Source organism: Nycticebus coucang, chromosome 10, assembly GCF_027406575.1.
Source record: "Nycticebus coucang isolate mNycCou1 chromosome 10, mNycCou1.pri, whole genome shotgun sequence".
Lineage (NCBI taxonomy): Eukaryota > Metazoa > Chordata > Mammalia > Primates > Lorisidae > Nycticebus > Nycticebus coucang.
In genome coordinates, this window is record NC_069789.1 from 34,147,677 (window position 1) to 35,080,514 (window position 932,838).

At 40.4% G+C, this 932,838-nt stretch overlaps 3 protein-coding genes, 1 non-coding gene and 10 pseudogenes across 5 annotated transcripts; 11 read left to right on the plus strand and 3 right to left on the minus strand.

Annotated features, from left to right (window-relative positions):
* The first annotated feature begins 2,550 nt into the window (after window positions 1–2,550).
* Window positions 2,551–28,046, plus strand: LOC128596380 (HAUS augmin-like complex subunit 8; annotated as a pseudogene).
* A 25,822-nt stretch (window positions 28,047–53,868) lies between these two features.
* On the minus strand, window positions 53,869–152,206 carry LOC128596381 (set1/Ash2 histone methyltransferase complex subunit ASH2-like; annotated as a pseudogene).
* Window positions 152,207–179,512: 27,306 nt separating this feature from the next.
* On the minus strand, window positions 179,513–179,979 carry LOC128596382 (AP-1 complex subunit sigma-2-like; annotated as a pseudogene).
* A 15,521-nt stretch (window positions 179,980–195,500) lies between these two features.
* On the plus strand, window positions 195,501–195,591 carry LOC128598049 (uncharacterized; annotated as a pseudogene).
* Window positions 195,592–200,313: 4,722 nt separating this feature from the next.
* Window positions 200,314–201,480, plus strand: LOC128596910 (cyclin-dependent kinase 9-like). The gene has a single exon (XM_053606753.1). It carries the CDS (start codon window positions 200,362–200,364, stop codon window positions 201,478–201,480), a length of 1,119 nt encoding a protein of 372 aa, XP_053462728.1. The 5' UTR covers window positions 200,314–200,361.
* Window positions 201,481–208,007: 6,527 nt separating this feature from the next.
* On the plus strand, window positions 208,008–209,174 carry LOC128596912 (cyclin-dependent kinase 9-like). Its single transcript, XM_053606756.1, has one exon. The coding sequence runs from the start codon at window positions 208,056–208,058 to the stop codon at window positions 209,172–209,174; it is 1,119 nt and encodes a 372-aa protein (XP_053462731.1). The 5' UTR covers window positions 208,008–208,055.
* A 6,316-nt stretch (window positions 209,175–215,490) lies between these two features.
* On the plus strand, window positions 215,491–215,715 carry LOC128595564 (small integral membrane protein 15-like; annotated as a pseudogene).
* A 172,028-nt stretch (window positions 215,716–387,743) lies between these two features.
* LOC128597201 (60S ribosomal protein L32-like) lies at window positions 387,744–928,287 on the plus strand (annotated as a pseudogene).
* On the plus strand, window positions 443,973–444,079 carry LOC128597845 (U6 spliceosomal RNA). The gene has a single exon (XR_008383401.1). It is a non-coding gene; the product is annotated as a U6 spliceosomal RNA (small nuclear RNA).
* Window positions 451,299–452,260, plus strand: LOC128596387 (alpha-1,6-mannosyl-glycoprotein 2-beta-N-acetylglucosaminyltransferase-like). The gene has a single exon (XM_053606037.1). It carries the CDS (start codon window positions 451,299–451,301, stop codon window positions 452,097–452,099), a length of 801 nt encoding a protein of 266 aa, XP_053462012.1. The 3' UTR covers window positions 452,100–452,260.
* Window positions 493,996–494,712, minus strand: LOC128597200 (chromobox protein homolog 1-like; annotated as a pseudogene). Its single transcript, XR_008383222.1, has one exon. The product of XR_008383222.1 is annotated as a chromobox protein homolog 1-like (transcript).
* Window positions 553,577–582,365, plus strand: LOC128596388 (transcriptional enhancer factor TEF-4-like; annotated as a pseudogene).
* LOC128597198 (olfactory receptor 7D4-like) lies at window positions 621,082–622,020 on the plus strand (annotated as a pseudogene).
* LOC128597199 (olfactory receptor 7D4-like) lies at window positions 657,075–658,005 on the plus strand (annotated as a pseudogene).
* Window positions 928,288–932,838: the final 4,551 nt, after the last annotated feature.

Here is a 932,838-nt window from a genome sequence, read left to right on the forward strand (position 1 = left end):
AGAAGAAAAGGCTGAGTGAGTTGGGGATCACACAGGCTGATGACAACCTCATATCACAGGAGATACTTGTCCGAATTATGGGGAATCAGTTCAAGTGGAATGGGAAAGGAAGTTTGGGGACATTTCTTTTCTTAGCAAAATGATGTAAATAGCAAGATATTGGATTTTGCACATGCTGCCCTGGGAATCATTGCTGCCATTGTAGTCTGTGTCATGTACTTGATTGGGCTTGAATGAAATGTAGACTTATTGCTATTTTCAGGTGTTACACACAAAGCCCTCCTTCTTCATAAGAAACATCATAAAAATACAAAAGATAGAAAATATTTGGATATTACTTACTCGAAAGCCTTGCTTTCTTAAACACAGTTCTCTCATATTATACCTGCTAGTAACTTTCTAGTGTAATTACACTTCAGAGAGGAGGAGGAGAGGCAGAGAATGCAGGCCAGTGGGTACAAATGCAGCAGGCATTACACGCGCAGTGTTCTTTTTAGAATTGTCTGTTTGTTCTGATTATAGCAGGTCTGGTTTCCGTGCTTATTTGCACAATACTTATCTTAAGTTTTTGTAATTGGGAAGTTAAATTTTGTGATTGGGAAGTTATTATTGAGGATCCGAGTGGGATGCATTTGTATGGTGAACTGTGAAATCATCTAAATAGCAATAGATGGCGTAGCAAGTTTGAAACAGACATGAAGGGAGTTGTTCAGAGCTGATGTGTATAGAGAGCATTGTCACTATTGCTGAATGTGAATGATTAGAAAGAAGATATTTTTCTATCACTGTGACAGTATTCTGATAGTTCTTACACAATTAAAATGATCACCTATATAACCTATATGAGCTATGTTTTCTTGGTATATTGTAAAACATAGCTTTAAAAAATGTTTATAACAGTATATGTGACATTAATATGCCTAATGATTAAAATTTTAATGATCAAATAATAATAAAAAGAAAGTCTCACTCTATCACCCTGGACAGAGTAACATAATGTCACAGCTCATAGCAACCCTGAACTCTTGGGCTTATGCAACCCTCTTGCCTCAGCCTCCTAATTAACTGAGACTACATGCATGCACCACTATGCCTGGCTATTTTTAGTGGAGATGGGGTCTCACTTTTGCTCATGTTGGTCTTGAACTCCTGAGCTCAAGCAGTTCACCTGCCTCAGCTTCCCAGAGTGCTAGGATTACAAAGTGTGAGCCACCAGGCCTGGCCTAATATTTTTTATTTTTCTGAGATAGTATCTTTCTGTGACACTGGGGTAAAGTGGTGTCATATCTCACAGAAACCTCAGTCTCTTGGACTCAAAAGATCCTTTTGCCTCAGCTTCTCTAGTATCTGGGACTACAGGCACTCAACCCAATGCCCAGTTAGTTTTTCTGTTTTTAGTAGCAATAGGGTCTTGCTCTTGCTCAGGGTGGTTTTGAACTCCTGAGCTCAAGCAAACTATAAACCTCAGCCTCCCAGAGTGCTAGGATTACAGTCTTGAGCCACTGTGCCTGGCCAAGTTGAATAATAGACTGAATCATTGTCAGTACAGATACTCCTCAACTTATGATGAGATTACATCCCAATAAACCCATTGCAAAGCCAAAACATCATAAATGAGAGACCATTTGTATGTACTTCTCACTGTTAAAATGTTCTTCTTTATCTTAGATGAAAGAATGGTGGGACAATTAGAAAGGAAAACCAAGTCAAGAAAACCTGCTCATATGGAAAAATGTCCAGTAAATATGAGATGGAAGAGTTTATATTAACAGGCTGCATATCTGACTCAAGGCCTCAGGGCTCCTGGAGCAAACAAGACACTTGTGCCCTTTAGGATAAAAATTAAGACCACAAATATTCTTATATCATTTATAGCAGGGGTCCTCAAACTGTAGCCCGCGGGCTACATGAGGCGGTGTGATTGTATTTGTTCCTATTTTGTTTTTTACTTCAAAATAAAATATATGCAGTGTGTATAGGAATTTGTTCATAGTTTTTTTTTTTTTTTTAAACTATAGTCCGGCCTGCCAAAGTTCTGAGGGATAGTGAACTGGCCCCCTGTTTAAAAAGTTTGAGGACCCCTGATTTATAGAGTTTGCTTCTCCAGGTACACATATACTAGTAGATACTAACAAGGGGTCGTCTAAAGTAGGATTGGGGCCCCTGCTACTGGTGCTGTGCTAGGGAAGATGTGGGGCCAGGCCCTTCCCCTGCTAGAACAACTAGGCTGTGGTCTCAGGACACATGGACAGGGGGACTGAGTTTTGGTCCCAGCACAGCACCGAGTCAGTGGCTGCCCTCAGCTAGCCTTTGCTGGCTGCTACAGACTTCCTATTCCTTCTCACAGAGGTCTAGAAAAGATTAAAGTGAGAAAATAGGCTCCAGGTCCACTTACAGTAGAGAATTCCCAAATTATCAAATTGGACAAAGAAAATACATACACATCATGGTTCTCCTCTGCTGGGAATTCTGGGGAACTGGGTTTATACTAGTTCATTGGAAAGTCAGAGTCTTTTTCTTTTTCTTAAGGATTTATACACACAAATGGAAATGATGGAGTCACAAACGCTAGTATTTGCACTGCTGTCAAAAAAGGTGAAAGCAGTTCCTTGATCATGTCTAATGTGGATGAAAGGGTAGCCTTGATTAACCCCAGGGAGGGAGTTCTCTCCAGCCTGAACCTTCATTTCTCATTAAACAGATGGAGAAGGGTCTTGCTCAGTTTGAACAAGAGGCAGAAAAGAAATTATTAATGTTGGACAAAGAAAAGGAGAAGTGGCAGAAGAAGGCCCATGAGCTGAAGCGCCGACTTCTCCTCTGTCAGAAAAAGTGAGAACTGGAAGATGTCCTTGATGCTCAGGTCAGTTCTGAACAATGTCTTATGACCAGGGGCTCTGAGCTGAGCATTCCAGTGAGGCTGTCTTCCCACCATTTCAGGGAGACTTTGTAATAGGATTTCCCTGCTCATTCACTCTTAACCTTTGCTGGGCTTTTGGAACCATGCACACTCTGGTCCAGGTGTTGGTATATGGTAGTTTCTCAGAGAATGAGGTTATAGTGTAAAGTGCCAACCAGTAAGTGGGACCTTCCTGATAGACTTATGCAATGATGTGCTCTGGGTGGACTGTCCTGGGAAGTCAGTGTGCTGGTGGGAGACACATTAGTCTTAGAGCCATGTGGACAGTGCTGGGACAATGGTGTCCACTTGGGGGTAGGACACAGAACAAACCCTAGGAACCCTGAAAGAACTGTCCAGGGGGATGGGCCCCCTTGCTCAGAGTTTGCTGTAACAATGTGCCACAATTCATTCTGTATGATTCAGGAGGCTGAAAGTCCAAGGTCGAGGCATCACTAGGGTTGGCTCTGATAGCTGTGAGGGGTGATCTGTCCCAGGTCCCTCTCCCTCTCCTTAGCTTGTGGGTGGTGGTTTTCTCCCTGCATCTCTTCACGTGTCTTCCCTGTGTACCTGTGTTCAAATTCCACCTCAAGACATCAGTACTATTAGATTTGGGTTTACCTTAATGACCTCATTTTAACTTGATGACCCTATAAAGACCCTGTCTCAAAATAAGGGTACAACCCAAAGTACTTGGAGTTGGACATCAGAAATTTTGAGGGGCGGTGCCTGTGGCTCAAAGGAGTAGGGCACCAGCCCCCTATGCCAGAGGTGGCAGGTTCAAACCAAGCCCTGGCCAAAAACTGCAAAAAAAAAAAAAATTGTTTTTGAGCCAGTTGTGGTAGCTCAAGCCTGTAACCCTAGCACTCTGGGAGACTCAGGCAGGTGGATTGCTTGATCTCAGGAGTTCGAGACCAGCCTGAGCAAGAGTGAGACCAAATTTCTACCAAAAATAGAAAAAAATAACTGGGTATTGGGGTGGGCATGTATAGTTCCAGGTACCAGAGAGACTGAGGCAAGAGAATTGTCTAAGCCCAAGAGTTTGAGGTTGCTGTGAGCTATGGCACCACAGCACAAAGAGAAGAAGAAGAAAAAAAGAAGAAATGAATTTGGAGGGACACCGCTCAAATTGTAAGACTCAGCAGATTCATGTGGGTATCCCTGCAGCCAGGCCTGGATTGGAGCTGAGTATAAGATCCTTGACCTTATGGTTCACAGTGGAAGGAAAAGAAAAAACAGTGAAGCAAATACAGTTGACCCCTAGACAGCATGAGTTTGAACTACATGAGTGCACTTATTTATAGATTGTATTCAATAAATACATTGTAAAATTTGTTAGCGATTTATGGCAATTAAAAAAAAAACAGATGTGTGCTTGCTTTGGCAGCACGTATACAAAAAAACAGATAAACCTTATACTCTTGAAATACCAAAAAAATTAAGAGAAATTTATTTATTTTATTTTTTTATTAATATTAAATCATATCTGTGTACATTAATGCCATCATGGGGCACCATACGCTGGTTTTATAAACAGTTTGACACATTTTCATCACACTGGTTAACATAGCCTTCCTGGCATTTTCGTAGTTATTGTGTTAAGACATTTATATTCTACATTTACTAAGTTTCACATGTACCCTTGTAAGATGCACCGCAGGTGTAATCCCACCAATCATCTTCCCTCCACTCATCCTCCTCCCTCCCTCCTCTCCCTCTCCTCCTTCCCCATATTCTTAGGTTATAACTGGGTTATAGCTTTCATATGAAAGCCATAAATTAGTTTCATAGTAGGGCTGAGTACATTGGATACTTTTTCTTCCATTCTTGAGATACTTTACTAAGAAGAACATGTTCCAGCTCCATCCATGTAAACATGAAAGAGGTAAAGTCTCCATCTTTAAGGCTGCATAATATTCCAAATTTTATATATGTCATGAATACATAAAATATATGTAGATGATAGTCTATTACTGTGCTAATCAACTGTTATAAGATTTCTGATCAACTATAGGTTATTAGTGGCTAAATTTGGGGGGAGTTAAAAGTTATATGCTGCCAGGCATGATAGTTCACCCCTGTAATCCTATCACTTTGGGAGGCTGAGGCAGGAGAATTGCTTGAGGCCAAGATTTCAAAACCAGCTTGAATAAGAACATCCATCTGTACGAAAATTAGAAAAAATTAGCTGGGTATGGTAGTGCATGCTATAGTCCCAGCTATTCACATGGCCAAGATAGGAAGATCGTGAAGGAAGTGAGCTATAATTGTGCCATTGCCCTCTGGCCCAGGTGCCAGAGTAAGTTTCTGTCTCCAAAGCAAAGTTATATGCCCATTTTTTTTTACTGCTGGGAATGGGGCCTTGGCAGCCCTAATCCTTTATTTGTTTGGGGGTCAACTATATATTTTCACAAACCCCCATGAAGACCCAGATGATATGTGTAGGGAGAAGGTGGGACATGCTGATGTGGCCTTGTGGAAGGCAGGCATTTAAATGGAGTTCTCCAAGGCAGGAGAGCCCAACCTTCCTGGGTCCATTCTGATGCCAGTGGAGGCCCCACACCTAGAACACACTGGAAGGCAGATACATGTCCATGGTGAGGGTCTGGGCCACCCTACTGTCTGCTGGGCTATTTCCAGGAAGAGAGAATGCACAGTCTCCCTGTACCCTCAGAAGCTTCCTGAGCTCTGACCCCCTTTGGGCTCAGGAAAGGGCCAGTGCCGTATCCTAAGCTTGTACAAGCTGTTAAACTTTGGTCTGGTAACTGCAGGGTCTTCAGATCCCTTTTGTTCTGCTTGCAGATTGCGATGCTCAGTCCCTTTGAGGAAGTGGCCACACGCTTTAAGGAACAATACAAGACATTTGCCATGGCCCTAGATTCCACCTGGCATGAGCTCCCTGTGAGATCAGTCCACATGGGAAGAGACAAGCAGCAATATTTAGGTAGGGCATTGGGCATCCAGCAGCACCGTGCATCCTGCAGGATGAGGAGCACATGTCAGTGCTTCCTGCAGGCCTGATGTCATTATGAAAAGTGTCTGGTCCCCCAGAGCTGGCAGAGGACAGTGGGCACTGGTAAGGCTGTGTTAGACTTTAAAGTTCTAGTCTTGAGTAAGTAACTTCTGGGATTTGATCCCAGGGCTGTGGGATTGACAGTAATTTCCTGTCCTGCCAAAAGGTAGGGTTGGCCTGCGGTCCCCTGGGCCCTACAGATGTGCCTCAGAGGCTGGCAGGAGCCACAAGACCACCAGCCCTACCCTGTTTGTCTTCTCAGCAGAGCAGGGAGGTACCCCTTGTGCATGGGGTTTCCCACCTTATTCTCCACTGGAAGACTCTGGTGAGAGTAAAAACTGCTATGTCTCTTCTTTAAGCTCTTTATATCAAGTGTCTTCCCAAAGTCAGAGTTTGGTTTCTAAGAAGAGCTCTCATGGGCCAGCTAAAGATGTTTCTTCTACAGGCTGCTGTAGAAGAGCATTACTGTCTAAAATTCAGAGGTGGACTCTGCTGCAGAACTTTCCACCCACAACTCTTACGAGGCAGAATAAAAATACAGTCCAAGATTGCAAAGGGTTTTGCTTTATTGGCAGCCTCAGAAGAAATAACTCTTAGTAAAATGAGCTTTTCTACAATATGACATTGAACTTTGAAAATGAGCCACCCTAATGACCTCATCTTACCTCAGTCGCTCATATAGGAAAAAGTCACCCTTGGGGGTAGTGTCATGGTTCCAGGATAAGCACATTGCCTGTCGGCACATCTTTTAGTTTTTAGTGCAGCATAACCTGTTTAAACAGACTTCTGTCAAGCCATATGTATCCTAGTTTACCACATGTTTCATGTGCATTTGTCTTTGTTGGAAGTTGTTATTGGAAGGTATAATGGCACAGAATCTCTCATATTGGTGAATAAAATTTACCACTTCTCTTACTGGATGCTTGTCAGTGTCTGGGTTCTGATTTTACAGTAACAGCAGTAACTTCCACATCTGAAACTCCTGTGCTCCATCTCTAAGTTCTATAGGTGGTGGCCAGGAACTGGGCTCAGGACTATGAATTTTCTGTGACTGCCTAAATAATGACCACAGACTGGGTGAGTTCAAACAAATTTATTCCCTCACAGTCTGGGAGGCCAGGAGTCTGACATCAAGGTATTGACAGGATTAGTTTCTTATAGAACAACCGTTCTCAACCTGTGGGTTGCAAGCCGTTTGGACTGTATTAAAGGTTCATGGCATTAGGAACGTTGAGAACCACCTAGAACCTCAAGGAGAGAATTTATCCTAGGCCTTGCTTCTGATGTTGCCAGCACCCCTTGGCCTGTGGCTGCATCAGTGCAGCCTCTGCCTCTGTCTTCATATGGCCTTCTCCATTCACATCTCTTTATCTAAGATTCCCTTGTGTTGTAAGGGCCCTAGGTATTGGGTAAGAGCCCACCCTAATGACCTCTTCTTACCTCAGTCACTCATATACACAGAGACCCTGTTTCCAGTTGATAGCACATTTACAGGTACTTGAGAGGAAGCTGGGACAGACATTTTTTTGTGGACACAATTCAGTCTGAAACATGAGGGAAAAGACACTATAAGCCTCCTGCAAGGTTGCCAAAGCGTGATTCTAATGTACAGTTGGCCTAGAGATGATGTGTGTTGGAGAGAGATGTATTATCTTCATGTATGTGGCAGATGTACTCTAGTTGCAGCTGTCTCTCTGTGCAGGGGTGCTAGGAATGGGAATTCAAATGTTTAAGTTGCTAATGGTCTGGCTGGGGGACCCCAGGAGACACAGACACAGCATAGCCTTTGCTGTGTATTGTGTTGCCTTCACTACGTCTTACATTGGTTTCTGTTGCGGATGCCAGGGTGGGATTTTAGATCTGTTCAAATGACCACCTAGTGGACATGCCTGTCCCATTATCTCATGCCACCATGATTTCAGGCCAAGGGACAAGTGTCTGCCTGCCCTTACCTGTGAGCTCTACCATAGCATCTTGGTTAAGTTAGAACAATCTAGTGAGTCGCTTAACTCATGCCTCTGTTGCCTTGCACATCTTGTAATCTATCACTGATGACCCTTTTTCCCAAAGATACCCTTCAGGCTGAATTGATGACCACTCAACAACAACTGGGGGACCTTGCCATTGGAAAATCAGAAGAAAATGTGCAGGCACTGGACCTACTGAGTGAACTCAAGGACCTCACTGTGGAAAAGGACCTTGAGAAGATGGCAGCCGAGTACCAGCTTCCTTGCATCTGGGCACCGTGAGTCTGGGGATATAGGACTTCAGGCATCTCTGGCTGGTGGGATCTGCCTATCATCACCCCTAAGAGGATACAGGGAGTCAGCGAGAGACTTCTGGACCCCAAGAGGAGGACTAAAACAGTGGAAAACTGGCAAGTGGTCACGTGTGTTCAATCCGTCTAAACCCGCCCGCAACTGTAAGTTCAGTAGCAGCAACACTGCAAACCAGAAAGGCCTTACCTGTGAACTGTTTTGGTGTCTTTGGACTTGGCACTGAGCTGAACTGCCTTGGGGAGAGCCTGAGCGGGAGTGCGGAGAACTTTGGCCTTTGTCTGGGGCCCCAGTCTGAGCCGCTGAGCCAGACGGAGCTAATGGTGTTTGGCTCTGGGTCACAGGCAGACATTGTGAGCGATCTGCCCTGGCAAGCTCTGCCCTCAGGTTCGCAGAGCTGGAATTGGGTGGGAGCTGGTAACCCAGCGACCAAGTAGCCTAAGGGCGGGGTCTGAGCCGCCTTGCAGCCCTAACCCTGGGGGCAGAGGGAGACCAGTGTTGACACACAGGGTAAGTGGATAGCTACTTCAGCAGTGATTCCAGCGACAAGCACTTCCCTGAGAAAGCTTCTGCTCAGTAAGTGAACAAGTTCAAAGTGCCGTTTAAGTGGGCTGAAGAGAGATTTAGGGTGTCTACCTGCTGGGGTTTGAGAAACTAGCAGCCTCCAGTCGTATCAGAACTGTGATTAACATCTCATACCCCAGAAGACCACGTGTTGCCCAGACAATATTCAATAACATATAATACTGCTTTGTTTTTGGTTGTGGGTTTTTTTTTTTTTTTTGGTTTGGTTGTTTTTTTTGTTTATTTTGATGTTGTGGATTGTTGTTTTGTTTTTTAAGTTCAACCTTTTCCATACAGATCCTTTTTCTTTCTCAATTTTTCTAGTTTAATTACAACTTCCCATTGCTGCCTATTTCAATAATTAGAACTTCATTTTTGTTAGTGTTTCTACCGCTATTATTTGGTTTTTCCAGCCAATTTTATCCTGTAAAGTTTTCTGTTTGCTTGTTTTGGTTTGATTTATAGCATTTTTGTCTTTCCTCTCTACTTGGTGGAGGTGGGGTACTGTGTCTGATCAGGTTAGCAAAGAGCTGCTGACCTCAAGGGAACCAACCCACTGGGCACCCCCAGAAGGTGTTTTATTTTTTTTTTAGGTTGTATCAAAGTACCCTACTGTACACCTATATTGCTCTGTCTCCCTCTTTCTGTACATCTCTTCTTTTTGTCAATATTCCTTTTACCCACCCCCCTCTCCTTTCTCTATTTTTCTTATCACTTGGTCCTCCTTTCTTTCATCCCTTTTTTGCTCTTCAACCTTCTCACCATTCTGGTCCTGTAACACTTAGTCCACAGGCACAAGAACTTAAAGAGCAAGAGGAAGTGAAAGGAAAATTAGGGCAAGGAAACATATAAAACAAATCACTCATGAGGAAGAATCAGCAGAAAACTCCAGGCAACATGAAGAACCAGTCCAGAACAACCCCACCAAGGGACCATGAGGTAGCTACTGCAGAGGATTCCACCTATACAGAAATGTTAGGAATGACAGAAAGGGAATTTAGAATACACATGTTGAAAACAATGAAAGAAATGATGGAAACAATGAAGGAAACTGCTAATAAAGTGGAAAATAACCAAAAGGAAATCCAAAAACAGAATCAAATAAGAGATGAACGATATGAAGAATATAAAAAGGATATAGCAGAGCTGAAGGAAATGAAACAGTCAATCAGGGAACTTAAAGATGCAATGGAAAGTATCAGCAACAGGTTAGACCATGCAGAAGAAAGAATTTCAGAGGTAGAAGACAAAGTTTTTGAGATAACTCAGATAGTAAAACAGGCAGAAAAGAAGAGAGAGAAAGCAGAACGTTCACTGTCAGAATTATGGGACTTTATGAAGCGTTCCAACATACGAGTTATAGGAATTCCAGAAGGGGAAGAAGAATGCCCCAGAGGAATGGAAGCCATACTAGAGAATATTATAGAAGAAAATTTCCCAAATATCACCAAAGATTCTGACACACTGCTTTCAGAGGGCTATCGGACCCCAGGTTGCCTGAACTCTAACCGAGCTTCTCCAAGACACATTGTGATGAACCTGTCCAAAGTCAAGACAAAAGAAAAGATTCTGCAAGCTGCCAGGAGTAAGCGCCAGTTGACCTACAGGGGCAAATCCATCAGAGTGACCGCAGACTTCTCTAATGAAACTTTCCAAGCAAGAAGACAATGGTCATCTACCTTTAATCTACTTAAACAGAACAATTTCCAGCCCAGAATTCTGTACCCTGCTAAGCTAAGCTTCAAAATTGACGGAGAAATCAAATCATTTACGGATATACAAACATTGAGGAAATTCGCCACAACAAGACCAGCTCTACAGGAAATACTTCAACCTGTTCTGCACACTGGCCACCACAATGGATCAGCAGCAAAGTAAGAACTCAGAAATTAAAGGACAGAACCATACCTCCACACTGATGCAAAAGATAAAACTAAGCAATGGACTCTCACCAAATAAGACGAATAGAATACTACCACACTTATCAATTATCTCAATAAATGTTAATGGCTTGAATTCCCCACTGAAGAGACATAGATTGGTTGACTGGATTACAACACAAGCCATCCATTTGCTGTCTGAAAGAAACACACCTGGCTTCAAAAGACAAATTAAAGCTCCGAGTCAAGGGTTGGAAGACAATTTTTCAGGCAAATGGAATTCAGGAGAAAAGAGGAGTTGCAATCTTATTTTCAGATACATGTGGATTTAAAGCAACTAAAGTAAAAAAAGACAAAGATGGTCACTTTATATTGGTCAAGGGAAAAATACAACAAGAAGACATTTCAATTCTAAATATCTATGCACCCAATTTAAATGCTCCCAGATTCTTAAAACAGACCTTACTCAGTCTGAGCAATATGATATCTGATAATACCATAATAACAGGGGACCTTGACACTCCTCTTACAGATCTGGACAGATCCTCTAAACAGAAATTAAACAAGGATATAAGAGACTTAAATGAGACCCTAGAACAACTGTGCTTGATAGACGCATATAGAACACTCCATCCCAAAGATAAAGAATATACATTCTTCTCATCACCCCATGGAACATTCTCCAAAATTGATCATATCCTAGGACACAAAACAAATATCAACAGAATCAAAAGAATTGAAATTTTACCTTGTATCTTCTCAGACCATAAGGCACTAAAGGTGGAACTCAACTCTATCAAAAATGCTCGACCCCACCCAAAGGCATGGAAACTAAACAATCTTCTGTTGAATAACAGATGGGTGAAGGAAGAAATAAAACAGGAAATCATTAACTTCCTTGAGCATAACAAAAATGAAGACACAAGGTACCAAAACCTGTGGGATACTGCAAAAGCAGTTTTGAGAGGAAAATTCATCCCTTTAGATGCCTACTTTCGAAAAACAGAAAGAGAGCACATCAACAATCTCACAAGAGATCTTATGGAATTGGAAAAAGAAGAACAATCTAAGCCTAAACTCAGTAGAAGAAAAGAAATATCCAAAATCAAATCAGAGATCAATGAAATTGAAAACAAAAGAATCATTCCGAAAATTAATGAAACAAGGAGTTGGTTTTTTGAAAAAATAAATAAAATAGATAAACCATTGGCCAGACTAACGAGGAATAGAAAAGTAAAATCTCTAGTAACCTCAATCAGAAATGATAAAGGGGAAATAACAACTGATCCCACAGAGATACAAGAGATCATCTCTGAATACTACCAGAAACTCTATGCCCAGAAATTTGACAATGTGAAAGAAATGGATCAATATTTGGAATCACACCCTCTCCCTAGATTCAGCCAGGAAGAAATAGACCTCCTGAACAGACCAATTTCAAGCACTGAGATCAAAGAAACAATAAAAAAGCTTCCAACCAAAAAATGCCCTGGTCCAGATGGCTTCACTCCAGAATTCTATCAAACCTTCAAGGAAGAGCTTATTCCTGTACTGCAGAAATTATTCCAAAAAACTGAGGAAGAAGGAATCTTCCCCAACACATTCTATGAAGCAAACATCACCCTGATACCAAAACCAGGAAAAGACCCAAACAAAAAGGAGAATTTCAGACCAATCTCACTCATGAACATAGACGCAAAAATTCTCAACAAAATCCTAGCCAATAGATTACAGCTTATCATCAAAAAAGTCATTCATCATGATCAAGTAGGCTTCATCCCAGGGATGCAAGGCTGGTTTAACATACGCAAGTCTATAAATGTTATCCACCATATTAACAGAGGCAAAAATAAAGATCACATGATCCTCTCAATAGATGCAGAAAAAGCATTTGATAAAATCCAGCATCCTTTTCTAATTAGAACTCTGAAGAGTATAGGCATAGGTGGCACATTTCTAAAACTGATTGAAGCTATCTATGACAAACCCACAGCCAATATTTTACTGAATGGAGTAAAACTGAAAGCTTTTCCTCTTAGAACTGGAACCAGACAAGGTTGACCTCTGTCACCTTTACTATTCAACATAGTGCTGGAAGTTCTAGCCAATACAATTAGGCAAGACAAGGAAATAAAGGGAATCCAAATGGGAGCAGAGGAGGTCAAACTCTCCCTCTTTGCTGATGACATGATCTTATACTTAGAGAACCCCAAAGACTCAACCACAAGACTCCTAGAAGTCATCAAAAAATACAGTAATGTTTCAGGATATAAAATCAATGTCCACAAGTCAGTAGCCTTTGTGTACACCAATAACAGTCAAGATGAGAAGCTAATTAAGGACACAACTCCCTTCACCATAGTTTCAAAGAAAATGAAATACCTAGGAATATACCTAACGAAGGAGGTGAAGGACCTCTATAAAGAAAACTATGAACTCCTCAGAAAGGAAATAGCAGAGGACATTAACAAATGGAAGAACATACCATGCTCATGGATGGGAAGAATCAACATTGTTAAAATGTCTATACTTCCCAAAGCAATCTACCTATTCAATGCCATTCCTATCAAAATATCAACATTGTACTTTCAAGATTTGGAAAAAATGATTGTGCGTTTTGTATGGAACCGGAAAAAACCCCGTACAGCTAAGGCAGTTCTTAGTAACAAAAATAAAGCTGGGGCCATCAGCATACCAGATTTTAGTCTCTACTACAAAGCCATAGTGCTCAAGACAGCATGGTACTGGCACAAAAACAGAGACATAGACACTTGGAATCGAATTGAAAACCAAGAAATGAAACTAACATTTTACAACCACCTAATCTTTGATAAACCAAACAAGAACATACCTTGGGGGAAAGACTCCCTATTCAATTAATGGTGTTGGGAGAACTGGATATCTACATGTAAAAGACTGAAACTGGACCCACACCTTTCCCCACTCACAAAAATTGATTCAAGATGGATAAAGGACTTAAACTTAAGGCATGAAACAATAAAAATCCTCCAATAAAGCATAGGAAAAACACTGGAAGATATTGGCCTGGGGAAAGACTTCATGAAGAAGACTGCCATGGTAATTGCAACAACAAAAATAAACAAATGGGACTTCATTAAACTGAAAAGCTTCTGTACAGCTAAGGACACCATAACCAAAGCAAAGAGACAACCTACACAATGGGAAAGGATATTTGCATATTTTCAATCAGACAAAAACTTGATAACTAGGATCTATAGAGAACTCAAATTAATCCACATGAAAAAAACCAACAATCCCTTATATCAATGGGCAAGAGACATGACTAGAACTTTCTCTAAAGACGACAGACGAATGGCTAACAAACATATGAAAAAATGTTCATCATCTCTCTATATTAGAGAAATGCAAATCAAAAGAACCCTGAGATATCATCTAACCCCAGTGAGAATGGCCCACATCACAAAATCTCAAAACTGCAGATGCTGGCGTGGATGTGGAGAGAAGGGAACACTTTTACACTGCTGGTGGGACTGCAAACTAGTACAACCTTTCTGGAAGGAGGTATGGAGAAACCTCAAGGCACTCAAGCTAGAACTCCCATTTGATCCTGCAGTCCCATTGCTGGGCATCTACCCAGAAGGAAAGAAATCCTTTTATCATAAGGACACTTGTACTAGACTGTTTATTGCAGCTCAATTTACAATCGCCAAAATGTGGAAACAGCCTAAATGCCCACCAACCCAGGAATGGATTAACAAGCTGTGGTATATGTATACCATGGAATACTATTCAGCCATAAAAAAATGGAGACTTTACATCCTTTGTATTAACCTGGATGGACGTGGAAGACATTATTCTTAGTAAAGCATCACAAGAATGGAGAAGCATGAATCCTATGTACTCAATTTTGATATGAGGACAATTAATGACAAGTATGGTTATGGGGGGGAACAGAGAGAGGGAAGGAGGGAAGTGGGTGGGGCCTTGGTGTGTGTCACACTTTATGGGGGCAAGACATGATTGCAAGAGGGACTTTATCTAACAATTGCAATCAGTGTAACCTGGCTTATTGTACCCTCAATGAATCCCCAACAATAAAAAAAAAAAAGAAAAGGACCTTGAGCTCAGAAGGTATCTCAGAAAATATTTTAAGAAAAAGGGGCCACCCCATCCAGGCAGGATGTGGCTGTTGGCGGCTGAATTATTGGAGCGGCTCCAAGTTCTCCTTAGGACTTACAAGGAGTTCAGTTCCCTAAGTGATCTATTCTCCCCCCAGATATTGCACAAAATGGGCAAAGCCAGTAGATGTCATTGTTATCCAAGTTGGGAGTTCAGAATTGGGGGGGGGGTATTTATTCCACTGTATGGCACAAGTGTCTTTTACTTGCTCTTATCTTTGAGCTCTATCATAGCATCTCAGTTAAGTTAGAACAATCTAGTGAGTTGCTCAGTGACAAGAGGTGTGGGACCAGTTTTAGCCTTTTAGATGTGGCTAATCTATTCTATTGTCATTTGTTAAATTTGGATTCTATTCTCGAATGTTTTTATTCTCTTTGTCAAATATCAGATGGTGATATGAGACCAGTTACATTCCTAAGTTCTCTGTTCCAAAGATTTATATCGCTATTTCTGCCTGTATGCCAGGTAGGATGATGCCTAGGCTCACGAGTGGGACCTCCATGAAAAAGGAGGCCCAGTGTTTAGTGGGTCTCTCCTGTGGGGTGAAATGAGAGATCTTTCCTTCCCTGCTTGCTTGCAAAGAGCCCCCATCAAGCTTCTCACTTGGGGGAAGGATTTCTTGTCCTCTTGGCAATGGCCTGCGTACCTGAAATTTGTTTTCTTGGAGTCACAGCTTGCCTCAGCAGCGATGATATGTACTTGTCTATCTTCTTTCTTAGCTCATCTCCTCACCTTCAGCTTCACTGAGTCCATTCGGTTCAGTATCTCTCCCTCTGGACAGAAGCCTGTGGTGAAAGTTGCCTATACTCAGCCATCGTATGGTGCCACTAGCTATGGGCAGGAACAGTGGCACAGAGCAGCTGCATGCCGACCTGACAAGGGGTCTGTGCATGCATTACCTTCTCTTTTTATGAAACTGCTTGTGGGAACCTCAGGGGAGGGGTGGCTGTTGGGAAGTTGGTTGTTTCACTCACACCCCTGCGTCTTCCAGAGCTGATGGCCCACCTCTTATTTTCTTGAGTTCTTTATAGATTATTAGCCCTTTGTTGAATTGGTAGCATGCAAGTATCTTCTTTCACTTTGAAGGCTTGGCTCTTTGCTTTGTTGATTGTGTTCATAGCTGTGCAAAAACTTTTTAACTTGATCAGTTCCCATTTATTTTTGTTATTGCTGCAATTGCCTTTGGGGTTGTCTTCATAAATTCTTTCCCCAGACTGGTATTAAGAGTTTTTCCCGGGTGGCGCCTGTGGCTCAAGGAGTAGGGTGCCAGTCCCATATGCCGGAGGTGGCGTGTTCAAACCCAGCCCCAGCCAAAAACCACCAAAAAAAAAAGAAAAGAGTTTTTCCCGTGCTTTCTTCTAGAGTATTTAGAGTTTCATGTCTTAAGTCACCAAGGATAAAATATTTAAACTTAACAATTGACAGTGACAAGAGGTGTGGGTCCAGTTTCAGCTTTTTCGATGTGGCTAACCAGTTCTTCCATCTCAATTTATTAAATATGGATTCTATTCTCCAATGTTTTTGTTCTCTTTATCAAAGATCAGATGGTGATATAAGACCAGTAGCATTCCTAAGTTCTCTGTTCTGTTCCATAGATTTCTAGTGCCAATGATGTGCTAAATGTGTGTAGTGTACCCTGAAGTCTGGTAATGTGATGCCTCCTGATGGGTTCTTATTTTGTAGAATTGCATTGGCTATTTTGGTTTTGTTTCCAGTTCCACACAAAACATAGAACTATTTCTTTAAGATTTCAGTGTTTGGGCTCGGCATCTGTAGCTCAAGCAGCTAAGGTGCCAGCCACATACACTAGAGCTGACAGGGTTGAATCCAGCCTGGGCCTGCCAAACAACGACAGCTACAACCAAAAAATGGTTGGGCGTTGTGGTGGGCGCCTGTAGTCCCAGCTACTTGGGAGGCTGAGGCAAGAGAATTGCTTAAGCTCAAGAGTTGGAGGTTGCTGTAAGCTGTGATGCCACAGCACTCTACCCAGGGGCAACAGCTTGAGGCTCTGTCTCAAAAAAAGAAAAAGATTTCAATGTATGATGTTGGTATTATTTTTGTTTGTTTTTTGAATTTTGCTTTCAACTGACTTTCACTTGTCTTAGTTTGAAATTTTTTTTAATTTCCTTTTTTTTTTTTTCTTCCTTTAGTGATTCTCTTGCCCTTAGACTCCCAAGTAGCTGGAACTACAGGTACCCACAACACCCACCTTTTTTTTTTTTTGGTAGAGATGGGGTCTGTGTCTGGCTCATTCTGGCTCAGGATGGTCTTGAACCTCTGAGCTCAGGCAATCCATCCGCCTCAGCCTCTTAGAGCACTAGGATTATAGGTGTGAGCCACCATGCCTGGCCTGATGTTGGTATTTTGATGGAGATTGCATTAAATCTATGGATTGTTTTGAGTAGTATAGACATTTTGACAATGTCTTCCCAGCCATAAGTGTGGCATGTTCTTCCATCTATTAATATCCTCTGCTATTTCTTTTCTTGGTGTTCTGTAGTTCTTTGTAGAGATGCTTCACATCCTTTCTTAAGTAAATTTTAGGTATTTACTTTCTTTGTGTGCTTTGATTCTCAGCTTGATTGTTTTTGCTGTATATGAAGGCTACTGATTTGTGGACACTGATTTTTATATCCCAAGATACTGCTGTAGTTCTTGATCACTTCCAGGAGTCTTGTGGTTGAGCCCTTAGGATTTTCTGCATATAATATCATATGGTCAACGAAGAATGATAGTTTGACCACCTCTTTGTCCATGTGGATACCCTTGATATCCTTCTCTTGCCTAATTGCACTGGCTACAACTTTCAGCACTATGTTGAATAGTAGTGGCAAAAATGGACATGTCTGGTTCCAGTTTTAAGTGGAAATGCTTTCAAGTTTGTCATAGCTTCTCTCAGTGTGCGAAGTGTCTCATCTTTGCCTGCCTTAAGTGTTCTTATTTAAAAAAGATGCTGAATCTTGTGAAATGCTTTTTCTTTGTCTATTAAGAGGATCATGTGGTCTTTGTTTTTACTTTGGTTTATGTGGTGAATTACATTTATGAATTAGTGTATGTTGAACCAGTGTGACATCCCTGGCATAAAGCCCACCTGGTCATAATTTTTTATTTTTTGATGTGTAGATAATTTTTTTATGAGTAAATTTATTTCAGGTTAATGTGTGAGTACAAGCAATTGGGTCAAGATATTTGATTTAGTTAGGTAGAGTTCATCTTGTGGTTATGTCTCACATATAAAAGGTGTGCCAACCCCTCCACCCTATGCCCATTTGGTGAGAGCATCCCAACCCCTACCCCCCTTTTGCTAGAATTTTATTTACTGAGTGCTTTTGCATTGATAGTCATTAATATTTATAGTTTTCCTTTTTGTTGAGTCTTTTCCTGGTTTTGGTATTGGGGTGATATTTACTTCATAGAGGGAGTTGGGGAGGGTCCCGTCCTTCTCAATGTTTTAGGATAGATTCTGCAACATAGAATTCTGGTGTAAAACTGGTCCAAGACTGTTTTTTTGTTTTTTTCCTTTTTCGAATCTTTTATTGTTGTAATTTTGGTGCTTGATGTTGGTCTGTTCAAGAGTTATTTTTCTTCCTGGCTGAGTCTAAGGAGGTAGTATGGTTTCTGAAATTGGTCAATTTCCTTCATGTTTTCAAATTTCTGGGCATAGAGTCTTTTGGTAGTAATCAGTGATGATCTTTTGGATCCATGTGGTATCTGTTTATCCTTTTTCATTTTTGAGTTTGTTAGAGATCTTTTATTTCTAGTTAATCTGGCCAATTTCATTTACTTTTCAAAGAACCAGCTTTTTGTTTCATTGATTTTTCTGAGTGGTTTTTCTTTTCTTTTTATTTTTTTTTAAGTTTTTGGCTGGGGCTGGGTTTGAACCCACCACCTCCAGCATATGGGGCTGGGACCCTACTCCTTTGGCCACAAGCACTGCCCAGTTTTTCTTTTATTCTCAATTTCATTTACTTATGATCTAAATTTTGGTTCTTTTCTAGTAGGTTTGAGATTGGATTACTCTTTTTTCAGTTCTTTGAGATGACTCTTAGATTGGTGATTTGCACTCTTTCAAACTTCTGGATGGGGGCACTTAATGCAATAAATTTCTTTCTTAGGACTGCTTTTGTAGTAGCTCAGGTTTTGATGGCTTATGTCTTCATTTTCATTTTATTCAAAGAATCTAATGATTTTCTTCATTTCCTCCTTGACCCATCATAAGGTTGTTTAGTTTCTGTGACTCTGTGTGGGGATGAAGGTTTTTGTTGGAGTTGAGGTCTACTTTTATTCATTATGGCCCCAAAAGATATAAGGTATAATTTCTATTCTTTTTAATGTGTTGAGGTTTGTTTTGTGTGGTAGAATATGATCAATCTTGGAGAATGATACAAGCTGAGAAGAACATGTATACAGAGCATTTCACCACAACACTACTGAATATATCTGTTAGGCCCATTTGTTCTGAGGTTGTGTTTAACTCCATTGTTTGGTTTCTGCTTGGATGACCTGTCCAGTTCTGTCAGTGGGGGGTCAATATCCCTGACTATATTATGGTGGTGTAGGTTATCATATTGTTCAAAACAAGTAGGATTCATTTTATAAATCTGGGGGCATATGGTTTCCATGATCAATATCTAGAGTCCATCTTTGTTTTTCTTTACTTGTGTTGCTTTAAAGTCAATTGTATCTGTTAAAACAATGTTGACTCCTGCTTTATTTTGTTTTTTGTTTGCCTGAAATAGTGTTTTACAGCCCTTCACCCTGAGTCTTAATTTGTCTTGGGGAGTTAGATGTGTGTCCTGAACACAGCATATACTTGGCTTTTACCTTTTTATCTAGTCAGCCAGTGTATGTCTTCAGTGGGGAATTGAAGCCATTTACATTTATTGAGAGAATTGACAAGTATGGTGAAGTTGTGTTTATCCTGTTTTGTGGATGTCTGTCGCCTTGCTTTGTTCTTCAGTGTCCAGGAAGACACTTTACTTTGCTGGTGGTCCATTGTGTTGATCTGTGTATAGTACAAGTCTGAGTACTTCCTGCAGAGCTGGTCTTGTAGTGGCAAATTTGCTCATTGTTTGCTTGTTGGTAGAAGAATGTTTCTCCACTGAATATAAAACTTAGTTTTGCAAGATACAGAATTCTAGGTTGGCAGTTGTTTTTGTTCAAAAAGATTGATGGTGGGAACCTATTCTCTTCTTCCTTGTAAAGTTACCACTGAAAAGTCTGCTGGCACCATAATGGGCTTGCCTTTGTAGGTCAACTGTTTATGCCTGGCTGCTTGCAGAACATTGTCTTTCCTTTTGACATGGGCCATTTTAATTATAATGTGTCCAGGAGATGGTTTGTTTGAATTTAGTCATCCAGTCATCCTGAAGTTCAATAGCATGTAGTATCTGTATGTCTTCCTCAGCAATATCTTTGATTCATATATTTGTATACTTTGCATAGTTCCATATCTAAAAGATTGCTCTGCTTTTGTTCTCTTTTCTGCCTTGTTAAACGTTTGGGTTAACTCAAAAGTGTTAGCATTCTGAGAGTATTTCTTCATAATTTAATTTGTTGCTGAAACTGTCTGATGTGTTTTGAATCTCTCTGAATGCCTCTTTCATTTCCTTAAGCTCCATTATACCTTCCTAATTATGTCTAGATCCTTGGTGACTTTATGTTTAGTGTCATTGCCTTCCTGAGACAATTTTTAGACTTCATTCATTCAGCATATTTTCTATGCATATTCTGAATTCCATTTCAGCCATTTCAACAAATTCTTTGTAGGTGGCATTTTTTTTTTTTTTTTTTTTTTGCTGTAGCTTCATTGTATTTCCGTGTAGGAGTTGATCTGCTCTGAGCTTTTATTTTGCTGGGGTTCTTTTGATAATTCCTTTTCATGTGTGTTATCTATTTTTTTTTTTTTAAAACTTAAGCTAAAACGTTAGGGTGTCACTGACATAGTTGAGAGATACTCTCATTGGGCTTGATTAGCTGGCTCAGAGGAGGTAGTCAAGGTCTAGAGAGCAGATTCTGGGCCAACCAAGTGGCAAATACCAGCTTTAGTGGGTTCAGCATGTTCTAGGGCCATTTTGATGCCCAGTCAGGTGAACTGATATCCTGGAACATATAGCACTCCACATGTTTTTCTGGGTCTTGGGAATGCAGAGTGGAAGCTCTTTGTCCCACCAGTTGCCCAGCAGATTTAAGGGCTGCTCGGCTACCAGATCCTGTGGCTAGTATTAGTTTCATAGGCCTCAGGGGGCAGAGCTCTTCAATTCTCTTCCAGGACCTGCTGAAGTAAATCAGTAGCTTGCTGTTCTGCCATCCACTTAGCAGATTTTAGGACCATTAGTTAGATACCAACTCTGAGGGGATGATGTCAATTTCAGAGGCCCTGGGAGATGGAGCTCATCACGCCCCTTTGAGGAGCTGCCAAAGCAAAGCACCAGATTGCTATTCCAATAGCCTGCTCAGCAGGGTTTGAAGGTGGCTTCAATACTAAATCTGGCAGGCTGATGTCAGTTTCAAATGTGGAGTTCACATTTCTTCTAGGACCTGTCAAGGCAAAGCAGCAGCTTGCTGTTCCACTGTCCCACTCAGCAGGGTTTGGCAGCTGCTTGGATACTACAACTGGTAGGTTGATGTCAGTTTCAAAGGCCCCAGGATGTGGAACTCACCACATCCTTTTGCCCAGTTAAATGAGCTACTGCTTTCTCTGGAGACCTTCCTGCCCACAGCCTGTCAAAGCTGCCATGTTAAGGGCTTCATGGAATGTGGACTCCTGAGGTCCAGCCTGCTTTTCTCTAAGTTGGATGTAGTTGTGGCAGGACTTCCAGTTGACTCCTAACCTAGGGGCAGTGTGCAGATGGCAGGCTAAACTGTCCATGAGGATGAGGTGAGGTCAGAACCAGCCAGATAGGAGGTAGGTACAGCCTAAGCACCATCTTGCCAGTGTCGGTGCAAATGAACCAGTGTTTCCTTTTGCAGTGTGTAGGGGAGGCACTCCCAGATCCCAGCCTACTAACGTTGTCATCAGGTCGCACAATGTGGGGCCTCCTGAGTTTTAGCCTGATATAGTAGGGAGGCAAGCCCTATCTTTTTTCACTATACCCCGTCTAATCCATGGGTAGTTCCCACTGGATGCCAGTGAGAGAGTAGCTGGCCTCCACAGTGCACAGTTATATGGTTGCCATGAGGTAGGAGCAGGGCCTAGACTTTTTGCTGCTCTAGTACCTGTGAGTTGGGGCACCAGCTCAACTAGGCTGTCTAAGCCAGGTGGGTCTTCCCAAAATGCCAGCACAGAGTGAAGCAGGCCTCAGCAAGGGGCACATTATCTGTTTGCTAATGGGGTGAATGGGCTGTGGCTACAAGCAGGCTAGAGCCAAAATTGGCCTCTATTCTTTCAGTTGCAGGGAGGTTCAGAGGAGAAACCAACTAGGTACAGGAAAGCTGGGTCTCTGGTCCCTCACGGCACTTTCCTGTGGGATTCCTATCTTTCCTGTGGGAGATTCCTATGTGTTACTCTTCATGGAGAACCCCTGGGTGGGGCAAGGGGATCCTTCTTGCCCTTCTATTTGGTTCTCACCTCCTTCAGATCTGATCCATGCCGTGTCTGTCCTCTCCTCTCTTTACCTCTTTCTCATCTTTGTCCTTGGAGCTCTTCTCGATGGGGTTACTGAACATCTCTGTTGCCTCTCCCTCTGCTCACTTCAGTCTAACATTCCTACCTCCAGTCAGGATAATCTGATGAGAGCTGCCTCTAGTCAGCCATTTGTCTCCTCCATTCATGTTTTAAATGTATTGTGGTATTAGGGGTTGGAAATATTTTTCCTATACTCTTTACTGAAGTATAAATGCACACAGAAAAGGCACAGATCCTAAGGGACTAGTTAATGATTGTGATGAAGCCCATGTCCTTGTGGGGCCAATACGCCCTGAGCTCCTCAGGATACCTTTTTCTCTCCCCCAGGAGATTTCTAATTATAGGCTTTTCTCCATCTCTTCAAAAAAAGAATCTTTATTTCTCTTCCTTACAGTGCTAACTCCATTCCCTGAGGTACCTAAAATATTTGAAAAGGATTCAGGAGAAATAGCTGCCACCCACTGTGGTATTTCTTCTATCCTGTGCTGCAGAATAAAATCACGACACACCAAATGTGTACAGATGGCAAAGGTCACAGGTTTGAGTGGTTAAATATGCAGAATGCAATGGAGAAGTATGCATGACATTTAAGCGGCATGAGGGCAGAGGCTTTATCCTTTTCATGGCTGTCCTACCTGCTCCTGAGATAGTGCCCAGTTATCTGAGTCAGTTTTCTGTTGCTTCTAACAATAATTGAAACTGGGTAACTTACTAAAAAGAAAAACATTTTTTTTTCTTCTGAGACAGTCTCAAGCTGTCACCCTGGGTTAGAGTGCTGTGGAGTCACAGTTCACAACCTCAAATTCTTCTGTTGAAGCGATTCTCCTGCCTCAGCCTCCCAAGTAGTTGGGACTACAGGTGCATGCTACAACACCTTGCTATTTTGTTGTTGTCACAGTTGTCATTGTTTTAGTTGGCCCAGGCCTGGTTTGAACCCTCCAGCCTTTGGTATATGTGGCTGGTACCATATCCACTGAGCTACTGGCACTGTCCATTTATTTTTTATATTTCTGAGACTGAAGTTCAAGATCAAAGGGTCACATCTGGTGAGAGCCTTATTGCTGGTGGGGACTCTGCCATGTTTGTGGTGATGCAGGATGTCACATGGTGACAGTGCTGAGCATGCTAGCTTGAGCGTCTTTCATAATGCCACCAGTCCCACTTCTGTGATAACCCATTACCCCATTCATTCATGAATTGCCTAGCATTCATGACCCAATCTCCTCTTAAAGTCCCCACCTCTCAATGCTGCCACATTAGGGGTTACATTTCAGCATGAGTTTGGTGTGGACATTCAGACCATAGCACCAATAGAGTGCTGATGTGCCCTAAGTATTCTTAAACTAAGCAGTCCTCTTTTATGCCTGCTGGTACTATCTTGGGGGTTGCCCTGCTTGAGTCTTCTCAGAAAAAATTTTGCTTACTCTTGCTTTCCCACCAGACACATACTTGATATGGAAATTCCCATCCCCAATGTTACAGCCCCTGGGGCACCATGAAGGGGCTCTGCTTTTATCTGGCACTCAGCTTTAGAGAGTGAAATTCCTTCATTCCTTCTCTTATCACATAAGTTTTGTGCAGGTACTGGATCTCTCTGCTGAGGCGAATAAAGAGGCTGCCTTATCAGACCAGGAAGTATGAGAAGAGGCCCAGGGCATGGCACCTCACACCCGGTGGTATTTCAGCCAAGAAGGTGCCTGTGAGGAGACCCAGGGAACACTTGAAAGCTCTCCCCTCTCTGGGGACGAGCCGCATGTCCTGTGCATACCCACTCAGCCCATGTGCACCAACCATAATGAACACCTTCCTTCATGCACCCAAGAGAAGTCATCTGGTGCTGCTTGTTCCAGAAGGTATTTACAATGACTGAGATAAATTGAGGAGATGTGAGCACTTCATACACTGCCCTAGAGGTACAACCATTTTTGTCTAATTATCTTGTTTGATTTATTAAAAAAAAAAAAAGCTGCCCCTGTGGCTCGGTGAGTAGGGGCCGGCCCCATATACCGAGGGTGGTGGGTTCAAACCCAGCCCGGCCAAACTACAACAAAAAATAGGCAGGCATTGTGGTGGGGACCTGTAGTCCCAGCTACTTGGGAGGCTGAGGCAGGAGAATCACCTAAGCCCAGCAATTGGAGGTTGCTCTGAGCTGTGATGCTATGGCACTCTACCAAGGGCAACATAGTGACACTCTATCTCTAAAAAAAACAAAACTGTTTTGGAATCAAAGCCTTGTTTTCTACACAGATGGATGGTGTAAAGGGCTACATTGTTTCAGATTTTTCTTTTCTTTTTTTTTTTTTTTTTGACTTTACTGCCCTCGGTAGAGTGCCATGATGTCACAGGACTCACAGCAACCTCTAGCTCTTGGGCTTCAGCGATTCTCCTGCCTCAGCCTCCCGAGCAGCTGCGACTACAGGCGCCCACCACAACGCCCGGCTATTTTTTGGTTGCAGTTCAGCCGGGGCTGGGTTTGAACCCGCCACCCTCAGTATATGGGGCCGGCGCCCTACTCACTGAGCCACTGGCACCACCCTGTTTCAGATTTTTCTTAGGCAAAACTTGGGCCTTGGGAAATCCAAGACACAAGGGTGGTTTTGAAGAATGTTTGACAGCAAGATAGGAATTGGTCATACATTGGTTGTGGTCCCATGTGCCAGTGGGTATTGCTATAGGATGCTCGCCATTTAGCCTGTGGCCCATAGAATTCTTCGCTGGGAGAGGGGACAGCACTGATGATGCCTGGGAGTGGGAACATCAATGATGATGCCTAGGAGTTGGGACAGCAATGATGATATCTGGGAGTGGGTATAGTAATAGGGGAGAACAACAGTGATGGTGCCTGGGAGTTGTGGACAGTGCCAATGATGTCTGGGACTGGGGACATCCTGATGATTCCTGAGAGGGGGGACAGCACTGATGATGCCTGGGAGTGAGAAGAGCACTGACGATGATGTGTGAGAGTGGGGACAGCAATGATGATGCCTGGGAGCAGGGACAGCAGTGATTATGCCTGGGTTTGAGAACAAAACTGGTGATGCCTGGGATTGAGGTCAGCACGATGATGATGCCTGGGAGTGGGGACAGCACTGATGATGCCTTGGAGTGATGACAGAATGTGGACAGAACTGATGACACCAGGGAGTGGGGATAGCACTGCTGATGCCTGGGAGTGGTGACAGCTTCCATTATGCCTGGAAGGGAGGGCAACACCGATGATGTCTTGGAGTGGGGACAACATTGATGGTGCCTGGGAGTGGGAACAGCACCAATGATGCCTGCGAGTGGGGCTAACGATGATATTGCCTGGAAGTGGGAACAGTTTCAATGATGCCTTGTAGGGAGGACAACACTGATGATGACTGGTAGTGGGGACAGCAGTGATGATGCCGGGGAGTGAGGAGAGCACTGATGATGATGCGTGAGTGTGGGGACTGCACCGATAATGCCTTGGAGTGGGGATTGCACTGATGATGTCTGGGACTGGGGACACCATTGATAGTGCCTGGAATTGAGGACAACATTGGTGATGCCTGAGAGTGAGGACAGCACTGATGATGATGCCTGGGATTTGGGACAACAGTTTTAATGCCTGGGAGTGATGCCTAATGATGCCGGGGAGTGGCGACAGCACTGATGATGCCTGGGTGTGGGTACCGCATTGATGATACCTGCGAGTATGGACAACACTGATGATGCCTGGGAGTAGGGACAGCACCAATGATGATGCCTGGGAGCGAGGAAAACACTGACGATGCCTAGAAGTGAGGACAGCACTATTGATGCCTGGGAATGGGGATAGCATTGATGATGTCTGGGATTGGGGAACATATCGATGATGCCTGGGAGGTGGGACAACAGTGATGATGCCTGTGAGTTGGGACAGCACTGATGAAGCTTGATAGTGGGGACTGCACTGATGATGCTTGGGAGTGAGGACAGCACTACTGATGCCTGGGATGGGGTCCATATTGATGATGCTGGGTAGTAGGACAACACTGATAATGCCTGGCAGTGGGGTCAGCACTGAGGATATCTTGGGTTGGGGATGACACTGATGATGCCTGTCAATGGGGACAGCACTGATGATGCCTGGGAGTGAGGATAGTAGTGATATGCCTGAGAGTGGGGATAGCATCAATGATGCTTGGGAGTGGGGACATTATTGATGATGTCTGGGAGGGAGGACAGCGCTGATGGTGCATGTGAGTGGGGACAGCACTGATGGTGCATGTGAGTGGGGACAGCACTGATGATGCCTGGGAGTGGGGACAGCACTGATGATGCCTGGGAGTGGGGACAGCATTGATGATGTCTGGGAGTGAGGATATCACCAATGATGCCTGGGAGTGAGGACAACATTGATGATGCCTGGATGTGGGACAGCACTGTTGCTACCTGGGAGTGAGTATGTCACCATTGATGCTTGGAGTGAGGACAGCAGTGATGATGCTTATGAGTGGGGACCGAATCCATGACGCTTGGGCAGTAGGACAACACTGATGATGTCTGGGAGTTGGGGAAACACTTTTGGTGCCTGGGAGGGGGGTCAGCACTGAAGAAGTCTGCGACTGGGGAGGACACTGATGATGCCTAGGAGTGGGGACAGCACTGATGATCCCTGAGGTTGGGGACAACACTGATGATGCCTAGGAGTGTAGACAGCACTGATGATGCTTGGGAGAGGACAATACCGATGATGTCTGTGAGAGAGGAGTGAGAAGAACACCGATGATGCCTGAGAGTGGGGACATCACTGATGTTGCCTTGGAGTGGGGACCATCATGCCTGGGAGTGGGGACAGCACTGATGATGCCTGGGAGGGAGGAGAGCACTGATGATGATGCCTGGGAGTGGGGATCATATCAATCATGCCTGGGAGGGAGGACTACACTGATGATGCCTGGGAGTGATGAGAGCATTAAGGATGATGTGTGAGAGTGGGGACTGCACCAATGTTGCCTGGGATTGAGGTCAGCACTGATGATGATGCCTGAGATTGATGACAACACAGATGATGCCTGGGAATGGGGCAGAACTGATGATGCCAAGGAGTGGCAATAGCACTGATTATGCCTGGGTGTGAGGACAACACTAGTGGTGCCTGGGATTGGGGACAGCACCAATGAACCTTGGGAGTGGGGACAGCACCGATGAACCCTGGGAGTGGGGACAGCAGAGATGAAGCCTGGGAGTCGGGACAGCACTGATTATGCCTGGGAGTCGGGACAGCACTGATTATGCCTCGGAGTGGGGACATCACTGATGATGCCTGGGAGTGATGACAACTCTGATGATGCCTGGAAGGGAAGACAACACTGATGATGTCTTGGAGCGGGGACAGCACCGATGATGCCTGGGAGTTTGGACAGTACCGATGATATCTGGGAGTGGGGAGAGCAATGATGATGCTGGGAGTGGGGAAGTGTTGATGATGCCTGTGGGGGAGGACAACACTGATTATTCCTGGGTGTGGTGACAGCACTTATTATTACTGGGAGTGGAGACAGCACCAATGTTGCCTTGAATTGGGACACCACTAATGCTTCCTTGCAGTGGGGACAGTGCCATGATGCCTGGGAGTGTGGACATCACTGATGATTCCTGTGAGTGGGGACAGCACCAGTGATGCCTGGGATTGGAGACAATCCCCACCCCAAGCTTCTCTGAAGGGCAACTCTTTATTTTTTTTGAGGCAGAGTCTCACCATGTCACCCTGGATAGAGTGCCATGGTGTCACAGCTCAAAGCATCCTCAAACTCTTGGGCTTATTTGATTCTCTTGCCTCAGCCTCCCAAGTAGCTGGGACTACAGGTGCCTGCCACAATGCCCAACCATTTTTTGTTACAGTTTTTTAGCTGACCTGGGCCTGGTTCAAACCCGCCACCCTCAGTATATGTGGATGGCGCTGTAACCACTGTGGTACGGTGCCAAGCCTGAAGGAAAACTCTTGAGAGTAAGTCTCACCAATCTATGTTTTATGGAGTGTCCATATATTGCTGATATCCATTAAATTCGTGAGTCAGTGCTCTTGGGTATATACCTATGGTTAATATTTTTGAGTTATAGGATAGCAGCAGGGTTTCTAATTTTTTAGGTACGTTATTGTTCACCACAAGACTACTTTCCCTCTCTCTCCAGTTATAAAAATTATTTCCATGTTAATGATTGAAATACCTCACTGTTTCAGTTTTCATGAGTATGATTATTAATGAAGTTGTGCTGCTTTCATAAATTTATAACTATTTAGGCTTGGTGCCCATATCTCAGTGGTTAGGGTGCCAGCCACATACACCGGGGCTGGTGGGTTTCTACCCGTTCAGGGCCTGCTAAACAATAGTCAGGCGTTATGGCAAGCACCTGTAGTCCCAGCTACTTGGGAGGCTTAGTCAAGAGAATCACTTAAGCCTGAGAGTTTGAGGTTGCTGTGAACTGTGATGCCATGACACTCTACCCAGGGAGACAGCTTGAGACTCTGTCTCAAAAAAACAAAACAAACAAAACCCCAATGATTTAAACTTCTAAGTATAATACTTGGTGTGCTTATACATGATCTTGTTTCATGCTTGGTATAATGTATTCTAGATCTTGGCGTTAATTTAACATTTGTCCAATTTCTGTCCAACATCTATCCTTGTTTTTTTTTTCACTTATTCAGGGATGCAAATCCTGTCTTTTGATACATACTTTCGCTTTTTATTTTTCTTCATGTACCTTAAAACCTATTGTTCTTTAAGCCTGGCTATTTTTTGGTTATAGTTGTCATTGCTATTTGGCAGGCCCAGGCTGGATTCGAACCCACCAGCTCCCATGTATGTGGTTGGCTCCTTAGCCTCTGAGCTACAGTCGCCAAGCCAATAATGGTCTTAAATGCTCTTAACTCTAAAAGATAAATGCTGAAGTGAATGGAAATGAAATGATATGGGATTTGCTTCCAAATAATTCTGGGTCTGAGGAGGAACTGGCCAATCTTGTTTGATTTGTTCCCTATGTGTTGGTAAATGGGTTAAACAAAGGCTGATTATACTGTTCTCTTTACTTTTGTATGTGTTTTTAAAACTTTTTTTTTTTTTTGAGACAAAGTCAAACTATGTTGCCCTCAGTAGAGTGCTGTACAATCACAGCTCATGGCAACCTCAACCTCTTGGGGTTAAGAAATTCTCTTGCCTCAGCCTCCCAAGTATCTGTTACTACAGGCGCCTGCCACAATGCCCATCTATTTTTTTGGTTGTAGTTGTCATTGCTGTTTGGCAGGCCCGGCCTGGGCTCAAACCCGCCACCTTCAGTATATGTGGGGGCTGGTGCCCAAGCCACTGAGCTACAGGTGTCAAGCCATGTTTTTAAAACTTTTATTAGGGAAAATTCCAAAGTAAGGAAAAATGACATTTACAAATTTTTTTTGTTCAGTTTCACTCTTTGCCCATCCTCAGGTACCATGATTTCAGCCTACCTCACAGCAACCTTAACCTTCTGGGTTCAAGCAATCTTCCAAGGAGCTGGGACTATAGGTGTCCACCACAATGCCCAGCTAATTTTTCTTTCTCTTTTTCTTATATATTTTTTTTTTGAGATAGGGTCTGACTCTATCTCCCTGGGTAGAATGCTGTGGCATTATCATAGTTCATAGCATCCTCAAGCTCTTGAGCTTAAGCGATCTTCTAGCCTCAACCTCCAAGTAGCTACAACTACAGGTGCCTACCATGATGCCCAGCTAGCTTTTCTATTTTTTTTTTTTTTGAGACAGTCTCACTATGTCACCCTCAGTAGAGTGCCATGGCATCACACCTCACAGCAAAGTCAAACTCTTGGTTTCAAGCGATTCTCTTGCCTCAGCCTCCCAAGTAGCTGTGACTATAGGCACCTGCCACAGCACCCGGCTATTTTTGTTGTTGTTGTTGTTGTCATGATTGTTTAACTGGCCCAGGCTGGGCTCAAACCCACCAGCCTCAGTGTATGTGGTTGGTGCTGTAACCACTGTGCTACAGGCCTAGTTTTTCTATTTTTAGTAGAGACAGGGTCTTACTGTTGCTCATGCTGGTCTTGAACTCCTGAGCTAAAGCATCTGCCTGCCTTGGATTTCCATAGTGCTTGGATTACAAGTATGAGCTACTACACCTGGCCAAAAATGACATATTGAAATCCTTGACATCTTTAATTTTAGTAATGAGAAAACTTAATTTCTTTTTATCATTTGTAAATGATACAGGTTGTAAACCAACATTGTGAGACTTCATATTTGAAGATTACTGAAAAATTAAGTGAACGTAAAGCAACTAATGAGAACCAGCATAACATTTTTTCTTGATCAAATAACTATTGATGAACAAAGATTGGTAGCACAAAAATCTAGAACTTAATGGAACTATAAAAGTTGGTTTGACTAAGCTTAGTTGCTTTCTGCAACAGGTTCTAAAACTGGATATTTCAACAGGTACTTTAAAAGGGAAATAAAATTGTTAAATTTTTTGAAGTTGAATTTAACCCTATACAGTATTGATTTTCAGCTGGTGTGCTATGGCACACCCTTGGACGTGAGATCTTAGGTGTGCTGCAAAAAATTTTAAAGGTCATTAATTAAATTATTATCAAAAGAAATTCAAAACAGTATAGTCATCTTATTCTTTTTTTTTTATCAACATATTTTAAGTGTGCCTTGGAAATTTAACTATAGGTTCAAGTATGCTGTGAGATAAAAAATGGTTTGAAGAACACTGTGTACAGTGTCAGATGTTCAGACAAAGTAGGTCCTGATGTTGCCTGGTGGGAATTTACCATGTCATATAATCATCTCAAATATGAAAAAATTGGAACCCCACAATAGTTTTAAGCATTAGGTGTCATGATAGAAGTGATAATGTATTCCTAGAACTGTGGATATTACAATTCAGTAAAATTTCATAAACATTCATGGCATTGACTTTGTTAAAAAAGAACATTTTCAAAACAAAAACTGACCATCTGCCTAGCATAGTCTGTAACAGGGCTTTTTATTTTTTATTTTATTTCATTTTTGTTTGAGACAGAGTGTTTGTCGCCCTTGGTAGAGTGCAATGGCGTCATAGCTCACTGCAACCTCAAACTCTTGGGCTCCAGTGATCCTTTTTCCTTAGTCTCCCGAGTAGCTGGAACTACAGGCACCTGCCATGATGCCTGGGACAATTTTTAGAGATGGATTCTCACTCTTGCTCAGGCTGGTCTCAAACTCCTGAGCTCAAGCAATCCACCCGCCTCAGCCTCCCAGAGAGCTAGGATTACAGGCATGAGTCACCTCACCCAGTCTCTGTACTAGGGCTTTTTAGTGCCAAAAATGTTGGAAGGATATAATTAACTAAATCTAGTTTAATGAAAAGTTTACCACATCGTGTCCCTCTCATTTTGTTGTGGCGTTTATGAATCACCATTTTGAGCAATCAAACATGGTACAGATGAGGATAGGCCATGATGATTGAGGAAAGCCTTCATGATAGAGATGTAATAAGCTGTTTTACACAGAATGAATAATGGGGTTTGTCATTGGATTATGGTGATAGTTGGATACCATGTAAATTCACTAAAAATCATTGATTTATACTCATAAAATGAGTGAATTTTATGGCATGTAAATTCTAACTCAAATCTGTTTTCTTTCAAAAGCAATTATAAAAGGAGATGGTACTACAGAATGTTTTGTTTTTTTTCCAAGAGACCTATAAGAGTTATTGTCCACTTTTAAATGAAATTAGGAATGTAAATGTTGAGTGAAAAGGAAAATCCTTGTAAATTATTAAAGCTTGAGTTCATGTTTAACTACCAAACCACGTTTATAATGAAATGATTTCTCCTATCAACATAAGCATGTTAGGAAATCTCTATTCTTATCCCAGTTATGCTGCCATTTCTCAGACATCCTATAACTCCTTTTAGAGGTTATGCTACATCTTTTGTACATTTTTCAGAGATGGAAAACTTCATGTTTGGGGAATAGGCTGGATCTTGAAACTAGCCAAGTCTATTTAAGGTCAGATTAGAGAATATGGGATATTCCAAAGGTCGCCAATAAAGTCACCATATATAGGGAAAATGGGAAACATAACAGGTAACAAGACTAATTCTTGTGTATGGCAATTGTTATATTTTTAGAAGACAAGACTCATTTGGAAATACAAATTTTAACATTAAAAAAATCTTAATTATATCCCATATTAATTTTTCCCACTTAACTAATGTCTATTAAAGGTACAACACCACAGAGGAAAAATTACTTCTACCCATCAACACTGGTGAGAAGAGAACCACATGAACATCTTCTTGGTCACTTGAAAAGGAAACAGCCCGAACTGTTAATGATGCTAAACTGTTCAGGAAACTACAAAGAAGAGACTAGCCAGGTAAAATTTAAAGCAGCATAATTTTAGAACTCTCCTATAATTTCTTCTTATTATTTATTCTTTTTATTTTCAAGACAGACTTTTACTCCATTGCCCCAGGTAGAGTGCTGTACTTTCATAGCTCACAGCAACCTCAAACTCCTAGCCTTGAGCAATCTTATCTCAAGTAGCTGGGACTACACGTGCCTACCACAATGCCTGGCTAGTGTTTCTATTTTTAGTAGAAATGAGCTCTCTGTCTTGCTCAGACTGTTCTCAAACTCCTGAGTTCTGGCAATTCACCTGCCTCAGCCTCCCAGAGGGCTAGAATTACAGGTGTGAGCCACTGCTTGTGCATCACCTATAAATTTTTGATGTGGTCAATTTTATGTGATGAATATTTAACTGTTTGACCTTCAGTCTTACTTTCCCTCTCATTAATGATAGTTGCCTGATACTTAGGTTCATTTATTCTAATCTTATCAGTTTTTCAACTTTTAGACTAATAGATAATTACTCATATTTATATTGTGCTCATTACTATTCTAGGATAACTAAAACGTTATTAACATTTTACAGAGTAGAAGAATTGTTATTTGCAGACTTTCTGCTACTTTTGTTGAAGCTTAACTTTTATATGTTATATTTAAAGAAGAAAACTGCATTTACTTTCATGATGCTTTTTAAGCCCTTGGACTTTGTCACTCAGTCAGCTTCTTACTTTAGGACACAGATATAGAAATGGTGGTTCTAGGACCGTGTCCTGAAGAACCTCTAAGTCAAGAGTCATCCGTAGCAGCTGGTGTGGGTTGTTCAACAGGTGGTGGAGTTCCATTTTTCCAGGTACCTAATTAAATCCTATCAATTAACCCTTCCACATCTGATGTAAATCATTCACATACTATTCAATAGAACAGCAGTATTCTTGGTGTGTATAATAAAACTTTAGTCATTCCTTTGGGATGGCTTGTTGACTTGTCCAATTTAAATTATACAAATCCAATATTGATAAGGGGTTTTCTACAGAATAAATAGAAGCAAAATTTGAATTAATCTGTATCCTCAGCTGGCTGTCTTTGCTATTATAATTATCCCCATTCTGCTGCCCATCTACTCCATTCCAGAAGTCCTGGAATCTATTTCTGCTCTGAAGGCTAAGAGGTTTAAAAGATTGAGAGACCAGAGGCTTCTTATATTAGTTATTCCTCCTCATTCAGGCTCTTCTCTTGTTAACTATTCCCCCACACTTCTTGGGCTTCTTGCTTGCTCTGATCCTATGCATTTAAATCCTGTGACTTCTCTTACCCACTTTTGAACACTGTTGGGAGCACAGTACTATAAACTGCATAGCATCTCTCCCTCTAGTTAGAAGTTATAAGCCTAGAGAACATGTGAAGAATGTCTTTCTTATGAAGGACACCAATACCTATATCTTACAGTTCAAGTGCCACTTTTGACATATGTGAATGCTTGTAAATTTTTTTTTTTGTTTTTTGAGACAGAGTCTCGCTGTGTCGCCCTCAGTAGCAACCTCTAACTCTTTGGGCTGACCTGATTCTCTTGCCTCAGCCTCCCAAGTACCTGGGACTACAGGTGCCCGCCACAAAGCCAGCTATTTTTTTTGTTGTAGTTGTCATTGTTGTTTGGCACGCTCTGGCCAGGTTTGAAGCCCCCAGCCTGGTCCATGTGGCCGGCACCCTAGCCGCTGAACTGCAGGTGCTCAGCCCTTATATATGTTTTTAATAGACTAACAGGTCTTTCCCTCAAGGTCTGAAGATTCTCTATTTCTTATTTCAGCTATTAAAAGTTCACTTCAGATTTTCTTTTTTTTTTTCTTTAAGAATACAGTAATTTTACTTATACTATAAACCCTCATATTCATTGACTATCACAGAATAATACTGTAATGTTTTAAAAAAAAACCATTAAGACACATGAAACTCCTATTTGTCTATCTCTGGCCCTTTTATCCCCAAATTCTTCCTATCTTTTGCTTTATTTTTACTGTTCTAGAATGGTAAGTATAATTGAGTTTTCTCTGAGACTCTGTCTCACTTTATTGTCCTCAGTACAGTGCTATGGCATCACAGCTCATAGCAACCTCCAACTCCTGGGCTTAGGTGATTCTCTTGACTCAGCCTCCCGAGTAGCTGGGACTACAGGCACCCACCACAATGCCCAGCTATTTTTTGTTCAGTTTGGTGGGGTCAGGTTCAAACCTGCCACCTTCAGTATATGGGGCTGGTGCCCTACCCACTGAGCCACAGGCACTGCCCCATAATTGAGTTTTCATCTTTCTCTTCAATCTTACAAAGTTAGGAAAAGAGGAAAACATAAGAGAACCTCAGTGACTACTTAATACCTGGTCAGAAATCCTTCATTGTTATTAGCCATGCCATTTTGAGGGTTAGCCTTAGTGATTCAGCTATGACAAGGAAGTCCTTAAAATTCCAGAAAAGGTCTGGGATTGAGTTTTAGACCTTCATCCAAAGTCCGGAAATGACCCTCTCTCTGATAGCAGTCTGATAAGGGAGTTTCTGTGAAAAAATTTTTTTTTTTTTTTTTTTTTTCAGTTTTTGGCCAGGGCTGGGCTTGAACCCACCACATCCGGCATATGGGGCCAGCATCCTACTCCTTTGAGCTACAGGCACCCTCCCAGTTTCTGTAAATTTTTTTTTATTAAGTCATAGATCATAAATATTTGTACATAGATCATAAGTACATTTATGCCAATTTCAGTGTGTTGATTATTTGTACAAATTGGAGTGTTTACATTATACTAATCAGTATAGCTTTCACCTCATTTACCCAATTATAGCATTGGACATTTGTGTTCTACATATGATAGAACCAACTTGTACTTGCAGTGTGCTCTATAGTTGTGGTCCCCCTACTATACCCTAAAGTTGGTTATGATTTGCCTCCACATTGATGATGACTAATGTCACCAGTCTCAATGTTTTCTATAGACAAGGTGAGGGGGGGATTCCAGCAAACTATAACTACCAAATGAGGAATATGAAATAAAGTTTTTAAAAGATAAAATAGGACTAAAAAAAGAAACAAAAAGGTATGCAAGAGTGCCCATTGCCTCTCTGCTTAAAGTAGAACTGGCTTTTTTTGATGGTAGAAAATCTTTGTGTCCCTAGAGCAGGGTTTCTGAAGGACTGCACTATTGACATTTTAAACTGGATAATTCTTTGTTGTGGTGGGACATGGTGTGGTTCATTCCATGTAGAGCAGCATCCTTGGCTGCTGCTTCTTTATTTTATTTTATTTATTTATTTTTTTGAGAGAGAGTCTCATTATGTCACCCTCGGTAGAGTGCGGTAGCATCACAGCTCACAGCAACCTCAAACTCCTGGGCTTAAGTGATTCTCTTGCCTCAGCCTCCCAAGTGGCTGGGACTACAGGATCCTGCCACAACGCCAGGCTATTTTTTTTGATTTTTTGGTTGTAGTTGTCATTGTTTGGCAGGCCTGGGCTGGGTTTGAACTCGCCAGCTCCAGTGTATGTGGTTGGTGCCCTAGCTGCTGAGCTATAGGCACCGAGCCAGCATCCTTGGCTTCTATACTCCCTAGATGTAACAACCAAAAATATCTCTAGACATTGCCAAATGTTCCTTGGGAGGCAAAATCACTCCCTGATAAGAACCACTACCCTATTATAAAGTCTGTAATTATGTCTTAGGAAAAAATGCAAAAAATTCATATTTCTTTCACCCTACTTCTCCCATGAGTGGTATAGTAAAGAATGCATCTGGCTGAGTATGGTGGCTCATACATGTAAGCACAGTACTTTGGAAGACTTAGGTGGGAGGATCACTTGCAGCCAAGAGTTTGAGACCAGGCCAGGCAACATACTGAGACCTCGTCTCTATTAAAAAAAAAAAAAAAAAAAAGCTTGTATGGTGGCATGTGTCTGATGTCCCAGAAACTTAGGAAGCTAGGTATGGGGATTACTTGAGCCCAGGGGTTTGAGGTTGCAGTGAGCTGTGATCAAATGATTGCCCTCCAGCCTGGGTGACAGAGTGAGACCCAGTCTCTAACAAAAGAGAAAAGGTCATCCACCTCTACTTGCTAAACAAATTGTTGGCTCACATTTGTGATCTTTTTCTGAAGTTAAGGTACAAGTAGTATTTATCAGATGTTTACTTTGTATTGACTTAATTTCTCTCTCTGTATCCACAGCATACAAAAATCACATGGAAAAGTCAAAGAAAACAGAGGCATTAACCCAGTGGAGAGGTCTAAAGTGGAAGAAACTACAGAACCCTCTGTCACAAACAGCAAATTACCTACCTATGAGCCCAGATGAATCTTGAGGGCCAGAAATTTATTTATTTATTTATTTTAGTTTTTTTGTTGTTATTGTAGAGACAGAGTTTACTTTATCGCCCTCAGTAGAGTGCCATGGTGTCACAGCTCACGGCAACCTCCAACACCTGAGCTTAGGTGATTCTCTTGCCTCAGCCTCCTGAGTTGGTGGGACTACAGGCACTTGCCACAATACTCAGCTATATTTTTGGTGCAGTTTGGCTGGGGCCGGGTTTGAACCCACCACCCTTGGTATATGGGGCCGGCGCCCTACCCACTGAGCCACAGATGCCTCCCTATTTATTTTATTATTTTAAGTTTCCAATTTTAATAGTAAATATGGATCTGATTTTTTTGATGTCACTATTGTAGAAAGGCATTTATTGTGATTGATTATAAATAGTTTACATAATAGTACTGAGTACATTGGATATATATTTTTTTCTTTTTGCATTCCTGAGATACTTTCACAACTATAGCCCAGGATGAAGGATGGAAGGGGAGGGGGATAGGATGGGAGGGGGTGGCTAGATAGAGGGAGGGTAAATTATGCCACCACACCCACAGAGAATACTGCAAGGGTACAAATCAAATCCATCAAGTATAGAACACAAATGTCTTAACACATTAAGTAAATGAGGTGAAAGCTATGTTAGTCAGTTGGATGTAAGCACTCCAATTTGTACAAAACATCAACACATGGAATTCCACAAAGGCATAAATATATTCCTGATATATGTATGTATGACTTAATTTTTTAAAAAGCATTTATTTCTCACCTAATTCTAAGAAACACTGTGCAAACAGCCCTTAACATATTTTTTTTGGCCCAGAGATAAGCCAGGTCTCTGAAGAGTATAGCTGTTCCAGGTCAGAAGTACTCCATGTGATCTGTTTCTTTCTTCCTGAAATGCTAAAACTAGATATTTTAAAAAAGAAAAGCCAGGCATGGTAGCTGAGGATTATGATCCTAGTAATCCCAGTGACTCTGGAGGCTGAGATGTAGAGGATCACTTGTGACTCTAGAGGCTGAGATGAGAGGATCCCAGGGACTCTGGAGGCAGAAATGAGACAATCCCAAGTGACTCTGGAGGCTGAGATGAGAGGATCACAGGGACTCTGGAGGCTGAGATGAGAGGATCCCAGTGACACTGGAGGCTGAGATGAGAGGATCACAGTGACACTGGAGGCTGAGATGAGAGGATCACTTGAGCCCAGGAGTTCAACACTAGCCTGAGCTGGGACTACAGTGAGATCCGTCTCTGTAGTCCCAGGTCCAGGGGAGGCTGAGGCAGGAGGATTGCTTGAGTCCACAAGTTGAGGCTGCAGTGAGCAATGATCACACCACTGCAGTACAGCCTCTAGTGACAGAGTGAAACTCCTTTTTAATTAAAGGATGCTAAAACGTACTAGTGTTTTGCTCTCTTACAAATGCCGTCCTATCCATCCTCCATTTTCTTCTCTCAGTAAAGTTAATTTCCTTTTGAAGAGGAATTTTGTTTCTACTGAAGGTTAACAAGTATTCAGCTCCAGACTGGGCCCCTGCAACCCACATTCTTCATCAGTTGTCACACCCTCCGTAGGAGTCACTGGATAACTGGCAGAACTGAAAAATTTCCTTGAGAAATCTCACCTACAGAGAGACCCCAAGCCTGGATTCTGAGGTGGTCACTGGGCCTCCTGGTGAAGCTCTACCCACTCAACTGACAGCAGCTGTGCCTGGGTGCTACAGTGGGTAATGCCAAGTTCTTCCCTTAGTGGAATCTATGACTAACTCGAATCCAAATCTTCCCTCTTTTTTCCTCTCCCCTGAAAAACTTTTGTACTTCTGTTAGTAATGATGAAGTAATTGTCCCTTAATTATACACAACTATAATACTGGACTACTTGTGAAATAAATGTTTTCAGACGTTTCACAGGATGGAATGCAGAATAATAATCCACTGGTCAGGCAGCGCGAGTTCGTGGGGAACATCGTGCTAAACCATTCACAGACCACATGCTTCTGGATCGGGTTTCCTAAGTAGCTGAGCAGCTCCCTAGCTGCCATCTATTTAAAGTCAGCCCTGGACAGAAGGGTTTGTCCCGGTTCCGTGCCACCAGTGCCCTCTATTGGATCCATCTGTCTGACCTACAGACCGACCATCAACCTTTCTCCCCTCTCCTGCCTTGGGTGACTGCGGTGTCTTCCCAGTCGCCCCTCATCCCCGGGGTGCTGCGGGCAAAGGGGGCCATTCAGGTCGTCGGGCAGGTGCAACCCAGCTCTCCCGCCACCCGTGTGCCAGAAATTTATTTTTAAGGCAATTGCAAATAAAGTTGGAAACCTCAGAACTTGAGCCTGTGTACAGACTTTAAAAGGACAGATTATATCAAGACAACATACTGCAAATTTAACTAAATTTAATATCTACCCATTTTTCTGTCAACCCAAAGTTCATTTGTATTGTGCGTTAAATTGGGTTTTAGAATTTGGACTTGGCACTTAATAAATATATATTTCTAGTTTTGCATATAAAGTAGCTCTTTTGTTTTTTTCTCTTTTTTTACCCTACCGCCCTAGGTAGAGCGCTGTGGTGTCACAGCTCACAGCAATCTCCATCTCCTGGGCTTAGGCGATTCTTTTGCCTCAGCCTCCCAAGTTGCTGGGACTATAGGCACCCACCATAATGCCCAGCTATTGGTTGTTGCACTTTGGCTGGGGCTGGGTTCGAAACTGCCACCCTCGGTATATGGGTCTGAGGCCCCCACCTAGGGAGCCACAGGTGCCATCCTAAAGGAGCTCTTTTATAACAAATGAAAACTGTTTTGTGTACTAGTAAATAGGGAAGCCAGGCATGGTGGCTCACGTCTGTAATCTTAGCAGTCTGGGAGGCTGAGATGGGTGAATCCCTTGAGCTCAGGAGTTTGAGACCTAAGTGAGACCAGTGTCTCTACTAAAAATAGAAAAATTAGCTGGGTATTCTGGCAGATGTCTGCAGTCTCAGCTGTTCAAGAGGCTGAGGAAAGATTACTTGAACCCCAGGAGTTTGAAGTTGCTGTGAGCTAGGCTGAAGCCCTGGAACTCTAGCCTGAGCAACAGAGCAAGACTCTGTCTCAAAACAAATCTGTATTTGCAAGTGAGTAATAACATAAAACATATAAAGCAAAAATTGACAGGACTAAAGAGAGAAAAAGCTAGAACAGACTAAGGAAAGTTTGGTGCCTCTTTATTTTTACTAATTATGTATTTCCCAAAGGTCCTTGATTCTCTCAACTCAAGCATTAAAATTGAATATGGTTTTGTAGATGCCAGTTATCTGTTTACATAAAAGTTTAATGGGTGGGAGCTCAGCTTTCTCATAACATAAAATTCTGGCTAACAATACATAGAGAACAAGAGACATCCTCTTTGAGTAGTAATGATGAAAGTGAGGTATACAGTTATATTCCCTAAGTGATGAAGTCATATAACTTTCAGATTGGGCACAGTTTTCCATGACATAAATGGAAATAAAAGTCTAGTTATAAAGCCACCTAAAGCTGCATTGTTTGCAAAAACTTTATCTTGACATTTGAATGTTTCATCACTGGTGAGTTTACCTTCAGTATTTCTAATTTTATTTGTGATTCCTCTTTGATCCATTGGTTATTCAGAGGTGTACTGTTTAATTTTCAACTATTTGGGGATTTTTCCAAGCATCTGTTATTGATTTGTAGTTTAACTATATTGTGGCCAGATAACATACTTGTATAATTTCAATTCTTTAAAATTCATGGAGCTTTCTTTTTTAACGATCCAGAATGTAGATCATATTGGTTGAATGTTTCATATACTTGAGAAAGAATGTGTCTCCCATTTACATTGTTCTATAAACGTCCATTCAGTCAAGTTTGTTGATAGGTTGTCAAGTATTCTGTATCCTTATTAATTTTCTATCTAGTTCTATTACTTAAAATGTTGGAAACAAATGTGAATTTATTTATCCTTTCGGTCTCTTTTTAAACAGGGGATCAATTCACTGTCCCTCAGACCGTTGGAGGGCCAGACTATAGTTAAAAAACAAACAAACAAAAAAAAACCATGAACAAATTCCACTGCACATATCTTATTTTGAAGTAAAAAAAAACAAAATGGGAACAAATACAAGCACACTGCCTCATGTGGCCCGCAGGCCATAGTTTGAGGACCCCTGCTCTTGAGTTTCTAGCCCCTCTGCTGTTAGATGCATCTATATTCATAATTGTCGTATTTAGTGAATCAATATCTTTATCCTTATGGAATTTTCTTCCTTTTTATCCTTGGTGATATTCCTGATCCTAAAAGTCAGCTTTGATATCAACATAGAGACACTAGCTTTCTTTTCTTTTTTTGAGAGCTGGATCTGTCTTTGTTGCCTAGGCTAGAGTGCAGCGGCTGTTCACAGGAGCAGTCATAGTGCACTGCAGTCTCCAACTCCTGGGCTTAAGTGATATCCCTGCCTCCACCTCCCGAGTAACCAAGGCAACAGGAGCGTCTCTGCACCCAGCTCCTGCTTTCTTTGGATCAGTGTTGAAGGGCTTTCTCAGTGATCTTTGTCTCTTCTTCTAGTAGCCAAATTCTGCTTGTTTCTTTGCAGGGTAGAGTTTCTAGACTCTCCCCTAGGAGTAGAAGTTTTTAATTTTGATCTTTGTCACAGTCATGATGGTCCTGTTTGCTGGGAGGCCCACGTTTTGTTGCCCTTCCCCCTGGGGCTTTTCTGTGTAAGAAAAAAAGGGCCTGGGCAGAGCTTCAAACCTTTCCTATAGTGGTGGCAGCTTTCCTTCTCCTGGCCTACACCACTGATAGAAGTTTCTCCATTCTCCACCCTGCCTCTACTCTTCCTTGGGCACCTGGTAAAGTCTATGCAGCAAAGCCTGCTAGTGGGTGCAATCTCCAAATGCATCTGCAGCTCCCAGGAAATCTACACTTTCATGCTGTAAAGTTCACATGGATCCTTTGGCGACTGGTTTAAAAATCTCAGTGGAAGTCTTACCTGCTTGCATGGTAAGCTTTCTCCTCCTCCCAAGCTCTGAGATGTCAGCCACTGATCAGTCTGTTCCTCTGTGGAAGGGCTTATCTTTCCATAGCATACATGGATGTTCTGAGGCTTTTCCATTTTTTCATGTCTGAAAAATATTTCCTGGTATACATATACCACAGCTTACCAATCCATTCCTGGGTTGAAGGACAATTAGGTTGTTTCCACATTTTGGCAATTGTAAATTGGGCTGCAATAAACAGCCTAGTACAAGTGTCTTTATAAAAAAGGTTGTTGTTTTTTTCCTTCTGGATAGATGCCTAGTAATGGGTTTGCAGGATCAAACGGTAGGTCTAGGTTAAGTTCTTTGAGGTTTCTCCATACTTCCATGCCCAGAAATTTGACAATGTGAAGGAAATGGATCCATATTTGGGATCACACTCTCTCCCTAGACTTAGCGCAGATGAAATAGATCTCCTGAACAGACCAATTTCAAGGTCTGAGATCAAAGAAACAATAAAAAATCTTCAAAAAAAAAAAAAAAAGAAAAGAAAAAAAAAATGCCCTGGTCCAGATGGCTTCACACCAGAATTTTATCAAACATTCAAAGAAGACCTTATTCCTATACTACAGAAATTATTCCAAAAAATTGAGGAGGGAGGAATCTTCCCCAACACATTCTATGAAGCAAACATCACCCTGACACCAAAACCAACTAAAAAGGAGAATTTCAGACCAATTTCACTAATGAATATAGATGCAAAAATTCTCAACAAAATCTTGCCAATAGATTACAGCTTATCATCAAAAAAGTCATACATCATGATCAAGTAGGTTTTATCCCAGGGATGCAAAGCTGGTTTAATATACGCAAGTCTATAAATGTTATTCACCATATCAATACTAGCAAAACCAAAAACTATAGGATCCTCTCAATAGATGCAGAAAAAGCATTCAATAAAATCCAGCATCCTTTTCTAATTAGAACACTGAGGAGTATAGGCATAGGTGGCACATTTCTGAAACTGATCAAAGCTATCTATGACAAACCCACAGCTAGTATTTTACTGAATAGAGTAAAACTGAAAGCTTTCCCTCTTAGAACTGGAACCAGACAAGGTTGTCCTCTGTCACCATTACCATTCAACATAGTGCTGGAAGTTCTAGCCAATACAATTAGACAAGACAAGAAAATAAAGCGCATCCAAATCGGAGCAGAGGAGGTCAAACTCTCCTTTTTGACTGATGATATGATCTTATACTTAGAGAACCCTAAAGACTCAACCACAACACTCTTGGAAGTCATCAAAAAATACAGTAATGTCTCAGGATATAAAATCAATGTCCACAAGTCAGTTGCCTTGGTATATGCCAACAACAGCCAAGATGAGAGTTTAATTAAGGACTCAACTCCCTTCACCATAGCCCCAAAGAAAATGAAATACTTAGGAATACACCTAACAAAAAAGGTGAAGGACCTCTATCAAGAAAATTATGAAACCCTAAGAAAGGAAATAGCAGAGGACATTAACAAATGGAAGAACACACCATGCTCATGGCTGGGAAGAATCAACATTATTAAAATGTCTATACTTCCCAGAGCAATTTACAGATTCAACACCATCCCTATTAAAATACCAACATCCTACTTTCAAGTCTTGGAAAAAATGATTCTGCATTTTTGTATGGAGCCATAAAAAAAAAAAACCCATATAGCTAAGGCAGTTCTTAGTAATAAAAACAAAGCCAGGGGTATCACCATACCAGATTTGAGGTTGTATTACAAGGCCATAATGGTCAAGACAGCATGGTACTGGGACAAAAATAGAGACATAGACATTTGGAATTGAATAGAAAACCAGGAAATGAAATCAACAACTTACAGCCACCTAATCTTAGATAAACCAAATAAAAGTGTCCACTGGGGGAAAGATTCCCTATTCAATAAATGGTGCTGGGAGAACTGGATATCCACATGTAAAAGACTGAAACTGGACCCATACCTTTCTCCACTCACAAAAGTTGATTCAGGATGGATAAAGAACTTAAATTTAAGGCATGAAACAAAAATCAGAGGTGGAGCATGATGGTGGACAGGACGGACGTGTAGCCCACCTCTCCCAAGCCACCAGGTGAGAGGAAAGGCCGTCTGGACCTTCCCTGTGTGTGGATTATTGGAGTGGACAGACAGCTGGAGACGCCCAGTAAACTGGCGGTTTGCTGTATATGAGGGGTAATTTAAAATCACAGACTCTGTTGTAGAGATTCTTCCCTGCTCGGCCTTGCCGGCCAGCGGGCCCCTCCCCTACAGAGGTCAGCAGCTTGTAAATGCTGACAAAATCCAATTAACAAATAATTAATCCTGAACTGAGGGAGGCATCTGAAAGGAGAGCCACTCAAAACCACGGGGAGCTGGGCAAACTGTTGGACAATTGAAGGGAAGGGATCCTGCCCGGGAAACAGACATTTTGAACTACCCAAAAGGGAGGGCACCTTTCCCCCAGGTGTTGGAGGGGGCTGGCGGTTCAGGCTGCGCGGTGAACTGGCGGGCGCCCATCCAAAAGGGAAACTCTGAACCATAAAACTCAGAATAAGTCCCCCGAGCGCTCCAACCACGGGAACCGGCTTGAAGCCTAGGACCCGGCTTTGGCTTCTGGAGCCACAAGCTACTGAAGCCACAGACCGGCTTTGGCTGCTGAAGCCACGGGAACCAGCTACAGGAGATAGAGCCGCGAGCCTGCCAACAACCGCTCAAATTCAGCACAGCTCCCCTTATGGCCGATTGCAGTCACCAGTATGCGGGGGAACCTGGGAGCAGAGTGGAGGGACTTAGGAAGTGTGGATACCTGCACTGAGTGGTAAGGTCAGTTGCAAGTGCTATGTGGAAAAGATCAGCCGAGGTTGCACAATTCTTAGGCGACAAACTTTTACGGAAACTCCAAAATGGCTATCGGCCATGGAAGGTGGTTACCATGGTAATGGTATAAACTGTAAATCAGGTATAAGTCTCGGAACCACTCACAGCGCCACCTGGTGTCCAGAAAGTATATTGCAGTATGAATATATTCCTACGAAAGTTGATCCCTACAGAAGACATATAGATATTTATATGTCTATATGTATATTTCTACACACAAGAATATTTTTGTAGTTGGTGCCTTTTTGTTTTGGTTTGGTTTTCGTATTTTTTTTGTTGTTGTTGTTTTGTTTTTGTCTGTTTTTTCCTCACCATTTTCTTAGAGGAGATTTCGATAATTTTTTATTACTTTTTATATAGATACATTTTTTATTTCTATGTCTTCTAATTTTAATTTCATCTTTCTTCTCATTTTAACATTCCTTCTAACACCACTTTTTTCTCTCTTTTTTTCTTTCAATTATTTTAAGATTATCACTATTTTTATTGCAGTTGTTCTTATATTGCTGTTGTCGTGGCTGTTGCCTGTATGTCAATGTGTTTCCATCGGTCTCTGTATCTATGGGCCCATGTGCCTGGTAACCCTTGTATCTGTTTATTTGTTCATTTGGTCTCAATGAGCTTGGTGTTACGACCTGCAACTCTGAGCTCCTAACACTCCCCTCCACTCTCACTACGTGATCTGGAGACCTGCCACCCCAGGAGTCCAGATTTTGGGTGAACTCTCGAGAGGTGTCAATAAAACCTGGACTGCAGCTGGCAAGTGCTGACTCTGTAGCAAAGGAGTGAGAAGACGACGGTTGGCTGAGAGGAAATTACACTGGAGCGGTGGTGCCCTGAGGTGCAGAGCAACAGCCATCTTCAGCAATAACAAGGCCCACCCCCAGATATCCCATAGCCTCTCCTCCTGTCTTCCTGGGCAACCAGATGAGGCTGAGCATCTTCTCAGATGGCAACCACCATGGAACAGACCTGGGACTGAGAAACAGGCCGTGAGTAAAGGGTTTTCCTGAGATGGTACTGACCTGGGTGGAACATGGGGATTAGAAAACACACCTGCAGAGCTCGGAAACTCCCAGGGTGGGGCTGATCCAGAGGACCGCTCTACTGAGCCTAAAACACACCTGGCCCTTAGGGGATCACCAGCCTATAGACAAAGGAGGCCAAGAGGCTACAACCAACAACTGATTGTGCTGCAAATACAAACCTGCAGGACTAAAGACAGGGCCTGAGGCACAGATTCTGGGAACTCAAATCAACCTCTCCTCTGCAGAGGAATCTGGCAAGGTCAGAAACAAACTCCCACAGTGTTGTTCCCTTCACCCAGTAACATAAACTAAGGGTGGGGCTGGAACTGAGTGAACACCTCTAGCCTCCATCAAATGCCCAAGGTTGACAGGCCACACCACCCCCGCTGGATAAAGACAGAGAATAGTGGCCTAGTTGAGCAGACACAGACTACCCTGTGACTTAGGCAGGTGCAAACCCCTAGAGTATCTGCTTACTGCAGACAACTGACTGGGTCACAGCCCTGAGGGGCTAGCAGTGACTGGATGTGACAGAGCTGCAAGGTGGGGAAGGAGGCATCAATCTTCCCAGACTGATCTATTTATTGGTGGCTCTTCCTGACTCCACACAGCACTGGACCAAGCCATTTTAGAGCAGTCACCAGACCCCTGTGATCTAGTTCTCAGGGACCACTTGAACTCTCCCACCCGAGGCAGCTGCTGACTGAGACAATTGACTTGTACCTTTTGAACTGAGTCACTCACCTGGGTGGTGGTGCCCTGGGTGTGTGGTTATAGAAAGGTTTGATTTTCCTTTTCCATTTGTTGCCTGTGGTGGGTAGGGTGACTTAATAGCTGGTATTTCTCCACAGCTGAAACTTCAACCCAGAGTAACTATTTCACTAGGGTCACATAGAAACCAGCTGAAAACAAGTCAGAACCACTTAGCCCCTCTACACCAAACAGGACCCCAGTTTCTCAGGACACAGCACTGTACGGGTCCTCGGCAAAACACCAGAGGAAAATCAAAGGGAGTAAAACAATCATGGGGCAGAATCAGTGGAAAAACTCTGGTAACATGAATAACCAGAATATATCAACCCCCCAAGGAAAGATACGGCAGATGTAATTGAAGATCCCATTCACAAACAACTGGATGAGAATGTCAGAAATCAAATTCAGAATTTGGATGGCAAACAATATTAACAAAATGGAATTAGGAATTCATGGTGAAATTCAAAAGCTGTCTCAAGAATTTAACGAATTTAAAGACAAAACCACCAAAGACTTAGACACACTGAAACAAGAATTTGTAGCCCTCAAAGATATGAAAAATACAGTAGAATCCCTTAGCAACAGAATGGACCAAGCAGAAGAAAGGATCTCCGACATCGAAGATAAAGCCTTTGAATGCTCCCAAACTGTCAAAGAGGAAGAGAAACAGAGAGCTAAAAATGGATCACTCACTCAGAGAGCTCTGGGATATCTCAAAGAAGGCAAATATCCAACTCATAGGAATTCCTGAAACAGATGAAGTGGCCTCACTGGGTGCAGAGGCCCTTCTGCATGAAATTATGAAAGACAATTTTCCAGACATGCCTAGAGAACCTGAAATTCAGACAGCAGATAGCTTCAGAACCCCAGCACGACTCAACCCCAATAAGACATCCCCAGGCATATCATAATTAACTTCACTAAAGTTAATATGAAGGAGAAAATTCTCAAAGCGGCCAGGCGAAAGAAATCTATTACCTTCAAAGGGAAGAACATTAGAATGACTGCAGATCTCTCTGCTGAAATTTTCAAGCCAGAAGAGGGTGGTCATCAACGTTTAATCTCCTCAAGCAAAATAACTTTCAACCCCGGATCTTGTACCCAGCTAACCTGAGTTTCATTTATGACGGAGAAATTAAATACTTTAATGACATACATATGCTAAAGAAATTTGCCATAACCAAACCAGCTCTTCAGGGTATTCTCAGACCTATCCTCCATAATAACCAACCCAATCCCCTACTACAAAAGTAAACTCACTCAGAAACTTCTGATCAAACTCCAACTTCCACAATGGCAAAAGGATTAAAAATGCCCACTGGACTTTCGAAAAACTCAATACCCCAAGTTTCACCAAACTTATCAATACTCTCCATTAATGTGAATGGCTTAAACTGCCCTCTAAAGAGACATAGGTTAGCTGACTGGATACAAAAACTCAGGCCAGATATCTGTTGCATACAAGAGTCACATCTTAACTTAAAAGACAAATACAGACTCAGGGTGAAAGGATGGTCATCCATATTTCAGGCAAATGGTAACCAGAAAAAAGCAGGAGTTGCAATTTTATTTGCAGATACAATAGGCTTTAAACCAACAAAAGTAAGGAAGGACAAAAATGGTCACTTCATATTTGTTAAGGGTAAGAATCAATGTGATGAGATTTCAATTATTAATATCTATGCACCCAACCAGAAAGCACCTCAATTTATAAAAGAAACTCTAACAGACATGAGCAACTTGATTTCCTACAACTCTATAATAGTCAGAGATTTTAACACTCCTTTGGCAGTGATGGATTGATCCTCCAACAAAAAGCTGAGTAAAGAAATTCTAGATTTAAATCTAACCATCCAGTATTAAGATTTAGCAGACATCTACAGAACATTTCATCCTAACAAAACTGAATACACATACTTCTCATCAGCCCACGGAACTTACTCCAGAATGGATCACATCTTAGGTCACAAGTCTAACCTCAGTAAATTTAAAGGAATAGAAATTATTCCATGCATCTTCTCGGACCATCATGGAATAAAACTTGAGATGAGTAACAACAGGAATCTGCATACACATACGAAAACATGGAAGTTAAATAACCCTATGCTCAATGATAGCTGGGTCAGAGATGAGATCAAGAAGGAAATTGCCAAATTTCTGGAACAAAACGACAATGAAGACACGAACTATCAGAACCTCTGAGACACCACAAAGGCAGTTCTAAGAGGGAAATTTATAGCACTACAAGCCTTCCTCAGGAGAACGGAAAGAGAGGAAGTAAGCAACTTAATGGGACATCTCAAGCAACTGGAAAAGGAAGAACACTCCAACCCCAAATCCAGTAGAAGAAAAGAAATAACCAAAATCAGAGCAGAACTAAATGAAATTGAAAACAAAAGAACAATACAACAGATCAATAAATCAAAAAGCTGGTTTTTTGAAAAGGTCAACAAAATAGATAAAACTTTGGCCAACCTAATCAGGAAAAAAAGAGTAAAATCTCTAATCTCATCAATCAGAAATAACAAAGACGAAATAATAACAGACACCTCAAAAATCCAAAAAATCCTTAATGAATATTACAAGAAACTTTACTCTCAGAAATACGAAAATCTGAAGGAAATTGACCAATACTTGGAAGCACGTCACCTTCCAAGACTTAACCAAAATCAAGTGGAAATGTTGAACAGGCCCATATCAAGTTTGGAAATAACATCAACCATACAAAAGCTCCCTAAAAAGAAAAGCCCGGGACCAGATGGTTTTACGTCAGAATTCTACCAAACCTTTAAAGAGGAATTAGGAGCTATATTACTCAACCTGTTCCAAAAGGTAGAAAAAGAAGGAAGACTACCCAACACGTTCTATGAAGCAAACATCACCCTGATCCCCAAACAAGGAAAAGACCCAACAAGAAAAGAAAATTATAGACCAATATCACTAATGAATATAGATGCAAAAATATTCAACAAGATTCTAACAAACAGAATCCAGCAACATATCAAACAAATCATACATCATGATCAAGTCGGTTTTATCCCAGGTTCTCATGGCTGGTTCAATATACGTAAATCTATAAATGTAATTCAGCACATAAACAAATTAAAAAACAAAGACCATATGATCCTCTCAATTGATGCAGAAAAAGCTTTTGATAACATCCAACATCCCTTCATGATCAGAACACTTAAGAAAATTGGTATAGAAGGGACATTTCTTAAACTGATAGAGACCATCTACAGCAAACCCACAGCCAATATCATATTGAATGGAGTTAAATTGGAATCATTTCCACACAGATCAGGAACCAGACAAGGCTGCCCATTGTCTCCATTGCTCTTTAACATTGTAATGGAAGTCTTAGCCACGGCAATTAGGGAAGAAAAGGAGATCAAGGGTATCCACATAGGGTCAGAAGAGATGAAACTTTCACTCTTTGCAGATGATATGATTGTATATCTGGAAAATACTAGGGACTCTACTACAAAACTCTTAGAAGTGATCAAGGAATACAGCAGTGTCTCTGGTTACAAAATCAACATTCATAAATTGGTAGCCTTTATATATACCAAAAATAGTCCAGTTGAAAAACCAATTAAGGACTCTATCCCATTCACAGTAGTGCCAAAGAAAATGAAATATTTGGGAGTTTATCTAACACAGGACGTGAAAGACCTATATAAAGAGAACTATGAAACTCTGATAAAAGAGATAGCTGAGAATGTTAACAAATGGAAAAATATACCATGCTCATGGTTGGAAAGAATCAACATAGTTAAAATGTCCATACAACCCAAAGCAATATATAATTTCAACGCAATCCTCATTAAGGCTCCACTGTCATACCTTAAAGATCTTGAAAAAACAATACTTCATTTTATATGGAATCAGAAAAAAACCTCGAACAGCCAAGACATTACTCAAAAATAAAAACAAAGCAGGAGGAATCATGCTACCAGACCTCAGACTATACTACAAATCGATAGTGATCAAAACAGCATGGTACTGGCACAGAAACAGAGAAGTAGATGTCTGGAACAGAATAGAGAACCAAGAGATGAATCCAGCTAATTACCGTTATTTAATCTTTGACAAGCCAATTAAAAACATTCAGTGGGGAAAAGATTCCCTATTTAACAAATGGTGCTGGGTGAACTGGCTGGCAACCTGTAGAAGACTGAAACTGGACCCACACCTCTCACCATTAACCAAGATAGACTCTCACTGGATTAAAGATTTAAACCTAAGACATGAAACTATAAAAATACTAGAAGAGAGTGCAGGGAAAACCCTTGAAGAAATTGGGTTGGGCGAGTTTTTTTATGAGAAGGACCCCCCAGGCAATTGAAGCTGCTTCAAAAATACACTATTGGGACTTGATCAAACTAAAAAGCTTCTGCACAGCCAAGAACACAGTAAGTAAAGCAAGCAAACAGCCCTCAAATGGGAGAAGATATTTGCAGGTTATGTCTCCGACAAAGGTTTAATAACAAGAATCCACAGAGAACTCAAACGCATTAGCAAGAAAAGAACAAGGGATCCATCGCAGGCTGGGCAAGGGACTTGAAGAGATACTTCTCTAAAGAAGACAGGTGCGCAGCCTTCAGACATGAAAAAATGCTCATCATCTTTAATCATCAGAGAAATACAAATCAAAACTACTTTGAGATATCATCTAACTCCACTGAGACTAGCCTATATCACAAAATCCCAAGACCAGAGATGGTGGCGTGATTGTGGAGAAAAGGGAACACTTTTGCACTGCTGGTGGGAATGCAAATTAATACATTCCTTTTGGAAAGATATATGGAGAACACTTAAAGATCTAAAAATAGATCTGCCATTCAATCCTGTAATCCTTCTACTGGGCATATACCCAGAAGACCAAAAATCACACCATAACAAAGATATTTGTATCAGAATATTTATTGCAGCCCTATTCATAATTGCTAAGTCATGGAAAAAGCCCAAGTGCCCATCGATCCAAGAATGGATTAATAAATGGTGGTATATGTACACCATGGAATATTATGCAGCCTTAAAGAAAGATGGAGACTTTACATCTTTCATGTTTACATGGATGGAGCTGGAACATATTCTTCTTAGTAAAGTGTCTCAAGAATGGAAGAAAAAGTACCCAATGTACTCAGCCATACTATGAGACTAATTTAGGGTTTTCACATGAAAGCTATAACCCAGTTACAACCTAAGAATAGGGAGAAGGGGGAAAGGGAGGAGACGGAGGGGGGTGGTAGTTGGAGGGAGGGGGATTAATGGGATTACACCTGCAGTGCATCTTACAGGGGTATATGTGAATCCTAGTAAATATGGAATGTAAAGGTCTTAGCAAAATAACTAAGAAAATGCTACGAAAGCTATGTTAACTAGTGTGATGAAAATGTGTCAAACGATCTATGAACCAAGTGTATGGTGCCCCATTATCATACTAATGTACACAGCTATGATTTAATAAAAATAAATAAATTAAATAAATAAATAAATAAAAGAAACAATAAAAATCCTCAAAGAAAGAATAGGAAAAACACTGGAAGATATCAGCCTGGGGAAAGACTTCATGAGGAAGACTGCTATGGCAACAGCAACAACAGCAATAATAAACAAATGGGATTTAATTAAACTGAAAAGCTTCTGTACAGCCAAGGAGACAACAACCAAATCAAACAGACTACCCAATGGGAAAAGATATTTGCATATTTTGAATCAAACACTTAATAACCAGGATCTATATAGAACTTCAACTAATCCAGAAGAAAAACAAAACAAAACACAACATCAATGGGGAAGAGAGATGAATAGAATCTTCTCTAAAGATGAATACAAATGGCTAGCAAACACTTGAAAGAATGCTCATCATCCCTAATTATTAGAGAAATGCAAATTAAAACCACCCTGAGATATCACCTAACCCCATCGAGAATGGCCTATATCACAAAATCTCAAAACTGCAGGTGCCTGGTGCAGATGTGGAGAGAAAGGAACTTTTATACTGCTGGTGGGACTGCAAATTAGTACAACTTTTTTGGAGGGAAGCCCTCCTTCATAAAGGAAGTCTTCAGTCAATTCATCCCCATTGTCTATCTCAGTCTTTCTGATTACATCCATTTGTAGTTGTCTTTCGACCATTTCTAGTGGAGGGCTCTTGCAGCTAGAATATAGCATCCATTCTCTTATATTGCATGTGTATCCTGGCATTGAATAAATAAAATCTATGGACTCTATCTAAATAGTATCCTTCATGGAAATGTTTATACATAAATAAATGGTAACATGATGAATCCTTGGGAATCCTCTTTGGCAAATCTTTTAGTTCTGCTGGCCAAAATTATAACTTCATTTTTTTATATCTATTTCCAATTGCACATAGTTGAGCTGTTATTCAATTTTTCCAAACTCTGAAAAGCTTCTTCAGAAATAGGGAATGCTGCTCCTTGTAGTGTCTGATGCTCAGTGTCCACACCCCCATCAGTTTGCACCCCATTAATTTTAATCTGTTGTAATTCTTTGTCAGCTGTAGTCAAGGGGCAGGGAAAGACTGAGGCAGCAAATATGCTTTTTATCTATGTAATGATACATCTTCCTTTACTGTTCCAAATACTTTTTTTTTTTTTTGAGACAGAGTCTCAAGCTGTCATCCTGGGTAGAGTGCCCTGGCATCATAGCCCACAACAACCTCCAACAGGGACTCAAGCAATCCTCTTGGCTCAGGTTATATATATATTTGTTGTTTGTTTTGAGACAGACTCTGTATGTCACCCTGGAGAGAGTGCCATGACATCACAGGTCACAGCAACCTCAACATCTTGGGCTTATGTGATTCCCTTGCCTCAGTCTCCCAAGTAGCTGAGACTACAGGCACCTGCCACAACGCCTGGCTATTTTTTCGTTGCAGTTGTCATTGTTGCTTAGCTGGCCCCGGGTTGTGTTTGAACCTGCCAACCTCGCTGCATATAGATGGCTCTGTAACCACTGTACTACAGGTGCCAAGCCTCAATTTTTCTATTTTTAGTACAGACAGGGTCTTGTTTTTGCTCAGGCTGGTCTCCAACTCTTGAGCTCAAACAATCCACCTGCCTCAGCCTACCAGAGAGATAGGATTACTGGAATGAGTCTCCAAATACTTCATCTTTAATGTAGCCACCTCCAAACTCCTTTTTCAGAGTTGTTCTTGTGCCTGCAGACAACATTTTTTGACGAACATGAGAATGTTCTGGAGACAACGCAATGAACATCCATTCATAATCCTGGGCATTCTGAGAATCTAACCTGAATAATATACAGCATGGCTGTTAGTCCCTCAACAGAGGTAAAACAAAGAAATCATTATCCTTATTCCAGGAACCTGAAGGCTGACAACATGATGCAGTCATAAGTTGCTCATTTTCTTTCCTTTCTTTCCTTCTTCTTTTATTTATTTATTTTTAAACAATAATCATCTCTGCTCTGTAGATAAGTTGCTCATTTTCAATAGATATTTTCAGAAGCCTGTACTTTCAGTTTCTGGCTCTGGCAAAGATATCTTTAACATCTTCACTTGCTTGGATGCTGGTCTGGTGGGATATGGCGGTGGCCGCCTGCTCCTTGCTCTGCCACTGAGTGCAGCCCAAGTATTCTTGTGTTATTTCCTTTCTAGTTAGAGAACTTCCTCTAGCCATTTTTTGTTTGCAATTTTTGGCCGGGGCCGGGTTTGAACCCACCACCTCCAGTATATGGGACCTGCGCCCTACTCCTTTGAGCCACAGGCACCGCCTGCCATTTTTTATTTTACTCCAGACACAGACTTTCACTATATCGCCCTTGGTAGAGTGCTGTGGCATCACAGCTCACAGAAACCTCAAACTCTTGGGTTTTAAGTGGTTCTCTTAACTTGGCCTCAGAAGCTGGATCTATAGGCATCTGCCACAATGCCCAGATATTTTTTGTTTGCAGTTGTCATTGTTGTTTAATAGGCCCAGGCCAGCTTGAATCCTCCAGTCTCTGTGTATGTGGCTGGTGCCCTACCCACTGAGCTATGGGCCTCACCTCTCTAGCCATTTTTTTTAAAGGTAGCTTTGTCAACATTTTCTTAGTTTTCATGTCTAATGATGGCTTTAGTTTTCCTTCTTTTATAAATATATTTTTGCTACATATAGAATTTTTACTTCATGCTCCTTTTCTTTCAGTACCTGAAAACATGAACTACTTCCTTTTGGGCCACAGCCTCAGGTGAGATTCCACTGTCACTCCTTGTAGGTGATATGTACTTTCCCTCTGGCTGCTATGAAGATTTTTTTTCTTATCTATAATTTCCCAAAATTTAATTATGCTGTGCCTTCAGTATGAAGGTCTCTGGATTTCTCTTATGATGATGATTTTTTTGGAGACAGTCTCAAGCTGTTGCCTTGGGTAGAATGCAGTGGTGTCACAGCTCACAGCAGTCTCAAACTCTTGGGCTTAAGCAATTATCTTCCCTCAGCCTCCCAAGTAGCTGAGACTACAGGCCCCTGCCACAACGCTGGGTTATTTTTTGTTGTTGTTGTAGTTGGCATCATTGTTTGGAAGGCCTGGACTGAATTTGAACCCTCCAGCTCTGCTGTATGTGGCTGGTGCCCTAGCTGCTGAGCTACAGGCACTAACCCTGGATTTCTCTTATTTGATGTTAACTCAGATACCTGAATGTGTAGTATTGTCTTCTGCTAAGTATGAGAGATTTTCAGCCACTATTTCTTTAAACACTTTAAATAAACACTGTGCGCTAATTGCACAAGTGGGGACCCCCTTTACATACTATCAATACCTAAAAAAAAAATGTAAAAACACAGTACTTGATGAAATAAACTATAGTATTGAAATAAATACAATTTTTTTCTTTTATTAAATCATAGCTGTGTACATTGATATGATCATGGGGCATCATTCACTAGCTTCACAGACCGTTTACCAAGTTTCACATATACCCTTGTAAGATGCACCGCTGGTGTAATCCCACCAATCCCCTTCCCTCTACCCACCTCCCCCCTCCCTCCCCTCCCTTTCCCCCTTCTCCCTATTCTTAGGTTGTAACTGGGTTATAGCTTTCATGTGAAAACCCTAAATTAGTCTCATAGTACGGCTGAGTACATTGGGTACTTTCTCTTCCATTCTTGAGATACTTTACTAAGAAGAATATGTTCCAGCTCCATCCATGTAAACATGAAAGAGGTAAAGTCTCCATCTTTCTTTAAGGCTGCATAATATTCCATGGTGTACATATACCACCATTTATTAATCCATTCTTGGATCGATGGACACCTGGGCTTCTTCCATGACTTAGCAATTATGAATTGGGCTGCAATAAACATTCTGGTACAAATATCTTTGTTATGATGTGATTTTTGGTCTTCTGGGTATATGCCCAGCAGAGGAATTACAGGATTGAATGGCAGATCTATTTTTAGATCTCTGAGTGTTCTCCATATCTCTTTCCAAAAGGAATGTATTAATTTGCATTCCCACCAGCAGTGCAAAAGTGTTCCCTTTTCTCCACATCCGCGCCAACATCTCTGGTCTTAGGATTTTGTGATATAGGCTAGTCTCACTGGAGTTAGATGGTATCTCAAAGTAGTTTTGATTTGTATTTCTCTGATGATTAAAGATGATGAGCATTTTTTCATATGTCTGAAGGCCGCACACCTGTCTTCTTCAGAGAAGTTTCTCTTCAAATCCCTTCCCCAGATGGCGATGGGATCCCTTGTTCTATTCTTGCTAATGCGTTTGAGTTCTCTGTGGATTCTGGTTATTAAACCTTTGTTGCAGACATAACCTGCAAATATCTTCTCCCATTCTGAGGGCTGTTTGGTTGCTTTACTTACTGTGTTCTTGGCTGTGCAGAAGCTTTTTAGTTTGATCAAATCCCAATAGTGTATTTTTGAAGCAGCTTCAATTGCCCGGGGGGGTCCTCCTCATAAAATACTCGCCCATCCCGATTTCTTCAAGGGTTTTCCCTGCACTCTCCTCTAGTAGTTTTATAGTTTCATGTCTTAAGTTTAAATCTTTGATCCAGTGAGAGTCTATCTTAGTTAACGGTGAAAGGTGTGGGTCCACTTTCAGTCTTTTACAGGTTGCCAGCCTGTTCACCCAGCACCATTTGTTAGATAGGGAATCTTTTCCCCACTGAATGTTTTTAATTGGCTTGTCAAAGATTAAATAATGGTAAGTAGCTGCATTCATCTCTTGATTCTCTATTCTATTCCAGACATCTACCTCTCTGTTTTTGTGCCAATACCATGCTGTTTTGATCACTATCGATTTGTAGTATAGTCTGAGGTCTGGTAGTGTAATTCCTCCTGCTTTGTTTTTATTTCTGAGTAATGTCTTGGCTATTCGAGGTTTTTTCTGATTCCATATAAAACGACGTATTGTTTTTTCCACATCTTTGAGTGTGACACTGGAGCTTTAATAGGGATTGCATTGAAATTATATATTGCTTTGGGTAGTATAGACATTTTAACTATGTTGATTCTTCCCAGCCATGAGCATGGTATGTTTTTCCATTTGTTAATATTTTCAGCTATTTCTTTTCTTAGAGTTTCATAGTTCTCTTTATAGAGATTTTCACGTCCTTTGTTAGATAAATTCCCAAATATTTCATCTCCTTTGGCACTACTGTGAATGGAATAGAGTCTTTAACTGTTTTTTCAACTTGAATGTTGTTGGTATATATAAAGGCTACTGATTTATGAATATTGATTTTGTAACCTGAGACTCTACTGTATTCCTTGATCACTTCTAAGAGTTTTGTAGTAGAGTCCCTAGTGTTTTCCAGATATACTATCATATCATCCACGAAGTGTGAAAGTTTGATCTCTTCTGACACTATATGGATACCCTTGATCGCCTCCTCTTCCCTAATTGCAGTGGCTAAGACTTCCATTACAATGTTAAAAACCAATGGAGACAATGGGCAGCCTTGTCTGGTTCCTGATCTGAGTGAAAATGATTCCAATTTAACTCCATTCAATATAATATTGGCTGTGGGTTTGCTGTAGATGGCCTCTATCAGTTTAAGAAATGTCCCTTCTATACCGATTTTCTTAAGTGTTCTGATCATGAAGGGATGCTGGATATTATCAAAAGCTTTTTCTGCATCGATTGAGAGAATCATATGGTCTTTGTTTTTTAATTTGTTTATGTGCTGGATTACATTTATAGATTTACGTATATTGAACCGGCCTTGAGATCCTGGGATAAAATCGACTTGGTAATGATGTATAATTTGTTTGCTGTGTTGCTGGATTCTGTTTGTTAGGATCTTGTTGAATATTTTTGCATCTATATTCATTAGTGATATCGGTCTATAATTTTCTTTTCTTGTTGGGTCTTTCCCTGGTTTGGGGATCAGGGTGATGTTTGCTTCATAGAACGTGTTGGGTAGTCTTCCTTCTTTTTCTACCTTTTGGAACAGGTTAAGTAATATAGGTACTAATTCCTCTTTAAAGGTTTGGTAGAATTCACATGTGAAACCATCTGGTCCCGGGCTTTTCTTTTCAGGGAGGTTTTGTATAGTTGATACTATTTCCGAACTTGATTTGGGCCTGTTCAACATTTCCACTTGATTCTGGCTAAGTCCTTGAAGGTGATGTGCTTCCAAGTATTGGTCAATTTCCTTCAGATTTTTGTATTTCTGAGAATAAAGTTTCTTGTAATATTCATTAAGGATTTTTTGGATTTCTGAGGAGTCTGTTGTTATTTCGTCTTTGTTGTTTCTGATTGATGAGATTAGAGATTTTCCTTTTTTTTTCCTTATTAGGTTGGCCAAAGGTTTATCTAGTTTATTGACCTTTTCGAAAAACCAGCTTTTTGATTTATTGATCTGTTGTATTATTCTTTTGTCTTCAATTTCATTTAATTCTGCTCTAATTTTCGTTATTTATTTTCTTCTACTGGGTTTGGGGTTGGAATATTCTTCCTTTTCCAGTTGCTTGAGACGTCCCATTAAGTTGTTAACTTCCTCTCTTTCCGTTCTCTTGAGGAAGGCTTGCAGTGCTATAAATTTCCCTCTCAGAACTGCCTTTGCGTTGTCCCAGAGGTTCTGATAGTTCTTGTCCTCATTGTTGTTTTGTTACAAAACATTGGCGATTTCTTTCTTAATCTCGTCTCTGACCTAGCTATAATTCAGCATAAGGTTATTTAACTTCCATGTTTTTGTATGAGTATGCAGATTCCTGTTGTTACTAAGCTCAAGTTTTATTCCATGGTGGTCCGAGAAGATGCATGGAATAATTTCTATTCCTTTAAATTTACTGAGGTTAAACTTGTGATCTAAAATGTGGTCGATTTTGGAGTAAGTTCCATGGGCTGATGAGAAGTATGTTTATTCAGTTTTGTTGGGATGAAATGTTCTGTAGATGTCTGCTAAATCCAAATTTTGGATGGTTAGGTTTAAATCTAAGATTTCTTTTCTCAGCTTCTTGTTGGAGGATTGATCCAACACTGCCAAAGGAGTGTTGAAATCTCCGACGATTATGGAACTGGAGGAAATCAAGTTGCTCATGTCTGTTAGAGTTTCTCTTATAAATTGAGGTGCATTCTGGTTGGGTGCATAGATATTAATAATTGAGATCTCATCATAGTATTACCCTTAACAAATATGAAGTGACCATTGTTGTCCTTCCTTACTTTTGTTGGTTCAAAGTCTATTGTATCTGCAAATAAAATTGCAACACCTGCTTTTTCTGATTATCATTTGCCTGAAATATGGATGACCATCCTTTCACCCTGAGTCTGTATTTGTCTTTTAGGTTAAGATGTGACTCTTGTATGCAACAGATATCTGGCCTGAGTTTTTGTATCCAGTCAACTAACCTATGCCTCTTTAGAGGACAGTTTAAGCCGTTCACATTAATGGAAAATATTGATAAGTCTGGTGAAGTTTTGGGTATCGAGTTTTTCAAAAGTCCAGTGGCTATTTTTAATCCTTTCACCAGTGTGTAAATTGGAGTTCGATCCGAAGTTTCTGAGTGAGTTTACTTTTGTGGTATAGGATTGGGTTGGTCATTATGGAGGATAGGTCTGAGAATATCCTTAAGAGCTGGTTTGGTTATGGCAAATTTCTTCAACATATGAATGTCATTAAAGTATTTAATTTCTCCATCATAAATAAAACTCAGTTTAGGTGGATACAAGATTCGGGGTTGAAAGTCATTTTGCTTTAGGAGATTAAAAGTCGGTGACCATCCTCTTCTGGCTTGAAAAATTTCAGCAGAGAGATCTGCAGTCATTCTAATATTCTTCCTTTTGAAGGTAATGGTTTTCTTTCTCCTGGCATCTTTGAGGATTTTCTCCTTCATATTAACTTTAGTGAAGTTAATTATGATATGCCTTGGGGATGTCTTATTGGGGTTGAGTTGTGCTGGGGTTCTGAAGCTGTCCGCTATCTGAATTTCAGAATCTCTAGGCATGTCTGGAAAATTGTCTTTCATAATTTCATGCAGAAGGGCCTCTGTGCCCAGCGAGGCCACTTCATCTGTTTCTGGAACTCCTATGATTTGGATATTCGCCTTCTTCGAATTATCCCAGAGCTCTCTGAGAGAGTGATCCATTTTTGCTCTCCATTTCTCTTCCTCTTTGAGAGTTTGGGAGCATTCAAAGGCTTTATCTTCGATGTCATAAATCCTTTCTTCTGCTTGCTCCATTCTGTTACTGAGGGATTCTACTGTATTTTTCATATCTTTGAGGGCTGCAAATTCTTGCTTCAGTGTGTCTAAGTCTTTGGTGGTTTTGTCTTTAAATTCGTTAAATTCTTGAGACAACTTTTGAATTTCTCCTCGAATTCCTAATTCCACTTTGTTAATCTTGTCTGCAATCCAATTCTGAATTTGATTTCTGACATCTCAGCCAGTTGTTTATGAATGGGATCTTCAATTGCATCTGCCATATCTTTCCTTGGGGGGGTTGATCTATTCTGGTTATTCATGTTACCAGAGTTTTTCCGCTGATTCCGCCCCATGGTTGTTTTACTCCCTCTGATTTTTTCCCCTGGGGCTTTATCGAGGGCCCGTACAGTGTTGTGGACTGAGAAACTGGGGCCCTGTCTGGTGTGGTGGGGCTAAATGGTTCTGCCTTGTTTTCAGCTGGTTTCTGTTCCACCCTAGTGAAACAGATACTTTGGATTGAAGTCTCAGCTGTGGAGAAATATCAGCAATTGAGTCACCCCGCCCCCCACTAGCAAACAGTTGGAAAAGAAAAATCAAACCTTCCTACCACCGTGCACCTAGGGCACCATCTGATTTGTCTGCAGGTGATTGGTTCAGTTCAAAAATGTCGAAATCAACTGTCTCAGTCTGCACCTTTCTCGGGTGAGAAAGTTTATGAGGTCTCTGGGAACTGGATCACAGGGGCCTGGTGAGTACTCTGGTGTGGCTTGCTCCAGTGCTGTATGGAGTCAGGAGAAGCCACCCAGCCTTTAAATCAGTCTGGAAAGGTTGCTGCCTCTTTCCTCACCTTGAGTCACTTCACACCCAGTCACTGATAGCCCTGCAGTTGGCTGACCCATTTGCCTGTAGTGAATCGGTACTCCAGGAGTTTGTACCTGCCTGAATCACAAGGAAGTCTGCCAGGCCGCTGCGCTCTGCCTCTCTCCAGCAGGAGGAGGTGAGGCCTGACAACCTCGGGCGCTAGATGAAGGTTGAGGGGTTTTCTCTCAGGTCCAGTCTCACCCCTGAATAATGTTACTGATACGGGAACAGAACAGAACAGAAGAACTCTGCATTTCCTGCAGAAGAGAAGCTGAATTGAGTTCCAAATCAGCTTGTCTTTGCTCTTGTATTGTCTATAGGCTGACGATCCCCTGAGGGCCAGGTGCGTCTTAGGTTTAGTAAAGCGGACCTCTGGGTCAGCCCCGCCCTGGGAGTTTTCCTGGTTTGCAAGTTGGAGTTGCCTCAGGCAAACTCAGAGTCTCTGGTTGCCCAGGGAGACAGGGGGTGTGGCTTCAGAATATTCTGTAGTGAGCCGTATTGCTAGCAAAAGAGGGCTGCTGCCTTATGGCTCAGGCAACCATTGCTCCGGTGTAGCTCCCCTCCGGCCAACCGTCCTCTCTCTGCTCCCGTATCCCAGAGTCTGCACCAACCGGCTGCAGTCCAGCACTGTCTACATCCCTCGAGCAATTGCCCAAGAGTCTGGACCCCTGGGGGACAGGCCTCCAGACCTTGGAGTGAGAGCAGAGGGGAGCGCAGGGAGTGCTGGAAGCTTGGGGTTGTGGGCAGAGAACACACACAGCTTTACACAGTTTTATGCCTGGCCGTATTGTCACCAAAAGACCGCTGTCGCACTGTGCCTCAGGGAACTGCCACTCTGGTGCAGTCCCCTCTCCACTGACCTACTGGAACTGGCCTCCAGACCGCAGTGTGAGTGAAGGGGAGTGCTGGGAGCTCAGAATTCCACGTAGAGACTATATACAGTTTATACAGTTTTATGCCTGGCAGGAGGACGCCGTGGCACCTTAGTAGGGGAGGTAGGTCCAGTTTTTAGAGGGTATCTCCCGTGGAGTGTAGTGGGAGGACCTTTGAACTCTGCCCAGTTGTTTGTGGGGCACTCTGAGCCGTTCTCATGGGGGAGGGGACTCCCATACGCTTGGTGATGGATTTTGTACCTTTTGTTTGTATCCTTGTGGTTGCAGCTCGCCTCAGCGGTGTTGACGTGCGTTCTACAACCTTCTCTCTTAGTGCAGCTCAAATCCACCAGGTTACTTGCTGAATTTTTGTCCTTTAACTCTACTTCTGAACGGGAGCCTCTGTGGAAAGCTGGCTTCAGTCAGCCATCTTGTCTCCTCCCCAATAAATACAAATTAAATTAAAATTATTTTAATTCATCAGAGAAGCATTTTTTAAATTTTCAATTGACATGGCTCTGTGCCCATAGTTCAGTGGTTAGGGCACCAGCCACATACCCTGGATCTGGTGGGTTCAAGCCCAGCAGAGTCTGCTAACTAACAACTACAAAAAAAAAAATAGCCAGCTGTTGTGGTGGGTGCCTGTATTCCCAGCTACTTGCGAGGCTGAGGCAAGAGAATCACTTAAACCCAAGAGTTTGTAGTTGCTGTGAGCTGTGATGCCACAGCACTCTACCAAGGGCGACATAGTAAGACTCTGTTTAAAAACAATGTTTTTTTTTTTTACATTGACAATATTTGGTATTACACAGAGTAGCCAAATGTAACTCCCATGCACTGTTGTTAGGGGTATAACCAATGCTGCTTTTATTTTTTTGGGGGGGCAGAGTTTCACTTTGTCACCCTTGGTAGAGTGCTGTGGCATCACAGCTCACACATCCTCAGACTCTTGGGATCAATCGATTCCCTTGCCTCAGTCTCCCAAGTAGCTGAAACTAAAGGCTCCTGCCACAATGCCCAACTATTGTTAGAGACAGCGGTCTCACTCTGGCTTAGGCTGGACTCAAACCTATGAGTTCAAGCAATCAACCTGCCTTGTCCTCCCAGAGTGGTGGGATTACAAGTGTGTGCTACCACATCCAGCCTTACCAATGCTGCTTTTTTAAAAAGACTACATGGCAATAACTGTAAAAAGTTTAAACCCACACCCTCACCCCAAAAGTTTCAACAGAAAATCCTAAGAAAGGGGGGATGGCACTTGTGGCTCTGTGGGTAGGACGCCAGCCCCATATACTGAAGGTGGAGGTTCGAAACTAGTCCTGGGCAAACTGCAACAACAACAACAACAGCAACAATAGCAACAACAGCAACAAAAATAAAATAGCTGGGCATTGTGGCAAGCCCCTGTAGTCCCAGCTACTCGGGAGGCTGAGGCAAGAGAATCACTTAAGCCCAGGAGTTTGAAGTTGCTGTGAGCTGTGATGCCAGAGAACTCTACTTAGTGTGACATAGTGAGACTCTATCTCAAAAAGAAAAAAAAAAAATATATATATATATAAATAATATATAGATATTGAAGAAATGTCAGCAATATGGCCATTATTACACACTTTAATAACTTATATTCTGAAGATTTACCAAAGAAATTGCCTAGTTTTTCCACTTCCCTTTATAGTAAATCCCTTTATTTTTATTTTTATTTATTTTCTTTCTTACTTTCTTTCTTTCTTTTTTTTTTTTGTTTGAGACAGAGTCTCGTTTTATCACCCTTGGTAGAGTGCTGTGTAGACACAGCTCACAGCAACCTCCAACTCCTGGGCTTAGGCAATTCTCTTGCCTCAGCCTTCTGAATACCTGGGACTATAGGTGCCCACCACAATGCCTGGCTATTTTTTTGTTTTGCAGGTTGGCCAGGGCCGGGTTCAAACCCAACATTCTGTGCACTACCTAGTGAGCCACAGGTGCCACCCATCTGTGTTTTATTTTTGAGACAGAGTCTCACCATGTTACCCTTGGTAGAGTGTGGTGGTGTCATAGCTCACAGCAACCTCAAACTCTTGGGCTCAAGCAGTTCTCTTGCCTCAGTCTCCCAGGTAGTAGCTGGAACTACAGGTGCCCAAAACAATGCCCGACTATTTTTTTTTTACACATACATGTGTTTATTAGGGTTCCATTTTTTTCCTTCACAAAATTAAAGAGGCTTAAAATTTAATAACAACAATGTTTAAGATGAGGAATAGAAACAAAAACCTCATAAAGAATGAATGAACATAAATACATCAGAAAAGAAATCAGAGAATTGCTGCATCAAAATATTAAGCAATAATAATAATAATGCAAAGAAAGTAACATTCATATTGTCAAATAAGAGTATGTCTATTATAGAATGCTTTGACTTTGAGATTCAGTATGGAGTCATCAGTTAACTTATTATTATTTTTTTTAAGTCTCAAAAAATAGACGACTAATATTTATAAATTAAAGTAAAAGATAATTTCAAAAACAGATCATGCCAAATCTTATAGACAATAGAAAAAGAAGAAATACTTCGAAATCATTCTACTTTATCTGAGTAAACCTGATATTAAAATTGGAGAGAATATATTATTATAAAGGGGAAATTACAAACATATTTCACTTATAAATGAGAATGCAATATCCCAAACAACATATTAACAAGTTGAATTAAAAATTAATATTTAAGTAATGTACTTTGGTCAAAAGTAAATACAATTTATGTGAGAATTAGTCACTGTTTTATTTTCTTGTCTTTTTTTTTTCTTCTTCTTCTTTTCCTTTCCCTCACCCGCTCCCTCCTTCTCTGTCTAGTCTCCCTTTCCCCCAGGCCCCACTGTGTCATTAATTGTCCTCATATCAAAATTGAATACATAGGATTCATACTTCTTCATTCCTGTGATGCTTCACTAAGAATAATGTGTTCCACCTCCATCCAGATTAGTACAAATGTTGCAAAATCTCCATTTTATGGCTGAATAATATTCCATGGTATATATATATATATATATATATACCACAGCTTACCAAACCTTCCTGAGTTAAAGGACATTTATGTTGTTTCCACATTTTAGCAATTGTAAATTGGGCTGTGATAAACAGCCTAGTACAAGTGTCTTTATAATAAAAGTTTTTTTTTTTTTCCTGGATAGATGCCCAGTAATGGGATTGCAGGATCAAATGGGAGGTGTAGGTTGAGTTCTTTGAGGTTTCTTCATACTTTCTTCCAAAAAGGTTGTATTAGTTTGCAGTACCAGCGGCAGTGTAAAAGCGTTCCTTTCTCTCCACATCTGTGCCAGCATCTGCAGTTTTGATATTTTGTGATATAGGCCATTCTCGCTGGAGTTAGATGATATCTCAGGGTGGTTTTAGTTTGCATTTCTCTAATAATTAGGGATGATGAGCATTTTTTCATGTGTTTGCTGGCCATTCATCTGTCGTCTTTAGAGAAGATTCTGTTCATCTCTCTTCCCCATTGATGTACGGGATTGTTTTTGTTTTTGTTTTTCCTTGTGGATTAATTGTAGTTCTGTATAGATCCTGGTTGTTAAGCATTTGTCTGATTCCAAATATACAAATATCCTTTCCCATTGGGTAAGTTGTCTATTTGCTTTGGTTGTTGTCTCCTTGGCTATACAGAAGCTTTTCAGTTTAATTAAATCCCATTTGTTTATTATTGCTGTTGTTGCTATTGCCATGGCAGTCTTCCTCATGAAGTCTTTCCCCAGTCTGATATCTTCCAGTGTTTTTCCTATTCTTTCCTTGAGGATTTTTATTGTTCATGACTTAAATTTAAGTCCTTTATCCATCTTAAATCAATTTTTGTGAGTGGAGAAAGGCATGGGTCCAGTTTCGATCTTTACATGTGGATATCCAGTTCTCCCAGCACCATTTATTAAATAGGGAATCTTTCCCCCAGTGGACACTCTTGTTTGGTTTATCAAAGATTAGGTGGCTATAAGTTGTTGGTTTCATTTCCTGGTTTTCTATTCAATTCCAAATGTTTATATCTCTATTTTTGTGCCAGTATCATGCTGTCTTGATCATTATGGCCTTGTAATACAGCCTCAAATCTGGTATGGTGATACCCCTGGCTTTGTTTTTATTACTAAGAACTGCCTTAGCTATATGGGTCTTTTTTATGGCTCCATACAAAATGCAGAATCATTTTTTCCAAGACTTGAAAGTAGGATGTTGGTATTTTAATAGGGATGGTGTTGAATCTGTAAATTGCTCTGGGAAGTATAGACATTTTAACAATGTTTATTCTTCCCAGCCATGAGCATGGTGTGTTCTTCCATTTGTTAATGTCCTCTGCTATTTCCTTTCTTAGGGTTTTATAATTTTCTTTATAGAGTTCCTTCACCTCTTTTGTTAGGTATATTCCTAAGTATTTCATTTTCTTTTGGGCTATGGTGAAGGGAGTTGAGTCCTTAGTTAACCTCTCATCTTGGCCGTTGTTGGCATATACCAAGGCAACTGACTTGTGGACATTGATTTTATATCCTGAGACATTACTGTATTTTTTGATGACTTCCAAGAGTGTTGTGGTTGAGTCTTTAGGATTCTCTAAGTATAAGATCATATCATCAGTCAAAAAGGAGAGTTTGACCTCCTCTGCTCCGATTTGGATGCGCTTTATTTTCTTGTCTTGTCTAGTTGTATTGGCTAGAACTTCCAGCACTATGTTGAATGGTAATGGTGACAGAGGACAACCTTGTCTGGTTCCAGTTCTAAGAGGGAAAGCTTTCAGTTTTACTCTATTCCGTAAAATATTAGCTGTGGGTTTGTCATAGATAGCTTTGATCAGTTTCAGAAATGTGCCACCTATGCCTATACTCCTCAGTGTTCTAATTAGAAAAGGATGCTGGATTTTATTGAATGCTTTTTCTGCATCTTTTGAGAGGATCCTATAGTTTTTGGTTTTGCTAGTGTTGATATGGTGAATAACGTTTATAGACTTGCGTATATTAAACCAGCCTTGCATCCCTGGGATAAAACCTACTTGATCATGATGTATGACTTTTTTGATGATAAGCTGTAATCTATTGGCTAAGATTTTGTTGAATTTTTGCATCTATATTCATTAGTGAAATTGGTCTGAAATTCTCCTTTTTAGTTGGGTCTTTTTCTGATTTTGGTATCAGGGTAATGTTCGCTTCATAGAATGTGTTGGGGAAGATTCCTTCCTCCTCAATTTTTTGGAATAATTTCTGCAGTACAGAAGTAAGCTCTTCTTTGAAAGTTTGATAAATTTCTGGTGTGAAGCCATCTGAACTAGGGCATTTTTTTTGTTTGGAAAATTTTTTTATTGTTTCTTTGATCTCAGTCCTTGAATTTGGTCTGTTCAGGAGATCGATTTCATCTGCACTAAGTCTAGGGAGAGGGTGTGATTCCAAATATTGATGCATTTCCTTCACATTGTCAAATTTCTGGGCATAAAGTTTCTGGTAGTATTCAGAGATAATCTCTTGTGTCTCTGTGGCATTAGTTGTTATTTCCCCTTTGTCATTTCTGATTGAGGTTACTAGAGATTTTACTTTTTTTTTTTCTTGTTAGTCTGGCCAAAGGTTTATCTATTTTATTTTTTCAAAAAACCGACTCCTTGTTTCATTAATTTTCTGAATGAGTCTTTTGTTTTCAATTTCATTAATTTCTGATTTAATTTTGGATATTTCTTTTTTTCTACTGGGTTTAGGCTTAGATTGTTCTTCTTTTTTCAATTCCATCAGATGGCTTGTGAGTTTGTTGATATGCTCTCTTTCTGTTCTTCGAATGTAGGCTTCTAAAGCAATAAATTTTCCTCTCAGGACTGCTTTTGCTGTATCCCATAGGTTTTGGTAACTTGTGTCTTCATTGTTGTTATACTCAAGGAGGTTAATGATTTTTTTTTATTTCTTCCCACATCCAACCCATCATCATTTTTGCCTGAAAAATTGACTTCCAACCCTTAACTCTGAGTTTTAATTTGTCTTTTGATGTGAGGTGTGTTTCCTGCAGACAGCAAATAGATGGCTTGTGTTTTTTAATCCAATCAGCCAATCTATGCCTCTTCAATGGGGAATTCAAGCCATTGACATTTATTGAGATAATGGATAAGTATGGTAGCATTCTATCCATGTTATTTTGTGAAAGTCCATTGCTTAGTTTTGTCTTTTGCATCATTGTGGAAACTAGGTTCTGTCCTTTAATTTCCTGCTGTTTACTTTGCTGAAGGTCCATTGTAATTGTCATTGTATAGAACAGGTTGAAATATTTCCTGTAAAGCTGGTCTTGCTGTGGCAAATTTCCTCAATGTTTGCATATCAATAAAAGATTTGAATTTTCCATCAATTTTAAAGCTTAGCTTAGCAGGATATAGAATTCTGGGCTGGAAATTTGGAGTTTAAGTAGATAAAAGACAAATGACCATTGTCTTCTGGCTTGAAAAGTTTCATTAGAGAAGTCCACGGTCACCCTGATAGATTTGCCCCTGTAGGTCAATTGGCGCTTACTCCTGGCAGCTTGAAAAATCTTTACTTTTGTCTTGACTTTAGATAGATTCATCACTATGTGCCTTGGAGAGGTTCTATTTGAATTGAGGTGACCGGGGGACCAATATCCCTCTGAAATGAGTATGTCAGAATCTTTGGTGATATTTGGAAAATTTTCATCTATAATATTCTCTAGAATGGCTTCCATTCCTCTGGGGCATTCTTCTTCCCCTTCTGGGGTACCTATAACTTGTATGTTTGAACACTTCATAGAGTCCCATAATTCTGTCAGTGAACGTTCTGCTTTCTCTCTCTTCTTTTCTGCCTCTTTAACTGAGTTATCTCCAGAGCTTTATCCTCTACCTCTGAGATTCTTTCTTTTGCATGATCTAATCTGTTGTTGATACTTTCTATTGCATCCTTAAGTTCCCTAATTGACTGCTTCAGTTCCTTCAGCTCTGCTATATCCTTTCTATATTCTTCATATCCTTCATCCCTTATTTTATTCTGTTTTTGAATTTCCTTTTGATTATTTTCCACTTTCTCAGCAATTTCCTTCATTGTTTTTTGATTGTTTTCCACTTTCTCAGAAATATCCTTCATTGTTTTCATCATCTATATTTTAAATTCCCCTTCTGTCATTTCTAACAATTCTTTATAGGAGGAATCCTCTGCTGTAGCTACCTCATGATCCCTAGAAGGGGTTACTCTGGACTGGTATTTCATGTTATCAGGATTTTTCTGATGATTCTTCTTCATGAGTGGTTTCTTGTATCTATTTCCTTACCCTAATTGTCCTTTCACTTCTTCTTGCTCTTTAAGTTACTGTGCCACTGGCCTAAAGTTTTAATGAGTTATTTTGGTACGGGAGTAGAAAGATGAGAAAATTGAAGAGCAAGAAGGGAAAAAAGATTTTAAAAAGAAATAAAAAAGAGAAAGAAGAGAGGGTGAGTAAATGGAAATATTGACAAAAAGAAGAAAGGCACCAAAGGAAAGAAACAGGAGTAATATAGGTGTATAGTAGGGTACTATGACCCAACCTTGAAGAGCCCCAACCTCTGGGGGTGCTGGATTGGGTGATTCCCTTGAGGTCAACAGCTCTTTGCCAGCTGCATCAGACACAGTACCCCACCTCCACCAGGTAGGGAAGAAAGCCAAAAATACTATAAATTAAACAGAAACAAACAAGAAAAAACCTTTATGGGATAATATTAGGGGGTGGGAAACAAATAATAGGCTCTAGCAAAAATGAAATTCTAAGTGTTAAAGAAGGCAAAAATGAAAAATTGTATTTAAACTAGAATAGTGAAAAAAATAAAAAGGAAAAAAATGCCAAGGAAAAATATTGAAATTAAAAAAAAAGAAAACAAACAAACAAACAAACAAACAAAAAACAAAACCCCCCAAACCAAAGAACCAAACACTATATATATCTTGCTGAATATTGTCAGGTCAACAGGTGATCTTCTGAGGTATAAGATGTTAATCACAATGTTGATACAGCTGTATGAGATGGAGACTGGAGGCCTCTGCTGATCTCTCTGACCCTGCAGGCTTGGGAGCCCAAAAGTCTCCTCAGCCCACTTAAAAGACACTCCAAACTATGAACCTTGGCCAAGCAGAAGCTTTCCAAAGAAATCACTTATCCCTGGGATCTCTCCTGGTGTCACTGTCTGCTTATCCAGTGCACCAAGTCCACTCTCCCACTATGCCCCTGAGGGCCAAGGCTGTTAATCTGCCACACTTGGATCTCTACACTTCCCTAGCATCTCAGTACTCACCTTTGGGCAGCTCAGTCACTAGATTGATAGCCCAAGGTCTCCAGGCTGATCTCTGCACTGCAACACACAGGGGCAGCTCTCCCACAACAACTGTGCGGCCAGCCCACAACTGAACAATATTAGCTCCTTTTGGGCTCAGTGGCTCAGACCAGGGCCCCAGACAATGCCCAGTCATCTGCACACACTGGCCGAAGATCTCCCAAGGCAGTTCAATCTAGTGCCCAAGTCCAAGAAAACCAAAACAGCCCACAGGTAAGGCTTTTCCTGCCTGCAGTCTCGCTGTTGCTATGCGTACAGCTGTGGGAAGCCTCCAATTGAACAAATGCACCTACCACTTGCCAATTTTCCACCACTTCTGTCCTCCTTGTGGGGTTCAGAAGTCTCTTATCAGCTTCCTTTGTCACCAAAGGGAAGTCTCTGGGCAAAACCCACTGGCCAGAGATGCCTAGAGTTTTCTCTCACCATTCTCACTGTGCCCGGCTGCCCAGAAGCTGTTACTCAGCCACCATCTTTCCCCAGGTCTCCAGCTATTTCTGTTGTTGCAGGTGTCCTTGTTGTTTAGCTGGCCCGGGCTGGGTTCCAACCCTGTTCCCTCTGTGTGTGTGGCTGGCACCATAACCACTGTGTAACAGGCACTGAGTCTATGTTAAATCTCTTTTTAAAGAAATTTCTATACTTGATTCACTAAAACTAAATAATGTATTAACATTCCAGTGATTACTCCCAAGAAACACTGAGTATCACCTTCCATAATTGACATTTTCTTACACTTTATACCTACACATCTGAGAAACAATAATAAATAGTGAAACATTTTTAGATTACTTACGAAGTTCACAGAATTCCATCTGCTTGTTAATAGGATGCATTAATTTTTTTTTTCCTAAATAAGGAAACCCTCTTAGAAATAGAGGACTACAGAAGGAAAAGCCAATTTTCTGTTTTTTGGCATTTATCTCACCTTAATCATCTGGTCTTAAATAACTTACTTCCCCATTCAACATCCAAACTTTTTTTTTTTGAGACAGAGTCTCACTATGTCACCCTCAGTAAAGTGCTGTGGTGTCACAGCTCACACCAACCTCAAACTCCTTGGCCCAAGCAATTCTCCTACCTGTACTTGGACAATAGGTGTACTTGGGACAATAGGTACCCACCACAATTCCCAGCTATTTGTTGTTGTTGTTGTTGTTGTTGCAGTTGTCACTGTTGTTTAGCCTGGCCAGGCCAGGTTCGAACCTGCTACCTCTGGTGTATGTGACCGGCACCCTAACCATGAGGGATGGGTGCCAAGCCCAAACACTACTTAAAGTCTCTCCAATTGCCATTGTTGCCCTCATTCCCTGACATATGCCTTTCAGAGAGAAACCTTTGTTTCTCTATTATAGCCCCATTCTTTGTCTTTTGATTTTTTTTTCCTCGTTAAAAGGTAGGCCTTAAATATATTCTTCTTTAGTGGAGAGCTTTCTAGTCACCTCCTTTCAAAATAAAAATAATACAAATAATTTAGTGATGTGCCAAGCAGTATAAACTACTAAGCACCTATATGAACAAACTGAGTCTTCACAAAACTCTGTCAAATAGGCATTATTATTATACTCATTGGACAGCCAAGGAAAGTGAAAGCTTATCCGGGTTTAAGGCCTTGTCCAATAAATCTGACTCAAGAGCCCACCTTTTTATGAAATCGTTATTCAATGTTGCTCCTTTCCAAGTGTTCATCAAGGATTATAACTTGGTAAAAATGTATTTGCATGGTAGAAGTTAGCTATCTTTTTCAGGTGCCCAAAACCTACAAAGGCATTTTTTTTCTTTTTTTGAGACAGAGTATCACTTTGTTGTACTTGGTAAAGTGCCATGACATTACAGCTCACACTCTTGGGCTTAAGTGATTCTCTTACCTCAGCTTCCCATGTAGCTGGGACTACAGGTGCACACCATAATGCCCAGCTATTTTTTTTTTTATTAAATCATAGCTGTGTACATAGATATGATCATGGGACATCATACACTAGCTTCATAGACTGTTTGACATATTTTCATCACAATGGTTAACATAGCCTTCCTGGCATTTTCTTAGTTATTGTGCTAAGACATTTACATTCCACATTTACTAAGTTTCACATATACCCTTGTAAGATGCACCATGGGTGATTGGTGGGATTATGCCCAGATAGTTTTTGGTTGTAGTTGTCTTTGTGGTTTGGCAGGCCTGGGCCAGGTTGGAACCTGCCAATCTTGGTGTATGTGGCCGGCACCATAATCACTGAGCTGGGGGAGCTGCTGAGCGTATGAAGGCATTTTTTGGTTCAAACCCTCCAGCCCAGGTTTATCTGGCCAGTGCCCTAACCACTGACCTATGAGCTCGGAGCCTGTCTTAACTTTTCTTCTAAGAAAATGTGTAGTCAACCATCACCACTCACTTTATACCTACTTCCCTTATGAAACTTTCTGAGATATTATCTCTTTCCCTTACCCCAGAATACTTCCTCCACATGGCATCTGGGACACAACCTTATCCTATATAATCAATATAGTTGATTAAAATGCATTTGTTTATGTTTGGTACCATAAAATAAAGCAGCTTGAGGGCAATGCTTTACTGATGTGTCTTTAGCACTTAGAATGGTGCTTAACACACAGTACTCAGAAAGCGGCTCTTGAGTGTTATTATTTTACATAGTTTTTACAGCATTTGTGTTCTGAAAACTTACTATAAAATAAGTAACATTCCCAGTCAGAATATAATGGAGAAATCTTCTAAAAAATAATATAAGCAATATCTAAAAGGGATGATTTACAACAGGATTTAATACCTTGGTAAGAGTCCCCTAGTTTCCTGTTTCCTGAATTATCATCAACCCATTCATTACCTAAAGTTTAATTCTTATACCACCCTGGGCATAAAAAAAAAAGAAGAAGAATTTACTTACTATTTTATGAGAAACAAAAAAAGAAAATTAAAATACAGGGTAGCCATAAAGTTCATGTGCAGCTATTTAAATTGCCCACGAAATTTATGGCCACCTTGTACAAAATGAAAAATGGATATCAACAAGTTTAAAGTGTACAGGATTCTGGCTCAGCACCTGTAGCTCAGTGAGTAGGGCGCCAGCCACATACACTGAGGCTGGTTGGTTCGAGCCCGGGCCCGGGCCTGTTAAATAACAATGACAACTGCAATCCAAAGGTGGCTGAGTGTAGGGGCAGGTGCCTGTACTCTGAGCTACTTGGGAGGCTGAGGCAAGAGAATTGCTTGGGCCCAGAAGTTTGAGGTTGCTGCGAGCTGTGATGCCACAACACTCTACAAGGGTGACATAGTGAGACTCTGTCTCAAAAATAAATAAATAAATAAATAAAATGTACAGGATTCTTACCTAAAGCATTACCCCATCAAAGACCTGAACCCTCTCTTTTCTTGAATTGTATTAATAGAACACTGATATTAAATACTCGTTTTTTTCAACTCTGGGTAATTATTTCCTATAGTTCCAATATAACTTCCTTTTCCCCAGGCATGGTTGACACAGGAATTTTAATTACTTAGAATTCCAACAGAGTTAAATGAGATGACAGACTGTGGAAAGCCCCTGACCTCCACATAAATAAGAGGTAGTCTAGATACAGGGACACCTTGATTTTCCTCTCCATACTGTATTCTACATCATGTAATAGTCAAATAAGCCAATATGCCAATGATACACATGCAAGTTGAGATGAAAGTATCACTGTAAATTATGAATATTACTCAAATTATAAATTTGATAATACTAAAAAATAATGTAAATTATCAAAGGAAAAGTACAGTTTCTTTTTTAATTAGTAGAAAGTCACTTCTCACTATCATATGAGTTTTAATAAAAAGAAAAAAGAAGAGTTAAAAGGAAGAAGAAAGTCACCAACATACACAACACAGGTCCATCCTGCAGGGCTTCCACTGCCTGAGTTAATACTGGAGATATATGGCATGATTCTTGTCTCAATGTTCCGCATTCACCTGAGAAATAATTAACATTATAATTTCATTAAATTAACACTTTATCATGTCCATTGTATACCTAGAGTCTAAATTCTATAGCAAACATGCCAGGAAAAAAAGATTACAAAAACCTAGAGAATATGACAATCAAATCTAATTCATGCCCTCAACCAAACTAAAATTTAAGTTTTAGTGGTTATGTAACTTTAAGTGACCACATGTTCTATTGGTACACCCCATGTGTGTATTTTATTTTCATGAAAAATTACAGTTTGAAGAATCCAATCAAGGAACAAATATTTCCTGAATAACCACCATACACACGACAGTATAAGACAGGAAGGGAGGAGTACTAAAATATATATTGCCAGTTCTTTCCCTCAGGAGGAATCATTAGCAACGTGTTAAAAATCTTAATATGCAGCTAGGCGCCTGTGGCTCAAGCAGCTAAGGTGCCAGCCACATATACCTGAGCTGGCGGGTTCGAATCCAGCCCGGCCCGCCAAACAACAATGATGGCTGCAACCAAAAAATAGCCAGGCGTTGTGGCAGGCGCCTGTAGTCTCAGCTACTTGGGAGGTGGAGGCAGAAGAATCACTTGAGCCCAGGAGTTGGAGGTTGCTATGAGCTGTGATGGCACAGCACTCTACCAGGGCAACAGCTTGAGGCTCTATCTCAAAAAAAAAAAAAATCTTAATATGCATAACTGATATACAGTAATAAAGTTATAATCTCAAATTAGTTCAGATTTTAAATTCCCAAAAATCTTTATACCCAACATTTTCTTTATTTTACTGTTCTAAGTTTATCCATAAAATGCTTATTAAGTGCCTGCTATATTCAACAAAGTTGGAAATTGTTCAGAAACAACCACCCTTTTGGTACACAAGGGTGTAACACCAGCAGTATATCAGGGCATGCACTGACTGAAGAAAAACAGGCATGTATAGACTTGAAGGTGTCTTAAAATGACTTTACAGTCCCTAGGAGATGTTAGATGTCATGAAAGCAATAAAGTCCAGGGCAGTGCCCTTGCACTTGAGAAAGCAGACATTCAACTGGAGAGAAAAGGTACGGTGTGAAAAGTAGTAAGAGTAGTGTGCTACTGAGTGCTGAATAAATATATCCAGTGATTTCTGTTCAGAGAGAGGAGGTCAGCATGATTTCTGAAGTCACAGGCAGCTCCAAAAGATGTAGAACCTAAGAGCACAACCATGATGGATTTGGATATGAAGAGAGAAAGCCAAACGGCACTTTAAATGGGAGTAAACACCGTAAACAACAAGAGAGGTAGGAAAACAAACAAGTCTCAGGGATGAAAAGCAAATCACTCAAATCAGAGAATTGAGTTTTTATACTCTGGAAGAGGTGTAAGTGGTAACTGCATTTAACTCCAACTCCTTCCAATAGCCATTTGGTACCAGCTATCACAATATCACATGCTCCTGTTCCTCTGTTGCTTGTTTTATCTATCTTCTCTGGTTTTAAGAGGCTGTTTTGAAATCAGTGTATTGAAATGTTTTAAGACAAAACTAAAGCAAATAAAGCATATGTGGTAGGCAAATAATGGCCCTCCAATCCTGGGAATCTGTGACCATGTTACCTAACTTGGCAAAAGGGACTTTGTACGTGAAATTAAGGTGATAGATCTTAAAATAGGAGATTTTCTCAGATTACTCCAGTGGGTTCAAGGTAATCACATATGCCTTAAAAATGGAAGAGGTTGGCAGAAGAGTTAGTCAGAGATAGGAGACAGAAGAAGAGGCGGGAACAATTCAAAGTTAGAGACTGACTTCATGACTTAACTCCTCCTCCCCCATTGCTGGCTTTGAAGATAAAGAAAGGAGCCACATGCCAAAGAACACAGGCAGCCTCTAGAGACTAGAAAAACCCGGAGAGACAGTCATCAAGGAAACACAGACCTCAGTCCTACACAAGTGTAAGGAACTGAATTCTGCCAACAAACTGAATGAGCAAAGGATGAGACTATCCTTTAGAGAAGCGGTTCTCAACCTGTGGGTCAGGACCCCTTTTTAACAATGAAAATACATTGCAGCACAAGGAAGGTTGAGAACCACTGCCTCAGAGCCTAGAGAAATGAACATGGCCCTGCCAACACTTTGATTTTAGTATAGTGAGAACCTTGTCTTACTTCTGTCCCCTAGAATGTAAGATAATGACTTTGTATTGGTTTGAGCCATAAGTTTGTGGTGATTTATTACAACAATGGGAGAACATTAACTTACCATTTATAATTTTACAGTTATGTAAATAACAAGAGAGATCTGGCTCAGCACCCATAGCTCACTTGTTACAGCGCCAGCCGAGGCTGGCGGGTTTGAACCCAGCCCAACCCAGCTAAATGACAATGAAACCTGCCACAAAAAATAATAGCCGGGGGCAGGGCCTATGGCTCAGTGAGTAGAGTGCTGGCCCCATATACCAAGGATGGCAGGTCTGAACCCAGCCCAGGAAGACTTCAACAATAGCCAAGTGTTGTGAGCGCTGGTACTCCCAGCTACCTGGGAGGCTGACGCAAGAGAATTGCCTAAGCCCAAGAGCTGGAGATTAAAGGGAGTTGTGATGCCATGACACTCTACTGAGGTTGATAAAGAGAAACTCTGTCTCAAAAAAACAAAACAAAACAAAAACAAATACCAGTCGTTGTGGTGGGCACCTGCAGTCCCAGCTTCTTGGGAGGCTGAGGCAAGAGAATCACTTAAGCCCAAGAGTTGGAGGTTGCTGTGAGCTGTGATGCCATAGCACTCTAACCAGGGCAACAGCTTGAGGCTCTGTCTCAAAAAAACAAAAACAAAAACAAAAAAGAATGAAAAAATAAATAAAATAAAAATATATCAAATAAAGACCAAGTGAAATTTAAAAAATAAAATGTGAATATTCATGAATCCAGAGAACATAAAAGAAATCACTGACTTTGAGCCTATCAGTAAAGTCTTCATAAGCTGCTGCTTTTTTTTTTTTTTTTTGAGGCAGAGTCTCATTATGTCATCCTCAGTAGAGTGATGTGGCATCACAGCTCACAGCATTCTCAAACTCTTGGGCTTAAGTGATTCTCTTGCCTCAGCTTCCTGAGTAGCTGGGACTGCAGTGCCTGCCACAATGCCTGGCTACTTTCGGTTGTAGTTGTCATTGTTGTTTGGCAGGCTTGGGGTGGGTTCTAATCCACCAGCTCCAGTGTATCTGGCTGGTGCCCTAGCCGCTGAGCTATAGGCGCTGAGCACCTAAGTTGCTTCTTAAGGCCAGGCCATCTGTTCTATAATTTCTAAACTGAAAAAAAAAAAAAATCAGCACTTTTTATAATTTAAACTTTTAGTCAACAGCTACACCTAAGTACCTAATTATTTTGTTTAATTATAGAATGATTTGGGTACAGTATACTAAATTTTGATCATTTATGGTATAATTTTTTAGAGTTAAATAAAAGTAAAATTTTAATGCTACCAATTACTTATCAACAGCTGTTTTAATCTAAACATGCCAGGATGTAACTTTCCCCTTTTCCAAAGATAAAGATTAAACTCCTATTTCATAAAATGTCACACAGTTTCAGAAAGAATCTCTTAATAAAACAGCTTTAAAATTTTAGAAATGTAAGTAGCAATTTAATTAGTTCGATAAACTATTACTCACCCAGCTCTTTGCCAATTTGTACACAAGAGAACTTTGACATCATTATGAATCTGTTTTACTGTTTCTAGTGCCTTGAAAAAATCCTTTAAAATTAAGAACGTGACATTGTGCCCATGCTTTCTGGTAAAATTACATTATTTAAAATTGAAAGATCACTACGAAGGGAAAACAATTCTTTTTTTTTTTTTTTTGTAGAGACAGAGTCTCACTGTCCCACCCTCTGGTAGAGTGTCGTGATGTCACACGGCTCACAGCAACCTCTAACTCTTGGGCTTCCGCGATTCTCTTGCCTCAGCCTCCCGAGTAGCTGGGACTATAGGCGCCTGCCACAACGCCCGGCTATTTTTTTGTTGCAGTTTGGCCGGGGCTGGGTTTGAACCCGCCACCCTCGGCATATGGGGCTGGCGCCCTACTCACTGAGCCACAGGCGCCGCCCGGGAAAACAATTCTTTCACCTATTCTAATTAGCCTTCCCATATAGATCTCAAATTTCTCTAAGTTTTAATGGAAGGTCTAAAAGGTATTTGTTCACATTTTATTTTTTTTTATTTAATATAAACTTTATGTGACATCAAGAGCCTTTATAAGGAAATGAAGACCCAAGAAAACTGGTAAACTTGCTATTTTTGTGCTTAGGTTTGATGAACAAGTGTGTTCACATTTTAAAACATGGATTAATTCGATTCCTTCTATGTGTCAAATACAAATAGTGTGCTAGTTGCTAGTAATACAACATTTATAACAACAAAAATCCCTGTTCTCAAGAAGTACGTAGTCTAGTGAAAGGGAAATGAAAACCTAAACCTAAAGATTATGACATAAAGAAATGCATATTCCACATCACATGTCCCTGACATAAGCACAACATTCTTAGGCTGAAGACGATGTTTTATATATCTGTTAAACACTTGTTCTTACCACCTCATTCTGGAGCAGAATGCCAAGTTGGACAAATAAAGCTGCTTATTAAATATATGGTTGACTGATGTCAACACTGATTTTTTTGTTTTGCAATACATGCTTAATCCTAGCACTCTGGGAGGCCAAGGCGGGTGGATTGTCTCAGCTCACAGGTTCAAGACCAGCCTGAGCCAGAGTGAGATCTCATCTCTAAAGAAAGTAGCCAGGTGCAGGCGGGATCAGCTCCCATAGCTCAGTGACTAGGACTCAGGACACATGCATCATGGCTGGTGGGTTTGAACCCTGTGCGAGCCTGCTAAACAAACAAACAAAAAATTGTCTCAAAAAAAAGAAACCACTGCAAGACATGATTGTAAGAGGGACTTTACCTAACAAATGCAATCAGTGTAACCTGGCTTATTGTACCCTCAATGAATCCCCAACAATAAAAAAAAAAGAAACCATATATAACATTTCCATAACTCACATAAAAATGTTTTTACAACATATTAACATAATTAATATCACATAATAAATAAAATGTAATAATGTAAATAAAATTTATTTTCATTTTATAGTGAGTGGATTATATTCTCAAGTATGATAAATCATTATTTATGCATTGAAATAATTGACCTTAATTTGGCTCAGTGCTTGTACTCAGTGGTTAGGACACCGGCCACATACACCCGGACTGATGTGTTAGAACCTGGCTCGGGTCTCCTGAACAACAATGACAGGTACACCAAAAAAATAGCTGGGCATTATGGTGGGTGCCTGTAGTCTCAGCTACTTGGGAGGTTGAGGCAAGAGAATCCCTTAAGACCAAGAGTTTGCATAGCCTATGTTAACCACTGTGATAAAAATGTGTCAAATGGTCTATGAAGCGAGTGTATGATGCCCCATGATCATATCAATGTATACAGTTATGATTTAATAAAAAAAAAAATAAAGAATACACACACACACAAAAAAAAAAGACCAAGAGTTTAAGGTTGCTGTGAGCTGTGATGCCACAGCACTCTACTGAGGGTAACATCGTGAGACTGTCTCAAAAAAGAAAAATAAATAATTGACCTTAATCTAAAAAGTTTATATTTTAACAGTCAGTAAAAAGTAACTCAGTTCCAACTAATCTCCAATGGAGAAAAGGTTATGAAGGAAGGGGACAGTCCTATTGGAATGCCATAGGACTAAGTTTTAATGGAAGGTCTAACAGGTATTTGTTCACATTTTATTTTTTTTATTTAATATAAACTTTATGTGACATCGAGAGCCTTTATAAGGAAATGAAGACCCAAGAAAACTGGTAAACTTGCTATTTTTGTGCTTAGGTTTGATGAACAAGTGTGTTCACATTTTATTTTTTGTTTAAAAAAAGATAAAATTCTGAAGATAATCTCCTAGAACAATAATACAACATTCTAAGAACCAACATGAGTGGAGCTCTGATTCTGAACCACAATAAATATGTGGTCCAAATAGAGACCAAGATACAGCAGGAGTAGTTAAGCCTTTTATCTGGACATAGTATATGAAAAGCAAAAATATCAACCTGATTAAAAAATATTTAGCACAGAGCCAGGCATACAGTACCTTCTCAATAAATGCTAAGAGTTTATATACCCCCTTTACTTCCTTAAAAATGCCTACCAATTTTTCATTGATGGCTAAACATCTATGTACAGTATCTCCACATAAATTTCTTCAAGTCCGCAAACTATTTTTAATTAAAAAGATTGAAAGTGCCTTGAGAGCTTCCAACATTTCCTACATGATTGGTAAGAGAAGAAAGTCATTGGGAATGACTTTTATTTTATTTATTTATTTGAGACAGACTCTCAAACTGTCACCCTGGATAGGGTGCTGTGGCATCACAGCTCACAGCAACCTCAAACACTTGGTTTTAAGCTATTCTCTTGCCTCAGCCTCCCAAGTAATTGGGACTACAGGTGCCCACTACAACACCTGGCTATTTTCTGGTTCAAGTTGTCATTGTTGCTTAGCTGGCCCAGGCCAGGTTCAAACCTGCCACCCTAGGTGTATGTGGCTGGCACCCTGCCAACTGAGCTACAGGTGCCGCTAGGACTGACTTTTAAATGTTTCCTAATCTCAAGCTAAAATATAATGAGGTCATTTTGAAATAATTTATTTCTATTCATAATCCAAAAAATGTTGGCTAACTTTCAAATTACTGAACGTTAAACTTATCTCCAGAAAACAGTAAAGGTATACTTACTTGTGCATAACAGCAGATATACATACATATATATATATATACATTTATATATGTATATGTATATATACATATATGTATGGATATATGCAATAGTCATTCATTGCAGAACTACTTGGAGTTGCAAAGATTGCAAGTAGTATAAATGCCTATTGAATAATATACACTCTGGTATACGGGGCCAGTGCCTTACTCCTTTGAGCTACAGGTGCCGCCCAATATATCCATTTTTTTAACAAGAGAAAATTTTTATGTAGTTACATACTATGAGCTTTGAGATACAGTAAGTGAAACAGCAAGGTAAATTTATAATAGCAACTGTTACAAAATAAAAAAGAATATAGACATGTATATTTACTTGTATATACATAAAGTATCTACACAAGAATAAGCACCACTGGCAGTCTCTAGGCAAGGAACTGAGTAACTGGAGACAACTCACAGAAGGAGGCCTCTCTGAGGGGACTTTTGAACTGACAACAGCCAGTCATGGGGGCCAAGCCTTCCCCAAACAGAGGAAACATTGAGTGCAATTGACCCTAAAGCAGTAGAAAGGCCAGTGTGACTGGAGGTATGGGAAACTATTAAGGTGTTAAGCAGCAATATGCACTATATGTTTAAAAGTTTATTCCAGCTTTTTAAAGAGAACAAATGGTTGAGGGGTACAAGAAAGAAATCAGGTAGGATAAAATCAAAATCCAAGCAAGATGTGATAGTGACTTAGAACAAGATGGCAGTAATGCAGATGAAAAAGGTATTCCAGGCTTGGTGCCCACAGCACAGTGGTTAATGGCACTGGCCACATGCACCAAGCCTGGTGGGTTCCAACCCAGTCCCAGCCAATTAAACAACAATTATGACTGCAAAAAAAAAAAAAAAAAAAAAAGGAAGGCATTGTGGTAGGCACCTGTGATCCCAGCTACTTGGGAGGCAGAGGCAAGAGAATCCCATAAGCCCAAGAGTTTGAGGTTGCTGTGAGCTGTGACAACATAGCACTGTATCCAGGGTGACAGCTTGAGAATCTGTCTGTCTGCCATAATCAAGACATTGATACTGGCACAAGAAATAACCAGATACTGGAATAACCAAGAGCTCAGGCATATATCTCTACTTATATAGTCATTTGATTATCACTAAAAGTATTCAACGAATTCCAGTGGAAAAAGTAGAGAATTTAATAAATGGTGCTAGAATAATTGGATAACCATACTGAAAATAATTAACCTTCACCTCCATACCATAAACAAAAATTCAAAATAGAATGGAGACCTAAACATAAAAACTAAAATCATGGTTTCAAAGGAAATCATAGGAGAGTATCTTCATGACTTTAAGCATAGCTAAAGGGTTTTAATTTGCAGAAAAAAATAACTACAAAAGAAAAATATAAACAAATTAGACTTCCCAAGAATTAATACTTCGGTTCATTGGAAGACAACATTAAGAAGTGAACAGCCCATTTGCCGTGTTTTCAGGGTAGGTCTGGCTTGGTCTTCCCTAGAAGGAAATAGCCATGAAGCCCAGGCTGGTGTGGCAGGGCAGGAGGTAAACGGAGAAATTCTGTGTGAGGTAGGAAGTCACAGCCCAAACTTGCTGTCTGGGGTGAAAGTTGTGCTGGTCATAGCCTACTGCAAACTGTTGTTTGAAAATCATGTGCTTTGTGATGAAATCTTGAAAGGGATCTCATGTGCCCGTGGGATACAATGTCCCCAAGGACTCAAAAGAGATTGATATTTGACTATCCAGGGTTCAGGGCATCAAAGACAAGCCCCAACTTCTTGCAGATGATGATGCCAGAATGCTACAGCTGGAAACTCAGGGAAATCAAAATTGCTACAACTATCTATAAAGGATGAAAGATCTGGACACCCATCACACCATTTTCTGTTGAAGGCAGCATCCCCATACCTTAATGGACAAGATTTTCCATCTGGTTGTGTGATTCACACCTGTAATCCTAGCATTCTGAAAGGCTGAGGCAGGTCGATCGCTTGATCTTAGGAGTTCAGCCTGAGCAAGTGACCCCATCTCTACTAAAAATAGGACAGTTAGGTGAATGTTGTGGCTGGTGCCTATACTACCAAGTACTTGTGAGGCTGAGGCCAGAGAATCTCTTGAACCCAAGAGTTTGAGGTTGCTGGGGGCTATGATGAGGCCACAACACTCTACCCAGGGCAGCAGAATGAGACTATTTCACTCACTCACACACACACACACACACACATACACACAAAAGGAATTTCCACTTCTACCTTCTAGGTCTGTGAAACATTAGTAGTTCTTTCAAGGGTGTGCTCAAGGCCCTCATAATACTGTGCTGAATGGATGTGAGACAGCCCACCATGGGACAGGCAGGAGTCTTTGGTTAGAATGAGCACCTGCACTGTTCAGGAGGCTTGGAGGGAGCTGGCCACTGTGGTCAAAGCATGATTATGGAGTTCTCGGTGACACCTGTCAGTAGCCAAAGACCTAAGTCCATTCCCTGAAGCATGCCTTCCATTCCAGCCAGAAGAGTAAGTGTGCTGAGCAATTCCTCAATTTGCAGATCTGTAAGGACAACTCCTACACGTTGGAGAGTACTCAGAGAAGGAGGTGAAGGATGCTCCCTAAGACGGAGCCAGGTGGTTGCAACACGCAAAACAGGCTGCTTATGGGTAGCACCAGGACTTTTGGTTCAGCAGACCAAGACAGTACCAGCCAAAGCTCCTGCTGGTTAGTTTGTTCCCCAATCTTTTCTTTCTTTCTTTCTAACCTCCAGCTCTTGGGCTTAGGCGGTTCTCTTGCCTTAGCCTCCCCAGGAGCTGGAACTATAGGCACCCACCAAAATGCCCAGCTATTTTTTGATGTAGTATGGCTGGATTGGGTTCAAACCTGCCACCCTCGGAATATGGGGCTGGTGTCATACTCACTGAGCCACAGGCGCCATACTCCCAATCATTTCTTATGGGAATTTTTATTTGTTTTAGAGACAGAGTCTCACTCTGTCACCCTAGGTAGAGTGGGGTGGTATTATAGTTATGGCAACCTCAAACTCTTGGGTTTGAGCAATCATCTTGCCTCAGCTGAGTAGCTGGAACCACAAGGTTCATTAGGGTATTTTTTGTTTGTTTGTTTTCTATTTTTTTTTTGGTAGAGATGGGGTCTTGCTCTTGCTCAGGCTGGTCTCCAACTCCTGAGTTCAAGCAATAATCCACCTCAGCTTCTCAGAATGCAAGTGATACAGGATTCCCCCATTCATGGCTGGTCAGGTGACCCCAGGTTTCCTAGGCCTAGGCAACTTCATGATGGGAACGCCCTGAGATTTTGCCCCTAGCTGGAGGGACTGCATTCAGTCATTTGTCAATAACACTCATTAAAAAGTGTTTCTGTCTACCAAGTCCTAGATAAATGCTATCCTCAAGACCTTACACCTCTAGACAATGGACCCAAGTGGAGATTCCCCACTTGGGTCTTTCCTTCTGCCAGAAGCTCTGGTTCTTTTCAGTCCTCCTTTCCAAAAGCTCTGATGATTTTTCACTCTTTTCTATCTAATAAAATCCTATCTTACCACTGATCTGTTGTCTGCAGGTTCATTCTTTGAATCCCCAACACCAAGGACCTACTGAAGAAAGAAATTCCAGTAACACTAGGATTACAGATGTGAGTCAAGGTGCCTAGCTTCTTATGGGCATTTTTAAACACAGTTGAGACTTTATTTCTCCCAGCATCACTTTTTTCTGGATTTGAATTAAGATGCATATATTTATATATATATTTTAAATAGAGTCTCATTTTGTTGCCCTTGGTAGAGTGCTACAGCATCACAGCTCACAGCAACCTCCAACTCTTGGACTTAAGCAATTCTCTTGCCTCAGCCTCCCAAGTAGCTGGGACTACAGGTGCCCACCACAATGTCCAACTATTTTTTGGTTGTACTTGTCATTGTCGTTTGGCAGGCCCAGGATGGAATGAACCCAACAGCTCTGGTGTATGTGGCTGGTGCCTTAGCAGGTGAGCTACAAGCACCAAGCCATCTTTTTTTATTTATTTATTTTTTTTGAAACAGAGTCTTGTTTTGTTGCCCTCTGTAGAGTGCTGTGACATCACAGCTCACAGCAACCTCAAACTCTTGGGCTCGAGTGATTCTCTTGCCTCAGCCTCCCAAGTAGCTGGGACTACAGGCGTCTGCTACAATGTCCACCTATTTTTAGAGGCAGGATCTCCCTCTGACTTAAGCTGGTCCAGAACCTATGAGCTCAGGCAATCTAACCCCCTTGGTCTCTCAGATTCTGAGGATTACAGATGTAAGCAACCATGCCCAGCTAAGATGCTAATCTTAATGTTTCTGTCAAAGGCTCCTTTAAAAATCTTGGTTTTCACCATAGCTCATTATCCATATTCCAGGCTATTTAATCCCACAGGGAAGAGCTGGAGTATGGTATCTTTTTACTTACTCATATGTACATATATCTAAATGGGAACTTTTTGGGTTTAGGACATCTCAGAGTTGATAGGTGGAAAAAGCAGGCAGGAACCAGTGGGGATGTTGGGTGAGGAAGCAGATAGTATAGGGAACAACTTTCCCTAGGGCTCCACTTAAACTAGGGTGTGTTGAAACATTAACACAACTTTTCTGGCAAGCAATTATCTACTGGACTATTTTCATTCCATACTCTGTCATGAATAAACTGAATAAAAGGGAATGTTCTGATAGTTCCAGTCCAGCTGCTAAAAGGAAAGGCAGTGAGGTGTGAGGTGGGGAAGGAGACTGAGGTGCCTGCTCGGCGCCATATTGGTCCCCGCTAGCCTCATGCCCTGCCCCATCTCCATGAGCTCTTGCCACTTGAGATGTGGGAGTGAAGTGTGTGTGCCTGCGACCAGCTCCCAGTGCAGCTGATTGGTGGAGGAGACAGTTTGACCAGGAAGGGGTGGGACTACATGGGGCTGTGTACAGGAAGGAAAGGAAATTGTAGAAGATTGCTGACTGAAGCCAGCTTACCACAGAGGCTCCCATCCAGAAGGAAAGTTAAAGGACAGAAATTTAGCTAGTAACCCAGTGGATTAGAGCTGCACCAAGAGAGAAGGTTGAAGAACGCACATCAATCCTGCTGAGGTGAACTGCGATCCCAAGGATACAAACAAAAGGTACAAAATCCATCACCAAGCAGACAGGAGTCCCCTCCCCCATGAGAACAGCTCATAGTACCCCATAAACAAACGAGAAGAGTTCAAAAGTCCTCCCATTATATCTCATGGGAGAGACCCTCTAAAAACTGGATCTACTTCCCCAACTAGGGTGCCATGGTGCTCTCCTGCCAGGCCTAAAACTGTAAAAAACTGTATATATTCTCTACCTGCAATTCTGAACTCCCAGCACTCCCCTCCACTCTCACTCTTAGGTATGGAAGCATGTCCCCTGGAGTCCAGATTCTTGGGTATTATCTCAAGTGGTGTGGACAGGACACGGACTGCTGCTGGCCAGTGCTGATTCTGCAGCAGGAGGCTAGAACTGATAGCTAACTGTGCTGCGAATACAAACTACTGGGCAGCAGCAAAGACAGGGCCTGAGACGCAGGTTCTGTGAACACAAAACAGCTTCTCTTCTGTAGGAGAATTTAGCCAGGACAGAAACAAATTCTGTAAAGTTGTTCTGTTCTGTCAGTAACATCAATCAGGGGCAGGGCTGGAACTGAGTGAACAGCCCCAGCCTCCATCTAGCACCTGAGATTGTCAGGCCTCACCTCCCACTGCCAGATAGTGGCAGAGAGCAGCGGCCTGCCTGAGGAGACATAGATCTCCCTGTGATTAAGGCAGGTGCAAACCCCTGGACTATCTGCTCATTGGAGGCAACTGGATCACATCCGTGTGGAGTTATCAGTGAGTGGATGTGACAGAAGTGCAAGGAAGGGAAGGAGGCATAAACCTCAGACTAATGTATTTGCTGGGTGGGTCCTCCTGACCTCATGGAGCACCAGAGCAAGTCATATTTGAGTTGAGTTGTCAGAAGACCCCTGCAATCCAGTTGCAGAGACCTGAGATAGGTGCTGACTGAGACAATTGATTTGGACCTCTTGAACTGGGTCAATTGCCTGAGGACTATCCAAGTGGTACCCTGGGTGCGTGGTTGTAGGAAAGTTTGATTTTCCTTTTCCAATTATTGCCTGTGGGGGGTGGGGTGACTTAATTGCTGGTATTTCTCCACAGCTGAGACTTCAACCCAGAGTAACTGATTCACTAGGGTCAGACAGAAACCAGCTAAAAACATGACAGAGCCACTTAGCCCCACCACACCAAGCAGGTCCCCAGCTTCTCAGGCTGTAGCACTGTATGGGTCCTTGGCAAAGCTCCAGGGGAAAAGGTACAGACACCAGTCCCAGCTTTTGGGAAAAGGGCTCGTTAATCACTACTCCTGGAGCCCCAAACCCAACTTTTCTTTATCCACTCATCTAGTCAAACGGTGTAAAATAATCATGAGGCGGGATCAGTGGAAAAATCTCTGGTAACATGAATAACTAGAGTAGATAAACTCCCCAAATAAAGATATGACAGACATAACTGAAGATCCCATTCATAAACTGATAACCAAGATGTCAGAAATCAAATTCAGAATTTGGATTGCAAACAAGATTAATACAATGGAGGAAAAGTTAGAATTAGAAATTCGAGGAGCAATTCAAAAATTGTTTGAAGAACTCAACGAATTTAAAGACATAACCACCACAGATTTTGACACATTGAAGCAAGAACTTGCAGCCCTCAATGAACTGAAAAATACTGTAGAATCCCTCAGTAACAGAGTGGAACAGGTAGAAGAAAGGATTTCTGACATTGAATACAAAGCTTTTGAATGCTCCCAAACGCTCAAAGAGGAAGAGAAATGGAGAGCAAAAATGGATCATTCTCTCAGAGAGCTCTGGGATAATTTGAAGAAGGCTAACATCTGCCTCATTGGAATACCTGAAAACGATGAAGTGGCTTTGCAAGGCACAGAGTCTCTTCTCCATGAAATTATGAAAGAGAATTTTCCAGACATGCCAAGAGATTCTGAAATTCAGATAGCAGACAATTTCAGAACACCACCACAACTCAACCCAAATAAGGCATCCCCAGGCACATCATAATTAACTTCACTAAAGTTAATATGAAGGAGAAAAGTCTGAAAGCACCCAGACATAAGAAAACCATAACCTATAAAGGGAAGAATATTAGAATGACTGCAGATCTCTCTGCTGAAACCTTTCAAGCCAGAAGAGGGTGGTCATCGACTTTTAATCTCCTAAAACAAAATAACTTTCAACCCTGGATCCTGTATCCAGTGAAACTGAGTTTCGTTTATGATGGAGAAACTAAATACTTTAAAGACATTCACATGTTGAAGAAATTTGCCACAACTAAACTAGCTCTTCAGGATATTCTCAGACCTATCCTCCATAATGACCAGCACAATCCTCTACCACAAAAGTAAACTCACTCAGAAATTTTGGATCAAACTCCAACTTCCACAGTGACAAAGATGTCCACTGGACTTTCGAAAAACTTGATACCCAAAATTTTACCAGGCTTATCAATATTCTCCATTAATGTGAATGGTTTAAACTGTCCTCTAAAGAGGCACAGGTTGGCTGACTGGATACAAAAACTCAGGCCAGATATTTGCTGCATACAAGAATCTCATCTTACCTTAAAAGATAAATATAGACTCAGGATGAAAGGATGGTCATCAATCTTTCAGGCAAATGGAAATCAGAAAAAAGCAGGTGTTGCAATTCTATTTGCAGACACAATAGGTTTTAAACCAACAAACATAAGGAAGGTTAAGAATGGTTATCTCATATTTGTTAAGGGTAATACTCAATATGATGAGATTTCAATTATTAATATCTATGCACCCAACCAAAATGCGACTCAATTTATAAGAGAAGCTCCAACAGACATGAGCAACTTGATTTCCTCCACCTCCATAATAGAGATATTAACACTCCCTTGGCAGAGTTGGATAGATCCTGCAATAAGAAGATGAGCAAAGAAATTTTAGATTCAAACCTAACCTTCCAACATTTGTATTTAACAGACATCTACAGAACATTTCATTCCATCAAAATTGAATACACATTCTTCTCATTAGCCCATGTAACATACTCCAAAATTGATCACATCTTAGGTCACAAGTCTAACTTCAGTAAATATAAAAGAATAGAAATTATTCCAGGCATCCTCTTGGACCACCATGGAATAAAAGTTGAACTCAGTAACAACAGAAATTTACATACTCATACAAAAACATGGAAGTTAAATAACCTTATGCTAAATAACAGCTGGGTCATAGATGAGATTAAGAAGAAAATTGCCAAATTTTTGGAAAAAAACAACAATGAAGACACAAATTATCAGAACCTCTGGGATACTGCAAAGGCAGGCCCAAGAGAGAAATTTATAGCACTGCAAGCCTTCCTCAAGAGAACATAAAGAGAGGAAGTTAACAACCTAATGGGAAATGTCAAGCAACTGGAAAAGGAAGAACATTCTAACCCCAAACCCAGTAGAAGAAAAGAAATAAACAAAATTAGAGCAGAATTAAATGAAATTGAAAACAAAAGGATTATACAACAGAACAATAAATCAAAAGTTGGGTTTTTTAAAAGGTCAATAAAATATATAAACCTTTGGCTAACCTAACCAGGAAAAAAAGAATAAAATGTCTAATCTCATCAATCGGAAATGACAAAGACGAAATAACAACAGACTCCTCAGGAATTCAAAAAATCCTTAATGAATATTATAAGAAACTTTATTCTTAGAAATATGAAAATCTGAAGGAAATTGACCAATACTTGGAAGCACGTCACCTTCCAAGACTTAGCAAGAATCAAGTGGAAATGTTGAACAGGCCTATATCAAGTTCTGAAAAAGCATCAACCATATAAAATGTCCCTAAAAATAAAAGCCTGAAACCAGATGGCTTCATGTCAGAATTCAACCAAACCTTTAAAGAGGAACTAGTACCTATATTACTCAACCTATTCCAAAATGTAGAAAAAGAAGGAAGACTACCCAACACGTTCTATGAAGCAAACATCACCCTGATCACCAAACCAGGAAAACACATAACGAGAAAAGAAAATTATAGACCAATATCACTAATGCATATAAATGCAAAAATATTTAACAAGATCCTAACAAACAGAATCCAGCAACACATCAAACAAATTATACACCATGACAAAGTGGGCTTTATCCCAGGCTCTCAAGGGTGGTTCAATATATGTAAATCTATAGATATAATTCAGCACATAAACAAATTAAAAAAGAATGACCATATGATTCTCTCAATTGATGCAGAAAAAGCTTTTGATAATATCCAGCATCCCTTCGTGATCAGAACACTTAAGAAAATTGGTATAGAAGGGACATTTCTTAAACCAATAGAGGCCATCTACATTTCTACTAGCCTATATCACAAAATCTCAAGACCAGAGATGTTGGCGTGGATGCGGAGAAAAGGGAACACTTCTGCACTGCTGGTGGGAATGCAAATTAATACATTCCTTTTGGAAAGAGATATGGAGAACACTCAGAGATCTAAAAATAGATCTGCCATTCAATCCTGTAATTCCTCTGCTGGGCATATACCCAGAAGACCAAAAATCACAACATAACAAAGATATTTGTACCAGAATGTTTATTGCAGCCCAATTCATAATAGCTAAGTCATGGAAAAAGCCCAAGTGCCCATCGATCCACGAATGGATTAATAAATTGTGGTATATGTATACCATGGAATATTATGCAGCCTTAAAGAAAGATGGAGACTTTACCTCTTTCATGTTTACATGGATGGAGCTGGAACATATTCTTCTTAGTAAAGTATCCCAAGAATGGAAGAAAAAGTACCCAATGTACACAGCCCTACTATGAAACTAATTTGGGACTCTCACATGAAAGCTATAACCCAGCTACAACTTAACAATAGGGGGAAGTGGGAAGGGGAGGGTGGGTGGAGGGAGGGGGATCGGTGGGATCACACCTGTGGTGCATCTTACAGGGGTATTTGCGAAACTTGGTAAATGTAGAATGTAAATGTTTTGGCACAGTAACTGAGATAACGCCAGAAAGGCTATGTTAACCACTGTGATAAAAATGTGTCAAATGGTCTATGAAGCGAGTGTATGATGCCCCATGATCATATCAATGTATACAGTTATGATTTAATAAAAAAAAAAACCTCCACTGTCATACTTTAAAGCCAATATCATATTGAATAGAGTTAAATTGAAATCATTTTTTCTCAGATAAAATACCAGGCAAGGTTGCCCATTGTCTCCACTGCTTTTTAACATTGTAATGGAAGTTTTAGCCATCGCATTAGGGAAGAAAAGGTGATCAAGTGTGTCCATATAGGGTCAGAAGAGATCAAACTTTCACTCTTCACAGATGATAGGATTGTATATCTGGAAAACACCAGGGATTCTACTACAAACTTTTAGAAATGATCAAAGAATACAGCAGCAGCTCAGGTTAAAAAATCAACATTTATAAATCTATAGTCTTTATATATACCAACAATAGTCAAGCTGAAAAAACAGTCAAGGACTCTATTCTGTTCACAGTAGTGCCAAAGGAGATGAAATATTTGGGAGTTTATCTAACAAAGGACGTGAAAGATCTCTATAAAGAGAATTATGAAACTCTAAGAAGAGAAATAGCTGAAAATGTTAACAAATGGAACAAAATACCAGGTTCATGGCTAGGAAGAATCAACATGTTAAAATGCCCATACGACCCAAAGCAATATACAATTTTAATGCAATCCCTATTAAAGCTCCACTGTCATACTTTAAAGATCTTGAAAAAATAATACTTCATTTTATATGGAATCAGAAAAAACCTTGAATAGCCAAGACATTATTCAGAAATAAAAACGAAGCAGGAGAAATCATGCTACCAGACCTCAGACTATACTATAAATTGATAGTGATTGAAACAGCATGGTACTGGCACCAAAACAGAGAGGTAGATGTAGGGAACAGAATAGATTACCAAGAGATGAACCCAGCTACTTACCGTTATTTGATCTTTGACAAGCCAATTAAAATCATTCAGTGGGGAAAAGATTCCCTATTTAACAAATGGTGCTGGGTGAACTGGCTGGCAACCTGTAGAAGACTGAAACTGGACCCACACATTTCACCATTAACTAAGATAGAATCTCAATGGATAAAAGATTTAAACTTAAGACATAAAACTATACAAATACTAGAAGAGAGTGCAGGGGGAACTCTTGAAGAAATCCGTCTGGGTGAATATTTTATGAGAAGGATCCCCCAGGCAACTGAAGCAGCTTCAATAATACACTACTTGGATCTGATCAAACTAAAAAGCTACTGCACAGCCAAGAGCACAGTAAGTAAAGCAAGCAGAGATCCCTCAGAATGGGAGAAGATATTTGCAGGTTATGTCTCCTACAAAGATTTAATAACTAGAATCCACAGAGAATTCAAACATATTAGCAAGAAAAGAACAAGTGATCCCATCTCAGGGTGGGCAAGAGACTTGAAGAAAATCTTCTCTGAGGAAGACAGGCACACGTCCTACAGACACATGAAAAAATGCTCATCATCCTTAATCATCAGAGACATGCAAATCCTACTTTGAGATATCATCTAACTCTAGTAAGATTAGCCCATATCACAAAATCCGAAGACCAGAGATGTTGGCACAGATGTGGAGAAAAGGGAACACTTCTACACTTCTGGTGGAAATGCAAATTAATGCATTCGTTTTGGAAAGATGTTTGAAGAACACTTAGAGATCTAAAAATAGACCTTCTGTTCATTCCTATAAATCCTCTACTAGGTATATATCCAGAAGACCAAAAATCAAATTATAGCAAAGATATTTGTACCAGAATGTTTATTGCAGCCCAATTCATAATGCTAAGTCATGGAAAAAGCCCAAGTGCCCATTGATCCACGAATGGATTAATAAATTGTGGTATATGTACACCATGGAATATTATGCAGCCTTAAAGAAATATGGAGACTTTACCTCTTTTATGTTTATATGTTTAGCTGGAACATATTCTTCTTAGTAAAGGATCTCAAGAATGGAAGAAAAAGTATCCAATGTACTCAGCCCTACTATGAAACTAATTTATAGCTTTCATATGAAAGCTATAACCCAGTTATAACCTAAGAATATGGGGAAGGGGGAGAGGAGGGGAAGGGGAAGGGAGAGGATGGGCAGAGAGAGGGTGATTGGTGGGATTACACCCACGATGCATCTTACAAGGGTACATGTGAAACTTACTAAGTGTAGGATATAAATGTCTTAACACAATAACTAAGAAAATTCTAGGAAGGCTATATTAACCAGTGTGATGAAAATATGTCAAATGGTATGTAAAACCAATGTATGGTGCCCTATGATTGCATTAATGTACACAGCTATGATTTACTACTACTTATAATAATAAAAGGGAATGTTCTGATATTTTGCGTGGTCTATGTTAGGCTATGACACATTAGGAAGGAATGATGTCCCCTAACAAGCCAATACACTGATCTGACATTACAAATTAGTTATTTAATAAAGTGAACTATTAAAACATTTTTGAAAAACTAGATAAATCTCAGTGGATATATCCTCAGATTAGGAATATGTTCAAAACACCATATATGACAAAAGATTGTCATCTAGAATACATACAGAACTCTCATACCTCAGCAGCAAATAACCCAATTAAAAGAGAGATAAGGCAGTGCCCGTAGCTCAGTAGGCAGAGCGCTGGCAACATATACTAAGGCTGGTGAGTTTGAATCCAGCCTGGGCCAGTTAAAACAATGACAACTGCAACAAAGAAAAAGATAGCCGGGTGTTGCGGCGGGTGCCTGTAGTCCCAGCTACTCGGGAGGCTGAGGAAAGAAAATTGTTTGAGCCCAAGAGTTTGAGGTGGCTATGAGCTATGATGCCACAGCACTCTACCCAGTGCAACAGCTTGAGACTCTGTCTCAGAAAAAAAAAAAAAAAAGGCAAAACAGGCTCGTCACCATAGCACAGTGGTTATGACATCAGCCACATGTGGTATCAAACCTGCCCAGAGCCAGCTAAACAACAATGATAACTGCAATAAGAAAATAGCCACTGGGCGGTGCCTGTGGCTCAAGGAGTAGGGCGCCAGTCCCATATGCCGGAGGTGGTGGGTTCAAACCTAGCCCTGGCCAAAAAAAAAAAGAGAAAATAGCCACGTGTTGTTGTGGGTACCTGTAGTCACAGCTACTTGGGAGGCTGAGGCAAGAGAATCACTTAAGCCCAAGAGTTGGAAGTTGCTGTGAGCTGTGACAGTGCAGCAATCTACTGAGGGTGACATTGTAAGATCCTGTCTCAAAAAAAAAAAAAAAAATATATATATATATATAAAGAAAAGATAGGCAAAATATTTGAAGATAAATTTCCCAAAAGATGGATAAATGGCCAATAACCCATGAAAAAAATGCTCAATATCATTAGTCAAAGAAATGCTTATTTAACCTACAATGAGAAACTACATATGCGTCCATCAAAAAGGCTAAAACTCTTACACATTTTTGGTGAAATGCAGTCTGATAATTTCTTATAAAACTAAATTTTTAACTACCTTATGACCCAATAATTCCATGTCTATATTCTGACCCCAAGTAAATAAAAACATATGTTGACAAAAGGACTTATATAGGTTTTTCATAATAGCATCTTATTCACAATAGCCCCACACCTGAAACAGCTCATGAAGCCAGTAAGAGGAAAATGGGTAAGCACACTGTGGTACATTCATATAAAGGATAGCACTGTGTGGCAAAAAAGATGCTATAGACATATGGCAGCAACACAGACGAATCTCAAAAGCATTATGCCTAACAAAAAAAAGCCAGAGACAAAAGTCTACACACTTCATGATTCCATTTTTATAAATTCAAAAGTAGGTAAAAGCAGGCCAGGCACAGTGGATCATGCCTTTAATCTCAGCACTGAGGTGGGTGGATTGCCTGACCTCAAGGTTCAAGACCAGCCTGAGCCAGAAAGAGACCCCTGTCTCTAATAATAGGCAGGAGTTGTAGCGGGTGCTTGTTGTCCTAGCTACTCAGGAGGCTGAGGCAAGATAAGCTCTTAAGCCTAGGAGTTTGAGGTTGCTATGAGCTGTGATGACATGGCACTCTACCAAGGGTGACAAAGTGAGATTCTGTCTCAAAAAGAAAAGCAAATAAACAAACAAAGAAACTAGGAAAAAAATAATATATGGTGGGAGGAAAAGTTAAAAGAGTGATTTACCTCTATGGGATTGGGGGTGGGGACTGGGCGGGGGCATCTTGAGGTAATGGTATGATGGTAGGAGTCTACAACAGTGCAAGTCAAACACAAAATCCAGTAAATACATACTATATAAATTTTATAGCAAAGAAAAAAATTAGTCAAGTTTGAAATTAAGCTAATTTTCTCTGCACATTAAAACAAAAGTGAAGAATGAATGGAAGAAACGTTCAAATAGTAGAATCTGGTGATGAGTATTCAGCTCTTAAATTCTTTCAACCTTGGTGTTCCATCTGGAAATTGTTGTAATAAAATATCAGGAAGACAGACAAGTGACCTGGGGTCAGCATCACAAGAGAACACACAGACCACAGCTCCAGGCACTGGATGCCCTGTGTTGTGGCAGGGAGAACAACCTACCTTATAAGTATCAGACAATGTGACTTGGCTGTCACTGTGTCTTCAGGAAGGTTAATATAAAATTCCAGGATGTCTCCCTGATAATAGCCAGAAGAGTACTGTTTCCCAGTGGACTGGTGGAACTTGGTTCCCTTTTTGCTCCACCTGGAATAGCTAAATTTATCATAACCTAAGGAAGCTTGAAGATTACCTGTCCCAATAAAAAGATATATAGGAAGTCAGGAATACAAGGCAATTCTGGTTTGCTGATGGAAAAAAGATTCTACTTCTTTTTTATTTATTGTCCATTTTGTAAAGTTGCAAAGAATTGCAAGCAAAAATTGCAAAAATATTTCAAGAACTGCAAACAAATTAAACCCGTGGGAACTGAACTTTATGCCTGCAGTCTAATAAACCAAATAATTTTCAAGACTTAGCTAGATGGCTGATACCACTACACCTGATATGATGCTAATAGCTCAGCTTACCTAAGGGATGGGACTAACCAGTCTGGCACCAATGTCTAGAGGCATCTCATCCATGGTGATTTCCAAGTACCAGGCATCTTTCCATACCCCATGATAGGCCTGCAACATAGAGTAACCATTCTCCCCAACTATAGTCAGCCCATGGTCAGAGATCTTTAATTGGGGAGCTGCAGTGACGGAAATTAAAACAGGCTTGCAATTATTGAGATTATTAGAGACAACTGCCTAAAAACATGGGGACTTATACTCCAGTAAAACAAAACAAACAACTACTGAGCTTGTAGTCCTAGCTATTCAGGAGGCTGACACAGAAGATTGAGCACTCCAGACTGGGTGACAGAAGCTCTGTCTCTGAAATAAATAAACAACAAATATTGACATATTAGTTTATTAGTTTAAAAATCTCAACACAGGTTGAGTGCCTATAGCTCAGTGCTTAGAGAGCCAGCCACATGCTCCAGGGCTGGTGGGTTTGAACCCAGCCCAGGCCTGCTAAACAACAACAAAAAATAACCAGGAGTTGTGGTGGGTGCCTGTAGTCCCAGATACTCAGGTGGCTGGGAAAAGAGAATCACTTGAGGTTGCTGTGAGCTATGGCACCACTCTCAAAAAAAAAAAAAAAAAATCTCAACACAAGGCCTGGTGTGGTGGCATATGCCTATAATCCTAACACTCTGGGAGGCCAAAGCGGGAGGATTGCTTGAGCTTCAGAGTTTGAGACCAGCCTGAATAAGAGTGAGACCCCATCTCTGCTAAAAATAGAAAAATTGGGGCAGCACCTGTGGCTAAAGGAGTAGGGCGCTGGTCCCATATGCCGGAGGTGGTGGGTTCAAACCCAGCCCCGGCCAAAAACCACACACACACACAAAAAAAATCACCAGGCATAAAAATAGAAAAATTTACCTGATGTTATGGCAGGCACCTGTGGTCTCAGCTACTCAAGAGGCTGAGGCAAGAGGATTATTGCTTAAACCCAGGAGTTTTGAGGTTTCTGTGAGCTATGATGATGTCACAGCACTGTAGCCTGGGGTAAAAGAACAACACTCTGTCTAAAAAAAAGAAAAAAAAGTTTTTAAAACTTTCTTTTGTGTGTATACACACACACACACACACATAATGGCTAGAACGTACAGGAAGAGACAAAGAAGGAAAATATTTCTTCCATATTCTGTCTGTATATAAACATGGGAGCCAGTGTAGTGGTAAGAGACTGAGATGTCTGTCTAATTCTAGACTGACAATGACAGCAGTTCAAAGCAAGCCTTAACTGACATGACCTTGAATACCTTACATACCTCTATCATGTACGGTCAACAAAACCCATTCATACAAGCAGACTCTTCAGAGATCTCCAGGATAGGTTTTCCTGCCCAGCAGCCAAGTTCAAGCTTCTCAGGGTCAGGGGCATGGCAATCAGGCTCAGCTAGAAAATACTGATAGTCATCTTTGTTAAATGGGTGTTCCAAAGGATAGCCATGAGAGGGAAGGCACTGAGCAGAAAACAAAGGATCACTGCAGAAAGGAATAAATAAAATCAAGAAACCCCCCCTCTAGTTCAACTGCATTGAATTGTGTAAGGAAGAACTATTAGATTTCAGTTGGAACACACAGAACTTCACAACACTTTTCCTTACTCAAATAAATCATTCTGCCCTCTGCAGGCAAAATGAGGAAGTGAGAAGGATTAACTTTATTTGGCAAAGCAATTTTGATTAAATTATTTTATTTGGCAGGGTTCTTCCTGGTGGTTTCCTACAATGTACATTGTAGGAAAGAAGTGGAGAAGAGGAATGAAAGTGATTTCCTTTAGTACATTTATTATTATAGACTAATGAACAGAAACTCAGAGAGAGGAACACTTAATATCTGTAACTACCCTAAAAAGTGAGCTGGATGTCAACATTTCAGTATTTATTAGACAAAGGGAAGGAAAGATGCGTGAAAGGGAGAATCAGAGAATTGAATAAAAGAGCTAACTTTCAATATTGATTTCACTCCCTCTCCCCCATCTATCCTTTCTCAAGATGCTTTAACCAAACTTTTACTCCTCAGACTTATCACCAGAGGATGCTATCAGCCCGAGGTACATTTTTTTTCTTTTTGCAGTTTTTGGCAAGGGCTGAGTTTGAACCCGCTACCTCCGGCCTATGGGGCCAGCACCCCACTCCTCTGAGCCACAGGAACTGCCCCTGAGGTACATTTCTGTAGAAACAAGTTCATAAAATGAATACCTAGCCTGGGGGTATTTTGGGCCTCAAAATGCTCAAAATTTGGCAAAAAATAGACAGGCTTTTATCCTCAGACACTTAAGCTGAGGATAAACAGCTCTTTTCCCTCTTGAGCTGAGGGAAGTGGACTTTACCAGTACTTATTAACCCTCAAATGGGGCCAGAGGGCCAACTGTGCCCACCTCTAAACCTTCTTGATGGTCCCTTGGTTCCTCCATCCTGATGTTTGCACTTAGCTCCTCTTTCTTTTCCACTGCTGCCCATTTCAATTCCCCCTTTTAAGAGAAGGCAGATTACTCTTAGTAAGCCTTGATGTGTGAATTCTGAAATTCTAACACACCCAAAGGGCATTTGTGGATCACCACAGGAGAATTTCCTTCCTAAAAACATATTGGATTTCACCTTGGTTCAGAAATCTGGGTTCTGGCAGTGACCTCAAATGAACCTAGCAATAGGTTAACCTGGGTTAACATTCCAATTTTCCTTTATTAATGAGCTGTAACTACAAGTATACATTGTGAGGATGTGACACAAATGCATTTTCACTCATAAAGATTCCAAACAGTCACAGGTAAGAAGAATTAAAACAACTTCATGGATACTTTTTTTTCCACCCAAATTAATGTGAACACCCATAAAGAGAGACTATCTTCACTGTAAATTGATGTTCACTTGCTTGAACTTGCACAATGTATTCCATAAAGGCACAATATCTGCTAAAGCACTTAACTTGAATATCCAACAAGACAAAATATATCAAACGGGGAAAACACAAACAGAAGTACTAAAAAAGTGTTTCTCTCCAGTGGTGCTAGATATCTGTAGTGGTTGTACAGAAAACAAGAAAGAAGGATTTAGCAGGCAAATTTAGTTCCGTATCCATTTGTCAATCCAACATTTATTAAGATCATTCTAATGCATAAATTTCAGGTTAAACTAACCTGTCTTGTAAGGAATTAATATCAATAGACAATTTACATATTTCATACAAAAAATATAGCTGCATACTAAGGACACAAGGAAAATTACCTTGCTTTCATTATTGGAAACAGAGTGTCACTTTTTGCCTTTGGTAGAGTGCTGTGGCATCATAGGTCACAGCAACCTCAAACTTTTGGGCTCAAGTGATTCTCTTGCCTCAGTCTCTCAAGTAACTAGGACTACAGGCACCAGTCACAATGCTTGGCTATTTCCTAGAGATGGGTCTCAACCTTGCTCAGGCTATTCTCCAACTCCTAAGTTCAACCAATCTACCTGCCTTGGCCTCCCAGAGCACTAGGATGACAGGCATGAGCCAATCACACCCGGCACTACCTTGTGTATTTCTGAAATAGTAACGTTTGAAACTTGTCCAGTTCTATTATTCCTCTCAATTAGTTTTTTCCCCACTTCCAAAAAATGTCCCTGAAACTACAGTAAAACACCTTTATGTAAACAATTGTATAGAAAACTATATCTTAATTTGAGGCAAGCTTATAAATTATCAGCCATTCTGCTGTAATAAAAAGGATCCAGACATGAAGGTAAGTCACATTTCATATATACATGACCAGATTTATGCTGAATTTCCCATTAGGAACACATCACATGTTACTGCTGTTTCTCATAAAGGTTTTAATGCTGAACTGCTTCAATGTCATTCTATTTTTAGAATTACTGTAATCAAAAACTGGCTACTTTTTTGTTTTCTTTTTTCCACTTCCCTGTAAGTATGAAGAAATTATTACATTTTTAATTGTTATTTGCATTTTAATTATTACTGGCTGTGTTAGGCCAAATATGACAACATACAAGCTTTTAATTACTAACATTAAACTAAACTACTGTTTCAGATTAAGTGCTATTGGCACTATTTCACAATGCTTTAAAATGATTAAGTTTTAGCTTCTAGCACAACTCAGCAAAAAGCATTTTCCAAACCACAACATACGTAAGTCTGAGAGGTTAAAAGAAGACAGAGGAGGAATTCACCTCCAAAAGTGGCTCCACCTGTAAGAGCAAAAGTAGCACCAGGCATTTATCAAAACAATTAAAAGGGGACAATATGGTGCAAAAAGATAAAACAACACACTTAGCTATTTCCAACCCACCTTGGAACATTAGTAACAGTGGAAATGATTAGATATTTAAGATACTACCATTCCAAAAGACAAGCTAATGATGCCATGTGTCAGATGAATAGCTAACTAGCTCTCAGGTACCCCAACCCTCTGGAGATTGCCATTAGCAATGAAGGACATTTCCCTAGTAGATGGGTTAAAAACAGAAGAACATGCTGTAGCAGGTGCTCAATACAGAAATGCTGTCACATGGATAAGCTGAAGTTTCAGGGCAAGGAACATTAGGTGATGTACATGGAAAGTTTGTTAAGTAATAGCTGAATTATGGAAAAGAGGGGTGAGCAACTGATTCCTTCTAAATTAAATGTTAGTTATGAGGATAAAGATGGAGACTGTAATATAGACACAGTAAATCTGACCTTAAAATTGCACATTGTTTTAGCCTAAACATGTCTCACTCAAAACCAAAATGTATTGTAAAATGATAAAAGTTCTTCATTACCATCTGGCAAATCTTTGGTTAGCTCCTAAAAATTGAGTTTGGGCTTTAAAACATTTTGGAAATATCCAGGTTAAGGGTTTATGTAAAGAACGTCCAACTCTAGGCAAATTTGGATTCAATAGTTTAAAAAATATTTAAACTACTTAAATGAGATATTTAAAAACTTACCATTTGGATTTTCACTGGCAGACACTGTACTGGATTGTTTTTTGGTTGTCAGAAGCAGGACCAATTTTACTAAGATCCTGGAAAAAAAAAATACGCTATTAAAAAAGGAGGCTACATAAGTCAATCTAGCAATGCTCATAAACAGGAGAAATTCTAATAGAATGGGAACTGAAACTGACAAACTTTTTCTTTTCTTTTTTTTTTTTTGAGACGGAGTCTCACTATTTTGTCCTCAGTAGAGTGCCACGGCATTATAGTTCACAGCAACCTCAAACTCCTGGGCTTAAGAGATTCTCTTGCCTCAGCCTCCCAAGTAGCTGGATGACAGGTTCCTGCCACAAAGCCTGGCTCTTCTTTTGTTTTTGTTGTCGTATTGTCATTGTTGTTTAGCAGGCCCAGGCTGGGCTTGAACCCGCCATCGCCAGTGTATGTGGCTGGCACCCTAACCACTGAGCAACAGATGCCAAGCCCCTGAAACTGATGATATTAAAGGAGTCTCAAACTTGGACACTTCAGGGATGGGCAAGCATTGTTACTGGAACGTGTGAGGCAGGTCAAGTGTAATGATCAGAACGGTTTAAGAAGGGCAATAAATGGCAACCAAATCACCTGGGTAAAGGAAGTAGAGGGTGCAGGGCAAATTGGAGTTTAGGAGCAGTGTAGTCAGACATCAACACAATACAAGAGACAGAGTCTAAATTTCTTCATGAAATCCTGAATTTTCAAAGCTAATAAATCAAACATTTTAAGACACAGCAGAGGGGCAGGCCTGATGGCTAACACCTATAACCCTAGCACTCTGGGAGACCAAGGAGGGAGAATCCCTTGAGCTCAGGAGTTTGAGACCAGCCTGAGCAAGAGCAAGAGCAAGACCCCATCTCAACCAAAAATAGAAAACCTAGCTGGGTGCTGTGGTGGGCAACTGTAATCCAGCCACTTGGGAGGCTGCGTCAAGAAGACTGCTTGAGTCCTGGAGTTTGAGGCTGTTTTCTGTGAGCTATGATGCCAGAGCATTCTACCCAGGGTGACAGAGTGGGACTCAGTCTCAAAAAAAAAAAAAAAGACACTGCTCAAAGATTTGACTTTCTGAATTGCTAATATGACCTGTGTTGACTAGAGTAGAAATTTTCTACAGGATGTTAGATGTGCAACACCAATACTTCACAGTAAATTTTTCTTTGCCACAAAGAATGATTTCAAGAGCAAAATTTGAGATAACAGGATGATTAGAAAGAATTTGGTATGGCATTTTTACATGTCACTAAGTGAGGAAATTAAAGGCAAAGATATCAAAGTGATTTGATTTGTACAAAGTTGTAACATTTAGGGGAATACCCAGAATGAAACCCTGGTCTCCTGGTTCAAGGTGAGTGCTCTTTCCACAAGGCATCAATAACCATTTATTTGGAGTCCATCATGAGCTGGACACATAATGTCAGTATGTTATGTGTCAGGTATACAAATGGAAATAAAACCTGATTCCCTATCCCCTTGAGGCTTAAAATCACAAGGGAATATAAAGTCCATTAACGTACTTGATCCAAAAGTCCAAATTAGGGGTAACCTTCTTCTGGGCTTTTGCTCTCAGGATCTGGTTGTTCCTTTACCAAGAATACATCTCTTTCTTTAAAAGGAAGGAGTGTTTAAGTGTTAATAAAAGTTTATATTTAAGTTTGACTGCATGTGGTGGCTTTTGCTTTAATCCTATTAGCCCTGTAGCTGGGTTTTGTCGCAGGTGCCAGTAGTCCCAGCTGCTTGGGTAGCTGAGGCAAGAGAATCACTTAAGCCTTAGAGTTTGAGGTTGCTGTGAACTGTGACGCCATAGCACTGTACTGAGGGGACATAGTAAGACTCTGTTTCAAAAAAAGAAAAAAATCCGACTCAGTCCCTGTAGCTCAAGTGGCCTAGGGCTCCGGCCACATACACCGGAGCTAGTAGGTTCGCATCCAGGCTGGGCCCCCAAACAACAATGATGATAACTACAAGCAAATAATAATAATAATAATAGCTGGGCATTGTGGCCGGCGTCTGTAGTCCCAGCTACTTGGGAGGCTGAGGCAAGAGAATCACTTAAGCCCAAGAGTCAGAGGTTGCTGTGAGCTGTGACACCACGGCACTCTACCCAGGATGACAGCTTGAGACTGTCTAAAAAAAAAAAGAAAAAGAAAAAAATCCTACTAACAGTTTCAGAGGCCATGGGAGAAGGATCACTTGAGGCCAAGAGTTCAAAACTAGCCTAGGCAACATAGGGAGACCTGATCTCTACAAAAAAAAAAAGCAAAGAATGAATGATCAACCACCAATTCCAAAAGTCAATTACTCTTGCTAGACACTTGGGGAGTTAATTATAACAAAAAACAAAACAAAACAAAACAAAAAAGTCAATTTCTACATATAAGTCTCCAATAAAGACAGTATAGTTTTTCCTTCTGATTAGAAGATTGACACATGACCACCAAAAACTTCAAACCACAGAGAAACATAGAGAACCAAAGTTGTTCATAATCCTCACCTACCCATCCATGCACATCACAGAAATAAGCATGTGAATAACTTGCTGTTGACTTCTTCCCAGGTATTCTAATTCTAAAGACAATAATGTTTAAAACAAGGATTTTAAAAAAATAAAAAGTTGCCAATTTCAGTGTAAATTTTTACTTGTAAAAATACAGTGGAAAAAATTTTCAGTCAATAAAACTACCATAAGCGTAGGAGATGCTCAACAGGCCAGGTATGATGGCTCATGCCTGTAATCCCAGCACTCTGGAAGGCTGAGGCGGGTAGATTGCTTGAGCTCATGAATTTGAAACCTGCCTGAGCAAAAGCAAAATCCCCATCTCTGCTAGAAGCAGAAAACCTGAAGCAAGAGGATCACTTGAACCCCAAAGTTGGAGGTTGCTGTGAGCCATGGAACTCTACCCTGTGTGACAGCTTGAGACAGTCTCAACAAACAAACAAATGCTCAAAGACAATATGCAACTCCCTGATTTACTTTGTGAAAACTATAAAAATTTACAATTAGCTATATCTCATACTCAATGATTTAATACTTTCCAGACACCCTGGCTCAAGTTTATAATCTCAGCACTTTGGAAGACTGAAGAGGGGTTATTTCTTAATTCCTGGAGGTTGGGATCGACCTGAGCAACATAGCAAGAACCAGAATTTAAAAAAAAATGAAAAAAATTAGCCAAGCATGATGGCACACACCTGTAGTTCCAACTACTTGGGAAGCTGATGCAGGTGGATTGCTTGAACTCAGGAGTTTGAGGTTGCAGTGAGCTAGGATGATGCCACTGCACTCAGGCCCAGGCAAGAGAGAGACCATCTTCCATTACCACACAAAAGGAAAAAAAAGATTTAGCATTAAGCTGTCCTCATTTTTTCTTTTCTTTCTTTCTTTCTTTCTTTCTTTCTTTCTTTCTTTCTTTCTTTCTTTCTTTCTTTCTTTCTTTCTTTCTTTCTTTCTTTCTTTTTTTTTCTTTCTTTCTTTCTTTCTTTCTTTTAATTGAGACAGAGTCTCACTTTGTCACTCTTGGTAGAGTGCTCTGGCATCATAGCTCACAGAAACCTCAAACTCTTGGGCTTAAGCGATTAACTTGCCTCAGCCTCCCTAGTAGCTGGGTTGACAGGCACTCATCACAACACCTGGCTATTTTTTGTTTGTTTGTTTGTTTTGTTTAGCAGGCCCAGGCAGGGTTCAAACTTACCAGCCCTAGAGCATGTGGCCAGCTCCATAAACACTGAGCTAAGGGTGCCCAGTCTGTCCTCATTTTCTTTTCTTTTTTGACAAACTTAGCTTTGGAAACATTGTTGGAGTAAGCTTTCACCATTGTTTTACCTGTGGGTAGGAGTTTTTGGGAACTCAGGGAACTTCCTTATTCTATTCTGAAATGTGTTCCTGAATTTTGCCGGAGTGGAGGGTGGTTTAAGACGTGCAAGGACTTAATCTGAGACAGTTAGAGGCCTTTAGGGGTCCTTTTGCTGGGTATTACATTCTCCGCTGGTAATCAGATCCTTGATTCAGCTCAAAATAGCTAGCTAGGGGACAAAATTGGAGCAGGGACACTCATACATTTGTTTCACCCTGTGAATGGGGGGGGGGGCACAAAGACCCACCTTTTGTTACCTGTTTTATTCATTTCCCAAGCTCTCACATGTATACAATTCCAACCCATTTTTTAACCAGGACAGCTTCAATTTTTACTCCAGCTGCTACTTAGCCATAGGAGGCAAACTAACACTCTTTTAGACCCTGGGAAGGGAGGTCTAACTCCACTCTCTGAGTTTTCTCAATCATACTACACCTACACACTCTCACACACTTTTTAACAGACTTGCCAGTGACCAAATGTTCAAGGAGTTGATTTAGGGTCTCATTATCAGCTTGTTTCTACAGGTGCTGATATTTTACCACTGAGGTCTTAGGGACTGTGACTATTCTTGGGTTCCCTACTCAGGCCTTATAGTACTGTGGTGGTGGGCTAATATACTTTTCCCTGTGAAATTTCCCCCCTTTCCCCAAAAGTTCAATTAAGACATGTCCCTTGAGGAGTTTCCTCAGGCTTCAGCCATGCATTGACCAGCTAGCTCTCAGTATGTGGCTGGAGCAGGGCATGTTGACTGTCTCTAGATCTTTTAAGTCTAGGCAAGTGGGCCACTTGGATTCTGCCAGCAGCAGACTCAGTAGAGTATACGGATTAAGCACAGTAGTATGCAGTGTTACAGTTACACCATTTACTGGGAAATTCTCATTTTAGTTATCTATATAGACCCAGTAGATAACATTTAATACTGCACAAATTTTCCAGCATAGCCAACAGGTGATCTTTGTTGATTCTTAAGGCTTCAGAGTAAATACAAGTACTGTATATAATTCTATACTCTTTGATCAGTCTCTTAGTCCTATTTAACAGATTAGTTTAGTAAAACAGTTATGTCTCATTTTATGAGTTGACATTACAGACAAGGCTGGGATTTAATACAGGTGGGTTACAGCTTTTTTTCTTTGAACCATTTTTTCTCTCTTTAATTTTTCTTTTTACTGAAAACAAGATATAGTAAAGCTAACTTAGTCATTGAAATAAGCTATATTTTTAGTATACTTGGTCTGGTTATTTGCATAGAGTACAGTAAGAATAATTATTAATTATTTAGGCTCTATTTTTATTTTTTAAAGTTGGCTTTGCTGGAATCCTTTATAAGGAATCTCAGTTGGATTTTCTTGAAAGCCCTTCATGAGCCCAGGTTTCATACCTATATGCATTGGGTAAATTCCTCTTCTCTTGAGGTCCCCAAGCATATTTTGATTCCTGGACTCATCAGCAAGTGACCTTTGTTACTTACCACAGATTGGGAAATGTTACTGACAGGTATCTGGCCAGTTTTCCAAAGGGATTTTTTATTGGCTTTATAAAGTCAACCTTAATTCCTTAGTGCAGTCTGGACACTTCTGGAAATGCTATTCCAGACAAAGCCTTGGTAAATTAACTAGTGTCTTCATTATTTTATAGACCAAAACAGGTTCTTATTGAACTTATGCAAATAATTATATTGTCAAGAATTAAGAATACTTAAAAATGGCTTTTAAATTTTAGAGAAATTAAGGAGAGAGAAAAATACATGTTTTAGATTCTGTTCATAAATACATACTTGAAAAGCTATAAATAGCTTAAAAGACAGAAAATTATTTTTTTTTGACTTCTGGAAAACATAGCACAGAAAGAATTAATAATATTTTAAACAAATAGCCATTACAAACTAGCTTAGTTCCATGTAACTGATTTCTGTTCTGTTTGGAGTTAGGGTAGCAATACTCACAGACATGTTATCTTTCCAATGAAAGTTCTAGGAAATACATAGTTACTGGATTACATGTAAACTTTAATCTGCACAGACATTTTACAAATATTTTAGACTTTTTTAACCTTTGTCTTGCTTTTCACTTTTCTATACAACTATTTTGTTTCAGGACAAATTTATGACGTAAGATCTTGTCTACAAAATTATTCTTTTTTCTTTTATCCTTCCTTACTAAAACTATATCTTTATACTCATGTCTTTTTACACATCTCTCTCTCCCCTATTTACTGGTTCTTTTTATTTTTAATTTCAAACTTAGAAAAGGAAAGTTGTATACAAAGTTTCAGTAAAGTTTCTCTAAAAGTCTGTGATGTTAAAGGAGTTAACTTAACCCTAATATTCTATATTACTAGTGGGGGAGGGTAGTTAAACTTTGTTTTCCAGAGGTGAGGAAGTTGTGGAATACACAGGGGATTGTATTTTACCTTTTATTTCAGAGATGGAGTTAACAAAAGTAGGTTCATTGTCAGAGCTTTCTTTTCCCCTGCATGTTTATTTTTCTATTGGTGGGATGTTGTTACAGAGGACCACCATGGTATCTTCCTGTCACCCTGCTGGGGCCCTCTTCTCCACATAATTAGTATGGGAGGGCTCTTAGGGATTGGTGTCAGTCAGGGTGCTGGGGAGCACTCCTATCAGGGAACCAGAAAGTTGCAGGAAAACAGTGAATTAAAACAGACATTTATACTAACAATATAGAGGAAGAAACCTCTAATTGCTGGCAAAAACTAGAACTCAGGTGTAAAATGCTGAGTTCTAGGGAACCTTTTTTAAAACTCTTTTATACTTGTTTTCTTTTTCTCTTCAGTTCACATTTACTCTCACACTTTCATATTAAAACTAGAACCAGAACACTTCCTCATATAGTTTTTAACAGGCCTATGGATGATCTATTACTCCATGGGTTGATTGGACGTCTGTTTTCATTTTAATGGTGTTTCTGGTAATGAGTGCAAACACACATTTCTGGGAACCCCTGACTGGCCAGTAAGGCTGAGGCTTCTCATGCCTCTAAAAGCTTCTGACAGGTCAATAGCCTGTCAAACTGAAGTCCCTGTCCAAAGTTCATGTTTCTTTGGTCTTCACTCGGAGGCTCTACACAAATTACAACAATTGAATTTAACAAACATTTACATATTTTTCTAACAATTCACAACAAATAAGCACAACAAAAATACCATGAATAATTATATTAACGTCTGCAGACACTAGTCAAAATTAGATGTTAAAGTGGCTTACCTCCGGAGGTGGATTTATAGTTGCATTTAGGAGTAATAGTCAGCCAGGCTCCAGAGGGCTCCAAGTTCTCTGGGGACCCTGGGATGTTTTCTGGGGGGGGCTCCCCTCAGAGGGACCACAACCTATCCCCTTCCTGAAGGCCACCTGAGGATTGGTAGAATGCATGCCAACCAGAGTAATGCTAACTTGCTGCTGTAAAGAGGATTTTTTTTCTCTTTAGTTCTAAATGGGTAATTGACCTTGAGTGTTCTGCGGAGTACCAGGACCTTATATCAAGATTTATTTGTAACATAGCAACCACAGTTTTCAGCAGTCAAAAGGAGGAACAGTTTTAAGTAACTTTGTAGTAACTCTTTGCTGGAAAGAGAGGGTTTTAATTGCAAGTGGGTTATAGAGCAGTGGGAGACATAGGGGATAAAACAAATTATACATTGATGTGTTGACAGACAACAAGAAAACAGAGATGTTGGCACTTAAACTTGGAACTGACTAATCTTTGAAAGGAATTCTGACAAACCATCAGAAACAGTAAACACAAATTTGACAAACAACTCACATATAGCAGACAAACAAACCAAAGACCCACCCCCTGTGAGACTTAAAAGGAAAAAACTTGAGACAGTCCTGTGAGTCTAAAGAAGAAAAACTGACAGACCAACAGACCCACACTTTGTGAGTCTAAAAAGAAACTAACAAACTGGGCATGAAAAGACTGACAAATTTCACACAATTTGACAGGAGAGGGAACTACTGAGAGACAGAAAGACAGACAAATACACAGTGAAGACTCAACCCTGTGAGTCTACCCTGAGACCTAGGACTCACCTCTTGAGTCCAACCTGATACCCAGGACTCACCCCTTGAGTCCAACCTGATACCCAGGACTCACCCCTTGAGTCTTACTTGACACCTAGGACTCATCACTTGAATCCAACCTGACACCTAGGACACACCACTTGAGTCTGACCTGATACCTAGTACTCACCCTCGAATTCAACCTGAACCTAGGACTCGCCCCTTGAGTCCACAACCTAGACAGACCAAGACAGACCAAGACAGACCAGGGACCCGCCACAGCATCCTGTGGGGACCCGGAAGGGGAAGTTAATGTCACGTCTGACCTTCCCTCATCCCCCAGATACCAGATGACTGCAATCCCCAGACAGAAGCATACAGCTGGTGTCTTCTTAACTCCAGAGGTCAAAAGACTCAATGGGGCTGATAGTCTCTCCCCCAAATCTCTAGAGACCAGACAGATTTTATAAAACTCACCTGGGTGTCACTGAATAATCACCAATTTAGAAGTTTTGGAAACATATGCCCTGGCTCCACATGTCCGAGGACTCCAGGGCAGAGGAACATCTCTCCAAGGCCTTCCCCTGGAGCTGTCGGGTGGTGGCGGGCCTAGGTGGGGATCTGGGGCTGATAATCTTGCTGGGGCCTCCATAAATGTTGTACTCAGCATTGTACCCACAGCCATCTGTACGAAAAACTCAGACCCCACTTCAGGTATAAATCAGAAGCTGATTTATTACACCTGCGCAGGGGACCGCTGCCCAAAAGGCAAACGGCCCCAAAATGAGGGGCAGGCTCATTTTTATACCATTTTTGTTCTGTTTTGGCAAGCAGGCAAGTGAGCACAGAAGCAGAATGTGGCAGTTAGTTGGCTCAGGAGGTAGCTTGTGGTTACAGTGAGTTGGCTCAAGGGGTTACATCATAGTGGTTGGCACCAGGACAAACTTAGTTTGGGAAACTTTGCTGAAGTAAGCTTTCAGCATTATTTTGCCTGTGGCTAGGAGTCTTTGGGAACTCAGGGAACTTCCTTACTATATTCTGAAAACTGTTCCTGGGTTTTGCCGGGGAGGGAGGTGGTGGTTGAGATGTGCAAGGACTTAGGCTGAGACAGTTAGGGTCCTTTTGCTGGGTATTACAGTTTTTATTTTGAGACAGAGTCTCAAGCTGTTGCCCAGGGTAGAGTGCTATGGCATCGTAGCTCACAGCAACCTCTAACTCTAAGACTCAAGTGATCCTCTTGGCTCAGTTTTTCTATATTTAGTAGAGATGGGATCTCCCTTTTTGCTCAGGCTGGTATCAAACTCATGAGCTCAAGCAATCCACCTGCCTTGGCCTCCCAGAGTGATAGGATTAGAGGCATGAGTCACAGCACATGACCTCAATATGAGGATTTTTTTTTTTTTTTGTAGAGACAGAGTCTCAATTTTTTTTTCCCCTCAGTAGAGTGCCATGGCATCACACAGCTCGCAGCAAACTCCCACTCCTGGGGTCAAGCGATTCTCCTGTGTTGGAGTAGCTGGGACTACAGGTGCCTGCCACAGCACCCGGCTATTTTTTGTTGTTGTTGTTGTTGCAGTTCAGCCAGGGTCAGGTTTGAACCTGCCACCCTAGGTATATGGGGCCGGCGCCTTACCGACTTAGCCACAGGCACTGCCTCATTATGAGGATTTTTAAATGTATATAAAAATCTAGCCAGATGTGGTGGCTCACAGCCACAGTGCATGGCCTCATTATGAGGATTTTAAAAAGTATATATAAATCTGGCCAGACGTGGTGGCTCACATTTGTAATCCTAGCACTTTGGGAGGCTGAGGCAGGTGAATTGTCTAAGCTCAGGAGTTCAAGACCAGTCTGGGCAAGAGCGAGATCCTGTCTCTACTAAAAATAGAAAAATCGCCAGTTATGGCACTTGTGAGGCTGAGGCAAGAGGACTGCTTGATCCCAGGAGTTTGAGGTTGCTATGAGCTATGACACCCCAGCACTCTCCCCAGGGAATCAGAGTGAGAAACTCTCTCAGAACAAAACAAAACAAAACAAAACAAAAGGCTATATACATCTCAGCCACGTAAGATGTACATACAACCCAGTTGGAGGGAAAGCTCGGCCATAGTCCCTCAGTTATGTGCTGGAAGGTGTCTCCCAAATTCTCTCCTGAGCTCCTGTTTCTACCTACTTGAGATATTTCCATGTGGACATCATAAAGGCACCCCTATGACTAAAACAGAACTCTGGGACTGACATGACATGTTACAATCCTAACACCAGGGAGGAAGGATCACTTGAGTCCAGGAGTTCAAGACAAGCCTGACTAAGAGGAGGACTCCAATTTCCCCTTTGCCCCCCTCTATGAAAAAATAGAAAAAGCTGGATGTGGTAGTGCATGCCTGTATTTCCAGCTTCTTGAGAGGCTGAGACAGGAGGTTGCCATCAGCTATGACGGTTCCACTGCACTCTACTTGAGGGAAAAGAGCAAGGCTATTTTTTACATTTTTTAGTAGAGAAGGTGTCTCACTCTTGCTTAGGCTGGCCTCAAATGCCTGAGCTCAAGAGATCCTCTGGCCTTGGCCTCCCAGAGTCCTAGAATCCAATTACAGGTATAAGACACCATGCTGTGCTTTTTTTTTTTTTTTTTTTTCGTTTTGGAGACAGAGTCTCACTCTTCTTTTTTTTTTAAAACTATAATTCTTTCTAAAGAAGACCTTGTTGCCAGAATTTTTCTCTATGCCAAGTCTTTGGTCTCAGGGTTCAAAGAGTGAAACCACAGACCACACCAAGTGACAAGATATAGTTTATTGACATGAAAAAGTTTATAGAAAACAAAATTTCTTTTTTGCAGTTTTTGGCCAGGGCTGGGTTTGAACCTGCCACCTCCAGTAAATGGGGCCGGCACCCTACTCTTTGAGCCACAGAAAAATTTCTTTTTTGACAGAGTCTCACTTTGTTGCTCTAGGTAGTGTGTCATGGCATCACAGCTCACAGCAACCTCAAACTCTTGGGCTCAAGTCATCCTCTTGCCTGAGTCTCCCAAGAAGCTGGGAGGCACTTAACTACAGGCACTGACCACAATTGCCTGGCTATTTTTAGAGATGGGGTCCCACACTTGCTCAGGCTGGTCTCGAACTAGTGAGCTCAAGCAATCCACCCACTTCATCCCCCCAGAGTGCTAAGATTACAGGCCTGAGCCACTGTGCCTGGACCAATAGAAAAATTGATAACAACAGAAGGGGAACATAACCTCCAGCAGTGCAGGGTGGGGACCCAATTAGGAAGCCCTCCAACTTTTCTCTAAAATAATCTCATATGGTTTACAGGAAAAATATGGACATGGAAAGATAAAACAAAGTATCAAAGTATTAATAACTAGCAGAACTAAGCACAGAATAAACATTTTCACTGTGCTAATTAAATTTTTCTGTGTTTGAAAATTTCAAAATAATCTGGGAAATAAGGAAAAAAATGTAATCAACAACACACCCCATTTAATCACTTTTAGTACAAAAAAAGGGGAGGGAGAACCTCTACTGACTGCTCCAGCTTACAAGATTAAGTGTAAACTCCTAGAGACAGCACTGGTCTCCCAATACACCCGGCACCAGTGTTTTTCAAACTGTAGGTCACAATAAATTTGTAGTTCAAAGTAGCATTGAGTAAAATAGAAAATATTAAAGTGCAGAGGGAAAACATTAAAGGTTTAACATTGTTATGTGGAACTTCTGTTTCAGTTTTAAATGAAAGCAGGCTAGTATGACTGCATACAAATTCCCAATGTAAATTCCATTTAAAAAGTTACGTACTTTTCCCATTTCTTTTCTTTTTTAAAAAATTTTTTTTATTAAATCATATCTGTGTACATTGATATGATCATGGGGCATCATACACTAGGTTCATAGACCGTTTGACACATTTTCATCACACTGGTCAACACAGCCTTCCTGGCATTCTCCCAGTTATTGTGCCAAGACATCTACATTCCACATCTACTAAATTTCACATATACCCTTGTAAGATGCACTGCAGGTGTATTCCCACCAATCCCCCTCACTCCACCTCCCTTCCCCTTCCCTCCCCTCCCTTTCTCCCTTCCCCTTATTCTTAGGTTGTAACTGGGTCATAGCTTTCATGTGAAAGCCCTAAATTAGTTTCATACTAGGGATGAGTACATTGGGTACTTTTTCTTCCATTCTTGAGATACTTTACTAAGAAGAATATGTTCCAGCTCCATCCATGTAAACATGAAAGAGGTAAAGTCTCCTTCTTTCTTTAAGGCTGCATCATATTCCATGGTGTACATATACCACAATTTATTAATCCATCCGTGGATCAATGGGCACTTGGGCTTTTCCATGACTTAGCAATTGTGAATAGTGCTGCAATGAACATTCTGGTACAAATATCTTTGTTATGATGTGATTTTCGGTCTTCTGGGTATATACCCAGTTGAGGAATTACAGGATTGAATGGCAGGTCTATTTTTAGAACTCTAAGTGTTCTCCATATATCTCTCCAAAAGGAATGTATTCTTGAGACACTTTACTGAGAAGAATATGTTCCAGCTCCATCCATGTAAACATGAAGGAGGTAAAGTCTCCATCTTTCTTCAAGGCTGCATAGTATTCCATGGTGTACCTATACCACAATTTGTTAATCCATTTGTGGATCGATGGGCACTTGGGTTTCTTCCATGACTTAGCAATTATGAACAGGGCTGCAATAAAGATTCTGGTACAAATATCTTTGTTATGATGTGGTTTTTGGTCTTCTGGGTATATGCCCAGCAGAGGAATTATAGGATTGAATGGCAGATCTATTTTTAGATCTCTAAGTGTTCTCCAAACATCTTTCCAAAAGGAATGTATTAATTTGCATTCCCACCAGCAGTGTAGAAGTATTCCCTTTTCTCCACATCCATGCCAACATCTCTGGTCTTGGGATTTTGTGATATGGGCTAATCTTACTGGAGTTAGATGGTATCTCAAAGTAGTTTTGATTTGCATTTCTCTGATGATTAAAGATGATGAGCACTTTTTCATATGTCTGAAGGCCGCTCGCCTATCTTCTTCGGAGAAGTTTCTTTTCAATTATCTTGCCCAGCCTGTGATGTTATCCCTTGTTCTGTTCTTGCTAGTGCGTCTCAAGAATGGAAGAAAAGGGCGGCGCCTGTGGCTCAGTCGGTAAGGCGCTGGCCCCATATACCAAGGGTGGTGGGTACAAACCCGGCCCCGGCTGAACTGCAACCAAAAAATAGCTGGGCGTTGTGGCAGGCGCCTGTAGTCCGAGCTACTCAGGAGGCTGAGGCAAGAGAATCGCTTAAGCCCAGGAGCTGGAGGTTGCTGTGAGCTGTGTGATGCTATAGCATTCTACAGAGGGCCATAAAGTGAGACTCTGTCTCTACAAAAAAAAAAAAGAATGGAAGAAAAAATATCCAATGTATTCACTCCTACTATGAAACTAACTTAGGACCTTCACATGAAAGCTATAACCAAGTTACAACCTAAGAACAGGGGGAAGGGGGAAAGCGTGGGGAGGGAGGGGGGAGTTGGATAGAGGTAGGGGGATTGAAAGGATCACACCTGTGGTACATCTTACAAGGGTACATGTGAGCCTTGGCAAATGTGGAATGTAAATGGCTTGGCAAAGTAACTAGGAAAACGCCAGGAGGGCTATGTCAACTAATGAGATGAAAATGTGTCAAATATTCCATGAAACAAGTGTATGGTGCCCCATGATCATATTGATGTACACAGCTATGATTTAATTTAAAAAAAAAAAAGAAATGTATTAATTTGCATCCCAACAGCAGTGCAAAAGTGTTTCCTTTTCTCCACATCCTCACCAACATCTCTGGTCTTGCAATTTTGTGATATAGGCCAGTCTCACCGGAGTTAGGTGATATCTCAAAGTAGTTTTGATTTGCATTTCTCTGATGATTAAAGATGATGAGCATTTTTTCATATGTCTGAAGGCCATGCGCCTGTCTTCTTCAGAGAAGTTTCTCTTCAAATCCCTTGCCCAGCCTGCGATGGGATCCCTTGTTCTATTCTTGCTAATGCGTTTGAGTTTTCTGTGGATTCTGGTTATTAAACCTTTGTGGGAGACATAACCTGAAAATCAAAAGCTTTTTCTGCATCGATTGAGAGAATCATATGGTCTTTGTTTTTTAATTTGTTTATGTGCTGAATTAAATTTATAGATTTACGTATATTGAACCAGCCTTGAGACCCTGGGATAAAACCGACTTGGTCATGATGTATAATTTGTTTGATGTGTTGCTGGATCTGTTTGTTAGGATCTTGTTGAATATTTTTGCATCTATATTCATTAGTGATATTGGTCTATAATTTTCTTTTCTTGTTGGGTCTTTTCCTGGTTTGGGGATCAGGGTGATGTTTGCTTCATAGAACGTGTTGGGTAGTCTTCCTTCTTTTTCTACCTTTTGGAACAGGTTCAGTAATATAGGTACTAATTCCTCTTTAAAGATTTGGTAGAATTCTGAAGTGAAACCATCTGGTCCTGGGCTTTTCTTTTTAGGGAGGTTTTGTGTGGTTGATACTATTTCCGAACTTGATATGGGCCTGTTCAACATTTCCACTTTATTCTGGCTAAGTCTTGGAAGGTGACGTGCTTCCAAGTATCAGTCAATTTCCTTCAGATTTTCATATTTCTGAGAATAAAGTTTCTTGTAATATTCATTAAGGATTTTTTTGATTTCTGAGGAGTCTGTTGTTGTTTTGTATTTGTCATTTCTGATTGATGAGATTAGAGATTTTACTCTTTTTTTCCTGATTAGGTTGGCCAAAGGTTTATCTATTTTATTGACCTTTTCGAAAAACCAGCTTTTTGATTTATTGATCTGTTGTATTATTCTTTTGTTTTCAATTTCATTTAATTCTGCTCTAATTTTGGTTATTTCTTTTATTCTCCAGGGTTTGGGGTTGGAATATTCTTCCTTTTCCAGTTGCTTGAGATGTCCCATTAAGTTGTTAACTTCCTCTCTTTCTGTTCTCTTGAGGAAGGCTTGCAGTGTTATAAATTTCCCTCTTAGAACTGCCTTTGCGGTGTCCCAGAGGTTCTGATAGTTCATGCCTTCTTTGTTGTTTTGTTCCAAAAAATTGGCAATTTCTTTCTTAATCTCCTCTCTGACCCAGCTATCATTCAGCATAAGGTTATTTAACTTCCATGTTTTTGTATGAGTATGCAGATTCCTGTTGTTACTCAGCTCAAGTTTTATTCCATGGTAGTCCGAGAAGATGCAAGGAATAATTTCTATTCCTTTAAATTTACTGAGGTTAGACTTGTGTCCTAAGATGTGATCGATTATGGAGTAAGTTTTGTGGGCTGATGAAAAGTATGTGTATTCAGTTTTGTTGGGATGAAATGTTCTGTAGATGTCAGCTAAATCCAAATGCTGGATAATTAGGGTTAAATGTAAAATTTCTTTGCTCAGCTTCTTGTTGGAGTATCGATCCAACACTACCAAAGGAGTGTTGAAATCTCTGACTATTGTGGAGCTGGGGGAAATCAAGTTGCTCATGTCAGTTAGAGTTTCTCTGATAAATTGAGGTGCATTCTGGTTGGGTGCATAGATATTAATAATTGAAATCTCATCATATTGAGTATTACCCTTAACAAATATGAAGTGACCATTCTTGTCCTTCCTTACTTTTGTTGGTTTAAAGCCTATTGAATCTGCAAATAAAATTGCAACGCCTGCTTTTTTCTGTTTCCCATTTGCCTGAAATATGGATGACCATCCTTTGACCCTGAGTCTGTATTTGTCTTTTAAGTTAAGATGTGACTCTTGTATGCAACAAATATCTGGCTTGAGTTTTTGTATCCAGTCAGCTAACCTATGCCTCTTTTGGGTGTTGTGTTTTTCAAAAGTCCAGTGGACATTTTTACTTCTTTCACCAGTGTGAAAGTTGGAGTTTGATCCGAAGTTTCAGAGTGAGTTTACTTTTGTGGTAGAGGATTGGGTTGGTCGTTATGGAGGATAGGTCTGAGAATGTCCTGAAGAGCTAGTTTAGTTGTGGCAAATTTCTTCAACATATGAATCTCATAAAATTATTTAATTTCTCGGGTGGCGCCTGTGGCTCAGTCGGTAAGGCGCTGGCCCCATATGCCGAGGGTGGCGGGTTCAAACCCGGCCCTGGCCAAACTGCAACCAAAAAATAGCCGGGTGTTGTGGCGTGTGCCTGTAGTCCCAGCTGCTCGGGAGGCTGAGGCAAGAGAATCGCTTAAGCCCAGGAGTTGGAGGTTGCTGTGAGCTGCGGCACTCTACCGAGGGCCATAAAGTGAGACTCTGTCTCTACAAAAAAAAAAAAAAATTATTTAATTTCTCCATTATAAATGAAACTCAGTTTAGCTGGATACAAGATCCTGGGTTGAAAGTTATTTTGCTTTAGGAGGTTAAAAGTTGATGTCCACCCTCTTCTGGCTTGAAAAGTTTCAGCAGAAAGATCTGAAGTCATGCTAATATTCTTCCCTTTGTACGTAATGGCTTTCTTTTGCCTGCCAGCTTTGAGAATCTTCTCCTTCATATTAATTTTAGTGAAGTTAATTATGATATGCCTTGGGGATGTCTTATTGGGGTTAAGTCGTGCTGGGGTTCTGAAGCTGTCTGCTATCTGAATTTCAGAATCTCTAGGCATGGCTGGAAAATTATCTTTCATATTTTCATGCAGAAAGGCCTCTGTGCCCAGCGAGGCAACCTCACCATTTTCAGGAATTCCAATTATTCAGATATTGACCTTCTTTGAATTATCCCAGAGCTCTCTGAGAGAATGATCCATTTTTGCTCTCCATTTCTCTTCCTCTTTGAGAGTTTGGGATCGTTCAAAGGCTTTGTCTTCAATGTCAGAAATCCTTTCTTCTGCTTGCTCCACTCTGTTACTGAGGGATTCTACTGTACTTTTCAGATCTTTGAGGGCTGCAAATTCTTGCTTCAGTCCTTGGTGGTTTTGTCTTTGAATTTGTTAAATTCTTGAGACAACTTTTGAATTTCTCCTAGAATTCCTAATTCCATTTTGTTAATCTTTTTTGCCATCCAAATTCTGAATTCGATTTCTGACATCTCAGCCAGTTGTTTGTGAATGGGATCTTCAGTTGCATCTGCCATATCTTTCCTTGGTGGGGGGAGGGGTTTATCTATTCTGGTTATTCATGTTACCAGATCTTTTCCGCTGATTCCACCCCATGATTGTTTAACTCTCTTTGATTTTTCCCCTTTAGCTTTGTCGAGGACCTGTACAGTGCTGTGGCCTGAGAAACTGGGGCCCTGTTTGGTGAGGTGGGGCTAAGTGGTTCTGTACTGTTTTCAGTTCAATCTTAATGAAACAGTTACTCTGGGTTGAAGTCTCAGCTGTGGAGAAATACCAGCAATTAAGTCACCCCACCCACCAGGCAACAATTGGAAAAGGAAAATCAAACCTTCCTACAACCACACACCCAGGGCACCACCTGAGTAGTCCTCAGGCTACTGGCTCAGTTCAAAAGGTCTAAATAAATTGTCTCAGTCAGCACTTGTCTCGAGTGGGAGAGTTTAAGAGATTCACAGGGGTCTGGTCACTACTCTAATATGGCTTGCTCCAGTGCTGTGTGGAGTCAGGAGTAGCCACCCAGCAAATAGATCAGTCTGGGAAGGTTGATGCCTCCTTCCCCACCTTGCAGCTCAGTCACACCCAGTTGCTGCTAGCCCCGCAGGGCTGTGACCCAGTCAGTTGTCTGCAGTGAGTAGATACTCCAGAGGTTTGCACCTGCCTAAATCACAGGGAAGTCTGTATCTGCTCATCCAGGTCACTGCTCTCTGCCTCTATCCAGCAGAGGGTGGTAAGGCCTGTCAACCTTGGACACTTGATGGAAGCTGGGGATGTTCACTCAGTTTCAGCCCCACCCTTAGTTTATGTTACTGGTTGAATGGAACAACCCTATGGGAGTTTGTTTTTGACCCTGATAAATTCCTCTGCAGGGGAGAGGCTGATTTGAGTTCCCAGAACCTGTGCCTCAGGCCCTGTCTTTACTCCTGCAGGTTTGTATTTGCAGCATGATTATTTGTCAGGTGTAGCCTCTTGGCCTCCTTCGTCTATTGGCTGATGATCCCCTGAGGGCTGGGTGCGTCTTAGGCTCAGTAAAATGGTCCTCTGAATCAGGCCCACCCTGGGAGTTTCCCAGCTCTGCTGGTGCATTTTCTAGCCCCCACGTTCCACTCAGGCCAGTACTGCCTCAGGCAAACCCTTTACTCACGGGGTCTTTGTGTCAGTCCCAGGTCTGTTCCATGGTGGTTGCCCTCTGAGAAGATGCCCGGCCTCATCTGGTTGCCCAGGGAGACAGGAGGAGTGGCTACTGGATATCTGGGGGTGGGCTTTGTTATTGCTAAAGATGGCTGCTGCTCTGCACCTGGGGCACTGCCACTCCAGTGTTATTCCCTCTTAGCTGACCATAATCTCCTCACTCCTGTGCTGCAGAATCAGCACTGTCCAGCTGCAGTTCAAGTCCTGTCTGCACCTCTCGAGAAATCACCCAAGAATTGGACTCCTGGAGGGCAGGCCTGCAGACCTCACAGTGAGAGTGGAGAGGAGTGCTGGGAGCTCAGAGTTGCAGGTCGTAACACCAAGCTCATTGAGAGCAAATGAGCAAATAGAAAGATACAAAGGCTACCAGACACATGAGCCCATGGATACAGAAACAGACGGAGACACATAGACATTCAGACAGCACCCATGACCACAGCAACATAAAAACAACTGCAATAAAAATAGGGCAGCACCTGTGGCTCAGTGAGTAGGGTGCTGGCCCCATATGCCGAGGGTGGCGGGTTCAACCCCAGCCCCGGCCAAACTGCAACAACAACAACAAAAAAAAATAGTGATAATTGTAAAATAATTGACAAAAATAAAAAAAACAGAAAAAAGTGGTGTTTGTAGAAAAGTTAAAAGAAAGGAGAAATTAAAATTAGAAAAATAGAAATAAAAAATGTATCTATATAAAAAGTAATAAAAAATTAACAAACCTCCTCCAAGAAAATGGCAAGGAAAAAGCAGAACAAAACAAAACAAAACAAAACAAAAAAAGCACCAACTACAAAGATATTATTCTTGTATGTAGAAATATACATATATACATCTATTTTGTAGGAATATATTCATACTGCAATATACTTTCTGGACACCAGGTGGCGCTGTGAGTGGTTCCCAGGCTCATACCTGATTCACAGTTTATACTGTTACCATGGTAACCACCTTCCATGGCTGATCACCATTTAGGAGTTTCTGTAAAAGTTTGTCACCTAAGTATTTTGTAACCTCGGTTGTTCTACTCCAGACAGCACTTGTGACTGACCTTCCCACTCATTGCAGGAGTCCACGCTTCTTAAATCTTTCCACTCTGCTCCCAGGTTCTCCTGCAAACTGGCAATTGCATTTGGCTGTGGGGGAGGGTACTGCTGTGTTCCCGCTGTTGCTGGCAGGTCCGGGTTGCTGGCGGGTCTGTGGCCGAAACCACTGTAGCCGGTTCCTGTGGCTGGAGCGCTCAGGGACCTTATTCTGAGTTTTATGGTTCAGAGTTTCCCTTTTGGATTGGAACCCACCTGTTCGCTGTGCAGCCTGACCCGCCAACCCCCTCCAACATTCTCCCCCAGGAATGCTCTGGCTCCCAAAAGGGGGCCGCCCTTTTGGGTAGTTCAAAATGTCTGTTTCCCAGGTGGGATCCCTTCCCTTCAGTTGTCCAACAGGTTACCCAGCTCCCCATGGTTTTGAGTGGCTCTCCTTTTGGATGCCTCCCTCAGTTCAGGAATAAATATTTGTCAATTGGGTTTTGTCAGCATTTGCAAGCTGCTATCCTCTGTAAGGGAGGGGCCTGCTGGTCAGCACAGCCAAGCAGGGAAGAATCTCTACAACAGAGTCCATGATTTTAAATTCCCCTCATATATAGCAATCCTCCGACACCAAGGCACTCTACCCAGGGTGACATAGTGAGACTCTGTCTAAAAAAAATCAATATGTTAACATACTCTTAAAATGTAAAAAGGTCTTCAAAACCACAACAGGCTTACATTTTACTAATACCAGCATTTTTCTTTCTTTTTTTAATTTTTTTTTGACAAAGTCTCAAGCTGTCACCCTGGGTAGAGGGCCGTGACATCATAGATCACAGCAACCTCCAACTCTTGAGCTCAAGTGATCCTCTTCTGTCAGTTTTTTATTTTTAGTAGAGAAGGGCTCTTGCTTTTGCTCAGGCTGGTCTCAACCTCATGAGTTGAAGCAATTCACCCACCTCAGCCTCCCAGAGTGCTGGGATTACAGGCATGAGCCACTGCACCAGGCCTTTTTCAACATTTTTTTATAAAAAAAATTAATAAAACATTAACTACCACAGTGGACAATTTAGCATCTGGAAAGTTCTCACTGGCACCCTGACCCACATCCATTTCTTTTTTGACTACCTAAAGAGTACAACTGATGAGACAAAGTAATCTAAGACATTTCTGCCAATAATGTTGGAAAGAGCAGACAAAATGTTTGAGAAATGAATTAAAAATGTAAGTAGTATCAAAGACAAAGCAGAGTCACAAAACAATACTTGCCTCATGACCAGATGAATCCTCTAGATGATCATTAGTCCCCAAGAGTTCAAAGGACTCAAGTAGAAACTTCAGATTTAGTAGTTAGAAAAGATTTTTCAAGAACACTAATTATGAACTGAATTTACAAAGGTTAGTGGCTTTTTTTGTTCGTTGGTTTGTTTGTTTTGAGACAGAGTCTCACTATGTCACCCTCGGTAGAGTGCTATGGTATCAAAGCTCACAGCAACCTCAAACTCTTAGGCTTAAGCGATTCTCTTGTCTAAGCCTTCCAAGTAGCTGGGACTACAGTCACCCACATGGGTAAAGTGACAAATAAAGTTGACAGAATTGGTTTGAAGAGGAAGAGACTAGAAAACCTGAATATACAAAAGAGGCTTTGTAGCAGATCCCACAGAAGGTAGAAAGAGGATTGACCTAGAGTGACACTAACACAAATGAAAAAAATGAGGCACACAAGAATTAGTATGTTAATTATAAAGCTTTGGAGACACTTAATGGAGGGAGAGAATTAACAAAAAGTTTTTTTTAAGACATTCTCACTATGTCACCCTAGGTAGAGTGCTGTGGCATCACAGCTCACAGAAACCTCAAATGCTTGGGATTAAGCAATTCTCTTGCCTCAGCCTCCCAAGTAGCTGGGACTACAAGTAGCTTAGCCTCCTTTGGGAGGCAAAGACAAGAGGATCAAGTGATTCAGGAGTTTCAGACCAGCATGAACAATAGCAAGATCTCACTTCTACTAAAAATAGAAAAAAAGATTAGCAGGGCATGGTCATGCACACCTATAGTTCCAGATGCTCAGGAGGCTGAGGCAGGAGTGTAATTTGAGCCCAGTAGTTTGAGGTTGCTGTGAGCTATGATGATGACACTGCACTCTAGCTGACACAAAAAAGCGAGACCCCGTCTCAAAAAAAAAAAAAAAAAGATATTGTAAGTCCTCGTAGGAAAGCTAATAAAGTATGGCTTTGTGCCCATAGTTCAGTAGTTAGGCACAAGCCACATACACCAAGGCTGGCAAGTTCTAAACCAGGCCAGGCCTGCTAAGCAAAAATGACAACCACAACAAACAAATAGCCAGGGGTTGTGGCAGGTGCCTGTAGTCCCAGCTACTAGGGAGGCTGAGACAAGAGAATCACTTAAGCCCAAGAGTTTGAAGTTGCTGTGAGCTGTTGCACCACAGCACTTTACTGAGGTCAACATAGTGAAACTCTGTCTCAAACAAAACAAAACAAAAACTAAACAAAACAAAACAAAAAACGGTAATAAAGTACACACAAGTTAATGAAAGAGATAAAAATGTTCGATTTAAATTAGGAAAGAAAGACTTGGCACCTGTAGCTAGGGTGCCAGCCAAATAAACCAGGCTGGTGGGCTGGAACCTGCCTGGTCCTGTCAAATAACTACAACTACAAAAAAATAGCCAGGCAAGGCTCAGCGACTGTAGCACAGTGGTTACAGCACCAGCCACATGCACAGAGGCTGGTGGGTTCAAGTCCAGCCTGGGTCAGCTAAACAGCATTGACAACTACAACAAGAAAATAGACGGATGCTGTGGTAAGTGCCTGTAGTCTCAGCTACTTGAGAGGTTGAGGCAAGAGAGTCACTTGAGCTCAAGACTTTAAGGTTGCTGTGAGCTGTGATGCCACAGCATTCTACTGAGGGTGACATAGTGAAACTCTGTCTAAAAAATAATAATAAAATAAATAAATAAATAAATAAATAAGAAAAAAGAGCAAAAAATAAATAAGCAAATGATGCAGCAAATAGAAAATAGCAAAATGGCAGCTTTTAATACAATTATATCAGTACTCATTTTAAATATGATCTAAACAAATCAATTGAAAGTTATAGATTGTTAAATCTGATGAAAAAGGAAAATGCAACTATATGCTGTCTACCAAAAGTATCCACTTGAAATAGAAAAAGTTAGGCTGAAAGTGGAGATGGAAGATATATCACATAAATACCAATCAAAGGAAAGCTGGAATACCTGTCTTATTTAATTTCAGACAAAGAAGACTTCAGAATATGAACAATATCAGGAATAAAAATGATTTTTTTTTCTTGCCCTTGGTAGAGTGCTGTGGCGTCATAGCTTATAGCCACCTCAAACTCTTGGGCTCAAGCCATCCTCTTGCCTCAGCCTTCCGAGTAGCTGGGACTATAGGCACCCACAATAACGTATGGCTACTTTTAGAGATGGGCTCTCACTTTTGCTCAGGCTGGTCTCTAACCAGTGAGCTCAGGCAATGCACCGACCTTGGCCTTCCAGTGGGCTGGGATTACAGGTGTGAGCCACCATGCATGGCTCAATAAAAAGGAATTTTATATAATGATAAACGGGTTAATTCTCCAAAGAGACATAACTATCCAAAATGTATATACACAGAGTATCAAAGTACATGAGGCAAAAACTGACGGAACTGACAAGAAAAATTAAAATATCTACAATTATAGTTCAAGATTACTACACCGGACAAACTCCAAACAAGATAAACTAAAAAATATATAAGTAGACACAATATACTCATATTTCTAAACACTAAAGACAAAAAAGTCTTAAAGGCAGCTGCAGAGAAATTGCCTATAGGATGAAAAATTGCTTGGATGACAATGGATTTCTCATCTTGTAGAGGTATTGTGGCAGGGTGCCTGTGCTCCCAGATGCTTGGGAGGCTAAGGCAAGAGAATCACTTGAGCCCGAGTTTGGGGTTGCTGTGAGCTGTGATGCCATTGCACTCTACCAAGTGTGACATGGTGACTCTCTCTTTCTCTCTCTCTCTCTCTCTCTCTATATATATATATATATGAAGAAAATGTAATGATAAACATTATTACATGTTTAATAATGTAATATATATATGAACTATTATTTTTATTCATTTTTGATGTTGATCATTTCTCTGAAAAGTTTCATGTTTATCAACTAGAAAAAAGTAGCAATATTATTTTAAAGTTGCTTTAAATACAGGCATTACCTAAAACAAAAGACTTGGAAGTCTTTCCTTCTCTCATTTCAAGTGATAATGATATGAATTCTTTCCCCTTCATTTTCCAAAGAAAAAGAACACTTTACTGTTCACTATGTCATGTCAACAGTTTTACTGACCAAAGAGTTATGCCATCTCATAATAGGCTCATTTAATAAAACTTTAGATGTTCATTACTAAAATTTTTATAATACCAGAAGTTGTATTTCATATACCTAACATTTAGGGATTACGGTTTCAAGATTTAGTTTTGGTTTAAAGCTTCATATACTGAGGAAGATAAATCACAAATTACATTTATAACCAATCAATAAGAATTAAAAGCACATTAATTGACAGTTTAAATGTCATCAATGAGACAGAAACAAGAAATCATTATACTTTGTAATAATCTACATGAACAATAAGAAAATACATTTTCTTCCTTGGTTGAATCACAGAAATAATGTGGAATCTTAACTGAAGATCTAAAGAAAATAAAGCAAACCCATTCACAGGTATCTTTTATAAGAAATCGGGTCTTAGTTAATTAAAGGTAGTAACTATCCATGTCATCCTATCAAATTATAAAGTAGCTACATGTTAAATGTTATAACCATTTTCCTACAAGGGTATGTTTCTCCATATTCATATTTCACCTTGATGTGAGAAAATATCAAGCTTTGTTTATCATACTGTACTTCAGCATAGGGTTCTAGATGTAGTAAGTCCTTAAATATTAGCTGATAAAAAGAAGTATTCTCAATTGTTTTATATTTATTACCATTATAGCCAACAGTGGCTATAGTATTTTCATGGTTCTAAATTAGTTTTACAACATTCAGATTGTGTAACATAGATTAAAATTTTCTTTTATATTCTCCAAGTCAGTTAAATAAGATAGCTGTGAATATAGCCAGGCATTGTGGTGGGTGCCTATAGTCCCAGCTACTTGGGAGGCTAAGGTAAGAGAATTGCATAAGCCCGAGAGATTGAGGTTGCTGTGAGCTATGACACCATAGCACTCAACCGAGGGTGACCTAGACCTAGTAAGTCTCTGTCTCAAAAACAAACAAACAAACAAAAAAGATACCTGTGAATGGGTTTGCTTTATTGCCTTTAGGTCTTCAGTTAAGATTCCACATAGTTTCTGTGATTCAACCAAGGAAGAATAGTATTTTCTTGTAAATCATGTAGATTATTACAAAGTATCTGAGGAAGCCATCCAGTTCCTTTATATGATTTTATAGCTTGGAAGAAAAAACGAAAATTAGTTTCCTTCTTAAATAACATGTCAATTTTTGGATATTAAGAACATAACATTTGTTACCTTATCAGCCACAGTCAATGAGGTCTTAAATCTATGCTTTAGCTGACTATTTATTTTCAATATAGACACCACAGTGAAGAATAAAATCATTTCCAGTGAACTCAGAAGGTCAGTCTTAAGCACATTCTGGTTTTAAAATTAAACAAATTGTTAAAGAACAATATTTTTACTTCCATAAACCTAACTGGTTAAATGATAATATCTTAAAATAGTTTAGTAACTACACATGCACATTAAAATTCTAAGTTTCCATTCTCCATCCTTTATAGCCCCCAGAGATATATCTGTATGTCTAGAGTTTATATTGAGAATAAGTCACTTAGTCCTGCCTCCAGTATTAATTAAGAAAAGGGTCACTTAGAGGCTTGGTGAAGGGGTTCACCCCTGTTGTCCTAGCATGAGACAGGAGGATGCCCTAAGCTCAGGAGTTACTATCACATATTACTGTAGACCAGCCTGAGCAAGAGTGAGACCCTGCCTCTACATAAAATGGAAAAATTCATCAGGCATTGTGGTGGGCGCCTATAGTCCCAACTACTTGGGAGCCTGAAGCAGAAGGATCCCTTGCACTCAGGATTTTGAGGATGCTGTGAGCTAGGCTGATCCATGGCACTCTAGCCTGGATCAAGCATGAGATTCTGTTGAGAGAAAAGAAAACTGCCCCTTAGGTCAGATGCAGTGGCTCACACTGGTAATCCTAGCACTCTGGAAGGCCAAGGCAGGTGGGTCGCCTGAGCTCCAGAGTTGGAGACCAGTCTGAGCAAGAGCAAGACCCCATCTCTAAAAGCTAGCCAGATGATGTAGCCAGTGCCTGTAGTCCCAGGTGCTTGGGAGGCTGAGGCAAGAGGATTGCTTGAGCCCAAGAGTTTGAGGTTGCTGCGAGCTATGACTCCACAGCACTCTACCAAGAGAGACAGTGAGACTTTGTCTCAAAAAAAGAAAAGGATATTGTCACTTAACGTACAATAGTTTCTTAACTGTCTCATGAAAAGGAAGTCAAAAGAATTTAGAAGAATGAAAAATGACAGCTAATTGATAACATTTCAATATTCCAAGCTGGGTAAAATACTATTAAAGAGCATGATATACTACTTTCATAAAAGAAACAGCAATCAAGGCAGCAAACTTCATTATAGTCTCCTATTAAGAAATTGTTCACAGCCACCCTGTTCAATTGAGGCAAGACCCACCAGCAGCAAAAACATTGTGACTTGCTAATGACTTAGATGATCATCAGCATTTTCTAGTAATAAAGTATTTTTTAATTAAGGCATGTATAATGCTTTTTAAGACATAATGTTATTGCATATTTAAATAAACTACAGTTTAGTATAAACTTTTATATGCAGTGGGAAACCAAAAAATTCGTAGTTCACTTTATTGCAATTTTCACTTTAGTGTGGTTGTCTGAAACCAAACATGCAACATGTCCAAGGTATACATGTATATATAGACCACCATTTAGTGAATGAATCAATTTTTGAAGTTGGTATTAACAGAGTATCTTTTAAGTTTGTCAAATTTGGGTGCCGAAAAATACTATCAAATAGTGTCATATAAGCACTGAATCAAGTCAAAGGGTCAGCTAACAGTTGTGGTACTTACTTGAAAAATGTTTAATAAGTATTGTTAAACTCAAAAAGGAGGCAGAGAGCCTATAAATAGGCTCTATATCTTAATAGCCTATATAAAAATAGGTGATGCAGACAAGAACTTCTTAGACAAACCATGCCATTATAGAATAATATTCTATATGTATGAGCAGATGAGTGACTTCCATAGAACTATGGGGGAAAAGCTTTACAGTTAAGCCCCAGAATGGCATGGCCACACAGATCTAACCCCAAGAATTTTTTCTAGAATTCTAAAAGTTATTTTTCCTGGATCACTATTACATATTACTATCACATATTACTGAAGTTTTAAAATTAAGTACCCAATATCCCTTTTTGTTTGGGTCCAAAACCCTTGGGGAAAAAATGACTTATCAATTTCTACGCCAACTAACAAACAAGTCATGGGTCCCCCGAAATCACGTAGGACTAAGCCTACCCTTTATTCATTAGAAAGCTCACCAGTAATGTTCACTTCTAATGTTACAAGATATGAGTGAAAAATGTTTCAAATCTTAGTTATATACATTTGGACATCAATATGGGAAGAAAAAAATAGTAGAGAAATTTGTCTTTAAAAATATTAACATAGTGATACGTCTGAAAACGATATGTCTATTAGTGTCTAGCGAAGCTTAAGATGACAGAACAGTCAACATTGTTTTTCCAAGACTTATCAAACATAATTCTCCAGTAATTTTTTTTATTAAATCATAGGTGTGTATATTAATGCAATCATGGAGTACAATGTGCTGGTTTCATATACAATTTGAAATATTTTCATCAAACTTGTTAACATATCCTTCATGGCATTTTCTCAGTTATTGTGCCAAGACATTTATATTCTACACTTAGCAAATTTCACATGTACCCTTGTAAGATGCACTGTAAGTGCGGTCCAATCAATTACCCTTCCTCCACCCATCCTTCCCCCTTCCCTCCCTCTCCCCATTCCCCTTCTTCTTGGGCTATAATTGGGTTATAGTTTTCATATCAAAGCTATAAATTGTTTTCATAGTAGGGCTGAGTACATTGGATACTTTTTCTTCCATTCTTGAGATACTTTGCTAAGAAGAATATGTTCCAGTTCCATCCATGTAAACATGAAAGAGGAAAAGTCTCCATCTTTCTTTAAGGTGTACATATACCACAATTTATTAATCCATTCATGGGTTGATGGGCACTTGGGTATCTTCTATGACTTAGCAATTATGAATTAGGCTGCAATAAACATTCTGGTACAAATATCTTTGTTATAATGTGATGTTTGGTCTTCTGGATATATACCTAGAGAGGAGTTGTAGGATCAAATGACAGTTCTATTTTTAGATCCCTAAATGTTCTTCAAACATCTTCCCAAAAGTAACGTATTAGTTTGCATTCCCACCAGCAGTGTAGAAGTGTTCTCTTTTCTCCATATCCACACAAACATCTCTGGTTTTGGGATTTTGTTAGGTGGGATAATCTTACTGGAGTTAGATGATATCTCAAAATAGTTTTGATTTGCATTTCTCTGATGATTAAGGATCATGAGCATTTTTTCACATGTCTGTAGGCCATGCACCTGTCTTCTTCAGAGAATTTTCTCTTCAAGTCCCTTGCCCAGCCTGAGATGGGATCCCTTGTTCTTTTCTTGCTAATACGCTTGAGTTGTCTGTGGATTCTGGCTATTAAACCTTTGTCAGAGGCATAAACTGCAAATATGTTCTCCCATTTTTGAGGGCTGTCTGCTTGCTTTACTATGTTCTCAGCTGTGCAGAAGCTTTTTAGTTTAATCAGGTCCCAATAGTGTATTTTTGCTGTTGCTTCAATTGCTGGGGGGTCCTCCTCATAAAATATTCTCCCAGGCCAATTTCTTGAAGAGTTGTCCCTGTACTTTCTTCTAGTATTTTTATAGTTTCATGTCTTAAGTTTAAATCTTTAATTCAGTGAGAGTCTATCTTAGTTAATGGTGAAAGGTGTGGGTCCAGTTTCAGTCTTCTACAGGTCACCAGCCAGTTCACCCAGCACCATTTGTTAAACAGGAAATCTTTTCCCCACTGAACGTTTTTAATTGGCTTGTCAAAGATCAAATAATGTAAGTATCTGGGTTCATCTCTTGGTTCTCTATTCTGTTCCATACATCTACCTCTCTGTTTTTGTGCCAGTACCATGCAGTTTTAATCACTATCAAATTATAGTATTGTCTGAGGTCTGGTAGTGTGATTCCTCCTGCTTTGTTTTTATTTCTGAGTAATGTATTGGCTATTTGAGGTTTTTTTCTGATTCCATATAAAATGAAGTATTATTTTCTTGAGATCTTCAAAGTATGACAGTGGAGCTTTAATAGAGATTGCATTAAAATTGTATATTGCTTTGGGTAGTATGGACATTTTAACAATTTTGATTCTTCCCAGCCATGAGCATGGTATATTTTTCCATTTGTTAACATCTTTAGCTTTTTCCTAGAGTTTCATAGTTCTCTTTATAGAGATCTTTCACATCCTTCATTAGGTAAACTCCCAAATATTTCATCTTCTTTGGCACTACTGTGAATGGGATAGAGTCCTTAACTGTTTTTTCAACTTGACTATTGTTGGTATATATAAAGGCTACTGATCTATGAGTGCTAATTTTGTAACCTGAGACACTGCTGTGTTCCTTGATCACTTTTAAGAGTTTTATAGTACGAACCCTGGTGTTTTCCAGGTATACAATCATATTGTCTGGAAAGAGTGAATGTTTGATCTCTTCTGACCCTATGTGTATACACTTGATTGCCTTTTCTTGCCTAATTGCAATGGCTAAGACTACCATTACAATGTTAAAAAGCAGTGGAGACAATGGGCAACTTTGCCTGGTTTCTGATTTGAGTGGAAATGATTTCAATTTAACATCTATTCAAAATGATATTGGCTGTGGGTTTGCTATAGATGGCCTCTATCAGTTTAAGAAATGTCCCTTCTATACCTATTTTCTCAAGTGTTCTGATCATAAAAGGATGCTGAGACAAAAGCAGGTGAAGAGAGGCAGAAACCTAAAGCTGAGTGTGAGCTCTAACTGCACCCGACTCTACACATCCTGCAGCCGAGACAGAGATGCCAGCTCTGGGCAGTGGCACAGACTGGGGCTGAGTCACAGTTTCTGTGAACTCAAACAGCACCTGGTTCACAGGGGAATATAGCCAGGACAGAATTGCTAATTCTGCCAGAATGTAAGTGTCAGCAAACATCAATCAGGGGTGGGGCTGGAACTGAGTGAACCACCCCAGATTCCATTAAACACCCAAGGTGGTCAGGCCTCAGCTACCCCTGCCTTATAGTGGCAAAGTGTAGAGGCCTGGCTTCAGAGACATAGATCGCCCTGTGACTCAGGCAGGTTCATACCCCTGGAGCATATGCTTATTGGAGGGAACTGGGTCACAGTCCTGTGGGGTTACAGTGACTGGCTGTGACAGAGGTGCAAGGCAGGGGAGGAGAAATCAACCTTCCCAGACTACTTCTTTTGCTGGGTGGGTCCTTCTGACTTCACGAAGCACCAGAGTGAGTCATACTTAGCTGCCAGCAGACCCCTGCTATCTAGTTGCCCAAGACCTTTTGAACTCTCCCACCTGACACTGGTGCTGACTGGGACAATTGATTTGGACCTCTTTAACTTAGCTGATCACCCAAAGACTATCCAAAGTGGTAGCCTGGGTGTGTGGTTGTGGGAAGGTTTGATTTTCCTTTTCCAGTTGTTGACTATGGGGGGTGGGGTGACTTAATTGCTGGTATTTCTCCACAGCTGAGACTTCAAACCAGAGTAACTAATTCACTAGGGTAGGACAGAGACCAGCAGAAAATAAGACAGAGTCACTAGTTCCCACCACACCAAGGAAGTCCCCAGTGTCTTAGGCCATAGTACTGTACAGGTCCTTTGCAAAACTCTAGGGGAAAAGATATAGACACCAGTCCCAGCTCTTGGACAAAGGGCTGGTTAATCACTACTCCAGGAGCCCCTAACCCAACTTCACCTTATCTGCTCATCTATCCAAATGGTGTAAAATAATCATCAAATGGTGTAAAATAATCATGGGGAAAAATCAGCAGAAAAACTCTGGTAACATGAATAACCAGAGTATACCAACTGCCCCAAGGAATGACATGGCAGACACAACAAAATATTCCATTGATAAGCAAATGGCTGAAAAGTCAGAAATCAAATTCAGAATTTGGATTGTAAATAAGATTAATAGAATGGAGGAAAAGTTGGAATTAGGAATTCAAGGAGCATTTCAAAAGTTGTCTCAAGAATTCAATGAATTCAAAGGCAAAATCACCAAATGTTTTGACACATTGAGATAAGAAGTTGCACCCCTCAAAGATCTAAGAAATGAAGTAGAATCCCTCAGTAACAGAATGGAGCAGGCAGAAGAAAGGATTTCTGACATTGAAGACAAAGCTTTTCAATGCTCACAAACACTCAAAGAGGAACAGAAGTGGAGGGCAAAAACAGATCATTCTCTCAGAGAGCTCTGAGATAATTCAAAGAAAACTAATATTCACCTTATAGGAATTCCTGAAGGTGACGAGGTTGCTTCAAAAGGCACAGAGGCTCTGTTTCATGAGATGATGAAGAAGAACTTTCCAGACTTGCCCAAAGATTCTGAAATTCAGATAGCAGTTTCAGAACCTCAGCACAACTCAACATGAACAATACATCTCCTAGGCACGTTATAATTAACTTCGCCAAAGTTAATATGAAGGAGCAAATACTGCAAGCAGCCAGATGTAAGAAAACCATAACCCACAAGGGGAAGAATATTAGAATGACTGCATATCTCTCTGCTGAAACCTTTCAAGCTAGAAGAGGGTGGTCATCAACTTTTAATCTCCTAAAACAAAATAACTTTCAACCCAGGATCCTGTATCTAGCTAAACTAAGTTTCATTTATGATGGAGAAATTAAATAGTTTAATGACATTCATATGTTGAAGAAGTTTGCCATAACTAAAACAGCTCTCCAGGATATTCTCAGAATTATCCTCCATAATGACAAGCACAGTCCTCCACCACAAAAGTAAACTCATTCAGAAACTTTTGATCAAATTCCAATTTTCACAGTGGTGAAAGGATTACTAAACAGACTAAGTTTTTGCCAAAAATATCCTGAGCTTCTGCATTGTCTTTATCAACTGCCTTCTTCCTATCCAATTTGGAATGGAGACCAGACAGATCTTTCATAGTTTCTTCAACTGTGCTAAGCAGCTATATAATATATTTTTTTTAAATAAATGTTGATAAGATAGACATGACAAAAGCAATCTAATGAAAATATCTGTGCTACATAAGGATTTCTCTTGAGAAAAACTAGTAAATTTTAGACATTGTATCAGAAGAAGTACTTAATATCATGCTTTAATTTATTTAGATGCCCAGGAATGTTTATTTCCCCTCTGCTAGCCATTTATGCAAGCAAGAAAAAGTGATTTTGCCAATTTATTGCAATAATTATGCTTTCTGAAAATTTTTTTCCTATTACCTTCTATGAGTTCCTCAAAAGTGCACCTAATAAGAAAAGACTTCAAAATCTTCCATTATTAGAAAGTACTAAATTTTTCATGACTCATTAGGTTCAATCATCACCACAAAGAAAAAGCAACATAGCATCATTATTCTACAAGTCCCACAAAATATATTACAAAGTCATGTTCCATTTTCAAGACTCCAGGACTAGTTTTTTCTGAAGTCAGCATTTCAAGGGAGAAAAATACACATGAAAAAGTAAAATAATGATTTTTAAATTGACAGAAATATCATTTGGAATGAATAAAAAAAATCTCACAATTAACACTGAAGCACAAAAAGTTACTTCTACTCATTCTCTAATTTGTTTAATTTAATTGTTAAGAAGTTAAATTTCTTTAATACTTAATGCAAGTACACATGGAAACAAAGGACAAACCTTGTAGCAGCATCATGAAGTTTCTCTTCAGTATTTTCAAAAACTGATGTGATGTATTATTCTTTAACAAGTTGTAATTTAGTTTCTTGCAACTGTTTTTGAGGTCTTTTAAGTTCCTGTGTCTTATTTTGCAGGTCATATTTCCACTGGTCAAGTTCATTTTTATTAGTCGTAAACAACTCTGTAACCTAAATAAGTTAAGAATTAAAAAAGGCTGATATGGTTGTTAAGACATCTGGCTAACCTATAATATGATATTAGAAGAATGAAACAAATTACTTCATACAAAAGTTGTAACAAGTGACCAGATATTTTTTATGGCACCTGTCTTCTTCCTGTAAGCTTATTCTAAACCGTGAGAGTAGATAACAGGTCTGGTATATGGATACCAATTCTTCAGTTTCCTTCTTGTCTATAGATTTTAATACAAATGTATTAATGTAAAAGAAATATCAAAGGATCTGGTCTGTTGCCTAACTTAGTTATCACTTTGACTTAATATCCTTTCTCTCCCAACATATGTATCACTTACTCTGATAATCATGTCAACAAAAATGTCTTGGCACTCACTATTTTGTAGCTATACAACAAAACTGCATTATTCAGTTATTGTATGAAAATATTGCAATCATTAAGCTTTTTCATTGTCATTGATGATAGTAAAATCATGATCCCAACTTAACTTCAGTATGAGGGTCAGCCAGAAAAAATCTTAAAGAAGGAAACTGTATCAGGTCCTTCACATTCTTAAAGTTTCTTATAGTGTTTGCTTTCCACATAACATTGAATGCTGTTTTAAATGCTTATCCTACTTAGTTCCTCCTCAACGGCACCATTTTTTTTCAATCCATTCCACAATCTGTTTTTCTTGAACAGTTAATTTTCCATTCATGGCTCTAAACTAAAGTTCAATGTAAGTTTAATAGTTAATTTTTTTTCCTAACCCATGTAAAATTTATTCTAATACAATTATGGTCGCTACATGAACTCATCTCCACCATTTATCACCATAATAATAATGACGCTTAAGTATCATAAACAATAAATATAAATCGGAAAGAACAAATGTCTTTATGTTACATTTTTCTTTTGACTTTCATTCTGAAACCAAGATTTCCTATATATAATGGGTAAATCATATATATATATAAATCAAATTTGCAAAGCTAGAAAGCCAGCAGAGGACTATAACTCAAAGTAGAGAGAGAGGGACTACAACTTAAATGTTTGTAATCAGGGATATGGAATATAAATACTCCCCACAGAAGGCTGGGAATACCTGAGACTGGAAGGTATCAGGTATCACAGGGGAAGGGGTGAGATAAAGGGCTAAAAACTGGAGGCCTAAATTAAACTATGTGTACAGACTAATCATACCCCTGACCCTTGCACACAGACCCCTCTCACACCACCACATAAACCCTCATGTGTTTTTCTGCCTTAAAATTACTGGTAACTTTAAATCAGATATTTCTTTGCTTTGGGGATGTCCTGTGCATTTCAGTATGTTTAGTAACATCCCAGTCATGACAATCAAAAAATGTCTCTGGCATTGCCAAATGGGCTCTGGGGGTGGGCAAGATTTACCACCACCACCATCACTCGTCCCAAACCCTCAACTTCTTTGAGAACCACCAGTATATAGGAACTGAACTAGAACTTCCAGCTTTACTTTCACTAGACACAATGGAGGGCAGGATAAGGTTTAGGGGTGCAAATAGGCCTTTTGAGTATAAATCTACATACTGGTAGGATCCTCAGTCCCCCTAGGCCTGCTCTAAACTAATAACATCAGCAGCCAGAATAACCTCTAAGTGGAAAACTGGGCAAGTCTTCTCAGGAAAGACTAGAAGGTCTATACAAAAGAAAAAAACTCCAACAAAGAATGACATTTGATTGAAGTCCATTCTTAACACTGAGGTCCACACTTTTTCACCCTACAGTGAAGTCACAGGTGCACAAGACTCATCCATGTACAAAGTTTTTCACTGCCAGACAAAAATCACCAGATATTTGAAGAAAATAAACACAAATGATATATACCACAATAAAAAGGGGGTGGGGGAAATCCAAAGGAAAGACGGGGAGGAAAACCTTTAATACCATTAATAATTTCTGAGATAAGGGATATATTGCATCTATAAGAAAAACAGGATACTAGATTGTTTTTAAGATGTAAGGGTAAGTAGGACAAAGGGCAAGAGTTTTTAGAAACTAGCAAGGAGAGTAGGAATAAAATACAACAGAAATATTAGAAGATAAAGACCAGCGGTTCTCAACCTGTGGGTCACCACCCCTTTGGGAGTTGAATGACCCTTTCACAGGGGTCGCCTAAGACATCCTGCATATCAGATATTTACATTATAATTCATAACAGTAGCAAAATTACAGTTATGAAGTAGTAACTAAAACAATTTTATTGTTCGGGGTCATCACAACCTGAGGAACTGTATTAAAGGTTTGCAGCATTAGGAATGTTGAGAACCACTGATAAAGACAAAGAAGTTAGAAAAAAAATCAAGTCAGGGTACTGCTGGCCAATCACAAAGCTCATAGGCTTTCTAGAACCACTTTCATGGATCTGATTAAAGTGAATGCCTACCTTTTGCTTGTCCAGTTCCTTCATCACTACCAACAATGTTCTATTCCACATTATGCTTACATGATAAAGAATTTTCTGCAAATGCAAATCCCCTCAATATATTAACTAGAGATATTATTTATTAAAGGAAAAACTAAAACAGAGGTGTAAAAAGAGAGTTGATTCTAACAGTCTTTTGATTAAATATATTAGCTCTTTATTAGAAATAGGCTTGTTACATAATGAGATATTTGAAAGGCTTTGTTTATATTGAATGCTGTTGTATGGATTTTTTTTTTCTTTTTGGAGACAGAGTCTATGTTATTCTCAGTAGAGTACTGTGGCATCACAGCTCACAGTAACCTCAAACTCTTGGGCTTAAGCGATTCTCTTGCCTCAGCCTCCCAAGCAGCTGGGAATACAGGGACCCACCACAATGCCCAGCTATTTTTTTTTTTTTCCTGTATTTGTCATTGATGTTTTGGCAGGTCCATGCTGTGTTTGAACCTGCCAACCAGGTGTATGTGGCCAGCGCCATAGCCACTTAGCTACAGGCACTGAGCTGTTATGATGGTTTTGATATGGTTTTAAAATACCTATTAAGCTTGGAGTAAATAAAGCATTACCCTGTTTTAAATGTTGGCCATAGCTTTTGCGAGACTTCCCTAACTATAATGAGTGTAATAATTCCAAGAGCTTTTCCAGAGGAAACTTTGTTTCAGATTATGCCTCAGGTTTACTAGAAAGCAAATACTGTCTTTTCAATCATGAGATTAACAACTCAAAACTAATGTTTCTTAAGCTAAAACACATTAAAGATGAAGGCCAATAAATAATATCATTTCTAAAGATTATAGCAAGGACTATGCACCTTCTTAGCTATTTTTCACTGCTAAAGAACTAACAAAACCTCCCTTAGTCATGGTGAACTGTTACCTAACCTATGATTTTATATTGTCTCTTACTCTACTGCATAGTAAGCATTCATGGATGAACTTTGAGTATTCTGTAAAGCCCATAAAATCATTTCCAAAAAACAAAACAAAACCTCAAAGAGATAAATAGCAGAAAATAAATCAGACGGTTCATAAGGTGACAATATTTGACTACTAACAGGAAATTGAGGAGCAAAGCTATTTGTAGAAGACATTCATTTATTGCTTACAAAGCACCCATTTCCAGCACCCAGATTTCCTTTGATAAATGACCTTTCCCTAACTGTGCCCATCATGCTGTTCTGGCAGGCCTGACCCCATTCCCAGATCCGGAGACAAAACCTGGCTGGCTAAAAACAATAAGGTAAATTTCAACTTCCTTGACAGCAATTGGTTCATAGATGGACAACTCAGGACTAAACTTCTAAGTGACATGCGCCTGACCAGTTTTTATAGGTAAAGGATAGGCAGCTTCTCATCTACACTAGACATGGATAAGAGAGTATTATGGGCGGCTCCAGAAGCTCAGTGAGTAGGGCACTGGCCACATACACTGAGGCTGGTGTATAGGTGGAAAGCCTATATGTGCCTTTAGCCAGAGCCATTCTTCGAGAAGCAAGTAAAAAGTCTTTTTGAGGTGCGGCCCAGGCGAGACTGGGATAGAACTCCATAACGGCCTATAGCCTAGTCACTAAGAAGTTAAAAGTCCCATGAATAAAGGCTGGCTGAGGGGGCAAGGGCTTGCAAGCAAGTCACTGTATATCTTAGGAATTTCCAGGCTGTTCTCTTTAAGGTAGATTACTGCCTCCAGATGGTCAGGTTAAGAGGTCAAGGCATTCAAACAGCCTTCTCCCCCAGAGCATAATCTTGAGGAGTTTTAAAAAATGGCTGATGGCATGGTTTTAATTTAGTAGTAAAAAGTAACTTTTGAATGATAGAATAAGATAAAGGAATTTGTATCTGATAATCAGTAGTCTGCTAGGCTCTGGGCTGATGTGGACCTGGCCTTGAAAAATTAAGTCATATGATTATTGATTAATACTGTGTACATGCAGCATCGGCTATATAAGCTGGAAAGAAATAAAGTAGTTTGCCACACGCTGAGAGAGCTGTGGTCCCCCTTATTTCTATACAATGTCAAAAGCAGGACCACCCAACTGCTAAACCCTCACACAACATTCTGGCACATTGAGCAGGGTCAGCTTCTGAAAGACAGCAACAGCCAGATTCCTCAGGACAGCGCTCTGGTTCTTGTGGTGGACGCTTAAGGTAAGGCCTGGACTTTGAAACCAAGAGGTTCTGGTCATGCTGTAGGTATGCAAGACTCTTGGCAATAAATAAGGGGCAAAATGGGTAATAATCAATCCTTGAAGGAACAGTATGTTGCCTTGGTAAAGACTTTGTTACAATCGACAGGCATCTCTGTTAAGTCTAAAATTCTGCAAGGATTGTTTCAGGTTGTGGCCGAACATTGCTATTGGTTCACGCCAGAAAAGAAAAATCAATTAAATTTAAAAGTTTGCAGAAATATGGGAAAAGCACTCAGAAGGGTGCATTAGAGAAGGGAATGCAGGGATATTTGGGCTGCTTATCACTTGGTAACTGGGACTTTGAAACCTTTACAATCTAGCTCTAATGCAGAGCACAATGTTATTCCATTGCCTACAGGGTAGCCAAATATAGAGGGACCTGTAATGAAGTTCCTCTCAAAAGCCACTCAGAAAAAAGTAAAACAGAAACAGAAGATTCTAAAACAGAGGAGAGTGACTCTAACAAAACTCTTATTAATGTATCAGAAGATAAAATATCAAAACTTAAAAAACTTTTAACTCATTACTGTAAAGTTATTGATAATCGTTTTCCAACACCTTTGTCTTTTTTACCGCCTGGCTATTGCTGCCTCTTGGCAGCTCCCTCCCTTCCCTTCTGCTCTGCTGCCTCCTCAGACTGTTTCAATTTCACAGCAGCTTCCTCCTCTTTTTCCAGATACCGCAGTAGGAACAGCTTTTAGTAAAAAAAGGCCTTTGCCAGTGTCTGGATTCAAAATAATGTTACATTAGATCATTATATTAGGGTGTGTAAAGAAGTAAAATCGGCATTTTTTTTTTTAAACTGAATTCTCCAGTTTATTTGTATGAATTAAGCCCGGGTAATCTTGAAAACTTCTGAGGATATCCAGGGACTGCTTTTATTTATTGAATTTCATCTTCCACTTCTCAGAGCAATGTGAATTCCAGATTTCTCCTTGGTTACTATTATCCACAGCATTACTATGTTTCCATGCTAATTCAGTCTCTTTTTTTTTTTATTCTTCTTTTTTTTAATTAAATCATAACTGTATACATTGATATGATCATGGGGCATCATACACTCGCTTCATAAACCATTTGACACATTTTTATTTTCAAGCTAATCTATTAACAGTTGCTCTTAAAGTCACAGCCACTTTTATTAAAACAAGGTGTAATTAATAACAAATCCAGTAGATGGCATATGTTAACTGTTTTTTCCACATGGAACAACCTTTATCCAATGCTTATATAAAAGCTCATTCTAATTTGCTTAAATTTTTCTTTAAAAGCAATACTGCGGGTGCCTGTAGCGCAATGGTTTGGGCGCCAGCCATGGGTCTCTTTTGTTGAGAGAGGCTGGTGAGTTCGAACCTGGCCCAGGCCTGCTAAAAAAGAAAAAAGAAAAAAAGAAATTTCTTAGGGCAGCACCTGTGGCTCAGTGAGTAGGGTGTCCGCCCCATATGCAGAGGGTGGCAGGTTCTAACCCAGCCCTGGCCAAACTGTAACAAAAAAAATCCGGGCACTATGGCAGGTGCCTGTAGTCTCAGCTACTCGGGAGGCTGAGGCAAGAAAATCACCTAACCCGAGGGGAGACAAGATGGCGGACTGAAGCCAGCTTTCAACAAAGGCTCCCGTCCAGAAGGAGAGTTAAGGGACAGGAATTTAGTAAGTATCCTGGTGGACTTGAGCCTCACCAAGAGAGAAGGCTGAAGAACGCACATCAACACCGCTGAGGCAAGTTGTGATCACAAGGACGCAAACAAAAGGTACAAAATCCACCACTAAGCGGACGGGAGTCCCCCTCCCCCATGAGACCGGCTCTGTAGCCCCACAATTGAACAAGCGGGCAGAAATTAAAGCCCCTCCCACTACACTCCACGGGAGAGACCTTCTAAAAACTGGACCTACCTCCCCTACTGGGGTGCCGTGGCGTTCTCCTGCCTGACATAGGGCTGAATAAAACTTTGGGAATCCTTTGCCGGCAACCCTGAATCCCCGGCGCTCCCCTCCCGCCCACTGAGGTCTGGAGGCCTGTCCTCCAGGACTTCGGATCTTTGGGTGATTTCTCAAGGGGAGTGGACAGTCCCCGAGTTGCGACTGGTCAGCATTGACTCTGAGGCGCACCGAGTGAGGAGAGGGCACTGGGCTGAGGGGGAGTCACGCCTCGCGGCACTTCCCTGCGGTGCAGTGCACCAACCCTCCCCGGGCATAGGGGACCCAAGACTGAATCAGACTCTGGCCTCCCCGCTGAGAGCTGAGAACCCCAACTCTCACTCGGGGTCTGAGGGCCTATCCCTCCGGAGTTCGGCTCCTTGGGTGATTTCTCGAGGGGAGTGCACAGTGCCTGAGCTGCGTCAGGTCAGCGCTGACTCTGGGATACGTGAGCGAGGAGAGGGCACTCTGCTGAGGGGAAATCAAGCCTTGGCGGCACTTTCCTGCGGTGCAGTGCAGGAGCCCTCCCCTGACCGTAGTATTGCGTGAAACTGAATGAAACTCTAGCTTCCCCCCGCCCCACTCCCAATCCGGGTCTGGGGGCCCATCCCCCAAGAGTTCTGATTCTTGGGGGATCTCTTAAGGGGTGTGGACCCAGCACAAACTGTGGCCGCTCAGTGCTGACTCTGGGGCGCGGGACAGAGGAGAAAAGGGTCGCCTGAGTGCCCACACCAGAGCAGCAGTTCCCTGGAGGTAGATCAACAGCCGTTTTTTCTTTAACGGCATAACGCTCACTTCTGGATATACTGAGGCCACACCCCCGTCTCCCTGGGCAACCAGAGGAGGCCACCGGTGACACGGCTCACAAACCCGGAAGCCTCCAGGGCGGGGCCGACCCAGAGAGGTGTTCAGACGCAATTCTCCAGCAGCAAAGACGTTTGAACTCAAAACAGCCCGTCTCCTGTAGGCGACGACAGGAACAGAGACAGAACCTCACAAAGTTGTCTGTTCTGTTCTGTTCTGTTAGCAGCATCCATCAGGGACGGGGCTAAGCCTGAGTGAACACCTCCTTCCCATCACCTGCATCAAACACTCAAAGATGTCAGGCCCCATCTCCTCCTGCTAGATAGCGGCAGTCTGCGGGGGCCTGGCAGACTTCCTCGCGATTCAGGCAGGTGCAAACCCCTGGAGTGTCTGTTCACTGCAGGCAACTGGGTTAGCCATCTGCAGAGATACCAGTGACTGGGTCCGACGGAGGGGCAAAGTGGGGAAGGAGACGTCAACCTTCCCAGACTGCTCTGTTTGCGGGGTGGCTCCTCCTGACTCCACGCTGCACTGGGGTGAGCTGTCTCAGAGGAGTCACCAGGCCCCTGTGATCCAGTTCCCAGAGACCTCTTGAACCCTTCCACCTGAGACAAGTGCCGATTGAGACAGTTGATTCGGACCTTTTGAACTGGGCTAATAGACAGGACTTTTCAGGTGGTGCCCTGGGTGTGCGATTGTAGGAAGGTTTGATTCTCCTTTTCCAACTGGGGCCAGAGGTGGGCAGGCGGGGTGACTTAATTGCTGATTTTTCCACACAGCTGAGACTTCAAGCCAGAGTAGAAGTTGCAATAGGATTGAACAGAAACCAGCTGAAAACAAGACAGAACCACTTTGCTCCACCACACCAGACAGGGCCCCAGTTTCTCAGGCCACAACACTGTACGGGCCCTCGATAAAACCCCAGGGGAAAAACCAAAGGGAGTAAACCATGGGGCGGAATCAGCGGAAAAACTCTGGTAACATGAATAACCAGAATAGATCAACCCCCCCAAGAAAAGATACGGCAGATGTGATTGAAGATCCCATTCATAAACAACTGGCTGAGATGTCAGAAGTCGAATTCAGAATTTGGTTTGCAGACAAGATTAATAAAATGGAATTAGGAATTCGAGGAGAAATTCAAAAACTGTCTCAAGAATTTAACGAATTTAAAGACAAAACCACCAAAGACTTAGACACACTGAAACAAGAACTTACAGCCCTCAAAGATATGAAAAATACAGTAGAATCCCTCAGTAACAGAATGGAGCAAGCAGAAGAAAGGATTTCTGACATTGAAGATAAAGTCTTCGAACGCTCCCAATCTCTCAAAGAGGAAGAGAAATGGAGAGCAAAAACGGATCACTCACTCAGAGAGCTCTCAGATAATTCGAAAAAAAATAACATAAGGGTTATAGGAATTTCGGAGACTGATGACGTGGCAGCCAAGGGCACAGAGGCCCTTCTACATGAAATTATGAAAGAAAATTTTCCAGACATGCCTAGAGAATCTGAAATTCAGATAGCAGACAGCTTCAGAACCCCAGCACGATTCAACCCCAAAAAGCCATCTCCCAGATATATCATAATTAGCTTCACTAAAGTTAACATGAAAGAGAAGATTCTCAAAGCAGCCCGGCGAAAGAAAACTATAACGTACAAAGGTAAGAATATTAGAATAACTGCAGATCTCTCTGCTGAAACTTTTCAAGCAAGAAGAGGCTGGTCATCAACTTTTAATCTCCTAAAGCAAAAAAACTTTCAACCCAGGATCTTGTATCCAGCTAAACTGAGTTTCATCTATGATGGAGAAATTAAATACTTCAATGACATTCATATGTTGAAAAAATTTGCCATAAGTAAACCAGCTCTTCAGGATGTTCTCAGACCTATCCTCCACAATGACCAACCCAATCCTATACCACAAAAGTAAACTCACTCAGAAACTTCGGATCAAACTCCAACTTCCACACTGGCGAAAGGATTAAAAATGTCCACTGGACCTTTGAAAAACTCGATACCCAAAATTCCACCAGACTTATCCTTACTCTCCATCAATGTGAATGGCTTAAACTGTCCTCTAAAGAGGCATAGGTTAGCTGACTGGATACAAAAACTTAAGCCAGATATTTGTTGCATACAAGAGTCACATCTCAACTTAAAAGACAAATACAGACTCAGGGTGAAAGGATGGTCATCCATATTTCAGGCAAATGGTAATCAGAAAAAAGCAGGTGTTGCAATTTTATTTGCAGATACAGTAGGCTTTAAACCATCAAAAGTAAGGAAGGACAAGAATGGTCACTTCATATTTGTTAAGGGTAATACTCAATATGACGAGATCTCAATTATTAATATCTATGCACCCAACCAGAATGCACCTCAATTTATAAGAGAAACTCTAACAGACATGAGTAACTTGATTTCCTCCAGCTCCATAATCGTTGGAGATTTCAACACTCCCTTGGCAGTGTTGGATCGATCCTCCAGAAAGAAGCTGAGCAAAGAAATCTTAGATTTAAACCTAACCATCCAATATTTAGATTTAGCAGACATCTACAGAACATTTCATCCCAACAAAACTGAATACACATACTTCTCATCAGCCCACGGAACTTACTCCAAAATTGATCACATTTTAGGTCACAAGTCTAACCTCAGTAAATTTAAAGGAATAGAAATTATTCCAAGCATCTTCTCGGACCATCATGGAATAAAACTTGAATTGAGTAACAACAGGAATCTGCATACCCATACAAAAACATGGAAGTTAAATAACCTTATGCTGAATGATAGCTGGGTCAGAGATGAGATTAAGAAAGAAATCACCAATTTTTTGGAACAAAATGACAATGAAGACACAAGCTATCAGAACCTCTGGGACACTCCAAGGCAGTTCTAAGAGGGAAATTTATAGCACTGCAAGCCTTCCTCAAGAGAACGGAAAGAGAGGAAGTTAATAACTTAATGGGACATCTCACGCAACTGGAAAAGGAAGAACATTCCAACCCCAAACCCAGTAGAAGAAAAGAAATAACCAAAATTAGAGCAGAATTAAATGAAATTGAAAACAAAAGAATAATACAACAGATCAATAAATCAAAAAGCTGGTTTTTTGAAAAGGTCAATAAAATAGATAAACCTCTGGCCAACCTAATCAGGAAAAAAAGAGTAAAATCTCTAATATCATCAATCAGAAATAACAAAGACAAAATAACCACAGACTCATCAGAAATCCAAAAAATCCTTAATGAATATTACAAGAAACTTTATTCTCAGAAATATGAAAATCTGAAGGAAATAGACCGATACTTGGAAGCACGCCACCTTCCAAGACTTAACCAGAATCAAGTGGAAATGTTGAACAGACCCATATCAAGTTCAGAAATAGCATCAACTATACAAAACCTCCCTAAAAAGAAAAGCCCGGGACCAGATGGTTTCACGTCAGAATTCTACCAAACCTTTAAAGAGGAATTAGTACCTATATTACTCAACCTGTTCCAAAATGTAGAAAAAGAAGGAAGACTACCCAACACGTTCTATGAAGCAAATATCACCCTGATCCCCAAACCAGGAAAAGACCCAACAAGAAAAGAAAATTATAGACCAATATCACTAATGAATATAGATGCAAAAATATTCAACAAGATCCTAACAAACAGAATCCAGCAACACATCAAACAAATTATACATCATGACCAAGTTGGTTTTATCCCAGGGTCTCAAGGCTGGTTCAATATACGTAAATCTATAAATGTAATTCAGCACATAAACAAATTAAAAAACAAAGACCATATGATTCTCTCAATTGATGCAGAAAAAGCTTTTGATAATATCCAGCATCCCTTCATGATCAGAACACTCAAGAAAATTGGTCTAGAAGGGACTTTTCTTAAACTGATAGAGGCTATCTACAGCAAACCCACAGCCAATATCATATTGAATGGAGTTAAATTGGAATCATTTCCACTCAGATCAGGAACCAGACAAGGCTGCCCATTGTCTCCATTGCTTTTTAACATTGTAATGGAAGTTTTAGCCACCGCAATTAGGGAAGAAAAGGCGATCAAGGGTATCCATATAGGGTCAGAAGAGATCAAACTCTCGCTCTTCGCAGATGATATGATTGTGTATCTGGAAAACACTAGGGACTCTACTACAAAACTCCTAGAAGTGATCAAGGAATACAGCAGCGTCTCAGGTTACAAAATCAACATTCATAAATCGGTAGCCTTTATATACACCAACAACAGTCAAATTGAAAAAGCAGTTAAGGACTCTATCCCATTCACAGTAGTGCCAAAGAAGATGAAATATTTGGGAATTTACCTAACAAAAGACGTGAAAGATCTCTATAAAGAGAACTATGAAACTCTAAGAAAAGAAATAGCCGAAAATGTTAACAAATGGAAAAACATACCATGCTCATGGCTAGGAAGAATCAACATTATCAAAATGTCCATACTACCCAAAGCAATATATAATTTCAACGCACTCCCTATTAAAGCTCCACTGTCATATTTTAAAGATCTTGAAAAAACATTACTTCGTTTTATATGGAATCAGAAAAAACCTCGAATAGCCTAGACATTACTCAGAAATAAAAACAAAACAGGAGGAATCACACGACCAGACCTCAGACTTTACTACAAATCGATAGTGATCAAAACAGCATGGTATTGGCACAAAAACAGAGAAGTAGATATCTGGAATAGAATAGAGAACCAAGAGATGAATCCAGCTACTTACCGCTATTTGATTTTTGACAAGCCAATTAAAAACATTCAGTGGGGAAAAGATTCCCTATTTAACAAATGGTGCTGGGTGAACTGGCTGGCAACCTGCAGAAGACTGAAATTGGACCCACACCTTTCACCATTAACTAAGATAGACTCTCATTGGATTAAAGATTTAAACTTAAGACATGAAACTATAAAAATACTAGAGGAGAATGCAGGGAAAACCCTTGAAGAAATTGGTCTGGGTGAGTATTTCATGAGGAGAACCCCCCGGGCAATTGAAGCAGCTTCAAAAATACACTACTGGGACTTGATCAAACTAAAAAGCTTCTGCACAGCTAAGAACACAGTAAGCAGAGCAAGCAGACAGCCCTCAGAATGGGAGAAGATATTCGCAGGGTATAACTCTGACAAAGGTTTAATAACCAGAATCCACAGAGAACTCAAACGCATCAGCAAGAAAAAAGCAAGGGATCCCATCGCAGGCTGGGCAAGGGATTTGAAGAGAAACTTCTCTGAAGAAGACAGGCGCACGGCCTTCAGACATATGAAAAAATGCTCATCATCTTTAATCATCAGAGAAATGCAAATCAAAACTACTTTGAGATATCATCTAACTCCAATGAGACTAGCCTATATCACAAAATCTCAAGACCAGAGATGTTGGCGTGGATGCGGAGAAAAGGGAACACTTCTGCACTGCTGGTGGGAATGCAAATTAATACATTCCTTTTGGAGGGATATATGGAGAACACTCAGAGATCTAAAAATAGATCTGCCATTCAATCCTGTAATTCCTCTGCTGGGCATATACCCAGAAGACCAAAAATCACAACATAACAAAGATATTTGTACCAGAATGTTTATTGCAGCCCAATTCATAATTGCTAAGTCATGGAAAAAGCCGAAGTGCCCATCGATCCACGAATGGATTGATAAATTGTGGTATATGTACACCATGGAATATTATGCAGCCTTAAAGACAGATGGAGACTTTACCTCTTTCATGTTTACATGGATGGAGCTGGAACATATTCTTCTTAGTAAAGTATCCCAAGAATGGAAGAAAAAATACCCAATGTACACAGCCCTACTATGAAACTAATTTGGGACTCTCACATGAAAGCTATAACCCAGCTACAACTTAACAATAGGGGGAAGTGGGAAAGGGGGGGGTCGGTAGAGGGAGGGGAATCGGTGGGATCACACCTGTGGTGCATATTACAGGGGTATTTGCGAAACTTGGTAAATGTAGAATATAAATGTTTTGGCACAGTAACTGAGATAACGCCGGAAAGGCTATGTTAACCACTGGAATAAAAATGTGTCAAATGGTTTATGAAGTGAGTGTATGATGCCCCATAATCATATCATTGTATACACTTATGATTTAATAAAAAATTAAAAAAAAAAAAAAAAAAAGAAAATCACCTAACCCCAACAGCTGGAGGTTACTGTGAGCTGTGATACCATATCACTCTACCAAGGGTGACAAAGTGCAACTCTGTCTCTAAAAATAAAATGTATATATATTTATAGATAGAGAGAGAGAGCAGTGCCTGTGGTTCAAGGAGTAGAGCACCGGCCCCATATACTGAGGGTGACGGGTTCAAACTTGGCCCTGGCAAAAAAAAAAAAAGCAATACTGCTATTAATCATTTAATTGAATCAATACAAGCTACTAATTTAAAATATACCTTCTAACCAGAACCAGGAAAACTCTAATACAGGGCTAGCTCTGAGCCCCCAGACAAAAAACTGGATCTCTCCTCTCCAGCAGTTTCCAGTGAGTGATGATCAAGCTCACCCTCAGATGAATCAAAATTAAATCCTGATAGTAAAATTCATGTTCAGGATTTGTTTCATACCACTCAAGGAAGTGTAACTTTGACCTCCCTATATGAACAGATATTAATTTTAATAGCAAAGAGTCTCCTAAAAAATTACCTACCGGAGTTTATGGTTCAATACCTCCCAGTATGGTAAGATTAATTTTAGGAAGAAGCAGTTTTACTATGAAAGAACTTTGCATACACCCAGGAATAATTGATAAAGATTATAAAAGTAAAATATTAATAATGACTTCAGCCACCAAAAATATCCAATTGCCCACAGGACATCGTGTGGCTTAAATATTAATTATACCTTATTATAAGGGCAAAACAGCTCCCATTACGAGGGAAGGTGGTTTTGGAAGCACAGGGAAACATGTTTTTTAGCATACTTTCCTAAATGATGCTTGTCCTCAATGTAAGGTAACTTTTGAACATAATATCCAAATTGAAGGGCCAGTGGACACAGGAGCAGTTATTTCCATCATTGCTTCTCACATGTGGCCTGAACATTGGTTAAAAGCCTGAGTAAAAGCTACTTTTGTTGGACTTGGAACAATGACTAATACTGAACAGAGTACTTCTGATTTACCTTGTCAAGGACCTGATGGACAAGCAGCTTGTATTCGCCCTTATGTGGCTCCCATAGCTATTACCTTATGGGGCAGAGATTTATTACGGCAATGGGTAGAAATGCTTTCGATTTCTACAATTTCAAAATCTGCTAAAAATATTATGTTTAACATGGACTACAATCCAACTTAGCCTAGCCAGTCCAGAGAGCCTGAAGTAACTCAAATTGGCCAGGTGTGTGGGATGGGGCCTAACCCCTGGCCACCACCACCAGCACCACCTGGAGGGGGAGATGGGGCCTGCCCCCTGGCCACCACCACCACCACCACCACGATCACCACCCCAACCCCTGACCAGGTGTGTGCCATGGGGCCTACTACCACCGCACTACGACCACTACCACCGCACCCACCCAGGGTGGTTCTATTTCCTGGCCACAAAGATCACCAATACCACTATCACCCACTATCACCTGCCTTCCCATTTGTGGGTAGTGGGGACTACCCTCTGGCCACCACCACAACCACCACCAACACCACCACACCAACCCTCCTCACCAAGGGTGGAGAGTGGGGCTTGCCCCCCGGCCACCACCACCACTACCTCATCCGGGTTTGGGGATTGGGCTTACCCTCTGGCTACCACCAGCTCACCCAGATTTGAGGGTTGGGCCTACCCCCTGTGCCCCCCCGTCACTACAGCCACCCTCTGCTCCTGCTTGGGGTTTGGGGCCAAGCACTCGGTCATTACCACCACCACAACCACCACCCCACCCATCCCACCAGGTGTGTGCGTTGGGGCCTACCCACTGGCCACCACCACAACCACCACCATCCCCACTTGAGTAGGTGGTTGGCCCTGTCCCCTGGCCAATACCCCCACTACTACCACCTCAACCTAAGGTAGGGAGTGGGGCCTAACCCCCAGTCACCATGACCACCACCACCACACCCCCAGGCCCTCAGCTGGCATTTGTAGTTGGGCCTAACCTCTGGCCAACACCACCAGCACACTCAGGGTAGGTGGTGAGGCCTGCCCCTTGCCCACCACCACCTGCACCAACACCATCACCCACACACTGGGTGAGAGGTTGGACTTACCCCAAGGCCACCACCACCACCACCACCAGCACCACAACCACCCCCATCACTCCACCCATGTTGGGGACTGGGTCCTAGAAACTGTTTACCACCGCCACAACCACTATCCCCACCCCTTGCCACCACATGCCCACCCCTACCCCCTGGCCACCACTGCCACCACCACCACCACACCCACCCTCCCCACCCAGGTGGCTGGGGGACAGGCCCCACCCCCCACAGTCAACACCACCACCACCACAAACCCCAAACCCTCACCAGGGTTTCAGGGTGGGGCCTAAACTCTGGACAGCACCACGGCCACCACCACGGCCACCACCACTACTCCACCCAGGGCCTGGGCTGGGGCCCAACTGCCACCACCACCACAAACCTCACTCTCTCACCAGGGTTTGGGGATGGGGCCTACCCCCTTGACACCACCACCACCACCACACCAACCCTCCCCATCCTATGTGGTGGTTGTGTCTGCCCCCCCTGCCACCACCACCACCACCACACCCTCCACCCAGGTGGGCCCTATCCCATGGACAACAGGACAACCACCACCACCACAACCACCACTCCCTCACTCCCACTCCTACAGTGGGGGTGGGCCTAACCCCCAGTCATTACCACCACTACCACCACCACAAACCCCACCCCCTCACCCACCTTTGGTGTGGGGCCTACCCCCAGGAATAACTACCACCACCACCACCACCACCCCACCAGAGTTGAAGGGTGGGCTTAGCACCTGGTCACAACAACACAACCATCACCACCACCACCACCATCACCCCTTCCACCAGGTGTGTGCAGTGGGGTCTACCCCCTGACCACCACCATGGCACCCACCCAGGGTGGGGCCAAACCCCCAGCCACCATGACCACCATTAACACCACAACCTCCAACCCCTCACTGGGTTTGGGGGAAGGGTCTATTCCCTGGCCTCAAAGATCACCAACACCACTATCACCCATACCTGCCTTCCCATTATGGGTAGTGGGACCTACCCCCTGGACACCACCACCACCACCACACCAACCCTCCTCGCAAGGGGTAGGGGATGGGGCTTGCCCCCACCAGCCACCACCACCACTACCACCACTATCACCACCTCAGCTGGGTTTGGGGGTTGGGCTTACCCCCTGGCCACCACCACCACCACTACCACCACGACCTCACCCAGGTTTGGGGTCTGAGACTACCCTCTGGCGTCCCCCCACCACCACCACCACCAGAGCCACCCTCTGCTCGTGGCTTGAGGGGTAGGTCCAGCACTCTGGCCACCATGACCACTACCACCACTCCCCCCCACCTGTATTGGAGGTTGGGGCCTAGCACCCAGTCACCACCACTACCACCACAACCACCACCCCACACCTCCCATCAGGTGTGTGCAGTTGGGCCTACACACTGGCCACCACCACCACCACCACCCTCCCCACGTGGGGTGAGGGGTGGGTCTCACCCCACAACCACCAACACCATCACTCCCCCCCTCACCACACCTCAGTTGGTGGTGGGGCCTAGCAGCCAGTCACCACCACCACCACCACGAACACCCCCATCCATTGAGGTGTGTGGATTGGGGCCTACCCACTGGCCACCACCATCACCACCACCACAACCACCACACCCACCCTCTACACTTGAGTAGGCAGTTGGCTCTACCCACTGGCCAACACCCCCCACCAACACCCCCAGGCCCTCAGTCGGCATTTGTGGTCGGGCCTAACCTTCCACACCTGGGGTAGGAGGTAAGGACTGCCCGGTGGCCACCACCACCTGCACCAACACCACCCCCTCTCCCCTGCATAGTGAGAGATGAGAGGTTGGGCTTACCCCAAGGCTACCACCACCACCAGCACCTCAACTGCCCCCACTACTCTACCCATGTTGGGGGTTGGGTCCTAGAAGCTGGTCTCCACCACCACGACCACTATCTCCACCCCTCCCACCATGTGGACCCCCAGCCACCACTGCTACCATCACCACCACACCCACCCTCCCCACCTGGGGTGAAGGGTGGGGCTGCCCCCACAGTCAACACCACCGCCACCACAAACCCCAAATGCTCACTAGGGTTTCAGGGTGGGGCCTACACCCTGGACACCACCACCACCAGCACCACCACACTCACCCTCCCCACCTGAGGTGGGGTTGGGGCCTGCCCCCTGGCCATTAGCACCACCACCATGCCTCTAACTGGGGTGGGAAGTGGGGCCTATTCCACGGCCACCAGTACCACTACCACTCCCACAACCCCCACACCCTCACCTGCCTTTGGGTGTGGGGCCTACCCCCAGCCACCACCATCAACAACACCACTATCACCCCCACATGGGGTAATGGGTGGGGCTTACCCCCAGCGGAAACCACCACCGCCCCCACCTCCACTTCTCCCACCCAGGGCTTGGGGTGGGGCCTACCTGTGGGCCACCAACACCAGAAAAATCACTCCCTCACCAGGGTTTGGGGATGGGGCCTACCTCCTTGACACCACCACCACCATGCCCCCACCCAGGTGCGCCCTATTCCACGGCCAACAGGACAACCACCACTCCCCCCACCCTCCATCCCACGGTAGGGGTAAGGCCTAACCCCTGGCCACCACCACTACTGCCACCAACACAATCCCCACCCCCTCACCTGCCTTTGGTTGTGGGAGCCTACCCCCAGGAACCACCACCACCACCATCACCACCGCCCCCACCACCCCACCAGAGTTGGGGGGGGAGCCTAGCACCTGGTCACCACCCCCACCACCACAACAACCACCCCCAACCCTCCCACAAGCTGTGTGGGGTGGGACCTACCTCCTAGTGCCCACAACCACCACCACCACCACACCCACTACTGCCATCCCGGGTGAGAGGTGGGGCCTGTCACACCACCACCACCACCACTCCCTCTAGGTGATATAGATGATATCTCAGGGTGGTTTTAATTTGTATTTCTGTAATAGGGAGAGTGAGCATTTTTTCATATGTTTGGTAGCTATCTGTCTGTCTTCTTTTTTTTATTAAATCATAGCTGTGTACATTGATATGATCATGGGGCATCATATACTAGCTTCATGGAATATAAATGTCTTAGCACAATAACTAAGAAAACGTCCGTCTTCATTAGAGAAAGTCTGTTCATCTCTCTTCCCCACTGATGTATAGGATTATTGGCTTTTTTCATGTGGATTAATTTAAGTTCTCTGTAGATCCTAGTTATTAAGCTTTTGTCTGATTCGAAATACGCAAATATCCTTTCCCAATGGTTAGGTTGTCTATTTGCTTTGGTTGTCTCCTTAGCTGTACAGAAGCATTTCCGTTTAATTAAATCCCATTTCTATATTTTTGTTGTTGCAATTGCCATGGCAGTCTTCTTCATAAAGTCTTTTCCTGCACCAATATCTTCCAGTGTTTTTCCTATGCTTTCATTGAGGATTTTTATCATTTCATGCCTTAAATTTAAGTCCTTTATTCATCTTGAATCTATTTTTTATGAGTGGAGAAAGGTGCAGTCCAGTTTAAGTCTTTTACATGAGGATTTCCAATTCTCCTAGCTCCATTTATTGATTGCTTTTTTTCTGGTTCCATACAAAACACACAATCATTTTTTCCAAGTCTTGAAAATAGGATATTAGATTGCAATCAGTGTAACCTGGCTTATTGTACCCTCAATGAATCCCCAACAATAAAAAAAAAAAAAAAAGGGAAAAAAAATAAAATAAATTCAACACGCTACCCAGCAGTGGTGTGAACATGTTGGTATAATTCAGCTGAAGGAAGGAAGCCCCAGGAGAGTCGTGGAATGCCTTTCTTTGCTTCAATATACCTCTGTGCTGGGAGGAACAAACAGTAACATTTTGTCCAGGTCTATCCGCTTGACAGTATGCCTTTTGTTCCCTTTCCAAAGGTGGTGTCAAATATTTGGTGGAAAAAAATAACAAACTTCCACATTTCTTTTTTCTTTTTGGCCTGCTCAGCTGATACTAGGGAACGTTGTAAGCATTGAAAAGTTCAGCTCTGTTCTTTGTAATGAATGTATACTGAGAATAAAGGAGTACTCAGCACGGTCAATTTTGCTCAGAGAAGCTTGACATCCTAGAGGTTGCATGGAGTCAGATGGGATCTGGTTGTGAAGAAGGGTGTTGGGCGGCGTGTGTGTAGTGGGTACAGAGGAAGAGGGGTGTATGCATGCTTTGTTCAGCAAACCTGTCACATTAAAACAAAAATAATCAAAGCCCAGGATCTGAAAACATTTTCTTTTGTAGATCACATAAATTTGTGTTGGCTGAGCATTGAAATGTGGGGGTGTCATTTTTCTCATTAAAGACACCAAGCATTGGGCTCAAAAAAATAAAAAGAAAGAAAATAGGATATTAGTATTTTAATAATAATGGCATTGAATCAGTAGATTGCTCTGGGAAGTATAGACTTTTTTTTTTTTAGTTTTTGGCTGGGTTGGGTTTGAACTCACCACTTCCAGCATATGGGGCCAGTGTCCTACTCCTTTACTAAGTAGGATGTGTTCCAGCTCCCTCCTTGTAAACATAAAAGAGGTAAAGTCTCCATCTTTTTTTAAGCCTGCATAATATTCCATGGTATATATATACCACAATTTATTAATTAATTCATGGGTCGATGGGCACTTGGGCTTCTTCCATGACTTGGCTATTATGAATTGAGCTGCAATGAACATTCTGGTGCAAATATCTTAGTTGTAACATGATTTTTGCTCTTTCGGATATACACCTAGTAGAGGAATTGAAGGATTGAATGGCAGGTCTACTTTTAGATCCCTGAGTATTCTCCAAACTTCTTTCCAAAATGAACATATTAGCTTACATTTCCACCAGCAGTGCAGAAGTGTTCCCTTTTCTCTACATCCACGCCAACATTTGTAGTTTGGGGATTAGTTATGTGGGCCCCTCTTACTGGAGTTAGATGATATCTCAAAGTGGTTTTGATTTGCATTTCTCTGATGATTAAAGATGAGCATTTTTTCATGTGTCTGTAGGCTGTGTACCTGTCTTCTTTACTTTTTAAAGAAAATCAAGAGAGAATGTATATCTATGAGGAGGTGAGGCTGGAGCTGGATTACTGTCTGCACTGATGGCCCCATGGGAGGAGCTGGTTAGAGTTTGGAGTCCATGCTTTCTAGTTACGTGTGGCTGTGTGTGAATGAAACCCCAGAATGAGTTGGCACAGAGGAAGGAAATAAACTGGGTCCATTTATTGAGTGGTGTTTATTTCAGTTTATCAGGTATTTATTGCATGCCTGCTAGGCTCTCAGGCCACAGTTTTCGAACTCATTTCTGCGGTATGAAACAAGAAATGTCACAATTACATAAAAGCAATCACTGAAGTAAGACACCTCAGCCAAATGTCTGGGCCAGATGGAAAGCTTAGGAAGGGAACCCCTTTGGCTGGAAAATTTGGGAAGGCTCTTAAAGGGTTGAGGCTTAAGAAGAGAGGGCAGGTTCAGAGGCCCCAAAGGTCCCTGTGACTCAGTCTGTTCACGTGTGTGGGAGTATCACCTTTGAGCCAAATGCTTACAAATGGGCTCCTCAGTCCAGGGTCCCAGAAGTGTCTTTTGCAAGGCCTTGATTTTGGAATCCACTGGCCATAGAGGAGTCAGCTCTGGGAGGCAGAACAGAGTGGGATAAGGTAGTGATGATGGGATGGGCTTCTGTGATGAACACACTTGAACACTTGAACACCACTTCCCCATGTCTGCAGGGCTCTCTGAAGGCCTCCATTGTGTTGTTTTAACATTTAATTTTTTTTTTTTTTTTGAGATTTAAGGACTTGATATTATGCTGTTTAAAGGATCATTTGGGTGGCGCCTGTGGCTCAGTGGGTGGGGTGCCGGCTCCATGTACCGAGGGTGACAGGTTCGAACCTCGCCTCAGCCAAACTGCAACAACAACAACAAACATGGATCATTTTATGGGACTTGCTTCTGCCTCAGACTTTGTTCACAAAGCGCCCAATCTGGCCATTTGGATTTGTAGAATCTTCCTACCAATTCCCCTTGAAATTTTACCCCCCATCAAGTAGACTCACAAGAGTCTCAGCAACAAAAATGCAGAGGAGGCCTAGGCATCCTAAGCACAGCACACCTGATCTTCACACAAGGACTGGGCCATCCCCCCTCTTGTGGAATCACCATGAAGTCCCCTGTTCCCTTGCACACTGGACCTTGAGCTCTAAGGCTCAAGTATGACTCAGGAAGACAAGGCTTGATCAACCCAGATACAGGAATGACAGGAGCCAGCAGCAGCTCTTACTGGTCTCTGTTCAGTTTGGGGTTTGCTTCAAGTCTTTCCATCCATCTGCTCCTGAGAATCATGGAGGCAGTCACTGGGGGCTGAGAGACTGGGCAAGGGCTCATGTACCACAAATGCTGGGGTGGATGTGCCTTTGTTGGTAACCAGCTGTGGGATGATCCTGGCCCCTCTCTGCCCTTGTTCCATCATCTGTGAAGTAGAGACAAACCATTGCTAGCTGGCCCATGTCACCATGATATCAGGAGGGGTCAAGAAAATAAACTTTCAAATGGCTTGAGAAGTAGCAAACATGTTGCATTCATGGGCTGGTGAAGGTAAAGACTCAGTTTTTCCCATGATGAAGGGACACCAGAGATGGCTTTGTACTCAGAGGAGGAGACCAACATGGAAAGTTTCCACGTGTGATGCCCATCTGGCCAGTTCCCTGTATCCTTACAAAGCTTTGAGGGGGATTGTCACACTGGGGTTTTGTAACAGGGGTGAGAGATTGGGCTCAGCTCTGAGGACAACAAGGACAAGGGAGCAATGTGGGGGTCAGCAGGTAGAAATTACTGAGAGAAAGCATCTGGTAAGGAATTCTGGCTAGACTGACCATAGGATTTTTGCTGAAGGCAGGCCAAGGTTATAAGATTTGATCTGATCTCAAGAGTGGGAATTGTCACTAGACTGGCCTAGGATTCTTGCTGTAACTAAACTAATCTGTCCAAGGACAGAGCTGAGGTCAGAGACTTGGTTCAGTCAGAAAGAGAAGACAGAGGAGCCTGACTCAAGTTTGGTCAAAGGAGGTCTTTATCATCCCCAGAGTGGACATCTCCAGTGTCTTCAGTTACTCCTATAAGGGCAGGGGTTAGGCCCGCTGTCCAGCTTCATACCTTGTGTGCTCCATCTGGAAGGTTCTGCCAAGCTCTCTGCACTGTTCCTTTGAGAAATGTGCATATTCCAAAGGAGGGTGTCTAGAAGAGGTAGTTTCCAGAGAGGAAAGGTAATCTAAATGATAGATAACTGTAAGGTGGATGTTCAAGCACCTTGGGGAAGACAAGAGTCTTCTTGGTGTCCCTAAAATCAAACCAGGAAGGCAACATTCTGTCTACCCTCAGGTAAGCAGGGAGAGAGGTCATCAGGCACATAGCACAAAACTTCTCAGAATCCTGCAACTGAACCCTCCATGAGTCCAAGAATTTGAGTTAGGATTGACGTCTTTTATTCTGACCCTGGGCCAGAGCTACTTGAATCCTTTTTGTTCCCTGGCATTCCTGGGAAGGTCCTTTCCTTGTGACTGGGGCACGTATTTGATAAATAACAGTGAACTGGCATCCGGGAGTGGGTCAGGAAGGGGAGCTCCAAGAGGGGAACACCACATGCTCCCCGCTGTGTGTGGTGGGATATTTATAGACTCTCTGTTCATTGTCTTTGGGAAAAGTTCTCTTTTCTGACAGCAGTGCCAGCAGCCTCATCTTTAAAGCTTGTACCTTTGACTGACAAGGAGTGACCTTCTCTATGAGTCTCATTTAAAAGTGAGGAAGCCAGACAAGGTGAACTCTGTGGTACTTTCATCCTCCAAAATTCTATTATTAATTTACTTAACTTTTAGTCTAGAGAATCCTATAAAATTGCTACTCTCCAGTTTAAGACTCTTAGTTTTTGCTCCTTTCTATACAGAATATTTTTATTGTTTTTTTATTAAATCAAAACTTTGTACATTGATGCATTTATGGGGTTCAGGGTACTGCTTCAATATACAATGTGAAATGCTTACATTGAACTAAGTAACACATCCATCACAATTATATTCATCGCTTAATAGTTTTGAAATGTACCATTGCATCATGCACATTAGGTGAGGTCCCTCTGAATAGACTCCCTCCTCTCATATCCCCCCCTCCCCTCCCCTCTCTCTCCTCTTCCCTTTTACTTTCTGGACTATATTTATGTTTTGCCATTCATATGAGTGTGTAGGTGATTATAAATTGATTTCATAACTGTATTGAGTACATTGGATACTTTATTTTCCATTCTTGAGATACTTTACTAAGAAGAATATGTTCCAGCTCCATTCAGGTAAACATAAAAGATGTGAAGTCTCCTTCTTTTTCTATGGCTGCATAGTACTCCATGGTGTACATATACCATGATTGGTTAATCCATTCATGGGTCGATGGACACTTGGGCTGTTTCCATGTTTTGGCTATTATGAATTGGGCTAAAATAAACATTCTGGTGCAAATATCTTTGTTGTAAAATAATTTTTGATCATCTGGGTATATACCTAGTAGAGGAATTGCAAGTTTGAACAGTAGGTCTACTTTTAGTTCCTTGAGTGCTCTCCAAACTTCTTTCCAAAAAGTTCCTATTAGCTTGCATTCCCACCAGCAGTGTAGAAGCATTCCCTTCTCTCCCCATCCTCGCCAACATCTGTAGTTTTGGGATTTTGTGATGTGGGCTAATCTCAAAGTAGTTTTGATTTGCATTTCTCTGATGGTTAAGGATGACGAGCATTTTTTCATGTGTTTGTAGGCCATGTGTGTATCTTCATCAGAGAATTTTCTGTTTAAGTCTATTGCCCACATAGAAATAGGGTTATTTTGGCTCTGCACCTGTGGCTCAAGTGGCTAAGGCACCAGCTACATAAACCTGAGCTGCCAGGTTTGAATCCATCCCAGGCCTGCCAAACACCAATGACAGCTGCAACCAAAAAGTACCCGCGGGCAGCACCTGTGGCTCAGTGGTCAGGGCGCCGGCCCCATATACTGAGGGTGGCGGGTTCAACCTGGCCCCTGCCAAACTAGCAGGGCGCTGTGGTGGGAGCCTGTAGTCCCAGCTACTGGGGAGACTGAGGGAAGAGAATCGCCTAAGCCCAGGAGTTGGAGGTTGCTGTGAGCTGTGTGATGTCACAGCACTCTACTGAGGGTGATAAAGAGAGACTCTGTCTCTACCAAAAAAAAAAAAAAAAAAAGAAAGAAATAGGGTTATTTTAAATTATTTTCTCTGTTAGTATTTGTGTGTGTGTATGTGGTATGTGTGTTTATGAGTGTTTATGTTTTGGCTTTAAACAAGTTATTCTCTCACAGTTCTAGTGACTAGACTCCTGAAACGAGGGTGTCCACAGGGCTGGGCTCCTTCTGGGGATTCGAGGGAGAATATGTCCTTGCCTCTTCCAGCTCCTGGTGGTTTTTGACCTTCCTTGGCTGGTGGCTACATCACTCCAGTCTGAGCCTTGGTTTCCACGTGGCCTCTGCTCTATGCCTCTGTCTTCCTTACCTTCCCCACCTTTCTTATAGGGACACTTGCCATGGGCTGTAGGGTAGTCCTACCCTCAGTCCAGGATAGCTCCTCTCCAGATCCTTAGTGGCATCTGAAAAGACTCCATTTTCAATTAAGGTCACACTCACAGGTTCCAGGGGTTAAGCTTATCTTTTTGTGGCTATAATTAGCCCACTACAGGCATAATGCATTTATTAATTTTTTTTTTAGATCTTTAAAAAAATTATTTTTTTCCAATTTTCTTTCTTTTCAAATTTCAGATTTACCTAAAGGTAAAGTGTAAAAATAGGCTACATTGTTAGCATTTGTTCAGTAAAGTCCAAGTTGTAGTTGAGCTCTTCACCCAGGAGGTGTGCTGGACACGTTACATGGTGCTTATTAGGTGAGAGCTATGCGTGAGTATTCCAGTGTGTACATGTGTGTATTTGTATGTGTGTTTATTCTTCATGAGCTGACTTTCTTTTCACCCCAGCCCTACATTAAGCCCAGTTGCTTCCTGCTTGCAGAGGAGCTAGATGCAGGATGTGGAGGGGGCTGCAAGGGAGCCTGAACAAGCACTAGAATGCACCTTGTCATGTGTGGAGGAACAGCCATTATCCTCACCCTCCAGATGTGGGCACAGCAGTCTATTCCATGCCCAGCTATGTGAATTGCCCGCTTCCCACCGATGGACTGTGCTGTATTATGACAGATGACCTCACGGGCTCCCTCCTCCATAAAAATATTACAAATCATATATTATGACTGAGTTGGTATAAACATTGCAAGTACAATCCAGGCAGGATTCATCATTATCATTATTTTTATGTTCATTTTTCTTTCTGATTTTAAAGAAAATTAAAATATTCTTGTAGGCCTCAGAGAATTCTGTGGGCTGTGTGCAGTGTGCCTGCTGTACCTTCCAGAAAGTCAGCTCTGCCTGAAAAGGGCCTCATTCAGCCTGGGGCACTTCCCACTCTGACATCTAAGGTTCATTTTATCTCTCTGCCCTCAGTCCTCAGCTAAGCCTCAGAGTTCTGTCCATTCATCCCTCTCTTACCCCCTAACTCCAATGGACTTCATGTCTGACCCTCATTCTTGCAACATCCCCTTGCCAGCTCACCTTTACCAACACTCCAGGAGATGCTGTTGGGGGGCCTAATGCAGCCACAGACAAACCTTTACCCTACCTTCTCTGTTCCTAAGCCAAAGACACAAAGGATTTGACTAACTCATCCATTGAGAAGTTCTCCCCAGAAGATCCTAACCTGACAGGCAACCTGTAGAATGTGCCACCTCCCCAAACTCTTATATAAAAGTGGTCTCTAATTGCCTCCCCGGGGCTCAGATGCCATCTTTGCACTGCCCAGGTGGGTCACAGTCTTCCAAGTATAGGGCCTGAAGAAGGATTTGTTAAATCAAAAACCTAAGAACCAAGAGAGATGGCTCTAGCATTTTATCCAGTTTTTAAATTTCCTACTCATTTGTTTATTGTGCTGGGCTTAAGCACCTTCCCGTGGGAGGCAGGCTGGGCTCCTGGTTCTGCCCCCCGGGCTGTGTGGTTATGAAGCTTACCTCATTACTTTCTTCCGTGTGGTCCTGGCAAAGTTTTTCACTTAATGCTCAGTTTTCTCATTGATTGATAAAATGAAAATACAGTAGATCCTCCATGATTTGACCACCCAAGGGACTGTAACAAACCGGTCAACACACCAAGTGGTCAACATAAGCAAGTAGGCCTTCTATTCTGATATGTACAAGGGGTACATGTCCAGTCTGTGAAAATAAGGTCAACTTGAGGTGGTCAACTAGGAGGATCTCCTATAGTTGCAGCGATCACATGGAGTTGATGAAAATATTACATGAGATGAGCACAATGCCCAGGATGCAGAAATTGCTCAATTTACACGAGCTATGTTGTGATGTATGAGGAAAATTGTGTTGATAAAAATAGGTTAAGACACTAAGCAAATTAAGAGGCTGAGCTCTGGAGTAGCAGGGTTACCAGACTTAGCAAATAAAATAATAGGATACCCAGTTAAATTTGAAAAATAGTTCTCTAGACTGAATTTTGGTAATTTTTTTTTTTTTGAGATAAGATTTGTTGGTCAGACTAGACTGCAGTGGCATCATCCTAGCTCACAGTACCCTCAAACTCCTGGGCTCATATGTCCTCCTTCATCAACCACCTGAGTAGCAGAGACTACAGGTGGAGACATCCTGCCCTGCTAATTCTCAAATTTTTTGTAGAGATGGTGTTTCACCATTGCCGAAGCTGGTCTTGAACTCCTAGCCTCAAGAAATCTCCTGGATCAGACCTGCCAAAGTGTGGGACTTACAGGGGTGAGCCACTGCACCAGGCCTAGTAATTTGTTTTTTAAAAATATCTGAATGCGGAACACTTAGGGCATCTTGAGGAAGTCAGTACAGCATGCATGCAGGCCAAAATCATTGGTTACAGATACATCTCGTATATATAGGATGTTGGAAACCCTGTGGATTCTATAAATTTATCCCAAGGCTGGGGGAAGAGGCAGGCTCAGGGGCCCAACCATGGAAGATGGTAATGCTGAGGACAGCTGCCTCCATCAGCCAGTGACATTTTCTGTTAGGATCCAATCCATGCAGCAGAAAGAGCATCAGATGAGTAGTCAAGAGAATTGGAGTTTACTTGGGTTATAGCATAATTTCATCACATTTTTTCCCTGTTTTTTAGCCACTCTGCACTGTTTGTTTTTATTCTATTATTTTATTTTATTTATTTTGAGAAAGGGTCTCACTCTGGTACTCTGGTTAGAATTCCAGGACATCATCATAACTCACAGCAACCTCAAACTCTTGGACCTGAGCAATCCTCTTGCCTCAGCCTCCCAAATAGGTGGGACTGCAGACACCCACCAGTATACCTGGCTAGTTTTTCAATTTCTCTCTCTTTTTTTTAATTTTTGTTTTCCTATTTTTAGTAGAGACAGGATATTGCTCTTGCTCAGGCTGGTCTCAAGCTCCTGAGCTCAAGAAATCTGCCTGACTTAACCTCCCAGAGTGCTAGGGTTACAGGCATGAGCTAAAGCGTCCGTCTTTAATTAACTGTTTCCCTGTTATTGACTGTATATTTTCCCTTATAAAATATGAATGTCAAATGAGAAAGGCCATTGGAATTATAATCCATTCCCCTTGCTTTGTGAAAAACCCGAAGTTAAGCAGGGTTAAAGAGCAGTGTAAGGCCAGGCACCTTCAGTGGCCGAGCCTTGGGAACGGGACTGTTTATGGCCTTAGTCTCTTTCTCACAAGAGAAGCCTGGGGGATTTCATCAGAAAAAGCCTCCTCTTTGCTCAAAAATAGCTAAATGATAGTAAAATAAATTGTGTTGGTTTTGATAGACTAAATTGGTTGGCAATAGGGGAAGCAAGATAATTGACTTCTATTTCCATTCATCATTTCTGTTGCAAAATTGAGGGAACTCAAATTCTTCCCATGGATGCCTATCTCTTCAATATATCTTGCCTTGCTACCGAAACCCATGGTAGAAAAGGATACTTAAGGGTCTTTTGGGGGGGTGGAGACAAGATGGCTGACTGAAGCCAGCTTTCCACAGAGGCTCCCATCCAGAAGGAGAGTTGAAGGACAGAAATTTAGTAAGTAACCTGGTGGATTTGGGCTGCACCAAGAGAGAAGGTTGAAGAACACACATCAACCCCGCTGACCCAAGCTGCGACCACAAGGATACAAACAAAAGGTACAAAATCCATCACCAAGTGAACGGGAGTCCCCTCCCCCATGAGAATGGCTCGGAGTGCCCCACAAACAAATGGGCAGAGTTCAAAGGTCCACCCACTACACTTCACGGGTGAGACCCTCTAAAAACTGGACCTACCTCCCCTACTAGGGTGCCATGGCATTCTCCTACCAGGCATAAAACTGTATAAAACTGTATATATTCTCTACCTGCAACTCTGAGCTCCCAGCACTCCCCTCTGCTCTCACTCTGAGGTCTGGAGGCCTGTCCCTCAGGAGTCCAGATTCTTGGGTGATTTTTCAAGGAGTGTGGACAGTGCCTAGACTGCAGCTGCTCAGTACTGACTCTGGGGCACTGGAGCAAGGAGAGGACAGTTGGCTGAGAGGTCACTACACGGGAGTGGCAGTTCCCTGAGGCACAGAGCACCAGCCGTCTTTTGGCAACAATATGGCCAGCCATAAAACTGTATAAAATTGTATATATTCTCTACCTGCAACTCTGAGCTCCCAGCACTCTCCTCCACTCTCACTCTGGGGTCTGGAGGCCTGTCCCCTAGGAGTCCAGACTCTTGGGTGATTTCTCAAGGGGTGTGGATAGTGCCTGAACTGAAGCTGGTCACTGTGGACTCTGGGGCACGGGAGCAAGGAGAGGACGGTCAGCTAAGAGGGAACTACACCAGAGCAGCGGTTTCCTGAGGCACAGAGCAGCAGCCGTGTTTTAGCAACAATACGGCTCACTCCTGGATATTCTGAAGCCACACCGCCTGTCTCCCTGGGCAACCAGAGAAGGCCAGCAACCACTACAAACAGATATGGGATGGAAACGCAGGCCACACGAGTAAAGGATTTGCCTGAGGTGGAGCACAGGAACTAGAAATGTACTTGCAGAACCCAGAAGTTCCCAGGGCAGGGCTGACCCAGAGGACTGCTTTACTGAGCCTAAGACGCAACTGGCCCTCAGGGGATCATCAGCCTATAGACAAAGGAAGGAAGCAGAATAGAACTGACAGGGGAATTTACCAGGAACAGAAGCAAAATCCCAAAGTTGTTCTCTTCTGTTCTGTCAGTAACATCAATAAGGGGTGGGGCTAGAACTGAGTGAACACCCCCCATCCTTCATCAAGTGCCCGAGGTTGTCAGGCCTCACTTCCTCCTGCTAGATAGAGGCAAAGCGCAGTGGCCTGGCTGAACAGAAATAGATTTCCTTGTGATTCAGACAGGTGCAAAGCCCTGGAATATCTGTTCACTACAGGCAACTGGGTTAGCCAACTGCAGGGCTATCAGTGACTGGGTGTGACAGAGGTGCAAGGTGGGGAAGGAGGCATCAACCTTCCCAGACTGATCTATTTGCTGGGTGGCTCCTTCTGACTCCACACAGCACTGGAGTAAGCCATATCGGAGTAGTCACCAGAACCCTGTGATCCAGTTGCCAGAGACCTCTTAAACTCTCCCACCCAAGAGAGGTGCTGACTGAGACAATTGATTTGGACCTTTTGAACTGAGCCAATCGCCTGAGGACTATTCAGGTGGTGCCCTGGGTGTGTGGTTGTAGGAAGGTTTAATTTTCCTCTTCCAATTGTTGCCTGTGGTGGGTGGGGTGACTTAATTGCTGTTATTTCTCCACAGCTGAGACTTCAATCCAGAGTAACTGTTTCACTAGGTCGAACAGAAACCAGCTGAAAACAAGACAGAACCACTTATCCCCACCACATCAAACAGGGCCCCAGTTTCTCAGGCCATAGCACTGTATGAGTCCTCAACAAATCTCCTGGGGAAAAATCAAATGGTGTAAAGCAATCATGGGGTGGAATCAGTGGAAAAACTGTGGTAACATGAGTAACCAGAATAGAGCAACATCCACATGGAAAGATATGGCAGATGTAACTGAAGATTCCATTCATGAACAACGGGCCAAAATGTCAGAAATTGGATTCAGAATTTAGAATGCAAACAAGATTAATAAAATGCAGGAAAATTTGGAATTAGAAATTTGAGCAGCAGTTCAAAAGTTGGAATTAGGGAGGCGGAGCAAGATGGCAGCCGAGTAACAGCTTCCTTGCATCTGGGCACCGTGAGTCTGGGGAGATAGGACTCCAGGCATCTCTGGCTGGTGGGAACTGCCTATCATCACTCCTATGAAGATACAGGGAGTCAGCGACAGACTTCTGGACCCCAAGAGGAGGACTAAAACAGTGGAAAACCGGCAAGTGGTCGCGTGTGTTCAATCCGTCTAAACCCGCCCACAACTGTAAGTTCAGTAGCAGCGAGACTGCAAACCAGAAAGGCCTTACCTGTGAACTGTTTTGATGTCCTTGGACTTGGCACTGAGTTGAACTGCCTTGGGGAAGGCCTGAGCGGGAGTGCGGAGAACTTTGGCCGTTGTCTAGGGCCCCAGTCTGAGCCGCTGAGCCAGACGGAGCTAATAGTGTTTGGCGGTGGGTCACACGGATCCATTGTCAGTGATCTGCCCCGGCAAGCTCCGCCCTCAGGGTCGCAGAGCTAGAAACGGGTGGGAGCTGGTAACCCAGCAATCAAGTAGCCTAAGGGTGGGGTCTGAGCCGCCTTGCAGCCCTAACCCTCAGGGGCAGAGTGAGACCGGTTTTGGCACACTGAGTAAGTGGATAGGCACTTCAGCAGCGATTCCAGCGAGAAAGCTGGGAAAGCTTCTGCTCAGCAAGTTTACAAGTTCAAAGTGCCTTTTAAGTAGGCTGAAGAGAGATTTAGGGTGTCTACCTGCTGGGGTTTGAGCAATCAGCAGCCTCCAGTCGTATCAGAACCGTGACTAACATCTCATACCCCAGAAGACCACGTGTTGCCCAGACAATATTCAATAACATATACAAACTGCTTTGTTTTTGGTTGTGTATTTTTTTCTTCTTTTTTTTTTTTTGGTTTGGTTGTTTTTTTTGTTTGTTTATTTTGACGTTGCTGATGTTCTTTTGTTTTTTTTAATTTCAATCTTTTCCACACAGATCCCTTTTTCTTTCTCAATTTTCCTAGTTTAATTATAATTTCCCATTGCTGCCTTTTTTAATAACTTCAACTTCATTTTTGCTAGTGTTTCTACTGATATAATTTGGTTTTTCACCCAATTTTATCCCCGTAAAGTTTTCTGTTTGCTTCTTTTGGTTTGATTTATATCATTTTTGTCTTTCCTCTCTACTTGGTGGAGGTGGGGTACTGTGTCTGATCAGGTTAGCAAACAGCTGCTGACCTCAAGGGAACCACGCAACTGGGCACCCCCAGAAGGTGGGGTTTTTTAAGGTTGTGTCAAAGTACCCTACTGTACACCTATATTGCCCTGTCTCCCTCTTTCTGTGCCTCTCTTCTTTTTGTCAATATTCCTTATACCCACCCCCTCTCCTTTCTCTATCTTTCTTTTTTTCTTATCACTCGGTCCTCCTTTCTTTCATCCCCTTTTTTTGCTCTTCAACCTTCTCACCCTTTGGTCCTGTAACCCTTAGTCCACAGGCACAAGAACTTGAAGAGCAAGAGGAAGTGAAAGGAAAATTAGGGCAAGGAAACAGATAAAAGAAATCACTCATGGGGAAGAATCAGCAGAAAACTCCAGGCAACATGAAGAACCAGTCCAGAACAACCCCGCCAAGGGACCCTGAGGTAGCTACTGCAGATGATTCCACAAGTATAGAAATGTTAGGAATGACAGAAAGGGAATTTAGAATACACATGTTGAAAACAATGAAAGAAATGATGGAAACAATGAAGGAAATTGCTAATAAAGTGGAAAATAACCCAAAGGAAATCCAAAAACAGAATCAAATAAGAGATGAACGATATGAAGAATATAAAAAGGATATAGCAGACCTGAAGGAACTGAAACAGTCAATTAGGGAACTTAAAGATACAATGGAAAGTATCAGCAACAGGTTAGACCATGCAGAAGAAAGAATTTCAGAGGTAGAAGACAAAGTTCTTGAGATAACTCAGACAGTAAAAGAGGCAGAAAAGAAGAGAGAGAAAGCAGAATGTTCACTGTCAGAATTATGGGACTTTATGAAGCGTTCCAACATACGAGTTATAGGAATTCCAGAAGGGGAAGAAGAATGCCCCAGAGGAATGGAAGCCATACTAGAGAATATTATAAAAGAAAATTTCCCAAACATCACCAAAGAGTCTGACACACTGCTTTCAGAGGGATATCAGAACCCAGGTCGCCTCAACTCTAACCGAGCTTCTCCAAGACACATTGTGATGAACCTGTCCAAAGTCAAGACCAAAGAAAAGATTCTGCAAGCTGCCAGGAGTAAGCGCCAGTTGACCTACAGGGGCAAATCCATCAGAGTGACCGCAGACTTCTCTAATGAAACTTTCCAAGCAAGAAGACAATGGTCATCTACCTTTCATCTACTTAAACAGAACAATTTTCAGCCCAGAATTCTGTACCCTGCTAAGCTAAGCTTCAAAATTGACGGAGAAATCAAATCATTTACGGATATACAAACATTGAGGAAATTCGCCACAACAAGACCAGCTCTACAGGAAATACTTCAACCTGTTCTGCACACTGACCACCACAATGGATCAGCAGCAAAGTAAGAACTCAGAAATCAAAGGACAAAACCTAACCTCCACACTGATGCAAAAGATAAAACTAAGCAATGGACTCTCACCCAATAAGACGAATAGAATACTACCACACTTATCAATTATCTCAATAAATGTTAATGGCTTGAATTCCCCACTGAAGAGACATAGATTGGCTGACTGGATTAAAAAACACAAGCCATCCATTTGCTGTCTGCAAGAAACACACCTGGCTTCAAAAGACAAATTAAAGCTCCGAGTCAAGGGTTGGAAGACAATTTTTCAGGCAAACGGAATTCAGAAGAAAAGAGGAGTTGCAATCTTATTTTCAGATACATGTGGATTTAAAGCAACTAAAGTAAAAAAAGACAAAGATGGTCACTTTATATTGGTCAAGGGAAAACTACAACAAGAAGACATTTCCATTCTAAATATTTATGCACCCAATTTAAATGCTCCCAGATTTTTGAAGCACACCTTACTCAGTCTGAGCAATATGATATCTGATAATACCATCATAACAGGGGACTTTAACACACCTCTTACAGAGCTGGACAGACCCTCTAAACAGAAATTAAACAAAGATGTAAGAGATTTAAATGAGACCCTAGAACAACTATGCTTGATAGATGCATATAGAACACTCCACCCCAAAGATAAAGAATATACATTCTTCTCATCACCCCATGGAACATTCTCCAAAATTGATCATATCCTGGGACACAAAACAAATATCAACAGAATCAAAAGAATTGAAATTTTACCTTGTATCTTTTCAGACCATAAGGCACTGAAGGTGGAACTCAACTCTAACAAAAATGCTCAAGCCCACCCAAAGGCATGGAAATTAAACAATCTTCTGTTGAATAACAGATGGGTGAAGGAAGAAATAAAACAGGAAATCATTAACTTCCTTGAGCATAACAACAATGAAGACACAAGCTACCAAAACCTGTGGGATACTGCAAAAGCAGTTTTGAGAGGAAAATTCATCGCTTTAGATGCCTACATTCGAAAAACAGAAAGAGAGCACATCAACAATCTCACAAGAGATCTTATGGAATTGGAAAAAGAAGAACAATCTAAGCCTAAACTCAGTAGAAGAAAAGAAATATCCAAAATCAAATCAGAGATCAATGAAATTGAAAACAAAAGAATCATTCAGAAAATTAATGAAACAAGGAGTTGGTTTTTTGAAAAAATAAATAAAATAGATAAACCATTAGCCAGACTAACTAGAAATAGAAAAGTAAAATCTCTAATAACCTCAATCAGAAACGATAAAGGGGAAATAAGAACTGATCCCACAGAGATACAAGAGATCATCTCTGAATACTACCAGAAACTCTATGCCCAGAAATTTGACAATGTGAAGGAAATGGATCAATATTTGGAATCACACCCTCTCCCTAGACTCAGCCAGGAAGAAATAGACCTCCTGAACAGACCAATTTCAAGCACTGAGATCAAAGAAACAATAAAAAAGCTTCCAACCAAAAAATGCCCTGGTCCAGATGGCTTCACTCCAGAATTCTATCAAACCTTCAAGGAAGAGCTTATTCCTGTACTGCAGAAATTATTCCAAAAAACTGAGGAAGAAGGAATCTTCCCCAACACATTCTATGAAGCAAACATCACCCTGATACCAAAACCAGGAAAAGACCCAAACAAAAAGGAGAATTTCAGACCAATCTCACTCATGAACATAGACGCAAAAATTCTCAACAAAATCCTAGCCAATAGATTACAGCTTATCATCAAAAAAGTCATTCATCATGATCAAGTAGGCTTCATCCCAGGGATGCAAGGCTGGTTTAACATATGCAAGTCTATAAACGTTATCCACCATATTAACAGAGGCAAAAATAAAGATCACATGATCCTCTCAATAGATGCAGAAAAAGCATTTGATAAAATCCAGCATCCTTTTCTAATTAGAACACTGAAGAGTATAGGCATAGGTGGCACATTTCTAAAACTGATTGAAGCTATCTATGACAAACCCACAGCCAATATTTTACTGAATGGAGTAAAACTGAAAGCTTTTCCTCTTAGAACTGGAACCAGACAAGGTTGTCCTCTGTCACCTTTACTATTCAACGTAGTGCTGGAAGTTCTAGCCAATACAATTAGGCAAGACAAGGAAATAAAGGGAATCCAAATGGGAGCAGAGGAGGTCAAACTCTCCCTCTTTGCTGATGACATGATCTTATACTTAGAGAACCCCAAAGACTCAACCACAAGACTCCTAGAAGTCATCAAAAAATACAGTAATGTTTCAGGATATAAAATCAATGTCCACAAGTCAGTAGCCTTTGTATACACCAATAACAGTCAAGATGAGAAGCTAATTAAGGACACAACTCCCTTCACCATAGTTTCAAAGAAAATGAAATACCTAGGAATATACCTAACTAAGGAGGTGAAGGACCTCTATAAAGAAAACTATGAACTCCTCAGAAAGGAAATAGCAGAGGATATTAACAAATGGAAGAACATACCATGCTCATGGATGGGAAGAATCAACATTGTTAAAATGTCTATACTTCCCAAAGCTATCTACCTATTCAATGCCATTCCTATCAAAGTACCTACATCGTACTTTCAAGATTTGGAAAAAATGATTCTGCGTTTTGTATGGAACCGGAAAAAACTCTGTATAGCTAAGGCAGTTCTTAGTAACAAAAATAAAGCTGGGGGCATCAGCATACCAGATTTTAGTCTGTACTACAAAGCCATAGTGGTCAAGACAGCATGGTACTGGCACAAAAACAGAGACATAGACACTTGGAATCAAATAGAACTCCAAGAAATGAAACTAACATCTTACAACCACCTAATCTTTGATAAACCAAACAAGAACTTACCTTGGGGGAAAGACTCACTATTCAATAAATGGTGTTGGGAGAACTGGATGTCTACATGTAAAAGACTGAAACTGGACCCACACCTTTCCCCACTCACAAAAATTGATTCAAGATGGATAAAGGACTTAAATTTAAGGCATGAAACAATAAAAATCCTCCAAGAAAGCATAGGAAAAACACTGGAATATATTGGCCTGGGGGAAGACTTCATGAAGAAGACTGCCATGGCAATTGCAACAACAACAAAAATAAACAAATGGGACTTCATTAAACTGAAAAGCTTCTGTACAGTTAAGGACACAATAACCAAAGCAAAGAGACAACCTACACAATGGGAAAGGATATTTGCATATTTTCAATCAGACAAAAGCTTGATAACCAGGATCTATAGAGAACTCAAATTAATCCACATGAAAAAAGCCAACAATCCCTTATATCAATGGGCAAGAGACATGAATAGAACTTTCTGTAAAGATGACAGACGAATGGCTAACAAACACATGAGAAAATGTTCATCATCTCTATATATTAGAGAAATGCAAATCAAAACCACCCTGAGATATCATCTAACCCCAGTGAGAATGGCCCACATCACAAAATCTCAAAACTGCAGATGCTGGCATGGATGTGGAGAGAAGGGAAAACTTTTACACTGCTGGTGGGACTGCAAACTAGTACAACCTTTCTGGAAGGAAGTATGGAGAAACCTCAAAGCACTCAACCTAGACCTCCCATTCGATCCTGCAATCCCATTACTGGGCATCTACCCAGAAGGAAAAAAATCCTTTTATCATAAGGACACTTGTACTAGACTGTTTATGGCAGCTCAATTTACCATTGCCAAAATGTGGAAACAGCCTAAATGCCCACCAACCCAGGAATGGATTAACAAGCTGTGGTATATGTATACCATGGAATACTATTCAGCTATTAAAAAAAATGGAGACTTTACATCCTTCGTATTAACCTGGATGGAAGTGGAAGACATTATTCTTAGTAAAACTTCACAAAAATGGAGAAGCATGAATCCTATGTACTCAATCTTGATATGAGGACAATTAATGACAATTAAGTTTATGGGGGGGGAAGCAGAAAGAGGGATGGAGGGAGGAGGGTGGGGCCTTAGTGTGTGTCACACTTCATGGGGGCAAGACATGATTGCAAGAGGGTCTTTACCTAACAATTGCAATCAGTGTAACTGGCTTATTGTACCCTCAATGAATCCCCAACAATAAAAAAAAAAAAAAAAAAGAATCCAATAGGCAAGATTCATTGAGCAAGGATCATGTGAAGTGTATGTATAGGGTGATGTGTTCATGTAAGGACATTGTGGAAATCTTTTTGTTAGTTGCTTGTTTATTGTTTCAGGATAATTTGAAGGTACAGAGAACTAGGTTACAATGTTTAGTTGCAGAAATATTGTTGTACTCTTGCTATCATTTAAAGGTTATTCGAGAATTACTCTTTTCATATATAAAGTAGATGGATAAGTGCTTAAGAGATTCTGTCATTTTTCTTTTTCATTTGCATTTTCCTTTAAGCTACCAAGCGGTTTCAGAAAAATAAGCAAACAAAACTTTCAATAGCCTGGTTTGCTAGTTCTCCCACTAAACAGACATTCATTTCTGTGAGACTATAAAATTGAAATCATGATACCTACCTATGCATATGTAATATGTATGTGTGTGTATTATATATATAAAATGGTATTTTATATATTAAAAAAAAAGTTGGAATTAGGAATTTGAGGAGAAATTCAAAAGTTCTCTCAAGGATTGAATGAATTTAAGGACAAAACCACCAAAGATTTAGACACACAGACGCAAGAATTTGCAGCCCTCAAAGATCTGAAAAATACAATAGAATCCCTCAGTAGCAGAGTGGAGCAAGCAGAAGAAAGGATGTCTGACATTGAAGACAAAGCTTTGAACGCTCCCAAACTCTCAAAGAGGAAGAGAAATGGAGAGCAAAAATGGATCCTTCTTGCAGAGAACTCCTGGATAATTTGAAGAAGGCTAATATACACCTCATTGGAATCCCTGAATCCAATGAAGTGACCTCGCTAGGCACAGAGGCCCTTCTCCATGAAATAATGAAAGAGAATTTTCCAGACATGCCTAGAGATTCTGAAATTCAGATAGCAGACAGTTTCAGAACCCCAGCACAACTCAATCCCAATAAGACATCCCCCAGGCATATCATAATTAACTTCAGTAAAGTCAATATGAAGGAGAAAATTCTCAAAGCAGCCAGATGTAAGAAAGCCATTACCTACAAAGGGAAGAATAGTAGACTGACTGCAGATCTCTCTGCTAAAAATTTTCAAGCCAGAAAAGAGTGGTCATCGACTTTTAATCTCCTAAACCAAAGTAACTTTCAACCCTGGATCCTGTATACAGCTAAATAAACTGAGTTAAATTTATGATGGAGAAATTAAACACTTTAATAACATTCATATCTTGGAGAAATTTGCCATAACCAAACCAGCTCTTCAGGATATCCTCAGAAATATCTTACATAATGACCAACCCAATCCTCTATCACAAAAGTAAACTCACTCAGAAACTTTTGATCAAACTCCAACTTCCACACTGTCAAAAGGATTAAAAATGTCCACTGGACTTTCGAAAAACTCAATACCCAAAATTTTACCAGACTTATCAATATTCTCCATTAATGTGAACGGCTTAAACTGTCCTCTAAAGAGGCATAGGTTAGCTTACTGGATACAAAAACTCAGGCCAGACATTTGTTGCATACAAGAGTCACATCTTACTTTAAAAGACAAATATAGACTCAGTTTGAAAGGATGGTCATGCATATTTCAGGCAAATGGTAATCAGAAAAAAGCAGGTGTTGCAATTCTATTTGCAGATACAATAGGCTTTAAACCAACAAAAGTTAGGAAGGATAAGAATGGTCACTTCATATTTGTTAAGGGTAATACTCAATATGATGAGATTTCAATTATTAATATCTATGCACCCAACCAGAATGCACCTCAATTTATAAGAGAAACTAACAGACATGAGCAACTTGATTTCCTCCAGCTCCATAATAGTCAGATATTTCAACACTCCTTTGGTAGTGTTGGATTGATCCTCCAATAAGAAGCCGAGCAAAGAAATTTTAGATTTAAACCTAACCATCCAACATTTGGATTTAGCAGACATCTCCAGAACATTTCATCCCAACAAAACTGAATACACATACTTCTCATCAGCTCATGGAACATACTCCAAAATCAATCACATCTTAGGTCACAAGTCTAACCTCAGTAAATGTAAAGGAATAGAAATTATTCCTTACATCTTCTTGGACCACCATGGAATACAAGTTGAGCTGAGAAACAACAGGAATCTGCATACTCATACAAAAACATGGAAGTTAAATAATTTGATGCTGAATGATAGCTGGGTCTGAAACGAGATTAAGAAGGAAATTGCCAAATTTTTGGAACAAAATGACAATGAAGACATGAATTATCAGAACCTCTTGGATACCGCAAAAGTAGTCGTAAGAGGGAAATTTATACCACTGCAAGCCTTCCTCAAGAGAATGGAAAGAGAGGAAGTTAACAACTTAATGGGACACCTCAAGCAACTGGAAAAGGAAGATCATTCCAACTGCAAACCCAGTACAAGAAGAGAAATGAACAAAATTAGAGCAGAATTAAATGAAATTGAAAACAAAAGAATAATACAACAGATCAATAAATCAAAAAGCTGGTTTTTCGAAAAGGTCAATAAAATAGATAAACCTTTGGCCAACCTAATCAGGAAGAAAAGAATAAAATCTCTAATCTCATCAATCAGAAACGACAAAGACAAAATAACAACAGACTCCTCAGAAATTAAAAAAAAATCTTTAATGAATATTACAAGAAACTTTATTCTCAGAAATATGAAAATCTGAAGGAAATTGACTGATACTTGGAAGTACGTCACCTTCCAAGACTTAGCCAGAATAAAGTGGAAATGTTGAACAGGCCCATATCAAGTTCGGAAATAGCATCAACCATACAAAACCTCCCTAAAAAGAAAAGCCTGGGACCAGATGGTTTCACATCAGAATTCTACCAAGCCTTTAAAGAGGAATTAGTACCTATATTACTTAACCTGTTCCAAAAGGTAGAAAAAGAAGGAAGACTACCCAAAACATTCTATGATGCAAACATCACCCAGGAAAAGACTCAATAAGAAAAGAAAATTATAGACCAATATCACTAATGAATATAGATGCAAAAATATTCAACAAGATCCTAATAAACAGAATCCAGCAACACATCAAACAAATTATACATCATGACCAAGTCGGTTTTATCCCAGGGTCTCAAGGCTGGTTCAATATTTGTAAATCTATAAGTATAATTCAGCATATAAACAAATTAAAAAACAAAGACCATATGATTCTCTCAATCGATGATAGTATATGTGGAAAACACTAGGAACTCTACCACAAAACTCTTAGAATTGATCAAGGAATACAGCAGCATCTCAGTTTACAAAATCAACATTCATAAATCGGTAGCCTTTATATATACCAAAAATAGCCAAGTTGAAAAAACAGTTAAAGACTCTATCCCCTTCATAGTAGTGCCAAAGAAGATGAAATACTTGGGAGTTTATCTAACAAAGGAGGTGAAAGATCTCTATAAAGAGAACTATGAAACTCTAAGAAAAGAAATAACTGAAAATGTTAACAAATGGAAAAACATACCATGCTCATGGCTGGGAAGAATCAACATTGTTAAAATGTCCATACTACCCAAAGCAATATATTTAACGCAATCCCTATTAAAGTTCCACTGTCATACTTTAAAGATCTTGAAAAAACAATACTTCATTTTATATGGAATGAGAAAAAACCTCGAATAGCCAAGACATTACTCAGAAATAAAAACAAAGCAGGAGGAATCACGCTACCAGACCTCAGACTATACTACAAATCGGTAGTGATCAAAACAGCATGGTACTGGCACAAAAACAGTGAAGTAGAAGTCTGCAACAGAATAGAGAACCAAGAGATGAATCCACCTACTTACCATTATTTAATCTTTGATAAGCCAATTAAAAATATTCAATGGGGAAAAGATAACCTATTTAACAATTGGTGCTGGGTGAACTGGCTGGCAACCTGCAGAAGACTGAAACTGGACCCACACCTCTCACCATTAACTAAGATAGACTCTCACTGGATTAAAGATTTAAACTTAACACATGAAACTATAAAAATACTAGAAGAGAGTGCAAGGAAAACCCTTGAAGAAATCGTTCTGGGTGAGTATTTTATGAGAAAGACCCCACGGGCAATTGAAGCAGCTTCAAAAATACACTACTGGGACCTGATCAAAGTAAAAAACTTCGGCACAGCCAAGAACATAGTAAGTAAAGCAAGAAAACAGCTCTCAGAATGGGAGAAGATATGTGCAGGTTATGTCTCCGACAAAGGTTTAATAACCAGAATCTATCAAGAACTCAAATGTATGAGCAAGAAAAGAACAAGTGATCCCATCGCAGGCTGGGCAAGGGACCTGAAGAGAAACTTCTCTGAAGAAGACAGGCATGCGGCCTACAGGCATATGAAAAATGCTCATCATCTTTAATCATCAGAGAAATGCAAATCAAAACTACTTTGAGATATCATCTATCTCCAGTAAGATTAGCCTATGTCACAAAATCCCAAGACCAGCGAGGTTGGCGTGTATGTGGAGTAAAGGGAACACTTCTACACTGCTGGTGGGAATGCAAATTAATACATTCCTTTTGGAAAGATGTTTGGAGAACACTTAGAGATCTAAAAATAGATCTGCCATTCAATCCTATAATTCCTCTACTAGGCATATACCCAGAAGACTAAAAATCACATCATAACAAATATATTTGTACCAGAATGTTTATTGCAGCCCTATTCATAATTGCTAAGTCATGGAAAAAACCCAAGTGCCCATCGATCCACGAATGGATTAATAAATTGTGGTATATGTATACCATGGAATATTATGCAGCCTTAAAGAAAGATGGAGACTTTACCTCTTTCATGTTTACATAAATGGAGCTGGAACATATTCTTCTTAGTCAAGTATCTCAAGAATGGAAGAAAAAGTATCCAATGTACTCGGCCCTACTATAAAACTAATTTATGGCTTTCACATGAAAGCTATAACCCAGTTACAACCTAAGAATAGGGGGAAGGGGAAAGGGAGGGTATGGAGGGGGGAAATGGGCAGAGGGAGGGAGATTGGTGGGATTACACCTGCAGTGCATCTTACAAGGGTATATGTGAAACTTAGTAGATGTGGAATGTAAATGTCTTAGCACAATAACTAAGAAAATGCCAGGAAGGCTATGTTAACCAGTGTGATGAAAATGTGTCAAACGGTCTATGAAACCAGGATATGGTGCCCCATGATCACATTAATCTACACAGCTATGATTTAATTAAAAAAAGGGGGTCTTTTTCATTTTATGTATAAAGTATTTGTTAGACACATTGTGAAGAATGTGTAATTTGTTTGGAAACTTGAACTACTCAAGGACTGTTTACTGGCCATTCAAGTTTCTTTTTCTTTTCTGCTTTTCTATGACTTTTCTCTCTATTTTAGTTTATTCTTTTGTTTTTCTTCCACTTTTTTGTTTTTAAGAAATGTCTTGCAGTTCACTCTAGCCACATATCTTTGCCCAGGATGATTACTCCCTGAGCTTGTCCAGCCATGGAGCTTGGGACACTGAGGGGGCATTTGCTGCCTCAGGAGCCAGCCCCAAGCTGGTCTTCACCTTGGCTCAGTTTAAGACACACAGTTATAGGTCTGAAAAGCTTGGAATGAGGCAGCGGAAACACTTGGAACAGAAGCATTAAAGGATGAGGTACTAATGAGATCCCAACCCTCTGCAAAAAAGCTGGTTAGTTGCATCTTGGTCAACTCAGTCATCCTGGGGATAGGAAGCTTCAAGTTCCTCTGCCATTCCTGGGAGAAAGGGGGACAGAACATTAATTTATCTGGGTCCTTGTAAATGGGGAATAAAGACAGCTGGGCTGTGGACCTGAAAGAGCCTCTTATTCCTTCATGAGACTTTTTTCTCAGCTTGTCTGTCATGAGCCTCCTGGAGGACTGGTGCAGAGGCCTAGGGTTCTCACCTCATCTCTCAGAAGCCAGTAAAACACACAGATCCTAGTCATTAGGATCACCTGCCCCCACAAACCCAGGTTCGCACTATGGGATAATGTCAGGAGAAGGGGCGGTGGCCAGTCCCTGCTGGAAGGCAGTTTGAATCAGAGCTACACCTGAATTAAGTCCTACCCCAGAGCAGGACCCTGGTGACATCAGCAACAATAACAATGTGTTGGAAGAAAACAATTAAAACATTTAAAAGTTATCATAAAGGGAGCAGAGTCATAATTATCAGCTAGTTAATTGGACTCATTCCTCTCCTTGGGTGGGAATTTCTGAGCAACATTCAGTTATTGCTAACACAGGAAGAAAAGGTCTGAGGAAGAAAGCTGGTGTATGTGTGCATGTAGGTTCATATGTGTGTGTTCCTGTGCCTGCAAGTGTGTGTGTGTGTGTGTGTGTGTGTGTGTGTGTAGGCACATGGTCTGGGACACTATGAGAGACTTCACTAGCAGGGAGGACCTGCTAGATGATTTTTGTGGTGTCAAAAACTACCTCCAAACATTTTGAAAAACAACAGGAGTCTGCTTGATTTACAGAAACAAAAGAAAACAAAATTGGATGTGTTTCCTTAGCATTCATCAAAAGTGTTTTTGAGCATATGTTATGTGTGGGACTCCCAGCTCGGCACTGGTGAAGAGGGATGAACTCTCTGTAAGGCTCTATGGCTGAGGTGACAGTGAACAATAGGGCTCCAAACTTTCACCATGAATCTGCTTTTGCTCACCTTATCTCTGCTTTCCTCTGTACTGGGGTCATTCCAGCCAAATTTCCCCATCAAACATAGTCACCACCACCTCTAGTCTGCTTTTCAGGCCAAAGAGGACTTTTCTATTCCAACAATTCCAGCAAAAGTCCCAAACTTTCACTGGCTCTGATCAAGTCAAATGCTCATACCTGAACCCACTATAGTAGAATCTCGGTTAGTTGACCATGAAGGAACTGTAGCAAACTCAACATAGGAAGGTGTTCAACATAAGAAACTAGGACTGCTGAGTGGCACCTGTGGCTCAGTGGGTAGGGTGCCAGCCCCATATACCGAGGGTGGCGAGTTCAAACATGGCCCCAGCTAAACTGCAACAAAAAAGTAGCCAGGCCTTGTAGTGGGCATCTGTGGTCCCAGCTACTCAGGAGGCTGAGGCAAGAGAATCACCTAACCCCAGGAGCTGGAGGTTGCTGTGAGTGTGATGCCATGGCACTCTACTGAGGGCAATAAAGTGAGACTGTAACTCTAAAAGAAAGAAAGAAAGAACAAACGAAAGAAGGACTGCTGTATACTGATACATACATGTAGTGTGTGTCCAGTCTATGAAATGGTCTATGAAAATTAGGTCAACTTGAGGAGCAGGTCAGTGTAGGGAGGAAATTAACTATGCAGGTTCTACTGTATTGGCCAAGGAGGTAGAATTTCCTCCCAGAGTGGCCAACCTTGGGTCATGGCTTATTCTTAGAACTGAGATGGTGGACTAAGCCTCAATCATATCACAAGGATGGAGAGGTGGGTGGCCAAGGAAATAGCATACTAAACAGAAGGAGGGGAAGAGTGCTGGGTAGACATAAACAAGTGTTGCACAATTCAGAGGGAAGCTTCCTCACAAAAGGGGTGAGACTTTGAGTAGTGCTTTGGAGCATGTCTAAGATTCATCTAGAATGGGAACGTGAGTAATGTCAGTGGTATTTGGATTACAGGAAGGAGATTAGTTTGATTGGAGTGTTTGTGAGAGACCTCTGGCAATTGGATTGACTGGATGTAGGCCACATAGATCCTAGGGTTAGGAGACTGGAATTTTAAGGAATCTTGAGCAGGAATGTGGCACAGTCAGGGTGGGGTATAAAGAAGATCAACTTAGCAGCAAATGTGCTAGGTGTTAGAATATGGGGCAGAGGTGGAAGAGGTGGTACCAACAGCCACAATAATACTGTGTAACAGCCACCTCAAAACTCAATGACTTAAAACAATAATCATTTATGCTCACTCATCTGCAGGTGGGCTGGGAATTGGCTGATCAAGCCTAGGGTCTGGTTGAGCCAGTGAGCTAGCTGGGGAAACTTCTTCTTTACTAAAAACACTCACAGACCGTACTTGGCCAAGATGAGATAAAATCAGTTTTGATAGGAATAGCTATATCAAGATCACACAGAGAATGAAAATAAAACAGAGAAGAATTAGGAGTGTGAGCAGGAAAAAAATTACAATCATAAAGGCACGGTTCTGAAGTGTTCTATTATTGTACGAGATAACCATTCACCAGGCTGAGGATATTTCTTTCATATGTCTATAGGCACTCTCTTCCCTCTAGGAAATTCTGCAAATGCAATGAGTAGTCATTTAATGCAGAATAACATTAAAACATTCATGCTGTGAATATTTATGTATACATCCACCCACTCAATTGCTTTAAGGACGGTTTTCTTGGATGTTTCCTGACCTTCCCATCTCAAAAGAACCTCATCTAAAATATAATAAACTTTCTCAAAATTAAAGATGATATCAAGTTCGCACGCATTGCCAAAATACTTGTCCAGAAATTCCACATAACCATGAATTTTTTCCAGGGTAATTAGTTCATAGTCCTGATCTCTAGTAGCACAGCAGAAATACAGACTAGCACATCTTTTGTAAACAACCTTCAGATCTCGCCACTCAAGTAAACTGCACATTTAGGTTTCCATGCTAAAAGAGGCTGAAGAAATTCTCTTGTAATCCTTTTTCTTCTCTTTGTCTGATACTGGGCACACTATTTCTGCAGTTAAAGCTTTCCCTGATGACGAAAAAGCAACATGAGCTACATGGCAGCAGCAACAACAGCTGAGGTGAAACTCCTGTCGCCATGCTGGGGAAGAGATGCTGTGTTGCTGTGTTGCTGTACAGTATTACTTTTCCTTTAATTAAAAATTTTCATACAATTTTTTTACATGTGGCTCTCTGCCATGCCTGTATTGTAAAAAGCACCCTAAAGAAAACAGGCCTAATGGCTCAATTAGCATATAAAAGGCAATTTCTTTATGCTTTTCAGATTCCAGGGTAGTTTAATGGTTATACAACCATTATCATTTCAAAGAATGGAAATTCCATGTACTGACAATTAACTTATTTCCTAGCCAATAGGAGAATATGCAGCCACCAGCATCTGCAATAAACAAAGATGCCTTGGCAATCATTTCTTTTCTTTTTTTTTTTTATAATAATTTTTTTTATTTTTTTATTAAGTCATTTGCACATAGATCACAAATACATTTATGCTATTATGGGATTCAATGTGTTGATTATTTGTACAAATTGGAGTGCTTACATCTTACTAATCAACATAGCTTTCACCTCATTTACCCAATTACAGCATTAAGACATTTGTGATCTACCCCTGATAAATCCAACTTGTACTTGCAATGTGCTCCACAGGTGTGGTCCCCCTACTAATCCTCCCTTCCCCTCTCTCTCTCCTTCCCTCCTTCATGCTAGGCTATAGTTGTGTTTAATTTTTCATATGCAAGTGTAAGTGATTGTAAATTGGTTTCACAGTAGTACTGAGTACATTGGATTTATATTTTTTCCATTCCTGAGATACTTTACTAAGAAGAATATTTTCCAGCTCCATCCATGTAAATACAAAAGAGGTAAAGTCTCCATTTTTAAATGCTGCATAGTATTTCATGGTATACATATACCACAATTTATTGATCCATTCATGGGTCGATGGGCACTTGGGCTTCTTCCATGACTTGTCAATTATGAATAGAGCTGCAATGAACAATCTGGTGCAAATATCTTTATTGTCAAATGATTTTTGGTCCTTTGGATATACACCAAGAAGAGGAATTGCAGGATCAAATGGCAGGTTTACATTTAGATCCCTGTGTGTTCTCCAAACCTCCTTGCAAAAGGAACATACCAGCTTGCATTCCCACCAGCAGGGCATAAGTGTTCCCTTTTCTCCACATCCACGCCAACATTTGTAGTTTTGGGATTTTGTGATGTGGGCTACTCTTACTGGAGTTAGATAGTATCTCAGAGTAGTTTTGGTTTACATTTTTCTGATGATTAAAGATGAGCATTTTTCATGTGTCTGTAGACCATGTGCCTATCTTCTTCAGAGAAACTTATGTTCATGTTTCTTGCCCACGATGATATGGGATCACTTGTTTGTTTCTTAGTAATAAGTTTAAGTTCTCCATGGATTCTAGTTAGTAGACCTTTGTTGGAAATGTAACTTGCAAAAATCCTCTCCCTGGGTGGCGCCTGTGGCTCAAGGAGTAGGGCGCCGGTCCCATATGCCGGAGGTGGTGGGTTCAAACCTAGCCCCGGCCAAAAGAAAAAAAAAAATCCTCTCCCATTCTGAGGGCTGTCTATTTGCTTTACTTAGTGTGTTCCTGGCAGTGCAGAAGCTTTCTAATTTGATCAGATCCCAGTAATGTATTTTTGATGTTGCTTCAATTGCCTGGGGTGTCCTCCTCATAAAGTATTCTCCCAGGACAATTTTTTCAAGCATTTCCCCTGCACACTCTCTTAAGAATTTTTATAGTTTCATGTCTTAAGTCTAAGTCCTTTAACCAGTGAGAGTCAATTTTTTTAGAGGAGAAAGGTGTGGGTCCACTTTCAGTCTTTTACAGTTCACCAGCCAATTCAGCCAGCACCATTTATTGAATAGAGAATCTTTCCCCCAATTTACATTTTTAATTGGCTTATCAAAAATCAAGTGACAATAAGTGTCTTGGTTTACCTCCTGGTCTCCAATTCTGTTTCATACATCTACCTCTCTATTTTTGTGCCAGTACCATGATGTTTTGATCACTATTGATTTATAATATAGTCTGAAGTCTGGAAGCATGATTCCTCCTGATTTGTTTTTATTTCTGAGTAATGTCTTGGCTATTGTAGGATAATATTTAGAAATAAACATATCCTACATCAAGCACACAAAGTAAATTCAGTGTGAATTAAAATGACTTGCTTTTCTTCCAGAGGCTTAAGGGACCTGGACCCCCCCTGGGCTACACACAGAGTTGGCTTCCCTGGAGTTATTCCATAAGCCATTTCTCTGAAGCTGTACACCCCATGAAGCCTGAGATCAAAGGGCATGAGATATGGGCCTTTCCTCAGAGATAAGGGCCAGAGGGTTGACTTATGTTAACAACATATTGTCAGAGGTCTATAGGTGCTCTGCCCACTGAGGATAAGACACAGTCATTACTTCATACTAAGTAAACTGAGTGAATGCTTGAAGATATTTTTCCATTAACTCTGTTCCTCTGTGGCTACTTTCTTCTTTATGATTTTGTTTACGCACCTGGCTGGAGATTAGTCAGTGTTTAGAAGAAGATGTTTACTGCAAAAGTGATGTGGTAACAGGGTATTTCCTTTTTAGTTGATTTCAGATAGGTAAATTAAGGTAATGGTAAAACTAACAGATAATAGATTGTGTACGTGACTAGAAAGGAATAAAATCAAACCCCTAAATAAAGATCTTCACTACACACCATCTCATTTTGTGTAGTCTGTTTCTTGACTTAATAATTAACAGGAGCAAGTTTACACCCATGGCAAAGCTGCTGTTCATTCACGTCTCCAGTCATGTAACAGCTATTCAAGATTTTTTTCTGTTTCCATATAAAATGAAGTACTGATTTTTCCAGGTCTTTAAAGTATGACAGGGGTACTTTAATAGGGATCACATTAAATCTGTAGATCGATTTAGGTAGTATAGACATTGTAACAATGTTGATTCTTCAAAGCCATGAGCATGGTATATTTTCCCATTTGTTAACATCTTCAGCTATTCTTTTCTCAGAGTTTCATAGTTCTCTTTATAGAGATTTTTCACATCCTTAGTTAGATACACTCCCAGGTATTTCATCTTCTTTGGCACTATTGTAAAGGGAATAGAGTCCTTGATTTTTTTTTCCCTTTGACTATTATTGGTATATATAAAGGCTACAGCTTTATGAGTATTAATTTTGTATCCTGACATGTTACTATATTCCTTGATCACTTTTAGGAGTATTGTAGTTGATTCCCTGGGATTTTCCAGATATATAATCATATCATCTGAGAAGAGTGACAGTTTGATCTCCTCTGGTTCTATATGGACCCCCTTGATTGCTTTCTCTTGTCTGATTGCCATGGCTAAGACTTCCATTACAATGTTACAAAGCAGTGGAGACAGTGGGCATCCTTGCCTGGTTCCTGATCTGAGTGGAAATGATTTCAATTTTACTCCATTCACTATGATATTGGCTGTGGGTTTGCTGTAGATGGGCTCTATCAGTTTAAGAAAAGTTCCTTCTATACCTATTTTCTTAAGTGTTCTGATCAAGAAAGGATGCTGGATATTGTCAAAAGTTTTTTCTGAATCAATTGAGAGAATCATATCATCTTTGTTTTTTAATTTGTTTATGTGATGTATTATATTTATAGATTTACATATGTTGAACCATCCTTGGGACCCTGGGATGAAACCCACCTGGTCATGATGTATAATTTGTTTGATGTGTTTTTGGATTCTGTTTGCTAAGATCTTATTGAATATTTTTGCATCAATATTCATTAGAGATTATGGTCTATAATTTTCTTTTCTTATTGGGTCTTTTCCTGGTTTGGGTATCAGGGTTATGTCATCTATAATTCAGGCAAATGGAAATCAGAAAAAAGCAGGTCTTGCAATTTTATTCACAGATACAATAGGTTTTAAACCAATAAATGTAAGGAAAGACAATGATGGTCACTTCTTATTTGTTAAGGGCAACACTCAACATGATGAGATTTCAATTATCAACATTTATGCACCCACCCAGAATGCGCCTCAATTTATAAGAGAAACTCTAACTGACATGAGCAACTTGATTTCCTCCAGCACCATAATTGTTGGAGACTTCAACCCTCCTTGAGAGTGTTGAATAGATCCTCAAAAAAGAAGCTAAGCAAAGAAATTTTAGACTTAAACTTAATCATTCAACATTTGCATCTAACAGACATCTACAGAAAATAACATCCTAACAAAACTGAATACACATTCTTCTCATCAGCCCATGTATCATCCTCCAAAACTGATCACATCTTAGGTCACAAGACTAACCTCAGCAAATTTAAAAGAATAGAAATTATTCCTTGTATTTTCTCGGACCATCATGTAATAAAAGTTGAACTCAGTAAAAACAGGAATCTGCATATGCATACAAAAACATGGGAACTAAATAACCTCTTGCAGAATGACAGCTGGGTCATAGATGAGATCAATAAGGAAATTAACAAATTTTTGGAACAAAACATTAATGAAGACATGAACTACAGAACCTCTGAGATACCGCAAAGGCAGTCCCAAGAGGAAAATTTATAGTGTTGCAAGCCTTCCTTAAGAGAATGGAAAAAGAAGAAGTGAACAACTTAATGGGACATCTCAAGCAACTGGAAAAGGAAGAAATTTCCAACCCTAAACCCAGCAGAAGAAAAAAAATAACTAAAATTAGAGCAGAACTAAATGAAATTGAAAACAAAAGAATCATATAACAGATCAACCAAAGAGTTGGTTTTTTGAAAAGGTCAATAAAATAACCTCTGGCTAACATAACCAGAAGTAGAAGAGTAAAATCCATAATTTCATCAATCAGAAATGATAAAGGCCAAATAACAACAGAGTCCTCAGAAATTCAACAAATCCTTAATGAATACTACATAAAACTCTATTCTCAGAAGTATGAAAATCTGAAGAAAATAGTTCAATACTTGGAAACATGCCACCCTCCTAGACTTATCCAGGAAGAAGTGGAAATGTTGAATAAGCCTGTAACAAGTTATGAAATAGCATCAACTATAAAAAATCTTCCCAAAAAGAAAAGCCCGGGACCAGATAGCTTCACAACAGAATTCTACCAAACCTTTAAAGAGGAACTAGTACCTATATTACTTAACCTTTTCCAAAACATAGAAAAAGAAGGAATGCTTCCCAACACATTCTATGAGACAATAATCATTTCTTTTTCCCTGAAAAACACTCCATGAAGCCAAATAAACACAGTGGTTGGAAGCCAACTGGTCATATAAGTTAATTCCTAACCTGTCATACGATCATAGAATGGTAGGCAGGGCTTATATTGCATGAATGGTAAGCTCATGCTTACACTCTGGGAGGCTGAGGAAAGTGGATTGCTGCTTGAGGATAGGAGTTGGAGAATAGCCTGAGCAAGAGTGAGACTAAAAAGAGAAAAATTAGCTGGAGCATGTGTTGGTGGGGTGTCTGTAGTCCCAGCTACTTGGGAAGCTGAGGCAAGAGGATACTTTGAGCCCAAGATAATGAGATTGTTGTGAGCTATGATGTCATGGCACTCTACCCATGGCAACAGAGTAAGACTGTCACAAGTGGGGGGAAAGGAATGATAATCATTTTTTCTTTGCTGTTGCATTTATGGGAAGTCACTTTTTGCCAATATGGTGTGGTGAGGGGGAAGGTTCTTAGGCATTGCTGATTGCTATATATGGTTGTGTCAATATTTTAGTTAAGGGATCATATAAATTGTGCCATTGCTTTAATTATGTGTAAGAACCTGGGTATAATTAAGAAAAGAATGAACCACATGTCTCAACTTTAGGAGAGTGGGAACCAGTAGGCAGGAATAACACTATCTTTCCTTAATAAGACTCTGAGGACATCATCCAATTTTTGCAGATACAATTATTATTTAGATTTACCAAGACTTAGTACATCATAAATATTCTGTCACAGTCCAGTAAAATCACACATTTTTTTAAAACATTTATTGTTGGTCCTATTATGGAGAGCCCCTGTGCTGCGAACGAATCATTTATTGTTTGCCTGTTCTCTGTCTTCATGACATTTACAGCCTAACACCACAATCTAATTGTTGAGAGAAACACCTTCAGGCAAAAATCTTTGTGTCTAAAATGGCCTGATAATAGCAAAAATCCCCACATTTTTCTGAGAATATTGAAATCAATGAATAGTCTTTAGAAGCTACTTGGTGGTTTTTTTTTTTTTTTTCTCAGATATCCAGTCTTTCCTCTATTATCTCGATTCAAGGATGTTTAGCTCTTTTTGCCAATATATATTTCTGCTTATAAATGTCACTAATTTTTTTTGTGGGGGAGAGACAGAGTCTCACTCTGTTGCTCTCTGTATAGTGCTGTAACATCACAGCTCACAGAAACTTCCAACTCTTGAGCTCAAGCGATTCTCTTGCCTCAGCCTCCTTAGTAGCTGGGACTACACCCACCACAATGCCCGGCTATTTTTTTGTTGCAGTTGTCGTTGTTTAGCAGGCTCAGGCCGGGCTCAAGTCTGCCAGCTTTGATTCATGTTGCCAGCGCCCTACTCACTGAGCTATTGGCGCTGAGCCAAACGTCACTAAATTCTATTTCATTAATTTCATGGACCTCGGATAGCCAGCTAATATGGTCTTTTTCTTTCTTTCTTTCTTTCTTTCTTTCTTTCTTTCTTTCTTTCTTTCTTTCTTTCTTTCTTTCTTTCTTTCTTTCTTTCTTTCTTCTTTTTTTTTTTTTTTTGAGACAGTCTCACTTTGTCACCCTTAGTAGAATGCCATGGCATCATAGGTCACAGTAACCTCAAACTCTTAGACTCAAGAAATCCTCTTATCTCAACCTCCCAAGTAGCTTGGACTACAGGTGCCCACTAAAATATCTGGCTATTTTTAGAGATAGGGTCTCGCTTTTGCTCAGGCTAGTCTCAAACTCCTGAGCTCAAGCAATCTACCTGCCTTGGCCTCCCAGAGTGCTGGGATTACAGGCTTGAGCCTCTCGGTACCCAGGCCTGAAATGGTCGTTTTTCTTTCTTTCTTTCTTTTTATTTACTTATTTTTTCTTTTTTTGGAGACAGAGTCTTACTATGTTGCCCTGGGAAGAGTGCTGTGGCGCCATAGCTCGCAGCAACCTTTAACTCTTGGACTTAAGTGATTATCTGTCCTCAGCCTCCTGAGTAACTGGGACTACAGGCACCCACCACAACACCTGGCTATTTTTTTGTTGCAGTGTTGTTGCTGTTTAGCAGGTCCAGGCAAGGTTTGAACCCACAATCCAGCTGGAGAAGGCATGTATGGGCTTTTTTAGAAGTGCAAGTATTAAAGTTTCAAGGTCCCAGAAAGTTACATTTCTACAAATTGCTAAGAGCTCAATCACCATGGGGAGGATTTTGTTCTTTCAGACCTTACTCTTTCTGGGTATCCTGTCTTATATAATGAAAAGTCATATCATGAAATCTGACTTTAGAATGACACAAAAGGCACAAAGAAAACTCCATAAAGTCTCCAATTTGATTGCTGATAGAAGTTGATACATTATCAGAAGAGGTAATTGTAGAGAAAATAGAGTTATTATCAGTACAGATTTCAGAATATATACTTGCAATTCCATCCACCCTGCCATTTAGCTCCCTTGATTTACATTTGTTATCCCTTTTCCTCGGAAACAGAGAGCCTATAGAAATTCTTCTTTTGGGGGTGTCTTTTTGACTGAAGGCAAGCTTACAGATCAAGCAGTAGACTGAAGATCTAGATCCAAACCTATTGATCTGATGTAAACTCACGTCTGAAATGCTCATTAGAACTAGGTCAGGGTCAGTGGTTATACACAGCCCTTCATTATATTTAGAGATAAAATTTATGTCTTGTTATTGCATTCAGATTAAATTATCATGTAAGAAAATTCTATATTGTTCTTTCAACGAATTCTCGAAAAATCCCTTTTGAGGAAAGCTATTATCATAGATGTTCTTTAACATAGCAGGCCCATCTCTCAGAAGTGGCCACTCAAGCTGGAGGAAGTGCGGTGAGGGTCCGTCAGACCTGCCCCGGCACCCCGAAACTGGGGCCGAGAGAGCCGAGGGGAGGGGTCCCCAGGGCAGCTTTCTTGAACTCCCCCTCCGCAGTCGTCCTGCAGCTGCTCCCAGGAACAAGCACCGCAATTGCTATTCTCCCTCTCCCTCAGCCCCCACTTTTCCCACCATCTGCTCCCAACTCTTCCTCCCGCCCCTGATTGTTTCTACATTAGCAAGATTACAGCATGACTATTAAAAGTAAGCATGGGCTTGTGTAGCTCAGCAGCTAGGGTGCCAACCACATACACTGGAGCTGGCAGGTCCGAATCCAGCCCAGGCCTGCCAAACAATAATGACAACTACAATCAAAAAAGAGCCAGGGGTTGTGGCTGGTGCCTGTAGTCCAGCTACTTGGGAGCCTGAGGCAAGAGAATTGCTTAAGCCCAAGTGGTTGCTGTGCGCTGTGATGCTACAGCACTCTATTGAGGGGGACATAGTGAGACTCTGTCTCAATACATACATACATACATACATACATACATATATACCAATGCTGTGGGCCATGCATTCCAAATTCCCCTGGTCATTTTCTACAAGATATCTCAAAGCAGCACATATCTTTCTTGTAAACATTTCATGGAATTTTTCCATAAACATATACTTGGTCTTCTCTTCCATATTTTTACTGCAAGAGAAGGCTTTATATAGGTTCATATGAAAATATTAAGTATTTTATAAGCCTGAGGGAAATGTGAAATTCCTTTGGAGGCATAAGAATCTCAATGATTAATGTAAAGGAACCACACAAGATTCTGTTAGAAACAGATCTCTCTAAGCTGTGTTGGAAGTTCTAGTGACCAACCATCAATCCCAAATTTTCAGTGAAGTTAAAAGAAAGCATAAGGGGCTCCATGAAGAGATTTGGACATACGAAAAGGTAGAACATACTGCTACTAAGAGCTGTTAAATACTGTAGTTTATAATCAAGGGGATATTGTGAAATCTACTTCTTGAACATGTGAAAGGCAGAAGCAGCATCCATCTCTCTGCGATGGCCAAATAAAGCAAATTTAAAGGCAGAGCAGTAAGTTTAGGGATAATAATGTTAGCTAACTGATGATTCTAAATACCCAATTCTAATTATTATTTTTTTCAGAGTCATATTAATATAAATCGACTCAGAATGGATGTTGCTGTCTTAGCCAACCCAGAAGTTAGGAACTACAGAACTGTGAAAGAGGCAGCATCAAACAGTAGCTAACTTTAGGGATCCTTAAACCAGGCTAACTACCTGTAACTGGCAACAACTACAAAATCTTGGGCAAGTTACCTAACCACTTTGCACCTGAGTCTTCACCATAAGTGAGGATAACAGTAGTGCCTAATGGGTGGCACCTGTGGCTCAGTGGGTAGGGCGCCAGCCCCATATACTGAGGGTGGCAGGTTTGAATCTGGTCCTGGCCAGCTAAAACAGCAGTGGCAACTGCAACAAAAAATAGCTGGGTGTTGTGGTGGGCATCTATAGTCCCAGCTACTCAGGAGGCTGAGGCAAGAGAATCACTTAAGCCCAAGAGTTGGAGGTTGCTGTGAGCTGTGACACCTCGGTACTCTACTGAAGGTGACAAAATGAGACTGTGTCTAAAACAAAACAAACAAACAAAAAAAATGAAAAGTAGTGCCTACTTCATAAGGCTCTTGTGAGTACGAATGAGTTGGCATGCATAACAGGTGTAGAATACAGAGTAGCATATGGTGGATGCAACCTTAACACTGGTCTTTCTCCATATTTAGTACCACATTTATGTAAAAATAAACGTTAGGATGTTGGGTAAGATTCTCTGTTTTCTTTCTGTTGGTTTTTATACGACTGACATTAACTTCCGATGGGTGCAACATATTGATATTTTCCATAGTATGTATAAATTGAAAATCACCAGAGCCCATCCTTGGACACTTATCTCAGAGAAATGAAACTGAGGGGCATACAAAATCGTATACACAATCATATACACAAATGTTCCAGGCAGTTCTGTGATACCACCAACTAGCTCAAGTGCCCTTCAAAGGTCAGTGGCAAAACCATAGTACATATGCATACCACACAACAATGTTAACACATAGGAATGTGAGGCAAGAAGATCACTTGACCCCAAGTTGGAGGTTGCTGTGAGCTATGATGCCACGTCACTGTACCCAGGGAAACAGCTTCAGATGCTCTGTCTCCAAACAAACAGACAAACAAAAGAAAGCAAAACCAAAATACAGAGCCCCTAAAGTCCTTTCTACTTTTTGATACCTCAAGAGATGCAGAAAATCCCCTAAAACGTCCACATCGAGCTGAGCTTTTTCTGCACCACCCATGACCCTCTCTGACCAAGCAGGACAGGGTTCGGTTTGATCTGATGTGAGATGGAAGTGAAAGACACATCCTACAGAATTCATGCCACTGTGGGAGCTCTCTGGCTCAGGCTGGGCTGGCAGTCCCGTTTCTCAAACAGATAAGCTCAGATGGCTGACTACTCGGTGTCACAACTCTGCCAAATGCCAGCCACTCCCCTCTCCCACCCACACCCACAGCTCACCCCACACTCAGACCACAATCACTCTTCATCCCCAGGGGCCCTCCGCATGAGGGGAGGGGAGAGGGTCCAAGAGGCACATGAGCCTCAGAACAGAGGTAGGTGATGCTCAAATCATTTGCGGGTGACCTGATTTGACTTTGGTAGAGTACAGGACTGATAATCTTTGTTGTTTGTTTTTGTTTTTGTTTTGTTTTGTTTTCACTGAGGCATTTTATTTTTCAGTATGTATTACATCCCTAGAAAAAGAATCCCAGGTTTTCCCTCCTCTGTGTTTTCTTCTTGCTTCTTCTTGGTCTATGATGCCAGCTGAAGTTGTTAGTACAATGAAACCAAACTGGCGGGATAGGAGCAGATTATTCTGCCATCTTCTAGATTTGCGCATCAAACCTGTGGCTGATCACTCCACACTTATTTAAACTGCCTGTGAGGTTCTCAACAATTTTCCCAGCTCTGCGATCATCGATGATTTCAAATTCGCCAGTGTAACCAGGCTTCATCATCACAGTTAGAAAGTGGACAATGACTTTGGAGCACGGCCTTACAAGAACCTGGCGTTTGCCTCTCTTTTTGGCATTGATTGTTGATACCCCCCCCCTTTTGAGACAGAGTCTCAAGCTGTCACCCTGGGTAGAGGGCTGTGGCATCTCAGCTCACTCACAGCAACCTCCAACTCTTGGACTTCAGCGATTCTCTCACCTCAGCCTCCCAAGTAACTGGGCCTACTACAGATGCCCGCCATAACACCTGGCTATTTTTGGTTGTAGTCGGCATTGTTGTCTGGTGGCTGGGGCTGGATTCAAACCCGACAGGTCTGACCTATGTGGCTGGTGCCCTAACCGCTGAGATACAGGCACGGGGCATGTTGATGCTCTTATGAGCATCAGCCAGGACATTCATGCACACCGTTACAGTGGCAATGAAAGACGGCAGAAAGACGACAGGCAGGACTGCTATTTTTGCCCTCTGCCCTAGACAGACAGAGGGCCTAGAGTTTCCACACACTTGCAAGCAGGCACACTCGCATCCCCCTGCGGTATGGAGATGGCTGCAGACAGCAGCTGGGTGGGGTCCCAGATGAAAAAGATTTACCAGTCCAGGAGCCTGAGGCCATAGGGACTACAGAGTGTGCCCTTAGCTCCGAAGGGAGGAGACCATTTTGCATTCAAATGAGGCTACCAGTGGAAGGGAGGCAGCCTAGGGCAGGGATCCTCAAACTGCAGCCCACGGGCCACATGAGGCAGTGTGTTTGTATTTGTTCCCGTTTTTGTTTTTTTACTTCAAAATAAGATATGTACAGTGTACATAGGAATTTGTTAATAGTTTTTTCTTTTAAACTATAGTCCAGCCCTCCAACAGTCTGAGGGACAGTGAATTGGCTCCCTGTTTAAAAAGTTTGAGGACGCGTGGCCTAGGGGGTGGGGATGAACAGTTCTGGAAGATACCCTTTGTAACTTATTATCTGGCCTAAGGCTACATACAAGGTAGACCTTTCACCATACCCGCCTCCTCCAGTGGCTCATCTCGGACATACAGGCTTCTTCATTGTCCAAGCCTTTTTCGATAGACAAAGCTTTGTCACTTTAACTCATGAAAGAATTCCTTTAAAGTTGTCAACCTTCCTCCTGTTGTGGTGACACCCCCAACTATAAAATTATTTTCATTGCTACTTCATAACTGTAATTTTTGCTACTGTTATGAATCGGATATCGTTGAACCCTGTGAAAGGATCGTTTGACCCCCAAAGAACCGCTGCTTTATAAACCCTCATCTTGAGTCTAAGCTGCATCCCCTGATGGGAGGATGCCCTGCCTTTTGAAGGCAAACCCAGGTAGGACTCCCCTGTATCGATTCTATGAGTTAACCCATAACCTCACCCACACTCCACTCCACCCCACCCCTCTAAAATGTCAAAATACCAACCAAACTGTAACTCAACCACAGCGAGCCTGCTGGCTCAAGGTGTCTTGGACGTGGCTCTCTGGCCACAGTCAGGGATATTCATTTTCCAGAGATTGGGTGGTTTTCCATCGACAGGCTTCTGTAGATTCATGTGAGTTCATTTAAAAATAAGGTGCCCTAAGATGATAGGACCAAAAGAACTTAAAAAGTTACGGAAGGGCTTGGTGCGGTGGCTCATGACCATAAGCCTAGGACTCTGGGAGGTGGAGGCAGGTGGATTGCTTGAGCTTAAGAGTTCCAGACCAGCCTGAGCAAGAGCAAGACCCCTGTCTCTAAGTAAAAGTAGAAAACCTGAGGTGAGAGGATTGCTTGAGCCAGGAGTGGAAGATCCGTTGTGAGCTATGATGTTTGATTGACAGCTGTGGCACTGTATCCAGGGTGATAGCTTGTGACTGTGTCTCAAAAATAAATAATAGGCTCCGCACCTGTAGCTCAAGAGACTAGGGCACCAGCCACCTACACTGGAGCTGGCAGGTTCGCAATCAGCCTGGGCCTGCCAAACAACAATGATAACTAAAACCCCCAAATAGCTGGGAGTTGTGGCAGGCACCTGTAGCCCTGGCTACTCAGGAGGCTGAAGCAAGAAAATAGCTTAAGCCCAAGAGTTTGAGGTTGCTGTGAGCTGTGGCACCATGGCACTCTACCCAGGGTGACAGCTTAAGACTCTATCTGTCTCAAAAAAAAAATAAGTAAAAAATAATAAATAAATACAGAAAGAAAGGAAGAAAGGAAAGAAGAAAAAGAAAATCAAAGACTAAAGTAGGGCAGTGCCTGTGGCTCAAAGGAGTAGGACACCAGCCCCATACAACGGAGGTGGCGGATTCAAACCGAGCCCTGGCCAAAAACTGCAAAAGAAGAAAAAAATTAAAAAATAAATAAATAGCCTTGGGGGGGGGCGCTGTAGCACAATGGTTATAGCACCAGCCACATCCACCTAGGAGGCTGGTTGATTCGAACCTAGCCCCAGCCAGCTAAACAACAATGACAACTGAAACAAAGCAAAAATAACCCAGCATCGTGGCAGGCTTCTGTATTCCCAGGTACTTCGGAGGCTGAGGACAGAGAAGCATTTATGCCCAAGAGTTGGAGATTGCTGTGAGCTGTGATACCACAGCAATCTACGGAGGGTGACATAGTGAGACTCTGCCTCAAAAAAAAAAAATCAAATAAATAAATTAATTAAATTAAATTAAAATAAATACAATAATAAATAAATATTAAAATCAATCAATCAATCAATCAAATAAAGAAGTAAATAGTCATGTAGCACATTTCCTGGACCAGAAACCCTTCCTCTCCCCCAACCCCTTCACCCACGCTTTCCAGTCTAGAAAAAAAACTTCAGTCCTCAGTTAAGTTTTTGACCTTTATTTCTGATCTTTTCCATTTTACAGGAGAGGTAAGTAGCCAAACGCCCACTGACCTGACCTGACCTGACCCGGACTGAGTCTGAAGGGAAGAACATCTAGGATCTCTTCGTGCCCCTCCTTGCACCACCTCCCCACTGGGTTTTGACAGGACGGATTTGTTCTCTGTGGAACAGCTCCATACACAAAGAAGTTACGGGCCGGGCATGGTGGATCTCCACTGTAATGCTGGCATCCTGGAAGGCTGAGGCCAGTGGAGACCCAAGACGACTGCCCCCCTCCCCACCATAGTCCCAGCTGTTCAGAAGGCTGAAGCAAAAGGATCTCTGGAGCTCAAGAGTTCAAGTTTGCTGTGACTTATGATGGTGCCACAGTGCTCTTCCCAGGAAGGTGGAGTGACACTGTATGGCCAAAAAAAAAAAAAAATAATAATAATAAAATAAATAAATAATCCCACACACATATACTGTCGTAGATGGTTGTGTAGATGTGAATGAAAAAGAATTTTTTTTTAGATAGAATGACACACCCCTAGGCTCACACGCTGGAGACTTCACTCATTAGCTCTAGCAGTTACACAGGGGAAGGTGCACAGTCCACTGCACCCTTGTAAGGTGAATAAGTCTCATTTGTGCTCCATGAGGCCATGAGTCTCTGAGAAGGAACATTACCAGTACTTGGGCTGCAGTCACGCCTTAAAGGAAAGAATGTATGGGAGACCCTCACCAAGTTGTAGCTGGAGACAGACCATCTGCCTGGGGCAATGGACGATTGAACTTAATCCCCTACCTCTATTTACACAATAACTTTCAATTAGTCATCTTGGGAAGTAGGCAAACAGAATAGACAACACAGCCCTTTGTGGTTCATCTCCATTGTTGTTTATCTCCAAACAAGATATTCTTGGTTTAGAAAGGTGTGTGCATACTTTGCTGTGTTAACGCTGATAAAGAATTTTTATCTTTTGTCTTCCTCATTCTTGGATTATTTTTATCTGATGAGTTTCGGTATGTAAGAAAGTGTGTAAAGACAGCTGATTGCTGCTGTGCCTGAGCCAGCACCAGCCATCCCTTAATAAGTCATTCATTTCATCTGCAGTGCTTGCCCCTGTGTCTCTGACTAGGCCAGTGGACAGCAATACACAGGAGGCAAGCAGTGCTTGTTGTCAGAACAAATGTTTCAGAAGAAAGAGAAAGAAAGAAAGAAAACGAATGAATGAACACAGGGAGGGGAGGGGAGAGGGGAGGCTCCGTCTCAGGAGGACCAGTACTTAAGCACAGATGCCACCTGCCAGCCAAATTATGCCAAAGCACAGAAGAAGAAACATCTGGTCCACCAACAGACCAGGTGCTAAGGTGACAAGATCCCTGGTCCCACTGGTGATCTAAAGTCAGCCATGGATGTCTGATCATCTGCATGGGACTGTGGAGACCGAAGTTACTTAGAACACACATGTGCTCCACATGGGTGTCATGCATGCCTGCCTGCCTGCCTGGCAAGAGAAGATGAGGTGCTCATTCTCAGCTACTCCCTGTGTTTCATAAAGGGGTGGGGAGTGGGGTTAGGAGGGAAGGAAAGAAAGAAAAGAGAGAGGGAGGGAGGGAGGGAGGAATGTGTGTCACAGCATATCCTTTAGTAGTTTATAAGCATTATGTCGTGTGTTCAAGCACACGTGTGAGATGTGCGTCCCTGGTTTGTGGGTGCTCACTCCACTGACATGCAAAAAGAAAGAAAGAGAGAAACAAGGGAAAAAAGAAAAAGTGGTGCCTTCGGCCACACAGTCAGAGCAAGTCAACAACCTGTAGAAACAGAGGAAGGGCACGCTCTGCAGCCAGAGGGAGGAGCACAAGAGGTCAGGTGCTGGGACCTCATTGGGGGTGTTCAGTTAAGAAATGTGTGTGCGTGGGTGGAGCCTGTGGCTCAAAGAGTAGGGTGCAGGCCCCATATTATACAGGGTTGGGGGTGGGGTGGGTTCAAGCCCGCCCCAGCCAAAACTGGAAAATTTTTTTTGTTGTTGTTTTCAATTTCATTCAATTCTGCTCTGATTTTGGTTATTTCTTTTCTTCTGCTGGGTTTGGGGTTGGAATGTTCTTCCTTCTTTTGTTGCATGAGATGTCCCATTAAGTTATTAACTTCCTCTCTTTCCGTTTTCTTGAGGAAGGCTTGCAGTGCTATAAATTTCCCTCTTAGGACTGCCTTTACAGTATCCTAGAGGTTCTGATAATTAGAGTCTTCATTGTTGTTTTGTTCCAAAAATTTGGGGATTTCCTTCTTAATCTCATCTATAACCCATCTATCTTTCAGCATAAGGTTATTTAGCTTCCATCTTCTTGTATGGGTATGCAGATTCCTGTTGTTATTCAGTTCAACTTTTATTCCATGATGGTCTGAGAAGATGCAAGGAATAATTTCTATTTTTTTAAATTTCCTGAGGTTAATTTGTGACCTAGGATGTGGTTGATTTTGGAGTATGTTCCATGGGCTGATGAGAAGAATGTGTATTCTGTTTCTGTTGGGATGAAATGTTCTGTAGATGTCTGCTCAGTCCAGATGTTGAATGGTTAGGTTTAAATCTAAGATTTCTTTGCTTAGCTTCTTTTTGGAGGATCTATGCGGCACTGCTAAAGGGGTGTTAAATTTTCCAACTACTATGGAATTGGAGGAAATCAAGTTGCTCATGTCTGTTAGAGTTTCTCTCATAAATTGAGGTGCGTTCTGGTTGGGTGCATAAATATTAATAATTGAAATCTCATCATATTGAGTACTACCCTTAACAAATATGAACTGTCCATCCTTATACTTCCTTATTTTGGTTGGTTTAAAGCCTATTGCGTCTGCAAATAGGATTGCAAATTTAAATTTGCCTAGCGTGTAGAAGACCATTCCTTCACTTTGAGCCTTTATTTGTCTTTTAATGTAAGATGAGATTCTTGTATGCAACAGATATCTGGCTTGAGTTTTTGTATCCAGTCAGTCCACCTGTGCCTCTTCAGAGGACAATTTAAACCATTCACATTAACTGAGAATATTGATAAGCCATTCGAGAGTCCGGTGGTAATTTTTAATTCTTTTGAGACTGTTGAAGTTGGAATTTGACCAAAAATTTCTGGATGGGTTTACTTCTGAGGTGGAAAATTATGCCAGTCTTTATGAAGGATAGATCTGAGAATATCCTGGAGAGCTGGTTTAGTTGTAGCAAATTTCTTCAACATGTGCATGTCATTAAGGTATTTAATTTCTCCATCATAAATGAAACTCAGCTTAGCTGGATACAGGATCCTCGGTTCAAAGTTATATTGTTTTAGGAGATTAAAAGTCAAAGACCATCCTCTTCTAGCTTAAAAGGTTTCAGCAGAGAAATCTGAGGTTATACTAATATACTTCACCTTGTAGGTTATGGTTTTCTTTCGTCTAGATGCTTTCAGAATTTTCTCTTTCATATGAACATTCCTGAAATTGATTATGATATGTTTAGGGGATGTCTTATATGTGATGAATCCTGCTGGAGTTATGAAAATGTCAGCTATACGAAATTCAGAATCTATTCGGAAGCCTGGCAAGTTATTGTTGATAATATCATGGAGAAGAGACTCTGTGAATTGTGAAGCAACTTCATGGCATTCAGGGAACCCAGGGTTTGCTGTGTAATTCTTCTGTTTCATAAACTCGGCACTGGGCACACAACTTGCACTGGCATTATGTAAATTCCAAGGGGAAAACAAGTGTTTGTGAACAAAATGAGGTAAGAGCCCAGGGGATTCTTTGGTGAGTGTGGAGAAATTCTGTTCGCATACTTTTAAATATTCCCGAGATTAGCACGGGGGTGGGGGGAGGGCGCGGGAAACAACACAGGAAGGGTACACTTGGGGGCGTCTCTTTCAACAGGTGCCCACCATCTAGAGTCCAAGGATTGTAACGGATCGGTTGCGGTGAGCTTTCCTTTGAGGTGACCAGTCAAACAAAATTGTGGCTGCAATCGCCACGTGTGACCCCAGCCAGGTAAACGAAGTTTAGAAATCTCAGATTCTACGGAGTGCATGGGGGGAGCTCACTATTCATGTCCAGCTAGGGGCAGGATCAGGGTCAGGGTCAGAATCAGGGTTAGGGTTAGGTTCAGGGTTCAGGCAAAGGGGCGGTGCGGTGTGTGGTTTGGATCCACCCACGCCCACCATCCCCACCCAGGAGGCCCGTTTGTCTCCCCTCATCTGCGGGTTTCACGAGGGCCTCCGGCTTCTCTCCCTCCCTGTCCCACCCACCCACCCACCCACCCACACGCCCTCTTTCCTCCCCCGGGAACTCCCCAGCCCTGTTCCACACCCTTCAGCCTGCTGGGCACGCTCGTCCCTGAAAAGGGTTAGATGGACAGACAGGGACACACCTCAGGGAGAGCCCCTGAAGACGAAGAGCTGGGGAGGCCCGAAGGCGCCGTCAGGGGAGGGAAGCAGCTGGCTGGGGTCGTGGAAATGGTGACACTGAGTAGCCACAGCCGGTCTGAAGCATGTTGCCGTGAGCCTGAGAGTGCGGGCAATGTCGGCAGGTGCGGTGACTCCCGTGGGGTGTCTCTTTGACCAGGGCGTGACGCCAAAACCCACCCTGTTCTGCTCGGTCAGAGAGGGTCACGGGCCATGTGCAAAAGCCACGGTGTGGCCATTTGGAAGAGTTCCTGCCTGTCAAGAAATACAAACTTGGAAAGGACCCTAGGCTCCGTCCTAACAGACTCAAAGCTAGGGAGAAGGTTAGCCTTTCAGAGCCTGCCCTGTCTGCCTCTCACTCAGCACCGCAAGGGCACCGTAAATCCTGCGACACTCCTTTCTTCGCTCGGCTGTTCCTGTCTGTCTTCCTAACCACTGTGGGGGGAGTGGGGGGTTGAGAGTGGGGGTGGGGGAGGGACGATGAGCAGCGGAGGGGTTGGGGGAGAAGGAGATACGGGGCAGGCCCTGGGCAGCCAGCTTCCTAGGCCAGAGTGGGCACAGCAGGGGTTTTCCCAGAAGGGAGGGTGGGTGTGTGCTCCTGTGTTTGTGTGTGCTCCCACGCGCCCGCGCCCGGGTTCTGGGGGTGGGGAGGCGGGAAACGTGGACGGACAGACTGAGATGAGAGGGCTCGGGGTGACAGGCAGGTGGGTAAGGTCCCCCGCCCCCAGCGCGATCTTCCGTGGGTAAGAAGAGCTTCGCCAGAATCTCTCCGGATCGAGTGAAAGCAGGTGCGGGAGAATGACATTCCACTAAATCTCATCAGGCTGGGCGAGGTGAGGTGGCTGACGCCTGTAACCCTAGCAGTCCGGGAGGCCAGGGCGGGAGGATCCCCGGAGCCCAAGAGTTCCCAGACCAGCCTGAGGCAGAACGAGACCTCGTCTCTCAAGATAGCCGGGCGTTGTGGAGGGTGCCTGTAGGCCCAGCTACCTGGGAGGCTGACGCGAGAGAGTCCCTCGATCCCCCGAGTTTGAGGTTGCTGTGAGCTGTGGCGTCACGGCACCCTACCGCGACCAGCTCCAGGAGGGCTGAAAGGCTGGGCGCCGAAGGTGGCTCCTGGGGCCCCGCCCTTCGCCAGGCGGTCCGGCCTCCCGAGGGTTACCCCAGAGGCCCCGCCCCACGCCCCCCACCCCCGCGCCCCTCGACAGAAACTTAGAACAGGTGTTCTAAGATCAAGATCCTGGAGGATTTCTTCCCAGACGGGACGTGTGACAGGAGATGGAATTTGGCTTTCCCAGCCGGATCCTGAGACAGAGCTCCCACTGTGGGTCCTCCGGTCGGACTGGGTCCAGCTAACTCCTGGACAGGGGGCAGCCCAGGTCAAACGTGTGGGCGTGGCTGACGGCCCCGCCGCCAGGGTGGGTGGGGCGGAGCCGACAGGGCGGGGCGCGGCTTATCCATATAAGGCGAGCAGGTGGAAGGGCTGGGGCTTCATTCCTTGCCCGACTGCGCAGCAGAGTGGTCGCTCCAGCCTGTGGCTTCCCACCCCAGGACCAGGAGCACGCCTGCCCAGCGAGGGTCAGCGAGGTTCAGCGTGCCCACACCGCCCCGGCCGCAGCTTGGGGACCGCCCCCCGCGCAGCCCGGCGGAGGCGGCCGGGTCGGAGGAGGAGCGGGGCACTGTGGCTTGCCCCGGACCTCCCTCCGCGCGCCACAGCCGCGGCAGCTTCGCCAAGGGCGGCGGCCCAGCCCGATGGAGGGGTACGCACCTGCTCGAGCCCCAGTCCCAGCCCCAGCCCCAGCGCCCCGGCTCCCTGCACCCCAGACCTGGGCTGCCGCCACCAGTGGCGGCGGCGGAGGCGCCTCTGCAGCTCCGGCTCCCCCTGGCCTCCCGGGAGCTACAAGTCCCAGGGGTCCTGGTGGCGGACGGAGGACGCCCGACGTGGGGCCGGAGCCACGAGGCGGGAAGTGGCCGCCGTGGAGGCGGAATTGTCCCCGCCGCGGAGGCCCTAGCGGCGCGGCGGCGGCAGGAGCGGCCGCAGCAGTGTCTGGGGACCGCGGCGGCACGCTGGAGGCGGCCATGGCGAGGCAGTACGACTCAGTGGAGTGTCCCTTTTGTGACGAGGTGACCAAATATGAGAAGCTCGCCAAGATCGGCCAAGGCACCTACGGGGTGGTGTTTAAGGCCAAGCACCGCCAGACCGGCCGGAAGGTGGCTCTGAAGAAGGTCCTGATGGACAACCAGCAGGCGGGCTTCCCCATTACGGCCTTGCGGGAGATCAAGATCCTCCAGCTCCTAAAACACGAGAACGTGGTCAACTTGATTGAGATTTGCCGAAGCAAACCCTCCCCGAATAACGGCTGGAGGGGCAGCATATACCTGGTGTTGGACCTCTGCGAGCATGACCTTGCTGGACTGCTGGGCAACGTTTTGGTCAAGTTCACGCTGTCTGAGATCAAGAGAGTGATGCAGATGTTGTTGAACGGCCTCTACTACCTCCACAGGAACAAAATCCTGCACAGGGACATGAAGGCTGCCAACGTGCTCATCACCCGCGATGGGGTCCTGAAGCTGGCAGACTTTGGGCTGGCGCGGGCCTTCAGCCTGGCTAAGAACCGCCAGCCCAACCGATACACCAACCGTGTGGTGACACTCTGGTACCGGCCACCGGAGCTGTTGCTCGGGGCGCGGGACTACGGGCCCCCCATTGACCTGTGGGGTGCTGGGTGCATCATGGCGGAGATGTGGATCCGCAGCCCTATCATGCAGGGCCACACGGAGCAGCACCAGCTCGCCCTCATCAGCCAGCTCTGTGGCTCCATCACCCCTGAGGTGTGGCCAAACGTGGACAGGCACGAGCTCTATGGGAAGCTGGAACTGGTCAAGGGCCAGAAACGGAAGGTCAAGGACAGGCTGCGGCCCTATGTGCGCGACCCCCACGCACTGGACCTCATCGACAAGTTGCTGGTGCTGGATCCTGCACAGCGCGTCGACAGCGATGACGCCCTCGACCACGACTTCTTCTGGTCTGATCCCATGCCCTCGGACCTCAAGGGCATGCTGTCCAACCACCTGACGTCCATGTTTGAATACCTGGCGCCGCCACGCTGGAAGGGCAGCCAGATCACCCAGCAGTCCGACAACCGGAACCGCAATCCCGCCACCATCAACCAGACGCACTTTGAGCGCGTCTTCTGAGGGCCGGTGCTTCACTGGGGCTGTTTGCCTTTTACTGCTGCTCTCTGGCGTGCTTGGAGGAGATGATGAGGCTTTTGAGCTCCTCCCTCTTGTGCATATTTTATCGATCCCTACCCTGGGCACTGGGAACAACCAGCCAGGTGGACTGCAGTGAAGCATTGGCTGAAGGGCCTGGAGGGCACTGGGTGGGTGGGTGGGTGGGGGCTGGCCCAGCTCCTGGCATTCTCGATGGGGGTGTCCAGAGAGTCTCCGCCTACCTGAGGACAGGAGCGGGTTGGGAGAAGAGGCTGACACACCAGTGACTCTGTATGGACTCTCAGAGTGATGAGGGTCGGCCCTGAGGTCCCTGGCTCATCCCCAGCCTTTCTCTGTGGGAAACTCTCTTTCTCAGTGGGAACAGGACCCGCCTCAGGAATAGACTGTTCTTCGCCAAAGCCTCAGAAGCCACGGGGCTGTCAAAAACCCTTCCCGCTTCTTTGATGGGCCAACTCGATGGTGTTTATTTATTTCTTTATTTGAGTTGTCCAGAGGCATTCCCGGATGCAGTTAGGTCAGCGACAATTAAAAGTAGACCTGCTTTCCCAGTGAAAACAACACAACACAACACAACATAACACAACACAAATTGAGAAACAAACAAAATAAGGACAATAACAACAAAGAAAAACACCAACAAACCCCACCCCACCCCTGCCCCAAAAGAACAACAACAGAAAGCAGAGTGAGCTTGGTTGGTCAAGGTCTGTGTATTCGCTTCTCTGTGTGTTGTGTTGGGCGGGAGTAGTTTTCAATGTACCTAGTTTTGGGTCCAGCAGTATCACTTCCAGCAGAGAGATGGATGCTGGAGACACACGGTTGTGGTAACCGTATAAGAAGTGGAGGGCGGAGGACACCAATGGACAACCTCTGCAGCCACCGTCCCAGAAAAGCAAACGTGAATGTCCAGGAAACCCAATCGCCTCGGTAGCGACTGGCCTAGAATGGCTGAGATGAGCTCAAAATCGATGGCAGACGCCATCCTGCTTCTACCTGGCCTGTACCAATCTCCCCCACATCCGCGGCGGGGGGGGGGGGGCGGGATTTTCTGATGTCAGAAATTCAGATCATACTTCAAACCTCGCCTGCCATTCATTAGAAACCTTCCACCCTTCCCTTTCCCACCCCCCCCACCCCAGCCCTGCCTTGCCTTCTGTGACCAACACAAGTCATGGTTGCCAACTCTCTTGAATTTCTGAAGAAATGGACTCTTTCTTCCCCGATGAGTCATCTTTCCTTTATGTCCACCACTGTTTTCTACTACAGATGCCCCTATTTGACATCCATATGCGTAGGCAAACGTTTTGATGTAGCAATTTCGATTCTAGGACTTTATCCCACAGATACACCTGCATGTATTTTACTGTCTCTCTCTCTCTCTCTCTGTGTCTGTGTGTGTGTGTCCACTCATTCACCCAAGCCACTTTTGCTAGGGAACATCTGCCTACATCTCGGTGGAGAACATTATTTGGAGTTCTAAATACTTTCCCCTGGGCAAGATGGATAGTCCATCTTGAGCTATCCACGTGTTACGTTCAAGGCGAAAAGAGCTATTTCTTTTCTTTTTCTTTCTTTTTTTTTTCTTCTCAGTCTGGCTGGGGCTGGGATCGAACACGCCACCCTCGGTATACGGGGCCGGTGCCCTACTCACTGAGCCACAGGCATCGCCCGAAAAGAACTATTTCCGAACAAAATGATGTGAGAGTATAGGGGATTGCATTTGTGAGTATGGAGGATTTGTGTTTGCGCACTTGACTGCAGGTAGTGTTAACTGTCTTGTGTCTCGGCGGACACTGGAGCTGGTGGCTTCGAACCCAGCTCGGGCCTGTCAAACAGCAGGACGATTACAACAACAAAATGGCGAGGAGGACGACGATGACAACAACAACAAGGAATGGCCGGGCGTTGTGCTGAGCGCCTGTAGTCCCAGCGTCTTGGGCTCTGAGGCCAGAGAATCGCTTGAGCCCAAGAGTTTGAGGTTGTGCGCACAGTGACACCACGGCACTCTACCCACGGGGACATAGTGAGACTCTGTCTCAAAAAAAAAAAATGTTCTCGAAGTGAGCTCGGGAACAAAACCCGCAGGTAAAGTATCCTTGCTGACAGTGAATCCTTCAACTGGTGCCTACCAAGGGTGCGGTGTTTCAGAGACAAGCATCTCTGAAACCCCCCTTCGCCATGGGTATGCAGTCAATAACCTGGATCACAAGCATTATGACAGCTCGCTGGTGACGAGCTTGCATTTGAAGTGATGAGTCAAACTGATCCCCCAACTGAAATTCTGGCTGCAATCAGCACATGAAATGAAGTTTTTGAATCTCAGTTTTTCATCTGTAGAGTGCTTGTGGGCAGCTTAATTTTCATTTGCCATGAAATGTTGCGCATCAACCGCTTTCTATCATGCAGGACGCAACCATCGTGGCTATTAAGTATGCCCACCATGTTCACAACATTTGGACCCAGCGACCCCCCAAAATCTTCTTAACCCTGGACTGGTCCTAAAAGTAAGGTCGGTTTCTCTTTGAGAAACTTGACTGGAGCATTAAGAAGGCAAACACTGATTTGCAGAACAAAAGGGAAAGTTCTCAGTACATGTCCTTTGTGCATAGTGGAAAAGATCTGGAGACCAGTTAGGTGCAATGGCTTAAGGCTCAGGAACTTTTCCCAGGCGAGAGATAGTAAATCAACTTCGTTGCGGTTTGGATCCAGTCGTTCTACCGAGAAATAGGACCTACTGGTTCTGGGCCCTACAACCAGAGGTTTTGGAGGTCGTGGATCCCCGAAATGCCCCAATTCGTTTGAGTTCCAAACGCTTTCCAATGGGCATACAATTTGAATTATCAGTGCTTCACGTTCAAGGCGAAAAGAAGCATTTCTGAAAAAATAGATCTGAGAGTATAGGGGATTCCATTCGGTATGTGTTTGCATACTTGTGTGCAGCTGCTTTGAAATAATTCCTGAAATAAGCACGGGGGTGGGGTGGGGGGAGAGCGCAAAACCAAACTGAAACAAACAAAACGAAATGAAAAAACCCCACAACACAGGGAACGTACACTTGGAGGCATCGCTTTCAACAGGGGCCGACGATCTGGAGTTCGTTAATTATAAAGGATCGGTGCTGATGAGCTTCCACGTGAGGTGACGAGTGTGACGAGTCAAACGGATCCAGATTGACATTCTGGCTGCCATCAACGCACGTGAACCCAAGCAGGTAAATGAAGTTTAGGCATCTCAGTTTTTCATGGGTGGAGTGCGTGTAGGGAGCTGACTTTTCATGTCCAGCGAACTGTTGCACACGAACCAGTTTCTATAATGGGAGATCCAACTGCCATGGCTATGAAGTATGCCCACCCACCACGTCTTCCTATTTGGACCCTGTTCCACTTGGAATCATCCTAGTCACAGACAAATAAGTTCCTCTTGAAGATAAATGACTTGACCGAAGAGAGAAAGCAAACACCAATTTGCAAAACCAAACCAAAGGTCTCAGCACAGTTCCTTGGTGCATGGTGGAAAAGATATGGAGAATAGGGAGGTCTGTTGGAGTACTGCCCGGAGGCTCAGGACCTCATTCCGGATGAAACAAAGCAAATCAACTTCATTGTACTTTGGGCCTTTTAGTTTTCCCAAGAACAAGGACCTGCCCTTTCCACGCCCTAGTCCGCCGTGGGCGTCCTGAGTCCTCCAAATTCCCCCGATAGTTTGTGTTTCATATACTCGCCACTGGGCCCACAACTTGCACTGGCATTATGTAAATTCCAAGGGGAAAACAAGTGTTTGTGAACAAAATGAGGTAAGAGCCCAGGGGATTCTTTGGTGAGTGTGGAGAAATTCTGTTCGCATACTTTTAAATATTCCCGAGATTAGCACGGGGGTGGGGGGAGGGCGCGGGAAACAACACAGGAAGGGTACACTTGGGGGCGTCTCTTTCAACAGGTGCCCACCATCTAGAGTCCAAGGATTGTAACGGATCGGTTGCGGTGAGCTTTCCTTTGAGGTGACCAGTCAAACAAAATTGTGGCTGCAATCGCCACGTGTGACCCCAGCCAGGTAAACGAAGTTTAGAAATCTCAGATTCTACGGAGTGCATGGGGGGAGCTCACTATTCATGTCCAGCTAGGGGCAGGATCAGGGTCAGGGTCAGAATCAGGGTTAGGGTTAGGTTCAGGGTTCAGGCAAAGGGGCGGTGCGGTGTGTGGTTTGGATCCACCCACGCCCACCATCCCCACCCAGGAGGCCCGTTTGTCTCCCCTCATCTGCGGGTTTCACGAGGGCCTCCGGCTTCTCTCCCTCCCTGTCCCACCCACCCACCCACCCACCCACACGCCCTCTTTCCTCCCCCGGGAACTCCCCAGCCCTGTTCCACACCCTTCAGCCTGCTGGGCACGCTCGTCCCTGAAAAGGGTTAGATGGACAGACAGGGACACACCTCAGGGAGAGCCCCTGAAGACGAAGAGCTGGGGAGGCCCGAAGGCGCCGTCAGGGGAGGGAAGCAGCTGGCTGGGGTCGTGGAAATGGTGACACTGAGTAGCCACAGCCGGTCTGAAGCATGTTGCCGTGAGCCTGAGAGTGCGGGCAATGTCGGCAGGTGCGGTGACTCCCGTGGGGTGTCTCTTTGACCAGGGCGTGACGCCAAAACCCACCCTGTTCTGCTCGGTCAGAGAGGGTCACGGGCCATGTGCAAAAGCCACGGTGTGGCCATTTGGAAGAGTTCCTGCCTGTCAAGAAATACAAACTTGGAAAGGACCCTAGGCTCCGTCCTAACAGACTCAAAGCTAGGGAGAAGGTTAGCCTTTCAGAGCCTGCCCTGTCTGCCTCTCACTCAGCACCGCAAGGGCACCGTAAATCCTGCGACACTCCTTTCTTCGCTCGGCTGTTCCTGTCTGTCTTCCTAACCACTGTGGGGGGAGTGGGGGGTTGAGAGTGGGGGTGGGGGAGGGACGATGAGCAGCGGAGGGGTTGGGGGAGAAGGAGATACGGGGCAGGCCCTGGGCAGCCAGCTTCCTAGGCCAGAGTGGGCACAGCAGGGGTTTTCCCAGAAGGGAGGGTGGGTGTGTGCTCCTGTGTTTGTGTGTGCTCCCACGCGCCCGCGCCCGGGTTCTGGGGGTGGGGAGGCGGGAAACGTGGACGGACAGACTGAGATGAGAGGGCTCGGGGTGACAGGCAGGTGGGTAAGGTCCCCCGCCCCCAGCGCGATCTTCCGTGGGTAAGAAGAGCTTCGCCAGAATCTCTCCGGATCGAGTGAAAGCAGGTGCGGGAGAATGACATTCCACTAAATCTCATCAGGCTGGGCGAGGTGAGGTGGCTGACGCCTGTAACCCTAGCAGTCCGGGAGGCCAGGGCGGGAGGATCCCCGGAGCCCAAGAGTTCCCAGACCAGCCTGAGGCAGAACGAGACCTCGTCTCTCAAGATAGCCGGGCGTTGTGGAGGGTGCCTGTAGGCCCAGCTACCTGGGAGGCTGACGCGAGAGAGTCCCTCGATCCCCCGAGTTTGAGGTTGCTGTGAGCTGTGGCGTCACGGCACCCTACCGCGACCAGCTCCAGGAGGGCTGAAAGGCTGGGCGCCGAAGGTGGCTCCTGGGGCCCCGCCCTTCGCCAGGCGGTCCGGCCTCCCGAGGGTTACCCCAGAGGCCCCGCCCCACGCCCCCCACCCCCGCGCCCCTCGACAGAAACTTAGAACAGGTGTTCTAAGATCAAGATCCTGGAGGATTTCTTCCCAGACGGGACGTGTGACAGGAGATGGAATTTGGCTTTCCCAGCCGGATCCTGAGACAGAGCTCCCACTGTGGGTCCTCCGGTCGGACTGGGTCCAGCTAACTCCTGGACAGGGGGCAGCCCAGGTCAAACGTGTGGGCGTGGCTGACGGCCCCGCCGCCAGGGTGGGTGGGGCGGAGCCGACAGGGCGGGGCGCGGCTTATCCATATAAGGCGAGCAGGTGGAAGGGCTGGGGCTTCATTCCTTGCCCGACTGCGCAGCAGAGTGGTCGCTCCAGCCTGTGGCTTCCCACCCCAGGACCAGGAGCACGCCTGCCCAGCGAGGGTCAGCGAGGTTCAGCGTGCCCACACCGCCCCGGCCGCAGCTTGGGGACCGCCCCCCGCGCAGCCCGGCGGAGGCGGCCGGGTCGGAGGAGGAGCGGGGCACTGTGGCTTGCCCCGGACCTCCCTCCGCGCGCCACAGCCGCGGCAGCTTCGCCAAGGGCGGCGGCCCAGCCCGATGGAGGGGTACGCACCTGCTCGAGCCCCAGTCCCAGCCCCAGCCCCAGCGCCCCGGCTCCCTGCACCCCAGACCTGGGCTGCCGCCACCAGTGGCGGCGGCGGAGGCGCCTCTGCAGCTCCGGCTCCCCCTGGCCTCCCGGGAGCTACAAGTCCCAGGGGTCCTGGTGGCGGACGGAGGACGCCCGACGTGGGGCCGGAGCCACGAGGCGGGAAGTGGCCGCCGTGGAGGCGGAATTGTCCCCGCCGCGGAGGCCCTAGCGGCGCGGCGGCGGCAGGAGCGGCCGCAGCAGTGTCTGGGGACCGCGGCGGCACGCTGGAGGCGGCCATGGCGAGGCAGTACGACTCAGTGGAGTGTCCCTTTTGTGACGAGGTGACCAAATATGAGAAGCTCGCCAAGATCGGCCAAGGCACCTACGGGGTGGTGTTTAAGGCCAAGCACCGCCAGACCGGCCGGAAGGTGGCTCTGAAGAAGGTCCTGATGGACAACCAGCAGGCGGGCTTCCCCATTACGGCCTTGCGGGAGATCAAGATCCTCCAGCTCCTAAAACACGAGAACGTGGTCAACTTGATTGAGATTTGCCGAAGCAAACCCTCCCCGAATAACGGCTGGAGGGGCAGCATATACCTGGTGTTGGACCTCTGCGAGCATGACCTTGCTGGACTGCTGGGCAACGTTTTGGTCAAGTTCACGCTGTCTGAGATCAAGAGAGTGATGCAGATGTTGTTGAACGGCCTCTACTACCTCCACAGGAACAAAATCCTGCACAGGGACATGAAGGCTGCCAACGTGCTCATCACCCGCGATGGGGTCCTGAAGCTGGCAGACTTTGGGCTGGCGCGGGCCTTCAGCCTGGCTAAGAACCGCCAGCCCAACCGATACACCAACCGTGTGGTGACACTCTGGTACCGGCCACCGGAGCTGTTGCTCGGGGCGCGGGACTACGGGCCCCCCATTGACCTGTGGGGTGCTGGGTGCATCATGGCGGAGATGTGGATCCGCAGCCCTATCATGCAGGGCCACACGGAGCAGCACCAGCTCGCCCTCATCAGCCAGCTCTGTGGCTCCATCACCCCTGAGGTGTGGCCAAACGTGGACAGGCACGAGCTCTATGGGAAGCTGGAACTGGTCAAGGGCCAGAAACGGAAGGTCAAGGACAGGCTGCGGCCCTATGTGCGCGACCCCCACGCACTGGACCTCATCGACAAGTTGCTGGTGCTGGATCCTGCACAGCGCGTCGACAGCGATGACGCCCTCGACCACGACTTCTTCTGGTCTGATCCCATGCCCTCGGACCTCAAGGGCATGCTGTCCAACCACCTGACGTCCATGTTTGAATACCTGGCGCCGCCACGCTGGAAGGGCAGCCAGATCACCCAGCAGTCCGACAACCGGAACCGCAATCCCGCCACCATCAACCAGACGCACTTTGAGCGCGTCTTCTGAGGGCCGGTGCTTCACTGGGGCTGTTTGCCTTTTACTGCTGCTCTCTGGCGTGCTTGGAGGAGATGATGAGGCTTTTGAGCTCCTCCCTCTTGTGCATATTTTATCGATCCCTACCCTGGGCACTGGGAACAACCAGCCAGGTGGACTGCAGTGAAGCATTGGCTGAAGGGCCTGGAGGGCACTGGGTGGGTGGGTGGGTGGGGGCTGGCCCAGCTCCTGGCATTCTCGATGGGGGTGTCCAGAGAGTCTCCGCCTACCTGAGGACAGGAGCGGGTTGGGAGAAGAGGCTGACACACCAGTGACTCTGTATGGACTCTCAGAGTGATGAGGGTCGGCCCTGAGGTCCCTGGCTCATCCCCAGCCTTTCTCTGTGGGAAACTCTCTTTCTCAGTGGGAACAGGACCCGCCTCAGGAATAGACTGTTCTTCGCCAAAGCCTCAGAAGCCACGGGGCTGTCAAAAACCCTTCCCGCTTCTTTGATGGGCCAACTCGATGGTGTTTATTTATTTCTTTATTTGAGTTGTCCAGAGGCATTCCCGGATGCAGTTAGGTCAGCGACAATTAAAAGTAGACCTGCTTTCCCAGTGAAAACAACACAACACAACACAACATAACACAACACAAATTGAGAAACAAACAAAATAAGGACAATAACAACAAAGAAAAACACCAACAAACCCCACCCCACCCCTGCCCCAAAAGAACAACAACAGAAAGCAGAGTGAGCTTGGTTGGTCAAGGTCTGTGTATTCGCTTCTCTGTGTGTTGTGTTGGGCGGGAGTAGTTTTCAATGTACCTAGTTTTGGGTCCAGCAGTATCACTTCCAGCAGAGAGATGGATGCTGGAGACACACGGTTGTGGTAACCGTATAAGAAGTGGAGGGCGGAGGACACCAATGGACAACCTCTGCAGCCACCGTCCCAGAAAAGCAAACGTGAATGTCCAGGAAACCCAATCGCCTCGGTAGCGACTGGCCTAGAATGGCTGAGATGAGCTCAAAATCGATGGCAGACGCCATCCTGCTTCTACCTGGCCTGTACCAATCTCCCCCACATCCGCGGCGGGGGGGGGGGGGGCGGGATTTTCTGATGTCAGAAATTCAGATCATACTTCAAACCTCGCCTGCCATTCATTAGAAACCTTCCACCCTTCCCTTTCCCACCCCCCCCACCCCAGCCCTGCCTTGCCTTCTGTGACCAACACAAGTCATGGTTGCCAACTCTCTTGAATTTCTGAAGAAATGGACTCTTTCTTCCCCGATGAGTCATCTTTCCTTTATGTCCACCACTGTTTTCTACTACAGATGCCCCTATTTGACATCCATATGCGTAGGCAAACGTTTTGATGTAGCAATTTCGAATGTAGGACTTTATCTCACAGATACACCTGCATGTATTTTTCTTTCTGTGTGTGTGTGTGTGTGTGTGTGTGTGTGTGTGTGTGTGTCTCCACTCATTCACCGAAGCCACTTTTGCCATGGAACATCTGCCTACATCTTGGAGGAGAACTTTAGTTGGAGTTCTAGATTCTTTCCACTGATCATACATCTTGAACTATCCATCTGTCTGGAAAAGAGATATATATTTTCTTTTTTTTTCTCAGTCTGGATGTTTCCGGGATCAACCCCACCACCCTCCATGTATGGGGCTGTGCCCTACTCATTGAGCCACAGGCACCACCCCAAAAGAACTATTTCTAAAGAAAATGATGTAAGGTTATAGGATTTTGAGTTTTTGAGTACAGAGAATTTGTGTTTGCACACTTGCCTGTAGGTAGTGTTAACTGTCTTGTGGCTGCTGGGGCCCTAGCCACACACAGCCGCGACAGTCCAGTGCGGCCCTGGCAGCAGGGAAGTAGGCAGGACGCAAGGCCTGTACAGCGTGGCCTGGGCCCTGACGCCAGGGGCCAGATCTCTTGGGGTGGTGGGGGTCAGGCCGCGGGAGGCCTCACGGAGGCTTCCCCACCAGGGTGCGAAGACCAGCAGGAAGGGCGGGGGTGCAGGCCGGCGGAGCGAGCGGCAGCCAAGCCTCAGGGTCTCCCCACTGCTGCCAACAGCCTTGGCAGCCAGGGTCAGAGCCCTTGGACTTGGTCGTGGCCACCGCCAGGATGGGGCAAGGCATCGCCCAGCTGTGCCTCCTCAGGCTGCCTAGGGATGTGGCAGCGAGGTTGACCCCCAAGTCCCGCCTCAGATCCTCATGTTGAAAGAGCAAGAGGTAAAGGGCGTAGGGTCCCCATCCCCCAGAAGCCATCTTGGAAAGGGGTGGGGTTGGGGGCCAAGGTAAGCGCCCTGCAGCCTCCGGGGGAAGACTGATGATGACTCCCCCGCCCGCTAGGGGCCAGCCGGGCACCAAGGTCAACTCTGGTTCTCGGGTGGAAAAGGTCAGCCACCCGCTTCAGGTTGGCTGGCCAGGCTGTGCAGTGCCGCGGCGGTGGAAAGAAAGGTAGGGTGAAAGAGTAGGAGGCGGCAGGGTGGTGGGGCCGGGGCGGCGGTGTCGCCGCCTCCCCGCCCTTGGGGTGACCAGGGCCTCTGGCAAGGCCTGCGTGGCAGGATAGGGCGACTGGCGGAGATCCGCGCCCCAGGCACAGTGCGGCCTGGGAGTCCCGCCACCCTCCCACACCGGTCCAGACTACCACCGCCCCCTTCACAACTGCAACAAAAATAATGGCCGGGCATTTTGGTAGGCGACTGGAGTCATAGCTGTTTGGGAGTCTGAGGCAAATGACTCACTTAATTGTAAGAGTGGCTTATTTATATGAGTTGGAGCTTGGTATCAGCTGTGTCGCCAAATCAGTCTACCCAGGGCAACAGCTTGAGACTCTGTCTCAAAAAAAAACCAACAGCAAAAAACTCTGTACGAGAGAACTTTTTTTTGGGGGGGTGGGGTGGGGGCGGAGACAGATTCTCACTATGTTGCCCTCAGTGGAGTTCTTTGGCATAACAGCTCACACCAACCTCCAACTCTTGGGCTTAAGGGATTCACTTCCCTCAGCCTCCCAAGTAGCTGGGACTGCAGGCGCCTGCCAGAACACTGGGCTATTTGGTGCAGTTGTCATTGTTTTTTAAGCAGGCTTGGGCTGGGCTGGAACCACAGTCTGGACGTATGTGGTTGGCACCCTACTTACTGAGCTCTGGTGCCAAGCCTAGAAGGGAACTTTAAAAAGAAGAAAACCCAGTTCTTACATTGGTCAAACCATAGATTTAACACACATCTTTCCACATTTAGTACCATCTGAAAAACAAGTTAATTATTCATTCAAGTCCAGGCATGATGGCACTTGGAGGCTGAGGCAGGTGGATTGCTTGAGCTCACGAGTTCAAGACCAGCCTAAGCAAAAGCAAGACCCCAGTCTCTACTAAAAATAGAAAAAACTGATGAAAGAGGATTGCTTGTATCTGAGTTGGAGGTTGCTGTGAACCATGACACTACCATACTTTAGCCAGGGTAACAGCTTGAGACTCTGTCTCAAAAAAAAAAAAATCTATTCAAATTTAAAAAACAAACATAACCACTCTTAACAAAAAATAAGTAATATTCTTTCTGAAACATTAAAAAGATACCAAGATCTTTTTATGATCTGTGTGCCTTAAAGGATAACATTTGTACATACTGGGTTTGAAAAAATATAAGAAGATTCAATTTTATTTTTTTATCATTAAAATTTTAATCATTAGGCATATTAATGTCACATATAGTTATAAACATTTTTAAAAGCTATATTTTCCAATATGATACCAAGTAAACATAGCTGATATAGATTACATAAGTGAACATTTTAATTATGTAAGAACCATCAGAATACTGTTACAGTGATAGAAAAATATCTTCTTTCTAATCATTCACATTCAGCAATAGTGAAAATGCTGTCCATATACATCATCTCTGAACAACTCCCTTCATGTCTGTTTCAAACTTGCTACGCCATCTATTGCTATTTAGATGATTGCACAGTTCACCATACAAATGTATCCCACTTGGATCCTCAATAAGTCTGATGAGGCAGATAACTTCCCAATCACAAAAACTTAAGATAAATATTGTGCAAATAAGCATGGAAATCAGACCTGCTGTAATCAGGAGGAACAGACAACTCTAAAAGAAACACTGCACGTGTAACACCTGCTGCATTTGTACCCACTGGCCTGCATTCTCTGCCTCGCCTCCTTTTCTCTGAAGTGCTGAAGTGTAATTACACTAGAAAGTTACTAACGTGTAATATGAGAGAACTATGTTTAAGAAAGCAAGGCTTTCAGATAAGTAATCTCCAAATATTTTCTATCATATATTTTTATGATCTTTCTTATAAAGGAGTGCTTTGTGTGCAACACCTGCAAATAGCAGTAAGTCTACATTTCACTCAAGCCCAATCAAGGACATGAAGCACAGTACAATGGCAGCAATGATTTCCAGGGCAGCATGTGCAAAATTCAATATTTTGCTGTCTATTTACATCATTGTGATCAGAAAAGAAAAGTCCCAAAACTTCCTTTCCCATTGCACTTGAACTGATTCCCCACAATTCTGACAAACATCTCCTATGACATGAGGTTGTTATCAGCCTGTGTGACCTCCCAGCTCATTCAGCCTTTCTTCTTCATTTGGCATTTTTGGGTAGAGGCAGAAGCTAGTTCATTTATAATTTCACAATTTCCGGCTCAGTGCCTGTGGCTCAAGAGGCTAAGGCACCAGCCACATACATCTGAGCTGGCAGGTTCAAATCCAGCCCGGGCCTGCCAAACAACAATGACTGCTGCAACCAAAAAATAGCCTGGCATTGTGGTGGGCTCCTGTAGTCCCAGCTACTTGGGAGGTGGAGGCAGGAGAATCACTTTAGCCTAGGAGTTGGAGATTGCTGTGAGCCATGATGCCATGGCACTCTACCCAGGGTAACAGCTTGAGGCTCTGTCTCAAACAATAAAAATAAAAAATAAATAAAAAATAATTTCACAATTTCCTCCGACTGTCTCAGAAAGGTTGTATCTCTCATGAAGCTCCATTTGACCAGCTGCACATTGAACTAGCTCTTCCAGACCTGCTCTTCCAGACCTACGTTTCCAGCTGCATCTGCCTCTCCACTCAGTCTGAAGTCTAAGTGTTCTATTTCCTAGAAAAACAACAAATTATAATGAAGTTAATGTGTAAGCTAGCTCAACTAAAACATGTATTTTTTACATAGTTAGGGTTTTCAAGTTTTTTCTCCCAATTCCTACTGTCATTTAACAAATCTTTTGCCATAAGAATCTCAACAGGCAGATGCCTTGTTTTTTGTGGCAAGGTTCCTGGTACTTACACATGATCACCCATTTCAAACACCCATTCTGTTTACCCTTTTTATCCTAGAATCTCATTCACTCAACAGACACACTCTGGATATTTACAATTTGCTAAGTTATATTAGGAGCTAGGATGCAAATGCTCATAAGACAATGCTCCTTTTCTTAAATGAACTCCTAATCCAGCAACTAATTCTAGATGGGCCCCATGATTCCACTGGCATTACTTCATGATTGTTAAATAGCAAAAGGGTTTTGCATTGCAATTTTGCAATGTAATTAAGGTTACCAATCAGTTTTCTCCAGTTGATTGAAAAGAGGTCAGTGAGATTCTAAGCAGGACAGCTTTGCTTTAAGGGAGGTACTCTGTGACTGAGAGGTGGCAGGGCCAGGGCCTAAGAGCAGCCTGTAGGAGTTGAGTATTATATTATCCCAGCCAGCAGCCAATAAGAAAACAGAGGCCTATGGGCGCTGCCTGTGGCTCAGTGAGTAGAGCACTAGCCCCACATACTGAGGGTGGCTGGTAGGAATCCGGCCCCCGGCCAACTGCAACAAAAAATAGCCGGGCGTTGTGGTGGGCGCCTGCGGTCCCAGCTACTTGGGAGGCGAGGCAAGAGAATTGCCTAAGCCCAAGAGCTGTAGGTTGCTGTGAGCTATGATGCCACCACACTCTACCGAGGGGGACAAAGTGAAACTCTTGTCTCTTAAAAAAAAAAAAAAAAGAGGATCCCCATCCCTGGCACAACATAAGGACGGCTGTTGCCTAGGTTTTGTTCCAGTTCCTAGCGCAGGCAGTTGCCGTGCTAGGTGTCGGTGGGGCCGACGCCGGTTCCCCGGGATTTTTGGCTCTGCGGAGTGGCCCACGCTTACCAAGGCTGAGGGGGACGAGTGAACATGGTTCCCATGGGCCAGCAGCCACGTTAGCTCACCCACAGTATAGAATTTAAACCTTCTAAAGGTAGTCCAGAATTGTGATTGGCTCACTAATAATACCAGGACAAAGTTAAGAGATCACAACTCAAGCATCCTAAGACTGCTATGAAGATGTTTGATATTTAGGCTTGGGCTAAGTGTGTTGTGGAATGGGCTGCAAAGGACCCATATGGCTTCCTTACAATAGTTATTTTGGCCCTTACTCCACTGTTGCTAGCAAGTGCTGTATTGTCTTGGAAGTTGGCCAACATGATTGAGGCCAGGGAGAAGGAGCAAAAGAGGAAACAAAAACGTCAAGAAAATATTGCAAAAGCTAAACGACTAGAGAAGGATTGAAGGAATGAACAGGCTCCATGATCAGAGGGAAAAATCATTTGGCAAATTACGCAGCTTTGGAAGGACCCACTAAGGTTTCTTTTTTGGGTTTCTCAACAGTATTACTTAGCAAAGGAAATTCGACCAAATGGAAGACTCATGCTAATTCTAACCTCAATACTGTAGTAACTTTTAGGTTTGGGTGTAGAAGTGTGTTGGTATCTATTGACAGTTACTGTAAATTAGCTTTTACTATGGTACAAATTCTTTATAACTGACTTAATCATTTGCCATTTTTATAGTTTACATACTGAAAAAAAATCCTGTGGAGAAAATTATTTTAGATTATGAACTCTTCAAATTAGCTATTTAAAATGGGGCCCTTTTCTAGACAACGAAAATCAAGAATGAACTTAATTCAAAGGAAGTCAGAATTGAACTTTCTGAGGTGAAAAGTGTCCATTGTCTAAAGAGAGAGATATAGTATCTTAATCACATCTTTTATCTTTATTGCTTATTACTTAGAATAATTTCTGGCTTAAAGCAAAATAATAATCAATTACTTTCTATTTTCTGCATTTTCTGATATTTTTCGAGACAACTGGCAATTAGAAAGACATTCTGCATTTTTTAAACCTAGTTTTGTCAAGAATTGTCTTAACTATATAGAATACCACCTACTGGATATAATAATTTTTGTACTTAGTGAACACTGCCATTTTCTTATGGATGACTTGAAAAGAGTAATACTATGATTTATAGCTTTCAATAAAAACACTGTAGTACCTTGGAACCAGTACCTTGAAAGTAGAACTGTGTAACAGTTAAAATGTATTAACACATAATTTTCTGATAATATAGAAAATTTGTTTTTAATTCCATTCTTCATTTTGATTTATATGGTAGTGGTGTCCAGTACTTTTTGATCAAACAGGTTCAAAGCAAAAACAAAAATTTCTCATTAAAAAAAAAAACTCTTAACAGTTAAGTTATACTTTGTAACTATTAAAGAAAGACTTAAAATTTGGAAAACATTTTGTTGGCAGTGTAGTAATTGGGTGAAAAGGATAAATTATGTTAAAGTGAGAATGTTCTATAATTAGAAATGAAAAACTAAAGTATGTTTCTGTCTGTTAAGTAGTATAACTGGACTTTTTCTCTACTAAACATGGCTTTTATAAATGCCTGATTCAGTAATTGTATTCACTGACTCAGTATCTTTTTTTTTTTTTTTTTTTTTTTGCAGTTTTTGGCCGGGGTCGGGTTTGAACTTGCCACCTTCCTCCGGTATATGGGGCTGGCACCCCACTCACTGAGCCACAGGTGCTGCCCCATTGACTCAGTATCTAATAGCTTATTAATGTCTTCTACAACTCTGATAATTTTTTATTATAAACAATTTTAACAGCTCTAATTTAAAAATGAAACTATATATTGAAATAAATCTGGCCTAGCCATCTAAACAACAGCTAAATAACTGCAACCAAAAAATAGCAGGGTATTGTGGTGGGTGCCTGTAGTCCCAGCCACTTGGGAGGCTGAGGCAAGAGAATCGCTTAAGCACAGGAGTTTGAGATTGCTGTGACCTGTGATTCCAGAGCATTCTACCCAGGGAGGGCGACATAGTGAAAGTCTATTTCAGAAAAAAAAAAAAGAATATAACAAATACATAGAGAATGAAGAAAAATGAGCAATGTGGCCATTATTACACTTTTTTTTTTTTGAGACAGAGCTTCAAGCTGTCACCCTGGGTAAAGTGCTGTGACTTCACAGCTCACAGCAACCTCCAAATCTTGGGCTCAAGCGATTCTCCTTCCTCAGCCTCCCAAATAGCTGGGACTACAGGCACTGGCCACAATGCCCGGCTATTTTTTGGTTGCAGCCGTCATTGTTGTTTGGTGGGCCCTGGCTGGATTTGAACCCGCCAGCTCGGGTGTATGTGGCTGGCGCCTCAGCCACTTAAGCCACAGGCACCGAGCCATTATTACTTAAGTGACTCATATTCTGAAGATTTACCAAAGAAATCACCTAATTTTTTTCACTTCCCTTTATAGTAAATCTCTTTTTTTTTTTCTTTGTAGAGACAGAGTCTCACTTTATCACCCTCAGTAGAGTACTGTAGCATCACAGCTCACAGCAACCTCCAATTCCTGGGCTTAGGCGATTCTCTTGCCTCAGCCTCTCAAGTAGCTGGGACTACAGGTGCCCACCACAACGCCTGGCTATTTTTGTTGTTGCTGTTTGGCTGGGGCCTGGTTCAAACCCGCCACCCTCAATATTTGGGGCCGGCACCCTGCCTACTAAGCCACAGGTCTGCCCAGTAAATCTCTTTTTAATTTTATTTTATGTTTTATTATTATTATTTTTTTGAGACAGAGTTTCACTTTATTGCCCTCAGTATAGTTCCATGGCATCACAGCTCACAGCAACCTCCAATTCCTGGGCTTAGGCAATTCCCTTGCCTCAGCCTCCTGAGTACCTGGGACTATAGGCACTTGCCACAACACCCAGCTATATTTTTGTTTGCAGTTTGGCTGAGGCCAGGTTTGAACCCGCCACTATCAGGTCCCTACCCACTGAGCCATAGGCGCCACCCATCTCTTTTTTATTTTTGAGACTGAGTCTCACTATGTCACCCTTGGTAGGGTGTGGTGACGTCACAGCTCACAGCAACCTCAAACTCTTGGGCTGAAGTGATTCTCTCGTCTCACCCTCCCAGGTGCCTGGGACTACAGGCACCCACCAGAACACCTGGCTTTTTTTTTGTTTGTTTTTTTTGGAGTTGTCAGTTTTGTTTAGTTGGCCTGGCCAGGTTCCAACCCTGTTCCCTTGATGTATGTGGCTGGTGCTGTAAACCACTGTGCTATGGGCGCTGAGCCTATAGTAAATCTCTTTTTAAAGAAATTTTTATACTTGATTCACTAAAACTAAATAATATATTAACATTCCAGTGAATACTACCTAAGAAACAGTGAGTGACACCTTTCGTAACTGCTATTTTCTTACACTTTATACCTACACATTGGAGACACAATAATAAATAGTGAAGCTTTTATACATTACTTAAAAAGTTCACAGAATGCCATCTAGTGGTTAATATGATACATTAATATTTTTCCTAGATAAGGAAACCCTCTTAGAAATAGTGGACTACAGAAGGAAAAGCCAATTTTCTGTTTTTTTTTTTTTTTTTTTTGCATTTATCTCACCTTACTTCCCCACGCAACTTCCAAACATTTTTTTTTTTTTTGAGACAGAGTCTCACCATGTCACCCTCGGTAGAGTGCTGTGGCATCACAGCTCACAGCAACCTTCAACTCTTGGGCTGAAGCTATTCTCTTGCCTCAGCCTCCCAAGTAGCTGGGACTATAGGTGCCTGCCACAATGCCCAGCTATTTTTTGTTGTTGTTGTTGCAGTTGTCACTGTTGTTTAGCCCACTGGGCTCAGTTCAAACCCGCCAGCCCTGGTATATGTGGCCAGTACCCTAACCATTGAAGAATGGGTGCCTAGCCCAAACACTTCTTAATGTCTCCCAAATTGCCATTGTTGCTCTCATTCCCTGCCATATGCCCTTCAGAGAGAAACCTTTGCTTCTCTATTATAGCCCCATTCTTTGTCTTTTGAGCTTTTTCCCTTATTAACAGGTTGGTGTTAAATATACCCCTCTTTAGTTGAGAGCTTTCCAGTCATCTCCTCTCAAAATAAAAATAATATGAATAATTTAGTAATGTGCCGAGCATTATACACTACTAAGTAAACTGAATCTTGAAAACGCTGTCAAAATCTTGAACAAACTGAATCTTCAGAAAACACTGTCAAATAGGTGTTATTATTATACTCATTTGACAGCCAAGGAAACTGAAAGCTTATAAGGGTTTAAGGGTTTGTCAAATAAATCTGACTCAAGAGCCCACCTTTTTATAAAACCATTATTCAATATTGTTCCTTTCCAAGTGTTGATCAAAAATTATAACTTAGTAAAAATGTATTTGCATGGTAGAAGGTGGCTTTTTCAGATGCCCAAAACATACAAAGGCTTTTTTTTTTTTTAAGAGACAGAGTCTCACTTTGTTGCCCTTGATAGAGTGCTGTGGCATCACAGCTCACACCAACTTCAAACTCTTCAGCTTAAGCGATTTTCTTACCTCAGCCTCCCAAGTAGCTGGAACTACAGGCACCTACCACATCACCCAGCTATTTTTTTTGTTGTAATTGTCATTGTTGTTTGGCAGGCCTGGGCCAGGTTGGAACCCACCAGGCTCTGTGTATGTAGCCAGATCCGTAACCGCTTAGCTATGGGAGCTGAGCCTACAAAGGCATTTTTTAAAAAAGATTAGCCATGTGAACAAATATTAATCTGTACACAATGTTAATACCTGATTGAAATCAAACACCAAATGCTTAAAGTAATAAAGACTCAAGAATGGCAGTATCTAAAAGTGAAAAAGTTAAGAAAGAAATTTCAAAACAAATAAACCACTAAGCTGTTGGTCAACAATGAACATTCGTTGATCACATGTATACACCCAACATTTGGGGCTGTTATGATCTGGCCTTTGCTACTAACTCAAGAGCCAGGGCAGGCTTCTGCACGTAATTTCCCCAAAGTGTAGGTTCCCTCTTACTCCATATCTTTGCACCCTCTTACTCCACATCTTTTCACCTGCTGATTTCTCAACATGGAATGTTCTGTCCTAACTTTTCTTTCTTCCTTTTCCCCTTCCTTCCTTCCTTCCTTCCTTCCTTCCTTCCTTCCTTCCTTCCTTCCTTCCTTCCTTCCTTCCTTCCTTCCCTCCCTCCCTCCCTCCCTCCCTCCCTCCCTCCCTCCCTCCTTCCTTCCTTCCTTCCTTCCTTCTTTCTTTCTTTCTTTCTTTCTGCAGAGACTCACTATGTCACCCTCAGTAGAGTGCTGTGGCATCATAGCTCACAGCAACCTCAGACTCTTGGGCTCAAGCAATTCACTTGCCTCAGCTTCCCAAGTAGCTGGGACTACAGGCACCAGCCACAAAGCCTGGCTTTTTGTGTTTTGTTTTAATAGGCCTGGTTCATGTGGCCAGTACACTAACCACTGATCTACCAACACAGAGCCTGTCCTAACTTTTCCTCTAAGAAAAGTTAGAGGACCCAGGATGTCTTATTATGCATGCATAGTTTAGTACCCAGCCAAGGACTCAAAGATCTCCTATGTAAATTTCTAGAGTCCCCCCTCCCCCATAGCTACCTCTTCTTAAACGTATTGACCTGCCTATTTCACTCACCTTAAACATGCTGAACTTCAGTGTCTATGTTTACACCTGGGAACTATGATTGTGCATTATTTGGGTTGTGGCTTTCTGTGCTGGTGTTCAGTAAATGCCTCCAGGCTGGTGCAGTATAGTAAACGCTTTATATATGTGTGTATTAACTTTATTTATGGCTCATAGAAACTCTATTAAAACTAATGATCTTACTGATACCACTCTATTTGAAAAATTATGTATAGTGTATTTATTGTTCCAGAGACGTTAAGCAAACACAACCCAAAGAATATCTGTAAATGCTAAAAGAAATGAATCATTTTTTTAGTTGTTTGGGATTCATTGAGGGTACCAAGAATTAGATTACACTGATTATATTTGTTAGATAAAGTCTCTCTTATAATTGTGTCCCCACTTCAGGTGGTGTGCCACACATTGCGTTCCCCCATTCCCCTCCCTCTTCCTCTCACTCTCCCTCCTTCCTCTACCCCTCTTTGTATTAGATCATCTACTGTTTTCATATTAGAATTGAGTATGTTGGATTTTTGCTTCTCCATTTTGTGATGCTTTAATTAAGAATGTATTCCACCTCAATCCAGGTTAATACAAAAGATATAAAGTCTCCATCTTTTTAAATGGCTGAATGGTATTCCATGGTATACATGTACCATTCCTGGGTTGGTGGGCATTTAGGTTGTTTGGCAATTGTAAATTGAGCTACAATAAACAGTCTAGTACAAATGTACTTATGATAAAAGAATTTTTTTTTTCTTCTGGGTGGATGCCTAGTAATGGGATTACTGGATCAAATGGAAGGTCTAATTTGAGTTATTTGAGAATTCTCCATACTTCCTTCCAAAAACGTTGTATTAGTTTGCAATCTGACCAGCAGTGTAAAAGTGTTCCCTTCTTTCCGCATCCACAGCAGCATCTGCAGCTTTGAGACTTTGTGATGTGGGCCATTCTTAATTTGGGTTAGGTGATATCTCAGGGTGGGTTTTTTTTTTTTGAGACAGAGTCTCACTTTGCATCCTCAATAGAGTGAAGTGGCATCATAGCTCACAGCAAAATCAAACTCTTGGGGTCAAGCAATTCTGTTTTTTTTTTTTTTTTTTTTTTTTAGAGACAGAGTCTCATTTTTTCACCCTCAGTAGAGTTCCATAATGTCACAGCTCACAGCAACCTCCAACTCCTGGGCTTAGGAGATTCTCTTGCCTTGCTTCCCCAGTAGCTGGGACTACAGGTGCCCGTCATAACGCCCAGCTGTTTTTAGAGACAAGGTGTCATTGTGGCTCAGGCTAGTCTCGAACCTGTGAGCTTAGACAATCCACCTGCCTCAGCCTCTCAAATGCTAGGATTATAGGAGTGAGCCACAGCACCCTTCAGGGTGGTTTTGATTTGCATTTCTCTGATGATTAGGATTTTTTCAGGTGTTTGTTAGCCATTCATCTGTCTGCTATAGAGAAAGTTCTGTTCATGTTTCTTTTCCAGTGATACATGGGACTGTTGGGTCTTTTTTTGTTGATTAATATGAGTTATCTACAGATTCTAGTTAGCAAGCTTTTGTCTGATTCATAATATGCAAATATCTTTTCTCATTCTGAAGGTTGTCTGTTTGCTTTGGTTATTGTCTCCTTAGTTGCACAGAAGCTATTCAGTTTAATTGAGTCCTATTTGTTTATTTTTGTTGCAGTTGCCATAGAAGTCTTCTTCATAACATCTTTCCCCAGAAGAAATAAATGATTTAAATACCTTAGTACTTTAAAAAAGTGATATCAGCCTAACCTGGGCAATATAGTGAGACTGTCTTTTTTTTTTTTTTTAAATGATATCACTAATTAAATAAATTTGCAGAAAGAAGCCATATACATTTCACTCATTTAATATTCTGCAGGTGAAGGGTACTATGTGAATCTCAAACTCAGTAAATTTATCAATACTTGAAAACAACTCACTCTGTGAAGAAATCTTAAACACTGCTATTTAAATTTTAGCCAGAAATTAGCTTATTTACTTATAATTATATAATTAATGTTAAAATATTTTTACTAATAAATTTGAAATATTTTCACTAATACTTTCAAAAATAAGTTGAGTGGTTTTCCTATCATAGGCTGTACATACTTTCTTCAGTTATACCATTTCACTTTATGAAGTGAATCTTCTACATGAGGAAAATAAGAGAAATCATCTTTTCATAGTTAAGAGTAAACCAAAAGAGTTTTGAGTCTTATGGTCTTTTAGAAGAGTTAATATTAATCAATAGAGGAATGTCTTGTAAGATATAGGTTGACAATAATAAATCCTAAAGCTTATTAATTATTTTTGAACCATTTTTCTTTTCTTTTCTTTCTTTTTTTTTTTTGAGACAGTATCTCAAGCTGTTGCTCTGGGTAGAGTGCTGTGGCGTCGTAGCTCACAGCAACCTCAAACTATTGGGCTCAAGCAATTCTCTTGCCTCAGCCTCCCAAGTAGCTGTGACTACAGGTACCCGCCACAACACCTGGCTATTTTTTTTTTGTTGTTGCAGTTGTCATTGTTATTCAGGCCCTGGCTGGGTTCAAACCCGTCAGCTCTGGTGTATGTGGCCGGCGCCCTACCCACTGAGTTGCAGGAGCCGCTGAACCATTTTACTTATAACAGCACTACCTCACTTTCTCCATTCAGGTTTTTGTCTTTAGTGGGGGCATATATGCAGTTGAAAGTGATGTGCTTGGACTCTATGACATATTATAATAATGTATGTTAAATATGACATTATTTACTCATTATTTATTTATGTATTTTTGAGATAGGATCTTGCTGCGTTGCCTGGATTATTAGAGTGCAGTGGCATCATCATAATTCACTACAACCTCAAACTCCTGGGCTCAAGTGATCCTCCTGCCTCAGCCTCCTGCGTACCTGGAACTCAAGGTGCATGCCATCATATCTGACTATTTTTTCAATTTTTTGTAGAAATAGGGTCTCACTGTTGCTCAGTCTAGTCTCCAACTTCTAGCTTCAAGCAATCCTCCCTCCTAGCTTCAGCTTTCCAAAGTGCTAGGATTACAAGCAGGAGCCACCATACTCAGGTCTTATTTATTTATACAAAGATATTCATTAGTGTCTACCTAGATGCCAAGTACTGTCCTATGTGCTTGGGATATACCAGTGAACAAAATGAATAAAAATTATGGAGTTTATATTTTAGCAGGCATGGTTATTTATTTATTTATTTAATTAATTAATTTTTTTTTTTTCGAGACAGAGTTTCACTTTGTTGTGCTTGGTAGAATACCATGGCGTCATAGCTCACAGCAGCCTCAAACTCTTGGCTCCAGTAGTTCTCTTGCCTCAGCCTCCCAAGTAGCTGGGACTATAAGTGCCCTCCACAACACCCAGCTATTTTTAGAGACAGAGTCTCACTTTCACTCAGGCTAGTCTCAAATTATGAGCTCAAATGATCTGCTGGCCTTGGCTTCCCAGAGTGCAATTATTACAGGTCTGAGCCACCACTCTTGGCAACCGCTAGTGTGATTTAAACAATAGACGTAATGAGTAAACAAGCATTCATTATGGTTTGTAAGTAGGGACAAAATTATGTATCTGTTCAATTAAACCATGGTAAGGAAAATTACATAAAAAACTACTCATTTTTCAACCTGGTTTGTTTTTTTTTAATCCCATTTTTAAATACTGGCTATGAACAATAAAATTATGGGAAACATTCTTTTCAAAAACAGAGGTCAAATGATGTTAAGAAAATGACTGTATGTTGCTCCTATGCTCCCACAATAATTTCTTTTTCCCCCCACAACACATGTAATAATCAATATTGCTGTATAATGTAATAATTTAATGTGTTGAATATTTTTGATAGTGGTTATAAAAGTCTGTTTATGTATCTATAAACTTTTGTTACTATTTGAGTTTTAACTTTTGTTGTCTTTAATACTGTAATTTTTATTGCAATTCTAAGCAAAATGTTTTTAATTTTTTTATTATTTGTTTATTCTTTTTTAGAAAGCTATCTCTGCTTTGGTTGTTTGTCTAAGTTACTTTTGTTATGAAGGGAAATTAAAAACGTTTTGCTATCTTAAAAAAAAAAAAAAGAAAAGTTAGAGGAAAAGTTAGAGTTAGCATTTGTGTTTTGTTTTAATAGGCCCTGGTTCATGTAGCCAGTACCCTAACCACTGATCTACAAGCGCAGAGCCTGTCCTAACTTTTCCTCTAAGAAAATGCCTATTCAACCATCACAACTCACTTTATACCTACTTCCTTTAGGAAACATTCTGTGATATTATCGCTTTCCCTTGCCCCAGGATACTTCCTCCATATGGCATCTGGGACATGACCTTATCCCATATAATTAATATAGTTGATTAAAATGCATTTTTTTGTTTGGTTCTGTAAAATAAAGCAACTTGAGGGCAGTGCTTTACTGATGTGGTGTCTTTAGCACTCAGAATAATGCTTAACACACAATACTCAGAAAGTTGCACTGGAAAAAAAAAGAAAAAGAAAGTGGCACTTGAGTGTTATTATTTTATAAAGTTGACACAGCATTTGTGTTCTGTAAACTTATTATAGGAGAAGTAACATTCCAAGTAAGAAAGTAATGGAGAAATCCTCTAAAAAATGGTGTAAGCAACATCTAAAAGGGATGATTCACAGCAGGATTTAATACCTTGGTAAGAGTCCTCTAGTTTCCTTTTTCCTGAATTACCATCAACCCATTCATTACCTAAAGTTTAATTCTCATACCACCCTAGGCATTAAAAAAAAAAAAAAAAAAAGAATTTACTTTCTGTTTTATGAGAAACAAAAAAAGAAAATTAAAATACAGGGTAGCCGTAAAGTTCATGTGCAACTATTTAAATTGCCCATTAACTTTATGGCCACACTGTACAAATTAAAAAATATATATATCAACAAGTTTTTTTTTTTAATTTTTTTTTTTTGTAGAGACAGAGTCTCACTTTATCACCCTCGATAGAGTGCCGTGGCCTCACACAGCTCACAGCAACCTCCAACTCCTGGGCTTAAGCGATTCTCTTGCCTCAGCCTCCCGAGTAGCTGGGACTACAGGCGCCCGCCACAACGCCCGGCTATTTTTTTTTTTTTTGGTTTGCAGTTCAGCCGGGGCCGGGTTTGAACCCGCCACCCTCGGTATATGGGGCCGGCGCCCTACCGACTGAGCCACAGGTGCCGCCCCATATATATCAACAAGTTTTAAATGTACAGGATTCTGGCTCAGTGCCTGTAGCTCAGTGAGTAGGGTGCCAGCCACATACATGGAGGCTGGTGGTTCCAGCCTGGGCCTGCTAAACAACAATGACAACTGCAAACAAAAGGTGGCCGGGAATAGGGGCAGGCACCTGTATAGTCCCAGCTACTCAGGAGGCTGAGGCAAGAGAATTACTTGGGCCCAGGAGTTTGAGGTTGGTGTGAGCTACAATGACACTCCACTCTACCAAGGGTGACATAATGAGACTCTGTCTCAAAAAAATAAATAAATAAAATATATAGGATTCTTACCTAAAGCATTACCCCGTCAAAGACTTGAACCCTCTGTTTTCTTGAATTATATTAATAGAACACTGATATTAAATATTTGTTTTTTCATCTCTGGGTAATCATTTTCTATAGTCCCAATATGACTTCCTTCTCCCCAGGCATGGTTGACACAGGAGTTTTAATTACTTAGAATTCCAACAGAGTTAAATGAGATGACAGACTGGGGAAACCCCCTGACCTCTACATAAATAAGAGGTAGTCTAGATACAGGGGCACCTTGATTTTCCTCTCCATACTATATTCTACAGCATGTAATATTCAAATAGGCTGATATGCCTATGATATACATGCAAGTTGAGATGAAAAAAATCACTGTAAATTATGAATATTACTCAAACTATGAATTTGATAATACTAAAAATTAATGTAAATTATCAAAGGAAAAATATGGTTTCTTTTTTAATTAGTAGAAAGTCACTTCTCACTATCATTGGAGTTTTTAAAAAAAGAAAAAAGAAGAGTTAAAAGGAAGAAGAAAGTCACCAACATACACAACACAGGTCTATCCTGTAGGGCTTCCACTGCCTGAGTTTATACTGGTGATATATGGCATGATTCTTGTGTCAAAGTTTTGCATTCACCTGAGAAATAATTAACATTATAATTTTTTTTATTAAATCATAGCTGTGTACATTAGTATGATCATGGGGCACCATACACTTGGTTCATAGACCGTTTGACACATTTTCATCACACTAGTTAACATAGCTTTTGTGGCATTTTCTTAGTTATTTTGCTAAGACCTTTACATTCCACATTTACTAGGATTCACATATACCCTTGTAAGATGCACCGCAGGTGTAATCCCATTAATCCCCCTCCCTCCACCTACCTCTCTCCTCCCTCTCCTCCCTTTCCCCCTTATCCCTATTCTTAGGTTGTAACTGGGTTATAGCTTTCATGTGGAAGTCCTACATTAGTTTCATAATAAGGGTGAGTATATTGGGTACTTCTTCTTCCATTCTTGAGACACTTTACTAAGAAGAATATGTTCCAGCTCCATCCATGTAAACATGAAAGATGTAAAGTCTCCATCTTTTTTTAAGGCTGCATAATATTCCATGGTGTACATATACCACAATTTATTAATGCATTCGTGGATTGATGGGCACTTGGGCTTTTTCCATGATTTAGCAATTATGAATAGGGCTGCAATAAATATTCTGATACAAATATCTTTGTTATGATGTGATTTTTGGTCTGCTGGTGCACTGCTGGTGGGAATGCAAATTAATACATTCCTTTTGGAAAGAGATATGGAGAACACTTACAGATCTAAAAATAGATCTGCCATTCAATCCTGTAATCCCTCTACTGGGCATATACCCAGAAGAACATTATAATTTTATTAAATTAAAATTAACTCTTTATTATGTCCATTGAATACTTAGAGTCTAAATTCTATAGCAAACATGCCAGGAAAGAAAGGTTGTAAAAACCTAGAGAATATGCCAATCAAATCTAATTCATGCCCTCAAACAAATTAAAAATTTAAGCTTAAGTAGTTATGTAGCTTTAAGTGACCACATATGCCATGGGTACACCCCAAGTCTGTATTTTATTTTCACAAAAAATTACAGTTCGAAGAAACCAGTTAATGAACAAGTATTTCCTGAATAACCACCATACACATGGCATTGTAAGACAGGAAGGGAGACATACTAAAATATTACCAGTTCTTTCCCTCAGGAACAATCGTTAGTAATGTGTTAAAAAATCTTAATACATATAACAGATATACAGTAATAAATTTATAATCTCAAAGTAGTTCGAATTTTAACTCCCCAAAATCTCTATACCCAACATTTTCTTTATTTTACTGTTCTAAATTAATCCATAAAGTGCTTATTAAGTGCCTACCATATTCAACAAATTTGGATACCAGCAGTGTATAATGGCATGCACTGACTGAAGAAAAACATGCATGTATAGACTTGAAGTTGTCTTAAAATGACTTCACAGTCCCTAGGAGACAGAAACTCATAGTCGGAAACACTGTTAGATGTTGTGAAAGCCAAAAAAAAAGTCTGAGGCAATGCCCTTGAGAAAGCAGAAATTCAACTGGAGAGAAAAGGTATGGTGTGAAAACTAGTAAAAGTAGTGTGCTACTGAGTGCTGAATAAATATATCCAGTAATTTGTGTTCAGAGAGAGGTCAATGTGATTTCTGAAGTCATGGGCAGCTCCAGGAAGATGGAGAACCTGAGCACAGCCATGACGGATTTGGATAAAAAGAGAGAAAGCCAAATAGCACTTTAAATGGGAGTAAACACCATAAACAAGAGAGGTAGGAAAATAAGACTCAGGGATGAAGAGCAAATCACTCAGACCAGAGAATTGGGTTTTTATAGTATAGAAGAGGTGTAAGTGGTAACTTTATTTAACTCCAATATTTAACTCCAATTTAACTCCTTCCAATAACCATTTGGTACCATCTATCACAATATCACATGCCCCTGTTCCTCTGTTGCTTGTTTTATCTATCTTCTCTGGTTTTAAGAGGCTGTTTTGCAATCAGTGTATTTAAATATTTTAAAACAAAACTATAGCAAATAAAACATATGTGGTAGGCAAATAATGGCCCTCCAAATATGTCCATGCCCCAATCCCTGGAATCTGTAACCATGCTACCTTACTTGGCAAAAGGGACTTGGTACATGAAATTAAAGTGACATCTTAAAATAGGAGATTTTCTCAGATTACCTCAGTGGGTCCAAGGTAATCACATATGCCTTAAAAATGGAAGAGGTCAGCAAAAGAGTTAGTCAGAGATATGAGACAGAAGAAGAGGCAGGAACAATTCAAAGTTAAAGACTGACTTGATAACTCCAGTCCCCACTCCATCCCCACTGCTGGCTTTGAAGATACAGAAATGGTCCACACTCCAAAGGGGATGGACAGCCTCTAGAGAGTAGAAAAACCCTGAGTGACAGTCCGCAAGAAAACACAGACCTGGGTCCTACACAAGTGCAAGGAACTGAATTCCACCAACAAACTGAATGAGCAAGGAATCAGTATCCCTTAGAGAAGTGGTTCTCAACCTGTGGGTCGGGACCCCTTTTTAACAATGAAAATAAATTGCAGCATTAGGAAGGTTGAGAAGTACTGTTTTAGAGCCTAGAGAAATGAACACAGCCCTGCCAACACTTTGATTTTAGCATAGTGAGAACCTTGTCTTACTTCTATCCTCTAGAACTAAGATAATGATTTTGTGTTGGTTTGAACCATAAGTTTGTGGTGATTTATTACAGCAATGGGAGAAATTAACTTACCATTTATAATTTTACAGTAGGTAAATAACAAGAGAGATCTGGCTCAGCACCAGTAGCTCACTTGTTACAGCACCAGTCCAGGCTGGTGGGTTCGAACCCAGCCCAGCCCAGGTAAACGACGATGAAACCTGCAACAAAAAAAATATCTGGGCAGGTGTTGTGGCAGGCGCCTGTAGTCCCAGCTACTCGGGAGGATGAGGCAAGAGAATTGCTTAAGCCCATGAGTTGGAGGTTGCTGTGAGCTGTGATGCCACAGCACTCTATGGAGAGTGACATAGTGAGACTCTGTCAAAATTTTTTTTGTCTTTTTTTCTTTTCTTTTGTAGAGACAGAGTCTCACTTTATCACCCTTGGTAGAGTGCCCTGGCATCACACAGCTCACAGTAACTTCCAGCTCTTGAGCTAAGGTGATTCACTTGCCTCAGCCTCCTGAGTAGCTGGGACTAAAGGCACCCGCCACAAAGCCCAGCTATTTTTTTTGTTGCAGTTTGGCTGAGGCTGGGTTTGAACCCACCAGCCTTGGTATGTGGGGCCGGTGCCCCACCCACTGAGCCATAGGCCCCGCCCAAATTTTTCTTTTTCTTGGCTTGGCACCCATAGCTCAGTGACATACCTGGCTAGCTAAACCACAATGACAACTACAAAAAAAAAAAAAAAAGCCAGGGGTTGTGGTGGACATCTATAGTCCCATTTACTTGGGAGGCTGAGGCAAGAGAATCGCTTAAGCCACAAAGGTGGAGGTTACTGTGAGCTGTGACGCCATGGCACTCTACTGAGGGGCAACACAGTGAGATTCTGTCTCAAAAAAAAAAAATGTTTTTTTCTTGCTAAAATCAAAATAGGATTGGTACCTGTAGCTCAAGTAGCTAAGGCGCCAGACACATACACCAGAGCTGGCAGGTTCAAATCCAGCCCGGGCCTGGCAAACAACAACAACTACAATCAAAACATAGTTAGGTGTTGTGGTGGGAGCCTGTAGTCCCAGCTATTTGAGAGGCTGAGGCAAGAGAATTGCTTAAGCCCAGGAGTTGGAGGTTGCTGTGAGTTGTGATGCCACAGCACTCTGCTCAGAGAGACAGCTTGAGGCTCTGTCTCAAAAGAAAAAAAAAGAAAGAAAGAAAAAATAAATAAAATAAAAATATATCAAATAAAGACTAAGTGGAATTTTAAAAATGAAATGTGAATATTCATGAATCCAGAGAACATGAAATAAATCACTTATTTTGAGCCCATTGGTAAAGACTTTCATAAGCTGCTTTTCTTTTTTTTTTTTGAGGCAGAGTCTCCTTACGTTGCCCTGGGTAGAGTGCTGTGGTATCACAGCTCACAGCAACCTCAAGCTCTTGGGCTTAAGTGATTCTCTTGCCTCAGCCTTCTGAGTAGCTGGGACTATAGGTGTCTACCACAACGCCCCGCTATTTTTTAGTTGTAGTTTTCACTGTTGTTTGGCAGGCCAGGGCTGGGTCCAAACCTGCCAGCTCCAGTGTATGTGGCTAGTGCCCTAGCCACTGAGCTGTAGGCACTGAGCACATAAGCTGCTTCTTAAGGCAAGGGCATCTGTTCCATTATTTCTAAACTAAAAAAAAAAAAATCAGCATTTATTATAATTTAAACTTTACTCAACAGCTACACCTAAGCAGCTAATTATTTTGTTTAATTATAGAATGATTTGGCTACAGTATACTAAATTTTGATCATTTATGGAATAATTTTTTACAGTTAAATAAATGTCAAATTTTAATACTACCAATTACTTATCAATAGCTGTTTTAATCTAAACATGTCAGGGTGTAACTTCCCCTTTTCCAAAGATAAATAAAGATTAAATTCCTATTTCACGAAATGTCACACAGTTTCAAAAAGAATCTCTTCATAAAACAGCTTTAAAATTTTAGAGATGTAAGTAGCAATTTAATTAGTTCAATGAACTGTTACTCACCTAGCTGTTTGCTGATTTGTACACAAGAAAACTTTGACATCATTATGAATCTGTTTTACTCTTCCCAGTGTCTTCAAAAAATCCTTTAAAATTAAGAGTGTGATGTTTTGACCATGCTTTCCAGTAAAATTACATTACTTGAAATTGAAAGATCACTACGAAAGGAAAACAAATTATTTCACTTATTGTAATTAGCCTTCCCATATAGATCTCAACTTTCTCTAAGTTTTCATGGAAGGTCTAACAGTTATTTGTTCACATTTAAAAAGATGGATTAATTCGATTCCTTCTATGTGCCAAATACAAAAAGTGTACTATTTGCTTGTAATACAAAATTTATAATAACAAAAATCCCTATTCTCAAGAAGTACATAGTCTAGTGCGGGCATCTCAAACTGTGGCCTGTGGGCCACATGAAGTGGTGTGAATTGTATTTGTTCCTGTTTTGTTTTTACTTCAAAATAAGATATGTGCAGTGTGCATAGGAATTTGTTCATATTTTTTTTTTTTAACTATAGTCTGGCCCTCCAACGGTCTGAGGGACAGTGAATTGGCCCCCTGTTTAAAAAGTTTGAGGATGCCTGGTCTAGTGAAAGGGAAATGCAAACCTAAACCTAAAGATTACAACATAAAGAAACACATACTCCACATCACACGTCTCTGATGTAAGCACAACATTCCTAGGCTGAAGACAATGTTTTATATATCTGATAAACACTTGTTCTTGCCACCTCATTCTGTAGCACAATGCCAAGTTGGACAAATAAGAGCTTCTTTTTAAATATATGGTTGACTGATGTCAATACTATTGCAATACATACCGAATCCTAGCACTCTGGGAGGCCAAGGTGGGTGGATTACCTCAGCTCACAGGTTTGAGACCAGCCTGAGCCAGAGCAAGACATTATCTCTAAAGAAAGTAGCCAGGTGCAGGCAGGATCAGCTCCCCTAGCTCAGCGGTTAGGGCACAGGACACATGCACCAACGCTGGTGGGTTCCAACCCTGCCCAAGCCTGCTATACAAACAAACAAACAAAAAAATAAATAAATAAAGGAAAAACAATTGTCTCAAAAAAAGAAAAAAAAAGAAACCATATGTAACATTTTCATAACACACATAAAATGTTATTACAAAATATTAGCATACTTAATAAATATTGCATAATAAATAAAAATGTAATAATGTAAATAAAATTTATTTTCATCCTATAGTGAGTAGATTATATTCTCAACTATGATAAATCATTATTTACACATTGAAACAACCATGTGGCTAAGTGGTTAGGGTACCAGCCACATACACTGAGACTGGTGCATTTGAACCTGGCTTGTGTGTGCTGAACAACAACTACGACAAAAGAATAGTTGACCATTATGACAGGTGCCTGTAGTCCCAGCTTCTTGGGAGGGTGAGGCAAGAGAATCTGGACAGTTAAGTCCAAGAGTTTGAGGTTGCTGTGAGCTGTGATGCCCCCACACTCTGCTGGTGAGTCCACATGGTGATACTCTGTCTTAAAAAATAAAAATAAAAAAATAAATAATTGACCTTAATCTGAAAAGTTCATACTTTAAGATTCAATAAAATGTAACTCAATTCTAACTAATCTCCAAATGGAGTAAAGATTATCAAGAAGGGACAGTCCTATTGGAATGCCATTCAAAGACATGTTATTTTTTGTTTACAAAGATAAAATTCCTAAGATAATGCCCTAGAACAATAATACAACTTTCTAAGAACGAGCATTAGTGGAGATGTGATTCTGAATCACAGTAATATGTGGTCCGAATAGAAACCAAGATACAGCAGGAGTAGTTAAACCTTTTATCTGGACATAGTATATGAAAAGCAAACAGAGAAAGAGGGATGGAGGGAGGGGGGTGGGGCCTTAGTGTGTGTCACACTTTATGGGGGCAAGACACGATTGCAAGAGGGACTTTACCTAACAATTGTAATCAGTGTAACTGGCTTATTGTACCCTCAATGAATCCCCAACAATAAAAAAAAAAAAAAAAAGAAAAGCAAACATATCAACCTGATTAAAAAATATTTAGCACAGAGCCTTGAAAGTTTCCAACATTTCCTACACGATTGGTAAGAGAAGAAAGTCATTGGGACTTTTTTTTAAAATTTTTTTCTTTGAGACAGACTCTCAAGCTGTGGCTCTGGGTAGAGTGCCATGACATCACAGCTGACAGCAACCTTAAACTCTTGGGCTTAAGCGATTCTCTTGCCTCAGCCTCCCAAGTAGCTGGGACTACAGGCACCCACCACAACAACTGGCTATATTTTGGTTGCAGTTGTTATTGTTGCTTAGCTGGCCTGGGCCAGGTTCAAATCTGCCACCTTAGGTGTATGTGGCCAGCACCCTGCCAACTGAGCTATAGGCACCGCCGGGACTGACTTCCAAATGTTTCTTAATTTCAAGCTAAAATATAATGAGATCACTTTCAAATAGTTCATTTCTATTAAATAATACTAAAAATGTTGGCTAACCTTCAAATTACTGAATATTAAACTTATCTCCAGAAAACAGTAAAGGTACACTTACTTTTGCATAACAGCATACACACACTCACACACACATATTTATATTTATATAGTATATGTTCTCGGGTCCCTGCCACTCCCCATTTTGCTGCCTCATCTGCATTGGTTTCGGATCCTGCCCGGTGCTCTTCTACTCTCTCCCAGCTGACCTCCAGGAGTGGACAGGTGCTACTTTATGGGGTGCCCCAGTCCACTGACCCTGTCCAGAATCTTCAAGGAATATTTTCTTTTTTTTGAGACAGAGTGTCACTTTGTCCTCCCGGAAGAGTGCTGTCGGCATCACAGCTCACAGCAACCTCAGAATCCAGACCCAAAGTGATTCTCTTGTCTTAGTTTCCCAAGTAGCTGGGAATACAGGCGCCTGTCACAATGTCCTTTTTTTTTTTTCTTTTTTGGGACGAGGTCTTGCTCTTGCTCAGGCTGGTTGGGAATGTGTGACCTCAGGCAATCCACCCGCCTGGGCCCTCCAGAGTGCTGGGATTGCAGGAGTGAGTCACTGCTACCCAAGGAACCTTTCTAAGCAAGGAAAGCCCCCAAGAAACCCCTTTGCTTTTCCAGGGGCTCCTGAACTCCTGCTCCACTCCTGCTAAGCAGCGGCTCCCTCTGGGGCAGGAAGACTACTGCAGTTGCTGGACTGACACTGCCACAGCCCGCTGGGGGACTCAGAACACCACCCCCACCAGGACAGATTACCTTGTCCTAGTCCAGCCTTGTTTCCACCACATCTTGCAGGAGAGCATGCTGTCCAATGGCATGTAGGAGGTCCATATTGCGACCACTTCTGCAGTACCCTGGGCAGACAGTTTCAGAACCCCAGCATGACTCAACCCAAATAAGAAATCCCCTAAGCACATCATAATTAACTTCACTTAAGTTAATATGAAGGGAGAAAATTCTGAGAGCAGCTACACGTAAGAAAACCATAACCTACAGGGGGAAGAATATTAGAATGACTTCAGATCTCACTGCTGAAACCTTTCAAGCTAGAAGAGGATGGTCATCGAACTTTAATCTCTCAAAACAAAATAACTTTCAACCCAGGATTCTGTATCCTGAAAAACTGAGTTTCATTTATGATGGAGAAATTAGTCTTGGTGTCTGTGGCTCAAGCAGCTAAGGTGCCAGCCACATAGACCTGAGATGGCAGGTTTGAATACAGCCTGGGCTCGACATCAACAATGATGGCTGCAACCAAAAAATAATAAGGCATTGTAGCAGGCACCTGTAGTCCCAGCTACTTGGGAGGCTCAGGCAAAAGAATCGCTTGAGCACAGGAGTTGGAGGTTGCTTTGAGCTGTGAAGCCATGGCACTCTACCCATGGCAACTGCTTGAGATGCGGCTTCAAAAAAAAACAAAAAAAAGATGGAGAAATTAAATACTTTAATGAGATTCACATGTTGAAGAAATTTGCCATAACTAAACCAGCTCTCCAGGATATTCTCAGACCTATTCTCCATAATGACCAGCACAATCCTTCACCACAAAAGTAAACTTACTCAGAAACTTTTGATCAAATTCCAACTTCCACAGTGGTGAAAAAATTAAAAATGTCCACTGGACTTTTGAAATACTCAATACCCAAAATTCTACCAGCCTTATCAATATTCTTAATTAATGTGAATGGCTTAAATTTTTCTCTAAAGAGGTACAGGTTGCCTGACTGAATACAAAATCTCAGGCCAGATATCTGCTACATACAAGAATCTCATCTTACCTTAAAAGATAAATATAGACTTAGGGTGAAGGAATGATCATCTATATTCCAGGCAAATGGAAAGCAGAAAAAAGCAGATGCTAAAATTTTATTTACAGATACAATAGGCTTTAAACCAAACCAACAAAAGTAAGGAAGGATAAGGATGGTCACTTCATTTTTGTTAAGGGTAATATTCAGTATGATGAGATTTCAATTATTAATATTTATAGACCCAACCAGAATGAGCCTCATTTATAAGAGAGACTCTAACAGACATGAGCAACTTGATTTCCTCCAGTTCCATTATAGTTGGAGAGTTTAACACTCCTTCGGCAGTGTTAGATAGATCCTGCAATAAGAAGCTAAGCAAAGAAATTTAAGACTTAAACATAACCATTCAACATTTGGATTTAACAGATATCTACAGAACATTTCATCCTAAAAAAACTGAATACAAATTCTTCTCATCAGCCCACAGAACATACTCCAAAACTGATCACATATTAGGTCACAAGTTTAACTTCAGCAAATTTAAAATAATAGAAATTATTCCTTACAACATCTCCAACCATCATGAAATAAAAGTTCAACTCAATAACAACAGACTCCTCAGAAATTCAATAAATCCTTAATCAATATTACAAGGTTATATTCATAAGGTTATTTAGATTCCATGTTGTGTGAGTATGCAGAATCTGCATACTCATACAAAACATGGAAGCTAAATAAACTTATGCTGAATGATAACTGGGTCATAGACGAGATTAAGAAGGAAATTACTAACTTTTAGAATAAAATGACAATGAAGACATGAATTATCAGAATCTCTGGGATATTGCAAAGGCAGTCCTAAGAGGAAAATTTATAGCACGGCAAGCCTTCCTCAAGAGAATAGAAAGAGAGGGTTAACACCTTAATGGGACATCTCTAGCAACTGAAAAGGAAGAACATTCCAATGCCACACCCAGCAGAAGAAAAGAAATAAGAAAAATTAGTGCAGAATTAAATGAAATTGAAAAAAAAAGGATTATATAACAGATGCATAAATCAAAAAGTTGTTTTTTTCAAAAGGGCAATAAAATAGATAAACCTTTGGCTAACCTAACCAGGAAAAAAAAAGAGTAAAATCTCTAATCTAATCATCAGAAATGGTAAAGATGAAATAACAACAGACTCCTCAGAAATTCAAAAAATCCATAATGAATATTAAAAGAAATGTTATTCTAAGAAATATGAAAACCTGAAGGAAATTGACCAATACTTGGAAGCATGCCACTTTCCAACACTTAGCCAGAATCAAGTGGAAATGTTGAACAGGCCTATATGGTTCTGAAAGAGCATAAACTATACAAAATCTCCCTAAAAAGAAAAGCCCAGGACCAGATGGCTTCACGTCAGAATTATATCAAACCCTTTAAAGAGGAACTACTACCTATATTACTCAACATTTTCCAAAACATAGAAAAAGAAGAAATACTAACCAACACGTTCTATGAAGCAAACATCACCTTGATCTCCAAACCAGAAAAAGACCAAACAAAAAAAGAAAACTATAGCCAATATCACTAATGAATATTTATGAAAAAAATTCAACAAGATTCTAGCAAACAGAATCCAGCAACACATCAAACAAATTGTATACCATTACCAAGTGGGTTTTATCCCAGGGTCTTAAGGCTGGTTCAATATATGTAAATCTATAAATATAAGTCAGCAAATAAACAAATTAAAAAAACAAGGTCCATATGATTCTCTCAATTGATGCAGAAAAAGCTTTTGATAATATCCAGCATCCTTCATGATCAGAACACTTAAGAAAATTGGTCTAGAAGGGACATTTCTTAAACTGATAGAGGCCATCTACAGCAAACCCACAGCCAATATCATCTTGAATGGAGTTAAATTGAAATCATTTCCACTCAGATCAGGAACCAGGCAAGGTTGCCATTATCTCCACTGCTTTTGAAAATTGTAATGGAGGTTTTAGCCACCACAATAGGGAAGAAAAGACGATCAAGGGTATCAATATAGGGTCAGAAGAGATCAAACGTTCGCTCTTCGCAGATGTTATGGTTGTGTATCTGAGAAACACCAGGGACTCTACTACAAAACTCTTAGAAGTGATTAAGGAATACAGCAGCATTTCAGGTTACAAAATCAACATTTATAAATCGGTAGCCTTTATATATACCAACAATAGTCAAGCTGAAAATACAGTCAATGACTCTATTCTGTTTACATTAGTTTCAAAGAAGATGAAATATTTTGGGAGTTTATCTAACAAAGGACGTGAAAGATGTCTATAAAGATAACTATGAAACTCTAAGAAAAGAGATAGCATAAGTTGTAAACAAATGGAGAAACATACTATGTTCATGGCTGGGAAGAATCAACATTGTTAAAATGTCCATACTACCCAAAACAATATACAATTGTAATGCAATCCCTATTAAAGCTCTACTGTCATACTTTAAAATCTCGAAAAAATAGTACTTTATTTCATACGAAATCAGAAAAAACCTCGAATAGCCAAGACATTACTCAGAAATAAAAACAAAGCAGGAGGAATCATGCTACCAGACCTCAGACTATAAATGGAAAGTGATCAAAATAGCATGGTACTGGCACAAAAACAGAGAGGTAGATATATGGAACAGAAGAAAAAAGCAAGAGATGAACTCAGCTACTTAAAATTATTTGATCTTTGACAAGCCAATTAAAAACATTCAGTGGGGAAAAGATTCCTTATTTAACAAATGGTGCTGGGTGAATGGGCTGGCAACCTGTAGAAGACTGAAATTGCACCCACACCTTTCACCATTAACTAAGATACACTCTCACTGGAATAAAGATTTAAACTTAAGACATGGAAGTATAAAAACACTAAAAGAAATTACAGGAATACTCTTGAAGAAATCAGGCTGAGCAAATATTTTATGAGAAGGAACCCCTGGGCAATTGAAGCAGCATCAAAAGTACACTACTGGGACCTGATCAAACAAAAAAGCTTCTGCACAGCCAAGAAAACAGTAAGTAAAGCAAGCAGACAGCCCTCAGAATGAGAGAAGACATTTGCAGGTTATGTCTCTGAAAAAGGTTTAATAACCAGAATCCACAGAGAACTCAAACATATTAGCAAGAAAAGAACAAGTGATCCCATCTCAAGGTAGGCAATAGACTTGAAGAGAAACTTCTCTGAAGAAGACAGGTGCATGGCCTACAGACATACGAAAAAATGCTCATTATCCCTAATCATCAGAGAAATGCAAATCAAAAATATTTTGAGATATCATCTAACTCCAGTAAGATTAGCCCATATCACAAAATCCCAAATCAGAGATGTTGGCATGGATTTAAAGATAAGTGAACTCTTCTACACTGCTGGTGGGAATGCAAACTAATATGTTCCCTTTGGAAAGATTTTTGGAGAATACTTAGAGATCTAAAAATAGACTTCCCATTCAATCCTACAATTCTTCTACTAGCTATATATCCACAAGACCAAGAATCACATTATAACAAAGATACTTGTACCAGAATGTTTATTGCATCCCAATTCATAATTGCTAAATCATGAAAAAGCCCAAGTGCCCTTGACTCATGAATGGATTAATAAATTATGGTATATGTATACTGTGGAATATTATGCAGCCTTAAAGAAAGATGGAGACTTTACAGCTTTCATGTTTACATGGATGGAGCCGGAACATGTTCTTCTTAGCAAAGTATCTCAAGAAAGGAAGAAAAAGTACCAATGTACTCAGCCCTACTATGAAACTAATTTATGGCTTTCATATGAAAGCTATAACCCAATTATAGCCCAAGAATATTGAAAAAGGGGAAAGGGAGGGAAGGGGTGGCAAGGGGACCGAATGGGGGAGGGGGTAATAGGTAGGACCACACCCACCATGCATCTTACAAGTGTACATGTGAAACTTACTAAATGTAGAATATAGATGTCTTAACACAATAACTAAGAAAATGCCATGAAGGCTATGTTAACCATTTTGATGAAAATATTTCAAATTGTATATAAAACCAGCTCATTGTACCCAAGATTTCATTAAGGTACATAGCTATGATTTAATAGAAAAATAAATAAATAAGTAAAAAGAAAATAAATTATCTTTATTCCTGAAAAGTACTTATTGAAGGCATAATGTGTACCCTGTACTCTGGGAGGCACTGGAGCAGGGATCCTCAAACTTTTTAAATAGGGGGCCAGTTGACTGTTTCTCATACTGTTGGACAGCCAGACTATAGTTTAAAAACAAACCCAAAAAATATGAACAAATTTCTATGCACACTGCACATATCTTATTTTGAAGTAAAAAAAAAAAAAAAAGGAACAAATATAATCATGCCACTTCATGTGGCCCTTGGGCCATAGTTTGAGGATCTCTGCACTGGAGGAAGGAGTTTGTAGATGTTATTAGGTTGTGAGAGGTGCTCAGAAAGAAATGAATTTCAGTGAAAGAATGATGGTGGGAGAGGCCCCATTTACTCAGTAAGTTGGGAAAGGAGTTTATATTTAAACTGAGATCTGATGAAGAATCAAAAACTTAAGGAGAAATCGTTCCCAGGCAAGAAAAAAGTGTAATGTAAGTGCAAAGGCTTATGGAAGAAACTTGGTTCTTCCACAAATGGGCCAGAACAAGTGTTAACTCTGAAGTAATAAATGAGGATGGGAGTAAGAAAGGATAGAAATAAATTCCCAGGAAACACTGGAAGATAAATATTGTCATTTTTTCCTTTCTTTTCTCACTTTTAATATTTTTCATTGAAACAGAATCCTTGAATTTCTCGTGCAGTATTTGTCTTAAACACTAACCATTTATCTTTTGTGATAAATTTTACATTGTTTCATATATACATACAGGTAGAGCTATACTGTTTATCAGACTTCAGGGAAAGTCATCTGTTACACAGGCCATGCAGAAGAAAGAATCTCAGAGGTAGAAGATAAAGCTTTTGAGATAACTCAGATAGTTAAAGAGGCAGAAAAAAAGAGAGAAAGCAGAATGTTCACTGACAGAATTATGGGACTTTATGAAGCGTGCAAACATACAAATTTTAGGTATCCCAAATGGGGAAGAAGAATGCCCTAGGGGAATGGAAGCCATACTAGAGAATATTCTAAATGAAAATTTCCCAAAGATTCTGACACACTCCTTTCAGAGAGATATCAAACCACAGGTCACCTCAACTCTAACCGAGCTTCTCCAAGACACATTGTGATGAACCTGTCCAAAGTCAAGACAAAGAAAAGATTCTGCAAGCTGCCAGAAGTAAGCACCAGTTGACCTACCGGTAGAAATCCATCAGGGTGACTGCAGACTTCTCTATGAAACTCTCTAAGCCAGAAGACAATGGTCATCTACCTTTATTCTACTTATTCAGAACAACTTCCAGCCCAGAATTCTATATCCTGCAAAGCTAACCTTTAAAACTGATGAAGAAATCAAATCATTTACTGATATGCAAACATTGAGGAAATTTGCCAAAACAAGACCAGCTCTACAGGAAATACTTCAACCTATTCTACACACTGACCATCACAATGGATCAACAGCAAAGTAAGAACACAGAAATTAAAGGACCAAACCTAATTTCCACATTGAAGCAAAAGATAAAAAACTAAGCAATGGACTCTCACAAAATAAGATGAATAGAACACTACTACACTTATCAATTATCTCAATAAATGTTAATGGCTTGAATTCCCCACTGAAGAGGCATAGATTGTCTAACTGTATTGAAAAACACAAGCCATCCATTTGCTGTTTGCAGGAAAAACACTTGGCTTCAAAAGACAAATTAAACCTCCAAGTTAAGGGTTGACAGACAATTTTTCAGGCAAACAGAATTCAGAAGAGAAGAGGAGTTGAAATGTTATTTTCAGATACATGTGGATTTAAAGCAACCCTACTCAAAAAAGACAAAGATGGTCACTTTATGTTGGTCAAGAGAAAAATACAACAAAAAGACGTTTCAATTTTAAATATTTATGCACCCATTTAAATGCTCCCAGATTCTTGAAACAGACCTTACTCAGTCTTAGCAATATGATATCCTATAATACCATAATAACAGAGGACTTTAACACTCCTCTTACAGAGCTGGACAGATCCTCTAAACAGAAATTAAACAAAGACATAAGGACTTAAATGAGACCCTAGAACAACTGTGCTTGATAAACTCATAAAGAACACTCCAACCCAAAGATAAAGAATATGCATTCTTCTCATCGCCCCATGGAATATTCTCCAAAATCTATATATCCCAGGACACAGAAAAACCTCAACAGAATCAAAAGAATTGAAATTTTACCTTGTATCTTCTCAGACCACAAGGCACTAAGGTTGGAACTCAACTCCAACAAAAGCATTCAACCCCACAAAAAGGCATGGGAATTACACAATCTTCTGCTGAATGAAAGTTGGGTGCAAAAAGAAATAAAAGAGGAAATTGTTAACATCCTTGAGCATAAAAACAATGAAGACACAAGCTACCAAACCTGTGGAATACTGCAAAAGCAGTTTTGAGAGGAAAATTTGTCATTTTAGATGCCTACATTCTAAAAACAGAAAGAGAGTGCATCAACAAACTCACAAGCCATCTTATGGAATTGGAAAAAGAAGAAAAATCTAAGCCTAAACCCAGTAGAAGAACAGAAATATCCAAAATCAAATCAGAGATAAATGAAATTGAAAACAAAAGAATTGCTCCAAAAATTAATGAAACAAAAAGATGGTTTTATGAAAAAATAAATAAATAGATAAACCTTTGGCCAGACTAACTATAAATACAAAAGTAAAATCTCTAGCAAACTTAATTGGAAATGATAAATGGGCAAAACCAACTGATGCCACAAATATACAAGCGATTATCTCTGAATACTACCAGAAGCTCTATGCCAAGAAATTTGACAATGTGAGAGTAATGGATCAATATTTGGAATCACACCCTCTCCCTTCTTAGCCAAGAAGAAATAGAGCTCCTGAACAGACCAATTTCAAGCACCGAGATTAAAGAAACAATAAAAAATCTTCCCCCCACCCAGAAATGCCTTGGTCCAGATGGCTTCACATCAGAATTCTATCAAACCTTCAAGGAAGAGCTCATTCCCATACTGCAGAAATTATTCCAAAAAATTGAGGAGGAAGAAATCTTCCCCAACATGTTCTACAAAGCAAACATCACCCTGGTACCAAAACCAGGAAAAGACCCAACTAAAAGGGAGAATTTCAGAGCAATTTCACTCATGAATATAAATGCAAAAATTCTCAACAAAATCCTAGACAATAGATCACAGCTTATCATCAAAAAAGTCATACATCATGATCAAATAGGTTTCATCCCAGGGATGCAAGGCTGGTTTAACATACGCACATCCATAAAAGTTACCCATCATATTAACAAAAGCAAAAATGAAGACCATATGATCCTCTCAATAGATGCAGAAAAAGCATTTGATAAAATCCAGCATCCTTTTCTAACTAGAACGCTGAAGAGTATAGGCATAGGTGGCACATTTCTGAAACTGATTGATGCTATCTATGACAAACCCACAGCTAATATTTTACTGAATGGAATAAAACTGAAAGCTTTTCCTCTTAGAACTGGAACCACACAAGGTTGTCATCTGTCACATTTACTATTCAACATTGTGCTGGAATTTCTAGCCAATACAATTTGTCAAGACAAGGAAATAAAGGGCATCCAAATGGGAGCAGAGGAAGTCAAACTCTCCCTCTTTGCTGATGACATGATCTTATACTTAGAGAACCCCAAAGACTCAACCACAAGACTCCTGGAAGTCATCATGAAAATACAGTAATGTGTCAAGATATAAAATCAATGTCCACAAGTCAGTTGCCTTTGTATATACCAATAACAGTCAAGATTAGAGGCTAACTAAGGACACAATGCACATCACTATAGTTTAAAAAAAAATGAAATGCCTAGGAATATACATAACAAAGGAGGTGAAGGACCTCTATAAAGAAAATTATGAAATCCTAAGAAAGAAAATAGCAGAGGATATTAACAAATGGAAGAACCTACCATGCTCATGACTGAGAAGAATCAACACTGTTCAAATGTCTATACTTCCCAAAGCAATCTACTTATTCAATGTCATTCCTATTAAAATACCAACACTGTACTTTCAAGATTTGGAAAAAGTAATTCTGCATTTTGTATGGAAACAGAAAAAACCCCATATAGCTAAGGCAGTTCTTTGTAATAAAAATAAAGCTGAGGGCATCACCATACAAGATTTTAGGCTGTTCTACAAAGCCATAATCATCAAGACAGCATGGTACTGGCACAAAAATTCAGACATAGACATTTGGAACTGAATAGCAAACCAGGAAATAAAACTAACATCTTACAACCACCTAATCTTTGATAAACCAAACAAGAACATACCTTGGGGGAAAGACTTCCTATTCAATAAATGGTGCTATGAGAACTGGATATACACATGTAGAAGACTGAAACTGGACTCACACATTTATCCACTCACAAAAATTGATTCCAGATGGATAAAGGACTTAAATTTAAGGCATGAAACAATAAAAATCCTCCAAGAAAGCATAGGAAAAACACTGGAAGATATTGGCCTGGGGAAAGACTTCATGAAGACGACTGCTGTGGCAATTACAACAACAACAATATACAAATGAGACTTAATTAAACTGAAAAGCTCCTGTACAGCTAAGGGGACAACAACCAAAGCAAATAGACAACCTACCCAATGGGAAAGGATATTTGCATGTATTTTTTTTTTTTTTGCATTTTTTGGTCGAGGCTGGGTTTGACCTTGCCATCTCTGGCATATGGGGCCGGCACCCTACTCTTTTCAGCCACACGCCCCACACAGGATATTTGCATGTTTTGAATCAGACAAAAGCTTGATAACTAGAATCTGTAGAGAACTCAAATTAATACACATGAAAAAAGCCAACAATCCCTTATATCAAAGGGCAAGAGACATGAATAGAACCTTCTCTAAAAGACAGATGAATGGCTAGCAAACTAATGAAAAAATGCCCATTATCGCTATTTACTAGATAAATGCAAATCAAAACCCCGCTGAGATACCATCTAACCCCAGCGAGAATGGTCCACATCATAAAATCTTAGAACTGCAGATACTGGTGTGGATGTGGAGAGAAGGGAACACTTTTACACTGCTGGTGGTACTACAAACTAATACAACCTTTTTGGAAGGAAGTATGGAGAAATCTCAAAGCACTCAAGCTAGACCTCCCATTTGATCCTGCAATACCATTACTGGGCATTTACCTAAAAGGAAAAAAAAATCCTTTTATTATAAGGACACTTGCACTAGATTGTTTATTGCAGCTCAATTTATAATCATCAAAATGTGGAAATAGCCTAAATGCCCACCAACCCTGTAATGGATTAACAAGCTGTGGTATATGTACACCATGGAATACTATTCAGCCATTAAAAAATGGTGACTTTACAGCTTTTGTATTATCATGGATGGAAGTGGAACACATTATTCTTAGTAAAGCATCACAAGAATGAAGACATATGAATCCTATGTACCCTATTTTGATATAAGAACAATAAATGACAATTAAGTATGTGGGGGGGTGGGGGAAGGAGAGAGCAGAGAGAGAAATGAGGAGGGAGGGGTGTGGAAAGGAAGACCAGAGAGAGGGAAGGAGGGTGGGAGGTGGGGCCTTGGTGTGTGCCACACCTTTTGGAGGCAAGACACGATTGTAAGAGGGACTTTACCTAACAAATCCAATCAGTGTAACCTGGTTTCTTGTACCCTCAATGACTACCCAACAATAAAAACAAACAAACAAATAATAACAAAAAATTATAATGTGCAGGTTAATAAAAAAATAAAATCCCAGTATGTCTCCCTGTCCATAGCCAGAAGACTAGTGTTTCCCAATGGACTGGTGGAACTTGGCTCACTTTTGGCTCCATCAAGAATAGCATAGCTAAATTTATCATAACATAAGGGAGCTTGAAGATTACCTGTCCCAATAAAAAGATATATAGAAAGTATACAAGGCAATTCTGGTTTTCTGAAGGAAAAAATATTCTACTTCTTTTTCATTTATTGTCCATTTTGTAAAGTTGCTTCCAAATGTTTCTTACAAGCAAAGAATACAAAAATATTCCAAGAATTGCAAACAAATTAAACCCTTGGGAACTAAATTTTATGCCCACAGTCTAATAAACCAAATAATCTTGAAGACTTAGCTAGATGGCTGATACTGCCACACCTACTGTGATGCTAACACCATGGCCCCAGCTTACCTAAGGGCTGGGAACAACCCAGTCTGGCAGCAGTGTATGGTGGCATCTCCTCCATGGTAATTTCAAAGTATCAGGCACCTTTTCATACCCCATGAGAGGCCCACACCATAGAGTAACCCTTCTCTTCAACTCCAGTCATCTGGTCATCAGAGATCTTTAACTGGGGAGGTGCAGTGATGGAGATTAAAACAGGCCTGCAATTATTGAGATTATTGGAGACAACTGCCACAAAAACATAGGGTCTTATACTCTAGTGAAACAAAACAAAAAAATACTGAGCTTGTAGTCCTACCTAGCTATTCCGGAGGGTGAGACAGGAGATTGAGCAGTCCAACCTGGGTGACAGAAACTCTGTCTCGTAAATAAATACACAACAACAAATACTGACATATCAATTCAGGAGTTTAAAAACATCAACACCAGTTGGACACCCATAGCTCAGTGCTTAGGGAGTCAGCCACATGCTCCAGGGCTGGTGGGTTCGAACCAGGCCTGGGCCTGCTAAACAACAACAAAAAAATAGCCAGGCATTTTGGTGGGCACTGTAGTCCCAGCTACTCTGGAGGCTGGGATAAGAGAACTGCTTGAGCCCAGGAGTTTGAGGTTGCTGTGAGCTATGATGCCACTGTCTGAAAAAAAAAAAATATATATATATATATATATATTATATATATATGTATATATATGTGTGTGTGTGTATATATATATATATCAACACAAGGCCAGGTGTGGTGGCTTATGCCTCCAATCTTAACACTCTGGGAGGCCAAAGTAGAGTTTTGCTTGAGCTTCAGTTTGAGACCAGCCTGAGCAAGAATGAGACCCCATCTCTACAAAAAATAGAAAAATTAACCTGATGTTCTGGCAGGCACCTGTAGTCTCAGCTACTTGGGAGGCTGAGGCAAGAGGATTATTGCTTGAACCCAGAGTTTTGAGGTTTATGTGAGCTATGATGATGCCACAGCACTCTAGCCTGGAGTAAAAGAGTGAGACTGTCTAAAAAACAAAAAAAGAAGGAAATTTTTAAAACTATATGTATGTATATAAAATGGCTAGAACTTACAGGAAGGGACAAAGAAATTATTTCTTCCACATTCTGTCTATATGTAGAGTTTGGAGCTGGTGTAGCAGTAAGAGACTGAGGTGTATGTCTAATTCTACCCTGACAATGACAAAGTAACCCTGAACTGACATGACCTTGAATACCTTACATACCTCTGTTATGTAGAGCCAACAGAACCTGGTAGTACAAGCAGCCTCTGTAGAGGTATCCAGGAATATGTTTTCCTGTCAAGCAATTGAATTCAAGCTTCTCAGGGTTGGGGGTGTGGCGATTAGGCTTAGCTAGAATATACCGATAGCCATCTTTGTTAAATGGGTGTTCCAAGGGATAGCCATGAGGAGTAAGGCACTGAGCAGAAAACAAAGGATCATTGCAGAAAGGAAAAAATAAAATCAAGAAACTAAACCCCCCTCTAGTTCAACTGCATTTAATTGTGTAAGACAGGACTCGTATTAGATTTCAGTTGGACTACACAGAACTTCACACTTGTCATTACTCAAATAAATCATTCTGCCCTCTGCAGGCAAAACGGGGAAATGAGAAGAATTAGCTTTATTTGGCAAAGCAATTGTGGTTAAATTAATTATATTTTGCAGGGATCTTCCTGGTGGTTTCTGAGCATCCAAGTTGTAGGAAAGAAGTGGAGAAGAAGAATGAAAGTGATTTTCCTTTAGTATATTTATTATTATAGACGAACGAACAAAAACTCGAAAGAGGAACAACTACTATCTGTTACATTAGACAAGGGGCAGGGAAGATGCATGAAAATGAGAAGCAGAGAACTGAGTAAAAGAGATAACTTTCAATATTGATTTCACTCCCTCTCCCCCATATGTCCTTTCTCAAGATGCCTTAACCCTGTGGTTCTCAGTGGTTGTACAGAACACAAGAAGGCTTTAAATTTAGAAGGCAAGTTTTAGTTTAGCATCAATTTGTCAATGCAACATTTATTAAGATCATTCTAATGCATAAATTTCAAGTTAGACTAATCTGGCTTGTGAGGAATTAATATCAATAGGCAATTTACAAATTTCGTACAAAAAATATAGCTGCATACTAAGGACACAAGAAAAATTACCCAGCATTTTTTTCTTTTCTTTTCTTTTCTTTTTTTTTTTTAAATTAGATCATAGCTGTGTACATTAATATGATTGTGGGGCACTATACATTTGGTTCATAGACCGTTTGAAACAGTTTCATCACACTAGTTAACATAGCCTTCGTGGCATTTTCTTAGTTATTTTGCTAAGACATTTACATTCCACATTTACCAAGTTTTACAATACCCTTGTAAGATGCACCACAGGTGTAATCCCATCAATCCCCCTCCTTCCTCCCTCCCCACCCTTTCCCCCTTCCCACTATTCTTAGGTTGTAACTGGGTTATAGCTTTCATGTGAAGGTCCTAAATTAGTTTCATAGTAGGGGTGAGTACATTGTGTACTTTTTCTTCCATTCTTGAGACACTTTACTAAGAAGAATATGTTCCAGCTCCATCCATGTAAACATGAAAGAGGTATAGTCTCCATCTTTATTTAAGGCTGCATAGTATTCCATGGTGTACATATACCACAATTTATTAATCCATTCGTGGATCGATGGGCATTTGTGCTTTTTCAATGACTTAGCAATTGTGAATAGGGCTGCAATAAACATTCTGGTACTAATATCTTTATTATGATTTGATTTTTGGTCTTCTGGGAACATGCCCAGTAGAGGAATTGCAGGATTGAATGGCAGGTCTATTTTTAGAAGTCTAAGTGTTCTCCATATATCTTTCCAAAAGGAATGTATTAATTTGCATTCCCATCAGCAGTGCAAGAGTGTTCCATTTTCTCCACATCCACGCCAACATCTCTGGTCTTGGGATTTTGTGATATAGGCTAGTCTCACTGGAGTTACATGATACCTCAAAGTAGTTTTGATTTGCATTTCTCTGATGATTAAACATGATGAGCATTTTTTCATATGTCTGAAGGCCACGCGCCTGTCTTCTTCAGAGAAGTTTCTCTTCAAGTCCCTTGCCCTGCCTGCGATGGGATCCCTTGTTCTTTTCTTGCTAATGCGTTTGAATTCTCTGTGGATTCTAGTTATTAAACCTTTGTTGGAGACATAACCTGAAAATATCTTTTCCCAATCTGAGGGCTGTTTGTTTGCTTTACTTACTATGTTCTTGGCTGTGCAGAAGCTTTTTAGTTTGATCAAGTACCAATAGTGTATTTTTGAAGCTGCTTCAATTGCCCGGGGGGTCCTTCTCATAAAAAACTTGCCCAGCCCAATTTCTTCAAGGGTTTTCCCTGAATTCTCTTCTAGTATTTCTTTTTTTTTTTTTTATTGTTGGGGATTCATTGAGGGTACAATAAGCCAGGTTACACTGATTGCAATTGTTAGGTAAAGTCCCTCTTGCAAACATGTCTTGCCCCCATGAAGTGCAACACACACCAAGGCCCCACCCACCTTCCTCCTTCCCTCTTTCTGTTTCCCCCCCATAACCATAATTGTCATTAATTGTCCTCATATCAAAATTGAGTACATAGGATTCATGCTTCTCCATTCTTGTGATGCTTTACTAAGAATCATGTCTTCCACTTCCATCCAGGTTAATACGAAGGATGTAAAGTCTCCATTTTTTTTAATGGCTGAATAGTATTCCATGGTATACATATACCATAGCTTGTTAATCCATTCCTGGGTTGGTGGGCATTTAGGCTGTTTCCACATTTTGGTGATTGTAAATTGAGCTGCAATAAACAGTCTAGTACAAGTGTCCTTATGATAGAAGGATTTTTTTCCTTCTGGGTAGATGCCCAGTAATGGGATTGCAGGATCAAATGGGAGGTCTAGCTTGAGTGCTTTGAGGTTTCTCCATACTTTCTTCCAGAAAGGTTGTACTAGTTTGCAGTCCCAACAGCAGTGTAAAAGTGTTCCCTTCTCTCCACATCCACGCCAGCATCTGCAGTTTTGAGATGTTGTGATGTGGGCCATTCTCACTGGGGTTAGATGATATCTCAGGGTAGTTTTGATTTGCATTTCTCTAATATATAGAGATGATGAACATTTTTTCATGTGTTTGTTACCCATTAGTCTGTCATCTTTAGAGAAAGTTCTATTCATGTCTCTTGCCCATTGATATAAGGGATTGTTGGCTTTTTTCATGTGGATTAATTTGAGTTCTCTATAGATCCTAGTTATCAAGCTTTTGTCTGATTGAAAATATGCAAATATCCTTTCCCATTGTGTAGGTTGTCTCTTTGCTTTGGTTATTGTCTCCTTAGTTGTACAGAAGCTTTTCAGTTTAATGAAGTCCCATTTGTTTATTTTTGTTGTTATTGTAATTGCCATGGCAGTCTTCTTCATGAAGTCTTTCTCCAGGCCAATATCTTCCAGTGTTTTTCCTATGATTTCTTGGAGGATTTTTATTGTTTCATGCCTTAAATTTAAGTCTTTTATCCATCTTGAATCAATTTTTGTGAGTGGGGAAAGGTGTGGGTCCAGTTTCAGTCTTTTACATGTAGACATCCAGTTCTCCCAACACCATTTATTGAATAGGGAGTCTTTCCCCCAAGGTATGTTCTTGTTTGGTTTATCAAAGTTTAAGTGGTTGTAAAATGTTAGTTTCATTTCTTGGTTTTCAATTCGATTCCAAGTGTCTATGTCTCTATTTTTGTGCCAGTACCATGCTGTCTTGAGCACTATGGCTTTGTAGTATAGACTAAAATCTGGTATGCTGATGCCCCCAGCTTTATTTTTGTTACAGAGAACTGCCTTAGCTATACGGGTTTTTTTCCAGTTCCATACAAAACTCAGAATCATTTTTTCCAAATCTTGAAAGTACGATGTTGGTCTTTTGATAGGAATGGCATTGAATAGGTAGATTGCTTTTGGAAGTATAGACATTTTAACAATGTTGATTCTTCCCATCCATGAGCATGGTATGTTCTTCCATTTGTTAATATCCTCTGCTATTTCCTTTCTGAGGATCTCATAGTTTTCTTTATAGAGGTCCTTCACCTCCTTTGTTAGGTATATTCCTAAGTATCTCATTTTCTTTGAGACTATGGTGAAGGGAGTTGTGTCCTTAATTAGCTTCTCATCTTGACTGTTATTGGTGTACACAAAGGCTACTGACTTGTGGACATTGATTTTATATCCTGAAACATTACTGTATTTTTTGATGACTTCTAGGAGTCTTGTGGTTGAGTCTTTGGGGTTCTCTATGTATAAGATCATGTCATCAGCAAAGAAGGAGAGTTTGACCTCCTCTGCTCCCATTTGGATTCCCTTGATTTCCTTGTCTTGCCTAATTATATTGGCTAGAACTTCCAGCACTATGTTGAATAGTAAAGGTGACAGAGGACAACCTTGTCTGGTTCCAGTTCTAAGAGGAAAAGCTTTGAGTTTTACTCCATTCAGTAAAATATTGGCTGTGGGTTTGTCATAGATAGCTTCAATCAGTTTTAGAAATGTGCCACCTATGCCTATACTCTTCAGTGTTCTAATTAGAAAAGGATGCTGGATTTTATCAAATGCTTTTTCTGCATCTATTGAGAGGATCATGTGATCTTTATTTTTGCCTCTGTTAATATGGTGGACAACGTTTATGGACTTGCGTATGTTAAACCAGCCTTGCATCCCTGGGATGAAGCCTACTTGATCATGATGAATGACTTTTTTGATGATAAGCTGTAATCTACTGGCTAGGATTTTTTTGAGAATTTTTGAGTCTATGTTCATGAGTGAGATTGGTCTGAAATTCTCCTTTTTGTTTGGGTCTTTTCCTGGTTTTGGTATCAGGGTGATGTTTGCTTCATAGAATGTGTTGGGGAAGATTCCTTCTTCCTCAATTTTTTGGAATAATTTCTGCAGTACAGGAATAAGCTCTTCCTTGAAGGTTTGATAGAATTCTGGAGTGAAGCCATCTGGACCAGGGCATTTTTTGGTTGGAAGATTTTTTATTGTTTCTTTGATCTCAGTGCTTGAAATTGGTCTGTTCAGGAGCTCTATTTCTTCCTGGCTGAGTCTAGGGAGAGGGTGTGATTCCCAATATTGATCCATTTCTTTCACATTGTCAAATTTCTGGGCATAGAGTTTCTGGTAGTATTCAGAGATGATCTCTTGTATCTCTGTGGGATCAGTTGTTATTTCCCCTTTATCATTTCTGATTGAGGTTACTAGAGATTTTACTTTTCTATTCCTTGTTAGTCTGGCCAATGGTTTATCTATTTTATTTATTTTTTAAAAAAACCAACTCCTTGTTTCATTAATTTTCTGAATGATTCTTTTGTTTTCAATTTCATTGATCTCTGATTTGATTTTGGATATTTCTTTTCTTCTACTGAGTTTAGGCTTAGATTGTTCTTCTTTTTCCAATTCCATAAGATCTTTTGTGAGATTGTTGATGTGCTCTCTTTCTGTTTTTCGAATGTGGGCATCTAAAGTGATGAATTTTCCTCTCAAAACTGCTTTTGCAGTATCCCACAGGTTTTGGTAGCTTGTGTCTTCATTGTTGTTATGCTCAAGGAAGTTAATGATTTCCTGTTTTATTTCTTCCTTCACCCATCTGTTATTCAATAGAAGATTGTTTAGTTTCCATGCCTTTGGGTGGAGTCGAGCATTTTTGTTAGAGTTGAGTTCCACCTTTAGTGCCTTATGGTCTGAGAAGATGCAAAGTAAAATTTCAATTCTTTTGATTCTGTTGATATTTGTTTTGTGTCCCAGGATATGATCAATTTTGGAGAATGTTCCATGGGGTGATGAGAAGAATGTATATTCTTTATCTTTGGGATGGAGTGTTCTATATGTGTCTATCAAGCACAGTTGTTCTAGGGTCTCATTTAAGTCTCTTATTACCTTGTTTAATTTCTGTTTAGAGGATCTGTCCAGCTCTGTAAGAGCAGTGTTAAGGTCCCCTGTTATTATGGTATTATCAGATATCATATTGCTCAGACTGAGTAAGGTCTGTTTCAAGAATCTGGGAGCATTTAAATTGGGTGCATAGATATTTAGAATTGAAATGTCTTCTTGTTGTATTTTTCCCTTGACCAATATAAAGTGACCATCTTTGTCTTTTTTTACTTTAGTTGCTTTAAATCCACATGTATCTGAAAATAAGATTGCAACTCCTCTTTTCTCCTGAATTCCATTTGCCTGAAAAATTGTCTTCCAACCCTTGACTCGGAGCTTTAATTTGTCTTTTGAAGCCAGGTGTGTTTCTTGCAGACAGCAAATGGATGGCTTGTGTTTTTTAATCCAGTCAACCAATCTATGTCTCTTCAGTGGGGAATTCAAGCCATTAACATTTATTGAGATAATTGATAAGTGTGGTAGTATTCTATTCATCTTATTTGGTGAGAGTCCATTGCTTAGTTTTATCTTTTGCATCAGTGTGGAGGTTTGGTTCTGTCCTTTAATTTCTGAGTTCTTACTTTGCTGCTGATCCATTGTGGTGGTCAGTGTGCAGAACAGGGTGAAGTATTTCCTGTAGAGCTGGTCTTGTTGTGGCGAATTTCCTCAATGTTTGTATATCCATAAATGATTTGATTTCTCCGTCAATTTTGAAGCTTAGCTTAGCAGGGTACAGAATTCTGGGCTGGAAATTGTACTGTTTAAGTAGATTAAAGGTAGATGACCATTGTCTTCTTGCTTGGTAATTTTCATTAGAGAAGTCTGCTGTCAATCTGATGGATTTGCCCCTGTAGGTCAACTGGCGCTTACTCCTGGCAGCTTGCAGAATCTTTTCTTTTGTCTTGACTTTGGACAGGTTCATCACAATGTGTCTTGGAGAAGCTCGGTTAGAGTTGAGGCAACCTGGGGTCCGATAGCCCTCTGAAAGCAGTGTGTCAGAATCTTTGGTGATATTTGGGAAATTTTCTTTTATAATATTCTCTAGTATGGCTTCCATTCCTCTGGGACATTCTTCTTCCCCTTCTGGAATTCCTGTAACTCGTATGTTGGAACGCTTCATAAAGTGCCATAATTCTGACAGTGAATGTTCTGCTTTCTCTCTCTTCTTTTCTGCCTCTTTTACTATCTGAGTTATCTCAAAAACTTTGTCTTCTACCTCTGAAATTCTTTCTTCTGCATGGTCCAACCTGTTGCTGATACTTTCCATTGCATCTTTAAGTTCCCTGATTGACTGTTTCATTTCCTTCAGCTCTGCTATATCCTTTTTATATTCTTCATATCGTTCATCTCTGATTTGATTCTGTTTTTGGATTTCCTTTGGGTTATTTTCCACTTTATTAGCAGTTTCCTTCATTGTTTCCATCATTTCTTTCATTGTTTTCACCATGTGTATTCTAATATCCCTTTCTGTCATTCCTAACATTTCTGTATAAGTGGAATCCTCTGCAGTAGCTACCTCATGGTTCCTTGGCGGGGTTGTTCTGGACTGGTTCTTCATGTTGCCTGGAGTTTTCTGCTGATTCTTCCTCGTGGGTGATTTCTTTTATCTGTTTCCTTGCCCTAATTTTCCTTTCACTTCCTCTTGCTCTTTAAGTTCTCGTGCCTGTGGATGAGCAGAAGCTTTCTCAGGGAAGTGCTTGTCGCTGGATTCACTGCTGAAGTGGCTATCCTCTTCTAGTATTTCTATAGTTTCATGTTTTAAGTTTAAATCTTTGATCCAGTGAGAGTCTATCTTGGTTAATGGTGAAAGGTGTGGGTCCAGTTTCAGTCTTCTACAGGTTGCCAGCCAGTTCACACAGCACCATTTGTTCAATAGGGAATCTTTTCCCCATTGAACGTTTCTAATTGGCTTGTCAAAGATTAAATAACAGTAAGTAGTGGATTCATCTCTTGGTTCTCTATTCTGTTCCAGACATCTACTTCTCTGTTTTTGTGCCAGTACCATGCTGTTTCGATCAGTACCAATTTGTAGGATAGTCTGAGGTCTGGTAACGTGATTCCTCCTGCTTTGTTTTTATTTCTGAGTAATGTCGTGGCTATTCGAGGCTTTTTCTCATTCCATATAAAATGAACTATTATTTTTTCAAGATTTTTAAAGTATGACAGTGGAGCTTTAATGGGGATTGCGTTGAAATTATATATAGCTTTGGGTAGTATGGACATTTTAACAATGTTGATTCTTCCCCGCCATGAGCATGGTATGTTTTTCCATTTATTAACATTCTCAGCTATCTCTTTTCTTAGCGTTTCATAGTTCTCTTTGTATACATCTTTCACGTCCTTTGTTAGATAAACTCCGAAATATTTCATTTTCTTTGGCACAACTGTGAATGGGATAGAGTCCTTAATTGTTTTTTCACCTTGACTGTTGTTTTTATATATAAACGCTACCAATTTATGGATGTTGATTTTGTAACCTGAGATGCTGCTGTATTCCTTGATCACTTCTAAGAGTTTTGTTGTAGAGTCCCTAGTGTTTTCCAGATATACAATCATATCATCTGCGAAGAGCGAAAGTTTGATCTCTTCTGACCCTATGTGGATACCCTTGATCACCTTTTCTACCCTTATTGTGGTGGCTTAAACTTCCATTACAATGTTAAAGAGCAATGGAGACAATGGGCAGCCTTGTCTGGTTCATGATCTGAGTGGAAAGGATTCCAATTTAACTCCATTCAACATGATATTGGCTGTCAGTTTGCTGCAGATGGCCTCTAGCAGTTTAAGAAATGTCCCTTCTATATCAATTTTCTTAAGTGTTCTGATCATGAAGGGATGTTGGATGTTATCAAAAGCTTTTTATGCATCGATTGGGAGAATCATATGGTCTTTGTTTTTTAATTTGTTTATGTGCTGTATTACATTTATAGATTTACGTATATTGAATCAGACTTGAGACCCTGGGTAAAACCCAGTTGGTCATGATGTATAATTTGTTTAATGTGTTCCTGGATTCTGTTTGTTAGGATCTTGTTGAATATTTTTGCATCTATATTCATTAGTGATATTGGTCTATAGTTTTCTTTTCTTGTTGGGTCTTTTCCTGTTTTGGTGATCAGGGTGATGTTTGCTTCATAGAACGTGTTGGGTAGTCTTCCTTCTTTTTCTATCTTTTGGAGCAGGTTTAGTAATATAGGTACTAATTCCTCTTTAAAGTTTTGGTAGAATTCTGACGTAAAACCATCTGGTCCCAGACTTTTCTTTTTGTGGAAGTTTTGTATGGTTGATATTATTTCTGAACTTGAAATGGGCCTGTTTAATATTTCCACTTGATTCTGGTTAAGTCTTGGATGGTGATGTGCTTCCAAGTAACGGTCAATTTCCTTCAGATTTTTGTATTTCTGAGAGTAATGTTTCTTGTAATATTCTTTAAGGATTTTTTTGATTTCTGGGGAGTCTGTTGTTATTTCGTCTTTGTCATTTCTGATTGAGGGATTAGAGATTTTACTCTTTTTTTCTTGATTAGGTTGGCCAAAGGTTTATCGATTTTGTTAACCTTTTCAAAAACCAGCTTTTTGATTTATTGATCTGTCGTATTATTCTTTTGTTTTCAATTTCATTTAGTTCTGCTCTGATTTTGGTTATTTCTTTTCTTCTCCTGGGTTTGGCGTTGGAGTGTTCTTCCATTTCCAGTTGCTTGAGATGTCCTGTTAAGTTGTTAACTTCCTCTCTTTCCATTCTCCTGAGGAAGGCTTGTAGTGCTATAAATTTCTCTCTTAGAACTGCCTTTGCAGTGTTCCAAAGGTTCTGATAGTTCGTGTCTTCCTTGTCATTTTGTTCCAAAAATTTGGCAATTTCCTTCTTGATCTCATCTCTGACCCAGCTGTCATTCAGCGTAAGGTTATTTAGCTTCCATGTTTTTGTATGAATATGCAGATTCCTGTTGTTACTCAGCTCAAGTTTTATTCCACGGTGGTCTGAGAAGATGCATGGAATAATTTCTATTCCTTTAAATTTACTGAGGTTAGACTTGTGAACTAACATGTGATCGATTTTGGAGTAAGTTCCGTGGGCTGATGAAAAGTATGTGTATTCAGTTTTGTTGGGATGAAATGTTCTGTAGATATCTGCTAAATCTAAATGCTTGATGGTTTGATTTAAATCTAATTTTCTTTACTCAGCTTTCTGTTGGAGGATCGATCTATCACTGCCAAAGGAGTGTTAAAATCTCCGACTATTATGGAGCTGGAGGAAATCAAGTTGCTCATGTCTGTTAGAGTTTCTCTTATAAATTGAGGTGCATTTTGGTTGGGTGCATAGATATTAATAATTGGGATCTTATCATATTGAGTATTACCCTTAACAAATATGAAGTGACCATTCTTGTCCTTCCTTACTTTTGTTGGTTTAAAGCCTGTTGTGTCTGCAAATAAAATTGCAACACCTGCTTTTTTATTACTATTTGCCTGAAATATGGATGACCATCCTTTCCCCCGAGTCTGTATTTGTCTTTTAAGTTAAGATGTGACTCTTGAATGCAACAAATATCTGGCCTGAGTTTTTGTATCCAGTAAGCTAACCTTTGCCTCTTTAGAGGACATTTTAAGCCATTCACATTGACGGATAATATTGATAAGTCTGGTGGAGTTTTGGGTGTAGAGGTTTTCAAAGGTGCAGTGGACATTTTTAATCCTTTCACCAGTGTGGAAGCTGGAGTTTGATCCAAAGTTTCTGAATGAGTTTACTTTTGTGGTATAGGATTGGATTGGTCATTGTGGAGGATAGGTCTGAGAATATCCTGAAGAGATATTATGGCAAATAATATGGCAATTTTTTTTTAACATATGAATGTCATCGAAGTATTTAATTTCACCATCATAAATGAAGCTCATTTTAGCTCAGTACAAGATGTTAGGTTGAAAGTTATTTTGCTTTAGGAGATTCAAAGTCAATGACCACCCTCTTCTAGCTTGAAAAGTTTCAGCAGAGAGATCTGCAGTCATTCTAATATTCTTGCCTTTGTACGTAATGGTTTTCTTTTGCCTGGCTGCTTTGAGAATCTTCTCCTTCATATTAACTTTAGTGAAGCTAATTATCAATCTGTCCAGAAAGCTGAGTTATTTGCTATAGTAATGCTATTAAGTGATTACCCTAATAATAATCTAAAAATAATTAGTGAGTCAATTTATTCGACAATTGTAGTACAAAATATTGAGACTGTTACTTTAGCTGAAAATAATTCAGAATTAAATTTGTTGTTCCAACAACTACAAAATTTGGTAAAGGCCCGAGTAAAAGGTATTTATATTATACACATTAGAGCCCATACAGGATTATTTGGACCTAAAGGAAATCATCTAGTAGATCAATTAATAGGGTCAATACTTACTGCCCAACAAGAACATAAAGTTCATCATTCTAATGCAAGATCATTAAAACAGAGACATGGCATCAATTGGTACTCTGCTAAAGCCATAGTCCAATCTTGTCCCACTTACCAACCTTTAGTAACACCCCCTTTACCCAAGGAAGTTAATCCTAGAGGATTGAAATCTAATCAACTATGGCAAATGAATGTGAATCAATTTCCAGAATTTGAAAAAAACAAAATATATACATTATACTGTTGACTTTTATCCAATTTTTCATGGGCAACAGCATTATTATCTGAAAAACAAGATGCTGTCATCACGCATCTGTTGGAATGCTTTGCTATTATGGGTAAACTTGAAAGTATAAAAACAGATAATGGATCAGCCTATATTTCAAATAAATGCAAAGAGTTTTTTAATCTCCATCAAATTTATCTGATAACTAGAAATCCAAAGAATAGCACAGGTCAGGCTATAATTGAAAGATAAAATAGAACATTAAAAGGAATACTGATAAAATACAAGGGGGAAGGAAAGCATACCACCCCCAAGGAAAAGATTATCTTCAGCTCTATTCACCTTAACTTTTTAAAATTTGAATGATGAAAATGAAACTCCAGCATTTAAGCACTGGAGTGTGGTCACAATGCCATCTACTGACCAATCAGTATATTTTACAAGAACAACCTGAATAATCAATGGATCCCTGCCACTGTGATAAAATGGGGAAGGAGATTTGTTTATTTTTCTACAGGAGACCGTAACTTTTGGGTTCCAGATAAAAAATACTAAACTCAGAGGTGTCACTCATGAAGAAACAATGGCAGAGAAACCTGATGGAATTTCAAGTGAACAAATTACCCATGAGATTGTGGCGCCTAACTTTGACCCACAAGAAAGAGAAGTTCAAGAAAATAACAGCAGTGTATTCAGAAATGGTGAACATGCAACAAATGCAGAGACTGGGGAAAGCCGCTGTGACAAGCTTACGCAGACAGAAGCATAAGGTAACACCAGCGACAATCTTATTAGCAATGTTTGCCTTCCTAATGTCAACTGTGGAAGGGAAAGAATTTCGTTACCGTATTTATATCCCAACCAACTGCTTCTGTGAGGGGTTATTTGGACTGAGCCTACTGTTCCTATTTATGTAAATAAGTCTGTGTGGCTTTCCGGTTCTTATGACCCCAGAGGACCGTTTAAACCTGAAGAAGAGGGAATGAAGCTTGTTAATTATACTTCTGGGGTCACCAGCCCTCCTATTTGTTTTGGTCAACAATATCACCGTTTAAATATGACTGTAGAATACTGGCTAAGTCATTATGACTGGCCAGCTTCTGGGAATGATGTCAAACATGAGATGTTTATGCTAAGTGCTAATTCCATCTCTCATTTTATCCCAGGATTTACTCCTATAGATGTGGAAGCTCCTTCTTGTAAGGAGCACAGTTTTACATTGCCAAATAAATGGGTTCATTGGACTTGATGTAAAGGAGATCAAACTTTTTTCTTAATTAACACTTCTAAGGGTCCTATAAGGGACTGGAGTCCAAAGGCAACTTTACTTGACAGTAATAAGAGACTTATTAACATTGAGTTGCCAAAAGATGAAGCTACCTATCCTATAAATAAAAATAGAATTAATATTAATATGATAACACCTATGAGTTGGACAGACGTTGGGTTTGCACCTCCTGCACCTGGAATTTATGGCTTTCCTAAACAGAATAATTTGTGAAAAGTAGCAGGAAGTTCAGTAGGATCATTGGCATTGGTTTTAATTATTGGATACATTTTGTATTTGATTTGTAAGAGAATGAGGCATGCACAAAGAGAATGAACATTATGCACAAGTGTTTGCTTTGATAATGATGGATATGAATAATATGCATCAGAAAACAGGGAAAATGTAGGACAATATTTAGAAATAAACATATCCTACAAGAAGCACACAAAGTGAACTCAGTGTGAGTTAAAAATGGCTTGCTGTTTTTACAGAGGCTTAAGAAACCTGGGCCCCCCTGAGCTGTATGCACAGAGCTGGCTTGCCTGGGGTTAAAATTCCACAAGTGGATTCTGTGAAGTTGTGTCCCCTCAGGCCTGTGGTCAAAGGGCATGCTGCTCCTCCTTAGAGATATGAGCCAGAGGGTTGATGTATGTTAAAAACATATTGTCAAAGGTCTATAGATGTTCTACCCTGTGAAGAAAAACAGTCGTTACTGCATGCTGCGTAAACTGAGTGAATGCTTGAAGGCACTTTTCCATTAGCTTTTTTCCCCTGTGGCCATTTTCTTCTTTGTGATCTTTATTTAGATGTTAGTTCAAGAGATTAGTCAATGTCTAGAAAAGAATGTTAACTGCAGAAGTGATTGTGTTGATGTGGTAACAGGATATTTCCTTACAAGTTAATTTCAGATAGGTAAAATGAGGTAATGGTGAAACTAACAGATGATAAATTAAGTGTGTACATGAGTAGAAGTGAATAAAATCAGACCCCCAAATAAAGAACTTTGCTACATGCCATCCTAAGATGTGTAGTCAAGTGTTTCTTGCCCCCGTTTTCCTAACATTACAGGAGCGAGCTTCCCCCTGAGGCTGCAAGGCTGTCTCTCTGCAGCGTGGGCACTTACACCAACATTAAAATAGACACAGTAAATCTGACCTTAAAATTGCACATTGTTTTAGCCTAAACATGTCTCACTTAAAACTAAATTGTGTTGTAAAATGACAAAAATTCTTCTTCATTATCATCTGCCAAATCCTTAGCTTCTAAAAATTGAATTCGAGCTTGAAAACATCTTGGTAAATATCCAGGTTAAGGGTTTACTCAAAGAACGTCCAGCTCTTAGATTCAATAGCTAAAAAAAAGTATTTAAATTACTTAAATGAGATATTTTAAAACTTACCATTTAGATTCCCACTGGTAGAAACTGCACTGTTTTGTTTTTGGTTGTCATAAGCAGGACCAATGTTACTAAAATCCTGGAAGAAAAAATACCCAATAAAAAAAGAAGGCTATATATGTCAATCTGGTAATGCACATAAACAGGAGAAATTCTAAAGAATGGGAACTGAAACTGACACTCATTTTTTTTTTTTTTCTTGACAAGAGTCTCACTATGTTGCCCTCAGTAGAGTGCCATGGCATCATAGCTCACAGCAACCTCAAACTCTTGGGCTTAAGTGATTCCCGGGCCTCAGCCTACCAAGTACCTGGTACTACAGGTGCCTGCCTTTTTTGTTGTTTTTGTAGTGGTCATTGTTGTTTATCAGGCCTGTGCCAGGTTCCAACCTGCCAACCCCAGTGTATATGGCTGGTACCTTAACCACTGAGATACAGGTGCCGAGCCTCTGAAACTGACCATCCTAAACTTGGACACTTCAGAGATAGGCAAGCATCCTTACTGGCACCTGTGAGGCAGGCCAAATGTAAGGATCAGAACGGTTTAAAAAGGGTAATGAATGGCAAACTAGAGTTCAGGAGCAGTGTAGTCATACATCAACACTGTACAAGAGGCAGAGTCTAAATTTCTATCTGAATTCCTGAATTTTCAAAGCTAACAAATCAAACATTTTAAGACAGAGTAGAGGGGCAGGCCTAGTGGCTCACACCTATAATCCTAGCACTCTGGGAGGCTGAGGAGGGAGGATCCCTTGAGCTTAGGAGTTTGAGGTCAGCCTGAGCAAGAGGAAGACCCCGTCTCTAAAAAAATTAGCCAGGCATTGTGCAGGGTGACTTTAGTCCCAGGTATTTGGGAGCTGAAGCAAGGGGATCACTTGAGCCCAGGAGTTTTAGGTTACTGTCAGCTATGAGGCACTCTTACGAGGTCAACAAAGTAAAACTCTGTCACACACACACACACACACACACACACACACACACACACACACACACACACACACAAAGTTTAAATGACACTGTCTTAAATTTGTTTATATGATGTTTTGTAACTGCATGGAACCAAGTTGAAAGCTCAAAAAAAGGGACAATAGGTGGCACCCATAGCTCAGTCGGTAGAGCACCGGCCACACACACTGAGGCTGTGGGTTCGAACCCAGCCCAGGCCAGCTAAACAGCAATGAGAACTGCAACCAAAAAAAAAATTGCTGGGTGTTGTGGCAGGCGCCTGTAGTCCCAGCTCCTTGGGAGGCTGAGACAAGAGAATCAATTAAGCTCAAGAGTTTGAGGTTGCTGTGAGCTGTGACAGCACTCTACCAAGGGCAAAGTAGTGACAGGCTGTCTAAAAAAATAATAATAATTAAGAGAAACAAACCTCAAAACACCTGTTCTCAAAAATGATGATCAAAATACAGCTGAACTTCACACTCTAGACTGCTTTTTCAGCTATGCCCAGGGTTACCATCAAAATATTAGGAAGAATGTGACCACGACGCTGACCCAAGCTGGCTCAAGGAGAACCAAGAAGCATAATCACCCCTTACAGACAAGTCTACATGAGTTCTGGTCCTGGGAGAGATTTAAGGAGATGTAATTCTCCCACTCGGTTTTCAGGGGGTCCATTACTTCTTCCATTCTGGCACTGCAAAGTGGTTTGTTTTCTGGTATGTTTGAAAGATTACTGCCAGAAAAGCAAACTACCACCTCCCTACCAGGGTGCAAGGGCTGGAGACAGGACAAGAGCCTTGAGGTTTCTCACTGAACCAGAAAGTTGCAGAAGGGGCGTAACCTGGGGTATGCTCTGAGGTCATGGTAGTAGAGGTGGGTGTGTTTTCCATCCCAGCAGGGGCAGGGCGAGTGTTGGCAGAAGGCCCTAGGTTCTCTGGGGCAGCTGGAGGGCTTGCAAGAGCCACGTGATTCCGAAAGGGGCAGGCCTCCTCCCTCTGATATGCTCCTTGGGCAGCAGGACCTCTTACCCGCTTTCAGCCTCTCTGGAACTGGGCTCAGCTGCCAAAGCAGCTGACGTCCCCTCTCTGGCTGGAGCAGCTGCTACCACCACCACCAGCTTCGTTTCCCCCTCTTCTGTGGTAGTTAACATTTGCAGTTGCTCCTGGGCCAAGTCCAGCAACCACTCAAGGCCCAGGTCCGCTTCCCACCATCGCCAACTGTGCTGCCCTCAGACTTCTCAAAAGAATACCATCTCGGTCTTACAGGAACAACAGTAGACAGGCTCAGTAATCTTCAAACCGGAAAGGCCTGCGGTGGACCTGTGGCCTGTATGAGGACTCCACGCTGCAGCTACAGATTTAAGGTCCTGCAGACCAGCAAGCCGGGTGGCAATGGCCACCGACAGCCCAGCAGGCAGTAAAGGCTAGGGCCACAAGGGACTGACTTCATTTCAGGGATGAATGTGTTAAGACTGGAAATTCTGGCTCCTCAAGCCACTAAGGTGCCAGCTGAGAGAGGATACCTGAGAAGGGTGAGGTCTAGAAGAACATTGCTTCTCAAGGAGACTACAAGGATACACCTGCAAGGTCCTCTCCATGGTAACTCAGCTCTTGGGAATTTGTAAACTTAACTTCCTGGAACTTGGAAATTTCCAAGTTCTGTGAAATCCTGTAGTTCTGTAGGGGCTGGAATAGCATCTCCCATTTGGTTCAAACTGGCCAATGAGAAGGATACCTGTGGGGTGGAACTTTTTGACTGTCAATAAAAAGGGAAAGACCAAGCCAGTCAGTGAGCCAGGCCATTTGGAGTTCTTCTATGCTGTAAGGCCATTTATTCCCAGCTGGTGAATAAAGGCCTTCCTCTTATAAACATGGTATTTGGGTGCTCATTCTCTCCGTTGGGCCTCATCTTCCTGCAACACAGCCACATACACCAGAGCTGGCAGGTTCAAATCCAGCCCGTGCCTGCCAAGCAACAATGACAACTATAACCAAAAAAGAGCTGGGTGTTGTGGTGGCCTTCTGTGATCCCAGCTACTTGGGAGCCTGAGGCAAGAGAATTGTTTAAGCCTAGGAGTTGGACATTGCTGTGAGCTGTGAGGCCACAGCACTCTTCCCAGAGTGACAGTGTGAGGTTCTATCTCAATAAAATAAAGTAAAATAAAATAAAATAAAAAAGACTGGAAATCCTTGTGCAGATGAGGCACAGAACCAAGAGACTGAAGTGAGCACATATTTAGGAAAAGTAAATGAAACAGGGCACATATGGTCCTCAGTTAGTTATGATGGTTTGACTTAGATTTCTCAACTTTATGAAGTTTTTATTAGGATGTAATCCCACTGTAAGTTGAGGGACATCTGTATAAATTACAGAGGGAAAATAACCTAAGTCAATTGCATTTCATTGTAAGATAAGTATTTTTTTCCTGCTAGACTCTTAATGTAGTAATGTCCTTTGTGTTTAATGTGTGCATTCTATATTTTATATGTATATTCTAACTTTCAAAACACAATTTTTTCCCTAATTTCTCAAAGTAGAATCACAGAGCCTAATGTAAGTAAGTGGACTATTCCTATGCCTTACTTTCTAAGTTACTCACCTCTGTAAGTTGACCACCAAGGTAAGGGCTGTCATAAACCAGTCAACATACAGAGGTGGTCAACATAAGGAACTAGGCCTACTGTGCTAATACATACATGTGCATGTCTAGTCTGTCAAAATTTGGTCAAAGAGGAGGTCAATGTATGGAGATCTTCAATTGTGGAGGTTCTTTTGTCATTGCTAATATGTTTCCACTTTCCATTTCAAAAAATACTATCACACAGTACCTAACATTACCAAATGAGGAAATAGAAGCAAAGGATGTGTGAACTTCCTTTGGTAGTATTTCCTTTTCTTTTTTTTTTTTTACTTTTTTCTTTTTTACTTTTTTTTTTGCTTAATGATTTGAGAGTATGGTTCTGTGGAACATTTTTCTGCTTTTATAGTGGTGGGAAAGTATAATTGACTGTGTAGCTGACCTTGAATGCTAATTCCATAAAAAAAAGGATATACATAATATGACTCAATCTGTTAAATGAGAGGGTTTGATGAAAACATAAGTCCTAAGATTATATTTTCATACTAGGGAAAAATTTTGATCCATTTTACCAGTGAATAATGTATCCCATAAAATTTGATTTATAGTTTTAAATGTATGGGTGGTTTTATATTTCTTTTTTTTTTTCCTCTCTGAGACTGAGTCTCATTCCACTGCCCCATGCTAGAGTACCATGGTGTAACCCCAGCTCACATCAGCCTCAATCCTTCTGCCTCCGCCTGAGTAGGTGGGACTACAGGTGCCACCACAACACCCAGCTAATTTAAACTATTTTAAGTAGAGGCAGAGTCTCGCTCTTGCTCTGGCTGGTCTTGAACTCTTGAACTCAAACCGTCCTCTTGACTCAGCCTCCCAGGGTGCTAGGATTACAGGCATGAGTCACCGCACCTGGTGGTCTTACATTTCAACAGGAGTACCACCTAAAAGACTTGGAGAAGAGCATAAAAGTTCTATTATACATGGAACTATGTTTCTGCCAATAACTCAAAATTTTGAGGTCATTTAGCATACCATTTCCACTTTGAGACTGGGTATAAAAATATCCTGTGGTTGAGAATAGGTATAGTAAATCGCACTAACAAAAACCTTTTGTGTATTTATAGGGGATGAAAAATCTTCATTGAGTTTGTGTGAAAAAATGTGATATAAGCTTTTTATGGTTAGAGCACAATAGGCAGGACTTCATGATTTATGGTGATTAGTTTGTATGATTAATCTTCAGTGCAGACCCCAAGGATGTTTCTACACATGAGTTGTTGTCCTTTTTCCTATTATTTCATCTTTGATTAATTAGGATCCCTCCTTTTTGTTCCAGAAGTGTTTCATTTATTTTTCTTTTCACATTCACATTTTCTTTTAATTAATTATTTTTTACTAACTTAAATTTTTCTCCTTGTGCCTTTGTTCATACATATGCACACGTTTACATACATGTAATTTTGGAAAACAGTGCATGGTGCTCATCATCTTAGATACAGTCAGCATAAAACCTTCATGGATAAACAAACAATGTGACATCTTCAACAGAGATTGAGAGAATCAGATCAACACCATCTTAAGGGTTCAGCCATTTTGTCCAAAACTGATGAGTCACTGTGATTCACCAGTTTTCCACCTTGAGTCATCGGCTTCCAATCAGAAACTGCCTTCTGGAGTGGGCCATATGTCAGGACCAGTGGCAGCCAATCCAGAAGCAGTCACTTTGTTTAAATTGTATACGCCCACTTTGCTGTGCTACACTATAAAATACCCCTCTTACAGAGCTCAGGGGTCCTATCTTGGATCCATTGTAGTGGATTCCCTGGGAGCCCAAGCTCAAGCTTGCAATAAAATGGCTCTTTTATTTTTGCATCAGAATCGGCTCCCTGGTGGTTTTGGGGGACTTCATGATCTAGGCATAACATCTGGGGGCTCATCCAGGATCCCCCAAGATCCCCTGAGGACCTCCGACCCAAAGAGCCGATAGGTGGTAAGTGTTTGTCTTGTCTGTTGTGTTCATTTTGGTGATTGAAGGTCTGTGAATGGTATGGTCATCATAAAGTCAAGGTGGACACACTGGAGGCTGCCAGCCAGGAGAGCCATGGAGACGTCCCGGCCTCTTCTGATGTGCGAAACTCAGTGTATGTTGTAGAGGTTACCCCACCAGACTGGGACTTGGAATCCCCAGGTCATGGTGTGGAAGAAGTGGTTCTTGTGCTGGGGCAGGTAGCTCATGAAGCATGGTCAGAGACCGTCAGATTACTTTCAGGTTTGTTTCCGCGGACCGTCTGTCTGGTTTATCCTTTTGTGTGCTATGTGTTTTATCGGTGTCTTTGTGTGGTTGTAGTTGGCCCTAATGGGCGTCTCTGACTTTGATTGTAACATGGGACAGACTCAAACAACTCCTCTTTCCCTTTTCCTTGACCATTTCTCAGATTTCAAGTCCAGAGCACAGGACTTAGGACTTATGGTGAAGAAAACTAAACTTATTAATTTTTGCAGCAGCAAGTGGCCAACTTTCAACATTGGCTGGCCTCCCAAGGGAACCTTTCACCTTCCCATTATTTTCCAGGTTAAGGACATTGTCTACCGTTCACGGACTGGTCACCCCAACCAGGTTTCGTACATTACCACCTGGATGGAGCTGGTGGAGGATCCCCCTCCTTGGCTAAAGGCTATTCTGCCTCCAGCAGATGATGTCCACAACAGTGCAGTGATTCTTGCAGTGCACAAGAAGCCCCTCACTGAGAAATCCACTACACCCACCAAACCCAAACCCTCTGCACTGCTTTACCCTGTGTTACAGGACAGTATGGACCAGGATTTCTTTTGTCCTCCTCTGTGTTGTCCTCCTGCCGCTCCACAGGTTGCCTCTCCACCTCCTGGAGAGGCGGCAGCAGGGGAGCCTGCTGCTGAGGCCGAGACTGCAGCCAGGCCTGGTGCTGGGGGTCTGCCGTACACGAGGCAGCGGGCTCAGGGAGAAGCAAATAATGACTCAACTGTCCTCCCCCTGAGAGCTACAAGCCCCCCAGATGCGCTTGGGGCGCAAGACCTTTACTATTGGCCCTTTGCCACAAGTGATTTGTATAAGTGGAAAATGCAGAACCCTATATTTTCTGAAAAGCCTAGCGCCTTAGTTAATCTCTTAGATTCTGTTCCTTTTACTCATCAACCTAACTGGGATGATTTTCAGCATCTTTTACAGGTACTCTTCACTACAGAAGAGAGGGAGAGAATTCTGTCGGAGGCTCTAAAGTCCGTCGTGGGTGCAAACGGAGCTGTGGGACCATTAACCCTGCTGAGATTAACGCTGTCTTCCCCCTTACCTGCCCTGATTGGAACTTTCATACAGGGGATGGTCAGACAAGTCTCCTAGTCTACCGCCAGACTCTAATGAGGGGTCTCCAGAAAGTGGCCCGTAAGCAACCAATTTGGCTAAGGTAGGAAACGTGTAGCAGGAAAAGAATGAGTCTCCCACTGCCTTCCTAGGAAGGATCATGGAAGTATTCCGTACTTACACTCCCATAAATCCTAAGGAAGACAGTAGCAAGGCTGCGGTTATCATGCCTTTTGTTAACCAATCTGCCCCTGATATATGAAAGAAACTTCAGGAAGTAGATAGGTTGGCTGAGAAAAACTTACAGGTTTTGCTTGCAGTTCCCAAGGAGGTTTATAATAACAGAGAGATACCAGAGGAGAAACAGACCTGTGCTTGGACCAAACAAACTCAAGATCTGGCTAAAATCCTGCTGGCCACCACAGCTGCTGAGCCAAAAGATCGGCAGCCTTGACTGAAATGACTAACCACTGAAGGTGAGGAGAAACCCTGGGATGGGGGATGCTGACACTTACAGAGGGACCAGTGCGCCTACTGCAAGGAAATAGGGCACTGGGCCAGAGAATGTCCCAAGCAGAGAGCCAACAATCCCACCCTCTGTGGCGAAATCCACATATTGGAAATGGGGAAATTAAGTGATTAGAGAGGTCAAGGTTCATCACCCCTCCCTGAACCCAGGGTAACCCTCAAAGTGGAGGGGACTCTGATTGATTTTCTTGTGGACACTGGCACCCAGCATTCAGTGATTTTAAGAGAGCAAGGTAAACTAGATACAAGAAAATCTTGGGTCCAAGGGGCAACTGGGATGAAGCAATACTCATGGACTATCCGAAGAACTGTAGATCTGGGCACGGGCTGGGTATCTATGCACTTATGGTTATCCCAGACTGCCCATACCCTTTACTTGGGAGAGATTTATTAACCAAAGTCAGGGCTCAGATATCTTTCAAGCAGAATGGCCCCCAGGTTACAGATGGGCAAGGGCAGCTAATACAAGTTCTGACTGTTCAGTTAGAAGATGAGTACACATTCCACCAAACACCACATGGGGCCCTGGATGACTTAAATGACTGGCTCCGCTCTTACCCATTAGCATGGGCAGAGACAGGGGGAATAGGATTAGCCCTTCATTGGCCTCCCATCTTAGTAGAACTTAAGCCTGGAGCAGAACCGATAAAAGTGAAGCAATACCCCATGTCTGCAGCGGCAAAGAGGAGCATAATCCCACACATTAGATGCCTCCTTCAGGTGGGTATTTCGATCCCCTGCCAGTCTACTTGGAATACCCCCCTGTTGCCTGTTAAGAAACCCCTTACAAATGACTATTGCCCAGTACAAGATTTACGGGAAGTAAATAAGTGGGTAATGGACATCCACCCCACAGTGCCCAACCCGTATACACTTTTCAGTGCCTTGTCACCAACTCAAAAGTGGTACACAGTACTAGATCTAAAAGATGCCTTCTTCAGTTTATCTCTTGCCCCACAAAGCCAGGCTATATTTGCTTTTGAGTGGAGTGACCCAGAAGAAGGCCTCAGTGGACAACTGACATGGACCAGCCTACCGCAAGGCTTTAAGAATTCCCCAACAATCTTTGATGAGGCTCTACATATAGACTTAGGTGAGTTCCGTAAATCTCACCCCAGCTTGACCCTTCTCTAGTACATAGAGGATATATTAATAGCAGCCGCCACAGAGCAAGACTGCCTGCACGGAACACGAGATCTACTTACTATCCTGGGAGACATGGAATACCGTGCATCAGCGAAGAAAGCCCAAATATGTCAGAAAACTGTGAATTACTTAGGTATGTGCTTAAAGATGGCCAGAGATGGCTGAAAGAGGCCAGAAAGTGCACCGTACTTTGAATTCCTGTTCCCTCTACTCCCAGGCAAGTGCGTGAATTTCTGGGGATGGTTGGATTCTTTAGACTATGGGTGCCAGGATTTGCTGAAATGGCTAAGCCTCTTTATGAGGCCACCAAAGAGGGACATCCTTTCCAATGCACAGCAGAAAGAGATCAGGCATTTAAAAACCTTAAGATTGCCTTGTTAACCTCCCCTGCGCTAAGCCTCCCTGATATCACCAAACCTTTCCATCTATATGTGGATGAGCATAAAGGAATGGCAAAGGGGGTATTAACCCAGACTCTGGGACCCTGGACCCACCCAGTAGCTTACTTGTCCAAAAGACTCGATCCGGTAGCCTCGGGATGGCCCCCTTGTCTACATATTATAGCAGCCACTGCCCTCCTAGTGAAAGATGCCAATAAACACACCTTGGGGCAGGAACTGTTAATAAAACCCCCTCACACCATTGATGGAGTTTTGAAGCAGCCCCCAGATCGGTGGATGAGTAATGCACGACTGACTCATTACCAAGGTCTTCTTCTGAATCCACCAAAGATTCAGTTCTTACCCAGTACAGCCCTGAATCCTGCCACTCTTCTGCCCAACCCGGTTCCAGAGCTGCTGCTACATCACTGCCAAGATATACTGGTGCAAGTCCACAGCCTCCGCCAAGATTTGACTGATCAGCCACTGCCTGATGCCAAGGAAACCTGGTTCACAGATGACAGCAGCTTCGTGAAAGATGGACACAGGTATGCAGGGGTGATGGTGGTTTCAGAAACTGAAACATTGTGGGATGAGCCCCTTCCGAGTAGAACTCCTGCCCAACAAGCAGAACATATAGCCTTTACCAAGGCCTTGGTACTGGGAGAAGGGAAGAAGGTTAACATCTATACAGACAGCTGTTATGCATTTGCCATGGCCCATATCCATGGGGCCATTTACCATGAGAGGGGATTGCTGATGGCAGAGGGAAAAACGATAAAGAATAAGCAAAAAATACTGGACCTCCTGGCAGCCATCTGGTTGTTGAAAAAGCTAGCCATCATTTACTGTCTGGGCCACCAGAAAGGAAATTCCCCAGTGGCCAGGGGGAATTGCCAAGCTGACGAAGCAGCCAAGGATGTGGCCCTTAGTATGGCCCAGGAGCTAGCTCTCCATTTGCCTGATCCAGGAGCGCCAGTGTTACCTGAAAAGCCCAAATATTCCCCTGAGGACCTGGCTTGGCTCCGCACCATTCCTCAAGCCCATTGCCCAGAAAAATATGATGGCTGGTGGCGCACCACGGATGGCAGAACAATTCTCCCGGCACAGTTAGGAATGGAAGTGCTTCAATGCATGCACCAGGTCACCCACATGGGCAACAGAAAATTAAAAGATCTAGTCTACCATGCAAAAATTAAAATAGAGTGCCTAGACACCAAGGTAGACCAAATCATCGGGGCCTGTAAGGCCTACCAGCTCACAAATGGTAGAATGGATCCTGCCATTCCAGGAACCCGAGAGCAGGGAGACAAGCCTGGTGCATATTGGGAAGTGGACTTCACAGAAGTCAAACCAGGTTGGTATGGATATAAGTATCTTTTAGTCTTCATTGATACCTTTTCTGGGTGGGCTGAGGCATTTCCAACAAAGCACGAAACTGCCCAGGTAGTGGCGAAGAAACTGCTGGAAGACATCCTCCCCAGGTATGGACTACCAGCCCTGACAGGCTCAGACAATGGCCCTGCTGTTGTGTCACAGGTAACACAGTGGGTGGCTATGGCTCTGGGAACTACCTGGAAATTACATTGTGCTTACAGGCCCCAGAGCTCAGGACAAGTAGAAAGAATGAATAGAACTCTAAAAGAGACCTTAACCAAATTAACTCTTGAGTCTGGCAGAGACTGGGTGGCCCTCCTTCCCTTTGCTTTGTATCAGGTGAGAAATTCTCCTTACAAGCTTGGGCTTACTCCCTATGAGATACTATATGGAAGAACACCCCCTATTATTCCTAACACTCATGCAGATTTAATAACTGAGGCAGATAATGAAACTTTCCTCCTCTCCCTTTGGTGTTACCAGCAGGTACAGAAACAGTGTTGGTGCCACCTGTGGGCTACTTACGAGGCTGGTGCTGTATCTGAGCCCCACAAGTTCTGGCCTGGTGATTGGGTCTATGTAAAAAGGCATCGCTGAGAGAATTTGGAACCCCGGTGGAAGGGCCCATATGTCGTGATCCTGGCAACACCCACCACTCTCAAAGTAGACAGCATTGCCTCCTGGGTACACCACACCCACGTAAAACTTGCAGATCCATTTGCCATTCAAGAAGACTTCATTCCACAATGGAGAATCCAGCAGGTCAAAGGCAACCCTTTGAAACTCAAACTGAAGCGCTCCCCACCTACTCGATGCTGATATTGTTTGTGTGTACCCCTTTGTGTGCCTTTCCATACTCTAGTCCTCATCAGCCATATAATGTCACCTGGCAAATCTATGGGGGACCCATTCGTGGGTACAGAAACACCTTCATTCAGTCAGCAGACTGGACACTGTTAAATGAAACCTGGGGTATACATCCTAAAAACACTTGGTATCCAGATTTGTATGTGGACCTAGATCAGATATTAGGTCTGAGTCACAGTACCTGGAGTCCCCAACATAGCACGTACTATGTATGTCCAGGCTACAGAATGGATAAATGTGGTGGGAAGGAGCATTTTTTTCTGTAAACATTGGAGCTATGTTTCTGCAGGACAAATCTGGTGGGCACCGCCAACCCCCCCAGACTTAATAGAGATGAAGAGAAGTCCTGGTCCCTGGTCATATAGATACATACATACATATAGAGATGGCAGAAATAATTGTCACCGAACATGGGTTCTCGGGGAATGGAGATTATGTGACCCAGTGCTTATACAATTCACAAGTATGGGGAGAAATCGCTACACCAGTTGGGAATTTGGGAAAATTTGGGGACTCTGCCCGTATAGTCCCATCCAGTGGGGACCACAGGCTTTTTATACCTTGAATGAAAAAGGAGGACTTATTAAAATCAAGGTAGAATATAACCCTGTTTCTGACAAGCCCACACAAGTGGGGCCCAACAGCATCTTTCCCCTTCTGGCCAGCCCCCAAGTACTTCCAAAGTATACAACCCAATCTCCAGTAGCCTCCCAATCACCTAATTCCAGTAACATTCAGTTCAGGTATCTTGACCCCACTTGGGAGCTGCTCACGAACACATATCAGGTGTTAAATTTGACCAGGCCAGATCTGACAACAGCCTGTTGGCTCTGTCTTAGTGTAAAACCCTTTTATTATGAAGCTGTAGCTATTCTTGGGCAGTATTCAACTGGTGAAGCATCAGCCAGCCAGTGGCATCAGAGTCACCCTAAACTCACTGTCCAAACAGTAGTATGTAAGGGAGTGTGTATTGGGACAGTACCTGAGTCTCACCAGCACCTATGTAATATCACAGTTCCGTGGAATGGAACTGGGTATTTGATACCTTCAAGTAATGCTTAGTGGGCCTGCTCGACAGGTCTGGCCCCCTGTATACATGAGGGGATCTTAAATCAGAATAATGATTACTGTGTCATGGTGCAGCTGATACCAAAAATAATCTATCATGAAGAAAGTACTATACTTCAGAGATTTTTGAGCACCTTGAGCCCAGTCCCATGCAGACAGCGGGAGGTAATTATGGCTCTCACTATTGACATTTTATTAGGGCTAGGAATAGCTGGGGCTGGGACTGGAGTGTCTGCCCTAGTCCTCCAAGATAAGAACTATGGTGCCCTCTGGGATGCAATTGATCTGAATATTCAGCAATTAGAAAAATCTATTACTCTCCTCCAAGAATCCTTAACTTCCCTTTCCAAGGTAGTTTTACAGAACTGGAGGGGACTGGACTTGCTGTTCCTTCAACAAGGAGGGCTGTGTGCCACCCTAGGAGAGGAATGTTGTTTCTACACTAATCATTCAGGTGTAGTAAAAGAATCAATGACTCTCATCCGAGAAAGCCTGCACCAGCGCAAAATAGACAAAGAAAATGGTAAGAGCTGGTATGAGTCCCTGTTCAATTGGTCCTGCTAGTTAACAATGCTAATATCAGTGTTGGCTGGACCTCTGGCAATATTACTGTTACTCCTAACCATAGGCCCCTGTGTTATCAACAGGCTCATTACATTTGTGAGAGAACATGTGGGAGCTGTACAATTGTTAGTTCTTAAAGGCCAATACCGGTCCTTAGCAGAACAAGAAATGATGGAAATGCAGATGTCGGGGTAGGGCCCATGATTGGGCCCTTCAATTTACAAGTAGAGGGGGGAATGAGAGAACCAGACCGATGCCATCTTAAGGGTTCAGCCATTTTGTCAGCCATTTTGTTCAAAATTGATGAGTCACTGTGAGTGGTCGGTTTTCCACCTTGAGTCATCGGCTTTCAATCAGAAACTGCCTTCTGGAGTGGGCCATATGTCAGGACCAGTGGCAGCCAATCCAGAAGCAGTCCCTTTGTTTAAATTGTATATGCCCACTTTACTGTGCTACACTATAAAATACCCTTGTTACAGAGCTTGGGGCTCCTGGCTTGGATCCGTTGTAGCAGAGTCCCTGGGAGCCCAAGCTCGAGCTTGTAATAAAACAGCTCTTTTGCTTTTACATCAGAATCAGCTCCCTGGTGGTCTTTGGGGACTTCGTGATCTGGGCATAACAAGATCAACTCCTTTGGGAGTGAGGGGAAGATGATAAATAGTGAGTTTTGAAGATCAGTTAAATGATTTAAAACCAAACCAAAACTCCTGGTTCCTCAATAGAATCATCTCTTTAAAGAGTTGTATGCCTTTTAGGTGGAAAATTGAAGCAGCTTTAAAAAATAATACTGGGAGGCCTGCTTATGATAACAGCAGTGAGTGCTATCCCGTCACAGGTGTAAAATATATTAACTCTGGCTTATGCCAGTTCAGGGTTACAGTTCAGAGAGATAACCGTGAGCACCACCACCATGCTATCCAAAAAATGTTAATGAAAAAGATAAAATGTAAAAGAAAAAGCTCTTGGACTGATGTATGTGAAAATAACTGACTCGTCAATGGAAAAGAACCCCAAAACTCTGTAAAATAATTTAGAGAAGTTGGTTCTGAGTCACTCAAGTGGTCCCACTATGGTTGGGTTACAGCTTGGTTCTGCACATTTTAGGGAGCCGGGAATGACATATAAAATCATCAATCCATATGTGAAGGGGTACATGAGTTTGGCCTGGGAAGGCAGAACCTCTGTAAGTGGAGGAGGGGGGGGGGTTGGACAGGTTACAACTGACTTTAAAGCGGCTTTGACTCTGGGTAAGGAAATGAAGCTCCACCTAAAGGCTTGGAAGGTGAGTTAAGATAAAGATGTCTATTAATGACAAGCAAGTGCCCTGGATGTTTACTGAGAACTCAAGGGCTCTGTGAATTCCAATGATGTCCTGATGGCCTGCATTAAGGCTATGTTGCCTGACCAGCCTTAGGCTTGTCGAGCATTAGGTATGTTACTGTGAACCTAAGATGACTTGCAAAGGGAGGAGTGGCTAACTTCTCTTCCCTTCTTCCTTGTGCCCAGCCACTGACTGAAGTTTAAAAACTTGGGCTTCAGATTTTATTTTAGTTTACAGATGCCAGAATGCTGCTTCTGATGGAAGGATTCACGAGTGGATGAACAGCTGTCATTCAGACGGCCTGGCCCCAGGGGTCATCTCCCTGCCCCCATCCCTCCCATCCCCTAGGGCCAGAGCCAGGGAAGAAAGGCCCAGGAGCAGAAGCGTGCAGGAAAGGTGCTGCTCCCGCAAGGAGGCTCCTGTAGGCGGCACAGAAACTTTGCCTACGTGATCACTTTGTCGGAGGAGCCTCCCAGCCTGCTGCGGTTTTGCCCAGAGGGGTTTGCCTGCGGAGTGGTGCGGGCGGGGCCGGGTCCTCACGGAAGAGATAACCCCCAGCCTGGCCACCCAGAAGGACGCGGTCGGGGGAGCCCCTTCACAGCCCCTCAGAGAGTTTCCTCCTCCTCGCGATCTCCCCCCACCCCCCCGTGCGTCCTTGCACCTCCCCCTCCCCCAGCCCCCTGGGCATTGCCTGCGCACCCGCTTTGGCAGCCTCCAGTGCCTCTCGTTCAGCCCCGGCCAGGTCCCTGCCCAACGGGCTGTCGTTTTCCAACCGCTAAGACGAAGATCCTGAGGGAGAGAGTGCGATTCAGTAACTCAGCCAGGTGTGGTATAAAAACGCCAATCACCTTCATCCATTACCTCGGAAATCTCCCCAACCCTTTGAGAGCCAACGCTGCACCTGCTGTGAGAGCTGACAACCTTCCTTTTGTCTTCTTTATGATCCAGACCAAAGGGGACTGTTAAAGGGCAGGCTGTGAGTGGGTTCGATCCATCCGCGCCCTAGGGTGGGTGTGTGTGTCGGGGGCGTTTTGTCTTCCCTCATCTGCAGGTTTCAGGAGGGCCTCTAGCTTCTCTCCCTCCCTGTCCCACCTAGCCGCCCACCCTCTTTCTTCCTTTGGGAACTCCCCAGCCCTGTTCCACACACTTCAACCCACTCGGCCTGCCAGTCCCTGAAAAGGTGGTAGATGGACAGACAGGGACACACCCCACTGAGTGTCCCTGAGGATGAAGAGCTGTGGAGGCCAAACGGGGCTGTCAGGAGAGAGAGGCAGCTGGCTCGCCTTGGCAAATGGTGACACAGAAAAGGGGTAAACAGTAAAGTGGAGTCAAACTTTCTTTTTTAGCATTTTCATATCATACACAGATGGCATGAAGACTACCTTAACCACCAGGGTTGTTGTCACAAAAATAGTGACTTTCTACACAATAATTCTAACAGTTTTTAACCAGGTACATTTACAATACCATGCACTGGGTGGAGAGGCAAGCAAACCGGTTTTCCTCCCAAAGCAATAAAATGTAGCAAAACAACATAATGGTGTTAGGCCTGCTTTGCCTCCCACTGCCTCTCAAGAACAGCAAAATAACAAAATGGAGTTAGGTTTGCTTATCTTTCACCCCAACGTGCCCACTATGAGACTGCTTTCCTGGTGATACCAACCTGTGAACTATAACACCCATCAGCTATTCAACCCCCTCACACCTAAGTCTGCTTCAGGAGTACCAATTTCCCCCCAAAGCTTAGGAGATGGAAGCTGCTGGGTAATTGGCCTCGGGTGAGCTGGGAGGGCTCCATAAAGCCTCTAACTGGCTGTTTAATTCTCTGCAGGTGCGATCACCCTTGAAGCGCTGGGTTGTGAGTCCCGGTGAAGATGATAAGATGTGATGGTCGCCTCCGCGGGGTGAGGTGGGAGGTGGAGCGCACCACTCCTGACTTGGAGGCGTGGTAATCAGAGCAGTGGTCTGGGGAGCGGGGGAGGCTGTGCCGGTGGGCAGCCCTGGCAAATGGGGTAGGGAAATGTCAGGTGGAGGCAAGAGAGGCGGGCTACGCACCCCGGAGCAAGGCGGGGATGTGGGGCCAGGATGGGTTTCTGAGCCTGGGCAGTGAGCACTGCTTGGGGCAGCGTTACCTTCCAGAGGCTTAGTGACTTTACCCAAGGGAATGCTCTGGGCCCAGTTTGTTTTTGCCCTGAGTCAGTTTGAAATCTTTGCCTTTTGAGACTGAGGACCACCATCAGTTTATCACTTTGTTTTTTATTGTCTCTAGATTTTCTTTAGTTATCTTTAATAGGATGGCTATTAACAGTACTCAGAAGAATACCTTGGAGTGTTTATTCCTTAATTATGATTGGCTAGAGACCCCCATTACAAAGCTGTATTTTTAGGTCCTTAGCTTGAGAGAAATAGGTTGAGGCTCTTTTTTACTCGTGATTTTAAAATAAACCTACCAAGATGAGGAAATTGAATGAGGAGCTTCAGCTTAACAAACATGTTACCATGTTGAGCTACATTTTTTCTCTCTTTTTTTTTTTTTGAGACAGTGTCTCACTATGTCACCCTTTGTAGAGTGCTATGGCATCACAGCTCACACAACCTCCAACTCCTGAGCTCAAGAGATTCTCTTGCCTCAGCCTCCCAAGTAGCTGGGACTAAGGTACCCACCACAATGCCCAGTTATTTATTTTATTTCATTTATTTATTTGACACAGAACCTCAAGTTGTCACCCTGGGTAGAGTGCTGTGACATCACAGCTCACAGCAACCTCCAGCTCCTGGGCTCAAGTGATTTTCCTGCCTCCACCTCCCAAGTAGCTGGGACTACAGGCACCTGGCTATTTTTTTGGTTGCAGCCATCATTGTTGTTTGGCAGGCCCAGGGTGGATTTGGCTGTATGTGGCTGGCACCTTAGCCTCTTGAGCCACAAACACCGAGCCAGTCTCCATCTTTTTTTTAATGCTGCATAGTATTCCATGGTATACATATACCACAATTTATTAATCCATTCATGGGTCAATAGGCACTTCAAAGGTCTAATAACCAGAATCCACAGAGAAATCAAACTTATTAATAAGAAGAGAACAAGTGGGCTTGGTGCCTGTGGCTCAAGAGGCTAAGGTGCCAACCACATACACCCATGCCGGCAGGTTCAAATCCAGCCTGGGCCTGCCAAACAACAATGACGGATGCAACCAAAAAATAGCTAGGCATTGTGGCAGGCACATGTGGTCCCTGCTACTTGGGAGGTGGAGGCAGAAGAATCGCTTGAGCCCAGGAGTTGGAGGTTGCTGTGAGCTGTGATGTCACAGCACTCTTCCCAGGGTGACAGGTTGAGTCTCTGTCTCAAATAAAAAAAAATAAATAAAAAGAACAAGTGATCCCATTTCATTGTGTGCAAGAGACGTGAACAGAAGCTTCTTTGAAGAAGGCAGGCACATGGTCTACAGACTCATGAAAAAATGCTCCTCATCTTTAATCATCAGAGAAATGCAAACCAAAACCACTTTAAGATATCATCTAACTCCAGTGAGAGTAGCCCATATCACAAAATCCCCAAACTACAGATGTTGGTGAGGATGTGGAGAAAAGGGAACACTTCTGCACTGCTGGTGGGAATGCAAGCTAGTACGATCCTTTTGGATAGAAGTTTGGAGAACATTCAGGAATCTAAATGTAGACCTGCCATTTGATCCTGCAATTCCTCTACTAGGTGTATATCCAAAAGACCAAAAATCACTTGGCAACAAAGATATATTCACCAGATTGTTTATTGCAGGTCAATTCATAATTGCTAAGTCTTGGAAGAAGCCAAGTGCCCATTGACCCATGAATGAATTAATAAATTGTGGTAAGTGCCTTTTAAATAGCTGCATTTTTAATTGAATTAATCAGCAAATACAGAGGGCCAACTGCATTGTGTTTTCCTTGCCATGTAATTTGTTGTTTTGATATTTATCCTCCCTGCTAGACTATCCCATAACAGGAATTCTTTTTTTTGTTGTTTGTTTTTTGAGATGGAGTCTCACTTTCTCTCCCTCAGTAGAGTACTGTTACATCACAGCTCACAGTAACCTCTAACTCTTGGGCTTAAGCAATTCTCTTGCTTTAGCTTCTGAAGTAGCTGAGATTACAGGCACCTGCCACAAGGCCCAGGTATTTTTTTTTTTTTTGCAGTTGTTGTTTAGCAGGTCCGGGTCGGGTTTGAACCCACCTGCTTCCATGTATGTGGCCAGTGCCCTAACCATTAAGCTATGGGTGCCAAGCCATCCATAGCAGGAATTCTTATTTCTCCTTCTGTCCCAGCATGCTTGGCACATAAGAGCTAGCACTGTTTAACTGAGGGACATTAATAATGAAGACAAGCTTTTTGCTTTAGGAATCATATGAGGAAAATATATGAAGTAACCAAAAGATAAAAGAAGTCAGGTCTTTTCTGGATACCCAGAATAAATCAGTGATTAATGTAGGAAAGTAGCAGTTTGTGCGTTATATATTCAAGAATCATTTAAGCAGGCTTGGCACCCGTAGCTCAGTGGTGAGGGTGCCAGCCACATACACCCGGGGCAGGCGGGTTTGAATCCAGTCCGGACCTGCTAACCAACAATGACAACTACAATAAAAAAAGTAGCCAGGCATTGTGGTGGGCTCCTGTAATCCCAGCTACTTGGGAGGCTGAGGCAAGAGAATCACTTAAGCCCAATAGTTGGAGGTTGCTGTGAGCTGTGATGTCAGAGCACTCTACCGAGGGTGACATAATGAGACTCGGTCTCTAAATAAATAAATAAATAAATAAATAAATAAAATTAAGCAAAAATCTTTATGAAAGTGGGCTTGTTGTCTTTCCTATGGTGTGTACAAAAGTGTTAATGTGATACTACCCATTCAGAGTGGTGACAGGTTTTATTTGCAGCCTGTCTGAAAAGAGAAGCTGGCCAGCTGCCATGACTCATGCCTGTAATTCTGGCACTCTAGGAGGCTGAGGCAGGAAGGTTGTTAGAGGATGGTAATTAGAGGCCAGCCTTAGCAAGAGTGAGACTCGGTCTCTACAAAAAAAAAAAGAAGAAAATTTCGCCAGGTGTGGTAACGCATGCTTATAGTCCCAACTACTGAGAAGGCTGAGGAGGGAGGATTGTTTGAACCCTGGAGTTTGAGGTTGCAGTGAGCAACTACTATGCCTCTATACTCCAGCCTGTGTGACAGAGTGAGACCCTGTCTCAAAAAACAAACAAACAAACAAGAAAACACAACTTGGACTTTACCTAACAAATCAAACAGTGGAACCTAATCATTTGTATCCATATAGTAATCTGAAATTAAAAAAAAAATGATACAAGTTGCAAAACAGATGTTTATCCAGTGAGTTGGGGAAGAATCCTCATAATTGAAAAGAAACATCCTATATTAAACTGAAGCTCAGCAATCTAAAGGACAGACATAACAATAAACAGAACAATTACATATGGGATAAACAAGCATGGGCACGGAAGTATTATTCACAGAGCAGTGTGATCTAAGGGGAGGCTCAGACTCAGAGAGGAGGTGGCATTCAGGATGAGACTTGAAGAAATAGAGGTCAGGGGTCAGATGGACTGAGAGGAGGAAGATGAAAGTGAAACATGTCAGAGCAAGGATACATAAGAAAGCACATCCTATCCTTCTTTGTAGAGGTGGGGAAGAATGTGAGCATATGAAGATGGGAGGCAGAGATCAAGTTGTAAAGAATCTTTCATGCCATTAAGAAATTTGTATTTAGGCACAGAGATTTTTTTTTTTTTTTAGAGACAGTCTATTGCCCTGGGTAGAGTGCTGTGGCATCACAGCTCATAGCAACTTCCAGCTCTTGGGCTTAGGCGATTCTCTTGCCTCAGCCTCCCGAGTAGCTAGCTACAAGCTCCTGCCACAACACCTGGCTATTTTTTTATTGCAGTTGTTATTACTATTTATCTGGCATGGGCTGGGTTCAAACCCATCAGCCTGGGTGTATGTGGCCAGCGCCCTACACACTGAGCTACTGGCGCCGCCCGTACATGCTATCTTATCGATGTCTAGTATAGATGAGAAATTGCCTGTCCCTTACCTATCAAAACTGGTCAGATGCGTGTCACTTAGAAGTTAAGGCCTGAGTTGTCCATCTATAAACCAATAGCTGTGAAGAAAGTTGAAATTTACCTTATTTATTGTCTTTAGCCAGCCAGGTTTTATTTCTGGATCTGGGAATAGGGTCAGACCCACTGGAACAGCGTGATTGGCACAGTTAGGGGAAGGTCATTTCCCAAAGGAAATCTGGGTGCTGGAAATGGGCTTTGTAAGCAATAAATGAATGTCTTCTGCAAATAGCTTTGCTCCTTGATTTCCTATTAGTAGTCAAATATTGTCACCTTATGGACTGTCTGATTTTCTTATTTTTTGCTATTTATCTCTTTGAAGTATTGTTTTGTTTTTCAGGAACAATTTTATGGGATTTACAGAATACTCAAAGTTCATCCATGAATGCTTACGATGTGGTAGAGTAAAAAACAATATAAAATTGTAGGTTAGGTCACAGTTTACCATGACTAAGGGAGGTTTTGTTAGTGCTTTAGGAGTGCATAAAGCTAACAAGGTGCATAGTCCTGGCTATAATCTTTAGAAATGATATTGTTTATTGGCCTTCATCTTTTAGATTTTTTTTTAGCTTAAGAAACAACATTACTTTTGAGTTGTTAATCTCATGATTGAAAAGACAGTATTTGCTTTCTAGTAGACCTGAGGCATAATCTGAAACAAAGTTCCTTCTGGAAAAGCTCTTGGAATTATACACTCTTATAGTCAGAGAAGGGCCCCAAAAGCTATAGCCAACATTTAAAACAGAGTAATGCTTTATTTACTCCAAGCTTAATAGGTATTTTAAAACTGTATCACAACCATCATATCGGGTCAGCACCTATAACTCAGTGGCTACAGTGCTGGCCACGTACACCTGGGTTGGTGGGTTCAAACCCAGCATTGACCTGCCAAAACAATAATGACAACTACAAAAAAAAAAAAAAAATAGGCTGGCCTTGTGGTGGGTGCCTGTAGTCCCAGCTGCTTGGGAGGCTGAGGCAAGAGTTTGAGGCTACTGTGAGCTGTGATGCCATGGTAGTCTACTGAGGATAACATAGACTCTATCTTCAAAAAGAAAAAAAAAATCCATACAACAGCATTCGATATAAGAAAAGCCTTACAAATATCTCATTATATAATGGACTATTTCTAGAAAAGAGCTAATGTATTTAATCAAAACTGTGTTAGAATTAACTCCTCTTGGGCGGCGCCTGTGGCTCAGTCAGTAAGGCGCCGGCCCCATATACCGAGGGTGGTGGGTTCAAACCCAGCCCCGGCCAAACTGCAACCAAAAAACAGCCGGGCGTTTTGGCAGGCGCCTGGAGTCCCAGCTACTCGGGAGGCTGAGGCAAGAGAATTGCTTAAGCCCAGGAGTTGGAGTTTGCTGTGAGCTGTGTGAGGCCACGGCACTCTACTGAGGGCCATAAAGTGAGACTCTGCCTCTACAAAAAAAAAAAAAAAAAAAAAAGAATTAACTCCTCTTACACCTCTGTTTTAGTTTTTCCTTTAATGAATAATATCTGTAATTAACATATTGAGGGGATTTGCATTCGCATAAGATTCTTTGTCATGTAAGTATAACATGGAATAGAAAATTGTTGGTATTGATGAAGGAACTGGACAAGCAAAAGGTAGGCATTCACTTTAATCAGATCCATGAAAGTGATTTGTTGTGTGAAGTTTTCACAGGTGGTTGATGACGCAGAGTGTAGGCCTGCTAATATAAATAGTATGAAATAAAGGGGACTAGATGCTCTTGGTGGCAAATAGTAAACTTCTTTATCTCTACCTGGCTTACATAGCCAGTTCTGCATGTACACACTATTAATCAGTAATCACACAATCACTTCATAAATATGTTGTAAAAACAAATTAACCTTTTCTTTTTTTTTTATTAAATCGTAACTGTATACATTGATATGATCATGGGGCATCATACACTCACTTCATAGACCATTTGACACATTTTTATCACAGTGGTTAACATAGCCTTTCCGGCGTTATCTCAGTTACTGTGCCAAAACCTTTACATTCTACATCTACCAAGTTTCGCAAATACTCCTGTAAGATGCACCACAGGTGTGATCCCACTGATCCCCCTCCCTTTACCCACCCCCCTTTCCCACATCCCCCTATTGTTAAGTTGTAACTGGGTTATAGCTTTTATGTGGGAGCCCCAAATTAGTTTCATAGTAGGGCTGAGTACATTGGGTACTTTTTCTTCCATTCTTGAGATGCTTTGCTAAGAAGAATATGTTCCAGCTCCATCCATGTAAACATGAAAGAGGTAAAGTCTCCATCTTTCTTTAAGGCTGCATAGTATTCCATGGTATACATATACCACAATTTATTAACCCATTCGTGGATCGATGGGCACTTGGGCTTTTTCCATGACTTAGCTATTATGAATTGGGCTGCAATAAACATTCTGGTACAAATATCTTTGTTATGTTGTGATTTTTGGTCTTCTGGGTATATGCCCAGCAGAGGAATTATAGGATTGACAAATTAACCTTTTCCTGGAATCTGCTAATCTACTGATCAACTGATACTCATTCTTCTTAACTTTCTGTTATATTTAAAAATAGTAGTCCCAGAAAAACATGCTGTTGGCCATTTTTCTCATAAGCCATTAAGTCACAAGACTGCTGTGGGGAAAAGATTGATTGTTCACCTGCTCTCTAGAGCCTCAAACCACCTGGAGGTAGAGACCTTATTTCACAAAACCACAGCCTGGAGATTCCTAAGAAATACCAATGAAGTGCCTGCATGCCTCTGCCTCCTTGGCCAGCTTCTGAGCACTGGACTTTTGCCTCCTAAGCACTCAGGCTTAACTGCTTTATTAGGGTTCTGCCCCAGTTTCTTCCTTGCTGTGTAAAGTAAGAATTTGTCTCTGCTCTCTCTCAGAGTGGTGGGCACAGAGGCTTATATGCTTTTTGCCTATAGTGATTCTAGAAAGCCTATGAGCTTTGTGTTTGGCAAACAGTGCTATGACTTGATTTTTTTTTTACTTCCTTGTCTTTACCAGTGGTTATCAACCTTCTTAATGCCATGACAGTTTAATACAGTTCAAATTATTTTTGTTGCTACTTCATAACTGTAATTTTGCTACTGTTATGAATCATAATGTAAATATCTCATATGCAGGATGTCTTAGGCAACCTTTGAAAGGGTCGTTCAACCCCCAATGGGGTTGCGACCCACAGGTTAAGAACCACTGGTCTTTATCTTCTAATACTTTTGTTGTCTTTTATTCCTATTCTTCTTTTTAGTTTCTAAAAACTTTTATTCTTTGTCCTACTTAACCTTTCTTTTTACACATCTAGTATTCTGACAGGAATCCAAGATGGTGGCCGAGTAACCACCTCCCTGCAACAGAGCATGGTGAGTCTGGGGAGATAAGACTCCAGGCATCTCTGGCTGGTGGGATCTGTCTATAATCATCCCTTTGAGGAAACAGACAGTCAGAAAGGGACTTCTGGACCCCAAGTGGAGGACAAAAACAGTGGAAAACTGGCAAGTGGTTGCATGTGTCTGATCAACCTAATCCCGCTGGCAGCTGTAAATACAAGCAGCGGTGAGACTGCAAAAAGGAAAGGCCTTACCTGTGAACTGTTTTGGCATTTTTGGACTTGGTACTCAGTTGAATTGCCTTTGGGGAGAGCTTGAGCAGGAGTGCAGAGAACTTTGGGCATTGTCTAGGGCCCCAGACTGAGCTGCTGAGCCAGACGGAGCTAATAGTGTTTGGCTGTGGGCCACAGGGAGCCACTGTGAGAGAACTGCCCCAGCAAGCTCCACTCTTAAGGTTGCAGAGCAAGGATCGGGTGGGAGCTAGTAACCTAGTGACTGAGCAGCTTAAAGGCGGAAACTGAGCTATCTTACAGCCTTAACCCTCAGAGACAGAGTGAGACAAGTTTTGGCACACTGGAGCATCAGGCTGTTGCCCTGGGTACAGTGCCATGGCATCACAGCTCGTAGAAACCTCAAACTCCTGGGCTTGATGGACCCGGACCTCCATAAGAGCTGCGCCATGACCCCTGACCCGTGACCCACACCCGCCGGGCCTCCGCATGACCTGACCAGGAACTGTGGGAGCCACGCAAACCTGTGTCCTCCTTCCTGTACCCTCCCTGCCTCCACACCAGCCCTCTTATCTGGCCAGGGACTCTGGTAGCCATGTGCCCTACAAAGCCCTCCCTGCCTCTGCTCAGAGCCCTTCTCCTGGCCAGAGACTTCTGGAGTCTTGGGCTCTCTGTGCCAAAGTCACTGGGTGCCAGGCTATCCCAGAACCATGCACACCACCTACCGCCCTGTTGCTGGATCCAGATGTGTCACACTGCAGAGCTGCTTCCACAGCCAGAACTTCCTGGCTGGGGCAGCCAAAGAGGAACTACACAGGGCCACTCTCTACAAAGATCCAGCAACAATAGAGTGATCCTGCTGGGGTCTAATCTTGGAGAAACACCTCCTCAACTCTGAGGATGGCCAGAGGCAATGGTGAAAAACAATCATGAGGCAAAATCAACAGAAAAACTCTGGCAATATAAATAATCAGAGTAGATCGACTCTCCCAAGGATCAATGGGGCAGACACAGCACAAGATCCCATGCACAAACAAATAGCTGAGATGTCAGAAATCGAATTCAGAATCTGGATAGCAAATAAGATTGAATTAGAATTCCAAGCAGTAACCCAAAAGATATCTCAAGAATTCAACGAATTCAAAGATCAAATGACCAAAGATTTTGACACATTGAGAAGAAGTTGCAGCCTAAAAGATCTGAGAAACACAGTAGAATCCCTCAGTAACAGAATGGAGCAAGCATAAGAAAGAATTTCTGACATTGAAGACAAAGCTTTCGAACACTCCCAAACCCTCAAGGAAGAAGAGAAATGGAGGGCAAAAACAGATCACTCTCTCAGAGAGCTCTGGGATAATTTGAAGAAAATCAATATTCGTCTTATAGGGATCACCAAAAGCAATGAAGTGGCTTCACAAGGCACAGAGTCTCTTCTCCATGAGATTATGAAGGAGAACTTTCCAGACATGCCAAGAGATTCTGAAATTCAGATAGCATACATTTTCAGAACTCCAGCACGACTCAACCCAAATAAGACATCTCCCAGCACCTCATAATCAACTTCACTAAAGTTAATATGAAGGAGAAAATTCTGAAAGCAGCCAGACGAAAGAAAACCATCACCTACAAGGGCAAGAATATTAGAATAACTGCAGATCTCTCTGCTGGAACCTTTCAAGCTAGAAGAGGATGGTCATCAAATTTAATCTCCTAAAACAAAATAACTTTCAACCCAGGATCCTGTACCCAGCTAAACTGAGTTTCATTTATGACGGAGAAATTAAATACTTCAATGACATTCACATGTTGAAGAAATTTGTCATACCTAAACCAGCTCTCCAGGATATTCTCAGACCCATTCTCCATAAAGACCAGCGTAATCCTTCACCACAAAAGTAAACCCACCCAGAAATTTTTGATCAAATTCCAACTTCCACAGTTGCAAAAGGATTAAAAATGGCCACCAGTCTCTCAAAAGGCTTATCAATATTCTCAGTTTATGTGAATGGTTTAAATTGTGCTCTAAAGAGGCACAGGTTGGCTGACTGGATACAAAAACTCAAGCCAGATATGTTCTGCATTCAAGAATCACATCTTACATTAAAAGACAAATTTAGACTCAAGGTGAAGGGATGGTCATCTATACTCCAGACACATGGAAAACAGAAAAAAGCAGGTGTTGCAATGCTATTCGCAGACACAGTAGGCTTTAAACCAACCAAAATAAGGAAGGATAAGGATGGACACTTCATATTTGTTAAGGTAATACTCAATATGATGAGATTTCAATTATTAATATTTATGAACCCAATTAGAACACACCTCAATTTATAAGAGAAACTCTAACAGACATGAGCAACTTAATTTCCTCCAGTTCCATAGTTGTTGGAGATTTTAACACCCCTTTAGCAATGCTTGATAGATCCTCCAAAAAGAAGCTAAGCAAAGAAATTTTAGATTTAAACTTAACAATTCAACACCTGGACTCAACAGACATCTACAGAACAATTCATCCCAACAAAACTGAATACACATTCTTCTTATCAGCCCACAGAACATACTCCAAAATCGACCACATCCTAGGCCACAAATCAAACCTCAGAAAATTCAAAAAAAATAGAAATTATTCTTTGCATCTTCTCAGACCATCATGGAATAAAAATTGAACTCAATAACAACAGGAATCTGCATACCCATACAAGAATATGGAAGATTAAACAACCTTATGCTGAAGGACAGATGGGTTATAGATGAGATTAAGAAGGAAATGCCCAAATTTTTGAAACAAAACAATGAAGACACGAATTGTCAGAACCTGTGGGATACTGCAAAGGCAGTCCTAAGAGGGAAATTTAAAGCACTGCAAGCCTTCCTCAAGGAAATGGAAAGAGAGGATGTTAATAATTTAATGGGTCATCTTTTTTTTTTTCTCTTCCATTGTGCCATTCTTTTTTTATTTTTTTATTGTTGGGGATTCAGTGAGGGTACAATAAGCCAGGTGACACTGATTGCAATTGTTAGGTAAAGTCCCTTTTGCAATCATCTCTTGCCCCCAGAAGGTGTGACACACACCAAGGCCCCACCCTTCTCCCTCCTTCCCTCTCTCTGCTTTTCCTTCCCCCCCATGACCTTAATTGTCCTCATATCAAAATTGAGTACATAGGATTCATGCTTCTCCATTCTTGTGATACTTTACTGAGAATAATGTCTTCCATTTCCATCCAGGTTAATATGAAGGATATAAAGTCTCCATTTTTTTTAAATAGCTGAATAGTATCCCATGGTATACATATACCACAGCTTGTTCATCCATTCTTGGGTTGGTGGGCATTTAGGATGTTTTCACATTTTGACGATTGTAAATTGAGCTGCAATAAACAGTCTAGTACAAGTGTCCTTATGATAAAATTTTTTCCTTCTGGGTAGATGCCCAGTAATGGGATTGCAGGATCAAATGGGAGGTCTAGCTTGAGGTTTCTGCATACTTCCTTCCAGAAAGGTTGTACTAGTTTTCAGTCCTACCAGCAGTGTAAAAGTGCTCCCTTCTCTCCACATCCATGCCAGCATCTGCAGTTTTGAGATTTTGTGATGTGGGCCATTCTCACTGGGGTTAGATGTTATCTCAGGGTGGGTTTCATTTCTCTAATAGCTAGGGATGATGAACATTTTTTAATATGTTTGTTAGCCATTTGTGTGTCTTCTTTAGAAAAGATTCTATTCATGTCTCTTGCCCATTGATATATGGGATTGTTGACTTTTTTCGTGTGCATTAATTTGAGTTCTCTATAGATCCTAGGTATCAAGCTTTTGTCTGATTCGAAATATGCAGATATCCTTTCCCATTGTGTAGGTTGTCTGTTTGCTTTGGTTGTTGTCTCCTTAGCTGTACAGAAGCTTTTCAGTTTAATGAAGTCCCATTTGTTTATTTTTGTTTTTGCAATTGCCATGGCAGTCTTCTTCATGAAGTCTTTCCCCAGGCCAATATCTTCCAGTGTTTTTCCTATGCTTTCTTAGAGGATTTTTATTGTTTCATGTCTTAAATTTAAGTCCTTTATCCATCTTGAATCAATTTTTGTGAGTGGGGAAAGGAGTGGGTCCAGTTTCAGTCTTTTACATGTAGATATACAGTTCTCCCAACACCACTTATTGAATAGGGAGTCTTTCTTCCAAAGTATGTTCTTATTTGGTTTATCAAAGATTAGGTGGTTGTAAGATGTTAGTTTCATTTTTTGGTTTTCAATTCGATTCCAAGTGTCTATGTCTCTATTTTTGTGCCAGTACCATGCTGTCTTGACCATTATGGCTTTGTAGTACAGACTAAAATCTGGTATGGTGATGCCCCCAGCTTTATTTTTATTACTAAGAACTGCCTTAGCTATACGGGTATTTTTCTGGTTCCATACAAAACTCAGAATCATTTTTTCCCAAATCTTGGAGTGGCATTGAATAGGTAGATTGCTTTGGGAAGTATAGACATTTTAACAATGTTGATTCTGCCCATCCATGAGCATGGTATGTTCTTCCATTTGTTAACATCCTCTGCTTTTTCCTTTCTGAGGATTTCATATTTTCTTTATAGAGGTCCTTCACCTCCTTCGTTAGGTATATTTCTAGGTATTTCATTTTCTTTGAAACTATGGTGAAGAGAGTTGTGTCCTTAATTAGCTTCTCATCTTCACTGTTATTGGTGTATACAAAGGCTACTGACTTGTGGACATTCATTTTGTATCCTGAAACATTACTGTATTTTTGATGACTTCTGGGAGTCTTGTGGTTGAGTCTTTTTGATTCTCTAAGTATAAGATCATGTCATCAGCAAAGAGAGAGAGTTTGACCTCCTCTGCTCCCATTTGGATTCCCTTTATTTCCTTGTCTTGCCTAATTGTATTGGCTAGAACTTCCAGCACTATGTTCAATAGTAAAGGTGACAGAGGACAACCTTGTCTGGTTCCAGTTTTAAAAGGAAAATCTTTCAGTTTTACTTTATTCAGTAAAATATTAGCTCTGGGTTTGTCATAGTTAGCTTCAATCAATTTTAGAAATGTGCCACCTATGCCTATACTCTTCAGTGTTCTAATTAGAAAAGGATGCTGGATTTTATCAAATGCTTTTTCTGCGTCTATTGAGAGGATCATATGGTCTTTACTTTTGCCTCTGTTAATATGGTGGATAATGTTTATGGACTTGCGTATGTTAAACCAGCCTTGCATCCCTGAAATGAAACCTACTTGATTATGATGTATGACTTTTTGATGATATGCTGTAATCTATTGGCTAGGATTTTGTTTAGAAGTTTTGCATCTATATTCATGAGTGAGATTCGTCTGAAATTCTCCTTTTTGTTTGGGTCTTTTCCTGGTTTTATTATCAGGGTGATGTTTGCTTCATAGGGTGTGTTGGGGGAAGATTCCTTCTTCCTCAATTTTTTTGAACAATTTCTGCAGTACAGGAATAAGCTCTTCTATGAAGGTTTGATAGAATTCTGGTGTGAAGCCATCTGGACCAGGGCATTTTTTGGTTAGAAGATATTTTATTGTTTCTTTAATCTCAGTGCTTGAAATTGGTCTGTTCAAGAGCTCTATTTCTTCCTGGGTAAGTCTAGGGAGATGTGTGATTCCAAATATTGATCCATTTCCTTCACATTGTCAAATTTCTGGGCATAGAGTTTCTGGTAGTATTCAGAGATGATCTCTTGTACCTCTGTGGGATTAGCTGTTATTTCCCCTTTATCATTTCTGATTGAGGTTACTAGAGATTTTACTTTTCTATTTCTCATTAGTCTGGCCAATGGTTTATCTATTTTATTAATTTTTTCTTTTTTTATTAAATCATAGCTGTGTACATTGATATGATCATGGGGCATCATACACTAGCTTCATAGACCGTTTGACTTGCTTCATTAATTTTCTGAATGAGTCTTTAGTTTTCAATTTCATTGATCTCTGATTTGATTTTAGAGATTTCTTTTCTTCTACTGACATTAAGCATAGATTGTTCTTCTTTTTACTACTCCATAAGATGTCTTGTGAGTTTGAAGAACATTCCAACCCCAAATCTAGCAGAAGAAAATAAATAAACAATATCAGAGCAGAATTAAATGAAATTGAAAACAAAAGAATTATACAACAGATAAATAAATTCAAAAGTTGGTTTTTTGAAAAGTTTAGTAAAATAGATAAACCTTTGGCCAACATAACCATGAAGAAAAGAGTAAAATCTGTAATTACATCAATCAGAAATGGTACAGATAAAATAACAATAGACCCTTCAGAAATTCAAAAAACCTGTAATGAATACTACAAGAAACTCTACTCTCAGAAATATGAAAATCTGAAAGAAATTGACCAATACCTGGAAGTATGCCACCTACAAAGACAGCCAGAATGAAGTGGAAATGTTGAACAGGTCTATATCAAGTTCTGAAATAGCATCAACTATACAAAATCTCCCTAAAAACAAAAGCCCATGACCAGATGGCTTTATGTTATAATTCAACCAAACCTTTACAGAGAACTAGTACTTATATTACTAAATCTCTTCCAAAATATAGAAAAAGAAGGAATATTATCCAACACATTCTACGAAGTAAACATCACCGTGATCCCCAAACCAGGGAAAGACCCAACAGGAAAGAAAATTATAGACGTATATCACTAATGAATATTGATGCTAAATTACTCAAGAAAATCCTAACAAACACAAACAATACATGAAAAAAATTATACACCACGACCAAGTTTGATTTATCCCAGGGTCTCAAGTCTGGGTGAATATACGTAAAGCTATAAATGTAATTCTGCACATAAAAAAACTAAAAAATAAGGACAATATGATTATTTCAATTGATGCAGAAAAAGCTTTTGATAATATCCGGCATCACTTCATGATCAGAACACTTAAGAAAATTGTATAGAAGGTACATTTCTTAAACTGATAGAGAGGCCATCTACAGCAAACCCACAGCCAATATCATATTGAATGGAGTTAAATTAAAATAATTTCCACTTAGATCAAGAACCAGACAAGGTTGCCCATTGCCTCCATTGCTCTTTAACATTGTAATGGAAGTTTTAGCCATTGCAATTAGGAAAGAAAAGGTGGTCAACTGTATCCACATAGTGTCAGAAGAGATCAAACTTTCACTCTTTGCAGATGATATGGTCGTATTTCTGGAGAACACTAGGGATTCTACTACAAAACTTTTAGAAGTGATCAAGGAATACAGTAATGTCTCAGGCTACAAAATTAACACCCATAAATCCGTAGCCTTTATATATACCAACAATAACCAAGCTGAAAAAACAGTCAAGGACTCTATTCCTTTCACAGTAGTGCCAAAGAAGATGAAATATTTGGGAGTATACCTAAAAAAGGATGTGAAAGATGTCTACAAAGAGAACTATGAAACTTTAAGAAAAGAAATAGCTGAAGATGTTAACAGATAGAAAAACATACTATGCCCATGGCTGGGAAGAATCAACATTGTTAAAATGTCTATACTACCCAAAGCAATATATAATTTTCATGCAATTAATATGAAAGCTCCATTGTCATATTTTAAAGATCTTGAAAAAATAATACTTCATTTTATATGAAATCAGAAAATACCTCAAATAGCCAAAACATTACTGAGCAATAAAAACAAAGCCGGAGGAATCACGCTACCAGACCTGAGACTGTGCTATAAATCGATAGTCATCAAAACAGCATGGTATTGGCACAAAAACAGAGAAGTAGATGTCTGGAACAGAATAGAGAACCAAGAGATGAATCCAGCTACTTACCATTATTTGATCTTTGACAAGCCAATTAAAAACACTCAGTGGGGGAAAGATTCCCTATTTAATAAATGGTGCTGGGTGAACTGGCTGGCGATCTGTAAAAGACGAAAACTGGACCCACATCTTTCACCATTAACTAAGATTCGCTCTCACTGGATTAAAGATTTAACTTAAGACATGAAACTATAAAAATACGTGAAGAAAGCGCAGGGAAAACTCTTGAAGGAATCGGCCTGGGTGAATATTTTTTGAGGAGGACTCCCAGGCAATTGAAGCAGTATCAAAAACACACTACCTGGACCTGATCAAACTAAAAAGCTTCTGCACAGCCAAGAACATAGTAAGTAAAGCAAGCAGACAGCCCTCAGAATGGGAGAAAATATTTGCAGGTTATACTTCTGATAAATATCTAATAACCAGAATCCACAGAGAACCAAACGTATTTGCAAGGAAAGAACACGTGATCCCATCTCGGGGTGGGCAATGGACTTGAAGAGAAATTTCTGTAAAGAAGACAGTTGCACGATCTAGAAACACATGAAAAAAAGCTCATCATCCTTAATCATCAGAGAAATGCAAATCAAAACTACTTTGAGAAATCACCTAACCCCAGAAGTGTAGCCCACATAACAAAATCTCAAAACCAGAGATGTTGGCGTGGATGTGGAGAAAAGGGCACACTTCTACACTGCTGGTGGGAATGCATACTAATATGTTCCTTCTGGAAGGATGTTTGGAGAACACTTAGAGATCTAAAAATAGACCTGTCATTTGACCCTATAATTCCTCTACTAGGTTTATACCCAGAAGACCAAAAATCACCATATAACAAAGACATCTGTACCACAATGTTTATTGTAGCCCAATTCATAATTGCTAAGTCATTGAAGAAGGCCAAGTGCCCATCAACCCACGAATGGACTAGGAAATTGTGATACATGTGTACCATGGAATATTATGCAGCCTTAAAGAAAGATGGAGACTTTACCTCTTTCATGCTTACATGGATGGAGCTGGAACATATTCTTAGCAAAGTATTTCAGGAAAGGAAGAAAGAGTATCCAATGTACTCAGCCCTACTATGAAGCTAAATTATAGCTTTCACCTGAAGGCTATAACCCAACTATAGCACAAGACTATGAGCAAAGGGCCAAGGAAAGGGAAGGGAGGGGGAAGGTTTGGGTGTAGTGAGGGTAATGGGTGGGGCCACACCTACAGTACATCTTAGAATGGGTACAGGCGAAGCTTACTAAAGGCAGAATACAAATGTCTATATACAATAACTAAGAAAATGCCATGAAGGCTACGTTGAACAGTTTGATGAGAATATTTCAGATTGTATTTGAAACATTCGCATTGTACCCCTTGATTGTCCTAATGTACACAGCTATGGTTTACCAATAAAAAAATAAAAAAATCTAGTTTTTTTTTTATAAATACAATATATCTCTTATCAGAAATTATTAATGTTATTGAAGGTTTCTCCTCCCTATCTTTCTTTTGTGATTCCCCCACCCCCTGTTTGTTGTGATATCTCTCATTTGTGTTTATTTTATTCAAATATCTGTGATTTTTGGCTGACAGTGAAAATGGATTAGAGACTTTGTACATGGGTGAGGTTTGTGTAGATGTGAGTTCACCATAGGGTGAAAAAGTATGTACCTCAATGTAAGTATGGACTTCTATCAAATGTCATTCCAGAGGTCCTCAAACTTTTTAAACGGGGACAATTCACTGTCCCTCAGACCATTGGAGGGCCAGATTACAGCTTAAAAAAAAGACTCCTGGATGGAAGTGGAAGATATTATTCTTAGTAAAGCATCACAAGAATGGAGAAGCATGAATCCTATGTACTCAATTTTGATATGAGGACAATTAATGACAATTAAGGTTATGAGGGGGGAAAGAAGAAAGAGGGATGGAGGGAGGGGGTGGGGCCTTGGTGTGTGTCACACTTTATGGGGACAAGACATGATTGCAAGAGGGACTTTACCTGACAACTGCAATCAGTGTAACCTGGCTTATTGAACCCTCAATGAATCCCCAACAATAAAAAAAGAAAGACTATGAACAAATACCTATGCACACTGCACATATCTTATTTTGAAGTAAAAATACAAAATGGGAACAAATACAATCACATCGCCTCATGTGGCACGCAGGACGTAGTTTGAGGACCCCTTCTGAGAATACTTGCCTAGTTTTCCACGTACAGGTTATTCTGTCTGCTGATGTTATTAGTTTATAGCGGGCCTAGGTGGTCTGAGGATCCCAACAGTATGTAGATTTATACTTAAAATGCCTATTTGCACCCCTAAACCTTACTCCTGCCCTCCATTGTGTCTAGTGAAAGTGAAGCTGACAGTTCTAGTTTAGCTCCTGTATACTGCTGGCTCTCAATGAAATTGGAGATTTGGGAGAAGTGATGGTGGTGGTGGTAAAAAATCTTGCTCCCCCACCCCTGCTCTACAGCACATTTGGCAATGCCAGAGACATTTTTGATTGTCATAAATGGGATTTTACTAAACATACTGAAATGCACAGGACATCCCCACAGCAAAGAAATATCTGGTTTAAAATTAACAGTAGTGCTAAGGCAGAGAAACTCTGCCCTGGAGAATAATCCTTTGATTAACCCTCATGAGGGTTTATGCGGTGGTGCGATAGTGGTATGTGTGCAAGGGTCGGGGTATAATTAGTCTATATATGGAGTTTAATTTAGGCCTCCAGTTTTTAACCCTTTATCTCATCCGTTCCCCTGTGATAGATGATACCTTCCAGTCTCAGTCTTCCCAGCATTCTGTGGGGAGTATTTATATTTGATATCCCTGATTACGAATACTTAAGTTGTATTACCTCCCTCTCTACTTAAAGTTATAGTCCTCTGCTGGCTTTCTAGCTTTACAAATGTGATACACAGGTGATTTACCCCTTATATATAGAAAATATTAGTTTCAGAATGGAAGTCAAGAAAAATGTAATACAAAGATATTTGTTTTTTGACATTTCTATTGTTTATGACACTTGGGCATCATTATCATGATGGTGATACATGGTGGAGATGATTTTGTGTAACTACCATAATTGTGTTAGAATAAATTTTATGTGGGTTAGGAAAATAATTAACTATGAAACTTACATTAAACTTTATTTTAGAGCCATGAGTGGAAAATTAACTGTTCAAGAACAGATTGTGGAACTGACTGAAAAAATTGGTGCCATTGAGGAGGAACTAAGTAGAGTAAGGATTTAAAACAGCATTCAATGTTACATGGAAAGCAAACACTATAAGAAGCTTTTAGAATGTGAAGGAACTGATATAATTTCCTTCTTTAAGATTTTTTCTGGCTGACCCTTATACAAAAAGTAAGTTTGGATCATGATTTTACTATTATCAATGATAATGAAAAAGCCTTAATAATGCAGTATTTTCAAAAGATAACTGAATAATGCAGTTTTGTTGTATAGCAACAAAATAGTGAGTGCCAAGGCATTTTTGTTGACATGATTATCAGAGAAAGGGATACATATATTAGGAGAGAAAGGATATTAAGTAAAAGTGATAACCAAGTTAGGCAACAGACCTGACCCTTCAATGCTTCTTTTACATTAATATATTGGTATTAAAATCCATAGACAGTGTTGGAAGGAAACTGAAGAATTGGTATTTCTATTCCAGACCTGTTATCTAATCTCACAGTTTAGAATAAGCTTACAGGAAGAAGACAGGTGCCATATAAAATAGCTGGTCACTTGTTACAACTTTTCTATAAAGTAATTTTTTCATTCTGCTAATATCATATTATGGGTTAGCCAGATGTCTTAACAACCAGATCAGCCTTTTTAAATTCTTTTTTTTTTTTTTTTATTGTTGGGGATTCATTGAGGGTACAATAACCCAGGTTACACTGATTGCAATTGTTAGGTAAAGTCCCTCTTGCAATCATGTCTTGCCCCCATACCTTTTTAAATTCTTAATGTTTAACATATTTAGGTTACATAGTTGTTTATGACTAATAGAAATGTACTTGACCAGTGTAAATATGACCTGCAAAATAAGATACAGGAACTTGAAAGCACTCAAAAACATTTGCAAGAACTAAATTACAATTTATTAAAGAAGAATACATCACATCAGTTTTGGAAAGTACTGAAGAGAAACTTCATGATGCTACTGCAAGGTTTCTTCTTTGTTTTCATTTGTACTTGCATTAAGTATTAAAGAAATTTAACTTTGGGAGGCGGAGCATGATGGCGGACAGGATGGACATGTAGCCCACCTCCCCCAAGCCATCAGGTGAGAGGAAAGGGGGTCTGGACTTTCTCCATGTGTGGATTATTGGAGCGGACAGACAGCTGGAGACGCTCAGCAAACTGGCGGATTGCTATATATGAGTGGTAATTTAAAACCACAGACTCTGTTGTAGAGATTCTTCCCTGCTTGGCTGTGCTGGCCAGCAGGCCCCTCCCCTACGGAGGTCAGCAGCTTGTAAATGCTGACAAAACCCAATTGACAAATATTTATTCCTGAACTGAGGGAGGCATCCGAAAGGAGAGCCACTCAAAATCACGGGGAGCTGGGCAACCTGTTGGACAATTGAAGGGAAGGGATCCTGCGTGGGAAACAGACATTTTGAACCACCCAAAAGGGTGGGCACATTTCCCCAAGGTGTTGGAGGGGGTTGGCGGTTCAGGCTGCTCGGTGAACTGGTGGGTGCCGATCCAAAAGGGAAACTCTCAACCATAAAACTCAGAATAAGGTCCCCAAGCGCTCCATCTATGGGAACCAGCTGAAGCTGCCGACCCAGCAGCTGAAGCCACCATCTTGGCTACCACCACTGAAGCTGCTAAAGCGCAAACAAATCCGCGGGAGCCAGCTTACAGCCACTAAAGCCACAAGCAAGCCAGCGACCACGCAAACCCAGCGCCACTCTCCCCACAGCCGATTGCAGTCGCCAGTTTGCAGGATAACCTGGGAACAGAGTGGAAAGACTTAAGAAGCATGGACACTTGCACTGAGTGGGAAGGTCAGTTGCAAGTGCTGTCTGTAAAAGAACACCTGAGGTTACACAATTCTTAGGCGACAAACTTTTACAGAAATTCCAAAATGGCCATCGGCCATGGAAGGTGGTTACCATGGTAACAACATAAACTGAAAATCAGGTATAAGCCTCGGAACCACTCACAGTGCCATCTGGTGTCCAGAAAGTATATTGCAGTATGAATATATTCCTAGGAAAGTTGATCCCTGGGGCGGCACCTGTGGCTCAGTGAGTAGGGCACCAGCCCCATATGCCGAGGGTGGAGGGTTCAAACTCAGCCTCGGCCAAACTGCAACAACAACAACAAAAAAATAGCCGGGCATTGTGGTGGGCGCCTGTAGTCCCAGCTGCTTGGGAGGCTGAGGCAAGAGAATCACGTAAGCCCAAGAGTTAGAGGTTGTTGTGAGCCATGTGATGCCACGGCACTCTACCCGAGGGCAGTACAGTGAGACTCCATCTCTACAAAAAAAAAAAAAAGAAAGTTGATCCCTATAGCAGACATATAGATGTATATAGGTATATTTCTACATGCAAGAATATTTTTGTAGTTGGTGAATTTTTTTGTTGTTGTTGTTGTTGTTTGTGTTTTTTTCTTTTGTTTTCTTCAGTTTTTTCCTCACCACTTTCTTGGAGGAGCTTTCAATAATTTTTTACTATTACTTTTTATATAGATATATTTTTTATTTCTATGTTTTCTAACTTTAATTTCTTCTTCTCTTTTAACATTTCTACTAACACCACTTTTTTCTCTCTCTTTTTTTTCTTTCTTTCAATTATTTTACAATTATCACTATTTTTATTGCAGTTGATTTATATTGAGGTTGTCATGGGTGTTGTCTGTAGGTCTATGTGTTTCTGTCTGTTTCTGTATCTATGGGCCCATGTGCCTGATAACCTTTGTATCTGTTTATTTGTTCATTTTGTGTCAATGAGCTTGGTGTTACGACCTGCAACTCTGAGCTCCCAGCACTCCCCTCCACTCTCACTCCGTGATCTGAAGACCTGCCCCCCAGCAGTCAAGATTCTTGGGTGAACTCTCAAGAGGTGTAGACAGAACCTGGACTGCAGCGGGCCAGTGCTGATTCTGAAGCTCAGGAGTGAGAAGATGATGGTCGGCTAAAAGGGAATCACACTGGAGCAGTGGGGCCCCAAGGTGCAGGGCAACAGCCGTCTGCAGCAATAACAAGGCCCACTCCCAGATATCCCACAGCCTCTCCTCCTGTCTCCCTGGGCAACCAGATGAGGCCAAGTATTTTCTCAGATGGCAACCACCAGGGAACAGACCTAGGACTGAAACACAGGCCCCTTGAGTAAAGGGTTTGCCTGAGGCGGTACTGATCTGGGTGGAAAACGGGGACTAGAAAACACACCCGCAGAGCCAGGAAACTCCCAGGGTGGGGCTGATCCAGAGGACCGCTTTACTGAGCCTAAGACACATGTGGCCCTCAGGAGATCACCAGCCTATAGACAAAGGAGGCCAAGAGGCTACAGCTGACAACAATCGTGCTGTGAATACAAACCCGCAGGAGTAAAGACAGGGCCTGAAGCTCAGGTCCTAGGAACTCAAATCAGCCACTCTTCTGCAGAAGAATCTAGCAGGGTCAGAAACAACCCCACAGGGTTGTTCCATTCACCCAGTAACATAAACTAAGTGTGGGGCTGGAACTGAGTGAACACCTCCAGCCTCCATCAAGCGCCTGAGGTTGACAGGCCACACCACCCCCTGCTGGATAAAGACAGAGAGAAGTGGCCTAGATGAGCAGACACAGACGACCCTGTGACATAGGCAGGTGCAAACCTCTGGAGTATCTGCTTACTGCAGACAACTGACAGGATCACAGCCCTGTGGGGCTAGCAGTGACTGGGTGTGACAGAGCTGCAAGGTGGGGAAGGAGGCATCAACCTTCCCAGACTGATCTATTTACTGGGTGGCTCCTCCTGACCCCACACAGCACTGGAGCAAGCCACACTAGAGCAGTCACCAGACCCCTGTGATCCAGTTCCCAGGGACCTCTTGAACTCTCCCACCCGAGACAGCTGCTGAATGAGACAATTGATTTGGACCTTTTGAACTAAGCCAATCACCTGGGGACTATCCAGGTGGTGCCCTGGGTGTGTGGTTGTAGGAAAGTTTGATTTTCCTTTTCCATTTGTTGCCTGTGGTGGGTGGGGTGACTAAATTGCTGGTATTTCTCCACAGCTGAGAATTCAACCCAGAGTAACTGTTTCACTTGGGTCAAATAGAAACCAGCTGAAAACAAGACAGAATCACTTAGCCCCTCTACACGAAACAGTGTCCCAGTTTCTCAGGCCACAACACTGTACGGGTCCTCAACAAAGCACCAGGGGAGAAATCAAAGGGAGTAAAACAATCATGGGGTGGAATCAGTGGAAAAACTCGGGTAACATGAATAACAAGAATAGATCAACCCCCCACCAAGGAAAGATATGGCAGATGAAATTGAAGATCCTATCCATATACAACCGGCTCAGATGTCAGAAATCGAATTCAGAATTTGGATGGCAAACAAGATTAACAAAATGGAACTAAGAATTTGAGGAGAAATTCAAAAGCTGTCTCAAGAATTTAACGAATTTAAAGACAAAACTACCAAAGACTTAGACACACTGAAACAAGAATTTGCAGCCCTCAAAGATCTGAAAAATACAGTAGAATCCCTCAGCAACATAATGGACCAAGCAGAAGAAAGGATTTCCGACATTGAAGATAAAGCCTATGAACACTCTCAAACTCTCAAAGAGGAAGAGAAATGAAGAGCAAAAACAGATCATTCTCTCAGAGAGCTCTGGGATAATTCGAAGAAGGGTAATATCTGAATCATTGGAATTCCTGAAACCGATGAAGTGTCCTTGCTGGGCACAGAGGCCCTTCTGCATGAAATTATGAAAGAGAACTTTCCAGACATGCCTAGAGATTCTCAAATACAGATAGCAGACAGCATGACTCAATCCAATTAAGACATCCCCCAGGCATATCATAATTAGCTTCACTAAAGTTAATAGGAAGGAGAAAGTTCTCAAAGCTGCCAGGCAAAAGAAAGTTATTACGTACAAAGGGAAGAATATTAGAATGACTGCAGACCTCTCTGCTGAAACTTTTCAAGCCAGAAAAAAGTGGTCATCAACTTTTAATCTCCTAAGGCAAAATAACTTCCAACCCCGGATCTTGTATCCAGCTAAACTCAGTTTCATCTATGATGGAGAAATTAAATACTTTAATGACATTCAGATGTTGAAGAAATTTGCCATAACCAAACCAGCTCTTCAGGATATTCTCAGACCTATCCTCCATAATGACCAACCCAATCCTATACCACAAAAGTAAACTCACTCAGAAACTTCAGATCAAACTCCAACTTCCACACTGGCAAAAGGATTAAAAATGCCCACTGGACTTTTGAAAAACTCGATACCCAAAACATCACCAGACTTATCAATATTCTCCATTAATGTGAATGGCTTAAACTGTCCTCTAAAGTGGCATAGGCCAGCTGACTGGATACAAAAACTCAGGCCAGGTATTTAATGCATATACAAGAGTCACATCTTAATTTAAAAGACAAATACAGACTCAGGGTGAAAGGATGGTCATCCATATTTCAGGAAAATGGTAATGAGAAAAAAGCAGGTGTTGCAATCTTATTTGCAGATACAATAGGCTTTAAACCAACAAAAGTAAGGAAGGACAAGAATGGTCACTTCATATTTGTTAAGGGTAGTACTCAAAATGAGGAGATTTCAATCATTAATATCTATGCACCCAACCAGAATGCACCTCAATTTATAAGAGAAACTCTAACAGACATGAGCAACTTGATTTCCTCCAGCTCCATAATAGTCAGAGATTTCAACACTCCTTTGGCAGTGTTGGATCGATCCTCCAACAAGAAGCTCAGCAAATAAATCTTAGATTTAAACCTAGCCATTCAACATTTGGATTTAGCAGACATCTACAGAACATTTCATCTTAACAAAACTGAATACACATGCTTCTCAACTGCCCATTGAACTTACTCCAAAATTGATCACATCTTAGGTCACAAGTCTAACCTCAGTAAATTTAAAGGAATAGAAATTATTTAATGCATCTTCTCAGACCACCATGGAATAAAACTTGAGCTGAGTAACAACAGGAATCTGCAAACTCATACAAAAACATGGAAGTTAAATAACCTTATGTTGAATGATAGCTGGTTCAGAGATGAGATTAAGAAAGAAATTGCCAATTTTTTGGAATAAAATGACAATGAAGACACGAACTATCAGAACCTCTGGGACACTGCAAAGGCCGTTCTAAGAGAGAAATTTATAGCACTGCAAGCCTTCCTCAAGAGAACAAAAAGAGAGGAAGTTAACAACTTAATGGGACATCTCAAGCAACTGGACAAGGAAGAACATTCCAACTCCAAACCCAGTAGAAGAAAAGAGATAACCAAAATTAGAGCAGAAATGAATGAATTGAAAACAAGAGAATAATACAACAGATCAATAAATCAAAAAGCTGGTTTTTTGAAAAGGTCAATAAAATGGATAAACTATTGGCCAAACTAATCAGGAAAAAAAGAGTAAAATCTCTAATCTCATCAAACAGAAACAACAAAGGTGAAATAACAACAGACTTCTCAGAAATCCAGAAAATCCTTAATGAATATTACAAGAAAATTTATTCCCAGAAATATGAAAATCTGAAGGAAATTGACCAATACTTGGACGCACGTCACCTTCCAAGACTTAGACAGAATCAAGTGGAAATTTTGAACAGGCCCATATCAAGTTCAGAAATAGCCTCAACCACACAAAACCTCCCTAAAAAGAAAATCTCGGGACCAGATGGTTTCACGTCAGAATTCTACCAAACCTTTAAAGAGGAATTAGTACCTATGTTACTCAACCTGTTAAAAAAGGTAGAAAAAGAAGGAAGACTACGCAACATGTTCTATGAAGCAAACATCACCCAGATTCCCAAACCAGGAAAAGACCCAACAAGAAAAGAAAACTATAGACCAATATCACTAATGAATATAAATGCAAAAATATTTAACAAGATCGTAACAAACAGAATCCAGCAACACATCAAACAAATTATACATCATGACCAAGTCAATTTTATCCCAGGGTCTCAAGGCTGGTTCAATATTCATAAATCTATAAATGTAATCCAGCACATAAACAAATTAAAAAACAAAGACCATATGATTCTCTCAATCAATGCAGAAAAAGCTTTTGATAATGTCCAGCATCCCTTCATGATCAGAACACTTAAGAAAATCGGTATAGAAGGGACATTTCTTAAACTGATGGAGACAATCTACAGCAAACCCACAGCCAATATCATATTGAATGGAGTTAAATTGGAATCATTTCCACTCAGATCAGGAACCAGACAAGGCTGCCCATTGTCTCCATTGGTTTTTAACACTGTAATCGAAGTTTTAGCCACCGCAATTAGGGAGAAAAGGCCATCAAGCGTAACCATATAGGGTCAGAAGAGATCAAACTTTCGCTCTTCGCAGATGATATGATAGTATATCTGGAAAACACTAGGGACTCTACTACAAAACTCTTAGAAGTGATCAAGGAATACAGCAGCATCTCAGGATACAAAATCAACACTCATAAATTGGTAGCCTTTATATATACCAACAATAGCCAAGTTGAAAAAACAGTTAAGGACTCTATCCCATTCACAGTAGTGCCAAAGAAGATGAAATATTTTGGAATTTATCTAACAAAGGACGTGAAAGATCTCTATAAAGAGAACTATGAAACTCTAAGAAAAGAAATAGCTGAAAATGTTAACAAATGGAAAAACATACCATGCTTATGGCTGGGAAGAATCAACATTGTTAAAATGTCCATACTACCCAAAGCAATACATAATTTCAATGCAATCCCCATTAAAGCTCCACTGTCATACTTTAATGATCTCGAGAAAACAACACTTCGTTTTATACGGAATCAGAAAAAACCTAGGATAGCCAAGACATTACTCAGAAATAAAAACAAAGCAGGAGGAATCAGGCTACCAAAACTTAGACTATACTACAATTCGAAAATGATCAAAACAGCATGGTATAGGCACAAAAACAGAGAAGTAGATATCTGGAACAGAATAGAGAACCAAGAGATGAATCCAACTACTTTCTGTTATCTAATTTTTGACAAGCCAATTAAAAACCTTCAGTGGGGAAATGATTCCCTATTTAACAAATGGTGCTGGGTGAACTGGCTGGCAACCTGCAGAAGACTAAAACTGGGCCCACACCTTTCACCATTAACTAAGATAAACTCTCACTGGAGTAAAGATTTAAACATAAGACATGAAACTATAAAAATACTAAAGGAGAGTGCAGGGGAAACCCTTGAAGAAATCGGTCTGGGTGAGTATTTTATGAGGAGGACCCCATGGGCAATTGAAGCAGCTTCAAAAATACACTACTGGGACTTGATCAAACTAAAAAGCTTCTGCACAGCCAAGAACACAGTAAGTAAAGGAAGCAAACAGCCCTTGGAATGGGAGAAGATATTTGCAGGTTATTTCTCTGACAAAGGTTTAATAACCAGAATCCTCAGAGAACTCAAACGCATTAGCAAGAAAAAAACAAGGGATCCCATCGCAGGCTGGGCAAGGGATTTGGAGAGAAACTTCTGTGAAGAAGACGCTGCACGGCCTTCAGACATATGAAAAAATGTCCATCATCTTTAATCATGAGAGAAATGCAAATCAAAACTACTTTGAGCTATCATCTAACTCCAGTGAGACTATCCTATATCACAAAATCCCAAGACCAGAGATTTTGGCCTGGATGCGGAGAAAAGGGAACACTTTTGCACTGCTGGTGGGAATGCAAATTATTACATTCATTTTTGAAAGATATATGGAGAACACTTAGAGATTTAAAAATAGATCTGTCATTCAATCCTGTAATTCCTCTACTGGGCATATACCCAGAAGACAAAAAATCACATCATAACAAAGATATTTGTACCAGAATGTTTATTGCAGCCCTATTCATAATTGCTAAGTCATGGAAAAAGTCCAAGTGCCCTTTGATCCATGAATGGATTAATAAATTGTGGTATATGTACACCATGGAATATTATGCAGCCTAAAAGAAAGATGGAGACTTTTCCTCTTTTATGTTTACATGGATGGAACTTGAAAATATTCTTCTTAGTAAAGTATCTCAATAATGGAAAAAAAAGTACCCAGTGTACTCACCCCTACTATGAAACTAATTTGGGGCTCTCACATGAAAGCCATAACCCAGTTACAACCTAAGAATAGGGGGTAGGGGGAAAGGGAAGTGAGGGAGGGGGGATGTAGGTAGAGGGAGGGGGACTGGTGGGATCACACCTGTGGTGCATCTTACAAGGATATATGTGAAACTTAGTAAATGTAGAATGTAAGTGTCTTGGCACAATAACTAAAAAATGCCAGGAAGGCTATGTCAACCAGTGTGATGAAAATGTGTCAAATGGTTTATGAAGCTAGTGTATGATGCCCCATGATCATATCAATGTACGCAGCTATGATTTAATAAAAAAAATCAACATATTGTACCCCACATATGCATAAATGTATTCATGATCTATGCATATTTGACTTAATAAAAATAAAAAGAGTTAAAAAAAAGAAATTTAACTTCTTAATTAAACAAATTAGAGAATGGGTATAAGTAACTTTCTGTGCTTAAGTGTTAATTGTGAGATTTTTTTTTATTCATTCCAAATGACATTTCTGTCAATTTAAAAATCATTATTTTACTCTTTCATCTATATTTTTCATCCTGGCAATATTGATTTCAGAGAAAAACTAGTCCTGGAGTCTTGAAAATGGAACATGACTTTGTAGAGTATATTGTCGACTTGTACAATAATGACACAATTGTGCTTTTTCTTTGTGGTGATGATTGAACCTAAGGAGTCATGAAGAATTTAGTACTTTCTATTAATGGAAGGTTTTGAGAGTCTTTAACATCTTATTAGGTGTATTTTTGAGGAAGTGGTAGAACATAATAGGGGAAATAAATTTCAGGAAGCATAATTATTGCAATAAATTGGCAAAATCACTTTTCCTTGCTTGCATAAATGGATAGCAGAAGGGAAATAAACATTCCTAGGCATCTAAATAAATTAAAGCATGAAATTAAGTACTTCTTCTGATACAAATAGTCTAAAATTTACTATTTCTTGTCAAGAGAAATCCTCATGTAGCACAGATATTTTCATTAGATTGCTTTTGTCGTGTCTATCTTATCAACATTTATTTTTAAAAATATTATATAGCTGCTTAGCAGAGTTGAAGAAACTATGAAAGATTTGTCTGGTCTCCATTCCAAATTGGATAGGAAGAAGGCAGTTGATCAAGACAATGTTCAGGATATTTTTGGCAAAAACTTAAATAGTCTGTTTAGTAATATGGAAGAATTAATTAAGGATGGCAGCTCAAAACAAAAGGCTAGGCTAGAAGTTCACAAGACCTTGTTTGGTAAGTTAAAACTTTATTTTATTGTATTGTATTTTTTTGTAGAGACAGTCTCCCACTATATTGCCTTCCATAGAGTGCTATGGCGTCACACAGCTCACAGCAAGCTCCAACTTCTGGGCTTAGGCGATTCTTTTGCCTCAGCCTCCCAAATAGTTGGGACTACAGGTACCCGCCACAATGCCCAGCTGGTAAGTTAAAACATTTATATTCTACTGATCATTTAATTTTTTAAAATTACGTGACTGTGCCTGTAATACCCGCCCCAGTGCATTCAGTATATGTTTAGACTAGGGATTAATTCTTTTGCTGTCTTTGAATTATAAGAAATCTTAGGGATTTTCTCCCTGTTTTCTACAAAATGCTGTTTCTTAAATGGTTAAGAGTGTATTTATAAAAGTCCCCTTCATTCCTGATCCTAGCCCATTCCCTATAGATACTACTATTAAATTTCCTGGGTGTCTTTCTAGTTTGCTGTATGTAAACATTTTTCCTTTCTTTTTCTTTTTATTTCAGATTACTATAAGGGTAGAAATAATTAAGTTATGTTGTTTGCATTTGTTAGATAAAGTCCAAGTTGTAGTTAAGCCCTTCACCTAGGAGGTGTGCCATATACCCCTGCATTGTACCAAATCCCCCTCCATGCTTCCCTCTCCCCCCTCCCTCTTTCCCCTTCCCCAACTTTATTTTATTTTGGGAATGTCTACCTTGAAGGTTTGTCATAGATTGTCAGAATATATGTATGTATCAATTTTTTTTTTTTTGAGACAGAGTCTCAAGCTGTCACCCTGGGTAGAGTGCTGTAGCATCACAGCTCATAGCAATCTCAAACTCATGGGTTTAAGGGATTCTTTTGTCTCAGCCTCCCAAGTAGTTGGGATTATAGGCACCCCCCACAATGCCCGGTGTATTTTTTGGTCTTAGTTGTTATTGTTGTTTGGCAGGGCTGGGCTGGATTTGAATCCACTACCTCCATTGTATGTGGCTGGCACCCTAGCTGCTGAGCTATAGGCGCCAAGCTTGTATCATTATTCTTAACCATTCAATTTCTATATCCATATATAAATATATATAAATTGAATATATATATATATATATACCTCTTCAGTATAGTTTATTATGAAATACTATCCTCCTTATAGAAAATTTTTAGATTCAGAAATGTACAAATAAAAAAATTACCTAGGCTTGGGCAGTGCCTGTGGCTCAAGGAGTAGGGCGCCGGCCCCATATACTGGAGATGGTGGGCTCAAATCTGGCCCCGGCCAAAAACTGCAAAAAAAAAAAAAAAAAAATCACCTAGTCTGTAGTCACACCTAGCCAACCACTATAAATTTTGATATTGATTTATACTTTCTCTTGTCTTCTGTGAACTCTTCCTATTGTATTATGGTAGGAATACTGATAATAATTATTGAAATACTAGTTTTTGTTAGACATTAATTTTAGAATATTCTAATTCTTGGTTTGCTGGGAGTTGAAGTTTAGGGTCTGATACACTTATAAATATGTCAAGGTCCTACAGAACACTATAGAACATGTGTAATGTATATTTAACATATTTTCTTTCTTGTATAGGGAGCTAATTATTTTAAGCTTGTTATTGCAAATTCCTCAAGGATATAATTCTTCAAGGATATAACTTTGAAATGGTTTGATCAATATTTAAATATATTTATGTCAAAGTTTACCTCCTTTTTTGTTATTGTTGTTATAGATAATCTACTGTCTTCCAGTGTCTCTGCATTAGAGAGCATTACTACAGTAGCACTTGGATCTCTCAGGTCTATTCCAGAAAATGTGTCTACTCATGTTTCTCAGATTCTGAAGATAATATTAAAAGAAAAATCATTAGCAGCAGAAAGTACAACTGTACAACAAGAATTGATAGTATCTCTTAAAATATTTTTGGAGAATTATATTTGATAAGTCTTGGAAAAACAATGTTGACTGTCCTGTCATCTTAAGCTTTGCTAGGTACTACTAGACATTTCACTATGAGACATATCACTATGTTAATATTTTTAAAGACAAATTTCTCTACTGTTTTTTTTCCTGGATTAATCTCCAAATGTACTTAACTACATTTGAAACGTTTTTTCACTCATATCTTAACATTAGAAGTGGGCATTATTGGGCAGCTCCTGTGGCTGAAAGGAGTAGGGCACTGGCCCCATATGCTAGAGGTGGTGGGTTCAAACCCAACCCTGGCCAAAACTGCAAAAAAAAAAAAAAAAAAAAAAAGTGGGCATTATTGGTGAGCTTTTTAATGAATAAAAGGCAGGCTTAGTACCACATGATTTCAGGGACCAATGACTTGTTTGTTAGTTGGCCTAGAAATTGATAGGTCATCCTTTTCCCAAGGGTCTTGGAACCAACCAAAAGGGGATATTGGATACTTAATTTTAAAACTACAGTAACATTAAAAACTACAGTAATATGTAATCGTGATCGAAGAAAAATAACTTTTAGAATTCTAGGAATAATTATTGGGATTAGATCTATCTGTGTGGCCATGCCATTCTGGGTCTTAATTGTAAAGCTTTTCCCCCACAGTTCTATGGAAGTCACTCATCTAACCATACTTAATATTATTCCATAATGGCATGGTTTTTCCAAGAAGTTCTTGTTTGTATCACTTATTGTTATATGCATAGTCTCTCTGCCTCCTTTTTTGAGTTCAACAATACTTATTAAACATTTTCCAAGTAAGTACCACAAGTGTTAGCTGACCCTTTGACTTGATTCAGTCAGTGCTTATATGACACAATGTGATAGTATTTTCAGGCACCAGAATTTGACACAGTTAAAAGATACTCTGTTAATGCCAACTTCAAAAATTGATTCATTCACTAAATGGTGGTCTATATATACAAACATACCTTAGATATGTTGCATGTATGGTTTCAGACAACCACACTAAAGTGAAAATTGCAATAAAGTGGACCACGAATTTTTTGGTTCCCCCTGCATATAAAAGTTTTTACTACACTGCTGTCTATTTAAGTATGCAATAACATTATGTCTTAAAAAGCATTGCACATGCCTCAATTAAAAAATACTTTATTACTAGAAAATGCTGATGCTCATCTAAGTCATTAGCAAGTCACAATGTTTTGCTGCTGGAGGGTCTTGCCTCAATGTTGATGGCTGCTGATTGAGCAGGCTGGCTGTGACAATTTTTTAAAAGGCAACTACAAGGAAGTTTGCTGCCTTGATTGCTGTTTCTTTTATGAAAGTAGTATATGATGCTCTTTGATAGTATTTTACCCACAGTTTGGAATATCAAAATATTACCAATTAACTGTCATTTTTAATTCTTCTGAATTCTTCTGATGTTTTCATTAGACAGTTAAGAAATTATTGTACATTAAGTGACAATTTCCTTTTCTTATGGTTGAGACAAAGTCTTGCTGTCTCCCTTGGTAGAGTGCTGTGGAGTTGTAGTTCACAGCAACCTCAAACTTGGGCTCAAGTGATCCTCTTGCCTCAGCCTCTCAAGCACCTGGGCCTATAGGTGCTGGCCACACCCCCTGGCTACCTTTTAGAGATGGGGTCTTATTCTTGCTCAGACTGGTCTCTAACTCCTGAGCTCAGGCGATTTACCTGCCTTGGCCTTCCAGAGTGCTAGGATTACAGGTGTGAGCCACCGCTCCCAACCTAAGGGCAGTTTCCTTTCTCTCAACAGAATCTCATTCTTGCTCCAGGCTACAGTGGCATGGATCAGCCTAGCTCACGGCATGCTCAAAATCCTGAGTGCAAGGGATCCTTCTGCTTCAGGCTCCCAAGTAGCTCAGACTATAGGTGCCCACCACAATGCCTGACTAATTTTTCCATTTTCTGTAGAGGTAAGGTCTCACTCTTGCTCAGGCTGGTCTTGAACTCCTGAACTTAGGGGATCCTCCTGTCTCATGCTAGGATTACAGGTGTGAACCACTTCATCCAGCCTCTAAGTGACCATTTTCTTAGTTACTACTAGAAGCAGGACTAAGTGACTTATTCTGAATACAAACTCTTGATATACAGATATATCTCTGAGGGCTATAAAGGATGGAGAATGGAAACTTAGAATTTTAATGTGAATGTGTAGTTACTAATCTATTTTAAGATATTATCATTTAACCAGTTAGGTTTATGGAAGTAAAAATATTGTTCTTTAACAATCTGTTTATTTTTATTTTTATTTATTTATTTTTTTTACAATCTGTTTATTTTTAAAAGCAGAATGTACTTAAGACTGACCTTATAAGTTCATTGGAAATGATTTTTTTCTCCATTGTGGTTGTCTATATTGAAAATCAATAGTCAGCTAAAGCATAGATTTAAGGCCTCATTGACTGTGGCTGATAAGGTGACAAATGTTCTCAATATCTAAAAATTGAAATGTTATTTAAGAAAGAAACTCATTTTCCTTTTTACTTCCAAGCTAGAAGATCAGAAAAAGAAATTGGATGGATTCCTCAGTATACTTTGTAATAATCTACATGAACTACAAGAAAATATAATTTCTTCTTTGGTTGAATCACAGAAACAATGTAAGATCTTTTCCTTTGGTGTTGTTGCACTTTGGAGAACCCGCCACCCTCAGTATATGGGGCCAGTGCCATACTCCTTGAGCCACAGGCACCGCCCAACAATCTTAACTGGAATCTTAACTGAAGACCTAAAGACAATAAAGCAAACCCATTTACAGGTTGTTTTATTTATTTATTTATTTTTTTGAGACAGAGTCTTATTAGGTCACCTTTGGTAGAGTGGTGTCACAGCTCATAGCAACCTCAATCCCTTGAACTTAAGCGATTCTCTTGCCTTAGCCTCCCAAGTAGCTGGGACTACAAGAACCCACCACAATGCCTGACTATATTCACAGCTATCTTATTTAACTGACTAGGAGAATATAAAATAAAATTTTAATCTATGTTACACAGTCTGAATGTTGTAAAACTAATTTAGAACCATGAAAATACCACAGCCACTGTTGGCTATAATGGTAATAAATATAAAACAATTGAGAACACTTCTTTTGATCAGCTAATATTTAAGGATTTACTACATCTAGAACCCTATGCTGAAGCACAGTATGATTAAAAAAAACTTGATATTTCCTCAGATCAAGGTGAAAGCTGAATATGGAGAAACATACCATTGTAGGAAAATGGTTATAACATTTAGCATGTGGCTACTTTATAACTTGATAGGATGACATGGATAGTTACTACCTTTCATTAACTAAGACCTGATTTGTTATTGTATGTCTCATTGATGACATTTAAAATTTAAACTAATTTGCTTTTAATTCTTATTTATTGGTTATAAATATAATTTGTGATTTATCTTCCTCAGATATGAAGCTTGAAACCAAAACTAAATTTCCAAACCATAATCTATAAATATTAAGTATATAAAATACAACTTCTGGTATTCTAAAAATTTTAGTAATGAATCTGTAAAGTTTTATTAAATGAGCCTATTATGATGTGGCATAACTCTTTGGTCAGTAAAACTGTTGACATGAGGGAAAGGAGACAAGATGGCTGACTGAAGCCAGCTTTCCACAGAGGCTCCCATCCAGAAGGAGAGTTAAAGGACAGAAATTTAACAAGTAACATGTTGGATTTGAGATGCACCAAGAGAGGTTGAAGAACACACATCAACACCGCTGAGGCGAGCTGTGACACAAAGGATACAAACAAAAGGTACAAAATCCATCACCAAGCAGACGGGAGTCTTCTCCCCCAAGAGAATGGCTCAGAGTGCCCCACAAACAAACAAGCAGAGTTCAAAGGTCCTTCCACTACACTCCACAGGAGAGACCTTCTAAAAACTGGACCTACCTCCCCTGCTGGGGTGCCAAAGCATTCTCCTGCCAGGCATAAAAATGTATAGAGCCATGTGTTTTCTCTGCCTGCAGCTCTGAGCTCCCAGCACTCCCCTCCACTCTCACTCTTGGGTCTGGAAGCCTGCCCCCAGGAGTCCAGATTCTTGGGTGGTTTCTCGAGGGGTATGGACAGTGCCTGAACTGCAGCTTGTCAGTGCTGACTCTGGGGCATGGGATTGAGGAGAGGACGGTCAGCTGGGAGGGAACCACACCAGAGCAGCTGTGCCCACAGCACTGAGGAGCAGCCATCTTTTAGCAACAATACAGCTCACTCCCAGATATTCCGAAGCCACACCCTCTGTCTCCCTGGGCAACCAGAGGAGGCTGGACATCTACACAGGTAGCAACCACCAGAGAACAGGTCTGGGATGGAACCAAAAACCCAGTGAGTAAAGGGTTTGCCTGAGGTGGTACCAGCCTGGGTGAAGCAAAGGGACTAGAAACGCACTCGCAGACCTGGAAAGTTCCCAGGGTGGGGCTGACCCAGAGGACCGCTTTACTGAGCCTCAGACGCACCTGGCCTCAGGGGATCGTCACCCTATAGACAAAGGCAGGCAAGAGGATAGAACTGGCAGCTCATTGTGCTGCGAATACAAACCTGCAGAAGCAAAGACAGGGCCTGAGGCGCAGGTTTGAGGAACTCAAAACAGCTTCTCTTCTGCAGGGGAATTTAGCAGGGAAAGAAAAAAATCCCCACAAAGTTGTTCTGTTCTGTCAGTAACTTCAGTCAGGGGCAGGGCTGGAACTGAATAAGCACCCACCCACCCTCCATCAAGCACCCCAGGTTATCAGGCCTCACGTCCCCCTGCTAGATAGAGGCAGAGCACAGCAGCCTGGCTGAGCAGAAAAAGATTTCCTTGTGATTCAGGCAGGTACAAACCCCTGGAGTATCTATTTACTACCGGCAACTGGGGCAAAGCCCTGCTGGACTATCAGTGACTGGGTGTGACAGAGGAGCAAGGTGGGAAAGGAGGCATCAACCTTCCCAGAATGATCTATTTGCTGTGTGGCTCCTCCTGACTCCCCATGCAGCACTGGAGTAAGCCATATCAGAGTAGTCACCAGACCCCTGTGATCCAGTTGCCAGAGACCTTTTAAGCTTTCCCACCTGAGACAGGTGCTGACTGAGACAATTGATTTGGACCTTTTGAATTGACACATTCGCTCAAGGACTATTCAGGTGGTGCCCTGGGTATGTGGTTGTAGGAAGTTTTGATTTTCCTTTTCCAATTGTTGCCTGTAAGGGGCAGGGTGACTTAATCACTGGTATTTCTCCACAGCTGAGACTTCAACTCAGAGTAACTGTTTCTCTAGGGTCAAACAGAAACCAGCTGAAAACAAGACAGAAACACTTAGCCCCACCACACCAAACATGTTCCCAGTTTCTCAGGCCGTGGCACTGTAAGGGTCCTAGACAAATCTCCAGGGGAAAAATCAAATGGTGTAAAACAATCATGGGGCAGAATCAGCAGGAAAACTCTGGTAACATGAATAACCAGAATAGATCAAACCCCCCAAAGAAAGATATGGCAGAAGTAACTGAAGATCTCATTCAAAAAGAGCTGACCGAGATGTTAGAAATCAAATTCAGAATTTGAATTGCAAACAAGATTAATAAAATGGAGGAAAATTTGGAATTAGAAACTCAAGCAGCAATTCAAAAGTTGGAATTAGAAATTCGAGGAGAAATTCAAAAGTTGTCTCAAGAATTTAACAAATTTAAAGACTAAACCACCAAAGATTTTGACGTACTGAAGCAAGATTTTGCAGCCCTCAAAGATCTGAAAAATACAGTAGAATCCCTCACTAACAGAGAGGAGTAAGCAGAAGAAAGGATTTCTGACATTGAAGACAAAGCCTTTGAATGCTCCCAAACTCTCAAAGAGCAAGAGAAATGGAGAGCAAAAATGGATAATTCTCTCAGAGAGCTCTGGGATAATTCAAAGAAGGCTAATATCCGCCTCCTTGGAATCCATGAAAGTCATGAAGTGGCCTCACTGAGTACAGAGGCCCTTCTTTAAGAAATTTTGAAAGAGAATTTTCCAGACATGCCAAGAGATTCTGAAATTCAGATAGCAGACAGCTTCAGAACCCCAGCATGACTCAATCTCAATAAGACACCAACAGTCATATCATAATTAACTTCACTAAAGTTAATATGAAGGAGAAAATTCTTAAATCAGTCAGATGTAAAAGATCCATTACCTACAAAGGAAAGAATATTAGAATGACTGCAGATCTCTTGGCTGAAAATTTTCAAGCCAGAAGAGGGTGGTCATCAACTTTTAATCTCCTAAAGCAAAATAACTTTCAACCCGGGATTCTGTATCCAGCTAAACTGAGTTTCACTTATGATGCAGAAATTAAATAATTTAATGACATTCATATGTTGAAGAAATTTGCCATAACCAAAGCAGCTCTTCAGGATATTCTCAGACCTATCCTCCATAATGACCAACTCAATCGTCTACCACAAAAGAAAACTCACTCAGAAACTTTTGATCAAACTCCAACTTCCACAGTGGTGAAAGGGTTAAAAATGTCCACTGGACTTTTGAAAAACTTGATACCCAAAATTTTACCAGACTTATCAATATTCTCCATTAATGTGAATGGCTTAAACTATCCTCTAAACAGGCACAGGTTAGCTGACTGGATACAAAAACTTAGGCCAGATATTTGCTGCATACAAGAGTCACATCTTACCTTAAAAGACAAATATAGACTCAGGGCGAAAGTATGGTCATCCATATTTCAGTCAAATGGTAATGAAAAAAAAGCAGGTGATGTAATTCTATTTGCAGATACAATAGTCTTTAAACAACAAAAGTAAGGAAGGATAAAAATTATCACTTCATATTGTTAAAGGTAATAGTAAATATGATGAGATTTCAATTATTAATATCTATGCACCCAATCAGTTTCTTAATTTATAAGAGAAACTCTAGCAGACATGAGCAACTTGATTTCCTCAAGCTCCATAATAGTTGGAGATTTCAACACTCCTCTGGTAGTGTTGGATTGATCCTCCAATAAGAAGCTGAGCAAAGAAATTTTAAATTCAAACTGAACCATCCAACATTTGGATTTAGCAGACATTTACAGAACATTTCATCTCCCCCAAAACGAATACACATACTTCTCATCAGCCCACAGAACATATTCCAAAATTGACCACATCTTAGGTCACAAGTTTAACCTCATTAAATGTAAAGGAATAGAAATCATTCCTTTAATAATTATACTGCAGGAGAAATTATAGAAATTATTCCTTGAATCCTATCAGACCATAATGGAATAAAAGGTGAACTTAGAAACAACAGGAATCTGCATACTAATAAAAACACATGGAAGTTAAATAACCTTATGCTGAATGATAGCTGGGCCTGAGTTGAGATTAAGAAGGAAATTTCCTAATTTTTGGAACAAAATGACAATGAAGACAAAAATTATCAGAAACTCTGGGATACCGCAAAGGCGGTCCTAAGAGGGAAATTTATACCACTACAAGCCTTCCTCAAGAGAACAGAAAGAGAGGAAGTTAACAACTTAATGGGACATTATAAGCAACTGGAAAAGGAAGAACATTCCAATCCCAAACCCAGCAGCAGAAAATAAATAACCAAAATTAGAGCAGAATTAAATGAAATTGAAAACAAAATAATTATATAACAGATCAATTGTTGTTTTTTTGAAAAGGTCAATAAAATTGATAAATCTTTGGATAACCTAACAAGGAAAAAAGAGTAAAATCTCTAATCTCATCCATCAGAAACAACAAAGATGAAATAACAACAGACTCCTCACAAATTCAATAAATCCTTAATGAATATTACAAAAAGCTTTATTCTAAGAAATAACAAAATCTGAAGGAAATTGACTGATACTTGGAAGCACGTCACCTTCCAAGACTTAATCAGAATCAAGTGGAAATGTTGAACAGGCCCATATCAATTTTTGAAATAGCATCAACCATACAAAACCTCCCTAAAAAGAAAAGCCAGGGACCAGATGGCTTCACGTCAGAATTCTACGAACTCTTTAAAGAGGAATTAGTACCTATATTACTCAACCTGTTCCAAAATGTAGAAAAAGAAGGAAGACTGCCCAACACGTTCTATAAAGCAAAAATCACACTGATCCCCAAACCAGAAAAACACCCCACAAGAAAAGAAAATTATAGACCAATATCACTAATGAATATAGATGCAAAAATATTTAACAAGATCCTAACAAACAGAATCCAACAGCACATCAAACAAACTATACACAATGACCAAGTCAGTTTTGTCCCAGGGTCTCAAGGCTGATTCAATATATGTATATCTATAAGTATAATTCAGCACATAAACAACCTAAAAAAAAAAGACCATATGATTCTCTAAATTGATGTAAAAAAAGCTTTTGATAATATCCAGCATCCCTTCATGATCAGAACACTTAAGAAAATTGGTATAGAAGGGACATTTCTTAAACTGATAGAGGCCATCTACAGCAAACCCACAGCCAATATCGTATTGAATGGAGTTAAATTGAAATCATTTCCACTCATATCAGGAACCAGACAAGGCTGCCCATTGTCTCCCCTGCTCTTTAACATTGTAATGGAAGTTTTAGCCACCAAAATTAGGGAAGAAAAGGTGATCAAGGGTATCCATATAGGGTCAGAAGATATCAAAATTTCACTCTTCACAGATGATATGATTGTAAATCTGGAAAACAGCAGAGATTCTAATACAAAACTCTTAGAAGGGATCAAGGAATACAGCAACGTCTCAGGTTACAAAATCAACATTCATAAATCGGTAGCCTTTGTATATACCAACAATAGTCAAGCTGAAAAAACAGTTAAGGACTCTATCCCCTTCCCCTTCACAGTAGTGCCAAAGAAGATGAAATATTTGGGAGTTTATCTAACAAAGGACGTGAAAGATCTCTATAAGGAGAACTATGAAAGTCTAAGAAAAGAAATAGCTGAAAATGTTAAGAAATGGAAAAACATACCATGCTCATGGCTGGGAAGAATAAACATTCTTAAAATGTCTATACTACCCAAAGCAATATACAATTTTAATGCAATCACTATTAAAGCTCCACTGTCATACTTTAAAGGTATTGAAAAAATAATACTTCGTTTTATATGGAATCAGAAAAAACTTCGAATAGCAGACATTATTCAGAACTAAAAAGAAAGCAGGAGGAATTATGGTACCAGACCTCAGACTTTACTACAAATCGATAGTGATCAAAACAGCATAGTACTGGCACAAAAACAGAGAAGTAGATGTCTGGAACAGAATAGACAACCAAGAGATGAATCCAGCTATTTACCATTATTTGATCTTTGACAAGCCAATTAAAAATGTTCAGTGGGGAAAAGATTCCCTATGTAACAAATGGTGCTGGGTGAACTGGCTGGCAACCTATAGAAGACTGAAACTAGACCCACACCTTTCACCATTAACTAAGATAGACTCTCAGTGGATTAAAGATTTAAACTTAAGACATTAAACTATAAAAATACTAAAGGAGAGTGCAGGGAAATCCTTGAAGAAATCGTTCCGGGTGAGTATTTTATGAGGAGGACCCCCCGAGCAATTGAAACAGCTTCAAAAGTACACTACTGGGACCTGATTAAACTAAAAAGCTTCTACACAGCCAAGAACACAGTAAGTAAAGCAAGCAAACATCCCTCAGAATGGGAGAAGATATTTGCAGGTTATGTCTCAGACTAAGGTTTAATAACCAGAATATACAGAGAACTCAAACATATCATCAAGAAAAAAACAAGTGATCCCATCGCAGGTTGGGCAAGGGACTTGAACAGAAACTTCTCTGAAGAAGACAGGCACACGGCCTACAGACATAGGGAAAAATGCTCATCATCTTTAATCATCAGAGAAATGGAAATCAAAACTACTTTGAGATATCATCTAATTCCAGTAAGATTAGCCCATATCACAAAATCCTAAGACCAGCGATGTTGGCGTGGATGTGGAGAAAAGCAACACTTCTACACTGCTGGTAGGAATGTAAATTAATACGTTCCTTTTAGAAAGATGTTTGGAGAACACTCAGAGATCTAAAAATAAATCTACCATTCAATCCTATAATTCCTCTACTTGGCATATACCCAGAGGACCAAAAATCAGATCATAAAAAAAGATATTTGTACCAGAATGTTTATTGCAGCCCAATTCATAATTGCTAATTCATGGAAAAAGCCCAAGTGCCCATCGATCTACGAATGGATTGGTAAATTGTGGTATATGTACACCATGGAATATTATGCAGCCTTAAGAAGATGGAGACTTTATCTCTTTCATGTTTACATGGATGGAGATGAAACGTATACTCCTTAGTCAAGTATCTCAAGAATGGAAGAAAAAGTATCCAATGTACTCATCCCTACTATGAAACGAATTTGAAAGCTATAACCCAGTTATAACCCAAGAATAGGAGGTAGGGGGAAAGGGAGGGGAGGAAGGGGGGATATGGGTGGAGGGAGGGTGATTAGTGCGATTACACCTGCGGTGCATCTTACAAGGGTATATGTGAAACTTAGTAAATGTAGAATATAAATGTCTTAACACAATAACCAAGAAAATGCCTGGAAGGCTATGTTAACCAGTGTGATGAAAATGTGTCAAACGGTCTATAAAACCAGTGTATGGTGTTCCATGATCGCATTAATGTACACAGCTATGATTTAATAAAAAAAAAAGAAAGATAGAAACTCGTGTACACACACATCAAAAAAAAAGAAGAAAAGAAAAGAAAGAAAGAAATAGCATAACAGATTTCCCACAAATATCCACCTAAAATTACAAACATCATTACATCTGGTAATAAAATTATTAGGAAGGAAGAGAAAATGGGAGGGAATAAGGAAAGAAAAAGTATGTGAGGAAGGGAGGAAGAAAAGAAAGGAAGGGAGAGATAAAGAAAAAAGGTAGGAGGGAAGAAAGGAAGGGATGCAAGAAGAGAGAAGGACACTTATATATCAGTAAGTACCTACTGGGCATCTAGAAAAATATGTTTGTCATATAATAATGCATTGGGCTTTTGTAATTTGTTCGCCTAATAATTATGAAGTAACGTAACACCCCTACCTGGGCAGCTTGCTCTGCCTGTGCCTGTGTAAGCTGGGCTTCCAAATTTATACTTAATTACTCCTTCTCCTGGACTTTAATTCTTTTTTTCATCTCTTGAAGACTTTTCTATTGAACACTTTTCATGTAGAAAATGCAAGAGATAAAGTCATTTCTTTACAAGAATTACAATTAATATATATTTGAACTTTTGTTCTAATTGTCCTTTTACAACCATTTAATTATACTTTTATTAAACTGATGAAAACAAGAAAAACCACCTAACCTAAGCACAAGTAAAGAATCCCAGGGTTTTCTAGTTACACTATGGCCAAGCAGTTCCCATTAGAACCATCTTCCCACAGATAACAGTTCTTAGGCATGGATAAGAGAGAGAAAAGCCATCTGAAAAGACTGGAGAGCAACTAAAGCAGAAAAATGCTGGCAAGTGATACTTGGGAAACATGGCACTGAGTTTCCCATTTTGATGGCTTCTTTTTCTGAGGGCAAAACCAATCAGTGCTATTTACAGCAAAACTTTGATTCAAACACCACAGTCTTGGGAGAGCATGTGTCAAGTCACAGGTGGTCTTCCTGGCAGAGCGGCCCCAGATATGTTAAAATCTGTTTTCAAATTCTTGTATCAGATTGAAAAGCAAGGCTGGGGAGAGGAGACAAGATGGCTGACTGAAGCCAGCTTTCCACAGAGGCTCCTGTCCAGAAAGAGAGTTAAAGGACAAAAATTCAGCAAGTAACCCGGTGAATTTGAGCTGCAGTAAGAGAGAAAGTTGTAGAACGCACATCAACCCCGCTGAGGTGAGCTGCGACCACAAGGATACAAACAAAAGGTACAAAATCCATCACCAAGTGGACGGGAGTCCCCTCCCCCATGAGAATGGCTCAGAGTGCCCCACAAACAACCGGGCAGAGTTCAAAGTTACTCCCACTACACTCCATGGGAGAGACCCTCTAAAAACTGGACCTACCTCCCCTACTAGGGTGCCACAGTGACCTCCTGCCAGGCATAAAACTGTATAAACTGTACATAGTCTGTACATGAAATTCTGAGCTCCCAGCGCTTCCCTTCACTCACACTGGGGTCTGGAGGCCAGTCCCGGTCAGTCGGCGGAGAAGGGACTGCACCAGAGTGGCAGTTCCCTGAGGCACAGTGCGACAGCCGTCTTTTGGTGACAATACGGCCAGGCATAAAACTGTGTAAAGCTGTGTGTGTTCTATGCCCGCAACCCCAGGCTTCCAGCGCTCCCTGCACTGCCCTCTGCTCTCGCTCCAAAGTCTGGAGGCCTGTCCCCCAGGGGTCCAGAATCATGCGTGATAGCTCGAGGGGTGTAGACAGTGCTGGGCTGCCGCTGGTTGGTGCAGATTCTGGGGTACGGGAGTGGAGAAAGTACGATTGGCTGGAGGTGAGCTACACTGGAGCAGCGGTTGCCTGAGCCATAAAGCAGCAGCCCTCTTTTGCTAGCAATACAGCTCACTACCGAATATTCTGAAGCCATACCCCCTGTCTCCCTGGGCAACCAGAGACTCTGAGTTTACCTGAGGCAACTCCAACTTGCAAACCAGGGAAACTCCCAGGGCAGAGCTGACCCAGAGGTCCGCTTTATTAAACCTAAGACACACCTGGCCCTCAGGAAATTGTCAGCCTATAGACAATACAAGAGCAAAGACAAGCTGATTTGGAACTCAATTCAGCTTCTCTTCTGCAGGGGAACCACGAGGTTGTTCTGTTCTGTTCTGTCAGTAACATTAATCAGGGGCAAGACTGGACCTGAATGAAATCCCCTCAACCTTCATCAAGTGCCCAAGGTTGTCAGGCCTCACCTCCTCCTGCTGGAGAGAGGCAGAGTGCACCAGTCTGGCAGAATTCCTTGTGATTCAGGAAGGTAAAAACTCCTGGAGTACCGATTCACTACAGGCAACTGGGTCAGCCAAGCGCAGGGCTATCAGTGACTGGGTGTGAAGTGGTGCAATGTGGGGAAGGAGGCAGCAACCTTTCCAGACTAATTTATTGGCTGGGTGGCTTCTCCTGACTCCACGCAGCATTGGAGCAAGCCACACCAGAGTAGTCACCAGACCCCTGTGATCCAGTTCCCAGAGACCTCTTAAAATCTCTCACCCGAGACAGGAGCAGACTGAGACAATTGATTGGGACCTTTTTGAACTGAACCAATCGCCTGAGGACAAATCAGGTGGTGCCCTGGGTGCACGGTGGTAGGAAGTTTTGATTTTTCTTTTCCAATTGTTTGCAGGTGGGGGGCCAGGTGATGTAATTGCTGATATTTCTCCACAGCTGAGACTTCAATCCAAAGTATCTGTTTCACTAGGGTGGAACAGAAACCAGCTGAAAACAAGACAGAACCACTTAGCCCCACCACACCAGACAGGGCCCCAGTTTCTCAGGCCACAACAATGTACAGGCCCTTGACAAAGCCACAGGGGAAAAAATCAGAGGGAGTAAAATAACCATGGGGTGGAATCAGCGGAAAAACTCTGGTAACATGAATAACCAGAATAGAACAACCCCCCCAAGGAAAGATGTGGCAGATGCAATTGAAGATCTCATTCATAAACAAATGGATGACATGTCAGAAATCGAATTCAGAATTTGGATTGCAGACAAGATTAACAAAGTGGAATTAGGAATTTGAGGAGAAATTCAAACAGTGTCTCAAGAATTTAACGGATTTAAAGACAAAACCACCAAAGACTTAGACACACTGAAGCAAGAATCTGCAGCCCTCTAAGATGTGAAAAATACAGTAGAATCCTTCAGCAACAGAATGGAGCAAGCAGAAGAAAGGATTTCTGACATCGAAAATAAAGCCTTTTTTTTTTTTTATTGTTGGGGATTCATTGAGGCTACAATAAGCCAGGTTACACTGATTGCAATTGTTAGGTAAAGTCCCACTTGCAATCATGTCTTGCCCCCATAAAGTGTGACACACACCCAGGCCCCACCCGCCTCCCTCCTTCCCTCTTTCTGTTTCCCCCCCCATAACCATAATTGTCATTAATTGTCCTCATATCAAAATTCAGTACATAGGATTCATGCTTCTCCATTCTTGTGATGCTTTACTAAAAATAATGTCTTCCACGTCCATCCAGGTTAATACGAAGGATGTAAAGTCTCCATTTTTTTTAATGGCTGAATAGTATTCCATGGTATACATATACCACAGCCTGTTAATCCATTCCTGGGTTGGTGGGCATTTAGGCTGTTTCCACATTTTGGCGATTGTAAATTGAGCTGCAATAAACAGTCTAGTACAAGTGTCCTTATGATAAAAGGATTTCTTTCCTTCTGGGTAGATGCCCAGTAATGGGATTGCAGGATCAAATGGGAGGTCTAGCTTGAGTGCTTTGAGGTTTCTCCATACTTCCTTCCAGAAAGGTTGTACTAGTTTGCAGTCCCACCAGCAGTGTAAAAGTGTTCCCTTCTCTCCACATCCACGACAGCGGAAAATAAAGCCTTTTAATGCTCCCAAACTCTCAAAGAGGAAGAAATGGAGAGTGCAAAAACGGATCATTCTCTCCAAGAGCTCTGGGAAAATTCAAAGAAGGCGAATATCCCAATCATAGGAGTTCCAGAAACAGATTGGCCTCGCAGGGCACAGAAGCCCTTCTGCATGAAATTATGAAACAGAATTTTCCAGACATGCCTAGAGATTCTGAAATTCAGATAGCAGACAGCTACAGAACCCGAGCACGACTCAATCCGAATAAGACTTCCCCCAGGCATATCATAATTAAATTCACTAAAGTTAATATGAAGGAGAAAATCCTCAATGCTGCCAGGAGAAAGCAAACCATTACCTTCAAAGGGAAGAATATTAGAATGACTGCAGATCTCTCTGCTGAAACTTTTCAAGCCAGAAGGGGGTGGTCACTGACTTTTAACCTCCTAAAGCAAAATAACTTTCAACCCCGGACCTTGTATCCAGCTAAACTGAGTTTCATTTATGATGGAGAAATTAAATACTTTAATGACATTCAGATGTTGAAGAAATTTGCCATAAAAAACCCAGCTCTTCAGGAAATTCTCAGACTTATCCTCCACTATGACCAACCCAATCCTATACCACAAAAGTAAACTCACTCAGAAACTTCGGATCAAACTCCAACTTCCACACTGGCAAAAGGATTAAAAATGCCCACTGGACTTTCGAAAATTAGATACCCAAAACTTCACCAGACTTATCAATATTCTCCATTAATTGGAACGGCTTAAACTGTACTCTAAAGAGGCATAGGTTAGCTGATTGGATACAAAAACTCAGGCCAGATATTTGTTGCATACAAGAGTCACATCTTAAAAGACAAATACAGACTCAGGGTGGAAGGATGGTCATCTATATTTCAGGCAAATGTAATCAGAAAAAAGCAGGTGTTGCAATCTTATTTGCAGATACAATAGGTTTTAAACCAAAAAAAGTAAGGAAGGACAAGAATGGTCACTTCATATTTGTTAAGGGTAATACTCAATATGAAGAGATCTCAATTATTAATATCTATGCACCCAACCCAAGTGCATCTCAATTTATAAGAGAAACTCTAACAGACATGAGCAACTTGATTTCCTCCAGCTGCATAATCGTCAGAGATTTCAACACTGCTTTGGCCGTGTTGGATCAATCCTCCAACAAGAAGCTGAGCAAAGAAATATTAGATTTTATCCTAACCATCCAACATTTGGATTTAGCAGACATCTACAGAACATTTCATCCCAATAAAACTGAATACACATACTTCTCATCAGCCCACGGAACTTACTCCAAAATCGATCACATCTTAGGTCACAAGTCTAACCTCAGTAAATTTAAAGGAATAGAAATTATTCCATGCATCTTCTCGGACCACCATGGAATAAAACTTGAGCTGAGTAACAACAGGAATCTTCATACTCATACAAAAACATGGAAGTTACATAACCTTATGCTGAATGATAGGTGGGTCAGAGATGAGATCAAGAAGGAAATTGCCAAATTTTTGGAACAAACGACAATGAAGACATGAACTATCAGAACCTCTGGGGCACCGCAAAGGCAGTTCTAAGAAGGAAATTTATAGCACTGCAAGCCTTCCTCAGGAGAACGGAAAGAGAGGAAGTAAGCAACTTAATGGGACATCTCAAGCAACTGAACAAGGAAGAACATTCCAACACCAAACCCAGTAGAAGAAAAGAAATAACCAAAATTAGAGCAGAACTAAATGAAATTGAAAACAAAAGAATAATACAACTGATCAATAAATCAAACAGCTGTTTTTTCAAAAAGGTCAATAAAATAGATAAACTTTTGGCCACCCTAATCAGGATAAAAGAGTAAAATCTCTAATCTCATCAATCAGAAACAACAAAGACGAAATAACAACGGTTTCCTCAGAAATCCAAAAAATCCTTAATGAATAATACAAGAAACTTTATTCTCAGAAATATGAAAATCTGAAGGAAATTGACCGATACTTGGAAGCACGTCACCTTCCAAGTCTTAGCCAGAATCAAGTGGACATGTTGAACAGGCCCATATCAAGTTCGGAAATAGTATCAACCATACAAAACCTCCCTAAAAAGAAAAGCCCGGGACCTGATGGTTTCACATCTGAATTCAACGAAACTTTTAAAGAGGAATTAGTACCTATATTACTCAACCTGTTCCAAAAGGTAGAAAAAGAAGGAAGACTACCCAACACGTTCTATGAAGCAAACATCACCCTGATCCCCAAACCAGGAAAAGACCCAACAAGGAAAGAAAATTATAGACCAATATCACTAATGAATATAGATTCAAAAATATTCAACAAGATCCTAACAAACAGAATCCAACAACACATCAAACAAATTATACATCATGACCAAGTCGGTTTTATCCCAGGATCTCAAAGCTGGTTCAATATACATAAATCTATAAATGTAATTCAGCACATAAACAAATTAAAAAACAAAGACCATATGATTCTCTCAATCGATGCAGAAAAAGCTTTTGATAATATCCAGTATCCCTTCATGATCAGAACACTTAAGAAAATCGGTAGAGAAGGGACATTTCTTAAACTGATAGAGACCATCTGCAGCAAACCCACAGCCAATATCATATTGAATGGAGTTAAATTGGAATCATTTCCACTCAGATCAGGAACAAGACAAGGCTGACCATTGTTCCCATTGCTTTTTAACATTGTAATGGAAGTTTAAGCCACTGTGATTAGGGAAGAAAAGGCAATCAAGGGTATACATATAGGGTCAGAAGAGGTCAAACTTTCGCTCTTCGCGGATGATATGATAGTATATCTGGAAAACACTAGGGTCTCTACTACAAAACTCTTAGAAGTGATCAAAGAATACAGCAGCATCTCAGGTTACAAAATCAACATTCATAAATCGGTAGCTTTTACATATACCAACAACAGTCAAGTTGAAAAAACTGTTAAGGACTTTATCCCATTCACAGTAGTGCCAAAGAATATGAAATATTTGGGAATTTATCTAACAAAGGATGTGAAAAATCTCTATAAAGAGAACTATGAAAAAGAAATAGCTGTAAATATTAACAAATGGAAAAACATACCATGCTCATGGCTGGGAAGAATCAACATTGTTAAAATGTCTATACTACCCAAAGCAATATATAATTTCAATGCAATCCCTATTAAAGCTCCACTGTCATACTTTAAAGATCTTGAAAAAACAATACTTCGTTTTATATGGAATCAGAAAAAATCCTCGAATAGCCAAGACATTACTCAGAAATAAAAACAAAGCAGGAGGAATCACGCTACCAGACCTCAGACTATACTACAAATCAATAGTGGTCAAAACAGCATGGTATTGACACAAAAACAGAGAAGTAGATGTCTGGAACAGAGTAGGGAACCAAGAGATGAATCCAGCTACTTATCGTTATTTAATCTTTGACAAGCCAATTAAAAACCTTCAGTGGAGAAAAGATTCCCTATTTAACAAATGGTGTTGGGTGAACTGCTTGGCAACCTGTAGAAAACTGAAAGTGGACCCACACCTTTCACCATTAACTAAGATAGACTCTCACTGGATCAAAGATTTAAACTTAAGACATGAAACTATAAAAATACTAGAGGAGAGTGCAGGGAAAACCCTTGAAGAAATCGGTTTGGGCGAGTATTTTATGAGGAGGACCCTCCGGGGAATTGAAGCAGCTTCAAAAATACACTACTGGGACTTGATCAAACTAAAAAGCTTCTGCACAGCCAAGAACACAGTAAGTAAAGCAATCAAATAGCCCTCAGAATGGGAGAAGATATTTGTAGGTTACATCTCCGACAAAGGTTTAATAACCAGAATCCACAGAGAACTCAAACGCATTAGCAAGAATAGAACAAGGGATCCCATCGCAGGCTGGGCAAGGGATTTGAAGAGAAAATTCTCTGAAGAAGACAGGCGCGCGGCCTTCAGACATATGAATAAATGCTCATCATCTTTAATCATCAGAGAAATACAAATCAAAACTACTTTGAGATACCATCTAACTCCAGTGAGACTAGCCTATATCACAAAATCCCAAGACCAGAGATGTTGACGCAGATGTGGAGAAAAGGGAACACTTTTGCACTGCTGGTGGGAATGCAAATTAATACATTCCTTTGGAAAGAGATATGGAGAACACTTAGAGATCTAAAAATAGATCTGCCATTCAATCCTGTAATCCCTCTACTGGGCATATACCCAGAACACCAAAAAGCACATCATAACACAGATATTTGTACCAGAATGTTTATTGCAGCTCAATTCATAATTGCTAAGTCATGGAAAAAGCCCAAGTGCTCATCAATCCACGAATGGATTAATAAATTGTGGTACATGTACACCATGGAATATTATGCAGCCTTAAAGAAAGATGGAGACTTTACCTCTTTCATGTTTACATGGATGGAGCTGGAACATATTCTTCTTAGTAAAGTATCTCAAGAATGGAAGAAAAAGTACCCAACGTACTCAGCCCTATTGTGAAACTAATTTAGGGTTTTCACATGAAAGCTATAACCCAGTTACAACCTAAGAATAGGGGGAAGGGTGAAAGGGAGGGGAGGGAAGGGGGGAGGTGGGTAGAGGGAAGGGGATTGGTATGATTACACAGCGGTGCATCTTACGAGAGTATATGTGAAACTTGGTAAACGGTCTGTGAAGCCAGTGAATGATGCCCCATGATCATATCAATGTACAAAGGTATGATTTAATAAAAAAAGAAATAAAGAAAAGCAAGGCTACCTGTTTTTTTCTGTTCACAGGACTATGTTCAGCCAACGTTTGGAAATGCATAAAATTTTTTACCTTAATTTGAGCTTGCCATAATTTCAGTTTCATTTGGAATGGTGTTATGGTTTGAAAGATTGTGTAATTAAGTTGGCTTTCACCTTTAATATGCATATTTAACTCATTTAAATGACCAGTTAAATCCACTAACAATTCTAAATCTATAAGCCCATTTTCATTGTCAGGTTTTGGCATAAATTTGTTTTTTGACACCATAAATGACTTGATAATATGTTGCAAATCATTAAATCTTTTCAACAGTCGGCCTTAACTTAGTGATCTTACTTCCAAAAAGTAAATGATGTTGCCATAATCAGTGTCAATACTTTTAAGAAATTCTTGGAATTGGTGATGATTCCCTATCCCTTGACCCTTATGAAATTCAGTCTTGATGATGATGTATATGATCTTATCCATTTTTAAAGCTTTTGTTTATCAAAAAACAAACAAACAAACACCACAGTCTTGTTGCCTTGAACATCAAGGTGGTTTTATCCCAAGGTTGCAAGGTTGTTTCCACATACAGAAATCTATAAATATAATATATCACATAAATAAAATAAAAACCAAAGATCTATGATTCTCTCAATTGATGCATAAAAACCTTTTGATAATCTCCAGGATCTTTTCATCATCAGAACACATAAGAAAGTAGGCTTAGATGGGTCATTTCTTAAACAGATAGAGGCCATCTACAGGAAACCCACCGCCAATATCATATTGAAGGAAGTAAAATGGAAAACATTTCTACTCGGATTTAGAACTAGACAAGGATGCCCATTGTCTCCACTGCTATTCAACATAGTAATAGAAGTCTTAGCCATTGCAATCAGGCAAGAGCAGGCAATCAATGGTATCCAAATGGGGTCAGAGGAGATCAAAGTCTCACTTTTCACTGATGATATGATCTTACTCATGGAACGCCCCAGAGACTCAGCTGCAATACACTTAGAAATAATCAGGAATACAGCAGTGTCTAAGGATCCAAAATGAATACTTACAAATAAGTAGCTTTTATATATACCAACAATAGTCAAGCTGAAAATATTGTCAAGGACTCTATTCCTTTTACAATAGTGCCAAAGCAGATGAAATGTCTGGCAATTTACCTAACAAAGGACGTGAAAGATTTTTATATAGGAAATTATGAAACTCTGAGAAAAGAAATAGCAGAAGATGTTAACAAATGGGAAAACATATCATGCTCATAGCTGGGAAGAATCAACTGTTAAAATGTCCATACTACCTAAAACAATCTATAGGTTTAATACAACCTGTATTAAAGACCTGTTGTCATACTTCAGACACATTGAAAAAATTTAATTTTTTTCCTATGGAATCAGAAAAAATGTTAAATAGCCAATAAATTATGCAGAAATAAAAAAAATCAGGAGGTATCACATTACCCCATTTCAGGGTATACTATATAAATTTATAGTGATCAAAACCACAGGGTACTGGCACAAAAAAGAGATTTATGGAACAGAATAGAGAACCAAGACATGAACTCAGACATTTTTGGTAATTTGATCTTTGATTAGCCTATCAAAAGCATTCTTAGGGTAAAGATTCCTTATTTAACAATGGTGCTGGGTGATATGGCTGGTGACCAGTAGAAGACTCAAACTCGACCACCACCTTTCAAAATCAACAAAAATTGATTCTCAATGAATAGAAGATTTAAACGTAAGACATGAAACTATAAAGACACTAGAAAAGAGTGCAGGGGAAACACTTGAAGGAATTAGCCTGGGAAAATTATTTATGAGGACTTCCCTACCCCGCCACCCCTGCCCTGGCAATTGAAGCAGTACCAAAAATATATTACTGAGAATTCATCAATCTAAAAAGCTTCTACACAGCTAGGAGCACAGTAAGTAAAGCAAGCAGACAGCCTCCTTCAGAATGGGAGAAGGTATTTGCAGGTTATATTTCCAACAAAGGTCTAATAACTAGAATCCAAAGAGAATTCAAGCTAATCAATAAGAAAAGAAACAAATAACCCAATTTCTTTGTGGGCAAGAGACTTTAACAAAAGCTTCTCTGAAGAAGACAGGCTCATGGCCTACAAATACATGAAGAAATGCTCATCATGTTTAATAATCATGTTTAATATCAGAGAAATGCTAATCAAAACCACTTTGAGATATCACCTAACTCCAGGAAGATTAGCCCACATCATAAAATCCCAAAACTACAGATGTTGGCATGGATGTTGAGAGAAGGGAACACTTGTACACTCCTGATGGAAATGCAAGTGAATATGTCCCTTTTGGAAAGAAGTTTGGAGAATAGTCAAGGTAGTAAAAGTAGACCTACCATTCTGTCCTTCAATTCCTCTACTATGTTTCTACTCAGATGATCAAAACTCATTTCACAACAAATATATGTGCACCAGAATGTTTATTGAAGCCCAATTTATAATCGCCAAGTCATGGAAGCAGCCCAAATACCCATTCACCCATGACTGGATTAACAAATTGTGGTGTATATATAGCAAAAAGTACTACGCAGCCATAAAAAGAGGGAGCCTTTACATCTTTTATGTTTACCTGGATGAAGCTGGAACATCTGCTTCTTAGTAAAGTATCTTAAGAATGAAGAAAAAGTATCCAATATACTCAGTCAATTGAAACGAATATATAATCACATACACATTCATGCTAAGGAGAAAACAAAACTATAGAAAAAAGGAGAGAATAGAAGGAGAGGGGACAGGAGGATGGAGGCTTGAAGGTGGGAGGGTCTTTGATAGGACTTCACCTAATGTGCATGATGCAATGGTACATTTAAAAACTATTATGGGCACAGTATTAATGTCTTACCACAGCAAATAAGTAAGATGATGGTTATGTTAACAAGTTTGATGGTAGCTTTCCACATTCTATATCAAATCAGAACATTGTACCCCATAAATGCATTAATGTACATAGTTTGATTTAATAAAAAATAAAATATGCTTTGAATAGTTAAATAAAGTTATCAATTCAGAAAAAGAAATGTCCTCTCAACATAAACCCTGATTAAAAAAATCCACAACAAAACCCAAAAGAAAACAAAGCAAAACATAAGTAACCTGGGTACTGGAAAGCTAACTAGTGAGCACAAGTTTTGGGCCTAGATAAAATATGAAAACCTACTTCACAAGAGCAAAGCAAATTGAGAATAAGAATACTAGTGTTTCAAAAGGTAAAGCAGAAGAAAATTGAGAAAATAAAAAGTCTTTATGCAGGTGAAATCTGGGCTCTCTCTGTAACGGTAATGTGTACATGTAATATTCCTGCCTCCATGTGCCAAACTCCACAAGACTGAAATGTCAGCTTATTTAAACAGCTGCCTGAACATGAGTATCTGGGCTGTCAACACAGAGGAAAGATGATGAAAGTACTCCTGGGGCCAATGCTCTGTTCTGCAAAGGGCAGTACTGCCTTTAGTGTTCCTAGTCTTATACTGTTTTATTGGTAGCAGTTGTAAACTAGAAAATCTCCCTCCAGGGAGTCAATGGTAATCTAACTCATGCACACAAGAGCTCAGGAAGCTTCCATCTGCCACTATGTGGCCATAGAGGACACAGAACACTCTGTATAGTGTAATTGAAATGAAGGATTTCAGAGCTGGAATAATCCTTCGAGGTCACCTAATCTCCTAATCAATGATGAAACGCCTCCAAAAGATATTAAATATCTTTCAGTACTTATTTCCTCTTGTAATTTATTTTTATTTCTCTTCAACTCTGGGTGACAGTGAGACATTTCATGTCCATGTTTCTGTAGCATTTTTCTTCTCCTGGTGTGCAGCCTATGGTCCAGCTGGACCCAAAGCTCATTAAGAATTGACAGCATTTTGTGCTGTATGATTTACCATGTCAAATATCTCTGATTAGTGGAGGTCTGCTTTACTATTCTGCTATGTTGGGAGGCATTTCTGAATGAGAAAATGTACATTCCACCCAGTCACCATACCTGGGAGAGTGGCTCCCCCAACTGACGTTGTGTTGTCAGTTCTATCTGTTTGTTGAACAGAGTGACTTCAGCCTTCGCGTGCAGTCTGTGGTTTTTGATTTTTTTATTAGAAGCTTTTCTTTCATTCTGCAATGGATGGTCAATAGAGAAATGTTTGTTCATCCCTTACTTAGCATATAACCAGAGTTATGTTGAGTAGACATCATATTTACTGTATATGGGAAACAGGGACAAGATTCTCTGGTAATCTACATGAAGAGAAAAATGTAAATGAACAGGTTATTGTGCTTAATGTTCTTCAAGGTTGGAAACAATAGTACCTGTTAGGCTTGATCTTTCTGCTGTAGCTGAACATCCTTCAGACTGATGATGTCTTTGAGCTCTACCACCAACTGCTCTGTACAAGCCACGTGATTCAGAACACTCTCTTGTGTTCTCTTGGTCAATTTCATCCCAGCTTCCTGGGTTGATTCCTGGTTTTCAGATAAAAAGAGAAATTGGCCAGCCTAGCAGGAACAAGATATTTGCTTCCAAACAGGAGTTTCCTTGCTCCAACTACTTCATCTTTTTTTATGCCCAAATAATATAATATTAACATATGAAACTTTTCAACGCTAATCTAATAATAATAATAACAACAACAATAATCCCAGACATTATATTAAGTGTCTGAGAAATGTTAAACATATAAATGTCATCTCATTTAAAATATTTTAACACTCCTTTGGCAGTGATGGATCGATCCTCCAACAAAAAGCTGAGTAAAGAAATTCTAGATTTACATCTAACTATCCAGCATTTAGATTTAGCAGACATCTACAGAACATTTCATCCCAACAAAACTGAATACACATACTTCTCATCAGCCCACGGAACTTACTCCAAAATCGATCACATCTTAGGTCACAAGTCTAAACTCAGTAAATTTAAAGGAATAGAAATTATTCCATGCGTCTTCTCAGACCATGATGGAATAAAACTTGAGCTGAGTAACAACAGGAATCTTCATACTCATACAAAAACATGGAAGTTAAATAACCTTATGCTGAATGATAGGTGGGTCAGAGATGAGATCAAGAAGGAAATTGCCAAATTTTTGGAACAAAACGACAATGAAGACATGAACTATCAGAACCTCTGGGGCACCACAAAGGCAGTTCTAAGAGGGAAATTTATAGCACTGCAAGCCTTCCTCAGGAGAACGGAAAGAGAGGAAGTAAGCAACTTAATGGGACATTTTAAGCAACTGGAAATGGTAGAACACTCCAACCCCAAATCCAATAGAAGAAAAGAAATAACCAAAATCAGAGCAGAACTAAATGAAATTGAAAACAAAAGAATAATACAACAGATCAATAAATCAAAAAGGTGTTTTTTTGAAAAGGTCAACAAAATAGATAAACCTTTGGCCAACCAAATCAGGAAAAAAAAGAGTAAAATCTCTAATCTCATCATTCAGAAATGACAAAACCGAAATAACAACAGACTCCTCAGAAATCCAAAAAATCCTTAATGAATATTACAAGAAACTTTACTCTCAGAAATATGAAAATCTGAAGGAAATTGACCGATACTTGGAAGCACGTCACCTTCCAAGACTTAACCAGAATCAAGTCGAAATGTTGAACAGGCCCATATCAAGTTCGGAAATAGCATCAACCATACAAAATCTCCCCAAAAAGAAAAGTCCGGGACCAGATGGTTTTACGTCAGAATCAACTGTATCCACATAGGGTCAGAAGAGATCAAACTTTCGCTCTTCGCAGATGATATGATTGTGTATCTGGAAAACACTAGAGACTCTACTACAAAACTCTTAGAAGTGATCAAGGAATACAGCAGCATCTCAGGTTACAAAATCAACATTAATTAATCAGTAGCCTTTATACATACCAACAATAGTCAAGTTGAAAAAACAATTAAGGACTCCATCACATTCACGGTAGTGCCAAAGAAGATGAAATATTTGGGAGTTTATCTAACAAAGGACGTGAAAGATCTATATAAAGAGAACTATGAAACTCTAAGAAAAGAGATAGCTGAGAATGTTAACAAATGGAAAAATATACCATGCTCATGGCTGGGAAGAATCAACATTGTTAAAATGTCTATAGTACCCAAAGCAATATATAATTTCAATGCAATCCCCATTAAACCTCCACTGTCATACTTTAAAGATCTTAAAAAAAACAATACTTTGTTTTATATGGAATAAGAAAAAACCTTGAATAGCCAGGACATTATTCAAAAATAAAAACAAAGCAGGAGGAATCACGCTACCAGACCTCAGACTTTACTACAAATCGATTGTGATCAAAACAGCATGGTACTGGCACAAAAACAGAGAAGTGGATGTCTGGAACAGAATAGAGAACCAAGAGATGAATCCAGCTACTTACCATTATTTAACCTTTGACAAGCCAATTAAAAACTTTCAATGGGGAAAAGATTCCCTATTTAACAAACGGTGCTGGGTGAACTGGCTGGCAATCTGTAGAAGTCTGAAACTGGACCCACACCTTTCACCATTAACCAAGATAAACTCTCACTGGATTAAAAACTTAAACTTAAGACATGAAACTATAAAAATACATGAAGGGAGTGCAGGGAAAACCCTTGAAGAAATTGGGTTGGGCGAATTTTTAATGAGAAGGACCCCCAAGGCAATCGAAGCAGCTTCAAAAATACACTACTGGGACTTGATCAAACTAAAAAGCTTCTGCACAGCCAAGAACACAGTAAGTAAAGCAAGCAAACAGCCCTCAGAATGGGAGAAGATATTTGCAGTTTATGTCTCCGACAAAGGTTTAATAACCAGAATCCACAGAGAACTCAAACGCATTATCAAGAAAAGGACAAGAGATCCCATCACAGGCTGGGCAAGGGACTTGAAGAGAAACTTCTCTGAGGAAAACAGGCACATGGCCTTCAGACATATGAAAAAATGCTCATCATCTTTATTTTTTATTTTTTTTTTTCCCATTTTTTTTTTTTATTGTTGGGGATTCATTGAGGGTACAATAAGCCAGTTACACTGATTACAATTGTTAGGTAAAGTCCCTCTTGCAATCATGTCTTGCCCCCATAAAGTGTGACACACACTAAGGCCCCACCCCCCTCCCTCCATCCCTCTTTCTGCTTCCCCCCCATGACCTTAATTGTCATTAATTGTCCTCATATCAAGATTGAGTACATAGGATTCATGCTTCTCCATTCTTGTGATGCTTTACTAAGAATAATGTCTTCCACTTCCATCCAGGTTAATACGAAGGATGTAAAGTCTCCATTTTTTTTAATGGCTGAATAGTATTCCATGGTATACATATACCACAGCTTGTTAATCCATTCCTGGGTTGGTGGGCATTTAGGCTGTTTCCACATTTTGGCGATTGTAAATTGAGCTGCAATAAACAGTCTAGTACAAGTGTCCTTATGATAAAAGGATTTCTTTCCTTCTGGGTAGATGCCCAGTAATGGGATTGCAGGATCGAATGGGAGGTCTAGGTTGAGTGCTTTGAGGTTTCTCCATACTTCCTTCCAGAAAGGTTGTACTAGTTTGCAGTCCCACCAGCAATGTAAAAGTGTTCCCTTCTCTCCACATCCACGCCAGCATCTGCAGTTTTGAGATTTTGTGATATGAGCCATTCTCACTGGGGTTAGATGATATCTCAGGGATGTTTTGATTTGCATTTCTCTAATATATAGAGATGATGAACATTTTTTCATGTGTTTGTTAGCCATTCGTCTGTCGTCTTTAGAGAAAGTTCTATTCATGTCTCTTGCCCATTGATATAAGGGATTGTTGGCTTTTTTCATGTGGATTAATTTGAGTTCTCTATAGATCCTGGTTATCAAGCTTTTGTCTGATTGAAAATATGCAAATATCCTTTCCCATTGTGTGGGTTGTCTCTTTGCTTTGGTTATTGTCTCCTTAGCTGTACAGAAGCTTTTCAGTTTAATGAAGTCCCATTTGTTTATTTTTGTTATTGTTGCAATTGCCATGGCAGTCCTCTTCATGAAGTCTTCCCCCAGGCCAATATCTTCCAGTGTTTTGCCTATGCTTTCTTTGAGGATTTTTATTGTTTCGTGCCTTAAATTTAAGTCCTTTATCCATCTTGAATCAATTTTTGTGAGTGGGGAAAGGTGTGGGTCCAGTTTCAGTCTTTTACATGTAGACATCCAGTTCTCCCAACACCATTTATTGAATAGGGAGTTTTTCCCCCAAGGTAAGTTCTTGTTTGGTTTATCGAAGATTAGGTGGTTGTAAGATGTTAGTTTCATTTCTTGGTGTTCAATTCGATTCCAAGTGTCTACGTCTCTGTTTTTGTGCCAGTACCATGCTGTCTTGACCACTATGGCTTTGTAGTACAGACTAAAATCTGGTATGCTGATGCCCCCAGCTTTATTTTTGTTACTAAGAACTGCCTTAGCTATACGGGGTTTTTTCTGGTTCCATACAAAATGCAGAATCATTTTTTCCAAATCTTGAAAGTACGATGTAGGTACTTTGATAGGAATGGCATTGCATAGGTAGATTGCTTTGGGAAGTATAGACATTTTAACAATGTTGATTCTTCCCATCCATGAGCATGGTATGTTCTTCCATTTGTTAATATCCTCTGCTATTTCCTTTCTGAGGAGTTCATAGTTTTCTTTATAGAGGTCCTTCACCTCCTTCGTTAGGTATATTCCTAGGTATTTCATTTTCTTTGAAACTATGGTGAAGGGAGTTGTGTCCTTAATTAGCTTCTCATCTTGACTGTTATTGGTGTATACAAAGGCTACTGACTTGTGGACATTGATTTTATATCCTGAAACATTACTGTATTTTTTGATGACTTCTAGGAGTCTTGTGGTTGAGTCTTTGGGGTTCTCTAAGTATAAGATCATGTCGTCAGCAAAGAGGGAGAGTTTGACCTCCTCTGCTCCCATTTGGATTCCCTTGATTTCCTTGTCTTGCCTAATTGTATTGGCTAGAACTTCCAGCACTATGTTGAATAGTAAAGGTGACAGAGGACAACCTTGTCTGGTTCCAGTTCTAAGAGGAAAAGCTTTCAGTTTAACTCCATTCAGTAAACTATTGGCTGTGGGTTTGTCATAGATAGCTTCAATCAGTTTTAGAAATGTGCCACCTATGCCTATACTCTTCAGTGTTCTAATTAGAAAAGAATGCTGGATTTTATCAAATGCTTTTTCTGCATCTATTGAGAGGATCATGTGATCTTTATTTTTGCCTCTGTTGATATGGTGGATAACGTTTATGGACTTGCGTATGTTAAACCAGCCTTGCATCCCTGGGATGAAGCCTACTTGATCATGATGAATGACTTTTTTGATGATAAGCTGTAATCTATTGGCTAGGATTTTGTTGAGAATTTTTCCATCTATATTCATGAGTGAGATTGGTCTGAAATTCTCCTTTTTGTTCGGGTCTTTTCCTGGTTTTGGTATCAGGGTGATGTTTGCTTCATAGAATGTGTTGGGGAAGATTCCTTCTTCCTCAATTTTTTGGAATAATTTCTGCAGTACAGGAATAAGCTCTTCCTTGAAGGTTTGATAGAATTCTGCAGTGAAGCCATCTGGACCAGGGCATTTTTTAGTTGGAAGCTTTTTTATTGTTTCTTTGATCTCAGTGCTTGAAATTGGTCTGTTCAGGAGGTCTATTTCTTCCTGGCTAAGTCTAGGGAGAGGGTGTGATTCCAAATATGGATCCATTTCCTTCACATTGTCAAATTTCTGGGCATAGAGTTTCTGGTAGTATTCAGAGATGATCTCTTGTATCTCTGTGGGATCAGTTGTTATTTCCCCTTTATCGTTTCTGATTGAGGTTACTAGAGATTTTACTTTTCTATTTCTAGTAAGTCTGGCCAATGGTTTATCTATTTTATTTATTTTTTCAAAAAACCAACTCCTTGTTTCATTAATTTTCTGAATGATTCTTTTGTTTTCAATTTCATTGATCTCTGATTTGATTTTGGATATTTCTTTTCTTCTACTGAGTTTAGGCTTAGATTGTTCTTCTTTTTCCAATTCCATAAGATCTCTTGTGAGACTGTTGATGTGCTCTCTTTCTGTTTTTCGAATGTAGGCATCTAAAGCGATGAATTTTCCTCTCAAAACTGCTTTTGCAGTATCCCACAGGTTTTGGTAGCTTGTGTCTTCATTGTTGTTATGCTCAAGGAAGTTAATGATTTCCTGTTTTATTTCTTCCTGCACCCATCTGTTATTCAACAGAAGATTGTTTAATTTCCATGCCTTTGGGTGGGGTCGAGCATTTTTGTTAGAGTTGAGTTCCACCTTTAGTGCCTTATGGTCTGAAAAGATACAAGGTAAAATTTTGATTCTTTTGATTCTGTTGATATTTGTTTTGTGTCCCAGGATATGATCAATTTTGGAGAATGTTCCATGGGGTGATGAGAAGAATGTATATTCTTTATCTTTGGGATGGAGTGTTCTATATGCGTCTATCAAGCATAGTTGTTCTAGGGTCTCATTTAAATCTCTTATATCTTTGTTTAATTTCTGTTTAGAGGATCTGTCCAACTCTGTAAGAGGTGTGTTAAAGTCCCCTGTTATGATGGTATTATCAGATATCATATTGCTCAGACTGAGTAAGGTCTGCTTCAAGAATCTGGGAGCATTTAAATTGGGTGCATAAATATTTAGAATTGAAATGTCTTCTTGTTGTATTTTTCCCTTGACCAATATAAAGTGACCATCTTTGTCTTTTTTGACTTTAGTTGCTTTAAATCCACATGTATCTGAAAATAAGATTGCAACTCCTCTTTTCTTCTGTATTCCATTTGCCTGAAAAATTGTCTTCCATCCCTTGACTCGGAGCTTTAATTTGTCTTTTGAAGCCAGGTGTGTTTCTTGCAGACAGCAAATGGATGGCTTGTGTTTTTTAATCCAGTCAGCCAATCTATGTCTCTTCAGTGGGGAATTCAAGCCATTAACATTTATGGAGATAATTGATAAGTGTGGTAGTATTCTATTCGTCTTATTTGGTGAGAGTCCATTGCTTAGTTTTATCTTTTGCATCAGTGTGGAGGTTAGGCTCTGTCCTTTGATTTCTGAGTTCTTACTTTGCTGCTGATCCATTGTGGTGGTCAGTGTGCAGAACAGGTTGAAGTATTTCCCGTAGAGCTGGTCTTGTTGTGGCGAATTTCCTCAATGTTTGTATATCCATAAATGATTTGATTTCTCCATCAATTTTGAAGCTTAGCTTAGCAGGGTACAGAATTCTGGGCTGAAAAGTGTTCTGTTTAAGTAGATGAAAGGTAGATGACCATTGTCTTCTTGCTTGGAAAGTTTCATTAGAGAAGTCTGCGGTCACTCTGATGGATTTGCCCCTGTAGGTCAACTGGCGCTTACTCCTGGCAGCTTGCAGAATCTTTTCTTTTGTCTTGACTTTGGACAGGTTCATCACAATGTGTCTTGGAGAAGCTCGGTTAGAGTTGAGGCGACCTGGGGTCCGATATCCCTCTGAAAGCAGTGTGTCAGAATCTTTGGTGATGTTTGGGAAATTTTCTTTTATAATATTCTCTAGTATGGCTTCCATTCCTCTGGGGCATTCTTCTTCCCCTTCTGGAATTCCTATAACTCGTATGTTGGAACGCTTCATAAAGTCCCATAATTCTGACAGTGAACGTTCTGCTTTCTCTCTCTTCTTTTGTGCCTCTTTTACTATCTGAGTTATCTCAAGAACTTTGTCTTCTACCTCTGAAATTCTTTCTTCTGCATGGTCTAACCTGTTGCTGATACTTTCCATTGCATCTTTAAGTTCCCTGATTGACTGTTTCATTTCCTTCAGCTCTGCTATATCCTTTTTATATTATTCATATCGTTCATCTCTGATTTGATTCTGTTTTTGGATTTCCTTTTGGTTATTTTCCACTTTATTAGCAGTTTCCTTCATTGTTTCCATCATTTCTTTCATTGTTTTCAACATGTGTATTCTAAATTCCCTTTCTGTCATTCCTAACATTTCTGTATAGGTGGAATCCTCTGCAGTAGCTACCTCATGGTCCCTTGGCGGGGTTGTTCTGGACTGGTTCTTCATGTTGCCTGGAGTTTTCTGCTGATTCTTCCTCATGAGTGATTTCTTTTATCTGTTTCCTTGCCTTAATTTTCCTTTCACTTCCTCTTGCTCTTTAAGATCTTGTGCCTGTGGACTAAGGGTTACAGGACCAGAAGGGTGAGAAGATTGAAGAGCAAAAAAGGGATGAAAGAAAGAGGACCGAGTGATAAGAAAAAAAAAAGAAAGATAGAGAAAGGCGAGGGGGTGGGGATTAGGAATATTGAGAAAAAGAAGAGAGGCACAGAAAGAGGGAGACAGGGCAATATAGGTGTACAGTAGGGTACTTTGACACAACCTTAAAAAACCCCACCTTCTGGGGGTGCCCCAGTTGGGTGGTTCCCTTGATGTCAGCAGCTCTTTGCTAACCTGATCAGATACAGGACCCCACCTCCACCAAGTAGAGAGGAAAGACAAAAATGCTATAAATCAAACCAAAACAAGCAAACAGAAAACTTTACGGGGATACAATGGGGTGAAAAACCAAATGATAGCGGTAGAAACACTAGCAAAAATGAAGTTGTAGTTATTAAAAAAGGCAGCAATGGGAAATTATAATTAAACTAGAAAAATTGAGAAAGAAAAAGGGATCTGTATGGAAAAGATTGAAATTAAAAAACAAAAGAACATCAACAACGTCAAAATAAACAAACAAACAAAAAAAAAAAAGAAAAAAATACACAACCAAAAACAAAGCAGTTTGTATATGTTATTGAATATTGTCTGGGCAACACGTGGTCTTATGGGGTATGAGATGTTAGTCACAGTTCTGATACGACTGGAGGCAGCTGATTTCTCAAACCCCAGCAGGTAGACACCCTAAATCTCTCTTCAGCCCACTTAAAAGGCACTTTGAACTTGTAAACTTGCTGAGCAGAAGCTTTCCCAGCTTTCTTGCTGGAATCACTGCTGAAGTGGCTATCCACTTACCCAGGGTGCCAAAACCGGTCTCACTCTGCCCCTGAGGGTTAGGGCTGCAAGGCGGCTCAGACCCCACCCTTAGGCTACTTGGTTGCTGGGTTACCAGCTCCCACCCGTTTCTAGCTCTGCGACCCTGAGGGCAGAGCTTGCCGGGGCAGATCACTGACAATGGATCCGTGTGACCCACCGCCAAACACTATTAGCTCCGTCTGGCTCAGCGGCTCAGACTGGGGCCCTAGACAATGGCCAAAGTTCTCCGCACTCCCGCTCAGGCCTTCCCCAAGGCAGTTCAACTCAGTGCCAAGTCCAAGGACATCAAAACAGTTCACAGGTAAGGCCTTTCTGGTTTGCAGTCTCGCTGCTACTGAACTTACAGTTGTGGGCGGGTTTAGACGGATTGAACACACGCGACCACTTGCCGGTTTTCCACTGTTTTAGTCCTCCTCTTGGGGTCCAGAAGTCTGTCGCTGACTCCCTGTAGCCTCATAGGAGTGATGATAGGCAGTTCCCACCAGCCAGAGATGCCTGGAGTCCTATCTCCCCTGACTCACGGTGCCCAGATGCAAGGAAGCTGTTACTCGGCTGCCATCTTGCTCCGCCTCCCGCTCATCATCTTTAATCATCAGAGAAATGCAAATCAAAACTACTTTGAGATATCATGTAACTCCAGTGAGACTAGCCTATACCACAAAATCCCAAGACCAGAGATGTTGGCGTGGATGTGGAGAAAATGGAACACTTTTGCAATGCTTGTGGGATTGCAAATTACTTATAGATTTACGGATATTGAACCAGACTTGAGACCCTGGGAGAAAACCGACTTGGTCATGATGTATAATTTGTTTGATGTGTTGCTGGATTCTGTTTGTTAGGATCTTGTTGAATATTTTTGCATCTATATTCATTAGTGATATTGGTGTATAATTTTCTTTTCTAGTTGGGACTTTTCCTGGTTTGGGGATCAGGTTGATTTTTACTTCATAGAACGTGTTGGGTAGTCTTCCTTCTTTTTCTACATTTTGGAACAGGGTGAGTAATATAGGTACTAATTCCTCTTTAAAGGTTTGGTAGAATTCTGACTTGAAGCCATCTGGTCCCAGACTTTTCTTTTTAGGGAGGTTTTGTATGGTTGATGCTATTTCCTAACTTGATATGGGCCTGTTCAACATTTTTACTTGATTCTGGTTAAGTCTTGGAAGGTGACGTGCTTTCAAGTATTGGTCAATTTCCTTCAGATTTTTATATTTCTGAGAAGAAATTTTCTTGTAATATTCATTAAGGATTTTTTGAATCTGAGGAGACTGTTATTTCATCTTTGTCATTTCAGATTGATGAGATTAGAGATTTTACTGTTTTTTCACCAGGATGGGTTAGCCAAAGGTTTATCTATTTCATTCACTTTTTCAAAACACCAACTTTTTGATTTATTGATCTGTTGTATAATTCTTTTTTTTTCAATTTCATTTAATTCTGCTCTAATTTTGGTTATTTCTTTTCTTCTGCTGGGTTTGGCGTTGGAATGTTCTTTCTTTTACAATTACTTGAGATGTCTTATTAAGTTGTTAACTTCCTCTCTTTCCGTTCTAGCCTCCTATCTTCCTTTGTCTATAGGCTGATGATCCCCTGAGGTTTGGGTGCATCTTAGGCTCAGTAAAGCGGTCCTCTGGGTCAGCCCTGCCCTGGGAACTTCCAAGCTCTGTGAGAGCATTTCTACTCCCAGCGCTCCACCCAGGCCGGTGCTGCCTCAGGCAAACCCTTTACTCACACAGTCTGCGTTTTCATCCAAGATTTGTTCTGTGGTGGCTGCCACCTGAGTAGATGCCCGGCCTCCTCTGGTTGCCCAGGGAGACACGGGGTGTGGCTTCAGAATATCTGGGAGTGAGCCCTATTTTAGCCAAAAGACGGCTGCTTCTCTCTGCCTCTAGGCACCGCCACTCCTGTGTGGTTCCCTCTCAACTGACCATCCCCTCCTCACTCCCATGCCGCAGAGTCAGCACTGACCAGCTGCAGTTTAGGCCCTGTCCACACTCCTCAAGAAATCACTCAAGAATCTGGACTCCGGGGGGAAAGGCCACCAGACCTCAGAGTGAGAGTGGAGGGGAGTGCTTGGAGCTCAGAGTTGCTGGTAGAGAATGTATACAGTTTTATATAGTTTTATGCCTGGCAGGAGAATGCCATGGCACCCTAGTAGGGGAGGTAGTTCCAGTTTTTAGAGGGTCTCTCCCATGGAGTGTAGTTGGAGGACCTTTGAACACTGCTAGTTTGTTTGTGGGGCACTCCAAGCCATTCTCATGGGGGAGGTGACTCCCGTCTGCTTGGTGATGGATTTTGTGCCTTTTGTTTGTATTCTTGGTGTCACAGCTCACCTCAGCAGTTTTGATGTGCATTCTTCAACCTTCTCTTTTGGTGCAGCTCTAATCCACCAGGTTACTTGCTAAATTTCTGTCCTTAAACTCTCCTTCTGGATGGAGACCTCTGTGGCACACTGGCTTCAGTCAGCCATCTTGTCTCCTCCCCAGTAGCTTGTTTCTTACTGATACATATTTTTCCTCGTTCACCTTCACAATTCAGCACTTTCTGGTTTCCCATATGTTTCTTTATTCTTGTTCTCCAAATCATTAACTGCAGTGCCTCAGGCCTGGAGGAGCTTATAGAGGGATCTCTTTTTATCGTGGAATCAGTCCACCTCCACATATTATTCACACATATTCTCCATATAGATATAAGCATTGGAAAATGGCTTTGACTGGGAACATCAGTTCCCCTGGCTCCCAGCGTACTCTCCAGTGATCTCTCAGAATGAATGCCGAGATTTGGTAATTTTCACTGCCGATCACTCACTCCCATCAGAGTGGGCATCAATGCCCAAAGTTTTAGTTCCCTAATCACATTTTTAATTCTTTTTTTCTGTTATTCTTATCTTTATGATTACTTTACTGGGCTTACTTTTTAGGGAGATTTTGTATGTTTGATGCTATTTCAGAACATCATATAGGCCTGTTCAATATTTCCACTTGATTCTGGCTAAGTCTTGGAAGGTGACCTGCTTCCAAATATTGCTCAAAAATACACTGGGACCTGATCAAACTAAAAAGCTTCTGCACAGCCAAGAACATAGTAAGTAAAGCAAGCAGACAGCATTCAGAATGGAAGAAATATTTGGAGGTTATGTCTCCTACAAAGGTTTAATAACCAGAATCTTCAGAGAACTCAAAGGTATATGCAAGAAATGAACAAGTGATCCCATTGCATGGCACTTGAAGAGAAACTTCTCTGAAGAAGACAGGCACATGGCCTACAGACATGTGAAAAAATGCTCATCATCTTTAATCATCAGAGAAATGCAAATCAAAACTACCTTGAGATACCATCTAACTCCAGTAAGATTAGCCCATATCACAAAATCCCAAGACCAGAGATGTTGGGGTGGATGTGGAGAAAAGGGAAATCTTCTACACTGCTAGTGGGAATGCAAATTAATACATTCCTTTGGAAAGATGTTTGGAGAACACTCAGAGATCTAAAAATAGACCTGCCATTCAATCCTATAATTCCTCTACTGGGTATATACACAGAAGAACAAAAATCATATTATAACAAAGATATTTGTACCAGAATGTTTATTGCAACCCAATTCACAATTGCTAAGTCATGGAAAAAGCCCAAGTATCCATAGATCCATGAATGGATTAATAAATTGTGATATATGTACACCATGGAATATTATGTAGCCTCAAGGAAAGATGGAGACTTTATCTCTTTCATGTTTACATAAATGGAGCTGGAACATATTCTTCTTAGTCAAGTATCTCAAGAATGGAAGAAAAAGTATCCAATGTACTCAGCCCTACTATGAAACTAATTTATGGCTTTCATATGAAAGCTATAAGCCAGTTATAATCTAAGAATAAGGGGAAGGGAGGGGGGGAGGAGGAAGATGGGTGTGAGGGGGTGATTGTCAGATTACACCTGTGGTGCATCTTACAAGGGTACATGTGAAACTAAGTAAATTTAAATATAATTGTCTTAACACAATAACTGAGAGAATGCCAGGAAGGCTATGTTAACCAGTGTGATGAAAATGTGTCAAACTGTTTATAAAACCAGTGTATGGTACCCCATGATTGCATTAATGTACAAAGCTGTGATTTAATATTAATAAAAAAAAGAAAAAAAACACAAAGTTGGTCGTGGGTCAGCAGGTGGTGAAAGAATCTCCAATACTAGTATGAAGATCACTGAAACTTCGGGATCAAGATTATGGATGTAAGTGAGACATAGGAGGCCGTCAGATTGTGAGTCTGGATAGAGACTGGGATTAAAGAGCACGGTGAGGACTGGAATTAATTTGGTTAGGGTGAAATTTGCAGTCAAAAGAGAGTTTCATTGTTGAGAATCTAGTTGGTACAGTTTTGATGATGACAAAGTTTAGACCACAGTCATGTTATTGTGTGCCTGTAGCTGAGTGGAGAGAAGATTTTTGACAGTGGAGGGATTAGAACTGTGAGGCCCAGGTTAGGAAAAAATATTTGGGGTTTAAGATAGCACAGGAAATGAGATGGCCACAGGGTCTGGGAGCCAAGGGCAGAAAAGGTGGTGAAAGTGGGAGGATGTCAGAAACTAAGTAGAAGATTAAGGCAAAAAAGAGAATAATCAGGTTTCCTGAGCAAATTGTGGGGCAGATTCAGGAGAGATGCAAGATGTGTAAATAATAGAATTTAGCAACTGAATGTGATAGATTTGCAAAGTAGAAGCATTCCCAGATTTCTGTTGTAAGTGAATTAGTGACTGGATGGTGGTACTATTTCTGAGGACAGAGAATGTGGAAAATGGAGTGGAGTCTACCTTTGAATGTGTTGAGTATGTTATACCCACAGAATGTTCATGCTGAAACTTTCAGTAACCAGTGGGGTGTGTAAATCTGTTCTCAGAAGTGTGTACCCAGATGGAGATTGAAATTTGAGAGTCACTGGAGTATTAGGGATGTGGTAAGAATTATCTAGTAAGCTTACGCAGCCTGGGAACAGAAAAGAACCAAAGCCAGACTGTAGGGAAACTGTATTTGAGGGACTAGAAGAAGTGAGTTTTTGAAAGAAACAGAGGGATCAAGCAAGGAGGAAAGGCATGAGGTAAAGGAAGAAGAAAGTGGTTAGCTCTGTTTAGATATAGAGTACAAGCTGCCATAGACTGTCTCTGGCTCAATTCCTTCATCCTTAAAACTGAAGACAGGAGTATACACATTTGCTAGAATTCTACTTATGACAAAATTGTGAATTATGTTGGTTCTTCATGAGGATTTTTAATTTTTCAAGTGTACTTCTGATCTTGGCATGATGATTAACAAAGTAAATTATCAACTTTTTTGGGGGGAGGGGTTTGTTTTTTTCTTTTGAGCCACAGTCTCACTCTATCAGTCAGGGTACAGTGCTGTGGTTTCATAGCTCCCAGCAACTTCAAACTCTTGGGCTCAAGCAATCTTCTTGCCTCAGTCTCCTGAATAGCTGGGACTACAGGTGCCCACTATAATGCCGGGCTTTTTTTTTTCTCTCTCTCTCTTTTCTTTTTTTTCTTTTTTGGAAAGTGGGTCTTGCTCTTGATCAGGCTGGTCTTAAATTCCTGAGCTCACGCGGTCCACCAACCTCAGCCTCCCAGAATGCTTGGATTACAGGCTTGAGCCACTGCACTCAGCCTATTACTGTATTTTAGTCCAAGACAATATAGTATATCTATCCATACAAAAATTTTCTCCTGGTACTTGTGAAAAATAATTAAGAAAACATTTCCTACTAATTTACTTTATAGCATGGCTTTGTATTACAGAAGACATTCCCTTCTATGCTAACTATTCTTCATAAAATTTCAGTCATCTGGTCTTTTGACATTACTAAATAATCATCTTTTTAAAGTTGATATATAATAGTTGTACATATTTTGGATGTACATGTAATATTTTGATGCAAGCATATATTGTTTAATGATCAAATCAGGGTAATTGGGATATCCATTACTTCAAACATGTATCCTTGTGTTGGGTACATTACAGTTATTCTCTTGTAGCTATTTTAAAGTATACAATGAATTGTTGTTAACTGTAATTTTCCTACTTTACTGTCAAATAGTAGAATTTATTTCTTCTGTGTTTCTGTGCCCTTTAACCAACCTCTCTTCATCCTCTGCACTTTCCTTCTCAGCCCCTAGTAACCACCAATCAACTCTCTTCCTCTGTGAGATCTACCGTTTTAGCTCCCTCATATGAGTGAGAGCAGGTGACATTTATTTTTCTCTTCCTGGCTTATTTCAGTTAACATGATGACCTCCAGTTTCATCCATGTTGCTGCAAAAAGCATTTTATTCTATTTTATGGGTGAATACTATCCCATTGTTCATATACACATTTTCTTTCTTTTTTTTTTCTTTCTTTCTCTTTCTTTCTTTCTTTCTTTCTTTCTTTCTTTCTTTCTTTCTTTCTTTCTTTCTTTCTTTCTTTCTTTCTTTCTTTCTTTCTTTCTTTCTTTTTTTCTTTCTTTCCTTCCTTCCTTCCTTCCTTCCTTCCTTCCTTCCTTCCTTCCTTCCTTCCTTCCTTCCTTCCTTCCTTCTTTCTTTCTTTCTTTTTTTTTGTAGAGACAGAGTCTCACTATATCACCCTTGGTAGAGTTCTGTGGTGTCACACTGCTCACAGCAACCTTTAACTCGTGTGCTTAGGTCATTCTCTTGCCTCAGCCTCCTGAGTAACTGGGACTACAGGCCTCCAACAACAACCAAGCTATTTTGTTGTTGTTGTTGCATTTCGGCCGGGGCCAGATTCAAACCCACCACCCTCGGTAAATGGGGCCGGCACCCTACCCACTGAGCCACAGTCACCACCCTACCAAATTTTCTTTATACACTTATTGTTGATTCTATTTCTTAGATATTGAGAATAGTGCTGCAATAAATAAGGAAGTGCAGCTATCTTTTAAATACCCTAATTTTCTTTCCTTTAGATATATGAGATTGCTGGATCATATGATAAATTATACTTTTGCTTTTTTGAGAAACCTCCATCCACTTTTTCACAGTGGATGTACTACTTTACATTGCCACCAACAGTGTACAAATGTTCCCCTTTCTCCTAAGTGTGTATTTTTAGTGTGTATATTTTCTCCCTGCCGTAAGCTCCTTGTTTTGACAGTTTTCTGCTAGTAATGATTTTCTGAGGTCATAATACCAAACACCACATAGCTTGCTCAGCTTTTCTTCTTGCCAAAGTCTCATCCTTATCTAGGGGAGGAACAGATTGAATCTGAGCAGATAGACGTGTCTTGGAGGTACTGTGGGTTCCATTGCTCGCCACTGCATTGAAATGAATCCCATAAAAAAGTGAGCTGTGCATATTATTTTCTTCCCCATTCATGTAAAAGTTATGTCTCCATGATACCACAGTCTGTTAACTGTAGCTATGTCTCAAAAAATGTATAGACATTAATTAAAAAGTGCTTTGTTAGACCTGTTGTTGTGGCTCATGCTTACAATCCTAGCACTTTGGGAGGGTGAAGCAGGAGCATCTCTTGAGCCCACAAGTTTGAGGTTGTAGTGAGCTATGATGATGCCACTGTAGCCTGGGTGATGAAGTGAGACCCTGTCCCTTCCCACCCTCCCCGCAAAAAGGCTTTATTGCTAACAAATGATAATATGCATTTTCAGTAAGTCTTCAGTAATCTTTTTGCTGGTGGAGGATTTTTGACTTGATGGTGATGTTTGCTGCCTGACCAGGGTGGTAGTTGTTGAAAGCTGAGGTAGCTGTGGCAATTTCTTCAAGTAAGACAACAATGAAGTGTACTGCATGAATTGCCTCTTACTTTCATGAAAGGTAACTTTGTATCATGTGATACTATTTGATAGAATTTTACCCACAGGAAAACGTATTTCAGAATTGGACTCAATCCTCTTCGACCCTCCCTCTGCTTTATCAACTAAGTTTCTGTAATAAGTGTCTAAGTGGTCATGTCAGCAGTGCTCACGGAATTTTCACCAGGAGTAGATTCCATCTCAAGAAACTACTTTTTTTGCTCATCCATAAGAAGCAACTTGTCAACCCTCAAATTTTATCATTATATTGCTTCAATTTAATTATATCACCAATCTTCACTTCTAATTCTGGTTCTCTTGCATTTTCCGCCATGTCTGCAGTGACTTCCTCCTCTGACATCTTGAACCCCCCAAAGACATCCATAAAGCTTAGAACCAAATTTTTCAAAACACTTATTAATGTTGGTATTTTGACCACCTCCCATGAATCATGAATGTTCTTCCTGTCTAGAATGGTGAATCCTGTCCAGAATATTTTCTTTTTTTTATTCTTTTTTTAATTAAATCATAACTGTATACATTGATATGATCATGGGGCATCATACATTCGCTTCATAGACCATTTGACACATTTTCATCACAATGGTTAACATAGCCTTCCTGGCATTATCTCAGTTACTGTGCCAAAACATTTACATTCTACATTTACCAAGTTTCGCAAATACCCCTGTAAGATGCACCACAGGTATGATCCCACCGATCCCCCTCCCTCTACCCACCACCCCCCTCCCTCCCCTCCCTTTCCCACTTCCCCCTATTGTTAGGTTGTAACTGGGTTATAGCTTTCATGTGAGAGCCCCAAATTAGTTTCATAGTAGGGCTGAGTACATTGGGTACTTTTTCTTGCCCAGGTCCATCAGAGGAGTCACTGTCATTGGCAGCTATAGCTTTCTGAAATACATGTATTTCTTTTTTTTTTTTTTTTTTGTAATTTCAGTGACTGTGGGTTTTTTTATTGTTAAATCATAGCTGTGTACATTACTGCAATCTAGGGGTACAATGTGTTGGTTTCATATACAATCTGAAATATTCTCATCAAACTGTTCGATGTAGCTTTCATGGCATTTTCTTAGTTATTCTAGGTAGACATTTGTATTCGGCATTTAGTAGGTTTCGCCTGTATCCATTCTAAGTTGCACTGTAGGTGTGGCCCCATCCATTGCCCTCCCTCCATCCTAACCTCTCACCTCTCTTGGCCCTTTCCCCATATGTATTTCTTAAATAATAAGACTTGAAAGTTGAAATTATTCCTTGATTCATGGCCTGCAAAGTGGATATTGTGGTAGCAGGCATGGAAATAATACTCAAATCCTTCTACATGATGAATGAATAGTAATATGTTGAAAGGAATCTTTTTTTCTGCACAGTCAGTTTTAATCCTGGGCCTAAAATATTCAGGAAACCATGCTGTGACAGCTTGGTTTTGCTGTTGATTTATAGAACATAGGCAGAGTCGATTTAGCATAATTTTTAAGAGCCCTAGGTCACCAGCTGTTTTAACCACTTAGAAGAAAGTTAGTCTGCCCTTGGAAGCCAGGTATTAACTTCTCTAGCTATGAAATTTCTAGATAGTATTTTTTCCAGTAGAAGGCCATTTCATCTACACTCATCTGTTGTGTAGCATAGCCACCTTCATCATTATCCTAGCTAGATCTTCTGGATAACTTGTTGCAGCTTCTCCATTAGCACTTGGTACTTCAACTTGCCCTTTTATGTTATGGGGTTGGGCTCTTCCTTTAAATTTTGTGTTCCAATCTCTGCAGCTTTCTCACCTCCCAGCTTTTATAGAATGCAAGGGAGTTTGGTCCTTGCTCTGGATTACACTTTGGTGAGAATATTGTGACTGGTTTGATCTGTTCACACAGATCATTTCTCCATTGCTTTCTGAGCATTTGTGTGTTCAGTGAAGTAGCACTTTTAATTTCTTTCAAGAGCTTTTCCTTTGCATTCACATCTTGGCTAACTGTTCTGTGGGAAAAGCGTGGCTTCTGGCCCCTCTTGCTTTTTGACATGAATTTCTCTCTAAACTTAATCATCTAGCTTTTGATTTCAAGTGAGAGATGTGTAACTTCTTTTCACTTGATCACTTACAGACCATTATAGAGCAAATAATTTCAGGATTGTTGTGTTTGAGCGAATAGGACCCAAGGAAAGGAAAAAAGTCAGGGGAATGGACAGTGGAGAAGTCAGGATGTGTGCAGCATGTATCAATTAATTTCACTGTCTTATACAGGCCTGGTTCATAGATCTCCAAAACATTTACAATATAGCATCAAAGATCAACATTACAGAAATTATAATAATGAAAATATTTGAACAATTGTGAGAATTGCCAAAATACAACACAGAAACATGAGCACATGCTGTTGGAAAATGGCATGGATAGACTTGCTTCCTGCAGTTGCCCCACACCTTCAGTTTGTAAAAAAAAAAAAAAATGCAGCATCTGTGAAGTGCAGCAATGCATAGCACATTAAAATATGCTATGGCTGTATGTGCTAAGTATGCAAACATATAAAAGTTGTTTTATAACCATGTCTTTTTGAGACTGTCAAGAATGCATTGATTGTTTGGTAAAGATAGGGGTGAGTATTTACATATAAAGGAGGAAATAATTTATTGATATATAACATGAACTAGAGACAGACTTTATAACAAAACATGTTATAACATACTTTATAACAAAACCTGCACTCTTTGATTCTGAGGCAATATTCATCTTCTTAATTTTTGGTGACAAGAAAAGAAGCATTGCTTTTAGGTGACAGCATATGGAAATCGATGAACCAGTTCCTTCCTTTGAAGTCAGTTCATATCTAGTTCCCCAGCCAGATGACCCTTACATTGCAGATCTGCAAGTGGCTGATAACAGGTGCATACATAATTTTTTGTTGGCTTGCATTAAGGGACTACTTCATTAGTGGTAAATTTTTTGATAGTACAACTTCTGTCTTATTAAATCTCCAGCTTTTAGCAGAAAATTTTTCATAAGCCCTCAAATCCTTTCTGAATGATATACAGTGTTCTTACTTGTTTTGAAACTTTGATTTCAAATAAGTAGTACATCTGAGGTTTCTGTCCATACTTGTGTTCAAATAATTTAGAAGTTCTTTCACTAGAGTAGCTTTGAAAGCTTTGTAGCTCTTACATCTTTAAGTAAGAGTTTTTTTTTTCTTTCTTTTTTTTTTTTTTAAGCTATAGTCTTTCTCTGGTTCCCAGGCTGGGGTACAGTGGTGCAATCATAGCTCACTGTAGCCTTGATCTCCTGAACATAAGTGATCCTCCTGCCTTTGCTTCCCAAGTAGCTGGAACCACAGGCTACCAATTCTGGCTGTTAATTTTTCCAGAACCTGTATTACTTCACACTTCTGTCAAATGCTATTTGGACATGAATAGATTTGTAACTGGATTTTAAATTCTTGTTTCCTTCTATAGCTTCATGTTTCTATTTACTTAAAATTAGAATCACATGTAAATTCCATTTAATTGAAACTTCATAAAGCTGCCTAGACAGAGGACAGTATGTGTATTGTGAGGATGTAAAGATAAATAAAATAATGTTGCTACTTTTGAGAAGCTTACATTCCAATAGTGTAGTTGAGAGAAGAGAGAAATGCAGATGCCATTAAGAAAATGGTAAGGGAGCGAGCACGGAGGCTGCAGCAACCAGCACCTCCCCCATGGAGGACTGCAGTTCCCAGTTCGTTGGGAAACTTGGTGTTTTGTGTAACGTTTGGTGAAGTGTGGACTCCTGAGCGGAATTTGGCAACCAGAAAGGGGTGCGATTTGGAGCAGCAGGGGCCTAGGAAGCCCGATAGAAAATTAAGGTTAAAGGATCCCACCTGGAAAACAGACACATTTTGAAATGTGTGAAATGGAGACTGCCATGGGAACTTTTTCCCAGAACAGCAGGTGTCAATGAATGGACTAGATCATTCCTGGTGGGGATGACCAAATAATTTTGTCCTTTGGGATTTTTTCCCAGTTGTGGTCCCATCACAGATGTGTTGGTTGGGTTGGTTCTGTGATGTCCTTTCACCGTTCAAGTCCCATTTTGGATTCTGGCTGGAGGTCACTGTGTTGTGTAGGATGCAGCCTGTTAAAGGAGTCATTCTTGGTGGGGAATATTGGTGCAGACTGGCAGTTCAGGGTGTGCAGTGAACTGCAGGATTGCTGAAGTCAAAAGTGTAATTCTGAGCTGTGGAGACTGACAGAAAATTCTTGTTGCCGCTGCTGAAGGGGAGGGCACCAGCAGCAACCAGCCCCTCCCCTATGGAAGATTACAATTTCCAGTTCGCAGGGAAACTAGAAACTGAGTGGAAAAATTGGTGAAGTGTGGACTCCCGTGCTGAATTTGAAGGTCAGATAGGGGTGCTATCTGGAACACGACAGCCGAGGCTAGGTGGCCTGTCAGGAAACAGACATATTTTGAAATTTCAGAAATGGTGACTGCCATAGAAATCTTTTCCTATAGGCCAGGTACAGTCATAAAAGTGATAACAATATAAACCATGAATCAGGCATAAGCCTGGGAACCACTCACAGTGCTACCTGGTGTCCAGAAAGTATAATGCAATATAAATATTTTCCTACTAAAGTTGACCCCTACCTCATTCGTATACTCATATATATATATGTATATATATATATATATATGAATAATATTTATTTTTGTGGTTGGTGCCTTTTTTTCTTGTTTATCTTCCTTTTCTTGTAGGAGTTGTTGTTAATTTTTTATTATTAATAGTATTTTTTTCTATTCCTCTTCTTCCCTTCTTATGGTTACATCAGACTTTTTGAGTTTTCTTTTTTTAATTATATATATATTTTAATTATATATATATTTTTTCATTTTTGGCCGGGACTAGGTTTGAACCCGTCACCTCTGGCAATGGGGTTGGCACCCTACTCCATCGAGCCACAGGCACTGACCTTTTTGAAATTATTTTATGAGTATCATCATTTTTGTTGTTATTGTTTTTTGTTTGTATGTTTATTTGTTTATAATTGTCTGAGTATCAGTGTGCTTGTGTGTCTGGTATGTTTTTGTCTGTTTATTTGCTCATTGGGTTTCAACGTGTTTTGTCTTTTGCTAAATCCTCAGATTGGCTACTTTCCCTAACTCAAATTTTCACATTTGTCGAGAACAAGGGGGAAAGGATGACTGGAGACAGCTTTCAACAGAAGCTCCAGTCCAGAGAGAGAGATAATGGCCAGAAAGAACCCAACAAAACCAAAGGAGGGGAGCCAAGCTGAGAGAAGAAATAGATAATTGCAAGTCTACCCTGCTGAAGCAAGCTACGACTCCAAGGAAACAAATTTCAGGTACAGATTTCATCCCAAGGAGGGTGTGTGTCCATCCCTTCCCCTGAGAGAGTTGCTTGCTGGCTGTGGGATCTCTCCTAGTGAGTGATGAACCCCTCCCTCACCTTACTGGAGATAATTGCTGGAAGCTGGGACTCCTTCTCTAGACAGCCCCTGTTGTGAGCCCAGGAATTCCCTTCTATGGCATCAAGTTTGAACAAATATTTTTCTTGCCACCTTGAACTTCCAGTCTACCCTTCCCCACTGGCATGGTGGTCTAGAAGTCCAACCCCTGCAGAGAGCAGAATGTCTGCACTTCCTCGGTAGGTTTGGGTATTGCATAGACAGAGGCAGTGCAGTTGTATCTGTGAATCCAGTAATAGTACAGAAAGACATAGAGGGAAAGGTGACTGACCTGTCCTTGAGAAAGTGTATCTCAGCAGTGGGTGGAAGCTTGGGTCTCTATACTACAGGTGGAGACTCGGGAACTTCTGAGGTGCATGTACCCAAGTGGAGACACCTAACACCCAACATCAGCATTAATGGAGTGATCCTACTGGGGTCTAATTTTGGAGGGTCACCTCTCCAACTCTGTGGTCTGCCAGAAGGAAGGAGACCTCACCATAAAGGGATACCAGAACTGCAGAACAGCAGCAACAAGGGTGCGGTGGCTGAGGGAGAAATTATTTTCCTGTGTGGATATCCTCAGGTTTAGATTGAGCTCAGGTGGTACATTCTCCAGCTGCCACTGAGTGCCTGAGGAAGGCAGGCTTCAGCTTCCCCTTCTGGATGGTGGAAGATTGTGGTAACGACAAGGAGGAGGCATTGACCATTGATTTTACTTTGACTCTGGCAGGCACCTAACCCTGGAACAATTGCTGATTGGACAGAACTTGGCCACAGAAACTGTGTTAACAGAGACTGCCCGTGGGGTGACCAGAGACTGGGGTTATCAGAGTCCAGTGGTGAAGGGCGAGTAAGATGGGGAAAGAAGCATCAATGGCCTTGCTCCAAATCTTCTACTGGACAGTCCTTTCTGACTCCTTAGAGCACCAGAGGTGTTCAAGCCACACTTGAGTTACCAGTAGACTCCTAATGTCTTGTTGCTGGAGACCTTTTGAACTCTCCAGCTAGAGAGTGGGTGCTGTTTGGGACAATTGATTTGGAACTCTTGAACTGGGTAAATTGCCTGAGGACCCTCCAAGGTGGTACCTGGGTTTTGTTGTAGCGGGAAGGTTTGATTTTCCTCTTCCAGGTATTATATGTGCGGGACGGGATGTCCTAATGGGTTATATTTCTCCAAAGTCAAGAGTCACTGATTAACTAGGTTTGGACAGAGATCAGCTGAATACAAGACAGAGCCACCTGCCCCCACTACACCAAGCAGGCCTCTAGAGTCACAGACTGTAGTAATGTACAGGACCTTTGAAAAATTGTAGAGAAAAAGCTGTATTCACCAGTCCCAGATCTTTGGTGAAAGGCTCATCAACCACAACCCCAGAAGTCTCCAATCCAATTTCTTGGATTACTTGGAAGCACACTACCTTCCAAGACGTAGCCAGAATGAAGTGGCAATGTTGAATAGGCCTATATCAAGTTCTGAAATAGCATCAACTATACAAAATCTCCCTAAAAACAAAAGCCTGATACCAGGTGGCTTCACGTAAGAATTGTACAAAACCTTTGAAGAGGAACTGGTACCTATATTACTCAACCTTTTATGAATTATAGAAAAAGAAGGACTACTACCCAACACATTCTATGAAGCAAACATCTTCTTGATCCCAAAACCAGGAAAAGACCAAACAAGAAAAGAAAATTATAAACCAATATCACTAATGAATATTGATGCAAAAATATTCAACATAATCCTGACAAACAGAATCCAGCAACACATCAAACAAATTATACACCATGACCAAGTGGGTTTTATCTCAGGGTCTCAAGCCTGGTTCAATATACGTAAATCTATAAATATAATTCAGCACATAAACAAGTCTAGAAACAAAGACCATATGATTCTCTCAATTGATGCAGAAAAAGCTTTCGATAATATCCAGCATCCCTTCATGATCAGAACACTTAAGAAAACTGGTATAGAAGGGACATTTCTTAAACTAATAGAGGCCATCAACAGCAAACCTACAGACAATATCATCTTCAATGAAGTTAAATTGAAATCATTTCCACTCAGATCAGGAGCCAGGAAAGGTTGCCCATTGTCTTCACTGCTCTTTAACATTGTAGTGGAAATTTTAGCCATCACAATTAGGGAAGAAAAGCGTATTCCTATAGGGTCAGAAGAGATCAAACTTTCACTCTTCGTAGATGATATGATTGCATATATAAAAAATACCAGGGATTATACTACAAAACTCTTAGAAGTGATCAAGAAATACAGCAGTGTCTCTAGTTACAAAAACAACACTCATAAATCTGTAGCCTTTATATATACTAACAATAGCCAAGCTGAAAAAACAGTCAAGGACTCTATTCCGTTCACAGTAGTGCCAAAGAAGATGAAATATTTGGGAGTTTACCTGACAAAGGACATTAAATATTTCTATAAAAAGAACTACGCAAGTCTAAGGAAAGAAATAGCTGAAGATGTTAACAATTGGAAAAACATACCATGCTCGTGGCTGGGAAAAATCAACATTGTTAACATGTCCATAATACCCAAAGCAATATACAATTTTAATGAAATCTTTAATAAAGGTCCACTGTCATACTTAAAGGTCTCAGAAAAAAAAATACATCGTTTTATATGGAACCAGAAAAAATCTCGAATAGCCAAGACATTACTCAGAGATAAAAAAGAAAAAAGCAGGAAGAATTACACTAGTTAGACCTCGGACTACATTATAAGTCGATAGTGATCAAAACAACATGTTACTGGCACAAAAAAAGAGAGGTAGTTGTATGGAATAGAGTAGAGAACCAAGAGATGAACCCAGCTACTTACCATTATTTGATCTTTGACAAGCCAATTAAAAACATTCAGTGGGGAAAAGATTCCCCATTTAATAAATGGTGCTGGGTGAACTGGCTGGCGACCTGCAGAAGACCGAAACTGGACCCACACCTTTCACCTTTAACTAAGATAGACTCCCACTGGATTAAAGATTTAAACTTAAGACTTGAAATTATAAAAATACTAGAAGAAAGTGCAGGGGAAAGACTTGAAAAAATCAGCCTGGGCGAATATGTTATGAGGAGGACCCCCACGGTCAATTGAAGCAGCATCAAAAATACACTACTGGGACGTGATCAAACTAAAAACTTCTGCACAGTCAAGAACACAGTAAGTAAAACAAGCAGACAGATCTCAGAAGATATTTGCAGGCTATGTCTCCGACAAAGTTTTAATAACCAGAATCCATGGAAAACTCAAACATATTAGCAAGGAAAGTACAAGTGATCCCATCTCAGATTGGGGAAGGGACTTGAAGAGAAAATTCTCTGAAGAAGACAGGCACATGACCTACAGACATATGAAAAAATGCTCATTAACTTTAATCATCAGAGAAAGGCAAATCAAAACTACTTTGAGATATCATCTAACTCATTAGATTACCCACATCACAAAATCTCAAAACCAGAGATGTTGGCATGGATATGGAGAAAAGGGAACACTTCTACATTGCTGGTGGGAATGCACACTAATATGTTCCTTTTGGAAAGATGTTTGGTGAATGCTTAGAGATCTAAAAACAGACCTGCCATTCGATCCTATAATTCCTCTACTAGGTATATAACCAGAAGACCAAAAAATTAGATTATAACAAAGATATTTGTACTAGAATGTTTATTGCAGCCCAATTCATAATTGCTAAGTCATGGAAGAAGCCCAAGTGCACATTGACCCATGTATGGATTAATCAACTATGGCATATGTACACCATGGAATATTATGCAGCCTTAAAGAAAGATTGAGACTTTACCTCTTTCATGTTTACATGAGTGGAGCTGGAACATATTCTTCTTAGCAAAGTATCTCAAGAATGGAAGAAAAGTATCCAATGTATGTACTCAGCCCTACTATGAAATTAATTTATAGCTTTTTTATGAAACTAATTTATAGCTTTCATATGAAAGCCATAACCCAATTGTAGAACAAGAATGTGCAGTAAAGTTCAAGAGAGGGGAGGGGGCAGGATGGGTGTCAGGGGGGTACTTGGTGGGACCACACCTACAGTACATCTTAGAAGGGTACAGGTGAAACTTACTAAATGCAGAATATAAGTGTGTGAACACAATAATTAAAAAAAAATGCCATGGAGGATATGTTAATCAGTTTGATGAAAATATTTCAAATTGTATATAAAACCAGCACATCATACCCCAGGATTACATTAATGTACACAGCTGTGATTTAATAAAAAAAAAAAAAGTGGTAAGGGGTTTAAAGGAGGGTGCAAGCACTAGTGACAGCCTCTGCAGTGCCAGCTGTGGAAGCATTTCAAACTGTGCAATACACTAGTGGAAATAGTTGATGCAGATAACTTTTTATTTTGTAGATTAGAGAGAGGACATAGGGGATTTTTTTCAGTTTATTGCCTCAGTATAATTATCCTTAAAAAAGGTTCCAATTAGTTTCTCTTCGGTTATTCTCACAGTATATTATGCACCTGTATTTATATAGTTACCTGACCTTTACCATGGAATATCTTGTCTTATTCTTTTGTTAAAATTATAATCTAGAAACTTTCAGACTGTGTGTTACTGTTATTGAAGGAGTTAAGTGGGCTGCATAAACTTTTTTGATTATCTTGTTCCCATTAGTTGACATATGCACATTTTGTTGGTATTCAGTCCTGTATTTATAGGAGCACACTTGTTTACCCACTATTCTCCTAAATCTAGATGAGTGAAAACTTTGGTTCTGTTAATAGCAGGGACAAGCTGTATCCAGCCTCATTTATTCTCCTCCATGGAAAATGTCTCTTAAAAGCAGACCTGGTTTCAGGATTCATCTTTCTAGTATGAAAGTGGATTATGTCATATTTACGTAGTACAAATATATTTCAATACTTGCAGAATTCCCATCATTTGGGCAAATGTTGATTCTGTGAGAATGAACATGTTCCAGAATGAAGACTATTTTTATTCTAGTTATTGGGAAAATTAGATCATTACTGTATATTTTCCTTCTCTTTAAGGTTGCAGAGTACTTAATTAGATAATACAAGGTTACTTAGTGTACCAAAGGTTGGTTAGCTTCTTATTTCACTTAATGTTGTGACTTTTGGGCTAGACCTTCAGTTTTCTGACCTTAAGAACAAAATAAAGATAATGGTAAAGAGTTAGAAGTGAGAAAGAAAGTAAAAAGATAAAGAGGAGAGAAAAAAAGGAGGGGGTAAAAGGAAAGAATGAATGAAAATGAGAGAAAAAGGACAGTAAGAGAAGAAGAGAGCATCAGGAGAAATGATGGTGTTTGGCAGGGTGCTTTAACCACACCTGCAGTTCTAAGAATTGAGGGGAGGGAGAGATAGGCTGGGCAGTTTCCTAGAAGTCAGGAGTTCCTTACCATCCCTGAAATAAAGGAAGACCTCCATATCCCACAACTATACAAAGACATTAACAGTATGTTGCAGTGAGGACCTACCAATACATTCTTACCAAAGGAAAGCCTAGAAGGACACCCTAGACCATGAGCTTATGGCCTCTTTGAGCCATACCAATGCTGTGACCCCTGTTCAGACAGTGCTATGACTCCCCAGCCCTCAGAGAAGAGAAAAAAAAGGCAAATATTATAAGAATAGATAAAGAAAATTAAAAAATACTGTTTGATAAGATAAAGAACAAAAAAAGGATTTCTTAACTGTTGTGTGAGAAATTTATGTGGGAATGATGAGAAAAGTAGAAAAATCTCTACCAAAAGAAAGAAAAAGAAGCAAAATAAAAAGAAAAGTAGAATAAAAGGGGCTGAAACGTTTAACAAAAATGGAGGAGCCATCACTATTGAAAGAAATTAAAAATAAAAATATAATACAACCCCCTCAAAAACTAAACAATAACTAACACTACCACCCAAAGAGTAAAGAAAGTAAATTAAAATAACTGAGAAGAAAAGAAGCAAAAAATGTAATAGTATATATCTGTGGTTTTGTGTTTGTGATTTCATATATATATAAAATATCATATGCAAATATAATGCATATATATTATTTTCTATAATATATAAATGTATAAAATTATACATTTTATATTATTATATTCTATCTGTCTCCTGGAGCCCAGGTGGCAATGTGGTGTTAAGAGATGGAGTACACATAGTAGATTTCCTATATTGGATGGGGGTTGGAAACTACTATGTAGTTGTAAAGGAGACTGGGTCTTAGTCTTCTTGACTTCCTTACCCTCAATATGGGCCTATTGTATTTGTCAGCATTCAGTCCCCACGGGAAAGGACTGTGGTCTCATAGTTCTCACTAGACCTCCTAGGAGTCCCATCAAACACTGCTCCCTGAAAACAAAGTGGTCTTCCTGGTGGGTGTGGTGGCCACTCAGCTCACCCCAAGGATTGCTGCTCAAGTTCAGTTGGTTTGCAAGAGCTAGTCATGCACTAGGACATCACAAGCATTCCTCTCACATGCAGATTTCCCACAATGGAAGCCCTCCAGCAGCAGCCACACAGATGGGAGAACCACCATGCCCAGCATTCAACCCCAGCCACAGTTTGCTATTTGAGATTACTTGCTGCTCCAGTGAGAAGCCCATCCAAAATCAAAAACCTATAGGACAACCCTTTTTCATTCCCAGTCCTTTGTTGCAGAATTGGCCAATTCTGCCCATAACAAGCCCCTAACTTCTGTGTTGGTTTTCCTCAGCTCCAGGCCTCCTTGTTGGCTCCTGAAATCTGCTGCTGCTTCACTCTGCCCCTGGAGAGATGTTTCTGGGTAGATTCCCCCAGCCAGAGGTGGCTGCATTCCACTTTCCCCATCTCATCACAAGTAGTTGGTTAGGAGATGTCTCTAGATTGCCACCTGCTTCACCTTCTGTCGTCTTCAGTCTTCTTAATCAGAAAATCTGCCACCTGGTATCCTGAAAAACTAAGTTTCATATATGAAAGGAGAAATGAACACTTTTTCAGACAAGATAACACGGAGGGAATTTGTCCAAACTAGACTTTCCCTGAAGGAAATACTTAGAACTGCATTATCATAGATCAGCACAGTAGACACCCACCAGGGTAAAACCATAAAAACCTAAAACTCAGAGCTCACATAAAACCATAGCACAAGAAGTAAAAGAATGCAACAAGGTACTATCCAATAGGATGAACAGAGCAGCATCCGATATATCAGACAGTGTAAATGGTCTGAATGCCCCTCTTGAGAAACCCAGTCTGGGTGAATGGATGCAGAAATAAAAGCTAAATAACTTTTCTCTTCAGGAAACACATTTAACCTTTAAGGACTCACATAAACTCAACATGAAAGGACTGAACAGATATTCCATGGACACAGAAACCCAAAGAGAGCAGGTGTAGCCATTGTCTTCTCAGATAAAATGGGCTTGAAATCAAATATAGTAAAGAAAGACAAAGATTATCATTAAATAGTGGTAACAGGATAAATTCAACACGAAGACACAACAATTATAAATATGTATGCACCTAACACGGTAGCATATTCATTCATAAAGTAAACCCTATGAAATGTAGGCAAAGAGATAAACAGCAGCATTTTAATTTCCAAGGACTTCAAAACTTCACTGACAACACACGACAGATAATTCAAACAGAAAATAAATAACCACTACTCTTGAATAGGAGTGTAGAACAAACTGGTCTTACAGACATTTAAGGAATATTTTATCCCCAAACTTCTTAATGTACTATTCTTCTCATCAGCATATGGAACATTCTTTTTTTATTTTAATAATATATTTTATCTAACACAATATATCCAAAACATTATCATTTCATCATGTAATCAATGTAAAAAGTATTAGTGAGGCATTTTGCACTCTTTTTCCAACTGAATCTTTGGATCTAGTGTGTATTTTACATTTGTAGCACCTCTCAATTGACACTAGCCCCATTTCACATATTCAATAGCTACATATGGCCAGTGGCTACTGCACTAGACCATGAGGCTCTGAACACTGCCAGGTTGTGGAGGTCCATGTGGCCAGCTCCTTGGCTATGGCAGATGTATCTGTGCTTTTTTTTTTTTGGACTTGATGGAGTTTCTTTTTTTTTATATTAAATCATAATTGAATATATTGATATGATCATGGGGCATCATACACTCTCTTCATAAAACATTTCAAACATTTTCATCACAATGGTTAACATAGCCTTCCTGGAATTATCTCAGTTACTGTGCCAAATATTTACATTCTACATTTACCAAGTTTCGCAAATACCCCTGTAAGATGATCCACAGGTATGATCCCACTGATCCCCCTCCTTCTACCCACCATCCCCCTCCCTCCCCTTCGTTTCCCACTTCCAGGTTGTAACTCGGTTATAGCTTTCATGTGAGAGCCCCAAATTAGTTTCATAGTAGGGCTGAGTACATTGAGTACTTTTTCTTCCATTCTTGAGATACTTTACTAAGAAGAATATATTCCAGCTCCATCCATGTAAACATGAAAGAGGTAAAGTCTCCATCTTTCTTTAAGGCTGCATAATATTCCATGGTGTTCATATACCACAATTTATTAATCCGTTTGTGAATCGATGGGCACTTGGGCTTTTTCCATGACTTAGCAATTATGAATTGGGCTGCAATAAACATTCTGGTACAAATATCTTTGTTATGTTGTGATTTTTGGTCTTCTGGGTATGTGCCCAGCAGAGGAATTACAGGATTGAATGGCAGATCTATTTTTAGATCTCTGCGTGTTCTCCATATCTCTTTCCAAAAGGAATGTATTAATTTGCATTCCCACGGGCAGTGCAGAAGTGTTCCCTTTTCTCCACATCCACGCCAACATCTCTGGTCTTGAGATTTTGTGATATAGGCTAGTCTCACTGGAGTTAGATGATATCTCAAAGTAGTTTTGATTTGCATTTCTCTGATGATTAAAGATGATGAGCATTTTTTCATATGTCTGAAGGCCGTGCACCTGTCTTCTTCAGAGAAGTTTCTCTTCAAATCCCCTGCCCAGCCTGCGATGGGATCCCTTGTTTTTTTCTTGCTGATGCGTTTGAGTTCTCTGTGGATTCTGGTTATTAAATCTTTGTCAGAGATATACCCTGCAAATATCTTCTCCCATTCTGAGGGCTGTTTGTTTGCTTTACTTACTGTGTTCTTGGCTGTGCAGAAGCTTTTTAGTTTGATCAAGTCCCAGTAGTGTATTTTTGAAGCTGCTTCAATTGCCTTGGGGGTTCTCCTCATAAAATACTTGCCCAGACCAATTTCTTCAAGGGTTTTCCCTGCACTCTCCCCTAGTATTTTTATAGCTTCATGTCTTAAGTTTAAATATTTAATCCAATGAAAGTCTATCTTAGTTAATGGTGAAAGGTGTGGGTCCAATTTCAGTCTTCTGCAGGTTGCCTGCCAGTTCACCCAGCACCATTTGTTAAATAGGGAATCTTTTCCCCACTGAATGTTTTTAATTGGCTTGTCAAAGATCAAATAATGGTAAGTAGCTGGATTCATCTCTTGGTTCTCTATTCTGTTCCAGATATCTACTTCTCTATTTTTGTGCCAGTACCATGCTGTTTTGATCACTACCAATTTGTAGTGAAGTCTGAGGTCTGGTAGTGTGATTCCTCCTGTTTTATTTTTATTTCTGAGTAATGTCTTGGCTATTCGAGTTTTTTTCTGATTCCAGATAAAACGAAGTATTGTTTTTTCAAGATCTTTAAAATATGACGGTGGAGCTTTAATAGGGAGTGCGTTGAAATTATATATTGCTTTGGGTAGTATGGACATTTTGATAATGTTGATTCTTCCCAGCCATGAGCATGGTATGTTTTTCCATTTGTTAACATTTTCAGCTATTTCTTTTCTTAGAGTTTTCTTAGAGATCTTTCACGTCTTTTGTTAGGTAAATTCCCAAATATTTCATCTTCTTTGGCACTACTGTGAATGGGATAGAGTCCTTAACTGCTTTTTCAACTTGACTGTTGTTGGTGTATATAAAGGCTACCGATTTATGGATGTTGATTTTGTAACCTGAGACGCTGCTGTATTCCTTGATCACTTCTAGGAGTTTTGTAGTAGAGTTCCTAGTGTTTTCAAGATACACAATCATCATCTCCGAAGAGCAGAAGTTTGATCTCCTCTGACCCTATATTGATACCCTTGATCGCCTTTTCTTCCCTAATGGCGGTGGCTAAAACTTCTATTACAATGTTGAAAAGCAATGGAGATAATGGGCAGCCTTGTCTGGTTCCTGATCTGAGTGGAAATGATTCCAATTTAACTCCATTCAGTATGATATTGGTGTGGGTTTGCTGTAGATGGTCTCTATTAGTTTAAGAAAAGTCCCTTCTAGACCAATTTTCTCGAGTGTTCTGATCATGAAGGGATGCTGGATATTATCAAAAGCTTTTTCTGCATTGATTGAGAGAGTCATATGGTCTTTGTTTTTTAATTTGTTTATGTGCTGAATTACATTTATAGATTTACGTATATTGAACCAGCCTTGAGACCCTGGGATAAAACCAACTTGGTCATGATGTATAATTTGTTTGATGTGTTGCTGGATTCTGTTTGTTAGGATTTTGTTGAATATTTTTGCATCTATAATCATTAGTGATATTGGTCTATAATTTTCTTTTCTTGTTGGGTCTTTTCCTGGTTTGGGGATCTGGGTGATGTTTGCTTCATAGAACGTGTTGCGTAGTCTTCCTTCTTTTTCTACCTTTTGGAACAGGTTGAGTAATATAGGTACTAATTCCTCTTTAAAGGTTTGGTAGAATTCTGATGTAAAACCATCTGGTCCCGGGCTTTTCTTTTTAGGGAGGTTTTGTATAGTTGATGCTATTTCTGAACTTGATATGGGTCTGTTCAACATTTCCACTTGATTCTGGCTAAGTCATGGAAGGTGGCATGATTCCAAGTATCGATCAATTTCTTTCAGATTTTCATATTTCTGAGAATAAAGTTTCTTGTAACATTCATTAAGGATTTTTTGGATTTCGGACGAGTCTGTTGTTATTTCATCTTTGTTGTTTCTTCTTGATGATATTAGAGATTTTATTCTTTTTTTTCTGATTAGGTTGGCTAGAGGTTTATCTATTTTGTTGACCTTTTCAAAAAACCAGCTTTTTGATTCATTGATCTGTTGTATTATTCTTTTGTTTTCAATTTCATTTAATTCTGCTCTAATTTTGGTTATTTCTTTTCTTCTACTGGGTTTGGGGTTGGAATGTTCTTCCTTTTCCAGTTGCTTGAGATGTCCCATTAAGTTGTTAACTTCCTCTCTTTCCGTTCTCTTGCGGAAGGCTTGCAGTGCTATAAATTTCCCACTTAGAACTGCCTTTGTGGTGTCCCAGAGGTTCTGATAGTTTGTGTCTTCATTGTCGTTTTGTTCCAAAAAATTGGCGATTTCTTTCTTAATCTCATCTCTGACCCAGCTATCATTCAGCATAAGGTTATTTAACTTCCATGTTTTTGTATGAGTATGCAGATTCCTGCTGTTACTTAATTCAAGTTTTATTCCATGATGGTCCAAGAAGATGTAAGTAATAATTTCTATTCCTTTAAATTTACTGAGGCTAGACTTGTGACCTAAAATGTGGTCAATTTTGGAGTAAGTTCCGTGGGCTGATGAGAAGTATGTGCATTCAGTTTTGTTGGGATGAAATGTTCTGTAGATGTCTGCTAAATCTAAATATTGGATGCTTAGGGTTAAATCTAAGATTTCTTTGCTCAGCTTCTTGCTGGAGGATCGATCCAACACTGCCAAAGGAGTGTTGAAATCTCTGACGATTATGGAGCTGGAGGAAATCAAGTTACACATGTCTGTTAGAGTTTCTCTTATAAATTGAGGTGCATTCTGGTTGGGTGCATAGATATTAATAATTGAGATTTCATCATACTGAGTATTACCCTTAACAAATATGAAGTGACCATTCTTGTCCTTCCTTACTTTTGATGTTTTAAAGCCTACTGTATCTGCAAATAAAATTGCAACACCTGCTTTTTTCTGATTACCATTTGCCGGAAATATGGATGACCATCCTTTCACCCTGAGTCTGTATTTGTCTTTTAAGGTAAGATGTGACTCTTGTATGCAACAAATATCTGGCTTGAGTTTTTGTATCCAGTCAGCTAACCTATGCCTCTTTATATGGCAGTTTAAGCCATTCACATTAATGGAGAATATTGATAAGTCTGGTGGAATTTTGGGTATCAAGTTTTTCAAAAGTCCAGTGGACATTTTTAATCCTTTTACCAGTGTGGAAGTTGGAGTTTGATCTGAAGTTTCTGAGTGAGTTTACTTTTGTGGTATAGGATTGGGTTGGTCATTATGGAGGATAGGTCTGAGAATATCCTGAAGAGCTGGTTTGGTTATGGCAAATTTTTTCAACATATGAATGTCATTAAAGTATTTAATTTCTCCATCATAAATGAAACTCAGTTTAGCTGGATACAAGATCCTGGGTTGAAAGTTATTTTGCTTTAGGAGATTAAAAGTTGATGACCACCCTCTTCTAGCTTGAAAAGTTTTAGCAGAGAGATCTGCAGTTATTCTAATATTCTTTCCTTTGTACGTAATAGTTTTCTTTCGCCGGGCTGCTTTGAGAATTTTCTCTTTCATGTTAACTTTAGTGAAGCTAATTATGACATGCCTGGGGGATGACTAATTGGCGTTGAATCGTTCTGGGGTTCTGAAGCTGTCTGCTATCTGAATTTCAGATTCTCTAGGCATGTCTGGAAAATTTTCTTTCATTATTTCATGCAGAAGGGCCTCTGTGCCCATCGAGGCCACTTTATCATTCTCAGAAATCCCAATTATTTGTGTATTACTTTTCTTCGAATTATCCCAGAGTTCTCTGAGTGAATAATCCATTTTTGTTCTCCATTTCTCTTCCTTTTTCAGAGATTGGGAGCACTCGAAGACTTTATTTTCAATGTCAGAAATCCTCTCTTCTGCTTGCTCCATTCTGTTGCTGAGAGATTCTATTGTATTTTTCATATCTTTGAGGGCTGTAAATTCTTGCTTCAGTGTGTCTAAGTCTTTGGTTGTTTTGTCTTTAAATTCATTAAATTCTTGAGACAACTTTTGAATTTCTCCTCGAATTCCTAATTCCATTTTAGTAATCTTGTGTGCAATCCAAATTCTGAATTCGATTTCTGACATCTCAGCCAGTTGTTTATGAATGGGATCTTCAATAACATCTGCCGTATCTTTTCTTGGGGGGGTTGATCTATTCTGGTTATTTATGTTACCAGAGTTTTTCTGCTGATTCCGCCCCATGGTTATTTTACTCCCTTTGATTTTTCCCCTGGGGCTTTATTGAGGGCCCATAGTCCAGTGTTGTGGCCTGAAAAACTGGGGCCCTGTCTTGTGTGGTGGAGCTAAGTTGTTCTGTCTTGTTTCCAGCTGGTTTCTGTTCCACCCTAGTGAAACAGATACTCTGGATTTCTCTCAGCTGTGGAGAAATAGCAATTAAGTCACCCCGCCTGCCCACCTCTGGCACCAATTGGGAAAGGAAAATCAAACCTTCCTACAACCGCATACCCAGGGCACCGCCTGAAAAGTCCTGAGTCTATTAGTTCAGTTCAAAAGGTCCAAATCGATTGTCTCAATTGGCACCTGTCTCAGGTGGGAGAGTTCAAGAGGTCTCTGGGAACTGGATCACAGGGGTCTGGTGACTCCTCTGATATGGCTTACTCCAGTGCTGCGTGGAGTCAGGAGGAGCCACCTAGCAAATAGATCAGTCTGGGAAGGTTGATGTCTCCTTCCCCACTTTGCCCCTCCATTGGACCCAGTCACTGGTATCTCTGCAGATAGCTAACCCAGTTGCCTGTAGTGAACAGATACTCCATAGGTTTGCACCTGCCTGAATTGCATGAAAATCTGCCAGGCCCCTGCAGTCTGCTGCTATGTAGCAGGAGGAGATGGGGCCTGACATCTTTGAGTGCTTGATGCAGGTGGTGGGGGGAGGTGTTCACTCAGGCTTAGCCCTGTCCCTGATTGATGTTGCTAACAGAACAGAACAGAACAGACAACTTTGTGGGATTCTGTCTCTGTTTCTGCTAAAATTGCCTGCAGAAGACGTGCTGTTCTGAGTTCAAATGACTTTGCTGCTGGAGGTTTGTGTCCGATTACCTCTCTGAGTTTGCCCTGCCCTGGAAGCTTCCTGGGTTTGTGAGCAGCGTCAGGCAAATCCTTTGCTCCCTGGTGGCCTCCTCTGGTTGCCCAGGGAGACGGGGGTGTGGCTTCAGAATATCCAGAAGTGAGCTGTTTTGCTGTTAAAGAAAAAAGGGCTGTTGATTTGCCTCCAGGAACAGCCACTCTGGTGTGGACACCCAGCCGACCCTTTTCTCCTCTGTCTCGCGCCCCAGAGTCAGCACTGACTGGCTGCAGTTTATGCTTTGTCCACACCCCTCGAGAGATCTCCCAAGGATCCGAACTCTTGGGGGACAGGCCCCCAGACCCCGCGTAGAGTGGGGGGGAAGTGCTGGGAGCTTAGCGGGGAAGCTAGAGTTTCATTCAGATTTATGCCTGGCCGTATTGTTGCCCGGGAAGGGCTGCTGCACCGCACTGCAGGGAAGTGCCACCAAGGCTTGACTCCCCCTCAGTAGAGTGCCCTCTCCTCGCTCGCATGTCTCAGAGTCAGCACTGACCAGTTTCAGCTCGGGCACTGTGCACTCTCCTCGAGAAATCACCCAAGGATCCGAACTCCTGGGGGACAGGCCCCCAGACCCCGAGTGAGAGTGGGGGGTAGTGCTGGGAGCTCAGCGGGGAAGCTAGAGTTTCATTCAGATTTATGCCTGGCCGTATTGTTGCCCGGGTAGTGCTGCTGCACCGCACTGCAGGGAAGTGCTGCCAAGGCATGACTCCCCCTTAACCGAGTGCCCTCTCCTCACTCATGTGCCTCAGAGTCAGCACTGACCAGTTGCAGCTTGGGGACTGTCCACTCCCCTTGAGAAATCACCCAAGAATCCGAACTCCTGGGGGACAGGCCTCCAGACCTCAGTGTAGTGGAAGGAAAGTGTTGGGGGTTCAGGGTTGCTGCCAAAGGATATTTAAAGTTTTATACAGTTTTATGCCTGGCAGTTGAACATCATGGCACCCTAGTAGGGGAGGTAGGTCCAGTTTTTAGAAGGTCTCTCCCATGAAGTGTAGTGGGAGGGCCTTTAATTTCTGCCCGTTTGTTTAATTGTGGGGCTCTTGAGCCGGTCTCATGGGGGAGGGGGACTCCCGTCTGCTTGGTGATGGATTTTGTACCTTTTGTTTGCGTCCTTGTGATTACAGCTTGCCTCAGTGGTGTTGGTGTGCGTTCTTCAACCTTCTCTCTTGGTGCAGCTCAAATCCACCAGGATTCTTACTAAATTTTTGTCCCTTAACTCTCCTTCTGGATGGGAGCCTCTGTGGAAAGCTGGCTTCAGTCCGCCATTTTGTCTCTCCCCCCCAGAGGAGTTTCATTCTTATTTTCATCTCTTCCTCTGTAGAATTCTATTCATGTAGAAAATACAAGAGATAATGTCATTTCTTTACAAGACTTACAATTAATATACATTTGATCTATTATTATAATTTTCTTAATTATGCTTTTATTAAACTGATGAAAACAAGAAAAACTACCTGACTTAAGCACAAGTTAAGAATTCTAGGGTGTTACAGTTACATTAGGACCAAGAAGCTCCTATTAGAACCACCCTCCCACAGATAACAGCTCTTTACTGTGGATAAGACAGAGAAAGGCCATCTGAAATGAAGGGAGAGCAACTAAAGCAAGAAAATGCTGGGAATTGATACTTGGGAAACATGACACTGAGTTTCCCATTGTGATGGCTTTTTTTCTGAGGGCAAAAGCAATCAATTTCATATAGGACCAATCTTTGATTCAAACACCACTGTGTTGTTGATTGAACATCAAGGTGGTTTTATCCCAGGGTTACAAGTTTGGTTCAACAGACATAAATCTATGAATATAATATAACACATAAATAAAATAAAAAACAAAGACCATATGATTCTCTCAATTGTTGCATAAAAAGCTTTTGATAATATCCAGTATCCTTTCATGACCAGAACACTTAAGGAAGTAGGCTTAGATGGGTCATTTCTTAAACTGATAGAGGCTATCTACAGCAAACCCACAGCCAATATCATACTGAAGGGAGTAAAATTGAAAACATTCCACTCAGATTAAGAACTAGACAAGGATGCCCATTGTCTCTACTGATGTTCAACATACTAATGGAAGTCTTAGCCATCGCAATGAGGCAAGAGCAGCAATCAAGGGTATCCAATGGGGGTCAGAGGAGATCAAAGTCTCATTCTTCGCAGATGATATGATCTTACTCCTGGAATGCCCCAGGGACTCAGCTGCAATACACTTAGAAGTGATCAAGGAATACAGCAGTGTCTCAGGACCCAAAATCAATACTTACAAATCAGTAGCTTTTATATATACCAACAATAGTCAAAGCTGAAAATATGGTCAAGAACTCTATTCCTTTTACAGTAGTGCCAAAGCAGATGAAATGTCTGGCAATTTACCTGACAAAGGACACAAAAGATCTTTTATAAAGAGAATTATGAAACTCTGAGATAAAAACTAGCACAAGATGTTAACAAATGAGTAAACATATCATGCTCATAGCTGGGAAGAATCAAGTGTTAAAATGTCCATACTACCTAATCAATCAACAGATTTAATGCAATCCCTATTAAAGTACCATTGTCATAGTTCAAAGATCTGGAAGAAATAGTATTTTATATTACATGGAATCAGAAAAAAGCTCAAATAGCCAATATATTACTCAGAAATAAAAGAAAGATCAGCAGGTATCACATTACAAAATTTCAGGCTATACTATAAATCTATAGTGATCAAAAAAGCAGGGTACTGGCACAAAAAGAGAGAGATTTACAGAACAGAATAGAGATCCAAGACATGAACCCAGCCACTTATTGTCACTTGATCTTTGATAAACCTTTCTAAGCATTCATTGAGGGATAGAATGAATTTATTTAACAAATGGTGCAGGATGAACTGCCAGTTGACCTATAGAAGACTCAAACAAAAATTGATTCTCACTGAATAAAAGATTTAAACTTAAGACATGAAAGTATAAAAATACTAGAAGAGAGTGCAGGGGAAACACTTGAAGAAATTGGCCTGGGAGAATATTTATGAGGACCTCTGGCAATTGAAGCAGTACCAAAAATATATTACTGGGATCTCATCAGTCTAAAAAGCTTCTGCACAGCCAAGAACACAGTAAGTAAAGCAAGCAGGCAGCCTCCTTCAGAATGGGAGAAGATATTTGCAGGTTATATTTCTGACAAAGTTCTAATAACTAGAATTCAAAGAGAACTCAAACTAATCAATAAGAAAAACGAACAAACCTATTTCTTACTTAGGTTTGTGCTTAAAGTAAGAGACTTTAACAAAAGCTTCTCTGAAGAAGACAGGCTCATGGCCTACAAACACGTGAAAAAATACTCATCGTGTTTAATCTTCAGAGAAATGCAAATCAAAATCACTTTGAGATATCATCTAACTCCTGGAAGATTAGCCCACATCATAAAATCCCAGAACTACATATGTTGGCATGCATGTAGAGAGAAGGGAACACTTGTACACTGCTGGTTGGAATGCAAGTGAACATGTCCCTTTTGGAAAGAAGTTTGGAGAATACTCAAGGTACTAAAAGTAGACCTACAATTCTATTCTGCAATTCCTCTACTTGATATCTACCCAGGTGATCAAAAATCATTTTACAGCAAAGACATTGGCACCAGAATGTTTACTGCAGCCAATTCATAATTGCCAATTCATGGAAGCAGCACAAATGCCCATTGACCTATGAATGGATTAAGAAATTGTGGTATACATATAGCATGGAGTACTATGCAGCCATAAAAAGAGGGAGCCTTTGCATCTTTTATGTTTAACTGGATGGAGCTGGAACATATTTTTCTTAGTAAAGTATCTCAAGAATGAAAGAAAAAGTATCAAATGTACACAATACTATTATGAAACCAATATACAATCACCTACACATTCATACTAAAGAGAAAATAATACAGTATAGAAGGAAGGAAGCAAGAGGAGGAGAGGAGATGGGAGAGGAGTGGTTGGGAGGTGGGAAGGTATTTGAGGGGACTTCATCTAATGTGCATAATGCAATGGTACATTTCAAAACTATTAAGGGCAGAGTATAAATGTCTTACCACAAAAAATAAATAAGTAAGGTGATGGTTATGTTAACAAGTTTGATGTTAGCTTTCCACATTGTATATCAAATCAGCACATTGTGCCACATAAATGCATTAATGTACACTCTTTGATTTGATAAAAAATAAAAAAAAATATGTTTTGAAAAGATAAAGTTATCAATTCAGAAAAAGAAGTGTCCTCTCAACATAAATCCTTAAAAAAAACCACAGCAAAAAACAAAAGGAAATGAAGCAAAACACAATGAACCTAGGTACTACAAAGCTACCTGGGTTGGGCCTAGATAAATTATTAATACCTATTTCATAGGAGCACATCATATTGAGAATAAGGATACTAGTGGGTCAAAAAGTAAAGCAGAGGAAAATTGAGAAAATAAAAAGGTCTCTTATGCAGGGTGAAATCTGGGCTCACTCTGTAACAATAATGTACACATGTAACATTCCTGCCTCCATGTGCCAAACTCTCCACAAGATTGAAATGTCTGCTTCTCTAAATAGCTGGCTGAACATGAGTATCTGGGCTGTCACCACAGAGGAAAGATGATGAAAGTAAGCATGGGGTCAATGCTGTGTTCCGCAAAGGGCAGTGCTGCCCTTAGTACCCTCTGTGTCCCCATCTTATACAATTTTTTTGTTAGCAGTTATAAACTAGAAAGCCTCCCTCCAAGGATTCCACGGTAATCTAACTCATGCCATGCATATAAGAACTCAGGAAACTTCAGTCTGCCACTATGTGGCCATAGAGGACACAAAACATTCTGTATAGTGTAATTGAAATGAAGTATTTCGGAGATGGAATAAACCTTAAGAGGTCACCTTCTCTTCTAACCAATGATGAAATGCCACCAAAAGATATTAAATATCTCCTGTCAGTACTGATTTCCTCTTGTAATTTATTTTTTAATTTCTCTTCAAGTCTGGGTCACAGTGAGAAATTTCATGTCCATGTTTCTGTAGCATTTTTCTTCTCCCTGTGTGCAGCCTATAGTCCCACTGGACCCTAAGCTCACAAGGAAAGGACAGCATTTAGTGCTGCATGATTTACCATCTCAAATGTCTGTGATTAGAGGAGATCTGCTTTACTATTCTGCTATACTGGGAGGCATTTCTGAATGAGAAAATATACATTCCACCCAGTCACCATACCTGGGAGAGTGGCTCCCCCAGCTGATGTTGTGCCTTCAGTTCTTCTGTCTGTTCAACAGAGTGACTTCAGTCTTCATAGTTTTTTTTTTTTCATTCTGCAATGGATGGTCAATAGAGAAATGTTTATTCATCACTTACCTAGCATAGAACAAGAGTTATATTCAGTAGCCATCATGTTACTATATTAGAGAAACAGGGACCAGATTCTCTAGTAATCTACATGAAGAGAAAAATCTAAATGAACAGGTACCTGTGCTTTACTAAATGTTCTGCAAGGCCAGAAACAATAGTACATAGTTGGCTTGATCTTTCTGCTGTAGCTGAACGTCCTTCATTTTGATGATGTCTTCATCATCATTTGATGATGTCTACCACCAACTGCTCTGCACAAGCCAGGTGTTTCAGAACACTCTCCTGTGTTCTCTTGGTCAATTTCATCCCGGTTTCCTGGGCTATTTTCTGGTTTTCAGATGAAAAGAACAAATGGCCAGCCCAGCAGAGAAAAGGTATTAGCTTCCAAAAAGGAGTTTCTTACTCCAACTTCATCTTTTGTTTTGCCCAACTCATATCCTATTAACTTAAGAACCTTTCAAACTCTGATCCAATAAAAATAATAATAATAATCCCATATTAAGTTTTTGATATATGTTAAACGTGTTATAAATGTTATATCATGTAAAATATCTGGATTGTACCAAAGAGAAAATTAAAGGGAAGCATACATTACAAACCATTAAGAAAAATATCTCAAAATTTTGAGTTAAGAGAGTACTTGAATAAAATTCTCTTAACCACTAACCATTACTGGTTTGCTTTTCTGAAACTAAACCACTTCATTTGATTCTTTATTTGCCCCTCAGAAATTACCACATAAATTAAGAGAGGGAAGATGGATAAAACTATAAAGATAAACAGATATTCTCCAAAACAAAAGGTGCCCTAGTTCCACCATTTGTCATTTAAATCTTTTCTGTGGAAGATAAATCTCTACACCAGGATCAGAATAAAGTATTTTTAATTTGACATAGACATAGCCCTGGGGGAACAAAGAAGGTTGACCTTTCAAATATCACCGTGGTTCCCATCACTGCATCTCTTTGGACTACAAACTTATAGAAAGAGTACCACTTATAAAGTTTCAAGACTTTTTCAGTCCCAGCATCCACCCATCACCAGGGAGGGTGCTCACACTTTTATATGTGAAATTTGGAACATATGTCTTATCAGTTTAAATCATAACACAGCTACTCACAAGGCTCAAAAGAGCCATCTCATTTTGAGATTTTATCTCCTGAAAATTCGTGCTCACCAATGTTTTGTAATCCTAATAGGGGAAAAAAACATAAGAATTAGTGAATTAGACAAAGGTTTCTCCTACATTTGAGAACCATATCACATGTAAGTGAAACAGAATTGTGCAGGTGAAATAAGTTAGACACAGTCAGCTACACAATGGTGTCTTCAAGAAGGCATTTGAGTGGGTACAATGTACTCACATACTGTTCTCTTCAGTGGCAACTGTGCAGTGATTTTACAATAATCATCATTAATATCATTTTTAAGATAACATAACAGGACATAATTTGTTCAGTACAAGTATGGTGAAGTATGCCTTAAAGGTTATCCTTGAAGTAGTTTCATTAAAAAACATGAAGTTATTACTCCTTCTTCCTCTGCCAGACTATTATTCTTTTCCACTTTTTAAAACAAACTCCATGATTCTGCAAATTTTTTTTTACCAGACCCCATTGTTACAGGAAGTTTTCAGGCAGTCACTAAAATTTAAATATAAACATTGTTCAAAGTTTATAGCACTAACTGGATATATTAGAAAAGAGGAAGGAAAGAAAACAGTAAATTATGCTGCTTCTATAGGAAACCAGAAAAAGGAGCAAATTGATTTTAAAATGTATGCAGAAAAAGGAAAATAAAATTAGAGCAGAAATTAATAAAATAGAAATATAGAGAAAATCAATAAAACCAAAAGGAAGTTCTTTGAGAAGATCAATAAAATGTATAAAGCCGTAGACAGCTGACCAAGATACACCAGGGAAGACACAAATTATTGACATTATAAATAAGAACGGAGACATCATTACTGATCTAACAAACATTAAAAGATAATACCCATGTGGAGTGGCTCACTCTTGTAATCCTTGCCCTCTGGAAGGCCAAGACATGTGGATTGCTTGAGCTAAGGAGCTCAAGATCAGCCTGAGCAAATGTGAGACCATACCTCTATTAAAAATAGAAAAATGAGCTGGGTGTCTGTCTATTTGGGATGCTGAGGAAGGAGGATCACTTGAGCCCGAGAGTTTGAGGTTGCCATGAGCTAAGACACCATGATCTTCTATGCAGGGCTAGTGAGTGTGACTGTGTCTCAAAAAAATAAAACACCTCAAACCAAAGGTTAAAAAATACTCAAAGGTGATTATTTTTAACAGGCGCTGCATCTCAGAATAATAAAGGCTTCTCAGTTTGGAGATCCGCAGAGATGCATCAACTTTCTTAAAAACCAAGGAGGTAATAGGTGGTGCCTGTGTCTCAAAGGAGTAGGACGCCAGCCCTATATACCAGAGAGGTTGGGTTCAAACTTGGTCCCAGCCAAAAACTGAAGAAAAAACAAACAAACAAACAAACAAAACAAAACAAAAAAAAAAAAAACAAGGAGGCAACTTAAAGTGGTCTTCAAATCATGTACAGAGGGTTCTGTAGACAAGATACTTTTTATTTAATGTTTTTGTTTCAAACATATATTATTGTATATTTTATATGTGATAGTATCATGCACAGGTAAATATACAAGGTTTGAGGAGATTCATGGGAACAAGGCAAAGTAAAAGAAACAAAGATGAGACAATTGTGGATCACTTGGACTAGGACAGTGCCCCTATTCAACCAGTCACACATCTCTTAACATCAATCTCATTAAGGAAAAAGCTGTATTTCCTCATACACATATAGATAACTCTTTCAAAGACATGGGACAGAGCTCCACTGACCAACTTCATTACACTTTTCCTTTATGAAAGCAGAACAGACTAGCTGGAGGTAATTAATGGTCTCAGTTGAACCCAAGATGCACTGGGAAAATTGTATCCTCCTCCACATCTTCTATCCCTCCTCTATATTCCTCGTCCTCCTAGTACTCGTTCTCATCCTCATCTTCCTCCTCCCTTCTCCTCTTCCTCTGATTCCACCTCCTTCTTACCCACCTCCACCTCAGCCACCTCTTCCTCCTCATCCTCCTCCAGCTGTACCTCCTCCTCCTTCCCACCTGCACTTCTCGGAATCTCACTGTTGGGGGATCTGGAACACCATCTTTTCATTCTCAGCTTACTATTAGCATTGGCAGGATGACTGGACTGGCCTCCTTCTGCACTAACACCACCAATGTGTCTGTGAGTTCTGCCCTGAAGAATTGTAGTTCATTTGGGTCCCAACTGTCTCTTGGTATGGTAAGTTTATTTAGGACCTGAGTGGAGGTGCCCAGCATGGGGTCTCTCCCATCAACTGCCATGTACAGAAGCCACCTAAAGCAGGCTGCTTGGGGAACAAGGCCATGCACACTGAATGATCTGAGATTTTCCCCTATCTCTCAGAGGGGAACTGTCCTGGGTTGACAGAGCATGCATGGTAGCCATATAAGAGAATGTGCTCCAAGGCAGTGCAGAGAGGGGCCAAAGAGGCAGCACGGTTAGCACAACTATGCCTGGTAGGTGAAGATAGATGGGTGAACTCACTGGATCTCAGGATGAATCCAGGAGACATGGGGTGGGCAGGGAACTGGAGTGTGGCTGCTTTGGTGGCCCACTTAGGACCCTGTGGAGAGGTGGCAGTTACTTAACTGCAAGAGAGGAGTTGGGGAGAGTACTTCTCTCACCTGAAAGTAGCTGTCAGTGGAGGGTATAGCTTGTCCCCTCCCAATTTAAGCCCGCACAGCTCAGGAGCCCATAAGAGACATCCACAACTGCCGTGTCTTCCATGAAGTGAGCTGCTCACTGTTGCGATGGAAAGTAACATCAGAGCATCAGCCAATCAGGGCTGTCGGAAGGGCATTAGCAGAGAGACCAGGCACATCCTCTTTGTGACCAACAACCATCAAAAAAAAAAAAAAAAAAGGATAGATTTGACACAAATTGATCAACTGTCATTATTTTGTCCTTAGGTCAGAAAAAGAGAGAGAACTATACTAGAGAAGGTCCTTATATTCACAACAAAAAAGGAAGCCGACTTTGTTTTGTATCCCAGTTATGTGACCCTGCAAGAGACCAGTGAAATAACATGGGAGCCAGACAATCATTCGGGCTACCCATTCACAGGTGTTAACAAGGAGATTCAAGCAATTAAATAATGGAGATTTCTTGGACTCTGGCAGTGCTCCTATTGGAACACATCTCTTAAAATCAGTCTCATGAAGGAAAAAGCCACATTTCCTCATATACATATAGATGTCTTCTTCAAAGACATGGGCCACAGCTCCACTGACCGACTTCATTACACTTTGGCTTTATGAGAGCAGAAGGGACTACCTGTAGGTAATTAATGGTCTCTCTTGAAGTGAAGTTTCATTGTGAATATGGCATCCTCCTCTCCCTCCTCTTCCCCGGCTTCTCCTATAACCTTCCTTCTCTTCTTCCTCTGGTTCTACCTCCTTCTCACCCACCTCCACCTCAACCACCTTCTCCGCCTCCTTCAGCTGTACCTCCTCCTCCTTCCCACCTGCTTTTCCTGGAATCTCACTGTTGGGGGATCTTGAACACCATCTTTCCCTTCTCAGCTGCCCACCAACCATTAGCTTGGCAGGATCACAGGGCAGACCTCCTTCTACATTTCTCCAAGGTAGTTCAGAGAGAACACAAGCCCCTGAAAGGGCCAAAGAGGCAGCATGGTTAGCACAAATAAGCCTGGTAAATGAAGACAGATGAGTGAACTCACTGGATCCCAGGCTGAATTCCGGAGACATGGGGTGGACAGGAACTGGAGTGTGGCTGCTTTGGTGGCCCATTTAGGACCCTGTGGACAGGTGGCAGTTACTTAACTGTCAGAGTGAAGTTGGGGATAGTCCCCCTCTCACCTGAAAGTAGCTGTTACTGGAGGGTACAGCTTCTCCCCTCCCAATTTGAGCCTTCTCAGCTGGGGAGCCTGTAAGAGACACCCACAACTTCCCTGTCTTCCAAGGACTGAGCTGCTCACTGTTGGGATGGAAGGTAACATCAGAGCATTGGCTAATCAGGGCTGTTGGAATGGTGTTACCAGGGAGACCAGACACCCACTCTTTGTGACCCACAACCAAAAAAAAAAAAAAGAAAGAAAACGATGGATTTGAAGCACATTTTTCAACTGTCATTAATTAGTTCTTAGGTCAGAAAAGGAGAGAGAATCATACTAGAGAAGGTCCTTATATTCACTTTAAAAATGGAATTTGTTTGGGATCCCAATTAAGTGACCCTGCAAGAGGTCAGTGAGATTTACCCAGGGAGCTACACATCGATTTAGACTTCCTGTTGCCACATGTGATCCAGAAATTTCAGGCAACAAAATTGCCTGAAAACCCTTCACTGAGAAAAATAATTCATCACATACCACCATGTCCCTCAATTTTACCTTATCCCTCTGAATTATATCTAATCTGTCTCAAATTTAAGTTTCTATGTCATCTACAGAAGCCAGGTCTCTGGCAGAAAAATGATTATACTTCTTCTGTAGAGAGTAGAAATGTGTTGTTATCAGGAAACAAGGCAACAGTAAGAGAAGCAAGGATGAATCAAATGTGGATCGCTGGTACTTGGGCAGTACTCCTACTCAGCCAGTCATACATCTCTTAATATAAATCTCATTAAGGAAAAAGCTGTATTTCCTCATCCATGTATAGATGTCTCCTTCAAAGACATGGGCCAGAGCTCCATTAAATGAGCTCATTATACTCTCGTCCTCCACTTTGACCTCCTACAGCAAAAGTCTTTAGCACACTAATGTCGTGGGGTTTATGTCTGAACAATAAAATCAATCTGATACCCCAAAGTCATAAAAACAACGAGATCTCTTGTTTGGAAACAGAAGAGAATTCGACAAATCCATAGCTCTCATGATTAAGCTCTTTGGTAACCAGAAATAGAACAAAATTCCTAGACCTACTAAAAGTATTCAGTGAAAAATCCACACCCTTACTCCTATAAGGTAAAAATATCTTGATATCTGAGAAAAACATTATTATTCTATGTTCATGAAAGTGGACGTAGTATTCAGAAAAGGTGCAATATAAAAGGAAAAATAAATTTCTCCCTGCTGGAAACAAAGAAGTAAGAATTGTCTTTTTATGTTGATAACATACACATGAGTGTAAGTTTGTAAGAAATTCACAGAAACCTACTTGAACTAATAAATGAATTCAGCGAGTTCTCAAAATACCAGAGGAATACTCGAAATTCACTTGTAGTTTTATACTAGCAATGAGAATTACTGAAATGAAATTATGGAAACAATTTCATTGATAATAGTATCAAAAAGGACATATTTACAAGGATACTTAACAAATCTAATGCAAAGCTACTGCACAGAAAATATTCTTTAAAGAAATTTAAAAGCAAAACTGAACAGACCTCTTTATTCTCGTTGATACATATATTTCGTATCAAGTATGCCAGTTTAAACTTGACAGAATATAACAAAACATTTGCACATTATCTTCATTACTAAAAAGAATGGGATAAAAACCTCATAAACTCAAGAAATAATTAGGTCTACATTGTTTAGAATAGCTCATCCTAATTTTTCTATTTCACATCTAATGTAATTCATATAGACTTTGTCCCATAACTTTGTACTGGAGGTCTTAATTCATATTTGGTAAATATGTCAGATGGCTAGTTAAGCTTCCTGGAGAATTCTAGTCAGTGTGGGAAGTCAGAAAGCCCAAAGCTGCTGGGAAGCAGCAATTATTTTCATACAGATGTTGAGGTACAACAGTCACAGGAAAGCTGCCCATTTACATGAACTGACAGGTATATTCTTTTTTTTTAAATCTTTATTATTATTTTTTTATTAAGTTGTTTGTACATAGATCATAAATACATTTATATCATTTTCAATGTGTTGATTATTTGTACAAATTGGAGTGCTTACATCATACTAATCAACATAGATTTCATCTCATTTACCCAATTATAGCATTAGTATATTTGTGTTTTACACATGATAGATCCAACTTGTAATTGCAATATGGTTCATAGGTGTGGTCCCCCTACTATCCCCTACGATCCCTCCAACCCCTTCCTTCCCCACACCCTCTCCTCTCCCTCCCCTTCCATTGCATCTAATCTTTAGCCATGTTTCCTAGCTGCTATATATGGACCACCAACTCCATAGCCTTGTGGACTGCTCACCACAGAAGATTTTGTCTCCTGGCTGGTGCCATAATTTTGTCCTTCACAGGCTACAGCAATAACTCTGCCATGTTGTTAGATTCAGTGAAAAAGAGCCCAAGCCATCTACCCACTGCACCCAGCTAGCGGCAGTCCCTACCTTGAGCATAGAGAGGCAGGATGAGCACCTGTCAGCGCCTATCCTGTTGCCGTTCACCTCCACGTGCTACGTCTCTGTGCACCTGGCAGTGGACTCTGCCTCAAAGCCTGGACAGAAGGGGCTGGTGAGGAGAGCTCTGTGGGGGGCTGCCCAGAGCCCTTCCTCAGCGTGTCCAATATTGTGCAGGTGGCCAGATGCTTCCAGATCTGCTATCCCCACACAGGTGCAGTGATGGCACATCCAGGGAACAATGCTCTTGGGACCAGGGGCTACAGCTGTAGGGAGAAACCGGGGTGAGCCATGACAGGCCCCACTCTCCTGCCAGGCCCACCTTGGTGCCCTAACAAAATGCCCTCCAAGTAATCCCTCACAGTTCTTCAGCCAAGAGATACAGGCAGGGGTTCCTGGAGGCCCTACCTTTAGTAAGAGTGTGGGAGGAAAGCAGGGCCAGCAGCATTTTCTCCATCCACTGTGGCTGATTCCAACGAGGGACCTCTGCTGGTGCAAGTGCGCAGGAGCGTCATCGCTAAAGTCAGAGCCCAGCCCTGTTTCACTTGAGCCCTGCCCGGTGTAGCGGCCCCTGTGGGCCCCCAGCACGAGATGCCGGTACTGTATAGGAAAATGGTTGACTTTTTAGGGACCCTGCCTTGGTGGGACAAGGTTCTCATCTGAGCATGCTCACTGCTGGGTCATGTGACCCTTCTGACTGCTTTTACCAAGCACCTGCTCCTGCTGAGAGGTCCACAGTGCTCCATCTGTTCAGGTAACATTCAGTGAATGAGAGTCCCCCCACGCACCCAGAAAGGCATATTGAGGTGAGGCCCACCATGGAGGAGGTAGAACCAGCAGGCAGCCCAGATGGGTAACAAGCCAAGTCAGGTCTTCGGAACAGTTTACCGGAAAGGGGAAAGTAGCTATCTGCTGAGCCAGGGGCCTCAGAGACCGCCCAGGGGTCTGGGCAACCAGAATCTGAGACCCTCTCCCACCCTGCAGTTCTCCAGGGCCTTGCATGTAATGATAAGCATGGCATACTGGTGTGGGGGTGGGTGGGCTTTCCTTAACAGAATTTCCTCCTTCCTGAAAGGTATGGTGGGGACCTCCTTGCTGGGGCTCTTGGGCAGCCTGGACAGCCATCTCCCAGGAAGGCAGCATCAGCTGGCCAGCACCCAAAAAAGGAGACAGGCACTTCTTCATGACTTCCCTGTCAGCCACTCAAGGAACATTATCATTTCTTGGAGAAAGATGCTGAGGCACAGGGTGGAAGCAGTGAAGACAGAAATTGCAGAGAAACACCTCGCAAGAGCTCTCAGCTGCCATCCCACGTCTCCCAGGGTGGTGAGTGGAGTCCCCCCAGGTGACAGTGATGGAGTGAGCCCAGGAGACTGTGGCACAGGCTGTGTCCCAGGACTAGGAGACCACAAGGACCATAATGCAAATTAAAACCACTAGAAAATATCACCTTATTCCAAGTAGAATAATTTTATTTTTAAAAGGAAAAAATAGCAAATGCTGGTGTAGATGTGGAGAAAGGCATTTGTTCACATTGTGGTTGACAGTGCAAAGTTCTAAAGCCTTCATGAAAAATGGTATGGAGATTCCTGAAAAAAATAATAGAACTAACACATGATCCAAAGATCCCAATATGGCAAATATATCAAGTGTAAATAAAATTGGGCACTACCCCAAATCTAAAAGATCTCATGACTTCGCTGTTGGATTGTACCTAAGAAGTACTAACCGATTCTTCCCCAACTTTTGTAAAAAATTGAAGAGAAGGAAATTTTTCCAAACTGATTCTTTGAGGCTAGAAAACCAAAACAAGGAGAGAGCAACAAAAGAAGACTACAAGCCAATTTCCCTGCTGAAAGTATATGCAAAAATCTTAACACAGCACACTACCAAGTCAACTTCACCAGCACGTTAAAGAGATCATTTCAGATGAGCACGTAGTAGTCATACCAGACATACAAACATGGAAATCAATAAAAATGATACATTCCACCTACAGAATCAGGGGCAAAAATCCCATATATACATTGCAACAGATAAAGAAAGCACATCTGGGGCCGGGCACGGTGGTTCGTGCCTGTAATCCCAGCACTTGGGAGGCCAAGGAGGGTGGATTAACTGAGTTCACATGTTCGAGACCAGCTTGAGCCAGAGGGAGACCTCGTCTGTCTCTAAAAATAGGCAGGTGTTGTGGCAGGCACCTGTAGTCCCAGCTACTTGGGAGGCTTAGGCAAGAGAATCGCTTGAGCCCAAGAGTTTGAAGTTGCTGTGAACTATGACACCAGGGCATTCTACCAAGGGTGACAACGTGAGAGTCTGTCTCAAAAAAATAAAAATAAATAAATAAATAAAGTGCATCTGAAAAAAATTATGAAAACTTCTTGATAAAACTCTCAAAAAATTGGAAGAGGCATGGACCTGAATGCATAAAAGCCACATAGGGTAAACCCATTAGCATGACAGTGAACTGGACAAAGCTGAAAGACAAGTATGACCACTTTCTAATATTTTATTCAACACAATACTGGAAATGCTGCCCAAAGTAGTTATGCAAGAGACAGAAATTAAAAGCATCTAAATCGAAAAAGGGGAAATCTAATTGTTTGTTTTTACAGAGGACATGATCTTATCTGAAGAAAACTCTGAAGTCTCAGGCAGTGCCCATAGCACAGTCGGCAGGGCACCGACCACATTCACCGAAGGTGGCAGGTTCGAACCCGGCCCCAGTCAGGTAAAAGCAAAAAACAAAACAAACACACACACACAAAAACCCCACATACTCAAACACACAAAATTTGGCCAGTGCCTGTGGCTCAGTGGGTAGGGCACTGGTCCTGAGAATGGCAGGATTGGACCCAGGCCCTGCCAGCTAAAACCGCAATGACAACTGCAAAAACAACAAAAAAAGCCGGTGTTGTGGCGGGCACCTATAGTCCCAGCTACTCAGGAGGCTGAGGCAAAGGAATTGCTGAAACCCAAGAGTTAGAGGTTGCTGTGTGCTGTGACACCACAGCACTTTACCGAGGGTGACAAAATGAGACTCTGTCTCAAAAAAAAAAAAAAAAGGAAACCCAATAGACTCAATCAGTAATTAGTATTAAACAAATGCAGTAAATGTGTAGGATATAAAAGTAGCATAACTTCTGTATGCTAGTATCAAACTATGTAAAGAGAAATCAAAGAAAAATTGTATTTATAATAGCTGCATGAATACCTAGAAATCAATTTAACCAAGGTATTGAAAGATCTCTACACTGAAAACTATAAAATGCTGATGAAATAAATTGAAGATAATAAAATAACTGAATAGCTATTCTGTGTTCTTGGCTTGGAAGATTAATATTGTCAAATTGTCCATAATGCTCAAAGAAATCTAGACTTTCAATGTAATCCCACTCCAAATATCAATGACATTTTTCAAAGAAATAGAAAGAAGAATCCTAAAATTCATATGAAACCACAACCACCCCAAATAGAAAAAGCAACTGTCATTAGAAAGAACACTAGAAGCATCACAGTACCTGACTCCAAAATATACCGCAAAGTTAGAGTAGTCAAAATAGCATGGCCCTGGCATAAAACAGACACATAAAACAAAGGAAGAGAATAGAGAACACAGTAAGAAACCCACACACTTACAGCCAACTACTTCCTAAAAAGACCTAAAGTATACACACCAAGGAAAGGATTTTCTCTTCAATAAATACTACTGGGAAAACTAGACATTCAAATGAAAAAGAATAAAACTAGAATCTTATTTCTCAATATATAGACAAATGAACTCAATATAGACTAAAGATATAAAAATAGGACCTTAAATAAAAATAGACAAGTGAGATTTAATCAAACTAAAAAGCTTCTGCATAAAAAGGAAACAACCTCAAAATGAAAAGGTAATGACTAAGAGAAAATATTTGCTAGACATGGATTTGACAATAGATTACTCACAGTAATTCAAACACTCAATAGCAAAAAAAAAAAAAAAAAAAGGCTTGGTGCCTGTAGCTCAGTGGCTAGGATGATAGCCATGTACACCAGAGATGGCAGGTCGAACCCAGACTGGGCCTGCCAAACAACAATGACAAGTACAACCAAAAAATAGCCAATGGGTGTTGTGGTGTGCACCTATAGTCCCAGCGACTTGGGAGGCTGAGGCAAGAGAATCGATTAAGCCCCTGAGTTTGAGGTTGCTTTTGGCTATGACGCCACGGCACTTTATGGAGAGTGATAAAGTAAGACTCTGTCTAAACCCCGCCCCCCCAATATCTGGTTAAAAATGGTAAAAAGACCTAAACAGACATTTGTCAAAATAAGATATGCAAATAACTGCCACATATATGAAAAAATTCTCAACAACACTAATTATCGGGAAAAAATGCAAAGAAAAAACACAATGAGATGCTTTATCTCACCCCAATTAGAATAACTACTGAAAAAAACACACAAAAATGACAATTACTGGAATGCATGAGGAGGAAGAACTTTTTATACACTTTGAGGGAATTTAAATTGATAGAAACTGAAAGTAAATTATGGAAAACAATAGCATTACCATGTGATCCAGCTATCACACTATTAAAATGTTCATATATCCAAATGCAATAAACACATTATGCCAAAGAAACATCAGCAAATCTGTGTCTGCTGAATTACTAAACATGATACCAAAGATAGAAAATCAACCTATTTTTCCAACAATGGATGAAAGGAGGAAGAAAATCTAGTGTATATGTATATGTGTATGTATATAGAGTGAAATATTATTCAGCCGTAAACAAGAATGAAATTGTGCTAATTGTGATGAAATGAATAATCCCATGGGATATTATGTTACATAAAGTAAGCCAAGAACAGAAAGACAAACACTGCAGAATCTTAAAAACATGGATCTCCTAGAGGTAGGAAGTAGAACAGGGGCTGCCTGATGTTTGATAGAGGCAGGGCAAGGAGATACCTTGGGAGACAGGTGCAAAGTTATAGTTAGATAGGAAGAATAATTCCTGCTGTTCTATTGCACAGTAGCATGACTATGGTTAACAATCATATATCATTCAAAATGGGTAGAAAATGGAAGATTATATATTCCCATCCAAAGGAAGTGATGCGTGTTTAAAGTAATGGGTATGCTAAATGCCCTGGTCTAATCATTATAGTCTTATGCATGTATAAAACATTATATTGCGCCCTATAAATATGTGCTTGTATTATATGCCACTGAAAAGAATTTAAAAGCTATGCCAAATTTCACACAGAATCAACAAATGTCCTGAATTGTCAAAGCAATCATGAGAAAGACCGAAAAAGTTGAAGTCATATTGCAAAGGTATTCTAACACTATAATACTTGCATAAAAATTGAAATGAAAAACAGAAATGGAAACACAAATCAGAAAAAACAGGGAATCCAGGAATAAACCCAAGCCAGTCACGTCTTGAATTTGCAAGCAAGTACTATGGCATGTTGTGATAAAAACCATCAGCTGATGGTTTATTTCATAAAATAAATGTTACTAAAATATCATGTGAGAAACTAAAAAATAAAAAAAAGTCGTGAGAGCAGGCCAGAATATACAAAGTCATAAAGTTGCTTTTTAATAAAAATATTGTGGGAAAAGCCACAGAAATTAGAATATATATAGTGTAGTGAAATCAGAATCATTTTGTTACAGACATATTATAAACTTTCCTGCAAGTAATCATGGTATGATAATACATATTTTTTCTAAGACAGAGCCTCACTTTGTCACCCTCAGTAGAGTGCTGTAGCATTGTGCCATTGTGCTGTAGCAACCTCAAACTCGTGGACTCAAGTGATTCTCTTGCCTTTCCCTCCCAAGTAGCTGGGATTACAGGTACCTGCCACAAAGCCTGGCTATTTTTAGAGATGGGTTGGGACTGGAGGTTGAGTGGAGAGGCTTTCAGTTAAGAGAAAGAGAAAGAAAGCAGGAAGAGGGATTGATTTAGTCCTTACTGAAGCACTATGAGTTAATAATTTCTCTATCATTTCACTATAAAAAAGACCATTTTTAGAATGTTAATTAGAATAAGTTTGATCTTTGCCCTGGAAACCTCCTGTTTGAATTCAGGAGGATGTAAATAAATAATGTACAGGTATATTACAAACCTACTCGCCATAGAAAAAGCATTGTGCTTGTTTATTCAGTGGAGAATATAGACTCAGTTGCTAAAAAGGCTAATATGATAATAAACTCTGTTGACAGACATCTAGTGCTCTGTGTGGATATGTCAAGGGAAGTAGGTATATCCCAGTACTCAGTCCTAATCTGACATGATCATTTCTGAGTATAAGGTTTACTAAGAAGGGCCGTGCCTGTGGCTCATAGTAGGGTGCCAACCCCATGTACTGGAGGTGGTGGGTTCAAACCCAACTCTAGGCAAAAACTGCAAAAAAAAAAAAAAATACTAAGAAAACCGAGAAACTACAATGTCTCTACTCTAAAGGAGGTAGCCAGATAAGTGATTGTCCTGGACACTATCTCATGTGAGCGAAGATTGAAGGGTCTAGGGTATTTATTCTGTAGGGTTATCACATGCATGCAGGAAAACATTCACTTTCTTTCGATTGTGTGAAACAAATTGCTCACATTTATGGGCAGATACTAGCTTTGTAAAAAGATTTTTTCGGGCTGCGGCGGTGTTTTCACCTGCCAGGCGACCCACACCCTCTGCTGATTGGAAGATGCCGGGTCAGGCACTCTCTGAGGATCCGGATTAGCAGGCTGCCGGCCACCAGGGGGCGCTGTGGCCTCGCGCCGTCAGGGCTGTTGCATTGGCGCGGGGGTCCAGCACGACGCTAGTGGGTCAACTCGCCTTCACCTACTTGTGGCGCCTCCGCCATTGCACCAGTTACAAGGGTAACCGCGGAGCCGGCTCTGTGCCCCGGGATCCTCTGTGCCGCTGTTTTCAAAGCACTCTACCCGAGAGCCGGTGGCGGGGCAAAGAACCAGCAAGGTTTATCTTCCCGCAGGCCCTGCGGCTGCAGAAGGAGGGAGCGGAGACGGCGGAGCTGCCGGTGAGTCCCGATGCTGGGGCAGAGGGGCGGGTGGGCCGGGCAGCCAGGGCGCCTTAGTCCGAGTCTTCTGGGCGGTTTCTGCTGTCAGGATCCAGCGCTGCCGGAGTCCGCATGTCCACCGGAGGATGTGAATCCCACCCAGGCCGGGCGCGGGGACTCGCCACCAGCCCGGCCTAAAGTTGCAAACCCCAAATTAGCCAGGGGACAGCTTGAGCCCAGCTGGTCATGGGTGACTGTGTGATCCCTGCAGAGCAACCTGCTGGCGACTGATGGATTCATTTAAAAATTAAAATGCCCTCTCAGTGTAAGAATGACAGTTCTCTTTTTAACAAAAATTCCCCCAAGAGTAGAAAGACAGCCAGTCTTTTCCCAGCACCTTTGTGAACTTCCCCACTGAGTTTCAGGCTCAGCTATTCTGCATTAAATGAGGAAAGGTTCAGTGATACCCCCCTGTGAAGGGGTTCCTTTGTTGTTTGGGGGATTTGTTTGCTTTTTTAAAGCCCCTGTGATTGGAAACATACAGACTTACAGGATATTTTTGTAAACTAAAATGTACTGGTTTCAAATACTTCAAAATTATTCTATTTCATCTGGATATACCTGATATTAAAATTGGAGAAAATATATTATTATAAAGGGAAATTATAAACATATTTCACTTACAAGTGAGGATGCAGTATCCTAAATAACATTAACAATTTGAATTAAAAATTATTGTTCAAATAATGTACTTTGGTCAAAATTAAATTATTAAAATAAAATTGAAGTGTTTCTTTTTCTATTGTCTGTAAGATTTCACATGATCGGTTTCTTGAAATTATCTTCTGTTTTACTTATAAATATTTTTCTGTTTTTGAGACTTTGGAAAAAATAAAATTTTCAAAAGTACCTTTATTTAGAAACATAAACTTATCTCCTTTCTTTAAAAAAAAAAAAAAATCTACTGGTTTTCAGAAGTCAACTCTCCAGAGTTACGTAGACGGTGTTTAATTTCCAAGGTGTATGTGGTGGGATCCCCAAACCTAACCTTTTATGTTGTTTTGCTAGCAATTTAGAGTATAGCCACAATGTTGGTTTGTTTGTTTTGCCTTTTTTAAATTATTAAATCATAACTGTGTACATTAATGCGATCATGTGGCACCATACTGTGGTTTTATAGACCATTTGACATATTTTCATCACACTGGTTAACATAGCCTGCCTGGTATTTTCTTAGTTATTGTGTTAAACCATTTATATTCTACATTTACTAACTTTCACATATACTCTTGTAAAATGCACCATAGGTGTAATCTCATCAATCACCCTCCCTCTGCCCATCCTCCCCCTTCCCTCCCCTCCCTCTCCTACTTCCCCATATGCTTAGGTTATAACTGGGTTATAGCTTTTATATGAAAGCCATAAATTAGTTTCATGGTAGGGCTGAGTATATTGGATACTTTTTCTTCCATTCTTGAGATACTTTACTATGAAGAATATGTTCTAGCTCCATCCATGTAAACACGAAAGAGGTAAAGTCTCCATCTTTCTTTAAGGCTGCATACATATACCACAATTTATTAATCCATACATGGATTGATAGGCACTTGGGCTTTTTTCATGACTTAGCAATTATGAATTGGGCTGCAATAAACATTCTAGTACAAATATCTTTGTTATAATGTGATTTTTGGTCTTCTGGGTATATACCTAGTAGATAAATTACAGGTTTGAATGACAGATCTATTTTTAGATCTCTAAGTGTTCTCCAAACATCTTTCCACAAGGAATGTATTAATTTACATTCCCACCATCAGTGTATATTTGTTCTCTTTTCTCCACATCCATGCCAACATTTCTGGTCTTGGGACTTTGTGATATGGGCTAATTTTACTGGAGTTAGATGATATCTCAAAGTAGTATTGATTTGCATTTCTATGATGATTTAAGATGATGAGCATTTTTTCATATGTATGTAGTTCTTGCACCTGTCTTCCTCAGAGAAGTTTCTCTTCCAGTCCCTTGCCCAGCCTGTGATAGGATCATTTGTTCTTTTCTTGCTGATAGGTTTGAGTTCTCTACGGATTCTGGTTAGTAAACCTTTGTCGGAGACATAACCTGCAATTATCTTCTCCCATTCTGAGGGCTGTTTGCTTGCTTTACTTACTGTGTTCTTGGCTGTGCAGAAGCTTTTTAGTTTGATCAGGTCCCAGTAGTGTATTTTTGAAGCTGCTTCAATTGCCCCGGGGGTCCTCCTCATAAAATACTCGACCAGACCCATTTTTTTCAAGAGTTTACTCTGCACTCTCTTCTAGTATTTTTATAGTTTCATGTCTTAAGTTTAAATAATCCAGTGAGAGTCTATCTTAGTTAATGGTGAAAGGTGTGGGTCCAGTTTCAGTCTTCTACAGGTTGCCAGCCAGTTCACCCAGCACCATTTGTTAAATAGGGAATCTTTTCCCAACTGAATGTTTTTAATTAACTTGTCAAAGATCAAATAACAGTAAGTAGCTGGGTTCATCTCTTGGTTCTCTATTTTGTTCCAGACATCTATCTCTGTGTTTTTGTGACAGTACTATGCTGTTTTGATCACTATCGATTTATAGTATAGTCTGAGGTCTGGTAGCGTGATTCCTCCTGCTTTGTTTTTATTTCTGAGTAATGTCTTGGCTATTCGAGGTTTTTTCGGATTCCATATAAAATGATGTTGCATGACTGGAGATGCGAACGAACAGCAGCTTTGCTGTAGGTGTAAACTCGCTCCTGTAATAAGTCAAGAAACAGACTACATGCAGTTAGATGAGATGAAATGGCATGTAGCAAAAAACTTTATTCCAAGTTTTAGTTTTATACTCTTCTAGGCACGTATACACTTAATCTATTATCTGTTAGTCTCATCATTATCTTCTTTTACCTATTTGAAATTTAACATGAAAGGAAATTTAACTTGAAAAAGATATTTTGTTATCATATCAATACAATCACTTTGTAGTAAACCTCTTCTTCTAAACATTGACTAATTTCCGAGCAAGGCACAAAGACGAAAGTAGCCACAGAGGAACAGAGTTAACCGAAGGATATCTTCAAGCATTCACTCAGTTTACTCTGTATGAAGTAATGACTGTGTCTTCTCCTCAGGGCAGAGCACCTATAGACCTCTGACAATATGTTGTTAACATATGTCAACCCTGTGGCCCGTATCTCTGAGGAAGGGTGGCATGCCCTTTGATCTCAGGCTTCACGGGTTGTACAGCTTCAGGGAAAAGGCCTAAGGAATTTACAACTCTAAAAAAGCCTAACTCTGTGAGTAACCCAGGGGGGTACAGGTCTCTTTAAGCCTCTGCAAGAAAAGCAAGTCATTTTAAACTCACGCTGAATTTACTTTCTGTGCTTGATGTAGGATAAGTTTATTTCTAAATATTATCCTACAAATAAAGTATTATTTTTTCAAGCTTTTAAAGTATGACAGGGGAGATTTAATAGGGATTGCATTAAAATTGTATATTGCTTTGGGTAATATGGACATTTTAACAATGTTTATTCTTCCCAGCCATGAGCATAGTATGTTTTTCCATTTGTTAACATTTTCAGCTATTTTTTTCTTAGAGTTTCATAGTTCTCCTTATAGAGATCTTTCACGTCCTTTGTTAGATAAACTCCCAAATATTTCATCTTCTTTGGCACTACTGTGAATGGAATAGAGTCCTTAACTGTTTTTTCAGCTAGACTATTGTTGGTATATATAAAGGGTACTGATTTATGAATGTTGATTTTGTAACCTGAGACACTGCTGTATTACTTGATCACTTCTAAGAGTTTTGTAGTAGAGTACCTGGTGTTTTCCATACATACAATCATATCATCTGCAAAGAGCGAAAGTTTGATCTCTTCTGACCCTATATGGATACTCTTGATCGCCGCATCTTCTCTAATTGTGATGGCTAAAACTTCCAATATAATGTTAAAGAGCAGTGTAGACCATGGGCAGGCTTGTCTGGTTTCTGATCTGAGTGGAATGGATTTCAATTTAACTCCATTCAATATGATATTGGCTGTGGGTTTGCTGTAGATGGCCTCTATCAGTTTAATAATTGCCCCTTCTATACCAATTTTTCTTAAGTGTTCTGATCACGAAGGGATGCTGTATATTATCTAAAGCTGTTTCTGCATCAATTGAGAGAATCAGATGGTCTTTGTCTTTTAATTTGTTTATGTGCTGAATTATATTTATAGATTTACATATATTGAACTAGCCTTGAGACCCTGGGAAAAACCGACTTGGTCATGATGTATAATTTGTTCGATGTGTTGATGGATTCTGTTTTTAGGATCTTGTTGAATATTTTGGCATCTACATTCATTAGTGATATTGGTCTATAATTTTCTTTTCTTGTTGTGCCTTTTCCTGGTTTGGGGAACAGGGTGATGTTTGCTTTATAGAACGCGTTGGATAGTCTTCCTTTTTCTGTATTTTGGAACAGGTTGAGTAATATAGGTACTAGTTCCTCTTTAAAGGTTTGGTAGAATTCTGACATGAAGCCATCCGGTCCTGGGCTTTTCTTTTTTAGGGAGATTTTGTATGGTTGATGCTATTTCGGAAATTCATATAGGCCTGTTCAACATTTCCACTTGATTCTGGCTAAGTCTTGGAAGGTGACGTGCTTCCAAGTATTGGTCAATTTCCTTCAGGTTTTCATATTTCTGAGAATAAATTTTCTTGTAATATTCATTAAGGATTTTTTGAATTTCTGATGTGTCTGTTGTTATTTCATCTTTGTCATTTCTGATGGATGAGATTAGAGATTTTACTCTTTTTTCTGATTAGGTTGGCCAAAGTTTTATCTATTTTATTGACCTTTTCAAAAAAATCAACTTTTTTATTTATTGATCTGTTGTATAATTCTTTTGTTTTCAACTTCATTTAATTCTGCTCTAATTTTGGTTATATCTTTTCTTGTACTGGGTTTGCGGTTGGAATGTTCTTCCTTTTCCAGTTGCTAGAGAGTCCCATTAATTTGTTAACTTCCTCTCTTTCCCCATTAAGTTGTTAACTTCCTCTCTTTCCATTCTCTTGAGGAAGGCTTGTAGTGCTATAAATTTTCCTCTTAGGACTGCCTTTGCGGTATCCCAGAGGTTCTGATAATTCGTGTCTTCATTGTTCTTTTGTTCCAAAAATTTGGCAATTTCCTTCTTGATTTCATTTCTGACCGAGCTATCATTCAGCATAAGGTTATTTAACTTCCATGTTTTTATATGAGTTTGCAGATTCCTATTGTTACTGAGCTCAACTTTTATTCCATGGTGGTCCAAGAAGATGCAAGGAATAATTTTTGTTCCTTTACATTTACTGAGGTTAGACTTGTGACCTAAGATGTGAGCGATTTTGGAGTATGTTCCATGGGCTGATGAGAATTATATGTATTCAGTTTTGTTGTTCTGTAGATGTCTGCTAAATCCAAATGTTGGATGGTTAGGTTTAATTCTAAAATTTCTTTGCTCAGCTTCTTATTGGAGAATTTATCCAACACTGCCAAAGGAGTGTTGAAATCTCTGACTATTATGGAACTGGAGGAAATCAAGATACTCATGTCTGTTAGAGTTTGTCTTTTAAGTTGAGGTGCATTTTGGTTGGGTGCATAGATATTAATAATTGAAATCTCATCATGTTGAGTATTACCCTTAACAAATATGAAGTGATAATTCTTATCCTTCCTTCCTTTTGTTGGTTTAAAGCTTATTGTATCTGCAAATAAAATTGCAACACCTACTATTTTCTGATTACCATTTGACTGAAATATGGATGACCATCCTTTCACCTTGAGTCTATATTTGTCTTTTAAGGTAAGATGTGACTCTTGTATGCAACAAATACTGGCTTCAGTTTTTGTGTCCCATCAGCTAACCTATGCCTCTTTAGAGGACAGATTAAGCCATTCACATTAATGGAGAATATTGTTAAGTCTGGTAAAATTTTGGGTATCAACTTTTTGGAAAGTCCAGTAGACATTTTTAATCCTTTTGCCAGTGTGGAAGTTGGGGTTTGATCAAAAGTTTCTGAGTGAGTTTACTTTTGTGGTAGAGGATTGAGTTTGTCATTATGGAAAATAGATCTGAGAATATCCTGAAGAGCTGCTTTGGTTATGGCAAATTTCTTCAACATATGAATGTCATTAAAGTATTTAATTTCTCCATCATAAGTAAAACTCAGTTTAGCTGGATACCAGATTTGGGGTTGAAAGTCATTTTGCTTTAGGAGATTAAAAGTCGATGACCACCCTCTTCTAGCTTGAAATGTTTCAGCAGAGAGATCTGCAGTCATTCTAATATTCTTCTTTTTGTAGGTAATGGATTTCTTACATCTGGCTGCTTTCAGAATTTTCTCCTTCATATTAACTTTAGTGAAGTTAATTATGATATGCCTGGGGGATGTCTTATTAGGATTGAGTAGTGCTGGGGTTCTGAAACTGTCTGCTATCTGAATATCAGAATCTCTAGGCATGTCTGGAAAATTCTCTTTCAAAATTTCTTAAAGAAGGGCCTCTGTGTCCAGTGAGGCCACTTCATAACTTTCAAGGATTCCAATGAGGCAGATATTAGCCTTCTTTGAATTATCCCAGAGCTTTCTGAGAGAATGATCCGTTTTTGCTCTCCATTTGTCTTGCTCTTTGAGAGTTTGGGAGTGTTCAAAGGCTTTGTCTTCAATGTCAGAAATCCTGTCTCCTGCTTGCTCCTCTCTGTTAGGGAGGGATTCTACTGTATTTTTCACATCTTTGAGGGCTGCAGATTCTTGCTTCAGTGCATCAAAATCTTTGGTGGTTTAGTTTTTAAATTCGTTAAATTCTTGAGACAACTTTTGAATTTCTCCTCGAATTTCTAATTCCGACTTTTGAATTGCTGCTCAAATTTCTAATTCCAAATTTTCCTCCATTTTATGAATTTTGTTTGCAATCCAAATTCTGAATTTGATTTCTGACATCTCGGTCAGCTGTTTTTGAATGGGATCTTCAGTTACATCTGCCATATCTTTCCTTGGGGGGGTTGAACTATTCTGGTTATTCATGTTACCAGAGTTTTTCCACTGATTCCACCCCATGATTGTTTTACACCCTTTGATTTTTCCCCTGGAACTTTGTCGAGGACCCGTACAGTGCTATGTCCTGGGAAACTGGGGACCTGTTTGGTGTGGTGGGGCTAAGTGGTTCTGTCTCGTTTTCAGCTGGTTTCTGTTCAACCCTAGTGAAACAGTTACTCTCGGTTGAAGTCTCAGCTGTGGAGAAATACCAGCAATTAAGTCACCCTGCCCATCACAGGCAACAATTGGAAAAGGAAGATCAAACATTCCTACAACCACACACCCAGGGCAACACGTGAATAGTCCTCAGGCAATTGGCTCAGTTCAAAAGGTCCAAATCAGTTGTCTCAGTCAGCACCTGTCTTTGGTGGGCGAGTTTAAGAGGTCTCTGGGAACTTGATCACAAGGGTCTGGTGACTACTCTGATATGGCTTGCTCCAGTGCTGCATGGAGTCAGGAGGAGCCACCCAGCAAATAGATCAGTCTGGGAAGTTTGATGCCTCCTTCCCCACCTTTCACCTCTGTCACACCCAGTCACTGATAGCCCTGCAGTTGGCTGACCCAGTTGCCTGTAGTGAACAGATACTCCAGGCGTTTGCACCTGTCTGAATCACAAGGAAATCTATTTCTGCTTAGCTAGACTGCTGCGCTCTGCCTCTATCTAGCAGGAGGAGGTGAGACCTGACAACTTCCGGCACTTGATGAAGGCTGGGGTGTGTTCACTCAGTTTCAGCCCCGCCCCTGATTGATGATACTGACAGAACAGTACAGAACAACTTTGAGGGATTTTGTTTCTGTTCCTGCTAAATTCCCCTGCAGAAGAGAAGCTGTTTTTAGTTTCCAGAGCCTGTGCCTCAGGCCCTGTCTTTGCTCCTGCAAGTTTGTATTCGGTTACCTGTCAGTTGTATCCTGCTGCTTTCCTTTGTCTATAGGCTGACGATCCTCTGAGGGCCAGGTGTGTCTTAGACTCAGTGAAGCAGTCCTCTGGGTCATCCCCGCCCTGTGAACTTCTGGGGTCTGCGAGTGTGTTTTTAGTCCCTGCGCTCCACCCAGGTAGGTATCGCCTCAGACAAATCCATTACTCACGGGGCCTGCACTTCTGTCCCAGATCTGTTCGTAGTGGTTGCCTGCCCCCTCTGGTTGCCCAGGGTGACAGTTGGTGTGGCTTCAGAATATCTGGGAGTGAGCTGTATTGTTGCTAAAATACAGCTGCCGCTCTGTGCCTCAGGGAACTGCTGCTCTGGTGTGGTTCCCTCTCTGCCGACTGTCCTCTCCTCACTCCAGTGCCCCAGAGTCAGCACTGACCAGCTGCAGTTTATGCTCTGTCCACACCCCTCAAGAAATCACCCAAGAATCTGGACTCCTGTGGGACAGGCCTCCAGACCTCAGAGTGAGAGTGGAGGGGAGTGCTGGAAGCTCAGAGTTGCAGGTAGAGAATATATACAGTTTTATGTCTGGCCGTATTGTTGCTAAAAGATGGCTGCCACTCTGTGCCTCAGGGAACTGCTGCTCTGGTGTGGTGTCCCTCTCAGCTGACCGTCCTCTCCTCACTCCCGTGCCCCAGAGTCAGCCCTGATCAGCTGCAGTTTAGGCTCTGTCCACACCCCTCAAGAAATCACCCAAGAATCTGGACTCCTGTGGGACAGGCCTCCAGACTTCAGAGTGAGAGTGGACGGGTGTGCTGGGAGCTCAGAGTTGCAGGTAGAGAATATATACAGTTTTATACAGTTTTATTCCTGGCAGGAGAACACCATGGCACCCTAATAGGGGAGGTAGGTCCAGTTTTTAAAGGGTCTCTTCCGTGAAGTGTAGTGGGAGGACCTTTGAACTCTGCCCGTTTGTTTGTGGGGCACTTCGAGCCATTCTCATGGGGGAGGGGACTCCCATCCACTTGGTGATGAATTTTGTACCTTTTTTTTGTATCCTTGTGGTCACAGCTCACCTCAGTGGGGTTGATGTACGTTCTTTAACCTTCTCTCTTGGTGCAGCTCTAATCTACCAGGTTACTTAGTAAATTTCTGTCCTTTAACTCTCCTTCTAGATGGGAGCCTCTGTGGAAAGTTGGCTTCAGTCAGCCATCTTGTCTCTGGCAATGTACTTCTTAATCTCATCTATGACCCACCTATCATTCATCATAAGATTATTTAACTTCCATGTTTTTGTATGAGTATGTAGATTACTGTTGTTACCGAGTTCAACTTTTATTCCATGGTAGTCCAAGAAGATGCAAGGAATAATTTCTATTCGTGTAAATTTACTGAGGTTAGAGTTTTGACTTAAGATGTGATCGATTTTGGAGTATGTTCCGTGGGCTGATGAGAAACATGTGTATTCAGTTTTGTTGGAGTGAAATGTTCTATAGATTTCTGCTAAATCCAAATGTTGTATAGTTTGGTTTAAATCTAAAATTTCTTTGCTCAGCTTCTTATTGGAGGATCTACTCAACACTACCAAAGGAGTGTTGAAATCTCTGACTTTTATGGAGCTGGAGGAAATCAAGTTGCTCATGTCTGTCAGAGTTTCACTTATAAATTGAGGTGCATTTTGGTTGGGGGCATAAATAGTAATAATTGAAATCTCATCATAATGAGTATTACCTGTAACAAATATGAAGTGACCATTCTTTTCCTTCCTTAGTTTTGTTGGTTTAAAGCCTATTGTATCTTCAAATAGAATTGCAACACCTGCTTTTTTTCTGATTACCATTTGCCTGAAATATGGACGACCATCCTTTCACCCTGAGTCTATATTTATCTTTTAAGGTAGATGTTATTCTTGTGTGCAGCAAATATTTGGCCTGAGTTTTTGTATTCATTCAGCCAACCTGTGCCTCTTTAGAGGACAGATTAAGCTGTTCACATTAATGGAGAATATAGATAAGTCTGGTAAAATTTTGGGTATCAAGTTTTTCGAAAGTCCAGTGGACATTTTGAATCCTTTTGCCACTGTGAAAGTGGGAGTTTGATTGAAAGTTTCTGAGTGAGTTTACTTTTGTGGTAGAGGATTGTGCTAGTCATTATGGAGTATAGGCCTGAGAATATCCTGAGGAGCTGGTTTGGTTATGGCAAATTTCTTCAACATGTGAATGTCATTAAAGTATTTAATTTCTCCATCATAAATGAAACTCAGTTTAGCTGGATACAGGATCTGGGGTTGAAAGTCATTTTGTTTTAGATAGTTTAAAAGTCAATGACCACCCTTTTCTGGCTTGAAAAGTTTCGCTGAGAGTTCTGCAGTTATTCTAATATTCTTCCCTTTGTAGGTAATGGTTTTCTTAAGTCTGGGTACTTTCAGAATTTTCTCCTTCATATTAACTTTAGTGAAGTTAATAATGATGCGCCTGAGGGATGTCTTATTTGGGTAGCCACAATGTTTGGAAGGAGAGTATGGGGGAAGGCAAGTGTCCCTGCATGGGGAAAGCTGAATCCATGTTTTTGTCCATAGGAGGATTTAAATTTACTTGGACTTTCGTAACCCTAGCCATGATTTATTGATTCATATTCATTCTCATCTCTCCATCCCCAAAGCATGATGTAAAAAGGTATATTTCTGTAGTTAACCAGAATTAGTGGCAGATAAAGAGAAGAAATATTTGTTGCAGGCTCTGCCAGTAATACACCTGGATTTGTCACAGGTATTTTTTTTATGTCTGCAGGAGTGTCCCTAAAACTCCTTGTGTCAATTAGGACCCTGTTGTGGAAGGAACCTAGAAATCCGCGGGGAAGCCACTCAGAGAAAAGGTTACCAAGAGTAGAAAGTAAGATTTGTAGAAAGGAGTAATCAAGAGGACGTATTAATTTGAACCCACAAGTTTGATCTGTGATGATGCCACTATACTGTAGCCTGGGTGATGGAGTGAGATCCTGTCCCTTTCCGCCCTCACCCCAAAAGGCTTTATTGCTAACAGTCCGTTTTGCTAGTAGAGGATCTTGACTTCATGGTGAATGTTGATGACTGACCAGGGTGGTAGTTGCTGAAAGTTGAGGTAGCTGTGGCAATTTCTTCAAGTAGGACAGTAATGAAGTGTACTGCATGAATTGACTTTTCCTTTCATGAAAGGTTTCTTTGTAGCATGTGATACTATTTGATAGAATTTTACCCACAGGAAAACTTATTTCAGAATTGAACTCAATTCTCTTCAACCCTCCCTCTGCTTTATCAAGTAAGTTTCTATAATAAGTTTCTAAGTGGTTATGTCAGCAGTGCTCACAGAATTTTCATCAGGAGTAGATTCCATCTCAAGAAACTACCTTCTTTGCTCATCCATAAGAAGCAATTCCTCAACCATTCAAATTTTATCATGAGATTACCTCAATTTAATTATATCATCAATCTCCACTTCTAATTCTAGTTCTCTTATATTTTCTACCATGTCTGCAGTGACTTCCTCCTGTGACATCTTGAAACCCTCAAAGACATCCATGAGGCTTAGAACCAAATTCTTTGAAACTCTTGTTAATGTTGATATTTTCACCACCTCCCATGAATCATGAATGCTCTTACTGTCTAGAATGGTGAATCCTGTCTAGAAGGTTTTATTTATTTATTTTTTTATTAAATCATAGCTGTGTACATTAGTATGATCATGGGGCACCATACACTTGGTTCATAGACCGTTTGACACATTTTGCTCACACTAGTTAACATAGCTTTCCTGGCATTTTCTTAGTTTTTTTGCTAAGACCTTTACATTCCACATTTACTAAGATTCACATATACCCTTCCAGATCCATCAGAGGAGTCACTGTCATTGGCAGCTATAGCCTTATGTGATGCATGTATTTCTTAAATAATAAGACTTGAAAGTTGAAATTATTTTTTGATCCATGGCCTGCAAAGTGGATGTTGTGTTAGCGAGCATGGAAATAATATTCAAATTCTTGTACATGATCAATGAATAGTAATATATTGAAAGGAAACTTTTTGTCTGCACAGTAGGTTTTACTACTGGGCCTAACACATTCAATAAGCCATGCTGTGACAGATGTGTATCATCTAGGCTTTGTCATTCATTTATACAGCATAGCAGTGTATGGAGAGTTGATTTAGCATAATTTTTAAGAGCCCTAGAGTTTTCAGAATAGTACATGAGAACTGGCTTCAACTTAAAGTTATTGGCTGTGTTACCCACTTAGTAGAAAGTTAGTCTGCCCTTGGAAGCCAGGTGTTAACTTCTCTCACTACGAAAGTCATAGATAGTATCTTTTTCCAGTATAAGGCTGTTTTGTCTACACTGATCTGTTTAGTGTAGCCACCTTCATCGTTGATCCTAGCTAGATCTTCTGGATAACTTGCTGCAGGTTCTTCATCAGCACTTGCTTCTTCAACTTGCTTTTTAATGTTATGGAGTTGGGTTCTTACTTTAAACCTCATGTTCCAACTTCTGTTAGTTACAAATGTTCTTCCACAGCTTTCTCACCTCTCAGCTTTTATAGAATTCAAGGGAGTTAGGTCTTTGCTCTGGATTAGGCTTTGGTGAGGGGAATATTGTGGCTGGTTTGATCTATACACACAGATCATTTCTCCATTGCTTTCTGATAATTTGTGTGTTCAGTGAAGTACCACTTTTAATTTCCTTCAAGAACTTTTTCTTTCCATTCACATCTTGGCTAACTGTTCTGTGGCAAAGGCATGGCTTTTAGCCTGTCTTCCATTTTGACATGCCTTCCTCACTAAACTTAATCATTTCCAGCTTTTGATTTAAAGTGAGAGATGTGTAACTTCTTTTCCCTTGACAACTTACATGGCATTATAGAGCCAACAATTTCAGTATGGTTGAGTTTGTGGGAATAGTACCCAAGGAAAGGGAAAGAGGCAGGGGAATGGCCAGGGGAGAAGTCAGGACGTGCACAGCATGTATCAATTAATTTCACTGTCTTATACAGCCCTGCTTCTTAGCTCTCCAAAACATTTACAATATTGTATCTAAGGTCACCATTACAGAAATTGTAAGGAAAATATTTGAACAATTGTGAGAATTGCCAAAATACAACACAGAAACATGAGCACATGCACTTAGAAAATGGCATAGATAGACTTGCTTCCTGAAGTTGCCACAAGCTTTCATTTTGTAAAAAAAAAGAAAAAAATGCAACATCTGTGAAGTGCAGATGTGTTAGCACAGTAAAATGCAGTATGGCTGTACATGCCAAGAATGCAGACATATAAAAGTTGTTTTATAACCATGTCTTGTTGAGGTTGTCAAGAATGCATTGTTTGGGTAAAGACGGGGTGGGTGTTTACATATAAAGGAGAAAAATATTTTATCAGTATATAATATGAACTAGAGACATACTTCATAACAAAACATTAACCAGGACTATTGGATTCTGAGGCATTGTTCATCTTCGTAATTTTTTAAGACACTAACTTATTTTTTTAGGTGGTAAGAAAAGAAGCATTGCTTTTAGGCATCAGCATATGGAAATTGATGAACCAGTTCCTTCCTCTGAAGTCAGTTCACATGCAGCTCCCCACCAGATGATCCTTACATTGCAGATCTCCTGCAAGTGGCTGATAACAGGTGCATTAAATAATTTTTTGCTGCCTTGAATTAAGGGACTACTTCATTAGTGGTAAAGGTCTTGATAGGACTTTTATCTTGTTAAATCTTCAGCTTTTAGCAGAGAATTTTGCACAAGCACTCAAATCCTTTCTGAATGATATACAGTGTTTTTACTTGTTTTGAAACTTTGATTTAAAATAAGTTGTATATCTGAGGTTTCTATCCATACTTGTGTTCAAATAATTTAGAAGCTCTTTCACTAGAGTAGCTTTGAAAGCTTTATAGCTCTTACATCTTCAAGTAAGAGTTTTTTTTTTTTTTTTTTAAGCTACAGTCTTTCTCTCTTGCCCAGGCTGGTGTACAGTGGTGCAATCATATCTCACTGTAGCCTTGATCTCCTGAACTTAGGTGATCATCCTGCCTTTGCTTCCCAAGTAGCTGGAACTAAAGGCTACCCAATGCTGGCTGTTATCTTTTCCAGAACCTGTTTTACTTCACATGTCTGTTTAATACTAGTTGGACATGAATAGATTTGTAACTGGATTTGAAATTCTTGTTTCCTTCTGTAGCTTCAATTTTCTATTTCCTTAAAATTAGATTCACGTATAAATTTAATTGAAACTTCATAAAGCCACCTAGACAGGGGGCACTATGTATGTAGGGAGGATGTAAAGGTAAATAATATAATGTTGCTACTTTTGAGAAGCTTGCAGTCCAATAGTGTAGTTGAGACAAGAGAGATAGGCAAACACTACTAAGTAAGTGGTAAGGGGTTTAAAGGAGGGTGCAAGCACTAGTGACAGCCTCTGAAGTGCCAGCTGTGGAAGCATTTCAAACTGTGGAAATAGTTGATAGAGATAACTTTTTATTTTGTAGATTAGACAGAGGATGTAAGGGATTTTGTTCAGTTTATTATCTCAGTAAAAGAAGCTGAAAAAAGGTTCCAATTAGTTTCTCTTTTCTTATTCTCACAGTATATTATGTACCTGTATTTATATAGTTACCTGACCTTAACCATGAAATGTCTTGTCTTATTCTTTAGTTAAAATTATTATATAGGACCTTTCAGACTGTGTGTTACTGTTATTGAAGGAGTTAAGTGGGCTGCATAATCTTTTTTGATTATCTTGTTCCCATTAGTTAACACATGCACATTTTGTTGGTATTCAGTCCTGCATTTGTAGGAGCGCACTTGCTTGCCAACTATTCTAAAACTAGATGTGTGAAAACTTTGGTTCTGTTAATAGCCAGGACAAGCTGTATCCAGCCTCATTTATTCTTCTCCATGGAAAATGTCTCTTAAAAGCAGACCTGGTTTCAGGCTTCATCTTTCTGGTATGAAGGTGGATTATGTCATATGTATGTAGTACAAATATATTTAAATAATTGCAGTATTCCCATCGTTTGGGAAAATGTTGATTCTCTGAGAATGAACAAGTTTCAGAATGAAGAGTTTTTTTATTCTAGTTATTGGGAAAATTAGCACAATATTTTCTGTATATTTTCCTTCTCTATAGGGTTGCAGAGTAGTTAATTAGATAATACAAGGTTGGTTAGTACATCAAAGGTTGGTTAGTTTCTTATTTCACTTAATGTGAATTTTGGGCTAGACCTTCAGTTTTCTGAACTTAAGAAAAAAAAGAAAGATAAGGGTAAAGAGTGAGACGAGAGAAGGAAAATAAAAAGATAAATAGAAGAAAGAGAAAGGGGGTAAAAGGAAAGAATGGATGAAAATGAGAGAAAAAGGGCAGTAAGAGAGAAAGTGAGTCTTAGGAGAAATGATGGCGTTTGGCAGCTTTAACCACACCTGCATTTCTAAGATTTGGGGTGTGGTTTGGGGCAGGCTGGGCAGGTTCCTCAAAGTCAGGAGGTCCTTACAATTGTAGTAACCCACCCAGCAAGAAGGACCCCTAAAGGCCCCTAAGTGTCTCAGCCTGAGTCCCTGCACATCTCCAACCCCCCCCCCCGGATTAATTCCTGAAACAGGTTTTAGAACAGAAGAACAATGTTCCCTGAGTTCTCAAGAACTCCTAGCAACAGGTAACAATGGGAGAACTGACACCAACCCCCTAGTAATGACTGAACAAGGTGAAAAAATTACCTTCGTGATTACCAAGGTACTGCATCCCCCAAGTTTGTTCCCATGCCAGCTGCCATAATGTAACCCCCTGAACCGGTACCAAAGCCCCTGACTCTCTGTAACCCCACCCCTAAGCTAACCATCCACGTCTTGCTTCTGTTTTTGCTTGGCTTGCCGCGTAGCACAAAAAAGGTATAAAAAGCAACCTGCTTTTCTCTTAGGAGCCATTTACCCTTTGGGTGGCGACCCACCTGCACAGATGTAATAAATCACCGTGGTCCCCTGTGCAGGTGTAATAAATCATCATCTGATTTATACCTAAAGTGGGGTTCGAGTCTTTCTTCCAGGTGGCAAATGAGTTACAACACCATCCCTGGCAAATGAAAGACCCCCATGTCCCCCAGCTATACAAAGATATCAGCAGTATGTTGCAGTGAGGACCTACCAATACCTACTTACCAAAGGTAAAGCCTAGAAGTACACCTGAGCTTGTGGCCTTCTTGAGCCATACCAATGTTGTGACCCCCGTTTGAACTAGTGCTATGACTTCCCAGCCCTCAGAGAAGAGAAAAGAAGGCAAATATAGTAGGAATAGATAAAGAAAATTAAAAATAATGTTTGATAAGATAAAGAAGAACAAAAAAGGGAATTCTTAGCTATTGTGTGAGAAATTTATGTGGGACAGATGAGAAGAGTAGAAAAGTCTCTACCAAAACAAAGAAAATAAAAAGAGAGATAAAAAAGAAAAGTAGAATAAAAGGGGCTGAAATGGATAACAAAACTAGAGGAGCCCTCACTATTGAAAGAAATTAAAAATAAATATATAATACAACCACCCAAAAACTAAACAATAGATAATACTGCCAATCAAAGAGCAAAAAAAAAAAAAAGGAAGATAACTGGGGAGAAAAAAAAGCAAACAATGTAATGGTATATAGCTGTGTGTTTGTGCTTATGATTTGATATATATATAAAATATTACATGCAAATATAATATATTTATATATGTTATTTTATATAATACATATTAATATATAATATGCTATTCTATTAATGTATAAAATTTTATGTATTAAAATTTTATTTTATACATTAATATCCATATTATTCTATTCTGGTTCCCGTTTGGCAATGTGGTGTTAAGAGATGGAGAACACATGCTAGATTTCCTATATGTGATGCGGGTTGGAAGCCACTCTTTAGTTGTAAAGGAGACTGGGTCTTAGTCTTCTTGATTTTACCTTGCCCTCAATATGGGTCTATTGTATTTGTCAGAATTCAGGCCCCATGGGGCTGGGGTCTCACAGTTCTCATTAGACTTCCCAGGAGTCCCATAAAACAGTGCTCCTTGAAAACAAAGTGGCACTCCTAGGGGGTGTGGTGACCATTAAGCTCACCACAAGGATGGCTGCTCAAGCTTAGTAGGTTTGCCAGAGCTAGTCATACACTAGGAACTCACAACCATTAATCCCACATGTATCCCTCCAGCAGCAGCCGAGCCAATGGGAGAACCACCATGCCCAGCATTTAACCCAGCCACAGGATGCTATTTGAGTTTACTTGCTGTTCCAGTGAGAAGCCCAGTCCAAAATAAAATACCTATAGGAAAGCCCTTTCCCATTCCCAGTCCTTTGTTGGAGAGCTGGCCAATCTGCTGGCTTCTGCCCATACCAAGCACCTGACTTCTGTATTGGTTTTCCTCAACTCCAGACCACCTTCTTGGCTCCTGAAATCTTCTGCTGCTTCACTGTGCCCCTGGAGAGATGTTTCTGGGTAGATTTCCCCAGCCAGAGGTGGCTTCAGTCCACTTTCCCCCATCTCACCACAGGTAGTTGGTAAGGAGATGTCTTTAGATTGCCACCTGCTTTACCTTCTGTCATCTTGAGTCTTTTAATCAGAAAAGCTGCCACCCTGGTATCCTGAAAAACTAAGTTTCATATATGAACAGGGAAATGAAGACTTTTTCAGACAAGTTAACACTGAGGGAATTTGTCCAAACCAGACCCTCCTTGTGGGAAATACTCAGAACTGCATTATCAGAGATCAGCACAGTAGATACCCACCAGTGTGAACCTCCCCAAAGCTAAAGCTCAGAGCTTACATAAAACCATAGCACAAGAAGTGAAACAAACCAACAAGGCACTTTCTAACAGGATGAATAGAACAGCATGCTACATATCAATTCTATCAGTCAATGTGAATGGTCTGAAAGTCCCTCTTGAGAGACACAGTCTGGGTGAATGGTTGAAAAAATACAAGCTAAATATCTTTGTTCTTCAGGAAACACATTTAACCTTTAAGGACTCACATAAACTCAACATGAAGGGATGAAAAAGATATTCCATGGACACAGAAACCCAAAGAAAGCAGGTGTGGCCATTCTCTTCTCAGATAAGATGAGCTTGAAAACCAATTAGTAAAGAAAGACAAAGATGGTCATTATATAGTAGTAAAAGAATAAATTCAACAAAAAGACATAACAATTCTAAATAAGTATGCACCTAACACGATAACATACTCATTCATAAAGCAAACCCTATGAGATGTAGGCAAAGAAACAAACAGCAGCATTGTATTTTCCAAGGACTTCAACACTTTACTGACAAAACTGGACAGATCATTCAAAGAGAAAATAAATAACCACTGTTCTTAAATAGGAGTATAGAACAAACTGTTCTAACAGACATTTATGGAATATTTTACCCCCAAACTCCTGAATGTAATAGTCTTCTCATCGGCACATGGAATGTTCTCTATGACTGATCTTGGCTTATGCCATAAAACACGTCTCAATAAATTAAAAATGTAGAAACCATACAATGTATCTTCTCAGACCACAGTAGAATAAAACTCGAAATCAACTCCAAGAGAAACACTCAATTCTACACAAAGTCATGGAAATTGAATAGGCTCCTGCTGAGTTGTTCATTATTAGGTTAGGAATGAAGTTAAGAAGGAAATCACAAGGTTCCTTGACCTGACTTTCAAAGGGCACATAAGGTCTCTAAATCTATGAGATTCAGCAAAATCATTCCTAGGAAAAAATTCATAGCCTAATATGCCTACATTACAAAGACAGTAAGAGCACACATTAACAATCTAATGCCTCATCTCAAGGAACCGAAAAAGGAAAAGAAAACCAAACACAAATCTAGCAAAAGAAAGGAAATCGGGAGGCTGAGGCAAGAGAATCGCGTAAGCCCAAGAGTTAAGAGGTTGCTGTGAGCCGTGTGACGCCACGGCACTCTACCCGAGGGCGGTACAGTGAGACTCTGTCTCTACAAAAAAAAAAAAAAAAGAAAGGAAATAACTCAGGTCACAGCAGAATGAAACCAAATGACAACCAAACCAACAACAACAAAATGCAAAGGATCAATTAAAGAAAAAGTATATTCCTTGAAAAGATAAACAAAATTGATAACCTCTTGCTCCATTAGTGAGAAAGAGAAGAGAAAGGACCCAAAAAAGCTGTACCAGAAATGAAAAAGAAAATATTATAGCTGATCTCACAGAGATACAAGATATCATCTGAAAACACTATGAAAATGTCTATGGACTAAAATCAAAAATGTAAAAGACGTAGACAAAATCCTGGAAATGCACAGCTTATCAAAATTCAATCTGGAAGAAGTAGAACTTCTAAACAGACCCCAAATGAGCAACTAGATTAAAATAGTAACAAAAAAACTTCCCATAAAAAAGCCCTGGACCAGATGTAGTCACAGCTGAATGTTATCAGACCCAAAAAGAAGAGCTAGGACCATACTGTAGAAATTCTTCCATAACATTTAGAAGGAGGATCTGCTCCTCTACTCATTCTGAAAAGCAAGTGTTCCTAAAGTAGGGAAAAAACACATCATAAAAGAACATTACAGACCAATGTTTTTTATGAATATAGATGTAAAAATCCTCAAAAACATTCTAGCAAACCAAATTTCCACACTATATGTAACAAATAATCCACTCTGACCAAGTAGTCTTTCTCCTGGGGATGCAAACATGGTTCAAAATACATCATTCATCAAAAGTGATTGATCACAAAGAAACAAAAAAACAAAGACCATATGATCATCTGCACAGATGCAGAAAAGGCATTCAACAAAATCTAGCACACTTCCATGATAAAAACCCTCAACTAACTAGACACAGAGGAACATACATTAAAATTATAAAAGCCACATGTCACAAATTTGCAGCCAACATGATCCCCTTTAGGTGTTTCCAAAGTCTATGTTTCATTTAAAGTTTTCTTCACTTGCTCATTTTCAAAAATGAACTTTGTTGATGATGATAAGCAAATGTTCCATGTGCTCTGAAGGTATGCATGTACCCACCCACACAATCAAGATACAGAGCATTTCCATTGCTACAGAAAGTCTGCTTAGGTGTCTCTGCAGTCCAAATACCCTGTTTCCACATATGGCCAGATATAAACTCTGCTGTGCTTTTTGTAACCATAGGTCAGTTTTCCCTGTCCAGGTATTATTTTCCAGGAATAAGTTATTTATCAATTTTTTAAAACCAGTCAAATTATATTTCTTAAGATGAATGGTTCAAACAATAGCATCTAATATTTCCCTTCTTTAGAGCATTGAGATATTGAATTGCTATTACTGAAATACATTTCTAAAAAAAAGCATACAGAAAATACTAGCTTGAAAGATTGCCAAATAAAATGTCTGGGCCCTCCCAAAATGGACAGGGTCACTGAGTCAGGTATCCTAAAGTTAAGCTCAGTAGGGAGCTACCATAAAGGCCATGCCATAGTACAGACTCAAATCTAGGGGGGACAGAAGATCAGAATAACATGGGACAAGAAAGAATCAAGGGGAGAGGAACAAAGAATGCTGAAATCAATGATATAGCAGCCCAGTATTTTCTGCCACTTTTTCTAAGAAGAAAACAGTAGCTGAGGCAAAGCCAGTGTGAGCTTTAGGAACACACTCCAGCTCAGTTGGAGGAGGAATTGACAGGGGTATATTTGAGACAAAATGGTGAGGCCTGGGCAGGCCCACCTGGGTCTGGAGAGAATTTGTCATGAGTTTAGGTAACACTAAATGAACTGGGATTGCTCACTGTGTCCAGAGGCCACTCAGGCAGTGGCTTGAAGTCATGAATGAAGATGCTACGGTATCCCTAGAATTTTGTCATAATTTCACTCAAATTTCCACACATGACTCATTTCATTCCTGTCAAAATATTAAATGGCCTTACCCCTCACAAAGTGAACATCTACACCCTGCTTGATAATTTTGAGAATTTTTCCAACCCTCAGTGCAAGTTCTGTTCTATCTCCACTCTGACCCTGGTCGCTGCACAATGATATGTGATCAATAGGGACAGGCAGCAGGAAATTCTATACTGAAAAATACACAGAGAAATATTTTCTGGAAAGAGGTTATTTATTACTTTTTTAATAAAAAACAGTCCAATGATATTTCTAAAGAACATGAATGGCCCCAAAATGACATCTAATATATCCCTATTTTGAACCTTGAGATAGTTGTTATTGACTAGACAAATGTTAAAGCAGCACATAGAGAACGCTGGTGTGGAGGGGTGTTGCTGGGTTATTATTGTTGTGGGCCATCTTCAGTGCTCCAGTTGGCCTTGCCTGTAGCACATTAGAAGCACTGAATGTCTACATCTGTGGGATACTGAATCTTGTGAAGAGGTAACAACAGACAGTGGTCATCTGCTCTGGTGACAACTGAGACATCTTGGCCTGTCACCACTTGCTATGTGGCCATGTTCCTGCAACCTTCCCCTCATTGGACAGCCTTCCCCCCACCCCAGAGACTGTCCATGATGCACTTCACTGATTGAGTGTGAGTGGATCCCCTCCCAGTGCTACCAGGGCTCCCTTGCCTCTCTCCTTGGGTCCTCAGATACTGGAGTTTTGTATTTCCATTTGTAAACTCCATCCTTTTCCATGTTCTTTGAACAAACCCCTTGAAAACCATTCTAGGGGAGTTTGAGGGTAGATTGGTTAAAGAGATGCTGAGGGAACTCAGAGACTTCTGAGGAAGTACCCCACCATGCCAGCCAACCATGCATGGCAGGCTGCTGAGAGCAGGTCTACCTTTCTGATGCCCTCTCGAGGGAGGCAGCTACACAACACCTCCCACCCTGCATCCTTGCAGCCTCTCTGTCTCTCATGCCCCTGCTCTGCCATAAAAGGACTTCCAGAAAACTGGAACAGGGAAGTTTCAGACATATTCATGAAAGGAGAGGAGAATGCAAACAAGAGATTGGAAGTTATGAACCAGAAAATACCAGATTTCAACTAAACAGGTTTATTAACAGTCACTTGGCTACTTACAGACTTTTTTTATTGTTTAATATTTTTAGGGGAAGGATAAGTGGGAATGGACAGTTTTGAGATTACAGGGAAGGGAATTCCAGGTTCTGAGGGGTGTGTCTAGCAGCAACAACTAAAACTATAAATATCCACTGACGTACAGAAAGAGTAGGATGTGGACCAGGAGAAAGTAGGTGGCTACCAGCAGTGGCCAGATGTAGTTTCGTCCAGAAACCACGAAGGGAACACAGGGTCCACTTCCATCTAGCCCCACTGCAGATCTGAAAGAAAAATCCAAAATCAGAGAATTTTAATTTGGGAGGGATATATTCCTTTCCCTTCACAGTAATCTTGCATTGAAGGGAAGCTGAGCCAACCCCTGCAAAAAACCGGAAAGACCCCAAAAAGAGGAAAGTCTTCAGGCTAAGGACCTGGGAAATTGCAGCACATTCCTCATCTTCCACACTCTTGTGATCTCACACCTATCAGTGCTCAGTGGCTGGATTTCCCCTTTCCGTTTCCTTTACTCCCGGCCCTGACACAGCTAGGCACATACATCAGGAGAGTGACCTCTCTGTGTCCTTCCTCCCTTCATTCTTAGCCTTTCACAATTGCTATTGGAAATATCTATTATCACCGACTGCTCCCAACTGCTGCAGGAACCAAGTGTAGGAGTCTGGGCAGAGTCCAGTTTTCTGTGCTCCAGCCTGTGTTGAGAAAATAAAGACACATGGCTTTGGTTCAGGGCATGAGAGGTGACATCTTCCCAGTCACCTGCCTTGGAAGGCAGCATCAGGAACTTGTAGCAAAGTCTGTTCCTGTAGTCCCTGTTCCCGTTCAAGAAGTGCTCTGGTAGACAGGTTTCTTCCAGCAATGAAAGGTGATAACTGCTGGGAATGGACTGCCTGCTATGTACCCAGGTGCTGGGTTGAGTGTTTTACATACACTTCATCCTCAGCTTTTGAGGTTGGTATTATTAACTTCAAAATGGGAAGGCTTACAGAGGATAAAGGACTTGCCCATGGCAGCACAGCCAGTAAGTGGCAGGGCCATATTTGAATACTCAGATTTATCTTTAAGCCTCATCCTCAATCTCTTCCATACACTACAGCTGACTCGGAGAAACCCATTCTTTTTTGTTTGTTTGTTTGTTTTCATTTACTAAAGGCTATTAGGCAAAAGTAACAAAGAAGGACTTCTGTGAGTTTCTTAGATGAAACTGAACTGGTGGCCTCTACTGTTTTCTGCCTCATTTTTTGCTTATTTGCTTATTTTTTTAGTACTGGAGCTTCCATGTTTAATGGAGAAGCTGCCATTCTTCACTCAATGGTTTCTGTCAAACTGAAAGAAAGAAGCATTTGCCTATGGGGATGTGCTGCCTTCTAATTGGACTAGGAAGGATAGAAGTCCTTCCTCTCCTCCTCACCTAGTGATATCCATTAGGCTAATATTCCTGGCCTTTCTCTGCTGGTCACACTCTTTTCTCCAGGACAGAAGGAATACCTTAACGTGATTTATGAATCTAGGAAGAGAAACAGAGTGTGTGTGGCCTAGCTCCTGCCTGCTTCCCTCTTGAAATCTGGGCTGACCGCACAGCACAGCTTGTGTGTCTGTTCCTCCATGTGATCAGCATTTCAGAGGCAGCCTTAATCTGCAACAGTAAGGTCTGTTACCCACGAGGTCAGGCTGCTGAAGGCTGAGAAAGCTGTGGGTACTGGTGAGGTCAACTGGAGTGCCTGCTTTTAATCTGGATGGCCACCGAGTTTCACATACACTGTGGAGCACATGTGAATTCCTAACATGAAGATGGCAATGCCTGGCCTGGGCTGCACTTCCATTATAACAGCTACCCCAATCTTCATTCCACCTCAGTGCCAAAGAGGGAACTGCAGTGGGTAAGCTTGGATTAACAAAGAATGTCTACAAGCTTGGGAGTCACCTGCAGTCTCAGCTGGCTTGGGATAGGTTAATCAAACATGGAGGAGATTAACCTCCCCATGGGGCATCTTTCAACTGTTCTAAACACTTCCACAGCGAGTGGAAGACAGTGTCCCACAGGCATACAGGCCTGCAAAAGCTGGGCAGAGATAGTAAGCCTCACAGAACACCCTGCTGTGTCCCATGAAGCCACCCTCTAAGTTATGTGCTAAGGCCCAAATGGGTGATGAAAATTCAGAAGTTGTAAATATGCTGGATAAAGAAGAAGGGCATCTCAAATACAGTCTGTTCACTGGGGGTGCCACCCTGACAACTAAACATGTCAAGAAGATGCATTACTATCACAAAAGTCTGAGAAAGAGACAGCATATGTAGGTGGCTTTTCCTCCACAGATATAATAAAAGTGCCTGTTTTTAATGTTTTGTTCCATATCCAGACACTTTGAGCAGTAAATCTTACAGTTACTCTGTCCTCTCTCATGCAGAATGAGTCTCTTGACTCGGGTGAACTGGGAGTGAGGAACTAGGGATGTTCTAACCTTCCAAACCACACTTGGTGAAAACTGCCCCCAGGAAACACAATTCACTCTATTACTCCAGCGCTCTACTCTGGGAAGAGCAGGTTCTTCTGCAAGGAAAGCCTATGCTTGTGGCACATGGACTGTGACCACGAGGGGAAGTTCAGGGTCAGGAAGCACATTTGCCAACAAATCATGAGCTATTTGCAGTCTTCTAAATCACTATATATATTAATATTTTACAAATATTTCAGTTGATTGAGATCTCAGGGAATGAGGTTCAAAGAACCAAATATCTACGTGATACACTTATTGTTGAGATGTAATGAGATATCTTTCATAGCTTATTTTATATCTTAGGAATTAAGCTGTCAATCAATGGCATATATTATTATTATCTAAGAACAACTGTTATGGACAGTGTTAGCCCTCCTAGACTGCACAAGTATTGTGTTCTCTTGGGTAACCACAATGACCCCAAACTCACTGCAGGACTTTTCTTGGCATGAGGGAAACACCTAATCCTAAGTCTGGCCACTGAAATGTACACAAAAGGGTCAGAAGTGAACAGAGGCCATCCCCTTGGTCTTTACTGCCTGATCTGTTCCTTGGCCATGGAGAGGGCATTCTCAGCAGCCATTCTCTGGCTCTCAGCAGCCACTCTCTTATGTTGTTCTGCTTCCAGCAGCTTCCTTGACTCATTTGCTTCTCGTTTGGTGTTGCACAGCTGCTGCTGTGATTTGGAAAAGCTTCAGGATAAAAGGGAAACAAACAGAATCACTAGATGCAAGATGCAGTTGCTACTACAGGGGATTGCAAGTCTTCATAAGGTTATAAAGCAGAACAATTTACAGAAGCTTCTGTGAACAAGAATTTCTTTAAAGGATAGCTGTGAACTGATTAACTGAAGCTGCAGAAAATATCTTAACAGATTGTAGGAATCATGTTTCATTTATATACCGGAGTGTTTATTAGTGGCCTATGTATGTTACCATTTCTGTTTTTGCTATATAATCTTCACACACAATTGTTAGTTCCTGCTCCTATTTAATCTTAGCCTCACTTCTGTGAGGCCAGTAAAATAATATGGAGTTCAGCACAATCTAGATTACTGTTCATCTTTTTCCTTACCTTCTTCTTTCCTTTCTTTCTCTCTTTCTGCCTTTCTTTCCTTTCTTTTCTTTTTTTTCTTATCTTTTTTTTTCTTTATAAGATACAGGGTCTTGCTCTGTCAAGCCATCTAGAATGCAGTGGTGTAATTATTGCCCATGGCAGCCTTGCTCCTGACCACTCAACTTCTGTGCCTGTGGAATACGCAGCAGGGTGGAGAGGCACCATCTCTACCTTTACTGTAGCTTCTGGAGTTCTTTAAGCTGACACTCCGAGGGAACTCCGTTGTTTTCCTGGTGAGCTACCCAAGCAGCATTGATGTTTAGTGGCCCCTGAAAGAGGAATAGGCTTAGTAATTCACTGATGAAAGCTCTTAACAAAGTACACTTTCAGAAAACAACAATTCATTTAGCGTCAGAGAGAATGAGAAACCCTGGAGAAGACTGTACCTGCTCTGAATTCTCAAGCCAACATTAGATGTGAGAAACTTCTGCTCTAGCAGGTCAATCACTTGTATAAAACTCTGGGCTAGATTTTTCTCCCAGACTCACTTTCTTTTTTTTTTTTATTAAATCATAGCTGTGTACATTTATATGATCATGGGGCATCATTCACTAGCTTCAAAGACTGTTTTACACACTTTCATGACACTGGTTAACATAGCCTTCCTGGCATTCTCTCAGTTACTGTGCCAAGACACTTACATTCCACATTTACCAAGTTTCACATATACCCTTGTAAGATGCACCGCTGGTGTAATCCCACCAATCCCCTTCTCTCTACCCACCTTCCCCTTCCTTTCCCCCTTCCCCCTATTCTTAGGTTGTAACTGGGTTATAGCTGTCATGTGAAAACCCTAAATTAGTTTCATAGTAGGGCTGAGTACATTGGATACATTTTTGTCCATTCTTGAGATACTCAGTTTAGCTGGGTACAAGATCCGGGGTTGAAAGTTATTTTGCTTTAGGAGATTAAAAGTCAATGACCACCCTCTTCTGGCTTGAAAAGTTTCAGCAGACAGATCTGCAGTCATTCTAATGTTCTTACCTTTGTAGGTAATGGCTTTCTTTCACCTAATAATCTTGAGAATTTTCTCCTTCATGTTGACTTTAGTGAAGCTAATTATGATATGTCTGGGGGATGACTTATGGGGGTTGAATCGTGCTGGAGTTCTGAAACTATCTGCTATCTGAATTTCAGAATCTCTAGGCATGTCTTGAAAATTCTCTTTCATAATTTCATGCAGAAGGGCCTCTGTGCCCTTCGAGGCCACTTCATCGTTTTCCTAAACTCCGATTATTCGTATATTTGCCTTCTTCAAATTATCCCAGAGCTCTCTAAGAGAAAGATCCGTTTTTGCTCTCCATTTCTCTTCCTCTTTGAGAGTTTGGGAGCGTTCAAAGGCTTTATCTTTGATGTCAGAAATCCTTTCTTCTTCTTGGTCCATTCTGTTGCTGAGGGATTCTACTGTATTTTTCATATCTTTAAGGGCTGCAAATTCTTGCTTCAGTGTGTCTAAGTCTTTGGTGGTTTTGTCTTTAAATTCGTTAAATTCTTGAGACAACTTTTGAATTTCTCCTCGGATTCCTAATTCCATTTTATCGATCTTGTATGCAATCCAAATTCTGAATTCGATTTCTGACATGTCTGCCAGTTGTTTATGAATGGGATCTTCAATTACATCTGCCATTTCTTTCCTTGGGGGGGTTGATCTATTCTGGTTATTCATGTTGCCAGAGTTTTTCCGCTGATTCTGCCCCATGGTTGTTTTACTCCCTTTGATTTTTCCCCTAGCGTTTTGTTGAGGGCCTGTTCAGTGTTGTAGCCTGAGAGACTGGGGCCCTGTCTGATGTGGTGGGGCTGAGTGGTACTGACTTATTGTCAGCTGGCTTCTGTTTGACCTCAGTGAAGCACTTACTCTGGGTTGAAGTCTCAGTTCTCTGAGTTGGCCCTACCCTGGATGTTTCTGGGGTCTATGAGTCACCTCAGGCAAATCCTATACTCAGGGGTGGCCTCCTCTGGTTGCCCAGGGAGGCAGGGGGTATGGCTTCAGCCGCCTCAGGGAACTGCCGCTCTGATGTGGGTCTCCCCCAGCCTCACTCCTGTGTCACAGAGTCAGGACCAACCAGCCGCAGTTCGGGTACTGTCCACGCCCCGACCAATCCCTCAAGAATCTGGACTCCCGGGGGACAGGCCTCCAGATCCCAGAGTGTGGGTGGGGTGGGGTGCTGGGAGCTCAGAGCCACTGGTAGCAAGCTCACTCCTTTCCTCCCAATCTTTGGCTCCACCGTACCGCCGCAGCCCAAGCCTCCAGGCTTCAGAGTGGGGGCATGGGGGAAGCTGCTGGAGCCCAGAAACGCTGGGCAGCGAACAGACTCAGCTCCACCCAGTTCCCTGCCCGTCCACACGGCAGGCGCTCAGGTCTCCAGAGCACAGAGCGAGGGTGGGGAGAGTGCCAGGAGCCCAGAGCCACCAGGAGCTCTGTGCCGCAGGGAGCCCAGTCGGCAGCGAGCAAATTCAGTTCCTCCCAGACTCTCACCTGGTTGTAACGCCGCAGCTCAAGCCTTCAGGCTTCAGAGTGGGGGCGGGGTGGAGGGAGCGGCTGGAGCCCAGAACCGCCGGGCAGAGAACAGACTCAGCTCCACCTAGTTCCCTGCCCGGCCACACGGCAGGCGCTCAGGTCTCCAAACCACAGAGTGAGGGCGGGGCGAGCGCCAGGAGCCCAGAGCCAGCAAGGGCTCAGAGCTGCAGGGAGCCCAGTCGGCAGCGAGCAAATTCAGTTTCTCCCAGTCTGTCACCCAGTTGTACCGCTGCAGCTCAAGCCTTCAGGCTTCAGAGTGAGGGCGGGGTGGAGGGAGCGTCTGGAGCCCAGAACTGCGCAGGCGCTCAGGTCTCCAGACCACAGAGTGAGGGCGGAGCGAGTGCCGGGATCCCAGAGCCAGCAAGGGCTCAGAGCTGCAGGGAGCCCAGTTGGTAGGGAGCAAATTCAGTTTCTTCCAGTCTCTCGCCCGGTGGTACCGCTGCAGCTCAAGCCTTCAGGCTTCAGAGTGGGGGCGTGGTGGGGGGGGAGCGGCTGGAGCCCAGAACCGCTGGGCAGCGAACAGACTCGGTACTCCCAGTTCCCTGTCCGGCCACACAGCAGGTGTTCAGGTCTCCCGACCACAGAGTGGGGGACCTATTTATTTCTTTCAGCTGGAGGGTTGAGGATGCTGCCAAGCCCTTCACTTGCTTGCTTTGCATTGGTCCTTCAAGTATTGTTGATTACTCAGCTTCTGATGCCTTGAATTGACCTGCAGTCTCTGATAGACTCTCTCAAATTATTATCTGAATTCTGATCTCCTCGTGATGAATTTGGAATCTTATGTTTCAAGTAAGCATTGGAGTCTTTCATTAGCCAATCAATCTAACCTTTCCTGTAAATGTCCCTGAGTCATGTACACTTGCTCTCATTACTTCTTCCAGCCTCTCACCTTCCCAGGCACTGCCTGCAGATCTTCCACCCACTTCTCCAACATGGTGCAGTGGTTAAGGAAGTCCTTATAATGCTCCTGGCTTTCATGTAGGTGTTGTGTAGTGCCACGGAGTCTCTTTTTCTTTCCTGAGACTTTGCACATGTCCCATGACTGAAATTCCTTTTCCCCAGCTTGTCTAGAATATTATTTATCCATCATGGTTTTGTCCCCATCTCACCTTTCCATGTAACCTTCCTTGACTATGACACTCACAGCAACCTCTTTCCCACTGAAAATACTTCGCAATTGCTGCTTGCATTGACACTTATTCAGAATGCGTCAGTGGCTAGATTGTTACAGTAGAAATGAGAAGGGTGTGTAGTAGAATAAATCAGCAGATGTGTGGTAGGTAACACCATAGCAACCAGTAAGGTAACCTCCTGATGGTAAGATTAGCTCTGTGCAGAAGCACTTCAGAAAAAAATCTTTCATGATTCAAACACATTCACAAAACAAAAATATGTGGGTGGGTGTCCAATCATTGCTGGACATGTAGAACTAAGAAACAACCATCAATGAGCTATAGAAAATTTGCCAAAATAAATGACACTTTTGGAGGTTTTCTGGTGTTCCCTAATGACACACTTACCTACAATACATCTGCTGATTCCTTCTACTACACATCCTTCTCATTTGTACTGTAATACTCTAGCTACTTTTATCAAATCAGATTTTAAAAAGTGATTTGTTGAATTATTAACCATTAATAACCACTGGACTTCATGGTTCTTTATCCAAGTTTTATGAGGTGTTCCCTACCCCTACCTCTGTGGCTTGTTCTGCCTGTATCTGGTGGAGTTGGACTTGCAAAGCCTTAAGTTCCTTCCTCTCCTTGAGCAGTCTCTTTTGCAATCCAGGATCTTCCAAGGATTGCGGATGTCTTCTTATAGTGAAGACAGAAAAGGAAAAACAATTATGCTAAGGAATTAACACTCTGAATTCCTTCATCTCCCTTTCTTGTGATTTCCTCTACTATTAACCCTTCACATTTCTACTGTAACACTCTAGCTACTGTTATGTACTAAGATCTTTAAAAGTGACTTGTTGAATTAATAACCATGTACGAACCCACTGGTCTTCATGGTTTTTTATCCTAATTTTACGAGGTGTTCTCCACCCCTACCTGTGTGGCTTGTTCTGCCTGTGTCTGGCTGAGCTGGGCTGGCAAAGCCTTAATAAATTATTCCTTCTTCTGGAGCAGTCACTTTAGCAATGCAGATTGTTCCATGATTACAGATGTCTCCTTATCCTGAATGCATACAAGGAAAAACAATTAAAAGAATTAACACTGAAATCTTTCACCTCCCTTTCTTGTGATTTCTTCTACTATTCGCCCTTCTCAATTCTATGGTAACGCTCTAGCTACTTTTATGCACTAAGACATTAAAAAGTGACTTGTTGAGGGGAGACAAGATGGCGGACTGAAGCCAGCTTTCAACAGAGGCTCCCGTCCAGAAGGAGAGTTAAGGGACAGGAATTTAGTAAGTATCCTGGTGGACTTGAGCCTCACCAAGAGAGAAGGTTGAAGAACGCACATCAACACCGCTGAGGCAAGCTGTGATCACAAGGACGCAAACAAAAGGTACAAAATCCACCACCAAGCGGACGGGAGTCCCCCTCCCCCATGAGACCAGCTCAAGAGCCCCACAATTGAACAAGTGGGCAGAAATTAAAGGCCTTCCCACTACACTCCAGGGAGAGACCTTCTAAAAACTGGACCTACCTCCCCTACTGGGGTGCCGTGGCGTTCTCCTCCCGGGCATAAAACTGAATAAAACATTGGGAATCCTTTGCTGGCAACCCTGAATCCCTGGCGCTCCCCTCCCGCCCCAGGGAGAGACCTTCTAAAAACTGGACCTACCTCCCCTACTGGGGTGCCGTGGCATTCTCCTGCCGGGCATAAAACTGAATAAAACTTTGGGAATCCTTTGCCGGCAACCCTGAATCCCCGGCGCTCCCCTCCCGCCCACTGAGGTCTGGAGGCCTGTCCCCCAGGAATTCGGATCCTTGGGTGATTTCTCAAGGGGAGTGGACAGTCCCTGAGTTGCGACTGATAAGCATTGACTCTGAGGCGCACGAGTGAGGAGAGGGCACCGGGCTGAAGGGGAGTCACACCTTGGCAGCACTTCCCTGTGGTGCAGTGCAGCAACCCTCCCCGGGCAACATTACGGGGCAGGCACAAGACTGAATAAGACTCTAGCTTCCCCGCTGAGAGCTGAGAGCCCCTACTCTCACTCGGGGTCTGAGGGCCTATCCCCCAGGAGTTCGGATCCTTGGGTGATTTCTCAAGGGGAGTGCACAGTGCCTGAGCTGCGTCAGGTCAGCGCTGACTCTAGGACACATGAGCGAGGAGAGGGCACTCTGCTGAGGGGAAATCAAGCCTTGGCGGCACTTCCCTGCGGTGCAGTGCAGGAGCCCTCCCTGGGCCCTAGTGTTGCGTAAAACTGAATGAAACTCTAGCTTCCCCCCCCACTCCCAATCGGGGTCTGGGGGCCCATCCCCCAAGAGTTCTGATTCTTGGGTGATCTCTTGAGGGGTGTGGACCCAGCACAAACTGCGGCCGCTCAGTGCTGACTCTGGGGCATGGGACAGAGGAGAAAAGGGTCGCCTGAGTGCCCACAGCAGAGCAGCAGTTCCCTGGAGGTAGATCAACAGCCGTTTCTTCTTTAACGGCAGAACGCCCACTTCTGGATATTCTGAGGCCACACCCCCTGTCTCCCTGGGTAATCAGAGGAGGCCACCGGTGAGCGGGGGATTTCCTGACATGGTTCACAAACCCGGGAAGCTTCCAGGGCGGGGCCAACCCAGAGAGGTGTTCGAACGCAAATCTCCAGCAGCAAAGACGTTTGAACTCAAAACAGCCTGTCTTCTGTAGGCGATTTCGACAGGAACAGAGACAGAACCCCACAAAGTTGTCTGTTCTGTTCTGTTCTGTTCTGTTCTGTTCTGTTAGCAGCATCCATCAGGGACGGGGCTAAGCCTGAGTGAACACCTCCTTCCCATCACCTGCATCAAACAGTCAAAGATGTCAGGCCCCATCTCCTCCTGCTAGATAGCGGTAGTCTGCGGGGGCCTGGCAGACTTCCTTGTGATTCAGGCAGGTGCAAACCCCTGGAGTGTCTGTTCACTGCAGGCAACTGGGTTAGCCATCTGCAGAGATACCAGTGACTGGGTCCGGTGGAGGGGCAAAGTGGGGAAGGAGACGTCAACATTCCTAGACTGCTCTGTTTGCTGGGTGGCTCCTCCTGACTCCACGCTGCACTGGGGTGAGCCGTGTCAGAGGAGTAACCAGGCCCCTGTGATCCAGTTCCCAGAGACCTCTTGAACTCTCCCACCCGAGACAAGTGCCGATTGAGACAGCTGATTTGGACCTTTTGAACTAGGCTAATAGACTGAGGACTTTTCAGGCGGTGCCCTGGGTGTGCGATTGTAGGCAGGTTTGATTCTCCTTTTCCAACTGGGGCCAGAGGTGGGCGGGCGGGGTGACTTAATTGCTGATTTTTCCACACAGCTGAGACTTCAAGCCAGAGTAGAAGTTGCAATAGGATCGAACAGAAACCAGCTGAAAGCAAGACAGAACCACTTTGCTCCACCACACCAGACAGGGCCCCAGTTTCTCAGGCCACAACACTGTACGGGCCCTCGATAAAACCCCAGGGGAAAAACCAAAGGGAGTAAAATAACCATGGGGTGGAATCAGCGGACAAATTCTGGTAACATGAAAAACCAGAACAGATAAACCCCCCCAAGAAAAGATATGGCAGATGTGATTGAAGATCCCATTCATAAACAACTGGCTGAGATGTCAGAAATCGAATTCAGAATTTGGATTGCAGACAAGATTAATAAAATGGAATTAGGAATTCAAGGAGAAATTCAAAAATTGTCTCAAGAATTTAACGAATTTAAAGACAAAACCACCAAAGACTTAGACACACTGAAGCAAGAACATACAGCCCTCAAAGATATGAAAAATACAGTAGAATCCCTCAGTAACAGAATGGAGCAAGCAGAAGAAAGGATTTCTGACATTGAAGATAAAGTCTTCGAACGCTCCCCATCTCTCAAAGAGGAAGAGAAATGGAGACCAAAAACGAATCACTCACTCAGAGAACTCTCAGATAATTCGAAAAAAAGCAACATAAGGATTATAGGAATTTCTGAGAACGATGAAGTCGCCTCCGAGGGCACAGAGGCCCTTCTGCATGAAATTATGAAAGAAAATTTTCCAGACATGCCTAGAGAATCTGAAATTCAGATAGCAGACAGCTTCAGAACCCCTGCACGATTCAACCCCAATAAGTCATCCCCCAGACATATCATAATTAGCTTCACTAAAGTTAACATGAAAGAGAAGATTCTCAAAGCAGCCCGGCGAAAGAAAACTATAACGTACAAAGGTAAGAATATTAGAATAACTGCAGATGTTTCTGCTGAAACTTTTCAAGCCAGAAGAGGCTGGTCATCAACTTTTAATCTCCTAAAGCAAAAAAACTTTCAACCCAGGATCTTGTATCCAGCTAAACTGAGTTTCATCTATGATGGAGAAATTAAATACTTCAATGACATTCATATGTTGAAAAAATTTGCCATAAGTAAACCAGCTCTTCAGGATGTTCTCAGACCTATCCTCCACAATGACGAACCCAATCCTATACCACAAAAGTAAACTCACTCAGAAACTTCGGATCAAACTCCAACTTCCACACTGGCAAAAGGATTAAAAATGTCCACTGAACCTTTGAAAAACTCGACACCCCAAATTCCACCAGACTTATCAATACTCTCCATCAATGTGAATGGCTTAAACTGTCCTCTAAAGAGACATAGGTTAGCTGACTGGATACAAAAACTCAAGCCAGATATTTGTTGCATACAAGAGTCACATCTCAACTTAAAAGACAAATACAGACTCAGGGTGAAAGGATGGTCATCCATATTTCAGGCAAATGGTAATCAGAAAAATGCAGGTGTTGCAATTTTATTTGCAAAATACAGTAGACTTTAAACCATCAAAAGTAAGGAAGGACAAGAATGGTCACTTCATATTCGTTAAGGATAATACTCAATATGATGAGATCTCAATTATTAATATCTATGCACCCAACCAGAATGCACCTCAATTTATAAGAGAAACTCTAACAGACATGAGTAACTTGATTTCCTCCAGCTCCATAATCATCGGAGATTTCAACACTCCCTTGGCAGTGTTGGATCGATCCTCCAGAAAGAAGCTGAGCAAAGAAATCTTAGATTTATACCTAACCATCCAATATTTAGATTTAGCAGACATCTACAGAACATTTCATCCCAACAAAACTGAATACACATACTTCTCATCAGCGCACGGAACTTACTCCAAAATTGACCACATTTTAGGTCACAAGTCTAACCTCAGTAAATTTAAAGGAATAGAAATTATTCCATGCATCTTCTTGGACCATCATGGAATAAAAATTGAATTGAGTAATAACAGGAATCTGCATACCCATACAAAAACATGGAAGTTAAATAACCTTATGCTGAATGATAGCTGGGTCAGAGATGAGATTAAGAAAGAAATCGTGAATTTTTGGGAACAAAACGACAATGAAGACACAAACTATCAGAACCTCTGGGACACTGCAAAGGCAGTTCCAAGAGGGAAATTTATAGCACTGCAAGCCTTCCTCAAGAGAACGGAAAGAGAGGAAGTTAACAACTTAATGGGACATCTCACGCAACTGGAAAAGGAAGAACATTCCAACCCCAAACCCAGTAGAAGAAAAGAAATAACCAAAATTAGAGCAGAATTAAATGAAATTGAAAACAAAAGAATAATACAACAGATCAATAAATCAAAAAGCTGGTTTTTTGAAAAGGTCAATAAAATAGATAAACCTCTGGCCAACCTAATCAGGAAAAAAAGAGTAAAATCTCTAATATCATCAATCAGAAACAACAAAGACGAAATAACCACAGACTCATCAGAAATCCAAAAAATCCTTAATGAATATTACAAGAAACTTTATTCTCAGAAATATGAAAATCTGAAGGAAATAGACCGATACTTGGAAGCACGCCACCTTCCAAGACTTAACCAGAATCAAGTGGAAATGTTGAACAGGCCCATATCAAGTTCGGAAATAGCATCAAGTATACAAAACCTCCCTAAAAAGAAAAGCCCGTGACCAGATGGTTTCACATCAGAATTCTACCAAACCTTTAAAGAGGAATTAGTACCTATATTACTCAACCTGTTCCAAAATGTAGAAAAAGAAGGAAGACTACCCAACACGTTCTATGAAGCAAACATCACCCTGATCCCCAAACCAGGAAAAGACCCAACAAGAAAAGAAAATTGTAGACCAATATCACTAATGAATATAGATGCAAAAATATTCAACAAGATCCTAACAAACAGAATCCAGCAACACATCAAACAAATTATACATCATGACCAAGTTGGTTTTATCCCAGGGTCTCAAGGCTGGTTCAATATATGTAAATCTATAAATGTAATTCAGCACATAAACAAATTAAGAAACAAAGACCATATGATTCACTCAATTGATGCAGAAAAAGCTTTTAATAATATACAGCATCTCTTCATGATCAGAACACTCAAGAAAATTGGTCTAGAAGGGACTTTTCTTAAACTGATAGAGGCTATCTACAGCAAACCCACAGCCAATATCATATTGAATGGAGTTAAATTGGAATCATTTCCACTCAGATCAGGAACCAGATAAGGCTGCCCATTGTCTCCATTGCTTTTCAACATTGTAATGGAAGTTTTAGCCACCGCAATTAGGGAAGAAAAGGCGATCAAGAGTATCCATATAGGGTCAGAAGAAATCAAACTCTTGCTCTTCGCAGATGATATGATTGTGTATCTGGAAAACACTAGGGACTCTACTACAAAACTCCTAGAAGTGATCGAGGAATACAGCAGCGTCTTAGGTTACAAAATCAACATTCATAAATCGGTAGCCTTTATATACACCAACAACAGTCAAATTGAAAAAGCAGTTAAGGACTCTATCCCATTCACAGTAGTGCCAAAGAAGATGAAATATTTGGGAATTTACCTAACAAAAGACGTGAAAGATCTCTATAAAGAGAACTATAAAACTCTAAGAAAAGAAATAGCTGAAAATGTTAACAAATGGAAAAACATACCATGCTCATGGCTGGGAAGAACCAACATTATCAAAATGTCCATACTACCCAAAGCAATATATAATTTCAACGCACTCCCTATTAAAGCTCCACTGTCATATTTTAAAGATCTTGAAAAAACATTACTTCGTTTTATATGGAATCAGAAAAACCTCGAATAGCCAAGACATTACTCAGAAATAAAAACAAAACAGGAGGAATCACACTACCAGACCTCAGACTTTACTACAAATCGATAGTGATCAAAACAGCATGGTATTGGCACAAAAACAGAGAAGTAGATATCTGGAACAGAATAGAGAACCAAGAGATGAATCCAGCTACTTACCGCTATTTGATTTTTGACAAGCCAATTAAAAACATTCAGTGGGGAAAAGATTCCCTATTTAACAAATGGTGCTGGGTGAACTGGCTGGCAACCTGCAGAAGACTGAAATTGGACCCACACCTTTCACCATTAACTAAGATAGACTCTCATTGGATTAAAGATTTAAACTTAAGACATGAAACTATAAAAATACTAGAGGAGAATGCAGGGAAAACCCTTGAAGAAATTGGTCTGGGTGAGTATTTCATGAGGAGAACCCCCCGGGCAATTGAAGCAGCTTCAAAAATACACTACTGAGACTTGATCAAACTAAAAAGCTTCTGCACAGCTAAGAACACAGTAAGCAGAGCAAGCAGACAGCCCTCAGAATGGGAGAAGATATTTGCAGGGTATAACTCTGACAAAGGTTTAATAACCAGAATCCACAGAGAACTCAAACACATCAGCAAGAAAAAAACAAGGGATCCCATCGCAGGCTGGGCAAGGGATTTGAAGAGAAACTTCTCTGAAGAAGACAGGCGCAAGGCCTTCAGACATATGAAAAAATGCTCATCATCTTTAATCATCAGAGAAATGCAAATCAAAACTACTTTGAGATATCATCTAACTCCAATGAGACTAGCCTATATCACAAAATCTCAAGACCAGAGATGTGGGCGTGGATGCGGAGAAAATGGAACACTTTTGCACTGCTGTTGGGAATGCAAATTAATACATTCCTTTTGGAAAGATATATGGACAACACTCAGAGATCTAAAAATAGATCTGCCATTCAATCCTGTAATTCTTCTGCTGGGCATATACCCAGAAGACCAAAAATCACAGCATAACAAATATATTTTTCCCAGAATGTTTATTGCAACCCAGTTCATAATAGCTAAGTCATGGAAAAAGCCCAAGTGCTCATTGATCCACGAATGGATTAATAAATTGTGGTATATGTATACCATGGAATACTATGCAGCCTTAAAGAAAGATGGAGACTTTACCTCTTTCATGTTTACATGGATGGAGCTGGAACATATTCTTCTTAGTAAAGTATCCCAAGAATGGAAGAAAAAGTACCCAATGTACTCAGCCCTACTATGAAACTAATTTGGGACTCTCACATGAAAGCTATAACCCAGCTACAACTTAACAATAGGGGGAAGTGGGAAGGGGCGGGTGGGTAGAGGGAGGGGGATCGGTGGTATCACACCTGTGGTGCATCTTACAGGGGTATTTGCGAAACTTGGTAAATGTAGAATGTAAATGTTTTGGCACATTAACTGAGATAACGCCAGAAAGGCTATGTTAACCACTGTGATAAAAATGTGTCAAATGGTTTATGAAGCGAGTGTATGATGCCCCATGATCATATCAATGTATACAGTTATGATTTAATAAAAAAAATAAAATTAAAAAAAGAAAAAAAGTGACTTGTTGCATTAATAAACATGTCTGAACCCACTGGACTTCATGGTTATACTAAGTTTACGAGGTATTCTCCACCCTTACCTGTGCAGCTTGTTCGGCCTTTGTCTGGCTGAGCTGTGCTTGCAAAGCCTCAATGAGACCTTCCTTCTCCCAGAGCCTTTGCCTTAGCATCATTAGTTCTTCTACTTCTCCAGAAGTCTCATTGAACTGAAGACATACAAGGAAAACCAATTAAGCAAAAGAATTAACATTCTTAATTCTTTCACCTCTCCTTGTTATTTGCCCTCAATACCTATCCAACGTCCCTGTACTTTCCATGTAATACAAAAGTGAATTGCATACATTGTGGTTCTCAAAAAGGAGTCATGAAAATTTATTGGTCAAAGCAAGACAGAAGCAGGAGTTGCAACTTTTCAATTTTTCTGAATCCTCACATAGAGATAGCACAATCAGATAATAAAGCCAAAAAATCATGAAAACTATTTCTAATAAATTTGTGAAGATGGGCCTGTAAACCCTAAAATATAATCAAGTAGGGGGACCAACCACCAAAATCCACAAGACCTACAAGGTATTAAAATCTGTCGAAGACCCAGGAATGGTAGTTCACGCCTGTAATCCCAGCACTGTGGGAGGCTGAGGTAGGAGGATTGCTGTGAGAGTGACACCATGACTCATGAAAAAAAGAAAAGCCCATCTGGATTCTGCAGTGAGCACCTGTAATACCAGTGGCTTTGAGAGACTGAGACAGCAGGCTGCCCACTGCAGTCTGAGGTTGCAGTGAGCTATGATGCCACTGCATTCTGCTCACGGCCTAGGCTTGGACCCTGTCTCAACAACAACAACAACAAAAAAAAAAAAAAGAAAAGAAAAATAAAGGAAAGGAAATAAAAATCTGCAGAAGACAAAGAAGGTAGGAAAGAGTGAGATCTTATGGCCCTGAGAACAGGAAACCTCCAGATAGCCAATGTAGTTGTTGGAATGCACAGGTGGCTAATTTGAGAATAGCAGCAGAGCTTTCACATTCTCTAATGCTGGGTGAATGTATGGCATCCACATTCAGGAGGACTAAACAAGCAAGAGCAATCTAGCTTCTCTGAATTTTCATAAGTAATACATCAGAGCTCCCACCTCTAGAGGAAAACAAAGCAGGATAACAATAAAAGACACTGAAAAAAGAGATCGTCTACACGCATGCTCTACAATTTAGTGTCAAGTAGCCTCATGTGGCCTTAGAGGTCTTCAAATATGCCTACTGAAAAGGAAATCTTTAATTTTAAACATTTAATTAATTTAAATAGAAAACAATATGGTAATTTCTTTTACATTAAACACAACTTTATTTTGTAATGATTGTATTTCACTTTATCTGCTGCATCATGTAAGATACTTTTACAGTATCAACTAACAAGTCTATGTGAGTTGGTATCTAAAGGTTGATTATCTTCAATGATTTTTTTTATTGTTGGGGATTCATTGAGGGTACAATAAGCCAGTTACACTGATTGCAATTGTTAGGTAAAGTCCCTCTTGCAATCATGTCTTGCCCCCATAAAGTGTGACACACACTAAGGCCCCACCCTCCTCCCTCCATCCCTCTTTCTGCTTCCCCCTCCCATAAACTTAATTGTCATTAATTGTCCTCATATCAAGATTGAGTACATAGGATTCATGCTTCTCCATTCTTGTGATGCTTTACTAAGAATAATGTCTTCCACTTCCATCCAGGTTAATACGAAGGATGTAAAGTCTCCATTTTTTTTAATAGCTGAATAGTATTCCATGGTATACATATACCACAGCTTGTTAATCCATTCCTGGGTTGGTGGGCATTTAGGCTGTTTCCACATTTTGGCAATGGTAAATTGAGCTGCCATAAACAGTCTAGTACAAGTGTCCTTATGATAAAAGGATTTTTTTCCTTCTGGGTAGATGCCCAGTAATGGGATTGCAGGATCAAATGGGAGGTCTAGCTTGAGTGCTTTGAGGTTTCTCCATACTTCCTTCCAGAAAGGTTGTACTAGTTTGCAGTCCCACCAGCAGTGTAAAAGTGTTCCCTTCTCTCCACATCCACGCCAGCATCTGCAGTTTTGAGATTTTGTGATGTGGGCCATTCTCACTGGGGTTAGATGATATCTCAGGGATGTTTTGATTTGCATTTCTCTAATATATAGAGATGATGAACATTTTTTCATGTGTTTGTTAGCCATTCGTCTGTCGTCTTTAGAGAAAGTTCTATTCATGTCTCTTGCCCATTGATATAAGGGATTGTTGGCTTTTTTCATGTGGATTAATTTGAGTTCTCTATAGATCCTAGTTATCAAGCTTTTGTCTGATTGAAAATATGCAAATATCCTTTCCCATTGTGTAGGTTGTCTCTTTGCTTTGGTTATTGTGTCCTTAGCTGTACAGAAGCTTTTCAGTTTAATGAAGTCCCATTTGTTTATTTTTGATGTTGTTGCAATTGCCATGGCAGTCTTCTTCATGAAGTCTTCACCCAGGCCAATATCTTCCAGTGTTTTTCCTATGCTTTCTTGGAGGATTTTTATTGTTTCATGCCTTAAATTTAAGTCCTTTATCCATCTTGAATCAATTTTTGTGAGTGGGGAAAGGTGTGGGTCCAGTTTCAGTCTTTTACATGTAGACATCCAGTTCTCCCAACACCATTTATTGAATAGGGAGTCTTTCCCCCAAGGTAATTTCTTGTTTGGTTTATCAAAGACTAGGTGGTTGTAAGATGTTAGTTTCATTTCTTGGTTTTCAATTCGATTCCAAGTGTCTATGTCTCTGTTTTTGTGCCAGTACCATGCTGTCTTGACCACTATGGCTTTGTAGTACAGACTAAAATCTGGTATGCTGATGCCCCCAGCTTTATTTTTGTTACTAAGAACTGCCTTAGCTATACGGGGTTTTTTCCGGTTCCATACAAAACGCAGAATCATTTTTTCCAAATCTTGAAAGTACGATGTAGGTACTTTGATAGGAATGGCATTGAATAGGTAGATAGCTTTGGGAAGTATAGACATTTTAACAATGTTGATTCTTCCCATCCATGAGCATGGTATGTTCTTCCATTTGTTAATATCCTCTGCTATTGCCTTTCTGAGGATTTCATAGTTTTCTTTATAGAGGTCCTTCACCTCCTTTGTTAGGTATATTCCTAGGTATTTCATTTTCTTTGAAACTATGGTGAAGGGAGTTGTGTCCTTAATTAGCTTCTCATCTTGACTGTTATTGGTGTACACAAAGGCTACTGACTTGTGGACATTGATTTTATATCCTGAAACATTACTGTATTTTTTGATGACTTCTAGGAGTCTTGTGGTTGAGTCTTTGGCGTTCTCTAAGTATAAGATCATGTCGTCAGCAAAGATGGAGAGTTTGACCTCCTCTGCTCCCATTTGGATTCCCTTTATTTCCTTGTCTTGCCTAATTGTATTGGCTAGAACTTCCAGCACTACGTTGAATAGTAAAGGTGACAGAGGACAACCTTGTCTGGTTCCAGTTCTAAGAGGAAAAGCTTTGAGTTTTACTCCATTCAGTAAAATATTGGCTGTGGGTTTGTCATAGATAGCTTCAATCAGTTTTAGAAATGTGCCACCTATGCCTATACTCTTCAGTGTTCTAATTAGAAAAGGATGCTGGATTTTATCAAATGCTTTTTCTGCATCTATTGAGAGGATCATGTGATCTTTATTTTTGCCTCTGTTAATATGGTGGATAACGTTTATAGACTTGCGTATGTTAAACCAGCCTTGCATCCCTGGGATGAAGCCTACTTGATCATGATGAATGACTTTTTTGATGATAAGCTGTAATCTATTGGCTAGGATTTTGTTGAGAATTTTTGCGTCTCTATTCATGAGTGAGATTGGTCTGAAATTCTCCTTTTTGTTTGGGTCTTTTCCTGGTTTTGGTATCAGGGTGATGTTTGCTTCATAGAATGTGTTGGGGAAGATTCCTTCTTCCTCAGTTTTTTGGAATAATTTCTGCAGTACAGGAATAAGCTCTTCCTTGAAGGTTTGATAGAATTCTGGAGTGAAGCCATCTGGACCAGGGCATTTTTTAGTTGGAAGCTTTTTTATTGTTTCTCTGATCTCAGTGCTTGAAATTGGTCTGTTTAGGAGCTCTGTTTCTTCCTGGCTAAGTCTAGGGCGAGGGTGTGATTCCAAATATTGATCCATTTCCTTCACATTGTCAAATTTCTGGGCATAGAGTTTCTGGTAGTATTCAGAGATGATCTCTTGTATCTCGGTGGGATCAGTTGTTATTTCCCCTTTATCGTTTCTGATTGAGGTTATTAGAGATTTTACTTTTCTATTTCTAGTTAATCTGGCCAATGGTTTATCTATTTTATTTATTTTTTCAAAAAACCAACTCCTTGTTTCATTAATTTTCTGAATGATTCTTTTGTTTTCAATTTCATTGATCTCTGATTTGATTTTGGATATTTCTTTTCTTCTACTGAGTTTAGGCTTAGATTGTTCTTCTTTTTCCAATTCCATAAGATCTCTTGTGAGATTGTTGATGTGCTCTCTTTCTGTTTTTCGAATGTAGGCATCTAAAGCGATGAATTTTCCTCTCAAAACTGCTTTTGCAGTATCCCACAGGTTTTGGTAGCTTGTGTCTTCATTGTTGTTATGCTCAAGGAAGTTAATGATTTCCTGTTTTATTTCTTCCTGCACCCATCTGTTATTCAACAGAAGATTGTTTAATTTCCATGGCTTTGGGTGGGGTTGAGCATTTTTGTTAGAGTTGAGGTCCACCTTTAGTGCCTTATGGTCTGAAAAGATACAAGGTAAAATTTCAATTCTTTTGATTCTGTTGATATTTGTTTTGTGTCCCAGGATATGATCAATTTTGGAGAATGTTCCATGGGGTGATGAGAAGAATGTATATTCTTTATCTTTGGGGTGGAGTGTTCTATATGCATCTATCAAGCATAGTTGTTCCAGGGTGTCATTTAAATCTCTTACATCTTTGTTTAATTTCTGTTTAGAGGATCTGTCCAGCTCTGTAAGAGGTGTGTTAAAGTCCCCTGTTATGATGGTATTATCAGATATCATATTGCTCAGACTGAGTAAGGTCTGCTTCAAGAATCTGGGAGCATTTAAATTGGGTGCATAAATATTTAGAATGGAAATGTCTTCTAGTTGTAGTTTTCCCTTGACCAATATAAAGTGACCATCTTTGTCTTTTTTTACTTTAGTTGCTTTAAATCCACATGTATCTGAAAATAAGATTGCAACTCCTCTTTTCTTCTGAATTCCGTTTGCCTGAAAAATTGTCTTCCAACCCTTGACTCGGAGCTTTAATTTGTCTTTTGAGGCCAGGTGTGTTTCTTGCAGACAGCAAATGGATGGCTTGTGTTTTTTAATCCAGTCAACCAATCTGTGTCTCTTCAGTGGGGAATTCAAGCCATTAACATTTATTGAGATAATTGATAAGTGTGGTAGTATTCTATTCGTCTTATTTGGTGAGAGTCCATTGCTTAGTTTTATCTTTTGCATCATTGTGGAGGTTAGGTTTTGTCCTTTGATTTCTGAGTTCTTACTTTGCTGCTGATCCATTGTGGTGGTCAGTGTGCAGAACAGGTTGAAGTATTTCCTGTAGAGCTGGTCTTGTTGTGGCGAATTTCCTCAATGTTTGTATATCCGTAAATGATTTGATTTCTCCGTCAATTCTGAAGCTTAGCTTAGCAGGGTACAGAATTCTGGGCTGAAAATTGTTCTGTTTAAGTAGGTTAAAGTTAGATGACCATTGTCTTCTTGCTTGGAAAGTTTCATTAGAGAAGTCTGCGGTAACTCTGATGGATTTGCCCCTGTAGGTCAACTGGCGCTTACTCCTGGCAGCTTGCAGAATCTTTTCTTTTGTCTTGACTTTGGACAGGTTCATCACAATGTGTCTTGGAGAAGCTCGGTTAGAGTTGAGGCGACCTGGGGTCCGATATCCCTCTGAAAGCAGTGTGTCAGACTCTTTGGTGATGTTTGGGAAATTTTCTTTTATAATATTCTCTAGTATGGCTTCCATTCCTCTGGGGCATTCTTCTTCCTCTTCTGGAATTCCTATAACTCGTATGTTGGAACGCTTCATAAAGTTCCATAATTCTGACAGTGAACGTTCTGCTTTCTCTCTCTTCTTTTCTGCCTCTTTTACTGTCTGAGTTATCTCAAGAACTTTGTCTTCTACCTCTGAAATTCTTTCTTCTGCATGGTCTAACCTATTGCTGATACTTTCCATTGTATCTTTAAGTTCCCTAATTGACTGTTTCAGTTCCTTCAGGTCTGCTATATCCTTTTTATATTCTTCATATCGTTCATCTCTTATTTGATTCTGTTTTTGGATTTCCTTTTGGTTATTTTCCACTTTATTAGCAATTTCCTTCATTGTTTCCATCGTTTCTTTCATTGTTTTCAACATGTGTAGTCTAAATTCCCTTTCTGTCATTCCTAACATTTCTATACTGGTGGAATCATCTGCAGTAGCTACCTCATGGTCCCTTGGTGGGGTTGTTCTAGACTGGTTCTTCATGTTGCCTGGAGTTTTCTGCTGATTCTTCCTCATGAGTGATTTCTTTTATCTGTTTCCTTGCCCTAATTTTCCTTTCACTTCCTCTTGCTCTTTAAGTTCTCGTGCCTGTGGACTAAGGGTTACAGGACCAGAAGGGTGAGAAGGTTGAAGAGCAAAAAAAGGGGATGAAAGAAAGGAGGACCGAGTGATAAGAAAAAAAGAAAGATAGAGAAAGGAGAGGGGGTGGGTATAAGGAATATTGACAAAAAGAAGAGAGGCACAGAAAGAGGGAGACAGGGCAATATAGGTGTACAGTAGGGTACTTTGACACAACCTTAAAAAACCCCACCTTCTGGGGGTGCCCAGTTGCGTGGTTCCCTTGAGGTCAGCAGCTCTTTGCTAACCTGATCAGACACAGTACCCCACCTCCACCAAGTAGAGAGGAAAGACAAAAATGCTATAAATCAAACCAAAAGAAGCAAACAGAAAACTTTACGGGGATAAAATTGGGTGAAAAACCAAATTATATCGGTAGAAACACTAGCAAAAATGAAGTTGAAGTTATTAAAAAAGGCAGCAATGGGAAATTATAATTAAACTAGTAAAATTGAGAAAGAAAAAGGGATCTGTGTGGAAAAGATTGAAATTAAAAAAACAAAAGAACATCAGCAACGTCAAAATAAACAAACAAAAAAAACAACCAAACCAGAAAAAAAAGAAGAAAAAAATACACAACCAAAAACAAAGCAGTTTGTATATGTTATTGAATATTGTCTGGGCAACACGTGGTCTTCTGGGGTATGAGATGTTAGTCACGGTTCTGATACGACTGGAGGCTGCTGATTTCTCAAACCCCAGCAGGTAGACACCCTAAATCTCTCTTCAGCCTACTTAAAAGGCACTTTGAACTTGTAAACTTGCTGAGCAGAAGCTTTCCCAGCTTTCTCGCTGGAATCGCTGCTGAAGTGGCTATCCACTCACTCAGTGTGCCAAAACCGGTCTCACTCTGCCCCTGAGGGTTAGGGCTGCAAGGCAGCTCAAACCCCACCCTTAGGCTACTTGGTTGCTGGGTTACCAGGTCCCACCCGTTTCTAGCTCTGCGACCCTGAGGGTGGAGCTTGCCGGGGCAGATCACTGACAATGGATCCGTGTGATCCAGCGCCAAACACTATTAGCTCCGTCTGGCTCAGCGGCTCAGACTGGGGCCCTAGACAACGGCCAAAGTTCTCCGCACTCCCGCTCAGGCCTTCCCCAAGGCAGTTCAACTCAGTGCCAAGTCCAAGGACATCAAAACAGTTCACAGGTAAGGCCTTTCTGGTTTGCAGTCTCGCTGCTACTGAACTTACAGTTGTGGGCGGGTTTAGACGGATTGAACACACGCGACCACTTGCCGGTTTTCCACTGTTTTAGTCCTCCTCTTGGGGTCCAGAAGTCTGTCGCTGACTCCCTGTATCTTCATAGGAGTGATGATAGGCAGTTCCCACCAGCCAGAGATGCCTGGAGTCCTATCTCCCCAGACTCACGGTGCTCAGATGCAAGGAAGCTGTTACTCGGCTGCCATCTTGCTCGAAAGATCCTTCAATGATTTTTTTTTTGCTACTTTTATTTAAGGTGTGTTGTGTATATTAGAATTTCACTTAATGCAGATAGTATGTTAATAGTTGATACAAATATCAATCATAATTGATAATTGAACTGACATATAAACATTTATTTTTTAATTACAATTGAATTATTTTTCCAGTTGAAATATAAGTATGGGCCAGGTGTGGTGGCTCATGCCTGTAATCCTACCACTCTGAGAGGCCAAGGCAAGTGAATTGCTTGATCTCATGAGTTTGAGACAAGCCTGAGCAAAAAACAAGACCCTGTCTCTAGTAAAAAAAAAAAAAAAAAAAAAATTATATATATATATGTATAGAAAAACTGAGACAAGAGGATCACTTGAGCTGAAGAGTTGGAGGTAGCTGTGAGCTATGATGCCACAACACTCTACCCAAGGCAACAGCTTACGACAATGTCTCAAAAAGAAAAAAAGTATGGACACATTTTTAATTAAATTTAATTAATTAATTTTGTTTAAGATAGAGTCTCACTATGTCACCCTGAGTAGAGTACATAGACCTGTGTCACAGCTCACAGCAACCTCCAACTCTTCAGCTAAATGATTCTCTTGTTTCATTCTCCCAAGTAGCTGGGACTACAGGTGCCCACCACAACACCCGACTATCTTTTGGTTGTACTTGTCATTGTTGTTTAGCAGGCCTGGCAGGATTCAAACCCGCCAGCTCCAGTGTATGTGGCTGGCGCCCTAGCCAGTGAGCTACAGACTCCGAGCCTGTTTTTAATTTTAAAATGAAGGAACACTATTGATATCTACTTCACTCTTTTTTGTTTCTCTGTAGTATTCTATTGTCTAAGTATTCCTCTGTTGATAGCCATAAGAAATATATTTTTTCTTTGGTTATTGTAAGTAATTGAATAGTGCTGGTGGAGTCCAAAGTGAAGGGCAAGGAAAGTAAGAGAATCCCAGCTCCCATGTATTAAAAAACAACATAGAAACACAACAATAAAAGAAGAAATTCTGATAAGAAAATATTTCCTTTCTGTTCCTCAATAAAACTTCTTAAATGAGAAAGAAGAAAAAAACTTTCCTGAGTCAACTTTCCTTCTATAAGTTGAGGAAAAGAAATTTCGTACCAAAGTAAGGAAGAGAAGTAGATCTAGGGTGAATCTCATACAAAGTTATTATGAATTGGGCTGCAATAAACATTCTGGTACAAATATATTTGTTATAATGTGATTTTTGGTCCTCTGGGTATATACCTAGTAGAGGAATTATAGGAATGAATGACAGATCTATTTTTAGATCTCTAAGTGTTCTCCAAACATCTTTCCAAAAGGAATGTATTAATTTGCATTCCCACCAGCAGTGTAGAAGTGTTCCCAATTCATAATTGCTAAGTCATGGAAAAAGCCCAAGTGTCCATTGATCCACTAATGGATTAATAAACTGTGATATATGTACACCATGGAATATTATGCAGCCTTAAAGAAAGATGGAGACTTTACTTCTTTCATGTTTGCATGGATGGAGCTGGAACATACTCTTCTTAGTAAAGTAACTCAAGAATGGAAAAAAAGTATCCAATATACTCAGCCCTACTATGAAACTATTTATGGCTTTCATATGAAAGCTATAACCAAGTTATAACCTAAAAGTATGGGGAAGGCGGAGAGAGAAGGGAGGGAGGGGGGAAGATGGGCAGAGGGAGGGTGATTGGTGGGATTACACCTGCGGTGCATCTTACAAGGGTACATGTGAAACTCAGTAAATGTAGAATATAATTGCCTTTACACAATAACTAAGAAAATGCCAGGAAGGCTGTGTTAACCAGTCTGATGAAAATGTGTCAAACTTTATAAAACCAGTGTATGGTGCCCCGTGATCGCATTAATGTACACAGGTATGATTTAAATTTTTTTAATTAATTTTAAATCATAGCTGTGTACATTAATGCGATCATGGGTCACCATCCATTGGCTTTATAAATACTTTGACACATTTTCATCACACTGGTTAATATAGCCTTCCTGACATTTTCTTAGTTATTGTGTTAAGACAGTTATCTTCTACATTTACTAAGTTTCACATGTACCCTTGTAAGATGCACTGCAGGTGTAATCTCACCTATCACCCTCCCTCCCCTGCCACTCCCCATTCCCTATACTCTTAGGTTATAACTGGGTTATAGCTTTCATATGAAAGCCAAAAATTAGTTTCATAGTAGGGCTGAGTACATTGGATACTTTTTCGTCCATTCTTGAGATTCTTTACTAAGAAGAATATGTTCCAGCTCCATGCATGTAAACATGAACGAGGTAAAGTCTCCATCTTTCTTTAAGGCTGCATCATATTCCATGGTGTACACATACCATGGTTTATTAATCCATTCGTGGATTGATTGGCACTTGGGCTTTTTCCATGACTTAGCAATTGTGAATTGGGCTGCAATAAACATTCTGGTGCAAATCCCTATTCAACAAATGGTGCTGTGTGAACTGGCTGGCAACCTGTGGAAGACTGAAACTGTACCCACACCTTTCATCATTAACTAGGATAGACTCTCACTGGATTAAAGATTTAAACTTAAGACACGAGACTATAAAAATACTAGAAGAAAGTGCAAGGAAAACTCTTGAAGAAATTGGTCTGGGCGAGTATTTTATGAAGAGGACCCCCCGGGCAATTGAAGCAGCTTCAAAAATACACTACTGGGACCTGATCAAACTAAAAAGCTTCTGCACAGCCAAGAACATAGTGACAGCCCTCAGAATGGGAGAAGATATTTGTAGGTTATGTCTCTGACAAAGGTTTAATAACCAGAATCCACAGCGAACTCAAACATATAAGCAAGAGAAGAACAAGTGATCCCATCGCAGGCTGGGCAAGGGACTTGAAGAGAAACTTCTCTGAAGAAGACAGGCGCATGGCCTATAGACGTATGAAAAAATGCTCATCATCTTTAATCATCAGAGAAATGCAGATCAAAACTATTTTGAGATACCATCTAACTCCAGTAAGATTAGCCCATATCACAAAATCCCAAGACCAGAGATGTTGGCGTGGATGTGGAGAAAACGGAACACCTCTGCACTGCTGGTGGGAATGCAAATAATACATTCCTTTCAGAAAGATGTTTGGAGAACACTTAGAGATCTAAAAATAGACCTGCCATTCAATCCTATAATTCCTCTACTAGGTATATACCCAGAAGACCAAAAACCAAATTACAACAAAGATATTTGCACCAGAATGATTTAATATTAATTAAAAAAGTAAGTTATTATGAAAACCCCAAGCAGCATGTTCACACCTTCAGCCCCATCACAATGGAATGCCCTGCACCAGCTGGGACACTGCAGATTCCCACCAGCTAAATGACCCTCAGCACATTTGGTCCCTTGACCTTACACTTAGCATCCAGAAATGTAAAATAAATTTTCATTTCTTTATACACTACCCAGTTTCAGGTATTCTCTTACAAGGAATGAAAAACACCCTAATACACAAAATTGGCACTGACAAGTGGATTGTTCCTGGTAATATCTAAAAATGTGGAAGTAGGTTTGGTATTAGTTAATAGAAGGAGGATGGAAGAATCTGGAGGATCAGGCTATAAAAATCCTAGATTCTGGTGAGGGCTGAGAAGTAAAGAAGACTAGGGACAGTTTGTCATTCATTCCCTATAGATTGGCTAAGTGGTCATGATCTGAGCACTGATGGAAATCTCAGGAGCGAAGGTTCTTATGGTGGAGCAGCAGAATAAATTATTGGAAACTGGAGGCAAAGCCATCCTTGTTATAATCTGTAAATGAATTTGGCTGAACCATCCTTGAGGACTTTCTGGAAGGCTGAATTGAGTGATGAACCCTAGTATCTGGTAGAAGAAATTTCTAAGCAGCCAAGTGCTCAGGCTGCCTCCTGAGTACTTCCAAGTGTTTACAGCCATCTGCTGGAGAAAAGGGAAATGAGAAAAGATTAGAAACTGCAGCTGGGCCATGTGGTAGACAATGATAGAGCATTTTCAGCAGAGGAATCCAAGAGTGTAAAGTCACCACTAGCTAAAGAGATTAGCGTGGCTAAAAGAGGGCCAGATATTAATAGGAAATATAACACAAAATTCCTCAAAGTCATTTCAGAAAGCTTCTAAGCTTCCCCTCACAGCACAGGCTAAGAGGACTAGAAGGACAGAGTGGTTTCTGGGACGAGGCTAAGGACACCACTTCCATGCATTACTTTAAAATGCTGCTCCCACATTACAGATGTTCTGGCTGTTGCAAGTGGCCCTAGGTGCATTCATGCACCACCTCCATAAGTTCTGAGTTATGAACCCTGGGCAAAGTCCAGATGGTGCTAATTCTGCAGCCTTGCAAAAAACAAGAGCTATGGATGCTGCAAAGAATCTCAAGTGATGACATTGAAACCACGGAAGCCCATACAGAAATGGTTCTCAGGGAAAGAACCATCATAGAGGACCCCGACTACGGCCATGGTGAGCAGAAGTGTGGGGTTGGAACTGCAAGAAAAAGACCCCATCCACGCAATACCTAGTGAAGTTGTGGGAACAAAGACACTGCCAAGAGTCTCCACTAGGGTAATGCCCAGTGGAACCATGGTACCAGGACTGCCACCAAGACCCCATAACCACAGACACCTCCAAGGCCAACCAGGGACAGCTGCATAGACTGGGCCCAGCCAAGCCACAGGCATAGGGCTGCCCAAGTCCTTGGGGACCCAGCCCCCACCACAAGATTGGAGAGATTGCTAGACATAGAGTCAAAGGAGATTGTTCTGGAAGCTTTACACCCAATGTCTGCTCTATTAGGTTTCAGACTTGCTTGGTCCTGTCACCCCTTTCCTCTTCCATATTTCTCCCTTTTGAATGGGATTGTGTACCCTATGCTTGACCTGCCATTGTATCTCGAAAAGGACATAACTTGTTTGGATTTCACAGGCTCCCAGACGGGACTTTGTACTTTCCAGCTGGTGCTTCAGTCACCTAATACTTTGTGGCCATGAGCATGAAAAGAATGTATTTGTATGTCAGAAGGGGATAAGTTTTACAGGCCCAGGGGTGGAATGCTATGGTTGGCACGTCCCCTGCAACACTCAAATTCTAACTGAATGCCAAATGTGGCAGTACGAGGGAAGAGGGGTTGAAGAGGTTACCAAATCATAAGTCTCTGCCCTCAGGAATGGATAATTTCATTCAAGGATTAACAGATGAATGTCTTCATGGGTACCATAGGAGGGGAACAGGTGGCCCTATGAGAAGAGGCAGAGAGACCTGAGCCAGCACATTAGCACAGTCAGCCTCCTCACCCTGTAATGCCCACATCCCTCTGGAGCAGCATGGAGAGCCCCCACCAAAAAGAACATCCCCACCAGCTACAGCCCATGACCTTGGACTTCTCAGCCTTCAGAACAAATCCATTACTTTGCTTTGCAAATTAAAGAAATAGATGAAGGAGCAGAATAACATGCTTACATGTAATAAAAGCATACTAAAGGTATATTTTAAAATGTAAAAATTGCAATATATTTCAAAAAGAATATTTTGGTAATCTTAAAATTCTATGACATGAGAGAAAAACATGAAACAGAATTTTTAAACTCAGAACTAATGTGACAAACTCATGAAAAATTTGCTATCAATGAAAAAATAGTTTCAAAATAAAAGGAAGAATAGGAATGAGAACAAAACCAATCACAAATAGAATATGTTAAGTGAAATAAAACCAAAAAATAAGACACTTGAAATAAAAATTTTATTAAAACATAAAAAGAGCCTAGAGAAAGTGATAAATACCGAAGATCATCAAAGACCAAACATATGGATAATAGAAATCCCCAAAGAAGAAAACCAGAACCAGGGAAAAGATTACATACTACTACACACTACATAATTCAATAAAACTTATTATGAAATAAAAATATGTATAATCACATATTGAAATAGCATACTGGAGTACTCACAAATATCAAACCCAAATTATAAACATCACTGCATCTGGTAATAAAATTATTAGATAGGAAGGAAGGAAAAGAGGGAGGGAGGGAAGAAAGAAAGAAAAAGTAAGTGAAAAAGGGAGGAAGAAAAGAAAAGAAGAAAGGGAGGAAGAGGGATAGAAGGACACTTACAAATCAATAAGTACCTACTGGGCATCTGCAGAAATATATTTGTTCACCTAATAATTATGAAGTAACTTAACACCCCTACCTGGGCAGCTTGCTCTGCCTGTGCCTGCGTAAGGTCAGCTTCCAAAGTAGTAATTAATTTCTCCTTCTCCTGGAGTTTAATTTTTATTTTCATCTCTTCCTCTGGAGAATTCTATTCATGCAGGAAATACAGGAGATAAAGCCATTTCATTACAAGAATTATAATTAGGGCCCAACGCAGTGGCTCACACCTGTAATCCTAGCTGTCTGGGAGGCCTATGTTAGTGGAATCCATGAGCTCATGGGTTCAAGACCAGCCTGAGCCAGAGCGAGACCCCATTCCTAAAAGACAGCTGGTGCTGTATCAGGTGCCTGTAGTCCCAGCTACTTGGGAGTCTGAGGCAAGAAAATCTCTTGAGCTGAAGAGTTTGAGGAGGCTGTGAGGTATGATGCCATAGCACTGTACAGAGGGCAATAAAGTGAGACTCTGTCCCCCCCCACAGAAAAAAAGAAGAAGAATTCCAATTAATACATATTTGATCTTTTGCTCTAATTTTCAGTTTACAACTGGTGAAAGCAAGAAAAACCAGCTGAGCTAACTACAAGGAAAGAATCCTAGGGTTTTCCAGTTACACTACAGCCAAGCAGCTCCCATCAGAACCACACTCCCAACAGATAAAAGCCCTTAACTGTGGATGAGACAGAGAAAACCCATCTGAAAAGACTGGAAAGCAACTAAAGCAGGAAAATGCTGGGAAGTGATACTTGGGAAACATGGCACTGAGTTTCCTGCTTTGATGGCTTTTTTCCCAAAGGCAAAACCAATCAGTGCCATGTAGGACCAAACTTTGATTCAAACACCACAGTCTTGTTGCCTTCAAGAACCAAGGATAGATAGAGTTCAGGAAACTACAGCTCCCAAGTGCGAAGAAAAACATCAGAAAAGAGTGGAAAACCAAACCTTTCAGTAATCTTTTTGTCTTTCTTCCCACAATCTCTTAGACTGAGAGCTTCTCAGCTGAGATGCTGCCTCTCTACGAATTCACCTCCCAAAAGAAACCTAGGCCTGGTTACTGGAAGTACAAAGAATAAGTTTGCATTTTATTTCACATAACATATCGGAGTTGCTATCATTGCTTCAATTACATTACCCACAGACTTCTCAGCCCTGTGTTGGGTATATCTTAGTTAAAGTGTTCTTATAACTGATTGCTGGAGTTTATAAATCATTTATTTAACAGAGAGAAATGAGCTGTATCACATTGCTTAGGTTAAGGTCTCAGAGCTCAAAGTTAAATTCAAAAACAGCATAGAAAACACATAAATAGAAAAGCTAATAACAGAGCTATGGGGAAGTTAAAGGAACAAACCAACATGGGGAGAGAGTTGGGTGTTACCACAGCCAGTCTGGGTGGGGAGCAATGTCAGAGAGAAAAACAAACACACAGGAAAGACGAATCATGATGAATAAATTATTTGACAAGAGGTTTTAAAATATGCTTTGCAAAGTTAAATAAGGTTATCTATTCAGAAAAAGAAATGTCCTCTCAACGTAAACCCTCAAAAAAATCAAAAGAAAACAAAGCAAAATGTAACCAATGTGGGTACTAGAAAGCTTACCAGTGACCCCAAAAGTTGGGCCTAGGTGAATTATTAAAACCTACTTCACAAGAGTAAAGCAAATTGTGAATACAATACTACTCAGTCAAAGGGTAAGGAGAGGAAAATTGAGAAAAGAAAAAGATATCTTAGGTGAAATCTGGGCTCAATAACAATAATGTAATATGCGCATGTAATATTCCTCCCTCCATGTGCCAAACTCTCCACAAGACTGGTCTCTGCTTCTCACAATAGCTGGCTGAACATTAATATCTGTAAACACAGGAAAGATGATGAAAGTGCATATGGGGTGAACGCTCTGGTCCTCAAAAGGCAGGGCTGCCCTTAGTCCCTGTGTCCCCAGTCTTAAACTGTGTTAGTGGTAGCAGTTGAAAACGAGAAAGCCTCCCTCCAGGGAGTCCATGGTAATTTAATGCATGCACACAGGAACACATGGAGCCATAAAGGATGCAGAACATTTTGTATAGTGTAATTCAAATGAAGAATTTTAGAGCTGGAATAAACCTTATAGGTCACCTAATCTTCTCAACAATGATGAAACACCTCCAAAAGAGATGGATCTCTCCTCTCTAAATGCTCCCTGTCAATATTGATTTCCTCTTGTAATATATTTTTTTATTATTTCTCTTCAAGTTTGCATGAGAGTAAGAAATTCCATGTTCATGTTTCTCTAGCATTTTTTTTCACCCTGTGTGCAGCCTATAGTCCAGCTGGACCCCAAGCTCACTAGGGAGGGACAACATTCAGTGCTGTATGATTTACTGTTTCAAATGTCTGTGATTAGTGGAGATCTGCTTTACTATTCTGCTTTGTTGGGAGGCATTTCTGAATGAGAAAATTTACATTCCCCCCAGTCACCATACCTGGGAGAGTGGCTCCCCTGGCTGATATTGTGCCTTCAGTTCTTCTATCTGCTTATTCAACAGAGCGAATTCAGCCTTTGCGTGAAGTCTTTGGTTTTTCATTATTTTATTACAAGCTTTTTTTTTTCATTCTGCAATGGATGGTCAATAGAGAAATGTTTATTCATCACTTACTTAGCATATAACCAGAGTTATATTCAGCAGACATCATGTTACTGTATTAGAGAAGCAGGGACCAGATTCTGTAGTAATCTACGTGAAGAGACAAATCCAAAGGAACGGGTATCTGTGCTTTACTAAATGTTCTCCAAGGACAGAAACAATAGTACCTGGTAGGCTTGATCTTTTTGCTGTAGCTGAATGTCCTTCAGCCTGATGATGTCTTTGAGCTCTACCACCATCTGCTTTGTACATGCGAGGTGTTTCAGAACACTCTTGTGTGTTTTCTTGGTCAATTTTATCCCAGTTTTCTGGACTGATTCCTAGTTTTCAGATAAGAAGAAAAAGTGGCCAGCCCAGCAGGGAAAAGGTATCAGCTTCCAAACATAAGTTTCCTTACTCCAACTTCATCCTTTTTTTTTTTTTTTTTTTTTTTGCCTAACTCATATCCTATTAATTTAAAAATCTTTCAAACCTTGATCCAATAAGAATAATAATTACATACATTATACTATTTTAAGCATTTTATAAATGTTAAACATGTGGGTGGCACCTGTAGCTGAAGCAACTAAGGCGCCAGCTACATACAACAGAGCTGGCGGGTTCAAATCCAGCCAGGGCCTGTCAAACAATGACAACTACAACCAAAAAATAGCCAGGCATTGTGATGGGCACCTGTAGTCCCAGCTACTTTGGAGGCTGAGGTAAGAGAATTGATTAAGCCCAGTAGTTGGAAGTTGCTGGGAGCTGTGATGCCACAACACTCTACCCAGGGCTATAGCTTGAGGGTCTGTCTCAAAAAACAAACAAACAAACAAAAAATAATAACCTGATAAACTTTTCATAAATGTTATCTCATTTAAAATATTATCCTACTTGTACTAATGAGAAAATGAAAGAGAAGTATACATCACAAACCATTAAAAAAAAAATAACTCAAAATTTAAGTGAAGGGAGTTGGTGAAAGCCAGTATGCCCACACAGAGATTTGTCTTAGGAGAAGAGTCCCCACGAAAGCTGTGCCAAGAGGATGTATGAGATTGGAAGTGCCACAGTGAGTCCCCATCAGAGTGATGCCGTATTCTGCTGCTCAGTGCAGGACAGGGACTCCTATATTCTCAGCCTAGATGAACACAGAAAGCACTATCATTACAGACCCCCATCACAAAACACAAACAGGCTCCCTCAATCAAAACCTAAAACGATTGTGCTCGCTTCGGCAGCACATATACTAAAATTGGAATGATACAGAGAAGATTAGTATGGCCCCTGCGCAAGGATGACACGCAAATTCGTGAAGCGTTTCATTTAAAAAAACAAAAACAAAAAAACCAAAACAATTGAATTCCTCGGCAAAGTTCATTTTCTGCCCATAGACCTCTAGTGAATTGTGCCATATTCCCCCAACCCCACTGCCCACAAGATAGGAAAAGCAGCATGTAAACACCCTAGACTACAAACCCAGGGGCTTTCCATATTGGATTCCCCCCTCCACTGCTGGACTTTTTTCCCCACTGCCTTATCACTCTTTCTATTAATCTTTCCTTGTCAATGAACTATGCTGTTGGTTATCTGCATGGTCTGTGGTTTCATTCTTCCAACTCAGAGACCAAAGACTAGGCATAGAGAGAAATTTTCATGAGGACAATGCCTACTGAAGTTTTGAGAGCAAATCCCATGCCAAGAGTCTCCACTAGGGTAATGCCCAATGGAAGCATGCTAGCTGGACTGCCACCCCACAACCACAGAGCTACCAGTGTGCAAGGCCAACCATGGAGAGCTGGGTCAACTCGTCCCAGCCAAGCCATAGGCACAGGACTGCCCAAGTCCTTGGAGACCCATCCTGTACACCAGAGTGCAGAGGATGCTGGACATAGAGTCAAAAATGATTATTCTGGAGCCTTTAGACCTGTGGTTCTCAACCTTCCTAATTGCCGCATTGTTACAAATGGAAGAAAGGGGTTGAGGACCGCTGCTTTAGACACAATGTCTGCTCTATTAGGTTTCAGACTACTTGGGCCTGTCACCCATTTCCTCTTCCCTATTTCTCCCTTTGAAATGGGAATGTGTACCCTATGCTTGGTTCATCAATATATCTTGGAAGGACATAGCTGGTTTGGGTTTCACAGGCTTACAGATAGGACTTTGTGCTTTTCAGCTGGTTCTGGAGTGACTTAATAGGGGCTATAAGCCTGAAAAGAATGTATTTGTATGTCAGAGGGGATAAGGCCCAGAGGTGGAATCTGTGGTTGGCATGTCCCCTCCAACACTCATATACAAACTTAATACCCAATGTGGCAGTATGATGGAAGAGGTGTTTAAGAGGTTACTAAATCATAAGTCTCTGCCCTCAGGAATGGATTAATTAATTCCTGGATTAATGGGTGAATGACTTCATGGCTCCCATAAAGGGGAACTGGTGGCCCTATGAGAAGAGGAAGAGAGACCTGATCCAGCTCATTAGCACAATCTGCCTACTCACCCTGTAATGCCCACATCCCTTTGGAGCAGCAAAGAGAGCCCTCACCAACAAGAAGACCCTCACCAGCTACAGCCCATGACCTTGGACTTCTCAGCTTCTAGAACAAATCCAAGCCTTTTCTTTACAAATTAAAGAAATAGACAAAGGAGCAGAATAACATGCTTACATGTAATAAGAGCATACTAGAGGTATATTAAGAAACGTAAAAATTGCAATCTATTTCAAAAATATTTTTTTTTTATTTTCTTAAAATTAGGTGACGTGAGCGAAAAACATGATCAGTATTTTAAAAGTCAGAAATGAAGTGACAGAACTCATAAAAATTTTGCTATGGAGGCGTTTCTTATTCTCTCCACCCAGAATCAAAACTCAAGCTTTAGCCTCACTTCTCCAGGGCCTCTCTCACACCACACATTCTGAGACCTCTAGCAAAGTGACTCTATGGCTGCTGTGGCATCTGCTGTGTCACCTTGAGCATAGCTGCTTGCACCTCATCTTAGTAACAAATTGCCCCCACAAAAGGGCATCTAGCCCTGCTTGGCCCTTGGTCTCCCTACATGTGCTTGGGTCATAATGATATTCAATAAATATTTGCTTATCAAACAAAGAAAGAAGAAAAATTTGCTATCAAAGAAAACATATTTTCAGAACAAAAGGTAGACTAACAAAGAGAACAAAAATAAACACACATAGAATATGTTAAGGGCTTCTTCTGTGGCTCAAAGGGGTAGGGCGCCATCCTCATATGCCAGTGGTGGTGGGTTCCAACCCAACCCCAGCCAAAAACTGCAAAAACATACTTTGAGAAATTTGGGGAAAATAAATATGGACCAAATATTAAAAAATATTAAATAATTATTTAAAAAATAAGTTAAATAAAAACAAAAAGTAAGAAACTTTAAATAAAGATTTTAATAAAAAATAGTAAAACCAACCCAGAGAATATGATAAATATTAGAGATCATCAACGACCAAACAAATGGATAATAGAAATTTCCAAAGAAGAAAACCAGAACAAAAGAAAAGATCAGATACTACGACACACTACATAATTGAAGAAAACTATTATGAAATACAAATATGTGAAATCATATATTGAAATAGCATAAATGAGTACCCACAAATATCCACCCAAAATTACAAACATTACTGCATCTAGTAATAAAATTATTAGGAAGGAAGAAAGGATGGAAGAAAATTCAAAAAGAAAATGTAAGTGAGGAAGGGAGAAAGAAAGGAAAGGAAGGGAGAGAGAAAGAAAAAAAATGTAGGAGGGAAGAAAGTAAAGGATACAGGAAGAGAGAAGGACACTTATAAATCAGTAAGTACCCACTGGGCTTCTAGAAAAATATGTTTGTCATATAATAATGCATTGGGGTTTAGTTATTTGTTCGTCTAATAATTGTGAAGTAACATAACATCCCTAACTGGGCAGCTTGCTCTGCCTGTGCCTGCATAAGCTGGGCTTCCAAATTTATACTTAATTCCTCCTTCTCCTGGACTTTAATTCTTATTTTCATCTCTTCCTCTGTGGAACACTTTCATGTAGAAAATGCAAGAGATGAAGTCATTTCTTTACAAGAATTACAATTAATATATATTTGACCTTTTGTTCTAATTGTCCTTTTACAACCATTTAATTATACTTTTATTAAACTGATGAAAATAAGAAAAACCACCTAACCTAAGCACAAGTAAAGAATCCCAGGGTTTTCCAGTTACATTATGGCCAAGCAGTTCCCATTAGAACCATCTTCCCACAGATAATAGCTCTTAAGTATGGATAAGAGAGAGAAAAGCCATCTGAAAAGACTGGAGAGCAACTAAAGCTGGAAAATGCTGGGAAGTGATACTTGGGAAACATAGCACTAAGGTTCCCATCTTGATGGCTTTTTTCTGAGGGCAAAACCAATCAGTGCCATTTACAACAAAACTTTGATTCAAACACCACAGTCTTGTTGCCTTGAACATCAAGGTGGCTTTATCCCAGGGTTACAAGTTTGGGTCCACATACGTAAATCTACAAATATAATATATAAATAAAATAAAAAACAAAGATCTATGATTCTCTCAATTGATGCATAAAAACCTTTTGATAATATCCAGCATCCTTTCATGATCAGAACACTTAAGAAAGTAGGCTTAGATGAGTCATTTCTTAAACTGATAGAGGCCATCTACAGGAAACCCACAGCCAATATCATAGTGAATGGAGTAAAATTGAAAACATTTCCACTCGGATTTAGAACTAGACAAGAATGCCCATTGTCTCCACTGCTATTCAACATAGTAATGGAAGTCTTAGCCATCACAATCAGGCAAGAGAAGGCAATCAAGGTTATCTAAATGGGGTCAGAGGAGATTAAACTCACTCTTTGCGGATAAGATCTTTCACCTGGAATGCCCTACAGACTGAACTACAGTGCTCTTAGAAGTGATCAAGGAATACAGCAGTGTCTCAGGATCCAAAATCAGTACTTACATATCAGTAGCTTTTATATATACCAACAATAGTCGAGCTGAAAATATAGTCAAGGACTCTAATCCTTTTACAGTAGTGCCAAAGCAGATGAAATGTCTGACAATTTACCTAACAAAGGAAATGAAAGATCTTTATATAGAGAATTATGAAACTCTGAGAAAAAAATAGCAGAAGATGTTAACAAATGGGAAAACTATCATGCTCTTAGATGGGAAGAATCAACTGTTAAAATGTCCACACTACCTAAAGCAATCTACAGATTTAATGCAATCCCTATTAAAGTCTGTTGTCATACTTCAGACACCTAGAAGAAATATTATTTTTTCTATGGAATCAGAAAAAATGTTAAATAGACAATATGTTACTCAGAAATAAAAACAAATCAGGAGGTATCACATTACCCCATTTCAGGGTATACTATATAAATTTATAGTTATCAAAACAGCATAAAAAAAGAGATTTATGGAACAGAATAGAGAACCAAGACATGATCTCAGCCACTTTTGGTTATTTGATCTTTGATAAGCCTATCAAAAGCATTCATTGGGATAAAGATTCCCTATTTAACAAATGGTGCTGGGTGAAATGGATGGTGATCTGTAGAAGACTCGAACTGGACCATCACCTTTCACAATCAACAAAAATTATTCTCAATGAATAAAAGATTTCTCCTAAGAAATGAAACTATAAAGGCACTAGAAGAGAGTGCAGGGGAAACACTTGAAGGAATTAGCCTGGGAGAATTTTTTATGAGGACCTTCTCTCTCCCCAACCCCTGCGCCAGCAATTGAAGCAGTACCAAAAATTTATTACTGAGATCTAATCAATCTAAAAAGCTTCTTCACAGCCAAGAGCACAGTAAGTAAAGCAAGCAGACAGCCTCCTTCAGAATGGGAGAAGATATTTGCAGGTTATATTTCCAACAAAGGTCTAATAACTAAATCCAAAGAGAATTCAAGCTAATATCCTGTCCTCCTCCTTTCCCTCTCCCTCCTGCTCCTCCAGCACTAGGTTTAAAAGTATTTTATACTTTTAATAGTCCTCCTCCATGATATTCAAAAGTACACCACTCCTCCTCCTCTTCTCATGACTGAGATTTCACTGTTGGTGGGATCACAGCCACCATCCTTCTCATGGTTCTAGAAATGACTTACCAGCAGGATCACTGGACAGGCCTTTGTTTCCATCAAAGTATCTAATGTGTTTATCACTTCTACCTTACAGAACCTTGATTTGTTAGTATAAAGCCAAACTTATGGGACACTAAGTTTGTTTAGGACCCCAATATGGGGGTCTGGGAGACTCTAACCTCACTGGTCACCTACAGAGGCCACTTAAAGCAGGCTGCTCTGGGAACAAAGCCATGTGTACACAAGTGACTGGGGTGCTGTTTCTGCTGTCTCTCAGAGGAGAAACAATCAGAGTGGAAGGGAAGCTAGACAGGAGAATGTGCTCCAAGGCAGTGCAGAGACCACAAGCCCCTGAAAGGGCCAAAGTGGCAGTGTAGATAGCCCAACTATGTCTGGTAGGTGAAGAGAGATGGCTAAACAACTAACCAGATCCTAGCCTGAATCCAAGAGACATGGGGGGCAGGAAAGTGGAGTGTGGCTGCTTTGGCAGCCCACTTAGGAAAAGGTGGCAGTTACTAAACTCCTAGAGAGGAGTTGGGGACCACTCCCCACTCACCTGAAAGTAGCTGTCATCATAGCCTACAGCTTCCCCTTCCCAACTTAAGCCACCTGAGCTTGGGAGCCTGTAAGAGAAACCCACCACTACTGTGTCTGCCACGGAGTGAGTCGCTCACAGTTGGCACGGACGGTAACATTAGAGCATCAGCCAATCAGGGCTGTCGGAAGGGTGTTACAAGGGTGACCAGGCACACGCTCTCTGTGACCCACAACCATCAGTAAATCGATGGATTTGAGGCACATTTATCAACTGTCATTAATTTGTCCTTAGGTCAGAAAAAGAGAGGGAACCGTACTAAAGAAGGTCCTTATATTCACACCAGAAATGGAGCCAACTTTGTTTTGGATCCCAATTATGTGACCCTGCAAGAGCCCAGTGAGGTTATCTGGGGAGCTACACATCCATTCAGGCTTCCTGTTCATACATGTGATCAAGGAAAATTAGGCAACAAAATTGCCTGAAAAACCTTGACTGGGAAGAATAATTCATCACATACCACCATGCCCCCAATTTTACCTTATGTGTCTGAATTATGTCTAAACTGTCTTAAATTCTGGTTTCTATGCCATCTGCACAAGCCCGGTCTCTATCAGAAAAATTAGACATTTTCTGTAGAGAGTAGAAATGTGTTGTTATTTGGGAACAAGGCAACAGTAAAAGAAACAAAGATGAGACAATTGTGGATCACTTAGACTAGGGCAGTGCCCCTAATAAACCACTCACACATCTCTTAACATCAATCTCATTAAGAAAAAAGTTGTATTTGCTCATACACGTATAGATGTCTCCTTCATAGACATGGGCCAGAGCTCAACTGACCTACTTCATTACACTTTTCTCTTATTAAAGCAGAAGGGACTATCTGGAGGGAATTAATGGTCTCAATTGAATGCAAGTTTCACTGGGAATATGGCAGTCTCCTCCACCTCTCTTTCCCCTCCTCCTTGTATTCCTCATCCTCTGAGTACTCATTCTTCTCCTCTTCATCAACCCATAGTCCTGCTTCTCCTCTTCCTCTGATTCCACATCTTTCTCACCTACCTCCACCTCAGGCACCTTCTCCTCCTCTTCCAGGTGTACCTCCTCCTTCTCCCAACCTGCCCTTCCCAGGATCTCACTGTTGGGGGAACTCAAACACCATTTTTCTCTTCTCAGCTTCCCGCCAACCCATTAGTATTGGTAGGATCACTGGACCAGCCTCCTTCTGCATTAATACCACCAATGTTTCTGTGAGTAGTATCCTCAATAAATGTAATTAATATGGGTCTCACCTCTCTCTTGGGGTAGCAAGTTTGTTTAGGACCTGAGTGGAGATGACCAGTATGGGGTCTCTGCCATCAGATGCCATGCACAGAAGCTACCTAAAGCAGACTGCTCTGGGAACAGGGCCACACACACAGAACTGAGCTGAGCTTTTCCCCCTATCTCTCAGAGGGGAACTTTCCTGGGTTGACTGAGCAGTCATGGCAGCAAGATAAGAGAATGTGTTCCAAGGCAGTTCAGAGAGACCACATACCACTGAAAGGGCCAAAGTGGCAGATGGGGTGGGCAGGGAACTGGAGAGTGGCTGCTTTGTTGTCCACTTAGGTGCCGATGGCCAGGTGTTGGTTACTGAACTGTCAGAGAGGAGTTGGGAGAGTTCCCCCGCTGTAACCCTGAAAGTAGCTGTCAACTGAGGTTACAGCTTCTCCCCTCCTAATTTAAGCCACCTCAGCTTGGTAGCCCGGAAGAGACACCCACCACTGCTGAGTCCACCATGGAACTATTCCTTCACAGTTGGGATGGAAGGTACATCACAGCATCGGCCAATCAGGGCTGTTGGAATTCCGTTACCATGGCGACCAGGCACACCCTCTCTGTGACACACTACCATCAAGAAAATGATGGATTGCAGTGACCCCAGAGATTGCCCCAGAGACCTGCAAAAGAATGCAGCTCTGAAATTGGGGTGCATTAATGCTGAGTATCCTGATTCCTTCAGCCATTATAGAGAGGCTAAATTCTCCCAAACCAAACATCATTGGTGGTGGAAGCTGCATTCTGTATGGGAGAGAGTCAAAATTCTTCAGGATTATTCTGGTCTTATACTTTTCTTGGAAGAGGATCACTACTTGGTCCCAGACTTTTACCATGTCTTCAAAAAGATGTGGAAATTGAAGCAGCAAAAGTGTCCTGAGTGTGATGTTCTCTCCCTGGGGACCTATACTGCCAGTTGCAGTTTCAATAGCATTGCTGACAAGGTAGACGTGAAAACTTGGAAATCCACAGAGTACAATATGGGTCTAGCATTGTCCTTGAATGCCTATCAGGATCTGATCAAGTGCACAGACACTTTCTGTACTTACGATGATTATAACTGGGATTGGACTCTTCAGTATTTGACTGTATCTTGTCTTCCAACATTCTGGAAAGTGCTGGTTCCTCAAGTTCCTAGGATTTTTCATGCTGGAGACTGTGGTATGCATCACAAGAAAATTTGTAGACCATCCACGCAGAGTGCCCAAATTGGGTCATTCTTAAATAACAACAAACAGTATATGTTCCCAGAAACTCTAACTATCAGTGATAAGTTTCCTGTGGCAGCCATTTCCCCACCTAGGAAAAATGGAGGGTGGGGAAATATTAGGGACCATGAACTCTGTAAAAGTTATAGAAGACTGCAGTGCAAATCACAATTATAAAAGCAAAATGACAGTCTTCTATTTTTGATATTTGTCTAAACAGGATATATAATTGAATAAAAGAGTGTAGGAACTGGAAAAAAAAAGAAAATGATGAATTTCAGGCATAATTTATCAACTGTCATTAATTTGTCCATAGGTCAGAAAAAGAGAGAACCATACTAGAGAAGGTCCTTATATTCACACCAAAAATGGAAATAGACTTTGTTTGGGACCCCAATTAAGTGACCTTGCAAGAGCCCAGTAAGATTACCTGGGAAACTACGTATCCATCCAGGCTTCCTGTTCAAACGTGTGATCAAGAAGATTCAGGCAATAAAACTGTCTGAAAAACTTCACTTTGAAAAAAATTCATCCCATACCACCATGCCCCCAATTTTTCCTTACCCCTCTGAATAATGTCTAAGCTGTCTCAAATTCAGGTTTCTATGCCATCTGCAGAAGCCAGGTCTCTAGCAGAAAAATTATTGGACTTTTTCTGTAGAGAGTAGAAATGTGATGTTATGTGGGAACAAGGCAGCAGTACAAGAAACGAAGATGACACAATTGTGGATCACTTGGACTAGGACAGTGCCCCTACTCAACTGCTCACACATCTCTTAACATCAATCCCTAAATGTTTTGTTCATATTTAATGAAACATTTTTTCTTTGTATTTCTTCAGTTATTGGACAGGGCTGGGTTTAAATCCACCACCTCCAGTATATGGGACCAGTGACCTACTCCTTGAGCCACAGACGCTGCCACTCTCAAGATCAATCACACTAAGGGAAAAGCGGTATTTTCTAATACATGTGTAGATGTCTCCTTCAAAGACATGGGCCAGATCTCCATTGAATGAATTCATTACACTCTCCTCCTCTGCTTTGGCCTCCTCCAGCAAAAGTCCTTACTGCACTAATGTAATGTGGGTTTATCATCAGAACAATAAAATCAATGCAGTACCCCAAAATGATAACAACAAAGTGATCTCTTGTCTAGAAACAGAAGAGAATTTGACAAATCCATTACCCTCATGATCAAAGTCTTTGGTAACAAGAAATAGAATGAAATTCCTAGACCTACTAAAAGCATTCAGTGAAAAATCTGCACCCCTACTCCCATAAGGTAAAAATACCTTGATATTTGAGGAAAACATTATTATTCTGTCCTCACAAAACTGGATGTAGTTTCATAAAAGGTACAATACAAAAGGAAAAATAAATTCTCCCTGCTGGAAACAAACAAGTAATAATTGTATTTTCTTGTTGATAACACACATTTGAATCTAAATGTTTGTAAGAAATTTATGGAAACCTCAGTTCAGCGAGTTGTCAAAATACAAGATGAATATCCAAAATTCATTTGTAGAGTTATACTAGCAATGAGCATTCCTGAAATGAAATTATGAAAACAATTTCATTGATAATAGTATCAAAAAGGACATATTTACAAGGAAACTTAACAAATCTAATGCAAGCCTACTACATGGAAAATAAACTTCTTCAAAAATTTAAAAACAAAACTGAACAGACTTTTGTATTCTGATTTCTACATATACTTTCATATCAAGTATGCCAGTTTCAACTTGACAGGATAAAACAAAATATTTTCACATTATCTTCATTACTAAAAAGTATGGGATAGAGAACTCATAAACTCAAAAATAATTACACTACATCATTTAGAATAGTTCATCCTAACTTTTCTGTTTCACTTCGTATGCAATTCTTATAGACTTAGTTCCATAATTTTATACTGGATCTTAATTCATTTTTGGTAAATATTTCAGATTGCTACTAAGCTTACTGGAGATTTCTACTCAGTTCAGGATGTCAGAAAGCCCAGAGCTACTCGGAGATTTAAACACTCTTTTGGCAGTATTGGATAGATCCTCCAATAAGAAGCTAAGCAGAGAAATTTTAGACTTAAACTTAAAAATTCAACAATTAGATTTAACAGACATCTACAGAACTGTTCTTCTTCTTTTTTTTTTTCTTTAATTAAATCATAGCTGTGTACATCAATATGATCATGGGGCACCATACACTTCGTTCATAGAATATTTGACACATTTTCGTCTCATTAGTTGACATAGCCCTCCTGGCATTTTCTTAGTTACTTTGCCAAGAAAACTGATACACATTCTTCTCATCAGCCCATGGAACATCCTCCACAATTGATCACATCTTAGGTCACAAGTCTAGCCTCAGAAAATGTAAAAGAGTAAAATTATTCCTCACATCTTCTCGGACCATCATGGAATAAAAGTTGAACTCAGTAACAACAGGAATCTGCATACTTATACCAAAACCTGGAAACTAAATAACCTTATGCTGAATGATAGCTGGGTCATAGACATAGATTAAGAAGGTCTAAACTTTTTGGAACAAAATGATAAGACACAAATTATCAGAACCTCTTGATTACTGCAAAGGCAGTCCTAGGAGGCAAATTTATTGCAGTGAAATCCTTCCTCAAGAAAACAGAAAGAAAGGAAGTTAACAACTTAATGGAACATCTCACTCAACAGGAAAAGGAAGAATATTCCAAACTGAAAACCAGCAGGAGAAAATAAATAACCAAAATCCAAGCAGAATTAAATGAAATTGAAAACAAAAGTATTATACAGATCAATAAATCTAAAAGTTTTTTTTTCTTTTTTTTTTTGCAGGTGAATAAAATAGATAAACCTTTGACTAATCTAACCAGGAAAAAAAAAAAAGAGTAAAATCTCTAATTTTATCAATCAGAAATGGCAAAGACAAAATAACCACAGACTTGGGCCGAGTAACAGCTTCCCTGCAACTGGGCACAGAGAGTTTAGGGAGGCAGGACTCCAGGCATCTCTGGCTGGTGGGATCTGCCTATAATCATCCCTTTGAGGATACAGGGAGCCAGCAAGGGATTTCTGGAACCCAAGAGGAGGACAGAAACAGTGGAAAACTGGCAAGTGGTTGCGTGTGTTCAATCGACCTAATCACACTGGCAACCGTGAGTACAAGCAGCAGTGAGACTGCAAACAGGAAAGCCCTTACCTATGAACTGTTTAGGTGTTCTTGGACTTGGCACTCAGTTGAACTGCCTTGGGGAGAGCTTGAGCAGGAGTGTGGAGAACTTTGGGCATTGTCTGGGGCCCCAGACTGAGCCATTGAGCTGGGTGCAGGAAGCCATTGTGAAAGAACTGCCCCAGCAAGCTCCAATGTCAGGGTCTCAGAGCAAGGATTGGGTGGGTCAAAGTAAACTAGGGACTGAGCAGCCTAAAGGCGGGGACTGAGCTGCCTTACAGCCTTAATTCTTAGGGGCAGAGTGAGACGGTTTTGGCACACTGGAGCCTTGGGCTGTTGCCCTGGGTAGAGTGCCATGACATCACAGCTCATAGCAACCTCAAACTCCTGGGCTTGGCGCCACCCAGACCTTCATAAGAGCTGTGCAGTGACCCCCGACTGGTGACCCGCACCCACCCGGCCTCTGCATTCCCTGACCAGGAACTGCGGGAGCCACGCAACTCTGCATCCTCCCTCCTGTGTCCTCCCAGCTTCTACACTAGCCCATTCATCTGGACAGGGACCCTGGTAGCTGCGTGCCCTTTGGAGCCCTCCCTGCCTCTGCACTGAGCTCTTCTCCTGGCCAGAGACTGCTGGAGCCTTGGGCTCTATGTGCCAAAATGACTGGGCGACTGACACTCCCAGAACTGTGCACACCACTCCCAGCCTTGTTGCTGGATCCGGGTGTGTCACACATTGGAGCTGCTTCCACAACCAGAAATCCCTAGCTAGAGCAGTCCCACAGGAACTAGACAGGGTCACTCCCTACAAAGATCCAGCAACAATAGAGTGATCCTGCTGGGGTCTAATCTTGGAGAGACACCTCCCCAACTCTGAGGATGGCCAGAGGCAACAGTGAAAAACAATCATGAGGCAAAATCAACAGAAAAACTCTGGCAATATGAATAATCAGAGAAGACCAACTCCCCCAAGGATCAATGTGGCAGAAACAGCACAAGACCCCATGCACAAAACAAATAGCTGAGATGTCATAAATTGAATTCAGGATCTGGATAGCAAATAAGATTGAATTAGAATTCCAAAAGTTATCTCAAGAATTCAACAGATTCAAAGACCAAATGACAAAAGTTGAGACAAGAAGTTGAATCCCTCAAAGATCTGAGAAACACAGTAGAATCCCTCAGTAACAGAATGGAGCAAGCAGAAGAAAGGATTTCTGACATTGAAGACAAACCTTTCGAATGCTCCCAAACCCTCAAAAAAGAAGAGAAATGGAGAGCAAAAACAGACCACTCTCTCAGAGAGGTCTCGGATAATTTGAAGAAAACTAATATTCGTCTTATAGGGATTCCCAAAAGTGACCAAGTGGCTTCACAAGGCACAGAGTCTCTTCTCCATGAGATTATGAAGGAGAACTTTCCAGACATGCCAAGAGATTCCGAAATTCAGATAGCAGACAGTTTCAGAAATCCTGCACGACTCAACCCGAATAAGACATCCCCCAGACACATCATAATCAATTTCACTAAATATGAAGGAGAAAATTCTGAAAGCTGCCAGACGAAAGAAAACCATTACCTATAAGGGGAAGAATATCATAATAACTGCAGATCTCTCTGCTGAAACCTTTCAAGCTAGAAAAGGATGGTCATCAACTTTTAATCTCCTAAAAAAATAACATTCAACCTGGGATCCTATACCCAGCTAAACTGAGCTTCACTTATGATGGAGAAATTAAATACTTCAACGACATTCACATGTTGAAGAAATTTGCCACAACTAAACCAGCTCTCCAGGACATTCTTAGACCTATCCTCCATAAAGACCAGCGTAATTCTCCACCACAAAAGTAAACCCACCCAAAAAAATTGTGATCAAATTCCAAATTCCACAGTCGCAAAAGGATTAAAAATGTGCACCGGTCTCTTGAAAGGCTTATCAATACTCTCAATTAATCTGAATGGTTTAAATTGTCCTCTAAAGAGGCATAGGTTGGCTGACTGGATACAAAAACTCAAGCCAGATATCTGCTGCATCCAAGAATTGCATCTTACATTAAAAGACAGATACAGACTCAAGGTGAAGGGATGGTCATCTATATTCCAGGCAAATGGAAAGCAGAAAAAAGCAGGCATTGCAATCCTGTTCGCAGATGCAATAGGCTTTAAACCAACCAAAATAATTAAGGATAAGGATGGAAACTTCATATTTGTTAAAGGTAATACTCAATATGACGAGATCTCAATTATTAATATTTATGCACCCAACCAGAATGCACCTCAATTTATAAGAGAAACTCTAACAGACATGAGCAACTCGATTTCCTCCACTTCCATAGTAGTTCGAGATTTTAACACCCATTTAGCAGTCCTGGATAGATCCTCCAAAAAGAAGCTAAGCAAAGAAATTTTAGATTTAAACTCAACCATTCAACATCTGGACTTAACAGACATCTACAGAACATTTCATCCCCAAAAAACTGAATACACATTCTTCTCATCAGCCCACGGAACATGCTCCAAAATCGACTATATCCTAGGCCACAAATCTAACCTCAGCAAATTTAAAAAAATAGAAATTATTCCTTGCATCTTCTCAGACCATCATGGAATAAAAGTTGAACTAAATAACAACAGGAACCTGCATACCCATACAAAAACATGGAAGCTAAACAACCTTATGCTGAAGGATACATGGGTTATAGACGAGATTAAGAAGGAAATCACCAAATTTTTGGAACAAAACAACAATCAAGACACAAATTACAAGAACCTCTGGGATACTACAAAGGCAGTCCTAAGAGGGAAATTTATAGCACTGCAAGACTTCCTCAAGAAAACGGAAAGAGAGGAAGTCAATACCTTAATGGAACATCTCAAACAACTGGAGAAAGAAGAACACTTCAACCCCAAATGCAGCAGAAGAAAAGAAATAACCAAAATCAGAGAAGAATTAAATGAAATTGAAAACAAAAGAATTATACAACAGATCAGTAAATCCAAAAGCTGTTTTTTTTTAAAAGATCAATAAAATAGATAAAACTGTGGCCAACCTAACCAGGAAAAAAGAGTAAAATCTCTAATTTCATCAATCAGAAATGGTAATGATGAAATAACAACAGACCCCTCAGAAATTCAAAAAATCCTTAACGAATACTACAAGAAACTCTACTCTCACAAAAATGAAAATCTGAAAGTAATCGACCAATACCTAGAAGCACGCCACCTACCAAGACTTAGCCAGAAAAAAGTGGAAATGTTGAACAGGCCTATATCAAGTTCTGAAATAGCATCAACTATACAAAATCTCCCTAAAAAGAAAAGCCCAGGACCAGATGGCTTTATGTCAGAATTCTACCAAACATTTAAAGAAGAACTAGTACCTATACTACTAAACCTCTTCCAAAATATAGAAAAAGAAGGAATATTACCCAACACATTCTATGAAGCAAACATCACCTTGATCCCCAAACCAGGGAAAGAACCAACAAGAAAAGAAAATTATAGACCAATATCACTAATGAATATTGATGCTAAAATACTCAATAAGATCCTAACAAGCAGAATCCAACAACACATCAAAAAAATTATACACCATGACCAAGTTGGATTTATCCCAGGGTCTCAAGGCTGGTTCAATATACGTAAAGCTATAAATGTAATTCAGCACATAAACAAATTAAAAAACAAAGACCATATGATTCACTCAATTGATGCAGAAAAAGCTTTTGAAAATATCCAGCATCCCTTCATGGTCCGAACACCTGAGAAAATTGTTATAGAAAGGACATTTCTTAAACTAATAGAGGCCATCTACAGCAAACCCACAGCAAATATTGTATTGAATGGAGTTAAATTGAAATCATTTCCACTTAGATCAGGAACCACCAAGGTTACCCATTGTCTCCATTGCTCTTTAACATTGTAATGGAAGTTTTAGCCATTGCAATTAGGGAAGAAAAGGCAATCAAGGGTATGCACATAGGGTCAGAAGAGATCAAACTTTCACTCTTTGCAGATGATATGATCATATACCTGGAAAACACTAGGGATTCTACTACAAAACTTTTAGAAGTGATCAAGGAATATAGCAATGTCTCAGGGTACAAAATCAACACCCATAAATCTGTAGCCTTTATATATACCAACAATAACCAAGCTGAACAAACAGTCAAGGACTCTATTCCTTTCACAGTAGTGCCAAAGAAGATGAAATATTTGGGAGTATACCTAAGAAAGGACGTGAAAGATCTCTACAAAGAGAACTATGAAACTCTAAGAAAAGAAATAGCCGAAGATGTTAACAGATGGAAAAATATACCATGCTCATGGCTGGGAAGAATCAACATTGTTAAAATGTCTATACTGCCCAAAGCAATATATAATTTTAATGCAATACCTATTAAAGCTCCATTGTCATACTTTAAAGATCTTGAAAAAATAATACTTCGTTTTATATGGAATCAGAAAAAAACTCGAATAGCCAAAACATTACTCAGCAGTAAAAACAAAGCCGGAGGAATCACACTACCAGACCTGAGACTGTACTATAAATCCATAATGATCAAAACAGCATGGTACTGGCACAAAAAAAGAGAAGTAGATGTCTGGAACAGAATACAGAACCAAGAGATGAATCCAGCTACCTACCGTTATTTGATCTTTAACAAGCCAATTAAAAACATTTAGTGGGGAAAAGATTCCCTATTTAACAAATGGTGCTGGGTAAACTGGCTGGCAACCCGTAGAAGATTGAAACTGGACCCACACCTTTCACCATTAACTAAGATAGACTCTCACTTCATAAAAGATTTAAACTTAAGACATGAAACTATAAAAATACTTGAAGAAAGTGCAGTGAAAACTCTTGAAGGAATCAGCCTGGTTGAATATTTTATGAGGAGGACTCTCCAGGCAATTGAAGCAGTACCAAAAATACACTACTGGGATCTGATCAAACTAAAAAGCTTCTGCACAGCCAAGAACATAGTGAGTAAAGCAAGCAGACAGCCCTCAGAATAGGAGAAAATATTTGCAGGTTTTACCTCCGATAAAGGTCTAATAACCAGAATCCATAGAGAACTCAATCGTATTAACAAGAAAAGAACATGTGACCCCATGTCAGGGTGGGCAAGGGACTTGAAGAGAAACTTCTCTAAAGAAGACCGACACAAGATCTACAAACACATGAAAAAAAGCTCATCATCCTTAATCATCAGAGAAATGCAAATCAAAACTATTCTGAGATATCACCCAACCCCAGTAAGGGTAGCCCACATAACAAAATCCCAAAACCAGAAATGCTGGCATGGATGTGGAGGAAAGGACACACTTCTACACTGCTGGTGGGAATGCCCACTAATATGTCCCTTCTGGAAGGATGTGTGGAGAATACTTAGAGACCTAAAAGTAGACCTGCCATTTGATCCTATAATTCCTTTACTAGGTTTATACCCAGAAGACCAAAAGTCACAATATAACAAAGACGTCTGTACCAGAATATTTATTGCAGCCCAATTCATAATTGCTAAGTCATGGAAGAAGCCCAAGTGCCCATCTACCCAGGAATGGACTAGCAAATTGTCGTACATGTATACCATGGAATACTATGCAGCCTTAAAGAAAGATGGAGACTTTACCTCTTTCATGTTTACATGGATGGAGCTGGAACATATTATTCTTAGCAAAGTATCTCAGGAATGGGAGAAAAGGTATCCAATGTACTCAGCCCTACTATGAAGCTAAATTATAGCTTTCACATGAAGACTGTAACTCAACTATAGCACAAGACTATGGAGAAAGGGCCAAGGAAGGGAAAGGGAGGGGGGAAGTTTTGGATGAGGGAGGGTGATGGGTGGAGCCACATCTATGGTACATCTTAGAATGGGTACAGGCGATTGCACTAATGTACACAGCTATGATTTAACAATAAAAAAAGAAAAAAAAAACTACTTTAAGATATCACCTAACCCCAGTAAGAGTAGCCCACATAACAAAATCCCAAAATCAGAAATGTCGGTGTGGATGTGGAGGAAAGGGCACACTTCTACACTGCTGGTGGGAATGCCCACTAATACGTTCCTTCTAAATGGATGTTTGGAGAATACTTAGAGACCTAAAAATAGACTTCCCATTCAATCCTATAATTCCTTTACTAGGTTTATACCCAGAAGACCAAAAGTCACAATATAACAAAGACATCTGTACCAGAATGTTTATTGCAGCCCAATTCATAATTGCTAAGTCATGGAAGAAGCCCAAGTGCCCATCGACCCACGAATGGACTAGCAAATTGTGGTACATGTATACCATGGAATACTATGCAGCCTTAAAGAAAGATGGAGACTTTACCTCTTTCATGTTTACATGGATGGAGCTGGAACATATTCTTCTTAGCAAAGTATCTCAGGAATGGAAGAAAAAGTATCCAGTCTACTCAGCCCTACTATGAAGCTAAATTATATCTTTCGCATGAAGACTATAACCCAACTATAGCACAAGACTATGGGGAAAGGGCCAAGGAAGGGGAAGGGAGGGGGGAGGTTTTGGTGGAGGGAGGGTAATGGGTGGGTCCACATCTATGGTGCATCTTCGAATGGGTACAGGTGATTGCACTAATGTACACAGCTATGATTTAACAATAAAAAAATAAAATAAAATAAAAAAACAATAACCACAGACTTCTCAGAAATTCAAAAAATCCTTAATAAATATTGCAAGAAACTCTATTCTCAGAAATATGAAAATCTGAAGGAAATACACCAATACTTGGAAGCATGCCACCTTCCTAGACTAAGCCAGAATGAAGTGGAAATGTTGAACAGGCTTATATCAAGTTCTGAAATAGCATCAACTATACAAAATCTGCCTATAAAGAAAAGCCTGGGACCAGATGGCTTCACATAAGAATTCTACCAAACCTTTAAAGAGGAACTAGTACGCATATTACTCAACCTTTTCCCAACACATTCTATGACGCAAACATCATCTTGATCCCCAACCCAAAAAAGACCCAACAAGAAAAGAAAATTGTATACCAATATCAGTACTGAATATTGATGGGAAAATATTCAACAGGATTCTAGCAAACAGAATCCAGCAACATCAAACAAAGCATACACCATGACCAAGTGAGTTTTATCTCAGGGTCTCAAGGCTGGTTCAATATACATAAATATATAAATGTAATTCATCACATAAAATAAAAAAACACAATATGATTCTGTCAATTGATGAGGAAAAAGCTTTTGATAATATCCAGCATCCATTCATGATCAGAATACTTAAGAAAATGGGTATAAAAGGGACATTTCTTAAACTGATAGAGGCCATCTACGGCAAACCCACAGCCAATATCATCTTGAATGGAGTTAAATTGAAATCATTTCCACTCATATTAGGCAAGATTGCCCATTGTCTCCACTGCTTTTTAACATTTTAATAGAAGTCTTAGCCCACCACAATTAGGCAAGAAAAGGCGACCAAGGGTATCCATCATCAGAGGAGTTCAAACTTTCACTCTTCACAGATGATATGATTGTATGTGTGGAAAACACCAGGTATTCTACTAAAAAACTCTTAGAAGGGATCAAGGAATACAGCAGCATTTCAGGTTACAAAGTCAACACTCGTAAATCTGTCGCTTTTATATGTACCAACAATAGTCAAGCTGAAGAAACAGTCAAGGACTCTATTCTATTCACAGTAGTGCCAAAGAAGATGAAATATTTGGGAATTTACCTAAGAAAGTATGTGAAAGATCTCTATAAAGAGAACTATGAAACTCTAGGAAAAGAAATAGCTGAAGATGTTAACAAATGGAAAAACATACCATGCTCATGGCTGGGAAGAAGAAACATTGTTAAAATGTCCATATTACCCAAAGCAATATACAATTTTTTTTCTTTCTTTTTTTTTTTTTATTGTTGGGGATTCATTGAGGGTACAATAAGCCAGTTACACTGATTGCAATTGTTAGGTAAAGTCCCTCTTGCAATCATGTCTTGCCCCCATTAGTGTGTGTCGCAATATACAATTTTAATGCAATCCCTATTAAAGCTCCACTGTCATACTTTAAAGATCTCACAAAAATAATACATCATTTTATATGGAATCAGAAAAAAATCTCAAATACCCAAGACATTATGCAGAAATAAAAACAAAGCAGGAGGAATCTTGCTATCAGAATTCAGACTATACTACAAATCAATAGTGATTGAAACAACTTGGTATTGGCACAAAAATGGAGAGGTACATGTAGGGATCAGAATGGAGAACCAAGAGATGAATGCAGCTACTTACAGTTATTTGATCTTTGATAAGCCAAGTAAAAACCTTCAGTGGGGAAAAGATTACCTATTAAACAAATGGTGCTGGGTGAACTGGCTGGCCACCTGTTGAAGATTGAAACTGGACCCACACCTTTTACCACTAACTAAGATAGACTCTCACTGGATTAAAGATTTAAACTTAAGACATGAAACTATAAAAATACTAGAAGAAAGTGCAGGGGAAAGACTTGAAGAAATCTGCCTGAGCGCATATTATATGAGGACCCCCCCCCCGGGCAATTGAAGCAACACCAAAAATACATTACTGGGCTCTGATCAATCTAAAATGCTTCTGCACAGCCAAGAACACACTTAGTAAAGCAAGCAGGCAGCCATCAGAATGGGAGAAGATATTTGCAGGTTATGTCTACAAGAAAGTTTCAATAACCAGAATCCACAGAGAACTCAAACGTATTAGCAAGAAAAGAACAAGTGATCCTATCTCAGGTTGGGCAAGGGACTTGAAGAGAAATTTCTCTGAGGAAGACAGGCTATGCGCTACAGACATGAAAAATTGCTCATCATTCTTTATCATCAGAGAAATGGATATCAAAACTAGTTTGAGAGATCATCTCACTCCAGGAAGATTAGCCCCCATCACAAAATCCCAAAACCAAAGATGTTGTCATGAATGTGGAGAAAAGGAAGCACTTCTTCTGCACTGCTGGTGGGAATGCAAACTAATATGTTCCTTTTGGAAAGATGTTTGGAGATCACTTAGGGATCTAAAAATACACCTGCCATTTGATCCTACAATTCCTCCACTAGGTATATGCAGAAAAAGCTTTTGATAATATCCAACATCCAGAAGACCAAAAATCACTTTATACCAAAGATATTTGCACCAGAATGTTTATTGCAGGTCAATTCATAATTGCTAAGTCATGGAAGAAGCCCAAGTGCCCATCAACCCATGAATGGATTAATTAATAAATTGTGGTATATGTACAACATGGAATATTATGAAGCCTTAGGAAAAGATGGAGACTTTCCCTCTTTCATATTTACATGGATAGAGCTGGAACATATTTTTCTTAGCAAAGTATCTCCAGGATGGAAGAAAAAGGATCCAATATACTCAGCCCCACTATGAAACCAATTTATAGCTTTCTTATGAAAGCTATAACCCAATTATGGCCCAAGAATAAGAGGAAAGGGAAGAGGGAGGAGAGGGAAGGGGGCAGGATGCCATGAGGGAGGGTAATTGGTGGGACCACACCTACGGTGCATTTTACAAGGGTACATGTTAAATTTATTAAGTGTAGAATATAAATGTCTTTGTTTATTGTTTGGGGTGGTTTTTTTGTTTCTTTTTTTTTTTTTTTTTTGCCGTTTTTGGCTGGAGGTGGCTTTGAACCCACCACCTCCGATATATGGTGCCTGCGCCCTACTACTTTGAGCCACAGGCACCACCCGAATATAAATGTCTTAACACAATAATTAAGAAAATGTTGTGAAGGCTAGGTCAATGAGTTTGTTGAAAATATTTCAAATTGTATATAAAACCACACATTTTACCCCATGATTGCGTTATCACAATCTATGATTTCATTTAAAAACTATGATTTTTACACAGCTATGATTTCATTTAAAAACTAATTTTTTCAATATTACAAAAATCTTTTTCTTACTGTGAAACAACAATAGTAGCTACAATAATATGATTATATTTTATTTTTTTCTTTTAGAACTTTAATTTGTAGAAGGGAATAAAACTGATTTTGGAAGATAGGATGACTAGAGCTTTAGAAAGAAAGTATGCTCATGTTTGAAAAAGATTGGATCAACTGGGATACTATCACACTCTGACAGTGAAGAGTTTATCATTAGGAGAAAAACTTTTCAGATAAAGCCAAAAATACAATTCTCAACCTATATAATCCTTAATCTGCTTACACATTTTCTGACTGAACTTCATACTTCTGTAGAGAAAAGAGTATTTTTGAAAAGTCCTTAAATCTTCTGCAGCTCAGCTATTCTTCCTTGGATCCAACTCCCTTGTTCTCAATCAAGGTTTCCTCATTGTATAACTCTAGCAATCACTGCTCATACTGAACTGTTCATAGTAAAAATTTCTGAAGTTTTTTTCTGACTAAGAGTACATTTTTTTTGGTTTCTGATAAAGGTGACAGATACTTGTCTTAAGTTCTGTGTCTGCTTCACAGTCATGCATCATTTAATGAGTGGGATACATTCTGAGAAATGTGTCATTAGATAATTTTGTTCAGCACACATCATGGATTGTACTTACATAGAGTAGATTGTGCCTACTACTCATCTAGGTTATGTGGTATAGCCTGTGGCTTCTGGGCTGCAAACCTGTACAGAATGTTACTATACTGAATACTATAGGCAGTATAACACAATAGTAGATATTTGTGTATGTAAATATGCAAAAGGTACAGTAAAAATACAGCATAAAGAAATGAAAAATGGATACATGTATAGGGCACTTACCTGGAATGAAACATATAAGATGGTAAGTTATATGGGTGAGGCAGGGAGTGGTGAGTGCATGTGAAAGCTTCGGACATCATTATACACTTCAGTTCCACTAAATTTATTTTAAAACATTTTTTTCCCTGGAAGCCATGCATGATGGCTCATACCTTGTAATCCTAGCACTGTGGGTGCCTGAGGTGAGTGGATCTCTTGAGCTCAGGAATTTGAGACAAGCCTGAGGGAGACCCTATCTCTAAAAATACCTGGGCGTTGTGGGGTGCCTGTAGTCCCAGCTCCCTGCCTCCTATCCCTGGGAGGCTGAGGCAAGAGAATCGCTTGAGCCCAAGAGTTTGAGGTTACTGTGAGCTGTGAGGCCCTGGCACTCTTCTGAGGGCAACATAGTGAGACTCTGTCTCCATAAAAGAAAAAAAGACTTCCTGAAAAAAAAATATGTGGATGTTATTTTTAGAATAAAAATTGCTATAGAGAGTATGACATGCTGTAACTGAAGAAATGTTCTTAAGACAACTTTTGTTTTTTCTCTTACTGAAAATAAGAGTATAAAGTAAGGTGAAAGCTATATATCAGTCTGATTGTTTAATAGTTGGTATTTGAATAGGGAGGTAGAATAGGATCATTTTAAAGATACTAGGGAAAGGGTCAGTATATGGTTACCTTACTATAAATTATTCCCCTTTTTTAGAAAGCCTTGTCTAATACCTGCCATCAATTCATCATTCTTTATCCTCAGAACTTAGTTTACTGTAGCAAAAGCCATGATGTATATTGGGTTCATCCAACAGGAGAGAAACATAATTCTCCTTTTTGTTAGTAAGTTAGATAGAAAGATAGGTAAATAGGAATAGATAGCTGTATTGGATAACTTTTTAATTTATTTCTGAAGACTCAGGTAATATTTTATAGATGTGTGTAGAAAGTTGGATAGTAATAGCTATAGATACAAGTGGCCTAATGTCAATGCCCAAAGTTTTATTTCCCTAATCACATTTTTAATTCTTTTTTCTTTTATTTTTTACTCATAAAAGTAATTGATACTCAAAGAATTTGGAAATCATATATTTATTGGTTTATCCTGCTTTTTTTCGCACTATACTCAGTAGTTCTAGAGCAAAAAAAAAAAAGGGACATGATGGATCCTATCCAAAGTTGGCCGTGGTTCAGCAGGTGGTGAAAGAATCTCCAATACTAGTATCAAGATCACTGAAACTTCGGGATCGAGATTATGGGTGTAAGTGAGACACAGGAGGCCGTCGGATTGTGAGCCTGGATAGAGACAGGGAGGATTGGAAGTAATTTGATTAGAGTGAACTTTGCAGTCAAAGGGGAGTTTCAGTTGTCATGATGACAAAGTCTAGACCACAGTCATGTTATTGTGTGCCTGTAGCTGAGTGGAGAGGAGATTTTTGACAGTGGAGGGATTAGAACTGTGAGGCCTGGGTTAGGAAGGAATCTGTGGAGCTTGAGATTGCACAGAACATGAGATGGCCACAGAGCCTAAGAGCCAAGGGCAGAAAAGGTGGTGAAAGTGAGAGAATCTCAGAAAGTAAGTAGAAGATTAAGGTAAAAAAGAGAATAATCAGGTTTCCTGAGAAAATCGTGAGGCAGATTCAGGAGAGACGCAAGATGTGTAAATAATAGACTTTAGCAACTGAATGTGATAGATTTGCGAAGTAGAAGCATTCCCAGATTTCTGTTGTAAGAGAATTAGTGACTGGATGGCGGTACTATTTCTGGAGATAGAGAATGTGGAAAATGGTGTGGAGTCTACCTTTGAATGTGTTGAGTATATTATACCCACAAAATGTTCAGCTGAAACTTTAAGTAACCAGTGGAATGTATAAATCTGTTCTCAGAAGTGTGTGCCCAGATGGAGATTGAAATTTGAGAGTCACTAGAGTATTAGGGATGTGGTAAGAATTATCTAGTAAGCTTATGTAGCCTGGGAACAGAAGAGAACCAAAGCCAGACTGTAGGGACACTGTATTTAAGGGACTAGAAGAAGAGTTTTTGAAAGAAACAGAGGGATCAAGCAAGGAGGAAAGGCATGAGGTAAAGGAAGAAGAAAGTGGTTAGCTCTGTTTAGATATAGAGTACAAGCTGCCATGGACTGCCTCTGGCTCAATTCCTTCATCCTTAAAACTGAAGAGTGCTGTGGCTTCATAGCTCCCAGCAACTTCAAACTCTTGGGCTCAAGCAATCTTCTTGCCTCAGTCTCCCAAATAGCTGGGACTACAGGTGCCCACCATAATGCTGGGCTAGTTTTTCTCTCTGTCTTTTTATTTTATTTTATTTTAATTTTTTTTGAAAGGGGTTCTTGTTCTTGATCAGGCTGGTCTTAAACTCCTGAGCTCAGGCAGTCCACCTGCCTCAGCCTCCCAGCATGCTAGGATTACAGGCATGAGCCACTGCACTCAGCCTATTGATGTGTTTTAATCCAAAACAATATTATATATCTACCCATACAAAAATTTGCTCCTGGTACTCAATGAAAAATAATTAAGAAAATGTTTCCTACTGATATACTTTATACCATGATTTTGTACTACAGAAAACATTCCCTTCTCTGCTAATTTTTCTGCTTAAATTTTCAGTCATCTGGTCTTTTGACATGACTAAATAATCATCTTTTTTTTTTATTGTTGGGGATTCATTGAGAGTACAATAAGCCAGATTACACTGATTGCATTTGTTAGGTAAAGTCCCTCTTGCAATCGTGTCTTGCCCCTGAAAGGTGTTGCACACACCAAGGCCCCACCCACCTCCCTCCTTCCCTCTCTCTGCTCTTCCTTTCTCCACTTCTCCCTCCTTCTTTCTCTCTGCTCTCCCCTTCCTCCAGCCCCACCGTGACCTTAATTGTCATTAATTGCCCTCATATCAAAATTGACTACATAGGACTCATGCTTCTCTATTCTTGTGATGCTTTACTAAGAATAATGTCTTCCACATCCATCCAGGTTAATACAAAGGATGTAAAGTTTCCTTTTTTTTTTTTTTGAAACAGGAAAAAATTTTAATAATTTATCAATCCAGTATGTGAAAGATATTATCATTACAACATTTACATTCTTTTCCTTTTTTAAACTGAGTTTTTGAAAAAAAAATTGTTTTTTTTTTTTATTGTTGGGGATTCATTGAGGGTACAATAAGCCAAGTTACACTGATTGCAATTGTTAGGTAAAGTCCCTCTTGCAATCATGTCTTGCCCCCATAAAACGTGACACACACCAAGGCCCCACCCCCCTCTCTCCATCCCTCTTTCTGCTTCCCCCCCATAGCCTTGTCATTAATTGTCCTCATATTAAAATTGAGTACATAGGATTCATGCTTCTCCATTCTTGTGATGCTTTACTAAGAATAATGTTTTCCACTTCCATCCAGGTTAATACGAAGGATGTAAAGTCTCCATTTTTTTTAATGGCTGAATAGTATTCCATGGTATACATATACCACAGCTTGTTAATCCATTCCTGGGTTGGTGGGCATTTAGGCTGTTTCCACATTTTGGTGATTGTAAATTGAGCTGCAATAAACAGTCTAGTACAAGTGTCCTTATGATAAAAGGATTTTTTTCCTTCTGGGTAGATGCCCAGTAATGGGATTGCAGGATCAAATGGGAGGTCTAGCTTGAGTGCTTTGAGGTTTCTCCATACTTCCTTCCAGAAAGGTTGAACTAGTTTGCAGTCCCACCAGCAGTGTAAAACTGTTCCCTTCTCTCCACATCCATGCCAGCATCTGCAGTTTTGAGATTTTGTGATGTGGGCCATTCTCACTGGGGTTAGATGATATCTCAGGGTTGTTTTGATTTGCATTTCTCTAATATATAGAGATGATGAACATTTTTTCATGTGTTTGTTAGCCATTCGTCTGTCGTCTTTAGAGAAAGTTCTATTCATGTCTCTTGCCCATTGATATAAGGGATTGTTGGCTTTTTTCATGTGGATTAATTTGAGTTCTCTATAGATCCTGGTTATCAAGCTTTTGTCTGATTGAAAATATGCAAATATCCTTTCCCATTGTGTGGGTTGTCTCTTTGCTTTGGTTATTGTCTCCTTAGCTGTACAGAAGCTTTTCAGTTTAATGAAGTCCCATTTGTTTATTTTTGTTGTTGTTGCAATTGCCATGGCAGTCTTCTTCATGAAGTCTTTCCCCAGGCCAATATCTTCCAGTGTTTTTCCTATGATTTCTTGGAGGATTTTTATTGTTTCATGCCTTAAATTTAAGTCCTTTATCCATCTTGAATCAATTTTTGTGAGTGGGGAAAGGTGTGGGTCCAGTTTCAGTCTTTTACATGTAGACATCCAGTTCTTCCAACACCATTTATTGAATAGGGAATCTTTCCCCCAAGGTATGTTCTTGTTTGGTTTATCTATGATTAGGTGGTTGTAAGATGTTAGTTTCATTTCTTGGTTTTCAATTCGATTCCAAGTGTCTATGTCTCTGTTTTTGTGCCATTACCATGCTGTCTTGAGCACTATGGCTTTGTAGTACAGACTAAAATCTGGTATGCTGATGCCCCCAGCTTTATTTTTTTACTAAGAACTGCCTTAGCTATATGGGTTTTTTTCCAGTTCCATACAAAACTCAGAATCATTTTTTTTTTTTTTATTTTGGCCGGGGCTGGGTTTGAACCCACCACCTCTGGCATATGGGACCAGTGCCCTACTCCTTGAGCCACAGGTGCCGCCCAGAATCATTTTTTTTTAATGGCAGAATAGTATTCCATGGTATACATATACCACAGCTTGTTAATCCATTCCTGGGTTGGTGGGCATTTAGGCTGTTTCCATATTTTGGAGATTGTAAATTGAGCTGCAATAAACAGTCTAGTACAAGTGTCCATATGATAAAAGGATTTTTTTACTTCTGGGTAGATACCCAGTAATGGGATTGCAGGATCAAATGGGAGGTCTAGCTTGAGTGCTTTGAGGTTTTTCCATACTTCCTTCCAAAAATGTTGAACTAGTTTGCAGTCCCACCAGCATTGTAAAAGTGTTCCCTTCTCTACACATTAATCATCCATGCCAGCATCTGCTGTTTTGAGATTTTGTGATGTGGGCCATTCTCGCTGGGGTTAGATGGTATCTCAGGGTGGCTTTGATTTGCATTTCTCTAATAAATAGGGATGATGAACATTTTTTCATATGTTTGTTAGCCATTCGTCTGTCTTTTTTAGAGAAAGTTCTATTCATGTCTCTTGCCCATTGATACATGGGATTGTTGACTTTTTTCATGTGGATTAATTTGAGTTCTCTATAGATCCTAGTTATCAAGCTTTTGTCTGATTCAAAATGTGAAAATATCCTTTCCCATTGTGTAAGTTGTCTATTTGCTTTGGCTGTTGTCTCCTTACCTGTACAGAAGCTTTTCAGTTTAATGAAGTCCCATTTGTTTATTTTTGTTGTTGTTGCAATTGCCATGATGGTCTTCTTCATGAAGTGTTTCCCCTGGCCAATATCTTTCAGTGTTTTTCCTATGCTTTCTTTGGGGATTTTTATTATTTCATGCCTTTATCCATTTTGAATCAATTTTTGTGAGTGGGGAAATGTGAGAGTCCAGTTTCAGTCTTTTGCATGTCCATACAAAACGCAGAATCATTTTTTCCAAATCTTGAAAGTATGATGTTGGAATTTTAATAGGAATGACATTGAATAGGTAGATTGCTTTGGGAAGTATAGACATCTTAACAATGTTGATTTTTCTCAGTCATGAGCATGGTATGTTCTTCCATTTGTTAATATCCTCTGCTATTACCTTTCTGAGAATTTCATAATTTTCTTTATAGAGGTCCTTCACCTTCTTCTTTAAGTATATTCCTAGGTATTTTATTGTCTTTGAAACTATGGGGAAGGGAGTTGTGTTCTTAATTAGCTTCTCATCTTGATTGTTCTTGGGAATACAAAGGCTACTGACTTGTGGACATTGATTTTATATCCTGAAACATTACTGTATTTTTTGATGATTTCTAGGAGTATTGTGGTTGAGTCTTTGGGATTCTCTAAGTATAAGATCACGTCATCAGCAAAGAGGGAGAGTTTGACCTCCTCTGCTCCTATTTGAATTCCCTTTATTTCCTTGTCTTGCCTAATTGTATTGGCTAGAACTTCCAGCACTATGTTGAATTGTAGAGGTGACATAGGACAACCTTGTCTGGTTCCAGTTTTAAGAGGAAAAGCTTTCAGTTTTACTCCATTCAGTAAAATATTAGCTGTGGGTTTGTCATAGATAGCTTCAATCAGTTTTAGAAATGTGCCACCTATGCCTATACTCTTTAGTAGTGTTCTAATTAGAAAAGGATGGTGGATTTTATCGAACACTTTTTCTGCATCTATTGAGAGGACCATATGATCTTTATTTTTGCCTCTGTTAATATGGTGGATAATGTTTATGGACTTGTGTATGTTACACAAGCCTTGCATCCCTGGGATGAAACCTACTTGATCATGATGTATGACTTTTTTGATGATAAGCTGTAATCTATTGGCTAGGATTTTTGTTGAAAATTTTTGCATGTATATTCTTGAGCGAAATTGGTCTGAAATTCTTTCTTTTGGTTAGGTCTTTTCCTGGTTTTGGTATCAGGGTGATGTTTGCTTCATAGAACGCGTTGGGGAAGATTCCTTCTTCCTCAATTTTTTGAATAATTTCTGCAGTACAGAAATAACCTCTTCCTTTAAGGTTTGATAGAATTCTGGTGTGAAGCCATCTGGACCAGGGCATTTTTTTGGTTGGAAGCTTTTGTACTGTTTCTTTAATCTCAGTGCTTGAAATGGGTCTGTTCAGAAGCTCTGTTTCTTCCTGGCTAAGTCCAGGGAGATGGTGTGATTCCAAGTATTGATCCATTTCCTTCACATTGTCAAATTTCTGGGCATAGAGTTTCTGGTAGTATTCAGAGTTGATCTCTTGTATCTCTGTCGGATCAGTTGTTATTTCCCCTTTATCATTTCTGATTGAGGTTACTAGAGATTTTCCTTTTCTATTCCTCGTTAGTCTGGCCAATGGTTTATCTATTTTATTTATTTTTTCAAAAAACCAACTCCTTTCATTAATTTTCTGAATGATTCTTTTGTTTTTAATTTCATTGATCTCTGATTTGATTTTGGATATTTCTTTCCTTCTACTAGGTTTAGGCTTAGATTGCTCTTCTTTTTCCAATTCCATAAGATGGCTTGTGAGTTTGTTGGTGCGCTCTCTTTCTGTTTTTCAAATATAGCATCTAAAGCAATAAATTTTCCTCTCAAAACTGCTTTTGCAGTGTCCCCCAGGTTTTGGTAGCTTGTGTCTTCATTGTTGTTATGCTCAAGGATGTTGATAGTTTCCTGTTTTATTTCTTCCTGCACTCATCTGTCATTCAACAGACAGTTGTTTAATTTCCATGCCTTTGTGTGCGGTCGAACATTTGTGTTAAGAGTTGAGTTCCACCATTAGTGCCTTATGGTCTGAGAAGATACAAGGTAAGATTTCAATTCTTTTGATTCTGTTCATACTTGTTTTGTGTCCCAGGATATGATCAATTTTGGAGAATGTTCCATGGGGTTATGGGAAAAATGTATATTCTTTATCTTTGGGATGAATTGTTCTATATGGGTCCACCAAGCACAGTTATTGGAAGGTCTTTTATATCTTTGTTTAATTTCTGTTTAGAGGATGTGTTCAGCTTTGTAAGAGGAGTGTTAAAGTCGCCTGTTATTATGGCATTATCAGATATCTTATTGCTCAGACTGAGTGAGGTCTGTTTCAAGAATCTGGGAGCATTTAAATTGGGAGCATAAATATTTGGAATTGAAACATCTTCTTGTTTTATTTTTCCCTTGACCAATATAAAGTGATCATCTTTGTCTTTTTTGACTTTAGTTGCTTTAAATTCACATGTATCTGAAAATAAGATTACAACTCCTCTTTTCTTCTGAATTTCATTTGCCTGAAAAATTGTTTTCCAACCCTTGACTCAGAGTTTTAATTTGTCTTTTGAAGCTAGGTGTTTTTCTTGCAGACAGCAAATGGATGGCTTGTGTTTTTTAATCCAGTCAGCCAATCTATGTCTCTTCAGTGGGGAATTCAAGCCATTGACATTTATTGAGATAATTGATAAGTGTGGTAGTATTCTATTCATCTTATTTTGTGAGAGTCCATTGCTTAGTTTTATCTTTTGCATCAGTGTGGAAGTTAGGTTGTGTACTGTAATTTCTGAGTTCTTACTTTGCTGCTGATCCATTGTGATGTTCAGTGTGTAAAACAGGTTGAAGTATTTCCTGTAGAGCTGGTCTTGTTGTGGCGAATTTCCTCAATGTTTGTATATCCATAAATGATTTGATTTCTCCATCAATTTTAAAGCTTAGCTGAGGAGGGCATTGAATTCTGGGCTGGAGATTGTTCTGTTTAAGTAGATTAAAAGTAGGTGACCATTGTCTTTTTGCTTGGAAAGTTTCATTAGAGAAGTCTTCAGTCACTCTGTTGGATTTGCCCCTGTAGGTCAACTGGTGTTTACTCCTGGCAGTTTGAAGAATCTTTTCATTTTTCTTGACTTTGGACAGGTTCATCACAATGTGTCTTGGAGATACTCGGTTAGAGTTGAGGTAACCTGGGGTCCGATATCCCTCTGAAAGCAGTGTGTCAGAATCTTTGATGATATTTGGGTATTTTTCATTTATAATATTCTCTAGTATGGCTTCCATTCCTCTGGGGCATTCTTCTACCTTTTCTAGGATTCCTATAGCTCGTATGTGAGAATGCTTCATAAAGTCCCATAATTCTGACATTAAACATTCTGCTTTCTCTCTCCTATTTTCTGTCTCTTTTACTATCTGAGTTATCTCAAGAACTTTGTCCTCCACCTCTGAAATTCTTTCTTCTGCATGGTCTAACCTGTTGCTGATACTTTCCATTGCATCTTTACGTTCCCTAGTTAACTGCTTCAGTTTCTTCAGCTCCACTATGTCTTTCTATATTCTTCATATCATTCATCTCTCATTTAATTCTGTTTTTGGATTTCCTTTTTGTTATTTTCCACTTTATTAGCAGTTTTCTTTCATTGTTTCCATCATTTCCTTCATTGTTTTCATCATGTGCATTCTAAATTCCCTTTTTGTCATTCCTAACATTTCTTTATAGGTGGAATCCTCTGCAGGAGGTACCTCATGGTCCCTTGTAGGGGTTGCTCTGGACTGATTCTTTATGTTGCCAGGAGTTTTCGGCTTATTCTTTCTCATGAGTGATTTATTTTATCTGTTTCTTTGCCCTAATTTTTCTTTCACTTCCTCTTGCTCTTTAATTTCCCATGCCTGAAGACTAAGGTTCCGATGAGCAAGAAGGGATAAAAGAAAGAAAAAGAAAGAAAGAAAGAAAATAGAATATAGAAAAGAGAAGATGTGGGTAAAAGGGAATATTGACAAAAAGAAGAGAGGCACAGGGCAGTGCCTGTGGCTCAAAGGGGTAGGGCACTGGTCCCATATGACAGAGGTGGTGGGTTCAAACCCAGCCCTTGCCAAAAACCACAAAATAAATAAATAAATAAAATGTATAACCTGCAAAAAAAAAAAAAAAAAGAGATGCACAGAAAGAGGGAGACAGAACAATATGGTGTACAGTAGGGTACTTTGACACAACCTTAAAAAAAAAAAACCAACCTCTGGAGGTGCCTGGTTGGGTGGTTCCCTTGAGGTCAGAAGCTCTTTGCTGACCTGATCAGACTCAGTACCTCACCTCCACCAAGTAGAGAAGAATGAAAAAAATGCTATAAATCAAACCAAAAGAAGCGAACAGAAAACTTTATGGCATATAATTGGGTGAGAAAACAAATAATAGGGGTAGAAACACTAGCAAAAATGAAGTTCTAATTATTGAAAAAGGCAGCAATGGGAAATTGTATTTGAACTAGAAAAATGGAGAAAGAAAAGAAAGAAAAAAGAAAAGAAAAAATCTGTACGGAAAAGGTTGAAATTAAAAAGCAAAACAAGAACAACAAAATAAACAAAAAACAAACAACCAAAAACAAAGCAGTATATATATCTTGTTGAATATTGTCTGGGCAACAGGTGGTCTTCTGGGGTATGAGATGTTAATCACAATGCTGATATGACTTGTGGCCTCCACTGATTTCTCAAACCCTGCAGGGTGGAGACCCTAAATCTCTCTTCAGCCCTCTTAAAAGGCACTTTAAACTTCTAAATTTGGCCAAGCAGGAGCTTTCCCAGGAAAGTGCTTGTCGCTGGGATCAGTGCTGAAGTGGCTATCCACTTACCCAGTGTGCCAAAACCTGTCTCACACTGCCCATGAGGGTTAAGGCTGTAAGGCAGCTCAGTCCTGCCTTTAGGCTGCTCAGTCACTAGGTTACTAGCTCCCGCCTGATCCTTGATCTGCGACCCTGAGGGCGGAGTCTGCCAGGGCAGTTCTCTTACAATGGTTCCCTGCAGCCCACAGCCAAACACTATTAACCTTGTCTGGCTCAGCGGCTCAGTCTAGTGCCCTACGCAATACCCAAAGTCCTCCGCACTCCTGCTCAAGCTCTCCCCAAGGTAGTTCAACTGAGTGCCAAGTCCAAAAACACCAAAACAGTTCACAGGTAAGGCCTTTCCCATTTGCAGTCTCACTGTTGCTGTACTTACAGCTGCCAGCAGGATTAGACCGATTGAACACATGCAACTACTTGCCAGTTTTCCACTGTTTTTGTCCTCCTCTTGGAGTCCACAAGTCTCTTACTGACTCTCGGTATCCTCAAAGGGATGATTATAGGCAGATCCTACCATCCAAAGATGCCTGGAGTCTTATCTCCCCAGACTCACAGTGCCCAGTTGCAGGGAAGATGTTACTTGGCCACCATCTTGCTCTGACTCTAATCATCTTTTTTTTTTTTAATTGATATATAATAGTTGTACATATTTTGGAAATACACGTGATATTTTGATGCAATCTTGTTTTGGGTACCTTACAGTTCTTCTCTCATAGCTATTTTAAAGTATACAATGAATTCTTGTCAACTGTAATTTTCCTACTGTACTGTCAAATAGTAGAATTTATTTCTTTCATGATTTTGTGCCCCTCAACCAATCTCTCTTCATCCTCTGCACTTCCCTTCTCAGCCCCTAGTAACCACCAATCAACACTCTTCCTTTATAAGATCAATAATTTTAGCTCCCTCATATGAGTGAGAGCAGGTGACATTTATTTTTCTCTTCCTGGTTTATTTCAGTTAACATGATGACCTCCAGTTTCATCCATGTTGCTGCAAAAAGCATTTCATTCTTTTTTATTTGTGAATACTATCCCATTGTTCATATATACCACATTTTCTTTCTTTCTTTCTTTCTTTTTTTTTTTTTTTTTGTAAAGACAGAGTGTCACATTATCACCCTCGGAAGAGTTTTGTGGTATGATACTGCTCACAGCAACCTCTAACTCGTGGGCTTAGGTGATTCTCTTGCCTCAGCCTCCTGAGTAACTGGGACTACAGGTGCCCAATACAACACCAAGCTATTTTGTTGTTGTTGTTGCAGTTCAGCCAGGGCCAGGTTTAAACCCACCACCCTTGGTATATGGGGCTGGCACCCTACACGCTAAGCCACAGTCACTGCCCTACCAAATTTTCTGTATATACTTATTGTTGATACTATTTTGTGGCTATTGAAAATAATGTTGCAATAAATAAGGGAGTGCAGCTATCTTTTAAATATCCTAATTTCCTTTCCTTTAGATATATGAGATTTCTGGATCATATGGTAAGTTATACTTTTGCTTCTTTGAGAAAACACCATTCAGTTGTTCACAGTGTATATACTACTTTATATTCCCACCAACAGTGTACAAGAGTTCTCCTTTCTCCTAAGTGCGTATTTTTAGTGTGTATATTTTCTCACTGCTGTATGCTCCTTGTTTTGACAACTTTCTGCTCGTAATGATTTCCTGAGCTCATAATACCAAATACCACAAGGCATGCTCAGCTTTTCTTCTTGCCCAAGTATCAACCTCATCTAGGGGAGGAACGGATTGAATCTGAACAGATAAATATGTCTTGGAGGTACTGCGGGTTCCATTGCATACCACTGCATTGAAGTGAATCCTGTAATAAAGTGAGCCGTGCACATTATTTTCTTCCCCATTCATGTAAAAGTTATGGCTCTTGGGCTTTTTCCATGACTTAGCTATTATGAATTGGGCTGCAATAAACATTCTGGTACAAATATCTTTGTTATGTTGTGATTTTTGGTCTTCTGGGTATATGCCCAGCAGAGGAATTACAGGATTGAATGGCAGATCTATTTTTAGATCTCTGAGTGTTCTCCACCTGTGGTGCATATTACAGGGGTATTTGCGAAACTTGGTAAATGTAGAATGTAAATGTTTTGGCACAGTAACTGAGATAACGCCGGAAAGGCTATGTTAACCACTGTGATAAAAATGTGTCAAATGGTTTATGAAGTGAGTGTATGATGCCCCATAATCATATCATTGTATACAGTTATGATTTAATAAAAAAATTAAAAAAAAAAGTTATGGCTCCACAATACTGTAGTCTGTTAACTGTAGCTATGTCTCAAAAAATGTATAGATGTTAATTAAAAAGTGCTTTGTTGGACCTGTTGTTGTGGCTCATGCTTACAATCCTAGCATTTTGGGAGGCTGAAGCAGGAGCATCTCTTGAGCCCACAAGTTTGAGGTTGTAGTGAGCTATGATGATGCCACTGTAGCCTGGGTGATGGAGTGAGACCCTGTCCCTTTCCACCCTCCCCCCCAAAAGGCTTTATTGCTAACAAATGATAATATGCATTTTCAGTAAGTCTTCAGTAATCTTTTTGCTGGTGGAGGATTTTTGACCTGATTTTGATGGTTGCTGACTGACCAGGGTGGTAGTTGCTGAAAGCTGAGGGAGCTGTGGCAATTTCTTCAAGTAAGACAACAATGAAGTTTATTGTATGACTTGCCTCTTCCTTTTATGAAAGGTTCCTTTGTGTCATGTGATCCTATTTGATAGCATTTTACCCACAGGAAAACTTATTTCAGAATTGAACTCAATCCTCTCCAACCCTCCCTCTGCTTTATCAACTAAATTTCTATAATAAGTATGTAAGTGGTCATGTCAGCAGTGCTCACAGAATTTACACTAGTAGTACATTTCATCTCAAGAAACAAATTTCTTTGCTCATCCATAAGAAGCAACTTGTCAACCATTCAAATTTATCATGAGATTGATTCAATTTAATTATATCATCAATCTTCACTTCTAATTCTGGTTCTCTTGCATTTTCCACCACATCTGCAGTGACTTACTCCTCTGACATCTTGAACCTCTCAAAGACATCCATAAAGCTTAGAACCAAATTATTCAAAACACTTATTAATGTTTGTATTTTGACCACCTCCCATGAATCATGAATGTTTTTCCTGTCTAGAATGGTGAATCCTGTCCAGAAGTTTTTAATTTACTTTGCCCACGTCCATCAGAGGAGTCACTGTCATTGCTGGCTATAGCTTTATGAAATACATGTATTTCTTAAATAATAAGACTTGAAAGTTGAAAGTAAGCCCTGATCCATGGCCTGCAAAGTGGATATTGTGGTAGTGGGCATGGAAATAATACTCAAATCCTTCTACATGATGAATGAATAGTAATATGTCAAAAGGAATCTTTTTTTCTGCACAGCAGATTTTAATACTGGGCCTAAAATATTCAGTAAACCATGCTGTCACAGATGTGTGTCATCTAAGCTTTGCTGTTCATTTATAAAACGTAGGCAGAGTCGATTTAGCATAAATTTTAAGAGCCCTAGGTCACCAGCTGTGTTACCCACTTAGAAGTAATTTAGTCTGACCTTGGAAGCCAGGTAGTAACTTCTCTAGCTATGAAATTTCTAGATAGTATCTTTTTCCAGTAGAAAGCCATTTCATCTACACTGGTCTGTTGTATAGTGTAGCCACCTTCATCATTGATCCTAGCTAGATCTTCTGGATAACTTGCTGCAACTTCTCCATCAGCAGTTGGTACTTCAACTTGCCCTTTTATGTTATAGGGTTGGGTTCTTCCTTTAAACCTTGTGTTCCAACCTCTGCTAGCCTGAAACTGGTCCTATGTAGCTTTCTCACCTCCTGGCTTTTATAGAATGCAAGGGAGTCAGGTCCTTGCTTTGGATTACACTTTGGTGAGGAGAATATTGTGGCTGGTATGATCTGTCCATGCAGATCATTTCTTCATTGCTTTCTGATCATTTGTGTGTTCAGTGAAGTAGCACTTTTATATTCCTTCAAGAGCTTTTCCTTTGCATTCACATCTTGGCTAACTGTTCTCTGGGAAAGGCGTGGCTTTTGGCCTGGCTTGCTTTTTGACACGCCTTTCTCACTGAACTTAATCATTTCTAGTTTTTTATTTCAAGTGAGAGATGTGTAACTTCTTTTCAAATTGATCACTTACAAACCATTACAGAGCCAATAATTTCAGGATTATTGTGTTTCTGGGTATAGAACCCAAGAAAAGGGAAAGAGGCAGGGGAACGACCAGTGGAGAAGTCAGGATGTGCACAGCATGTATTGATTAATTTCACTTCATAGCTCTCCAAAACATTTACAATATAGCATCAAAGATCACCAACACAGAAATTGTGATAATAAAAATATTTGAACAATTGTTGAGAATTGCCAAAATACAACACAGAAACATGAGCACATACTATTGGAAAACGTCATGGATAGACTTGCTTCTTGCAGTTGCTCCACACCTTCAGTTTGTAAAAAAAAAAAAAAAAAAGCAGCTCTGTGAAGAGCAGCCATGCATAGCACATTAAAATATGCTATGGCTGTCTGTGCCAAGTATGCAAACATATAAAAGTTGTTTTATAACCATGTCCTGTTGAGGTTGTCAAGAATTCATTGTTTGGTAAAGATAGGGGTGGGTATTTACATATAAAGGAGGAAATATTTGTCAGTATATAATATGAACTAATGTTAACAAAACATTAACCTGAACTCTTTGATTCTGAGGCAATGTTCATCTTCTTAATATTTGGTGGCAAGAAAAGAAGCATTGCTTTTAGGTGTCAGCATATGGAAATTGATGAACCAGTTCCTGCCTCTGAAGTCAGTTCATATCCAGTTCCCTAGCCAGATGACCCTTACATTGCAGATCTCCTGCAAGTGGCTGATGACAGGTGCATTAAATAATTTTTTTCCTGCCTTGCTTTAAGGGACTACTTCATTAATGGTAAATTTCTTGATAGGACAACTTTTGTCTTATTAAATCTCCAGCTTTTAGAAGAGAATTTTGCACAAGCACTTAAATCCTTTCTGAATGTTATATAGTGTTCTTACTTGTTTTGGAACTTTGATTTCAAATAAGTTGTATATCTGAGGTTTCTATCCATACTTGTGTTCAAATAATTTAGAAGCTCTTTCACCAGAGTAGCTTTGAAAGCTTTGTAGCTCTTACATCTTTAAGTAAGAGGTTTTTTTTTTGTTTTGTTTTGTTTTGTTTTGTTTTTTAAGCTACAGACTTTCTCTGTTGCCCAGGCTGGGGTGCAGTGGTGCAATCATAGATCACTGTAGCCTTGATCTCCTGTAGTTAAGTGATCCTCCTGCCTTTGCTTCCCAAGTAGTTTCTTCCTACAGGCTACCAATCCTGGTTGTTGATTTTTCCAGAACCTGTATTACTTCACACTTCTGTCAAATGCTAGTTGGATATGAATAGATTTGTAACTGGATTTGAAATTCTTGTTTCCTTCTCTAGTTTCATGTTTCTATTTCCTTGAAATTAGAATCACATATAAATTCTATTTATTTGAAACTTCATAAAGCCACCTGGACAGAGGGCACTATGTATATAGTGAGGATGTAAAGATAAATAAAATAATGTTGCTACTTTAGAGAAGCTTGCAGTCCAATACTATAGTTGAGAAAAGAGAGATAGGCAGATGCCATTAAGAAAATGGTAAGGGAGCTGGCAAATGGAGGCAGCAGTCACCAGCCCTTCCCCTACAGAGGACTGCAGTTCCCAGTTCATTGAGAAACTAGGTATTTTTTTGAAAGTTTGGTGAATTGTGGACTCCTGAGTGGAATTTGGCAAGCAGAAAGGGGTACCATTGGGGGAGGGAGGGGGCTAGGCAGCCTGATAGAAAATTAAGGGGAAAAAAATCCCGCCTGGGAAACAAACACATTTTGAAATGTTGGAAATGGCAACTGCCATGGGCACCTTTTCCCAGAACAGCAGGTGTCAATGAATGGACTAGATCATTCCTGGTGAGGAATATTGGTGTAGACTAGCAGTTCAGGGTGTGCAGGGAACTGGCAGATTGCTGGAGTCAAAAGTGTAATCCTGAGCTGCGGATATTGACGGAAAATTCTTGTTGCCACTGCTGAAGCTGCGGGCACCAGCAGCAACCAGTCCCTCCCCTACAGAAGATTACAATTCCCAGTTCACAGGGAAACTACAAACTGAGTGGAAAAATTGGTGAAGCGTGGACTCCTATGCTGAAATTAGAGGTCAGATAGGGATGCCATCTGGAACAGGACAGCCGAGGCTAGGCAGCCTGTCAGGAAACAGACATATTTTGAAATTTCAGAAATGGTGACTGCCATAGGCATCTTTTCCTATGGGCCAGGTACAGTGATTAAAGTGATAACAGTGTAAACTCTGAATCAGGCATAAGCCTGGGAACTACTCACAGTGCTACCTGGTGTCCAGAAAGTATATTGCAATATAAATATATTCCTACCAATGTTGACCCCCTACCTCATTGGTATATTCGTATGTATATATATGAATATTTTTGTGGTTGGTCCCTTTTTTCTCTTTTATCTTCCTTTTCTTGCAAGTTATTGATTTTTCATTATAAATAATATTTTATTTCTCTTCCTCTTCTTCCCTTCTTTGTAGTTGCTGAGAGTGCTTATATCATACTTTTTGAGGTTTCTTTTTTTAATTATATATATTTTTTAATTATAATTTTTTTTGGCAGTTTTTGGCCAGGGCTGGGTTTGAACCTGCCATCTCTGGCATATGGACCTAGTGCCTTACTCTGTTGAGACACAGGCACAATCCTTTTTAAAATTATTTTATAATTATCATCACTTTTGTTGTTATTGTTTTTTGTCTGTATGTTTATGTGTTTATGATTGTCTGAGTATGTCTACTTGTGTGTCTGGTAGCTTTTTTGTTTATTTGCTGGGTTTCAATGTGTTTCGTCTTTTGCTAAATCCTTGGGTTGGCTACTTTCCCTAATTCCAATTTTCACATTTGATGAGAACAAGGGAGAAAGGGGGATGATGGCTGACTGGAGCCAGCTTTCAACAGAATATCCAGTCCAGAGGGAGAGATAACAGCCAGAAAGAACCCAACAAAGCCCAAGGAGTGGAGCCGAGCTGAGAGAAGAGATAGATAATTGCATGACTTCCCTGCCAAGGCAAGCTACGACTACAAGGAAACAAATTTCAGGTACAGATCTCATCTCATGGACATGTGTCCATCCCTTCCCCTAAGAGAGTTGCTTGTTTATTGTGGGATCTCTACTAGTGAGTCATGAACTAAGGTTCTCCTTCCTCACCTCACCAGAGAAAATTGCTGGAAGCTGGGACTCCTTCTCCAGAGAGCCCCTGCTATGAGCCTAGGAATTCCCTTATGTGGCAGCAAGTTTGAACTAATGTTTTCCTTGCCACCTTGAACTTCCAGTCTATCCTTCCCCACTGGCCTGGTGGTCTAAAAGTCCAACCTCTGCAGAGAGCAGAATATCTGCACTTCCTTGCTAGGACTGGGCATTGCATAGACAGAGGCAGTGCAGTTGTGCTGTATCTGTGAATCTAGTAACAGTACAGAAAGACATGGAGGGAAAGGTGACTGACCTGGCCCTGAGAAAGGGTATCTCAGCAGTGGGTGGAAGCTTGGGTCTCTGCATTACAGTTGGAGACTCAGGAACTTTTAAGGTGCACATATTCAAGTGGAGACACCTCCCACCCAACATCAGCATTAATAGAGCAATCCTACTTGGGTCTAATATTGGAGATTCACCTCCCCAACTCCGTGGTCTGCCAGAGGGAAGCAGACCTCACCCTATAGGGATCCCAGGCCTGTAGAACAGTGGCAAGAAGGGTGCAGTGGCTGAGGAAGAAATTCTTTTGCTGTCTGAATATCCTCAGGTTTAGATACACCTCACGTAGAATATTCCCCAGGTGCCATTGAGTACCTGATGTAGCCAGGCTTCAGCTTCCCCTTCTGGATAGTGGCAGAGGGTGATAACCACAAGGAGGAAGCATTGACCATTGACTTTACTTTGACTCTGGCAGGCACATAGCCCTGGCACATTTGTTTATTGAACAGAACTGGGCCACAGGGACTAGGTTAACAGAGACTGCCAGTGAGGTGACCAGAGACTGGGGTAACCAGAGTCCAGTGGTGAAGGGTGAGTAAGGTGGGGCAAGAGGCATCAAAAGCCTTGCTCCAAACCTTCTACTGGATGAGACTTTCTGACTCCTCAGAGCACCAGAGGTGCTCAAGCCACACTTGAGCTACCAGTAGACTCCTAATATCTAACATATATCTTACCAGTTTAAATCATAACAGAGCTACTCACAAGGCACAAAGGAGCCATCTCGTTTTCAGATCTTATCTCCTGAAAATTCATGCTCACCAACATTTTGCAATCCTGGTAGGGGAAAAAACATAAGAATTAGCAAATTAGACATAGGTTTCTCCTACATTTGGTAACCATGTCATATGTAAGTGAAACAGATCTGTGAGGGAAAATATGTTAGATACAGTCTGCTACATAATGGTGTCTTCAAGAAGGCATTTGAGTGAGTACAATGTACTCACATACTGTTCTTTTCAGTGGCAACTGTGTAGTGATTTTATGATAATCATCATTAATATCATTTTTAAGATAACAGGACATAATTTGTTCACTATAAGTATGGTGAAGTACGCCTTAAAGGTTATCTTTAATGCCTTTTCTTTCAAAGCAGTTTCATTTAAAAAATATAGTTATTACTCCTTCTTCCTCTGCCAGACTATTATTCTTTCCTACTTTTTAAAACAAACTCCATGATTCTGCAAAATTTTTCTTAGCAGAACCCATTGTTACAGGAAGCTTTCAGGCGGTCACTAAAATTTAAATATAAATATTGTTCAAAGTGTATAGCACTAACTGGATATATTAGAAAAGAAGGAAGGAGAGAAAACAGTAACTTATGCTGCTTCGATAGGAAACCAGAAAAAAGAGCAAATTCATTTTAAAATGTAAACAGAAAAAAAAGAAAAGAAAATTAGAGCAGAAATTAATAAAATAGAAAAATAAAGAATATTGATAAAACCAAAAGGAAGTTCTTTGAGAAGATCAATAAAACGTATGAAGCCGTAGACAGCTGACCAAGATACACCAGGGAAGACACAAATTATTGACATTATAGATAAGAAAGGAGACATCATTACTGATCTAACAAACATTAAAAGATAATAACCATGTGTAATGGCTCACACTTGTAATCCTAATCCTCTGAAAGGCCGAGGCATGTGGATTGCTTGAGCTCAGAAGTTCAAGACCAGCCTGAGCAAAAGTGAAACCATACCTCTACTAAAAATAGAAAAATGAGTTGAGTGTCTGTAGTATCACCTATTTGGGATGCTGAGAAAGGAGGATCACTTGAGCCTGATAAGTTTGAAGTTGCCATGAGCTAAGACACTATTACCTTCTATGCAGGGCAAGTGAGTGTGACTTTGTCTCAAAAAAAAAAAACCTCAAACCAAAGGTGAGAAAATACTCAAAGGTGATTATTTTTAGCAGGAGCTGCATTCCAGAATAATGGAGGCTTCCCAGTTTGGAGAGCCACAGAGATGCATCAACTTTCTTAAAACCCAAGGAGTTTTTAAGTCTTAAAAACCAAGGAGTTTTCTTAAAAGCCAACAGGTGGTGCCTGTGGCTCAAATTAGTAGGACACCAGCCCTATATACCAGAGACGTTGGGTTCAAACTTGAAAAACTGTAAAAAAAAAAAAAAAAAAAAAAGAGGCAACTTAAAGTGCTCTTCAAATCAGGTAAAGAGGGTTCTGTAGATAAGATACTTTTTATTTAATGTTATTGTTTCAAATGTATATTATTGTATATTTCATATGTGATAATATCATGCACAGGTAAATATACAAGGTTTGAGAAGACTCATGCTCAAACTTGTTTTACTGACAGGGTATGCAACAAAAATGTGTAGAAACTACTGCTATAGATAAGGAAGTGAAGAGGAAAGCACTAAATTCATTCCATGTTTAAGGGACAAAAAGAGAAAGTTGTTAAGCACTTAGCACACAATGTCTACAATTTTTAGTACTCTTCAACTTTTTCCTTTTTCTTTTATTTTAATTATTTTTTATTAAATTATAACTTTGTACATTGATGCATTGATAGGGTTCAGGATACTGCTTCAATATACAAGGTGAAATGTTTACATTAAACAAGCAACACATCCTTCACAATTATACTCATTTCTTTTTTTTTTTTTTTTTTTTTGTAGAGGCCTCACACAGCTCACAGCAACCTCCAACTCCTGGGCTTAAGCGATTCTCTTGCCTCAGCCTCCCGAGTAGCTGGGACTACAGGCGCCCGCCACAACACCCAGCTATTTTTTGGTTGCAGTTTGGCCAGGGCTGGGGTTGAACCCGCCACCCTCAGTATATGGGGCCGGTGCCTTACCGACTGAGCCACAGGTGCCACCCTATACTCATTTCTTAATAGTTTTGAAACATATCATTGCATCATATACATTACGTGAGGTCCCCCTAAATACCCTCCATCCTCCCATATCCTCCCTCCCATCTCTCTCCTCTTCCCTTTTTAACCTTTTTCTATTCCAACACCAATTGCCACCATTTATCAAATTAACAAAATTAGTTTTGGAATATTGACCACTTATGTCCATTCTAACCACCTAAATTTCATTAACTAATGCTCTGAAAAGGCCTGTACACTTTCTGTAAAAATTTCTCCACTACCATGTGGTATAGAACCATAAATGTGTCCTATAAGTGCTGTGATAGCTTTGAATTAACTCCAAATACTTATCTAAGATTTGAATATCACTTCTCATTCTTAAAATGTACTCTTGTCTTAAACCAACTAGAGCTATTTAAATAAGACACATGAAGTCCTCATTCCTCCAAGGACTCATCCTCCACTTCTCCTGAATAACAACAGAATAAATGTATTCCACACATTCTATGAAACATAACTTCAACATCCTTCTCAAGTTTCTCATTCCTCTAACAGCCTGGCACCCTCTGTGTGCTTCCATGGATTACAGTGTTGTTAAGAGCAAGGATATCATCTTTCTCCTCTCATCTTCCCAGCACACAGCATTAGCAGGATACCTGGACAGGCCTTTCTTTGCATTCAAATCTTCAATGCATTTGTGGACTCTGTCCTCAAGAAATTTGACTTGTTCTTATCACTAAGTATGTTTACGATCCTCCTCCCCCCACTTTCTCCTTCTCTTAAGCCAGCGCTAACTCTTTCATCTGCTCCTCCTCTTCCCTCCTCACCTACTCTCTCTGTCCTCCTTGCTTTCCTATCCCTCCTCCTCCTCCATTACCGGGTTTAAATGTGTGTTGCATTTAATACTCTTCCTCCATGATATTTAAAAGTACATCATTCCTCCTCCACCTCCTCCTCCTCCCATTACTGAGATTTCACTGTTGGTGGTATCACAGGCACCATCATTCTCATGGTTCCAGTAATGACTTAAAATCAGAAGGATCACTGGACAGGACACTGTCTCCATCAAAATATCTAATGTTTTTATTACTTTTACCTTACAGACCCTTGAATTGTTAAAATCCAGACACACTTATGGAGCACTAAGTTTCTCTAAGACCCCAGTGTGGGGATCTTGTAGATGCTAACCTCACCGGCCACCTACAGAGGCCACTTAAAGCAGGCTGCTATGGGAACAAAGCCATGTTTACACGAGTGATTGGGGTGCTGTTCCCGCTGTCTCTCAGAGGAGAATCAATTGAAGGATGGAAAGGCACCTAGACAGGAGAGTGTGCTTCAAAACAGTGCAGAGACACCACAAGCCCCTGAAAGTGCCAAAGGGGCAGCACGGTTAGCACAACTATCCCTGGTAGGTGAAGAGAGATGGGTGAACAACTAACTGGACTCAAGACTGAATCCAGGATACATGGGGGACAGGGACCTGGAATGTGGATGCTTTTGTGGCCAACATAGGACCCTGTGGCCAGGTGGCAGTTATTGAACACCCAGGGAGGAGTTGGTGACCATCCCCCTCTCACCTGAAAGTAGTTGTCACTGGAAGGTACAGCTTCTCCCTTCCTAATTTAAGCCACCTCAGCTCAGGAGCCCATAAGAGACACTTACCACTGCTGAGTTTGCCACAGACTGAGTCACACACTGTTGGGATGGAAGGTAACATCAGAGCATCAGCCAATCAGGGCTGTCAGAAGGGCGTTACCAGGGAGACCAGGCACACCCTCTTTGTGACCACCACCATCAAAAAAACGATGGATTTGAGGCACATTGATCAACTGTCATTAATTTGTCCTTAGGTCAGAAAAATAGAGACAACCCTAATAGAGAAGGTCCTTATATTCACACCTAAAATGGAACCAGAGTTTGTTTTGGATCCCAATTAAGTGACCCTTCAAGAGCCCAGTGAGATTACCCGGGGAGCTACTCATCCACTCAGGCTTCCTGTTCACACATTTGATCAAGAAGATTCAGGCAACAAAATTGCCTGAAAACACTTCACTGCAAAAAATAATTCATCACATACCACCATGCCTCCAATTTTACATTACCCCTGTGAATAATGTCTAATATGTCTCAAACTCAAGTTTCTATGTCATCTGCAGAAGCCAGTTCTCTGGCAGAAAAATGATTAGACTTTTTCTGTAGAGAGTAGTAATGTGTTGTTTTGGAACAAGGCAAAGTAAAAGAAACAAAGATGAGACAATTTTGGATCACTTGGACTAGCACAGTACCCCTACTGGAACACTCACACATCTCTTAACATCAGTCTCATGAAGGACAAAGCCACATTTCTTCATACACATATAGATATCTCCTTCAAAGACATAGGACAGAGCTCCACTGACCAACTTCATTATACTTTTCCTTTATGAAAGCAGAAGGTACTATCTGGAGGTAATTAATGGTCCCAATTGAACTCAAGATTCACTGGGAAAATGGCATCCTCCTCCACCTCTTCTTCCCCTCCTCTGTATTCCTCATCTTCCTAGTACTCGTTCTCAGCCTCCTCTTACTCTTCCCGTAGTCCTCATCCTCTTCCAGCTGTACCTCCTCCTCTTCCCCACCTGCCATTCCTGGAATCTCACTGTAGGGGAATCTCGAACACCATCTTTCCATTCTCAGCTTACTATTAGCATTGGTAGGATCACTGGATGGGCCTCCTTCTGCACTAATGCGACCAATGTTTCTGTGAGTTCTGCCCTGAAGAATTGTAGTTCATTTGGGTCCCACCTCTCTCTTGACATGGTAAGTTTGTTTAGGACCTGAGTGTAGGTGCCCAGCATGGGGTCTCTCCCATCAGCTGCCATGTACAGAAGCCACCTAAAGCAGGCTTCTAAGGGAACAAGCCCACACACACAGAATGAGCTGAGCTTTTCCCTCTATCTCTCACAGGGGAACTGTTCTGAATTGCGGGAGTCATCATGGCAGCCAGATAAGAGAATGTGTTCCAACACAGTGCAGAGAGGGGCCAAAGAGGTGGCATGGTTAACACAACTATGCCTGGTAGGTGAAGCGAGATGGGGGAACTCACTGGATCCCAGGCTGAATTCAGGAGACATGGGGTGGACAGGGAACTGGAGTGTGGCTGCTTTGGTGGCCCACTTAGGACCCTGTGGCCAGGTGGCAGTTACTTAACTGCCAGAGAGGAGTTGGAGTTTGGGAGAGTCCCTCTCTCACCTAAAAGTAGCTGTCACTGAAGGGTACAGCTTCTCCCCTCCCAATTTAAGGCCTCTCAGCTTGAGAGCCTGTAACAGACACCCACCACTGCCATGTCTTCCATCAAGTGAGCCGCTCACTGTTGTGATGGAAAGTAACATCAGAGCATCAACCAATCAGGGCTGTCAGAAGGGCGTTACCAGGGAGAGCAGGCACACTCTCTTTGTGACCCACAACCATCATAAAAAGGATGAATTTTAGGCACATTGATCAACTTTCATTAATTTGTTCTTAGATCAGAAAAAGACAGAGAACTATACTAGAGAAGGCCCTTATATTCACACTGAAAATGGAAGCAGACTTTATTTTGTATCCCAATTAAGTGACCCGGCATGAGACCAGTGAGATTACACAGGAGCTAAACAACCATTCAGGCTACCTGTTCAGAGGTGTCAACAAGGAGATTCAAGCAATTAAAAAATGGAGATTACTTGGACTCTGGCAGTGCCCCTACTTGAACACTCACACATCTCTTAAAATCAGTCTCATGAAGGAAAAAGCCACGTTTCCTCATACACATATAGATGTCTTCTTCAAAGACATGGGCCAGAACTCCATTGATCAACTTCATTACACTTTTGCTTTATGAGAACAGAAGGGACTACCTGTAGGTAATTAATGGTCTCTCTTGAAGTGAAGTTTCACTGTGAATATGGCATCCTCCTCCCCCTCCACTTCCCCTGCTTCTCCCATAACCTCTCTTCTCTTCTTCATCTGGTACCACCTCCTTCTCACCCACCTCCACCTCAGCCACCTCCTCCCCCTCCTTCAGCTGCACCTCATCCTCCTCCCTACCTGCCCTTCATGGAATCTCACTGTTGGGGGAACTCAAACACCATCTTTCCCTCCTCAGCTGCCCACCAACAATTAGCTTGGCAGGATCACGGGACGGGCCACCTTCTGCATTAATACCACCAATGTTTCTGTGAGTTCTGTCCTGAAGAATTGTAGTTCATTTGGGTCCCACATCTCTCTTGGGCTGGTAAGTTTGTTTAGGATCTGAGTGGAGGTTCCCAGTATGGGGACCCTCCCATTAGCTTCCATGTACAGAAACCACCTAAAGCAGGCTGCTCAGGAAACAAGGCCACACACACAAAAATGAGCTGAGGTTTTCCCTCTATCTCTCAGAGGGGAACTGTCCTGAATTGAGGGAGTCATCATGGCAGCCAGATAAGAGCATTTTCTCCAAGGTAGTGCAGAGAGAACACAAGCCCCTGAAAGGACCAAAGAGGCAGCATGGTTAGCACAAATATGCCTCGTAGGTGAAGACAGATGGGTGAACTCACTGGATCCAAGGCTGAATCCCAGAGACATGGTGTGGACAGGGAACTGGAGTGTGGCTGCTTTGGTGGCCCACTTAGTACCCTGTGGCCAGGTGGCAGTTACTTAACTTCCAGAGAGAAGTTGGGGATAGTCCCCCTTCTTACCTGAAAGTAGCTGTTGCTGGAGGGTACAGCTTCTCCCCTCCCAATTTAAGCCCTCTCAGCTTGGGAGCCCGTAAGAGACACCCACAACTGCCCTGTCTTCCAAGTACTGAGCTGCTCACTGTTGGGATGGAAGGTAACATCAGAGCATCGGCCAATCAGGACTTTTGGAAGGGTGTTACCAGGGAGACCAAACACCCACTCTTTATGACCCACAACCATCAAAAAAAGATGGATTTGAGGCAAATTTATCAACTGTCATTATTTTTTCCTTAGGTCAGAAAAAGAGAGAGAACCATACTAGAGAAGGTCTTTATATTCACACTGAAAATGGAACCAGACTTTGTTTGGGATCCCAATTAAGTGACACTGCAATAGGTAGTGAGATTTACCCGGGGAGCTACACATCCATTCCGTCTTCCTGTTGCCACATGTGATCCAGAAATTTCAGGCAACAAAATTGCCTGAAAACCCTTCACTGAGAAAAATAATCACATACCATCATGCCCCTCAATTTTACCTTACCCCTCTGACATTATATCTTATCTGTCTCAAATTCACGTTTCTATGCCATCTGCAAAAGCCAGGTCTCTGGCAGAAAAATGATTACACTTCTTCTATAGAGAGTAGAAATGTGTCGTTATTCGGGAAGAAGGCACCAGTGAAAGAAGCAAGGATGAATCAAATGTGGATCGGTGGTACTTGGGCAGTACTCCTACTCAATCACTCACACATCTCTTAATATCAATCTCATTAAGGAAAAAGCTGTATTTCCTCATCTACTTATAGATGTCTCTTTCAAAGACATTTCAAAGACATGGGCTAGAGCTCCATTAAATGAGCTTATTATACTCTCGTGCTCCACTTTGACCTACAGCAAAAGTCCTTACCACATTAATGTAATGTGGGTTTATCATCAGAACAAGAAAATCAATGCAGTACCCCAAAATCATAACAACAAAGAGATCTCTTGTTTGGAAACACAAGAGAATTTGACAAATCCATTATCCTCATGATTACAACCTCTTTGGTAACTAGAAATAGAACAAAATTCCTAGACCTACTAAAAGCATTCAGTGAAAAATCCACACCCTTACTCCTATAAGGTAAAAATATCTTGATATCTGAGAAAAACATTATTATTCTATTTTCATGAAACTGGACATAGTATTCAGAAAAGTTACAATATAAAAGGAAAAATAAATTCTCCCTGCTGGAAACAAAGAAGTAAGAATTGTATTTTCATGTTGATAACACACACATGAGTGTAAAAGTTTGTAAGAAATCCACAGAAACCTACTTGAACTAATAAATGAGTTCAATGAGTTCTCAAAATACCAGAGGAATACCCACAATTCACTTGTAGTTTTATACTAGCAATGAGAATTACTGAAATGAAATTATGGAAACAATTTCATTGATAATAGTATCAAAAAGGATATATTTACAAGGAAACTTAACAAATCTAATGCAAGGCTACTACATGGAAAATAAACTTCTTTTTTTATATATAAATCTATTATTTTATTAAGACAAAAACTGACAGTGGCATGAAGTTTACATTTAAACAAAATTTTCACAGAAATCTAACACATGCCTAAAAGATTTAACAATCTAGTTCTGATTGGCAAGTCTAGATGTCAAGAACTGATGAAGTGATTCAAGACAGAGCATTTGGGTATGATTAAATTCTTAGGATTTTTTAAAAAATGTTTTTGTTTGTTGTGTTTTACAGTGAACCACTGCCCCAGCATGAAAGTTTAATCTCCTGAGCCAAGGGCTTTTGAAATCATTCAACTCTTGAACTGTTTCAGTGAAACTTGTCCTGTCAGTGACTGTACCCTACTACCAATGGGTTTTAGAGTTCAAAGTTCAAAAAAACTAAGAGCATGAACCCTTGTCTTTCCTACTCTCTCTTCCTCTATACCACCATTTTCCCCAATATTTCAGCCAGTAGCTTAGATGAACAAGTTGGTATTTATAACTTCATAACTGGAAAAGGGTCATCTTGTTTAATTTCAGGAATTAGCACCTCTAAGACAGAATGATCTCATGTATATTCTCCAACAAAAGACTTATCTCTCCTCAATCAGTTTCTATCTCCAAAATGGCAGCTTTGTTAACTTACAAGCTGGCTTAGTTCTTTGTGGGGAATAGCGATAAGCTCAGGCAAGGAACACCTTGGCTTATAGGTTTCAGGCATTCACAGCTTTTAAACAGTCTCTCACAGTCCTCATTTATGGTGCCAATGACATTTTTTTCAAAAAGTAAAATATTATGGACATAGAAGCAAATCATTAGTTGTCTGTTTTTTTCATTATTTCACCATTTCCCCAATCAGGCCCCAAATTTTAACCAAAATGATCTACTCATCTCCCTTCTTTCCCACTCTATCCCTCCCACCTCAAATAATACACCAGTAATAGCCAAAAACTACAAACATGCTATGCTGTAAAAATGCAGAAATAACACTATTGGGAAGAAGGCTGTGGGTTGTGGAGATGCTCTTTGAAGTTCTACAGTTTTTGCTTTCCCACACACCCAATTCTGCAAGTTTTGTCCTTCATAGAAGGCCTTTTGCTTTTCTCAGCAAAGTGCAGAATGGGTTGCCTTGAAACACTTATTCCCCTTCCCCTCCACTTGGATGGGTGTGCAAACTATGCAGCTTGAAAGGCTTTAAAGCACTTTGGGCTGCTGCAGGGCACAGAAACTATACTGGCTTTTCAAAGGACATCTTCTCAAGCCACCTCTATGGTATCAAGACAAGTAAAATTCCTTCCCTCCCCATTTGAAACCCACAGTCAGATGTGACAGGGGCTGGTACTTCAGGAAAGTTAATTCTTGTCATCTTTTTTGTCATAATCCTCTGAGGGGCAGGAATGCCATATCAGCCTTTCCTCATAGAAGGATATGACAACCTGTGGGCACTTGACATTGGCTTCCTTGGCAGGGACCAGGTCAGCCTCATCAGAGTTTTTCCATTTCGTCAGGAACATGAGCTCTGCACTGGAGTCTGTGGCTCCAATAATCCACTCTGGCTCCAAACCCCGGACAAAGCCTTATGGCTTTTCTGACTCTTCTTTCTTCTTCTTTGGTTTGCTTTCTTCTCCCTTATCTTCAGAATCAGAATCAGCTTTGTGCTTGCCTCCCTCTGATTTATCTGTCTCATGTGCTGTTTTCTGCGACTGTAAAAACTCAGCAATGAGATCAGGGCAATCCAGGTTCTCTTCTGGCTCCCATGTATTGTCCTCATCTGAGAAACCCTTCCACTTTAGGAGGTACTCCACTTCGCCCTTTACCACTCGAAGGTCAATAACTTTTTCCACCACATATTCCTCTTCCTCCTCTTCTAGCACCTCCTCTACTTTCTTCTTGTTTTGTTTCTTCCCCATAGTACCCTCCAGCTTTCTGATATATAAGGTGATGCTGCTCAGAGCAGCGCCTAAAAACCGGAGAGCAATCAGTGTTGCGCTACTAGTGCATCGCGTCAGGCCAGGGAAGAGCGGAGCTCAGGAAAACAAGTTGGGTGGCTGTAGCAGAGCCTCTCAGTTATACAGCGTACCACAGGCCCAGCCAATGGCCCATAAACTTCTGTAAAGAAATTTAAAATCAAAATTGAACAGACCTCTTTATTCTGGTTGATACATATATTTTGTATGCCAGTTTAAACTTGACAAGTATGCCAGTTTAAACTTGACAGAATATAACAAAACATTTTTGCATTATCTTCATTACTAAAAAGAATGGGACAAAAAATAAAAAATAATTAGGACTACATTGTTAGAATAGCTCATCCTAATTTTCTATTTCACATCTAATGTAATTCATATAGACTTTGTCCCATAATTTTATACTGGAGGTCTTAATTCATATTTGGTAAATATGTCAGATGGCTAGTTAAGCTTCCTGGAGAATTCTACTCAGTGCAGGAAGTCAGAAAGCCCAAAGCTGCTGGGAAGTGGCAATTATTTTCATACAGATGTTGAGGTACAACAGTCACAGAAAAGCTGCCCATTTACACGAACTGACACATATATTCTTTTTTAAAAATCTTTATTTTTTATTAAGTCTTTTGTACATAGTTTATAAATACATTTATGCCATTTTCAATGTGTTGATTATTTGTACAAATTGGTGTGCTTACATCATACTAATCAAAATAGCTTTCATCTCATTTATCCAATTATGGCATTAGGACATTTGTGTTCTACACGTGATAGATCCAACTTGTACTTGCAATGTGGTCCATAGGTGTGGTCCCCCTACTATCCCCTACAATCCCTCCCACTCCCTCCCCTCCCCTCTCCCTCCCCTTCCATTGCATCTAATCTTTAGCCATGTTTCCTAGCTGCTATATGAACCACCAACTCCATAGCCTAGTGGACTGCTCACCACAGAAGATTTTCGTCTTCTGGCTGGTGCCATAATTTTATCCTTCACAGTCTACAGCAAAAACTCTGTCATGTTGGTAGATTCAGTGAAGAAGAGCCCAAGCTATCTACCCACTGCACTCAGCTAGCGGCAGTGCCTACCTTGAGCATGGAGAGGCAGGATAAACACCTGTCAGCGTCTATGCTGTTGCTGTTCACCCCCACATGCTAAGTCACTATGCACTTGGCAGTGGACTCTGCCTCAAAGCCTTTCCAGAAGAGGCTGGTGAGGAGAGCTCTGTGGGGGGCTGCCCAGAGCCCTTCCTCAGCATGTCCAATATTGTGCAGGTGGCCAGATGCTTCCAGATTTGCTATCCACCACACAGGTGCAGTGATGGTGGTCCCAGGGAACAATGCTCTTGGGACTAGGAGCCACAGCTGTAGGGAGAAACGGGGGTGAACCATGATAGGCCCCACTCTCCTGCCAGGCCCACCTTGTTGCCCTTACATGATGCCCTCCAAGGAATTCCTCACAGTTCTTCAGCGAAGAGATACAGGCAGGGGTTCCTGGAGGCCAGACCTTTAGTAAGAGTGTGGGCAGCCAGTAGGGCCAGCAGCATTTTCTCCATCCATTGTGGCTGATTCCAATGAGGGACCTTGGCTGGTGCAAATGTGCAGGAGAGTCATCGCTAAGGCCAGATCCCAGCCCTGTTTCAATTAATCCCTGCCTGGTGTGTTGCATGACTGGAGACGCAAAAGAACAGCCACTTTGCCATGGTTATAAGCTCGCTCCTGCAATTATTAAGGGTGAAGAAGAAACAGACTACATAGTATGGGATAGCATGTAGCAAAGTTCTTCATTTCGGGGATCTGATTTTATTCACTTTTAGTCACGTACACACTTAATCTATCATCTGTTAGTTTCACCATTACCTCATTTTGTGTATCTGAAATTATCTTGTAAGGAAATATCCTGTTACCACATCAACATAATCACTTCAGCAGTCAACATCCTCTTCTAGACAGTGACTAATATCTTGGGCAGGTATCTAAATAAAGATCACAAATAAGAAAGCAGCCACAGGGGAACAGAGTTCATGGAAGAGTACCTTCAAGCGTTCACTCAGTTTACTCAGCATAAAGTAACAACTGAGGGCAGAGCACTTATAGACCTCTGACAATATGTTTTTAACATACATCAACCCTCTAAAACATATCTCTGAGGAAGGGCAGCATGCCCTTTGGCCTCAGGCTTAATGGGGTGCACAACTTCAGAGAATTGGTTTGTGGAATTTTAACTCCAGCCAAGCTAACTCTGCACGTGTCCCAGGGAGGCCCCTTAAGCCTCTGTAAGAATAGCAAGCCATTTGAAACTCACACTGAGTTCGCTATGTGTGCTTGATGTAGGTTATGTTTATTTCTTTTTTTTTTTATTTTTTTTTATTTATTTTTTTATTTTTTAATTTTTTTATTAAATCATAACTGTATACAATGATATGATTATGGGGCATCATACACTCACTTCATAAACCATTTGACACATTTTTATCACAGTGGTTAACATAGCCTTTCCGGCGTTATCTCAGTTACTGTGCCAAAACATTAACGCCGGAAAGGCTATGTTAACCACTGTGATGTTTATTTCTAAATATTATCCTACATGGCGTAGCAGCCCCTGTGTGCCCCCAGCGCAAGATGCCTGTACTGTATAGGAAAATGGTTGAATTTTTAGGGACCCTGCCTGGGTGGGACAAGGTTCTCAAGAGACTGGACACCATGTCTCCTGGCATCTGAGTCAGGCTCACTGCTGGGCAATGTGACCCCTTCTTGACTGCTTTTACCAAGCACCTGCTCCTGCTGAGAGGTCCACAGTGCTCTACCTGTTCAGGAGATATTCAGTGAATGAGGGAACCACCTAAGAGTCCCCCCATGCACCCAGGGAGGCATACTGAGGTGAGGCCCACCATGGAGGAGGCAGAACCAGCTGGCAACCCAGATGGGTAACAAGCCAGGTCAGGCCTTAGGAAAATTTTACCAGAAAGGGGAAAGTAGCCCCCTGCTGAACCACGGGCCTCACAGACAGCCCAGAGTTCTGGGCAACCAAAATCTGAGACCCTCTCCCACCCTGCAGAGCCCCAGGGCCTAGCAGGGAATGGTAAGAATGGCATACTGGGGGGACTTAACACACTTTCCTCCTTCCTGAAAGGTATGGTGGGGACCTCCTTCTTGCTGGGGCTCTTCGGCAGCCTGAACAGCCATCTTCCAGTTGGGTGGCATCAGCTGGCCATCACCCAAGGAAGGAGGCAGGCACTTCTTCATGACTTCCCTGTCAGCCACTCAAGGAACGTGCTCATTTCTTGGAGAAAGATGCCGAGGCACAGGGTGGAAGCAGTGAAGACTGGAATTGCAGAGAGACACCTCCAAAGAGCTCTCGGCTGCCCTCCCAGGTCTCCCAGGGTGGCGGGTGGAGTCCCCCCAGGTGACAGTGATGGAGTGAGGGGGGTGCACAACTTCACAGCACAGGCTGTGTTTCAGGACTAGGAGACAACAATGACCATAATTCAAATTAAAACCATTCTAAAATATCACCTTATTTCAAGTAGAGTAATTTTATTTTTAAAGGGAAAAAATAACGAACGCTGGTGTAGATGTGGAGAAAGACATTCTTTCACATTGTGAGTGGCAGTGCAAAATACTAAAGACATCATGAAAAATGGTATGGAGGTTCCTGAAAAAAATAATAGAACTACCACATGATCCAACGATCCCAATATGGCAAATATATCCAATGGAAATGAAATTGGGCACTACCTCAAATCTAAAAGATTTCATGACTTCACTGCTGGATTCTACCTAAGAAGTAGTAACCAATTCTTCCCAAACTATTTTAAAAAATTGAAGAGAAGGAAATTTTTCCAAACCAATTCTTTGAGGCCAGAAAACCAAAACAAGGAGAGAGCAACAAAAGAAAACTACAAGCCGATTTCCACGCTGAAGTTATATGCAAAAATCTTAACACAGCACTACCAAAGCAACTTCAAGAGCACGGTAAAGAGATCATTTCACAGGAGCAAGTAGCAGTCATCCCAGAGATGCAATCATGTAAATCAATAAAAATAATACATTCCACCTACAGAATCAGGGGCAAAATTACCACATATACATTGCAACAGATAAAGAAAGCACATCTGGTGCCAGGCGCAGTGGTTCATGCCTGTAATCCCAGCAGTTGGGTGGCCAAGGAGGGTGGATTGGCTGAGTTCACATGTTCAAGACCAGCTTGAGCCAGAGTGAGATCTCATCTGTCTCTAAAAATAGGCAGGTATTGCGGCAGGCACCTGTAGTCCCAGCTACTTGGGAGGCTTAGGCAAGAGAATCGCTTGAGCCCAAGAGTTTGAAGTTGCTCTGAACTATGACACCAGGACACTCTACCAAGGGTGACAACATGAGACTCTGTCTCAAAAATAAACAAACAAAAAAAAAGTGCATCTGAAAAAAAATATGAAAACTTCTTGATAAAACTCTCAAAAAATTAAAAGAGACCTGGACCTGAATGCAATAAAAGCCACATAGGGCAAACCCACTAGCATGACAGTGAACTGGACAAAGCTGAAAGACAAGTATGACCACTTTCTAATATTTTATTCAACGTAATACTGGAAATGCTACCCAAAGTAATTATGCAAGAGACAGAAATTTTAAAAGCATCTAAATCGAAAAAGGAGAAATCAAATTGTCTGTTTTTACAGAGGACATGATCTTATCTGTAGAAAACCCTAAAGTCTCAGGCAGTGCCCATAGCTTAGTTGGCAGGGCTCCAACCACATACACTGAGGGTGGCAGGTTCAAACCCAGCCCCAGTCAGGTAAAAGCAAAAAACAAAACACACACACACACACGCACACACACACACACACAAACCCCACATACTCAAACACACAAAATTTGGCCAGTGCCTGTGGCTCAGTGGGTAGGGCACTGGTCCTGTATACTGAGAATGGCAGGATTGGACCCAGGCCCTGCCAGCTAAAACTGCAATGACAACTGAAAAAACAATAAAAAAAGCTGGGTGTTGTGGCGGGCACCTATAGTCCCAGCTACTCAGGAGGCTGAGGCAAGGGGATTGCTGAAACCCAAGAGTTAGAGGTTGCTGTGTGCTGTGACACCACAGCACTTTACCGAGGGTGACAAAGTGAGACTCTGTCTCAAAAAAAAAAAAAAAAAGGAAACCCAATAGACTCAATCAGTAATTAGTATTAAACAAATGCAGTAAATGTGTAGGATATAAAAGTAGCATAACTTCTGTATGCTAGTATCAAACTATGTAAAGAGAAATCAAAGAAAAATTGTATTTATAATAGCTGCGTGAATACCTAGAAATCGATTTAACCAAGGCAATAAAAGATGTCTACACTGAAAAATATAAAATGTTGATGAAATAAATGGAAGATAATAAAATAAATGAACAGGTATTCTGTGTTCATGGAGAGGAAGATTGATATTGTCAAATTGTCCATAATGCTCAAAGCAATCTAGACTTTCAATGTAATTCCACTCCACATGTCAATGACATTTTTCAAAGAAATAGAAGAATCTTAAAATTCATATGAATCCACAAACACCCCAAATATAAAAAGCAACTGTCATTAGAAAGAACACTAGAAGCATCACAGTACCTGACTCCAAAATATACCACAAAGTTAGAGTAATCAAAATAGCACTGCCCTGGCATAAAACAGACACATAAAACAAAGGAAGAGAATAGAGAACACAGTAAGAAATCCACACACTTAAGCCAACTGCTTCCTAAAAAGACCTAAAGTGTACACACCGGGGAAGGGATTTTCTCTTCAATAAATAATACTGAGAAAACTAGACATCCATATGAAAAAGAATAAAACTAGAATCTTATTTCTCAATATATAGACAAACTCAATATAGATTAAAGATATAAAAATAGGACCTTAAATAAGAATAGACAAGTAACATTAAATCAAACTAAAAAGCTTCTGCATAAAAGGAAACAACCTCAGAGTGAAAATATAATGAATAAGAGAAAATATTTGTTAACTATGCATTTGACAATAGATTACTCTGAGTAATTCAAACACTCAATAGCAAAAAAAAAAAAGAAATGGCTCGGTGCCTCTAGCTAAGTGGCTGGGTTGCCAGCCACATACAATAGAGCTGGCGGGTTCTAATCCAGCCTGGGCCTGACAAACAACAATGACAACTACAACCAAAAAATGGCCAAATGTTGTGGTGGGCACCTTTAGGCCCAGCGACTTGGGAGGCTGAGGCAAGAGAATCCTTTAAGCCCAAAAGTTTGAGGTTGCTTTTGGCTATGACGCCACGGCACTCTATGGAGGGTGAAATAGTAAGAATCTGTCTAAAAAAAAAAGAGAATATCTTGTTAAAAATGGTAAAAAGACCTAAACAGACATTTCTCAAAATAAGATACGCAAATAACTGCCACATATATGAAAAAATTCTGAACAATACTAATTATCATGAAGAAATGAAAATTAAAAACACAATGAGATGCTTTATCTCACCCCAATTAGAATAACTACTGAAAAACACACACAAAAATAACAATTACTGGAATGCATGAGGAGGAGGAAATTTTATACACTTTGAGGGAATTTAAATCGATAGAAACAAAGTAAATTATGGAAAACAGTAGAATTACCATGTGATCCAGCCATCAAACTATTAAAAAGTTCATATATCCAAAGTCAATAATCACAGTATGCAAAGAACCATCAGCAAATCTGCATCTGCTGAATTACTATAAATGATACCAAAGATAGAAAATCAACCTATTTTTCCAACAATGGATGAAAGGAGGAAGAAACTCTAGTGTATATGTATGTATATGTGTATGTATATACAGTGAAATACTATTCAGCCTTAAACAAGAATGAAATTGTTTGATATTATGTTACATAAAATAAGCCAAGAACACAAAGACAAACATTGCAAAATCTTAAAAACATGGATCTCCTAGAGGTAGGAAGTAGAACAGTGGCTGTTTGTTAGAAGCAGGGCAAGGAGATGCCTTGGGAGACAGGTGCAAAGTTACAGTTAGATAGGAAGAATAATTCCTGCTGTTCTATTGCACAGTAGTGTGTCTATGGTAAACAATCATATATCATTCAAAATGGATAAAAAATAGAGAATTATATATTCCCATCCAAAGGAAGTGATATATGTTTAAAGTAATGGGAGGGGGAGACAAGATGGCGGACTGAAGCCAGCTTTCAACAAAGGCTCCCGTCCAGAAGGAGAGTTAAGGGACAGGAATTTAGTAAGTATCCTGGTGGACTTGAGCCTCACCAAGAGAGAAGGCTGAAGAACGCACAACAACACCGCTGAGGCAAGTTGTGATCACAAGGACGCAAACAAAAGGTACAAAATCCACCACCAAGCGGACGGGAGTCCCCCTCCCCCATGAGACCGGCTCTAGAGCCCCATAATTGAACAAGCGGGCAGAAATTGAACAAGCGGGCAGAAATTAGAGCCCTTTAATTTCCACGATCTCTCCACGGGAGAGACCTTCTAAAAACTGGACCTACCTCCCCTACTGGGATGCCGTGGCGTTCTCCTGCCGGACATAGGGCTGAATAAAACTTTGGGAATCCTCTGCCGGCAACCCTGAATCCCCGGCGCTCCCCTCCCACCCACTGAGGTCTGGAGGCCTGTCCCCCAGGACTTCGGATCCTTGGGTGATTTCTCAAGGGGAGTGGACAGTCCCCTTGAGTGCGACTGGTCAGCATTGACTCTGAGGCGTGCCGAGTGAGGAGAGGGCACCGGGCTGAGGGGGAGTCACGCCTCGCGGCACTTCCCTGCGGTGCAGTGCAGCAACCCTCCCCGGGCATACGGGGCCAAAGACTGAATCAGACTCTGGCCTCCCCGCTGATAGCTGAGAGCCCCTACTCTCACTCGGGGTCTGAGGGCCTATCCCCCAGGAGTTCGGATCCTTGGGTGATTTCTCAAGGGGAGTGGACAGTCCCCGAGTTGCGACTGGTCAACATTGACTCTGAGGCGCGCAAGTGAGGAGAGGGCACCGGGCTGAGTCACGACTCGTGGCACTTCCCTGCGGTGCAGTGCAGCAACCCTCCCCAGGCATACGGGGCCCAAGACTGAATCAGACTCTGGCCTCCCCGCTGAGAGCTGAGAACCCCTACTCTCACAAGGGGTCTGAGGGCCTATCCCCCAGGAGTTCGGCTCCTTGGGTGATTTCTCGAGGGGAGTGCACAGTGCCTGAGCTGCGTCAGGTCAGCGCTGACTCTGGGATACGTGAGCGAGGAGAGGGCACTCTGCTGAGGGGAAATCAAGCCTTGGCGGCACTTCCCCGCAGTGCAGTGCAGGAGCCCTCCCCGGACCGTAGTATTGCGTGAAACTGAATGAAACTCTAGCTTCCCCCCGCCCCACTCCCAATCGGGGTCTGGGGGCCCATCCCCCAAGAGTTCTGATTCATGGGGGATCTCTTAAGGGGTGTGGACCCAGCACAAACTGCGGCCGCTCAGTGCTGACTCTGGGGCGTGGGACAGAGGAGAAAAGGTTCGCCTGAGTGCCCACACCAGAGCAGCAGTTCCCTGGAGGTAGATCAACAGCCGTTTTTTCTTTAACGGCAGAACGCTCACTTCTGGATATTCTGAGGCCACACCCCCTGTCTCCCTGGGCAACCAGAGGAGGCCACCGGTGACACGGCTCACAAACCCGGAAGTCTCCAGGGCGGGGCCGACCCAGAGAGGTGTTCAGACGCAATTCTCCAGCAGCAAAGACGTTTGAACTCAAAACAGCCCGTCTCCTGTAGGCGACGACAAGAACAGAGACAGAACCTCACAAAGTTGTCTGTTCTGTTCTGTTCTGTTAGCAGCATGCATCAGGGACGGGGCTAAGCCTGAGTGAACACCTCCTTCCCATCACCTGCATCAAACACTCAAAGATGTCAGGCCCCATCTCCTCCTGCTAGATAGCGGCAGTCTGCGGGGGCCTGGCAGACTTCCTTGCGATTCAGGCAGGTGCAAACCCCTGGAGTGTCTGTTCACTGCAGGCAACTGGGTTAGCCATCTGCAGAGATACCAGTGACTGGGTCCAACGGAGGGGCAAAGTGGGGAAGGAGACGTCAACCTTCCCAGACTGCTCTGTTTGCTGGGTGGCTCCTCCTGACTCCACGCTGCACTGGGGTGAGCCGTGTCAGAGGAGTCACCAGGCCCCTGTGATCCAGTTCCCAGAGACCTCTTGAACCCTTCCACCCGAGACAAGTGCCGATTGAGACAGTTGATTCGGACCTTTTGAACTGGGCTAATAGACTGAGGACTCTTCAGGCGGTGCCCTGGGTGTGCGATTGTAGGAAGGTTTGATTCTCCTTTTCCAACTGGGGCCAGAGGTGGGCAAGCGGGGTGACTTAATTGCTGATTTTTCCACACAGCTGAGACTTCAAGCCAGAGTAGAAGTTGCAATAGGATCGAACAGAAACCAGCTGAAAGCAAGACAGAACCACTTTGCTCCACCACACCAGACAGGGCCCCAGTTTCTCAGGCCACAACACTGTACGGGCCCTCGATAAAACCCCAGGGGAAAAACCAAAGGGAGTAAACCATGGGGCGGAATCAGCGGAAAAACTCTGGTAACATGAATAACCAGAATAGATCAACCCCCCCAAGAAAAGATACGGCAGATGTGATTGAAGATCCCATTCATAAACAACTGGCTGAGATGTCAGAAGTCGAATTCAGAATTTGGTTTGCAGACAAGATTAATAAAATGGAATTAGGAATTCGAGGAGAAATTCAAAAATTGTCTCAAGAATTTAACGAATTTAAAGACAAAACCACCAAAGACTTAGACACACTGAAACAAGAACTTACAGCCCTCAAAGATATGAAAAATACAGTAGAATCCCTCAGTAACAGAATGGAGCAAGCAGAAGAAAGGATTTCTGACATTGAAGATAAAGTCTTCGAACGCTCCCAATCTCTCAAAGAGGAAGAGAAATGGAGAGCAAAAACGGATCACTCACTCAGAGAGCTCTCAGATAATTCGAAAAAAAATAACATAAGGGTTATAGGAATTTCGGAGACTGATGAAGTTGCAGCCAAGGGCACAGAGGCCCTTCTACATGAAATTATGAAAGAAAATTTTCCAGACATGCCTAGAGAATCTGAAATTCAGATAGCAGACAGCTTCAGAACCCCAGCACGATTCAACCCCAATAAGCCATCTCCCAGACATATCATAATTAGCTTCACTAAAGTTAACATGAAAGAGAAGATTCTCAAAGTAGCCCGGCGAAAGAAAACTATAACGTACAAAGGTAAGAATATTAGAATAACTGCAGATCTCTCTGCTGAAACTTTTCAAGCAAGAAGAGGCTGGTCATCAACTTTTAATCTCCTAAAGCAAAAAAACTTTCAACCCAGGATCTTGTATCCAGCTAAACTGAGTTTCATCTATGATGGAGAAATTAAATACTTCAATGACATTCATATGTTGAAAAAATTTGCCATAAGTAAACCAGCTCTTCAGGATGTTCTCAGACCTATCCTCCACAATGACCAACCCAATCCTATACCACAAAAGTAAACTCACTCAGAATCTTCGGATCAAACTCCAACTTCCACACTGGCGAAAGGATTAAAAATGTCCACTGGACCTTTGAAAAACTCGATACCCAAAATTCCACCAGACTTATCAATACTCTCCATCAATGTGAATGGCTTAAACTGTCCTCTAAAGAGGCATAGGTTAGCTGACTGGATACAAAAACTCAAGCCAGATATTTGTTGCATACAAGAGTCACATCTCAACTTAAAAGACAAATACAGACTCAGGGTGAAAGGATGGTCATCCATATTTCAGGCAAATGGTAATCAGAAAAAAGCAGGTGTTGCAATTTTATTTGCAGATACAGTAGGCTTTAAACCATCAAAAGTAAGGAAGGACAAGAATGGTCACTTCATATTTGTTAAGGGTAATACTCAATATGACGAGATCTCAATTATTAATATCTCTGCACCCAACCAGAATGCACCTCAATTTATAAGAGAAACTCTAACAGACATGAGTAACTTGATTTCCTCCAGCTCCATAATCGTTGGAGATTTCAACACTCCCTTGGCAGTGTTGGATCGATCCTCCAGAAAGAAGCTGAGCAAAGAAATCTTAGATTTAAACCTAACCATCCAATATTTAGATTTAGCAGACATCTACAGAACATTTCATCCCAACAAAACTGAATACACATTCTTCTCATCAGCCCACAGAACTTACTCCAAAATTGATCACATTTTAGGTCACAAGTCTAACCTCAGTAAATTTAAAGGAATAGAAATTATTCCATGCATCTTCTCGGACCATCATGGAATAAAACTTGAATTGAGTAACAACAGGAATCTGCATACCCATACAAAAACATGGAAGTTAAATAACCTTATGCTGAATGATAGCTGGGTCAGAGAAGAGATTAAGAAAGAAATCACCAATTTTTTGGAACAAAACGACAATGAAGACACAAACTATCAGAACCTCTGGGACACCGCAAAGGCAGTTCTAAGAGGGAAATTTATAGCACTGCAAGCCTTCCTCAAGAGAACGGAAAGAGAGGAAGTTAACAACTTAATGGGACATCTCACGCAACTGGAAAAGGAAGAACATTCCAACCCCAAACCCAGTAGAAGAAAAGAAATAACCAAAATTAGAGCAGAATTAAATGAAATTGAAAACAAAAGAATAATACAACAGATCAATAAATCAAAAAGCTGGTTTTTTGAAAAGGTCAATAAAATAGATAAACCTCTGGCCAACCTAATCAGGAAAAAAAGAGTAAAATCTCTAATATCATCAATCAGAAACAACAAAGACGAAATAACCACAGACTCATCAGAAATCCAAAAAATCCTTAATGAATATTACAAGAAACTTTATTCTCAGAAATATGAAAATCTGAAGGAAATAGACCAATACTTGGAAGCACGCCACCTTCCAAGACTTAACCAGAATCAAGTGGAAATGTTGAACAGACCCATATCAAGTTCAGAAATAGCATCAACTATACAAAACCTCCCTAAAAAGAAAAGCCCGGGACCAGATGGTTTCACGTCAGAATTCTACCAAACCTTTAAAGAGGAATTAGTACCTATATTACTCAACCTGTTCCAAAATGTAGAAAAAGAAGGAAGACTACCCAACACGTTCTATGAAGCAAACATCACCCTGATCCCCAAACCAGGAAAAGACCCAACAAGAAAAGAAAATTATAGACCAATATCACTAATGAATATAGATGCAAAAATATTCAACAAGATCCTAACAAACAGAATCCAACAACACATGAAACAAATTATACATCATGACCAAGTTGGTTTTATCCCAGGATCTCAAGGCTGGTTCAATATACGTAAATCTATAAATGTAATTCAGCACATAAACAAATTAAAAAACAAAGACCATATGATTCTCTCAATTGATGCAGAAAAAGCTTTTGATAATATCCAGCATCCCTTCATGATCAGAACACTCAAGAAAATTGGTCTAGAAGGGACTTTTCTTAAACTGATAGAGGCTATCTACAGCAAACCCACAGCCAATATCATATTGAATGGAGTTAAATTGGAATCATTTCCACTCAGATCAGGAACCAGACAAGGCTGCCCATTGTCTCCATTGCTTTTCAACATTGTAATGGAAGTTTTAGCCACCGCAATTAGGGAAGAAAAGGCGATCAAGGGTATCCATATAGGGTCAGAAGAGATCAAACTCTCGCTCTTCGCAGATGATATGATTGTGTATCTGGAAAACACTAGGGACTCTACTACAAAACTCCTAGAAGTGATCAAGGAATACAGCAGCGTCTCAGGTTACAAAATCAACATTCATAAATCGGTAGCCTTTATATACACCAACAACAGTCAAATTGAAAAAGCAGTTAAGGACTCTATCCCATTCACAGTAGTGCCAAAGAAGATGAAATATTTGGGAATTTACCTAACAAAAGACGTGAAAGATCTCTATAAAGAGAACTATGAAACTCTAAGAAAAGAAATAGCTGAAAATGTTAACAAATGGAAAAACATACCATGCTCATGGCTAGGAAGAATCAACATTATCAAAATGTCCATAGTACCCAAAGCAATATATAATTTCAACGCACTCCCTATTAAAGCTCCACTGTCATATTTTAAAGATCTTGAAAAAACATTACTTCGTTTTATATGGAATCAGAAAAAACCTCGAATAGCCAAGACATTACTCAGAAATAAAAAACAAATCAGGAGGAATCACACTACCAGACCTCAGACTTTACTACAAATCGATAGTGATCAAAACAGCATGGTATTGGCACAAAAACAGAGAAGTAGATATCTGGAATAGAATAGAGAACCAAGAGATGAATCCCGCTACTTACTGCTATTTGATTTTTGACAAGCCAATTAAAAACATTCAGTGGGGAAAAGATTCCCTATTTAACAAATGGTGCTGGGTGAACTGGCTGGCAACCTGCAGAAGACTGAAATTGGACCCACACCTTTCACCATTAACTAAGATAGACTCTCATTGGATTAAAGATTTAAACTGAAGACATGAAACTATAAAAATACTAGAGGAGAATGCAGGGAAAACCCTTGAAGAAATTGGTCTGGGTGAGTATTTCATGAGGAGAACCCCCCGGGCAATTGAAGCTGCTTCAAAAATACACTACTGGGACTTGATCAAACTAAAAAGCTTCTGCACAGCTAAGAACACAGTAAGCAGAGCAAGCAGACAGCCCTCAGAATGGGAGAAGATATTTGCAGGGTATAACTCTGACAAAGGTTTAATAACCAGAATCCACAGAGAACTCAAATGCATCAGCAAGAAAAAAACAAGGGATCCCATCGCATGCTGGGCAAGGGATTTGAAGAGAAACTTCTCTGAAGAAGACAGGCGCACGGCCTTCAGACATATGAAAAAATGCTCATCATCTTTAATCATCAGAGAAATGCAAATCAAAACTACTTTGAGATATCATCTAACTCCAATGAGACTAGCCTATATCACAAAATCTCAAGACCAGAGATGCTGGCGTGGATGCGGAGAAAAGGGAACACTTCTGCACTGCTGGTGGGAATGCAAATTAATACATTCCTTTTGGAAAGAGATATGGAGAACACTCAGAGATCTAAAAATAGATCTGCCATTCAATCCTGTAATTCCTCTGCTGGGCATATACCCAGAAGACCAAAAATCACAACATAACAAAGATATTTGTACCAGAATGTTTATTGCAGCCCAATTCATAATAGCTAAGTCATGGAAAAAGCCCAAGTGCCCATCGATCCACGAATGGATTAATAAATTGTGGTATATGTATACCATGGAATACTATGCAGCCTTAAAGAAAGATGGAGACTTTACCTCTTTCATGTTTACATGGATGGAGCTGGAACATATTCTTCTTAGTAAAGTATCCCAAGAATGGAAGAAAAAATACCCAATGTACACAGCCCTACTATGAAACTAATTTGGGACTCTCACATGAAAGCTATAACCCAGCTACAACTTAACAATAGGGGGAAGTGGGAAACGGGGGTGGGTGGGTAGAGGGAGGGGAATCGGTGGGATCACACCTGTGGTGCATATTATAGGGGTATTTGCAAAACTTGGTAAATGTAGAATGTAAATATTTTGGCAAAGTAACTGAGATAACGCCGCAAAGGCTATGTTAACCACTGTGATAAAAATGTGTCAAATGGTTAAAAAAAAAAAAAACTGCTTTTGCAGTATCCCACAGGTTTTGGTAGCTTGTGTCTTCGTTGTTGTTATGGTCTAGGAAGTGAATGATTTCCTGTTTTATTTCTTCCTGCACCCATGTGTTATTCAGCAGAGGATTGTTTAATTTCCATGCCTTTGGGTGGGGTCGAGCATTTTTGTTAGAGTTGAGTTCCACCTTTAGTGCCTTATGTTCTGAGAAGATACAAGGTAAAATTTCAATTCTTTTGATTTTCTTGATATTTGTTTTGTGTCCCAGGATATGATCAATTTTGGAGAATGTTCCATGGGGAGATGAGAAGAATGTATGTTCTTTATCTTTGGGATGGAGTGTTCTATATGGATCTGTCAAGCACAGTTATTCTAGGGTCTCGTTTAAATCTCTTATATCCTTGTTTAATTTCTGTTAGAGGATCTGTCCAGCTCTGTAAGAGGAGTGTTAAGGTCCCCTGTTATTATGGTATTATCAGATATCATATTGCTCAGACTGAGTAAGGTCTGTTTCAAGAATCTGGGAGCATTTAAATTGGGTGCATAAATATTTAGAATTGAAATGTCTTCTTGTTGTATTTTTCCCTTGACCAATATAAAGTGACCATCTTTGTCTTTTTTGACTTTAGTTGCTTTAAATCCACATGTATCTGAAAATAATATTGCAACTCCTCTTTTCTTCTGAAATCCATTTGCCTGAAAAATTGTCTTCCAACCCTTGAGTCGGAGCTTTAATTTGTCTTTGAATCCAGGTGTGTTTCTTGCAGACAGCAAATGGATGGCTTGTGTTTTTTAATCCAGTCAACCAATCTATGTCTCTTCAGCGGGAAATTCAAGCCATTAACATTTATTGAGTTAATTGGTAAGTGTGGTAGTATTCTATTCGTCTTATTTGGTGAGAGTCCATTGCTTAGTTTTATATTTTGCATCACTGTGGAGTTTAGGTTCTATCCATTAATTTCTGAGTTCTTACTTTGCTGCTGATCCATTGTGGTGGTCAGTGTGCAGAACAGGTTGAAGTATTTTCTGTAGAGCTGGTCTTGTTGTGGCGAATTTCCTCAATGTTTGTATGTCCGTAAATGATTTGATTTCTCCGTCAATTTTGAAGCTTAGCTTAGCAGGGCACAGAATTCTGGGCTGGAAATTGTTTGTTTAAGTAGATTAAAGGTAGATGACCATTTTCTTCATGCTTGGAAAGTTTCATTAGAGAAGTCTGTGGTAACTCTGATGGATTTGCCCCTGTAGGTCAACTGGCTCTTACTCCTAGAAGCTTGTAGAATCTTTTCTTTTGTCTTGACTTTGGACAGGTTCATCACAATGTGTCTTGGAGAAACTCGGTTAGAGTTAAGGTGACCTGGTGTCCGATATCCCTCCAAAAGCAGTGTGTCAGAATCTTTGATGATATTTGGGAAATTTTCTTTTATAATATTCTCTAGTATGGCTTCCATTCCTCTGGGGCATTCTTCTTCCCCTTCTGGGATTCCTATAACTCGAATGGTGGAACGCTTCATAAAGTCCCATAATTCTGACAGTGAACGTTCTGCTTTCTCTCTCTTCTTTTCTGCCTCTTTTACTATCTGAGTTATCTCAAAAACTTTTTCTTCTACTTCTGAAATTCTTTCGTCTGCATGGTCTAACCTGTTGCTGATACTTTCCATTGCATCTTTAAGTTCCCTAATTGACTGTTTCAGTTCCTTCAGCTCTGGTATATCTTTTTATATTCTTCACATCGTTCATCTCTTATTTGATTTTATTTTTGAATTTCCTTTTGGTTATTTTCCACTTTATTAGCAGTTTTCTTCATTGTTTCCATCATTTCTTTCATTGTTTTCAACATGTGTATTCCAAATTCCCGTTCTGTCATTCCTAACATTTCTGTATAGGTGTAATCCTCTGCAGTAGCTACCTCATGGTCCCTTGGAAACGTTGTTCTGGACTGGTTCTTTATGTTGCCTAGAGTTTTCTGCTGAGTCTTCCTCATGAGTGATTTATTTTATCTGTTTCCTTGCCCTAATTTTCCTTTCACTTCCTCTTGCTCTTTAAGTTCTCCTGCCTGTGGACTAAGGGTTACAGGACCCGAAGGGTGAGAAGGTTGAAGAGCAAAAAAGGGATGAAAGAAAGGAGGACTGAGTGATAAGAAAAAAAAGAAAAATTGAGAAAGGAGAGTGGGTGGGTAAAAGGAATATTGACAAAAAGAAGAGAGGCACAGAAATAGGGAGACAGAGCAATATAGGTGTACAGTAGGGTACTTTGATACAACCTTAAAAAAAAAGCACCTTCTGGGGGTGCCCAGTTGGGTGGTTCCCTTGAGGTCAGCAGCTCTTTGCTAACCTTATCAGACACAGTACCCCACCTCCACCAAGTAGAGAGGAAAGACAAAAATGCTATAAATCAAACCAAAACAAGCAAACAGAAAACTTTATTGGATAAAGTTGGCTGGAAAACCAAAAAATAGCGGTAGAAACACTAACAAAAATGAAGTTCTTATTATTGTAATAGGCAGCAACGGGAAATTATAATTAAACTAGAAAAATTGAGAAAGAAAAATGATCTGTATGGAAAAGGTTGAACTTAGTAAACAAAACAGAAATTAACAACATCAAAATAAAGAAAAAACAAACAAACAAACAAACAAAAAAAACACAACCAAAAACAAAGCAGTATGTATATGTTATTGAATATTGTCTGGGCAACACGTGGTCTTCTGGGGTATGAGATGTTAATCACAGTTCTTATGTGACTGGGGGATGTTAGTTTCTGAAACCACAGCAGGTAGACACCCTAAGTCTCTCTTCAGTCCACTGAAAAGGCACTTTGAACTTGTTCACATGCTGAGCAGCTTTCCGAGGGAAGTGCTTGTTGCTGGAATCACTGCTGAAATGGCTATCCACTTACCGTGTGTGCCAAAACTGGTCTCCCTCTGCCCCCGAGGGTTAGGGCTGCAAGGCGGCTGAGACCCCGCCCTTAATCTACTTGGTTGCTTCGTTACCAGCTCCCACCCAATTCCAGCCCTGAGGGCGGAGCTTGCCGGGGCAGATCACTCACAATGGCTGCCTGTGACCCAGAGAAAAACACTATTAGCTCCGTCTGGCTCAGTGGCTCAGACTGGGGCCCTAGACAAAGGCCAAAGTTCTTCGCACTCCCGCTCAGGCTCTCACCAAGGCAGTTCAGCTGAGTGCCAAGTCCAAAGACACCAAAACAGTTCACAGTAAGGCCTTTCTGCTTTGCAGTCTAGCTGCTACTGAACTTACAGTTGCGGGCGGGTTTAGAAGGATTGAACACACACTTGCCGGTTTTCCAGTGTTTTAGTCCTCCTCTTGGGGTCCAGAAGTCTCTTGCTGACTCCCTGTATCCTCTCAGGGGTGATGATAGGCAGATCCCACCAGCCAGAGATGCCTGGAGTCCTGTCTCCCCAGACTCATGGTGCCCAGATGCAAGGAAGCTGTTACTCGGCTGCCAATTTGATCCGCCTTCTCTTATATCTTTGTTAAATTTCTGTTTAGAGGATCTGTCCAGCTCTGTAAGAGGAGTGTTAAAGTCCCCTGTTATTATGTTATTATCAGATATATTGCTCAGAATGAGTAAGGTCTGTTTCAAGAATCTGGGAGCATTTAAATTGGGTGCATAAATATTTAGAATTGAAACATCTTCTTGTTGTATTTTTCCCTTGACAAATATAAAGTGACCATCTTTGTCTTTTTTGACTTTAGTGGCTTTAAATCCACATGAATATGAAAATAAGATTGCAACTCCTCTTTTCTTCTGGATTCCATTTGCCTGAAAAATTGTCTTCCATCCCTTGACTCGGAGCTTTAATTTGTCTTTTGAAGCCACGTGTGTTTCATGTAGACAGCAAATCAATGGCTCGTGTTTTTTAATCCAGTCAACCAATCTTTGTCTCTTCAGTGGGGAATTCAAGCCATTAACACTTATTGAGGTAATTGATAAGTGTGGTAGTATTATATTCATCTTACTTTGTGAGAGTCCATTGCTTAGTTTTATCTTTTGCATCAGTGTGGAGGTTAGGTTCTGTCCTTTAATTTCTGAGTTCTTACTTTGCTGCTGATCTATTGTGGTGCTCAGTGTGCAGAACAAGTTAAAGTATTTCCTGTAGAGCTGGTCTTGTTGTGGCGAATTTCCTCAATGTTTGTATATCCATAAATGATTTGATTTCTCTGTCAATTTTTAAGCTTAGCTTAGCAGGGTTCAGAATTCTGGGCTGGAAATTGTTTTGTTTAAGTAGATTAAAGGTAGATGACCATTGTCTTCTTGCTTGGAAAGTTTCATTAGAGAAGTCTGCAGTCACTCTGATGGATTTGCCCCGTAGGTCAACTTGCCCTTACTCCTGGCAGCTTGCAGAATCTTTTCTTTTGTCTTGACTTTGGACAGGTTCATCACAATGTGTCTTGGAGAAGCTCGGTTAGAGTTGAGGCGACTTGGGGTCCGAAATACCTCTGAAAGCAGTGTGTCAGAATCTTTGGTGATATTTGGGAAATTTTCTTTTATAATATTGTCTAGTATGTCTTCCATTCCTCTGGGGCATTCTTCTTCCCTTTCTGGGATTCCTATAACTCATATGTTGGAATGCTTCATAAAGTCCCATATATTATAACAGTGAACATTTTCCTTTCTCTCTCTTCTTTTCTGCCTCTTTTACTATCTGAGTTATCTCAAGAACTTTGTCTTCTAACTCTGAAATTCTTTCTTCTGCATGGTCTAACCTGTTGCTGATGCTTTCCATTGCATCTTTAAGTTCCCTAATTCACTGCTTCAGTTCCTTCAGCTCTGCTATATCCTTTTCGTATTCTTCATATCGTTCATCTCTTATTTGATTCTGTTTTTTAATTTCCTTTTGGTTATTTTCCACTCTATTAGCAGTTTCCTTCATTGTTTCCATCATTTCTTTCATTGTTTTCATCATGTGTATTCTAAATTCCCTTTCTGTCATTCCTAACATTTCTTTATAGGTGGAATCCTCTGCAGTATCTACCTCATGGTCCCTTGGCTGGGTTGTTCTGGACTGGTTCTTCATGTTGCCTGGAGTTTTCTGCTGATTCTTCCTCATGAGTGATTTCTTTTATCTGTTTCCTTGCCCTAATTTTCCTTTCACTTCCTCTTGCTCTTTAAGTTCTCATGCCTGTGAACTAAGGGTTCAATGACTCCTTTTGGTACAGGACCAGATGGGTGAGAAGGTTGAAGAGGAAGAAAGGGATGAAAGAAAGGAGGACCAAGGGAAAAGAAAAAAAATAGAGAAAGGAGAGTGTGTAGGTAAAAGGAATATTGACAAAATGAAGAGAGGCACAGAAAGAGGGGGACAGAGCAATATAGGTGTACAGTAGGGTACTTTGACACAACCTTAAAAAAAAAAAAAAAACACCTTCTCGTGGTGCCCAGTTGGGTGGTTCCCTTGAAGTCAGCAGCTCTTTGCTAACCTGATCAGATAAAGTACCCCACCTTCACCAAGTAGAGAGGAAAAACAAAAATGCTATAAATCAATCCAAAACAAGCAAGCAGAAAACTTTATGGGATAAAATTGGGTGAAAAACCAAATAGTAGCGGTAGGAACACTAGCATTAACGAAGTTCTAGTTATTGAAAAAGGCAGCAATGGGAAATTATAATTAAACTAGAAAAATTGAGAAAGAAAAAGGATCTGTATGGAAAAGTTTGAAATTAAAAAACAAAACGACATCAACAACATCAAAATAAATTAAAAAAAACAAACAAACAAAACCCCCAAAACAAAGCAGTATGTATATGTTGTTGAATATTGTCTGGGCAACACGTGGTCTTCTGGGGTATGAGATGTTAATCACATTTCTGATACAACTGGAGGCTGCTGATTTCTCAAACCCCAACAGGTATACACCCTAAGTCTCTCTTCAGCCCACTTACAAGGCAGTTTGACCTTGTAAACTTGCTGAGCAGAAGCTTTCCCAGGAAAGTGCTTGTTGCTGGAATCACTGCTGAAGTGGCTATCCACTTACCCAGTGTGCCAAAACCGGTCTCACTCTGCCCCTGGGTGTTAGGGCTGCAAGGCGGCTCAGACCCCACTCTTAAGCTACTCAGTCACTAGGTTACCATGTCCCACCCGATTCTAGCTCTGTGGCCCTGAGGACGGAGCTTGCCATGGCAGATCACTCACAAAGGCTCCCTGTGGCCCACAGCCAAACACTATTAGCTCCATCTGGCTCAGCGGCTCACACTGGGGCCCTAGACACCATCCAAAGTTCTCCACACTCACGCTCAGGCTCTCCCCAAGGCAGTTCAACTGAAAGCCAAGTCCAAAAACACCAAAACAGTTCACAGATCAGGCCTTTCTGATTTGCAGTCTCGCTGCTACTGAACTTACAGTTGCAGGCGGGTTTAGACCAATTGAACACACGCGACCACTTGCTGGTTTTCCACTGTTTTAGTCCTCTCTTGGGGTCCAGAAGTCTCTCACTGACTCCCTGTATCCTCACAGGGGTGATGATAGGCAGATCCCACCAGCCAGAGATGCCTGGAGTTATCTCCCCAGACTCACAGTACACAGATGCAAGGAAGCTGTTACTTGGCCGCCATCTTACTCTCCTCAGAAGGGACATTTCTTAATCTTATAGATGCCATCTACAGCAAACCCACAGCCAATATTGTATTGAATGGAGTTAAATTGAAATCATTTTTACTTAGATCAGGAACCAGGCAAGGATGCCATTGTCTCCATTGCTCTTTACAATTGTAATCGAAGTTTAAGCCATTGCAATTAGGGAAGAAAAGGTGATCAAGGGTATCCACATAGGGTCAGAAGAGATCAAACTTTCACTCTTCACAGATGATATGATCGTATATCTGGAAAACACCTGGTATTCCACTACAAAACTTTTAGAAGTGATCAAGGAATACAGCAATATCTCAGGCTACAAAATCAACACCCATAAATCTCTAGCCTTCATATATACCAACAATACCCAAGCTGAAAAAATAGTCAAGAACTCTATTCCTTTCACAGTAGTGCCAAAGAAGATGAAATATTTGGGATTATACCTAACAAAGGACGTGAGAGATCTCTACAAATAGAACTATGAAACTCTAAAAAAATAAATAGATGATGATGTTAACAAATTGAAAAACATACATGCTCAGGGCTGGGAAGAATCAACATTGTTAAAATGTCTATACTACCCAAAGCAATATATAATTTTAATGCTATTCCTAGTAAAGCTCCATTGTCATATTTTAAAGATCTTGAAAAAATAATTCTTTGTTTTATATGGAATCAGAAAAAACTCTAATAGCCAAAACATTTCTCAGCAATAAAAACAAAGCTGGGGCAATCATGCTACAAGACCTCAGACTGTACTATAAATAGATAGTGATCAAAACAACATGGTACTGGCACAAAAACAGGGAAGTAGATGTCAAGAACAGAATAAAAAACCAAGAGATGAATCCAGCTACTTACCATTATTTGATCTTTGACAAGCCAATTCAAAACATTCAGTGAGGAAAAGATTCCCTATTTTACAAATGGTGCTGTGTAAACTGGCTGGCAACTTGTAGAAGATTGACACTGGACCCACACCTTTCACCATTAACTAAGATAGACTCTCACTGGATAAAAGGTTTAAACTTAAGACATGAAAACTATAAAAATACTTGAAGAAAGAAACCAAGGTATGGTGCCCCATGATCACATTAATGTATACAGCTATGATTCAATTTTAAAAAAATGAGAAATGAATAGATCTGTTTATAAGGTTTTATTAAAATTAGTTTTAATATTAATAATATAAAAAATACTAGAAGAAAGTGAAGGGAAAACTCTTAAAGAAATCGGCCTGGGTGAATATTTTATGAGGAGGACTCCCCAGGCAGTTGAAGTAGTATCAAAAATACACTACTGGGACCTGATCAAACTAAAAAGCTTCTGCACAGCCAAGAACATAGTGAGTAAAGCAAGCAGACAGCCCTCAGAATGGGAGAAAATATTTTCAGGTTATACCTCCGATAAAGGTCTAATAACCAGAATCCACAGAGAACTCAAACATATTAGCAAGAAAAGAACACTTGATCCCATCTCGGGGTGGGCAACGGACTTGAAGAGAAACTTCTCTAAAGGGAGACAGACGCACGATCTACAAACACATGAAAAAAAGCTCATCATCCTTAATCATCAGAGAAATGCAAATCAAAACTACTTTGAGATATCACCCAACCCCAGTAAGAGTAGCCCACATAACAAAATCCGAGAAAAGGGCGCACTTCTACATTGCTGGTGGGAATGCACACTGATACGTTCCTTCTGGAAGGATGTTTGGAGAATACTTAGAGACCTAAAAATAGACCTGCCATTCGATCCTATAATTCTTTTACTAGGTTTATACCCAGAAGACCAAAAATCACAATATAACAATGACATCTGTACCAGAATGTTTATTGCAGCCCAATTCATAATTGCTAAGTCATGGAAGAAGCCCAAGTGCCCATCGACCCATGAACGGACTAGCAAATTGTGGTACATGTATACCATGGAATATTATGCAGCCTTAAAGAAAGATGGAGACTTTACCTCTTTCATGTTTACATGGATGGAGCTGGAACATATTCTTCTTAGCAAAGTATCTCAGGAATGGAAGAAAAACTATCCAATGTACTCAGCCCTAATATGAAGCTAAATTATAGCTTTCACATGAAGGCTATAACCCAACTATAGCACAAGACTATAGGGAAAGGGCCAAGGAAGGAGAAGGGAGGGGGGTGGTTAGGGTGGAGGGAGGGCAATGGGTGGGGCCACACCTACGGTGCATCTTAGAATGGGTACAGGTGAAACTTACTAAATGCAGAATACAAATGCCTACATACAGTAACTAAGAAAATGCCATGAAGGCTACTTGAACAGTTTGATGAGAATATTTCAGATTGTATATGAAACCAGCACTTTGTATCCCTTGATTGCACTAACGTACACAGCTATGATTTAACAATAAAAATAAATAAATTTAAAAAAAGAAATTAAGAAAAAGATTAGAAACAAATAAATCTATTTATATGACCAGTAGAATATCATTTTATACATCCAATGTTCATAGTCATTGTTTTTACAAATTTCCCAGTTACCTGAGTGATGCACAGGGTTTTCTAAACTTGTTTATTTATATTTTCTATTTTAAGAGGTAGGATTTTTCTGTGTTCCTTTGGCTGCTGTATAGTCGATATTAATAGGTGCCATCATAGCTCACTGCAGCCTTAAACTCTCAGCCTCACTTGACTCCCCCACCTCAGCTTTCTGGTGATACTACAGTCCTGTGCTACCATACCCAGTTTGATGCAAACATTACAGAAAGGAATTGTAACCCTCTGAGTCAGAGAAAATGGACTCTGATATTTTTGTATGCTTTTGAGAACCTTTCATGATAAAACATATTGTTAGTCATCAAGATTCCGGATGTTTTATTCCAATTAAAATAGTATGTTACTTGTCTCACATTATTTTCCAATATGACTATTTCATCTTATATGCCTTTATGCAAATAGATATAGAAATACAGAGATCAACCAGGGAAAATGTGAAGGACATCAATTTCAGAAATGCATTCTGTAAGATAACCTTCTAGTTGTAGTACCATACACTTTAATGATAAACATTTCTTATGACGCAATTGTGTAAGGAGTCCCCCAAACCACCCCCAGGTTTGTTGACTTATTAGAAAGACTTATATGTCTCAAATAAAAGCCATACTCAGCTTTGAGTTACTGAAAGAAAGAAAAGTGAAAGAAAAGAAAGCAAAATTAGCAAAGGGGAAGGGTGCATGTGGTAAAGTCTGGAGGAAACGAGGAACCAGCTTCCAGGACTCCCTTCCTGTGCTGTTACCAGGATGCACCTAATTCCCCCAGCATCAAATCTGACAACACTTAAGCAATTTTTTCCTGTTATTAGAGTCCCAGACTTTATGAGCATTAATCACAAAGGCATCCTCTCCTTGGCATCGATATAAAGTCCAGACTCTCATAAGAAAAAGTGTTGTTCAGAGTTAAACACATTGTTTATGCAAACAGTTTAGGGAAAGTGAGCCATTCTTTTTGTTGTTTTTGTTGTTGTTGTTAATTTTTTTTTAATTAAATCATAGCTGTGTACATTAGTATGATCATGGGGCACCATACACTTGGTTCATAGCCCGTTTGACACATTTTCATCACACTAGTTAACATAGCTTTCCTGGCATTTTCTTAGTTATTTTGCTAAGATCTTTACATTCCACATTTACTAAGATTCACATAACAATTTCAAGTTCACGAGTACCCGCCTGAGGGCAGCCTTGCAAGCAGGCCTTTCTAAGGAGGGTGGTCTCATATTTTTTAAATCAATACATTTGATTTTTAGAGCAGTTGTAAGTTCACGGAAGATGGAGAGGAAGTCAGACATTTTCCATTTTTTTACTGCCCCCAACATGAACAGCCTCCCCCAGCAGAAGGGTGAAGCAGTTAAAATGGAGGAAACTGCACTGACATTACTATCACCCAAAGTGAAGAGTTTACATTAGGACTCACTCTTGGTTTTGGACACTTTGAGTTGGACAGGTGTCTAATGGCTTGTGTCTGCCATTGTAGTGTCACATCCAGAGTGGGTTCACTGACCCAAAAATCCTCTATACTTTGTCTTTTCATGCTTCCCTCCCTCCTTAACTTACCATTAGCACTCACTGATCTTTTTGCTGTCTCTATAGTTCTGTTTTTTCTTTCTTTCTTCCCTTTGTTTTTATTGTTGGGGATTCATTAAGGGTACAAAGAACTAGGTTCCACTGATTTCATTTGTTAGGTAAAGTCCCTCTGATAATTGCGTCCCACCCCCAAAAGATGTGTCACACACCGTCATACCCTACTCCCTTCCTTACTCTTTTTCTGTTCTTCCCTTCCTCCAGCCCCTCTCTCCTTTCTTCTCTCTGCTCTCCCCTTCCCCCACCTCCCTCCCTCCATCCTTCTCTCTACATTCCCTTTCCTCCACCCCACACTATGTACTACTTAATCAACTGTCATCAACTGTCCATATGAGACTTAAGTACATAAGATTCTTGCTTCTCCATTCTTGGGATGCTTTACTAAGAATAAAGTGTTCCACTTCTATCCAGGTGAATACAAAGAATTGAAAGTCTCCATAATTTTTAATCAGTAAATAGCATTCCATGGTATACATATACCACAGTTTGTTAATCCAATCCACATCTTGGGCATTTAGATTGTTTCCACATTTTGATGATCTGAAATCCCATTACTGGGAATTTACCCAGAGAAAAAAATTCCTTTTACCATAAGGACACTTGCACTAGAGTGTCCTTATGGTAAAAGGAATATTTTTTTCTCTGGGTAAATTCCCAGTAATGGGATTTCAGATGAAATGGGAGCTCTAGCTTGAGTTCTTTGAGGGTTCTCCATAATTCCTTCCAAAAGGTTGTATTAGTTTTCAGTCCTACCAACAGTGTAAAAGTGTTCCCTTTTCTCCACATCCATACCAGCATCTGCAGTTTTGAGATTTTGTGATGTGGCCATCCTTGCTGGGGTTAGGTGATATCTCAAAGTGATGTTGATTTGCATTTCTCTAATAATTAGGTACAATGAGCATTTTTTCATATGTTTGTTAGCCATTCATCTGTCTTCTTTAGAGAAGGTTCCATTCTTCTCTCTTGCCCACTGATATCTCCACTAGTATTCAACACAGTGCTAGAAGTTCTAGCCAATACAATCAGTCAAGAGAAGAAAATAAATGGCACTCAAATGGGAGCAGAGGAGGTCAAACTCTCCCTCTTTCCTGACCATATGATCTTATACTTAGAGAACCCCAAAGACTCAACCACGAGACTCCTGGAAGTCAGAAAAACATACAGTAATGTCTCAGGATATAAAATCGAGGTCCACAAGTCAGTAGCCTTTGTATATGCCAATAACAGCCAAGATGAGAGGCTAATTAAGGAAACAACTCCCTTCACCATAGCTGCAGAGAAAATTAAATACCTGGGAATATACCTAACAAAAGAGGTGAAGGGCCTCTATAAAGGAAATTATGAAACCCTAAGAAAAGAAATAACAGAAGATATTAACAAATGGAAGAACATGCCATGCTCATGGCTAGGAAGAATCAACATGGTTAAAATGTCTGTACTTCCTAAAGTGATCTACCAATTCAATACCATCCCTATTAAAATACCAACATCATACTTTCAAGACTTGGAAAAAATAATTCTTTGTTTTGTATGGAACCATAAAAACCCCTGTATATCTAAGGCATTTCTTAGTAGTAAAAACAAAGCTGGGGGCATCAGTATACTTGATTTTAGGCTGTACTACAAGGCCATAATGGTCAAAACAGCATGGTATTGTCACAAAAATAGAGACATAGACATTTGGAATCGAATAAGGAAGCATTACTTACATTTTGGATAACAGGTAAATGTAAACATTCTGAGTAAGCTGAAATTGCCTTAAAATTTCTTGCTCCATTCCCACCCACTTATGTCTTTAAAACTGGATTCTATACTGTCATTGTTTTTGAAACAAAATGTAGAAAAAGTTTTGATATGGATCATCCTTTGTCACAACAAAATATCTAAGCTAGATATTTTGTCACTCTAAAATTTTTAGATATTGATATATACGATATTAATTTATTTAGATACTGACATATGTCAGACATTTACTATGAAAATCACTATTTTACTTATAATATTTTTTGAAGTTACAATTACCTAATGGAAAAATTATAAGCTTAATTGTAATTATCTGTATTTCCTTTATATATACTTCAAATTAGCAGCATGCGAATTTTGTATTTTTTCTGCTTTCTCATTTTGTTATGATTGTATTTATTGAAATATAGTTGCATGTCTAGTGAATTTAATAATTGAAATTGGTTATGTAAAAATTTATCTTTGTGGGCGGCACCTGTGGCTCAGTCAGTAAGGCACCAGCCCCATATACCGAGGGTGGCAGGTTCAAACCCAGCCCGGCCAAACTGCAACCAAAAAACAGCCAGGCGTTGTGGTGGGCACCTGTAGTCCCAGCTACTCGGGAGACTGAGGCAGGAGAATAGCTTAAGCCCAAGAGTTGGACGTTGCTGTAAGTGCCGTGTGAGGCCACGGCACTCTACAAAGGGCCATAAAGTGAGACTCTGTCTCTACAAAAAAAAAAAAAAAAAATTATCTTTGTGCTTTTTCTGATTTTATTTTCTTATTCCTTTTTATTTTTATATTAAAAAAATAGTCCTGTATGTTAGGATATACTTTAAAATAACTAAAAGAGTTATTAGAGTTCCTAACACAAAGAAATGATCAATGTCTGAGGTGATAGAAACCCCGATTACCCTGATTTGATTAATTCCCATTGTATGCCTGGATCAAAATATCACATGTACCTCACAAAAATATATGACTATTACGTACCTATAATAATTAAAAATAAAATTAAATAAAATTGAAAAAAAAAAGAAAATCAGGAAATGAAACTAACATCTTACAGCCTCCTAATTTTGATAAACTAAATAAGAATATACACTGAGGGAAAGACTCCCTATTCAATGAATGGTGCTGGAAGAACTGGATATCCAAGTTTAAAGGACTGCAACTGGACCCACACTTTTCTCCACTCACAAAAATTGATTCAAGATGGGTAAAAGACCTAAATTTAAGCCAAGAAATGATAAAAACCCTCAAATAAAGCATAGGAAAAATGCTTGAAGATATTGGGCTGGGAAAGACTTTATGAAGAAGACTTCCATGGCAATTGCAACAACAACAAAAATTAACAAATGGGACTTAATGAAACTAAAAAGCTTTTGTACATCTAAGGAGACAACAACCAAAGCGAATAGACAACCTACACAATGGGAAAGGGTATTTACATATTTTGAATCAGACCAAAGCTTGATAACTAGGATCTATATAGAACTCAAAGGGAAGCCACAAGTCAGTCTGCTCCCTCCCCTGCTCTGTATAGACCTGGTGTAGACCAGTGTGCTGCACCTGAGAGTTTAGGGTGCTTTCCCAAAGTGCCTGTTGTCCATTGTACTGGCTCTGCACAGACTCCAGGCAGGACCCCATCTGTGCATAGAAGTCTGTCAGGGTGTTGGGTGCCATCCTGAAGTTCAGGCCATGCTGTGCTGACATGACCCTTTCATAATCTAATACCATACTTTCCCCCAAAGCATTCCCTAATTTTCTTACATATGTCACTCATCACTTTTTCCCCCACACTGAGTGTACCATGTTGCTTCTCTGAGATTTAACAATGCTACATCAGAGACAAGTGATCTGTATGAAGGCAGCTATCTGCAACTCCACTTTCTCTGGGAGTAGCATACTGGGAGACTGTCTCTAGTCTGCCATGCAAAATGGTTTCTCCCATATACATATATCTATGATAAAGCTTATAAATTAGGCACAGTAAGAGATCAATTAAAATAACTAATAATAAATAGAACAATTATAACAATGTACCATAATGTAAGTGATGTGAATGTCATCTCTCAAAATAATTTATAGTACTCTCCTCACTCTTCTTTTCCTTGTGATGATATGGGCAGATACAATGTCTACATGATAGGGTGAGGCAGATGGGTGAGGCAGGCACTGTGATGCAGTGTTGGCTGCTGTTAACATTCCAAGTACACATCAGAAGGGAGAGATTGTCTCCTTCCAGTGATCCTGCATCACCAAGCTGAGGGCTGCTTGTGAGGACAGGGCATGTCAATAACTAAGGGAGCATTGGGGGTATGGCACATATAGTGTGGCTATACCAGATGAAGGATGAGTGACATCCTGGGAAAAATGGAGCAGAATGGTTTAGATTTTCTATCACACTACTCAGAAGAGTACACAATTTAATACTTATAAATTGTTTATTTCTGGAGTTTTCAATTTAAGACTTTGACACTATTTTTGACCATGTGTTACTGGAACCACAGAACAAAGCCAAGGAAGTGATATTTGGTCTTCCACCCCATTTCCTGGCATGCAACTTTTAAAATCCTTAGGGTCTCCAAAGGAAATATCTTTGTATGTGGTTATGATGGCCTGATGGCCAGCAGTTCCTAGGCAGCTTCAGGATAAGGCCTGGTCTTATCAAAAGACCTACCAAAAGACCACGGTAGGATTAGAAGGTTGGGACTTCTAGACCCACTTCCCAAATTCCAGGGAGGAGAGAGAGACTGGAGGTTTGTTTGAACACCAATGGCCAGTCTTTTATCAGGTATGCCAAGTAAGGAAACTTTTATAAAACCCCAAAAGGACAGGGTTCATTGAGCTCCCAGATAGCTGAATATGTGTAAGTTCCTAGGGGGTCGTGCCATTGGGAGGGCTTGGAAGCTCTGCATCTCTTCCCCATACCTTGCCCTATGTCCCTCGCCATCTGTATCTTTCACAATATCCTCCATAATTAACCAGCTGGCAGAAGTGTCTCCCTGAGTTCTGTGAAACATTCTACCAAATTTATTGAACCCTAGACTGGAGTTGTGGGAACCCCAGCTCTAAGCCTGTTAGTCAGAAGTTCTGGTGTGGAGAGGGGCAGACTACAGATGACCCCTGTGGAGTCTGATACTGTCACCAAGGAGATGGTGCTGGGATAGAAGTTGAGGACACCCAGATGGTGTCTACTGAGGAATCAATTGTTCATTTGTTGGAGTGAAAAAAAAATCCACACACATAGGTCACATAAGCCTTCTGTGTTGATTAGTGTTGTGGTGGTGTGAGAAAAAAAGTAAAAGAAGTTGAGTGTGTTTTTTCTCACACAAGTAACAGATGGGGTGCTGAGTGCTATATACTCTATTCTAAGTGCTCCTTGCCCATTTCAGAAATCATTCTTTTTAAGTTTGACACTATTCTTTTTTTTTTTTTTCGCATATTTTCTTTTTTTTTTTTTTTCTTTTTTTTTTATTGTTGGGGATTCATTGAGGGTACAATAAGCCAGTTACACTGATTGCAATTGTTAGGTAAAGTCCCTCTTGCAATCATGTCTTGCCCCCATAAAGTGTGACACACACTAAGGCCCCACCCCACTCCCTCCCTCTCTCTTTCTGCTTCCCCCGCCCCATAACCTTAATTGTCATTAATTGTCCTCATATCAAGATTGAGTACATAGGATTCATGCTTCTCCATTCTTGTGATGCTTTACTAAGAATAATGTCTTCCACTTCCATCCAGGTTAATACGAAGGATGTAAAGTCTCCATTTTTTTTAATGGCTGAATAGTATTCCATGGTATACATATACCACAGCTTGTTAATCCATTCCTGGGTTGGTGGGCATTTAGGCTGTTTCCACATTTTGGCGATTGTAAATTGAGCTGCAATAAACAGTCTAGTACAAGTGTCCTTATGATAAAAGGATTTTTTTCCTTCTGGGTAGATGCCCAGTAATGGGATTGCAGGATCGAATGGGAGGTCTAGGTTGAGTGCTTTGAGGTTTCTCCATACTTCCTTCCAGAAAGGTTGTACTAGTTTGCAGTCCCACCAGCAGTGTAAAAGTGTTCCCTTCTCTCCACACTATTCTTATGTGATACTGACTCTGCACATAAGAGCATTTTCTGTCACTATGGTAGGGTTGTTAAGGATTATGATTATTGTAAATACTAGTTCCTTGCAGGTATCAAAATTTGATAGATCCTGTTCTTGTTTACATTTTATAAACAAAAGAAGGGAAGTAAGAGTTTGTTTCTGCAGTAATAGCCCACTGATACTATGACTATTAATTCTACACTGGTATTCAAGTATGATCCCACAGGAATACTTTGTAACAAAGTATCAGTCTTCATTTTTAACAAATTGCAAATCATATACAAAATGTGCATTTTTATTGTTTGGAATTAAGGATAAACAAAGAATTACGTTACACTGATTGCATTTGTTAGATAAAGTCCCTCTTATAATTGTGTTCTGCCCCCAAGAGGTGTGTCATACACTGTGTCTTCCATTTCCCTCCTACCTCTGCCTCTCCCTGTGACCTCATTCTGCTACCATACCCCTTGTATTAGATCATGTATGTCTTCATATTAGAATTAAGTACATTGGATTCTTGCTTCCCTGTTCTTGTGATGCTTTACTAAGAAGAATGTTTTCCACCTCCATCCAGGTTCATACAAAAGATATAAAGTCTCCAAGTTTTTTAGTGCCTGAATAGTATTCCATGGTATACATATATGATAGCTTGTTAATCCAATCCACAGTTGGGCATTTAGATTGTTTCCACATTTTGACGATTGTAAATTGAGCTGCGATAAATAGTCTAGTGCAAATGTCCTTATGATAAAAGAATTTTTTCCTTTTGGGTAGATGCCAAGTAATGGGATTTTAGATCAAATGGGAGATGTACTTTGAGTTTTTTGAGGTTTCTTCATACTTCCTTCCAAAAGGTTGTATTAGTTTGCAGTCCCAGGAGCAGTGTAAAAGTGTTCCCTTCTCTCCACATCCACACCATCATCTGTAGCTTTGAGTTTTTGTGATGTGGGCCATCCTGGGGTTAGGCGACATCTCATGGGGGTTTGATTTGCATTTCTCTGATGATCAGGGATGATGAGCATTTTTCATATGTTACCCATTCATCTGTCTTTAGAGAAGGTTTTATTCATGTCTCTTGCCCCATGATATATAGGATTGTTGGGTCTTTTCTTGTAGATTAATTTGAGTTGCTTATAAAACCCAGTAATCAAGCTTTTGTCCAGTTCATAATATGCAAATGTGTTTTCTCATTCTGAAGACTGTCTGTTTTGCTTTGGTTGTTGTTTCATTAGCTGTATAGAAGCTTTTCAGTTTAATTAAGTCCCATTTGTTTGTTATTGGTGTTGTGGCAATTGCCACAGAAGTCTTCTTTATAAAATCTTTCCCCATGCTAGGTGTTTTTCCCACAATTTCTTTAAGTATTTTTATTGTTTCATATCTTAGATTTAGATCTTTATCTATCTTTTGTTTTTCTTTTTTTTTTTTTTTAATTTTTTTATTAAATCATAACTGTATACAATGATATGATTATGGGGCATCATACACTCACTTCATAAACCATTTGACACATTTTTATCACAGTGGTTAACATAGCCTTTCCGGCGTTATCTCAGTTACTGTGCCAAAACATTTATATTCTACATTTACCAAGTTTCGCAAATACCCCTGTAATATGCACCACAGGTGTGATCCCACCGATTCCCCTCCCTCTACCCACCCCCCCCTTCCCACTTCCCCCTATTGTTAAGTTGTAGCTGGGTTATAGCTTTCATGTGAGAGTCCCAAATTAGTTTCATAGTAGGGCTGTGTACATTGGGTATTTTTTCTTCCATTCTTGGGATACTTTACTAAGAAGAATATGTTCCAGCTCCATCCATGTAAACATGAAAGAGGTAAAGTCTCCATCTTTCTTTAAGGCTGCATAGTATTCCATGGTATACATATACCACAATTTATTAATCCATTCGTGGATCGATGGGCACTTGGGATTTTTCCATGACTTAGCAATTATGAATTGGGCTGCAATAAACATTCTGGTACAAATATCTTTGTTATGTTGTGATTTTTGGTCTTCTGGGTATATGCCCAGCAGAGGAATTACAGGATTGAATGGCAGATCTATTTTTAGATCTCTGAGTGTTCTCCATATATCTTTCCAAAAGGAATGTATTAATTTGCATTCCCACCAGCAGTGCAGAAGTGTTCCCTTTTCTCCGCATCCACGCCAACATCTCTGGTCTTGAGATTTTGTGATATAGGCTAGTTTCATTGGAGTTAGATGATATCTCAAAGTAGTTTTGATTTGCATTTCTCTGATGATTAAAGATGATGAGCATTTTTTCATATGTCTGAAGGCCGTGCGCCTGTCTTCTTCAGAAAAGTTTCTGTTCAAATCCCTTGCCCAGCCTGCGATGGGATCCCTTGTTTTTTTCTTGCTGATGCGTTTGAGTTCTCTGTGGATTCTGGTTATTAAACCTTTGTCAGAGTTATACCCTGCAAATATCTTCTCCCATTCTGAGGGCTGTCTGCTTGCTCTGTTTACTGTGTTCTTAGCTGTGCAGAAGCTTTTTAGTTTGATCAAGTCCCAGTAGTGTATTTTTGAAGCTGCTTCAATTGCCCGGGGGGTTCTCCTCATGAAATACTCACCCAGACCAATTTCTTCAAGGGTTTTCCCTGCATTCTCCTCTAGTATTTTTATAGTTTCATGTCTTAAGTTTAAATCTTTAATCCAATGAGAGTCTATCTTAGTTAATGGTGAAAGGTGTGGGTCCAATTTCAGTCTTCTGCAGGTTGCCAGCCAGTTCACCCAGCACCATTTGTTAAATAGGGAATCTTTTCCCCACTGAATGTTTTTAATTGGCTTGTCAAAAATCAAATAGCGGTAAGTAGCTGGATTCATCTCTTGGTTCTCTATTCTATTCCAGATATCTACTTCTCTGTTTTTGTGCCAATACCATGCTGTTTTGATCACTATCGATTTGTAGTAAAGTCTGAGGTATGGTAGTGTGATTCCTCCTGTTTTGTTTTTATTTCTGAGTAATGTCTTGGCTATTCGAGGTTTTTTCTGATTCCATATAAAACGAAGTAATGTTTTTTCAAGATCTTTAAAATATGACAGTGGAGCTTTAATAGGGAGTGCGTTGAAGTTATATATTGCTTTGGGTAGTATGGACATTTTGATAATGTTGATTCTTCCCAGCCATGAGCATGGTATGTTTTTCCATTTGTTAACATTTTCAGCTATTTCTTTTCTTAGAGTTTCATAGTTCTCTTTATAGAGATCTTTCACGTCTTTTGTTAGGTAAATTCCCAAATATTTCATCTTCTTTGGCACTACTGTGAATGGGATAGAGTCCTTAACTGCTTTTTCAATTTGACTGTTGTTGGTGTATATAAAGGCTACCGATTTATGAATGTTGATTTTGTAACCTGAGACGCTGCTGTATTCCTTGATCACTTCTAGGAGTTTTGTAGTAGAGTCCCTAGTGTTTTCCAGATACACAATCATATCATCTGCGAAGAGCGAGAGTTTGATCTCTTCTGACCCTATATGGATACCCTTGATCGCCTTTTCTTCCCTAATTGCGGTGGCTAAAACTTCCATTACAATGTTGAAAAGCAATGGAGACAATGGGCAGCCTTGTCTGGTTCCTGATCTGAGTGGAAATGATTCCAATTTAACTCCATTCAATATGATATTGGCTGTGGGTTTGCTGTAGATAGCCTCTATCAGTTTAAGAAAAGTCCCTTCTAGACCAATTTTCTTGAGTGTTCTGATCATGAAGGGATGCTGGATATTATCAAAAGCTTTTTCTGCATCAATTGAGAGAATCATATGGTCTTTGTTTTTTAATTTGTTTATGTGCTGAATTACATTTATAGATTTACGTATATTGAACCAGCCTTGAGATCCTGGGATAAAACCAACTTGGTCATGATGTATAATTTGTTTGATGTGTTGCTGGATTAGGTTTGTTAGGATCTTGTTGAATATTTTTGCATCTATATTCATTAGTGATATTGGTCTATAATTTTCTTTTCTTGTTGGGTCTTTTCCTGGTTTGGGGATCAGGGTGATATTTGCTTCACAGAACGTGTTGGGTAGTCTTCCTTCTTTTTCTACATTTTGGAACAGGTTGAGTAATATAGGTACTAATTCCTCTTTAAAGGTTTGGTAGAATTCTGACGTGAAACCATCTGGTCCCGGGCTTTTCTTTTTAGGGAGGTTTTGTATAGTTGATGCTATTTCTGAACTTGATATGGATCTGTTCAACATTTCCACTTGATTCTGGTTAAGTCTTGGAAGGTGGCGTGCTTCCAAGTATCGGTCTATTTCCTTCAGATTTTCATATTTCTGAGAATAAAGTTTCTTGTAATATTCATTAAGGATTTTTTGGATTTCTGATGAGTCTGTGGTTATTTTGTCTTTGTTGTTTCTGATTGATGATATTAGAGATTTTACTCTTTTTTTCCTGATTAGGTTGGCCAGAGGTTTATCTATTTTATTGACCTTTTCAAAAAACCAGCTTTTTGATTTATTGATCTGTTGTATTATTCTTTTGTTTTCAATTTCATTTAATTCTGCTCTAATTTTGGTTATTTCTTTTCTTCTACTGGGTTTGGGGTTGGAATGTTCTTCCTTTTCCAGTTGCGTGAGATGTCCCATTAAGTTGTTAACTTCCTCTCTTTCCGTTCTCTTGAGGAAGGCTTGCAGTGCTATAAATTTCCCTCTTAGAACTGCCTTTGCAGTGTCCCAGAGGTTCTGATAGCTTGTGTCTTCATTGTCATTTTGTTCCAAAAAATTGGTGATTTCTTTCTTAATCTCTTCTCTGACCCAGCTATCCTTCAGCATAAGGTTATTTAACTTCCATGTTTTTGTATGGGTATGCAGATTCCTGTTGTTACTCAATTCAAGTTTTATTCCATGATGGTCCGAGAAGATGCATGGAATAATTTCTATTCCTTTAAATTTACTGAGGTTAGACTTGTGACCTAAAATGTGATCAATTTTGGAGTAAGTTCCGTGGGCTGATGAGAAGTATGTGTATTCAGTTTTGTTGGGATGAAATGTTCTGTAGATGTCTGCTAAATCTAAATATTGGATGGTTAGGTTTAAATCTAAGATTTCTTTGCTCAGCTTCTTTCTGGAGGATCGATCCAACACTGCCAAGGGAGTGTTGAAATCTCCAACGATTATGGAGCTGGAGGAAATCAAGTTACTCATGTCTGTTAGAGTTTCTCTTATAAATTGAGGTGCATTCTGGTTGGGTGCATAGATATTAATAATTGAGATCTCGTCATATTGAGTATTACCCTTAACAAATATGAAGTGACCATTCTTGTCCTTCCTTACTTTTGATGGTTTAAAGCCTACTGTATCTGCAAATAAAATTGCAACACCTGCTTTTTTCTGATTACCATTTGCCTGAAATATGGATGACCATCCTTTCACCCTGAGTCTGTATTTGTCTTTTAAGTTGAGATGTGACTCTTGTATGCAACAAATATCTGGCTTAAGTTTTTGTATCCAGTCAGCTAACCTATGCCTCTTTAGAGGAAAGTTTAAGCCATTCACATTGATGGAGAGTAAGGATAAGTCTGGTGGAATTTTGGGTATCGAGTTTTTCAAAGGTCCAGTGGACATTTTTAATCCTTTCGCCAGTGTGGAAGTTGGAGTTTGATCCGAAGTTTCTGAGTGAGTTTACTTTTGTGGTATAGGATTGGGTTGGTCATTGTGGAGGATAGGTCTGAGAACATCCTGAAGAGCTGGTTTACTTATGGCAAATTTTTTCAACATATGAATGTCATTGAAGTATTTAATTTCTCCATCATAGATGAAACTCAGTTTAGCTGGATACAAGATCCTGGGTTGAAAGTTTTTTTGCTTTAGGAGATTAAAAGTTGATGACCAGCCTCTTCTGGCTTGAAAAGTTTCAGCAGAGAGATCTGCAGTTATTCTAATATTCTTACCTTTGTACGTTATAGTTTTCTTTCGCCGGGCTGCTTTGAGAATCTTCTCTTTCATGTTAACTTTAGTGAAGCTAATTATGATATGTCTGGGAGATGGCTTATTGGGGTTGAATCGTGCTGGGGTTCTGAAGTTGTCTGCTATCTGAATTTCAGATTCTCTAGGCATGTCTGGAAAATTTTCTTTCATAATTTCATGTAGAAGGGCCTCTGTGCCCTTGGCTGCAACTTCATCAGTCTCCGAAATTCCTATAACCCTTATGTTATTTTTTTTCGAATTATCTGAGAGCTCTCTGAGTGAGTGATCCGTTTTTGCTCTCCATTTCTCTTCCTCTTTGAGAGATTGGGAGCGTTCGAAGACTTTATCTTCAATGTCAGAAATCCTTTCTTCTGCTTGCTCCATTCTGTTACTGAGGGATTCTACTGTATTTTTCATATCTTTGAGGGCTGTAAGTTCTTGTTTCAGTGTGTCTAAGTCTTTGGTGGTTTTGTCTTTAAATTCGTTAAATTCTTGAGACTGTTTTTGAATTTCTCCTCGAATTCCTAATTCCATTTTATTAATCTTGTCTGCAAACCAAATTCTGAATTCGACTTCTGATATCTCAGCCAGTTGTTTATGAATGGGATCTTCAATCACATCTGCCGTATCTTTTCTTGGGGGGGTTGATCTATTCTGGTTATTCATGTTACCAGAGTTTTTCCGCTGATTCCGCCCCATGGTTTACTCCCTTTGGTTTTTCCCCTGGGGTTTTATCGAGGGCCCGTACAGTGTTGTGGCCTGAGAAACTGGGGCCCTGTCTGGTGTGGTGGAGCAAAGTGGTTCTGTCTTGTTTTCAGCTGGTTTCTGTTCGATCCTATTGCAACTTCTACTCTGGCTTGAAGTCTCAGCTGTGTGGAAAAATCAGCAATTAAGTCACCCCGCCTGCCCACCTCTGGCCCCAGTTGGAAAAGGAGAATCAAACCTTCCTACAATCGCACACCCAGGGCACCACCTGAAAAGTCCTCAGTCTATTAGCCCAGTTCAAAAGGTCCGAATCAACTGTCTCAATCGGCACTTGTCTCAGGTGGAAGGGTTCAAGAGGTCTCTGGGAACTGGATCACAGGGGCCTGGTGACTCCTCTGACACAGCTCACCCCAGTGCAGCGTGGAGTCAGGAGGAGCCACCCCGCAAACAGAGCAGTCTGGGAAGGTTGACGTCTCCTTCCCCACTTTGCCCCTCCGTCGGACCCAGTCACTGGTATCTCTGCAGATGGCTAACCCAGTTGCCTGCAGTGAACAGACACTCCAGGGGTTTGCACCTGCCTGAATCGCGAGGAAGTCTGCCAGGCCCCCGCAGACTGCCGCTATCTAGCAGGAGGAGATGGGGCCTGACATCTTTGAGTGTTTGATGCAGGTGATGGGAAGGAGGTGTTCACTCAGGCTTAGCCCCGTCCCTGATGGATGCTGCTAACAGAACAGAACAGAACAGACAACTTTGTGAGGTTCTGTCTCTGTTCCTGTCGTCGCCTACAGGAGACGGGCTGTTTTGAGTTCAAACGTCTTTGCTGCTGGAGAATTGCGTCTGAACACCTCTCTGGGTCGGCCCCGCCCTGGAGGCTTCTGGTTTGTGAGCCGTGTCACCGGTGGCCTCCTCTGGTTGCCCAGGGAGACAGGGGGTGTGGCCTCAGAATATCCAGAAGTGAGCGTTCTTCCGTTAAAGAAAAAACGGCTGTTGATCTACCTCCAGGGAACTGCTGCTCTGGTGTAGGCACTCAGGCGACCCTTTTCTCCTCTGTCCCGCGCCCCAGAGTCAGCACTGAGCGGCCGCAGTTTGTGCTGGGTCCACACCCCTTAAGAGATCCCCCAAGAATCAGAACTCTTGGGGGATGGGCTCCCAGACCCGGATTGGGAGTGGGGCGGGGGGAAGCTAGAGTTTCATTCAGTTTCACGCAATACTACGGTCCGGGGAGGGCTCCTGCACTGCACCGCAGGAAAGTGCCGCCAAGGCTTGATTTCCCCTCAGCGGAGTGCCCTCTCCTCGCTCACGTGTCCCAGAGTCAGCGCTGACCTGACGCAGCTCAGGCACTGTGCACTCCCCTCGAGAAATCACCCAAGGAGCCGAACTCCTGGGGGATAGTCCTTCAGACCCCGAGTGATAGTAGGGGTTCTCAGCTCTCAGTGGGGAGGCCAGAGTCTTATTCAGTCTTGGGCCCCCTATGCCCGGGGAGGGTTGGTGCACTGCACCGCAGGGAAGTGCTGCGAGGCGTGACTCCCCCTCAGCCCGGTGCCCTCTCCTCACTCGGCGCGCCTCAGAGTCAATGCTGACCAGTCGCAACTCGGGGACTGTCCACTCCCCTTGAGAAATCACCCAAGGATCTGAAGTCCTGGGGGACAGGCCTCCAGACCTCAATGGACGGGAGGGGAGCGCCGGGGATTCAGGGTTGCCGGCAAAGGATTCCCAAAGTTTTATTCAGCCCTATGTCCGGCAGGAGAATGCCACGGCACCCCAGTAGGAGAGGTAGGTCCAGTTTTTAGAAGGTCTCTCCCGTGGAGTGTAGTGGGAGGGCCTTTAATTTCTGCCCGCTTGTTCAATTGTGGGGCTCCAGAGCCGGTCTCATGGGGGAGGGGGACTCCCGTCCGCTTGGTGGTGGATTTTGTACCTTTTGTTTGTGTCCTTGTGATCACAACTTGCCTCAGCGGTGTTGATGTGCGTTCTTCAGCCTTCTCTCTTGGTGAGGCTCAAGTCCACCAGGATACTTACTAAATTCCTGTCCCTTAACTCTCCTTCTGGACGGGAGCCTTTGTTGAAAGCTGGCTTCAGTCCGCCATCTTGTCTCCCCCCTCTTTATCTATCTTGAATCAATTTTTTTGCAAGTGATGAAAGGTGCAGGCCCAGTTTCAGTCTTTTACATGTCGTTATCCAGTTCTCCCAGCACCACTTATTGAATGGGGATTTTTTTCACCCTAGTGTATGTTCTTGTTTGGTTTATCAAAGATAAGGTAGCTTTAGTTTCATTTCATGGTTTTCCATTCAGTTCCAAATGTCAGTGACTATTTTTGTGCCAATAACATACTGTTTTGATCTCTACAGCTGAAAGTCTGGTAGCAATATGCCCTGCTTTGTTTTTATTACTAAGAATTGCTTTGGCTATATGGGTTTTTTTTTTTTTTCTGATTTCATACAAAATGAAGAAGTATTTTTTTCCAAATCTTGAAAATATGATGATGGTATGTTAATGAGGATTGCATTGAATCTATAGAATGCTTTGGGAAGAATAGATATTTTAACAATGTTGATTCTCTCCAGCTAAGAGCATGTTATTTCTTCCATTTGTTAATATCTTCTGCTATTTCTTTTCTTAGGGTTTTGTAAGTTTCTTTATAGAGATCCTTCACTTCTTTTGTGAGGTATATTCTGAGGTATTTCTTTTTTTTCCTGAGGCTACTGTGAAGGGAACTGTGTCCTTGATTAGTTTCTCATCTTGGCTGTTATTGGCATGTACAAAGGCTACTGATTTGTGGATATTAATTTTATATCCTGAGACCTTACTGTATTTTTTGATCATTTCCAAGAGTCTTGTGGTTGAGTCATTTGAGTTCTGAAAGTATAAGATCATATCATAAGCAAACAGGGAGAGTTTGACCTCCTCTGCTCCTATCTGGATGCCCTTTATCTCCTTCTCTTGTCTGATTGAATTGAGGGCTCCTGGAGTTGTAATTAACCAGCCCTTTACCAAAGAACTGGGACTGGTGATTTTGGCTTTTACCCTAGAACTTTACAAAGGTTCCATTTAGTACTCTAGCCTGAAACACTGGGGACCTGTTTGGTGTGTTGGGGCTAGATGGCTCTGACCTGTATTTGGCTAGTCTCTGTCCAATCCTAGTGAATCAGTGGCTTTGGGCTGAAATATCAGCTGTGGAAATCTATAAGCAACTAAGACATCCTATTTCCCCCACAGGTGACAACCAGAAGAGAATCCCACACTCCCACAACAACACAACCAGGGTACAATCTTGATGGGACCCCGGGTGATCAGCCCAGGTCAAGAGTTCCAAATCAATTGCCCCAGCCAAAACAAATACTGATAGGGTGGGAGAGTTCAAAAGTTCTTCAGCATCTAGGTAGCTGGGGTCCGCTGACAGCTCAAGTATAACTCACTTCAGTGCTCTGTGGAGTCAAAAAAGCCCACTCAGCAAAATAGTCAAGGGGGGCTGGTGCCTTCTTCCACACCTTGCACCTCTGTCACTACCCAAGCACTAGTAGCCCCTCAGGAATGTGGCCCAGTTCCCTCCAATGAGCAAATGCACCAGAGATTAGGGCCTGCTGGAATCAGAGGGAAGTTAATGCCTCATCAGCCAAACAACCACACTCTACCACTAGCTGGCTGGGGGAATTGAAGTTTGATTACCTTGGATGCTTAATGGAAACTGGGAAGTGTTCCACTTGAGCTCATTCTAAACCAGAGGTTAACAAAGCAGCAAATGTTTTTCGCCCTCAGAGACTGTGCCCCTGCCCCTGCTGTTCTGCTCATCCGATATCCCTCTGGCAGTCTACAGAATTGGGGAGGTGTTTCTCTGAAATTTGACCCTAGTGGGATCTCTCTATTAATGCTGCTGCTGGGTGGGAGGTGTCTCCACTTGGGATCCCACACCTAAGTGCTTCCCGAGCCTCCCCGCTGCCCACTGCTGAGTTGGTCTTTCTCAGAGTCAAGCTAGACACCCTCCCTCCGTGCCTATCTGCACTGTTACTGGATTCACAGTTATAGTGTAGCTGCACTACCTCAGACCATGCAATGCTCAGTCTTAACAAAGAACCATAAATGTTCTAGTCTTTGCAGGTTTGGGGTTTCTTGACCACCAGGCCAGGGGGAAGGGTGAACTGGGAATTTAAAGAGGCAGGGAAAATATTTGTTCAACCTTCATGCCAGACAAAAGAATGCCCAGGTTCACAGCAGGGACGCTCTGGAGAAGGAGGCCCAGCTTTCAGCAACTCGCTCCTGTGGGGTGAGAGAATAGGACCTCAGATTCACCACTAACTAGTAAAGATCTCACAGCAAGCAAGCACTTCATTTTGGGGAGGGGACAGACATGCATCCTCTTTGGGGTGGGTTCTGTACCTGAAATTTGTTTCCTTGGAGTTGCAGCTTCCTTCAATAGAGAAGATATGCAATTATCAATCTCGTCTCCCAGCTCAGCTCCCACCCTTCTGTTTTATTGGGTTCTTTCTAGCTGTTATCTCTCCCACTGGATGGGAGCTTCTGTTGAAAGCTGGCTTCAGTTAGCTATTATCCCCCACTCACCTTTGCTCTTGTTGCATGTAAAAATTGGAGTTATGGAAAATATCCTACCCAAGGTTTTAGCAGAACACAAGGTACATTGAAACAAAATGACCAAACAAAAATCAGACACACAAATAATTAAAAACAAATACAAACACACACACACGCACACACACACACACACACATACACAAACTTGAATAGCCTCATGTAATCACTCTCAGCAACCATAAGAGAAAGGGGAGGGCTCGGCACCCATAGCCCTGTGGCCAGGGCACCAGCCACACACACCAAGAGCTGGAGGGTTCAAATCTGGCCGAGGGCCCACCAAACAACAATGACAACCACACCCCCAAAACAGCCAGGTACTGTGCTGGTTACCTGCAGCCCCAGCCACCTGGGAGGCTGAGGCAAGAGAACCGCTTAGCCCAAGAGTGTTAGAGGTTGCTGCGAGTTGCGATACGAGAGCACCCCACAGCAGGTGACCTAATGAGACTCTGTAGAAAAAAGGGGGGGCACAGAAAAAAATAATAATTATTACATAAATTTGAACAATAACTCCTGTTGTTTAAGGAGAGCTGAGCTAAATGTCCTTCCTGTCCACTATCCTTCTCCTATAAGTTCTTCTTTGAAAGTTTGATAGAATTCTGGTGTGAATCCATCTGGACCAGGGCACTTTTAAGTTGGGAGATTTTTTTATTTTTTCTTCAATCTCAGTGCTTAAAATTGGTCTTTTCAAGAGATATATTTCTTCTTGGTTATGTCTTGGGAGAGGATATTATTCCAGTTATTGATCCATTTCCTCCACATTGTACAATTTCTAGGCATAGACTTTCTTGTAGTACTCAGAGATAATCTCTTATATCTCTGTGGCATCTGTTGTCATTTCCTGTTTATTGTTTGATTGAGATGATTAGAGATTTTGCTTTTCCATTTCTATTTAATATGGCCAGAGGTTATCTATTTTATTTATTTTTTAAAAAAACCTATCTTTATGATTTGTTAATTTTCTGAATGATTATTTTGTTTTCAGTTTCATTAATCTCTGATTTAATTCTGGTTAATTCTTTTCTTCTTCTGGTTTTGGAATGGGATTGTTTTCTTTTTCCAATTCCATAAGATGGTTCATGAGTTTGTCAATGTACTCTCTTTCTGTTTTTCAAATGAAAAACATGCGATACATTTCCCTCTCAGGAGTGCTTTTGCTGTATCCCATGGATTTTGGTAATTTGTGCCTTCATTGTTGTGATGTTTGAGGAATTTAATGATTCCCTCTTTTATCTCTTCTTGAACCCAACTGTCATTCAACTAAAAGTTGTTTAATTTCTGTCTTTGTGTGAAGATGTGTGTTTTTGTTGGAGTTGAGTTCCACCTTTATTGCCTTGTGGTCTGAGAAGGTATAATTTCTATTCTTTTAATTTTACTGAGATTTGATTTCTATCCTAGGATACCATCAATTTAGGGCTATATATGATGGGCTGATGAGAAAAATGTATATTCTTTAGCTTTGGTATGTTGTGTTCTGTATATGTATATTAATATCATTTTTTCTAGGGTCATATTTAAGTCCTTTTTATCTTTGTTAGTTTCTCTTTAGAGGATCTTTCCAGTTCTGTCAGAGGGGTGTTAATGTCCTAAGCTATTATGGTGTTATGGGGATGTCATATTGTTCAGACCCTCCAAGTTCTGTTTCATAAATCTGGGTGCATTTAAGTTTGGTGCATAAACATATAAAATTAAAATATCTTAATGTTTTATTGTTCCTTTGACCAGCATAAAGTGTTCATCTTTGTCTTTCTTTTTTTTTTTATTGTTGAGGATTCACTGAGGATACAAATAACCAAGTTTCATTAATTGCATTTGTCAGACAAAGTCCCTCTTATAAATGTGTTCTTCCCCCAAGAGGTGTGCCAAACACCATGACCCTTCACCCCATCCCTCCTTCCATCTCTTCCATCTTTGTCTTTCTTAACTTCAGTTGCTTTAAAACCACTTGTATCTGAAAATAAGATTACAACTTCTCCTTTCTTCTGTTTTCCTTTTGCTTCCTTCCCCTGTTCCTTTTGAGTTTCCAACCTAAATTTGAAAGTCTACAGACTGCTTGTCAGACATCCAAGGAAAACTGTAAGCTATTAGAAGACTTCCTCTTCTTGCATTATTCATTAATTCTGAACTACAAATATTTTCATTTATTCTTTATGTTGTTTTTATGATATCAGGAGTGTCATAGCCCCTATGGCCCTGGTCTTGATTGCTGCAGGAAGGAACCAGGCATAACATGGATTAGAAGTACAAGCTTGCAGGGGTGGAGACAAGAAGGCTGACTGAAGCCAGCTTTCCACAGAGGCTTCCTTCCAGAAGGAGAGTTAAAGGACAGAAATTTAGCAAGTAACCTGTTGGATTAGAGCTGCACCAAGAAAGAAGGTTGAAGAACACACATCAACCCTGCTGAGGTGAGCTGCAACCCCAAGGATACAAAAAAAAGGTACAAAAATCCATCACCAAGTCCCCACCCCCATGAGAATGGCTCAGAGTACCCCATAAACAAACGAGTAGTGTTCAAAAGTCTTCCCATTATACTCCATGGGAAAGACCCTCTAACAACTGGACCTGCTTCCCCTACTAGGATGCCATGGCACTCTCCTGCTAGGCATAAAACTGTGTAAAACTGTATATATTCTCTACCTGCAATTCTGAGCTGCCAGCACTGCCCTTCACTGTCACTCTGAGGTCTGGAGGCCTTTCCCCCAGGAGTCCAGATTCTTGTGTGATTTCCCAAGGGGTGTGGACAGGGCCTGGACTGCAGCTGGTCAGTGCTGATTCTGCAGCATGAGAGTGAAGAGAGGACAGTCAGCTGAGAGGGAACCATGCCAGAGTGGCGATACCCTGAGATGTGGAGCAGCAGCCGTTTTTGGCAACAATAGGGTTCACTCTATTTCAGAGTCACACCTGCTGTCTCTCTGGGCAACCAGAGGAGGCCGGACATCGTCTCAGGTGGCAATCACCAGCAGAAAAGTGTGGGGACTAGAAAAAGTACACGCACAGCCAGGAGATTCCCAGGGCAGGGCTGACCCAGAGGACCACTATACTGAGCCTAAGATGCACCCGGCCCCCAGGGGCTCATCAGCCTAAACAAAGGAGGGCAGGCAGAGGCTGGAACTGACAGGTAACTGTGCTGTGAACACAAACTACAGCAGCACAGACAGGGCCTGAGGCACAGGATCTGGGAACTCAAAACAGCTTCTCTTCTTCAGGGGAATTTAGCAGGGACAGAAACAAATTCCCACAAAGTTGTTCTGTCAGTAACATCAATCAGGGGCAGGGCTAGAACTGAGTGAACAGACCCAGCCTCCTGAGGTTGTCAGATCTCACCTTCCCCTGCTGGATAGTGGCAGGAAGCAGTGGCCTGGCTAAGCAGACATAGATCTCCTTGTGATTCAGGCGGATGCAAACCCCTGGACACCAAACAGGTACCCACTTTTCAGGCCATAGCACTATATGGATCCTTGGCAAAGCTCCAGGGGAAAAGTCAAATGGTGTAAAACAATCATGGGATGGAATCAGTGGAAAGACTCTGGTAACATGAAGGAAAGATATGGCAGATGTAACTGAAGATCCCATTTATAAACAGCTGGCCAAGATGTCAGATATTGAATTCAGAATTTGGATTGCAAACAAGATTAATAGAATGGAGGAAAATTTGGAATTTAAGATTTGAGGCCCAATTCAAAAGTTGGAATTAGAAATTCGAGGAGAAATTCTAAAGTTGTATCAAGAATTCAGTGAATTTAAAGACAAACCACCAAAGATTTTGACACACTGAAGCAAGAATTTGCAGTCCTCAAAGATCTAAAAAATACAGTAGAATCCCTCAGTAACTGAATGGAGCAAGCAGAAGAAAGAATTTCTGACATCAAAGACAAAGCTTTTGAATACTCCAAAACTCTCAAATAGGAAGAGAAATGGAGAAGAAATATGGAACATTTTCTCAGAGAGCTCTGGGATAACATGAAGAAGGCTAATATCTGCCTCATTGGTATTCCTAAAAACAATGAAGTGGCTTCACAGGCACAGAGGCCATTCTCCATGAAATTATGAAAGAGAATTTTTCAGACATGCCAAGAGATTCTGAAATTAAGATAGCAGACAGTTTCAGAACCCCAGCATGACTCAACCTGGATAAGACATCCCCAGGCACATCATAATTAACTTCACTAAAGTTAAATTCTGAAAGCAGCCAGACGTAAGAAATCCATTACCTATAAAGGGAAGAATATTAGAATGACTGCAGATCTCTCTGCTGAAACTTTTCAAGACAGAAGAGGGTGGTCATTGACTTTTAATCTTCTAAAACAAAATAATTTTCAACCCCAGATCATATATGCAGCTAAACTGAGTTTCATTTATGATGGAGAAATTAAATACTTTAATGACATTCATATGTTGAACAAGTTTGCCATAACCAAACCAGCTCTTCAGGATATTCTCAGACATATCCTCCATAATGACCAGCCCAATCCTCTACCACAAAAGTAAACTCCCTCAGAAACTTTTGCTCAAAATCCAACTTCCACAGTGGTGAAAGGATTAAAAATGTCCACTGGAATTATAGAAAACTTGATACCCAAAATTTTACCAGACATATTAATATTCTCTATTAATGTAAACGGCTTAAACTGTCCTCTAAAGAGGCACAGGTTGGCTTACTAGGTACAAAAACTCAGGCCAGATATCTGCTGCATTCAACAATCTCATCTTACCTTAAAAGATAAATATAGACTCAGGGTAATAGGATGGTCGTCCTATTTCAGGCAAATGGTAATCAGAAAAAGGCAGGTGTTGCAATTCTATTTGCAGATACAATAGGCTTTAAATCAACAGAAGTAAGGAAGGATAAGAATGGTCACTTCATATCTGTTAAGGGTAATATTCAATATAATGAGATTTCAATTATTAATATTTATGCACCCAACCAGAATGTGCCTCAATTTATAAGAGAAACTCTAGCAGACATGAGCAAATTGATTTCCTCCAGTTCCATAACAGTGGGAGATTTCAACACTCCTTTGGCAGTGTTGGATCGATCCTCCAATAAAAAGCTGAGCAAACAAATTTTAGATTTAAACCTAACCATCCAACATTTGGATTTAACAGACATATACAGAACATTTCATCCCAACAAAACTGAATACACATACTTCTGATCAGCCCATGAAACATACTCCAAAATTGATCACATCTTAGGTCACAAGTCTAATCTCAGCAAATTTAAAGGAATACAAATTATTCCTTGCATCTTTTCAGACCATCATGGAATAAAATTTGAACTCTGTAAAATCAGAAATCAGTATACTCATACAAAAACATGGAAGTTAAATAACCTTATGCTGAATGATAGCTGCGTCATAGATGAGATTAAGAAGGAAATTGCCAAACTGTTGGAACAAAACAACAATGAAGACACGAATTATCAGAACCTCTGAGATACTGCAAAGGCAGTCCTAAGAGGGAAATTTATAGCACTGCATGCCTTCCAAAAGAGAACAGAAACAGAGGAAGTTAACAACTTAATGAGACATCTCAAGCAACTGGAGAACGAAAAACATTCCAAACCCAAACCCAGAAGAAAGAAATAACAAAAATTAGAGCAGAATTAAATGAAATTGAAAACAAAAGAATTGTACAACAGATCAATTAATCAAAAAGATGGGCTTTTGAAAAGGCCAATAAAATAGTTAAACCTTTGCCTAACTTAATTAGAAAAGTAAGAGTAAAATCTCTAATTTCATCAATCACAAATAACAAAGACAAAATAAAAAAAGACTCCTTAGAAATTTTTTTAAAAATCCTTAATGAATAGTACAATAAAGTTTGTTCTCAGAAATATGAAAATCTGAAGGAAATTGATCAATACTTGGAAGCACATCACCTTTGAAGACTTCAAGTGGAAATGTTGAACAGGCCTATATCAAGGTCTGAAATAGCATCAAAAATACAAAATCTCACTAAAAAGAAAAGTCAGGGACAAAATGGCTTCTCGTCAGAGTTCCACAAAACCTTTAAAGACAAACTAGTATCTATATTATGCAACCTGTTCCAAAATGTAGAAAAAGAAATAAAACTACCCAACAAGTTCTATAAAGCAAACATCACCTTGATTCCCAAACGAGGAAAAGACACAACAAGAAAAGAAAATTATGGACCAATATCACTAATGAATATAGAGGCAAAAATATTTAACAAGATCCTAAAAAACAGAATCCAGCAACACATCAAACGAATTATACATCATGAACAAGTCGGTTAAATCCCAGGCTCTCAAGGCTGGTATAATATATGTAAATCTATAAATATAATTCACCACATAAACAATAAAAAACAAAGACCATATGATTATCTCAATCGATGCAGAAAAAGCTTTTGATAATATCCAGCATCCCTTCATGATCAGAACAGTTAAGGAAATTGGTATAGAAGGGACATTTCTTGAACTGATAGAGACCATCTACAGCAACCCACAGCCAATATGGTATTGAATGGAGTTAAATTGAAATCATTTCCACGCAGATCAGGAACCAAACAAGATTGCCCATTGCCTCCACTTCTCTTTAACATTGTAATGGAAGTTTTAGCCATTGCAATTAGGGAAGAAAAGGTGATAAAGTGTATCCACAAAGTGTCAGAAGAGATCAAACTTTTGCTTTTCACAGATGATGATTGTATATATCTGGAAAACACCAGCGATTCTACTTCAAAACTCTTAGAAGTGATCAAGGAATACAGCAGTGTCTCAGGTTACAAAATCAACATTCATAAATCGGTAGCCTTTATATATGCCAACAATAGTTAAGCTGAAAAAACAGTTAAGGATTCTATTCCGTTCACAGTAGTGCCAAAGAAGATGAAACATTTAGAAGTTTATCTAACAAGGGACGTGAAAGATCTCTATAAAGAGAACTATGAAACCTTAAGAAAAGAAATCGCTGAAAACGTTAACAAATGGAAAAACATACCATGCTCATGGCTGCAAAGAATCAACATTGTTAAAATGTCCATACAACCCAAAGCAATATACAATTTTAATGCAATACCAATAAAACCTTCACTGTCTTACTTTAAAGATCTCAAAAAAAATAATACTTCATTTTATACATAATCAGAGAAAACCTTGAATGGCCAAGACATTACTCAGAAATAAAAACAAAGCAGGAGGAATAACACTATCAGACAACACACTATACTATAAATCGATAGTGATCAAAACAGCATGGTACTGGCACAAAAATTGAGAGGAAGATGTCTGGAACAGAATAGAGAACCAAGAGATGAACCCAGCCACTTATGATTATTTTAACTTTAAAAAGACAATTAAAAACTTTCAGTGGGGAAATGATTCCGTATTTAACAAATGGTGCTGGGTGAACTGGCTGGCAACCTGTAGAAAACTTAAACTGGACCCACACCTTTCACCATTAACTAAGATAGGCTCTTACTGGATTAGAGATTTAAACTTAAGACATGAAACTATAAAAATACTAGAAGAGAGTCCAGGGAAAACACTTGAAGAAATCAGTCTGGGCGAGTATTTCATGAGGAGGACATTCCGGGCAACTGAAGCAGCTTCAAAATACATGACTGGGACCTGATCAAACTAAAAACTTTGGCATAGCCAAGAACACAGTAAGTAAAGCTAGCAGTCAGCCCTCACAATGTGAGAAGATATTTGTAGGTTGTGTCTCCAATAAAGGTTTAATAACCAGAACCCACAGAGAACTCAAACCTATAAGCTAGAAAAGAACAAGTGATCCCACCGCAGGGTGGGCAAGGGATTTGAAGAGAAACTTCTCTGATGAAGACAGGCACATGGCCTACGACATATAAAAAATGCTCATCATCCTTAATCATCAGAGAAATGCAAATCAAAACTACTTTGAGAGGGAGGAAAGCAAGATGGCGGCCGAGTAACAGCTTCCAGGCATCTGGGCACCGTGAGTCTGGTGAGATAGGTCTCCAGGCATCTCTGGCTGGTGGTATCTGCCTGTTATCACCCCTGTGAGGATACAGGGAGTCAGTGAGAGACTTATGCACCCCAAGAGGAGGACTAAAACAGTGGAAAACCAGCAAGTGGTCGTGTGTTCAATTGGTCTAAACCCGCCTGCAACTGTAAGTTCAGTAGCAGCAAGACTGCAAATCAGAAAGGTCTTACCTGTGAACTGTTTTGGTGTCTTTGGACTTGGCACTTGTCTTTGAACTGCCTTGGGGAGAGCCTGAATGGGATTGCAGAGAATTTTGGCTGGTGTCTAGGGCCCCAGTCGGAGCTGCTCAGCCAGACGGAGCTAATAGTGTTTGGCTGTGGGCCACAGGGAGCCTTTGTGAGTGATCTGCCATGGCAAGCTCCGCCCTCAAGGTCACAGAGCTAGAATCGGGTGGGAGCTGGTAACCTAGTCACTGAGTAGACAAAGGGTGGGGTCTGAGCCGCCTTGCAGCCCTAACACTCAGGGGCAGAGTGAGACCGGTTTTGGCACACTGGGTAAGTAGATAGCCACTTCAGCAGTGATTCGAGCAACAAGCACTTTCCTGGGAAAGCTTCTGCTCACCAAGCTTACAAGGTCAAACTGCCTTTTAAGTGGGCTAAAGAGAGATTTAGGGTGTCTACCTGCTGGGCTTTGAGAAATCAGCAGCCTCCAGTGGTATCAGAACTGTGATTAACATCTCATACCCCAGAAGACCACGTGTTGCCCAGACAGTATTCAACAACATATACATACTGGTTAGTTTTGGGGTTTTTTTGTTTGTTTGTTTCTTTATTTTGACGTTGTTGATGTTGTTTTGTTTTTTAATTTCAACCTTTTCCATACAGATATTCTTTCTTTCTCAATTTTTCTAGTTTAATTATAATTTCTCATTGCTGCCTTTTTCAATAACTATAACTTTGTTTTTGCTAGTGTTTCTACCGCTACTATATGGTTTTTCACCCAATTTTATCCAATGAAGTTTTCTGCTTCCTTGTTTTGGTTTGACTTATAGCATTTTTGTCTTTCCTTTCTACTTGGTGGAGGTGAGGTACTGTGTCTGATCAGTAGCAAAGACCTGCTGACCTTAAGGGAACCACCCAAATGGGCACCCCCAGAAGGTGTTTTTCTTTTTAGATTGTGTCAAAGTACCCTACTGTACATCTATATTGCAACATCCCCTTCTTTATGTGCCTCTCTTCTTTTTGTCAATATTCCTTTAACTCACCCCCTCTCCTTTCTCTAATTTTTTTTCTTTTCACTTGGTACTCCTTTCTTTCATCCCTTTCTTGCTCTTCAACCTTCTCACGCATCTGGTCCTGTACGAAAAGGAATCATTAAACCCTTAGTCCACAGGCATGAGCACTCAAAGAGCAAGAGGAAGTGAAAGGAAAATTACAGCAAGGAAACAGATAAAAGAAAACACTCATGAGGAAGAATCAGCAGAAAACTAAAGGCAACATGAAGAACCAGTCCAGAACAACCCGGCCAAGGGACCATGAGGAAGCTACTGCAGATGATCCACCTATGAAGAAAAGTTAGGAATGACAGAAGGGGAATTTAGAATACACATGTTGAAAACAATGAAAGAAATGATGGAAACAATGAAGGAAACTGCTAATAAAGTGGAAAATAAACAAAAGGAAATCCAAAAACAGAATCAAATAAGAGATGAATGATATGAAGAATATAAAAAGGATATACCAGAGTTGAAGGAACTGAAACAGTCAATTAGGGAACTTAAAGATGCAATGCAAAGTATCAGCAACAGGTTACACCATGCAGAAGAAAGAATTTCAGAAGTAGAAGAAAAAGTTTTTGAGATAACTCAGATAGTAAAAGAGGCAGAAAAGAAGAGAGAGAAAGCAGAATGTTCACTGTCAGAATTATGGGACTTTATGAAGCATTCCAACATACGAGTTATAGGAATTCCAGAAGGGGAAGAAGAATGCCCCAGAGGAATGGAAGTCATACTAGAGAATATTATAAAAGAAAATCTCCCAAATATCACCAAAGATTCTGACACACTGTTTTCAGAGGGATATCGGACCCCAGGTCACCTCAACTCTAACCGAGCTTCTCCAAGACACATTGTGATGAACCTGTCCAAAGTCAAGACAAAAGAAAAGATTCTGCAAGCTGCCAGGAGTAAGGGCAAGTTGACCTACAGGGGCAAATCCATCAGAGTGACCGCAGACTTCTCTAATGAAACTTTCCAAGCAAGAAGACAATGGTCATCCACCTTTAATCTACTTAAACAGAACAATTTCCAGCCCAGAATTCTGTACCCTGCTAAGCTAAGCTTCAAAATTGACGGAGAAATCAAATCATTTACGGATTTACAAACATTGAGGAAATTCACCAGAACAAGATCAGCTCTACAGGAAATATTTTAACCTGTTCTGCACACTGACCACCACAATGGATCAGCAGAAAGTAAGAACTCAGAAATTAAAGGACAGGACCTAACCTAGACACAGATGCAAAAGATAAAACTAAGCAATGGACCCTCACAAAGAAGACGAATAGAATAATACCACACTTATCAATTATCTCAATAAATGTTAATGGCTTGAATTCCCCACTGAAGAGACATAGATTGGCTGACTGGATTAAAAAACACAAGCCATCCATTTGCTGTCTGCAAGAAACACACCTGGCTTCAAAAGATGAATTAAAGCTCCGAGTCAAGGGTTGGAAGACAATTTTTCAGGCAAATGGAATTCAGAAGAAAAGAGGAGTTGCAATCTTATTTCAGATACATGTGAATTTAAAGCAACTAAAGTCAAAAAAGACAAAGATGGTCACTTTATATTGGTCAAGGGAAAATACAACAAGAAGACATTTCAATTCTAAATATCTATGCACCCAATTTAAATGATCCCAGATTCTTTAAACAGACCTTACTCAGTCTGAGCAATATGATATCTGAAAATACCATAATAACAGGGGACCTTAACACTCCTCTTACAGAGCTGGACAGATCCTCTAAACAGAAATTAAACAAAGATATAAGAGATTTAAATGAGACCCTAGAACAACCGTGCTTGATAGACGCATATAGAACACTCCACCCCAAAGATAAAGAATATACATTCTTCTCATCACCCCATGGAACATTCTCCAAAATTGATCATATCCTGGGACACAAAACAAATATCAAGAGAATCAAAAGAATTGAAATTTTACCTTGTATCTTCTCAGAACGTAAGGCACTAAAGGTGGAACTCAACTCTAACAAAAATGCTCGACCCCGCCCAAGGACATGGAAATTAAACAATCCTCTGCTGAATAACACATGGGTGCAGGAAGAAATAAAACAGGAAATCATTAACTTCCTTGAGCATAACAAAAATGAAGACACAAGCTACTAAAACCTGTGGGATACAGCAAAAGCAGTTTTGAGAGGAAAATTCATCGCTTTAGATGCCTACTTTCGAAAAACCGAAAGAGAGCACATCAACAATCTCACAAGAGATCTTACGGAATTGGAAAAAAAAGAAAAATCTAAGCCTAAACTCAGTAGAAGAAAAGAAATATTCAAAATCAAATCAGAGATCAATGAAATTGAAAACAAAAGAATCATTCAGAAAATTAATGAAACAAGGAGTTGGTTTTTTGAAAAAATAAATAAAATAGATAAACCATTGGCCAGACTAACCAGGAATAGAAAACTAAAATCTCTAGTAACCTCAATCAGAAATGATAAAGGGAAATAACAACTGATTTCACAAAGATTCAAGAGATCATTTCTGAATACTACCAGAAACTCTATGAACAGAAATTTGACAATGTGAAGGAAATGGATAAATATTTGGAATCACACCCTCTCCCTAGACTCAGCCAGGAAGAAATAGACCTCCTGAACAGACCAATTTCAAACACTGAGATCAAAGAAACAATAAATCATCCAACCAAAAAATGCCCTGGTCCAGATGGCTTCACTCCAGAATTCTATCAAACCTTCAAGGAAGAGCTTATTCAAAAAATTGAGGAAGAAGGAATCTTCCCCCAACACATTCTATGAAGCAAACATCACCCTGATACCAAAACCAGGAAAAGACCCAAACAAAAAGGAGAATTTCAGACCAATCTCACTCATGAATATAGATGCAAAAATCCTCAACAAAATCCTAGCCAATAGATTACAGCTTATCATCAAAAAAGTCATTCATCATGATCAAGTAGGCTTCATCCCAGGGATGCAAGGCTGGTTTAACATACGCAAGTCTATAAACGTTATCCACCATATTAACAGAGGCAAAAATAAAGATCACATGATCCTCTCAATAGATGCAGAAAAAGCATTTGATAAAATCCAGCATCCTTTTCTAATTAGAACACTGAAGAGTATAGGCATAGGTGGCACATTTCTAAAACCGATTGAAGCTATCTATGACAAACCCACAGCCAATATTTTACTGAATGGAGTAAAACTGAAAGCTTTTCCTCTTAGAACTGGAACCAGACAAGGTTGTCCTCTGTCACATTTACTATTCAACGTAGTGCTGGTAGTTCTAGCCAATACAAGAGTCTTGGTGACTCTTTTTTGGTGACTTCTAGGAGTCTTCTGCTTGAGTCTTTGGGGTTCTCTAAGTATAAAATCATGTCGCCAGCAAAGAGGGGGAGTTTGACCTCCTCTGCTCTCATTTGGATTCCCTTTATTTCCTTGTCTTTCTAAAGGGAATCCAAATGGGAGCAGAGGAGTTCAAACTCTCCCTCTTTGCTGACGACAAGATCTTATACTTAGAGAACCCCAAAGACTCAACCACAAGACTCCTAGAAGTCACCAAAAAATAAAGTAAAGTTTCAGGGTATAAAATCAATGTCCACAAGTCCGTAGCCTTTGTATACACCAATAACAGTCAAGATGAGAAGTTAATTAAGGACACAATTCCCTTCACCATAGTCTCAAAGAAAATGAAATACCTAGGAATATACCTAACGAAGGATGTGAAGGACCTCTATAAAGAAAACTATGAAATTCTCAGAAAGGAAATAGCAGAGGATATTAACAAATGGAAGAACATACCATGCTCATGGATGGGAAGAATCAACATTGTTAAAATGTCTATAATTCCCAAAGCAATCTACCTATTCAATGCCATTCCTATCAAAATACCAACATCGTACTTTCAAGATTTGGAAAAAATGATTCTGCGTTTTGTATGGAACCGGAAAAAAACCCGTATAGCTAAGGCAGTTCTCTGTAACAAAAATAAAGCTGGGGGCATCAGCATACCAGATTTTAGTCTGTACTACAAGCCATAGTGCTCAAGACAGCATGGTACTGGCACAAAAACAGAGATATAGACACTTGGAATCGAATTGATAACCAAGAAATGAAACTAACATCTTACAACCACCTAATCTTTGATAAACCAAACAAGAACATACCTTGGGGGAAAGACTCCCTATTCAATAAATGGTGTTGGGAGAACTGGATGTCTACATGTAAAAGACTGAAACTGGACCCACACCTTTCCCCACTCAGAAAAAATTGATTCAAGATGGATAAAGGACTTAAATTTAAGGCATGAAACACTAAAAACTCTCAAAGAAAGCATAGGAAAAACACTGGAAGATATTGGCCTGGGGAAAGACGTCATGAAGAAGACTGCCCTGGCAATTGCAACAACAACAAAAATGAACAAATGGGACTTCATTAAACTGAAAAGCTTCTGTACAGTTAAGGAGACAATAACGAAAGCAAAGAGACAACCTACACAATGGAAAGGATATTTGTATATTTTCAATCAGACAAACGCTTGACAACTAGGATCTATAGAGAACTCAAATTAATCCACATGAAAAAAGCCAACAATCCCATATATCAATGGTCAACAGATATGAATAGAAACTTCTCTAAAGATGACAGACGAATGGCTAACAAACACATGAAAAAATGTTCATCATCTCTATATATTAGAGAAATGCAAATCAAAACAACCCTGAGATATCATCTAACCCCAGTGAGAATGGCCCACATCACAAAATCTCAAAACTGCAGATGCTGGCGTGGATGTGGAGAGAAGGGAACACTTTTACACTGCTGGTGGGACTGCAAACTAGTACAACCTTTCTGGAAGGAAGTATGGAGAAACCTCAAAGCACTCAACCTAGACCTCCCTTTTGAACCTGCAATCCCATTACTGGGCATCTACCCAGAAGGAAAAACATCCTTTTATCATAAGGACACTTGTACTAGACTGTTTATTGCAGCTCAATTTACAATCGCCAAAATGTGGAAACAGCCTAAATGCCCACCAACCCCGGAATGGATTAACAAGCTGGTATATGTATACCATGGAATATTATTCAGCTATTGAAAAAAAAAGGAGACTTTACATCCTTTGTATTAACTTGGATGGAAGTGGAAGACATTATTCTTAGTAAAGCATCACAAGAATGGAGAAGCATGAATCACTATGTACTGAATTTTCATATGAGGACAATTAATGACGATTAAGTTTATGGGGGGGAGGAAAAGCAGAAAGAGGGACGGAGGGGGGGGTGGGGCCTTGGTGTGTGTCACACTTTATGGGGGCAAGACATGATTGCAAGACGGACTTTACCTAACAATTGCCATCAGTGTAACCTGGCTTATTGTACCCTCAATGAATCCCCAACAATAAAAATAAACTCTTTTGAGATGTCATCTAACTCCAGTAAGATTGGTCCATATCACAAAATCCCAAGACCAGAGATGTTGGTGTGGATGTGGAGAAAGGGAACACTTTTATACTTCTGGTGAGAATTCAAATTCATACATTCCATTTGGAGGATGTTTGGAGAACACTTAGAGATCTAAAAATAGATCTGCCATTCAATTCAATAATTTCTCTACTAGGTATATGCCCAGAAGACCAAAAACCACATTATAATAAAGATATTTGTTCCAGAATGTTCATTGCAGCCCAATTCATAATTGCTATGTCATGGAAACAGCCCAAGCCCCATCGATCCATGAATGGATTAATAAACAGTGGTATATGTACACCGTGGGAATATTATGCAGCCTTAATGAAAGCTGGAGGTTTTACCTCTTTTATGTTTACATGGATGGAGCTGGAACATATTCGCCTTTGTTAAGTATCTCAAGAATAGAATAAAAAGTATCCAATGTTCTCAGTCCTACTATGAAACTAATTTATGGCTTTCATATGAAAGCTATAACCCAGTTATAACCTAAGAACATGGGAAAGAAGGAGAGGGAGGAAAGGGAGAGGGGAGAATGGGTGGAGGGAAGGTGATTGGTGGGATTACACCTGCAGTGCATCTTACAAGGGTACATGTGAAACTTAGTAAATGTAGAATATAAATGTCTTAATGCAATAACTAAGAAAATGCCAGGAAGTCTATGTGAATCAGTGTGATGAAATATGTCAAATGGTCCATGAAACCAGTGAATGGTGCCCCATGATCACATTAATGTACACAGCTATGATTTAATAAAAAACAAACAATCAACAACAACAACAAAAAAGAAAAAAACGAAGTACAAGCTTGCAGGGGGTGAGCTAATCTTGATTGCAGGCTATCCCTGAGCAATTGCCCCAGTAGCCTTTTACTGAGACAGTACAAGACAGGTGAGGGGTGTTTTAGCCAATGACTTTATGCCTAAGGATCACCATGGGCTTGGGATCTTTCTCCACAATTTACACTTGTGAACAAATTGCTTAAGGTTCCACCCCCCACATACAAGTCATCTTGCTCAGGCGATGATGGTGGACGGGACGGATGTGTAGCCCACCTCTCCCAAGTCACCAGGTGAGAAGAAGGGGGTCTGGAACTTTTCCCCGTGTGGATTATTGGTGGGGACAGACAGCTGGAGATGTGCAGTGAATTGGTGTATTACTGTATATGAGGTGTAATTTAAACCCACGGACTCTGTTGTAGAGATTTTCTCTGCTTGGCTGTGCTGGCTGGCAGGCCCCTCTCTCATGGAGGACAACAGCTTGCAATTCCTGGCAAAACCCAAATGACGAAAACTTATTCCAGAGCTGAGTTTGGCACTCGAAAGTGGAGCCACTCAGAACCACAAGGAGCTAAGGAACCCAATGGAAAATTGAAGGGAAGGGATCCCGCCCGGGAAACAGACATTTTAAATTTTCCGAAATGGTGGACACCTTCCCCCAGAACAACAGGAGTGATTACATAGACGGGACCATTCCTGGTGGGGAATATTGATGTGGGCTGGCACTTCAGACTTTGTGGTGAACTGGTGGGTGGCTGGACTCAAAAGTCCAGATTCAAAAGTGAGACTCTGAACAACAAAAACTGAGTATAAGGTCTCTGTGCGCCGCAGCCAAGGGAGCCGGTGGCAGCAAGACCCAGAGGCAGCCAGCCTCTCCCGCACAGCTGATTGCAGTTACCAGTTAAAGGAGAACATGGGAGCAGAGTGGAAAGATTTGTGATGTGTGGACTCCTGCACGGACTTGGGAGGTCAGATAGGAGAGCTGTCTGGAACAGAGCAGCTGATATTGCACAATTAGGTAATAAACTTTTACAGAAATTCCAAAATGGCGATGGCCAGAAAGGGTGGTTACCATGGTAACAGTATAAACTGTGAACCAGGTATAAGCCTGGGAACCACTCACAGCGCCACCTGCTGTCCAGAACATATATTGCACTATAAATATATTCCTATGAAAGTTGATCCCTATGTCATACATACAGATGTATATTTCTACATATATACAAGAATAATATTTTTCTGGTTGGTGCCTTTTTTTCTCTCTTTTTTCTTTTTTCCCATCATTTTCATGGAGGAGCTATTGTTAATTTTTATTATTTTTTAATGTTTATTTATTCTATTTTGAATTTTTCTTTCTTCTTTTTTAACTTTTTTATGAACACCACTTTTTTCCCCCTTCTATCTTCCTTTTCTTCTCTTCTTATGGTTTCTGACAATAAATTTTCCTGTAATATTCATTATGGATTTTTTTTAATTTCTGAGGAGTCTGTTGTTATTTTGTCTTTGTCATTTCTGATTGATGAGATTAAAAATTTTACTCTTTTTTTCCTGATTAGGTTGGCCAAAGTTTTATCTATTTTATTGACCTTTTCAAAAACCCAACTTTTTATTTATTGATCTGTTGTATAATTCTTTTGTTTTCAATTTCACTTAATTCTGCTCTGATTTTGGTTATTTCTTTTCTTCTACTGGGTTTGGAGTAGGAATGTTCTTCCTTTTCCAGTTGCTTGACATGTCCCATTAAGTTGCTAACTTCCTCTCTTCCCGTTCTCTTGAGGAAGGCTTGCAGTGCTATAAATTTCCCTTTTAGGACTGCCTTTATGGTATCCCAGAGGTTTTGATAATTCGTGTCTTCATTGTTGTTTTGTTCCAAAAATTTGGCAATTTCCTTCATGATCTCATCTCTGACCCAGCTGTCATTGACTATAAGGTTATTTAACTTCCGTGTTTTTGTATGAGTGTGCAGATACCTGTTGTTACTGAGCTCAACTTTTATTCCATGGTGGTCTCAGAAGATGCAAGGAATAATTTCTATTCTTTTAAATTTACTAAGGTTAGACATGTGACCTAAGATGTGATCGATTTTGGAGTCAGTTCCATGGGCCAATGAAAATTATGTGTAATCAGTTTTGTTGGGATGAAATGTTCTGTAGATGTCTGCTAAATCCAAATGTTGGATGGTTAGGTTTAAATCTAAAATTTCTTTGCTCAGCTTCTTATTGGAGGATGGATCCAACACTGCCAAAGGAGTGTTGAAATCTCTGACTATTATGGAGCTGGAGGAAATCAAGTTGCTCATGTCTGTTCGAGTTTTTCTTACAAATTGAGGTGCATTCTATTTGGGTGCATAGATATTAATAATTGAAATCTCACCATATTATTACCCTTAACAAATATGAAGTGACCATTCTTATCCTTCCTTACTTTTGTTGGTTTAAAGCCTATTGTGTCTGTAAATAGAATTGCAACACCTGCATTTTTCTGATTACCATTTGCCTGAAATATGGATGACCATCCTTTCACCCTGAGTCAATATTTGTCTTTTAAGTTAAGATGTGATTCTTGTATGCAACAAATATCTGGCCTGAATTTTTGTACCCAGTCAGCTAACCTATGCCTCTTTAGAGGACAGTTTAAGCCATTCATATTAATGGACAATATTGATAATTCTGGTAAAATTTTGGGTATCAAGTTTTTCAAAAGTCCAGCAGACATTTTTTATTCTTTCACCAGTGTGGAAGTTGGAGTTTGATCAAAAGTTTCTGAGTGAGTTCAATTTTGTGGTAGAGGATTGGGTTGGTCATTATGGAGGACAGGTCTGAGAATATCCTGAAGAGCTGCTTTGGTTATGGCAAATTTCTTCAACATATGAATGTCATTAAAGTATTTAATTTCTCCATCATAAATGAAACTCAGTTTAGCTGGATACAGGATCTGTGGTTGAAAGTTATTTTGCTTTAGGAGATTAAAAGTCAATGACCACCCTCTTCTGGCTTGAAAAGTTTCAGCAGAGAGATCTGCAGTCATTCTAATATTCTTCCCTTTGTAGGTAATGCATTTCTTACGTCTGGCTGCTTTGAGAATCTTTTCCTTCATATTAACTTTAGTGAAGTTAATTATGTTATGCTTGGGGGGTCTTATTGGGGTTGAGTCATGCTGGGGTTCTGAAGCTGTCCGCTATCTGAATTTCAGAATCTCTAGGCATGTCTGGAAAATTTTTCATAATTTCATGGAGAAGGGCCTCTGTGCCTATCGAGGCCACTTCATCAGTTTCAGGAATTCCAATGAGTTGGATATTAGCCTTCTTCGAATTATCCCAGAGCTCTCTGAGAGAATTATCCGTTTTTGCTCTCCATTTCTCTTCCTCTTTGAGAGTTTTGGAGTGTTCAAAGCCTTTGTCTTCAATGTCAGAAATCCTTTCTTCTGCTTGGTCCACTCTGTTACTGAGGGATTCTACTGTATTTTTCAGATCTTTGAGGGCTGCAAATTCTTGCTTCAGTGTGTCTAAGTCTTAGGTGATTTTGTCTTTAAATTTGTCAAATTCTTCAGACAACTTTTGAATTTTTCCTCGAATTCCTAATTCCATTTTATTAATCTTGTTTGCAATCCAAATTCTGAATTCGATTTCTGACAAATCAGCCAGTTGTTTGTGAATGGGATCTTCAATGACATCTGCTATATCTTTCCTTGGAGGGGTTGATCTATTCTGGTTATTCATGTTACCAGAGTTTTTCCGCTGATTCCGCCCCATGATTGTTTTACTCCCTTTGATTTCTCCCCTGGATCTTTGTTGAGGACCCGTACAGTGCTGTGGCCTGAGAAACTGGGGTCCTGTTTGGTGTGGTGGGGCTAATTGGTTCTGTCTTGTTTTCAGCTGGTTTCCATTCCACCCTAGTGAAACAGATACTCTGGGTTGAAGTCTCAGCTGTGGAGAAATACCAGCAATTAACTCACCCTGCCCACCACAGGCAACAATTGGAAAAGGAAAATCAAACCTTCCTACAACCACATGCCCATGGCACCACCTGAATAGCCCTTAGGCAATTGGCTCAGTTAAAAAGGTCCAAATCTATTGTCTCAGTCAGCTCTTGTCTCGGGGGGGAGAGTTTAAGAGGTCTCTGGGAACTGGACCACAGGGGTCTAGCGACTACTCTGATATAGATTGCTCCAGTGCTGTGTGGAGTCAGGAGGAGCCACCCATCAAATAGATCAGTTTGGTAAGGTTGATGCCTCCTTCCCCACCTTGCAGCTCTGTCACATCCAGTCACTGCTAGCCCCACAGGACTGTGACCTAGTCAGTTTTCTGCAGTGAGCAGATACTCCAGTTGTTTGTACCTGCCTAAATCACAGGGAAGTCTGTATCTTCTCGTCTAGGCCACCGGTCTCTGCCTCTATCCAGCAGGGGTGGTGAGGCCTGACAACCTTAGGCACTTGATGGAGGCTGGCAGGTGTTCACTCTGTTCCAGCCCCACCCTTAGTTTATGTTTCTGGCTAAACGGAACAACCCTGTGGGTGTTTGTTTCTGGTCCTGCTAAATTCCTCTGCAGAGGAGAGGCTGATTTGACTTCCCAGAACCTGTGTCTCAGGGCCTGTCTTTACTCCTGCAGGTTTGTATTCGCAGCACGATTAGTTGTCAGCTGTAGCCTCTTGGTCTCCTTTGTCTATAGGCTGATGATCCCCTGAGGGCCGGGTGCATCTTAGGCTCAGTAAAGTGTTCCTCTGGATCAGCCCTTTCCTGGGAGTTTCCTGGCTGTACACAGGCGTTTTCTAGTTCCCGTGTTCCACCCAGGCCAGTACCGCCTCAGGCAAACACTTTACTCACGGGGCCTGTGTTTCAGTCCCAGGTCTGTTCCGTGGTGGTTGCCATCTGAGAAGATGCCCGGCCTCATTTGTTTGCCCAGGGAGGCAGGAGGAGTGGCTACGAGATATCTGGGAGTGGGCCTTATTATTGCTAAAGACGGCTGCTGCTCTGCACCTTAGGGCACCATCGCCCCGGTGTGATTCCATCTTATCCAATCATCGTCTCCTCACTCCTGTGCTGCAGAATCAGCACTGTCCAGCTGCAGTCCAGATCCTGTCTACACCTTTCGAGAAATCACCCAATAATCTGGACTCCTGGGGGGCAGGCCTCCAGACCTCAGAGTGAGTTTGGAGGGGAGTTCTGGGAGCTCAGAGTTGCAGGTCGTAACACCAAGCTCATTGAGAGCAAATGAGCAAATAAACAGATACAAAGGCTGCCAGATACACGAGCCCATAGATACAGAAGCAAACGGAGACACATAGACATACAGACAACACCCACGACAACAGCAACATAAAAACAACTGCAATAAAAATAGTGATAATTGTAAAATAATTGAAAAAAAGAGAAAAGTGTTGTTCATAGAAAAGTTAAAAGAGAAGAAAGGTGAAATTAAAAATAGAAAAATAGAAATAAAAAATATATCTATATAAAAAGTAATGATAAAAAATTCACAAAAGCTCCTCCAAGAAAATGGTGAGGAAATAACAGAAAAAAAAGAAAAAAAAAAAGAAAGAAAAAGAGAAAAGAAAAGAAGGCACCAAACACAAAAATATTATTCTTGTATGTAGAAATATAATTCTATATGTATGAAGTAGGGCTCAACTTTTGTAGGAGTATATTCATACTGCAATATACTTTCTGGACACCCAGTGTCGCTGTGCGTGTTTTCCAGGCTTATACCTGATTCACAGTTTATACTGTTACCATGGAAACCACCTTCCATGGCCAATTGCCATTTTGGAGTTTCTGTAAAAGTATGTCACCTAAGTATTGTGTAACCTCGGCTGTTCTGCTCCAGACAGCACTCGTGACCGACCTTCCCACTCAGTGCAGGAGTCCATGCCTCTCAAATATTTCCACTCTGCTCCCAGGTTCTCCTGTCAACTGGTGACTGCAATCAGCTGTGGGGGAGGGTGCTGCTGGGTTTGAGCGGTTGCAGCGGGTCTGTGGCGTCCCATGGCTGTAGCCCGTTCCCGCAGCTGGAGTGCTCTGGGACCTTATTCTGAGTTTTATGGTTCAGACTTTCCCTTTTGGATTGGGACCCGCCAGTTCATCGTGCAGCCTGAACCACCAACCCCCTCCAACATTCTTCACCAGGAATGCTCTGGTCTATTCAGGTCTGGGGGAAGGCATCCACCATTTTGGGTAGTTCAAACTGTCTGTTTCCTGGGTGGGATCCCTTCCCTTCAATTTTCCATCAGGCTGCCCAGCTTCCTGTGGTTTTGGTGGCTCTGCTTCCAGATGCCTCCCTCAGTTCAGGAATAAATATTCATCAATTGTGTTTTGTCAGCATTTGCAAGCTACTGTCCTCTGTAAGGGAGTGGCCTGGTGGCCAGCATGGCGAAGCAGGGAAAAATCTCTAAAACAGAGTCTGTGGTTTTAAATTACTCCTCATATATAGCAATCTGCCAATTCGCTGAACATCTCCAGCTGTCCATCCACACCAATAATCCACACAGGGGAAGGTCCAGACCACCTTTCCTCTCATCTGATGGCTTGTGAGAGGTGGGCTACATGTCCGTCCTGTCCGCTATCATGCTCTCTCTCTCCAATTATCATTATTTCATTGTAGTTGTTTTTTTTTTGTTGTTGTTGTTATCTGTATGTCTATGTGTTTCTGATTGTGCATCTGTGGGCTTGTGTGTCTGGTAGCCTTTCTATCTATTTATTTGCTCATTTGGTCTCAATGAATTTGGTGTTTCAACCTGCAATTCTGATCTCCTAGCATTCCCCTCCACTCTCACTCTAAGGTCTGAAGGCTTGTCCCCTAGGATTCCAGACTCTTGGGTGATTTCTCAAGGGGTGTGCACAGGGCCTGGACTGCAGCTGGTCAGTGCTGATTCTGTGGCACAGGAGTGAGGTGACAACTGTCAGCTGAGAGGGAATAACGCCGGAGCAGCAGTACCCTGAAGCACAGAGCAGCAGCCGTTTTTGGCAACAATAGCACACAACCCCGGATATTCTGAAGCCACAGCTCCTGTCTCCCTGGGCAACCAGATGAGGCTAGGCATCTTTTCAGATGGCAACCACCGTGGAACAGATCTTGGACTGAAACACAGGCCCCATGAGTAAAGGGTTTGCCTGTGATGGTACCGGCCTTGGTGGAGCGCAGGGACCAGAAAAACGCATGCATAGAGCCGAGAAAATCCCAGGGTGGGGCTGACCCAGAGGAACGCTTTACTAAACCTAAGATTCACCCGGCCCTCAGGGGATCATCAGCCTATAGACAAAGGAAGGCAGGAGGCTAGAGATGACAGGTAACCGTGCTGTGAATACAAACCTGGAGTAGTATAGCCATGGACTGAGGCACAGGTTCTGGGAAATCAAAAAAGTTTCTCTTTTGCAGAGGAATTTAGAAGGGACAGAAACAAATTCCCACAAAGTTGTTCTGTTCTGTCAGTAACATCAATCAGGGGCAGGACTGTAACTGAGTGTACACACCCCAGCCTCCATCAAGCACCCAAGGTTGTCAGGCCTCACCACCCCCTACTGGATAGAGGCAGAGAGCAGTGGCCTGGTTGAGCAGATACAGATTTCCTTGTGATTCAGGCAGGTGCAAACCCCTGGAGTATATGCTGGAGGCAACTGGGTCATAGCATGGAGGGGCTATCAGTGACAGAGTGTGACAGAGGTGCAAGGTGGGGAAGGAGGCATCACCTTCCCAGACTAAACTATTTGTTGGGTGGGTCCTCCTTACTTCACGGAGCACCGGAGCAAGTCATATTTGAGTTGTTACCAGACGACTGCGTTCCAGTTCCCAGACACTCTTCCACCTGAGGCAGGTGCTGACTGAGACAATTAATTTGGACTTTTTGAACTGAGCCAATCACCAGAGGACTATTTAAGTGGTGCCCTGGGTGTGTGCTTGTAGAAAGGTTTGATTTTCCTTTACTAATTGTTGCCTAAGGGGGGCGGGGTGACTTAACTGCTGGTATTTACTCACAGCTGAGACTTCAACCCAGAGTAACTGTTTCACCAGGGTCGAACAGAGACCAGCTGAAAACAAGACAGAACCACTTAGGCCCACCACACCAAACAGGTCCCCAGTTTCTCAGGCTGTAGCTCTGTACGGGTCCTCAACAAAGCTCCAAGGGAAAAGTCAAATGGGGTAAAATAATCATGGGGTGGAATCAGTGGAAAAACCCTGGTAACATGAATATCCAGAATAGATAAACACCCCTAAGGAAAGATATGACAGATGTAACTGAAGATCCCATTCATAAACAGCTGGCCAAGATGTCAGAAATTGAATTCAGAATTTGGATTGCAAACAAGAATAATAGAATGGAGGAAAATTTGGAATTAGATATTCAAAGAGCAATTCAAAAGTCAGAATTAGAAATTCGAGGAGAAATTCAAAAGTTGTCTCAAGAATTTAATAAATTTAAAGACGACCAAAAATTTTGATGCACAGAAGAAAGAATTTGCAGCCCTCAAAGATCTGAAAAATACAGTAGAATTCCTCAATAACAGAATGGAGCAAGCAGATAAAAAGATTTCTGACATTGAAGACAAAGCTTTTGAATGCTCCCAAATTCTCATAGAGGAAGAGAAATGGAGAGCCAAAGGGGATAATTCTCTCAAAGAGCTCTGGGATAATTCGAAGAAGGCTAATATGCAACTCATTGGAATCCCTGACATTGATAAAGTGGCCTTGCAAGGCAAAGAGGCCCTTCTCCAAGAAATTATGACAGAGAATTTTCCAGACATGCAAAGAGATTCTGAAATTCAGATAGCAGGCAGTTTCAGAACCCCAGCACAACTCAATCCGAAACGGACATCCCCCACACATATCATAATTAACTTCACTAGTGTTAATATGAAAAGCAGCCAGATGTAAGAAATCAATTACCTACAAAGGGAAAAATATTAGAATGACTGCAGATTACTCTGCTGAAACTTTTCAATCCAGAAGAGGGTGATCATCGACTTTTAATCTCCTAAAACAAAATAACTTTCAACACTGGATCCTGTATCCAGCTAAACTGAGTTTCATTTATGATGGAGAAATTAAATACTTTAATGACATTCACATGTTGAAGAAATTTGCCATAACCAAACCAGCTCTTCAGGATATTCTCAGACCTATCCTCCATAATGACCAGCCCATCATCTACCACAAATATAAACTCACCCAGAAACTCTTGATCAAACTCCAACTTACACAAGTGGTGAAAGGATTAAAAATGTCCAGTGGACTTTTGAAAAACTCGATACCCCAAATTTTACCAGACCTATCAATATTCTCTATTAATGTGAACTGCTCAAACTGTCCCCTAAAGAGGCACAGTTTAGCTCACAGGATACAAAAACATGCCAGACATTTGATGCATACAAGACTCACATCTTACCTTAAAAGATAAATATAGACTCAGGGTGAAAGGATGTTCATCAATATTTCAGGCAAATGGTAATCAGAAATAAGCAGGTGTAGCAATTCTATTTACAGACACAATAGGCTTTAAACCAACAAAAATAAGGAAGGATAAGAATGGTCACTTCATATCTGTTAAGGGTAATACTCAAAATGATGAGATTTCAATTCTTAATATTTATGCACCCAACTAGAATGCATCTCAATTTATAAGAGAAACTCGAACAGACATGAGCAACTTGATTTCCTCCAGCTCCATAATAGTCAGAGATTTCACCACTCTTTTGGCATTGTTGGATCCATCCTCCGATAAGAGGCTGAGCAAAGAAATCTTAGATTTAAACCTAACCATCCAACATTTGGATTTAGCAGACATCTAAAGAACATTTCATCCCCCAAAAAGGGAATACACATACATCTCATCAGCCCACGCAACATACTCCAAAATTGATTACATCTTAGGTCACAAGTCTAACATCAGTAAATATAAAGGAATAGAAATTATTCCTTGGATTCTCTCGGATCACCATGGAATAAAAGTTGAACTCAGTAACAACAGGAATATGTATATTAATACAAAAACATGGAAGTTAAATAACCTTATGCTGAATGATAACTGGGTCAGAGATGAGATCAAGAAGAAAATAGCCAATTTTTTGGAACAAAACGACAATGAAGACACGAATTGGGATACCGCAAAGGTAGTCCTAAAAGACTACCTAAAATTTTAAAGAATCAAAAGCCTTCCTCAAGAGAATGGAAAGAGAGGAAGATAAAAACTTAATGGGACATCTCAAGCAACTGGAAAAGGAAGAATATTCCAACCCCAAACCCAGTAGAAGAAAAGAAATAGCCAAAATTAAATCAGAATTAAATGAAATTGAAAACAAAAGCATTATACAACAGATCAACAAATCAAAAAGTTGGTTTTTTGAAAAGGTCAATAAAATTGATAAAACTTTGGCTAACCTAACCAGGAAAAAAAAGAGTAAAATCTCTAATTTCATCAATCAGAAATGACAAAGATGAAATAACACCAGACTCCTCAGAAATTCAAAAAATCCTTAATAAATGATACAAGGAAATTTATTCTCAGAAATATGAAAATCTGAAGGAAATTGACCAATACTTGGAAGCATGTCACCTTCCACGACTTAGCCAGAATCAAGTGGAAAAGTTGAACAGGCCAATATCAATTTCTGAAATTACATCAACCATACGAGATCTCCCTAAAAAGAAAAGCCCGGGACCAGATGGCTTCACGTCAGAATTCTACCAAACTATTAAAGAGGAACTAGTACCTATATTACTCAACCTGTTCCAAAATGTAGAAAAAGAAGGAAGACTACCCAACACATTCTATGAAGCAAACATTACCCTGATCCCCAAACCAGGAAAAGACACAACAAAAAAAGAAAATTATAGACCAATATCACTAATGAATATAGATGCAAAAATATTCAACAAGATCCTAACAAACAGAATCCAGCAACATATCAAACAAATTATACATCATGACAAAGTCAATTTTTTCCCAGAGTCTCAAAGCTGGTTTAGTATATGTAAATCCATAAGTATAATTCAGCACATAAACACATTAAAAAACAAAGATCTCATTATTCTCTTAATTGATGCAGAAAAAGCTTTTGATAATATCCAGCATCCTTCATGATCAGAACACTTAAGAAAATTGGTATAGAAGGGACATTTCTTAAACTGATAGAGTCCATCTACAGAAAACCCATAGCCAATATCGTATTGAATGGAGTTAAACTGAAATCATTTCCACTCAGATCAGGAACTAGCCAAGGCTTCCCATTGTCTCCACTGCTCTTTAAGATTGTGATGGAAGTTTTAGCCATCGCAATTAGGGAAGAAAAGATGATCAAGTGTATCCATATCGGTTCAGAAGAGAACAAACTTTCCCTCTTCGCAGATGATATGATTGTATGTCTTGAAAACACCAGGGATTCTACTACAAAACTCTTAGAAGTGATCAAGGAATACAGCAGCATCTCAGGTTACAAAATCAACACTCATAAATTGGTAGCCTTTATAAATACTAATAGTCAAGCTGAAAAACAGTTAAGGACTGTATTCCATTTGCAGTAGTGCCAAAGAAGATGAAATATTTGGGAGTTTATCTAACAAAGGAGGTGAAAGATCTCTATAAAGAGAACTATGAAACTCTAAGAAAAGAAATAGCTGAAAAATGTTAAGAAATGGAAAAACATACCATGCTTATGGCTGGGAAGAATCAACATTGTTAAAATGTTCATACTACTGAAAGCAATATACAATTTTAATGCAATCCCTAGTAAAGTCCCACTGTCATACTTTAAAGACCTTGAAAAAAATAATACTTACTTTTATATGGAATCAAAAAAAACCTCGAATAGCCATTACTCAGAAATAAAAACAAAGCAGGAGGAATCATGCTACCAGACCTCAGACTACACTATAAATCTATAGTGATCAAAACAGCATGGTTCTGGCACGAAAACTGAGAGGCAGATGTCTGGAACAGAATAGAGAACCAAGAGATGAATCCAGTTACTTATCGTTATTTGATCTTTGACAAGCCAATTAAAAACATTCAGTGGGGAAAAGATTCCCTATTTAACAAATGGTTCTGGGTGAACTGGCTGGCAACCTGTAGATGACTGAAACTAGACCAACACCTTTCACCATTATCTAAGATAGACTCTCACTGGATTGAAGATTTAAACTTAAGACATGAGACTATAAAAATCCTAGAAGAGAGTGCAGGGAAAACCCTTGAAGAAATTGTTCTGGGCGAGCATTTTATGAGGAGGACCCCACGGGCAATAGAAGCAGGTTCAAAAATACATGACTATGACCTGATCAAACTAAAAAGCTTCTGCACAGGCAAGAACACAGTAAGTAAAGCAAGGAGACAGACCTCAGAATGTGAGAAGATATTTGCAGGTTATATCTCTGACAAAGGTTTCATAACCAGAATCCACAGCGAACTGAAAGATACAAGCAAGAAAAGAAGAAGTGATCCCATCACAGGCTGGGCAAGGGACTTGATGAGAAACTACTCGGAGAAGACAGGCGCATGGTCTACAGACATATGAAAAAATGCTTATCATCTTTAATCATCAGAGAAATGCAAATCAAAACTACCTTGAGATACCATCTAACTCCAGTAAGATCAGCCCATATCACTAAATTCCAATACCAGAGATGTTGGTGTGGATGTAGAGAAAAGGGAACACTTGTGCACTGCTGGTGGGAATGCAAATTAATACATCCCTTTTGGAAAGATGTTTGGAGAACAATTAGAGATCTAAAAATAGATCTGCCTTTCAATCCTATAATTTCTCTACTAGGTACATACCCAGAAGACCAAAAATTGCATTATAACAAACATATTTATACCAGAATGTTTATTGCAGCCCAATTCACTATTGCTAAGTCACGGAAAAAGCCCAAGTGCCCATCAATACATGAATGGATTAATAAACTGTGGTATATGTACACCATGGAATACTATGCAGCCTTAAAGAAAGATGGAGACTTTACCTCTTTCATGTTTACATGGATGGAGCTGGAACATATTCTTCGTAGTAAAGTATCTCAAGAATGGAAGAAAAAGTATCCAATGTACTCAGCCCTACTATGAAACTAATTTTGGCTTTCATATGAAAGCTATAACCCAGATATAACCTAAGAATATGGGGAATGGGGAGAGGGAGTAGGGAGAATGGGAGGAGTGAGGTTGATAGGTGGGATTACACCTGCGGTGCATCTTACAAGGGTACATGTGAAACTTAGTAGATGTAGAATATAAATGTCTTAACAAAATAACTAAGAAAATGCCAGGAAGGCTATGTTAACTAGTCTAACAAAAATGTCTCAAACTGTTTATAAAACCAATGTGTGGGGCCCCAAGATCGTATTAATGTACACAGCTATGATTTAATATTAATAAAAAGGGGGGCAAAGACTCTTCAGAAGTTCATAAAATCTTAAACAAATATTACAAGAAAATTTATTCTCAGAAATATGAAAATCTGAAGGAAATTGACCAACACTTGGAAGCACATCACCTTCCAAGACTTAGCCAGAATCAAGTGGAAATATTAAACAGGCCAATATCAAGTTCTGAAATAGCATCAACCATATCAGATCTCCCTAAAGAGAAAAGCTCGGGACCAGATAGCTTCACGTCATAATTCTACCAAACCTTGAAAGAGGAACTAGTACCTATATTACTCAACCTGTTCCAAAATGTAGAAAAAGAAGTAATACTACCCAACACGTTCTATGTATGAAGCAAACATCACCCTGATTCCCAAATCAGGAAAAGACACAACAAGAGAAGAAAATTGTAGACCAATATCACTAATGAATATAGATGCAAAAATATTCAACAAGATTTTAACAAACAGAATCCAGCAACATATCAAACAAATTATACATCATGACCAAGTTGGTTTTATCCCAGGGTCTCAAGGCTGGTTCAATATCCATAAATCTATAAGTATAATCTAGCACATAAACAAATTAAAAAAAAGACCATATGATTCTCGAAGGAGGGGGGCGGAGCATGAAGGTGGACAGGACGGATGTGTAGCCCACCTCTCCCAATCCATCAGGTGACAGGAAAGGGGGTCTGGACCTTCCCTGTGTGTGGATTATTGGAGTAGACAGACAACTGGAGATGCCCAGCGAACTGGCGGATTGCAATATATAAGGGGTAATTTAAAAGCACAGACTCTGTTGTAGAGATTCTTCCCTGTTCAGCCATGCCGGCCAGCAGGCCCCTCGCCTATGGAGGTCAGCAGCTTGTAAATGCTGACAAAACCCAATTGACAAATAATTATTCCTGAACTGAGGGAGGCATCTGAAAGGAGAGCCACTCAAAACCACGGGGAGCTGGGCAAACTGTTGAACAATTGAAGGGAAGGGATCCTGCCCGGGAAACAGACATTTTGAACTACCCAAAAGGGCAGGCACTTTTCCCCCAGGTGTTGGAGGGGGCTGGCAGTTCAGGCTGCACGACGAACTGGCAGGCACCAATCCAAAAGGGAAACTATGAACCATAAAACTCAGAATAAGTCCCCAGAACGCTCCAATCACGGGAACTGGCTACAGCTACTGAAGCCACGGACCAGGCTTTAGCTGCTAAAGCCACGAACTTGGCTTCAGCCCGGGGAGCCAGCTACAGCAGCTAAAACCGCAAACCCGCCAATGACCGCAGGAACTCAGCACCACTCCCCCTATAGCCGATTGCAGTTGCCAGTTTGCAAGAGAACCTGGGAACTGAGTGGAAAGACTTAAGAAACGTGGACTACTGCACTGAGTGGGAAGGTTGGACGCAAGTGCTGTCTGGAAAAGAACAGCCGAGGTTACACAATTCTTAGGTGACAAACTTTTACAGAAATTCCAAAATGGCGATAGGCCATGGAAGGTGATTACCATGGTAACAGTGTAAACTGTAAATCAGGTATAAGCCTCGGAACCACTCACAGCGCCACCTGGTGTCCAGAAAGTATATTGCAGTATGAATATATTCCTACGAAAGTTGATCCCCATAGCAGACATAAAGATATATATAGGGGATCTATGCTACCTGGTATTCAATCCTGGCCATTGGATACTCTTCAAGTCCACCCACTCATTGGGAGGCTGCTCGAGTAAGTAAATTAGCCCAAAATCAAAAAGTTGACAGAGGCCTTACTACTGCTACACATTTGTGTTAGTTCCACAGGGGCCATTTGTACATATTTTGGGCAATTGAATGCCTTAATTGAAAAAAAAGGCATTATTTCTTTTTTTTTTTTAAAGGCGTTATTTCTTTCCCCCATGCTCTAAATTGTTTCATTTTACTGTTTCTTTCAGAGGTCACAATTACTTTATAAAATGAAGATTTAGTTTTCATATTGTATGCGTATTCATCTTGATTTCAAAATTAGGTTGTCAATTTGTAGCATGTAACTGTTGATAAGGCTTAAACATTTAAAAATGAAGTAGGATTAGCTAAGCTACTGTATTTAGAGATGTTAAGAACTGGCATCAAGACATTTTTATAGGAAGGAATAAATGGAAGAAAAGCGTAAGATACTGTGAATAGCCCCTCAAACTTAAAAAGAAATAGTTTAGTCAGTTTTAAGGACATATTTTGATTCCTTCAGTATTCTTTTTTTTTTGAAGCATGCACTAATGAACCCTTTTATTTCAGTTACTTTCAAGATTCATGAAATATTGTTAGACAAACAATGAGGATTCACAAATTGTTATAGTTGAGTGAGATAAAGCATCGTAGAGTTTCTTGGCCCCTTCTCTTTTTTTTATTTATTTGTTTATTTATTTTTATTAAACCATAGCTGTGTACATTAGTATGATCGTGGGGCACCATACACTTGGTGTGTCAAACGGTCTATAAAACCAGTGTATGGTCCCCCTTGATCGCATTAATGTACACAGCTATGATTTAATAAATAAATAAATAAATAAAAAAGATATATATAGGTATATTTCTACACGCGAGAATATTTTTGTAGTTGGTGCCTTTTTTTGTTTTGTTTTTTGGTTTTTGTGTTGTTTATTTGTTTGTTTTGCTTTTGTCCATTTTTCCTCAACATTTTCTTAGAGGAGATTTCGATAATTTTTTATTATTACTTTTTTATATAGACATATTTTTTATTTTTGTCTTCTAATTTTAATTTCTTCTTTCTTCTCTTTTAACATTTCTACTAACACCACTTTTTTCTCTCTTTTTTTCTTTCTTTCAATTATTTTACAATTATCACTATTTTTATTGCCGTTGTTCTTATATTGCTGTTGTTGTGGCTGTTACCTGTATGAATATGTGTTTCCGTCTGTCTCTGTATCTATGGGCCCATGTGCCTGGTAACCTTTGTATCTGTTTATTTGTTCATTTGGTCTCAATGAGCTTGGTGTTATGACCTGCAACTCTGAGCTCCTAGCACTCCCGCCCACTCTCACTCCATGATCTGGACACCTGCCCCCCCCAGGAGTCCAGATTATTGGGTGAACTCTCGAGAGGTGTAGACAGGACCTGGACTGTAGCAAAGGAGCAAGACAGGACCTCCTGTAGCAAAGGAGCGAGAAGATGATGGTCAGCTAAGAGGGAATTACACTGGAGCAGTGGTGCCCCGAGGTGCAGAGCAACAGCCATCTTCAGCAATAACAAGGCCCACCCCCAAATATCCCATAGCATATCCTCCTGTCTCCCTGGGCAACCAGATGGGGCTGAGCATCTTCTCAGATAGCAACCACCACGGAACAGACCTGGGACTGAAACACAGGCCCCGTGAGTAAAGGGTTTGACTGAGGCGGCACTGACCTGGGTGAACACGGGGACTAGAAAACACACCTGCAGAGCCAGGAAATTACCAGGGTGGGGCTGATCCAGAGAACTGCTTTACTGAGCCTAAGACACACCTGGCCCTCAGGGGATCACCAGCATACAGACAAAGGAGGCCAAGAGGCTACAGCTGACAACTGATTGTGCTGCTAATACAAACCCGCAGGACTAAAGAGAGGGCATGAGGCACAGGTTCTGGGAACACAAATCAGCCTCTCCTCTGCAGAGGAATCTAGCAGGGTCAGAAACAAACTCCCACAGGGTTCTTCCGTTCACCCAGTAACATAAACTAAGGGTGGGGCTGGAACTGAGTGAACACCTCCGGCCTCCATCAAGTGCCAGAGGTTGACAGGCCACACCACCCCCTGCTGGATAAAGACAGAGAGCAGCAGCCTAGATGAGCAGACACAGACGACCCTGTGACTTAGGCAGGTGCAAACCCCTGGAGTATCTGCTTACTGCAGATAACTGGCTGAGTCACAGTCCTGTGGGGCTAGCAGCGGCTGGGTGTGACAGATCTGCAAGGTGGGGAAGGAGGCATCAAACTTCCCAGACTGATGTATTTACTGGGTGGCTCTTCCTGACTCCACGCAGCACTGGAGCAACCCATATTAGAGCATTCACCAGACCCCTGTGATCCAGTTCCCAGGGACCTCTTGAACTCTCCCACCCGAGGCAGCCACTGACTGAGACAATTGATTTGGACCTTTTGAAATGAGCCACTCAGCTGGGGACTATCCAGGTGGTGCCCTGGGTGTGTGGTTGCAGAAAGATTTGATTTTCCTTTTCCATTTGTTGCCTGTGGTGGGTAAGGTGACTTAATTCCTGGTATTTCTCCACAGCTGAGACTTCAACCTAGAGTAACTTTTTCACTAGGGTCAAATAGAAACCAGCTGAAAACAAGGCAGAACCACTTAGCCTCTCTACACCAAACAGGGCCCCAGTTTCTCAGGCCACAGCACTGTATGGGTCCTCGACAAAACACCAGGGGAGAAATCAAAGGGAGTAAAACAATCATGGGGCAGAAGCAGTGGAAAAACTCTGGTAACATGAATAACCAGAATAGATCAAGCCCCCAAAGGAAAGATACGGCAGATGTAATTGAAGATCCCATTCACAAACAACAGGCTGAGATGTCAGAAATCTAATTCAGAATTTGGATGGCAAACAAGATTAACAAAATAGAACTAGGAATTCGTGGAGAAATTCAAAAGCTATCTCAAGAATTTAATGAACTTAAAGAAAAAACCACCAAAGACTTAGACACACTGAACGAATATTTTGCAGCCCTCAAAGATATGAAAAATACAGTAGAATCCCTTAGCAACAGAATGGACCAAACAGAAGAAAGGATTTCCAGAATTGAAGATAAAGCCTTTGAATGCTCCCAAACTCTCAAAGAGGAAGAGAAATGGAGAGCAAAAACTGATCACCCTCTCAGAGAGCTCTGGGATAACTCGAAGAAGGCAAATATCCGTCTCATAGGAATTCCTGAAACAGATGAAGTGGCCTCACTGGGCGCAGAGGCCCTTCTGCATGAAATTATGAAAGAGAATTTTTTAGGCATGCCTAGAGAACCTGAAATTCAGATAGCAGATAGCTTCAGAACCCCAGCATGACTCAACCCCAATAAGACATCCCCCAGGCATACCATAATTAACTTCACTAAAGTTAGTATGAAGGAGAAAATTCTCAAAGCAGCCAGGCGAAAGAAACTATTACCTTCAAAGGGAAGAAAATTAGAATGACTGCAGATCTCTCTGCTGAAATTTTTCAAGCCAGAAGAGGGTGGTCATCAACGTTTAATCTCCTAAACCAAAATAACTTTCAACCCCAGATCTTGTACCCAGCTCAACTTAGTTTCATTTATGATAGAAAAATTAAATACTTTAATGACCTTCATATGCTAAAGAAATTTGCCACAACAAAACCAGCTCTTCAGGATATTCTCAGACCTATCCTCCATAATAACAAACCCAATCCTCTACTACAAAAGTAAACGCACTCAGGGGGCGGCACCTGTGGCTCAGTCGGTAAGGCGCCGGCCCCATATACCGAGGGTGGCGGGTTCAAAACCAGCCCCAACTGAACTGCAACCAAAAAATAGCTGGGCATTGTGGTGGGCACCTGTGGTCCCAGCTACTCGGGAGGCTGAGGCAAGAGAATCGCTTAAGCCCAGGAGTTGGATGTTGCTGTCAGCTGTGTGATGCCATGGCACTCTAACGAGGGCCATAAAGTGAGACTCTGTTTCTACAAAAAAAATAAATAAATAAACTCACTCAGAAACTTCTGATCAAACTCCAACTTCCACAATGGCAAAAGGATTAAAAATGCCCACTGGTCCTTGAAAAACTCAATACCCAAAATTTCACAACACTTATCCATACTCTGCACTAATGTGAATGGCTTAAACTGCCCTCTAAAGAGACATAGGTTAGCTAACTGGATACAAAAACTCAGGCAAGATATTTGTTGCATACAAGAGTTACATCTTAACTTAAAAGACAAATACAGACTCAGGGTGAAAGGATGGTCATCCATATTTCAGGCAAATGGTAACCACAAAAAGCAGCTGTTCCAATATTATTTGTGGATACAATACGCTTTAAACAAACAAAAGTAAGGAAGGACAAAAATGATCACTTCATATATGTTAAAGATAAGACTCAATATGATGAGATTTCAATTAATATCTATGCACCCAAACAGAATGCACCTCAATTTATAAGAGAAACTCTAACAGACATGAGCAACTTGATTTCCTGAAACTCTATAATAGTCGGAGATTTTAACACTCTTTTGGCAGTGAGGGATCGATCCTCCAACAAAAAGCTGAGTAAAGAAATTCTAGATTTAAATCCAATCATCCAGCATTTAGATTTAGCAGACATCTACAGAACATTTCATCCCAACAAAACTGAATACACATACTTCTCATCAGCCCACGGAATTTACTCCAAAATTGACAACATTTTAGGTCACAAGTCTAACCTCAGTAAATTTAAAGGAATAGAAATTATTCCATGAATCTTCGCGGACCATCATGGAATAAAACTTGAATTGAGAAAAAAATAGGAATCTGCATACCCATACAAAAACATGGAAGTTAAATAACCTTATGCTGAATGATAGCTGGGTCAGAGATGAGATTAAGAAAAAAATCACCAATTCTTTGGAACAAAACGACAATGAAGACACAAACTATCAGAACCTCGGGGACACTGCAAAGGCAGTTCTAAGAGGGAAATTCATAGCACTGCAAGCCTTCCTCAAGAGAACGGAAAGAGAGGAAGTTAACAACTTAATGGGACATCTCACGCAACTGGAAAAGGAAGAACATTCCAACCCCAAACACAGTAGAAGAAAAGAAATAACCAAAATTAGAGCAGAATTAAATGAAATTGAAAACAAAAGAATAATACAACAGATCAATAAATCAAAAAGCTGGTTTTTTGAAAAGGTCAATAAAATAGATAAACCTCTGGCCAACCTAATCAGGAAAAAAAGAGTAAAATCTCTAATATCATCAATCAGAAACAACAAAGATGAAATAACCACAGACTCATCAGAAATCCAAAAAATCCTTAATGAATGTTACAAGAAACTTTATTCTCAGAAATATGAAAATCTGAAGGAAATAGACCGATACTTGGAAGCACGCCACCTTCCAAGACTTAACCAGACAAGTGGAAATGTTGAATAGACCCATATCAAGTTCAGAAATAGCATCAACTATACAAATCTTCCCTAAGAAGAAAAGCCCGGGACCAGATGGTTTCACGTCAGAATTCTATCAAACCTTTAAAGAGGAATTAGTACCTATATTACTCAACCTGTTCCAAAATGTAGAAAAAGAAGGAAGACTACCCAACACGTTCTATGAAGCAAACATCACCCTGATCCCCAAACCAGGAAAAGACCCAACATGAAAAGAAAATTATAGACCAATATCACTAATGAATATAGATGCAAAAATATTCAACAAGATCCTAACAAACAGAATCCAGCAACACATCAAACAAATTATACATCATGACCAAGTTGGTTTTATCCCAGGGTGTCAAGGCTGGTTCAATATACGTAAATCTATAAATGTAATTCAGCACATAAACAAATTAAAAAACAAAGACCATATGATTCTCTCAATTGATGTAGAAAAAGCTTTTGATAATATCCAGCATCCTTCATGATCAGAACACTCAAGAAAATTGGTCTAGAAGGGACTTTTCTTAAACGGATAGAGGCTATCTATAGCAAACCCACAGCCAATATCATACTGAATGGAGTTAAATTGGAATCATTTCCACTCAGATCAGGAACCAGACAAGGCTGCCCATTGTCTCCATTGCTTTTCAACATTGTAATGGAAGTTTTAGACACCGCAATTAGGAAAGAAAAGGTGATCAAGGGTATCCATATAGGGTCAGAAGAGATCGAACTCTCGCTCTTCGCAGATGATATGATTGTGTATCTGGAAAACACTAGGGACTCTACTACAAAACTCCTAGAAGTGATCAAGGAATACAGCAGCGTCTCAGGCTACAAAATCAACATTCATAAATCGGTAGCCTTTATATACACCAACAACAGTCAAATTGAAAAAGCAGTTAAGGACTCTATCCCATTCACAGTAGTGCCAAAGAAGATGAAATATTTGGGAATTTACCTAACAAAAGACGTGAAAGATCTCTATAAAGAGAATTATGAAACTCTAAGAAAAGAAATAGCTGAAAATGTTAACAAATGGAAAAACATACCATGCTCATGGGTGGGAAGAATCAACATTATCAAAATGTCCATACTACCCAAAGCAATATATAATTTCAACGCACTCCCTATTAAAGCTCCACTGTCATATTTTAAAGATCTTGAAAAACCATTACTTCGTTTTATATGGAATCAGAAAAAACCTTGAATAGCCAAGACATTACTCAGAAATAAAAACAAAACAGGAGGAATCACACTACCATACCTCAGACTTTACTACAAATCGATAGTGATCAAAACAGCATGGTATTGGCACAAAAACAGAGAAGTAGATATCTGGAACAGAATAGAGAACCAAGAGATGAACCAAGTTACTTACCGCTATTTGATTTTTGACAAGCCAATTAAAAACATTCAGTGGGGAAAAGATTCCCTATTTAACAAATGGTACTGTGTGAACTGGCTGGCAACCTGCAGAAGACTGAAATTGGACCCACACCTTTCACCATTAACTAAGATAGACTTTCATTGGATTAAAGATTTAAACTTAAGACATGAAATTATAAAAATACTAGAGGAGAATGCGGGGAAAACCCTTGAAGAAATTGGTCTGGGTGAGTATTTCATGAGGAGAATCCCCCGGGCAATTGAAGCAGCTTCAAAAATACACTACTGGGACTTGATCAAACTAAAAAGCTTCTGCACAGCTAAGAACACAGTAAGCAGAGCAAGCAGACAGCCCTCAGAATGGGACAAGATATTTGCAGGGTATATCTCTCACAAAGGTTTAATAACCAGAATCCACAGAGATCTCAAACGCATCAGCAAGAAAAAAATAAGGGATCCCATCGCAGGCTGGGCAAGGGATTTGAAGAGAAATTTCTCTGAAGAAGACAGGCGCAAGGCCTTCAGACATATGAAAAAATGCTCATCATCTTTAATCATCAGAGAAATGCAAATCAAAACTACTTTGAGATATCATCTAACTCCAATGAGACTAGCCTATGTCACAAAATCTCAAGACCAGAGATGTTGGCCTGGATGCGGAGAAAAGGGAACACTTCTGCACTGCTGGTGGGAATGCAAATTAATACATTCCTTTTGGAAAGAGATATGGAGAACACTCAGAGATCTAAAAATAGATCTGCCATTCAATCCTGTAATTCCTCTGCTGGGCATATACCCAGAAGACCAAAAATCACAACATAACAAAGATATTTGTACCAGAATGTTTATTGCAGCCCAATTCATAATAGCTAAGTCATGGAAAAAGCCCAAGTGCCCATCGATCCACGAATGGATTAATAAATTGTGGTATATGTATACCATGGAATACTATGCAGCCTTAAAGAAAGATGGAGACTTTACGTCTTTCATGTTTACATGGATGGAGCTGGAACATATTCTTCTTAGTAAAGTATCCCAAGAATGGAAGAAAAAGTACCCAATGTACACAGCCCTACTATGAAACTAATTTGGGACTCTCACATGAAAGCTATAACCCAGCTACAACTTAACAATAGGGGGAAGTGGGAAGGTGGGGTTTGTAGAGGGAGGGGGATCGGTGGGATCACACCTGTGGTGCATCTTACAGGGGTATTTGCGAAACTTGGTAAATGTAGAATGTAAATGTTTTGTCACAGTAATTGAGATAACGCCAGAAAAGCTATGTTAACCACTGTGAAAAAAATGTGTCAAAAGGTTTATGAAGCGAGTGTATGATGCCCCATGATCATATCAATGTATACAGTTATGATTTAATAAAAAAAACTAATAAATAAAAAAAAAATTTTTCTAGTTTAAGTATAATTTCCCATTGCTGCCAATTTCAATAATTAGAACTTCATTTTTGTTAGTGTTTCCACAGCTATTATTTGGTTTTCAACCCAATTTTATCCCGTAAAGTTTTCTGTTTGCTTGTTTTGGTTTAATTTATAGCATTTTTGTCTTTCCTCTCTACTTGGTGGAGGTGGGGTACTGTGTCTGATCAAGTTAGCAAAGAGCTGCTGACCTCAAGGGAACCACCCAACGGGGCACCCCCAGGAAGTGGGTTTTTTTTTAAGGTTGTACCAAAGTACCCTACTCTACACCAATATTGCTCTGTCTCCCTCTTTCTGTGCCTCTCTTCTTTTTGTCAATATTCCTTTTACCCACCCACACTCCTTTTTCAATTTTTCTTTTTTTTTCTTATCACTCGGTCCTCCTTTCTTCCATCCCTTTTTTGCTCTTCAACCTTCTCACCCTTCTGGTCCTGTAACCCTTAGTCCACAGGCACGAGAACTTAAAGAGCAAGAGGAAGTGAAAGGAAAATTAGGGCAAGAAAACAGATAAAAGAAATCACTCATGAGGAAGAATCAGCAGAAAACTCCAGGCAACATGAAGAACCAGTCCAGAACAACCGCGCGAAGGGACCATGATGTAGCTACTGCAGAGGATTCCACCTATAAAGAAATGTTAGGAACGACAGAAAGGGAATTTAGAATACACATGTTGAAAACAATGAAAGAAATGATGGAAACAATGAAGGAAACTGCTAATAAAGTGGAAAATAACCAAAAGGAAATCCAAAAACAGAATCAAATCAGAGATGAACGATATGAAGAATATAAAAAGGATATAGCAGAGCTGAAGGAAATGAAACAGTCAATCAGGGAACTTAAAGATGCAATGGAAAGTATCAGCAACAGGTTAGACCATGCAGAAGAAAGAATTTCAGAGGTAGAAGACAAAGTTTTTGAGATAACTCAGATAGTAAAAGAGGCAGAAAAGAAGAGAGAGAAAGCAGAACGTTCACTGTCAGAATTATGGGACTTTATGAAGCATTCCAACATACGAGTTATAGGAATTCCAGAAGGGGAAGAAGAATGCCCCAGAGCAATGGAAGCCATACTAGAGAATATTGTAAAAGAAAATTTCCCAAACATCACCAAAGATTCTGACACACTGCTTTCAGAGGGATATCGGACCCCAGGTCACCTCAACTCTAACCGAGATTCTCCAAGACACATTGTGATGAACCTGTCCAAAGTCAAGACAAAAGAAAAGATTCTACAAGCAGCCAGGAGTAAGCGCCAGTTGACATACAGGGGAAAATCCATCACAGTGACCACAGACTTCTCTAATGAAACTTTCCAAGAAAGAAGACAATGGTCATCTACCTTTAATCTACTTAAACAGAACAATTTCCAGCCCAGAATTCTGTACCCTGCTAAGCTAAGCTTCAAAATTAACAGAGAAATCAAATCATTTACGGATATACAAACATTGAGGAAATTCGCCAGAACAAGACCAGCTCTACAGGAAATACTTCAACCTGTTCTGCACACTGACCACCACAATGGATCAGCAGCAAAGTAAGAACTCAGAAATTAAAGGACAGAACCTAACATCCACACTGATGCAAAAGATAAAACTAAGCAATGGACTCTCACAAAATAAGATGAATAGAATACTACCACACTTATCAATTGTCTCAATAAGTATTAATGGCTTGAATTCCCCACTGAAGAGACATAGATTGGTTGACTGGATTAAAAAACACAAGCCATCCATTTGTTGTCTGCAAGAAACACACGTGGCTTCAAAAGACAAATTAAAGCTCCGAGTCAAGGCTTGGAAGACAATTTTTCAGGCAAATGGAATTCAGAAGAAAAGAGGAGTTGCAATCTTATTTTCAGATACATGTGGATTTAAAGCATCTAAAGTCAAAAAAGACAAAGATGGTCACTTTATATTGGTCAAGGGAAAAATACAACAAGAAGACATTTCAATTCTAAATATCTATGCACCCAATTTAAATGCTCCCAGATTCTTGAAACAGACCTTACTCAGTCTGAGCAATATGATATCTGATAATACCATAATAACAGAGGACCTTAAGACTCCTCTTACAGAGCTGGACAGATCGTCTAAACAGAAATGAAACAAGGATATAATAGATTTAAATGAGACCCTAGAACAACTGTGCTTGATAGACGCATATAGAACACTCCATCCCAAATATAAAGAATATACATTCTTCTCATCACCCCATGGAACATTCTCCAAAATTGATCATATCCTGGGACACAAAAAAAATATCAACAGAATCAAAAGAATTGAAATTTTACCTTGTATCTTCTCAGACCATAAGGCACTAAAGGTGGAACTCAACTCTAACAAAAATGCTTGACCCCACTCAAAGGCATGGAAATTAAACAATCCTCTGCTGAATAACACATGGGTGCAGGAAGAAATAAAACAGGAAATCATTCACTTCCTTAAGCATAACAACAATGAAGACACAAGCTACCAAAACCTGTGGGATACTGCAAAAGCAGTTTTGAGAAGAAAATTCATCGCTTTAGGTGCCTACATTCAAAAAACAGAAAGAGAGCACATCAACAATCTCACAAGAAATCTTACGGAATTGGAAAAAGAAGAACAATCTAAGCCTAAACCCAGTAGAAAAAAAGAAATATCCAAAAACAAATCAGAGATCAATGAAATTGAAAACAAAAGAATCATTCAGAAAATTAATGAAACAAGGAGTTGATTTTTTGAAAAAATAAATAAAATAGGCAAATTATTGGCCAGACTAATGATATATAGAAAAGTAAAATCTCTACTAACCTCAATCAGAAATGATAAAGGGGAAGTAACAACTGATCCCACAGGGATACAAGAGATCATCTCTGAATACTACCAGATTTCTATGCCCAGAAATTTGACAATGTGAAAGAAATGGATCAATATTTGGAATCACACCCTCGCCCTAACTCAGCCAGGAAGAAATAGAGCTCCTGAACAGACCAATTTCAAGCACTGAGATCAAAGAAACAATAAAAAAGCTTCCAACCAAAAAATGCCCTGGTCCAGATGGCTTCACTCCAGAATTCTATCAAACCTTCAAGGAAGAGCTTATTCCTGTACTGCAGAAATTATTCCAAAAAAATTGAGGGAGAAGGAATCTTCCCCAACACATTCTATGAAGCAAACATCACCCTGATACCAAAACCAGGAAAAGACCCAAGCAAAAAGGAGAATTTCAGACCAATCTCACTCATGAATATAGATGCAAAAATTCTCAACAAAATCCTAGCCAATAGATTACAGCTTATCATCAAAAAAGTCATTCATCATGATCAAGTAGGCTTCATCCCAGGGATGCAAGGCTGGTTTAACATACGCAAGTCCATAAACGTTATCCACCATATTAACAGAGGCAAAAATAAAGATCACATGATCGTCTCAATAGATGCAGAAAAAGCATTTGATAAAATCCAGCATCCTTTTCTAATTAGAACACTGAAGAGTATAGGCGTAGGTGGCACATTTCTAAAACTGGTTGAAGCTATCTATGACAAACTCACAGCCAATATTTTAATGAATGGAGTAAAACTGAAAGCTTTTCCTCTTAGAACTGGAACCAGACAAGTTTGACCTCTGTCCCCTTTACTATTCAACGTAGTGCTGGAAGTTCTAGCCAATACGATTAGGCAAGACAAGGAAATAAAGGGAATCCAAATGGGAGCAGAGGAGGTCAAACTCTCCCTCTTTGCTGACGACATGATCTCATACTTAGAGAACCCCAAAGACTCAACCACAAGACTCCTAGAAGTCATCAAAAAATACAGTAATGTTTCAGGATATAAAATCAATGTCCACAAATCAGTAGCCTTTGTGTACACCAATAACAGTCAAGATGAGAAGCTAATGAAGGACACAACTCCCTTCACCATAGTTTCAAAGAAAATGAAATACCTAGGAATATACCTAACGAAGGAGGTGAAGGACCTCTATAAAGAAAACTATGAAATCCTCAGAAAGGAAATAGCAGAGGATATTAACAAATGGAAGAACATACCATGCTCATGGATGGGAAGAATCAACATTGTTAAAATATCTATAATTCCCAAAGCAATCTACCTATTCAATGCCATTCCTATCAAAATACCAACATCGTACTCTCAAGATTTGGAAAAAATGATTCTGCGTTTTCTATGGAACCAGAAAAAAACCCGTATAGCTATGGCAGTTCTCTGTAACAAAAATAAAGTATCCAATGAACTGAGCCCTACTATGAAACTAATTTATGGCTTTCATATGAAAGCTATAACCCAGTTATAACCTAAGAATATGGTGAAAAAGGAGAGGGAGGGGAGGGAGGGGGGAGTATGGGCAGAGGGAGGGTGATTGGTGGGACTACACCTGCAGTGCATCTTACAAGGGTACATGTGAAACTTAGTAAATGTAGAATGTACTTGTCTTAACACAGTAACTAGGAAAATACCAGGAATGATGTGTTAACCAGTGTGATGAAAATGTGTCAAACTGTTTATAAAACCAGTGTATGGTGCCCCATGATCGCATTGATGTACACAGCTATGATTTAATATTAATAAAAAACCAAAAAAGAAAAAAACAAATCATCTTGCTCAGAGGTCGTCTGGCTCTTTGTGTCTTCTACACAGGAGCGACCTTGATTAAGGACAGGCATTCTGTTTGTCCAAAGGAAGATGTGGTTGAAGATCATTTTCCAGCTTCACCAAAGTCCAGCCATTTATTCTAGGTCCTCAAATGGCCTTTGTATCAACTACTTTTCATGATATACCTTCCCTCTGACCTTTAGTCAACCTTTGTCATATAGAAGTAACTTGTCTTCCTTAAAAACTTTTTTTTTAGAATATTTACTTTTTATTAGTTCATAACTGTGTACCTTAATGCATTTATGGGGTACAATGTGTTTTTTTCACACACTATCCCCTTGATTCTCATAATGATGACAAAGATCCTCATAATCCTAAGAGAAAACATGTAGTGACAGACAGAGATGTACTTAGCATTGAGAATTAGGAAAGCTAGTGGGACTAAGTTTAAGCTTATCATTATGGAAGGAAAGTATTATAAAGCAACCAAAAATAACAAATGAACAAATATTGAGAGGAAGAGGGGATGAAGAGAAAGAATTCATTGAGAAAGAGCAAGATAAATATAAACATTAAGTAAGAGAGTGATTATTATAAAATGAGAGAGATTATTATAAAAACACAACAGAAATAGTGGAGTTAAATGAGCGAATGATCTCTGTATAAGCTATGACTGAAATTATTTTAAACATAACTTAGAAAAAGAAAGCCAGTTATGAAAACATGTTCAGATTTATCTGAATGACTTATAACCGATGCTAATGAGGAACTTAAAGAAAACTTAATGATGTCTGTAGTAACATTAATCTGTTATACATTTACAAATAGCTAGAAGATATTTCAAAAGTTCCTAGCATGAAGGAAAAGTAAATATCTAAGGTGATGTTTCCAGAGCCACAGGCTGGGAGGCCAAGCTGGGGAACCCTGGTTTAGGGTTCCCCATGGATGATAGCAATGGCTGAATAGACATTAAGGAAGGCAGTGAGGAGAGTGCCAGAGGCAGCAAGGTGGCTAGAAGGAGTGTGGGCCCAGATGCAGAGGGTGTTTGGAGCCCAGACATTTAGCAGAGCTTCCAGGAGGCCCTGGCCATCTGTCTGCCCTATGGCTGTCAGAAAATCATCTTTTCTGATGAAGGCAAGATGTATGGTTGTAATGAACTGATTACCTGGTACAACAAGCTGAGAATGGGGAAAGTCTGAACTTGCGACCAGGTCTCTAGTCTCATCCAAGTTTTAACTTGAATGAAATCAAGGGAAATCTAGTCCAAGCTAAAGGACCAGGTTTCCAAGAACAAGGCTCTCCAAACCATGGCTACCACGTCCTCAGCTCAGCTCACCAAACTGAGTCCTCCTGATCATCAGGACTCTGAGCTTGTCCAGTTTTGGTCAGGGGCTCTAGAGCCCTCTGCAATGTTTCAGATATGAAGCCATTTTCACAGACACCATTTTCCTTGTCATTGACTCCCCCATCTATTGACCAGCGTATGGGTCCCCTTAACACCTCTCACCCCTGCCTCCACCTGTCCCATTACCCCCAGCCTGGCACTGCACAGTTGCAGCTAGTAGAGTTCTTGGCCTGTGTAATAACTGCCAAATGCAGCTGACTCATACCAGAGGCACCTGTTTTACATATCACTTAGCATTGCCTCAGCCCTGGAGTGCCCCTACTCAAGAGTGTGGCTGTCTGATAGATCAATTACAAATTCCCTGAGAAAAGTGTGGTCTCCAAGAACTGTATGATCATGGCCTCCCCCACATCTTTTTCCTGGTCAAGTTCTGGGCAGACCTGAACTGAGGCCCAAGTGGCAAGAATTCCAGGGTTTGCAGTGGCAGCAGTAGTAACAGTGGTCCCTTCTATAGAGTGAGAAGCCAGTATGAGACTCTGGGGCACATGACCCTCAAGTCCTCCTCCAAGGTCTGCTCCTTTGGCAAGCAGGTGATGGAGAAGGTGGAGACAGAGTAGGCCTGAGAGGACGGAGATTTATGTACTGCCTGTTGTGCTTGCCTGTCTGGGAGCACCTGGTAAATTTCCTGCACAGGTTGTGGCAGCTGGCTGAGTGATACATGATGAACAGCATCCTTGAAAACTTCACCATCCTCCAGATGATGACAAACAGAGACACCCAGGAATTGCTGCTGTGCACCTTCCATGTCTTTGAGGTCTTCCCTGACATTTACTGCCTGGTCAGGGATTAAAGGGGGACCCCAAAACTGGCCAACTCCTGGAATATCCTCCTACCAGGAAGGACCCTCCAGTTCTCCTCATAGTTTTTATTTAAGGAGAGGGCTGTGATTTAAAGGGGCTGACTTCAGAGGCCTAAGCAGTAAGGGACACCAAAACTTGGTTGGTGAGCTAATAGGTGTGGACTGAGGAAAGAATAGACTCTGATAGTGGAACCTCACAGGGGGTGTCTGAAAGGACAGATCAATCAAGAGCATCAGGGATTGAGGACAGAAGTGAGACAACCTTCAGGTACACTTCTCAGTCTCTGACAGGGCCCTCTTGCTCCTCTCTTCTGGATGTTTTGGAGAGCCTTAATTACACATTGGCTTGTCTCCCTTCCTGTTTTCCAGCTGCCATCCCCCCAAATTTCTGCCTCTCCCTATCACACTTTTTATTACAAAGATAATCCTATTTTTGCGGGAGCCAGGTGGGCCCCAGAAATATTTTATATTTAGTTGGTTATATTTTTTTATGAAGTCATTTGTACATAGATCATGAATACATTTGTGCCATTGTGGGATTAAATGTGTTGATTATTTGTACAAATTGGAGTGCTTACATACTACTAATTAACATACCCTTCACCTCATTTACCCAATTACAGTGTTAAGACATTTGTGTTCTACACCTGATTGATCCAACTTGTACTTGCAATATGCTCCATAGGTGTGGTCCCCTTATTAACCCTCCCTCTATTGACCCAACCCCTTCACTTCCCCTCCCCTTCCCTCCTTCATCCTAAGCTATAGTTGTGATTCATCTTTCATATGAAAGTGTGAGTGATTATAAATTGGTTTCATAGTAATATTGGATATTTTTTCCATTCCCGAGATACCAAAAACCAAGAAGAGTATCTTAGGAATGGAAATATTTTTAATATAATGAGCTACTTATGAGGGTTATGGCTTTATCTCAGCTGCACCAAAAATGGGGGAAGGCTTTGTAACTCATCCTCCTCCTTCTCAATAAGTAATGTTTTCTACTCTTGTGTTTCCTCCCTTGCCAACTCCAAAGTCTGTTCGTTTGTGTTATGACAGAGGATGAAACAATTTTACATATATATATGTCTATGTGTATATATATATTTTTCAAGGTAATAAATATCCTTATACCCTGAGTTGATGATATGAATGTGTGAAATTATCACATGTAGCCCCCAAATATGGACCCCTATTATGTATCAATTACAAATATTAAAAAATGGCTTAGGGACTATACGTCAGTGGTTAAAATGCTGGCCACATACACCGGGGCTGGCGGATTCAAACCTGGCCCGGGCCTTGCTAAACAATGACGACTACAACAAAAAAATAGCTTGGTATTGTGGTAGGTGCCTGTAGTCCCAGCTACTTGGGAGGTTGAAGCAAGAGAATCGCTGAAGCCCAAGAGTTAGAGGTTGCTGGGAGCTGTGAAGACATGTCTCTACTGAGGGGCACATAGTGAGACTGTTGTAAAAAAATTTTTTTAAAGTATTTTATTTTTATTTATTTATTTTTTTATTAAATCATAACTGTATACATTGATATGATCATGGAGCATCATACACTAGCTTCATAGACCATTTGACACATTTTCATCACAATGGTTAACATAGCCTTCCTGGCATTATCTCAGTTACTGTGCCAAAACATTTACATTCTACATTTACCATGTTTCACAAATACCCCTGTAAGATGCACCACAGGTATGATCCCACCGATCCCCAGCCCTCTACCCACCACCCTCCTCCCTCTCCTCCCTTTCCCACTTCCCCCTATTGTTAGGTTGTAACTGGGTTATAGCTTTCATGTGAGAGCCCCAAATTAGTTTCATAGTAGGGCTGAGTACATTGGGTACTTTTTCTTCCATTCTTGAGATACTTTACTAAGAAGAATATGTTCCAGCTCCATCCATGTAAACATGAAAGAGGTAAATTCTCCATCTTTCTTTAAGGCTGCATAATATTCCATGGTGTACTTATTTTTTAGAAAAAACATATTTATTCTGTGTGATTATCTTTTCTTTTTTGGGTTATTCCATTCATGAATAACCCCCAAAAGTTTTCTTCTTCTTTGTTTTCTTATGACAGCCTGAACATCAGTCTTCTTTTCAAAGTTTTTATTCTCTTTTTCTTGGTAGTATCTCTAAAAAAGTAATTTTAGTTCTTAATATTTCTTTTCAAGTTAATGAAATGTCATCTTATATTTAATCTAGTCGAACCTATGTGCACAGATTATGCAAAGTGAAACCTCTTTTAGGCTTTATTAGAATTATTAAAGGAATTATTAATATTTGACTCTTCTGGCTTTTGTTTGGTTTCTGCAGTGTTTAGTATATTCTCAACTTACTAAACTAATTTATCTTACTATTTGATAGTTATCTCAGGAATGGAAAAAATATCCAATGTACTCAGTACTACTATGAAACCAATTTATAATCACTCACACTTTCATATGAGAGATGAATCACAATTATGGCCTAGGATGAAGAAGGGAAAGGAGGGGGGGTGGGAAGGGAGGGGGGTGGTTTGATAGAGGAGGGTTAATAGTGGGACCACACCTATGGAGCATATCGCAAGGGTATAAGTCAAATATATCAAGTATTGATCACAGATGTCTTAACTCTGTGATTAAGTAAATGAGATGAAAGCTATGTTAATTAGTAGGATGCAAGCACTCCAATTTGTACAAATAATCAACACATTGAATTCCTCAAACGCATAAATGTATTCATGATCTATGTATATATGACTTAACAAAAAGGAAAATAAGCATTTATGTTTTTGTTAACTAAAATTAAAATTTCTGTATCCATTAAATGTGAAAAGAGATTTTAAGCTCAAACCTCTTAAAGAAATTAGTCAGTTGTTTATTTTGGTGATATTCTCATTCATCTTGTGCTCATGAAATCTCTGTAATGGACACATATGTGCACACATCCAGTGAATAATCAGATATGATTAAAGAATCATCACATAAACTACCTAATGTCATAGAAGCATAAGGTAGTAAAGATTGCCAAGGAGTATACAAAATTATCTCTGGGAGGTCATTTCTTACTTTGAGAAATATGTCCAACAATGCCGACATTTTATTATTCTCAAGAAACTTTATTAACTTTAGTATTCATACTTGTCAAACCTTGTACATAAAGTCTTTTATCAGTAAAACTCAACAATCCTGTTGGCTTGATGTTATAGTCCCTTTCTTTCTTTCCTCGTGTGAGTATCGGGTCCTGCTAGACAATCATGGACATACTGGGAAATTTCCAAATCTTCAACGTGGATAATCATAGAATTTTTAAAATTCTAGATACTTTAACTTTTTTTTAATTGTTGAGGATTCATTGAGGGTACACAGAACCAGGTTACACTGATTGCTTTGTTAGATAAGGACCCTCTTTTAATTGTGTTCCGCCCCCCACAGGTGTACCACACCCCTTATCCCCCCACCTTTCTTTAACTTTTAATGACCATTCTATCAGGTGTCAATCAGAGTTATTAATATGTTGTTGACAGAAGAATAAGAAAACCATGTTAAATTCAAACTAGGATTTTACATTTCTCTCTTACATCACAGTAGTTCATAAAATGCCCTCATAATTCTCTAATCATATCAGCATTTCTCTTCTATAAGTTAAAACTTGTAGGGCTAATTATTGAAAGACAGTTTTCACATAGCATCTTGAATTGGTGTTTTTAAGTTAAACATTTTCTTCAATTAAAAAAATGCACATAATAATGAGAAAAAAATATTTGCATATATTAATAAAAGTATATTATTTCTTTAAAAATGTTAAAATATAAAATTTGAATCCTATGGTTTTATTGCCTCCTCTTTCTCTCATTTTCCAAATGTCAGAGTTCTGTTGGATTTGCATTATATTGTTGTGCCAGTTTAGTATATCTTACACATACTTATGTTCTTAACACCATATGCTTTTCAAGAGTAAGCTAATCTCTTCCTAAAGTATTTATCAAGATCTATGTCATAGGTCCCTTAGGTGCCTCGTAGTCAACATATTGGACATTAAGGACTGAAGATATTGTCCTTAACACTTCTCTTACTTCCTTGAATCTTTGTGACCTATTTTGTCATCTGATTTTCCTTTTCTAGTAAATAACACCTAGTAAGTAACACTGATTCAAGTTAGTGTAAATCTTGTACTTTAGTTCTCCTGCAGATCACCAATCCAGTCACTCACCATTACCATTGATCATAGCTTGTTACCATAATTCACTTTCTGACCTATGATTTTGAAAAGCTCTTTTCTGATTTTTTTCCTATGTTCATCTATCTTGACATTGCTACCAAGGTAACCTTTTGAAAATATGTTTGTGATGGCCTGACTTACCTGCTTATTGAGGGAATCCCATTACATGAAAGGGAAAGTATGCACCTCTTCTGACGCCCATCTTTTGTGGCTCGGCCTGATTCTCCCATTTCATCTCTGAAACCTGTTCCTTATCACTCGGTTGCAGTTTTACCACATTACTTTCATAGCCCTCATTTGCTTTGTGATTCCATGCCTCATCCTTCTGCTCTTGCTTCCCTGTCTAAAACTCCTTGACATTCTCACTGTGCATGTGGTGTCTTTGAAAATATGCTTCTACTTTGCTGCATTTCCTAAGCTTCCTGGGTAGTACTGACTCTTTCTCCATTTTATACTTACTGTACTTTGTTTACTGTAATTATAGACTCATGAGTTACACTTTTCTTATTTGTTTTCATATGTCTCTACACTCCCCCTTTAAATATAGGACAGACTCTGTCTTCCAATTCTATGTTCAAATTATTCTCCCAGATAGGGCATATGCTTGATAAACATAGTAAATGTGTGTTGTTTTACTAACAGGATTGGTATGTGAATGAATAAATACATTTCCTGAAGTTGACTTTTTTTTTCTCAATAGGAAGGAGCAAGAGAGTCAGAAGTTGGAGACAATACCAACAATATTGGTATTGTAGAAAGTGCTACACAAAAGTATTTATTTACTAACTTACCACTTCTTATTATTTATTTACATAAAAATTTTAAAGAGGTGGTGAGTTAGGGGAACTATCTGAAATTTTCAATGATTACATGCTATTATGAAATAAAAAATCAATAATGGGTATGTCCATACTTTTTATTTGTTTTATTTTTTATTAAATCATAGCTGTGTACATTAATGCATTTATGGGATACAATGTGCTGATTTTATATACAATTTGGAATGCTTACATCAAACTGGTTAACATAGCCTTCACCTCACTTAATTGTTGTGTTAGGACATTTACATTCTACTCTTTTTTTTTTTTTTGTAGAGACAGAGTCTCACTTTACTGCCCTTGGTAGAGTGCTGTGGCATCACACGGCTCACAGCAACCTCCAGCTCTTGGGCTTACATGATTCTCTTGCCTCAGCCTCCCGAGCAGCTGGAACTACAGGCGCCCGCCACAACGCCTGGCTATTTTTTTGTTGCAGTTTGGCCGGGGCTGGGCTTGAACCCGCCACCCTCGGCATATGGGGCCTGCCCCCTACTCACTGAGCCACAGGCACCGCCCTATATTCTACTCTTAATAGATTTGACATGTACCTTGCAATATGCACGGTAGGTGAGGTACCAAATGTTTACTGTCTATTCATTTTTAAATATAATGTCCATTCCCTTTCAATATTTTTCTTTTGTCATCTTTTTTATGCTATAAACTTTTTCCTGAAAATGCTTTAACTTTCTGAAATTCTTTTTTGCTATGACTTTTATTTTACTGAAATAGTCACAAATGGAGATAGATTTGTATTATTTTTTAAATTCAGTAAAATTTTTATCATTAATTTATCTGTAAATAACATTTTATAGATGAAATGTCCATATTTGTATCAAGACAAGAGAAACCAAAAGAACCAAATTTATATTTGGAGGTATTGTCTTTTGTTATCATTACTTTAAAATATAAGCATTGACTAATTTAAAACATAAAAGGAATACTTTAATTACCTTTCATCACCTGTGTATGTGCCCATAAGGAATTATTTTCTTACATTATCAGTCTATAATTAATAACTAATTATGTGCAAATAAAGAGCTGCTGAATAGTAAAATTCTGCTAATTTGCAGGATTCACTTAAAAAGACAGTGTAGTATAATACAAAATGATAGGGCTTAGAAGTTACATGAATTCAGTTTGGCTTTGAAGTTAAGTTTATTTAAAAATTAAAGAATTAATCAACCTATGACCAAATGTATGAGTCTGTGGTAAAAATGGATGTGTAATAAAAGTCCTAATGAAATTCAGGGAGAGTTTGGAGTGTCGATTTTTATAACTTGGAACTTGAAATGATAAAACCTGGCACTCAAAACTGTTACTGTGTTTGAATTGAGCAGTCTAGATCATCAAGGAACATTTTAGGAGAAAAAGAAAATCATGGGGTGTAGTGAACATGTGGTATAATAGTAACAATTTGATTTAGTGGAGTTTTAATAAGCAAAAATCATTTTTTAAAATACAACATGTAGAGTACTTTTGTGGCAGCCATGCTTCTAATACTATAAGTGTGAAATACTGACAATTTATTCTGAAGCAGAACCCAGGTAGGAAGACCTGGGAAAGGCTGACCTCTTAGAAGCCTTGGCTGCATAGCAGCACCAGCATCAAACAAAGACATGTTATTCTCGATCTTTTACTTTCTGTGGAAACTTAGAAAAATTATTTAATTAATTTTGAATGTCTGTGACCTAATTCATAAACATGGCACTAATATCAACCTCTTAGGTATGTGTAATGAACAAATATAGTATGAGATATGAAAACATTTTTATGGTCTGAAAAGTATGCATACAAATGTAAGAAATGATAACAGATTTCTTTAATAATTTAATAAATATGGGGAGTAGTTCTTTTTGTTTTTTTTAACCTGAAGACAATAGTAGTGTCAAGGAAAAAACAGAAAGTTAGGCAAGTACCAATGGGCATGAGCCTTTCTGATTTGGAGTATTATAAGTTTCATCAGACTACTATGGGAGATATCCTGTAAGAATACAGCGATTTTGTGTTAAGACCTTCCCAATGAGATTTGTACATGTTTTGACCTTGAAAAAAAAAATATATATATATATATATATGGAGACAGAGTCTCATTCTGTTCCCTGAGTGGAGTGCCGTGGTGTCATAGCTCATAGCAACCTCAAACTCTTGGGCTCAAGTGATCCCCTTGTCTCAGTCTCCCAAGTAGCTGGGAGTATGAGTACCAATTATGTACTAAGTTAGACACTGAATATACAATAGGAGGACTTATGGTATAGTAGTGGTATGTATAGTAGCAACAGAAAACCAAATGGCCAACAATTCTGACTTACTACGTGTGCTTTGTATAAAGAAAGCAGAGGGGATCAGGTTAGATAATATTGAGGAAGATTGCAGTTAATGGGGAAGGGACTGGGGTGGAAATCCACAGTCAAAAAAGATCTTTCTGAGCGTGATGATCAAGCTACCAGCTAAAGGATGAGAAGGAGCTAGCCATGTGAAATTCTGGGAGGAAGATAGGGTCAAAAGAACAATGGATCACGTATGTTCATTATTTTACTCTGAACATCCTGGGAACACCAGGAAGTAGAAAGTAGGGTAATCATCATCATCATCAGTCAATTTTATTTTTATTATTATAATGCATAGGAAAAGAAAATGTGCAAATGATATCTTAGATGCTTCAAAACTAAATGTTCTTATTCTTTTATATTGAGGCTTGCTGTAGTGCTTGAAGTTAGTTTTTTTATTAGGAAAAGTTACATACTATTCTAATATTTGTTTGATTTTATTTAAACATTAAAAAATCAGTTATTTTTAATGTGGTATCCTTTTATTCAACCATAAGTAAAAATTCTATCAAAACTTTTTTTTTTGAGTAGCTAGGGCGGTGCCTATGGCTCAAAGGAGTGGGGCACTGGCCTCACATACTGGAAGTGGTGGGTTCAAACCCGGTCCCGGCCAAAAACTGCAAAAAAAAAAAACAAACATATTTTAGACTTTTCTAACCTTTTGTTTACCTAAATAAAGCTGCTTCAGAAATGTTCTGTTTATGCTCACTTATATTTATATGAAATAAAAATGAATGTTCAGTTTATGCCCAATATGACATAACCAAAGTTTCTTAGAATGCTAAGTGTCAAATTTTCACGCTAAAATTCCTTTAAGAAATATTTTATATGTTTAATGCATAAATATTACAGCAAGTGTATTTTGTATGTTTTGTTTGTTTGTTTTTTCACAGAGTCTTACTATTTTGCACTCAGTAGAGTGCTGTGGCATCACAGCTCACAGCAACCTCAAACTCTTGGGCTTAAGTGATTCTCTTACCTCAGTCTTCTAAGTAGCTAGGACTACAGGCACCCACCACAACACCTGGCTATTTTTTTGTTGCAGTTGTTTAGCTAGCCTGGGCTGAGTTCAAACCTGCCATCCTCTGTGTATGTGGCTGGTGCTGTAACCACTTTGCCACAGGTGCCGAGCCAGCAGGTGTATATTGTTTTTTAAAAATGTTCTCTTATTTCTGGTGGTGAATGCAAAGCAATCAGTTATTTTGAAGTTCATTACAAGTTGAAATATGTGCATGAGTTAATATTTTTTTATTAAATCATAGCTCTGTACATTGATATGATCATGGGGCATCATACATTCGATTCATAGACTTTTTGACACATTTTCATCACAATGGTTAACATAGCCTTCCTGGCATTATCTCAGTTACTGTGCCAAGACGTTTACATTCTACATTTACCAAGTTTCGCAAATACCCCTGTAAGATGCACCACAGGTATAATCCCACCAATCCCCCTCCCTATACCCACCACCCCCCTCCCTCCCCTCCCTTTCCCACTTCCCCCTATTGTTAGGTTGTAACTGGCTTATAGCTTTCATGTGAAAGCCCCAAATTAATTTCATAGTAGGGCTGAGTACATTGGGTACTTTTTCTTCCATTCTTGAGATACTTTACTAAGAAGAATATGTTCCAGCTCCATCCATGTAAACATGAAAGAGGTAAAGTCTCCATCTTTCTTTAAGGCTGCATAATATTCCATAGTGTACATATACCACAATTTATTAATCCATTCATGGATCGATGGGCACTTGGACTTTTTCCATGACTTGGCAATTACGAATTGGGCTGCAATAAACATTCTGGTACAAATATCTTTGTTATGTTGTGATTTTTGGTCTTCTGGGTATATGCCCAGCAGAGGAATTACAGGATTGAATGGCAGATCTATTTTTAGATCTCTGAGTGTTCTCCATATCTCTTTCCAAAAGGAATGTATTAATTTGCATTCCCACCAGCAGTGCAGAAGTGTTCCCTTTTCTCCACATCCACGCCAACATCTCTGGTCTTGAGATTTTGTGATATAGGCTAATCTCACTGGAGTTAGATGATATCTCAAAGTAGTTTTGATTTGCATTTCTCTGATGATTAAAGATGATGAGCATTTTTTCATATGTCTGAAGGCCGTGCGCCTGTCTTCTTCAGAGAAGTTTCTCTTCAAATCCCTTGCCCAGCCTGCGATGGGATCCCTTGTTTTTTTCTTGCTGATGCGTTTGAGTTCTCTGTGGATTCTGGTTATAAAACCTTTGTCAGAGATATAACCTGTAAATATCTTCTTCCATTCTGAGGGCTGTTTGCTTGCTTTACTTACTGTGTTCTTGGCTGTGCAGAAGCTTTTTAGTTTGATCAAGTCCCAGTAGTGTATTTTTGAAGCTGCTTCAATTGCCTGGGGGGTCCTCCTCATCAAATACTTGCCCATCCCGATTTCTTCAGGGGTTTTCCCTGCACTCTCCTCTAGTATTTTTATAGTTTCATTTCCTAAGTTTAAATCTTTAACCCAATGAGAGTCTATCTTAGTTAATGGTGAAAGGTGTGGGTCCAATCCCAGTCTTCTGCAGGTTGCCAGCCAGTTCACCCAGCACCATTTGTTAAATAGGGAATCTTTCCCCCACTGAATGTTTTCAATTGGCTTGTCAAAGATCAAATAACGATAAGTAGCTGGATTCATCTCTTGGTTCTCTATTCTGTTCCAGATATCTACTTCTCTGTTTTTGTGCCAATACCATGCTGTTTTGATCACTATCGATTTGTAGTAAAGTCTGAGGTCTGGTAGTGTGATTCCTCCTGTTTTGTTTTTATTTCTGAGTAATGTCTTGGCTATTTGAGGTTTCTTCTGATTCCATATAAAACGAAGTATTGTTTTTTCAAAATCTTTAAAGTATGACAGTGGAGCTTTAATAGGGAATGCTTTGAAATTATACATTGCTTTGGGTATTATGGACATTTTAATAATGTTGATTCTTCCTAGCCATGAGCATGGTATGTTTTTCCATTTGTTAACATTTTCAGCTATTTCTTTTCTTAGAGTTTATAGTTCTCTTTATAGAGATCTTTCACGTCTTTTGTTAGGTAAATTCCCAAATATTTCATCTTCTTTGGCACTACTGTGAATGGGATAGAGTCCTTAACTGCTTTTTCAGCTTGACTATTGTTGGTGTATATAAAGGCTACCGATTTATGGGTGTTGATTTTGTAACCTGAGACGCTGCTGTATTCCTTGATCACTTCTAGGAGTTTTGTAGTAGAGTCCCTAGTGTTTTCCAGATACACAATCATGTCATCTGCGAAGAGTGAAAGTTTGACCTCTTCTGACCCTATATGGATACCCTGGATCGCCTTTTATTCCCTAATTGCAGTGGCTAAAACTTCCATTACAATGTTAAAAAGCAATGGAGACAATGGGCAGCCTTGTCTGGTTCCTGATCTGAGTGGAAATGATTCCAATTTAACTCCATTCAATATGATATTGACTGTGGGTTTTCTGTAGATGGCCTCTATCAGTTTAAGAAAAGTCCCTTCTAGACCAATTTTCTTGAGTGTTCTGATCATGAAGGGATGCTGGATATTATCAAAAGCTTTTTCTGCATCGATTGAGAGAATCATATGGTCTTTGTTTTTTAATTTGTTTATGTGCTGAATTACATTTATAGATTTACGGATATTGAACCAGCCTTGAGACCCAGGGATAAAACCAACTTGGTCATGGTGTATTATTTGTTTGATGTGTTGCTGGATTGAGTTAATATTTTTTGTAAATATGATTTATTTTTGCATTTTATGCTCTTTCTACACATCCATATTCAGATAAAACACGAGCTTGATCTAGACAGCATATGTGAAATTCTCTATTGAAATGTTTTGCTTTTCAATACATGTTTCTCTTAGTTTTATGTGCAATTGCTTTTACCAAAAGAAATTCAGTTGTTTTTTAATAAAATGATTAGAAAATCTTGATGTAACTTATTTTTAACTGAACTCGTACTGATATTAATTTTAACAGTATCTCGGAGACTCTTTCAGAGAAGGTTCTTAGTCATTCACCTCAGGATGCCAATGAACAAGAATAAAACAGAGTAAATGCACAACTAGAAGGTAAGAACTGTATTTTCCTATAAAAGTTTGATTTGGAATATCCAGGACTCCACTTTTCTTTTTCTTTTCTTTTTTTTTTTTTTGAAACAGAGTCTCACTCTGTCACCCTTGGTAGAGTGCCATGTCATAGCTCATATCAACCTCAAACTCTTGGGCTCAAGTGATCCTATTGCCTCAGCCTTCTGAGTAGCTAGAACTACAGGCACCTATCACAATGTCCACTTATTTTTAGAGATGGGATCTTTTTGTTGCTCAGGCTAGTCTTGAACTCCTGAGCACAAGCACCCACTTGCCTTGGCCTCCCTGAGTGCTGGGATTACAGGGGTGATGCCCCCAGAACTCTGCTTTCTAATAGTTCTCAAGTGACTCCAATGCTGCAGGTTCTTAGACCACCCTGAGTAACAAGACCATAGGCATCCTTGTAGAGAAATCTATGGGAAGAGCTATTGGAGAACATTTCCAACAGAAGGATCAAAAGAGAGCATTATTTTGTGAAGGGGCATGGTTTTCTACACCCCAGAAAGGTGGCTTTGTCTCATATGTTCTCCTTGAGGTACAAGAACCTGGGAAGGGAAAATTCCATTCTTGGCCATAAGTCAGACTCGGGGGTTAATTCCTCCCTGCTTGCTAAAACAGCAGAGATGCAGGGGTTAATTCTTCCCTGCTTGCTGAAAAGGCCTTGAGAAATGATTCCCTGAGGTCCCTGCCAAGTCGTAGCTGGAGATTTAGCACATTGTCTGGAGCTAAACTGTTGCTCTTCATTCCCTAACTTCAAATTACACAAAAGTTTCATTTAAACTTTTAGCCAGGTGGGTGAACAGAACAGCCAGCCTCGTGTCCTTGTAGTTTAAGTTTAACACTCCAGACTTTAAAATGACGTGTATGTGCTTTGTAACATTTATGCTGAGGAGAAATTTTTATGGCAGTCTCAACTAGTGCTTTTGTTCTTTATTCTTACTTACTCTTATCTGATGAGTTTGGATATATAATACAGTGAATAAAGATGTACAATCACTGTGGGCCTGAGCGAGCCCTGAGTCCTCCCTTAATTAATAAAGAATTCATTTCATCTGCAGCGATACCTCTGTGTTGCTGATTGGGCTAGCGGACAGCAAATCTGGGGCAGTGAGCAGGGTACAGCTGGACTGAACCTGGTCAACTGTCCACTGGATCTCTGGTCATTGAACTTAAGGTAAAAAAACTAGGAACAGGCAGAACCGGTGGATGCTACTGTGCTGAAGGTAGCCAGGACTCCTGGCAAGAGGAATAATTAAGGGAACAAAAAAGGTATAATGAAGGGAAAAACTGGGAAACTCAGTATCTACTGAGGATGAATATATGCAGTTATTACCGTCTCTATTAGACTCCATGGGAGTGACAGTTAAAACTCAGTCTTTTCCACGTCTTTTTGCTACTATTCAGAAATGTTGCTACTGGTTTTTCTCCTGACTCTAAAAATTAGTTAAATTTGTCTGTTTAGAAAGATATTAGGCAGAATATGAAAACGTTTCACCAGCAAGGGAATATTATTGATAAACATATTTAGACTGTGTATAATTTAATTACTATGGCTTTGCAGCCTTTCTCCAATGATGCAGAGGGATGAGAGCGTCGTGATTCCCCTCGTGTTTTTGATGAGCCTGAACCTGATATTAGTAAACTTACGTAGTAAACCTGATGTAGTTAAAGATCCGGTTGAGATGCTTTTTCTTCCTCCACCTGAGTTGTTTCATGTAGTGGCTAAGTACTGCTACTGGTTTAAAGCTGACAAAAAGAATCAGCTAAATTTAAAAGTGTAAAAGAACATAAGAAAAGTGCTCAGACAAACGCACCAGAGACAGGAATTTATAAGCAGAGATATTTGGTAACTGTGACTTTAAAAAACTTTACAATCTGGTTTTGATGCAGAACATGATATTGTTCCACCGCCAACAGGGAAATCAAATATAAAGGAATCTGTAAATGAAGTTCCTCTCAAAAGTCACTCAGAAAAAAGGTAAAACAGAGGATAATGACTCTGATAAAACTCTTACTAATATATCAAAAGATAAACTATCAAAACTTAAAAAACTTTTAACTCATTATTGTAAAGTTATTGACCACTATTTCCCAACCCTTTTGTCTTTTGCTCCGCCGCTTCCTCCAACTATTTCAGTTTTGTAACAGCTTCCTCCTATTTTTCCAGATACCACAGTAAGAACAGTTTCTAATAAAAAAGGCCTTTGCCAGCATTCAAATTCAAAATAATGTTACATTAGATCATTATATTAAGATATATAGAGAGGTAGAATTTGGCATTTTTCAAGCGAATTTATTAATGGTTGCTCTTAAAGGCACAGTCATTTTTACTAAAACAAGGTGTAATTAAGAAAATATCCAGGAAATGGCATATGTTAATTATTTTTCCACATAAAGCAACACTTAAGACAATTAGTAGGAAAGAATCCTGAAAAATTGTTGTCCCTTTAATGATCAAATTTCTAATTTGTTTATGTTAAATACAGAATGACAAATTGCATTATCAGATCATACTGAAATTATAGGTAATCATTTTCCTCAAGATAAAAGAATTCAATTTCTTAAAAATCCTAATTAGATTTTACCTAAAATAGTAAAGTTAGAACTGATTCCTAATACACAAATATTTTATACTAATACTAATAAATCAAAGATATCTGGTTACATTGGGTCCTCATTCTCATAAAGTACAACTGTCTTCTTCTAACTGTACAAAAAGCAAAATTGTTTGCTATTGTTTTATTATTAACAGATTATCCTAATCAAAGTTTAAATATTATCAGTGATTTTTTTAATTCAACTTATACAGTTCAAAATATTAAAACAGTAACTCTACCTACTAATACTGAAGAGCTCACTTTATTATTCTTATCTCTTCAGCAATTAATTAAAAATAAAAAGTTTCCAATTTATATTACTCGTGTTTGAGCTCATTCTAATTTACCCAGGCCTATTTCTATGGGAAATCAGACAGTTGATCAATCAATAAAATCAGTTTCAACAGCTCAGCATAAGCATACTGTACATCACACTAATGCTCAGGCTTTAAAAAGAAACCATGTTATTTCTTAACATACAGCATGAGCAATAGTATGCTTCTGTCCTATGTACCAAACTTTAACAGCGCCTCATTTATCTAAAAGAGTTAACCCTAGAAGGTTACTGTCTAATCAATTATGGCATATAAATGCCACTCAATTTCCAAAATTTAGAAAGCTTAAATATATTCATAATTCTATTAACACTTATTTTCATTTTTCACAGGCTTCAGCTTTATCACCTGAAAAAGCTGGTACTATAATATCTCATTTATTAGAAGCTTTTTCAATTATGAATAAACCTACTATTAAAATAGATAATGGATCTACTTATATTTCTAATAAATGCCAAACCTTTTTTAAGTTATATAATATTAAACATATTACTAGTATACCTAGGAATAGTACAAAACAAGCAATAATTAAAAAACAAAATCATGCACTAAAAGAAATCCTTCTTAAACAGAAAAAAAGGGGGGAATGCAGTATAATGTTACCACTAAAACTAGAATATTTTCAGCTCTTTTTACTTTAAATTTTGTTAAATATGGATAAAAGAGATGAAACTCCAGCGTACAAACACTGGGTCACTGTTACTTCCCCTCCATTAAATCTTCCAATGTATTATAAAAACCCCTTAACAAATGCTTGGGTATCAGCTGAAATTATATGTTGGGGAACAAGATATGCTTATATCTCAACAGGTTCATCAAATTTTTAAATCCTTAATAAGACTTTGAAACTGAGAGATGGCACAGAAAAGACCACACCCCCAAGCTCAGAATAAACAATTCCTGACCACATCCACTATGTTCTTGGCTATGATTTCATTCCTCACTACCTAGGTAAGTGCTCAATCATATAAATATTAGACATATATCTCAAATCATCCTCTACTGAGGAAAGTCAATTGGTTTAAACCTAGTGTAATAATTTATGTTAATAAATCCAACTGACTTCCTAAGCCTTGTGACACTTGTGGTCCTTTAAAACCTAATAAGGAAGAAATGACATTTTTAATTACAGTACTGGTGTCAGTGGACCACCCATTTGTTTTAGTAATCAGTCCCATTATTTAAATTTTCAGTATCAACTTGGACAAGTATAGACTGTCATTCCAGTGAATCTCCACAGAAAAAGATATATCTTTTAGCAGCCCTTTCTATTAAAGGAACAAAACTTAATAATACTCTAGCACCTTCTGAATTACCTTTTTGTCAAATGCACAACTTTTCACAATTAAGTGAATTAGTACATTGGACAAAATGTAGAGGTAGAAGTGTCTTCTTAATACTTCCTATGGAAGTGTCATAGATTGAAGCCCCAAAGGTTGCACGCACTCTCAGAATTCTTTAAAACTTAGAAAATCATATATTCATCTCCACTAAAATATCAAGTCAGATTATGTGGAAAAATAAAAGATTTTCTCCTCCTTCTCCTGGCCTATCAAAATGTCCTAAACAAAACCATTTATGAAAAATTGGAGACAAGTAAAAAACTGTGTCATGAGACTGTGTCATGTCAAGGTTTGGTACGTCATACTCAACAAGAAATGAATGCTATTAATTTGTTCCTGGCAATTATTACATTGTTGTCTGTTCCAGCTGAGTGCCAGAAATATGAATATTAGTCTTATGTTCCTAACCCTCCTCTCTTAAGAGATGTAAGTTGGTTAGAACCAATGATGCCTTTTTATATTAATAATTCAGCTTGGCTCCCAGGTCCTTGTGACACTAAAGAACCGTTTAAGTCTGAAGAAGAAAGCACCACTATTTTTAATTACATAACTAGAGTAACTGGCCCTCCAATTTGTTTTGAAAATCAGTCTCATTGTCTTAATATAACAATGCAACCTTGGTCAACTTACATGAAAATAAACTAGAAAAGCCAGATATGACAAATAAAGTATTTATGTTGAGTACTTATTCTCTGAATAAGTTTAGACATAATCATACTTTTTCTAATTTTGAATTACCACCTTGTACTATGCATTCCTTTAAGGAAACTCCTAACTAAATACACTAGACTAAATATAAAAGAATAATGTCTCATATGCTTATCAATACTACTGGTGGTGAGATAATGAATTGGGCACAATTTCCTTATATAAAGACTTCATTTAAAGCTCCAATACCACTTGATATTCCAGTGAATAAAAATAAAACAGACATAACAATTAATTCTCCCATGCACTGAAAGAATGGTGGGTTTTCACCACCATCTCCTAGTACAGCTGCTTATCCTAAACAAGTACAGCTATGAAAAATGGCTGCAGCTTTACAGCCTTTAAAGGTTTAAACTGGTGGATTATATATAAGATGATATTTGAAATTTAAAAAACTAAATATATTCAAGCCTATTTACAACTACTTTTGTGTGGTTGAAGGGCAATGTTGTTTAGAACAAAGCAATAAGTGAATTGTTTTGTTCAACTTGTACAATGTACACTTACATTAACAATTCTGCGAGTTTTAATCCATCTAAGGAACAACTGTACCTGTTAAGAGCACGCACTGGAGTCTGAATCCCAATCAACCTGACCCATCTGTGGGAAGAACCCCCAGTGCTCTCAATTCTACAATTATTGGATGATAAAATCTTGAGAAGAAGCAAGCGCTTTATTGGACTGTTAACTGCTATCTTAAAGATCATTATGGTAACTGCAACTGCTGCAACAGCCAATGTGGCCCTTACTCAGAACATAAAAACTGAGGCCTTTGTTGCCGACTGGCATAAGAACTCTGAACAATTATGAACCGCCTAAAAACAGACTAACACTGAACTTTATAATAAAATTTCTGATTTAGAACAGATAGTAGGAGATCAATTGTATAGTTTAGAAAAACAAATGAAATTGAAATGTAATTGGAATGTTTCTTATTATGTTACTCCTGTGTTTTACAATGAGACTTTATTTCCTTAGAGAAAAGTCAGAAAACGTCTGTTAAATCAGGAAAATTTAACTGCCGATATTATTGAATTACAACATCAAGTTTACAGTACCTTTGAACACCAATTGGAACAAATAAATAGAGATGAGACGTTAAAAGAAATATCTGAAGGAATTGCTCAACTTAAACCATTAGATAAAATTCATACTTTATTTGCAATCTCTACATGCTCTCTGTTCTTGTTTTGCCTCATACTTCTGTTACTTTACATAATGTATAAAAAGATTCAGCAAATTAAAAGAACCAGTGGCCATAACGCTGTTGTCTTTTTTACTATGACAGCAGTACAAGCCAATGTTCATTAATTAGAAAGGGGGAAATGAAGGGGCATGGTTTTCTACACCCCAGAAAGGTGGCTTTGTCTCATATGTGCTCCTTGAGGTACGAGAACCTGGGAAGGGAAAATTCCATTCTCGGCCATAAGTCAGACTCGGGAATTAATTCCTCCCTGCTTGCTAAAACAGCAGAGATGCAGGGGTTAATTCTTCCCTGCTTGCTGAAAAGGCCTTGAGAAATAATTCCCTGAGGTCCCCACAAAGTTGTAGCTGGAGATCTAGCACCTTGTCTGGAGCTAAACTGTTGCTCTTCATTCCCTAACTTCAAATTACACAAAAGTTTCATTTAACCTTTTAGGGAGGTGGGCAAAAAGAACAGACAGCCTGGTGTCCTTGTAGTTTATCTTTAAGTTTAACGCTCCAGACTTAGAAATGACGTGTATGTGCTTTGTATTATTTATGCTGAGAAATTTTTATGTCAGTCTCAACTAGTGCTTTTGTTCTTTTTCTTACTTATTCTTATCTGATGAGTTTGGATTATATAATACAGTGAATAAAGATGACAATCACTGTGGGCCTGAGCAAGACCCCAGCCTTCCCTTAATTAATAAATAATTCATTCCATCTGCAATGATACATTTGTGTCATTGATTGGGCTAGCGGACAGCAACAATTTTGCTTTTACATGTATTTCCGAACATGTTTTATAGCCAGATGGGGAAAAAAAAGGTAACAAATTCCAAATTATAGATATGAACTATTATTACTAAATGAAAAGGAAAGAAGTGGCAGAAATGATCCCTGAAAAGAAGAATGGTGACCACAGATCTGAAAGAGGGGTCATGAGCAGGAAAAAGGAAGGAAAGAAGTTAGCCATGTAATGTTGCAGTTAATGATGAAGAAACCCAACAGAATGCTCTGTATTGATTCAAGAAAGTTGCATTTACACAAAAGATTAAGATTAGTGCTATCCCAGAGATCACTGGAAGCAAGAGAGTGTGCTAGAATTACAACTTGGAACTTGAAAGGATAAAATCTGGTACTTGAAACTATTACTGTTTGAATTGTCCAGTCTGGATCTTCAAGGAACATTTTGGGAGAAAAAAAAATTGTGGTGATTCTGTGTGGCTATAGCAGCAATGCATTTCTCCTCCTGTGACTGTCAGGCATCAAATATATGAGCTGTGTTTATATTAATTAATTAAAATAGATTAAATTGAATATAAAAGCACTGGTAATTTTCTAAAGAAAGTTAATTTTTTTTATTAAAAGGTGTTTTCTAAAATTCATAAGAAATTAATGTAATATCCCCACAGAAAGTAATGTCAACATCTATAAAATTATAGAGCTCATTCCTTGACTTTTCTTAATATTTTCAATGAATATGACACTGATTTTGAAATGTAAAAATTTGTTAATATGTTATAATGATGAGGTAAATCAATTTGTTTCATTTTGATAAATATTTCATATTTAGAGTGATTATGATAATTACTTAGATGTATTTTACAAGGCTTTTGAATGAGTGGATGAAGAAATATTAAGATGGGAAAGCTAGAGGATACAAAAAGTGTATGCCTATCTGCAGGCCGCAGGGTATGAATACTTCTAACAGGTATTCTACAAGTGTATAACCATACTAAGCTATTAAAAACACTTTTTCTAAAGAGGTAGGGATTATAAATTCAACCGAATGGTCAACATATCATGTTCTTCCTAACGGGATGAACTGAAGAATATGATAAATAGTTTGAGACAAATTGGGTAAATGACTCTTGTTTTATAAAGTATTGTGTAAGGTTCTGCCATCAACCTTGTCTTTTACCCTCTCTGGGTCATAATTTGCTCCTTCAAACGAAGACTGCTGTTCATACTGCTGCATGTGCATTTGTTCTTATTTTCTCTATACATATACATGTGTTTATTTGCTTTCCACTTTTTGCCCTCACAAAATAAAAGATGCTCAAAATTTAATAACATCAACAATGTTTAAGATAAGGACCAGGAAGAAAAAAAAAAACCTCACAAAGAATGAACGAAGACAAATACATTCGGAAAAGAAATCAGATGACTGCTGCAATGAAATACTGAGCAACGATAATAACAATAATAATGCAAAAAAAAGTAACATTCACGTTATCAGACAAAAGTATGTCTATCATAGAATTATTTGACTCTGAGGCTCAGTATGGACTCATTAGTCAACTACATTTTCCCCAAAGTCTCAAAAAATAGACAACCAATGTTTATAAATAAAAATAGAAGATAATTTCAAAGAACAGATCATGCCAAATCCTAAGACAACAGAAAAAAAAAAGAAATAATTCAAAATCATTCTACTTCATCTGGATATATCTGATATCAAAATTGGAAAAAACATACCATTACAAAGGGAAATTACAAACACACTTCACTTATAAATGAGGATGCAACATCCTAAACAACCTATCAACAAGCTGAATTAAAAATTATTGTTCAAATAATGTACTTTGGTCAAAATTAAATCCAATTCATGTGAGGATTACTCACTTTTTTTTCTTTTTTTCTCTTTTCCTCTCCCTCACCCCTCCCATCTTATCTGTCTTCTCTCCCCTTCTTCTCTCACCGTGTCATTAATTGTCCTCATATCAAAGTTGAATAGATAGGATTCATGCTTCTCCATTCCTGTGATGCTTCACTAAGAATAATGTTTTCCACCTCCATCCAGGTTAATAAAAATGCTGCAAAATCTCCATTTTTTTAATGGCTGAATAGTATTCCATGGTATACATATACTACAACTTGCCAATCCATTCCTGGGTTGAGGGGCATTTAGGCTGTTTCCACATTTTAGCAATTGTAAATTGAGCTGCAATAAACAGTCTAGTTCAAGTGTCTTTATAATAAAAGGTTTTTGTTCTTTCTGGATAGATGCCCAGTAATGGGATTGCAGGATCAAATGGGAGGTCCAGGTTGAGTTGAGGTTTCTCCATACTTCCTTCCAAAAAGGTTGTACTAGTTTGCAGTCCCACCAGCAATGTAAAAGTGTTCCTTTCTCTCCACATCCACGCCAGCATCTGCAGTTCTGAGATTTTGTGATGTGGGCCATACTCGCTGGGGTTAGATGATATCTCAGGGTGGTTTTGTATTTTTTTTTTTTTAGACAGAGTCTCACTTTGTTGCCCTTGGTAGAGTGCCATGGCATCACAGCTCACAGCAACCTCCAGCTCTTGGGTTTAGGTGATTCTCTTGCCTCAGCCTCCCGAGTAGCTGGGATTACAGGTGCCCGCCACAACACCTGGCTATTTCTCAGGGTGGTTTTAATTTGCATTTTTCTAATAATTAGGGATGATGAGCATTTTTTCATATGTTTGCTAGCCATTAATTCATCTGTCTTCTTTAACTAATGGAAGAACACACCATGCTCATGTCTGGGAAGAATCAACATTGTTCAAATGTCTATAATTCCCAGAGAAATCTACTGATTCAAGGCCATCCCTATTAAAATACCAACATCCTATTTTCAAGACTTGGAAAAAATGATTCTGTGTTTTGTATGGAACCAGAAAAAAAAACCCACATAGCTAAGGCAGTTCTTAGTAACAAAAGCAAAGCCAGGAGCATCACCATACCGGATTTTAGGCTGTACTACAATGCCATAGTGGTCAAGACAGCATGCTACTGTCAAAAAATAGAGACATAGACATTTGATATTGAATAGAAAACCAGGAAATGAAACCAACAACTTACAACCACCTAATCTTTGATAAACCAAACAAGAATGTACACTGGGGGACAGACTCACTATTCAATAAATGGTGCTGGGAGAACTGGATATCCACATGTAAAAGATTGAAACTAGACCTGCACCTTTCTCCACTCACAAAAATTGATTCAAGATGGATAAAGGACTTAAATTTAAGGCAACAAAATGATAAAAATTCTCAAAAAAAGCATAGGAAAAACACTGGAAGAGGTTGGCCTGGGAAAAGACTTTATGAAGAAGACTGCCATGGCAATTGCAATAACAACTAAAATAAACAAATGGGATTTAATGAAACTGAAAAGTTTCTGTATAGCTAAGGAGGCAACAACCAAAGCAAACAGACTACCTACCCAATGGGAAAGGATATTTGCAAATTTTGAATCAGACAAAAGCTTAATTACTAGGATCTATAGAGAACTTCACTTAATCCACATGAAAAAAGCCAACAATCCCATACATCAATGGGGAAGAGAGATGTATGTGCATTTTTTAATTGAGTGTTTTTCATTTGAAACACAATCTCACTTTTGAAATTTTAACTGCAAATCATATTAAAACTATATTTCTATTGTCTTCAGTTTATGTCTGTTATGTTCCTGTCTGCCCCTAAATCAATCAATCACTCAATCAAAAAAAGAGATAAAAAGTAGCCCCAAACTAAAGTAATTATTTTCAAAGCCAAGCCTGAGGGCTCAGCTCAACAGGAACTCTCCTTGACTGTTTGTTTGGCTTCATCATGTCTACATTTACACTGATTGTGTGTGCCCCAGTCCATCCCCCTTTTTTAGGGCCTTCTAGGATACAATTTCAGTATCAGGTAACAATGTTCATTTTTTTGTCCTGAATTATTCCCTGTATGTTGTGTGAAATTATGCATTACTTTTGATACACTTTAAAAGCTAACTGAGCTTCTACTCCAGAAAAAGGAGTACAAACAATTAAAGAGAGATCAGCTGCAACAGGTAATTTTCTTTTCTTTTGTTGTAGTTGTTGTGGTTGTGGTTGTTATTCTGCCTCCCATAGTTCTCCAATTTGGCATCCCTGTCCTTGTTAGGGAATTGACAAAGGTGAATTTGGTGACTCCACAATTTTTCAAGTGCTTATTGGAATTCGAATCTTTAATTAGAGGAACAGTTCATGATAACATGTCAGTTAATAATTAATAACTTTATTCCATCTTACTTCTTTTACACTGATGATACTAGGGAAGTTAGATGTTCCAATTAGCAGACTGTGTTTGTGTGAGGGGATATCCTTATGAGGAAAATAATTAATCATTCCTTTATGGATATTTGGTAGACACAGTCTTTAAAATCAGTGATCCTGAAATGTTAATAGTAAAAATAGTCCCATTATACTATTAAAAATATTATGTAGAAGTAATCAACACCTGGAATTGTCTGTATATTATATCCATGGACTTTCAAAGTATTTGACCATGTATGTGTATGGTGATAAATATTACAGAGAATTTGTTTTTGTGTCATAAAATTTTACATAAATTGTGTACAACATATACATCATTCTGCAACTTTTTAATTTGCTCAACATTACATTTTTTGGATCTGTTGAGAATGACATTAGTATCCTTGTTTAATTTACACTCTCTATACCATTCCAACACCCACATACCACACTTAACTAACACTCTGAATGCAGTTTAGAAAAGGTGCAAATGTAAGTAAAAGTGATTGGGGATCCATCCTGAGAGCTTTTGTATTCAGTGGTTGTAAACATTAATACTTATTGATTGTACTGAGCATTAAAATTGAAAAAAAATCAAAATACTAAACCCAGATTCTTTTATTTTTTCAATGAAAAACCACATTACACTCCCACTGACACTGTGTGAAGCATTTTTGGAAACATTCATATATTTCAGAAGTGCATTTATTTTGCAATATGGCCCATAAGTCATCTTCCATTCATGTGCCCCTGGAATTCATCTTCCCTACGGTATTTACTTGGTCTCTCTCCAGGGTCAGTAGGATGATTAAACATTCCTTAAATTAGTAATATCCTAGTATCTTTAGGTTTCACAGAGGCTTTCATAATCTGACTTTTTCTTAACTCTCCATTTTTGCTTTTTCCCTGTGTGTCTGCCTTTTCTCTAGCATTACCGAACTACCTCTGGGAGAACCCTCTGAGTCAATCTGTTGGGCCCTGCCATGTGCCTGAGGCCTAGTGCAACTTCCCGATCTTGACTAGAAGTAGATCCATCGAGCTACTTCTGTAGCAATGACTCAGCAAGGCCCGGCCTGAAACTGCCTCTACCTAGATACAGCCAATGGTGGCATCATGCCATTGGTCCAATCCTGTTACCAACCATCACACCACCTCAGTCCCCGCCTCCTTTCCCCCCCTTCCACACGCCCTATATAAGCGGCTGCTTGTCGCAATAAAGTTAAGTTCCTGTTTCAACAGATTCTCAGCTCCCTGTGTTCCTGTTCAGGCCGTGCATGCTCAACATCCCGCTCAGCCCCTGGGACGAGATCGGGCTGGCCGTAATCTTCCCTCAACTGCGAATGCCGAGGACCCAGCACCAATCCCTCTATTTTGGACAAATGCACACCCTCTTTCAGGCTTTTCTTTCTTCTTGCTGCTTCCAGTCCCGCTCTCACATTTTCCTGGCCTCTCCACCTTTTCACCTTGCTGATCTCACCCTTTACTTTTCAGCTCAGACATGACCTCTGGAAAATCCAACCTTGATGCATCTTATTCATTTTCCTTTAATCCCAGTCCCATAATTATCAAGTAGAATAGATAAAAACTGTTTCCCCCGCAAAGTTTCAGAATATTGTGTCCTACAACCTTGGGATCTGGGTAATAGAAATGGAAATAAATAACTTACAGTTCAGGTTGGGAAGGTGCAGAGGAGAAATCCATAGAGTAAGGAGGCCTCCCTGAGGGAGGAGATGCCTGTTATCCAGGGAAAAAGCCATAATGAACAGAGTCTTCACATAGCAATCTGTGTCCAGAAAAAAAAAGAGAGAGAGAGAGAAATGGAAAAAAAAATGGAAATGTCAGCATATTAGGGGAAAGCATTTCACATATAAGTCACAGGGCAGACATGACTAAGGTACAGAAAGTAACAGCAACTTAGTGAATAACATTTTCAACACATTGAAGGTTCTATTATGAAGTACACAGGAGTACAAAGGGATACTTCATATGTTTTCCTGGATTGATAAAGTTTGCTTTGTTAATGAGGGCTTTGTAATTTGTGAGTGAATCTGTGATTTTTGTGTGCCTTCTACCTGGTGACATCTAGTAGCTTTTTGAATTTTTAAAAAAAGTTAGATAATTCAAGAATTTTTTAAAGAAGCATATAGTCTGCTAAAGACTTAATTTCATCTAAACTCTAAATTTCTAAAATAAAAAGAAATTTAGCTTTTGTTGGGGCCCATGACCCAGGGGCTGGTAGGAGCCAGGATGCTAGGTCTCCAGCCCAGCCCACTCAACTGTCTGGACACGGGCTGCTGTGCCAGCTTACCCAGGGTAGGTCTCATTCAGGCCTTGGGTGCCTTAGAAGTCAGTCAATGTTAGTAGGAGCAAGCATCTCAGCAGCAATCTCTCAGCCTAGTAGGAGCTTTGACTAGCTTCTCCTGTGGCTATTTATACAAGTGATACACCACAGGTGTGGAAACTGCTATGTAATAATATACGTGTTCTCCTGCTCTTTAATGAGAGACGAATGATGTTAAATCCCTTCCTCAATCCCTTATTGGCAAAGTAGTTCTCACAGGTGCCTCCTATATATCCCCCCCCCGCCCTGTTGTGTATTAACTAGGGGATCATACCCCTGTTCTTCTAACTGAAATTGTCACGATTCTTATTTCCATCTTTTGTTTTCTTCCCGAAGATCTTACTGCTTTCACCGTCTTTTGCTACTTCTGCCTTTAGGCTGCCTTCTTCCACATGCTTTACAATTTCAATCCTCTTTTCTGTCTTTTGCCAATAGTCTTTCTGGCTTGCTTTCTTTTTCAACCCTTCCCTTCCAGATAGAACCTTTGACTGCCTTAAAGGGACAGGGGGCAATGACCATTCTAAACTGCTTCCTGCTGACAATGGGTGATGGATGATTTGGGGAAGGCAGTTAGAGGTTCTTTCCCTAACTGGCAAGTTCTTAGAATCTGTTCCCAAACCTTTCATCTCAAACTTATTATACTTCTTTCTTTTTTTTTTGAAAAAAATTTTTATTAAGTCTTTTGAACATAGATCATAAATACATTTATACCATTTTCAATGTGTTGATTATTTGTACAAACTGGAGTGCTTACATCAGCTCATCATCTTTAGTCATCAGAGAAATGCAAGCCAAAACTACTCTGAGATACCATCTAACTCCAGTAAGAGTAGCCCACATTATAATACTTCTTACCAACTTCTTCCCAAAATTTTCATCTCAAACTTTTTATACATTTATACTTTTCCCGAACTTCTTATCTCAAACTTCTTATACTTCTTACAAACTTATCCCCAAACTTTTTATCTCAAACTTCTTATACTTCTTTTCCCTACTGTTTGTCAGAGGTCCACTTACTCTGAGAGGCATAACTCTCTGGTTTCTTTCTTACATCTTTTTTATTTCTTATCTCTTTTCTTTTTGTTTCCCAGACTTCTCATATCTTATATTTGTCCTCTTCCTTTTACTTCTTATATATTTCTTCTCCCCCTTGCCATTTTTATTTGCTAAAGACTTCTTTCACCTCAGAATCTTATCCTTTTGTCCCTTTTGTTTCTTATATATTTATCCTCTCTTTTTCTTTTGTTTGCTAAAGGCTTTTGTTTGCTAAAGGTTCTACTTAATCCCAAACCTCATCTTTCTTATATATTTCTTCTTGCTAAAGGCTCTATTCAATTCCAAATCTTCTTATATATTTCTCCTCTCTCTTTTTCTTCTGTCTGCTGATGGCTCCTGTTGCTAAAAGCTTTTGCTCCTGTATTTCTTACGTATTTACTCTTGCTACTAATGGCTTTTGTTTGCTAAAGGTTCTGCTTATTTCTAAACCTTATGATTCTTATTATATTTTTCTTCTTCTCTCTTTTTCTTTTCTCTGCTAAAGGCTTTTGCTTGCTACAGGCTCTACTTATTTCTGAATCTTATGTTCCTTATTTCTTCTTGTACTTATTTCTGAATCTTCTTATATATTTATTTGCTGAAGACTATATTTCTTTTGTTTGTTAAAGCTTATTTTTCCTTCGGTCTGCGTCCACTATCCCATCCTCATCAATATCCTTCCAGCCCTGGGTCCTGGGCGATGGCGATGAGGATGGGATAGTGGACCGAGGCCCTGACAAGCTTTCCATCCATTTGTATAAAGCTGATAGGTTTTATTACACCATTCTAAGTAACTCACTTAACTAAATATATGAAATTTATAGTACTCAACTTTATATCAACATCAGAGGAAGAGGAAGAAGAGCCTAAAAGAAGTGAAAATGACCAGCCACAGGTATCAACACATTTAAATTTAAGTTCTTGGTTTAATATTGTTTTCTTTACATGAATACTGTGACATATTCCAAGGTAAATTTCCTACTGGAATAGCATTTTAGAATCTATATGTCTTAAGCTAATATTTAATTTTAAGAGGTTTTTAAACTAGTTATAAAACTTAAATTTTCCTAAAGTGAAGAGTGACATATAGCTAGTCTTTGTCCTTGGAATCAAAGCAGATGATTTCTGGTGTTTTCCTTATTTAGTTTTATAACCTTACATGATAAGGAAGGTAATGTCAAGTATAGAATCATATTACTAAGCAAGAGAAATTACAAACAATTTCACCTACAATGGCCACTGAGTTGGACTCATGTTAAGAAAGTGTCACCATTCCCAAATCCTAAACTGTAGTGTAGTTTTATACTGCCAGTCATTCATAGTAGTTAGAGTGTTTCTTCCACCTTGTGGCCTCTAACTCAGTACAGTGTGTGTGTTGAGAGAGGGAATGGGGTCATTAGATTGTGCCTATGAGGACTTTGATGTGAGGGTGCAGAATGGGACTTTGATGTGAGGGAGCAGCAGCAAGTTTGTAACTCACTGACCTGAAGGAAATCATTAAATGGTATCAAGGTTCCTTCACCCATTGTCTTATGAGGACATTAGACTATATTAGATGTGGGTTTAAGCAGATAGTCTGGGTCAGAACATAGCACTGTCATATTATGCTATATGATTACAAAAACCCCATGATCATATTGATGTACACAGCTATGATTTAATAAAATAAAATAATACTTCCTTGGCAAAAAAAAAAAAAAAACTGCATGTACTCAATATTAAATTGGAACTAGCTGATGAGCAGTTGTGTGCTCATATGGAGACAAAACAGTGAAATTCAAGAGGGTGCACGGGAAAGGGGATGGGTAAATCCCACCCAACAGGTACATTACACAGGTACATAGCACACCATGTAGAGAGGCACAAATATAATTTTGACTTGAAATATACAAAAGCAAACTATATAACCAAAATGTGCACTCTCATAATATTTTAAAATTTAAGAAATTAATTAAAAAATATGTACAGCTCTATACATTTCAATCATATGTCCAAAGTATAAAAATTAAGAGATAAAATTTAAGGAAAAAAATGTCTTTGCCTCTATACCATTATGAACACCAAGAGATCTGAAAAATCTCCAAACTTTCTTCAATGGTGGTCTGAGTGTGATTGCTTATAGAAATTAAACTTTCCTTAGGGGAAACCTTGTGATTTTAAATTAAACCAAAGGAAGAAGAGTTTCTCCTTGGAGAAAATAAACCCAACTTTCCCTATCTTGACCTCCATAGACACAAACTTGACTGGAAACTTTCCATTCTGCTTTCACCTTTGTGTGCCAAGGGAACTAAATTGTTTGCAGAGTGGAGAGACAAGAGAACAATAGAACAATTCATTTAACTAGTCGCTCTGGGAATTCAACAACCGAGACACTAGAAATGTTAAACATGGCCCTGCTGCCCCTCATGTGTAATTCTCTGATCTGAGCCTGTGTGGAAACCCAACTGGGCTTCCCAGGGACAGACCTTTGAGAAGAGAATGCTTCACTGACACCATCAGAGAGAGTCAGTGTGAGCAGTGGGGTGGTGAGGTGAGAAGAAGGAAAGGAAAGTGGGTGCTGAACTTTGTCTTTACAGCAAATGAGACAGGGACAGTCCTGTATTTGGTATGTGAGGTTAAAATCCCTGTACTTAAAGGGGAATTTAGTTTCCACTGAGACACTCTTCACAGCTTCTCCACTCTCTCATAGATATTCTAGGTTCCTGTTCTATTTCCTTTCCTATATCCAATCATTTATTCATTAACTACTCGTGGAAGACCTATTATGCACGGGGTATTGAATATTTTGTTCTTACTTTGATCAGACATTCTAATTTACTTAACTATTATTGCTGGTGGGTCTGACTGACTGAAGTTGCTGAATGGTTCTATACTGCTGTTGCCATTATTTTTTCACTTCAGTGTGCACAAAATAATGAATTTAATGTGCTTGTATTTGACAATTGGCACTCAGGCCAATTTCCTTTTTCCAATTACCAATCTCTTTAAATGTTGAGGAGAATATTGAATAATTTACATTGAAGTCATCTGCCTTTGCCTAATCATAAATTTTACACAGATGTTCTAGTATTTTATTGTAGAATATCCCATTGGCTATAGTTTTCAAACCACTAGTCACCATTAGCGTTAAGAAGTCATCCTTGTTTTGGGAGTCAGTGGGGAGATTCTCTGCCTTAGCCGAACACCACAGTTAGGACTACTCTAAATGCTCACATACATTTTTTTCATTGTGATTGTGAACCTCTTCATGGACCCACATTTGCGGTGTTCTATGTTAACAAACATCTTAACATGAACCCAGTTTTCCATTCTTAAAGTAAGTATTACCTGCTAATCACTTATTAGTCCTTCAAAGTCAACATGAATGTATTTTGTTTATTAACCTTTATGATTACATTTTGAGTCTATATTCAGGCATGTTTCAAGCTTCAAGATTCCTATTTGTGGTACTATTGACATATTTGGTCTCATTACTACACATGCAACATTTGTATTTGTTGAGTCCCTACAACATGACGGACACTAAGTATATCTACATGCCTGGAGAGAAATACTATGAAAGAAAAAATAATCACAACTTCAGACTCCAAATAAACAAAAAATTACCAACATGAGATGCACATGAAGAGAGAGCACAGGATACTCACCGTGGTGCTCATACCTCTGCCCTCCTGACCCTTATGCTTTACTGTCCAACTAACTGGCCCTCAAATCCCCACTATGAAGCCCACTGAGCCACATGCAGTGTAGCATTCTGTTCTCTCGAAGAGAATATCCACATGAGTATACCACTTTGACACACACCTTATATTTTATTTTAAAATATTCTTTCCGTATTCCCCTGATTAGCAATGATCTATTCTTGCTCTCTGAGCTCAAATATTCCTATTTCAGAAAAATTTCACCTACCCCACTTGTAAGAATAAATTGTTCCTCCATAGATTTTTTTTCTGTCTTTAAATAACTTCTCTATACATTAGTAATGACGACGCTTTTTCTATTGTGGATAACGTAAGCATTTATTATAAAATCTCAAATTTGCCTTTTCATTTTTCAAGGATGATTAAATTTATATGACTTTTAGATATTTTCAGTCAAATTTATCATTTATATAAAGTGTTGATTAACTTTGATGATTTTGATACATCTCAAACTAAGAGCATATCCTCATGAGCATACCACTTGATACACACCTTGGATTTTATTTTAATGTCAGTGTGCTTTTATTTCCTCCTTTTATGTATGTAGTCCACTACTTTTTCCTCTTTTTGGAGGAATTTTCCTGGCAGCCACGCTCTCCAAGAAGGAGAAATAAAGATCTTCACTAATTGGAAGTCTTGAATGGCAGGCAACAGAGGTAATAGACCCATTGCATTGACAATGGTCAGAATTACTTCCTGGTGGTTGCCCCATTTAAGAGGGACATTGATAAATGAAAGGCCTGCAAGACTGATTTACTGTAATATTTAGTACCAGAAGCTCACATTTTTGAAATGTCCTATGTATGTCAAGGAAGCATTGTAGAAAAATGACCTGCATCATTTTGTTGAATTTCATTCCTCTATTCATGTTGGGAATATTCACTCCTTCTATGTAAAGGTGAAATATCTGCAGCTAAGAGTTTCTCAAGGTCACCCAGTAGTAACTTTTGTGGGTCAAAATTCTACTTCAGGAAGTTGGACTCAAAGAAATATTTTCTAAATAATAGGTTTATACTATACCTATTTTGGGTAGATTTACATACCCAAAATAATGTTCTAATAGGAGGAATTATGTAGTAGTAATAATAATTACAGCTATATTGTTTATTGAAACTTATTGTGCACAAAGGCATTTTAAAGCCCACAACCAAGAAAACTCTGATAACTACCCTTCTGAACAAAAATAAAGCCCTAAGATCTAACTATCAAATTATAGCTTGTATTAGGTCACAGATTAAAGGTTTTTACATGTGAAAACATATTTCTTAATATATCATAGAGCTATTAGAATGAAGAAAGTATAGAGAATATGAAGAAATGACATAAGATCTTCAATTACAAATGGTGCAGGGGGAGGAGACAAGATGGCTGACTGAAGCCAGCTTTCCACAGAGGCTCCCATTCAGAAGGAGAGTTAAAGGACAAAAATTCAGCAAGTAACCTGGTGGATTTGAGCTGCACTAAGAGAGAAGGTTGTAGAACGCACGTCAACCCCACTGAGGCGAGCTGCGACCACAAGGATACAAACAAAAGGTACAAAATCCATCACCAAGTGGATGGGAGTCCCCTCCCCCATGAGAATGGCTCAGAGTGCCCCACAAACAACCAGGCAGAGTTCAAAGGTCCTCCCACTACACTCCACGGGAGAGACCCTCTAAAAACGGGACCTACCTCCCTTACTGGGGTGCCACGGCGTCCTCCTGCCAGGCATAAAACTGTATAAACTGTATATGGTCTCTGCCTGGAATTCTGAGCTCCCAGCGCTCTCCTTCACTCACACTGGGGTCTGGAGGCCAGTCTCAGTCAGTCAGCGGAGAGGGGACTGCACCGGAGTGGCAGTTCCCTGAGGCACAGTGTGACAGCCGTGTTTTGGTGATAATATGGCCAGGCATAAAACTGTGTAAAGCTGTGTGTGTTCTCTGCCCACAACCCCAGGCTTCCAGCGCTCCCCGCGCTCCCCTCTGCTCTCGCTCCAAGGTCTGGAGGCCTGTACCCCAGGGGTCCAGACTCTTGGGTGATTGCTTGAGGGGTATAGACAGTGCTGGGCTGCAGCCTGTTGGTGCAGATTCTGGGGTACGGAGCGGAGAGAGGACAATTGGCCGGAGGGGAGCGACACCAGAACAACGGTTGCCTGAGCCATAAGGCAGCAGCCCCCTTTTGCTAGCAATACGGCTCACTACAGAATATTCTGAAGCCATACCCACTGTCTCCCTGGGCAACCAGAGACTCTGAGTTTGCCTGAGGCAACATAAACTTGCAAACCAGGGAAACTCCCAGGGCGGGGATGACCCAGAGGTCCACTTTACTAAACCTACGATACACCTGGCCCTCAGGGGATAGTCAGCCTATAGACAATACAAGAGCAAAGACAAGCTGATTTGGAACTCAATTCAGCTTCTCTTCTGCAGGGGAAACTCAGAGTTGTTCTGTTCTGTTCTGTCAGTAACATTAATCAGGGGTGAGACTGGACCTGAGTGAAAACCCCTCAACCTTCATCTAGCACCCGATGTTGTCAGGCCTCACCTCCTCCTGCTGGAGAGAGGCAGAGCGCAGTGGCCTGGCAGACTTCCTTGTGATTCAGGCAGGTACAAACTCCTGGAGTACTGATTCACTACAGGCAACTGGGTCAGCCAACAGCAGGGCTATCAGTGACTGGGTGTCAAGTGGTGCAAGGTGGGGAAGGAGGCAGCAACCTTCCCAGACTGATTTATACTCTGGGTGGCTTCTCCTGACTCCAGGTAGCACTGGAGCAAGCCACACCAGAGTAGTCACCAGACCCCTGTGATCCAGTTCCCTGAGATCTCTTAAACTCTCTCACCCGAGACAGGTGCAGACTGAGACAATTGATTTGGATACTTTTGAACTGAACCAATCACCTGAGGACAAATCAGGTGGTGCACTAGGTGCATGGTGGTAGGAAGGTTTTATTTTTCTTTTTCAATTGTTTACCGGTGGGGGGCGGAGTGACTTAATTGCTGATATTTCTCCACAGCTGAGACTTCAATCCAAAGTATCTGTTTCACTAGGGTGGAACAGAAACCAGCTGAAAACAAGGCAGAACCATTTAGCCCCACCACACCAGACAGGGCCCCAGTTTAACAGGCCACAACACTGTACGGGCCCGAGACAAAGCCCCAGGGGAAAAAATCAGAGGGAGCAAAACAACCATGGGGCGGAATCAGCAGAAAAACTCTAGTAACATGAATAACCAGAATAGATCAACCAACCCAAGGAAAGATATGGCAGATGCAATTGAAGATCACATTCATAAACAACTGGCTGAGATGTCAGAAATCGAATTCAGAATTTGGATTGCAGACAAGATTAACAAAGTGGAATTAGGAATTCGAGAAGAAATTCAAAAGTTGTCTCAAGAATTTAACGGATTTAAAGACAAAACCACCAAAGACTTAGACACACTGAAGCAAGAAAAAGATATGAAAAATACAGTAGAATCCCTCAAAGATATGAAAAATACAGTAGAATCCCTCAGTAACAGAATGGAGCAAGCAGAAGAAAAGATTTCTGAAATCAAAGATAAAGCCTTTGAACACTCCCAAACTCTCAAAGAGGAAGAGAAATGGAGAGCAAAAACGGATCACTCACTCAGAGAGCTCTAGGATAATTCGAAGAAGGCGAATATCCGAATCATAGGAGTTCCAGAAGAGATGAACTGGCCTCGCTGGACACAGAGGCCCTTCTGCATGAAATTATGAAAGAGAATTTTCCAGACTTGCTTAGAGAATCTGAAATTCAGATAGCAGACAGCTTCAGAACCCCAGCACGACTCAACCCCAATAAGACATCCCCAAAGCATATCATAATTAACTTCACTAAAGTCAATATGAAGGAGAAAATCCTCAAAGCTGCCAAGAGAAAGAAAACAATTACCTTCAAAGGCAAGAATATTAGAATGACTGCAGATCTCTCTGCTGAAATTTTTCAAGCCAGAAGAGGGTGGTCACCAACTTTTAATCTCCTAAAGCAAAATAACTTTCAACCCCAGATCTTATATCCAGCTAAACTGAGTTTCATTTATTATGGAGAAATTAAATACTTTAATGAAATTCATATGTTGAAGAAATTTGCCATAACCAAACCAGCTCTTCAGGATATTCTCAGACCTATCCTCCATAATGACCAACCCAATCCTATACCACAAAAGTAAACTCACTCAGAAACTTCAGATCAAACTCCGATTTCCACACTGGAGAAAGGATTAAAAATGGCCACTGGACTTTTGAAAAACTCGATACCCAAAACTTCGCCAGACTTACCAATATTCTCCATTAATGTGAATGGCTTAAACTGTCCTCTAAAGAGGCATAGGTTAGCTGACTGGATACAAAAACTCAGAACAGATATCTGTTGCATACAAGAGTCACATCTTAACCTAAAAGACAAATACAGACTCAGGGTGAAAGGATGGTCGTCCGTATTTCAGGCAAATGGTAATCAGAAAAAAGCAGGTGTTGCAATTTTATTTGCAGATACAATAGGCTTTAAACTAACAAAAGTAAGGAAGGACAAGAACAGTCACATCATATTTGTTAAGGGTAATACTCACTATGATGAGATCTCAAATATTAATATCTATGCACCCAACCAGAATGCACCTCAATTTATAAGAGAAACTCTAACAGATATGAGCAACTTGATTTCCTCCAGCTCCATAATCATCGGAGATTTCAACACTCCTTTGGCAGTGTTGGATCGATATCCAACAAGAAGCTGAGCAAAGAAATCTTAGATTTAAACCTAACCATCCAACATTTGGATTTAGCAGACATCTACAGAACATTTCATCCCAACACAACTGAATACACATACTTCTTATCAGCCCATGGAACTTACACCAAAATCGATCACATCTTAGGTCACAAGTCTAACCTCAGTAAATTTAAAGGAATAGAAATTATTCCATGCATCTTCTCGGACCACCATGGAATAAAACTTGAGCTGAGTAACAACAGGAATGTGCATACTCATACAAAAACATGGAAGTTAAATAACCTTATGCTGAATGATAGCTGGGTCAGAGATGAGATTAAGAAAGAAATCGCCAACTTTTTGGAACAAAACAACAATGAAGACACGAACTATCAGAACCTCTGGGACACCGCAAAGGCAGTTCTAAGAGGGAAATTTATAGCACTGCAAGCCTTCCTCAAGAGAACGGAAAGAGAGGAAGTTAACAACTTAAAGGGACATCTCAAGCAACTGGAAAAGGAAGAATATTCCAACCCCAAACCCAGTAGAAGAAAAGAAATAACCAAAATTAGAGCAGAATTAAATGAAATTGAAAACAAAAGAATAATACAACAGATCAATAAATCAAAAAGCTGGTTTTTCAAAAAGGTCAATAAAATAGATAAACCTTTGGCCAACCTAATCCGGAAAAAAAGAGTAAAATCTCTAATCTCATCAATCAGAAACAACAAAGAGGAAATAACAACAGACTGCTCAGAAATACAAAAAATCCTTAATGAATATTACAAGAAACTTTATTCTCAGAAATATGAAAATCTGAAGGAAATTGACCAATACTTGGAAGCACGTCACCTTCCAAGACTTAACCAGAATCAAGTGGAAATGTTGAACAGGCCCATATCAAGTTCAGAAATAGAATCAACCACACAAAACCTCCCTAAAAAGAAAAGCCCAGGACAAGATGGTTTCACGTCTGAATTCTACCAAACCTTTAAAGAGGAATTAGTACCTATATTACTTAACCTGTTCCAAAAGGAAGAAAAAGAAGGAAGACTACCTAACACGTTCAATGAAGCCAACATCACACTGATCCCCAAACCAGGGAAAGACCCAACAAGAAAAGAAAATTATAGACCGATATCACTAATGAATATAGATGCAAAAATATTCAACAAGATCCTAACAAACCGAATCCAGCAACACATCAAACAAATTATACATCATGACCAAGTTGGTTTTATCCCAGGATCAAGGCTGGTTCAATATACGTAAATCTATAAATGTAATCCAGCACATAAACAAATTAAAAAACAAAGACCATATGATTCTCTCAATCCATGCAGAAAAAGCTTTTGATAATGTCCAGCAGCCCTTCATGATCATAACACTTAAGAAAATCGGTATAGAAGGGACAATTCTTAAACTGATAGAGACCATCTACAGCAAACCCACAGCCAATATCATATTGAATGGAGTTAAATTGGAATCATTTCCACTCAGATCAGGAACCAGACAAGGCTGCCCATTGTCTCCATTGCTTTTTAACATTGTAATGGAAGTTTTAGCCACCGCAATTAGGGAAGAAAAGGAGATCAAGGGTATCCATATAGGGTCAGAAGAGATCAAACTTTCACTCTTCGTGGTGATATGATAGTATATCTGGAAAACACTAGGGACTCTACTACAAAACTCTTAGAAGTGATCAAGGATTATAGCAGTGTCTCAGGTTACAAAATCAACATTCATAAATCGGTAGCCTTTATACATACCAACAACAGTCAACTTGAGAAAACAGTTAAGGACTCTATCCCATTCACAGTAGTGCCAAAGAAGATGAAATATTTGGGAATTTATCTAACAAAGGATGTGAAAGATCTCTACAAAGAGAACTATGAAACTCTAAGAAAAGAAATAGCTGAAAATATTAACAAATGGAAAAACATACCATGCTCATGGCTGGGAAGAATTAACATAGTTAAAATGTCCATACTACCCAAAGCAATATATAATTTCAATGCAGTCCCTATTAAAGCTCAACTGTCATACTTTAAAGATCTGGAAAAAACAATACTTCATTTTATACGGAATCAGAAAAAACCTCGAATAGCCAAGACATTACTCAGAAATAAAAACAAAGCAGGAGGAATCACACTACCAGACCTGAGAATGTACTATAAATCGATAGTGATCAAAACAGCATGGTACTGGCACAAAAACAGAGAGGTAGATGTTGGAACATCTTAGTTCTCTAAGAGAACTAAGAGATGAATCCAGCTACTTACCGTTATTTAATCTTTGACAAGCCAATTAAAAATATTCAGTGGGGAAAAGATTCCCTATTTAACAAATGGTGCTGGGTGAACTGGCTGGCAACCTGTAAAAGACTGAAAGTGGACCCACACCTTTCACCATTAACTAAGATAGAGTCTCACTGGATCAAAGATTTAAACTTAAGACATGAAACTATAAAAATACTAGAGGAGAGTGCTGGGAAAACCCTTGAAGAAATCGGGCTGGGCGAGTATTTTATGAGGAGGACCCCCCGGGCAATTGAAGCAGCTTCAAAAATCCACTACTGGGACTTGATCAAACTAAAAAGCTTCTGCACAACCAAGAACAAACTAAGTAAAGGAAGCAAACAGCCCTCAGAATGGGAGAAGATATTTGCAGGTTATGTCTACGACAAAGGTTGAATAACCAGAATCCACAGAGAACTCAAACGCATTAGCAAGAATAGAACAAGGAATCCCATCGCAGGCTGGGCAAGGGATTTGAACAGAAACTTCTCTGAAGAAGACAGGCGCACGGCCTTCAGACATATGAAAAAATGCTCATCATCTTTAATCATCAGAGAAATGCAAATCAAAACTACTTTGAGATACCATCTAACTCCAGTGAGACTAGCCTATATCACAAAATCCCAAGACCAGAGATGTTGGCGCGGATGTGGAGAAAAGGGAACACTTTTGCACTGCTGGTGGGAATGCAAATTCTACATTCCTTTTGGAAAGAGATATGGAGAACACTTAGAGATCTAAAAATAGATCTGCCATTCAATCCTGTAATTCCTCTACTGGGCATATACCCAGAAGACCAAAAATCACGTCATAACAAAGATATTTGTACCAGAATGTTTATTGCAGCCCAATTCATAATTGCTAAGTCATGGAAGAAGCCCAGGTGCCCATCGATCCACGAATGGATTAATAAATTGTGGTATATGTACACCATGGAATATTATGCAGCCTTAAAGAAAGATGGAGACTTTACCTCTTTCATGTTTACATGGATGGAGCTGGAACATACTCTTCTTAGTAAAGTATCTCAAGAATGGAAGAAAAGTACCTAATGTACTCAGCCCTACTATGAGACTAATTTAGGGTTTTCACATGAAAGCTATAACCCAGTTACAACCTAAGAATAGGGGGGAGGGGGAAAGGGAGGGGAGTGATGGGGGAGTTGGGTAGAGCGAAGGGGATTGGTGGGATTACACCAGCGGTGCATCTTTCAAGGGTGTGTGCGAAACTTGGTAAACGGTCTGTGAAGCTAGTGAATGATGCCCCATGATCATATCAATGTATACAGCTATGATTTAATAAAAAAAAAAAAGATCTTCAATTACTTGGAAACCTCATATCAAAGAAAAAAATAGTTAGTTCACATAGGTTCAAATAGAATTAAATCCAGTGAGTAGATGATAAAACAGAGATGGCTACTAAATTAAAGGATGTCTGAACATCTCTACTCTATAAAATGGCAATGGGATAGGGCTGCGCCTGTGGCTCAGAGGAGTAGGGCACTGGCCCCATATGCCAGAGGTGGTGGGTTCAAACCCAGCCCCGGCCAAAACAGAAAAAAAAAAAGTCAATCAGATACCACTCAACTGAGAGATTCCCTGTCTTTCGAAACACTACCCAATGGGAAGGACATCCAGCCAAGGGTGATACCATAATGTGATATCTAGCTGAGGTGTCAGTTGGCTGTTCATTAGATACTTTTGCCTCCTTCTTTATCAGACACACCAACTACATGGATGTAAAAAACCACACAGAAGTACCACAATTTCTCCTCCTGGGACTCTTAGAAGAGAGCAGCCCCTTCTCTCTGGGCTATTCCATGTACATGGTTACAGTCCTCAGGAATGTGCTCATCATCCTGGCCATCTGCTGTGACTCCCACCTGCACACCCCCCTGTACTTCTTCCTCTCTAACCTGTCCTTCATTTACATCTATTTCACCTCCAACGATGGTGCCAAAGATGCTGGTGAACATTCAGGCACAGAGCAAAGACATCTCTTACAGGGCATGCCTCATTCAAATGTATTTTTTAAATCATTTTTGCTGGACTGGATAATTTTCTTCTCACTATGATTGCCTATGACCGGTTTCTGGCCATCTGTCACCCCCTGCACTACATGGTCATCATGAACCCTTTCCTCTGTGGGCACCTGTTTCTGATGTCTTGGTTCATCATCTCCCTGGTTGCTCTGGTTCACCTTCTCCTAATAATAAGGCCAATCTTCTCTATAGGCACTGAAATCCCACATTTCTTCTGTGACCTGGCTCAGCTACTCAAAGTGGCCCATGATGGGCTCAAAGTGGCCCATCAATATGATTTCTTCAATGAAATCATATTGATATATGTTAGCTGTGTTGCTGGGTGTGTTCCCTGTCATAGGGTTCCTCTTCTCTTATTCTAAGATTGTCTCCTCCATAGGGAGGATGTCATCCATAGCAAGCAAGTATTAAGCATTTTCCACCTGTGGGTCTCACCTCTGTGTTGTCTGCTTGTTCTATGAAAAAGGATTTGGGGTCTATCTCAGTTCTGCTGTGACCCATTCTTCCCAGAGAATCTCCATTGCCTCAGTGGCCACACCCATGTTAAACCCCTTCATCTACAGCCTTGGTAACAAGGATGTGAAGGGGGTCATGGGAAGACTCCTCAGCAGAGCAGTCTCTTGCCTGTGACACAGAGGTCACTGGTTCAGAACTCAGTGGACATTGTTGGTCTCAAAATTAAATGTTAATTTAAATATCCTGGGTCTGTTTCTCCTTTATTTTTTTCCTTTTATTAAGTCATATACACATAGATCATGAATACATTTATGCATTTGTTGGGTACAATGTGTTGACTTTTTATATAAAATTTGGAGTGCTACGTCAAACTAATTAATATAGCTTTCACCTCATTTACTTAATTATTGTGTTAAGAGATTCATGTTCTATACTTGATAGATTTGACTTATACCCTTGCAATATGCTGCATATGAGTGGTCCCACCATTTACTTTCCCTTTATCAAACCTACCCCCTCTCCACGCTTCCCCCTCCACTTCTCTCCTTCATCCTGGGCTATAGTTGTGATCTATCTTTCATAAGAAAGTGTGAGTAGGGGGAGGAGGAAAATGACAGCCAAATAATAGCTTCCTTGAAACTGAGCACAGTAAGACTGGGGAGAGAAGACTTCAGGCATTTCTGGTGGGTGGTATCTGCCCAGAAACATCCCTCTGGGGACACAGCGAGTCAGTGAGAGACTTCTAAACCCCATAAGGAGGACAAAAGCAGTGGAGAACTGGCGAGTGGTTGTGTGTGTTTATTCAGTCCAATCTCACTGGAAGCTGTAAGTACAGCAGCACTGAGATTGCAAACTGGAAAGGCCATCCCTGTGAGTTGTTTTGTTTTTTTGGACTTAAGGACTCAGTTAAACTACCTTGGGAGAGCTTGGGCAGAAGTGCAGAGGACTTTAAGTGCTGTAGGACCCTGGACTGAGCCTGGAGAGAGCTAATAGTGTTCGGCTGTGGGCCATGTGGAGTCTTTGTGAGAGAACTTCCCTGGCAAGCTCTGCCCTCAGGGTTGCAAAGTGAGGATAGGGTGGGATACCTTGGGTGGGTAATCTAGTGACTGGGCAGCCTAAAGGCAAGGACCGAGACTCCTTACAGCTTTGGTCCTCAGGGGCATAGAATGTGACTGGTTTTAGCACACTGGGTAAGCAGGAAGCCACTTCAAAGTGATCCCAGCGACAAGTGCTTTGCTGGGAAAATTTCTGCTTAGCCAAAGTTGACAGTTTAAGGTGTCTTTTAGGTGGGTGAGGAGAGATTTAAGCTCTCCACTCTGCAGAGTTTGCAAACTCAACAAAGGCTTCCAGTCTCCATCTTGTACAGCTGTATCAGCATTGTTATTAACATCTCATACCCCAGAAAAATCACCTGTTTCCCAAACAATAATCAGCAATATATATATATATATATATATATATATATATATATATATATATATATATATAGCTTTGTTTTTTCTTTTCTTTTTTCTTTTTGTTTGTTTTATTTTCAATATTTTCTCACAAGATTTTTCTTTTTTCCCTTCATTTTTCTAGTTTAAATACAATTTTCCATAGTTGCCTTCTTTAAAAATTATAACTTCATTTTTGCTAGTGTTTCTACCTTATTCGGTTTTTATACAAATTTTATTCTGTAAAGTTTTCTGTTTGCTTGTTTTGGTTTGATTTATAGCAGCTTTGTCTTTCCTCTGTACTAGGTGGTGGTGGGGTACTTTGTCTGAACAGGCTGGCAAACAGATGCTGACCTCAAGGGAACCACAAAAACCAGCACTCTTAGAAGTTGGGGGGTTTTAAGGTTGGGTCAAATTACCCTACTGTACACCTATATTGCTCATGTCTCTCTATTTCTGTGCCTCTCTTCTTTGTGTAATTATTCCCTTTTTCTCACTCCCTCTCCTTTCTCTTTTTTCTTTTCTTTCTTTTAATATTTTTTTCCCTTCTTGTTCTTCAATCTTCTCATACTTCTGGTCCTGTATCAAAAAGACTCATCAAAACCCTAAGACAGAGGCACAGCAACTTAAAGATCAAGAGGAAGAGAAAGTAAAATTAGGGCAAGGAAACACATAAAAGAAAACACTCATGAGGAATAATCAGCAGGAAAAATCCTGGTAACATGAAAAAACAGTCGAGAGCAACCAACACAAAGGACCATGAGGCAGCTACTGCAGAGGATTCCACCTATAAAGCAATGTTAGGAATGACAGAAAGGGAATTTAGAATAAATATGATGAAAACAATGAAGGAAATTATGGAAACAATGAAGGATAAACTGGAAAATAATCAAAAGGAAATAAAAAAAGAATCAAATAAGAGATGAATGATATGAAGAATATAGAAAGGATATAGCAGAGCTGAAGGAACTGAAGCAATCAATTAGGGAACTTAAAGATGCAAAAGAAAGTATCAACAACAGATTAGACCATGCAGAAGAAAGAATGTCAGACGTAGAAGACAAAGCTCGTGAGATAACTCAGATAGTTAAAGAGGGAGAAAAAAGAGAGAGAAAGCATAACATTCACTGACAGAATTATGTGACTTTATGAAACATTAAAAAATACGAGTTGTTCTGGGATACCTAGAAGGGGAAGAATAATACCCCCAGAGGAATGGAAGCCATACTAGAGAATATTATATATGAAAATTTCCCAAACATTACCAAAGACTCTGATACACTCCTTTCAGAGAGATATCAGACCCCAGGTTACCTCAACTCTAACAGAGCTTTTTCAAAACACAATAGGGTGAATCTATCTAAAGTCAAGACAAAAGAAAAGATTCTTCAAGCTGAAAGGAGTAAGTGCCAGTTGACCTACAGGGTAAAATCCATCAGGGTGACTGCAAATTTCTCTAATGAAACTTTTTAAGCAAGAAGACAATGGTCATATACCTTTAATATACTTAAACAGAACAATTTTCAGCCCAGAATTCTATATCCTGCTCAGCTAAGCTTTAAAATTGACAGAGAAATCAAATCATTTACTGATATGCAAACATTGAGGAAATTTGCCACAACACGACCAGCTCCATAGGAAATAATTCAACCTGTTCTACACACTGACCATCACAATGGATCAACAGCAAAGTAAGAACTCAGAAAGTAAAGTAAAGAACCTAACTTCCACACTGATGTATAAGATAAAACTAAGCAATGGACTCTGATACAATAAGGTGAATAGAATGCTACCACTCTCATCAGTTATTTCAATAAATGTTAATGACTTGAAATCCCCAATGAAGAGGCATAGATTGGGTGATTGGATTAAAAAAACACAAGCCATCTATTTGCTGTTTACAGGAAACACATCTAGCTTCAAAAGACAAATAAAAACTCAGAATTAATGATTGGAAAACAATTTTTTCAGGCAAATGGAATTCAGAAGAAAAGATGGGCTGCAATCTTATTTTCAGATATATGTGGATTTAAATACTAAAGTCAAAAAAGACAAAGATTGTTACTTTATATTGGTCAAAGGAAAAATACAACAGGAAGACATTTCAATTCTAAATATTTATGCACCCAACTTAAATGCTCCAAGATTCTTAAAACAGACCTTACTCAGTCTGAGCAATATGACATCCCATAATACCATAATAACAGGGGACTTTAACACTCCTCTTACAGAGCTGGACAGATCCTCTAAACAGAAATTAAACAAAGATATAAGGGACTGAAATGAGACCTTAGAACAACTGTGCTTGATAGATGCATATAGAGCATTCCATTCCAAAGATAAAGAAGATACATTCTTCTCATTGCCCCATGAAACATTCCCCCAAATTGATCATATCCTAGGACACAAAACAAACCTCAATAGAATCCAAAGAATTGAAATTTTACCTTGTATCTTCTCAGACCACAAGGCACTAAAGGTGGAACTCAACTCTAACAAAAACGTTCAACCCCACCACCCAAAAGCATGGAAAATAAACAACCTTCTGTTGAATGACAGTTGGATGCAGGAAGAAATAAAACAGGAAATCGTTAACCTCCTTGAGCATAGCAACAATGAAAACACAAGCTACCAAAACCTGTGGGATACTGCAAAAGCAGTCCTGAGAGGAAAACTTATCACTTTAGAAGCCTATATTCGAAAAACAGAAAGAAAGAGTATCAACAAATTCACAAGGCATCTGATGGAATTGCAAAAAAACAATCTAAGCCTAAACCCAGCAGAAGAAAATAAATCTCCAAAGGTAAATCAGAGATTAATGAAATTGAAAACAAAAGAATCATTCAGAAAATTAATGAAACAAGGAGTGGGTTTTTTGAAAAAATAAATAAAATAGGTAAATCTTTGTCCAAACTAACTAGAAATAAAAAAGTAAAATCTCTAGTAACCTCAATCAGAAATGATAAAGGGGAAATAACAGTGGGTGCCAAAGAGATACAAGAGATTATCTCTGAATACTACCAGAAACTCTATGCCCAGAAATTTGACAATGTGAAGGAAATGGATCAATATTTGGAATCACACCCTCTCTCTAGACTTAGCCAAGATGAAATAGATCTCCCGAACAGACCAATTTCAAGCACTGAGACCAAAGACAAAATAAAAAATCTTTCAACAACAACAAAAAAAATGCCCTAGTCTGGATGGCTTCACACCAGAATTCTATCAAACCTTCAAAGAAGAGCTTATCCGTATAATGCAGAAATTATTTCAAAAAATTGAGGAGGAAGTAATCTTCAAACATCACTCTGATATCAAAACCAGCAAAAGACCCAAATAAAAAGGAGAATTTCATGACTATAGATGCAAAAATTCTCAACAAAATCCTAGCCAATAAATTACAGCTTATCATCAAAAAAGTCATACATCATGATCAAGTAGGTTTCATCCCAGGGATGCAAGGCTAGTTTAATATAGGCAAGTTTATAAATGTTATTCACCATATCAACAGAAGGAAAACCAAAGACTATATGATCCTCTCAATAGATGCAGAAAAAGCATTGGATAAAATCCAGCATCCTTTCTTAATTAGAACACTGAAGAGTATAGGCATAGGTGGCACATTTCCTAAACTTATCAAGGCTATATATGACAAACCAACAGCTAATATTTTACTGAATGCAGTAAAACTGAAAGCTTTTCTTCTTAGAACTGGAACCAAACAAGGTTGTCCTCTGTCACCATTACTATTCAACATAGTACTGGAAACTAGTCAATACAATTAGGCAAGAAAAGGAAATAAAGGGAATCCAAATGGGAACAGAGGTCTGCTTCCATTCTTTGCTGATGATATGATCTTATACTTAGAGAACTCCAAAGACTTGACCATGAGACTACTTGCAAGTCAGAAAAAATTACAGTAATGTCTCAGAATATAAAGTCAATGTCCACAAGTCAGTAGCCTTTGTATAAGCCAATAACAGCCAAGATGAGAGACTAATTAAGGGCACAATTCCCTGCACCATAGTTTCAAAGAAAATGAAATACCTAGGAATATACCTAACAAAAGAGGTGAAGGACCTCTGTTAAAAAATTATGAAACTCTAAGAAAGTAAATAACAGAGGATATTAACAAATGGAAGAACACACCATGCTCACGGCTGGGAAGAATCACCATTGTTAAAATGTCTATAATTCCCAAAGCAATCCACCTATTCAATGCCATTCCTATCAAAATTCCAACATTATACTTTCAAGACTTGGAAAAAATGTTTCATTTTGTATAGAACCAGAAAAAAACTCATACAGCTAAGGCAGTTCTTAGTAATAAAAACATCTTGGGTGAAATCAGCATACCAGATTTTAAGCTGTACTACAAAGCCATAGTGGTCAAGACAGCATAGTACCGGCACAAAAATAGAGACACAGACATTTGGAATCGAATAGAAAACCAGGAAGTGAAACTAACATCTTACAACCACTTAATTTTCTTTTCTTTTTTTTCTGTAGAGACAGAGTCTTACTTTATCTCCCTCCATATCGTGCTGTGGCATGACACAGCTCACAGCAACCTCCAACTCCTGGGCTTAGGCAATTCTCTTGCCTCAGCCTCCTGAGTAGCTGGGACTACAGGTGCCTGCCACAATACCTAGATCTTTTTTGTTGCAGGTTGGCTGGAGCCGGGTTTGAACCTGCCACCCTGTGTATATGGGGCCGGCACCCCACCCACTGAGCCACAGGTACTGCCCATCACCTAATTTTTGATAAACTAAACAAGAACATACACTGGGGGAAAGAATTCCTATTCAATGTTGCTGTGAGAATTGCATATCCACATGTAAAAAACTGAAACTGGATCCCTACCTTTCTTTACTAACAAAAATTGATTCAAGATGGATAAAGGACTTAAATTTAAGCATGAAGCAATAAAAATCCTTAAAGAAAGCACAGGAAAAACACTGAAAGTTATTAGCCTGAGGAAAGACTTCATGAAGAAGATTGCTGTGGCAATTGCAACAACAACAAAAATAAACAAATGGGATTTATTTAAACTGAAAAGCTTCTGTACGGCTAAGGAGACAACAACCAAAGCAAATAGACAACCTACACAATGGGAAAGGATATTTGCATATTTTAAATCAGACAAAAGCTTGATAAGTAGGATGTATAGAGAACTCAAATTAATCCACATGAAAAAAGCCAACGATCCCATATATCAAGGGGCAAGAGACATGAATAGAACCTTCTCTAAAGAAGACAGATGAATAGCTAACAAACGTGAAAAAATGCTCATCATCCCTATTTATTAGAGAAATGAAAATCAAAACCTTTTGGGGGCAAGACACAATTGTAATAGGGACTTTACCTAACAAATGCAATCAGTGTAACCTGGTTTCTTCTACCCTCAATGAATACCCAACAATAAAAAAAGAAATAAAAAAGCTGGAAAAAAAAGTGTGAGTAATTATAAATTGGTTTCATAAAAGTACTGAATACATTGGATACTTTTTCTTCCATTCTTGAGATACTTTACTAAGAAGGGTATGTTCCTGCTTCATCCATGTAAACATAAAAGAGGTAAAGTCTCCATCTTTTTTTTTTTATTGTGAATTCTCATTTATTGGTAGTTCAAAGAAAATACTGGTCTGCTCTTAAAGAAGAACAATTTGAAAATAACTATGAAAATTTAAAATAGACATTGTGAACCAAGCCAACCAAATGCCTTTCTTTTCTTTTTTTTTTAATTAAACCATAGCTTTGTACATTAGTATGATCGTGGGGCACCATACACTTGGTTCATATATCGTTTGACACATTTTCATCACATTAGTTAACATAGCTTTTGTAGCATTTTCTTAGTTATTTTGCTAAGACCTTTACATTCCACATTTACTAGGATTCACATATACCCTTGCAAGATGCACCGCAGGTGTAATCCCATTAGTCCCCGTCCTTCCCCCTCCCTCCCCCCTCCCTTCCCTCCCTTTCCCCTTTTTCCCTATTCTTAGGTTATAACTGGGATATAGCTTTCATGTGAAGATCCTACATTAGTTTCATAATAAGGGTGAGTACATTGGGTACTTTTTCTTCCATTCTTGAGACACTTTACTAAGAAGAATATGTTCCAGCTCCATCCATGTAAACATGAAAGAGGTAAAGTCTCCATCTTTCTTTAAGGCTGCATAATATTCCATCGTGTATATATACCACAATTTATTGATCCATTCGTGGATCGATGGGCACTTGGGCTTTTTCCATGACTTAGCAATTATGAATAGGGCTGCAATAAATATTCTGATACAAATATCTTTGTTATGGTGTGATTTTTGGTCTTCGGGGTATATGCCCAGTAGGGGGATTACAGGATTGAATGGCAGATCTATTTTTAGATCTTTAAGTGTTCTCCATATCTCTTTCCAAAAGGAATGTATTAATTTGCATTCCCACCAGCAGTGCAAAAGTGTTCCCTTTTCTCCACATCCACGCCAAAGGAATTCGTGGAGAAATTCAAAAGCTGTCTCAAGAATTTAATGAATTTAAAGACAAAACCACAAAAGACTTAGACACACTGAAACAAGAATTTGCAGCCCTCAAAGATATGAAAAATACAGTGGAATCCCTTAGCAACAGAATGGACCAAGCAGAAGAAAGGATCTCCAACATCGAAGATAAAGCATTTGAACGCTCCCAAACTCTCAAAGAGGAAGAGAAATGGAAAGCAAAAATGGATCACTCACTCAGAGAGCTCTGGGATAACTCGAAGAAGGCAAATATCCGTCTCCATCTTTTTTAAGGCTGCATAGTATTGCATGGTATACATATACTACAATTTATGAATCCATTCATGGGTCGATGAGCACTTGGGCTTCTTCCGTGACTTGGCTATTACGAATTGAGCTGCAATGAACAATTTGGTGGAAATATCTTTGTTGCAAAGTAATTTTTGGTCTTTTGGATATTGTTTCTCCTTTAAATGACATGTTTTGCTTATTTATTTCCAAAGCACATATGACTCCTCTTTTATATGTTTTTGTGTTTGTTTGTATTTCCTCAACAGCTCCTCAGTAATATATTTTTAACTTTTCTTGCCTATACCAGAGCCTTAATATTCTAATTTCATCACTTTTCTTAGAGCCATTCCTGATATTTATAACTTGATATTTAACCCACTTTTTACATCATGCTGACATGGGATCTTCGGAAATTATTCTTGTGCATGTTATTTTTCTTCATCTCAATCCTTTTGTGTTTCATGAAGAAGTGTAATAAAAACCACTGAATACCCTCCCTCTTCCCCCTATAAATGCATTAATTTACACAGTTATGATTTAATAAAGAAAAAAAAATCACAGAATACTCAAAGCCAAGCTGTTATTCTACCAGGACATTGCTTATTTCATTACATGTATAAATTTAATCCTAAAGTATGTATCATTGAGGTGTCTTCTCTCTTTTACCCCATTTCTTAAAGGAAGAGACTTAGTTAAGAGAGGCAGCCTGGCAACATATCACTGAGCCGTAATTTTTCTGTCCCACTTCACAAGAACAGTGATGGGATTCTCAGCATGAATGCTGGACTCTAGATGTCAAAGCAGGGTTCATTCATATGATTCATGGTGATGTGATGCCTAGAATAACACTAACATGCTGCTTCATTTTTTTGTGATTCTTGTTCGTTTTCCTTCCTTCATTTTTTATTCCCTACTTTCCTTTTTTCCTTCCTACCTTCTTTCCTTCATTCTCTTCTCCCTTCTTTTCCTCCTTCCTCTTGACTATTTTTTTGGTTAATGTTAACTTACTCCATTTCATTTTATGGTTGAGTAATATTCCCCTATACCGCAAGCTGTTTCTCCAGTCATCCATAGATGAATACTTGGGTAATTTCTCTTTTGCACCATTGTAAATAGTTCTGCTCTTAACATGTATGTAAATTTATTTCTTTGATGTTAACTTTCATTTATTAGATAATAACACATATTCCTAGCTGTCCAACTGCTGGGTCATCTGCTAATTATATGTTTAACTTTTGGAGGAAGTGCCAAATTGTGTTTCATAGAAACTTCACTTTTTCCCTCTCAACAATGTTTTATGGCTCCTTATGTTCATATAATTTCCAATACCTGTTATTTTCATTCTTAAATGAGGCTATATCACCCTAGTATGTCTGAAGTGGTATCTATTTGTACTGTTGACTGCACTTCCCTACTAACTAACTGGGCATCTATTAGAGAGGCTATATCACCCTAGTATGTCTGAAGTGGTATCTATTTGTACTGTTGACTGCACTTCCCTAATAACTAACTGGGCATCTATTAGAGCATTTGTTGGAAATTCATGTATCTTCTGTGGACAGAATCTTTGCAACTCTGCTCATCTTTAATTGTGTAGCTTGTACTTTGGTTTCTGACCTGTATTCTTTATATATTCTGAATAAGTGACAGCTTTCTGATATATGTTGTGCAAATATTTTCCCCCATTCTATATGCTATCTTTTCACATTTTTAAATATAAAATTTACTGCTTTTAACAACCCTCATTATAATATATAAGATATATCTTGAAAACTAATACAACCTTTTTAGAAGAAAGTAGGGAGAACCCTCCAAGAACTCAAATTAGACCTCCCATTCGATCCTGCAATTCCATTACTGGGCATATACCCAGAAAAAAAAAATCCTTTTACCACAAGGACACTTTCACTAGACTGTTTATCACAGCTCAATTTACAATCACCAAAATGTGGAAACAGCCTAAATTCCCATCAACCCTCAATGGATTAACAAGCTGTGGTATATGTACACCGTGGAATACTATTCAGGGGAAAAGTTGAAGGACCCAAATACCAGTTCACTTGCCTGAACTACTCTATGGCTCCATGTTTAAGCTGTGAGGTTGCTGGGCTAGCAAATATAACCCATAGTTACTGTCAGAAAGAAAGGAGGTGTCAAAAATACAGTCGTTCTCCTATTTCAGCACTTGAGCACAACATTGTTGCTGGGAAAGTGTAATTTCAAAAGGGAGGAGACAAGATGACTGACTGAAGCCAGCTTTCCACAGAGCCTCCCGTCCTGTAGGAGAGTTAAAGGACAAAAATTCAGCGAGTAACCTGGTGGATTTGAGCTGCACTAAGAGAGAAGGTTGTAGAACGCACGTCAACCCAGCTGAGGTGAGCTGCAACCACAAGGATACAAACAAAAGGTACAAAATCCATCACCAAGAGGACAGGAGTCCCCTCCCCCATGAGAACAGCTCAGAGTGCCCCACAAACAAATGGGCAGAGTTCAAAGGTCCTCCCACTATACTGCACAGAAGAGACCCGCTAAAAACTGGACCTACCTCCCTTACAAGGGTGCCACGGCATCCTCCTGCCAGGCATAAAACGGTATAAACTGTATATAGTCTCTACTTGGAATTCTGAGCTCCCAGCACTCTCCTTCACTCACACTGAGGTCTGGAGGCCAGTCCCGGTCAGCGGAGAGGAGACTGCACAGCAGTGGCAGTTCCCTGAGGCACAGTGCGACAGCCGTCTTTTGGTGACAATACAGCCAGGCATAAAGCTCTGTAAAGCTGTGTGTGTTCTCTGCCCACAACCCCATGCTCCCAGCACTCCCCATTCTCCCCTCTGCTCTTGCTCCAAGGTCTGGAGGCCTGTCCATCAGGGGTCCAGACTCTTGGGCGATTGCTCGAGGGGTGTAGACAGTGCTGGGCTGGAGCCAGTCAGTGCAGACTGGGGAAACAGGAGTGGAGAGAGAACAGTTGGCTGGAAGGGAGCTACACCAGAGCAACAGTTGCCTGAGCCATGAAACAGCAGCCCTCTTTTGCTAGCAATGCGGCTCACTGCTGAATGTTCTGAAGCCACACCTTCTGTCTCCCTGGGCAACCAGAGACTCTGAGTATAGGATTTGCCTGTGGCAACTCCAACTTGCAAACTGGGGAAACTCCCAGGGTGGGGATGACCCAGAGGTCCACTTTACTAAACCTAAGACACACCTCGCCCTCAGGGGATCGTCAGCCTTTAGACAATACAAGAGCAAAGACAAACTGATTTGGAATTCAATTCAGCTTCTCTTCTGCAGGGGAACTTCAGAGTTGTTCTGTTCTGTTCTGTCAGTAACATTAAACAGGGGTGAGACTGGACCTGAGTGAAAACCCCCCAACCTTCATCAAGTGCCCGAGGTTGTCAGGCCTCACCTACTCCTGCTAGAGAGAGGCAGAGCACAGCGGCCTGGCAGACTTCCTTGTGATTCAGGGGGGTGCAAACTCCTGAAATACCAATTCACTACAGGAAAATGGGACAGCCAACTGCAGGGCTATCAGTGACTGGGTGTGACAGTGGTGCAAGGTGGGGAAGGAGGCATCAACCTTCCCAGACTGATCTATTGGCTGGGTGGCTCCTCCTGACTCCACGCAGCACTGGAGCAGGCCACACCAGAGTAGTCACCAGACCCCTGTGATCCACTTCCCAGAGACCACTTAAACTCTCTCACCCAAGACAGGTGCAGACTGAAACAATTGATTTGGACTTTTGGAACAGAACCAATCACCTGAGGACAAATCAGATGGTGCCCTGGGTGCACGGTGGTAAGAAGATTTGATTTTTCTTTTCCAATTGTTTGCAGGGGGAGGGGTGGGGTGACTTAATTGCTGATATTTCTCCACAGCTGAGATTTCAATCCAGAGTATCTGTTTCACTAGGGTGGAACAGAAACCAGCTGAAAAAAAGACAGAACCACTTCGCCCCACCACACCAGACAGGGCCCCAATTTTTTAGGCCACAGCACTGTACAGGACCTCAACAAAGCTGCAGGGGGAAAAAAATCAAAGGGAGTAAAACAACCATGGGGCAGAATCAGAGGAAAAACTCTGGTAACATGAATAACCAGAATAGATCAACCAACCCAAGGAAAGGTATGGCAGATGCAATTGAAGATCCCATTCATAAACAACTGGCTGAGATGTCAGAAATCGAATTCAGAATTTGGAATGCAGACAAGATTAACAAAGTGGAATTAGGAATTTGAGGAGAAATTCAAAAGTTGTCTCAAGAATTTAACGAATTTAAAGAAAAAACCACCAAAGACTTAGACACACTGAAGCAAGAATTTGTGGCCCTCAAAGATATGAAAAATACAGGAGAATTCCTCAGCAACAGAATGGAGCAAGCAGAAGAAAGGATTTCTGACATTGAAGATAAAGCCTTTGAACGATCCCAAACTCTCAAAGAGGAAGAGAAATGGAGAGCAAAAATGGAGCATTCTCTCTGAGAGCTCTGGGATAATTCAAAGAAGGGGAATATCCGAATCATTGGAGTTCCAGAAAGAGATGAAGTGGCCTTGCTGGGCACAGAGCCCTTCTGCATAAAATTATGAAAGAGAATTTTCAAGACATGCCTAGAGATTCTGAAATTCAGATAGCGGACAGCTTCAGAACCCCAGCATGACTCAACCCCAATAAGACATCCCCCAGGCATATCATAATTAACTTCACTAAAGTTAAAATGAAGGAGAAAATCCTCAAAGCTGTCAGGAGAAAGAAAACCATTACCTTCAAAGGGAAGAATATTAGAATGACTGCAGCTCTCTCTGCTGAAACTTTTCAAGCCAGAAGAGGGTGGTCACCGACTTTTAATCTCCTAAAGCAAAATAACTCTAAACCCTGGACCTTGTATCCAGCTAAACTGAGTTTCATTTATGATGGAGAAATTAAATACTTTAATGAAATTCATATGTAGAATAAATTTGCCATAAACAAACCAGCTCTTCAGGATATCCTCAGACCTATCCTCCATAATGACCAACCCAATCCTACACCACAAAAGTAAACTCACTCAGAAACTTTAGATTAAACTCCAATTTCCACACTGCTGAAAGGATTAAAATGTCCAATGGACTTTTGAAAAACTCGATACCCAAAACATCACCAGACTTATCAATATTCTCCATTAATGTGAATGGCTTAAAGGGTCCTCTAAAGAGACATAGGTTAGCTGACTGGATACAAAAACTCAGAACAGATATCTGTTGCATACAAGAGTCACATCTTAACTTAAAAGACAAATACAGACTCAGGGTGAAAGGATGGTCATCCATATTTCAGGCAAATGGTAATCAGAAAAAAGGAGGTGTTGCAATTTTATTTGCAGATACAATAGGCTTTAAAACAACAAAAGTAAGGAAGAACAAGAATGGTCACTTCATATTTGTTAAGGATAATACTCACTATGATGAGATCTCAATTATTAATATTTATGCACCCAACAAAAATGCACCTCAATTTATAAGAGAAACTCTAACTGACATGAGCAACTTGATTTCTTCCAGCTCCATAATAGTCGGAGATTTCAACACACCTTTGGCAGTGTTGGATAGATCCTCCAACAAGAAGCTGAGCAAAGAAATCTTAGATTTAAACGTAACCATGCAACATTTGGATTTAGCAGACATATACACAACATTTCATCCCAACAAAACTGAATACACATACTTCTCATCAGCCCACAGAACTTACTCCAAAATCGATCACATCTTAGGTCACAAGTCTAACCTCAGTAAATTTAAAGGAATAGAAATTATTCCACGCATCTTCTCAGACCACCATGGAATAAAACTTAAGCTAAGTAACAACAGGAATCTGCATACTCATACAAAAACATGGAAGTTAAATAACCTTATGCTGAATGATAGCTGGGTCAGAGATGAGATTAAGAAAGAAATCGCCAATTTTTTGAACAAAACAACAATGAAGACACGAACTATCAGAACCGCTAGGACACTGCAAATGCAGTTCTAACAGGGAAATTTATAGCACTGCAAGCCTTCCTCAAGAGAACAGAAAGAGAGGAAGTTAACAACTTAATGGGACATCTCAAGCAACTGGAAAAGGAAGAACATTCCAAATCAAAACCCAGTAGAAGAAAAGAAGTAACCAGAATTAGACCAGAATTAAATGAAATTGAAAACAAAAGAATAATACAACAGATCAATAAATCAAAAAGCTTGGTTTTCGAAAAGGTCAATGAAATAGATAAACCTCTGGCCAACCTAATCAAAAAATAGAGTAAAATCTCTAATCTCATCAATCAGAAACAACAAAGAGGAGATAACAACAGACTCCTCAGAAATCCAAAAAATCCTTAATGAATATTACAAGAAACTTTATTCTCAGAAATATGAAAATCTGAAGAAAATTGGCCAATACTTGGAAGGATGTCGCCTTCCAACATTTAGCCAGAATCAAGTGGAAATGTTGAACAGGCCCATATCAAGTTCAGAAATAGCATCAACCACACAAAAGCTCCCTAAAAAGAAAAGCCCGGGACCAGATGTTTTCACATCAGAATTCTACCAAACCTTTAAAGAGGAATTACTACCTATATTACTCAACCTGTTCCAAAAGGAAGAAAAAGAAGGAAGACTACCTAACACGTTCTATGAAGCAAACATCACCCTGATCCCCAAGCCAGGAAAAGACTCAACAAGGAAAGAAAATTATAGACTGATATCACTAATGAATTAAGATGCAAAAATATTCAACAAGATCCTAACAAACAGAATCCAGCAACACATCAAACAAATTATACATCATGACCAAGCCGGTTTTATCCCAGGGTCTCAAGGCTGGTTCAATATATGTAAATCTATAAATGTAATTCAGCACATAAACAAATTAAAAAAGAAAGACCATATGATTCTCTCAATTGATGCAGAAAAAGCTTTTGATAATATCCAGCAGCCCTTCATGATCATAACACTTAAGAAAATCGGTATAGAAGGGACATTTCTTAAACTGATAGAGACCATCTACAGCAAACCCACAGCCAATATCATATCGAATGTAGTTAAATTGGAATCATTTCCACTCAGATCAGGAACCAGACAAGGCTGCCATTGTCTCCATTGCCTTTTTAACATTGTAATGGAAGTTTTAGCCACCACAATTAGGGAAGAAAAGGTGATCAAGGGTATCCATATAGGGTCAGAAGAGATCAAACTTTTGCTCTTTGCAGATGATATGATAGTATATCTGGAAAATACTAGGGACTCTACTACAAATCTCTTAGAAGTGATCAAGGAATACAGCAGCATCTCAGGTTACAAAATCAACATTCACAAATCGGTAGCCTTTATATGTGCCAACAATAGTCAAGTTGAAAAAACAGTTAAGGACTCTATCCCATTCACAGAAGTGCCAAAGAAGATGAAATATTTGGGAATTTATCTAAGAAAGGCCGTGAAAGATCTCTATAAAGAGAACAATGAAACTCTAAGAAAAGAAATAGCTGAAAATATTAACAAATGGAAAAACATACCATGCTCATGGCTGGGAAGAATCAACATTGTTAAAATGTCCATACTACCCAAAGCAATATATAATTTCAATGCAATCCCTATTAAAGCTCCACAGTCATACTTTAAAGATCTTGAAAAAACAATACTTCGTTTTATATGGAATCAGAAAAATCCTTGAATAATGAAGACATTACTCAGAAATAAAAACAAAGCAGGAGGAATCACGCTACCAGACCTGACTATACTACAAATCGATAGAGATCAAAACAGCATGGTACTGGCACAAAAACAGAGAAGTAGATATCTGGAACAGAATAGAGAACCAAGAGATGAATCCAGCTACTTACCGTTATTTAATCTTTGACAAGCCAATTAAAATCTTTCAGTGGGGAAAAGATTCCCTATTTAACAAATGGTGCTGGGTGAACTGGCTGGCAACCTGTAGAAGACTGAAAGTGGACCCACACCTTTCACCGTTAACTAAGATAGAGTCTCACTGGATCAAAGATTTAAACTTAAGACATGAAACTATAAAAATACTAGAGGAGAGTGCAGGGAAAACCCTTTAAGAAATCGGGCTGGGCGAGTATTTTATGAGGACTTCCCAGGCAATTGAAAAGCTTCAAAAATACACTACTAGGTCTTGATCAAACTAAAAAGCTTCTGCACAGCCAAGAACACAGTAAGTAAAGCAAGCAAACAGCCCTCAGAATGGGAGATGATATTTGCAGGTTATGTCTCCGACAAATGTTTAATAACTAGAATCCGCAGAGAACTCAAACGCACTAGCAAGAATAGAACAATGGATCTCATCGCAGGCTGGGCAAGGGATTTGAAGAATAACTTCTCTGAAGAAGACAGGCGCGCAGCCTTCAGACATATGAAAAAATGCTCGTCATCTTTAATCATCAGAGAAATGCAAATCAAAACTACTTTGAGATATCATCTAACTCCAGTGAGACTAGCCTATATCACAAAATCCCAAGACCAGAGATGTTGGAGTGGATGTGGAGAAAAGGAAACACTTTTGCACTGCTGGTGAGAATGCAAATTAATACATTCCTTTTGGAAAGAGATATGGAGAACACTTAGAGATGTAAAAATAGATCTGCCATTCAATCCTGTAATCCCTCTACTGGGCATATACCCAGAAGATCAAAAATCACATCATAACATAGATATTTGTACCAGAATGTTTATTGTAGCCCAATTCATAATTGCTAAGTCATGGAAGAAGCCCAAGTGCCCATTGATCCACAAATGGATTAATAAATTGTGGTATATGTACCCCATAGAATATTATGCAGCCTTAAAGAAAGATGGAGACTTTACCTCTTTCATGTTTACATGGAAGGAGCTGGAACATATTCTTCTTTGTAAAGTGTCTCAAGAATGAAAGAAAAAGTACCCAATGTACTCAGCCCTACCATGAAACTAATTTAGGGTTTTCACATGAAAGGTATAATCCTGTTACAACCTAAGAATAGGGGGAAGGGGGAAAGGGAGGGGAGGGAGAGAAGAGGTGGATAGAGGGAAGGGGATTTTTGGGATTACACCAGCGGTGCATCTTACAAGGGTATATGTGAAACTTGGTAAACGGTCTGTGAAGCTAGTGAATGATGCCCCATGATTATATCAATGTACACAGCTATGATTTAATAAAAAAAATAAGGAATACTATTCAGCCACTAAAAAAGATAGAGACTTTACATCTTTTGTATTAAACTGAATGGAAGTGGAAAACATTATTCTTAGTAAAGCATCACAAGAATGGAGAAGCAAGAATACTATGTACTCAATTCCGATATGAGGACAATTAATGATCTAGTACACCATGAGGGTGGGGGAAGGAGAGAGTAGAAAGGATGCAGGGGGTGGGAGAGTGACAGTGTATAGCACATCTTTTGGGAGTGTAACACAATTATATGAAGGACTTTACCTTACCTAAATGCAATCATTGTAACCTGGTTCTTTGTACCCTCAATGAATCCCCAACAATTAAAAAAAAAGAAACCAAAAAAACCCAAATTATTTCCTCTGCATATATGACCTTCTATGTCCTTTCACCAAGATCTACCCTCTTTTCCTACCCCATGGCCTCAGTAACCAACATTTTTCTGTCTGCTTCCATGACCTGGACATTTTTAGATTCCACGTGTAGCAGAGTTCATGCTGCATTTGTCCATCTATGCCTCCTTTATTTTACTTTACATATAGTCTTCCAGATTGATCCATGTGGTGAAAATTGGATTTCCGTCTTAGAGGCTAAGCAATACTCCATTGTGTATTTATTACATTTTCTTCATCTGTTCTACTGATGATGGGCAGTTAGCTTGATTCTATAACTTGGGTGTTATGATTAGCACTGACATGAAAAGAGGAATGCAGATATCTTTCAATATATCTATTTCGTGTACTTTAAATATGCACCCAATAGTGGGATACCTGGATCACATGATCACTCTATTTTTAACATTTTTGAGCAAACTCCACACTATTTTCCATAGTGGCTACACTATTGTGTACTCCTCCCAACAGTGGTTAAGTGTCCCTGTCCTCCACACCCTCAACAGTACTTGTTACCTTCATCTTCCTGATACTAGATATTCTAACATGTGTGAGGTGATATCTCACTGTGCTTCAATTTGCATTCCTGATGATTAGCTTTTTCTATCTATTTGTATATCTGCTTTTGGGGGAGGTTTAAGGAATGAGTAGTGACACACATCTTCTTTTGAATAACATCTCGTCATGTTATTGGCCTACTTTTTGAGTGAGTTATTTGTTTTTTCACTATTGGGGTGTTTGAGCTCCATAAATTCTAGATGTTTACTCTTTATTTGATATACACTTGCAAATACATAGCCCAATTCCATAGGATACCTCTTTACCCTGGAGACAACATAGATTAATCTTGAAAACCTGCTAACTCTGTGACAGAAGCAAGTCACAAAGGCAAAATAGTGTATGATTATATGATTCCATTTTTATGAATGGTCCAGAATAGACAAACAGATGGGCACATAAAATAAATTAGCGGTTGCTAGCATAGGGAGAAAAGGGGGAATGGCTGGGATGTGACTGTTAATGGTTTCAATGCTTCCTGTAAGGATGAAAATATTCTAAAATTTGATTAAAATGATGGTTGTGCAACTCTGTGAATATACAATGAAGCATTCACTGTATGCTTTAAATGGGTGTATTTTGTGGTATGTCAATTATATTATAATCAAGCTGCTAAAATAAGAAAAATAATTTTGACACTCTTGCCTGCTCTCTGGACATGAAGAAGCTAAAATTCCCATCAGATGGGGGATCAGCTATTTCCTCTATTGTGAACAGTTTGGATGTTCAGATGCAGCAGCAGCTAGGTGGATCTCTGTCAGTAAGAGTCTCTTCCAGTGTCTCTGCTCAATTCATCAGCCATCACAAAAAGGTTAGCAAATGTTACATGGCCAAATGAGTGCCTACTTGGTCTTTCATTGCTTCCTTTTTAACATACACAACACAAAACATTTTACATGTCATGTCCATTTGTGTCCATCCACATGCCTGTCTTCACCCTTCAAAGGTATTGACTAGATGGCCTCACCACCTCAAGTCACTCTTCTTTCTTTCTTTCTTTCTTTCTTTCTTTCTTTCTTTCTTTCTTTCTTTCTTTCTTTCTTTCTTTCTTTCTTTCTTTCTTTCTTTCTTTCTTTCTTTCTTTCTTTCTTTCTTTATTTCATAGAGTCTCACTCTGTCATCCTGAGGAGAGTGCCATGGTGTCATAGCTCACAGCAACCTCAAACACTTGTACTCAAGTCATCCTCTTGCCTCAGCCTCCTGAGTAGCTGGGACTACAGGTGCCTAACACAATGCCAGGCTATTTTTTTTTTTTTTTGTATTTTTAGTAGAGATGAGGTCACTCTCACTTTTGCTCAGACTTGTCTTGAACTCCTTCAAGATACACCAGAGAGTATCCTGGTCAGAGTCTCTCAATTGGAACTTCTCCTCCCAGTGAACAGGACAACCAGGTTGAAATAGAGACACACACTGTGTTAAAACACTCAAGGTTTATTGAAAGACACAAAAAAGCTCTACAAAGTTAAGACGAAGCCCAACCATAGAGGAGTGGCAGAAATGGCTCCCACCTCGTGTTCACTTATTTCTTATATATCCTACAAGCTACATTAAACTATTGTCACATTCTTTGGTTTTTCTTTTCTTTTTTTGTTTTTTTTTTTTTTTCAGTTTTTGGCAAGGGCCAGGTTTGAACCCACTACCTCTGGTATATGGGGCTAGTGCCCTACTCCTTTGAGCCACAGGCACCACCCTGTCACATCCCTTTTTATATAATTTTTTTTTGTTGTTTTTGCAATTTTTGGCCAGGGCCGGGTTTGAACCCACCAATTCTGGTATATGGGTCTAGTGCCCTATTCCTTTGAGCCACAGGCATCACACTGTCATATTCTTTTTTTATATTTTTTGGAGACAGAGTCTCACTATGTCCCTGGGTAGAATGCTGTGGCATCACAGCTCACAGCAACCTCCAGCTCTTGGGCTTAAGTGATTCTCTTGCCCCAGCCTCCCAAGTAGCTGGGACTATAGGCGCCTGCCACGATACCCAGCTGTTTTTAGAGATAAGGTCTCACTCTGGCTCAGGTTAGTCTCGGACCTGTGATCTCAGGCAATACCCCTGCCTCCATCTCCCAGAGTGCAGGTGTAAACCACCACACACAGCCTTTTAAAATAATCTTTATTTTTCATCTTAACTGCTCCCTGGGGGGTGGTCAAATACCAGTGCCATCTGACCTCTAGTTCCACCTGCCTGCATTTAGATAAGTTCCTCCTATATTGAAATATCAATTTTCTCCTGCTTTATACTTTATTCTGTTAATTTTTAACTGTTTCCATCAAGGTTGCTGCTTCCTCTTCAAAGGTCCCACTTCACTATCTCACCATTTAGAGGTAACAAATCAACAAGGCTCCCATATCACCAGCAAATATCAAAGGAGATTTTTCTGCCCCCATTTTGTTAGTCATTTCAACAGAAGAAAAAGTGCTATCCAATTTGCCTTTCTCAAGAGGAATTTCTCTGGAAGAAAATGATGGTTGTCTGGGGCTGGAGGGAGCAGGAAATGGAAAGACGATTGTTAAGTCATACAGGGTTTTAGAGATATAAATAGCTTCCAGAGATCTACTACACAGCTTAGTGTTTGTTGCTAATGAGAATAAGTCATATAAGAGGCGGAGCATGATGGCAGACAGGATGGATGTTTAGCCCATCTCTCCCAAATCATCAGGTGAGAGCGAGGGGGCTCTAGATCTTTTTCCCCACCTGGAGTGTTGATGTGGATAGGCAGCTAGAGATGTGCAGTAATTTGGTGGATTACTGCATTTGAGGTGTAATCCAAAGCCATGGACTCGGCTGTAGAAATTTCCCCTGCAGCACCAGCCGCTGACGGCTGGCACCTGGCCCCTCCCCCATGGAGAACTGCAGTTCCCAGTTTGTGGGGAAACCTAGTATTTGATTGAAATTTCAGTGAAGTGTGGATTCCTGAGTGGAATTTGGCAACTAGTAAGGGGTGCCCTTAGGAGCTGCAGAGAACTAAGCAGCCCGATAGAAAATTTTGGGGGAAAGAATCCTGCCTGGGAAACAGACACATTTGGAAATGTCGGAAATGGCGGACACCTTTTCCCAGAACAACAGGGTGATTGAATAGACCGGACCATTCCCAGTGGGGAATATTGGTGTGGACTCGCAGTTCAGGGTGTGCTGTGAACTGGTGGGTTGCTGGACTCAAAAGTGAGATTCTGAGCTGCGGAAACTGACAGAAAGGTCTCTGCCTGGTGCTCAGGTGGGAGCCAGAGGCAACCAGCCCCTCTCCCACAGAGGATTGCAGTTCCCAATTCAGGAGAATCTGGGAGCTGAGTGGAAAGATTTGGGAAACTTGGACTCCCACACAGGAGTTTTGAGGTCAGATAGGGGTACCATCTGGAACAGAACATCCAAGGTTAAGAGACATATATTGAAACTTCAAAAATGGCTAGGAGCCAGGTATGGTGGTTACCATGGTAACATTGTAAACTATGAATCAGGTATAAGCCTGGGAACCACTCACAGCACCACCTGGGGTCCAGAAAGTATATTGCAATATAAATATACTCCTACTAAAATTGACCCCGATGTCATATGTATAGTTGTATATTTTTATATATATACAAGAATAATATTTTTGTGGTTGGTGCCTTTTTTTCTCTCTCTTTTTTCATCATTTTCTTGGAGGAGTTATTGTTAATTTTTAAATATTTTTCTTCTTTTTTAACTTTTTATTTATTTATTTATTTATTTATTTATTGTGGTTTTTGCCCGGGGCTGGGTTTGAACCCGCCACCTCCGGCATATGGGACCAGCGCCCTACTCCTTGAGCCACAGGTGCTGCCCAACTTTTTTATTAATACTATTTTTTTCTTCCTCTCTTCCTCTTCTTTGCTTCTTATGGTTGCTGAGAGTGCTTACATCAGATTTTTAGAGGTTTGGGTGTTTTTTTTTTTTTTCTGTTATTTTATGATTATCATTATTTTTGTTGTAGTTGTTTTTTGTCTGTATGTCTATGTGTTTCTGATTGACCATGCATCTCTGGGCTTGTGTGTCTGGTAGCCTTTTTATCTGTTTATTTGCTCATTTGATTTCAATGTGTTTTTTGTTTTGCTAAATCCTCAGGTCAGCTACTTTCCCTAACTCCAATTTTCACAGTCAACAAGAACAAGGGGGAATGGGGGATGATGGCTGAATGGAGCCAGCTCTCAACAGAAGCTCCAGTCCAGAGGGAGAGATAGCGACCTGAAAGAACCCAAGAAAGCTGAAGGAGGGGAGCTGAAATGAGAGATGCGATAGATAATTGCTCGTCTTCCCTACTGAGGCAAGTTTTGACTCCAAAGAAACTAATTTCAGGTACAGATCTCATCCCAAAGAGGTTGTATGGCCATCCCCTCCCCTAAGAGAGCTGCTTGCTTGCTGTGGGATCTCTACTAAAGAGCAATAAACTGAGGCTCTCCTTCCTTACCCCACCAGAGGGAATTGCTGGAAGTTGGGACTCCTTCTCCAGAGAGCCCCTTCCATGAGCCCAGGAATTCCCTTGTCTGGCAGGAAGTTTGAACAAATATTTTCCTTGCCACCTTGAACCTCCAGTCTACCCCTATAAAAATATTATAAGAATGTGCAGGGAAAACTTGAAGAAATCGGCCTTGGTGTATATTTTCTAAGGGGGACCCTCTGCGCAATTGAGGCAGCATCAAAAATACACTACTGGGATGTGATCAAACTAAAAAGCTTGTGCACAGCCAAGAACACAGTAAGTAAAGCAAGCAGACAGCTCTCAGAATGGGAGAAGATATATGCAGGATATGTCTCCAACAAAGGTTTAAAAACCAGAATCCACAGAGAACTCAAACATATTAGCAAGAAAAGAACAAGTGATCCATTCTGATGTACTCAGCCCTACTATGAAACTAATTTGGGGCTCTCACATGAAAGCTATAACCCAGTTACAACCTAACAATAGGGGGAAGTGGGAAAGGGAGGGGAAGGAGGGGGGTGGTGGGTAGAGGGAGAGAGATCGGTGGGATCATACCTGTGGTGCATCTTACAGGGGTATTTGCAAAACATGGTAAATGTAGAATGTAAATGTTTTGGCACAGTAACTGAGATAATGCCAGGAAGGCTATGTTAACCATTGTGATGAAAATGTGTCAAAGGGTCTATGAAGCGAGTGTATGATGCCCCATGATCATATCAATGTATACAGTTGTGATTTAATAAAAAAAAAAAAACCAAGTGATCCCATCTCAGGCTGGGCAAGGGACTTGAAGAGAAACTTCTCTGAAGAAGACAGATGCACAGCCTACAAACACATGAAAAAATGCTCATCATCTTTAATCATCAAAGAAACGCAAATCAAAACCACTTTGACATATCATGTAACTCCAGTAAGATTAGCCCACATCACAAAATCCCAAAACCAGAGGTGTTGGCATGGATGTGGAGAAAAGGGAACACTTCTACATTGCTGGTGGGAATGCAAACTAATATGTTCCTTTTGGAAAGATGTTTGGAGAATACTTAGAGTTCTAAAATAGACCTGCCATTCGATCCTATAATTCCTCTACTAGGTATATATCCACAAGACCAAAAATCACATTATAACAAAGATATTTGTATCAGAATGTTTATTGCAACCCAATTCATAATTGCTCAGTCATGGAAAAAACCCAAGTGCTCATCAACTCATGAATGGATTAATAAATTGTGGTGTATGTACACCATGGAATATTATGCAGCTGTAAAGAAAGATGGAGACTATACCTCTTTCATGTTTACATGGATGGAGCTGGAAAATATTCTTCTTAGCAAGGTATCTCAAGAATGGAAGAAAAAGTACCCAATGTACTCAGCCTTAATATGAAATTAATCTATAGCTTTCATATGAAAGCTATAATCAAATCTCAGTACAAGAATATAGGGAAAGGAGCAAGGTAGGGGAGTGGAGAGGGGAGGATGAGTGGAGGGAGGGTAATTAGTGGGCCCACACCTACAGTGCATCTTAGAAGGGTACAGGTGAAATTTACTAAATGTAGACTATAAAAGTCTGAACACAATAATTAAGAAAATGCCATGAAGTCTAGGTTAACCAGTATGATGAAAATATTTCAAACTGTATATAAAACCATCACATTGTACCTCATGATTGCATTATTGTACACAGCTATGATTTAATAAAAAAAAGAATGTTGTATACTGAAAATTTCCTAAAATGGAGATCTTATATTAAATGTGATGATCAGACTTTCAAATGATAAAATGTGTTGGAGGAAATTTTGGGAGGTAATTGACATTTCTTGAGTTTTATGCTGGTGATTGTTTCATGGATGTATACTTATCCCAAACTCCTCAAGTTGCTTATATGAAATATGTACAGCTTTTTACATTTCAATCAGACCTTCATAAAGTAGTTTAAATATTAAGAAAAAAAACTTATTTAAAATGGGACTTCTTTGGCTCTGTAACACTGTAAACACCAAGAATTCCATAAAATCTCTGAACTTTCTTCTCCACTGACACATCACAGAGAGATGATGCCTGGATGTGTTAGCTTATAGAAATTAAAATTTCCTTAGGGGAAATTTTTAATTTTTATTTTTTTTTATTAAGTCATATATACATAGATCATGAATACATTCATACCTTTATGGGATTCAATGTGTTGATTATTTGTACAAATTGGCTTTTAAATGAAACCAAAAAAAGAAGAGTTTCTCCTTGGAGGAAGTAAATCCAACTTCCCCTACTGCTGTCTCTCCAGATACAATATTGACTGGAAACTTTCCATTCTGCTGCCTGCTTTGTATCCCAAGGGAGCTGAACTGTTTTCAGAGTGGAGAAACAATAGAACAATTCATTTAATGAGGCACTCTGGGAATTCAACCCTTGAGGCACAAGAAATGTTAAACATGTTCCTGCTGGTCCCCAGGTCCTGTAATCCTCTGATCTCAGCCTGTGTGGAAACCCAACGGGGCTTCCCAGAGACAGACCTTGGAGAAGAGAAAGCTTCAGTGACACTATCAGAGAGAGTTGGTGTGGGCAGGGGGGCTGGTGAGGAAAAAGGGAGAAAATAATAGTAGGTGTTGGGCTTTGCCTTTAGAGCTATGAGATGGGGATAGTCCTGCATGTATTTAATATGTGAGGAAAAATTCTTTACCAAACCTTCCCTACTTTGAAGAGAATTTAGTTTCCACTGAGACTGGTCTTTTCCAGTTTTCATTCTGTTTCCTATTCTTTCTTTCTTGAATCTATAACAGAATCTCTTTCTGTAAGAGCTAGATATGACCATTTCTTGAATGCATCATCTTCTAGAAAGTCTTCACAACTTCTCCATTGCCTCCTAAATATAATAGGCTCATGTTATATTTTCTGAATCCAATAATTCATTAACTACTCTTAGTAGGTATGCACCAAGTATTGAATATTTTGTTCTTAAATTGATTGAATTTTTAAATTTACAGAACTATTATTGGGGGTGGGTCTGGCTTACTGAACTCACTGAATAGTTCTATATAATTGTTGTCATTTTTTCACATCAGTGTGCACAATATAATGCAAATGATATACTTATTTCTGACATTGGGGATGAAGGCCAACTTCCTTCTACCATTTTAACAATCTCTCTAAATGTTCAGGAGACTATCAAATAATTACCACTTGAGTAGTCTGTCTATGCCTACCTATTAATTTTACACAAATGTTCTAGTATTTTAATGTAGAATACCTTGTTGCCAGTGGTTGTAAAACAATCATTCTCTACTTAATTAAAAATTTGTGCCTGTCTTTGTGTGTGTGTGTCTGGAGATTCTCTGTTCTGGCCGCAAACCACAAAAACAGCTATTCCATATTCTCAAACATATTTTTTTGCATTGGGAATGTTTTAATCTCTTCGTAGACCTATGTTTGTGATGTATTATGAAACCAATGTCCCATTCATAGAATAGACATTACTTGCTCATTACTTATTATTCCTTTAAAAATCTACATAAATATATTTTACAGAAACTTACTATTCAATTTCAAGTCTACATTCAGGCATGTGCTGAGCTTTGATTTTTCTATTTTGTGTCACTGTTGATGCATGTGATCTCTCTCATTATTATACATCCAACATTTATTTGTATGTGTATTTGCTGAGGCCTTACAAAGTGACAGGCACCAAGTAGATCCCTGAAAAGAAAAATGATGAGACAAAACAGTCACAACCTGAGAACCACAAACAAACATAAAATTACAGACATGAATGTGCAGGGAGGGAGAGCACAGGATGCTCTCCTGTGGGGTTCACACCTCTAACCTTCTGACCCTCACCCCCTGCTCTCTATCTCACTGTCCTTCAAGTCCCCACTATGAAGCCAACTGAGCCACATGCAGTGTAAACATTCTGTTCTCTCCACCTAGAAAGTTTTTTTCCTTAGTCCCCTGATTAACTCTGACCCATTCTTCCTCTCTCAGTTCATATATCAGAGAAGTCCCACCTATGTGATTTTCCAGATGAAATTCTCCTCCTGTCTTTAATTTAGAAACTTCTCTAGGCATTACACACAGACTCTTTTTCTATCATGAAGCATGTAAATATTTGCATGAAAATCTCAAATGTGGCTTTCTTTTTTTTTTTTTTAAATCATACCTGTGTACATCAATATGATCATGGGGCACCTTACACTTGTTTCATAGAATATTTGACATATTTTCATCTCATTAGTTGACATAGCCCTCCTGGCATTTTCTTAGTTACTTTGCCAAGACATTTACATTCCACATTTGCCAAGGCTATACATGTACCCTTGTAAGATGCACCACATGTGTGATCCTTTCAATCCCTCTCCGTCCACCCACCTCCCCCCTCCCTACTGATGCTTTCCCCCTTTCCCCTGTCCTTAGGTTGTAGCTTGGTTATAGCTTTAATGTGAAAGTCCTAGGTTAGTTTCATAGTAGGGGTGAATACATTGGATATTTTTTCTTCCATTCTTGAGGAACTTTAATGAGAAGAATATGTTCCAGCTCCATCCATGTAAACATGAAAGAGGTAAAGTCTCCATCTTTCTTCAAGGCTGCAGAGTATTCCATGGTGTACATATACCACAATTTATTAATCCATTCGTGGATCGATGGGCACTTGGGTTTTTTCCATGACTTAGCAATTATGGATAGGGCTGCAATAAAGATTATGGTATAAATATCTTTGTTATGATGTGGTTTTTGGTTTTCTGGGTATGTGCCCAGCAGAGGAATTACAGGATTGAATGGCAGATCTATTTTTAGATCTCTAAGTGTTCTCCATATATCTTTCCAAAAGGAATGTATTAGTTTGCATTCCCACCAGCAGTGCAAAAGTGTTCCCTTTTCTCCACATCCGCGCCAACATCTCTGGTCGTGGGATTTTGTGATATATGCTAGTCTCACTGGAGTTAGATGATATCTCAAAGTAGTTTTGATTTGCATTTCTCTGATGATTAAATGATGGGCATTTTTTCATATGTCTGAAGGCTGCTCACCTGTCTTCTTCAGACAAGTTTCTTTTCAATTCTCTTGCCCAGCCTGTGATGGTATCCCTTCTTCTTTTCTTCTAATGCGTTTGAGTTCTCTGTGGATTCTGGTTATTAAACCTTTGTCAGAGACATAACCAGCAAATATCTTCTCCCATTCTGTGGGCTGTTTGCTTGCTTTACTTACTGTGTTCTTGGCTGTGCAGAAGCTTTTTAGTTTGATCAAATCCGAAAAGTGTATTTTTGAAGCTGCTTCAATTGCCCAGGGGGTCCTTCTCATAAAAAACTCACCCAACCCAATTTCTTCAAGGGTTTTTCCTGCACTCTCTTCTAGTATTTTTATAGTTTCATGTCTTAAGTTTAGGTCTTTAATCCAGAAAGAGTCAATCTTGGTTAGTGGTGAAAGGTGTGGATCCAGTTTCAGTCTTCTACAGGTTGCCAGCCAGTTCACCCAGCACCATTTGTTAAAAAGGGAATCTTTTCCCCACTGAATGATTTTAATTGGCTTGTCAAAGATTAAATAACGGTAAGTAGCTGGGTTCATCTCTTGGTTCTCTGTTCTGTTCCAGACATCTAATTCTCTGTTTTTGTGCCAATACCATGCTGTTTTGATCACTATTGGCTTGTAGTATAGTCTGAGGTCTGGTAGAGTAATTACTCCTGCTTTGTTTTTATTTTTGAGTAGTGTCTTGGCTATTCGAGGTTTTTTCTGATTCCATATAAAATGAAGAATTGTTTTTTTCAAGATCTTTAAAGTATGACAGTGGAACTTTAATAGGGATCGCGTTGAAGGTATATATTGCTTTGGGTAGTATGGACATTTTAACAATGTTGATTCTTCCGACCCATGAGCATGGTATGTTTTTCCATTTATTAACATTCTCGGTTATCTCTTTTCTTAGAGTTTCATAGTTCTCTTTATATACATCTTTCACGTCCTTGGTTAGATAAACTCCAAAATATTTCATCTTCTTTGGCATTACTGTGAATGGGATAGAGTCCTTAATTGTTTTTTCAGCTTGACTATTGTCGGTATATATAAAGGCTACTGATTTATGAATGTTGATTTTGTAACCTGAGACGTTGTTGTATTCCTTGATCACTTCTAAGAGTTTTGTAGTAGAGTCCCTAGTGTTTTCCAGATATACAATCATATCATCTGCAAAGAGCAAAAGTTTGATCTCTTCTGACCCTATGTGGATGCCCTTGATCGCCTTTTCTTCCCAAATTGCATTGGTTAAAACTTCCATTACAATGTTAAAAAGCAATGGAGACAATGGGCAGCCTTGTCTGGTTCCTGATCTAAGTGGAAATGATTCCAATTTAACTCCTTTCAATACGATATTGGCAGTCGGTTTGCTGTAGACGGCCTCTATCAGTTTAAGAAATGTCCCTTCTATACCAATTTTCTTAAGTGTTCTGATCATGAAGGGATGTTGGATGTTATCAAAAGCTTTTTCTGCATCAATTGAGAGGATCATATGATCTTTGTTTTTTTACGTTGTTTATGTGCTGAATTACATTTATAGATTTACGTATATTGAACCAGCCTTGAGACCCTGGGATAAAGCCAACTTGATCATGATGTATGATTTGTTTGATATGTTGCTGGATTCTGTTAGGATCTTGTTGAATATTTTTGCGTCTATATTCATTAGTGATATTTGTCTATAATTTTCTTTTTTTGTTGGGTCTTTTCCTGGTTTGGGGGTCAGGGTGATGTTTGCTTCATAGAACGTGTTGAGGAGTCTTCCTTCTTTTTCTACATTTTGGAACAGTTTGAGTAATATAGGTACTAATTCCTCTTTAAAAGTTTGGTAGAATTCTGATGTGAAACCATCTGGTCCTGGACTTTTCTTTTTGGGGAGGTTTTTTATGGTTGATTTTATTTCCGAACTTGAAATGGGCCTGTTCAACATTTCCACTTCATTCTGGTTAAGTCTTAGAAGGTGACGAGCTTCCAAGTATCTGTCCATTTCCTTCAGATTTTCATATTTCTGAGAGTAAAGTTTCTTGTAATATTCACTAAGGATTTTTTTGATTTCTGTGGAGTCTGCTGTTATTTCATCTTTGTCATTTCTGATGGATGAGATTAGAGATTTTACTCTTTTTTTCCTGATTAGGTTGGCCAACCGTTGATGTATTTTGTTGACCTTTTCAAAAAACCAGCTTTTTGATTTATTGATCTGTTGTATTGTTCTTTTGTTTTCAATTTCATTTAGTTCTGCTCTAATTTTGGTTATTTCTTTTCTTCTACTGGGTTTGGGGTTTGGAGTGTTCTTCCTTTTCCAGTTACTTGAGATGTCCCATTAAGTTGCTAACTTCCTCTCTTTCCATTCTCCTGAGGAAGGCTTGCAGTGCTATAAATTTCCCTCTTAGAACTGCCTTTGTGGTGTCCCCGAGGTTCTGATAGTTCGTGTCTTCATTGTCGTTTTGTTCCAAAAATTTGGCAATTTCCCTCTTGATCTCATCTCTGACCCAGCTATCGTTCAGAATGAGGTTCTTTAACTTCCATGTTTTTGTATGAGTATGTAGATTCCTGTTGTTACTCAGCTCAACTTTTATTCCATGATGGTCCAAGAAGTTGCATGGAATAACTTCTATTCCTTTAAATTTACTGAGGTTAGATTTGTGACCTCAGATGTGATTGATTTTGGAGTAAGTTCCATGGGCTGATGAGAAGTTTGTGTATTCAGTTTTGTTAGGATGAAATGTTCTGTAGATGTCTGCTAGATCTAAATGCTGATGGTTAGATTTAAATCTAAAATTTCTTTACTCAGCTTTTTGTTGGAGGATCGATCTCTCACTGCCAAAGGAGTGTTAAAATCTCCGACTATTATGGAGCTGGAGGAAATCAAGTTGCTCACGTCTGTTAGAGTTTCTCTTATGAATTGAGGTGCATTCTGATTGGGTGCATAGATATTCATAATTGAAATCTCATCATATTGAGTATTACCCTTAACAAATATGAAGTGACCATTCTTGTCCTTCCTTACTTTTGTTGGTTTAAAGCCTATTGTGTCTGCAAATAAAATTGCAACACCTGCTTTTTTCTGGTTACCATTTGCCTGAAATATGGATGACCATCCTTTCACCCTGAGTCTGTATTTGTCTTTTAAGTTAAGATGTGACTCTTGTATGCAACAGATATCTGGTCTGAGTTTTTGTATCCAGTCAGCTAACCTATGTCTCTTTAGAGGATAGTTTAAGCCATTCAAATTAGTGGAGGTTATTGATAAGTTTGGTGAAATTTTGGGTATCGAGTTTTTCAAAAGTCCAGTGGACAATTTTAATCTTTTCGCCATTGTAGAAGTTGGAGTTTGATCAGGAGTTTCTGAGTGAGTTTATGTTTGTAGTAGAGGATTGGGTTGGTCATTATGGAGGATAGGTCTGAGAATATCCTGAAGAGCTGGTTTGGTTGTGGCAAATTTCTTCAACATATGAATATCATTAAAGTATTTAATTTCTCCATCATAAATGAAACTCAGTTTAGCTGGGTACAAGATCCAGGGTTGAAAATTATTTTGGTTTAGGTGATTAAAAGTCGATGACCACCCTCTTCTGGCTTGAAAAGTTTCAGCAGACAGATCTGCAGTCATTCTAATGTTCTTACCTTTGTAGGTAATGGCTTTCTTTCGCCTGATAACCTTTAGAATTTTATCCTTCATGTTGACTTTAGTGAAGCTAATTATGATATGTCTAGGGGATGACTTATTGGGGTTGAATCATGCTGGAGTTCTGAAACTCTCTGCTATCTGAATTTCAGAATCTCTAGGCATGTCTGGAAAATTCTCTTTCATAATTTCATGCAGAAGGGCCTCTGTGCCCCTCGATGCCACTTCATCGTTTTCCGGAACTCCTATTATTCGTATGTTTGCCTTCTTCGAATTATCCCAGAGCTCTTTAAGAGAAAGATCCGTTTTTGCTCTCCATTTCTCTTCCTCTTTGAGAGTTTGGGAGCATTCGAAGGCTTTATCTTCGATGTCAGAAATCCTTTCTTCTTCTTGCTCCATTCTGTTGCTGAGGGATTCTACTGTATTTTTCATATCTTTAAGGGCTGCAAATTCTTGCTTCAGTGTGTCTAAGTCTTTGGTGGTTTTGTCTTTAAATTTGTTAAATTCTTGAGACAACTTTTGAATTTCTCCTCGGATTCCTAATTCCATTTTATCGATCTTGTATGCAATCCAAATTCTGAATTCAATTTCTGACATGTCTGCCAGTTGTTTATGAATGGGATCTTCAATTACATCTGCCATTTCTTTCCTTGAGGGGGTTGATCTATTCTGGTTATTCATGTTACCGGAGATTTTCTGCCGATTCCGCCCCATGGTTGTTTTACTCCCTTTGATTTTTCCCCTAGGCTTTTGTTGAGGGCCTGTTCAGTGTTGTAGCCTGAGAGACTGGGGTCCTGTCTGGTGTGTTGGGGCTCAGTGGTTCTGAATTATTGTCAGCTGGCTTCTGTTTGACCTCAATGAAGCACTTACTCTGGGTTGAAGTCTCAGTTTTCTGAGTTGGCCCTACCCTGGATGTTTCTGGGGTCTGTGAGTCACCTCAGGCAAATCCTATATTCAGGGGTGGCCTCCTCTGGTTGCCCAGGGAGGCAGGGGGTATGGCTTCAGCCACCTCAGGGAGCTGCCGCCCTGATGTGGGTCTCCCCCAGCCTCACTCCTGTGTCCCAGAGTCAGGACCGACCAGCAGCAGTTCAGGCACTGTCCTCGCCCCGACAAATCCCTCAAGAATCTGGACTCCCGGGGGACAGGCCTCCAAATCCCAGAGTGAGGGTGGGGTGGGGTGCTGGGAGCTCAGAGCCGCCGGCAGCAAGCTCATTCAATTTCTCCCAATCTTTGGCTCCACCACACCACACAGCTCAAGCCTCCAGGCTTCAGATTGAGGGCGGGGTGGGGGGAGTGGCTGGAGCCCAGAACCACCAGGCAACGAACAGTCTCAGCTCCACCCAGTTCCTTGCCCAGCCACATGGCAGGCGCTCAGGTCTCCAGACCACAGAGCGAGGGCGGGGAGTAGTGCCAGAAGCTCAGAGCCAGCCGGGGCTCCGAGCCGCAGGGAGCCCAGTTGGCAGCCAGCAAATTCAATTCCTCCCAGTCTCTCACCCGGTGGTACCACCACAGCTCAAGCCTTCAGGCTTCAGAGTGGGGGGGGGCAGGAGCAGCTGGAGCCCAGAACCGCTGGGCAGTGAACAGACTCAGCTCCCCCAGTTCCCTGTCCGGTCACACGGCAGGAACTCAGGTCTCCAGACCACAGAGCGAGGGTGGGGCAAGCGCTGGGAGCCCAGAGCCAGCAAGGGCTCAGAGCTGCAGGGAGCCCAGTCAGCAATGAGCAAATTCAGTTTCTCCCAGTCTCTCGCCCGGTTGTACTGCCGCAACTCAAGCCTTCAGGCTTCAGAGTGGGGGCGGGGGTGGGGAGTGACTGGAGCCCAGAACTGCTGGGCATCGAACAGTATCAACTCCCCCAGTTCCCTGCCTGGTCACACGGCAGGCACTCAGGTCTCCAGACCATAGAGCGAGGGCGGGAGGAGCGCCAGGAGCTCAGAGCAGCAGGGAGCTCAGAGCAGCTGGTAGCCAGTTTGACTCAGTTATATGCCTGGTTGTATTGTTGCCCAAGGAGGGCTGCTGCACCTCGCCTTGGGGAAGTGCTGCCCTGGTGAGGGTCTCCCTCCACTGATTGTCTTCACCTCTCTCCCGTGCCCCAGAATCAGCACTGACCAGCTGCAGCTCGGGGACTATCCTCTCCCCTTTAGGAGTCACCCAAGAATCCGAACTCCTGGGGGACAGGCTTTCAGACCTCAGACAGAGTGGAGGGAAGTGCTGGGTGCTCAGAGTTGCCAGCAAAGGATATTTACAGATTTATACAGTTTTGTGTCTGGCAGGAGAACGCCTAGGCATCCTAGTAAGGGAGGTAGGTCCAGTTTGTAGTAGGTCTCTCCCGTGAAGTGTAGTGGGATGGCCTTTGAATTCTGCCCTTTTGTTTGTGGGGCTGTTAAGCCGATCAGGTGGGGGAGTGGGGACTCCCGTCTGCTTGGTGATGGGTTTTGTACCTTTTGTTTGCTTCCTTGTGGTAGCAGCTCTCCTCAGTGGGGTTGATGTGCGTTCTTCAACTTTCTCTCTTGGTGTTGCTCCTCAAATGTGGCTTTCAATTGAACTAAGATAATCAGATTTGTGTAAATTTGGAATATTTTTAATCAAATTGATCAGTTGTATATGTTGTGATAACTTGGTTAATTTTAATACATACACAACTGAGAGCATATCCACTTGAGCAAAGCACTTGAAACACACCTTGTATTTTACTTTAATGTTTGTGTACCTTTATTTCCCCCTTTTATCTATGTAGTCCACATGTGTTACCCTCTTCTTGGGAGATTTCACCTGGCAGGAATGCTCTGAAAGAAGGAGACATAAGGGTCTTCACTAATGAGATGTTCTGTATGGAGGTCAAGAGACCTGGTAATGGTCAGAATTACATCCTAATGGTTGCCCTGTTTGGGATCTTGATAACTGATAGGAATGCAAAATTTATTCACTGTAATGTTTAATAACAGAAGTTCACAATTATAAAATAGCCTTTGTATGTGCCAGAAAACACAGTAGAAAAATAACCTGTATCACCTTGTTTAACTTTACTCTTTGATCCATCTAGGGCATATTTACTACTACTACTATAGAAGTGAGGTATCTATCTTCAGGTATACTTTAAATAACTCTCAAGGTCACACCATAGTGAAGTTGGTGGGTCAATATTTCTATTTCAAGAAGGCTGACTTAGTAAAATACTTTCCTAATTCTCTCTCTACTATTGTACCTTCAAAGAATTGCATATCTAAAATAATTATTCCAAAAGGATAAATTTGGTAATAATAATGACAATTATTGTTTATGGAGACCATTTGTACATAAAAGTAATTTTATACTTTACAAATGAGCTAATACTAATAATCTCATTTTTATTAAAAGAAGAAGACACTAAGAAGTAACTATCACATCAACAGAAAATGTTAAGTCACAGAAAAATATGGAGTTGAAAATCCATGTGCGAAACACTGTTGTACACTCATCAGAATGAAGGGAGTATAGGGGTTATCAAGAAATGATAAAATATGCCACCAATAATTTAGAAGGATTCTGTCAAAAAAGAAATTACTTAATACTCACAAGTTCAGATATGAGAATTAAAACTAGTGAGTAGATAATAAAATAGAGCGACTGCTGCTAAATTGAAGAAAGTTTGAACAACTTCTCACATTTAAAATATAAATGAGCTACCACTCAGATGAATAAATCAAAGCTTTTTAAAGGGTTCTACTGAGTGTGAAGAACGTCCACCCAAGGGTGACTCTGCAGTGTGATGACTAGCCAAGGAGCCAGTTGGCTGTTCATGAAATGTTCCATTTTTCTCCCTCCCCAGCAGACACACCAGTTTCATGGACACAGAAAACCACACGGAAGTGTCACGGTTTATCCTCTTGTGACTCTCAGAAGATCCTGAACTGTAGCCCCTTCTCTCTGGGCTGTTCCTGTCCATGTACCTGGTCATGGGACTCAGGAACCTGCTCATCCTCCTGGACTTCTGTTCTGAATCCCACCTGCACACCCCCATGTGCTTCTTCCTCTCTAACCTGTCCTTCATTGATATCTGTTTCAGCAGCACCACAGTTCCTAAGATGCTGGTGAACATCCAGACAAACAGCAAAGACATTTCCTACAGGGAGTGCCTTACTCAGATGTATTTTTTTTTTATCATTTTTGCTGGACTGGATAATTTCCTCCTGACTGTGATGGCCTATAACCAGTTTATGGCCATCTGCACCCCCTGCTTTACATGGTCATCATGAACCCTTGCCTTTGTGGACTCTCGGTTCTGATATCTTGGTTCATCATTTTCTGGGTCTCCCTGGTTCACCTTTTACTGCTGATAAGGCTGACTTTCTCCATGGGCACTAAAATCCCGTATTTCTTCTGTGACCTGCCTCAGCTACTCCAGGTGGCTCACACTGATACCCTCTTCAGTAACATCTACGTGTATATGTTAGCTGTGCTCCTAGGGGTGTGGGATCCTTTTCTATTACTCTCAGATTGTCTCCTCCTTAATGAGGATGTCATTCATGGCAGGCAAGTAGAAAGCATTTTCCACCTGTGGGTCTCACCTGTGTGTCATCTGCTTGTTGTATGGAACAGGACTTGGGGTCTACCTCAGTTTTGCTGTGACCCATTCTTCCCAGAGAATCTCCATTGCCTCAGTGATGTATGCAGTGGTCACCCCCATGCTGAACTCCTTCATCTATAGCCTGGGTAACAGGGATGTGAATGGGGACCCCGAGGAGACTCCTCAGCAAAGTAGCCTCATGCCTGTGACATACAGATCACTAGTTCAGAACTCAGTGATCACTGGGCTTCAAAGACAAATGTTATGAATTTAAATATCCTGATTCTGTTTCTCCTTTAAATGACAAACTTCATTTTCTATTCTCAAAGCAACCATAACTTGGCTTTGGAATATATTGTATGTTCCCACACATACAACCCCTCCCCCAGTAATTTCTTTTTTAATTTCTTCTCCTGTACATGGTCCTTGAATTTCCAAGTTTGAACAGATTTCTTAGAACCACTCCTGATTTCTAACTTGATTCTTAAAGCACTTTTCGTATCAAGTGCTGACGTGTTTTACTCTTCACTTCATTTGGTTCTGTCCCTTTTTTTAGTGGAAGAAATGGAGTAAAAGTCAAACAATAGTCAAAGTCAAAGCCAAATTCTTAACTCCCAAGGCACTGCTCTGTGCTTTACATGTATGGATTTTATCCTAAAACATGTCTTTGAGGTACTTTCTCTCATTCAATCCCATTTCCCAAAGGAAGATGAGCTCTAATCTAATGTGACACTGAGACCCTTATCCTACCTTTGCTGTCTTGCTTTTTGAAAGAGTAGTATGATGGAAATTTCAATATGAAAGCTAAACTCTAGATTTGAAAGCTGGTTTATTCACATGATTCATAGTAATATACTGTCTAGGATAACTCTGAGATGTTCCTTCATTTTTTTTTTTTTTTTGATGCTGGGTTTTTTCCTTCCTTTCTTCTCTTGTATTTTTCCTTCCTTTCTTCTTTCCCTCATTCCCTCTTCCCTTCCTTTCCTCCTTCCTCTTGACTGTTTTACTGCATCTGTTCTTTTTATGGCTAAATAATATTTCACTGTATAATATTAAAACACAAGTCATTTATCCATTCGTCCACTGATGGATATTTGGGTAATTTTTCTTTTGGCTATTGTGAATTGGGCTTTTATAAAGATGCGTGTAAATATACTTGTTTGATTTTGTTTTCAGTTGTTTGGGGAATATAATCAGTGGTGGGATTGCTGTGTCATACAGCAATTTTATGTCAAACTTTTTGAGGAAGTGCCCAATTTTGTTTCATTGCCACTGGCACATTTTCCCTCCTACCAATGAATGAGTGTTACATCTTCATATCCTTGCTAATAATCGTTGCTTTCCTTTTTCTAAAGATTGTATATGTCTTTTAAGTGAGGAGTCACATCTATTTGTGCTTTTTGTTTCCATTTCCCTAATGACTTATTGAGCATATTTTCATGTGCTTTTGGCAATTAGTTTGTCTTGTGTGGAGAAAGATCTTTTGAAGTCTTTGTTCATTTTTTTTTTTTTTTTGCAGTTTTTGGCTGGGGCTGGGTTTGAACCCGCCACCTCCAGCATATGGGGCCAGTGCCCTACCCCTTTGAGCCACAGGCTCTGCCCAGTCTTTGCTCATTTTTAATTTACATTCCTGATGAACAATGAAGCTAAGCTTTTTCCTTATACCTATTCTCCCTTTCTGTATCGTCTTCTTTTTCCTTTAAAAATTATTTTTTTCCAGGATTGGGTAGAAATGTGTGTTTTCTTTTGAATAATATTTATTCATATCCTTTTCCTATTTTGTAACTGAGTTACTTATTTCATTAGTCACTTGTTTGAGTTCCATATATTTTAAATATTTATCTCTTATTTAATAATGCTTTTGTAGAGAGATTATAAGAAAACTACTTTACCTTACAAATGCAAATAATGTAATCTGATCATATGTATCCTCATATTAATCTGAAATTTAAAACAAGAAAAGAAAAACAAAAGAAATTTGCTTATTTTATTATGAAGAATAGAAGTACCATAATCTGAAATTAGCAAGGTTCAGACTGTGGAGATATGATCTGTCTTTTTATTCTGAGTCCGAAAGCCTGAGAACCAGAAGACTTCATGGTATAAGTTCATGTCCAAAAACTGGCAGGCTTGGGGCCCAGAAAGGACTCATTTTAAGTTCATTTTAAGTTTAAGATCAGAAAAGACCAATGTCCCAGCTGTAAGCAGACAGGCAAGTGGAGGTCCTTCTTTTTTAGTTCATTTCAGATTAATATGAGAGTACAAATGATTGGATTACATTGTTTGCATTTCTTTTTTTTTTTCATTTGAGCTTCAAAATAACTTTATTAGATAAGTACTAGGGGTTTTTTTACTTAATTTTTGTTAAATCATGACTATATACATTTAGGGGTACAATGTAATGATTTGATATATAACGTGGAATGCTTAAATCAAACTAATTAACATAACCATCAGCTCACTAATTTTGGTTTTACAACATTTATAATATACTCTTAGTTGTTTTGAAATATATCCTTTCATTGTGTACATTAGGTAAGATACCACCAAATACCCTCCCTCCACTCACCCTTCCCATTCCCTTCCCCTCCCCCTTCTCTCCCTTATTTCTTTCTGGACTATCTTTGTATTTTATCATTTGAATGAATATGTAAGTGTTAACTAGAGGTTTGTTAAGGAGATAGAATAAAATGTTCTCATTGTTTGCATTTCTAGATTAAGGTTCAAGTTTCAGTTGAGCCCTTCATCAAGGGTGTGCTGTATACCCTTACATTGTGCAAAATATGTGAGAGCATCCAACCCCACTCCTTCCTTCCCTTTCCATTCTCCCTCTCCCTCTCTATCCTCAACCTTGAATATACTTGTGTTTTTATCTCCTGTGGGTTTGTACATCTCTTATATTTACCTGGATGGCTCTGAATTGCATTCTTATTTGTAAAGTATCACAAGAATGGAGCTCCTTCTTATATCTGAACTGTGAGCATTTTTGTCCATTTGGACCTTCAACTGACTGGAAAATGACCACCCTCATTAGGGGGGCCAATATATTCTAACCAGTTGACAAATTAAAATGCTAATCGCATCCATAAAAATCCATTTACAGCCAAAATAATCTTTGCCCAAATATCTGAGCACTCCATAGCCCAGGAAGCTCACACATAAAAACCATCTACAATACTGACAATAAATACTGTAGGTATTTTTGAGAGAATTATAAGCAGTATTTCAATTCCCACATGAATTATTTTCTCCCAAGATTAAGAGTTATAGAAAATAAAGTGGATTTTGATCAGATTTATAAAAAACAAAGGTATAAATTATTGAAACATCATTTTCTTAATTGAACATCTAATAGAGAATGCAAGAAGGCCTGGGGTTTTTTTGTTTTGTTTTGTTTTTTGTTTTTTTGTTTTTTTGTTTGTTTGTTTGTTTGTTTGGGACACTCATTAGGAAAGAGAATTGGTTAAGATCAAACCACATATTTTTCTTGTAGAAATATGGCTACCTTTGGACTTCATATGTCATGTGCCATAAATTCTTCTTTAGCAGTGAGTCTGGTATCTGGTATCTTATTCCTGCCACCAACTATGAACTGATTTCAATTTCAAAAATATATTTCCTATATCTCATTCATTCTTTTTTTTTTTTTTTTTTTGAAACACAGTCTCACTTTATCACCCTTGGTATAGTGCCATGGCATCATCATAGCTCACAGCAACCTCAAACTCCTGGGCTCAAGAGAGCCTCTTGCTTCAGCCATTCCAAAGTAGCTAGGACTACAAGCACCCACCACAATACCCAGCTAATTTTTAGAGACAGGGTCTCACTCTTGCTCAGGCTGTTCTCAAACTCCTGATCTCAAGCAATGCTAGGAGTATAGGTGTGAGCCACTGCACACAGCCTCAGTCATTCTAAATGTTGCCACACTGAGATTCTTTTTTTCCTAACCACAGCTATTCCCCTGTCATTGGTTCTCCATAAAATACACTGTGTCATTTATCCATATCCTTTCTTCTATATTCAATTTGATTGGGTATATGTAAAAATGTTCTCTGTTTAGGTTAAGGATGAACCAATCTCATTTCATTAGCCAGATAGCTCCATGGATAGGAGGCAGATATAATTACATACCATTATTCACATATCCTACTTTAGCCAATAAGACAACTTTTATTAAAGTATTCAAGAGCAAGGAACACAAAGAAATGGTTTATTTATTTATTTTATTTATTATTAAATCATAGCTGGTACATTAATGCAATCATGGGACACCATGCGCTGGTTTAGACATATTTTCATCACACTGGTTAACATAGCCTTCCTGGCATTTTCTTAGTTATTGTGTTAAGACATTTATACTCTACATTTACTAAATTTCACATGTACCCTTGTAAGATGCACCATAGGTATAATCCTACCAATCACCCTCCCTCCATCCATCCTTCCCCCTTCCTCCCTTCCATCTCCCCCTTCCCAATATTCTAAGGTTATAGCTGGGTTATAGCTTTCATATGAAAGCCATAAATTAGTTTCATAGTAGGGCTGAGTACATTGGATATTTTTTCCTCCATTCCTTTTTTTTCTATTAAATCATAACTGTATACATTGATATGATCATGGGGCATCATACACTCGCTTCATAGACCATTTGACACATTTTTATCACAGTGGTTAACATAGCTTTTCCGGTGTTATCTCAGTTACTGTGCCAAAACCTTTACATTTACCAAGTTTCGCAAATACCCCTGTAAGATGCATTCTTGAGATACTTTACTAAGATAAATATGTTCCACCTCCATTCATGTAAACATGAAAGAGGTAAAGTCTCCATCTTTCTTTAAGGCTGCATAATATTCCATGGTCTACATATACCACAATTTATTTATTTTTTATTGTTAAATCATGCTGTGTACATTAGTGCAATCACAGGGTACAATGTGCTGGTTTTATATACAATCTGAAATATTTGCATCAAACTGTTCAACGCAGCCTTCATGGCATTTTCTTAGTTATTGTATGTAGACATTTGTATTCTGCCTTTAGTAAGTTTCACCTGCACCCATTCTAAGATGCACCATAGGTGTGGCCCCACCCATTACCCTCCCTCCACCCTAACCTCCCACTTCCTTTTCCCTCCCTTGGCCCTTACCCATATTCTTGTGCTATAGTTGGGTTATAGCCTTCATGTGAAAGCTATAAATTAGCTTCATAGTAGGGCTGAGTACATTGGATACTTGTTCTTCCATTCTTGAGATATTTTGCTAAAAAGAATATGTTCCAGCTCTGTCCATGTAAACACGAAAGAGGTAAAGTCTCCATCTTTCTTTAATGCTGCATAATATTCCATGTTATACATGTACCGCCATTTGCTAGTCCATTCATGGGTCGATGGGCACTTGGGCTTCTTCCATGACTTAGCAATTATGAATTGGGCTGTAATAAACATTCTGGTACAGATGTCTTTGTTATATTGTGATTTTTGGTCTTCTGGGTATATACCTAGTAAAGGAATAGGATCGAATGGCAGGTCTACTTTTAGACCTCTAAGTATTCTCCAAACATCCTTCCAGAGGGAACGTATTAGTGTGGATTCCCACCAGCAGTGTAGAAGTGTGCCCTTTTCTCCACATTCATGCCAACATCTCCGGTTTTGGGATTTTGTTATGTGGGCTACTCTTACTGGGGTTAGGTGATATCTCAAAGTAGTTTTGATTTGCATTTCTCTGATGATTAAGGATTTCTTTATCATGTGTTTGTAGATCATGTGTCTGTCTTCTTTAGAGAAGTTTCTCTTCAAGTTCTTTGCCCACCCTGAGATGGGATCATTTATTCTTTTCTTGCTAATACGATTGAGTTCTCCATGGATTCTGGTTATTAAACCTTTATCAGAGGTATAACCTGCAAACATTTTTCTCCCATTCTGAGGGCTGTCTGCTTGCTTCACTTATTGTGTTCTTGGCTGTGCAGAAGCTCTTTAGTTTGATCAGGTCCCAGTAATGTACTTTTGTTGGTTTTTTTTTTTTTTTTTGCAGTTTTTGGCCAGGGTTGGGTTTGAACTTGCCACTTACAGCATATGGGGCTGGCACCCTACCCCTTTGAGTCACAAGTGCCGACCCCAGTAATGTATTTTTGATACGGCTTCAATTGCCTGGAATGCTGAGACACGTGAATTGTGCCCACTGGGCTTCTGCATGCCCTGACCAGGAACTCCAGGAGCTGTGCAACACTGGGTCCTTCCTCCTGTACCTTCCCTGCCTCCACCAGCCTGCTTGTCTGGCCAGGGACTCTGGTAGCTGCGTGCCCTCTGGAGCCCTCCCTGCCCCTGTGTGGAGCCCTTCTCCTGGCCAGAGACTGCTGGAGCCTTGGGCCCTCTGTGCCAAAGTCACTGGGTGCCAGGCACTTCAAGAACTGTGTGCACTACCCCCTGCCCTGTTGTAGAATACAGGTGTGTCACACTCCAGAGCTGCTCCCACAACCAGAGCTCCCTGGCTGGGGAAGCCCCAGAGCCACTACACAGGGTCACTCCCTACAAAGATCCAGCAACAATAGAGTGATCCCACTGGGGTCTAATCTTCGAGAGACACCTCCCAAACTCTAAGGATAGCAAGACACAATGGTGAAAAACAATTATGAGGTGAAATCAACACAAAAATTCTGGCAATATGAATAATCAGAGTTGATCAACTCCCCCAAGGAATAATGCGGCACACACAGCACAAGATCCCAGCACAAACAAATAGCTGAGATGTCAGAAATCGAATTCAGAATCTGGATAGCAAATAAGATCAAATTAGAATTCCAAGCAGTAACCCAAAAGATTTCTCAAGAATTCAAAGAATTCAGAGACCAAATGACCAAAAATTTTGACACATTGAGACAAGAAGTTGCAGCCCTCAAAGATCTGAGAAACACAGTAGAATCCCTCAGTAACAGAATGGACCAAGCAGAAGAAAAAATTTATGACATTGAAGACAAAGTTTTCAAATGCTCCCAAACTCTGAAAGAGGAAGATAAATGAACAGCAAAAACAGATCACTCTCTGAAAGCTCTGGGACAATTCGAAGAAAACCAACATTCATCTTATAGGGATCTCTGAAAGCGATGAAATGGCTTCACAAGGCACAGAGTCTCTTCTCCATGAGATTATGAAAGAGAACTTTCCAGACATGCCAAGAGATTCTGAACTTCAAATAGCAGACAGGTTCAGAACTCCAACATGACTCAACCTGAATAAGACATCCCCCAGACACTTCATAATCAATTTCACTAAAGTTAATATGAAGGAGAAAATTCTGAAGCAGCGAGATGAATAAAAACCATTACCTACAAGGGGAAGAATATTAGAATAACTGCAGAACTCTCTGCTGAAACCTTTCAAACTAGAAAAGGATGGTCATCAACTTTTAATCTCCTAAAACAAAATAACTTTCAACCCAGGATCCTGTACCTAGCTAAACTGAGTTTCATTTATTATGGAGAAATTAAATACTTTAATGACATTCACATGTGGAGGAAATTTGCAACAACTAAACCAGCTCTCCAGGATATTCTCAGACCTATCCTCCATAAAAAACAGCGTAATCGTCTACCACAAAAGTAAACCCACCCAGAAAATTTTGATCAATTCCAACTTCCACAGTCGCAAAAAAAAATTAAAAATGTCCACCAGACTCTCGAAAAACTTATCAATATTCTCAATTAATGTGAATGGTTTAAATTGTCCTCTAAAGAGGCACAGGTTGGCTGACTGGATACAAAAACTCAAGCCAGATATCTGCTGCATACAAGAATCACATCTTACATTAAAATACAAATATAAACTCAAAGGGAAGGGATGGTCATCTATACTCCAGGCAAATGGAAAGCAGAAAAAAGCAGGCATTGCACATGCAATAGGCTTTAAACCAACCAAAATAAGGAAGAATAAGGATGGACACTTCATATTTGTTAAAGGTAATACTCAATATGATGAGATCTCAATTATTAATATTTATGCACCCAACCAGAACGTACCTCAATTTATAAGAGAAACGCTAACTGACATGAGCAACTTGAGATCCCCAGTTCCATAGTAGTTGAAGATTTTAACATCCCTTTAGCAGTGCTGGATAGATCCTCCAAAAAGAAGATAAGCAAGGAAATTTTAGATTTAAACTTAACCATTCAACATATGGATTTAACAGACATCTACAGAACATTTCATCTCAATAAAACTGAATACACATTCTTCTCATCAGCCCACAAAACATACTCCAAAATTGACCACATCCTAGGCCACATCTAACCTCAGAAAATTTTTTTAAAAATAGAAATTATCCCTTCCATCTTCTCAGACCTTCATGGAATAAATATTGAACTCAGTAACGGCAGGAACCTGCATACCCATACAAAAACATGTAAGCTAAACCACCTTATGCTGAAAGATAGATGTGTTATAGATGAGATTAAGAAGGAAATCACCAAATTTTTGGAACAAAACAACAATGAAGACACGAATTATCAGAACCTCTGGGATGGGATACTGCAAAGGCAGTCCTAAGAGGGAAATTTATAGCACTGCAAGTCTTCCTCAAGAAAACGGTAAGAGAGGAAGTTAATAACTTAATGGGACATCTCAAGCAACTGAAGAAGGAAGAACATTCCAACCCCAAACCTAGCAGAATAAAAAAAATACTCAAAATCAGAGCAGAATTAAATGAAATTGAAAACAAAGAATTATACAACAGATCAATAAATCAAAATGTTGATTGTTAGATAAACTCCCAAATATTTCATCTTCTTTGGCCCTACTGTAAAGGTAATAGAATCCTTGATTGTTTTTTCCCCTTGACTATTGTTGGTGCATATAAAGGCTACACATTTATGAGTGTTCATTTTGTAACCTGAGATGCTGCTGTATTCCTTGATCACTTCTAGGAGTTTTGTAGTAGAATCCCTGTTGTTTTCCAGATATACAATCATATCATCTGCAAAGAGGGAAAGGTTGATATCCTCTGGTCCTATTTGGATCCCCTTGATTGCCTTCTCTTGCCTGATTGTGGTGGCTAAGTCTTCCATTACAATGTTAAAGAGCAATGGAGACAGTGGGCATCCTTGCCTGGTTCCTGATCTGACCAGAAATGATTTCAATTTACTTCATTCACTATGATATTTGCTGTGGATTTGCTGTAGATGGCCTCTATCAGTTTAAGAAATGTTCCATCTAGACCTATTTTCTTAAGTATTCTGATCAGGAAAGGGTGATGGATATTGTCAAAAGGTTTTTCTGCATCAATTGAGAGAATCATATGGTCTTTGTTTTTTAATTTGTTTATGTGATGTATTGTATTTATTGATTTACCTATATTGAATCAGTCTTGGGACCCTGGGTTGAAACCTACCTGGTCATGGTGTATAATTTTTTTGATTTGTTGTTGGATTCTGTTTGCTAGGATCTTATTGAATATTTTTGCATCGATATTCATTAGAGATATTGGTCTATAATTTCCTTTTCTTGTTGGGTCTTTTCCTGGCTTGGGGATCAGGGGATATTTGCTTCATAGAATGAATTGGGAAGCATTTCTTATTTTTCTGTTTTGGAAATGGTTGAGTAATATAGGTACTAGTTCCTCTTTAAAGGCTTGATAGAATTCTGATGTGAAGCCATCTGGTACTGGTCTTTTTTTGGGGGGGGGATAGGGGAGATTTCTTATGGTTGATGCTATTTCAGAGCTTGTGGTAGGCTTGTTCAATGTTTTCACTTCTTTCTGGCTAGGTCTGGGAGGGTGACATGTTTCCAAGTATTGATCTATGTTCTTCAGATTTTCATACTTCTGAGAGTAGAGTTTTATGTAGTATTCATTAAGGATTTGCTGAATTTCTGAGGAGTCTGTTGTTACTTGGCCTTTGTCATTTCTGATTGATGAAATTAGAGATTTTTACTCTTTTTTTCCTGGTTAGGTTAGCCAATGGTTTATCTATTTTATTGACCTTTTCAAGAAACCAACTCTTTGGTTGATCTGTCGTATGATTTTTTTTGTTTTCAATTTCATTTAATTCTGCTCTGATTTTGATTATTTATTTTCTTCTATTGGGTTTAGGGTTGGAAAGTTCTTCCTTTTCTAGTTGCTTGAGATGTCCCATTAAGTTATTGACTTCCTCTCTTTTCATTCTCTTGAGGAAAACTTGCAGTGCTATAAATTTCCCTCTTAGGACTGCCTTTGTGGTATCCCAGAGGTTCTGATAATTTGTGTTTTCATTGTCCTTTTGTCCAAAAAATTAGTTAATTTCCTTCTTAATCTAATATACAACCCACCTATCATTCAGCATAAGGTTATTTAACTTGCATATTTTTGTATGAGTACGCAGATTCCTGTTGTTACTGAGTTCAAATTTTATTCCATGGTGGTCTGAGAAGATGCAAGGAATAATTTGAATTCCTTTAAATTTATGAAGGTTAGAATTGTGACATAAGATGTGATCAATTTTGGAGTATGGCCCATGGGCTGATGAGAACTATGTGTATTCAGTATTGTTGGAATGAAATGTTCTGTAGATGTCTGTTAAATCCAATTCTTGGATAGTTAGGTTTAAATCTAACATTTCTTTGCTTAGCTTCCTGTTGGAGGATCTATCCAACACTGCCAAAGGAGTGTTAAAATCTGACTATTATGTAACTGGAGGAAATCAAGTTGCTCATGTCTGTTAGAGTTTCTCTTATAAATTGAGGTGCATTCTGGTTGGGTGCATAAATATTAATAATTGAAATCTCATCATATTATTACCTTTAACAAATATGAAGTGATCATTCTTATCCTTCCTTACTTTTGTTAGTTTAAAGCCTATTGTATCTCCAAATAGAATTGCAGTACCTGCTTTTTTCTGATTTCCATTTGTCTGAAACATGGACGACCATCATTTCACCCTGAGTCTATATTTATCTTTTTAGGTAAGATGAGATTCTTGTATGCAGCAAATATCCGGCCTGAGTTTTTGTCTCCAGTTAGCCAACCTGTGCCTCTTTAGAGGACAGTTTAAGCCATTCACATTAATGGAGATTATTGATAAGTCAGGTAAAATTTTGGATATCGAGTTTTTCGAAAGTCCACTGGACATTTTTAATCCTTTTGCCACTGTGTAAGTTGGACTTTGATCAAAAGTTTCTGAGTGAGTTTACTTTTGTGGTAGTGGATTGTGTTGTTCATTATGGAGGATAGATCTGAGAATATCCTGAAGAGCTGGTTTGGTTATGGCAAATTTCTTCAACATATGAATGTCATTAAAGTATTTAATTTCTCCATCATAGATGAAACTCTGTTTAGCTAGATACAGGATCCTGGGTTGAAAGTTATTTTGTTTTAGGAGATTAAAAGTCAATGACCACCCTCTCTGGCTTGAAAGTTTTCAGCAGAGAGATCTGCAGTTATTCTAATATTCTTCCCTTTGTAAGTAATGGTTTTCTTATGTCTGGCTGCTTTCAGGATTTTCTCCTTCACATTAACTTTAGCTAAATTAATTATAATATGTCTACGAGAAGGGCTTCACTATGGGGCAGTGTAGAAGATCTTTATTGGGCTACAATAAATATTCTGGTGCAAATGTGTGTTGTAAGATGAGTTTTGATCATCTGGGTAGATACCTAGTAGAGGAATTGCAGGATGGAATGGTAGATCAACTTTTAGTTCCTTGAGAATTCTCCAAACTTCGTTCGAAAAGACTGTATTAGTTTGCAATCCCACCAGCAGTGTAGAAGTGTTCCCTTCTCTCTACATCCATGCCAACATCTGTAGCTTGGGGATTTTATGATGTGGGTTAATCTTATTGGAATTATTTAATATGTCAAAGTGGTTTTGATTTGCATTTCTCTGATGATTAAAGATATTGAGCATTTTTGTATGTGTTTGTTGGTCATTCTCTTGTCATCTTCAGAGAAGTTTCTGTTCAAGTCTCTCATCCATATTAAAAAATGGGGTTATTTGTTCTTTCCTTATTGATTAATTTGAGTTCTCTGTGGATTCTATTTATCACACCTTTGGGAGAAAGATAACCTGCCAATATCTTCTCACATTCTGCAGGCTGTCTGCTTTATTTACATACTGTATTCTTGTCTGTGCAGAAGTTTTTCCATTTGATCATATCCCAGTAATATATTTTTGGTGTTACTTCAATTGCCCAGGGATCCTCCTCATAAAATATTCTCACAGGCAAATTTCTTTAAGTGTTTTCCCTGCACTCTCTCCTAGATCTTTATAGTTTTGTGTCTTAAGTTTAAATCTTTTATAAAGTGAGAATCAATATTTGTTAATGGTGCAAAGTGAGGGTCCAGTTTCAGTCTTCTACAGGTCACCAGCCAGTACACCCAGCACCATTTGTTAAATAGGGAATCTTTCTTCCAATTAATGCTTTTGCTAGGCTTATCAAAAATCAAATGATGATAAGTGACTGTGTTTATTTCTTAGTTCTCTATTCTGTTCCATAAATCTATCTCTGTGATTATCTATAGTGATCAAAACAGCCAGTACCATATTGTTTTGATCACTATAGATTTATAGTATAGCTGAAGTCTGGTGAGGTGGTACCTCCTGGTTTGTTTTTATTTCTATGTAAGGTATTGGCTATTCGAGTTTTTTTCTGATTCCATATAAAATGAAGCACTATTTTTTTCAAGCTCTTTAAAGTATGACAATGTTGCTTTAATAGGGATTGCATTAAATCTGTAGATTACTTTGGGTAGTATGAACATTTTAACAATGTTGATTCTTCCCAGCCATGAGCATGGTATGTTTTTCCATTTGTTAACATCTTCAGCTATTTCTTTTCTCAGAGTTTCCTAATTCTCATTACAGAGTTTGTTCACCTCTTTGTTAGGTACATTCTCAGGCATTTCATATTCTTTGGCACTACTGTAAAAGGAATAGAGTCCTTGACTATATTTTCAACTTGACTATTCTTGGTATATATAAAAACTACTGATTTTTAAGTATTGATTTTGTGTCCTGAGATGCTGCTGTGTTCCTTGACCACTTCTAAGAGTTTCATAGTTGAATTCCCAGGGTTTTCCAGTTATAAGATCATGTCATCCACAAAGAGTATGATTCTGACCCCATTTGAATACCCTTCATCACTTTCTCTTGCCTGATTGCAATGGCTAAGACTTCCATTACTATGTTGAATAGCAGTGGAGACAATGGCCATCCTTGCCTAGTTCCTGATCTGAGTGGAAATGTTTTCAATTTTACACCATTTAATATGATATTGGCTGTGGGTTTGCTGTAGATGGCTTCTATTCATTTAAGAAATGTCCCATCTAAGCCAATTTTCTTAAGTGCTCTGATCATGAAAGGATGGTGGATATTATCAAAAGCTTTTTCTGCATCAATTGAGAGAATCATATAGTCTTTGTTTTTATTTTATTTATGCAATGTATTATATTTATTGATTTATGTATGTTGAAACAACCTTCTAACACTGGGATAAAACCAACTTGCTCATGGTATATAATTTTTTGATGTATCATTGAATCTGCTTACTAGACTCTTGTTGAGTATTTTTCATCAGACACAGAAAATTAAAATCCCTAATAGCATCAATCAGAAAAGGTAATCTTACAAAAGTCCCTCTCAGAGTTGTGGCCAGAGACTCTGAAGACCTGCTTGGTGAGATAGTGCAAGGTGGCTCTGTTTTGAAATCAGCCAACCTCTTTTCTAAGAAGTCACATTATTAGGTTTAAATTTCAGCTAGGGAGAGATACAGGCAGCTGCCACGCCCAACCCCCACCATTCACTTCTTTACCATCACAGAACTTCCACAGCTGAACCTCAGAGGGTCCCCAGGTGGACAACCCCAGTAGAGAGCTCCAATTAGATTGTCTAAGGCAGTACAAACACTGCTCAACAGAGAGAGATCAAAGGGTCTCTAGTGGTGGACAGAAATCCACAGGCAGTTCTCTTCCACAAACCCGAGGGGATGGCACCCAATTCCTTCTGGTGAACCAATTACCCATAAAAGTCCCAATTGGGCATCAGCACTCCTGCCCACCTGGCACAATCAGAACTGGGGGTCTGCACCCATGCCCACTGGAACAGTCAGAACCAGGTGTCGGCACCTCTGCTCATTGGGCACAGTCAGAACCGGGGGTCTGCACCTCATCCATCAGTGCACCAGTTGTAGTGTGCCTCTCTTTCTCTCCCCCATGCATCCCTTTCTTCCTGTGCCCCCCTGCTTTCCCATGAGTCACACTTTCCATGCTGGTGTCCAGTGACCCATGCAATGCCCAGATCTCTCAGGGAATGGCCAAACACCCTGGGCTCTGCAGGGGGCAGAACTTCAGACTGCTATATGATGGGGGAAGGGTGGACTGAGAGTTCAGAATTGTGGGGGAAATATTTGTTCAATTTTATGCTGGGCAGGGTAGTGTCTAGGTTCATAAGTGGGACCTCCCTGGAGGAGACCCAGTGTTTTGCACTTCTCTTCTATAGCATAAAATTAGAGGTCTTTTTACAGATTCTCTGTAAGCAAGGATTCTAGATGATGGGCTTTGTACCTATAATTTGTTTTCTTGGATCCTCCTCCTTGTAGTCACAGCTTGTCTAACTTCTTTCTTAGCTCATTTCCCAACCTTTGTCTTCAGGAGTCCAATTCTGTCCAGTTTTTCTCCCTCTGGTCAGGAGCCTCTGACAGTAGTTACTTCTAGTTGGCCATCTTCCTCCACCTCCTTTGATACAATTTAGATTCTTTTTCTAAATAATCCTAGCCTACAAGACAGGCTTATTTATCTTAGAAAGCTGTTTTTTGTTTTTGTTTTTTTGCCTCCCCCCCCCCACAATGGACTGAGCATTACTGTCCCAACAGTGAGCAGGTGCATTGAGACTAACACAGCCTTCTTTTGGTATACAGGCTAATAATCTGCTTTTTGGAGATGATATCTATTAGGTATGTGGTCTGGTCACCCAGTCAGGCAGCAAGAAAGGAAGCTTTGGCATTCATTCAGCTTTGGGCAGAAAACATTTTAGCATTTATGTCAAAAGAAAAATCATTACAAAAGAAAACAACTATTAGTTATTAATTTGACTCATAATTAATATAATGTTACTACTTACAAATGTATATAAGTGTATACACACAGTAACATACTGTTCATTCAATCCTTATTCATATCTTTTCTAAAATGAACCTCTCCCAAGTCATCAGGTGAGAGGAAGGGGGGTCTGGACCTTTTCCCCATGTGGATTATTGCTGTAGACAGACAGCTGGAGATGTGCAGTGAATTGGCAGATCGCTGTATTTGCAGTGTAATTTAAAACCACCGACTCTGTTGTAGAGATTTTCCCTGCTCAGCAGTGCTGGCTGGCAGGCCCATCCCTCACGGAGGACAGCAGCATGCAATTCCTGGCAAAACCCATTTGATGAAAATTTATTCCTGAGCCAAGTTTAGTGACCCAAAAGGGGCCCCGCTCAGAGACACAAGGGACTAAGCAACCCTATGGAAAATTGAAGGGAAGAGATCCTGCCCAGGAAATAGACATTTTGAATTCTCCAAAACTGCGGGCACCTTCCCCCAGAACAGGAGTGATTAAATAGACCGGACCATTCCTGGTGGGGAATACTGGTGTGGGCTGGCAGTTCAGACTGTGTGGTGAACTGGCGGGTGGCTGGACTCAAATCTCCAGACTCAAAAGTGAGACCCTGAGCCACATAAACTGAGCAGAAGGTTTGCATGTGCTGCAGCCGTGCCTCTGGCAGCAAGACCCTGCAACAGCCAGCCCCTCCCCCACAGCCAATTGCACTTGCCAGTTTGCAGGAGAACACAGGAGCAGAGTGGAAAGATTTGTGAAGTGTGGACTCCTGCACCGAGTTGGGAGGTCGGATAGGATAGCAGTCTGAAACAGAGCAGCTGAGGTTGCACAACAATTAGGTAAAAAAAACTTTTACAGAAACTCCAAAACGGCAATGTCCAGGAAGGGTGGGTACCGTGGTAACAGTATAAACTGTGAATCAGGTATAAGCCTGGGAACCACTCGCAGTGCCACCTGGTGTCCAGAAAGTATATTGCATTATAAATATGTTCCTAGGAAAATTGATCCCTACGTCATACATATATAGATGTATATTTCTATATATATACTAGAATAATATTTTTGTGGTTGGTGCCTTTTTTTTCTTTTCTCTCATCATTTTCTTGGAGGAACTATTGTTAATTTTTATTATTTTTATGTATACTTTTTTATTTCTATTTTTCTATTTTTAATTTTTTCTTTCTTCTTTTTTAATGTTCATATGAACACCACATTTTTTTTTCTTTCCCTTATCTCCTCTTCTTCCCTTCTTATGGTTTCTGAGAGTGCTAACATCAGATTTCTAGAGGGTTTTTTGTTTGTTCATTTTCTTTGTATGTTTTTTACCTTTTTCTTTTTCTCAATTATTCTATGATCATCATAATTTGTATTACAGTTGTTTTGTTGTTGTTGTTGTCTATATGTCTATGTGTTTCTGATTGATTGTGCATCTGTGGGCTTGTGTGTCAGGTAGCCTTTTTATCTGTTTATTTGCTCATTTGGTCTCAAGAAGTTTGGTGTTTTGACCTGCGATTCTGAGCTCCCAGCACTACCCTTCTCTCCCACTCTGAGGTCTGGAGGCCTGTCCCCCAGGAGTCCAGATTCTTGGGTGACTTTTCAAGGGGTGTAGACAGGGGCTGGACTGAAGCTGGTCAGTGTGGATTCTGCAGCATGGGAGTGAGGAGACAACAGTCGGCTGAGAGGGAACCACATCGGAGCAGCAGTGCCCTGAGGCATAGAGCAGCAGCCGTTCTTGGCAACAATGGAGCCCACCCCCAGAGATTCCAAAGCCTCAACCCCTGTCTTCCTGGGCAACCAGAGGAGGCCAGGCATCTTCTCAGATAGCAACCAATGCGGAACAGATCTGGGACTGAAACACAGGCCCTGTGAGTAAAGGGCTTACCTGAGATGGTACTGGCCTGGATGAAGCGCAGGGACTAGAAAACGCACACGCAGACCCAGGAATTTCCCAGGGTGGGGCTGACCCAGAGGACCGCTTTACTGAGCCTAAGACGTACCTGGCCCACAGGGGATCATCAGCCCATAGACAAAGGAAGGCAGGAGGCTAGAGCAGATCATGCTACAAATACAAACCTTCAGGAGTAAAGACAGGACCTGAGGTACAGGTTCCGGGAACTCAAAACAGTTTCTCTTCTGCAGAGGAATTTAGCAGGGACAGAAACAAACATCCACAAAGTTGTTTTGTTCTGTCAGTAACATCAATCGGGGTGGGGCTGGAACTGAGTGAACACCCCCCAGCCTCCATCAAGTGCCTGAGGATGTCAGGCCTCACCACCCTCTGCTGGATAAAGGCTGAGAGCAGTGGCCTGGCTGAGCAGATACAGATTTCCTTGTGACTCAGGCAGGTACAAACACCTGGAGTATCTGCTCACTGGAGGCAACTGAGTTACAGCCCTGCGGGGGCTATCAGTGACTGTGTGTGACAGAGGTGCAAGGTGGGGAAGGAGACATCAACCTTCCCCGACTACTCTATTTGCTGGGCGGGTCCTCCTGACTTCACAGAGCACTGGAGCAAGTCATATTTGAGTTGTCACCAGACCCCTGTGATCCAGTTCCCAGAGACCTTTGAAACTCTCACACCTGAGACAGGTGCTGACTGAGACAATTTATTTGGACCTTTTGAACTGAGCCAATCACCTGAGGACTATACAAGTGGTGCCCTGGGTGTGTGGTTGTAGGAAGGTTTGATTTTCCTTTTCCAATTGTTGCCTGCAGTGGACAGGGTGACTCAATTGCTGGTATTTCCCCACAGCTGAAACTTCAACCCAGAGTAACTGTTTCACTAGGGTCAAACAGAGACCAGCTGAAAACAAGGCAGAACAACTTAGCCCCACCACACCAAATAGGTCCCCAGTCTCTCAGGCCATAGCATTGTACGGGACCTCAAAAAGCTCCAGGAACAAAGTGAAATGGTATAAAATAATCATGGGCAGAATAAGCAGAAAAACTCTGGTAGCATGAATAACCAGAATAGATCAACCCCCCGCAGGAAAGATATGGCGGATGAAGATCCCATTCATAAACAGCTGGCTGAGATGTCATAAATCAAATTCAGAATTTGGATTGCACACAAGATTAATAGAATGGAGGAAAAATTGGAATTAGAAATTCAAAGAGCAATTCAAAAGTCAGAATTAAAATTCGAGGAGAAATTCAAAAATGTCTCAAGAATTTAATGAATTTAAAGAAAAACCACCAAAGATTTCGATGCACTGAAGCAAGAATTTGCAGCCCTCAAAGAAATGAAAAATACAGTAGAATCCCTCAGTAACAGAGTGGAGCAAGCAGAAGAAAGGATTTCTGACATTGAAGACAAAGCTTTTGAATGCTCCCAAACTCTCAAAGAGGAAGAGAAATAGAGAGCCAAAATGGATCATCCTCTCAGAGAGCTTTGGGATAATTCGATGAAGGCTAATATCTGCTTAATTGGAATCCCTGAATCCAATGAAGTGGCCTCACTAGGCACAGAGGCCCTTCTCCATGAAATTATGAAAGAGAATTTTCCAGACATGCCAAGAGATTCTGAAATTCAGATAGCAGACAGGTTCAGAACCCTAGCATGACTCAATCCGAATAAGACATCACCCAGGCATATTATAATTAACTTCACTAGTGTAACTATGAAAGAGAAAATTCTGAAACTAGCTAGATGTAATAAATCCATTAACTACAAAGGGAAGAATATTAGAATGACTGCAGATCTCTATGCTGAAACTTTTCAAGCCAGAAGAGGATGGTCACCGAAATTTAATGCCCTAAAACAAAATAACTTTCAACCTCGGATCCTGTATCCAGCTAAACTGAGTATCATTTATGATGGAGAAATTAACTACTTTAATGACATTCATATGTTGAAGAAATTTGCCATAACCAAACAATCTCTTCAGGATATTCTCAGACGTATCCTCCATAATGACCAGCCCAATAATCTGTCACAAAAATAAACTCACTCAGAAACTTTTGATCAAACTCCAACTTCCACAGTGGCAAAAGGATTAAAAATGTCCACTGGACTTTTGAAAACCTCGATACCCAAAATTTCACCAGACTTATCAATATTCTCCACTAATTTGAGCGGCTTAAACTGTCCTCTAAAGAGGCATAGGTTAGCTGACTGGATACAAAAACTTAGGCCAGATATTTGCTGCATACAAGAGTCACATCTCATCTTAAAAGATAAATATAGACTCAGGGTGAAAGGATGGTCATCCATATTTCATGCAAATGGTAGCCAGAAAAAAGCAGGCACTGCAATTCTATTTGCAGACACAATAGGCTTTAAACCAACAAAAGTAAGGAGAAAAATGGTCACTTCATATTTGTTAAGGGTAATACTCAATACCATGAGATTTCAATCCTTAATATTTATGTACCCAACCAGAACGTGCCTCAATTCATAAGAGAAACTCTAACAGACATGAGCAACTTGATTTCCTCCAGCTCCATAATAGTCAGAGATTTCAACACTCTTTTGGCAGTGTTGGATAGATCCTCCAATAAGAAGCTGAGCAAAGAAATCTTAGATTTAAACCTAACCATCCAACATTTGGATTCAGCAGACATCTACAGAACATTTCATCTCAACAAAAGTGAATATATATACTTATCAGCCCAAGGAACATACTCCAAAATCAATCACATCTTAGGTCAGAAGTATAACCTCAGTAAATTTAAAAAAATAGAAATTATTCCTTGCATCCTCTCAGACCACCATGGAAAAGAAGTTGAACTCTGTAACAACAGGAACTACATCCTCATACAAAAACATGGAAGGTAAATAACCTTATGCTGAATGACAGCTGTGTCAGAGATGAGATCAAGCAGGAAATTGCAAAATTTCTGGAACAAAATGACAAAGAAGACACGAATTATCAGCACCTCTGGGTACCATAGCAAAGGCAGTACTAAGAGGGAAATTTATAGCACTGCAAGCCTTCCTCAAGCTAACGGAAAGAGAAGACGTTAACAACTTAATGGAACATCTCAATTAACTAGAAAAGGAAGAACATTTCAACCCCAAACCCAGTAGAAGAAAAGAAATAACCAAAATTAGAGCAGAATTAAATGAAATTGAAAACAAAAGAATTATACAACAGATCAATAAATCAAAAAGTTGGTTTTTTGAAAAGGTCAATAAAATAGATAAACCTCTGGCTAACCTAACCAGGAAAAAAAGAGTAAGTCTCTAATCTCACCAACCAGAAAAGACAAAGACAAAATAACAACAGACTCTTCAGAAATCAAAAAAATCCTTAATGAATATTTCAAGAAACTTTATTCTCAGAAATACGAAAATCTGAAGGAAATTGACCAAAACTTGCAAGCACGTCACCTTCCATGACTTAGCCAGAATCAAGTGGACGTGTTGAACAGGCCAATATCAAGTTCTGAAATAGCATCAACTATACGAAATCTCCCTAAAAAGAAAAGCCTGGAACCAGATGGCTTTACTTCAGAATTCTACCAAACCTTTAAAGAGGAACTAGTGCCTATATTACTCAACATGTTCCAAAATGTAGAAAAAGAAGGAAGACTACCCAACACATTCTATGAAGCAAGAATCACCCTGATTCCTAAACCAGGAAAAGACCCAACAAGAAAAGAAAATTATAGACCAATATCACTAATGAATATAGATGCAAAAATATTTAACAAGATCCTAACAAACAGAATCCAGCAACACATCAAACTAATTATACATCTTGACCAAGTTAGTTTTATCCCAGGGTCTCAAAGTTGGTTCAACATCTGTAAATGTATAAGTATAATTCAGCACATAAACAAATTAAAAAACAAAGACCATACAATTTTCTCATTTGATGCAGAAAAAGCACTCCTTCATGATCAGAACACTTAAGAAAATTGGTATAGAAGGGACATTTTTTTAAAGTGATAGAGGCCATCTACAGCAAACCCACAGCCAATATCGTATTGAATGGAGTATAATCGAAACCATTTCCACTCAGATCAGGAACCAGACAGAGCTGCCCATTGTCCCCACTGTTCTTTAACATTGTAATGGAAGTTTTAGCCATCGCAATTAGGGAAGAAAAGGTGATCAAGGGTATCCATATAGGGTCAGAAGAGATCAAACTTTCGCTCTTCGTAGATGATATGATTGTATATCTGGAAAACACAAGGGATTCTACTACAAAACTCTTAGAAGTGATCAAGGAATACAGCCGCATCTCAAGTTACAAAATCAACACTCATAAATCAGTAGCCTTTATATATACCAACAATAGTCAAGCTGAAAAAACACTTAAGGACTCTATTCCGTTCACAGTAGTGCCAAAGAAGATGAAATATTTGAGAGTTTATCTAACAAAGGAAGCGAAAGATCTCTATAAAGAGAACTATGAAACTCTAAGAAAAGAAATAGCTGAAAACGTTAACAAATGGAAAAACATACCATGCTCATGGCTGGGAAGAATCAACATTGTTAAAATGTCCATACTACCCAAAGCAATATACAATTTTAATGCAATCCCTATTAAAGCTCCACTGTCATACTTTAAAAATCTTGAAAAAATAATACTTCATTTTATATGGAATCAGAACAAAACTCAAATAGCCAAGACATTACTCAGAAATAAAAATGAAGAAGGAGGAATTCCGCTACCAGACCTCAGACTATACTATAAATTTATAGTGATCAAAACAGCATGGTACTGGCACAAAAGCAGAGAAGTAGATGTCTGGAACAGAATAGAGAACCAAGAGATGAACCCAGCTACTTACCGTTATTTGATCTTTGACAAGCCAATTCAAAACATTCAGTGGGGAAAATATTCCCTATTTAACAAATGGTGCTGGGTGAACTGGCTGGCACCTGTAGAAGACTGAAACTGGACCCGCACTTTTCACCATTAACTAAGACAGACTCTCACTGGATTAAAGATTTAAACTTAAGACATGAAACTATAAAAAATAATAGTAGAGAGTGCAGGGAAAACCCTTGAAGAAATTGGTCTGGGCGAGTATTTTATGAGGAGGACCCCCAGGCAATTGAAGCAGCTTCAAAAATATACTACTGGGACCTGATCAAACTAAAAAGCTTCTGCACACCAAGAACACAGTAAGTAAAGCAAACAGACAGCCTTCAGAATGGGAGAAGATATTTGCAGGTTTTGTCTCTGACAAAGGTTTAATAACCAGAATCCACAGAGAACTCAAACGTATAAGCAAGAAAAGAACAAGTGATCCCATCGCAGGCTGGGCAAGGGACTTGAAGAGAAACCTCTCTGAAGAAGACAGGTGCACAGCCTACAGACATATGAGAAAATGCTCATCATCTTTAATCATCAGAGAAATGCAAATAAAAACTACCTTGAGATACCATCTAACTCCAGTAAGATTAGCCCATATCACAAAATCCCATGACCAGAGATGTTGGCATGGATGTGGAGAAAAGGGAACACTTCTACACTGCTGGTGGAAATGAAAATTAATACATTCCTTTTGGAAAGATGTTTGGAGAACACTTAGAGATCTAAAAATAGAACTGCCATTCAATCCTATAATTCCTCTACTAGGTGTATACCCAAAAGACGAAAAATCACATTATAACAAAGATATTTGTACCAGAATGTTTATTGCAGCCCAATTCACAATTGCTAAGTCATGGAAAAAGCCCAAGTGCCCATCGATCCACGAATGGATCAATAAATTGTGGTATATGTACACCATGGAATATTATGCAGCTTTAAAGAAAGATGGAAACTTTACCTCTTTCATGTTTACATGGATGGAGCTGGAACACATTCTTCTTAGTAAAGTGTCTCAATAATGGAAGAAAAGGTATCCAATGTACTCATCCCTACTATGAAACTAATTTGTGGCTTTTATAGGAAAGCTAAAACCCAGTTATAACCTAAGAATATGGGGAAGGGGGAGAAGGAGGGGAGGGAGGTGGGAATTTGGGCAGAGGGAGGGTGATTTGTGGGATTACACCTGTGGTGCATTTTACAAGGGTACATGTAAGACTTAGTGAATGCAGAATGATTGTCTTAACACAATAACTAAGAAAATGCCAGGAATGATATGTTAACCAGTGTGATGAAAATGTGTCAAACTGCTTATAAAACCAGTGTATGGTGCCCCATGATCATATTACTGTACACAGCTATGATCTAGTACTTATAAAAAAAATCTTTAGGAAGTCTATAGATTTCCTACCTTTTCTCAGATGTCCAAAGTGTAAATATCTTTTTAAAAGTATTTGAACATTCAACTTCCTTCTGGTTTTGCTTTAAAATATTCATTATGCATTATACAGAATCTTAAAAAAGGAATAAACCATAGTTACTGATCCTAACAACTCAAAGTCTGTGTGGAAAATTTTAAATCACAAGTAAATCTGACCAAAGTAGACTAGGTGACATGTACTATATAATCAAGATTTAAATTTTCTGGGCACAGTGACTCATGTCTATAATCTTAGCACTTTGGGAGGCCAAGGCAGGTGGATTGCTTGAGCTCATGAATTTGAGACCAGCCTGAACAAGACTGAGACTTCTGTATCTATTAAAAATAATAATGATTTAAAAAACCACATGCCTATAGTTCCAGCTACTTGGGAAGCTGCGGCAAGAGGCTCTCTTGAGCTCAGGAGTTTGTAGTTGCTATCAGCTGATGCCATGGCACTCTACCCAGGGTGACAAAGTAAGACTCTATTGCAAAAAAAAAAAAAAAAGAAAGAAAGAAAAAGAAAGTAATCTATATTTTATGCATATTACCATAAACCTATTTCTTCTGAGGGATAAAATGGTGGATTTTTACAAATGAATCTCTTTTGCAATATGTGTGTGTATGTAAAATAAAAACAGTGACAGATTGATAGCAAATGTAATTTAGTCTTCTATGATTCAAAAGGCAATAAGGAAATCTTGACATTCTATGGGGTTGCTGCATAGAAGGTAAAGGAGGTTGACCTGAATTTGGGATGACCCCTAGAAAATGTGTGCATGTGTATGTTTCTGAATCATGATAAAAAGCTTCTCTTTTTTCCCCTGCAGACTATTTCAAATTTCAGATAGCTTAGAATCTGGAAAATCAGAAATCTTCTCTATAATGAGCTTCTGCATTCTAAGCACCACAATGTGTTTTTTTTTTTTTTTTCCTTTTTTCCCATTGCCTCAGCCTCCAAAGTATCTGGAACTACATATGCCAGCTACAATGCCTGGTTAGTTTTTAGAGACAGGGTATCACTCTTGCTCAGGTTGGTCTCAAACTCCTGAGCTGGGGTAATCCACCTGCCTCGGCTTCCCAAAGTGCTAGGATTACAGGCATTGTGTTTTTTTTTTTCTTAAACACACATTCCTAAATGTGTGTTTTTCCTTTTATTCATCTAGGCCAGTGGTTCTCAACCTTCCTAATGCCGTGATGTATTTTCATTGTTATAAACAAGTTGCAATACACAGGTTGAGAACTGCTAATCTAGGCTTTTCTCCTCAATTTTTTTTTCTATGAGTATCTTCCATCTAGGTTTAGAATATCATTCAATAGTCTGTTTTTAAGTGGAGATCCTGATCCTAGATCCCCTGTACTGCTCACCATAGCAGTAGCACACACTGGGCAGCCATTCCTGAGGCAGGCGTCAGCATGTTGGGGCAGTGTGATACAGAACAAAGAGCACAGTCTTTGAAATCAGTAAAAGAGAAGTTAAAATTCCATCACAACATATGTTTACTTTTAAGTGTGTTGTTTAATTTTAGCTTCTTTGCCATTCATGTGGAAATAATACTTATATAAAAGGATCTAGTAAAAATGGAATGTGGGAGTATCTCCACAACATGGCAGATGATGATCTCAGAGAAAAAGAGAACAAGAGAGCCCAAGGTGGAAACCATGGTCTTTTACTTTTGCTGTTTTATTTGTTAGAAATGAGCTGGTAAGTCAAGCCACGATGAGTGTAATGATTTCCCAGGGCCACCCCCTTAATTATTCTTTAGACCTGGCATCAGAGCTGGCTTCTCTTCATTTAAACCTCATCACTTCATTTTTAAAACAGAGAATTCAATGTAGTCTGTTTCAGATTATAAAAGTGAAATTTTCAGCTATCAAATGGGCAAAAATAAAAATACACAAAAATATCAAGGTTTGAGGAGCCTGACAACCTCCTACACTACTGCTGGGCATGTAAATTGCTATAACTACTACAGAAGGTCATTTTGCAATATCTGATACATTTTTAAAATGTGATAAGTTTCTTACAAATTTTACAAGAATGCACGTAAGCAGATGTATTAGCTCTTCCTACGAAAACAAATAACCTTATGGCTTGCAACAAGTATTTCTTTTTGTTTTGTTACTTGAGGACTATAGATCAGCTGAAGCCCTATTAGCCTAAGTTTGGCTCCACTGGGTTTGACTGAGATCTACTGAGTTTTCCTGGGTTTCATATATCTGTCCATTCAGTGACCTAGGCTGGAAGATTAGTTGCTATCTAGGACATGTCTTTCCTTTTCTTTTCCAGTTTTTTTCTTAAAGAATTTTATTATTTTTTTTATTAAATCATAGCTGTGTACATTAATGCAATCATGGGGTACCATACACTGGTTTTATACACCGTTTGACACATTTTCATCACACTGGTTAACATAGCCTTCTGCCATTTTCTTAGTTATTGTGTTAAGATATTTATATTCTACATTTACTAAGTTTCACATGTACCCTTGTAAGATACACTGCAGGTGTAATCCCACCAATCACTCTCCTTTCACCCATCCTCCCACCCCCTTCCCAATATTCTTAGGTTATAACTGGGTTATAGCTCTCATATGAAAGCCATAAATTCGTTTCATAGTAGGGCTGACCACATTGGATACTTTTTCTTCCATTCTTGAGATACTTTACTATGAAGAATATGTTCCAGCTCCATCCATGTAAACATGAAAGAAGTAAAGTCTCCATCTTTCTTTAAGGCTGCAAAACATTCCATGGTGTACATATACCACAATTTATTAATTCATTCGTGGATCGATGGGCACTTAGGCTTTTTCCATGACTTAGCAATTATGAATTGGGCTGCAATAAACATTCTGGTACAAATATCTTTGTTATAATGTGATTTTTGTACTTCTGGGTATATACCTAGTAGAAGAATTATAGGATGGAATGGCAGATTTATTTTTAGATCCCTAAGTGTTCTCCAAATACCTTTCCAAAAGGAATGTATTAATTTTCATTCCCACCAGCAGTGTAGAAGTGTTTCCTTTTCTCCACATCCACGCCAACATCTCTGGTCTTGGGATTTTGTGATATGGGCTAATCTTACTGGAGTAAGATGATATCTCAAAGTAATTTCGATTTGCATTTCTCTGATGATTAAGGATGATGAGCATTTTTTCATATGTCTGTAGGCCATGTGCCTGTCTTCTTCAGAGAAGTCTCTTCAAGTGCCTTGCCCAGCTTGAGATGTGATCACTTGTTCTTTTCTTGCTTATACTTGTTTGAGTTCTCTGTGGATTCTGGTTATTAAACCTTTGTCAGAGACATAAGCTGAAAATATCTTCTCCCATTCTGAGAGCTGTTTGCTTGCTTTACTTACTGTGTTCTTGGCTGTGCAGAAGCTTTTTAGTTTGATCAGGTCCCAGTAGTGTATTTTTGAAGCTGCTTCCATTGCCCGGGGGGTCCTCCTCATAAAATACTCACCCAGACCAATTTCTTCAAGGGTTTTCCCTGCACTCTCTTCTAGTATTTTTATAGTTTCATGTCTTAAGTTTAAATCTTCAATCCAGTGAGAGTCTATCTTAGTTAATGGTGAAAGGTGTGGGTCCAGTTTCAGTCTTCTACAGGTTGCCAGCTAGTTCACCCAGCACCATTTGTTAAATAGGGAATCTTTTTCCTACTGAATGTAATTGGCTTGTCAAAGATCAAACAATGATATGTAGCTGGGTTAATCTCTTGGTTCTGTATTCTGTTCCATACATCGACCTCTCTGTTTTTGGGCCGTACCATGCTGTTTTGATCATTATCAATTTATAGTATAGTCTGAGGTCCCGTAGCATGATTCCTCCTGCTTTGTTTTTATTTCTGAGTAATGCCTTGGCTATTTGAGTTTTTTCTGATTCCATATAAAACGAAGTATTATTTTTTCAAGATCTTTAAAGTATGACAGTGGAGCTTTAATAGGGATTGCATTAAAATTGTATATTGCTTTGGGTAGTATGGACATTTTAACAATGTTGATTCTTTCCAGCCATGAGCATGGTATAATTCAGCACATAAACAAATTAAAAAACAAAGACCATATGATTCTCTTAATTAATGCAGAAAAAGCTTTGGATAATATCCAGCATCCCTTCATGATCAGAACATTTAAGAAAATTGGTATAGAAGGGACATTTCTTAAACTGATAGAGGCCATCTACAGCAAACCCACAGCCAATATCGTATTCAATGGAATTAAATTGAAATCATTTCCACTCAGATCAGGAACAAGGCAAGGTTGCCCATTGTCTCCACTGCTCTTTACCATTGTAATGGAAGTTTTAGCATCACAATTAGGGAAGAAAAGGCCATCAAAGGTATTCATATACGGTCAGAAGAGATCAAACTTTTGCTCTTCACAGATGATATGATTGTATATCTGGAAAACAACAGGGATTCTGCTACAAAACTCTTAGAAGTGATCAAGGAATAAACCAGGGTCTCAGGTTACAAAATAAACATTCTTAAATCGGTAGCCTTTATACATACCAATTATAGTCAAACTGAAAAAACAGGTAAGGACTCTATTCCATTCACAGTAGTGCCAAAGAAGATGAAATATTTGGGAATTTATCTAACAAAGGATGTGGAAGATCTCTATAAAGAGAACTATGAAACTCTATGAAAAGAAATAGCTGAAAATGTTAACAAATGGAAAAACACTTTTTTTTTCTTTGAGACAGAGTCTCAAGCTGTCATCCTGGGTACAATGCCATTGTGTCATCGTAGCTCACAGCAACTCTTGGGCTTAATCGATCCTCTTGCCTCAGTTTTTCTATTTTTATTTTAGTAGAGATGGAGTCTTGCTCTTGCTCAAGCTGGTCTTGAACTTGTGAGCTCAAGCAATCCACCCACCTCAGCCTCCTACAGTGCTTGAATCCAATGCGCCCCTGCTGGACATGTCATTCTTATGATGGAGAACAGCCATTCAAGGGAGGCAGAGTCAAGCCACAAGAAATGCTTTAGAAGTATCTGTTCCAATATGTCACAATGAATAATGACTATAACAATTTGCCCACTTAGTCTACCATCTTGGACTCAAGTGCTCGCTTCCTTCTATAAATAAAAATTTACCCATCTTCTCCCCCAAGATACCTCAACAGCCTCATCCAGTTAGATACCAGGCTTGAAATTCAGGACTTCATGACTACCTCTGATGTAGCTCCTCTCCAGCAATAACATACCTTTGTACAGGTTGAGCATCCCTAATCCAATAATATGAAATCCAAAATGCTTCAAAATATCAAACTTTCTGAGCACTGACATAATGCCACAAGTGGAAAATTTCACATCTGATCTTATTTTATGGGTCACAGTCAAAATGAAGGCACACAGTGTTTTCCAAAAGGAAAAAAGACTCCCTGCCTCCTTCAGCTGCCATGTATCTTTTCTAGACATGCTTGGGTCCCTTCCCCAAGATATTTCATCATATAAATGCTAATATTGCAAAATCTGGAGGAAAAACACAAAATCCATAAGATGTCTGGTCCCAAGTACTTCACATAAAGTATACTCAACTTATACTAAAATGACAAGTTATCTGGCCTCCATATGTCCATCACACAATGGTAGAACAAGATAATGGCAATAAACTCTCCCAGTTGAAAGAGGAGGCACAACATTCCATTACTGGTACACAGCAATTCTGAAATTCTGCCTGGCAAATTCAGGGCATTATAGGGAAAAAAATGTATATGTCAATGGAAAACTATCTATTATTTAAGGCACACCCTTTTACTTTGTCTGCCTTTGAGTCTATGAGAGCTCTGTGTTTATCATTGCTTTGAGCTATTTTACAACTCTGTAGATGGTAGATAAATGATAGTAATACAAAATAATTCTTATCTATATACATGCAAAACACCCCCTCCAGTGGAATTTCTTCCTCTGTGGAAGAATTCATGTTTGCCTTCATTTATGCATTCCTGATATATAAATATGTCTGCTCTTTAGATTCTCCTTTGATAATTTTCTTTGTAACATCTGCCCAATTACATCACTTATAAGAAGTTAACTGACAACCTGTAGAAGACTGAAACTGGACCCAAACCTTTCACCATTAATTAAGATAGAATCTCACTGGATAAAAGATTTAAACTTAAAACACGAAACTATAAAAATACTAGAAGTGCAGGGAAAACATTTGAAGAAATCAGCCTGGGAGAATATTTTATGAGGAGGACCCCCTGGGCAATTGAAGCAACATCAAAAATACATTACTGGGATCTGATCAAACTAAAAAGCTTCTGCACAGCCAAGAACACAGTATGTAAAGCAAGTGGACAGCCCTCAGAATAGAAGAAGATATTTTCAGGTTATGTCTCTGACAAAGGTTTAATAACCAGAATCCACAGAGAACTCAATGTATAAGCAAGAAAAGAACAAGTGATCCCATCTCAGACTGGGCAAGGGACTTGAAGAGAAACTTCTATGAAGAAGATAGGCACATGGCCTACAAACACATAAAAAAAGTTTATCATCCTTAATCATCAGAGAAATGTAAATCAAAACCACTTTGAGATAATATCTAACTCCAGTAAGCTTAGCCCACATCACAAAATCCCAAGACTGAAGATGTTGGAGTGGATGTGGAGAAAAGGGAACACTTCTGCACTGCTGGTGGGAATGCAAACTAATACATTCCTTTTGGAAAGATGTTTGGAGATCACTTAGGGATCTAAAAATAGACTTGCCATTCGATCCTTCAATTTCTCTACTAAGTATATATATCCAGAAGACCCCCAATCACTTTATAACAAAGATATTTGTACCAGAATGTTTATTGCAGCCGAATTCATAATTGCTAAGTCATGGAAGAAGTCCAAGTGCCTATCGACCCATGAATGGATTAATAAATTGTGGCATATGTACACCATGGAATATTATACATCCTTTAAAAAAGATAGATACTTTACCTCTTTCATGCTTACATGGATGGAGCTGGAACATATTCTTCTTAGCAAAGTATCTCAAGAATGGAAGAAAAAGTATCCAATGTACTCAGCCCTACTATGAACCTAATTTATAGCTTTCATATGAAGGCTATAACCCACCTACAGCACAAGAATATGGGGAAAGGGCCAAGGGAGGGGCAGGGAGGGGATAAGTCAGGGTGGAGGGAGGGTAATGGGTGGGGCCACACCTACGGTGCATCTTAGAATGGGTACAGGTGAAACTTACTAAAGGCAGAATACAAATGTCTACATACAATAACTAAGAAAATGCCATGAGGGCTACATTGAACAGTTTGATGAGAATAATTCACATTGTATATCAAAACAGCACATTGTACCCCTTGACTGCACACATGTACACAGCTATAATTTAACAATAAAAAAATAAATTAAAAAAAAAGAATGGAAGAAAAAGTATCCAATGTACTCAGCCCTACTATGAAAACAATTTATAAACACCCCAACTTCAATATGAATGCTATAACCCAACTACAGCCCAAGATGAAGGGGAAAGAGGAGGGGGAGGTAAAGGGAAAGGGGAGAATGAGTGGAAGGAAAGTAATTGGTGAGACCACCTCTATGGTGAATTTTACAAGGGTATATCTTAAATCTACTAAGTGTAGAATGTAAATGTCTTAACAAGATAACTAAGAATGTGTGGTGAAGGCTATTATAACCAGTTTCATAAAAGTATTTCAAATTGTTTAAAAAACCAGCACATTGTACCCCATGACTGCATTATTATTATTTTTTTTATTGTTCCGGATTCGTTGAGGGTACAATAAGCCAGGTTACACTGACTGCACTGTTAGGTAAAGTCCCTCTTGCAATCATGTCTTGCCCCCATAAAGTGTAACACACACCAAGGCCACACTCCCCTCCCTCCATCCCTCTCTCTGCTTCCCCCCCATAACCTTAATTGTCATTAGTTGTCCTCATATCAAAATTGAATACATAGGATTCATGCTTCTCCATTCTTGTGATGCTTCACTAAGAATAATGTCTTCCACTTCCATCCAGGTTAATACGAAGGATGTAAAGTCTCCATTTTTTTTAATAGCTGAATAGTATTCCATGGTATACATATACCACAGCTTGTTAATCCATTCACGAGTTGGTGGGCCTTTAGCCTGTTTCCACATTTTGGCGATTGTAAATTGAGCTGCAATAAACAGTCTAGTACAAGTGTCCTTATGATAAAAGGATTTTTTCCTTCTGGGTAGATGCCCAGTAATGGGATTGCAGGATCAAATGGGAGGTCTAGATTGAGTGCTTTGAGGTTTCTCCATACTTCCTTCCAGAAAGGTTGTACTAGTTTGCAGTCCCACCAGCACTGTAAAAGTATTCCATTCTCTCTACATCCACGCCAGCATCTGCAGTTTTGAGATTTTGTGATGTGGGCCATTCTAACTGGGGTCAGATGATATTTCAGGGTTGTTTTGATTTGCATTTCTCTAATATATAGAGATGATGAACATTTTCTCATGTGTTTGTTAGCCATTCGTCTGTCATCTTTAGAGAAGGTTCTATTCATGTCTCTTGCCCATTGATATATGGGATTGTTGGCTTTTTTCATGAAGATTAATTTGAGTTCTCTATAGATCCTCACTATCAAGCTTTTGTCTGATTGAAAATATGCAAATATCCTTTCCCATTGTGTAGGTTGTCTCTTTGCTTTGGTTATTGTCTCTTTAGCTGTACAGAAGCTTTTCAGTTTAATGAAGTCCCATTTGTTTATTTTCGTTGTTATTGCAATTGCCATGGCAGTCTTCTTCATGAAGTCTTTCCCCAGGCCAATATCTTCCAGTGTTTTTCCTATGCTTTCTTGGAGGATTTTTATTGTTTCATGCCTTAAATTTAAGTCCTTTATCCATCTTGAATCAATTTTTGTGAGTGGGGAAAGGTGTGAGTCCAGTTTCAGTCTTTTACATGTAGACATCCAGTTCTCCCACCACCATTTATTGAATAGGGAGTCTTTCCCCCAAGGTATGCTCTTGTTTGGTTTATCGAAGATTAGGTGGTTGTAAGATGTTAGTTTCATTTCTTGGTTTTCTATTCTATTCCAAGTGTCTATGTCTCTGTTTTTGTGCCAGTACCATGCTGTCTTGAGTACTATGGCTTTGTAGTACAGACTAAAATCTGGTATGCTGATGCCCCCAGCTTTATTTCTGTTACAAAGAACTGCCTAAGCTATACGGGTTTTTTTCCAGTTCCATACAAAACGCAGAATCATTTTTTCCAAATCTTGAAAGTACGATGTTGGTATTTTGATAGCAATGGCATTGAATAGGTAGATAGACATTTTAACAATGTTGATTCTTCCCGTCCACGAGCATGGTATGTTCTTCCATTTGTTAATATCCTCTGCTATTTCCTTTCTGAGGATTTCATAGTTTTCTTTATAGACGTCATTCACCTCCTTCGTTAGGTATATTCCTAGGTATTTCATTTTCTTTGAAACTTTGGTGAAGGGAGTTGTGTCCTCAATTAACTTCTCATCTTGATTGTTATTGGTGTATACAAAGGCTACTAACTTGTGGACATTCATTTTATATCCAGAAACATTACTGTATTTTTTGATGACTTCCAGGAGTCTTGTGGTTGAGTCTTTTGGGTTCTCTAAATATAAGATCATGTCATCAGCACAGAGGGAGAGTTTGACCTCCTCTGCTCCCATTTGGATTCCCTTTATTTCCTTGTCTTGCCTAATTGTATTGGCTAGAACTTCCAGCACTACTTTGAATAGTAAAGGTGACAGAGAACAACCTTCCCTGGTTCCAGTTCTAAGAGGAAAAGCTTTCTGTTTTACTCCATTCAGTAAAATATTGGCTGTGGCTTTGTCATAGATAGCTTCAATCAGTTTTAGAAATGTGCCACCTATGCCTATACTCTTCCGTGTTCTAATTAGAAAAGGATGCTGGATTTTATCAAATGCTTTTTCTGCATCTATTGAGAGGATCATGTGATCTTTATTTTTGCATCTGTTAATATGGTGGATAACGTTTATGGACTTGCATATGTTAAACCAGCCTTGCATCCTTGGGATGAAGCCTACTTGATCAAGATGAATGACTTTTTTGATGATAAGCTGTAATCTATCAGCTAGGATTTTGTTGAGAATTTTTGCATCTATATTCATGAGTGAGATTGGTCTGAAATTCTCCTCTTTGTTTGGGTCTTTTCCTGGTTTTGGTATCAGGGTGATGTTTGCTTCATAGAATGTGTTGGAGAAGATTCCTTCTTCCTCAGTTTTTTGGAATAATTTCTGCAGTACAGGAATAAGCTCTTCCTTGAAGGTTTGATAGAATTCTGGAGTGAAGCCATCTGGACCAGGGCATTTTTTGGTTGGAAGCTTTTTTATTGTTTCTTTGATCTCAGTGCTTGAAATTGGTCTGTTCAGGAGCTCTATTTCTTCCTGGCTGAGTCTAGCGAGAGGGTGTGACTCCAAATATTGATCCATTTCCTTCACATTGTCAAATTTCTGGGCATAGAGTTTCTGGTAGTATTCATAAATGATCTCTTGTATCTCTGTGGGATCAGTTGTTATTTCCCCTTTATCATTTCTGATTGAGGTTACTAGAGATTTTACTTTTCTATTCCTCATTAGTCTGGCCAATGGTTTATCTATTTTATTTATTTTTTCAAAAAATCAACTCCTAGTTTCATTAATTTTCTGAATGATTCTTTTGTTTTCAATTTCATTGATCTCTGATTTGATTTTGGATATTTCTTTTCTTCTACTGAGTTTAGGCTTAGATTGTTTTTTTTCCAATTCCATAAGATCTCTTGTGAGATTGTTGATGCGCTCGATTTCTGTTTTTCGAATGTAGGCATCTAAAGCGATGAATTTTCTCTCCAAACTGCTTTTGAAGTATCCCACAGGTTTTGGTAGCTTGTGTCTTCATTGTTGTTATGCTCAGGAAGTTAATGATTTCCTGTTTTGTTTCTTCCTGCACCCATCTGTTATTCAACAGATTGTTTAATTTCCATGCCTATGGGTGGGGTCGAGCATTTTTTTATTTTTATTTTTTTTTATTAAATCATAACTGTATACATTGATATGATCATGGGGCATCATACACTCGCTTCATAAACCATTTGACACATTTTTATCACAGTGGTTAACATAGCCTTTCTGGCGTTATCTCAGTTACTGTACCAAAACATTTACATTCTACATTTACCAAGTTTCGCAAATACCCCTGTAAGATGCACCACAGGTGTGATCCCACCGATCCCCCTCCCTCTACCCACCCCCCCTTCCCACTTCCCCCTATCGTTAAGTTGTAGCTGGGTTATAGCTTTCATGTGAGAGTCCCAAATTAGTTTCATAGTAGAGCTGTGTACATTGGGTACTTTTTCTTCCATTCTTGGGATACTTTACTAAGAAGAATATGTTCCAGCTCCATCCATGTAAACATGAAAGAGGTAAAGTCTCCATCTTTCTTTAAGGCTGCATAGTATTCCATGGTACACATATACCACAATTTATTCATCCATTCGTGGATCGATGGGCACTTGGGCTTTTTCCATGACTTAGCTATTATGAATTGGGCTGCAATAAACATTCTGGTACAAATATCTTTGTTATGTTGTGATTTTTGGTCTTCTGGGTATATGCCCAGCAGAGGAATTACAGGATTGAATGGCAGATCTATTTTTAGATCTCTGAGTGTTCTCCATACATCTTTCCAAAAGGAATGTATTAATTTGCATTCCCACCAGCAGTGCAGAAGTGTTCCCTTTTCTCCGCATCCACGCCAATATCTCTGGTCTTGAGATTTTGTGATATAGGCTAGTCTCATTGGAGTTAGATGATATCTCAAAGTACTTTTGATTTGCATTTCTCTGGTGATTAAAGATGATGAGCATTTTTTCATATATCTGAAGGCCTTGCGCCTGTCTTCTTCAGAGAAGTTTCTCTTCAAATCCCTTGCCCAGCCTGCGATGGGATCCCTTGTTTTTTTTTTGCTGATGCGTTTGAGTTCTCTGTGGATTCTGGTTATTAAACCTTTGTCAGAGATATACCCTGCAAATATCTTCTCCCATTCTGAGGGCTGTCTGCTTGCTCTGCTTACTGTGTTCTTAGCTGTGCAGAAGCTTTTTAGTTTGATCAAGTCCTAGTGTATTTTTTTTTCATATTTTCATAACTGTATTGACATAGTAACTATAGGTCTTTTGTAATTCTGCATGTTTTAGTTTATACATTTTTTTTTTGGTGGTACTTCTGTATTTTTTTTTATTAAATCATAACTGTATACAATGATATGATTATGGGGCATCATACACTGACTTCATAAACCATTTGACACATTTTTATCACAGTGGTTAGCATAGCTTTTCCGGCGTTATCTCAGTTACTGTGCCAAAACATTTACATTCTACATTTACCAAGTTTCGCAAATACCCCTGTAATATGCACCACAGGTGTGATCCCACCGATTCCCCTCCCTCTACCCACCCCCCCTTTCCCATTTCCCCCTATTGTTAAGTTGTAGCTGGGTTATAGCTTTCATGTGAAAGTCCCAAATTAGTTTCATAGTAGGGCTGTGTACATTGGGTATTTTTTCTTCCATTCTTGGGATACTTTACTAAGAAGTTTGGAAAGATATATGGAGAACACTCAGAGATCTAAAAATAGATCTGCAATTCAATCCTGTAATTCCTCTGCTGGGCATATACCCAGAAGACCAAAAATCACAACATAACAAAGATATTTGTACCAGAATGTTTATTGCAGCCCAATTCATAATAGCTAAGTCATGGAAAAAGCCCAAGTGCCCATCGATCCACGAATGGATTAATAAATTGTGCTATATGTATATCATGGAATACTATGCAGCCTTAAAGAAAGATGGAGACTTTACCTCTTTCATGTTTACATGGATGGAGCTGGAACATATTCTTCCTAGTGTATTTTTGAAGCTGCTTCAATTGCCCGGGGGGTTCTCCTCATGAAATACTCACCCAGACCAATTTCTTCAAGGGTTTTCCCTGCATTCTCCTCTAGTATTTTTATAGTTTCATGTCTTAAGTTTAAATCTTTAATCCAATGAGAGTCTATCTTAGTTAATGGTGAAAGGTGTGGGTCCAATTTCAGTCTTCTGCAGGTTGCCAGCCAGTTCACCCAGCACCATTTGTTAAATAGGGAATCTTTTCCCCACTGAATGTTTTTAATTGGCTTGTCAAAAATCAAATAGCGGTAAGTAGCTGGATTCATCTCTTGGTTCTCTATTCTGTTCCAGATATCTACTTCTCTGTTTTTGTGCCAATACCACGAGCGTTTTTTTAGTGTTGAGTTCTACATTTAGTGCCTTATGGTCTGAGAAGATACAAGGTAAAATTTCAATTCGTTTGATTCTGTTGATATTTGTTTTGTGTCCCAGGATACGATCAATTTTGGAGAATGTTCCATGGGGTGATGAGAAGAATGTATATTCTTTATCTTTAGGGTGGAGAGTTCTATATGATTCTATCAAGCACAGTTGTTCTAGGGTCTCATTTAAATCTCTTATATCTTTGTTTAATTTCTGTTTAGAGGATCTGTCCAGCTCTGTAAGAGGAGTGTTAAAGTCCCCTGTTATTATGGTATTATCAGATATCATATTGCTCAGACAGAGTAAGGTCTGTTTCAAGAATTTGGGAGCATTTAAATTGGGTGCATAAATATTTAGAAGTGAAATGTCTTCTTGTTGTAGTTTTCCCTTGACCAATATAAAGTGACCAACTTTGTCTTTTTTGATTTTAGTTGCTTTTTTTTATTTTATTGTTGTGGATTCATTGAGGGTACAATCAGCCAGGTTACACTGATTGCAATTGTTAGGTAAAGTCTCTTTTGCAATCATGTCTTGCCCCCAGAAATTGTGACACACACCAAGGCCCCACCCCCCTCCCTCCATCCCTCTTTCTGCTTCCCCCCCATAACCTTAATTGTCATTAATTGTCCTCATATCAAAATTGAGTACATCGGATTCATGCTTCTCCATTCTTCTGATGCTTTACTAAGAATAATGTCTTCCACTTCCATCCAGGTTAATACGAAGGATGTAAAGTCTCCATTTTTTTAAATGGCTGAATAGTATTCCTTGGTGTACATATATCACAGCTTGTTAACCAATTCCTGGATTAGTGGGCATTTAGGCTGTTTCCACATTTTGGCGATTGTAAATTGAGCTGCAATAAACAGTTTAGTGCAAGTGTCTTTATGATAAAAGGATTTTTTTCCTTCTGGGTAGATGCCCAGTAATGGGATTGCAGGATCAAATGGGAGCTCTAGGTTGAGTGCTCTGAGGTTTCTCAAGACTTCCTTCCAAAAAGGTTGTACTGGTTTCCAGTCCCACCAGCAGTGTAAAAGTGTTCCCTTCTCTCCACATCCACGCCAGCATCTGCAGTTTTGAAATTTTGTGATGTGGGCCATTCTCACTGGGGTTAGATGATATATCAGGGTTATTTTGATTTGTATTTCTCTAATATATAGAGATGATGAACATTTTTTCACGTGTTTGTTAGCCATTCGTCTGTCATCTTTAGAGAAGGTTCTATTCATGTCTCTTGCCCATTGATATATGGGATTGTTGGCTTTTTTCATGAAGATTAATTTGAGTTCTCTATAGATCCTAGTTATCAATCTTTTGTCTGATTGAAAATATGCAAATATCCTTTCCCATTGTGTAGGTTGTCTCTTTGCTTTGGTTATGGTGTCCTTAGCTGTACAGAAGCTTTTCAGTTTAATGAAGTCTCATTTGTTTATTTTTGTTGTTGTTGAAATGCCATGGCAGTCTTCTTCATGAAGTCTTTCCCCAGACCAATATCTTCCCGTGTTTTTCCTATGCTTTCTTGGAGGATTTTTATTGTTTCATGCCTTAAATTTAGGTCCTTTATCCATCTTGAATCAATTTTTGTGAGTGGGGAAATGTGAGAGTCCAGTTTCAGTCTTTTACATGTGGACATCCAGTTCTCCCAACACCATTTATTGAATAGGGAGTCTTTCCCCAAAGGTATATTCTTGTTTGGTTTATTAAAGATTAGATGGTTGTAAGATGTTAGTTTCATTTCTTGGTTTTCAATTCTATTCCAAGTGTCTATGTCTCTGTTTTTGTGCCAGTACCATGCTGTCTTGAGCACTATGGCTTTGTAGTAAGACTAAAATCTGGTATACTGATGCCCCCAGCTTTATTTTTGTTACCAAGAACTGCCTTAGCTACGCGAGGTTTTTTCCGGTTCCATACAAAACGCAGAATCATTTTTTCCAAATATTGAAAGTACGATGTTGTTATTTTGACACCAATGGCATTGAATAGGTAGATTGCTTTGGGAAGTATAGACATTGTAACAATGTTGATTCTTCCCGTCCACGAGCATGGTATGTTCTTCCATTTGTTAATATCCTCTGCTATTTCCTCTCTGAGGAGTTCATAGTTTTCTTTATAGACGTCATTCACCTCCTTCGTTAGGTATATTCCTAGGTATTTCATTTTCTTTGAAACTATGGTAAAGGGAGTTGTGTCCTTAATTAGCTTCTCATCTTGACTGTTATTGGTGTATACAAAGGCTACTGACTTGTGGACATTGATTTTATATCCTGAGACATTACTGTATATTTTATGACTGCTAGGAGTCTTGTGGTTGAGTCTTTGGGGTTCTCTAATTATAAGATCATGTCGTCAGCAAAGAGGGAGTTTTGACCTCCTCTGCTCCCATTTGGATTCCCTTTATTTCCTTGTCTTGCCTAATTGTATTGGCTAGAACTTCCAGCACTACTTTAAATAGTAAAGGTGACAGAGGACAAACTTGTCTGGGTACAGTTCTAAGAGGAAAAGCTTTCAGTTGTACTCCATTCAGTAAAATATTAGCTGTGGGTTTGTCATAGATAGATTCAATCAGTTTTAGAAATGTGCCACCTATGCCTATACTCTTCAGTGTTCTAATTAGAAAAGGATTCTGGATTTTATCAAATGCTTTTTCTACATCTATTGAGAGGATCATGTGATCTTTGTTTTTGCCTCTGTTAATATGTTAGATAACGTTTATGGACTTGCGTATGTTAAACCAGCCTTGGATACCTGGGATGAAGCCTACTTGATCATGATGAATGACTTTTTTGATGATAAGCTGTAATCTATCGGCTAGGATTTTGTTGAGAATTTTTGCATCTATATTCATGAGTGAGATTGGTCTGAAATTCTCCTTTTTGTTTGGGTCTTTTCCTGGTTTTGGTATCAGGGTGATGTTTGCTTCATAGAATGTGTTGGGGAAGATTCCTTCTTCCTCAATTTTTTGGAATAATTTCTGCAGTACAGGAATAAGCTCTTCCTTGAAGGTTTGATAGAATTCTGGTGTGAAGCCATCTGGACCAGGGCATTTTTTGGTTGGAAGATTTTTTTATTGTTTCTTTGATCTCAGTGCTTGAAATTGGTCCGTTCAGCAGCTCTATTTCTTCCTGGCTAAGTCTAGGGAGAGGGTGTGATTCCAAATATTGATCCATTTCCTTCACATTGTCAAATTTCTGGGCATAGAGTTTCTGGTAGTATTCATAAATGATCTCTTGTATCTCTGTGGGATCAGTTGTTATTTCCCCTTTATCATTTCTGATTGAGGTTACTAGAGATTTTACTTTTCTATTCCTTGTTAGTCTTGCCAATGGTTTATCTATTTTATTTATTTTTTCAAAAAACCAACTCCTTGTTTCATTAATTTTCTGAATGATTCTTTTGTTTTCAATTTCATTGATCTCTGATTTGATTTTGGATATTTCTTTTCTTCTACTGAGTTTAGGCTTAGATTGTTCTTCTTTTTCCAATTCCATAAGATCTCTTGTGAGATTGTTGATGCGCTTGATTTCTGTTTTTCGAATGTAGGCATCTAAAGCGATGAATTTTCCTCTCAAAACTGCTTTTGCATTATCCCACAGGTTTTGGTAGCTTGCGTCTTCATTGTTGTTATGGTCAAGGAAGTTAATGATTTCCTGTTTTATTTCTTCCTTCACCCATCTGTTATTCAACAGAAGATTGTTTAATTTCCATGCCTTTGTGTGGGGTCGAGCATTTTTGTTAGAGTTGAGTTCCACCTTTAGTGCCTTATGGTCTGAGAAGATACAATGTAAAATTTCAATTCTTTTGATTCTGTTGATATTTGTTTTGTGTCCCAGGATATGATCAATTTTGGAGAATGTTCCATGGGGTGATGAGAAGAATGTATATTCTTTGGGTCTTTGGGGGGGAGTGTTCTATACCCGTCTGTCAAGCACAGTTGTTCTAGGGTCTCATTTAAATCTCTTATATCTCTATTTAATTTCTGTTCAGTGGATCTGTCCAGTTCTGTAAGAGGAGTGTTAAGGTCTCCTGTTATTACGGTTTTATCAGATATCATATTGCTCAGACTCAGTAAGGTCTGTAATATTTAGAATTGAAATGTCTTCTTGTTGTATTTTTCCCTTGACAAATATAAAGTGACCATCTTTGTCTTTTTTGACTTTAGTTGCTTTAAAACCACATATATCTGAAAATAAGATTGCAACTCCTCTTTTCTTCTGAATTCCATTTGCCTGAAAAATTGTCTTCCAACCCTTGACTCGGAGCTTTAATTTGTCTTTTGAAGCCAGGTGTGTTTCTTGCAGACAGCAAATGGATGGCTTGTGTTTTTTAATCCAGTCAGCCAATCTATGTCTGTTCAGTGGGGAATTCAAGCCATTAACATTTATTGAGATAATTGATAAACATGGTAGTATTCTATTCGTCTTATTTTGTGAGAGTCCATTGCTTAGTTTTACCTTTTGCATCAGTGTGGAGGTTAGGTTCTGTCCTTTAATTTCTGAGTTCTTACTTTGCTGCTGATCCATTGTGGTGGTCAGTGTGCAGAGCAGGTTGAAGTGTTTCCTGTAGAGCTGGTCTTGTTGTGGCAAATTTCCTCAATGTTTGTATATCCGTAAATGATTTGATTTCTCTGTCAATTTTGAAGCTTAGCTTAGCAGGGTACAGAATTTGGGGCTGGAAATTGTTCTGTTTAAGTAGATTAATGGTAGATGACCATTGTCTTCTTGCTTGAAAAGTTTCATTAGAGACGTCTGCGGTCACCCTGATGGATTTGCCCCTGTAGGTCAACTGGCGCTTACTCCTGGCAGCTTGCAGAATCTTTTCTTTTGTCTTAACTTTGGACAGGTTCATCACAATGTGTCTTGGAGAAGCTCGGTTAGAGTTGAGGCGACCTGGGGTCCGATAGCCCTCTGAAAGCGTGTGTCAGAATCTTTGGTGATATTTGGGAAATTTTATTTTATAATATTCTCTAGTATGGCTTCCATTCATCTGGGGCATTCTTCTTCCCCTTCTGGAATTCCTGTAACTCGTATGTTGGAACGCTTCATAAAGTCCCATAATTCTGACAGTGAACATTCTGCTTTCTCTCTCTTCTTTTCTGCCTCTTTTACTATCTGAGTTATCTCAAGAACTTTGTCTTCTACCTCTGAAATTCTTTCTTCTGCATGGTCTAACCTGTTGCTGATACTTTCCATTGCATGTGTAAGTTCCCTAATTGACTGTTTCAGTTCCTTCAGCTCTGCTATATTCTTTTTATGTCCTTCATATCATTCATCTCTTATTTGATTCTGTTTTTTGATTTCCTTTTGGTTATTTTCCACTTTATTAGCCGTTTCCTTCATTGTTTCCATTTTTTCTTTCATTGTTTTCAACATGTGTATTCTAAATTCCCTTTCTGTCATTCCTAACATTTCTTTATAGGTGGAATCATCTGCAGTATCTACCTCATGGTCCCTTGGTGGGGTTGTTCTGGACTGTTTCTTCATGTTGCCTGACTGTTTCAATCAGTTTTCTGCTGATTCTTCCTCATGAGTGATTTCTTTTATCTGTTTCCTTGCCCTAATTTTCCTTTCACTTCCTCTTGCTCTTTAAGTTCTCGTGCCTGTGGACTAAGGGTTACAGGAGCAGAAGCATGAGAAGGTTTAAGAGCAAAAAAGGGATGAATGAAAGGAGGACCGAGTGATAAGAAAAACAAAGAAAAATAGAAAAAGGAGAGGGTGTGGGTAAAAGGAATATTGACAAAAAGAAGAGAGGCACAGAAAGAGGGAGACAGAGCAATATAGGTGTACAGCAGGGTACTTTGACACAAACTTAAAAAAAAAAAACACCTTCTGGGGGTGCCCAGTTGGGTGGTTCCCTTCATGTCAGCAGCTCTTTGCTAACCTGATCAGACACAGTACCCCACCTCCACCAAGTAGAGAGGAAAGACAAAAAATGCTATAAATCAAACCAAAACAAGCAAACAGAAAACTTTACGGGATAAAATTGGGTGGAAAACCAAATAATAGCAGTAGAAACACTACCGTAGCAAAAATGAAGTTCCAATTATTGAAAAAGGCAGCAATGGGAAATTATAATTAAACTAGAAAAATTGAGAAAGAAAAAGGATCTGTATGGAAAAGGTTGAACTTAAAAAACAAAACAACAGCAACAACAGCAAAGTAAACAAACAAACAAAAAAAACCAAACCCCCCCCCCAAAAAAAAACAACCAAAAACAAAGCAGTATGTATATGTTATTGAATATTGTCTGGCAACACGTTGTCTTCTGGGGTTGAGATGTTAATCACAGTTCTGATACGACTGGAGGCTGCTGATTTCTCAAACCTCAGCAGGTAGACACCCTAAATCTCTCTTCAGCCCACTTAAAAGGCACTTTGAACTTGCTCACTTGCTGAGCAGAAGTTTTCCCAGGAAAGTGCTTGTCGCTGGAATCACTGCTGAAGTGGCTATCCACTTACACAGTGTGCCAAAACTTGTCTCACTCTGCCCCCGAGGGTTAGGGCTGCAAGGCAGCTCACACCCTGCCCTTAGGCTACTTGGCCACTGGGTTACCAGCTCCCACCCAATTCTAGCTCTGCAACCCTGAGGGCGGAACTTGCCGGGGCAGATCGCTCACAATGGCTCCCTGTGACCCACAGCCAAACACTATTAGCTCCTTCTGGTTCAGCGGCTCAGACTGGGGCCCTAGACAAAGGCCAAAGTTCTCCGCACTCCCTCTCAGGCTCTCCCCAAGGCAGTTCAACTGAGTGCCAAGTCCAAAGACACCAAAACAGTTCACAGGTAAGGCCTTTCTGGTTTGCAGTCTCGCTGCTACTGAACTTACAGTTGTGGGCAGGTTTAGACGGATTGAACACACGCAACCACTTGCCGTTTTTCCACTGTTTTAGTCCTCCTCTTGGTGTCCAGAAGTCTCTTGCTGACTCCCTATATCCTCGCAGGGGTGATGGTAGGCAGATCCCATCAGCCAGAGATGCCTGGAGTCCTATCTCCCCAGACTCACGGTGCCCAGATGCAAGGAAGCTGTTACTCGGCCACCATCTTGCTCCACCTTCCCCATAATTGCATTATTGTACACAGCTATGATTTAATAAAAAATTATAGTTAAATAAAATCTTTTCATACATGTTCATTTTATATCTGTATGAGTGACATTACTTTACCTTTTTGTGTCCTTAAGTCGGGTAGAGACTGTTGTTTGCTTGGGCCCTGATTCTGATTCTCTTGATTTTTTTTTTTTCCATAGCTCATGACTTTTCCCTGTAGGATGTCCTTTCTTTCCCATTATCCTTGGCCGTGTCTATAGAGTTCATTGCAGAATATTCTCTGCTTAGTAGCTGAGCACTTTTCTTATCCTTCTCCCTGTACGTAGAAAATTAAATGGCCAGAGAATGTTCTATCTCTTGAATTATCGCTGTGTCTACTAATGAAGGCTGGTTGCATTTTTGGCAGGACATTCTCTTAAGATCTTCCCTGTTATGTATCTATTTGATTCCAGTTGGCTTTGGGTGGCAATAGGCATATTCACAGTTCTTTTTGAGACTTGCCTTTCCCTGTATAAATTAATTACAGATACTTAGTTTTCCAGGCTTCTGTGGGCCATGCTTAATTTAACTTAATATATAGTAACCAGAGTAATCTTGAAAGCAGAGACCAGGCCCTCACAAGGCACTGAACCTGGTGGCATCATGATCTTGGACTTCCAGCCTCCAGAGCTGTGGGAAATAAACTTCTGTGGCTTGTAAATTACCCAGTCTCAAGCATTTTGTTACACAAATGTACTAAGACAATGGGCAAAAGAGAACAGACACATCACTGAAAAAGATATATGGTTGACAAATTGCACATGAAAAGATGTCCAGGCGGTGCATGTGGCTCAAAGGAGTAGGGTGCCAGCCTCGTATGCCAGAGGTGGTAGGTTCAAACCCAGCCCCGGCCAAAAAACCCAGCCCCAGCCCTGGTTCAAACCCAGCCCCTTTTTATATATATATAAAAAGATGTCCAACATAATTGGGCATTATGAAAAAGCAAACTTAAACCACAATGAGCTACCACAACTTAGCAACCCAAATGGCTAAAATTGAAAAGACTAATAATACCAAGTCCTGCCAGGAATATAGAGAAACTGTACAACCTAAAACCACCACAGAAATTGTTTGGTAGTTTCTTATACAGTTGAACACATACTTATACAGCCCAGGAGTCTTACTCACAATTATTGATCAAGGGAAATAAAAACTCAAATCCACCCAAAAAAAGCCAGTATGAAAATGTTTTTAGTAGCTTTATTTGTAATTGCTCCAAACTAAAAAGAACTCAAATGTCCTTCAACAAGTGAATGGATAATCTGAGGTATATATATATACAATGAAATAATACTCAAAATAAGAAGAACTATTAATATCTGCAACATGAATGTTTCTCAGATGCATTATGCTAAGTGAAAGAATCCAGACTCAAAGGCCATGTGTTGTGTGATTCCATTATAGGTCATTCTGGGAAAAACAGATCTGTATATAGAGAAAACAAATCAGTAGTTCTAAGGGGAGTGACTAAACAGAGAAATGGGAAAAATTTTAGATGTTAGGAATGGTTCTATATCTTGAGTTTGGTGGTTCTGTATCTTGAGTTTGGTGGTAGTCAGATTACATTTGTCAAAATGCATGGACTATACACTAAAAAAGAATGGATTTTTCCATAAGTAAATTATACACTAAAACAAATGAGCCAATCATTTTCTGGATATCACTTTCTTTTAGTAACCTATCAAGTATAGGTAATAACAACCAACTCATACTATGAACATTCTGCCTTGAAATCTCTTCATCCAAAGCTAGAAGTTTATTAGGTACATTTTTGATTATTTTACCAAGTGAACAGCATAACATAGCCACATTGGCTGTCTCCTGAGACCAAAGCCATGTATTTTATGTTTTATTATGGTGGCAGCTTATTCTTAGGGACCTATTTCTATAGCATTCAGCTTTTGCTGAAGCAACTAACAACCTACAAATTCTAAGGAATTTTGACAACAGACATTTCTTTCTTCCTTGTATACCTCAAGAGCTGTAGGTTGGCTATGGTTCTGCTGAGCTTGGCTGGGTTAGTTTGGGCCTGGTTTGGCTTCATGTATCCTCTCAGACTGGCTCCCAGGCTAATGGAACAGCCACTGTGTGGGACATTATGTTCTCATAACAAAAGTCAAAACCTCAATGAAAGCAGAGCCAAAACACACAAACACATTATTTTGTTCAGACGTGACATAAGCCCTATTGGCCAAAACAAGCCACATAGCCAAGCCCAAAGTCAATGGAGAAAGGAAGAATATTCTACTGATAGGAAAACTTAGTAAGGGTTGAGAAAATAAGTAATTGTGAATAAATAATACAACCTTTCCCAGGAACTGCTATCCTTTTTTTTTTTTTTTTTTGGGGGGTGGGGGCTGATTTTTTTTTACTGCTCTTTTTTAAAAATAAAAGTATTTACTCCATCTTTTTCACCTTTTTTTCTTTAATTTCAAAATATAAAGGGGGTACAGATGTTTTGTTACAGGGATACCTTGTGTAATGTTTAAGTCAGGGCATTTTATTATTATTTTTTTTTATTAAATCATAACTGTATACAATGATATGATTATGGGGCATCATACACTCACTTCATAAACAATTTGACACATTTTTATCACAGTGGTTAACATTGCCTTTCCGGCGTTATCTCAGTTACTGTGCCAAAACATTTACATTCTACATTTACCAAGTTTCGCAAATACCCCTGTAATATGCACCACAGGTGTGATCCCACCGATTCCCCTCCCTCTACCCACCCCCCCCATTTCCCACTTCCCCCTATTGTTAAGTTGTAGCTGGGTTATAGCTTTCATGTGAGAGTCCCAAATTAGTTTCATAGTAGGGCTGTGTACATTGGGTATTTTTTCTTCCATTCTTGGGATACTTTACTAAGAAGAATATGTTCCAGCTCCATCCATGTAAACATGAAAGAGGTAAAGTCTCCATCTTTCTTTAAGGCTGCATAGTATTCCATGGTATACATATACCACAATTTATTAATCCATTCGTGGATCGATGGGCACTTGGGCTTTTTCCATGACTTAGCTATTATGAATTGGGCTGCAATAAACATTCTGGTACAAATATCTTTGTTATGTTGTGATTTTTGGTCTTCTGGGTATATGCCCAGCAGAGGAATTACAGGATTGAATGGCAGATCTATTTTTAGATCTCTGAGTGTTCTCCATACATCTTTCCAAAAGGAATGTATTAATTTGCATTCCCACCAGCAGTGCAGAAGTGTTCCCTTTTCTCCGCATCCACGCCAACATCTCTGGTCTTGAGATTTTGTGATATAGGCTAGTCTCATTGGAGTTAGATGATATCTCAAAGTACTTTTGATTTCCATTTCTCTGATGATTAAAGATGATGAGCATTTTTTCATATGTCTGAAGGCCGTGCGCCTGTCTTCTTCAGAGAAGTTTCTCTTCAAATCCCTTGCCCAGCCTGCGATGGGATCCCTTGTTTTTTTCTTGCTGATGCGTTTGAGTTCTCTGTGGATTCTGGTTATTAAACCTTTGTCAGAGATATACCCTGCAAATATCTTCTCCCATTCTGAGGGCTGTCTGCTTGCTCTGCTTACTGTGTTCTTAGCTGTGCAGAAGCTTTTTAGTTTGATCAAGTCCCAGTAGTGTATTTTTGAAGCTGCTTCAATTGCCCGGGGGGTTCTCCTCATGAAATACTCACCCAGACCAATTTCTTCAAGGATTTTCCCTGCATTCTCCTCTCGTATTTTTATAGTTTCATGTCTTAAGTTTAAATCTTTAATCCACTGAGAGTCTATCTTAGTTAATGGTGAAAGGTGTGGGTCCAATTTCAGTCTTCTGCAGGTTGCCAGCCAGTTCACCCAGCACCATTTGTTAAATAGGGAATCTTTTCCCCACTGAATGTTTTTAATTGGCTTGTCAAAAATCAAATAGCGGTAAGTAGCTGGATTCATCTCTTGGTTCTCCATTCTGTTCCAGATATCTACTTCTCTGTTTTTGTGCCAATACCATGCTGTTTTGATCACTATCGATTTGTAGTGAAGTCTGAGGTCTGGTAGTGTGATTCCTCCTGTTTTGTTTTTATTTCAAGTAATGTCTTGGCTATTCGAGGTTTTTTCTGATTCCATATAAAATGAGGTAATGTTTTTTCAAGATCTTTAAAATATGACAGTGGAGCTTTAATAGGGAGTGCGTTGAAATTATATATTGCTTTGGGTAGTATGGACATTTTGATAATGTTGATTCTTCCTAGCCATGAGCATGGTATGTTTTTCCATTTGTTAACATTTTCAGCTATTTCTTTTCTTAGAGTTTCATACTTCTCTTTATAGAGATCTTTCACGTCTTTTGTTAGGTAAATTCCCAAATATTTCATCTTCTTTGGCACTACTGTGAATGGGATAGAGTCCTTAACTGCTTTTTCAATTTGACTGTTGTTGGTGTATATAAAGCCTACCAATTTATGAATGTTGATTTTGTAACCTGAGACGCTGCTGTATTCCTTGATCACTTCTAGGAGTTTTGTAGTAGAGTCCCTAGTGTTTTCCAGATACACAATCATATCATCTGCGAAGAGCGAGAGTTTGATCTCTTCTGACCCTATATGGATACCCTTGATCGCCATTTCTTCCCTAATTGCGGTGGCTAAAACTTCCATTACAATGTTGAAAAGCAATGGAGACAATGGGCAGCCTTGTCTGGTTCCTGATCTGAGTGGAAATGATTCCAATTTAACTCCATTCAATATGATATTGGCTGTGGGTTTGCTGTAGATAGCCTCTATCAGTTTAAGAAAAGTCCCTTCTAGACCAATTTTCTCGAGTGTTCTGATCATGAAGGGATGCTGGATATTATCAAAAGCTTTTTCTGCATCAATTGAGAGAATCATAAGGTCTTTGTTTTTTAATTTATTTATGTGCTGAATTACATTTATAGATTTATGGATATTGAACCAGCCTTGAGACCCTGGGATAAAACCAACTTGGTCATGATGTATAATTAGTTTTATGTGTTGCTGGATTCTGTTTGTTAGAATCTTTTTGAATATTTTTGCATCTATATTCATTAGTGATATTGGTCTATAATTTTCTTTTCTTGTTGGGTCTTTTCCTGGTTTGGGGATCCAGGGTGATGTTTGCTTCATAGAACGTGTTGGGTAGTCTTCCTTCTTTTTCTATCTTTTGGAACAGGTTGAGTAATATAGGTACTAATTCCTCTTTAAAGGTTTGGTAGAATTCTGACGTGAAACCATCTGGTCCCGGGCTTTTCTTTTTAGGGAGGTTTTGTATAGTTGATGCTATTTCTGAACTTGATATGGGTCTGTTCAACATTTCCACTTGATTCTGGTTAAGTATTGGAAGGTGGCGTGCTTCCAAGTATCGGTCTATTTCCTTCAGATTTTCATCTTTCTGAGAATAAAGTTTCTTGTAATATTCATTAAGGATTTTTTGGACTTCTGATGAGTCTGTGGTTATTTCGTCTTTGTTGTTTCTGATTGATGATATTAGAGATTTTACTCTTTTTTTCCTGATTAGGTTGGCCAGAGGTTTATCTATTTTATTGACCTTTTCAAAAAACCAGCTTTTTGATTTATTGATCTGTTGTATTATTCTTTTGTTTTCAATTTCATTTAATTCTCCTCTAATTTTGGTTATTTCTTTTCTTCTACTGGGTTTGGGGTTGGAATGTTCTTCCTTTTCCAGTTGCGTGAGATATCCCATTAAGTTGTTAACTTCCTCTCTTTCCGTTCTCTTGAGGAAGGCTTGCAGTGCTATAAATTTCCCTCTTAGAACTGCCTTTGCGGTGTCCCAGAGGTTCTGATAGTTTGTGTCTTCATTGTCGTTTTGTTCCAAAAAATTGGTGATTTCTTTCTTAATCTCATCTCTGACCCAGCTATCATTCAGCATAAGGTTATTTAACTTCCATGTTTTTGTATGGGTATGCAGATTCCTGTTGTTACTCAATTCAAGTTTTATTCCATGATGGTCCAAGAAGATGCATGGAATAATTTCTATTCCTTTAAATTGACTGAGGTTAGACTTGTGACCTAAAATGTGATCAATTTTGGAGTAAGTTCCGTGGGCTGATGAGAAGTATGTGTATTCAGTTTTGTTGGGATGAAATGTTCTGTAGATGTCTGCTAAATCTAAATATTGGATGGTTAGGTTTAAATCTAAGATTTCTTTGCTCAGCTTCTTTCTGGAGGATCGATCCAACACTGCCAAGGGAGTGTTGAAATCTCCAACGATTATGGAGCTGGAGGAAATCAAGTTACTCATGTCTGTTAGAGTTTCTCTTATAAATTGAGGTGCATTCTGGTTGGGTGCATAGATATTAATAATTGAGATCTCGTCATATTGAGTATTACCCTTAACAAATATGAAGTGACCATTCTTGTCCTTCCTTACTTTTGATGGTTTAAAGCCTACTGTATCTGCAAATAAAATTGCAACACCTGCTTTTTTCTGATTACCATTTGCCTGAAATATGGATGACCATCCTTTCACCCTGAGTCTGTATTTGTCTTTTAAGTTGAGATGTGACTCTTGTATGCAACAAATATCTGGCTTGAGTTTTTGTATCCAGTCAGCTAACCTATGCCTCTTTAGAGGACAGTTTAAGCCATTCACATTGATGGAGAGTATTGATAAGTCTGGTGGAATTTTGGGTATCGAGTTTTTCAAAGGTCCAGTGGACATTTTTAATCCTTTCACCAGTGTGGAAGTTGGAGTTTGATCTGAAGTTTCTGAGTGAGTTTACTTTTGTGCTATAGGATTGGGTTGGTCATTGTGGAGGATAGGTCTGAGAACATCCTGAAGAGCTGGTTTGGTTATGGCAAATTTTTTCAACATATGAATGTCATTGAAGTATTTAATTTCTCCATCATAGATGAAACTCAGTTTAGCTGGATACAAGATCCTAGGTTGAAAGTTTTTTTGCTTTAGGAGATTAAAAGTTGATGACCAGCCTCTTCTTGCTTGAAAAGTTTCAGCAGAGAAATCTGCAGTTATTCTAATATTCTTACCTTTGTACGTTATAGTTTTCTTTCGCCGGGCTGCTTTGAGAATCTTCTCTTTCATGTTAACTTTAGTGAAGCTAATTATGATATGTCTGGGAGATGGCTTATTGGGGTTGAATCGTGCTGGGGTTCTGAAGCTGTCTGCTATCTGAACTTCAGATTCTCTAGGCATGTCTGGAAAATTTTCTTTCATAATTTCATGTAGAAGGGCCTCTGTGCCCTTGGCAGCCACTTCATCGTTCTCCGAAATTCCTATAACCCTTATGTTGTTTTTTTTCGAATTATCTGAGAGTTCTCTGAGTGAGTGATCCGTTTTTGCTCTCCATTTCTCTTCCTCTTTGAGAGATTGGCAGCGTTCGAAGACTTTATCTTCAATGTCAGAAATCCTTTCTTCTGCTTGCTCCATTCTGTTACTGAGGGATTCTACTGTATTTTTCATATCTTTGAGGGCTGTAAGTTCTTGTTTCAGTGTGTCTAAGTCTTTGGTGGTTTTGTCTTTAAATTCGTTAAATTCTTGAGACAATTTTTGAATTTCTCCTCGAATTCCTAATTCCATTTTATTAATCTTGTCTGCAAACCAAATTCTGAATTCGACTTCTGACATCTCAGCCAGTTGTTTATGAATGGGATCTTCAATCACATCTGCCGTATCTTTTCTGGGGGGCTTGATCTATTCTGGTTATTCATGTTACCAGAGTTTTTCCGCTGATTCCGCCCCATGGTTTACTCCCTTTGGTTTTTCCCCTGGGGTTTTATCGAGGGCCCGTACAGTGTTGTGGCCTGAGAAACTGGGGCCCTGACTGGTGTGGTGGAGCAAAGTGGTTCTGTCTTGTTTTCAGCTGGTTTCTGTTTGATCCTATTGCAACTTCTACTCTGGCTTGAAGTCTCAGCTGTGTGGAAAAATCAGCAATTAAGTCACCCCGCCTGCCCACCTCTGGCCCCAGTTGGAAAAGGAGAATCAAACCTTCCTACAATCGCACACCCAGGGCACCGCCTGAAAAGTCCTCAGTCTTTTAGCCCAGTTCAAAAGGTCCGAATCAACTGTCTCAATCGGCACTTGTCTCGGGTGGAAGGGTTCAAGAGGTCTCTGGGAACTGGATCACAGGGGCCTGGTGACTCCTCTGACACAGCTCACCCCAGTGCAGCGTGGAGTCAGGAGGAGCCACCCAGCAAACAGAGCATTCTGGGAAGGTTGACGTCTCCTTCCCCACTTTGCCCCTCCGTCGGACGCAGTCACTGGTATCTCTGTAGATGGCTAACCCAGTTGCCTGCAGTGAACAGACACTCCAGGGGTTTGCACCTGCCTGAATCGCAAGGAAGTCTGCCAGGCCCCCGCAGACTGCCGCTAGATTCTAGCAGGAGTAGATGGGGCCTGACATCTTTGAGTGTTTGATGCAGGTGATGGGAAGGAGGTGTTCACTCAGGCTTAGCCCCGTCCCTGATGGATGCTGCTAACAGAACAGAACAGAACAGACAACTTTGTGAGGTTCTGTCTCTGTTCCTGTCGTCGCCTACAGAAGATGGGCTGTTTTGAGTTCAAACGTCTTTGCTGCTGGAGAATTGCGTCTGAACACCTCTCTGGGTCGGCCCCGCCCTGGAAGCTTCCCGGGTTTGTGAGCCGTGTCACCGGTGGCCTCCTCTGGTTGCCCAGGGAGACAGGGGGTGTGGCCTCAGAATATCCAGAAGTGAGCGTTCTGCCGTTAAAGAAAAAACGGCTGTTGATCTACCTCCAGGGAACTGCTGCTCTGGTGTGGGTACTCAGGCGACCCTTTTCTCCTCTGTCCCACGCCCCAGAGTCAGCACTGAGCGGCCGCAGTTTGTGCTGGGTCCACACCCCTTAAGAGATCCCCCAAGAATCAGAACTCTGGGGGATGGGCCCCCAGACCCCGATTGGGAGTGGGGGGGGAAGCTAGAGTTTCTTTCAGTTTTACGCAATACTACGGTCCGGGGAGGGCTCCTGCACTGCACCGCAGGGAAGTGCCGCCAAGGCTTGATTTCCCCTCAGCAGAGTGCCCTCTCCTCGCTCACGTATCCCAGAGTCAGCGCTGACCTGACGCAGCTCAGGCACTGTGCACTCCCCTCGAGAAATCACCCAAGGAGCTGAACTCCTGGGGGATAGGCCCTCAGACCCCGAGTGAGAGTAGGGGTTCTCAGCTCTCAGCGGGGAGGCCAGAGTCTTATTCAGTCTTGGGCCCCGTATGCCCGGGGAGGGTTGGTGCACTGCACCGCAGGGAAGTGCCGCGAGGCGTGACTCCCCCTCAGCCCGGTGCCCTCTCCTCACTTGCGCGCCTCGGAGTCAATGCTGACCAGTCGCAACTCGGGGACTGTCCACTCCCCTTGAGAAATCACCCAAGGATCCGAAGTCCTGGGGGACAGGCCTCCAGACCTCAGTGGGCGGGAGGGGAGCGCCGGGGATTCAGGGTTGCCGGCAAAGGATTCCCAAAGTTTTATTCAGCCCTATGTCCGGCAGGAGAACGCCACGGCACCCCAGTAGGGGAGGTAGGTCCAGTTTTTAGAAGGTCTCTCCCGTGGAGTGTAGTGGGAGGGCCTTTAATTTCTGCCCGCTTGTTCAATTGTGGGGCTCTTGAGCCGGTCTCATTGGGGGAGGGGGACTCCCGTCCGCTTGGTGGTGGATTTTGTACCTTTTGTTTGCGTCCTTGTGATCACAACTTGCCTCAGCGGTGTTGATGTGCGTTCTTCAGCCTTCTCTCTTGGTGAGGCTCAAGTCCACCAGGATACTTACTAAATTCCTGTCCCTTAACTCTCCTTCTGGACGGGAGCCTTTGTTGAAAGCTGGCTTCAGTCCGCCATCTTGTCTCCCCTCTTTCTGAAAGCTTCTGTAGTATCTGTCTTCTTGTCTTGTTCACCTAACAATTCTGTCTTGTTCACCTGACATTTCTGCTTCTTCACTGAAACGCTGTTTTAGTAGCGAGAACCTGTGGTGTTCCTGGGAGCCGTAAACAAGGTGCGCAGCATCTCCAGAGCTGTCGGGATGCAGCAGAGCGGAGCCGCTGGAGCTCGTGGCTGCGCGCTCTGCCCGCTGCTGGGCGTCCTGCTCTTCCAGAGCAGGAACTGCTATCCTTTATCCTCATATGGACTGCTTTTTTATTTGCATTAGGAAAAAAAAATGAGAAAAAAATTCTACATGCCCATTAGAGGAAAATAAATAAATAAATCTCATAGAGTCACTCAATTAACTATTATATAGCAATTAAAAAGGAATGGATCATATTAATATCCACCTAGCTATATCATGGATAATCTTAAAAGTACAATGTTGAGTAAAGAAGTTTGGTTGTTTACTGCAACATTTCAATGGCTTATAAATAGGAAAGAGAGAGAGAGAATAAGACCAAATTCTCAATTTATTGTTAAAAGGACACAATTCAGCTGACACATAGAGGTCCCACAGAACAGAATTAAGTGAAACCTGTCTTGATGCCACTTCCCTGGGTCTCCAAAGTCCCTTACAAGTATGCAGCTACTTGTGTTGCAACACACGCAGGGATGATCTTGCTGAGTCAGAGAAGTCCAATCTCTAGCAATGTTCCTCTTTCACTTGGGACTCGTATCAATATTTAAGAATTTGTACAAATGGACACATTTCCACTGACAAGAACACTGGGATTTTTCAGTTGAACCAAACTTGGCATCAGCTAGGCTATCTTCACATTCAGAGATAAGCAGAACCAATTGACAAGTGCCCTTGAACTATACACTTATGTTGCTGCTTCTCTTTCCAAAGAAGCTGAATGTCCATTTTTTCCAGATATTCTCTGACAGCTGGGAGCCCCCACAGTATATGATTAAGTGTTCATTGTATGGAAGGAACAGTAAGCTCAAGGAAAATTAAGATCTGTACAAATTGAACTAGAAAGGGTAAATCATTAGCTGGGTCTTAAAAGATGACTAAGATTTTAAAAAGCATTCTTGAAGAAAAAGTACCCAATGTACTCACCCTTATTATGAAACTAATGTAGGACCTTCACATGAAAGCTATAACCCAGTTACAACCTAAGAATAGGGAGAAGGGGAGAAGGGAGGGGAGGGAGGGGGGAGGTAGGTGGAGGGAGGGGGATTAATGGGATTACCCCTGCGGTGCATCTTACAAGGGTATATGTGAATCCTAGTAAATGTGGAATGTAAAGGTCTTAGCAAAATAACTAAGAAAATGCTATGAAAGCTATGTTAACTAGTGTGATGAAAATGTGTCAAACGATCTATGAACCAAGTGTATGGTGCCCCATGATCACATTAATGTACACAGCTATGATTTAATAAAAATTAAAAAAAAGAAAAAAAAATAAGGGGACAGGAGAGACAGGTCCGGGGAGGGTGATTGGCGGGATCTCACCTAATGTGCACAGTGGGAGGGTGTTCAGCACACCCCCTGGGTGAAGGACTGAACTACAACCTGAACTTTACTTTAGAAATGAAAACGATGTAACCTAAACATTTGTACCCTCATATTAATCTGAAATTTTATAAAATAAACTATAATGCTAAAGCTGAAGTTAAAAAAAAAAAAGATTTTAAAAAGAAAAAACAAAAATTGATTAGAGAATTACAGATGAAAGGGAAATGTTTGGGAGTCATTCCTAATGAGTCACTTAATTGTTAAGTCACATTGCATTAGAAGTGGTGTCTAAGCAAGGGGTGATTTGTTGAAATGGGAATGACAGTACCTGTGCAGGCACTGTTCTGTGAAGGATGACACTGTAGTTACAAACGTCATCGAGGATCACTCAATTCATTTATTTCTTCATTAGAATCTGGAGGATGTTCTCAAAGACAACAAAAGTATGAACTGGGACAAAATCAACATCACTCTTCGGAAATTCAGAGTACTAAGAGATAACACAATATATTTGACAAATGGACCTGTGAAGCCCTTTAAAAAAGGTTAGATAGGTGTTCCTGACATTGTGTGGAGTCTCTTGATTTGTTAGATAGGTGTTCCTGACATTGTGTGGAGTCTCTTGGTTTGTTAGCCTCTTGGTTTTTTCAATCTGGAGCCCCTGTCTGGCTCTGTGCTTCTATGTCAGCTTCTATGCTAACCTTGCATGCTACATGGTCTGTGACTTTTCCACATGCTCTCCTTAGATGGATACCCTACTTTAACTACTGAGAATTCAGCACCTGCATCACCATTGTCCTTGCTATTTTCATTTATGTCCCAAATTGCTATTGAAACAGTGCCATGCTAGCATTTAAGGAGCTGTGAATTAAATTTCCATATACTCTGAGCCACTGCAATGGTAGGAAAAGATTTGAAGTTTTCTGTTACATAAAGTGAAATAATGAAAAATTTCTGCCTGGAAGACCCTCCCACTATTAAAACCCCTTTATTCTTATGGCAATATCATGGTCCAGCAGAAAAGCATGCTTAAAAGCAAGGGAAAAAATACTAAATTTAAGTTTTGGTCACTTATATTAATGGTGTGACCATAAGAATGTTATTAACTTCTTTGATATTCTAGTTCACTAATTAAATATAGAGAAGTTAATGTCTACCTTTAAGCATGAGTATTCAATGAGGTAACATGTCAAAGAATCAAGTATCCAGCTTAAAGAAGACACACAATAATTCCTCCCTCCTCCTCTCACTGAACCTGATCTCCTAGCAAATGAACTTAATTCTAAATATGTCAAAGTATGAAGTATCCAGCTTAAAGAAGACATGCAATAATTCCTCTCTCTTTCTCTCACCAAACCTGCCCTCTCAGCAAAGGAAGTTAATTCTCAATATATCAAAGTATCACATATCCAGCTTAAAGAAGGGAGACATGCAATAATTCCTCTCACCTTTCACTGAACCTGCCATCCCAGCAAAGGACCTTAATTCTCAGTGAAGCAGAGTGCAGAATTAACTCAGTGCAGTTAATTCTCACTAATAGGAGACTTTAATAATTTAATTCCTCTTTACTAGTAAAAAGAGAGTTTCACAGCAGCCATCGTCAAAGAGGCAGCAGCCAAAATGAAGTTCAATCCCTTTGTGACTTCTGACCTAAGCAAGAATTGCAAAAGACATTTCAATGCACCTTCCCACATTTCCAGGAAGATCATGTCTTTCCCTTTTTCCAAAGAGCTGAAACAGAAGTACAATGTTCAATCCATTCCCATCCAGAAGGATGATGAAGTTCAGGTTGATCAAGGGTGATCAGCAGATGGCAAAGTAGCCCAGGTTTACAGGAAGAAATACGTCATCTACACTGAGCAGGTGCAGCAGGTAAAGGATAATGCCACAACTGTCCATGTGGGCATTCACCCATCAAGGTGGTTATTATTATGCTTAAAATGGATAAAGACCATAAAAAGATCCTTCAATAAAAAGCCAAATCTCACTAAGTAGGAAAGGAAAAGGGCAAATACAAAGAAGAAACAATTGAGAATATGCAGGAATAAAATAATCTTATATACAACTTCCATTAAAAACTGCTGAAATAAAAAACAAAAGAGAGAGATTCACCTGTAACCACATTGCTTAAAATGACAAAAATGAAAGGGGATAAAACCACGATTTTTATTCTAAATTTTTCATGAGCCAGTCTGTAGAGTAAATGAACAAGAGTGGTAATGGTGGGAAATTGAGAAAATAAGTCACACAAGAGACATAGATTATAGGAAAGATGAAGAGATGGAATCGGGAGATCTGATGCAGTTAATGACTGCAGCCAGCACCCAACCATGTGAACAGCTTTATTTATATAGTGCTTAAATAAGGTTGCTTATATTAACAATGTTGCAAATCATCAAGGAAAGCAAGTAGGAATATTTTCACCTTACAAGGTTGAGGGGAAGTAACTAGATAAGTAAAAGGAGTTTTATTATAAACAATATTCTTAAGGACATGAACTTAGTACATGGGGTGAAGATTAACTTTAGGGAAAGAAGGCTATGTGCTTTTGGCAAAAGATAGGAAAGTACACAGAGGCTACATGACTTCTGGCAGAAGGAGGAAGGAGGAAAGGCTTATTGTTGTTTTAAGAAGGGAGGAGAAGCCGTCAAGGGTCATTCCTGGAATGCACCTCCCGGGCTGAGGAGATTTTGCTGTCTCACAATCCACATTCCACATCTCCTCCTTTTTAATTTCTTAGTGCCAATTGGTGAACAAATGATTTTAATTGGAAGAGTCTTGACTCCAAGTCTACAGAAGAATAACAAGAAACAATAGCTATCATAGCTGTGAAAAGCTTTTTGGGAGTGACTGGCTCATCACAACATTGCACAAGATCAGTTCCTTCCTGGGTCAGCTTCTTCAGTTGTCCCCATGTTGCGGGATTTGTCTTCTGCATCATCTTGGCTCAGTGATAAATCACTTGGGGTGTCAAGCTCACCTTCTTCATTGATGACATAGGAAGGTCCTCTGGATCCATTTCTCACCAACCATTCAGGGATCCAATGAGAGCTATCAGCTGTTCTAGGAAAAACACAAACATGTCCTCTCCTCCATATTAGAACAGGGTCAGGCCCTTGCCAAATACCAGTCAGAAAGTCCTTCCATAGCACCTCAGGATATTTAGAATTAGGTACATTCCAAAATCACTCTGCTGCTGTGTGCCCCTGGATATCAACATCTAAAATATTTTAAAAGGGCATGAGAAAGAAGATTATGAGGTGTATTATGGTATATCTCACACTTTTATAAGTTAAAAAGTTGAAGTTTAAGAGCACAGTGATCAGGCAGCACCTGTGGCTCAGTGGGTAGGGCACAGGTCCTATATACCAAGGGTGGTGGGTTCAAACCCAGCCCTGGCCAAACTGCAACAAAAAAATAGCTGGGCATTGTGGTGGTGCCTGTAATCCTAGCTACTCCAGAGGCTGGGGTAAGAGAATCACCTAAGCCCAGGAGTTGGAGGTTGCTGTGAGCTGTGATGCCATAGCACTCTACCATGGGCAATAAAGTTAGACTCTGTCTCTACAAAAAAAAAAAAGTGTAGTGATCAATCATAATGAAATTGGGATCATTTCCTATAAGTTGCCTGAGGTGGCACCATCCTTCAAGAATAAGTGTCCTGCTCAACAAAGACACCCATTCTAAAGGACCAAGAGGTTGCCATTACAAAGTAGTAGGCATATGAGAAGTAGGAAAAATTAGTGGGTAAACAGAAAAATTAGGGTCAATGCAAGTAAGCTGTGCTATTTAGAGCTTCTATGACAATGGGTGTTAAAAGACAAGAAGAGGAAGAGTGAGCTGGTCCTTTAAGAATGTCAAAAGCAGGGGGTGGAAACAAGATGGCTGACTGAAGCCAGCTTTCCACAGAGACTCCTGTCCAGAAGGAGAGTTAAAGGACAGAAATTTAGCAAGTAACCTGGTGGATTAGAGCTGCGCCAAGAAAAAAGGTTGAAGAACGCACATCAACCCTGCTGAGGCGAGCTGTGACCCCCAAGGATACAAACAAAAGGTACAAATTCCATCACCAAGTGGACGGGAGTCCCCTGCCCCATGAGAATGACTTGAAGTACCCCATAAACAAATGAGCAGAGTTCAAAAGTCCTCTCATTATATTACACGGGAGAGACCCTCTAAAAACTGGATCTACTTCCCCTACTAGGGTACAATAGTGCTCTCCTGCCAAGCATAAAACTGTATAAAAGTGTATATATTCTCTACCTGCAATTCTGAGCTCCCAGCACTCCCGTCCACTCTCACTCTGAGGTCTGGAAGCCTGTCCCCCAGGAGTCCAGATTCTTGGGGGGTATTTTCTTGAGAGGTTTGGACAGGTCATGGACTGCTGCTGGTCAGTGCTGATTCTGTGGCACAGGAGTGAGGAGAGGATGGTCAGCTGAGAGAGAACCACACAGAAGCAGTGGTACCCAAGGCACAGAGCAGCAGCCATTTTTGGCAACAATAGGGCTCACCCCTAGATATTCCGGAGTCACACCCCATCTCTCCGGGCAACCAGAGGAGGCCGAGAATCTTCTCTGGTGGCAACCACTGGTGGAACAGATCTGGGATGGAAACACAGGCCCCATGAGTAAAGGGTTTGCCTGAGGTGGTACTGGCCTGGGTGGAGCACCAGGACTAGAAAATGCACATGCAGAGCTGGCAGATTCTTAGAGTGGGGCTGACCCAGAGAACCACTTTACTGAGCCTAAGACACACCCAGCACTCAGGGGATCATCAGCATAGACAAAGGAGGGCAGGCAGTGGCTGGAACTGATAGGTAACTGTGCTGTGAATACAAACTACAGCTGAGACCAGAAAGGAGAACAGACAGGGCCTGAGGCACAGGTTCTGTGAACTCAAAACAGTTTCTCTTCTGCAGGGGAATTTAGCCAGGACAGAAACAAATTCTGCAAAGTTGTTATGTTCTGTCAGTAACATCAATCAGGGCCTAGGCTAGAACTGAGTGAACAGCTCTAGCCTCCATTAAGCACCCAAGGTTGTCAGGCCTAACCTCCGCCTGCTGGATAGTGTCAGAGAGCAGCAGCCTGGCTGAGGAGACATATATCTCCCTGTGACTCAGGCAGGTGCAAACCCCTGGAGTATCTGCTCATTGGAGGCAACTGGGTCACAGCCCTGCGGGGTTATTAGTGACTGGGTGTGACAGAGGTGCAAGGTGGGGAAGTAGGCATCAACCTTCCCAGACTAATCTATTTGCTGGGTGGGTCCTCCTGACTCCATGGAGCACCAGAGCAAGTCATATTTGACTTGTCAGCAGACCCCTGTGATCTAGTTGCCAGAGACTTTTTAAACTCTCCCACCTGAGACAGGTGCTGACTGAGACAATTGATTTGGACCTTTTGAACTGAGCCAATCACCCAAGGACTATCCAAGTGGTACCCTGGGTGTGTGGTTGTAGGAAGGATTGATTTTCCTTTTCCAATTGTTGCCTGGGAAGGGGGTCAGGGTGACTTAATTGCTGGTATTTATCCACAGATGAGACTTCAACCCAGAATAACTGTATCACTAGGGTTGGACAGAGACCAGCTGAAAACAAGGCAGAGCCATTCAGCCCAACCACACCAAGCAGGTCCCCAGTTTCTCAGGCTGTAGCACTGTACGCATCCTTAGCAAAGCTCCAGGGGAAAAGGTACAGACACCAGTTCCAGATTTTGGGGAAAGGGCTGGTTAATCACTATTCCTGGAGGCTTGAACCCAACTTTTACTTATCCACTCATCTAGTCAAACGGTGTAAAATAATCATGGATTGGAATCAGCGAAAAAACTCTGGTAACATGAATAACCAGAGTAGATCAACCCCCCAAGGAAAGATACGGCAGATGTAATTGATGATCCCATTTATAAACAGATGGCTGAGATGTCAGGAATCAAATTCAGAATTTGTATTGCAAACAAGATTAATAGAATGGAAGAAAAATTAGAATTAGAAATGGAATTAGAAATTTGAGGAGCAATTCAAAAGTTGTCACAAGAATTCAACAAATTTAAAGACAAAATAACCAAAGATTTTGACACATTGAGGCAAGAATTTGCAGCCCTCAAAGATCTGAAAAATCCAGTAGAATCCCTCTGTAACAGAGTGGAGCAAGCCAAAGAAAGGATTTCTGGCATTGAAGACAAAGCTTTTGAATGCTCCCAAACACTCAAAGAGGAAGAGAAATGGAGAGCAAAAATGGATCATCCTCTCAGAGAGCTCTCGGATAATTCAAAGAAGGCTAATATCTACTTCATTGGAATCCCTGAAAGTGATGAAGTGCTTCGCTTGGCACAGAGGCTCTGCTACATGAAATAATGAAAGAGAATTTCCCAGCCATGCCAAGATATTCTGAAATTCAGATAGCAGACAGTTTCAGAACCCCAGCATGACTCAACATGATTAAGACATCCCACAGGCACATCATAATTAACTTCACTAAAGTTAATATGAAGGAGAAAATTCTGAAAGCAGCCAGATGTAAGAAAACCATAACCTACAAAGGGAAGACTATTAGAATGACTGCAGATCTCTCTGCTGAAACCTTTCAAGCCAGACAAGGGTTGTCATTGACTTTTAATCTCCTAAAACAAAATAACTTTCAACCCTATATCCTGTACGCAGCTAAACTCAGTTTCATTTATGATGGAGAAATTAAATACTTTAATGACATTCACATGTTGAAGAAATTTGCCATAACCAAACCAGCTCTTCAGGATATTCTCAGACCTATCCTCCATAATGACCAGCCCAATCCTCTACCACAAAAGTAAACTCACTCAGAAACTTTTCATCAAAGTCCAAATTCCACAGTGGTGAAAGGATTAAAAATGTCCACTGGACGTTAGAAAAACTTGATGCCCAAAATTTTACCCATCTTATCAATATTCTCCATTAATGTGAATGGCTTAAACTGTTATCAAAAAAGGCACAGGTTGGCTGACTATATACAAAAACTCAGGCCAGATATTTGCTGCCTACAAGAATCTCATCTTACCTTAAAAGATAAATATAGTGTGGTGCCTTTGGCTCAAAAAAGTAGGGTGCCAGCCCCATATGCCAGAGGTGGTGGGTTCAAACCCAGCCCCGAACAAAAACTGCAAAAAAAAAAACAAAAAAACAAAGAAAAGAAAAAACAAAGAAGATAAATATAGACTTGGGGTGAAAGGATGGTCATCCATATTTCAGGTAAATGGAAATCAGAAAAAAACAGGTGTTGCAATTCTATTTGCAGACACAATAGGCTTTAAACCAACAAAAGTAAGGAAGTATAAGAATGGTGACTTCATATTTGTTAAGCTTAAGACTCAATGTGATGAGATTTCAATCATTAATATTTATGCACCCAACAAGAACACACCTCAATTTATAAGAGAAACTCTAACGGACATGAGCAACTTGATTTCCTCCAGCTCCATAATAGTCGGAGATTTTAACACTCCTTTGACTGTGTTGAATAGATCCTCCAAGAAGAAGCTGAGCAAACAAATTTTAGATTTAAACTTAACCATTCAACATTTGGATTTAACAAACATCTACAGAACATTTCATCCCCCAAAAACTGAACTCACATTCTTCTCATCAGCCCACAGAATATACTCCAAAATCGATCACATCTTGGGTCACAAGTCTAACCTCAGTAAATTTAAAGGAATAGAAATTATTCCTTGCATCTTCTAGGACCACGATGGAATCAAAGTTGAACTCAGTAACAACAGGAATCTGCACACTTATACAAAACATGGAAGTTAAATAACCTTATGCTGAATGATAGCTGTGTCATAGATGACATTAAGAAGGAAATTAACAAATTTTAGGAACAAAACAAAAATGAAGACATGAATTATCAGAACCACAAAGGCAGTTCTAAAAGGGAAATTTATAGCACTGCAAGCCTTCCTCAAGAGAACGGAAAGAGAGGAAGTTAACAACTTAATGGGACATCTCAAGCAACTGGAAAAGGAAGAACATTCCAACCCCACACCATGTAGAAGAAAAGAAATAACCAAAATTAGAGCAGAATTAAATGAAACTGAAAACAAAAGGATTATGCAACAGATCAATAAATCAAAAGGTTGTTTTTTTCAAAAGATCAATGAAATTGATAAACCTTTGCCTAACTTAACCAGGAAAAAAAAAAACAGTAAAATCTCAAATTTCATCAATCAGAAATGACAAAGATGAAATAACAACAGACTCCTCAGAAATTCAAAAAATCCTTAATGAATATTACAAGAAACTTTATTCTCAGAAATATGAAAATCTGAAGGAAATTGACCAAAACTTGCAAGTACATCACCTTCCAAGACTTAGCCAGAATCAATTGGAAGTGTTGAACAGGCCCATATCAAGTTCTGAAATAGCATCAGCCATCCAAAATCTCCCTAAAATGAAAAGCTCGGGAGCAGATGCCTTCACGTCAGAATTCTACCAAATCTTTAAGGAGGAACTAGTAACTATATTACTCACCCTGTTCCAAAATATAGAAAAAGAAGGAAGACTACCCAACACGTTCTATGAAGTAAACATCACCCTGATCCCCAAACCAGGAAAAGACTCAACAAGAAAAGAAAATTATAAACCAATATCACTAATGAATATAAATGCAAAAATATTCAACATGATCCTAACAAACAGAATCCAGCACACATCAAACAAATACATCATGACCAAGGAGGTTTTATCCCAGGGTCTCAAGGCTGGTTCAATATACGTAAATCTATAAATATAATTCAGCACATTAACAAATTAAAAAAGAAGAACATATGATTCTCTCAATTGATCCAAAAAAAGCTTTTGATAATATCCACCATCCCTTCATGAACAGAACACTTAAGAAAATTGGCATAAAAGGGACATTTCTTAATCTGATAGAGGCCATCTACAGAAAATTCAAAGCCAATATTCTATTCAATGGAGTTAAATTGAAATCATTTCCACTCAGTTCGGGAACCAGGCAAGGTTGGCCATTGTTTCCACTGCTCTTTAGCATTGTAATGGAAGGTTTATCCATCGCAATTAGGGAAGAAAAGGCAATCAAGCGTATCCATATACGGTCAGAAGAGATCAACTTTGGCTCTTTGCAGATGATATGATTGTATATCTGGAAAACACCAATTCTACTAAAAAAACTCTTAGAAGAGATGAAGGAATACAGCAGCATCTCAGGTTACAAAATCAACAATCATAAATCGGTAGCCTTTATATATACCAACAATAGTCAAGCTGAAAAAACACTTAAGGACTATACCATTCAAGTAGTGCCAAAGAAGATGCAATATTTGGGAGTTTATCTACTTTATTTTTATTTTATTTTTTATCTTTTCTTATTTTTTTTTATTAAATCATAACTGTATACATTGATATGATCATGGGATATCATACACTCGCTTCATAGATCATTTGAAACATTTTCATCACAATGGTTAACATAGCCTTCCTGGCATTATCTCAGTTACTGTGCCAAAACATTTACATTCTACATTTACCAAGTTTCGCAAATATCCCTGTAAGATGCACCACAGGTATAATACAACAATCCCCCTCCCTCTACCCACCACCCCACTAACTCCCCTCCCTTTCTCACTTCCCCCTATTGCTAGGTTGTAACTGGGTTATACCTTTCATGTGAGAACCCCAAATTAGTTTCATAGTAGGGCTGAGTACATTGGGTACTTTTTCTTCCATTCTTGAGATACTTTACTAAGAAGAATATGTTCCAGCTCCATCCATGTAAACATGAAAGAGGTAAATACTCCATCTTTCTTTAAGGCTGCATAACATTCCATGGTGTACATATACCACAATTTATGAATCCATTTGTGGATCGATGGGCACTTGGGCTTTTTCCATGACTTAACAATTATGAATTGGGCTGCAATAAACATTCTGGTACAAATATCTTTGTTATGTTGTGATTTTGGTCTTCTGGGTATATGCCCAGCAGAGAAACTACAGGATTGAATGGCAGATCTATTTTTAGATCTCTGAGTGTTCTCCATATATCTTTCCAAAAGGAATGTATTAATTTGCATTCCTACCAGCAGTGCAAAAGTGTTCCCTTTTCTCCACATCCACGCCAACATCTCTGGTCTTGAGATTTTGTGATATAGGCTAGCCTCACTGGAGTTAGATGCTATCTCAAAGTAGTTTTGATTTGCATTTCTCTGATGATTAAAGATGATGAGCATTTTTTCATATGTCTGAAGGCTGTGCACCTGCCTTCTTCAGAGATGTTTCTCTTCAAATCCCTTGCCCAGCCTGCGAAGGAATCCCTTGTTTTTTCTCTTCCTGATGCGTTTGAGTTCTCTGTGGATTCTGCTTATTAAACCTTTGTCAGAGATATACCCTGCAAATATCTTCTCCCATTCTGAGGGCTGTTTGTTTGCTTTACTTACTGTGTTCTTGGCTGTGCAGAAGCTTTTTAGTTTGATCAAGTCCCAGTAGTGTATTTTTTAACCTGCTTCAATTGCCCAGGGTGTTCTCCTCATAAAATACTAGCCCAGACCAATTTCTTCAAGGGTTTTCCCTGCACTCGCCTCTACTATTTTTAGAGTTCCATATCTTAAGTTTAAATCTTTAATCCAATGAGAGTCTATCTTAGTTAATGGTGAAAGGTGTGGGTCCAATTTCAGTCTTCTGCAGGTTGCCAGCCAGTTCACCCAGCACCATTTGTTAAATAGGGAATCTTTTCCCCACTGAATGTTTTTAATTGGCTTGTCAAAGATCAATTAACGGTAAGTACCTGGATTCATCTATTGGTTCTCTATTCTGTTCCAGATATCTACTTCTCTGTTTTTGTGCCAATACCATGCTGTTTTGATCACTATCAATTTGTAGTAAAGTCTGAGGTCTGATAGTGTGATTCCTCCTTTTTTGTTTTTATTTCTGAGTAATGTCTTGGCTATTCAAAGTTTTTTCTGATTCCATATAAAATGAAGTATTGTTTTTTCAAGATCTTTAAAGTATGACAGCGGAGCTTTAATGGGGAGTGCATTGAAATTATATATTGCTTTGGGTAGTACAGACATTTTAATAATGTTGATTCTTCCCAGCCATGAGCATGGCATGTTTTTCCATTTGTTAACATTTTCAGCTATTTCTTTTCTTAGAGTTTCATAGTTCTCTTTATAGAGATCTTTCACGTCTTTTGTTAGGTAAATTCCCAAATATTTCATCTTCTTTGGCACTACTGTGAATGGGATACAGTCCTTAACTGCTTTTCAATTTGACTGTTGTTGGTGTAGATAAAGGCTACCAATTTATGGATGTTGATTTTGTAACCTGAGACGCTGCTGTATTCCTTGATCACTTCTAGGAGTTTTGTAGTAGAGTCCCTAGTGTTTTCCAGATACACAATCATATGATCTGCGAAGAGCGAGAGTTTGATCTCTTATGACCCTATATGGATACCATTGATCGCCTTTTCTTCCCTAATTTTGGTGGCTGAAACTTCCATTACAATATTGAAAAGCAATGGAGACAATGGGCAGCCTTGTCTGGTTCCTGATCTGAGTGGAAATGATTCCAATTTAACTCCATTCAATATGATATTGGCTGTGGGTTTGCTGTAGATGGCCTCTATCAGTTTAAGAAAAGTCCCTTCTAGACCAATTTTCTTGAGTGTTCTGATCATGAAGGGATGCTGGATATTATCAAAAGTTTTTTTCTGCATGGATTCAGAGAATCATATGGTCTTTGTTTTGTAATTTGTTTCTGTGCTGAATTACATTTATAGATTTATGGATATTGAAGCAGCCTTGAGACCCTGGGATAAAACCAACTTGGTCGTGATGTATAATTTGTTTGATGTGTTGCTGGATTCTGTTTGTTAGAATCTTGTTGAATATTTTTGCATCTATATTCATTAGTGATATTGGTCTATAATTTTCTTTTCTTGTTGGGTCTTTTCCTGGTTTAGGAATCAGGGTGATTCTTGCTTCATAGAACGTGTTGGGTAGTTTTCCTTCTTTTTCTACATTTTGGAACATGTTGAGTAATATAGGCACTAGTTCCTCTTTAAAGGTTTGGTAGAATTCTGAAGTAAAGCCATCTGGTTCCAGGCTTTTCTTTTTAGGGAGATTTCGTATAGTTGATGCTATTTCAGAACTTGATATTGGCCTGTTCAACACGTCCACTTGATTCTGGCTAAGTCATGGAAGGTGACGTGCTTGCAAGTTTTGGTCAATTTCCTTCAGATTTTCGTATTTCTGAGAATAAAGTTTCTTGTAATATTCATTAAGGATTTTTTGGACTTCTGATGAGTCTGTGGTTATTTCGTCTTTGTTGTTTCTGATTGATGATATTAGAGATTTTACTCTTTTTTTCCTGATTAGGTTGGCCAGAGGTTTATCTATTTTATTGACCTTTTCAAAAAACCAGCTTTTTGATTTATTGATCTGTTGTATTATTCTTTTGTTTTCAATTTCATTTAATTCTGCTCTAATTTTGGTTATTTCTTTTCTTCTACTGGGTTCGGGGTTGGAATGTTCTTCCTTTTCCAGTTGCGTGAGATGTCCCATTAAGTTGTTAACTTCCTCTCTTTCCGTTCTCTTGAGGAAGGCTTGCAGTGCTATAAATTTCCCTCTTAGAACTGCCTTTGCGGTGTCCCAGAGGTTCTGATAGTTTGTGTCTTCATTGTCGTTTTGTTCCATAAAATTGGCGATTTCTTTCTTAATCTCATCTCTGACCCAGCTATCATTCAGCATAAGGTTATTTAACTTCCATGTTTTTGTATGGGTATGCAGATTCCTGTTGTTACTCAATTCAAGTTTTATTCCATGATGGTCCGAGAAGATGCATGGAATAATTTCTATTCCTTTAAATTTACTGAGGTTAGACTTGTGACCTAAAATGTGATGAATTTTGGAGTAAGTTCCGTGGGCTGATGAGAAGAATGTGTATTCAGTTTTGTTGGGATGAAATGTTCTGTAGATGTCTGCTAAATCTAAATATTGGATGGTTAGGTTTAAATCTAAGATTTCTTTGCTCAGCTTCTTTCTGGAGGATCAATCCAACACTGCCAAGGGAGTGTTGAAATCTCCAACGATTATGGAGCTGGAGGAAATCAAGTTACTCATGTCTGTTAGAGTTTCTCTTATAAATTGAGGTGCATTCTGGTTGGGTGCATAGATATTAATTATTGAGATCTCATCATATTGAGTATTACCCTTAACAAATATGAAGTGACCATTCTTGTCCTTCCTTACTTTTGATGGTTTAAAGCCTACTGTATATGCAAATAAAATTGTAACCTCTGCTTTTTTCTGATTACCATTTGCCTGAAATATGGATGACCATCCTTTCACCCTGAGTCTGTATTTGTCTTTTAAGTTAAGATGTGACTCTTGTATGCAACAAATATCTGGCTTGAGTTTTTGTATCCAGTCAGCTAACCTATGCCTCTTTAGAGGACAGTTTAAGCCATTCACCTTGATGGAGAGTATTGATAATTCTGGTGGAATTTTGGGTATCAAGTTTTTCAAAGGTCCAGTGGACATTTTTAATCCTTTTGCCAGTGTGGAAGTTGGAGTTTGATCTGAAGTTTCTGAGTGAGTTTACTTTTGTGCTATAGGATTGGGTTGGTCATTGTGGAGGATACGTCTGAGAATATCCTGAAAAGCTGGTTTACTTATGGCAAATTTTTTCAGCATATGAATGTCATTGAAGTATTTAATTTCTCCATCATAGATGAAACTCAGTTTAGCTGGATACAAGATCCTGGGTTGAAAGTTATTTTGCTTTAGGAGATTAAAAGTCAATGACCACCCTCTTCTGGCTTGAAAATTTTCAGCAGAGAGATCTGCAGTTATTCTAATATTCTTTCCTTTGTATGTAATGGTTTTCTTTTGCCGGGCTGCTTTGAGTATCTTCTCTTTCATGTTAACTTTAGTGAAGCTAATTATGATATGCCTGGGGGATGACTTATTGGGGTTAAATCGTGCTGGGGTTCTGAAGCTGTCTGCTATCTGAATTTCAGATTCTCTAGGCATGTCTGGAAAATTTTCTTTCATAATTTCATGCAGGAGGGCCTCTGTGCCCATCGAGGCCACTTCATCATTCTCAGAAATCCCAATTATTCGTATATTGCTTGTCTTCTAATTATCTGAGGGTTCTCTGAGTGAGTGATCCATTTTTGCTCTCCATTTGCTTTCCTTTTTGAGAGATTGGGAGCGTTCGAAGACTTTATCTTCAATGTCAGAAATCCTTTCCTCTGCTTGCTCCATTGTGTTGCTGAGGGATTCTACTGTATTTTTCATATCTTTGAGGGCTGTAAATTCTTGCTTCAGTGTGTCTAATCTTTGGAGGTTTTGTCTTTAAATTCGTTAAATTCTTGAGACAACTTTTGAATTTCTCCTTGAATTCCTAATTCCATTTTATTAATCTTGTCTGCAATCCAAATTCTGAATTTGATTTCTGACATCTCAGCCAGTTGTTTATGAATGGGATCTTCAAACACATCTGCCGTATCTTTTCTTGGGGAGGGTTTATCTATTCTGGTTATTCATGTTACCAGAGTTTTTCCACTGATTCCGCCTGGTTATTTTACTCCCTTTGATTTTTGCCCTGGGGCTTTATCGAGGGCCCATACAGTGTTGTGGCCTGAGAACTGGGGCCCTGTCTTCTGTGGTGGGACTAAGTGGTTCTGTCTTGTTTTCAGCTGGTTTCTGTTCGTTCCTATTGTAACATTTACTCTGGCTTGAAGTCTCAGCTGTGTGGAAAAACCAGCAATTAAGTCACCCCACCCGCCCACCTCTGGCACTGGTTGTAAAAGGAAAATCAAACCTTCCTACAACTGCATACCCAGGGCACTGCGTGAAAAGTCCTCAGTCTATTAGTTCATTTCAAAAGGTCCTAATCAATTGTCTCAATCGGCACTTGTCTCGGGTGTGAGAATTCAAGAGGTCTCTGGGATCTGGATCACAGGGGTCTGGTGACTCCTCTGATATGACTTACTGCAGTGCTGCGTGGAGTCAGGAGGAGCCACCTAGAAAATAGATCAGTCTGGGAAGGTTAATGTCTCCTTCCCCACTTTGCCCCTCCATCAGACCCAGTCACTGGTATCTCTGCAGATAGCTAACCCAGTTGCCTGTAGTGAAGAGATTCTCCAGGGGGTTGCACCTGCCTGAATTGCAAGGAAGTCTGCCAGGCCCCTGCAGTCTGCCGCTATCTAGCAGGAGGAGATGGGGCCTGACATCTTTGAGTGCCTGATGCACGTGGTGGGAGGGAGGTGTTCACTCAGGCTTAGCCCCATTCCTGATTGATGTTGCTAACAGAACAGACAACTTTGCGGGGTTCTTTCTCTGTTTCTGCTAAAATCGCCTACAGAAGATGGGCTGTTCTGAGTTCAAAGGTCTTTGTTGCTGGAGGTTTGTGTCCGATTACCTCTCTGAGTCGGCCATGCCCTGGAAGCTTCCGGGGTTTGTGAGCAGTGTCAGGCAAATCCTTTGCTCATTGGTGGCCTCCTCTGGTTGCCCAGGGAGACAGGGGTGTGGCTTCAGAATATCCAGAAGTGAGCCGTTTTGCTTTTGTTTGCATCCTTGTGATCACAGCTTGCCTCAGCGGTGTTGATGTGCTTTCTTCAACCTTCTCTCTTGGTGCGGCTCAAATCCACCAGGATACTTACTAAATTCCTGTCCCTCTCCTGAAGAGACTCTCCTTCTGGACGGGAGCCGCTGTTGAAAGCTGGCTTCAGTCCGCCATCTTGTCTCTCCCCCCTCCTTGGGAGTTTATCTAACAAAGAACATGAAAGATCTCTATAAAAAGAACTATGAAACTCTAAGAAAAAAATAGCTGAAAATGTTAACAAATGGAAAAACATACCATGCTCATGACTGGGAAGAATCAACATTGTTAAAATGTCCATACTACCCAAAGCAATATACAATTTTAATGTAATCTCTATTAAAGCTCCACTGTCATATATAAAGATCTTGAAAAAGTAATACTTCGTTTTATATGGAATCAGAAAAAAACTCAAATGGCCAAGACATTACTCAGAAATAGAAACAAAGCAGGAGGAATCATGCTACCAGACCTCAGAGTATATTATAAATCAATAGTGATCAAAACAGCATGGTACTGGCACAAAAACAGAGAGGTAGACGTATGGCCAGAATAGAGAACCAAGAGATGAACCCAGCTACTTACCGTTATTTGATCTTTGACAAGCCAATTCAAAACATTCAGTGGGGAAAAGATTCCCTATTTAACAAATGGTACTGGGTGAACTAGCTGGCGACTCACAGAAGACTGAAACTGGACCCACACCTTTCACCTTAACTAAGATAGAGTCCCACTGGATTAAAGATTTAAACTTAAGACTGAATCTATAAAAATACTAGTAGTGAGTGCAGGGAAAATTGTTGCAGAAATTGGCCTGGGTGTATATTTTATGAAGAAGACTCCCCCCCCCCCGCCCCAGGCAATTGATGCAGCATAAAAAATACACTACTGGGACCTGATGAAACTAAAAAGTTTGGGCACAGCCAAGAACACAGTAAGTAAAGCAAGCAGACAGCCCTCAGAATGGGAGAAGATATTTGCAGGATATGTCTCTGACAAAGGTTTAATAACAAGAATACACAGAGAACTCAAATGTATTAGTAAGAAAAGAATGAGGGATCCCATCTCAGGCTGGTCAAGGGACTTGAAGAGAAACTTCTCTGAAGAAGATAGGCGCACAGCCTATAGACATATGAAAAAATGCTCATCATACGTAATTATCAGAGAAATGCAAATCAAAACTACTTTGATATATCATCTAACTCCCATAAGATTAGCCCATATCACAAAATCTAAAGACCAGAGATGTTGGCGTGGATGTGGAGAAAAGGGAACACTTCTATACTGCTGGTGGGAATGCAAATTAATACATTCCTTTTGGAAAGATGTTTGGAGAACACTTAGAGATCTAAAAATAGATCTACCATTCAATCGTATAATTCCTCTACTAAGTATATACCCAGAAGACCAAAAATCAAATTATAACAAAGATATCTGTACCAGAATGTTTATTGCAGCCCAATTAATAATTTCTAACTCAAGGAAAAATTCCAAGTGCCCACTGATCCACGAATGGATTAATAGATTGTGGTATATGTACACCATGGAATATTATGCAGCCTTAAAGAAAGATGGAGACTTTACCTCTTTCATGTTTACATGGATGGAGCTAGAACATATTCTTCTTAGTAAAGTATCTCAAGAGTGGAAGAAAAAGTATCCAATGTATTCAGCCCTACTATGAAACTAATTTATGGCTTTTGTAGTAAAGCTATAACCCAGTTATAACCTAAGAATATGGGGAAGGGGGAGAGTATGGGGAGGATGATAGGCAGAGGGAGGGTGATTGCTGGGCTTACACCTTCGGTGCATCTTATGAGGGTACATGCGAAACTTAGTAAATGTAGAATATAAATGTCTTAACACAATAACTAAGTAAATGCCAGGAAGGCTATGTTAACCAGTGTGATGAAAATATGTCAAATGGTCTATAAAACCAGTGTATGGTGCCCCATGATTGCATTAATGTACACAGCTATGGTTTAATAATAAAAAAATAAATAAAAATAAAAATTAAAAGTAGAAAAACTAAAAAAAAAAAAAAGAATGTTATAGGGTTTTTACGTCTCCTGTGGTAAGTTTTTTTTGTTTGTTTGTTTTTAAGACAGAGTCTCACTATGTTGCCCTGGGTAGAGTGCCATAGTATCACAGCTCATAGCAACCTCAAACTCTTAGGCTTAGGCAATTCTCTTGCTCAATCTCCCAAGTAGCTGGGACTACAGGTGCCCACCACAACACCCAGCTATTTTTTGTTGCAGTTGTCATTGTTGTTTAGCTGGCCCAGCCAGGTTTGCATCCTCCAGTCTTAGTGCATGTGTCTGGCACCATAACTACTGTGCTATGGGCACCAAGCCTCCTACAGTAAGTTTTAATGAGGGACAGAGCCAATTAATATCCCCCAGTAATTGCTGAAAATCATTTAAGGTAGTCAATTTATCAGTACAAATGTGAATCTTTGAAGGGTCTATCTGACGATTCTTTTTATTTATTTATTTAGTTTTTACTTTTTAATGAACTTTATTTTTTATAAAAGTTGCACATTTACAGAAAAATTTCAAAGAGAGTCCAGAGGGTTCTCATAGTCTACAGTTCATTCAGATTTCATTCATTTTTACCTAATGTCTTTTTTCTGCTTCGAAATCCCATCCAGGGAGTCACATTACATATAGTGGCCAACATAGCTGTCCACATGGCCATTTGGGGGGCTTAGAGCACAGATGTCAGGAAGTGCTGCCCTGGGGAAGAGCTCAGATGGAAGGAGGGGGAAAGTCTGTCCCCCAGGGCCTGAGGCTGACCCAGGAGTTGTCTGAAGCCAGTAGGCCTTGGCAGGGCTCCACAGTCTCTGCCATAATCCACATGCCTGGTTCAGACTGAATGTTTATGTATTAACATATATACTAACTCTGCACCCTGTGGGGCTTTCAGTAATAAGCATCCAGAAATGTATCAAATAGTCACTTTCACATAGCAAGTGAATTTTTCTCACTAACATTCTCTTCATATTTCCACATCTCAAGGAAGGTACAACATTTTCTGTTATGAACAGCTATCACATAAAGTTATCTATTCCCAGTGATGTTATTTGGATCTGTGTGATCTTTGTTGGCCATGAGAATATCAGCATGTGGAAGGGAACACGTTCTCTGAAAAAGCAAATTGGTCGTTCACAGTGCCATGATGAGGAGCACGTATTCTGGATTCAGACAGCCAACGCGTAAATCCTTTTCCTTCTCTACCCAGGGTCAAATCTGGGCTGGGAACACATATTGCTTCCTTGAGCCAACAACTTAACCTCTCTGTGGCTCAGCTCCTTCATATCTAAAATGGGGAAAATAGTAGTACCTACTTGGTAGATACTACTATTATCTCAGGAACATTGAGATAATTTAACATTTTGTAAAGTCCTTGGAGTCTGGCACAAAGGAAGCTATAGTGCAGAGGCATGACCATAGCTCACTGCATCCTCACACTCCTGGGCTCAGGATATTCACCTGCCACAGCCTCCCGAGTAGCTGTGACTATCCGTGTGCCACTGTGCCCATCCTTTTCCTTTTTTGTGGGGAGGGGTTGTTGGTCTTGCTCAGGTTTGCAACTCCTGAGCCCAAGCAATCCTCCCACCTGGGCCTCCCAGAGGGCTAGGAGTTCAGGCATAAGCCACCAGGCCTGGCTAATATGATCACAATTACGCATTTGCACTTAACCCCTGAAAGGACGTGTTGATGTGATGTCTTTGCTTTATAGCTGTCTGGTGTGGGGAATTTGCAGTTATCGATTGTATTTGCTATTTTACTCTAGGTGGAGTTTTAAGAAGTCTTCAGAAATCTTTTTCTGTTGTACCAATGCTGATGCTGAGAGCAGCCTCCCCCAGGGATGCCTGGCTATCTGGGGTGTGTTTTTGTGCATCGTGTTTCCACACAGACAGGTCCTGTTTCCTAATTCATCAGGGGAGACAAACATCTCCACCTGCCCTTCACTGTCTTTTCACTCCCCCTAGTTATCGTCTGATCTCTTATCTCCAAGACACTGTCTGTCATGCAAGAGGTCGCTGCTGGTGTGTTGGCACCAGATGCATTCAAGCCCAAGAAGAACTGTGGAGCCTGGGGCAGGTATGACAGGTCTTTATTCAGCTGACAGTGGCCAGTGAGCAGGCATGGGGAGTCTGGAAGGTTCCCTGCACTTCTATATTCAAGGGTAACAGTAGTGGCACAAGGCCAAATGGGAGTCCCATAGTAACCACGTCGTAGTCCCCCAAAGGTTGCATCATTGAGCACAGTAACTGCAGTAGTTACAGCTATTGAAGGAAGACAATGGCACCTTCTGGCAGGATCACAGACTAGCAAGCCCACGGACTCTAGCTAGCCCTCCATATCTGTATTTATAACTATATTTACACCCATATATTATTGCTTATGCTATTTCCAAGGTGTCATCGGAGTAGAGGGTAACACTATTGCTTGGTGGATGTTATGTTCACATTTAGCAACTATTCTGAGTTGAATTCTTTTCCCAACAATATACATCCAAGTCCCAACTCTAGGCCCTTGTGACAATGACCTCATTTACAGACAAAGTATTAGCAGGGGTGACTGAGTTCAGATGAGGTTATTAGGGTGGGTCCTAATCCAATATGTCTGGCATCCTTATAAGAAGAAAAGAGACACAGAGAGACACACACAGAAAGAATGCCCCTTAGGTCAGGAGGTGGGGCTCACGTCTGTCATCCCAGCACTCCAGGAGACTAAGGCAGGAGATTGCTTGAGGCCAGGAGATCTGGACCAGCCTGAATGATGTAGGGAGACAGATCTTGTCTCTATATAAAAAATTCAAAAACTTGGCCCAGTGTGGGGGCACACATCAGCAATGCCAGCTACTTGGGAGGCTGGAGGCAGGTGGATCCCCTGAATCTGGGAATTCAAGGTTTCAAAGAGCTATGATGGTGCCCCTGCACTCCAGCCTGGGCAACAGAGTGGTATCTGATGATTCTCAATGAGGTGACCCAAATAGGAAAAGGGGGGAACACTTTGTATTTTTTCTGGGGCTATACATAACCCAGAGGTAGTCTGAGTGTCCCATAATTGGGTGAGAATAATGGTCAGTGTAAAAGAATCAGGGTGGGTGAGCAAAATTTCATCCATATAATGAATAATATAAGCAACAGGAAATTCTTGGGACATGCACTTGATCTTTCCTGGGCAGGTTAGGACATTGATTCTATCATTCTGGTCTTTCTAATCTGTTACAGGGAGGTGTGGTGATAGGCGTGGTGTCTCTTTGGCTGCTTCTGGTGGATGAGGGGCAGTGGGGATTGCCTATAAGGAAGATGGAAGGGGGGTAGATTATATCAGTGGCCCTATCATCAGTCAAAGTCTATGGGGTGGGAAGAAAGGTCAGAATTGACAGGAGGGGTAGCCAGAAGGAAAAGAGTAGGGAAGAAGGAAAAATTGGGTTTCTTTAGGGAGAAAGTCTTAGAAGGTACCTTGTAGCCACAGACTTTTAAAGATTTCCAAGAGGTAAGTTTTGAATGTGTGAGAGTAGACAGGCATCCTGAGAAAAGAAAAAATCAGGAGGGAATGTTACACATTTACCAGGAAGCTGGGCACCAGGGATCCTGATGAGTGTTAAGTTGGTGGGGAACAGTATTTGTGATTTCTAGTGAGAGTCCTCCAGTGTTGGAAGTTTTTCTGTAGGGTACAATTTTATTCAGGATGGGTGAATCCATACTGGGGGTATCCACTAACAGCCATGGGGGTGCTGTAAAGAACAATATGAGGGCCTGGCCGGGGAGGAGATAGAGATAGAGTCCCATGAGGCAAAAGGAGACTGGAGGAGAACCTGTTGCCCTGCCAATTGATTAATTTGTCATTAGGCTTCTGAAAGATAATTCAATTGAGTTGCCACAGAGTCTTGAGGTCCTGCTCTGAGACGAAAATCTGCAATAAAAGGGATATTTTGTTGCCAATTATGTTCTGCCTGTCTGCAGTAGGATCAGCCCAGTCTGATTTCCAGACTATGGTAAGTAATCACTACAAGACATACTTTTGCAATTGACTTCCAAACATTAGGAGTGACAGCATCATTAGACAAAGTATCCACCGAGGCAAGAGTAAATGGAGCATATTGTGCACAAGCCTGTTTCAGCTCTCTGAGGTTTTTGTGTGTGTGTGTGTGTGTGTGGTTTTTGGCCAGGGCTGGGTTTGAACCCGCCACCTCTGGCATATGGGACCGGCGCCCTACTCCTTGAGTCACAGGAGCCGCCCAGCTCTCTGAGGTTTTTAAAAGAGAGAGGCTGATGCTGGCAATCTCCCATGCCTTGTTGGTCAACTGTTTCAATAATTGGAAAACAAGAAAAGCCATCTAAAAAATCTCCTTGTGCACGAGCTTGTTCTAAAGTTAGTTGCAAAGGTGATTTGGAAATTTGTTCTGACATAACGAAAGGAGATGGTGATGATAGAAATCTAGAAGGGGGAGGGCCAGGTGGTGGGCAAAATGGCATAGGCTTAGGTAGAAGGGAGACGTGAAGTTCAGCCATAGCCAGTAGCCCAGAGGGTTTTCATCAGAAACAGAAGAGGAACACTCCTCATCATACTTTCATTCCTCATTTTGTAAGGCTTGTTGAGATTCAAGGGGTAGGGGTTTATCATACTTAGGTCTTTCTGCAGGAGCAGGAGGAGAAACATTTATCATATGAAAAGGAGAACACATCTGTTCATGATTAGGATCTAAGCAGTCCCTAACCAATTCCCAAAGAGAGAAAGCATCAATGGGAACATTAGAGGGTCCATTGGCTGTATAATAAGAACACAGTTTCTTCCCTACTCTGTCCCAGGTAGCAGCATTAACAGTGCCTTCCTCAGGGAGCCAAGGACAAACTTCTTGAATAAAGTGAAGAAACCACTCTAATTGGGTGACATGAATATGACAGCCACGGGTTTTTAACATAGACTTAAGCATTAAAATAAAAAATTCTTAATCCTTTGAGCCTGGCTGTTATATAATTTATTACTCCTGACTAGTACCCCCAAACACAAATTTACTTATGAACTGTGCAGTTTCTCTTTTCTTCTCATGGGGATTCCCTCACCTGCATGCACCTACTATCCTGTACTCTAGTCCCTGATCAGAGCACCAAAAACCCTGAAGGGGTTTTGCTGCTTCACAACCTCACTCCACATAATTTTTTTTATTTTTTATTTTTTGAGACAGGGTCTTGCTCTGTCACACAGGCTGGAGTGGAGTGGCACAATCATAGCTCGCTACAGCCTCAAATCCTAGGCTCAAAAATTCCTTCTGTCTCAGCTTCCATTCTGACTTTTTGGTTTGACTGATTTGTCATCACTTAGACACCACCAAATCAATCACCATTGGGGCAAATGGTTACAGCTTAAGAGGGAGACCCTTGCAAATCCCTTCATGAGAACAGAGTTGATCTTACTGCCATGTCCACTACCCTCTCTCATTGGGTACATTTGCATAGCTAGGCCTTCTGTGAGCCCTAAAGAAGAAAATAAGTATCTCCTTCTGTAGTTACTGTTTATCACCTGGGCATGAAACATCGCATTAAAACTGTCTTAACTCCTTATTCATCAAACCCAGAGCAGTTGGTATGGAGGTCTTTGTCCTCCAAACCATACTTCAATGTATTAACTCCTGCATTAGGCTTAAGAGCCTTTATCCTCAAGGTAACACACTTGCTGTGTATTCATTGGTTAGAATAGGCACATAGAGAAAACAGTGATGAAGGTAAAAAGAGAAGAGATGATGAAGTTAGAGAAGAATTAGAGGTAATTTGTAGTTTACCTGACTTCTCCTTCTATTTCATCTTTCAGATTCAAGATGCTTTAGGGACATTTACAACCTACCATAGTTCCTTGACAATCATAAGGGCAGTTTTCTCTTATGTTATGAAGACAAATTCAAAGGAGAAAACAGTTTCAGAAACATAAACTCCACCCCCCACCCAGAAAATTTTTTCAGTAGTGATTTTGATGTTATTTATTACTGTGCAGTTGAAGAAAAGGAAGCATATGGGGAACAGACAACTTTCAGGTCCAGGGATATATATTTAAGAAGTTGTTTGTGAAAAGCATCACAGTTCTATACTTACATTCCTGCAAAACAGCTGCTGCCACTGTACACTATGCAATTCTTGGTGGCATTTGGTAGCTTCAAAATAAAACAAAAAATTGGTACTGGCTGTACTACTGAAGTCATAGGAATAATTATACTACCAAACAGTTGCTGAAATCTATTTTTAACTTAAATCTCAATAATAGACATATAAAAATGAAAGATTTTGTAAACCTGTTACAGAGAGAGGAAAAAAGACTCAAGTTTAAAGAATTGAAGTAAGCTAGGAAAGTTCTCTACCAAAATTGTTCTTTTAAAGGTTACATATGGTCACTTTTCAAGTCCTGTCACCTGTTACCAGTTCTCACTTCCCTTAACTTCTCTTTACCTCCTCTATCCTCTTTCTTGTAATTCTTCTCCTTCTTCTCTCCTAAAATATTCACACTACTGGTCTCCTCCTACCTACTTCTCTGAATACATTCCTGTATTCTACTGACCTCCTGCCCTTGAACAAATTGAGATAAGTGGTTACAAAATGGGCTTGGAGCTAGAAACACTTGGGTTTGAATCTGAGTCTTATCATTCTGAATAATGTTGGGAAATAATATAATAATCATAAATCTCAATGCTCCCATCTATCTAAAGATTATGAGTGTATTACTACACTGCAAGCTCCCCATTAGGACCACTCTCTGTATAACTTCGGAGGACCCCATTGCATTCTATGTAAATGCTCTCTTCTTCTAGAGTTTGTACAATGCAGCAAACAGTCCTGGGTCCCTCCCTTGTGCAAGATCTGTCAGGGCAGATGCTGTCTGTTTTGTTTACAAACTGCTTAGAACACTAGTTGGAAAACAATAAATACCCCCCAAATACATACTGAACGGCAGCTTTGTCATCCTTAGATACCCAGGTTCCTTTTCTCTTTCTGCTCCATCATCTTGAACATGGTTTACCTGTTCTGCCATTCTGAGCAAGGTCACATTGTGATCCAAGAAGGCTGCTGGAGTGCCAGCCATTACATCCACATGCTAAGCAGCAGAAAAGAGGAAGAGCAAAAAAGTGTACTTCTTCACTATCAATTCCCTTCACAGAAAACCCTTCCATCCATAACTCTTTGTTCTGAACTTAGATTTGTGCCCACTCTTAGCCATAAAATATTAGGAAGTACAGTTTTTGGCTGGGCACATTTCTGCCCCATATAAAGCAAAAATTCTGTCTTAAAAAAAGGGAAGAATGTACATTGCGTAGGTGACTTATAGCTTCTGCCTTGACATAGCTCAGAGACCTCCTAGGGTTCTTCTATTGATGCCTGGACCCCAGGCTCAGCACTGAGGAGGGCTATCCTCTGTGAAGCAGCTTGTCACATTTTTGGAACAATGAATGTCTGAAATTTTTTGTTCATTTCATCCTTTGTTTTGTTTTTGGCTCTGGTGATTGTTCTCCTATGACTTTTACCAATTTGTACTAGTTCTGCTTCTTGAAACCATAGTAAGAAGTATCTATTTTTTCCTGCAGTGCAACAATTTTTATTTAATTTTTATTAAATCATAACTGATGTATAATGACATTGATACATTTATGGGCTTCCATGTACTGATTTGATATTTTTTATTGAACGACTGAATGATAGTTCTTTTCAAATGTTTTAAGGAAGCCATTCAGTGATGATGACGTCTTGCCTTCCTCAAGCTAAGTTTCTTCAATGGTTCTCCTATCAATGTTCATCAGGTTATCACTAGCTCTAGATCTGGCACACCTAGTGGAGAACTTGGGGGAATTAATTCTGCCTCTGTTCTTTCTATCACCTGAGGTGAATTAACTTATCAACTGCATTATACTATTGGTTCATATGGAGCTTGAGTCTATGAATCTTTCAGACATTTTTCACAAGAATTGCTACTAATATAAATCTTCCCATTTTGTCTTTATAATGGTTTTAACCCAAATAAATTTACATTTTGGATTGTTGTATTTTCTTTTTAACGTATGGGCCCAAACACTTCTAAATCTCTAAAAAGATTCTAGAAAACTTTTGTTGAGATCTTTTAAATCTTTTAGGATTTTGACTTGGCCATCCAGGGTTTTCTGTAGCCACCCTCTCCCAAATCTTCTCAAATACCCTATAGATCTGAGCAGCTTATCTTTCAAATATTTAACCAAGACACATTACTTAGCATAGCATTGTACTGGACAAAGCCCATGGTAGATTATAAGAGACCAATTTTCTGGTTAAAACTAACCCATTGTCATATAAGGTAGTTGTGAATTTCATAGCATAATGTAGATTAAGTAATGGAGTTTATTAGAAAAGGTGGGGAACTTACAAAATGATAGTCCTTGAGAAAAGAGAAGGAAGGGTTCTCTTGGTTTCCATTGTCCTCATGAGAGACGGGCGGGCCAAAGCATGACAGTTGACCTCACTATGTAAGTTGCAGCCCCAACTATTTCTCCTGTTTTCAGGGAAATACTGAGCACCTGGCAGTTTGTATTTGGACACTGGCTGTTCTTAAGAGCTTCCTGGGAAAGCAATCTTCCAGTGCCTGGGGACATTAAGGCCATGGGCTATTGCAGTCCATCTGCTTAACAGGGGTACCGTGGGTATAGCCTACTGGAGAAAATGGTGCCCCAAATTGTAGCTGGCTTGTTATCCAGACAAACTTGAGGGAGTTCCAAGGATCATTTTGTTCAATTCTGGCTCTTTTATCACACCTTTGAAGTGAAGATTCTTTTGGTTTAATCTTTCATTCAGCTATAAATTTACCTGAGAATATTGACACCCAATTCTAATTATCTACCTTGTCTATAAAGAAATCAGTAAAGCTTTGGTAAACATACAGCCTCATTGAACACTGACAGCATGAGTTGCACAGGCACATATTTAATCTACCTCTTTCCAGAATATCAGCTCTAAGAACACAGGGATTGTACAAAATTCTGTAACACACAGCACTTAATCCTCGGTCGTGTACAGTAACAGCAGTCATACTTACTCACTTATGAACTTAGGTGCTGTATGAGTGTCAGGCATCATTCTAGGTCTCTGATATGCAGAGCTGCCTTGAATCCTCACAGGTAATCCCTGGATAACACTCACACTACAACTGAACAAATCAAGGCTCAAAAAAGCTAAGTGTCGTGTACACAATTGCATGAAGTAAAGGGGCTGGATTTGAGCTGAGCTTTGTGTGCCCCAAAGCCCTTCTTCTGTTGTGTTAACTGTCTTATTATTGTGCAGATTCACAATAAATGTCAATGAATAATCAAGTCTACTTCATCTTTGTAGTTCCGGGCAGGAGTATGCATAACAATCTCTGAGATATAAAGGTACATCTTATTATAATAGAATCATGTCAAAACATAGTCCTTCCTGGATAAAAGCCAACTCCTAAACATAGCAAAGCTAATGATGATGGGCTCAACACATCTGTTACCAGTTTATTAAATAGTTGGACTCTGAGGCTACAATCTTCCTTAAAGGCACTCTCTAAGTATTCATTAACCCTAGTACCCCACCCCACCCCTTGGCTAAAATCCTGGACTTGTATCATAGCTTTTGTGGTTACTATCTAGTAATAATAGGTTCTCTAACTACTTCCAGTTAATAAAATGTCCAGTCTAGTCTGTTATCAAAAGTCCATTAAATCTAGTTTCCCCCTCCTCCAGCTTTGGTTCCCCTTGTTATTTAGATTGCCCCTTTTCTCACTCTCTATCTTACTAAGGCCTTTACAAAGTAGTTAAGGGGTTTGGAGGGGAAATTAGGGACATAAAAATCCCTTTGGGTGTGGCTGAGTGCTCTGATGGACTTCTGAGGACCCTCTTCCTGGAGACCACAGTGCCCTGGTGCAGGTGGTTTTCCAGATGACTGTTACAAGCTTCTGGTTCCTCACCCCAAACCTGCTGCTGCTTCCAACAAAGTGTCTCCTGCCTCTTCCTGCTGTAGCTGCCTCACCCTAGAAGAAAGTCTTCTTGGGCACAGTTCTCTTCAGATGACACTCAGCTGGCCCCTCAAACTGCAAAGAACCCATGTCAAGCTCTCCATATGCGTTTTCTCTAGGTCGTTCCTTTCTCTTTGGCTTAGAATAAGGGAAAAGGCCCTTCTTCCTCAGCTCCCCATGGGTAAAGCAGGAGGTGATGCCAGGCACACTGGTAGCTCTCTCTTGGCCTATTTGACCACTCAGTGGATTTTTACCTGCTCAGTGGCTGGTGAGCCATGGGGTCATAGCTGGTTTCATAGTCATTGCATTTGTCGCATGGCACTTGCTGTTCTTGGCCTCTTGTGCGTCTGCTGAACTTTAAAATCATAGGACAAGTTGGGTTTAACATCCTGTTACACAGGTTTGACACAAAATAAATCTTGGTAAAAATAATCAACTCAAATGGAGGGAGCAAAATAAAGTGATCCACAAGGGATAGGAAAGGCATCCATAATAATGCCATCTGTTGGGCAGCTACTTTGTGCCAGACTGACAGTAGGTTCTCTATGCAGCCTACATTATTTAATCCTTACATCAACCCTGGTATCCCTCCCTGCAGCATGAAATTTAACAGATGAGAAAATCAAAGTTAACACTTTCCTTAAGAATACAGTTCCAAAACCACACATTACCAACCAGCACCTTGCACTACACAGCCTTCAAAGAAGCTACGAGGGAGGATGACAACTCTATGAGAACCATTAAAAAGAGAGGTACCCAATTGTCCTTGACCCACAAAGAAATTCATGAGTCCATACTGCTTTTGAGAACATGACTGGGAATCCTACTGATTCTGTACTAATTCTGCTGATTCTGTAACAGACTGATTGGACATCTTAGAAAATTATCATATCAAGTCTAAACTCTTCTAAACTCATTACAGGTCCCACTAGTTATTCAATTCACCCATGTTCAAAATGGACCCTCCACTCTCACCCAAACAATTGCTTTCTTGGTCAAGACTGCTAAACTCACTTTCTTCTCAATGTGGGGCTTTAGTGTGTGACTTGCCTCCAACCAGTTAAATTCAACCAATTCTTCAGCAATCTATAATCGTTATTTCATTTCAAGACCCAAGTCAGAACTCAAATCTTGAGATGGCTTTGCCTGATTCATCCCATCCTCAGCATTCATTCATTTATTAACATATCCCACTTTTCTTAAGAAGGACCAAGAATGCAGGAGGGAAAAGGGCTTTACAGCCTTGCGATTGGCTTTTACTACCACTAGATGGGGATCTTAGGATGGTAAGATGAAATGCTAAGTTGCCTAATAGAACCCAGGAAACTGATAGAGGCAGAAGCTTAGTTTGTAAACCAGTATACCTCCATAGTTGACTACCTCCCTACATTGACCACCTCCTTAAATTAACCTAATTTTCATGGACCATACGTGCACCACATGTACATATCAGCAAAGTAGGCTCAGTTTCTTATGTTGACCATCGCTGTATTTTGACCAGTTTGATACAGTCCCTTGGGTAGTCAACTTACAGAGGTTCTACTACGTGTCTGTAAGTGTGTGTGTGTGTGTGTGTGTGTGTGTGTGTGTGTGTGTCTCCACAAAAATTTTGAGACAGGCTGTGTTATTGTTTCTTATTTCACTTCCAAGAAACACAGTTGACAGCATCCTTTCCAATTCACCCGTGGAAGTTTCAACTTGCTCAACTTATCAGTGTTTCTGGGAGGACTTCATTTGTTTCCATCCCCACAGATTTTACACTTCTTGATTTTTGTGTATCTCAACACTTTCACAATGACCCATACAGATTCTGTGTGTATACAGAGAAGTGAATAATTGAATAAGTGGAAATGAGATTTTGTAAGAAGCTAGGACTGCATGTATTAGATTTGTATTATATGGTCCCACATATAGGTTCCCAAGCATTTTGGATTAATAATGTACTCTATCATTATCCTCATAAAGAAACTAAAATATTTGTGTCATTTTAAAATTGTTTTATGCTATTTCTTTATATCTATGATGTTTTTGTCTATTAGGATTATAGGTAACATTTGGCTAGAATTAAAATTTTCTGGCTCATTTGAATCTCCCACATCTCCATAAAGTACACAGGAATAACAATAGCATCAGCTATAGTAACTATTTTTGAACACCTACTCTGTGTTAACTATAATTTTAAGTGATGTTTTACATAGTTAGACTCAAACAGTCCTCAAAAAAGGTCTGTGTTATCATCATTCTCATTTTTTAGTTGAGAAAGCGGAGGCTCAGAGATGTTAATAACAGGGACAGGGCTAATAGTGAAAGCACAGGATTCAAACCCAGACCCGAAGAACAAGGTGTACAGCTGTTTATTCTGCACACTGTCTGTTTGGACCATGCTGGGCAATCGGGAACACTCCAGAAAGGCTTCTTAGTGGGGCTATGGGTTCCCAAGGAATGAACTTAGGGCTCATTTGCCTACTGGCACCCTACCTGAATCATGAGAGATCCAAGAGATCCTTTCTGCTCATCTGCCTTCAATGCCCTGGGATGGACCCTTTCCCAATAAGGCAACAGAAAGAAGAAGCAGGAACACTGCTGGGCAAGCCTCTGGAACTGTCTTGGCTCAGTCACTTGTCATGGAAACAATGTGGGACTGGTACAGGGGATGAGCCCTTCCTTCAAACATGTGCTCAGTACCTACTATGTCCTCTAGATAGTAAAAGTGGTGCCTTCCCCCAAAACCCCTGGTCCAGTGGGAGAGACAGATGAGACCTCATGGCAGTGAGCTGAAAGGACTCAGGAGGACCAAGGAACGGAGGAGCCGGAGTGAGAAATGGTTGACCTGCTGTCAGAGGTGTCCAGTGCTGTGACTGCCCTCACTAGCTCCTCTCTACTCCCTTGCTTTGGTTCCAAGCCAATACCAGAGATGATTTCTATTAACTAACAACAACAACAACAACAACAATAATAATAGACACCACATGGTGGCCTGAGAAGCCATGGTGGCTCAGGTATCTTGACCTGCCTTTTTCTCCCAGGCATGATAGGCAGTGTCCACTTCACCAGCAGAGGGCACTGTACCTGAACTGGCTGCTGTCAAGGACATTTGCAGGCACAACACATTGTAAGAAAATTCTCAAAGCTGGCACCTTGTGACTATGCCCATTTTACAACAATAGATTTTAAAGATCTTGTCAAAAGCTTGCTTTGAAACATTTAAATTAAGCATGCTTATAGAATTAGGCTGAATTAGGATTATAGAATGTGATAAGGGAAATCCTGCTCTCCTTTCATTTGTTAGCTTTGAGGGGCACCTCAGGTGGACTGTCTTCTTGGTAACAGCCCCCTTGGTTAATGGCAGCTGTCACTGACCAGCATCTTCTAATCCTCTCAGCCACTCTGGGAACAGATGCTCTGACCTTGGATATTTATAAGGGGCAGGGGCAGAATGAGTAGTCTCACTTTTGTAACTGTTGCAAGCTCACCGAGCATTCCTTTGGGGGCACCAATCTTATCGTGGAGTGAGGAGAAGAGATGCTACAATCATCCCAGAGGAATGGCCAAAGGTCTACTTGGCTGCTTTTCTAAGGACCTCCTCAGAAAAGTGCAGCTTAACAGGACTTGTGTGCAGAAGCTGTCATTAGACAACTTCAGTCGACTTCTCAGCGCTCATGGCTCCAGACATGGGGCCATGGCACAGAAATGAGATGGGCCTCACCCCTAACCCTAGAACTCACTCTGAGGTTGAAAGGGGTAATAAACCAATGAATTAAATAGTTAAAGCTGCAAATACCATGACTATTTCTGTTTTGCTTTGCACTGAATTTGTTCTTAGGCTGACATGGTGTCTGCACATAGATACCTGTCACTAAATAGTCCCTTAACAAATGAATTTTGAAAGAAGGTAAATGAAGTAACACTGCTAATGTTCATACCACAAATTTGTAACCAAAGAAAATGTGTTTTCTCTAACTTTAAGTTGCTCTTGGAGCACTTAGAAGCAGAGGATGAGGGCACTTGTGTGCAGACTGATGGTCTGATGATAACAATGGCTCATTTACCTTCACACCAATGATCTAGATTTCCATGGTTTGGGGGATGTCATCTCCACTGGAAAGCCCATTGCTATTGTTTCCAGCTCACCTAAATGACCCAAATACAATATAGAAATTCTAGTGAGTCTGAGTTCGAGTGACACACTAGGCAAAGGCCCTCTCCACCTGGACCCCATCTGAGCTGTGTATGGGCACAGTAATACAGTGACCACTCCATCATCTCAGACAGACTTTGGAAAGGCAGACATCAGGTAACATGTACAGATCAAATGCTTCACAGATCACCTTAAATCTAGCACCATATTGCAAAGTGTAAAGATGATATCACTCACTTTGGAAAATGACTATGTCAGCAAGGAAAATGCCTTTAGATTATGGTCACTGACTCACTCTCTCATTCTCTTTGAAAAAATTATTTTATTTATTTATTTGTTTTGTATTAGTTATTTATTTATTTTTGAGACAGAGTCTCATTATGTTGCCCTCGGTAGTGGTGTCACAGCTCACAGCAACCTCAAACTCTTGGACTTAAGCAATTCTCTTGCCTCAAACTCCCAAGTAGCTGGGATTACAGGTGCCCACAACAACACCTGGCTATTTTTTTTGTTGCAGTTGTTTAGCTGGCCTGGGCTGGATTTGAACCTGCCACCCTCAGTGTATGTGGCTAGCACCATAACCACTGTGCTATGGGTACTGAAACTATTTTTTGTTTTTTAGTTAAGTAAAAAGTGTATGTATATATGGTGCACAGCCTGATGTTTTGATATATGTATACAACATGGAACAGCTAAGTCAAGCTGTTTAACATACACATCATCTCACATACTTTTTATTTTTGTGAAAACACATAAAATCTATTCTCTTAGCAATTTTCAAGTATGCTCCCTTGGCTTCCAGTAACCACCACTCTATTCTCTACTTCTATGAGTTTAACTTTTTTAGATTCTACATACAAGTGAGATCACACAATATTTGCTTTTCTGTTGCTTATTTCACTCAATGTATTGTCTTCCAGGTTCATCCATGTTGTCATGAATGACAGTAATTCTCTTTCTGTGGCTGAACAGCATTCCATGATATATATACATCACATTTTCTTTGCCCATTCATCTGTTGATGGACATTTATGTTGATGGACATTTATGTTGAAACCATCTGTTGGCTGTTGTGAATAGTGCAGCAATGAATCTGGGCATGCAAAAATCTCTTCAACACACTGATTTTATTTTGGATATGTACTCAGGGATTGCTGGATCATATTCAGTTCTATTTTTAGCTTTTGGAGGAAGCTTCATGCAGTTTTCCATAATGTTACCATAATGTATGTACTAATTTACTGATTCTTTTCTTTTTGAGGCCAGTTAAGCAGGTGTTTTTTCTTTTTTTCTTTCCAATGTGGATGTCTTTAATTTCTTTTTTTTTTTTAAATATTTTTTGCAGTTTTTGGCTGGGGCTGGGTTTGAACCTGCCACCTCCAGCATATGGGGTCGGTGCCCTACCCCTTTTAAAGACAGGCGCTGCCCGTCTTTAATTTCTTTTTTATTTCACTGGTGAGAATCTTCAGAGGGACGTTGAATAGTAGTGACAGAAGACGTTTGTTCCTCATTTCAGGGGGGAAGCTTTCATGCTTTTCACTAAGCATGATTGTAGTTATAGCTTTGTTATACATGCCCTCTATCAAGTTGTGAAAAATCCCTTTTTTCTCTAATTTGTTGAGGATTTTTATCAACAACAAGTGTTTAGTCAAATGCTTTTTCTGAATTATTGAGCAGATCAAGTAGTTTTTGGTCTTTATTCTGTTGATGTAGTATATTAGTTATTTTCCAGTGTAAAAATTACTTTGTATTATTGAGACAAATCCCTCTTGGTCATGGTATATAATCTTTTTTGTATGTTGCTGGTTGCAGTTTGCTAATATTTTCTTTTTTTTTTTTTTTTTTGTAGAGACAGAGTCTCACTTTATGGCCCTCGGTAAAGTGCCGTGGCATCACAGCTTACAGCAACCTCCAACTCCTGGGCTTACGCGATTCTCTTGCCTCAGCCTCCCAAGTAGCTGGGACTACAGGCGCCCACCACAACCCCTGGCTATTTTTTAGTTGCAGTTCAGCAGGGGCCGGGTTTGAACCCACCACCCTCCGTATATGGGGCTGGTGCCTTACCGATTGAGCCACAGGTGCTGCCCTGCTAATATTTTCTTTTAAGTAATTTTTACATTTATGGTCATGAGATACATTCTTTTTTTTTTTTGCCAATTAAAGGTAAGTTTTATTATCAGTAGTTAAGCAGGTTTTGATAAAAGCCTACATGTGCAAAGGTCTCGCCTAAGGTTAACAGTCTCTAGTTGTGACCGTATTTCAAAATTAGCATGACTCAGGAGCATCACGCCCTCCTCCAAAATGGTCTTCAGAACTAGGACCATGGGATGAAGCAACATCATTCTACTACAATATCTGTGTGAAGCCTAAAGGGAATTCCACTCTCATGTAGACTGCAATTATTAATTGTTATTAATTATTGTTAGTTAATTAATTATTAAATATTCTATTTAGTCAATCACTAGGCACAGTTTGGGGAGTCTCATAGAACATTCAGTTCAAATGTGAAAGAATAACCAACTCATATTTCGAAAATTTTAGCCACACTGAAGCATGAATACACTTAACTGAATGTTTTCTCCAGTTACCTAGCCGCCAGGTCCCCAGCTGTCCACCCTGCACAAAGAAGAGGCTATTCAACATTATCCCAGGTGTGCACTCAAGGAAAAAGCCTGATTATAGCATGTGCTTAAAGGGGCCACAGCTACTATATATAGAAAGGCACAACTTGCTATCTTTAAAAAATTTGTTACTTGGGCGGCGCCTGTGGCTCAGTCGGTAGGGCGCCGGCCCCATATACCGAGGGTGGCGGGTTCAAACCCAGCCCCGGCCAAACTGCAACCAAAAAATAGCCGGGCGTTGTGGCGGGCGCCTGTGGTCCCAGCTACTCGGGAGGCTGAGGCAAGAGAATCGCTTAAGCCCAGGAGTTGGAGGTTGCTGTGAGCTGTGTGAGGCCACGGCACTCTACCGAGGGCCATAAAGTGAGACTCTGTCTCTACAAAAAAAAAAAAAAATTTGTTACAGATATGAGGAGCTACATAAAAAAATTAAGTTTTATAAAAACAAATTGTGTTTGTACAATAATTAAGTATACCTATATAAAAACAAGTTGAGCTATCCAAATACTAATTATCAATTAGTAATAAATTGGTAACTGAATGCTACAGATAAAAAACCCTTTACTTTGGTAGAGTCACTGTAAATCAGACTGTCTTGGTTTGGCCTCACAAATGAAATGGGGCTGCAAATAGCCTTTGAGGGTATATAAGTAGGGAAGTGATCAGTATTACTTCTTTTAATCCTACAGAGTTAGCCACAAAGGCTTATTTTTTTTCATACTTAGAGTCTAACTTCCCCCAGTCTAACTTCTGGTGCTGCTTGTATTGAAACCACGGCCAATTTCCAAGGAGCATTAGCCAAGCTCCATCTGATAACAGTATATGTACTGGATTCACTAGTTCCCTCACCAATTTCAGTAGGGCTGTCTGGACTAAACCATTGCACAGGGCCATGGCTAGTAGAGCCTCCACACTGCTGACTGTCCCCTGCTACAGTGTCTCAGCCAGTGATCTTCTGCCAAACTTCATCCAGAGCTATCTCAATTCTCTCTAACTCCATCCTGGACACCAAGCCCATGGACTGGCATGGGGGCTACAGAGACAACAGAAACAAGGGCTTGGTACCCTGAGGGGCACACAGTCTTCATATAAATTCAGCTTAATGTACTGAGTATAAGCATACTGACAGATAGAGCTAAGAGAACATGGAAGGAGTTAGTAAAGGCTTCCTGGGAGGGTAGTACAGGAAATTGGCCTGGAAAAAGTAACCAAGCCATAGGGAAAAGGTGATGGGAAGAGCATCATGAGGGGAGAGAAAACCATAAACCAAGACATGAAGAACCTGGGGCTATGCAGACTGTCCTGGTGCAGGCTCTTTGCTAGAGCTGATTGCTAAATATTCAAGATAATGCCTGGAATTCTGGGAAGATGGCCTACTGGTAGCAACTCTCAGCAGAAGCTATGGACCAGAGGGAGGAAAAAACTGGGTGGAATCAGATTTAGGAAGCCAAAGGTGGGGAGCTAAGCCAAGAAAGAAGTTTGGCAAGCTATAACTCCAAGGATGAGCATTTGAGAAAACAAATTACAGGTACAAAGCCTATGACTAGAGAATGGGAGACCCCTGCCCCAAGCAGGAGGCCCACTGCAGGCTATCTGCATGGAATAGGGAACAAAAGATCCCTCATTGTACCTCTCTGAAGAGAGGTGCTAAACACCAGGTCTCTTTCTCCAGGGAGGTCCCACTTATGAACCTAGACACCACCCCTCCAGGCATAAAATTGAACACATATTTTCCCCCACAAGTCCAAACTCCCAGTCCACTCTTCCCTCCCTCACATGGTGGTCGGAGTTCTGCCCCCTGCAGAGCACAGAGTGTTTAGTCTTTTCCTGAAAGATCTGGGCATAGTGTGGACTGCAGCCATCAGGATGGAATCCTTGACTAATGAGGAAGAAAGAGGGTGTGGTAAGAAAGGGACACTTGGTGAGGGGAGGAACAGTCCCCTGGTTATGACTATATCTGGCTAGTGGTGGGTTGACTCTTGGTTTGGGCTGTGTCTGGCAAGATGGGGTACAGTTTCAGTCTTCTACAGGTCACCAGCCAGTTCACCCAGCACCATTTGTTAAATAGGGAGTCTTCCACCCACTGAATATTTTTGATAGGCTTGTTGAAGGTCAAATGACAGTAAGTAGCTGGGTTCATCTCTTGGTTCTCTATTCTGTTCCATAAATCTACCTCTCTGTTTTTGTGCCAGTAGCATGCCTTCATCAAGAAAACAGTAGGAGAGGAAGCCGACAACTTAATAGATCATCTCAAGCAGCTAGAAAAGAAAGAATATTCCAGCACTAAACCCAACAAAAGAAACGAAATAACCAAAATTAGGGCAGAATTAAATGAAATTGAAAACAAAAGAATCATTCAGAAGATCAATGAAACAAAAAGTTGGTTTTTTGTAAAGATTAATAAAGTAGATAAACCTTTGACCAACCTAAACAGAAGCAGAAAAGTAAAATCTCTAATATCATCTATGAGAAATAATAAAGGACAAATAACAACAGACACCTCAGAAATTCAAGAAATCCTCAATGATTACTACAAAAATCTCTATTCCCAGAAATATGAAAATCTGAAGGAAATGGATCAATACCTAGATGCACACCACCTTCCTAGACTCAACAAGAAAGAATTGGAAATCTTGAATAGACCTGTATCAACCACTGAAGTAGCAATCAACAATATGAAATCTCCCTCAAAAAAAGTCCAGAATCAGATGGCTTCACATCCGAGTTCTATCAAACCTTTCAAGAGGAACTAGTACCTGTATTATACAATGTTTTCCAAAGCATAGAAAAAGAAGGACTACTTCCCAACACATCCTGTGAACAAATATCACCCTGATCTCCAAACTAGGAAAGGATCCATCAAAGAAAGAAAATTATAGACTAATATCATTAATGAATATCAATGTGAAAGTATTCAATATGATCTTAGCAAACAGAATTCAACAACACATCAAAAAAATTATACACCATGATCAAGTTGGTTTTATTGCAGGGTTACAAGGTTGGTTCAACATATGCAAATCTATAAATATAATACATCACATCAACAAAATAAAAAACAAAGACCATATGATTCTCTCAATTGATGCAGAAAAAACTTTTGATAATATCCAGCATCTTTTCATGATCAGAACACTTAAGAAAATAGGTATAGAAGGGACATTTCTTAAACTATAGAAGGCCATCTACAGCAAACCCACAGTCAATATCATATTGACTGGTGTAAAATTGAAAACATTTCCATTCAGATCATGAATGATGCAAGGATGGCCACTGTCTCCTCTGCTATTCAACATAGTAATGAAAGTCTTAGCCATCGTAATCAGGCAAGAGAAGGTGATGGAGGGTATCAAAATAGGGTCAGAGAAGATCAAACTCTCACTCTTTGCTGATGATATGATCCTATACCTAGAAAATCCCAGGGACTCAACTTTAAAACTCTTAGAAGTGATCAGGGAATACAGCAGCATCTCAGGATACAAAATCAATACTTACAAATCAGTAGTTTTTATATATACCAACAACAGTCAAGCTGAAAATATAGTCAAAGACTCTATTCCTTTTACAGTATTGCCAAAGAAGATGAAATATTGGAGAATTTACCTAACCAAGGACATGAAAGATCTCTATAAAGAGAATTATGAAACTCTGAGAAAAGAAATAGCTAAAGATATTAACAAATGAAAAAACATACCATGCTCAGGGCTGGGAAGAATCAATGTTGTCAAAATGTCCATACTACTCAAAGTAATCTACAGATTCAATGAAATCCCTATTAAAGCACCATTGTCATACTTTAAAGAACTTGAAAAAATAGTACTTCATTTTCTATGGAATCATAAAAAACCTCAAATAGAAAATATATTACTCAGAAATAAGAGCAAATCAGGAGGTATTATGTTACCAGATTTCAGGCTATACTATAAATCTATAGGGATCAAAACAGCATGGTATTGGCACAAAAACAGAGAAGTAGATTTAGGAACAGCATAGAGAACCAAGAGATGATCCCAGCTACTTATTGTCATTTGATCTTCAACAAGTCTATCAAAAATATTAAGTGAGAGAAAGACTCCCTATTTAACAAATGGTGCTGGGTGAACTGGCTGGCAGCCTGTAGAAGACTGAAACTGGACCCACAGCTTTCACCATTAACAAATATTGATTCTCACTGGATAAAATATTTAAACATAAGACATGAAACTATAAAAATACTAGAAAAGCATGCAGGGAAAACACTTGAAGAATTGAATATTTATGAGGAGGACCCCCCAGGCAATTGAAACAATACCCAAAATACATTACTGGGATCTGATCAAAGCATTGTAATTTTTTCACTTTGGCCAGGTTCTCACTACTGGACCACAAACTATAGTTAGGAGAGGTGTGACCAGGAAAAGGACTATGATTGGCCCCTATTTGGTTTAAGTGCCTACCCCAGAACCAGTCAGCTGTGGCCAGAGCTTACATGAACACCACATCTTGCATAGTAACCATGTGGATGTGTAGTGGTAGTAACTCGCAGAAGAAAAGAGATCCTGGGAAGAAAGACAATAGGTTCCAAGACAGAGTGGGGTGGTGGAAGGTAATCCTGCAAGGTATGAAGACTTTAGAGTGACAGGCTTGGGCTTTGTCCAGGTGATGACTCAAGAGTACAGGGTAGAGGCACTTGGGGAGTCAGGTCATGATCATTAATTACCATGGCCCCATTTCAGAGGATGAGCATGTGACAGATTAGACTTGTGGCAGAGATAGCAATTATAAAGCTATTGTTCTCATCCAGGCAAGAATTTATTTAATTTATTTCATGTTACCTTATGCTTACAATGTTGTATTATGCTTCCTCTTTTCCTTTTTTTGCTGACTTCATCCTATTACTATTCATCTCTTTCTCCCCCTGGTGAATTTTGCAAGTGCTTACTATATTAGTTAGGCTTCTCCAGAGAGCTGCAACCAATAGGATACATAGAGAGATACATAGATATATGAGAAAGGATTTATTAGGGGAATTCACTCACATGATTATGGAGATTAACAAGTCCCGTGAAAGGCCATCTGCAAGCTGGAGACCCTGGGACGCCAGTAAATGTGGTTCAGTCCAAATGTGAAAGCCTTCGTGCCAGGGAAAATAATGGTGTGCTTTTCAGGCCATGGCCAAACACCTGAGAGCCCATCCTGAGGGGTAGCTGGTGTAAGTCCTGAAGTCCAGCAGAGAAGGAAACTGCCTTTTCTCCGCCTTCTTTGTTCTAGCCAGATCCCCAGCTGACTAAACAAAAACTTCTCACAGCCCTTGCATATCAAGGGTGGATCTTCCCCAATTAATCTGCTGATTCACATGCCAGTCTCCTCTGGAATCCCTCACAGACACACCTGGAAGTAATACTTTATGGGTTCTCTGTTTTATTTTATCCACTCAAGTTGACACCTACACCTAATCATCACACTTGCTACACTAGTAGTTATCTTCTTTCACCCAAAGGTCATAAGCAAACTCAGTTTTAATCTGCTTTATATCAAACAAAGGGCAAACTATTTCTTCACAAGAAGGACTTGTAATCCTTTACTCTTGCATCCCTTGATGAGATGAAATCTTAAAGAGAGATTTTGTCCCTTAGACCTTCAGAATGCCCTCCTCCAAGATTTATTATAATGGCATGGTATACTTATTTTTATCTTATGTTAATAAAGAAGAAGCATAGAGGGGTGGCACGTGTGACTCAAAGGAGTAGGGCACTGGCCCCATATGCCAGAGGTGATGGGTTCAAACCCAGCCCTGGCCAAAAACTGCAAACAAAAGAAGAAGAAGAAGCATAGAGTAGTGTGAAAAATGACAAATAAGAAGAAGGAGAAGGGGTTGAAATAGATGGGACTGGAAAAGCAGGAGAAGCACAGGGGCATTCATTTCAGCTGTGTGACTTGGAACTCAAGGATGAGCAGGGGGAAGAAAGGAGATTGAGCCTGAATGGATAGGAGGCTCCAAGACAGACCAGTGGGAGAGGGTTAGGGAGAAGAGATAGAAGGAAAAACCAGTCTTGCATTTTAATTATATTTGTTTGTTTGTTTGTTTTCTTTTTTCTATTTCATTGTTAAACTGTGTTGGTTACCAAGGCTGAGTCATCTGGGGTCCCAGATGTATATAGATCATAATTTGTCTAGGTCTCTTTGTGAAAGTTATTGTTTAAAAATCCTTCCAGTGAGCAGTGCCTGTAGCTCAGTGGGTAGGGCACTGGCCACATACACCCAAGCTGGCAGGTTCAAACCCAGCCCCAGCCAACTAAACAACAATGACAACTGCAACAAAAAAATAGCTGGGAGTTGTAGTGGTTGACTGTAGTCCCAGGTACTTGGGAGGTGGAGGCAAGAGAATTGCTTAAGACCAAGAGTTTGAGGTTGCTGTGAGCTGTAACACCATGGCACTTTACCAAGGGTGACAGTGAGACTGTGTCTCAAAAAAAAAAAAATCCTTCCAGTGAATTCTGTGGATTTTATGTGAAATAAAAATTAAAATAGTTCAGAAAAGGACACTGAGGTGAACAGCTCAATGAAGTTTCATAAACCAGATGATTACACCTGTCTAACCCACACCCAAACCCAGAAATAAAATATTACTTGTACCTAGGAAGAACCCTGTGTGCTCCCTTTAGGTCCCTAGAAACCTTCAGGGATAACCACACCCCTCACTCTTGACAGAGCAGTTAGTTGCACCTGGTTTTGTTCTCTGTTACTGTAAATAGACTACCATGATAGAGTCTCTTTTGGGTCCAGCTCCTTTGGTTCAACATTCTGTATGTGATACTTATCCATACTGTAGCAAGAAGTTGCAGATCATTTGTGCTCATTGCTATCTATAATTCCATAATATGCTATAATTTATCTATTCTATTGATGAGCATTTGGGTGGTCTCCAGTTTGGGGTTACCATGAATAGTGCTGCTGTGATACATCCAGTTTGTTATTAATATGAAAACTGGTATACTAAGTTCTTTATTTCTTAAAATATTAATTTACTTGGCATCAAAGGATAGGTCAAAGTTTTTAACCAGGTCTGAATTTAGCCAACCTCGTCTTGATCACAGAGGGTTCTGAAGGGAAAGAGAAAGAGAGAGAGAAAGAAACAGCAGTAATGTTATAAAACAGAATGAAATTTTGCCTTACACCAAATGCAATTCAATGGCAAGGTAAGATTACAAAATTATAATGCACTTTAATCTCCTGGAACACTTTGCTTCCATAAGCTGGTCCTCTTCTTTCACATACAGCTTCAGAAAGTAATAATAGAACAGTGTAACATTTCTTCCAATCCATCATTAACATGCCATGGTCACACTTCCCTCACTGTCTGCCCATATTACTATTTTTGTTAGAAGACAAATCCAAAATTTATTCTCTTTGCTGAGAAAGATATTATCATGTTTTAAATTGCTTCTCCCTCTCATCCCTTTTATTCTTTAAATCTTTATATGCATTTGCCTTTGAGATTGGAAATGAGCATCTTCATCATGCAGAAAACAAAATAAAAATGATCTCTAAATAAGGCCTTGCACAGTGGGCCCTTAGAGTTTGAAGTTAGAAACACACACATGTAGAGTTTTCCACTGTAATAATTTTCTACTTAATTAGAGTTTACATTTAGCTTGTCATCTAAATTATAGAAAATGACTCTTAAAATACATGACAGAGCCCTGATGACCTTGCCATCTATACAAATTATTTTAACTTTGGAATTTAATGAAAGATGTAGTAGCAAATGTAGCATTTCTATCTCATAGCTTTAGCCAATGGCCAATTTTCCTGCTTCCTACATGAAATAAAAGAAGGGGGTTGAGGATGAGAAAACAGGGAGACAAGAGGCTGGACAGGAGTGGACATTACATTGGTCATTAACTGAATCATAACAATGGCTTCTTGTGGATTTCACAGGGTGCAGCTGGGAAGCAGGTGGAAAGATTTATAATTTGCAACAAATACTGTCATCCTGACAATTGACTCTCTATACCCAAATACTGTACTTAGGATGAGAATTTTGTGGGGGTTTTTTTAGAAGTAATTATTTCAGAGTTTTATTTATTTATTTTTTATTAAATCACAGCTGTGTACATTGATATGATCATGGGGCATCATTCACTAGCTTCACAGACTGTTTGACACACTTTCATCACACTGGTTAACATAGCCTTCTTGTGTTTTTCCTATGCTTTCTTTGAGGATTTTTAGGGGAAAGACTTCATGAAGAAGACTGCCATGGAAATTGAAACAACAACAAAAGTAAACAAATGGGACTTCATTAAACTGAAAAGCTTCTGTACAGCTAGGGAGACAATAACCAAAGCAAAGAGACAACCTACACAATGGGAAAGGATATTTGCATATTTTCAATAAGACAAAAGCTTGATAACTAGGATCTATAGAGAACTCAAATTAATCCACATGAAAAAAGCCAACAATCCCTTATATCAATGGGCAAGAGACATGAATAGAACCTTTCTCTAAAGATGACAGACGAATGGCTAACAAACACATGAGAAAATGTTCATCATCTCTATATATTAGAGAAATGCAAATCAAAACAACCCTGAGATATCATCTAACCCCAGTGAGAATGGCCCACATCACAAAATCTCAAAACTGCAGATGCTGGCGTGGATGTAGAGAGAAGGGAACACTTTTACAGTGCTGGTGGGACTGCAAACTAGTACAACCTTTCTGGAAGGAAGTATGGAGAAACCTCAAAGCACTCAAGCTAGACCTCCCATTTGATCCTGCAATCCCATTACTGGGCATCTACCCAGAAGGAAAGAAATCCTTTTATCATAAGGACACTTGTACTAGACTGTTTATTGCAGCTCAATTTACAATCGCCAAAATGTGGAAACAGCCTAAATGCCCACCAACCCAGGAATGGATTAACAGGCTGTGGTATATGTATACCATGGAATACTATTCAGCCATTAAAAAAAAATGGAGACTTTACATCCTTCGTATTAACCTAGATGGAAGTGGAAGACATTATTCTTAGTAAAGCATCACAAGAATGGAGAAGCATGAATCCTATATACTCAATTTTGATATGAGGACAATTAATGACAATTAAGTTTATGGGGAGGAGGAAAAGCAGAAAGAGGGATGGAGGGAGGGGGGTGGGGCCTTGGTGTGTGTCACACTTTATGGGGGTAAGACATGATTGCAAGAGGAACTTTACCTAACAATTGCAATCAGTGTAACCTGGCTTATTGTACCCTCAATGAATCCCCAAAAAGAAAAAAGGAAAAAAAAAAACAAAACATAGCCTTCCTGGCATTCTCTGTTACTGTGCCAAGACACTTATATTCCACATTTACCAAGTTTCACATATACCCTTGTAAGATGCACCGCTGGTGTAATCCCACCAATCCCCTTCCCTCTACCCACTTCCCCCTCCCTCCCCTCCCTCCCCTCCCTTTCTCCCTTCCCCCTATTCTTAGGTTGTAACTGGATTATAGCTTTCATGTGAAAACCCTAAATTAGTTTCATAGTAGGGCTGAGTACATTGGGTACTTTTTCTTCCATTCTTGAGATACTTTACTAAGAAGAATATGTTCCAGCTCCGTCCATGTAAACATGAAAGAGGTAAAGTCTCCATCTTTCTTTAAGGCTGCATAATATTCCATGATGTACATATACCACAATTTATTAATCCATTCGTGGATCAATGGGCACTTGGGCTTTTTCCACGACTTAGCAATTATGAATAGGGCTGCAATAAACATTCTGGTACAAATATCTTTGTTATGATGTGATTTTTGGTCTTCTGGGTATATGCCCAGTAGGGGGATTACAGGATTGAATGGCAGATCTATTTTTATATCTCTAAGTGTTCTCCATATCTCCTTCCAAAAGGAATGTATTAATTTGCATACCCACCAGCAGTGCAAAAGTGTTCCCTTTTCTCCACATCCATGCCAACATCTCTGGTCTAGAGATTTTGTGATATAGGCTAGTCTCACTGGAGTTAGATGATATCTCAAAGTAGTTTTGATTTGCATTTCTCTGATGATTAAAGATGATGAGCATTTTTTCATATGTCTGAAGGCCGCGCGCCTGTCTTCTTCAGAGAAGTTTCTCTTCAAATCCCTTGCCCAGCCTGCGATGGGATCCCTTGTTCTTTTTTTGCTAATGCGTTTGAGTTCTCTGTGGATTCTGGTTATTAAACTTTTGTCAGAGACATAACCTGCAAATATCTTCTCCCATTCTGAGGGCTGTTTGCTTGCTTTACTTACTGTGTTCATGAAACTATAAAAATACTAGAGGAGAGTGCAGGGCAAACCCTTGAAGAAATCGGTCTGGGCGAGTATTTTATGAGGAGGACCCCCCAGGCAATTGAAGCAGCTTCAAAAATACACTACTGGGACTTGATCAAACTAAAAAGCTTCTGCACAGCCAAGGATGAGAATTTTGGAGGAAAAGCCTGCCAACTAGCTAAACAATTTTTCTACATCATCGATCAGTTCTTCATTTAGAAAAGAAAATGTTTGATTTGAACAGTTTTCCATTTTAAAGTAGCTTTCATCCCATGAAGAAATACTAGGTCAAAAGCCCAAAGACCTAGTGCCAGTCCCGTCTCTGCCATGAGCTGTGTGACCCTGAACAAGTCACAAGCTCCCTGGGCCTCTTTCTCCCTATAAATGGTAGAATACTGCAATTATCATCTCATTACAGCCCTGCTTGTTGCCAATGAGACATGCTCATAACAAGACATTTCCCTTGGGAAAATGTGTCTCGCAGAAATCATGTACCAGTTAACAATATAAAGTTTGTACTCCATCCTTCCACTAACTTTTCTACTCTACCTGTGGATTCTGGACCCATGAGGAATTGTCACCCAGGTGATTTGTCTGAACACTTATAAGCAGAGTTGAATTTGTCCCCATTATGGCCGTGGTTTTTCTGCTCCCTACTAGAGTGTATAAGTGGAGGTTTCAACTTGGGGTGAAAGAGGAGGATGGTAGGAGGCCTGGGCTTCCATGTTATCAGTAAAGATTTTTGTACTATAAAGATACGTTGAAAGAGAAAGAAAAGTTAACCTCTTTTCTCATAGCTGGCTAATGACCTTCTCAGACTTGCCTTCCATGCTGTCTCAGCAATAGAATTTGGAGGACTCTAGAAAGGCCTCATAGCTCTAAAGTAACTTTAATCGCTCAAAGTTCCAGCATCAGGCCTTTTATTTTTTTTTTTTGAGACAATTTTAATCAAATAGAACCAAGTGATTTTTCTAGCATCATGGAAGAATGATGACCTTGGATAGCATAATGGGCCTAAGGCTTGGGATGAGAGTGGGCAAACAGAACAGAAAAGGTGTCAACATTGCAGAAATCCAGCCTACCACTAGTGCTGGGGGTAAATGCTACAGTTTATGTTCTCAACAGGATCAGTCTAAGACATGGTAATAAGGCAAAAAATGGACAAATATGGCAATCCATAGATCACAAGCCTGGTATTCTCTTTCCATAGGTGAGAAACTGAATCCCAGAGGGACAGCAAGTGACTTGTCCAAGGCCACCTGGCTAATGATAGTCACACCAAGGATCCGTGCTTCTACCTCAGAGATAATTTCTCTTTTCACCAACCCCCTTCCCAAACATTCTAGCTTCTTTCCTCTTCCCAAAAGGACTGCTGCTTATTTAGTGCCTTGGGCATATTTAGCAAGGACTGTGCTAAGTATCTGCATGATTATTCTTTTTTTAATCTTCCAAATAAATCTCACTGTGATATATTATTACTTTTAATTTTACAAGGGAATAAATTGTGTGTGAAGGAAATCAAAGCTACCTCTTTTCTTCTATGGTTATAGAATTGCGGTCAAGCATAGAAAGACAAACTACATTTCTCAGCATCGCTTGCAGCTAGGCATATGACTTAAGTTTCTCACACAAAGTAGAGGTGATGGATGCCACTTCCTGGGTAGAGCTTTCAAGAGAGTGAGGATGCCTTCTTAATCTTCTGTTTCTTCTTCCACTAACTACATTCATGTGATGTAAAGGCCTTTGGGGTGAGTAAAGAGCCCCAGAAGAAGATAGAAGCAATAATTTCCTTGGCATGGAAAAGAGCCCAAAGCCTATCCAAGCACTTGCCTAGATTGCTAACTGAACAAGACTAAGTTTCTATGATCTTTTAATCATTATATTATGGGGTCTATTGTACAATGGTTAGCTATTCTGTTACAATGAGATGCAACCTAGCATGACTAATTTACATAAGACCACACAGCAATGCCATCCTCGTCATACCTTTTACTAAGGTCTATTTAGACCTAAAGTCTAAATTCTTTTTTTTTAACTTTATTCAAATTAATATGAGGGTACAATATTTAGGTTACATGGTCTGACTTCCATTTGTAGAAGAGCCCCTCACCCGTGGCCGTGTTATACACCTTCACATTAGGTGAGATCCCACCTCATGCCCTCCTTCTGCTGAATGTCCTCCCCGCAACTTCCCTCTAACCCCAAACTGGACTATATTAGTGATTCATTGTTCTTACGAGAATGTAATTATTTATATATTGATTTCATATTCTATGTAGTACATTGTATATTCATCTTTCTGTTCTTGTGATACTTTACTAAGAGTGTATTTCAACTCCATCCAGGTAAATGTAAAAGATGTAAAGTCTCCATCTTTTTACGGTTGAATAATATTCCATGGTATACATATACCAAAGTTTGTTGATCCATTCAAGGGTTGATGGGCACTTGTTTTGCTTTCACAACTTGGCAATTATGAATTGAGCCACAATTAACATTCTAGTGCAAATGTCTTTGTGGTAAAATGATTTTTGTTTTTCTGGGTATCTAGGTATCTACTAGATATCAAGTAATTTGTTTGCAGGGTCAAATGGAAGGTCTACTTTTAGATATTTGAGGATTCTCCATACTTCTCTCCAAAGGAGCTGTATTAGTTTACAATCCCACTAGCAGTATAGAAGTGTTCCCTTCTATCCACATCCATGCCAGTATCTGGTGTCTGGGACTTTGTGATGTGAGCTAATCTTCCTGGGGTTAGGTAATATCTTTGAGTGGTTTTGATTTGCATTTCTCTGATTAAGAACAATGACCATTTTTTTTTCATGTGTTTCTTGGCCATTTGTCTGTCTTCCTTGGAGAAGTTTCTGTTCAAATCTCTTGCCTACTTATAGAGAGGGTTTTTTACACTTTTCTTATTGTGTAATATGAGTTCTTTGTTGATTATAGTTATCAGGCCTTTGTTAGATTAATAACATGCAAAAATCTTCTACCATTCTCAGGGCCATCTGTTGGCTCTGTTTGTGGTACTCCTATCTGTGCAAAAGCTTTTTAGCTTGATCAAGTCCCAGTTATTTATTTGTGGTGTTGCTGCAATTGCTGGAGGGGTGGGGGGGCAGTCTTCCTCATAAAGTTTTTTCCCAGACCAATATCTTACAGTGTTTCCCCACACTCTCTTCTAGAATTTTTGTTGTTTTGTGTCTTAGATGTAAATCTTTTATCCAATGAGAATCAATTTTTCTCAATGGTGAGAGGTATAAGTTCAGTTTCAGTCTTCTATGTGAGGATAACCAGTTCTCCCAGCACCATTTGTTAAATAAGGATTCTTTTCCTCATTGCATGTTTTTGTTAGGCTTATCAAAGATTAAATAATGATATGTGGCTAGATTCTCTATCCTATTCCATAAATCTATGTCTCTATCTTTGTGCCGGTGCCATGCTATTTTGAACACTGTAGCCTTGTAATATAACCTGAAGTCTGGCAATGTGATGTCTCCACATTTGCTTTTATTTCTAAGAACTGTATTTGCTATTCAGGGTGGGATGGGGAACAGTTTCAGTCTTCTACAGGTTGTCAGCCAGTTCACCCAGCACCATTTGTTGTATAGGGAGTCTTTCCCCCCACTTAATATTTTTGATAGGCTTGTCAAAGTTCAAATGGTGATAAGTAGCTGGGTTGAGCTCTTGGTTCTCTATTCTGTTCCATGAATCTACCTCTCTGTTTTTGTGCCAGTACCATGCTGTTTTGATCACTATAGATTTATAGTTAGCCTGAAGTCTGGTAATGTGATACCTCCTAATTTGTTCTTATTTCTGAGTAATGTATTTGCTATTTGACGTTTTTTCTGATTCCATATAAAATGAAGTACAATTTTTTCAAGATCTTTAACGTATGACAATGGTGCTTTAAGACAGATTGCATTGAGATCTGTAGATTGCTTTGGGTAGTATGGACATTTTAACAATGTTGATTCTTCCCAGCCATGAGCATGGCATGTTTTTCCATTTGTTAACATCTTCAGCAATTTTTTTTCTCAGAGTTTCATAGTTCTCCTTATAGAGATCTTTCACATCCTTTGTTAAGTAAATTCCCAGATATTTCATCTACTTTGGCACTATTGTAAAAGGAATAGAGTCCTTGATTGTTTTTTCAGCTTGACTATTGTGGAATACATAAAGGCTACTGACTTGTAACTATTGATTTTGTATCCTGAGATGCTGCTGTATTCCTTGATCACTTCCAAGAGTTTTGAAGTTGAGACCCTGGGATTTTCCAGGTATAGGATCATATCATCAGCAAAGAGTGAGAGTTTGATCTCCTCTGACCCTATTTGGATACCCTTGATCGCCTTCTCTTGCTGATTGTTATGGTTAAGACTTCCATTACTATGTTGCATAGCAGTGGAGACAGTGGCTATCCTTGCCTCATTCATGATCTGAGTGGAAATGTTTTCAATTTTACACCAGTCAATATGATATTGGCTGTGGGTTTGCTGTAGATGGCCTCTATTAGTTTAAGAAATGTCACTTCTATGCCTATTTACTTAAGAATTCTGATGATGAAAGGATTCTGAATATTATCAAAGGCTTTTTCTGCGTCAATTGAGAGAATCATATGGTCTTTGTTTTTTATTTTGTTGATGTGATGTATTATATTTATAGATTTGCATATGTTGAACCAACCTTGTAACCCTGCAATAAAACCAACTTGATCATGGTGTATAAATTTTTTGATGTGTTGTTGAATTCTGTTTGCTAAGATTTTATTGAATACTTTCACATCGATATTCATTAATTATATTAGTCTATAATTTTCTTTCTTTGTTGGATCCTTTCCTGGTTTGGAGATCAGGGTGATATTTGTTCACAGAATGTGTTGGGAAGTATTCCTCCTTTTTCCATGCTTTGGAAAACATTGTATAATACAGGTACTAGTTCCTCTTGAAAGGTTTGATAGAACTCGAATATGAAGCCATCTGGTTCTGGACTTTTTTTAAGGGAGATTTTGTATCGTTGATGCTATTTCAGTGGTTGCTATAGGTCTATTTAAGATTTCTAATTCTTTCTGGTTGAGTCTAGGAAGGTGGCGTGCTGCCAGGTATTGATCCATTTCTTTCAGATTTTCATATTTCTGGGAATAGAGATTTTTGTAGCAATCATTGAGGACTTTTTTGAATTTATGAAGTGTCTGTTGTTATTTCTCCTTTATTGTTTCTTATAAATGATATTAGAGATTTTACTTTTCTGTTTCTGGTTAGGTTGGCCAAAGGTTTATCAATTTTGTTAATCTTTTCAAAAAACCAACTTTTTGTTTCATTGATCTTCTGAATGATTCTTTTGTTTACAATTTAATTTAATTCTGCCCTAATTTTGGTTATTTATTTTCTTCTGCTGGGTTTGGGGTTGGAATGTTCTTTGTTTTCCAGTTGCTTGAGATGATCCATTAAGTTGTTGGCTTCCTCTTTTTCTGTTTTCTTGATGAAGGCTTCCAATGCTATAAATTTTCCTCTTAGGACTGCCTTTGCAGTATCCCACAGGTTTTGATAATTTGTCTTTGTTATCATTTTGTTCCAAAATTTTGGTTATTTCCTTGTCTTTGACCCAGCTTTCATTCAGTCTAAGATTATTTAGCTTTCATGACTTTGTTTGAGTATGAAGATTCCCATTGCTGTTGAGTTCAACTTTTTTTCCATGGTGGTCCGAGAAAATACAAGGAATAATTTCTATGCTTTTTAATTTGCTGAGGTTAGACTTGTGTCCTAGGATATGATCTATTTTGGAGGATGACCCAAGGACTGATGAGAAGAATGTATATTCAGTTTTATTATGGTGAAATGTTCTGTAGGGGTCTGTAAAGTCCATTTCTTTTAGGGTCAGATTTAAGTCTAATATTTCTTTGTTTAGCTTCTTCTTTGAGGATCTATCCAAAACCATCAAAAGGGTGTTAAAATCTCCAACCGTTATAGTGCAGGAAGATATCAAGTTGTTCATATTGCAGGAAGATATCAAGTTGTTCATATCCTTTAGGGTCTGCTTTATGAATTGAGGAGCATTCTGGTAGGGTTTATAAATGTTAATTATGAAAATCTCTTCATGTTGTTTCCCTTGACAAATACGTAGTGACCTTACCTTTCTTTATCTTTGTTCGTTTAAAGTCAACTGTATCTGCAACTAAAATTGCAACCCCTGCTTTTTTCTGGTTTCCATTTGCCTATATTATAGAAGTCCATCTCTTTATCCTGAGTCTATTTTTATCCTTTAAGGTAAGGTGAGATTCTTGTATACAGTAGATATCCAGTCTGAGTTTATGTATCCAGTCAGCCAGGCTGTGCCTCTTTAGAGGACAACTTCAACCATTCACATTAATTGAGAGAATTGATAAACCTGGTTATGTTTTGGGTGTCACGATTTTCGGATGTCCAGTGGACATTTTTAATCCTTTCACCACTGTGGAATTTGGGTTTTGTTCAAAAATTTCTGGGTGAGTTTACTTTGAAGGTAGAGCATTGCGCTGGTCATTGCAGAGGATGGGTCTGAGAATATCCTGGAGAGCTGGTTTAGTTATGGCAAATTTTTTCAACATGTCTATGTCATTAAAGTATTTGATTTATCCATCACAAATGAAACTCAGTTTAGCTGGATAGAGGATCCTGGGCTGGAAATTGTTTTGTTTTAGGAAACTGCAGGTCGATGACCGTCTTCTTCTGGCTTGAAACATTCGGCTGAGAGGTCTGCAGTCATTATGATATTTCTCTGTTGTAGGTGATGCTTTTCTTATGTCTGGCTGCTTGCAGAATTTTCTCCTTCATCTTAACTTTGGCAAAGTTAATCACAATGTGTCTAGGAGATGCTTTACTTGGATTGAGTCTTGCTGGGGTTCTGAAACTGTTATCTGAAGTTCTGTATCTCTTACAATGCTCTGAAAATTCTCCTTCAAAATCTCTTTGAGTAGAACATCTGTGCCTTTAGGACCATCCTCTTCTCCTTTGGAAATTCCTATAAGGTGAATGTTTGCTCTTTTGGAGCGATCCCACAATTCTCTCAGAGAATGTCAGTTTTTGCTCTCCATTGGTTTGCCTCCTTTGGGAATGTTCAAAAGTTTTGTCTCCAGTTTCAGAGATCCTTTCTTCTGCCTGGTCAACTCTATTACTGAGGGATTCTACTATATTTTGGAGCTCCTCAACTAACTTTTTCATTTCCTTGAGCTCTGCCATCTCTTTTCTCATTATGTCCATATCTTTGGTAACTAGGGCTTTGAATTAATTAATTTCTTGAGACAACTTTAGAACTACTCTTTGGAATTCAATTTCTATCTTTTCTTCCATTCTATTTATCTTATTTACAATCCATATTCTGAATTCGATTTCTGACATTGTGTCATTTGTCTATGCATGGCATCTTCAGTTGTATCTCCTTTGTCATTTCTTGGGCGGGGGGGTTGATCTACTCTGGTTATTCATGTTGCCAGAGTTCTCCTGTTGGGTCTGCACCACATTTATTTTCCACCATTTGGTTAATAGAACTGGGTGAGATTGAACTGAGGTTCCCAGGTAGTAGAGATAGCCCCTTACCAAAGCATTAGGCTTTGTAATTGTGGCTTATCTCCTACATCCTTACAAAGGCCCCTTTCAGAGTTTTAGCCAAAGACTCTGAGGACCTACTTGGTAAGATAGTGCAAGCTAGCTCTGTTTTGATATTAGCTAACCTCTACCCTACCCTAAGAAACCACAGTATTAGGTTTAAATCTCGAATGTGTAGAGATACCAACAGCTGTGGTATCCAGCCCCTACCCTTCAGGTCTTTTCTGCTACAGAATTTCAAAGGTCAACCTCAGAATGTCCCAGTGGACAGCCCCAGCCATGAGTTACAACCAAAATGTCTTAGGCAGTGCAAACCTTCCATAACAGAGAGGGATTCAAGGGTCTCCAACAGCACAATTGGAGCCAGGGATCTATACTCTTGCCTGCCAGACTCAGTCCACACTTTTGACTGCTTCTCTTCCCACAGGCTCAGCTGGAGCCAGGGGCCATGCTCTTACCCACTGGTCTCAGTTCCCACCCAGCTAGCCTTTGCTTGCCAGAGCAGTTGGAGTCTGGGGACTATGCCCCCACCTGCCAGCCTCAATCCTTTGCCTGGCAAGCCTCTGTTCACAGGCTCTGTTAGAGTCAGGGCACTGCCCTCCACCCTCAGGTCTTAGTCCTCACCTGGTAAGCCTCTGCTCACCAGCCCCTTCAGAGAAAGTGGACCACGCCCTAGCCCTCAGTTCTTTGTTCACACCCAGCAAGTCACTGCTTGAGGGATCTGTTGGAATTAGGGGACTATGCCATTGCTCTCATATTGCAGTCCAGACCTAACAAACCTCTGCTCGCAGGCCCAGCAGGGGCTAGGGACCAGCCCTGTTTGCCAAACTCACTCTACACAGGGCAACCACTCTCCTGTTTTGGGTGCCATCAGAGCTTGAGTTCTGCACCCCATCCTACCAGACACAGCCCGAACTGAGGGTCAACACTACCACTGGCTGGGGATAGTCATAACCAGGGGACTGCTCCTCCTTTTGCTGAGTGTCCCTTTCTTCACATACCCTCTTTCTTCCCCATTATTCACAGATTCTGTCCTGATGATTGGCGATCCACACTATGCCCAGATCTCTCAGGACAAGACCAAACACTCTGTGCTCTGCAGGGAACAGAACTTCAGACAGACACATAAGGGGTAAACAGTGGACTGGGAGTTTGGACTTGTGGGGGAAAATATCTGTTCAGTTTTATGCCTGGAGGGGTGGTGTCTAGGTTCATAAGTGGGATCTCCCTGGAGAAAGAGACCTGGTGTTTAGCAGCTCTCTCCAACAAGGTAAAATGAGAGGTCTTTTGTTCCCTGCTTGTTCACAGATAGCCTGAGGCAGGCCCCCTGCTTGGGGGAGGGGTCTCCCATCTTCTAGTCAATAGGATTTGTACCTGTAATTTGTTTTCTTAAATGCTCTTCCTTGGAGTCACAGCTTGCCAAAATTCTTTCTTGGCTCAGCTCACCGTCTTTGGCTTCATAGAGTCTGATTCCGTCCAATTTTTCTTCCTCTGCTCAGGAGCCTCTGCTGAGGGTTGCTACTAGTCAGCCATCTTCCCAGAATTCCTATCCCATGGCTTTTGATAGTTTTTGTCTTCATTATCGTTTTGTTCCAGAAATCTAATTATCTCCTTCTTGATCTCATCTATGATCCAGCTATCATTCAGCATAAGATTATTTAGTTTCCATCATTTAATTTGAGTATGAAGATTTCTATTGCTGTTGAGTTCAACTTTTATTCCACAATGGTCTGAGAAGATACAGTTGATAATTTCTATTCTTTTGAATTTGTTGAGTTTAGCCTTGTGACTTAAGGTATGATCAATTATGGAAGATGATCTGTGGGCTGATGAGAAGAATGTGCATTCGGTTTTGTTAGGATAAAGTGTTCTCTAAATGTGTATTAAGTCCATTTGTTCTAGGGTCTTGTTTAAACTCATTAATTATTTGTTTAGTTTCTGCTTGGAGGATCTGTCCATTGCTGCCAGTGGGTGTTAAAATCTCCAGCTATTATAGCGTGTTCAGATCAGTTAGTGTTTGTTTTATCTATCGAGGAACATTCAGATAGGGTTCATAGATGTTAACTATTGAAATATCTTCATATTGAGTGTTTGCCTTGACCAGTATGTAGTGTCCATATTTGTTTATATTTCATTATTTTTGTTGGTTTGAATCCCATTGTATCTGCATACAAGATTGCAATCCCAGCTTTTTTCTGCTTTCCATTTGCCTGGAATACCATTGCCCATCCCTTCACCCTGAGCCTTGTTTTATCTTTTGAGGTAAGCTGAGTTTCTTGTAAGCAACAGATACCTGGCTTGATTTTTTTGTATCCAGTCAGCCAGCCTATGCCTCTTTAAAGGAGATTTCAAACCATTCACATTAATTGAGAGAATTGATAGATGTAGCAGAGTTTTGGTCATCTTGTTTTTCAGAAGTCCAGAGTTTAATTTTATGCCTCTCACCATTGTGGAAGCTAGGCTTTGTTCTTTAATTTCTGGGTAGCTTTAATTTGGTGGTGTACCCTGCTGTTGATTGCTATGAAGAATGGCTCTGAGTATTTACTGTAGAGCTCCTCGAGTCATAGCAAATTTCCTCAGCATGTGGATGTCAGTGAAGTATTTGATTTCTTCATCACAAATGAAACGCAGTTTAGCACAGTATAGGATGCTGGACTACAAATTGTTTCATTTAAGAAGGTTGAAGGTCGATTACAATCTTTTTCTAAGGCATGGAAAGCTTTGGCTGAAAAATCTGTGGTCATCCTTATACTTTTCTCTTTGTAAGTAATACTTTCCTTATCCCTGGCTGCTTGCAGAAGTTTCTCCTTCATATTAATATGAGCAAAATTAATTACAATGTGTCTAGGAGATACTTCGTTTGGATTGAGTCATGCTGGGGTTCTGAAACTACTTACTATCTGAATTTCTGTGTCTCTTGCAATATTTGTAAAGTTCTCCACCATAATGTCTTGGAGCAGAAAATGTGTGCCTTTGGGACCATCCTCTTCTCCAGGAATCCTTATAATTCAGATGTTTGATTTCTTGAAATGATCCCATAATTCTCTTAGGGAATATTCTGCTCTTTTTCTCCATTTTTCTACCTCTTTGAATGCTTGGGATAGTATAAAGTCTTGTCTTCTTTATCTGAGATTCTTCACACTGCTCAACTCTATTTCTGAGGAACTCTACTATATTTTGAAGCTCCTGAAATACCTTTTTCAATTCCTTAAGCTCTGCTATCTTTCCTCATTATGTCCATATCCTTGATGACTTACTCTTTGAATTCATTAATTTCTTGAGACAACTTCTAAACTATTATTTGGTTCTCTTTTTCCATCTTTTCCTCCATTCCAATTATCTTATCTACCATCCATATTCTAAATTCTATTTCTGAAATTTCAGCAATTTCTCTGTGGATGGAATTTTCTGTTGTATTTTCTTTGATGTCCCCAGGAGGCATTGATCTGCTTTGATTTTTCATGTTGCCATATTTCTTAAGCTGATTCCTCCTCAGGAGTATTTTCAGCTTCTTCCTCTTTTTCTCTTTTTTAATATGCTGGTTATACTTCTTTAGTTGAATTTATAGGTTGTTCCTGATGAGTCCACTCCTCACCATTTCAGTGGCACTGCTGCACTAACAAAGGAAGATAAGTGGCGAATCTGCAGCCCCAGACAGTGTTTCTAGAGGGACAAGAATCAGTAGGCAGTACTGACCCAGAATTCCAATCAAAGATGCCTTGCCAGTGCTGGCAGTTCAAGAGAGATGCTTATTCACTGGGCACCATCCAGCCAATTGAGCACTCAGGGCTTCAGCTCTGTGAACAGCATAGGCCCAGAGCTTAGACAAGCTGCCCAGACAAGCTTAGGGGGCTGCCGCCCAGCAGGGAGCATGGGTCTAAAGTTTAGATAAAAGTCCCTCAGGCACCAGGCACAGCCCACTCAATTGAGCTCAGAGAGCCTCCATCCAGTGGAGAGTGTTAATCCAAAGTTCAGTCTAAAGTCACTTAAAGCCCAGCCTTACCTACCTAAGTGAGCTCAGAGAGCCCCACCTGGTAGTGGCCAGAGATCTAAAGTTCAGTCCACTGTTGCTTAAACCTCAGCCATGTTCACTCAATTGAGCTCAAAGAGACCTGCCTGGTGGAGGCCAAAGGTCCAAAGTTCAGTCCAAAGCCATGTAAACCCAAACCCTGCTCCCCCAATCTAGCTCAGAGAGACTTGTCTGGTGAGGAGACTTTTGAACCTAGTTTGCTGGCTGACTGGTCACCTACCAAGGAGCTCCCATTTGTGGGGAGAGGCTCACTTCCTCTGTTGTTTTTCTTCCACTTTCTTGTTTCTCCCACAGCCTGGGTGATGTGTACCGCATATAGTCTTCTCACTGTGGAGCTCCTCTCATTCAAGTTCCATCTACTTCAGTCCAATATATCTCCATTTGAGCACAAGCCTCTGGTGAAAGCTGCTTCTAGTCAGCCATCTTCTCACAATTTCAAGCCTAAGCTCTTAAGTCATTAGCTTCCTAAGTGGGACACAAATTGCAATGAAGGAGACAGGGCTCAAATATAAGAAATGCTATTAATATTTGTATCTTTATTTTGTGTATCAGTACAGTTATATATGAAGATAATTTGTAAGTAAATATATATAGGATTGGCATGTATTTTTTTAACCAATGGGGTAAGCTATCTAAAAGCGAGCCTATCCTGACTGTGAAGTGGAGGTAAACATGCCATCATGGTCTTGCTCCTGTAGTTTGCTGCCTATGACATTCAGATTTCAAAGCAGAAATACTTTTGTAGACATTACCTCTTTTTCATTGTGACTGGTCAATCTTTACCTACAAGCCTTTATCTTTTGCAACTTAGAACAGAAAACAAATAAACATCTTTATCTTTTCCTACTTTGTCAATCCTTCTGGAGGCTACAGGTGTTGTTCTTTTCAGAATCCATGGCCAGTGCCTCTTTGAAAATGGATATTGTCACAAGGCACATGCATCCTCTCAAGCCCTGTGAGCCTTGCTGCCCTGCATTCTCCTGTGCTCTTGCATGTGTTTCTATGTTAAGAAGCTTAGCCTGAAGTCTACAAGGATGATTTCTTGCCAGACTGCAGGTTCCTGGTGGTCTTGAGTGCAACATATTTCCAGTAACTCTTCCAAGTTTCTCACCTGCTGCCCAACCTCCTCAAGGCCAAGATTTTCAGCCCCAAACACAGCACTTACTAGTACCCTTTAACATGATCTTCTCTCTTAGGCATTAAGGGACTTTACCAGTTCTTATCACTGCATAATAAATTACCTCAAAACTCAGCTTCCTAAAACACCAACATTTATTTTTCTCATGAATTTTCAGTTTTGGCAGGGCTGGTTTGGTATGGCTTGCCTCTGTTCCACTTGGCTTCAGGCGGAATATTAGGAGGCTGGGAGCTGGTATCACTGATACAAACTGATTCCCCTGCTGGTGGTTGAGGCTGGCTGTCAGCCTGTCTAATGCTGTTGGCTAGGACAACTTCACATGGCTTCTACAGGAGGCCTAGGATTCCTCCCAACATGGTGGCAGGGTCTTAAAGGGGAGTGTCATGAGTGAGAGTAGGCCAAAGGCAAGTCATACCACCTTTTATGGTCTCATTTTAAAAGTGCACTACATTCTATCAACTCAGGCAATTGCAAAGCCTCCCTACCCCTTTCGAGAAGAGAGAAAATAAGTTCCATCTCTTCAGGGTTCTGGGAGCACATGTGATTTCACTGTGCCATTTTGGGAAGAATACATTCAGCCACAGGGATTCTGTGATATTGTATGCATATCCTGGTCAAGATATTTTATTCTTTCACATTCTTTTTTTTGTTTGTTTTGTTTTGTAGAGACAGAGTCTCACTGTACCACCCTCGGTAGAGTGCCGTGGCATTACACAGCTCACAGCAACCTCTAACTCTTGGGCTTACACGATTCTCTTGCCTCAGCCTCTCGAGTAGCTGGGACTTATTCCTTCACATTCTTAATTATCATACATGTATTTATCCTTCCCTGAAATTTCAAGCTTCAAATGTCTTGTTCTTTGACTTAAATGTTCAAAATTTAAACAAAAATTCTCAATAATTTACAAAGCACCACACATTCATATACTTTCATAAAAAAATATTGTTTGTCAGGAATAAATAAAGATCACACTCTTTACTGGCATAAACAACAAATTCTTAAGAATTTATCGAATAAAAATATTCAATATTAAATAAGAATAAAGTCTTAAGAATTCAAGAAGAATTTATTGTTCATGCCAGCACAGAGTGTTATCTTACACTGATACTTGTTCTGACACTGGTAAGAGAGATGATTTTTCAAAAGCTTTCAAAATAAATCCTTCTCTTCCTGTCTGCACACATATTTCCATCTGTTTGTGATTGACATCAATAGTGCTCCTCCTCAACGTCATTTGTGGCAAACTTTTATTGCATCAAAGTAAACACTTTTACTTGATAAAATTACTTACAGAATTATTGTATGAATGTATGTTGATGTACTTCAACCAACTGTTTTCTTTGATCTGTCTAAAGTTTCCCACTGAGAATGAGACAGCATTTCAGCACAGTCTATAGCCATGTTTATAAAAAGGAAAACCTTAGAAAGGAGATCTAAACTAATTAACCCATAGACATGTTCAAGATTGGCCAATCCCACAGAATTTGCCTCAAAAGTAAAGCCAACACATTGCTTTATGCTTCAAAGGGACACTGTGAAATTGGAAGTGGGCTATTTATCTCATGTGGATATACTCTGGATCACTAACTCATTTTATTGAACACTCATGCTCATTAATCTTCCTGAAATAGATCCTGTTGTCAATTTCCGTTATCTCCATCCTGATAGAGGCCTCATTATCTCATGGTTCATACAGTCACCTGACAGGGTGTTCTGTCTCTCTGCTCCAACATATCCTCTGACAATGATGGCCCCTGTTCAAGAGACTTTAATGGCTATGAATTAAAATTTATGTTTCTTCATCCAGCAGTAGAAGCCCTTTATGTCTGATCCCATGCTGTGTTCCAATTTCCCATTACTTCCTTTCATGTTCACTCTCTTCCAGAAGGAACCACTGGGGTCTTCCAACTGAACCTAAACTTTTTTTTTTTTAATCATTATACCTCTGGTTCTGATGTTTCCTTGTCCTGGAGTACACTTCTCTTGACCTGTCTAAATCCTACCTATTTTCAGGTCAAATCCTACCTATCAAATGTTCCCATCTAGGTGTCCCTAATCCCTGCAGCTGAAAGGGATCCCTCCTTCCTCTGCTCTCAGAGAATTTTATTATCTTTACCTTTTTAGTTACACATGCTTACTTTTTCTGCCCAGTGCTATAGTTATCTAAAAATATGTCTTGGGCAAGGATGATTAAATCAGCTTATGGTTTTTTAAAAGGTTTTGTCGGGTTGGGAGTGATCTTATAAGGAGAGAATTGAATGAGTGAGGAAGTGAAAGCTGTATGAGAATTCAAAGACTTTATATCCTCTTGGTTCAAAGGGGGGCTGTGCGTCTCCAGGAGAATAAAAGGAGATGGCTAACATCTGAAATAACTAGTCAGACATGGAGAGGTGGTGTTGTGCAGCTCTCTTGGGATCAGAGGTGGGGGGTTAGTAAAAAAAGTTCTGCTTCTTACAGTTATGGTCATTTGGAAACCCCAGTTCCAGACGGCAGAGACAAGATGGCTGACTGAAGCCAGCTTTCCACAGAGGCTCCCATCCAGAAGGAAAGTTAAAGGACAGAAATTTAATAAGTAACCTGGTGGATTAGAGCTTCACCAAAAGACAAGGTTGAAGAACACACATCAACCCCGCTGAGGCGAGCTGTGACCCTAAGGATACAAACAAAATGTACAAAATCCATCACCAAGTGGACAGGAGTCCCCTCCCCCACGAGAACAGCTCAGAGTGCCCCACAAACAAATGAGCAGAGTTCAAAGGTCCTCCCACTACACTCCAGAGGACAGACCCTCTAAAAACTGGACCTACCTCCCTTACTAGAGTGCCATGGCATTCTCCTGCCAGGCATAAAAATGTATAAAACTCTATATATTCTCTACCTGCAATTCTGAGCTCCCAGCACTCAAATTCACTCTCACTCTGAGGTCTGGAGGCCTGTCCCCCAGGAGTCCAGATTCTTGGGTGATTTCTGGAGAGGTGTGGACAGGGCCTGGACTGCAGCTGGTCAGTGCTGATTCTGCAGCACAGGAGTGAGGAGAGGATGATCAGCTGAGAATGAACCACATTGGAGCAGTGGTACCCTGAGGCGCAGAGCAGCAGCTGTTATGGGCAAAAATACGGCTCACCCTGGATATTCCAAAATTACACCCCCATCTCACTGGGCAACCAGAGGTGGCCAGGCATCTTCTCAGGTGGCAACCACCGTGGAACAGATCTGAGATGGAAATGCAGGACCCATGATTAAAGGGTTTGCCTGAGGCAGTAGCGGAATGAGTGGAGCGTGGGGACTAGAAAACACAAGTGCAGAGCCGGGAGATTTGCAGGGCAGGGCTCACCCAGAGGACCATTTTACTGAGCCTAAGATGCACCCGACCCTCAGGAAATCATCAGCCTATAGACAAAGGAAGGCAGGAGGCTAGAACTGACAGCTAACTGTGCTGCAAATACAAACCTGCAGGACTAAAGACGGGGCCTGAGGCGCAGGTTCTGAGAACTCAAAACAGCTTATCTTCTGCACAGGAATTTAGCAGGGACAGAAAAAAATTCCCGCAGAGTTGTTCTGTTCTGTCAGTAACATCAATCAGGGGCAGGGCTAGAACTGAGTGAACACCCCCCTAGCCTCCATCAAGCACCCGAGGTTGTCAGGCCTCACCTCCCCCTGCTGAATAGAGGCAGAGTGCAACAGCCTGGTCCAGCAGACATACATTTACTTGTGATTTAGGCAGGTGCAAACCCCTGGAGGATCTGCTCATTGAAGGCAACTGGGTCACAGCCCTGTGGGGTTATCAGTGACTGGGTGTGACAGGGGTGCAAGGAAGGGAAGGAGGCATCAACCTTCCCAGACTAATCTATTTGCTGGGTGGGTCCTGCTGACTTCATGGAGCACCGGAGCAAGTCATATTTGAGTTGCCAGCAGACCCCTGTGATTCATTTGCCAGAGACCTTTTAAACTCTCCCACCTGAGACAGGTGCTGACTGAGACAATTAATTTGGACCTTTTCAACTGAGCCAATTGCCCAAGGACTATCCAAGTGGTGCCCTAGGTGTGTGGTTGTAGGAAGGTTTGATTTTCCTTTTCCAATTGTTACCTGTGAGGGGCAGGGGTGATTTACCTGTTGGTATTTCTCCACAGCTGAGACTTCAGCACAGATAACTATTTCACTAGGGTCAGACAGAGACCAGTTGAAAACAAGACAGAGCTACTTAGCCTCACCACATCAAACAGGTTCCCAGTTTCTCAGGCCATAGCACTGTACAGGTCCTCAACAAAGCTCCAGGGGAAAAGTCAAACAGTGTAAAATAATCATGGGGCAGAATCAGCAGAAAAACTCTGGTAACATGAATAACCAGAGTAGATTAACCCCGCCCCCCCCCCCCACAGAAAGATATGGCGGATGTAACTGAAGATCCCATTCATAAACAGCTGCCTGAGATGTCAGAAATCGAATTCAGAATTTGGATCACAAACAAGATAATAGAATGGAGGAAAATTTCAAATTAGGAATTCAAGGCACATTCAAAAATCAGAATTAGAAATTCGAGGAGAAATTCAATAGTTGTCTCAAGAATTTAACTAATTTGGAGGGGGAGAGACAAGATAGCAGACTGAAGCCAGCTTTCCACAGAGGCTCCTGTCCAGAAGGAGAGTTAAGGAACAAAAATTTAGTAAGTATCCTGGTGGATTTGAGCTGCACCAAGAGAGAAGGTTGAAGAACGCACACCAACACCGCTGAGGCAAGCTGTGATCAAAAGGATGCAAACAAAAGGTACAAAATCCATCACCAAGCAGACAGGAGTCCTCCTCCCCAATGAGCCCGGCTCAAGAGCCCCAAAATTAAACAAACGGGCAGAAATTAAAGTCCCTCCCACTAAACTCCACGGGAGAGACCTTCTAAAAACTGGACCTACCTCCCCTACAAGGGTGCCATGGTGTTCTCCTGCCAGGCAGCAAACTGTTTAAAACTTTAAATATCCTTTGCCAGCAACCCTGAACCCCCAACACTTTCCTTCCACTCACACTGCGGTCTGGAGGCCTGTCCCCCAGGAGTTCGATTCTTGGGTGATTTCTCAAGGGGAGTGGACAGACCCTGAGCTGCAACTGGTCAGCACTGACTCTGAGGCACGCGAATGAGGAGAGGGCACCCTGCTAAGGGGGAGTCACGCCTCAGTGGCACTTCCCTGCGGTGCGGTGCAGCAGACCTCCCCGGGCAACAATACAGCCAGGCATAAAACTGAATGAAATTCTAGCTTCCCTGCTGAGCTCCCAGCACTCACCCCACTCTCACTCGGGGTCTTGGGGCCTGTCCCCCAGGAGTTCAGATCCTTGGGTGATTTCTCGAGGGGAGTGCACAGTGCCCGAGCTGCGACTGGTCAGTGCTGATTCTGAGACACGCAAGGGCGGAGAGGGCACACTGCTGAGGGGTAGTCAAGCCTTGACGGCACTTCCCTGTGGTACGGTGCAGCAGCCCTACCTGGGCAACAATACGGCCAGGCATAAAACTCTAGCTCCCCACTGAGCTCCCAGCACTCCCTCCCACTGTCATGCAGGGTTTAGGGGCCTGTCCCCCAAGAGTTCGGATCCTTGGGAGATCTCTCAAGAGGTGTGGACAGAGCATAAACTGTGGCCAGTCAGTGCTGACTCTAGGGCACGAGACAGAGGAGAAAAGGGTCGGCTGGGTGCCCACACCAGAGCGGCAGTTCCTGGAGGCAAATCAACAGTCGTTTTTTCTTTAACAGCAAAACAGCTCACTTCTGGATATTCTGAAGCCACACCCCCTGTCTCCCTGGGCAACCAGAGGAGGCCACCAGTGAGCAAAGGATTTGCCTGACGCTGCTCACAAACCCAGGAAGCTTCCAGGGCAGGGCCAACTCAGAGAGGTAATCGGACACAAACCTCCAGCAGCAAAGTCATTTGAACTCAGAACAGCCTGTCTTCTGCAGGCAATTTTAGCAGAAACAGAGACAGAATCCCACAAAGTTGTCTGTTCTATTCTGTTCTGTTCTGTTAGCAACAATCAGGGATGGGACTAAGACTGAGTGAACACCTCCCCACCACCACCTGCATCAAGCACTCAAAGATGTCAGGCCCCAACTCCTCCTGCTAGATAGCGGCAGACTGCAGGGGCCTGACAGATTTCCTTGCAATTCAGGCAGGTGCAAACCCTTGGAGAATCTCTTCACTAGAGGCAACTGGGTTAGCCATCTGCAGAGATACCAGTGACTGGGTCCAACGGAGGGGCAAAGTGGGGAAGGAGACATCAACCTTCCCAGACTGATCTGTTTGCTAGGTGGCTCCTCCTGACTCCACGCAGCACTGGAGTAAGCCATATAAGAGTAGTCATCAGACCCCTGTGATCCAGTTCCCAGAGACCTCTTCAACTCTCCCACCAAAGACAGGTGCCAATAAAGAAAATCAATTTGGACCTTTTGAACTGAACTAATAGACTGAGGATTTTTCAGGTGGTGCCCTGGGTATGCGGTTGTAGGAAGGTTTGATTTTCTTTTCCCAATTGGTGCCAGAGGTGGGCGGGCAGGGTGACTTAATTGCTGGTTTTTCCGCACAGCTGAGACTTCCAGCCAGAGTAAATGTTACAATAGGATCGAACAGAAACCAGCTGAAAACAAGACAGAACCACTTAGTCCCACCACACAAGAAGGGCCCCAGTTTCTAAGGCCACAACACGGTACTACGGGCCCTCGATAAAGCCCCAGGGGAAAAATCAAAGGGAGTAATATAACCATGGGGCAGAATCAGTGGAAAAACTCTGGGAACATGAATAACCAGAATAGATCAACCCCCCCATCCAAAGAAAAGATACGGCAGATGTAATTGAAGATCCCATTCATAAACAATTGGGTGAGATGTCAGAAATCGAATTCAGAATTTGGATTGCAGACAAGATTAATAAAATGAAATTAGGAATTCAAGGAGAAACTCAAAAGCTGTCTCAAGAATTTAACGAATTTAAAGACAAAACCACCAAAGACTTAGACACACTGAAGCAAGAATTTACAGCCCTCAAAGATATGAAAAATACAGTAGAATCCCTCAGCAACAGAATGGGACAAGCAGAAGAGAGGATTTAAGAGAAACTCTAACCCACATGAGTAACTTGATTACCTCCAGCTCCATAATAGTCGGAGATTTCAACACTCCTTTGGCAGTGTTGGATTGATTCTCCAGCAAGAAGCTGAGCAAAGAAATATTAGATTTAAACCTAACCATCCAATATTTAGATTTAGCAGACATCTACAGAACATTTCATCCCATAAAAACTGAATACATATACTTCTCATCATCCCACGGAACTTACTCCAAAATTGACCACATTTTAGGTCACAAGTCTAAGCTCAGTAAATTTAAAGGAATAGAAATTATTCCTTGCATCTTCTCAGACCATCATGGAATAAAACTTGAATTGAGTAACAACTGGAATCTGCATAATCATACAAAAACATGGAAGTTAAATAACCTCATGCTGAATGATAGCTGGGTCAGAGATGAGATTAAGAAAAAAATCACCAATTTTTTGGAACAAAACGACAATGAAGACACGAACTCTCAGAACCTCTGGGACACCGCAAAGGCAGTTCTAAGAGGGAAATATATAGCACTGCAAGCCTTCCTCAAGAGAATGGAAAGAGAGGAAGTTAACAACTTAATGGGACATCTCAGGCAACTGGAAAAGGAAGAACATTCCAACCCGAAACCCAGTAGAAGAAAAGAGTAACCAAAATTAGAGCAGAATTAAATGAAATTGAAAACAAAAGAATAATACAACAGATCAATAAATCAAAAAGCTGGTTTTTTGAAAAGGTCAATAAAATAGATAAACCTCTGGCCAACCTAATCAGAAAAAAAAAGAGAAAAATCTCTAATATCATCAATCAGAAACAACAAAGACGAAATAACAACAGACTCGTCAGAAATCCAAAAAATCCAGGGGATGATGGGAAGATGGCGGACTGAAGCCAACTTTCCACAGAGGCTCCCGTCCTGAAGGAGAGTTAGGGGACGAAAGTTTAGCAAGTAACCTGATGGATTCGAGTAACACCAAGCGAGAAAGTTGAACAACGCGCATCAACCCCGCTGAGGAGAGCTGCGACCACAAGGAAGCAAACAAAAGGTACAAAACCCATCACCATGCAGACGGGAGTCCCCCCTCCCCCACGTGATCGGCTTAAGGGCCCCACAAACAAAAGGGCAGAAATCAAAGGCCATCCCACTACACTTCATGGGAGAGACCTACTACAAATTGGACCTACCTCCCTTACTAGGATGCCTAGGCATTCTCCTGCCAGGCATAAAACTGTATAAATCTGTAAATATCCTTTGCCGGCAACTCTGAGCACCCAGCACTACCCTCCACTCTCTCTGAGGTCTGAAAGCCTGTCCCCAGGAGTTCAGATTCTTGGGTGACTCCTAAAGCGGAGAGGACAGTCCCCGAGCTGCGGCTGGTCAGCGCTGATTCCTGGGCACGGGAGAGAGGTGAGGACAGTCAGTGGAGGGAGACCCTCACCAGAGTGGCGCTTCCCCAAGGCGAGGTGCAGCAGCCCTCCTTGGGCAACAATACAACCAGGCATATAACTGAGTCAAACTGGCTACCAGCTGCTCTGAGCTCCTAGCGCTCCCCACGCCCTCGCTCTGTGGTCCAGAGACCTGAGCACCTGCCGTGTGACCGGGCAGGGAGCTGGGTGGAGCTGAGTCTGTTTTTCGCTGGCCAGCGGTTCTGGGCTCCAGCCACTCCCTCCACTCCGCCCCCACTCTGAAGCCTGAAGGTTTGTGCTGCGATGGTACAACCAGGCGAGAGACTGGTAGAAACTGAATTTGCTTGCTGTCGACCAGGCTCCATACGTCTCAGAGACCCTGCTGGCTCTGGGCTCCAGGCACTCTCCTGCCCTCACTCTGTGCTCTGGAGACCTGAGCCAGGTAGGGAACTGGGGGTAGCCAGGTAGGGAACTGGGGGTAGCCAAGTCTGTTCGCTGCCTGGCGGTTCTGGGCTCCAGCAGCTCCCCGCACCCTGCCCCCACTCTGAAGCCTGAAGGCTTGAGCTGCAACAGTACCACCAGGCGAGAGACTGGGAGAAACTGAATTTGCTCGCTACTGACTGGGCTTCCTGCACCTCTGAGTCCTTGCTGGCTCTGGGCTCCCAGCACTCCCCCTGCCCTCACTCTGTGGTCCAGAGACCAGAGAGCCTGCCGTGTGGCCAGGCAAGAAACTGGGTGGAGCCGAGTCTGTTCACTGCCCGGTGGTTCTAGGCTCCAGCCGCTCCACCCACCCCGCCCCCACTCTGAAGCCTAAAGGCTTGAGCTGCGGTGGTACAACTGGGCGAGAGACTCAGAGGAACTGAATTTGCTCGCTGCCGACTGGGCTCCCTGCGGCTCAGAGTCCCTGCTGGCTCTGCGCTCCTGGTGCTCCCCCCCCGCCCTTGCTCTGTGGTCTGGAGACCTGAGCGCCTGCCATGTGGCCAGGCAGGGAACTGGGTGGAGCTGAGTCTGTTCGCTGCCTGGTAGTTCAGGGCTCCAGACACTCCCCCCACCCCACCCCCACTCTGAACCCTGAAGGCTTGAGCTGCGGTGGTACAACCAAGTGAGAGACTGGGAGGAACTGAATTTGCTTGCTGTCGACCGGGCTTCCTGCAGCTCGGAGCCCCTGCTGGCTCTGAGCTCCTGGCGCTCCCCCCTGCCCACGCTCTGTGGTCTGGAGACCTGAGCGCATGTCGTGTGGCTGGGCAAGTAACTGGGTGGAGCTAAGTCTGTTTGCTACCTGGCGGTTCTGGGCTCCAGCTGTTCCACCCACCCCGCCCACACTCTGAAGCCTGGAGGCTTGGGCTGAGGCGGTGAGGTGGAGACAAACATTGGGAGAAATTGAGTGAGATTGCTTCCGGTGGCTCTGAGCACCCAGCACCCCACCCCACCCTCACTCGGGGATCTTGAGGCCTGTTCCCCGGGAGTCCAGACCCTTGAGGGATTTGTTGGAGCGTGGACAGTGCCCGAAATGCAGCTGGTCGGTCCTGACTCTGGGACACAGGAGTGAGGCTGGGGGAGACCCACATCAGAGCGGCAGTTCTCTGAGGTGACTGAAGCCATGCCCCCTGCTCCCTTTGACAACCAGAGGAGGCCACCCCTGAGTATAGGATTTGCCTCAGGTGACTCACAGACCCCAGAAACATCCAGGGTAGGGCCAACTCAGAAAACTGAGACTTCAACCCAGAGTAAGTGCTTCACTGAGGTCAAACAAAAGCCAGCTGACAATAATTCAGAACCACTCAGCAACACCACACCAGACAGGGCCCCAGTCAATCAGGCTACAACACTGAACGGGCCCTCAACAAAACCCTAGGGGAAAAATCAAAGGGAGTAAAACAACCATGGGCCAGAATCAGCGGAAAATCTCCGGTAACATGAATAACCAGAATAGATCAACCCCCCCAAGGAAAGAAATGGTGGATGTAATTGAATATCCCATTCATAAACAACTGGCAGACATGTCAGAAATCGAATTCAGAATTAGGATTGCATACAAGATTGATAAAATGGAATTAGGTATCCAAGGAGAAATTCAAAAGTTGTCTCAAGAATTTAACGAATTTAAAGACAAAACAACCAAAGACTTAGACAAAACAAACAAAGATTCTTGAGCACTGAAGCAAGAATTTGCAGTGCTTAAAGATATGAAAAATACAGTAGAATCCCTCAGCAACAGATTGGACCAAGCAGAAGAAGAAAGGAAATCTGACATCAAAGATAAAGCCTTCGAACGCTCCCAAACTCTCAAAGAGGAAGAGAAATGGAGAGCAAAAACAGATCTTTCTCTTAGAGAGCTCTGGGATAATTCAAAGAAGGCAAATATACGAATAATAGGAGTTCTGGAAAACAATGAAGTGGCTTCAATGGGCACAGAGGCCTTTCTGCAAGAAATTATGAAAGAGAATTTTCCAGACATGCCTAGAGATTCTGAAATTCAGACAGCAGACAGTTTCAGAACTCCAGCATGATTCAACTCTAATAAGTCATCCCCCCGGCATATCATAATTAGCTTCACTAAAGTCAACATGAAGGAGAAAATTTTAAAGTTTATCAGGCGAAAGAAAGCCATTATGTACAAAGGTAAGAATATTAGAATGACTGCAGATCTCTCTGCTGAAACTTTTCAAGCCAGAAGAGGGTAGTCATCCAATTTTAATCTCCTAAAGGAAAATAACTTTAAACCCCGGATCCTGTACCCAGCTAAACTGAGTTTCATCTATGATGGAGAAATTAAATACTTTAACGACATTCATATGTTGAAGAAATTTGCCACAACCACACCAGCTCTTCACGATATTCTCAGACCTATCCACCATAAAGACCAACCGAATCCTCTACTACAAACGTAAACTCACTCAGAAACTCCTGATCAAACTCCAACCTCTACAATGGCGAAAAGAATAAAATTGTCCACTGCAATTTTGAAAAACGCGATACCCAAAATTTCACCAAACTTATCAATAATCTCCATTAATGTGAATGCCTTAAACTATCCTCTAAAGAGACATAGGTTAACTGACTGGATACAAAAACTCAGACCCGATATCTGTTGCTTACAGGAGTCACATCTTAATTTAAAAGACAAATACAGACTCAGGGTGAAAGGATGGTCATCCATATTTCAGGCAAATGGTAACCAGAAAAAGGTAGGTGTTGCAATTTTATTTGCAGACACAATAGACTTTAAACCAACAAAAGTAAGGAAGGACCACAATGGTCACTTCATATTTGTTAAGGGTAATACTCAATATGATGAAATTTCAATTACGAATATCTATGCACCCAGTCAGAATGCACCTCAATTCATAAGAGAAACTCTAACAGACGTGAGCAACTTGATTTCCTCCAGCTCCATAATACTCGGAGATTTTAACACTCCTTTGGCAGTGAGGGATCGATCCTCCAACAAAAAGCTGAGTAAAGACGCAAAAATATTCAAAAAGACCCTAACAAACATAATCCAGCAACACATCAAACAAATTATACACCATGACCAAGTTGGTTTTATCCCAAGGGCTCAAGGCTGGTTCAATATCCGTAAATCTATAAATAAAATTCAGCACATAAACAAATTAAAAAACGAAGACCATACGATTCTCTCAATCGATGCGGAAAAAGCTTTTGATAATATCCACCATCCCTTCATAAACAGAACACTCAAGAAAATTGACCTACAAGGGACTTTTCTTAAACTGATAGAGGCCATCTACAAACCCACAGCCGATATCATATTGAATGGAGTTAAACTGGAATCAATTCCACTCAGATCGGGAACCAGACAAGGCTGCCCATTGTCTCCATTGCTTTTCAACATTGTAATGGAAGTTATAGCCACCACAATTAGGGAAGAAAAGGCGATCAAGGGTATCCATATAGGGTCAGAAGAGATCAAACTTTCGCTCTTCGTAGATGATATGATTGTGTATCTGGGAAACACTAGGGACTCTACTACAAAACTCCTAGAAGTGATCAAGGAATACAGCAGCGTCTCAGGTTACAAAATCAACATTCATAAATCGGTAGCCTTTATATACACCAACAACAGTCAAATTGAAAAAGCAGTTAAGGACTCTATCCCATTCACAATAGTGCCAAAGATGAAATATTTGGGAACTTACATAAGAAAAGATGTGAAAGATCCCTATAAAGAGAACTATGAAACTCTAAGAAAAGAAATAGCTGAAAATGTTAACAAATGGAAAAACATGCCATGCTCATGGCTGGGAAGAATCAACATTATTAAAATGTCCATACCACCCAAAGCAATATATTATTTCAACACATTCCCTATTAAAGCTCCACTGTCATACTTTAGAGATCTTGAAAAAAACACTACTTCGTTTTATATGGAATCAGAAAAAAACCTCAAATAGCCAACACATTACTCAAAAATAAAAACAAAGCAGGAGGAATCACACTACCAGACCTCAGACTTCACTACAAATCACTAGTGATCAAAACAGCATGGTGTTGGCACAAAAACAGAGAAGTAGATGTCTGGAACAGAATAGAGAACCAAGAGATGAACCCACTTATTCAAATTTTGACAAGCCAATTAAAAACATCCAGTAGGGAAAAGATTCCCTATTTAATAAATGGTGCTGGGTGAACTGGCTGGCAACCTGCAGAAGACTGAAATTGGACCCACACCTTTCACCATAAACTAAGATAGACTCTCATTGGATTAAAGATTTACACTTAAGACATGAAACTATAAAAATACTAGAGGAGAATGCAGGGAAAACCCTTGAAGAAATCAGTCTGGGTGAGTATTTTATGAGGAGGACCCCCCAGGCAATTGAAGCAGCTTCAAAAATACACTACTGGGACTTGATCAAACTAAAAAGCTTCTGCACAGCCAAGAACACAGTAAGTAAAGCAAGCAAACAGCCCTCAGAATGGAAGAAGATGTTTTCTGGTTATGTCTCTGACAAAGGTTTAATAACCAGAATCCACAGAGAACTCAAACGCATTAGCAAGAAAAGAACAAGGGATACCATCACAGGCCAGGCAAGAGAATTGAAAAGAAACGTCTCTGAAGAAGACAGGTGAGCGACCTTCAGACATATGAAAAAATGCTCATCATCTTTAATCTTCAGAGAAATGCAAATCAAAAATACCTTGAGGTATCATCTAACTCCAGTGAGACTAGCCTATATCACAAAATCCCAAGACCAGAGATGTTGGAACGGATGTGGAGAAAAGGGAACACTTTTGCACTGCTGGTGGGAATGCAAACTAATACATTCCTTTTGGAAAGATATATGGAGAACACTTAGAGATCTAAAAATAGATCTCCCATTCAATCCAGTAATTCTTTGCCGGGCATATACGCAGAAGACCAAAAACCACATCATAACAAAGATATTCGTACCAGAATCTTTATTGCAGCCCTATTCATAATTGCTAAGTCATGGAAGAATCCCAAGTGCCCATCGATCCATGAATGGATTAACAAATTGTGGTATATGTACACCATGGAATAATATGCAGCCTTGAAGAAAGAGGGAGACCTCACCTCCTTCATGTTTACATGGATGGAGCTGGAACATATACTTCTCAGTAAAGTGTCTCAAGAATAGAAGAAAAAATATCCAATGTATTCACCCCTACTATGAAACTAACTGAGGACCTTCATATGAAGCTATAACCAAGTTTCAACCTAAGAACAGGGGGAAGGGGGAAAGCGTGGGGAGGGAGGGTGGAGGTGGGTAGAGGGAGGAGGATTGAAAGGATCACACATCTGGTGCATCTTACAAAGGTACATGTGAGCCTTGGCAAATGTGCAATGTAAATGTCTTGACAAAGTAACTAGGATAATGCCAGGAGGGCTATGTCAACTAATGAGATGAAAATGTGTCAAATATTCTATGAAACAAGTGTATGGTGCCCCCTGATCATACTGATATACACAGCTATGATTTAATAAAAACAAACAAACAACAAAAAAAAAAAACCAGTATGGTATTGGCACAAAAACAGAGAAGTAGATATCTGGAACAGAATAGAGAACCAAGAGATGAATCCAGCTACTTATCGTTATTTGATCTTTGACAACCCAATATAAAACATTCAGTGGGGAAAAGATTCCCTATTTAACAAACGGTGCTGGGTGAACTGGCTGGCAACCGGCAGAAGACTGAAATTGGACCGACACCTTTCACCATTAACTAAGATAGACTCTCATTGGATTAAAGATTTAAACTTAAGACATGAAAATATAAAAACACTAGAGGAGAGTGCAAGGAAAAGCCTTAAAGAAATTGATCTGGGCGAGTATTTTATGAGGAGGACCCCCCCGGGCAATTGAAGCAGCTTCAAAAATACACTACTGGGACTTGATCAAACTAAAAAGCTTCTGCACAGCCAAGAACACAGTAAGTAAAGCAAACAAACAGCCCTTAGAATGGGAGAAGATATTTACAGGGTATATCTCTGACAAAGGTTTAATAACCAGAATCCACAGAGAACTCAAATGCATCAGCAAGAAAGAAACAAGGGATCCCATCGCAGACTGGGCAAGGGATTTGAAGAGAAACTTCTCTGAAGAAGACAGGCGCGTGGCCTTCAGTCATATGACAAAATGCTCATCATCTTTAATCATCAGTGAAATGCAAATCAAAACTACTTTGAGGTATCATCTAACTCCAGTGAGACTAGCCTTTATCAAAAAATCTCAAGACCAGAGATGTTGGCATGGATGTGGAGAAAAGGGAACTCTTCTGCACTGCTGGGGGGAATGCAAATTAATACATTCCTTTTGGAAAGAGATATGGAGAACACTCAGAGATCTAAAAATAGATCTGCCATTCAATCCTGTAAGTCCTCTGCTGGGCATATACCCAGAAGACAAAAAATCACAACATAACAAATATATTTGTACCAGAATGTTTATTGCAGCCAAATTCATAATTGCTAAGTCATGGAAAAAGCCCAAGTGCTCATCGATCCACAAATCGATTAATAAATTGTGGTATAGGTACACCGTGGAATATTATGCAGCCTTAAAGAAAGATGGAGACTTTACCTCTTTCATGTTTACATGGATGGAGCTGGAACATATTCTTCTTAGTAAAGAATCTCAAGAATGGAAGAAAATGTACCCAATGTACTCAGCCCTACTATGAAACTAATTTGGGGCTTTCACATGAAAGCTATAACCCAGTTACAACCTAACAATAGGGGGAAGTTGGAAAGGGAGGGGAGGGAGGGGGGTTGTGGGTAGAGGTAGGGGGATTGGTGGGATTATACCTGTAGTGCATCTTACAGGGGTATTTGCGAAACTTGGTAAATGTAGAATGTAAATGTCTTGGCACAGTAACTGAGATAATGCCAGGAAGGCTATGTTAACCATTGTGATGAAAATGTGTCAAATGGTCTATGAATCGAGTGTATGATGCCCCATGATCATAATTTACACAGCTATGAATTAATAAAAAAAGGGGAAAAAAAGCAAAGAATTTAACTAATTTAAAGACAAAACCACCAATGATTTTGACGCACTAAAGCAAGAATTTGCAGACCTCAATGATCTGAAAAGTACAGTAGAATCACTCAGTAACAGAATGGAACAAGGAGAAGAAAAAAAATTCTGAAATTGAAGCCAAAGCTTTTGAACACTCCCAAACTCTCAAAGAGTAAGAGAAATGTAGAGCAAAAATGGATCATTCTCCCAGAGAGCTCTGGGATAATTCAAAGAAGGTTTATATCCACCTCATTGGAATCCCTGAAAGTGATGAAGTGGCTTCACAAGGCACAGAGGCCCTTCTCTATGAAATTATGAAAGAGAATTTTCCAGACATGCCAAGAGATTCTGAAATTCAGATAGCAGACAGTTTCAGAACCCCAGCACAAGTCAACCCGAATAAGACATCCCCGAGGTATATCATAATTAACTTCACTAAATTTAATATGTATGAGAATATTCTGAAAGCAGCCAGATGTAAGAAATCCATTACCGACAAAGGGAAGAATATTAGAATGTAGATCTCTCTGCTGAAACTTTTCAAGCCACAAGAGGGTGGTCATCGAATTTTAATCTTCTATAACAAAATAACTTTCAACTCCGGATCCTGTATGCAGCTAAACTGAGTATCATTTATGATGGAGAAATTAAATACTTTAATGACATTCATATGTTGAAGAAAATTGCCATAACCAAACCAGCTCTTCAGGTTATTTTTAGACCTATCCTCCATAATGACCAGCCCAATTCTCTACCACAAAAGTAAACTCACTCAGGGATCCCGCGGGCTGGCGGCCCAAAAGGGATAACTCGCACTTGGCTCTGGATGTGTGCTGGATGCTTGTGCTCTTCGATCCCGGGCAATTGTTTCCCACTTGCCTTCCAAGTCCCAAATCCTGTCAGTTCACTGCCTTAGTGGAGTGGCCCCTGTCGGCACAACCCTGTTGAATGTGCTGGTGGACGTTGCCTCCATTCGGCATCGGGAAAAAATTGTAAAGAGTGAAAGCTTGTGTAACAGCCGGCTCACAGGGAGGAGATGGTTACCACTGCTGTCTTTCTCCCTCGCTTGCTTGACTTGAAACTGCTCTACTCACCGTCTCCACTTCGTTAGTGCCCAAGCATTACACAGGCACGAGAACTTAAAGAGCAAGAGGAAGTGAAAGGAAAATTAGGGCAAGGAAACAGATAAAAGAAATCACCCATGAGGAAGAATCAGCAGAAAACTCCAGGCAACATGAAGAACCAGTCCAGAACAACCCCTCCAAGGGACCATGAGGTAGCTACTGCAGAGGATTACACCTATACAGAAATGTTAGGAATGACAGAAAGGGAATTTAGAATACACATGTTGAAAACAATGAAAGAAATGATGGAAACAATGAAGGAAACTGCTAATAAAGTGGAAAATAACCAAAAGGAAATCCAAAAACAGAATCAAATCAGAGATGAACGATATGAAGACTATAAAAAGGATATAGCAGAGCTGAAGGAAATGAAACAGTCAATCAGGGAACTTAAAGACGCAATGGAAAGTATCAGCAACAGGTTAGACCATGCAGAAGAAAGAATTTCAGAGGTAGAAGACAAAGTTCTTGAGATAACTCAGATAGTAAAAGAGGCAGAAAAGAAGAGAGAGAAAGTAGAACGTTCACTGTCAGAATTATGGGACTTTATGAAGCGTTCCAACATACGAGTTATAGGAATTCCAGAAGGGGAAGAAGAATGCCCCAGAGGAATGGAAGCCATACTAGAGAATATTATAAAAGAAAGTTTCCCAAATATCACCAAAGATTCTGACACACTGCTTTCAGAGGGCTATCGGACCCCAGGTCGCCTCAACTCTAACCGAGCTTCTGCAAGACACATTGTGATGAACCTGTCCAAAGTCAAGACCAAAGAAAAGATTCTGCAAGCTGCCAGGAGAAAGCGCCAGTTGACCTACAGAGGCAAATCCATCAGATTGACCGCAGACTTCTCTAATGAAACTTTGCAAGCAAGAAGACAATGGTCATCTACCTTTAATCTACTTAAACAGAACAATTTCCAGCCCAGATTTCTGTAACCTGCTAAGCTAAGCTTCACAATTGACGGAGAAATCAAATCATTTACGGATATACAAACATTGAGGAAATTCGCCACAACAAGACCAGCTCTACAGGAAATACTTCAACCTGCTCTGCACACTGACCACCACGATGGATCAGCAGCAAAGTAAGAACTCAGAAATTAAAGGACAGAACCTAACCTGCACAATGATGCAAAAGATAAAACTAAGCAATGGACTCTCACAAAATAAGACGAATAGAACACTACCACACTTATAAATTATCTCAATAAATGTTAATGGCTTGAATTCCCCACTGAAGAGACATAGATTGGTTGACTGGATTAAAAAACACAAGCCATCCATTTGCTGTCTGCAAGAAACACACCTGGCTTCAAAAGACAAATTAAAGCTCCAAGTCAAGGGTTGGAAGACAATTTTTCAGGCAAATGGAATTCAGAAGAAAAGAGGAGTTGCAATCTTATTTTCAGATACATGTGGATTTAAAGCAACTAAAGTCAAAAAAGACAAAGATGGTCACTTTATATTGGTCAAGGGAAAAATACAACAAGAAGACATTTCAATTCTAAACATTTATGCACCCAATTTAAATGCTCCCAGATTCTTGAAACAGACCTTACTCAGTCTGAGCAATATGATATCTGATAATACCATAATAACAGGGGACCTTAACACTCCTCTTACAGAGCTGGACAGATCCTCTAAACAGAAATTAAACAAGGATATAAGAGACTTAAATGAGAGCCTAGAACAACTGTGCTTGATAGACGCATATAGAACACTCCATCCCAAAGATAAAGAATATACATTCTTCTCATCACCACATGGAACATTCTCCAAAATTGATCATATCCTGGGACACAAAACAAATATCAACAGAATCAAAAGAATTGAAATTTTACCTTGTATCTTCTCAAACCATAAGGCACTAAAAGTGGAACTCAACTCTAAAAAAAATGCTCAACCCCACCCAAAGGCATGGAAACTAAACAATCTTCTGTTGAATAACAGATGGGTGCAGGAAGAAATAAAACAGGAAATCATTAACTTCCTTGACCATAACAACAATGAAGACACAAGCTACCAAAACCTGTGGGATACTGCAAAAGCAGTTTTGAGAGGAAAATTCATCGCTTTGGATGCCTACATTCAAAAACAGAAAGAGAGCACATCAACAATCTCACAAGAGATCTTATGGAATTGGAAAAAGAAGAACAATCGAAGCCTAAACTCAGTAGAAGAAAAGAAATATCCAAAATCAAATCAGAGATCAATGAAATTGAAAACAAAATAATCATTCAGAAAATTAATGAAACAAGGAGTTGGTTTTTTGAAAAAATAAATAAAATAGATAAACCATTGGCCAGACTAACGAGGAATAGAAAAGTAAAATCTCTCGTAACCTCAATCAGAAATGATAAAGGGGAAATAACAACTGATCCCACAGAGATACAAGAGATCATCTCTGAATACTACCAGAAACTCTATGCCCAGAAATTTGACAATGTGAAAGAAATGGATCAATATTTGGAACAACACCCTCTCCCTAGACTCAGCCAGGAAGAAATAGAGCTCCTGAACAGACCAATTTCAAGCACTGAGATCAAAGAAACAATAAAAAAGCTTCCAACTAAAAAATGCCCTGGTCCAGATGGCTTCACTCCAGAATTCTATCAAACCTTCAAGGAAGAGCTTATTCCTGTACTGCAGAAATTATTCCAAAAAATTGAGGAAGAAGGAATCTTCCCCAACACATTCTATGAAGCAAACATCACCCTGATACCAAAACCAGGAAAAGACCCAACCAAAAAGGAGAATTTCAGACGAATCTCACTCATGAACATAGACGCAAAAATTCTCAACAAAATCCTAGCCAATAGATTACAGCTTATCATCAAAAAAAGGCATTCATCATGATCAAGTAGGCTTCATCCCAGGGATGCAAGGCTGGTTTAACATACACAAGTCTATAAACGTTATCCACCATATTAACAGAGGCAAAAATAAAGATCACATGATCCTCTCAATAGATGCAGAAAAAGCGTTTGATAAAATCCAGCATCCTTTTCTAATTAGAACACTGAAGAGTATAGGCATAGGTGGCACATTGCTAAAACTGATTGAAGCTATCTATGACAAACCCAAAGCCAATATTTGACTGAATGGAGTAAAACTCAAAGCTTTTCCTCTTAGAACTGGAACCAGACAAGGTTGTCCTCTGTCACCTTTACTATTCAACATAGTGCTGGAAGTTCTAGCCAATACAATTAGGCAGGACAAGGAAATAAAGGGAATCCAAATGGGAGCAGAGGAGGTCAAACTCTCCCACTTTGCTGACGACATGATCTTATACTTAGAGAACCCCAAAGACTCAACCACAAGACTCCTAGAAGTCATCAAAAAATATTGTAATGTTTCAGGATATAAAATCAATGTCCACAAGTCAGTAGCCTTTGTGTACACCAATAACAGTCAAGATGAGAAGCTAATTAAGGACACAACTCCCTTCACCATAGTCTCAAAGAAAATGAAATACCTAGGAATATACCTAACAAAGGAGGTGAAGGACCTCTATAAAGAAAACTATGAAATCCTCAGAAAGGAAACAGTAGAGGATATTAAAAAATGGAAGAACATACCATGCTCATGGATGGGAAGAATCAACATTGTTAAAATGTCTATACTTCCCAAAGCAATCTACCTATTCAATGCCATTCCTATCAAAATACCAACATCGTACTTTCAAGATTTGGAAAAAATGATTCTGCGTTTTGTATGGAACCGGAAAAAACCCCGTATAGCTAAGGCAGTTCTCTGTAACAAAAATAAAGCTGGGGGCATCAGCATACCAGATTTTAGTCTGTACTACAAAGCCATAGTGCTCAAGACAGCATGGTACTGGCACAAAAACAGAGACATAGACACTTGGAATCGAATGGAAAACCAAGGAATGAAACTAACATTTTACAACCACCTAATCTTTGATAAACCAAACAGAACATACCTTGGGGGAAAGACTCCCTATTCAATAAATGGTGTTGGGAGAACTGGATGTCTACATGTAAAAGACTGAAACTGGACCCACACCTTTACCCACTCAAAAAAATTGATTCAAGATGGATAAGGACTTACATTTAAGGCATGAAACAATAAAAATCCTCCAAGAAAGCATAGGAAAAACACTGGAAGATATTGGCCTGGGGAAAGACTTCATGAAGAAGACTGCCATGGCAATTGCAACAACAACAAAAATGAACAAATGGGACTTCATTAAACTGAAAAGCTTTTGCACAGCTAAGGAGACAATAACCAAAGCAAGAGACAACCTACACAATGGGAAAGGATATTTGCATATTTTCAATCAGACAAAAGCTTGATAACTAGGATCTACAGAGAACTCAAATTAATCCACATGAAAAAAGCCAACAATTCCTTATATCAATGGGCAAGAGACATGAATAGAACTTTCTCTAAAGACGACAGATGAATGGCTAAGAGACACATGAAAAAATGTTCATCATCTCTATATATTAGAGAAATGCAAATCAAAACAACCCTGAGATATCATCTAACCCCAGTGAGAATGGCCCACATCACAAAATCTCAAATTATAGATGCTGGCGTGGATGTGGAGAGAAGGGAACACTTTTACACTGCTGGTGGGACTGCAAACTAGTACAACCTTTCTGGAAGGAAGTATGGAGAAACCTCAAAGCACTCAAGCTAGACCTCCCATTTGATCCTGCAATCCCATTACTGGGCATCTACCCAGAAGGAAAAAAATCCTTTTATCATAAGGACACTTGTACTAGACTGTTTATTGCTGCTCAATTTACAATCGCCAAAATGTGGAAACAACCTAAATGCCCACCAACCCAGGAATGGTTTAACAAGCTGTGGTATATGTATACCATGGAATACTATTCAGCCATTAAAAAAAATGGAGACTTTACATCCTTCGTATTAACCTGGATGGACATGGAAGACATTATTCTTAGTAAAGCATCACAAGAATGGAGAAGCATGAATCCTATGTACTCAATTTTGATATCAGGACAATTAATGACAATTTTGGTTATGGGGGGGAACAGAAAGAGGGAAGAAAGAGGGAAGGAGGGAGGTGGGTGGGGCCTTGGTGTGTGTCACACTTTATGGGGGCAAGACATGATTGCAAGAGGGACTTTACCTAACAATTGCAATCAGTGTAACCTGGCTTATTGTACCCTCAATGAATCCCCAACAATAAAAAAAAAAAAAGTAAACTCACTCAGAAACTTTTGATCAAACTCTAACTTCCACAGTGGCGAAAGGATTAAACATGTCCACTGGACTTTCAAAATACTCAATACCCAAAATTTTACTAGACTTATCAATATTCTCCGTTAATATGACCGGCCTTAACCTGTCCTCTAAGAATCACAGGTTGGCTAACTGGATACAAAAACTCAGACCAGATATTTGTTGCATACAATAATCACATCTTACCTTAAAAGATAAATATAGACTCAGGGTGAAGGGATGGTCATCCATATTTCAAAGAAATGGTAATCAGAAAAAAGCAGGTGTTGCAATTCTATTTGCAGATACAATAGGCTTTACACCAACAAAAGTAAGGAAGGATAAGAATGGTCGTTTCATATTTGTTAAATGTAATACTCAATATGATGAGATTTCAATTATTAATATTTCGCACCCAACCAGAATGCACCTCAATTTATGAGAGAAACTCTAACAGACATGAGCAACTTGATTTCCTCCAGCTCCATAATAGTTAGAGATTTCAACACTCCTTTAGCAGTGATGGATAGATCCTGCAATAAGAAGCTGAGCAAAGAAATCTTAGATTTAAACCTAACCATCCAACATTTGGATTTAGCAGACATCTACAGAACATTTCATCCCAACAACATTGAATACACCTACTTCTCACAAGCCCATGGAACATACTCCAAAATTGATTACATGTTAGGTCACAAGTCTAAGCTCAGTAAATTTAAAGGAATAGAAATTATTCCTTGCATCTTCTCAGACCAAAATGGAATAAAAGTTGAACTGAGTAGCAAGAGGAATCTGCATACTCTTCCAAAACCTGGAAGTTAAATAACCTTATGCTGAAGGATAGCTGGGTCATAGATGAGATTAAGAAGGAAATTGCCTAAGTTTTGGAACAAAACGACAATAAAGACATGAATTACCAGAACCTCTGGGATGCTGCAATAGCAGTCCTAAAAGGGAAATTTATAGCATTGCAAGCCTTCTTCAAGAAAACGGAAAGAGAGGAAGGTTACAACTTAATGGGACATCTCAAGCAACTGTAAAAGGAAGAACATTCCAACCCCAAACCAAGTAGAAGAAACGCAATAACCAAAATTAGAGGAGAATTAAATTAAACTGAAAATAAAAGAATCATACAACAGATCAATAAATCAAAGAGTTGGTTTTTTGAAAAGTTCAATAAAATAGATAAACCTTTGGCTAACCTAACCAGGAAAAAAAAGAGTAAAATCTCTAATTTCATCAATCAGCAATGACAAAGGCAAAATAGGAACAGACTCCTCAGACATTAAAAAAATCCTTAATGAATATTACAAGAAACTTTATTCTCAGAAATACAAAAATATGAAGGAAATTGACCAATACTTGCAAGCACGTCACCTTCCAAGACTTCACCAGAATCAAGTGGAAATTTTGAACAGGCCTATTACAAGTTCTGAAATAGCATTAACCATACAAAATCTCCCTAAAAAGAAAAGCCCAGAGGCAGATGGCTTCACATCAGAATTCTACCAAACCTTTAAAGAGGAACTAGTACCTATATTACTCAACCTGCTCCAAAATATAGAAGTACGAAGATTACCCAACACGTTCTATGCACCAAACATCACCCTGATCCACAAACCAGGAAAAGACCCAACAAGAAAAGAAAATTATAGACACTAATGAATATAGATGCAAAAATATTCACCAAGATCCAAACAAACAGAACCCAGCAACACATCAACAAATTATACATCATGATCAAGTCGGTTTTATCCCAGGGTCTCAAGCCTGGTTCAATATACGTAAATCTATAAATATAATTCAGCACATAAACAGATTTTAAAAAAAGAGCATATGATTCTCTCAACTGATACAGAAAAGGCTTTGATAATATCCAGCATCCCTTCATGATCAGTACACTTAAGAAAATTGGTATAGAAGGGACATTTCTTAAACTGATAGACACCACCTACAGCAAACACACAGCCAATATAGTATTGAATGGAGTTAAATTGAAATAATTTTCTCTCAGATCAGGAACCAGACGAGGTTGCCATTGTCTCCACTGCTCTTTAACATTGTAATGGAAGTTTTAGCCATTGCAATTAGGGAAGAAAAGGTGACCAAGGATATCCATATAGGGTCAGAAGAGATCAAACTTTTGCTCTTTGCAGATGATATGATTGTATATCTGGAAAATACCAGGGCTTCTACTACAAAACTCTTAGAAGTGATCAAAGAATACAGCAGTGTCTCAGGTAACAAAATCGACATTCATAAATCAGTAGCCTTTATATATACCAACAATAGTCAAGCTGAAAAAAACAGTTAAAGACTCTATTCCATTCACAGTAGTGCCAAAGAAGATGAAAAATTTGAGAGTTTATCTAACAAAGGACGTGAAAGATCTCTATAAAGAGAATTATGAACCTGTAAGAAAAGAAATACCTGAAAATGTTAACAAATGGAAAAACATACCATGCTCATAGCTGGGAAGAATCAACATTGTTAAAATGTCCATATTACCCAAAGCAATATACAATTTTAATGCAATCCCTATTAAAGCTCTACTGTCGTATTTTAAAGATCGTGAAAAAATTATACTTCGTTTTATATGGAATCAGAAAAAAACTCGAATAACCAAGACATTACTGAGAAATAAAAACAAAGCAAGAGGAATCATGCTACCAGACCTCAGAGTATACTGTAAATCGATAGTGATCAAAACAGCATGGTACTGGTACAAAACAGACACATAGATGTATGGAACAGAATAGAGAACCAAGAGATGAACCCAGCTACTTACCGTTATTTGATCTTTGAAAAGCCAATTAAAAACATCCAGTGGGGAAAAGATTCCCTATTTAACAAATGGTGCTGGGTGAACTGGCTGGCAATCTGTAGAAGTCTGAAACTGGACCCACACCTTTCACCATTAACTAAGATAGACTCTCACTGGTTTAAAAATTTAAATTTAAGACATGTAAATATAAAAATACTAGAAGAGAGTGCAGGAAAAACTCTTGAAGAAATCGGTCTGGGCGAATATTTTATGAGGAGGACCCCCCACCTGGGCAATTGAGGCAGCTTCAAAAATACACTACTGGGACCTGATCAAACTAAAAAGCTTCTACACAGCCAAGAACACAGTAAGGAAAGCAAGCAGACAGCCCTCAGAATGGGAGAAGATATTTGCAGGTTATGTCTCCAACAAAGGTTTAATAACCAGAATCCACAGAGAACTCAAACGTATAAGCAAGAAAAGAACAAGTGATCCCATTGCAGGCTGGGCAAGGCACTTGAAGAGAAACTTCTCTGAAGAAGACAGGCACATGGCCTACAGACATGTGAAAAAATGCTCATCATCTTTAATCATCAGAGAAATGCAAATCAAAACTACTTTGAGATATCATCTAACTCCAGTAAGATTAGCCTATATCACAAAATCCCAAGACCAGAGATGTTGGCGCGGATGTGGAGAAAAGGGAACACTTTTGCACTGCTGGTGGCAATGCAAATTAATACATTCCTTTTGGAAAGATGTTTGGAGAACACTTAGAGATCTAAAAATAGATCTGCCATTCAATTCTATAATTCCTCTACTAGGTATATACCCAGAAGACCAAACATCACATTATAACAAAGATATTTGTACCAGAATGTTTATTGCAGCCCAATTCATAATTGCTAAGTCATGGAAAAAGCCCAAGTGCCCATCGATCCACGAATGGATTAATAAATTGTGGTGTATGTACACCATGGAATATTATGCAGCCTTAAAAAAGATGGAGACTTTACCTCTTTCATGTTTACATGGATGGAGCTGGAACATATTCTTCGTAGTAAAGTATCTCAAGAATGGAATAAAAGTATCCAGTGTCCTCAGCTCTACTATGAACCTAATTTATGGCTTTCATGTGAAAGCTATAACCCAGTTATAACCTAAACATATGGGGAAGTGGGAGAGGGAAGGGAGGGATGGGGAGGATGGGTGGAGGGAGGGTGATTGGTGGGATTACACCTATGGTGCATCTTACAAGGGTACATGTTAAACTTAGTAAATGTAGAATATAAATTTCTTAACACAATAACTAAGAAAATGCCAGGAAGGGTATGTTTACCAGTGTGATGAAAATATGTCAAATGTCTATAAAACCAGTGTATGGTGCCCCATGATTGCATTAATGTACACAGCTATGACTTAATAATAATAAAAAAAGGAATATACTAAGGTCTCAGGATACAAAATTAACACCCATAAATCTGTAGTATTTATATGCACCAACAATAGTCAAGGGGAGAAAACAATCAAAGTTTCTATTCCCTTTACAATAGTGCCAAAAAAGGTTAAATATCTGGGAGTGTATCTAACTAAGGACGTGAAAGATCTCTATAAAGAAAACTATGAAACTCTGAAAAGAAACAGCTGAAGATGTTAACAAATGGAAAAATATACCATGCTCATGGCTGGAAAGAATCAACATTGTTAAAATGTGGCTCAGTGAGTAGGGTACCAGCCCCATATACCGAGGGTGGCAGGTTCAAACCCAGCCCCTGCTGAACTGCAACCAAAAAATAGCCGGGTGTTGTGGTGGACACCTATAGTCCCAGCTGCTTGGGAGGCTGAGGCAGGAGAATTGCAGAAGCCCAAGAGCTAGAGGTTGCAGTGAGTCCTGTGACATCATGGCACTCTACCAAAAGCAGTAAAGTGAGACTCTGTCTCTACAAAAAAAAAAAAAAAAGTCTACACTACCTAAAGCAATTTACAGATTTAACATGATCCCTATTAAAGCACCTCTCTCATATTTTAAACACCTGGAAAAATTAGTACTTTATTTGATATGGAAACAGAAAAAAACTTGAAGAGCTAAAACATTACTCAGAAATAAAAACAAATCAGGAGGAATCACGCTTCCAGACTTCAGACTATATTATAAATTGATAGTGATCAGAACAGCATGGTACTGGCACAAAAATAGAGAGGTAGATGTATAGAACAGAATTAAAGACCAGAAAGTGAACCCAGACACTTATCATTATTTGATTTTCGATAAGCCTATTAAAAATATAAATTGGGGAGGAGAGACAAGATGGCGGACAAAAGCCAGCTCTCCACAGAGGCTCCCGTCCAGAAGGAGAGTTAAGGGACAGGAATTTAGTAAGTATCCTGGTGGATTTGAGCCGCACCAAGACAGAAGGTTGAAGAACACACATCAACACCGCTGAGGCAAGCTGAGATCACAAGGACGCAAACAAAAGGTACAAAATCCACCACCAAGTGGACGGGAATCCCCCTCCCCCATGAGACTGGCTCAAGATCCCCACAATTAAACAAACAGGCAGAAATTAAAGGCCCCCCACTCACTCCACGGGAGAGACCTTCTAAAAACTGGACCTACCTCCCCTACTAGGGTGCCATGGCGTTCTCCTGCCAGGCATAAAACTGTATAAAACTTTAAAAATCCTTTGCTGGCAACCCTGAACCCCCAACACTCCCCTCCCCCTCACTGAGGTCGGGAGGCCTGTCCCCCAGGAGTTCGGATTCTTGGGTGATTTCTCAAGGGGAATGGACAATCCCCGAGCTGCAACTGGTCAGCACTGACTCTGAGGCATGCAAGTGAGGAGAGGGCACCTGGCTAAGAGGCAGTCACGCCTTGGCGGCACTTCCCTGCGGTGCGGTGCAGCAGCCCTCCCCAGGCAACTATACGGCCACACATAAATCTCAATGAAACTCTAGCTTCCCCGCTGAGCTCTCAGCACTCCCCACCACTCTCACTCGGGGTCTGGGGGCCTGTCCCCCAGGAGTTTGGATTCTTGGGTGATTTCCCAAGGGGAGTGGACAGTCCCCGAACTGCAACTGGTCAGCAATGACTCTGAGGCACGCGAATGAGGAGAGGGCACCCAGCTAAGGAGGAGTCACGCCCTGCTGGCACTTCCCTGAGGTGCGGTGCAGCAGCCCTCCCCGTGCATCAATACGGCAGGCATACAATTGAATGAAACTCCAGCTTCCCTGCTGAGCTCTCAGCATTGCCCCCCACTCTCACTCGGGGTCTGGGGGCCTGTCCCCCAGGAGTTTGGATCCTTGGGTGATTTCTCAAGGGGAGTGCACAGTGCCCGAGCTGCAACTGGTCAGCGCTGACTCTGAGACACGCGAGTGAGGAGAGGGCACTCGGCTGAGGGCGAGTCATGCCTTGGCAGCACTTCCCTGCGGTGCAGTGTAGCAGCCCTCCCTGGGCAACAATACGGCCAGGCATAAAACTGAATGAAACTCTAGCTTCCCCGCTGAGCTCCCAGCACTCCCCCCCACTCTCACTCGGGGGTCTGGGGGCCTGGCCCCCTGGAGTCCAGATTCTTGTGAGATCTCTCGAGGGGTGTGGACAGAACATAAACTGCGGCCAGTCAGTGTTGACTCTAGGGCGCAAGACAGAGGAGAAAAGGGTCGGCTGGGTGCCCAAACCAGAGCGGCAGTTCCTGGAGGCAAATCAACAACCGTTTTTTCTTTAACAGCAAAACGGCTCACTTCTGCATATTCTGAAGCCACATCTCCTGTCTCCCTGGGCAAACAGAGGAGGCCACCAGTGAGCAAAGGATTTGCCTGATGCTGCTCACAAACCCAGGAAGCTTCCAGGACAGGGCCAACTCAGAGAGGTAATCGGACAAAAACCTCCAGCAGCAAAGATGTTTGAACTCAGAACAGCCCGTCTTCTGTAGGTGATTTTAGCAGAAACAGAGACAGAACCCCGCAAAGTTGTCTGTTCTGTTCTGTTCTGTTAGCAACATCAATCAGGGACGGGGCTAAGCCTGAGTGAACACCTCCCCACCACCACCTGCATCAAGCACTCAAAGTTGTCAGGCCCAGGAGGGAGACAATATGGCGGACTGAACCCAGCTTTCAACAGAGGCTCCCGTCCAGAAGGAGAGTTAAGGGACAGGAATTTAGTAAGTATCCTGATGGACTTGAGCCTCACCAAGAGAGAAGGTTGAAGAACGTACACCAACACCGCTGAGGCAAGCTGTGATCACAAGGATGCAAACAAAAGGTACAAAATCCACCACCAAGCGGACGGGAGTCCCCCTCCCCCATGGGACCGGCTCAAGAGCCCCACAATTAAACAAGCGGGCAGAAATTAAAGGCCCTCCCACTACACTCCATGGGAGAGACCTTCTAAAAACTGGACCTACCTCCCCTACTGGGGTGCCGTGGTGTTCTCCTGCCGGGCATAAAACTGAATAAAACTTTAAAAATCCTTTGCCGGCAACCCTGAATCCACAACACTCCCCTCCCGCTCACTGAGGTCTGGAGGCCTGTCCCCCAGGAGTTCGGATCCTTGAGTGATTTCTCAAGGGGAGTGGACAGTCCCCGAGTTGCGACTGGTCAGCATTGACTGTGAGGCACGCGAGTGAGAAGAGGGCATCAGGCTGAGGGGGAGTCACGCCTCGGCGGCACTTCCCTGTGGTGTGGTGAAGCAGCCCTCCCTGTGCATCAATACAGCCAGACATAAAACTGAATGAAACTCTAGCTTCCCCCCCACTCTCACTCGGGGTCTGGGGACCTGTCCCCCTCGATTTCTCGAGGGGAGCGCACAGTGCCCGAGCCACGACTGGTCAGCACTGACTCTGAGACACGCGGGCGAGGAGAAAGCACTCTACTGAGGGGGAGTCACGCCTCGGCGGCACTTCCCTCCGGATTAGGTGCAGCAGCCCTCCCCGGGCAACATTACGGGGCCGGGCACAAAACTGAATAAAACTCTAGCTTCCCCGCTGAGAGCTGAGAGCCCCTACTCTCGCTCAGGGTCTGGAGGCCTATCCCCCAAGAGTTCGGATCCTTGGGTGATTTCTCGAGGGGAGGGCACAGTGCCAGAGCTGCGTCAGGTCAGCACTGACTCTGAGACACATGAGCGAGGAGAGGGCACTCTGCTGAGGGGAAATCAAGCCTTGGCGGCACTTCCCTGTGGTGCGGTGCAACAGCCCTCCCCGGGTGGGCGTAAAACTGAATGAAACTCTAGCTTCCCCCCCACTCCCAATCGGGGTCTGGGGGCCTATTCCCCAAGAGTTCGGATTCTTGGGGGATCTCTTGAGGGGTGTGGACCCAGCATAAACTGCGGCCACTCAGTGCTGACTCTGGGGCGCGAGACAGAGGAGAAAAGGGTCAGCTGAGTGCCCACACCAGAGCAGCAGTTCCCTGGAGGTAGATCAACAGCCGTTTTTTCTTTAACGGAAGAACGCTCACTTCTGGATATTCTGAGGCCACACCCCCTGTCTCCCTGGGCAACGAGAGGAGGCCACCAGTGAGCGGGGGATTTCCTGACACTGCTCACAAACCCGGGAAGCTTCCAGTGCGGGGCCGACCCAGAGAGGTAATCGGACGCAAACCTCCAGTAGCAAAGAGGACACAAACCTCCAGCAGCATCTTCTGTAGGTGATTTCGGCAGGAACAGAGACAGAACCCCGCAAAGTTGTCTGTTCTGTTCTGTTCTGTTAGCAGCATCCAACAGGGACGGGGCTAAGCCTGAGTGAACACCTCCTTCCCATCACCTGCATCAAGCACTCAAAGACGTCAGGCCCCATCTCCTCCTGCTAGATAGCGGCAGTCTGCGGGGGCCTGGCAGACTTCCTTGTGAGTCAGACAGGTGCAAACCCCTGGAGTGTCTGTTCACTGCAGGCAACTGGGTTAGCCATCTGCAGAGATACCAGTGACTGGGGCCGGTGGAGGGGCAAAGTGGGGAAGGAGATGTCAACCTTCCCAGATTGCTCTGTTTGCTCGGTGGCTCCTCCTGACTCCACACTGCACTGGGGTGAGCCGTGTCAGAGGAGTCACCAGGCTCCTGTGATCCAGTTCCCAGAGACCTCTTGAACTCTCGCACCCGAGACAGGTGCCAATTGAGACAGTTGATTTGGACCTTTTGAACTGGGCTAATAGACTGAGGACTTTTCAGGTGGTGCCCTGGGTGTGTGGTTGTAGGAAGGTTTGATTCTCCTTTTCCAAATGGGGCCAGAGGTAGGCGGGCAGGGTGACTTAATTGCTGATTTTTCCACACAGCTGAGACTTCAAGCCAGAGTAGAAGTTGCAATAGGATCGAAAAGAAACCAGCCGAAAACAAGACAGAACCACTTTGCTCCACCACACCAGACAGGGCCCCAGGTTCTCAGGCCACAACACTGTACAGCCCCTCGATAAAGCCCCAGGGGAAAAACAAAAGGGAGTAAAATAACCATGGGGCAGAATCAGTGGAAAAACTCTGGTAACATGAATAACCAGAATAGATAAACCCCCCCAAGAAAAGATACGGCACATGTGATTGAAGATCCCATTCATAAACAACTGGCTGAGATGTCAGAAATCGAATTCAGAATTTGCATTGCAGACAAGATTAATAAAATGGAATTAGGAATTCGAGGAGAAATTCAAAAGTTGTCTCAAGAATTTAACGAATTTAAAGACAAAACCACCAAAGACTTAGACACACTGAAGCAAGAATTTACAGCCCTCAAAGATATGAAAAATACAGTAGAATCCCTCAGCAACAGAATGGAGCAAGCAGAAGAAAGGATTTCTGACATTGAGGATAAAGTCTTCGAACGCTCCCAATCTCTCAAAGAGGAAGACAAATGGAGAGCAAAAACGGATCACTCACTCAGAGAGCTCTCAGATAATTTGAAAAAAAGCAATATAAGAATTATAGGGATTTCTGAGAACGATGAAGTGACCTCCAAGGGCACAGAGGCCCTTCTGCATGAAATTATGAAAGAAAATTTTCCAGACATGGCTAGAGAATCTGAAATTCAGATAGCAGGCAGCTTCAGAACCCCAGCTCGATTCAACCCCAATAAGTCATCCCCCAGACATATCATAATTAGCGTCACTAAAGTTAACATGAAAGAGAAGATTCTCAAAGCAGTCCGGCGAACAAAACAATTACGTACAAAGGTAAGAATATTAGAATAACTGCAGATCTCTCTGCTGAAACTTTTCAAGCCAGAAGAGGGTGGTCATCAACTTTTAATCTCCTAAAGCAAAATAACTTGCAACCCAGGATCTTGTATCCAGCCAAACTGAGTTTCATCTATGATGGAGAAATTAAATACTTCAATGACATTCATAAGTTGAAAAAATTTGCCATAAGTAAACCAGCTCCTCAGGGTATTCTCAGACCTATCCTCCACAATGACCAACCCAATCCTATACCACAAAAGTAAACTCACTCAGAAACTTCAGATCAAACTCCAACTTCCACACTGGTGAAAGGATTAAAAATGTCCACTGGACCTTTGAAAAACTCGATACCCAAAATTCCACCAGACTTATCAATACTCTCCATCAAGGTGAATGGCTTAAACTGTCCTCTAAAGAGGCATAGGTTAGCTGACTGGATACAAAAACTCAAGCCAGATATTTGTTGCATACAAGAGTCACATCTCAACTTAAAAGACAAATACAGACTCAGGGTGAAAGGATGGTCATCATATTTCAGGCAAATGGTAATCAGAAAAAAGCAGGTGTTGCAATTTTATTTGCAGATACAGTAGGCTTTAAACCATCAAAAGTAAGGAAGGACAAGAATGGTCACTTCATATTTGTTAAGGGTAATACTCTCTCAATATGATGAGATCTCAGTTATTGATATCTATGCACCCAACCAGAATGCACCTCAATTTATAAGAGAAACTCTAACAGACATGAATAACTTGATTTCCTCCAGCTCCATAATCGTCGGAGATTTCAACACTCCTTTGGCAGTGTTGGATCGATCCTCCAGCAAGAAGCTGAGCAAAGAAATCTTAGATTTAAACCTAACCATCCAATATTTAGATTTAGCAGACATCTACAGAACATTTCATCACAACAGAACTGAATACATATACTTCTCATCAGCCCACGGAACTTACTCCAAAATTGACCACGTTTTAGGTCACAAGTCTAACCTCAGTAAATTTAAAGGAATAGAAATTATTCCATGCATCTTCTCGGACCATCATGGAATAAAACTTGAATTGAGTAACAACAGGAATCTGCATACTCATACAAAAACATGGAAGTTAAATAACCTCATGCTCAATGATAGCTGGGTCAGAGATGAGATTAAGAAAGAAATCGCCAATTTTTTGGAACAAAACGACAATGAATACACAAACTATCAGAACCTCTGGAACACCACAAAGGCAGTTCTAAGAGGGAAATTTGTAGCACTGCAAGCCTTCCTCAAGAGAATGGAAAGAGAAGAAGTTAACAACTTAATGGGACATCTCAAGCAACTAGAAAAGGAAGAACATTCCAACCCGAAACCCAGTAGAAGAAAAGAAATAACCAAAATTAGAGCAGAACTAAATGAAATTGAAAACAAAAGAATAATACAACAGATCAATAAATCAAAAAACTGGTTTTTTGAAAAGGTCGATAAAATAGATAAACCTTTAGCCAACCTAATCAGAAAAAAAAGAGTAAAATCTCTAATATCATCAATCAGAAACAACAAAGACGAAATAACAACAGACTCGTCAGAAATGCAAAAAATCCTTAATTAATATTACAAGAAACTTTATTTTCAGAAATTTGGAAATCTGAAGGAAATTGACTGATACTTGGTAGCACACCACCTTCCAAGACATAGCCAGAATCAAGTGGAAATGTTGAACAAGCCCATATCAAGTTCAGAAATAGCATCAACTTTACAAAACCTCCCTAAAAAGAAAAGCCCGGACCAGATGGTTTCACGTCAGAATTCTACCAAACCTTTAACGAGGAATTAGTACCTATATTACTCAACCTGTTCCAAAAGGTAGAAAAAGAAGGAAGACTACCCAACACGTTCTATGATGCAAATATCACCCTGATCCCCAAACCAGGAAAAGACCCAACAAGAAAAGAAAATTATAGACCAATATCACTAATGAATATAGATGCTAAAATAGTCAACAAGATCCTAACAAACAGAATCCAGCAACACATCAAACAAATTATAGAGCACGACCAAGTTGGTTTTATCCCAGGGTCTCAAGGCTGGTTCAATATCCATAAATCTATAAATGTAATTCAGCACATAAACAAATTAAAAAACAAAGACCATCTGATTCTCTCAATTGATGCAGAAAAAGCTTTTGATAATATCCAGCATCCCTTCATGATCAGAACACTCAAGAAAATTGGTCTAGAAGGGACTTTTCTTAAACTGATAGAGGCCATCTACAGCAAACCCACAGCCAATATCATATTGAATGGAGTTAAATTGGAATCATTTCCACTCAAATCAGGAACCAGACAAGGCTGCCCATTGTCTCCATTGCTTTTCAACATTGTAATGGAAGTTATAGCCACCACAATTAGGGAAGAAAAGGTGATCAAGGGTATCCATATAGGGTCAGAAGAGATCAAACTCTCGCTCTTTGCAGATGATATGATTGTGTATCTGGAAAACACTAGGGACTCTACTACAAAACTCCTAGAAGTGATCAAGCAATACAGCAGCGTCTCAGGTTACAAAATCAACATCCATAAATCGGTAGCCTTTATATACACCAACAACAGTCAAGTTGAAAAAGCAGTTAAGGACTGTATCCCATTCACAGTAGTGCCAAAGAAGATGAAATATTTGGGAACTTACCTAACAAAAGACGTGAAAGATCTCTGTAAAGAGAACTATGAACCTCTAAGAAAAGAAATAGCTGAAAATGTTAACAAATGGAAAAACCTACCATGCTCATGGCTGGGAAGAATCAACATTATTAAAATGTCCATACTACGCAAAGCAAAATATTATTTCAATGCACTCCCTATTAAAGCTCCGCTGTCATACTTTAAAGATCTTGAAAAAACATTACTTCGTTTTATATGGAATCAGAAAAAACCTCGAATAGCCAAGACATTACTCAGAAATAAAAACAAAACAGGAGGAATCACACTACCAGACCTCAGACTTTACTACAAATCGATAGTGATCAAAACAGCATGGTATTGGCACAAAAACAGAGAAGTAGATATCTGGAACAGAATAGAGAACCAAGAGATGAATCCAGCTACTTATCGTTATTTGATCTTTGACAAGCCAATTAAAAACATTCAGTGGGGAAAAGATTCCTTATTTAATAAATGGTGCTGGGTGAACTGGCTGGCAACCTGCAGAAGACTGAAATTGGACCCACACCTTTCACCATTAACTAAGATAGACTCTCATTGGATTAAAGATTTAAACTTAAGACATGAAACTATAAAAATACTAGAGGAGAGTGCAGGGAAAACCCTTGAAGAAATCAGTCTGGGTGAGTATTTTATGAGGAGGACCCCCTGGGCAATTGAAGCAGCTTCAAAAATACACTACTGGGACTTGATCAAACTAAAAAGCTTCTGCACAGCCAAGAACACACTAAGTAAAGGAAGCAAACAGCCCTCAGAATGGGAGAAGATATTTGCAGGTTATATCTCTGACAAAGGTTTAATAACCAGAATCCACAGAGAACTCAAATGCATCAGCAAGAAAAAAACAAGTGATCCCATCGCAGGCTGGGCAAGGGATTTGAAGAGAAACTTCTCTGAAGAAGACAGGCGCATGGCCTTCAGACATATGAAGAAATGCTCATCATCTTTAATCATCAGAGAAATGCAAATCAAAACTACTTTGAGGTATCATCTTACTCCAGTGAGACTAGCCTTTATCACAAAATCTCTAGACCAGAGATGTTGGCGTGGATGTGGAGAAAAGGGAACACTTCTGCACTGCTGGTGGGAATGCAAATTAATACATTTCTTTTGGAAAGAGATATGGAGAACACTCAGAGATCTAAAAATAGATCTGCCATTCAATCCTGTAAGTCCTCTGCTGGGCATATACCCAGAAGACCAAAAATCACAACATAACAAAGATATTTGTTCCAGAATGTTTATTGCAGCGCAATTCATAATTGCTAAGTCATGGAAAAAGCCCAAGTGCCCATCGATCCACGAGTGGATTAATAAATGGTGGTATATGTACACCATGGAATATTATGCAGCCTTAAAGAAAGATGGAGACTTTACTTCTTTCATGTTTACATGGATGGAGCTGGAACATATTCTTCTTAGTAAAGTATCTCAAGAATGGAAGAAAAAGTACCCAATGTACTCAGCCCTACTATGAAACTAATTTGGGGCTTTCACATGAAAGGTATAACCTAGTTACAACCTAACAATAGGGGGAAGTGGGAAAGAGAGGGGAGGGAGGGGGGTAGTAGGTATAGGGAGGGGGATTGGTGGGATTATACCTGTGGTGCATCTTACAGGGGTATTTGCAAAACTTGGTAAATGTAGAATGTAAATGTTTTGGCACAGTACTTCAGATAATGCCAGGAAGGCTATGTTAACCATTGTGATGAAAATGTGTCAAATGGTCTATGAATGGAGTGTATAATACCCCATCATCATATCAATGTATACAGTTATTATTTAATAAAAAATAAAATAAAATAAAATATATAGATAAATTGGGAGAAAAATTCCCTATTCAATGAATGGTGCTGGATGAATTGGCTGGCAACTTGTAGAAGACTGAAACTGGACCCACAACTTTCTCCTCTAACAAAAATTGACTCTCACTGGTTAAAGGACTTAAACTTAAGACATGAAACTATAAATATTCTTAGAGAGAGTGCAGGGGAAATGCTTGAGAAAATTGGCCTGGGAGAATACTTCATGAGGCAGACACCCCAGGCAATTGAAGCAACATCAAAAATACATTACTGGGATCTGATCAAATTAAAAAGCTTCTGCACTGCCAAGAACACACTAAGTAAAGCAAATAGACAGCCCTCATAATGGGAGAGGATTTTTGCAAGTTATACTACTGACATGGTCTAATAACCAGACTCTATGGAGAACTCAAACTTATTACTAAGCAAAAAACAAGTGATCCCATTTCTTTGTGGCAAGAGACATGAACAGAAGCTTCTCTAAAGAAGACAGGCGCATGGCCTACAGACACATGAAAAAATGCTCATCATCTTTAATCATTAGAGAAATGCAAACCAAAACTACTCCAAGATACTATCTAACTCCAGTAAGAGTAGCCCACATCACAAAATCCCAAAATATAGTTGTTGGCATGGATGTAGAGAAAAGGGAACACTTCTGCACTACTGGTGGGAATGCAAGCTAGTACGTTCCTTTTGGAAGGAAGTTTGGAGAACTCTCAGGGATCTGAATGTAGACCTGCCGTTTGAGCCTGCAATTCCTCTTCTAAGTATATATCCAAAGGACCAAAAATCATTTGGCAATAAAGATATTTGCAACAGATTGTTCATTACAACTCAATTCATAATTGCTGAGTCATGGAAGCCCAAGTGCCCATCGACCCATGAATGGATTAATAAATTGTGGTATATGTATACCATGGAATATTATGCAGCAGTAAAAAAAATGGAGACTTTACCTCCTTTATGTTTAAATGGATGGAGCTGGAAAATATTTTCTTAGTAAAGTATCTCAGGAATGGAAAAAAAAGTATCCAATGTACTCAGTACTACTGTGAAATCAATTTATAATAACTCACACTTGCATAGGAAAAATGAAACACAACTTTAGGCTATAATGAAGGAGGGAAGGGGAGGGGGAGGGATAGGAAGAGGGTGGGAGGGATAGTAGGGGGACCACAACTATGGAGCACATTGCAAGTACAAGTTGGTTCTATCATGTGTAGAACACAAATGTCCTAATGCTATAATTGGGTAAATGAGATGAAAGCTATGCTGATTAGTATGATGTAAGCACTCCAAGTTGTACAAATAATCAACACACTGAAATGGGTATAAATGTATTCATGATCTATTTACAAAAGACTTAATTAAAAAAATAAAATAAAAAATTTGATGTGCTGTGCCTCCTGATGCAACTGAGAAGAACACAGCATCACTTCTTTGGTATTGCCAAAAATGCATAACCTAAATGGGAGCATACAGAAATATCTGGGAAATGCAAATACAGGGCTATGCCACAGAATAACTAAATGGCCAATACTCTCCCCAAGTTTCAAGGTCATAAAGGACAAAGAACTCTTCCAAATTAAAAGGACTAAAAACATAAGACTAGTAAATTAAATGTGTGATCATGGACCACGTAAAAGGATATTAGTGGGACAGTTGGCAAACTTTGAATCAGTTCTTCCATTAGAATGATAACAATGCTAATTTTGTGACTTTGATAATTGCACTGTGGTTACATAAGAGAACGTCTATATTTTTAGCAAAGCACTTCCCTCTATTCATTCAAGTATACAGAAGTCAATTCCTCCTCCAGATATTTCAGAAAAATAATTTTGCGTGTGTGTATCTGTAGATATAGAATAAATGATTAAGCAAGTGTGGTAAAATGTTAATTCAGGGGAAATATGTGTGAAGGTTAGCAGGAGTTCTTTGTGATATGTTTTTTAATGCCTGAAATTATTTCAAAATAGTTATTTCAAAATAATTATTTCAAAATTATTTCAACAGTTAAAAAAAATGAATGTGAGTTGGTCACATTAACAACAAAGGCATCTCTTTGAAGCATTACAATTCAAATGGATTGGAATGTAACTCTTACACTGACACCAGAGCATAAATGGTTTTAAAACTGAGGTGTAGGCAGAGGCGGAGCAAGATGGCAGCCGAGTAACAGCTTCCTTGCATCTGGGCACCGTGAGTCTGGGGAGATAGGACTCCAGGCATCTCTGGCTGGTGGGAACTGCCTATCATCACTCCTATGAAAATACAGGGAGTCAGCGAGAGACTTCTGGACCCCAAGAGGAGGACTAAAACAGTGGAAAGCCGGCAAGTGGTCGCGTGTGTTCGATCCATCTAAACCCGCCCACAACTGTAAGTTCAGTAGCAGCGAGACTGCAAACCAGAAAGGCCTTACCTGTGAACTGTTTTGATGTCCTTGGACTTGGCACTGAGTTGAACTGCCTTGGGGAAGGCCTGAGCGGGAGTGCGGAGAACTTTGGCCATTGTCTAGGGCCCCAGTCTGAGCCACTGAGCCAGACGGAGCTGATAGTGTTTGGCGGTGGGTCACACGGATCCATTGTCAGTGATCTGCCCCGGCAAGCTCTGCCCTCAGGGTCGCAGAGCTAGAAACGGGTGGGAGCTGGTAACCCAGCAACCAAGTAGCCTAAGGGTGGGGTCTGAGCCGTCTTGCAGCCCTAACCCTCAGGGGCAGAGTGAGATCGGTTTTGGCACACTGAGTAAGTGCATAGCCACTTCAGCAGCGATTCCAGCGAGAAAGCTGGGAAAGCTTCTGCTCAGCAAGTTTACAAGTTCAAAGTGCCTTTTAAGTAGGCTGAAGAGAGATTTAGGGTGTCTACCTGCTGGGGTTTGAGAAATCAGCAGCCTCCAGTCGTATCAGAACTGTGACTAACATCTCATACCCCAGAAGACCACGTGTTGCCCAGACAATATTCAATAACATATACAAACTGCTTTGTTTTTGGTTGTGTATTTTTTTCTTCTTTTTTTTTTGGTTTGGTTGTTTTTTTTGTTTGTTTATTTTGACGTTGCTGATGTTCTTTTGTTTTTTTAATTTCAATCTTTTCCACACAGATCCCTTTTTCTTTCTCAATTTTACTAGTTTAATTATAATTTCCCATTGCTGCCTTTTTTAATAACTTCAACTTCATTTTTGCTAGTGTTTCTACCGATATAATTTGGTTTTTCACCCAATTTTATCCCCGTAAAGTTTTCTGTTTGCTTCTTTTGGTTTGATTTAAAGCATTTTTGTCTTTCCTCTCTACTTGGTGGAGGTGGGGTACTGTGTCTGATCAGGTTAGCAAAGAGCTGCTGACCTCAAGAGAACCACGCAACTGGGCACCCCCAGAAGGTGGGGGTTTTTTAAGGTTGTGTCAAAGTACCCTACTGTACACCTATACTGCCCTGTCTCCCTCTTTCTGTGCCTCTCTTCTTTTTGTCAATATTCCTTATACCCACCCCCTCTCCTTTCTCTATCTTTCTTTTTTTCTTATCACTCGGTCCTCCTTTCTTTCATCCCCTTTTTTTGCTCTTCAACCATCTCACCCTTCTGGTCCTATAACCCTTAGTCCACAGGCACAAGAACTTAAAGAGCAAGAGGAAGTGAAAGGAAAATTAGGGCAAGGAAACAGATAAAAGAAATCACTCATGAGGAAGAATCAGCAGAAAACTCCAGGCAACATGAAGAACCAGTCTAGAACAACCCCACCAAGGGACCATGAGGTAGCTACTGCAGATGATTCCACCAGTATAGAAATGTTAGGAATGACAGAAAGGGAATTTAGAATACACATGTTGAAAACAATGAAAGAAATGATGGAAACAATGAAGGAAATTGCTAATAAAGTGGAAAATAACCAAAAGGAAATCCAAAAACAGAATCAAATAAGAGATGAACGATATGAAGAATATAAAAAGGATATAGCAGACCTGAAGGAACTGAAACAGTCAATTAGGGAACCTAAAGATACAATGGAAAGTATCAGCAACAGGTTAGACCATGCAGAAGAAAGAATTTCAGAGGTAGAAGACAAAGTTCTTGAGATAACTCAGACAGTAAAAGAGGCAGAAAAGAAGAGAGAGAAAGCAGAACGTTCACTGTCAGAATTATGGGACTTTATGAAGCGTTCCAACATACGAGTTATAGGAATTCCAGAAGGGGAAGAAGAATGCCCCAGAGGAATGGAAGCCATACTAGAGAATATTATAAAAGAAAATTTCCCAAACATCACCAAAGAGTCTGACACACTGCTTTCAGAGGGATATCGGACCCCAGGTCGCCTCAACTCTAACCGAGCTTCTCCAAGACACATTGTGATGAACCTGTCCAAACTCAAGACAAAAGAAAAGATTCTGCAAGCTGCCAGGAGTAAGCGCCAGTTGACCTACAGGGGCAAATCCATCAGAGTGACCGCAGACTTCTCTAATGAAACTTTCCAAGCAAGAAGACAATGGTCATCTACCTTTAATCTACTTAAACAGAACAATTTTCAGCCCAGAATTCTGTACCCTGCTAAGCTAAGCTTCAGAATTGACGGAGAAATCAAATCATTTACGGATATACAAACATTGAGGAAATTCGCCACAACAAGACCAGCTCTACAGGAAATACTTCAACCTGTTCTGCACACTGACCACCACAATGGATCAGCAGCAAAGTAAGAACTCAGAAATCAAAGGACAAAACCTAACCTCCACACTGATGCAAAAGATAAAATTAAGCAATGGACTCTCACCAAATAAGACGAATAGAATACTACCACACTTATCAATTATCTCAATAAATGTTAATGGCTTGAATTCCCCACTGAAGAGACATAGATTGGCTGACTGGATTAAAAAACACAAGCCATCCATTTGCTGTCTGCAAGAAACACACCTGGCCTCAAAAGACAAATTAAAGCTCCGAGTCAAGGGTTGGAAGACAATTTTTCAGGCAAACGGAATTCAGAAGAAAAGAGGAGTTGCAATCTTATTTTCAGATACATGTGGATTTAAAGCAACTAAAGTCAAAAAAGACAAAGATGGTCACTTTATATTGGTCAAGGGAAAACTACAACAAGAAGACATTTCAATTCTAAATATTTATGCACCCAATTTAAATGCTCCCAGATTCTTGAAGCAGACCTTACTCAGTCTGAGCAATATGATATCTGATAATACCATCATAACAGGGGACTTTAACACACCTCTTACAGAGCTGGACAGATCCTCTAAACAGAAATTAAACAAAGATGTAAGAGATTTAAATGAGACCCTAGAACAACTATGCTTGATAGATGCATTTAGAACACTCCACCCCAAAGATAAAGAATATACATTCTTCTCATCACCCCATGGAACATTCTCCAAAATTGATCATATCCTGGGACACAAAACAAATATCAACAGAATCAGAAGAATTGAAATTTTACCTTGTATCTTTTCAGACCATAAGGCACTAAAGGTGGAACTCAACTCTAACAAAAATGCTCAAGCCCACCCAAAGGCATGGAAATTAAACAATCTTCTGTTGAATAACAGATGGGTGAAGGAAGAAATAAAACAGGAAATCATTAACTTCCTTGAGCATAACAACAATGAAGACACAAGCTACCAAAACCTGTGGGATACTGCAAAAGCAGTTTTGAGAGGAAAATTCATCGCTTTAGATGCCTACATTCGAAAAACAGAAAGAGAGCACATCAACAATCTTACAAGAGATCTTATGGAATTGGAAAAAGAAGAACAATCTAAGCCTAAACTCAGTAGAAGAAAAGAAATATCCAAAATCAAATCAGAGATCAATGAAATTGAAAACAAAAGAATCATTCAGAAAATTAATGAAACAAGGAGTTGGTTTTTTGAAAAAATAAATAAAATAGATAAACCATTAGCCAGACTAACTAGAAATAGAAAAGTAAAATCTCTAATAACCTCAATCAGAAACGATAAAGGGGAAATAACAACTGATCCCACAGAGATACAAGAGATCATCTCTGAATACTACCAGAAACTCTATGCCCAGAAATTTGACAATGTGAAGGAAATGGATCAATATTTGGAATCACACCCTCTCCCTAGACTTAGCCAGGAAGAAATAGACCTCCTGAACAGACCAATTTCAAGCACTGAGATCAAAGAAACAATAAAAAAGCTTCCAACTAAAAAATGCCCTGGTCCAGATGGCTTCACTCCAGAATTCTATCAAACCTTCAAGGAAGAGCTTATTCCTGTACTGCAGAAATTATTCCAAAAAACTGAGGAAGAAGGAATCTTCCCCAACACATTCTATGAAGCAAACATCACCCTGATACCAAAACCAGGAAAAGACCCAAACAAAAAGGAGAATTTCAGACCAATCTCACTCATGAACATAGACGCAAAAATTCTCAACAAAATCCTCGCCAATAGACTACAGCTTATCATCAAAAAAGTCATTCATCATGATCAAGTAGGCTTCATCCCAGGGATGCAAGGCTGGTTTAACATACGCAAGTCTATAAACGTTATCCACCATATTAACAGAGGCAAAAATAAAGATCACATGATCCTCTCAATAGATGCAGAAAAAGCATTTGATAAAATCCAGCATCCTTTTCTAATTAGAACTCTGAAGAGTATAGGCATAGGTGGCACATTTCTAAAACTGATTGAAGCTATCTATGACAAACCCACAGCCAATATTTTACTGAATGGAGTAAAACTGAAAGCTTTTCCTCTTAGAACTGGAACCAGACAAGGTTGTCCTCTGTCACCTTTACTATTCAACGTAGTGCTGGAAGTTCTAGCCAATACAATTAGGCAAGACAAGGAAATAAAGGGAATCCAAATGGGAGCAGAGGAGGTCAAACTCTCCCTCTTTGCTGACGACATGATCTTATACTTAGAGAACCCCAAAGACTCAACCACAAGACTCCTAGAAGTCATCAAAAAATACAGTCATGTTTCAGGATATAAAATCAATGTCCACAAGTCAGTAGCTTTTGTATACACCAATAACAGTCAAGATGAGAAGCTAATTAAGGACACAACTCCCTTCACCATAGTTTCAAAGAAAATGAAATACCTAGGAATATACCTAACGAAGGAGGTGAAGGACCTCTATAAAGAAAACTATGAAATCCTCAGAAAGGCAATAGCAGAGGATATTAACAAATGGAAGAACATACCATGCTCATGGATGGGAAGAATCAACATTGTTAAAATGTCTATACTTCCCAAAGCTATCTACCTATTCAATGCCATTCCTATCAAAGTATCTACATCGTACTTTCAAGATTTGGAAAAAACGATTCTGCGTTTTGTATGGAACCGGAAAAAACCCCGTATAGCTAAGGCAGTTCTTAGTAACAAAAATAAAGCTGGGGGCGTCAGTATACCAGATTTTAGTCTGTACTACAAAGCCATAGTGGTCAAGACAGTATGGTACTGGCACAAAAACAGAGACATAGACACTTGGAATCGAATTGAACACCAAGAAATGAAACTAACATCTTACAACCACCTAATCTTTGATAAACCAAACAAGAACATACCTTGGGGGAAAGACTCCCTATTCAATAAATGGTGTTGGGAGAACTGGATGTCTACATGTAAAAGACTGAAACTGGACCCACACCTTTCCCCACTCACAAAAATTGATTCAAGATGGATAAAGGACTTAAATTTAAGGCATGAAACAATAAAAATCCTCAAAGAAAGCATAGGAAAAACACTGGAAGATATTGGCCTGGGGGAAGACTTCATGAAGAAGACTGCCATGGCAATTGCAACAACATCAAAAATAAACAAATGGGACTTCATTAAACTAAAAAGCTTCTGTACAGCTAAGGACACAATAACCAAAGCAAAGAGACAACCTACACAATGGGAAAGGATATTTGCATATTTTCAATCAGACAAAAGTTTGATAACCAGGATCTATAGAGAACTCAAATTAATCCACATGAAAAAAGCCAACAATCCCTTATATCAATGGGCAAGAGACATGAATAGAACTTTCTCTAAAGATGACAGACGAATGGCTAACAAACATATGAAAAAATGTTCATCATCTCTATATATTAGAGAAATGCAAATCAAAACAACCCTCAGATATCATCTAACCCCAGTGAGAATGGCCCACATCACAAAATCTCAAAACTGCAGATGCTGGCGTGGATGTGGAGAGAAGGGAACACTTTTACACTGCTGGTGGGACTGCAAACTAGTACAACCTTTCTGGAAGGAAGTATGGAGAAACCTCAAAGCACTCAACATAGACCTCCCATTCGATCCTGCAATCCCATTACTGGGCATCTACCCAGAAGGAAAAAAATCCTTTTATCATAAGGACACTTGTACTAGACTGTTTATGGCAGCTCAATTTACCATTGCCAAAATGTGGAAACAGCCTAAATGCCCACCAACCCAGGAATGGATTAACAAGCTGTGGTATATGTATACCATGGAATACTATTCAGCTATTAAAAAAAATGGAGACTTTACATCCTTCGTATTAACCTGGATGGAAGTGGAAGACATTATTCTTAGTAAAGCATCACAAGAATGGAGAAGCATGAATCCTATGTACTCAATCTTGATATGAGGACAATTAATGACAATTAAGTTTATGGGGGGGGAAGCAGAAAGAGGGATGGAGGGAGGAGGGTGGGGCCTTAGTGTGTGTCACACTTTATGGGGGCAAGACATGATTGCAAGAGGGACTTTACCTAACAATTGCAATCAGTGTAACTGGCTTATTGTACCCTCAATGAATCCCCAACAATAAAAAAAAAAAAAAAAAAAAAAAAAAAACTGAGGTGTAAATGTAGTTTCTCTGCAATGCTTGCCATTTTCATAATAACCCATAAGGTGTTTCCATCAAGAAATCAAAGAAATGTACATGCTTTTTACTGAAAGGAATCCAGAAGAACAATTAGTCCCACCTCTCATTTTAACAATGAGGAAACTGAAGCTGAAAGTAACAAAGTGCTTTGCCCAAGATCATAGAAGAGCTGGAAGATCATCATCATCATCTTAATTTAACAATGAGAGAATCAGACCCATAAATGGTGACCCAAATTCATATAGAAGAAATGCTAGAACCTAAGCCAGAACCCAGATGACAGCTGAATGTTCTAAGTGAGAACCATTTCAGCTGATGAAGTCTCTGCTCTGCAGCTTGTGCCATGCATGATGTATGCCCTAGGATAGTGTTGTCAAAAAATGTCCATTCTAGAAATTCCTCCCTTGGGAGGCTAAAGCCACTGACCACTAGATGAAAGAGGCAATGATTATTGTGAACTATGGCGATCCAGAACTCAAATATAATTTCTGGCCCAGGGAAGATTCCATCACCTGTGTATCTACTTGGACCTACTATATTCAGGGTACTCTGGATAATACTTGCTTAGCATATTCTGGCAGAGCAATCAATGACCTTGAAATCAGAAGACTCAGGTTCTACACCAGGTCTCACCATTTGCCACACTGTGACCTTGAGTAATTCAGTGTCTCCAAAGACTAAATTTTCTGTGCTCAAAATGGAGACACTGCTTGCCCTGCTGTAGATGACATGTCAATGATTCACTCAGATTCACTCAGAATCCTTTTCACCAGTTTCTTTGTGACTCTCCCTGTCAAGCACAAGGCAAAGCCACAGCTAACAAATTTGGCCTGTAAAGGAACAATAGGATCTTTCTAAATGTACAGTTTACTACTTAAATACTAACTCTCTAAACAGACAGTAGCCAAAGGTACCAGCTCCCCATGACTCTTGCATAGGGTGATACCCAAACAAAAGGGATCAGAGGAATGGACTGGGCAGTCATTCCACCAGTTTCCCTGGATTCACTCAAGTGGCTGCATATGGCCAGTGGGGTGGTGTGGGGCTGGGTTGAGCCAGGTGGCCAGCTCAGCTCAGCCATATCATCTTTAATTCCAGTCCTCTTCATGGTTTGACAGTTTCAGAGAGCAGCATTCCAAGACAGTAAAAGCAGAAATCGCAAATACTTTTGAGCCCAAGGCTGTGAGTCATACAATGTCATATCCAACATGCTCCATTGGTCAAAATGAGCCATGAAGTCAACCCAGAATCAAAAAAACTCTACCTTTTGATAGGAGTCACTGCAAAAAATGTGTAGTCATGGTTAATCTCCCACAGTGCCTAATTACTTTGCAAGTTGTCACTAGAGGTGCTACTGAAGTATGGATAAAAGTTATACATTGGATTCCCATGTCATTTGGAGAACACACTGTGTCTCCTGGTGGTGAGCAGCAGCCATCTGGCCAGCACAGGACTCTGATCCAAGAACAATTTTTTTTTTTTTTTTGCAGTTTTTGGCCAGGGCTGGGTTTGAACCCGCCACCTCTGGCATATGGGGCCAGCGCCCTACTCCTTTGAGCCACAAGCACCGCCCTGATCCAAGAACAATTTGCCCTGAAGACAATGACTGGATCTGAAGAATCTCATCACTACTTCCAGACCAGCATCTCAGCATGGCCATCTTAGGCCAGGTCCCTAAGCCTCATCTTATCTACTGGATAGTGGTGCTTACGGCTCTCCTCTACAGGCTTCTTCACCACATTTATCCTCTTACATAACAAGTGGAGTGGAGCCTCACTGGGCCCAGCAGTAGTTCAACACTGGGCAAAATGCTTTAAATCCATAGTGCTCTAACTTGTGTGGTGCTGGGTGGGATATAATTAAGGAGGACAATGATGATGTCATTCTCCAGCCTTAGGGGCAGTGCCAGACAAACTGCAGGGAAAGAAGGAGCAATTCCCAAGGGGTGGGGGTGGGGAGACATGTTGGTGGGGTGGGAGAGTTTGGTATATTGGGGGAGCAGAGCAACACAGAGGGGGACACGGGGATGTCAAAAGCAGATATGTCCAGAGTGGCATTACACAGAGTATTACTCCAGGAAAAAGTAGTCTTATTATTCTCAGTGCATTACCAAAAATAAAGTTGTTCCTTGCACTGACCTTGGATCTCCCTTAGTTCTGTCACCATCCAAGAGTTTTTGGAAGGGGCTGTTATCCTCCCTTTATGGCTGAGGAAACTGGGCCTCAAAGAGGTTTCCATGACTTGCCAAAGATCACAGAGTTCACAAAGTGAAGCAGTAGAGAGTTTAAACCCTTTGTCATTTTGTTCTCTTTTCAGCCTGGTTTATTTTTTTCTGTTTTCTTTAAGACGTGAAACCTCAGTCCAGTGAAATCTCTTTGTGCCAGACTCCCTCCAACTTGGAAACAATGTCTGCCTCCCCCACCTTCCCCACCACTAAATCATGTCTATGACGAGCTGCAGGACCTCTGAAAGAACCTGCTATACCAAGCACTTTGGAGGCCAGGGGAGCCACCCCAGGCTGCTGTGTGACTTTTCATCTCCTGCTGCTGAAATGTTGATGAGGACCTTGGGCTCCAAAGGGCAGCAGGACACTAAGAATACCAGAAAACTCTCTTGAATGCTCACTTTTTACCAGAAGCTTTGCTAAGAGCTTGACACACCTTAATCCATTTAATCATCCCAAAGACTGTGCAAAGGTACAATTGCCAGCCCCGTTTTGTAGGTAGGAATACTCAAAGGCCACAGAGCTGGAAAGTGGCAGAACTGGGATAAGCCCACACCTGTCTGACTCCAAAGCCTTTTCTCTTAGTAGTAAGGCCTCCATGTCTCCTTGACATCATTGGAAGTCCTCAAATCCATTGTGTGTGGGTTAAGAAATACATACGCATCCCGTGGAGAATAATAACATACATATTCATCTAAAAATCATTAAAACATTCCTTGGATATTTTTTGTTATATAAGGGCTTTCTGTAAAGTATCCAGCCATTGTCAATACTATGTTTCACAAACACATGGCCAGATACTTTCCAAACAGTCCTCGTAGTCTCAATCAATTGTGCACTAAAATTGCATCTGCTCAAAAATGTTGGGAGTCTGTCTTGCAGTCTTTATTGCCTGTCCTATGTGTGCAGCACTGGTTTTCTTGTCATATGCTGCTACTCATTTCTTGATGGTTTTTTTTGTGTGTTGTTTCTTCAAGCAGGTAAAGTCCTAGTAAGTGGGACTGAAAACAATAGTGTGCCTTTTAAGTCCTGCCTTGTCCTACTCCAAGGTCTTACACTTAATTTATGCTCCATAGATTCAGATGTAGCTGATCAGTTGATGGCAACAGGCTCTGTAATAGTCCTCATAAAGGCCACAGAATGGCTAGTGTTAAGTTTCCCACTCTGTTTCTCATTGGTGTTGCTCTACCAGGGCGTGCATACCTCTGAGAGCACCTGGGCTGTAGCAAAAATATCTACCATATATTGAGCACCTACTGTGTACAAGGCCTTATAATTTAGCACAGGGGTACAGCAAGGAAAAAGCAAAGCACAGAGCTCTGCAGTGAGCACATAGGCATTTTCTTAATACAACTGCCTAGAGGACAGCATCATCTTCTTCCTTTTACTGATGGAAACATTGGAGAAGAGGGGCAAAGTCTGAACTAAGGTTTATCTCAGTATGTTTTTATTTGTGAGTCACAACACATTGTTGCATTAGCTGATAGTAAAATTTATTTAGTGGGTTATAACTAACATTTATTTTAATGGCTTGGTTTGGAATGGAATCATCAGAGTACATAGCATGTAATAAAAATATCATTTGCTGAAACTTTTGCTTCATTTACATGCACACACAGACACTGGGTCGCAATGTATTTCTTACTGTGGGTCATGTTCAAAATGTATGAAAGCCATTTGTAAAAATTCCAGCCTATTCTTCTATTTTCTATACTGTCTCCTCAAAGAAAGAAATTTGCCAAATTATTCCAAGACTCTCTGAACATGTTCAATGTTTCACTGAACATTTTTAGCTCCGATTCCACTTTGGAATATGCTTCCAGGCTCAGGCAGTATGAATGGGCCCCAGTCTTCCTCCCACTAAAAAGCATTATTTGGCCAGCTTGCTGAAGAGCTCTTTCCCATGTTGACATTTGCAGGCAGGTCTTCTTCACCCAACTATTGTCTCATTTGGTTTTACCAACCCAAAGAGATGTGCAATTCAGCTCCATGGCAACCACCAAGACAGAACAGAGATCTTTTAATTTTTGTATTGCTTAATATTAATGGAGTAACAAATGGCACCAAAAAAGGACAGATAATACTACCTAAATACCACTGAGTGCCAGAACCAAGGTAACATGTTAGCTATATTGCCCCAAGTGTTTTAGCATGGAGCCATTAAAACTCAAGACTGAAGATACAAGATGATATCTAAAGTGTCCAAGACATTATGTGGCCCTTACATCTGAAGCCACAGTCCTCACCTTGCATTTGTGATCCACCTCTGAGCAGTGCTAGGTGCATTTGGCAGCTCCACCTGCATCTGTAGGAAAGGATGGGATGGAGAGAAACAGTGGGTGGTCCTGTGGAAACAGCACTATACTACCAATGAGAAGATAGGTCTAGGCCCAGCTTTTTCTCCCGACACATGTGGCCTTAAGCAAGTAATTTAGTTTCTGTAAGAACCAGTTTCTTCCTTTCGAAATGGAAAGAGAAAGGATTCACCTCATTTATACAATTATAGAGACTAGTTAAGATCATATAAGTGAAAGCCTTTTGTAAATATAAGGCATGTTTCCAAATTTAGGTAATAGCAGTAAAGCAATAGTAAAAATAATAGTATCAAAGCAGTAGAAAAAGTAGCAATAGCGACAGCAAATGTTCCCTATTATCTCAAAGTTCTGTTGACTCCAGAAACTTGGTAAAGCACAATTATAATTTCAGTACAGTCTCAATTACAAGAGACAAAATAAAATATAAAATACACCAAACTATAAGCAATAAAATATGTTAGAAGGAAACACATCTGTACATTAGCAGTGATCAACCTGGGACAGTGGGGTGGTGGCTTTTCTTCCTATTTCCATTTCCCTGTATTTGCAAATTTTTATATGTAAACATACATTTTAATAATAAAAAAGAAGTTATTAAAGTCATATAAGAGATAGCATTCATTTTAAAATAAATAGAGAGTTGTAAATTTCTTAAGAGGAGCCAGGGATTCCAGGAAAGGAAAACCCACACAATTGTACTTACATTTGCACTTATATTGCCCAAAAGAAGGCAACATGAATATCTGAGTCTAGAAAGTTATTGTTATTACAATAAAAAAAGTATTCATTAAATTTTACCATAATACCATTAAAATGTTCTCTTTTCTAGCTATGTAACTAGTGAAGGTTAAAAACCTTATGAAATTCCATTTCTTTGGCTGTAAAATGGCAGGAATTTGGTGAAGATTAATTGAGAGAATGTGTATGGAAGCCCTCACTTGTTCCCCTTCATCTTGCAATAAGGATCGTATAGTGTTTTTTTTTTTTTTTTTCTGTAACTCCATATTTTATTTGGGACTCTCATTTGCAAATAACTGAAATCAACTACAACTAGCTTAACCAAACCAAAATTCAAAAAGAAAAAAAAGGGAGGCAAATGTACTGCCAGCCTATTCTTCTATTTTCTATATTGAAAAGACACAGGGGTAGCTCACAGATGGCAAGACAAGGGCAGAGTCAGACTTTGGGGCATCACATGGCACCTGAACCAAGAACCAGCAAGCTGTCTCGACTCAGAGAGCAACTCCCACAGTCTGTCTCTGGGGACACATCTTCCCTCTCTGTGATGTCCATTCCACTTTTCTCCCCTACAGATGGCCAGTGTTGGGTCTGCTTTCTCTCATTGTGGCAGCTAACAGCCCCTGAGTCTCCTCTTCTCAGTGCCAGCCTCTCTCAGAAACTGACAAGAAGAAGTTGCTCACTCTCAAGTCTTAATTCACAGGAAGAGGCAGTTGGTTGGGCAGCATGGTCAGGTGTCTATCCCAAGTTCAATCAACTCTGTTTTCTTCTATTTTGGGGAGCATTGGGCCCTCTCTTCAGGAAAATTAACATACATGCAATTTTGCACATAATTTCAAGAGGTTCGTGGATTCTCTAAAGTATACACATAAGCCATAGACCCAGATGAAGAGTCTCTGATCAAGAGAGTTTTATTGGTATAATTCACTTTTTTACCTCTGTGATATGTGAAGGATGCAGGAAAGTGAGTCGTGAGTATAATTTGCACAAGGTAAATGCTCATATTGCAGAGGCTTTTATAACCCGAGGATAATAAAATGCTCCTTGGATACAGACACAGCAACAGCTATTTTGCTTCTGTTTTCTAATTGATGATGGCAACCACATATCTTTACAAACCATTCCCACACATGCCTTTTAATGCAGTGCCCACCTGCAGCACCAGCAAATAACATCTCTATGTGATTGTTTGGCTATATCACTTGCTACTGCCTCTGCACTTATATACACCCACACTATCCTATTAAGATGTGTGTGAATTCTTGGCTTGGTGCCTGCCACGGCACCAGCCACATATACCCAGGCTGGTGGGTTTGAACCTAGCCCGGGCCAGCTGAACAACATGACAACTGCAACAACAACAAAAAAAAATAGTCAGGCATTGTGACAAGCACATGTAGTCCTAGCTACTTGGGAGGATGAGGCAAGAGAATAGCTTACACCCAAGAGTTTGAGGTTGCTGTGAGATGTGACACCACAGCACTCTACCAAGGGCAACATAATGAAACTCTGTCTCAAAAAAAAGAAAGATGTGTGTGAATTCTAATCTCCTTTCTTTCCTATTTCTACCCAAGATGCCATAAAATATGGAACCCCACCTGAGCTATTCCTGGCTTTTTTCTTCTGTTTCACGTGACCTTGTCATCACGCCATCCCAGTTCCATGCTTTGGTCAGAATTCTGAGTCTCAAAAACACACACAAACAAAAAAACTCAGAAATATAACTCTAACTAATTTGACACATCAGTTGTTACCTAAGTATTCAGCTTATATAACTGAAAAGTTCAGAGTAAGGAGAACTGACATTAGGTGAAACTGCATCCAGAGAATCAAAAAGGTCATCAAAACCCAGCTCATATCTGTCCTGTCATCTCTCACTTGGCTTCATCTCATACAGGACCTATCTATCCTTAGTGACCTCCAGCCAGCTCTGGATTTATATTCTCCAAAAGAAGCAGCATCTCAAATGAAAGGAGAGCCTCTCCATCCCCAATGGTTGCAACAAAACTGAATATCATTAGGGGAACTTGAATCACGCACATAACCCTGAGCCAATCACTGCAACTCACTGGCCAGGTCAAGGTCGCATGGTTGCCACATAATCCACCACAACGTCTGCTTAGCACTATCAGGTTAGGTGATGTCTCAGAGTGGTTTTGACTTGCCTTTCTCTAATAATTAGGGACAATGAGCATTTTTTCCTATGCTTGTTAGCCATTCATCTGTCTTCTTTAGAGAAGGTTCTATTCTTCTCACTTGTTCATTGATATAAGGGATTGCTGCTTTTTGTTGTTTTTGTTGCTTAATTTGAGTTCTCTGTAGATTCTAGTTATCAAGCTTTCATCTTATTCCTAACATGCAAATGTCTTTTCCCGTTCTGATGGTTGTCTATTTGCTTTGGTTGTTGTCTCTTTAACTGTACAGAACCTGTTCAGTTTAATTAAGTCCCTCTACTAATACTGTACTCCCCCAAGAGGTGTGTCACGCACTGTGGCCCCACACCCCACCAAAACCATATGGATTGAACCATGATTCTTCAAAGAAAAATCAAAGCTGTTTTTACAAAAAGAAAGCATAAACAAAACAAAGGAATGGAGAGCAAGATGGTGGCCATGTAACAGCTTCCTTGCATCTGGGCACCGTGAGTCTGGGGAGATAAGACTCTAGGCATCTCTGGATGATGGTATCTGCCTATAATCATCCCTTTGAGGATACAGGGAGTCAACGAGAGACTTCTGGACCCCAAGAGGAGGACAAAAACAGTGGAAAACTGGCAAGTAATCGTGTGTGTTCAATTGGTCTAATCCTGCCAACAGCTGTAAATGCAGTAGCAGCAAGACCGGAAAGGCCCTACCTGTGAACTGTTTTGGTGTTTATGGACTTGGCACTCAGTTGAACTGCCTGGGGAGAGCTTGAGAGGGAGTGCGGAGAAGTTTGGGAGTTGTCTGGGACCCCAGACTGAGCCGCTGAGCTGGACGGACGGAGCTAATAGTGTTTGGCTGTGGGCTGCAGGGAGCCATTGTGAGAGAACTGCCCCCAAAAGGTCCGCCCTAGGGGTTGCAGAGCAAGGATGGGCGGGACCTAGTAACTTAGTGACTGAGCAGTCTAAAGGCGGGGTCTGAGCCGCCTTACAGCCCTAACCCTCAGGAGCAGAATGAGACTGGTTTTGGCACATTGGGTAAGTGGATAGCCACTTCACCAGTGATTCCAGTGACAAGCACTTTCCTGGGAAAGCTTCTGCTTAGCAAGTTTTGAAGCTTAAAGTGCCTTTTAAAAGGGCTGAAGAGAGACTTAGGGTATCTACCCTGTGGGGTTTGAGAAATCAGCAGAGGCCTCCAGTTGTATCAGTATTGTAATTAATATCTCATACCCCAGAAGACCACCTGTTGCCAGACAATATTCAACAAGACATATATATACTCCTTTGTTTTTGGTTGTTTTTTGTTTGGTTTGGTTTCATTTAGTTTTGTTTATTTTGATGTTGTTGTTATTGTTTTGTTTTTTAATTTCAACCTTTTCCGTACAGATTTTTTCTTTTCTTTCTCCAGTTTTCCAGTAAAATACAATTTCCCGTTGCTGCCTTTTTCAATAACTAGAACTTCTTTTTTGCTAGTGTTTCTATCCCTATTATTTGGTTTTTCACCCAATTTTATCCCGTAAAATTTTCTGTTTGCTTGATTTGGTTTGATTGATACCATTTTTGTCTTTCCTCTCTACTTAGTGCAGGTGGGGTACTGTGTTGGATCAGGTTAGCAAAGAGCTGCTGACCTCAAGGGAACCACCCAACCAGGCACCCCCAGAGGTTGGGGGTTTTTAAGGGTGTGTCAAAGTACCCTACTGTACACCTATATTGCTCTGTCTCCCTCTTTCTATGCCTCTCTTCTTTTTGTCAATATTCTTTTACCCACCCCCTATACTTTCTCTATTTTCTTTTCATTCTTTCCTTCTTTCTTTCATCCCTTCTTCCTTTTCAACCTTCTCATCCTTCTGGTCCTATACCTAAAGGACTCATCGAATCCTTAGTCCACAGGCACGGGACCTTAAATAGCAAGAGGAAGTGAAAGGAAAATTAGGGCAAGGAAACAGATAAAAAAAATCACTCATGAAGAACAATCAGCAGAAAACTCCAGGCAACATGAAGAACCAGTCCAGAACAACCCCTCCAAGGGACCATGAGGTAGCTACTACAGAGGATTCCACCAATAAAGAAATGTTAGGAATGACAGAAAGGGAATTTAGAATACACATGATGAAAACAATGAAGGAAATGATGGAAACAATGAAGGAAACTGCTAATAAAGTGGAAAATAACCAAAAGGAAATCCAAAAACAGAATCAAATAAGAGATGAACAATATGAAGAATATAGAAATGATAGAGCAGAGCTGAAGGAACTGAAGCAGTCAATTAAGGAACTTAAAGATGCAATGGAAAGTATCAGCAACACGTTAGACCATGCAGAAGAAAGAATTTCAGGGGTAGAAGACAAAGTCCTTGAGATAACTCAGATAGTAAAAGAGGCAGAAAAGAAGAGAGAGAAAGCAGAAAGTTCACTGTCAGAATTTTGGGACTTTATGAAGCGTTCCAACATATGAGTTATAGGAATCCCAGAAGGGGAAGAATAATGCCCCAGAGGAATGGAAGCCATACTAGAGAATATTATAAAAGAAAATTTCCCAAATATCACCAAAGATTCTGACACACTACTTTCAGAGGGATATTGGACCCCAGGTCGCCTCAACTCTAACCGAGCTTCTCCAAGACACATGTCCTGTCCAAAGTCAAGACCAAAGAAAAGATTCTGCAAGCTGCCAGGAGTAAGCGCCAGTTGACCTACAGGGGCAAATCCATCAGAGTGACTGCAGACTTTTCTAATGAAACTTTCCAAGCAGGAAGACAATGATCATCTACCTTTAATCTACTTAAACAGAACAATTTCCAGCCCAGAATTCTGTACCCTGCTAAGCTAAGCTTTAAAATTGACGAAGAAATCAAATCACTTATGGATATACAAACATTGAGGAAATTTGCCAGAACAAGACCAGCTCTACAGGAAATACTACAACCTGTTCTGCACACTGACCATAACAATGGATCAGCAGCAAAGCAAGAACTCAGAAATTAAAGGACAGAACCTAACTTCCACACTGATGCAAAAGATAAAACTAAGCAATGGACTCTCACAAAATAAGATGAATAGAACACTACCACACTTATCAATTATCTCAATAAATGTTCTTTTTGTTGTTGTTGTTTTGTTTGTTTGTTTTTTGTGGTTGTCATTGTTGTTTGGCAGGCCCAGGCTGAGTTCAAACCTGCCACCACTGGTGTATGTGGCTAGCACCCTAGCCACTGAGCTACAGTCGCTGAGGCTCCAGGAATTTTTTTTTTTTAAGTACAAGTTTGCTGGTCCCATCCAAGATCTATTAAATTAGTAGGGGAGGGAGTCGGAATCTATAATGGAATCCTCAGATAATTATGGTTTTGCTGAATTAGAGAGATGGTAAGGTGAACTGGGCATAAATATTCCTACCAAAACAGAATAAATACTTTCTCCCTAGATTGAGAAAAGAAAAGTAGGCTAATAGTACAGTGTTTTTGTGGGGGGAGGTTTGTTTGTTTTGTTTGTTTTGTTTTTAGTAATATCTTCTTTTTTTAATTTATTTATTTTTATTGTTAAATCATAGCTGTGTACATTAGTGCAATCAAGGGGTACATGTATGGGTTTCATATACAATTTGAAATATTCTCATAAACTGTTCAATGTAGACTTCATGGCATTTCCTTAGTTACTGTATGTAGGCATTTGTATTCTGCATGTAGTAAGTTTCACCTGTACCCTTTCTAAGATGCACTGTAGTTGTGGCCCCACCCATTATCCTCCCTCCACCAAAACCTCCCCCCTCCCTTCCCCTTCCTTGGCCCTTTCCCTGTAGTCTTGTGCTATAGTTGGGTTATAGCCTTCATGTGAAAGCTATAATTTAGCTTCATAGTAGAGCTGAGTACACTGGATACTTTTTCTTTCATTCCTGAGATACATTGCTAAGAAGAATATGTTCCAGCTCCTATCTCAATAAGTGTTAATGGCTTGGATTCCCCACTGAAGAGACATAGATGGGCTGACTGGATTAAGAAACACAAGCCGGGAGTATATCTAACAAAGGACGTGAAAGATCTCTATAAAGAGAACTATGAAACTATAAGAAAAGAGATAGCTGAGAATGTTAACAAATGGAAAAATATACCATGCTAATGGTTGGGAAGAATCAACATTGTTAAAATGTCCATACTACCCAAAGCAATATATAATTTTAACGCAATCCCCATTAAAGCTCCACTGTCATACTTTAAAGATCATGAAAAAAAAAATACTTAGTTTTATATGGAATCAGGAAAAACCTCGAATAGCCAAGACATTACTCAAAAATAAAAACAAAGCAGGAGGAATCATGCTACCAGACCTCAGACTATACTACAAATCGATGGTGATCGAAACAGCATGGTACTGGCACAAAAACAGAGAAGTAGATGTCTGGAACAGAATAGAGAACCAAGAGATGAATCCAGCTAATTACCGTTATTTAATCTTTGACAAGCCAATTAAAAATATTCAGTGGGGAAAAGATCCTCTATTTAAAAAATGGTGCTGGGTGAACTGGCTGGCAACCTGTAAAAGACTGAAACTAGACCCACACCTCTCACCATTAAGTAAGATAGACTCTCACTGGATTAAAGATTTAAACCTAAGACATGAAACTATAAAAATACTAGAAGAGAGTGCAGGGAAAACCCTTCAAGAAATTGGGTTTGGGTGAGTTTTTTATGAGAAGGACACCCCGGGCAATTGAAGCTGCTTCAAAAATACACTATTGGGATTTGATCAAACGAAAAAGCTTCTGCACAGCCAAGAACACAGTAAGTAAAGCAAGCAAACATCCCTCAGAATGAGAGAAGATATTTGCAGGTTATGTCTCCAACAAAGGTTTAATAACTAGAATCCACAGAGAACTCAAACACATTAGCAAGAAAAGAACAAGGGATCCCATTGCAGGCTGGGCAAGGGACTTGAAGAGAAACTTCTCTGAAGAAGACAGGCACACGGCCTTCAGACATACGAAAATGCTCATCATCTTTAATCATCAGAGAAATGCAAATCAAAACTCTTTGAGATATCATCTAACTCCAGTGAGACTAGCCTATATAACAAAATCCCAAGACCAGAGATGTTGGTGTGGATGTGAAGAAAAGGGAACACTTCTGCACTGCTGGTGGGAATGCAAATTAATACATTCCTTTTGGAAAGAGATATGGAGAACACTTAGAGATCTAAAAATAGATCTGCCATTCAATCCTGTAATCCCTCTACCGGGCATATACCCAGAAGACCAAAAATCACACCATAACAAAGATATTTGTATCAGAATATTTATTGCAGCCCTATTCATAATTGCTAAGTCATGGAAGAAGCCCAAGTGCCCATCGATCCACGAATGGACTAATAAATAGTGGTATATGTACACAATGGAATATTATGCAGCCTTAAAAAATGATGGAGACTTTACCTCTTTCATGTTTACATGGATGGAGCTAGAACATATTCTTCTTAGTAAAGTGTCTCAAGAATGGAAGAAAAAGTACCCAATGTACTCACCCTTATTATGAAACTAATGTAGGACCTTCACATGAAAACTATAACCCAGTTACAACCTAAGAATAGGGAGAAGGGGAGAAAAGGAGGGGAGGGAGGGGGGAGGGAGGTGGAGGGAGAGGGATTAATGGGATTACACCTGCGGTGCATCTTACAAGGGTATACGTGAATCCTAGTAAATGTGGAATGTAAAGGTCTTAGCAAAATAACTAAGAAAATGCTACGAAAGCTATGTTAACTAGTGTGATGAAAATGTATCAAACAATCTATGAAACAAGTGTATGGTGCCCCATGATCATACTAATATACACAGCTATGATTTAATAAAAATAAATGAAAAAATAAATAAAAAACACAAGCCATCCATTTGCTGTCTGCAAGAAACAAACCTGGCTTCAAAAGACAAATTAAAGCTCCGAGTCAAGGGTTGGAAGACAATTTTTCAGGCAAATGGAATTCAGAATAAAAGAGAAGTTTATATCTTATTTTCAGATACATGTGGATTTAAAGCAACTAAAATCAAAAAAAGACAAAGATGGTCACTTTATATTGGTCAAGGGAAAAATACAACATGAGGACGTTTCAATTCAAATATTTATGCACCCAATTTAAATGCTCCCAGATTCCTGAAACAAACCTTACTCAGTATGAGCAATATGATATCCGACAATACCATAATAACAAGGGACTTTAATACTCCACTTACAGAGCTGGAAAGATCCTCTAAACAAAAATTAAACAAAGATATAAGAGATTTAAATGAGACCCTACAACAACTGTGCTTGATAGACTCATATAGAACACTCCATCCCAAAGATAAAGAATACACATTCTTTTCATCACCCCATGGAACATTCTCCAAAATTGATCATATCCTGGGACACAAAACAAATATCAACAGAAAAAAAGAAGTGAAATCTTACCTTGTATCTTCTCAGACCATAAGGCACTAAGGGTGGCATTCAACTCTAACATAAACATTCGACCCCACACAAAGACATGGAAATTAAACAATCTTCTGTTGAATAACAGATGGGTGCAGGAATAAATAAAACAGAAAATTATTAACTTCCTTGAGCATAAAAACAATGAAGACACAAGCTACCAAAACCTGTGGGATATTGCAAAAGCAGTTTTGAGAGGAAAATTTATCGCTTGAGATGCCTACATTTGAAAAACAGAAAGAGAGCACATCAACAAACTCACAAGCCATCTTATGGAGTTGGAAAAACAAGAACAATCTAAGCCTAATGTCAGTAGAAGAAAAGAAATATCCAAAATCAAATCAGAGATCAATGAAATTGAAAACAAAAGAATCATTCACAAAATTAATGAAATAAGGAGTTGGTTTTTCGAAAAAATAAATAAAATAGAGAAACCATTGGCCAGACTAACGAGAAATAGAAAAGTAAAATCTCTAGTAACCTCAATCAGAAATGATAAAGGGGAAATAACAACTGATCCCACAGAGATACAAGAGATCATCTCTGAATACTACCAGAAATTCTATGCCCAGAAATTTCACAATGTGAAGGAAATTGATTAATATTTGGAATCACACCCTCTCCCTAGACTTAACCAGGAAGAAATAGAGCTCCTGAACAGACCAATTTCAAGCACTGAGATCAAAGAAACAATAAAAAATCTTCCAACCAAAAAATGCCCCGGTGCAGATGGCTTCACACCAGAATTCTATCAAACCTTCAAGGAAGAGCTTATTCCTGTACTGCAGAAATTATTCCAAAAAATTGAGGAAGAAGGAATCTTTCCCAACATATTCTATGAAGCAAACATTATCCTGATACCAAAACCAGGAAAAGACCCAACCAAAAAGGAGAATTTCAGACCAATCTCACTCATGAATATAGATGCAAAAATTCTCAACAAAATCCTAGCCACTACATTACAGCTTATCATCAAAAAAGTCATACATCATGATCAAGTACGTTTCATCCCAGGGATGCAAGGCTGGTTTAACATACACAAGTCTATAAACGTTATCCACCATATTAACAGAGGCAAAAATAAAGATCATACGATCCTTTCAATAGATGCAGAAAAAGCATTTGATAAAATCCAGCATCCTTTTCTAATTAGAACACTGAAGAGAATAGGCATAGGTGGCACATTTCTAAAACTGATTGAAGCTATCTATGACAAACCCACAGCTAATATTTTATTGAATGGAGTAAAACTGAAAGCTTTTCCTCTTAAAACTGGAACCAGACAAGGTGGTCCTCTGTCAACTTTACTATTCAACATAGTGCTGGAAGTTATAGCCAATACAATTAGGCAAGACAAGGAAATAAAGGGAATCCAAATGGGAGCAGAGTAGGTCAAACTCTCCCTCTTTGCTGACGACATGATCTTATACTTAGAGAATTCCAAAGACTCCACCACAAGACTCCTAGAAGTCATCAAAAAATACAGTAATGTTTCAGCATATAAAATGAATGTTCACAAGTCAGTAGCCTTTGTATACGCCAATAACAGTCAAGATGAGAAGCTAATTAAGGACACAACTCCCTTCACCATAGTTTCAAAGAAAATGAAATACCTAGGAACATACCTAACGAAGGAGGTAAAGGACCTCTATAAAGAAAATTATGAAATCCTCAGAAAGAAAATAGCAGAGGATATTAACAAATGGAAGAACACACCATGCTCATGGATGGGAAGAATCAACATTGTTAAAATGTCTATACTTCCCAAAGCAATCTACCTATTCAATGCCATTCCTATCAAAAACCAACATCATACTTTCAAGATTTGGAAAAAAATGATTCTGCGTTTTGTATGGAACCGGAAAAAAACCCGTATAGCTAAGGCAGTTCTTAGTAATAAAAATAAAGCTGGGGGCATCAGCATACCAGATTTTAGTCTGTACTACAAAGCCATAGTGCTCAAGACAGCATGGTACTGGCACAAAAACAGAGACATAGACACTTGGAATAGAATTGAAAACCAAGAAATGAAACTAACATTTTACAACCACCTAATGTTCGATAAACCAAACAAGAACATACTTTGGGGGAAAGACTCCCTATGCAATAAATGGTGTTGGGAGAACTGGATATCCACATGTAAAAGACTGAAACTGGACCCACACCTTTCCCCACTCACAAAAATTGATTCAAGATGGATAAAGGACTTACATTTAAGGCATGAAACAATAAAAATCCTCCAAGAAAGCATAGGAAAAACACTGGAAGATATTGGCCTGGGGGAAGACTTCATGAAGAAGACTGCCAGGGCAATTGCAACAACAACAAAAATAAACAAATGGGACTTCATTAAACTGAAAAGCTTCTGTACAGCCAACGAGACAACAACCAAAGCAAATAGACAACCTACACAATGGGAAAGGATATTTGCATATTTCGAATCAGACAAAAGCTTGATAACTAGGATCTATAGAGAACTCAAATTAATCCACATGAAAAAAGCCAACAATCCCATATATCAATGGGCAAGAGACATGAATAGAAACTTCTCTAAAGAAGACAGACAAATGGCTAACAAACATTTGAAAAAATGTTCATCATCTCTATATATTAGAGAAATGCAAATCAAAACCACCCTGAGATATCATCTAACCCCAGTAAGAATGGCCCACATCACAAAATCTCAAAACTGCAGATACTGGCGTAGATGTGGAGAGAAGGGAACACTTTTACACTGCTGGTGGGACTGCAAACTAGTACAACCTTTCTGGAAGGAAGTATGGAGAAACCTCAAAGCACTCAAGCTAGACCTCCCATTTGATCCTGCAATCCCATTACTGGGCATCTACCCAGAAGGAAAAAAATCCTTTTATCATAAGGACACTTGTACTAGACTGTTTATTGCAGCTCAATTTACAATTGCCAAAATGTGGAAACAGCCTAAATGCTCACCAACCCAGGAATGGATTAACAAGCTGTGTAATATGTATACCATGGAATACTATTTGTCTATTAAAAAAAATAGAGACTTTACATCCTTTGTATTAACCTGGATGCAAGTGGAAGACATTATTCTTAGTAAAGCATCACAAGAATGGAGAAGCATGAATCCTATGTACTCAATTTTGATATGACAATTGACAATTAATGACAATTAAGGTCATGGGGTGGGGATGAAAAGCAGAGAGAGGGAAGGAGGAAGAGGGGTGGGGCCTTGGTGTGTGCCACACCTTTTGGGGGCAAGACATGATTGCAAGAGGGACTTTACCTAACAAATGCAATCAGTGTAACCTGGCTTATTGTACCCTCAATGAATCCCCAACAATTAAAAAAAAAACAAAACAGAAAGTATAAAAAATAGACACCCAGAAAGCATAAAGATCCATTACTTTGAGGGGGGAGACAAGATGGCGGACTGAAGCCAGCTTTCAACAAAGGCTCCCGTCCAGAAGGAGAGTTAAGGGACAGGAATTTAGTAAGTATCCTGGTGGACTTGAGCCTCACCAAGAGAGAAGGCTGAAGAACGCACATCAACACCGCTGAGGCAAGTTGTGATCACAAGGACGCAAACAAAAGGTACAAAATCCACCACCAAGCGGACGGGAGTCCCCCTCCCCCATGAGACCGGCTCTGGAGCCCCACAATTTAACAAGCGGGCAGAAATTAAAGGCCCTCCCACTACACTCCCCGGGAAAGACCTTCTAAAAACTGGACCTACCTCCCCTACTGGGGTGCCGTGGCGTTCTCCTGCCGGACATAGGGCTGAATAAAACTTTGGGAATCCTTAGCCGGCAACCCTGAATCCCCGGCGCTCCCCTCCCGCCCACTGAGGTCTGGAGGCCTGTCCCCCAGGACTTCGGATCCTTGGGTGATTTCTCAAGGGGAGTGGACAGTCCCCGAGTTGCGACTGGTAGCATTGACTCTGAGGCCCGCGAGTGAGGAGAGGGCACCGGGCTGAGGGGGAGTCACGCCTCGCGGCACTTCCCTGCGGTGCAGTGCACCAACTCTCCCCGGGCATACGGGGCCCAAGACTGAATCAGACTCTGGCCTCCCCGCTGAGAGCTGAGAACCCCTACTCTCACTCGGGGTCTGAGGGCCAATCCCCCAGGAGTTCGGCTCCTTGGGTGATTTCTCGAGGGGAGTGCACAGTGCCTGAGCTGCGTCAGGTCAGCGCTGACTCTGGGATACGTGAGCGAGGAGAGGCCACTCCGCTGAGGGGAAATCAAGCCTTGGCGGCACTTCCCTGCAGTGCAGTGCAGGAGCCCTCCCCGGGCACAAGACTGAATAAGACTCTGGCCTCCCCGCTGAGAGCTGAGAGCCCCTACTCTCACTCGGGGTCTGAGGGCCTATCCCTCCGGAGTTCGGCTCCTTGGGTGATTTCTCGAGGGGAGTGCACAGTGCCTGAGCTGCGTCAGGTCAGCGCTGACTCTGGGACACGTGAGCGAGGAGAGGGCACTCCGCTGAGGGGAAATCAAGCCTTGGCGGCACTTCCCTGCGGTGCAGTGCAGGAGCCCTCCCCGGGCACAAGACTGAATAAGACTCTGGCCTCCCCGCTGAGAGCTGAGAGCCCCTACTCTCACTCGGGGTCTGAGGGCCTATCCCTCCGGAGTTCGGCTCCTTGGGTGATTTCTCGAGGGGAGTGCACAGTGCCTGAGCTGCGTCAGGTCAGCGCTGACTCTGGGATACGTGAGCGAGGAGAGGGCACTCCGCTGAGGGGAAATCAAGCCTTGGCGGCACTTCCCTGCGGTGCAGTGCAGGAGCCCTCCCCGGGCACAAGACTGAATAAGACTCTGGCCTCCCCGCTGAGAGCTGAGAGCCCCTACTCTCACTCGGGGTCTGAGGGCCTATCCCTCCGGAGTTCGGCTCCTTGGGTGATTTCTCGAGGGGAGTGCACAGTGCCTGAGCTGCATCAGGTTAGCGCTGACTCTGGGACACGTGAGCAAGGAGAGGGCACTCCGCTGAGGGGAAATCAAGCCTTGGCGGCACTTCCCTGCGGTGCAGTGCAGGAGCCCTCCCCGGACCGTAGTATTGCGTGAAACTGAATGAAACTCTAGCTTCCCCCCGCCCCACTCCCAATCCGGGTCTGGGGGCCCATCCCCCAAGAGTTCTGATTCTTGGGGGATCTCTTAAGGGGTGTGGACCCAGCACAAACTGCAGCCGCTCAGTGCTGACTCTGGTGCGCGGGACAGAGGAGAAAAGGGTCGCCTGAGTGCCCACACCAGAGCAGCAGTTCCCTGGAGGTAGATCAACAGCCGTTTTTTCTTTAACGGCAGAACGCTCACTTCTGGATATTCTGAGGCCACACCCCCTGTCTCCCTGGGCAACCAGAGGAGGCCACCGGTGTCACGGCTCACAAACCCAGAAGCCTCCAGGGCGGGGCCGACCCAGAGAGGTGTTCAGACGCAATTCTCCAGCAGCAAAGACGTTTGAACTCAAAACAGCCCGTCTCCTGTAGGCGATGACAGGAACAGAGACAGAACCTCACAAAGTTGTCTGTTCTGTTCTGTTCTGTTAGCAGCATCCATCAGGGACGGGGCTAAGCCTGAGTGAACACCTCCTTCCCATCACCTGCATCAAACACTCAAAGATGTCAGGCCCCATCTCCTCCTGCTAGATAGCGGCAGTCTGCGGGGGCCTGGCAGACTTCCTCGCGATTCAGGCAGGTGCAAACCCCTGGAGTGTCTGTTCACTGCAGGCAACTGGGTTAGCCATCTGCAGAGATACCAGTGACTGGGTCCGACGGAGGGGCAAAGTGGGGAAGGAGACGTCAACCTTCCCAGACTGCTCTGTTTGCGGGGTGGCTCCTCCTGACTCCACGCTGCACTGGGGTGAGCTGTGTCAGAGGAGTCACCAGGCCCCTGTGATCCAGTTCCCAGAGACCTCTTGAACCCTTCCACCTGAGACAAGTGCCGATTGAGACAGTTGATTCGGACCTTTTGAACTGGGCTAATAGACTGAGGACTTTTCAGGTGGTGCCCTGGGTGTGCGATTGTAGGAAGGTTTGATTCTCCTTTTCCAACTGGGGCCAGAGGTGGGCAGGCGGGGTGACTTAATTGCTGATTTTTTCACACAGCTGAGACTTCAAGCCAGAGTAGAAGTTGCAATAGGATCGAACAGAAACCAGCTGAAAACAAGACAGAACCACTTTGCTCCACCACACCAGACAGGGCCCCAGTTTCTCAGGCCACAACACTGTACGGGCCCTCGATAAAACCCCAGGGGAAAAACCAAAGGGAGTAAACCATGGGGCGGAATCAGCGGAAAAACTCTGGTAACATGAATAACCAGAATAGATCAACCCCCCCAAGAAAAGATACGGCAGATGTGATTGAAGATCCCATTCATAAACAACTGGCTGAGATGTCAGAAGTCGAATTCAGAATTTGGTTTGCAGACAAGATTAATAAAATGGAATTAGGAATTCGAGGAGAAATTCAAAAGTTGTCTCAAGAATTTAACGAATTTAAAGACAAAACCACCAAAGACTTAGACACACTGAAACAAGAACTTACAGCCCTCAAAGATATGAAAAATACAGTAGAATCCCTCAGTAACAGAATGGAGCAAGCAGAAGAAAGGATTTCTGACATTGAAGATAAAGTCTTCGAACGCTCCCAATCTCTCAAAGAGGAAGAGAAATGGAGAGCAAAAACGGATCACTCACTCAGAGAGCTCTCAGATAATTCGAAAAAACATAACATAAGGGTTATAGGAATTTCGGAGGCCGATGATGTGGCAGCCAAGGGCACAGAGGCCCTTCTACATGAAATTATGAAAGAAAATTTTCCAGACATGCCTAGAGAATCTGAAATTCAGATAGCAGACAGCTTCAGAACCCCAGCACGATTCAACCCCAAAAAGCCATCTCCCAGACATATCATAATTAGCTTCACTAAAGTTAACATGAAAGAGAAGATTCTCAAAGCAGCCCGGCGAAAGAAAACTATAACGTACAAAGGTAAGAATATTAGAATAACTGCAGATCTCTCTGCTGAAACTTTTCAAGCAAGAAGAGGCTGGTCATCAACTTTTAATCTCCTAAAGCAAAAAAACTTTCAACCCAGGATCTTGTATCCAGCTAAACTGAGTTTCATCTATGATGGAGAAATTAAATACTTCAATGACATTCATATGTTGAAAAAATTTGCCATAAGTAAACCAGCTCTTCAGGATGTTCTCAGACCTATCCTCCACAATGACCAACCCAATCCTATACCACAAAAGTAAACTCACTCAGAAACTTCGGATCAAACTCCAACTTCCACACTGGCGAAAGGATTAAAAATGTCCACTGGACCTTTGAAAAACTCGATACCCAAAATTCCACCAGACTTATCCTTACTCTCCATCAATGTGAATGGCTTAAACTGTCCTCTAAAGAGGCATAGGTTAGCTGACTGGATACAAAAACTTAAGCCAGATATTTGTTGCATACAAGAGTCACATCTCAACTTAAAAGACAAATACAGACTCAGGGTGAAAGGATGGTCATCCATATTTCAGGCAAATGGTAATCAGAAAAAAGCAGGTGTTGCAATTTTATTTGCAGATACAGTAGGCTTTAAACCATCAAAAGTAAGGAAGGACAAGAATGGTCACTTCATATTTGTTAAGGGTAATACTCAATATGACGAGATCTCAATTATTAATATCTATGCACCCAACCAGAATGCACCTCAATTTATAAGAGAAACTCTAACAGACATGAGTAACTTGATTTCCTCCAGCTCCATAATCGTTGGAGATTTCAACACTCCCTTGGCAGTGTTGGATCGATCCTCCAGAAAGAAGCTGAGCAAAGAAATCTTAGATTTAAACCTAACCATCCAGTATTTAGATTTAGCAGACATCTACAGAACATTTCATCCCAACAAAACTGAATACACATACTTCTCATCAGCCCACGGAACTTACTCCAAAATTGATCACATTTTAGGTCACAAGTCTAACCTCACTAAATTTAAAGGAATAGAAATTATTCCATGCATCTTCTCGGACCATCATGGAATAAAACTTGAATTGAGTAACAACAGGAATCTGCATACCCATACAAAAACATGGAAGTTAAATAACCTTATGCTGAATGATAGCTGGGTCAGAGATGAGATTAAGAAAGAAATCACCAATTTTTTGGAACAAAATGACAATGAAGACACAAGCTATCAGAACCTCTGGGACACTGCAAAGGCAGTTCTAAGAGGGAAATTTATAGCACTGCAAGCCTTCCTCAAGAGAACGGAAAGAGAGGAAGTTAACAACTTAATGGGACATCTCACGCAACTGGAAAAGGAAGAACATTCCAACCCCAAACCCAGTAGAAGAAAAGAAATAACCAAAATTAGAGCAGAATTAAATGAAATTGAAAACAAAAGAATAATACAACAGATCAATAAATCAAAAAGCTGGTTTTTTGAAAAGGTCAATAAAATAGATAAACCTCTGGCCAACCTAATCAGGAAAAAAAGAGTAAAATCTCTAATATCATCAATCAGAAACAACAAAGACAAAATAACCACAGACTCATCAGAAATCCAAAAAATCCTTAATGAATATTACAAGAAACTTTATTCTCAGAAATATGAAAATCTGAAGGAAATAGACCGATACTTGGAAGCACGCCACCTTCCAAGACTTAACCAGAATCAAGTGGAAATGTTGAACAGACCCATAACAAGTTCAGAAATAGCATCAACTATACAAAACCTCCCTAAAAAGAAAAGCCCGGGACCAGATGGTTTCACGTCAGAATTCTACCAAACCTTTAAAGAGGAATTAGTACCTATATTACTCAACCTGTTCCAAAATGTAGAAAAAGAAGGAAGACTACCCAACACGTTCTATGAAGCAAATATCACCCTGATCCCCAAACCAGGAAAAGACCCAACAAGAAAAGAAAATTATAGACCAATATCACTAATGAATATAGATGCAAAAATATTCAACAAGATCCTAACAAACAGAATCCAGCAACACATCAAACAAATTATACATCATGACCAAGTTGGTTTTATACCAGGGTCTCAAGGCTGGTTCAATATACGTAAATCTATAAATGTAATTCAGCACATAAACAAATTAAAAAACAAAGACCATATGATTCTCTCAATTGATGCAGAAAAAGCTTTTGATAATATCCAGCATCCCTTCATGATCAGAACACTCAAGAAAATTGGTCTAGAAGGGACTTTTCTTAAACTGATAGAGGCTATCTACAGCAAACCCACAGCCAATATCATATTGAATGGAGTTAAATTGGAATCATTTCCACTCAGATCAGGAACCAGACAAGGCTGCCCATTGTCTCCATTGCTTTTCAACATTGTAATGGAAGTTTTAGCCACCGCAATTAGGGAAGAAAAGGCGATCAAGGGTATCCATATAGGGTCAGAAGAGATCAAACTCTCGCTCTTCGCAGATGATATGATTGTGTATCTGGAAAACACTAGGGACTCTACTACAAAACTCCTAGAAGTGATCAAGGAATACAGCAGCGTCTCAGGTTACAAAATCAACATTCATAAATCGGTAGCCTTTATATACACCAACAACAGTCAAATTGAAAAAGCAGTTAAGGACTCTATCCCATTCACAGTAGTGCCAAAGAAGATGAAATATTTGGGAATTTACCTAACAAAAGACGTGAAAGATCTCTATAAAGAGAACTATGAAACTCTAAGAAAAGAAATAGCTGAAAATGTTAACAAATGGAAAAACATACCATGCTCATGGCTAGGAAGAATCAACATTATCAAAATGTCCATACTACCCAAAGCAATATATACTTTCAACGCACTCCCTATTAAAGCTCCACTGTCATATTTTAAAGATCTTGAAAAAACATTACTTCGTTTTATATGGAATCAGAAAAAACCTCGAATAGCCAAGACATTACTCAGAAATAAAAACAAAACAGGAGGAATCACACTACCAGACCTCAGACTTTACTACAAATCGATAGTGATCAAAACAGCATGGTATTGGCACAAAAACAGAGAAGTAGATATCTGGAATAGAATAGAGAACCAAGAGATGAATCCAGCTACTTACCGCTATTTGATTTTTGACAAGCCAATTAAAAACATTCAGTGGGGAAAAGATTCCCTATTTAACAAATGGTGCTGGGTGAACTGGCTGGCAACCTGCAGAAGACTGAAATTAGACCCACACCTTTCACCATTAACTAAGATAGACTCTCATTGGATTAAAGATTTAAACTTAAGACATGAAACTATAAAAATACTAGAGGAGAATGCAGGGAAAACCCTTGAAGAAATTGGTCTGGGTGAGTATTTCATGAGGAGAACCCCCCGGGCAATTGAAGCAGCTTCAAAAATACACTACTGGGACTTGATCAAACTAAAAAGCTTCTGCAAAGCTAAGAACACAGTAAGCAGAGCAAGCAGACAGCCCTCAGAATGGGAGAAAATATTTGCAGGGTATAACTCTGACAAAGGTTTAATAACCAGAATCCACAGAGAACTCAAACGCATCAGCAAGAAAAAAACAAGGGATCCCATCGCAGGCTGGGCAAGGGATTTGAAGAGAAACTTCTCTGAAGAAGACAGGCGCACGGCCTTCAGACATATGAAAAAATGCTCATCATCTTTAATCATCAGAGAAATGCAAATCAAAACTACTTTGAGATATCATCTAACTCCAATGAGACTAGCCTATATCACAAAATCTCAAGACCAGAGATGTTGGCGTGGATGCGGAGAAAAGGGAACACTTCTGCACTGCTGGTGGGAATGCAAATTAATACATTCCTTTTGGAGGGATATATGGAGAACACTCAGAGATCTAAAAATAGATCTGCCATTCAATCCTGTAATTCCTCTGCTGGGCATATACCCAGAAGACCAAAAATCACAACATAACAAAGATATTTGTACCAGAATGTTTATTGCAGCCCAATTCATAATTGCTAAGTCATGGAAAAAGCCGAAGTGCCCATCGATCCACGAATGGATTAATAAATTGTGGTATATGTATACCATGGAATACTATGCAGCCTTAAAGAAAGATGGAGACTTTACCTCTTTCATGTTTACATGGATGGAGCTGGAACATATTCTTCTTAGTAAAGTATCCCAAGAATGGAAGAAAAAATATCCAATGTACACAGCCCTACTATGAAACTAATTTGGGACTCTCACATGAAAGCTATAACCCAACTACAACTTAACAATAGGGGGAAGTGGGAAAGGGGGGGTGGGTAGAGGGAGGGGAATCGGTGGGATCACACCTGTGGTGCATATTACAGGGGTATTTGCGAAACTTGGTAAATGTAGAATATAAATGTTTTGGCACAGTAACTGAGATAACGCCGGAAAGGCTATGTTAACCACTGGGATAAAAATGTGTCAAATGGTTTATGAAGTGAGTGTATGATGCCCCATAATCATATCATTGTATACACTTATGATTTAATAAAAAAATTAAAAAAAAAAAAAAAAAAAAAAAAAAAAGATCCATTACTTTAGTTAACTGCCATTTCCTTTTTCCTTCCTTCTCTTCATGGAATCTTAGTATTATAGCATGTTTTCACAGCTCAGGGCAAAGACAGTGCATTAGAGTTTACCACCCACCCTGCAGACCTCTCCACTTCAATAGTAGCCCTCTGTAGGGTCAAGTAGGACTTAACCAAGTTGGACCCCCACACACACAACTCCTGGATGCCCAGAAGGACAAATGACAGAACAGGATTATAACCTAGCACTCTCCATAGCTCACATCGTGGACAAGAACGTAGATTGCCGGTCTTAGGTAATTCCTACTGGTTTTACAACCTCAAGAGATAATTCTATGTATGTGTGCCTTGGCTTCATAGTTCATGACTCAGGAAGCAGGGCCATCTGCTCGTAATTAAAGGTAATTAGAAGGGATATACCCTGTTTCCCCGAAAATAAGACCTACTTACAGGAAAGATAAGACGTCCCCTGAAAATAAGACCTAGTGAATCTTTGGGAGCACGCCAAACATGGTAGATTTAACCTCAAATTTTTTCTAGAATCCCACAAAAAGAAATCTAATCAAGCCCACAACGTTCCTAGTTTTTTCTCATCTTGCAATAACCAATGCAAGTTGAGCTGTATAACTTTTTCTCCAAAAGCTTAAAAGAACGTGATTAAATTTACTTTCCAAGCTCTATTTGACACTAACATTTGCCCTGCCTACTTCACAGTGGGCTCCAAGAAGCAAATGAGATAATGTATGTGAATGTACTTTGAAAATTGTAAATTGCAATTCCAAAGCAAGCTATTATCGTTAAATAACAATTAAATGTTCATTTATTAAATCATTTGACAATATTTACTAACTATGTACTGTTTTTTCAAGCTTTGCTGCATTTGTTAGGGATACAAAAATGAGTAAGACAGTCTCAGAGGTAGCGCACTTCTATAGGAAGCAGACATGTAGACAATTACAATGTAGTGGTAACAGAGATGAATACAGATATGGCAGCAGCTTCCAAGCCACCTGGACGGGATTCCCCAGAGGAGAAGTTATTTGAAATTTGCATCCAAGAATGGGTGTCATCCCGCTAGGTGGAGTAAGGATGTACAATTACATGACCAAAAACATAGTGGAGTGGAAAGAGAGTGGAAAAACCCACCCTAGGCAGAGATCTGTCTGACACTTTCTGATGGTTTGCCGGCTTAATGTCTGTAATTATGTATATCCATTATTCTTAATTTCCTAGTCTTTGCTAGATTTGCTACCATTTTGTTTTTATTGCTAAGGAATCATTGAGGGTACAATGAGCCAGGCCACACAGCTTGCATTTGCTGGGTGAAGTCCCTCTACTAATAGTGTCCCACCACCAAGAGGTGTGCCACATACTTTGGCCCCACCACACCTCCCTCCCTCCTTCCCTCTCGTCCCTCATCCATTCCCCCCCACCATGTACTAGCATCATTTGTCCTCATATCAGAATCAAGTACGTTGGATTCTTGCTTCTCCATTCTTATGATGCTTTACTAAGAAGAATGTATTTCAACTCCATCCAAATTAATACAAAAGATGTAAAGTTACCATCCTTTTTAGTGGCTGTATAGTATTCCATGGTATACATATACCACAGTCTGTTAATCTATTCCTGGATTAGTGGGCATTTAGGTTGTTTCCACAAATTATAAATTGAGCTGCAATAAACAGTCTAGCGCAAATGTCCTTATAATAAAATGATTTTTTTTTTCTTTTGAGTAGATGCCTAGTAATGGGATTGCAGGATCAAATAGGAGGTACAGTTTGAGTTCTTTGAGGATTCTCCACATTTCCTTCCAAAAGTGTTGTATTAGTTTGCAATCCCACCAGCAGTGTAAAAGTGTTCCCTTCTCTCCACAACCATGCCAGGATCTGCAGCTTTGAGTCTTTGTGATGTGGGCCATTCTCACTGGGGTTAGGTGATATCTCAAGGTGGTTTTGATTTGCATTTCTCTAATAATTAGAGACAATGAGCATTTTTTCGCATGCTTGTTAGCCATTCATTTGTCTTCTTTAAAGAAGGTTCTATTCTCATTTGCCCATTGATATAAGGGCAACAAATTGTTGTTGTTGTTGTTGCTTGAGTTCTCTGTAGATTCTAGTTATCAAGCTTTCATCTGATTCCTAACATGCAAATATCTTTTCCCATTCTGATCATTGTCTATTTGCTTTGGTTGTTGTCTCCTTAGCTGTACAGAACCTATTCAGTTTGATTAAGTTCCATTTGTTTATTTTTGTTGTTGCAATTGCCACTGCCATTTTAAATAATACTGTGGCCAAATATTCTTTGCCATCTAATAGTTGCTGTCATCTATCTTTCATTCTTTAGCTCTTTCTTTCTTTGGTTTTTAAATTTTTTTCTTAAGGGCCAGGTACGGTGGCTCACGCCTGTAATCCCAGCACTCTGAAGGCTGAAGTGGGTGAATTGCCTGAGCTCACAGGGTCAAGACCAACCTGAACCAAAGCCAGACCACATCTCTAAAAATAGCCAAGCATTTTTGTGGGTGCCTGTAGTCCCAGCTACTTGGGGGCTGAGGCAAGAGAATCATTTGAGCCCTAGAGTTTGAGGTTGCTGTGATCTGTGATGCCACGGCACTTTACCAAGGGCAACAAAGTGAGACTTTCTCAAAAAAAATTTTTTTTCTTAATTCTTTCCTCATAAATTATCTACAACCATTTTGTCTATTTGGCTCCTAGAGAAAGGCCCACTTTTTTTCACTGGCTGCAGTCGTTTTCCCAACAATTTTTGCCTTTCCCTTTGGGATTTTACACTTTACCCAAAGCAAATAGAACTTTCCTAATTTTACTTACTTTTTTAGTAAAATAAATTAATTTATGTAGGTACTTTTCTCTAAGTATAACAGAGCAATATTCCACACAAGTAGATATATTAAAATTTTACCTTGCCCTGACATAGGTGAAAATCCAGTGCTCATCATGACTGTTCAGCTCAAGCTCATTGACCTCAGTTTCTAAATTGTACAATCTCAGCCATCAGTAGATCTCTAGTTTTCACCCCAACTGTTATTCCAGAGGAAATTCTCTGTGTTCCTTCTTAACTCAAATGTGAATTTTCTGCCTCAGTCTTTCCATCTATAAAATTGGCTGGCCTAGCCCTTGCTCCTTCTACAAAAGTCCAGAATAAATGCACTTGTCTTTTATGACCAATATGTTGATTCCAAGTAGGGAAGTCCCTTTTGCCTTTAAAACAGAAAAAGAGAGAAAGAAAGAGAGAGATCCACTTTCGATCTATGTGGATCACATGGACCCCAAAACATCTTCATTGTAAGCCATGTAACTTTATTATTTAATTTTGTTATTATTTGTTAATAGCTAGACAAATGTAGCCAACACTTATGGTCAGAGAGGGTGATGTGAGGATTATATCTCTGTGACATCCACAGAGTGAAATACTCAAAGTCTCATTCTGTACCATGTTTATTCTATTGGATGAGGAAAAAATGATCAAGAGAGAAAATTCAGAGTTTCAATTAGAAAACAGAAGCATTCTCTGTCAAGGTACAATTTGGATTGTACCTTGATTCATAGAAAATGAATCTATCTCTTTTACAACAATCCACGCCCAATTAGAAAGAGGCAAACAATTAAATCACCAGGCACAATATTGAATTGAAGATGGAAAAAAAAAAACAAATACAAAATCAAGGGTACTCTTATCACTCATCACTCTTGGTATAGTTCCATAAATTATGGCACCTAGTGCCTGCTGATTCTAATGACATTTTAATGGTTCTGCTCTCAGGCATTTTTTCTAGAGAGAGAACCAGTCAAGATTTGGACACACTGATTCCATAGTGAGGTGAGATTCCACTCAACCTCAGGAGAAACTGAGGGATGGGGCATCCTTCAGCAGCCCTCAACCCAGCAAGGTATTCATACATCCTGTCTGCAACCCAGGGTCCTCTTGTCAATTAACTCATTAGTACTTCTGCCTTGATATTTCATAAGGAAAAGGAAGACTTCCTGACTTAACTCCTCCTTGCCTTTGAGAAGACAAGACGTCCTCCTTGCTTTTGAGGAGAAAAGAAGGATGGGGAGCTGGTGATGAGAGTAGAAAGGCAGGATCCTACCTTTACCTTAGATGCTACAATATAAGCAAAACAAGGTGGAGAGCCCTGTGGAAACTATTCACGTACTCCATCCTTATCACACACTGGTAGTTTTCATTAACTCATCCATTCCTCCTTCAATGAGCAGTTGTTAGAAGCTTATTAGAAGATGAACTACAGCAAGATGAGGGAATGGCCCAAGAAAAAGGAGACATGGATTCCTCCACAGAAGAGATGATCCAGCACAAGAAGCAAAGGGAAGGTCCCAAATGATGATAAAGGATCCAAGGGTAAGGTTGTGCACTGGGCAAGATATCAACCAATTCAAACTGAAAGAGGTAAAAAGGGGGAAGGACTTCAAGAAGATAAAGTTGAGAAGATCCCTGCCGAATGTGTTTTGAATATTGTTAGGGTCTCACCCCAGGAGCAGGGTCCGCTAAGATCTGTGGAAACTGGCAGTGACCAACTGAAGAAATATAGAGTTAGAAATAATGGTAAAGAAAGAGACATGAGACATAGAGTATAATTAAAGGTGGGAGCTGAGGAGTCCATTGCCCATTTGTGGGCTTCTGGCAATGGCCCCAAATGTTTGCTCCGCTCTGCTTTATTGAAGTCTATTTGCCAAGAGGGTAAAATGAGGGAGGGAACAAAGATGCTAGCAGTTTCTGAGTGAGAATATCAGGTCCTATTGTTAAGGGTAGCCTTGAGAAATCTGAAATCTGAGCCTTCTATTGGGAGAGCCTCCTGCTTGAGATCACACACACAGATTTCTAGGGAGGTGTTAAACTCCACTAGTTCCCTGTGGAGTAAAATGCCACCAGCATTAACATGCTCTGAGGAATAGTGGGAGAGAGGAATTTTCCTCCCATCACCACCACAGAGGGTCTTTCTCTGCAATAAGGGATATAAGCTATTCTGCCCATATCTCAGGGCTCAAGCTACTCCCTTGACCTCTGACCCAGGCAGATGTAAATCTCCACAATGGATATTTGCCTTGCCTGTTTACTAGGCAGGAAACAACCTGGTTAAAGTATCTTTCCAGGTCTTTGTCATAGCCTCTTCTATGACCATTTTTTTCCTTAGAGTGCTCACAGACCCAGCAGGGGTCTTTGTAAGCTGTATCCCCAACAGGCTAGAATTTCAGGAAAGGCAGGAAGCTTGCTAGCAATGGCTAGCTTAAATGTAAACTATCTGACTTTTCTTTGTTCCAACTCACTCAGCTTACTTTTTTTTTTTTTTTGAAGGTCTATTTTCTTTTTGTTTTTTTTTTTTTTTATTGTTGGGGATTCATTGAGGGTACAATAAGCAAGGTTACACTGATTGCAATTGTTTTACTTTTTAATTTTCCTCTTTTTCTGGGGGTGCTTTCCTTTGCCAAGAATGGCGTATTCGGGTGGTGGGCTTCAAAGGCATCTGTTCTGCCTTTGCTTGGCAAATTGTATCAAAATTATCTACGTCCCTCGTTGGAGTGGGAGCAGGGAGAGAGCTAGTACTGCGATTCTGCTGCTCACCTTTGTATCATCAGTGCCTCGTGCAGGTGGTCTGACTGCAGCAACTTCTTAGTAAACACTCGTGAACTGAGCTAACTGTAGCATCCAAGGTGCAAGATGACAAAATTATAATTGTATTGTGTCTGTGCTTCTTCTGGAAAACAAGACCAACCTGAGCTAGAGCAAGATCCCTTCTCTAAAAAATAGCCAGTCATTGTGGCAGGTGCCTATAATCCCAGCTACTCAGGAGGCTGAGACAAAAGAATAGCTTAAGCCCAAGAGTTTGATGTTGATGTGAGCTAAGACACCATGGCACTCTACTGAAGGCAACAAAGCTAACTGTAGCATCCAAGGTGCAAGATGACGAAATTACAATTGGATTGTGTCTGCACTTCTTCTGGAAAACAAGACTTGGGAAAGGCAGCACCAAACAAATTAGAATGAGGAGTCTCAGCAAGTAGTTTAACAAGATGGTTTCAGGCCCAAGATGAAGATCCTATTCTTTGAAGTTTCTCTATATTGTTGCGCTGAGACTGCATCATTGTATTCAGTCAGTTGGAGTTCTGATATTGCTTCTTGCCTTTGGCTGATAGAATAATCTACTCTTTCAACACCTCACTGGCGTAAAAGTTCAGGAATTTGCTTTGGTAGACACTCTGATACACATCATCAAGCTTGGATCGTCCTCTCTCTGATGCTGATTTGTTACTGTTAGCTAATTGCCCCAGAGAAAGCCCCTCCCCCAGAAAAGCCTCTTCTGCTTTCTACAGACCAAGATGGCATGCCCCTAACGCCTCTTCCAGCCAGGGCAGTAACTGCTTATTGGCTATTCTACCATCCCGTCACCATCCTAAGACTTCCCCTAACCGAACCTACATAGCTCTCTCTCGCACTCGTGCTCTCTCTCACACTCGTGCTCTCTCTCTCCTCCCCTCTCTCATCTTTCTCTGTCTCTCTCGGTCTCTCCTCTCTCCCCCTCGCCCTTTCCTCTCTCTCTCTTTTCACCCCTCTTTCTCTCTCCTTGTCTCTCCTCCTTGGTGCTGCTCTGCAGCATCCCTCCCTCACCAATAAAAACCTTTTGTACAAGCCTTGGTGGTCTGTGAGATTTTTGCCGGTCGAGTGCTCCCCTTTCAGTTATAGTCTCTGGCTCCATCTATGTATGAATGTGGAATGTCTGATAAAGTTAGAGAAGCCTGTTAATAATTTTGTGTCCACATCCAAGGATTGATACTTTTACCAGATAGGACTGCTTCTGTTTAAAAAAAAAAAAAAAGGGTTACTGATTAATCAACCAATACTTGTCATTGTCTTCTTCCCTAATGAAAGATTTTTTGGCTGGGCACATGACTGAGTAAAAATTTTTCAGGATCTTATGGAGCCTGGTATAGCCATGTGGTTTACCAGTGAGGGTGAGCAGAAATGTGGTATGCAGCTGCTGGTTCCTGCCCTCTTCTTTTTCCCTCGTTTGGAATGAAGGTATGGTGGTAAACCATTGTCGATCATGTTATATGACCAATTCCTTAGGGCAATAATCCCCAAACTTTGTTGCCCATTAGAATTACCTAGAGAGATTTTAAAAATCCCGATACCCAGGTCACACCATATAACAATCAAATGAGAATGTCTTGGGGTGGGAGCACGGCATTAGTGAAATCTCCAAGTGAATAGAACTAGCAGCCAGTATCCTGAGAGAAGTATCTCAAGAATAGAGAAACACTGGGGGCAGCACCCGTGGCTCAAAGGAGTAGGGTGCTGGCCCCATATATTGGAGGTGGTGGGTTCAAACTCAGCCACAGCCAAAAACAGCAAAAAAAAAAAAAAAAATGAGAAACAAATATCATATGTACTCATGAATAAGTGCAAGCTAGGCAGTAAGTAATACATGCTCATACAGACTGGCATAATGTACTTGGGTGACTCAGAAGTTGGAGTGGAAGAGGGGTGAGGGATCAAAAATTACCTACAAAGTACACTGTATGCTGTTTGGAAGTACACTAAAATCTCTGACTTCATCACTGTGCAATTCATCTATGCATCAAAAAACTACTTGTATATCCTAAATCAAAAATAAAAATAAAATTAAATTTAAAAATTAAAAAAAAAAAGAATGGGGTCTTCCATCCCCGTTCTCCCTGCAGAATATATTAAGAGATTTACACAAAAGGGAGAGATTTGGGGGTCAAGTTAGTGATAAGTACCTTTAAAACCAAGCAAAGAAAGATATTTATTGACTCTTTTAAAAAACCTCCACAAAGTTATGTCACAGAGTAAATATAAATAGCTTAGCTATGAATAGGAGGTACATGTTCCTAATCATGTAAACCTTGCATATCAAGCACATCAAAATTACCCCATAACTATATTGAGAGGTTGTGGGGAAGAAAAGTAAGCTTGAGAAGAGGGTTTCAAAATTCTCATCTCTTATAGAGGGAAATCAGTAGACAATGTCTGCAGCTGTGAAATCAAGATGTCACAATGCAAGCATGGCATCTAGAGAAAGGGAGCTAAATCTCCCTTGCCAGGAAAAAGATAACAGAAGAGCTGGAAATGGTTGTTTTTGAACTGTGGGAAATGAAAAGAGAGAATAATGGTAGAGCATGGTTTTATTGCAAGCCATATGGAATTATTTGACTTCTTAAACTCTGTGCATATATAACATGGATAAAGCACCCTTAATGAGTCTCAGTGTTGTTTTTATCTTAAGTCACATCACTAGATAAAAATACAAAAATCCCAGTTAAATTCAAATTTCAGGAAAATATAAAAAAAGGCTCAATGTAAATTATGTCCAAAATATTGTCAGAACATATTTATACTAAAATATTATTTGTTGCTTATCTGAAATTCAAATTTAACTGGCAATCTGCATTCTTATTTGGCAACCCTAATCATGAGAATACCATAGCACTAGATATCTTATTCACTTTATGACAGTGACATAGGCCACTTTAAAAAGATCCATATAAGTTTCTTTAAAATTTCAGTTTCAGGCCAATCATGGTGGATCACTCATGTAATCCTAGCACTCTGGGAGGATTGTTTAAGGCAGGTGGATTGCTTGAGCTTATGAGTTCGAGACCAGCCTGAGTAAAAGTGAGACCCTGTCTCTACTAAAAAAAGAAAATCTGAGGCAGGAGGATCATTTGAACTCAAGAGTTGGAGGTTGCAGTGAGCTATGACACCACAGCACTCTAACCAAGGCAACAGCTTGAAACTCTAAATAAATAAATAAATAAAGTTAAGTTTCAGTTCCTGAAAAAGTGATGTTAACTTCTGAGCAACTAATTCATTTCTTTTTCCTTTGGACACTATGAAGCATGTAAAAGAATTAATCTGGATTGAAGAATTTTTATCAAAAAGTTATCATTCTGGTGAATTCTATTTATTGTCCTAAATCTAAAAGTCACCACAAATTTGGTTGTACTGACTGGCTACAGGCAATGAGGCTGCATAAAATAGACAAATGCTATTATCAAATATCTAAAAACAAGGGAGACAAACACCCTCTGGTGGTGTTTGTAGCTAATCCTTTTTGATGGTCTCAGAGAAGAATCCAGGGCTGGCTAAGTCAGAGATGTCTTCAGTGCTGTCTGGCTGAGGGTGGAGGGTCTGTGCTCATGATGGTCCCAGGGGTCAGCCCTTGGGCCTCAAAAACCAGCATCTTGCAGACAGCACAGAAAGATGTATGGGAATAAAACCTTTCTCTTCCCTTCTAAACACAATGAACATTAGTTATGAAACCCTAGCTAGCTACTCATTTGAATGCCAGATTTCTGCCATTTCTTCTTCAATGTAGGAAGCAAATGTCTGTCATCAGGATGGTGATATCCTCAGCTGCTGGAGAAGGGGAATAAATTATCCCTTTCTTGACATCCCCTGGCAGCCTGTTAGCATCACTGACAACTGCTCAAAAGCAGCAGAGCAAGAGAGGTGGGAATCTAAAGTGGGAAAAAAAAAAATAAAAAGTTGACCTTTTTCAAGCCTACATTGGGCAGATTCTAATTTAGAGCAATTAGCCAGCAGGAGTTTTGCTCAACAGTTCTCCTACCAACTGAACTACATGGCAATGCAGAATGAAACCTGCCACTACCATAGCATTCACAGTTCTTCTGCTCTGGCTCCATCTAACAGCATCATAAAGTTCATTGCCTGCCTCATGTGAATTTCAAAGAAGCCCCTTGGAAGGCCAGAGGGCATAACAGTGTATGAGTTCAGGGTTCTTTCTGGGTCAGAAAAACATGGGGCTTAAAACCAGACTTTATCACTTATTTATTAGCTGGTTTCAACTTGGGCAAGTAATCTCTTTAAGTCTTGGTTTTCTCAATTGTAAAATGGGTATAATGAGTCCATCTTCTCCACAAGGTTATTGTGAGAACTAAATATAAAATGCAAAACTTTGAGCTATACAACACTTTTCTTTTTTTTTTTTTTTATTAAATCATAGCTGTGTACATTGATATATTCATGGGGCATCATTCACTAGCTTCACAGACCATTTACCAAGTTTCACATATACCCTTGTAAGATTGCACCGCTGGTGTAATCCCACCAATCCCCTTCCCTCTACCCACCTGCCCCCTCCCTACCCTCCCTTTACCCCTTCCCCCTATTCTTAGGTTGTAACTGGGTTATAGCTTTCATGTGAAAGCCCCAAATTAGTTTCATAGTAGGGCTGAGTACATTGGGTACTTTTTCTTCCATTCTTGAGATACTTTACTAAGAAAAATATGTTCCAGCTCCATCCATGTAGACATGAAAGAGTCCATCTTTCCTTAAAGCTGCATAATATTCCATGGTGTACACATACCACAATTTATTAATCCATTTGTGGATCGATGGGCACTTGGGCTTCTTCCATGACTTAGCAATTATGAATAGGGCTACAATAAATATTCTGGTACAAATATCTTTGTTATGATGTGGTTTTTGGTCTTCTGGGTATATGCCCAGTAAAGGGACTACAGGATTGAATGGCAGATCTATTTTTAGATACTAAGTGTTCTCCATATATCTTTCCAAAAGGAATGTATTAATTTGCATTCCCACCAGCAGTGTAGAAGTGCTCCCTTTTCTCCACATCCACGCCAACATCTCTGGTCTTGGGATTTTGTGATATAGGCTAGTCTCACTGGAGTTAGATGGTATCTCAAAGTAGTTTTGATTTGCATTTCTCTGATGATTAAAGATGATGAGCATTTTTTCATATGTCTGAAGGCCATGCACCTGTATTCTTCAGAGAAGTTTCTCTTCAAATCCCTTGCCCAGCCTGAGATGGGATCCCTTGTTCTATTCTTCCTGAAGCGTTTGAGGTCTCTGTGGATTCTGGTTATTAAACCTTTGTCAGAGACATAACCTACAAATATCTTCTCCCATTCTGAGGGCTGTCTGCTTGCTTTACTTACTGTGTTCTTGGCTGTGAAGAAGGTTTTTAGTTTGATCAAGTCCCAGTAGTGTATTTTTGAAGCTGCTTCAATTGCCCGAGGGGTCCTCCTCATAAAATATTCGCCCAGACGAATTTCGTCAAGGGTTTTCCTTGCACTCTCCTCTAGTATCTTTATAGTTTTATGTCTTAAGTTCAAATCTTTGATCCAGTGAGAGTCTATCTTAGTTAATGGTGAAAGGTGTGGGTCCAGTTTCAGTCTTCTACAGGTTGCCAGCCAGTTCACCCAGCACCATTTGTTAAATGGGGAATCTTTTCCCCACTGAGTATTTTTAATTGGCTTGTCAAAGATTAAATAACGGTAAGTAGCTAGATTCATCTCTTGGTTCTCTATTCTGTTCCAGTTATCTACTTCTCTGTTTTTGTGCCAATACCATGCTGTTTTGATCACTATCAATTTGAAGTATAGTCTGAGGTCTGGTAGCATAATTCCTCCTGCTTTGTTTTTATTTTTGAGTAATGTCTTGGCTATTCGAGTTTTTTTCTGATTCCATATAAAACAAAGTATTGTTTTTTCAAAATCTTTTTTTTTATTAAATCATAGCTGTGTACATTGATATGATCATGGGGCATCATTCACTAGCTTTACAGACCGCTTACCAAATTTCACATATACTCTTGTAAGATGCACCGCTGGTGTAATCCCACCAATGCCCTTCCCTCTACCCACCTCCCCCCACTCTCCCCTCCCTTTCCGCCTTCCCCCTATTCTTAGGTTGTAACTGGGTTATACCTTTCATGTGAAAACCCTAAATTAGTTTCATAGTACATCTGAGTACATTGGGTACTTTTTCTTCCATTCTTGAGATACTTTACTAAGAAAAATATGTTCCAGCTCCATTCATGTAAACATAAAAGAGGTAAAGTCTACATCTTTCTTTAAGGCTGCATAATATTCCATGGTGTACATATACCACAATTTATTAATCCATTCATGGATCGATGGGCACTTGGGCTCTTCCATCCTTAGCAATTATGAATTGAGCTGCAATAAACATTCTGGTAGAAATATCTTTGTTATGATGTGCTTTTTGGTCTTCTGGGTATATGCCCAGTAGAGGGATTACAGGATTGAATGGCAGATCTATTTTTAGATCTCTAAGTGTTCTCCATATCTCTTTCCAAAAGGAATGTATTAATTTGCATTCCCACCAGCAGTGCAAATGTGTTCCCTTTTCTCCACATCTGCGCCAACATCTCTGGTCTTGGGATTTTGTGATATAGGCTAGTCTCACTGGAGTTAGATGGTATCTCAAAGTAGTTTTGATTTGCATTTCTCTGATGATTAAAGATGATGAGCATTTTTTCATATGTCTGAAGGCCGCGCGCCTGTCTTCTTCAGAGAAGTTTCTCTTCAAATCCCTTGCCCAGCCTGAGATGGGATCCCTTGTTCTATTCTTGCTACTGCGTTTGAGTTCTTTGTGGATTCTGGTTATTAAACCTTTGTCAGAGACATAACCTGCAAATATCTTCTCCCATTCTGAGGGCTGTTTGCTTGCTTTACTTACTGTGTTCTTGGCTGTGAAGAAGGTTTTTAGTTTGATCAAGTCCCAGTAGTGTATTTTTGAAGCTGCTTCAATTGCCTGGGGGGTCTTCTTCATAAAATACTCGCCCAGCCCGATTTCTTCAAGGGTTTTCCCTGCACTCTCTTCTAGTATTTTTATAGTTTCATGTCTTAAGTTCAAATCTTTGAACCAGTGAGAGTCTACCTTAGTTAATGGTGAAAGGTGTGGGTCCACTTTCAGTCTTCTACAAGTTGCCAGCCAGTTCACCCAGCACCATTTGTTAAATAGGGAATCTTTTCCCCACTGAATGTTTTTAATTGGCTTGTCAAAGATTAAATAACGGTAAGTAGCTGGATTCATCTCTTGGTTCTCTATTCTGTTCCAGACATCTACTTCTCTGTTTTTGTGCCAATACCATGCGGTTTTGATCACTATTGATTTGTAGTATACTCTGAGGTCTGGTAGTGTAATTCCTCCTGCTTTGTTTTTATTTCTGAGTAATGTCTTGGCTATTTGAGGTTTTTTCTGATTCCATATAAAACGAAGTATTGTTTTTTCAAGATCTGTATAGTATGACAGTGGAGCTTTAATAGGGATTGCATTGAAATTATATATTGCTTTGGGTAGTATGGACAATTTAACAATGTTGATTCTTCCCAGCCATAAGCATGGTATGTTTTCCCATTTGTTAATATTTTCAGCTATTTCTTTTCTTAGAGTTTCATAGTTCTCTTTTAGAGATCTTTCACGTCCTTTGTTAGATAAATTCCAAAATATTTCATCTTCTTTATCACTACTGTGAATGGCATAGAGTCCTTAACTGTTTTCTCAACTTGACTGTTGTTTGTATATATAAAGGCTACCGATTTATGAATGTTGATTTTGTAACCTGAGACACTGCTGTATTCCTTGATCACTTCTAAAAGTTTTGTAGTAGAGTCCCTCGTGTTTTCCAGATATACTATCATATCATCTGCGAAGAGCGAAAGTTTGATCTCTTCTGACCCTATATGGATACCCTTGATCGCCTTCTCTTCCCTAATTGCAGTGGCTAACACTTCCATTACAATTTTAAAAAGCAATGGAGACAATGGGCAGCCTTGTCTGGTTCCTGATCTGAGTGGAAATGATTCCAATTTAACTCCATTCAATATGATATTAGCTGTGCGTTTGCTGTAGATGGCCTCTATCAGTCTAAGAAATGTCCCTTCTATACCAATTTTCTTGAGTGTTATGATCATGAAGGGATGCTGGATATTATCAAAAGCTTTTTCTGCGTCGATTGAGAGAATCATATGATCTTTGTTTTTTAATTTGTTTATGTGCTGGATTACATTCATAGATTTACGTATATTGAACCAGCGTTGAGATCCTGGGATAAAACCGACTTGGTCATGATGTATAATTTGTTTGATGTGTTGCTGGATTCTGTTTGTTAGGATCTTGTTGACTATTTTAGCATCTATATTCATAAGTGATATGGGTCTATAATTTTCTTTTCTTGTTGGGTCTTTTCCTGGTTTGGGGATCAGGGTGATGTTTGCTTCATAGAATGCATTGGGTAGTCTTCCTTCTTTTTCTACATTTTGGAACAGGTTGAGTAATATAGGTACTAATTCCTCTTTAAAGGTTTGGTAGAATTCAGACGTGAAACCATCTGGTCCCGGGCTTTTTTTTTTAGGGAGGTTTTGTATGGTTGATGCTATTTCCGAACTTGATATGGGCTTGTTCAACATTTCCACTTGATTCTGGCTAAGTCTTGGAAGGTGACGTGCTCCCAAGTATTGGTCAATTTCCTTCAGATTTTCATATTTCTGAGAATAAAGTTTCTTGTAATATTCATTAAGGATTTTTTTGATTTCTGAGGAGTCTGTTGTTATTTCATCTTTGTTGTTTCTGATTGATGAGATTAGAGATTTTACTCTTTTTTTCCTGATTAGGTTGGTCAAAGGTTTATCTATTTTATTGACCTTTCCAAAAAACCAGCTTTTTGATTTATTGATCTGTTGTATTATTCTTTTGTTTTCAATTTCATTTAATTCTGCTCTAATTTTGGTTATTTCTTTTCTTCTACTGGGTTTGGGGTTGGAATGTTCTTCCTTTTCCAGTTGCTTGAGATGTCCCATTAAGTTGTTAACTTCCTCTCTTTCTGTCTTTTGAGGAAGGCTTGCAGTGCTATAAATTTCCCTCTTAGAACTGCCTTTCCGGTGTCCCAGAGGTTCTGATAGTTCGTGTTTCATTGTTGTTTTGTTCCAAAAAGTTGGCGATTTCTTTCTTAATCTCATCTCTGACCCAGCTATCATTCAGCTTAAGGTTATTTAACTTCCATGTTTTTGTATGAGTATGCACATTCCTGTTGTTACTCAGCTCAAATTTTATTCCATGGTGGTCCAAGAAGATGCATGGAATAATTTCTATTCCTTTAAATTTACTGAGGTTAGACTTGTGACCTAAGATGTGATCGATTTTGAAGTGAGTTCCATGGGCTGATGAGAAGTATGTGTATTCAGTTTTGTTGGGATAAAATGTTCTGTAGATGTCTGCTAAATCCAGATGTTGGATGGTTAGTTTTAAATCTGAGATTTCTTTGCTCAGCTTCTTGTTGGAGAATCGATACAACACTGGCAAATGAGTGTTGAAATCTCCAACTATTATGGAGCTGGAGGAAGTCAAGTTGTTCATGTCTGTTAGAGTTTCTCTTATAAATTTAGGTGCATTCTGTTTGGGTGCATAGATATTAATAATTGAGATTTCATCATATTGAGTATAACCCTTAACAAATATGAAGTGACCATTCTTGTCCTTCCTTACTTTTGTTGTTTTAAAGCCTATTGTAAAGCCTGCAAATAAAATTGCAACACCTGCTTTTTTCTGATTACCATTTGCCTGAAATATAGATGACCATACTTTCACCCTGAGTCTGTATTTGTCTTTTAAGTTAAGATGTGACTCTTGTATGCAACAAATACCTGGCCTGAGTTTTTGTATCCAGTCAGCTAACCTATGCCTCTTTAGAGGACAGTTTAAGCCATTCACATTAATGGAGAATATTGATAAGTCTGGTGAAGATTTGGGTATCGAGTTTTTCAGAAGTCCAGTGGGCATTTTTAATCCTTTTGCCAGTATGGAAATTGGAGTTTGATCCGAAGTTTCTGAGTGAGTTTACTTTTGTGGTATAGGATTGGGTTGGTCATTATGGAGGATAGGTCTGAGAATATCCTTAAGAGCTGGTTTGGTTATGGCAAATTTCTTCAACATATGAATGTCATTAAAGTTTTTAATTTGTCCATCATAAATGAAACTCAGTTTAGCTGGATACAAGATCCTGGGTTGAAAGTTATTTTGCTTTAGGAGATTAAAAGTCGATGACCATCCTCTTCTGGCTTGAAAAGTTCAGCAGAGAGATCTGCAGTTATTCTAATATTCTTTCCTTTGTACGTAATGGTTTTCTTTCACCGGGCTGCTTTGAGAATCTTCTCTTTCATGTTAACTTTAGTGAAGCTAATTATGATATGCCTGGGGGATGATTTATTGGGGTTGAATCGTGCTGGGGTTCTGAAGCTGTCTGCTATCTGAATTTCAGATTCTCTAGGCATGTCTGGAAAATTCTCTTTCATAATTTCATGCAGAAGGGCCTCTGTGCCCAGTGAGGCCACAACATCTGTTTCTGGAACTCCTATGATTCAGATATTCACCTTCTTTGAATTATCCCAGAGCTCTCGGAGAGAATGATCCATTTTTGCTCTCCATTTCTCTTCCTCTTTGAGAGTTTGGGAGCATTCAAAAGCTTTATCTTCAATGTCAGAAATCCTTTCTTCTGCTTGCTCCATTCTGTTGCTTAGGGATTCTACTGTATTTTTTATAACTTTGAGGGCTACAAATTCTTGCTTCAGTGTGTCTAAGTGTTTGGTGGTTTTGTCTTTAAATTCGTTAAATTCTTGAGACAACTTTTGAATTTCTCCTCGAATTCCTAATTACACCTTGTTAATCTTGTCTGCAATCCAAATTCTGAATTCGATTTCTGACATCTCAGCCAGTTGTTTATGAATAGGATCTTCAATTACATCTGCCATATCTTTCCTTGGGGGGGGTTGATCTATTCTGGTTATTCATGTTACCAGAGTTTTTCCGCTGATTCCGCCCCATGGTTGTTTTACTCCCTTTGATTTTTTCCCCTGGGGCTTTGTTGAGGCCCTGTACAGTGTTGTGGCCTGAGAAACTGGGGCCCTGTCTGGTGTGGTGGGGCTAAGTGGTTCTGTCTTGTTTTTAGCTGATTTCTGTTCCAACCTAGTGAAACAGATACTCTGGATTGAAGTCTCAGCTGTGGAGATATATCAGCAATTAAGTCACCCTGCCCCCCACTGGCAAACAATTGGAAAAGAAAAATCAAACCTTCCTACCACCTTGCACCCAGGGCACCACCTTATTTGTCCTTAGGTGATTGGTTCAGTTCAAAAAGTCCAAATCAATTGTGTCAGTCTGCACCTGTCTCAGGTGAGAGAGTTTAAGAGGTCTCTGGGAAGTGGATCACAGGGGTCTGGTGACTACTCTGGTGTGGCTGTCTCCAGTGCTGTGTGGAGTCAGGAGGAGCCACCCAGCCAATTGATCAGTCTGGGAAGGTTGATGCCTCCTTCCCCACCTTGCACCACTGTCACACCCAGTCACCGATAGCCCTGCAGTTGGCTGACCCTGTTGCCTGTAATGAATCAGTACTCCAGGAGTTTGCACCTACCTGAATCACAAGGAAGTCTGCCAGGCCACCGTGCTCTGCCTCTCTCTAGCAGGAGGAGGTGAGGCCTGACAACCTCGGGCGCTTGATTAAGGTTGGGGTGTTTTCGCTCAGGTCCAGTCTCGCCCCTGATTAATGTTACTGACGGAACAGAACAGAAGAACTCTGAGGTTCCCCTGCAGAAGAGAAGCTGAATTGAGTTCCAAATCAGCTTGTCTTTGCTCTTGTATTGTCTATAGGCTGATGATCCCTTGAGGGCCAGGTGCATCTTAGGTTTAGTAAAGTGGACCTCTGGGTCAGCCCTGCCCTGGGAGTTTCCCTGATTTGCAAGTTGGAGTAGCCTCAGGAAAATCCTATACTCAGAGTCTCTGCTTGCCCAGGGAGACAGGGGGTGTGGCTTCAGAATATTCTTTAGCGAGCTGTATTGCTAGCAAAAGAGGGCTGCTGTTTTATGGTTCAGGCAACCGCTGCTCTGGTGTAGCTCCCTTCCAGCCAACTGTCCTCTCTCCACTCCCGTACCCGAGAGTCTGCACTGACCGGCTGCAGTCCAGCACTGTCTACACCCCTCGAGCAATCGCCCAAGAGTCTGGACCCCTGGGGGACAGGCCTCCAGACCTTGGAGCAAGAGCAGAGGGGAGTGCAGTGAGCGCTGGGAGTCTGGGGTTGTGGGCAGAGAACACACACAGCTTTATACTGTTTTATTGTCACCATATTGTCACCAAAAGACAGCTGTTGCTCTGTGCCTCAGGGAACTGCCACTCTGGTGCAGTTCCCTCTCCGCTGACTGGGCCTGGCCTCCAGACCTCACTGTGAGTGAAGGGGAGTGCTGGGAGCTCAGAATTCCAGGTAGAGACTATATACAGTTTATACAGTTTTATGCCTGGCAGGAGGACGCCGTGGCACCCTAGTAGGGGAGGTAGGTCCAGTTTTTAGAGGGTCTCTCCCATGGAGTGGAGTGTGAGGACCTTTGAACTCTGCCCAATTGTTTGTGGGGCACTCTGAGCCATTCTCATGGGGGAGGGGACTCCCATCCACTTGGTGATGAATTTTGTACCTTTTGTTTGTATCCTTGTGGTCGCAGCTCACCTCAGCAGGGTTGACATGCATTCTTCAACCTTCTCTCTTAGTTCAGCTCAAATCCACCAGGTTACTTGCTGAATTTTTGTCCTTTAACTCTCCTACTGGACAGGAGGCTCTGTGGAAAGCTGGCTTTAATCAGCCATCTTGTCTCCTGCTGGAATGCACCCAGCAGTGCATAGGTGAACCCTTCATTTCTGAATCAGTGACTTGCTCGTGTGAGACTCAGAGATACAGACAGCCTCTCAGAGCTCATGGCAAGAGTTTTTCTAGGGCATCTGATTAGAGATATTATTGGGGGTACAATGGTTAAGAAGGATCATGGAAGAGCATTTTATCTTAAATTCTCCTCACTTGGGGTGGGTAGAGGAGGAACAAGAAAGGTAAGGCTTGTTCTCAAGTTCTGATGGCCACCTAGCGTATAGATTCCATGTTCTCACAAGAACATAATTACTTTAAATCTGTTTTCTTGTGGCTCAAACATTAAATTATGTCGTAGAAACTACAACTTTCTTACTCCACTATCCATTTTTCCCTTCTACCTTAGAGATAGGATCCCTAATTTTTAGCTATGCACATTCAGGCCCAAAGACCAATTTCCCATTCTTCCTTGGACATGGCTAAATGCTGGCCAAGTAGATGGAATCAGAAGTGCTGCATAGCAGCTTCCAGGAAACTTCCTTAAAAGATAGCTGGCATGTGCCCTTCATCACTTTCTCATTCTTGGGGGATAGAATGTGGAACAGAATGTGGACATAATGGCTGGTGCCTAAGCATCCTTCTTAGGGTAGAAGCCATGCATTTTTAAACAACTTTTCTGTAGGCTTTTGTTTTAATTTTTTTTTAAGAAGCCATATTCTGATGGAAGAACAGCTGGATAGGAGGAGGATGGGAGCCTGAGTCTTTGAGGTTTGCTCTGAGCTATCTTTCTAGATTTCTTTTCTGATAGCGAGAACTAAGCTATTTTGTTTAAGCCACTTCTATTTATCTATTTATTTTCATCATATACACGTGAACTTAAAAGATGCACCTTCTAACTTAAATAATTATTATAGTCTTCAAACACCAAGAGAAACAGCTATCTGGATGGTCATAGGACCAAACATTTTAATATAGATAATCAGAAAAAAAACTTTTTTTTTTTGTTTGTTTGTTTGTTGTTCTTGTTTGGTTGTTTTTTAAACTCTGTTTTTGATACTCATTCAGAACATTAGACAAACCCTTCCTTGGTCCTGCATCCTCCCAACCCTTTATTTATTTATTTATTTATTTATTTATTCATCTATTTATTTTGAGACAGAGTCTCACTTTGTCATCCTTTGTAGAGTCTCATGATGTCACAGCTCACAGCAACCTAAAACTCCTGGGCTCAAGTGATTCTTTTGCCTCAGCCTCCCAAATAGCTGGGACTACAGGTGCGTGCCACAATGCCTGACTATTTTTAAAGATGGGTTTTCAGTCTTACTCAGGCTGGTCTCTCCTGAGCTCAAGTGATCCACCTGCCTTAGCCTCCAATAGTGCTACAATTACAGGCATCAGCCACTGCAACTAGCCTCCTCCACCCCCCACCCCCCTTTTTCTATTCTATTTCTGAAAGGTATACTATCTGCGTAGAAATAAACATGATGAATTTGTTTTTTTCTTTTTTTGTTTTTTTTATTGTTGGGGATTCATTGAGGGTACAATAAGCAGGGTTACACTGATTGCAATTCTTAAGTAAAGTCCCTCTTGCAATCATGTCTTGCCCCCATAAAGTGTGACACACACCAAGGCCCCACCTCCCTCCTTCCTTCCCTCTTTCTGTTTCCCCCCCATAACCATAATTGTCATTAATTGTCCTCAATCAAAATTGAGTACATAGGACTCATGCTTCTCCATTCTTCTGATGCTTTACTAAGAATAATGTCTTCCACGTCCACCCAGGTTAATACGAAGGATGTAAAGTCTCCATTTTTTTTTTTTTTGTGTGTGTGTGTGTGTGTGTGTGTGTGTGTGGCTTTTGGCCAGGGCTAGGTTTGAACCCACCACCTCCGGCACATGGGACCGGCGCCCTACTCCTTGAGCCACAGGCGCCGCCCAAGTCTCCATTTTTTATAATGGCTGAATAGTATTCCATGGTATACATATACCACAGCTTGTTAATCCATTCCTGGGTTGGTGGGCATTTAGGCTGTTTCCACATTTTGGCGATTGTAAATTGAGCTGCAATAAACAGTCTAGTACAAGTGTCCTTGTGATAAAAGGATTTCTTTCCTTCTGGGTACATGCCCAGTAATGGGATTGCAGGATCAAATGGGAGGTCCAGCTTGAGTGCTTTGAGGTTTCTCCATACTTCCTTCCAGAAAGGTTGTACTAGTTTGCAGTCCCACCAGTAGTGTAAAAGTATAACCTTCTCTCCACATCCACACCAGCATCTGCAGTTTTGAGATTTTGTGATGTGGGCCATTCTCACTGGGGTTAGATGATATCTCAGGGTTGTTTTGATTTGCATTTCTCTAATATATAGAGATGATGAACATTTTTTCATGTGTTTGTTAGCCAGTCATCTGTCGTCTTTAGAGAAAGTTCTATTCATGTCTCTTGCCCATTGATATATGGGATTGTTGGCTTTTTTCATCTGGATTAATTTGAGTTCTCTAAGATCCTAGTTATCAAGCTTTTGTCTAACTGAAAATATGCAAATATCCTTTCCCATTGTGTAGGTTGTCTCTTTGCTTTGGTTATTGTCTCCTTAGCTATACAGAAGCTTTTCAGTTTAATGAAGTCCCATTGGTTTATTTTTGTTGTTGTTGCAATTGCCATGGCAGTCTTCTTCATGAAGTCTTTCCCCAGGCCAGGGTTTGTCCTATGCTTTCTTGGAGGATTTTTATTGTTTCATGCCTTAAATTTAAGACCTTTATCCATCTTGAATCAATTTTTGTGAGTGGGGAAAGGTGTGGGTCCAGTTTCAGTCTTTTACATGTAGACATCCAGTTCACCCAACACCATTTATTGAATAGGGAGTCTTTCCCCCAAGATATGTTCTTGTTTGGTTTATCAAAGATTAGGTGGTTGTAAGATGTTAGTTTCATATCTTGGTTTTCAATTCGATTCCAAGTGTCTATGTCTCTGTTTTTGTGCCAGTACCATGCTGTATTGAGCACTATGACTTTGTAGTACAGACTAAAATATGGTATGCTGTTGCCCCCAGCTTTATTTTTGTTACAGAGAACTGCCTTAGCTATACGGGTTTTTTTCCGGTTCCATACACAACGCACAATCATTTTCTCCAAATCTTGAAAGTACGATGTTGGTATTTGATAGGAGTGGCATTGAATAGGTAGATTGCTTTGGGAAGTATAGACATTTTAACAATGCTGATTGTTCCCATCCATGAGCATGGTATGTTCTTCCATTTGTTAATATCCTCTGCTGTTTCCTTTCTGAGGATTTCATAGTTTTCTTTATAGCGGTCCTTCACCTCCTTCGTTAGGTACACTCCTAGGTATTTCATTTTCTTTGAAACTATGGTGAAGGGACTTGTGTCCTTAATTAGCTTCTCATCTTGACTGTTATTGTTGTACACAAAGGCTACTGACTTGTGGACATTGATTTTATATCCTGAAACATTACTGTATTTTTTGATGACTTCTAGGAGTCTTGTGGTTGAGTCTTTGGGGTTCTCTAAGTATAAGATCATGTCATCAGCAAAGAGGGAGAGTTTGACCTCCTCTGCTGCCATTTGGATTCCCTTTATTTCCTTGTCTTGTCTAATTGTCTTGACTAGAACTTCCAGCACTACGTTGAATAGTAAAGGTGACAGAGGACAACCTTGTCTGGTTCCAGTGCTAAGAGGAAAAGTTTTCAGTTTTACTCCATTCAGAAAAATATTGGCTGTGAGTTTGTCATAGATAGCTTCAATCAGTTTTAGAAATGTGCCACCTATGCCTATACTCTTCAGTGTTCTAATTAGCAAAGGATGCTGGATTTTATCAAATGCTTTTTCTGCATCTATTGAGACGATCATGTGATCTTTATTTTTGCCTCTGTTAATATGGTGGATAACGTTTATGGACTTGTGTATGTTAAACCGGCCTTGCATCCCTAGGATGAAGCCTACTTGATCAAGATGAATGACTTTTTTGATGATAAGCTGTAATCTATTGGCTAGGATTTTGTTGAGAATTTTTCCATCTATATTCATGAATGAGATTGGTCTGAAATTCTCCTTTTTGTTTGGGTCTTTTCCTGGTTTTGGTATTAGTGTGATGTTTGCTTCATAGAATGTGTTGGGGAAGATTCCTTCTTCCTCAATTTTATGGAATAGTTTCTGCAGTACAGGAATAAGCTCTTCCTTGAAGGTTTGATAGAATTCTGGTGTGAAGCCATCTGGACCAGGGCATTTTTTGGTTGGAAGATTGTTTGTTGTTTCTTTGATCTTGGTGCTTGAAATTGGTCTGTTCAGGAGCTCTATTTCTTTCTGGCTGAGTCTAGGGAGAGGGTGTGATTCCAAATATTGATCCATTTCTTTCACATTGTCAAATTTCTGGGCATAGAGTTTCTGGTAGTATTCAGAGATGATCACTTGTATCTCTGTGGGATCAGTTGTTATTTCCCCTTTATCTTTTCTGATTGAGGTTACTAGAGATTTTACTTTTCTATTCCTCGTTAGTCTGGCCAATGGTTTATCTATTTTATTTATTTATTCAAAAAAACAACTCATTGTTTCATTAATTTTCTGAATGATTCTTTTGTTTTCAATTTCATTGATCTCTGATTTGATTTTGGATATTTCTTTTCTTCTACTGAGTTTAGGCTTCGATTGTTCTTCTTTTTCCAATTCCATAAGATCTCTTGTGAGATTGTTGATGTGCTCTCTTTCTGTTTTTCGAATGTAGGCATCTAAAGTGATGAATTTTCCTCTCAAAACTGCTTTTGCAGTATCCCACAGGTTTTGGTAGCTTGTGTCTTCATTGTTGTTATGCTCAAGGAAGTTAATGATTTCCTGTTTTATTTCTTCCTGCACCCATCTGTTGTTCAACAGAAGATTGTTTAATTTCCATGCCTTTGTGTGGGGTTGAGCATTTTTGTTAGAGTTGAGTTCCACCTTCAGTGCCTTATGGTCTGAGAAGATACAAGGTAAAATTTCAATTCTTTTGATTCTGTTGATATTTGTTTTGTGTCCCAGGATGTGATCAATTTTGAAGAATGTTCCATGGGGTGATGAGAAGAATGTATATTCTTTATCTTCGGGATGGAGTGTTCTATATGCATCTATCAAGCACAGTTGTTCTAAGGTCTCGTTTAAATCTCTTGTATCCTTGTTTAATTTCTGTTTAGAGGATCTATCCAGCTCTGTAAGAGGAGTGTTAAGATCGCCTGTTATTATGGTATTATCAGATATCACATTGCTCAGACTGAGTAAGGTCTGTTTCAAGAATCTGGGAGCATTTAAATTGGGTGCATAAATATTTAGAATTGAAATGTCTTCTTGTTGTATTTTTCCCTTGACAAATATAAAGTGACCATCTTTATTTTTTTAACTTTAGTTGCTTTAAATCCACATGTATCTGAAAATAAGATTGCAACTCCTCTTTTCTTCTGAATTCCATTTGCCTGAAAAATTGTCTTCCAACCCTTGACTCAGAGCTTTAATTTGTCTTTTGAAGCCAGGTGTGTTTCTTGCAGACAGCAAATGGATGGCTTGTGTTTTTTAATCCAGTCAGCCAATCTATGTCTCTTCAGTGGGGAATTCAAGCCATTAACATTTATTGAGATAATTGAGAAGTGTGGTAGTATTCTATTCGTCTTATTTTGTGAGAGTCCATTGCTTAGTTTTATCTTTTACATCAGTGTGGAGGTTTGGTTCTGTCCTTTAATTTCTGAGTTCTTACTTTGCTGCTCATCCATTGTGGTGGTTAGTGTGCAGAACAGGTTGAAGTATTTCCTGTAGAGCTGGTCTTGTTGTGGCGAATTTCCTCAATGTTTGTATATCCGTAAATGATTTGATTTCTCCGTGAATTTTGAAGCTTAGCTTAGCAGGTTACAGAATTCTGGGCTGGAAATTGTTCTGTTTAAGTAGATTAAAGGTAGATGACCATTGTCTTCCTGCTTGGAAAGTTGCATTAGAGAAGTCTGCATTCACTCTGATGGATTTGCCCCTGTAGGTCAACTGACGCTTACTCCTGGCAGCTTGCAGAATCTTTTCTTTGGTCTTGACTTTGGACAGGTTCATCACAATGTGTCTTGCAGAAGCTCGGTTAGAGTTGAGGCGACCTGGGGTCCGATATCTCTCTGAAAGCAGTGTGTCAGGATCTTTGGTGATATTTGAGAAATTTTCTTTTATAATATTCTCTGGTATGGCTTCCATTCCTCTGGGGCATTCTTCTTCCCCTTCTGGAATTCCTATAAATCATTTGTTGGAACACTTCATAAAGTCCCATAATTCTGACAGTGAACGTTCTGCTTTCTCTCTCTTCTTTTCTGCCTCTTTTACTATCAGAGTTATCTCAAAAACTTTGTCTTCTACCTCTGAAATTCTTTCTTCTGCATGGTCTAACCTGTTGCTGATACTTTCCATTGCATCTTTAAGATCCCTGATTGACTGTTTCATTTCCTTCAGCTCTGGTATATCCTTTTTATATTCTTCATATCATTCATGTCTTATTTGACTCTGTTTTTGAATTTCCTTTTGGTTAATTTCCACTTTATTAGCAGTTTCCTTCATTGTTTCCATCATTTCTTTTATTGTTTTCAACATGTGTATTCTAAATTCCCTTTCTGTCATTCCTAACATTTCTGTATAGGTGGAATCCTCTGCAGTAGCTACCTCATGGTCCCTTGGCGGGGTTGTTCTGGACTGGTTCTTCATGTTGCCTGGAGTTTTCTGCTGATTCTTCCTCATGAGTGATTTCTTTTATCTGTTTCCTTGCCCTAATTTTCCTTTCACTTCCTCTTGCTCTTTAAGTTCTTGTGCCTGTGGACTAAGGGTTACAGGACCCAAAGTGTGAGAAGGTTGAAGAGCAAAAAAGGGATGAAAGAAAGGAGGACCGAGTGATAAGAAAAAAAAAAAAGAAAAATAGAGAAAGGAGAGGGGATGGGTAAAGGGAATATTGATGAAAAGAAGAGAGGCACAGAAAGAGGGAGACAGAGCAATATAGGTGTACAGTAGGGTACTTTGATACAACCTTAAAAAAAAAAAAAACACCTTCTGGGGGTGCCCAGTTGGGTGGTTCTCTTGAGGTCAGCAGCTATTTGCTAACCTGATCAGACACAGTACCCCACCTCCACCAAGTAGAGAGGAAAGACAACATGCTATAAATCAAACCAAAACAAGCAAACAGAAAACTTTACGGGATAAAATTGGGTGGAAAACCAAATAATAGTGGTAGAAACACTAGCAAATATGAAGTTCTAATTATTGAAATAGGCAGCAATGGGAAATTATAATTAAACTAGAAAAATTGAGAAAGATAAAGGATCTGTATGGGAAAGGTTGAACTTAAAAAACAAAACAACATCAAAATAAACAAACAAAAAAAAACAACCAAACCAAAAAAAAGACACAACCAAAAACAAAGCAGTATGTATATGTTATTGAATATTGTCTGGGCAACACATGGTCTTCTGGGGTATAAGATGTTAATCACAGTTCTGATACGACTGGAGGCTGCTAGTTTCTCAAACTCCAGCAGGTAGACACCCTAAATCTCTCTTCAGCCCACTTAAAAGGCACTTTGAACTTGTTCACTTGCTGAGCAGAAGCTTTCCCAGGGAGGTGCTTGTCGCTGGAATCACTGCTGAAGTGGCTATCCACTTACCCTGTGTGCCAAAACTGGTCTCCCTCTGCCCCCGAGGGTTAGGGCTGCAAGGCGGTTCAGACCCCGCCCTTAGGCTACTTGGTCTCTGGGTTACCAGCTCCCACCCAATTCTAGCTGTGTGACCCTGAGGGTGGAGCTTGCCAGGGCAGATCGCTCACAATGGCTGCCTGTGACCCAGAGACAAACACTCTTAGCTCCGTCTGGCTCAGCGGCTCAGACTGGGGCCCTAGACAAAGGCCAAAGTTCTCCGCACTCCTGCTCAGGCTCTCCCCAAGACAGTTCAGCTGAGTGCCAAGTCCAAAGACACCAAAACAGTTCACAGGTAAGGCCCTTCTGGTTTGCAGTCTTGCTGCTACTGAACTTACAGTTGCGGGCGGGTTTAGACGGGTTGAACACACGCGACCAATTGTCGGTTTTCCACTGTTTTAGTCCTCCTCTTGGGGTCCAGAAGTCTCTTGCTGACTCCCTGTATCCTCTCAGGGGTGATGATAGGCAGATCCCACCAGCCAGAGATGCCTGGAGTCCTATCTCCCCAGACTCACAGTGCCCAGATGCAAGGAAGCTGTTACTCGGCTGCCATCTTGCTCCGCTCCCGATGATTTTGTTTTAATATTCATAATTACTTCAACATGAAAGATTTCTCATAGGTTTGGACTTAAAGGCTTTTTTTTCTAAATCTTTTCTCCTAGTCCTCTCCACTGTTGGAATAGCACCTGTAATGTGTCTCCACTAGTCTGGTAAGATGCTCTGAAAGAAGCAGTCCTGAGCACCCTGCTTGCCACCCACTCAGGCCCATGTTTCTGCAGTTAACTTTCATGGTTCAGCACCTTCTCAGCAGCTTTAGCATCACAACCATCTACCAATCACAGAGTGCATAAATATCATCGCAACCATCTATAACCAATCACAGAGAGCTTAACGGCTTCACAACCCAAGAAGTTGCTTATCTCAGTCGTTTGGAGGCCCTGTTCAGTTTATCTTGGCTGTTACTCGCAACTGGCTGCTGTTAAAGCTGGTCACCAACCATTTGGCACAATTATCCAAGTCTTGGTTATTAGTCCATGTCACGTATCTGAAGAAATCAAGTCAGGCCCATAGGAAATAAAGCTATCATCAAATTTAGACTTTTTTTGTCTCCTTATGTTCAGAGTTTATAGGAACTGTGTCTTGGGAAGTGTATTTGCTTCCTGGCTCAAACACATTTCTATACTTTGGCCTCAGGATGAGTCACCAGTTTGGAGCTGGAGGAGGATTGGAGGATGACTATCAGTCTTTCTCAAACTCTCTAGTGAAAAGAGTCATCTTTTCAATCCCAAAATATTCCTTTATTCCAGCTCATATCCACTGAGTCTGAATCTCCAGGGGAGGAGCCTGGGCAGCTGTGCCTCACTAGGGCAGGGAGGGAATTGCCCATCTAGTCTTTGTGATTGAAGGTATGAGAGCTTAGGCAAAGGAGTTGTGAAAGTGGCTTTGGAGTTAGACTAACTACCCAGAGGCTTGGACAAGGGACAAAACTTCTCAGATCCTCAATTTCCTCATCCCTAAAATGAAGATAACAAGTCCAACCTTTCAGACTGTGGTAAAGTCTAGAAATAAGTCCTATGGAAAACATCTGGTGATGATAATTTTTATGAACCAAAGATATCTTAATTTGTATTCAAGAATGAAGGGGCTTTGATTTCACACGAGAGATTGAATTTCCCCTAACTTCAGCACTCCCAGGACCTAGCTCGGCAGAAAGAACCCCCAGGTGGCAGAGAGGTCTTTCCTGTCTCACACAGACAGGATAGAGGGCACAGGAGCTTCACTGCACAGTCCAGTCCAAGAGGCCAGAATTTAGCCATATTAGTATCTATGGTATTTGCTCATTGTTGTCTGAGAAATACTTTCTAAGGATTAGTCTGTTAATTTCTTGGGAAGAGATAATTGAGGATGTTGCCTAGATCACGCAGGAATCCCATATCCACATAAACAATTTCACTCTTCAAGCCTCTGAGATTTTAAAATCTGGTCCACAAATCCCGAGGGAATTTTTTTTGTCCTAAATCATCTGAATTTCTTTGTCTGGTCTTTTCTGATGCTGGACCTCAAGTACTTCTGCCGGCCTGGCCTAAACTCATTTTGACTTTGGTTTCCTCCTCGCTAAGTACACACTGAGGCCCAGACTCAGGAATATGGGTTAAGTAGGTTGGAGAAGTCCTAGAGAGCCAAGCAAGTCTGATTTTTCTTCTCTCCTTAAAATAACATGAAGATTTCCAGGTGGATATAAACATTATTCCCTTAGCCTATCCTAATTTTCTGGCTGGCATCAATCCAGACAATTGACAATGTGATTGTTTAGCAGCAGAAATATGACTATTAGGACATAATATGAAGCTCCCATTGTAGGCCCAAAGTACAACAAAGAATTGGGTATGGTAGGATGGTTATGACTAATATCAATTAAGAATCTTCAAAATTCTAGGCTCACTATGAGCACTGTCGTTAAATCTTCCCAACTGCCCTATGAAATGGCTTTATTTTACCCATTTTATGGATGAGAAAACAGTTCTATCTTTCAGTTAGACAAATAGCTCAAGATCAAATAGCACAAGCAGTACACTGAGAAGCTAGAATACATATATCTAACTATGTAATCCCAAACCCATGCCTTTTACTCGCTACTATGCTGCTTCTAACAGTAGAAAAGGGAAGAAGGAAATTAAGAAATCTATAAAGATTAAATTTTTTAAAAAAGCATTTCTTTACTTTGTTTAGATTTCACCTGCTTTCTATTGAAATCAATGGTAGAACTCGGGGCTATGTGCCAATATTCAGGGCCTTCCTCTTTATAACTTGAGCCAAGGGTACATTGTTTCTGCTGTTTAATCTGTACAAAAATCTGACCTATTCCTTCCTGTGAGGCTTCTTTTTGAGCAGAAGTAGGCAAACTTTTCCTCAAAAGGACAAAGCGTAAATATTTTGATCTGTGTGGTACTATTGTCTCTGTGGCAAATCAACTCTGCCCTTATTGGATGAAAGCAACCATAGAAAATACACCAATGAGCAGGCTGTGTTGCAGTAAAATGTTATTTACATAAATAGCCAATTTGCCATCTCCTGCTCCAGAGGAATAAGGTTCTTTCCTATTTGTTTTCCAAACTCATTTCTGTATTATCAAAATGTACATGTATTCATTGTGAATCATGTGAGCTAGATGTTAGCTGAAGTATTACACCCTCTGAGATTAAAATGAAACCTTGGGGAGGCAAGCCTGTGTGCTGCCCAGTCTCCCCGGGGGGAATGAACTTACTAACATGGTTTAGTTTATGGAGTGTCTTGCCTTCCTGTGTTTTCCATCCATATTCCATGCCACATCGTGTCATAATAGATTCTAGTCCCTATTTCCTTAATGTGTACACGTAACACACAAACACACACATGCACACAACACACACACACACACAGCCCTGATCATATTAGAAATTTGTGTGTAGCAGAATTTCCCCCAAGAGAAAGTGAATGCTGGGTTGACACTGAAACAATTCAAACCACTTAAAATTAGATATATTATTCTTGTTCACAAAATTCCTTTGGTCACTTTTTCCTTAAGTTCTAGTCTCCTGCAATATTGATTGTTTAGCCTACTTTCTTCCAGAAATATCCCCCACTTGGTTTTGTTTTTTAAATGAAAAATGTCTGTGATCACAACCATAAAATTTATTACCATTTTTACATATAACTTATTAGCCCTGGACTCTATATATGTGTATTTTATGGTATTACAGCTAACATATGCAGATCATTTTATTATCTATTTTTTCACTTAATATTTTTTCATGTGTCCACATAGTTTGAATATCTTTTTAATGTCTGTGAGATATCCAAATTTGTCATAGAATTATCTTATTGTGAACTTTTACATTTTTTCTACCTTTTTTTTTTTTTTTTTGCTATTCTTTTATGGTAACTTTTTTTTTTAATTAAGTCATCTGTACATAGATCATAAATACATTTATGCCATTATGGGATTCGATGCATTGATTATTTGTACAAACTGGAGTGCTTACATCCTACTTATCGACGTAGCTTTCACCTCATTTACCCAATTACAGCATTAAGACATTTGTGTTCTACACCTGGTAGATCCAACTTGTACTTGCAATGTGCTCCATAGGTGTGGTCCCCCTGTTAACCCTCCATCAACCCACCCTCCTTTCCCCCGCCCCTCTCCCTCCCCTTCCTTCTTTCATCCTAGGCTATAGTTCTGTTTCATTTTTCATATGCAAGTGTGAGTGATTATAAATTGGTTTCACAGTACTACTGAATACATTGGATATTTTTTTTTCCATTCCTGAGATACTTTACTAAGAAGAATATTTTCCAGCTCAATCCACATAAACATAAAAGAGGTAAAGTCTCCATTTTTTTTTAATCCTGCATAGTATTCCATGGTATACATATACCACGATTTATCGATCCATACATGGGTCGATGGGCACTTGGGCTTCTTCCATGACTTGGCAATTATGAACTGAGCTGCAATGAACAATCTGGTGCAAATATCTTTATTGTCAAATGATTTTTGGTCCTTTGGATATACACCTAGAAGAGGAATTGCAGCATCAAACGGTAGATCTACATTAGATCCCTGAGTGTTCTCCAAACTTCCTTCCAAAAGGAACATACTAGCTTGCAAAATCCAACAACACATCAAACAAATTATACATCATGACCAAGTAGGCTTCATCCCAGGGTCCTGAGGATGGTTCAATACATGTAAATTCATAAATATAATACATCACATAAACAAATTAAAAAACAAAGAACATATAATTCTCTCAATTGATGCAGAAAAAGCTTTTGACAACATCCAGCATCCTTTCTTGATCAGAACGCTCAAGAAAATAGGTACAGAAGGAACATTTCTTAAACTGATAGAGGCCATCTACAACAAACCCACAGCCAATACTGTATTGAATGGAGTAAAATTGAAATCATTTCCACTCAGATCAGTAACCAGGCAAGGATGCCCACTGTCTCCACTGCTTTTTAACATTGTAATGGAAGTCTTAGCCACTGCAATCAGGCAAGAGAAGCCAATCAAGGACCAGAGGAGATCAAACTCTCACTCTTCAAAGATGATATGCTTATATATCTGGAAAACCCCAGGGAATCAACTACAAAGCTCCTAGAAGTGATCAAGGAATACAGTAACATCTCAGGATACAAAATTAGCACTCATAAATCTGTAGCTTTTATATATACAAACAATAGTCAAGGGGGAAAAACAATCAAGGACTCTATTACCTTTACAATAGTTCCAAAGAAGATGAAATATTTGGGAGTGTATCTAACTAAGGGCGTGAAAGATCTCTATAAAGAGAACTATGAAACTCTGAGAAAAGAAATAGCTGAATATGTTAACAAATGAAAAAATATACCATGCTCATGGCTGGGAAGAATGAACATTGTTAAAATGTCTATACCACCTAAACCAATCTACAGATTTAATGTGATCCCTATTAAAGCACCTCTGTCATACTTTAAAGACCTGGAAAAATTAGTACTTCATTTTATATGGAAACAGAAAAAACCTCCCACTTTGTTAGGAAGAGTAATTAATCCCTTACCTCAGCCTGCCCCAACACCTGCCTTTGCACAGCTATGTTATGAGATGCACCATCTTCCCATTCTCACTCTCCCACCAGCCTGTGCCAGAGGAAGGGGACAACTTAGAAAGATGTCACCATCACTTCAAAACCACCTGCCCCTTTAAACTCAAAAGCTACTTTATAGTCTTTATGACATAAATTTTAAAAAAAGCTGCTTTATAGTCTTTATGACATAAATTAAAAATCAATCTATCTATGAAGCTATTTTGGGGTCTGAACAATATGAGTAAACTCCAAAATAAAGAGGAAGAAGGAGTTATTGGGAAGTATAAATAGAAAAAACTTCAAATGGTTTCAGAAAGGTAGAAACAATGGTATAGCATGGATCCCAGTGAGCAGAACCTTGTGGTCTTGTTTCTTTAAGTTATCACCATTGTGTGTAGCACTAGTGGGCTTTAAACCTTGTGTGTCTCTATTCCAGATTAAATTCCAGAGAGAATTGGGTCAATTCTTGTGATCAGGAGCCTGGAGTCCTGACATTGACAGCCTCAGAATCACATAAATTTGGGGAGGTCGATTTTCTAAATGAGGGACATTGAGCCCCTCTCAAAAAGAAACAACAACAACAATAAAAAAAAAAAAAGATGTCCTCTCCACTGTGTTTCCAACCAAAGATTTCTCAGCCAAAAAGGACAGATCAGAATGCCCTAAATATGTGCTGAGGCACAGATGAGGAATTCAGCACTTTTCCATTGGATGCTCTGCTTCCCTAGCACTGACTGAGGAAGTAAATGTTCTCCAAGGTATGGATACGGCTGGTGCCCAGCCCCCTCTTCCCTCAAAAGATTACTCCTTCACTTATAGATTCTCGTTTATTCATGATTGTCCTGCAAACTGGATAAATGTTTTATTATTGTGTCCCTTCAATAGATGTGGACACTGTGAGCCCACTTTGGCAATGTGTCACTGACATGCCTTATTTGTGTTGGAGGTAAGTTGTGAAATGGATGTTTACAGCTCCAAGCCCACACTCTTTGATAGGATTGAGAAGAGATTCCTTCATTGTATGGGTCACCTGAATATCCCAGACCTCACTGTCCTAAAGTACTGTGGCCCTTAGCCTACCCACTCACACAGAAACAAGGCCTTTAGGATCTCCCTTCATTCTCTATGGGCCTCATCTCACATCTGCTCCAGGTTTCTCATTGAGGTTCCTGGCCCCTCCACTGCTGGTGCCCTCCAGGAGGATATGAAGACACCCCCACAAAACTCAGGCCTCTTTCCTTTCCAAACCCAGAGTCTTCAGGGTACCAGAAGTGTGCCCCGGACTGTAGCTGAGTGGGTCCTGGGAACATAGTGGAAGAATGCACCCCTCTCCACCTGGGGGTTACACTATGTTTCTTAGCCCCCAAAAGATGCTGAAGGTTCCAAGATATTGATAAAATCTGTCAGCAGCACTAATCTTTGAGCTGCTGGCCCTAACCCCTTCCTGCATACTAGTGCCCAGCTGAGAATCCTTGCGGGGCTGCCTGTTTAGGCCTTGGTCATCTGCCACAACTAGGATGCAAGGGCAACTATATGAACTTCTCAGCTTACATGGTAGAAGTCTCAAATATACAAATAAGGGTGGCCGAGTAACAGCTTCTGTGCAGCCGGGCGCAGTGAGAGTGGTGAGAGAAGACTCTAGGCATCTCTGGCCAGTGGGTTTTTCCCAGAGGCTTCCCTTTGGTGACACAGGAAGCTGGTGAGAGATTTCTGGACCCCTCAAGGAGGACAGAAGCGGCGGAAAACTGGCAAGTGGTAGGTGCGTTTGTTCAGAGGCTGGCTGCCTGCAGCTGTACCCATAGCAACAGAGAGACTGCAAGCAGGAAAAGCCTTACCTGTGGGCTATTTTGGTCTTCTTGGACTTGGGCACTCGATTGAACTGCCTTCAGAGATCTTGGGCCGGTGTGTGCAGATGACTTTTGGCATTGTCTGGGCCCTGGAACTGAGCCACTGAGACGGAAAGGAGCTAACATTGTTCAGCTGTGGGCTGCCCACACAGCTGCTGTTGGAGAGCTGCCCCTGGTGTTGCTGTGTGGAGATCAGCCAGGAGAACTTAGGTGAGCAAAAATCTAGTGACTGAGCTGCCCAAAGGCAAGTACTGAGAAGCTGGGGAAGTGTAGAAATCCAAGTGTGGCAGATTAACAGGCTTGGCCCTCAGGGGCATAGTGGAAGACTGGACTTAGTCACTGGATAAGCAGACAGCCACACCAGGAGAGATCCCAGGGATAAGTGCTTTCCTTGGAAAGCTTCTGCTTGGCCAAGGTTCATAGTTTGGAGTGTCTTTTAAGTGAGCTAAGGAGACTTTTGGGCTCCCAAGCCTGTGGGGTCTGAGAGATCAGCAGAGGCCTCCAGTCTCCATCTCGTACAGCTATATCAACATTGTGATTAACATCTTATACCTCAGAAGATCACCTGTTCCTCAGACAATATTCAGCAAGATACATATATACTGTTTGGTTCTTTAGTTTCGGGGTTTTTGTTTTGGTTTTTTTTTTTTTTTTTTTTAATTTCAACATTTTTCCTTGGCCATTTTTCTTTTTCTTTCTTTCTTTCTTTCTTTCTTTCTTTCTTTCTTCTTTCTTTCTTTCACTTTTATTGTTGTTGTTGTTGCTGTTTTTGTTTCTCTCTCTCTCTTTTACTATTCTAGTTTAAATACAATTTTCCATTTTTGCCTTCTGTAACAATTAGAATTTCATCTTTGCTAGTATTTCTATCCCTATTCCCCCCCCCCAATGTTATCCCATAAGGGTTTTTGCTTGTTTGTTTCAGTTTGATTTATAGTATATTTGGCTTTCTTCTCTACGTGGTGGAGGTGGGGTACTATGTCTGATCTGGCTGGCAAAGAGCTGTTGACCTCAAGGAAATCACCCAACCCAGCACCCCCAGAGGTTGAGGGTCTTCAAGGTTGGGTCATAGTACCCTAATATACACCTATATTACTCCTGTTTCTTTTGGTGTCTTTCTTCTTTTTGTCAATATTTACTTTTACCCTCTCTTCTTTCTCTTTTTTTCTTTCTTTTAAAAATCTTTTTTCTCTTCTTGCTCTTTAATTTTCTCATCTTTCTGATCCCATACCAAAAGAACTCATTAAAACTTTAGGCTAGCGGCACAGTAACTTAAAGAGCAAGAAGAAGTGAAAGGATAATTAGGGTAAGAAGACAGACACAAGAAAGCACTCATGAAGAAGAATCAGCAGAAAAATCCTGGTAACATGAAATACCAGTCCAGAGTAACCCCTTCTAGGGATCGTGAGGTAGCTAAAGCAGAGAATTCCTCCTATAAAATGATTCTGTGTTTTGTATGGAACCAGAAAAAAACCTGTATAGCTAAGGCAGTTCTTACTAATAAAAATAAAGCTCAGCATACCAGAGTTTAGTCTGTACTACAAAGCCATAGTGCTCAAGACAGCATGGTACTGGCACAAAAATAGAGACAGACACTTGGAATAGAATAGAAAACCAAGAAATGAAACTAACATCTTACAATCACCTAATCTTTGATAAACCAAACAAGAATACACTTTGGGGGAAAGACTCCCTATTCAATAAATGGTGTTGGGAGAACTGGATATCCACATGTAAAAGACTGAAACTGGACCCACACCTTTCCCCACTCACAAAAATTGATTCAAGATGGATAAAGGACTTACATTTAAGGCATGAAACAATAAAAATCCTCAAAGAAAGCATAGGAAAAACACTGGAAGATATTGGCCTGGGGAAAGACTTCATGAAGAAGACTGCCATGGCAATTGCAACAACAACAAAAATAAACAAATGGGACTTCATTAAACTGAAAAGCTTCTGTACAGCCAACGAGACAACAACCAAAGCAAAGAGACAACCTACACAATGGGAAAGGATATTTGCATATTTTCAATCAGACAAAATCTTGATAACTAGGATCTATAGAGAACTCAAATTAAACCACATGAAAAAAGCCAACAATCCCATATATCAATGGGCAAGAGACATGAATAGAAACTTCTCTAAAGAAGACAGATGAATGGCTCACAAACATATGAAAAAATGTTCATCATCCATATATATTAGACAAATGCAAATCAAAACCACCCTGAGATACCATCTAACTCCAGTGATAATGGCCCACATCACAAAATCTCAAAACTGCAGATACTGACATGGATGTGGAGAGAAGGGAACACTTTTACACTGCTGGTGGGACTGCAAACTAGTACAACCTTTCTGGAAGGAAGTATGGAGAAACCTCAAAGCACTCAAGCTAGACCTCTCATTTGATCCTGCAATCCCATTACTGGGCATCTACCCAGAAGGAAAAAAATCCTTTTATCATAAAGACACTTGTACTAGACTGTTTATTGCAGCTCAATTTACAATAGCCAAAATTTGGAAACAGCCTAAATGCTCACCAACCCAGGAATAGATTAACAAGCTGTGGTATATGTATACCATGGAATAGGGGCGGAGACAAGATGGCGAACTGAAGCCAGCTTTCCACAGAGGCTCCCATCCTGAAGGAGAGTTAAGGGACAAAAATTTAGCAAGTAACCTGATGGATTCAAGCAGCACCAAGCAAGAAAGTTGAAGAATGCACATCAACCTCGCTGAGGAGAGCTGCGACCACAAGGACACAAACAAAAGGTACAAAACCCACCACCAAGTGGACGGGAGTCCCCCCTCCCCCACCTGATTGGCTTAAGAACCCCACAAACAAACAGGCAGAAATCAAAGGCCCTCCCACTACACTTCACAGGAGAAACCTACTAAAATCTGGATCTACCTCCCTTACTAGGGTGCCTAGGCGTTCTCCTGCCAGATATAAAGCTGTAAATATCCTTTACCGGCAACTCTGAGCTCCCAGCACTTCCCTCCACTCTCTCTGAGGTCTAAAAGCCTGTCCCCCAGGAGTTCGGATTCTTGGGTGACTTCTAGAGGGGAGAGGACAGTCCCCAAGCTATGGCTGGTCAGCACTGATTCTGGGGCACGGGAGAGAGGTGAGGACAGTCAGCGGAGGGTGACCCTCACCAGGGCGGGGCTTTCCTGAGGCTTGGTGAAGCAGCCCTCCTTGGGCAACAATACAACCAGGCATGAAACTGAGCAGAACTGTGTGACCTCACTACCGGCGGCTCTGGGCTCCCGGCTCTGGGCTCCTGGCGCTCCCCCCACCCTCACTCTGTGGTCTAGAGACCTGAGCGCCTGCCGTGTGGCCGGGCAAGGAACTGGGTCGAACTGAGTCTGTTTCCTGCCGGCGGCTCTGGGCTCCAGCTGCTCTCCCAACCCTGCCCTCACTCTGAAGCCTGAAGGCTCAAGCTGTGGCACTGCGGCCAGGTGAGAGACTCTGGGCTATGGGCTCCCAGTGCTCCCCCCGCCCTCACTCTGTGATCTGGAGACCTGAGCACCTGCCGGGCGGCCGGGCAATGAACTAAGTGGAACTGAGTGTGTTCACTGCCGGTGGCCCTGGGCTACCACCGCTCCCCCCCCACCCCGCCCTCACTCTGAAAGCTGGAGGCTTGCAGCGGAGTTTAAGATTGGGAGGAACTGAGTGTGCTCACTGCTGGTGGCTCAGGGCTCCTGGCGCCCCACCCCACCCTCACTCTGGGATCTGGAGGCCTGTCCCCCGGGAGTCCAGATTCTTGGGAGATTTGTCAGGATGTGGACAGTGCCAGAACTGTGGCTGGTCGGTCCTGACTCGGGGACACAGGAGTGAGGCTGGGAGAGAACCACATCAGAGCGGCAGTTCCCTGAGGCGGGTAAAGCCACACCCCTGGCTTCCTGGGCAACCAGAGGAGGCCACCACTGAGTATAGGATTTGCCTGAGGTGTCTCACAGACCCAGGAAACTTACAGGGCAGGGCAGACTCAGAGAACTGAGACTTCAACCCAGAGCAAGAGCTGCAATGGGGTCAAACAGAAGCCAGCTGAAAATAAGTCAGAACAACTTAGCCCCACCACAAAAGACAGGGCCCCAGTCTCTCAGGCCACAACACTGAACGGGCCTTCAACTAAACCCCAGGGGAAAAATAAAAGGGAGTAAAACAACCAAGGGGCAGAATCAGTGGAAAAACTCTGGTAACATGAATAACCAGAATAGATCAATAACCCCCCCAAGGAAACATATGGCAGATGTAATTGAAGATACCATTCATAAACAACTGGCAGACATGTCAGGAACCGAATTCAGAATTTGGATTGCAGACAAGATTGATAAAATGGAATCAGGAATCCGAGGAGAAATTGAAAAGTTGTCTCAAGACTTTAACGAATTTAAAGACAAAACCACCAAAGACTTAGACACACTGAAGCAAGAATTTGCAGCCCTCAAAGATATGAAAAATACAGTAGAATCCCTAAGCAACAGAATGGACCAAGCAGAAGAAAGGATTTCTGCCATGGAAGATAAAGCCTTTGAACGCTCCCAAACTCTCAAAGAGGAAGAGAAATGGAGAGCAAAAATGGATCACTCTCTTAGAGAGCTCTGGGATAATTCGAAGAAGGCTAATATATGAATAATAGGAGTTCGGGAAAATGATGAAGTGGGATCGATGGGCACAGAGGCCCTTCTGCATGAAATTATGAAGGAGAACTTTCCAGACATGCCTAGAGACTCTGAAATTCAGATAGCAGACAGTTTCAGAACTCCAGCATGATTCAACCCCAATTAGTCATCCCCCAGATATATCATAATTAGCTTCACTAAAGTTAACATGAAGGAAAAATCTCAAGGTTATCAGGCAAAAGAGAGCCATTACCTACAAAGGTAAGAAAATTACAATGACTGCGATCTCTCTGGTGAAACTTTTCAAGCCAGAAGAGGGTGGTCATCGACTTTTAATCTCCTAAAGCAAAATAACTTTCAACCCTAGATCTGGTACCCAGCTAAACTGAGTTTCATCAATGATGGAGAAATTAAATACTTTAACAACATTCATACGTTGAAGAAATTTGCCACAACCAAACCAGCTCTTCACGATATTCTCAGACCTATCCTCCATAATGACCAACCCAATCCTCTACTACAAACGTAAACTCACTCAGAAACTCCTGATAAAACTCCACTTCTACAATGGCGAAAAGATTAAAAATATCCACTGGACTTTTGAAAAACTCGATGCCCAAAATTTCACCAGACTTATCAATAGTCTCCATCAATGTGAATGGTTTAAACTGTCCCCTAAAGAGACATAGGTTAGCTGACTGGATACAAAAGCTCAGACCAGATATCTGTTGCTTACAAGAGTCACATCTTAACTTAAAAGACAAACACAGACTCAGGGTGAAAGGATGGTCATCCATATTTCAGGCAAATGGTAATCAGAAAAAAGCAGGTGTTGCAATTTTATTTGCAGACACAACAGGCTTTAAACCAACAAAAGTAAGGAAGGACAAGAATGGTCACTTCATATTTGTTAAGGGTAATACTCAATATGATGAGATTTCAATTATGAATATCTATGCACCCAACCAGAATGCACCTCAATTTATAAGAGAAATTCTAACAGACATGAGCAACTTGATTTCCTCCAGGTCCATAATAGTCGGAGATTTTAACACTCCTTTGGCAGCGATGGATCGATCCTCCAACAAAAAGCTGAGCAAAGAAATTTTAGATTTAAATCTAAAAATCCAGCATTTAGATTTAGCAGACATCTACAGAACATTTCATCCCAACAAAACTGAATACACATACTTCTCATCAGCCCACGGAACTTATTCCAAAATGGATCAAATCTTAGGTCACAAGTCTAACCTCAGTAAATTTAAAGGAATACAAGTTATTCCATGCATCTTCTCGAACCATCATGGAATAAAACTTGAGCTGAGTAACAACAGGAATCTGCATACTCATACAAAAACATGGAAGTTAAATAACCTTATGCTGAATGATAGCTGGGTCAGAGATGAGATCAAGAAGGAAATTGCCAAATTTTTGAACAAAACGACAATGAAGACACAAACTATCAGAACCTCGGGGACACCACAAAGGCATTTCTAAGAGGGAAATTTATAGCACTGCAAGCCTTCCTCAGGAGAACGGAAAGACAGGAAGTTAAAAACTTAATGGGACATCTCAAGCAACTGGAAAAGGAAGACCACTCCAACCCCAAACCCAGTAGAAGAAAAGAAATAACCAAAATCAGAGCACAAATAAATGAAATTGAAAACAAAAGAATAATACAACAGATCAATAAATCAAAAAGCTGATTTTCTGAAAAGGTCAACAAAATAGATAAAACTTTTGCCAACCTAATCAGGAAAAAAAGAGTAAAACCTCTAATCTCATCAATCAGAAATGACAAAGACGAAATAACAACAGACTCCTCAGAAATCCAAAAAATCCTTAATGAATATTACAAGAAACTTTACTCTCAGAAATACGAAAATCTGAAGGAAATGGACCAATACTTGGAAGCACGCCACCTTCCAAGACTTAACCAAAATCAAGTGGAAATGTTGAACAGGCCCATATCAAGTTCGGAAATAACATCAACCATACAAAACCTCCCCAAAAAGAAAAGCCCAGGACCAGATGGTTTCACATCAGAATTCTACCAAACCTTTGAAAAGGAATTAGTACCTATATTACTCAACCTGTTCTGAAAGGTAGAAAAAGAAGGAAGACTACCCAACACGTTTTATGAAGCAAACATCACCCTGATCCCCAAACCAGGGAAAAACCCAACAAGAAAAGAAAACTACAGACCAATATCACTAATGAATATAGATGCAAAAATATTCAACAAGATCCTAACAAACAGAATCCAGCAACACATCAAACAAATTATACATCATGATCAAGTTGGCTTTATCCCAGGGTCTCAAGGCTGGTTCAATATACGTAAATCTATAAATGTAATTCAGCACATAAACAAAGTAAAAAACAAAGACCGTATGATTCTCTCAATCGATGCAGAAAAAGCTTTTGATAACATCCAACATCCCTTCATGATCAGAACACTTAAGAAAATTGGTATAGAAGGGACATTTCTTAAACTGATAGAGGCCATCTAAAGCAAACCGACAGCCAATATCATACTGAACGGAGTTAAATTGGAATCATTTCCACTTAGATCAGGAACCAGACAAGGCTGCCCATTGTCTCCATTGCTTTTTAACATTGTAATGGAAGTTTCAGCCACTGCAATTAGGGAAGAAAAGGCGATCAAAGGTATTCACATAGGGTCAGAAGAGATCAAACTTTCGCTCTTCGTAGATGATATGATTATATATCTGGAAAACACTAGGGACTCTACTACAAAACTCTTAGATGGGATCAAGGAATACAGCAACGTCTCAGGTTACAAAATCAACATTCATAAATCGGTAGCCTTTATATGTACCAACAATAGTCAAGTCGAAAAAACAGTTAAGGAGTCTAGCCCATTCACAGTAGTGCCAAAGAAGATGAAATATTTGGGAATTTATCTAACAAAGGAAGTGAAAGATCTTTATAAAGAAAACTATGAAACTCTAAGAAAAGTGACAGCTGAGAATGTTAATAAATGGAAAAACATACCATGCTTATGGCTGGGAAGAATCAACATTGTTAAAATGTCCATACTACCCAAAGCAATATACAATTTTAATGCAATCCTTATTAAAGCTCCACTGTCATACCTCAAAGATCTTGAAAAAACAATACTTCGTTTTATATGGAATCAGAAAAAAGCCTCAAATAGCCGAGACATTACTCAGCAACAAAAACAAAGCAGGAGGAATTACTCTACCAGACCTCAGACTATACTACAAATTGATAGTGATCAAAACAGCATGGTATTGGCACAAAAACAGAGAAGTAGATGTCTGGAACAGAATAGAGAACCAAGAGATGAATCCAGCTACTTAGCATTATTTGATCTTTGACAAGCCAATTAAAAACATTCAGTGGGGAAAAGATTCCCTATTTAACAAATGGTGCTGGGTGAACTGGCTGGCAAACTGTAGAAGACTGAAAGTGGACCCACACCTTTGACCATTAACCAAGATAGACTCTTACTGGATTAAAGATTTAAACTTAAGACATGAAACTATAAAAATACTAGAAGAGAGTGCAGGGAAAACCCTTGAAGAAATCAGTCTGGGCAAGTTTTTTATGAGGAGGACCCCCCGGGCATCTGAAGCACCTTAAAAAATACACTATTGGGACTTGATCAAACTAAAAATCTTCTGCACAGCCAAGAACACAGTAAGTAAAGCAAGGAAACAGCCCACAGAATGGGAGAAGATATTTGCAGTTTATGTCTCTGACAAAGGTTTAATAACGAGAATCCACAGAGAACTCAAACGCATTAGCAAGAAAAGAACAAGGGATCCCATCGCAGGCTGGGCAAGGGACTTGAAGAGAAACTTCTCTGAAGAAGACAGGCGCACGGCCTTCAGACATATGAAAAAATGCTCATAATCTTTAATCATCAGAGAAATGCAAATCAAAACTACTTTGAGATATTATCTAACTCCAGTGAGACTAGCCTATATCACAAAATCCCAAGACCAGAGATGTTGGCGTGGATGTGGAGAAAAGGGAACACTTTTGCACTGCTGGTGGGAATGCAAATTAATACATTCCTTTTGGAAAGATATGTGGGGAACACTTAGAGATCTAAAAATAGATCTGCCATTCAATCCTGTAATTCCTCTGCTGGGCATATACCCATAACAAAGATATTTGTACCAGAATGTTTATTGCAGCCCTATTCATAATTGCTAAGCCATGGAAAAAACCCAAATGCCCATCGATCCACGAATGGATTAATAAATAATGGTATATGTACACCATGGAATACTATGAAGCCTTGAATAAAGATGGAGACTTTACCTCTTTCATGTTGACATGGATGGAGCTCGAACATATTCTTGTCAGTAAAGTATCTCGAGAATGGAATAAAAAGTATCCAATGTACTCACCCCTACTATGAAACTATTTTAGGACCTTCACGTGAAAGTTATAACCCAGTTACAACCTAAGAATAGGGGGAAGGGGGAAAGGGTGGGGTGGGAGGGGGGAGGTGGGTAGAGGGAGGGGCATTGAAAGGATCACACCTGTGGTGCATCTTACAAGGGTATATGTGAGGCTTGGTAAATGTGGAATGTAAATGTCTTAGCAAAGTAACTAAGAAAATGCCAGGAGGGCTATGTCAACTAATGTGATGAAATGTGTCAAATGGTCTATGAACCAAGTGTATGGTGCCCCATGATCATATTGATGCACACAGCTATGATTTAATAAAAAAAAAAAAGAAAAGAAAAAAATGTATACCCTGGAATACTATTCAGCTATTAAAAAAAATGGAGACTTTACATCCTTTGTATTAACCTAGATGGAAATGGAAGACATTATTCTTAGTAAAGCATCACGAGAATGGAGCAGCCTGAATCCTATGTACTCAGTTTTGATGTGAGGACAATTAACAACAATTAAGGTCATGGCAGGGGGAGGAAAAGCAGAGAGAGGGAAGACGTGAGAGGGGTGGGGCTTTGGTGTGTGCCACACCTTTTGGGGGCAAGACATGATTGCAAGAGAGACTTTACCTAACAAATGCAATCAGTGTAACCTGGCTTATTGTACCCTCAATGAATCCCCAACAATAAAAGAAAAAGAATTATTCCCATTTCAAAGATGGAGAAACTAAAGGTCAGAGGTCACACAACTAAAAAGTGGTTGATTGGGCGGCGCCTGTGGCTCAAGGAGTAGGGCGCCGGTCCCATATGCCGGAGGTGGTGGGTTCAAACCCAGCCCAGGCCAAAAAAATAAATAAATAAATAAAAAGTGGTTGAAGATTAGAAAAAAAAAAAAATGTTAGAAATGACAGAAGGGGAATTTAAAATACAGATGATGAAAACAATGAAGGAAATTGCTGAAAAAGTGGAAAACAATAAAAAATGAATGAAATTGCTGAGAAAGTGGAACATAACCAAAAGGAAATCCAAAAACAGAATCAAATTAGAGATGAATGATATGAAGAATATAGAAAGGATATAGTAGAGCTGAAGGAACTGAAGCAGTCAATTAGGGAACTTAAGGATGCAATAGAAAGTATCAACAACAGATTAGATCATGCAGAAGCTCTGGAAATAACTCAGATAATTAAAGAGGCAGAAAAGAAGAGAAAGAAAGCAGAACATTCACTGACAGAATTATGGGACTCTATGAAGCATTCAAACATATGAGTTATAGGTATCTCAGAAGGGGAAGAAGAATGCCCCAGAGGAATGGAAGCCATTCTAGAGAATATTATAAATGAAAACTTTCCAAATATCACCAAAGATTCTGACATACTCCTTTCAGAGGGATATTGGTCCCCTGGTCGCCTCAATTCAAATACAGCACCCCAAGACACATTGTGATGAATCTATCTAAAGTCAAGACAAAAGTAAAGATTTTACAAGCTGCCAGGAGTAAGTGCCAACTGACCTACCGGGGCAAATCTATCAGGGTGACTGTGGACTTCTCTAATGAAACTTTTCAAGCCAGAATGGTCATCTGCCTTTAATCTACTTAAACAGAACAATTTCCAGCCCAGAATTCTATATCCCACTAAGCTAAGCTTTAAAATTGACAGAGAAATAAAATCTTTTATTGATATGCAAACATTGAGGAAATTTGCCACAACAAGACCAGCTTTACAGGAAATATTTCAACCTGTTCTACACACTGACCATGACAATGGACCTTCAGCAAAGTAAACACCAGGAAATTAAAGGACAGAACCTAGTTTCCACAATGATGCAAAAGACAAAACTAAGCAATGGACTTTCACAAAATAAGATGAATAGAATGTGACCACACTTACCAATTATCTCAATAAATGTCAGTGACTTGAATTCCCCACTGAAGAGGCATAGATTGATTGGATTAAAAACCACAAGCCATCTACTTGCTGTCTGCAGGAAACACACCTCACATCAAAAGACAAATTAAAACTCAGAATTAAGAGTTGAAAGTCAATTTTTCAGGCAAATAGAATTCAAAAGAAAACAGGGGTTGCAATCTTATTTTCAGACACATGTGGATTTAAAGCAACTGAAGTTACAAAGGACAATGATGGTCACTTCATATGCATCAAGGGAAAAATACAACAAGATGACACTTCAATTCTAAATATTTATGCACCCAAATTAAATGCTCCCAGATTCTTGAAACAGACCTTGCTTAGTCTGAACAATATGATATCCTATAACACCATTATAACAGGGGACTTCAACACAGGGGACAGATCCTCTAAACAGAAATTAAACAAACATATTAGAGATTTAAATGAGACCCTAGAACAACTATGCTTGATAGATGTATATAGAACACTCCATCCCAAAGATAAAGAATATACATTCTTTTCATCATCACATGGAACATTCTCCAAAATTGATCATATCCTAGGACACAAAACAAAGACTCAACAGAATTAAAAGAATTGAAATTCTACCTTGCATCTTCTCAGACCACAAGGCATTAAAAGTGGAACTCAACTCTAACAAAAATGCTCAACCTCACACAAAGGCATGGAAGTTAAACAACCTTATGCTGAATGACAGTTGGGTGTGGGAAGAAATAAAAAAGGAAATCATTAACTTCCTTGAGTATAACAACAATGAAGACACAAGTTACCAAAACCTATGGGATATAGCAAAGGCAGTCTGAGAGGAAAATTTATCATTTTAGAAGCCTACATTCAAAAAACAGAAAGAGAGCACATCGACAAACTTACAAGCCATCTGATGGAATTGGAAAAAGAAGAACAATCTAAGCCTAAACCCAGCAGAAGAAAATAAATCTCCTAAATTAAATCAGAGATTAATGAAATTGAAAACAAAAGAATCATTCAGAAAATTAATGAAACAAGGAGTTGGTTTTTTGAAAAAATAAATAAAATAGATAAACCTTTGGCCAGACTAACTAGAAATAAAAAGTAAAATCTCTAGTAACCTCAATCAGAAATGACAAAGGGGAAATAACAATGGATGCGAAAGAGATACAAGAAATTATCTCTGAATACAACCAGAAACTTTATGCCCAGAAATTTGACAACGTGAAGGAAATGGATCAATATGTGGAATCACACCCTCTCCCTAGACTTAGCCCAGATGAAATAGATATCCTGAACAGACCAATTTCAAGCACTGAGATCAAAGAAACAATAAAAAATCTTCCAACAAAAAATGCCCTGGTCCAGATGGCTTCACACCAGAGTTTTAAGAAACTTTCAAAGAAAAGCTTATTCCTGTACTGCAGAAATCATTTCAGAAAATTGAGGAGGAAGGAATCTTCCCCAACACATTCTATGAAGCAAACATCACCCTGATGCCAAAACCAGGAAAAGACCCAACTAAAAAGGAGAATTTCAGACCAATTTCACTAGTGAATATGGATGCAAAAATTCTCAACAAAATCTTAACCAATAAATTACAGCTTATCATCAAAAAGTAATACATCATGATCAAGTAGGTTTCATCCCAGGGATACAAGGCTGGTTTAACATATGCAAGTCTATAAACATTATTCACCATATCAACAGTAGCAAAACCAAAGACTACATGATCCTCTCAATAGATGCAGAAAAAGCATTTGATAAAATCCAGTATCCTTTTCTAATTAGAACACTGAGGATTATAGGCATAGGTGGCACATTTCTGAAAGTGACTGAAGCTATGACAAACCAACAGCTAATATTTTACTGAATGGTGTAAAACTGAAAGCTTTTCTTCTTAGAACTGGAACCAAACAAAGTTGTCCTGTGTCACCATTACTATTCAACATAGTCCTGGAAGTTCTAGCCAATACAATTAGACAAGAAAAGAAAATAAAGGGAATCTAAATGGGAGCAGAGGAGGTCAAACTCTCCCTTTTTGCTGAGGATATGATCTTATACTTACAGAACATGAAAAACTCAACCACAAGACTCTTGGAAGTTGTCAAAAAAATACAGTAATGTTTCAGGATATAAAATCAATGTCCACAAGTCAGTGGCCTTTCTATACACCAACAACAGCCAAGATGAGAGATTAATTAAAGACTCTGAAGAAAATGAAATACTTAGGAATATATCCAAACCCTGAAGAAAATGAAATACTTAGGAATATACCTAAAAACGAGGTGAATGACCCCTATAAAGAAAATTATGAAATCCTAAGAAAGGAAATAACAGAGGACCTTAACAAATGGAAGAACATACCATGCTCTTGGCTGGGAAGAATCAACATTGTTAAAATGTCTATACTTCCCAGAGCAATTTACCAATTCAATGCCATCCCTATTAAAATACCAACATCCTACTTTGAAGTCTTGAAAAAAATGATTCTGCATTTTGTATGGAACCAGAAAAAAACCCTGCACAGCTAAGGCAGTTCTTAGTAATAAAAACAAAGCTGGAGGTATCACCATACCAGATTTCAGGCTGTATTACAAGGCCATAGTGGTCAAGTCAGCATGGTACTGACACAAAAATAGAGACAGAGACATTTGGAATCAAATAAAAAACTAGGAAATTAAACCAACAACTTACAGCCACCTAATCTTCGATAAACCAAACAAGAGCGTCCACTGGGGGAAAGACTCCCTATTCAATAAATAGTGCTGGGAGAATTGGATATCCACATATAAAAGACTGAAACTGGACCCACATCTTTCTCCACTCTCAAAAATTGATTCAAGATGGATAAAGAACTTAAATTTAAGGCATGAAACAATAAAAATCCTCAAAGAAAGAATAGGAAAATTCTGGAAGATATCAGCCTGGGGAAAGACTTTATGAGGAAGACTGCCATGGCAATAGCAACAACAGCAATAATAAACAAATGGGATTTAATTAAACTGAAAGGCTTCTGTACAGCCAAGGAGACAACAACCAAAGCAAATAGACAACCTACCCAATGGGAAAGGATATTTGTATATTTTGAATCAGACAAACACTTAATAACCAGGATTTATACAGAACTTCAATTAATCCACAAGAAAAAAAAACCAACAATCCCATATATCCATGGGGAAGAGAGATGAATAGAATCTTCTCTAAAGACAACAGATGAATGGCCAGCAAACATAGTCCTTACCTTCCTGGGCTATTTTTATTTTGGCCCAAGGTATTCTGCAGCCATCTTTCTCCATTGTAGTCACAAGGGGTTGACTCCAGACAATCCAGTGTGTGTATCCTTTGAAAGCAGGAATGGGGAACTTAACAATTCACAAAATCTTTTCAGAAAGGAAGGCCTTTAACTACTGCAAGAAACCTACAAAGAGGCTCAGCAATATGTCAGGGAACTAGAAGCCAAATCCTCAGGTGGCTCCAGTACACGCTCATTAAGTTTCCCATGAAGTCTTGTGAGTGTGAAGATGGTGTCATTATGGATACTAAGAATCCTAGATTCAGAAAGAACTGAAAAGACAAGGAGATGAACAACAGTTTTCTCGTGGGAATATAAATGATCTTAGAAACAAATATTCTTCCATTTTCATGATAATAGTGTAGGCCTTTGTTAGATAATATTTAGTTTTGTTGTATGTGAAAATGTTGTCTGTGCTTTATAAAAGAATTTGAAACATATAAAAAATGTAAAGGAATTAATAACTTCCCATCATTATGCCATCTAGATAAAACTTATCGTTCCCTTTCTAGGATATTCCTTCTGCTGAACTCATACTCACACCCCCACACATCTATGAGTGTTTTCTGTGTCTGCCTTTTACTAATTTGAGTCTTACTGTATATGGAATTTATTCTATTGCGTTTTCCACTTTACATTTATAATAATATAAAAATGATGTTAATGGCTATACTTGGGTCCATCACATAAACATTAATTTATTTAACCAGCTCCCCCAAATTATTGGAACTTGTTTTGTTTTTCACTATGATAAATAGCTTGATGATCAGGATGTTTTTTTAGTTCCTTTCCCCCTACATCTCTCTCTTTTTTACTTGGGATTGATTGATAATATTGAGAGCATAAAATTTTAGGGTATAAACACAAATAGCTGCCCTTTGGAAACACTGTACTATTTTAAGTTCTGCACCAGTCTGTGGAGGGGCAGGAATGATGGAGAGACAGGTAGGAAGGAGGAAGGGGGAGAGAAGGAGTTGGGGGATGACAGGATTATGATGTAGATAGAATTGCTGAATTTCTCTTTAATGAATCCTGAATGCTTGTCCCTCCTCAAGCACACTTTGGAAGTGCTGATCCATTTCCTTGAATGGGCTCCCAGAAATAGGCTTCTATTGATCAGGGCTTCTTTATTCTTTCTCTTGGGGTTCGCTTTTGAATTCTTGGAGATTCTAATGATATAATGAAGTCACTTACAAGCCAAGCCTTCAGTTTTAGAATTTAATAGATTTTTTTCTTCCCTTTTGCAGAATTTTCCAGATGATGAGAGGCATCATAGCCTCAATTGTATTGCCCAAGACTGACTCTTTAAATAATTTTCAGATTACAAAAGCAAATTTTTCAGTGTCTTTTGTTTTTTCTTCCCTAAATATGTAGACTTTTACCACAAATATTCTATACTAATTTTTAATTGGAAGTGCAGAAAATAGTATTAGCAATAAACCATCCAGAGTTAAGGCAAGATGGCCAACTGGAGCCAGCTTTCAGCAGAAGCTCCCATCCAGAGGGAGAAATAATGGCCAGACTCAACCAAATAAAGCTGAAGATAGGGAGCTGAGCTAAGAGAGACCATGGATGGGTTCATGTCATCCCTGCTGAGACAGGGATGGGACTCCAAGGAAGCAAATTTAAGGTACAAAACCCATCCCAAAGAGGACAAGAATACTTCCTCTCCCCACCCCCAAGACAGTGGCTTGCTGTGTTATCTCTAAATACAAGTAGTGAACAGAAGACGTCTTGTTTCACCATGGGCCGGGACCCCTTCTCCAGAGAGATCCCGCTGCAAGCCTGGGCAGTCTCTTGCCCAGAATAAAAGTTGAACAAATACTTTCCTGGCCTTCCTGAACTCCCAAACCACCCTTCCCCCCTCTCTTTGCAGTCTGGAAGCCTACCCCCTGTAGAATCCAGAGTGTCTGGCAGATTTGGTAGGGCAGGCATCTCATGGGCTGCAGGCTGCTGCACTGAAATGGAATACTATTCAACCGTTAAAAATGATGGAGACTTAAAAAAAAAAAAAAGAAAGAAACCATCCATAGACTTCACAAACACAGTCATTATTAACATTTTATTTTTTCCTTCCAGGCTTTCATTTATGTTACATATATTTTTTCTTTTATAAAATTATAAATGTACTATAAATGCATTTTCTTACTCAGTTTGTCCCATTAAACATTGCCATAAGCATTTTTCCATGATTTTACATAATCTTTATAAACATTCATTTTTATGGCTGAATGATTCCAGTGAGAAAATGAATCTTAATTTAGGCAGCTGTTCCTCTTAGAAAGATATTTTGTATATTTCCCACTATAAATAATTCATGTCAACATTTTTTGTATAGAGGTAATTTTTAGATTTGATCTAAAATAGATATTTAGGTACAATATAGTAATAATAGCTAATGATAATGATCATTTATTGAGCACTTATTTCAGGGATTTTACTTGCATTATTCCTATTCACAACTTTTCCAGGTAAATAATTATAATATCCCCATCTTATAGATAAGGAAACTGAGACTCAGACATTAATTTGCTTTAAGATGGAAAGCTAAGCAAGCAATTAAGCCTAGATCCTCATTATTCCAGAATTCCTTCCCTTTCATCCAAACAATACTAGTACTCTACTCTATCCAAGGGTGTAAATATGTTTAAGGATCTTGACATACATTGTTGTCCTACTACTTCTGCCTTCTTTTTCTCCATTTGGAAATTTTTAATTTGAACATTTGAGTCTGTTTGTTTGCATGATTGTTGGACCTAAAAAAGTTTTAAAAGTTTGTATTGCCGAACATCAGTCTTTTCTTCTATTCTAAACTTCTTAGAAGGCTTGTGAATATTCTCAACATCTTCCTTTCTTATTTTTTCTATTGTTTGAATTTTTATATCAAACTTCTTAATCCATCAGGAATTCAGTTTAGTTTGTGGAATCAGGTGTGAAATTTAGTATGTGGAATGAGAGTAAATTAATTTCTCTCTCAGATTACTAACCTTTTAACCTAATGTCATTACTGCAGAAATTCTCTTTCTGATTGACAAATATGAGATTCTTATATGTAGTGGAATGTGTTTCTTTGTTTTCTTATTTATCCATTCACTCAGTAAATATTTATTCAGTGCCTGCTACATGTAAGATATTGGTCTAAATGCCTGGATATAGTGGAGGAAGATAGCAGATTTACTAAACAAATAAATTAACAATTAATTACAATATTTCTAACAGCCATGAAAAAAATATAAGCGTGTGCCATGATGGCTCATAGCAAGAGTACCTGATTTATTCTTGCACAAATATCATACTTTTATTATACTGAATTTTAACCTTTAATAATTTAATATTCCTTCCCTAACTCATTGCTATTATTGCTGCTTCTTCTGTCAAGTGAAAGTAAGAATCATTTTTTTCAACTTATGAAAATATCACATTGTTCTGTTGAATTAAATAACATTAAGTAGAGCAATCAATTATAAAGAATTGACTTCACTTTTTGGGGACAAGACACAAGTATAATAGGAACTTTACCTAACAAATGCAATCAGTGTAACCTGGTTTCTTGTACCCTCAATGAATCCCCCAACAACAACAACAACAACAACAAAAAGACAAAAGCAAAGGCACCTCAAAATAAATAAATAAAATAAAGAATCAACTTTTTAAAACTTTTTTTTATTGTTTGAGATTCATTGAGAGTACAATTCTTTAGGTTACACTGATTGTAGTTGTTAGATAAAGTCCCTCAAGAATCAACATTTTTAACATAGTCTGTAACCCTACCCAAGTTTTCTGTTATAATTCTCAATAACATGTTGTAGTTTTATAGTTTTCTCCAAATATATTGTTCAATTTTATCGAAGTTCTTTGTAGGCATTTTATATTTTTCCTGCTATTATAATTCCAATTCTAGTTTTCATTATATTTTATAATTTGTTTCTAATATTATAAAAGCGGGCTATTGATTTTTATGTTTATTATGGGTTTTTTTTTTGAGCAAAAGATCAAAGTTTATTAAAGCACAGTACACTCCAGAGAAGGAAGACATCTACCTTATCAAGTGGAGGACACCCTGGGTTAGTGAGATTTTTCCCCTTCATGCTGTTTTCCAAATCTATGTTAAGAGTGGTGGGGGTAATATATTTACTATTTTTACCGAAAGAGGGGAAAATTCCTGAATGGAGAGTCCTCCCATTTCTATCCCTGCAAGGCAATTTCCAGAAGTTGTCATAGTATTTGTAAACTGTGATAGATGTGATGTAAATTTTACTGTGTTTATGAAAATGGGTTACTTGAGGCTATTGTCACCTTACTTGTATGCATGCTGCAAAGACCCCTTTTTGTGGCCTTGGCCGTATCTCCACACTGTGGGCTCTCTACCTCTGAGAGTCATTTTTGTAGAGCAAACCTCAGTTTAGTTTTTGAAAACCTTCCTGAAGTGCTTTTCTTTCTTGGCAGCCCCCTCTGTTAATTTTGTTCCTTTTATTATGGACAAGGCATCCCCTAGAATTATCTGCCCTGTCTCTCCTTAGCCCTACTGAAGAGGATAAACACAACTTTAAGACATGATTGACTTTATTATGTTTTCAGTCACTTTAGTGAGCTCATTAATATTCTCTTTTTTTCAAATTTTACTCCTTTGGATTTTCTATAGATGCATTCCCATCTGCAAATAATAATAGCTTTTTTCTCCTCCCTAGTAACACTTATGTCTTTCTGTTCTATTCTATTTTTATCAAGTTGGCCATAATGTACAAAATAAATAAATAATAGTGACTATGGGCATCCTTACTTTGTGCCTGGTTGGTTGAAAGGTGCTTCATTATTTCACTGCTTCATATTATGCTAGCTGACAGTTAAGCATGATCTTTTTTAATCAGGTTAAGAAAGAGTCTATCTATTCCTCATTGTTAAAAGACCTTTAATTAGGAACAGATGTTCACTTCCATCGTTTCTGCAATCTTTTTCGATGTCTTTTCTTAACATAAAATAATTATTTCTTTAGACTATTAGGTGCTGCATTGGTTACATCTGGTTGTGCTATTTGGTGATTTTCTTTTTTTTTGTCTCTAAAGAATGCTGCAGCATTTTTGAGGACCAAGGTAGCACCCTGGAGACTCAGAAGAGGGGTGGGTCTGAGTCAGCCCATCTTGGAAGTGCAGAAACAGTGGTGTGAATTCAAGTTGGAATTACAGACTCCTAAAGAAGAGACCCAAGCCACTGCCCTGGGCAGGTCAGTGAGGACCACTGCAAAACATTCTGCAATTCAGGGAGACATCCATTTCTCTGAGAGAATAATGAGTTGATTTGATAATGGAAGTGTATTTCAGCATTCAGTGTTGTAGAGTATTAAAAAATTAGGGACACATCTTTCTCCTGGCATGCTGTGTTACTGCCTGGGCCTTTGCATAGATTAGCTGATAAGCTTGGTTGAAGGACATGATTAAACTTAATCTGAGATGTGAAATACCTTGGCCAAAACTTTTGGACCTAGTATATTTAATCAACTTGGACTAAACTTTATTTGAAATGCTTTACTGATCAGTCTCAGAGTCTTCTAACCACTACATAAACAGAGCCTCTGTGCCTTGCAAAGCCACTTTGTCACCTTCGGGGATTCCTATGAGACGAATATTAGTTTTCTTCAAATTATCCCAGAGCTCTCTGAGAGAATGATCCATTTTTGCTCTCCATTTCTCTTCCTCTATGAGAGTTTGGGAGTGTTGAAAAGCTTTGTCTTCAATGTCAGAAATCCTTTCTTCTGCTTGCTCCATTTTGTTACTGAGGGATTCTGCTGTATTTTTTTGGACCTCTGAGGGCTGCAAATTCTTGTCTCAATGTGTCAAAATCTTTGGTGATTTTGTTTTTAAATTCGCTGAATTCTTTTTTTTTTTTTTTCATTAAATCATAGCTGTGTACATTGATATAATCATGGGGCATCATTCCACTAGCTTCACAGACCATTTACCAAGTTTCACATATACCCTTGTAAGATGCACCGCTGGTGTAATCCCACCAATCGCCTTCCCTCCACCCACGTCCCCCCTCCCTCCCCTCCCTTACCCCCTTCCCCCTATTCTTAGGTTGTAACTGGGTTATAGCTTTCATGTGAAAACTCTAAATTAGTTTCATAGTAGGGCCGAGTACATTGGGTACTTTTCCTTCCATTCTTGAGATACTTTACTAAGAAGAATATGTTCCAGCTCCATCCATGTAATCATGAAAGAGGTGAAATCTCCATCTTTCTTTAAGGCTGCATAATATTCCATAGTGTACATATATCACAATTTGTTAATCCATTCGTGGATAGATGGGCACTTGGGCTTTTTCCACGACTTAGCAATTATGAATTGGGCTGCAATAAACATTCTGGTACAAATATCTCCCATTCACGATAGTGCCAAAGAAGATGAAATATTTAGGAATTTATCTAACAAAGGACGTGAATGATCTCTATAAAGAGAACTATGAAACTCTAAGAAAAGAAATAGTTGAAAATATTAACAAATGGAAAAACATACCATGCTCATGGCTGGGAAGAATCAACATTGTTAAAATGTCCATACTACCCAAAGCAATATATAATTTCAATGCAATCCCTATTAAAGCTCCACAGTCATACTTTAAAGAGCTTGAAAAAACAATACTTCGTTTTATATGGAATCAGAAAAAACCTCGAATAGCCAAGACATTACTCAAAAATAAAAACAAAGCAGGAGGAATTACGCTACCAGACCTCAGACTATACTACAAATCGATAGTGATCAAAACAGCATAGTATTGGCACAAAAACAGAGAAGTAGATGTCTGGAACAGAATAGAGAACCAAGAGATGAATCCAGCTACCTACCATTATTTGATCTTTGACAAGCCAATTAAAAACATTCAGTGGGGAAAAGATTCCCTATTTAACAAATGGTGCTGGGTGAACTGGCTGGCAACCTGTAGAAGACTGAAACTGGACCCACACCTTTCACCATTAACTAAGATAGACTCTCACTGGATCAAAGATTTAAACTTAAGACCTGAAACTATAAAAATACTAGAGGAGAGTGCAGGGAAAACCCTTGAAGAAATCGGGCTGGGCGAGTATTTTATGAGAAGGACCCCCCGGGCAATTGAAACAGCTTCAAAAATACACTATTGGGACTTGATCAAACTAAAAAGCTTCTGCACAGCCAAGAACATAGTAAGTAAAGCAAGAAAACAGCCCTCAGAATGGGAGAAGATATTTGCAGGTTATGTCTCCGACAAAGGTTTAATAACCAGAATCCACAGAGAACTCAAACGCATTAACAAGAAAAGAACAAGGGATCCCATCGCAGGCTGGGCAAGGGATTTGAAGAGAAACTTCTCTGAAGAAGACAGGCATGTGGCCTTCAGACATATGAAAAAATGCTCATCATCTTTAATCATCAGAGAAATGCAAATCAAAACTACTTTGAGATACCATCTAACTCCAGTGAGACTAGCCTATATCACAAAATCCCAAGACCAGAGATGTTGGCGCAGATGTGGAGAAAAGGAAACACTTTTGCACTGCTGGTGGGAATGCAAATTAATACATTCCTTTTGGAAAGAGATATGGAGATCTAAAAGAGATCTAAAAATAGATCTGCCATTCAATCCTGTAGTCCCTCTACTGAGCATATACCCAGAAGACTAAATTCATTGAATTCTTGAGACAACTTTTGAAATGCTCCTGGAATTTCAAATTCCAACTTTTCCTCTATACTATTAATTTTGTTTGCAATCCAAATTCTGAATTTGATTTCTGACATCTCAGTCATCTGTTTATGAATGGAATCTTCAGTTGTGTCTGCCATATCTTTCCTTGGGGGGGGTTGATCTACTCTGGTTATTCTTGGTACTGGAGTTTTTCCCCTGATTCTGCACCATGGTTATTTTACACCATTTGACTGGATGAGCAGATAAAGAGAAGTTGGGTTGGGGGCTCCAGGAGTAGTGATTAACCAGCCCTTTGCTCAAAAGCTGGGACTGGTGTCTGTACCTTTTCCCCTAGAGCATTGCCAAGGACCTGTACAGTGCTATGGCCTGAGAACTGGGGACCTCTTGGGGTGATGCGGCTAAGTGACTCTGCCTTATTTTCAGCTGGTCTCTGTCCGACCCTAGTGAATCAGTTACTCTGGGTTGAAGTCTCAGCTGTGGAGAAATACCAGCAATTAAGTTACCCCGCCCCCTACAGGCAACAATTGGAAAAGAAAAATCAGACCTTCCTACAACCACACACCCAGGGTACCACTTGGATAGACCTCGGGTGATTAGCCCAGTTCAAGAGATCCAAATCAATTGTCTCAGTCGGCGTTGGTCTCAGGTGAGAGAGTTCAAAAGTTCTCCGGCAACTAGATAGCAGGGGTCTGCTGGCAGCTCAAATATGACTTGCTCCGGTGCTCTGTGAGGTCAGAAGGACCCACCCAGCAAATAAATTAGTCTGGGAAGGTTGATGCCTACTTCCCCAGCTTGCACCTCTGTCACACCCAGTCACTGATAACCCTGCAGAGCTGTGACCCAGTTCCCTCCAATGAGCAAATGGTCCAGGGGTTTGCACCTGCCTGAGTCACAGGGAGATCTCTGTTTCCTCAACAAGGCTGCTGCTCTCTGCCACTACCCTGCAGGGGGAAGTGAGGCCTGACAACCTCAGGTGCTTAATGGAGGCTGGGGCTGTTCACTCAGTTCCAGCCCCGCCTGTGATTGATGTTGCTGACAGAACAGAACAACTTCGCAGAATTTGTTTCTGACCCAGCTATATTACCCTGTGGATCAGACACTGTTTCAGTTCACAGAGACTGCAACTCGGCCCCTGTCTGTGTGTGCCACTGCCTGGTCTCAGCTGCAGTCTGTGTTTGGGCAGCATGGTTAGAGCTCACATTCAGCTGTCAGTTCAAGCCTCTGCCTGCCTGCTTTTGTCTCAGATATGATCCCCTGATGGCCAGGTGTATATTAGGCTCAATAAAGCAGTCTTCTGGGTCAGCCCCACCCTGGGAGTCTGCTGTCTCTGCGCGCGTATTCTAGTCCCCATCCTCCACCCAGGCAGTACCACCTCAGGCAAACCCTTTACTCACGGGGCCTATGTTTATGTCCCAGATATGTTCTGCCAGTGGCTGCCACCAGAGAAGATGGCAGGCCTCCTCTGGTTGCCTAGAGAGACAGGGGGTGTGACTCCAGAATATCCCCAGGGGTGTGAGACCTATTGTTCCCACTGCTGTGGCTGCTGCTCTGTGCCTCAGGGCACCACTGTTCCTGTATGGTTCCCTCTCAGCTGACCGTCTTCTCCCTAGTCCCATGCCACAGAATCAGCACTGACCTGCAGCAGTCCATGCCCTGTACACACCTCTCGAGAAAATACCCAAGAATCTGGACTCCATGGGGGACAGGCTTCCAGACCTCAGGATAAGAGTGGAGGGGAGTGCTGGGAGTTCAGAATTGCAGGTAGAGAATATATAGTTTTATACAGTTTTATGCCTGGCAGGAGAGTGCCATGACACCCTAGTAGGAGAAGGAGGTCCGGTTTTTAGAGGGTCTCTCCCGTGGGGTAAAATGGGAGGATATTTGAAGAACTCTGCTCATTTGTTTGTAGAAAAGTGTGCTGTGAGCTGTTCTCATGGGGGAGGGGACTCCTGTGCGCTTGGCGATGGATTTTGTACCTTTTGTTTGTATCCTTGGAGTCACAGCTAGCCTCAGCAGAGTTGATGTGCATTCTTCAACCTTCTCTCTTGGCTCAGCTCCAATCCACTGGGTTACTTGCTAAACTTCTGTCCTTTAACTCTCCTTCTGGAAGGAAGCCTCTGTAAAAAGCTGGCTCCAGTCAGCCATCTTGCCTCTGCCCCTTTGATGGTTTTTTTAACCAATGAAACAATATCTTAATGCGGCAGTCCCCAACCTTTTTGGCACCAGGGACCAGTTTCATGGAAGCCATTTTTCCACAGACTGAAGGCAGGTAAAGTGGAAGGAAGGGGGGATGGTTTTGATATGAAGCTGCCAGCAGTTGATTTACTATCGTGTCTGTGTAGTCAAACCTCTCTGCTGACATTAATGGGTACTTGCCACCACTCCCTAATGTTAACATCATTGCCTCAGGTCCACCTCAGATCATCAGGCATGAGATTCTCACAAAGAGCACAACCTCACATCCAGAGTTTACAGTGGGGTTTGTGTTCCTATGAGAATCTAACACCACTGCTGACCTGATAGGAAATGGAGGTCAGACGACAAGTGATGGGGAGCAGCTATAAATACAAATGAGGCTTCCTTCACTTACTGCTGCTCACTTACTGCTGTGCAGCCTGGTTACTACCAGGCCATAGACCTGGTACTGGGCTACAGCCTGAGGGTTGGGGAACCACAGTCTTAAGGAATGGGATTAGGCAGTAGATTCTGGGAAAAAATGGCCCACTAACCCATCTGGCATGGTTTAGTTCAGACTCCTGGTCTTTGAGTGGGATGGGGTGGTGGTGTAGATGGGAGGGGGGAAGAGGGAACTCTTGGTCTCTAAGGAGTCTTTTTAAAATTCTACTGCTTCTCTCCAGAAATTCTGAGTCCCCTCTGTCCACTGAGAATCACTTTAACTCCTTGTTCCCTCTAGCCTACTAGTAAATCTTACTGACTTCACTTCAGAACACAGCAGGAAACTGACCACTTCCTGCCAGTTTTGCTGATACCACTGCAGTCTAAGCCACTGCCAGCTCCCACTTAGATACTTGCAGCAGCAAACTTGCATCAATTTCCAATTGCTACTATAACAAATTACTACATACTGGGTGGCTTACAACAACCCAGATTTACTATTTTAGAGTTCTAGAGATTACAAATCCACAATAGATCTCACTGGGCTAAAATCAAGGTGTCACAGGCTGCTTTCCTGTTAGAGGCTGTAGGGGGGAATCCACGTCCTTGCCTTTTTGAGCTTCTATAGACAGCTCGCATTACTTGGGGTGTGCAAAGCCAGCCAAATCTCTCTCGCCCTACAACACCCCCACCACTCTTGCTTCCCTCGCTCATTTATAAGGACTTTTGCATTGATCCCATCAGAATAACCCAGAATGGTCTCCCCATTGCACAGTCAGCTAATTAGCAATCATAACTCCATGTAAAATAACATTTTCACAGGTTCTGGGGAATGGGACATGGATATCTTTGCTGGCCATTACTCAATCCACCATATCTCCTAATTCACTCCTGCCTCACTTCCATCTCTTCTTCACATAGCAGTCAAAGTGATCCCCTTAAGCCATTTATCATGTCACCTCACTCTGCTCAAAACTTTCCTATGGCTCCCACTTTGCAGTCCCCACACTCCTCAACACCACTAAGGTTCTTATCACCTCTATTAAGATATTTGCTATATCAAATTAACATATTTGCTAATACCCTGTCATTCCTGGCATCAACCCTACTGCATTAGGAGAAATAAGACTGCATTCCATTTGCTATGTTTCATTTAGAACACCTTTGTCTATATTCAGAAGTGAAATTGGTCGTTTACTTTCTGTGTTATCTTTCATTTTGCTTTGTTGAATAGATTAGAGACTTTGCACCTTCTATAGTTCAGAGAAATTTAAATAACACGAAATTCATTTGTTCCTTAAAAGCTTGAAAAAATTCCATGCCTTTAGAAATGTTATAACTTAACTGAGCCTTAAACTGATTAAGCATAACAAACATTAGGTAACAAAATGAAGAAGTCTCACAGAGCAAGTTTTTTATTTTATATTTATTTATTTATTTTTGAGACAAACCCTCAAGCTATTGCCCTGGGTAGAGTGTGGTGGCATCACAGCTCACAGCACCCTTCAACTCCTGGGCTTAAGTGATTATCTTGCCTCTTGCCTCAGCCTGCCAAGTAGCTGGGACTACAGGCACTAGCCATAATGCCCAGCTATTTTTTGGTTGTAGTTGTCACTGTTGTTTGGCAGGCCGGGGCTGGATTCAAACCCGCCAGTTCTGGTGTACATGGCTGGCACCTTAGTCACTTGAGCTACAGGCACTGAGCCACAGAGCAAGTTTTTTAAAAATACATGTAATTTGTTGCCATTGTCCAGAATCCTTTTCATTCTATTTATCCACTTAAACTCTAACTCACATTGAATATAAAAACATTGATTAAGGTACTCCTTCCTAACCCATCCCTAGTCCTACCCATTTCAATTCCTGAGGGGCTCACCCTACTAGGGTTCAAGTTAGCTTGGTGTCTCATTGCCATACCCTGTTAACCAGATGGCTGACTCAGTGCATAGGTGGCCTGTCATCCTAGTTACACTGAATGGATTAGCTGAAGAGATGTCTGTGATTCCTTTCTAGGACTCTGGATTAGCTTAGAGACATGTCACCAGTCCTTTCCATGCCTAGATTCTCCTACAAGTACCTTCTGATGGGCTGGAATGAAAATTAAAATGGAATTAGCTACAGTACTTTTCACACATGTTAAGATGTGTACTATCTAACCAGAAGGAAGTCATTTCCACTTTCTTCTAACAAAGAAATCAAATATTGCTCAACAACACAGTCCCTTTTTTATTGTAATTAAAATCTCTTAACTTGAAACTTAGGTGTTATTCTCCCTAATATCACCTCAGCCCACTTTTATAAACTACCTCTATAGGAAAGTCCTTCAGAAACCACTCTCAATAAGAGCCTGAATCCTTTACAAGATAGAGTCTCATATGAAATATGTAAACATGATTTAGGAACGGAGATTAGAAGTTCACTCTGTGTCTTAGAAAAAGCCTTTTCTGCCCTGAGAGTGGATGGGAGCAATTCTGGAACCCTTGACTGACAAATATTCTGAGGGCCTTTGCCTATTAGTACTGGGCTTTCCTGGTATTTCAGATGTCTCGAGATTAAGATAGACATATAAATGTTGCCTCCATAAATGCTCCCAATGTTTGCTACAGAGGTTAGGGAATCCCTAACACAGTATGAAGAAAAGGCCACTTTGCACTCCTGACAGCAGCCTCAGAAGTGTATCTACTACACAATAAGACAGAAGGCCAGCAGGATGCTTCTGGTTGGCCAAGGTAGCAAGAACATTCATAGCAATGACCAGTGGCAAATGACTGCCTGTTACATAGGGTAGTTCATATTTTTCCTCTCTCTCTTTATTTCTCAAATTATCAGAGAAGTACTATACAGTACATTAAAAGTGATGGGGCTAACTTAAAGGCACAAAGACCATTAGATTACAGTGGTAACCCATGTGAGACATTACCCTTGGCCTCAGTGGCTTACAATAGAGTTGGGAAAACAAGGAAAACACAAGAGGGGATTATCCATGTAAGTATTTAGTATGTCATATGTCTGGTACATGGTATGGAGCCAAAGAGCATTAGCTGTTAATAGGACTGCTATTGTTAACATAAGGTTACACTTTCAACATCCACTTTCCTTCTAGCCCTTGTAGGGGCCCAGGAGACCTGAAAAGTGAGCCAGAGTATGGCTCTAGGAATAGAAACCTGGGGTAAGTGTCTACTCTTAGCTGTCAAGGATCATAAAGAGTCAGAAGGGGATGATCCTATGAAGTGCCAAGACTCCAGGCCAGAGAAACCAGGGCAGGGAAGCCAGAGGAAAAGGCCAAACGTTGTAGGCAAAAGAGAAAGGAAGCCCTGGTAAGAGCCAGGTAGAGATCAGAGGAGAAAAGAAGCCAATTTGGAGCAAATCAGGAGAATCCTGGGAGGTTTCCCCAGCAGTGCTGGAATAATAGCCATGCATTTTACAATGCCACAGCCTGGGCATCACTACCTTGAACCGTCAGAAAGCTGAAGGGTCAAGGCCCATAAACAATACTCTAGGACAGTGGTTCTCAAGGGGTCCTTAGGTCCAACAGCACCCCCATCACCTGGGATCTCGTTAGACATGCAGATTCTCAGGTCCTACCCCAGACCTGCTGAACATGAACTTCTAAGTGTGGGGCCAACATCTGCAATAGGGAACTACAGTGAGGCAAACTTTATAAATCAACTTTTCTCTACTTTGGCTGTATAATGAAAAATACATGAGCAAATTGAAAAATGCCCATCCCCAGGATCCACCCTAGATCAATTAATTCAAAATCTTTGAGGGATTGAGCCATGGTGTATTTGGAACTTTTTAAACTCCCTGGATGATTCTAATGGTGGAAGTCACTAGTTCTAAACACCTACCTAAGGATAAATCCCTTTATAAATTAAGGGTAGTGATATGTCATCATTGTTAGTTATGCTGGAAACAGTGGAAAAACCACATGTTCCAATTTCATCAGCTCTCTTTTTGGGGTTCCATGTAGCCTTCCATGACATGTCTTACTAGAAGGATCTTGAGTGACACTGTCTGAGTATAGTCAGTGAGGCTTTCTCCTCATCCTGCTGAACAGATCATCCCGAGTGTCAGAGTGGAAACTATAATCCTTTGAGGTGAATAAGGTCAAGCTTTCCAGAAACCTGGGATTCACACACCCAAATGAAGCCAACTGTGTTGTCTCAAGATGACATTTTTCAAATGAGATGAAAATTGGTTGAAAAGTCAAGTTTACTGAGTTCACTGTGATAGAAGATCCACTTCCTAATATCACTTGGAGCTTAAATCTTTATCATCTACTCTGTATTTCAATCTGGTTTTGGTGGGGTTTTCTGTTTTTGTTTTTTGCCTCTGCAATTTCAGTCAGCAGAGAAAAGGGTATTGTTATACTCCATTTCTTTCTCTTTTTCTCTTGCATCCTTTTTCAGTTCCTCCTTGACCCCCTGCAGCATCTGAGAAACACCTTGTATATCTGATGTGAATTACACATTCTTGAGACTAAGACTTGCTCTGTTAAGACCACTTGCAGCTATCTTCAGCCATAATTGCCATTATAATTAGATGTCATTATTTGCTAAGTGTGCTTACAAATTTACCAGAGAGGCTAGATTAATTGCTATTCATAATATCTTCAAGCCTCCTATCATATTAAGAAGCTGCTTAATTCCTTTCTTCTTCTAAACTAATTAATCCACAAGCAATATGTGTTTAATAGTCTCTGAATAATTACCAAGCAGGTCCAGTCTTTGCTAAGCTCAGCCCAACTGGGCAGTTCTGCAGGTTCTGGGAGCAGCACCCCCCTTCAAATTCCTCTGTATAGATCCTCCTTCCCTGGCATATTACTCTTGCTGCCTCTTTGTCAACAGTTGAACCAAACAACTCTTCTCCCTATAACATTTTCTGGTTTCTCTGCTCTTTTTGGAACAATAGAAACTTGGAAGCAGAAATAACCTCCATTCCTGCAAAACCACCCTTTAATGTCTAATGTTTAAATGTACAACCAGCTGTAGGGAGAGGTGGAAGGAGGGGTTGGAGGTAGGGAACTGCTGACCCCATTGAATCCCATGCAATGTGCAATGAGGCAAGCAGCATGCATGTAAGGATTTCTGGGAAGGACACTTGCCCCAGCTCTGCACATTGCTCCACATCACAGCTCTCCTCCAGCCAACGCACTATTGCTTCCCCAGGCCTTGCACTTCACAGTGCTTGCTAACATCCCCAGGCTGGAAGAAATATATTCATGCATTTTGGTTCACAAAGCATCTTCCCTTCTCATTTTTACCTGGGAAAAATTTGGTGACTTGGCATAAGAGATCATTGTCTCCCTTTATTATTAAAATAGCAGAAATGAGGCTTTGGGAGTTTTACCAACTTATCTCAATCAGAACTCAGACTCGGGCTTCCAGATTGCACCCTAAGTAGCCACTTGGGGAATCACACAGCCACTTGTGGAAAATGAAGTGCTTCTGGAAAAACCTCCCGAGATCGGGAGCACACTGATCTAACAGCCTCATTGTTCCCAAGTTAGGGACTTTTCATTCAGTTGAGGCACTAGACCTGAGTTAAAATGCACTGCCCTGGGAAAGTGGATGCGCATTAAGCTTCCATTAAATGCTGATACCTTGATTAGCCATCATGCTCAAAATGCTCCTTACAAAGTGGAGACTGGAGACTGAGGAAAAGAAAAGTGGGGTGAAGAGGAAACCCTCCCTCAGAACTGGGGCACCTAAGAACATGCTAAATTCGGGCATGTGGGGCATGAAAGTGGACAGAGGTCAGAGAAAAAGGAGATAGGCAACATCAACTCTGAAATCCACAATTTAGCTTCAGGACAATCCCCAGACCCTAGGACCCAGAGGTGCCACCTGATTTGAAATTCCCTCCCTTCTCAGATTTGAAAGTTCATGGACACAGCCCACACCCAAAGACAGGCAGGCAAAACAATCAACCATAAGTCCCAAATTTGTCTGGCCCTCAGATTCTACCTCTGCTTTTGTCCAACACTGACTGAAAAGAGAAGAAGCCAAAACCTTTCCCTATGTGTTGTCCTAACACAGTAGAAACCTTTAATCCTGTATGTCTGAGGTAAAGCATTAAGTCCTAAGCTGTTTCTCTGCCATTAGGGTCATTCAGAAGAACACAGAATCGGAGAAGATTGGAATCCAATCTTAGCTTCTATGTCATGTTCTTATTCCCCTACTCAAGCATTTACTCTCTCGGAAAATAGACTGTTTTTCTTTTCTCCCCTGTCTAACCATCTCCGAACCCTGCACAGACTTGCACCCTCAAAGCTAAGAAAGTCTTCCTGTGTTCTTAAAAGTAAAAGACAACTTTGTTAAATGCATGAAAGAAATGAATATGCTTAAGCTCTCTCCCCTAACTCTTTATACTTTGGTAGTATCTTATGGAAAGTGGGAACTGGGTTTTCCTCTCTGCATCCAAAATACTAGCACAATGCCTGGCATGCAATAAATGCTCATAGAACATACTGATCCAATGTCTCCCGTCTTTTCTTCATGGTTTCTCAGGCTCTCTGCAGATGTCTCCCGTGCTTGTGGGCATGAGCTTGGGATCTGAGGCTCATGCTTTCCACAGGGAGGCAGCTGATAGTGCCCACACTGCTGTGCACCTATTTACTGCTACCAGCATCTGATGCTGCTGGATTCCACCTCTTCCCATATCATGTCTTTTACAGCTCCCAGCATCTAAACACTTTCCCTCAGGCATGCTGTCCAAGTGGCTCGTTACCATCCTACCCCATGTGCTCTCTCCTCTTCACTGCCCCAACATGCCTTGCTAACCACTCAGGCCAACTAAAGTGGAAGCTCCATTTCTTTAAAAAAAAAATTTTTTTTTAATTTCTTTTATTTTTGTACAGACAGCATCTCATTATGTTTCCCAGGCTCTTGACCTCAGGTGATTCTCCCACCTGATGTCAGGACTGAGCCATGAAGCCTGAAGTCCCCATTTTCTAAATTCATACTGCTTTTACAGTCTGAGCCATATGGTTTAGAGCTTCAGTCGGTGGCATGCTATATTATCTTTAGTTATTTATGCTCCATAAAAGCAAAGATGAGCTTTCTTATTCTCATATCACACTTCTCCAACCCATCTGGGCTCTCCCTCCAGCAGTGGAAACAGGAATAATGCTCAGTTAGTAGTTAGAGTTTATTCATTTTTGTGCATTGGGCTTATAGATGAAGTATAGCATCATGAAGTATTTCTCAAAGGTGGGGACTCAAGTCACATAAATCATTTTCTCTTGGCAAGAAGATTAGAACCTGTTTAAAAATTCAGGTTGAGAGGGGCAGAAGCAAGATGGCAGCCGAGTAACAGCCTCATTGCAACCAGGCACAGTGAGATTGGGGAGAGAAGACTCCAGGTATCTGTGGCTTGTGGGCTTTGCCCAGAAACATCTCTTTGGGGATGCAGGGAGATGGAAAGAGATTTCTGGACACCAGAAAGAGAACAAAAGCAGTGGAAAAGTGGCAAGTGGTTGCATTCTATCTGAGGCTGCCGCAGCTATAACTATAAAAGCAGTGAGATTGCAGAGAGGGAAAGCCTTCCCTGTGGGTTGTTTTGTTTTTTTGGACTTGGGCACTCAGTTGAATTACCTTAGGAGAACCTGGGTGAGAGTGTGAGTGACTTTAAGCATTGTCCAGGGTCCAGGACTGAGCCACTGGCCTGGAATGGAGCTAACATTGTTCAACTTTGGGCCGCGTAATGGTGCCTCTCCAACTGCCCTATAGGATCTGCCCTCAGGGTCGCAGAGTGAGGCTCAGGCTGGGAGACCTTGAGTGAGTGATCTACTGACTGTGACCAGAGCCAAAGACCAGGACTGAGACACCAGGGAAGAGTGAAGACTGCCATGCAGCCTCGGCCCTCAGGGGCATAGAATGAGGCCAGTTTTGGTGCACTGTATAAGCAGACAGCCACTTCAGGAGAGATCCCAGCAACATGTGCTTTCCTGGGAAAGCTTCTGCTTAGCCAAAGTTAATGGTTTAAAGTGTCTTTTAAGCAGGCTGAGGAGAGATTCAGACTCTCAACCCTGTGGAGTTTAAAGGCAAAGTCAGCATCTCATAGAGCTGTATCAGCTTTGTGAATAGCATCTCATACCCCAGAAGATAACCTGTTGCCCAGACAATATTCAGCAAGATATATATACTGCTTTGTTTTTGGTTTGGCTTTTTATTTATTTCAACATTTTCCCCCTAGATTTTTCTTTTCTTTCTTCATTTTTCTAATTTTTCTAATAATTTTCCATTTTTGCCTTCTTTAATGATAAGAACTTCATTTTTGCTGGTGTTTCTGCCCCTGTTATTTGATTGTATCCCAAATTTTATTCTGTAAGGTTTTCTGTTTGTTTGCTTTGGTTTGATTTATAGTATTTTTGTCTTTCCTCTCTATTTGGTGGAGGCAGGGTACCGTGTCTGCTCAGGCTGGCAAAGAGCTGCTGACCTCAAGGTAACCACCCAACCAAGCACCCCCAGAGGTTGGGGGTTTTAAAGGTGTGGGTCAAAGTACCCTATTATACACCTTTATTACTCCTCTCTCCCTCTTTCTATGCCTCTCCTCTTTTTGTCAATATTCCCCTTTACTCACCCCCTCTCCTTTATCTTAAGTCTTTTTTCCCTTCTTGCTCTTCAATCTTCTCATCCTTTTAGTACTGTATCAAAAGGACTCATTGAAACGTTAGGCCAGAGGCATGGTAACTTAAAGAGCAAGAGAAACTGAAAGGAAAATTAGGGCAAGGAAACAGACAAAAGAAAACACTCTGAGGAAGAATCAGCAGAAAAGTCCTGGTAACATGAAAAACCAGACCAAAGAAACCCCCACAAAAACCAAAGGTAGCTACTACAGAGGATTCCACCTATAAAGAAATGTCAGAAATGACAGAAGGGGAATTTAAAATACAGATGATGAATACAATAAAGAAAATTGCAGAGAAAGTGGAAAATAACCAAAAGGAAATTCAAAAATAGAATCAAATAAGAGATGACTGATATGAAGAATATAGAAAGGATATAGCAGAGCTGAAGGAATTGAAGCAGTCAACCAGGGAACTTAAAGATGAAAAAGAAAGTATCAACAACAGATGAGACCATGCAGAAGAAAGAATCTCAGAGGTACAGGACAAAGTTCTAGAGATAACTCAGATAGTTAAAGATTCAGAAAAAAAGAGAGAGAAAGCAGAACATTATGAAACTTCCTGAAGCATTCAAACATATGAGTTATAGGTATCCCAGAAGGTAAAGAAGAATGCCCCATAGGAATGAAAGCCATGCTAGAGAATATTATAAACAAAATTTCCCAAATATCACCAAAGATTCTGATACACTCCTTTCAGAGGAATATCAGACCCCAGGTCACCGCAACTTAAATAGAGCTCTCCAAGACACATTGTGATGAACCTGTCCAAAGTCAAGACAAAAGAAAAGATTTTGCAAGCTGAAAGGAGTAAGCACCAATTGACCTCCAGGGGAAAATCCATCAGGGTGACTGCAGACTTCATTAACGAAACTTTCCAAGCAAGAAGACAATAGTCATCTACCTGTAATCTACTTAAACAGAACAATTTCCAAACAAGAATTCTATATCCTGCTAAGCAAAGCCTTAAAATTGATGGAGAAATAAAATCTTTTACTGACATGCAAACATTAAGGAAATTTGCCACAAGACCAGCTCTACAGGAAATACTTAGACCTATTCTATACTCTCACCATCCCAATGGGCCACCAGCAAAGTAGACACCCAGGAACTAAAGGACAGAACCTAGCTTCCACAATGATGCAAAAGATAAAACTAAGCAATGGACTTTCACAAAATAAGATAAATAGAACTTCACCACACTTATCAATTATCTCAATAAATGTTAATGGCTTTAATTCCCCACTGAAGAGGCATAGACTGGCTGACTGGATTAAAAAACACAAGCCATCCATCTGATGTCTGCAGGAAAGACACCTAGCCTCAAAAGACAAATTAAAACTCAGAGTTAAGGGTTGGAAGACAATTTTTCAGGCAAATGGAATACAAAAGAAAAAGAGGAGTGCAATCTTATTTTCAGATACAAGTGGATTTTAAAAAACTAAAGTCAAAAAAGACAAAGATGGACACTTCATATTGGTCAAGGGGAAAATACAAGAAGACTTTTCAATTCTAAATATTTATGCACCCAACTTAAATGCTCCTAGATTCTTAAAACAGACCTTAATTAGTCTGACCAATATGATATTCTATATCACCATAATAGCAGGGTACTTGAACACTCCTCTTACAGGCCTGGACAGATCCTCTAAACAGAAACTAAACACAGATAAGGGACTTAAATGAGACCCTAGAACAACTGTGCTTGATAGACACATATAGAACACTCCATCCCAAAGCTAATGAATATACATTCTTCTCATTGGCCCATGTAACATTCTCCAAAATTGATCATATCCTAGGACACAAAACAAACCTCAACAGAATCAAAAGAATTAAAATTTTGCCTTCTATCTTCTCAGACCACAAGGCATTAAAGGTGGAACTCAACTCCAACAAAAACATTCAACCTCACACAAAGGCATAGAAATTAAACAACCGTATGCTGAATGACAGTTGGGTGCAGGAAGAAATAAAAGAAGAAATCATTAACTTCCTTGAGCATAACAACAATGAAGACACAAGCTACCAAACCCTGTAGGATACTGCAATAGCAGTCCTGAGAGGAAAATTCATCACTTTAGATGCCTACATCCAAAAAAACAGAAAGAGAGTGCATCAACAAACTTACAAGCCACCTTATGGAATTGGAAAATGAAGAACAATCTAAGCCTAAACCCAGCAGAAGAAAAGAAATATCCAAAATTAAATTAGAGATTAATGAAATTGAAAACAAAAGAATCATTTAGAAAATTAATGAAACAAAAACTTATTTTATATTATGTATTAGTATTATATTTATGAATATAAAAATTGGCCAGACTAACTAGAAATAAAAAAGCAAACTCTCTAGTAACATCAATCAGAAATGATAAAGGGGAAATAACAACAGATGCCACATAGATACAAGAGATTATCTCTGAATACTACAAGAAACTCTATGCCCAGAAATTTGATAATGTTAAGAAAATGGATGAATATTTGGAATCACACCCTAGAAGAAATAGGAAGAAGCCCTGGTCCGGATGGCTTCACACCAGAATGCTATCAAACCTTCAAAAAAGATCTTATTCCCATACTGCAGAAATTAGTCTAAAAATTTGAGGAGGAAGGAATCTTCCCCAACACATTCTACAAAGCAAACACTCTGATACCAAAACTGGGAAAAGACCCAACTAAAAAGGAGAATTTCAGACAAATTTCCCTAATGAATATAGATGCAAAAATTCTCAACAAAATCCTAGTCAATAGATTACAGCTTATCATCAAAAAGGTCAATACATCATAATCAAATAGGTTTCATCCCAGGGATGCAAGGGTGGTTTACTATATGCAAGTCTATAAACATTATTCATTGTATTAAAGAAGCAAAAATAAACACATGATCCTCTCAATAGATGCAGAAAAAGCATTTGATAAAATCCGGTATTCTTTTCTAATTAGAACACTGAAGAGTATAGGTATATGTGGCACATTTCTTAAACTGATTGAAGCCATCTATGACAAACCTACAGCTAATATTTTACTGAATGGAGTAAAACTGAAAGCTTTTCCACTTAGAACTGGAACCAGACAAGGTTTTCCTCTATTGCCACTACTATTCAACATAGTGCTGGAAGTTCTGTCACTACAATCAAGCAAGAAAAGGAAATAAAGGGAATCCAAATGGGAGCAGAGGAGGTCAAGCTCTCACTCTTTGCTGATGATATGATCTTATACTTAGAGAACTCCAAAGACTTAACCACAAGACTCCTGAAGTAATCAAAAAATACAGTTATGTCTCAAGATATGAAATCAATGTCCACAAATCAGCAGCCTTTGTATATGCCAATAACAGTCAAGATGAGAGACTAATTAAGGACACAACCCTCTTCACCATACCTTCAAAGAAAATGAAATACCTAGCAATATACCTAGCAAAAGAGGTGAAGGACCTCTATAGAAGGACCTCTAAGAAAATTATGAAACCCTAAGAAAAGAAATAGCAGAGGATATTAACAAATGGAAGAAGATACAAGGCTCACAGCTGGGAAGAATCAACATTGTTAAAATGTCTATACTTCCCAAAGTGAGATTCAATGCCATTCCTATTAAAATACCAACACTGTACTTTCAAGACTTGGAAAAAAAAATTCTTCCTTGTATGGAACCAAAAAAAAAAAAAAAAAAAACCCCAAATTGCTAAGGCAGTTCTTAGTAATAAAATCAAAGCTGGGGGCATCAGCATAACAGACTTTAGGCTGTACTACAAGGCCATAGTGGTCAAAATGGCATGGTACTGGCACAAAAATAGAGACATAGACATTTGGAATCAAATAGAAACCCAGGAAATGATAGTAACATCTTATAGCCATTTAATCTTTGATAAACCAAACAAGAACATACACTAGGGGGAAGAATTGCTATTCAATAAATGGTGCTGGGAGAACTGGATATCCACATGTAAAACACTGAAACTAGACCTGCACCTTTCTCCACTCATAAAAATTTATTCAGGACTGTAGGATAATATTTAGAAATAAACTTATCCTACATCAAGCATACAAAGTAAATTCAGTGTGAGTTGAAAATGACTTACTTTTCTTCCAGAGGCTTAAGAGATCTGGACCCCCCTGGGTTACTCACAGAGTTAGACTTTTTTATTTTTTTTTAATTTTATTTTTATTAAACCATAGCTGTGTACATTAGTATGATCGTGGGGCACCATACACTTGGTTCATAGATCGTTTGACACATTTTCATCACATTAGTTAACATAGCTTTTGTAGCATTTTCTTAGTTATTTTGCTTGAAGAAATTGGATTGGGCGAGTTTTTTATGAGAAGGACCCCCTGGGCAATTGAAGCTGCTTCAAAAATTCACTATTGGGACTTGATCAAACTAAAAAGCTTCTGCACAGCCAAGAACACAGTAAGTAAAGCAAGCAAACAGCCCTCAGAATGGGAGAAGATATTTGCAGGTTATGTCTCCGACAAAGGTTTAATAACCAGAATCCACAGAGAACTCAAACGCATTAGCAAGAAAAGAACAAGGGATCCCATTGCAGGCTGGGCAAGGGATTTGAAGAGAAACTTCTCTGAAGAAGACAGGCACACGGCCTTCAGACATATGAAAAAATGCTCATAATCTTTAATCATCAGAGAAATGCAAATCAAAACTACTTTGAGATATCATCTAACTCCAGTGAAACTAGCCTATATCACAAAATCCCAAGATCAGAGATGTTGGCGTGGATGTGGAGAAAAGGGAACACTTCTGCACTGCTGGTGGGAATGCAAATTAATACATTCCTTTTGGAAAGAGATATGGAGAACACTTAGAGATCTAAAAATAGATCTGCCATTCAATCCTGTAATCCCCCTACTGGGCATATACCCAGAAGACCAAAAATCACACCATAACAAAGATATTTGTATCAGAATATTTATTGCAGCCCAATTCATAATTGCTAAGTCATGGAAAAAGCCCAAGTGCCCATCAATCCACGAATGGATTAATAAATTGTGGTATATGTACACCATGGAATATATGCAGCCTTAAAGAAAGATGGAGACTTTACCTCTTTCATGTTTACATGGATGGAGCTAGAACATATTCTTCTTAGTAAAGTGTCTCAAGAATGGAAGAAAAAGTACCCAATGTACTCACCCTTATTATGAAACTAATGTAGGACCTTCACATGAAAGCTATAACCCAGTTACAACCTAAGAATAGGGAGAAAGGGGAAAGGGAGGGGAGGGAGGGGGGCGGGAGGGGGAAGGAGGGGGATTAATGGGATTACACCTGCAGTGCTTCTTACAAGGGTATATGTGAATCCTAGGAGTTAGGCTTTTTTGGAGTTGTAAAAATTCCTTAGGCCTTTTCTCTGAAGCTGTACACCCCGTGAAGCCTGAGATCTAAGGGCATGCCACCCTTCCTCAGAGATGTGGGCCAGAGGGTTGACATATGTTAACAACATATTGTCAGAGGTCTATAGATACTCTGCCCTGAAGGAAGGACACAGTCATTACTTCATACTGAGTAAACTGAGTGAATGCTTGAAGATATTCTTCTATTAACTCTGTTCCCCCTGTGACTACTTTCATCTTAGTAGAAAGATGCTCGGAAATTAGTCACTGTTTAGAAGAAAAGATTTACTACACAGGTGATTGCATTGATATGATAAATATTTTCTTTCAAGTTAAATTTCAGCTAATAGATAATAGATTAAGTGTGTACGTGACTGGAAGAGTATAAAACCAAAATTTGGAATAAAGATTTTCGCTACATGTCATTTCATCTTATCTAAGTGCGTGTAGTCTGTTTCTTGACTTAATTACAGGAGCAAGTTTACACCCACGGCAAAGCTGCTGTTCATTTGCGTCTCTGGTAACGCAACAAGGATGGATAAAAGACCTAAATTTAAGGTATGAAACAATAAAAATCCTCAAAGAAAGCATAGGAAAAACACTTGAAGATATCAGGCTGGGGAAAGACTTTATGAAAGACTCCGTGGCAATTGCAACAACAATAAAAATAAACAAATGGGACTTAATTAAACTGAAAAGCTTCTGTACAGCTAAGGAAAAAACAACCAAAGCAAATAGACAACCTACACCATTGTGTAGGAAAGGATACTTGCATATTTTGAATCAGACAAAAGCTTAATAACTAGGATCCATAGAGAACTCTAATGAATCCACATGAAAAAAGCCAACAATCCCATATATGAATGGGCAAGAGAGATGAACAGAACCTTCTCTAAAGAAAACAGATGAATGGCTAGCAAACATATGAAAAAATGCTCATCATCCCTAATTATCATAGAGATGCAAATCAAAACCACCCTAAGATATCATCTGACCCGAGAGAATGGCCCACATCACAAAATCTCAAAACTGCAGATGCTTGGGCAGTGCCTGTGGCTCAGTGAGTAGGCCACCAGCCCCATATACCTGAGGTGGCGGATTCAAATATGGCCCCAGCCAAAAAACAAAAACCTGCAGATGCTGGTGTGGATGTGGAGAGAAAGTTTACACTGCTGATGGGACTGCAAACTAATACAACTTTTTTGGAAGGAAGTATGGAGAATTCTCAAAGCACTCAAGCTAGACTTCCTATTTGATCCTGCAATCCCATTACTGGGCATCTACCCAAAAGGAAAAAAATCCTTTTACTATAAATATACTTGCACTAGACTGTTTATCGTAGCTCAATTTACAATCACCAAAATGTGGAAACAGCCTAAATGCCCACCAACCCAGGAATGGATTAACAAGCTGTGGTATATGTACACCATGGAATACTATTCAGCCATTAAAAAAATGGAGACTTTACATCCTTTGTATTAACCTGGATGGAAGTGGAAGACATTATTCTTAGTAAAGCATCACAAGAATGGAGAAGCAAGAATCCTATGTACTCAATTTTGATATAAGGACAATTAAGTACATGGAGGGGGGTCAGGAGAAGGGGAGAGCAGAGATAGGGAAGGCAGGAGGGGGTAGGGGAAAGGAAGAGCAGAGAGAGGGAAAGAGGGAAGAAGGTTGGAGAAGGTAAGAGCAGAGAGAGGGAAGGAGGGAGGGGGTGGGATCTCAGTGTGTTACACACCTTTTGGGGTAAGACACAATTATAAGAGGGACTTTGCCTAACAAGTGCAATCAGTGTAATCTGGCTTTTCATACCCTCAATGAATCCCAACAATAAAAAAATTAAAAAGAAATTCAGTTTGATACCTTGCTTCAAGCTCCTCAGAATCTTTGAAGGTGAGGCTCAGGATCTCAGTTTCAGCAACCTAGCCTAGGTGGTTCCCATGCATAACAGCTCGAGAGCTACTAGAATAGTGGTTCAGGCCTTGGGGCCTCACTGGGTTTGACTCTCAGCCATTTTCTTACTTCCCTATACTTTTCTTTATGATCAATTAATTAGAAGCAAAGAGAATCCCCACCTCCAAGCATTATTGAGAGGATACCTGAAAAAAAGTCTTGCACGTGGGACTTGGCATAGAGTTGGTACTCAGTAAACATTTTTGAAGTTTTGAGGATCGGAGTGCTTCTTCACTACCCTTCACTACTTAGTGGAGAGAGCCCACTAGCACCTCTCCACCACACCACTCACTCAGCCACAGGCACTATGGGAAGAGAAAATTGGATGTGCTTGGTTTGGTTGCTCCTTTTTCCTCTTTGAGAATGAGACTGTCCCTGAAAGAGGACAAATCTTCCAGTATTCCTCCAGGACCCAATTCTGGAATGGCACATGTGGTAAGGGTAGGAGCAGGAAGCCCAAGCACCCCTCATCTATGCTAGCTCCCCCTTCTCAGAGCTAACTCGATTGTGACTGGGTAAGCTACCCCAGGTTCAGCAGTAGGAAGCTGTAATGGCATGGCCCCATTTACTATCACTACTGGTGACCCACTGGGGACCTTGTGCTTCCCATTTCTTCCATCCTGCCCTTTTCAGATTTAGTGATCAAAGCAGAGGGGGAGCATGCACACCAAAGGATGTAGCAGAATCATTAAACTACAAGCTACAGCTGCTTCCAGGGCACTTGGGGTTTGGGCCAAAGAACTCAGCAAGAAGTGGAGTCTCCACCCCTGCAAAGGAAATTGATGCTGAGCAGCAGGAGGCAGGAGGGCTGCTATAACCAACAGGGACATGGCACCCAGGGGGCCCTCTTTGCAACTCCCCTGACCAACTTTGATGATAAATGAACATATTCAGCAACCATGGCCTGAGGAAGTTGGTGTTCAGGGTCTAGAGTCATCGGTGTCTGAGTCACACCACCTGGCAACCCACCTAGACAAGCAAAGGTATGTTGCTGAAGACGAGGGAGAAATAACACCTGTCACCTCAAAACTGGATACTGTGAGGCATTGCCTCACTAACCTTTTTCTTATCTCCCTCTGCCAGGGAAAGTGGCCTGCAGGAATGCTAGAGAAGCTGCTTCCAGAAACTGTATGAAGAAGGCCCTCCATGCAGTGGATGCTCTCATGGGCCCCAGGATCCACCTTAGGGACTGAAGGATTTGTCCTCCTTCTACTGAGGGTGCTGTAGCAAATAGCCCTCTCTGGAAATTGCCCTTGATCCAAGATCGCTGCCTCTCAAGGTCATGCCCCCTTTTCAGATGTAGCCTGAACCCAATGGCTGGCCCTTATAGAAGTATACATATTGTACAATATGGCAACTACTGCTAATAACAATGCAATGGAGTCTCAAAAATTGCTGAGAGTAGATTTTAATGTGATCTCACCAAACACACACAAAAAATAAGAATGTAACATAACACATATGTTAATTAGCTTGATTTAGCCATTCCACAATGCATACGTATTTCAAAACATCATGTTGTACACAATAAATATACACAATTTATATTTGTCAACAAAAAGATAATATCATGTAACTATAACTATAGAGAGTTGCAAATAAAAAAAAGAGAATTACTAAATTGAGAAGGGGATCAGGGACAGAGAGAGCTTGACATAAATCCTCCTCTTCCAAGGTACAATATGAAAAGATAATGTCTAGAACTAGAATATTCATAGTTTTCAGTATTAGCATTTCTATAGTTAATAAATTTTGTAAAAGCCAGAAGAATTGTAAGTCATTTCCTTGTAGTATATACACATAGCTGGCAATTATTACAGTGGTCATAGACAGGGCTTGTTGTTTGTAGTAACCCCCATAAAACAATTCAGAATTTACCATCATATATAACTTTAGTAGAAATAAAAATTAGATTGAAATGAAAAGGAAGGGTAAAGACCCAGCATGCTCCAGGGAGTCAGCTGAGGTCTTTGATAACACTGCACCATCGCTGAACTTTCCCTTGCTTCCATTCCAGCCCCTCCTATTGTGTAGATCCCCAAAGAACTCCCTATTAAACATCTGCAAAGCTAATCTCCATCTTAGATTTTGCTTCCTGCCAACCAGCAACAGAAACCCATTTTGCTCCCACAGTAAGCAACACCTTTCAATCTAGCCCTTTGTTGTATTTCAGATGATTTCGGCCTACAGCTTCCTTACTGTCTGCCTGATTTCTCAGAATCTGGACAGGGAAGGGAGCCACTATTTATTGGCTGCTTCAGAATTCCAATGGCCATTATAATGAAGAAATTCAGGAAAGGCCAGTGTATGGGGCATGCAAGGCACAAAGAGTGTCATTACCATGTGCATCACCATTTATAGGACAAGAACCTTGCCAAGGGCTCCAGGTCCAGGGAAGCCAGAGATGGACACAACCACAGCAAGATGAAATTTAACTTGAGGCATTATCCTTCTGAAGAGGATAATGCAGAGCACCTTTCAGCTAAGAATTACACCAAGAGTCACTTGACAATAACAAGGGACAAGGTCTTAAATGCACCTGAAAAACCTTATCATCCTGGCCAGTCATTAGCTTTTAGGTCCAGTGAAAGGAACATGAACTTTGTCCCAATAAGAATGACAATGTTTGATTGCCAATTTCCCTATCACTATCTGCATGACCCTGAACAAGCCACATAACTTTGCTAAGCCTACTTTGCTAAGCCTCCTCATCTGTAAAATAGAATAAGAATAATCTTGGAGAGTTGGTGGGAGGATTAAATAAGATAATGTATGTAAAGCCTCTAGCACACAGCCTGGCTTTCAACAACTCATAGCATTACTATTTTTCACATAGGGGATTTCTAAGCTTTTCAAAGTGATGAGTTGTGACTGGTTTCTCCTAGCCAATTCATATACCTCCCACTGTGCCATTTCTAAATAGGGAGACTATTTACACTTGAGCAGAACAAAATGTAGGTTTTTCAGGCAGCTATATAGGGCAGGGAGCCATCTAATGAGCATGGCTTATTTTTATCCACCACTTTTGCATTTTAGCTGTTGCTATTTTGATGCAGGTCAGGCCTTCTGGTAAAAATGTTATTCCTGCTCACCTGCAATGGGTGATTTATATAATTGCACTTGGCCTCAAGGTCTAGAAAAGCAATGAGCTCCAAACAGAGAGAGGTGTTACAGCATAACTAAAGGCCATATGAGAATGGCAGACCAGAAGTTCAGGGCTGAGAACTGGCAGAGTTGGTGACATGGCTGGACCAGGATCTTTATTAGGAAAGTGCCACCCTAGAAATGAGGTCTCCTTGGTTATGGCACAATTCTCATATCACTGGCCATTACCCCAGAGTCCATTGCAGGCAAGCAATGCCAATAATTCAGAGAAACATATTACCCCAGAAGGAGGTTCAAGGCTTCCATCAGAGGAAATCCACTTCCTGTCCAGACTTCTGGCTTCTATGGGCAACAAATATTTGGCTGAAGAATCCACTATCTGGCCAACTGTGTCCCTGGGCTCCAGATTTGGAAAAACTAGAAAATGGGCCTAGTCAAGGGCTAAAGCAAGACAACCAAGGGAGCATCCTAAGAAGTGCAGGACCCCAGCCCCACCTGAGTAGGCTGCTTGGTGTCTGGGAGAACAAGCCAACCCAAGCCACCTAGAGAGTGATCTTGCCAGCTTCCCTGGCCTAGTCTTCTCCCAGCACAATCCCACCAAGTGTACTCCGGGACACATCCAGGAAACAGGAGTTTTGCTTCTGTACCTTGCAACTGTCTTTCTCCTTCCCCTTCTATTGTCTTTCCACATTCCACCACATAGACTGCATTGAGGAAAAAAACCCAAAGTGGATGTTCCCTTCTGAAATCACCTTCTCCTGGATGGTTTCCTGTTGATGTTCATCTGATTGCATAATGGAAAGCTTCATCTGATGCAAACAATCGAGAGAGCACGGAGGTGGGGATGTGGTACTCCAGAGGGCTCTGATGACCCTGACTTTCCTAAAATCACAACCTGAACCCCATCCTGCCCTAGAAGCCCTTCCCTTACTAATTATACTAGTATATGCATCACATGGGGACCTTGGGCCAAACTATAACAGAAATAACAATGCCATCAATTGAATACTGTGAAGATAAGAGTTTTGCACACATTTTATTAATCCTCATAATACATCTATGAAAGTCAGTATCTTCCCATCTTACAGGTAAAAAAAAAAATCTTAAGATTGAGAGAAGACAAATAACCTGCCTAAGTCACATAACTAATAAGTGGCACAACTAAAATTAAACACCATTTCCCCCGACTACATGGCCAAGGCTCTTAACCACTCCCAACCCTGGGCCTTAGATAAGGTTGTCCATGTGCATATTTCGGCTCAGGTACCCCTTCCTCCAGATAGCTCTTCCTAATCCCACACACTTCTACCTCCCTCCCAGCAGGTTGAGAAGCTGCTCCCCTGGGCCCAGGGCCAAATCTTGGCCATAGCTACGTTGCTCTGCATTCCTCCAGGGACAGGTACCCTGCAGTCTCAAGGCAACATGTGGCCCTCCAGATTCCCTTGAACTGCATACAAACTTCAAAGAACAAATCCCCTTATTAAAAGATTTGTTCTGTAGAATTTGGATTTGGTCAAAAGACCCCTTTCAAGGATTCAGAAGGCCACATGTAGCCCACGAGATTAGTCTGTTTCCCAGAAACCAGTCTGTTTTAGCCAATCCAGTTAAGTTTTATCAATTGGAATGTAACTAGGGGTGCCTGGTTTAGTCAAATTACTTAAAATTTTTCAAGGTAAGGGTGTGCACAGTCAAAACTCATCCTCCCCCTCCTGTCTGGGAACTTGAGGTCTCAGCATGGAGGCTGTAGCTGTAAGTTTCCTAAAGTAAGCACTCAGGCCCCAAATCGCTTTCTAATCTCCTTTGACAGCCTAAGCTGGTTCCTTTCCATTATATTCATGAAAAATTGCATTTAAACTAGTAAACCCTCATCCCCAATGCGGTCTTAAATTATTCAAAACCACAGTAATGATCCTTTAAATAGTATCATAGATTCACCTCCCTTTGCTACCATGTCCTTACCTCTAAAACTAAGAATGAATGTCACTACCAAGAGGGACTAGTTTCTAATGAAATTAGCTAACTGTAAGTCTTATTGGCAATTAACTGATTAGTTATGTTAGCTAGGACCAAAAGGAATCTCCTGGACACCAAAGTAAAATCCAGAATCTCTAAAAGTCATGTCAGCTGACAGTTTAACCCAGGGCCCGTGGCACAGTTCAGAAAACAGACTCTGAAGCTGGACTGACTAGCTGGTTCCCACTTACTGGCCTTGTCATCTCACATTGCTGACTTCAGTTTCCTCATCTGAAATTGTGGGGAATGCGTTGGCTCCTTGACTATAGGATTTTTGTGAGGTTTAGTAAAATAATCCAAGTGAGGTACTTAGCCTGCTGACAAGTGTGTAGAAATCTTTAGTGTAATTAAAACTATTTAGTGTTTTAAGAAACTGTTCCCGATCAAGATAAAATTTAAATTACTCCAAGGAGATTTGGCCCCTTGAAAAGTAAGCTCTGTTAGCAGAAAGTCAGTCTTGTTAACTGTTACAAACTGTGCCTGACAAGTCTTGCAGAAGCCATGAGATTTGTGGATAATTTCATTTGCCTAAGGATGGAGTCTGTGGGTCTGTCCACTTTATCAAGGGCTGTTTTCCCTCTGTGAATAACTGGACATGGGTTTATTTGCTGCATGGTCATCTTCTTTATGCCAATGGTCCTGGCTTCAGACTTTACTCATTCTCCTGTTTGGGGATGGGTTTTGTTTTCTTTGTCCCCACAGGGTGCTCCAGGCCTGATACGTGACACAGAGGTCCACAGAAGTTCCAATTCTGACCAGGATTATCTTCCAACCAACTAGATTATGTGGTCTCGGGTAAACTCTCTCTTAGCTTCAATAATCCCTGGGACTGCCATCTCCTTATCTGGACAATGTTGGAGGGGACTGCGCCAGAACCCAGGCCCGGGTGAGCAGCAGAACAAAGCTGACGCATACCGAGCAGAGATGCTCTTGGTCCCTGTTTGCGAAAAAATGGTCGGCTACCCTGGGGAAGCCTGGAGGTCCCTCACAGGGGGACCTCTGCCAGGTGTCAGCTCATGTCAGAGTAGGGAATAGCCCCAAATCTTCTGACTGTGTTGTAACACCTATTTGATTTATTCAGAAATCTTCAGAGAAAACAACGCTTGTCATCAATGTCTCACTGTGTAAGAGCTTTAATGTACTTAAGGGCCGTTTTTATCTCATCCTTTTGTTTTCTCCAGATTGAACAATACCAATCCCTTCTGAGTGGGCTCTTGTAGTATCTCCTATCACTGGCCCTTTGGTTTAGAACCAGAGGACTACAGGCCCCAAGGGTTTGGTTCCTCCTCTGGGTCAAAGTCTCATCTTAGAATCCAGGAGGGTGCATGGGCTGCAGAGTCAAGACTCACAAGGGTCTAACCTGGCCTAGTCCAAATGTGACTGTTAATTGAAAACATTCAATTTAGCTCTGGACTTTCTGACTTTCTGAGGGGCATGGAAAGGTAAAATGTATGCACAAAATGTCTGACTCAGTGGAATCAAGTTAGGGTGGTGGGACTTTCTCCAGAGCACCGCTCTTCTTACCACTCCATCTCTCTCTAGGGCTCTTGAAAGTCATCCCCTTCCATCTGTGAGCACAGAAACTTGATCTGGGACCAGGTGTGGTGGCTCACACCTATAATCCTAGCATTCAGGGAGGCCAAGGCAGGTAGATTTCCTTAACTCAGGAGTTCAAGACCCCCTGAGCAAAAGCAAGAACTCATCTCTTAAAAAAAATATCCAGATGTTATGATGGTCACCTGTAGTTCCAGGTGCTTGAGAAGCTGAGGCAAGAAGATCGCTTGAGCTCAAGAGTTTGAGGTTGCTGTGAGCTATGATGCCATGGCACTCAACCCCAGGACAACTGAGGCTGTCTCAAAAAAAAAAACAAAAAGAAGAAGCATGATCTACATGTTATCAGAACCCTGCTCCAGTGACACCTCCCCCAAGAGCCACACCAGCTCTCCTGCTCTCCTCGCCATTGTCTTCTAAAAACTCCAGTGTTCCCAGAGATTATACCACAAAATTTTGCACTTAATGACTATGTTGTTCCTCAATTGTTTCATGTTAATTTTCTATTCCCAGTGATATCTTAAGATCATTTAGGAACAAGAAGCTTGTCTCATTTATCTTACTTTTTTTTTTTAATTGTCACAGCACCTATCAGGGTGTCAGGGAGCTAAAAGTACTCAATAAATACTACTAGAGTATGCCAAATGAATTCTGAACACGCCATCCACCAGCAGAACACCTTGCATACCAAAGCTCAATGCATATTTGTTGAATGAATGAATGAACATTCCTCTGTCTACAAATTATCCACATTCTCCATATTCACTGGCCTGGTTTTCTGAGAAACAAAATAAAAATATAAAAAGATGGAACGTGTCAAAATATAATAGAGTGTGGTAAAGTGCTTGGTAGTTAAATGATTTCTCTACTACTTAAGGGGAAAACCTGGCCTCTTATCCTCTCATTTATTGCCAAGGATAGCTGGGTGTATATAGAAAAACACATCTACCATAGGCCCATCCTCTTGGATTTTTACTTCTGCCCCTTTTCAAAACCCCTTGCTTCCTCAGTTGCTGTAAAGCAAGTCAAAAGATGGAAAAATTGAATATGATAAAACAGTAGCAGAATATTAAACTGCTAATATTCTGAGAGAAAATCTTTCAGAATACTTTTAATGCTTTTAGCTGCTGCCTGCATACTGCAAAAGATTTCTATTTACTAATGATAACATTTAAGGCAAAGTCTTAGGCTTAACAAAATGATTGCTTACTCTAGCAGATATGCTAATCAACCTTCCTTCCATGCTTCATTTTTTCCATCTAGCTTACTATGTTGCACCTACAGCCTCTGAACTGGGCAGCCCCTATACTATGACATGCATCTTCCTGGCCACATGTGGAAACTCAATTTGCAATGACCAGTGAGATTCTGATTAAAGAAATGTGAAATGAATGACACAGAAATTCTACCATTATAACCTTCTGCACATGACTTATTTTTACTGTAAAATACGCATACTGCATAGAATCACAACTGCTCAAGAAATGTTAGGCATTGTGAAAATGAAAATTGAAGGTAGATTATTGTAAAATACATTATTATGCATGTATTATTATACCTAAAAGTATGTAAAGTTAGAGTCTGAAGTTGCCACGTTAGGCCATGAGTTCTAATAGAAGGAAAGGAACAAGAAAGAAGCATGGTTGGGAGATCACAAGTTCCTGTCTTCCCAGTCCTGATTTCACTGGTTTTGTGCTCTCAGACATTCATAAAATTAACTCTGATACCCATCAGTAGATGCCCTGTGGTAGCAAGCCTCCTAGATGGCTCTCAGTGATCCTCACCTCCTAGCATCCTACTCATGTGCACTGTCCTCCAAATCTGGGTGATAAAATACACTGTGATTTCGCTCCCTCTTTCTCAGCTCACTCTGCAGGATGTCATACCCCATGTGAAAAGAAGGCTGATGCAGGAGGACATGAGGCTTCCTGCTCGCAGCCCTGTGAGGGGGCTATCTCAGAAGCAAATCCTCCACCCTAGTCAAGCATTCTGATGCAGCTCCAGCCAACGTCTAGACCACTTCATGAGAAATGTTGAGCCAGAACCACCCAACGAAGCTGATTCCAGACTCCCACCCCTTAGAAACTGTGAGATAATGAATGAATGTTATTTCAATGGATAACTAATTCATGTCCCTTTGCTTAAAAGTGATTGAATAAATTCTACACCTTGTAGTCTATCATTTCAGGCCAAGATACTTACTTTCAAAATATTAGCTTAAGATGAAATGCAAACAGAACAAAAATTGTTAAAGTTTTTTATTTCCTTTTTCTGAGGTGTATAGAAGCTGACCCTAGTTTTCAAGTATATTACTTATCTTTCTGGCAACCGCTTATCTTCCTTCACTCTCACTCAGCTATCCATGCCATGTCATAAACCCGGGTTTTAAAATAGAAGATACAAAGATAAATAGCACATAGTAGTAAGGGAAAGAAATTTTTCTTTTCTAGCACTGCTTTGGGGAAGGGTCTTTTTTTTTTCCTCAGAAAACTGCATTTTGATCAACTGACGTGGGGAAGAAGTTGAGCTTCCAGGGCATGATTTGTTCAGTACAAGACAGTGAGGTACATGGGGGATGGGAGTTAGAAGTCACATTTATCTGGTAAAGAAGCACAAGAACAGTGAGAGTATTGGAGCAGAAAGGGATGAAAGTCAAAGGCTCCATGATCTGACTCTTCCCATTGCTACTCCTATGCTTGTCACTGAAAACAAAATTACTAAGCCTGCAAAATAGTTAAGGCACATTGATTAGAGAGGTAGAAAGCTGTGATAGAGCAAGGCTTTGTGTCCCCATTGATGTACTAAAATAAAGACTGTGCGGGCAGCCCCAAAGCACAGAGGCAGTGAGTGGGAAAAGGAATAAACCTCGGGCACAAGGAAAAACCACAGGAAGGGCTTTAGAGTTTTACAGAACTATGATATTATGGGTTTGAGGTTCTGTTAAATCTCTGCAGACCCTGGTGGTCCCAGTGAGCATCATGTATGTATGTATGTATGGTTGGTTGGTTGGATAGATGGATATAGAGAGATAGGTTTCAGATCCTTGCAGCAGGAATCCTCACACCTATAATCCTAGCATTCTCGGAGATCGAGGCAGGTAGATTGCCTGAGCTCAAGAGTTCAAGACCAGCCTGGGTCTCAAACATTCAGTGTTACACATGGGAGAGGATTTAGAAATTTTTATGGAATAAATAAATGAATGAATAAACAACATACGAATGAATAACTGGACATTAACTTGCAAGTACAGGCAGTCCCTGAGTTACACACTTCCAACATACATACAACACACACTTACAAACAGGTGCTATTACAGTAAGTCCATGAGTTATAAGCATCCAACTGATGCACAACTTGGAATTGCAAACGGAAGCTGTTACAGGTACTAGGTAAATGTATCTGTTCCAACTTACATACAAATTCAACTAAAGAACAAACCTACAAATCCTACCTCATTCATAACCCCGGGACTGCCTGTACTAATCCTCTGATATATAGTCATTCTGAAATTTATATGTTTATTTCATAAGGTTACACATATTCAAGGTTGTAGAAGATATTCTAGCAGGTTAAGTATTCTTACCATGAATCTATGCTTTACTGCTTACAAAAGACATCATCTTTCCTCTGGTCCATTCCACAAACATTTATGTTGTCTTCACTTTCTGCCATCCATCTAGGGGCAGATGGAGAGGATAGGGGGAGATTGCAGAATGAATGTAACCAGCTAGTGCATCAAATGTCTCCAGCCTGAGCAAAGCAGGAGCTGCTAAAAATGAGCTTGCTCATGCAATAAATGTTTTCTGAGTCCTTTTCTAAGGTTGCTCCAGTATTCTGTAACAGAGTATGCCATTATTCTCTGCATATCTGAACTGCTTTTGTCATCGGTGAGATGTGAGAGTCCTCTGCCTATGAAATTCTAAATCAGCCACAAAGACTCTGACATCTCCACACACATCAGATTCACTAGTCTGCACTGGAGTAATGTGCATCTGCCAGCTACTGCAGATTAACTCAATTTAACTGTCTTTTTGCCTAATCATACAGAATTTCAATAAAAAGGAGATCATTAGAATATCAGCTGTCAGCTCCAGTGCAGTCCGGGTAATTATCACCTTGTCAGACCTTGAAATCCTCCTATATTCTATGTCATAGTTCTTAGTTCATTTGAATTCACGAATTATTTGCAGAGATAATGAAACCTATCAGGTTACCTTTCAACTTCATTTGAAATGAAATTAACTGGCAAGGAGACCATAATGACTTACGGAGAAGACTTTCATGTCCTTAAAATAGCAAACTGATTTCCCCTCTCCTTTGCCCACTCTGCCATTCCTTCACTATTTTCTCCAATTAGCCTGCTACTTCCTTTTTTCTTCTCATTAGAGGTTTAGGAAAGCAGGAAACTGACAGGTCCAAATCATTTTTTTTAAGAGTATGCATATGTGTATGTGCATGTGTGTATGCACATGCATGCGTGTGTGTACACGTTACTGATTCTGATTCAAAGGGAATGGTATTCAATATCTTCCCATTCATTTCCCCTCTACCCACCCCTAATATCCATTACTGCTAGCAAGGTTCTAGAAACCAATACTTGAATATGAAAATTAAACAAAAAAGACATTAGGATTAGAATTATTTTTTTACTTTTCTTTCCTTCTTTCTCCTTCCAGAACATTCTCCCTCTATCCTACTAACTCCTAAACATCTTACCTCAGTGACCAATTGACATTCAAATTCAACACATCTGAGGCAGGGACTGCTATGCTCACCAGAACTCGCCTAGACTATATTTCCCAAGCTGTTATATGAGGGGGGATATTCATACAAGTGAATTCTAAGCAAAAAATAAAAATAAAAACAGTGAACGGAAGTTTCATTTCCAAGCCAGGCTCATTCAGAAATGTTTCCCATGATCCTCCCTGCTCTTTTCCAATCGACTGACTGAATGGAAAGAATTCTGAAGACCTTGAGGATGTGGACCTACTAAATGGAAGGAGCTTGGGTCTCTGCATGAGCTCATGAAAGGCTGCCTGACTAGAAACTCCTGCATTGAACTATGACATGAATGAGACAGAAGCTTCTACTGTATTCAAAGTTTGTCTGTTAACAAGGTTTGATCTCCCTGGGATAAAGGCTGGACCAATTCAACCCAAAATTCAGCCTCACTTTCAGCTAAAAGGTGTTGGCTTTCCTAATCTCAGATGTTGAGACCGATAATGCTACACATGCATCAGAGGGTGTGAAGAGATTCATTGCTCACATAATGAGTCTTTCAGAGAGAGCAGGGAAGACTCTTAAGCAGGTTCAAATATTGCTTAAGCAAGCAAGGAAGAGTGAATAGCTCTGGCTTTTACTGTGGCTATGTGTTAGGGCCAAAATGAAGGTCCCAAAAGCAGGCCAGATTTTGAACTTCCAGCTAGTGTCAAGGAGGGGAGCATGAAAACTTCTTTATTGGCTTGCCCAGATGTGGGGCAGAAGGGGAAAGTGGAGTGATGGGGCTAGAAAGCTGTCAGTAGTCACACATCAAAGACAGTCTGATTCCTTAGTGCAACATAGCTAGAATTCCCTTAACTTATTTAACATCAAAACCAAACACACTATCCTCCCCTTAAACAACTTCCCTTTCTCAAGTAATAACCCCATCACCTACCAGACACAAAGCCAGAAGCATACCCTTTCACCAAGCCCCATAATTTCCATTTTGTCAAGTAATTCTCTAAAACTTCCTTTCTTCCTCAGATCAGAAAACCATCAGAGGGGCAAGGGCTCAGTCCCTGAAGTCCTTATACCTGGGTTTGGATTCTGGATGCACATCCACCCCTTCCTACTTTATAATCTTAGACACATATTGAATCTTCCTGGACTTCAGTTTCTTCATTTATAAAATGGAAATGGTGATAGTACCCATTCCACAGAGTTTGTGTGAGGATAAAATGAGGCGAAATTTATAAAATGCTCAGAACAATGCTGTCACACAGTAAGTGTCACATAAATGTTTGTAGTGGGCAGCCATCTCCTATTTGGCATCATGGCCACCCTCAGACCCCTTGCGAAGCTGAAGATCATCAAAAGGAGGACCAAGGAGTTTATCCGGCATCAGTCAGACCACTATGTCAAAATTAAATGTAACTGGCAGAAACTGGAGGTATTGACAACAGGGTTCAGAGAGATTCAAGGGCCAGATCTTGATGCCCAACATTGGTTACGGGAGTAACAAGAAAACAAGCATATGCTGTCCAGTGGTTTCCGGAAGTTCCTCGTCCACAACATCAAGGAACTGGAAGTGCTGCTGATGTTCAACAAATCTTACTGTGCAGATTGCTCACAATGTTTCCTCCAAGAACCACAAAGCCATTGTGGAAAGAGCAGCCCAGCTGGTCATTAGAGTCACCAATGCCAATGCCAGCCTGTGCAAGGAAGAATATGAATTGACAGCTCATGTGTGCATTTCATTTGTGTTTAAATAAAACCATAAAAACTGCAAAAAAAAATAAAAAATAAATGTTTGCAGTGTATCTCTCACCTGGCTTTCTGCAGTAGTTTCTAACCATCTCGTAACCATGTTTTTTCCCTCCTATCCAGTTTCTAACCATGTTTCTCACCATCTTTTAATGCTTCAATCAAACTCAGGCATTCTGACCCTTTCTCACATTGGCTCTGACCTCTTCACTTTGCTCCACCAGAAAGGTCACAGCAGAACTGGAATACCCAAAGACACGGCCAACCTCTGGCCAGAGGAGCCCCTGAGAAACATCCAAAGACAACTAATAATAATATTCACACACATTACTGAAGAAGAAAAACTAGTATTCCTGAATCCAATAATAATTCATAGTTAATTAATAATAATTATTAATAACCAATCCAATAATTAATATTTCTGATAGATATAATCAGAATAAAATAAATCTGACAATGTATAAAGCAGCCCATGATAAAACATGTGACAGATGAATTTACTAAAAAGGACTACTTCTAATTGACAGGAATAGAACTACAAAATTTGATACGGAGAAGAAAATAGAAGTTCCATTGGCTAAAACATTCCAAGATAAAATTTGTCAGTGACTATACATTGTTAAAAAAATTTGTTGTTGCAAAATCTGACTTGGGAAATTTGAACTTGGTAAAATTAGTGGTTCCATAGGAAAATCCCAATGAAAAAAGCTGTAATTTTTAAAAACTATAATAATAAAACTGAATCTTCATCATGGAATTTACACAAAACAATCTCAGGGAAAATAATTTTGGACAGGTGAAAATGAAAAAATTTGGAAATGGTTTAATGTATTGTATTAAAAATTATCCAAGGATAATTTATAGCTTTCATATGAAGGCTATAATATTACCCAACTATAGCACAAGAATATGGAGGAAGGGCCAAGGGAGGAGAAATAGGGAGGGCAATGGGTGGGGCCACACTTACGGTGCATCTTAGAATGGGTGTGGGTGAAATGCAGAATACAAATGTCTGCATACAATAACTAAGAAAATGCCATGAAGGCTATGCTGAACAGTTTGATGAGAATATTTCAGATTGTATATCAAACCAGCACATTGTACCCCTTAATTGCACAAATGTACACAGCTATGATTTAACAATAAAAAAAAATAAATTAAATTAAATTAAAAAAATTTTTAAAGTACAAAAAAAACCCCCAAAATTATCCAAGGAATTAAAGTGGTCTGATGGAGTTCAGTCCAGAAGTCTTTCTCAGTGAAAAGTTATCAAGATTGATAAAGTTCTTATTTAAGTATTTGTTTTGTTAGTCACAGCAAAAAGTTAACCTGGGGGCTCAAAACTGTAGTGCCACAAACACCCTGTACTCCCACCAGTCAACAACCTTTACAGTCCTCCAGGTCAACCTCTTAAGAGGAAAAGCAAGAACTGGGCAGCAATTTCTCTCCCTCTTTTCCTAAAGGCCAGTTCTTTTAGCCTTTGCATCCAGTAGTCTCAAATCAGAAGAAAAGTCAACACCTTCTGTGAGGACAATAGTATTACTAATATCTCATATCTATACTGTATTCTCCATGAGAAATTATTATAGAAATTGATTTCATGTAAATGATCTTATTTAATGTTCACATCATCCTTGCACAATTATGCATTAGTGTTCCCATCTCACAGTTGAGTAAACTGAGATTCAGAAATTTAAAAAACTTGAACAATATTACACAGCTGACAAGAGGTAGAGTCAGAATTCCAGCTTAAGTCCTTCTCACTCTAAGACGAGTGAACTCATTCAATGATGAAAGAGTTCACTGATCACCTGATTAACATGATACCCCCAGCTACAAATTAAACCTCAGGAAGGCAGCAGATTATGAAGCCCAGAACTCCAAATCACCATCAATAGTCTTGGACACTGGAGTCAACTCTAAAGCCCTCAGGTAACTCACCATTTGGCCCCTATCCCTATCCCATCCCTAAGCCTCTGGGCTCTCTGGAGGGTGAGTAGGCATGGGGAGAGGGAATATTTGGTGTCTGGCCCCAGCCAGATGACATTGCCCAGCTCAGCCCTTCCCTGTCCCCTAAGTTCCCTTGGGATTAAGCTGACCAAAACTTCCCGAAGTTGGACATGATCAAAGAGAAACTATGTAAAAGTGATTGGGATTAAAGTTGTTCTCACTGTCCACTTACTCTGCTGTCACCCACTTCCTCCTTTCTACAGGCCTAGCTTGGAGAATTGCCAAGGGTTTCTGGACAGAGTGGGAGCCACTGAGCCCGTTTCTGCCAGAAGCATTTTCACAAGAGAGGAACCAATGACTGACTTCAGACCCTTCTAAGGCACCTTGGGAGCTAGGCTGGGTTTCCTATTTGTTACTCCCCATGAGTCAGACTCTCTCAAGCCAATAAACAACATCCACAGGAAACCAACCAGATATTCCCAGGACATAGCCTTAATGAGGGCCCCCACCTTGCCTTAACATCTTCTGTCCCACATTCCTCTCTGGGGCATTGATTCCTATCTACTGTGGGGTTTTCTCTGACTTCTGCTGATTCTGAACGTTATCCAAAATTCAATTTTATTCAGCTTAAATTTACAATGGGCCTAATAAGGAAAAGCCAGTTCTGGAGCTATCTAAATAAACACCTGTCCTCAAAGGGCTTATAATCTATGGTATCCTAAATTTAGTCCTTCCTATTTTGTGCTACATTTGAATTATGTAGATCACTTATTATTAGTGCTGTTGTTCAATTTTGGCCAAGGCCTACTTTTTCCCAATACTTCTGCTACTTAGCTCCACACATAGAATCCATTCCATCCCATAGTCCACATTCCATCCTTAATCTTCCATTGACCCTAGGAAGCTCTGTGTGCCCCAGTCCTGCCTCTCCCTGCCAAGTCTCCAAGTCTCCACTGCTGCATTTCTGCAAGTGAAATGCATATCTGCAAACCATGTCCCTCTCCATTCTGTGACTAAAGATTCCTGCTGATGGGCCAGAGCTGGGCAAATAATTCACACCTGTAATTCCAGCACTCTGGGAAGCTGAGGCAGGAAGATCACTTGAGCTCACAAGTTTGAGACCAGACTAAGCAAGAGCAAGACCCTGTCTCTACTAAAAATAGAAAAAAGTACACAGGCACCTTGGCAATTGCCTATAATCCCCACTATAGTCATAGTGGGTTTCTGTAGTCCCAGCGGCTGAGGCAGGAGGATTGAGCCCAGGAGTTTGAGGTTGCTGTAAACTATGCTAAGGCCATGGCACTCTAGCCCAGGTGACAGAGCAAGACTCTGTCTCAAAAAATAAAGAAAAGAAAAGAGAAAAGAAAAGAAAAAGAAAAGAAGATTCCTGCTGAGACAGATTTGGGAAGCCTACTAGGTATTTAGCCCAGCAGTTCCACAGGAGGTTCTCTTCATGTAATACCTCTCCAGAACCCTTATTCCAGAGTCCCTGTTAGGAAGCAACTGCTTTAACACCATCTGAAAGGAAGGAGTTGGGGAGGGCTGCTCCCACCCAATTCCTGCCCCCAGCTTTCTTGGAGCCTTTGATTCTTTGAAGACAGTCCTCTAAAATCTTCTCTATTCAGTCCTATTTAGTACAGATGCCCTTCTCTGGGCAGGCTCCAATTTCTCAATGTCCCTCTTAAATCATGTGGCTGCAAGCCAAGCAACACTCTTCCTCATGGTGAGCTATTGACACAAGTCTTGTATCACTTCATTCTATACTTTTTATAATGAGGCCTAACTCTGCTGTTGCCTTCTCTCAGGCAGATCAAGCTGTTGACTCAACGTGAGCTTAGAGTCCATTCAAAACTGTCATCCACCACTGGTCACCATTCCAGCCCTCTTTCACCCACACCCTTTCTATATTTTGCTGCTGGTTTTTCTGAGTCCAATCTAAAGACCTTTCATTTATGACTCGTATTTTTAAAAATTCTCTTCCTGTCCGGATTTGATCCGTTTCAGCTTTGTGTCAGCCCAGAACTGATCAGTTGCCTTCCTGTGAAAGTCACTGATAATAAACGTGATAACCTTAATCCCTTACACAGGATTAAGTGCAAAGCCCCATGGCATCTATTCAGGATCACTTCCTACCTCCCAGGTTGTTGCTGATACATGAACCTCAAGTTAACTCCCCAGAAAGCATCATCATCTTCCTGGTGCTTAATGTCTGGGTCTGGCATGGGCTGGGCTTTCTCATCCTCTGAGGCTAAAACCTATCTTGGAATTTCCCAGTAAGCCAGACATAGGTGTCTTAAAAGAATGTGACCTAACCTCATTTTCTTACTTTCACCTAGAAGTGATTACTGCTGCAGCTGCTGCTGGGTCTTTATGAAAGATTTTTTCATTGCATCCATAACACAGTCAGATAAGCACTAGATCTTGGAACATAGTTGTTTTAATCCAAACATAGAATATTACTTAAGAACGAAAATTGCTATTTTTAAAAACCTAGCGTGCAGGGCTACTTAGGGGAGCCAGCTCATCTATTGAGCATCTCCATCTGAGAGTCTATAAAGTTGCCTCAACATCCAGTTTATTCTTAATTTAGCTGTGGAAACATAAGAACAGAATTACAAGACCCATCCTACGAAGC

Excerpts from the sequence above, each read along its gene's own strand:
- LOC128596910 (XM_053606753.1), top strand. The coding sequence starts at position 200,362 with ATGGCGAGGCAGTACGACTCAGTGGAGTGTCCCTTTTGTGACGAGGTG.
- LOC128596387 (XM_053606037.1), top strand. The coding sequence starts at position 451,299 with ATGATGGATTGCAGTGACCCCAGAGATTGCCCCAGAGACCTGCAAAAG.
- LOC128596912 (XM_053606756.1), top strand. The coding sequence starts at position 208,056 with ATGGCGAGGCAGTACGACTCAGTGGAGTGTCCCTTTTGTGACGAGGTG.